The sequence below is a fragment of the Triturus cristatus genome, chromosome 8 (genome assembly GCF_964204655.1).
Source record: "Triturus cristatus chromosome 8, aTriCri1.1, whole genome shotgun sequence".
Classification (NCBI taxonomy): Eukaryota; Metazoa; Chordata; class Amphibia; order Caudata; family Salamandridae; genus Triturus; species Triturus cristatus.
The window spans coordinates 331,856,533-333,009,965 of NC_140591.1; the positions used below are offsets into that span (position 1 = coordinate 331,856,533).

At 45.4% G+C, this 1,153,433-nt stretch overlaps 1 protein-coding gene and 1 long non-coding RNA gene across 4 annotated transcripts; one reads left to right on the forward strand and one right to left on the reverse strand.

Annotated features, from left to right (window-relative positions):
* Window positions 1–113,295: 113,295 nt before the first annotated feature.
* On the reverse strand, window positions 113,296–695,037 carry FLT3 (fms related receptor tyrosine kinase 3). 3 transcript variants are annotated; one of them, XM_085621634.1, is made up of 24 exons: window positions 694,913–695,037; window positions 519,245–519,363; window positions 489,858–490,072; window positions 478,149–478,264; window positions 446,723–446,834; window positions 438,319–438,479; window positions 416,741–416,886; window positions 317,969–318,128; window positions 268,000–268,168; window positions 235,714–235,820; window positions 206,268–206,382; window positions 204,607–204,782; window positions 194,106–194,218; window positions 193,885–194,017; window positions 193,696–193,800; window positions 190,048–190,158; window positions 188,945–189,098; window positions 186,880–187,019; window positions 173,764–173,888; window positions 161,176–161,298; window positions 133,440–133,551; window positions 133,252–133,351; window positions 122,126–122,231; window positions 113,296–114,964 (listed from the first exon to the last, which is right to left on the reverse strand). In XM_085621634.1, exons 1-24 carry the CDS (start codon window positions 694,959–694,961, stop codon window positions 114,842–114,844), a joined length of 3,090 nt encoding a protein of 1,029 aa, XP_085477760.1. In that variant the 5' UTR covers window positions 694,962–695,037; the 3' UTR covers window positions 113,296–114,841. The 3 variants fall into 3 exon arrangements, with proteins under 3 accessions (XP_085477760.1, XP_085477759.1, XP_085477761.1); XM_085621633.1 differs by having other exon boundaries at window positions 519,245–519,366; window positions 694,913–695,014; XM_085621635.1 differs by lacking the exons at window positions 478,149–478,264; window positions 519,245–519,363; window positions 694,913–695,037 and having other exon boundaries at window positions 489,858–490,056.
* Window positions 695,038–901,535: 206,498 nt separating this feature from the next.
* On the forward strand, window positions 901,536–1,012,541 carry LOC146802079 (uncharacterized). Its single transcript, XR_014967359.1, has 3 exons — window positions 901,536–901,635; window positions 1,004,595–1,004,629; window positions 1,012,298–1,012,541. It is a non-coding gene; the product is annotated as an uncharacterized LOC146802079 (long non-coding RNA).
* Window positions 1,012,542–1,153,433: the final 140,892 nt, after the last annotated feature.

Here is a 1,153,433-nt window from a genome sequence, read left to right on the forward strand (position 1 = left end):
TCCGATTAGGCCCTGTCCTTTTCGGATCGGGGGGCGTGTTTTTTGCGAAAAGTCTCAGGGAGGAGACAACAGCAAAACACGCCCCCGAATCCGAAAAGGACACTGCCTTTCTCCGAGGCAATGCTCTGCCTCGGAGAAAGGCGGTGGTGTTCCTGGCGTCCTCTCCCCCTGCTGTTGGCTCCACACATGAAAGTAGATTGGCGTGTCAATTTGCATTTTCTGCGCTATCTAAAAAGCGGCATCGGACTGCTCGGCGTGGATGTGCCTGGAGGGATTCGGTTTGGTGTGTTGTGATGCACGAGGCTCTTCGCTCGCAATGGACACGCAAAGAGTACAGTCTTGTTGAAGAGAAAGTAAGGCACACCCTCTGCGTGTAACATTTAAGAAGCTAAGAAACAGCGAGAAGCGGGGAAAAGGGTGGCCATCTTAGAATGGAGGCATTGGGAAGGCGGTCGTGCTAAACTGTGTAAGTTTGTATGTGAGATTGTTAACCAGATACAAACATTTACAAAAATGTGCTCTAGTTGGCACAGATGTCCAAGCTTTAACAGGACGTAATGCATTCCAAGATGTGATTACAGCTTTCGAACACGTGCACTGGAAACGCCTCTCCGTGATCACCGTTAGCCGAGTTGAATATAAAAACTGCATTAGGTGTCTTCGTCTCTTCAACATTTTTTTCAAATTATCCCCCCGTTAGTGCGTTTGTTTTGGCAGTGGGTAGGGGGCCTGCACAGCCCCAAGACGCCGTGTGATAACGTGCATTGTGAAAGCGATTTTTGCTTGTCAGCAAACCTATAGCTTTCCCATGCAGAACAGTCATGTGTCGAGAGTTTGTTTAGTTCTTTTATTCGCTCAAATCCAGTCTCATTCACAATGTGAACCACATGGTAGCTTCTGATGAGTCCACGTTTAAGAGCCAGTCGGTCCAACAATTAGCTATAGCTCACATTACAAAGAGGCATAAGACAGCCTCTGGAGTATAGCCTCTACTGGGCATTGCACTGACGAGTAGCTATATAGGTTTGCTACAGATTTGAAGTAGACGGCACATTGTGTGTCCGCTTGGTTTACGTTAAGGCACGGACCTTGCTGGGGTGTATCGGCCAGAGGTTAATAATCAGTATTTTCCTTTGGTTTAGCTCAGACCGGCTAACCTTGCGCACACATCAGGACCATATGATTGTAACCGAATCATGGGAGACGCAGGCAAAGAAGATTATAAAATGCAGTCCTTTGACGCTGATACGCAACACAGTTAAAACAAATCGTCCTTTGGTACACAGAACATTTCCCAACTGTAGCCCTTAGATCACCAGGGGGAAGAAAACGTTTTCCAGTTGTTCCAAACTCAGACCAACCAAGTGGCAATCAATGTGTGCTTCCAAAAACCACATGAGGGGGTGATGGAGGGGAGCGGTGGGTGTTGGGTGCTGGCGGCGCTTTATAGCACTTTGGACACGTTCTAGTACGAGGAGGGAGGGGCTTTGGGCCCAGGGTGCGTAAACCTAGCTACAGAGGCACAGACCCTGTAAAACAGCAATCTGCGGTTAAAAACGTCTCATGGCTTCGTTTTATGCGCACCGATAATAGCTTTTTTTTGTTGCTTGTCATTATATCATCCGACACTGTAGCAAAAGTGAAAGTAAAGTGGTTTCTTGCCGCTATTTTTCACCACGCGATGTACTAGGATTTCACGGTATGGAATCGGGTCTGTTTTTTAACACTGCATGTGCGTGCGTGCACCCCCTCATGTGTTTCATTCCCACGGCAGGGAAGCCCGGCCAGCCACTTTTTTAGCTCCACGCGCCATCTCGATGGGAAAGGTCAGGTTTTATATTCTCCCCAGGGTGTTTGCGTTGTCTGCTGTGGAAATTAGCGTTTTATTATAATTTACAAAAAATGTTGGCTTTGTCTTTTGCATAGCACAACAGGTCCCTGTGCTTCAACCCACTGAAATGTCAAAACCTAGCGCTCATGGAAAAATGAGCATGCCTGATATTAGGCGCTATATTTAAAGAAAACAGCTCGAGCTTTTAAAGCCGGGAGAGAGTAAACACATTGCAATCATTAAACAATAGCTCATCGGCCCCCCTTCCCCCCCCAAAGTGCAAAATCTGCCGCTGTGTAAATAAACGCGATGGGTTCGACTAGAATATGGACAAATTTTACATTTAAAAAAAATTTAGGCAGACCAGACCCTCGAGAGAAAGTGAATAAAGGACTTCCACAGCACGTTGAAAAGCCAACTTCGGCTCCTACCAGACACAGGAGGGAGAAGAGGGTAAGCGGGTGAGACAGACATTTAAAGAGGCACCGCTTTTAACTGCATGTCTGCTGGTACCTTTTGAACCCTCGTGAGAACCCTGCAGCCTGCGCATACTTTGAAAGGATGGCCCTTTAACTTGTGTACATTCCCACGTAACCCCGACAGCTGGTCTGCTCTACATTCCACTGACAGCATGGGAGGGAGCAGCCTGGAAGTGGCTCATATGGACACGGCTTTGCACCCCCGCCCTCCATCACGTGTGAGCCTTGCCTCTGCATAAGACGCTGCCATGGAAACCAAACAAGGATGTCTCCTCTATTTACCAAACCATGTTAGGAGCAGCGTCTGGCAAGTTATTCTAATAAAAAACAGGATATATTTTGCTCTCAGATTTAGGATCTGCCTCTCTTCAAATTATACTTCACTTCCTGTTGTAAAAAAAATTATTACTCATGAAATCTTAATCTTCATAGAGCCTGTTGAGGGGTTTGTCAGTTGATCCAGAAAAAAGTAAATATGTGTTAAATTTTGAGGTTATTGTGTGGCTCTGTGTGTGTGGGGGTGGCTCTGTGTGGGGGTGGCTCTGTGTGGGGGTGGCTCTGTGTGGGTGTGGCTCTGTGTGTGTGGGGGTGGCTCTGTGTGTGGGGGGTGGCAATGTGTGTGTGTGGATAGCTCGGTGTGTGTGGGGGAGGGTCTGTATGTGTGTGGGGGAGGGTCTGTGTGTGGGTGGCTCTGTGTGTGGCTCTGTGTGTGTGTGACTTTTTTTATAGGTGGCTCTATGCGTGGTGGGTCTGTCTGTGTGTGGGTAACTCTGTGTGTGTGTAGGTGGCTCTATGTGAGTGGCTCTATGTGAGTGGCTCTGGGTGTGTGGCTCTGGGTGTGGGTGCAAATGCAATAGGTCTCGCATTTGAGAGTGATTAAGCTATTGACATTGTAAATAACAATGCCGTTTCTTTAAATGTTTTAAAAACAAAAACATAAACAAAAATAATGTCATGAGCAATGCCAATAGCTGTAACTTTACCAATGCCGAGACCATTGCATTGTAAATGCTTGTTTTGTCTCTAACAGGGTTAGCGATATTCTTGATAATAGGAGAAATGTCGCTTAGCGACATTTCTCCTATTATTTTACTCTGGAACGCCCCCTTTGCATCTCATTAGAGATGCAAGGGGAAGCGTAGAGTAAAAGGGTGCTAACATGCAAATTTGCATGTTAGCACCCTGTTGTTGATAGGGTGCTAGTTTTATCTCTGCTTTTTTGGCTTTTAAAGCCAAAAAAGCAGAGATAAAGCCCTTGTTGATATGCCCCTAAGAAACCTATTTTACTTTTTTGTTCATGTATTTTTAGTCCTTGCCTAAGATAGTCGGTTGCGGGACCTTTTGTTACATTGCAGTGGGCTTGGAGGCCTCCATTTGCTTACTATTGGTTGGCTGCACTGTCGCTCTCATTTGCTTGATTCTTATTAATCAGCTTCTGTAGGGTTTCCATCGTCTTCTTGTGTTTGTCCCTCCCCTGGAGCATGGACATTCTTTTTCAGGGCTCTCTTTTTCAGACACTACTTTTTTCTTTCTATTTAAGCACTCCATGAGTGTGTGGGTGTTTTCCAGCTGCCTCCCTTGTGCACTTCTCCCCACTCTGTGTTCCTCTCACATTCCCCCCTACCCACCCTTCATTGTCTGTGTTCTACCCCAGGGAAGCTTGTACAGTATTTATCATACTAATCAGCAACATTCCTACTATTCCCCAAAAACTCAGAATAGGTGTAATTTATTGCACTGATAAATAACGTACCTCAGGGTATCGTTATTTATCTGGTGTGATAAAAAGGACCTATCCTCAGAATCAGGGCCCTAGAAAAAAAGTGTGATGTTAAGGTTGAGACTGAATTCCGCATAGCACATCAGTCACTGCTGCAGTAAACACAAGCATTGGCATAGCCAATAGGTCTCGCTTTTGGGACCTTCTAAGTATTTAGTTATGCAGCACAATATCCTTGGTGCAACCACATCAACTGTTGCGTGGCTAAACACTGATAAGGACCCAAAGGCGAGACCTATTGGCTATGCCAGTGCTTGGTGTGGTTGTGTGTGTGGTTGTGTGTGTGGTTGTGTGTGTGTGTGTGTGTGGTTGTGTGTGTGTGTGGTTGTGTGTGTGTGTGGTTGTGTGTGTGTGTGGTTGTGTGTGGGGTTGTGTGTGTGTGTGTGTGGTTGTGTGTGTGGTTGTGTGTGTGTGGGTGCGGCTGTGGGTGCAGTTGTGGGTGTGTGTGTGGATGTGTGCTTGGATGTGGTTGGGTGTGGTTGTGTGTGTGGTTGTGTGTGTGTGTGTGTGGTTGTGTGTGTGTGGTTATGTGTGTGTGTGTGGTTGTGTGTGGGGTTGTGTGGTTGTGTGTGTGGTTGTATGTGTGGTTGTGGTTGTGTGGGTGGTTGTGTGTGTGGATGTGTGTGTGTGGTTGTGTGTGTGTGGTTGTGTGTGTGGTTGTGTGTGTGTGGTTGTGTGTGTGGTTGTATGTGTGGTTGTGTGTGGTTGTGGTTGTGTGTGTGGTTGTGTGTGTATGGTTGAGTGTGTGTGGTTGTGTGTGTGTGGTTGTGTGTGTGGTTATATGTGTGGTTGTGTGTGTGGTTGTGTGTGGTTGTGTGTGTGGTTGTGTGCGTGTGTGTGGTTGTGTGTGTGGTTGTGTGTGTGGTTGTGGTTGTGTGTGTGGTTGTGGTTGTGTGTGTGGTTGTGGTTGTGTGTGGGTGCAGTTGTGGGTGCAGGTGTAGTTGTGGGTGCAGGTGTAGTTGTGGGTGTGTGTGGATGTGTGGTTGCGTGTGGTTGTGTGCGGTTGTGTGTGTGGTTGAGTGTGTGGTTGTGGTTGAGTGTGTGTGGTTGTGTGTGTGTGTGTGTGTGTGTGGTTGTGTGTGTGGTTGTGTGTGGTTGTGTGTGTGTGGTTGTGTGTGTGGTTGTGTGTGTGTGGTTGTGTGTGTGGTTGTGTGTGTGGTCATGTGCCGGGATACCCTGCTGCAACTCCCCGACGCGGTGATGACCTCGTACGACCACATGAAAGAGGCCCTACTCACCCGCTACGGACTATCAGCCGAGATGTACCGGCAGCGCTTCCGGGACTGCAAAAAGCTCCCCGGTACCACATGGGTCGAATACGTGGACTTCTTCAGCAGAGCCTTTGAAGGGTGGATAAGAGGGAGCAAGGTCACCTCGTACAACGAACTGTTCGACCTCATTGTCTGGGAGCACCTCGCCAACAACTGCTTTGTCGAACTAAGGCAACACCTCCTTGACAGCAAACTGACCGAGCCCCGGAAGCTCGCCGCTGAAGCCGACCGATGGGTCAACACCGTGGGGGACTACCAACGGAGTACCACGGGACCTCCTCGCCAGCGGGGCGGAGGAGGAGGGTCCCACCGCAGTCGAGAATTCCCGGCCGGGTCGCCCCGAAGCCCGTCACGAGGCCAAGCCGCCAACTACACGTCCCCGACCCTGGTCCGTAGGGGGACCCCCATTGCCAGGCCTGGACCCCGACCAACAATGACCTGCTTCGGCTGCCAACAGACAGGCCACTATGCGAGCGACCCGGCCTGCCCCGTGAACCGACGAAACGGGACCGCTGGGCCCCCTCCCCGACAAATAGCCGCCGCAGCCCTGGGGGAAGGAGAAGAAGAGGAGGAAAAGCGCGACGTCGGGCCCCCCGAGTGGCAACCGGCTGCCATGTCACTCGTATGCCTGGGCACCCGAGAAATGGTGCCCCGAGCCCCCATCCCGAGCAACACCCAGAAGTACCAGCAGTGGGTCACCATCAATGGGCAACGGGCCGAAGCCCTCCGTGACACTGGGGCCAGTGTGACCGCTGTCCGCTGCCACCTGGTGACCCCCGAACAGATCCTGCCGCATGTCCTATGCCCTGTCCGGACCGCGGACAACACCGAAAGCATGTGCCGGATGGCCCGGATCCCCTTCGAGTGGGGAGGAGTGTCAGGCACCCTGAAAGTAACTGTCCGCGAAGACGCTCCAGTGGACTGCCTCCTGGGGAACAACCTGGAGAGCTCCCCCTGGGCCCAGGTGGAGCGCCGAGAGCATCTGGGGATGCTAGGGCTGCCCAAATGGGCCTGCGCCACCACCCGGTCCATGACCGCCCAACCAGCCGCTGCAGCGGCCCCCGTCGAGCCTGCGGGTCCAGAACTGCCACCCTCCTCCGGCACGGAGGAGCCTGACGAGGAGGCCGGGCCATCCGAACTTTCCCCCGACGAGGCCGCCTCCCTCAGCGAGATCCCCGAGCTGGCCCAGTGGCGCCACGACGGGGGCCCCACCCGCGAACAGTTCCAACAAGAACAGAAGGCCTGCCCGTCCCTCGAGGGGGCCCGACAGCAAGCGGCCGCCCAGGCCACGGGGGACCCCATGGGAACCCACTGGATCTATTGGGACAATGACTTGTTATATAGCGAACAGAAAGTTGCCGAACAGGAGCCGGCCGTGTGTTGGTGGTTCCCCTCCGATTCCGAGAGTTCCTCCTGAACCTGGCGCATGACGTGCCCCTCGCCGGACACCTCGGGCGAGACAAGACCTACAGCCGCTTGGTGACCCATTTTATTGGCCCCGAATGCGGAGAGACGTGGACCACCACTGCCGGTCCTGCCAGACCTGCCAAGCCAGTGGGAAAACTGGGGGTCGAGTCAAGGCCTCCCTCCAACCATTTCCAGCCGTCCACACCCCGTTCGAACGGGTAGGGATCGACATCGTGGGGGCCACCGCTTCATCCTGGTACTGGTTTACCACGCCACCCGATACCCAGAGGCCATCCCTCTCCGAACTGTGACCGCTCCAGTAGTGGGCCGGGCCCTGATGGGCATCTTCTCCAGGGTGGGGTTCCCCCCAGAAGTGGTGAGCGACAGGGGTACGAACTTCATCTCGAAATACATGAGATCCCTCTGGCAACAATGTGGGGTCACCTACAAGTTCACCACCCCTTACCACCCCCAGGGGAACGGACTGGTCGAGCGGTTCAACAGAACCTTGAAAGGAATGATCAAGGGCCTGGAAGAGCCCCTGAGGAGGAGAGGGGACATCCTGCTGCCATGCCTCCTGTTCGCCTATCGAGAAGTTCCACAGAAATCCCTGGGCTTCAGCCCCTTCGAACTGTTGTATGGGCACCCCGTCCGAGGGCCCCTCAGCCTGGTCAAAGAGGGCTGGGAGGCGAGCGTCCAAGATGCCCCCCCGATGTCTACAGGTACCTCTTGACCCTGCGGAACCAGACTCGGAAGTTCCGGGCCCTGGCAGAAGCCAACCTCGAAGCCAGCCAAGAAGACATGAAACGCTGGTATGACGAAAATGCCTCGACCATCGAGTTCGAGCCGGGCCAGCAAGTCTGGGTCATGTCGCCCGTGGACCCCTGCGCCCTTCAGGACAAATGGACCGGGCCCTTCAAGGTGGTTGAGAAGAAGAGCCCCGTCACCTACTTGGTCGACATGGAGTCCCCGAGGAACCCCCTCCGGGTCCTGCACGCCAACCGGCTCAAGCCCCACTTTGCCCGAACCGAACTAAGCCTGCTGCTGGCTACCGACGATGGGGGCGAAAGCGACTCCGAGCCCCTGGGGTCCTCGGACCAAGACGGCTCCATGGAGGGCGTCAAACTCTCCACCACCCTGACCCCAGAACAGCGCCATGACTGCCGGCAGCTGCTGCAACCCTTCGCTGCCCTCTTCTCTCTCACGCCCGGGGTGACCCCCTGGTGCGTCCACGACGTGGATACCAGGGACAGCCCCCCTGTGCGACACCGCGCCTACAGAGTGCCCGACCGGGTCCGAGCCTGCATACAAACAGAGGTCTCCAAGATGCTCGCCCTCGGAGTCATCGAGCCATCCGACAGCCTGTGGGCCAGCCCTGTGGTCTTGGTGCCGAAGGCCGCCGCCCCCGGCACCCCCCGGAACTCAGATTTTGTGTGGACTACAGGGGCCTAAACGCAGTCACCAAGACCGATGCCCGCCCCCTGCCACGGGCAGACGAGCTGATCGACCGCTTAGGGGCCGCCCGCTACCTAAGCACGTTTGATCTCACCGCGGGGTACTGGCAGATCAGGCTCACCCCCGGCGCCCAGGAACGATCCGCCTTCTCCACCCCCGATGGGCACTACCACTTTCAGGTGATGCCCTTCGGTATGAAGAACGCCCCAGCGACCTTCCAGAGACTGGTGAACAAGGTCCTGGCCGGACTAGAAGCCTTCAGCGCGGCCTACTTAGACGACATTGCAGTCTTCAGCAACCACTGGGCCGCGCACATAGGACACCTCAGAGAAGTCCTGGCCGCTCTCCAAAGGGCTGGGCTCACGATTAAGGCCAGCAAGTGCCAGATCGGTCAAGGATCAGTGACCTATCTGGGCCATCAGGTGGGGAGTGGTGTTGGAGGGAGGACCACCGGGGAGTCGGGGGGACTACTCCGGGGCACCTTCCTACCGCAAAGTTATAGCCGAGCGCCGCCGAGAAGCCTCCTAGGAGAGGTCCTTCTCCTGTGATCGTACTAGGCCCAGTAACACCACTACACAGGACTCCGTATCAGTTGCTTATCTTGGTACTTTATCAATGGTAGCACATTCAATATATTTACAGGGGGATCGAGTGATCCAGAAGAGTCTCAATGTCTTTGTGGGGGTAGGGTAGCGGGACAGTCTTAGTACCAGCCTGGTACGGGGAGGCTCTGCGCCAGACCTTGCGTGCTGGTCTCAAAGCAGCTCGGACGTGGGGAGCCGCGACGGTGTCTGCAGGGCTCGGGTGGTAGTTCCGCTTGGGTCGAGCCGCGACACAGTCAGTAGGGCTCCGGTGGTAGGTCCGCTTCGGTCGAGCCGCGACGAGGTCAGCTGGGCTCTGATGGTAAGTTCAACAAGGTCGGGCCGTGACAGCGTCAGCAGGGCCCCAAAGGTTCGTGCAGGTCTTTTAAGCACGAGGGAGCCGCGACGTCGTCAGCAGGGCTCAGAGTGTGGTTTCAGGATGAGTCTTTCTCCGTAGGGTCAGCCGCGATCCGATCAGCAGGGCTCTTGACTCCGGGATACAACTGACGTCTTGTTGCCGTGTCGCCCCAGATATAGGTCTGGAGCCCTTTGATGTCCGGACCCTTGCGCCCGGGGGGGGGGTGGAGAGGCCGGGTCGGGAGCGGCCAGACGCTCAGCAGGAGAGGCGCCAGGCCCAAGAGAGCTGTGGGGCGATCGCACCTAGGTGTGGAAGGACGGTTGGGGGTCCCAACGATACTGCCCTCCGCCGGGAGTGGGGAGGTGTTCACGTGGTATCCCCCTGGCCAGGAGTTGGCGCCCTGATGTCGGGCCTCGCTGGGACCGAGGCCGGGTGGAGCGGGGTCACGTAGGTGGTTACGTAGAGTCACGTACAATCCAAAATGGAGGAGCCCCGAGGCGCATGGGACCTCGTGTGGCTTAGCGAGGGGGAACAGGACCACGCCACGAGGCCGGCTCCAACAAGTGGCCAGGTGGCGCCCCTCCAGTTGAAGGTCGATGCCATCCAGGCGTGGGAGCCCCCCGCCACCCAAACAGCTGTCCGGGCCTTCTTAGGCCTCACAGGCTACTACCGGCGATTTATCAAAGACTATGGCAGTATTGTGGGCCCCCTCACGGAGCTCACTTCCAAAAAGCAGCCCAAGACGGTGCACTGGACACCCCGCTGTCAGACCGCTTTTGAAACCCTCAAGGCAGCAATGTGCGCTGCCCTTGTACTACAAGCTCCTGACTACGGCAAGGAATTCGTGGTTCAGACAGATGCCTCGGAGTACGGGGTTGGGGCGGTCCTCTCCCAGATGGACACCGAGGGCCTCGACAGACCTGTGGCCTTCATCAGCCGCCGACTGCTGCCCCGAGAACAGAGGTGGAGCACCATTGAGCGGGAGGCCTTCGCCATGGTATGGGCTCTCAAAAAGCTCCGGCCCTACCTTTTCGGCACCCACTTCCGAGTCCAGACTGACCACCGGCCCCTGCGGTGGCTAATGCAGATGCGGGGCGAGAACCCCAAATTGTTGCGATGGTCCATCTCGCTGCAAGGGATGGACTTCACCGTAGAGCACCGGCCCGGCAACGACCACGCCAATGCCGGCGGCCTATCCAGATTCTTCCGCCTCGGCGAGGAGAACCCCCAAGGAGATGGGTGACTCTCCCTGCCTTCAGCTGGGGGGGACGCTTGTTGGAGCCGGCCTCGTGGCGTGGTCCTGTTCCCCCTCGCCAAGCCGCACGAGGTCCCCTGCACCTCGGGGCTCCTCCATTTTGGATTGTACGTGACTCTGCGCACCAGCCTACGTGACCCCGCTCAACCTGGCCTCGGCCCCAGCAAGCCCCGACATCAAGGCGCCAACAACTGGCCAGGGGATACCACGTGAACACTTCCCCACTCCCGGCGGAGGGCAGTATCGATGGGACCCCCAACCGTCCTCCCACACCTAGGTGCGATCGCCCCACAGCTCTCCTGGGCCTGGCACCTCTCCTGCTGAGCGTCTGGCCGCTCCCGACCCGGCCTCTCCGCCCCCCCGGGTGCAAGGGTCCGGACATCAAAGGGCTCCAGACCTATATCTGGGGCGACCCTGCAACAGGACAGCAGTTGTATCCCGGAGTCAAGAGCCCTGCTGATCGGATCGCGGCTGACCCTACGGAGAAAGACTCATCCTGGAACCACGCTCTGAGCCCTGCTGACTACATCGCGGCTCCACCGTGCTTAAAGACCTTCACGAACCTTTGGGGCCCTGCTGACGCTGTCGCGGCCCGACCTTGTTGAACTTGCCATCAGAGCCCAGCTGACCTCGTCGCGGCTCGACCGAAGCAGACCTACCTCCGGAGCCCTGCTGACTCTGTCGCGGCTCGACCCAAGCGGAACTACCACCTGAGCCCTGCAGACACCGTCACGGCTCTCCACGTCCGAGCTGCTTTGAGACCAGCACCTGCCGCTCCGATCCCCGGAGCCTCCTTCGGCCTAACGCATGGTCTGGCGCAGAGCTTCCCCGTACCAGGCTGGTACTAAGACTGTCCCGCTACCCTGTCCCTACAAAGACATTGAGACTCTTTCTGGATCTCTCGATCCCCCTGTAAATATTTCGAATGTGCTCCTAATGATAAAGTACCTAGATAAGCAACTGATACTGAGTCCTGTGTGGTGGTGTTACTGGGCCTAGTACGATCATAGGAGAAAGACCTCTCTAGACCTCTTGAATGACGATCGCACCACCCTTGTCCGCAGCCTTTATTACAATATCTCTATTGTTCTTCAATTTGGTTAATGCAGTTCGTTCCAATTTCCTGGTGTTGGGGATGGTATGTTTGTAGTTGCCCAATAGCTTATTTACGTCGGAAAGTACCATGTTTTCATAAGCCAAGATCTTGTTGGACATCGCACTCGTTTACCGACCATATACACCCTACCCAAGATCCATAAAGATCTCCAGCAACCACCTGGACGCCCGATTGTTTCGGGATGTGGCTCCTTACTGGAACCATTATGTAAATATGTGGATTTCTTCTTGAAACCACTGGCAGAGGAAACTGAGGCCTACCTTAGGGATACGATGCAGACGATCAACTTGGTCGACCAACTACCCTTCGATCCAAATACCCAGCTACTGGTGACCTGCGACATCGTTTCCTTGTATACTAGCATTCCCCAGATACCGGCACTGGAGGTGATGACCGAAGCCCTCAACACCAGACCAGCACCAATGAGAGTTCCAACTGAATTTATAATTCAACTCTTGACTATTGCTATGCAAAAAAATTTCTTTATCTTTCAAGGAGAATTCTACTTCCAAACTAAAGGTGTTGCCATGGGAGCTGCCTTTGCTCCTGATCTAGCAATAATCTTCATGGATCACTTTGAGCGTCACTTTATCTTCGCTAACAATCCTTTCTCTGGCAAGATCAATTTATGGAGACGCTACATCGACGATATTCTCCTAATTTGGAATGGTGACCTCACGGAATTGGCGGTTTTCCATGAATGGCTAAATTTATGCAACGATAATATCCAGTTCACGATACATTCGCATGCCAAAGAACTTGCCTTCCTGGACATCAAAATCTTTTGTGAAGACAACAAATTGCACACAACGTTGTATCGAAAACCCACAGAACGCAATTCCCTACTTAGATACAGTAGCCACCACCCACGTGGCCTTAGGGATAACCTACCCTTTGGACAGTTTTTGAGGATACGAAGAAATTGTACCAAAAAGGAGGATTACTTTGTGGAATCTGAGGACCTGAGCAATCGTCTACTATCAAGGGGGTACCCCAGGAGACTGGTTAAGAAAGCTCGCAAGAGGGCATGGTTCAATCCCCGTGAAACCCTCCTCACACCTAAAGTTAAACAAGATACAGCATTGCAGAGACTGATTTGTGTCACTACTTTTTCAACACGGAGTAATGAAATTAAGAAAGTGATTAATAAACATTGGAAGTTAGTAGCTGATGACATCGACCAACCAAACCCGCCGATGCACTCCTTCAAGAAAGCGAGAAATGTAAAGGACTATGTAGTCCACTCGTTTCTTGAAACAGCGACAACACCAACCATCCAAGGACTTTGGAATCTACCACCAGTGATCGGACACTTTAAATGTGGCCACTGCAAGGCCTGTGATTCCACTGACCCGACAAAGATCTTCACCTATAGAGGACACACGATAACTCTCAGTTCGTTTACGAATTGTAACTCCTCTGATGTGATTTATTGTATCAGTTGTCCTTGCGATTTACTCTACATTGGGCAGACACAACAAAAGGTGAAAGCTAGAATTCTACAGCACCATAGCAGAATCCGGTGCAACGTGGCGGGAGCCCCCCTCGTTGAACACTGTACCTCAAAAAATCATAAACCAGATGATCTCAAATGGCTAGTTCTCGAGAAAGTTAAGCTGGGCCCCAGAGGCGGCAACCTAACAGCCATCCTCAATGTGAGAGAATCTAAATGGATGTCTATGATGGACACGGTGGCTAATGGGCTTAATGAACTTGATGGCAGTAACGCCCAACTAGCAGTCCTCCGGGTTTGATTAATCTGAGCCAGTTCTGGTTCTGGTTTTGATGTGTTCCTTCTCTCCCCTCTTAAGGAGTCATTATGTCTACCACTAATATGAGAAGTCCATTTTGTTACCTCACCTTCCATCCACCAGCACACATATGACAACATATTTTGTTCTATGAGTAGGGCTGGTTTTACCGGGAGCGGCTGGCCATCACTCAGCAGACACAGTATTATACGCTATCATGCTTACCTTTTGCCATGCCTAATTGTTGCTATACACAGTGATTGTTTGGACATTATGTATATGGATATATGCTTTCTTCCAAACAGGATTATCACCGTGTACTGTTTGGGTTTCTCTGATTTTGTACTGATGTAGATTGTTTAAACCGTACTACACATTATTCATACACAGTGATTGTTTGGACATTATGTATATGGATATATGCTTTCTTCCCAACAGGATTATCACCGTGTACTGTTTGGGTTTCTCTGATTTTGTACCGATGTAAATTGTTTAAACCGTACTACACATTATTTATACTATTAACATTGTTTCAAACTGGGCGATCAATACCTTTCTAGTTGTTCTGTTTGACTCATGCGTTACGTTTCTTCCATGTCTACAACTTCCTAATACACTGTCAACTCCGTGACGCTACCGATTATAGTCTTTCCTCTTTGACGGTTGCCAACCGGCATCTAGCGCCAGCACGTTAACGGAGACCACGCGTTCACCGCGCGTCTCCTTATTTAAATGATGCGCCCGGGTCAAGCACTTCCCATTCATTGATGCAGCGGACGCTGAGACTCAGGGTAAGCTCCTACCCCTCTTTCATGCTGGCTCCTTGACCTTTTGATTTTGTCCGAGACATCCTGTTCTGCCCAAAATGATCTATTTTGTGTCTGCATGTAGTATGTGACATGCCGTGTCGGCTCTCGACACTTTGCCCTCTCCCACGGTAATTTATGTGTTTTCGAGTACTAGCGATGCTCTTATACCAATTCTACGTGATCCTACGGGACTCGTGAATAATAACGAGAAGTCCTACTATCTACTTCTCTTTATTACTGATCTTTCCATTTCTTTGAAATCATTTTATCCCACCTCAATAGTGATTTCTCCAGCACTTATCTATTAGCAGGCTCTCCCCCTGTCACAACATCTGATTTGTCCTTTTTTTTTTCTCTGTGTAGATTCGTTCCTTTGTGTGAACTAGCAGTGATTTTTCTCCAGCAGTTCAACCATCCCCTAAACCCGGATTAATCTCCAGGCTTTGCTTCTCTATGATTCCTAAGACTTAACCCCCACGGTTTGTGGTCGATGGTAATTATTTCCCGCCAATTTTGGGAGCGACCATTTATTGAACTAACTAGTCTGGTTCACCAGTCTGACTCACCTTACTTAATTTCAGGTGTCCACCACTCTCCACGCCAGTCCGTTACCGCCGAGGATTTTTCCCTCTCTCTTTGACGACCTGCGGACGTCTTAGAGGCTTGTCCACCTTCGGACACGGTAACTTTTATATAATTTATTTTTCAATATATTGTAGCTTCCGCCAAATGACAGATTGATGAGTCCCCACTCATTTAAACTTTTGTTCCTTCAGGTGCCCATCCTTCCTTTGTGTCTATCCTAGTCCTGATGAAGACCCCACCCCGTAAGGTTCCACTCAATACCTACAACACTCAAGGGGTCGAAACGTCGACTCAACATCTTTTGCCAACATCGTCAACAGTACATGGTGTACTGTGATTGTTTCTATATGGCACTATTCCGAATTGTTAATATTGTGACTATGATTGAATCTATGTTCAAAATACGGCAGTGATTCTTAAATGCCGTCCAATTTAAGTGTAATTCAGTAACCTTTACCACTGTATTCACTTCCTCCCAAATTCTGCACTATTTCACTCACCCCCCTCCCTTCCCTTGGGCACGCGTTTTAGTTTTTCAAATTGTTGCTTAAAAATTCTTCTGATTCAATTTTGAAAGAATGTTACGTGTTCAATGTGATTAAATAACATTCGAACTTTTTTAAGTTATCCGTCTAAATTATGTTCCAATAATGCCAATGTTTTGTTTTTGAATGAACTGTATGCTGGGACCACTTTCCTTTATACTGTTCCATACCCAGGTCCCAGTGACTTCATATGGGTTGACCCTTTATGTTCTCTAGTGGCAGGGGGTGGGCATCGGTCTTGGTGACTGCGTTTAGGCCCCTGTAGTCCACACAAAATCTGAGTTCCGGGGGGTGCCGGGGACGGCGGCCTTCGGCACCAAGACCACAGGGCTGGCCCACGGGCTGTCGGATGGCTCGATGACTCCGAGGGCGAGCATCTTGGAGACCTCCGTTTGTATGCAGGCTCGGACCCGGTCGGGCACTCTGTAGGCGCGGTGTCGCACAGGGGGGCTGTCCCCGGTATCCACGTCGTGGACGCACCAGGGGGTCACCCCGGGCGTGAGAGAGAAGAGGGCAGCGAAGGGTTGCAGCAGCTGCCGGCAGTCATGGCGCTGTTCTGGGGTCAGGGTGGTGGAGAGTTTGACGCCCTCCATGGAGCCGTCTTGGTCCGAGGACCCCAGGGGGTCAGGTAGGGGCTCGGAGTCGCTTTCGCCCCCATCGTCGGTAGCCTGCAGCAGGCTTAGTTCGGTTCGGGCAAGGTGGGGCTTGAGCCGGTTGGCATGTAGGACCCGGAGGGGGTTCCTTGGGTACTCCATGTCGACCAAGTAGGTGACGGGGCTCTTCTTCTCAACCACCTTGAAGGGCCCGGTCCATTTGTCCTGAAGGGCGCAGGGGTCCACGGGCGACATGACCCAGACTTGCTGGCCCGGCTCAAACTCGATGGTCGAGGCATTTTCGTCATACCAGCGTTTCATGTCTTCTTGGCTGGCTTCGAGGTTGGCTTTTGCCAGGGCCCGGAACTTCCGAGTCTGGTTCCGCAGGGTCAAGAGGTACCTGTAGACGTCGGGGGGGGCATCTTGGACGCTCGCCTCCCAGCCCACTTTGACCTGTCTGAGGGGCCCTCGGACGGGGTGCCCATACAACAGTTCGAAGGGGCAGAAGCCCAGGGATTTCTGTGGAACCTCTCGATAGGCGAACAGGAGGCATGGCAGCAGGACGTCCCATCTCCTCCTCAGGGGCTCTTCCAGGCCCTTGATCATTCCTTTCAAGGTTCGGTTGAACCGCTCGACCAGTCCGTTCCCCTGGGAGTGGTAAGGGGTGGTGAACTTGTAGGTGGCCCCACATTGTTGCCAGAGGGATCTCATGTATTTCGAGATTAAGTTCGTACCCCTGTCGCTCACCACTTCTCGGGGGAACCCCACCCTGGAGAAGATGCCCATCAGGGCCCGGCCCACCACTGGAGCTGTCACAGTTCGGAGGGGGATGGCCTCTGGGTATCGGGTGGCGTGGTCGACCAGTACCAGGATGAAGCGGTGGCCCAGGGCGGTTCGGGGGTCGAGGGGCCCCACGATGTCGATCCCTACCCGTTCGAACGGGGTGTGGACGGCTGGAAATGGTTGGAGGGGGGCCTTGACTCGACCCCCAGTCTTCCCGCTGGCTTGGCAGGTCTGGCAGGACCGGCAGTGGTGGTCCACGTCTCTCCGCATTCGGGGCCAATAAAAATGGGTCACCAAGCGGCTGTAGGTCTTGTCTCGCCCGAGGTGTCCGGCGAGGGGCACGTCATGTGCCAGGTTCAGGAGTAACTCTCGGAATCGGAGGGGAACCACCAACACACGGCTGGCTCCTAGTTCGGCGACTTTCTGTTCGCTATATAAAAAGTCATTGTCCCAATAGATCCAGTGGGTTCCCGTGGGGTCCCCCGTGGCCTGGGCGGCCGCTGTGAGACCGGCCTCGTGGCGTGGGTCCTCCCGACCAGCAAGTTACCCTGCAACCACGCTGAACCTCGTTGACACAGCCTTCTGGCTCCCGTGGGCCAACATCCCGAGGGCCGGTTGATGCAGATGCGAGGAGAAAACCCCAAGTTGCTACGCTGGTCCATCTCCCTCCAAGGGATGGATTTCACGGTGGAACATCGCCCCGGGACGGACCACGCCAACGCGGACGGCCGGTCCCGATTCTTCTGCTTCAGCGAGGAGAACCCCCAAGTGGATGGGTAGTTCTCCCCGCCTTTCAGCTGGGGGGGGGCACGTGTGAGACCGGCCTCGTGGCGTGGGCCCTCCCGACCAGCAAGTTACCCTGCAACCACGCCGAACCTCGTTGATACAGCCTTCCGGCTCCCGTGGGCCAAAATCCCGAGGGCCGACCAGATCCCCAACACGCATGCCCGGCCGAGGGAGAGCGAAACCCCCCCAAACCAGACCGAGAGGCGCTGACCCTGTCACACCTCTGGTCTCTCCCCCGAGGGAGGTTTCGATCGACCACCAGGCCCCCGGTGAGCGGGCGCCTCGCCTGCTGGGTGTCTGGAGTCCCTCTCGGACCCACCTGAACAGATCAAAGGGCCGAGCGACAGGAAACCCCGGCACACCGCCCCCCAGGCACCAGACCCCTCTCCGCGAGGACTCCGGACTTCAAAGAGGAGGGGGAGTATAACAAGGGGTGCTGAAGGGACGAGAGGAGAGAAGACCTGGACTGACGAGAGCCTGCTGACCTGGTCGCGGCTCGATCGCTCCCCGAACCGAAGAACGCTACCCGAACCCTGAACCATCTGAGCCCTGCTGACGCGGTCGCGCCTCCCCGAACTCTGAACCATCTGAGCCCTGCTGACGCTGTCGCGGCTCCCCGAACTCTGAACCATCTGAGCCCTGCTGACGCTGTCGCGGCTCCCCAAACTCTGAACCATCTGAGCCCTGCTGACGCCGTCGCGGCTCTCCGAACTACGAACCTCCGGTGCCTGCTGAGTGACTCGCGGCCCGTTCCTCCAAGAGAATCGGCAAAGATTGCCGAGAGAAGCAACATCCCCTCAGCTCGAGGATTGAGAGCTGTGCGCCGGATACCTTGCAGAGACACTGATTCAAAGACTGTCCCGCTACCCCTTTTCCCTCATCACAAGATCGCTGCCGCTTGTGGCATTAATTCTGCACCTGCCTGCCGGATCATAAAGATCCCTGACAGCTACCGATAAAAGCATATTGTCTTACAACGAATTACTGTGTGGTGTCCCTCTATCCGAAGAGAGAGTAAGCGCAGCGTGTGCGATCCTAGGTACGAGACCCTTCCAGGAAGGGCCTCCCCGCTCTTGCTCGGCCTAACTCTGGGAAAGGTGGGCCTCCGGGTGGTCGGGAACGCATTCCGTAGCCTCCCCGGGGAACGCCTTCCAACATTTGGTGGCAGACGACGGGATCCGAGCCAACACCTAGAGATCGTGCAGTAGACGGCTGACGCACTAACAAGAAGAAATGGAAGGAGAAACTTCCCTAGGTGCCGCAGGCACCAACACGAGCAAGACATTCCAAAAGGACCAGTTAGAATCTTATACGCACCGAGAACTGAAACAATGTTGCAAAGACTTTGGAATCGCTACCACCGGACTAAGCACGAAAGAGGACTTCCAGGGGGCATTAAAAACCTGGGTCGAGGCGGGAACTCCCCGGGCACAAACAGAAGGAGAGCCTCCCAACGAACCACTAAGCACCCCGGGGAGGAACGGCGCCCCCGAGGGGGGCCTATCCCCAGAGGAACTAGCGGACCGAGAAAGAGGTCGCAACCACGAACTAGAACTAGCAAAATTAAAAATCGAAGGAGAGCTAAAACTGGCTGAAAAAAAGCTGGCGGTGGAACAGTTACGCCTACAAGGAGAACTCGAGGAAAAGAAACGACAAAGAGAACACGAAAAAAGAAAACTCCAACTAGAGCACGAACGTAGCCTAAAAGAGATCGAGCTCAAGGCTAAGAATGCGGAGGTCAGACCCTCGGAAACCCAACCCCTCTCCTCCACCGTGGAACCAAAGGTCCACATCCCCAAAGATGTGGTGAAAGAATACTATAAGAACGATGACATCCAGCAATGGTTCAAAGCCTACGAAGTCGCCATGACCTCCCACCGAGTCCCGCAGAAAGAATGGGGGGCTGGGCTGTGGGGCCGGTTCCTGAGCGAGGGGAGAGATACCCTGCTGGACCTGCCCTCCACGGTGATGAACTCCTACAGTCACATGAAAGAGGCCCTGGTAGCCAGATATGGACTCACCCCTGAAATGTACCGGCAACGGTTTAGAGACTGCAAAAAGATACCCGGTACCACCTGGGTGGAGTACGTGAACTTTTACAGCCGGGCCTTGGACGGATGGATCAAGGGCAGCAAGGTCTCCACCTTTGAGGAGCTGTTCGACCTAATCGCATGGGAACACTTGTCCGCTAATTGCTTTGTAGAGCTGCGCCAGCACCTCCTGGACAGCAAACTCACAGACCCTCGAAACTGGCCGTCGAGGCTGACCGGTGGGTGAACACCCGGGCCTCCCGGGGCCCCGTGGAAGACTACAGTCGCCACAGTCAGGGACCCCCCCACCAGAGGGGCGGAGGGAATCAAGGCCGGCCAAGGGAACTCCCGGGGGGATCCCCGCTCAGCCCCCCCAGGAGGACAATCTCCGCCCTTTCCAGCTCCACCTCCGGCCAGCACCGGGCCACCAGGGAGGCCGGGGCCCCGAGTGAGGATCACCTGTTTCCGCTGCCAACAGACCGGACACTATGCCAGCGACCCTCAATGTCCCCTGTACCAGCGGACCGCCACAACAACCCCGCCGGCTCGACAAATGGCCTCCGTAGCCCTGGGGGAAGAGATGGAAGACTCCGAAGAATGGGAACCAGCCGCCATGGCCTTGGTCTCCCTAGGGGACCGGGAGATGGTCCCCGGAACGTCCCTGCCCACCAACACGAAGAAGTACCGACAGCAGGTAACGGTCAACGGTCACCGCGTCGAGGGCCTCCGGGACATGGGGGCGAGTGTCACGGCGGTTCATTGTCACCTGATCTCCGAAGATCAGATCCTGCCTGGCGCCTTTTGTCCCGTCATATCATCAGACAATTCCGAGAGCCTCTGCCGGATGGCCCTAGTCCCCTTCGAATGGGGGGGAGTCATCGGCAAGTTAAAGGTGGCGGTCTGAACCTCCCAGCCAGTGGACTGCCTCCTGGGCAACGACCTTGAGAACTCCCCGTGGGGACAAGTGGAACGAAGAGCCCATCTCGAGATGATGGGCCTACCCGAATGGGTATGCGCCACCACGCGCTCAATGACTCTCAGAGCGCCTTCCTCCGAGGGGGGAGAAGCCCTGCCACTAAGCACCGCCACCATCCCCGAGGTCCAGAATACACCACCAGAGGCCAACGACCCCCTTCTGGACGAAACGACCGCTCCCGACGAAGGGTCCGTGCCTTCCGACCCCGAAACCCTGACCGAACTCGGGGACTTGCCAGAACTGGCCCAGTGGCACCTCGAAGGGGGCCCCTCCCGTGAAGAATTCAGCCAAGAACAATCCACCTGCCCGTCCCTCATTGGACCCCGACAACAGGCCGAGGCCCAAGCAGCAGGCGACCGGACTGGCACCCACTGGGTATACTGGGAGAACGGCCTCCTGTACAGCGAACAGAAGTCGGCCGAGTTTGGATCGGCCCAAGTACTAGTGGTACCCCTACGCTTCCGAAGTCTCCTCCTGGGCCTGGCACATGATGTACCCCTGGCCGGACACTTAGGCCAAGATAAGACCTACCAACGACTCGTCACCCACTTCTATTGGCCCAAGATGCGAGCAAATGTGGAGGCCTACTGCAAGTCCTGCCCCACGTGCCAGGCCAGCGGATAGAGTGGGGGCAAGCGCAAGGCTCCGCTACAACCCTTCCCAGTCGTCAGTACCCCTTTTGAGCGGGTAGGAATCGACATTGTGGGACCACTGGACCCCAAGACCGCCCAGGGCCACCGGTTCATCCTCGTCCTGGTGGATCATGCCACCCGTTACCCCGAAGCCATCCCTCTCCGCACCGTGACGGCCCCCGTGGTAGGCCGGGCCTTGATGGGGATCTTCTCCCGCGTGGGGTTCCCCCGCGAAATCGTGAGTGACCGGGGTACGAACTTTATCTCCCGATATATGAAGTCCCTCTGGCAGCAGTGCGGAGTATCGTACAAATTCACCACCCTGTACCACCCCCAAGGAAACGGCTTAGTCGAGCGCTTTAACAAAACACTGAAAGGAATGATCATGGGCCTCGAGGAACCCCTACGCCGGAGGTGGGACGTCCTCCTCCCATGCCTCCTGTTCGCCTACCGGGAGGTTCCACAAAAATCCCTGGGATTCAGCCCATTCGAACTACTATATGGACACCCCGTCCGGGGATCCCTGAGCCTGGTCAAGGAGGGTTGGGAACCAACCCCCCGGGGGACCCCTCCGGATGTGTTCCGATACATCTTGGCGCTCCGCAACCAGACCCGGAAATTCAGAGAACTCGCAGAAGCGAACCTCGAGGCTAGTCAGGAAGAGATGAAGCGCTGGTATGACCAGAATGCTACACTGGTCGAGTTTCAGCCGGGCCAACAAGTCTGGGTCATGGCCCCGGTGAGACCTTGCGCCCTCCAAGATAAATGGACTGGACCCTTCCAGGTGGTCGAACGGAAGAGCCAAGTCACCTATCTCGTCGATGTGCAGTCCCCGCGGAACCCCCTCCGGGTTCTCCACGTGAACCGCCTCAAACCCCACTTTGTACGGACAGAATTGCGTTTACTCCTGGCCACCGACGATGGGGCCAAAGAAGACACCGAGCCCCTTCCAGACCCCCTGGGGGCGAAAGAGACCGATGGTTCCGTGGAGGGAGTGAGACTATCAACCACCCTCACAGCCCAACAGTCTGACGACTGCCGCCAGCTACTAAGGCAGTTCGCGGACCTCTTCTCCCTAACCCCTGGGGTCACCAACTGGTGTGTCCACGACGTGAACACCGGCGACAGTCCGCCAGTGAGACACTGGGCCTACCGGGTCCCTGATCGGGTCCGAACCTGCATCCAGACCGAGGTGGCGAAGATGCTGGACCTCGGGGTGATTGAACCCTCCGACAGACCCTGGGCCAGCCCGGTAGTCCTGGTTCCGAAAGCGGCTACCCCGGGTGTCGCCCCCGAGCTGAGGTTTTGCGTGGACTACCGAGGACTCAATGCGGTCACCCGAGCGGACGCTCACCCTATCCCCCGTGCCGACGAGCTCATTGACCGCCTCGGGGCCGCTCGCTACCTCAGCACCTTCGACCTGACTAGTGGATACTGGCAGATTGCCCTCACCGAGGGAGCCAAGGAGCGCTCCGCCTTCTCCACCCCGGATGGGCACTACCGCTTTAGGGTGATGCCGTTTGGAATGACCTTCCAGCGGCTGGTGAACAGGGTCCTGTCCGGACTAGAGGGGTTCAGCGCAGCATACCTCGACGACATAGCGGTATTCAGCTCCCAATGGACCGAGCACCTCCAGCACCTCCGACAAGTCCTGCTGGCTCTGCGCCGGGCCGGCCTCACCATCAAAGCCAGCAAATGTCAAATTGGGCACGGCTCCGTAACCTATCTGGGGCACCAGGTGGGAAGTGGGCAGGTCGCCCCCCCCCAGCCGAAGATCGACGCCATCTTGTCCTGGGAACCCCCCACAACCCAAACGGAAGTCCGGGCCTTCCTGGGCCTCACCGGTTACCACCGGAGGTTTATTAAGAACTATGGCAGCATCGCAGGCCCCCTCACCGAACTAACCTCCAAGAAACACCCCAAAAAACTACACTGGACTCCCTCCTGCCAGAAGGCGTTCGACACCCTAAAGGCCGCCATGTGCGTGGCTCCGGTGCTCAAAGCACCCGACTACGCCCAGGAGTTTGTGGTCCAGACGGACGCCTCGGAACACGGCATCGGGGCAGTCCTCTCCCAGTTCGACGACAAGGGCATAGATCGGCCCATAGCCTTCATCAGCCGAAGGTTGCTGCCCCGAGAACAGCGGTGGAGCACCATTGAGAGAGAGACCTTCGCAGTAGTCTGGGCCCTCAAAAAGCTACGGCCCTACCTGTTCGGAACACACTTCCGAGTACAAACGAATCACCGCCCCTTGCGGTGGTTGATGCAGATGCGAGGAGAAAACCCCAAGTTGCTACGCTGGTCCATCTCCCTCCAAGGGATGGATTTCACGGTGGAACATCGCCCCGGGACGGACCACGCCAACGCGGACGGCCTGTCCCGATTCTTCCGCTTCAGCGAGGAGAACCCCCAAGTGGATGGGTAGTTCTCCCCGCCTTTCAGCTGGGGGGGGGCACGTGTGAGACCGGCCTCGTGGCGTGGGCCCTCCCGACTAGCAAGTTACCCTGCAACCACGCCGAACCTCGTTGACACAGCCTTCCGGCTCCCGTGGGCCAACATCCCGAGGGCCGACCAGATCCCCAACACGCATGCCCGGCCGAGGGAGAGCGAAACCCCCCCAAACCAGACCGAGAGGCGCCGACCCTGTCACACCTCTGGTCTCTCCCCCGAGGGAGGTTTCGATCGACCACCAGGCCCCCAGTGAGCGGGCGCCTCGCCTGCTGGGTGTCTGGAGTCCCTCCCGGACCCACCTGAACAGATCAAAGGGCCGAGCGACAGGAAACCCCGGCACACCGCCCCCCCCAGGCACCAGACCCCTCTCCGCGAGGACTCCGGACTTCAAAGAGGAGGGGGAGTATAACAAGGGGTGCTGAAGGGACGAGAGCAGAGAAGACCTGGACTGACGAGAGCCTGCTGACCTGGTCGCAGCTCGATCGCTCCCCGAACCGAATAACGCTACCCGAACCCTGAACCATCTGAGCCCTGCTGACGCGGTCGCGGCTCCCCGAACTCTGAACCATCTGAGCCCTGTTGAGGCTGTCGCGGCTCCCCGAACTCTGAACCATCTGAGCCCTGCTGACGCTGTCGCGGCTCCCCGAACTCTGAACCATCTGAGCCCTGCTGACGCCGTCGCGGCTCTCCGAACTACGAACCTCCGGTGCCTGCTGAGTGACTCGCGGCCCGCTCCTCCAAGAGAATCGGCAGAGATTGCCGAGAGAAGCAACATCCCCTCAGCTCGAGGATTGAGAGCTGTGCGCTGGATACCTTGCAGAGACACTGATTCAAAGACTGTCCCGCTACCCCTTTTCCCTCATCACGAGATCGCTGCCGCTTGTGGCATTAATTCGGCACCTGCCTGCCGGATCATAAAGATCCCTGACAGCTACCGATAAAAGCATATTGTCTTACAACGAATCACTGTGTGGTGTCCCTCTATCCGAAGAGCGAGTAAGCGCAGCGTGTGCGATCCTAGGTACGAGACCCTTCCAGGAAGGGCCTCCCCGCTCTTGCTCGGCCTAACTCTGGGAAAAGTGGGCCTCCGGGTGGTCGGGAACGCATTCCGTTGCCTCCCCGGGGAACACCTTCCAACAGCCGCTTGCTGTCGGGCCCCCTTGAGGGACGGGCAGGCCTTCTGTTCTTGTTGGAACTGTTCGCGGGTGGGGCCCCCGTCGTGGCGCCACAGGGCCAGCTCGGGGATCTCGCTGAGGGAGGCGGCCTCGTCGGGGGAAAGTTCGGATGGCCCGGCCTCATCGTCAGGCTCCTCCGTGCCGGAGGAGGGTGGCAGTTCTGGACCCGCAGGCTCGACGGGGGCCGCTGCAGCGGCTGGTTGGGCGGTCATGGACCGGGTGGTGGCGCAAGCCCACTCGGGCAGCCCTAGCATCCCCAGATGCTCTCGGCGCTCCACCTGGGCCTAGGGGGAGCTCTCCAGGTCGTTCCCCAGGAGGCAGTCCACTGGAGCGTCGTCGCGGACAGTTACCTTCAGGGTGCCTGACACTCCTCCCCACTCGAAGGGGATCCGGGCCATCCGGCACATGCTTTCGGTGTTGTCCGCGGTCCGGACAGGGCATAGGACATGCGGCAGGATCTGTTCAGGGGTCACCAGGTGGCAACGGACAGCGGTCACACTGGCCCCAGTGTCACGGAGGGCTTCGGCCCGTTGCCCATTGATGGTGACCCACTGCTGGTACTTCTGGGTGTTGCTTGGGATGGGGGCTCGGGGCACCATTTCTCAGGTGCCCAGGCATACGAGTGACATGGCAGCCGGTTCCCACTCGGGGGACCCGACGTCGCGGTTTTCCTCCTCTTCTTCTCCTTCCCCCAGGGCTGCGGCGGCTATTTGTCGGGGAGGGGGCCCAGCGGTCCCGTTTCGTCGGTTTACGGGGCAGGCCGGGCCGCTCGCATAGTGGCCTGTCTGTTGGCAGCCGAAGCAGGTCACTGTTGGTCGGGGTCCAGGCCTGGCGATGGGGGTTCCCCTACGGACCAGGGTCGGGGACGTGTGGTTGGCGGCTTGGCCTCGTGGCCGGCTTCGGGGCGGCCCGGCCGGGAATTCTCGACTGCGGTGGGACCCTCCTCCTCTGCCCCGCTGGCGCGGAGGTCCCGGGGTACTCCGTTGGTAGTCCCCCACGGGGTTCCGGGGGACCCGGGTGTTGACCCATCGGTCGGCTTCGGCGGCGAGCTTCCGGGGCTCGGTCAGTTTGCTGTCAAGGAGGTGTTGCCTTAGTTCGACAAAGCAGTTGTTGGCGAGGTGCTCCCAGACAATGAGGTCGAACAGTTCGTTGTACGAGGTGACCTTGCTCCCTCTTATCCACCCTTCAAAGGCTCTGCTGAAGATAGGGCGGCTTCCGGGATGCTTCGTCCCCCATCTGCCGGGGTCATGGTCGGCGGCAGGTTTTCGTCCCGGGCTGAGGTCCCTTCGCCTTGGGGTGGAGTGGCCTCGGATTCTGCCCAGGCTTTCAGGGCTTTCTGCATTTCTTACTTGGTGCCCAATCCTGTGGTTGGGATCCCTTTGTCCTTGCAGAATTGTTTCAATTCTTTGTGGGTGTATTCTTCCAACCTTTCTTGCTGGAAGGTTGCGGCCACGGTTGTTTCTTGGCTGCTCATGGTTCTCTTTCTTTTTCCGTCTGGTTAGGCAGCGGGTGCGTTACTTGCCTATACGATTGCGTCTGGCTCGGATCCCGTCGCTGGCCACCAAATGTTGGAGGGAGGACCACCGGGGAGTCAGGGGGCCTACTCCGGGGCACCTTCCTACCGCAAAGTTATAGCCGAGCGCCGCTGAGAAGCCTCCTAGGAGAGGTCTTTCTCCTATGATCGTACTAGGCCCAGTAACACCACCACACAGGACTCCGTATCAGTTGCTTATCTAGGTACTTTATCATTAGGAGCACATTCGAAATATTTACAGGGGGATCGAGAGATCCAGAAAGAGTCTCAATGTCTTTGTAGGGACAGGGTAGCGGGACAGTCTTAGTACCAGCCTGGTACGGGGAAGCTCTGCGCCAGACCTTGCGTTAGGCCGAAGGTGGCTCCGGGGATCGGAGCGGCAGGTGCTGGTCTCAAAGCAGCTCGGACGTGGAGAGCCGCGACGGTGTCTTCAGGGCTCGGGTGGTAGTTCCGCTTGGGTCGAGCCGCAACACAGTCAGCAGGGCTCCGGTGGTAGGTCTGCTTCGGTCGAGCCGCAACGAGGTCAGCCGGGCTCTGATGGCAAGTTCAACAAGGTCGGGCCGCGACAGCGTCAGCAGGGCCCCAAAGGTTCGTGAAGGTCTTTAAGCACGGTGGAGCCGCGATGTAGTCAGCAGGGCTCAGAGCGTGGTCTCAGGATGAGTCTTTCTCCGTAGGGTCAGCCGCGATCCGATCAGCAGGGCTCTTTACTCCGGGATACAACTGCTGTCCTGTTGCAGGGTCGCCCCAGATATAGGTCTGGAGCCCTTTGATGTCCGGACCCTTGGGCCCGGGGGGGGCGGAGAGGCCGGGTCGGGAGCGGACAGATGCTCAGCAGGAGAGGCGCCAGGCCCAGGAGAGCTGTGGGGCGATCGCACCTAGGTGTGGGAGGACGGTTGGGGGTCCCATCGATACTGCCCTCCGCCGGGAGTGGGGAAGTGTTCACGTGGTACCCCATGGCCAGTTGTTGGTGCCTTGATGTCGGGGCTTGCTGGGGCCGAGGCCGGGTTGAGCGGGGTCACGTAGGCTGGTGCGCAGAGTCACGTACAATCCAAAATGGAGGAGCCCCGAGGTGCAGGGGACCTTGTGCGGCTTGGCGAGGGGGAACAGGACCACACCAGGAGGCCGGCTCCAACAGAATACTATAAGAACGACGACATCCAGCAATGGTTCAAAGCCTACGAAGTCGCCATGACCTCCCACCGAGTCCCGCAGAAAGACTGGGGGGCTGGGCTGTGGGGCCGGTTCCTGAGCGAGGGGAGAGATACCCTGCTGGACCTGCCCTCCACGGTGATGAACTCCTACAGTCACATGAAAGAGGCCCTAGTAGCCAGATATGGGCTCACCCCTGAAATGTACTGGCAACGGTTTAGAGACTGCAAGAAGATACCCGGTACCACCTGGGTGGAGTACGTGAACTTTTACAGCTGGGCCATGGACGGGTGGATCAAGGGCAGCAAGGTCTCCACCTTTGAGGAGCTGTTCGACCTAATCGCATGGGAACACTTGTCCGCTAATTGCTTTGTAGAGCTGCGCCAGCACCTCCTGGACAGCAAACTCACAGACCCTCGAAAACTGGCCGTCGAGGCCGACCGGTTGGTAAACACCCGGGCCTCCCGGGGTCCCGTGGGAGACTACGGTCGCCACAGTCAGGGACCCCCCCGCCAGAGGGGCGGAGGGAATCAAGGCCGGCCAAGGGAACTCCCGGGGGGATCCCCGCTCAGCCCCCCCAGAGGACAACCTCCGCCCTTTCCAGCTCCACCTCCGGCCAGTACCGGGCCACCGGGGAGGCCGGGGCCCCGCGTGAGGATCACCTGTTTCCGCTGCCAACAGACCGGACACTATGCCAGCGACCCTCAATGTCCCATGTACCAGCGAACCGCCACAACAACCCCGCCGGCTCGACAAATGGCCTCCGTAGCCCTGGGGGAAGAGATGGAAGACTCCGAAGAATGGGAACCAGCCGCCATGGCCTTGGTCTCCCTAGGGGACCGGGAACGTCCCTGCCCGCCAACACGAAGAAGTACCGACAGCAGGTGACGGTCAACGGTCACCGCGTCGAGGGCCTCCGGGACACGGGGGCGAGTGTCACGACGGTTCATTGTCACCTGCTCTCCGAAGATCAGATCCTGCCCGGCGGCTTTTGTCCCGTCATATCATCAGACAATTCCGAGAGCCTCTGCCGGATGGCCCTAGTTCCCTTCGAATGGGGGGGAGTCACCGGCAAGTTAAAAGTGGCGGTCCGAACCTCCCAGCCCGTAGACTGCCTCCTGGGCAACGAGCTTGAAAATTCCCAGTGGGGACAAGTGGAACGAAGAGCCCATCTCGAGATGATGGGCCTACCCGAATGGGTATGCGCCACCACGCGCTCGATGACTCTCAGAGTGCCTTCCTCCGAGGGGGGGGAGGCCATGCCGCGGAGCACCGCCACCATCCCCGAGGTCCAGGATGCGCCACCCGAGGCCAATGACCCCCTTCCGGACGAAACGACCGTTCCCGACGAGGTGTCCATGCCTTCCGACCCCGAACCCCTGACCGAGCTCGGGGACCTGCCGGAAATGGCCCAGTGGTACTGCGAAGGAGGCCCCCCCCGAGAAGAATTCTGCCAAGAACAATCCACCTGCCCTTCCCTCATTGGACCCCGACAACAGGCCGAGGCCCAAGCAGCAGGCGACCAGACCGGCACCCACTGGGTATACTGGGAAAACGGCCTCCTGTACAGCGAACAGAAGTCGGCCGAATTGGGATCGGCCAGAGTACTGGTGGTACCCCTGCGCTTCCGAAGTCTCCTCCTGGGCCTGGCCCATGATGTACCCCTGGCCGGACACTTAGGCCAAGATAAGACCTACCAGCGACTCGTCACCCACTTCTATTGGCCCAAGATGCGAGCGAATGTGGAGGCCCACTGCAAGTCCTGCCCCACGTGCCAGGCCAGCGGAAAGAGTGGGGGGAAGCGCAAGGCTCCGCTACAACCTTTCCCCGTCGTCAGTACCCCTTTTGAGCGGGTAGGAATCGGCATCGTGGGACCGCTAGACTCCAAGACCGCCCAGGGCCACCGGTTCATCCTCGTCCTGGTGGACCATGCCACCCGCTACCCTGAAGCCATCCCCTTCCGCACCGTGACGGCCCCCGTGGTAGGCCGGGCCTTGATGGGGATCTTCTCCCGCGTGGGGTTCCCCCACGAGGTCGTGAGTGATCGGGGTACGAACTTTATCTCCAGATACATGAGGTCCCTCTGGCAGCAGTGCGGAGTATCGTACAAGTTCACCACCCCGTACCACCCCCAAGGGAATGGCCTAGTCGAGCGCTTTAACAAGACACTGAAGGGAATGATCATGGGCCTCGAAGAACCTCTACGCCGGAGATGGGACGTCCTCCTCCCATGCCTCCTGTTCGCCTACCGGGAGGTTCCACAAAAATCCCTGGGGTTCAGCCCATTCGAACTACTATATGGACACCCCGTCCGGGGACCCCTGAGCCTGGTCAAGGAGGGTTGGGAAACAACTCTCCGGGGGACCCTTCCGGATGTGTTCCGATACATCTTGGCTCTCCGCAACCGGACCCGGAAATTCCGAGAACTCGCAGAGGCGAACCTCGAGGCTAGCCAGAAAGAGATGAAGCTCTGGTATGACCAGAATGCTACACTGGTCGAGTTTCAGCCGGGGCAACAAGTCTGGGTCATGGCCCCGGTGAAACCCTGCGCCCTCCACGATAAATGGACTGGACCCTTCAAGGTGGTCGAGCGGAAGAGCCAAGTCACTTACCTCGTCGATGTGCAGTCCCCACGGAACCCCCTCCGGGTTCTCCACATGAACCGCCTCAAACCCCACTTTGTAAGGACGGAGTTGAGTTTACTCCTGGCCACCGACGATGGGGCCGAAGAAGACACCGAGCCCCTTCCAGACCCCCTGGGGGCGAAAGAGACCGATGGTTCCGTAGAGGGGGTGAGACTATCAACCGCCCTCACAGCCCAACAGTCCGACGACTGCCGCCAGCTACTAAGGCAGTTCGCTGACCTCTTCTCCCTAACCCCTGGGGTCACCAACTGGTGTGTCCACGACGTGAACACCGGCGACAGCCCGCCAGTGAGACACCGGGCCTACAGGGTCCCTGATCGGGTCCGAACCTGCATCCAGACCGAGGTAGCGAAGATGCTGGCCCTCGGGGTGATTGAACCCTCCGACAGCCCCTGGGCCAGCCCGGTAGTCCTGGTTCCGAAAGCGGCTACCCCGGGTGTCGCCCCCGAGCTGAGGTTTTGCGTGGACTACCGAGGACTCAATGCGGTCACCCGAGCGGACGCTCACCCAATCCCCGCGTAGAGGAGCTCATTGACCGCCTCGGGGCCGCTCGCTACCTCAGCACCTTCGACCTAACTTGTGGATACTGGCAGATTGCCCTCACCGAGGGAGCCAAGGAGCGCTCCGCCTTCTCCACCCCGGATGGGCACTACCGCTTTAGGGTGATGCCGGTTGGAATGAAGAATGCCCCGGCCACCTTCCAGCGGCTGGTGAACAGGGTCCTGTCCAGACTAGAGGGGTCCAGCGCAGCATACCTCGATGATATAGCGGTATTCAGCTCCCAATGGACTGAGCACCTCCAGCACCTCCGTCAAGTCCTGCTGGCTCTGCGCCGGGCCGGCCTCACCATCAAAGCCAGCAAATGTCAAATTGGGCACAGCTCCGTAACCTATCTGGGGCACCAGGTGGGAAGCCGACAGGTCACCCCCCTCGAGCCAAAGATCGACGCCATCTTGTCCTGGGAACCCCCCCCGACCCAAACAGAAGTCCGGGCCTTCCTGGGCCTCACCGGTTACTACCGGAGGTTTATTAAGAACTATGGCAGCATCGCAGGCCCCCTCACAGAGCTAACCTAAAAAAAAAACACCCCAAGAAAGTACAATGGACTCCCCCCTGCCAGAAAGCGTTCGACACCCTAAAAGCCGCTATGTGTACGGCTCCGGTGCTTAAAGCCCCCGATTACGCCCAGGAGTTTGTGGTCCAGACGGACGCCTCGGGACACGGCATCGAGCAGTCCTCTCACAGTTCGACGACAAAGGCATAGATCGGCCCATAGCCTTCATCAGCCGAAGGTTGCTGCCCCGAGAACAGCGGTGGAGCACAATTGAAAGAGAGACCTTCGCAGTAGTCTGGGCCCTCAAAAAGCTACGGAACTACCTGTTCGGAACACACTTCCGAGTACAAACAGATCACCGACCCTTGCGGTGGTTGATGCAGATGCGAGGGGAAAACCCCAAGCTGCTACGCTGGTCCATCTCCCTCCAGTGGATGGATTTCACTGTGGAACATCGCCCCGGGACGGACCACGCCAACGCGGACGGCCTGGTCCGATTCTTCCGCTTCAGTGAGAAGAACCCCCAAGTGGATGGGTAGTTCTCCCCGCCTTTCAGCTGGGGAGGGCACGTGTGAGACCGGCCTCGTGGCGTGGGCCCTCCCAACCAGCAAGCTACCCTGCAACCGCACCGATCCTCGATGTCACAGACTTCCAGCCCCCATGGCCCAACATCCCGAGGACCGGCCAGGTCCCCAACACGCATGCCCAGCCGAGGGAGAGCGAAACCCCCCAACCCAGACCGGGAGGCGCCGACCCTGACACACCTCTGGCCTCTTCCCCGAGGGAGGTTTCGATCGACCACCAGGCCCCCGGTGAGCGGCCGCCTCGCCTGCTGGGCGTCTGGAGTCCCTCCCGGACCCACCTGAACAGATCAAAGGGCCGAGCGACAGGAAGCCCCGACACACCGCCCCAGGCACCCAGACCCCTCTCGGCGAGGACTTCGGACTTCAAAGAGGAGGGGAAGTATAACAGGGGGTGCGGAAGGGACGGGAAGCAGAGAAGACCTGGACTGACGAGAGCCTGCTGACCTGTTCGCGGCTCGATCGCTCCCCGAACCGAAGAACTCTGAACCATCTGAGCCCTGCTGACGCTGTCGCGGCTCCCCGAACTCTGACCCATCTGAGCCCTGCTGACGCTGTCGCGGCTCCCCGAACTCCGAACCATCTGAGCCCTGCTGACGCTGTCGCGGCTCCCCGAACTCTGAACCATCTGAGCCCTGCTGACGCCGTCGCGGCTCCCCGAACTACGAACCTCCGGTGACTGCTGAGTGACTCGCGGCCCGCTCCTCCAAGAGAATCGGCAGAGATTGCTGAGAGAAGCAACATCCCCTCAGCTCGAGGATTGAGAGCTGTGCGCCGGATACTCCGCAGAGACACTGATTCAAAGACTGTCCCGCTACCCCTTTCCCCTCATCACGAGATCGCTGCCGCTTGTGGCACTAATTCTGCTCCTGCCTTCCGGATCATAAAGACCCCTGACAACTAACGATAAAGTCTATTGTCTTGCAAAGAATTACTGTGTGGTTTCCCTCTATCCGAAGAGAGTAAGCGCAGCGTGTGCGATCCTAGGTACGAGACCCTTCCAGGAAGGGCCTCCCCGCTCTTGCTCGGCCTAACTCTGGGAAAGGTGGGCCTCCGGGTGGTCAGGAACGTATTCCGCAGCCTCCCCGGAGAACGCCTTCCAACATTCGAGAACTGGCCGAGGCCAACCTAGAGGCGAGCCAGGAAGAAATGAGGCTCTGGTACGACCAGAATGCCACTCTGGTCGAGTTCCAGCCGGGCCAGCAGGTATGGGTCATGGCCCCAGTGAAACCTTGCGCCCTCCAGGATAAATGGACCGGGCCCTTCAAAGTCATTGAGCGGAAGAGCCAGGTCACGTACTTGGTAGACGTCCAGTCACCTCGGGACCCCCTTCGGGTCCTTCACGTGAACCGCCTCAAGCCTCACTTCATGCGGACGGAGCTGAGTCTACTGCTGGCCACCGATGACGGGGCAGAGGAGGAGTCAGATCCCCTCCCTGACCTGTGTACCAAGGAGAAGGATGGCTCCGTGGAGGGAGTGAACCTCTCTCCATCCCTCACTTCCCAGCAACGCGAGGACTGCCGCCAGCTCTTAGGGCAGTTCCCCGACTTATTCTCTCTTGTCCCCCAAGTCACCGACTGGTGTGTCCATGATGTGGACACCGGAGACAGCCCGCCGGTGAAGCACCAAGCCTACCGAGTCCCTGATCGAGTCCGGTCCTGCATTCAGGCCGAGGTCTCGAAGATGTTGGCCTTGGGGGTGATCGAACCCTCAGACAGCCGCTGGGCCAGCCCCGTGGTACTGGTCCCGAAAGCAGCTGCCCCCGGTGTCGCCCCAGAACTCCGATTCTGAGTGGACTACCGGGGACTCAATGAAGTCACCCGAGCCGACGCTCACCCCATTCCCCGAGCAGACGAACTCATTGACCGTCTCGGGTCTGCTCATTTCCTCAGCACATTCGATCTAACCTGCGGATACTGGCAAATTGCGCTCACAGAAGGAGCCAAGGGGCGGTCCGCCTTCTCCACCCCGGATGGGCACTATCGCTTTCGCGTGATGCCCTTCGGGATGAAAAAGGCTCCGGCCACCTTCCAGCGACTGGTAAATAGAGTCCTGGCCGGGCTGGACAAGTTCAGCGCCGCATATCTAGACGATATCGCGGTTTTCGGTTCCGAATGGAGTGAGCACCTCCATGTTGGAAGGCGTTCCCCGGGGAGGCTACGGAATGCGTTCCCGACCACCCGGAGGCCCACCTTTCCCAGAGTTAGGCCGAGCAAGAGCGGGGAGGCCCTTCCTGGAAGGGTCTCGTACCTAGGATCGCACACGCTGCGCTTACTCTCTCTTCGAATAGAGGGACACCACACAGTAATTCGTTGTAAGACAATTTGCTTTTATCGGTAGTTGTCAGGGATCTTTATGATCCGGCAGGCAGATGCAGAATTAATGCCACAAGCGGCAGCGATCTCGTGATGAGGGAAAAGGGGTAGCGGGACAGTCTTTGAATCAGTGTCTCTGCAAGGTATCCGGCGCACAGCTCTCAATCCTCGAGCTGAGGGGATGTTGCTACTCTCGGCAATCTCTGCCGATTCTCTTGGAGGAGCGGGTCGCGAGTCACTCAGCAGGCACCGGAGGTTCGTAGTTCGGAGAGCCGCGACGGCGTCAGCAGGGCTCAGATGGTTCAGAGTTCGGGGAGCCGCGACGGCGTCAGCAGGGCTCAGATGGTTCAGAGTTCGGGGAGCCGCAACAGCGTCAACAGGGCTCAGATGGTTCAGAGTTTGGGGAGCCGCGACAGCGTCAGCAGGGCTCAGATGGTTCAGAGTTCGGGGAGCCGCGACGGCGTCAGCAGGGCTCAGATGGTTCAGAGTTCGGGTAGCGTTTTTCGGTTCGGGGAGAACGATCGAGCCGCGACCAGGTCAGCAGGCTCTCGTCAGTCCAGGTCTTCTCTGCTCTCGTCCCTTCAGCACCCCTTGGTATACTCCCCCTCCTCTTTGAAGTCCAGAGTCCTCGCGGAGAGGGGTCTGGTGCCTGGGGGGTGGTGTGCCGGGGTTTCCTGTCGCTCGGCCCTTTGATCTGTTCAGGTGGGTCCGGGAGGGACTCCAGACACCCAGCAGGCGAGGCGCCCACTCACCGGGGGCCTGGTGGTCGATCGAAACCTCCCTCGGGGGAGAGACCAGAGGTGTGACAGGGTCAGCGCCTCTCGGTCTGGTTTGGGGGGGTTTCGCTCTCCCTCGGCCGGGCATGCGTGTTGGGGATCTGGTCGGCCCTCGGGATTTTGGCCCACGGGAGCCGGAAGGCTGTATCAACGAGGTTCGGCGTGGTTGCAGGGTAACTTGCTGGTCGGGAGGGCCCACGCCACGAGGCCGGTCTCACACGTGCCCCCCCCCAGCTGAAAGGCGGGGAGAACTACCCATCCACTTGGGGGTTCTCCTCGCTGAAGCAGAAGAATCGGGACCGGCCGTCCGCGTTGGCGTGGTCCGTCCCGGGGCGATGTTCCACCGTGAAATCCATCCCTTGGAGGGAGATGGACCAGCGTAGCAACTTGGGGTTTTCTCCTCGCATCTGCATCAACCACCGCAAGGGGCGGTGATCCGTTTGTACTCAGAAGTGTGTTCCGAACAGGTAGGGCCGTAGCTTTTTGAGGGCCCAGACTACTGCAAAGGTCTCTCTCTCAATGGTGCTCCACCGCTGTTCTCGGGGCAGCAACCTTCGGCTGATGAAGGCTATGGGCCGATCTATGCCCTTGTCGTCGAACTGGGAGAGGACTGCCCCGATGCCGTGTTCCGAGGCGTCCGTCTGGACCACAAACTCCTGGGCGTAGTCGGGTGCTTTGAGCACCGGAGCCGCGCACATGGCGGCCTTTAGGGTGTCGAACGCCTTCTGGCAGGAGGGAGTCCAGTGTACTTTTTTGGGGTGTTTCTTGGAGGTTAGTTCAGTGAGGGGGCCTGCGATGCTGCCATAGTTCTTAATAAACCTCCAGTAGTAACCGGTGAGGCCCAGGAAGGCCCGGACTTCCGTTTGGGTTGTGGGGGGTTCCCAGGACAAGATGGCGTCGATCTTCGGCTGGAGGGGGGCGACCTGCCCACTTCCCACCTGGTGCCCCAGATAGGTTACGGAGCCGTGCCCAATTTGACATTTGCTGGCTTTGATGGTGAGGCCGGCCCGGCGCAGAGCCAGCAGGACTTGTCGGAGGTGCTGGAGGTGCTCGGTCCATTGGGAGCTGAATACCGCTATGTCGTCGAGGTATGCTGCGCTGAACCCCTCTAGTCCGGACAGGACCCTGTTCACCAGCCGCTGGAAGGTGGCCGGGGCATTCTTCATTCCAAACGGCATCACCCTAAAGCGGTAGTGCCCATCCGGGGTGGAGAAGGCGGAGCGCTCCTTGGCTCCCTCGGTGAGGGCAATCTGCCAGTATCCACTAGTCAGGTCGAAGGTGCTGAGGTAGCGAGCGGCCCCGAGGCGGTCAATGAGCTCGTCGGCACGGGGGATAGGGTGAGCGTCCGCTCGGGTGACCGCATTGAGTCCTCGGTAGTCCACGCAAAACCTCAGCTCGGGGGCGACACCCGGGGTAGCCGCTTTCGGAACCAGGACTACCGGGCTGGCCCAGGGGCTGTCGGAGGGTTCAATCACCCCGAGGTCCAGCATCTTCGCCACCTCGGTCTGGATGCAGGTTCGGACCCGATCAGGGACCCGGTAGGCCCGGTGTCTTACTGGCGGGCTGTCGCCGGTGTTCACGTCGTGAACACACCAGTTGGTGACCCCTGGGGTCAGGGAGAAGAGGTCCGCGAACTGCCTTAGTAGCTGGCGGCAGTCGTCGGACTGTTGGGCTGTGAGGGCGGTTGACAGTCTCACCCCCTCCACGGAACCATCGGTCTCTTTCGCCCCCAGGGGGTCTGGAAGGGGCTCGGTGTCTTCTTCGGCCCCATCGTCGGTGGCCAGGAGTAAGCTCAATTCTGTCCTTACAAAGTGGGGTTTGAGGCGGTTCACGTGGAGAACCCGGAGGGGGTTCCGCGGGGACTGCACATCGACGAGATAGGTGACTTGGCTCTTCCGCTCGACCACCTTGAAGGGTCCAGTCCATTTATCTTGGAGGGCGCAGGGTCTCACCGGGGCCATGACCCAGACTTGTTGGCCCGGCTGAAACTCGACCAGCGTAGCATTCTGGTCATACCAGCGCTTCATCTCTTCCTGACTAGTCTCGAGGTTCGCTTCTGCGAGTTCTCTGAATTTCCAGGTCTGGTTGCGGAGCGCCAAGATGTATCGGAACACATCTGGAGGGGTCCCCCGGGGGGTTGTTTCCCAACCCTCCTTGACCAGGCTCAGGGGTCCCCGGACGGGGTGTCCATATAGTAGTTCGAAGGGGCTGAATCCCAGGGATTTTTGTGGAACCTCCCGGTAGGCGAACAGGAGGCATGGGAGGAGGACGTCCCACCTCCGGCGTAGGGGTTCCTCGAGGCCCATGATCATTCCTTTCAGTGTTTTGTTAAAGCGCTCGACTAGGCCGTTTCCTTGGGGGTGGTACGGGGTGGTGAATTTGTACGATACTCCGCACTGCTGCCAGAGGGACTTCATATATCGGGAGATAAAGTTCGTACCCCGGTCACTCACGACTTCGCGGGGGAACCCCACGCGGGAGAAGATCCCCATCAAGGCCCGGCCTACCACGGGGGCCGTCACGGTGCGGAGAGGGATGGCTTCGGGGTAACGGGTGGCATGATCTACCAGCACGAGGATGAACCGGTGGCACTGGGCGGTCTTGGGGTCCAGTGGTCCCACAATGTCGATTCCTACCCGCTCAAAAGGGGTACTGACGACTGGGAAGGGTTGTAGCGGAGCCTTGCGCTTGCCCCCACTCTTTCCGCTGGCCTGGCACGTGGGGCAAGACTTGCAGTGGGCCTCCACATTTGCTCGCATCTTGGGCCAATAGAAGTGGGTGACGAGTCGTTGGTAGGTCTTATCTTGGCCTAAGTGTCCGGCCAGGGGTACATCATGGGCCAGGCCCAGGAGGAGACTTCGGAAGCGTAGGGGTACCACTAGTACTCGGGCCGATCCCAACTCGGCCGACTTCTGTTCGCTGTACAGGAGGCCGTTCTCCCAGTATACCCAGTGGGTGCCAGTCCGGTCGCCTGCTGCTTGGGCCTCGGCCTGTTGTCGGGGTCCAATGAGGGACGGGCAGGTGGATTGTTCCTGGCAGAATTCTTCACAGGAGGGGCCCCCTTCGCAGTGCCACTGGGCCAGTTCTGGCAAGTCCCCGAGTTCGGTCAGGGTTTCGGGGTCGGAAGGCACGGACCCTTTGTCGGGAGCGGTCGTTTCGTCCAGAAGGGGGTCGTTGGCCTCTGGTGGAGTATTCTGGACCTCGGGGATGGTGGCGGTGCTTAGCGGCATGGCCTCTCCCCCCTGGGAGGAAGGCGCTCTGAGAATCATCGAGCGCGTGGTGGCGCATACCCATTCGGGTAGGCCCATCATCTCGAGATGGGCTCTTCGTTCCACTTGTCCCCACGGGGAGTTCTCAAGGTCGTTGCCCAGGAGGCAGTCCACGGGCTGGGAGGTTCGGACCGCCACTTTTAACTTGCCGGTGACTCCCCCCCATTCGAAGGGGACTAGGGCCATCCGGCAGAGGCTCTCGGAATTGTCTGATGATATGACGGGACAAAAGGCGCCAGGCAGGATCTGATCTTCGGAGATCAGGTGACAATGAACCGCCGTGACACTCGCCCCCGTGTCCCGGAGGCCCTCGACGCGGTGACCGTTGACCGTTACCTGCTGTCGGTACTTCTTCGTGTTGGCGGGCAGGGACGTTCCGGGGACCATCTCCCGGTCCCCTAGGGAGACCAAGGCCATGGCGGCTGGTTCCCATTCTTCGGAGTCTTCCATCTCTTCCCCCAGGGCTACGGAGGCCATTTGTCGAGCCGGCGGGGTTGTTGTGGCGGTCCGCTGGTACAGGGGACATTGAGGGTCGCTGGCATAGTGTCCGGTCTGTTGGCAGCGGAAACAGGTGATCCTCACTCGGGGCCCCGGCCTCCCTGGTGGCCCGGTGCTGGCCGGAGGTGGAGCTGGAAAGGGCGGAGATTGTCCTCTGGGAGGGCTGAGCGGGGATCCCCCCGGAGTTCCCTTGGCCGGCCTTGATTCCCTCCGCCCCTCTGGCGGGGGGGTCCCTGACTGTGGCGACTGTAGTCTCCCACGGGGCCCCGGGAGGCCCGGGTGTTCACCCACCGGTCAGCCTCGACGGCCAGTTTTCGAGGGTCTGTGAGGTTGCTGTCCAGGAGGTGCTGGCGCAGCTCTACGAAGCAATTAGCGGACAAGTGTTCCCATGCGATTAGGTCGAACAGCTCCTCAAAGGTGGAGACGTTGCTGCCCTTGATCCATCCGTCCAAGGCCCGGCTGTAAAAGTTCACGTACTCCACCCAGGTGGTACCGGGTATCTTTTTGCAGTCTCTAAACCGTTGCCGGTACATTTCAGGGGTGAGCCCATATCTGGCTACCAGGGCCTCTTTCATGTGACTGTAGGAGTTCATCACCGTGGACGGCAGGTCCAGCAGGGTATCTCTCCCCTCGCTCAGGAACCGGCCCCACAGCCCAGCCCCCCAGTCTTTCTGCGGGACTCGGTGGGAGGTCATGGCGACTTCGTAGGCTTTGAACCATTGCTGGATGTCGTCGTTCTTATAGTATTCTTTTACCACATCTTTGGGGATGTGGACCTTTGGTTCCACGGTGGAGGAGAGGGGTTGGGTTTCCGAGGGTCTGGCCTCCGCATTCTTAGCCTTGAGATCGATCTCTTTTAGGTTACGTTCGTGCTCTAGTTGGAGTTTTCTTTCTTCGTGTTCTCTTTGTCGTTTCTTTTCCTCGAGTTCTCCTTGTAGGCGTAACTGTTCCACCGCCAGCTTTTTTTCAGCCAGTTTTAGCTCTCCTTCGATTTTTAATTTTGCTAGTTCTAGTTCGTGGTTGCGACCTCTTTCTCGGTCCGCTAGTTCCTCTGGGGATAGGTGTAGGAGAGTAGGGTCTGCTTTCTATGTTCACCCCCACTTTTTGCTTTTGCTTTACTGGTTTTCGACTTAGATGTGGCTGTGGGCCTGCTAATCAGACCCACAGCCCTGCTGTTCTCTCTCTAAATTAATACTATGTACTTTAGGTGCATAACCCATTTGGATAGGATCACCTTATTGGCCCCTGTACAGTGTACCCTAGGTACTCAGGGCATAGGTGTACCCTAGGCCTACCAGGGGCTGCAGCATGTATTATGCCACCCCTGGCCTGGCCTTCCATTCTGACACAACTGGCTGATCACTCAGCTGGGGCAAGGTCGTGTAATCACCCCTTGCTTAGGTGTAGTATTCCTATACCTAACTTACATATAGACACATGTGTACCTATCAGTCACTCCTATGGCAGGCCTTAACAATCCTGGAGGCAGAGTGCTTGGTAACATGTGAGATGGTGCTCTAGCATGAGCTGAGCCTGTCTGCAGCTTTCGGAACTAAGTCCTTACAGCTGTTCTATGATATAGCCTACCATATACTCTTAAAGTGCCTTATAATCTTAGACGGTTATGGTAACTATGGTTTGGCTTTATCGAAACATGTCTTGTAAGGTGTCTAACACTGTGGAATAATACCCCCATGCCATTTCTGGACATGAGAATATTATTCCCCCCTTCTGGAGGGAAAGACATGTTAAAATCATACTTCAACTGTTAGCCTCTGACCAAAGCCTCAGCATCACAAAATGGATGCTGCTGCCACGACACAAGTCTGACCTCCTGCAGCTGGGAGTGATCCCAGCCAGGGAGGCCTGGACAATAGGTTTCCTGCTTGGGGAGGTGCTAGCACCTCCCCAGACAGCCTTTAGTGTATTGGGGCAGGGTGGGCTGAAAGGAATGAGACATGCCTGGGGCACACAAGGTGTTCCTTGCATAGTCCAGTTCAAACCGGCGCTGGGGCACTCCAGCCCCAGCTCTGGCGCGAAACTGGACAAAGGGAAGTGGGTGTAACCACCCCCTCCCAGGTCCCACCCATAAGGCGTGACTGTTGGACCCGGCCTCGTAGAATGGCCCTCCGTGCCCCCGCACCACCGAAACCTGGTACCTACAGCCCAAGCACCCGGCCCAGCCGAACCTCCCCACCAGGACACACGCACCGACCCGGACATCCCCGTCCCTGGCCTCTCTCCTTTCGGCCACCCCGGGCCCGCGTGCCCACTTCATGCACCAAGATGGCCGCCCGGCCCCAGCGCGACCCGGGCCTAGAGGCGCCACTCCGGCTGGAGGACATCACGCTTCCAGGGGATGAGAGAGGGAGGAGCAGTTTCTATCGCACCTCTGAACTCCCCCGGGACGATGGGTTTTGATCGGCGCTCCGGCCTCCCTGAGGGCTGGCTCCACGCCTGCTGGGTGTCTGGGACTCCTCCCGACCCGGCCCTGAAAGGATCAAAAGACTATAGCAGGAAATCCCGACAAGCGACCCCCAGGTGACAAGACCCCTGCCTGCACAGACTCCGGACATCAAAGAGGGGTCGACCTATAACAAGGGGTGCTCTGGGTCTGTCCGGCAGATTCGACGCTGGAACAATGAGAGCCTGCCGACGTGGTCGCGGCTCCTGGAACTTGGACCCACCTGAGCCCTGCTGAGTGACTCGCGGCTCCCTGAAGATCGTAAGACCTCCGAACTTGTACCTGAGCCCTGCTGAGTGACTCGCGGCTCCCTGAAGATCGTAAGACCTCCGAACTTGTACCTGAGCCCTGCTGAGTGACTCGCGGCTCCCTGAAGATCGTAAGACCTCCGAACTTGTACCTGAGCCCTGCTGAGTGACTCGCGGCTCCCCTGAAGATCGTACGACCTCCGAGCCTGTACCTGAGCCCGCGGAGTGATTCGCGGCTCCAACCGACTCTCCCGGTCCCGCCGGACCCCGACTACAACAACGTATCCCCCAGCTCGAGGATTGTGAGCTGTGCGCCGGATACGTCCCTGCTTGAACCTTTACCAGAGACTGTCCCGCTACCCCCTACCCCTTCCGAGACTCTTGAGCCCGTGCTCACCTTGTACATATTTGCAGTGATAACCTACTTGATAAAGATTGTTTTCTCAGAATACCCGGTGTGGTCACTCTGTGTCGTGTGGTGCCAGAAGTACGATCCTAGATACGAGATTCCTCCCCCTGGGGAGTCTCCCGCCAGTGCCCGGCTACGATACTTTGAGGGTGGGTCTCAGGGTAGTCAGGACCCCTTCCAGGCTCCCCTGAGGTCGCCGTCTAACATTGGTGGCAAGCGACGGGATTCGGGCCCATCACCTAGAGATCGTACCGTGAACAACGGAAGCACTACCGACAAAGATGGCAGAAGGAAGCGCCGTGAGCCCCGCAGAAACCAGCGCCAACAGGGTGTTCCAGGTGGAGCAGCTAGAAGAATACACACACAAGGAGCTAAAGCAATTTTGCAAAGAACTTAAAATCGCTACCACTGGTCTCAACACTAAAGAAGATTTGCAGAAAGCACTGAAAACTTGGGTGGAGACCGGGGCCTCCCGCCCGGAAGGCACGGGGGAGCGCCCGACGAAGCCGAACCCCCCCAAAGTGAAAGCAGTAGCAATCAGGTGCGAGGCATCGTACCAGACGGGGGCCTATCCCCGGAAGAGCTCGCGGACAGAGAGAGAAGCCGCAATCATGAACTCGAGTTGGCCAAACTCAAAACCGAGGGCAAATTGAAGTTAGCGGAAAAAAAGCTAGCAGTGGAGCAAATGCGTGTACAAGGCGAACTAGAAGAAAAGAAGCTCCAACGGGAGCACGAAGGAAGGAAGCTCCAACTAGAGCACGAGCGCAGCTTGAAAGAAATCGAGCTCAAGGCCAGAAGCGAGGAAGGAAGGCCCCCGGGAAACCGAGAGACGGCCTCCCCGGCGGAACAGAAGGTCCACATCCCCATGGATGTGGTCAAGGAATATTATAAAAACGATGACATTCAGCAATGGTTCAGGGCCTACGAGGTCGCCATGACCTCCCATCGGATCCCGCAGAAGGACTGGGGGGCGGGGTTGTGGGGGCGGTTTCTGAGCGAAGGAAGGGACACCCTGCTCGACCTACCCCTCTCCCTGCAGACCTCCTACAGCCACATGAAAGAGGCTCTACTCACAAGGTACGGCCTCACCCCAGAAATGTACCGTCAGCGATTCCGGGACTGCAGGAAGATCCCGGGCACCACCTGGGTGGAGTATGTAAACTTTTTCAGTCGGGCCTTCGATGGGTGGATCAAGGGCAGCAAAGTCACCACCCTTGCCGAACTCACTGACCTCATGTTGTGGGAACATCTGGCTGCGAACTGCTTCATAGAACTACGTTAGCATCTGCTTGACAGCAAGCTCACAGATCCCCGGAAGCTGGCTGTGGAGGCCGACCGCTGGACCAACACCCGGGTCTCCCGGGGCATGGTAGGAGAGTACCCCCGAGCCGGTCAGGGACCACCCCGCCAGAGAGGGGGAGGGAACCAGGGAGGGCCAAGAGAGTCCCAGCATAGCCCCCCGAAGACACAACCTCCACCTTTCCCGGCGCCCCCCCCCACCGGTGACAGGGCCCCCTGGGAGACGGGGACACCGGGTGACCGTCACATGTTTCCGTTGCCAGAAACCCGGGCACTACGCCAATGACCCAGAGTGCCCCATGGCCACCCAAGTCTCCCCTACCACCCCTGCGAGACAGATAGCCAACGTAGCTCTGGGGGAGGAGGTTGAGGAAGCCGAGGAGTGGGAACCCGCAGCAATGGCCCTAGTATCCCTGGGAGATAGAGAGATGATCCCTGGTAGCCTCCTACCCTCCAACACACAGAAGTACGGGCAGCTCGTCAAGATCAATGGCCACCAGGTAGAGGCCCTGCGGGACACCGGGGGCAGTATCACCGGTGTCCTCAGGCACCTAGTCCCCGAGGAGCAGATCCTCCCCAACGTCTTTTGCCCCGTAATATCCGCAGACAATAGAGAAAGTATGTGTCAGGTAGCCCTGGTGCCGTTTGAGTGGGGAGGGGTGATAGGCAAACTCAAGGTGGCCGTAAGAACCTCCCAGCCGGTCGACTGCCTCTTAGGGAACGACCTAGAGAGTTCTCCCTGGAAGCACGTCGAGCGCAAGGCCCACCTAGGAATGATGGGACTCCCCGAGTGGGTGTGCGCCACCACCCGATCTATGTCAGCCCGGCTCACTCCCCGGAGAGAAGTCGAGAACACCCCGATCGAAGAGACCAGTACAGTCCCCGCCAAGGGTCCTCCCGTCCCCCCAGCAGAAGGGTCCGTCGCCCGCGACGAACCCGCACCATCCGACCCCGCCCCGGTCCCCGAGTTGGGAGATCTACCCGAGTTGGCCCACTGGCGCCACGAGGGCGGGCCCACTCGGGAAGAGTTTTGCCGGGAGCAAGCCACTTGTCCTTCCCTGGTCGGACTGCGGCGCCAGGCCGAGGGCCAAGCCGCAGGTGACCAGACCGGGACACACCGAATCTATTGGGAAAATAGCATCTTGTACAGCGAGCAGAAGTCGGTGGAGTTGGGATCCGGACGGGTACTGGTGGTACCCCTCCGCTTCCGAGATTTCCTCCTGGGCTTAGCCCACGACGTCCCCCTCGCCGGCCACCTGGGGCAGGACAAGACCTACAGCCGACTCGTGACCCATTTTTACTGGCCTAGAATGAGAGCAGCGGTAGAGGCCCACTGCAAGTCCTGCCCCACGTGCCAGGCTAGTGGGAAGAGTGGGGGGAAGTGCAAGGCTCCCCTCCAACCCTTCCCCGTCGTCAGTACCCCTTTTGAACGAGTCGGGATCGACATCGTGGGACCACTGGACCCCCCCACCTCCCAAGGCCACCGTTTCATCTTGGTCCTCGTGGACCACGCCACCCGCTACCCTGAGGCTATTCCCCTACGCACCATTACGGCCCCCGTGGTGGGCCGGGCCCTGATGGGAATCTTTTCCAGGGTGGGTTTTCCCCGCGAGGTCGTGAGCGATCGCGGCACTAATTTTATCTCGAAGTATATGACGTCCCTGTGGCAACAATGTGGGGTATCCTATAAGTTCACCACCCCGTACCATCCCCAAGGGAACGGCCTAGTAGAAAGGTTTAATAGGACTTTGAAAGGGATGATCGCTGGCCTAGAAGAGCCCCTCCGGCGTAAGTGGGACGTCCTGCTCCCCTGCCTCTTGTTCGCTTACCGGGAGGTCCCCCAGAAGTCCTTAGGGTTCAGCCCATTTGAATTACTCTATGGACACCCCGTCCGAGGTCCCCTCAGTTTGGTTAAGGAAGGGTGGGAGGCAGCACCCCAGACCACCCCCCGAGATGTGTTCCAATACGTCCTGGCCCTCCGAAACCAGACCAGGAAGTTCCGAGAGCTGGCCGAGGCCAACCTGGAGGCAAGTCAAGAGGAGATGAAGCGCTGGTACGACCAGAATGCCACTCTGGTCGAGTTCCAGCCGGGCCAGCAGGTGTGGGTCATGGCCCCCGTGAAGCCTGGCGCCCTCCAGGACCGATGGACTGGGCCCTACAAAGTGGTTGAGCGGAAGAGCGAAGTCACATACTTGGTGGACGTCCAGTCACCTCGAGATCCCCTCCGGGTCCTGCACGTAAACCGCCTCAAGCCTCACTTCCAGCGGACAGAACTGAGCCTCCTGCTGGCCACCGATGACGGGGCCGAAGATGAGTCGGATCCCCTCCCGGACCTCCTGTGTGTCAAGGAGCAGGATGGCTCCGTGGAAGGAGTGAACCTCTCCCCAGCTCTCACTGCCCAGCAACAAGCGGACTGCCGCCAGCTCCTAAGACAATTTTCCGACCTCTTCTCCCTGACCCCCCGGGTCACCAACTGGTGTGTTCATGACGTGGACACTGGGGACAGCCCGCCGGTGAGACACCGAGCCTACCGGGTTCCTGACCGGGTCCGGTCCTGCATTCAAGCGGAAGTCTCGAAGATGTTGACCCTGGGGGTGATCGAGCCCTCTGACAGTCCCTGGGCCAGCCCCGTGGTCCTGGTCCCGAAGGCAGCGGCCCCTGGTGTCGCCCCCGAGCTCCGATTCTGCGTGGACTACCGGGGGCTCAATGACGTTACCCGAGCCGATGCCCATCCCATTCCACGAGCCGACGAACTCATTGACCGACTAGGGGCAGCCCGGTTCCTCAGCACATTCGACCTCACCTGCGGATACTGGCAGATTGCGCTCACCGAAGGGGCCAAGGAGCGGTCCGCTTTCTCCACCCCCGATGGGCACTACCGCTTCCGCGTAATGCCCTTCGGGATGAAAAATGCCCCGGCCACTTTCCAGCGACTGGTGAATAGGGTCCTGGCCGGGCTAGAACAGTTCAGCGCGGCATATCTGGACGACATCGCTGTCTTCAGTTCAGAGTGGAGTGAGCACCTCCAGCACCTCCGAAGGGTGCTAACCGCCCTGCGCCAGGCAGGCCTCACAGTAAAAGCCAGCAAGTGCCAGATCGGGCAAGGATCCATGGTCTACTTGGGGCACCAGGTCGGGAGTGGCCAGGTCGCCCCTCTACAGCCAAAGATCGACGCCATCCTGGCCTGGGAACCACCCATCACCCAGACGGAGGTCCGAGCCTTTCTGGGACTCACAGGCTACTACCGAAGAGTCATTCGGGAGTATGGCAGCCTTGTCGGCCCTCTCACAGAACTCACGTCTAAAAGACAGCCAAAGAAAGTACAGTGGACGGCTGCCTGCCAGAAAGCTTTCGATGCCCTAAAAAAGGCCATGTGTTCTGCCCCCGTCCTCCAGGCTCCCGACTACGCCAAGGAGTTCATAGTCCAGACCGATGCCTCCGAGCATGGCATTGGGGCCGTCGTGTCCCAAGTGAATGACCAAGGCCTAGACCAGCCCGTCGCCTTCCTCAGTCGGCGGCTGTTGCCCCGAGAACAGAGATGGAGCACCATAGAGCGCGAAGCCTTTGCCGTGGTCTGGGCACTCAAAAAGCTTCGACCCTACCTGTTCGGCACCCATTTCAGAGTCCAAACTGACCATCGGCCCTTGCGATGGCTCATGCAGATGCGAGGAGAAAACCCCAAGCTACTGCGGTGGTCAATCTCCCTCCAGGGGATGGATTTCACCGTGGAACACCGCCCTGGTACGGACCACGCCAATGCTGACGGCCTCTCCCGGTTCTTCCGCCTCAGCGAAGAGAACCCCCCAAGCTGATGGGCAGTTCTCTCCGGCTTTCAGCTGGGGGGGACGCGTGTTGGACCCGGCCTCGTAGAATGGCCCTCCGTGCCCCCGCACCACCGAAACCTGGTACCTACAGCCCAAGCACCCGGCCCAGCCGAACCTCCCCACCAGGACACACGCACCGACCCGGACATCCCCGTCCCTGGCCTCTCTCCTTTCGGCCACCCCAGGCCCACGTGCCCACTTCATGCACCAAGATGGCCGCCCGGCCCCAGCGCGACCCGGGCCTAGAGGCGCCACTCCGGCTGGAGGACATCACGCTTCCAGGGGATGAGAGAGGGAGGAGCAGTTTCTATCGCACCTCTGAACTCCCCCGGGACGATGGGTTTCGATCGGCCCTCCGGCCTCCCTGAGGGCTGGCTCTACGCCTGCTGGGTGTCTGGGACTCCTCCCGACCCGGCCCTGAAAGGATCAAAAGACTATAGCAGGAAGTCCCGACAAGCGACCCCCAGGTGACAAGACCCCTGCCTGCACAGACTCCGGACATCAAAGAGGGGTCGACCTATAACAAGGGGTGCTCTGGGTCTGTCCGGCAGATTCGACGCTGGAACAACGAGAGCCTGCCGACGTGGTCGCGGCTCCTGGAACTTGGACCCACCTGAGCCCTGCTGAGTGACTCGCGGCTCCCTGAAGATCGTAAGACCTCCGAACTTGTACCTGAGCCCTGCTGAGTGACTCGCGGCTCCCTGAAGATCGTAAGACCTCCGAACTTGTACCTGAGCCCTGCTGAGTGACTCGCGGCTCCCTGAAGATCGTAAGACCTCTGAACTTGTACCTGAGCCCTGCTGAGTGACTCGCGGCTCCCCTGAAGATCGTAAGACCTCCGAGCCTGTACCTGAGCCCGCGGAGTGATTCGCGGCTCCAACCGACTCTCCCGGTCCCGCCGGACCCCGACTACAACAACGTATCCCCCAGCTCGAGGATTGTGAGCTGTGCGCCGGATACGTCCCTGCTTGAACCTTTACCAGAGACTGTCCCGCTACCCCCTACCCCTTCCGAGACTCTTGAGCCCGTGCTCACCTTGTACATATTTGCAGTGATAACCTACTTGATAAATATTGTTTTCTCAGAATACCCGGTGTGGTCACTCTGTGTCGTGTGGTGCCAGAAGTACGATCCTAGATACGAGATTCCTCCCCCTGGGGAGTCTCCCGCCAGTGCCCGGCTACGATACTTTGAGGGTGGGTCTCAGGGTAGTCAGGACCCCTTCCAGGCTCCCCTGAGGTCGCCGTCTAACAGTGACCTAGCAGGTATCCCAGCCCCCCAGATTAGTATAAGAGTGGGAGTTGGGCCTCAAGACTTTAGATTATCCTGAACCTGCAAAACTGAACAGAAACTCTGGACCTTCGACATTCGACGAAAGAAGAAGACTGAAGAATCTCCCTTGTAGCCAAGGAGTGGCTACCCTGTGCAAACAGGCACCATCAAGAGACTACCATTTGCTTTGCCCACGTTCTACGAGGAACCGACTGCAGAGCCCGACCAGAGCATTGACTTCCAGACTTCTCCGACCCTGATCCACATCGACAGCAAAGCTGAGATCCGTGGAGGCGACGAGCGACGTGGGACCGGCTACCTGGAAAAAGTGGCTAGTAACTTGAAGCGCACCTTCTGAGGTACCCTCGAAGTTGTGCACCGGGGATTGAGAAGCCCCAACCCCAAGCACCATCTGCACCGAAGATCAGCCCCCCACACTCCACGAGTCCTGCGTGGGGCCCTTCTGCATTTTCCTGCTTGCCGCGTCTGTCCGGTTGCTTGCCCGCTGGCTAGTGGCCTTTGTGACGACGCACCCTGAAATCTTCTGCGCTGGTTTGGCTCCTCCAGACTGGCTCCCGCTTCTCTGCAAAGAAGAAGCACCCCAGACCTTCCTGGTCTGCACCAGAAGCAAGTCCTTCGTTCTTCGTGGGTTCCGCTTGCCAAGGCTTGGTGAGTCCTAGTCCAACTTCGACGCCGCCGACAGCAAGAGCCTTCGTGGGACAGCTGGTCCTGGTCGTCCTCGACGCTTCCTGGTCCTCCTGGCTGCAGCGACAAGCTTCACCTTCACCTGCAATCTTCACGACATCGCCTGGTTCCTTCCTGGTTCCACGTGGTCACTGGCTAGTGACCTTGACTCTGTCCCTTCTGCTTGCAGGTTTCTTCTCTTCTTGATCCCAGCCTTGGGATCCACCGGACACTCTTCACTGACTGCCTGTCAGCATCTTTCTTCAGGCATCCATAGGAGTCGACGACGAAAACGACGCATCTTCACCCCTATGCACCCGCAGCCTGTGGGCTAGGTAACTTGGGTACTCCGGTGCTCATCAGGATAGTGACTATCCTAGTGTCTAGTTTTCAAGTCTCAACTTCCTAGCTACTCCGGAAGTGTCCTAAATCTACCGTTTTCTAAACTGTACTATTGCTATTGACTTTTACGCATTACGCGTGAGTGTTTCCACTCTGCACACGAATCCCGTGGGCCTCCCACTTCCTAACTAACGCTAGTGTAGTGTAGCCCCAGCGATTCCCTAGGCCTAGGCCTACTCTATTTCCGTGACAGTGGTCCTTATACCACTTACTTAGTATATGGTTTGCGTGGCCCCTAGGGCCTAACTGTATTACTTACCTGTGTGACTTAATGTATGCTTAAATAAGACTGTGTTGTACTTACCTCTAATCTCATAAAGAGTGCTGGGGGTTTTACTAGAATAAATACACTTTATTTTATATATATATCTGTTGTGGTGTCCTTTCATTTGGTATTCAAGGGATTATATATGGTATCACAGCTGGCTTCACATGCCATTCAGAGTTTAGCCTAAGACTGCTCTTGTCCATGCTACCAATAGGATAGCTGGTCTATAAGGTTGACTTTACAACCAATCACCATAAGGGTATTTGGACTGATATAAGGTGTACACTAGAACTAGTGACATCATACATCAGGCCAACTTCTCACATTGGTGAGCAGCGGTTGGGATCTGAGCTTGCTGTTGTAATACCATTGTAATCTTGAGATACTAAATTGAAAGATCACACAGATATTGTCTAGGTACATATAACATAGATTATAATACTTAAGTCCTACTGGACTTTGTAGTTGTAGGTTGAAGGGAGTAACACACCCTGACTACAACTACTAGAGAGGTTTAGTGCATACACCACACCCTCACTAGATCATGTCTCTGAGAGGAGATCGAGTAGATGCTCTCTCAGGAGGATCAGGTCTGCAAAAGACCCCCTCTAGATATGATACCTTAACATTCCAGGAGATGAGACACTTGTGTACCTCCAGAGGAATAAAACAGGGTGCAAACCCTACCCTCCTTCAGTTAAGACAACTCCTAGAGGAGTATGACATTCTTAGGGCATCTCAGGCAGGTACCCTAGGTACAGAGGAGGGTCTACCCACCACAGAGGAGTCAGAGGAGACTTCAGATGAAGAGGTAGACAGCCAGGGCCAAGTAGGAAGACTTAGCCAGGCTAACCTAAGCTTACATGGGAGTTTGCATGGGGTCCCCCCTTACAGACCCCCAAGTAGGCTTACACAGAGAAGCAGGAGGGACAGATCCCCTTCAAGGGAATCCATCCACTCCCATGTCTCTAACATCTCTAATGCTTCCTCTCACAGGGGAATGACTTCCCCTGAGAGAAAGGAGCATGAAGCCAGAATGAGGGAAGCTAATCTGAGGATTCAGAGGGAAGAACTTGCCCTTGCCAAGGAGAAGCTTGCTCTGGCTAGAGAACAAAAGTTGAGTGGGTCAGAACCCACTGGTGGCAGCAATATCCCTAAGGATAGAGACAGGCACTATGATAATAGAAACCTGAGCAAGATTGTCCCTCCCTACAAGTGTGGGGATGACATCCACAAATGGATAACTGCTTTGGAGAGAGCTTGCAAAGTACAGCAGGTACCCCAAAGTCAGTGGGCAGCTATCTTGTGGCTCTCCTTCTCTGAGAAAGGCAGAGACAAGCTCCTCACAGTTAGTGATGAGGATGCAGATAATTACACTGTCCTGAAGAGTGCTCTGATTGATGGGTTTGGCCTAACCACTGAACAATACAGGTTGTTGTTCAGGGATACCCAGAAGACACAGACTCAGGACTGGACTGACTTTGTAGATTGTGCCACTAAGGCTCTGGAAGGCTGGCTAATGGGAAGTAAGGTTAAGGACTATACAGGATTGTATAATTTGATCATGAGAGAGCAAATACTTAACAACTGTCAAAACCAGCTATTGCATCAACACCTGATTGATTCTGATCTGACTTCTCCCCAAGAATTGGGAAAGAAGGCAGATAGATGGGTCAGGACTAGAGTTAAGCAGAAAAACCAGAACCAGGGCGGTGATCAGAAAAAGGCAGACCAGAAGGGTAATGAGCAGAAACAAAAAGACCAGAAGTCTTCACCAGGCCCCCAAAAGGCTCAGGGGGAGGGTGGTCCCAAAAAGGATAAAAAGAAAGATGGCCAAAAGAAACCATGGTGCAACTATTGTAAGTCCAACTCACATTGGTTTAGTGAGTGCACCAAAAAGGATAAGCCCCCAGCCACCATTGCCCCTAAGGCAACTGTACCCCCTAGTTCAGCTGTAAGTGGTGGTTCCCAGCAAAAGGGTGTAGTAGGGTTAACCCTGGGAACTGAGGAGGATTCTGGCCTAGTCAGAGTACCTACTCAGGCTGTTCTGATCTGTGATGGGGACTTAGCTTTGTCCTCTACTGTAGGCCCCAGTAACCTGGGCAAGTACAGACAGACTCCTTTTATCAACCAAAGAATGGCTCAGGCCTACAGGGACACTGGAGCTAGTGTCACAATGGTGACACCTGCTTTTGTGGGCCCTGGACAGATCATAATAGGTGAGAATTACCTAGTGACCAACGCTAGCAATGCCACTACCTCCCATAGTGTGGCTATTGTTAACTTCTCCTGGGGAGGGGTAACTGGCCTCAAGAAAGTTGTTGTTAGTTCAGACCTTCCTGTAGAGTGTTTACTGGGCAATGATCTTGAAACTTCAGTTTGGTCTGAAGTGGAGTATAGGACCCATGCAGAAATGCTGGGGATAGATGCACATGTCCTTGCTGTGACCAGGTCACAGGCCAAAAAGTGCACCACTGAACAAGTGCTGGATCCTGAAACTATGGACCAGTCACAACCCAAGAGAAAGAGCAGTAGGGTTAAGGCTGTGCCTTCCCCCCTGCCTCAGGTGGTGGATCAGCCCTCCCAGGAGGATGATTCTGAGAGCCCTGAAGGAACTGTCCCAGAAGAACTTGAACCTGATCAGGTTGAGTTTCTTGGGACAGGGGGACCTTCCAGGGCAGATCTGAGGCAGGCCCAATTAGACTGCCCCTCTCTTGAACCCCTCAGACAGCTGGCTGCTGCTGAGGCTGCAGGGAATGCTCAAGGTACCCATAGAGTGTATTGGGATGAAGGGCTACTGTATTCAGAGGCTAGAGACCCCAAGCCTGGTGCATCCAGGAGGTTGGTCATACGACTGAAGTTCAGAGGCTTCCTTCTTACCTTGGCCCATGATATTCCCCTTGCAGGACATCTAGGCCAGAACAAGACTTGGGACAGGCTTGTCCCTCACTTTCACTGGCCCCATATGTCAGAAGATAATAAGGAGTTTTGTCGCTCCTGTGTCACCTGCCAAGCCAGTGGCAAATCAGGTGGCACCACAAAGGCCCCCCTCATACCACTACCTGTGGTGGGGGTCACCTTTGAAAGAGTGGGCATAGATATTGTAGGACCAATGGACCCACAAACAGCATCTGGGCACAGATTCATACTGGTGATAGTGGACCATGCCACCAGGTGTACCCAGAAGCAATTCCCCTGAGGACCACAACAGCTCCTGTTGTGGCAAGGGCCCTGCTTGGAGTATTCTCCAGAGTGGGCTTTCCAAAGGAGGTCATTTCTGACAGAGGTACCAACTTCATGTCAGGATACTTGACTGCAATGTGGAAGGAGTGTGGTGTTAACTACAAGTTCACCACACCCTATCACCCACAGTGCAATGGGCTTGTTGAGAGATTCAACAAGACCCTAAAGGGAATGATTAAAGGATTACCAGACAAGCTTAGGCGAAGATGGGACATCCTTTTACCCTGCCTTCTGTTTGCTTACAGAGAGGTCCCACAAAAGGGGGTTGGCTACAGCCCTTTTGAGCTTTTGTTTGGGCATCCTGTAAGAGGACCCCTGTGTTTGGTGAAGGAAGGATGGGAGAGACCTCTCAGACAACCCAAACTAGACATAGTGGATTATGTACTTGGTCTCCGCTCCAGGATGGCAGAGTATATGAAGAAGGCTTCTAAAAACCTTGAGGCAAGCCAAGAACTCCAAAAAGCTTGGCATGACCAAAAGGCTGTACTGACTGTTTACCAGCCAGGACAGAAAGTGTGGGTGTTGGAGCCAGTGGCCCCAGCAGCACTCCAAGACAAATGGTCTGGACCCCACACTATTGTTGAGAAAAAGGGAGAAGTCACCTACTTGGTGGACCTTGGGACTCCCAGAAGCCCCCACAGGGTGCTTCATGTCAACAGATTGAAGGCATATGTTGACAGGGCAGACATGGGGCTACTCATGGCTACAGATGAGGGGCAGGAGGAAGAGAGTGACCCTCTCCCAGACCTGTTGACTCAGAACCCTTATGATGGCTCAGTTGATGGTGTGGTCTTTTCTGACAGCCTCACTGTCCATCAGCAACAGGACTGCAGACAGGTTCTGCAATCCTACAGACATATGTTCTCTCTGACCCCAAGTCAGACAAACTGGTGCACCCATGAGGTGGACACTGGTGACAGTCTGCCTGTGAAGAGTAAAATCTACAGGCAACCTGACCATGTCAGGGACTGCATAAAAGTTGAGGTACAAAAGATGTTGGAGCTGGGAGTCATTGAACCTTCAGAGAGCCCTTGGGCTAGTCCTGTAGTTCTTGTGCCAAAACCTCACACCCAAGATGGTAAGAGAGAGATGAGGTTTTGCGTGGATTACAGAGGTCTCAATGCTGTCACTAGGACAGATGCCCACCCAATACCTAGGGCAGATGAGCTCATTGACAGACTGGCAGCTGCTAAGTTTTTGAGCACATTTGACCTAACAGCAGGCTACTGGCAAATCAGACTAGCTGAGAGTGCAAAGGCCAAAACTGCTTTCTCGACCCCAGGAGGACATTATCAATTTGTGGTAATGCCCTTTGGTTTGAAGAATGCACCTGCCACTTTCCAAAGGTTGGTGAATCAAGTCCTAACTGGGTTGGATGATTATTGTGCAGCTTATCTTGATGATATTGCTGTCTTTAGCTCCACCTGGGAGGATCACCTGGTCCACCTGAGGAATGTTTTAGAGGCCCTGCAAAAGGCAGGCCTCACTATCAAGGCCACTAAGTGCCAGATAGGGCAGAGCAAGGTTGTATACCTGGGCCACCTAGTTGGTGGGGGTCAGGTTCAACCACTGGAGAGCAAGATCCAGACCATAAAGGACTGGGCTCCTCCAACTACCCAGACTCAGGTCAGAGCTTTCTTGGGCCTGACTGGGTACTACAGAAAGTTTGTTAAGAATTATGGGTCCATAGTGACACCACTTAATGACTTGACCTCCAAGAAGATGCCAAAGAAAGTTCAGTGGACAGTAAGCTGTCAAAAAGCATTTGATGACCTGAAGCAGGCCATGTGCAGTGCACCTATTCTGAAAAGTCCAGACTACTCCAAAGAGTTCATTGTCCAGACAGATGCTTCTGAGTTAGGTGTGGGAGCTGTTCTTTCACAACTGAATGTAGATGGTCAAGACCAGCCCATTGCTTTTATAAGTAGAAGGCTGACCCCTAGAGAGAAACGTTGGTCAGCTATTGAGAGGGAGGCCTTTGCTGTAGTTTGGGCCCTGAAGAAGCTGAGGCCATACTTGTTTGGCACTCACTTCAAGATTCAGACAGACCATAAGCCCCTCTTGTGGCTAAATCAGATGAAGGGTGAAAATCCCAAACTTCTTAGGTGGTCCATTTCCCTACAGGGGATGAACTTCACAGTGGAACATAGACCTGGGACTGACCATGCCAATGCAGATGGACTCTCCAGATATTTCCACTTAGAACATGAAGACTCAACTGGTCAAGGTTAGTTTAATGTCCCTAAGTTTCGGGGGGGGGGGTTGTGTAGGAGAGTAGGGTCTGCTTTCTATGTTCACCCCCACTTTTTGCTTTTGCTTTACTGGTTTTCGACTTAGATGTGGCTGTGGGCCTGCTAATCAGACCCACAGCCCTGCTGTTCTCTCTCTAAATTAATACTATGTACTTTAGGTGCATAACCCATTTGGATAGGATCACCTTATTGGCCCCTGTACAGTGTACCCTAGGTACCCAGGGCATAGGTGTACCCTAGGCCTACCAGGGGCTGCAGCATGTATTATGCCACCCCTGGCCTGGCCTTCCATTCTGACACAACTGGCTGATCACTCAGCTGGGGCAAGGTCGTGTAATCACCCCTTGCTTAGGTGTAGTATTCCTATACCTAACTTACATATAGACACATGTGTACCTATCAGTCACTCCTATGGCAGGCCTTAACAATCCTGGAGGCAGAGTGCTTGGTAACATGTGAGATGGTGCTCTAGCATGAGCTGAGCCTGTCTGCAGCTTTCGGAACTAAGTCCTTACAGCTGTTCTATGATATAGCCTACCATATACTCTTAAAGTGCCTTATAATCTTAGACGGTTATGGTAACTATGGTTTGGCTTTATCGAAACATGTTGTGTAAGGTGTCTAACACTGTGGAATAATACCCCCATGCCATTTCTGGACATGAGAATATTATTCCCCCCTTCTAGAGGGAAAGACATGTTAAAATCATACTTCAACTGTTAGCCTCTGACCAAAGCCTCAGCATCACAAAATGGATGCTGCTGCCACGACACAAGTCTGACCTCCTGCAGCTGGGAGTGATCCCAGCCAGGGAGGCCTGGACAATAGGTTTCCTGCTTGGGGAGGTGCTAGCACCTCCCCAGACAGCCTTTAGTGTATTGGGGCAGGGTGGGCTGAAAGGAATGAGACATGCCTGGGGCACACAAGGTGTTCCTTGCATAGTCCAGTTCAAACCGGCGCTGGGGCACTCCAGCCCCAGCTCTGGCGCGAAACTGGACAAAGGGAAGTGGGTGTAACCACCCCCTCCCAGGTCCCACCCATAAGGCGTGACCTAGCAGGTATCCCAGCCCCCCAGATTAGTATAAGAGTGGGAGTTGGGCCTCAAGACTTTAGATTATCCTGAACCTGCAAAACTGAACAGAAACTCTGGACCTTCGACATTCGACGAAAGAAGAAGACTGAAGAATCTCCCTTGTAGCCAAGGAGTGGCTACCCTGTGCAAACAGGCACCATCAAGAGACTGCCCTTTGCTTTGCCCACGTTCTACGAGGAACCGACTGCAGAGCCCGACCAGAGCCTTGACTTCCAGACTTCTCCGACCCTGATCCACATCGACAGCAAAGCTGAGATCCGTGGAGGCGACGAGCGACGTGGGACCGGCTACCTGGAAAAAGTGGCTAGTAACTTAAAGCGCAGCTTCTGAGGTACCCTCGAAGTTGTGCACCGGGGATTGAGAAGCCCCAACCCCAAGCGCCATCTGCACCGAAGATCAGCCCCCCACACTCCACGAGTCCTGCGTGGGGCCCTTCTGCATTTTCCTGCTTGCCGCGTCTGTCCGGTTGCTTGCCCGCTGGCTAGTGGCCTTTGTGACGACGCACCCTGAAATCTTCTGCACTGGTTTGGCTCCTCCAGACTGGCTCCCGCTTCTCTGCAAAGAAGAAGCACCCCAGACCTTCCTGGTCTGCACCAGAAGCAAGTCCTTTGTTCTTCGTGGGTTCCGCTTGCCAAGGCTTGGTGAGTCCTAGTCCAACTTCGACGCCGCCGACAGCAAGAGCCTTCGTGGGACAGCTCGCCTCCTGGTCCTGGTCGTCCTCGACGCTTCCTGGTCCTCCTGGCTGCAGCGACAAGCTTCACCTTCACCTGCAATCTTCACGACATCGCCTGGTTCCTTCCTGGTTCCACGTGGTCACTGGCTAGTGACCTTGACTCTGTCCCTTCTGCTTGCAGGTTTCTTCTCTTCTTGATCCCAGCCTTGGGATCCACCGGACACTCTTCACTGACTGCCTGTCAGCATCTTTCTTCAGGCATCCATAGGAGTCGACGACGAAAACGACGCATCTTCACCCCTATGCACCCGCAGCCTGTGGGCTAGGTAACTTGGGTACTCCGGTGCTCATCAGGATAGTGACTATCCTAGTGTCTAGTTTTCAAGTCTCAACTTCCTAGCTACTCCGGAAGTGTCCTAAATCTACAGTTTTCTAAACTGTACTATTGCTATTGACTTTTACGCATTACGCGTGAGTGTTTCCACTCTGCACACGAATCCCGTGGGCCTCCCACTTCCTAACTAACGCTAGTGTAGTGTAGCCCCAGCAATTCCCTAGGCCTAGGCCTACTCTATTTCCGTGACAGTGGTCCTTATACCACTTACTTAGTATATGGTTTGCGTGGCCCCTAGGGCCTAACTGTATTACTTACCTGTGTGACTTAATGTATGCTTAAATAAGACTGTGTTGTACTTACCTCTAATCTCATAAAGAGTGCTGGGGGTTTTACTAGAATTAATACACTTTATTTTATATATATATCTGTTGTGGTGTCCTTTCATTTGGTATTCAAGGGATTATATATGGTATCACAGCTGGCTTCACATGCCATTCAGAGTTTAGCCTAAGACTGCTCTTGTCCATGCTACCACTAGGATAGCTGGTCTATAAGGTTGACTTTACAACCAATCACCATAAGGGTATTTGGACTGATATAAGGTGTACACTAGAACTAGTGACATCATACATCAGGCCAACTTCTCACAATAGGCCCCCCTCGGGGGCGCCGTTCCTCCCCGCGGTGCTTCGTGGTTCGTTGGGAGGCTCTCCTTCTGTTTGTGCCCGGGGAGTTCCCGCCTCGACCCAGGTTTTTAATGCCCCCTGGAAGTCCTCTATCGTGCTTAGTCCGGTGGTAGCGATTCCAAAGTCTTTGCAAAATTGTTTCAGTTCTCGGTGCGTATAAGATTCTAACTGGTCCTTTTGGAATGTCGTGCTCGGGTTGGTGCCTGCGGCACCTAGGGAAGTTTCTCCTTCCATTTCTTCTTGTTAGTGCGTCAGCCGTCTACTGCACGATCTCGAGGTGTTTGCTCGGATCCCGTCGTCTGCCACCAAATGTTGGAAGGCATTCCCCAGGGAGGCTACGAAATGCGTTCCCGACCACCCGGAGGCCCACCTTTCCCAGAGTTAGGCCGAGCAAGAGCGGGGAGGCCCTTCCTGGAAGGGTCTCATACCTAGGATCGCACACGCTGCGCTTACTCTCTCTTCAGATAGAGGGACACCACACAGTAATTCGTTGTAAGACAATATGCTTTTATCGGTAGTTGTCAGGGATCTTTATGATCCGGCAGGCAGATGCAGAATTAATGCCACAAGCGGCAGCGATCTCGTGATGAGGGAAAAGGGGTAGCGGGACAGTCTTTGAATCAGTGTCTCTGCAAGGTATCCGGCGCACAGCTCTCAATCCTCGAGCTGAGGGGATGTTGCTTCTCTCGGCAATCTCTGCCGATTCTCTTGGAGGAGCGGGCCGCGAGTCACTCAGCAGGCACCGGAGGTTCGTAGTTCGGATAGCCGCGACGGCGTCAGCAGGGCTCAGATGGTTCAGAGTTCGGGGAGCCGCGACGGCGTCAGCAGGGCTCAGATGGTTCAGAGTTCGGGGAGCCACGACAGCGTCAGCAGGGCTCAGCTGGTTCAGAGTTCGGGGAGCCGCGACAGCGTCAGCAGGGATCAGATGGTTCAGAGTTCGGGGAGCCGCGACGGCGTCAGCAGGGCTCAGATGGTTCAAAGTTCGGGTAGCGTTCTTCAGTTCGGGGAGCGATCGAGCCGCGACCAGGTCAGCAGGCTCTCGTCAGTCCATGTCTTCTCTGCTCTCGTCTCTTCAGCACCCCTTGTTATACTCCCCCTCCTCTTTGAAGTCCGGAGTCCTCGCGGAGAGGGGTCTGGTGCCTGGGGGGCGGTGTGCCGGTGTTTCCTGTCGCTCGGCCCTTTGATCTGTTCAGGTGGGTCCGGGAGGGACTCCAGACACCCAGCAGGCGAGGCGCCCGCTCACCGGGGGCCTGGTGGTCGATCGAAACCTCCCTCGGGGGAGAGACCAGAGGTGTGACAGGGTCGGCGCCTCTCGGTCTGGTTTGGAGGGGTTTCGCTCTCCCTCAGCCGGGCATGCGTGTTGGGGATCTGGTCGGCCTTCGGGATGTTGGCCCACGGGAGCCGGAAGGCTGTATCAACGAGGTTCGGCGTGGTTGCAGGGTAACTTGCTGGTCGGGAGGGCCCACGCCACGAGGCCGGTCTCACACTTCAGCACCTCCGGAGTGTGCTAACGGCCCTGCGCCAGGCAGGCCTCACAGTAAAAGCCAGCAAGTGTCAGAATGGGCAAGGTTCGGTGGTCTATCTGGGGCACCGGGTCGGAAGCGGGCAGGTCGCCCCTCTGCAGCCTAAGAGCGACGCCATCCTAGCCTGGGAACCACCCACTACCCAAACGGAGGTCCGAGCCTTTCTGGGCCTCACCGGCTACTACCGGAGATTCATCCGGGGGTACGGCAGCCTTGTTGGTCCCCTCACGGAACTCACATCCAAGAAACAGCCCAAGAAAGTGCAGTGGACCTCTGCCTGCCAGGAGGCGTTCGATGCCCTGAAAGCGGCCATGTGTACTGCCCCTGTACTCCAGGCCCCTGACTACTCCAAGGAGTTTGTGGTACAAACTGATGCCTCCAAGCATGGCATTGGGGCAGTCCTGTCACAGGTGAATGACCAAGGACTAGACCAGCCCGTAGCCTTCCTCAGCCGAAGGCTGTTACCCAGAGAACAGAGATGGAGCACCATTGAGCGCGAGGCGTTTTCCGTAGTCTGGGCCCTCAAGAAATTACGACCCTATCTGTTCGGCACCCATTTCAAAGTCCAAACCGACCATCGCCCCTTGCGATGGCTCATGCAGATGCGAGGAGAAAATCCCAAACTACTGCGGTGGTCAATCTCCCTCCAGGGGATGGATTTCACCGTAGAGCATCGCCCTGGTACTGTCCACGCCAACGCTGACGGCCTCTCCCGGTTCTTCCGCCTCAGCGAAGAGAACCCCCAAGAGGATGGGTAGTTCTCTCCGGCTTTCAGCTGTGGGGGGACGCGTGTTAGAACCGGCCTTGTGGCATGGCCATCCCTGACCCCTAGCCACTCACCCTGACCCGTGCACCTCATCCAGCCCCCGAGTACACGGCCTAGCCGGTCCTTCCCGCCCGAACCCACACACCCCGACCCAGACTTCCCCGTCCGTGCCCTCCATCTTCCCAGCACCACAGGGCCCGCGTGCCCACTTCATGCACCTACGATGGCCGCCCGGCTCCAGCGCGACCCAGGCCTAGAGGCGCCGCCCCGGCTGGAGGACATCGCGCTCCCATGGAGTGAGAGAGGGAGGAGCAGTTTCCATCGCACCTCTGTCCTCCCCTTGGGAGATGGGTTTCGATCGGCCCGCCGGCCTCCCTGAGGGCTGGCTCCACGCCTTCTGTGTGGCTGGGACTCCTCCCGACCCGGCCCTGAAAGGATCAAAGGACGACATGGCAGGAAACTCCAACAAGCGGCCCCCAGGTGCTAAGACCCCTGCCTACACAGACTCCGGACATCAAAGAGGAGTTGACCTATCCTATAACAAGGGGTGCCCTGGGACTACCGGGCAGATTTGATTCTGAAACGACGAGAGCCCTGCTGACGTGGTCATGGCTCCTTTGCAACCTTGAAACGCCTGAGCCCTGCTGAGTGACTCGCGGCTCCCCTGAAGATCGTAAGACCTCCGACCTTGTGCTTGAGCCCTGCTGAGTGACTCGCGGCTCCCCTGAAGATCGGAAGACCTCCGACCTTGTACTTGAGCCCTGCTGAGTGACTCGCAGCTCCCCTGAAGGTCGTAAGACCTCCGACCTTGTGCTTGAGCCCTGCTGAGTGACTCGCAGCTCCCCTGAAGATCGTAAGACCTCCGACCTTGTGCTTGAGCCCTGCTGAGTAACTCGCGGCTCCCCTGAAGATCGTAAGACCTCCGACCGTGTGCTTGAGCCCTGCTGAGTGACTCGCGGCTCCTAAAGACCCCCTCGGTCCGGCTGGACCCCAATGACCACAGCTTATCCCCCAGCTCGAGGATTGTGAGCTGTGCGCCGGGTACGCCCCTGCATTGATCCGGATCCCCAAAGACTGTCCCGCTACCCCCTATCCCTACCGAGACTCTTTGAGCCCGTGCTCTATTTGTACATATCCACCTTGTCGATCATAAAGATCCTACAAAGCTGATTAGATAAAGATCTGTTCCCCAGAGCATACAGTGTGGTGTCTCTTTGTCGTGCGGTGCAGTGTGTACGATCCTAGATATGAGACTCTTCCCCTGAGGAGTCTCCCGCCAGTGCCCGGCTACGATACCCCAAGGGTCGGTCTCAGGGTGGTCAGGTACCCTCCCTGTCCCCTCTGAGGTGGCCTTGTAACAGTGGCTGTGTGTGGGGTTGTGTGTGAGGTTGTGTGTGGTTGTGTGTGTGGTGTGGGTGGATGTGTGTGTGCGGTTGTGTGTGTGTGTGTGGTTGTGTGTATGGTTGTGGTTGTGTGTGTGTGTGTGGTTGTGTGTGTGGTTGTGTGTGTGCTTGTGTGTGTGGTTGTATGTGTGGTTGTGGTTGTTGGTTGTGGTTGTGTATGTGGTTTTGTGTGTGGTTGTGGTTGTGTGTATGGGTGTATGTGTGTTTGTGTGTGGTTGTGTGTGTGCTTGTGTGTGTGGTTGTGTGTGTGTGTGTGTGGTTGTGTGTGTGGTTGCGGGTGTGATTGTGTGTGTGGTTGTGTGTGTGGTTGTGTGTGGTTGTGTGTGTGTGGTTGTGTATGTGGTTGTGGTTGTGTGTGGTTGTTGGTATGTAGTTGTTTATGTGGTTCTGGGTGTGGTTGTGTGTATGTGGTTGTTATTGTGGTTGTGTGTTGTGTGTGTGGTTGTGTGTGTGGTTGTGTGTAGTTGTGTGTGGTTATGTGTGTGGTTGTGTATGTGGTTGTGTGTGTGGTTGTGTGTGGTTGTGTGTGTGGTTGTGTATGTGTGTGTGGTTGTGTGTGTGGTTGTGTGTGTGGTTGTGCGTGTGGTTGTGTGTGCGGTTGTGTGTGGTTGTGTGTGCAGTTGGGTGTGGTTGTGGTTGTGGGTGCAGGTGTGGTTGTGGGTGTGGATGTGTGGATGTGTGGTTGTGTGTGGTTGTGTGTGTGGTTGTGGTTGTGTGTGGTTGTGGTTGTGTGTATGTGTTTGGTTGTGTGTGTGTGGTTGTGTGTGTGTTTGTGTGTGTGGATGTGTGTGTGGTTGTTTGTGTGTGTGTGTGTGGTTGTGTGTGTGGTTGTGTGTAGTTGTGTGTGGTTGTCGTTGTGTGAGTGGTTGTGTGTGTGGTTGTGTTGTGGTTGTGTGTTGTGTGTGTGGTTGTATGTGTGTGGTTGTGTGTGTGGTTGTAGGTGGTTGTGTGTGTGGTTGTGGGTGGCTGTATGTGTGGTTGTGTGTGTGGTTGTGTGTGTGGTTGTGTGTGGTTGTGGTTGTGTGTGTGGGTGTGGTTGTGTGTGTGTGGTTGTTTGTAGTTGTGTGTGGTTGTGTGTGTGGTTGTGTGTGTGGTTGAGTGTGGTTGTGTGTGTGGTTTGTGTGGTTGTGTGTGTGTGGTTGTGTATGTGTGTGTGGTTGTGTGTGTGATTGTGTGTGTGACTGTGTGGGTGGCTGTGGGTGGTTGTGTGTGTGGTTGTATATGTGTGGTTGTGTGTGTGGTTGTGTGTGGTTGTGTGTGTGTGTGGTTGTGTGTGGTTGTGTGTGTGTGTGGTTGTGTGTGTGGTTGTGCGTGTGGTTATGGTCATGTGTTTGGTTGTGGCTGTGTGTGTGGTTGTGTGTTGTTGTGGTTGTGTGTGTGGTTGTGTGTGGTTGTGTTTGTGGTTGTGTGTATGTGGTTGTGGTTGTATGTGTATGGTTGTGTGTGTGTGTGGTTGTGTGTGTTGTGTGTGTGGTTGTGTGTGTGCGGTTGTGTGTGGTTGTGTGTGTGTGTGTTTGGTTGTGTGTATGGTTGTGGTTGTATGTGGTTGTGTGTGTGTGGTTGTGTGTGTGGTTGTGTGTGTGGTTGTGGTTGTGTGTGTGTGGTTGTGGTTGTGTGTGGTTGTGTGTGTGGTTGTGTGTGTATGGTTGTGTGTGGTTGTATGTGTATGTGGTTATGTGTGTGTTTGTGTGTGTGTGTGTGTGTGTGGTTGTGTGTGTGTGATTGTGTGTGTGGTTGTGTGTGTTGTGTGTGTGGTTGTGGGTGTGGTTGTGTGTATGGTTGTGTGTGTGGTTGTGTGTGTTGTGTGGTTGTGTGTGTGTGGCTGTGTGTGTGTGTGGTTGTGTCTGGTTGTGGGTGTGGTTGTGTGTTTGGTAGTGGGTGTGGTTCTGGGTCCTGTGACCTGTGTGCTCAAATGAGGAGAGCTCATTTATTATCATTCGTCTTACTACGCAGAGGGTGGAATCAAGGCCTGTGTCTACCTGTCAATGGTTTTTCATTTTACAATCAAAACCGACCTTGTGCTTGAGCCCTGCTGAGTGACTCGCGGCTCCCCTGAAGATCGTAAGACCTCCGACCTTGTACTTGAGCCCTGCTGAGTGACTCGCGGCTCCCCTGAAGGTCGTAAGACCTCCGACCTTGTACTTGAGCCCTGCTGAGTGACTCGCGGCTCCCCTGAAGGTCGTAAGACCTCCAACCTTGTGCTTGAGCCCTGCTGAGTGACTCGCGGCTCCCCTGAAGATTGTAAGACCTCCGACCTTGTGCTTGAGCCCTGCTGAGTAACTCGCGGCTCCCCTGAAGATCGTAAGACCTCCGACCGTGTGCTTGAGCCCTGCTGAGTGACTTGCGGCTCCTAAAGACCCCCTCGGTCCGGCTGGACCCCAATGACCACAGCTTATCCCCCAGCTCGAGGATTGTGAGCTGTGCACCGGGTACGCCCCTGCATTGATCCGGATCCCCAAAGACTGTCCCGCTACCCCCTATCCCTACCGAGACTCTTTGAGCCCGTGCTCTATTTGTACATATCCACCTTGTCGATCATAAAGATCCTACAAAGCTGATTAGATAAAGATCTGTTCCCCAGAGCATACAGTGTGGTGTCTCTTTGTCGTGCGGTGCAGTGTGTACGATCCTAGATATGAGACTCTTCCCCTGAGGAGTCTCCCGCCAGTGCCCGGCTACGATACCCAGAGGGTCGGTCTCAGGGTGGTCAGGTACCCTCCCTGTCCCCTCTGAGGTGGCCTTCTAACAGTGGCTGTGTGTGGGGTTGTGTGTGGGGTTGTGTGTGAGGTTGTGTGTGGTTGTGTGTGTGTGGTGTGTGTGGATGTGTGTGCATGGTTGTGTGTGGTTGTGTGTGTGTGTGTGGTTGTGTGTATGGTTGTGGTTGTGTGTGTGTGTGGTTGTGTGTGTGGTTGTGTGTGTGCTTGTGTGTGTGGTTGTATGTGTGGTTGTGGTTGTGTATGTGGTTTTGTGTGTGGTTGTGTGTATGGGTGTGTGTGTGTTTGTGTGTGGTTGTGTGTGTGTGTGGTTGTGTGTGCTTGTGTGTGTGTGGTTGTGTGTGTGTGGTTGTGTGTGGTTGCGGTTGTGTGTGTGGTTGTAGTTGTGTGTGTGGTTGTGGTTGTGTGTGTGTGTGGTTGTGCGATTGGTTGTGGTTGTGTGTGGTTGTTGGTGTGTAGTTGTGTGTGTGGTTGTGGGTGTGGTTCTGGGTGTGGTTGTGTGTATGTGGTTGTTATTGTGGTTGTGTGTTGTGTGTGTGGTTGTGTGTGTGGTTGTGTGTAGTTGTGTGTGGTTATGTGTGTGGTTGTGTATGTGGTTGTGTGTGTGGTTGTGTGTGGTTGTGTGTGTGGTTGTGTATGTGTGTGTGGTTGTGTGTGTGGTTGTGTGTGGGGTTGTGGGTGGTTGTGTGTGCGGTTGTGTGTGCGGTTGTGTGTGCAGTTGGGTGTGGTTGTGGTTGTGGGTATGGGTGTGGTTGTGGGTGTGGATGTGTGGATGTGTGGTTGTGTGTGGTTGTGTGTGTGGTTGTGGTTGTGTGTGGTTGTGGTTGTGTGTATGTGTGTGGTTGTGTGTGTGTGGTTGTGTGTGTGTGTATGTGTTTGTTTGCATGGATGTGTGTGTGGTTGTTTATGTGTGTGTGTGTGGTTGTGTGTGTGGTTGTGTGTGTGGTTGTGTGTGTGGTTGTGTGTAGTTGTGTGTGGTTGTCGTTGTGTGAGTGGTTGTGTGTGTGGTTGTGTTGTGGTTGTGTGTTGTGTGTGTGTGGTTGTATGTGTGTGGTTGTAGGTGGTTGTGTGTGGTTGTGGGAGGCTGTATGTGTGGTTGTGTGTGTGGTTGTGTGTGTGGTTGTGTGTGTGGTTGTGGGTGTAGTTGTATGTGTGTGGTTGTTTGTAGTTGTGTGTGGTTGTGTGTGTGGTTGTGTGTGTGGTTGAGTGTGGTTGTGTGTGTGGTTGTGTGTGGTTGTGTGTGTGGTTGTGTATGTATGTGTGTTTGTGTGTGTGTTTGTGTGTGTGGCTGTGTGGGTGGCTGTGGGTGGTTGTGTGTGTGGTTGTAAGTGTGTGGTTGTGTGTGTGGTTGTGTGTGGTTGTGTGTGTGGTTGTGTGTGTGGTTGTGTGTGGTTGTGTGTGTGGTTGTGTGTGTGTGTGGTTGTGTGTGTGGTTGTGTGTGTGGTTATGGTCATGTGTTTGGTTGTGGTTGTGTGTGTGGTTGTGTGTTGTTGTGGTTGTGTGTGTGGTTGTGTGTGGTTGTGTGTGTGGTTGTGTGTGTGTGTGGTTGTGGTTGTATGTGTATGGTTGTGTGTGTGTGGTTGTGTGTGTTGTGTGTGTGGTTGTGTGTGTGGTTGTGTGTGTGCGGTTGTGTGTGGTTATGTGTGTGTGTTTGGTTGTGTGTATGGTTGTGGTTGTGTGTGGTTGTGTGTGTGGTTGTGTGTGTGGTTGTGGTTGTGTGTGTGTGGTTGTGGTTGTGTGTGTGGTTGTGTGTGGTTGTGTGTGTGGTTGTGTGTGTATGGTTGTGTGTGGTTGTATGTGTATGTGGTTGTGTGTGTGGTTGTGTGGTTGTGTGGTTGTGTGTGTGTGATTGTGTGTGTGGATATGTGTGTTGGGCTGTGGGTGTGGTTGTGTGTATGGTCGTGTGTGTGGTTGTGTGTGTGGTGTGGTTGTGTGTGTGTGGCTGTGTGTGAGACTGGCCTAGTGGCGTGGGCCCTCCCAACCAGCAAGCTACCCTGCAACCGCACCGATCCTCGATGTCACAGACTTCCGGCCCCAAGGCCCAACAACCCGAGGGCCGGCCAGGTCCCCAACACGCATGCCCGGCCGAGGGAGAGCGAAACCCCCCAACCCAGACCGAGAGGCGCCGATCCTGTCACACCTCTGGTCTCTTCCCCGAGGGAGGTTTCGATCGACCACCAGGCCCCCGGTGAGCGGCCGCCTCGCCTGCTGGGCGTCTGGAGTCCCTCCCGGACCCACCTGAACAGATCAAAGGGCCGAGCAATAGGAAGCCCCGACACACCGCCCCAGGCACCCAGACCCCTCTAGGCGAGGACTTCGGACTTCAAAGAGGAGGGGAAGTATAACAGGGGGTGCGGAAGGGACGGGAGGCAGAGAAGACCTGGACTGACGAGAGCCTGCTGACCTGGTCGCGGCTCGATCACTCCCCGAACCGAAGAACTCTGAACCACCTGAGCCCTGCTGACGCTGTCGCGGCTCCCCGAACTCCGAACCATCTGAGCCCTGCTGACGCTGTCGCGGCTCCCCGAACTCTGAACCATCTGAGCCCTGCTGAGGCTGTCGCGGCTCCCCGAACTCCGAACCATCTGAGCCCTGCTGACGCTGTCGCGGCTCCCCGAACTCTGAACCATCTGAGCCCTGCTGACGCCATCGCGGCTCCCCGAACTACGACCCTCCGGTGCCTGCTGAGTGACTGGCGGCCCGCTCCTCCAAGAGAATCGGCAGAGATTGCCGAGAGAAGCAACATCCCCTCAGCTCGAGGATTGAGAGCTGTGCGCCGGATACTCCGCAGAGACACTGATTCAAAGACTGTCCCGCTACCCCTTTCCCCTCATCACGAGATCGCTGCCGCTTGTGGCACTAATTCTGCTCCTGCCTTCCGGATCATAAAGATCCCTGACAACTAACGATAAAGCCTATTGTCTTGCAAAGAATTACTGTGTGGTGTCCCTCTATCCGAAGAGAGTAAGCGCAGCGTGTGCGATCCTAGGTACGAGACCCTTCCAGGAAGGGCCTCCCCGCTCTTGCTCGGCCTAACTCTGGGAAAGGTGGGCCTCCGGGTGGTCAGGAACGTATTCCGCAGCCTCCCCGGAAAACGCCTTCCAACATTTGGTGGCAGGCGACGGGATCCGAGCCAACACCTAGAGATCGTGCAGTAGACGGCTAACGCACTACCAAGAAGAAATGGAAGGAGAAACCTCCCTAGGTGCCGCAGGCACCAACCCGAGCACGACATTCCGAGAGGACCAGTTGGAATCTTATACGCACCGAGAACTGAAACAATTTTGCAAAGACCTTGGAAGCGCTACCACCGGACTAAGCACGAAAGAGGACTTCCAGGGAGCATTAAGAACCTGGGTCGAGGCGGGAACTCCCCGGACACAAAAAGAAGGAGAGCCTCCTAACGAACCACGAAGCACCCCGGGGAGGAACGGCGCCCCCGAGGGGGGCCTATCCCCAGAGGAACTAGCGGACCGAGAAAGAGGTCGCAACCACGAACTAGAACTAGCAAAATTAAAAATCGAAGGAGAGCTAAAACTAGCCGAAAAAAAGCTGGCGGTAGAACAGTTACGCCTGTAGGAGAGTAGGGTCTGCAATCCTATGATCACCCAGATTTTTTTGCTTTTGCTTCATTGGTTTACGACTTTCCCCGGCTGTGGGCCTGCCAATCAGACCCACAGCCTAGCTGTTCTCTCTCGAAATTAACACACATGTATATTAGGTGCATCCACCAATTGGAACTGGGCCGCCTTATCAGTCCCTGTATCAGCATACCACAGGTATCCAGGGCATCGGTGTACCCAGGGCCTACCAGGGGCTGCAGCATGTATTATGCCACCCCTGTTTGGCCACCCAAATCTGACACAACTGGCTGCACGACAGCTGGGGCAAGGTGGTGTAATCACCCGTTGCTGTAGGTGTAGTATTCCTATACATAACCCTAAAATGGACACATGGATTCCTATCAGTCACTCCTATGGCAGGCCTTATCAATCCTGAAGGCAGAGTGCGGGGAATCATGTGGGATGGTGCTCTGGCACGAGCTGAGCCCATCGACGGCTTGCGGAACCAAGTCCTAATAGCCGTTCCATGGTGACGCGGGCCAACTACCTTAAAATGCATTATAATCCTCGCGGTTATTTGCTAACTTTGGCATCGCATCACCCACACATGTCGAGTAAGGTGTCATACGAATTGGAATACGAACCCCTCGCCAATTCTGGCGACGGGGTTAGCATTCCACCCTTCTAGAGGGACACGACATGGAAGTAACCTTGAACCCCGGTTAAAGTTGACTCAAGCCTCAGCATCACAAAATGGATGCTGCCACCAGACACAAGTCTGACCTGCTGCTGGGAGACCTTCCAGCGAGGGGAGCTTGGACAAAGGGTTTTCTGTCGAGGGCGGTGTTAGCACCATCCCAGACAAGGTTTGTGTATCCCAGGTAGGCAGGGCTGAAAGGAAGGTGGCACCCCGGTGCTCACTGTGCATAGCCCGGCTCAAACCAGTTTCGGGGGCACACCAGCCCCTGAGCTGGGGCGAAGCCGGACAAAGGATAGGGGTGTAACCACCCCCCTCCTGGCCCCACCCATAGGTAGGACCTAGTCACGGGCCAGCCCCTTTTCCTAGAATAAAGGTGGGAGCGGGTCCCCTTCCCAAATTGGATAATTCTGAATCTTGAACTACTTTCCACAAAAGGAACTCTTGACTTTTTCTGAAGACTCTCCCTTGTGGCTAAGGAGAAGCCACCCTGCACCAGCAGGCACCACCTAAGCGCTTGCGGTTTGCTGTACGTCTCTCCTATGGAACAAGACTGCCCAGCTCGACGAGACCCGGGTTCCCTGCCATCTCTGACCTCTACCTACATCGTCAGCCCAGCTGAGATTCGTAGGTGTGACGAGACCTGCGGGACTGGCCATCTTCAGAACCTGCACGACGCTTATCTAGCACGCCCACCGAGGGACCCTCGAGTGAGTGCACCTAGGGTTTGAGAAGCCCTAACCCTGAGCGGCTCCAGCACCGAAGTCTGCCTCCCCAGCATCCACGAGATCTACGTGGGGGGCCCTTCTGCTCCTTGCTGCTCACCGCATTGTCCGACCACTCGCCGACCGGCTTGTGGCCCTCTTCACGACGCACCACAACAGTTTTCATCACTGGTCTGGTTGCTCTAGACTGGCGCTTGCTCCCCTTCAACAGAGGAGTACCTCGGACCCTCCTGGTCCACTCCAGACGCCATCTTGACTCCACCGCGTGGGCTTGCCACTGCCAAGATCCGCTGCCCCATTCCTGGGCCCAGCATCATCGACAGCAGACACCTTCGTGGGACAGCTCGCCCTCCATCCTGGTCGTCGCCGCGACTCCTGGTCCGAGGAACAGCCGAGTCCGATGTCATCCACTCACCTGGTCGAGGTGACTTCAGCCGGTACCTTCCTGGTACCCCCCCGATCGCTGGCTAGCGGTTGAGATCTGAGTCCCCTCTGCTTTCAGGTTTCCTTCATCACCGATCCAGGCTTGGATCTCGCTGAACATCGACACTGGTCGCCTGCCAGCAACTTCTTCTTTCAGGCTCCCGAGACTACAACAAGGACTCCCGACATCTTGCTGAACCCCACGCAGCCGCAGCCTCTGGCTAGGTAACTCGAGCATCTCGGTGCTCCATCGTAGGTTCACTCTACAAGTGTCCAGCTCCTTTCCCGTTTAGTCCAACTGATCGGATTCCTCCGGAATCAGTAACTTTAGACTCTTTAACCTCTCCCATTCCACTTGCAGTGTAAATGGTTTTGTGCCTTCGGGCATTTGTGTAAATTGTGCGACTAGAAGTATTCTCCTATGAGTTTTGTATTGTGCTTAGCTCCCTGACTCATAAAGAGCCAGGGTAGTCTTGTTATAAATAAATATTATTTTCATAACAACTTGTGTGGTGTCCTTTCACTTGGCGTTCAAGGGGTATATGTGATGGTAAACAGCTGGCTTAACACGCCCTCTAGAGTTTAGCCTGAAGACTGCTCTTGTCCACGCTACTAGGATAGCTGGTCTATAAGGTTGATACACAGTGATCACTAGAATAGTGAGCACTACATATCAGGCCAACTTCTCACATTGGTGAGCAGCGGTTGGGATTTGAGCTTGCTGTTGTTTTACCACACACGTATCCTAAGAATATCAAGTTGAAAGATCGCATAAGTACCCAGGTACATATAACTTAACTTACAATACTCTGAGTTCTACTGAACCAGCTGTTGTAGTGAAACAGGGACTAGCACACCCTGACTATAACTCTTAGCAAGGGATCAGTAGGGAAACACATAGTGTAGGTAGGTGCATCACTTACACCTCACTAGAAAGCATGTCGGGCCACGGAGAGTCTGCAGAGACTCCCTTAGTGGTCATCGACCCTCCACAGGTCGTGTCACGATATGCAGCTCTTAGCTTCACGGAGATGAGACAATTGTGTGCCTCCAGGAAGCTAAACCAGGGTTCTAACCCTACCATCACGTTTTTGATAGGTCTCTTAGAGACTTATGATGCTAGGAGGGCTTCTAACGCAGGCCCCCCTAATCCTGATGGGGACATGCCTCCCTTAGAGGGAACCCTTGGTGACCCTGACCTTGACCTCCATGGTGAGGAGGAAGAGGAAGAAGAGTTAGCAGGGGACGAGGCAGACGGAGGTCCAGTAGTAGTCAGTAGGCTCACAAGGACCAACTTAAGCAGGCATGAGAATGGAACTGGGGGAGCCCCGGGCCCACGCTTAAGCAGGCTTAACCTTGGGAGCGGACGAGTTAGGTCTCTCTCGAGAGGCTCTAACAGATCTGTTCGAACACATGTTTCTCAGGCATCTTCTTAGAGAGGAATGACGTCCCCTCAGAGAAGGGAGCACAAAGCGAAGATGAGGGAAGTCAATCTGAGGATCGAGCGGGAAGAACTTGCCCTCGCCAAAGAAAGACTTGCCTTGGCCCGAGAACAGAAATTGAGTGGGTTAGATCCCACTGGTGGCAGCATTCTCATTAGAGAGAAAGACAGGGGTATAGACACTAGACACCTGAGTAAAATAGTGCCCCCCTTTAAACAAGGGGATGACATCCACAAGTGGATCACTGCTTTGGAGAGGGCCTGCACTGTCCAGTGCGTCCCCCCAAGTCAGTGGGCAGCTATACTGTGGCTCTCCTTTGAAGGTAAAGGACGAGAGAAGCTCCTCACTACGAGAGCTGAGGATGCTAACAACTACCAAGTCCTGAAGAATACACTGATTGATGGGTTCGGCTTAACCACGGAGCAGTACCGGGTGCTGTTCCGAGACACCCAGAAAATTCAGTCTCAGGATTGGACTGACTTTGTCGATTGTGCCACTAAGGCTTTAGAAGGCTGGTTACTGGGTAGCAAGGTTACTGATTACACAGGATTGTAAATCTTATCATGAGAGAACAGATTTTAAACAACTGTCGGAACCAATTGTTGTATCAGCACCTTGTCGACTCGGAGCTGACCTCTCCCCAAGAATTGGGAAAGAAGGCAGACAGATGGGTCAGAACAAGGGTCAAGCAGAACCAGACTCAGAACCAGGGTGGTCAGAAGAAAGCAGACCAAAAGGGTAGTAACAAGAACGAACAAAATGACCAGAAGACTTCGACAGGCCCCCAACAAACCAAAGAGGGTGGGGGTCAGGCTTCACAGCCGAAAAACAAGACTCCAGAAGGCCAGTCAAAAAGGTGGTGCCAATACTGTAAAAGTAAGACTCACTGGTTTAGTGAGTGCACCAAGAAAGGAGGGCAAACTCCTGCCACTGCAGCCCCTAAGGCACCTGCACCCCCTAGTACAGTCAGCAGTGGTAGTGCGCCTCCCAAGGCATTAGTTGGGTTAACCTTGGGAACTGAGGGGTGTGACGACTTAGTTGGCACACTCACTCAGGCCGTCCTTGTCTGTACAGGGGATATGGATATGTCCCCTGATGCCAGTCCCAATACTTTGGGCAAATACAGGCAGACGCCTTTGATCAATGGAAAAGTGGCTCAGGCCTACAGGGACACTTGTGCCAGTGTCACCATGGTGACACCTAACTTTGTGGACCCTGGACAGATCATGCTAGGTACCGATTACCTAGTGACCAATGCCAGCAATGTCACTACCAATCACAGTATGGCAGTTGTTGATTTCTCCTGGGGAGGGGTAAGTGGTCCAAAGAAAGTTGTGGTTAGTTCAGACCTCCCCGTAGAATGTCTGTTGGGCAATGATTTGGAAACGTCACAATGGTCAGAAGTGGAGCAGAGGACTCACATGGAAATGTTAGGCTTGCCAGCACATGTCCTTGCTGTGACCAGGTCACAGGCCAAAAGATGCCCCACTGAACAGGTGCTGGATCCTGGAAGAACGGACCAGACACCATCCAAGAAAAGGAGCAGTAAGGGTAAGGCCTCGCCTTCCCCCTTGCCCCAGGTCGTGGATCAAGTCTCTGAGGAGGCTGACCTTAAGGAACTGAGGGAAACTGAGCCAAAAGAGCTTGAACCTGGTCAGGTTGAGTTTCTGGGCTCAGGGGGACCCTCTAGGGAAGACCTGGGGAAGGCACAGTTAGACTGCCCCTCACTTGAACCCCTCAGACAGCAGGCTGCTGCTGAGGCTGCAGGGAACGCCACAGGTACCCACAAAGTGTACTGGGACGATGGACTCCTGTACTCCGAGGCAAGAGACCCCAAGCCTGGCGCGACCAGGAGGCTGGTCGTCCCCTTGTCTCTGAGAGGTTTCCTTCTTACCTTGGCCCACGAGATTCCCCTTGCAGGTCACTTAGGCCAGAATAAGACTTGGGACAGAATTGTTCCACACTTTCACTGGCCCCATATGTCCGAAGATACGAAGGAGTTTTGCCGCTCCTGTGTCACTTGCCAAGCCAGCGGTAAGTCAGGTGGCACGACAAAGGCCCCCCTCATACCACTGCCGGTGGTGGGGGTACCCTTTGAACGAGTGGGGATCGACATTGTCGGACCAATGGAACCCCAGACAGCATCAGGGCACAAGTTTATACTGGTGGTGGTGGACCACGCCACCAGGTATCCTGAAGCTATTCCCCTTAGGACCACTACAGCACCTGTTGTGGCACGAGCCCTAGTTGGAGTGTTCTCCAGAGTGGGCTTCCCTAAGGAGGTTGTCTCTGACAGAGGTGCAAACTATATGTCGGGATATCTGACTGCTATGTGGAAGGAGTGTGGTGTCAACTACAAATTCACCACACCCTATCACCCACAATGCAATGGGCTTGTTGAGAGATTCAACAGGACCCTAAAAGGGATGATTCATGGACTACCTGAAAAGCTTCAGCGGAGATGGGATGTCCTGATACCCTGCCTCTTGTTCGCCTACAGAGAGGTCCCGCAGAAGGGGGTTGGCTACAGCCGTTTTGAACTTCTGTACGGACATCCTGTAAGGGGACCCCTTTGTTTGGTAAAGGAAGGATGGGAGAGACCTCTCAAAAAGCCGGCATCAAACATTGTGGACTATGTGCTCGGTCTCCGCTCGCGGATGGCTGAGTACATGGAAAAGGCATCTAAAAACCTTGAGGCGAGCCAAGAATTACAGAAAGCTTGGCACGACCAAAAGGCTGTCCTGACTGTGTATCAGCCTGGACAGAAGGTGTGGGTGCTGGAGCCAGTGGCCCCAGCAGCACTCAAAGACAAATTGTCTGGGCTCCACACAATCATTGAGCAAAAGGGAGAGGTCACCTACTTGGTAGACCTGGGAACTCCCCGGAGCCCCCACCGGGTGCTCCATGTAAACAGGCTCAAGGCATATGTCGACAGGGAGGGCGTGGGCTTGCTCATGGCCACAGATGAGGGACAGGAGGAGGAGAGTGACCCTCTCCCGGACCTGCTCTCTCAGAACCCTGATGATGGGTCAGTAGATGGTGTTGTCTTTTGTGGCAGCCTCTCTGGACATCAACAACAGGATTGTAAACAGGTTCTTCAATCCTTCCGACATATGTTCTCTCTGACACCCAGTCAGACCAATTGGTGTACCCATGAGGTCGACACTGGGGACAGTCTGCCCGTAAAGAGTAAAATCTATCGACAGCCTGATCATGTCAGAGACTGCATCAAGACAGAGGTGCAGAAAATGTTGGAGCTGGGAGTCATTGAGCCCTCGGACAGCCCCAGGGCTAGTCCAGTAGTTCTCGTGCCAAAACCTCACACCCAGGGCGGTAAGAAAGAGATGAGGTTTTGCGTGGACTACAGAGGCCTCAATGCAGTCACTAAGACTGACGCCCACCCGATACCAAGAGCAGATGAACTTATAGACCGGTTGGCTTCGGCCAACTACTTAAGTACATTTGACCTGACAGCTGGGTATTGGCAAATCAGGTTAGCTGAGGAGGCCAAACCCAAAACAGCATTTTCTACCCCGGGTGGGCATTATCAGTTCGTGGTAATGCCCTTTGGTTTGAAAAATGCACCTGCCACCTTCCAAAGGCTGGTGAATCGAGTTCTCCATGGGTTGGATGACTTCTGTGCGGCGTATCTGGACGATATCGCTGTCTTTAGCTCCACCTGGGAGGATCACCTGGTCCACCTGAGGAAAGTGTTAGAGGCTCTGCAGAAGGCAGGCCTCACTATCAAGGCCACCAAGTGCCAGATAGGGCAGACACAGGTTGTATACCTGGGCCACCTTGTAGGTGGAGGCCAGGTTCAGCCATTGGAGAGCAAAATACAGGCCATCCAGGACTGGGCTCCTCCAACCACCCAGACTCAGGTTCGAGCTTTCTTGGGCCTGACTGGTTATTACCAGAAATTTGTCAGAAATTATGGATCCATTGTGACCCCGCTAAACGATCTGACAAGTAAAAAGATGCCAAAAAAAGTTCAGTGGACAGCGAGCTGTCAAAAGGCATTCGATGACCTAAAGCAGGCCATGTACACAGCACCTATCCTAAAGAGTCCAGACTACTCCAAAACATTCATTGTCCAAACAGACGCTTCGGAGTTGGGTGTGGGAGCTGTTCTATCTCAGCTGAATTTTGATGGTCATGACCAGCCCATAGCTTTTATTAGCAGGAGGCTGACCCCAGAGAGAAGAATTGGTCAGCTATTGAGAGGGAGGCCTTTGCTGTGGTTTGGGCCCTGAAGAAGTTGAGGCCATACTTGTTTGGCACTCACTTCAAGATTCAGACCGACCATAAGCCCCTCTTGTGGCTAAATCAAATGAAGGGTGAAAACCCCAAACTACTTAGGTGGTCCATTTCCCTACAGGGGATGGACTTCACAGTGGAGCATAGACCTGGCACTGATCATGGCAATGCAGATGGGCTCTCCAGGTATTTCCACTTAGAGCAAGAAGACTCACCTGGTCAAGGTTAGCTTATTGTCCCAAAGTTTGGGGGGGGTCATGTAGGAGAGTAGGGTCTGCAATCCCATGATCACCCAGATTTTTTTGCTTTTGCTTCATTGGTTTACGACTTTCCCCGGCTGTGGGCCTGCCAATCAGACCCACAGCCTAGCTGTTCTCTCTCGAAATTAACACACATGTACATTAGGTGCATCCACCAATTGGAACTGGGCCGCCTTATCAGTCCCTGTATCAGCATACCACAGGTATCCAGGGCATCGGTGTACCCAGGGCCTACCAGGGGCTGCAGCATGTATTATGCCACCCCTGGATGGCCACCCAAATCTGACACAACTGGCTGCACGACAGCTGGGGCAAGGTGGTGTAATCACCCGTTGCTGTAGGTGTAGTATTCCTATACCTAACCCTAAAATGGATACATGGATTCCTATCAGTCACTCCTATGGCAGGCCTTATCAATCCTGAAGGCAGAGTGCGGGGAATCATGTGGGATGGTGCTCTGGCGCGAGCTGAGCCCGTCGACGGCTTGCAGAACCAAGTCCTAATAGCCGTTCCATGGTGACGCGGGCCAACTACCTTAAAATGCATTATAATCCTCGCGGTTATTTTCTAACTTTGGCATCGCATCACCCACACATGTCGAGTAAGGTGTCATACGAATTGGAATACGAACCCCTCGCCAATTCTGGCGACGGGGTTAGCATTCCACCCTTCTAGAGGGACACGACATGGAAGTAACCTTGAACCCCGGTTAAAGTTGACTCAAGCCTCAGCATCACAAAATGGATGCTGCCACCAGACACAAGTCTGACCTCCTGCTGCTGGGAGACCTTCCAGCGAGGGGAGCTTGGACAAAGGGTTTCCTGTCGAGGGCGGTGTTAGCACCATCCCAGACAGGGTTTGTGTATCCCAGGTAGGCAGGGCTGAAAGGAAGGTGATTGCAAGTGGCACCCCGGTGCTCACTGTGCATAGCCCGGCTCAAACCAGTTTCGGGGGCACACCAGCCCCTGAGCTGGGGCGAAGCCGGACAAAGGATAGGGGTGTAACCACCCCCCTCCTGGCCCCACCCATAGGTAGGACCTAGTCACGGGCCAGCCCCCTTTCCTAGAATAAAGGTGGGAGCGGGTCCCCTTCCCAAATTGGATAATTCTGAATCTTGAACTACTTTCCACGAAAGGAACTCTTGACTTTTTCTGAAGACTCTCCCTTGTGGCTAAGGAGTAGCCACCCTGCACCAGCAGGCACCACCTAAGCGCTTGCGGTTTGCTGTATGTCTCTCCTACGGAACAAGACTGCCCAGCTCGACGAGACCCGGGTTCCCTGGCATCTCTGACCTCTACCAACATCATCAGCCCAGCTGAGATTCGTAGGTGTGACGAGACCTGCGGGACCGGCCATCTTCAGAACCTGCACGACGCTTATCTAGCGCGCCCACCGAGGGACCCTCGAGTGAGTGCACCTAGGGTTTGAGAAGCCCTAACCCTGAGCGGCTCCAGCACCGAAGTCTGCCTCCCCAGCATCCACGAGATCTACGTGGGGGGCCCTTCTGCTCCTTGCTGCTCACCGCGTTGTCCGACCACTCGCCGACCGGCTTGTGGCCCTCTTCACGACGCACCACGACAGTTTTCATCACTGGTCTGGTTGCTCCAGACTGGCGCTTGCTCCCCTTCAACAGAGGAGTACCTCGGACCCTCCTGGTCCACTCCAGACGCCATCTTGACTCCACCGCGTGGGCTTGCCACTGCCAAGATCCGCTGCCCCATTCCTGGGCCCAGCATCATCGACAGCAGACACCTTCGTGGGACAGCTCGCCCTCCATCCTGGTCGCCGCCGCGCCTCCTGGTCCGAGGAACAGCCGAGTCCGACGTCATCCACTCACCTGGTCGAGGTGACTTCAGCCGGTACCTTCCTGGTACCCCCCCGATCGCTGGCTAGCGGTTGAGAACTGAGTCCCCTCTGCTTTCAGGTTTCCTTCATCACCGATCCAGGCTTGGATCTCGCTGAACATCGACACTGGTCGCCTGCCAGCAACTTCTTCTTTCAGGCTCCCGAGACTACAACAAGGACTCCCGACATCTTGCTGAACCCCACGCAGCCGCAGCCTCTGGCTAGGTAACTCGAGCATCTCGGTGCTCCATCGTAGGTTCACTGTACAAGTGTCCAGCTCCTTTCCCGTTTAGTCCAACTGATCGGATTCCTCCGGAATCAGTAACTTTAGACTCTTTAACCTCTCCCATTCCACTTGCAGTGTAAATGGTTTCGTGCCTTCGGGCATTTGTGTAAATTGTGCGACTAGAAGTATTCTCCTAAGAGTTTTGTATTGTGCTTAGCTCCCTGACTCATAAAGAGCCAGGGTAGTCTTGTTATAAATAAATATCCTTTATTTTCATAACAACTTGTGTGGTGTCCTTTCACTTGGCGTTCAAGGGGTATATGTGATGGTAAACAGCTGGCTTAACACGCCCTCTAGAGTTTAGCCTGAAGACTGCTCTTGTCCACGCTACTAGGATAGCTGGTCTATAAGGTTGACTTACAACCAATCATCAATAAGGGTCGTTTGGAATGATACACAGTGATCACTAGAATAGTGAGCACTACATATCAGGCCAACTTTTCACAACGCCTACAAGGAGAACTCGAGGAAAAGAAACGACAAAGAGAACACGAAGAAAAAAAACTCCAACTGGAGCACGAACGTAGCCTGAAAGAGATCGAGCTCAAGGCTAAGAATGCGGAGGCCAGACCCTCGGAAACCCAACCCCTCTCCTCCACCGTGGAACCAAAGGTCCACATCCCCAAGGATGTGGTGAAGGAATACTATAAGAACGACGACATCCAGCAATGGTTCAAAGCCTACGAAGTCGCCATGACCTCCCACCGAGTCCCGCAGAAAGACTGGGGGGCTGGGCTGTGGGGCCGGTTCCTGAGCGAGGGGAGAGATACCCTGCTGGACCTGCCCTCCACGGTGATGAACTCCTACAGTCACATGAAAGAGGCCCTAGTAGCCAGATATGGGCTCACCCCTGAAATGTACCGGCAACGGTTTAGAGACTGCAAGAAGATACCCGGTACCACCTGGGTGGAGTACGTGAACTTTTACAGCCGGGCCTTGGACGGGTGGATCAAGGGCAGCAAGGTCTGCACCTTTGAGGAGCTGTTCGACCTAATCGCATGGGAACACTTGTCCGCTAATTGCTTTGTAGAGCTGCGCCAGCACCTCCTGAACAGCAAACTCACAGACCCTCGAAAACTGGCCGTCGAGGCCGACCGGTGGGTAAACACCCGGGCTTCCCGGGGTCCCGTGGGAGACTACGGTCACCACAGTCAGGGACCTCCCCGCCAGAGGGGCGGAGGGAATCAAGGCCGGCCAAGGGAACTCCCGGGGGGATCCCCGCTCAGCCCCCCAGAGGACAACCTCCGCCCTTTCCAGCTCCACCTCCGGCCAGCACCGGGCCACCGGGGAGGCCGGGGCCCCGCGTGAGGATCACCTGTTTCCGCTGCCAACAGACCGGACACTATGCCAGCGACCCTCAATGTCCCATGTACCAGCGAACCGCCACAACAACCCCGCCGGCTCGACAAATGGCCTCCGTAGCCCTGGGGGAAGAGATGGAAGACTCCGAAGAATGGGAACCAGCCGCCATGGCCTTGGTCTCCCTAGGGGACCGGGAGATGGTCCCCGGAACGTCCCTGCCCGCCAACACGAAGAAGTACCGACAGCAGGTGACGGTCAACGGTCACCGCGTCGAGGGCCTCCGGGACACGGGGGCGAGTGTCACGGTGGTTCATTGTCACCTGGTCTCCGAAGATCAGATCCTGCCCGGCGCCTTTTGTCCCGTCATATCATCAGACAATTCCGAGAGCCTCTGCCGGATGGCCCTAGTTCCCTTCGAATGGGGGGGAGTCACCGGCAAGTTAAAAGTGGCAGTCCGAACCTCCCAGCCCGTAGACTGCCTCCTGGGCAACGACCTTGAGAATTCCCCGTGGGGACAAGTGGAACGAAGAGCCCATCTCCAGATGATGGGCCTACCCAAATGGGTATGCGCCACCACGCGCACAATGACTCTCAGAGTGCCTTCCTCCGAGGGGGGGGAGGCCATGCCGCGGAGCACCGCCACCATCCCCGAGGTCCAGGATGCGCCACCCGAGGCCAACGACCCCCTTCCGGACGAAACGACCGTTCCCGACGAGGGGTCCGTGCCTTCCGACCCCGAACCCCTGACCGAGCTAGGGGACCTGCCGGAAATGGCCCAGTGGCACTGCGAAGGAGGCCCCTCCCGAGAAGAATTCTGCCAAGAACAATCCACCTGCCCTTCCCTCATTGGACCCCGACAACAGGCCGAGGCCCAAGCAGCAGGCGACCAGACCGGCACCCACTGGGTATACTGGGAAAACGGCCTCCTGTACAGCGAACAGAAGTCGGCCGAGTTGGGATCGGCCCGAGTACTGGTGGTACCCCTGCACTTCTGAAGTCTCCTCCTGGGCCTGGCCCATGATGTACCCCTGGCCGGACACTTAGGCCAAGATAAGAACTACCAGCGACTCGTCACCCACTTCTATTGGCCCAAGATGCGAGCGAATGTGGAGGCCCACTGCAAGTCCTGCCTCACGTGCCAGGCCAGCGGAAAGAGTGGGGGGAAGCGCAAGGCTCCGCTACAACCCTTCCCCGTCGTCAGTACCCCTTTTGAGCGGGTAGGAATCGACATTGTGGGACCGCTGGACCCCAAGACCGCCCAGGGCCACCGGTTCATCCTCGTCCTGGTGGACCATGCCACCCGCTACCCCGAAGCCATCCCCCTCTGCACCGTGACGGCCCCCGTGGTAGGCCGGGCCTTGATGGGGATCTTGTCCCGCGTGGGGTTCCCCCGCGAGGTCGTGAGTGATCGGGGTACGAACTTTATCTCCAGATACATGAGGTCCCTCTGGCAGCAGTGCGGAGTATCGTACAAGTTCACCACCCCGTACCACCCCCAAGGGAATGGCCTAGTCGAGCGCTTTAACAAGACACTGGAGGGAATGATCATGGGCCTCGAAGAACCTCTACGCCGGAGATGGGACGTCCTCCTCCCATGCCTCCTGTTTGCCTACCGGGAGTTCCACAAAAATCCCTGGGGTTCAGCCCATTCGAACTGCTATATGGACACCCCGTCCGGGGACCCCTGAGCCTGGTCAAGGAGGGTTGGGAAACGACTCTCCGGGGGACCCCTCCGGATGTGTTCCGATACATCTTGGCGCTCCGCAACCAGACCCGGAAATTCCGAGAACTCGCAGAGGCGAACATCGAGGCTAGCCAGGAAGTGATGAAGTGCTGGTATGACCAGAATGCTACACTGGTCGAGTTTCAGCCGGGCCAACAAGTCTGGGTCATGGCCCCGGTGAAACCCTGCGCCCTCCAAGATAAATGGACTGGACCCTTCAAGGTGGTCGAGCGGAAGAGCCAAGTCACCTATCTCGTCGATGTGCAGTCCCCGCGGAACCCCCTCTGGGTTCTCCACGTGAACCGCCTCAAACCCCACTTTGTAAGGACGGAGCTGAGTTTACTCCTGGCCACCGACGATGGGGCCGAAGAAGACACCGAGCCCCTTCCAGACCCCCTGGGGGCGAAAGAGACCGATGGTTCCGTGGAGGGGGTGAGACTATCAACCGCCCTCACAGCCCGACAGTCCGACGACTGCCGCCAGTTACTAAGGCAGTTCGCGGACCTCTTCTCCCTAACCCCTGGGGTCACCAACTGATGTGTCCACGACGTGAACACCGGCGACAGCCCGCCAGTGAGACACCGGGCCTACAGGGTCCCTGATCGGGTCCGAACCTGCACCTAGACCGAGGTAGCGAAGATGCTGGCCCTCGGGGTGATTGAACCCTCCGACAGCCCCTGGGCCAGCCCGGTAGTCCTGGTTCCGAAAGCGGCTACCCCGGGTGTCGCCCCCGAGCTGAGGTTTTGCGTGGACTACCGAGGACTCAATGCGGTCACCCTATCCCCCGCGCAGACGAGCTCATTGACCGCCTCGGGGCCGCTCGCTACCTCAGCACCTTCGACCTAACTTGTGGATACTGGCAGATTGCCCTCACCGAGGGAGCCAAGGAGCGCTCCGCCTTCTCCACCCCGGATGGGCACTACCGCTTTAGGGTGATGCCGTTTGGAATGAAGAATGCCCCGGCCACCTTCCAGCGGCTGGTGAACAGGATCCTGTCCGGACTAGAGGGGTTCAGCGCAGCATACCTCGACAATATAGCGGTATTCAGCTCCCAATGGACTGAGCACCTCCAGCACCTCCGACAAGTCCTGCTGGCTCTGCGCCGGGCCGGCCTCACCATCAAGGCCAGCAAATGTCAAATTGGGCACGGCTCCGTAACCTATCTGGGGCACCAGGTTGGAAGCGGACAGGTCGCCCCCCTCCAGCCAAAGATCGACGCCATCTTGTCCTGGGAACCCCCCACGACCCAAACGGAAGTCCGGGCCTTCCTGGGCCTCACCGGTTACTACCGGAGGTTTATTAAGAACTATGGCAGCATCGCAGGCCCCCTCACAGAGCTAACCTCCAAAAAACACCCCAAGAAAGTACAATGGACTCCCCCCTGCCAGAAAGCGTTCGACGCCCTAAAAGCCGCTATGTGTACGGCTCCGGTGCTTAAAGCCCCCGATTATGCCCAGGAGTTTGTGGTCCAGACGGACGCCTCGGAACACGGCATCGGGGCAGTCCTCTCACAGTTCAACGACAAAGGCATAGATCGGCCCATAGCCTTCATCAGCCGAAGGTTGCCGCCCCGAGAACAGCGGTGGAGCACAATTGAAAGAGAGACCTTCGCAGTAGTCTGGGCCCTCAAAAAGCTACGGCCCTACCTGTTTGGAACACAATTTCGAGTACAAACAGATCACCGACCCTTGCGGTGGTTGATGCGGATGCGAGGGGAAAACCCCAAGCTGCTACGCTGGTCCATCTCCCTCCAGGGGATGGATTTCACTGTGGAACATCGCCCTGAGACGGACCACGCCAACGCGGACGGCCTGTCCCGATTCTTCCGCTTCAGCGAGGAGAACCCCCAAGTGGATGGGTAGTTTTCCCTGCCTTTCAGCTGGGGGGGGGGCACGTGTGAGACCGGCCTCGTGGCGTGGGCCCTCCCAACCAGCAAGCTACCCTGCAACCGCACCGATCCTCGATGTCACAGACTTCCGGCCCCCAAGGCCCAACAACCCGAGGGCCGGCCAGGTCCCCAACACGCATGCCCGGCCGAGGGAGAGCGAAACCCCCCAACCCAGACCGAGAGGCGCCGACCCTGTCACACCTCTGGTCTCTTCCCCGAGGGAGGTTTCGATCGACCACCAGGCCCCCGGTGAGCGGCCGCCTCGCCTGCTGGGCGTCTGGAGTCCCTCCCGGACCCACCTGAACAGATCAAAGGGCCGAGCGACAGGAAGCCCCGACACACCGCCCCAGGCACCCAGACCCCTCTCGGCGAGGACTTCGGACTTCAAAGAGGAGGGGAAGTATAACAGGGGGTGCGGAAGGGACGGGAGGCAGAGAAGACCTGGACTGACGAGAGCCTGCTGACCTGGTCGCGGCTCGATCACTCCCCGAACCGAAGAACTCTGAACCACCTGAGCCCTGCTGACGCTGTCGCGGCTCCCCGAACTCCGAACCATCTGAGCCCTGCTGACGCTGTCGCGGCTCCCCGAACTCTGAACCATCTGAGCCCTGCTGACGCTGTCGCGGCTCCCCGAACTCCGAACCATCTGAGCCCTGCTGACGCTGTCGCGGCTCCCCGAACTCTGAACCATCTGAGCCCTGCTGACGCCGTCGCGGCTCCCCGAACTACGAACCTCCGGTGCCTGCTGAGTGACTGGCGGCCCGCTCCTCCAAGAGAATCGGCAGAAATTGCCGAGAGAAGCAACATCCCCTCAGCTCGAGGATTGAGAGCTGTGCGCCGGATACTCCGCAGAGACACTGATTCAAAGACTGTCCCGCTACCCCTTTCCCCTCATCACGAGATCGCTGCCGCTTGTGGCACTAATTCTGCTCCTGCCTTCCGGATCATAAAGATCCCTGACAACTAACGATAAAGCCTATTGTCTTGCAAAGAATTACTGTGTGGTGTCCCTCTATCCGAAGAGAGTAAGCGCAGCGTGTGCGATCCTAGGTATGAGACCCTTCCAGGAAGGGCCTCCCCGCTCTTGCTCGGCCTAAGTCTGGGAAAGGTGGGCCTCCGGGTGGTCAGGAACGTATTCCGCAGCCTCCCCGGAGAACGCCTTCCAACACTGTGTGTGTGTGTGGTTGTGTCTGGTTGTGGGTGTAGTTGTGTGTGTGGTAGTGGGTGTGGTTCTGGGTCCTGTGACCTGTGTGCTCAAATGAGGAGAGCTCATTTATTATCATTCGTCTTACTACGCAGAGGGTGGAATCAAGGCCTGTGTCTACCTGTCAATGGTTTTTCATTTTACAATCAAAAAACATATCTTGCGCATCAAATGGACTGTTCATGACCACACTCATGTTGTGTCATATGCAATCACAAATTACATTGATGACATCACTGGTAACATTACAGTTCACCTTACTGTTGACATTATCAGTATGGATACAGTAGCATTTATTTGTTTGAAATGTATTGCTATTTAAGGATATTGTTTTGTGAAGTATTGTTATTTTTTGGGTGTAAATGTGTAGTCCTGAGTTGTGGTATGGTAGTAGAGCATAAGTGGCCAATTTAAGTTTTTGTCTGGTTTTATTTTGTATCCATGTCTTCACTATGGTTGAGGTTTTTGAGGGAATTGTTGATGTTTTTTAAACATGTGCCAACATGTTTAGAACAGAAGAAAACATAACTTGCGCCTAAAAGATTTTTCAGTGAAATCTTGTTTTGTTATCACCTACTTCCTCCACCTTTTGTACAACTAACTTCAACTGTGCACACTCATTAGAAGTACAGAGCGTGGGTTGGCTGGAGGGTGCAGCCTTTAACCAGTCCTGATGCCCCATCTCCCGTGTACCAAACACCTCCGTAACTTTGGGGCATATTATCAAGAACAGCGTTAAAATTATCGCCGCTTTATAAAGTGGCGATAATGGGCTTGATAATATGCCCTGGAGAATTCCAATAGAAGCCCATGTTCTGGTGTGAACATGGGCTTCTATGGAATTTCACAAGGGCATATTATCAAGCCCATTATCGCCGCTTTAGCGGCAGTTTTTTAACGCCGTTCTTGATAATATGCCCCCATATCTTTCTCTGTGTGCAGCAGAGGTTGACTGAAGGGTGTAACATTTGGCCAGGCCCTGCTCCCAGTACCGCTTGGGTCAGCCTTCTGTGCATCCAACACCCACGACGCAAGCCTTTGGCCATGCACAGTGGCAGTTGGCAGAGGCCCTTGTATTTGGCAAGGTCCTGTGATAAACACACATTCCTTCAACATTATGCGTGCCAAACCTTGTGGTGCAGAGCTTCAGCTGTATGCAGTGGTGGCTGACTAAAGTCCTGTTATTTGGCCTGGCCCTGCCCTTAATCACATGTATGCCCATGTCTAATGCACACATTGGCCATGCACAGGGATCCCGAAGGACGACATATGCAAAGAACTGTGAACAGGCCCTGCCCCCATCCTTCCATATATACAAACCCTGATGCACAACATTTGACTGAGCACAGTGGGGGATGGTGCCTGTCTTGGCATGTGGCCAGGTCCTGTGCCATGTGCCCCACCCTCGCTATCATGGGCCAAGCATAGCAGGTTCTAGGTGAAGTCTTCAACAGCTCATGTGCCTATAAACCAGATGTGTATGGCATTTGGAAGTGTGCAGAATGCTGTGGGCACAGGACCTGACCTCCTGACAGCTTTTGCACCCTATGGGGGAGGTGTAGCCCTTGACTTCGACGGCAAAGTGTCAAGAAGGGTTTAAAAACACCTCTAACACAAATAACTCAGCATTACATATTTATCTTTTAATTTCATTTTAGCAACTTTTGTTTTAATTGTTGACAGTGAGAAGTGAAACTTATATTTGCTTTATCGAACACAAGGTGCTCCAAAAACAGGGATGACGGGGCGTGGCCAAGTAAGATGGCTGAGCGGACGTGAGCCGCTTCAGCTCCGGACCCCAACGACTGCCACAATCTATTTCTACTGCGGTTAGAGTGCAGAACACCGAATGCCTGTGACCATCGGTGTTGTGCGATGACCAGGATTACTCTAGCGTGCTTGTAACTCGCTGGCTAGCCCTGAAACCCGGCCGCGAGCTGGGAGTGCCCGGAGACCGGAGGCTGCTTCTAAAATGGTGGACTAATTGAAGTAAGTAACCACTTGGTTATTTTTGGGATTAGAGAAGAAGAGGCAAATCTTCCTAAATTAACGAAAGAGCAAGAAAACCTGCTCTTCACCTTAATTCTTCTCGCTAGAAGAGAAATATGTGTGAATTGGATAAGATCTGTTACTCCTACACATATGGGGTGAATAAACAATGTACATAGAATTTCACGTTTGGACAGGAGTGGGAGTGTAAATAAAAGATTTAAATTTTGGGAAATTTGGGAAGAACAAAATGGTTTGACTAGCTAAACTATAGGCTGTTGCAATTGAGTCCAATGATTAAGCATTAGCAATACATCTGAAGTCTAGAAGACTGGAGTAGCCTGAGGGGCTATCTCTTCCCAGTTTCCAAAAAAAAAAGGGTTAAAGAGATACAGTACCCTTGACAACTCTCTACAATGGGTGCCACGAAAGAGAGTAACTCAAACGTCAAGAGATCCCTGAGAAATCTCAAAACCCAGTATTGCATAATGAGGACTAAAAAAAAAAAAAAAAAAATGGTGGACTAACTCACGCCGGACATCCCACAAGCCTGCTGAACCGATCTGCAGACCGGTGGCGAGATCTACACGCATCTCGGAAGCACTGGGGGCCCTCGGTGCTCACAGCTTTTACCTTCGCCCGCTTCCTTCAGCCGCCTGCAGGTGAGGGCCCCCGGGCTGGAGGCAGGCGGCGCGATCGTGAAGTCTGGAAGGGAGTCGGCCCGCAACTCAGGCTGATCACGACGGCTTTGGACTCCTTTCTTGCACCTCTGTGAGCTGTCTCCACACTGATCAGCCCCTTTCTTCCACTGCTGGCTGATGTGCAGAGTGGGCCCGGGGGGAGTCTGCCTCATGAGGCCTTGACTGATTTCAAGATGGTGGCTGGGGAGAGTGCAGAGCCGGGAGTCTTCGCCGAGTTTCTGATGCAGACAACAGATGCCAGGCGGTAAGCGCTATTTCCTCCCCACACAGATTGGTAGGGGCTGTGGCGCCTTAAGGTCTGTACCTCCCTGATCTAGCGATGCCTGACCCTAAGATGGCAGCCTGATCCCTCCACCGAGCAGAGGCCTGATCCCAACACGAGGAGACCCATGTGAGCACCTCCTGTTTCCATGCTCCCTCGCTCTAGTGTGATCACTGGGCAGCTGTTTCCACACCGTGCCGGGCTCTGCTCTTATGCCTCCCAAGAAGGTTCCAAACAAAGTCTCCCGCTACTTCGCAGCGCCGCAAAAAGGCTCCTCGCCCTCGAAGTCTGAGCACCTGCACAACATGGCGCTCACCCGGGAGGATCTGATCTCCACCTTAAGTGATTTTACAACCGAACTCTGTCTAGAAATTAAGCAGGACCTACGTACCTCCATGGACCGGCTCAAGGTTGATCTTACCGAAAAAATGGCATCTCTGCGACAAGATATGGACGCAGTTGGTACCAGAGTGTTGGAGATAGAGGAACAGGCACAAGACCTGGAGGCACGCTCCTCCAAATTGCAGGAATCTCATAGAGCCATGCAGGTCCAGCTCCAGCAGGCAATACTGAAGGCGGAAGCCTTGGAGAACAGAACCCAACGGGAGAATATACGAATTTGAGATTTAGAAGAAGGCGCGGAGGGGCCGGATCTGGAAGCATTTGTAGTGGGCCTCTTTGCGGAACTTCTAGCTCCTCATCAACTGAAACTTAAACTAGACCGGGTACATCAAGTGGGCAGCCCACAAACTGGGGAACGTAGAAGGCCACGTGACATCTTGGTCAAGATGCACTCTTTCAAAACTAAGGAGGCCACCCTGAGCGCGGCGCGGAAAAAAGAAGAGACGTCCTTCCAGGGCTTCACATGTGCCCTTTTTCAGGATCTTGCGCCTTCTACGTTGGCACATCGACAACTGATGAGACCAATCACTGCAAAACTGCGTGAGGAAAATGTACGCTACCGCTGGACATTTCCTTTGAGACATACATTCAAATACAAAAAAAAGGCGCACCATTTGGCGGACCTTTCTGAGGGCCTACACATTCTTGGTCTCCCACCCCAGGAGGAGGACACCTCTACAGACTCCTCGCAAGATGCGGAGTGGCCTCGGAGGGGCTCCAGGCCCTGGCACACAGTCACGAAATCTCGTTAGCCTCTGAGTGGTCGACGCCTGGACAGTCGCTCTCTACAGATGCCCCGGCCTTCAGGTGATTTAACCTCCGTGCACACACGTGGACCTATGAGGCACCACAGCTATGCAGCCGATGATTGGGCACACAGGCCTGCCTGATATACAAGACATTGTAATCATCTGACATGGACACTGAGGTTTTTATTTTCTTCTTATTTCTCTGCTCCCTAGATATCTGCAGCAAGGAAGTCGGGGGTGCGGGCCTTGTCCGCACCACTCATAATTCTTTTCTCTTTTTTAGAAGAATTTCAAGCCGAAGACTCGTTGGTCCTTTGGCTTCTGTTTTCCTTTTTCTTTGGGGAATGTTGGGGGGTTGGTTTTCGGGGGGGATCCTTATATGGATTGATGACTTGTTCAGGGTCAAACAGCACGAACGGGGGGGGGGACGGTGAAACAAGTGGTTTTCAGGCAAGGGAACTTTTCTCTAATTAGGTAGGCGGCAACTCCGCATGCTCAAACGAGGTGATTCACATGGGGAGGGAGGGAGGTAGGTCTGTCTAATGGTTTCAATCGCATCCTGGAATGTTAAAGGGCTGAACTCCCGCAGAAACGGCAGAGAATCTGGAAATACCTTGCGGACCACAGGTTCGAGGTGGTTGCCCTCCAAGAGGCTCATCTCAAGAAATCTGAGGTCAATGGGCTAAGACACAAATCATATACTTTAATATACACATCATCCGCAGGTACCAAACACAATGGAGTGGCGCTGGTCTTCCACAGCACTACTAAGTTCCAACCTGAAGCCACCAAGATGGACAGGGATGGGAGAATCATAATGGTCAGGGGGAGGCTAGGGGGCACTTCATGCACATTCATTTCTCTCTATGCACCGAACTCGGGCCAGTCCACATTCCTATCTACCGCTTTAGACTTGATAAGCGGATTTACCGAAGGTCCGATGGTGTTGCTAGGTGACTTCAACCTGACATGGTACAAAACACTGGGCAGCTCACAAGCCACCAGGGCGACCACCAACAGCTTCTCCAAAGGGGTCAAACAGAAAATGCACACTCTAGGCCACTGCGATGCTTGCCGGATGATGAATTCCACTACCAGAACCTACATATACTACTCACACGTCCATCAGATGTACTCTCGGGTAGATTACATTTTCATTAGTCAGGCTTTGGTGGAGTCTCTGCAGGCAGTGCAGATTCTGCCGTTATCAGTCTTCGATCACAGCTTAATCACCATCAGTTTGTCCTGGGGCGGGCCCAAATCTAACTCACCACGGTGGTACTTCCCAGCGGCGATCACACGTGACAAAACGCCGTGGATTACTTTACTCTTAATAGCCCGCAGGCTACATCCCCACAGAACAATTGGGACGCCTTTAAGCCAGTGCTGCGAGGTAGATGCATTCTACTTAACACGGTCCTTAATAAATAGCTGGCAATGGAACTCGTGGCCCTTGAGGGGGAGTTAAAAAAGTTGAAAAAGCACATAAAGCTACACCCATGCGGGCATTGCAGCGACAACTTACTGCGCTATGGGGCAAATTGTGCGCCATTTACAATAATAGAGCTGAATACACATAACTGAAGTTGCGCCAGACATCCTATGCACAAGGCGACAAGGTGGGTCCACACTTAGCACGTCAGCTTTGTGCGAAACGGGAGCGCAAGTTAATTGGGGGTATACGGGACCAGAGGGGTCAGCTAATCCACACCGAGGCCACCAAGGCCAACATCTTTGGCAACTTCTATTGGACACTCTATCGCGGACTACATCTCCAGACAGGCACCTACAACAGCAATATCTGGATTCGGTGACTCTCCCCCGTATCTCTCCCACGGTTGCGAGCTCCTTACATTTTCCCCATCTCCTCAGAAGACATGAGGCAAGCCATCTCGAGACTCAAACTTCATAAAGCTCCTGGACCTGATGGCCTCACTGCACAATTTCATAAATGTTACGCGGCCGAAATCATCCCCCACCTCACTGAGCTATTTCAGGCGATAGCAGCAGAGGCCTGACGTCGATGGCTGAAGCAGTAATATCTGTTATTCCTGTTGGAAGGCGTTCCCCGGGGAGGCTACGGAATGCGTTCCCGACCACCCGGAGGCCCACCTTTCCCAGAGTTAGGCCGAGCAAGAGCGGGGAGGCCCTTCCTGGAAGGGTCTCGTACCTAGGATCGCACACGCTGCGCTTACTCTCTCTTCGGATAGAGGGACACCACACAGTAATTCGTTGTAAGACAATATGCTTTTATCGGTAGTTGTCAGGGATCTTTATGATCCGGCAGGCAGGTGCAGAATTAATGCCACAAGCGGCAGCGATCTTGTGATGAGGGAAAAGCGGTAGCGGGACAGTCTTTGAATCAGTGTCTCTGCAAGGTATCCGGCGCACAGCTCTCAATCCTCGAGCTGAGGGGATGTTGCTTCTCTCGGCAATCTCTGCCGATTCTCTTGGAGGAGCGGGCCGCGAGTCACTCAGCAGGCACCGGAGGTTCGTAATTCGGAGAGCCGCGACGGCGTCAGCAGGGCTCAGATGGTTCAGAGTTCGAGGAGCCGCGACAGCGTCAGCAGGGCTCAGATGGTTCAAAGTTCGGTGAGCCGCGACAGCGTCAGCAGGGCTCAGATGGTTCAGAGTTCGAGGAGCCGCGACCGCGTCAGCAGGGCTCAGGTGGTTCAGAGTTCGGGTAGCGTTCTTCGGTTCGGGGAGCGATCGAGCTGCGACCAGGTCAGCAGGCTCTCGTCAGTCCAGGTCTTCTCTGCTCTCGTCCCTTCAGCACCCCTCGGGGGAGAGACCAGAGGTGTGACAGGGTCGGCGCCTCTCGGTCTGGTTTGGGGGGGTTTCGCTCTCCCTCGGCCGGGCATGCGTGTTGGGGATCTGGTCGGCCCTCGGGATGTTGGCCCACGGGAGCCGGAAGGCTGTATCAACGAGGTTCGGCGTGGTTGCAGGGTAACTTGCTGGTCGGGAGGGCCCACGCCACGAGGCCGGTCTCACACGTGTCCCCCCCAGCTGAAAGGCGGGGAGAACTACCCATTCACTTGGGGGTTCTCCTCGCTGAAGCGGAAGAATCGGGACAGGCCGTCCGCGTTGGCGTGGTCCGTCCCGGGGCGATGTTCCACCGTGAAATCCATCCCTTGGAGGGAGATGGACCAGCGTAGCAACTTGGGGTTTTCTCCTCGCATCTGCATCAACCACCGCAAGGGGCGGTGATCCGTTTGTACTCGGAACTGTGTTCCGAACAGGTAGGGCCGTAGCTTTTTGAGGGCCCAGACTACTGCGAAGGTCTCTCTCTCAATGGTGCTCCACCGCTGTTCTCGGGGCAGCAACCTTCGGCTGATGAAGGCTATGGGCCGATCTATGCCCTTGTCGTCGAACTGGGAGAGGACTGCCCCGATGCCGTGTTCCGAGGCGTCCGTCTGGACCACAAACTCCTGGGCGTAGTCGGGTGCTTTGAGCACCGGAGCCGCGCACATGGCGGTCTTTAGGGTGTCGAACGCCTTCTGGCAGGAGGGAGTCCAGTGTACTTTTTTGGGGTGTTTTTTGGAGGTTAGTTCGGTGAGGGGGCCTGCGATGCTGCCATAGTTCTTAATAAACCTCCGGTAGTAACCGGTGAGGCCCAGGAAGGCCCGGACTTCCGTTTGGGTTGTGGGGGGTTCCCAGGACAAGATGGCGTCGATCTTCGGCTGGAGGGGGCGACCTGCCCACTTCCCACCTGGTGCCCCAGATAGGTTACGGAGCTGTGCCCAATTTGACATTTGCTAGCTTTGATGGTGAGGCCGGCCCGGCGCAGAGCCAGCCGGACTTGTCGGAGGTGCTGGAGGTGCTCGGTCCATTGGGAGCTGAATACCGCTATGTCGTCGAGGTATGCTGCGCTGAACCCCTCTAGTCCGGACGAGACCCTGTTCACCAGCCGCTGGAAGGTGGCCGGGGCATTCTTCATTCCAAACGGCATCACCCTAAAGCGGTAGTGCCCATCCGGGGTGGAGAAGGCGGAGCGCTCCTTGGCTCCCTCGGTGAGGGCAATCTGCCAGTATCCACTAGTCAGGTCGAAGGTGCTGAGGTAGCGAGCGGCCCCGAGGCGGTCAATGAGCTCGTCGGCACGGGGGATAGGGTGAGCGTCCGCTCGGGTGACCGCATTGAGTCCTCGGTAGTCCACGCAAAACCTCAGCTCGGGGGCGACACCCGGGGTAGCCGCTTTCGGAACCAGGAATACCGGGCTGGCCCAGGGGCTGTCGGAGGGTTCAATCACCCCGAGGTCCAGCATCTTCGCCACCTCGGTCTGGATGCAGGTTCGGACCCGATCAGGGACCCGGTAGGCCCGGTGTCTCACTGGCGGGCTGTCGCCGGTGTTCACGTCGTGGACACACCAGTTGGTGACCCCAGGGGTCAGGGAGAAGAGGTCCGCGAACTGCCTTAGTAGCTGGCGGCAGTCGTCGGACTGTTGGGCTGTGAGGGCAGTTGACAGTCTCACCCCCTCCACGGAACCATCGGTCTCTTTCGCCCCCAGGGGGTCTGGAAGGGGCTTGGTGTCTTCTTCGGCCCCATCATCGGTGGCCAGGAGTAAACTCAATTCTGTCCGTACAAAGTGGGGCTTGAGGCGGTTCACGTGGAGAACCCGGAGGGGGTTCCGAGGGGACTGCACATTGACGAGATAGGTGACTTGGCTCTTCCGCTCGACCACCTTGAAGGGTCCAGTCAATTTATCTTGGAGGGCGCAGGGTCTCACCGGGGCCATGACCCAGACTTGTTGGCCCGGCTGAAACTCGACCAGCGTAGCATTCTGGTCATACCAGCGCTTCATCTCTTCCTGACTAGCCTCGAGATTCGCTTCTGCGAGTTCTCTGAATTTCCGGGTCTGGTTGCCGAGCGCCAAGATGTATCGGAACACATCCGGGGGGGTCCCCCGGGGGGTTGTTTCCCAACCCTCCTTGACCAGGCTCAGGGGTCCCCGGACGGGGTGTCCATATAGTAGTTCGAATGGGCTGAATCCCAGGGATTTTTGTGGAACCTCCCGGTAGGCGAACAGGAGGCATGGGAGGAGGACGTCCCACCTCCGGCGTAGGGGTTCCTCGAGGCCCATGATCATTCCTTTCAATGTTTTGTTAAAGCGCTCGACTAGGCCGTTTCCTTGGGGGTGGTACGGGGTGGTGAATTTGTACGATACTCCGCACTGCTGCCAGAGGGACTTCATATATCGGGAGATAAAGTTCGTACCCCGGTCACTCACGAATTCGCGGGGGAACCCCACGCGGGAGAAGATCCCCATCAAGGCCCGGCCTACCACGGGGGCCGTCACGGTGCGGAGAGGGATGGCTTCGGGGTAACGGGTGGCATGATCCACCAGGACGAGGATGAACCGGTGGCCCTGGGCGGTCTTGGGGTCCAGTGGTCCCACAATGTCGATTCCTACCCGCTCAAAAGGGGTACTGACGACTGGGAAGGGTTGTAGCGGAGCCTTGCGCTTGCCCCCACTCTTTCCGCTGGCCTGGCACGTGGGGCAGGACTTGCAGTGGGCCTCCACATTTGCTCGCATCTTGGGCCAATAGAAGTGGGTGACGAGTCGTTGGTAGGTCTTATCTTGGCCTAAGTGTCCGGCCAGGGGTACATCATGGGCCAGGCCCAGGAGGAGACTTCGGAAGCGTAGGGGTACCACTAGTACTCGGGCCGATCCCAACTCGGCCGACTTCTGTTCGCTGTACAGGAGGCCGTTCTCCCAGTATACCCAGTGGGTGCCAGTCCGGTCGCCTGCTGCTTGGGCCTCGGCCTGTTGTCGGGGTCCAATGAGGGACGGGCAGGTGGATTGTTCTTGGCAGAATTCTTCACGGGAGGGGCCCCCTTCGCAGTGCCACTGGGCCAGTTCTGGCAAGTCCCCGAGTTCGGTCAGGGGTTCGGGGTCGGAAGGCACGGACCCTTCGTCGGGAGCGGTCGTTTCGTCCAGAAGGGGGTCGTTGGCCTCTGGTGGTGTTTTCTGGACCTCGGGGATGGTGGCGGTGCTTAGCGGCATGGCCTTTCCCCCCTCGGAGGAAGGCGCTCTGAGAGTCATCGAGCGCGTGGTGGCGCATACCCATTCGGGTAGGCCCATCATCTCGAGATGGGCTCTTCGTTCCACTTGTCCCCACGGGGAGTTCTCAAGGTCGTTGCCCAGGAGACAGTCCACGGGCTGGGAGGTTCGGACCGCCACCATTAACTTGCCGGTGACTCCCCCCCATTCGAAGGGGACTAGGGCCATCCGGCAGAGGCTCTCGGAATTGTCTGATGATATGACGGGACAAAAGGCTCCAGGCAGGATCTGATCTTCGGAGATCAGGTGACAATGAACCGCCGTGACACTCGCCCCCGTGTCCTGGAGGCCCTCGACGCGGTGACCGTTGACCGTTATCTGCTGTCGGTACTTCTTCGTGTTGGCGGGCAGGGACGTTCCGGGGACCATCTCCCGGTCCCCTAGGGAGACCAAGGCCATGGCGGCTGGTTCCCATTCTTCGGAGTCTTCCATCTCTTCCCCCAGGGCTACGGAGGCCATTTGTCGAGCCGGCGGGGTTGTTGTGGCGGTCCGCTGGTACAGGGGACATTGAGAGTCGCTGGCATAGTGTCCGGTCTGTTGGCAGCGGAAACAGGTGATCCTCACTCGGGGCCCCGGCCTCCCTGGTGGCCCGGTGCTGGCCGGAGGTGGAGCTGGAAAGGGCGGAGATTGTCCTCTGGGAGGGCTGAGCGGGGATCCCCCCGGGAGTTCCCTTGGCCGGCCTTGATTCCCTCCGCCCCTCTGGCGGGGGGGTCCCTGACTGTGGCGACTGTAGTCTCCCACGGGGCTCGGGTGTTCACCCACCGGTCTGCCTCGATGGCCAGTTTTCGAGGGTCTGTGAGTTTGCTGTCCAGGAGGTGCTGGCGCAGCTCTACGAAGCAATTAGCGGACAAGTGTTCCCATGCGATTAGGTCGAACAGCTCCTCAAAGGTGGAGACCTTGCTGCCCTTGATCCATCCGTCTAAGGCCCGGCTGTAAAAGTTCACGTACTCCACCCAGGTGGTACCGGGTATCTTTTTGCAGTCTCTAAACCGTTGCCGGTACATTTCAGGGGTGAGCCCATATCTGGCTACCAGGGCCTCTTTCATGTGACTGTAGAAGTTCATCACCGTGGAGGGCAGGTCCAGCAGGGTATCTCTCCCCTCGCTCAGGAACCGGCCCCACAGCCCAGCCCCCCAGTCTTTCTGCGGGACTCGGTGGGAGGTCATTGCGACTTCGTAGGCTTTGAACCATTGCTGGATGTAGTCGTTCTTATAGTATTCTTTCACCACATCTTTGGGGATGTGGACCTTTGGTTCCACGGTGGAGGAGAGGGGTTGGGTTTCCGAGGGTCTGGCCTCCGCATTCTTAGCCTTGAGCTCGATCTCTTTTAGGCTGCGTTCGTGCTCTAGTTGGAGTTTTCTTTCTTCGTGTTCTCTTTGTCGTTTCTTTTCCTCGAGTTCTCCTTGTAGGCGTAACTGTTCCACCGCCAGCTTTTTTTCAGCCAGTTTTAGCTCTCCTTCGATTTTTAATTTTGCTAGTTCTAGTTCGTGGTTGCGACCTCTTTCTCGGTCCGCTAGTTCCTCTGGGGATAGGCCCCCCTCGGGGGCGCCGTTCCTCCCCGGGGTGCTTCGTGGTTCGTTGGGAGGCTCTCCATCTGTTTGTGCCCGGGGAGTTCCCGCCTCGACCCAGGTTTTTAATGCCCCCTGGAAGTCCTCTTTCGTGCTTAGTCCGGTGGTAGCGATTCCAAAGTCTTTGCAAAATTGTTTCAGTTCTCGGTGCGTATAAGATTCTAACTGGTCCTTTTGGAATGCCGTGCTCGGGTTGGTGCCTGCGGCACCTAGGGAAGTTTCTATTTCCATTTCTTCTTGTTAGTGCGTCAGCCGTCTACTGCACGATCTCTAGGTGTTGGCTCGGATCCCGTCGTCTGCCACCAAATGTTGGAAGGCTTTCCCCGGGGAGGCTACGGAATGCGTTCCCGACCACCCGGAGGCCCACCTTTCCCAGAGTTAGGCCGAGCAAGAGCGGGGAGGCCCTTCCTGGAAGGGTCTCGTACCTAGGTTCGCACACGCTGCGCTTACTCTCTCTTCGGATAGAGGGACACCACACAGTAATTCGTTGTAAGACAACATGCTTTTATCGGTAGTTGTCAGGGATCTTTATGATCCGGCAGGCAGGTGCAGAATTAATGCCACAAGCGGCAGCAATCTCGTGATGAGGGAAAAGGGGTAGCGGGACAGTCTTTGAATCAGTGTCTCTGCAAGGTATCCGGCGCACAGCTCTCAATCCTCGAGCTGAGGGGATGTTGCTTCTCTCGGCAATCTCTGCCGATTCTCTTGGAGGAGCGGGCTGCGAGTCACTCAGCAGGCACCGGAGGCTCGTAGTTCGGAGAGCCGCGACGGCGTCAGCAGGGCTCAGATGGTTCAGAGTTCGAGGAGCCGCGACAGCGTCAGCAGGGCTCAGATGGTTCAGAGTTCGGGGAGCCGCGACAGCGTCAGCAGGGCTCAGATAGTTCAGAGTTCGAGGAGCCGCGACCGCGTCAGCAGGGCTCAGGTGGTTCAGAGTTCGGGTAGCGTTCTTCGGTTTGGGGAGCGATCGAGCCGCGACCAGGTCAGCAGGCTCTCGTCAGTCCAGGTCTTCTCTGCTCTCGTCCCTTCAGCACCCCTTGTTATACTCCCCCTCCTCTTTGAAGTCCGGAGTCCTCGCGGAGAGGGGTCTGGTGCCTGGGGGGCGGTGTGCCGGGGTTTCCTGTCGCTCTGCCCTTTGATCTGTTCAGGTGGGTCTGGGAGGGACTCCAGACACCCAGCAGGCGAGGCGCCCGCTCACCGGGGGCCTGGTGGTCGATCGAAACCTCCCTCGGGGGAGAGACCAGAGGTGTGACAGGGTCGGCGCCTCTCGGTCTGGTTTGGGGGGGTTACGCTCTCCCTCGACCGGGCATGCGTGTTGGGGATCTGGTCGGCCCTCGGGATGTTGGCCCACGGGAGCCGGAAGGCTGTATCAACGAGGTTCGGCGTGGTTGCAGGGTAACTTGCTGGTCGGGAGGGCCCACGCCACGAGGCCGGTCTCACAATTCCCAAGTCAGGGAAGGACCCCGAACTTTGTGCCTCCTATAGGCCCATAGCACTTCTCAATCTCAACGCGAAGCTGTATTCCGTGATCTTAGCCACAAGGCTGGAGGATTTGATGCCAGAATTAGTCCACCCTGACCAATCATGCTTTATAAAGTGAAGGCAAACCCATTATAATATCCGCCGCACCATACATCTTATTGAGAAGGCGTCTAAATTTAAATTTTCGGCAATCTTGGTAGGTCTTGATGCAGAAAAGGCCTTCGACAGGTTGGACTGGTCGTTCCTCTTCCTCGCCATGCGGAAATTTGGCTACGGTGACACATTTCTCAACATGGTCAAAGCCAACTACAACCGCCCTTGCTCACGCGTGATGGTCAATGGAAGCACTTCGCTCCCCTTCGTGCTTAGCAGTGGTACGCAGTAGGGATGCCCGCTTTCCCCTCTCTTATTCACCCTCAGCATCCAACCCCTTGTGGTAAGATATCGGGCCAATGAGGAGATTCGGGGAATATGCTTCAGTGGCACAGAGCACCAGGTATCCCTTTTTGCCGACGACATCCTACTCACGCTTACAGAGCCAGCCTCCTCACTCAAGGCGGTGCTGAACCACTTTGAACAAGTGGCCGGATTTAAGGTGAACCTATCCAAATCCTCCATACTGAATCTCACGCTCCCCACCTTTGAGGCAACCAGATTGAGAGGGCAGACGTTCCTGCAATGGGCTAAACACTCTCTTCTTTACTTGGGGGTTCCCCTAATGCCCAGACTTGGAGATCTATACAGAGCAACAAGATTTTAAGAGATGGACGCCTCTTTACATCTCCTGGCTTGGGCGAATCAACGCTGTTAAGATGACGGTCCTACCAAAACTTCTGTATTTATTTCAAGCCTTACCTATTGAACTTAACCGAGACTTACTGCCCCGCTTGCACTCCCTAGTCACTAAATTCATCTGGCAAGGTGGGAGGGCCCGTCTCCCTTTTCACGTACTGCGGCGACCGAGGAGCGAAGGTGGGGTGGCTCTACCGGACTTCCCACTTTACTATCAAGCGGCACAGCTACGATTGGTGACCGAATGGTCTGCACGTGAGTCCAATAAGCTCTGGCTCCACATGGACAGGTCGATTGCGGGGCGCTCCATTTGGGACGTCCTGTGGAAGCCAAACAAAAGACCGACCTAAGAATGCTTACATAAGCACTCCCCCATGCACTACACCAGTGATACTCAAAGTATGGCCCCGGGGGCCACTTGCGGCCCTCTTGACCTTTACATTCGGCCCCCTGGTGAACAGTAACACTAGCTGCTGAGCCCTAATATTCAGAAAAATTGTTATATAAACGCACAAGCATTTATTAAATTGCAAATAAATGCTTGCCCGTTTATTTAACATGTATTTCGTCATCCTTAAGCAAGCCCTGTCCACCCAGATCCCCTACCTCCACACCACTGGCATTGGTGCGGCCCTCTGTCACACCACAGACCATACTTTGTGGCCCCTCGGCAAATGTTTATGAGTACCCACGCACTACACTGACAATCTGGGATCAGGTCACAAGGAGGGAGGGTTGGACCTCATTTCCCTCCACGTATACCCCGATTCACTTCAATCCGGCGTTCCCAACGGCACTCCATGAAGGGCCCTTTGGCTGCTGGAGGGAGGGGGGATGCCTAAAGATCTCTGACTTATTCCATAATTATGACATCCTGACATTCGAAAACTGCAAAAGAGAGTTTTTAATCCCCCATAGCGAACACTACCACTACCTCCAGCTTAAACACTGGGTCACACTACCACACATTAGAGATGCCGCGACTAGAGAATTACCAGTCATGGAGAAGATGGCGGTTCACAAGGTTGGTTCCATGAAAGGCTCCATCTCCTCACTCTACACCATGTTATTGACTACACTACACGCACCCAGGGCGCGCTACATGTCCTTCTGGAAGCAGGTTCCAGAGCGCGACATCACTGAGGAGGAATGTAAACATTTATGGGGTGACATCACTAGACATAACAAGTCTGTGGCACTAAGAGAAGCACACAATAAGACTTTGCTAGATTGGTACCTCTATCCTACTAAGCTCCAACGGATTTTATGGCAAGACCGGAGGCTAATATATGCAATCCTCTTTATTGCGCCACCTCACAGCAGCATCATCAAAGAACATAGAACAACAAAGATCTTAGAACACTAACAAACAGCCGGAACCTCCATGACTCTTCCTTCTTTTTTGCTGCTGCCCTTTCAGATAAGTCATGAATGCTTTTGGCTCTTCTATAATATTTAAGTGAATGTGTAAAGAAGAATGAATGTTGAGATAATTTATGTCTCTATAGCGTTTAGGAATGTGGTGCTTGAATTGCAAGCTGAGGTGAGAGGTCTTTATGATTATTTAATGTGAATGATCTTGAATATTTATTTTTAAAAAAAGTTTGTAAGTAATGTTTGATAAATCAATTAAAAGAATCCCATTTAATTTAGGAAGGATTTTGAATATTTTTACAGGCTATGTGTTGAACAATGACGAAATCGGTAAAAATGTTGTTGAGAGGAAATGGATTTAATTTGGTTCGTTTGGATACTAGGAGTATGATCTAATATGTAGGGTGGATAATGAAAGGGAAAGATTATTAAGATTAGCGATTAGCTTCGTTGTTTGGGAGAAATCTTTAGTCGGTTGAAAGAGGCTTACCATTGCGCACGAGCTCCGGGCGGCCATTTACAACCAGGCATGAAGAAGGGACAGAGTCAGGCAGGAAGAGTTGGTTCGCGCACGTGCAGACGTCGTAATTGACGCATGCGCTGTCGCAAGCCTTCCAAGGGAGGAAACTGACAGACGATCGAGTGAAAGATAGAAGACGATCGCGCTTGTTGTCTTTAGGGAAATTAAGAGCAGGAAACCATCTAAGTTTTATTTAAAATGGAAAAGGAGAGATTGTGGAATATTTGAGGAGAAATTTTGAAGAGAAAGTACGTTTTTTGAAAGAAAGAGTTTTGGCTAGTTGGTTTTGAGGAGCAAGGAGGAGTTATTTTGGCTTACGATTTTATTATATTTTGAGAGGATTTTAGCTTGAAAGGAAAAGATAATTAAAAGTGTATTAATTTAGAAGTTTAAAAAAAAAAAATGTCTGAAGAAAATGCGAACTCACAGGGAAACTTAAGTATGGAAGAGAGGTTAACTCTCATGCTAAATAAGTTTGCAAATGATCTAGATAAAAAGATGGATAGAAAACTAGAAGAGTCTAAACAAACAAGTGCACATTTTTGTCAGGAGGAGCATTTTTGGTCCGCTGGTGAGGGACCGATGTTAGAAAAGAAGGGTGGAAAAGTGAGCAGGAAGACGAATGTTGACAATGAAGGATTGAGGTGCGAAAAAGCTAAGACTGCCTACCCAAGCTCTGGTTTACTTCGCGATCGTGCAAAGTAGGTGAGTGTCGAGGACACACAAGGAGACCTAGAAAGAGGTCAGGGTAGAAGAAGACATACTACCGTTTTATGTGACGAGTCTTCGGGTAGTGCAGAGATAGAATTGAGTTGTTCATCGGAATTTGATTCAGATGATGAAGTGGTAGTAAAAGGGTCGAATAATGATGAAAAGAGTAAGGAAAGATCAGAGGAAAATGGAGGAGTCAAAGACCCTTTAGGGGAATCAATGTTTGACCCTATGTTAATAAAGCACCCGTTATCCCCCGAATGGAGCCCGGCTCCTCATGTTGCTGAGTATGTCCAAATGTGGCTAAGAAAGCAGATACCGAAAGACGTGAGGTTGAGGCTCCGTTCTGAGTGTCCAAGACCTAGTTTATCGAATAAGATTGCTTTGACTCCAGAATTGGACGCAAAAATTATTGCATTTATTGGAAAAGGGGGAAGAGACCCGAAAAAAGGGTTGGTTAAAGGGTTGAGAATGTGTCAAGACAGATTGTTGGATTTGACTGGGCCTCTAACTAAAATTTTCGATATGGCTGAAGAAGCTTATCTTGAAAAGAAAAATTTTGATGTAGAAGAACTCAGAGAATGGGTTGAAAGAGCAGTATGCTTGTTGGGCAATGCTAACACAGCAATTTCTGTGGAAAGGAGAAAGAGTATCCTACTAAAAATAGATCCAAAATTAGCGGAACTCGCAAATAATGAAGGAGGTATAGAGGCAAATGGTATGTTTTTTGGAGAAGCATTCATTAAGGATATGAGCAAATATGTGGGTGCATTTAGTTCCTTACAAAAATCTCAGAGGGAAATCAAGAAAGTGTTTGACCGTCGTGTTTTTGGAGGGGCCGGGAGAAGTAGAGGTCGTTTTCCCGGCCGAGATCAGGGTATCTTAAGGGTCTCATTTGCGAGAGGGTTTAGACCCTATAATTACAATTACCAACAGCAGTACGGATATCAACCAGGGAATTTCTACCCCCAGAGGGAAAGAGGAAATTCGAGAGGAAGTAGACGTACAAGAAGGTCAGGTAAGAGAAGGCCGTCTTGTTACCCATGTAAAGTTGGGCGGCAGACTTGCCCAGTTTTACGAGAATTGGTGTATGTTAACGAGGGATCCATGGGTTCTGCAGACAGTTTTGGGTTATCGTATAGATTTCAAGGAAGATCCAATTCAGGTTCGGTGCCCACAAATAATAAAATTCAGTGCAGAACTGTCGGAGATGGTCGGAAAAGAAGTAAGAGAGTTGGTTATGAAAGAAGCGATTGTGGAAGAATTGGATATATGTGCGAGTTTTGTAAGCAATATTTTCTTAGTAGAAAAGAAAGGGAAAGGAGTGAGACCGGTGATAAACCTGAAAGGTTTGAACGATTGGGTAGTGTACCATCATTACAAAATGGAAGGAACGCATATGTTGAGGGATGTTCTTCAGTCAGGGGATTTGTCTGGATCTGAAGGATTCATACCTGACAATACCAATTTGGGTGGAACACCAGAGATTTCTCAGGTTCAGATGGGGTGGAAAAATGTGGAAGTTTGTTTGCCTCCCCTTCGGACTATCCTCGGCCCCGTGGTGCTTCACGAAAATTCTTCGTCCGGTTGTTGCGTTTTTGAGAGAAAGGGGAATTTGTGTTATTATTCATCTGGACGACATTTTGATCATGGATCAGGAGAAGGGGAGGGTGGAGGATCACACAAAACTAGCAGTGGAACTGTTGGAAAGTCTAGGTTTTGTCGTCAACAGGGAGAAGTCGTGTTTGTTACCATGTCAAGAAATACAGTTTTTAGGTTTTGTGATTAACACTATTCAGGGACAGTTGAAGTTACCTTTGGACAAGATAAAGAAGATAAGGAAAGAGATCCGAAGGGTTTTGTCTTTGGATGTAATATCTTTAAGAATGTTGGCAAGGATTATTGGTCTGTTGTCATCAACGATTCAGGCTATTTTTCCAGGACCCTTGAATTATCGTGCTCTTCAGAGATTGAAGGGAAGTCATTTAAGGCGTGGTATGAAGTATTCTCAGGAGATTACTCTTTCTGGAGAGGCAATTTCAGAACTCTTTTGGTGGCTAAAGAATATGGAGGCTTGGAATGGGAAAGCAATCTTCGGTGTGAATCCGGAATTAACAGTAGAGTCAGATGCGAGTTTAATTGGTTGGGGAGCACGTTGTGGTGCAGTTTCAATAGGAGGTTTGTGGACTGTAGAGGAGAATCAAATGCATATAAATTGTCTGGAACTGTTGGCAGGTTCCTTTGCAATAAAAAGTTTTACGAAGGACAAAGCCAAATGCTCAGTCTTGTTGAGGATGGACAATGTCTCAGCGGTGAGATGTGTGAACAAATTAGGGGGACCGAGATAAAGGGATCTAGCGGATTTGGCGAGAGTTTTTTGGGATTATTGTTTGAAGCAGAATGTTTTAGTTCAGGCGGAGTATAATCCTGGTCAGAAGAATGTTCAAGCGGATTGGTGTTCGAGGAATCAGACAGATTCGAGCGATTGGATGCTCAACAGGTCTGTATTTTGGAGAATAATGGAGTTGTCGGGCCCATGTTATGTGGATCTGTTTGCAAACAGGTGGAACACTCAGTTGGAGAAGTTTTTCAGTTGGCGGGCAGATCCGGAATCAGCTGGGATAGAGGCTTTCAGGCAGGATTGGAGGGATCTTCGAGGTTATGCTTTCCCACCATTTGTGATGATAACCAGGGTGACTTTGATGGTTCGCAGGTGGAAGGAGACTGTAGTTTTGATAACTCCATTTTGGAAGTCACAAGTTTGGTATCCCATCCTTCTGGAAATGTCGGTGGATTGTCCAATCTTACTTCCAATTTATCCAGAGATTTTGAGAGATGCGTCAGGGGAGTTTCACGAGTTGGTAATGTCGGGTCAGCTGAGACTGATGGCATGGGAAATTTCAGGAGAGTCTGGGAAGTGCCTGGACTTTCGGATGAGGCTTCAAAACTTATTAGAGAATCATGGGCTCCGGGAACACGGAAGATGTATAGACTGGCATGGCAGAAATGGGTTCGCTGGTGTTTGGAGAGGGATTACGATCCTGTTTCAGTGGATGTAGTTTTGGTGGTGAATTACTTGGCATCTTTATTTGCCTCAGGTTTAGCGTATAGGACAATCAAATTACATAGATCAGCTGTTGCTGCTGGGCATAATATGGTTAATGGAGTTTCAATTGGACAAAGTGTTTTGGTTAAAAGATTGATGAGGAGTGTGAGGGTAGCAAAACCCCCTGTGGAGAGATATTCATCTGTGTGGGATGTTTCTAAAGTTCTTGAGTATTTAGAAAGTTTAGGGGGTAACAGTGGGCTAGATTTAAGAGTTTTAAGTGGTAAGTTGACTATGCTTTTATGTTTACTGTCATACAGGAGAGTTTCAGATGTTAAAGCATTGGATGTAGGTACAAGGATTTTTAATCCAGAGGGTGTTTATTTTTATTTGTGCAGAAGAACTAAGACAAATTCGGATAGCATTTTTTATCCTTATTTTGATGGTCATGAACGTTTTTGTGTTGTTCGATGTTTAAAGGAGTATGAATTGAGAACTTCAGGTGTTCATCATGCAAATGAGAGACAGTTGTTGATCTCATATAGGAAACCTCACAAAGAAGTTTCAGACCCATCTTTAGCAAGGTGGGTGAAAGAAGTGATGAGGAATGCTGGTGTGGATGTGAGTAGATTTGGTGCACATTCTGTGAGGGGTGCTTCTGCATCTAAAGCATTTATGCTTGGGGGTGCGTTAAATGATATTCTGAGATGTGCAGATTGGTCAAATGACTCATGAGTTCATTGCTGTTAGAGAGGCTTTGAACTTGCATAATATTAGCCTCCGGTCTTGCCATAAAATGCAGATTTTCATCAGCCTTGATGGACCGAAAATCTAGATTTTATTAAAGACATGGAGGCTAATATTATCCCTCCTCTCCCTAAACTTGTTGGTAATGTTTATTTGTTCTATTTCAGGTCATGGACAGCAATGATTCAGGAAGAACGATTTTATTCGAATTAAGATTATATGCTTCATGGACATGGTATGGAGTTTATTAAGTTTGGAATTTATTTTTACGCAGCGCAAAGAAGGAAGAGTGTTCTAAGATCTTTGCGGCTGCTGTGGGATGGCGCAATAAAGAGGATTGCATAATATTAGCCTCCGTGTCTTTAATAAAATCCAGATTTTCTATCCATCAAGGCTGATGAAAATCTACATTTTCCCTAACATCTCTGCTGGCGGGGATGTGGCCCGCGGGGGGATTTCCGCCACAATTTTTTTCACCCCGGGCCCTACACACCCTATTGTATTCATGTTGTCCTATTTTTGACTTATGGCGCTCAATAAATAGAATTTTGACAAAAAAGGGATGACGGCGCAGTGAAAGTGACTATAAGTGCAGAAAGTGCATATGTGCTATGTTCAGAAATATATACATGTGGCTGATGGGCATAATAGAGTGTTAGAGATCTACCCACACTAAGTGTTGATAGCCACCAACAGTTTCTTGTAAAACTGTCTACATATGTTATTTTTGTCAACGTTTCAAACCCTGGACTTAAATTATTTAAAACGGGGTCCTCAAAAGGATGCAGAAATATATAGGAGACAACAATTGATTAAGGCAATTAGTCCGCCAATCAAGAGAATCTTTAAACATCAGTCTTCAAAGAATTTTCAAAATAAGCATTCATATATGCTATTTTGGATAGAACATACATAGGCACAGGGCGTGGCTTGACCGAGCAGCAAGATGGCCGCTCGCTAGGAGGGCTCTGCTGGCTGAGTCTCAATCCTGAAGAATTCCGTCTTATGTAAAGCAATCAGGGCAATCAAATTGCTGGCTTTGCGCTCCCGATTGACTGCGGAGTTGAATGGTGGGGCCCCTGGTGAGCAAGCTGCATGCTCCCGGTGGACTGGGCCTACTGTACTCCTGGAGGCCACGAATGCTGCAGCCCTAATGCTGGAACTGAGACCCCCAGGCCAGAACCCACCTGTGATCACCAGTCCCAACACCAAGGGCACCTCAAGATCCAGATATCGGCGCCCCAATCTCCGGCGGCCTACCTGATTAGATGCGTATAGCTGCTCATGACTGCTGAGATCCAACGCACAATAGCAGGAGCTGGGTGAGGTGTGTGGAGAGATCGACTAAGTGGTGGACATGTGAGTAGCCGGGGCACTCCTTGGACGGGTCCACTGGCCAACCCCCCTGCTTGGGGTTGCAGCAAGGGTGGCCTTGGAGGGGGGCGGGACCGGGAGCCCAAACAGGGGCAGGAGGGCAGACTGACTGGGTGGGTGCCTCTGCTGGCTGGCAGCTGCTGTCCTGGATGGTGAGACTCAGTGGGGCCTCAGTGGGGCGGGCTGGGCAGGCCGGGGACAGCGAGTCTGCTGCATTTGCTGCTGCCTGGAGCTGTTCCTTGGGACCCGCGGAGAGCAAGACGCTGGGCAAGCCAAGGCCACTGTGTGAAAGGCGCACCACCGGTCATGTAGCCAGAGATCTGCACCACATACCCTCCTTGAGTCAGCGAGACGCCCATGGCACTACGACTTTTGCGAAGCTACAGCAGCTCTTCTCCAAAGTCTAGGCATCACTGGGCAGGAAAGAACTCGAATCCTAATAGCAGCATACATTTCAGCCCAATAGCACATTAGCATTAAAGTGCCTCACAGTCACAGGAGACAGCAGGGAAAGATCGAACTGAGCCACTACTTAGCCCATAGGCAATTAGCAAGTTTCCCAGTTACTTGCAACACAACAAATTGGGGAAAAACAATCCCAAACAATCGGAGCTGTCATTTGAGAACAAAAGAGTCACTCGCCTGATGGAAGCTGGGCCAGACTTAGAACTTGATTCTTGCACCAGGGAAAATGGGGAGAGACAGGGGGACGACTTTCACAGTGTCCCACTGGAGGTCAGAACAAGCCTTAAAGTCATTGACTCCAAACTAGATAACCTGACCTCCAGGCTAGACCAGTTGAAAAAACAAGAAGACACTCACGAAACCCAGCTGGACCAGCTTGAAAACACGCATCTGAGGCACACAACTATCTGGTAGAATCTAAGGAACATCTCTTTCAAATGGCTACGGTCCTAAATGTAATCAAAGCCAAAAATGAAGACCTGGAGGGTCGCTCAAGATGAAACAACCTCAGTGTTACAGGCATTCCTGAATCTACTGAGATTTCCAAGATGGAACCCCATGTGGAGACACTGTTGCGTGACCTGTTTTGCCCGGACCTTTCGCCAGTGTTTATCGTGGAACGAGCGCCCCAGACCACCTGTGGGGTCCACACTGAGACCCATCATAGCGCTCCAACTTAACTATCGGGACAGAGACACAATCCTGCATATCGCCAGAGAGCGCGGAGTCATAACTCATCAAGGCAATACCATCTCGTTCTATCCTGAATTCATCCCTCTGGTGCATGCAGCCCGCTGAGACTGCATACCTCCAAAGCGCATTCTCCAACAGGTGGAGATGCTCTACGACCTGCTTTCCCCAGGTTGACTGAAAGTAACTTTTGAAGGACAGTCCCACTTCTTCACAGATGCAAAATCAGCCCTTAAATTTGCAAAACATGTCGGAGGGTGAAAACATTCCCCTGGGTCATCCATGCGTAATGGAGCTAAGCCTAGCACGAGTGACAATGATTGAAAATGCTCCACCGCATTTTCTCCCTATCTTCCAATAGCTCTAGATGCCTGAACTGTTGGAAACATGAAACCTCTGTGGGCTATATAATATTCCTATCATTGTTAGAAGCTATTATCGCCTGGCCTCTAGCAGATATTTTGAAACTTCCATAGTCTGTATTGCCTTCTACACATACACCGCTCGACCACTCCGCCTTTCAGGCTGGGAAGTATGCGGGCGTTGCAGGCCCCCTAGGAAGAACCCACCTTTCATCCTGAACGGGGAGATATGTTGTTTGGGGGTGGCGGGAGGAGAAGGAGTCACAACCTAGTTGGGGGGTTGGTGTGGGAGGAGGGAGGGATGGAATAGTTATAACAGTTTGTTGGGGAGGGGGGACACACAGGCATTGGAGACGGATTAAACACAACAGCACTTACTCACCCTAAACGCTGAGGCATGCAGGCAGCCACTTTTCCTACTGTATCAATACTGCACATCCCAGCAATATAACACAACATGGAACATCAAACCTGACCTCATCCGAGATCCACTCGAACTACTGCCCAAATGACTTTGATCACATTCCTCACCTGTAACTTTAGTGGACTTAACGACGTCAGGAAAACACGACTCACCCATTGGTACTTACTCAGGCACAAGATTGACATTTGTCTCTTGCAAGAAACACATCTCAACAATACATCTAACTCCAAACTACATAATAGTCGCTGGGGGGAAGTGTACTCTTCCACATACTCAAATTACGCCAGAGGTGTAGCTATATTGATACATCGCGGGATCGGTTGTACCACATCCCAATCTACCATTGACCCCAAAGGTAGATATGTCATTATAGGCAGAACACTGGGAACGACGCGAATTATCTTGGTGGCAAGATATGGGCCTAATGTCGATGACCCTGATTTCTTCGACACTATCTGGTCCAAAAACAACTTGATAGGATGTGGCACAATAGTCTGGGGTGGAGATTTCTATGCTATCTTAGACAATAGCCTTGACCGCTCCAGCTCTTCCCGCAGACTGCACCCCAGGGCGAATTAGAAATTGACATCCATCACTCAGGAACAGGGGTTAATAGATATTTGGAGGAAGTTGCACCCAGAGGCAAGAGAGGGCACTTGCATTTCACTGCATCACAACGCCTGGTCCAGGCTGGACTTCTGGTTGGTAACCGGAGACATAGCCACATGGACCAACGGCACTCAACATATGCCACAGATGCTATCAGACTATGCCCCTGTCATCCTTAGGTGGTCAGTACACCAGGCACTCCCCTGAGCATTTAGATGGCGACTACCCCCAAACACTCTTTCAGACCTGGCCTTTAGGGAAGCGATACGCAATGAGATAGTGCAGTATTTTTCACTCAACAAGGGGTCGGGGTATTCCCCTTCAGTGCTCTGGGAAGCCTTCAAGGCTGTGATAAGAGGTGCATGCATAGCCAAGCATGCAGGGGTGCTAAGGTCGATTAGACAGACCTTGTCACAACTGGAACACGACATCCAAGACACCAAACTGGTATATTACCTAATTGGTAGATCCGAACACTAGTCATCCTTTGAGGGAAAATCACTGAGTATGGGGAGGAAGCTCTTTGGGAGATCCGTTTTTTAGCCAAATTCATCAGTGTCAGGCATTACGGCGAGGGGTATCACCCTGGCAGAACCCTGGCCACAATACTTAGACACCCACAGGCTTCATCATATATTACTGAGCTCCTAGATAAAGATTATTGCCCTGTCATAGGGCCGCATGCCATACATGATCTACTTGCAGACTTTTATGCTACACTCTATGCCTCCACCAACGCCAACTCAACTGCAGGCTTGCTCGAATACTTGGATTCGATCTAGCTGTTATGGCTGAGTGAGGCGCACCTCCCTTATCTTGATGAGCCCTCCGACACTGAGGACATGTTAATGTGTTAACAGCTTCAGGATTCTTAGCAGAAGAGAGGGTTATGGGTTTTGTCTCGTCTGATGTTACATCCTGGCTCCTCTGTATAAGGGGTCCACAAGGTTAGTGCAAGGAATTGGGCAAAGTGAAGTGTTCGTCTTGCAGTGTGCAAGACCACAGTGGCATGGACGACTTTTCTTTTTACATTTGAGATGCTCAATGTGGGCTGTCTCCAGTCCCTTGGGAGGAAGAGGAAAAATACATGTGGCGTACCTCGACTATGCCATTATGGCCCTGTTAAGACATTGAGGAGTGCAGATTGGATAGCGTCTGTGAATTTCCCCAACCTAACTGGAGTCTTCGGTGAATTGTTACAGAAACACAGATCCCAGGCTTCTCTGCACTGTCTGGTGCTGTCGGCCCGGCATAAAGGAACTAGCAGATGGTGACGATCACTGGCAAGTTTGGGGCAACAGCACAGCAGGCAAAAAGAAAATTCTCTGCAGTAGTTACATAATGTGCATGATGTTGCCTCATCCTGCCTCTCCTTGGCAGGGTTGAAGTCTATGATTGAGAGGGAGAGGAGCCTCATAAAGAGAATTTTTCTGTATTCCTGGGCAGTGAGCGCTTGCTGGAAGTAGGACTGACCCTTTTCCGGGGTATAAAAGGCATCCAATGTCTTGGTGATGGAGTTGCACCTGAGCCTTTTGATATCCCGCTCGAATTGGGTTTTAATGGCCTGCCCATTCACAGCGTATTTTTTCCAGGTTGGAAATAGTATTTCCAGAGTGTGCAGGCTGCCAGCCTCGATTTTCAAGCAACTAATTGCCTTTGCTAACTGTGTTTGCAATGAGGAACCCTCCTCTTCAAAGATTGATTTAAGTTGTGCTTTAGGTGTGAACTCTCGGGCCCAGAGAGTCCTAATACAGTATTTTAGTAGGTCCCCTTGTAACATGAGGTCTGGACTCCCAAGACCCAGCTTTAGTCTCAGGCTTGCTCTTTGGGCCTGCCGGAGAGTCTCGAGGATTTTTTGTGTATACAAAGATTTGAAAGTTCTTATACATGTCAAAAGCACCAGGAACGGCTAAATGACTGTAATTTTGAGCTGGGATAATTTTTGCTACCAGGACTTTCAGCAGTGCTTCAGCTGTTGTACTGTGTTGTACTGTGTAGGTGACAATTTAGGCATATCAGGCTGTGGATGACTCCGGTGCTCTTACTTCTAAGATGCCCGGCGGGCCGCCGTTTAGCCCCATCCGTAAACCAGACAACTAAATAGTTGTAGATTGAAGTTGTTTTTATATGAAGGTCTCCTAGCTTCCAGTGTGCCTGTTTTTTGTGTGGGTATTTGCTGAAGAAGATAACTTTTGTTTTTCCCTGCTTCACCAGAAGTTTGTTCTCCTGATTATAATGATGGAGAGCACTGAGGGTTCTCTGTAGGCCAGCTCTGGCATGGTCCATGATTGCAATGTCATCTGTATACTGCAGGATTGGAAGGCGCAACCTGCCCAGCCTTGGTATGATTAAACTTACGCATTCCAGTGCGGTGCCCAGGTTGGCCGTGTAGAGGTTAAAAAGGAGGGGGCCAGCATGCAGACCCCCTATATAGTCAATTTATCCCACAGCCACAGCCTGGTCCACCCTATCAAAATATGCACTATAGTCAATAAAGCAGCAGAACAATGGAGGTTGCTTGCTACGTGCGGCTCGGTGTGATAGGTGCACCAATGCTGTGATATTGACCATCATAGAACTTTCGTGCCTGAATCCAGATTGAAAGAAAGGGAGGATTCTTTTTTCTGTGGCCTAAGATTCCAGCTCTTCCAATAGGATTCAGGCATAGGGTTTTGCTTCTATATCAAAGAGTGCAATTAGCTGGTATTTTGCCGGATTTGAATGTTCACCCTTTTTGTGAATTGGAAAGAGAATTGACCCTCTCCATGAGATCAGAATCTTTGCAGTAACAAAAGCGTGATTATAGACAGAGATCCGGTTCGGTCCCCGAGCACCGTCATTCCTCATTTTCTTGATGGTGCCTGTCACTATTGCCTCTCAGATGGGAGAAGCTTGTTGATCAGGGTGGATTGAGGCAGTAAAATGTGGAAGAAATGTTGTTTCAGCTGCTTGGTCAGTTGCCTATAACTGCTTGACATAAATGACCCATGCCCATTCCACCACAATGTTCTCCATAGTCTGGTAAGAGTTGCTGAGACTGTTTATGTGCTTCCAGAGACGGGTATTATTCTTTTCTTTTCTTTTAAGAGGGTGAAGATCTTCAGCCATTCCACTTCATACATTCCATCTGTGAGCTGCTCACAGTACTGGAATTGTTTGTCCATGATAGTTTTTGCAACCTCTTCCTCTGACTGCCAGGGCCCTTCGGAGAATGCGCTTGCTTGTGACCAGCTCCTTTCTTACGCGGAAAGAGACAGTTGTTTGTGTCTATAAGGTGGCCGTCCTGCTGCCGAGCATGCACCACCCCTTCGGTGGGGGCCACGGAGCTTGGTAAATACTGAGCCACAGTGGAGCACCAGTAAATGGATTGAGGAGGAAGGCGTTCGCTGGGGTTAATCGCTTAATCGCACAGAGATTTCAAGTGCATCTATCCATGGGTTAATTGATCGGGACTCTAACTACCGGAATGCCGTGTACTGACTCATACGAGTGGCCCATTTGGGGGCGTACCATAATGCATAAATCAGGAAGTAGAGACCGCCATGCACTTACCCTGTCAGCCTTTGATGAAGAAGTCGAACTTCGAAACGTTTAAGGCAGTTTACGGGGCAGCTGTTGAATGTACCAGCAAGCGCATTTTCCTCCGTACCAATAAAGGCTGAAAACAGCACACTGGTGTCTCGAGTGCTGCTTAACTGAGGTGCAACCTATGGAGCGTAATATATATATACATATGTATATATATATATATATATTATCTACTGGCGGTCGCCAGTAGATAGTTATAGTTAGGACCTTGTTTCCATAGGAAATCTGAAAAATCTATTTTGAATAACTTTGGCGCCGGTTGACGAATCCTTGCGAAATTTTCAAAACTAATGGAGCGTTCCGCTCAGCTCCTACCCTGAAAGTCTCGGGGGGATTCGTCAACTGGGGGCCGAGAAAAAAGGGGGGTCCCAAAACGCGTTTTCTCCATGCATTTTCCCATAGGACCTTTAGTCGAAGGTACAGCCCGAACGGCTGAACAGAATTACTTGAAATTTGGCAAAGAGGTAGTCCTCAGGTCAGGGATGCGCCTTTTGCATATATGGTGTCAATCTGTTCAGTAGTTCCTGAGAAAATTGCAGTTAAAGTACATAAATATCTATAGCCGCGCACGGTGCGCGCACCCTAATGTGCGCGAGCGTAATTCTGATTGGTGGTTACATGTCAGTCAACATTCGAATCGGTCGAAATCAGGAAGTGTCGGCCGCCATTTTGTTTGTTTTGAGTGCAAGAGTGAAAAAGGAAGGTGGCGAACGTGAAAAGGGGGCAGGGTAGAGAGTTCCTGACCCCCTAGCCTTTGTCAGGGGGTCCCTGAAGGACCCCGAAGGCAGAAAAAAATATTTTTTTTTTTTTTTTTTAAATCGCGGGGTGCGCGCACGGTGAAAAACCATAAAAAAAAGAATTTTTTTTTAATACGTACTTTATTGTAAAATAAATATATAAAAAATATAATAATAAATACATAACTTAGCATTTTAAAAACCGTACAAATTCACTGAAAAAACCATAGGTTTCACACACGTTATAGTTAGGAATTAGCATTTAAAAAACCTTGCAAATTCACTTAAAAAACCATAGGTTTCACACATGTTATAGTTAGGTGGACATTTCACTCGTAAAAAACCAATGAAATTCCCCCGTTATAGTTAGTTCAGATAACTATAACAGATAAGTGATGTCATGAGTGATGCCACTGACCATGTCATGAGTGATGTAATATGTGACGTCATGAGCAGTGGATTGCGGGCGCGAGTTATAGTTATCTGAACTAACTATAACGGGGGAATTTCATTGGTTTTTTACGAGTGAAATGTCCACCTAACTATAACATGTGTGAAACCTATGGTTTTTTAAGTGAATATATATATAATTAATCTTTTGGTATTTCTGTTTGTATTTACCCATATTTATTTTTACTCATTTTATCTGCATCTACCTATTTTTATATTGGGTTTAGTGTAAAAATTAAGATGCAATTGGTATATTTCTAAATTTCTAAAACAATAAATGCATACTCACATTTGAATGTCAAACAGGTGTTAGCTATATACAGTATATGACAGACATCTGAAAGCATTTGCAGTGTAGAACAGCATGCACAACTGTACATCTTTAGTTATTTATTGTTAACTAGAAAATTATTTTTCTATTTTTAACTCCTCTACCTATCAATCTGCACACCAATTAACCTGGCACTTGTGATTGATAGTAGTTAGAATCCTCCAAAATTAGACCTATTCTCTGTAGTTATTCATATTTAATAGTAAATACAAACACGAAAATAGATGTTTTCCTTTCTTTATTTAGCTGTCAAAATCAGTAAAAAAGGAAAACTGTGAACTTTACTTATATTAAACATAAATTTCATGTACAAATAAAATAATACACAGAACTGATTATCGAAATTCATTTGAAATTTGTTACAAATAACTATGTTTGGTATTTACAAAGTGAAGATTCTCATTTGAATAATTTCAGAACAGACGTTTTAACACGCTTCACAAATATTTTTTTGTAAATTTAAAACTTTATGTTTTACAGTTAGCTGCATTCTCTGAACATGTTATCTAATAACTGTGCTTCCAATTTACATTTCTCGACAGATTGAGTAAAGTCTAAGGCATATAATTGTACTATTTCCATTTAAAATATTCTTGAATAATCAGCAAACAGTAAATTAAACAAAATCGCTACATATATCTTTATAAAAATATAATGACCCATATCAAATGAAATATTCCTGACAATCTTTGAATTTTAAAATAAACTCTTATATCAATAATGCCAAGAATTACAAAATGTTATTTCCCTCTCCCTAAAAGCCTACAACAGTTGTGACCTTTTTATCTGACCGTGTAAAAGCATGCTATTGGCCTCTTGATGTTTCGGCCCAGTGGTTCATGGTGTGCTGACAATACCAAGAGTATTGCTGAGAAGTGCACTTGATTATTCATCTTTGGTCCTTTACTGTATCCAGGGCCCACCAAGTATTAACCCTATGGGGCCAGTGCTTAATATGTAAATAAACATACTGATGCCTTCAGCAGGAGGCCACTTCTGCTTGCACCACCCAGTGCCCTTCCGGCGCTACCAAAGGCAGTACCAACACACATACTAATCCTCACACTTCTCCAAGTGTGACAATTCTGATTATTCCATTCCCCCAAAGCTATAAGAATGGCTTGGGCGACAGGTGTTAGTCATTTTTATGTATATTGAAGTAATAACCCTCAGTTGTGTTCATCTCTAAATTAGACAAACAGCGCAAACCTGTGGCAGACTGTCAAGTGCTGGTGCGGGCAATTAAAGGCACCGGAGACCACCAGCTTAAATTAAGCATTGCATAGGGCAAATATCAAGTCGGCCAGCTTTACCAATGCCTCCAGGGGCTTGTCCGCTGAGTATTTGGGGTTAGATTATTGCATGTGTTTGTTTGCATGATATAAGATGCTTAGCTGGGCCTGACACCTAAACCACCCATGCCGATGTGTGGCTGGTTTACAGCAGATGTGTGGGGATGGATACTATAAGAGTTTAAAATCTAGCTGCAGCTGTATCCCAATGCATCCCTGGATGTATCTCATCAATTATAATTACACTAAGAACCCCTTAAACCTATTAGATGAAAAACATCACATAACATACTGGACATTTAGGGCAAAACTGCAAAGTATCTCGTGAAAATGAAGTGCGGTTGCACTCTTGACAGCTTCAAAATGACTCTTCCATGTCAGTAGAATTGGTATAGCAGCAGCAGGAAATGTTTTCAATGGATGCAATGTTCAAGGAGCACATAGTGCAAGAAAGGGTCACTGCACATCTTCTGTCTTATAAGTTTCCATCCTCTTCTGACCGGTAGGTGGACGCGGGCCCATCATCAGTACTGCAATTTTTAATGTTTTTGTACTCGGAGGGCGTCCGACAAAATCGGTGGTCTTTCTTTTGAAAAACCTAACACGTGAAAGGGAAACTGGTTATTTTGTTGAAAAGTAAACCAAAGTCTTCCAACCTAAAAATGTAAGGCGGTTTATGGCATTTTGTATACATCCATATTAACATTCATAGTAGGGTAAGGAGACGGCCTGGACAAATCATTTTGACTTTGTTTCATAAAGATGGTCTTGGTGTTAAAATCAGTTGTAGAGGTAATATGGGCAGATTGGAAATTGATAATTTTTATTATGAATATATCTGTCTTCACCACTAATCAATTCGTTTCTGAAGCAAAGTGATTATTATTGTTTTTTACAAATCAATTCGACATATCTGTTTTTTTATAATTAGTCTTTTTGCAGATTAGGAATTTACTAAAATTCACCTTTTTGCCTCTTAGACAAAAATAATTTACTTTGCAATGGCATAAAGTTGTAAGGACAAAGACATTCTGAGTATACGCATTGAAATGCCTATGTCATGTGACATGCTGTAAACAGCCAGTGTTGTCTACTAAATCTGGCATATCCTCAACAGTAGAAAATAAAGCATATTTCCAAGAACCGGGGTTACACTTCATATAATGTTTGACTTTGGCTACCAGTACACAGTGACTCCTGGTATTGGAATAAGTAGCCCACACCCCTTGAAAGCAGCATGTAGCTGTAGGTGCATAAAGGAAGCAAGTACAGAGAGATGGTCAAGTCTAGTAAGGCCCTTTTCACTCTACTCTTGGAAATGCTTAAAGGCCTTAATGAAGTTCCAGAGCTCTCGCGTTTCCCAGGCGCCTGCATGAGCAGGTCATTCATCCAGGGTTTTGCTTTGCATTCTGAGACTAATCGGATTTTATGATAATATAAATAGAATGATAAACTGCAAAACAAAATCCTGGATTTGATGAGCTAAACACTCATACAAGAACTCTTCTGCCCTGAGAAATCATGCGCCCGATTCACAACGGTAAACTGAGATGAGAGTCTAACTTTCAGACTTTCAGTATTCACAAAGGGCATTTATGAGTAGTGAAGTTAGACTTTTGTCTCAGATAAACATAAGTTTTGGTCTTAAGTTTAACTGAGACCAAAACTGAGACAAAAGTTTAACTTCACTACTTTTAAATGCCCTTTGTGAATACCGAAAGTCGGAAAGTTAGACTTTCATCTCAGTTTACCTATGTGAATCGGACCCAATGACTATTGGCTGTTGGAGTTAGGGGATCTCCTGCAAAGTTTGGAAATCCCAAACACAACTTTAATTCTCCAAGTCCTTACTGTAGAACCAATAAACAGAAGGGATTTGAGCATCAGAAGAATATGTCTTGTATAGGAAATGAAAGAAACAGTGGAGGTGTTACGTGACCCCAACCTGATCCAGCTCAAAATGACAACAGCCAATGAGCATTCATTCTCTGATACTATCTCTTCATTGTCACTTTTTTCCTCTCCACCACCCTTATTTACTGCTGTGATACATTACTCCTTAGTAATAGAATATTTACATTACCAAATATAATTTTAGAAGCCTCTCTTAAAAACATTTTAATTTCCATTTGGCAGTGGCTAAATGTGCATTTGTAATGTGTACCATCATGTAAGTATTTTTTTTTCTATGTTTATCCTTCTATGTAGGTAGAAGTGGAACAGGTGCCATCTATCATTTGCATAATTACATTGAAATCAATGGACATGTCCTGACAGTCAAATTCTTTTATAGGCCCGTGGGATATTTCCTATTCCCAAATTCCTAATGTTGCCATCTTTACTGTACAGCAGCGTTGTTCGTATTGGTTACGGTACCCTTCCTTGATCTATAATGCCACCAGAAATTGGACTAGTTTTTCTTCGCCATATCTTGCTCTGGGTTTTAGAAGGGAAAGCAATATTTGCAAGATGTATTGGAGAGTACTGTCCACATACAAATAACCAAAGGGACTCCCTTATATTAAAAGCAATTTTTTAAAGAGGTTGGCTTCTTGATTCCTGTCGGCACTTTGTCGACAAAGATGAGTACAATAGTCAAGAAAGGCAGATGTATGTAGAGCATGGTAGTGGCTGTTGCCCCATTCTGCATAGTATTTAATTTTAAATTAAGTCTTAGCCTCGTCATTATTATCTTCGCTTCATTATTGTGGGCTGATTAGGGATTTGCCCCTGACCCAGTGGCATCACTACAATAAACCTGAGAATTTGCTATTTTGCTTTACTTTTTTCAATACACTTTTTTGTAGTTGTCAGGTTTTGTCCCCTCTCTGCGTGCACCAGCCTCCTCTCAGTTGCTTTTCTGTTGCTAATCTCTCAAATGTTTCACATGTTCACTGTAGTTTGTAATGCTACTTGTACCATAACTGCAAGCATGATCTAGATTTGCTTCTTCTTTCTTTCTTATGTTTCTCCATCTCCCCAGTAATCAGCTTTTTGTAATTTGTCATTTTGTGGTGTAGCATACCTTTTGACCGAACACTTCAAATGTCATATAAAATGGTACACTGAAGAAATAGAAGTAAAAAGATTGAGGGCTTTTAAGAAAATGTGTTGAATGGGATACTTATGGGATATCCCGTCTACCACATAAAAATTGCCTCAGGGAATAATGCGGCAAAAATGGTACATCTGCCACATTTGTGATGGAGCATTCCATTTGTCAAGCTCTAAATAAGGCACACAGTCTTGTACTTGTTTCCAACTCTTTTTTCTTTGTTGCTGTTGTTAAAATTCTTATCTGGCATATCATACTCTCTGCCTGTTTGTAGTACACAGGAGATAGATCATTAATCCCTATAGTTTTGATATGCCATTCCTTCACTACAGTATGTAACTGTCCTAGGCTGTATAGACTTGAGCTCGTGCACACTGGAGTGATGTTCTGCTCCATCTGAGCATTGTCCATTTTATATCTTACATAGCCACTTCTGGGTTGTCACAGCTACTTTACTAGACCATTGCATTGGCAATAGAGGGTTTTTCATGACTGCTGTGATCGGCTTATGCTATTGTGTCACTTAAAGGATCATATGTAAGGCACTGAAATATCATACGTAGGAGCACTGCAAATATGGAAATGCCATGCGTAAGGAAACTGAAAACTTTGCAGCTATGAGCAGGAGGGGAACAGAACCAGCAGCTCCCAATCAATGATCTTTCGGGTCCTCGACTTCTGCCATTCTCCCATATCTAAAAGTGACAGTGCAACTTACTGATAAGCTGACCTGTGATGTTCTTTACATGAAGAACTCTAAACACCTAGAATGTTGTTGGGCACCCTCATGTTGTATGAATCGGTTTACAATCCTTTATCCTTCCGCTGATACTCTCCTTCATTTCTCGCAGGTAATTTTACATTCACATCCCCTCGGGTACTCTCTCCTCCATTCCTCTACAGGTACATTCTCTTGCCCATCGACATACAATGTGCTCCATTATTGTTTTCTTCCACTCCTTTCGGTATTTTTTTACCCCATATTTGTGATCTCCCTTTGGTACTCTCCACCACCACCAAAGAAACCTTGCATTACTTCCTCTTGTCACGCGGCCGATAGGGACATTGTCGACATCACTAAGTTAGCTTGAGCGCTGCAGCCATGATGCAGCTTTTGTACACGTTACTACATGGCTTTGCTTTTGCACAGCTCTGTTTATGTCATTTACATGAGAACGGTCTGCTTTGTTCGTTCTATGCTTATTCCTGGATTTTTTTCGGAACATTGTGAATAAGGTCGATAAACAATTCCCTTTGTTATTCTGTTCTGGTCAGGCCCGAGCAACTAGACAAAATATATACTAGTGCAGCTTCTGCTGGGGACTCGCACTTGGATAGGATGGGAATACACGTTTAGGTGACGGACACTTGGAGAGGAACCTTTCCAGGGAGAAGAGCTACACACACCTACGATGTAGAAATACCATATATAGTCTAAGGTATGGGGTCTGCTGACAAAGCCTGGAGATCTTCCATTATATAATAATACTTTCGCTAGCTAAGGAGAGGGAGGTTAGGCACTGTAGTCCTTTCTCCTTTGTCTTTATATGATGACATCTCCCTTTATGATCTATGGCCTAGCAGCAATGCTAACAATTTTGGTATTATGCATTTTTCTGCTTGCTGTGGCTCGAATACTGCATGTTAGAGCACGATAGTTAAAATAAACGTTTTAAACTATACTTGTGTCTCGGTCAGTTCTCATTGTGGACAAGTATGAGAGTATAAGCAAAAAGGTGTGTCTTGTTACCGCGATTCCTGAGAGATCTGTGAGTCTTGTGTTCTGGGGTGTCTAATCATTTGTTTCTTCGTCAGTGTGTAGAAGGCCAAATTAGACACTATAGCTAGTCAGTCCTTGACTCATGGGCACTAAGGTGGTGGGAAGGTTTAGCCCCTATACACCGAGGCCCCATAATCCTGATCATAGTTCTGTGCATGTGCAGAATCCCTGCAACACTCACATGTACTCTTCCCAAACTATTAGTGCTCTCTTTTAAGTATTCTTCTTGACTGCCCTAGGCTGGAACTCTCATTTTTTCAGCTAAGCTTTGTTGACTCTGTGTGTCAACTGCCAGTATACCCCCCAACAGGAACTTTAGTTGTTACTTCACAGGTGCTTACAGTGGGAATCATTACAGCGCAGTAATTACATAGGGAGTACTATTACATTGCGTATCCCCGTCCCCCCAAAAATAATATAAAACTCTTACTGGGGTAAAGTAGCACAACCATTTGATTAAAGGCATGCACTATGTTACGTGATTCTAGTATGCACCTTGTTACCTGATTCTATATCATCCCTCTTTCTTGGTAGTGAGAGGCTTTAGTGCCCATTTTGAACTAAGCAACCTCTCATCCACGGATCCAGACTTCCTAGGGGAACCAGGCTAGTAGGTAATGTGAGCTTACATGGACACTCTTTGACTGATCAACTAGGGTAAAGAAAACCTTCCTACAGGGGTCCATTTTGGCCCAGTGCCTCCCTTTCTTCACACTAGCACACAGTTCTAGAAGCATGTCACTGAACGTAGCGCAGCACCCAAAGTTGCTGTGCTGCATTGCATGACATTGAGAGAGCAGGAAAGAGCCGTACCTACATGCATAGCGCTGGTGCACAATTATATTGCAGAGTGCCAAGCACACGCCTTTGTGCCATAGTGCAAGGGTGTGTGTGTGATGCCTAGCATAGGTTTTGCATTGGAAGGGGGCCTTTCCAGTAAAAAAACAAGCTTGAAAGTTTTCCAAATTCGGATGTGTGCTGTCCGTTGCAGCACACGTGCAAAGACGGAAAGGTTAGGAGAAATTAAAGGACCCGATTCACAGAATTAACTTAAGACAAAATCCTAAACTTACTACTTTTGGTATTCACAGAATGCACTTACTACTTTTGGTATTCCCAGAATGCACTTACTACTTTTGGTATTCACAGAATGGATTTACGACTACTAACTTTACATCCGCACTCGGGCCGGAAATTCCAGCCCGGAGGCGAAGCTTCTGGGCCGGAGGCGGGGCTTCCGGGCCGGAGGCGGGGCTTCCGGCCCAGAGGCGGAGCTTCTGGCCCAGAGGTGGGAATTCCAGCCAGTGGCGGAGATTTAGCCATGGCCAAAATCTCCACCTCCGGGCCAGAAGCTCCGCCTCCGGCCCGGAAGCCCCGCCTCCGGCCCAGAAGCTTCGCCTCCGGGCCGGAATTTCCGGCCCGAGTGCGGACGTAAAGTTAGTAGTTGTAAATCCATTCTGTGAATACCAAAAGTAGTAAGTGCATTCTGTGAATACCAATAGTAGTAAGTGCATTCTGTGAATACCAAAAGTAGTAAGTTTAGGATTTTGTCTTAAGTTAATTCTGGGAATCGGGCCCAAAGCATTTATCTTTTTAACGCCTGCTTCAAAGTTGTTTTGTTTTTTGATTCGAAGACCCTATTATTGTTAGTAGGTAGGGCTTTGCTCAAAAAAACATGGCTGGTTGCATGGGAATGCCCATGTACTACCCCAGGAACACCCCTTGAAAGCAGAGTAATGAAAAACAACACAAATGCTATTTTGAGGAAACGTTCTGAAAGTAAAAAAAAAATTTGCTCTGGTTTGCCTCACTTTTGTGACACAGACCCAGAGCAAAATATTTGTAAATCTGCCCCTAGGTGTCCTCCTTTCACAGAGGTCCGCAATGGGCTACAATGGTTCTGCTATGCGGAACAATGAGGCGGTAGCAGGTCACATGCTAACTTCACGGCATGCCCAGACCTTCTCTGTGGGCGAGTAGGCCATATGAAAATAGGCAAAGTTTGTGCTGCGGTAGGAACACGCAAGGCTTTCTTCCACCCTATCAGGCCACATATGTCCATTATGCACATTTTCCTTTGTTCACTTTTACCGAAGTTGGTTCAACTTTTATAAATTTGAAATAGGCAATTTGTAACCGAAAATAACGTCATATTTGGAAATTGCCCTTTTTGGGCGTGTTTTTTTAACCACATTACATGCAGGTGGTTCGAAAGTGGCATCTAGCCCCGGAGTCCCTTGTGTTTTCTGTGTGTAAGGACTATTTAGAATGTCCAGAGGGTCATAAAATTGAGTCATGGAGAGACCTTCTTAAACTGCAGTTGAACAGTAGTTTAAAATTTGCTCTTGAGTGAAAACCGCATTATCTAGAAGTGTATCGGCGGATTGATCTGTCTTGACCACTCATTTTACAGAAATAATTCCCTGTAGGTTCGTCATCAGGGCACAAATGATATATTTATGAATACTTTAGCATTCATATTTTACCACAATAATTTCTTGGAACATGGCAATTTTTAAATTTTTTCTTAACACAAAATAGTTTTTCCAGGGTTTTTGATTAACATTGTTTTTGTTCGGCAAACATACATTACAAACAAAGGTTGTCTCTTTTTGTGTGTGCTTTTTATCACCCACAAATTCATTTTGGTGGCTACTGTTTTCAGTATTAAGATTCCAGGTTTCTTTAGCAATTATGAAACAAAGTCATAACATTGACTTGCAAAAACACCCTGAAGAAGAGGAGCTCTGAAAATTGTATTGAACATGAATACTTTCTTATATACTTTAATAATCGCATTTGTAACTCAAAGTTAGTTAACCACAAGGTAATGAACATTACAATAGAGAGACTTATTAACACTAGTACGTCTATGTGTCTAAATTCTATATTGGAGAAAATACAGTGCTTATTTAGTAACATACCACTGCTTCAATGGCTGACAGCTGGCATCCAAGAAAGGAAACAAGCTGAGAGAAGGAGGGTCTTCTGTCGCTGGCATGAGACCAGCACGATTGCATCACGAGGTATCTGTGGTAGTGGACAAAAAATAATGAGACATATCAGCATTTATATTTGTATTAACCGTGACAGATCAAGTAAACTGCATATGCATTACTCAGTTTCATATTGCAGGATGGTCTTAGAACAATATGATATTGTCTATTTATTTGTGAAGTTTCTATGATGATAACAATATAAAATTGTGTGTATCATTCAGGAAGGAATTAGTAACTTAATGGGTCGTTGGTGTATTCATGTTTGGGTGATTCATTAAGATCCAATGGCGTAAACATGGAAATCTACAAATAACGTAGATTTCCATGTGCATATCTAACTTTAAACTGACAGATTGGCAGCAGTCTGTCAATCAGCTGGTTTAGTTATGGCTAAGGTGCAAATACACACTATTGTTCTCCACCGGTAAACTATGTTTCTTTGTGGAGAAGTACTTTACTGTAAACTCCTGAAAAATATCATTGCGATTTTCATACCCAATTTCAAAACTACGAGCCAGATTTACAAAAGTTTTGCGTTGGGTTTGCATTACTTTTATGACAGAGACTCAAAACAAAATCCTTTGCAGGATTTGCAAGCAACCGCAAAATGGTATTTGTGTTGGTTTGTAAGAAAAAGAATGTAAGCCAGTGTGAAACGCTGCTTTGCTTTACTCTGCATCAAAGGGGCATTCCATGAGTGATGCACAGGTGTTCCCGTGTAATCACCCACAGTTTTTGATGCAAACCTTACCTACTAACAACAGTAGACAGTAGTAGTAGTACTTGTTTATTAGTCATTAAAACCATAAGCATTGTTAAAAATAAACAGGTAGAAAATTAAAACAATCAAGCACCTCAAAACAACTCTAATCGACCAGGTCCCCTCACCTGTATAGCCATTATTATTATAGGGGCTGGGTGCCTACTGTTTGGGAAATTCCACAGTACATTACTCCTCAGGACCAACAGTTAATGAACCCAAAGTAGGGTACCTCCAGATTTAGGGGCATATTTACAACGAGGCGATAAAAAATTATCGCCGCTTTGGCGGCCGTTATCGGCCGAAAAGCGGCGATAAATTTATCGCTATATTAGCAAGGTCACGCTAACGCGTGAAACCTTGCTTTAGCGTGGGGATTTCTAACGCCCAGCTTTGCATCTCGAATGAGATGCAAAGTGGGCGTTCCTGACCTGACATGATAGGAGAAATGTCGCTAAGCGACATTTCTCCTATCATCAAGCCCCACGCTATGAAGCATAGCATCAGGAAAAGTAGCGATAACCCCTGTTATCGCTACTTTCCTTACGCCTGCTTCAGAACTGACTTAGCCATGATATCCTATGGAAGGAGGATATCATGGCTAAGTTTGTGAGTCCCTATCAACAAGCTAATGTGAGATTATCGCTGGGTTTCCAGCGATAATCTTACGTTAGCCAGTTAGCGCTAGGATTTTTATCGCTGATGAGATAAGCGTTGCTAATAGCACGCTATCTCAGCGATAAAAATTGGCGCTAGCCGGCGATAATTATCCGAGCGCTAAGTGCGCTCAGCGATAATTATCGCCGGTTGTTGTTGATATGCCCCTTAGATTCATGTGAAATTCTATATGCACATAGAACTGAGGGATATAGCAAATTATCATTTCATATTACACTTGTGTGCAAGATAACGCATAAAGTGCAACAGTGCAGATATTCAGTCATGGTAACCTCTAGACCCAATAAGACAGGATAAGGGACCAATGAGCCCTGGTTCTCTTTAGCAGCTCATCATGACAATGCAATAATGTAAGGTTAACAAAGCCCTAAGCTGCGTCTAAATTTACATGTAAAGTGCTGAAACTCAGCCACGAGGGGATCAGGTAGGACGGGTTAGGGAGCCTATAACCCTAGGACTCCCTAGCAACCCACCATGACAGTGCAAATATTCAGTGCTACTGGGACAGATATCCAGCCTTGCAGCATAGGGAGACAATGAGTGCAGGTTCTCCCTAGCAGCCCACTGTAACTTGGATGGATTCCATTGACTCTTAGGGGAGCCTCTCTTGGCCAACCACTTTGGCCTCTGACTGGACCTGAGAATTCTCCTTGACAAGCATCTTAAAGGTGTCAAGGAGTTGCATAAGACGTGTGTTAAGCATTGTATTCCTTGGGTCCAGTAACTGAACTACTGCTGACCTACATGTTCTAATCCCTAATTCATTAAATTCCTTCTTCAACAAAGTTCTCCGCTGATGGCCTAGGACCTGGCAAATACAAAGGACGTGATGCAGTGGTCCGTCTGTCTGGTGACACTAGTGATATTTCCAGTCCTCCCTTTGACCGTCTTCCTTCCACTTTGGCATGAAGTCCAAAGTCAGAATTTCTCTGAGTCTAAGCAACAATAGTTTCTGCTTGTTCTTCAGGGAGTAGTTGGCCTCAAAGAGGGGGAGCTGCTTTTGTTCATCATATGATTTCAACACCAGCCACCCATGTGGCCATTTTGCCACTCCTCTTTTCTCTTCCATTATGATTCTAACCTGAAACCTCGATCTTTGACACAGGTCTCAATATTTTAAGCATTAGTCAACTGAGCTATATGTCCACTATGAGGAGGTGCTCTGTGATATTTACATAAGGCTAGGCATGGGGAGGGGAGGTGGAATGGTGTGGGGGGCGTACCTGTTGCCTGTCCGATGAGAGGATTGATACTGGGAGGGGAAGAAGGACCTTAGGACAATGAGTGGGGGGATAACTGCACTGGACTTTAATTGCACCGTTTGATCATCTGTTGTGCCCTCTGGGCAGTTTTTCCTATGATGTTACCTTGACAACCAATAAAAATCTGTTTACAAAAAAAAAATTAGTCAACTGAGCTATCGCAGTGGGTCCCGTTTTATACCAGTGCTTCAGTTCCCATATATTTGGCATCTGATCTATAATTTGTGATCCTAAAGCTTTCATCTGTTTAATACACAAATATATCTCTTTAGCATTCGTATGGCGCCATCGCACTGCCAAACAAACTTGCTTCTTGGCTGGTCAGGCAACAGTGCATCTGCTACAGACACATTTTCCATCTGCCCTCAAGCACCAGGTGAGCTCAAATTCAACAAAAATTCAGTCTCCTGAGACAAAATCTTGTGCTTATGGCTAGATTTCTATTTTATTGCAGCAAAGTGAAGACGGCCCACAAGGGATTCCTCAAGAGCCTCATATGGCAAGAATTAACGCAGGAAGGTTCAGCCTGGACCATTTACCTCAAGCAGGCGTTACACAATATGGATGCAAAGGATCTGTGGGATGCCTCTTCTGTCCCCAAATTACTTGTGAGGGCACATCCTTTCCGCCTGGGCTGATTTAGATGAACTGGAAAAATGCTCACATGGTAGTTTGTCACGCAAACCTCATGACATATTGTGACTGCCTACACTTCGCCTCTTCCAAAGCCGCAAACACACCAGCTGATGCAACTGCAATTTTCCTGATTTCATTAAAAGTCTATAGATATGGTAGCTGAAGGGACCTACAGACTCTACATGTCGCGTATGTAATTATCCTACAAATTCACTAATCCACATTGTGTGTATCTGTGGAAAGCTTACTCCGCACAGAAAAGTTTGGTTAAGGGCAAGGCCGATGTTTAGAACCCTTAACATTCCTGCTTGTAACAAGGCATTGGCAACCTACCTAAAGGGTGAATCCACGCAACGAATGTTAAGATTCTTGAAATTTCTGATGAATATAACACGTATCTTGGGCCTCGGTGATTATAATTAACTTTATAAATGATCCTGTTAGGATTCAAGTTACTGTGGTATTATTTTTAAAATCTTGATTTTTAGTGCCCGAGTGATATACTGCGTTCATTTAACTGGTGGATTGGGCCTTAATTTTAGTATTACAAATTCTGTAGTCAATGGCATAGTAGAAGTGCACATTTCCATCTTATAGTGTTTTATATCATATTCTATAATTCGTTTTTAATGTTTTACTCTGCTTTTTCCATGAGCTGAATAAATCTACCTTCTTCCCCATTAGAAATTAAAATGGCAAGCCCTTAAATGAGGTTTTACTTTGTTATATTCCAGGCAACAATTTCACGAGATTCTCTTATTTTTCTTTTTTATTACACATCCTTTTTTCATTCTGATATATATCGATTGTTTTAATAATTATATGGATGAAGGAATAAGGCATTATATCACCAACAAAATTAACACCTTCAATTAATCAATGACTTCCAATCTTCGAATTGCTATAAATTCAGATATTTTAATACATGTGAAAATAAATATTAGTTTCATAAAATAGTTCTCCTCTCTGGATTGGAGGCAACAACTGTTAAACGCCACTTGTTGATCCTTGCCCATGTTGTTCCACTGCACCTAGAGGATACCAATGCCCTTGCACGAGGCATCAGCCTGTACAGTGTAGAATCTACCAATGTCAGTCTTTCTTAGGCAGAATTATTGCAGATGTACTGCATGTGAATCAATCATGCTTCGAAAAACAACTAATCTAGTGGCGTAACAATAGGCCGCAACCCCTATCGTGCGGAGAGGGGGCCCCTAGCTCCAGGAGCCCCCTTCCAGCATGGTGCAGGGGCGGCGTGCCCCTGGCCTGAGAGATTCAGACTGGGTCCGGAGCGTGGGGGGCCCCCTCCATCTACTTTGCAAAGGGACCCCCTCAAGTTTCCTTATGCCACTGAACCAATCTAAGCTATGGGACAGGGAGCAGGACCTCTTTATTATCGTGGCATTATGCGGATGTCTGCAGTCAGACCCTCTGACTGTCAATGCCTGTGAACTTTAACCTTTGAGGATAACAAGTGGTAATTCTGACTGCAACAGCTAGACGCTGCAATCTACAACATAATAGATGGTCACAGATAAGTAACCTTTGTTTCATAACATAGACAGACATGAAGCCCTCCCCAGATGTGTTCAAATAGATTGACAGGATGCTGTACGGGAGGAGGTTTGATCAGCACTCCTCAGCACGGCTGGTTTCCCATTAGTGTAGTAGCATGAAGGGAGGTCCTTTATTGCCTGTCAGTGATGGATCAGTGCCAAACAGAACATTAGCACTGGTCGCGAATGTATGCTGATTTAAATACTTTAAGAACCTCTCCCAGTATTTTCTTCTGCACAAAGAAAACATGAAGATCAAATTCCAGGGGCAAGGACCCGTATATCGAGTGTGTGCACTGCACTGATGCTCACGTAACTTCGCACTAACCTTTCCAGGTTTACTAAGACGTCCCTGGTGCCTGTGCCTTTTTGCCTTGATATTTAGTCCAACCAACTAGAGCTAAATCCGGTTACCCCACAAGAAGAAACTCACCTGTGTTAGGAGTGTTCAGAAATTTAGCACTAACTATGCCTCTAGAGGTGTGACTAGAATGAAACCCGAATGCAGGTTGCTACAGAGTTGCTAGTCATGTTTTTGGTGTATTCTGTGTCACGCTTTGCCTCATTGGAATGGTTTTTAAGTACAAGGTGGCAGTGGCATAGCAAAGCACAACAGTGCCCTCCACAGTTTCCTGACTTTGAGGCTCTGTGCAGTTGGTTTCGGTGTCAATGACAGATCATTGCAGAGCAGCAGGGTGAGGCGAAGGGAAAAATGAACCACAAAACCGTACTTTCTTCCATCACCGGACCCGAATGAGTACGGAAGCGGATGAGCACAAACCCTGGATGCAGGGGAGAGATACCGGCCCCTGCAGCCTCTTTGGTGCAGGGAGGCCAATTCCACATAAGGCATATGAATATCTGCTCATTCCTCTTTGCATGCAACAATAAATGTGCTGAAACTTTGTGCAAACACAGCAAACAACGTAAAAGATATTTTGAAAGACATAAGTAGTGTGGGAAGCTTGGAAGAGGAAATATTCTCAGCGCTTAATGTCTGAGCAGGTGTTGTAAGAGGTGAGCACAGATGTTGAGCCGCTGGTCCCATAATCATGATATGAGGCTCAGTGGGATGGGTGGCTGACAAAAGTTAGCCTATATCCAAGGAGTTTCACTTCCTTTTTATGGTAGATGTAGATTACTGTAGTTAGGGTCAGTTCTGGTCTGAATCAATCAATCAGGGGGTTTATAAAGCGCTACTAACCCGTGAAGGTCTCAAGGTGCTGGTGGGGGCGGGGGCAGTTACGGATCAGTCGAAGAGCCAGGTCTTGAGGTCCTTCCTGAAGGTGTGCAGGGTTGGGGAGCATCTGATGTTCACAGGGAGCTTGTTCCAGGTCTTGGCTGCGATGTAGGAGAAGGCTCTCCCGCCTGTTCTGTTCCTGCGGATGCGCGGGACCTCTGCCAAGGCGAGGTCGGCAGAGCGGAGGTTCCTCTTGGGTACGTGAAAGGAAACTCTCTTGTTGAGGTATTTGGGTCCAATGTTGTTGAGGGATTTGTAGGTGTGGGTGAGGAGTTTGGAGGTGACCCTCTTGTCGACGGGGAGCCCGTGGAGGTCTCGTAGGTGTTGGGTCATAAGTTTGTGGCGTGGTGTTCCGAGGACGAGTCTGGCTGCAGCGTTCTGGATAGCTTGAAGTTTGTGTAGAAGGGTTCTGTTTATTCCGGCGTTTAGGGCGTTGCTGTAGTCTAGTCTGCTGGTTATGAGCGCGTGGGTGATGGTCCTTCTGCAATCGGGGGGATCCATTTGAAGGTCTTGCGGAGGTTGCGCAGGCAGTTGAAGCTGGTGGAGGCGTCGGGGTTGATCTGGTGGTTCATGGAGAGGGAGGAGTCGTGGATTATGCAGAGGTTTCGCGCATGGTCTGTAGGGGTGGGTGGCTTCCCGAGGGTGGAGGGCCACCAAATGCTGTCCCAGGCGGAGGTGCAGGGGCCGAGGATGAGGACCTCGGTTTTCTCTGAGTTGAGCTTCAAGCAGCTGTCTTTCATCCAAGCTGCGACGTCCTTCATTCCATCCTTGAAGCAGAGTCTGGTGTCTTCGGGGTTCTTCGTGAGCGAGAGGATGAGCTGGGTGTCGTCTGCATGGGATACTATGCTGTGCCCATGCTGTCTGACGATGGCGGCGATGGGGGCCATGTTGATGTTGAAGAGCGTCGGGCTGAGCGATGATCCTTGGGGTACTCCGCAGTTGATGTCAGTGGGTTCGGAGAGGAAGGGAGGGAGACTGATCCTCTGGGTTGTGCCGGAGAGGAAGGACTGGGTCCAGTCGAGGGCAGCTCCTTGTATCTCTGCGTTGTGGAGTCTGGCTGTGAGCGTGCGATAGTGTTAGTGAATAACACTATCAATTAATTTGTTTCCATCCTAGGTTCACGTATATTCTTAAATTATGCACATTTTCACTTACGAGGCGCCATCTTCTCAATTTCAAGTAGGATCATTTGCACCAACTGAAACTGATGTTTCAATTGTATGTAATGTAATTGATGACTTCTTGATATAGTAAACCCTGTTTAGCAAGAAGGGATAACTTTTGATACCACATTTGATATTATTTTTTGAATATTTAGAAACCGGAAATTCATGAACTGTTGTGTGATTATTGTGAGGATGTTATCCAGGGGACACCAGAGCTGCTGAGGTTGTTTTTATGTGCCTTTGATATTTATTGATTTCACATATCTTATTCAGCATGAAATGTATTGAGCACAAAAATCGGATCATGATAACTATTGTTGTTCAGTTTGTTTTGACACAGCATTTACAGGTCATTTGTAATTCAAACATTGTATCAGGATCGTTGTTTGACCCCTTTTAAGACCGTCAGAATATCAGACATTATTTACAGGCAATATGTAATGATGCATAATTGCTTTATTGTTTCTATCACTCTCACTCAATGCTCATACACATCTTTTTTGTCTGGTAGACCTCTTTAGGACTGACTAGACTCAGGCATCCAAATGTATCATCATTCATCGGACGGTCCTGAAGAAGTTGCACTGATACCAATATTTTGCCCACCGTATGTGCCGCGATGGTTTCAATTGTCCATTGTTACGGGTGTAAAAAAGTGGATACAAAGCTGTGTCATTTTCACTTTGGTAGGACTTCTGCCGTTCAACAGTCACCTTGCTTTTAATTTAATTCTGGTGATTGGACTGTTCAAATTATTTCTAGTGGTTAGGTCACTGTTAGAAGCAGAAAAAATCTTTTGTAAAATAATTTGTTTAATATAATATTTTATTTTTTTGGTTATGATTATTTGTATGCTCTAGTTGAAGTACAATGGTTAAATACTTTGTAGATTAGTCATTTGAGATTTGTTGGTAATATTGTATATCATAATACTAATTGAATGCCAATTAATGTGGTGTTATTGATTGATTCTGTGGGCATAGAAGAGTTATGTCGTTGCTACAGTGTTGGTGGGTACTTTTTTAGCCTTCATTTTTCCCACGCTTATTTATATTATAGGGGGGAAGGAATATGGCTAATTCTGATTTCCTTTATATGGTCATGAAACATGCGCATCACTTCAGTACTTGGAGCTAAGGATTCCCAGGTGCTGTACAGATAACATTAGAAGACAGTTGCGCAGACCGTGCGCACCACTCCGTGCTACATGTCCATCTGAAAAGCATTCCAAAGGGAATCTTTAGGATTGCACGCCCATTGAAAATAGTACAAGTGTCTGTGAATGAACCACCTGCACCATGGTAGCAGATTTCAACTATGCGGCCAGTCACAGTCAATAGCATCACAACCATTGGTTGAGCCATTTGAAGTAGCATGACTGACCGACTGTAATGTCTACTGCAGCTTTAACACCCTCAGTATTTAGAATGCCTTTTCAGACTCCTGATGGTAATTTCATCTGGCCTTTTCTGCCTTGTGTGGAGTCAGATATGGAAAAGCTTTATTTGTGAAGATGGTGCTCATGTTTATTAATGAGGAAATCATTCTTGGCATTCGCTTGCGATGGTGATTCACATTGGAGTTTTAGGTGGATTCCTAGATGGGATGTGGGTGCAGTTAATAGTCCTAATTGTTTCTATATACTTTTTTTTAGGATTGACCCCTCTTTCCTGAGCTGCACATAGTATGATCTAAGTGTTAAAGAGGGTGTCAGCATGGACTGTTAGTGTACACAATGTTGTTGTGAATACTGCAGTGAACTGGAAGAAGATCTTTTTGCTGACTCCCTTACAGAAACAATCATCATGTGTTTCTGTGAAACACGAAGTTGGAATGATGTACTCCTCGTTGTACGAATATCACAAGCACTATGGGGCACGTGCATCAAGCAAAATACCAGTCGGAATCGGGCTGATTCGCAGAATCTGCCCCTTTGCGACCAGTATTTTGCCATTTGGGGTGCATCAACCCAAAAGCAATTTGCAAAATAGGTAATCGCAAATTTTGCGATTATCTATTTTGAGAATGCATTTAGGGAATCGCAATTTGCGATTCCTTAAATGCAATGCAAGAAGCAATCTGAGATTGTGACTTTGCATTACGGAATCACAAATTTCCATCAACTTCAAGTTGATGGTAATTTGCAATTCCTTGGAAAAATGCTTAAAATTGAATTTTCTAAGTGCCATGTGGCGCACACACATGCATTTTTGGAGGTGCATCAGGGTGGCCTTTAGGCCCTCTAGCACCCTTGAAATTGCATTTGAAATTTGCGAGTACCTATTTGGGACTCGCAAATTGCGAATGCTGTCCCATTCATTCCTATGGGCCTCTAGGCCCATAAGAATGAATGGGAAGGCATTCCCTAATAGTGAATCCCAATTTGCGATTCGCTATTAGGGAATGTGTAGGAATCGCAATTAATTTAGTGATTCCTACATGCATAAGGAATTGCAAGTCCTTAATAGCGATTCCTTAAAAATCGCTATTAAGGAATCGCAAATCCTTACTTTGATGCATTTTCCCTTTAGTCCCTTTAAAATACAGAGAGTTCATGGTTCTTCTAATGTGCCCAGCTGTTGTCTGCCCATACAGGCGAAATGGCCACGGCCCCTCACCTTCTTCGGGAAATGTCAGGCTGACAAAAGTCGGCCCGACAGACACTCTTCTTGTTGAGGCTAGGCAGCCATGAGCTAGACATGTGCTAAGTGCAGAGGCTCCTGGCTGACTGAGCTGAACCTTGCCAGGCTGTGGATTTCATAGCCCTGTGGGCGAGACCTCCTCACCCTGGCAAAAGTGCATCGAGACCCTCCCTTTCATGACGAGAGGGAGCATCACTGATTGCCTTGGAACAGGGCAATTCAGTTTTAAGCCCTGAAGTGCCCAGGGCTGAGTGTCAGAGTGGGATGGGCTCAGTAAGTCTCACTCTACCCATCCCACTCTGTGATGAGTGAGGGACTTCTTCCTGCCTTCATTGGCTGACCTAAGATCAGCCAATGAGAGAAGGCAGCAGTCCCAACCCTCCTGGGACCTCTGAGGATTTCCTCTCCGGAAGACGCAGGGCAGGCAAGTTTTATGTTTTTGAATGTTTGGTGTGTGCGTGCGTGTATGTATAAATGTATGACTTTGTTGTTCCCCCCTCAGTTGCCCCTTCCTTGCCTTGCGCTGCCCCTCATAATGTAAATGGGTCCTGCAGCAGAAGGCCAGTCACCCTTTAAGAGGATGTCTCTAGTGGCAGTCTATAATATGTGACGCTGGCGGATCATTGGCTCACCTACATATAAAGGACATCATTCAACGCCCACTTTAAGGAGGTCTTAGTTTTGGAGGGAATTTCACCAAGTTTAACAATGCCATTCCTAAAACATTTGTTGCATTACTCTGAAACTAATGCAGCTGTGAAATATTTGCACTTTTCAGCTATACAGTGGGGTTGCACAAAGCCATCTTTAATGCCAAGAAGGAGAAACCTTTACGCAATAAGGTTTTATTTAGTACAGTTGCGTGCCTAGTGCTTTTTTCTTTGTTTAGCTTCTTTTACTTTTCATAAAATGCATATCGCCAAAACATATGCTAGTTGAAGCCATATGCCTGCCTGTTTAGGGGACACTTTCAGGACACCCACATTTATGGGAAAACATTTCCGGCTCTGTGATACCTGGCACCTTTGTTTCCTAACTGTGACCGCGCTCTTGATAGTTTTCATTGACAACACAAGCAGTCCTATTCCATATGAGTTCAACAACCTCTTACATTTCTTCTGTGGCATAGTACGGCTGATCCATCTTAAAGCCATTCCGTAGGAGTTTGTAGAAGTTTCCATCAACTTGCATACCTGGGTACGGGTTCACACCTGTAGATAATGAGGTACATATTCACTGCTAAGGCTAAGTTACACATAGACAATGGTATTTTCTCGTGTCATATGAACCATACTGTACCAAGGGAGAATATTTCCCACAGCATTATTCCATAAGACCAAACATCACTTTTGATGGTATATATTCCTTCAAACAAGCTTTCAGGGGCCATCCATTTGACTGGCAGCCGAGCCTGGAGAAGAGTACATAAAATAGCATATCAGTGTAAGCAAGATTTAGACATGTTGGAAAATATGTATTTATCATGACAACATTTGAAACACCCAGAGTATCAGCACCGTTATCATCAAGATACATAATGCATTAACACTACCCTCTCACCAACCACTAACATTGAATATGTTATTTTGCACAGCAAGCGTCCTCGTGCTGTCAAGAATCCAACATGTCAGGAGACCTTGGGCCTGATTCAGAGTTTGGCAGACACGGTACTCCGTCACATCCATGATGGAGTGCCCTATCAGCCATACCCTCAGACTGCCATTTTGAGTCTGGCTGTCGGAAAACTGACGTCAATGGGCCAGTGGTGTAGGGACCATTGGCTTAAGGACATTACACCACCCAGCCTATTTAGAGTGGGCAGTCTGATGTGATCTTCCTCCAGTCCATCGGCACCAGGAACAAACTGGTGGTCACAAAGAGAAAATAATTAATGCCCCATCACCCAGGGTGCTGGGGCATTAGATTTTATGGGGCACATTTACAAGCTGGCGATAAAAAATTATCGCCGCTTTTGCGGCCGTTTTCGGCCGAAAAGCGGCGATAATTTTATCGCCTAATTAGCAAGGCCACGCTAATGCGTGAAACCTTGCTTTAGCGTGGGGATTCCTAATGCCCAGCTTTGCATCTCTAATGAGATGCAAAGTGGGCGTTCCTGACCTAACATGACAGGAGAAATGTCGCTAAGCGACATTTCTCCTATCATCAAGCCCCACGCTATGAAGCATAGCGGCAGGAAAAGTAGCGATAACCCCTGTTATCGCTACTTTCCTTACGCCTGCTGACTTAGCCATGATATCCTATGGAAGGTGGATATCATGGCTAAGTTTGTGAGTCCCTATCAGCAAGCTAACGCCACACTATGTGAGATTATCGCTGGGTTTCCAGCGATAATCTCATGTTAGGCAGTTAGCATGAGGATTTTTATCGCTGAGGAGATAAGCGTTGCTAATAGCACGCTATCTCAGCGATAAAAATCCACGTTACCCGGCGATAACTATCCTCACGCTAAGAGCGCTGAGCAATAATTATCGTCGGGTGTTGCTGATATGCCCCTATGTTTTTTAGAAACAAACTCCCGTTTTGGGAGTTTGTTTCAGAATAACAAAAATGTTTGGTGGTAGCCGCCCACCAAACTTGTAAAGCCTTCAGATGAACCGCTGTAACAGTGGTTCCTCCAAGGGCACAGAGATCACTGCTGGGTGAGTGCTGCTCTCTACATAAGGCAGTGTTATGTTCATCAGGGTGCCGGCCATAATGTCCCCCACAACCCTCAAGGACAGAGTAAAGACTGCTATACTTTAAATCAGGGTCTCTCTCTGTTTCCCTTAAGGAGCTCCAACTATAAAGATGTCATTGCATTTCAGAGGTTTAGAATGTGCTGTAGCTATTAGGTCTAGAAAGGAGTGTACCATGAAATGTTTTTAACTTTCCAGAACTACTTCTGTACACAAAATTAGGATGTAAAAAACTGGAAACATTGGATGAAATTCATTTTTTTAATATTCATTTGGAAATGGCACTGAAATATAATTTTTCTATTTTTTGGCACCAAGGCTAAAAATGAAAAATGAAATCACAGATTGTTTAGCAAGAACAGAGGCTTCTAATATGTTTCTATTTTTTGACATTCAAACAGTAGTTAATCTGAACAAAAAGCCTGTGACAAAAAACATCCAATGAACTATTGAGACATTAAACAAAGCCCTTCACCACAGCCAACATTGCACCTTGTTGCTGGTCCTGGCCCTTTTTCAGGGTCTTCCCCAGATTTTTCCTCTGTTGCTGACCCCGTTTTTGTTGGCATTAAGACTGTGTGCACTTTTTCCTGCTAATGTGCTTATGCTCGTTCCCAAAAACAAGGTAAAATTGAACTACAACTGATTGGCACATTTAATTTACTTTAAAGTGTCTAGTATACGGTACTACATGTACCCATGGCCTCTAAATTAAGTGCTACTAGTGGGTCTGCCTAACTCATTGGGCCTCCCACTAAAGTAGCATTTTGTAACGTCTTAGGCCTGCCATTGCAGCCTGTAATGCAATTTTAAACTGATATTTCTACCTGGCAAAAGAAACCTTTTTCCAGACCTAAACCTTCCTTTTTAATACATATAAGTCACTCTAGGGTAGGTCCTAAAGGCTCATAGAACAGGGTCCATGTATTTAAAAAGTAGCACATGAGGGTTACGTTTTACATGTCCTAGCAGTGAAAAACACCGAGAGCCATCTTTCACTGTTGTAAGGCCTATCTTTTCTATTGACTAAAGCTGGGTTAATTTTTTACACTTATTAAGGGATAACATTGGATTGCGGGCAGATAGAGATATGCTGTTCACACTGAAATGAATTGTAATTTAAAATCCTTTTTAATGGTAAAGTCATATTGTATGTCACAATTCTGAAAATGCCATTTTAGAAATTTGCCATTTACTTGCCCTATCCATTTGTGCCTGCTGCCAGTGTCCTGGGTCACATGACTGTGAATGACTCTGTAATTAGGGTTTGAGAATTGCGTCCAGACATTGACATAATAGGGTCTTAGGTGTGGACAGTAAGAGCCATCCTGGCAGGAGGAGTAGGAGGGTCTGAATCCAAGCCCACTTACATATGAAAGGGCTTTGCATTTTGCACACAGAAAGTAGTCTGACACCAGGCCTGTCCTGTCTTTTGTTGTCCCAGACAGTTTGGAGCCTTGACAGGGGAAGAAGAAAAACTTTCCAGAATTAAATGTTCGTGTATAACAGGGAACAGCCCAACACAAAGACACACACCAGGTATAAATATTGAACCACACAAACACAGAACCCTTAGCACTATCCAAGGGAGGAACTAGAGGCTATGGCGTCTTCAAGGTGAGCTGGCCTCCAAACCTACAAAATACACACACTGTAGAAGCTACCCTGAAGTAATGGTCACTTACATACTGTACCGTGTCCCTACAAGCACTAAATAGATTGAGGTCAAGGTGCGTCCCTCGCAGTACACCTACGGATATCCACTCCTCCTCCCTGACGATGGCAAGTGTAACTACAGGGGTCCCTATACTCTTCTCCCAATGGGCATTTAGAACCCTACATTGGAGTAGCTGAGAACACTAATTTTTAGGTTAGAGGTCGACATAGGTCACCCTAACATAGTGGCAATATCTGAAACAAATTTGGCAAGATAGGACCTGAGTCTCATCCTGATGAATGCTGCGGTTTCATTCGAGCCAACGACAGAAACATGTTGACAATAAGAGTGGTGATGGGGAATAGTTCCCCTAATCCCCACATTCCAGTTTTTAATACCAAGTAATACCCTATGATTAAATATATTTGGTGTAATACAATGGATTTTAGATCACTTTCTGCACGGGCCCCCACTTATATATTTAGAAGTGCCTCCCTGTTTTCCGGTGTAGGCCCTCTCTCTATCAACCCGGGTTTTTCGAGAGCGAGGACTGCCTATGATGAAGCATGACACTTGGTGGGTGTGAGTCCTTAACATTTTTTGAGATGCCCAGCACTCAATCTATTTAGTGCTCGTAGGGACACGGTTGCAGTATGTAAGTCACCATGACTTCAGAATAGCTTCTACAGTGTGTGTATTTGATGAATCTTAACCTCCAGAGCCACTCATCAAAACAGTCCTGGACCTGCAGAAGTTACAGAAGAAAGAATTCCTTACTGCCAGAGGCCTGTACTTCTGCTTGAGTTCTGCCTTGCTGTCTGAGTAGGAAGACTGGAACTGCTTACCTTCATCCCTAAACCTGATTGACTCCAAGGGTGAGCTGGCTCAACTAATGGGTGTTCTACAGGGACACAACTATTTCAGAGGCCTTCCTGCAATGGCCCAGCTGACCTGCTGCAGTGTACCTGCCCAGACCAGCAACTGGACCTGAGATAGCCATGATGTTGGCCTCTGCCTGGATTGAGTATCTGATCCCCAAGTGTTGCCCTCCAGGCCCTGGAATCTTGGCTGGCATCAGAGTGTACTATTCTCTGCCTAACTGTGGGTTCCATCAAATCCAACGTGAAGCCCAATAGAGCCTGACTGCACAGATGAGAGCTTCATTGGAACAAATGTTAAGCAACGTAAAACCCCACAAAGCCTCACTGCACAGCTGACAGCTTCATCGCAACTGATGCTAAGCAATGCAAAGCTTCGCCGCACAGCTGAGAGCTTAATCGGAACTGACATAGAGCGCCACAAAGCACAACAAAGACTTAACACACAGCTTCAAGCATCAACGGAACTGACATGGAGTGATGCAAAGCCTCCCTGCACAGATTGAAGCCTCATTGGAACCAACGTCGAGCAACCCATAGCCTCGCAAAACCACATCATGCAGACCTTGCACCAAGGAAACAAGGTATATCTCCTAGTGAGACAAAATTGCTCCTGTGCCCGGCCTGCATTCCATCACTGTTGGCCTGACCATGTGACTTTTTCCCAGTCCAGTGCAAGCAGATACCCTCAGTTGGCAGTTTGTGCTTCTTGGCACTATTTTTTATGGAAGCCTTTAAAATTCAATATCTTGGAACTTTGTCATTGTGGTTTCATTTTATTTAATGCAATGTACTATATTTTTAGTTTGGAATTATCTTGTATTGTGTTTTCACTTTATTACTGCTTCTGTGCTGCATAAATTAATTACTTCACAGATTGCCTCTACGTTAAGCCTGACTGCTATGTGCAAGCTACCAGAGTGTTAAGCCCAGGTTAATTTAGCGACTTTTGTAGTTCACCCTGACAAGGATTGTGGTTGTTGCTTTGAGTGGGGCTTCCACCCCCTCAACCAATAACCCATTTTCTTGTCCATAGCACTTTACTGATCTAGGCAGTGTTTCTTTTATTTAAACTGATTGCACATTGTTAGTGCTGAGTGCTTTGCTTATTCTTCAGCTTGTCTTTCTTTGTTTTATAGGTGTTCCATGATAGTGCAGCCGTCTGTAGACCTATTGTTAATCATTCTTTAAAATATACATTCAGGAGACTTTGACTCCACCCAGAGGAGTATTACTCACTCACCTCATGCTATTAGCTGTTTGGTTTTTCATTTTGTTTCCACAACGCGCTTTGATTGCAATGCGTGTGTTACTATTTTACATCTGGAAAGTAGATTCAACCATCACCTTGTTTGTCACAGTTTAATTCCTTATTGCCTATATGCCTTCCAAGCAAAGTAATCCCTTTTTGTTCCTTTTGTCCGGCATTGGCAAAGCCAATAGTGAAGGTTTTAATACAATAAACAGAATATGTGCATGTAAATGGCATTTGTGCATTCCTGTATTTACACGTGTTGGCACATTAAAGAAGCAATATCTATTGGCTTACTTTCAGCTTATTTATTTATTTATATTCTTATATAGCGCAGGAACTCGACCCCCGAAGGGGTATCTCCGTGCTTATGGTTACCAAAGAGCCCAGATCTTGTCTAATGCAGGGAGAGTACCAACAAGAGCCTAACAGCCGGCAAATAGGAACGTTTTCAAGGATTTTTTAAAGATTAGAAGATTAGTAACGTTTTTGAGAGCAGGGGGCAATGAGTTCCAAATGATTGGTCCTTTGGAGGACAAGGCACGTCCTCCCTGCCTAGCTTTTTTTATCCTAGGAACTATAAGTTGTTGCTGACTGCTGGAGCGCAGGGTACGACTAGGCGTGTAAGGTTTGAAAAGTTCTTTTAAGTATTTTGGTCCATGGCAGAACAAACAATTGTGGATAATACAGCAGATTTTAAATTTTACCCACTGTTTGATTGGTAGCCAGTGAAGTTTTGCCAGAAGGGGGATTGACGGCGATCTAGGCTGGGCGTTGAGAACTAGTCTCGCAGCCGTGTTCTGGACTACTTGTAGTCTTTGAAGCTGTTCTTCATTAGCCGCGACCAGCAAGCCGTTACAATAGTCAAGTCTACTTATAATCAAGGCTTGGACAAGAGTCTTCCTATAGGAGTCTGATAGAAATGGGAAGACTCGCCGGAGCAGCCCAATGGTCTGAAAGCAAAAGCCTGCTACTTGATTTGTGTGCTCTTTAAACAGAAGGGATTTGTCTAGACGCACACCAAGATTTTTAACAGTCTGTTTAGGAGTTGGGGTAGGTCCTAGATCCAGGGGCCACCATTCCGGAGACCACAAGAGTGTGGCATCCCCAAACAGCATTACCTCTGTCTTCCCAACATTACACTGTAGGCGATTAACGGCCATCCAGTGGGATATTGCCCTCATTCCGTCCGCAAAAGATTTTTGGATTGCGGGCGTCAGGTTTTTAAAGGGGAACAGAAGCTGAGTGTCATCAGCATACGAAACAGGAGTGAATCCATAAGATCTTACGATATCCGCCAAGGGGGCTACATACACATTAAACAGTGTGGGGCTTAGACATGAGCCTTGTGGTACTCCCTTGGTGAGCTTCCTTGAGATAGAATGGTGGGAGCCCAGTCTAACCTCTTGTTGGCGTTCTGAAAGAAAGCTTTCCAGCCAGGAGAGAGCCACACCCTCTATACCTCTTTCCCTTAGACGATCAAGGAGTATCTCGTGAGACACAGTGTCGAAGGCCGCGGATAAATCTAACAGCACTAGAATCATTGAATTACCTCCATCCAGTGACATTTTGATGTTGTCAGTCACTGAGAGGAGGGCAGATTCAGTGCTGTGATTGGGCCTGAATCCAGATTGAGAGAAGTCTAGGCCCTCCGTTTCCTCGATGTATTTAGACAAATGAATGTTTACGTGTCTCTCAGTCATCTTGCCGAGAAAGGGTAAGAGGGAGATGGGTCGGAGATTGGAAAGGTCGGTCCATGGAATCGCAGCATTCTTTCGAATAGGATTCACTACTGCTTTTTTCCATTCCGTGGGTACAGATCCTGTCCTAATGTGGAAATTTAGCGTGCAAACTGAACATTATCTGCGCCATCTTGCCTCTCCCCAGCGCCACGCATAGCAAATGCACGGCCGCCGTTTTAGGCACCCCACTCTCTCTCCCCGCTCACTCTCGATCGCCAGCGCTTTCCCCCAGCGCTGCGAGCATCCCCCGCGCGCCGGCCACCCCCGCTCTCTCATACAGGCCATAAACCCTCTCCTTCTGCGCGACCCTGCTACGGAACCACTTCCGACCGACAACCCATACATGGTCATGCCTCTCCTTTGATAACCCCCTTCCTCTGCGCCCCATTGTCTGAACTGGTCCCAGGCCATCACCTAGCCCTGCGGATGCAGTTTATTGCCCCTACTGTAAGGGAAACACCCCACATCAAAGGGATTACAGTAGAATCAAAGCCCCTACCCCCTGAGACCCGGCCGGTTGCCCACACCCCCGGGAATTAGCGGAATTCCCTGCTGCGCGATAGCCATCTCCCACTGCGGGTAGGGTGGGAACCTCTACTGTAACCATGTGTGGGATCGGATCTGAGCCGGGGCTTCAGGGGATATTTCCCCGCACATCAAGGGAATCTCAAGAATGTACTATGTATAATAAAGCAATAAACCAGTGTATAAGAGACCAGGTCTCAGAGATGCAGTTAGAGCACCTCGTGACGATACCTTGCTGTCTGATCTGATGTGTTCTGCTCCGACGGAATAAAACTTTGTTTCCTGCCTTCCAGTCTCCGGCGCCTGCCTCTTTTATTGGTAAATTATCGAGTGGTATGAGAGGCGATTACCGCCGGGCAAATACTTGAAAGGTTATCGACTGAAACTGCCGCTACCATTTAACAATTGGCGTCCCAAACGTGGGGCCCATCAGCGACACGTGGATCCAGTGGGAGAGGTCCCGACGACAGAGTGAACGACTGCAACGATCGGGAGAGCTCCTGCCCAATAGACCCTCGTCTGGCAGCCGATCATCCGAACTTCACTGGTTCCGAGCAGACCTCTCTCGAGTGATCTACGGTCCTGACTGGGAACCATCAGGAGTGCCGCGGCAAATACGGAGAGTAGAGGACGATCGGGCGCTGGAGGCGGAAGACGAGAAACTGTCCACGCGGTCCGGGTAAGGTCGTGAAATACGACAAAAGTGCGAAATAATTGATTGATTGTTTGAATACTAGTATTGCTCATTGATTGTTCTCTTTGAGATATTCGCTGTCTACAAACGGGGAGGAGTAGAAATACTCTCTCTCTCCCTTTGCAGATAGTGAAGGGTAGGTAACGCAGACTTTTGTCCCCGTTGAAACCCGTCGTGCCTATCTTTATCTCCCCATTGATTGATTGTCCGAACATTGATTGTTTTGAAGAATAGTGCTTTTTGAGATATTCTCTGTTTGCAAATAACGTAGAATAGGAATATTCTGTCTAGTCTTTGCAAATAGTGAAGGGTAGGTAACGCAGACTTTTGTCCCCGTTGAAACCCGTCGTGCCTATCTTTATCTCCCCATTGATTGATTGATTGATTGTCCGAACACTAGTTGTTCGATATTGGTTCTTTGGAGGTATTCTCTGCTTACAAATAACGAAGAATAGAGATATTCTGTCTAGTCTTTGCAAGCAGTGAAAAGATAGGTAGTGCTGACTTTTGTCCCCGTTGAAACCCGTCATGCCTATCTTCTCCCCACTGATTGGTAGTTGGTTCTGCCCGGACCGCTTATTAGAGGTGAACCACCCGGCTCCACTGGAAGGCACCCCTAATAAGGACATGTTCACTAAATATGGACTAGTCGCCGTAGCTTATAGCAAGCTGTGGCATAAATATACCAAGAAGGACCCCGAAAGTCAGTGGCCACTGATGGGATCCTTCGACGACCACAAGATAGAAGCGCTAGAAGTAGCTCTGCGTAGCAATAAGACGACGCCTACTATGCTTGACAGTATTGGCATGTGGCGCAAAGAAGCGACGCAACGGAAAAAGAGGGAAGAAGTAAAAGCAGAAAAGGAATTACGAAAGGCAGCTCACCTTGCCGCTAGAAAGTTAGAAGAAGACATAAAGGAGAGAAGGGAAACTAAACTAAGACAGGAGCCCGAAACCTCAGGCCAGTACGCTGTTAGGACCCCTTCTTTGCTCTACCCTGAGTTGTCCTCCAAGCAGCGAACGAATGACGAATTACTGTTAGGTCCCCCGATCATTTACATGCCCCCTCCGTATGCACCCTCCCAATCAGTAGTGCAACACCCACAACCCCCGAACACGAGCAAAAGCAGTACAGGGGCCTCGGCCCTCACGGCCTCCGCGCCGGCTGAGCCTCTTGTACTGAACCCAATGTCGACTACAACGCTAGACGACCATGAGATGGGAACGAAAGAGTCCACCAGAATGAATCGATTAACTAAGGATGAACGAGCAGGAATCGATAGGATAGTAGGGACGCTGGTGGAGCGAAAAGAAAGTGAGGAGTATATAACAGACGTGTATAGCTCGTATGCCGACAGCCGCAGACGACACTTCGTCGTACGGCTCTGTTATCACGCCCTGAATGCATATGAGGACAGATACCACGATAAAGGTCCCGAAGGCTTAGCGGCCCTATATAGGAAGGTAGACATTGGGGAAGAAGGAGAGGGCGATGTAACGAACCTCTTCACTCGTACACTCGAGGTCTACCGACACCTTAAAGAACATGGACAGACCACCAAAAGAGAAACCCCCATAGCAACTAAGCCCCAGGGAGGAAGGGCCGATGCCATGATGCCCATTAAAGAGGCTGCCCCCTACTGGGTCCCCCCACGGGGTCAGGGAACACACGACGACATCAACCACCAAGATGCGAAGGGAAGGGTTGTATATAACTGGGTCTACCAGCCGTGGGACCGGCAAGATATTTTGACTTTTAGAAAGACTCTACCCGACTTAAGAAAGAACCCGACTGCCTTCTACACGGAATTGGGTACAGCCTTAGGCTCAACGATAATGACGTTAGCAGATATCGACTTGTTCTTTGGGCTATGTCTGCCGGCTGATGTGTGGAAACAAATCCGGAAAGTTGACCACGCTGAGCCGTTCGGATATACCTGGGTACAACTCGATACCATAGATAAACAGCGAGAGCCAGGACAGAAACCCCCGAAAGCCATCTTAGAGCTCCCAGACAAGATTGTACAGAAGCTGAAGACTCTAATCCCAGAAAGAAAGGTAGACTGGTCGATAGTGACGGCTTGCCGCCAGAAACCCCAGGAAGATGTGTCTGAATACTTCTCCCGATTCGAGACTGTGTTTTCCGATTACAGTGGCCAAGACATGACCACCGCAACCGGACACCACCTCTTTGTCCAGAATTATGTAAAGGGTCTGTCACAGGAAGTTTCCCAGAAGCTACAGACCAGCGGGAGTAGTTGGGCAGCCTCCAAACCCGCAGCGATTCTCCAGATGGCCCAATACTACGAAAATCAGAAAAACGAGAACGATAGAGCATCAGAGAAGAAGAAAAAGGAACTGAAGGAGAGAGTAATGATAGCACAGTTGCAAGGGGTGACCATAGGAAGGGAACCCCCGAAAGAGAATTACCAACCAACCGCCCCTAGAAAGCTACCCCCTAGAGACCATACACCTGCACCCTACAACGGACGGAGAGACTTGGATGGGAATCAATGCGCGTTCTGTAGAGGGTTTGGACACTGGAAATCCCAGTGCCCGGTCCTTCTGGAAATGAACAAGAATAGGGACCCCAGAGACACAACATATGACCCCAGAAACAGAGGACAGGGACGAGGGCACACGAACAACACCATCAACGACAGGCCAGGCAGACCAAACACCTTTGATCGCCCCCGCCAAAACCAGTGTCAGCAGTCCGACTATGAGAGCACTCATGACTTTGCATAGGACCGCCAGGGGCAAGGGAGGGATCCAGTCGAACTCCGTGTTGACCAGCAAGGTCCTTACGTCACCGCTAAGGTCTTGGGCACAAAATCTCCATTCCTGGTAGATACTGGGGCGACACGTAGTGCGTTATCTAAACGACTGATTCCTAGGGCACCCTTGTCTGGCTCACACGTAACCTCAATAGGCTTTGACGGAACGCCCTCCACTAACCCCTTATCAGCACCAATCTCCTTTGACTTAGAAGATAACACCACTGACACGACCTTTCTGCTCTCCTCCAACACCCCCGATGCTATTATGGGACTTGATTTGCTAAAGCATTTTCGAGCCACCATCAGATGCTCCCCAGACGGAGTTCGAGTCATCCTGCACGATAACCCAGATCTGTCCAGACCCTGTCACACACGGCGTATGCTCTCTATAACCAATGCTGATATGTCCCTACTCGACACATTACCTTCACATCTATGGGCTAAAACCGACTCAGATGTAGGGCGCATGGTTATCGACCCGGTACACATAACCGTCCGACCGGACGCAGTGCTCCCAAAGCTTCCACAGTATCGGATATCACCCGAAGGCGAGAAGGCATTGGTGGAAATCATCGAGTCCCTGGTCGAGGCAGGAGTGGTAGAAGAAGTAGTCAGTAATGTTTGCAACAGCCCTATCCTACCCATTGCAAGGACACCCACGAAAGGGAGGGATGTGCGTTGTCTGTCCTAACCCAGTCCATAGGCCCTAAGCAACGCCCTTGTGCCTGCTTCTCTGCCACTCTCGACCCCGTAGCCAGAGCCTTGCCCGCCTGCCTTCGAGCAGTAGCCGCCGCTGCTGTCTCTATCCGACAAAGTGAGGGGATCGTACTCTCGAACCCCCTCACAGTATTGGTACCCCATTCTGTTGATACCCTCCTGAACCAAACCAAGACTCAACACCTGACTAGCGCACGACTGACTGGGTATGAACTGACTCTGCTTGCACCCCATATCACATTGAAACGATGCACCACTCTGAATCCAGCTACTCTACTACCTCTCCCTGACGCTGACCCCAATGCATCCCCTATACATGACTGCGTGACCCTCACCGACGAACAAACCAAGAGTAGGGTTGACCTCCGGGATACTGCCTTCCCGGACCCTGACGGAGAACTGTGGGTGGATGGCTCATGCATCAAGCTCCCTGATGGCACCACCTCAGCTGCCTATGCAGTCACCACAGCTCGAACAGTTGTTGAGACAGCCCGCATCACACAGCGATCCGCACAGGCGGCTGAACTAATTGCCCTCACACGAGCCTGCATCCTGGCAGCAGGGACAACCGCAAACATTTACACAGACAGTCAGTACGCCTTTGGGGTAGTTCACCACTTCGGGCTCTTATGGAAAGAGAGGGGATTCTTGACTTCTCATGGCACACCCATCCTGCATGGAGATCTAGTCTCTGCCCTGACCGAAGCAGTCCTCCTCCCCACACGGATAGCTGTGATCAAATGCCAGGCACACAAGAAGGTGACAGACATTATAGGTCAGGGAAATGCACTAGCTGACATTACTGCCCGAACCACAGCCGAGAATAGGTCCACGACCCGCATGTACGTGACCAGGTCACAAACTGAGAAATGGAAGGATGCTAGGGAAACGATTAGGGATATCCAACTAGCCAGCACACCACACGAATTAACTGAATGGGCCCGGGTAGGATTGAAGGACGATGACGGTTGTTGGCGAACTAAAGACTCGAACAAATGGTTGCTACCCGACTCATACTTGATCCCCATGCTGACCATGGCACACTCCCCCGCACACATAGGGTCTGCCCCCATGATCGAACTCATCTCCAAAGTCTGGCACAACGACAGAATACCAGACTCAGCCAAACGTCTGGTCCAACAATGCCTAGTATGCCTCCAACACAACCCTGGGAAAGGAACTGCTGTACCCCGGGGAGGGTTTGGGGTCCCCAATCACCCCTTTGAAGTCCTACAAATGGACTATGTCCAGCTAGAAAGGTGCCAAGGTTTAAAGTATGTGCTTGTCGTTGTGTGTGCCTTCAGCAAGTGGGTGGAAGCCTACCCGACCCATGACAACACCGCTATGACTACTGCAAAAGTACTACTGAAGGAATTCTTCCCCCGATACGGCCTTTGTCGAATTTTGTGGAGCGACAATGGCCCCCACTTCGTAGCCGAAGTTATCCAACTCATCTTAAAAGGGTTGGGTGTAAAACAGAAGTTCCATGCGGTCTTCCATCCCCAATCTGCAGGCCTGGTTGAGCGACACAATGCCACATTGAAGCTTAAGATAGCAAAAATAGTCGCCACCACAGGACTAAGATGGCCAGACGCTCTCCCACTAGCATTGCTATCAATGCGTTCCACCCCCACCAAACACCACTTAACCCCCTACGAGGTCGTCTTTGGGCGGCCCATGAACCTTTGGACTGCACCAAAACCATCATCCATCCACGACGTCCCGGACGTCCTCATGTCTGACTATTTGTATAACCTAACTAAGACGTTGTCTGTTATCCATCAGCAGGTGCTGCACGCCATTCCCGATGTTTCCAGGGGCCCGGGACACGACATCCAACCCGGTGACTTCGTCTTAGTGCGTAACTTCCAGCGCACCAAGAGTCTGGAGCCCCGGTGGACGGGCCCCCTGCAAGTCCTGATCACCACCCGAACAGCTCTTCGAGTGGAGGGGAAACGCAATTGGCTGCATGCACACCACTGCAAGAAGGTATCACCGACCCTGACAACCACGGACAACATCACCGCCCAAGAGGAACTTCTGGACAAAGACCGACCATCCCTGAGCCGCTGCCCGGATACAGAGACACTTGAGTTGATTGAATATCCCGATCCCACTGTGCCATCCAAAGAAGGGTATAACTTGCGACGAAAGGAGAGAACTTCGGCTAAGCAGACCACAGGCTAAGTGGAAATCTCAGAACGGTAGCCTAGTCACCTCAAAGGCCACCAGGAGAGAAACTAAAACAAAGTCTGTGGTTCTGCCCGCTACCGAGTCTCTTGAAGGTGATGGAAGCGCCCGACATGAAGATGATGGAAGCAACCGGACGTCCGAAGATCCACTTCAAAAACCCAAAGACTGACCGAATGCACAGCTTTAAGACAATAGCACTTTTCATTTCCCTTCTCTTTTGCCTTCTCCTCGTGGTTACCTTCTGGATCATGGAGGAGAGCACACCCGCTCATAAGACATTGCTGACTACCGTTCAACCTACCACCACGAAAGAACACCATCTGATCTCACTTTCACCCCAACTCCGAGAAAGGCGTAAGGAGTTCTGGAATAACTCTTTTGTGCAGTTACTCCACCAACACAATCTTGCCACCAACGCCACTAACTGCTGGATCTGTGGATTGCTGCCCCATGCCACTGGGCACTCAATCCCCTTCATCCCTTCACCTTTTTCCGTCCATGGTTCCAGCCTCGCCTGGCTGATCCTCCTGCAGGAGAGCTACAAGGACAATGCCACTTCCGGCAGAACCATGTCACACTTCTACCATGGGTTCTGGCTGAACAAAACTGGTAGAACCTCCGCCCTCTTCTGCCCTCTGAGATCGAACACTTCCTTTCACATGGACATCCCCGCCAAAGAACGAATTGAAATGCAAGTGTTCAACAATGCAGCCAGACCCACCTTCTCTTACCTCCGAAAACGGACAGCCGCCACCCTAACAGTGGCCCTGTCCGTCATCAACATCACTGGATCTGTATGCCTCGAAGGCCTGGGGGCACAGCTGGTGGGCCACAGCTCCTGCCTCATCACCCGAACATTGGACTCAGTTGACCCACCTTCCTTTGTTGCCTCCCCGAATATGTACTTCGTGTGTGGTACTAAGGCCTACACCTGGCTCCCGAAAGGTTGGGGAGGCACCTGCTACATCGCCTTTGTCCTTCCTCCGACGTATGTGGCTCCAGCAAACCATCACCGACAGAAACGTGCCAAAGACATTGTACAAACCGACTCCACCAGAGCACAGTTCATGGACGCAGTAAAGGGTCTTGTTCCGCTCTGGGGTCCGATGGCAAACAGCCGTGCCATCCGCCACTTAACCCAGGCAGTCGAAACAGCAATGAACATTACAGCTGGCGCCCTCGCCAACAACACCGCTGAGCTTCAGGCCGTCCGCCTGGTGGCTCTCCAGAACCGCCTTGTTCTAGATGTGGTTCTGGCTGACCGCGGAGGAGCATGCCGCATCATTGGGTCCAGCTGTTGTACCTACGTACCGGATAACTCACCCTCAGTCTACAAAGCAATTGAACACCTCCACAGACTGTCCACAGAGGTCCATCAAGAACAAGAGGAATGGTCACTGGGGAGTTGGTTTTGGGACGCTATTAAAGGTTGGGGATGGAGGCTGTTTTCATTTATCCTCATACCAATCATGATACTATGTGGATGTTGCTTGGGGATTCAGTGTCTGCCACCTTTATGTTCGCTTTTTATGAACTGCATCTGCCCTAAGACTTTGGACTTTGAAACTGAGCGGATGAAAGCTCTGAATGAGGTGGAGGTACGGGGTATTATGGGGATAGATCCAAACTAGGCAAGCTGGCGAGACATGTTAAAAGGGAGGACTGTGGAAATTTAGCGTGCAAACTGAACATTATCTGCGCCATCTTGCCTCTCCCCAGCGCCACGCATAGCAAATGCACGGCCGCCGTTTTAGGCACCCCACTCTCTCTCCCCGCTCACTCTTGATCGCCAGCGCTTTCCCCCAGCGCTGCGAGCATCCCCCGCGCGCCGGCCACCCCCGCTCTCTCATACAGGCCATAAACCCTCTCCTTCTGCGCGACCCTGCTACGGAACCACTTCCGACCGACAACCCATACATGGTCATGCCTCTCCTTTGATAACCCCCTTCCTCTGCGCCCCATTGTCTGAACTGGTCCCAGGCCATCACCTAGCCCTGCGGATGCAGTTTATTGCCCCTACTGTAAGGGAAACACCCCACATCAAAGGGATTACAGTAGAATCAAAGCCCCTACCCCCTGAGACCCGGCCGGTTGCCCACACCCCCGGGAATTAGCGGAATTCCCTGCTGCGCGATAGCCATCTCCCACTGCGGGTAGGGTGGGAACCTCTACTGTAACCATGTGTGGGATCGGATCTGAGCCGGGGCTTCAGGGGATATTTCCCCGCACATCAAGGGAATCTCAAGAATGTACTATGTATAATAAAGCAATAAACCAGTGTATAAGAGACCAGGTCTCAGAGATGCAGTTAGAGCACCTCGTGACGATACCTTGCTGTCTGATCTGATGTGTTCTGCTCCGACGGAATAAAACTTTGTTTCCTGCCTTCCAGTCTCCGGCGACTGCCTCTTTTATTGGTAAATTATCGAGTGGTATGAGAGGCGATTACCGCCGGGCAAATACTTGAAAGGTTATCGACTGAAACTGCCGCTACCATTTAACACTAAGGGAATGGTTAATCAATGATTGAATGTGGGGCCCGAGCAGAGGATTCAGAGACGCAGTAATTGTAGCGGATAGGAAGTCATCTGGGGAGCCAGATTTTATATGGCTCATAAGGGAGGTGAGGTCGGAGTCACTCACTGCTGGAAATGTCATAAATGTGGCTTGATTACGTGTGGGCAGGGTAGAGGGGGAAGAGGGGCTAATATTATTTTGAGTGACAGCTTATGTGTTGCAATCTGCTGTGCTTGCATGCATGGAGCAGGGTTGTGAGTCTTTTAGACTCTATAGTTGCTCCACGGGTTTTCCCCTCCTGTGCAGATGGCAGACCATTATGAATTCAATCAAGGTTGCAGCACAGAATCAGCTCTTCTCCTTGTTATCAACAATGTGCTTCATATCTTGGATTCATGCAACTTGTGCATCTTTTTCCTGCTCAATCTATCTGAGGCCTTCAATACAGTATATCCCTGATTGCTCCTTGACACTCTAAAGAACCAGTGCAGACACACTCACACCCATCAAAATTCAATAACACTGCAGAACAAAACAAGAAGCGGGAGAGAAAATAGAGGCCCAACCACAAAACTGATGATAGAAATGGGGGTCTCTAGTTGGCAAAGGTAGGTACCTTTGTCCAAATGGGGACCCTTGCTTCTAGTTAGGGTAAAGGGGATACACACTTTAGATAACCCCTGCTCACCCCCTTGGTAGCTTGGCACGAGCAGACAGGCTTATCCCAAAGGCAATTTGTAAAGAATTTGTACTCAAGACACATAATAATACAGTGAAAACACCACAAATAGACACCACACAAGTTTAGAAAAATGAAGTATCTTTATCTAAACTCAACAAGACCAAAACGTCAAAAATCCAACATACAGGTAATAAGATAGGACTTTAGAACAGTTACTGCATAAATACAGCTTGTAGGAAACAAATAGTTCCACCTGGGGCTATTGCAACGTCATGACAGCGATAAATCCAAAGTACGGCGCCAACTGCGAGGAGCGTGGCGTCAGGCACAAAGTCACACGGACCCCCAAACAAACAGTACCTTGGAAACGAAGTCTATGATGATGCACGGCATTGTGGAGGTGAGGCGTTGGTGCTGAGGTCGAGGCTGGCTCTCTGGCTGTCAGGGGGGAGGCGAGGTGTCATGACCGCAAGGAGGTAACGTGTCAGATCCAGGACAGTGGAAGTCAGTTGCGTAAGCGGTGAGGCGTCCGTTCCCGTGATGATGCGAAGTCGGCGAGTTCGAGGACTCGCCCTCGGCTGTTATCGGTGCCGTGATAACAGGATGTAGGCATTGGTGGTGACAGAGTCGGTGCAAGCCAGGCATCGGGAAAGCCAAGCCAATAACTGCAGGCGTCAAAGGGGCGTCGAAGGGCGTTGGAGATGCAGTGTAGGCTGGGCGGTGAGTCATGCACTTCATGAGTGGTGCCCTGGCCTCGATGCTGGTTGCAGCGTCACAGTAGCATCGCTGACGGCGTCAGAGACAGGTTTTCTTTCTTCTCTTAGGTTTCTTCCAGCTCCCAACAGCAGGAAGAACCTCCAGAGGCCCAAAACTGGAATAGGCACCTCCTGGCAGGTCAGAACTCTCAGAAATAGAGTTCAGGGGAGCTGTGGGTAAAGTCTTTGTGTCCCTAAGACTTCAGAACAGGAAGCCTTGGAGATTCTTCTTCAAGCAGGTTCACAGCAAAGTTCCAGTCTTTGTCATTTTCTTGGCAGAAGCAGCAACTGCAGGTCAAGCCCACACAGCACACAGCAAAGGGGCAGTACTCGTCCTCACAAATCTCCAGCTTTTCTCCTTGGTAAAGGTTCCTCTTGAGTCCAGAAGTGATCAACATTTCTGGAGTTTAAGGTCCACTACTTATACCCCATTTTGTCTTTGTTCTTCTTTGTGCAAGAGTTTCTGAGTCAAGTTCAAACCAGTTCTGTCCGCACTAGGGCAACAATGACCACAGGGGGTGGAGACAGCATTGTGCAAGGGAGACAGACCCTATTCGGGTGCAAGTACATCTCCTCCCACTACACTCTAAGTGCAGCCAAGCCACATTCAGCTCAGCTCTGTGTCATCCAGGAAGGGCCAGGAACACCTCAACCCACCCAGTGGCTGTCTACAGTAAATGGACATCCCCTGCCCCTCCAAAACCAGACAGTCAATCCACAAACAGAGAGAGGCACACAGAATGGTTAAACAAGAAAATGCCCACTTTCTAAAAGTGGCATTTTCAAACACACAATTTAGAAACCATCTTTACTAAAACATGTGTTATTAAATTCTGAGTTCAGAGAGCCTAAACTTTATTTCTCTATTTTGTCCCAAAGAGAAGATATCCTTGTAAGATGTTACAAAGTAGCTCCCATTCTATCCTATGGGATAGATAGCCTTTCAATAGTGAATAACAAAATTGGCAGGATTTCACTATCAGGACATGTCCCAAACACCAGTACATGTCCTACCTTTCACACACACACTGCACCCTGCCCGTGGGGGTACCTTGGGCCTACCATAGGGGTGCCTTAAATGTAAGAAAAGGGAAGGTTAGGGCCTGGAAAGTGGGTGCACTTGCCAGGTCGACATGGCAGTTTAAAAATGCGTGCAGACACTGCAGTGGCAGGTCTGAGTTACCTTTTCAGTGCTACTCAAGTGGGTGGCAGAATCAGTGCTGCAGGCCCACTAGTAGCATTTGATTTAGAGGCCCTGGGCACACACATTAACCACACCCATTCCTTCTTTTGAAGGAACCATAGCACAGAGACAACACTCACCATCACCATGGATGAGATCTGAATCTTACTAGACTAAGGAGAAATGCCGCCCTCATACTACTCGACATCTTAACGGCATCTAACACCATGTCACACTCCAGCTTCATCACAAGACTACATGATAAAGGCTTCAAGGACCAGCCCTCAAATTGAATGCTCCTTCCTCACAGGAAGAATAGAGAGAGTGAGACTTCCACCATGTACATCAGAGTACAAGAACTTGATCTTCAGAGCTCCACCAGAACCTGCCAGCCTTTCTTACTGGCCCGAACGCCTACCTTGGTCTTCACACTGAATTCAATCTCAGGTAGATTATTAGTTCTTGCCCATGGTGGAACTCTCCTGGCTATATCTACACCTGCATGGGACAAACGTACACCTGGTCCTGGTCACTTAATGCATCCCACAGTCCGGATGGATAAGGTTCTTACCTACCGTCCACCGGTTGACAACCTTTTCTTCCTTTTCTTCTTTACTCTTTCTTTTCCCTCTCTTTTTTCCTCTTTCAGTTAATTTTGTTTACCATTAAGTAATTTATTTGGGCATGTATCCTTAAATGTCCTGCTGATGATCCTATGATTTTGTCCGGATCGAAACGTCTCTGACTCCTGTACTTCGAACCTAAGGTAATGTTGATACTTATGTGCATAAGGGCAGAAGTATAGTTCCGAATTGTGACTAACCCTATTTTTTTTATTTCTGTCGCAGACTAGTGCCTGAGTCTCCTAGTCAATTTGACTATTTGCCATTTGTGTTGTCACCCACAAATTTGTTGATACTGTTTAAATAAAATTATTTAAAATGTTTTATTGGACAACATATATAAGGCTCATTATATTCCTTTTATATTACTGTTGCATGTTCTGATGAGGGATCACTGTTCCTTTATAAGACCTGCATTAGGACCATGAATTAAGTATGGATAGGCACGGTTTGTGAATGAGCAGAAAATAAATAACCTTTCATTTCACACTGCTCTGAAAAATCTCAAACAGAGCAAATGTTATCCCATAATGGAACTATGAGCTGCATAAAAGGGGTGAAATGCTGCAACTGATATGTAATAAGAGCAAAGTGACCAGACTAACATGCTCTCAAACTCTGATGAACATGAAGTCAGATATGGGGTTAAACCTGGCATCCTTGGCGTAGTTTTCCCCCTAGCTTTTTGCCTTCAGACCTCCTATTTTTTCTGACTTTGGTTTTGCTGGCCTTAGGACTCTGCTCACTCTACCACTGCTAACCAGTACTAAAGTGCTTGTGTTCTCTTCTTAAAAACATGATAGATAGAATTTACATATTTAATTTACTTGTAAGTCCCTAGTAACGTGGTACTACATGTACACAGAGCCTGTAAGCTAAATGTACTAGTGGGCCTCTAGTTCTGATTGTGCCACCCACTTAAGTAGCACTTTAAACATGCCTCAGGCCTGCCACTGCAGCCTGTATGTGCATAGTTTTGAACTGCCATTTCTTCCTGACATAGTAAATCCTTTACCAGATCCAAATATTCCTTTTTAATACATATTAGTCACCCCTAGATTAGGCTCTGGACAGCACAAAGAGAAGGGTGCAATATATTTAAAAAGTTGGACAGTACTTTTAAGTTTTGCATGTCATGGTAATAAGAAAAAATTTAATTGGATTTTCACTACTCGCTTCACACTACTCTCCCATAGGATAACACTAGAGTTACTGTATTCCATTCTATAAGTGTAATTTCCAGATGGAAACGGGTATTCAAGTCATGTTTGGTGTCTCTGGAATTGGAATTTAAATTCTGGCAGTTCGGCTGGACTGTTCCCATGAGGAGCATGGTCAAGACTGATTTGCATATGGCTGGGTCCAAACTGGGGTGGCATAGTGAGCTAAAGAATGATGGATTAAACATAGATCCCTTGACTGGGGGTGAGTGGTTGAAAGGTTTTAGCACTCCGTCCATCATCTTGTTGTGTTTGCTATTTTTAGAAAGTTGGCATTTTCTTGCCTTAGCCATTTGGTGCTTGCAGCCTGTCGCTGGATCACATGACAGGGTGTAGTTGGCAATTGGGTTTTGTGTTTTCCTCCTACATAGCCTCACACAATGGGGAGCATAGAAATGACTAGCACTAGCATCACTGGCAGGATGGGAGGGAGGAGCTTGGGTCAACCTCATTTACACTTGAATAGGCTGTGTCCTGTCTCCACACTAAGGGCTGCATACCCCCTGTGGTTAGTCTGGAGTCAGAGCCGGGAAGGTAGGGCACCTGTACACTTCAAAAGGATGCCTCTAGAAGCTTCTCTCCCCTTCAAAGGCACAACTGGGTATACATACTGGACCTCAGATACCAACACTTCAGTACACTTGTGGACTTGTGGATACCTGTGCCAGGAAGAAGGACTATTCTGCTGCTGAAAGGACTGCCACTCTGTTAGACTGCTGCTCTGAAGGAACTTCTGCCCTGCTGTGCTGACCTGCTGCCTGCTGCCCTCTTGCCTAGATGAGAAGAGAACTTGACCTGCAACGTCACCGTTGATCCCAGGACACCAGAGTGACTCCAAGTGCTATCCTGCTAGTCTCCCGATCTGAGCCTCAGGGACACAAAAGGCTCAGCACATCTTGCACCAACCCCTGCGACCCAGCTGCAGTGAGTTCCTAACCCCCAAGTGTTGCTCCTCAGGTTCTGGACCCTTGGTGTGTCTCAAGGAGCTGTCTTAAAGCTTTTAGGATCTTTGTGAACATGAATAAGCCTGGTCGTGCTACGACCTCGCCGCTCACACCGCAATTCAACAAGAAGCTTTGGCAGACGTCTCTTCACGTTACAGCAACAGATGCTAGCGGGGGACCACCAACGCAAAACTCCAGCATGCCTGCCTGCCATGCCTGGCCTGCTCTTCATGCTGCACTGACAGACTCCCACAACACTTCCCCAGCTCTTCACAATCCTATCCATCGCGAACAGAGCTCTTGGCGTGGATTTGAGAAGGTAAACTACAGCAGATTTGAGAAGGTAAATGACAGCCGGCCCAACCTGGTGACTGTTGCTGACCTGCGTTCCATTGTGGTCAGACTGAAAGTGTCACTTTGACCCTGTCCAGCGCGACCAGCTATCCCTAGTTGACACTCAAATCCCATTCTACTGATTGGATTTTTGTTGTTTTAGCCTTGTTTATTTTATTAAATTTGACTCTATTTTCCTAACTTCTTGTGAGATCCGTTTGTGTGGTGTTTTCACTTTATTACTTTTTAAAGTGTTGCACAACTTCTTTTCACATTGCCTCTAAGTTAAGCCTGGCTGCTCTATGCCAAGCTACAAGAGGGTTGAGCACAGGTTAATTTAGAATTGGCTTGTGCTTCACCCTGATAAGGATTGTGGTTACTGCTTGACCAGGGTTCACACCCCAGTCAACCAACACCCAATTTCTTATATAGTCAATTAAATCCCAATGACAGTTGCAAGAAGAGGACAGCCTGTAATTATGATTGTATAAGTGGCCCTCACCCTACCGTATTGCTGCTTTTGGTTACAGCTATGTAAGTCCATGGAATGTATGAACCCTTACACACTAATACTTTTGCCCACTCCAGGCATTAGTTGAATTTTAGTGTGGCCTTGAAACAGCTGTTTTCAACCTGTTGGTTTATCACAATGAATACATCATATTCATAATTATAATACATGTGAAAAGGGGCTTTGAAGCAGCCCCATTAAGACATTGATCAGCTGTTCTGTCGTTCCCACTTTGGTTCAATCCAAACAATCGTCTACATAGAATGTAGCAAAGGGTCAGTCCTCATCAGCCATTAGCTTTGTGGTAGCATCATTGACATTTAGGTCAACCCCACTCCACAGGTGTTAGCAACCTGGGTATTTGTGAGTGAAATCAGCTGGCATCTTTACATTAGAGTCCACAGGCAAAATGATCCCCATTAGCTGGCATGTGTATTGACTTTCTGTATTTATACTGTACAGGCTTAGTGCTATATGCATGCAATTCCTGGATGAAAATCAACATTTTTCAAATATGTTAATGTTGGAAATGGCCCTTTTGCAGGGTTATCCCCAAACATTTAGCTTCTTCCTCCTATTTTTCCTGACCTGTTTTTGTTGGCTATAGGATTCTGGGAACTTTACCACTACTGATCCGTGCTAAAGTGCATATGCTCTCTGTATACATTGTAATATGATTGGTTAGCCAGCTTGTCTGTTTGTGCCAAGCTACCAAGGGGGTGAGCAGGGGTTATCTAAAGTGTGTAACTCCCTTACCCTGACTAGAAGCAAGGGTCCCTACTTAGACAAAGGTGCATACCTTTGCCAATTAGAGATCCTCATTTCTAACAGTTCTCCTTTTCATTGTATGTATATTAGAAATACATTCTTTTTGCCATTAATACAATGTTATTTCACACCACTAGAGCAGGTTACACAATTGTCTTCAACAGAGCCTAACGTACCCTGGAGTCATTGGTACAGAAAGCAGACATCATAATTTTTGGTAGCTTTTTGGCACACAGGTTCGGCCATTCCTGCAAGGTTTGAATTACTTGTGTGATGAGGAGTTGAAAAAGGAAGGTTAGGTCCATCATACTATAGAAGCTTGGCAATTAGTAACTAATGAGCCATTTGGGTGACAATGACATTAACCTGGGCTACTACTCACAGTGCCAATAAGTGGACATTGATAAGTTGTGAATTTGTTTGGCAAAGGGCATAACTGCCCACCATGCAAAGTACTGATGTGATCTGTCACATAGGTTTAATGCATAGACCACACACACACACTAGCAAACAGTCTAGCATGCTCTGCTATTTTATGTGTTTTACGACAACCAACTCAATCTAGAAACACTAATCGCATGAATTTTGCTAAATTTGCTTCAGAGTATTGTTAGAAATGAGGGTCTCTAGTTGGCAATAGTTTGCACCTTTTTACATGTAGGGACCCTTGGTTCTAGTCAGGGTAAGGGAGTTATGCCCTTAGACAACCCCTGCTCACCCCCTTGGTAGCTTCGCATGAGCAGACAAACTTATCTCAGAGGCAGTGTGTAAACTATTTGTGCACACATACAGTAATATAGTGAAACCATTACAAACCGACACCACACCAGTTTAGAAAAATAAGTAATCTTTATCTAAACCAAACAAGAACAAAATGACAAAGATCCAACATACAATAATCAAAATATGTACTTTGCAGGAATAACCTTAAAAATGCAGTTCCTTGAAGTCAGTAGCTCCGTCCGGGGCTACTGCAGTGCTGAAAGCAACCAAATCTACAGTTTCTGTCAACAGCATCGGTGCAGACTGGCGTCGGTGTCAGAAGCCTTGTAAACTGTACCTTTGGTTCCGGCCGGGCCGGGTGCGGCAACCATTGCGGTTGTGGTGTGAAGTGGAGCGGTGCGGCATGCGGTACCCTCAGATCACGTGCAGAGAGTGGCTCGGTGACGGTCGTCTAGCAGAATCGGTGAGGCAGGGGCGGTGGTGCAAAGTTGGGCGGTGCTCACTGCGGTGCTCACAGGTCACAGTGCAGGAAGCGATGCCGGTCCATGGGAGCTGAATTCAAAAATAACAATTGATGGACAGAATGCAGAACAATGTCATACATTCACCCCAGTACAAAGATCTGGGCCTAAATCCATCATTTTTTTGCTCGCCATGCCATTCCAGTTTGGACCCAGCCATATGTAAATCAGTCTTGACCCTGTGACCAATGGGAACAGTCCAGCCCGAACTGCCAGGCCAGGTCCTCCCTCCCTTGCTCACCATGCCATTCCAGAACTGACAGGCAAGGTCCTTCCTGGACTGGAAACCGGTCCTAGAATGCTTGTTTCCAGTCCAGGGAGGACCTGGCCTGGCAGTTTGGGTTGGACTGTTCCCATTGGGCGCAGGGTCAAGACTGATTTGCATATGGCTGGGTCCAAACTGGAATGGCATGGTGCGCACAAAAACGATGGATTTAGGCCCAGATCTCTGTACTGGGGTGAATGTATGACATTGTTCTGCATTCTGTCCATCAATTGTTCTTTTTGTATTTGTCACCCCGAGTGGGACGGGTATGCCCAGACGTGGGTCCCGTGCTCTCCATGCCACTGGAACCAAGCTATCCTGGCTGATGAGGGCTGAAAGCCCGAAACCGGTCCTAGGATGCTTGTTTACAGTCCAGGGAGAACCTGGCCTGGCAGTTTGGGCTGGACTATTCCCATTGGGTGCAGGGTCAAGACTGATTTGCATATGGCTGGGTCCAAACTGGAATGGCATGGTGAGCAAAAAAACGATGGATTTAGGCCCAGATCTCTGTACTGGGGTGAATATATGCCATTGTTCTGCATTCTGTCCATCAATTGTTCTTTTTGCATTTGTCCATGAGAGCTGGCATCGGTGGGCCCAGACTGCAGTGTGAGACAGGACTGTGTGACATGTGACTTACAAGCGGTGCCCCCAAACCATGGTGCAGGCAGTCGGAGCAATGTTTGCTTGCAGCATCGTTGTCGGTGAGACCAGGGCAGCGGAGTGAACCGAGACGGTGTGGAGTGCGGTGCCCACAGGACGCGGTGCAAGCAGCTGCTCGGTGGCGGCGGTCGTCTTCTTCGGGCTGACCAGGGTTGCGGTGTCTTTAGATCACAGAGCAGGCAGCGGTGTTAGTGATGGGGTCGGACTATGGTTTCCCTCTGTGGCAACTGGAACGCATGGTCCCAGAGGCGGTACCCAGAGAAAGGTGAAGTCTTTGCTGTTCCTGAGACTTCTTGAACACGGGGCAAGCTCTGCTTCTAGCCCTTGGAGACATTCAGCAGAAAAGTTAAAGAAAGTTCAGTCCAGTCCTTTCTCTGCCCAAGACGGAAGCAGCTACTGCAGGCCAACACAGCAAAGCACACAGCAAAGTGGTAGTCTCTCCTCACAGCTTACCCAGCTCTTCTTCTTGGCAGGTTCCTTGATCCAAGCGAGTTCTAAAATCCTGGGGTTTGAGCCCCAATATTTATACCACATTTCCCTTTGTTCTCTGTGCTTAGTCCAAACCAGTTCTGTCGTCTCTAACCCAGCTTCCTGGCAGGAGGTGGAGACAGACCAGGCCTATTCAGATGCAAGGAAATCTCCTCCAACTACTCTAAATGCAGCCCAGGTCTATTCAGCCCAGCCCTGACTCATCCAGAAAAAAGTCCCACCCCCGGTGGTTATCTACAGTGAATGCACATCCTCAGCACCTGTCACTCCAAAGCCAGAGAGTCAATCCACAGCCCAGCAAGCAGAGGCAACAAGGATGGCTAAGGAAGAAAATACCCACTTTCTCAAAGTGATATTTTCAAACGCACAATTTAAAAAACATCTTTACTAAAACATGTTATTAAATTAAGTTCAGAGATACCAACTTCCATTTCTCTATCTTGTCCCAAAGGAAAGTTATACTTGTAAGATGTTACAAAGTATCTACTATTCTATCCTAATGGACAGATAGCCTTTCAGTAGTGAAAAATAAATTGCACTGTATTTCACTATCAAGACATGTCACACACACCAGTACATGTCCTACCTTTCACATACACTGTACCCTGCCCATGGGGTACCTTGGGCCTATGTGAGGGGTGACTGACATATAAGAAAAGGGAAGGTTATGGCCTGGCAAGTGGGTGCACTTGACAGGCCGACATTGCAGTCAAAATTGCACACAGACACTGCAGTGGCAGGTGCCGTTAGGGTTTGAGCATATGCTCCTCCGTAAAAGATAAGGATGATTTCAGTCATACAAATAATTTCCTTGTATAGGTTCCGGTGTATATATAGAGAGGCAGTTGTTTTCTTTCAAGAAGTTACTTTATTGTCATCAACATCCTCATAATTCCAGAGGTCGTGTGTTAGTACTCTGGGGGTGCAACAGCCAACACAGCATCGTCACGGCTAGCTCGCCTTATAGATCGGCACAAGGGATTAACCCGAGACGATATGCAGCTATGACAATTTCAGCTGGTATTATATTCTGATTGAGGACCGATGTACTATATTAGAAGTCAACTGCTCTATGATCTGCTGAATAACTAACAAGCCTTGAGAAAGCCCTGGTCTTATTGACCGCCTACGATGAAACACGTGTTGGCTGTTGCACCCCAGAGTACTAAAACATGACCTCTGGAATTACAAGGATGTTGATGATAATAAAGTAAATTCTTGAAAGAAAACACAAGACAATTGCCTCTCTATATATAAACTGGAACCTATACAAGGAAATTATTCGCATGACTGAAATCATCCATATCTTTTAAGGAGGAGCATATGCTCAAACCCTAACTGCACAGTTACAAACACGAGGCTGGAAAGGTCCAGTGTCTCAAGACAAGCTCCTCCACTGCTTACTAACACATGCAGGCAAATTCCATCCAGGACCAGGACCTCTGGGTCAAAAACAGGAGGCCAAGAAGCAAAAAGTCTGGCGATAAACCCGCTGAAAAAGCCATGTCTAGCAGGTATTTATTTAGGGACCCTTTGTTGCAGTGATTTCACAGTTTGCAGCACAATGTCACAGAAGCATAATTTATTATGTTACGTATAAAATAAGATTAAAGTTGTCATGTGAATTAAATAATATGAATCATGTTGATTTGTACTGCTTTTCTTGTAATCGGTTGAGAAAATGACTGTTTAGAATTATCTTACGTTGCCTTTGACGACATAGTTGGAGTCATTCATTATGTCTCTTGCCAGCCCGAAGTCACATATCTTCACTACTTTTCCATGAGTCACAAGTATGTTCCGAGCAGCCAGGTCTCGATGAATACACTACAAAAGAAATGCAAAGCTTGTCTGTATACAATACTCAGAACAGGGAAATGGACCTATTCACAAAGCCATCTGCACGATTCCACTTACCAGCAAATCAGTTTTCGAGTGTAAAGCCAGGCCTGTGTTTCACAAAATGTAGTTTTACACTTGTAAATAAGACTTACTCCCACTAATCTTTTTCCACCATGAAAGGAATAAATCTCCACAGGTGGAAATGGGTGGAGAAATGTTTGTGAATATCCACAAAGTAGGCAGGATAGTGTCATGTGGGTATGTGCCTAGCAGAAACACCTCCCAAAATATCTGCAGACTGTTCCACTTCCAGGATGGGATACAGGACCGATTTCCCAACGTGGCCTGCCTGATCCTGGACCTGGAGAAAGCTTATGATACCCTAACATGGCCACATCTGTTTGCGGTGCTCCGACGCATGAGCATAAGCCCCACACTTATGGCATACACAAAGCTGCTGTATACGAAACTCACATTCTGGATTCGCTTTGGTCGCCACATTTTGATCCCCTTTCAGGTGGCACGAGGTACACGCCAGGGATGCCCACTCTCCCCTCTCCTCTTTGCCCTCGCAATGGAGACCCTAGTGATTTGCCTTTGAGAGGAGGGAAAGGAATGGGGTATTCCACTGGCAGGCACCACTCACAGCATGTCCCTATACACAATTGACTTACTGATATAAGTACGAGACATCACAATGAATCTCACGCCCCTGTGGACCACACTCACTGATTTCACTACCACGGGTGTGTTAAAAGTCAACTGGGCAAAATCTACCATATACCCACTTCAACCAGATCTTCCCCCGAGGGAGATATGCGTTGGTGCTACCAGGCTCACCTGGAGTGAGAAACTCCACGTTATTTGGGGATCAGACTCTACCATTCCCCCAAGGATCTGTATGAGAGCAACCTTTGCAGGGTGCTGGCAGGCATATGTACTCATATCGGCTTTTGGCATACCCTACCCCTAGCCCCTATAGGCAGAATAGCCCTGGCAAAAATGGTCATAGTACCCCGTCTCCTCTACCATTTTGCAAATGTGCCAGTTATCTTCCCACGATCTTTCTTTCAGGAACTTGATTCCCTACTAAACTTCCTGTTATGGGACAACGGTCATCTGAGGGTAGCCCTAACAACACTCTAGCTACCAATGGACAGAGAGGGCTGGGAACCCCATCCTTTGAGGCATACTTTCTTGCAGCACAACTCCAGTGGCTGTCGTGCTGCCAAGCGGGACGTCATCTGGAAGAGACAGGCCAGACATGGGACCCCTGTCAATTGCAGCACTACACTTCTTGCTCCTACCTGGTACCCGACCAGTGTCGACACACCCCACACAGGTGGCAGTGGCTAGATCCTGCATGCTACGGATCTACCGCCTGTCACACCGCTATATACTCCCCTGCTACCACTGGCATGCTTGCCCCAGGGCAGCGTTCACTACACCGCTAAGGTTATGGGGGTGTGGATAGAACACTCACTCCTAGAAACTGAATCTCTGTTCGCAGACGGCGAACTCCCTACGTTCGACCGCATAGCGGAGGAAAGCGGACTCCCACGTGGACAATTCCTCCTACACAGATAAATTGTCTCGGACTGCCGACAGACATGGGACTTGTCCTGGGGGGGGGGACCCCGACACACCCGGTGCTCCATACCATCCCAACCATGGGCACAGGAGGCCACTTAATCACATGGATATATAAGGCCATCCGAGAACTCCCAGCTGCACCACTTACCCAACTCAGAAAGAAATGGGAAGAAAAATTTGGACGCACACTGCATGGCAAGGAGTGGCAAACCACCTTAGAATATCTCAAGAAAATGTCCAGAAACCCGCAATTTAAAAATATACAATTCTACATACTGCACCGCGCATACATAATGGCAGCACAACTCCAACGCTTTTACCCCGAGACACAGTTCCTCTGCCCACGGTGCCTGCTCCCCAACACAACATTCCAAAACGTTCTGGAATTGCCCTTCCTTACAGCCCTATTGAGTCACAGTCCACAACACATTGCGAGAGATTACAGGGCTCACCGACATGGCCACATGGGAAACAATTCGCTGGGAGTGACTGACACCGGAAAGACTGCAAAGAAGAAGCACAGTTTGCATCACTAGCCCTCCTACCAGCAAAGCGAGCCATTGCGATGCACTGGCGTGCGCCAACTAGGGGTCCTGTTGGTGGCCTGTACAGGTCCAGTAAACAAATGGGGCATGTCAGAGGAGGACACAATAAGACATAAGGAGGTACGAGGGATACGCCACCATATCTCCACAGAATGGGTCACACTCCTCCAAAACGTCTGACAGCAGATGATAATAACCCATCCACCCACTACACCACCCACCACTACTAGAGTGCCAGACCCAGGACCCACAACAGTGGACACAAATGAGCACCCACCTCTGCAGACCCTCCCCAGCGCCACACACACGGATGCCCCGGTAGACCCCTGTGATGAAACATACACACCCTACATAACGACAAAAAACTCACTCCCCACGCTATAGCCATCAAAGATGAACTCGCATAGGCCCACCTCCAACTCTCACTCCCAACCACTTGTCCCTAGTTAAATCCCAGGTTAGACAGCCAACCCCAACTTTCTGCCCATCGATGATAAAACAGATAATTCCACCCCCCCCCCCCCCCCCCCCCCGGGAGAAAAACATAGCTCGCTCCAGAACACCTCAACTCCTACCATACAATCGATGGCTCACTCTAACATATCTGAACTCCCCTGTTAAAAATCTTCTGAGATGTAATGTAACATAACACATGAAACTCTAATAGGATACTTATGTTCTTGTCAGATCAGAGGGTTATAGAGTAAAAAAGAGTACACAGGCTTCCTCCCCTGGCAATCCTCAGAGAGAAAATGAAGGAGGCAAAGGTTTGAATTCATTCAAGAATGCTTCATCCTCTGACACTCTGCCACTGGGAGACACTAGCAGGAAAAAAGCACTGGCAGGAGGAGAGCAAGATGACCAGTGACGTGTGTGCACTCACATTTGATCTCCGTAGGTGGCCTCGCAAGCTAAGAGACAAATTCCTCAGGAAATGTGCAAAGACAATCACAGCTGTATCATGGACCCACCACTTGCATGGTATGATTGTACATCCCATTTCGGAGCTCCAGGTTCAGCAGGAAAAGAGTAAATAAAGGGAAGCAGTGTGAACAGCAGAAGTACTTAAAAAGAAAATCCCTAAGAGGATAGCTTTTCCAATTGATCAGAAACTGAAGTTGTCCTCTAATGATCCAATGATAACTTGCTTGGAATTCTTATCCCAGATCATCATGAACTATAACCGGCAAAAGGACTGGAACTTTCCTTTTAAAGGGATCAGTAAAATATAGATTAATTTGAGAAACATGGAAAACTAGATGAACTTTCCAATATGAGGTTAAATGGATGCAATAAAGCACATGATAGTGTGGAATGGTCCGAAAAATGATGGCCTAAGTTTGAAGGACAGAGATTGAGAAGAAAAGATATGGGACACTAGCCAGACACAATCTCAGAGAAAACATTGGAGCAGGTTGTTGAAGTTGATTGACGCTTCTGTACGTTTTTTAAATTGTTTTAATCACTAATTTGAATTACTTAATTGGGCACTGCCCTTACCTGCACTGCATCACTTGCCGCTCAGCTCCCCGGTCCACCACGGGTTTTCCCGTTTGTTGTGGAGGGAGCAGCGTACTTTGAATTTCCGGGTAAGAGGCGGGGGAGGCGGTGATTGGACGGCAGCAGACCAGCTGCTGCACAGTATATAAACCGATGCCTCTCACTTCACGCAGCGGACGCGCGATTGAAGGTTGACATTTGTGCTAGCTGCTACTCACTTCTGTACGTTTTTTAAATTGTTTTAATCACTAATTTGAATTACTTCATTGGGCACTGCCCTTACCTGCACTGCATCACTTGCCGCTCAGCTTTCCGGTCCACCGTGGGTTTTCCCGTTCGTTGTGGAGGGAGCCACGGACTTTGAATTTCCGGGTAGGAGGCGGGGATTGGATGGCAGCAGACCAGCTGCTGCACAGGATATATAACCAATGCCTCTCACATCGCGCAGCGGACGCGCGCAGCGGACGCGCGCAGCTGGCGTGCCGGTGGCGCTCTGAAGGAGTGCCAAAGGCAAACCCATCTGTGCCCGTCCGCGCCCGACCGGGGCCAGGGGCTACAACCCCTGCTTCTTCTATAAAAGGATATAAAGAAATACTCCTCTAAGGTGCTACATGGATTACGGCTTAAATCTCAAGGAAATTGTATCTCTTTTAAACCAGGTAACTCTCCTGTGCCTTGTCCCTGTTGTGTCTTCACTTGTACCACCTATACGTTGGTCGGACCATTTTCTGGTCGGCTTTAAGGGAGAGTTTGAAATGCGGCGGAATAATTCACTCACCTCTTCTACCAGATCTAAGTGCAGAAATTGGAAAAGTCTAGATCTAGACTCATTCAATCAACATCTTGCGAAATGTAAATGTAAATGTAAATGTATGTGTCTTGTAAAGCGCACTGCTGCCCTGAGGCGTCGTGGCGCTGTAGACCGCTGGGGAACCCGTCCTGGCTATCCCTGTGAGATGGTCCCTCCTGGGTATCTCCAAGGTGAAACCAGGCATCCCCGGCGAATGTGGGGGGCCGTTGTGGAGATGAGGCAAGCTAATGCCCAGAGTTGCCGAGTGTGTTCCTGGTTAGAGTAGGTACCGAGGCGAGAATTATCGAGTCCGTTTTGACCCTGGTCCAACATTCCGGCTATTCCCTCCGTTAAGACATCAGATTCGGATACCATCCATACTTGGATCATGACATCTGTTAACACATGCCTTCCAACGTCTACCAAGAAAATGAATAACCATCGTCCCCCAGCCCCTTGGTGCTCAGAAAAGCTAAAAGTTGAAAAAACTAAATGTAAAGCGGCCAGCAGCACCGTCCACAATGTGAAAAGGCCAGGATGCGCCCGCCGTAGTGATAAGAATGAGCCCTTCCGCCTGCCTTTTTGCAGCGGATATCCTGCCGCAAAAAGACAGGTGGAGACTGGGGGTACCCATGCTACCCCCCTACATTTCCATGTACAAGGTGGCAGGCACCGCATGGAAATGCACATTGTGGCCTTTTCACATTGCGGATGGTGCTGCATCCAGCAGCACCGTCCGCAATGTGAAAAGGCCAGGATGCACCGGCCAGTGTGGCGGAAGCATCCTAATTGGGCTGGTGGGACCACCACACGTCTGGCGGGCGGTCCCATCACTGTTATGATGGCGGGAGGACTGATGTCCGCTCGCCATCATAATGAGCCCCATAATGTTTAGAATACATTAAAAGTACTTTAATTATTCTTTAATAAAAACACGTACATTAATTATTACATTTAAAACTTATTAAAATATTTTAAAATGAAATTGGAAATATGTTTTATTTCTAGAGAATTTTTTACCATTACATTGTATTTATTTAAATGTTTTACTATTTTAAATATTTTATTTTAATTTAACATTATTTCCTACAGCTTTTATTTTATGTCACTCCTGTTACTGAGTTCCTTGGGAAAGTGTTGCAATATCAGTGGTTGGCCATGTGTATCGCTGGACTTGCTCCTGCTCTGAGCTGGAGTACATTTGCTACTGTTTTGGGTCCTTTTTTGCTGTAGTAACAGTGCAAGTGCAGTTTGTGAATAGCAATGGGCTTAGAGGCCTATTTATTAAAACATCATGCAGCGCAGAAAGCCAACTTGCTGCTCTGGGTGATTGGGAAAGGGCAGGAATGCACCATACTGAACATTATACAGCGCATTGCTGTCATTTCCCAGCACTGACGCACAATGTGCTACCTAGCGCCAATGCAGGCACCCTTGCACCATGGAGTAAGGGTGCCTGCATTGTAAGCAGGATTGTTTTTGTGTAGGAAGGGATGTTTTCCTGCACCAAAATAATCCCCTGAGTCATTTTCCTCTTTCTATCCGTGCTGCAGTATACAGCACACATAGAAAGAGGAGCATTTTGACACATTTCCAGGAATACAAGTAATGGTAAAACTAGCAATGCCCCGGGGGATGGGGTCTCTGGGACCGAAATTGGCCCCATTCCCGTTTTTTTTGTTTCTTTTATGACAAAAAGGGGGTCTGGCCCTGGGGAATTGTAAAAGAAGGGGGGCCACACAGCCCACCTTCTAAAAAAATAAATAAAAAAAAGCTGGCATCTTGCCAGAGGCCCCGCCCCTACATTGAACCACTCTGCAAATTTGCCCCCTGGCGCGTTGTAAGTTGGAGGATTAAGTCCCCTTGAATACTAAGGGTTCCTGGGGGCCAACTAGCCCACCGGGTACCTCCAGTAAGGGCCACAGAGCTGCGTTGCAGAGAGGTGGTCCGAGGCCACACCCCCTTTCTACACCACTCTGAAAACACTGCTCCTGGCGCACTGCTGGTGGGGTGAGGAGGTCCACTTGTGTCCTGAGGTCCTCAGGACACAAGAGAACCTCAACCTCCGAGCAGCAGTGCGCCAGAAGCTGCGTTTGCAGCGTGTGCTGCAAAAAGGGGCATGGCCTCAGAACACCTCTCTGCAACGCAGCTCTGTCGCACTTACTGGAGGTACCTGGTGGGCTAGTTGGCCCCCAGGAACCCTCAGGATTCAAGTGGACTTAATAGGGACGTTATAGTTAGAAATGAGCATTTAAAAACCTTTGAAATTCACAGACAAAACGTGATGTCATTTGAGATGTCATCAGTGATGTCACTGATCATGTCATGAGTGATGTATTATGTGACGTCATCAGCAGTGCATTGCGGGGGCACGAGTTATAGTTAGCTCTATTAACTATAACAGCCGAATTTCTCTGGTTGTGTACGAGTGAAATGTCGAACTAACTATAATGTCCCTGAAACCTGTGTTTTTTTCAGTGAATATATATATATATACTTAAAAAACCATAGGTTTCACACAGGTTATAGTTAGGTGGACATTTCACTCATAAAAAACCAATGAAATTCCCCCGTTATAGTTAGTTCAGATAACCATAACTCGCGCACCCGCAATCCACTGCTCATGACGTCACATATTACATCACTCATGACATGGTCAGTGGCATCACTCATGACATCACTGATGACATCATCCTTGTGATAGAGTGGCGGTCGCGCAAGTTATAGTTATCTGAACTAAGTATAACGGGGGAATTTCATTGGTTTTTTATGAGTGAAATGTCCACCTAACTATAACCTGTGTGAAACCTATGGTTTTTTAAGTGAATTTGCAAGGTTTTTTAAATGCTAATTCCTAACTATAACGTGTGTGAAACCTATGTTTTTTTAAGTGAATTTGTACGGTTTTTTAAATGCTAAGTTATGTATTTATTAATATATATATCTTTTGTTAAGGTTTTTCACCGTGCGTGCACCGTGGGCTCACCGTGCGCGCACCACGCGATTTTTTATAAAAAAAATAAAATGTTTATTTCTCCCATGGGGGTCCTTCTGTGACCCCCTGACAAAGGCTAGGGGGTCAGGAACTCTCTTCCCTGCCCCCTTTTCACGTTTTCCACCTTTTTTTCCCCTTTCCTTTTCAGTGCGAGAGACAAAATGGAGGCCGACACTTCCTGATTTCGACTGATTCGAATGTTGACTGACATCTAACAACCAATCAGAATTTCGCTCGCGCACGGCACTGTACGCTTACGTGCGCGCATATAGATATTTATATGCTTTTAAATGCTAAATTCTCAGGGAATACTGAAGAGATTGACACCAGACCTGCAAAAGGCACTTCCCTGACCTGAGGACTACATCTCTGCCACATTTCAAGTAATTCTGTTCAGCCGTTCGGGCTGTACCTTCGACTAAAGGTCCGATGGAAAAATGCATGGGGAAAACGCGTTTTGGGACCCCCCTTTTTTCTCGGCCCCCACTTGACGAATCACCCCCGAGACTTTCAGGGTAGGAGCTGAGCGGAGCGCCCCATTAGTTTTGAAAATTTCGCGAAGATTCGTCAACCGGCGCCAGAGTTATTCAAAATAGAATTTTGAGATTTCCTATGGAAACACGGTCCTAACTATAACTATCTACTGGCGACCGCCAGTAGATAATATATATATATATATATACACATACATATATATATATATGTATATATATACATACATATACATTGGCTTTGAGACAAAGCTTGCTTTACTTAGGCTAGAGACTAACAGATCCTCCAACACTGCTACATGGCTTCTCTCATGTTTCATGGGTCTTCATACAAAAACATTCACAACCAAATCTGCATTGGTGAAGTCAGAAGGCTGACGGTTACTGCCGACCTATTGGCTTTCCCATTGTTTGTTTGCTGGTAAGGTCAATGGTGGGAATCACAGCAGACATTGTCAGGTGAGTGAGTGAATTGGAATGATATGATCGCTGCTACATCTTTGAACTGCTAATCCTGATTTCAAGGACCAAAGGCCCTACATTTGCGATATTTTTCTATCAAGCAACATGCTTTTATAGACATGCACATCATCCATCTGCCTGCAACTGAGTGTGCAGAGGGGAGAGGAGGCCGCTTTTGCAGACACCATCATGAGAAACAGGTACCCGACAAAAGATGAGAATCCCAAAGGAAAAATGTACTATAGAAATTGTCAGAAATTCTGTTAAAGGAAAAATAATCTGAGCTTTTGGACAACTAACCCAAGTCTTCAGGGAAACCAATATTTGATAAAACCCAACATCTTCTCCTTTTCAAGACATATTTTAAAACTCTTTGACCATTTTAAAAAGAAGAACATCCGAAAAATGCAGCACAGTTTGGAGGACTCGCTGTGATGGTATGATAAGATTTTGGGACTATATGTTTTCCTTAGCTTTTGTTATTTTGTTGACCTGTAAATTACATAGTACTATTAGGCAAATCAGTCAAATGCATGTTATGTTCCCTGGGTGAATGCAGTTGTGAAGAGGCCTGTTACAAATGGGGATTCCTGGTAGGCCAGGGCATGTGCCAAAGCCAGACAGAAACCCCCATTCTAGTCAGGGCAAGGGAGTTTCACACCGAAGATAACCCCTGCTCACCCCCCTGGTAGCTCGGCACGAGCAGTCAGACTTATCCCAGAGGCAAAGTATAAAGCGTTTGCGCAACACACTCACACAGCTGCAACACCCTATGCACACTACAAAAGAAACACCACACAAGGTCTTTGTATCATCCAAAACACAGTAGAATACAATCACATATATATATACACTGTGCCCACTGGCACCAGGTGGCAATTTACAGGGGATTATGGACAGGACAGCGCCAGTCGGGCCACTGTCAGAACCATCACAAAGCACAAGTATTAAAGATAAAACATCCAGTAACTACTGGTGAAAACACTGTACGTAGCATCATCACATTAGACATAAGTCACATTTAGCATTAGGCATTATAGCATGACATTAGGCATCAAACATAATCAGTAATGCACGGAGGCTAACTACCTTTAGAGTGCACACAGTAGATGATCACCATTATGGTACATGTAGTGCCTACCCTGGCAAAGTAACCCAACATGGATGCGTGCCTCAGGCCTTAGGCATAACCATCACCACTGGGCCATAAGAAATACTGAGAATGTGCCCATATCAGAAAAACATCAGGGGCTGAATTTTGGTAGGCATCTCGTCTAGTTGCACCCCCGAGAACACTGTAATCACCATATGGCAGAGGCACAACCTGGCATTCCAAATAAACATGCCCCCCTCGTTGCAGCTGCCCGCGCTCTCGCGGTGCAGCTGGGAAGATACAGTAGAAAAAGTACTGGCACTAACCGTGCCTTCTAAGTCCAACTCCGGGACGTACAAACAAAATTGCACCAACGTTGCAGCTGCCGCTAACTGCGGTGCAGCTGTGAAGAAAACTAGGCACTGGCACTAAACGTGCCTCGGGGTCATTAATAATGCCCCATGTAAGCCCCACTCTGGGACTGAGCCAGCAACCAATGGCCCCCCCGATGCAGCTGCCCGCTCTTGTGCGGCGCAGCTGTGCAGACCACCAAACATGGGCACTTCTGGTGCCGCTCCTGTCCCCAATACGGTTCTCCTCCCAGCCCCACTCACCGGGCTCTTCTGTCGCGGGGCGAAGACTCCTCTGGACTCCCGCTGGCTGTGGACAGGCACCGACAGTTTGCCCTGCAGGCTCCCCGCTACCGGGACCTCCTCTCCCTGCTCCTCTGGACGGCTTCTAAGTCCCGCCCAGAGTCAGGCAGACTCTGCCTGGCTTCCAGGTCGGGCTGGCCCTCTCTTCTGGGCGGGACAATGGACAGGGGTGGCCTCCCGCTTCGGTAGGCAAAAACACGGGGTGGGCTCCTGCCTTAAACAAGCATAAATGCAGGGAGGGCTCCTGCTAGAGATGCACCAATGCAGGGTGGGCTTCCACTCTTCCCCAGCAGCACGGGGGAATCCCTCACGCCAGGATACCCTCGTAATCACCACGCAGCACAACACTGCAAGGAACCGGTGCTCCTCATCAGCTGGCACGAGGATATCAAGTTGTAGCTATCACGAGGCGATAAGTCCAAAGATGCAGAGGCAAGGCTGGGCAAAGGTCAGCAGATCACAGGGCCGCTTCGTCCAGGCAGAGCAGCAATCCCTTGGGACAGTCAGTCACGGCGAGGTGGCGATCCTGCAGTGCAGCAGCCCTTGCTCCAGCGCCGCTTCTTCCCAGTCCAGCAGTGTGTCCAAAAAGGCAGAGGGGTAGAGCTGAGCACAGGCAGGTCAGCACATAGGGACCCCCCAGGAGCCAGCAGCTGAGTCCCACGGCAGTTCCTTCTGGCAGAGTGTCCCCTCCAGTCAAAGTAAGCACAAGCACAACACTTTCATGGGGTTTCAGCCCCTATATTTATACTCCAGTTCTCTTTGTCTGCCCTGCTGCTACTAGAAGGGGGCATAAGCTTCTGGAAGAGTCCTGGAGGTTCCAGTTCCAACCGGCTCTGGGATGGGTGTTAATCACTTTGTTTACCAGGCTTCCCTCCTCCTTTGTGAGCTGGGACACACCACAGGGGGGCGGTGCCAGCATTGTACAGGGCAGGCACAGACCTAGTCAGGGACAGGGGACTTCTCCTCCCACTACTCCAATTGCAGATCTTCTATTCAGCCTAGTGCTGACTCACCCTGCTCTCCCTGGAGCCACCCACACCCACACCTTACCAGCCCCGGTCCCTTCTAGAACCAGACAAGCAATACACCTCAGGCAGGCAGACATATAGCACACAGAAAAGCCAGCTTCTAAAAGTGGCATTCCTAAAATAGTGATAATATATCTGCGCACACCATTGCGCAGCATTTATTATTTCCATTCCAAATATACCAAACATGACATACTTAATTTGTTCCATTTAGGAGTTATCCCATAAGGGGTGGGGGGGTCCAATTGTTAGCCTATGGAGGGCAGAGAACACACACACTTTACACTGGACAGCAGTGCCCAGAGTCCTAAAACCACCAACACCATGTCAGAAAAAAGGCTAGGAGGAAGGCAAAAAGTTCAGGGATGACCCTGCAAAAAGGTCCAAGTCCAACAAGGCCCTATCAAGATTCAAACATATCACTTGCCAGTTAGCACAGCTCTAAGTACGAAGTACTCGGTTTGAAGGTTCTGTTTTATGATTGGTACATATGTGTTTGTCGTAAGTGTCCATCAGATCTGGGTCTTTATTTTCAAGAAATTGTGGCTTGAATTATTCAGCTAATATGTTATCTTTTTAAGTTTCAGTACCTTATTGGCTCTGGGGAAACAAAGGGAGAAGATTCTTCTTGGTCTAGACTTCAATGGACATTATTGATGATTAAGATTGTGTTAATGTCATATTATTCTTAATGTAATTCAGATTATTATTGTTTAGGGTTGCTGTCACAGCAGTATTTTAGATAATATTGTAACTGATTTTGGTGCACATAGCAAGTACTGAATATTTTACTATGTAAATATAAATGTTATAATGGTTTTTAAACACACAAAGTTGATGTGCTGTTCCAACGCAATTATTTTCAAGTGTTCTGAAACAATCTAGATCATGCCTAATCGTCTTTTAAAATACAAGCACAAAAGTACCATTTAATTAGATTCTGTGAATTGTGACCTTGACAGACAACCGAAGAGAGGGTGGAATGGGTGAAAGCGCAGTTTGTGAAAACACTGAAGAGAAAGATCAACAGACAGATGATTGGATGAAGAAACACAGATAGATAGAAATTAAGTTAGGTTGGTGAGACAAATTAAGAGATAGGTGCAAAAACAAAAGCTGAAGTGTAGAAATAGGAAGTCAAACTGACTGATACCGTGCAAGCAAATTCAGTTGATGAGACAAGACAGATAGGCAGATGCATACAAGGAAACAGATAAGTTAGGTAAAAAATGCAAGGATGTGAATAGATGCAAAGATCCTTTATTTAGACCTAAATATGAGAACCCACCAACAAACATACCTGTTTTGATTCAAGAAATTCCATTCCTTTAGCAACTTGGTAAGAGAAACAGAGTAGATCCTCATAAGTGAGTATATTTATTTCTTCCTCTTCATATGGTCTTCTGTTTTCATAGGTCATACTTTCTGTGGAAGCGAGCCATACTTTTTAGAAACCGCATAGCTGTTTACATAGCTACAATAGCTGTTTTGTATAATTTATTTTCGAGTAATCCATATATTTTATGAGACATTTAAACATTCAAACAATTTATTATCAACAACAAAACTAAGCATTTCAAACAGAATAACGGATTTTTAAAGGATATTCTAAAATTGAACTATAGACATACATCCATAAACAAGAAGTGGCAGGGTAAAATCTGCGCACAATCATGTATCACAATGTCCCAGATTATTAGTTCATAAACAGTGCTCCAAGGACTAGAAGCGGCCACTCAACCCTTCCAAAATTGAAGATAAAATATTTCTCCATAAACCAGTCTTTCACAATCACTAACAATCACAGTGGTGGTAGATTAGGTGTGAGAAGGAACCATTTAAGATTATTATTTAGGCTGGTTAATATTTGTTTTGTAGCCTTGACGAAGTCAATGGTAGATTTACCTTGATACGAAACATGTTGGCTACACGTTTATGTTAGACTTTTGTTGAATTTATGCGAAGATCAGAAATAAAGTGGAAATATCAAGTACAATGCCTGGTGGACACTTAAAATTATTGGATACTGATTCATAACTGCAGTGTGGCCCTCCTGCCACGAGCATAGGCACCCCGCCATGAGTGCGGGCCCTCCACCATGATTGCGGGCCTCTGCTATGAGCGCGTAGGTCCTTTGGGAATCTGGCCTTTAGTGTGTAAGTGTGTGTTGAGAAATAAGGGCATTCTTTTTTTGTGAAACATTTCTGTACTGATTTTCGAGATCATCACAAAATCGAACAAGCATGCACTTGCAGTGTAAAACATGAGGAACAAGTGATGAGTAATAAACCCGACAGAAACCAGGGCCGAACTAACATGTGCTACAGGCACCGCTATAAAGTACTTCTGAATCGGTAAGAGTACACTAACCATCAAAAGTTGAGACCAAAGGTGAGACAAGAAGTTTGCTGGGACTACCAGGAGTGGGGACAGCATGGTACCACGGGGGTGGACAATGGGCGGAGGAATGAAGTAAAGGATGGGGTAGTATTCCAGATGAGGTAGGGTCTTAACAGGAGTTTGAGGTTAGGGATAAGGTACTGTCGCATCTCCAGGGGCCGAGTGAAATTGCCAAGAATAGCGAAAGTGGTATAAGAAGCACATCCCTCTGGTTCCAGAGAGGGAAGGTGGGAAATGCGCAGTCTCAGGCTGGGTCAGTCTCATCTATTGTCAAGAAGTGTCCCCACACTGCATTGAAAGCATCCAAGTTTTCATTCAGTTTGTATGTGGCGTATTCATGGCTAGCCTCTCTGTGAAGCTGTATCTACCACTCATTATTTGTGAGTGTGGTGGGCTGTCTTCAATGTCTCAGAATGCATAGTTTGGCCACGGAAAGGGAGTCTGCCATCCATCTATGCTCATGGATCATTAAGTCCGGTATGCCCAAAAGATCATGTAGGAGGGCTAGTTGTGGGATGGGGTAAAAAGGAAGGGGTCATGAAGATGAAAGTGAGACCAGACTGCCGCCCAGTAACTGTTGAGCGTCAGACAGGACCAGAGAATATGATAAAGGTTGCAACTATATACACTGCAAATCCAGGATTGGTTGGGGGTAGTAAATTGGCCCGTTTAAGTTTTCATGCTAACCAATACTAGTCATGGAGTACTTTAAAGTAGAGAAACTTCAGTCTGGAGTCCTTGAGTGCCCTGTAATTGCCTTCCAGTAGATTTGTCCACTCCTCCGGTGAGTAGGCCTTGCCCAATATTAGTTAACAAGCTAATCTACTCAATTTGCTGGGAGGATAACGTCTAAGGATTTAATGAGCATTCCATACAGTCCAGAGACTGCTCCATAATAGCGTCCCAGAGCATGGAGATATTGAAAAATAGCTGAGATGGGAAACTCCACGTTTCTGTGGTGTACAGTCGTGGTATGAGGAGGATGCAGCTAATAAACAAGATAAGCACTTACCAGCTTCGTTGACTCCTTCTTAACAATGGCGACGATCTGCTGACTGGAATCAGTGTTCAAGCCTCCTCCCCGGAACAATTGTCACCATGACCAACATTTCTGCCGTGCTTCTTGCTCGCTTCTTCAGAGATCCATCTGCATCAGGCTGCTGGACATTGGCGCAAAGATTGGAGAGTGATTTTAACCTCCTCACAGGCTGTTGTATCCTGTTCCAGCCGTGAAGGTATTGCCTTTAATTGTTTACGGCAGAAGCTATGACAGAGACGTCTGTGAGGTGAGGTGTGGTGTCGGGTGCACGTTCTGAGGAAGCGCAGTGTCGATCTCGACCGCCCTCACATGTCCTTACGGCGCATGTCAGCCATTTTGGGGATGGCTGTTGCTGGCATATAATAAAACCACTGGAGGGAGCTTCCGCATTACAGTAGCAATTGGGAGCTTGTCAGGCTGACAGGCATAGCTATCTCATAATTATGTAACGTGAATTTTCTCGTGCTTTGAGCTTCTGTCTCTAAATTATTTTTGGGATGCTTGTCACACTGACAGGCACAGCTTCCTCTCAGTCAAGTCCATTTCTATTTTAACAACACAGTACGCATCATGCACCGTGAATAACAATTAAGTACTGAGGCAGTGGGTATTACACTGCTATTTAAAGATAATCCATGCATTAAGACACCACTGCAATCCTTGGTTGCCTGTTTTTGCTGATGGACACAGCTTTAATGAATCATTAACATGATGTCATGTTTCCCGCGCTAATATGCACAGCAATTAACTGAAGGCTTCTCATTCTATTGTGCCGGTGGTTTCTCTCTTATTTTGGAACAAGCTAGATTAGTCATGGCTACTTCCAACATGAATCAGCCTCCACCTTTCTTGGATGAGGTGGGGGAACCCACCATAGCTTGGAAAGACTGGGAGTTTTTTTTGTGTCCTATCTTATTGCAATTGGGGAAGAAACATCTATCCTTTAAGGGAGCATCATATTTTGTAACACAACATTGGTATTCAAGGTAGGAAAGTCTTTGAGAACTTAAATTCTGATAGCGAATCAGAAGGGGAAGACTCTGGTGACGTTTACTCTGCAACCTTAAGGAAGTCGGACAAGCACTTTGGACAAAAACTGAACATGGTGTTGGAAAGACATACATTTTTTAGCAGAGTGGAAGGCAAAACAGAAAAGGTCTCATCTTACGTGGCTGTTTTGAGAGGGCTTGCAAATGTATTTCATTTTGGTCCTCTAGGTGACTCCCTTATCAGGAATCAGCTTGTCCGCTGCACAAATAATTAAAAAATCCAGGAGAAGTTAAAAACTGGAAACCCTCACTTGAAAGATGCAGTGCATATTGCTAAGAGCATTGAACATATGGCTGAATGCATCAAAGAGATGAAACTGAGCAAAGAGGGTGAGAATATGCAAGTTGTGAAAAGCAAACTAGATCCTGGTGGGGTTGAAAAGGAATATGGTTCTAATAAGAAAGGAGGAGATCTTCCTGATTTTCTGAGGATAGAAAGGAGGAAAGTCTCAAGTGTTTCCGTTGTGGGAACTGTAATCATCTGGTTAACAACCCTGGTTGTCCAGCACGGACTTTAGTATGTAGGAAGTGCAACAAGAGGGGCCAATTTACCCGATTTTGCAAAAATTTAAATGTGGAAAAGAAAAATGTTCATACTATTGACGAGGTTTCTGAAGGAGTCAACATGTATGTGATCCAAAAGAATGAGCGCTCTTTGAGCAAAGGCAGTGATTATCCTAAATGTAACATCTCTCTTGATGGGGTTGAATTCAATGTATTCGTGGACTCTTGCTCTCATTATACCTTAATTGATTATGACATTTTCACGAGCAAATTTCATGGTAAAAGATATACGTTGTTGTTACCTGATATAGAACCAGGGGGTTACAACAAGGATCCCATTCCTCTGGAAGTCATGTTATCTAGGGAAATTAAGTTTAAAGATCGTTCTATGCTTGGAAAAGTTTATCTAACTAAGAAAGGATCCTGCTTGTTTGGGTGGGCTCAGCAAAAAGAGTAGGCGTGGGCGGAGAGGTCCGCCCACGGAGTGTGCAGAGATTTGCACGTTCTGCATGCGCAGATCACCCTGAGACGGCGAGGAAGAGGAGGACGGCAGCCCGGGGACGCCGCAGTCAAGGTAAGTCTTTTTTCTTTTACCTTTAATGTATTTTTCTTTAATTCTTAATAGGGGGGTGGAGGCGGGTGGCGGAGTGGAGTTCCACGAAGTTTGTTCCCAACTCCATGGACCTTCGCCAGCTCCGCCCAGGGTTAAAAAAGAGTTGGGTATTAGATTGTACCCCAACAAAAAAGAGCCTGTGTTTGCAGTCAAAAAAGGTAGTAGGGACCTTAAAGCTATTTGTTATCATTTTCCTGAGGTGTTCAGTGAAGAACTTGGTCACTTAAAAGGTTTTCAGCATAATAGAATTAAGGTGAACGATAATATCATACCGGTCATTCACAAAGTTTGCCCAATCCCTTACCTCATGCGAGAACCATTGAGAGAAGAATTAGACAGATTGGCTTCGCAAGGCATCATTGAGACTATTGAAAGCTCCTTATGGCTTGCTCCAATTTCAGTAGCTCAGAAATCGGGAGGAAAGGGATCGTGTCTCTGTGTGGACCTGAGAGATCTCAACACAAACATTTGGGTAGACAGGTTTCCACTCCCTCGCATCAATGAAATGATCAGCTTGATTGGTAAGGCGGAGAAAGTTAGTGTTATTGATCTATCCTCCGACTACCCCCAAATAGAACTTCACCCAGAATCTAGATCTCTCACTTCCTTTATCACTCCGTTTGGGGCGTACAGATTCCCTTGCATGCCGTTTGGTCTGGCATCTGCGGCGGCGGTTTTCCAGCGAGTGATGCAAAGCATTTTGGGGAAAATTGAAAATGTCCTTTGCTTTCAGGATGACATTTTGATTCATGGATCATCTGAACAACAACATGCTACTACTTTAAGAGTGGTGTTAAAGGCACTAAGAGAAGCTGGGTTCACTGTAAGTAAGGAGAAATGTAGGATCTAAGTTGATTCAGTAGACTACTTGGGCATACAATTTCTAAACATGGTTTAAACCCAAAATAGATCTGCTCAAAGTGGTGAAAGAAGTACCCTCTCCTCAGAATAAGGATGAGTTGAGATTCTTTTTTTAGGCTTGACAGAGTACATGTCCAAATATGTCAAGAAAGTTGCGGATGTGACCGCTCCCCTAAGGAATTTATTTTAAAAAGGAGTCCCTTTTCTCTGGGAGCAGGGTTGTCAATGCTCGTTTGAAACTATTAAGGATGCTATAACTAAAGTCCCTTCTTTAGGCTGTTTTGATACTCAACGCAAAACTCTTTTGACCACGCATATCAGTGGAATAGGTGTTGGGGCGGCATTGTCACAAATTGTGGAGGGCAAGGAAGTGATTGTGGCTTTCGCATATAGGGCATTGAGAGAAGCGGAAGGCAACTACTCAACAGTTGAGAGGGAAGCCTTGGCTTGTGCTGGGGCCATTGAACATTTTAAAACATTTTGTGGGGACTTCCTTTCAAGGTGCACACAGACCACAAGCCTTTGATGTTCATGTTTTCAATCAAGGGAAGAGTCACCACAACTCCTAGAGTTGCCAGATGGTTACTAAACCTTGAAGGCTTCAATTTTACCATGAAATATGTGCCTGGCAATAGGAATTGGGCAGTGGATTCTCTCTCACGCTTACCTTGTAATGAAAAAGTTGGTGCCAGTTTTAGGGAAGGGAGGTTGTAGCTTTAGTAGAAGTCCCAGGCATTGTGGAGAAGAATGGTAGTTGGCAATGGAGGAAGATGGAATCTTGAAACAAGTCAAAGATAGAATCATTCATGGGTGGCCAGTTAAACCTGGTACTTTAAGTGATGGTCTCAAGGATTATTGGGTTGTGCAACATGAGTTAAGCATGCTTGATAATGAGGTCATGAGAGGTGACAGATTAGTTCCCCCGGAGAACTTATGGAGTAGAATTGCTGCTATTGCCCATGAGGGGCATTTGGGCAGAAGCATGACTAAGTCTAGGGTCAGGGCCACCTATTGGTTCCCTAGAATGGATTCCATGGTGGAAGAGACATCAGAGATTGCTTTGTCATGTGCACTCAGTGATAAATCACGCTCCACTCAGAAAGTGCCTCTGTCTCCTGTTGTTGTTCCCTCTGAACCATGGAATAAGCTTGGATTGGACATAATTGGGCCTCTCAAAGTATCCATGTGAGAAGGAAAATTCATGCTAGTTTTGGTGGATTATCACTCTCACTGGATAGGTCGAAGGTGGTGAATAGTATTACCACGAAGACCCTTATTAATTTCCTCATGGAGGCATTCATGTTGGAAGGGGTTCCCAGCACCCTCATCACTGACAATGGGGTACAGTTCACCTCTGATGAGATGTGTGAGTTCCTGAAGAATTAGTCCATTTGCCATTTCAAGACAGTCTTATACTGCCCCAAGGCTGACGGATTGGTTGAAAGGGTTAGTCAGATGATCAAGAAGTCTTTGCAACTGTCTCTGATGTCTGGTATCCCTGCTGATTGTGCGCTACAACGCATGTTGTGGTCTTATCACACCACACCCAATTTGATTACCAACATATCTCTGTTCCTGGCCTTGAAAGGGAGGTTACCGGGAGCAAAATTGTCACCTAATTGGTTGGGTGGAGGAGAGCCCATGTGGGTGGAAAGGGACAAGATGATTCGGCTCTGGGAACTTCACCAAGATATATACAAAAGGAGATATGATGCCAAGCAAGGGGTCATGAAGCTGTGGTAGATGGTGGGTGTCACAGTTCTCGTCAAATTACCTGTTTCCTGTCAGAATGGGGGGAGCAAGTTTTCCAAACCCGTGAAAGTGATTAAGGTGGGTAGGAATGTGGTTACTTTGGAAGACGGACATTCCTGGGGAATGGATAGATTGACTAGGTGTCCTTCTTCCTTGGTGAAGGAAGAAATGGAGGGAGGTTCTATGAGTGTCTCCAGGTCGTGTGGTGACCACGGGGACTGCGGTGATTGCAGGAGCTCTAGACCTCACAAGACTCCAGGGTGGCACAGTGAAAATGTTCTACATTAACCTGCATACTGTTTGCATACCTCTGCTGTAATTTCCCCAGTGTCATAACTATTATTCCTGGGAGTCAAAGCCCTCGGGGCTGGGGGCTGGGGACATGTTCCTTAGGGGTTTTGCTTATTGCTTAATTGTGTTATGTTGACTAATAGCATGTGGTAAGATAGACGATGGCCGAATTTATGCTCATTGTTATCTCACTAGGTATGTGTCTTATGTTCTCTTGTTAATTTGTGATTATATGTCTTATGTTTTTGTTGTATATTTCGGAGTTCAACGCCTTTGTAATCCTGCTCGAATTGTCTTGTTTTAATAGGAGGGAGATGTGTTATGAGCTCTCCTTCATAATATTGCCTTCCCTTGCTTCTTTCCTCCCCCCCCCACCGTTGTCACCTTTCTTTGATTCTCCCACAGTCTGGCTGCGTGCATGACCATTTCTGTGTTGTACAGTCATGGTATGAGGAGGCTGCAGCTAATAAACAAGATAAGCACTTACTAGCTTCGTTGACTTCTTCTTTACAAGTGGTCTTGTTAACAAAAGCCCCAGAGAGCCCTGGGCTTCTGCTTCCTGGAAAGCCCGAGTCAACAGGGGCACAAGGAGGTCCTTCGCCACCTTTTTTTTTCTTTTCTTTTTTTTAAATGTTATTTACGTTTTGCAATAAGAACAAAACATCAACAAGACAGCATACAGTTCATTATCTTCCATGTTGTGTCTTAGGTTGCTGCATTAGAGGTACAAGAAGGACAGTAGGGGTACTCAATGAGCCTAATATACAATACAGTAAGGAACGGATCAAGGGGTAGGTCATTTAAGCTTCACACACACTTAGAGCATTTATTCACCCTAGTTTTCCCTTTCAAATTGGTCTTCCTCATCCGTCCCGCCCTCCCCACCGGCTGAGGCATTGTTATCGGACTCTCTCCTCATCATTAGCCCAGTGTTGCATAATTCCCGCCATTCTGTCAAGTCTGCTTGTAATTTATCATCTCTACGTGTGAGCTTTACATGTGATTCTTCCGCTAATGCCCACTCACGAACATCTTTGAGCCAAATCGGCACATCTAGACCTCTCTGCACCATCCAAGTTATGGCCACCATGCGTCTGGCTAGAACTAACATTAGTTGCAACAATTTGCAGGGTAGTTTTTGTTTTTTGGGCTTACATCATTGGGCTAAGAGACATTGCAATGGTTCGTTCTGTAACAGCAGGCCAGTAACCTCTCTTATCTTCTGAGCTACTCCCGTCCAGAACTAACTCACCACCGGGCATTTCCATGCCAGGTGAATAAAGTCTGCATTTTCCGCGGCGCACCTCAGGCATCTGCTACCTTTTTTGTGTGAGATGTGGTTTAGCTATACCGGTGACAGGTAAGTGCGGTGTAAGAAGTTATAGTGCGTTAATTTAAATCTAGCATTGCATGAAACAGTGCTGAGATCTCTCTTCCAGGCTGCCCTTGACGGCGGTGTCGGAGGCGTGGAGTCTTGCTTCATGGCTTTTTATAGGAGGAAGACCATTCAACGACCAGTGCCGCATGTGAGTAGGATATCTAGTGTTTGTTGGAGAATGTCTGGGTATTGTGGCCATGTAGTTTTGACTACCTCCTGGATGCCGCTGTAGTGTAAGTAATGCCCCTGCCCCAGGCTAAAGCTCTTGTTGGCCTGCTCGTAGGAGATGAAGGTCTCATTTGGAAAAAGGTCAGCAAGGACCTCTCAGCCGCCATCCCTCCATGTCTGAAAAGACATGTGTATTCCCATCTCTCGGAAGGGGGCCAGTACCCAAATTAGCAGCTTCCTATGGAATGGTGCTTTCCCTAAAATCCGTTCAACAAATCGCTGCCAGATGTTCACTGTATGTCTCACTACATATGGGAGAGTTCCCTCCACTCCCTTGCCCTGCATCAGTGTAATCTGCAGTGTTATCGCATCTGCTCTTCCTGCCAGTAAGCATCTTTCCTAGTTGACTTCCTCTGCCATCCATCAGGCCGCATGTTGCAGGTGAGCTGCGTAATGGTATCCTTCACCTCCTTGTATTAGTCTCCTGGGAACCCATCTTCTACCCTGGGGGACTTGCACGTTGGGAGGGCAGATTTAGAATCAGCCAACTCTTCATCGATAAACTTCTCTGAAGAAGCCGTTTGCCCCCTTTCTGATAACACTGGGAGACGTAAAGGAACCAGAAAGGCACTCACCTGATTGGGTGTGGCCCCTGGGTCTAACAACTAGATGGAGGTGTATTATGAAAAACATTGATTCACAATATCAATAGGGTTGTATTAAGAGGCTCCCCATAATGCAGCAGATTGTTAGAATGGCCAGTTGGGATTCCCTCTGGTTTATTTTGGTGACCAAAAGCAAGTAATAGTCTATGTGACATTAAGTGCCATGGGGCCAAGAGAAGAAAGTGTATTCTTTGTCGCTCTGGTGGAGTAAACACCAAACACCCACCAACGCATGATCATCTGCAAGATCACAGAGCAGTGCCCGGTCATTTTGATTATGAACATCACTACATTCAGTCCTGTCCAGAATTGTTCAAATACCCACCCAACAGCAGAGGTGACTGGCTAAGTGGGTAGGAACAGTGTAGTTATGTAGCCCAGCCTGTCAGCATATTCTGCCCCTTCTGAATCCCTGTACACCTGGAAGTTGTCTCTCTATGCTCTACCCTCCAGGTTTGCCACTTTACATGGAGGGATTTGATGTCTTGCCCCCAATCCAGTGGGTGAGTGTAGTGAGATTCTACCTCGTCCAGTCTATGATCTGCCTTGCCCGACCATGAATGTATTGCAGACATCTCTTGTCGCAAGGATTTCACCTCCGATATAAGGTCTGTCATCTTTGCGTAGATTGTGGAGAGGGTGGTATCAATGGTCGTGATCTTCTTGAGGAAGGCGTCCATGCTGGTGTCAGAGGAGGCCATGGAGGTGGGTTTTGAGGCAGGTTGGGAGCATCATACAGCCTCAGAGAAAAAGAACTGAGGGCCTGGCTGCTTCTAAGAAGACATAATGGGCCTACGTACTAGCTAAGACCCTGCCCATTATCAATGCAGCCCTGGGACCACACCCCAAACCGAAGCAAGGACAGATAGGAAACAGATGGGGCGCCTTAAGCGATATTTCCCTTGAGAGAGACAAAGGGAGCATGGATCAAAACGGCATCAAAAAGGACCTGCAGGAGACTCCCTCCAGGTTCTGAGTCCAGCCAGTAAGCTGCTGTGTGCTGCAGGCAAAATTGGCTCCCGGATAAGGCTGTGCACTGTCAATTGTTGTCGGAAGCAACGGACCCCTCCGCGATGTGCTCCAGAGTCCAGATAGGAAACAATGCAAGTCAATAAATCAGGGCAACAGGAGATGCTCATATCCCCCTGAACCGTCTCCTCAAAGGTTGATATCATCCAGCGGGAAGGGGACCAGATGAGGCTCTCTACATTATGAGGTCAACAAGCAATGTTCCCAGTGGGCGCCTTCCCTCAGTTATCAAAATCCAGGAGCCTTGTGGATGGCTTGTCAGAGCTGGGGAAGGATGTGGAGGGTGTTTGTCCTTCAGAGGCACTCACCTGTGGCTATCCGTCTCCCCTGTCAGGCCCCAGCAGTACCTTAGCAACATGTAGGCTGAGCCAAGTATGGTTACTTAAAGGAGTCCCCAGACGGCTTCACTGTTTGGTGTGTCTATTCTGCTCTGTCCAGCTCTGAGGAAAATGGGTGAGATGGACAACTGGCCACTAGGTGGTGTTGAAGAGGGCCCGGGGTTTTTTTGGTGAATCGGGTCCCATCAGTTACAGGTGTATTTGTAAAGCGTGCGATTACCCGTAGGTGTCCTGGCGCTGAATAACAGATGTTTATTGTTACCCATCTCAATGGTACTCATTTTATCGACCTCAGATGGATGAAAGGCTGAGTGGACCCACCGGAATTTGAACCTGCGACCATGAGGTTGAACACAGGCCCCTGCAGTAGCTGCTTTAGTCCACTGAGCCACCAGACCCAGCTAGTTGACATGAGCAGCCAGGCACTGTGCCTAGCATTTGGTCATGGTCCCACGCAACAGCCGCAGCACGATATTTGGAAAAGGAAGCTGGTTCCCGAGGGCAGCAGTGCTGAAGGCACATTTCCCCTGTGCATAGGCAGCAGCAACAAGCCCTCTGAGCGGGTGGACAGGGGGTACAAGGCCAGCTCCTACATGGAGCTCTAACAGGGAGCTGACATCTTGGCCAGGCCCAAGCTCCGCCTTCCAGGGCATATATTTTCGACTATGACCAATATACAGCTTTCACTTCAAACTGTTTTCACTGAGATTGTTTGACTGAAAGATCATGTGTGTAATTTTAGGGCAACCTCAATACTTTTCCAGTCCTATCGTAAAGATTCATTGGAATATTTACCCTATATTTATGAATGATTATTGACCAATTCTCAACATACACACTGGCAATCTTTACAAGGTAAATACACACCATGAGAGATGTGCACATGTCCTATCTGGAGATAATGGTCACAGCCAGAAACACCTCACCTGTAATACAAGTGTGGTCAATATCACCACAGAATCCTGGAGTTGTGACTAATAAACTACATTTTATTGAATCTACCATAAGAGAAACACTAGTATAAGAAAACAACAAATAAGTGAGAGGAACAATAAAAGAATTAATACATTAATACTGATGATATAAAACCAATGCTTTCATTCAACTTTCATTTGGCAAAAGTCAGCTAGAACAAGGAAAAACACATATGAGGAATAAATAAGAAAATCTAGCAGTGTATACTTCTTTTCTATTGATACAATGCCCCAAAGATGTCAAATCAAAATGATTATTCTGACCTAAGCGTGAATACTTAATTTTGTCATATCTAGACAACAGAGACGTGCATGATGCAGTAGTCTATAGTAGGAGTTGTAGGGACTCTCAAAACCAGTGCACTGCCAATGGAGAACGCACGAGAAACCTATTGTTTGCTCAGATGTTAAGTTCAAATCACTAGGAAACATTTGCAACATTGCCTAGAAGAGTTTGGCAATCTGTGCATATCTGCATGTCTAATTTTTTCTTAGTTTATTTTCTTTATTAGCTACAGGTCAAGATATAAAACATTTAATTTATCGTTTGATTCTTCTCTACACAGAAAATTCATTGATAATGTGTTCCTCGTTGACACCAGGAACTCACTTACAAAAACACAATACATTATGAGTCTCTGTAGTACCTTTCACTGGTCTAGGTGGTAAACATTGAAATAGTAATAGTTTAAAATAGAAAAGACACATAATAAGTAGGACCTAGATGGTATTTTTGAATGGATTACATTTAAAAGATTTTCTAATTAAGTTGTATTCATTCTAATACACCTCTTCCATCAGCCTTCGACTGATCTGCACCATTATTGTTCTGCTGATACTTACTTCTCATAATGCTCTGGACTCAGCTACACTATTGAAATGGAGTGCACCAGGGTCTCCCTATACTAAGCGTACCCTACAGAGCTTTGTCCTAGCTTCTGTGTTTTACAAACACCCAGATATGCACAGTGTTTGGCCTCATGAAAAATACTTGGTAAATAAAAACATAACTATTTTACTCTTTGCCAAAAAATGGTTTTTGTGCATCGGGTTACATTTATTTTTCAAACCCCAGACAAGGAGCAAAATCGTACTTTTCAGATAAAGTACTTGAAAACAATATATCACCTATATTTTCAGTGCTCACCTATGTTTTGAGTGCACATCCATCGCGAATGCAGAGATGTTTTTAAAAGTTTAATATATTTTGGGCCCCCACAAATTCATTATCTGCTTGTTTTATCATCACTGTTTGGACAGTTCATTTAATTAGCTTGAAACCAATAACCAATAGTCATTCCCACTGAAATGTATAAAAGAATTGTTTTTTCTTTCAATCATGTGAAGTAGCTTACCTTCCTCGGAGTAATACATACTTTCATCCATCCCTGGAATGAAATCCAAGTCATGTTTTATCCGTTCATCAGCAGCTTCATCTGTTCTGCTCACTGCCATGTATGTGTCATTTTTCAGTGACTTTCCTCTTCTAGCATTCCTTGCAGGTCCAGAGAAAAAACATTAATATTAAATTAAGTATTTCTATAAGCAGTGAGTAGGAAAATATATATGGCTTTCTTATGAAGCATTTACACACAGAAAGGGTTTTAGTAGCTAGTGTCAAGATCCCGTGAAAACTTGGGTTTTCACTTTGTGCAGCATAAATGCTATACCATTACCTCTTGGTCTCTCAAACTGGAGGAAAGGTGGGGAACGTCTGCTGCTGCGGTCATTTCCTCTTCCACCTTATCACAGGTGTAACTCTGTACAGACCCAAGGGAAGCAGAAGAGAGACAGGTACACTAACACTCTCTCTTCACCTTCTGCCTAGTCCCGATCTTGTCATGACTGTCTTGTGTTTCCTCCCTTCAACCCGCTGACTTTCCTGAGTTTACACAGGATTGAGGCAAAGGGTGCCACTTCCTCGTCTCCTTATTCTTCTCCTGCCTCCTTGCGGTCTTGAGAGACACCTTTGAAGGAGAGGAACTACACCTGCACTGGGTAGCTGCTCTTTGAGTCTTGCACAGCTGATACCCAGAGCAGAGGTGAGTCCTCCTACTCTTTGAATGAGTGTGGACGACCAGCCCTCAAGGCGTGAGTGTCCGGCAGCGTGTAAAGGTAAGAGGTACGGCTTACTGCGTATGGCTAATTTGGAGCGGCAGTGTAATATTCCAAAGCACTAACGGCGAGCCCAACTCCTTGAAAGACACTTTCAGAACTAATACTTTCATACTCCGGCCCCTCTTTGGAAGTTCGCTCTTCATTGTAAATTTTTATTTTTTCCTGTGCATCCCTCACCCCTGCGTGCTGTGTTGGATTTTGTGTTTGTGCACCCTTTATTCTCAGGCCCCTCTTGGAAGTTCGCTCTTCGCTGTAAATGTGTATTTTTTCCTGTACATTCCTCACCCCTGTGTGCTGTGTTGGACTTTGCGTTTGTGTACCCTTCATTTTTAGTCTGTGTAATGTTATATTCTGTACCACTTTTCTCTTGTAACGTAACTAGCTCTATTGTACAGCGCTCTGACACCTTTGGGTAATGTCCGTGCTTTATAAAAATGCACTAAATAAAAATAAATAATTTAAAAAACTCTGACGAGGAAAGTCGATGGGTCTCCACAGAGTGGAAGTGCTGTCCGGTGGGATGCTTCACATGTGGGGAGAATGCATTACACCATCTGGATGATAAAAACCATTCCCCAGCAGTTGCTAAACTCACATGTTTAGAGTTGGCACTCTCCATCTTACGTTCTTAGATATATCTTTTCTTGAGCGTCACAGCATCCTTGCTAGGCAATCCTCAGACACTGCTGCTGCGGCTTTGCTACATGGATTCATGATCTTTTTTGCACAGAGCACTGTTTTCCTTGGAGGCTGTTGAAGGACATTTGGAATATGTATAAACATGACCTCGATCTGAAAGATTTACCATTCCAACTCCTTATTCCGGCAATTTAAGTGGTATTTAGACTGATTATCAGAAACAAAAATATTGTGGGACAGAATATCGTGAGGAAAAATATAGTGAAGGGAAGTTTCTCTAGGTAAGCATATATATATATATATCCTCAAGGCACATAGATATGGAGTTAAGAATAGTAAATCTATAATTACCAATTTGCGCCTACACTTACCTTCTCGATATTGAGGTCTTCAATATTTTTGACACAATATTCGGTCAACACAATATTTGTGTTTCCGATATTCTATCAGTGATCCAATTTGACCAACGGATCGAGGCAGAGGTAATTGCAGTGTTTGTAATGGCCATGTAGATGGACAAAGTTTGCTGATGTCAATGTAGGTCAATGCGAAAGGTGGGGGACCAAGTGTTTAGCTCTGGCCCTTGCTGCCTTGCCCTTAATCAAAAGGCTGTATTTTCTGGTTGATAGCCTCATAGATGTGGATCTGCACAAAAACTCTTACCGGATGTTCGAATTTACATCACAATTGTGATAAAAGCTGAAATTATGTCGCTGAAAGATCTCGGTCCAAGTCCTATGAAAGGTTTCTCTGTTGCTTTTCAGGTAGTTCAGGAGGTCACCATTGCAGCAGTATTCAAAAATCAGGTAAACAGGTCCTGAAATAGTTATTGTTACTATGAAGAACATACGCAGAACAACACTATAAAAACAAGCATAAAGTTGATGGTAAATGTTCAACACATAAATATAGAAAATATACAGTACACCTGACTACCACCAGCCATTACCCATTGTGGTGCACAAATCCTTAATTGTGGAAATATTGCTTAATACTTACAGGCTAGCAAAATTATTGTATTGCACCATTACTGCAGATTTACCCTGAACCTCAAAACTTTATTATTATCTGGTTATTTCTAACAGCACAAAAACCTCTATATGACACTAGACAAAAGAATCATGCTCTTATCGTCCGATATTGAATCTTAACCATTAGGCAGAAAACTAAGTTGAAGTTTCTTTTTCAACTGAAACTGATTTTTGACAGAGTGGCTATCTCGAGGAACGAAATTCCAGGATGACATCCTGGTCTCAAAAATCCTGATCGACCCATTGCTTGTATTTGACCTTGATTTTTAAAGAGCAGCCAGGAGCTCGAATTGAGTGGATAGGCAGGACACACTTCTAAAACTTCACTGTCTGAAGAATCTGACTAAATTTGAGAAAGATTCTATACAGAATACGGGCATCATTACAAGTCACTTTTACATGTATCGGAAGCCAGTGGAGTTTAAGTAGGGGGTAAGAGAGGTGAACGACCCTCTTCAGATTCTAACAGTCAAAGTTTGAAAGCACTGATGGCACTGAATGTGCAAGAGATGATGCACTAAACCAAATATCTCTCATCTTCACCACTTGTGGATTCAACTTATGTACTTATGGAGTAGAATGCACTGCACAGAAATCTCATTACCGAACATTTGAGCCCAGAGAAATCTTGCTAGAATCAGAAGATCCAAAATGAATTCGGATTGGTCAGTACCTTATTCTCCACGAGTAATCAATGCCTCCACTATTTATATCTGTTTAAAGAGGGATCCTTACCTGACATAGTGCAGGCACCGAGGAGGTTTACAATGTTGTCATGGTTTCCGATATGAGTCATCATTTTTAGCTCAGACATCAGAGCATCTTTTTCGGACGCCCCCGCGGTGTCTGAAAAAGGAACAGTGCGAATCTTTAGTCTAACTATAAAGCTTAGCAAATGCGTTAGAAGAGAATTAATCGATCGTAAATGTATTAATGAAGTACATGCAATGAGTTTATCAGTTGAGACTCCAGGTTCAAAGCACATAATGGTTCCGTGAGAGACAAAATTATCTGTATAAATAGAGAACTAATTAATTTGACGACAGGGGTGATAGAAAGTTAATGATGAAGCAGGAAAACATAAAACAAAATTCAGAGAAGGCACCTGAAAGTAGAGACAAAAGGAAAACTTAGGATTGCAAAGAGTACATAGGGTAAAAAGGGCACAAAATCCCCCCTAGTCTCTAAAGCAGCAGAGCAGTTGTGCTGCTAATGTCTTGTTGGAGTCACTAGGTGGTACAGACCCGAGACCGAGTCATTGTTCATATGTGGTATCCTAAAGTGTCCTGCATTCATGCCTTTGATTTTTGTAAATATTTGAAATGATCAGTTATCACTCACCAACATTTGTAAGCATGTCATCATAATATTAAGAGGATGGAAAGCTACAAAGACAGGTAACAGGTGTAATTCTCTTTAACTTTTTTAAAACATCACCAGCAGCAGAAAGGAAAACGGGGGAGGGGTGGAAACAATGAGGAATGGAATTGTCTGGACTGGCCCTCATGGCTGCATATTTAATATTAGAAGATGCTGCTAAAAACCTATACTGCTCATAAGCGTGAATAAGATTTAGTATTGAGCTAATTTAGGGAAAGGAAAGGCCAAATTATATATCATGTCAGAGAGTGTGTAATTTTGCAAAGATATTTGGTTTGGTTGGCCAGTGCTAGATGTTATTTTTGAACTTTTTTAGGCGCAGCAAAGGTTAGAACAATTTTGCAATGGCATAAGGTCTTTCTTTGCAAACATACGCTGCAGACATCATACGTAATGTGTCCTAGGAGAAGTCTTAGCTTAGCTTACACGTAGAGCCCTATTCCTTAGACTTAAGATCTGCCCTGAAACAGATCTGGAGATGCGAGGGGATCCTTAAGGTGTACTTTAGCAGACCTTTGCGTGTTTCATATTTGTATGTGCATTTCTAGGATACCCCAGGGGTACCTCTTGATTTATTGCACAGCAAGTCTTTGTGGAAACAGAATTAAATGGATGGAGCAAAGCCAAGATGCTGAAAGGCACCTCCTCTTTTGCTTCAATGTTACTCTACTCAGTGGTGTAACATTAGCCCCCGCAGTCCCTTGGTGAGGAGGGGCCTCTGAGCTCCAGGTGGACCCCTCTGGCACTGTGCATGAGCGCCTGAGAGCTCCTGGCTAGTTTCAGGGGTGGAGGTGGGGGTGAGGAGCTCTGCCTCCATATACTTTGCAGGGGGGCCCACTCAAGTTTCTCTGCACCACTGACTACTAAGACACACTCTACTAAGAATCTCATTAAGAATAAGGTTCCAGTTTTTCATTGTTACAGATTTTTACCCTCACATATAGAAAGAAACAATGATTCCCTGCCAGAATTTAGTTTTAAAAGTAGAAGAATTGAGGGATTAGATTTTCTTCTGAGAATTTGTAATGAATCTTATACATCTGCACATCTATAGCTACTGATGTTTGGGATTTCCAGTGCTCTCCATGCCACTGGAGTCAAGCGATCCTGGCTGATGAGGGATGAAACCCCGAAACCGGTCCTAGGATGCTTGTTTCCAGTCCAGGGTGTACCTGGCCTGGCAGTTCGGGCTGTACTGTTCTCATTGGGCGCCGGGTCAAGACTGATATGAATATGGCTGGGTTCAAACTGGAATGGCATGGGGAGCAAAAAAACGATGGATTTAGGCCCAGACCTCTCTACTGGGGTGAATGTATGACATTGTTCTGCATTCTGTCCATCAATTGTTCTTTTTGGGATTTTCAGTTGAGCATATAATTTTAGTATATGATACTAAGCCCCTAAAACGCTATGGATATCAAAATGAATGTATATTTATCACTTAAACCCGAAAAAAAGAGGATTCCTTGGATTCTACAATTTAAAAGGCATAAAGTATTATGTCATAAAAAACATTTCATGTGAAAAATTATTTTTTTTTAATTTAAAACCGTATTTCTCATTATGTAAACAAATAAAAATCTCAAAACATTTAATGATACTTCAAATCAAGTTATTAAAAAAACATCATACAGTACATGTCAATCCAATCTCATTCACATTAAGCAACGTAACACAATAATGACCAGCATAATATGGAGACAGACACAAAAACGTAAAGTCCAATTACTCTTCTTTACAAGTGCACATCAAAAATGAACTCAAACATACAGCTTGATATACATTGATAAATCAGTATATTATTATCTGTATTGGTCCTTTGATCGTGCTTATCCACAGCGTCGACGCGTTTCGATGGCTTAAACTGATATTACCATCTTTGTCAAGACCACATAATTCTGTCTCCCACCACAATTAGTGTTTTTCCTTGAAATGGGGTAACGTTTTATACTCGCTCCTGGCTCTCTAGATAATATATCAGATTTTGACCCGCTTTCGTTCTACTGTCTTCGTTGTTTGCGTTGTTTATTGGGTTACGTATTCGACCTTTTCTATTCATTAGTTTGGGGGACCTATTTTCTTTGGTCCACTTCTTCCTTCGGTACTGGTTTGGGATTTCTGCACCATAAGGTTTAAAGTCCTCTTCTTGTTTTCAACGGATCTGTATTTCGTTATTTGTTCTCCGTCATGCGCATTTTTCAGATCGGAGCGAAATCACTTAAATACATATGAAAATATGTTAATTGCAGCTTCATTTTTATCAATGAACTAATTATTATGGATGTGAAAGTGGAAGAGTAATATCGAGATGCATATTGCTTGGTAAGTATGTTTTACTCACAAGATGAAAATAATTCCAATATCTCATAGGGGTCTAGCTGTTAAAAATCAATGTTTATAGTTTCCCTCTCCCTTGACCTCCTATCTTCATAAGGTGCAATTGAATATACACCAAATACAGATTTCTAGAGAGGAAGTTGCTCATTTTTATTTGTCTAATAACACTGTATAGTTTAAATAAAAATAATCACATAGGTTACACACTATAACACCAAATTTTTAAGTTCTATTGTAGATTGACCAATATCTTTCAGTTAGTATACACTTCATTAGTATACACATTCTTTAAGTTTATCTATGCTAAGCGCTCCATTTTCTTTCCCCTTTTAAATACTTTTCCACTTTACCCCTTTTTCCTGTTTAAATGTAATAAATGAGTTGATCTTATTATAGTTGTCTGTACAAATCTGAATATCTAATTATTAAAATTTTCTAAATGTTTACACCTCTGCAAGATATTGCATTATATTTGATTCTTTTTCCCATGTATGGCAACATGTATTTAGCTTATTTCTATTTAATAACAGCTTTAAACTGAAAAAACTGATATTAATAAATACAAATGAAATTAGAAAAAATAAATGACATGAATGGCAAACATATTAAATACCATAACATTTAAGCCTTACTTATAATTTAGAAAGAGTTCATGTTATCCAGTACCTTTCAGCATTTTGACAGCAACCTGTATTGACACCCCTGGTTTGGTTATACCGTAGGCAGAAGCTTCCATCACTTTCCCAAAGGCACCGGACCCAAGCACCTTCCCTGCGGACAAAGACAGGATTAATGAGCAGGTGTCGGCTTATAGAGCAAATTCGGCAAATATCACTGACATCACAGATATCCCACCAAATTCTAGATTTTCCCGTGGAAACTCCCATTTCACATCATACTCGAAAACTCTGAAGTCGATGTAGATGTACTCATTATCTGATGGACCAACAAACTGGATCATCTGCATTTGGCTTTCAAACTTGTATTTCTGAAGAAATGAAGAAAGGATATAATTCAGAAAGGAGTAAGTTAGCACCATGATAACCCTGAGACATTCGTAAGCAACAACCCTTTACCTTTTTGCATTTGTGACTTATAAAAACAATTAGGGTGATGGTACACAGAAGGCAAACTCCAATCGCTGCATAATAAGTCTCTTTATCAGAAGCCTCAAGAGAAGTTGTGAATCCTGAGAAACAAAAGTACAATTAGTAAACAAGAAAGACATCAATATTACATTCGACTGGTATCTTACTCCAACAAATTTCAACTTGAAAGAATGTGAATCTTTCTAATTTATGGAAATGTTACCGTATTTGACTCTCACACATACACAGTAGAAAAGGTTGAAAGGCAAACTCATGCCCAAGGGAGTGGCATGGCCTGGCACCCTTTAGTAAAACTGGTAAAATTAGAGCAGTTTGCAGAAACATCAAACGTGTCCCCATTGCAAAAAGTGCGGGCAGCAAAATGTCATGTGGCCTACTGTTTAAAAAAATCTTTGTAATGGTCCTACTTCCTCGAGGATGATTTTCTGATGATTGCTGTTTGATGTCTCTTTGACCCTTGTTTCCCCAAACTTCCAACAACTGGAACTGCAGCCTGTCATGAAGCAGTCCAATTTTCTGAGTTCCCCTTTCATGCCATGCCCTCCCAATTAAAATACATCAGCAAACCTCATGGTTGCGTGCAAGAACTCAATCACTGATGTAAAAGCAGTGCTTAATTTATATATTTTTTAAAGTTTACGGGCCCAGAGTTTTTCTTAGGGGACTGCTGTCAGCGTTCTTAAATGTCAGGGTTTCCAAACACCAAGGTTGCTGGGTCTTGAATCCACCTCATGTAGTCTTCTTCTACTACCTTAGTCATTTTGTCTCTTTATTTAACTCCTGCAGGTTTCTTTTGATCGCTGTTATCTCCCTTTGTCACTGTTTTCCTATCTTGTGAGTCTTCATATCTCCATTTTGGGACCTTCTGAGCCAACATAAGACACTGCTTTCCAACAAGCATTGACACAGCCAATAGGTTTATGCCGTGAAATCCAGTGGCTTTGCCAATGCATCCTTGATCTTAGAAAGATGTTTCAAATGCATGCACACCCCCAGTGGCTCTCTTGGTACAGGTTTGTTAAATTTAACAAACTGCATTAAAGATGGCTGTTGCAGATGAATGCTTATCCACAGTGGCGATTTTAATGTATTTTGTTCTGTATTTACAAACATACTTTTAAAGATGGCCAAATGCATCCATGCTTGGCATTTATGAATGGACTTCTTATTTTATTAAATCCTGTTTGAATGTCATTTGTTAAAATAAAAGCCATTCATATATGCCATCCGTGCATCAATGGCAATTAATGGGGGGCCATCTTGGAATGTTCAGATAATCATTTTGAGATGGCCAGCTGTTGATAGCACAGCAAGCAGTGAAAAACAAAAATAAAGTAAATAATGAGTCTGGGAGGCAAGCGGATGATTGGTGGCAGGTGGGGTGGGTGAAAGAATGATGTCAGGGGGAGAAGGGGAAGGGAGAGGAAATTGTCCCTCCCATGCATGGCAAAGAAGCAAGGCCTGACACCAGCAATGGAAGGATACATTGTCTAATGAGACAATAATATCAAAATGGGCGGAACAAACACAAGACTAGGGAGGAAAGTCATCAAAAATAGAGTAGGAACGCAATAGAGATTTCAAAGGTATTTAGTCATGAGCAAGGAACAGAATCAAACTCAACTGTAAATATTAATAATGTAGGGGAAACAACAAGTCTCCACTGTAACCAAGACCTAAAAATAAGTGCTGGTGCCAACCAATGGCACAAAGGAAGCACTGGGAAAATGTTCTTTCATAGGAGATAATTTCAGGCATCTTCTCTTTTATTATATCACTACGCTGTTGACAAAACAAATGGCACTGTACAGCGCTAATGCACCGATGTTTGATTCCTCTTCGAGTTGGGGATGATCCCAGATGGAGATTCAACAAGTAAAAGAGCTAAAATCATTCAGGGGAGAAAACGCAAAGCAATGGAAGGGAGTGGAGAAAACTTGGCTCTATGTGGGATCCACTGCAGTTGTAAGCAAAGGTGACAGCGTTTCTGTGTGAAGGACAGGTGAATCAAAATCCACCAGCCTCCCCAAAGATGCCACCCCTGAAAGACAGTGTTGGAAGGCGGACCCCGAGGAGTCGGCGAGACCACCAAGGGGGGGCCCTCCCACTGTACGAAGTAGCCGAGCGCTGCCGAGAAGTCTCCTGAGAGATCCTTCTCCTATCACGTACTAGCACAGTAACACCACCACACCGGACTCAAGGAGGTTGTCTCAAGACAAGCAATTCTTTATCAGCAATAAAAAGGTTACGAGGTCAATATTTACACGAAGGGATCGAGGGATCCACCAAAAGTCTCAATGTCTCTTTGGAAGGGTAGGGGTAGCGGGACAGTCTTTGGCAGGAGTGCGGTACGAGGGTACCTGGGGCCCAGTTCTTATCCTCAAGCTGGAGGACCTCCGGATCTCGGAGGGGTCGAGCCGCGACGGCGTCAGCAGGGCTCTGGCGTACAGTTCGTGGAGAGCCGCGATCCAATCAGCAGGGCTCTCCAGATGGTTTCTGCTCAGCTCAAGCCGCGACGTCGTCAGCAGGGCTCCGAGGGAGGTTTCAGCGAGGTTGGGCTGCGACAGCGTCAGCAGGGCTCCGATGTTCCAGGTGGCTTCAAAGTGTTCACAAGAAGGAGCCGCGACGCAGTCAGCAGGGCTCGTGATGGTTCCGACAAGAGTTCTTCTCCGTAGGGTCAGCCGCGATTCAATCAGCAGGGCTCTCGACTCCGGGATACAACTGCCGATCTGTGGCGGGGTTGCCCCAGATATAGGTCTGGAGCCCTTTGATGTCCGGACCCAGGCGCATGGTGGGGGCGGAGAGGCCGGGTGGAGGTGGCCAGACGCCCAGCAGGAGAGGCGCCAGGCCCAAGGGAGTTGCAGGGCGATCACACCTCGAGAGGGGAGGACAGTTGGGGGTCCCATCGATACTGTCCTCCGCCGGGGGCGATGAATGGTTCCTGCGGCACCCCCTGGCCAGTTCGTGGTGCCTCGATGTCGGAGCTTCGCTGGGGTCGAGGCCGGGTTGAGCGGGGTCGCGCTGGCTGGTGCACAGAGTCACGTGGGTGCCAACAAGATGGCGGAGCCACGAGGGGTATGCGACCTCGTGCAGCTCAGGATGAGGGGCCTCGGTGCAGTTCAGAAGGGTGGCCCGTGAAGGCCGGGGCGGGGAACGGGCACAATCCACGGGGGTACGGACCATGCCACGAGGCCGGGTCCAACAGGCGTCCCCCCAGCCGAAGGCATGGAGAGTCACCCATCTCCTTGGGGATTCTCCTCGTCAAGGCGGAAGAAGCGGGACAGGCTGTCGGCGTTGGCGTGGTCATTGCCGGGCCGGTGTTCAACATCAAAGTCCATCCCTTGTAGCGAGATGGACCACCGCAGCAGCTTGGGGTTCTCGCCCCGCATTTGCATTAACCACCGCAGGGGCCGGTGGTCGGTCTGGACCCGGAAGTGGGTACCGAAGAGGTAGGGCCGGAGTTTCTTAAGGGCCCACACCACAGCGAAGGCCTCACGCTCGATGGTGCTCCATCGTTGCTCCCGGGGCAGTAGCCATCGGCTGATGAAGGCCACTGGTCGGTCGAGCCCCTTTTCATCGGCCTGGGACAGGACGGCCCCGATCCCATACTCGGAGGCGTCCGTCTGCACCACGAACTCCTTATTGTAGTCAGGGGCCTGTAGCACTGGGGCAGTACACATTGCGGTCTTTAGGGTGTCGAAGGCTGCTTGGCAGCGGGGTGTCCAGTGCACCTTCTTGGGCTGCTTTTTGGACGTTAGCTCTGTGAGGGGGCCAACAATGCTCCCATAGTCCCGGATAAACCGCCGGTAGTATCCGGTGAGACCCAGGAAGGCCCGGACAGCGGTCTGGGTAGTGGGGGGTTCCCAGGCCTGGATGGCATCTATTTTCGGTTGGAGAGGGGCCACCTGCCCGCTCCCCACTTGATGGCCCAGGTAGGTCACGGATCCGTGGCCGATCTGGCATTTGCTGGCCTTGATTGTGAGCCCGGCCCGCTGGAGGGCGGCCAGGACGGCTTTAATGTGAAGAAGGTGCTCTGCCCAGTGGTTGCTGTACACGGCAATGTCATTTAGGTAGGCCGCGCTGAAGGCCTCAAGCCCGGCCAAAACCTTGTTCACCAGTCTTTGAAAAGTGGCCGGGGCGTTCTTCATTCCGAAGGGCATCACCCGAAAGTGGTAATGCCCATCCGGGGTCGAAAAGGCGGATCTTTCTTGGGCGCCGGGGGTGAGCTGGATCTGCCAGTACCCGGCGGTGAGGTCCAGCGTGCTCAAGTAGCGAGCGGCCCCTAAGCGGTCGATGAGTTCGTCGGCCCTGGGTATAGGGTGGGCGTCCGTCTTGGTCACTGCATTCAGGGCTCGGTAGTCCACGCAGAATCGCAACTCCGGGGGGTGGCCGGGAGCTGCGGCCTTTGGCACCAGGAAGACAGGGCTGGCCCACGGGCTGTCGGAGGGTTCGATGACCCCCAGGGCCAGCATCTTCGTTACTTCGGCCTGGATGCATGCCCGCACTCGGTCGGGTACCCGGTAGGCTCTGTGTCGCACGGGGGGGCTCTCCCCGGTGTCGACGTCGTGGACGCACCAGTGGGTCACCCCCGGGGTGAGGGAGAAGAGGGCTGCGTAGTCCTGCAGCAGTTGCTGGCAGTCGTTGCGCTGTTCCGGAGTCAGGGAAGAGGCGAGTTGGACACCCTCGATTGTTCCATCATGGACGTTGGACTGCAAGAGGTCGGGCAGGGGCTCGGAGTCGTCCTCGCCCCCCTCGTCGGTCGCCAGTAGCAGGCTCAGTTCGGTCCGGGCAAAGTGGGGTTTTAGCCTGTTAGCATGTAGGACCCGGAGGGGGTTCCGGGGGGACTCCAGGTCGACCAGGTAGGTGACGGGACTTTTCTTCTCCACTACCTTGAAGGGCCCGGTCCACTTGTCCTGGAGGGCGCCGGGTTCAACCGGGGCCATGACCCATACCTTCTGACCTGGCTCGAATTCTATGGTAGAGGAGTTCCGATCGTACCACCGCTTCATGTCCTCCTGGCTGGCCTCGAGGTTGGCTTCGGCCATGGCTCGGAACTTGCGGGTCTGGTTTCGGAGGGTCAGGAGGTATCGGTAGACGTCAGGAGGGGCGCCTTGGGGCTTCGTCTCCCAGCTCTCTTTGACCAGGCTGAGCGGTCCGCGGACCGGGTGTCCGTACAATAGTTCAAACGGGCTGAACCCCAGGGACTTCTGCGGGACCTCCCGATAGGCAAACAGGAGGCACGGCAGCAGGACATCCCATCTCCGCCTGAGGGGCTCTTCTAGGCCCTGGATCATTCCCTTTAATGTTCTGTTGAACCGCTCAACCAGTCCATTCCCCTGAGGGTGATAGGGGGTCGGGAACTTGTATGTGACCCCGCACTGCTGCCACAGGGACCGCATGTATCTGGAAATAAAGTTCGTGCCTCTGTCGCTCACCACTTCGCGGGGAAATCCCACTCGGGAGAAGATCCCCATTAAGGCCCGGCCTACCACGGGGGCCGTTATAGTTCTTAGCGGGACCGCCTCCGGGTACCTGGTGGCGTGGTCCACGAGGACCAGGATGAAGCGGTGGCCCAGGGCGGTCTGGGGGTCCAGGGGCCCCACGATATCGATTCCGACCCGTTCGAACGGGGTGCTGACGGTTGGAAAGGGTTGGAGGGGGGCCTTGACCCGACCCCCCGTCTTCCCGCTGGCTTGGCAGGTCTGGCAGGACCGGCAGTGGTTGTCCACGTCTCTCCGCATCCGGGGCCAGTAGAAGTGGGTCACCAGACGGCTGTACGTTTTGTCTTGCCCCAAGTGTCCGGCGAGGGGCACATCATGTGCCAGGTTGAGCAGGAACTCCCGGAAGCGGAGGGGGACCACCAACACTCGGCTGGCCCCGAGTTCTGCCACTTTCTGCTCACTGTATAGCAGGCCCTCGGCCCAGTAGACCCAGTGGGTGCCGGTCTGGTCCCCGTTGGTTTGGGCGGACGCTTGTCGGCGGACCCCTTCGAGAGTGGGGCAGGACTGCTGCTCTTGTTGGAACTGCTCCCGGGTGGGGCCCCCTTCGTGTCGCCATTGTGTCAGCTCTGGTAGGGCGCACAGGGAAGCCATCTCTTCGGGGGAGGATTCACTAGGTCCAGGGTCGGTGTCCGCCTCCCCCTCGCTGCTGGCGGGAGGTGGTGCGAGCCCCTCGGGCTGGGCGGCCCCGGAGGCCGAGGATGAGCGGGGGGCCTTGGCGGTCATGGACCGGGTGATGGCACAGGCCCAGTCAGATAGTCCCAGCATTCGGAGGTGCTCTCGTCGCTCTACTTGAGCCCAGGGGGAACTCTCCAAGTCGTTCCCCAGGAGGCAGTCGACGGGGGCGTCGTCGCGTACCGTCACCTTCAGCAGGCCCGTCACCCCTCCCCACTCGAAGGGGACCAGGGCCATCTGGCACAGGCTTTCGCTGTTGTCGGCCGTCCGGACGGGACACAGCACATTCGGTAGGATCTGTTCGGGGGTCACCAGGTGGCAGCGGACAGCGGTGACACTGGCGCCGGTGTCACGAAGGGCTTCGGCCCGTTGTCCATTGACCGTGACCTGCTGCCGGTACTTCTGGGTGTTGCTTGGGATGGGGGTGCAGGGTACCATTTCTCGGCTACCCAGGCAGACCAGGGACATGGCTGCCGGCTCCCATTCAGTGGTCCCTCGGTCGAGGGTCTCCTCTTCCTCTTCTCCTTCTCCCAGGGCGGCGGCCGCCAGCTGTCGGGGCGGAGGCCCGCCGGCCCCGTTTCTTCGGTTCAGGGGGCAGACTGGGTCGCTGGCATAGTGTCCGGTTTGTTGGCAGCCGTAGCACGTTACTGGTGGCCGTGGTCCGGGTCTGGCCGGGGGCGCCCCCCTTCGGGCTAGGCTCGGGGAGAGTTGTTGCTGCGGTGGCCCTCGAGGGGGGCTCCTGGGGGCCCCGGCGGGAGGGTCTCGGTTCCTGTTCGGCTCTCCCCCTCCACCGCGTTGGCGGGGGGGTCCGGTGGGGTTCCTCTGGTACTCCCCCATTGAGTTCCGGGGGACCCGGGAGTTGACCCATCGATCGGCCTCGACGGCAAGTTTTCGCGGGTCGGTCATTTTGCTGTCGAGGAGGTGCTGTCTCAGTTCCACGAAGCAATTGTTGGAGAGATGTTCCCACACGATGAGGTCGACCAGCTGCCCGTAGGTGGTTACTTTGCTACCTCTGATCCACCCTTCTAGGGCCCGACTGAAAAAGTCCACATATTCCACCCAGGTGGTGCCCGGGATTTTCTTGCAGTCTCTGAACCGCTGGCGGTACATTTCTGCGGTTAGCCCGTAGCGGGTGAGCAGAGCCTCCTTCATGTGATCGTAGGAGGTCATCACCTCCTCCGGCAGCTGGAGCAGTGTGTCTCGACCCTCACTCAGGAACCGCCCCCACAGGCCCGCGCCCCAGTCTTTTCGGGGCACCCGATGAGAGGTCATGGCCACCTCGTAGGCCTTGAACCATTGTTGGATGTCGTCATTCTTGTAGTACTCCTTGACGACCTCTTTAGGGATATGTACCTTGGTCTCGGCAGGCGGTAGAGTGTCTCTAGTACTGGGGGCGTTGGTCCCTCCGTTCTTGGCCTTGATTTCGAGCTCCTTGAGACTGTGCTCGTGCTCAAGGGTCAGTTTCTTTTCCTCCAACTCCCGGTGTCGCCTCTTCTCCTCTATCTCCTCTTGAAGCCGTAGCTGCTCTAGGGCCAGTTTCTTTTCTGCCAGCTGGAGTTCGCCGTCCAGTCGTGCGAGCTCTAGCTCGTGGTTCCGGACCTTCTCCCGCTCTCGTATTTCTTCTTCGGAGAGGCCGGTTTCTAGGCTCTTTCTTCCTCCGGTTGCCGGAGTCAGTGCGGTTGATGTGGTCTCAGTCAGGGGCAAGGGACCTTCTTCCTGGGAGGGGCCTGCCCCGGCCTCCAGCCATGTCCTCAGAGCTTTCTGCATGTCCTCTTTGGTACCTAGGCCGGTGGTTGCAATGCCTTTGTCTTTGCAGAGCTGTTTTAACTCTTTGTGCGTATATTCTTCCAGCCGTTCGGGCTGGAACTCCATTGTCGCGTTGTTTTCCTGGCTGCTCATGATTACTGTATGTTTGGATGGGTAGCTAGTGGGTACTGGCTGGTACGTACTGCGTTCGGCTCGGATCCCGTCGCTGGCCACCAAATGTTGGAAGGCGGACCCCGAGGAGTCGGCGAGACCACCAAGGGGGGCCCTCCCACTGTACGAAGTAGCCGAGCGCTGCCGAGAAGTCTCCTGAGAGATCCTTCTCCTATCACGTACTAGCACAGTAACACCACCACACCGGACTCAAGGAGGTTGTCTCAAGACAAGCAATTCTTTATCAGCAATAAAAAGGTTACGAGGTCAATATTTACACGAAGGGATCGAGGGATCCACCAAAAGTCTCAATGTCTCTTTGGAAGGGTAGGGGTAGCGGGACAGTCTTTGGCAGGAGTGCGGTACGAGGGTACCTGGGGCCCAGTTCTTATCCTCAAGCTGGAGGACCTCCGGATCTCGGAGGGGTCGAGCCGCGACGGCGTCAGCAGGGCTCTGGCGTACAGTTCGTGGAGAGCCGCGATCCAATCAGCAGGGCTCTCCAGATGGTTTCTGCTCAGCTCGAGCCGCGACGTCGTCAGCAGGGCTCCGAGGGAGGTTTCAGCGAGGTTGGGCCGCGACAGCGTCAGCAGGGCTCCGATGTTCCAGGTGGCTTCAAAGTATTCACAAGAAGGAGCCGCGACGCAGTCAGCAGGGCTCGTGATGGTTCCGACAAGAGTTCTTCTCCGTAGGGTCAGCCGCGATTCAATCAGCAGGGCTCTCGACTCCGGGATACAACTGCCGATCTGTGGCGGGGTTGCCCCAGATATAGGTCTGGAGCCCTTTGATGTCCGGACCCAGGCGCCCGGTGGGGGCGGAGAGGCCGGGTGGAGGTGGCCAGACGCCCAGCAGGAGAGGCGCCAGGCCCAAGGGAGTTGCAGGGCGATCACACCTCGAGAGGGGAGGACAGTTGGGGGTCCCATCGATACTGTCCTCCGCCGGGGGCGATGAATGGTTCCTGCGGCACCCCCTGGCCAGTTCGTGGTGCCTCGATGTCGGGGCTTCGCTGGGGTCGAGGCCGGGTTGGGCGGGGTCGCGCTGGCTGGTGCACAGAGTCACGTGGGTGCCAACAAGATGGCGGAGCCACGAGGGGTATGCGACCTCGTGCAGCTCAGGATGAGGGGCCTCGGTGCAGTTCAGAAGGGTGGCCCGTGAAGGCCGGGGCGGGGAACGGGCACAATCCACGGGGGTACGGACCATGCCACGAGGCCGGGTCCAACAGACAGGCAATCGTAAGGACCAGAAAACAGAGTGCACACCAACCATAGAGATAACATACACAAAGTGCACCGACAGTACTCTAATTGATGAGCCCTAAAAGAGAAATCCACGTGTGAATGGTCAATATCTTTGAGGATGCCATTTCTTTTCTGACAAAGATACCTTTAAAGTGCCAATTCCTTTAGATATAACGTGTCCTATCTATATGATATCTGACTTGGAAGTCAGAAATATAGCCAGCTAGGTGAATGCCTACCATACGCTTAAACCTCCAAAGGCAGTTTCATATGCTCATTAGCAGAAAACGACCAAACATCTGTCTTATAGCAATTGGAAGGTGAGAATCCAACAAACTTATTTTGGCACACCCAATGATGTCAGGTAAAACATGGAGTGGTTTTTAATAACTATGAATGCACTGCATAGATGTGCACTGCATTCCATTATGTACAGACTGGTTGGGCCAGCTGGGCGGATGCTGACTCTACTCTGGTAAGTATGGCCACCCAATACCAAAATTTCTTCTGGGAATCTGCAAAAGTCGAAGATTTCATGCAGGATCTGTGGATTTTTATATGAATTCTATGTAATGCACAAACTTTGACATTTACGCATGTGTAAATGTCTATGGTGTATACTTACACACGTGTAAACGGAATGCAAAGGTGTATTTGCACTTTCAATTTTTTCTATGTCTCTTTAGAGAGAACAACATTTTTCCCTGTGGAGAAACCCCTTTTCCAGCATAACCTTCAGTTTTGTAGGTATTTCGTTTTCTTCACCAAATACACATTTACTCCTCCATCTCTAGAAATAAATGTAGGCTAAATTCAGTGTGAGAAAACAGACTGGGCAGGCTTGTAGATCCCCCACAAACTTTCAATTTCGCAAGCACAACTACTTTTGCAAGAGTGCTCTCCCAAAAATGCCCACAATCTTTGGAAACGAGTCCCTGAATGCGGAATTTAACCAATGGTGTAGTATCCACAACAGGAGTTCAACCACAGATGGGGGGATGAAACAGTACTTGATACCAATCTTCACCAGATGGATGGAAACAATTCCAAAAAGGTTTTGCCTCGCCTCTGTGCCCAGAGCAGGTAAGGCAGTAAATATATACTACCTGAGTTTAACAGGGGAACATGGCACATTTTGAATACCTGGGTGGTTAAAGGAATCATCAGCACACGATAAGCCAGCAGAGTTATTTGCACAGCAAGAAATGGAAATGCTTTCCAGCACTCTGCTAAGCTCGAGAGTACTGTTCGACTTCCACAACCCGTTGATTCTCTGCGGAGTTTCACTCGTTATGTCATCTGCAATTACTTCACTGCAGCTAGGAAGAAAAAGCAAGAAAAGTTCATTAAACCCATTCTTCATTGTCGTTAGATTCGTTTTTTGATATTGGTAGAGGAACATTAATTGACTTTATTGAGAATGTACAAAGGACTCAGACCACAACTTCAATCATCCTCGGAAGCAGCGACTTTATGCAGTAATATTAGCCGAGCTTTCTCACTGAGGTGGAAATGGATTGTTCATACAGAGACCTAGACAAAGAGAAACTATTTCATGTATGGAATAAAGTTACCCCTGCCCTCGAATATTACACTGCTACAGAGAACTTCCATGAAAAATAGAGAGGAAGAAGGCTCAAGGACACATTCCTTTATATATAGGGACTTGCAATGTCCTTTTTACTGTACGGCAGAGGGTTTTTGATCCCATATAATACATGGTCTCACAACTGCCCTTCCTACACACCGCTTACAGTCTGGGGTCCAGGTTTAACAAAGGAGTGCATTGCCCTTGCGTTACGCAGGGTGATGCAAGGGCAACGCGAACCTTAAGACAGATTTACTAAGCCACACAATGCTGCCTTGAATCGCCCTTCGTGGCTTGGCAGATCCAGACTAATGCAAGGCAGCGCAAATCGCTGCCTTCCTTCACTCTGCGCTGGAAGGCATCACATCGGTGGAGCTTGGGTGTTCCCTTTCATCCACTCATGCTTTTTGGCACATTCCCAGATCTACCAACACTAGTAAACCTGAGAATGCATCAAAATTATACACCTTTATGATAGAGGCGCAAAAAGGAGAAATATCTTTATTGCTCCTCGTTGGTTTCCTCTTTCTAAGTGTGCCATATTCTGCAGCTGTACTTAGAAAGAGGAAAAACCCTCTGAGGATTGTTTTGTGTAGAAAGGTGTCCTTTGCTGCACAAAAACAATCCTGCTCGCAACGCAGGCACCCTTGCACAAGGGTGCCTGCATTGGCGCATAGCGCACTCCGCAGGGAGAGAGCAGGAACGCGCCATATCTTAATAGATATGGTGCATTCCTGACTTCTACATTATGTTGTCTTGCTGCGTTGTGCTGCATCAAATACTGCTAAATCTGCACCTTGGTGTCTTGCTCTTTCGAAGGAAAGATATAATATCGTTTCAAATATAATGCATAAATGAGAATTTGTAGTGCAAAATTAATCACATCAAACACTAGTTAGTAATTTGTTGTAAAAAAAATAATACTTTAAAATTAAAGTCAGATTAAAATATGGTGGGTCTCAGAATATGTTGAAATATCCAAAGAGATTCTATCTTTCCTGTAAAAAATAATCATGTTGCCATAAATATCTCCTTTCAGCTGATCACTGTTCATTATAGAAAAACAGATCATATGTCTACTGCGTTTCAAGTTGTGGCATTACAGATGAACATTCTACTGATATGCAGGTCTATATGTAGCAATGCTACCTCAAAAAGCTATTTGTTGTACTGAATGTACTTCCTGTTTGCATCTACATAAACGTGTAGGGCTTACTTAGAAATCCCTTCAGCACATTTCTTCCAAATCCACATCGACGAAGGGTATCCTTCAGACTCACAAAACAACTTTGTTTTATCCTCTTTCATGATCATTTTCACATCAGGCTTCCCTGCAAAAATATAATTTAAAGAAGATCACACTTTGAATGTTACCAACAGCCTAAAATTGAATTGTATATTGAAATGTAGTTGTGGAATACACAGTTGCATGTACTGAGGACAATTAGTACTTAATATATTCCTACGGTAAAAATAACTATTCTCACAAGTGTCAAGAGGCATCAAACCTCATGACTGGCTAGCATCTTTTGAATATCTTATAGGAAGGCTACACTACCAATGTGGACGTGCAACTGCATTGCTGCAAGAATATTACAATCACATAACATCAATAGTCAGTGCCAATAGTACTTGTTGCCAGTGCCTCACATATGCATTGGACCTGAGAAAAGTCCCCAAGCAACAATGCGCTGTCTCTTATTTTTGATCCCTGATCACTAGGAAGAATTATTTTCTTGTCATTCTTGATCTTTGCTCAGTTGTTTATTTATTGGAAATAATATTTGTTGGAATTAGTTCATTGCATCCCATTCATTACTGAAACCTGGCTTTACTAATGCTAAATTATTATGAAAAGACATTAAAGCCAGGAAAACCACTAAATATGTTTGGATTGAGCTAAAACTTAGAAGCCCGTCTTTACTGCCCTGCTGTTTTTGCCGCCAGTTGCTGTACCATTGGAGAGGGGGACATTGACTACCTGTCCCAGCAGCAAGCGCTGCCTTGTCATCCTCAAGCACCCAGAGATGCTTTAAAACTCAGCGCGGGCTCCCCCAGCGCGGGAAGCCCGTGTTTACTGCCCTGCTGTTTGTGCCGCCAGTTGCTGTACTATTGGAGATGGGGACATTGACTACCTGTCCCAGCAGCAAGCACTGCCTCGTCATCTTCAAGCGCCCGAAGGGGCTTTGAAACTCAGCGCGGGCTCCCGCAGCGTGGGAAGCCTGTCTTTACTACCCTGCTGTTTGTGCCACCAGTTGCTGTACCATTGGAGAGGGGGACATGGACTACCTGTCCCAGCAGCATGCGGTGCCTCGTCTTTAAAAATCAGCGCCGGCTCCCGCAGCGCGGGACGTGCACGGGCGTGCCCGGGCTGTGCCCATGCCAAGGGCGGGCCCATCTGCACCCGTCAGCAGCCGAAAGAGGCTGGGCAGGCCCATGTCCCTGGAATTTGCTGCAAAACCATGACAACCGGGGTAAGAGACTGAGTCTGAAAACATTTTGCATGTACACATATGCCCATTTGTACTGTTGAAAGGTGGTGTTATCTTCCTATTCCAAATGCAAATAATCATCGTAGACATGGGGAAAGGTAAGCTTGTGGTTGCTGCCATCGGCAGTAAGAATAAAAACGCCAGACTGAGTGCTCCTATAACCAATTACCTCAACAATGCAATGGGCTTAATTAATAGTGACATCGAAAATGTGGAAGAACGCTTAGCGGCTACCAAGAACGCACTAACTACTGTGGTTGATGAGATTATATTGGCTCCATCTGTGTCTGCGTCAGAAGCAGATTTGACAAACAATCTCCAACTTAAAAGCATAACAGCCTTAGTACATAATACCCGTGTGGCTCCCTGCCTATCAATTGATCCATTGGAAATATCAGTCTTACCAGAGGATACACGTATTTCTACTCCACCAGTAGCCAAAAGCAAACGGCCAGCTAAAGGACAAGTTGATGAATTAACCAAATAATCCCAGCCAATGCTTATTAAACATCACAGGTGTCAAAAGGTTAACACAAGCAATGACTGTTCAATTATATATCATACAAGGTTGGGGATCAAAGCATTGATACCTGCACCAGTCTTGACGTCCCTATTTTTATAGACATAAAAAAGGTGCAAAAAGGGCTTTGAGACATAAACCCCTAGGTCCCAATGTGAAGAGACCAAAGGCTACCCACTTGGTCTCCCCAATACCATATAACAGACAGCCCTTGTTGTGTCCACTCAGAGGTTTGCAGTAATAACCATATGTCGGTAAATAGACAAATCCGTCTCCACACAATCGTCTCGGCTCAAAAAGTACCGACATATGGTTATTACTGCAAACCTCTGAGTGGACACAACTTTATTGCCCAGATAAATGCTCTTCTAAATCAACTGGCCCTAATACATTGGCATATGAAAAACTTGCAGAAATAGAGGTCTCAATACCAAAGAGGACTGGATGAAACTTGTTGTATAAAAGTCCTCTTTTTGGTTTTATTTGGAATTTCTGCAGGATAGTTACACTGTTGCTGTTTTATTTTTTAGGGCCATATAGTTAATAGTAGGATTAATCTCCTCCTTTATTTATTAGATGAATAGGGGTTCTTATGTCTGTAATATTCCTTCGTAGTAGGATCACCATGTAGATATATCACAGTCTTTGTGATGATTAGTCATCTACTATATAAGCAACTATGTATTCAGCACTTGTACCTTTTGCCTTAACCAGATATGATGGTGCTCTGTGTTTATTATTACCTAAAAATTATCGAAATTTGGGTCATAATAGACAGGTAAAAATATATGTTTTTTAACTTTAACAGGTGTTCTCGATTTATATTGGGAGTTTGATATCGATGACACGAACCATACACAACGTTTGTGATGCACAGACCGTTTAAACATGGCGGCGTCTGTAAGAGAACCACGCAGTTCTAGTCAGTAGCTCTCCGTCAGGGAGTTTTATGTTATATATATTATTTACAAACATATATGCGATCCACAATGTATAATATCATTGTGTATTTAATAGATTATATCATTGACTTATATAGGCAAGACGCTAAGCCGTTTTCTAACATCTATATTGCCCTCGCAAACTAGGTTATTAGAAACTCGTTATTGTTATATTTAAAACAACTTGGATAGTGCAGTGTGATGTTGAGGCTTGGGAGATGGAGAACCACGCCTCCGCTCTCACCTGAGGCTTGCTGACTCCTGGCTCCTCCTTCCCCTGAGGCCGTGCAGACGAACGTGTACGGTGGACGCAGGTGGACGCGGCGGTTAATGGCGGACGGCATTGGCATCGACAGCGGGAAGACTCGGCGCCCAGATCCCCTTTCATGACCGTGACAGCGACTGTGACCGCTATTGAGTGTGCTGCTTGCTGTTAGATGCTCGTTTTCGGCTTCTTGACGACGACGACGACAACTATTACGAACTCTGGGCTTCGTGGCTGACTGTGATGCGGCGAGGCGTTGCGACGCTGTGAGTGCGGCAGCAGGTTATCCAGCCGAGCACAGAGTGTAGAGTGTATTCCAGCGTTGTTGCTCCTCTCAGTCGCAGGCTCTTCTCAACCTGGGGGCTTTACAACGTTTCAAAGCTGCTTCTTTCAGTTGGATATTTCTTAAGGCAGCAGCACGCAGTGAGTTGGTCATGTACTGATTACTTCTGATTATTTTTGCTTCTGATCTGTTACCTCGTTGGTTCGTGGCTTGTGGCTTGTGGCTTGCTGCTGGGAAGTAACCCTGTTGAGGGAAGGCGCTATCCTCACTGTTTTATTTTTTGGACTCTCAGACTCTGGGGGTCTTCACTTTCAGGAGAGGAGAGGAGAGGAAAGGAGACCGGAAAGAGCGGACCTCTAACTTTATCTGTACTCTAGTTGGTCTCTGTTCCTGAAATTCCCTTTTTTTTTTTGCTCTGTTTTGTTCAATATGGGCAAATTGCTTAATACACGTAAGGCCAAAGTTCTCCGTCTTCAGGCTAGAGAAGCCAAAAATGCAGCCAAATTATTGAGCAAAAACGCCGTTAATAGTGCCAGTCCGGATGCAGCTGAGGGAGATGCAAGAGTAAGGGTCAACAGTTCTGAGAGTTCAGAGGAATTGGAGGTATCTCTGGGCGAATCCCTAACTCTGGATGCAGAGGCCCCGCATAGCGCAGAGGCGGCTCCTTTAACTCCCATTCCAGACCATTCATCTAAGCAAGACAGAGCCATGGATGCGTTGAAGGGGACCAAACCATTTCCTCTTTTCGACAAAAAAAATCCAGTGCTCTCTTTAGATTCTGCATTCCAAACTTCCTCTTCTCATTCCTCAGATTCCCCAAATAAGCCCAATCCTTCCGTACTCGCAACATTTTCATCATCATTATTAAAAGAGAAAGAGAACTCCTTGACGCACCTTCATAAAGATAGTCTTTCAGAGGCTTTCTCCCTGGAAAGTACGGCCACAGCTCCATTATTGATCGACAAACCGCTAGACACTCCTGCTCATTCTGTTAATGTGAGTCCTCCCGGTTCTTCAAGTCCCCTGCTAGATCTCGACACCAAGACTGTAGGGGAGATCCAGATGTCAGTTAAAGACATGTTAAATTTGATTCTTGATGAAGTTCGAGAACTAAAGAGGGCTCAAAGGGCAGAGCTAGCTTCAATTAATCAACGGCTGGAGAAAATGGAGGCTCTCTTTTCTACATTTCCGGTTCGTCTCCAAGAGGCCGAAACCCGTATTTCAAGTTTGGAGGATCAGATGACGGAGGTTAAAAAAGATGTTAAACATCTTTCTGTGTGCACACGTTCGTTTGAACACAAATTGGACGATTTGGAAAACTATAATTGCAGATCGAACCTTCGGATAGTTGGGGTTCCAGAAGGTCTTGAAGGCTCTAATACGGTGCAATGGGCAACATCCTTTTTAAAATCTAAAGTGATCCCGACTATGAAGGCGATTTAACTATTACACGTGCTCACCGTGTTCCTGCTCAGCCCTTCCCAAATTCCTCCCTTCCTCGAACATTGCTACTAAATTTTTCGGATATCCGGGTCAAAGAGACTATCCTTTCTACGGCAATTCAGAAAAGACAATTTTTTGTTACCGAGACTATCAAATGCCGTATCTTTTCAGATATGTCTGCCTCCGCTGCTCGGAGAAGAAAGGAGTTTGTTCAAATGTTGGGACTGTTTAAAGCTAAAGGGGCTCAAGCGACGATAGCTCAGCAGTCCAAGCTTAAAGTGTTAGTCAAAGGCAAATTCTTTATGATTTCCGATATATCAGCGGCACAGGATCTCCTCAAGGAGATTTCATCCTCATAATTTAAGGTTTTCTTCCTTTTTTTTCCCCTATCCTAGAAGTGGGCCCGGGGTCAGGGGGGGGTCAGTGGAGTCTGTGGGAGTCCGCAACTCAGGTAGCCTAGGGGGTGTCAACAGGTCACCCCAATGGAGTGGGTTAGGATCCTTTGGTCAGCGTGGAGGGGGGTAGCTAGGCCATTGGAGGGTGGGGTTCGGGGGGGTGGTGGGGGTGGTGTTGGGGTTGTTTGGGTTGTGGGTGGTGGTGGGTGGGTCGAAACAAAAAGGAAACTGATGGTGTCTGACTATTTTTACTCATTTTTCCATTTGTTAACATGTATTCATTGTATTCAAGGGGCAAAGAGTGGTTCGGTGATAATTTTCTTTAGTCAATTTAATTCTGATCTCAATGTCTAACAAGGAGAGTTTGAAGTTGCTTTCTCTTAATGTTAATGGCTTAAACAATATTAAGAAAAAGTGCGCTATGGAAGTTTGGTTAAAGGCTGAGAATCCTTCCGTTATTTTGTTACAGGAGACTCATATTCCCTCTTCCAAGCTAGATGGGTTTTCAATGCTCAAATCCTGGGCTTCGTTTAGGTGTTTCGCATCATGCGATGTATCTCAGCGAGGGGTGGCAATATTCTTGAATAAGAACTTATGTGCTGATATTATTCAATCACAACAGGGCGTTGTGCTGGGTCTCATGCAGAGTCAAAACCAGGCAGAGACCTTTTATCTTTGTATGTTGTTATGGACCTCTAACAGACGATGCTAGTTTGTATGAAGACTTGTTTCAATCTCTTTTGATGGTCTCAGGTGATATCGTGATTGGTGGGGATTTTAATGTGCTAATGGACCCGCATTTGGATACATCATCTCAATCATCCAAACAACTTAAACCGAAAGTCTTTCAAACCATTTCACATTATATCAAACTATTCGATCTTTCTGATCACTGGCGGGTTGATAATCCCTCTAAAAGAGATTATACTTGCTGGTCGGGTAGATTCAAATCCTCATCCCGTATTGATTTTTTTATAGCTTCACGCAACCTTAAGCTCGGCTTTTTCAATACGGTGTTCAACGTATTCTCAGACCATGCTATGCTTATTAGGGAGTTCATTTTTGGGGATATCAGAAGATCCCCCAAAAGATGGGTCCTCAATAGAGCTCATCTTAATGATGATAAATGGGTCTCTGAATTAAAAAACAAGATTAAAGACTTTATAACTCTCAATATGGGCACTGCCCCCATAAGTATTATTTGGGATGCCCTAAAGGCCTTTATTCGCAGAATCATCATAGGGAAAGATGCGGCCATTTTAACTGTATCTAGGGCTCAAATCAAACTACTGGAATCCTGCATACATACACTTAGCGTTCAAAGGCAACAAAATCCCTCACGATTGGTTAAAGAACAACTAAATGAAGCTAAACAAAAATACACCACTTTTTTATATGAGCAGGGCGAGGCATCTTTTCGTACTCAATATAAAAAAATATATGAAGAAAGTAATTTCACTGGGAGATTCTTGGCCTGGCAGGCCAAGGAACAAGCAGCATCTAATTTAATTCGGGAGTTAAAATGTCCGGTCTCGCATCAATTTACAACCGATCCAGATAAAATAGGTGCGATAATGCATTGCCATTATCAAAATATATATTCTCATCAGCTTAAAATCAACCAGTCTAAATTAAACTCCTTTTTACGGCAGGCTGAGATCCCTTCTCTTTCCCACCCCGAAGAATTAACCATGGCAGATGGATTTTCTTTGGAAGAGATAGAGGTGGTGGTAAAAGATCTTCCATCAGAGAAAGCCGCTGGACCGGATGGACTACCCGCAGAGTTTTTTAAGGTTTTTTTTCCCTCTTTTTCTAATTTGTTTCTACTTTTGCTTAACTCTATGTTGTCTGGAGCCTCAATTCCTGACTCTTTCCGCGAGGGCACAGTGGTCAGCTTTTTGAAGAAGGGGAAAAATGCTACCGATCCTAACTCATATCGTCCCATTACTCTTTTAAATTCGGATTACAAGATCGTCACTAAATTATTGGCTATTCGATTTAACCGAATTTCTTCTGATCTGATTCATAAAGACCAAAACGGTTTTATTAGCGGTAGACAGCTTATGACTAACACTCACTATCTGGCAGAAGCTTTGGATTACTTGGAGACACGGAGGATCCCTGCACTCATTTTGTTATTTGATGCAGAAAAAGCTTTTGATTTGGTGGTTTGGGAGACACTTTTTATTATTTTGCAGCACTTTCATATTCCATGCAACGTTATTAACTTCATTCGTAATCTTTATTCCGGTGCTAAAGCTAATATTATTATTAATTCACATTCGGTTGGATCTGTTTCAGTTAATTGTGGAACCCGCCAGGGGTGTCCCTTATCACCGATTCTTTTTGCTTTTTTTATCGAACCCCTCGCAATAGCTATTCGAAAGTCTGTAGAGATCTCACCCCCAATTCCATCTATGTCAAAGATAAAACTTTATGCTGACGATATCATGTTACTCATTAAATCCGATTTGCAGTCTCAAGCTCAGGCATTTCAGATTTTTGAGCAATATGAGTCTTTTGGGGGTTACCGGATCAATAAAAAAAAGACCGAAATACTGATTTGTGGCAATCACATTCCAGAATTATATCCGGATTTACGTGGCTGTATAAATAATAAACCTAAAAGATATTTGGGGGTGTTTTTTTCCTCTTCAGTTACAGATCTTTTCGGTTTGAATTTTGTTCCCCTTCTTCAAAGGGTTCGCTCGATGCTAACTCGCTGGAATAAATTACCTTTATCATTACTGGGTAGAGTCGCCCTGATTAAAATGTCTATTTTACCATTATTTAACTTCCTGTTTTCAACAATTCCTTGTTTTCTCCCAGTGTCTTTTTTTTTCAAAAATAGAATCCTTATTCTCAAGCTTTCTGTGGTCACATAAAAAGCCCCGGATTGCGATGACTACTCTTTATGATGGTTTAGATAATGGTGGTCTTGCACTTCCAAACATTAGAGATTATTATTACGCCTATTTTGCACAGTACCTAACTCGTTTCAAGGTCCCTACTCCGAACCCCAATGACTATATTAGGTTTTTTTTCGATTTAATTTTTTCAGAGAGTCAAATATCCTCCCCTCTTCAAATACCTAAATCCCCAAAATTGGTTAGGTATAAAATAATAGCTTGGTTTTTTATGAAGCGTTCGGCCATGATTAGTAGATATTCTCTCTCTCTTTTTAATACCTCCTCTTTGCTGATTAATTTACTCTCCTCAAGAGGGCAGGGGGTAAGCTCGCATTTAATGTGCTATTGGACTAAGGCCGGCTTTAGCAAAGTGGGCGATTTTTTACATTATTCCAGGTGGTTAACTCCGCCCGAGATGCGCCTACTTCTTTCAGGACATTTTTTGTTAGCCGGGTCTTATAATATAATTTATAAACTTTTGCAGCCGTTTGCTCCCACCTCCTTTACTCAGATTTCCCCTTTTAACAACGATCTTTTTTTCAACAGTACTTTAATAAGGAAACCTGGTGAGTGGAAACGTTATCTTGCCCAGATTAAACAAGACGATTTAGGATCCAAAGCAGTGAAAAAATGGTGGGAACACGAAAAACAGGGTTTATCTTTAACGACGTGGCGGACTATTAATAAATATAATTTTTCCACATTACGGGGAGCCAATTGGCGTAGAATGATATTTTTTGGGAAATGGCTCCTCTATTATACCCCGGCGGTAATTGCCAAAATGTTTGGTAATTATATACCGATCTGCTTTCGTTGTCAAAGTTTCGCCCCCGCTAACTGGACACACGTTATCGTTGAATGTTGTATGGTCAAAGAGTTCTGGGTAGATATTTTTGCTTTTTTATCTTCTATTTTTCATACCCAGATATCTATAAATTCCAATTTAATGCTTCATGGCTTTGATCAGAATCTTAATCTCTCTGTCTCACTTGCTAAACTTCTATTCATCTGCATGGCAGTGGCCAGATCATTGTTACTTCAGAACTGGCGATCAACTCAGACACCATCTTTTTATGAATGGCTACGTAAAATGCGAAGAGTTAAGATTAGTGAGCGTAACTATGCGGTGAGGATTGGAGGGGGGAGAAAATTCGAAAAAATTTGGGGAAACTTTTTTTGACTCTCTTCTCATTAAGGTTATTTTTTAAATTGTTTCTGTTATTTTAGAAGGATCTTGGTTCATTGTATCTGAGATGTTTTGGTTTTCGTAACTTTATATTTTCTGTATTGAATTTTAATGTTGTATGACACCTTTCAGTTTCAATAAAAATTTATAAAAAAAAAAAAAAAAATATTTAAAACAACTTCGTGATCCCTGACTTCATCACCGCTTACACTTCAACGGTTGCATATATAGTGGAGAAATTTGAAGATCGTTATGTGATCACACGACCACTTCAATATGGCGGCATTCATCTCTAGGAACCACATAGTCCGGTTAGCCAATTATTTAGAGGCGGCTATATTCTATTCACTTCACGCACACCATGCTTGTGGTTACGTTTATATAGTGCGTCGTTCAGACTGTGAAGACGCTAGTTTGCTTTCGACAGGGACGCACTAAACGGCATTCGTGAACCTTCGCGTGTGGAGCTATAGAGGTAAGAATAAGCTGTAATTGATCGGTACCTGTAGGCTCTCCTAAATGGAAGGGTCCGATACCGCTGCGCTATTGACAATGGTATTTATTTAGCTCTTTTTAAACCTTGCACCTACATTGTAGTTTAGTGCAATTTGCTACCATTACAAGACAAAATTTAGTCTTTCTTTATGCAGTTTTATATCGATTTAACATAAGTATTTAGCAGAGGTTAATCACTGCTCCTCATAGCTTAACTACAATGAACAGGAGGAACGATAGTATGGGTCTCTTCTGATTCCAAGTAGTTGGGGTTTATGTTCCCCCGTTGTGAATAACTAGATGGTTGATTGACATAGGCTAAACATGTTTTTCAATCAATCAGAATATTGCCTGTATTATTATTATTTTCCCCTCGTTGTTATTGAGTTATTTAATACGAGGTGTGTAATTGGACCTGCGATCAAAAGTATAGTATTCACATTGGGTCCAATTTTCAATTTTCTTTCTCTTTATAGCCTACTCAATTAATTTGGAAACAGAGAACCCCCTTTTTTAAAAATACATCTTCACAAGACGACGAATGACTGTATTTCTCTGTCTATATAAGTTTGAGACAGTGCATCTAAATCTTTGGTAAGTTGTTGTTACTTCTACCACATATCTAAATAAGTTGAGTAATAAATATTTACATTTCAAACATTAGATACAATGGATTTACTCTCATTTATAGATTGTGATAAAAACCAGGCCCAATATTATAAACAGACCATTGTGTGAAGTGAGGCTTTACCTGGATATACTAAGGTGAGAACCTAATGGTAGTTCAGTTCTCAAAATGAATTTATTGTGGTAAAATACATATGGTTTTCCAACTAACTAATAAATAAAGTCATGCTTTTATTTATTGGCAAACATACATCACTATTGCGATACATGTCGCCACAAGCCCAGATGTTCACTGCCAGTTATTCAATCACGGCATGAGCTAAGGTACTGATATATTTATGATGGATGGATGCAGTATCATGAAGGGCTATATTGGTCTCCACTTATTATTGGGATTTTCATAAGAATTTTTTGTTGAAATTGTACAGTATTAGGCAATCAGTCATTTCTATATAATTATATGAATGTTGTGATGTGAGAGATGGGGACTCACAATAGTTGAGTTGGATGACATGGAACACTCCTAGTGGGATGTGTAGAAACTTTTAATCTCCCATATTGGGAAATAGGGATCAAATATATACATCTTTGACACTAAGAGTGGGGTCCCCTATATTGATTTCTTTTTAGCATTGATTTTCTAATTTTTGGAGCACAAAGACAATACTGTGTATAAGAAAGTTTCACAATATTTCTGAAAAATTGTATGACCTTTATGTTTTTAAATCTATTTTATATTGTGTTTTGTGTTAGGAATGCTCATTATCATTGATTAAAGGAAGGAATATTATTGCCAGTCTTGAAGAAGGTGGTTTTATCATTTCACTCCACCGAAACGCGTCGACGCAGAGTACTTGGTTTAATTTGTCTTGGGACAAGAACTATAGAAATTAGGGTGTACTGCTCCCCGTTTTTTTCTGGTCCACATAGGTCACAAATTAACATTGTTAAGACACAACTTTGGTGTCTGTTGTAGATTTTCCTTCCATATGATGTTTGATTGTTTCTTTATGAGACATTGAATTTATTTTATTGTTTTAATGATGTACTTGTTGTGTGAACATTTATATGTTCTTTTATGAAAAATGTATCTGTGATATTGTGCCCTTTTTTCGCCTATTGCTGTAATTGGATTATCAATGTGTCAATAAACTTAATCAGAGATTTTTAATAAATGCCATTTTTTTTAGCATAAGCTCTCTCACATCTCATTCGGAGTTGTTTCCAGTGTGTGATATATCTGAGTGGATGATTTGACTGGGGTTGTGTAAGTGGGCAATCTAAGTGAAATCTGTTAATTAAGTTCAAAGGGAATCTTTTTAACTATATTGCAAAATTATCTATTACAGGTCACAAATACAACACACAGATTTTATCTTACATGGCAAATCAAACCAGACAACGTTGCACTTTATTTTGTTCTGTGGCTTTTATAGAGAGCTTAGGAATTGTCTTTTACGACCTTTGTTTTTAAGGGAGATGTTATAACCTTGTGATGTTTAGATTTTTATGATTTGTAGGATGCTTTTATGGTTTGTGATTTTAAACCGAATAAGGCTTGATTTGATAACAAAAATAGAAAGGGCCATAAAAGTCTAGATTAATTACGTGTTGAAATCACCCAGGTCTCAAAGTCTATAATTTCAAGTGTGCTGGTCCATAATAGTGAATTCAAGTTCTCACTCCACTCTTGTGTGTAGTTCCCCCAGACATGCCAATTACTATTTGTAGATTATTTCCACATGTATTGGTGGGATTTCCATTCATTGTTGTGCTCCAGAACCTCAACAGACATTTGTAGCATTTTGCAGCAGGTGCGAGTATCCTTGCTTCATAAAAATCATAAAAAAACAAATATGTTTGCTTTTTCGCACTAGAAAAAAGGCTAATATATAAATGTGTCACTGCATGTCACATAACTAGAAACAACCAATGTACGCCACACAGAGTTGAGGTATTAGCTGTTGAACTTTGTAGTATATCTGCAAGTTCCCTGTATCATATTCTTATGTACCAACATAAAGGAAATTGTAATAACTGAATTTTTCACCCAAGATAGCTTTTCCAATAGCTTCTCTGTTTTTCTCCCATAGAAAATGTCTAATTCTTTACATGTATTCAGTGAAAGCAATCACAGCAATAATTTTGCTGTGTAAGGGCACCGGGCCTTATGTTTGTAAAAAACATTCAGAAAAAGTGGTTGTAATTTGTTTACTGATTTTTACGGAATACATTAGTTTATTGCACACCACCATAGGTTCAAACATGTTCAAACATGTTCATTCGCAAAATTACGATTTGTAGAGGGTAGCAATTTGACCTACTGGATTAATATGGATGACATAGGTAGCAAATTGTGACCCATTAAGAATTGCTGCCATCACAGGAATAATGACCTGCATTGGGCTTAATATTGCATCCTTTCCTTAAAGCAGGATTAACTAGTATTCCGATTTTCCTTGTGGAATCCATGTAATGTCGAGAAACTTAGACAGCTCATCGGTGGTGGTTTGCCTGACATCTGCTGCTGTGGTCCAATCGCCGCATTACAATGCATGCAGTCAAGGAGCCTGTCGGATGGACAGTAATCCCTACAATAGGGGCAGTGCCTGCTCAAGTACTGCTGTAGGGATTACAATGTTCCTTTCCATCTGCCTGTCTACAGCAGTCCGACCGTCATAGTAAAACAGATGGAAAGGGACCCCCATGCCCCCTGGGCCTCCGCTAGAGGCCTGGAGTGCCCCCCCAAACATCCCTGCATCATGTGGCAGGCACCACATGGTTGCCTGCCACATGGTGCAGGGATATTTAAAAAGGGCATATTTCCTATGGCGGCTTGTGCTGCAGCTAGCAGCACAAGCCGCCATAGGAAATATTCACTTTCTGATCACAGGGAAGGCGGTCACATCATTGCCAGGGAAGCAGGACCTCCGACTTCTTGTCAGGCGGTCCTGTTTCCGACACAATCCCCGTCAGACGCTCGTCTGACCGGCATCGTAATGATGCCCTAAGTTTTTAATGCGTCATGGCTATGATATGTGCCTTCCATCATTCCTAAATGTACTCTAATAAGACCAGCTCTGTTTTACCCTGAACATTCTAAAACCACTTGGGTGTCTCATAGACATTATTCAAGAGTAGCATCTGTTACCCCAATCTTGTCATATGTCACCCCTAGCATAGCACTGCGTCCCATGTGACAGAAATTAAGAAGTCAGAAGTAGTAATTTAAGAGAGATATTAACATTTTGTATTTTCCTCTTCTTGACCTTCTCCTAGCCTCAAGGTAGCAAAAAGATGGCTGTTTGAGGACAAATGGTAAAACAAGGAGTCAACCGTTTGGTGCCATCCTGAGGTCAACATTTGTATGATCTCCCTTTTGCTAACCCAAGCATTTTAGCAAATAGACTCATACATTAAATAATTCCTTGGCCACAGTATAAACAAGTAAAAAGACAGCCAGACTAAGGGCCTGATATAGATGTTGGAAAGACTGCAAAAGAGTGTCCATTTTGGTGGTCTTTCCGCCCGCAAATCGAGGGATTTGCCAGCCCTATTTAGATGTTGGCAGGCAATTGGAGGGAAGGCCGCGTGGTCCCACCAACTCCACCAGGCATTTGTTGCATGACCATACAGCAGGATAGGCTACAGCAGGTGGCGGCGAGACTCCAGGTAGGATTCCCGCCCCCCAGACTTGCATCGGGGTTGCTTCTGCAGGAACTCCGGCGGGAATCCCTCCTACTTCAAATCGGCTGAAAGGTAAGAAAAGGGGTGAAAACTCAACGTTTTCTGGGGGTTTGGTATGCGGTTAACTCCTCTTTGCTGTTGTCCTGGTCCCCCCTGATCTCGACGGGCTGGCACCCCCTTTCAACAGAATCGAAGGTAGGTGTTTGTGGTGTGTGTGGGTATACATTGCATGGTGTGTGTATGTTGGTTGTGTGCATAGCAGTATGCACATTTTTTCATCACTAAACATATCCTACACACACATATGCACACATACACTACATATATATATTTTACTTGAACAAATAAATGTGACTTACCTGTCTTCCCACCACCACAGTCGCCTGCCATCCGGACTCCGCCAACAGGACGCTGCCAGCCCAATGGGAATATCTAAATCGTCTCTGCAGTGCCCTGCCATCAAAATGGCAATAGAGGCAGCTCAGAAGACCACCGGCCTGGCGGTCTTCTGTGTATCGTGTACACATCTCAATACGGCGGGCGGGATGCAGTCGGACTGATGGAGTACTCGGGCCCACCACTATGGTAGGCAGGCGGGAAGACCGCTAAAATCTAATTCAGGCCCAATGTCTGAAGACATCAGAGAGATGCCATGCAGACCATTTACATAGGTGAGCACCACCTCCTCGAAAATAATAAACATAAATGGAACAAGGGTCGGGTCAGAAGTAGAGGGGCAAAAGTATTCACCAATCTGGAACTAACAATTTGCTGTTGCTACCGGAGTGGCCTATAATGTGAACCCCTAAAAGCAGCAGTAGCAACGAAATGATATGCAGCATTGTTGCACAGCCATGCCCCAGAGAACTCAAACACGAAGGAAAAAAACAAAATCCAAAGACTTTAGACTCAGGAGAATTCAAAAGCTTTAAACATAAGTTATTAGATTTGCTGTTTCTTTTCTGGAGAATCTAAGAGCAGATGTACTAAACGTTTTTATAGCTGCAAAAAGTCTAAATGTTGAAAAAACCTTTTTTGCAATGTACTAAAGTCATTTTAGGAATCAGACTATTTTTTTACCAACTCCTAAAATGGCTTTGGGGCTCCATACTAAATCACTATTTCAAAGAGGATGTTTTAGGCATCCATTCCACACAGCAGTTTGGTATGAGATGTATCAAAATTCTGCAAAAAATTACTGACTCTTGACTTGGAATGGTAAGGCAGTAAAGCACGCGTAAATACCAAGGGGTCCCAAAGGGACTGCTGCCCCATTCTAGAATGTTAAAAAAAAAAGCTTTTGCTGGGGAGGAGGCAGTAGTCCATAGGACCACTGCCACTCTTAACCAAGCTTTAAAAAAGGTAACTCATTTTTTTAAACACAGCATGCATTCCTTGAAGAAAAAAAATAAACACTTTTAAAGGCAATTACAGATAGGTTGGTCTGTCGACCCTAGCAGTACACCATTTCTGTGATGATCACCAGTCTGAGTGAATTGCAACTTGCCACTATCCTGATTAATATTTATGAGATAAATGGAGATTTATCGTATTAGGACCCACTCTGATCAACTTCTTAGTAAATTGGTGTGTTTATAAAATTCTTTACTGGTAGCAAAACTACATTTAAATTCCATCCAGATTTTCGCAACCAGTTTTTAGTACATCAAGCCCTCATTTGCTAAGCCACATGTTATAGACTTCTATAGGAGGAAGTTTGTTTGTTTGCATTTACTCTCTAGAATACAATAGGTGACAGTTATCTCTGTTTCTGGACCAGCATCTTTTGTGGGGGGCACGTGCAGCGATTGCTCATAGCCACCAAGATCAAGAGCACATTAAGTTGTACTGACTTAATAAATGTACCCAGATCCAGGAGTGGCCCATGCAGGTAAGAGTGGTGGGGCGGGTGGGGGAGTCGACAGACGACGATGAGGGAAAAGAAAAAAAAAAGCTCTTACCTTGCACTCGGCGCATCACCGAGTTGGCGATGCCGCAAGCGCAACGGAAGTGTTTTTCTTTTTTGAAATTTTATTTTCCCTCATCGCCATCTGTCGACTCTCCCCCCACCCCACTGCTCTTACCTGCACAGGCTGTTCGTGCCCACATCAGGGACCAAACCAACCTACTCGCATAGACCCAGGAGAATGGATCATCTAGTGTCACACATGTGCAACATTACAAGGTTTTTTCACACGTTGCCATGAATGTACTTAAGCCCAGCTGGCCTCATCAGACAAAATATTGCCTGTTTGAAGCCCGGAGTGAAATATACCTAGAGGTGTTCACAGTTTTATGAGTATTATATATGGGAAGTATATTACTACCGTTTATTTACTCAGCTGTTTTATTGACACAGATTTTTTTTCTCAGTGTCTAAGTGGAGGCTATTCCTTGTTTGTTGTTTTATTAAAAAAAGCAAATAAAATATTGTTTTGTACTCCTCTTTTTAGGCCCCCATTCTGTGTGCTTTGGAATTCCCAATTAAGCTGGCATCACACGTTATTGGGTATATCGGACATTCTGAGCTCTGACAAATTATTATAACCTGGCAGTGGCACCAGACGATGGGGTCCTCGTGGCCCAAGAAGGATTGGGGAGGAGTTGCAAGCCCCTCCCCTAAACTAAGCATTTTGCCCCTGGGAATGGAATCCCCGGCTCCTAATAAGGGTTGTGGAGGGGGGCAGAAGGCCCACCTCCCGTTTTTATTGCTCAGGGAGGGAGCTGCGAGCCCCCCTTCCACATTAGATTTGGTCCTCGGGATGAGGTCCCCGGCGCCCATTAAACCTCAGGAAGGGAGCTGTGTGCCCACCTTCCCTTTTAAATTGGATTTGGCTCTAGGGGATAGGGTCCCTGGGGCCTTTTAAGGCTCAGGGGGCACATGTCCACCTGCCCAAATAGTGAGTATTTGCCCCCAGGGGATGGGGTCCCTGGGGCCTTTTAAAGCTCGAGGTGGAGGGACACATGCCCCCCTCCCTCATCATTATAATATGGCACCAGGGGATGCGGTCCCGAGGGCCTCTTAAGGCTCAGGGAGGGGGGGCCTCATTCCCTCCTCCCCTATAGTTAAAATATGGCCCCAGGGGAGAGGGTCTTCAAGGCCCTTTGGGCTTGGGGAGGGTGATGCACCCCCTCCCCTAATGTAAAAGTATTTTGCCCAGGGGGATGGTTTCCCTGGGGCCTCTAAAAGCTTGTGGAGGGAGATCACACATCCCCCTCCTTCAATAATATATGTTTTGACCCCAAGGAATAAGGTTCCCGGTACAAATAGTGGCTTGGGGAGGGCGGCTGCATGCATTCCCTCCACTTTTAAAAACAAAGGGTCCCCGGAGTCAATAGTGGCTAGTGGGGGGGGGGGGGCTATGCGACCCCCTTTTCCTAGCGGGAGGTAAGCTGCTCGCGGAGGTCACTCTCATTGCCTGTGTCATGTCACTCAAAACCCAGTAATTCACTATTACCCATCTATAATTCTGTATATTTCAAGGCCTTCCGTGAAACATGTAACAATGTCCCAACTGTCTTTTCATTGACTTCATTGCAACTTCATTTTCAGTTTGAAAAGGATTATGAAATGCACAAAACATAAATATTATCTGTATTATTTAACTAAATCCTTGATTTACTTGAATTGAACTTTCATTGTTCTAACCATAGCACCTTAAAAAAAAAAATTTCTTCAATGTGCAGGAAGATTTATAGTAGGTGACCACATGACAATCAACAAGCTTTGAGAAAATACTTTGTTTTAGGTTCTTGTATCACAAATGTGTTTGAAAGATTTGTAAGGGCTATTGTGCAGAGAAACGGAGCATTTTCTCATTATTATCTAAAAGCAATCCTAGTGCGGGTAAATCACTTCAGAAGAGGGCCAGGCTTTGCTTTTGTTGGAGTCAAACCCCAACTTTTTATTGCATCCCCCTGTTTTGATTACCCAAAGATTTACCGACGGGAGCTTGGCTCTAGCATGCTTGATCCAGTAAGAAGAATCACCACCTTCCTCAGCATCAGGCCCAACAAAATAGCAAAGTGATAAAATAATGACTGGGACCACTCAATAACTGAGTTCTAAACCAATTAAATGTTAAAGATTTCTATTACAAGGTCTCAAAAGAGGCAACACAGAAAAACTGGAATGCCATTAAGGCTCGGTTACACAGTACATAATCAGAAATCAAAATTATTCTGGTTCCCAATAAGCACACAAATCGAGAGTAGAATGGACAACATCTCTATAGGAAAAAAGGAAAACTCTCAATAAATGGACAGCACCTCTAGTAGATTAGGAAAGGTCTCTGGCTCACCCCAAACCAGGCATTTCAATACATATTTCATGAATAGGTTATAATCAAAAAATGCAAATTCAGTATCGCATGAGTGTTGATAACACATATTGAGAAAATCAGACTGATGCTTGTCACAATAATAATGACAACACTAACCCATTTCTAAGGAAGAGGAAATCTTCCATTAGCTCCTACGGAAACAGCGCAGTCCGGAGGCGTACAACACAATTCAAACATTTTCAAATGAAGACTCAAACACCAGTGTTATAGCAGGCCTACGTTGGAACTTCCAGCAATGTCCTTCAGAAAGTAACATTAGGCACACAAAGCAAATTTAATTCACATTACACAGTCTCTAAAGAAAATATCCAATTGCGTCACAGTGTCCTGTGCTCTGCAAAGACTTGGGGGGAAGAAGACATACGTGGGAACACTGATTCGGAGGGATAATGAGCAGGAGCAAGATGAATAGAACACCAGAAACAGCATCCAGTTTAATAAAAAGGTGTCATTGCAAAAATATATATACATTAATAAACGCACTTCTAAACCTCTAAATAAAATCGTTTCAAGTGCAACATTAATACTTCCTTGGTTATGACTATATTCATCATAAAAATCATTAGTATTCAAAAATGATTTGTCAACCAAAATTGCACATTCAGAAAAAGCTCTAACATTTCATATACCAGAAAAGTTTTGGAATATTCGCTAATTCAGAGCCCATGACATTTTAACAAATTAATATATACAAACATGATTCTATAAAAATATCGTATTTGTCCTCATTTTTTAGGTTGAAATCTCTTTTATTTATTCATTACACAACTGCCAGTATAGCTATCAGCTGCATGAAAATCAAGCACCGCATGTGAGTTACGCAGAACTCAAAACGTGCAATTTGTTCATATAGTGGCATAGTAAATCTAACAGCAAATGACCATTACACCCCCCCCCACCCCGATGAGAAAGAGGAAAAGGAAAGGAAAAAAGTAAAGAAGAGCCCCCCAGACCCCTCCCTGTCCACTATCGATTAGTTATCACTGCTTCGACGTGCAGTAGCACCATTAAGGCCGGACCTGCTCGGTAGTCGTGTCCAGAGGGGCCAGTCGTAGGAGGCAAAGGTATCTGGGGCATGTTAACTCCCGGAACTCTTGGGCTAAGAGTGTCAGGAATGGCTGCCAAAGCTCGCTAAAAGCCGAACCCTTCCCTGCCAAGGTGAGCGAGATCTTCTCCATCCCCAGTATGTGCCACATCCGCTGGAGCCACCCTGTGTGTGTGGGGATCTGGGTGGACCTCCAATGCATTAGTATGATTTGAGTGGCCATGTCCAGTGCCATCGCCATCTGTCGCCCTCTCCTAGACTTCGGGGGATACATAAGTGGGTTCGGGACACCCAGGAGAACATAGGCAGGGAACCTAGGGAGTTCTGTGTCCAGTTGTTTGTCGATTTCGTCCAATACTTGAGACAAATAGCATTGTAAGTGCTCGCCCTCCCAAAGGAGATGGACTAATGTTCCCCTCCTCCCACATCCCCTCTAACAGTCTCAGTTACGTGTGGGGTCAGCCCGATGAAGGGGCTCAGGAGTGTGATACCAATAATACACTAGTTTGGTTAAGGTTTCAGTGAGACCCGTGTGGCTCGCGGTGTGATGCGCCCACTCTTTAGTGCTGAGATCTCAGCCGAGATCCCTCTCCCAGCGCGCACGACCAGCGTGTTATGTATGTGTGTGTCGTGAGAAAAGCATTTTGTATAGGTCCGAGATCAGTTTCTTGTCTGAGGGCCGGGTAATGAGCCATCTCTCATAGGGGGTAAGGTGTGTTTGCGTGTGAGGTTTAACATCCGGATGCTGAGCCCAGTGTCGCAGCTGCAGAAAATGTAACCTTTCCGATTAAGGGAGGCCATAATCCGCTCGTAGTTGCGTAAAAGGGATGATGCCATCGGCATCAAATAATTGACCCAATGCGCTGACTCCTGCATCTCTCCACAGGGGGAAGGATATCTCGTTCGCTCCAGGGCTAAAATAGGGGTTGTTGAGGAGTGGTGTGAGAGAGGAGGGGAAGGTCGTCATGTCGTGTCTCCTGCATGTCTGGTCCCATGTAGATAATATAGGGAGTGTGCCTTGAGAGGCGTAAAGTTTGGGTGGTCTCTGCGGCTTCTTAAGGAAGGGGATCTTCATAAGAGAAGTGCCTGCTACGGCACGGTCCTGGAAGAGCCAATGCTTCTCTGATTCAGTGCGGCTCCACTCAACCAGATACCGTAGTTGTGGAGCTTTGTAATAGAGTGTGATATCTGAGACCCCGAGGCCACCTTCATCGGGTGGTAATGTGCAGACGACTCTCTTCAGTCTTGGTTTGCGACCCTGCCAAATGAAAAGAGAGAGTTCCGATTGTACGCAGCTCAGCCAACTGTTGGGAGGCTGCAGAGGGAGTGTCTAAAATAGATAAAGGATTTTAGGGAGTATTGTAATTTTAATGGCTGCGATACATCCTAACCAAGAGATAAGGTAGTGTTTCCAGCGCTGTAAATCTGTGCGAATTTGGGCGTGTAGTTTGGTGTAGTTGACCGTCGTCATAGCCTGTAACGTAGGGGCCAAATGAGTTCCCAAGTACGGGACCGTCCTGTCAGACCATCGTATAGGGTGACGGCTCTGAAGAGATGCTAGAGTCTGAGGCGAGAGTGAGAGATTCAAGGCAGTGGATTTTGTTATATTAACTTTGAACCCAGAGGCACATTTGAAGGAGTGCAGCTCCCCCAGGAAGGCACCCAAGGCAGTCACCGGGTCGGATAAAGTGACAAGAACATCATCTGCATAAAGACTTATAGTGTGTACGTCGCTCCCAAACCAGTACCTGTGATTCGTGCGTGGTCCCGGACTCTCTGTGCCATCGGTTCCATATAAAGGGCAAAGAGCAGGGACGACAGAGGGCACCCCTGCCGTGTGCCCCTACTGAAGGTGTGCCCATTAACTCTTACTGAAGCTGTAGGAGAGCGATAGCAGTTGAGAATATGCGTTCTCATCTTTGTGCCCAGACCGATGCGGATCAGTACTTGTTCTAGATATGGCCAATGGACACGGTCGAAAGCCTTTTCGGTGTTGATAATGAGGTGCGTATAATCCCCTGGGATGCGCGATGCCTTCTCTATGAGGTGCAGCACCCTCTTAGTGTTGTCGCTGGTATGCCGCTGGGGAATGAACCCAGCCTGATCCAGGTCTATCAGCCCTGGCATATAGGGTGACAATCGGGCCGCCAGGATCTCAGTGTACAGTTTCAGGTCAATATTTAGTAAGGAAATAGGCCTATATGCCCCACAGCTAGTCTTGTCCTTCCCTGGTTTAGGAACGACTACGATTAAAGCCTCCAGCATTGATGAGGGGATCGCGCCTGACGTCGCAAAGGAGTGAAAGAGCCTAGTAAGTAAGGGGACCAGCGTTGAGCAGAATTGTTTGTAAAAGGCTGCCGTGTAGCTGTCGGGCCAGGGGATTTAGCTAGTTTAAGGCGTGATATGGCCGCTATGACTTCCTCTGGACGTATCTCCCTTTCTATGTGTTCGGCCTGGGCTGGGGTCAGTGTAGGGAGATGGGCCTGTGTCAAGTATGCATCAATGTCCTCTGCCGCCAAATGTTGCTCATCATACAGCCCAGCGTAAAAGTGTTGGAATGTCTCGGCGATGGCTGCGTCATCCCTAAGCACTGACCCGTGGTGATCCTTAATCTCTTGCACTCCCTGGCACTGTCTGACCTCTCTAAGCTTATGTCCATCCCCACATAAAAGGAATGACGCAGGCGCAACGATGTCGCGGTCGATGGCGGCCAGTTATGCCCGCTCCCCAGTCAATTGGCGCCAGATGCGGGGGCCCCAGTGCGTTGGTGCATTTGCTCCAATTCATGTACTTTTTGAGTAAGTTCCTCTTTCTTTCGCTTACGTTCCGCGTTGTCTGCAAAGAAGATGGCTATTATTTCACCCCTAATGGCCGCTTTCAGGGCTTCCCACCGAGTGGACACCTGTGTGTCTGGGATGTCGTTATGGTCTAAGTAATCATCAAGTGTGCGTTGTATCTGGCCAACTACGTCCTCACATTGAAGGAGAGTGTCCCGTAGGCGCCACCGCCTGGAGGGCGGTGGGGTCGGGGGCAGTGTCAAAGTAGCTATTACTGGTGCATGATCCGACAGCGCTGCTGTTGCAATTTCTACCGTTGTTGTGGTGTCGCAATGCGCTCTAGAGCTTAATAAATAGTCAAGTCAGGAATAAGTTTTCTGAGCATGAAAATAATAAAAGTATTCCCTGAGTCGGGGTGGCAGCTTCTCCATAGATCCACTAGGCCCAGGTCGTCCAGCCTGGTTAGTCCGGCGCGGGAGAGAGCGCCCACCTGACCTGTGTGCTGCACCGACCTATCTAGATTGTTGTCTAAGCCTAGGTTAAGGTAGCCCCCAGTAAAATTTTACATTTGGACGTGGCCGTAGTTTTGCCCAGGGCACCATGCAAGAAGCGTTCCTGACCTTCATTGGGTGCATATATAGTCCTTATGACTAGCGTGTGATCACCCACCGCGAGTTGACAAGTGAGCAGTCTGCCCTAGATTTCGGCCTCCTTTTGTAACACCTTCCCTCTAAATGTCCGGGAAGCCAGTATTGCTACCCTTGCTGTCTTGGAGGGTCTCGAGGAGAAGAGTTGAGTGGGGAAAACTCGGGACTTAAGCCGATGACAATCTTTGGGGAGCAGATGTGTCTCTTGTAAGAGGCAGACATCAGCACCGGTACTTTCTAGATATGATAAGATCACCCTGCGCTTGATTGGATTGTTGAGCCCCCTCACGTTTAGCGTGAGGACTTTGAGAGTATTAGGTGGCTTCTAAAACACGGGGCCATGCAAGAAGCGCACCAAGCGGAGGAGAGAACTGAACATAGTGTCTGATGGGCATCGTCAATGTGCGTCCGCCGCATCTACATCGATATCGTAAGACACAGGGAGCAGTGAACAGGGATCCCAGAGAATAAAGGAAACAGGGAAAGAGAAAAAGGTCCCACAAAAGCACGGCCCAGCAGGTGCCTAAGAGGGTCTGTGGTCTGAACCGCAGCCTGTCCTTTAAGAAAGGAGGAAGCTGAATGTAGCGCCTAGTGGGCAGCAGTAGGATGCACGCGGTGCGACCGTGCTGGCGTGTCAAAGCGCAGGTGGCTGTGGACAAGGAACCCCAAGCGTAAAGAAAGAAAAGAGAAAGAAGAAAGTCCCTCAAAAACATGGCACAACAGGTGCCTAAACGGGTCTGTAGTCTGGAATGCCGTCCGTCTTCCACGGAAGACCAGAAGTCAATGTTCACAGGGGTAATGTTGTGGCCAGGGGTGACTCCCAGTCCCCCCCACTGACTGCCTGGAATGTAGCCTACAGGCTAGCAAACGAGTGGCCCAGGCGCCGCTCACGAGGCCTGCAACCTGGCGATTACTTCTGGCAGGGCGTCCAACGTGGCTTGTTGCTCTTTCCTGATGACTTCGGGGTCCGGCCGGTTGGGACGGCATCGTCTCCTCTGTCACCTACATCTCGGTTGGGACTCTCCAGATCCGCTCTCCAGGTTATCACTACTGTCGCTGTCGTCCAAAATGTCTATGTCTAACAGCCGACTGGCCTCCGACACAGAGCGAAGTTGGTAAAGTTTGCCGTCATGGCGGAAGATGAGGCGAAATGGATGACCCCAAGATTATGCAATGTTATGTTGGCGGAGGACCGAAGTGATGGGCCGGAAGGTGTTGCGTTTCTGGAGCGTAAGTGTGGACAGGTCCTGATAGAGAACAGGGTTCTGGTCCCTAAATGTGATCGGGTGCAGCGCTTTAGCCTTGCGAAGGATCTCCTCCTTGGTGCGGAAGTGTTGGACGCAAACTAGGATATCTGATGGGACAGCGGTGTAGGGCCGGGGAGGGCCCACCCTGTGAGCTCTATCTATTTTGAGCTCTGCGTCCAGGGGGCTGCCCAGAATGTGGTTGAAAAGTTCTTTCACGTACGTGAAGATGTCGCCAGCCTCTGCGTTGGTTTTGAACCCTCGGATTCTAATGTTATGACGCCGAGAGCGGTTTGACTGTATATCCACTTGCTGGTCATGGATGTGAATGACCTCTTGTTGTAGGGCAGCTACCTCAGAATCTCTATTGTCACTCTTATCTTCCAATGCTGCGACACGCTCCCCAATGCTATCCATGTCATTGCGGACATCCTGTATTTCTGCGGTGAGATCCCGCTTGAGAGTGTGGAGATCATCGTGTAGGGCAGCGAAGAGGGACTCCAGAAAAGCCCGGGTCACTGGTTCCTCCGTATCTGCGCTTATTTGGGAGGGGGTCGCGTCCATCGGCACTAAAGATTCGGCTGCCGTTCCGCTTTGGGCGAAAAGTTCCTTAAGGGTTTTGTCTTTTTTCCCCCCGAGTAGTTGACATGCGCCTGTCTAGCGGTGCTGTAGTCACTGTGAGGAACCTGCACCGCTTGGCGATGATCCGGGAGCCCTCTGGGTGTGCGGCCGCCTGGTTGGCCCGTAGATTGCCTCAATTTCCAAGTGAAAAGGTACCACCAGACCGGCCGGGCAGTGGCTCGTGCTTCAGTGACGATGACCCTCAACCCCAGCACTGGCGTCTTATATATGGTGTAGGGATGTACAACAACTAGAGGAGCCACTTGCTTATCCCCCCTTGGTCTGGCGTGGAGCAGGCTTCGTCCTTTGTTACCTGTGGAGAGGGTGTACTCGGGCTGTCCCTGTGGCCCCCAAACCACCACCGCCCAAGATTGCAGTATTCATCCCAGGGAGAGTAGCGTGACCCCGGCTCAGGTACGGCTCCGTAGGGGGCGCCGCCCGGCGTCGTGGATGGTGCTGTCGTGTGCCCTGTTCTCAAACCAGTTCCAGGCCTGCTGGTTTCACCATGTGCGTCGGTCAGTGTCCCCTTGGACCCTAGGATCACTCGCTGTGGGACATCCCAGCCTGAACCAGGGCCGATCGGTTTGCCACACAGCGCACCACAAACCGCACCCAGACCTAGCCGGACCGCCTCTAAGGCTCACCGGTCCCCACGCTCTAACGGCGGCTGTGCACGGTTCCCAGGCCCCCGCCACCAGTGCACTCCGGAATGAGTCACCTCCCTACCAGACTCAAGCGTCGTCTGCAGAACAGGCTTTCTCGGGGGCTGTTGCCGGAGAGTGGCGCCATCAGGTCCGATGTAAAGGCCTGCATTCCCTGCCTTCCCCCACTGTGTTGGCACGATGGGGCCGGGTGGGAAGACTCCTCGTTGCCCCCTGTGTCTCCCGAATGTCGGCCACTGGAACAGCTCTGTGCTCTCCTCCTCGCAGGGGCCTGTCCTCATTTTTCAAATAATTCTCTGGGGACAACCCCCGATTCCAAACACCAGTGAGAATGGCAGACTACAGGTCAGATGTAATGTTCAACGATGATATAGTGTAAGAAAGTGTCTCTGTATATACTGCACCAAAGTAAGTCCACAGTCCCAGAGGTTTGGCAGAGGTTAAAGTTAGATATAACCTTACTCTCTAAAGTGGTAGCTTGGTCGAGCAGTAAGGCAGTATCAGAGGACAGTGTAAAGCATTTGTTGTACACACTCAGTCAGCAAATGGTCTCACACACTCAAGAACTGAACTCTTGGCAAATTGGTTTGTATATAAAAATATATAGTTGTTTTATTTTAGAACCACAAGTAGGTATCAAAAATACTTTCTCAGAATGAAATGCTCTAGTTGAATACTTTCAATTAGCAATAGACTTTTAAATGCAATAGTTACAGTTGTTGCAATAGGCAACACAATTCAAACACATTTATAACATTGAGCTCAATGAGAATTTTTAAGTAAAGGCAATATCAATTACTTTGCATAGGTTTTTCTTACTCAGGGCTGGATCCTGGATTCAGCCCTGGTGCATCTCCTGTAAACAGTTGAAAGAAATCGTTTTTGTTACACAGGTGATTTTTAAAGAATATTTGTATGTTTCAAAAATCGACACTTTGAAGAATTTCTAGTAAAAACCAGGCAATGTTATCCTAAGGAGGAATGTTTGGTTATCGGAAAATCGCAGTTATAATTACTTTTCAGGGTCAGTGCTGGGCACCAAGATCCAGCACTGGGGTCCCTCCTGGTAACAGGTGAGTAATTTCGTTTTCGTTGATCGGCTGATTTTTAGTGAATATGTTCAAGTTTCAAAACTCGGCACTTATCAGCTTTCAGGTAAGTACTCGACTGGCAGAGTTAAGGTTCTGGGGATAGACTCAGGGGTCTCCCAGGGTCAGGTAGGTACAGTTGTTACACCCTCAGCGGCACATGGGAAGCATGGTGCAGTGAGAGTAGGCCCAATGTTAGCCTATGGTAGGCAGGGGGCCTTTGGTTGGTGGCTGCTAGCAGACAGGCCACGCGGCTTTGGGAGCTGGGATCCTGGTCACTTACACAGGGCAAGTGGTGAAGTAAGATAGGATAGATGTTGCACTTCCAGGGGCACTCGGGCTGCTGGGTGCAGGGTGCTTTTGAGCCGTCGGGCGCTCAATGTATTTCAATGGAGAAGATGCAAGACGAACAAAGGTTGAAAGCTCGGGGACGGAGATTCTTCAGGTGCGACCACCACTTCGAGAGGTAAGTTGGGAAGCTGTAGGTTAGGTAGGCACCCAGGAGTTGGGCACAGGGGACCGCAGGGCACCGGGTGCAGGGGTGCCTTTTGGTGTCGGGAAATCTTACCCTCTGCTGGTCGCGGTTGGAGGGGTCCCTGGTTGTGAGGCTGCAGGCGTCGTCAGGAGCGTCGAGGAGGGTCCTTGGGTGCTGGATTCTTGGTCACAGTTGCCGGGGGGACGTCCTCGTGGTCTTTGTTCAATCTGGCATAGGCCGGGCTCGGCGGGTGCAGAGTGTGCTGGATTCGCGGTTCCTGGCTGGCACCAGGGGTTGTTGCTGTTTGAGCAGAACCACTGCTCGTGGGAGTCCAAGTCTTTAGATGAGCAAGGCAGTCAGGTCCTCCGGGGTTTTCGAGGTTGCTGACCACAGGAGATGCCAGGATTTAGCAGGAGCAGGTTCGAGGGTCGACAGGCCTGTAGGGCTGGGGCCAAGTCAGTTGGTGTCGTCTTCTTGTTAGCAGCTGCACGGCAGGTCTTCTTTCTTCTTGTTCTTCTTCTTGTTTCAAAATCGGGATCTGAGGAAGGAAGGTTCAGGGTGCCCCTAAATACTAAATTGGGTCCCTTCCCTGGGGTGGGTACACCCCCTAGCCTGCCACTCTCCAGTGGGAGGGGGGCAGGAGCCGAGTCCTGATTGGGTAGGGCTCCCCATCCTCAAGATGGCGAGAGCCCGGAGTTGTGCTTCACCTCGCCTCCCCCACCTGAGGGGTGGGGTTGGCAGAGGCTGGCACACCCCCTTTCCACACTTGGGTTTTCCCGCTGATCTTCCCGCCAGAGTGGAGGTCAGAACCGGTGGGGGCCAGTTGCTGAGTACAGCAAGTAGCCTGGAGAAGCTCACAAAGGCGGCATGCCTTTGAAGCTTCCCCTGCCCATCCTGGGGGAGGAGACCTAGCACCTAGGCCAGGATGTGCATTGTTGCAGGCCCATGAGAGCGGGTGGCTCTCTACCCAGGGGTCCAGAAACATGTCTGCTGGGTGGCAGCCTAGGCAGCCTCTCAGTCAGGACGCTGGTTGTTGGTTAATTTCAGGGGGCATCTCTAAGATGCCCTCTGTCGTGCATTTTACATTGAATACCACACTGGCATCAGTGTGGATTTAATGTGCTGAGAAGTTTGATACCAAACTTCTCAGTCTTCAATGTAGCCATCATGGTGCTGTGGAGTTCGTGATGATGACCTCACAGCACCATATACTCTTAATGGCAGCACTGCACTTATAGTGCCCAGGAATGGACCTGGGTACTGTAGGGGTACAGGGATCATGCACTTGTACCCTCACCACTGGCATAGTGCACCCAGCTAGAGGGGTGACTGAGGTATGCCAGGGCAGTGTGTTGGTGGGCATGGCACACAGAGTTGTGTGCCATGTCGACTCTCTGTTTTGTTCTGCACGAAGATACTCAGCCTGCAAAGGCAGTGTGTGTGTGTCAGGGTACAGGACCTCTAAGGGTGGCACAATAAGTGCTGCAGCCCTTAGGGGTCTTTTCTGGTCACAGGGCCCTGGGTACCTAGGGTACCATTTACCAGGGGCTGACATGTGGCCAGAGATGCCAATTGGGTTTATGCTTCAATACAGTTTTAGGGGAGGAACACAGGCCCTGGGCACCTGATTGGCAGGAGCCCAGGGCACACTCAGTCAAAGTACATCAGCGATTTAGCAAAAAGTGGGGGCATACCATGCAAGAAAGGTGGCACTTTCTCACATATAGTATGCTAGATTTTGTTCAGTGTACTTGGCCAGCAGGATTTGTACCCTTGTGGTTCATGTTTCTCAAATTTGTAAGTATATTTGTAAGCACAATGTTCAATACACTCAAGGGACTGATTATGAGTTTAGGTGTTATATATCGCACATGATAAATAACAATACCACAGAATACAATATTTATTGTGTGCAATAAATAACTCCTATTACTAGTTTGTGGGAAATAACATTCAAATGTAGTTTTTTTGTCTCACCAAAATCTACAGGAAGGTAAAGTCTCCCCTGTTAAATTTCCGCAGGTTGTACATGCCGAAATTCAACCAAGGCTGAGTTACTTTACGCATCCAAAAATTATCGGATGCGTTAAATAAAACAAACCTCATAATTCCTACACATGCATAAATAGGGGTTTATGCACAGGTCAGAATAAACGACCAATTCCAAATCAGGCTCTAAGCTACACATTATAAGACCCCTTCATGCAAGCAGGATCCCCCTTCCTGTCTCTAACCGTAAAAGTTGTCGGAGGGATATTGGAATCACTAAAGAGTTTTGGCAATGTCCATGCAAGAAGCAGAACTGGCTAGAAGTTGAAGTGGAAGTGTGTGTTGCAGGTGGTGAAAGAGGGGGCCTTCTAATAAATTTTGGTCACAGGCACTTTTTTTTTACAAACTAATCACTGAATTGTAATGACAGATCCCACTAAATACGAAGTGATAATCAGTGCAAACAAGAATGAATAGTTTTTTAATTGAATAATAATGTCACTCATCGAATGGTGCTCTTAGACTTACGTTTCACAAACAGCGTGTACCTCTTCTGCACATGCTCATCCTCGTTTGCCGCATAGAATATGTACTCTCCAGACTGATATGAATGATGGCAGAACTTTGAAGAAAAGCTGTTATAGATAATGGAAAAAAGGATACCATTATGTGGAATAGATTTCACTCTAAGATGTAGTAACAAATCCCCAAATAATATGCATATTACCACACTAACTGAGGTTCTCTTAAAATGAAACGTTTAAGGGAAAAGATTTCTTGTCAATGATACTTGCAATCACAATGGAACACATCACAAGTGTTAAGGGGCACCCTCCCCGAAATGTCATTTGTGGACTATTTTCATTGGGCTGAACCAATATGTTCCTATTCTGTGGAAAAGATTAACTCTTAATGCATGCCCTAAACATTGTGGGGCCGATTACTATGTTGGTGTGTCCGACACTGACAGCATGTCGGTGTCAGACCCACCGTTATCTACCCTGGGGCCCGCCCGTCACATTACGATGCAGTGGGGGGAGCCATCGGGCAGAAGGACCGTCCGCAGCGCTTCCTACAGGCTCAAGGAGCTCATCGGTGCGTTGGAAAGACACCATAATTCGCCGTCGGGATTATGGTGTTATTTTCCACAAGCCTTTCCATGTCGGCCTTTCCGACATAGAAAGGCTGTCGGAAAATGACTTTGAGGGTCCCTAGCAGGGCCCCCTTCCTCCTGGCCCTCTGCTATTGGGCCTGAGGTGCCTCCCTAAACATCTCTGCACCGTGTGTACGGTGCCTGCCATACAATGCAGGGCTGTTTACCAGCATCCATTTCACTATGGCAGCTTGTGCTGTGGGCCTTTTCTGCCAGCTGAACAAGCTGCCATAATGAAACGGATGTTTTCGACGGCCCTGTGGGCGGTCACATCCAAATGGCGAGGTCGGTACCGCCGACCTGGGGTTGGGCGGCTCCAGACCAATACGGTGTCACGCCCACATCATAATCAGCCCCTCAGCTTCAGGTTCTGTGAACTAAGCGCCCCGGGCACTGGATACAAGTAACGTAAGAAGTAACCTTTTCAACAGAGGTCAAGCACTGATTTACAACATCATGACTTTTGCTGCAATATCTCAAAATGTTATTTCCTGGATAAAATATTTCGTCCTTATGTTAATGGTGTAGCAACTGTATGGTGTTATCTCAATATTTAATTACATAAAGTTGATAAATCACAGTCTTGAATCCATCACTACCCATCACGAGGTACTCTATAATTCGAAGCTACAGTTTATGTGCACAATACAAAAAACCCAATTAAAAATCTGGAAAGACATTTTGAAAACTACATTTGCTCTACTGTGAACATGAAGATATTTAATTGCATTTTCAGGAGAAGGTCCCTTTCAATGGATGCCTTAGTGCGTTAGATGCTCGTCAATGAGAAATAGGGACATCTGCAAGCAGGGCCGTAGCTGCAAGATGGATGGGGATGCTGGGGGAGGGACTTTGTTGATAGGTGGCCCCCTCAAACTAACTTTCCAGCATTCAATGCTGGAAGGTCAAATCGGTGTTCAAAAGCAACTGCAATTAGAGCAAGAACAAGTCTGATCCTTGTAATAAAAAAATCTAGAAAAACAAACCACTCTATTAATTCATGATGCAGGTATGAATAAAGCTTCCCTTGCACGGCCAGGAGTCAGAATGGTCTTGAAATAGAGACTTATACATGCCAATATAGTAATGTAAATGCAATATATGTGAAGAAATCCTGTCATTAAAACTAAAATAACACTATTTTTACACACTTGCTCCATCTTTATTCATGGGTACTGTTGGACCCGGCCTCGTGGCGTGGTCCTTAACCCCCTGGATTGTGGCCGTTCCCCGCCCCGGCCGTCACAGGCCACCCGTCTGAACTGCACCAAGGCCCTTCACCCGGAGCTGCACGTGGTCGCATACTCCTCGTGGCTCCGCCATCTTGTTGGCATCCACGTCACACCGTGCACCAGCCGGCGCGACCCCGCTCAACCCGGCCTCGACCCCAGCGAAGCCCCGACATCGAGGCACCACGAACTAGCCAGGGGGTGCCGCAGGAACCATTCATCGCCCCCGGCGGAGGACAGTATCGATGGGACCCCCAACTGTCCTCCCCTCTCGAGGTGTGATCGCCCTGCAACTCCCATGGGCCTGGCGCCTCCCCTGCTGGGCGTCTGGCCACCTCCACCCGGCCACTCCGCCCCCTCGGGCGCATAGGTCCGGACATCAAAGGGCTCCAGGCCTATATCTGGGGCGACCCCACCACAGCTCGGCAGTTGTATCCCGGAGTCGAGAGCCCTGCTGATTGAATCGCGGCTGACCCTACGGAGAAGAACTCTTGTCGGAACCATCACGAGCCCTGCTGACTGCGTCGCGGCTCCTTCTTGTGCACCCTTTCTGAACCACCTGGAACATCGGAGCCCTGCTGACGCTGTCGCGGCCCAACCTCGCTGAAACCTTCCTCGGAGCCCTGCTGACGACGTCGCGGCTCGAGCTGAGCAGAAACCATCTTGAGAGCCCTGCTGATTGAATCGCGGCTCTCCACGAACTGTACGCCAGAGCCCTGCTGACGCCGTCGCGGCTCGACCCATCCGAGATCCGGAGGTCCTCCAGCTTGAGGATAAGAACTGGGCCCCAGGTACCCTCGTACCGCACTCCTGCCAAAGACTGTCCCGCTACCCCTACCCTTCCAAAGAGACACTGAGACTTTTGGTGGATCCCTCGATCCCTTCGTGTAAATATTGACCTCGTAACCTTTTGATTGCTGATAAAGAATTGCTTGTCACCAGACAACCTCCTTGAGTCCTGTGTGGTGGTGTTACTGTGCTAGTACGTGATAGGAGAAGGATCTCACAGGAGACTTCTCGGCAGCGCTCGGCTACTTCGTGCAGTGAGAGGGCCCCCCCTTGGTGGTCTCACCGACTCCTCGGGGTCCGCCTTCCAACATTTGGTGGCCAGCGACGGGATCCGAGCCGAACGCAGTACGTACCAGCCAGTACCCACTAGCTACCCATCCAAACGGATAGCATCATGAGCAGCCAGGAAAACAACGCGACAATGGAGTTCCGGCCCGAACGGCTGGAAGAATATACGCACAAAGAATTAAAACAGTTCTGCAAAGACAAAGGCATTGCAACCACCAGCCTAGGTACCAAAGAAGAGATGCAGAAAGCTCTGAGGGCATGGTTGGAGGCCGGGGCAGGCCCCTCCCAGGAAGAAGGGCCCTTGCCCCTGACGGAGACCACAGCAACCGCACTGACTCCGGCAACCGGAGGAAGAAAGAGCCTAGAAACCGGCCTCTCCGAAGAAGAAATACGAGAGCGGGAAAAGGTCCGGAGCCACGAGCTAGAGCTCGCCCGACTGCGGCTGGACGGCGAACTCCAGCTGGCAGAAAAGAAACTGGCCCTCGAGCAGCTACGCCTTCAAGAAGAAATAGAAGAGAAGAGACGACACCGGGAGTTGGAGGAAAAGAAACTAACTCTTGAGCACGAGCGCAGTCTCAAGGAGCTCGAGATCAAGGCCAAGAACGGAGGGACCGACACCCCCAGTACTAGAGACACTCTACCGCCTTCCGAGGCCAAGGTACACATCCCGAAAGAGGTTGTCAAGGAGTATTACAAGAATGACGACATCCAACAATGGTTTAAGGCCTACGAGGTGGCCATGACCTCCCATCGGGTGCCCCGAAAAGACTGGGGCGCAGGCCTGTGGGGGCGATTCCTGAGTGAAGGACGGGACACGCTGCTCCAGCTACCAGAGGAGGTGATGACCTCCTACGATCACATGAAGGAGGCCCTGCTCACCCGCTACGGGCTAACAGCGGAAATGTACCGCCAGCGGCTCAGAGACTGCAAGAAAATCCCGGGTACCACATGGGTGGAATATGTGGACTTTTTCAGTCGGGCCCTAGAAGGGTGGATCAAAGGAAGCAAAGTAACAACCTACGGGCAGCTGGTCGACCTCATCGTGTGGGAACATCTTTCCAACAATTGCTTCGTGGAATTGAGACAGCACCTCCTCGACAGCAAAATGACCGACCCGCGAAAACTTGCCGTCGAGGCCGATCGATGGGTCAACTCCCGGGTCCCCCGGAGCTCAATGGGGGAGTACCAGAGGAACCCCAGCGGACCCCCACGCCAGCGCGGTGGGGGGGGAGGGCCGAACAGGAACCGAGACCCTCCCGCCGGGGCCCCCAGGAGCCCCCCTCGAGGGCCACCGCAGCCACATCTCTCCCCGAGCCTAGCTCGAAGGGTGGGCCCGGCCCGACCCGGACCACGGCCACCAGTGACCTGCTATGGCTGCCAACAAACCGGACACTTTGCCAGCGATCCGGCCTGCCCTCTGAACCGAAGAAACGGGGCCGGCGGGCCCCCGCCCCGGCAGCTGACAGCCGCCGCCTTGGGGGGAGGAGAAGAGGAAGAGGAGGCCCTCGACCGAGAGAACACTGAGTGGGAGCCGGCAGCCATGTCCCTGGTCTGCCTGGGTAGCCGCGAGATGGTACCCTGCGCCCCCATCCCAACCAACACCCAGAAGTACCGGCAGCAGGTCACGGTCAACGGACAACGGGCCGAAGCCCTTCGCGACACGGGCGCCAGTATCACCGCTGTCCGCTGCCACCTGGTGACCCCTGAACAGATTCTAACGAATGTGCTGTGCCCCGTAAGGACGGCCGACAACAGTGAAAGCTTATGCCAGATGGCCCTGGTCCCCTTCGAGTGGGGAGGGGTGACGGGCCTGCTGAAGGTGACAGTGCGCGACGACGCCCCGGTCGACTGTCTCCTGGGGAACGACTTGGAAAGTTCCCCCTGGGCTCAAGTAGAGCGGCAAGAGCACCTCCGAATGTTGGGACTGGCTGATTGGGCCTGCGCCATCACCCGGTCCATGACCGCCCAGGCCCCCCGCTCATCCTCGACCTCCGGGACCGCCCAACCCGAGGGGCTCCCACCCCCTCCCACCAGCGGCGAGGAGGAGGCGGACACCGACCCTGGACCCAGCGAATCCTCCCCCGAAGAGAGGGCTTCTCCGAGCGCCCTACCAGAGCTGACGCAATGGCAACACGAGGGTCGGCCCCACCCGAGAACAGTTCCAGCAAGAGCAACAGTCCTGTCCCTCTCTCGAAGGGGTCCGACAACAGGCGACCGCGCAAGCCAACGGTGACCAGACCGGCACCCACTGGATCTACTGGGCCGCGGGCCTGTTGTACAGTGAACAGAAAGTAGCAGAACTCGGGGCCAGCCGCGTGTTGGTGGTCCCCCTCCGCTTCCGGGAGTTCCTTCTTAACCTGGCCCATGATGTGCCCCTCGCCGGACACTTGGGGCAAGACAAAACGTACAGTCGTCTGGTGACCCACTTCTACTGGCCCCGGATGCGGAGAGATGTGGACAACCACTGCCGGTCCTGCCAGACCTGCCAAGCCAGCGGAAAGACGGGGGGTCGGGTCAAGGCCCCCCTCCAGCCCTTTCCCGCCGTCAGCACCCCGTTCGAACGGGTCGGAATCGATATTGTGGGACCCCTGGACCCCCAAACCGCCCTGGGCCACCGCTTCATCCTGGTCCTCGTGGACCACGCCACCAGGTACCCGGAGGCGGTCCCGCTAAGAACTATAACGGCCCCTGTGGTAGGCCGGGCCTTGATGGGGATCTTCTCCCGAGTGGGATTCCCCAGCGAAGTGGTGAGCGACCGCGGCACGAACTTTATCTCCAGGTACATGCGGTCCCTGTGGCAACAGTGCGGGGTCACATACAAGTTCACGACCCCCTATCACCCTCAGGGGAACGGACTGGTTGAGCGGTTCAACCGAACATTAAAAGGGATGATCCAGGGCCTGGAAGAGCCCCTCAGGCGGAAATGGGATGTCCTGCTGCCCTGCCTCCTGTTTGCCTATCGGGAGGTCCTGCAGAAGTCCCTGGGGTTCAGCCCGTTTGAACTACTGTATGGACACCCGGTCCGCGGACCGCTCAGCCTGGTCAAGGAGGGCTGGGAGATGAAGCCCCGAGGCGCCCCTCCTGACGTCTACCGATACCTCCTGACCCTCCGAAACCAGACCCGCAAGTTCCGAGCCATGGCCGAAGCCAACCTCGAGGCCAGCCAGGAGGACATGAAGCGGTGGTACGATCGCAACACCTCTACTGTAGAATTCGAGCCAGGTCAGAAAGTATGGGTCATGGCCCCGGTCAAACCCGGCGCCCTCCAGGACAAGTGGACCGGGCCCTTCATGGTGGTGGAGAAGAAAAGTCCCGTCACCTACCTGGTCGATCTGGAGTCCCCCCGGAACCCCCTCCGGGTCCTACATGCTAACAGGCTAAAACCCCACTTCGCCCGGACCGAACTGAGCCTGCTGCTGGCGACCGACGAGGGGTGCGAGGACGACTCCGAGCCCTTGCCCGACCTCTTGCAATCCGACATTCACGATGGATCGATCGAAGGGGTCCAACTCGCCTCGTCCCTGACCCCGGAACAGCGCAACGACTGCCAGCAATTACTGCGGGACTACGCAGCCCTCTTCTCTCTCACCCCGGGGGTGACCCACTGGTGCGTCCACGACGTCGACACCGGGGAGAGCCCCCCCATACGACACAGAGCCTACCAGGTGCCTGACCGAGTGCGGGCCTGCATCCAGGCCGAAGTAGCGAAGATGCTAGCCCTGGGGGTCATCGAGCCTTCCGACAGCCCGTGGGCCAGCCCTGTCGTCCTGGTGCCCAAGGCCGCAGCTCCCGGTCACCCCCCGGAGTTGCGATTCTGCGTGGACTACCGAGCCCTGAATACAGTAACCAAGACAGACGCACACCCGATACCCCGGGCCGACGAACTCATCGACCGCCTAGGGGCCGCTCGCTACTTGAGCACGCTGGACCTCACCGCCGGGTACTGGCAAATCCAGCTCACCCCCGGCGCCCAAGAAAGATCCGCCTTTTCGACTCCGGATGGGCATTACCACTTTCGGGTGATGCCCTTCGGAATGAAGAACGCCCCGGCCACCTTCCAAAGACTGGTGAACAAGGTTTTGGCCGGGCTTGAGGCCTTCAGCGCGGCCTACTTAGATGACATTGCCGTGTACAGCAACCACTGGGCCGAGCACCTCCTCCACCTGAAGGCCGTCCTGGCCGCCCTCCAGCAGGCCGGGCTCACAATCAAGGCCAGCAAATGTCAAATCGGCCACGGATCCGTGACCTACCTGGGCCATCAAGTGGGGAGCGGGCGGGTGGCCCCCCTCCAAGCGAAGATAGGTGCCATCCAGACCTGGGAACCCCCCACTACCCAGACCGCTGTCCGGGCCTTCCTGGGCCTCACCGGATACTACCGGCGGTTTATCTGGGACTATGGGAGCATTGTTGGCCCCCTCACAGAGTTAACGTCCAAAAAGCAGCCCAAGAAGGTACACTGGACACCCCGCTGCCAAACAGCCTTCGACACCCTAAAAACAGCCATGTGTACTGCTCCGGTGCTGCAGGCCCCGGACTACCAGAAGGAGTTCGTGGTACAGACGGACGCCTCCGAGTATGGGATCGGGGCCGTCCTATCCCAAGCCGACGAAAAGGGGCTCGACCGACCAGTGGCCTTCATCAGCCGACGACTACTGCCCCGAGAGCAACGCTGGAGCACGATTGAGCGCGAGGCCTTCGCTGTGGTGTGGGCCCTCAAGAAGCTCCGGCCCTACCTCTTTGGCGCCCACTTCCGGGTCCAGACCGACCACCGGCCCTTGCAATGGTTAATGCGAATGCGGGGCGAGAACCCCAAGCTGCTGCGATGGTCCATCTCGCTACAAGGGATGGACTTTGACGTCGAACACCGGCCCGGCAATGACCACGCCAACGCCGACGGCCTGTCCCGCTTCTTCCGCCTTGACGAGGAGAATCCCCAAGGAGATGGGTGACTCTCCATGCCTTCGGCTGGGGGGGACGCCTGTTGGACCCGGCCTCGTGGCGTGGTCCTTAACTCCCTGGATTGTGGCCGTTCCCCGCCCCGGCCGTCACAGGCCACCCGTCTGAACTGCACCAAGGCCCTTCACCCGGAGCTGCACGTGGTCGCATACTCCTCGTGGCTCCGCCATCTTGTTGGCATCCACGTCACACCGTGCACCAGCCGGCGCGACCCCGCTCATCCCGGCCTCGACCCCAGCGAAGCCCCGACATCGAGGCACCACGAACTAGCCAGGGGGTGCCGCAGGAACCATTCATCGCCCCCGGCGGAGGACAGTATCGATGGGACCCCCAACTGTCCTCCCCTCTCGAGGTGTGATCGCCCTGCAACTCCCATGGGCCTGGCGCCTCTCCTGCTGGGCGTCTGGCCACCTCCACCCGGCCACTCCGCCCCCTCGGGCGCATAGGTCCGGACATCAAAGGGCTCCAGGCCTATATCTGGGGCGACCCCACCACAGCTCGGCAGTTGTATCCCGGAGTCGAGAGCCCTGCTGATTGAATCGCGGCTGACCCTACGGAGAAGAACTCTTGTCGGAACCATCACGAGCCCTGCTGACTGCGTCGCGGCTCCTTCTTGTGCACCCTTTCTGAACCACCTGGAACATCGGAGCCCTGCTGACGCTGTCGCGGCCCAACCTCGCTGAAACCTTCCTCGGAGCCCTGCTGACGACGTCGCGGCTCGAGCTGAGCAGAAACCATCTTGAGAGCCCTGCTGATTGAATCGCGGCTCTCCACGAACTGTACGCCAGAGCCCTGCTGACGCCGTCGCGGCTCGACCCATCCGAGATCCGGAGGTCCTCCAGCTTGAGGATAAGAACTGGGCCCCAGGTACCCTCGTACCGCACTCCTGCCAAAGACTGTCCCGCTACCCCTACCCTTCCAAAGAGACACTGAGACTTTTGGTGGATCCCTCGATCCCTTCGTGTAAATATTGACCTCGTAACCTTTTGATTGCTGATAAAGAATTGCTTGTCACCAGACAACCTCCTTGAGTCCTGTGTGGTGGTGTTACTGTGCTAGTACGTGATAGGAGAAGGATCTCACAGGAGACTTCTCGGCAGCGCTCGGCTACTTCGTGCAGTGAGAGGGCCCCCCCTTGGTGGTCTCACCGACTCCTCGGGGTCCGCCTTCCAACAGGTACTTTAATTGTGCTAAAATAATTGAAGAACACTTTAGGAACGAGCAATAACTTTGTGGGTGTTCACCCCATCCTCAATGGCCATTCCTGTAACCCTAAATCTGATTATACGACTAGAGAATGTATACGATTTGCATATTGCTGATTCATAAAAACAGAAAGAATTTGCAATGGGAACTTTCTTTTTGATTATCTGCTGACCCTAAACATGTGTTTACAAAATGTCTGGAATACACACTTACGGTTTGGAAAACAGGTGTTAGTCAATTTCTTTGCACGTGTCACTAACTTACAAAAGTTTGTTCCTACACGAGCGTGGTATGACTGCAGAACTTGGATAGTTTTGGAAAATGGGCATGGCTAACACTCACGTGACAGCATAACTTCTAAATGTTGTAGTTTACACCCAATATTGTGATAGTGGCCCGTCATTATCCATGTGGCAACAATAACCAAACTGGCTGAATGGGAAAATATTCCTCTCCCCAGACCAACATATGATACTTCAAAGGTGTCACTCATTTCCCCTCATTATAATAGAGCATGAGCCCCATGCCTTACATTTCAGTATCCACAAATGCAGACATGTAACTGAATATATTGAAATATATTGGCGGATTTTAGCCCCATAGCAGAATGCAAGATTAGAGCTCTCATATTCTGCTCCACTATGTTTATGCAATGAGGAGAGGTGACTATGAGTCACATAACATCTGCCTCCTGGCAAGTGACTCTGTTGTCTCATCACAAGAACTGACACCCCGTTGGGAAGTGATAACGCTGTACCAATGAGAACAGCAGCCTTCCTAGAGGTGATGATGCTATCCAAGAACATATTAGCAGACCTGTGGGAAAATGGAAGTGAAAACCATGGGAGTATAGGAGCTCTAGTTAGATAGTGTGGTGCCGTCCATCAAAGGTTTGTCAGCCCCACTGAAAAGTGATGGGACAATCCGCCTTATTGACACGGGCAAGACAGACCACAAACTCCACACATCTGGGCTGGCCTGCCAGTTGCACATTCAAACGCTGAGAATGCCACCAAAGACTTTCATCCTTTTGAGTTTTATAAATCAGAATTTTATATTGGGGAATAGTAAGTTCTGTTATTTGAGGAACTTAGAAACAACAAGCACTGTGGTGTGGTCTTCAGTACCAGGTACAAATATCTTATTATTGTACAAGGATTGGCAGCCCTACTGAGAATTGTTAACTGTTTGTCCTACTGTAAATGCTGATAGTGTGCCACTGTTATTAGAGTGATGGAAGCCCTACTGAAAGCTGCTGGTATTGTTGATGGAATTTATAGTGGCCCTTCTTAGAATGAGTGTACCCTCCAGCTGACGCTCGAGTCATAGTCATTGAATGAAAAGGGCCACATTCTCCGTTCTGTTTTCCAATCCCAATGATTAAGTATTTCAAGCCCCAGTGGCCACTTTGCTTCGGCCCCACCCAAGTAGTAAGCTGGGGGGAAGTCCTTCTTACATTTTGAATATTTATTTTTAGGGACCGGATGAAGGAGCAGAGGTTGAGGACATGCTTATGTCAACATCGAAGTCCCTGCTCTTCCCTCATTCTCTTCTAGTCCAACTCACCCCAGGTATGAGTAGGGGGACTGGGAGAGAGAGAAAGGGAAAAGAAGGACCTAAAGGTGATGGAATAGGATTAAAGGAAGAACAAGAAAAAGAAGAGGAAGGAGCAGGACAACAACAGGGAAGACCATGGATCATTACATCCTTCGGCTGTTTTGAAAACTGGTTTGGCATTTGGGGTTTATGTGATGGAAAGGTGTGTGCATGGAGGTGGGGCTTTATGTACTGGGCCTGAGGAGACACTGTTATAGCAACAGAGCTTTATGCACAGGGAGGAGACAATGAAGATTGAAATACTAGGGCTAGGCCAGTCCCACATTGGACTGCATTGTACTGGCCTGCCAATATGCGTCTTATGTATTGAGGACAAATGTGAATATTGGCATGGCAATCTGTGAATTACATGCAGGTGGGGTAATATTGATAGTGACGTGTCAGTGTGCGTTTTACACTGACATACTTTAACTGTAAGGCCAGGGCCTGTATGGTGTAAAACATAAACGAAATGCATAAAGTACTCATGCCCTAACACCATGAGCATCACCCCCAGCACTGAGCAACTCTGCACATCTTTCCTCACCACGAAGCAGCGATGGCATATTTGAGCATTAGTGTAAACCCATACTGTCTGGCACATTGAGCATACCACTGATATATCTGAACATTCTTGATAGATTAACACATTAAACATCGTATTATTAGCACAACCTTCAAATATTTGAGCAAGTCATATGTACAGGAATTGTAATGGCTTGTTGGTATTGACCAAGAATTATAGCGATCTTGAAGGATGCCAGACTTACATTTCCCCTAGACAATTTATCAGCTGCCTGAAGCCACGAAACCCTAGTAATGCCCTCAGCCACCCCCAACCACTCTCCACACAAAGTGAATCTCCAGAGTAACTTTTTCCATTTCCAGCACTGCAGGCCCAACATCTCAGATTGTCATAATAGGTTTGTAATATTTTCCTGGTGATGAACACTCAATGCCATTTGTAAAATTAGATATGGGATAAAGTGACTCCTACCGTATATTATAAGGATATTGAAAGTCACAGAGGAATTCCATGATCATACAGAAGAACAAGGCTGAAGGACAAGTTCCTTTACAAGGTTATGGAACTCTGAGGTGACTTGCAATATCCTTATCATGTACCGTAGGGGGTACTTTATACCGTATAATACATGGTCACACCAGTACCTTTCCAACTAACCATTTAAATCCTTGGTGTATGGCCTGGTTGGCCAAGATGGCAGAGGTTCTGAGCTCCTGTCCGTCTCTACTGATGCAAAGTTGTTTGGGGCGCTGGTGTGCCCAAATGCATCAGTGCAGGGCTTAGTGAGCTCCCCAACTGGGCAGGAGGTGGCGGTGGTGTGTGGGCCCCATGGCTCGGGGGAGGAGAGAGACCTGAGCCACATCACAGGCAGTCCGTGTGAGCAATATGGAGGCCCACAGCAAAGGAGTGGGACACCAAGTGCCATGTGCCTGTGCCATGTGCCATGTGCCTGACGATCGCTCCCGCTGAGGCCGGATGTCATGAGCGCGGGTGGCTTGGGCATCCTAGCAGCCCTGTTTCTGTGGACTAACAAGGGCAGGTGTGCCTGGGCGGTGCCCAAGAGTGCAGTAACTGGGCTGGGCGACCTGCAGCCTCCCCAGGCGGGAAGCCGTGCTACACTTGGCCGCCAGTAGATGGAGCAGCTGACACTGGGGCCTCGCTGGGTCTGGACAAGCGATACAGACCCAACTGGAGCTGCAGTAGGTGTGTGAGAGGGAGGAGTTCATTCCCCTCCTCTTTCCTTCCATCCCCTGTGCTCAACTAGGGGGCATCGGGACTAATAGGACCGTGCCTACACGGCGGGTTGACCTGCTGCCCACAAATAATCTACTGGAGTGATAAAGTGAGAAAGGAACATGGGTTCCTTGATCTTTGTGATTGGAGGTGAATGTTTGCATTGTTCAGCATTCCGTCCATCATTTGTTCTTTTTGCTTTTGTTGTTCATCCGGTCCCTAAGTGGGAATGATATGTCCAGACATGGGTCCCGTGCTCACTGTCCCACTGGATTGAAGCTAGCCTGGATGATGAGGGGTGACACTCCAAAACCGGTCCTAGGATGCTTGTTTACAGTCCAGGGAGGACTTGGCTTGGCAGTTCCGGATGGACTGTTCTCATGAGGAGCAGGGTCAAGACTGATTTGCATTGGTTGGGTCTAAACTTGGGTGGTGTAGTGAGCAAAGAAAGTTGGATTAAACCCAGATCTTTGTGACGGTGGTCACCAGGGGCTGCTTCTAGCGGGAAATAGATATAGAAACTCTGGTTGTCCTGCCCAAACCAGGTAGGCCACCAGACCAATACGGCTCATACTGGCCCATTTCCCTCATTAATACGGAGGTTAAACTCTATGCCAAATTGCTAGCTAACCACCTCTTGCGGGTGACACCCCAAATGGTCCACCCGGATCAGTGCGAATCTACAGCAGCACCCACACATAAAATGTGTGTGTATGGTGTGGAGAAGCAGCCTGGAAGGGAGGAGAGAGGTCCCTTTTTACCTCTCACTCATGACAAGGCTGATAATTCTCAGCATGATGGGCAATCACAATTCAGTTTGTCGAGGTGTGATCCTGGGCTGACAGCAAGTCTTAGAGGTGGAACTGAGAGTCCAGCTAGATTTTTACAATTCTTCAAGGCAGGGCAAAGACACACTGTGACAAGTCATACATTGCAAGAGGCAAATAGATTTGAACTTTTTAAAAAAAATATAGCACACCTGTTGCATTTCTGACTATTTTGGGGCAGAGAGTGTGCAATGAATGCATATGTCCTGAAATTCCATGTCCTGTCACTGATTCAGCTATTTGTGGTTCACTCCCTCATGACTCAACCCCGTCTGACACCAACCCTCCCTCACCAGGTTTGTCAGTTTTTTCCTTTCCAGTACTGATGGGAAGCCCTTTATCTGCTATTCATAAGAGCATGCGTTCGAGGGCGATAATGATAGGAAGCGTAGATGATACTGAGCTGAGGCAAGAAGATGAGAACTCCACTCCCTGAGCAACACAGGATAAGGGGTTCCAAGGTAGACTTATAAACAGTGGGCAAGTGGAGGAAGATGTCAGAACTAAGGAAAGGAACTTCCATGTAGTGTGTGTCACAGGGCAAGAGAAACAGCCATTTATGCCACCTCGAACAGGATACGTCAGACAAGAACTAGACCGCAGATCCCCACTCTGCTGCTCACACATAGAGGCAACAGCCGGTTAAACAAGGAGCAGGCCTAACCTTAATACTGTGGCACCATGATCAGTTTTGCCTCCCCTCCCAAAGTGTAGATGGAGTTCACTGAGGGACCACATGCAAATGGAGGAGGCAGGTGGGGCGAGGAACATGACAAAGTCAGTCGAAACATGCTTATGTGGTATACACTAATAATTACCTTTTATGTACCACAATACAAATTGACTTTTTGGCACTTATGTCCTTATTTTGAGTTCCTCGTATTCTGTTGCAGGCATACTGGGAACTGGAATCACCAACTCTGTCCTGTATCCTGCACTAAAATGCAGGATTATGTGCTATTTTCCTAAGAATTGAGAATAACTTATAGACCCCGGAATAGTGGGTCCTATTCTGTGTGTGTTTTCCCCATACTGTAGAAAAGAATGAGCCCACATCTGCATCTATTTACAACCAGTTTTAAGCAGATGATAAATGGATGTGGGGTTTGTTTTGCCTCATGGTGGAGGTAGCAGATAGTATGGGGCAGAGGGAAGATTATGAGTAGAAGAGAGAGCTGGGGGAGCACTTTGTGCTCCCTCTTGCTGCAGAAAGATGACAAGGTGCTGCAGTTGCCCACAGTCCCAATAACTGCTCTATCAGGTCCGGGTCCAATTTCTAAGGGCCTGAGATTACTGGGTCCTGTATTTGCAGGTAAAATTGAAGACTGCGATATGGAAAATCGTGTAACTGTCCAGAGTGGTATCCCTGTGAGACACAGCTATGGGAAATGTGTATAAAGTGACTGAGTGGTGTTTGTTGCTACCCAAATAAACCAAGTCAGTAGAAACCTGCAAGTATACAAACTTCTGTCTTACATGTTACATGCAGCTGCTTGTAGAGAGTGCATAATTAACTGAGCTATTTTAACTGGACTCTAACTTGTTACCTACATGTTAAGGGTCAGCAACAAAAGCAGTAACCAACCAAGAATACAAATGTCTGACCCAACTTTTTATGCAATACACCTGCTCTGGTACCAGGCATGTTAACCAACCGAGATATGGTAAGCATGAAAAATCTCCATTATCTACAGATCTTCAGAATGTCAATGCTGCATGAGGCACTACTTTCTAAATTCATTGTTCAGAGAGTAGTGAGTTAGGATTACAAAATACCTTTCACTAGATAGGGTGAAAGTGATTTTGAGCCCCTCATCTCCCATACAGGAAGGATGAGAGAGATGATATGGCCCGTAAATGCCTGAAAACCCAGAGCAGAGGTGCTTTGTGACTAGCTGATTATGTCCTGAACTTTAGTGTCATCAGTGATCACTGGCATGTAAGACTAGTAGGGGCAGATCTATATTGGAGATGCGCCACTTTTACGCCGCCGTTGCGTCACTTTTGTGACGCAGCGGCGGTGTAAACCCTGCGCCACATTGCGCCATATTTACATCGTGACGCATCTATGGAGATGCGTCACGATGTAAAGCCCTGCGCCACGTAAAACCTGCGTCAGGTTTCACGTGGGCGTGTCGACAGAGGGGGGGGGGGCGTTCCGTCGCAGGAACGCCCCTGAAAAGTGACTCAGTCAAATCTATAAGATTTGACTGAGTCACTTTCCCAACGCTGATGCACCAAAACCCTGCGCCTGCTTGAAGCAGGCGTAAGGCTTGACGCACCATGTTAGGGATAGGGTAGGTTGGAACAGTGCTGGAGTTGCGTCGCGCTTGCGACGCAACTGAAGCACTGCGCCAACCTTACGCCATCGGATGCGTCACGCATCTGTTTATTCCTGCGCCATGATGCGCCGCATTGTAAATGCGGCGCATCATGTGTGGCGCAAGGGTAAACTTGCGTGACGCATCATTCCTGGCGCATCCTTGCTGATTTGCAGGGATGCGCCAGGAAACATAAATCTGCCCCGTATTTTTCGGAGAAACCTAAGCTGTTGTAGAAGGCACAGAGCAAAATCAGATCCTACTTTTCAGGCAGAGTGGCCTGAACTCACACCCTTGCACACAGCTCCTGCACTGCTATTAGCCCTTTCGCATCAGCTCCCACCGAAGACATGCATACCGAGCGAGTGGCAAGCAGTGGCTTGTGATAGAGGCACACAGTTTTAAAGTAAAAGCTTACCCATCCCTGACCACTCCAAAACCTGCATGCAGTAATACCTTAGTCATCTTCCCAGAGCTTGCTTTCGGCAGTCAAGTGATGGTAAGGAAAGGACCCGATCACCTCCTCGCAAATCCGATGGGGGCCTCCTTAACCTGACTCTGAAAAAGTATTGAGTGGTAGTCCACCCCGAACACCCCCACCCCCCAAAAGATACGGCCATGTCACTACAACACAAAAGGACCAAAAGTTAAAATTAAAAAAGAACACTTTAAAAGGGGTGAGTCTCTTATTTTTGTCTCTTATTTATGCAACTTTTTCCAAAACCACAGCAGGCTTAAGCTCCGGTGGCACCCCATGCCACGATCTTTTTTGGTGCCCTCCCCCCCCCCACCCCCCCCCCCCAATTGAAGCAGGCGTAAGATTTTGATGCAGTGGCGTCCTAAAAGTGCCGCAGTGAAATCTTGTAGATTTCACTGAGTCACTTTTACGAGGCCCTCCTGCGTGGGAACGCCCACCCTGCAAACATTATACCCGACGCAGGTATAATGTGACGCAGGGCTTTACAACGTGACGCATCTCCCTAGATGCGTGACGTTGTAAATAGGCCGCATTGTTTGCGCCTATGTTGCGTCAAAAAAGTGACGCAACTGCAGCGCAAAAGCCACGCAAGGAGCTTGTAAATCTGCCCCTCAGTGTTTATTGTTTGTCTTTCTTACAGTGCTGCTGATACCTGACAGCCGCTTCAAAGCACCTGTTGGCAGGACAATACATACATCCATGAAACTCATACATCAGAGTTTCGAAAAAGTCAAGTACATATACACGGCAGGTGCACATGATGCCTTTGGTAGACAAAAACGTAAACAATACACACCTGAAGAGCGTCAGCCTGCCCCTCCTGCCTGGTCCCCCTGCCTGCTCACGAGCAAGCACAGCACTCCCAGAACACACTTGAGTAGAGTTCCAATTGTAGATAACATCACTGGCATGCAGAGACAAGGGGCAGATTTACAAGCCCCTTGTGCCACTTTTGCGTCACTTTCCCCATGTTAAAAGTGACGCAAAAGTGGTGCAAGGGGCTTGTAAATCTGCCCCAGGGTATGTTATGATGCTGCTCAAGCACTGGGCCCCGGATGCAGCGCCACACCCTGACAAAGGCGTGAAGGAATGAGTCAGAGTTGGTTCACTTTGGGGTCACACCAGCAGCACAGTGGAGCAGTGACAGTCAGGGAGAGGTCCATTGTTCTGGGGCTTTGTTGTGCCAGTTTTATTCGGATGTGTGCTCTGAGCTCGGTGCCCTGCCTGTGCGCTCACGTGCTCCGTCCTCCTGGGCCCAGTATTCCTAATAAAATTAACTCATGATTACCAGCAGCAAAACCAATTATTCTGCCTCGTAACCGAGAGAGGAATTATTTGGGGGTGTTCCATCCCATACACCTCCCCTGAAGCTATGCCCCTGAGCGTATTGAGTTTTAGGGTCTAGCGGAAAGAGGGCTCGATAAGGGCCATTTGTAGGTCCCAGTAAACCTAATATTACTGATTTATTTGTGGGATGCACATTATGCCCAGTAAAAGACTCCGCAGATGTCTATTGGTCTTATTCTATCAGCCTCAAAATTATGACAGACCCAACTAAAAAGCCACTTAAACTTGGAATCTGACAGGAGAAAGCGTATTTGGATATTTTTGCTTTTGGTATTTTCGATACAGCATGTCATTTGATAACATTGTTGAGAGACACTCACTATGATAGTTAAGGATGTATTTAACTCACAAACAGGTGTGTCCAACATTACTTGGTCATCAGGCGATCTTGCATCTTAAACTTGAGATACCACATGATTTGTGTTGACAATGTCTTGTTCCGTGCTGCCCCTAACTTGCCTTTTGTGATTTTCTTCTCGCATGTAGACTTTTTATGGAGCTTTATTTAGTCTTTCATTCTCTCCCCATCCCCTACCGGAGATTGCCCCCTCTCTCTTGACTTTCAGGGGATAACTTGAGATCCTCTCAGGCCCGGCATCAGGGCATTTCATCCCTTTCTACTCATAGACTCCTCTTCCCAGGAGGGAGCAGATTGGAGACTGCAACCCCAGCCACAGGTCTGCTGGAAGCTAGAAGCATTCAGAATGTGTTGTGTTCCTCACCACAGGGGTTCACATTGTGTTTGTAATAAAGCGGCCTTAATATCTTTTTCTGTCTTTGTTTTAACGGTATTTGTATTGGCACTCCACATGTCTGCCATTTAGATTGTGGTGCTCAGTACATGCGGGGCCCATACATCAGTGTGAAATGGGCTCCTTCAAACATTAGCCCACCCTGGGTGCTCCTGTTTTCCATCAACTCTCCTTCTGCTTGAATACCATCTTCCCTATTTATCTTCTTTCCCTCTTTGACTAAGCATCACCCACCACGCGCCAACGACCCACTGCATATGTGTACAACATTGCCCCCAGTACCATGTTAGTTTGAGCCAAAAACACGTTTCCTAGGTACAAGAAATGTATAGACAAAGTTCATGATGAGGCAACCACCAGCGCTAGCAGGTGGTGAGGGGTGATATGTCCTGCCTATGTGGAACCTCAGGGCTGGTCTTAGTTGACCAATTCTTTCTTTGTGCATCACCTACAACCAATCAAGGAACCTGTGATCAATGCCCCCGTCCCTTCCTCAACAGAAGAAGGACCAGTAGAGTAAGGGAACTTAAGGAGTTGTTTGCAAATATCAGTGGTTTGATCGCCACCTTAGCCGCGGTACAGTTTTTGAAAAGAAAGCCATGGTAGACGTGAGAATGCTTCCCATGAGGGGTGACAAGAGTCTGGGAAGGACATTTCTCTGCGCGCGTAAGAGTTTCTCTAGCAGGTCAAAAACGTTTTATGAGGATGGTCCCCTTTTTATAAATACATTTTCTATGGATGCATGTTTTATGGTGTTTTTATTTGTTGTTGTGGTGAAAATTCCCATAAACATTTGTGTTGGCTGATAAGTATTTGGGTCCCTGTCCCCTTGTGCATCTTCCTGATGGCAGTTCTTACTTTCTGAGGTTGGTAAACACCCTCACCTGTCCAGCCAATGCTTCATATCATAATATCTACAATAAGAAGTAGATCGGTGTGTGAGTGCTGTGACATCTCTGTGTAAGATTTTGATATTAACAGATTCAGAAACAACTGTGCGAACATTTTTACTGACGGAGCCCCTTTGGCCCAATTCTAACACCAATTCCAACACCTGTAAATAATATTCAATTAATGTATAGGAGGCAACCAGGTAGCTACCTCTCAATTAAGAGCCCCACCCTTAATGATGCCACCTGCAAACCCATGGTTCTATCAGCCAAGAATCTTTACAATGACTGTTTATCTGTCCCATATGGAACATAAGTCACAAACACACAATATATAACCTAGAAGGGATACGTCGATTACAAATATATATAAAAGTACGTCGCAGACTGATTACATTTAACATTACCTCATGTCTATAAGCAACATTTGGATAGAAAGCCAGAGAATGATATCCTAATTTACTTGAAAACTTGATGCCACTTCAGACCTGAAAACAGGAACAAAACATGCATATGATGCTACTTGTAGGTACTTGAATGGCTTCCCTCACAGACCCTTAATACCTCGTCAAATGTCTCATGACCACAGCGTGGCATGCAGACAGGTCTACAGTTCCTGAAACTCTGCAGCGAATCTGTCTGCCAGCGTGGAACCCAGGCACAAATTTCTTTGGCTATCTAAATGTTTTTTTTTTCAAATTAAATCTTACGAAACGTCATATCAGATGCTGACAAACCTTTTGGAAGTCCTTCTCTAAGGCTGGTAACTAGCTGCTGGGGAAGGCTGGCTCAATTCCTAGATGTCACGGTTAATTTTTCTGGAATAGAGCTTCATTGCTGGACCTCCACTTTCAATGCTGGTGATATCAGCAAACATGAAGAAAGGATGGGTACTTCATTGAGACATATGGATTAGCAGTCTGAGAGGGATGCTGAATGGCAACTGGAGAAGTAACAATGACAATGGTTACTGAGCCAGCACTCGCCTATCAGAAGCAGCACCGTGTGCTCTCCCCCTGCATCCCTATGGAACATTGACATTGAAAACGGGTGTCTTTGGAAATTCATCCATGTAAGACAATCTGTGACCAATAAAGTGCACAAGGCATAAACCCTTATGCTCCTGCTAATGGGGTAGGTGCGCAGAATTCCAATTGGGCATCCTCTCTGGAGGTAAATAGGACTACCAATGGCGTTCGCAGTGCTTTGGGTACTATCAGAAACCTTTCTGGAAGTACCCATTTTATAAGAATTGAAATGATTTGACTGGTTTGGTCTTCATCAAAGTCCCTCTCCCATGTAAGTAAGCTGATGTCAAGGATGATAGATGCTCTTCTGCTCAGCTTCATAACTCCTGAGCTAACCCTGTCAGTCTCAGACAACTTGTCTCCACTTTGGCTATCGATATAGGCTTTGGCCACCGGATTGTCAAGGTTACTAACATTTTCTGTCTGTTTAGCATTTGTTTGAGTGCTTTGATGGAACAGTACATTGCTGATAATTGCTGTAGGATTCAGTTGGCTTGTTCAGAACATATCTTCTACTGTCCATTCTAGGTAAGACTCATTTTTCTGCATGAGACGTTTCACAGTGTTTTCAGATTTGCATCAGTAGTTGCCAGTTTCCCTATTTAGCTTACTACAGCCCAGGCACGGGTATTTTGTACATTGCAAGATTCATGGCATAGGAGATCATTTTCACATTATTATTTTTTTTTTATAATTCTTTTTATTAAAGTATCTTCGACATAACGTACCATACTTAACATGCTGAGGAGACAGTACATTTCAAGTATTTTAGTTACTGGATTACATAGATTCAAATCTTAGTACACAACGTGGAGCAATTAGGGGGGTGTGAGGCTATCCTCTTCATTCATGTGTGCCGGCGGGGTACAAATATCGCCTCAGTAGGAGTTCCAAGGCCCCCAAACCCAGTTCCATTTCCTGGGACACCCTCTGGCTATGTAGACTGACTTTTCCCTGAACATGCGCCAGTCTAGATCTTCCTTCCATGATTCTACCCCGGGTGGTTGAAGGGCTCCCCAGTGTCGTGCGATGTTTCTCTTCACGATCATTACAGCCAGTGTGGCCCAGAGCTTTGTGTAGGAGGTGAGGTCCGTGGGTTCCCATATGTTCAGGCGGCACCTGCACGCCTCCGGACGCGATTCAATTGTGAGCATCTGTATAGTGCGCCAGTAAGTTTGTATTTGGTCACACTCCCATATTATATGTATGAAGGCGTCTACACTCTCCACTGCCTGCTCTACCCATACACATTTTCACATTATTTGAATCCAGTAGAACTGGGAAATGCATACATACTTTTTCACTTTATGTTTACTATTTGAAGAGCTTTTCTGCGGACAATGCTAATGTGCAGGAGAAGAACACTAACTGCTTACTACAAAGTAAATCTAATGCAGAACCATTTTTAATGTATAGTAGATGTTTAATGACTTGTTTCCAAAGGATCCAATTTACACTTTTGAAAGTTGTAAAGCTTTCATTGAACTCTGCAAGGGCAGCAAGAATATTCCAATGTTAGGCTTCACGTCTTGCTGCTGGCATCAATAACATCAGAAAGGAAGATCCAAGGCAATCACTAACAGCAGATGAAACCTATCTTCTCAATAATCATTGTTCATCTCCAGGGCAAATGCCTCCTTGTAGTTCTGCATCTTCGCCCCATAGCCACCTATATTACAAGCTGCAGAACCATAAGGCCCGGATGAATGTTATACTCATTCTAGTATGGTATAACTACTCACCATCATGGTGTCCTCTAATTATGACTTACATATCAACTACTGTTGGAATTGCTCTGCAGGGTGGCAAAAAGCATTAGCATAAAAATAGAAGCAACCCCTCACCCGCTAACATTAGAATGCTTCATCATCTGGGTCGCTCCATGGAGAGCACTGATCATGGTGCTCAGCAGACTCCATGTAAGGTATTGGAGAATTGTATGTTGTTATGTACTGATTGAGATAACTAGGGTCCAGAACCAATGGAATTAAAATGTTGTCAGGTTAGGCATTGTAATTGTTTATATTTATTGGAGTAATGAAACGCGTACCCCCTGCAAGACTAAAAGAAATGATGAAGTATGAGGATGATGGCACTATTAGGACATCTTTCTCTTACTCTGAGCGGTTAACATTTTCCAGTCCTTCTGGTGAACTCAGTCATCTGCAGGCTTTCACCAAGACATTACTGGTGACCCTACAATAGCTATTCTATTTAGACATCATCTCTATGGTGGTTGTATCTACAGTCATTGGGGTCATGATCTCTATCCTATATCTAAACCTCAACAGTCTTCAAAGTACTCGTAAGAAGAACACAGCTCCTAAACTGCAGAATATGATACAGGATGCTTATTCTTGTGTTCTGAAGTAGCTGGACCTGCCAGTGCTTCCACCCCCCCCCCCTTCTTCTGCTGATCAAAAGTCACCTGACCAGTGGTTTCAAGTGTACCATGCCCATGGCGCCAGAACAATCACAGCCATCTTCATGCCCAGCATTTTTAACCACTGTTGTACCTGGGCCCCTTGGCTGCATATTAAGGCTTACAGGATCAGTTGCAGGCATGTTTCTCATTCTCCCAAAAAGTCAGAATGCCCTTGTAACCTGGCTCCAATAAAGTGCCAATCTTGGGTGGGGGGCAGAACTTTCTTCATCTATCTACAGATCAGATGAATTCACAAGTCTAGCATATTTTCAATGTATTGTCTTTACATTTAAGAATAGGCACAGATTACCCGATCACTTTCATTCCTTGGTTTGTGTTTTATTGCATGCAGGTATGTTTGGAAATGTATGGCTGTGTGCTTTAATTTTTAAATGAAGGTTTATGTAATATGTTAAACATTTATATCTTTGCAGCAACAGATAGATGGAAATTATATATATATATATATTCACTAAAAAACAAAGGTTACAAAGATGGTATAGTTAGGTACTCACATTAAGCTCACAGACCAACTCATGCCCCCACTCACACCCCTGCACACTTATCATGCACCCACTAACACACCCACACATCCACTCACATACCCATTCATATACCCCTACAAGTACTCACACAACCACTCATTCATCCATACAGTCACTCACATAGCTACACCCTCACCCATACAGCTACTCACACACCCACTTATTCACCTATACAGCCACTCTCGCACTCACTCAGTCTCCAATACAGCCTCTCAACACAGCCACTCACTCACCCATACAATGATTCACTCACTGTCTCATGCACCCGCACATCCTGTTACATACCCATTCACACATCTATTCAAGCACTCACACATCTGCTCACTCATCCATACAGCCATTCACACACTCACTCCAATATAGCCACTCACACATCAACTCAATTAACCAACCACCCAAACAGCCACTCACTCACCCATACAGCCACCTACACATCTAGTCACTCACTCTTACAGTCATTCAGACACCCACTCAATCAACATTAGTCACTCAAACACAAACTCACCTATCCACACAGCGAGCCACACACCCACTCATGCACTCATACGTGTACTTACTCACCCATACAGCCACTCACATAGACCCTCACTCTCAAATACAACAATTCACACAACCAATAAATTAACCAAAACACCTACCCAGTCACCCATACAGCCACTTATACACACAGTCACTCAGCCATACAGCCACTCACATATCCACTCATAGACCCATACCGCAACTCACATGCCCATACAGCCACTCAAACACCCACTCACTCACCAATACAGATCCTCACATACCCACTCACTCATCCATGGAGCCACACACCCACTCACTCACCAATGCAGGCAGTCACACAGCCACTCCCACATCCATACAATTACACACACACACACACTTATTAACCCATACAAGTACTCACACACCCACTTATTCACCCATGCTGCCACTCACTAACCTACTCACACATCTATTCAGCAACTCAGACATCCACTTACACAGAGATACACACAGCCACTCACATAATATATATGTTAGTTATAGTATCACTCATTAGTAGTACACAAAGTATAGTAATTTAACTTTTGTAATACCTTAGTATATATGTTTAACACTCATAAACTTTTAGAAAACACTCACACTCACTGGATGATGTCAGCAGTGATGTCATTTGAGATGTCATCTGTGATGTCATGAGTGATGTCACTCACTATGTCATGAGTGATGTAACATGTTAGGTCATAAGCAGTGCATTGTGCAGGCGTACACTGTGAATGAGCTACATACAAATACATATATCATATAAAATGCAAAGTTTGTACCTTGGCTATAACCACAATGCAGGGAAGGGCACATTTGTGGCAGCCCTCTCTGTCATGCAGTGATATCATTGCCTATCCTAATTAGCTCTGCAGCTATTTTTTAAGATCAGTTTTCTAATTTATAGTTTGGGCCTCTGACTATGGTTAGTTGGCACTAAATAAAATGAATAAACATGGCCTGTCTATGGTTCAGGAATCTGGGGCATGTGATTATTTTCAAACCTTCTTCATGGGTGATTGTGCCCATGATTAAGAGCATCCCATGGGCCACACTTGTTTTGCCTCGAAGGAGTTGCTCGTGTGATTTGGATCCCAGCTCCACTGATTTTTTATTTAGAAATCTGTTTATTGAGTTTTAAATTTTGCAGCAAGAAAATTATACAATGCAGTACCGAATGGCAAAGAGCATAATTACAACTAATACACAGTAAGGACTCAGAGCATGTCACATATAAGCATAACACTTTACACCAATTGAGGGGCATTCAGTCTGGACTAAAGTTGTGACCCGTGAGTCTGTAATGACAACTACCATCACGCGTGATGTTGCAGTCACTGTGTCAGCTGAGGGTAGCAAGTCACCGCCTTATTCACCATAGACGTATGCTGCCCAGTGTACCCCCTGATCAATAATCAAACAGCTTTGTGCACCCGCACTGCAACTGGGGAACTGTCCTTCTTGCCACAGAACAACGAAAAACAACATCTAACAGCAGCTCTCCTGTCTCAATTCTAGGCGTCCTTCTCCCTCAAACCCCCCTCCCGTCGAGTCCCTCCTCCGGCCCCCACCCCAGGAACGTCATGTGTATTAACATCCGGGCTGCGACGCGCAGGGATGCCAGAATCCAAGCAAATCAGCCCCAGCGCTGCGGCACCCCGTCAGATCGGACCACCTCCCTGCAGCTAACACGGGTCCTGCAGCTCACCCTCGACCCCAGCCAGAGTCACCCCATCAGATTGTAGCAGGACCTGCAGCATCTCTCCCCATTGGAATGCGATCGGTGTCATCCGGAGGCCCAGCGTTTCCTCTCTCCGAAGTGCCACCTCCTCCGCCTTGGCCCAGACTAGAAAAGAGCCGCGCCACGCCCGCACGTGTGGCGCAGCGTCTGCTTTCCAGCGTTTAGTGATGAGTCGCTTTGCCACTATGATCCCCAGGTCTATAAAACGAGATGCTACCTTGACCGGGGGCGACCTATGAAAGAGGTGCAACAGGTAAGTAGGCCACTCAGGGGGGATCTCCCGTCCCGTACACCGACAGAGCATCCCGTGTATCGCCTGCCAGTATGTACTCAGTTCCGGGCAGCCCCACAGCATGTGAAGCAGATCAGCATCAGCTTCCGCACAACGGGGGCAGCTGGCATCCACACGGTGGAAATACCTATTAATGGCGGCAGGCGTTAGGTAGGCCCTATGCAAGACGAAGAACTGTATTTGACGGAATCTCATATTTCTAGGTACCCTCCTCGGCCCTTGCAACACCCTGTCCCATTCTTTGTCTGCCATGGGGCGGGCGAGGTCTCCCTCCCATTTCTCGCGTAGTGCACCCAGACTTGGCACAGCATGCGCGCGTAGTGCCGCAGCAAACCACCTGATCAGGTGTCCCCCGTGGCCCAAGACATGGAGGTACTGCATCACCAAGTGTTGTTCCGGCTCCTCCCGTAGGTCTCCCCAGTGCCCTGTGAGCGTCTCTACCAGGGCCCGATGGCGGAGGAACTGGCCCTGCGCTAGCCCCGTCTCCTCCGCAAGGGTCGCGAATGACAACAATTCTCCCTCACGGTAGAGATCCTCCAACGTGTGGATATCCACCGCATGCCAGTCCCTCAGCTCCGCGGCCCCAAGTGTGTCCCGGCCGCAAGGGGAACCCTCCAGGGGCATAGCTGGGGCATAAGGGATCCTGGCACTGGTGAGCCGGAGGCTTCTGCGGTAGCATTTGCACGCCACCGCTAACAGCACCGGTGCTGGCCGTGAAGCACCCGTCGTCGGGTGAAAGATCCGCAGAAGCTCCGCCACTGCCATCGGAGGACTCTCCGCTGCTGCAGTATCCTCCTGACATCTGTCCGCCAGCCACCGGGCTACCCATTGCAACTGCGCCGCCAAATAGTAGTGTTCAAGACAGGGCATTGCAAGCCCGCCCTGGCCAACGGGAAGGCATAGCTTGGGCAACGCAACCCTATGGCGTGCCGCTCCCCAGACAAAATCCCGGAGGGAGCGCATGAGGCCGGTGAAGAAAGATGCCGGTAAGTACAGCGGCAGATTGGCAAAGTAGTACAACAACCGAGGCAGCACTACCATCTTGACCAGCGCTATTCGGCCAGTGACAGACAGGGCTAGCGTACTCCAGAATGCCATCTGAGCCCGAAGCGCCGTCACGGTTCGCCCCAGGTTGCCCTCCACCAGGTCCTCTGGCCGGCGATAGATCTGGACTCCCAAGTAACGAAAGGTGTCCGGTTGCCACTGCACTCGTACCCCACCAAGCTGGTAAGCGGGATCCTGAGTGTCGTCTCGAAATGCAGAGAGGCAGGATTTGGCCGCATTCACCCGGAGTCCCGAGAGCTGTTCAAAAGTGGACAAGACACGTTCCAAGTCCACAGGGATAGAAGACACATCCCTAACAAAAACTAGGAGGTCATCCGCATAAAGGGATACCTGGTGCACCGCATCCCCCAGCGGAATGCCGTCTGCCAGGTCCCTACGAAGCGTCGCCGCCAACGGCTCCATTGCGAGCGCAAACAGGAGGGGCGACAACGGGCAGCCCTGCCTGGTGCCGCGTCCGACCTTAATGGGTTCCGAAACATACGGGCCAGTACGCACTCTCACCGTCGGACCCTTATACAGGAGAGCCGCCAGCTGGAGAAAGCCGAGCCCCATCCCGAAGCGCGACAGTGTAGTCACCAGGTACCCCCATTCCAGGCTATCAAAGGCCTTCTCCAGGTCTAAAATCAGACATCCTGCCCGGGGCCAGAGGCGGGTGCTCTCCGCCATGACTCGAAAGAACCGCCTCAAATTGAGAGAGGTGCTGCGTTTAGGCACGAAGCCGTTTTGGTCACCGTGTACCAGCGCAGGCACCACCGGCGCCAGGCTCTCCGCCAGTATCTTCGCCAGGATTTTATAGTCTGTATTGAGCAGGGCGAGCGGGCGGTAAGACCCCAGCTGGGTGGCATCGCGGCCCGGCTTAAGCAGGGAAATCAGATAGGCCTCCTTCATCGACTCCGGTAACGTGCCGTTCTCCAGAGCTGTTAAGTAGAGGCTGTGGAGCTTTGGTATCAGGGACTCGCGGTAGGCCTTATAGTATTCCGCCGGGAGCCCATCCGGCCCCGGCGCCTTACCCGTCGCCAGCGAGGAGACAGCATCTCCTATCTCTTCCACTGTGGGGGGGCCCTCCAGAAGATCATGGTGCTCCTCCGGCACCACGGGCAGTACTACACTGCCCAAAAATTTATCCAAGTCACACTCTCTTCTCCTTCCAGTTGACCGGTACAGAGAGGTATAGTACGCCGTGAATGCTTGGTGAATTTCCCATTGGGTATGGACAAGCGTACCATCGGGGCCAGCAATGGCGCCTATAGGGGCCCGCGTGGTCTCCTGCCGAATCAGCCAGGCCAGGAGCCGCCCGGCCCTATCCGACGTAGCGTGCACCCTAGCCGAGTGAGCCGCATAATTAAGGCAGCGCAGCCGGTCTATAAGTTCGGCATGGCGTGCCCTGAGCTCCAATAAGCCACTTGAGCCTGCACCGCCACCCTCCCCAGGCAATTCACACGTGAGGAGGCGGGATTCCAGGTCGGCAAGAGTTCGCGCCAACTGCCTACGAATATTCCACGTCGCACCCAAGCAGTGCCCCCTAATATACACCTTATGGGCGTCCCATTCCAACAACTCACTATCCGTAGTGCCCTCATTTAGGTCAAAGTATTGTTCGATCGCCGTACCCAGGGAGGCACGAAACTCCGAGTCCTCCAAAGCCACCGTCTGAAGGCGCCAGGTCGGAACCGGAGGTCTATCCGGTCGCCACCGAAGTCCCAGGATGAGGGGGTTATGGTCCGAGTGCGTCCTACCCATATACTCCGCCCGAACCACCCACGGAAGCACCGATTGGGTACCCACCACCCTGTCCAACCGAACATGGAGGCCGTGAACCGCTGAATAGAATGAGTAGACGCGGTCGCCGGGGTGCATGCTCCGCCACAGGTCAATCAGGGTCCACTGCGATAGCCAGGCGGTCAGGGCCCTAGCATTCGACCCCACCTGTGTGCTCCGCAGGGGTGGGAAGGACCGGTCTAAGTGCACATCTAGGACGGAATTAAAATCTCCTCCCAAGAGCCAGGGAAGGCCAGCGTACGGCGCCAGCGCCGTCGACAGCCCGGCCAGGTAAGAGGGCTGTTCTACATTTGGCGCATAAAGGGACCCCAGCAGTACCTGTTGCCCATCAATCTTCCCGTGTACCAGGGTATACCTCCCCTCCGGGTCCACCAGCACCTCCAAACAAACAAATGGGGTACTCGCCCTCACCCATATCAGCGTGCCTCTAGCGTGCGCCGAGCATGTGGTGCCGTACACATGTCCCCTCCAGCGCATGCGCAGTCTGTCCAGTTCCCTCGGCGTCATATGTGTTTCCTGCAGGAGAGCTATGGCCACTGCGTGTCGCTGCATGTATGCATAGACCGAGTACCTACGCGCCGGCGTGTGCATACCTCGGACATTCCACGTGACTACATTGGTAACAGCCATGGGTAGATCCAAAGTGGAGATCTGCGACCGGGGCCAGGGACACCGCCCCAGAGCGGGAGGCAGAGGGCCGTCACTAGATTACATAGGGAGCTGCATTGATAACCAATTAGAACAACATCATGTAAACGTACAATCAAACACAAAACCAGACCAAACAGGCCAAAGTAACCATCAGGGCAAACCCCTCTGCGGGCGTTCGTCCAAACCATGAGGCAACGCTCACAATATTAAACTGAGCCTAATTGTGGCTGATGGGGCGGGCAAGTGGTGGTCGCTGTGTATGTGTGGTCCCCTGTAAAGGTGCCTGTGTATATGCGGTGCAAGGGTCTCCCCTACGCAGGGCGCAATGCGAGCCGGAGGAGCGCGCGGCCCCCACAACATATGCCCGCAGCCGGGAACGTCCAGCACAACAGGTGCGCACCCCACTAGAGAGAAACACAAGCCCGGTCGCCTCTTCCTCGTCTCATCCTCCCCGCCAACCCCCCCAAATACCCCGACAACAGGCCCCCCCTCCGTCCACCCCCCATCACCCCCTCCACCCCACAGGCCCGGGCCAAGCGGCATCAGCCCACACGAGTCAGGGCCCAGCGCTGGGGAGTACCTTTGGCGATGACCCCAACCTCCCCACCACCCATGCCCTACATGACATGGTCCGATGTCTGTGGGGTGACCAGCGGCAGCAGCTGGTCATCCGATATTACAGTGGACGGGGAAGAGGAGCCGCTGGCCACCAGTCCACCCTGCTCCCGGGTAGCTTCCCCACTCCTGCTGTCCGGGGACCCAAGAGTGGCCACCGCTTCCAGCGCCTCTTGCCGTTCCATTCTGCTCCTCTCCGGGCTAGGGGCCACTCCCAGGGTACGTCCCTCCTCTCGCCGGTGTCCTCTCCCCCTGCGCTGCCGAGATCTCCTGCGATGCCGCGGAGCCACTTCCACATCCGGCGGCCGCCGGCCATCGCTGCGCCCAGTGTCCTCCAACCAGTCCCAAACCTCAGATGGTGCATCGAAGAAGCGAGTGCCGTCGGCGGTGACCACCCGCAGACGGGAAGGAAACAAAAGGGCGTATGATATCTCCAACTCACGCAGGCGACGCTTGACCGCCAGATAGTTGCTGCGGCGCTTCTGCACCAGGGCAGTATAGTCCGGGAAGAATTGTACCTGTCCATTGCCAACAGCGATGCTACCAAGTCGCCGGGTCTCCCGGAGCACCACATCCCTATCCCGGTAGTTAAGGAGCTTAAACAGGAAGGGCCGAGGTCGAGACCCGGGGCCGGGCCTCCGCGCTGGTACCCTGTGGGCCCGCTCCACTACAAAGTGCGGCGAAAGCTTCTCGGGGCCGATCAGGCCGCGCAGCCATTCCTCCACATAGTGCTCCGGCTGCCGCCCCTCCTCCCCCTCCGGCAGGCCCACCACGCGCACATTGCTGCGCCGTGAACGTCCTTCGGCATCATCCACGCGATCCTCCAGAGCATGAACGTGGTCAAGCAGGTCCTGGAGGGTGGCCGTGTGAGTGGCCACGACCGGCTGCACGTCTTGCAGAGTCTGCCCCTGCAGCGTCACCTTGTCCGCCAGTTTGCGATGATCCGCGTGGAGCAACGTGAAGTCAACGGTGACTTTGTCAATGCGGGCCTCCAAGGAAGATCTCGTTTGCTCGAGCGAGGATCCTATCCGCTCCACTGAGGCCAGCACAGAGTCCAGTTTAGCCGCCAGTAGCTCAGTTTGTGGAGCCGGGCCAGAGTCTCCGGGCGCCGCAACCCGGCCCGGGCCGGCCGCCGGTGGCTGGCCATCCCTCTGGGCATTGCGCAGCCGACCCATGACCAGTTGCTGCGCAGTGGGCATCCACCCGCAGTCCACGCGACCAGCGACCAAGTCCTGTCCAGTCCAAGCCGGCTGTCCCTCCGCAGCACCGTGAATCCACTCGCTACACTCCCACGCAGACTCTCACGTGTGGGCCTCCACGTCGGTAGTCAAGCGCCTGTGTACTGCCAGGTAGCTCCCAGCAATGACCCTGCGCGAGGCGCCGCACTCCCTGAACACGCCGCGTGGGCAGCAGTGGAAGAGCTGCCATCTGCGGGCCCCGGGCGGCGTCTCACTCCCCGGCCCTCCCGTTACCTTCACAATAGTCCTCCGCAGGCAGTCGGGTGTCGCAACGGGGGCCACCTCCCCCTCCACAGCAACGTGATCACGCCTCGGTGGGCTCTGGACCGCAGGGTGGCTCCCGCTGGGGTGTCAGGCCTACTCCGCTCTCTCCGCAGCCGGCCAGATCGTCCGCCTCTCAGAGCTGTCCACCGTCCACACCGTCGGCCGGACACCTGTTCCTCCGCGTGGTTCCTCAGGGCAAGGCGTCGCACTCCCAGGACACACAGCGGGGCAGCAGCGGAAGACCCGCTATCTGTGGGCCCCGGGCGGCGTCTCACTCCCCGGCCTTCCCGTTACCTTGCGCCATAGTTCACCACGGGCAGCCGGGGGTCGCAGCGGGGAGCGCCTCCCCCTTCCCTGCAATGCGATCGCACCTCGGTGGGCTCCGGGCCGCAGGATGGCTCCCACTGGGTCGTCAAGCCTACCCGCTCTCACCGCAGCCGGCCAGGTTGTCCGTCTTCCAGGGCTTCCCGCCGTGCACACCGTCAGCGCTGGACACCTGCTCCTCTGCGTGGTTCCTCAATGCCGGCTCATCACAGCATGTGCACCGCACTGGCACCCCTACGGATCCTCTGTGTTACCTCCGGATCCCGATCTCCGGCGCCGTAACTGCCGCGGCCCAGTGGGCCTTCACCAAGCCGCGGTGTCCAGTCGGGCTCGCTGCCGGGCGCCGAGCTCCAGCCTCACTCCGGGACTGCCGGCCGTAACTTGCAGGCGTCCCCCGCCGCCCGCACAATGCCCACGCGTGCCGACTGTCACGCCGATGTGTTGGGGGGTGAACGAGCCGCCCCCGCCACAGCTCACAGCACCCAGGAGGGGTCCCCCTGCAGGAGAAATCCCAGGATAAGGGCACCAACACGACGGAGCTCTACAGGGCTGCGACCATCTTAGTCGCGCGCCAAGCCACGCCCCCATCCCAGCTCCACTGATATATCGGTGAACATTGTTTCTGTTGGTCAGGGGGCACTACAGTATATGCATCAGATGAATAGGAAATGTTTGCTTATAGAAAACAATATGCTTGCAAAGTTCATGTGTTATGCTTACAATGTCGATTTTACCTGTGTCCATCATCACTGTCGATGATCTCACAAGGAAAGCCTTTCAGTGGTGAAGACCAAATGCATCGAGGCTTTGGATACGCCGTCAGACTAACTTCAAAACAGAATACTTCATTCAGATCAATTTCATGCTCTTCGTTTGATGCAGATACGTTTATAAATCCTTTATCTAAGAACGAAAGAGAACATATTTAGGCACTAAAATATATAAAAATATGTATTTTGTATTACAGTGACTCTCCTATATTTTGTTTTCCTTAAGTGGGTGAGATAATAAATCCTCAATGCTTTAAAATAATTTAAGAGTGTGTATTTGAAGTGTACAATTACAATTTCAGCCATTTGAAATAATAATTTCTCCTATCAAAAAGCCCTGGAATATGGAAAACTGCAGAGTACGAAAAAATAATAATGGGGTTAGAAATCAATTTACAGTGAATAGCTTGATTCACTGAGTTCTTTTCACACATACCTTAAATTTGGAGGCACCACTAACGTCATTTATATGGGTCCATTAAGTTGGTGATGACCCACAAACACGGCAAATTCGTTGGTATTTACCAAATGTTCGTGGTAGTTACGCATAAGAATACACATGCAAATTTACTCCATATAAGGCCAGGAACAAGTGCATTTTTTTCGGGTGGAAATCGAGAGGGAACACCCCAAAATGAATCAGTTATATTATAAAGGATGGCTACATGGAGCAAAATATTTCCTGATGGATAAACAAGTGCAGCACAATGATGTATGCAGAAAGATATTAATGTGCCTTGTATTTGTGATTGCATTGCGAACCCCAACCATATGTACCATATATCACTGTATGTCTATATATGACTCAATGTAATTCTGAATAACCTTTACAAGTCTGTATAACCAAAGAAAAAAAGAAATGCAATAAAGATATATTTTTTTAAATGGATAAACAAGTGCAGGTTTTTATGAGCAAATTCACATTTGCATCACATTTCAGCATGCAGAAATCTACACTTGTTACATTTCACTATGGAAATTGTTTTGCATCTAACTAATGCAGGGAATCTGCAACAGTAGCAGAATCAAAGGAGTACTCCATGCTCACATTCTTTGAGAAGTCCTAAAAAAGTGGAACTTTACATCAAATGCATGCATATTTCTAGCCATACTTTGTTCTTGCTGATTTTTTACATGAATAGTTTTACAAATTGCTGAAGAACTTACTTCACCCAGGCTCGTGTCACCTTCCTCTCGTACTACTTTGCTCCTGCCATCAGGCAAACATTCTTGGTGATTTCCATTCTTTCAGTTCATGCAGACAAAACCTATGACCCAGTCCTGAGGCGGAAGCCGGGAGCTGGAGGTACTCTTGGATAGCTCTGTTTTTAAAAAAAACTGCTAACTTCGTTCTTTTTGTGTGGTGTCACTATTGTCTTGTGTTCTTTTAAACCACACGCACTCAAGCGCTTCCCCTGCCTTCGGCGCACAGCTGATTGAGAGCTGCCACGCCCTTCCTCGCGCTTTTCAGCTGCCGCCAGCATCCCAGGTGTGCGCGCTGACTCCGCCCCCCTTCAGGCCACGCCCCCTGCTGCCTGTACTTAAACCGCCGATTCCTGGCGATCTCAGACATAACCTATGACCCAGTCCTGAGGCGGAAGCCGGGAGCTGGAGGTACTCTTGGATAGCTCTGTTTTTAAAAAAAACTGCTAACTTCGTTCTTTTTGTGTGGTGTCACTATTGTCTTGTGTTCTTTTAAATCACACGCACTCAAGCGCTTCCCCTGCCTTCGGCGCACAGCTGATTGAGAGCTGCCACGCCCTTCCTCGCGCTTCTCAGCTGCCGCCAGCATCCCAGGTGTGCGCACTGACTCCGCCCCCCTTCAGGCCACGCCCTCTTCCTTACCTAGATATGTGCCAGTACAGGAAGCGCAGCGGACGAGCGCAGCGGGAGCGCCGTCTGCGCGCCGAAGGCGCGCCAAAGGCAAGCCCGTCTGGGCCCGTCCGGCCCCGGACGGCCCTAGGCCCCGTTACTCCGCCGGGTGGCCCTCAGGACCGAGTGACGTATACAGCAGATACATTGCGCTCCCTTCGACCTAAGAACTTCCTTACCTGCTACCACACGCTCACCGCAGGTAATGCTTTCTCGTTCTGTCCTCGATGCAATCCGACTCCCCCCCTGAAAACTTCCACACTCCCTTTGAAGTTGGGACTTCTTAACTGCCGTTCCCTCCCCAAACATGCTACCGAAGTAAACCTTTTGATTCAGAATCAGGATCTTGACCTACTGTTTTTAACGGAAACATGGCTATCAGATAACACCGACCCTGACGTCATCACGGCCCTACCCACTGGATACTTCTGCCAAGCTTTAAATAGACCTAAAGGGAGAGGAGGCGGGGTAGCTATAATTCACAGGGAACAACTCACCTGTAGGATGGCTAACGCTGGTATTGAGGACTGCGAGAGCGGCCAATTCTCCATCCAAATCTCCTCATCCCTTTCCCTGGCAGGGCTATTGATCTATCGCCCCCCAGGAGCCCCAGGCAATTTTATCAATTCCATATTCAAATCTGTATCACAATTAGCTTCCTCCACCTCCAACTTCCTTATACTAGGTGACCTGAATCTCCACTTCCTAGACCCCACGGATCGAGTAGCCTCGGATATCAGACACGACTTAACATCTTTAAAGATACATCTAGTGAACAACGAGCCTACCCATGAGAAGGGCCAGCTACTGGACCCTATTCTCACCAATATAGCAGCGGTGACCACCAACCTACCTGTGACTTTACCATGGACGGACCATTTTCTGGTCCCTTTTTCCTGGGAAATCCCCAAACCTACTCTCTTAACCCCTAAAACCCAGGTTACCGACCGACAATGGCGCAAATTGTCTCCGGAGAACTGGGCTGCTTCTCTTGCAGACTCCATTCCCGAGCTCTCCTTTGACCCCAACACGGCTGACAAACAATTTTGTGATTGGATCACCTCGTCCCTTGATACGATGCTTCCGAAAACCACGACCCTTAAACAGCCCAAGAGAATTTCCCCCGCTTTATGGTATACTTCAGAGCTTAAAGCTCTGCGCCAAGAGTGTAAAAAAACCGAACGCGCTTGGAGACGTGAAAAATCAGGAACCAATAAAAACACCTACTCTACTTCTCTTCTAAACTACAAAATCGCCATTCGCAAAACCAAAAGCGCGTTTTATCAGAAGAGATTAGAAAAAGCGGGATGCTCCAGTAAGGAAGCATACGCCATCCTTAAAGAGCTCTCAAAACCCCCAGAACAAGGACTGGGACCTCCTTCCGATCCTAAAGCAGACCAGGAGAAATGCCAAAAATTGGCTAACTTCTTCCATGACAAAATTCGACTTATTCTGGACTCAATTCCTTCCTCGAGCCCAGGGGACGAAACTGTCTCCCCATACACTACATCGTCCACTTGTCTGTCCACATGGGGCCAGGTCACAATAGAAGAGGTGAGAAATACGCTCAACTCCATGAAGAGCGGCTCCCCTAGGGACCCTGCTCCTCTTCGGATCCTTAAGGAGGTAGCCCCCACTATCATCCCCTCCCTTACTCATTTGATTAATACCTCACTCCAACAAGGAGTCGTACCCTCGAGCTGGAAGAAAGCTGTGGTGAAAGCCCTATTGAAGAAACCTTCTCTCGATCCTGAGAATCTGGCGAACTACAGGCCCATTTCCCTACTCCCAGGAGTCAGCAAGATCGCGGAAAAATTAGTCAACAGGAAACTCTCGCAGTTTCTAGAGGCCAATAACAAACTAAAAAGTTCCCAGACGGGCTTCCGACCAGGGCAGGGCACGGACATCGCCCTCCTGGCAGCGGTAGAGGAGGCCAGAGCGCTATTGGATGGGGGAGGGTCAGTGGCAGTGATCCTCCTCGACCTTAGCGCGGCGTTCGATACCGTCGACCATCAACTCCTTATCGAAAGACTGGCAAGGGTTGGAGTAGAAGGTACAGCCCTATCCTGGCTGTCATCTTTCCTGGCCCAACGGTCCTATCAGATTTGGGAGAGGAACTCCCGCTCCTCCGAAATGCCCCTCCAATGTGGGGTGCCTCAGGGCTCTTCCCTGAGCCCCACATTATTTAATATCTATATGTCCACATTGGAGGAGGTTATCACCCCATTCGGAGTGAGCGTCGTCAGCTATGCTGACGACACACAACTAGTGGTGTCTTTGTCCCATCCCAAACAACAGAAAGCTGATCTCTTCAACTGTCTTACGCAGGTTCATCGTTGGATGAATAGATCAGCCCTAAAACTAAACGGGACAAAAACGGAGGTCCTTATACTTGGCCCAAAAGGAACCTCACTCCCCCTGGATAGTTGGCCAGCCTGTCTAGGTCCCCTACCTGACCCAAAAATAGAGGTGAAAAGCTTAGGAGTATGGATCGACTCCGATCTCTCATTTACTCCGCAAGCAAAGAAGGTAGCAGGGACCTGCTTCGGTCTTCTAAAATCTTTGAGGAAAGTCCTGCCCCTTCTTCCCCCTAAACCCCAACAACTGCTAATCCAAGGTCTCATAATATCGAGACTGGATTACAGTAACGTGATTTATCTGGGCGCTCCCGAAGCGACCCTTAATAAATTGCAGAGAGTTCAGAACACTGCTGCCCGGATCATCACAAACACCCCGGCCAGATCATCTGCTAAACCCGCTCTCAAACTTCTTCATTGGCTCCCCATAAGGGAGAGAGTCAAATTCAAGGCCCTGTGCCTGGTACACAAAACATTGCACAACCAAGGCCCCCCAATCCTCACCAATTTTGTCACCCCCTACACTACCACTAGATCCCTCCGTTCTAACGCAGAAAACCTCATCAATACCCCGAGATTCAGGAAAGCCCGATCAGGAGGAAGACGCTTCTCGGTACAAGCTGCCCGTCTTTGGAACTCACTCCCCCATGACTTACGTCTTGAACCACAATATCTGCGCTTCAGGAAGCTGCTAAAAACTCATCTCTTTCCCTAGCTTCCATGCCCCCTCCCTGCTTTGATTTCTCGCCCTTCCTCTCTTTTGCTCTCAGCTTCCGGGCCTCAGACTTGTTGAATCAGGGTTGTTAGCGCTGGGATACCTCCGGGTGACTATGCGCTTTATAAAATAAATAATAATAATAATAATAATAATAATGCAAGAAATTATTCATTGAAATTCACTATACTGAGGCTCATGAGGAGGCAAATATGAATCAGAGCAATGAAAATAATGGAATGATTTGTGAAGTGATGAATATTGAATTTGTACAATAAACAAAAATTTCACCAATATAACGAGCCAGTCTATCAACCATTGAGAATCCCTCCACTTTAATCTTCCCCTCTATAGCAATTATCAGGTGATGACTGGAGACTTTAGTGTGGGTAGGATTGGACCAACATTTAGAGGCCCATTAGGATGTAGGGCGGATCGCCTCCGCCCGCATGGCGGAGGCGATCCGCCCTACATTCCTTACCCACCCGCCACCCATTTACCCCCCGCCATATTAGCATGGCGGGGGGTACCGCGGCGGAACGGGAAGTCCGTCCGCCATCCTACTGGGCCTCTTAGTGAGATGATTATTAATTAGGAAGAAGTTAAGTCTGGAGGCTGCAGAAGCCTTACAGACTCTGCAGTGTAAGTTGTAGTTGCCTAGAAACAGATTGCTCCCATGTGAGAGCAAGTTGTTAGTCATTCGTTCATAGATTTGCCTCACAAATGGCATGTTGTTTCCGATATGATGGTAGATATCAAGAACTTTTCCACATTTCATTTTCATTTAATTAAATCAATAATGCATTGTGTTTATCCTGAGTATAAATCTTTGCATTATTAGGGTAGCCTCACACACAATTAAAGAGGAAGCGCCACCAACGCCGTGATGACAGAGGCTTTTCGTTTCCGCACCTGTCCCATTGCACTGTGTCCTTCACCTTCCGCTTTCAAGTTTTTAATATTTCACTAGCTGATCTCTCTTTTCATGTGTTGTTAACTACCTTACATCATCCAGTCCAGAATCACTCCTGCAAAGTGTTGTAAAACAGAGTACGAGTGACCTGCCTGACCATACACAGCCTTCCCACCCTTGCTTGATGAGGCTGAGCAGCACCCAACCTCCCAGTGTCAATAATATTTGTACACTACTACTGCCCATGCCCGAACCTCTGTAACTAGTGACCGCTAATGGCGTCAGTCAATATGCAGCAAAAACAACAATCTCTCCTTCCCGAGAGCTTCTTTTCTTATCTGAGTAGACAAAGCGATGTCTGCTACCTCTCTTCCAATCAGCCCATACCTTAATGCAGGGTTTTGCAAACAGACCTAGTTCACTAACAGGGATGACATCACAGGTATTGCAAGACATTGTAAATTAATCTCGTCGGTCTGAGGTGAACTAGTGCATCACAGCTATCAACTGGACTAAAATAAGACAGAATGACTTGAAAATCCAAGACTGAGACTACCATGATAAAACACCAATTAGCAACATAGTGTTGAGTTACTTACTAAAGTAAGAATAATGAACCCCCTAGTCTCAGGAGGAGTCAGGTGGACTCAATAGAAGGTTACTTCGGTAGAATACAAATTCACGGAGCATAGATTGTGGAAAAGTGCACACTACCTATTCTTGAACATATATTGTTGTATTTAAGACTGTGCACTATGATGTTCCTTTTATGCCTGGATAGGATTGGAGGGTGTGGGCAAATGCCAATTGTAGTACTATTAATCACCTCATGTAACAGTTGGCGTGGCTTTAACCACATCTGCCCCACCAAATATGAGATCTGTTGATGGTGGGGATTAACATACAAATCACTCATCACAAAACCTTGGGGATGCGGGTTAGGGGTTTTATGAGTGGATGGGTAGGGGAAATTTGGGGAAGGTGAAATAGACAGATAGCACATTCATGAAGTTGATGAGCCCATCACATCTGTTGTGGAAAGAAGATGACAGTTCAGTTACCAAAAGCAAACAGTCCTTCATCCCCCAGACTCCCAATTTATATAATCAATGTGTTATGTGTGGCTTGAAAAAATGCAAAATAGGGAGGACCCACACAGTTCAAAAAATAATTATAGTTAGTTGTGAAAAGAAAAGTAAAATGATACTGTATGGAAATGGATGGTGCATCTGCATTGCATCTTGGGTGCAGGGCTGAACCACAAAGCTGTCTTGTGCACCATCCAGTTACAAGGTCAAGTTCAAGTTCATTTTTATTGTTTGATTACTTAAAATCATTACAACCCCCCCCCCTAGAAAAAATAAATAAATATTACATAAACTGAAACCTTGTTGTTCTGAATAAAATCCACATCACTTATCAATAAAATTTAAGTTTAAAAACACTTGCATTAGCAACTTTAAACTTGAAACAACAGAATTTTTAAAGTAAAAAACCCATTGGGGATACTGTTGATCTCGTTATACTCGTTTTATTTAGAATCTCCGTCGGCTTGCCGTAAGAGTCTACTGACTAAATTAATGTATTTAATTCCACAGCATGCCAGTATGATCGACGTACCCTCTAGCCAGCAAATCACCGCTTGCCTGCTGGAGCGAATGTTCAGCTCATTGAAGATAGATTTCAAGTACTCTCTCCTTTGGTTTAGAACTGCTGTACAAGCACATATTTGGTGGATTAAAGCTTCCTTTTTAAAACCACATAGTCTGCAGGACTCTGATTTAACCCCTTCAGTGCCACGCCCTTTCCCCCTCCTGTGCCGGGCGTTGCACTAGTGGGTGGGGTTCATGACGAGATAGTCTCGTCATGGGCACAGCGCAACCGTGCTCCATGACGAGACTATCTCGTCATGGGCACTGAAGAGGTTAAATGGCTTTTACCACTGTGGGTATAAGTCCTTTGCCTCGTGCACGCCTATTCGAAACTTTAAAAAGCTCATTTTTAACTGTGAGCTAAAATGGGCGGATAAATATGGTTGTGGCCTCAAAAGTCTGTAAGAATTTATGACTGTCCACCAGTGCCGCCGCTTGGTGAGCGCTTTTTGTCAGCCCACAAAGATTTCTTTTTAGCTGCGCTGTTTACTATTTTACCAAAGCTTCCTCTGTCCAACCCATTGGCCCATGCTGCTTGTAAATCCATCTCGGCCAGGGACTCTCTCAGAAAGCTTCCCCAGGAGTTCAGTGTTACTAGATCACCCTGGAGCTTAATTTCTTCCCAGCATAAGCTATTCAAGGTATCCGGGTCAGAAGAGCGGAGTGTAAAGCAAAGTTTAATAAAACAGCTCATTCCTCGGAACTTCTGATGCTGGAGGCTGAATTCCAGTCTGACCTGGGAGGGCGAAGCAGATTTTGGCAAGTCAAAGACTGCTTTATAGATCTTTGTCTGCAGTTTATTCAATAAGTGCGCTTCTTTGCCACACCAAGAGGCCAAGCCGTAGGACAAACTGGGTTGTATTTGGGCGGCCATTAGTTTAAGCAAGTAAGAGAAGTTTGGGCAGTCCATCTTTTTACGTAGTAATTTATATGCATAAATTAATGAATGTGCCTTTGCTTTTAGTGCCAGTTTGTGTTCTTTATGAGTTGCACCCTGCCCAATTATTACGCCCAGATATTTATATGAAATAACTTCTTCAATGGTTGCGCCCTTAGCCATCCATTTAAACTTGAGTTTCTTGCGATCCACTAGGCGCACTATTTTTGTTTTCTCTTTGTTTAGCTCCAGTTGTTCCTTATCCAAATAGGCTACAAGGTTATTTATTGATCTCTGTAGGCCGATGGGAGTTTGGCTCAACAGAACTATGTCATCCGCATATTGTAGTATGGCAATTGACCATTTTCGGAGGATGTGACTCTGGTTATTCAATGTAAGGTGCAATGTCAGATAAAAACAGATTGAATAGACTGGGGGCTAAAACACAACCTTGTTTTAAGCCGCTTTGCGTCTGAATACTTGCAGTTGTACACGAACCATCGCCCAACTTGACTCTTGCCCAGGTATCCGTGTTCAAGGCGATTATAGCGTTGAGCGTTGTGATTGGCAGGCCCCATTCTTTAAGTTTCTTCCAGAGCTGGCTCCTGCTCACTCTGTCAAATGCAGATTTGATGTCAATAAAGCAAGCGAACAACCGGAGATTCCTTTTTTGCGCTTTTTCTGTTAAAAGAGCAAGGGTTACGAGATTGGTTGTGGTACCCATACCTTGCCTGAATCCTGTCTGAAACTTTGGGATTATGTTTTTTTTTCCTCCATCCAACATTTCAACTGAATTAACAGGCACGAGGCGTACAGTTTTGCTTCCACGTCTATCAGTGAAATTAATCTATAATTTCCAGGCTTACGATGTTCTCCCTTTTTAAATATGGGGTGAATGATATTCCCTCTCCAAGAAGCCGGGATGTTGGACTGGTTGTAAATCCCATTGAAAAGTGGAGTAAGATAGGAAGACCAAAACTCTGGGTCATTCTTAAAAAAAGTGTTAGGGATACCGTTGAGGCCAGCCGCTCCCTCGGGTTTGAGTTTCCGTATAAGCCCTCTTAGCTCATTCCCATTTGTCAGGGTATTTGTCCCGCACATGGTTGACGCTGATTGTAGTGCGCTATCTTCCACATAAGCTGGGGTGGTGGAGTCTTGTATTACTTTTTGATCATGATCTTCCCCAAGGGACCTTCCTACAAGTCCCGTCCCTGCCTTATTATACAATGATTGCACATGTTCAGTCCAGATGTCTGCTCCGATTCCTGCTTCTTGCAGCAGTTTTGGACCAGTTGACAGCTTGTTAATTATACCCCAAAACTCACTGCTGTTGGGCTTTTTACTGGCGGATAATAATTTCAGCCAAATGGATCCTCTATGCGCTGTTTTAGCTTTCCACAGGTTCCTCCTGTAGGTGCGCCTCAATACATACAGCTTCATTTTTCCTGTTTTATATCCCGTTACCTTGAAGTTAAAAAACTTTTTGGCACCAGACGGGGTCCAGGGCCTAGGTGGTCTACCCTGCCCCTATATCTTTTTTTGCATTTTTATTAGGACTCAGGACTGAGTCTCGAGTCCTAAGATGGCTGCCACCACATCCTGATTAATGTAGTGCTAGGCACATAGATCTCAGGATAAGATCTGTCCACTCTGTGGATCATCTTCTGCGTGATGTATACAATTTGTTTTCAACCTCAGTTTCTCCAAACCTACTGAACAGATTTACACACAAGAAACAAAAAGCACTCTTTCTGGACCAAGAGCTAGCTTTCTGATGAATTTGATGTAAATCCGTTGAACAGTTCAGGCTGTAGTGCGGTGTCTAAAGTTCCTATGGAAAAATGTATGTGGAAAACGTATTTTGGGACCCCCCTTTTTACCTCCGCTTAACAGACCACCCCGAAACTCCCCATGTGAAAACTAGTTCAAAAGTAGCAGATCTTTAAAAGTTTCATGGAGATTTGTCAAACGGTGGCAAAATTATTAGCCACACAAAAAGGCATTTCCTACAGAATCACAACCCTAACTATAACTACCCACTGGCGACTGCCACTGGGTTAATTGCACACATATATATATATATATATATATATATATATATATATATATATATATATATATATATATATATATATATATATATATATATATATATATATATATATATATATATATATATATATATATATATATATATATATATATATATATATATATATATATATATATGAAGTCCAAATCCCCACTCCAAACAGAAAGAAGAAGGGTCTGACACAGCCAGGACGCATAAAGAGGATTTATTCCAAGGTAGGTTACAACGCTGAATGTAACATTTGGCAGATGCGTTTCAGCGGTTCAGCTTTCATCAGTGCCTGTTACGATGTTTGGAGCCTCGCACCTGGTGGCCATTTAGATTTTCTCGTGGCCACTCCTACCATTTTGCTTGGGGCTCCTTAGTTCTTAAAGGAATACTGCAAATCGCGTTGTAGATTCAGACAGGTGCATGCTGGTACTTGCAGTCCTTCTGTGGATCTTCCTTAAGTAAGTAGAGGATCCGCTCGCCCAGTGGCGTCCCAACGATGTGGCCTCCGGACTGCACCCAACCACAGCTGTCTGCGAAGTTGACAAACCTCACTGAAACCCCTTAACGCTCCCTGCAGTCAATGCTGCTCCTCTCTCCCCACGCAGTGTTGCTTTCACCCTGTGGTGCTTCAGCCTGCGCGAGGGGACGCCGCGTTTTGCATACACAAAGTCCATTCAATATAGATAGATAGATAGATAGATAGATAGATAGATAGATAGATAGATAGATAGATAGATAGATAGATAGATAGATAGATAGATAGATAGATAGATAGATATTCACTGAAAAAACCATAGGTTTCACACATGTTATAGTTAGGTGGACATTTCACTTGTAAAAAAACAATTAAATTCCCCCGTTATAGTTAGTTCAGATAACTATAACTCGCGCGCCCACAATCCACTGCTCATGACGTCACATATTACATCACTCATGACATGGTCAGTGGCATCACTCATGACATCACTGATGACATCATCCTTGTGATAGAGTGGCGGTCGCGCGAGTTATAGTTATCTGAACTAACTATAATGGGGGAATTTCATAGGTTTTTTACTAGTGAAATGTCCACCTAACTATAACATGTGTGAAACCTATGGTTTTTTAAGTGAATTTGTACGGTTTTTTAAATGCTAAGTTATGTATGTATTATTATATATTTTTTTTAAGGTTTTTCACCGTGCGCGCATCCCGCGATTTAAAAAAAAAAAAAAGGTTTTTTTCTCCCTTCGGGGTCCTTCAGGGACCCCCTGACAAAGGCTAGGGGGTCAGAAACTCTCTACCCTGCCCCCTTTTCACGTTCGCCACTTCTCTTTTTCAGTGTCGCACCCAAAACAAACAAAATGGCGGCCGACACATCCTGATTTCGACCGATTCGAACGTTGACTGACATGTAATCACCAATCAGAATTACGCTCGCGCACGGTGCGCGCACGGTGCGCGGCTATAGATATGTATGTACTTTTAACTGCAATTTTCTCAGGAACTACTGAACAGATTGACTCCATATATACAAAAGGAACATGCCTGACCTGAGGACTACCTCTCTGCCAAATTTCAAGTAATTCTGTTCAGCCGTTCGGGCTGTACCTTCGACTAAAGGTCCTATGGGAAAATGCATGGAGAAAACGCGTTTTGGGACCCCCTCTTTTTTCTCGGCCCCCGCTTGATGAATCACCCCGAGACTTTCAGGGTAGGAGCTGAGCGGAGTGCCCCATTAGTTTTGAAAATTTCGCGAGGATCCGTCAACCGGCACCAAAGTTATTCAAAATAGAATTTTCAGATTTCCTATGGAAACACGGTCCTAACTATAACTATCTACTGGCGACCGCCAGTAGATTATATATATATATATATATATATATATATATATATATATATATATATATATATATATATATTACCTACTGGCGGTCGCCAGTAGGTAGTTATAGTTAGGACCACGTTTCCATAGGAAAACCTCAACATTCTATTTTGAATAACTTTGGCGCCGGTCGACGAATCCTCGCGAATTTCTCAAAATAGGTGGGGCGCTACGCTCCGCTCCTACCCTGAAAGTCTCGGGGGGATCCGTCAAGCGGGGGCTGAGATAAAAGGGGGGTCCCAAAACGCGTTTTTCCCATGCATTTTTCCATAGGACCTTTAGAACGAGCTACAGCCCGAACGGCTGAACAGAATTACTCAAAATTTGGCAGAGAGGTAGTCCCTAGGTCAAGGAAGTGCCTTTTGTAGGTTTGGTGTAAATCTGTTCAGTAGATTCTGAGAAAATAGCCTTTAAATCAATATATATATCTGAGCCCGCTTACGGTACGCTTACCGTACGCTTACGGTAAGCGTACGGTGGCGTGCGCGAGCGCGATTCTGATTGGCTCTTAGATCTTAGTAAACATTCGAATCGGCCGAAACCAGGAAGCGGCGGCCGCCATATTGTGTATTTCACTCTGAAAAAAAAGAGTGAAAACAAGGAAAGGGGGCAATGAGGAGAGTTACAGACCCCCTTACATTTGTAAGGGGGTCAAAGAAGGACAGAAAAGTACAAAAAAAACATTTATTGATTTTTAAAAAAATCACGGGGTACGCGTACGGTAAGCTTACGGTAAGCGTACGGTAAAAAAAATAAAAAAAAATAAATGAAAAGCAGATTTAAGAGTTTAGATATTAGGGAGCTCTAAAAAGAGCTGTTGTGTTTATGAAGTCATTTTTTTAGTGGTACCTACAAGTAAGTACCGATGCAGAGTCTAAGGTTCAAGAGGAAGACTCTGTTCCCTTCATCATTGAAGTGCACACCATCTCCTCTATAAATGTCTTGCATGTCATAACGCAAGTTGTTGTGGTAAATGGCACCCATACCATAGTCACGGAGGAAAGCAGAAACAGATTTGTTGACGTGCTTTCTTGCTTTGTCAATCTGTGGAAAGAAATGATTGGACCAGTTCCATTTTTGCCTTTGGCATATGTTTTTAAATTATCATTTGGCCTAATGGAAAGATAACCAATTGTAATGTGGACTTTTTTAATTTTTAATGAAACTTTGAAAAACCAATAATTTAGAGATTATCGGTAACTTCTGCACATTTTAAATTTTGGAATGTTATTGGACTGCCATTGGAAATGTTTTCAAAAATGATTTAAAAAATTACTATTTGGCCATGTGGAAAAGTAACCAATTCTATTGTGGACTTAATAAATTATTCAAAAAATTTTCGTGAACCAAAATGTTACAGAGAATCGGTGAGATCTGGACAAATTAAACTTTAGAATTTTATTGGATTACCGTTGGAAATTTATTCCAAAAAAAAATTTAAAATTACTATTTGGTCTAAAGGAAATGAAATCAGATGTATTTTGGAGTTATTTGAGATATAATATTGTGATTATACTTCTGAAACAAACATATCAGACGGTATTTTAAAGAAATAAGTATTGGTATTAGATGATATTTTTTTACAATATTATGCATTTCTATAATGTTAAGTTTAAGTAAAAAAAGAATCTGGGCTTTTTTAATACAATCTTTGTGATTGGTATTTTTTTTTGCCCGCTGTAAAATGATGAATGCAATTGCTTTCACAATTTATAGTGAAATGCAATATATTCTGAAAACAGCAAAAATAAGGCAAAAATATTTTTTGGAAAAAAATGTAAATATGTGTACTGTATTATAAAATGTTTTAAAAATATTAATACTTTTTTCTTTTTTTCCAGATAGATATAGAAAATTTTCGAAAACTACAAACATTTTTAAAACTATTTTTTAAAAAAACAAATGAATAAATATTTTTTCAGTGAGTATGGTAAGTCAATAATAATAATTGTAGTCTCTCAAGGACAATGTAATGTGATAAATGATTTTTAGTGTTTTTAAAAAAAAAAAAAAAAAAAGTACGCGCACCGCACGCGTACGGTAAAAAAAAATAAAAAAAAGTTTTTAAAAACATATGTAAAAAAAAGATGAAAGATAAGGTTGGCTCTTAAAAGAACCGTTGTGTTCATGCAGGGACAGAGGAAAGGAAGCATGGGAAAATTATTCAAAGCGACAAATGTGCTGATCTTTTTTGTTGTTCACTAGGGAAACACTGGTCTCCCTATGGCAAATTAGATCTTTACAAAATGTGCAATGAATATCAACCTTCCGAAATCGAGGGTTCATTTCCAGAGGGCCAGCAAAAGGAGATTCTCCCCCCACAGATGAAGGGCTCACCTGACCTGCAGAAGAAGGAGTCAGCCCTGCAGATGATGGTCCAGGCTGAGCTGCTGTGGATGTACTGGCTCGTCTTTCTGAAGAGTTACCTCCAAAAAGATGACCATGTGTCCTTCTGTGTACATCCTGGAGGTGTCTCTTCATGGTGTGATTCCCAAAGGAATACTTCCTGTCAGGATTACCTCTAGAAAGTACACGCTTACACAGCCTGCAAGTAACTAAGGGTGCATTCACCTTTTGCTGGCCTTCAGGAAAAGTAAAATAATCCCATACATAAGAGGGCTTTTGTTTCCTCGCTCTCTGCCTCAAGACAGTGCTGCTAGTGCTAGCCTCACTCTCAGAAGAGCTCTGCTGTTCTGCCATCGTATCCCAAAGACAAACCAGCTCCTTCTCCCAAGGGATCACAAGCAGAAATGAGGGGAATGGGTGTGGTGTAGGAGAGTTCTAGAACTGAAAGTAGTTTCAACCAATCAAAAGTTGTGTTTCATGATCACATGACCTACCGTACGCTTACGGTACGCTTACGGTGCGCTTACGGCAAAAAGTACGCATGCGCGTAAAAAAGACACGCGCTTGCGCGCATGCGCATAACAGTCACTACCCGACACTTCCGCGTAACGTGCGCGTGTGGCGTAAGCGCGCACGCGTCCCACGCGCAGTACGCGCGGCTACGCAAAGTGCGTAACTATACGCAAGCAGCGTAGATAGATTACGGACGTTGCGTAAACCGTACGCTTACCGTGAGCTTACGGTACGCGTACTAAAAAAATATTTTTTTTTTAAAAAAAGTACTGCAAATAAATTTTACATGTTTATTTTAAAAAATATATTTAAAAAAACATATTAAAGAATTTTAAAAATTTAATCATAGTCTTTATAAAAGGTAAGATAATTAAATTAAAAATATGTTAGAAAAAATAGAAGAAAAAAAAAAAATTAGCATTTAAAAAACCTTGCAAATTCACTGAAAAAACCATGGGTTTCACACACGTTATAGTTAGGAATTAGCATTTAAAAAACCTTAGAAATTCAGTGAAAAAACCATAGGTTTCACACACGTTATAGTTAGGAATTAGCATTTAAAAAACCTTAGAAATTCAGTGAAAAAACCATAGGTTTCACACATGTTATAGTTAGCTGGACATTTTACTCGTAAAAAACCAATGAAATTGCCCCGTTATAGTTAGTTCAGCTAACTATAACTCGCGCGCCCGCAATGCACTGCTGATGACGTCACATATTACATCACTCATGACATGGTCAGTGACATCACTCATGACATCACTGATGACATCTCAAATGACATCACTGATGACATCACTGATGACATCATCCTTGTGATAGAGTGGCAGACCTCCTCTCACCCTAATATAACCTTTGACACACACATTCAAAAATAGAGACTAAAATTTTCAAAAACAATGGACATACCAATAACAGTTACAACAACCTCTTCAGTAATTCTAAGATCCACATACACATCCACTCATTCACCAACAGTCCAATACAGTCACTCATACATGTACTCACTCATCATATGTACTCATACACCTATACATCCTGTTACACAATGCCACTCATCCATAGAGTTACTCACACACATAGTCACTCGTGCTAATAAAGAATCAAACATACATTTACTTGCATATACAGTTATACACACACCACCATACTTACTTCTACGGAAACTTACACATACTTAGTCTTTTAAACAATCACTTATAGAAACACATACTTATTCATACAGGAACTCTTCCAATCTCTCACCCTTGCATATACTCACATATATACACCAATAGTCACATATACTAGTTTTAAACATATGTAGTTACTCATAAAGACACTATTGAGACAGTCATTCACTCACTAACACACCCATACACACACTCATCCACCCATGCAGTCCTGCACACATGGTCTGTTCAACACATACAAACAGTGAGTCACTCATTCATGCACCTATGCACTACGTAATACCCCCCACCGAACCATGCAGACACTCAGACTGATACTCAAAAAACCAACTAATAACCTATATAGACACCCATGTAGCTACTCACCAACCCATGCAGCCACTTATACACAAAGTGAGAGACTGATACAGATATATACATATTTAAACATTACTCACTAAAACATGTATTCACTATGATACACTTAATCAGTCAGTTAAACAATCAATTTTTCAAAAACAAATCATCCATTTAGACACTTATATACCCATTTATTCTTCCATCGACCTTGAGATATACATATATAAAACATATTTAATTTTCAGAAAAACCCACATTCACTGGATGATGTCATCAGTGATGTCATCAGTGATGTCATTTGAGATGTCATCAGTGATGTCATGAGTGATGTCACTGACCATGTCATGAGTGATGTAATATGTGACGTCATCAGCAGTGCATTGCGGGCGCGCGAGTTATAGTTAGCTGAACTAACTATAACGGGGCAATTTCATTGGTTTTTTACGAGTAAAATGTCCAGCTAACTATAACATGTGTGAAACCTATGGTTTTTTCACTGAATTTCTAAGGTTTTTTAAATGCTAATTCCTAACTATAACGTGTGTGAAACCTATGGTTTTTTCACTGAATATATATATATATATATATATATATATATATATTATCTACTGGCGGTCGCCAGTAGATAGTTATAGTTAGGACCCTGTTTCCATAGGAAATCCGCAACATTCTATTTGGAATAACTTTGGCGCCGGTCGATGAATCCTCGCGAAATTTTCAAAATAGGTGGGGCGCTACGCTCCGCTCCTACCCTGAAAGTCTCGGGGGGATTCGTCAAGCGGGGGCTGAGAAAAAAGGGGGGTCCCAAAACGCGTTTTTCCCATGCATTTTTCCATAGGACCTTTAGACACAGCTACAGCCCGAACGGCTGAACAGAGTTACTTGAAATTTGGCAGAGAGGTAGTCCTCAGGTCAAGGAAGTGCCTTTTGTAGGTCTGGTGTAAATCTGTTCAGTAGTTCCTGAGAAAATAGCATTTAAATCAATATATATATGTGGGCGGAGCCTAACCACACATCTCATCCTGAGATCTGATTGGCTGTCAGCACTTCATCCAAGAAGTGTTGGCAGCCATCTTGGGACCAATATACATGATAGCACCTCATTAAAAAGCATTGCAGTTAATAGAAGGTTTTAAGACTTTAGTTACATTATAAATCATTTGTTGATGGTACCATACTCATTTTAGGAATTGTGGTATGTTCTAAGGTGATTTCACCATGTGAAAAAGCCTTCTGCTGGGATATCATGATTGAGAGAAAAATATTTTCTCATGCTTTTACCACAGAGGTTTGGAAGGTGATCTATAAGCTAAACTGAGAGCTTATTTTCTGTAAATTCACATTATCTTTCTCAGTCATGTGAGAATGAAGTCTGACATTCTCAGTAAAACATGTACATCCAACAAGGGCAGAGACTGTCAGTTGATTCCTTTGTGTTCTACTGCAGCTTTCCAGAGTGTTCCAAAGAACTACTAGAGCGCTAACCGTCCTACTTATGATAAATGTATGGCACACCTGAAGCCATCTTGCTTGGATTAAAGTGGTAACTCTTAAAACATTTAATTTAAAAAGGAACAAAATGAGGGGGTTCATTTTTCCATAAAAAGTATGATTAGTGCTGCAGAAAGAAAAATTAGGGCACATTTTGAGTGACTTCTCAAATCCTCTTCTATTTCATTAAAAAATTCTGACATGCAGACTGAAACATGCACTTTCAATACCAGCAGCAGTTTCCCTGGTGAGCAGTAGCTTTACTACAGTGATCTAATGAGCAAAAAGAGTGCTAACATTCTGATTTTATGGCAAATGTGTGACACATTTGAATGCCTTCTTGATGGAATCAAAGTAAAAAACTGAAAGTATTTCCTACTGAGGAGACTGCAGTAAATGAGGAAATTAGGAAACTTCATAACAAATAAGTCTCCCAAGATGGCCACCAGAGACAAAAGAGCCCAAATGTAGCCCAAATATCACCCAGATGTAGCCCAAGTATAGCCCAATGACAGAATGTCCAAGAATGTTCTTAAAAACAACTAGAGCACTTACTGTCTTCATTATGACAAAAGTATGGCACACCTGAAGCCATCTTGATTGGAATAAACTGGTAACACTTAAAACATTTAATTTAAAAAGGAACACAATGAGGGGGTTCATTTTGCCATAGAAATTATGATTAATGCTGAAGAAAGAAAATGAGGGCACATTTTGAGTGACTTCTCAAATCCTCTTCTATTTCATTAAAAAATTCTGACATGCAGACTGAAACATGCACTTTTAATACCAGGAGCAGACTTCCATGGTGAACAGTAGTTTTACTACAGTGATCTAATGAGCAACTAGAGTGCTAACATTCAGAATTTATGGCAAATGTGTGACATATCTGAATACCTTCATGATGGAATCAAAGTAAAAAACTGAAAGCATTTCCGACTGAGGAGACTGCAGTACATGAGGAAATTAGGAAACTTCATAACAAATAAATCTCCCAAGATGGCCACCGGAGACAAAAGAGCCCAAATGTAGCCCAAAATCACCCAGATATAGCCCAAATATAGCCCAATGACAGAAGTGTGCAAAACACTTATTATTTTGTGTTTTTGCAGTGTTATATAGTGCAGACTTGTCAGGTATTGGAGTGCTTTACATGAGCATTGGTTACATCACACAAGAACAAATTCATTTTGGTTGTAGACATGGGGAGACTAAGTGATTTGACCAGAATCACAGAATGTCGAGCTGAAGCAGAAACTTCAACCTGGTTCCCCAGTTGCAAAGTCTGCAGTTCTGGAAGTAACACCACATCCTCTCCCCTAAGTGCAACATTTAATCAAATTGTCAACTAGATAAAAAAACATAAAGATAACAAATAATTTAAAAGTGCTTTGTCGCTATTTGAAAACTCAGAAAATATGTCCTTATTTTAGTCTTTTAGAGCACTAACCATAATTTTGAAGCCAATAAGACCCTCTCATATATGTAATTTCTAAAGGAATGCTCTAGGTATTACAGTTTTGATTACATTAAGATGATGTCAGGCGTTCCACACTTTTGTAATAAATATAGAATGTTAGCAATCTAGTTGTTCATTAGGATACTGTTGAGAGGCAGAGGCCAGGGGCACGGACTCTGAAAATTGAAGGCAGGTAGGAGGGTGCAAAGGCAACAATTTAACCACACTGAGCAGGCAGGAAGGGCCGTGGAAGCACAACAGACTATGGAGGGCAGTGGAAAGGGGGGCAGGGGCAACAAACCAACAATACAGGACTTGCAAGAGAGGCTGTTGGAGGGAAGATCTATTACGGGTCAAGGAAGCTAGGGGCGGTCCCCAGAGCCCCGGGAGCCACCACAGAACTGAGCAGGAGAGTGAGTCAGGGACAAAAGGGGCACCTTAATTTGAGGCGGGGTGCCTAGGAACGCTTGCTCCAAAAATGAAGAAAACAGACATATGAGACATGGAATTGGAGGCAGAATACAATGGCAGTTTAATGAGAAGATGCAACTTCAAAGAAACCGCAGAATAGAGACATAAAGTACAAAATACAGAATCCAGATAATCATACAGCTGTCATGATATTCTCTGTATCTCAATTAATGGACTGACAGAGAGAGAGAGAAAACACATCTATAAATGCATCATGAGAAACAAGTTACACCAAGGAAAATGTTACCTAGGGACACTCACATTTACTCTTAGAGCAAGCATTCCTGCAATTACAATACAACATCTTTTAAATGCAAAAGTAAAGAGAACAATGGTTAAACATAACATGACATTTCATATAGGTAAAATAGAATAAGATACTTCAAGCAAAGCAGAGCAAGACATTTTAAGCAAAGGAAGACAAGAGCTCCCAGTTCTTGGGGAAAACCTGCACAGCCTGTTAACCTACATACAGACGGCGAGGTTGTCCGTCGATATCTGTGGGTGCTCCCTTTTTATATCATTTTGTGGGCTCCTTTGCACGCTACATCTACCTACGTATGCTACCCAAAAGCTTCGTCTGCAGATTTTACCAGACATTTCGTCATTTACCCACTTAATGCTGACAATGGACTGGGTGAAAAGGTCAGTCTCTCAGGCCAATCGCTTATCGTAAGTTCCATAGAGCAAGCAGAAAATAATGGGTGTTGTACAGGAATTCAATATATTCATGTATAAAATCTCCTCAGTTCTCCTAACTTGACGCTCTGCGGTTGCCACTTCCTTAAAAGCGGGAAACCTGCCCAGGAAGCAAGTACCAGTCCAGGATGCAGCCTACTGTATGTCGACAGCTTCAGGGGGATGTTGAACTTTGATACCGAGCACGGAGCACTCTGGTAATGTGGGGGCTACTAGTTTGGAGCAGAAGGCCTCGCAGACCTGCCTTCAGACTGCTATACACTAAAATTGCAGAGCTATGGTCAATTTAACAAAGAGGCCTACATATTGAACAGAAGGGCCTACACAGGGGTTTTATGCTGGCTGAGTGGTAAGGATGTCTCAGGATAATTATATAGCAACACAGGACCCGCTGGTCAATTTAATACGGCCTACAAATGCGGCTGGCAGGGCAAGGACAAGGGTCTCATACTTCAGGTGTGGACAGAACGGGCCAGGGGCCCCCTGTGATACAAAATCTACCCTCCTTCAAGGCTGTGGCAATGTAATAGACCATTGTGGGCAGAAGGAAGAGGCAATGGTAGTACAACCATACATGCCAACAGACCCGATACAGCCAGGAAACGTCCAATGTTTTTAAGCTCAAATGGGCTTTATTTGATCTGTCTACAATATCCTCTTTTTCAATGTAACTCAAAGGGGAAAATCAATACCCCAGTTTTTTTTCAAAATCTCCCTCTTACCAAGTTCAAAATGTTCGCAAGTATGGTACATTGGATCATGGAAGGAAATGGGATAGGGACATGGACTTGGATAACAGAGGACAGGAGAGACATGGAGAGGTGCACCAAACTGACCCTGCAGGGCAGGCATCAGGGTTTGCAGCAGCACAATACACCACACAGGGCATGCAGGACGGGAGTGCAGCACAACAATCCATAGAAAGCAAGAGGGAGGGGACAGGACCATGCACATGGACAACAGAGAACAGAGGGGAAAGAGGCAATGGTAGCTAGCTGACCATAATGGACAGACAGGAGAGAAGGCTGCAGCATAACAGACCATAAAGGGCAGGAGGGACGGATCAGGGGCATTACAATGGAACAGACAAGCCAGGAGGGAGGGAGTAGGGGTCTGCACATGTAAACAGAGGGCTGGGGGCAAGGGGGCAGGGCAGGAGCAGCAAGATAGCCATGGAGGTCAGGCAGGATGGGCACTAGAAGCAAGACACAACATGAAGAGCAACAGTGAGACTGTGATGGCATACACACAGACCATGGAGGGAAGGTGGGAGGGGGTCAGGGGCAGCTAACTGACCACACAGGGAAGGTGGGAGGGGCCATGGCAGCACAGAAGACCATGCATGGCAAGTGGGAGGGTTAGTGGCAGCACAATGGCTATGATGGGCAAGAAGGAGGGTGCAGGGGCATGCACAAAGGACGATGGAGGATAGAAGGGAGGGTCAGGACCTTTGCACAGACAAGAAAGTTCAGGGGAAGGGGCCTCACAACAGACCACACGGGGCAGGCAGGAGGATCAGTTGCAGCACAACAGACCAGGGAGGGCAGAAGGGTGTGGCAGTACAATGGACCATGTAGGACAGGAGGAAGAGGATAGAGGCATGGCATGTGGACAGGCAGGGTGGAGGTGGCAGGGACAGGTTACAGTCATCTGACAATGCTAGGCAGGTGGGAGGGGAGTGGCAGCTCAACAGAACACTCAGAGTAGATAGGAGTGGCAGGTCCATGGGACATGGTGGGCAAAAAGGATGGAGCAGGGGCATGCACAAAGACATCGGAGGGCAGGGGGAAGGAGAATAGGGGCAGCAAGCTAAGCACATAGTTTAAGCAGGAGGTCAATGATGGGGCATAGAATTGGGCAATGGAGGGCAGGAGGAGTGGACTGGTACATCATACTAAATTGAGGGCAGTGGCAGCACATCAGACCATGCATGGCAGGAGGGAGGAGGCTAGTCCATGGATTCACACAACAGAGGATAGGGAGGAGGGGGATGGGGCAGCAAGCTAACTGTTCAGAGAAGGCGGGTATTAGAAACTTTATTGTTTTTAAAACATTTTGTCTGTGCAAACTACTTAAAATATGAACAAGTATGCAGCATAATCTCACTTTTATTCAGGAAGAAGAAGACGTTAGTGACTGTGACTCCGGGCTCACTTGGCAAAAACACCCCCTGACCCTCCACCCCCTATCGCAAAATGTAATGCCCGTGAAAAGGGTAGGTGAACACAGTGTTATATAGAACATAGTCCTGAGAGCACGATTGAAAATGAAAACTAGATATAGTGTATGGTATAAACTATGCACCAAAAAGTGTGATATAAGATGAACCAGGTGTGAAATATAATATGCAATACATTGTGCGCAATGATAGATTCATTGGAGAGCGCGAGATAGCACAGGCACTAGCGCGTGCTATGCGATATGCGCCTTGGAGTGTAATATGCACAGGGCAGTGTTGTGTAACCTAACTAGTCTCTAAAGTTGTAATATAAAATATGTGCTGGGGAGTGTAACGTTGCATATGCACTGTGACAAAGATATGGATCCCAAATTGTAATATGTATGGCATAGCACTGTGCGTTATAACATAGGCATCGAGGAAGGCACGTTAGATGGGGCAATATAACCCGTGCGAAGACAAGTGTGGCATGACATTTTCACGGGGTGGTGTTACAGTGCACATGGGCTAGAGAGTGTCATAGCATATGCACTAGCTAGTGGAATACAATACAGAGGTGTGTGGCACTCGGCAGGCAATGGTGGGTGTAACACAGCATTGGGCTCTGTCAGGAGCGCGCTGTGACTCGCAAGTGATGTTCGTCCCCTTTCCAGAGAGTAAAATAAAAAGTATTACACATCCGGCAGTGGATGTGTGTTTTATTAACTGTGAGGGGGGTTTCTTGCATAGTTTTGGTCGAATTTTTGTCGAATCCCCTTTGAATGGCTTGGTGTGCATGTGTATTAAATGTGCCCGTCAATAGCTACCCATGTTTGTATAAATAAACGACAAGGGTGTCTACCGGGATTAGGCACGGTAGAGCATCAGACATGTCAGAGCTTCACTAGTGGTGTAAATACATTCCACGTGGATTAATTGCATGCATAGTCGCCTTTTAATGAATATCACGCAAATCGTCATGGTGATAGGTACGTACGGTTTGTCCAGCATGTCCTAGGTGTGTCTATAAATATATATTTTTTAAAAATAATAAAAAACAGTGGCCGGCCCTGGGGATTGGGGTCAAAAAAATATAATTAGGAGACAGGCCCTGGGGGATGGGGTCATCAGGGCCAATAAATTAGAATAAGAAGGGGAACCACACAGCCCCCCTTCTTAAAAAAATAAAATAAATAAAAGACTGGCATCGTGCCGGAGGCCATGCCCCCTCCATGCAGCACTCTGCAAACGCGCCCCCAACAGTCATCTCCAGTATGCGCCAGGGAGCTGCGCTGCAGACAGGTGTTCTGAGGCCAAGCCCCTTTTTACACCTCTCTGCAACGCAGCTCTGTGGCGCTTACTGGAGGTACCTAGTGGTCTAGTGTGACCCTAGGGATCCTTAGGATTCAAGGGGACTTAATCTCTCAACTTAGAACAGCCACAGGGCGCGTTTACACAGTGGTGAAGGGAGGGGACAGGGCCTGAGGTGACGTGTGCAAACACGCACCATGGCACGTTTTAAATTGGGGATATAATTTCCCTTCAATACTGAGGGCCTCTGGGGGCTAACTAGCCCACCAAGTGCTTCCAGTAAGCGCCACTGAGCTGCATTGCAGAGAGGTGGTCCAGGCCGTGCCACTTTTTACACCTCTCTGCAACGCAGCTCTGTGGCACTTACTGGAGGTACCTAGTGGGCTAGTTGGACCCTAGGGACCCTCAGGACTCAAATGAACTTAATCTCCCAACTAAAAACGGACACAGGGCGTGTTTACACAATAGTGAAAGGAGGGGACGGGGCCTGAGTTAACGTGTGCAAAAACGCCCTGTGGCCTGTTTTAAGAGGTAGTTTTAATCCCCATGCCCTATTATATACTAGGGGCTTATAGAGGAGGTAAGGCTAATCACAGGGGGACCCCAACGCATAATGTTCCCTAGTGTATGTAGGTGTTTTCACTGTATTCTAAGTGTCTTTTAACATAGCACTGGCTCTAGGACTGGTTAGTCAGACTCAGTTACCACCAGTATCCGTCTGAAAAAGTTGAGGGTACAGGATGATTTTGCAACAAGGCTTCTTTCTGCTCTTCTTTTTGTTCTTTCTGCACGTTATCCTTCTTCCTGCACTTATCTTCGTATTTGAGGACTTCTGTTGCTTCTTTCTGCACTTCTTTTGTTTCTTTCTGTGCATTTTTTCTTCTTTCTTCACATGTCCTATCTCTGTAGGCATAGTTAGAAATTAGCATTTAAAAAACCTTTGAAATTAACAGAAAAAACCATAGGTTTCAGGCACGTTATAGTTAGGAATTAGCATTTAAAAAACCTCAGAAATTCACTGAAAAAACCATAGGTTTCAGGGGTGTTATAGTTAGCTGGACTTTTCACTTGTACAAAACCATTGAAATTCCCCCGTTATAGTTAGTTCAGCTAACTATAACTCGCGCGCCCGCAATGCACTGCTGATGACGTCACATATTACATCACTCATGACATGGTCAGTGACATCACTCATGACATCACTGATGACATCTCAAATGACATCACTGATGACATCACTGATGACATCATCCTTGTGATAGAGTGGCAGACCTCCTCTCACCCTAATATAACCTTTGATACACACATTCAAAAATAGAGACTAAAATTTTCAAAACAATGGACATACCAATACCAGTTACAACAACCTCTTCAGTAATTCTAAGATCCACATACACATCCACTCATTCACCAACAGTCCAATACAGTCACTCATACATGTACTCACTCATCATATGTACTCATACACCTATACATCCTGTTACACAATGCCACTCATCCATAGAGTTACTCACACACATAGTCACTCATGCTAATAAAGAATCAAACATACATTTACTTGCATATACAGTTATACACACACCACCACACTTACTTCTACGGAAACTTACACATACTTAGTCTTTTAAACAATCACTTATAGAAACACATACTTATTCATACAGGAACTCTTTCAATCTCTCACTCTCACCTATACTCACATATATACACCAATAGTCACATATACTAGTTTAAAACATATGTAGTTACTCATAAAGACACTATTGAGACAGTCATTCACTCACTAACACACCCATACACACACTCATCCACCCATACAGTCCTGCACACATACTGTGTTCAACACATACAAACAGTGAGTCACTCATTCATGCACCTATGCACTACGTAATACCCCCACCGAACCATGCAGACACTCAGACTGATACTCAAAAAACCAACTAATAACCTATATAGACACCCATGTAGCTACTCACCAACCCATGCAGCCACTTATACACAAAGTGAGAGACTGATACAGATATTTACATATTTAAACATTACTCACTAAGCCATGTATTCACTATGATACACTTAATCAGTCAGTTACACAATCAATTTTTCAAAAACAAATCATCCATTTAGACACTTATATACCCATTTATTCTTCCATCGACCTTGAGATATACATATATAAAACATATTTAATTTTCAGAATAACACACATTCACTGGATGATGTCATCAGTGATGTCATCAGTGATGTCATTTGAGATGTCATCAGTGATGTCATGAGTGATGTCACTGACCATGTCATGAGTGATGTAATATGTGACGTCATCAGCAGTGCATTGCGGGCGCGCGAGTTATAGTTAGCTGAACTAACTATAACGGGGGAATTTCAATGGTTTTGTACAAGTGAAAAGTCCAGCTAACTATAACACCCCTGAAACCTATGGTTTTTTCAGTGAATTTCTGAGGTTTTTTAAATGCTAATTCCTAACTATAACGTGCCTGAAACCTATGGTTTTTTCTGTTAATATAGATATAGATAGATAGATAGATAGATAGATAGATAGATAGATAGATAGATAGATAGATAGATAGATAGATAGATAGATGGACAGATAGCTAGATAGATAGATATATGGACAGATAGATAGATAGATAGATAGATAGATAGATAGATAGATAGATAGATAGATAGATAGATAGATAGATAGATAGATAGATAGATAGATAGATAGATAGATTTTTTTAAGCAGTTCTCATATGTAACTTCTGATGTATTAATCCAGAAAGAAGAGTTGGTCCTCAAGCTCAGGGGAGTCATCCAGAGAATATCACTGCCCAACCTTGAGATGTCAGACCAATTGCTCTCGTCATCATCAATTGCTTCAGAGCACTCTAATCCTTTAGAATGAAGTGTTTGTTCATTTTAATCATCATCACTCCCTCCACATTTTGAGGGAGAGACTGGTCTTTTGACTGTGAAAACTGCACCAGCTGACTAAAAAGGTGCTCTGAAAAAACACTGGCTACCGGACATGCACAATATTTTATAGCAAGCCTACTGAGCTCTGGCCAGTGTGCCCTCTTGCATGTCAATAGATCAATGGGTTTTAGTCCAGGTACAACTCTGTTGAGTCATCCAGATAGTCCTGGACCACCTTCTGAATTGACCTTGGTGCAGTGACTTGCTATACTTGTGCCTCCGTGATTGTGGCTCTGCCACTTGCATACTGCCTGAGCCCGATGCCTCGGCTCCTGTCCGACGCACTGCAGGACGCTGGTGAGGAGCTCAGGCAATGCACTGATGGTCCACCGTGCTGCTTGCCTAAACTCACTGTGTGGTGGCCAGCTGCGGGTGCAGTCATGGCTCCGCCTGTTGCTTTGGGACAGCTGCTCCTGGAGAACACCATTGGTGCCTCCAATTCCCCCAGGTCTTCTGCTTTCCAGAATTCCCTATGGGGAATTCTGGATTTGAAGTAAAGCCAAATTCACGATGACTGCCCCAACATAGCCAGCTATTACCTCTTTCCCAATCTAAGATGGCTTCTTAGCAATTTCCTGTTTAAGGGCCTATATAAGGACGTCTGTTTAGCCTATTTCTCGTGTCGCAATGCTTATTCTTTTGTCCTAGTGTTCATCGCTCCTGCCACTTTTGGTGATCCTCCTACAGCATTCCAGTCTCCTTCCTGTAATCCAGTTTTAAAAATTACCTCTTCCTGGAACATTCTGAATTCTTGTCCAGTCTTTCCGTCTCTGGAATTTAACTGCTTTCTGTAGGTTGTTTTGCGCTCTGGTTTTTTCCTCCATTGGGATTCCTTCTGCAGGGCGCTTTCATGATTGGACGTTTTCCTGCTTCTGCAGCAACATGGCTACTAGAAGGGGTTGCCTTACCTCTGGAAGACCAGAACCGTAAATACCAGAAGTCTTCCATTGATCCACAACTGGAGACCTGTGACTAGGTGTCAGATCCCTGACTGCGATTAGCGTTCAAGGATTAGGCTATCCACCAAAGAAGCTACTTCTTCATTGACACTGGGGAACATTAATTCAATTTCTTTCAACTTCTTTAGCAGCAAATGCCACGACAGGATTGCTTGACTCATGTTCTTAGCTTCCTTGCAGACTTCTTGTGTCATAATCCCGAACGAAAGCAGCATTTGTTGATATAAAATCACTTGACACTCCTGTAGGTAGCTGGTAGCCCCCATTTGTCCACCTCCATTGTCATGGCTTTGGCAGTTGCATCCCCTCTCCTTTGAATTACTGGATAGATTTGTACAACTCAAACAAGCGTTGCAGCATGTAGTAGGGTGAGTTCTAATGTGTTGGGACCTCCTGTACAAGCGCATTTACAGGTAGTTTATTAGCATGCTGAAGGGTCCTCATTTGCTTCTGGGCTTTCAATGAATGACTGAAATGAGTGCACAGTCTTCGGTAGGCTACCATTATGATGCTGACTAGGTCTTTCTTTTTCAGAAAGCCATGCCAATTAGATTGATGGAATGCACTAAACACAGGCCTCTGAAATGTCCCCCATCAGCCGTATTACTACCATAGTCAGTGGCAACACATCCAATTGTGAGACCTCTGGGTTTCAGCCATTTGTAAACCTTGGTATTAAACTCTTGCAAAATGTTGATAGCTGTATGCGATTTCTCCATGGTGAACATCTCAACTATTGCATGCTGGCGAAAAGTATCATCTGCCGTGAGACCAGCAGCTAGCCTTTGCCTAACTCCCTGCAAAGAGATACAGTGTGCGTTAATGCACATGTAATCTGTTGCTTGACAACTGGTCCACATGATGCAGCACAGGCACAGCCACTCCTGCAAAATAGCTCCGGCTGGGAAATTTCCATTTTGAGGCAGAGAGCCTCCACAAATTTGAAGCAGCCCACTCCTTCCACAAAAGAAAAAGGGAAGAGGTCAAGTGATAACATTTTAGCCAGATTCCCATTGTAGAAACAGGCCTTTTCATGCTTCTGGTAGAACGGTCACTTCTTGAAAAACAAAGCCTTAATAGTAGGCTGTTTTTCTCGTGGCTATTGCCTCTAGTCACCTACAGATACCAGCAGCAGGTAGGCTCCCTGGGCGCTTTGAGGTGGATGTTGCTATAGTCCACTCTGTCTTGTGTCATGCAGCAGTTGCCACGGGACAGGATTATATGCTATGGGGGAGGTTTAGAGGGCTGCTTTGCATGGTGCTGATACTGGCCTCCTGACCACTTTCCTCTATCACTTCAGTTCCTAGTTCTCACTGACGACCAGCAGCTATGCTTTTAAGGGGTTCTTCCCCAATGAATGGGACAGTTGGTACTATAGTGCCCACCTGGCTTACCATGGCAAAGTTTCTTATGGCAAATGAAACATGTTGCAATGTTTTCCTCATGCGGGCTAAGAGTAAAGACCCAAAGTTGGGAGGGCAGCTTTCTTATTGTACTGAAGTCTGAATAACTGGAGGCAAAGATATGTGGCTGTGTTTTTGTTGTTTGGCATGCTGCTGCTGTGGTAGGCGTGGGAACAGCTGCAGTTTTCTGGGGGTCTTGCTAGTATGGGAGCTGGCTGAGTTGCCGGAGCCACCTGTCTCTGAGCAGGTTGAATGGGGGGTATCTGTACCCCCTCTGTGCCACTCTGTACCTCCTCTGTGCCACTCTCTTTTTTTAATCTCAATTCTTTATTAAAGTTGCACATTGTTTTCAGATACAAAAATCATGTACCAGTGATACAGATATGATAGACCATGCAAGTCCAAGGCATCATAAGAGTGAAAACATCTGAAAAGACACTGAGAACTTAAAAAATAACTCTCAACCTATAGCACACAAAGCCCCCTCAACAAAGGCGAAACAAACCCAGAAGTCCCCAGAGGGAACCAAGAGGGAAGGCCAGGGAGAGGGCAAGAGTGATGGGTAATGGAAGGGGGTTCTTAAATCGGACCCCAGACCACCACCGTAAAGCCTCCACCTACCCTGAAACAATCAAGGGGCAGTCTCAAAACTGATGGTCACTGGCTCATCATCACTACCACCTTCTTCACTTGCAAGGCTTTCAGGAAGATTCCTTTTCTCTCAGAATCAGGCAGGGTCCAATCCATGTCCAGATCATCATCAGAAGGGGGTCTTGGAGAAGATGGGGGGAGTACTCTTTCTTCTCCTTGGTGGTGATCATGAAGCCAATGGGAGATGAGAAGTCTTCTCAACGATATCTTGCTCAGCAAGAACATCAACCTCGAGTTCTGCTCCTATGTCCAGTAGAAGATCTGTAACTGACTGCGACTCCTGTTGGCTATTTTCCTAGAATGTTTTGGTTTGTGGCTGGGACAATTCGATTCACTGCTTTCCATGACTGCAGTCACTACAGCCTTGAAAGCCATTGCCTTTGGTTTTGGTGGTAGTGGTGCAGTTCATGCAGAGGTCTCAGTCTCTTTCTGCCCAGAAGAGGCTACAGCAGGTACGTCACATTTCTTGAGAAAAGGTGAGGGCTTGATGCCAGTAGTGGCAACCTACTTTTTCCCCTCTCCACTGGCCACTTTCTTTGCAGGAACCCTCTTCTTTGGAGACATCTTCTTAGGACTAGCAGTTACCACTGCCATAGGAGCAGAAGCACTTAACAGTGGAGGACTCTGATGTCACTGTCACCTGATTCCTTGAGGGGACTTCAGTACCGTGTGTGATGTATTCAGCAGCACCTGCAAGCATAGCAACAAAAATATTCAGCGAAACATGGACAATCAGAAGAATCTAGCCAACGTAACACAAGTGAAGTTGTCATCATCATCCCAAATGCTTAACAATAGTGTACTCAAACACATGCTTAAGCTATTTTATCACATGACAACAACATTACACAGAAAATGTTACTTTGTGCCCCTCTAGAGCCATGGTGGGAACCCTATAGGAGGCAGGAGTTGTAGGGAACAAAATACATTAAATAATTGCTGGTGCCCCACCAGGGTTCATTGGGACTCTATGGGAGGCAGGGAAAAATAAAAACAAATACATTAAATAGTTGCTGGTGCCCCACCAGGCCCTACGGTCTATGAGGATACTATGGGGCACAGGCAAAAATAATAAATAAATACATTGAACTACTGCTGGTGCTCCACCAGGCCATGGGCCCATGGGGACTCTGTGGGAGGCAAGCTAATGAGAAAATGATTAAAATCCAACAACACACTATACTACAATCAGCCTCAACCACAAATAAATAAATCAGGGGAAAAAAATTAACAGAAATTTTATAAGGCTCTTCTATCAGTGGTCCTAGGAAATGGCTTTTAAAAGTGTAATAAAGGGATTGAAGCAAACACTGGCTGCACAACATGGTGGAAGCTACCTCATCCGCCACATGGCCACAGAAGAAGAAATCATGGAGGATAAAGACACAATAGCCGCCAAACACACACACATTAACTGGCTCCACAAAATGGTGGGCGCTGCATGGCCAGCAAAGAAGGAGGCATAGAAAACAAAGAAAAAATGACCACAGTGATCACACACACTGGCTACACAAAATGGCCACCACTGCATGGCAAGCAATGAAAGAAGAATGGAGAAGACAGTTATCCTTTCCTGCCTGGAGCAACTTCCTCTCTCAGAAAAACATCTTGTAGCATTGCAGGGAAAGAATTACAAAGCAACAGGCACGCTCATACAAAAAAATTAAATGAATTACTTTTTTAATTTAATCCACAGCCATCCACAACGTGCGAAATGTTTTTCAAAAGCATATAGCACAGCATCAGTGAGAAAGTGAAATATACATAAAAAATACACCCAATGCCTAGTGCTTGGCAGACAAGCCCCCAAACAGTAAAACAAGATTACAGTAAAATAGTAAACAAATTAGTATAAAATTGTTTTTAAAAAACAGACAAAAAATGGAGGAAACGTATATTCAACCCTAGACCTCCGCCATCAAAAAAGTGCAAACATTTCCCCATAAAAAAGGTTAATCCCATAAGGGCTCCCTTTCCTCCAGCCCAAACTTCAGACCACCCACCATGAAAGATAATGAATAAAAAAAATACTGGTGCATGCCCTCCCTCAAACAACAAACATCTTTCCAAAGTGCTGAATTGAACTTATTTGATTTCTCCCAAAAAGTTAAGATTACAATGGTGTGAATACAGTAGGGATTGCAAACAAAGAGAGAGTGATGCTTTCCCTCCAAAATCCAAAAGTGACCAAGGGCTGGACTAAGCAGAGGGAGGAGTCTGCAGGACTGGAAGACGAAGTTCTTAGTGTATGTAGAGCAGACTCCCGGTCTCTATAGCACTTCCTTCCTGCTTTAAAAAAAAGTGCATTTTGTGCTGGAAAAATACCCGATCGGTCTGTTTGAGTAAAAAGTAAACTTGAAAATGCATTTCAACTTCATTTTCCAGCAGCTCAATTAGAAAATCTATTCGAAATACTGACCAGCGACACCCCGAATTAAAGCACTGTTGCTTGTGTTCTCTGTATGACCGCTGAATGTTCTGATCATGTTTGCCAAAAGAAGAATGTGAGTATTTGTGCTTGTGCATTGTTTCAGTGCATCTCGTGGTCCGATTCTCCTTGAAAGGGAGAATCGGTTACTCGAAGTGACATCAAAAATTACAAAAAAAAACTTTTAAATTATTAAACATTTAAAAAAAAATAAGGAAAAGTTAGAAAAATAACATATTAAATAATTAAAATTATTTAATATATACTTAAAAATCTAATGCCTTATACAACTACAACCTGAAAAAAGTCCTACAATAATTAAAAAGCATATATAAACAAATAATTATATTATTTAAATATTTTAATCATATAACAATTAATCACAAATTTCAAAAAAAAAATAAGTATTTATTGCTCAGTTAATATCAATTAATATATTTAATTTAAAACATTAACCACCCAATCTCCAAATATAGCACAGAACCTGAAGTTAAATCTAGGAGATAATAAAAAACACTGTCCACTTAATTCTCCAAAACACAATAAGCAACCCATAAATCATATTGTTATTTAAAAATATTTTTAAATGAATTTCATAATAACTAATAAACAAAGAAAAATAGAAACATAATACTATTCAATAAAATAGTATAATAAAAAAATAATTAATTGATAATGTATGTTACTTTTAACCTCCACGCGCTATCCAACACTTTCCCTACTGATGCACTCTCTGGAGTTGGAATAGCAATTATAACCCCTACGCTATCCAACACTTTCCCTACTGTTGCACTCACTGGAGTTGGAATAGTATTTTTTACCCCTCCGCTATCCAACACTTTCCCTACTGTTGCACTCTTTGGAGTGGGAATAGTATTTTTAACCCCTACGCTATCCAACACTTTCCCTACTGTCGCACTCTCTGGAGAGGGAATAGGAATTTTTACCCCTACGCTATCCAACACTTTTCCTACTGTTGCACTCACTGGAGTGGGAATAGGAATTTTTACCCCTACACTATCCAGCACTTTCCCTACCGTTGCACTCCCTGGAGTGGGATCAGTAATTTTAACCCTTTCGCTGTCCAACACTTTCCCTACTGTTCCACTCTCTGGAGTGGGAATAGTGATTTTTACCCCTAAGCTATCAAACATTTTCTCTACTGTTGCACTCTCTGGAGTTGGAATAGTAATTTTTACCCCTAAGCTATCCAACACTTTCCCTACTGTTGCACCCTCTGGAGTGGGAATAGTAATTTTTACCTCTATGCTATCAAACACTTTCCTTACTGTTGCACTCACTGGAGTGGGAATAGTAATTTTTACCCCTACGCTATCCAACACTTACCCTACTGTTGCACTCTCTGGAGTTGGAATAGTTATTTTTACCCCTGCGCTATCCAATACTTTCCCTACTGTTGCACTAACTGGAGTTGGAATAGCCATTTTATTCCCTCCGCTATCCAATATTTTACTGTATTCTTTTAGCTGATGTTCTGTATAATTTATTTTAAAAGGATTACAAATATTGTAGTTTTTTAATTTGTTATCTATGTTTTTTATATTTTTATTTATATTATTTTTGTATGTGTATATATGTATTTATAATTAATAAAATGTCTTTGACAGTTTATAAGTTATTAAAATAATTATTTATGATTATTATTAAGTAAGTATATCTATATATTATATTTTATATGTATATGTTTAATTTATTTTAACATTATATATATTAGTTAGGATTTTTAAACATTTTTAAATATTGTTACTATGTTTCTTTTAATTATATGTATTATTTACTTTACATTATTTTTTTAACATTTAAAAAAAATGATATTTTTAACAACGATATTTTAGACATCGATATTTTTTTCCGATATTTTTGTACTTACCATGATGTAGATAGGATGTCGATATTCTTGACTTCGATATTTTTGTCACAATATTTTTGTACCTCTATATTGTGGTACTCGATATTTTGTCAGTGATTCGGAAATATTTACCTTTAAGGATGATAAAGACATTTGAGAAATCATAAAAAAGTGTCCTTATTTTAGCTTTCTAGAGCACTATCCATAATTTCAACTGCAAAATGAACCCCCAACCCTGATTTCTAGTTTGCAAAACTGTCTGAATATAGTGGATTTCCCTGGGTGGCGGCTGACCCCAGGCCCAAAATCCACAGCGACTTACAATGCAAAAGAGCGTTGATTTTGAGTGGATAATGTAATCTGTCCATGTTGTGTTTTGAGGTCCTTCCTATTGCGGCCTCTGGATCTACCCACAAGAAAAGTGGTGTACCATTTTTTAGGGAGCTGTGCGGAAATGCTTCGTGGCAAGACATTTTCTGATCCCTGCATATTCTTGGACCTTCCCTCTCAAAAATAATGTGAGGAAAATGTGTGTTTTTAGTCACAAATTGAGGTTGCCACTGGTTTCTGGGTAAGAAAATCCTGTGAGATTCATGCAAATCAGTGTCAGCAAATCCGGGGCCCAAAATTCACAGTTTCTCACATTGCAAAAAAAACATCAGTTTTGAATGGAAAAATTTGATCTGTCCATGCTGCATTTTGAGGTCTTTCCTGTTTCGGGTGCAGGGTCCACCGATACAAGTCGGGTTCCGGTTTTATCAGGAAACATGTGGCAATTCTGGGTGGTAGGACATTTATTTGTCCTAGCAGATTATTGAAGTTTCCCTCACAAAAATATGAGGAAAAGTGTTTTTTTGGCAAAGTTTGAGGTTGAGAAGGCCTGCTGGGTAAAAAAGGTGACAGAAGCCACACAAGTCTCGTCATCCTGAACTGCCCTGGGTGTCTCACTTTCAGAAATAACAGGGCTTAGTTGGTTTCCCTGGGTGTAAGTTGAGCTAGGGCCCAAATTTGGCAGCCACCCAAACAACAAAAAAGGCTAGATTTTTTGTGTAAACATTGGATCTGTCCATGTTGAGTTTTGGGGCCGTTCCTATTGTTGACTCTGGGCCTACCCACACAAATAGGGTACTCTTTTTTCTTGACAAGTGTGGCAATACTGAGAGATAGAAAATGTGTGGATCCCTGCAAATTCTGGAGCTTTTCCTCACAGAAATGTTACAAAAATGTGTGTTTTTAGGCAATGCTTCAGGTTTGCTAAATGCTGTTCCTTTTCTTCTGGTTATGCCCTGTCCATGTGGTTACGACCGCAATTAATGCATGTGCTCTCAATATCATAGGTGAGGAAGTTGCGATTGTTACTACAACAGTAGGCACCGCCAAGTATGTGCAAAATAAGCAAAGCAAGATGGATAAAAGTAAGTGAAACCGGGAAAGGGAGTGAAGTGTAGTGAAGTGAAATGGCAGTTATTGTGAAAAGTCCCCTTTAAAGTGGCAAATCAGAGCATATCTGTCAAGATATACCTAACTTTTTAACTAAGCCCAGGTGGTGAACTTCGCTCCACCAGCGGAGTTTGCGGAGTTTTGCCAACTCTGCGCTCTGCTGGGAATGCAGAGTTCAGGTAAAACTTTTACTCCGTGGCAGAGCGGAGATAGCCCCTGCTGTGCCCATGCTACAGCCCACACCCAAAAACAGAAAATCAAAACACTTACATGCTCTGGCGTCTCCGGGCTGCCCTCCTCCTCGCCAGGATCTCTCCTCCTGGCCATTCTCGCCGGTCGCAGCATACCCCTACATTGTACGTTTTAGGAGGACATGCGCGCGAGTATAACGTAGGGGTATGCTGCAACCGGATGCGAGGACGGCGAGGAGGAAGAGAGACCACGGCGAGGAGGAAGGCAGCCCGGAGATGCCAGAGCAGGTAAGTGTTTTTGTTTTCTCTTTATTGGGAGGGTGGAGCAGAGCGGAGTTCCACTGAGTTTTTCTTAACTCTGTGGAACTCCGCGGAACTTTGCATACTCCGCCTAGGGTTATTTTTAACCCGTTCATGACCACCAGAGCACCTCTTTAAACACAAATTGTTCAAAAATGGCTGAACAGATTTACACCAAATAATGAAAAGTACACTTTATGAGTAAAGACATTTGAGATATCATCAGTGATCTGAACTCGTCTAAACACATAATATTGCTATATTTGACTACTAAAAAGGCAGTCACAATTGCAGTTACCTTGCAGTTAAAACAACTTGATTTGAATGGTACAACAGGTGCAGTGGCACCAGGACCAAAAGATCTAGGCACCACACTAAACACCAAATATTGCTATATTTACTACTAAACAGGTAGCCACAAGTGCAATTATCTTGCAGGCGACAGGGTCATTATTTGAATTGTGCAGCAGGTGCACTGGCACTGGGCCCAAAAACATATCAGAACTCCTCTCTAAACACCTAATATTGCTAAACAGCCAGTCACAAGTGCAGTTATCTAGCAAGCGCCAGGGCCATGATTTCAATAGTACAGTGGCATTGGAACCAAAAGATCCAGGCATCTCACTAAACTCCAATTATTGCTATATTTTACAACTAACAGGCAGTCACAAGTGCAGTTAGCTTTCAGGCACTAGGGTCTTGATTTGAATGGTGCAGCAGGTGCAGCAGGTGCAGCGGCACAGGGCCAAAAAGTTTTCAGAACTCCTCTAAACAGGTAATATTGCTATATTGTACTACTAAACAGACAGTCACAATTGCAGTTACCCTGCAGTTGAAAGGCGCTTGATTCAAATGGTGAAGCTTGGGAACCCACCTTTTGTGTTGCAAAATCTTTGGAGTATTTCAGGAGCTGCGTAGATGCAAACCGGTCAGATGCTTTTCAGGTGCCTGCCTTGCAGGGGAGTAACTCCTTTACTCCAAGGGAGATTCTTCGGTGAGTGTAGATAGTTGAAGTACTTGGTTTCTGTAGCAGAGTTTCGTCCAGGTAAATCTAAAGTCCTGTAGCCAGGGGTTCCTACTTTATACCCAAGGAGGGGGTGGGACAAACTCTGGGAACCCACCTATGGGAGGGTCAGGACAGAGGGGTGGCTGCACCCATGTCCTTTGTCCAGTTTTGCGCCAGAGCAGGGGCTGATAACCCCTGCAACCGGTTTGAGCTGGACTATGCACAAAGACACCAAATGTGCCCCCAGTGCAGAGATCAAAGCACTCTCAGAGTGAACCCACCCAGCCCCAATACACTAAAGCCTGTCTGGGAGGAGGTCACACCTCCCTGTGACAGGAAACCTATTGTCCAGCCTCCCGTGCTGGAGTTTCGTCCAGCAGCAGGACAGCAAACTCGTGTCTGTGGCTGGCAGCATCCATTTTGTGTTGCCAGGGTCAAAGGAAAGCTGGTACCGGGTGTACCGGTGCTGTCATATGTCTCCCTCTAGTAGGGTGGAATCATACCTCCCACACCAGTTACTGGTGTGGAGGTATGATTCCAAGGTGTTTGACACCAAACACAACATGTTTCCATGCAGCCGTTTTAAAGTTAGCATTTACCGCAAGGTTATAATGTACTTAAGAGTATATGGTTGGCTGCATCAAAACAACCCCGGAATAGAGGTTCCGAAGGCTGCAGAGGGGCTCTGCTCCTGCAGTTGCACCCTCTCACATAAAACCCATCACCCTGCCTTCAGGATTGATAAGGCCTGCCATTGGGGTGACTGATAGGTTTATATGTGCAGTGAAATGGATAGATATAGTGAACCTATATCTAAGTAAGGGGTGCATGCACCACCTTACACAGGCTGCTGTAGCAGACCTGTTGTGTCATTGTGAATGGTTTCCCAGGGGTGGCATAATACATGCTGCAGCCCCTGAGAGGCCTCTGGGGTACCTATGCCCTGGGTATATAGTATACCATATACTAGGGTCTTATAAGGGTACCCCAGAATCCAATCTGGAGTGTACCTTAAGTACATGCAATCAATTTATAGAGAAAGCAGTTAGGCTGGGGTCCTGGATAGCAGGATCCCAGCTAGACGAAGTCGAAAACAGTGAAACATCAGCAAAAAGTGGGGGTAACTATAAGAAGCAGATCCTATTCTCCTACACAACCCCTCCCCAAACGTAAGGACATTAAACTAACCTTGACCAGTTGAGTCTTCATGTTCTAAGTGGAAATATCTGGAGAGTCTATCTGATTTTGCATGGTTACTCCCAGGTCTATGTTCCACTGTATAGCCCATCCCCTGTAGGGAAATGGACCCCCTCAAAAGTTTGGGGTTTTTACCCTTCATCTGTTTTAGCCATAAGATGGGCTTATGGTCTGTCTGAACAATGAAGTGAGTACCAAACAATTATGGCCTCAGCTTCTTCAGAGCCCAAACCACAGCAAAGGTCTCCCTCTCAATAGCTGACCAACGTTTCTCGCTGGGGGTCAGCCTTCTGCTAATAAAAGCTACTGGCCGATCCTGACCCTCATCATTCAATTGTGATAACACAGCCCCTACCCCCAACTCAGATGCATCTGTTTGGACAATGAATTGTTTGGAGTAGTCAGGACTTTGCAGAATGGGAGCAGTGCACATTGCCTGCTTCAGGTCATCAAATGCCTTTTAACAGCTAACTGTTTTAACGGCTTGCTTTCTACAGGGCCTCCAAAACATTTCCCAGGTGGAGCAGGTGATCCTCCCAGGTGGAGCTAAAGACAGCAATATCATCTAGATAAGCTGCACTATAAGCTTCCAATCCTGTAAGGACTTTGTTCACCAACCTTTGAAAAGTGGCAGGTGCATTCTTCAAACCAACGGGCATCACCACACATTGGTAGTGCCCACTAGGGGTAGAAAATGCAGTTTTTGGTGTGGCATCATCAGCTAGTCTGATCTGCCAGTAGCCAGCTATTAGGTCAAATGTACTCAGAAACTTGGCTGAGGCCAAAGTATCTATAAGCTCATCTGCCCTAGGGATTGGATGGGCATCAGTCCTAGGGACTGCATTGAGACCTCTGTAGTCTACACAAAACCTCATCTCTTTCTTACCATCTTTGGAGTGAGGTTTAGGTACTAAGACTACTGGACTAGCCCAAGGGCTATCTGAGGGTTCAATCACACCCAAATCCAACATCTTCTGGACTTCAGTCCTGATACAGTCCCTGACATGGTCAGGTTGCCTGTAAATCTTATTTTTAACAGTCAGGCTGTCCCCAGTATCCACTTCATGAGTGCACCAGGTAGTCTGACTTGGAGTCAGTGAGAACATATGTCTGAACTGATTGAGAACTTTTCTGCAATCAGTTTGCTACTGGACAGTGAGGCTGCCTGCCAAGGCTACACCATCAACTGAATCGTCATCAGGGTTCTGTGAGAGCAGGTCAGGGAGTGGATCACTCCTTCCTCCTGTCCCTCATCAGTAGCCATGAGCAAGCCCATGTCTGCCCTGTCAACATATAGTTTGAGCCTGTTGACATGGAGCTCCCTATGAGGGCTCCTGGGAGTTCCAAGGTCCACCAAGTAGGTAACCTCTCCCTTTTGCTCAATTATTGTTTGAGGGTCACTCCACTTGTCTTGGAGGGCTGCTGGGGCCACTGGCTCCAACACCTATACTTTCTGCCCTGGCTGATAAACAGTCAGTTCAGCCTTTTGGTCATGCCAGGCCTTTTGCAATTCCTGGCTAGCCTCAAGGTTTTTAGTTGCCTTCTTCATGTACTCAGCCATCCTGGAGCAGAGACCAAGTACATAGTTCACAATATCCTGTTTAGGGGGTTTGATAGGTAACTCTCATCCCTCCTTCACTAGACACAATGGACCCCTAACTGGATGTCCAAACAGAAGTTCAAATGGGCTGTAACCAACCCCCTTCTGTGGAACCTCTCTGTAGGCAAAGTGAAGGCAGGGCAAAAGTATGTCCAATCTACGCCTACGCCTTTCTGGGAGACCTTTAATCATGCCCTTTAGGGTTTTGTTGAACCTTTCAACTAACCCATTGCATTGTGGGTGATAAGGAGTGGTACATTTGTAATTTACTCCACACTCCTTCCACATATCAGTTAAGTAACTAGACATAATGTTTGGAACCTCTGTCTGAGACTACCTCCTTAGGGAAACCCACTCTGGAAAAGAATCCCAGGAGGACTCTTGCCACCACTGGAGCTGTGGTGGTTCTAAGGGGAATTGCTTCTGGATACCTAGTGGCATGATCCACCACCACCAGTATAAATCTGTGCCCAGATGCAGTTTGAGGATCCATGGCACCAATTATATCAATCCCAACCCTCTCAAATGGAACCCCCACCACAGGTAGTGGTATCAGGGGGGCCTTTGTTGTACCACCTGCCTTACCACTGGCTTGACAGGTGACATAGGAGCGACAAATCTCCTTGGTGTCTTCAGACATGTGAGGCCAATGAAAGTGAGGGACAATTCTGTCCCAAGGCTTGTTTTGGCCTAGGTGACCTGCTAAAGGGATATCATGTGCTAGTGTCAATAGGAAGCCTATAACACCATGAGAAATCAGGGACTCAAGGGTTTCTTCCCTTGCGGGCACTGTAAGACCTGCAAACACAGCTTCATGGTGTGTCAGTGTAAATTGAAATACATAGGTAGCACTGTCCATCCAGGGAAGAAACGTGTGTTGGAAAATCTGCGGGCAATCACCAACCAGGATCAACAGTATCCCATAGCCCACGACTTCCAACAATACTACTTTTCCAATAGTGCCCTGCTCAGCTATTATGCAATTGAACACATCCCACGATCCCCCAGGGGAGGTAATAAAGCATTAAAACTCAGACAAAGGGAATCCATGTATATCATTGATCTCCAGACTAAATCCCCGGGGGCGTTAAACCTTGACGAGGAACTAAGAATACACCTGTATGAAACATAATTATTCCTCTTAGCTCTCCTGCTTGCTTTCTTCCTATTGGTCCTTTATTGAGCATGTAAATGCAAAAGTTATTAAGTATACAAGAGTGTATTATAGGTTTTATTCATGTTCATGTAATTTCATTAATTTTTCTCTTTGTTTTGTTTTCTTTCCCCCTTTTCACTACAGGAGGAAAGGAAGGGACCCACTCTACTCCGGTAGTCCGACACTCACGGGTTCCCTAACCTTTTTCCAGAGGCACTTGGCAACACTGTATCCCGTATCACGTCAATCAAAATTGGTCACCTGTGGTTTGATCTTTTTCTTTTCTTTGCCTCCAATGCTGTACTAGCTTCTAGTTTCTAGACTTTGAGAGGTTTGGGCAGAGGCCCGGGATGGATGAAACATTAGTCCATGGGAGCCTAATATGTTTTCGGGCACTGGCCAGTATCTTACACATAGGTTGAGGCAAGTTTAATCCACGTAGTGGTGATATGTACTTACACAAAATGATACTGTTATCTACTCCACCACACGTTCCTTTACTTTGAACTCTTTTTCTCGTGAACACAGAACCGGTACATTTCAAGGCTTTGATATCACGCACTGTTGAGTGTATGTAATCATTTTGACAATACTGAGAACAGAGGTGTACAATGTGTCTTATTGCAGTACAACCATTATAATGTTTTAAGGCAAAGGGGTGTTTGTACACATTTCAATTTACTTTATTGACACACGGGCTTTTGCACATATCACGTGACCAGCATTTCCTTGATTTAACATAGTATCTTATACGTTTCAGACGTACGTACTCAACAATGATACCACATGGCAAAAACTAAAATCAAAATTAGATTTTACGCGTTTCCTTTTGATCGTACAAATAGTGTGGTATATTCAAGCAATGTATACATTTTGTGATGTAAATATTCTCGCACATGTGTAATCCACATTTGTTCATAGAATTCAGGGAACATAGTGTTATAATACTGGAGTATACTTACGTAGGTTGTATATGTGTATAATACCGGGAACACGCATCCTATTAGTGGATTACAACCAGTTCCAATATAGCCGCTGTATATCATGACTCTGATGGTTCCTCGGTTTGCAAGTCCTCTGTCTATTGCAACATTGTACGTGGTGGTACGTGGTGGTCCTGGAGCCTGTGGTGGCCCTGGGGACCGCCACCCCCCAGAGCCGGCTCCTGCAGTGTCCCAGGGAGCCCACCCCCAGGACACTGCTGTTTGCAATGACAGGGCGGGAGCTGCGCTGCTCCCACCCTGTTATTGCAAACTGCTTTGCTTCATTGAAGTGAGAGCAGGGAAACCTGCTCTCACTTCAATGAAGCAAAGCAGATTGCTTTTCCACATGGGGAGCTGCATGTTAGCAGTTCCCCATGTTGAAAAGCAATGCCGGCTCCTGCAGGACGCAGGGAGCTGGCAGGGACTGTGGAGGCATTGGGGCTAGGAGTGGCCCGGGAGGCCCCCTCACACAAAAATAAAAAAGGATGGCCAGGCCCTACTGATGGGGTCCCCGGGGCCAGAAGGGGCCCGAGAGGGGGCCCCCCTCCCCCAAAAAGAAAAATATTAAACAATCGAGGTCTTAGGAGGGGGGGCCATGCAGCCACCCTTCTATAAAAAAATCAATGTGTGTGGCCATGCCCTGGGGGATGGGGTCCCCAGGGCCGGAATTGGCCACGGGAGGGGGCCCACGCAGTCCCTCTCCCATTTACTTTTTTATTTAAAAAAAAAAAAAGGGGACAGGCCCTGGGGGATGTGGGGTCCCCAGGGCACTAAAAAAGACAAGAGAAGGGGGGTCACACAGCCCCCCTTCTTAAAAAAAAAATTAAAAACCCGGCATCGCGGCTAGGCCCTGCACCCTCCCTGTAACACTCAGCAAACGCGCCCCCCTGGCGCGTTTAAAGTTGGGGAGTTAATTCCCCTTGTATACTGAAGGTCCCTGGGGCCAACTAGCCCACCAGGTACCTCCAGTATGCACCAGGGAGCTGTGTTCCAGATAGGTGTTCAGAGGCCACACCCCTTTTTACACTTCTCTGCAACGCAGCTCGGTGGCACTTACTGGAGGTTACCCAAGGGACCCTCAGGCGCCACGGGGTGCGCTTGTACAGTGGTGAAGGAAGGGGGTGGGGCCTGAGGTGACATGTGTGCAAACACACCCAGTGGCGCATTTTACGTTGGGGAATTAATTCCTCTTCAATCCTGAGGGTCCCTGGGGGCCAACTAGCCCACCACTTACCTCCAGTAAGTGCCACTGTGCTGCGTTGCAGAGAGGTGGCCCAGGCCATACACCACTCTGCAACGCAGCTCTGTGGTGCTTACTGGAGGTACATGGTGGGCTAGTTGGACCCAGGGACTCTCAGGATTCAAGGGGACTTAATCCCCCAACTTAAAACGTGCCACAGGGGTCCTTTGCACAGTGGTAAAGGGAGGGGGCGGGGCGAGAGGTGTCACCTCAGGCCCCCCCTCCCTTCACCAGTGTGCAAACGCGCCCCGTGGTGCAATTTAAGAGGTAGTTTTAATCCCCTTGCCCTATTATGTACTAGGGTCTTACAGAGTAGGTCATGCTAATCACAGGGGTACCCCAACACATAGTGTTCCCTAGTGTATGTAGGTGTTTTCACTGTATTCTAAGTGTCTTTTAGCATAGCACTGGCTCTAGGCCTGGTTAGTCAGAGTCAGTTACCACCAGTACCCGTCTGAAAAAGTTCTGGGTACAGGATGATTTTGCAACAAGGCTTCTTTCTGCTCCTCTGTTGGTTCTTTCTGCACATATCTGCACATATCTTGCTTCTTCCTGCAATTTTCTACGTCTTTGTGGACTTCTAGTGCCTCTTTCTGCATTTCTTTTGCTTCTTTCTGTGTGTTTTTTCTTCTTTCTTCACATGTTCTACCTCTGTAGGCATAGTTAGAAGTGATGTTATCAGTGATGTCATTTGAGTTTTCATCAGTGATGTCATCAGTGATGTCACCGACCATGTCATGAGTGATGTAATATGTGACGTCATCAGCAGTGCATTGCGGGGGCGCGAGTTATAGTTAGCTGAACTAACTATAACGGGGGAATTTCACTAGTTTTGTACGAGCGAAATGTATAACTAACTATAACTTTCCCTAAAACCTATATGTATATATATATATATATATATATATATATATATAAAGAACTGGATGCTTTACACTGTGGTTAGCAAAGCTGTTCCTCTCTGAACTCACGTTTTAGTATTGCTATCTTAAAAATCCTTTTAACTCCAAAATTTCAGGCTTCCAGTTGCTTGATTGTATAGAAACAATCTCTCTTGATGTGAAATTGGACCAGCTAATGGGGCAGGACAACAACCACCCATACTTACTAACCCTCCAAGATTGAAGTGTTGCATACAACACAGTTATTCATAATACACTTCAACAAACATTACAACATCACCTAAGCATTAAAAACAAGCCACTAGATTCAATGACTTCATTCCTCTCGGACAGGATTCATTAAGTTTCACCTACCTCACTGCAATTCTGCCATTTCTGCCATCTACAGTGCCAAATAAATAATCTTCAATAGACATATGTACTGGTTTGTGAAAAAAGATCAAATCCAAAAGCATTTCACATGACATGTAGATAGAGGATATGCAGATATATTTAGAAGTGGACATTTTTAGCATGAATACTAAAAATATTATAGAGGGTCTACAAGTAATTAAAAACTAGATGAAAAAACAATCTAGAACTAACTGGCTCCCGAACTCAAATACTCAAATGTCAAAGATGCCACTCTGAATAGAAATTAGAAGTAAAGGGCCAGATGTATGAAGCCTTTTTCCCATTCGCAAACGGGCCGATTCTCAGACTCGGCCCGTTTGCGAACGGGAAAAAGCCTTTTGGGATGTATCATCCCAAAAGGCCCTCGCAAAATAGGGAATCGTAAAATTTGTGATTCCCTATTTTGTAAATGTATTTAAGGAATCGCAAATTGCGATTCCTTAAATGCAATTCTGGAAGCACCTAAGTTGTGCGATTTTGCCTTAAGAAATCGCAAATTACCACCAACTTCAAGTTGGTGGTAATTTGCAATTTCCTTGAAAAATGCACTTTTTTGCATTGATGTGCGCCACATTAGCACACATGCATATTTCAGGGGTGCAACAGGGTGTCCTTTTGGCACCCTTGCACCCTTGAAATTGCATTCAAAATTTGCAAGTACCTATTGGGTACTCGCAAATTGCGAATGTCTTCCCTTTAATTCCTTTGGGTCTCTAGGCCCATAGGAATGAATGGGAAGGTATTCCTTAATTGCGAATTGCAATTTGCAATTTGCAATTTGCAATTAAGGAATATGTAGGAATCGTAATTATTACTGCGAATCCTACATACATTGCATTTTGCAAGTCCTTAATAGCGAATCGCTAATATTCGCAATTAAGGACTCGCAAACTGCAAAGATGATACATCTGCCCCAAAGTGCCTTCCAATTGGATGACATTAAAAACCTTGGGTCAGTGCACAAAGGAGTGTCAGGGCCCTGCTTTGCCACCAGTGAGCTGCCACATACTGCCTCTTGCCTCTGCCCTCAGTCCTCCTTTTTTAGCGAGTGAGAAGGTGTGAGTGAAGTAGTGAAAGTGGGTGAAGAAGTGTGACTGAGTGTGAGTTAGAATGATTGAGTAAAGGGGAGAGAGAGAGAGGAAATGTGAGAGGAAGTGTGTGTAAGCAATTGAGTGAGAATCAATGATTGAAAGAGGGAGTATGATAGACTGCGAGTGAGTGAGTGAATGTGTGTGAGTGTAGGGGCGGCTCCTCCACTGCAGCGCAGCAGCGGCGCCCCACTGTTTTCTCGCAGTGCGAGAAGCAGAAACATAAAATGGTAAAACTACCATTTTAAGTTTCTGCTCCTCGCACTGCGAGAAAGCAGAAGTGTTTGGTTGGCTCAGGTTGCAGTGGCTTGCCCACTGCTGAGGCCGCTGACTGTTTGGTCGGCCCGCTCTCTGACTTTTCTCCATGTATGCTGCATGCAGCCTACATAGAGAAAATGGCCTCCCCATGGGCGCCTGGCTTGTTGGCATCCCGACCAATCACAACGCTGCCATTACAGCGTTGTGATTGGCTTAGGGGAGGGGCGGGAGGCTGCCTGCTTCCTGTTCCTGCCAGAGGCAGGAGAGCAGCAGAGACAACGCGGACACGGGTGGCAAAGGTAAGTTAACTTTTTGATTTTTGATTTTAAATTAACAACCCTGCGCGCGACCCCGTCCCCACGTGACCCCCCCCCCCATCCACGAGTCATGCCGGCTGCGACTGTGTGAGTGTGTCAGTATTTTTGTGTGAGTAAAGGAGAGTAGGTATGAGTTAGAAGGCGATATTGATGGTGAAGGAGTAGGAATGTGAGTAAGTTATGCTCCACCAAATTAAAAAATAACCAGTAGCTACAGCGTAAAACAGTACAACATGAATATTGTTTTTAGCATACTGTTAAATACATTTGTGAATCAGCCCTGAAAAGTCCAACTCCTTCTATTAAAGTGCAAGGACTGCTCAGTCCTATTTGTACTAATCGTACATGAATATTCCCTGAATATTTTAATCCTAGTCCCATTTTCAATATTTGGAGACAATCCACAAAGGCATGTAAGAGTATGCAGATACTCTATAATGTATTCTTCGTAAATACCTTTAAGAATCGTCCCCCTTGTGCTGATTTCACAAAACATTCTCAGGCCCCATTACATATAATCAAAGAAAACATATGGTTCAAAAACACAACTAAGAACATAGACCACGGTTATCCACTTCCAAATTCAACAAAAAGCAAATTTGGGAATCTATTATCAGCGCCAAGAGGACCAACCTCTGGAGCCCTCATTGTCCCCCACCCTCCCAAGCATTACACATATTTTAGACTTCAATCCAGATCAGTTTAGTTTGTTAACTCCCCAGCTTTCATGTGGCATCACCCTTGTGGTTTAGTGATCTACCTTCCCTTTTCCCCTTACTCTCCTCTCTCCACTCTCTCTTCTAGTCCTTGGTCCCAGCCCTTTATCCAACCCTGTTGTTTTTCCACCATTTCGTGACTTGTCAACAATTAGCAGTTGTTTTCTCAACAGCATTCATAACAATAACACAAATAATGTATTGCACTGCATTTTATGGTTGGACACTTTCTGAGACTGAAGAACCTTTTCTTCAACAGTTAACATTTTCTAATGAAAAGTAGAGCCCGTTCAGAAGCTCACCACCTACCAGTCAATCAAAGGCAACTCTCTGAAGGTGACAATGTAAATAACATTTGGTCACTGAAATGCTGGTTTATGTGCGGCTTTGTAACTCCAGTTAGCAACAGTGTTTTTATTTGTGTTTACAAGGAGAAGCCCTCTCTAGATCAAGGGATTTTGCATCCAACATCACAAAAGAGTTCATCATAGTCAGAGCATTGCGCGGCAGAGAAGGCTAGCTACATTGTCCTGTGACCATCAATTTTGTCTGCCTGCCGTCTCTGATAAAGTAACATTGTTAGTAGGGTTCAAAGGGAGGGCAAAGTTCAAAAAGTTCAGTCATTTTATAATTAACAGGTTCTTAAACGTTACCTGAATGTGTAGATACATGGAGGCAATTAATAGAATGCATTAATAGTTTGATCATTACAGGCAATGCCCTACAGCCTCCACTACATACCAATTTGACAATATAGTTAAAAAAACAAAAAGTTATAGGTGTTTATATACATATATATATATATGCTTGTGTATATATATATATATATATATATATATATATATATATATATATATATATATATTAACATCCTGAGCGTCACTTCAACAAACAGGCACCAACTCCGTGAGTAATTTTGACACAGAAGACGATTTATTCCACTGCCTGAATAGTTCTGTCAGTGTCAACCATACAAATACCACCACCATTTACCATTGGTTGTCATGGCAACCAAACATCGTCATAGACATAGACATTTCTCCGTGAGTGTAGTGCATTAACTGAAATACAGCATGGAAAAGGTATAAACATACACAAGTAGCTTGAACATAAATAGCTTACAATTGTGACCGATTCCTGAAATTAAAATGAGTAAAACAATTTTTACTCAATTAATAAACGAAAGGAAAACCGATAAAGCGAACGTAAACTAACCAGACATGTGTCTGCAGTGGTGCGTCCTAATTGCCAAATTGAGCGCGCTATCATATGGAGGGTATGGTTGCGCTTAACTACAGACACGGATAAAATATCCATCGAGTGTATTAGTGCGTTTTCTCTTTTATATATATAGATATATGAAAATCAGGGTTTGCCTTTTGCGGGGATGGCCTGAAACGCGTCGCAAGAGAATGTTGAGTGTTTGAGGTGCTGGCAGCGCCTTAGTGGAACCACGTCTCCAGCGAGTGCTTCCCGCAAAAGGCAAACCCTGATTTTCATGTAATTCGGCCTGCCAGGTCGAGGGATAGCACCACTGCGATACCCTTGCGGGTCCGGTGCTGGTTATTGGGACAGCTGATTCCGTGAGCTGGAGATTGCCTGGTAATGGGGAGCTGTGATACACTTGAGCACTAAAAAAGAACTCATGTTTTAATTTTTGGAGAGGTTTGAACAGATCCACATGGATTATGTATTTTTAATAAACTTCCAGTCCCATAATCCTTTGCTACGGCGTGTGTGTTATGCCGGCCCACATGGGCGTGACTTTCATTTAAATTTGGGGGATGTACTGGAAGCTGTGTTTGACCCACCAATTGACAGTTTTGCCATGGATGAAGGGCGGGGATGGCCCGAAACGCATCGCAAGAGACTGTCGAGTGTTTGAGGTGCTAGCAGCTCCTTAGTGGAACCACGTCTCCAGCTAGTGCTTCCCGCAAAAGGCAAACCCTGATTTTCATGTAATTCGGCCTGCCAGGTCGAGGGATAGCACCACCACGATACCCTTGCGGGTCCGGTGCTGGTTATTGGGACAGCTGATTCCATGAGTTGGAGATTGCCGGGTAATGGGGAGCTGTGATACACTTGAGCACTAAAAAAGTACTCATGTTTTAATTTTTGGAGAGGTTTGAACAGATCCACATGGATTAGGTATTTTAAACTTCCAGTCCCATAATCCTTTGCTACGGCGTGTGCGTTCTGCCGGCCCACATGGGCATGACTTTCATTTAAATTTGGGGGATGTACTGGAAGCTGTGTTTGACCCACCAATTGAAAGTTTTGCCATGGATGAAGGGCGGGGATGGCCCGAAACGCGTCGCAAGAGACTGTCGAGTGTTTGAGATGCTAGCAGCTCCTTAGTGGAACCACGTCTCCAGCAAGTGCTTCCCGCAAAAGGCAAACCCTGATTTTCATATACATATATATATATATATATATATATATTTGCAAACATTTTCCAAATAAAAATTAATGCAGATATTGTTCTGCGTTGGAAAGAAGCACATGGGTCTATACCTTGACAAAATGTAAATACATAAGCATAAGAAATACCATTGCAAAACTGACAATACCTAAAATCATAACATTGGTCGTCGACCTTCTGGTTTGAGAAGGAGATGAGAAATCGCAGGTATAGAGTCCTTTGTTACTTTTTCCCACCGATGCCACATGTACAAACACCACCTTTGTCACATAGTCACCTTCCTGCTTGCTTTCACAAAATGAATCCTCCTACAGTAGGGTTCAATACAAAGAAAAATTAAAACAAATAAAATGTACATTTATTCATATTGATTGCTGCAAATCTGTCTAAACAGAATGGTTCTATTTACTGGGAACAGGCTCTCAGGAGTAAAGAGGGAAGTTTATGTGTGCTTGCGTTGACTAAGAAGTAGGCATAGGGTTAAAATCTATACATTTTACTAAACACAGTACATCGTCAAAGCTATTTTGAGAATTTCTATAATCCAACAAAGGACCATTCTTTCACTTTGAAGTTCAAACTGGCTGTGGGAATGTAAATGCAAGCACTCATGGACTTGATTTAGGAAAACTGTTCAAAATAAATATTGGATATATGTATGCATAACTGGTCACAAAATACTGACCAGTATTTTTGTGACCAGTGAAGAAATGTACAAACTAACCTATGTACTAATAGATCGGTTCATAAAATTCTATATAAGTATTGCGACTCTCTATTACCGGAGTCAATAGGAGAGATGGTAGCCTGCTGCGGTCAGTAGACCACCATGTCTGTGATCACTTTTAGATAAAGCAAACTTTTTAGGTCGAGCCTGAGCCAGCGCACAAGCGCTTCTCTGGCGACCTGTTGTAGGTAGAGTACGGAGGAGAAGCCCCGCCCATATTTTTCATTGACTTGTGCCTTTGTTCTTTGTATGTGCTGGCGTTTGATTTCTTAATAGGCTTGTTAGTCCCTCCTTAGTATGGCCATGTCGTCATTTGTATCCTCCCATGGCTACTGGCCCCTTTACTTGGTTGTTACACAGTACTTGTACGTATTCTTTATTTAGCTGGGGACAATGGCGGCTGCTTGTTTGCAATGCCATAGGTCTCACATTTAAATGCGAGACCCATTGCAGTGCAAATACATTTTTTCATGTGAACCCAAGTGGTGCATCTGCTTAGAATTATGCCTTTCGGGCAGCTGTATACGCAAACAAATGATGGACGGAATACTGAATAAATCCTACCTTCACCCCCAGTCAAGAGATCTGGGTTAAATCCATCGTTCTTTTGCTCACCATACCACCCCAGTTTAGACCCAGCCATATGCAAATCAGTCTTGACCATGTGCCTCATGGGAACAGTCCAGACCGAACTGCCAAGCCAGGTCCTCGCTGGACCGGAAACAAGTATCCTGGGACCGATTTCTGGGTATTACCCTTCATCAGCCAGGCTAGCTTGACTCCAGTGGCACCACTAATACCACCACCACCATCACCACTGCCACCACCACCAATACCACCACCACCCATACCACCACCACCACCACCACCAATGCCAATACCACCACCACCAATACCACCACCTCAGCGCTTCTCGCTCACTAGTAATAGCAGGGGCACTGTACGAGGCAGGAGCTACAGCAGAGACCATCCCACCCTCCCCCCATGCCTGCCATAAAGTACAGCCCGCCCTGCACTAGGAGGTGAAGCCGCGGCCCTACTACAGCTGGAGTGTTTTTATAAGGCCGAAGATAGCAATGACATTATGCAATGCCACACTGCACTCTCAAATCACGGAGAGGGCAGGATATAGCCTCCCCTCTCCCACTCTTCCTCCTGAGCCACGACAGTGTAATCACAGAGTGAAAGGTGTTGGAGAGCTTGGTTAGTGTTGATTGCTCAGATCACCACCACCACCAATACCACCACCCCCCTTCAATACCACCACCACCAATATCACCACCATCAATACCATCACAACCACCAATACCACAACCACCACCAAAACCACCACCATGAATACCACCGCCAATACCACCACCAATACCAATACCAACACCCATACCACCACCACCAATACCACAACCACCACCACCAATACCACCATCATCAATACCACCACGACCAATACCAATACCACCACCACCACCAATACCACCCCCACCCCCACCAATACCAATACCACCACCACCACCAATACAACCACCAATACCAATACCACCACCACGCATGCGTGAGCAATACATTTATTAAAAGTGAGCGTTTAAACTTGAACTGAACACTCCTGCCCCTACCCTGATGGCAGTGCTATCAGTAAACGGAGAGGCAAGTCAGGGATCATGTGTAGCTATATATGGGCTATATTCTTATTAGACATAGAGCAAACGTTTAGTTTATTTAATCAAACAAAACAATTTTTGCTTTGTAAAGCAGAAATGCTGAACTGACATATTTGAAGGTGCAATCATATGTGAAAATAAAGAAAAAGACGATTCTGTAACAAAAAAATATTTGCCAATCATCACACAATTTGAGACCAGTTCATGGGTAAAGTACATTACAGTTAGGTTGGGTAGATTATTCTAGTTACTCCACTTGCAGGTCTAGTAACATTTTTTGATTTTTCGAGGCCTGGGCTAATGTTAAAGAGATGGTCCAGACGAGGAAGCACTGTGGGGGGAGGTGACTCCAAGGATCAGTTGGCAAATTCACTGTTTGAACTACAGGGACCCGACAAGCTTCCAGAGGCCTTCCCTGTAACTGTCCAGCTGACCAGAACTAATTGGCCTGCCCTGAGCCCTGCTGCTGCCCTCTGTTTGAGTGAGGCCTGATCCCCAAGAGGTGCCCCCACGTCCTGGATCTTGTCTAGCATCGAAATATACTATTCCTGCTTCAAGACAGAACTCCAGGTGAGAATGAAGAAGGTTTGGGCTCCTCGTGGAAAAGAATACAATAAAACAGGAGCACTAATGCAGTACTATGACCTTGACACAGCCTAAAACACAAAGAGTAACTCATCAAGGTATACACAACAAGATCTACACCATTTTGCAAGGTAATGTGTCATGGTTTGGTAAGATTACTTCTGCTTTACAGCCAGAGAATAAAAGTATATGAAGCCTTAAAAATGAAATGTAAAGTGATAATGGTAGGCTGAAGACATTCAGTAAGCTGTAGCACGGTGATTGGACAAACTATCGAGTTGCAAATATCATATTTCCTTAATATTGTGTCAAGGATATCATTAAAATAAAAATATTGTGTCACAAAATGTCATTTTCAAGACAGTTTACTTATATATAGTTGGAAATAATATAGGCCCTCATTATGATGTCGGATGGAAAGCCATCCGACTGCTCCATATTATGATACTCGCGGTCGGAGGGAAACCCGTGGGGGAATTCTGCTCCATTTCTGAATGGGCTTACGGAGCCCGTTGGGGCGGTGGGCGGAATTGTAATCCCAAAATGGCAGCGGAGCCATCCTCGGCTCCTCCGACGGCATAACAATGTCACTTTCTGCCTGTCCTTTCATGGCAGTCTGCCCACCATGAAAAGGCAGGCGGAAAGTGACTTTGGGGGCCCCTGGCAGATCCCCTTTTCCCCCTGGCCCTCCTCTATAGAGCCTGGGGGGCACCTGTGGTACCCCCTAAACAGCTCTGCACCTTGTGGCAGGCAATGCATGGTGCCTGCCACACATTGCAGGGATGTTTGAAAACATCAATTCTTCTATTGCAGCTTATGCTGCAGCCTTTTCTGGCCACTGCACAAGCTGCAATAGGAAAAAATGTATGCTTCCAAATCCCCATACGGCGGTCGCATCCTAATACTGCAGGTGGAAATCCAGACAAAGAGTCAGGCGGATTCCATTCCAAGGTGTCGGTCGGACGCTCGTCCGACCAACATCGTAATAGGGCCCATTGTTTTTAGAATATTTTAACATATGTTGATTAATATATTAATTTAATTTGGTAATATAGTTAGTATGTATTTTATTATTTTTTTCAGTTAAAGTTTTAAATTTTAACATTTACATCTCGCAGGCAAAATGTTTATTCGGAATTTCATCCATAAAAAAAGAATATAAAAAAGAAAACAGTAATCCAATTTCACAATAGTTAAGACCTTCATAAATAAATACACACAATTTCACCATAATAACAGGGGGTCATATGACCTGCAGCTCTACAACACTAAAACTATGGAAGTGGAGACACTAGTACCTTCAAGTGGCTAACAAGGCCCACTAATGCATGATATTAAACAGTTAAAATCACAATAAAGTCCTTTAGCCCTCTAAAGAAAACTGATTTTTCAGACAATTATAGAGTGTTTTTGTTCAAACGTTCTAATGGTGAGCTTAGTAAGACACAGGTACATACCTCTATTGGTCTATTTATCAAAGAAAGTTAAGAACTATATGATTATTAAAACCAATATACAGTTTCAAAAGCAAATAAAAGCTTGTTAAAACATGGATGCCCACTGAAATATGACTTAAAACTTCAGGTCCTTGCTTTCCCTCAGTATCCCCACCACAAACAAGAACCTGCTCAAAAAGCAAAATGTTGATTGATGTGTCACTCTTCAAGGCTGTTAAAGCTTCGTTATGGCGTCTAAATCTTAGCCTGATACATGAGGATCTGATCCACTTTGTTCTTGACGTTACATAGGCCTTGCAGAAGAAGAGCACATGACCAATGTTCTCCTTACAAGGTAAGGAACACATTGGGCATATCTCAATAAGTTATCTGTGGCTTCCTTCAGACCACTTAGATGTGAAAGAGCTTATTTCTAATATGCCATAGCGAAACCTCAGGTATAAACTTTTTGCCTTCTGTTATTGTGGTGTGTTCAAAACTGACTCATAACATTTTAAGACTTTGACAGACAAAAACTCTTCTGGCGATGCAATCCCCCTTTTTAAGGACTATGTAATAAAAACATGGGAATCAGGGTGGTATTCTTAGTAGATGCAGCAGAGACCAAACAAACCTATTCTCACTTAGGGTCAGGATCACACAATTGGCATGACCCCACATTTCGGCACCATAAAGTGCCACAGGTTGTACTGTAAGGGTTTACACTCCCATAGTAGGGAGTATTTCTCTTGTGAAAGATGCCTGATGTCTTTTGTGAATAACCACTGCTTGATGGTGGAGGACGCCCCTCCACTTTTGGAGATTCAGTGCCCATGAGACCTTGCTATCCAGCATGATTCCCAAATATTCAAAGGTGGAGACACGTTCTAGTTTCTCCTTGTCCAAATATATGTCACCTCTAAAGGACTTATGAGGTCTAATTGCCAAGTTTTTAGTTTCTGATGTATTTATCGCTAACCACTTGAAAGAACGGAAATTTTGAAAGTTCTTTAATAATTGTTTCAGACCCATGGCAGTTTGTGAGATTAGCAAGGTTTTGTATGCAAACAGGAGAGCTGGCACGCAGGTCCCATCTAACCTAGGGGCATCTATGTTGCCTTGGAGTAGGGACCCAATGATGTAAATTCGAAGAGTGAGAAAAGAGTGGGGGCTAAGATGCACCCATGTCTCACCTCTCTACGGGATTCAGTCAATTGGTTGCCCCTTGCAACCCCATTGAACTTGGCATAATGTTCTTGAATAAGCCTTATTAACAGGACCAGCAGTGCTTCGGGAACCCCAACCTTTTGATCAAGGCCCCTAACAGCCCCCTTGGAACTACATCGAAGGCAGCTCTAAGGTAAACAAAAGCTATATATAGGTGTGTATCTCTCAGCTTAGTGTATTTCCAAATAATTATGATGAGCCGTAAGACTTGATCTATGGCACTGGTTTTCGCTCTGAACCCTGCCTGGAAGGGGATCAAGATTTTCGTTTTAATCATTTAATATGTACATTTATTTTAAGTTCAATAATTGATACTGTAGCAGGTTGTTTAGTGTGTAGGTGAATAGGGTGAAGAGTAAATAAATTATAATTATTTAATTTAACTGTTAATTAAAATATTTTCTATTTCTTCATAATGATGTCAATTGTTTTGTTAAATACTTATGTTAGGTATGTAGATTTAATGTTTTATTCATAATTTATATTACATTGCTTATTAGGTTGTTGGTTTGGTACTGGAATAAGGTAAGAATTAAATATTTGTTTATTTATGTTAATTTTACATTTTAAATATGTAAGTGGAAATTATTTATGAAACAAACTATTTAGTTTTATATTCTGTTTCAAATATGTAATGTTATTAGTATATTTATATCTTGCCATTTTTTAAGTAATTGATGTTTCAGTAGTGGCTAGTTTGTTTTTAGGAGTATAGGGTAAGATGGGACTACATTTAAAAATGTTACTTTATTAATTGTTAGTAATATTTAATTGATTAATATTTAATTATATATATTTTGTATGTAGGATATATTATATTGCCCATTTATGATTTTCGAATAATTCATTAATTTACTGTTAAGCGTTTTCAAATTAACTTATTTAAAAAGTATTTTCAATGTACTGTATTTAAGAGTAATTTTTTTTTATTTCTTGTAAATAATATTTGTCTTTAAGTTCTTATGGAAATTGACATTTCAGGGGTTTACTGTTTTTGTTTATGTAGGGAAGTAAGTTATATTCCACTTTTTAATTTTTTTTTTACAGGTTTTAACTTTATTATTTTCAACAGCTATACTAAGAATTGTTTTCATTTAAAATATGAATTAAGTTTTTAAATAATAGTTTTTTAGAAAATTATTAAAATGTATAATTTTATTTGTAGTTCTTTCATATTCTAATATTTTCCCTACTAGTCTATAAATTGGATTTAGATTTATTGTAAAGTGTTTTCAACTTTAGTATCAACAAAATTGCCTTTTATTCAAAGAAAAATAATGCCAACCTCCACTAGACACAATTCATCACAAAGTACATGTAAAGAAACAATTAAAATCACTCCCATTAAAAACTCTAGGATATGGTAGTGCAATGTAAAATCCTTCACAAAGGTACATTTCAAAATACAATCTCTCCTATTTAGAACCATACGATAAAAAAGTACAATATAATTCTACCTTTAGCACTACCGCTTCTGATTTGTGCTAAGCTTTTTATATTACCTGACATTTCGCCTGAATGTTCCAGCTTATCTTTAGATATAACCCAGTTGCTTTTGTTGTAACACTTGAAAAATCACTGAACAGAATAAATACATTTCTCTGCTGCATTCTCTCATTGTTCTTTGTGTAAAGTCTTGGCGCTTGAGTATGTCTGACCTTATTTTACAGATGCTAAAGTAACAAAGTGCATCATATCCTCTTTTTCCCACAGGAACATTTGTCTGAGGTTTCTTCTGTTCTTGATAGCATTCAGCAGCAGGCAGCCTCCCCTTACTCATGCAAACAGACTTCTTTCCCTCTGGTTTTCTAGAAGCACAGAATACTGTTGGGCATTGGGCAAAGGACTGACCAGTCCAATATGACATCTCGGTTGAAAATTGCTTGGGGTGGCTATTTTCTGTTTATGCTTTAAGCTTTGCTTGCTTATGATACATTTACCATCTTGCACCTCAGCAAGTTAATGTTTGTTGTTATAGACAAACTAAGGGGTATATTCACAAGAACCTGTGATAACTACCGCAAGAGTAGCGTAACGCAACTTTCAATATCGTAGCCCATCGCGGGAAAATAACCCTGTGACAACGTGCAATTCACTACAAGCAATAGTCTACCGAAACCGCGGACAATGTCTGCATAAAACCACCTTGATGGAGATAAAAACACAAACCACAACACCAAAAAACCTGCGATGGGCCAAAGCGCGATGAGGAAATCAGCGATAAGCAGCGCTAGGCCTGCAACACACACCTGACCCATAAAAGCAGAAAAAACACCCACACACAAACTGACCTACACCCAAGCACCATGGAGGCAGCCGGAGCAGGAGGACGAGCGCAACCCCACAAGCACCCTGGACGACCAGCCTGGGACCACAGGGACAGGGAAGGGCAAGGACAAGAACACAAGGAAGACGAAAATCAGTCCGCAGGTGAACAGGATCACTGTCACGGAGGTGATGGAACACCATCAACAACTCTTCATCACCTCCAACGTGTCACTGGGCACCAAAACTACAATATAGCGGGACATCGTCGACAAGGTGAATGCCGTCGGAGAGCACAAGCGGACAATGAACGAGGTCAAGAGGCGATGGAATGACATCAAGCGGAGGACCAGAAGGCAGCAATGCAGACTGGAGGTGGGGGCCCAGCGCCACAGCTGGAGCTGGATGACATGGAGGAGCTGGTGTCGACAGTCATCAGCACGGAGTCGGGGGACCGGACACTGCTCGACAGGACACAACACAACCACAACAGGGTGAGTGACCACCAGGTACTGGGGGAACGGATGGAGATGGGCACAATGGCACACATGCACAATCAAGCACAGCACAGTGCACACCCACAATGACTCTGGGTCATCGCCCAGATCTACAGACTGTCACAATGTAAATACCATGCTGTCTGAATGTCAACCTGTACCATGCGTCTACACACATGTGGACACATAGTAATACACCATCTCCCCTTCACATCGCAGGGGCACCGTCAAAGCCTCCTGCAGAGCAGTCCCAGACACTCTTCACGGATGATGAGGAGGACAACGCCAGCATCGACACCCACACCATCCAAGACATCATTGACCTCATCCGCCACTCACCTCCAGGCTCAGGGCAGCCCAGCTACATCGATGAGACCCCACCCACCACCCAAACCACCCAGCAGGTGGCACCCACAGCCTGGCACCCTCCCAAGACCTCCAGGAACAACACATGGCCTTCCAACACCGTGTGCTGGAGTGCCAGATGGAGACGGCTGAGCAGGTGGGCTTCGGCATCATGGCTGCCAAACTGGACGCCATCCTTGGGTGTCTATGTCCGCCCCATGGTCACCAACGAGCCCTGACTGACATTGCCGGAGTCATGACGCGGAGATTAGAACAGCTGTCTGTTCAGAGTTGCTCCAGCGATACCAGCCGTGAGCTGGCACACATACGGAGGCTCATGGAGGACATGGTGCGGATGGAGGTGGAAAGGATGGCAGCCACCGCTGCACATCATCGAAATGTAGCTGGGATCTATCATGCCCTACTGACCTACACCATGGCATTGCCGCCACAAGGCGTGGTGCCGATGAATGCTGCTACCCCACACCATCCACATCCCCGCCCCCTGGTGAGTCAGTGCCTCCCAGTACGGCAGGCGTATCCACTCAGGCCCCTGATGTGTCAGCGGCACACAGTGTGGCAGCCGGTTCTGCAACACCCACAGGTGGGGCAGGGCTCACACCCGGGGATGAGGACGGGGATTGGACTGTGGTCAGAAGGACCAGGCACTAGCATTCATTACCGCCACCTGGCCTGTGTCTGCTTGGTCCTGCACATGGCCTCATGACCTTCCACTGACCCACTATACACTCCGCTGCACTCACCTTGGACAGCGACATGTACTGCCACTTCCGGATTGGTTACCAATGACACAGCGACTAGGCTGCGGACAGTACCCTTCCCTACAGCAGGACTTGTCATCCCTGGATGGACTCTGGCTGGCCCTACACGGGCCCATATTGTGTAGTGTGCTGGGCTTTGCCCTGAACCGCTGCGGCTGCATAACTGCACTGGATGTGCAATAAACATCCATTGACGCACTGCTGTGTCATGTCCATTATCAGTCATGTATGCATGTGTGGATGAATGTAGGGACAGTGATTTTCCTTGCGTCAATGATGGTCATCCTGTGGAATGCCAGTCAGAGGGTGCTACATTGCATTTTGTGTACCGGGTCCAGTGAACACTACAACTGGGACACACACATCACTCACTTCCTTGTCCAGACATGGACTGAACCACGCCCAGAGCCCACATGTCATTGTGGCAAGCCCTGCGCTGGTCCGGCGTACGGCAGGCCAGACCACTCCACTTACGCTCCGAGGGGGGGCCCTCATTACTACCCGTCGCAGGCGAACTCGCTTGTGGTGTGCAGGTCCTGGTCTAGTTGTCAGCATGTCACAGCCACTCCCTGAGGGCAGGTTTGCACGCAGACCACACCCATCCGGCACAAGCATCACAGGCCATGTGACTCCGCCAACATAAGGGGCCGACGACGTTACATTCTCCTCTACCCGTGGTGACTGGATGACGGACACCACGGTTCCCAATCATGAAGGGCACGGGGTAGTGGCAACCCAGGCCTGCGTACGGCACAGGCCAACCACCATGTGGCGCTGACTGGGGTTGCACAGGGTTAGTGGCAACCCAGGTCTGCGTACGGCATGGGCCGACCACCACCTGGTGCTGACTGGTGTTGCACAGGGTTAGTCGCACCCGGTGCATTGCAGCAGGCACAGGCACCCCGCCACGGGATGGTGACTTTAGGTGCACTGAGTCAGTGGCACCTTAAGCGGCTGAGAGGGTGGGCAACCTGCGATGATGCCCCGTCCCGGCGGTCCAGGCAACTCAGGTTTCGTGTGCCCTGTTGGACCGGTGTGTAGGCCAGAGCCAGCGGGCAGCGCGGGCCTACCGCCACGTGGCCTCGCTCCTGGGTCACAGACTTAGTGGCACCCATTGGTCTGATCGGGTGTGCAAAAGACACACAATTGATGTTTGTAATGCTGCACAAATCAAAACTGAGTGGGTGTGCAGCCTGCGATGTTGCCGGGTGCACTGGTATGTCCTCAGCCATGGAGTATTCAAGACCCAGCAACACACGTGAGACCTGGTGGCCTGTGGAGTGTGGCTGCATGGTGTGGAGGGTGCCATGTCCGCGGGCCCCGGAATTGTGGCTTGCATCGGCATGTGGTGGGACATCCAGTCTGCAAGCCGGTGGCAGAAGGTGAGCAGTGAGGCCTGGGTGTGCATGGGCGGGCATGCTCCGACGGCAGTGGGTGCCTATATGATGCCTCTGCCTGGGTGTGCATGGGCGGGCAGGCGCTGTTGTCTTGTGCGAGTGTGTGTACTGTGCTAGTCATGTATCTGGACTCTGTTTCAAGTGACCGCTCTGACTCAGATGTGTGACCTAATGGACTGCACTACATGCCGGCAATGGGCTGGAAACACACTGGTGGCAGCAGGTGAGCAGTGTGGCCTGGGTGCGCAGGGGCAGCTCTCTCTCTTCCTCTCTCTCTCTCTACCCCTCTCTTCTTCTCTCTCTCTCCCTCTCTTCTTCTCTCTCTCTTTCTCCCTCTTTCTTCTTCTCTCTCTCTCCCTCTCTGCTTCTCTCTCTCTCTCTCCCCCTCTCTTCTTCTCTCTCTCTCTCTCTCTCTCTCTCCCTCTCTTCTGCTCTCTCACACCTTCGCTCTCTGTCCTTTGATGTGTGCAGGACACACCTTCTCATCGTGTCTTTTGTCTTGCAGGCTGTGACCTACGGACTGTCCCAATGGGAGGCGCCATGTGTCTTCATTTGATTTCGGTGTTCATTTTAATAAAGTTTTATTTGTTGCTTCGAAAGTGAATGTGTGATGCTCATTTCTGTGCCGACACATGCATTTCAACTGTTGTGATTGTGCGACATCATGCAGAATATTTTGTACATGTTTTTGTGAAGCTGATGTGGCATGTCTTGGGGGGTGTGCCAGGGAGTGGTGGTCCGGAGGGTGGCGTTGGTGGGTGTTGTGGCCCTCTTGGGTGTCTGGGCCGCATGATGTGTGGCTCCATGGCATCTGTTGCCCTTCCGATGTGGCCCTGGGCTGGTCTCCCTTTTGTGGTGCTGTCTGCCGGTCAGAGCAGGTTTAGATTTCCTGGTGCTAACGCGCCTTATCGCCGGTTTTGTGTTCTTATCGCAGATCTGCCTGGTCGTTGAGAATGGTGAGGAGTGGTATGGTAACGGCTTTTGGCACGGGAACGCCCACTCTGCATCCCATTAGCGATAGTTGTGGAGATCCTCTGTGGCGATGTTTTTTGCGGCTGCTACTGCGGGAAAACTGGTGCTGTGGGCTGTTAGCACCAGCTTGTGAATGGGGAGGTACATTTATCACGACTTTGGCTGTGATAAAGTGCCGTTAATTCGGCGATAGTTCCTTGTGAATATGGCCCTAAGTGTGTTGGCTTAGTTTTCTCATTGAATTACATAAGATGATTTGTTGTTCATGGACAAGTGTTCTTTCCAGAAATGACCCACTAGGTTTGTGCCTTGCGATCTCAATCTTTTTAGTCCATACTTAATGGGGGCCATATGGCACTCGGTTTCAATTGAGAAGTAGCTGATATCTGATTCTAATGCTACTGTTGGAAAGCTTGATAGTAGATTGAGCAGAGATTTCCAAAACTTCCTCTCAAATCAACCTACTCCTTGCCTAAACTCGTCCATTTCCCATTGTGCTGCTCCATACGCAATTTGGCTTCCAACGTTTGCCTGGAAGACTTTATCAATAAAACTTTGGAACCAATGATTATGTTTGTGTGCTAACTGTAGGATGGCATTTGGGGCGGCTTCAGATTTCTCAATAGTTGATTGTATGTAGGTTTTCCAGCCTACAGTTCTATCCATAATCACGCCTAGATACTTACATGATGCCACTTCTTCCAGTTTTACTTGATTTATAAAAAAAGAATACTTCCTTGAGTGCTTTGTCCTAAAAGTCATTATCTTAGTCTTCTCTGTATTAATTTTTAATTTATGTATTTTACAGTAATTTTTCAAAGCCACTAACCGTGCTTGCAAGCCTTTAGGGTTTTTTGCTACCAATATAGAGTCGTGAGAGTAAAGCAAGGCAGGGACCCTGAAGCTGTTTACTGTAGGGATATCATTGGTGGCTTTTCTAACTTCGTGGTACAGATCATTCGTATATAGGGAAAACAAAAGTGGGGCTAAGAGAAAATCTTGCGTGACCCCTCTTTTGGTATATAATTTTTTGCTCCTAAACCCTGCTTGGTTAAGTCTTACCTGGGAGGAAGTACCCGTATACAACAGTTAGATTAATGTTAACAACCTGGGATCAATGTCCATTATGGTCAGTTTCTCCCAGAGTTGATTTCTTGGAACCAAATCAAAGGCTGACAAGAAGTCTAGAAATGCCACATACAGGGCAATTGGAGTAGCAATAGTTTATCTAACCGCTCTGGAATCCAACAATTTCCCTATTGTTGCCTAGTCTGGAATGGGAATAGTAAATCTAACCCCTTTGGAGTTCAACTCTCTCCCTATTTTTGCTTAAACTGGAGTCGGAATAGTAATCTAACTCCTCTGGAGTCCAACACTTTCCTTACTGTTTGACAGCATGAAGTGGCAATAGGAAATTGAGATACTTCAAGGTTCAAACTTTATGTTTAAGCATTATTTTTACTATTATCTTACATTCTGTGCTTAAAATGTTTTATTTCAAAACAATTCTAATATTTATGTTTAAGAGAATGTTTTTCTTTTAATTTATTCATACTTATTGTATCTGTGTGTTATTTATTTTTATATCTATGTTTATAACATTGTGTTTGTGGTGGATAATATTTGTTAAACTTTTTATCTTTATTAAATTGTAAATCTCTTGATTAGTTTTAAGATGGCATCCCTATTTACTTTTTTTAAGTCTAACATCCCTTTGTAGGCGCCAATTTTAACTAATGTGTTTAGATCACCAATCTCGGGCCGGATCTCTGATATGTGGTTGACTGCCACATTGGTCCCAATTCTTAAAAAGGGGGATAGGTCTCAGCCGTCTTGTTATCGCCCACTTTCTTTAATTGATTTCAGTGCTAAAATACTGGGTTGTGTTTTATTTGCCCGTCTGCAAGATTGGGCAGTGGCAAATAACATCATGTCTGAGGTGCAATTGGGTTTTAGACCTGTCATAGGGACGATAGAGCAATGCCTACTATTATTAATTTTGGGGAAGTTTATGAAGGCTAAGAATGAATCTATCCATTTGGCATTCCTAGAGCTACGAATACTTTTGATTTAGTGAAACGTGACAAACTGTGGGACATAATGAGGGGGATGGGTGGAAACTTTTATCATTGATTCGACAGCTCCATCTTAACCTCTCAGTAAAGTTGCGTTACGATTCTTCAGGTGAATGCTCCCCACATATTGAGTCTATGCGAGGCGTTAGACAGGGCTGCATTTGGCTCCTTTCCTTTTTTTGAACTATATAAACGGGATAAGTGCCTTTTTGGTTCAGAATGGAAAGGACTTGCTGAAAATGGGGAATAAGTTGGTGCCCATTTTGCTGTACGCAGATGATGCCATACTGATTGCCTGCTCAGCAAATGTCCTCCCAATCTTATTAGATCTTTTCCTGACATAATAAGAAGGGGCTGGATCTTCAAGTTAACATTTCCAAGTCTTTTGTCATGACCTGTGGGCAACCAAATATTAGGACGAAAACTTTCAGAATTGGAGACCACATTTTAGGGAAAGTAAAAAATGTCAATTATTTGGGGATCCCCTTTAATAACACACTGAGCTGGTCATCCCTTTTGACAGCAAGACTTCAATCCCTCAACAGAAATTCAGAAGCTATTTTTAGATTTGCCTGAAAGTTAAAGCATAAACCACTTAACGAAATGCTGGTTCTTTTTAAGAGCAACTGCATCTCAGTTGGCACAAACTGTGCTGGATTGTGGGGCTACTGTAAAGTTGGTCCCCCGCAAAGAACAGAAAACAGTTTTACTTGAAGACTGCTTTTAGGCCTAGCCAGTATACCAAATTTAATCTGTCATGTATAATGGGGCTGACCCGCTTGGCCTGGCCCCCTCTTTGCTTGGGGCATAAATATGGTTCACACCTAAACTTGCTGTTACTAGGTTTTTTGTCAATGATTTTCAGTCATTAGACAAAGCAAAACAGATTCACCGGCTGTTGTATATTACAAATCCTGTATCCTGTATTGTATATCCTGTATCTGGCATGACCATAAATTTCTCATTAAAAACTGCTAGCTGGCTCATTGTACAAACGCTCACCTGGACCTTTCCCAGGCTAAAGTTTCTGCTATTAGGTATGTTGCTGTCTCCACAACAAACAGCATAGAACCTATCTATGCTGGGTAGAGAATCCAACTCATTACTATTGGCTGACAAGCCTTTATTTAGAAATGTTGCACTTTAAATTTGCCTTCCCTATAGCGGGGCTTTGGAGCAGGGACTTGCTGCCCTGATGTTGTGATGGTATCTCTATTCAGAGCACAAGCCACTTTATTTTATTGTACATTGTAATTAGACCCAAGACGTACATTTCTAGCACCAGTCCTCCATAATTCCAAAGTCAGAGCCCACAAAGAAGGGCTTATATACGTGCAATCTTAACCTTTCCGAGACCTGTGCCATTTTGTACAAAATTTGATAAGATCTGCTTTTAATATTAGGAACAGATACCCAAACTAAAGAACTGAATTCTTTATTTTTATACCTGTATTTAGACTTTTAAATGCTTTATGAAGTTGGCATAAGATACATTTTTATATGACGATATTTTATTGTATGTGCTAATTTTGGAGGTTTTTGCTTTTATGGTCTTTGGCCGAATTAAACTTGTTTTGAATTGACTTGATTAGTTTAAAAAACAAAAATTCAAAAATAGATAGATAGATAGATAGATAGATAGATAGATAGATAGATAGATAGATAGATAGATAGATAGATAGAGATATATGTTTTTATTTATGATAACCAGCTATATTTATTTTAAATGTTTAAAATATTTTGATGTGTTTGTGAATTTTTAAATGTACTTACATATTTTTATTGCAGATACATACTGTATATAAGTATTCATGCACAGCAGAAGATGTAACCGCTTACATAGGGGAAGGTAGAATATAGAGTTTATTCACTACACCAGTCACATTTCGGCCTTGCCCGGACTTGGTTACCTGATCCCAATTTATAAACATGGTAGAGTTATAGTCACAAGACATAAAGGAAAGACAGTAAATGTAGTACAGGTAGTATAAACAGGTGCCATCTTAGAATGGTGATTTTGTGCATCTTTCGTAATGAAACATTGTCACAATTGTGTGCAAAAATAACAGGAAGTGCAAAAAGAAGAAGAGGACAAGGTAGAGGAAGATCATGGAATGTAAGCAACAATGATGGTCCTGTGGGAACAAACAAGGGGCCAACAACAAGGAACCAGTGGGCGAATCCCTGGTAAATAACACTGTGGTTAATCTCACTCACAAGCAACTGACAGAGGACGAACTATGCATGTTATCTCTAGCCCTCTCTTCCTGCCCCTTCGGTAATTTGAATAATGTACAATCATGCATTGACCTGTTTAAACGAGTGGGGAACCTCAAACTAAAGAAATGGCACATGCTTCGATCTAAAAGTTGGGCCAACAATGTAAATCCTAACTGTGTCTCTAACCTGAAAATAAGTGATGTTGACATGCTTATAACTCTACAGGAACTTGAATACGGTGAAGCAACCGTAGGTAGTAGCAATGATCCCACTATTCTTTTAGATGACCTGAGTATAACTTATGACAAGGCTGCCCCTACTGTATTTAAACTCACCTCCACATTATTTCCACAGATGCCCTTTGACACGATAGACTAATTTCATTATCATACCCTGCAAGATTTCAAAAGGCTTAGGTACAAACAACATTACAATATATATAACATTATTAGAAAACAGAGACAAGGGATTGAAGATCTACTCCTGAGGCACAGCCGGGAGCATTGTTTTTAAAAAGTTAGCGCTGTAATTTTATCTTGTGTGTAAAAACTTTCACTGGGAAACCTACCTTTTTCACCCAATTGCACGTAGACTGGGGGCTTCATTTCACACCCTCACCGCCTAGCAGCAGAGCTAATCGCTGCAGCGGGAAACGCCCAAGTAATTGTCGCCAGCAGCGAGTGAGCCGGTCCTGTGGCCACGCCCACTCGCTCGAGGCCACGCCCACTCCACCTACAAAAACATGTGCACCTCACGTACGCGCAGCGGACGGGCGCAGCGGGCGCGCCGTCAGCGCGCCCAAGGCGCGCCCAAGGCAAGCCCGTCTGGGCCCGTCCGGGCCCAGCCGGACCCAGGCTCAGGAACTCTGCCGGATTTGGAGCCTGGGCGTCTGGTGTACACAAGTGACATGCTTCGGGCTCTCCACCTGGAAAAAAATCAGGAATGTCGCTACATCCATGATGAAGGCAAACCGTATATCAACTGTGCACGCTGTAACCCAGTCGCCCAGACTCCGGTAAAGCCTGGACTACAGATGGGCCTTCTTAACTGCCGTTCCCTCCCCAAGCATGCGCACGAAACCAACTTGCTGATACAAGATCATGGACTGGACGTATTGTTTCTCACAGAAACCTGGCTTTCTGCCAGCTCAGATTTTGATATTGTCAATACCCTTCCCCCAGGTTATCTTATCCAAACCCTGCATAGACCTAAAGGGAGAGGAGGGGGACTGGCAATAATCCAAAAAGAACACCTAGTTTGCAGAACCAGCAATGCTAACATTGAAGACTGCGAAAGTTGCCATTTCGCTCTCCAAACCTCCCCGGCACACTCCATAACAGGACTGTTGATCTATCGACCTCCGGGTAAACCAGGGAAATTCATTAACGCTTTCACCGAAACGGTGGCACAACTAGCTTCTTCCGCCTCTAACTTCCTCTTAGTGGGCGACCTCAATCTCCACCTCACAGACCCCACAGATTTCATAGCACTTGACCTCTTGCATGACCTGAGGTCATTTAACATTCGGCTGGTCAATAATGGACCCACCCACGACAAGGGACATCTCCTGGACCCCGTCCTGACTAATATCGCGGACATTACTACTGGTTCCCCCCTTCCTCTTCCATGGACAGATCATTTCCTAATCCCTATCTCCTGTCATTTATTCATAGCCCCCTGCCAACCCTCCAAAACTCGGGTCACCGATCGTCGCTGGCACAAGCTTGTTCCAGAGGAATGGGCCACTACCCTTTCAAATTCCAGACCCACTCTCTCCGCCGATCCTGTCATTGCCGATGAACAGTTTAATTTCTGGGTCACATCTTCATTGGATCAACTTCTCCCCAAAACTACTACTCTTAAACATACCAAACGGGTGACCCCCGCTCCCTGGTATACTACGGAGCTTAAGTCCCTACGACAGGAATGTAAGAAAACGGAACGTTCCTGGAGGAAGGATAAGTCTAAGGAAAAAAAGGACGCGTACCACACCACACTACAAACTTATAAAATTACCCTTCGAAAGACCAAAAGTCTATTCTTCCAAGAAAGAATAGAAAATTCTGCGTGCTCAAGCAAGGAATCTTTTACTATTCTAAAAGAACTCCTTAAAGTCCCTGACCCCGGACCCAGAAATCCACCAGACCCCAAGGCAGACGAGGAAAAATGCCATAAACTAGCTAACTTCTTCAAGGATAAGATCCAGAAAATCCTCGACTCAATTCCAACCACTAACTCGAGCGAGGAAAAAGAGATCAATAACACTCCTATTTCACCCTGTCTCACCTCTTGGGGACAAGTGACTGCCGAGGAGGTCGAAAGCACGCTTAATAACATCAAAAGTGGTTCCCCCATGGACCCCGCACCGTTACGTATCCTCAAGAGAGTAGCACCCATGATCATCCCCCCTTAACCCAGCTTATCAACGCTTCGCTGCAACAGGGAGTCGTCCCCTCTAGCTGGAAGGCGGCAGTTGTCAAGGTGTTATTGAAAAAACCTTCCCTTGACCCTGCGGATGTGGCCAATTACAGACCAATTTCCCTCCTCCCAGGAACTAGTAAGGTCGCCGAAAAGCTGGTGAACAGAAAACTTTCACAATTTCTGGAAACTAATGATCGGCTGAAAAGCTCGCAGACGGGATTCCGCCCAGGGCAGGGCACCGACATCGCCCTCCTTGCGGCGGTGGAGGAGGCCAGAGCACTTCTTGACGCTGGAGGATCAGTGGCAGTGATCCTCCTCGACCTCAGTGCGGCCTTCGACACCGTCAATCACCAACTCCTTATCCACCGACTCAGGAGTGTCGGTGTAGAAGGAAAAGCACTACACTGGCTATCGTCCTTTCTGGGTCATCGGTCCTTTCAGATCTGGGAGAACAACACCCGCTCCTCTGAAATTCCCCTCCAATGTGGTGTACCTCAGGGCTCCTCCCTGAGTCCCACATTGTTTAATATCTACATGTCCCCATTGGAGGAGGTTGTCATCCCGTTCGGAGTGAGTATCGTCAGCTACGCCGACGATACTCAACTAGTGGTATCCCTATCTCACCCAAGCCAACAACCTGCGGACCTTTACAACTGTCTTACGCAGATACAAGGATGGATGAACCGGTCCTATCTGAAACTCAACGGTTCAAAGACTGACATTCTCCTCCTGTCACAGAACATCTGGCCACCCTGTTTAGGCCCGCCTCCTGACCCGAAACCCGAGGTTAAGAGCCTGGGCGTTTGGCTCGAAAAAGATCTATCGTTTGCAACACAGGCAAAAAAAGTAGCCGGGACTTGCTTCGGGCTCCTCAAATCAATCCGAAAGATCTTGCCCTTACTTCATCCTACCGCAAAAAAACTGCTGATCCAAGGCCTAATATTATCCAGGATCGACTACAGTAATTCCATCTATCTGGGCGCTCCTGAGGCAACCCTGAACAGGCTACAGAGGATCCAAAATGCGGCTGCCCGGATCCTCACCAACACTCCTGCCAGAGCCTCGGCCAAACCAGCTCTGAAGCTCCTCCATTGGCTCCCGGTTAGAGAACGAGTGAAGTTCAAAGCCCTCTGCCTGGCTCACAGACTGTTGCAAAACAAAGGTCCCCCGATCCTAGGAAAATTTATCAATCCTTATAAAGCCCCAAGATCCCTTCGATCCGATCAGGAACACCTCATCATTACTCCCAGAGTCAAGAAGGCACGCACTGGTGGAAGACGCTTCTCGGTTCATACCGCATGCCTCTGGAACGCCTTACCCCGCGACCTGAGAACAGAACCTAACTATCTGCGTTTCAGAAAGCGACTGAAAACCCACCTCTTCCCTTAACTCCTAACCTCCCCCCCTTGCCCCCACTACCCCCAGGTGTACTGATCTTAGCGCTGGGATACTCACGGGTGACTACGCGCTCTATAAAATTTAATAATAATAATAATAATAATAATAATCTAGCGACCAGGAAATAGTGATCTGCCCTATGGACAAAGGGTGCAGCTTCGTGATTATCCATAAGGAGATGTATGCAAAGGAGGCACACATGCAACTTGGGCACAGGGGGTGCTACAACCCTATGTCTAAGGATGAATAGCATAACATCATTATCCTGTTTTGGACCAAACTTGAAGACTGGAGCAATAGAGGACTATTGGAGACAAACAAACTTAAATTCCTCAAAAAAGATTTCCCCCAACTTTCTGTCCTCTATCTCCTCCCGAAAGTACACAAGGACAGAGACAATCCACCCTGTAGACCCATAGTGTCCTCCAAAGGAAGTGCTCTAGAAAACATATCCAGATACATTGATTTCTTTTGAGAGGCTTCGTAGTCACACTGCCCTATTACATACAAGACAGAAAAGATTTCCTTCAAAGAATAGAGGGGATTGAGTGGCAAGAAGAGTTCATTCTTATGATCCTGGATGTATGCTCCCTATATACCTTGATACAACACACACACAAACTGCAGGCTTGCAGACATTTCTTCAGGGCCAGGCCTATAGGTTACCTACAGCACACCGAGATGCCACAAGAAATGATAGAATATTGTCTCTGTAACAACATTTTTATGTTTGATGGTGGCATTTCCAGCCAGCTCATGGACACTGCGATGGGTACCTATTTCACTCCCAGTTACACAAAAGCGCTCATGGGCTGGTGGAAGGAACAAATATCCACTGTTGAAGACACTTGGCGGGACATGGAGAAGGCCATCATATGGCTCTGTTACATAGACAACCTTTTCATTATTTAGAAAGGTACCACTGAATCAGTTGGAGAATCTGTCAAAAAGCTAAGAGGCGACACCATCAATCTTGACATTAGAGAAGGTATACTCTCTAAATGCCTTTTTCGAAAACCCACAGCTGGTATCAGTCTTCTCCATGCCCTCAGCTGCCACCCAGAAACTCTCAAATTGAGTATTCCTTATAGAGAACTGCTGAGGGCAAAAAGAAACTGCAGCTCGCATGAATCTTTCGATGCAGAATGTAAAATCATGCTTGCCAGATTTCAAGGCAGAGGCCATCCCAAAAGGCCGTTAGACAGGGTCACATCCAAAGACAGGAACAGCATTCTTTTTCAACCCACATTAGCTAAAGATGACATTGAGGAAAGTACCATGAGATACATTTCGACCTCCAGCGATCAACAAAAGAAGGGGAAGAAGATTATGAGACGTAACTGGCAGATACTGAATAGAGATTTGACCATAGGTCACGCGATAAATCACAGACCAAGTATAACCTACATGAAGGGTAGGTCTCTGAGAGACTTCCTCGTACACAGTGATATAAGCATCAAGAAAAACATTGGGGAGGGTAAAATGCAAGGCTTCTTTCCATTTTGGAAATGCAGGGTGTGCAGGTACAGCTGCAGTAAAACAGAGTATGCAATCCCCCCAACACGTAACAAAGGAAAATTACAAATTTCTTCACCTGTAACTCACAATATGTGGTGTATTTCTTAGAATGTCCATGCAAAGAAAAGAACGTAGGTAGTACCAGCTATCAGGCGAAGAAGAGGGTTCTGGAGCAGATGTGTGCTATAGACAACAAAGATCCTCAATATCTAATGGCTCGTCACCTCAGTGAGATGCTTTATAGTGACAGAGAAATTTGGTCGACTAATTACCGCAAATCCACGGGGGTGGAATAGAACACTGAATCTGAGGCGCCTGGGAACAGGGTATACAATAGAGCTAGAGACCAAGGCACCAGGGGAGTGGAACATGGAGCAGGAGCTTGAAGGACCTCTAGGAGACTAAGTGTGTGATTACAAGTCTGGCGGTCCACAGACTACCAGACTAATTGGGGAACGGCTGAGGCTGTCTCTCAACTTCCCCATTACAATTAGGTCGATCAGACCACAATTGCTTTGCGGCAACCGCCAGGGACTCCGGTTCCCTGGTGGTGTTTCGGCAGTCACGAGGCAGCAATATGCTTGGCAGGACCACCGTGGTCCCGCCAAGCATATTACAAGTTTCCTATCTGCCACGGTTTTCATGACGGTTTCTCCTCCATGAAAACTGTCAGAGAGGAAACAAAGGTAGCCCTAAAGGGCCTCCTTGTGCCTCTGTGCCCTGAGATGCATTCAGAGGGGCACACCAAACTTGTAATCAGGCCCTATGTGTGGGTCTTCTCCTTCTAACTGCTCTGTATTTGTGATGGTTTGGACCCTCTAGGCTCTCTAACTCTGATATCTGTCTCATTTTCACAGGAGGAAGAGAGGGGAATCTCCGCAGCTTTTAGCAATTCTGTTGAGAACTTACTACCCTTTTCTTCAGCAAGCAAACCCCTTTTCTTCACAGACCACCTAAAAAGTAGATCTTGAGGACATAGATAAGATCTTTCTTTGTAGCTGTATTACCTATAGCCATGTTTTGCACCCATTTCAGACTACTGAGGAGCTCTGCTTGTGTAACCTTGGAACTCACAACATGCTGGACCTGATCAAAGGTTATCCCTCTACATCACTTGCTTTTTCATGTACCCTTATTTTTGCCCCCTACTGATTCTACTCCTGTCGTGCCCTTGTCTTTTCTCCCTCAGTTATTTTCTTATTTTCTCATTCAAGAACATATCAGACATTTTTTTTAGACACCCATCTTTTTCATTATTATGTTCACTTTGCACAATTTTTTCAAATTTTCTTGCACTCTGGCCTTCTTGGGACATCTGCCTTTACAAGATTACAAGGGTAGCTACCACATGCCAACTTGGGCTCTATGGTTGTCGCATCCATGCACCAGGCATCCTAATGATTAGATCTCACATTTGTGGGTACTTTCATCTTGGTACTGTCAGGCCTGTCCTCTGTGTTTATTTAATACCACACTATAACTTGAAAGATTGTGAGTGCTGCCCACAAAACACAGGAACTGGGCATTTAAAATTTTCAAAACTTATTTATCATACGATATAGCATTGGTGACATAGACACTACCTTAAGATGGTGCCCCCTACACAACACTATTTACTTTGTCAGGTTGCCGTGGGTATTTAAATTAATCAATTTTTGTTTATTATATACCTCACTAGTACATCAATGCCACCATTGAAGGTCAACAGCTTTCGAAACATGGCATACTTGAATGCATTCTGTATTATGATATAACATCGGTGACATAGACACCACTTGAAGATGGTGCCCCCTACACAGACACTGTGTACTATGATAGGTTGCCTTGGCCCACTGGGGTGTGACTACCCTAAACAGAGTTGCATCCGGGAAAGTCTCCAAAGTTATATAGGCATGACTTTTTATGGTGTTTTTAAATACGCTGACGTGAGTTGGACTGGTTTCATTTTGGCACTTGCCGGTTAATTTCCCATACCATTGTGGCAATGTGTTTCATGACAAAGATGCACAAAGTCACCATTCTAAGATGGCGCCTTTTTTTACACTACCTGTACTTTGTCTTTCCTCAATGTCTAGTGACTATAATTAGACCATGTTTGTAAGTTGGGGTCATATGACCAAGGCCCGACCGGGCGGAAACTCTCCTGGTGTGGAGAATAAACTCTATATTCTACCTTCCCCAGTGTGAGTGCTTTGGGCTTTTGTTGTGCTTGAATCTGATGGGCTGGTTTGCTCTTCCAGCCGAGTGCTCCTTCCCCAAGAAATCTGTTACTTTTGGGGGGGCTCTTTTGACATCACTGATATCAGTGATATCATTTGAGATGTCATCAGTGATGTCATCAGTGATGTCACTGACCATGTCATGAGTGATGTAATATGTGACGTCATCAGCAGTGCATTGCGGGGGCGCGAGTTATAGTTAGCTGAACTAACTATAACAGGGGGATTTCTAGGGTTTTGTACGAGGGAAATGTCCAGCTAACTATAACACCCCTGAAACCTATGTTTTTTTCTGTGAATTTCTAAGGTTTTTTAAATGCCAATTCCTAACTATAACGTGCCTGAAACCTATGTTTTTTCCAGTGAATATATATATATATATATATATATATATATATATATATATATATATATTCACTGAAAAAACCATAGGTTTCATACATGTTATAGTTAGCTGGACATTTTACTGATAAAAAACCATTGAAATTCCCCCGTTATAGTTAGTGCAGGCAACTATAACTCACGCGACCGCAATCCTCTGCTGATGCTAATACTGTATTTAGACACTTATTTGCCCATGTCTTCTTCCATAAAAGTTTAGCTATACATATATTACAAATATTTTTTTTTCATAAAGACACATATGTCATCAGCAGAGGATTGCGGTCGCGTGAGTTATAGTTGCCTGCACTAACTATAACGGGGGAATTTCAATGGTTTTTTATCAGTAAAATGTCCAGCTAACTATAACATGTGTGAAACCTATGGTTTTTTCAGTGAATTTGCAAGGTTTTTTAAATGCTAATTCCTAACTATAACGTGTGTGAAACCTATGGTTTTTTCAGTGAATTTGTATGGTTTTTTAAATGCTAAGTTACTTTACGCCATTCGTGGCGTGCGCGCCCACTTAACGCAGTTAGTGCCGTGCACGCAAGGTGGGCACGCGGTGCGCTACGCGCACCGCGTGCCCACGTTACGCTTGATGGGCCATGTACGCACGATGCGCTTCGCGCACCGTGCGCACATGGAGGACATATTATGCGCTTCGTTGTGAAAGGTAATCTTTTAAATTTTTGTTATTTGTTTTGCCATGCACGAATGGAGCACTTCTGGCACCCTTTGCACACGGGGTGGGGAGAGTATGGATATTTTTTTTTTTTTTAATTCTTACCGTACGCGTACGGTAAGCGTAATCGGCGAAATTTTCAAAAAAAATAAAATTGCCTTTTTGGCCTTGGGGGATCTTTGGGGACACCTTCATCAAGGCTAGGTGCTTAGGAGCTGTCTAAACAGCCCCTTTACATGTTTTTTACCTTTGTTTTTCCACCCCCCCTCAGAGTGCAAGAGAGAAAATAGCAGCTGCCGCTTCCTGGTTTCGACCGATTCGAATGTTTACTAAGATCTAATAGCCAATCAGATTCGCGCTCGTGCACGGCACCGTACGCGTACGGTAAGCTTACCGTAAGCGCACGGTAAGCGCACCGTAAGCTGCCACAGATATATATATTGATTTAAATGCTATTTTCTCAGGAACTACTGAACAGATTTACACCAGACCTACAAAAGGCACTTCCTTGACCTGAGGACTACCTCTCTGCCATATTTCAAGTAACTCTGTTCAGCCGTTCGGGCTGTAGCTGTGTCTAAAGGTCCTATGGAAAAATGCATGGGAAAAACGCGTTTTGGGACCCCCCTTTTTTCTCAGCCCCCGCTTGACGAATCCCCCCGAGACTTTCAGGGTAGGAGCGGAGCGTAGCGCCCCACCTATTTTGAAAATTTCGCGAGGATTCGTCGACCGGCGTCAAAGTTATTCCAAATAGAATGTTGCGATTTTCCTATGGAAACAGGGTCCTAACTATAACTACCTACTGGCGACCGCCAGTAGGTAATATATATATATACATATATATCCAAAACACCGTCAAAGAGACAATACCAGGCACTCTCAGGCTAGTTCATTTAAATAATTTATTGCTATAGCTCGTGCAACCACATAAAACTGACACACGCGTTCCGGCCTCCTGGCCTTTGTCAAAATCAGTATCCCTGAGTAAAAAATCATCTTTCAACAAATTACAACTTGATTGGTTGGCAATTCATTCAGCAAAATCAAAAACGGACTTAGGCAGCATTCGTAGAAAAAACAAAATAAGTTCATGGTGGCGGCCATCTTAGAATGTTGAAATTACAATTAGAATATAAGCGGTGTTTTTCAGACGGCGAGCAGCTCGTTGTGAGCAGCCACTCACCCTCCTATCGACGCCGGTGCCAGCAGCGGTCACAACTCCACTAAATATACTTTTCAAAAGGAAGCGCCATCCGGGACCTCCCAAATAACTTCCAGCGGCACACCAAAGGACGTGCACAATAAGGAATTTATTGTGTCACAAACCAGAACAACACTTTTCGGCGAAGCCTCTGTCAAGTTAGTGACCTGTGCCCAACAGCCCGTAGAAATAAAGGTCAACATTAGTATACAGTGAAGAAACATTGCAACTTAGATTATTTGGAATGAGTTATGTAAACACACGTGGTAGCATAAATACTTTGCAGTGTTATTTTACATTTCCTACTGAATCCGGCTCATTTGGAACATAATAATTGATTCAAAATCAAAACAAAATCTATGAGCAATCTCGGACTCGAAATTAAGGTGGATACCAACATATTCGAATGTAAATCATTGTAAGTACAGAGTTTGTAGGTAATGTACCTGCGGTGATGTACCTCATTAATGCACATTAAATACATTTCATAAATACCTAGGAAAGTATAAATACCCTGCAGCGTTATTTTGCATTTCCTATTACAATCAACTCATGGTGATTGATTCCAAACAAACACAATATTTACCAATGGTCTTTGACTCAAAATGAAGTCGGATTCAAACAGTGTTCTGTAATAAAGCCATTAAAGGCATAGAGTTCAAGGATAATATGTCTACGGTGATGTACCTAATTAATGCAGTATACAACAGGTCGTCATATCCATGATATCACTTGGGAGGATAACTATCATATGATAGCACTGGATGTGTGCTCATTGTACACTTGTATTAACCAACAGAAGGGTGTGGAGGCTTGCATGTATTTTCTCAGGGAAAGACATATTTCCCTCTGGGAACATACACAAATGCTGAAGACAATGATGCTCTATTGTCTTAATGAAAACATTTTCATCTTTGACAAGACACTGTATCACCAGAAATCTGGGACAGTCATGGGCACATGTTTTGCCCCCAGCCTGGCGAACCTCTTCCTAGGCTGGTGGGAGGAACGAATTATGTGGGTGGAAGCAAATGACAGATTCACGGAACACATCCCTATCTGGATCAGGTGCATTGATGACCTGTTCCTGATATAGGATGGGCCTGTGGATCTAGCACAGGATTTCATCAAAGAATTGGGGAGAAATAATTTAAATCTAACCTTCACCCACTCCATCAGCCCTCGTATTGTGAGTTCTAAGATGTGGCCATTCAGGTAGAAGAAGGCAGAATGGTAACCAGCCTCTTCCGTAAGGATACTGCTGGCAATACTTTGCTTCATGCAAATAGTAATCATCCCGCTCCCTTACGCAACAGTATCCCCTTTGGGGAGTTCCTTCGGGCACGAAGGAATTGCAGTACTGAAAGTAGTTTTGTCACAGAACAACAAATCATGACAAAAAGATTAAGACAACGAGGCTATAAGCACAGGGTTATTACAGCTGCCAGTAAGAAAGTTAAAGACATCACACAGAATGAAGCACTATTCTCACCCAGAAAGAAAACTGAAAGTGATACGTGGGTCCCGAGATTAATCACAACCTTTAACACCAGGTCAAATAAACTTAAATGGATTATGAGACGACACTGGGGGCTTTTGGAATCTGACCCAATAATTGGGCCATGTGTAGGGAAAACACCATCCATAACCTACAGGAAGTCAAAGTCCTTAAAAGATCATTTAGTTCCCAGTTATCATAACACGGCAACTACCACCATATGGTTAGGAAGCGCTAAGGGATTCAGAAAATGCAATTCCTGCAAAGCTTGAAGGGACAGCAGTAGTCGTGATAGTTACTTTGTAGGACAGGATAAAAACAAGAAAAAGGAGATCAATAAATTTATAACATGTACAAGTGACTACACTATCTATGTCCTGGAATGCCCTTGCGGGTTAAACTACGTGGGCAGTACAAAGTTACAATTAAAAACTCGCATAGTACAACATATGAGAGCAGTGACTAATACAGACCACAACTATCCAGTTGCCAGACATTACCAAGAAAAACATCAGAGTAATGTAAACTTGATCACATTTTTTGGCATTGACAGAATCTTACCACACCCCAGGGGAGGGGATCGAGAAAAACTCCTACGAGTCACAGAAACATTGAGCTTAATACGAAAATCCCTAATGGGATGAATTATGGTGAGGAGCTGGCCACCCACATAGGGTATAAATGATATGCCTGGTAAATATCATTCCTGTGAGTCTCCTAAACTATTGATGTTCAGCATAGCTGTTTTAAATTATTCACTTTTTAGAAAGTGGTGTAAGGCGTCTCTTTCCAGGGTATGGTCTCTGGGAGTGGGAGTATTAAAACAGTATATTTGCATTTGCATTCTGCTTATGCTCCTACCATACTGCTAGGCTTAGCGGAGTGGATCAGATTCTCTCAGGTAGGGTATAAATACCATTCTAACTGACCTGCACCCACCCTTTTCTGTATCTCTTTTTCTTTATTCACTATAATCACAAACAACTGAAGACCTGTGTTCATTTTTGTAATTGATTAATGAAGAACATTAATTTCTAATGAATTACATGATAATTAGCATACGTATTAGCATATGAAAGTGTTTCTATTTCATATTGTGTTTAACCAAAATGTGACAGATAGTTTTTCTAGAGTGTATTGTGCCTATAGTATAGTCATAGAATTACCCATGATATGAACAAATAATGGATGAATGATGAAAATGCTAAAGTAATTGCGTTTCGGATTGGGCATTTGCCTTGATTTATCTAGATCATGTGCTTGTCAATAGGGTACATTACCCGGGGTACATTACCCATTATTGTCCTGTTGTATACTGCATTAATTGGGTACATAACCGTAGACATATTATCCTTGAACTCTATGCCTTTAATGGCTTTATTACAGAACACTGTTCGAATCCGACTTCATTTTGAGTCATAGACCATTGGTAAATCTTGTGTTTGTTTCGAATCAATCACCATGAGTTGATTGTAATAGGAAATAAAAAATAACGCTGCACGGTATTTATGCTTTCGTAGGTATTTATGAAATGTATTTAATGTACAATAATGAGGTACATCACCGCAGGTACATTACCTAAAAAACAAATGCCCGTGGAAGTCCAATGGCTGGTGAGTGGAATGAGCAGGTCATGCTCCCTCCGTAAATATCACAAACAAAGGCTTCATTTTACTGGGGGCCCTTGACCCTGCAGGGTGGGCTCTGTGTGCAGGAATGGAGATCCTGTTGTAGTGGATTTTGCCGTGGACTTCCACGGGCATTTGGTAACGAGACTGAGAAAGGGAGATGAGGGAGTGGTTCTCCTCTCTCTGGCAACTACGTAATTCAAGTATTTATCAGGAGCGTGGCAGCATATACAACATGCACTTTGCAATTTGATTTGAACTTAATGCACTTTCTAATTTGGATACCTATTTGGTGTAATTATTTTACGATGGCAGTGCATTGTGGAGCACGGAGTACCAGCAGGGTCCATGTGACCTCTTGGACTACAAACCACACTCACCTGTGAACAAGGCGGAGTCCTGCCGAAACGCGTAACGACGATTGGGTGTTTTAAATGCTGTTCTACTTTGACAAATAAAGTCTTCTTGAATGGAAGTCGCAATTGAGGCTCTGCACTCTTTTCTGGCAAAATCCACTACAACAGGATCTCCATTCCTGCAAGCAGAGCCCGCCCTGCAGGGTCGGGGCCCCCAGTAAAATGGAGCCTTTGTTTGTGATATTTATGGAGGAGGCATGACCCGCTCATTCCTCGCACCAGCCATTGGACTTTCACGGGCATTTGGTAACGAGACTGAGAAAGGGAGATGAGGGAGTGGTTCTTCTCTCTCTGGTAACTACGCAATTCAAGTATTTATCAGGAGCGTGGCGGCATATACAATATGCACTTTGCAATTTGATTTGAACTTAATGCACTTTCTAATTTGGATACCTATTTGGTGTAATTATTTTATGATGGCAGTGCATTCTGGGGCCCGGAGTACCAGCAGGGTCCATGTGACCACTTGGACTACAAACCAGATATATATATACACTTTAATTACGGTGGGCATCCGCCACTACATGGCGCCCCCTTTGCGAAGCAAATGCAGCGCTCATTCGAGCGCAATTCGACCCTGCTGCAGTACACCACCAAGGTGCACACTGGGAGCTGTAGTCTCACATTTGACTACGGACGTCCTGATAGGAGTATGGTCAGCTGTTCTCCCGCCAATGGGAGCGCCGCAGTAACATCAAAGGAGGGAGAAGGTGCAATCCAGCTGAGAGCGGCGTCTGACGAAGGCTAGGAAGCCGAAATGCATTATGCCGCATTTCATTTCGTGAATAAAGGATTCCTGAAATATTCCCCATTGTGTCCTTGGATTACTGTTAGCCAAGTGATCTTTTTTCCGATATTTCCGCGTCTGCCAGGAACGCGCAACAAGGACCCGTCCGTTAAGAAGCTTGGGAGTTTGCTGGCAATTAACTTTTATGCATCAAGGTATTGATTCATCCCAGGACCGTCATGAGAATGGGCCTTGTCAGTGGCCACTGCCTGGGGCAGCCTGTGACGGCACGGGAGGCAAGTTTATTACAGTTTGCTTCATGGCCTGGCTTGTTCAACTATTGTGGCTGGACGTTGGGGACTGGAGGGAATCCTGGAAACTTTAATTACGGTGGGTATCCGCCACTACATGGCCCCCCCTTTGCGAAGCAAACGCAGCGCTCATTCGAGCACAATTCGACCCTGCTGCAATACACCACCAAGGTGCACACTGGGAGCTGTAGTCTCACATTTGACTACGGACGTCCTGATAGGAGTATGGTCAGCTGTTCTCCTGCCAATGGGAGCGCCGCAGTAACATCAAAGGAGGGAGAAGGTGCAATCCAGCTGAGAGCGGCGTCTGACGAAGACTAGGAAGCCGAAATGCATTATGCCGCATTTCATTTAATGAATAAAGGATTCCTGAAATATTCCCCGTTGTGTCCTTGGATTACTGTTAGCCAAGTGATCTTTTTTCTGATATTTCCGCGTCTGCCAGGAACGCGCAACAAGGACCCGTCTGTTAAGAGGCTTGGGAGTTTGCTGGCAATTAACTTTTATGCATCAAGGTATTGATTCATCCCAGGACCGCCATGAGAATGGGCCTTGTCAGTGGCTACTGCCTGGGGCAGCCTGTGACTGCACGGGGAGGCAAGTTTATTACAGTTTGCTTCATGGCCTGGCTTGTTCAACTATTGTGGCTGGACGTTGAGGACTGGAGGGAATCCTGGACACTTTAATTATGGTGGGCATCCGCCACTACATGCCCCCCCCTTGCGAAGCAAACGCAGCGCTCATTCGAGCACAATTCGACCCTGCTGCAGTACACCACCAAGGTGCACACTGGGAGCTGTAGTCTCACATTTGACTACGGACGTCTTGATAGGAGTATGGTCAGCTGTTCTCCCGCCAATGGGAGCGCCGCAGTAACATCAAAGGAGGGAGAAGGTGCAATCCAGCTGAGAGCGGCGTCTGACGAAGGCTAGGAAGCCGAAATGCATTATGCCGCATTTCATTTCGTGAATAGAGGATTCCTGAAATATTCCCCGTTGTGTCCTTGGATTACTGTTAGCCATTTTTTCCGATATATATATATATATATATATATATATATATATATATATATATATATATATATATATATATATATATATATATTCACTGAAAAAACCATACGTTTCAGGCACGTTATAGTTAGGAATTAGCATTTGAAAAACCTTAGAAATTCACTGAAAAAACCATAGCTTTCAGGGGCTTTATAGTTAGCTGGACTTTTCACTTGTACAAAACCATTGAAATTCCCCCGTTATAGTTAGTTCAGCTAACTATAACTCACGCACCCGCAATGCACTGCTGATGACGTCACATATTACATCACTATACTATATCTAGTTTTCATTTTCAATCGTGCTCTCAGGACTATGTTCTTTATAACACTGCGTCCACCTACTCTTTTCACGGGCATTACAATTTGCGATGGGGAGGTGGAGGGTCAGGGGGTGTTTCTGCTAAGTGAGCCCGGAGTCACAGTCACACACGTGCTCTTCTTCCTGAATAAAAGTGAGATTATGCTGCATACTTGTTCATATTTTAAGTAGTTCGCACAGACACACATTTTAAAAACAATAAAGTTCCTAATACCCACCTTCTCTGAACAGTTAGCTTGCTGCCCCATCCACCTCCTCCCTATCCTCTGTTGTCTGAATCCATGGACTAGCCTCCTCCCTCCTGCCGTGCATGGTCTGATGTGCTGCCACTGCCCTCCCTTTAGTATGATGTACCAGTCCACTCCTCCTGCCCTCCATTGCCCAATTCTATTGGCCCATCATTGACCTCCTGCTTAGCCTCTGTGCTTAGCTTGCTGCCCCTATTCTCTTCCCCCTGCCCTCCGATGTCTTTGTCCCTGCTCCATCCTTTTTGCCCACCATGTTCCATGGACCTGCCACTCCTTTCTACTCTGAGTGTTCTGTTGAGCTGCCATTCCCCTCCCACCTGCCTAGCATTGTCAGATGACTGTAACCTGTCCCCGCCACCTCCACCCTGCCTGTCCACATGCCATGCCCCTATCCCTTTCCACCTGTCCTCCATGGTCCATTTTACTGCCACACCCTTCTGCCCTCCCTGGTCTGTTGTGCTGCAACTGCTCCTCCTGCCTGCCCCGCGTGTTCTGTTGTGAGGCCCCTTCCCCTGAACTCTCTTGTCTGTGCCCAGATCCTGACCCTCCCTTCTATCCTCCATGGTCCTTTGTGCATGCCCCTGCACCCTCCTTCTTACCCATCATAGCCATTGTGCTGCCACTAACCGTCCCGCTTGCCATGCATGGTCTTCTGTGCTGCCATGGCCCCTCCCACCTTCCCTGTGTGGTCAGGTGTGACCGCTCAGCCCTCCACAGGGCTTGGTCGCCCCACTCACTGCTGCCGCTCCTGCCTGCAGATTCCTTCGCTCGCTGCCCGCTGCTCCTGGGAATTTCCAGCTGCTCCTGGGAATTTCCCCCTTCCCGCTGCTTCTTGGAAGTTCCCGCCGCTGCCTCCCTGCGGCCCCGCCCCCCTGTGATTCCATTCGCCGCCCCGCTCCCGCCACCCAGCTGCTCCTCCCTCCCGGCTCCTTACTTAAGGGGACCGTAGGGGACCACAGAGTGTGACCGCTCAGCCCTCCACAGGGCTTGGTCGCCCCACTCACTGCTGCCGCTCCTGCCTGCCTTTGCCGCCTCCTGCCTGCAGATTCCTTCGCTCGCTGCCCGCTGCTCCTGGGAATTTCCCGCTGCTCCTGGGAATTTCCCGCTGCCCGCTGCTTCTTGGAATTTCCCGCCGCTGCCTCCCTTCGGCCCCGCCCCCCTGTGATTCCATTCGCCGCCCCGCTCCCGCCACCCAGCTGCTCCTCCCTCCCGGCTCCTTACTTATGACGCCCCCAGAGCGACCGCGCAGCGGACGCGCGCAGCGGGAGCGCCGATTGAGCGCCGAAGGTGCGCCAAAGGTAAGTCCGTCTGCGCCCGTCCGCGCCTGGACCGCGCCCAGCGCCAGACCCCCTGGTCCTCGCCCTCGCCAGCACACCCTGCACAGCTACGACGCCAAAACCCTCCACGCACTCAACGCCGGCCGAAACACCGCCTGCTACCGAGCCACCCCGAGACGCACCCACGGACCCTTCACCTGCCTGACCTGCCGCTTCACCGGCCTCCGACCCAACACCGCACCTGCTAAACCGAGCCCCAGCAACAAACACCTGATGTGCATCCTGCTCAACACCCGCTCCGTTCACAGGCATGCCGTCGAACTCTGGAACCTCCTCGACTCGACAGCACCAGACATCGCCTTCCTGACGGAAACCTGGATGAACGCCTCCTCAGCGCCCGACGTCGCCATCGCCGTCCCAGAAGGCTACAAAATCACCAGGAAGGACCGCGTCAACCAGACAGGAGGAGGCATCGCCATTATCCACAAGAACACCATCCGCATCACGACCAACTCCGATGACACCTTCACCTCCGCCGAACACCTCCACTTCCAGATACACACCGACCCCAAGACCACGTTTAGAGGCACCCTCGTCTACAGACCACCGGGACCACGCACACAGTTCAGCGAAGACATCACAGACTTCGTCAGCCCGCACGCCATCAATTCCACTGACTACATCCTCCTGGGGGACCTCAACTTCCACCTGGAGGACAACAAGGACCGCAACACCACTGCTCTGCTGGACAACCTGGCCAACCTCGGACTCAAGCAACTGGTAACCACCCCCACCCACTACGCCGGCCACACGCTTGACCCAGTCTTCTCATCCAGCAAATACGTCACCTTCAGCCACTCCACCAATCTCCAGTGGACTGACCACAGCTGCGTCCACTTCAGCTTCAGTAAAACGACGACCCACCACCACCCTCAACAAGCCCCCCGCAGGAGCTGGAACAAGATCACCGGCGACCAGCTCACCACCTTCCTCAGCCAGAACCCCCCCCACCAGCTCAACGGACCCCAACGAAGCAGCCAACAACCTCACACAGTGGATCACCAACTGCGCAGACGCCCTCGCACCACTGAAGAAGAACCCCCCCAGCAGACGCGGCAGCAAGAAAGCCTCCTGGTTCACCGACGAGCTCATCACCTCCAAGAAGAACTGCCGCTCCCTAGAGAACACCTGGCGCACCAACCAGACCACAGACAACATGACGGCCCTCAAACACACCACCCGCAAACACCACCAACTGATCCGCGCCACAAAGAAGACGGCCTTCAAGGAACGACTGGACAACAACACCCACAACAGCAAGGAACTCTTCAGCATCGTCAAAGAGCTCTCCAACCCCGATGCCGGAAACAATGACATCACTCCCTCGCAGCCTTCTTCCACGACAAGATCGCCAACATTCACAACAGCTTCGGCCCACCAACCACGAACCCCACCACCGAACTGATGCCCCCTACCGCCACCCTCCGCACCTGGACCCCAGTCAGCACCGAAGACAAAACATGCACAATGAACACCATCCACTCCGGATCCCCTACGGACCCCTGCCCACACCACATCTTCAACACGGCCGACCACATCATCGCACCCCACCTCCGCGACATCATCAATACCTCCTTCAACACCGCCACCTTCCCGGAGTGCTGGAAACATGCCGAGATCAGTGCCCTGCTGAAGAAACCAACTGCAGACCCCCCCGACCTCAAGAACTACCGCCCCATCTCGCTCCTCCCGTTTCCTGCCAAAGTCATCGAGAAGACCGTCAACAGACAGCTAGCTGCCTTCCTCGAGACCAACGGATCCCTCGACCACTCGCAATCCGGCTTCCGAGCCAACCACAGCACGGAGACCGCCCTCATCGCAGCCACAGACGACATCAGATCCCTAATGGACAACGGGGAAACTGCGGCCCTCATCCTCCTGGACCTCTCCGCAGCGTTCGACACTGTCTGCCACCGCACCCTGGTACAGCGCCTGAACATCACCGGCATCCAGGAGAAGGCCCTGGAGTGGATCACCTCATTCCTCGCCGGAAGAACCCAGAGAGTCCGCCTCTCCCCGTTCCGGTCAGCGGCCACCGAAGTCATCTGCGGCGTTCCACAAGGGTCATCGCTCAGCCCCACCCTCTTCAACGTCTACATGAGCCCCCTCGCAACCATCGCACGTCAACACAACCTCAAGATCATCACCTACGCCGACGACACCCAGCTGATCCTCTCCCTCACCAGCGACCCGGACGCCGCTAGAGCCAGCCTACACGAAGGGATGAAAGACGTCGCCGAATGGATGAAGAACAGCCGCCTGAAACTGAACTCAGACAAGACGGAGGTCCTCATCCTGGGATCATCACCCTCCGCCTGGGACGACTCCTGGTGGCCCCCCGCCCTGGGAGCCACCCCCAAGCCAACGGACCACGCACGCAACCTAGGCTTCATCCTGGACTCCTCCCTCTCGATGACCAGACAAGTCAACGCCGTCTCGTCTTGATGCTTCAACACCCTGCGCATGCTTCTAAAGATCATCCGGTGGATCCCCACCGAGACCAGGAAGACGGTCACCCAGGCCCTCGTCACCAGTCGGCTGGACTACGGGAACGCCCTCTACGCCGGCACCGCCGCCAAACTCCAGAAGAAACTCCAACGGATCCAGAACGCCTCAGCACGACTCATCCTGGACATTCCCCGACACAGCCACATCTCCGGACACCTGAGAGACCTGCACTGGCTCCCCGTCAACAAAAGAATCACGTTCCGACTCCTCACCCACGCACACAAGGCCCTCCACGACCTGGGCCCCAAGTTCCTCAACAGCCGCCTGACCTTCCACAAGCCCACCCGCCAGCTCTGCTCCGCCAGCCTCGCTCTCGCCACCGTCCCCCGCATCCGCAGAGCCACCGCCGGAGGAAGATCCTTCTCCTACCTGGCAGCCAAGACATGGAACTCCCTCCCCATCCACCTCCGGACAACGCAAGACCATCTCGCCTTCAGGAAGCAACTCAAGACCTGGCTGTTCGAGCAGTAGCGTTCCCCCCCCCCCCCCAGCGCCTTGAGACCCTCCGGGTGAGCAGTGCGCTATACAAATGCCTATGATTGATTGATTGATTGATTGATAGCTAGCTGCCCCTAACCCTCTCCCACCTTCCCTCCATGGTCTGTGTGCATGCCATCATAGTCTCATTGTTGCTCTCCATGGTGTGTCTTGTTTCTAGTGCCCATCCTGCCTGACCTCCATGGTCATCTTGCTGCTCCTGCCCTGCCCCCTTGCCCCCAGCCCTCTGTTTCCATGTGCAGACCCCTATTCCCTCCCTCCTGGCTTGTCTGTTCCATTGTAATGCCCCTGATCCGTCCCTCCTGCCCTTTATGGTCTGTTATGCTGCAGCTTTCTCTCTTGTCTGTCCATTATGGTCAGCTAGCTACCATTTCCTCTTTCCCCTCTGTTCTCTGTTGTCCATGTGCATGGTCCTGTCCCCTCCCTATTGCTTTCTATGGATTGTTGTGCTGCACTCCTGTCCCACATGCCCTGTGTGGTGTATTGTGCTGCTGCAAACCCTGATGCCTGCCCTGTAGGGTCAGTTTGGTGCACCTCTCCATGTCCCTCCTGTCCTCTGTTATCTGAGTCCATGTCCCTACCCCAACTCCTCCTGCCTACCATGATCCAATGTACCATACTTGTGAACATTTTGAACTTGGTAAGAGGGACATTTTGAAAAAAAACTGGGGTATTGATTTTCCCCTTTGAGTTACATTGAAAAAGAGGAGATTGTAGACAGGAGACAGATCAAATAAAGCCCATTTGAGCTTAAAAACATTGGACGTTTCCTGGCTGAAACGGGTCTGTTGGCATGTATGGTTGTACTACCACTGCCTCTTCCTTCTGCCCACAATGGTCTATTATATTGCCACAGCCTCTCTTGCCAGTCCTGTATTGTTGTTGTGTTGCCCCTGCTCCCCTTTCCACTGCCCTCCATAGTCTGTTGTGCTGCCACTGCCCTTCCTGCCTGCCCAGTGTGGTCAAATTGTTGTCTCTGCACAGTGTGGTCAAATTGTTGTCTCTGCACTCTCCTACCTGCCTTCAATTTTAGTCCGTGCCCCTGGCCTCTGCCTCTCAACAGTATCCCAATGAACAACTAGATTGCTAACATTCTATATTTATTACAAAAGTGTGGAACGCCTGACGTCATCTTGATGTAATCAAAACTGTAATACCTAGAGCATTTCGTTTAGAAATTACATATATGAGAGGGTCTTATTTGCATCAAAATTATGGTTAGTGCTCTAAAAAACTAAAATGAGGACATATTTTCTGATTTTTCAAATAGCGACAAAGAACTTTTAAATTATTTGTAATCTTTATGTTTTTTTATCCAGTTGACCACTTGATTAAATGTTGCACCTAGGGGAGAGGATGTGGTGTTACTGCCAGAGCTGCAGACTTTGCAACTGGGGAACCAGGTTGGAGTTTCTGCTTCAGCTCAACATTCTGTGATTCTGGTCAAATCACTTAATCTCCCCATGTCTACAACCAAAATGAATTTGATCTTGTGTGATGTAACCAATGCTCATGTAAAGCACTCCAATACCTGACAAGTCTGCACTATATAAAACTGCAAATAAACAAAAAATAAGTGTTTTGCACACTTCTGTCATTGGGCTACATGTGGGCTACATCTGGGTGATATTTGGGCTACATTTGGGCTCTTTTGTCTCTGGTGGCCATCTTGGGAGATTTATTGGTCATGAAGTTTCCTAATTTCCTCATTTACTGCAGTCTCCTCAGTAGGAAAGGCTTTCAGTTTTTTACTTTGATTCCATCAAGAAGGTATTCAGATATGTCACACATTTGCCAAAAATTCAGAATGTTAGCACTCTAGTTGCTTATTAGATCACTGTAGTAAAGCTACTGCTCACCAGGAAGTCTGCTGCTGGTATTAAAAGTGCATGTTTCAGTCTGCATATCAGAATTTTTTAATGAAATAGAAGAGGATTTGAGAAGTCACTCAAAACGTGCCTTAATTTTTCTTTCTGCAGCACTAATCATACTTTCTATGGCAAAATGAACCCCCTCATTTTGTTCCTTTTTAAATTAAATGTTTTAAGAGTTACCACTTTTTTCCAATCAAGATGGCTTCAGGTGTGCCATACGTTTGTCATAAGTAGGACTGCTAGTGCTCTAGTTGTTCTTTAGAACACTCTGGGAAGCTGCAGTAGAACACAAAGGAATCAACTGACAGTCTCTGCCCTTGTTGGATGTACATGTTTTACTGAGAATGTCAGACTTCATTCTCACATGACTGAGAAAGATAATGTGAATTTACAGAAAATATGCTCTCAGTTTAGTTTATAGATCACCTTCCAAACCTCTGTGGGAAAAGCATGAGAAAATAGTTTTCTCTCAAACATGATTCATGATATCACAGCAGAAGGCTTTTTCACATGGTAAAATCACCTTAGAACACATCACAATTCCTAAAATGAGTATGGTACCATCAACAAATGATTTATAATGTAACTAAAGTCTTAAAAACTTCGATTAACTGCAATGCTTTTTAATGAGGTGCTATCATGTATATTGGCCCCAAGATGGCTGCCAACACTTCTTGGATGAAGTGCTGACAGCCAATCAGATCTCACGATGAGATGTGTGGTTAGGCTCCGCCCAGATATATATGTGATTTTGATTTTCTCAGGAACTACTGATTGGATTTACACCATTTAAGCAAAAGGCACAAGTCTGAACTGAGGACTACCTCTTTGCCAAATTTGGTGTAATTCCGTTCAGCAGTTCGGGCTGCAGCTGCGTCAACAGGTCCTATGGGAAAATGCATGGGGAAAACGCGTTTTGGGACCCCCCTTTTTTCTCGGCCCCCGCTTGACGAATCACCGTGAAATTTTCAGGATAGGAGCGGACCGGAGCTGGCCGAAAGTTTGGAAAATTTCGCAAAGATTTATCAATCGGCGCCAACGTTATTCCAAATAGAATGTTGCAGATTTCCTATGGAAAATAGGTCCTAACTATAACTACCTACTGGCGACTGCCAGTAGGTGATATATATATATATACATATATATATATATATATACATATATATATATATCTCAAGGATCACCTCTTCGCTTGTCCTTTTTCCAGCAAGAATTCAAGGCACTACAACGGAGGTAAATTTTCAAAAGTAATTTATTGGCACACCAAAGGGCAAAAACAGGTTAAAAAGGACGGTCTACGCGTTTCGGCTTCACAGCCTTCTACTGGACCATAGAGTCCCACCGTGTAGAACATCTCTTTAAGTGCACAAATGCCAAATCCCTCTTCCATTTTTACTGCACATGGGCAGCTAGACTGTTCATCCCCATATATAAGTGATGGCAAATTATATCACCATTTGCAAATCCATGTTCTCTGTGAAATTACCAATTTTTCTTTTATGTTTTTTTGCAATTTTTATAATACATGTTTTTGTTTTGTTTTCTATATATTTTTTTATATTTTTACTTTCACTTGAACACATCACTGTAAAGTACATTTGATACCCTCAACGAATGTAAAGCGCAGGTAGCAATTCAAATTTATACGGATAAAAGTACACTTATAAAGTCCCAGAATCTGTTCGATAGGGTCAATGACAAGATGTAACAAGCTACTGATTAAAAACATTTTGATTAAAAAGGTTTTTAGAGTCCTATTATGTTGCGTCTCACATACTGGTCATCAATGAACTATGGAACAATTCTACGCTACGCTATTGAACACGCCGCTATGGAACAGGTCTCCCTACTCCACCTATTATATAGCTAAACAAGGCTAGATCATTTACTGCCGGCCGGCAGACTAGCCATACAGATGTGGCGGGCTAAGACCAGACAGATGGGATGGAAAGGGAGACTAACTCAACAAACCCCCCTGTGGCAGGGTACATGCCTCAGGACTGCTATTGCACTGAGAGGGTTTCGGGGATGGGACATGGTTGGAATTTCGACCTTAGGAGATGTCATGAGGGGTACCACGTTAAAGACATTCCAACAACTATAACCTGATTTCGGCCTACACAAGTCAAAATTTTATAAATTTTTACAGCTCCGACACGCACTCTCCCCCCAGATCCGTAATATGGAGACCCTCCCGGAGTTCCAGCCCTTAGAGGGCCGTCTGCTAATGGGGGACCTCGGACTGCATAAAATGTATCAAACACTGACGACACACACCCCCACTACTCTGGACAAGACCAGACTGGCCTGGCAGACAGACATCCCTGAATTGACGGATGACGATTGGGCCGAAGCGATGGCCAGCCCTAGGGGCGCAGCTGTCGCTACACGCTTCAGGCTCATCCAGTTCAAATATTTGCATAGAGTTTATTACACTAGGGTACGTCTGTGGCGAATGGGGGTCATTCATTCCCCAGTATGGTTGCGGTGTGTCAGTGAGGAGGGGTCCTTCTTCCATACTGTGTGGACCTGTACGGCCCTACAGCCCTTTTGGAACAGGATTCGATCATGTCTTAATGAGGTGTGGGGGTGGGTGCTTCCACTGGACCCACAGCTGTTTCTTTTACATTCCACGGACGACATTGGGGGGAATCGCTACAAACAACATCTATTGTTCCTTGCCCTCACTATTGCTAAGAGAGACATTGCGCTTTGTTGGAAGGCATCATCTCCTCCGACTATATGCAAATGGAAGGCCGAACTAGACAGGTGTATGGGAGCTGAGATCGCTGGCTTTGAGGCTTGGGGCTGCCCCCGGCAACACCGTAAGATATGGACACGATGGGTGACATATCGTGGAATTGACTTGCCCCCCTCCCTGAGGAGGACCCATAAGGGATACCCCTTGCTCCCCACCCGGCATCACCCCAAAATATGTTGTTTGCTTGTATTACCAACCATCTTCTAGTGATGAATACTGGGAATCTGTTGAATCATGTGCTGTATCTTGGGATTTGACCATTGTCTGCAAATTGTATTTATTTTTGGTTTACCTGCATGTTTGGCCGGGTCAGTTTATTCTCATGGAAATGGTTATTGCTGCATATACTGTTCAAATGATCATACGTGCCACTGTGGGGCTACTGCCCGATACACTGCAAAATGACCAAATAAAATTTGTTGTTTAAAAAAAAAAATGTTTAAAGAGAATGTAAAGTGCATTGATATAGTGTGATAAAGTGACTAGTGCATACATACGTAATGGGTTAAAAATCAATTCAAAGTAAAGTACATATCTAAATTGAGCCCATAACATAAATATATTTGTCATTCAGTCTAGATCTCTAAGGACAGTGGTAGAGAAAGTCCTGAGTACACTATCATCATGTTCATCTAGTGTGGATGACATTACTCTTCCATCTTGGAATCCCCACCAGGGGACCCCATCTCCAAGGACTAATAGCTAATTTCTTGATAGACAATGAAATGCCACATAGTGCCAGTGCAAGAACATAATTACAAAAAAGTACTGTTGACAGTGCAAGAAAATAGTTACAGTAAAGTACTATTAACATAGGCATTTTACTATGAGATCTCAAAAACTCCAGCTACCATTGAATTCAATCCAAGTTAGTCCCTATTAGTATATACCTCTGATTGAACAATACATTCTAGTATGCAGTCTTTGGCACCTAAATTATTTTAAACAAGTAAACTTGTTGGCTTCATGAATGGGGCTGAATTGTATATTATTTCCATATTGATTGCATAAATTAGCACATTGTATTTCTTCTCACTACAAGTCAAGTTAAATATTAAAATAAATATGTGAAAAAGTTATATAGCACATAAGGGCAATTAACAATAGGGACCAAGCTTACCCAGTGGCTAGGCATTTTGAGGAGTGTCATGACAGTAACCCAGTAATGCAAATTCTTCCCTGGGGCCCACCGGAGGGCTTCAATAATAATAATAACTTTTCCTGGATTATGCATGCAGCTTGAAACCCACTGGAGAGTAGGAAAATGCCAAATGAAACTACATCACCCAGCAGGTATTGTGGAAAGTCAGTGACATCACCGAGGACACCGGAGGCTCATTGAATTGTTAAAAGCCTGGCAGCAGTGTTGTAGCGGCGATAAATCTCTTTCTGCATGTTTGGCCTCTGATGAGAAGGACAAAACCTTTGAAACGCGTAAGGCCTGAGGAATTAATGACTGGGGGAGAAGCTGTGTACTCACCAAATAAAGGGGTTCTTTACCGAACTGCATGAGGAGTGCGGCCTCATATCTGAGCACCTTTGGTATATATATATGTCATCTGTGACTCAATAAAGGCTTCCTTGAACTTCCCTGCTGGGTCTCTGCTCTTTCACAAGGATGAGATTCGTTTGATATAGACTGTGTCAGCCAGAGACACACTACAGAGACCCCCGCTTCGCAAAGGACCGGACCTCACTGGCGCTGCTTCGGCTGTTCTGCTCTTTCACGGTAGTGAATTGGTTCATGCCCGCCTCGAGGACTGGGAGCTACAGAGCAGTAGTGCGGTGATTCCACTGTACTTTGGGCGGCGTGTATCTGCATAGCTGCCCCTGCTGGTGAAATTCCCGAGAATTGGGGCTGAAGAGGTGCGGGGACCCAGGGGAGCGCTTCGTTGACACTACATGCCGGCTGCATGCAGCAGACGGACTCCCTTTAACTAGAAGATGAATACGGAAGACATCAGCTGAACTTGTGTCCTGATGTCTACAGCACTATAAGCCAAATTTCTACCCTGAAGTCAGGTCCTGGTAATCAGAGTATAAAGAGAGAAAAACTTTAAAATTAGACCAAGACGAATCAAGACCCTCTACGATTCTGGCAGTCCCTTCGGATTGAAATCGAGTGGCAATAACTGCAATTTGGGAAACATCGGTCTCGTCACCTGAATTTTAGGCTGTTATACACTTCCTGTGTCCTGAAGAAGACCCGATATGACTATGTACAACGACTGGTTACTATAGGGTCGAAACGTTGACGGTTCTACAGTCCCGTATCAATTGGAATTCCTTGTATATACTATAAAACAATTAGGACATGTGTCTTACAAGGTTTATTCTTTATCCATAATTAAGTTGAGGACGTTTTTTGTGAATCTCTGCAAAAATTGTTTGTGTATTTTATTGATAATCACGTATATATATTGTAAATACTTGCATCTTCACTACTACACTTAGTCACCTTATTCACTTTGTCACTGCGTCGCTTCTTTGCTAATATTATTGTATATACAGCCTTCTTCATTTTTCGTCCATATTCCAATGAATTGATAAATGAGTTGACATTCAAATGAATCTCAAAAAATAAATTATTTGGTTTTTTGCAAATATTATTCATTGTCTAATATTGATTAATCTTTTTTTGATCTACTAATGCTGTGTTTTGTGAAGTTTGATTCCTTTCAAGTGTAAATAATTGCTTCCCTTTTGGAACCATTGTTCATATTTTGTTGATAAAGCCCAGGTTCCTTGGGTTATAGGGTTACCCCTGTTTGTTTAACTGTCGTTGACACTACAAGCAGGACATTTTGGCTGACATCTACATCGGAACCCTGCATTCCGCCCGACCACTTGGTGTAACAATCTCCCCATCCACCACTTACCTGAAGCAGAGTACTGCATTCTGGATGTTGAAGTTCTCGACCACCTTGGGAACTACTAACAGGGGGAGTTTCGTTCTAGATGGCGGAGCCTTTTGGATGACCAATAAAGGCGGCAGGAACATTTATCTGACAACGATGGAAGCCATCTGTGAACTTGGGCGCTGAGGAAGGCAGTTTATGCCGAAATGCATTCGCCATGTCATCTGTGACTCAATAAAGGCTTCCTTGAACTTCCCTGCTGGGTCTCTGCTCTTTCGCAAGGATGAGATTCGTTTGATATATATATATATATACATATATATACATGTATATATATATATATATATATATATATATATATATATATATATATATATATATATTACCTACTGGCGGTCGCCAGTAGGTAGTTATAGTTAGGACCACGTTTCCATTCTATTTTGAATAACTTTGGCGCCGGTCGACGAATCCTCGCGAATTTCTCAAAATAGGTGGGGCGCTACGCTCTGCTCCTACCCTGAAAGTCTCGGGGGGATCCGTCAAGCGGGGGCTGAGATAAAAGGGGGGTCCCAAAACGCGTTTTTCCCATGCATTTTTCCATAGGACCTTTAGAACGAGCTACAGCCCGAACGGCTGAACAGAATTACTCAAAATTTGGCAGAGAGGTAGTCCCTAGGTCAAGGAAGTGCCTTTTGTAGGTTTGGTGTAAATCTGTTCAGTAGATTCTGAGAAAATAGCCTTTAAATCAATATATATATCTGAGCCCGCTTACGGTACGCTTACCGTACGCTTACGGTAAGCGTACGGTGGCGTGCGCGAGCGCGATTCTGATTGGCTCTTAGATCTTAGTAAACATTCGAATCGGCCGAAACCAGGAAGCGGCGGCCGCCATTTTGTGTATTTCACTCTGAAAAAAAAGAGTGAAAACAAGGAAAGGGGGCAATGAGGAGAGTTACAGACCCCCTAACATTTGTGAGGGGGTCAAAGAAGGACTGTAAAGTACAAAGAAAACATTTATTGATTTTAAAAAAAATCACGGGGTACGCGTACGGTAAGCTTACGGTAAGCGTACGGTAGAAAAAATTAAAAAAAATAAATGAAAAGCAGATTTAAGAGTTTAGATATTAGGGAGCTCTAAAAAGAGCCGTTGTGTTTATGAAATGATTTTTTAGTGGTACCTACAAGTAAGTACCGATGCAGAGTCTAAGGTTCAAGAGGAAGACTCTGTTCATCATTGAAGTGCACACCATCTCCTCTATAAATGTCTTGCATGTCATAATGCAAGTTGTTGTGGTAAATGGCACCCATACCATAGTCACGGAGGAAAGCAGAAACAGATTTGTTGACGTGCTTTCTTGCTTTGTCATCGCACCGCGTGCCCACCGTGCGTGCACGGCACTAACTGCGTAAAGTGGGCGCACGGTGCGCGAAGCGCACCGCGTGCTCACTGTGCGCGCACGGTGCGCGAAGCGCACCGTGCGCGCACGGAACGCGCACGGAACGAACTGCGTTAAGTGGGCGCGCACGCCACGAATGGCGTAAAGTAACTTAGCATTTAAAAAACCGTACAAATTCACTGAAAAAACCATAGGTTTCACACACGTTATAGTTAGGAATTAGCATTTAAAAAACCTTGCAAATTCACTGAAAAAACCATAGGTTTCACACATGTTATAGTTAGCGGAAATTTTACTGATAAAAAACCAATGAAATTCCCCCGTTATAGTTAGTGCAGGCAACTATAACTCACGCGACCGCAATCTTCTGCTGATGACATATGTGTCTTTATGAAAAAAAAATATTTGTAATATATGTATAGCTAAAAATGTATGGAAGAAGACATGGGCAAATAAGTGTCTAAATACAGTATTAGCATCAGCAGAAGATTGCGGTCGCGTGAGTTATAGTTGCCTGCACTAACTATAATGGGGGAATTTCATTGGTTTTTTATCAGTAAAATTTCCGCTAACTATAACATGTGTGAAACCTATGGTTTTTTCAGTGAATATATATATATATATACATACACACAGATGCAGTCCACTCATGACGTTCAAGCTGTAAGGTGACACTTGTGCATATCTGATGGCACACAGGAGTTGGCTTGGGGGAATCTGGAGCTGATATTAAGGCAGGAAGAGTGGTAAATCCATAGCTGATATTAGGTGTAGTTCGATAAATCATATCAGATGTATATGTAGGTAATGTTAGTGTTAGATTATATTTACAGAGCGACAATCACCAAAGGTCTCTAGGAGCTTGCAGCGTGGACCATGAGCCAGGGGTCCCGAGGATATACAGCACACAGTAGGTGGGTTTAACCAAATGCCTCAGTAAACAGGATGGTTTTGAGTTTCTTCCTAAATGGACGAAGCGTGGTGTCCCTGCGCATATTGTTCGGGAACCTGTTCCAGATCTGGGAATCACAACTGAGAAAGCCCGCCCCCCCCCCCCAATTTAGCTCTGTTAAAGCGCGGGCAGGCCAACAGGTTAGCCTCAGCTGACCGGAGGTAGCGTCCAGGCACATAGGGCTTCAGGCGAGCTTTGATATATTTGGGCGCAACTCCATGTTGTGATTTCTGCGCAATGCACAGACCCTTGAACCTGTCCCGATAGGGAGCCAGTGTAGCTGTTTTAGCAGGGGGGTAGCATGTGCTCTTCTTGGTAGTTTAATAATCAGCCTTGCCGCATGATTTAAAACCACCTGAAGTTTCCCCAGGAGTTTGTCTAATGCATTGCCGTAGTCCAGACGTGACAGTATTAGGGCCATCACGACGTTATGCATGGTGGAAAATGACAGCAGGATCCCGAGCTTGCGGAGTTGCCACATCAGACTAATGCAGCTCCCCACTACAGTTGACACCTGATTGTTTCAGGTTAGTTTAGTGTCCAGTTTGATGACCAAGCTCTTTATGGCTGGCACTGGTGTTGGGGTGGTGCTGAGCTCTTGGGGCCAGAAGAGGTTTGACCAGGGTGAGGCCTCTGTAGTTAAAGCCAGTACCTCTGTCTTATCCGGGTTTACATTCAGTGAGTTAGAGGTCATCCAGTTCATGGTGAGCCAGAGGATATTTTGGTCGTTGAGCTGTGCTTGGGTACAGTTATCAACTTGTACAATTAACTGTAGTTGAACACCTGACAGTCTAGTTTTGCCAGTGCTTCAACCAACGGCTTGAGGTAAATATTGAATAGCAAGGAAGATAACGCGGAGCCCTGTGTGACCCCTCAACGCAGAACACCCTGCCTGGACCTACATTCTCCTAGCTGGACTTTTTGAGACCAATTTTCCATGAAGGAGGTAATCCACTGGAGTACCGTCCCGGTGAGTCCCAGCCGTCGGACACGGGCCAGCAGCTGCGCATGGTCCACCGTGTCAAACTCGGCTGAGAGATCTAATAAGATCAGTGCCGAGGGAATATTCTTGTCGGCTCCTAGCCTCAATTCATCCAGCACGAGAGCATCACCAAGTCAGTGCTGTTGTGTGCCCTGAATCCTGCTTGTCGTGTGTGTAACAGTTGATGTTCTTCCAAGAAGGTCGAGAGGGCTCTGAGCACATGTTGCTCAAGAACTTTGGCCAGGAAAGGCAGCTGTGAGATTGGTCGAAAGTTTTTCAAATTGTTCAAGTCTGCCCCAGCTTTTTTCGGCAGTGGGATCACCATGGCTTCTTAAATTTTTTGAGGTACCTTCCCTGTAGTTAAGGAGAGATTTATTAGGGATAGCACTTCTGACTCTACTGCTGGAATAGCTCTTTTGAACACCAAAGGGGGGCAGGGATCTTCTGGTGACCCGGATTTTACTTTGGCCACAATGTGGGCTAGACCATTTGAGTCGAGTGCCGGGAAGTTTGAGAGAGAAGCGTCTAGAAACTCTGGCAGGTCCACCACTGATAGGGGGCAGGGGGTAGTGCAGGTATTGCCTATTTCAGTGATGATGTTTTTAACCTTGGCTAGGAAGAAGTCCTGTACCTTTTCACAGTCCGCTATCCACTGGGAGTTAAATGCTGATCAGATAGTGATCTGACCAGTTCTGCATCCAGATTATGTCCACATGGACTCTCAGTGCCTATAGCCAAAATAAATTTAGATTCTGTTCTTCTTAGATTTAGTGTCCTGTCCCCGCCACTTTCTTTTTGTTTAACAATTTTGATGCCAAAATATTTCAGTTGTTGGATGTCACTACAGTGGAAGTCATGAAAGTGTTTGGCCATAGGATACGTAAAGTCCTGATATTTAATGACCCGCAGATGTTGCAAAATCCTCAATTTTAATTTATTGATCGTTCTTCCAACATATAATTTTTGGCAGGGACACTGCAACACGTAAACCACAAATTTAGTCTCACAGGTAATATAATCCATGATATGCTCAATTTTTACATTCTGAAGTTGAAACGTTTTAGTGTTTTAACCATTGGGACATGCATATATATATTACCTACTGGCAGTCGCCAGTAGGTAGTTATAGTATATATATATTCACTCTACTGTTACTATTTTTACATAAACGTTTTTATAAAGTTTAATTTAGTGTCGTTTTATTTTTTTAAGTGTGTGTGTGTATCTATATATAGTGAAGTAACTATTTTGTTTACATTACAAGTTTAACTATGATATGTCAAATCTATTACTTAAAAGTTTGTATTTATTTAAAAAAATTATATTCTTACATTGTTTGTTACAACATTACCTTCCACTATATTCATGACACAATATTTTTGCTATTCCTATTGTAAGTATATTTATACGATATTTAGGTTAACAATAGTTTGATATTTCGATACGGCGGGTCTTGATATTTCATCATACAACCTCGTATTGCAGAAGAGAAGAGTAGCAAGCTATACATGACCTTATCCAGAACGCAACCTAGGGTAAAGAAGAGTGACATGGACACAAGACGTACAGGAAGGCCTCGGGTCATTAATATTTGATGTGCACAAGGAGCTTTTGACAGGTCCAGTAAGAGCCAAGAAGGGGGCATGTTTCAGTGCTAGTGTTAAAATCTCTGAAGGAACGAGTAACGAAGCAGTCATCGGTAAGAAACAAAAATAATCTTTGACTCAATCATGGTTTGACGTAAGAAGTAAAAGGTGAAATAATTGATACAAGACCTAAGACAAAATGCCACCAAGAGAAAAGAAAACAGGCATTGTTGTGAAAAATGTATCTAATAAAACACAAAAGAGGTATTTAAATAAAATGGAAACAGTTCATTGCCATACCTGCATAGAGGCATACACTGAAGTTATCAGTGATGGTGACGAAAAGGGACATCTAACAATGAGAATATATTTGATGCCAAAATGACTGAAGCAAAGTAGATAAAATGTTTTCAAATATACTTTGTGATCCTAGAAATAAGGAATAGAATGGCGGTGATGTCAACAGCATTGGCTTCAGAAGAATATGCAAGTCAAACAAAGATTACTGTCTTCCATCCTTAAAACATTAACATAACTTGTCAAGAAGATGTCAACAGGACTCAATATGATCTAGCTTGAGTGACATTTCCATTTATCAATATGAAGTGAATAATGTTCAAGTCTGCCCCAGCTTTTTTCGGCAGTGGGATCACCATGGCTTCTTAAAATTGTTGAGGTACCTTCCCTGTAGTTAAGGAGAGATTTATTAGGGATAGCACTTCTGACTCTACTGCTGGAATAGCTCTTTTGAACACCAAAGGGGGGCAGGGATCTTCTGGTGACCCGGATTTTACTTTGGCCACAATGTGGGCTAGACCATTTGAGTCGAGTGCCAGGAAGGTTGAGAGAGAAGCGTCTAGAAACTCTGGCAGGTCCACCACTGATAGGGGGCAGGGGGTAGTGCAGGTATTGCCTATTTCAGTGATGATGTTTTTGACCTTGGCTAGGAAGAAGTCCTCTACCTTTTCACAGTCCGCTTGGTTAGCGACCGTCCTTTGTTCTTTTGTGCGACTCAACTCCTTAAGTACGTTGAAGGTCTCTCTCTGAATATTTGTAGCCTCCCTAATCCTCCCTTCATAGTACACGGATTTGGATCTGATGATTGATTTTTTGTAGAGGGCTAATGTTGTTTTATACTTCTCCGGGGATTCTAGGTCGTATGATTGCCACAAGTGCCTTTCACATTGAGGGAGAGCCTGTTTTTCACCTCTTAGTTCCTGCTTGTACCAGGGGGCACCATTCCTACTGTTTGTTACCCTTTCCCTTTGCGTGAGTGCCACCATATCAAAGGCTGCCCTTAACCCGGAAGTGAGGTTTTCGTACGCCAGATCCGGATCCCCGGACTGTGATCCTGCGTGTACTGTCTTGTTTAGTGCTTCCCTCAGCTTGGCGTCCTCTATCTTGAGCCAATTCGTGCTGCCCTCCAGATTGGGGGTAGGTGTGTAGGGCGGCTATCCACTGGGAGTTAAATGCTGATCAGATAGTGATCTGACCAGTTCTGCATCCAGATTATGTCCACATGGACTCTCAGTACCTATAGCCAAAATAAATTGTGATTCTGTTCTTCTTAGATTCAGTGTCCTGTCCCCGCCTCTTTCTTTTTGTTTAACAATTTTGATGCCAAAATATTTCAGTTGTTGGCTGTCACTACAGTGGAAGTCATGAAAGTGTTTGGCCATAGGTAAGTGAAGTCCTGATTTTTAATGGCCCGCAGATGTTGCAAAATCCTCAATTTTAATTTATTGATCGTTCTTCCAACATATAATTTTTGGCAGGGACACTGCAACACGTAAACCACAAATTTAGTCTCACAGGTAATATGATCCATGATATGCTCAATTTTTACATTCTGAAGTTGAAACGTTTTAGTGTTTTGACCATTGGCACATGCATATATATATATATATTACCTACTGGCAGTCACCAGTAGGTAGTTATAGTATATATATATATTCACTCTACTGTTACTATTTTTACAAAAACATTTTTATAAAGTTTCATTTAGTGTAGTTTTATTTTTTTAAGTGTGTGTGTGTGTATATATATAGTGAAGTAACTATTTTGTATATATTACAAGTTTAACTATGACATTTCAAATCTATTACTTTAAAGTTTGTATTTATTTAAAACAATGATATTCTTACATTGTTTGTTACAACATTACCTTCCACTATATTCATGACACAATGTTTTTGCTATTCCTATTGTAAGTATATTTATACAATATTTAGGTTAACAATAGTTTGATATTTCGATACAGCGGGTCTTGATATTTCATCATACAACTTCGTATTGCAGAAGAGAAGAGTAGCAAGCTATACATGACCTTATCCAGAACGCAACCTAGGGTAAAGAAGAGTGACATGGACACAAGAAATACAGGAAGGCCTCAGGTCATTAATATTTGATATGGACAAGGATCTTTTGACAGGTCCAGTAAGAGCCAAGAAGGGGGCATGTTTCAGCGCTAGTGTTAAAATGTCTGAAGGAATGAGTAACGAAGCAGTCATGGGTAAGAAACAAAAATAATCTTTGACTAGGAGGCCTCTCAATCATGGTTTGACGTAAGAAGTAAAAGGTGAAATAATTGATACAAGACCTAAGACAAAATGCCACCAAGAGAAAAAAAAACAGGCATTATTGTGAAAAATGTATCTAATAAAACACAAAAGAGGTATTTAAATAAAATGGAAACAGTTCATTGCCATTCCTGCATATAGGCATACACTGAAGTTATCAGTGATGGTGACGAAAAGGGACATCTAACAATGAGAATATATTTGATGCCAAAATGACTGAAGCAAAGTAGAAAAAAAAAATCAAATATACTTTGTGATCCTAGAAATAGGGAATAGAATGGCGGTGACGTCAACAGCATTGGCTTCAGAAGAATATGCAAGTCAAACAAAGATTACTGTCTTCCATCTTTAAAACATTAACATAACTTGTCAAGAAGATGTCAACAGTACTCAATATGATCTAGCTTGAGTGACATTCCCATTTATCAATAAGAAGTGAATAATGACTCATACCAGCCAATAAATATCCTGGATGTTATTCAGAAGATATTCATGAAATGCACCCTGCAGAAAGTATGTGCTATATTTTGAGATGCATATCTGTTTGTCTGTAGCTGGCCAAGGAAGCTTCTTTGGTTTAGGCATAGATCTTTTGTCACCTCTTGGTGATCCTCCTTAAAAGTTGCCATTCTCTGGCTTTAAAGGGATGATATAGCATGACCGGAGATGGAGGGAAGACTGAAGATAGTGCTGTTATTCCTATAGCCTAGTTATCATTGTGCATCCTGTGCAAACCCAGACATACAGATATATATTATTTTGGGGATAATTACCACGAGAAACAGTAGATGGGGCAACAATGTTTATACAGAAAGTGTTTAGAACCTCTGTCTCGCTTTCTGCAAATCCTACTATGTAAGATTATTCCCTGAAAAGAATTCTGGTAAACAGGGCTGCTACCTGTCCCACTCCCAAGGAGGGACTTGTATCACAATGAAAGGAATGTAAGAGAATAGCCTGCTGGATTTTTTAAAGGACAGGGCAAGGTTCACCCTGACTGACATTTTAGTGAACATCTAATAACTCTTTGCAACCCCAGAGGAAGAAGGGAGATTCTCCTGTCTGAAGACTGATAGAGGAACAACAGATGATGTGTTCCTCTACCTTTAATCTCTGCAGTCAAGGACTGGACCTAATAAATACTATGTGGCAATTTCTGGAACAGGTTTTCCAGCTCATTTCAACCTGCCTGTGCTGTGGACAAGAAACTCTCTGTTGTTGAAAACTCGACTCCTGATAAGTTAAGTGTGGTTGCAAGCCTGAGCAGGTCTGGAACTGGATCCACCTGCTGGCACAGTCACAGAATCACAGCTGATGGGCTGCTGGGACGGGTGTGGAGTCTTAAATCAGTTGGTGGGAACTGTCCTAATGACTTTTCCAAGAGAACTGTATTGTAGAAGAGAAGCACAAACGCACACAGTAAAATTAAGTGTTCAAAAACTCCTTATATAGATGATGGGCTAGCCTGCAAAATAACCACCTGGAGGCAGCACCCAGGTCACTGACTTCCCTCCAGCTCTACAAACCCAGAGAACATCTTCGCACATAATATTCATGGTGCAATTTTACTATTATGAGGGTACTTTCGATAGATTGGTGTGAGATTAACTGATATTCCACTCTTCCTCCAACTTTTCCATTTTCGACATTACTATGTTTTACTTGACTCCAGATGGACCTTAGGTTCTTTAGTTCTATTACCTTAACTGTTTTTTAATTGTTATATAGAACACCTAATCAAGCATATTCCTTTGAGGATTGGCTTGCTGCTCAGGCAATTGTTAACAAATTCCTTTGCAAAGAACATACATTTATTCACTCTTAGCAAAGTGGCACCTTAATCATAACCATTAACTTAACCTTTAATAATTCTCTGACCCTTGCTTCAACCTTAAACCTAACCCTACGTCCATCCCCAAATTTACGCCTAAGCCCTAAGCCAACTGTAGCCCTTACTCTAACATTGACACAGCATGTATCTCTTTTGTGAATCTCGCCATAAACCTAAATCTAAACTCCAAAGCTAATCTTACACTAGCCTTTACCCTAACCTTAACAGTAACTTTAACAACAAACCAAACAACTATCAAAGCTTTACCTTAGCTCAAGTGCAACAAAAATAACCCACTGATTTAAACACTGAATCAAAAATTTACATTATACAGAGAATTGTCTATAAACGTGCTATTTCTTGCAGATTTATCATAACTTGATTCTAAATTAAGATGCTCTAAATTAATCTTGAAAAAGAAGGAAAGGCAACCATTAGAGCATAAAGAATGGTAGTGAACTGTATGAACTCAAAGACCAGGTGCGATATGGTGAGCAATGGAGAAATAGTGTATATGCAGGAAAATGATAGGAAGCTTTCAATCAAAATCATTGTTTCCCAATGTATACATCCAGCGAACCTATGGCAAGAGCTGTTGAATACATTGGTGTGATCTATCCTGGCTCTCTCCATGCTGAAAATAGTTACCTGGACCCAGACCACTAATCTGCTAGTGAGCAGTTATTATTAATAACGCACACTACAAGTTTCTAGCTATCCAGCTTTCTGTTAAGTAGTTTTACAAAGTTGCAGTCATTAGATCAATGCATGCTGCATGTTCTATACCAGGTGACCCTGTCATGAGCATATTGTCTTGTTCTCTTTATTTTTCAGGTGGACATCAGCTCAGAAGAACAGTACTGGAGGAAACAGATTTGGGGTGCTTGTAAATAGAGCAGGTGAGCCAAAACTGAAGGGGTGTGTGTTTCTAATATTTTTCTTTTTCTTTTCAGAAGGTGGAGAAAAATGGGGCAGCAGGAATGCTGCAGAGCATGCAGGTGAAGCTTAGGATCAGCCGACAATGTCACCTCTACGAAATGAAGTTGGGACCATTGTCTCCATTTAGAGTACTGCAGTCGAGTCTGTAAGACTAGTAAAGACCAGGGGGTTAGGCATGGTTTAAGTAGAGAATTGTTCTAAAGATGGCCATCGGACTAGTAAAATGAGAGATCTTGTAACAGAAGAAGCTCTCACGATGGGGCATATTACCAAGGACGGCATTAACATTATCGTCGGTTTAGCGGCAGAAAACTGCCGCTAAAGTGGCGATAATGGGCTTGATAATATGCCCTGGAGAATTCCAATAGAAGCCCATGTTCACACCAGAACACCTAAACCGGCGATCATTTTTAACGCCGTCCTTGATAATATGCCCCGATATTCTCAGGAGGCCTTGCTAAAAAGGAGTTGCTGCAAGACCCAGCGAACAGAACAGAGCAGAATTGATTAAATAACCAGATGTTTGTGGGTCATACAGAGCGGTGCCATGCATTCCCACAAATGTAGCAACAGGAAAGGAACTAGGGTTGACATGACACATGATCCGCACACATTGCATCCCACACCAATGGCCCAGCAAGAGCTCGCAAGATGGCTCAGTGGGTTCAAGCTTGCCCAGGATATCTGCAGTGATCTAAGTAATGTAAAAAAAGAATCCTGGCAAGTTAGACAGAAAAACATGGCATGCTTTCATGGATGCCAAGTCCTGTACCTTACATTCAGTAATAGTAACATTTGGTATTTACATCAGTTACAAATGGAAGAACTATTGTATTAAGTCTTATATAAAACCAAGTTATTATTATTACTATATAATACACATTATGTTAGAGAAATGAGAAGAATGAGGACATCATACATGGAAATACTTAACTAGAGACCATTGCATGCTAAACCTACAGTCAGGTAACATTAACACACAAGCTACTTAAATACTCACAATTGACTAAAGGAATTATTGCCCTTACTGGATTGAGAGGTATATAGAGCCAACCTTCAGGAAGGCTAGGATATGGTGACTACAGAAGTTTTGAAGAGACACCTATCATTTATAAGCAGCACAACTTTAAATACCAGGGCAAAATGATCCGGACTGCGATTATAAACCAAAAGGCAGAGATATGAAACTTTGCCAATGATTGACCAATGTGGAGTGCACACTTGGATTAATATAAGAATGATGGTTTGGAAACACCTTATACAATTTAGCAAACGTGGCTGACATGTGGACTGCCTAGTACACTGAGACCACACACGGTACCCTTTCTACACAAGTCTGACTTTGCAAGTTCTGTCTTTATATTCTTCATATTTTCCAATCCCTGCCCGTTGTTATGTTCCATCTTCTTACACTGTCTAGAACATCATATAGGGCTATTCTCATCACCCCCATTCATTATCAGCATACTTTCTATCTTATTTCTGAGGCTGCTCTACTCAGATGTGAAAGGAATGCTAGTTTGTCACCTTTGGAGCAAGTGAAATTGATCAATATTTACTGGCCCTCTCTGTAGCTTAGATACTCATGCCAGCTGCTATTTTCTCACCTTGATAACCCCCATAGCTCCAACTTGCATCTCTACAGCTGTTGTATTGGGAATCTTAAGAAGGTGGGTAGAGCAAATCTTTTCCCCAGTTTCTGAAGTGGCCTGGCCAAATCATATTTATCAATATTATGTTCAGACCGGGCATTCACTCTGAATAATGTGGAGTAACTGCCCTTCCTACACTTAGCAGACACTCTCTGAAACATAACATCATGTATCCTCCTTTTACTCACTGTTTCACTTAAAGCAGGAGGCATTTGCATATGCTTACCTACATTTTCCTGGGATGATAGATTGCACACAATGAAATACAATTCAGATGATTTGCATAGGTTTTTGACAACCAATACAAGTTACAGCAGCTATATTAAAACATCCTTCTGCTGATGCTAAATATAGCTTATAATATTGCATCATTTGCCTCCTTGCTTTACAGAGAATGGAGTAAAAAGGATTCTCTCACATGCATAATACACAAATGTTGCTGAAGCAGAGTAAAAGTGGACCAACTTGAATTTGCTCTAATTCTTCAGTGTTTTTATTGCAGTTAATTGGCAAAATGCAGTTTGTTTCTGCTTGTAAAACCCAAACGATTAAACTAGGAGTGGGGAAAATATGTTTAATATGCTACATATTGCAGAAGCAGCGTAAATAGTATAAAATCAGTTTGTTTCTTTTTTGATAACTAATATTGACAGATCAGTTTTTTTATGTGCATAAAATTGTATTATAAATAAATACAATTTTATGTCAAACCAAAGGCTGCTATAATGCTGTTTTTCTTCTTATTTATTACTACAGAAATCAGGTGAGATCAAAGAAAAAAACATAGTATTGTGAAATACAATAAAAACACAATACTTACCAAGCTTTGGCGTCTGACCACTAATGTTGACAACCCAGGTGTATTATTCCTGTATATCAGCCTTCTCCAACAAGAAGCTTGCGACACCCAGGTAGCTCTCCAGCTACTCACGCTCCTGAGCGCAGCCCATTGAACTAAATTAGAAGCTTTTGCTTAGTTGAATTGATATATGTATACCAAATTGAAAAACGTGCTTTTGTGACGGAAAAGTGTGTATTTTCAGATTTCATAAGCTTATGAATTTCTTAATTGTATTTAAAACTGGTATTTGAGTGATAAAAATCAAATGGTGGTAAAGAAGTATTACTAACAGCATTCATCAGTCACACACACTATGTATGTAGGTGGATGTGAAAAAAAAGAAAGAAAGAACAAGAGCTAAATCAATAGGGAGCACTGCTCTGTTAGGACAAGAACCCTCACTCACCCGAAGGTGACATGCTTCATCATAGGGTTACCTCCTTACACCGGCACCACAAGAAACCCAGTGTGGGCTACAGCTCTCCAAAAGGGGAGGAGCAGAGGTGTTTTAGTAAGAGATGAGCTCTACTGATGTTTAGGAGCATGGGGCAGAGTGCACGTGTAAGTGAACATTTTTTAAATAAAACTATCTCCTTGTGGGCAAAAATAGTCTTTTAATCCGGTGCCCCCATTTAATAGGATTAAAAAGCATCCCTCTCACATGAACTCAGACAGTTACATTTTACCTGGCTGAAGCTTCTCATTTTCTTCTTGTATATAGCGGGCTTATCAGGGTCACGCCTCACACTTCCCCTTGATACTCAGAAGACCACTCACATTGGGGGTAAGTGCCTGTGATTTCGATCTTAACAAAGGCCCTTTTTTTCTAATTTTGGGAAATGTGGTGAACCCTTTCCACACTTTCCTGCTGACAATAGGGATCTGATGGACACATATGGTTTAGTCTTTCAGATTTTATAGATGGGTTAGTCCACTACTGGGACAACCTCACTGTGTACTTCATTTTAGAAGTAACTCTAGAAATACTTTGAACCTCAATCTGTTCTTAGGTATGTTGTATTCTAAAAATCCACTATCTTCTTTTCGGTGGTGGTTTAGAATCTGGGCACTTTTCACTGACTAGCAAGCATGATCTCACCCTAATGAGTGCTACTCATTGCACCACAGCATTTTTGTTTTGCTTTAGTCATATAGACACTGGTTTTTTTTCATCTTGGAACACTATATAGTCCTAAATGAAATACGGACAACTGTTGTCAAATTGTGTTGCCTTTTGGTATGTATACATCACTGATACACACTGCCTTGTACAAGAACTGGGTGTAACTGGTGATGGGGATACCATTATACTATCTATTAAAAAAACAACAGTATTGTTAATATCAGTGCTTTATAATCTTGCAGCCTTGAAAAAATCCAGGAGAACAAAACACTTGTCGGCTGCATTCTTTTGAACTAATACTATTTGAAAATCTATCTTTGAAGTAAAAACACTTTGGAAGAATTTGACTGCTGTGGATCTGATCTGATCATGTCTACATAATTTTATCAAGAATGGACTTCAGGTCATAAATTGAACTGTGTGTGCTGGAGTGCATTATTTCTCAGTTCTTTTGACTATGTGTTGCCTGCTCTGTTATAGCTTACTGTTTACTCAAACATAGAATTTATTTCAGGGCTTATTCATACATGACGCTCACGATGCACTGTATCAACAGTCGAGTGCCTCGGGAGCCACCATATGCACTCCTGATCGCTCACATGAATGAAGCCAAGTGCGCATCTTTGATGTATGTGTTCAGGCGCCGGGGAGTTCAGGATGGAGCAGACAGCCCATGTATAAGCACTGGGAGAAACAAGCCCTATTTTCCGAATTAAGGTTTTGTTTTATATGGTACAATTTTATTTTACTTCAGAGATTAAGATGTTGGGCAGAAACTTTCTGCCCAACACCGTCTCAGAATCGTGACCGACCAACTTGAGGTCGGCGGTTCCACCCGACCGATTATGATGCGACTGAATACTGTTCAGTCGGAGTCCCATTGTTTCCTATGGGAGCTCGTGTTCCGCCAGACAACACAGGCTCCTATGAGGAAATGCGGAGGGTGTAAAACCCTGCAACCTGTTACGGGCACCCCATTGTGCCTGCCTCACAGTGCAGGGTTTTACAGGGGGGTCCCTTCAGTATCCCCTCGACCACCAATTGTAGACTGTGGAGGCAAGGCAGCCCTGCTAGGGGCTCCCAAAGTCACTTTCCGACAGCCTTTTCGTGTCAGACAGTCCGACTCACAAAGGCTGTTGGAAATAGACATTGGAATCAATCGTTTGAAAACGCTGTCCAAAGAGGTGCACAATGTGATTCTGACCGACACAAATACTCCGAGAGCCAGTCGGAACCGATTCGGAATGACCGACCGGTTTATGTTCCGACCGTGAACATGGTAATCAGTTGGTCGGAATGTAAATCGACCAAGTCAATTTGAAGGTTTCCGACACGGTCGAGGAGATTCCGACTGTCAGGAGGAGGCTTTCCGCCCGACATCATAATTGGCCCCAAAGTGTTTACTCTGTGTGTTTATTGAGAGTTCTAATATAGTCAGTCACATATAATCAGTTTCTGTTTTTTTATAGTGGCTGAAAAAAATAAAATTGAAAAACATATGGATGTGATTGAGGAGGTTTACAATAATAATTTAAAACAATGTATACATTTGTCAGTGAAATCTGCAGTAAATGCATCCGTGGAGGCAGTTGTGCAAGATATATTACAAATAGTGTCAAGGACATTATGTTGGAGCAAACCCAACCTGCTGGTGGCCACAGGTATTTTTTGCCATGTACACAATCTTCCAAAATTCGTATTTGATCATTTGTCCTGTGATGCCTTTCAATTAAAATGGGCATAAATCAGTACATTCAGGCAAAATAAGGCTGTTGGAGACAACAGACGTTTCTGCTGCTAAAATACTGAGCTTGTCAGATCCAGAGATGTGGGTGGTTCATCCTTTACGGATTGTGGCTGTATGCCTAGCTAAAGACCCTCTACTAAAGAGGTAAAATAATCTGACGGGAAACGAAAAAAGGCTGAAACAGAACTTGACTTTTCAGATGAGGATTCTGTTACTGTCCTTTGTTTACCTGAGTCTGATTCAGAACAACAAGATGAGTCGTATCTTAATTAGTTTGGACCTAATAGGAGCAAATTGAAAATTCTTTCCATGTTCCCAAAAGTAAAAAAAGGTAACACAGACTCATACTGGATTACATGACCTTCCTGCAGGATCTTTGTCCAATCTTTACCATTTCATTCCCTTTCATCAGACTAATCCACAGTTCCTCCGCTCAATAGCATATCAGAGAAAGGATTAGGCAACCATTAGACAAAATAATTAGTAATAAAATGAATTCAGAATACCTTAGACTGACCATTCCTAACCAGGCCCTTGCTGCTTCAGTAATTGATCCCAATTTTCTCACCATTTTCTCCAAATGTAATAATGACCCAAAAAAAGGATTGGACAAGCCTGGTCAGCCTGTCAAGATAAGCTTTCAGACACAATAAGACTAGTAGTAAAACATTTTGAAATTGCAGAACAAGCCAAAGAAGGTACTATTATAATTGATCCAAATAAACTATCAAACCGGATTCAACATGTCATTTGTTTGATTGGTAACCCCAATTTGTGGATATCTCTGAAACAATGCAAGAGCTTGGTCCTACAATTGAACCCTATGCTCACTGAATTAGCCTCCACAGAGGAGGGTCCAGCAGGTATAATCCTCCTGTTTGGGATCATTTTTGTAAGGAAATACCTCTTTTTTTATGATCACCTCCAAGGTTTTCGACTGATGCTGCTAGTTTTACGACTTTGAGAGTGCACTGAGGCCTGCTAATCAGACCTCATGGCCAGTGCCCTGAGCCTAAAGTGTATGTTGAATTTGGCTATAACCAATTGGAGAGGGCTAACTTACTTGTAAGTTCCTAGTAAATGGTAACTTGGTACCCAGGGCATGTAAGTTAGGGAGATGCTCCAAGGCTTGCAGCACTTATTGTGCCATCCTGGTGGTCCCCCAAGTAAAGCAAGTTCCCCTGAAGACTTGTAGAGCAGTTGTGCACTGCTAGCCTGACTTTGCCATTGAAAGTAAAGTCAAAGCCACCACTTGTAAACGATTCTCCCACCGTCAGAATACGATGGCAATGGGATCCAGACTGAGACCGCGGCGGAAGCAAAGCCGGTCCACCACACAACCGGCACAGGCAATCGTTGTGATTGCCCGGCGGAGCGGTTTGCATCTATAAAATGGTGGTAGTGCCTAGCAGGCACTGTCCGCCAAATTAGGATGCGGTCTCCAGCCAGCCTTTCCGCGGCGGTTCGACCGCCGTTGAAAGGCATGCGGAGTTTGGTTTGGGGGCCTTGTGTTGGGGGAGGTGTGGGTGAACTGGGGGGTACCCATGGTACCCCGCTACATTTCACTGCACCAAGTAGCATGCACAGTGTAGTGCCTGCCACGTAGTCCAGTGAAATGCACAACATGCTCTTTTTAACGTTGCGGCAGTGCTGCTGTCAGCAGCCACCGCTACAATGTTAAAGGTGCGGAATCCGACCGCCGCGGTGGTGGACCCATCATAATCGGGCGTGCGGGACCGTCACATGCTTGGCGGACGTTCCCGGTTTACACCACCATGGCGGACCCTTAGTTGCTAAACCCCCCTGAGCTGTGCTAACTCCAGTGCAGTGTGACCAAAGTTGGAACTTTAAGGTACTCGTTACATTAGGCCCAGCTTCTATCTCAAGTCGAAACTAATATAACTTGTTGCAGTGTGCACATTTAGCAAAGCTGCCACTTTGCTACCTTTAAGACTTCTGTGCTTTCCCGGGCAAACATGGAGCCTGCTCCACAAGACTTCTACCCTTCTGGAGGAATGTGCTAACGACTCTCAGGAAGGGAAACAATGAGGGATTGCAGGCTTGGGAGGTATCCCCTCCCTCCTGCAGGAAGCCACTCATGTGGTAGCCCCAAAACGCCAACTTCAAAGGTGAAGCCTCCTTTGAAAGCAGATGGAGGACACCAGTGGGGGGGGGCTTTCCTACTGTAGAGCTCTGCTATTGTTGGGGGAAACTGACCTGTGTGCTGCCGCCATCATCGTTCTCCCTCCCGCCGCCGCAGCTGGACATCTAGCGGCCGCCGAGAGGAGGGAGACTACACCTCCCAGCCTGCCCTGCTTCCCGCATCGCTGTTCCCGCGCCCGGAGGCGCTATAAAATCCCGACAGGCTCGGTGGAGCGGGCGCTCTGCTATTGTTGGGGGAAACTGACCTGTGTGCTGCCGCCATCATCGTTCTCCCTCCCGCCGCCGCAGCTGGACATCTAGCAGCCGCCGAGAGGAGGGAGACTACACCTCCCAGCCTGCCCTGCTTCCCACATCGCTGTTCCCGCGCCCGGAGGCGCTATAAAATCCCGACAGGCTCCGCGTCACGGGATCGCGCGCGGGTCGCGCCGGGCGAAGCCCGGGCAAAGGGCGGGCCGTCTGTGGCCTTCAGGGGCCAGAGGAGGCCGGGCCGGGCCATTCCCCTTTCGCCTCCTTTCCACCAATTGCCCATACGACCCTCACACAGAGTCATGTGTACCGCACCGTGAGGACTACGGTTGCGGCAGGCAACTACATCACCTAGCTGCCCCAGCGACGTTATCGACGCTCACGGAGGCTCCACAAGCTAAAGGTACGCCTCCTGCCTCCTGGATAGTGTCGGGAGAAAAGCCGGGACAGGTGCAAGTTCGTTTGGGCCTGGCTAGACCTTCCCTCTAAGAAGTGAGGTGAGGTGAGTGTATATCTTAACCATGGGGAAAAGTTCCGCTATTACATCTGCCCAGGGTCCCAGAAGCTCTCCCATCATTCCGTCTTCCCTTGAAAGCATGCTTGAAAATGCTTTTATGTTGGTCACATCCGAAATTGAAGATACTGAACGGAGATTATCTCTGGGCCAAATAGCATCGTCTCCACACATGCCTGGTGGTCCCGAGAATGATGATTTCACAATCCCTGTGCCGTTAACACCAAATATAACAATTGTCAATCCCACCCATCATGAGAATCTATCTGTGGTTTCGGGGATCGATAAGAATATTATCGATTTTGTTGACATTGCAGATTCCCAGCAGGAAACTGAAGTTGACCCTTGCACTGTTAACCCGGCCCAAAACCCAAAGACCGCCGGGGGGAAAAGGAAGAGAGGCAATATCAAAATGCTTATTAGTAAGAGGAAACAACCCCCTCGTAATAATAAAACCCAACCAACCCCTCAGAGCATGTGGTTACGAGGAAAAACCACAGCAAATGGGGGGCTGGTCAGTACAAGCACACAACCAGATGGTCTAACCAATAGTACTGTTGATTTGTCCACCACTACAGCAGAAACTAATTCTTTGTGTACACAAACCGAGCCAATATCCGCAAATGGCACGCTGGGAAGGTCAAATGAGAACCTAATTGACACTATTGTGGATTCCACTTTTAAGTAATTGAAAAGTCTAATGGATAAACAGTTTAATCATATTTTTAAACGTCTGGACAGATTGGAAAACCTGGTGAAGAAAGAAGATGCCAAAAGGAAAGGGACTATTATTATTGATCAAATTAGGGGTGAACGGTTATTGAAAGATATGGAGGCAATCATCAAAGGCACTGTAGGGGGAAGTGGCAAATGTACTATACCTGGTGTAGATAATACATGTGTAAAGTGCGATGGCAACAAGAAGAGCCTGCCTTGCAATTCTACGTCAAGCAATTCGGTTAGTACATTGCCCTTGTCAAAAGTATCTGTGGCAAATGAATCCCCTTGTCACACTTCACTCCCAATAGTAGCCCTTCCTATCCCACCTGAGACAGCACCCACAAAATCAACGCCATACCCAAATTATGAGCCTATTCTTGTTACTCGGGCTAAAAAACATGCCGATGCTGTACTTAACCTGCTGCCAGAAGCATGTCCTTATGTTTTAGTTTTAGCTGGAGTACCTCCCTTGCATGAAGACCAAAGTGAGTCTTGGGATCAACTCAGTTTTAGTTTTAGCTGGAGTACCTCCCTTGCATGAAGACCAAAGTGAGTCTTGGGATCAACTCAAGAATAAGTGTATTGATTGGCTATCTAAGTATAAGGGGTTGGGCATGGAGATTGCCAACAAAATCCTGATGGTGCGACGGGTGGGATGGATAGGACCCTCGATCAAAAATATTATGGGCGACTGTATAGTTTTGAACTTTAGGTACCCTTCCTTGGTAAAAGGTTTATTAAAATGTAACATCAACCACTTTAGTACCCCAACGGCTATAACTTCACTACCACTTGGCTTTTTGCTACAGACCACCCCAAAGAATCCACCATTCAGCCATCTCGATATATCCTGTACACAACCGTTTCGCTGCCTTGACTGACTTAGAGGGACAGGACTGACTACCGAGCAAATCTTCGAATATTGTAGCACAGTGCCGGGATGTACTAATGGTTAATCAGGTCACGATTAAATCCAGCCCTACCGGGAATTGTCAAATGTCCTGCCCGGTAGACCGGTTGCCTTCTTGCACTGTCATCAGCGAACCCATGTCCTCTGATCAACATCTAAAAATACTAAGCTGGAATATCGCTGGTCTAAAATAAAAAATGAATAAAGTAGAGTGGACCAATATGGTTAGCAGTTTTGATGTTTTGATGTTTCAGGAGACATGGAGTACTAGTAGTTTGCTTCTTGAGGGTTTTGTTTGCTACAACAGTACTGCCCTTAGCCCTGAAGTTCGCCGACCTAGCGGGGGATTATCCACATGGATAGAGATCACTTCAGGAAGCAATACCAAACCCCTGGAAACAAACGATAGTCACTTTCAGGCCACACTCTATTCGAATGGGATCACGATATGTTTTATAAATTTTTATAACAATGATTTTAGATCACTGCCAAATAGGAATTTTATCATTCTATTTGATTTTATTGATAATATGTTAGAAGGAAAAAGGTTTGGCAAATTGGACGGAATTTGTTTGGGGGGTGATTTTAATGCGCATTTGCACAAAAGATTGGATAATATTATAGTTACACCTGTCCCGGTAATTCCGTGTAAAAGAGGGGAAGAATAGTATAATCATCTATCGTCTAGGGATCTAACCAACGTTATGGAGAAAGCTGGTTGTATGTTTGATAAAGGCCCATTGCCCACCTTTAGAGGTCGCGGCTGTTCATCGACCATTGATTATGTTTTTATATCATCATCCCTTGAGAACTGTTTAGTCAAGGCTGAAGTTTTATCCACTAGCTATAGCGACCACAACCCAATTTTTACAACTCTCAGATTTGTTAATAAATTTATTGAACGAAAAGAAATAGGGGCAAAGAATCTGGTTGCATCCACCGACAAACTTAAAGTAATTTGGAAGGGCATAGATAATAAGGCCCTATTCGCACGAATTATAAAATCCTACCCTTTATTTGTGGAAACGTGCTTGCCCAGCGGATGCCATGATACAGAGATCATTCGGGCCTTTATCGGGTTATGTATTGGCATCAAACAGGAAATTTCTAAACCTGTTAGGAAACAAAGCAAGAACCCTAGATGGTTTAACGGGATTTGTTCACGGACAAACCGTGACCTTCGCAAGGCATTAGCCGAAAAACCTAGGGACATGATTTTGGTTAAGGCCTTGAGAGGACGTTATAAGAAAGCAATCAAATTGTGTACCGAGGAGAAACTGAAGGAGAGGTGGGACTCCCTTGTACGCACTGCCGCACTTAAAGATGTAACTGGGTTTTGGGGCGAGGTAAAAGCTATGAGGTCCACGGGATCCAATGTAACCCCCATTAATTGTAACATACCTAGTAAGACATGGGAGGAGCATTTTGCAAGAATATACACAGCCCCAGTAACAACTATTGACTTCCTTCGACCAGTTAATAAGGTTGTTATATCTATAACCGAAGTAGAAGATGCCATAAATCAAAGTGTAGGGAATAAAGCCCCAGGCCCCGATGGGTTATCAATTAACCTTATTAAATCTGAACCTGATTTCTGGTCCCCTTTACTTTGTAATGTTTTTAATAACCTGTCCAATACTACAATTCCGAAAACCTGGTCAACCAGTATCATCGTGCCCATCTTTAAGAAGGACGATAGATCCAATCCTAGCTGCTACCGCCCTATATCTTTAATAGATAACACATTGAAGATTTTGGGCAGAGTGATCTTTAATAGAATCAGGAATTGGGCAGAGGATAACCAAATTTTAAATTCTTGTCAGTTGGGATTCAGAAGCAATGTGGGAACCGTAGAACAGTGTCTGAATTTAAATCTTATACTAGGCAAATACACCATCGCCAAAAAAGTCCCATTGTATCTGGGTTTTATGGACTTATCGTCAGCCTTTGATTTTGTAAATCGATCAAGATTATGGGAGATTCTTTTAAATTACGGGCTGGACAAGACACTTGTTTATTTTCTGGCACATTTGCATAGAGACCTAAAAGCTCGGGTAAGGATAAATAATGAAGGAGAGGGGATATTTTAATTGGTAGGGGGGTCAGACAAGGTTGTGTCCTGGCCCCCCTACTTTTTAGCCTTTATAATAATGAATTAAATAAATCCCTGTCTAAATCTACATGCGATGTACCGAAAATGAACGGCAAACCATTCCCCGTACTCTTATACGCAGATGATGCGGTCCTGATGGGCCGCACACCTACAGCACTCCGCATTTTAATTATGGGTTTTGTCTCTTTTATGGCAGATTTGGATTTGTGTAACAATTTTAAAAAATCATATATCATGTCTTGCGGGCCCAGAAAACATCGTATTGATCATATAGTATCAGGAGACAATGTTTTAAAAAGCACTGGCACTTTTCCGTACCTGGGTTTAGTTTTTTCAGATTCTGGATCATGGTCAGCACATGTAGCTCATGGTAGAAACAAACTCGGTAAGGCAGTTAACTCAATTAATAGCCTACGACAGCCAAAGCGGGCTGAGGTTGTGACACCTCTATTACAGATCTATAAATCACAATGCCTACCAACCGCAACCTATGGTGCCGAGGTGTGGGGGTACACAAATTGTAGTGGTATCCAAACAGAAGAAAATAGATTCTGCAGAAAGGTTCTAGGGGCCCAAATCTCATCACCGACTTATATATGCCATAAAGAATTAAACCTGTATTATGTCGAGGATTTCATCAAATCTCTGCCAGGATTGTTCTGGCTAAATATATGGCAAAACCCGGCAGCAATTCTAACTCAGGAAATAATCAATGATTGCCTTAAATGCGATAGGGGTAGCTCCATACCTTGGCTTAGTGCTGTTAAGAAAAGTTTAGTCAGTGTGGAATTGGAACACATTTTCTCCCATCCCTTAAATATAGACGGCATGAACACCAAAACTGTGAGAGAGGCATTGTATGATTCATTCCAAAGGGAAAGAGGACACACGGAGCTCCATAAACCATCAATAATTAGATATATCTCCATTTTGACACGCTCAGGTAATAAAAAATACATTTTACAGGAATACCTCAAGAGAAATATCGGAAGATGGAATAGGAGCTTGCTCTTTCGCCTCAGGGATGGGAGCATAAAATATTCACTCTGTTTTTCACTTGGTTTTAACAAAAATTTAGAGAACTTGCTCTGCCCATGTGGAAATGGTCAAAAACAAACAATTTTACACTTCCTGTTCTTTTGCAACTTTTACACCAGATATACCAAACTGTACTTGATTTCTTATTTTAAGTCACATGCTATTATGGATTATAAATTGGCATTCAACGAAACATTGCGGTTAGGAAGTGATGACATGATCTTCAGAGTAAGTTCATTTTTGCAATCTGCGGTTTGTTCACGAAAAACTATGGACACTCTATAGATTGCATTTTATCTGAGGCCCCTTTTATCTAATTTAATATTTACGGATTGCTAATTTGCGCATTGATACAGCTAGGTTTGTTGCCTGTATAGTGTACATATTGAATTTGTTAGCACTTTATTGCTAGTTTGCACAATTGTCTTGTGTTATTGATGATACTGATTGGATAAATCCTATTCGTTTTAATTTGGTGGTGATGATTTGCATTTAAAGACATTTTACATTTAATGCTTTTGGATTGCCTATTTGCACAAAATGTAACAGTTGGTTTGACGTTCACATGTTACACACATTGAACTTATTTGCACTTTATTGCCATCTTTGCACATTTTGTTCATGTTATTAATAATGTTGTCATGATACCAAATTTATTTTTATTTTTTGTTTTATGTTATTGTATATTTATATCCTATTGGTGGTGATGACTTGCACTTTTATGGATATTTTTTATCCGAATAAAGACCATTTGACTTGACTTGACTATTGTAGAGGTAGACAGGCTGGCAAGTGGAGCAACGAGGTAAAACTAGTTGCCAAACTGGTTTCCCCAGGGGCATGTAGCCCTGAGGTAGCTAAACCCTGGGGATAGGCTATGGAGGTCTACTCACCAGGAGAGGCGTCTTGCCATCTTGGGATTGGACAGAATGGGACCTCCTGGAATAGCCAGGTTGCACACTCCATAGGAAGTGGTCACCAGGTAGGAGGGAACCAATCATATCCTGCCCAAAGGGGACCCCTGGTACCCAGACCTCAGATCGTGTCCAACTTGGAAGAAGGACTGAAAAATGACTGGGACCATCAAAGAGAGTTTGCACCAATGGGGACTGTGCCTGCCGTGTCCTTCTCAAGGAGAAATTGTCTCCAGAGCCCAGTCAAGCCACAAGAACTCTATGGGCCAGCTAACTGGCCTACTGTTCGCTTCACAGGAACACAACAGCTGAACAAGCCTTCTAGGGCAAGTTGGTAGCCCAAAGTATTCAAGTCTCTGTCACCGCCTAGGTGCCATACCGAGGACCAAGGTCCGATGCACAGAATTGCAACCGAGCTCTTTGAGCCTGGGAGTGCTGTTGGAGAGTCGCTGGGACCTTCAGAAGGGAAGTTATTGACCCAGGGAGGATTGCCCTGTGACCTTGACAATGGGCCACTGGTACTCCATTAGCGACTGGACAATGGCCAGACTGAAGAGGACTTTGTGGGATGCTAACCCTGCATCTATGACCCCGTCATCATCTTCATGGCCCAAATAATCCCTGCAGGAAGACCCATGTCGACCACATCCCATCCACAGCATCCTTTAACACTTGCATCAGGACCACTCCATAGGAATCAATTGCAGCATGGATACAGTGCCTGAATCTGCTGAAGGACAGCTTCCTCTGTGAAAGTAACTGTTCCTGAGGACCTTGCTGGTTCCCCGTAACTAGCTCCTTGCCGGATTTGGTCTCCTCAAGTACTTCTAACCAACTGCATCGAAACTTGCCTATGTTTTCTTTGAAAAAATCTCTGAGGGATTGGTTACAAGTCAGGGGTTCCACAGACAGCCAGACTCGTGGGGCGCGGCGGTGGCTGTTTACCGACCACCCTATCACAATTATGGCAGTCGGACCGTCATTGCCCCGCTGCAGCCCTCAGGCAACCCTCGTTCCCTGTTGGTGGTGCATTGGCTTTGGCGATGCTGTGCCGGCAGAGAGACGGTGCAGCACCGCCAAAGTCATAAACGGCACCGCCAAAGTCATGGTTCTGTTTAAATGTTTAACACTTGTTCCTCTGTGTAAACCTTGCTGCTCTGTGCCAGTGCTACCCATGATTGTGCTGAGTGTTTGACAGACGAAACCCAAGGGTCCTACAGGGGTTGCTAAATGTATAACACAGTGAGGTTGCACTACCACATCATATAATGCACTCCATTTCCTCACAATATTATAGAGGACATTTCTTTTTAATTTGGGAAGGAAATAGGGAGAACTGGAATCCTTCATTAATTCATTGAATAACATTCTAAGCTTGAAATTTACATATGAAATCAATGAATATAAGATCACATTTTTGGACTTTGAAATAAGATATCAGAGGATATGTTTGAATATTCTTAGGAAAGCCTCTGGCATTCTTCATACAAACAGAGGACACCCCCAAAGCTCTCTAATAGAGTGTGCCTTATGGTAAGTTTTTAAGAGCTAGACAAAATTGCTCTGAGGAAAGGGATTTTGAGACACAAGCCTTGGAGATGTTTGAAAGCGCCAGAAAAAGAAGTTACCCAGTAGTTGTTTTGACTGATGCATTGAGGAGGACACGAGAGAAAAACAGAGATAGCCTCCTCATCACATAGAAAATAGAAAAATCCAACAAAAAGGGAGGTTGTATAAAATATATACTAGATTACAATATATCCCGGTATGACATGAAACAATGAAACAACTACTGAAGGAAAACTGGAAGATTTTAAAATCAGATAAACAGCTTAAGGAAGTCTTGTCAGAACAACCACAAATGACTTCTAGAAAAGTCACCTACTTGGGGGATCTATTTGCGTGTAGCCACATATAAAATATCAAACTGAATATGTCTGATTGGCTTAGTAGCAGACAGAATGGAGTTTGGAAATGTTTGAAATGTAAGTTATGTAAATTTGGTCAGAACAAATAATTCTTTGAACTTCATAATGGACAAAGAAGAAAAACTAAAGAACGTATCACATGCAAGGCCACACATGGCTTATACGTTGGAATGTAGTTGTGGCAAAAAATATGATGAAAGTACAGTTAAGTTGAAACTAAGCATATTATAATATTTTCGTGCAATTAAAAACAAGGACTTCTCTTATACGATGCCAAAACATCTTTGGTACGCACAGAATGTAAACAGAGAAGGTCTCACTTATTATGGTATCCAACATGTTTCCAAAAAGCCAAGAGGACGAAATCAGGAACTGTTTTTGGGTAGACCTGAATGGAAGTTAATCATACTGATGGACAATGAGATCCTAAGGGGACTAAATATAGATGCAGAACTTCATGTTAATCTCTAGTTTGATTGGCCTATAATGAGCCTCTTTTTTGAATGAATGTTCCTTTAATGTCATCTATTATAGATTTAATTTTTTTTGTTTTTAGATATGGAACTGCCTATATTTAGATTACTGTACGGTTCCTGAAATGGTGGCTGCAGTACTAGGATTTGGGATAGTGTAGCTTGTACTACTGCAACAATTTACACCTTAACATGGTATAAGAGTTAAAGAGTGTCCCTAAACAAGTGTAGGATTTTTGTGCTGCAATGGCTATAGAGGACCATCGAAGCTGTGGGTCCATAACCTCCCAAGTAGCTATATCTTAGAACACGTTTCATATTGTAGATTCTTCTGTGGATCACTGATATAATATCGATCCAACAAATGTCGAGAAACACAAATATCGGAAATTTAACATCGAGAACAAAAATATCACCTCCGTATACATAACTAAAAACAATCACCAATATTAATCACACAAATGTTGTTAAAAACACAGATTTATACTAATATCAATAAAAATCTCAGAAACACAAATATCTTCACCTATAAATAAACATATAACATGTCACAAACATCGATTACCGTAATATCGACTACCAAGTTCTCATCTAAATCACTAACAAAAACACAAAATAAACACCTTACTGATTTTCACATAAATCATTTACTTCCAATAAACCCTACACATCCGTAATAACATTTAAATATATTACACCAACAAAAAATTAAGCATTCACTCCAACAAAATTGTGAACCTGACTAACATACAATATATCACCAAAGACATTATTAACTGTAAACATTAATACACAAACAAAAATATATTGTAAGATATACAAATTAATTAATATCTATTTAAAACAACTCTAAATTGTGGTACATAAGTGAAACATAAATTAGCATTTACCAAACAAGGACTCGACTGCTAAACAAAATTCAATCTAAACGAAACCACCCAATACAATAACACTATAAACAACTTTAACCAATGAAATAGGACAAACAGTTAACCAAACAATATAAAAGACACACTTATTCAAGCAAATAAATACCCCAAAACTGACAAACGCTGCAAAAATAGGAAACTTCTCACACAAACAACTATAAAAGAAAATATAAATCTCTACAACTAAATATGCAAGTACGTCATAGTTATACTTAAATTATAAATTAACGCTTACTAAATTTAAAAGATTAATAAACAATTAAATAGTAACACGCTGGTTAACTTTTTTCGTTTTTCATAGACTACCTAAAAGAAACAAAAATATTAAATTCAACAAGCTGCCAGAAAATATCAACAATAACAGAGCAGCAAGAGTATATAAAAAAGTTAGTATAAACAATTAATACAATTGGAAATTATCCAAAGAGCTACCAAAAAAAAGCTGAACTCTCCGAACCACAACAAACTAGCAATACCTATACCATTTTAATTAATTCTATTTATTTCCTCTTTAGACAGAAAATAAACACCTGGTCCAAATTAAAGAAACTTTAAAAGAAAGGCTGTAAAACATCTCCACAAAACATACAAGTAAGTAACAAAATTAAATGAAACTGCAATTTTAAGTATATAAGTAACATACAAAAGTTAAACTATAATATATTTTTGCATTATTAAACTACTTACAGTTACAATGACAGAAGGTACCAAATGTATCACTTCACAGAAAGGAACGCAGTTATTAAGTCAAGTGGGCTACACCTACAGCCAACAAAGTGCATCGACCAAAACTATAGACTGGAAATGTACTAAATATTATTCTAATGCATAATATAGAAGGGCAACTACAAAAAAATGTAATTAATTTAAAAGAGCATAACTACCTCAGAAAAGTAACTGAAGTAGAATTTAGAGAAATTTTACAAGATACAAGAGAGGCAAGAATTAGTTCTCAGGAACCCACAAGCAAAATCCTTAAAGACATACTACCCAAAGTCCCTGAACACATAACAGCCCAACTACCACCTGTCCCCACTTTAAAATGTCATATTGCATGCACTAAAAGAGCCACCAGTGATACCCCACCTACGCATAGAAGAAACCAAACCATACAAATACCAGTTACACATAATGAGGAACCCTTACTTTTACTTGAAAATCTAAATAACGAAAAACAAAGCCTAATCTTCTCTACTGCAAACAATGACCGACTCAGTGTATGAATGGTTTCCAACCGACTCGGGTTTCGGGGAGTCCGACCGATTACGATGGTTCCGAACACCGTTCAGCAGGACACCCATTCACTTCAATGGGAACTTGTGTTCTGACTGACAACACAGGCTTCCATTGAAGGAAGGGATGGTTGCAGAAAACCGTGCACCCTGTGGTGAGCACCCCATGGTGCTTGCCGCACTGCATGGTTGCAAAGAGGGGTCCCATGGGTACCCCCTCAGGCCCCAACCGGAGGCCCCCAGGTGAAGGGGGCCTGCTATAGGCCCCCGAAGTTGGATTCCGATAGCCAATCTGTGCCGGACAAACTCAGTTGGAAAGGCTGCCCGAATCCGACATCGTAATCTGTCGGTTGGAAACGTGGTCAAGAGAGCCGTACTAGTAGGCTCCGACCGACTCGGTTCCTCCGAATGCCGGTCGGAACTGAGTCGGAAGTGCTGTTGGGTTGCCTGCACCACATGATTGTGATGCACAACTATTGTCACCCCCAGGAGGAGGCAGGAGGGATCCTCAACCATGGACACCCAGGTCCACTCTAGGTGCAAGAGATAGCGCTCAATTTGGAGCATCATCTCCTCCCTATGTTTCTTCTTAATGTCAATTAGGTTCTGAGCTTTTTCTTGAAGTACGGTTTTATATGTCTCCCAGAGGGTGACTGGAGAGGACACCAATCCCTCATTTTCCTCAAACTGCAGTGTAGTGTTGGTTCTCAGGGCTTCTGCTATGTTGCGGTCTTTTAGGTCCCCCACGTCTAACCTCCAGGAGGTGCGGATAGGGGGCTGTCCGGTGCCCAATCTAAGCAGTAGGGGAAATGATCAGATATACCTTGAGCCAAGTATTGGGCTTCTATCACCCAAGAGATTTGTGTGCTGGGGCTGAAGACGTAGTCCAATCTAGACAGGGTCCCATGTGCCCAAAGTAGAATGAGTACTGTTTCTTGCACGGGTGCAGACTCTGCCAGGGGTCACTGAGCCTCAAGGCATGTGCGAAATGTGCCAGCTCAGTGATCTGTCCGTTTGGCGCTGGTCGGACCATATTCCTCTAGAAACTCCCAGCCCATGATTCCACTGATGACCCTTCCCAAAATATGAAGGTCTACGGATGTGTCACTGAGGATGGGGCTTAAGGTATTCAACAACCTCCTTAGAAGTCTCGGGGAAGCATACACATTTATTATCAGTACCGTTCGTCGTTGCCATTTACACGGCACTGCCACGTAACAGCCTTTGGGGTCGACCCGCGTTCTCAGCACTTGGGAAAGGGGGATTTTTCTAAGCTAGGACTGCTATCCCCGGGACACCCTCGTGTATCCGGCAGGTGCTAGCACTATATACTTGCCTCTCTGTAAGCATCTGCAGGTGCTTCCAAGCAGATGCATCTCTTGTAGGAGCACCATGTCTGGGAAGTGTCTGGTCATACTGTGTGATGACTTCTCGCTTCATTTTACATCCCAGTCCAATAATGTTTTCATGAAAGGACCATCAATGACTCAAATGGTGACGTCGGCATGGATGGTGGTAACTAAGTTCCCACCCTGGTGTCCATCAAGTGCCTGTTGCCTTCTGACCGTCAGAACCAGCATTTAGACTTCCCCCATTTGTAACTCTGCCTAGTTCTGTCTCCCTGTATATCTATGGCATTCACATATAAATTGGGCACCTCCTGGTAAGGGATATAGTGTGGCGCTGCTCAGTCATTTGTGTCTGGGGCCTCCTCCCCGGTCCCCGGGTGAGGGGTGGCCACACTGTCTCCAATATCTTTGTCTGACGAGTAAGCATATGGTGATTGTCCCCGCAAGTCAGGAATGCCCCTGTCTTTTTTAGACCTCGACCTTCCCCGTTATTTCCTTCTGGAGCATCTTTTGATCTTTCCATCTCTCCAGTCTCTATATATGTGCGTTGTGCCACCTACGGGGTGGGTCCTCGCTCTTGTTCTTTTCAGCAGTCGTTCTTTTAACCACTCCAATGCTTGCTCTGTGTGGTCAAACAGGATCGCTTTTGTTTTGGAAGAGTACTTTCAGTTTGACCAGGTAGAGCAGCATGTATTTAATGTTTGAATCTTGTAGCTTGTGTTTCACCGACTCGAAATGTTTCCTTTGTTGCTGTACAAACTTGGTGAAGTCCGTAAAGATAAGGATCTGTGTTGACTTGTGCTTAACCTCACCCAAGTCTCTGATTGTCTGGAGCACCAAATCTCTGTCGCTATAGTTCCTGAGGTGAGCAATCATTGGCCTCTTGGTGGTATCTAGGGGCAGCTTCCTTGTGAAGGTTATATGCGCTCTCTCAATGAGGAAACACTGAGAGAGTTGATCTTGCAGAAGAAAGGATTTCAGCCAGTTCTCCAGAAATACCTCAGGTTGGAAGCCTTTCCCCACTCTGGAAACCCCAGGAAACATATGTTATTTCTTCTGGAGTGACCTTCTGCGTCTTCTACTCGGGTTGCCAGTTCTCCAGAGAGAACCCTCACTTTCTGAATCATCTGATTGAGGTCTCGCACCGTGCTCTCTGGAGTTGTTATTTTCATTTTGGCCTCTGTCACCCTTCCCGTGGTCTTCTTTAGGTCTTGCTGGAGCAGGGCCACATCTCCTACAACTTCTCCCATCCTGGTTTCTCGAGCCTGGTGGGAAGATTCGATGGCCGGTAGGATGGCCTCTGTCCCTGGGTGGGAGTCCATTCCTCCCACGGCTGCAGATCCTTTGCCTCATTCTCCTTGGGGTGGTAGTGACATTGGCTTTGTGAATTGTTCCTGCTTCCCTTGTTTTGGTTGTGGCTTTCTCTTTGGCCATGATGTAGGGTATCGCTGTTCGTTCAAGTGAGAGTGGACGACCTGCCTGTCCCATTACACACGTGAGGGCAGGCAGCAAGAGTAGCCAAAGTCACAGGGCTCATCTGGTTGCCCAGGGGTCCAGAGGCATCCGATGGTACAGGTCCGCTACTCCCAAAACCCCACTTGTGGACGGGCACAAGTGGCCAATGCCACTCTATTTCCCCTGGTTCCTGCTACACCTCCAGATGCAGGCTATCAGCAGGGAAGCACTGCTGGCCTCACGGGTGCCCCACTGTCAGGGGTCTGCTCAACCTCACATCCCTGCTTCTAGGTCTGCCCTCAAGGGAAGTTCTCAGGGCCTTCCTCACCTTCCTCCTGTGCCCCCTGCTCCCTGGCGCTCATCTGTGAGCTTGACAGCCTCGGGCATGTCCAGTGGGTCACTGACCGGGAGGGGGGAATGCCCACTGTCGCACTAGTCTGCTGATACCCAGCCCAAGCATCACAAGGCTGGGTCACCGTTTCTGGAGTCGTTGTTTCTTGCAGCCTTCTCCTGTGTCTCCAGCACCTTGCGGCTCATTTATGGGCTGTGCGGCTTCAGTATACGTCCATTGGGGCGTGGACCCGGGGGGGGGGGGGGCAGACACCAGCTGACTTGCCTCTCCCTTGCTGCTTCTCTCCAGGTCATTCATGACTCCACCACACTATTGCTGCTCTCGCTTGTTCCAGGCAGTCCAATGCGGGATCGCTGTTGCCGCTACTGTTGCTTCCTGCCTTTCTCACAGGCCACATTCGTCTTAGGAGGGAGAAGAGGGAGACATCCTTCTCATTGCAGTGTTGGGCCATTCCCTGTACTCAGTCGCAACTGGCTCTGGCCGTGCATGTGCAGTCCTAGTTCTTCTGAGCTCCCTGTGGCTCACTGTTGTTCGATCCAGGGCTTTCCCTGCTGGCCCTCTTCACCTCCGCATTGGTCCCTTCCTCGCTGGGGTCCCATCAGCCGCTGAAGGGTCAGATACTCCGCAGCAGCGCCAACCGGTTGCAGGAGATGGGGGAGCGCTGCAAGATGCCGCCCACCATCTTGCGCAGACAGCTCCCCCAAACAGACACTGTCTTAATCAGTCAAGTAATAGAAGACCTTTTTAGAAAACAGGCAAATCGACCAACTGTTTTTGCTAGTCCAGATTTCTGATGAGGAAAAAGAACAAGATAAATCTGGTAATACTTTTCTGGCATTTCAACCAATTTGTCCTTTACAGTCTTTTCAAGATGGAAACAATCCTCCATCTTTGGGATTACCTGCAGACCCTCAAATAGATGGTACGTGTATATTTAAAAGATGCATATCTTTTGGTACCAGTCTTTGCTCCTAACCTGAAATATCTTCAATTTCAATGGGAAAAAGGTTTTACAAATTCACCACACTTCATTTTGGTCTCTCTTTTGTATCTCAAAACTTCACCAAGCTGCTCAAACCAGTAGTCACATATCTCCAGTTTCACATTGTACGACTCTTCATTTATTTATGTTATTAGGTCTGTTATGGACCCAGGTTAAGCCTATGTAGCAAAGCTGCCCATTTTCTTACATTGCCCTATTTTTCACAAATAATATTTTCTGCTGTGACCTTTTGCGCATATGTGTGTGCTCAACAATGTTGGAATAGTTTCTCTCTGAAATTACTTTGTTTACACAACTAGCTTCACACATTATCATGATGCCTCGAACAGCACTATGTACAAATGTCGTTCTATCATTATCCACGGGGCGACAGGTCTATCTACATATCCATAACACCATTAATCTACACGCACATCGCAAGGCTGCTTTATATTATAAATGAGCATACCAATAGATTAGTGGAGGAGGCACTTCAGCTGACACGGAGGGTGCTTGCGTGCTGAGACTTCCCCACGAAGTGGCCTGACATCTACTTGAGGTGGTGTCCAATTCATGACTAAGACAGACTCCTACATTCTCTCCCACCAGAGAATAGGGTTGGATCGTCCCTTGGGGGGATTCTTGGCTTCACACCTACACAGATTAGGTACACCCATAGTAAGGTTTTGCATAGTAGGAGTATGCCTGATTACCACCTTGTTTATATGCCTACATGTATACACTGTTTTAGCCATACATATCAAAGAAGGGAGTGAAGAGGGAAAATGTCCACAAAGACACAAGGGGCAGATTCAATCTCCCCATAGTTAATAAACAAATAGAATCCACCCATATCAGATAGGCGAAAAAATAGAAAAGAGGTCTGGAATTGGATGCGTTTCCTACATTGGTGGGAAGCAAGTAGTGTGCTTTAAATACCCCTCACACACCAAAAGGGCCCTTGGTGTCATGCTTCATCGTAGGGGTCTTCGAGTCCCTCTACGGTATGCGGCGTGCTACTAACCAGCGGGTACGCGGGAGCACTGATGTAATCACTATGTGTGGTGTGTGAGGGTGGTGAGTGGTACAGTCAGGAGTGAATGGTAAGTGAGTGTTAAAAAATACCTGCCACATGAGGGCTACAAAGAATTTTAATATACCTCTATGCTGGTATTGTTAAAATAGTGTGGTGGAGGTTTTGTGTATTTAATGTACATAACCTCCTGTGTGCGTTGACATGTTTAGAAGCCTAAAGCCTCTTCTTCAGGACGGGTGCACAGATCCCTACCCTACTCAGATGTGACAGTCTAATACCGTCTCTACATAAATAATATTATGTGTAGAACATAGCCAAATGTGCCTACTATGGTAATTGGCCTGGAACAAGGTGAATACCTTCAATGTCAATCTGAAAAAGAACACAAAAGTACAAAATGGGGTATTAAATAGGTGGAGGTACTCTTGATGTGGAGATTGTGACCTGAAAAGGAGAATTTTTACAAAGTTTCTAGACTTAATTGTCATTCTATCGGTGTCAGTGAAGTGCCCTGAAAAAAAGGAAGACAAATACTGGACAAACCAACACTTAACATAAAACACACACTCTATATTAATCCAATTGGTCGCTGTAGTACTTTCCTAGGGATGGTACAAACAAGAATAGTGGGGTAAAAGTAGATTGAATACATACTTGCTAAAATGAAACCAGTGGCATCATGAGCCTGCGAGAACGGAGGGGACCCTGTGCTAAATAGCACTCTAAAAGAATAAATGTGAAAATCAGCGTTGTAGGAGGTACTCGCTAGGTTAGGCTGACGGTGGTCCTGCTGGAAAACGGCTATGCGGTACTTACTTGAGTAGCGGTACTACCTGCTACAAACTTCCCTTCCGCGGCTCCGTGGTGTATGAGGAGTCATAGCCGTTTTCCAGCAGGACCACCGTCAGCCTAACCTAGCGAGTAACTCCTACAATGCTGATTTTCACATTTATTCTTTCAGAGTGCGATTCTGATCTGTTCCCACGATCCCTGAGGGGCCAGGGTTGTCATGTTCAGTGGCTGCCAGAAACTATTTGCTCCCTGGTAAGGGTAGGGGTGCTTATGGTGGCACTGTGAGATTGCTGGTCTCTAGGCCAACATATCCTGCTGGGGTACCCGAAATCAGTAGAGGCACCTCACCCAAAGTTTATGTTGAGCATCAAATGTGCAGGTGCTGTTGATTAGTGGTAACTACACAACAGTTCTGTTTTAGAACAAGAGAGTGCTCATTTCACAATTACAGACGATTAATTACCCTTCTGAAAAGCTTTGGGATTGTAATAAATCAAGAAAAATCTTTGCCTACTCTGGTACAGTAAATAGAATTTCTTAGTTTTCTAGTGAGTTCCATATCCTCCACCCTTCATGAAACAAAATTGAATGTTATCAAAAAGGAATTAACTTATCTGTTTGGCTTATCTTCCATATCCTTTCATCACCTGGCCCGAATGGATATGTGATGTTACAACGCATGCCATTACCCCGCATGTCGTTGCAATGCAAACCTTTACCCCGACTTGCTGTCGGGGGTGCGCTGGAAGTTGGAATAGTTTAATTTACTATTCCAACTCCAGTGTGTGCAACAGTAGGGAAAGTGTTGGAGTTAAATCCAACACCTTCTACCCACTGCTACACACCTTTTGCATTGCAACGGAATGCGGGGTAATGGCATGCGTTGTACCGCTTGCGGTGTAACTGCTGTTTCCTGTCCCGAATAGTTGGCATTTAAGAATAATTAATACAGGCAGTATATCCATGTCCACTTCACTAACGAGCCTTTCAGAGGGTAAAAATATGACATTTATGTAAGTGTTTAACTTATTTAGACTTAATTCCTTTGCATTCGAAGACCAGGGCAGAAGCAATCTGGTGGTTAGAAAACCTTTAGGCTTGAAATGGCAGATCAATCTTCAGTACGACTTCAGATTTTCTGTTAGAATTCAGCACGTCAACATTAATAACCCAGCACCTAAGCTTGCTGAATGTTGTAATTTCTTTAGACTTAATTCCTTTGCATTCGAAGACCAGGGCAGAAGTAATCTGGTGGTTAGAAAACCTTTAGGCTTGAAATGGCAGATCAATCTTCAGTACGACTTCAGATTTTCTGTTAGAATTCAGCACGTCAACATTAATAACCCAGCACCTAAGCTTGCTGAATGTTGTAATTTCTTTAATGTATTTCACAGTTCTCTGATTTTTCTTCATTCTCAGATGGCTGATGTAATATTAAATGTCCAGAAAGACAGCATAATACTCGCCTTTGTGTCTTTAATATAATTAGGACATTACTGCATAATACTTAGAAAATCTGCAATTATGAGCAAAATATGTCTGCTTTATCCCAGTTTGGTATTCATGCAAAAATATGTATGCAATGTAGACTAGAGATAAATCGGTTTGCTCTTCCGATTATGCTAGCAACACTAATGGCGAAAATGCATTTTCTCGATTTTTGCACTAGTCAAATGTTTACATAACATGACTATTAAAGTTTATTTTATGTAAATCGATCTTTTTGCCATGATCCCTTAATTTGACGCTTTGGACATCTGGGCCAGTCTCATACATAGGTCACACTGTCCCTGTTTGTGACAGGGCACACCTTTCCGAAGGAATACCTGATGCAAGCTAGGATAAGGCACCCTGTTATGTCAAATGCGCAGCCGCAGCCCGTGGAGGGAGTTCTGTGGGGCGGTAAGGCGGGGCGGGGGAGGGGCAGGGTGGGGGGGGGTTCTAAAAACCGGAATATGGATAATTGCAGGTAAGTAAACAATTAAATAAATAAAACGAATTTCGTAGCGCGCGCTGCATCGCTATTTACTCTACCTTGGCATACCTGTTTGCTGCTAAATTGCCAGGGTAAAATGTAAAATGTGCTTCTGCAGCAGCTATAAATCATACCAGCATCGTGTTACATGGATTACACTTTTGGGGCCTAATTTACAGTTTGAAGGATGAAAATGAGTTGATCATGGTGGAGGAGGACATTACGTCAGTTATCCTGAAGGATTGCCACACTTTAATTGTAAAGATCACAGCCGGCCCAGAGGAAGCCACTTTACTTTGATAGGAACCGCAATTCCTGTCAAACTTTACAAAAGTTTTCCTTTTTCAAAAACAAACTCCCAAAGTAGGAGTAGGTGAAAAATAAATAATAAATAACCTACACACACAATACGATTATGGGGTGGTCATTATTAATTTTTTATCTGTCCCTCACTGCTAGGTTTTACAGATAAGACATCACACCATCCACCCTATATACAGCGCTCATCTAAAGCCGTCCCTCATGCCGCCAAAGTAAGCTTTCTGTCAGCAGAGCAAGCGTTCCGCTTGACTCTAAATGAGACGGGCAGACTATTAGTATGGTGGACAGGGTATTCTGTTGTGTTTGCGATGGGGAGTACCCTGTCTGCCAATCTCTAAATCTGGCCCTTAATTTGCTGAGTTTAGAAAGGATAGAAAGAAAGTCTGGGTACTCTAGCCTATTAGGTGAAGGTCATCAATAGAGATGACAACAAGGCTTCACTATTGCGTTACTAACAATTCCTGTTTATCTGTCTGTCTGTCTGTCTGTCTGCCTTCCTAAGTACTGGAGAGAGGTGTTGCTTAAAATGAATCTTTGAGGCCAGTTCCTTCACCTGGTCTAGTGGTATTAGTATCCTGCTGATCCTACAGGGGCTAAATAGCGTCTAAGTCCTGCGAGAACGGCTGCAAAACTTCCTCCTGTGGCTGAAGGATGCTATTGCAAAGGAAGATGTTGTTGGTGCCAAGAAATGCAGAGGAACCAGATGGGACTGTATGGTGTGCTGTGGACATGTTCTTGAGTTGGGGAGGAGCATCTGTTATCTGGAAATGGTAAACTGGGGTCTGAAAAACCAGTCTTGAAGGCTGAGAGACTTTTCTCAAGGTAGCAGTGCTGCACAGTACTTTTATTACACTTATAAAAATGTTTATCTTTGGAAGGCCAGGACAAGATGCTGGGCCTGAGCAATGATATGAGCAACCCTTGAGGCGTTTTTTATGTTTTATCCTGCTCCTGGTTGATAGTATGACATTCAAAACTACAGCAATACCATTCATCAAATGCTTCCAGCCACATGGTTCCCTTCTTATCTTTAGCTTTCTATCTTACCTTACTGATCATTTAGATTTCACAAAAAGTTGTGACAGCAAAACATTTGACTGAGACAAACCATCTTTTATCCAGCTGTACCCAATTGTGAGTCATCTGCAAAGGGTGCGTAGATCTCATCCAGCACACACAAACTGAGATTCAATGTTTTGTTTCCTATTGTGCTTAGAGGAACCATTTTTGTTTCTGTTATAACCTTTGATCACCATATTTTATTCTTTCCTGTTTGTGACATTAAATGTTAATATTTTTTTATCACACTTGGTTCACGTTTTTTAAAAGTTTGTTTTAGGTTTTAACTGTATTGTACAATTGGTTAGTTGTTTTACATGTGCCAGATGCATTTTTCTAGAAACAAATCTTGCTAATTAAACCAGTTTGCCAAAAGTGATCAATAGACTTCTCATCATAACCTGTTTACCCAAAAATGGTTAGGGTGTTTGGAGCTTGTAGGAGTTTATTCACAGCACAGATCAGGTATGTCAGCTCTCCCACAAAGCATAACAATTCGGTTTCAAACATCTATGCTCAACAAATAGACCAAGCCTATTTCAAGTGTTGGAAACAAAAAAGAGGATAATAATTTTGAAAGACATTAACACCAAGACAGAAAATGGGGTAGGTGACAATAAGGACTATTTAGAAACGAGAAATGCCTGACACCTACAAAATCATTGCTAAAACTTCCTGATCTCTTCATCTTGTTAGATTAGGCCCGTTGATGCTTACGCAGAACCCTGTATAAGTTATCATTCGCTGCACCATTTTCTTACTTAACTCCGTTTTACATGGTTATCGGAACTAATCTTTTGTTATTTCTGAGAAATGCCCTTTGCTGAGTTTTGTTTCTGTAATAAAGAACTGTTAGTGCCAGTGCAAAGCTTTCTCACTAGATAAAGGCCTCTCCCACCTGTCTGGTAGTTTGATCGCAGATCAGGGTGCAATGGCCTTGGACTGTGCTGAGTTGTGTAGATACGAGAGCAGAAACCTTTTTTTTGTATTCTACCGTCCAGTTGCCCCTGCCTGGAAAATTCCAGTGTGGGCGAGTTCTTAACCAACTATAAAATGTACATAATGTATCTCTATGCTTGCTGGTCTTCAGTTCCCTCTGTAGCTCTCTCAAGAGATTGTGCAGACGGGGCTCCGCTCTGCGTGTATACAAATAAACAGTTATTGGTGTATATTCTCCACTGCCTCTCCGACTCTTGATTTGGTATGGAAGGCTGAGAGGTGGTCTGCGGTGACCCGGGTGGCCCTAAGCAGGTCACTTCCTTCAATTGGCCCCCGAACATGGTCTCCTTCGGGTTATGACCTATCCATTTTCCACAAACAGAAGGGAGGACGGGGACATCATCAGGTCAGACTGACGACTCAGGTATCCCTGCACGAAGAGCTTTGTTACTCGCAGTTGCTACCTCTGTCCCGTCAGAGGGTGCCTCGCCCAGTGGTCATCCCGGCTGGGGTCCTAAACCGCAAACCTTTGATCTGACTGTTTGGTCCAAAGAGTCTGCAGTGGAGAACTGGTTTATCTGTACCTCTGACATCAGATGAGTCTGTTTTGGTTCTATGTGGATGTGGTACCACTGGGAGGTGTTTTTTCTTTCAGTCTAAGGGCTGTTTTGATGAAAAGTGTTTGCAAATAGTTTGCCAGGTAAAATAGCAATTTGTTTTCTTTATTTTCTTGCAATGCCTGGTTTTAGTAAGATTCGGAGTTTTGTTTTGTGGTTGTTGTTCTACTGATGCACGGTTGGCAGAATCCCAATCTGCACCTTTTGAGGGCAGTCCTAATTATGATATGTATGTGAAACATGGCCTTGGCCCTATTATGTTTAGTACATTATGGCACACATATACCAGGAACAATGCAGAGTTGCAGTGGCCTTTGACGTGCTCTTTTGATGAACAAAATATGGGATTTCTACAGAAGCAGTTGTTTATAATACGTAGTAGACAGTCTTTGTTTGACTCTCTTCGTACTTGGCAGAAGGGGGCCAAGCAGAGGCGATTGAAAATGGAAAAGGATGCTAGAAAGCGAAGTATGCAGACTCTTACACAGAAGGCTGTTGCTTATGATAAGGAGAAACAGGGAATAGGAATAGAATATGAAGATAGGAGATTTTTGTTGTAAATTGATAGGTCCTATATGGCTCAAGAAGATGGAGACCCTATTATGGAGACCTATTAGATGCTCTACCCCCGCCACCATATGTCCTAGAATGGATATACCCCGTTGTTCCCCATCAACAAAAACAACCTGCACAAGGTGCATCAGTCCCTACGGCTGCTATACCTACTGCTCCAGCTAACGTGCCTCCTACTCTTTCCTCACATTACAATCCCTGACTGCGGCAGTGTTACGCCCGTCCCTGTCATTTATCCTCCATTGTCATTAATTACTGACACACCAGTGGTGGCCCGAAAGATAGAGATCTGCCTGGGTTAAGAGAACGGTCAGGTCCATTAATGCGATCCGGAGTGGGGGATAGAGAGAAGAAAGAAATAGAGGATTAAGCAATAAGGTGGGCTCGCAACCCACTTTACAGTCTTGAGGATATCTGGCAGGTAATGCGAGACTTTGAACCCTTTCTGCAGCAACATGCCCGTAAACATTTGACCTCCACCTTAACTGACCTCTGGCGTACACACATCAAAACAAAAGCACCCCAAATACTACTTGATATTAATGAAGGCGCTTATGTAGTTAACATGGAGCCGGCCCAAGTGCTCAGGAATATTTCCACTTTAGTTACGTATAGAGGCAGACTACATGATAAGAGTCCCACTCACATAACTCAGTTCCCAATGTGAGAGGTTTATCCCATTTACCACCTGGTAATCCCTGCAGTGCAGATCAACATGGAGCGGTTACCAGAACGGCTGTGGCTGCCTGTTTTCAGGAACAATGGGCTTATACTCCATGGAAAAGAAGTGAGGTTCCTGCCGTTAAGGCTACACAGCACCTCACCAGTGCACGTCTTACTGGCTATGAATGGACATTGAATCCAGCCACGTTACTACCCCTCCCTTCCGAAAATGATGCAGTCGATAAGCATGACTGTATTTTCCGAACAGAGGAAGAGATGAAAGGACAGGTAGACTTGACTGATGTTCCCTTATCAGATCCCCATGGAGAACTATATGTTGATGCCTCTTGTTTTAAATTACCAGATGGCACCACTACTGCAGCTTATGCTATCACTAAATTGCGCACAGTAGTTGAGACATCACGAGTCCCTTATCAGTCCGCTGAGGCAGCAAAAGTAATTGCCCTTATACGAGCTTGTGAACTGAGTGAAGGTTTGGTTGTCAATATCTAGACAGACAGCCAATATGCATTGGAGGTCACACATAATTTCGGGCGATTGTGGGCAGGGAGAGGGTTCCTTACTTCCCATGGCAGTAAGATACAACATGGACATCTTATACTGCGGTTGTTATCTGCATTAACACTTTCTAAAAAAAATGGTGATTGTGAAGTGCAACACCCATAGAAAGGTGACAGATTATGTTGGTAGAGGGAATGCATTTGCAGATCAGCCAGCCAAGGAAACTGCTCGAAGCAAGATGAAGGGAATATTTGTTGCAGGTCCAGATAGATGGGCTCCTGTGGACGCCATGTTTGAAAATACGGTTGATTGTGTAAAAGAGATACACAGCGAGGCAACAATGGAAGAACTAGCTGTATGGCAGGGGAGTACAGCACAATTAAATGAAGAAGGGTGTTGGATTGACAAATCTGGAAAACAGAAATGGATGTTACCTGATGTATATGTGCTCCCTGTGGTTACTATGGCTCATGTTCCAGCTCATAGTAGTGAAAAAGGCATTTGTAAACTTTTGGCCCCGGTTTGGTGTAATGCAAATATTTCCAGAACGGTTGTGCATTTAGTGAAAAGTTGTATGATTTGCATAAGGCACAATCTAAGGAAAGGCACCCCTACACCAACTGGTAACTTTGCGCCACCTATATTCCATTTTGAAGTCCTCCATATGGACTTTATTGGGTTGGAATGTTGTAATAATCTCAAGTATGTACTAGTGGTTATGTGTACGTTCAGTAAATGGGTTGAGGCTTACCCCACTAAAGACAATACAGCCACCACAACTGCGAAAGTACTCCTTAAAGAGTACTTTCCTCGATTCGGAATGCCCCGAATTATCTGGAGTGATAATGGATCTCATTTTAATGGGAAAGTGATTAGGCTAATATGTGAAGGTTTTCACATTAGGCAGATATTTCATGATGCAAATCACCCGCAGTCTGCAAAATAAACAATCGATGGACGGAATGCTGGACAATGCAAACATTCACCCCCAGTCACAAGGATCTGGGTTTAATCCATCATTCTTTTGCTCACCACACCACCCCAGTTTGGACCCAGCCATATGAAAATCAGTCTTGACCATGTTCCTTATGGGAGCAGTCCAGGCCGAACTGCCAAGCCAGGTCCTCCCTGGATCGGAAACAAGCATCCTGGGACCGGTCTCAGGGCATCACCCTTTATCAGCCAGGCTAGCTTGAATTCAGTGGTGTAGTGAGCAAGAGACCCACGTCTGGACATACACTTCCCACTTAGGGGGACATATGCAAAATAAGCAATTGATGAACGGAATGCTGGACAATGCAAACATTCACACCCAGTCACAAGGATCTGGGTTTAATCCATAAATCTTTTGCTAACCACACCACCACAGTTTGGACTCAGCCATATGCAAATCAGTCTTCTGACCCTGTTCCTTATGGGAACAGTCCAGCCCGCACTGCCAAGCCAGGTTCTCCCTAGACCGGAAACAAGCATCCTGGGACCTGTAGTAAGGGTAGAGCCATTTTCCTGAACGTAATAAAAGGGCTGTCCCGAGTAATGTGTTTGTCGAAACCCATAAGAGGTTCTTTGGAAAAGGGACCGCCTGCTATCCCACCCGATCTGTCACTAGTCTTTGGATGGCGTACCCCTTGTCACTTGTGAATTATACGTACACTAGGCCACCTCACTTTGTGGAAGTAAGGGGAATGTTTGAATTTGGTTATCCGGGGCCATGTTTGTATCATAAAAAAACAAAAGGAATGGGTTACGCAGGTTCTGACAACAATACCGATAGTGATAATTTCTATATGGAAGAACAGAATATAACACTGGTGGGTTGGCATTACAAGGAATTGACAGTACCCCTGGAGGCTGTTTATTATCCTGCCTGTTGTCCCATAGTGAATAGCATGGAGACTTCACTGTACATTAATTGTTCAGGGATAATATTGTTTAAAAATGCAGTCCCCTTGGTGAATAAAAATGATCCAAGCACTTTGGGAATGAACTTCAGATACTCTACGGTGGATTATCAGGGGCCAATATATGCGCATTCAGGGCTTTTCTTTCTGTCTAATGGGACTAATTCCAATGTTCACAATGGCACCAATGATGTAGCTCTTGGGATGGTGCTGCCATTGGGTGTTCCATGTAAATATGCTCGACCCAAAACGAGATGGATAAAAAGGACCCTAACAAAAGAATTCTGTGAAGGAGTCACAGATTTGGAAGTAAATAGCTATAGTAATGGTATTACATTTGGACATATCCTCTCCTCCATTTTTACGCTGGGTGGTACCGCTATGGCCAGGGGAGAGAAAGCTAGGGAATATTTTGGATGTAAGTTACAGATTCTATCCAATACCACAGTGGCAGCTTTGCTTGATATCACTACTCAGTTAGAAAGCATACGGTGTATTCAGAACAGACTAGTTGTGCAGTGGATTTCATCTTAGCAAAGAGTGGTGGTGGTGTATGCGCAGTGGTCGGTGACCAGTGTGTAGTTGGTGTAAAGAATTTGGAAAAGAATATAACACAACATATTGTGGATTTTATTGACAATGTTAAAGGAATGGAAAGTGGGAATCGGATTTGGTCCCTTTTTGACAGTTGAAGTTGAATCCTTAAAGAAATGATTTATCTTATTGTGGTGTTGGTGCTCTGTTGTATCCTCATTCAATATCTTCCTTTTTGTTGTTCTTATTCTGCCACTGTTTTCACGCCCAAAACAGAAAATATCAGCCCATGTTACAAATGCCGCTATATTGCTCCAGGAGAATATTGATGACCTAGGGAATATTTGAGGATTCCTCCCTCCTTGCTGTTCCACTTTCTAATGTTGATTGTAAAGAGTGCCCATAGTTTTAACCCAGTTGTATTTTTAAATTCTGATGCCCTATTAACTTCTGACGTGTTGATGCTATTATAATGATGCTGCCTACTTTGTTCCTTTTTGTATATTAGAAAATGTTTTTAGCTCATGCTAAACAGAGGGTCGATTAGATTAGGCCCGTTGATGCTTACACAGTGCCCTGTATAAGTTAGCATTTGCTGCACCATTTTCTTCCTTAACTCCATTTTACATGTTGATCGAAACTAATCTTTTGCTATTTCTGAGAAATGCCCTTTGTTGAGTTTTGTTTCTGTAATAAAGAAGTGTTAGTGCCAGTGCATAGCTTTCCCACTAGATAAAGGCCTCTCCCACCTGTCTGGTAGTTTGATCGCAGCTCAGGGTGCAACGGCCTTGGACTGTGCTGAGTTATGTAGATACGAGAGCAGAAACCCTTTTTTTTTTATACCGTCCAGCTGCCTCTGCCTGGAAAATTCTACTGTGGGCATGTTCTTAACCAACTATGAAATATACATAATGTATCTCTATGCTTGCTGGTCTTCAGTTCCCTCTGTAGCTCATTCAAGAGATTGTGCAGACGGGGCTCCGCTCGGAGTGTATACAAATAAGCAGTTATTGGTGTATATTCTCCACTGTCTCTCCGACTGATTATTTGGTATGGAAGGCTGAGAGGTGGTCTGCGGTAACCCGGGTGGCCCTGACAGGTATTGTTTCTTTTCAGCGGTATTGCTTCTCTTCTCATTTCTATGTCCTACTTGCTTCACACTTCATTGTTCTCTGGCTCTCTCATTTCTGCACCTTTTTACATTTTCTGGTCAGAAGACTTGACTAGGTTCAGATCTAAGCAGTGTCAATAGGAGACAACAACTAGCTTACACTCGGCTTTGTCAATCATCAACATGCCCTGGCAATTATTCTTGAAAGAGGGATTGCACTCACAAAAATCAAGGAAAATGTTGCAGGAATGTGGTATTCCTTACAGCAATAGAAGTAAAATTTGGTGTGTCTTTCCACTACTCCACCAAGAAAAATATAATAGTACCCCTCCTGTGTCCCTGTATGATCAGGAATCATGGTAGGATTTCCACAGGACCTTCTCGAGAACCAGTTGGGTGAGGAGCTTGCTGCGTGGAGTTTTTCCCTGTTAGCTGACCATAAAGGTTGAGAGTTACTAATTGAAATTCAACTTAAAAAAAATCTTTATTAATTTTCAAAAATAAAACATTAAAAGGCGATAGAGAATCACTGCTTGCTTACACAACTCCAGAATGTAATCAATCATTTTAATGTACAAAGAGATATAATGAAGCTGATTAAAAGCAACAGACATATAGGAGGAGACAAGCGTGGAGTGCCCGGTACAAGGAACGGAAAATGTGCAGAAACAGGAGTAAGAGAAACAAGGGGTGGTCATGTTTCAGGGAAGGACAGTAGAAGGGCTTTTGGGGTGTGGAGTCTGGGTCTAATGTGTGGAGGTAATCGCAAAGTGGCCCCCAGATGTCTTTAGGAGAGCAATAGAGGGGGTTGCAAGCCTGCGTAATCCTTGCTATCAGCTTCACAGAATGACATACTTTTGAACCAAGCATAAGAGGAGGGAGCCTCAGTACCGCCACAGTGGAGCAATATCTTTCATTTAGCCAAGAAGAAGAACATGGAGACAAAGCAGCGCAGGGAGCGTGGTATGTTTTTGGTATATCTCAAAACTGCGGATAGAGGGTCCAGGGAGAGCTCCATGTCAGCCCTTGCAGATACATGCACAAAAGCAGAAGTCCAGTACATGTGTATCACAGGGCAGGTCCAAGTTCAATTCAGCAACAGTGGCACGGCATTTGACACATATCGGATCTGGTGGGATCGAATTTAGCAATATCTGAGGGTGAAAGATAAATGTGATGGATACATTTAAAATGCAATAATTTGTGTCTGTGATTGCACGATATGCTCTCGATTTGTGAACAGCAATATGCCCATATTTTTTCTTTGAGGAGGACGTTCAGCTCCTCAGTCCATGCCTCTAAAACCCCGGCAGTGGTGTCAGGTTTGAGAGAGACGCAAGTGTAGTATAGTTGTGAGACTAAACAATCCCCATGCCAATTAGCTTCCACAAGCGTTAAAGGGGGGAAATCTTTGGGGGCAGCGGAAAGGTGGGTAGCAGAGATCGTAATGTGTTATGGAGTCTCCAAATAATGAACCGGTCCAGAAAAGGTAAATCTTGTAAAGGAAGTTTTGCAGCCGGCTGTACAACATGACCGTCCGGGAATAGATACCCCAAGATGGAGAGGTTATGATTGCGGAACACTCATGGTACAAACTTTTCACCGGCCAACGGGAGCCAAGGTTTATAAGCAAGGGGAAGAGCAGGGGAATAAAGGGCGCCCCCACCTAGTAGCTGCTGTAATCAGCGCCACGCCCAACAAGTCATGGATACTGGCTCAATATCCTGGCAAGATTAAGGCGTGTGGCAGATCGCCCAGCTGGCACCGCTCAGGTCTCATATAGGGAATGCGGGCATCCAGATGATACCACCAATATGAGTACTGACATTGAGCAACCAGGTAGTACAAGTAGAGGTCGGGAACCTAGAGCCCACCGTGCTCATAGGGGAGAGTAAGAGTGTGGGAGTATGACCATTTTTATGATGGATACACGACCACCAATGGATAGAGGGAGCTTGATCCAGCGAGCAGCCTGGTAAGCAATTTGACCATTGCCGGTCCATAGTTTAGTTGTAGAACTTGATCCTTGTCTCTATGAAGACATATGCCCAGGTACTTAGTGCTTTCCGCTGGCCAAGTAAATGAGTAATGGGCTGGTGGCGTATGGGCCATGTCGGTCAGCGGGAACAGCTCTGATTTGGACCAGTTGATTCGGAGCCCAGACAGATCACCAAATCGAATCACCTTGTGTACCAAGGGAGATAGGTTTTCAGCTGGATGTTGAATGAAAAGCAAAATGTTGTCCGCGAATAGGAAAAGTAGGAACAGGCCATGTGTGAGTTGAAGGCCGTGGTGCAGATGACGGTCCTGCATATAGCGATCCAGGAGATCAATAGCAATAATGAAAAGAAGGGGGAAAGAGAGCAACCTTGCCTGGTCCTCCTTGTAATAGGGAACATCTCAGAGAGCAAGCCATTGACACAGAGATGAGTCACAGGGTTGGCGTACAAAAGCCTAATCAGGGAATTGAAAGTTGAAGGAATGGCCAGCTTATCAAGGACCGCTCTAAGGAAAGGCCACTGAAGAGAGTAGAAGGCTTTCTCCTGATCCAACAAAGCTGTGACCGCAGAAGTGAATGGTGAGACCCTGGTAAGGACAGCAAAGATGGTGCGATGATTGAGTGAGGTGGAACGGTGTGAAACAAAGCCTGATTGTACAGGCAAATAATGTGTTTAGTTAAAATTGACAGCCTAGTGGCGAGGACCTTGCAGGGACTTTATTGTCAAGGTTCAAAAGAAATAGAGGGTGATGAGAGGAGCACAATTGAGGGTCCTTTCCTGGCTTCGGTAGGAGAACAAGAAGGGCTTCACCTAAGGATGGAGGCAGGGAGCTGGTGGACAAGAATTCACTGTACAGCATCAGTACGTGGGGAGTCAATACTAGCTTAAAAGATTTGTAGAAGCCCCTGGCAAGCTGTCCGATCCCGGAATAGTCAAAGGTGTCTATAGCCTGTACAATTCCTTTGGTGGTAATAGGCTTGGCGAGGAATTGACGTAGGCCATCAGTCAGCCAAACCTTCACCATGCTCTCGAGATAGAAGGATATTTCAGAAGAAAGATCAGAGACGTGAGAAGTAGAGATTCTGTTAGTACCAATGGAGTTCTACCACCACACGCTCGTAGCCCATTGTCCAGAGTCCAAGAGCAGCTCCGTAATGTAATCTGTGAGTGGATCAGTCTCAGAAGGCGGGCCGAGTGCAACCTGGGCGCTCCTCTTCACCCTCCCCCTCCCCATATGGGCGAGCTCCCTGTCAGCCAGTTCATGAAACTCTGTTAGCAAGGCTGAACGTTGATGTAAGCAAAGGTCTCTGCACGGGGTGGCCTTTTCATCAATGTCACGTAGAGCAGATTCAATACTATGAAGCTGTGTGCATATGTCTCATACAATGCTGGTGTGTTTGGAGATACATGCTCTGTGAATGACTACCTTAAGGACTTCCAAAAGTGTGGCCTGTGTCTCTACCAATATCACATTTAGCTCAAAGTATTTTGAGTTAGCAGCAAGCTCTTTGACGCGAAAAGCCAGATCTCTAAGAGACTTGCTAGAGAGTCACCATGTACGTGCCGCAGCCATACGAGACCTGCAGGCAAAGCAGTGGTACAACAATGTGCATGGTTAGACTGTGACCTTCCACAATCAGTAGTCCACATTGGCCAAGAATAGCCAATAGTCCAGTCCGGTCCAAAACGGGTGAGGAGTGGGAAAAGTAAATCCAGAAGCAGAGGGGTAGAGGGTGCACCAGGCAACCCAGAGCACATAGGCATCCCCCATGTGCCTCAGCACATCTTGCACCCGGGGCTTGCCGCTTGGGTGTGTAATAGTAAAGTCCATTTGGTCACACATCGGCATATTTAAGTCCCCGCCCAATAGCACTTAGTCCGTATCTGAGAGGTCCACATGCAACAAGAGATCATAAATAAATGTAATCGTCCACATTAGGGGCATAAACATTCAACAACAACACCTGCTTGTCAGTACGGCTTCCCTGAAGTAGTACGAAATTACCATTAGGATCTAAATAGCTGGAGTGAAGAGTGAAAGGGACACTTTTACGAATGGGAATGCAGGTGCCCTGGGAATAGGAAGTATAGCAGGAAAAATATCAATGCACACCCTAAGACCTAGCATAAGGACAGTCGGCTATGGGAGACAAATGTGTCTCCAGAAAAAAAGGCAGTTTTAACGCCATGTCTGTTCAGGGTAGGTGGCATGACAATAGTGAGGGGGAAGTGCATGAAGAAGTGTGGTAAATTAAAATGAAGGTGCCCCTGGAGGTGCTGCAGCAGTTAAAACGTAAATAAGCAGATAGACAAAAGATTACATCAAAACCTAAATCCCCATCCACACTGGAACAGAAGTTATCCAGTGAAACCCAACAAGGCAAACCAAAAATAAAACAATCTCAACAACAATGTGGTGTACACCATGGGGGCATAGTGGCAACACGGCGGACAGCCACCCATTTTGAAACATCATCATGCAATAGTAGAGTTTCATCAACCACAGTTATGCTACAGGAACACTTTCAAGAAATGCAATATCGACATAGATAGATAGAAGGGCAATACCTGGGTCCCAGTGGGGAGGCAGCAACCAGGCATGGAGCAGGAAGAGCTGGAAGTGTCACCCTGGAGCAGAGCGATCCGGAGTGGCAGACCGCAAGCGAGCAGGCAGTCTAGTAATGTCCCAGGCGGATCATCCAGGAGAAGGTGACTTGACCCGCAGGGTCTTTCAAAATGCAGAAAAATGTGGGTTTTGCCATCATACTCCACTCGCAGACATGCGAGGTATAGCATCGCATATCGGATGCCCAGTTTCCGAAGAGAGTTCTTGGCGACACTGAATTTGCGGTGTGCCTCCTGGACCATAGGAGTGAAGTCAGGGTGTCAGCACCCTGATAGCGGAGAAGACCTTTCTCGCGAGCCAGACAGAGAGCAGTGTCCCTGTCCATAAAGTTAACGAGGCGTGTGATAAGGAGACGTGGTGGTGTGCCTTCAGGAGGGCGGGTGTCAAGGGACTGATGTGCATGCTGCACCGCAAAGGTGTGGTAAAAGCTTGAGCCTTCAAATAGATCTGTGAGGAATTGCTCCACAAAGGCATCCGTCCTCCCCATGTTAGTGGTCTCAACGATGCCAGATATGCGTATATTATATCTCCGGCACCATGCCTTCAAGTCCTCATATTTGACCGCCACCTGCTTCAAGATGTGCTCCATTTTGTTGAGCCTCTTCTGTAGCACAGTGCTGTGGTCCTCCAATCCAGATATTGGCTCCTCATTGCCATCTATTCTCACCCCCGTCGATCCAAGTGCTCCCCTACCCTTTCTATGCGTCCAGTGAGGGTGTCAAAGCGTGCATCTATTGCGAGGAAGCCCGCTTTGAACTCCGACATAATGGCCGGCTGCGTTGTCTGTATCACGGTCTGTGGTCTTCTCCACGTCTGATTGGGACACAGTGTCTCTGGCAGGTTTCGCATGGACCCATTGCTGAAGAGAAATGGGGGGCCCGACGGGCAGGAGTGGTCGTGCAGTAGCAAATTCTGGGATGAAGTGTAAGTGGGGGCGCCCCTCTAGAAAGACAGGCAGGGCGCTCACCACAACGAGGGGGGACATGACACCAATAGTGAGGAAGAGATGGGAGCTGCTAGAGTCACAGCAGAGTAAGCCCCCAGGTCAGGGCACCACCAGAGTCAAGTCTAAGAAGGTTCCAATGATCCGCACTTAGAAGGGGAATGGGTACCCACAGTGGACTCCCTCAACAAAGCCAAGGCGGAGGTCACCAGGGAAGTCCACCCCAAGGCCCAGGGGTCCGCCGCAGGCCAGGAGAGTACAGGTGCACCAGCCGACTGCCAATGTCAGCAGGGCTCAGGAGAGTAGACAGGCAGGCGGGGGCCCAGGCAGCAAAGGGAGAAGACTGGCCCAGCAGGGAGGGAACTGCACAATCTGCAAACCTACCAAAGGCCACAAGGACACCCACCGCATCATGGCTCCTCCCCGGCAGCAGCAGGCATCCAGCATCCGGGGCCATACATGGCAGGGCCGCTGCCACCGAGTGCCGGATCAGCAAGGCCTAGGGGGGGACCATGGGCAAGGCCCCTGCTGCCCCTGCAATCTGGGGGCCCCACACCATGTCCGGTCCCTGCCAGGAAGAGGCCCACAGGAGTGTGGCCGCAACCCCACAAGCTCTGGGGGGTATAGAGGCCTCTCTGCACTGGGGTCAGCTGCAGCAGATGACACCACAGCCCAAAGAGGAGTGAGCAGGTTGAGGCCAACCCCCACAATGAACCCCGGCCCCACGGCCCAGGCCACCAAGAATCCAGGCAGGCCCAGGGGAGAGGGCGCATGCCCAGTGAGCCCAGGTGGGCTCGGCCTCAGGCTCACCTGCAGCCCCTGTCGCGGCCGGGCCTCTGAAGTAGTGATGGGCCGCGCTGCCCTCGCAGTCAAGAACAGCAATCCGAGCCAGAGAATGCAGCCCCCGTCCTCCAGTATCGCTTCTGGGGGTATTTTTCATGGCCTGGGGCAATGATGGTGGTGATTAAGGGTAAAGTATGGCCTATGCCGCCAGAGCCTCACAAGGTTGCAGCCATCTTGGGGGCGGTCGTAGCCACGCCCCTGGAAATTAAACTTTACAAGTAGATTACGGTCTATTTATGGCCCTTATTAAATGTCTAGACCCTTCAGGCACTAAGGGGCATGAAATATGTTGTTCCTACTGAACATAACCATAGGCTCATTATTGCACCTGATTGTTCAGTCATGTTTTCAATCTTGCAGGGACACTCTCCAGAACTACATTTTGTAATGGGAGGTTCCAATAGTCAATTTTAACCTTTTTTCTTTCCCAATCTACCTCCTACTCTCACAATCACTCAACTAGGGCAGCAACCTGAGATCAGGCTGATACTGGGTCTGGGGGAGAAAAAGTTATCTGTCAAAGAGCCGGAGTTTCTGGGAGCCCACTGGGTATTACAGCGCCACCCAGCAAGGAACTAGCCAGATGATGAAGCATGGCATTTAACTGAGGGCTATTGCATCCTTAAAGATAGGATTCCAGTAGATCTGTGAACAATATTGGACCAGGAGTCAAGCTGACTTCTTGGTGGAGTAGTGCAACGGCACACCAAATTTTACTTTTAGTGTCTGTCAGTTTGGGGAGGTTGTGTGCGGGAGTTCGTGAAATATTTACTCTCCATCCCTGCCATTGCTGGTTTAAACGATGCCTTAAATTAAAACATATTTGAGTTAAAATCTGTCGCATGCATGTAGGGAAGGAATTCACAGTTACAAACAAAAAGCTGCAATCGAGAACAATTACCATCAACTAATACGCGAGAGAAAGCCTACAAATGGATACTAAAAAGGCCTTCTTCACAGCAGGCAAAGGGCAATGAATTAGAAGTAGTTGCCAGGCACAACCGGTGGTGCCAATCCCCCCAAAAGAAAATAACCGTTATGGAGAAATGTCGTTGCTAGGGTTTGTTGAAAGAATTTCTGGTTTATCGTTTCCCAATAATGTCAAAATATGATCATATGAGGTCACTGATCACAAGAGAGTCATAACTATTAGGAAGATGACGAGACACGTACGTCATATCTGCTGGAATTTAGTATAGTAAAATATGATAACTAGTTGCATTTGGACAGCACAGATCAGTACTGTATGTAAATCCAACAGGGTACACATAAGGGGTGCAAGGAAGGTAAAACAATGATATGTGACCTAGCATAGTCCACATGTGTGCAAAGAGGCAACTCCACCCAGAGTGAAGTCAAAAACCTCCAAATGTAGAAGACCAGATTCAATATTAATGTAAACAATATGTCTAAAGAGAGGTCACTGGGGCACAGTGTTCCCAAAAGAGCTATTTGCAGCTCTTTATGGAACCATTTAGCTAATTTCAGCTCTTTCTGGAACTAACTACTTTTGCTGTGTTCTCACCTTCCCTGTCATTTGGTATAGTAATACAGACACTACAGCATGCGATATTACCTTCCATTCTATACCTCAGAATGGGGAGTAACATAGGAACATATTCTGAGCCGCAAAGCACGAAATATTGCACTTTTTCAACGTACAAATTCCATCAACTCCTCCCTGGCAAATGTTTTACAGGGAAAAAGTGTAAAATGTGGGCACTATGCCTGATCCTGAAGTAAGCACAAACTCTTGTTTCGGCCTGTATCAAGGCTACTACAGGACTCCAAAAGAGGCCCTAAGTCAATAACTAGCATTTAGAATACCAAGGGCCATATGTAGGAAGCCAAATACCGGTCGGTAACGGCCGATTTTCGGTAAATATCCCGTTACCGACCGGTATTTAGGCATTTGCTATGTAGGGGGCATATTTCAGGATTCGGTAATTTACCGAATCGGTAAAATTACCGATTCGGTAAATACCGAATCCTGAAATGAGATGTAGGAAACACTCTAATGAGTGTTGTGTAGGAATTAGAATTCGGTATTTACCACCAAATAAAGGTTGGTGATAAATACCGAATACATTGCAAAAAGCAATATTTTGCTGAAATAAGAGTGCCATGTGGCAGACATACATGCCCTTAGGGCATGTATGTCCGCCACATGTGCACACATGCAGGAATCAGGGGTGCAACAGGGTGTCAATGTGCCACCCTGCCACCCTTGAATGTGCTCCCCCCATTACCGAATCGGTATTTACCGATTCGGTAATGAGACATACCTTCCCATTGATTCAATCAATGGGAAGGTATGCCTCATTACCGAATCGGTAAATACCGATTCGGTAATTACCGAATTTCTCCGATTCGGTAACATTTACCGAATTATTACCTACATACACTTTACCGATTCTTAAATACCGAATCGGTAAAATTCGGTATTTAAGAATCGGTAAAGTGTATGCCACCTACATATGGCCCCAAGAGAGGTAAAGTATTGAAGATTAATGTTGAGAATTTAGATTAAAATGTAACTTAAACTGGTCTAGAAGCGGCCAGAAAATAATAAACGTTAACAGTTTAGATGCATCAAGTATGAATAAGAGGATCTCTCACATTATGTATCATGTTTTCTTCTTAAACAAGTCATATTTGAATAGATTGTATAGAAGACTCAAAATATTGTCTACGAGATGTTATAACCTCTTTCAATATGGTCCAGGATAACTATTTATTTAAAAAGAGATCTGGGGCCGTATTATATATTAAGCAAGCTGTTCAGGCGCAAATATTAACAGTGGGCTGGGTTACACTGAACGCACTACCCTCAGGGCAGCCATGTACTCGGGGCTACCCTAGGGGCAGTGCATTCAGGAAAATGTAGAGCGGCTGCTTTACTCAGCCACTCCTAGTTTCACTGTGCATGCGGCACCTGCCTGCATTTTAGAGGGGGTACGGGGATTGCATTGCAGGTGGGTGTAGTGAGTGTCTGCACCCACTTGCAAACTGAGTGCACCTCCTGAGAACTTCTGTGCCTTTGCGTACACATCCATAATATGGCACAGGTGCAAAGGCAAAGAGATCCCCTCATTTACATGAGGCCACATACAAATGCAAATGAGGGAATGCTCTCTCGAGATAGCACTGTCACTACATGTGCGCCAGCCCTATCAGTATTACTGAAGGGATCGTACAAGCATCTGCAGCCCCTTCGGTAATACCAAAGTACCCTGGTGGGTGTGGGGGGGCACACACCCGTTGCGCCCCCAACGGGTGTGTGCACTTGTGTAATAGGCAATAAGAGTAAAAATAACGAAAGTATAGGGCCCTCTATACTGTCTGGAATGAAAATGGTGTGTGGTTTCCTCACAAATGTTCTAATCTCCAGAAGTTATGCTGGTGTTAGCAGAACACATACAGATGTATATATGTATATTTCAGCTTATTGAGGCATGCATCTGCAACATACATTACTTAATTTAGTGCTGTTGAAATTCCAGTCAACATTGAACTCCCATTTCTCATAAACAGCTCTGCAGCGGAGAAGTAAGGGCTCCCCAACTTCCAAGAAAACAAATAAGGCAGGTGCTTGAATTCCAACTCTGTCACTCAAATCTAGAAAAGAAAACACAAGGTAGTAAAATACATGCTAGAAACTAGCAGCAATTTTATTTGTGTTTTAAAACTTCTAGCCACTGAGGCATTTTTAATGTATTATGATAAAATTAATGTACAAATGTAATATACTTATTGAAAACATACATATTTGAATACTCAATATGCCATGAAACGAATATTTAAATTAATAAAATATAGAAAAATGGTTTACCTCAGTGGGGCCGTATCATGATCCTGATTTTAGCCCTGCACAGACACAGATTGATTCTGCATGCTCCCACATCTTGATTGAGCCCATCCAGCTGGTGTTAACTACCCGAATGAGGGAAGACACCAGTGATGAACCATGCCACCATTTGGTGGGTGAGGTTTCTTCTCCTATTATTTAAATATCTCTCTAGGATAGTGGATGGATCTGGAAGTAGGAACTAATCGTTCCTGAGCCCTCACATCTTGTGTAAAACCGAAAACAAAAATTCAACCTGTCTTACCCTGGCATAACGAGGATTTTCGGTGAAACTCTTCAACCTTCAGGATTTGTCATAGGATCTGACCAACACCCTTGTCTTCTATGGTAATCTGTGAGATTCCATTTAACAAAATACCTCTCTACAGAATGTAATACGGTGTAATTATTCATTCATAAATGCCTATTGACTTTAACAAAAAAATATGAGGCCCACTGCTCATGTCATAATTTTCATAGTAAACAAATCAGACTTTTAGGGGCAGATTTATGAGCCCCTTGCGCCACTTTTGCGTCACTTTTAACATGGGAAAAGTGACGCAAAAGTGGTGCAAGGGGTTCATAAATCTGCCCCTTAGTATCTGACATACATGTTCCCTATGAACCAATCAGGCCAGTTGCCTTTATTAATTGCTTGTCAAAATGACTAATTAATACTGCTGTATTGAGAATAAGCTTTCTAACAAGGACAAAAGAGCAATGCAAGCTCTTTTTTCAGGGATAGCACACACCTTCTGCCCAATAGCAAGTGGATGGAGCCAAAGCCTTTCACTCAGTAATGCTTCTGAAAGCTATTTTTCTATTGATCACATACAGTTTGGCAATAGCTGCGCTATCAAGCCGGATGTAATAATAAAAAAAGCGTTAGAACCGCACAATTAGCAGTTTTCATACCCATGGCGCAACTGAGTATGGCTCGAGAAACGCACAAGGCTGTTACTTAAGAGGTGGCACAAAATGGTAGTCACCAAAAAATAACTTCGCAAACAACGGTGCTCTGATATGCTAGCGACAGGAATATTCCCTCCAGCCCTAGAACACATTGAAGGCTCCATCTGTGTTCCCACTGTGCAGTGTCTGTGATGAGTTCACCCCAATAGAATACATTATAAAAACACCAACAATGATTTTATTTCAAATCTGTTATAAAACTCTCAGCATGCAGTGTCAAATCTATTATAAAATGTCAATCTTTTCATTAAATCTCGTAGGAGCAATGAGCTTTAAAAAGCATATTTTGTTATTAATTTTGTTAAAGCTCTTTTGGTGAAAATAACCAAATTCTCTGTAATGCTTATGTTAGTAATTGGGTTCCTGGTTGGCAATGGTATGCACCCGCTCCAATCAGAAACCACTGGGTAAGTCAGAAACACATTTTAAATTAACTGGTGCTTACCCTCTAGTAGCTTGGCACAGAGGAGTCAGGCTTAACTTAAGAGGCAATGTGTAATGCACTTGTGCAATACATCCAACAGTACCACAGTGAAAACAGCACATTAAGATTCCACATCAGTTTAGACAAATAGAGACTAATTCTATATATAAATCAAGACCAAAATGACTAAAATCCAATCAGCACTCAGCAGTCGAGGTATGAATTTTGAAAGAATAAATGCAAAAATAGCACTTAGATCGTTTAAAGAGTTCATTTGATGCACAGGACCTGGACAAAATCAAGAAATCAGGCCGACTGCAATGGAGGGCAGGCCAGATACAGGACCCACGCAGGGCCTGCTGAGCAAAAGTACCTTGTTCCAGGTCACACAAAACGAGATGTGTCAGTGATCTTTGCACATTTGGGTGATGTGCCGGATTTCTCCAAGCAACGACGGTGATGTGTCGGTTTCATGAGTGATGGGTTGGTTCTGAGGTACAGCAGTTCCGAATTCGATGCGCCGGGTTTCTCCACATTGTAGAGTCGATGCGACGATCTTCTTCACGAGTGGTGGCAATGCGTCGTCTCCGATGTGACGGTTCAGAAGGTGATGTAGCGGGTCCAAGCGCGAAGCATTGATCTGGTTCCCGCAATGGCGCAGGCCTGCTTCAGTTCGGTGCAACCATGTCGATGCGTGGGTGCTGGCATATGCAGCACTTTGAGCTCACTTCTAAGGACCCCGGACTGGATTGCTAAAGACAAAAGGTATGCTGTTCCTAGGGAGTAAGAAGGTGTCAGACCACATCAGTGATGGCCATTATTGGTAGGTGCTAGACAGGACAAGGTAGTTAGTGCTCGTCCAGGGTTACCTCCAATAAGGAGCAAGGGCCCTCACACACCCCAAGGGGTGTCATGCTTCATCTTAGGGCAGCTCCTTGTTGGTCCGGCGCTGCAATGCTCAATGGGCCCCGCAGGGGGGCTCTTTGTCCGAGGTCTTCTTGGTTTTGCCATCGAGAAGCTAGATGGTGTTGTGTGAGAGGAGCCCCACGTGAAGTGAGTAGAGGTGGGACTGTGTGGATGTAACTTAAAAATGGCTTCTGGATTCTCCAAAAGGAGTTTATTCATGGAGTACCTGGGCCATGAGTAAAAATAGACTGAAAAGTCGTGAACTGAGAGGGGAAAATTAGACGTGTGTCAGTTCTAGTAGTTTGTGCAAAGGGTCAACATGTTTTTTGCCTATAAAAAAGTCTGTAAGGATCTCGGCAATTCATCAGGACCTATAATTCTCATCTACTCAAAAGGGGGTGGCAAGTAGTGTAAGAAAGTGGTCAAAGTTATGTCCCCTTATGTCAGGATTCCTTGGTAGTCATAGTGTGTGAAAAAACAAAACTCATAAGTGAGGTACAATTACACCTTACAGAAAATGGTGCACTGAAAGAGTAAGATAATGATGCCCTAACAGGGACAGGCCGGTAAATTTGCTCAAGTTGCAAGGGGGACCACTTTGAGTCCGCGAGGTGCCCAATGTGGGACCTACCCGTGGCCAGATGTCCCTGGGTCTGGATTGGCACCACTTAGAAAAGCAGAACTTACAACAGACAGTGTCCAGGTGCTGTTTTCAGGTTGAAGAGAGAAGTCTTCTATATCCCTGAGACTTCAGAAAATAGGAGCCAAGCCAACAAGCCCTTCAAGTAGAGATGCAGGTCCAGTCCTTCTCACTTCCAGGTAAGAGGGTAGCAGGCAGCAGGCCAACACACCAAAGCAGTTCAACAGAGTGGCGGTCCCACCAGCAGCATAGTAGTCCTTTTTCTTGATAGACAGTCCTCAGTTCCAGAAGTGTTCTGAGTTGGTGGTGTCAGAGATCCAGTACTTATACCCAGTTGGGCCTTTGAAATGAGGAGACTTCAAAGAGAAGCCTTTGAAGTGCACAAGTCCCTTTCTTTCCTGCCCTGGCTCCAGACTCACTATGGGGGTTATGCAACCCTTTTGTGTGGGGATAGGACTGCCCTTTCAGGTGTAAGAGTCATCTCCTCCCTCCCATCCTGCCCAGGATGGACAATCAGATGCAGATGGCCACTCCATCACACCTACCCTTTCTTTGTGTGTGGCTGTCTAGAGGAAATGCCCAAAGCCAGCTGTCACCCACCCCAGACGTGTATTCCAGAGACAGATGGACGGCACCAAATAGTTACAGTAAGAAAATGTCAACTTTCTAAAAGGGACTCACCATAAGTTGTTTTTTTAAATTGTGATTCTGGAAATACCAAATCTGGGGTCTCATCTCTTCCCAATAGGAAATCACACTTATAAAACATAATAAGGCAATAACAATGTTAGCCTGTGGGAGAGATAGGCCTTGCAGTAGTGAAAAGTTAATTCAAGTGCATTACACTACCAGGACATGTGAAACCTAAAAGTATGTGCCCTACTTTTTAAATACAGAGCTGTCTAGGGCCTGCATCAGGGGTGACCTATATGTAATAAAAAGGAAGGTTTGAGACTGGCAAGTAGGTAACTTGCCAGTTCGACTTGACAGTTTTAAACTGCACACACAGGCTTTGCAGTGGCAGGCCTGAGACATGTTTAAAGGACTACTTAAGTGGGTGCTACAATCAGTGCCGCAGGCCCACTAGTACCATTTAATTTACAGGCCGTGAGCACATGTGGTGCACTTTACTAGGAACTTATAAGTAAACTAAACATGCCAAATGTGGCTAAGCCAATGTTACGATGTTTTAAGTATAGAACACTTGAACTTTAGTATAACCCTGGGCGGAGTTTGCGTAGTCGCGCTGCGTGGAATTCCGCGAAGTTGCAAAAAACCTCCGCAAGCTTCACGGAATTCCACGAGCACCCAGAGTTGCTTGATGCGTCTGTTCGCGATGCGTTTTTCCTGTTCGGGAACGTGTATTGCATGTCCGGGGATGCTTTTTGCGTGCTCTGGTGGAAATATCACGCGGACTTCACCACTCGGTCGCCAAGGGGCGCGGCCATGTTGTTCTTCCCTTCTGAGGAGTTTTTTTAATCAGAGTCACCGTTTCGAGAAGGTTTTGTTGCTGCTCGAGAGAGATTCTTCACCAGATTGCAAATTCTGCATGTTCGGGATCGCGATCTTCGCAAAACTTCCGCCGAAAGTCCGATGGCGCGCCCGAATGACGTGTTCGCGATCGCACACTCTCATGGGAAAGTGCAGCCGGCTACCAATTCTTGTGATGCTCGGGAACAGATGGAAAATCTCATTGGCGATCTCAAGCATCCTGGCAAGTCACTCCCACGCGCGTGAAAACACATTTTGAGATCGCATACACAACAAAACTCCGCTCCGCTGTGGAGTGCGGAGTTTTCGGTAACTCCACGTTCTACGCAGAACGCGGAGTTGGCAAAAATCCACAAACTCCGCAAGCGGAGCAGATTTTACTACCCAGGCTTCCTTTAGTACTGATTAGCAGTAGTAAAGTGCCAAGGTTCCTAAAGCCAGCAAAATCAGTAAAAACAGGAGGTCTGAAGGCAAAAGGTCAGGGGAAGCTAAACCAAGGTTGCCAGGTATAACTTTTTGCTTGTAAATGCCTATACTATCTCTAGCAAGAAGTGTGATCCACACATTGGACTCTGTACAGAGAGGGGTACCAAAGCATTTGGCACAAGGAACAGATCAGGGAGAAAAGTTAGTTGGTGATTTGGCTACCGAAAATACAGTGTTAAAAGCAGGGTAGTTTCCTTGGGTAATGCTTTTGCATTGGTAATCTATTATGTTTCAAACCACAACCTGACTTATTCTGTCCCATGCTTAATTTGACAGGCTTCAGATGTTTTCTGCTGCAATCTGATTTAGTCTGAAGCAGAAGGGCACAGCAATGCAATGCCTTGTTTAGGGGAGTGTTGGAGTTACTGCTTATTTATAAAGCCCATCCTTTGGAGAAAACACACAAGATATGTGTTAAATCTGATTCTGCATGTGTCTTCCACTGCAAGTACCAAGTTCAGTTAACGTCAGTGAGGTGGATGCCGTTGCAGTTGGACACAACCACAGGATTATTTTGGATAAGGGTAGAAAAGCATCTCTTTACCTGTTAGATTTAGGTGACACATTTGACATTTTCTTTGATTCCATTCTGTGACAAAGCTGTATCATGTCTGCAGGGCCGGACCGTGAACCCCTGGGGAGGGGAGTGCGCACGTGGGCACTGCTACTTTTGTAACTGGGGGACGATATTGCAGCACCAGTGCGAAACCGCCCCCCAGTAACAAAAGCAGCCCCTACCACAAAAAAACCTGCCCCACCCTTCCAGCCTCCCGGGGAAACGCCTGATGCCCTTTTTTGGACAACAGTACCCAAGCAGTTTGTCTTTCACCGCGCTGTTTTACTTCTAAATCCGTCAGCGTGATACCAGCACAATGATAAATATGGAAACCAAGGTCTGATTGTGGAGAATCTCGATGGTAATTACAACCACCAGTAATTACTGGTACGCTAGAAAGGGACATTTACCAGGTTGGTAATTACCTCCTATTACGAGTTCCCAACACAAAATGAAGCAGAACGGTGGTCTCAATACACAGCTCAGATCACATAAAACAATTGACTAGAAAAGTGCCCGGAGATGTAGGATGTTAACCTAGGGAGGTGCAAACTTGCATCAACTGTATGATATGCTCTCGTATGAAAGCCTACTGGTCCACTTATGTAAAGTTCCATTTCCAAGGGCTAATCCAGATCCTAGTGCTACCATCCACTGGTGTATTTTATGCCTGTACATAGTCTTTGTATTCTTACATTGTTTGTGTAAGTGAACCAGAGAAATGGAGGCTTGATTAGTTAGTTTAAATCAGCATCAATGTAGCTCAGAAGTCAAGAGAAATAGTCTAAATATAAGGTCAAATTACAATCCAAGGTAGCAACTGTGCAGTATGAAAACAATGAAAAGTCCAACTGTTAAGCCAAATAACAGACTGACAGGGTGTCTGCTTTTGAATAAATGAGCAAAAGGTCTGCTACAGATCCCAGAAAAGGCACATTTTATATGTAGGTTCAGAGGAGTACAAAATGCCAGAAACCGGTCCTAGGAAGCTTGTTTCCGGTCCAGGGAAGGCATGGCTTGGCAGTTCGGGCTGGACTGTTCCCATGAGGCACAGGGTCAGACTGATTTTCATATGGCCATGTCTGAACTGGGGTGGCAGAGTGGGCTAAAAAACGGTGATGGATCAAACCCAGATCTGTTGACTGGGTGTGAGTGTTTGATTGGTTCTGATGCTCCGTCCATCACCACCCCCTTTTGTACCGCTTTGTCCGCCATAAGTTGGCAGGGTATGCTCAGACGTGAGTCCCTTGCTCACTTTGCCACTGGATTCAAGCAAGCCTGGCTGAAGACGGCTTAAATGCCAGAAACCGGTCAAAGGAAGCTTGTTTCCGGTCCAGAGAAGGCATGACTTTGCAGTTCGGGCTGGACTGTTCCCATGAGGCACAGGGTCAGACTGATTTGCATATGGCCATGTCTGAACTGGGGTGGCAGAGTGGGCTAAAGAACGGTGATGGAACAAACCCAGATCCGTTGACTGGGTGTGAGTGTTTGATTGGTTCTGATGCTCCGTCCATCACCACCCCCTTTTGTACCGCTTTGTCCGCCATAAGTTGGCAGGGTATGCTCAGACGTGAGTCCCTTGCTCACTTTGCCACTGGATTAAAGCAAGCCTGGCTGAAGATGGCTGAAATGCCAGAAACCGGTCCTAGGAAGCTTGTTTCCGGTCCAGGGAAGGCATAGCTTGGCAGTTCGGGCTGGACTGTTCCCATGAGGCACAGGGTTAGACTGATTTGCATATGGCCATGTCTGAACTGGGGTGGCAGAGTGGGCTAAAGAACGGTGATGGATCAAACCCAGATCTGTTGACTGGGTGTGAGTGTTTGATTGGTTCTGATGCTCTGTCCATCACCACCCCCTTTTGTACCGCTTTGTCCACCATAAGTTGGCAGGGTATGCTCAGACGTGAGTCCCTTGCTCACTTTGCCACTGGATTCAAGCAAGCCTGGCTGAAGACGGCTGAAATGCCAGAAACCGGTCCTAGGAAGCTTGTTTCCGGTCCAGGGAAGGCATGGCTTGGCAGTTCGGGCTGGACTGTTCCCATGAGGCACAGGGTCAGACTGATTTGCATATGGCCATGTCTGAACTGGGGTGGCAGAGTGGGCTAAAGAACGGTGATGGATCAAACCCAGATCTGTTGACTGGGTGTGAGTGTTTGATTGGTTCTGATGCTCCATCCATCACCACCCCCTTTTGTACCGCTTTGTCCGCCATAAGTTGGCAGGGTATGCTCAGACGTGAGTCCCTTGCTCACTTTGCCACTGGATTCAAGCAAGCCTGGCTGAAGACGGCTGAAATGCCAGAAACCGGTCCTAGGAAGCTTGTTTCCGGTCCAGGGAAGGCATGGCTTGGCAGTTCGGGCTGGACTGTTCCCATGAGGCACAGGGTCAGACTGATTTGCATATGACCATGTCTGAACAGGGGTGGCAGAGTGGGCTAAAGAACGGTGATGGATCAAACCCAGATCTGTTGACTGGGTGTGAGTGTTTGATTGGTTTTGATGCTCCGTCCATCACCACCCCCTTTTGTACCGCTTTGTCCGCCATAAAGTGGCAGTTTATGCTCAGACGTGAGTCCCTTGCTCACTTTGCCACTGGATTCAAGCAAGCCTGGCTGAAGACGGCTGAAGAACGGTGATGGATCAAACCCAGATCTGTTGACTGGGTGTGAGTGTTTGATTGGTTCTGATGCTCCGTCCATCACCACCCCCTTTTGTACCGCTTTGTCCGCCATAAGTTGGCAGGGTATGCTCAGACGTGAGTCCCTTGCTCACTTTGCCACTGGATTCAAGCAAGCCTGGCTGAAGACGGCTGAAATGCCAGAAACCGGTCCTAGGAAGCTTGTTTCCGGTCCAGGGAAGGCATGGCTTGGCAGTTCGGGCTGGACTGTTCCCATGAGGCACAGGGTCAGACTGATTTGCATATGGCCATGTCTGAACTGGGGTGGCAGAGTGGGCTAAAGAACGGTGATGGATCAAACCCAGATCTGTTGACTGGGTGTGAGTGTTTGATTGGTTCTGATGCTCCGTCCATCACCACCCCCTTTTGTACCGCTTTGTCCGCCATAAGTTGGCAGGGTATGCTCAGACGTGAGTCCCTTGCTCACTTTGCCACTGGATTCAAGCAAGCCTGGCTGAAGACGGCTGAAATGCCAGAAACCGGTCCTAGGAAGCTTGTTTCCGGTCCAGGGAAGGCATGGCTTGGCAGTTCGGGCTGGACTGTTCCCATGAGGCACAGGGTCAGACTGATTTGCATATGGCCATGTCTGAACTGGGGTGGCAGAGTGGGCTAAAGAACGGTGATGGATCAAACCCAGATCTGTTGACTGGGTGTGAGTGTTTGATTGGTTCTGATGCTCCATCCATCACCACCCCCTTTTGTACCGCTTTGTCCGCCATAAGTTGGCAGGGTATGCTCAGACGTGAGTCCCTTGCTCACTTTGCCACTGGATTCAAGCAAGCCTGGCTGAAGACGGCTGAAATGCCAGAAACCGGTCCTAGGAAGCTTGTTTCCGGTCCAGGGAAGGCATGGCTTGGCAGTTCGGGCTGGACTGTTCCCATGAGGCACAGGGTCAGACTGATTTGCATATGACCATGTCTGAACAGGGGTGGCAGAGTGGGCTAAAGAACGGTGATGGATCAAACCCAGATCTGTTGACTGGGTGTGAGTGTTTGATTGGTTTTGATGCTCCGTCCATCACCACCCCCTTTTGTACCGCTTTGTCCGCCATAAAGTGGCAGTTTATGCTCAGACGTGAGTCCCTTGCTCACTTTGCCACTGGATTCAAGCAAGCCTGGCTGAAGACGGCTGAAGAACGGTGATGGATCAAACCCAGATCTGTTGACTGGGTGTGAGTGTTTGATTGGTTCTGATGCTCCGTCCATCACCACCCCCTTTTGTACCGCTTTGTCCGCCATAAGTTGGCAGGGTATGCTCAGACGTGAGTCCCTTGCTCACTTTGCCACTGGATTCAAGCAAGCCTGGCTGAAGACGGCTGAAATGCCAGAAACCGGTCCTAGGAAGCTTGTTTCCGGTCCAGGGAAGGCATGGCTTGGCAGTTCGGGCTGGACTGTTCCCATGAGGCACAGGGTCAGACTGATTTGCATATGGCCATGTCTGAACTGGGGTGGCAGAGTGGGCTAAAGAACGGTGATGGATCAAACCCAGATCTGTTGACTGGGTGTGAGTGTTTGATTGGTTCTGATGCTCCGTCCATCACCACCCCCTTTTGTACCGCTTTGTCCGCCATAAGTTGGCAGGGTATGCTCAGACGTGAGTCCCTTGCTCACTTTGCCACTGGATTCAAGCAAGCCTGGCTGAAGACGGCTGAAATGCCAGAAACCGGTCCTAGGAAGCTTGTTTCCGGTCCAGGGAAGGCATGGCTTGGCAGTTCGGGCTGGACTGTTCCCATGAGGCACAGGGTCAGACTGATTTGCATATGACCATGTCTGAACTGGGGTGGCAGAGTGGGCTAAAGAACGGTGATGGATCAAACCCAGATCTGTTGACTGGGTGTGAGTGTTTGATTGGTTTTGATGCTCCGTCCATCACCACCCCCTTTTGTACCGCTTTGTCCGCCATAAAGTGGCAGTTTATGCTCAGACGTGAGTCCCTTGCTCACTTTGCCACTGGATTCAAGCAAGCCTGGCTGAAGACGGCTGAAGAACGGTGATGGATCAAACCCAGATCTGTTGACTGGGTGTGAGTGTTTGATTGGTTCTGATGCTCCGTCCATCACCACCCCCTTTTGTACCGCTTTGTCCGCCATAAGTTGGCAGGGTATGCTCAGACGTGAGTCCCTTGCTCACTTTGATAATGATACTGATATTTGTAAAGCACGAACAGCTACCTCACAAGGAGGTGTCCCGGCGCTATAGACCGCTGGGGAACCCGTCCTGGCTATCCCTGTGAGATGGTCCCTTTCTGGGTATCTCCAAGGTGAAACCAGGCATCCCCAGCGTCTGTGGGGGGCCGTTGTAGAGATGAGGCAAGCTTAATGCCTAGAGTTGCCGAGTGTGTTTCTGGTTAGAGTAGGTACCGAGGCGAGAATTATCAAGTCCGTTTTGACCCTGGTCCACGACCCTGCCGCGTCGGGAATTGAACCCTGGTCCCTGGCCAATTCTCTGCTTACGGGTCTGCCGCCTCTAACCAGTGAGCCACACCTCTTTGCCACTGGATTAAAGCAAGACTGGCTTAAGACGGCTGAAATGCCAGAAACAGGTCCTAGGAAGCTTGTTTCCGGTCCAGGGAAGGCATAGCTTGGCAGTTCGGGCTGGACTGTTCCCATGAGGCACAGGGTCAGACTGATTTGCATATGGCCATGTCTGAACTGGGGTGGCAGAGTGGGCTAAAGAACGGTGATGGATCAAACCCAGATCTGCTGACTGGGTGTGAGTGTTTGATTGGTTCTGATGCTCTGTCCATCACCACCCCCTTTTGTACCGCTTTGTCCGCCATAAGTTGGCAGGGTATGCTCAGACGTGAGTCCCTTGCTCACTTTGCCACTGGATTCAAGCAAGCCTGGCTGAAGACGGCTGAAATGCCAGAAACCGGTCCTAGGAAGCTTGTTTCCGGTCCAGGGAAGGCAAGGCTTGGCAGTTCGGGCTGGACTGTTCCCATGAGGCACACGGTCAGACTGATTTGCATATGGCCATGTCTGAACTGGAGTGGCAGAGTGGGCTAAAGAACGGTGATGGATCAAACCCAGATCTGTTGACTGGGTGTGAGTGTTTGATTGGTTTTGATGCTCCGTCCATCACCACCCCCTTTTGTACCGCTTTGTCCGCCATAAGTTGGCAGGGTATGCTCAGACGTGAGTCCCTTGCTCACTTTGCCACTGGATTCAAGCAAGCCTGGCTGAAGACGGCTGAAATGCCAGAAACCGGTCATAGGAAGCTTGTTTCCGGTCCAGGGAAGGCATGACTTGGCAGTTCGGGCTGGACTGTTCCCATGAGGCACAGGGTCAGACTGATTTGCATATGGCCATGTCTGAACTGGGGTGGCAGAGTGGGCTAAAGAACGGTGATGGATCAAACCCAGATCTGTTGACTGGGTGTGAGTGTTTGATTGGTTCTGATGCTCCGTCCATCACCACCCCCTTTTGTACCGCTTTGTCCGCCATAAGTTGGCAGGGTATGCTCAGACGTGAGTCCCTTGCTCACTTTGCCACTGGATTAAAGCAAGCCTGGCTGAAGACGGCTGAAATGCCAGAAACCGGTCCTAGGAAGCTTGTTTCCGGTCCAGGGAAGGCATAGCTTGGCAGTTCGGGCTGGACTGTTCCCATGAGGCAAAGGGTCAGACTGATTTGCATATGGCCATGTCTGAACTGGGGTGGCAGAGTGGGCTAAAGAACGGTGATGGATCAAACCCAGATCTGTTGACTGGGTGTGAGTGTTTGATTGGTTCTGATGCTCTGTCCATCACCACCCCCTTTTGTACCGCTTTGTCCGCCATAAGTTGGCAGGGTATGCTCAGACGTGAGTCCCTTGCTCACTTTGCCACTGGATTCAAGCAAGCCTGGCTGAAGACGGCTGAAATGCCAGAAACCGGTCCTAGGAAGCTTGTTTCCGGTCCAGGGAAGGCATGGCTTGGCAGTTCGGGCTGGACTGTTCCCATGAGGCACAGGGTCAGACTGATTTGCATATGGCCATGTCTGAACTGGGGTGGCAGAGTGGGCTAAAGAACGGTGATGGATCAAACCCAGATCTGTTGACTGGGTGTGAGTGTTTGATTAGTTCTGATGCTCCGTCCATCACCACCCCCTTTTGTACTGCTTTGTCCGCCATAAGTTGGCAGGGTATGCTCAGACGTGAGTCCCTTGCTCACTTTGCCGCTGGATTCAAGCAAGCCTGGCTGAAGACGGCTGAAATGCCAGGAACCGGTCCTAGGAAGCTTGTTTCCGGTCCAGGGAAGGCATGGCTTGGCAGTTCGGGCTGGACTGTTCCCATGAGGCACAGGGTCAGACTGATTTGCATATGGCCATGTCTGAACTGGGGTGGCAGAGTGGGCTAAAGAACGGTGATGGATCAAACCCAGATCTGTTGACTGGGTGTGAGTGTTTGATTGGTTTTGATGCTCCTTCCATCACCACCCCCTTTTGTACCGCTTTGTCCGCCATAAGTTGGCAGGGTATGCTCAGACGTGAGTCCCTTGCTCACTTTGCCACTGGATTCAAGCAAGCCTGGCTGAAGACGGCTGAAATGCCAGAAACCGGTCCTAGGAAGCTTGTTTCCGGTCCAGGGAAGGCATGGCTTGGCAGTTCGGGCTGGACTGTTCCCATGAGGCACAGGGTCAGACTGATTTGCATATGGCCATGTCTGAACTAGGGTGGCAGAGTGGGCTAAAGAACGGTGATGGATCAAACCCAGATCTGTTGACTGGGTGTGAGTGTTTGATTGGTTCTGATGCTCCGTCCATCACCACCCCCTTTTGTACCACTTTGTCCGCCATAAGTTGCCAGGGTATGCTCAGACGTGAGTCCCTTGCTCACTTTGCCACTGGATTCAAGCAAGCCTGGCTGAAGACGGCTGAAATGCCAGAAACCGGTCCTAGGAAGCTTGTTTCCGGTCCAGGGAAGGCATGGCTTGGCAGTTCGGGCTGGACTGTTCCCATGAGGCAGAGGGTCAGACTGATTTGCATATGACCATGTCTGAACTGGGGTGGCAGAGTGGGCTAAAGAACGGTGATGGATCAAACCCAGATCTGTTGACTGGGTGTGAGTGTTTGATTGGTTTTGATGCTCCGTCCATCACCACCCCCTTTTGTACCGCTTTGTCCGCCATAAAGTGGCAGTTTATGCTCAGACGTGAGTCCCTTGCTCACTTTGCCACTGGATTCAAGCAAGCCTGGCTGAAGACGGCTGAAGAACGGTGATGGATCAAACCCAGATCTGTTGACTGGGTGTGAGTGTTTGATTGGTTCTGATGCTCCGTCCATCACCACCCCCTTTTGTACCGCTTTGTCCGCCATAAGTTGGCAGGGTATGCTCAGACATGAGTCCCTTGCTCACTTTGCCACTGGATTCAAGCAAGCCTGGCTGAAGACGGCTGAAATGCCAGAAACCGGTCCTAGGAAGCTTGTTTCCGGTCCAGGGAAGGCATGGCTTGGCAGTTCGGGCTGGACTGTTCCCATGAGGCACAGGGTCAGACTGATTTGCATATGACCATGTCTGAACTGGGGTGGCAGAGTGGGCTAAAGAACGGTGATGGATCAAACCCAGATCTGTTGACTGGGTGTGAGTGTTTGATTGGTTTTGAGGCTCCGTCCATCACCACCCCCTTTTGTACCGCTTTGTCCGCCATAAATTGGCAGTTTATGCTCAGACGTGAGTCCCTTGCTCACTTTGCCACTGGATTCAAGCAAGCCTGGCTGAAGACGGCTGAAGAACGGTGATGGATCAAACCCAGATCTGTTGACTGGATGTGAGTGTTTGATTGGTTCTGATGCTCCGTCCATCACCACCCCCTTTTGTACCGCTTTGTCCGCCATAAGTTGGCAGGGTATGCTCAGACGTGAGTCCCTTGCTCACTTTGATAATGATACTGATATTTGTAAAGCACGAACAGCTACCTCACAAGGAGGTGTCCCGGCGCTATAGACCGCTGGGGAACCCGTCCTGGCTATCCCTGTGAGATGGTCCCTTTCTGGGTATCTCCAAGGTGAAACCAGGCATCCCCAGCGTCTGTGGGGGGCCGTTGTAGAGATGAGGCAAGCTTAATGCCCAGAGTTGCAGAGTGTGTTCCTGGTTAGAGTAGGTACCGAGGCGAGAATTATCAAGTCCGTTTTGACCCTGGTCCACGACCCTGCCGCGTCGGGAATTGAACCCTGGTCCCTGGCCAATTCTCTGCTTACGGGTCTGCCGCCTCTAACCAGTGAGCCACACCTCTTTGCCACTGGATTAAAGCAAGACTGGCTGAAGACGGCTGAAATGCCAGAAACCGGTCCTAGGAAGCTTGTTTCCGGTCCAGGGAAGGCATAGCTTGGCAGTTCGGGCTGGACTGTTCCCATGAGGCACAGGGTCAGACTGATTTGCATATGGCCATGTCTGAACTGGGGTGGCAGAGTGGGCTAAAGAACGGTGATGGATCAAACCCAGATCTGCTGACTGGGTGTGAGTGTTTGATTGGTTCTGATGCTCTGTCCATCACCACCCCCTTTTGTACCGCTTTGTCCGCCATAAGTTGGCAGGGTATGCTCAGACGTGAGTCCCTTGCTCACTTTGCCACTGGATTCAAGCAAGCCTGGCTGAAGACGGCTGAAATGCCAGAAACCGGTCCTAGGAAGCTTGTTTCCGGTCCAGGGAAGGCATGGCTTGGCAGTTCGGGCTGGACTGTTCCCATGAGGCACACGGTCAGACTGATTTGCATATGGCCATGTCTGAACTGGGGTGGCAGAGTAGGCTAAAGAACGGTGATGGATCAAACCCAGATCTGTTGACTGGGTGTGAGTGTTTGATTGGTTCTGATGCTCTGTCCATCACCACCCCCTTTTGTACCGCTTTGTCCGCCATAAGTTGGCAGGGTATGCTCAGACGTGAGTCCCTTGCTCACTTTGCCACTGGATTCAAGCAAGCCTGGCTGAAGACGGCTGAAATGCCAGAAACCGGTCCTAGGAAGCTTGTTTCCGGTCCAGGGAAGGCATGGCTTGGCAGTTCGGGCTGGACTGTTCCCATGAGGCACAGGGTCAGACTGATTTGCATATGGCCATGTCTGAACTGGGGTGGCAGAGTGGGCTAAAGAACGGTGATGGATCAAACCCAGATCTGTTGACTGGGTGTGAGTGTTTGATTGGTTTTGATGCTCCGTCCATCACCACCCCCTTTTGTACCGCTTTGTCCGCCATAAGTTGGCAGGGTATGCTCAGACGTGAGTCCCTTGCTCACTTTGCCATTGGATTCAAGCAAGCCTGGCTGAAGACGGCTGAAATGCCAGAAACCGGTCATAGGAAGCTTGTTTCCGGTCCAGGGAAGGCATGACTTGGCAGTTCAGGCTGGACTGTTCCCATGAGGCACAGGGTCAGACTGATTTGCATATGGCCATGTCTGAACTGGGGTGGCAGAGTGGGCTAAAGAACGGTGATGGATCAAACCCAGATCTGTTGACTGGGTGTGAGTGTTTGATTGGTTCTGATGCTCCGTCCATCACCAGCCCCTTTTGTACCGCTTTGTCCGCCATAAGTTGGCAGGGTATGCTCAGACGTGAGTCCCTTGCTCACTTTGCCACTGGATTAAAGCAAGCCTGGCTGAAGACGGCTGAAATGCCAGAAACCGGTCCTAGGAAGCTTGTTTCCGGTCCAGGGAAGGCATAGCTTGGCAGTTCGGGCTGGACTGTTCCCATGAGGCAAAGGGTCAGACTGATTTGCATATGGCCATGTCTGAACTGGGGTGGCAGAGTGGGCTAAAGAACGGTGATGGATCAAACCCAGATCTGTTGACTGGGTGTGAGTGTTTGATTGGTTCTGATGCTCTGTCCATCACCACCCCCTTTTGTACCGCTTTGTCCGCCATAAGTTGGCAGGGTATGCTCAGACGTGAGTCCCTTGCTCACTTTGCCACTGGATTCAAGCAAGCCTGGCTGAAGACGGCTGAAATGCCAGAAACCGGTCCTAGGAAGCTTGTTTCCGGTCCAGGGAAGGCATGGCTTGGCAGTTCGGGCTGGACTGTTCCCATGAGGCACAGGGTCAGACTGATTTGCATATGGCCATGTCTGAACTGGGGTGGCAGAGTGGGCTAAAGAACGGTGATGGATCAAACCCAGATCTGTTGACTGGGTGTGAGTGTTTGATTAGTTCTGATGCTCCGTCCATCACCACCCCCTTTTGTACTGCTTTGTCCGCCATAAGTTGGCAGGGTATGCTCAGACGTGAGTCCCTTGCTCACTTTGCCGCTGGATTCAAGCAAGCCTGGCTGAAGACAGCTGAAATGCCAGAAACCGGTCCTAGGAAGCTTGTTTCCGGTCCAGGGAAGGCATGGCTTGGCAGTTCGGGCTGGACTGTTCCCATGAGGCACAGGGTCAGACTGATTTGCATATGGCCATGTCTGAACTGGGGTGGCAGAGTGGGCTAAAGAACGGTGATGGATCAAACCCAGATCTGTTGACTGGGTGTGAGTGTTTGATTGGTTTTGATGCTCCGTCCATCACCACCCCCTTTTGTACCGCTTTGTCCGCCATAAGTTGGCAGGGTATGCTCAGACGTGAGTCCCTTGCTCACTTTGCCACTGGATTCAAGCAAGCCTGGCTGAAGACGGCTGAAATGCCAGAAACCGGTCCTAGGAAGCTTGTTTCCGGTCCAGGGAAGGCATGGCTTGGCAGTTCGGGCTGGACTGTTCCCATGAGGCACAGGGTCAGACTGATTTGCATATGGCCATGTCTGAACTGGGGTGGCAGAGTGGGCTAAACAACGGTGATGGATCAAACCCAGATCTGTTGACTGGGTGTGAGTGTTTGATTGGTTCTGATGCTCCGTCCATCACCACCCCCGTTTGTACCGCTTTGTCCGCCATAAGTTGCCAGGGTATGCTCAGACGTGAGTCCCTTGCTCACTTTGCCACTGGATTCAAGCAAGCCTGGCTGAAGACGGCTGAAATGCCAGAAACCGGTCCTAGGAAGCTTGTTTCCGGTCCAGGGAAGGCATGGCTTGGCAGTTCGGGCTGGACTGTTCCCATGAGGCACAGGGTCAGACTGATTTGCATATGACCATGTCTGAACTGGGGTGGCAGAGTGGGCTAAAGAACGGTGATGGATCAAACCCAGATCTGTTGACTGGGTGTGAGTGTTTGATTGGTTTTGATGCTCCGTCCATCACCACCCCCTTTTGTACCGCTTTGTCCGCCATAAAGTGGCAGTTTATGCTCAGACGTGAGTCCCTTGCTCACTTTGCCACTGGATTCAAGCAAGCCTGGCTGAAGACGGCTGAAGAACGGTGATGGATCAAACCCAGATCTGTTGACTGGGTGTGAGTGTTTGATTGGTTCTGATGCTCCGTCCATCACCACCCCCTTTTGTACCGCTTTGTCCGCCATAAGTTGGCAGGGTATGCTCAGACGTGAGTCCCTTGCTCACTTTGCCACTGGATTCAAGCAAGCCTGGCTGAAGACGGCTGAAATGCCAGAAACCGGTCCTAGGAAGCTTGTTTCCGGTCCAGGGAAGGCATGGCTTGGCAGTTCGGGCTGGACTGTTCCCATGAGGCACAGGGTCAGACTGATTTGCATATGGCCATGTCTGAACTGGGGTGGCAGAGTGGGCTAAAGAACGGTGATGGATCAAACCCAGATCTGTTGACTGGGTGTGAGTGTTTGATTGGTTCTGATGCTCCGTCCATCACCACCCCCTTTTGTACCGCTTTGTCCGCCATAAGTTGGCAGGGTATGCTCAGACGTGAGTCCCTTGCTCACTTTGCCACTGGATTCAAGCAAGCCTGGCTGAAGACGGCTGAAATACCAGAAACCGGTCCTAGGAAGCTTGTTTCCGGTCCAGGGAAGGCATGGCTTGGCAGTTCGGGCTGGACTCTTCCCATGAGGCACAGGGTCAGACTGATTTGCATATGACCATGTCTGAACTGGGGTGGCAGAGTGGGCTAAAGAACGGTGATGGATCAAACCCAGATCTGTTGACTGGGTGTGAGTGTTTGATTGGTTTTGATGCTCCGTCCATCACCACCCCCTTTTGTACCGCTTTGTCCGCCATAAATTGTCAGTTTATGCTCAGACGTGAGTCCCTTGCTCACTTTGCCACTGGATTCAAGCAAGCCTGGCTGAAGACGGCTGAAATGCCAGAAACCGGTCCTAGGAAGCTTGTTTCCGGTCCAGGGAAGGCATAGCTTGGTAGTTCGGGCTGGACTGTTCCCATGAGGCAAAGGGTCAGACTGATTTGCATATGGCCATGTCTGAACTGGGGTGGCAGAGTGGGCTAAAGAACGGTGATGGATCAAACCCAGATCTGTTGACTGGGTGTGAGTGTTTGATTGGTTCTGATGCTCTGTCCATCACCACCCCCTTTTGTACCGCTTTGTCCGCCATAAGTTGGCAGGGTATGCTCAGACGTGAGTCCCTTGCTCACTTTGCCACTGGATTCAAGCAAGCCTGGCTGAAGACGGCTGAAATGCCAGAAACCGGTCCTAGGAAGCTTGTTTCCGGTCCAGGGAAGGCATAGCTTGGCAGTTCGGGCTGGACTGTTCCCATGAGGCACAGGGTCAGACTGATTTGCATATGGCCATGTCTGAACTGGGGTGGCAGAGTGGGCTAAAGAACGGTGATGGATCAAACCCAGATCTGCTGACTGGGTGTGAGTGTTTGATTGGTTCTGATGCTCTGTCCATCACCACCCCCTTTTGTACCGCTTTGTCCGCCATAAGTTGGCAGGGTATGCTCAGACGTGAGTCCCTTGCTCACTTTGCCACTGGATTCAAGCAAGCCTGGCTGAAGACGGCTGAAATGCCAGAAACCGGTCCTAGGAAGCTTGTTTCCGGTCCAGGGAAGGCATAGCTTGGCAGTTCGGGCTGGACTGTTCCCATGAGGCACAGGGTCAGACTGATTTGCATATGGCCATGTCTGAACTGGGGTGGCAGAGTGGGCTAAAGAACGGTGATGGATCAAACCCAGATCTGCTGACTGGGTGTGAGTGTTTGATTGGTTCTGATGCTCTGTCCATCACCACCCCCTTTTGTACCGCTTTGTCCGCCATAAGTTGGCAGGGTATGCTCAGACGTGAGTCCCTTGCTCACTTTGCCACTGGATTCAAGCAAGCCTGGCTGAAGACGGCTGAAATGCCAGAAACCGGTCCTAGGAAGCTTGTTTCTGGTCCAGGGAAGGCATGGCTTGGCAGTTCGGGCTGGACTGTTCCCATGAGGCACACGGTCAGACTGATTTGCATATGGCCATGTCTGAACTGGGGTGGCAGAGTGGGCTAAAGAACGGTGATGGATCAAACCCAGATCTGTTGACTGGGTGTGAGTGTTTGATTGGTTTTGATGCTCCGTCCATCACCACCCCCTTTTGTACCGCTTTGTCCGCCATAAGTTGGCAGGGTATGCTCAGACGTGAGTCCCTTGCTCACTTTGCCACTGGATTCAAGCAAGCCTGGCTGAAGACGGCTGAAATGCCAGAAACCGGTCCTAGGAAGCTTGTTTCCGGTCCAGGGAAGGCATGGCTTGGCAGTTCGGGCTGGACTGTTCCCATGAGGCACAGGGTCAGACTGATTTGCATATGGCCATGTCTGAACTGGGGTGGCAGAGTGGGCTAAAGAACGGTGATGGATCAAACCCAGATCTGTTGACTGGGTGTGAGTGTTTGATTGGTTTTGATGCTCCGTCCATCACCACCCCCTTTTGTACCGTTCAGCACGGTGTAAAACGTCAATATCATAGAAATTGCTTCACATAAAACAGGCTATTGTAGAGGCCACCCAAGTTATTCAATAACTAATCATCCCCTTTACTATACATACAAGGGAAATGACTTAGCACAATTGAACAATAAACAATTAAAAATGAATAAATAAATAGTTGTGACTGCCAGCAGCAACAGCCTTGATTATTGCAAACTTGCCGAAATGGCTCCCTTCGAAACACAAGTTAAATTCACAGAACAGATTGTATTTACATTACTTTCTGTGAATGAATGCTAACTCCAGCAGGCCTTTTAAATGTGCTGGAAGAAGGTGGTGCGCGGGTACTGCAGCACCCCCAAAATAACAATGTTGGAGTTCAAGAGATAAATGAGCAAGAAAGATGAATGCACATTTTGTTTTGATCTTGTCACATTAGGTCTGCTTTCAAAGGCAGAGGTCAAATGTCAGGCTATGTCTTCTGACAATTGCTAATTATTCTTTGAGCATGGAGAATGTTGTTTAATTTCCTTTGCAAAAGTAAAAGGATTTTGTTAATTCAACTATGAGACAGTCTTGCTGGTGTCCAGGTTTTAGGAACGTTAAGGCCGTAGGATGTCATCAACATTTAAAGACATGTAAATGAACTGTGCAAGTATTTCAAAATCTATTGGCAGTTAGGAAAGCACAAATGAAGGACATTTTCAATTCTGAAGTGTGATGGGAAGAAAGATTTGAATACAAATGATAAATATTTGCCAAAACCCGATTTCCACAAGTCATCATTTGTGCAATATATAGTTTTACCAATAAAACAGTACCTCTGCCTATTTATTGGCCATTTCTATGAAAAATGGGCCATGGCTGTTTCTAAATGATAATGTGCTACCACAACATTCATTAGTAATATATTTGCAATAGTGTGCTCCAGAATACACCACCAGCTAATACTTCACCCTTCTCACTGTCTTGCTGAATAGGTGTGGCTGATTTGCTACACTTATTCTTTGTGTACCTCTTGTATTTTATAGAATTATTATGACCAGTGATGTAAGATTGATGCTAGCACCCCCACACTTAAAATTGTGTCAGCACCACGGCAGTACAGGTAGTCTGAAGCCCAGTTATGTGAACTCCAGGCCTAGATATGCGAACTTAAACACAAGTAAATAAAATAAAAAAGCTTTCCCACAGTATTTACAAATAGGAGAGGGCCAGACCAAAGGATCATTGAAACTTTTTATTGTTTAGTATTTGGGAACATTTAATGATTACACAGCTGACATTTCTTCTTTCAATATTCGGACACACCCTTCCCATTTCCATTCACAAACAAACAGTATATATTTATTTATAGATAGATGAGATGATATATGACAATGATAGTTACATAGCACTTAGAAATATTTACCTGTTGTGTGAAGTTTTGTACATTCCCTGCCGAGCTGATTAGTGGCACAGCACCATATGACTTCATCAAAAAGATGTTTTGACTCTATTTCATGTGTTACTATTTTCGCCCCAGAAACCAGACCATTTTCACTGTAGACTTTCCCTACTTTCTTTGAACAGCTGTAAGGACACATAAATATTACGTAATTAGCAGATGTTCTATCTTCTTCCATCACACACATGTATAAACATTGTATTTCAATTAGGAGGAAATCAGCCTTAACAGCGGCTAACTGGTAAAATGTTCATAGCTCAGTGGATTATTGTGCTTGCTACACATCGGTGCTCCTCCTTTAATCCTACCAAGGTTGAATGATGAGATGTGTAGCCTGAGTTCACTATCTTCAAATTTTAGCAATGTTTATTAATTTGTAATAATATACCACGTAATGTACTATTTCTTGTACTATTTAGCAATTGCTGTTTTGCAAAGTCAAAAGGCAAACTCCTGGGGCCAGATTTATGATGATTACGTTTTACGGATCACAAATTGCGATTTATTGCAACTCGCAATTTGCGACTCACAAAATGGAATGTACTAATCTGTCTCAGACACATTTAGCAAATCCCAATGGGGTCGCAAATGACCTGCCTCATCAGGGGACAGCAGACCACCATGACCGTGTTTGCTTTTTAAAGAAAGCAAGCCGGTTTTCCTTAAAGGAAAACAAGATGCATTTAAAAGAAAAAAAGAAAAAAGATTTCTTTTTAATTTTTTAAGGGCAGGTAGTGGTCCGTGAGACCACTGCCTCCTCTTCAAAAATATTTTTGCTACCAAGTACAAAGGGGAAGGGGTCCCCTACGAACCCCTTCCCGTTTGTGACAAATAATCGTACATCTCCCTGCAACTCACTATAAAGAAGGTATGCCCTTGGTATGCCCCTCCCCTTCCTAATAACGACTTGCATATCCCTATTATGCGAGTCGGTAATAGGTTGTACATACTACAACCCTTTTTAGTGGTCGCAAACAGCCCGATTTTCCGTTTGCAACAGCTAAAAACGGTCGCACATCTGGCCCCTAATATCCACAATTCAAAAATGGGTTTGAGAATCACAATGGCCGTATTGTGACTACTTGTGATTCCCAAGGAAGAAGGGGCAAAAAAAGGGCATCCCTCTTTCCTTATGAATCACAAGAATATGTACCAATGCGACCCGATCACAGTTGCATTTGCGAACCATTGTTTGAATGCTGACTCCTTAAAGGGATCCTCTATGCTCCCTCTGTTGTCCGTTTGCTTCATGCTAATTGATTTAAACACTGTGGCTCGTGTCTCTGCAAGAAACAGAGACTGCCCAAGTGGCTTTCTGCGAAGGCAATAAAAGGAGGGTGGTTTGCTGGTCCTCGAAGGCGGCATCAACCCCTGCATTTACGACCATAAGAAATGATTTCCTAAATGTAATTCTGCCTCATTATTAATTATGCGGTAGAAATTCTAGGATTCCTACTGAAAGTTATTTTTCCTCTGCTGAGGATTAGTACATAAGTCACAGCACAGTCAACGCCGTCTCATCTTCTTGCTTCAACACCCTGCGCATGCTCTGGAAAATCTTCAGGTGGATCCCCACCGAAACCAGAAAGACCGTCACCCAAGCCCTCGTCACCAGCCGACTGGAGTATGGAAACGCCCTTTACGCAGGAACCACCGCCAAACTTCAGAAACGGCTACAACGCATACAGAACGCCTCCGCACGACTCGTCCTCGACATCCCTCGCCACAGCCACATATCCGCCCACCTGAGAAACCTGCACTGGCTCCCCGTCAACAAGAGGATCACATTCAGGCTCCTCACCCACGCACACAAAGCGCTCCACGACACGGGCCCCGAATACCTCAACAACCGCCTCTCGTTCTACCCTCCCACCCGCCAGCTCCGCTCCTCCAGCCTCGCCCTCGCCACTGTCCCACGAATTCGCAGAACCACCACCGGAGGAAGATCGTTCTCCTACCTGGCAGCCAAAACATGGAACTCCCTCCCCGCACACCTACGAATGACCCAGGACCATCTCACCTTTAGGAAACACCTCAAGACCTGGCTTTTCAAGCAGTAGCAGCACCCCCCACGCCCCCCCCCCCCCCTCAGCGCCTTGAGACTCTCACGGGTGAGTAGCGCGCTTTATAAATGTATTGATTGATTTATTGATTGATTCACTGGTCAAATTGCAGATGCTGTGCAAGCGTTTCGAATGTAATGAGAGCATCTGGCCAGGGGTTATTTTTTCTGTTTTACAAAGACTTGCAGGAGCACAAATCACAGCAGTGTTAAAGTACAAGTTGTATTCAAATGTTAAAATGTGAAGTTCTCCGTTTTAATGCGTGCAAATAGTAGAATTTATCAATTTCCCTTGAAATGCCTCATACACACCGTATCGACACCTATCTACAAATTGTTTGTGTTTTACCCAGAATGGAGGGAACGTTAGCCACTCTAAATATGCACATTATCAGTGGGAAATGGCCAATTCAGGTACATCCTAGGCTTACTGATCAATTCATCACTTTCAAAACTGGTACCACATAGTTACCAGAGTTTCACGGACGAACTTAGAGAGCTGTGTAAATCCAGATAATATCCCAAATTTTATATAACGTGAGCATATTTGGCCTATTTCTCTGCTACCCCTCCTGAGCAAGTTACTGGAAAAACACATCAATAAACACCTATCTGACTATGTCGAGTCTACGGGTTGCCTTGATCCTTCTCAATCTAGATTTAGGCCTAGGCACAGCACTGAGTCAGCCTTGATTGCTGTCACTGACAACATCCGGGAATCCCTGGACAACGAACAATCACTACTACTCGTGCTGCTTGACCTCTTGGCCGGATTCGACACCGTCTCCCATTAGATCTTGCTCAGGAGACTGAAGAAAATTGGACTCCGAGGATCGGTGTTCCGGTGGATGATGAGCTTTCTCTCCCTTTGCTCCCAGACTATCAACCTAGGCCCTTTTCGTTCAAAGACTATGGATCTGACCAAAGGAGTACCCCAGGGCTCTTGTCTCAGCCCCACTGTGTTCAACATTTATGTTGCTCCCCTTGCAGACCTACTTAGGACATTAGATTTTACACCCATATCATACACTGATGATACTCAGCTTTTATTGTCGTTTAATAAATCCACCCTTAAGGCCCAGTCCACCTTCTCGGAAGGTATGATAGCCATAGCCAGCTGGATGAGGAGCAATTTCCTTCAGCTTAACGCAGGGAAGACTGAGATTATTCTGTTTGGAGATGCCCCACTACTGTGGTCTCCAGATTGGTGGCTGGTGGATCTTGGTGATCCCCCCGAGCCTAAGACCGTAGTCAAGAACCTTGGTATACACCTAGACCAGGCATTGACCATGAAGGAGCATGCTGCCAACACTGCTGGCTCCTGTTTTTATGTACTTGGACTATTACGGTGAGTCTTCCCTTTCCTCCCCTTGTCCACATGGAAATCTCTCATCCAGGCATTGGTACTAAGCATTTTAGACTACTGCAATGCCCTCCTGGTCTCAGCCAATGAGTCCTCATTGAGCAGATTGCAGGTGGTCCAAAACACCGCTGCGCGCCTCGTCTCGAACGCTCCCCCTAGAATGACATCTCTTCCCCTCCTACAACAGCTTCACTGGCTCCCGGTACGCAAACAAATCAAGTTCAAAATGTGTTGTATTGTTCACAAGGCCGTGGATGGCAAAGGCCCCAGCTATCTTGCAAGGAGATTCAACCACTACACACCCACTAGGTCAATTCGTTCAGGAACTAAGTCTTTGCTTCTTGTTCCTGGGTTAAAAAAATCGCGGCTGGGTGGGAAAGCTTTCTTTCATCTAGCCCCTCTCTAGTGGAATCAGCTCCCTACCCATCTACGGCAATGCCCTGACCACCTTGAATTCAGAAAGCTCCTCAAAACTGTATTATTTTAATTTGCCCCCCTTCATGGCCTACTGCAGCACCTCCATAGCGCAGAGATATCCCTCTGGGGGAGATTCAGGCGCTCTACAAATAAATAAAAAAATAAATAAAATAAATAGTTGCCTCAGAGGTTAGGATTTTCCACTGATAAATGTGAAATAGTTTGCTTTTTGCTGCTGGTAACCTGTCAAGTTATTTTCTGTGCTGTAGTATATAAATGTGCATTCATCCAATTCTTTTTTACTACTTCTATTACAGAGGAAATATGATTAAATTCATAACGCCTTGGTATATTGCAAAGAAAGATCCCTTTTCATATTCATCATGTGGTTTAATGGAATATCATGAAATCTGCATATACTCAGGCCTACTGAAATTAAGAGACAGAGGAGGACCACACTTTGCAGCAAGGTTAAATACATTATCCAGCAAGAAAAGGCAAATTATGTGGTACAATGCAGCACATTTTGTGAAAGTATTACTGCATTATTTCGTCTTTTTTTAACATGTTAACACTGTTTCGGAAAGGTTCCTGCTCATGAGTAACAGTTTAACACTCAAATACAGCAAAACACAATTGAAAGGTGACCAGTCAACTGTTGTTAAGTACCCTCCCCTGTGCAGCAAAATGTGTTGCTGCGTTTGTAGTAACTTTTTATCCCTTTGGGGGCTAGCTGTTGTAATGTGTGGTGCTGCTGTGGGTTTCAGCCAATTTTCCATGAGAAACAGCAGGACAGGGGCATGGTCATGCAGCAGGTCCCAGAATTATGCGGCGTGTTTGTTGAAAGAGCCGGTGTTAACAAGGGTTGCTATTTGGATGATGGCCGGTCATTGCGATCGGTGCTGAACTGGAGGTAGGTGGGTTAGGGTGAGTCCTTAAGAACTTGCTGGCGGCACAAGAGAAAGCTCCCTGAGTATGGTGTGTTGCAGTGCGGCACCAGCATAGCCAGATGTGACCAGGGTTGAGAGCACAGAGGATTGCAGAGGGGTAGTGAAAGGTGGGAGTAGGGCCAGGGTTCCTGGTGCTGGGCACAGACCAGATGTGGATGGGCAAAGAAGGGCTTGCCTTTAGCACATCTTCAGCTCATTAGTCCCTCTCCCACTACACATGGCCGCCATTAAGTAGATCCTTGGAAGGGGGAGGATAGCATGGGGCACTGGGTAAAGAAGGGACCAAGCACTGGAGGTGGGAGGCGAGAGAGCGGGAAGACAGGAGAAAGGGAGGCAGGACACGAGGTAAGGAGCCCACGTGGAGGGGAGGGAGGTAAAGAGCAGGAGAAGCAGTGATGGAGTGGAAAAAGGAATAGAAACTGTGATAAAACAGAAAAAAGCTAAACAAAAAGAGAAAGGTGCCACAAAAGTAGGCAGAGGAAAAATGGCCAAAGGTGCGAAAGTGAAAGCAAAAAAACACTACAGAGAGTGAGAGGTGAGCAAGAGTGAAAGTGGAGCAAAGAGCACAGAGATGATCGTAAGAGAGCAAGCAGAACAACAGAAAAGGGCAAGGTGGAAATGGAAAGCAGTGAAGAATAAGGCAAAAGTAGTGACAGCAAGGCAAAAGCGGAGACAGCAAGGCACAATCAGTAAATCTAAGCAAAATCAGTGCTAGTAGCTAAAAGCAGCAAAACAGTCCAAGGAGTTGTGGTAGCAGAGACAACAGTCAGAAAATAGGTGCAGACCTGAAAGGAATAGAGAGCTTTTGAGAGTGACAGAGATATATATATAGAGAGAGGGAGGGCAAAGAGAGGCATAAGGAACGAGGCGGGTGCCTTTCACCCACTGGAACGAGGGTCGAAAGCGACCTTGCCTGGTCGAAGGACCAGGCACAGGTAAGGTCCTAGTGGAGAGATATTTATTTTGTGCTCTCTGAAACAATAAAGTTGAAACTAGTATATTTCACTATTATTCCCTAGTTAAATTTGCACTGCCACTTGGATGCCATTCCGGTTAAGAATATGGACATAAATCAAAAGAGAGAGGAGGGGACCGGAGGCCAATTAGAGAGAAAAGGTCTAGTACCAAAGCTCCCAAAGAACTACGTAGCAATCACTCATGGGTATCTGTTCCTATGAAAAACCAAAATCAAGTATAGACATAGGAGAAAAACATGAGATTTACACAATAATATGGTTAATTAACGCGTAGTATAGCCAAGACACGGGGAAGAGTCTGGGAAGGGGAGGAAACACAGCCGGGAGACAAGGAAAACAGTGTCAGATGTCCGGCTGCATAGGTGACGGCCGAGGTGGTGAACCAGAGCCAAACTCTTCTATAGCTGCATAGGACAGCTCAACCGGACATCGGCCAAGGTTGCTCAGGTTCCGCTGTAATTATGCCCAGGGGGCATCGTCATAGTGCCATAAAAGCACCGGTCCTAGTGTTACTGGGAAGCGCAGACCGCCTCGTCCTCCAGGTCGCCCCCAGGTCAAGAGTGGGGAGAGAAGACATGCAAGGGATAGTTCCAAAGTCTGTAGCATTGTGGGACAACCCATCGTTCTTGCCTTCAGTCCTCTTGTCAAGAGTGAAACTGAAGAGGAGTTGTGAATAGAAATCTGATCCTCATCAGACTTTAGTCCTCAATAGGCCCTCATAGTGACATTGCAGATGTTGATTTTTGGCGCCATTTTAGAGTCAGGCAAGCCTGGGCCTGACCTTTCCCTGAGTCAGCAGGTCTCGCTATGCCCCCGGTATCAAGCGCTGATTATAGGGATCAGTTGAACCCTGTGACTTTGTAGCTCGTCTTGCCTCTGGCTCTGTGGTTCTTTTACTCTGTTATGCATTGTATCCAGTTTATACATGGGACGATGATGGGTCAGCCTCTCTCTCCGGTGGTATTTCCCTGGCGGGCGCCATTTTAAGGACAGGCGCGGCATATCCCACTTTGAAGTATTAGCAATATTTTTTATGAGGAATTGATTCAGGTACCCTCTGGTCCTCAAAACTCCCTGGAAGGAGGAGGAGCCATTTTGAGGCGATTTTGCCGATACTAGACCATGGGCGCCATCTTAGGGCCAGGCCCCGCTCTGAGGAAGATCGCCCTGCTGGTGGAAACGATTGTGTGCAGAAATGTTCTTTAAAGGAAGCCGACACAGCCTTACTATTAAAACTTGCACGAGTTGCCAATCTTTTGGAGTGCATCTCCATAGGGAAAGGTAAAACACTTTCCGTACATTTCAGCGGCCATATTAGGGTCAGGCCGCTTTAGTTACCGATCATCCCAAGGCTAAAATCATTGATCATGGCAACAAAGGTAATTGTACCTTGTCTGAGAATGAGTCAGTTCAACACCCTACGAGGCGGGTGCTCAGGAGGGTCCACACACTGTCTCTGCTCTCGCCACCACCTGTGCTGCCGTCGCGGGGCTCTGCAGTGCCGAGGATCACGCTAGAGGCGGGCACTGTGCCACGTCACCGGATTGAGGTCCCGGTGCAGCTGATCCCCGCAGTAGACGCCACCGCAGCATCAGGAGTATTCCAGGCATTGTCTACGTGGGTGCGGTGGACCGCAGCAGAGGTCTCCACACTGCCGCAAGCCCCGGAGATTTGGCGGCCCTCCACAGCAAGATGTCGGTAGCTGTCCTTCGCCCAGTCCCAGTCATGCCGTTCGGCCCGCGGCAGGATCCCAGCTCCGCCGCCAGACCACAGATGGCCCCCAGTCGGCTCTCAGGGGTAAGTGTATATAGCCCATGGCGGCGGGAGGCTATGCGGCGGGCCAAGGGAGAACGGAGCTCAAGGACCACACGTCCTACTCCATCTAAAGTACATGAATACAATAAAGGTGATGAACTCCATATGTTCATTCATCTCTTCATTTATTTCGGCCAGTCATGATTTGAAAGCTGTGACCGAGATTCTGGCAATAAATCTGCTTTCAGCGACGGTGATCTGAATCGGCGTCTCTTTTTAAAAGATCTCCGGCAAAGAGACCTCTCGCGGGGCCCATAGGGGACAGCAGCGCCACCCCCACGAGGAGCAAACGCCCGATGATGAAGCATGACACCCGCAGGGGTGTGTGAGGGCACTTTTTCCAAAATGAGGAATTATCCCACCTTCATGGATACCCAACCTTCATCATAACAGAATGAGATACCCCTAACACATTGATCTAAGCTACCAGATTAGGTTGCTTCCTTCTTTTTTCATAGGAACAGTTACCCCAGAGTGATTACTAAGAATATGGACACCCATGAGCAGCAAGGGACGTCTACAACACTATGATAATTAATGCACAACTCCTTTAATAGGTGACCTTTGAGTCCCTTCAATGTTTGAGACAAGATATTCACATACTTGTATAGATTTCCGAGATGTGGTTCAATATTATTTTCTCCATTTGCATGTAATTGCCTCATGAACCTAAACATCTCAATTCACTCAGGTATTCTCCACATGCAAGCATGAGAAGAGGTAATTTAGTGGCACAACATTTTTGTACTGTGTGGCAATGACAAAGAATAGTATTAAGTATTACCTGTCAAGGGGCGTGCGACAAAAGCGCCAATCAACCACTGGTTGGGGATAACTTTCCGATGTACAGTTCACTTTGCGGGCCCGTCCTGAGAAAAAAGGTTTACTTGGCTTGCCTATAAAAGAAAACACAGATGAGTATATAAAATGTGCTCAATATTTCTGTTCCACTGATGAGAGGAACGTTTTCCTTTTAGGTTGTGCACTGTCAGTGCGCCTCCTCACAACTTCGTTGTCTCTGTACCCACGACTATAATATAGCGTTGGCACAGAGGCAAAGGGATTGCCTCATTTGCATGGGGCCACACCCCCATGTAAAGGAGGGACCACTCTCTGGTGATAGCGCTGGCGCGATATGTGGCCAGTGCTATCTGGATTACAGAAAGGGCCGCACAAGTGCCTGCGGCCCTTTCTGCGACACCAAAGTGCCCCAAGAATTGGAATTGTTACAATAATATATATGTATATTTGTTGATACATGAACCAATCTCTGCCTTTATTATTGTGGTGCACATTAATTGTGTTAGCAGGGCCATTAAGTGAGCTAGCCACTGCAGAAGGATTTTAAAGTAGTTCTTGATGATTCCTACTGGAACAGTGTTTTGTACATATGGTATTAGTTATCCAGGTTCCATTGGAATACAGGGTGCCCCGTATTTGATTTTGATTTGAACCTGGAGCCAGTAGTCCCCATCGGCGAAGTTCTGCTTCTCTTTAATCCAATGTAGTTGCTATGAGAACCACTATGTTTGATACAGACCAGCAGGTGTCACAACCTAATTGAATTTTGGCCTATTTGGTATCTCATACCAGATCACTGATCATGGCACAATTGTACTACTGTAATACTGTACACATTAGCCTACCAAAAGAATAAACCAAAACCTGTAAACACTACAAAACTAAGCAACAAGTTAATCTGACACTGAAAAGACAAGTAGATATACCACCAGCCCAATAAAACCTTCAACTGTTTTCCTGTGGCTCTCAGGGGAAAGCAGGGTAAATATAAAAGTGCTGTGAACTGCTGGTTACTCCAAAACCTTCCACCTCTCTGCTAGGTGACTTTCAATTTGCAACCTCACAATCAAAAAGGTCCTAAAGGAAGGCCCACTCATCAGGGTGCAGGCTCCCATCTCTGGAATGCCTCTACCAAGGCAATGAGAGGTATGCTCAACTATCGAACCTTCAAGAAACACCTGAAAACAACATTGCTCTTATGTACATTTGACTTCTCTCCTGAAGGAAATGATCCCCAGAGATAAATGTGACCTGCCCAACAATCAAGAAGCCACCAGATCTGGCTTCCTTCTAAAGAACTGTCCTCATTCATTCTACAGTGAAATAGTCTCTACCAGCACAGCTAACATTCAAACTAGAGATGATTACATTTGCATTATTCCCTTGTAGTGTACATGCATTGTGAACATGAATCGGACACAATGTTGTCAGAGAGAAAGTTGCTGGCAGTGCAGAAAAGGAAGAAAAAGCAGAGGCTATATGTGCTCTGAGCAAGTTCCTCAAAAAACATAGTCCAGCTGTATTCAAAGTTCTCTAAGGTACTGCCTCCATTTTCCATTTGGACATTTGGGGGCATATGTATCAGAAAAGAGTTTTGCGATCCACAAATTGCGATTTTTAGAGAATCGCCATTCGAGAATTGCAAAATACAATGTATGTAGGATTTGCTAAAAATGTTGAGAATTCTACATATTCCTTATTTGCGAATCACAAATTGAGATTCGCAAATAAGGAATACCTTCCCATTCATTCCTATGGGCTAGGAGACCCATAGGAATGAATGGGAAGACATTCTCAATTTGCGATTACCAATTAGAGAATCGCAAATTGAGAATGCAATTTCAAGGTTGCAAGGGTGCCAAAAGGACACCCTGTTGCACCCCTGAAATATGTATGTGTGCACATGTGGCACGTTGAAAAATGCACAAAAGTGCATTTTTCAAAGAAATCGCAACTTATCACCAACTTGAAGTTGATGGTAATTTGCGATTCCTTATGGCTAAATTGCAATTTTTCTGTGCTTCCTACATTGCATTTACGGAATTGCAATTTGCGATTCCTTAAATGCATTCGCAAAATAGGGAATCGCAAATTTAGCGATTCCTTATTCTGCAAGTGTTTTTTTTTTCATACATTGCACACAGCTAAATTACGATCGCAAACACTGAAATTCTGCGAATTTCAGCGTTTGCAATCGCAATTTAGCTTGATACATATGCCCCCTAGTGTCGCTTAAAGACTTAAATCTGTCTAAGGCAGTGTTTTTAACTCAGTGTAAGGCAGTGTTTTTTCACTGTGTTTTTCCTAAATGTTTTTTTTCTTTTTCTGAATAGTTAGCTTTTTTACCTTTGTTCAAGTTTGGACCTGTCATACAGGACCTAACTTCTTGAGCCTTTCCTTGAATGTAGAAAATGGTTCTACAATTAAGTTGGTCTGTTTTACATTTCTGCTAATAAGCTGAAAAGTGAGCACATGCACAGGCAGTTGCTTAAATGTTATTTGTAAATATAAGCCTGGAACGAAATCTTTCACCTCTTACTTTTGATGTACACCCAGGAAGCTCAGCAGTAGTACTCCAGACTAGCAATGCATGTTCAAAGTGAAACACAAATTTTTCTCTGCTATGGTTAAGTTTGTGTAAATCAGCTGCCGCTGCACCTTTTGAAAATTAATCCTAATTACACAGTGATTAAATCTAAAAAGTAATGTGTTCAACCTGTACACTTAGGAAAGCAAACATGAGCCTGAGTGTAATGTAACATGTGAGGCTGCACGCATTTAAACTTGCAGTTTCAAGTCTTTTTATCTATGCTTCTAGGTAGGACATTGGGAAAAACATAATTCTCATGGAATACAACTGAATAATTAAACTTAATAGTCAACATGGAATTCATTTTGAATGCTGCAAATTTGGCTTTCATAAATTGTCTCTTTCTATTTTTAAGCACCCACTCCGTGCTCTGCCTTTAATCCCTCTCCTACAATAGAGACTCTTAGGTCTCACATGAGATTAATGGGTCCCTTACATCTCAACCCTTCCTGGAAGATATTCCTCACACCACTGGCCAAAACTCTCCCTAAACTAAAACCTTATTGCCTATCCCTCACTGGCCTTGTGTTTTGAAAGTTGTCTTTCAAAGGAAGCTCGTGACACTTGGCTGCTTTGAAGGTAAGATATTCTGGTCACTCTATTTAGGGATAGATGATGTGCTTAGGAGAGCTGGGGTTTTGCTCTTATTCTTTAAGGCCAAGATAAGGCTGGCTTTTGGGAATCCTTTGGAGGGAGAGAGAGAGGAAATCCTAGGCCAGGCTGAGCGCTGAGGTTTTGTGCAATTTTGTGCAACTGGAAAACGAACACTGTGCCTAGCTAGAACGAAAATGCATAAGTGATCAGCAAAACAGAAGATAGTAGGAGAATATGTTTAAAATCGAATTTAATTCATTCATTGATATTCTGTTATCACGGGTGGGTTCACCCGTGACAACTGGGGCAATTTCTTTCAAGGCAGAGAGCTGCTTGAGGCTGAGAAGAACGCACGGGCGAATTCCCGCCTGCCTACTAAAGTACTGAGGGGTACAAACTCTTTCTTTACTTCTAGTCTCTTGTCCTGAAAAGACTCCATGAGGACCAGTAAGGATGGATTCTTTTTTTTATGTTGTATTCCTTTATTACGTATTCAAACATTGTAACATAGAAAACAAAGTAGGGTTGTACATACGCTGTTCAGGGTTACATACACATAATCAGTATAAACATGTGATATGCCTCCAAAGATTTGACACATTGATCCTACGAATAACCATCATCCACTGCAAACTATAAATGTGGGTCATAATAGGGGAAGGGAAGGGTGGGGGGGACCAAGGGGGAAGGGGAGTATATATGTGCCTGCACAGTTCTTCTTTCTTGCTTCCTCCCCTACCGGGCTAGATGAAAACTACCACCCTACCTCAGCTCCCGCTCCACTTCCCCTTGACCCCCCAGAATGTTTGTAGATGATTATGAGTTACCTCGTTAGTGCCTCGTTCTCCATTTGAGAGAGAAACCAAAGAGCCAGTTCAAGGGGGTTGTGGGGGGAGGGGGGGGGGGGACACCGACAGGCCCTGGCGAAGGAGCCCTGACAAAATACGAGGTCTTTGATGGTTTGGCTGTGTGTCAGCCTAGCCCTGTGGTCATGTGGCAGCACGGGGGTGTTTGTGCAGGTATGAGTGTGCCAGAGGGGGAGAGGTATGGGGAGATGGAAGGGAGGGAAACAGCACCTAATAACAGTAGTAGTAATAATGGTAGTAAACATGATAGTGGTAAGAATAAGAATAATAATAATAGTAATAACAGTGAGGATGGTAGTAGTGCTGATAATAAGGCTGCGAATACCGAAGCAGAGCTAAAGAAGGGGGAATAGAGGAATAGATAAATAAAAGCGAATAGAAGAGAAGAGAGAGCGGGAAGAGGGTGTACCAAAGGGTGGAAGTGAGGGGAATGATGATGGCCTCTAGAGCAGCTGTGGCGCGCTATGCATTCAATCTCCAGAGCCTGCTACAAGCACTTCTGCATCCACGTCCGGCGCCTCTATACGCAGAAAGGGTGTCCATACATCTAGACAGATCTCTGATTGGTCCTGTAGGTTACTTTTGATCCTCTCATTAGAAGCAGTTTGAATCGTAGCTGTCAGCCAGGACTCTTGTGTCTCTGGGTGGGGTGTCACGGCCCTCCACTGGCGCAGTATGCAGAGTTTGGCCGTGGCCAAAGCTGTATGAAAGAGGTGGCATAGCTGTCTTGATAAGTCCGGGAACTGCTGCAAGTCATGCAGGAGAACCTCAGGGGGCCTAAGCGGTAGACAAAGTGGCATAGTGGCACTCAGGGTCCATCTCATGTACTCCCAAAAAGCCTGCACTGAGTGGCACTCACCGATGATATGTGCTATGTCGCATCGGGAGTTGGGACAGCTCCAGCAGTTAGCATGGGGGAGATGACCCGCTCTGTGCAATTTCGTGGGCGTCCAGTACCAGTCCTGCAAAACTGTAAAAAGGCATAATATCATCCACGCCTCTCTTGCGCCCTTTTCTAGGGCTTCTAGGATATCCCCCAGGTCGTCATCTTCGTATGTGATCGTCAACCATTCCTGCTATCTGGCATGTAGCATCTGCGCCAAGGGGGTCGATAAGCGATGCAACGATAGCGTCCCATATAGTCCTGACATTACCCTTTTGTACCTCCCCCAGGCGAGGAGAAATTACAGCACCGGAGACAAGGACAGGTTCCAAGGGGGGCCCAAGCACTGCCTCAAACAGTGTTGTAACTGGGTGTATCTCCAGGATTGTGTTGTAGGGAGACCGTACTCCTCTTCGAGTTGTGCCAGAGGTTTCAAGGAACCATTGCATATAAGCTGATCAATGGTATGTATACCAGCTGCCTGCCACACCTGCCATCTCAGGCGCTTCCCCCCTATACGTATAGCATTGTTACCCCATAGTGGGGCCTTGTCATGCAGACTTGTGTGCACGGTGCCAGGCCATGTGCGTGGTGGATATGATCGGGTGTGTAGTACCACTGTTCCCGGGCTTCGTCATATATAGGGAGGATAGACCTCCCTTGGCCGAAAGTAGGTGACGTTCCAACGGAACCCATTGTGGAGGGTCCGGGAAGTCTGGTAGGAAGCACGCCACCTGGGAAAGATGTAACACCAGTGCATAGAGTTCTACCGCTGAAATGCCAAGTCCCCCGTGGGTGCGGCAAGCTCGTAACTTGGACGCTGCTATGCGTGGCTTTGAGGAGCCCCACACAAATAACCTTATCTTGGAGTCTATCTGCTGCAAGGTTGTGAGGGGCACCTGCATCTGGAGCATCCCAAGGGTATAGTTGAAGCGCAGTAGCATTACCATGCAGATTGCCTGCACTCTACCCCACAGCAAAAGTCCCAAGGACTTCCATTTCTTGAAGTCTCGCTGCATCTGGGTAATCAGTGGGTTGATGTTGTCCTGAATCATGTCTGCTAGGCCTTTATTGACAAGAACTCCCAGATACTTAAGGCGCAATTGTTGCCATCTGAAGGGAAAACCATGTATGGACGCTTTCGTGGTCCCGTCTGAGAGGGGAAGTGCTTCACTTTTGCCCCAATTGATCTTGTACCCGGAAAGGGAAAGGGAAGAAAAGTCATCAATAATTTGGAGTAGAGACGGCAGTGAGCGGGGCAGGTCACCTATCGGAAGTGGAACTCCCGTGATGGTATCCAAATTGCGCATGGTGGTGGCCAGTGGCTCCATGGCCAGGAGGAAGAGGAGTGGTGAGCGGGGGCAACCCTGGTGCATTCCCCCTACTTATAGGGAAGGGGTCAGATAAGAATCCGCCACAGTTCACTTGTGCTGTGGGGGTTCCCAGAGAGGAGCCGCACTTTATGTGCGGAAGAGGTATTCCCACTTGATCCGGTCAAATGCCTGCTCCACATCGAGTGAGAGGGAAATAGCATCCGCAGGGAGGCCCTAGGATGCCCACAATGCATGGGCGAGAGTACGTAGGTGGTCACTGGAGGACCTGCCCGGTACGAAACCCACCTGTGAGGCGTGTACCAAGGATGACATGACTTTGTGGAGGCGTGCGGCCAGGATACTTGCCTGTATCTTTATATCGCAGTTTACCAGCGAGATAGGCCAATAGCTTCCGCGCTACAGGGGGTCCTTCCCGGGTTTAGGTATAACGGCTGTGACAGCATTATTGGAAATGAGGCCCAGGGAAGCAGACTGTTCTGCTCCACAAAACGCTGCATGCAGCGTGGTGACCACCTCTTCCACTGCGCAGCGGTAAAACTCCGCCGGAAAGCCATCCTCGCCAGGGGCTTTGTGATAGGGCAGCTTCGCTATCACTGAGGTTATTTCCTCTTTGCTGATCTCCCCCTCTAATAGCTCCCTTGCTTTGTCCGAGAGGCGGGGAGCCTCTCCTCCCTTTGAAACCAAGTCAGTCTGTCCGCCTCTATCGGCAGGCCTGGGGTGTACAGGGACTTAAAAAAGGAGGTGAATTTGTTCGTTATATCCTGGGGTAGGCTAATAGTATCACCCGTTGCTGATCTGATGGCCGGGATAGCCATGGATGCCTCGCATTGGCGGAGTTGTGCTGCCAAGTGCCTCCCTGCTTTTTTCCTATGCTCATATGCCTCCCCTTCATTCTCTGCAAAGCATATTCTGCTTTGGTAGTAAAAAGGCTATTCAAAGCCATCTTTGCCTGCTCCAGAGACTTGTGATGTTGTGACATACAGAGTAAAGGCGAGTATACTTCCTGATGTCAGCTTCCAGCACTCTTTGCTTGTCTTTGTTTTGCTTGTTGGCTTGAGCCGAATCCCTCATGAGTCTGCCATGTACGGTGGACTTTGCTGCCACCCATAGGGTTCGGCTTGAGTTGACTGAGCCCTGATTATCAATTAGGAAATCCGTGACATGTGCCTGCAAGGAGGTTTACCAGATGGGGCCCGGTAGCTCTGGATATTCAGTCACCAGGGCTTGCGTTCAGGACTGGACAGTCCCAGTTCCAGTGAGAGGAGGACAGGAGAGTGGTCCAAGAGGGCTGTCTCCAGAATTTGGAATTCCTGGGTAATCTGTACTGCTCTGTGGGAGGTGAGAAGGTAATCCAGGCAGGAGAGCATGCCGTGTACCTGAGAGGAAAAGGTGTATTCCGTATTTGTGGGGTGACTCAAGCGCCAGTTATCTATCAGGCCGTTATCTTGCATCACATCCTCCAGCAATGCCCTGTCATCTGCATTGCTCCTGTCCAGGGGCCCAGTCCTATCCAGAATCGGGTCCCTTGCTAGGTTCCAATTCCCGCCTATGAGGAATTGGGAAGTGCCTATTTCTGACAGAACTCCATTTAACTACAAGAATAATGTTTTTTCAAGCCAGTTGGAGCATAGACCGACCTCACGCATATGTGGTGATCACCTATCTTTAGCTTTGCGAAAATGTGTCATCCATCAGTATCCATCCAGCTCTTTTTCACTGTCGCCGGAAGGGATTTGCAGAGGAGAATTGCTACCCTGCGCACTCAGTTCCAGGAGCCTCTGTCTGCACACTACTATGTATCACCTTCCCTAACAAGTCTCGTTGCAGTTTGTCTGAAACTACTGCTTCCTGGTGCGTTTCCTGCTATAAAGCCACATCTGTTTGTTTAGATTGCAGGTACGCCAAGATCTATTTCCGCTTTATGTAGTGCGTGAGACGGTGAACGCTCCATGTGACCGCTCGCAGTGGGCATGGGGAGGTCATAATGCTTAGCCCAGCGAGTGCAGATCAGGGAGGTCGGCGCTGTGCAGTGAGTGGTGAGCCCTGTGGGGAACGGGTGCAATGTGTAAGTGAAGCCAAGTGAGAGTGGGGGTGGAAGCTTTGGTCTCCCCGAGAGGTTATAAAGCTTGCTGTGTAGGATTACGGGCAGGGGTGTGTTTTAAAGAGAAAGGGGGAAATGACCCGATATTAGGGACCCAAGGGAGAAAGGATGAACGAAAGAAAGAAAAAGAGGGGAAAAGGAAAGAGTAAAAAGAAACGAAGAGACAGAGAAAAAGGGAAGGGAAAGAGGAGGGGGTTTGGGGACCCTCTTGCATTTCCTTGACCGTTTAGGTCTATTAAGTCGATAGGGTTGCCGGCGGGCAATGAGGGGTCCTGTAAAGCAGAGTGTGCTGCAAGGGCGTCCCAATCAGCGGGGGAGGCACAGTAGAGAGGTTCTAGGTTATCGCAGTGAAGGTACTTAGTATCCGATTGGAATGTGTCGTAATGAGGGGAGAGAGAGGCAGAATTGGGAAGGTAGGGAAAGAACAATAGGAACCCAGAAGAGGGGATTACCTTCTTGGCCCTTCACGCACTGTGAGCACTAATCTGTCTACCGCGGGTCTATATTCGGCGGAGCGCCGCTCTGAGAGGGTACCAATCTCCCAAAGCGGGGTGAGCCACTGCCATGAGGAGTATCACCATTGTATATAGAGGAGGGGCTTGAAAAAAAAGAAGAAAAAAAACAAGCGATGGGTGAATCAAGATGGGGGATGAGAATGTGCAACACCCTACTCGTGGGGAGACACTGTATGGCTCCTGTATGTGGGGGTGTCGTAGGGACTTAGGGGTTTGCAATCTGCACAAAACCCTACCGTTTATGAATATGTGTACTGAGATGTATAATACTGTGCCCCCTTTAAAAAGCGTCTGTGTCAGGTGTGGGGCCGCAGTCACTATCGATCTGCATAGGAGGGGGGGTGGAGCGGCTGCAATCGGCGGGGGCAGAGGTGAGCACAGACATGTGTAAATGTAAATGTAAGCTGCGCTACTAAACAACACCATTGTACAAACAATACAATTTACATTTGTTTTGGTGAAGTACAAAGAAACATCTATAAACTTCCATAACTCAGGTTGACAGTATGAGTGAGTGAGGTGGAACAGTGTAGCCCTCCAAGGCCTAAGACACCCCGCAATACAGTACAGTGTATAGGATACTCAGCTGTCCGTTGGTCAGACATCTTCCCACTGCGCCGTCGGTGCATACCCAGCTGTAGTAGGGGTCATCAACCTGGGCCCTCACCCACAGTCCCTCCGCCCCCCTGATCAGGTTCAGTTGTTGGTTTCAAAGGCGAACGAGATTTGTCCCTCTGTGGTTCGTGGGCAAAAGTGGCCGCAGCATGTAGCGCGGAGGCTCTGTCTTTCTGTGTGCGTTCCATTCTCTCCTCGTCCCTGCCATGGTGCCATATTCCTACATAGGTCCGTCTCCTGCTCTCTGTTGACTGAGATGGGCCAGATGGCTGGGAATGTTCTAAGTCGCCTGTGTGTGTGTCCATGTCCTGACATGTTGCATTGTCCAGAAACAGGCGGAGGTCCTCTGGATCGTAGAAATCCCTAGAATTGCCATCTTTGGTGATGCAGAATCTCGCCGATTCAAAGAGGCCATATTTATTTTCAACTGTCGGAGCCGGGGCCTGAAAGATAGGAATGTTTTGTGGCGTTCATTTGTTTCTTTAGAGAAGTCAGCGCCATTCGGATGCTGTAGCCGTCCTGGGTGAACGATCCTTGTGCGTGCGCTGCTGCTAGGATTTGCCTCATCTGGTCGTGACGTAGAAAACAGGTAATAAGTGGACATGGGCGTACGTTAAAATCCTTGTGGAGCGGTCCTATGCGGTGGGCCCTTTGGCTCTCCAGAGGTGGATCAAAGTTGGCTCCAATGAGCTTCGGGAGGATGTCTTTCAAGAACGTTGCAGCATTATGGCCCTCAACGGATTCTGGAAACCCAAAGAAGCAGACGTTTTCCCTGCAGCTGCGATCCTCCAAGTTGACATGCTTGCTGCGGAGTAAGAGTATTTCTTGATCCCTGTCCGACATTGTGTTCAGCTGGCCTTCCAGCGCCGTCAGCCTCAGATCCAAAGCCTCCGCACAAGAGTGGAACCCAGCCAGATCCGCCCATATTAATTTAGCTTCATCCGCCAGTTTGGAGATATAAGAGTCCATCCCCTCCAACCTGCGACTGACTGAAGAGATCTCTTGTAGAATGCGGTCCATAGTGACTCCTGCTGCCGGGGTCATTGAGGGGGCTGGGGAGCCGCTCGCTCAGGAGGTCGTCAGCTTTCGTGGCCATGGTGCAATAAGGGAAGCATGTAGCGAGGTATGGAACCCAGGTGCACATGCAAGCAAGTCTGGGGGCCCCTGAGAAGCCTCTGGTCCTCCCCTTCCTGCACCATGACTCCTTCTCATCCCCGTACCTTCTTGTGTGGCACACCCCTCTCGGTTCAAGAGTGTGCTCCTGCACCTCTGGGAAGCGGGTTTTCTCTGGCCTCCTGTTTTCACTGCCCCACGCTAGGAGCTAGGAGCCGAGGCATGTACACCCTGGCTGTGTTCCATGGGGTGTAGGGCAGCTGAGTGGGCAGGCGCTGCTTCCCTTCCATGCCGGAGGGGGCAGTCCGTCTGATGCACTGGTGCTTTGCCAGGTCCAGAGAGCAGCACCGGCTTGTCAGGACCACTTTGCTGTTGTGGAGGGTGGGCTAGGCAGTCGCGCTGGGCTGAAACAGCAATCCGGGGGGGCTCCCTCCTCTAAGACCGTCGTGATGGGTCCCACTTCAGGACGGTGCTCCTGCACCTCCTCTAGACGTTCCACCGCCGATCTCCCACTTCCTCTGCCCCACACTGTGAAGACGTCCAGTGCCCGTGCCAGATGGGGGCAAGGGGCTATGGTGCACTCACTTTTGCTGACGGGTGGGTGTCTGAGGGCACGAGTGGAGTCTATCACTTGTGCCGGGGGGAGGCAGTCTGTGCAGTGATGTGAAGAGGGTGCCTCTGTACCACTGGTAGGCATTTGACAGCTGCTCTCCCCCTTCCTCTGCCCCACACTGTGAAGAGGCCCCCATGCCCATGTCAGATGGGGGCCGGGGGCTATGGCACACTCACTTTTGCTGGCGGGCAGGTGTCTGAGAGTACAAGTGGTGCCTATCACTAACGCCTGGGAGGGTGAGGCAGTCCATGCAGTGACATGACGCAGAGTGCCGCCGGGCGCAAGGAACAGCCCCTGCTCAGCAGGATCCCGCTACTGGAATGGAAGGTGGGGCTGGGCAGCCACTCAAGGCCGAGGCTGATGACACGCCTCTAGGCTCGAGAGACATCCGTCAATCCGCCATCCCCGCCCCCACTCCCCAGCCGTGATGACAAAACCGGAGCAGTCCGGGAGAGCCCCTGCATCTAGGGCCGCCGAGATGGTGTTGCAGGGCCGCCTCAGAAACGCCGTATTCCCCGATCAGAGTCTCCCTCGGAGCGGAGCTCGTCTCCTAGTCGGCCATCTTACTCTGCTGCCAGCTCCCTTTTCTAGGGGGTTGGTGTCTTGCCTCTCACTGACACACAAGGATGAGATGGGGGAGGTTTTTTCAGAGGTAGCCTTCATGCAATGGAACTTATTTCCCTGTTCCGAGTTAAAAGATCCATAGTGAGTTGTGGTAGCCTTATGGATAAAAAAGTAGATCTGTAGCGATTGGACATATTCTTCATCCATGCCATGTGAAAATTGTTTCTGGTGTCTCGAGAGCAAAATAACCCCTAAATACTAATTTTTTTAAAAACAATTTTTATTGAGTTTCCATACATCCAAGAAGTAAAGCAATGAAAGGAAAAGGACAATAGGGGGTTCAGTTACATACCCCAGATATTAAGCAAAGACACATGGCAAATCAGGTTATGAAAGGCACATCTATGGCTCTCTGAGGTGTCCATTCCTACTGGCCGGTAACAAACCCATGAGTATGTTCCTTGCAATAGGCAATGCCCAACCATTGAAACTTACCATCCCCAACTAAACCCCCACCCCCTCCCACTCCACCCACCAGACTTGTCACTTAAGTGCTGGTTGCAAAAAGGTCAGTAGAGCTAATAGCGCAGTGGGGGGACTTATTGGAATGTAGGGAAGCTAAGTGAAATCAGGCTGGTAGGTCGAGCGCCTCCACTTATCGCGAGAGCATAGACCAAGGTGGGCTCAAAGCTGTTTATATGTTAACCACAGGGTCCTCCACGGATGTGATCTCCACATCATCTTCAGGAGATTTGAGAGCTACAACAATAATTCCCAGGCTCTCGCCCTCTCCAGTGCCTTTTCACTCCCTGTGCGGTGTGCGATTTGTAACCTAATCACTCCCTCACACTCAGCTCATTTTAGGAATTCTGCTTTCCACTTGGCGATGCTAGGGCCCTGCTTCACTCTCCAATGCCTGGTGATGTTTCTCTCGGCGAGTAGCAAGCCCAAGTCTAGAAATTTACTAGTGATTTTGTTCTTTGAGGTGTGTGAAAACCAGTTTAGGATACAATGTGCCATGAATGGGTCAAGATCCCTATCAGTGAGGTCCGACAGTAATGTTGATATCTCCTCCCAATAACTGTCAAGAAACGCACAGTCCCATAACATGTGTGTAAAATCTGCTCTGTCTGCATTACATCACAAGCAGGAGGATGGCTGGGCCGGGAAATATGCGTGCAGTTTTGCTGGGGTAAGATATGCTCTGTGTAGAATGTGGAAATGTACTAGCTGAAACCTTGCATTCCTCGTGCTCTTCCAGGCTCTCTTCACAAGCTCACCCCATGCCTTGTCCGGGTTGGCCCCTCCTATATCCGTTTCCCATTTGAGTTTTAGGGTAGACAGGTGGGATAAGGATTCCAGAGTCATGCGTCTATAGAGACACATCACTGGTTTAAAGGTGCCCGCTGCCAACACCACATACTGGCAACCCATGGAAGTGGGTGGTTCTGGGAGACCTCCTTCCCAATGTTTCCTGATGGCTGCCGTGAGGGCCGTGTATTGTAAGAAATCACCCACGGGCAAGTCATAACGGGCCTGCAGATCGTTAAACGGAGTCATTGCACCCTCCTCATAGAGGCCCCCCTTGGTGGTCAGGCCCCGCTGCGCCCAATTCTCTAATCTCTGTCAGTTGACCCCGTGTGGCAAGGCCCTGCACATTATCAATGGTATTTCTGGTGCATAGGGGCTCTTAATAGAAGTTCTCCGTAAATACCTGTTCTAGCATTTCCGTGCTGCGGCAAATTCTAGGGTGAGGGATGTAGCACTGATTGGGAGACGCAGTACTATGTGGGGCAAAATCAACAGGGGCCCCAAGTCCTCCCTGGGCCCGTCCTCCCCTCTAGTGGCCCACACCATCCATTGTGTGAGCCATTGAAATTGGGCTGCTAAATAATAAGTCTCATAGTCCGGTACCGCTAGACCACCCTCCACCCTTGGTCGCATGAGTGTGCAAAGCACTACCCTGCGCCTGCCCTTGCCCCATAGGAAAGCTGTGATCATGGAACGGAGCTGCTTGAAATAAGTTGCTGGGATCCAGATCGGCAGGGTCCCGAAATAATAGAGGAGCCGTAGGAGGGTTACCATTTTGAGTAGAGCCACCTGGCCTGCTACTGATAACAGCAGGGGGCTCCAGAATTCAAAGTTAGCTTTTGCCCCTCTGATAGCCTTTCTAATATCACCCTCAAGAGTGCCCTCCTGGCTGTGGTAAATAAGAGTGCCCAGGTAGGGCAGGCATCTGCTTTCCCAGTTCACTCCGTCCGTGCACTGCGGATCCATTCGGTCCCTACGAGCCGGAAAAAGACAGGATTTTGACCAGTTCATTTTTAATCCTAACACTCTTCTTAGAGCGTGGAGCAGGTTTTTTGCCCCAATAAGGCCTCCCCGAGTCAGCCAGGAAAAGTAAAAGATCGTTGCTTAAAGTGCAATATGATGGACTAGTCCGTGTACGTCAAGCCCTCGATACGCCCGCCCCGATCTCGCATGCGCCGCTAATGGTTCCATCGCCAGAGCAAACAACAGAGGAGAGAGGAGACACCCCTGTCGTGTACCCCTCCCTACCCTGCACGCTTTCAAGATTATTCCCCCAGTTTTAACTCTGGTGGTGGAGTCAGTGTACAAGAGAGCTGTCCAACTCACAAAGTCAGGGTGTAGCCCCATTCTCCGCATCACATGGAACAGGAAAGTCCATTCCAAACTGTCAATGGCTTTTACTATATCTACTGCGAAGATAGCAGTGGTAATGGCGTTGGAAGAATTTGCTTCTAATATGCATAAGAGTCTTCTGATGTTTAGCGCTGTGTTTCTGGTGATGATGAACCCAGATTGGTCAGTGGATATGAGGGTGGTCATGTGAGGGAGCAATCGGGAGGCCAGGATCTTACTTAATATTTTATCATCGAGATTGAGCATGGATAATGGGCAATATGCAGTCCTATCCCAAGGCTGCTTGCCCGGTTTTAACAGAGGAATGATGATCGCCTCTCTAGTGGAGACACGTAGTTTGCCAAGCCTCTTGGCATCATTATATAATCGTGCGAGCTGGGGAGCTAGGAGGTCAATATAGGCGAGGTAAAATTCTATCGGGATGCCTGGGGTTTTATTACGAGCCATACTTTTGATTGCTCCGCGCACCTCTCATACCTCAATCTCACGTCTCAACATAGTTGCCTCATCCTTGGCTAGTGCAGGAAGGTCAACTTCTCATGTGAATTCCTGTAGCTCATCCTCCATTGGGGCCAGTTGGCTCTGATAGAGCTTAGTGTAGTATTCAAAAAACAGGTCGTTGATCCCCTATTGGTCATACCTAGCTACTCTTATCTGGTCTCTAAGTTCAAGTATAACTGATCCCCGCCTAGCCGGAGTCGCCAACCAAGCCAGAAGGGCTCTCGATTTGTCCCTTTCCGAGTGTGCCTGAGTGATGTAGGTCTTATAGTCGAAGCAGCGCAGACGCTCCACTTAGGCGGCTACTGCCTCCCTTGTCTCTAGTAACTCCTGGTGCTTGCCTGAGTTTTCAGGCCTGTCCACCTCCAGGGCGCGTAGGCCCTTGTCCTCCCGCTGAATATCCTGAAGGAGAGCCTTCCGAACCCCAACCAGCTCAGATATACACCTCCCTCTAAGTACTGTTTGCAGGCGTCCCATTCCACAATCGTGGACGTAGCTGTGCCCTCATTCACCTGGAAATAGTCAGTGATAGCTTGCCCCAATAGTTGTACGGAAGACCTGGTCATCTAAGGCCTCTGGACGCAAGTGCCAGGTGGGATTTTGGCACGCGCGCGCGACCATTGTAACTGTGCCAGGACAGGGTTGTGGTCTTAGAGCGTCCTGATGAGGTATTCGCTGCAACTAATTCCCTCATGGACATCGGGTGAACACAGAATGGCATCTAGCCGAACATGTAATTCATGGAGGGCTGAGAAGGAGTAATCCCTGGTCAAGGGGTGCTGCGCCCGTCAGGTATCGATTAAGCCTCATTTCTGTTGCCAGTTGCGGCGTGATTCCGCTAATTTGTGTGCAGGTGCATTAGGGAGTGGGGGTGGGAGCGATCAAGGGCAACATCAGTGGTGCAATTGAAGTTGCCCCCCAGTATCAATGACCCTGTAAGGGTGTTCGCCAATCTTCTGGATAACAAGGAGAAGAAGGCCGGCTGGTCCGCGTTAGGCGTATGTATACTACCTAAGGTGAGGTCTCTTCCGTCTAGTCTCCCCGTTATCACCACAAATCTGCTCTCCGGGTAAATCACCTGTGATGTGCATTGGAATGGGATGGCTGCTCGTATCCATACCAATACACCTCTCGCAAAGGCAGCGTATGCAGTATAATAAAATAAACCTGACCCCCTCCAGCGGCATTGTAATGCCTTCCCTTCTTTTTCCAGGAGGTGGGTTTCTTGAAGAAATGTGATCTGAATGCCTCTGCGAATCAGATAGAAGTGGCTCTTGTGGCGCCTGACCATAGAGTGCATACCCCTCACATTCCACGAGAGACAAGTCAAACCTAATGGGGGTCCCATTGCTGAAACCTACACATAAAGCTCTTAAAAAATGTCCCCCCCGTGACACGCCTGGATCCCGTTAAAAAATCCCAACTAAGAAAACAACCCCAACTCCCCCTCCCCAGGACAGGTAACCCCTATATACTCATGTGCTGGGTGCAAATGCAGAAGGAACCGAGGCACCATTTCCAAATGGGGATTCTGTTATAGACCTGAACTTGGGGAGGATTTGAAAACATGATTGTTGTCTGAAGGGGCGGTTTGAAGACCTATGCATTTATACATCAGCTAAATCCAAACAAGGACATTTGCTACATGTGATTAAAAATGTGTTTTAAATGGCAGTATTTCGAAAGAACTATTCTCTTATATATCTGGGACATTCCTTTGTTTTAGTGCCAAAACTGAATGCACTCTGCCCTGTAATTCAGATCCTGGGCTCACTCATTGGTGTGCTTATTGGAAGACTTACATAAATTGCTTTGGGCGTAAAAACATAAATATTTATCTTTTTAAAACTCTCAATTTTCACATCATATGTCTTTAAATTTTGTGTCATATTGATTATTTAATGATCTCTCTGTAACTATAGGGGTTTCAAAATTGTATTTGGTTTATTTCCTAACTGCTTTGTTGTTGCTGATTAGGTATTACATACAATTCTCTCTAAGGAAGAACTTGCTGCTTGTCCCAAGTTACCAAATGAAAGGTTGATATTCAGCTTAGAAACCTGTTTAGTTTCTAAAGATGGTTTTGACTATTGTGGGAGCTAATCTACATATCCATATCATATCATGGCTAATTTCTCTCTCTTCCGTAGTTTAACTAACCTGGGGGCCTATCAACAAGGGCTTTATCTCTGCTTTTTTGGCTTTAAAAGCCAAAAAAGCAGAGATAAAACTAGCACCCTATCAACAACAGGGTGCTAACATGCAAATTTACATGTTAGCACCCTTTTACTCTACGCTTCCCCTTGCATCTCTAATGAGATGCAAAGGGGGCGTTCCAGAGTAAAATATTAGGAGAAATGTCGCTAAGCGACATTTCTCCTATTATCAAGAATGTCGCTAACCCTGTTAGAGACAAAAAAAGCAGCGCTAACCGCGGTTAACGCTGCTTTTTTACGTCTGCTAATTTTCAGACTTAGCCATGATATCCTATGGAAGGAGGATATCATGGCTAAGTTTGCCTGTCCCTATCAACAAGGTAACGTGTGATTATCGCTGGGTTTCCAGCGATAATCTCACGTTAGCCTGTTAGCGTGAGGATTTTTATCGCTATTGAGATAAGCGTTGCTAATAGCACGCTATCTCAGCGATAAAAATTCACGCTAGCCGGCGATAATTATCCTCACGCTAAGAGCGCTGAGCGATAATTATCGCTGGTTGTTGTTGATATGCCCCCTGTTTCTTTGAGTAAAGGTTCTCTGGGCGGGTGGCCTTAATCATAACTTGTCCGCAGAAAAGGTAGAATCTGTGTTGGAAATTCTAGGTCCTGACTTACAATATCAGGATATGCATATATTTTCATTAGAGATGTTAGCAATGGCTGCAGGAAATATACAAGATATGTGGGCTTATCCACAGTCATCTGTGTAAACAAGTGGTGGGGAAATGGATTTTCCCATGGGAGAGTTGTATACAGTGCCAAGTGGGATCATCTCCCACACAGTTGTAACTCTAGGTATTCAGAAATATTTGAATGCTGTTACTCAAATTATTTCACTTCTAATTCTAGCTTAAGTGAAATCAGTGCAATGAGGAAAAGAATCCATAATGGCCCTTTTTGAGCGTTTTAGGGAAAGTGATTACTGGAAGCAGAAATATATTTTTCATGTGAAGGAAGAAACTAGAAAAAAGATTATACAGATGCAGATTTTGCCTAACCCTACACCTGTAGCTAATACACAGGAGTAGATCTAGGTAAAATTAGGATAAACATGAATATATTTAAAAACTGTAGATTTCCACAATAGATGGATAGAGGGAAATGTGTGTGGTAGGTAGGATTAATTCTGAATGTTAAAACATTTATGTTTTTGTACACTCCAGTCTATAATGTCTAGACAAAAGTAGAAATAACAGCCCTCAAAATGGAGTAACTCCGTAACACAAAAAGTGTGAAAGTGAGAAAGAGGCAAATGGGAACAGCGTTGGTGCAAATTATTTTATAAGGTGAGGGATGGCAGGTATATATTATAAGGGTCCAACAATATGAAAAGTCACAAAATATTCAAAGTGATGCATCTAAGGAGCTATATTTGAGAATGGGATCTATAGCTGACTGCCCATGAGTAGAACACATTTGTCCGTGGCTGGAGGTTTGGTCAGGTGATAATATTCACCTTTTCACTTAGATGTAATTGTGGACCGTGAACCAGTCAAGTACAAGCTGGTAATTTCTAATGTCGCAATTAAGTTCCAGTGCCACTCTTCCGCTCTTTAAGTGGTTGTGGTGAAGAACATTTGCTGAGATGAAATGGCTGAGAGATTAGTGGAACAACCACAATTCCTAATTTAATTGCTCATTTTTAAAGTGAAATATTTGAAATAAGTGGCATTTACAGTACCCAGTAAATACCATACCCTAGAGTGTCATTATTTTACTGCTTTCCCAGCCCACTCATGCATCAAGGTCTATGGCTATATCCCTTTCACTATCTTGTGCTCTTCACAACATTCTTGAACATTTGGAAGAATCAAACAATGCAGTGATAAAAGAGACAATTACTTGCTGATTGTTACCTCTTTTATACCATGCACTGAAAAGAAAAACATAAAGCAGAGAAAACTAAATGGTATGTAAGGCAACAATCAATGGGTCAACACAAAATGTACTAAAAATACAAAATATTAGGCAAACTAGTAATAGAAATTATTCTTTGTCCCCTGCCTCCTGCCACCCCCTCCAAGGTTTCCTAATGTCTTGCATATTATAAGGATAAGGCCAGCATTAACTTTTAGTTGTTAACAAGCCATAGACATTTCTAGCAGTCATTTAAAAACATATAACCTTTGTTATAAAAAAAGTAAAAATACGGGCACATATACAAGCCCTTTCTCAAAGGTGACTCGCACAACAATGTTACAACCATTACGATTGTAGGAAGCACTGTGTAGCCCATGGATTCCAAAACTTTAAACAAAGGACAAAATTACATTGTATGACTTAACATGTTTTTCTTGTTGTGCATCAGCAGAACTTCCATTTAAGTTTTTTTTAGTGCACTAATATTCAACAACCTGCCTACTAATGTAAAAATAATATTATTATTATGAATGTTTTATAAAGACAAAAATTACTATATGAGGGTCTTGTAGCTTTAAAGCCAGCTGACTGGAATGAGAAGTGTTATGGCAGAGCTAGCAAAAAATATTGGCTAAATATCAAAGGGCCTGATTCACAAACTGCATTTTATAGCATACAAAGCAGAGCTACAATAGTGTTACTTATTTAATGCAATTCACAAATGTCCAGACGGAGCCCTTTTTATTTTTGCATGGCAGTACTTAATTTGAGCCGATGTTTTGTGATGTACGACACCAGCACTTAATTCTCAACACTGACACTAATGACAGTCCACCACCTAGTGGCGCTGTCTGTGTAATTTTGAGATGATGACAACAACAATGTTAAATTTACAATAAAAACGAATAACATATGCTGCCCATGCCATTCCTTTTTTTTTATAGTTCTTTTTATTAAACATCATCGACAGCATTCACCATTGAAATTCACGAGCAAGAGACAATACAAGTTCCGAATGTCCACTCTGGAACACAGTAAATCAAGTCACATCTTACACTATGATACAAATCAAGGGATCTCAAGAGTCTCAGATTCAAGCAAGGAAGTCGGTGGAGTACAGATATCACCTCTGTAGTGGTTCCATGGCCCCCACACTCTATTCCATTTCCCAGGGCACCCTCTTGCAACATAGACTGACTTCTCTCTAAACATACACCAATCTAGGTCCTCCTCCCCCTTTCCCAGTGTAGGTGGCTGACGTGCCCCCCAGTGCTGTGCGATATTCCTTTTCGCAATCATAAATGCCAGAGTTGCCCATTGTGTAGTATAGGAGGTGAGATCCGTAGGTTCCCAGATGTTCAGGAGACATCTGCGGGCCTCGGGCTGCAGGTCACTATTGAGTACCTCCCGTAAAGTGCGATGTATGGCTTGCCAATAAGACTGTATGTGTACACAGTCCCATATGATGTGTATAAATGTGCCGATCTCCCCGCACCCACGTCTGCACTCCCCATTTTCTGCTCTGCCCATGCGTACAAAGCCCAGCCCAGTGATGTAGATCCTGTGCAGAATTTTGAGCTGTACCAAACGTAGCCTTGCCTGGACTGCTACTTCTCTCGGGGAGGAGACTGCTTCCTGCCAGTCTTCCTCGTCCAGTTCTAAGCCATCTCTAACCCATTTCTCCTTCAGCGATTGTAGTGGGTCTTCCATATTATTAACCAGTTTTATGTAGATCAGGGAGATGGTTTTCTCAGGGAGATGGCCATCGAGTAGTCTGTCCTCCAGGTGGGAGGCCTCCGGAAGTGTGGATTTGCTCGTGACATGAGTGAGCAAGGCATGCCGTATTTGAAGATACCGATAATATTCAGCATCCGCCAGGTGGTACTGCTGTTGAAGGGAGGCAAAAGGAAGAATAGTCTCCTTACCCCAGAAATCTTTAATCTGTGAGATTCCAATCAGGTCCCACTTGTCAAAGCCCTTGGGTTTCCACAGGCTTCCCAGACTCTCAGAGTTCCACAGTGGAGTTGCCAGGGTAAGCCTGCGGTCCCATCCCAACTGTTTGTTAGCTGCCCATTCCATTCTTAAAGCTTTAGGTGGCCTAGAATATTCTGATTTGTCTCACCTATATGAGGAGTACAATGGTTAGTAGTTATGTTAGTACTGTAATTGGCTGAACTGGCAGGGGCAATAAGTGGTGCAAACTCAAGTAGCCTCCTGAGAGTGGCTTTAACTTTTAATTACAAATTAAGTACTGCTGTGTGGAGAGCTCCACTGCATTGGCGAAGATCTCCACACATGTAAGTACACTACTTTATAGTAACTATAGAAGTGCCAAGGAGAGTGGTAGACAAATGGTAAATAATTGTGCTACAAAATGAGTGAGGTTTATGGAAATTTAAGGAGTGGTTTGGGAGAGACATGCTAATAAAAACAAAAAAGAGTAAGACCATTTCAATTCACAAAATACCCTTATAAAGTTACTATAGCTCTAAAAGTGTCAAAACGGGGTTAAATGTACTCTAGTCTTTGAGTAAGTCAAAATTACACATCACCAACCACTGGTACTGGAACATACTCCCATAGAAATTAATAGAGGCATGGAATTAAAATAACTCCACAAAGAATTTTATGTAAATTTAGTTAAAATATTTAGACAAATAAATTGTGTGTGTGTGTGTATATGAAAAAGAACAATCAAAATTTTTTTTTTACTGCCATGAGGTGAATAAATGAATATCATGAGAAATATCTGGAGTGTCCATTGAATTTTTAAGCATTAATTTTCCCGTGAAATGACAATTTCATGCACAGAGGCACCCGCCCCAATAGGGTCTGCGAAGATTAAATGATGTTATAGCTAGGATTTGTAATAATATGTTACTTTACTTATCTTGCCCCCTATATGTTATTTAAACCTTTTTTTAGGACAGGGGACTGAGGGCCAGATGTACAAAGCTTTTTAAAAAGTACAAAAGGCAAATTGCAATTCATCACCGAATTGTAATTTGCGTTTGCTACCATATACCGATTCATTACTTGGAAGGGGCGTCCCTTCCAAATACTGAATCAGAATGGTATGTATTAATGTTTTGCAACCAAATTCTGTTTGAAAAACAGTAATACTTCATCACCAGTTTAAAACTGGTGGTAACTCATTCGCAAAGGGGACGGGTCCCTCGGGGACCCCTTCTCCTCTGAGAATGTTACAAAATATTTTTAAGAGAAGACAGTGGTCACAAGGACCACTGCCTGATCTTACAAAATGAAACTGCAAAATTTCATTTTTTCTTGTTAAAACACATCCCATTTTCCTTTAAGGGAAGCACGTGCAATAAAAGCAAATAAGATTGCTGTATTGAAAAGCAATCACAGAAAAGGTGGTCTGCTGCCTTCGAGGTATGAAGGACTCCTGACTTTCAGCATGCATTTTTTGCCACGCCAGTGAGCGCCTTTCATGCATTTTTCTCTTGAGGCGGTCGGCGCGTTTCTCTTCATGGGACTCGTGCCTGCAATTTTGATTTTTACTGTCGCTTTGTTTTTTTCTTGTAAACGGAGCGGTGTTCTACTGTTTTTGCAAAACATGAGACCCAGCGGTTCTGTGTATGTCTCACAGTGGATTTAGATCAGCTTAGTAAAAAGGTGAAGAGGTTTTGGCGTGAATTCTTTACTATGTTGCATCTGCCACAAATAATTATTGGACCCTCCTCATTGGTTCCAACACTAAGACAAGCCTCACATGCTCTGTCCCACCTGCTTACAATCTAGCATCGATACTATAAAGTTAAATAATGCCCTTTTTATTCCTCTTCACTGCACTACATTCCAGAGTGGAGTCTTTTGAGATTCCTTCATGATTTAACACCTGGTTCTATTCAAATGAGACCCCCCTTGTGATCAGTGGCTCAGTATATTCAAGCCATTGGTTTATTTCAACCTTCTTCAGTCAATCTGTCTCCCTCAGAAGGTTTTCCGTACCTATCATCCTTGAAGAATTTGGAATTAGTTTTATACCTTGTGCTCCTCATGGTCTTTCTTCTTTGGGCTTATTGGTTCTCCTATTGAGACTCTGCTGTCTGCATGACTTTTATTGCAGTTATATGCTCATTAATATAAGAGTCCTGGTTGAAGTGACCTTCTTGATTGTTTATGGGGAGAACAAAGTCTGTGCGCCGCACTTCCCTTACTTCTCGTTCGTCATCTCTTTTGGAGGATTATAATCCATTCAATATCCTTCAAAAAGAAATAAAGGATTCGGAGTGCAATGCATTACCTCCTCCAGTGGGAACAACGGCATCGTCGTCAAATATTCCGCTCCCAACTACCAAGCATGCTTCTAAATTAGTTGTCTCCTCTGCACTCTCATTTGGCAAACTTATTAAAAAGGATCCACCGTTGTCCTGTTACATCTCCTCCACCTAGTTCCATGAAAATACTTCTTGAAGAGATTCAAGCTCTTTGGCCTTATTTGGAAGAAACTAATAGACATTTTAAAACCCTAGATGATAAGTGGTTATGCATGGAGGATAAAGTTGTGCAAATAGAACATAGTGTAGACTCTTTTCAAGCTGTGGTGAGCCCTGTTCCCTCTATGCAATTAGAAATTACCTATCATAAGAAATAAATTGAAACTCTTGAAAATCGCAACAGGCGAGATCATTTGCACATATATGGTTGGCAGAAGGACTCGAGGGTTCGGATCCTATCTCAATTTTTAAATAACTTCTTTTGAAAGTTCTTGGTATTCCTGATACTCCAGTTCTAAATAACACATTGCCTGGGTCATGGTTCACGTTCTACATCATCATCTACCACATCAAGAGGTGCTATGATTTACTTCTTAGAATATACTGACTTATTGAAAGTTCTGCCAGCAGCTAAACTTAAGAGGTGAATCACTTGGCAAGGATCTAATCTTTCCTTTTCTCAAGATTATGCTTAGGGAACAGCTGAGAGGAGAAAGACGTTTTTGGACATGAGACCAGCGCTTGAAGTCTCAACGCCAGATTTGGCCTCTTCCATCCATATTTATTTAAAGTGACATATAAAAATAAGACTAAGAACTATGAGGATCCTGCTTTATTACAATGTTTATGGACACGTATAGAAAAGAAGATATGTATGTTACCAGGCTTTCTAATGTCTGAATAAAGAGTTTTGACATGTTTTAAATGCTTTTCTCCTGGATGTCTATTATAATTGCATTTTCTGGTTTGTGACAAATGTGTGCCATTTATCCTTCATGTTTCTTCTTTTTGTTAGGTGTGGTTTTCTTGTCTGATCACTGTGATTCCTGGTCTGTTTGCATGGCGTGTCCTTCCCTCCCGATCCGCCCTGATTTATCTGGTCAGTTTTGTCGTCTTCCTTATGTGGCTTAACCATCCTCATTTTTTCTATGTCCTTTTTGGTATGTTTTTTTTTTTTTGCATATATGGTTTTTGCTTTTCTTATTTGTGCGCCCTTTTCTTTTTTCTTATCCTTTCGCCTGTCTTTTTTCTAACAATCAATTTTATTTATTATATATTTTTCCCTCTGTCCTTTCTATATTCTTTCTCTTTCATATCTAGCTTTATATTGGCTTTTTACTTTTTCTCCATTCATGACTACTTATTTCTTTTTATATGCTAATCAAATTTGCTGGTATATTTATGCTTGTTCTTTGAAGATTTTCATTACTTATATGATAGTGTTGTATTTAACTGCTGTTATCATTTATCTCCAATTCTTATATATTATTTTTTATTATAGATGGCTTTAAGAATTATTTCTCGGAATGTTAAGGATTTAGGCTCTCCTATAACACGTCAGAGAGTACTAACACATACTTCTAATTTAAAATGCGATATTGCTTTATTGCAAAAAATCATATTTTGGATGAAGAAATATCTTAACTTAAAAGACAATGGGTTGGCCATGTTTTAGCTTCTCCAGGCACCGGGAAAAGTAATGGAGTAGCCATTCTATGTCACAAACGTCTAGACATACAGGTACAAGATTCAGGCGTAATGATTATATGGGTCTCTGTTTCTTTATTAGTTAGTAAAATCCCTATGACTAATTTTACTTTTTATGCACCCACTTCTCCAGACAATTCTTTTTGGCCCGAAATACTATCTAAACTGATGACTTATAAAGATGATTATTTTTTGGTAGGTGGTGATTGTAACATGGTTTTTGATCCCATTATTGACAGTAACTCCAAATCTAAATTCATTCCTTCTCACATGCACTCTCAGTACACAGCTACTATTCAGCAAAGGTCTTTAGTGGATGCTTGGAGACTATGCAATCCTACGCTTTTAGAGTATACCGTTTTCTCTCCTGTACATTCTTCTCAATCCTGAATAGATTATTAGTTTCTTTCTAAATCACTTGTACAACATAACATATTACTCATTCGGACATAGGCTCCATATTAATCTCGGATCATGCCCCTGTCACTTTGGATTTGGATCTTCTTCCCCCTACTCAAGGTACTAGAATGAGATTCAATAATTCTCTCCTTTTAGATCCCGTTTTAATTCAAACCTTTAGAAACTTTTGCCACTGCCTTTTTTCTTGAAAATGAAAATCTGAACACATTTCCACAGATTTTATAGGGCTCCTTTAAGCTGCCTCTAGGGATTTCATTATTTCTTTTGTGTCTCGTAAAAAGAAAGCTTCTTTAAATAATTTGAAGTTACTTACAGCACATTTGAAATAATTAGAGCATTCTTATTAAGTCCAAATTTACTATCAATAAACTATCCACAGAAAATGACAATTAATTTTAACTTAAGGCATCGGTTATGTACTATAGAGGTCAAAATAAATCTAGAAAGCTTTTGGCTAATTACCTTCAGATAAAAAAGGAGTGCACCAAAATCAATTTTATTCTCACTTCTACTAATTGTATGGTTTATAAAAATGAAACTATATTATCAGAATTTATACATTTCTTTCAGAATCCCCATGCTCTGGAATCTCCTAAACTTCAAGAAGATATTCTCCAATATTTATCTTCTATTACTACACCTTTTCCTCTCAATATAAATTTTAAATGCTAGATGATAATATTGGAATTCAGGATTTTCTTACTGCTATACATACTATTAAGCGTGGTAAAGCGCCAGGTCCTGATGGTTTTACTATTGAGTTTTACTTTAATTTTTCGAAATATCTTATTTCTAAATTAGATCAAATATTTCCCTTTTTTATATCTTCTCATAAATCTAGTGGCTCTTTTCAGGATTATTTAAGATATCTTCTTCCCAAAGATAATAAGGATCACACACTATGTAAAAAGTATAGGCCCATTTCTTTGATTAATTTAGATTATAACATATTTGCAAAAATATTAGCTCTTTGTTTAGAATCCTTATTACCTCAGCTAATTGGGCAGGAACAATGTGGTTTTATAAAAGGCAGACATATTTCAGAGTACATTAGATTATTTTCCAATGTCCTAAGCAAGTCCAAACCTTACAAACATTCTTTAGCAGCTATCTCTTTAGATGCTGAAAAGGCATTTGATGGTGTGAGCTGGCCTCTTATCTTCTCTACTCTATCTTGGTTTGACTTTGGTACTATTTTATTAATTATGTCTCTTTGTTATATTCCTCTCCTGCATCCTTTATTTTAGCTAACAGCCTTCTCTCTCCATCATTTTCTCCATATTGAAGGGTTCAACAAGGCTGTCCTCTTTCTCCTCTTCTTTTCATCCTTGCACTTGAAGCCTTTTTGATAAAAAAATGTATGAACCCCCAGATTAAAAGCTTTCAATTTGGTGACAGTCAATTAAAACATTTAGTTTATGCTGACGATATTCTGCTCTTTATCTCACAACCACAGTCTTCTTTATTAGCTTTCTCATCAGAGGTAAATCTTTTTGCCTCTATGTCATGGTATACATTAAATGATGATAAGTGTGAAATCCTTCAATTAAATAAATTAGGTTTTCATACAGATTATATATCTTTTAATTTTCACTGGAAACCGGATAAAATCAAATATCTTTATTTATGGTTTAAAACTAGCATTAAAGAAACTGTGTCACTTAATTTGAAAGAATTACAAACAACATTGAAATCTCTTACATCCAGATGGTACCCCATATTTTTATCTTGGTTGCGCCGCCTGGATGTAATAAAGATAATGCTAGTTCCCATAATACTTTTTTATCATTTTAATATTCCTATAAATATATCTCACACTCCATATAAGATAATATATTCTATTTTATCTAAATTTGTATGGAATAATAAAAAGTCTTGCATGACTCTCCATAAACTCAAACGACCTAAGCATTTGGGGGCAGTTAACTTTCCAGGTTTGAATTCTTATCATACAGCTTTTTCCCTCAAACAATCTTCTTTGTTATTAAAAGAGGATGATACATCAAACTTACCTTTATGGACTAATATTGAAAAATCTTTTTTCAAGCCTTTTTCTTTTAAAGAATTTCACTATCCCTTCCTATTTTTTATAATACCTGCAAATTTACCAACCTATTATCATCTTTTATCAAAATGTTAAAGATCAATTTTTGCAGTCCTCAATCTGGTGCAATAAATACCGTAGAATTAATAATAAAAACCATTTTTTTGGAAGGAATGGATTTCTAAAGGGCTTCATTGGATTTATCAACTTTTTCATGATGAAACTTGTATACCTTTCATAATTGCTCAATCATGTTTTTCCCTACCCTCTTCTTATGAATTGAAATATATATCTGTAATTTCGGTGATTCAATCAATTTATAATCAGTTCTTGCATGCTCCTATTTCTATCTCTTCAACTCTCAGTATACTTTTGGTTCTGGCCAATTCTGCCTCTGCATCTCAATTGTATAAACGTTGAACTTCTTTTCCAGATACTCGATATACAACAGAGTTTGAACTTTCTTGGGAATCTGATCTCCGAGTTTCTTTTTCCATTTCCATTTGGATTAGGATTTGGACTAAAATAAGGAAATCATCTAAAGCAGCTAATGCTACTCAAACATTATTTTTCATTTGCAATAGGCTTATGTTCACTCCTATTTCACTACACAAAAGAAACTCAACTCTTTCTTCTTCTTGTTGGTGTTGTACTACAAATCCAGCAGATCTAAAACACATGTTATTTGAAGGTCCCCATATTTATAATTTTTGGATAGAAGTCTGGCAACAAATAAATCAGATCTTTTCACACACAAATCCCTTTTAATTTTGTCAATATTTTTTCTAGGTAGTGTTTCTGAGGATTGCAGCTCTCAATCTAGCAATTTTCATATAATAGATTTACTTCTTGCAGTTGCCTTACAACAGATCACCAGAGCATGGAAAGATTCTACTAATGTGTCTTACCAGGCTTGTATGCAGTCGGTTACAATCACAGATTAGATACGGCATATGTTTTACCAGTTTCTCTTGCTATCAAGCGTGACTTTTTATGGTTAGCCATAACTATTTTTTTAGATAGGTCTGCTAATAAAACATGTTTTCATAACCCCCGAATTGAAGAAGTATCTAAACCTCCATGATTACTTTTTATATTGTAGTTATAGTAGTTGTTAACCAGTTCCATTTTTTCTCACTCTCTGCTTTTACAACAATTATTATTTAGTGGTCAAGTTTAATCTGAGCATTGATGATTGTTGTTTTTCCTTTCTTTTCCTTTCTTCCTTTAGCTTGTTTATCTAATGACTTGACAATTTTGTATACATTGATTGTATCTTGTGTTTTATTATATTATATTTTATATTTATAAATACAATCTTTTCTTTAAATTTAAAAAAAGGAATATCGATTTCCTAATTGTGACTCTAAGAGAATCGCAATTAGGAAATCTATATTCATATTGTTTGTACATCTGGCACTGACCCCCCAAATCCTAAAATGGGTGCCGTCACATCTTTGTTGATATCCTGACAGTCAATCTTTAGATCTGTTGGCTTCATGGATCCTCCACGGCATGATATACACATACATGTTCAACCCTAATTTCTCAAAAACTACAGAATGGATGTACACCAAATTACAAAACAAATGCTTTCTGGGCCAAGATCTACCTTTCTGCCAAAATTGGTGTAATTCCTATGGAACAATTAATGGAGAAAATGTGTTTTTGACCCCCATCCTCTTTTTCTCAGCCCCCACTTGATAGGTCACCTCAAAACGTTCAAGGAAGGAGCTGAGGTGGATCAGACTTCTTTTGGAAACTTTTGTGAAGATGCACCAAATGACACCAATGTTATAAGCACTCCAAAAAATGCTTTTCCTGTGGAAACATGGTCCTAACTATAACTGACTACTACTGGGTAACATACACACACATACAAAACTTTTACGGTGGGTCAATTTAATTTTAATGTATTTATGGTTTCCCTATTTTTTTACGCTAATATATTTCAATTATTTTATAATTTACTATAAATTTAATTTCAGGAGTTAATGTGTTGTAACTTTTAATGTTATTTGCTTCTAGCTTAATAGTATTTATTTAAAATTATTATGCATTCATATTTTACATCAAATTGAATGTACATAATACACAAATATACAATGTAAAACAAGAATGAATAAATAAAAAAACTGTTTATTAAATTTCCCTATACTTTCCCACAGGGAGGTCTCCACCCCATGGCGGAGATATCCTACAACAGGTGAAAAGCTCCTTGTAGTAACTTTATACCCATAAATTCTGTTGTAGGTGGCTCCAACCTTCATTGTAGGAGTGGAGACATGTAAGTCCACATCTATGTGTAATCCACCACTAGCAAAAAATTGGAGATTTACACCTGGGTGCAGGACTAGATCTACTTGACAGTAAATCGGGCTAATTTTATGTTTTTTTCCCTATTCAATAATATTCCCTTTAGTGTGCCTGGAATAATGCAGGTTTCCAGATATACCATTGGAAATTCATTGTGATCAGTACCGCGGGTACCTATCTTGCTGAGTAGAATTGTAGATCCAAGTGTAAACACACTTTTTTTCTCTGCAGCAAACACATTTTTTCATGGGGAGAAGGATCTTCCCCTGCGTCGTAAGAAAGGCTGTAAAACCCCAACCTTTTCCAAGGTGGAATGGGATCGGAGAAAAGGTTGGCAATACACATACGTGGGATTTACTACTGTAGAATAAAAATCTCACTTGTGAAAGAAGAATATGATCTAGCAAATACATTTATGCCCTCCTAAGAATCCCATTGTGAATACCAAACAGGTGTAAATAAGTAATTTTCAGTCATAATTTTATATTTATGGCCAAAAATACCTTTGTTTATTTGGTCCTGTGAATCTAGCCCTTAAGATTTAAAAGGCCCGATTCACAAAAATGTTGCTGTGAGTATGTGTGACAAACTCTTGTAATACTTCTTGATTACTCCTGAAATTGAGTAGTAAGCCTGGAGGACTGAGAGAGTAAGTCAAAGCAAAATCTATGTATATCAGGCCTAACGTATTTTATAATTCTGTGTTTCTTCATTTTTTTGTGTCCATCTTTTAATTCCACTATTTTCTCTCACAACATCAATACCACCTATCCTCAATATACTTCCATTGTTTATCCCACCCTAAGTGTTTCATGCTCCCACAAAATTCATAAAACTGCTGAAACCCTTTCTGCACACTTTGTGGCCAATTTGCAAATGGCACACAAAAACTCAGGAGTTGACTCCATAGAACTACTGCTGCATTTGGAACAAATTTACCACTTTTGCTGAATTCTCTAATACTCAGAGAGCACTAGAAAATAATACCACATATAGTTACGCACACATACAATTCCCATATGCAGAACTACCATTAGATGTCAAATGTGCATTGGCTCATGTAATTTATTTTTTTGTTTCTCCAGCTGGATTTTTTTTTCCTGTGGATGAACCAAACATTAGCCCACACCTGAATAAATCTGAAGATGCCACACAGCAGATGCTACACTGCAAATGCTTCTAATCCTGTACTAGGTAGGAACATATTTTTACCATTTTCAGGGTAGGAATCACTTAAAAGATAGTATATTTACAATTTATGGTATGTTCCTACTTATGTAAGTCAGATCTCCCTGAAAAGCCGATAAGCCTGCCCATATCCGTAAATGTGTGATTTTGGAAACTCCAACATATTGGCAGAATTTCCATAGACTTTCCATTTACAAGATTAAAATTCCCCCAATCCTGAAGATGTTTTGAATCAGGATGGAGATTTTGTCACTACAAATGCACTCTTCTGCACACTGAAATGAAACTTACGTGTATAAAATTTTTTGTCTGGTGCCTTAATAATAGCTTGGTTTTCACATGTTTATCCTTAGAGCAGGAGTACATGAAAATATTAACTTTGGCTTTGACGTTGGGTGAAGAGACATCAATATACTCATGTTGTTACAGTAGTGGCTTTCTTACAACTAAACTGTTACTTACTTCGTACTCGTACCATAAACCGGATTGTGTAGTTCTGAATTTCATTTTGGATTGAAAGTTTGTATTCTCCAGCATGACTGTATCTGAGTTTTAAAAACTCCTTCACAACAAAAGCACTGCAAATGTAAACAAAATCAGTTATTAAAAAGGGTATTAAAACACTGATGTTTAAAGAAATATGTTCTGTCTCAGTGGGCTTGATTAAGACATTCAATGATCCTTGACTAGGCCAATGGTGGGGTGTATGCATGTACATATTGGGCTGCCACCTGACCTGACTGAAATTCTGAGTCTGATTCACAAAGATTTCTTCCTTGAGTAGGTAATACTGACTTCTGGGAATGGATATTCAGAATCCAAAGTAACTCATTAGTAAATCCCACCTATTCACAGACAGATCTTTGGGACCTGGGTGGGGGTTGTTTATGCTTCCATGAAAAAGCTCAAGATCTCATTGGGCTGTATTCATAAAACCCTTTTGAGAATGTCAAAATTCTCCTATATGTTTCCTTCTACATCTGAAATCGATTTATGCGCTTTATGTTTAAAAATTCCATGCAGAACTCTTGGAATAACAGTGGTATGTTTCTTAGGATACCTCTCCTCCTCTCTGTTTAGTTAAGGAAAGGACAATCCACCTGACATGTAGCTTGTTTTGTTTTTCTCCAGAGGGAAAGACTCTCTCCCAATACCCCAAGGAACTTTTGTTTTCTTATTACAGACATACTATGTGTTTCCAGGGTGGGAATTTCTATGAAAAATAATTCTGAAAACCTACAAATTTCAATAAGGTCGTCTACTACCCCTGGTGCATTTATATATTATACAACCATAAATATTTACAGTTCCATGCATCTTGCGTGTCCACTTACTCTCAGAAGCCCTCTTTCTTTTCCATTACGATAAGCCCATGTGACGGAAATTCCACTTGTTTTTTAATTTTCTGTCCTCATAAATCCACTTTATAAACATTGAAATGCTGTATCAGAAATGAGATATAGCAATGCAATCGCTGTTTTCTGTACATCTAAAATACAGTTAGGTGTGCAAAACTGTTAGTGAATCTTGCTGAATGCATCTATTGTGCTGTCTTTGAAACTGTAGAAAATACAATCTCAGCAACCACAAGTAACTGGCTTCTATGCCCCTGATCTGACACTAACAGTAGATGAGCCATATGAGTAAATAGGCGGTAGAAATACCAATGCTAATAAATGCTGCTGTTTAAACGAACTACAGCTTAGCAGTAAAGTCTGCTCTACCGGCTTACTGTCAGGGGTGAAATTTATAGCTGGTGATAAATGCATTACTGCCCCAAATAAATGCTTACTTCCCTAGATAAATGCAATACTGTCAAGAGTGCCCAAATCACAACAAAATACTGCTCATCGAGGATGGGATTTACTACCTTAAGTAACTCAGTGCTAACGACGAGGGAAAACTAAATATTTATTTAATTTTCCCTCGTAGTCGTCAATCGAATACCTCCCCTCCAACCCGGCCCCACCGCTCTCACCTGCGTGGGTGGCTCCTGCTGTCAGTTCTATTTCTTACACTGATGACAAATATCCCCGATAGTACCCTTGCAAATACTTATGGAACTTTTAGCAGGTGTGTGTCTTCATTAAGGTTTCTTTTACATATATCAGTAGATCATGTCCTCAAATCGGTCTGAATTCTATGCTAGAGTAAAGTAGTAACCTGGGGGGTGCTTGTTACCCTGCCTTTTGCCCAGCAATTTCTGAACCTTTTTGGCCAGCACTTTCTGAACCTAACATTGCATTGGGTTCCCTAGTTTGTTCTTTTTCCCTGCATAAAGTGCTTTGTGATGAATCAGCCTTAATTTACAAGATAAATGTGGTTAAGGAAAGTGCAGTACTTAATGTATACCACTCAACTCAGCATCTTGGCCAGCACCTGTTTAGGAACAGTTTAACTTTAGAAATGCTAATGAGGAATGTGAACTACAAAGAGCCCTAAACATCTTATAGTAAATAAGTTAATGACCAGTCAAGGGATATTGGAAATACAACTTTATGACAATACCCATAGCTCTAAATTGATCATAATGTAAGGGTAAAGACAGAATTTTAGAATAAATATAACAATTATATAAAACATAAGGTTTTAGTCAGAATGTTTTAGCATTTCTAAGAGATGTTACTGTTAACCTGTTATGTTACTGAAAATACTGATTTCAGAAGGAGGTGTTTTGATTATATTTTAAAATGATTTAAAATACATTCTACACAGTATTCAAATGGGTTGGCTTGAGGAGTTTTTTTAATGTGCTAACCTATGCCAGATGGTGGTTATGGAACAGTGAGCAATAAGTGATGGTCACAAAGATGAAAGTGCATTACTATTGGGTATAGTGAGGAATGGGGCAATAATTAATCATTGGAAGCAAAGGTTACCTTCTCAGAAAACACTACGCTTTGCAGAGGGTTTTCTAGATCAGACAGTGTTCATTAGAACAACTGAGCAAGGCTTTGAAAGGGAATAAGTGGTCAAGAGTGAAAACATATAGTGGAAATAGGCATGCATTTGGGATGTACAAGATATTGTATACAGCAACAGTGGGTGGGTGAGGGGACACCAGTTAGGTACAAGCAAGGAAGGCACATGCCAGAGTTACCTACAACAAAGTGCAACATATGGTGTTATAAGTCCAGGGCTGGCAAGGTAAAATCACCTCATGCATGAAATAAAGGCTGTACTAGCCATTTAGATTGGTCACTGGGTAGGTCCAGTGAACTCAAAATCTGGATGCATTCCATAATGATAGCACTTCACTTTTCAGGATGGATTAAACTATCTGCTTAAGATGTGTTATATACTATTTATTGTAGTGTTGAAGAATGAAACTGCACCTTACATCATTACCCTTTGGTCCTGGGCACCTATGATGATTATTCTGTGACTCGTTGTGCCCTCTAAGTGTCCAGAGAAGACCCAGCTTTCATGATGTTCATGATGTTCAAGAATATTTGTGGTTATTTGTGATCCATTGCTTGACCCAAGCAGACCTATTCCCATGCAACTAGCTTGTTGTGGATAAGGAAGGCTTTTCCTCCTTTGCTGGTTTGTGTTGGACATAGGAAAGTCTTAGTTTATTAGACTGGCATCCGGCATCCATAAGATAAAAAAGAAACCTTCGTAGACAGTTGGTACCCCAGGCATGCCGTTTGGTACCTCCAGTACTGCCATTGTGTCCGCTGGTCTCTGTCGTTGCAGGGCTAGGGTACCATTAATAGACGGTAAACATAGAACACACGACCATCTGAGCATTTTCGCACCAGAGCTGCTGCCATTCCTTTCCCTCAATTTCTTGGGTGGCCATGCCATGGCAAGTGAATAGCATGGTGCTGGTCATCACCAGCTTGGCAGAGCCACACCATCAGGTTATTGTCCCTTATCTGACTGGTGGGGCCACGTCTACTGACAGAGACTCTGCACTCTCTAATTGAGGCTTTATCTCCACATGTGGAGGCTGTCATTGGCACTAGAAGCTAAACCTCAGCATAGGGAGACAGCATAAGGGGAATCTGTGCTGGGCATTTGAGTCTACATTTGTGCAAGGGACGGATGCACTGGATGTTTGTGGTTAAATATGTATTTTGAGAAGCTGTACTTTTTGCTACATGTGATTTTGGGGATGCTGCTGTGTACATTTAAGTCAATACATCAGCTGATGGAAACTACACTGGGTAATGAAGGCAACACCAGCACTTGAAGAGGTTGCACTTGGTATTTGAGTCTGTACATGCGTGGGAGAAGATTAAACTTGTAATTTGAGGCTTAGCATGTACATGGAGAGGCTGTAATGGACATTAGAGGCTATGTCTGCATAAAGGGAGGCTGCATTGGTCATTGGAGGCTGTACCTGTCGCTATGAATCTGAGGCAATAGATACACGTGGGACAACTGAACTGGGCATTTATTTTTATTTTGGAATTGCATTTGTGTGTTTTGTAAAGTGCTACTAAACACTATACATTGGACACAGGCCAGTAAGGAGGAATGGATTATAAGAGTGAGTGGCAAGATGCAGTATAAATATGAAAAATGTCAGTGCTGATCAGCTGACTGATAATCCAGGATTGGTGGAGGACAGTGTCTGGGGATGCCTGCAGTTATATATGTCCACAACATGATGGCAAGCCTTGAAGAGGAGAAAGATGGTGTCAAAGGCAGATAAGTGGTCTAAAAAGGTCGAAATAGAGGGGAGCCCTGGCCTCCAGAGTTGAGTAATTCTTTCCAGATGTTTAATTAAGCGGTCTCCATGGCTTGGTAGGGTGGGACACCTGACAGAAGCTAACTTAGAAGATCACTGGGATGCAGGTGGGATGACAGTTGATAGGTGTCACTAGTTTCTAGTGCCTTTACTACACAGAGGAGGCCAGAAATTGGTTTGTAATCAGACAAATTGTAGGGTCCTGCTGTTGTATTTTTTACTAAAGGTGTGATATTTGAGAGTCTGACGTATAACTGTACTGTAGAGTAAGGTATTAAATAGTATGGTGATGGCTGCTGTAAATGCTTTGAGCCCTAGGTAAATGACATTTCCACTACCCATGTCCTATGGATGAGAGGAGTGTTTGAAGTAGATCAAGATATTGCTTGTCAGATTCAGTGAACACAAACTCACTAAGAGGGCTACCACAAGATTTTGTAGGACAGGAAGGTACGGACACAGCTCCAGAATCTTTGGAGTCATAGCTGTAATACAAGCTCTCAGGGTGTCAATTACATTGTAAACAAAGCACAATGATCCAGCACACCACATAATCATTATCTGGAATATAATATTGCATATCGAAGAATATCAGTCCATTCAGCAGTCCAGATTTTTTTGATTCGGAATGCCCACACTTCTCCGTATATAGTAGTGTTAGGAAATCTTGACTATTTTATGGTTTTTCAAAAAATTGGAATACAATCTCATCCTTTTCTTAAAGGACATTATTATTTTCCTTCTCTTTTATGATTGAAGGATATGTCTCTCAGATCATTTATCACTCTAAAGGCAATTCATTTTTAAGAGCATACACACAATATTTGTCTCGACTAACTTTATGGTTATACACAACATGATGGCGCACACAGAATTGATGTGTTTTTAGCCCTTGTAGATAGTATGAGATGACTTTTTGATCTATATACTTCCTCAAGATGGGCGCTTTTGAATACTCAGAGATGGCGCCCAAAAAAACACTCTATCTTTGTAATTTCGAGGTGACTTTGTTTATTAATATACAATATTAGTTTAAGCGCACATTTAAAAACCTATAGATTCTTTTATTGTCTATGACAGGATGGCGCATATAGAGCCCTCGTACTTTGAGCGCTTTTAGATACTCAGAGATGGCGCCCAAAAACCGCTCCATTTTATTATTCAAAGATGACGTTTTTCATTGGGTTTTTCTAACACCCTACAAGACGACACATATAGATAGAAAATGCGAGTTTCAAATAATTACAAGATGGCGTCCCAAATGGGTTTGGTTTGTGGACTTATACATCTGTTTAGAATAACCAAACCACTTGCATGTCCTCGTTCTTTGAGCGCATTTAGATACTCAGAAATGGCGCCCCAAAAAATTGTTTAATCTTTGCCATTCCAAGATGGCGTTCTTTATTGGGCTCTCCTTATTCCACTCGTGTGCCCTCGTTTTTTGAGCGCTTTTAGATACACAGAGATGGCGCCCAAAAAAATCGCCGTATCTTTGACATTTCAAGATGGCGCTCTCTATTGGGTTCTCCTTACTCCATGTGAGTTTATCAGGGTCTTTAACTATTACAAGATGGCGCCCAAAACGAATATGTTTTGTGGACTAACACATCTCTTTAGGATAAACAAATTATTCGTGTGACTTTTCATTGAATATCACCGATAATATTGAAAGTACCAAAATAAGGCCGCAATTCATGTTCAACAATTTTAAACATAATAGTGAGTTAACCCGGATATCTCGTCTCACTTTTTGAATTACCAAAGCCCCTATAAGATGGCGGCTTCGTTTGCGATCATTTAGGGCCAATTGTCCTTTTGACTTAACGCAGGTGTTGTTCAAGGCAGGCTACTTAAATTATGGTTCCACGCTAGCTCCATTATCGTATGGACTGCGTGATGGAAGGACCGCTCCTGTAAACATCAAGTAATTGTTAATAGGGAAACCTCTTTTAAGCCATTTAGATGCTAGAATTCAATGACACTAACTATGGCTAATTCATAACAGGGCTCTGTTTATAATAAATACGTTTGGTACTTAATAATATTATCTTCCTATAACCAAAACGAGCGAAGTCCATCGTTTGTATAAGATTGTTTGCGCTTTTATTTTTATTAATGGGACCATTATCTCTTAGTTCATAATGACATATAATGATCCCCATGTATACTCTTCCAATGGGAATCACATTATCAGTATGTCCAATGGTATCCTATACCAACCAATCAGAGCAGGGGTGTATGCCTATCTAACGAGCAAATGCCTCATAGTCTTTAGCCTGTACTTATTATGGAATTTGGACTTTATGAGAAATGTGATATATGATCTGAAAGAATCTCTCTTCCTCTCTACTTTTACTCTGCAGATAGATATAATCCTAGACCCTAACAGGGTAAAACTGTACAGAGAGCACCATACAAATCTGAGGAAATAAATACAGTATGCTTTATTTATTCTACATGGTATTTTGAAGACCATCCTAAATGCCTAATTGATCGATTAGCATACCTTACATCCATGTCTTTTCTCTTTTCCTCTTGTTATATACATAGGCTACCCACAAATCTGTTTTTTAAAAAAAAGGGAAAGCTTGCCATAGACTTTATCATTGAAGGAGTACAAGATTAAGCCCCCTTTTTTCTATTTTGGTAAGATCATGCTTTGATTCATAAAATAATCTTTTCCTTAGTCCCGAGATGTAGCATAAAGCTATAAGATTAGTTGATATACCTATATATCTTAAAATGATGTTGTCTCTCTTGCTATACATTTAGGCTTTATATAAATCTGTCTCTAAAGGAGCACTTACCACTAACTTCAGTATTGAGGGAATACACAGTAAAGACCCTCTTATTACGTTTTGGTAAGAATTTTTCTCTATTTCAAATGAACTAATTGTCCAAACAATCTCTGTGTATAATATTAATGTACACTTATGTTCATTTTAAAATGCTTTTCAACTTTTGGCACATTATTTAAGAAGATTTCTTGCCCCATCCATGTGAATTTTAATACAGTGACCACAAATGTAATTTATAATATGTTTATCTGAAAAGAAACTCACTTAAGGAATGTAGATCAGCTCTTTACTATACGTGATATTTGATAGCCATTAATTCAGCAGGTTGAGAATGAATAATGTTTATTTTTTATCTCTAAAAACACAATATGTGTAATAAAGCTGTAAGAAATGGGCTGTTGGTTTGTTTGGCTCTTTTGTTGTATATATTGTTTGTATATAATTTTATACAACAGCCTTTCTAGTATGTATATAGAATTGTAAATATAGTTAGGTTCTTTTTTGTAAATATATTGTTTATTGTTTATACTTATTTGTAGCCCTGAAGAAGTCCGTAAGGACAAAACGCGTTGGCTACGCAGATTTTAAAGAAGAAATTAAATAAAGGAATTTGAAACCAGACCTGCTGAATGGACTGATATTCTTCTATATGCAATATTGTATTCCATATAATGATTAGGTGGTGTGCTGGATCATAGTGCTTTGTTTATGATTTTCAGGATTCTATATCCTAGGAGGTTTAGGGGTATTGAACCTCAGATCCTTAGCACCCCAAAAAACTAGTATAGACTTTGACCCCACTAAATGGTAGGTGCAGTCACTATTGCCTCATACCTTGTCTTTTTGTGCTTGGCCTGTCAATTACATTGTAATGAATGTGAGAAAATTGTTGCAAACGTCTGATGAGGGAGACGCCATGCTAGAGAAGCAGCTGTGACACACCTTCTCATTGTGGATATGAAACAGTTGTTTGGTGGAATACACAGATTAAACAATGTGAGCTCTGAAGTATTGTTTTTTTTTTTTTGCTCTTGCACAAGATGATTTATAACCACAGAAGTGGGCATATGAGCAAGAGGTAATTTGGGGGCATATCAACAAGGGCTTTATCTCTGCTTTTTTGGCTTTAAAAGTCAAAAAAGGAGAGATAAAACTAGGGCCCTATCAACAACAGGGTGCTAACATGCAAATTTGCATGTTAGCACCCTTTTACTCTACGCTTCCCCTTGCATCTCTAATGAGATGCAAAGGGGGCGTTCCAGAGTAAAATAATAGGAGAGATGTCGCTAAGCGACATTTCTCCTATTATCAAGAATGTCGCTAACCCTGTTAGAGACAAAAAAAGCAGCGCTAACCGCGGTTAACGCTGCTTTTTTACGTCTGGTATTTTTCTGACTTAGCCATGATATCCTATGGAAGGAGGATATCATGGCTAAGTTTGCCTGTCCCTATCAACAAGGTAACGTGAGATTATCGCTGGGTTTCCAGCGATAATCTCACGTTAGCCTGTTAGCGTGAGGATTTTTATCGCTATTGAGATAAGTGTTGCTAATAGCACGCTATCTCAACGATAAAAATTCACGCTAGCCGGCGATAATTATCCTAGCGCTAAGTGCGCTTAGAGATAATTATCGCCGGTTGTTGTTGATATGCCCCTTGGTTTTGACCAATCAGTGCTAGCTTTCAATATATCATTAGTAGTATTAAAATATGTGTATTTAGACAGTGGTCTATTAAACTGTAGAATATAACATTTGTTTTCAAATTGAAATATTTCTGTGTGAAAATTGGAGGGAGAATACCTTTAGCAATTGTTAGGTTGGATTCCAGGTAAATAAGAACATCAGCAGGAGTTTCCAAGGGAGGGTGAGGCACTGCATAGAGCAGCTAAGTAAAGGTTATAGTATGCATTTTTCTCCAGGAAAATAGCTGGCAAATATCCATGGAACTTGTGAGTCTGCTTTCTGCAAATTGTATTTCACAATCAATGAGCAATTTGAATAGATAGTGATCAGTCCAGGGTAACGGTTACTTCAAAACAAAGGAAAAGATTAGAACAAGGCTAGGGCCTCCTCTGCGGAGCTGCTCTTTGACCACTTGGATAAATCCAAGGAAGTCAATGTCTTCCATTGTGGTTTGGCTTTGTAGGACAGATATTTGACCCAGATGCTCAAATCGCTCAAAGGAAAACGTAGCCAGAGATTGTTAGGATATGTTGGGTAAGATTAAGTAGATCAAGGAAGGCAGAAATGCATTTGTTTTGAGAATTACATATAACTGCATAGAAAGGTGTTTGGTTGGGCTTGAGACAATCTTTATTGACAGGTACTCAACTGAATTGTACTGCAGCTCTATGAGAGAGAGTAGGTTGAGATGCAACAAAAGAATACTTCCACCTCTACCATGAAGTAAGTTTTTCAATGGAACATTGTAGGTCAGAGCGAGGAGACTGAGACGGAGGATACTGACTATGTCAGTTTCTGAGTAGTTGTTGAACCAGGTCTCTGTGATAACCATTGTTTGTGATGAGATTGTGAATGTCCTAGGTATGTTTGATTGAGGATCTAGTCTTTGTGAGTGTCCAAAGCAAGGCATTGGGAGGGGAATACTGAACTGCCATGAGAATATAGAGAGGCTGAGATATTGGAGAGAATGGAGAAACAAGATCCCAGAGAGATGATTGGTCATTTGTGAGTGCTTTAAGGTTGGTGGAATACGGTTTGAAGGGGTAAAGATTGAGCTAAATGTACCTAAATACTTATCATTCAGTTGCTACAGCTGCACAGCAGTTGAGGAATTGTGTGTGATAGAAGACACCAGAGACTTCCAGTTGATAGGCATCAGTGAACGTGGAGGGAAGAGTGGTGTTGCTTGAACATTTATTCCCAATTTTAGATGTGGAATAGGAGGCAAGTGGTGGTGCCACCTTTTACTAAAGTAATGTAGGTAGATGGATGAGGTATTGGCTTACTGTATTTAAATGTATTTTTGCTGTTACAAGATGGAAAATGAAGAAAAGAGAATTCCATAGCTTGCAGGGGCATAAGTGATGAGATGAGCATTCAGAGAATTATGGGGTGAGGGTATAGTGAAACAGAAATAGATGCAGAGGTGGCTTTATGATTAGGTAATGACAGAGCAAATACTCAATACCCACTCAAAAGAGGACCAGGATTGGTAGTCTTTTCCTAGTATAGAGGCATAAGTTATGCTGCATAACCCAATACCCGTTAATCAAATTCACTTCTGTGCACACTTGGGTAGTATTGAAGTCCCATCAGTTTAGCAGCAATTATGAGTCAATTAAACAGTAGTGAACTAATGTAATGAGTTACCAAATTAGCAGTCCTTCTTGAGACGGTGCATGCTGAATTAACATGCAATTTATATTGAAGTGACACAACTTTAAAATGCGAAAAATGCTGCTGGCATATTTAATAATGTAGGCCTTAAAACCTGCTTTAAGCAACTTGCTAACAAATGGTTTGGATAAAATGTGAAAAAGCTGTGCACAAAATGCTTGAAAGGCTGAAAGATTGCTTGAAACACTGTACACTCTTTCAGTTAACTTAGAAAGGAATACTGTAGTAATAAAACATATTTGTGAAAACAAGCTTCACACAATTTTCAGTGAGTGACATGAATTTGATCTTCTTTAGCATGCTTTTGTTACTCCATGAGGGGATGTACACATGGACGAGATACCACATCTGTGACTGGATTCAAGCTAGCCTGGCTGATGAGGGCTGTTAAAACGAAACCGGTCACAGGATGCTTGTTTCCGGTCCAGGGAAGACATGGCTTGGCAGTTCGGGCTGGACTGTCCCCATGAGGCACAGGGTCAAGACTGATTTGCATATAGCTGTGTCTGAACTGTGGTGGCGAAGTGATCTAAGGAACGATGATAGATTCAACCCAGATCTGTGACTGGGGGTGAGTGTTTGAAATGTTTCAGCGCTCCGTACATCATCTCCTTGTGTTTGCTTTGAGATACCACATAGGCAGAGGCATTGGAGTTGACAGAAGATCCATTGTGGTAAGGCACTTGACGCGCTCACCCCTCGTAGACCTTTCCTGACTGATTACATCTGGGGGGTGACCCTGCCCCCTCCCGCCTTCCCCGCCCACACAAGTTAGACGCACCAACAGACCCTACATCTCTGCTTGGTCTTGGGTATTGATGACCAGAGTTGTGGGACCCAACTGCACTTGATAACTCCCTACTGATAGGAATGAGCTGATGTCATCACATGGGAACATTGCTGCTGTTATCCTGCTGACTAATGGACTTCTCATGTATGTAAGGCATGAACTCAGGGAATCATCTGCTCGGTCCGTAGAATCTCCCTGGCTCAAATGAAGAATATGTATCACTGTCATGTTTGATTTTTTATGCATGTTGACAGACAAAATCAATAACGAAATATGCAAAAAGGTGAGAACTCTGCATGCTAAGCATAAACATTCTGGATTTTTAAATCACATCTAGGCATTGCATTCTGAAATTACAACTTTTTTCCATGTGTAAATCTTACTTTGTATTGAAAAAAAAAAAGTTAATAGGTTGATAAATGTATACAAAAGCATGAACAGATTGTGCAACAGAATGTACAATTGTAGCTTGACACATGTGGTCTTTAGGTTGTTTTAAGTTTTACAAATCCATTAACTTACTTGTTTTCGGAGTAAAACTGAAGACTGCATTGATGTGCAAGATCCATAAAGTACCAATAACATGATGCATTTCCTGTAATATTTATCATCACTTTTATTGTTGCAAACTCAAACTCCTCAAGCTCAATTGTTCCAGCAGGCTCATATATTTCTTCAGGACTCTGAGAATTCCCTCTGCAGTTGAGGTCTTCTGCTCCACTCCAAATGTCTGGCAACTATATTGAAAAAACAGAAGTATGTGCACTGATTTATGTAGTTCCAAAATGATTGAAATGGCCCATACTATGCATCTAGTATTTCACAGCAACACCAGACATTTGTTGTAGAATCTCCTATACATTGCCATTTTCTGGCAGTATATCTGATCATCTATGCACAAATTCTATTGCATTGTATTGCAGTATTTATATAGCACTATGTGGGAAAATGGGGCTTTTACCTACATGTATAGCAAGCTATGTCATGTAGGATGTGTGGTTGGAAGGGTGTTGTCTTTGTTTTGTGATCCTATGTGGGAAGTGTTTCCAGGTCGTGAGTAAGACCCGCATAGGTGCGGTTATCATGTTATGAGACGCAGCATGTAGCAGTTTAGTGGATGATAAGATGTGAGGGACTGAAGCACAGTTTTATGGTTTTCAGTATGCTTGCAGCTATGAACAGCTATGCAGGTCCCTTTGTGGTACTTCTTTTGATACAGTCTGTTTAGCTGGTTACTGTGGAGTGGAGAGATATGCTGGGATGGGCATTTTTACTATAATGCAATATGTGAGTGTCAATGTGAGATGTAAAGAAGAGGGTCAGAATGTACAGATGTTTGTGACCTGCAGTGGTGGACTAGATTAAACTCCTTCAATTTGTTCAGGTATGCGTACCATGTAAAATCACTGATTTATAAAATACACCCCCATCAAGGGGGAAAATTTGCACATTTCATTTCTGGAAAGAGTTGACCGGTAGTTTGTAATCATTAAAGTTTCCGGTGGTACAATGTACTTCAATGACATTTCTGGAATTCCATCACCATAATAGTTAGAACCTCCCATTTTAGGGCCAAAGACTGTAAATGCTGGCCTATGTTTTCTGTCAGTATCAATATCACTGAGTTAAAAACCAATGGCAAGGGAATGATGGAGATTGATATTACATTTAGTGTAGAGCTCTTCATCAGATGATTAAGGGAAGGCAGCATTTTTTGTTTTAAACACAGTTTTACTGATTTTTCAAGCAGCATAGCAAATGCAATACATCTTTCAAGCAATTGGGCGCTAATAAGGAAAAGATATCATACATGAATACACATATTATTTCCAAATTGTAAGCGACCATGTGGACATTCCCAACCAAGAACACGTCACTACAAAATCACAGTATCTATGGGGTAAAAAAATATGAAAAAGACATGTAATTGATAGCGAGAAGTCAGAATATTAGCAGGCCCAAAAGTGTCCAGAGAAGGCAGCATTTAACTCATTAAAAGCCCTAGTCACAAAGAAACGCTTCACATTTTCACATGTGCACGTAACAACTTTCTCCCACAGAAGAGAGGTTGGGAACCATTTTTCTAATAAATCAAACCCCCCAAAGTTATAGATTTATCCAGAATTATCTAACTTAGTTCTTCCAATTTATTTTCTTTTTCCTTCCTCAAATTCTTCACTTTGCACTGTTGTTGGTAATCTGGGCTTTACATTTGTTAGATGTTAATTTACTTTTCATTATATTTTTAAGAACTTCTGTGGTGAATACAAAGTACTGATACCACTCAGGGCTCAATTACTATTTCCCAGTAAACTGAGCGAGGAGATACCAGGGCCAGAATTTAGGATGCTAGGCAGTATCTTCCAAGGGTTACACATCTTGTTTTATCTGAAATGGGGAAGAATATGTTGTATCTGGAATACCAGGTACAATTCTGTATGTTATTTTTCCTCCCGATGCTAACAATGTGCCCAAGTCTTCATACATTTACCACCTGGTTCATACCTGAGTCTACCTACATTTGCTGGTTCAGCCTTGGAATATGGTGGACAGTGCTCCCCTCTCTGATATATAATCTCTTCAGCATCTAATCTAGTACTCTCCTCTTTCTTCTCCATTCTTTAGTAGTTCTCCTGTGGGCCATAGTTAAATGTCCATCTTTTTAACCTTGACCCCTCTGCTCTGTTTCAGCGTTCCACAAAGCTTGTTCCATAATAAACAAAACTTTTCAGGCACTCTGAATATACTTTGCTGGACTATCTGTATCTCTTATTGTGTTATGTTAAGTTTTAATTGCATAGTACAATGTTCCACTATGCTTCATAGGTCTGTGGGATGGAAACCACAGACATTCAGCAGAACAGAGCCAAAATTTGAAAATAAAATAAAAATATCAAAAGGAAAAAGTGTTTACCGAACTTTGTCAGAGTGCTTTATTTTCCCAGATTGACTGAAAGATAGTTCTGTACTTTGGATGAGGCAACTCAAGAAAACTTTATTGCCAAATCAATCACATTTGGCTTTGGTACAGCAAGAAGCACCAAACTACTGAACCATAATGAAAAGGGTGGTGGCGTGCCAGTGAAATGAGGTAACAACCCAGTGAAATGTGGAGTTCACAAAGTTGTTGTATTTTTGATAAGCCACTCAGTGAACTATGGCCATGGCATCTGAGTTGTCATCTCATTTAAAGAGTCAAGTTAATAGGTGGACCATTCCATTATGTAATAGCTGGTAATTGTTAAAAAATCTTTCAGAGCCTGCTAGGTAGATATAGTACCATAATCCAGGAACAACTTAATAAAGGCATTGACGCCTGGCACGAAATTGGCAATCAATGTACTGCAGCATTCTCTCCAGCAATTAGGATAGAAGAACTTAAGTGTCAGAGGAGTGATTTGGATCCATGTAGACTTTGAAGTTGCACATCAATGTGACTTGCAAGGAGGATTGCTCCATATTTGCCAGCCAGGCCTCCTTATATGAGCACACAGGGGACTTGGAGACAATCAAGATCTCACTTTTGGCAAGAAAAGGTTTAAAAACTTTCTCTGATATAAACAACCTGATGTATGATAGTGTTTCAGCTAGTGACAGATGTTCATCTTTTTCTGATGCCTGTCTTGGGAGCTGGTAAAAGCTGAAGATGAGTTGAGTCTGTGTCATGCAGGGGTCTACCTGGTGCAGATTTCTGATCCTCTGTCTCCATGACAGCACAGAGAGCACCTCCAGATCAGAAGTAGCCTCATCAGGGTCATTGATGGAGCTTGTCATTGGCTGTCACCGCGGACTGTCATTGCTGTACCACAAAGTGCAGATGTCACATTGCTGATCATCAGAGGCAGAACATTACTTTAGTGGGTGGCACAATGAGTGCTGCAGGCCCACTAGCAGCATTTAATTTACAGATCCTTGGTACATATATGTATTTCCCCTTACTAGGCACTTATAAGTAAGTTAAATGTGGCAATTAGGTGTAAGCCAATTTTACCATGTTTTAGGGAGCAAGCACTTTAGCACTGGTAGTAGCGGGAAAGTGTACAGAGTCCTAATGCCAAAAACACAGCCTCAGAAACAGAAGCCAAAAATCGGGTGGGGGGGAGCTTGCAAAAAGGGCCAATTCTAACAGTTACACTACCAAATTATGGTGTAAGATAATGCACAACTGTGTCTACATTAGTCTGAAAGATGTGTGTTGTGTTGAAGGAAGCTCAAGAAAGATTTGAAGAAACTATGCCAGCTGTACGTCTTTGAAGAATCAAAAGCTCTGAGTGATAAGCGCCAGCTGTCTTGGCAAGCAGTCACAATGGCATATTGAGGATGTTTGTGGACTTGAGTGACCCCAGTAACAACATATAGTTGGACCATCATTGTCTCCTGAACATGATAGAGAGGCTGCAGTCTTGAAGGGGTCATCTGTGTTTATGACACTAGACATGCCATCAACACATCATCAGCTAGTGAGTCACAGATATTCACATAACTTGACATCCTTTGTAACCTCAGAGGGAGCTTGTAGAGAACATTCTTCAGATTAGGATCAGGATTATTGTTTCTTCAGAGAGCGATGCATATTATACTCAATGGTGTGGGCGGGGTGGCATATTTTCAGGATAACATCGTAGTGGTTGATGCCACTGAGTGTTACCAGTATGACATTGAAAAAAGGGGCTAAGGGCCATATGTATCAAGCAAAATTGCAATCGCAAATGCCGAAATTCGCAGAATTTCGGCGTTTGCGATCGAAATTTTGCTTAGTGGTATGTATCAAGGGAAATCTGCGTGCAAAATAAGGAATCGCAAAATTTGCGATTCCTTATTTAGCGATTGCATTTAAGGAATCGCAAATTTTGCAATTGCTTAAATGCAATGTAAGAAGCACCAAAAAAGTGCAATTTGGCCTTAAAGAATCGCAAATTACCACCAACTTCAAGTTGGTGGTAATTTGCGATTTCTTTGAAAAATGCACTTTTTTGCATTTTTTAAAGTGCAATGTAAAGCACATACATTCCCTTAGGGCATGTATGTGTGCCACATGTGCACCCATGCTTATTTCAGGGGTGCAACAGTGTGCCCGTTTGACACCCTTGCACCCTAGAAATTGCATTCTCAATTTGTGATTCTCTAATTGCTAATCGCAAATTGAGAATGTCTTCCCATTCATTCCTATGGGCCTCTAGGCCCATAGGAATAAATGGGGAGGTATTCCTTAATTGCGAGTCGCAATTTGAGATCCGCAATTAAGGAATATGTAGGATTCGCAAAATTTATTGCAAATCCTACATACATAGCATTTTGCAATTCTCAAATAGCGATTCGCAAAAAATCGCTATTTGAGAATCGCAAAAGAGGATTTTGATACATATGGCCCTAAAAGAATAATGACTCTGAGGAGAGAAATATATAGCTTTTACGTAAATGTTGTAGATTATCTAGAGTAAAATTTCTTGAGGTCAGGAGCCTATGCAAATTTTGGCATAAAAAGAGTACCTGAATCCTGTTAAGAAACAACAACTAAAGACATTCTTGCAGGAGGCAGAGTCCTGTGCCATTTTTCTGTCCCACTATTCTGAGAATATATTGTCCTTTCATCATCTGTTAAAAAAGAATGATAAACGTGTGGGTGGTGAAGAAAGTATGAGCGTGTTCAGTTAAATGAAGAATGATAGAGGAGAGGCAGGGCAGCTAACAGGATTTAATACATGACAGGAACCTAATGACTAATGCGAGATGATATGAAATATGTGTATTGCTGTAGGGAGAGAGGGCATTAAGAAACAGTAGCTTATACACAAAGAACATTATGGGGTACAGAATGCAGCTAATATGGGAGTTAGCATGAGACCCTGAAGTGTTTGTGGGGCATGCATCATATATATATATAGATAGATAGATAGATAGATAGATAGATAGATAGATAGATAGATAGATAGATAGATAGATAGATAGATAGATAGATAGATAGATAGATAGATAGATAGATAGATAGATAGATAGATAGATAGATAGATAGATAGATAGATAGATAGATAGATAGATAGATAGATAGATAGATAGATAGATCAGGAGATGTGATTCAATATATAAGTAAAAGTCAAGAGACGATAATTCTCAAGTGGAGGTAGGAGATGTTGTGAGGGTAAGACAATAGGTTGTATATGTAATTGAGAGAAAATATTTTCTGCATCCAAACAATAGTGAAGATGAAAGATGATGTCACAATGCTGGATGAACGGATGTCAAAGAATGCAAGTGCTGATTGTTCCTCAAGGGATTAGAAAAATGGTGTTTGAGAAGTAGAATAAGGAAGGGAAAGAGATTGATAACCAAGTAGTGCATTGTAGATCCATGAAAGAGTCAAATGATCTGCTTAAAAAAGGCCATCCCACAAAATGTATGTACAGGCCGTTATACCTGGAGGATTATGTCACAAAGTAAATGTGTACAAATTTGTTAATGCAGAGACGCTGTGCATTGTATGTTGTATGCGGGTGGAAGAGGTGAATGCATTGGGTTTTGTGTTAAAGAGAAGTATTTAGGGAGTGCACAGGGAATTTTTGTAGATTCCAGGAATTTTGAGGTGAGAATATGGGAGGTTCTAGGAATGGCGGTTTGGTTGTGGGTACTATATTTTGCTCCTAGGAAAATACCTTCCTTCTTGAAGTGGGTCATTGCCTCTTTGCACAATGATGCTTTACATTTGAGGCAATTTAAATCAAGCCATGATGGTCGACTTTTTGCATGATCCCACAATTTGGTGTGTGCCATAACAGTGTTGCTTTTCATACATGGAAAACATGCAAATTACCATGCCATGGTTTGTTTTTCATACGTAAGCCAACATGGACACTGGCGTTATGCTGTTGTGTGCAGATTTAGATTCCGTATATAGGTTTCCCGATTTATGCCCTTATATAGGTAAAATTCACATTGCCCTTATTTGGACATAGAAATCCAGCCCATATTTAGACATTGTCCGTACAAACCTAATACAGGCATGGCCACCTACATCCGTCCATCCATGTCACAACGAATTCTTGGAAACTAAGACCCTTAAGCCTTTAGGAATTTCCCTCAGCTTAAATATTGATTTCTCCAAGAACTCATTAAGTATGCATGAATATCTATTCCTTAAGGGTTCATTCATGACGTTCCTCTGCCTGACTTTTACGTCAATACTGGCATTCCTAGACACCTTCAAGGTATAAATATACCAGCACTTGCCCAGGCAAATTTCGGTTCCCGGAGGATTCGATCCAACCCAGACTATGAGGTTCGCCACGGCAAGTTCGGAAGGAGATCGAGTTCCAGCCTGATGCACTGACCTGACGCTGCCATCCTCCTCGCAGAGAATCCAGCTCCAGTGCTCTCTGACTTCCCTTGCGGGGGGTTAGACTATCGAGTCCAGAAAAGAGATTCCAACCTCTCTCATTCTCAGGTATGGAGCTCACTAGAACTTAGAGAAACCTTTGGCAACTATTGGCTAAACTAAAATATAGCTAGCTATACTTTAGAAATAGCACCTACTTCAGACCTCGAACTGCACTTAGGTTAGGTACACTGGGGTAGAACAATTTAGAAGCATCTGATGAGTATCACATTTTAGCATTATGTTATTTATGTATGTATTTTAATTAATATATGTCATAGCTACAAACCATGCTATTGCAGTATTATTTTATCTTACTGCTAACCTCATACATATTGTACTGCAATTCATATCTCTTTCATGAGAAATAAGACTGTTCAATAAACCCTTTAATTGAAATACCTGTCTCTCTATTTCTGAGCAGCTCTGTAGAAACGAAGCATGCACGATTGACTGAGTGAAACTGTTATCTATTGTTTCCACGATTCTGAGACTGTTCCGATTCTAAAAGGAAACAAAGTTGTCATGTTTATGCGGTTGTCAGAGACTAATCCCTTCTTGTATATTCAAGAAGTTTCTAGTGACCTCTAAGTTAGCTGGCACACTCAAGTAATTAAGTTTAATATACTCGATAGAGACATACTGACCTTAGTCCTATGTCTAATCTAAAGTGTATGTTATTCCAATGCGCAGAGCCTATCAGGGACATAGGAACTACACTACATGGCGGCCAACGGTTTGGTAAGGCACTAATTTAACACTAGATACTGGAGTAACTCAGTCATTCTTTTCTCAGAGACCCTCTACTCATAAAACTCCATAAGACGTCTGGAGTGGGTGGGGATAATATCCGCCATAGCTGAGTAGGACGAAAGTCCTATATATTAGCTGTTTGGTTTTGTTCAACGTTGAAGGGTGCAGTGTTCCAAAATATTGTGCACCTTATCTTTGTTTCCTTGAAACTTGTTCTAAATTTTCATTAAACAATGTCCGACATCGGCGATGTTGTCGTTAACAACTGTGCAGCTGCGGCTGACCTTACAGGTTTAAATGAAAACGAAGCGGGTGTTATCCACATCCCACCAAATTTAAGTAGAGCCATCACTCTAAAACTTATAAAACATGGCCTAACACCAAGAGGTGGTAGAGCAGTTTTCGTGATAGAGGCACATGAATCCCACCAGACAGAGGTATTCTATTCATGGATAGTATTGCCAGAATCAAATCCAGTAACACACTTGTTTCCCTTCTACAGAGAAGATGAACACCTGAGGAATATATTCCTTTCCAGGATATTGAAATTCCACTCACATACCAGGAGCATGAGCTCTGGTTTAAAGGCGCCCTAAAGCATTACAATCACATTACCAGGCTCGGTCCACTAGGTAGACCAGGAGCAACATGGCCGATTTTAGCCGGCTACACACCTCATCCTGACATTGAAGAAATGTCAGATGTGGATCTACCAGCTCAACTCAAGGGGCTAATCAAAATTTATAGACAATTGGTTCAATATGTCATGCGGACTTTCACAGTCCAACCACCATTAACCATTCAAAATCCAGCCCCTCATCAGGGGAATACACTAAAAATCACTCCACAGGCTTTACACGCAGTCATGGGAAAAATGCCCACAAAACGTGAACAAATTCCATTCTGGATAGCTCAGAAAATTACTCAAATCGAAGCAGTATTTCCTAATACTAGCCCTTATGAGAAACACAGAATTCTAACAATCTGTTTACCAATGGAGATTACACCACATCTGGAAGAATGCTCCTCTTGGGGCACAGTCTTTGCTGCTATCTACACAAAAACACATGGTGTTCCGTCTATGGCGGAAAAACCTGACGTCCTGAAACAGATTCAAAACGAATACGGGGCAGAGCCTGCTCTGAATTTAGGTATGAAGTTACTTAAAAATTTCGACCAGGTCTCAACAATAATATTATCTAATATTAAAGGAGAAGCAGCATCAATGGCAATCCACCAAAAACTAAGGGAATTTGATGTAACAGAACAACCTCAAGAACTAGCCAGAATAATTGAAAAATCCTATGAAGAATTAGGCAGAGACAGTTTGGGGGGGAAACCAGTTAAACCACAACTGTCTGAAAGTCCTGGTAAGGTCTTTCCTAAAACACTCCTACCTCTTCTAAAAAGAAGTGGGAAAATAGCAAACAGAATTCCAAAGAGAAGCGTTCTCATTCCAGGAGCAGGTCTCCTCCACAGAAGGAGCCCTCTGAAAGGAGGTACAACCTCAGGAATAGGGATAATTTGAGAAAACCTGACAGATATCAAGATAATGATACACGTTCCTCTCGTACCTTTAAGATATCGTCACAGACATCCGAAAGAAGAGGATGGTCAGAAAACAAGGAAGAACGCGTGAAGTCCAAAGACAATCAACACGTTCAGAAAAATAAAGCAAAACCTCAATTCTCCAAGATAAAGGTAGCAGGTCTGAAGATCAGACATGCCGAGAATCATGCTGGACAGTGCAGCAGAAGTTACAATAGCTCGCCAGAACCTGAAGGGACTTCTGGAGACAGTGGACTTGAATGAAGACATACAGGTTGAGACTGTAGACACCAGGGTTGGTTCTCCACATAGGTTATATGAAATAACAATCCGGATGGAGGGAGACATACCAAGAAAAGTGAAAGCACTCTTTTGGGAGCATCTTTCAAAGGGTTATGATATACTTCTAGCAGAACAGGACTGGCCACCAGAGTTTGTCAGGGAGTGCCCACATAGCAAGGACATCATTATGCCTGCCTTCTCCAACCATATTCCAGTTCATTTAAAATATACATTAGCCAGGAAATGGGCAGTAGCCCAAGCCCCAGCACTGTACAAAAATCATGTAGGATGGGATGAGGACTCACCTCACCATAAAATCCAGTTAAAAAATCAACTGACTGCACAAAGGCAGTACCCAATTAAGCAAGAAGCTAAAAAACAGGTCAGGGAGATTTTAGATCAACTTGAATATCAGGGAGTCATTGAAAAATGCACCTCATCAATGAACAATCCTTTGTTTCCTGTCTCCAAACCAGACAATACATATCGTCTAGTTTTGGATTACAGACACTTAAATTCTTGTTGCAAAACATTTTCAGTGCAAAATGGACACAGTACAGCATTAATGAATAACATTATGCGTAAAAAATATAAAACCACATTAGATATTTCAAATGGATTCTTTTGTCAAAATATTTCACCAGAAAGCAGATATTTGACCGCTTTCTCAATAATGGGGACCCAGCGTCAATTTTGTCGACTGCCCCAGGGATTCAAAAACAGCCCAGGGTTATTCTCAGCAAGGGTAACAGAGTTACTACAAACTTATGATGACGAGGCATTGTCATATGTTGATGATATATATCTGACAGACGATGACCTGGATAGGCACTTGAACAGGGTGAGCACCATAATATTGGGATTTGCCTCAGAGGGTTACAAATTCAACTTTAAAAAGTCAAGAATTGCCCACCTCAACGTCCTTTTCCTAGAATATGGACTATCAAGTGAAGGCAAAAGCCTGGCAGCCAACTTTTTAGAAAAGTGTGCACTGCTCCAAACACCAAAAGCTCTAAAAAATGTACACTCGATTCTAGGTTTCCTGAATTTTGGAAGAACTTACATTTTAAATTACGCAGAAAGGGTTAAACCTCTCTACGAATTAATCAAACCTGATTTTAAAATCACACATTGGACACAAAAACACACAGAAATTTTGTTTTCACCACAAACAGACATGTTAGCAACGAAACACTTGCAAACGCGTAAACGTACGCAACTTAGTGATCCGAATAATTCAGGGTCAATGCGGATTCACCTATTTAACTTTTAACGAAGGTGAAAAAGTACCAATTGCATACAAATTTCACTTGTATACACAAGCAGAAATGAAATTCACTTCTACAGAAAAAATTCTGACAGCAGAAAGAGCCCTAGCACAGGGGAAACGCATTATGGTTGTGACTTCTGTACCAGCCCTAGAGGCAGTTACAAAGGCTAGCATTCCAAATCCAAAAGCTTTAAATCCGAGATGGATACAATGGGTTAATTCTCTTGCTGCAACTGATGTTAAATACGTTGTTGATCCATATTTAAAAACACAAGCATTCCTGCAATATGAACACGAATGTCCTCTGCCTACTGAAATTCTCCCTCTTGACCAATACGAATTTATAATTTATACTGACGGATCTGCACAGCCCGCTACGGGGAGTAAACAAGCTTACAGTGCAGCGTGTGCTATCGTTGAAGATCGCATGCGAGATGGCAAATTCAGACCAATGGTCACAAAAACACAATCTCTAGGAGATTGTACAGCTCAGCGAGCTGAATACAAGCATTCAAGATGGCACTTGAAAACACGGATTGCTAATTCCCCACACTCATAGTGTGCGATTCTTTTTATTGTGTTCAATCATACAATGAATATTTACAGAATTGGATTCAAAATGGTTTCAAAGATGCAAAAGGTGGCACAATCAAGCACAAATTGCTTTGGGAACAAGTAGTTCAGTTGCGAAACGGACTACAGAACACTCACATGATACACACGCTGAGTCACCAATGTGATGGCGTTCACGTTAAAGGGAATTCATTGGCTGATGAAGCCGCGAAAGGGGCTGTGCAAACGGCTTCCGTAGCTGCAATCACTCCTTCAAAAACGAAAATAGACAGCGAAATAATGCTGGCTGTCAATGCATCAAGCAAAGGCAGCGGTGGGGCATTACCTAATAAATTTCCACACAAATACTCATATATAATTGATGCAAATGGCGTTCCGTTTGCTTGAATCCCTGGAGTGGGGGATAGAGTAATTCCAAACAGGGAACATAGAGCAACTTTGATTTACGAAGCACATCTGGGAGAGGGTTTGATACATCAGGGGATCTCGAAGACAATTTTAGAACTTAAAGAGATGCACTGGTGGCCAGGGATGAATACTTTCATTCACATCTTCATTAATAACTGTATAGCATGCAATAGAGATCGCAGTACAGAATGCCACCAGATACCTGACTATAACATAGCCAGCCCAGTTCAGATATCATAATTAGACAGCATTAGACTATCTATGAGCAGGCGTCCTCTTGGACAAATGCAATCCCAGAAACACTAAGTCTAGGTTCCTATGGATGTGGCCTCAGCGCTCGGCTGACGCTCGAACTGTTATAAAAGAATTGTGAGTCTTTCTCGGCACAAAAGCAATAGGCACTGTACATTCTGACCAGGGTCCTGCGTTTAGCTCTAGGGTTTACAAAGTAGCCATGGCCAGTCTGGGCATAGCATTGCAGTATTCTTCTCCATTCCAACCTGAGGGAAATTCTGTTGTGGAAAGAAAAGACCGGGACATAAAGCAGTCTATAACAGCTAGGGTATTAGGTTCGGGTGATGGGTGGGTCAAACATTTATATGGGGTCCAGCGCGCACTTAACAACTTGCCAAGAAGTTCTCTAGGGGGTGTCACTCCATATGAGTTCCTGTTAGGGACTAGAATGTTGGTTACAGACTTAGATATGAAAGGCACAGTGGTGGAAAACAAACAATTTGATATCAAAGATCGTTTGGCTGTTTTGCAGGACTCAAATGAACTTAGAACGCAAAAAAGCAATGTGGTCCTGAAGCCAACCACCACTGAGAAAAATCTGGCTGTCCCAGCAAGGCCTGTCTGGATCCCAAAGCTTGGGGATCTAGTCAGAGAAAAGATCGCGGACAAGAAGGAATTTGGGCCTTCTTACAGACAACCAGTACCTGTCCTAGCAATCCACGGATCAAGAACAGTACTTTTGCCGGCCCTTGCTGGTAAAAAGGAGAAAAGATTTGTGTCCATCGACCTGATCAAACCACACTATGTGGTCCATACTGAACAGTAGGCCAAGTGGGCTCCGCCGATGTAGCAGACGCACTCCTCTATCTACAATCCAAGAGGTTCAAACTGAGAGACTCAACACCTTTCAAGATTTGACAGTAAGAAATAGAGGATTAAGTAACAATGCTATGGACCTTGTACCTCTTGAGACTCAAATAACAGTTCGTCCAGATACACCTATTTACAACGAAGTAACAAGTGATTAACTGGTTCCAGCAATTTCATCAAATACGGATGCAATTCCAACCATTGACAGAACTGCTTCTGGCTACTTCATGAACTTTTATACATTTTCTGAGTATCCCAGCGAGCCTGAAACAACGTCAGTACAAAGAACTTTCAAAGAACAAGCAACAGACTTTTTTCATCTACTGAAAAATACTTATCTGGTTTCACCATGGATTGAACTATGGATTTTTTGGGGAATATTCTTCTTTCTACTTTGGTTAGCTCTGGTAATAACTCTGGGTATGCTGATTAATGGAAGATATATTCAAATGGACACAGCAAGTAAAAGAGTGAACTTACTTCTCCAGCCACACAAATCATCCCATCGTGAAGCAAGATACTTGTCAGCAGTGAACATCACAGCGATTCCTATACCTGATGGTATAGTTTGGGACAAAGCCGAATATGAAATTTTTGGTCCGTCAGAGCTTTTGAAGATTCCACATTCATTTAAAATGTTATTAAGGGACTTTATTACCTCTAGTACCTTTTCTGATGATTGGGACTTTGAGACTGTTAATAATATGATGTCTGATCTAGAGATGTCAACTGCATTTACTAATAATGAATATTTACAAGGTTCATCAGACTATGAACAACTGTATTGCTATGACCACTATGGTCATCATTTCTTGCATAAACCAATGGGAACATTGTCCTACGCCACCAAAGGGTAGCTCGAAAACATTTGCAATGAAATTTCCATATTTTCAGGGTTTAATATCTCGAATGCAGAGACATTTTACTTTAAGAATGTCAACAAGACTGGAATGAAAAGTATGTTAACGAATACCAAACAGATTTATTCTGCAGCCTTTATTGCCCAACTGTCTAGACAGGGTTACGACTTTTGGAAAGACAACATTGAGACAAAAACTGTCTGGGGTAAGATTGGCAAGTACAGGGAATAGAAGCTTTGTTTTGAGCCTGTATCATCCCTGAGCAAATTATGTTTTTGAACGACACTGTCCAACAAACATCATGCTTTGGAATAGCCAAGATAAAAGACATGAACACTCCGTCTATACCTGCACCTACAAGTGAAAGCACTACACAGGGGAAGGTCGACGTACATACTATTTTGAAAAATAACAGATCAGATCCTGAATGGAAAAAATTATTGCTCTGGCCCTTAGACACAAACAACTGTCAAGATAGATTCCTGAACAAAACACAAGGTTTTACCTTTCATAGGCCAGACCCACGTTATGTCCAAAGACAGCATCCAGGAGTAGTAACAACTTACAGTGTGGGGAAACTTTGCCTTGATTGCTACAGAAAGCTACACTAGAGGATGTAAAACAACACTTAACTTTACTTCAAGAAGGCGCAGACCTTAGGGAATTCTTGCTAGGACCAAGAAAACCGTGTCAAAAACGTTTCATATATGCCGGTATCTACGCTGCTTTTAATGAAGCATGGAAGGTCACCCAAACAGAGACAGCAGAACGAATACGAGAAATTGATCGTATTAATTTAGAGAAATCTCTTTCTGTAGTAGACAATGGGTTTGTGGAAATTTAGTGTGCAAACTGAACATTATCTGCGCCATCTTGCCTCTCCCCAGCGCCACGCATAGCAAATGCACGGCCGCCATTTTAGGCACCCCACTCTCTCTCCCCGCTCACTCTCGATCGCCAGCGCTTTCCCCCGGCGCTGCGAGCATCCCCCGCGCGCCGGCCACCCCCGCTCTCTCATACAGGCCATAAACCCTCTCCTTCTGCGCGACCCTGCTACGGGACCACTTCCGACCGACAACCCATACATGGTCATGCCTCTCCTTTGATAACCCCCTTCCTCTGCGCCCCATTGTCCGAACTGGTCCCAGGCCATCACCTAGCCCTGCGGATGCAGTTTATTGCCCCTACTGTAAGGGAAACACCCCGCATCAAAGGGATTACAGTAGATCAAAGCCCCTACCCCCTGAGACCCGGCCGGTTGCACACACCCCCGGGAATTAGCGGAATTCCCTGCTGCGTGATAGCCATCTCCCACTGCGGGTAGGGTGGGAACCTCTACTGTAACCATGTGTGGGATCGGATCTGAGCCGGGGCTTCAGGGGATGTTCTTTCAGGTATCAAGAGAATCTCAAGAATGTACTATATGTAATAAAGCAATAAACCGGTGTATAAGAGACCAGGTCTCAGAGATGCAGTTAGAGCACCTCGTGACGATACCTTGCTGTCTGATCTGATGTGTTCTGCTCCGACGGAATAAAACTTTGTTTCCTGCCTTCCAGTCTCCGGCGCCTGCCTCTTTTATTGGTAAATTATCGAGTGGTATGAGAGGCGATTACCGCCGGGCAAATACTTGAAAGGTTACCAACTGAAACTGCCGCTACCATTTAACAATTGGCGTCCCAAACGTGGGGCCCATCAGCGACACGTGGATCCAGTGGGAGAGGTCCCGACGACAGAGTGAACGACTGCAACGATCGGGAGAGCTCCTGCCCAATAGACCCTCGTCTGGCAGCCGATCATCCGAACTTCACTGGTTCCGAGCAGACCTCTCTCGAGTGATCTACGGTCCTGACTGGGAACCATCAGGAGTGCCGTGGCAAATACGGAGAGTAGAGGACGATCGGGCGCTGGAGGCGGAAGACGAGAAACTGTCCACGCGGTCCGGGTAAGGTCGTGATACACGACAAATTGAGAAATAATTGATTGATTGTTTGATGCTTTGGAAATACTAGTATTGCTCATTGATTGTGCTCATTGATTGTTCTCTTTGAGATATTCGCTGTCTACAAACGGGGAGGAGTAGAAATACTCTCTCTCTCTCCCTTTGCAGATAGTGAAGGGTAGGTAAAGCAGACTTTTGTCCCCGTTGAAACCCGTCGTGCCTATCTTTATCTCCCCATTGATTGATTGTCCGAACATTGATTGTTTTGGAGAATAGTGCTTTTTGAGATATTCTCTGTTTGCAAATAACGTAGAATAGGAATATTCTGTCTAGTCTTTGCAAATAGTGAAGGGTAGGTAATGCTGACTTTTGTCCCCGTTGAAACCCGTCATGCCTATCTTTATCTCCCATTGATTGATTGATTGATTGATTGTCCGAACACTAGTTGTTCGATATTGGTTCTTTGGAGGTATTCTCTGCTTGCAAATAACGAAGAATAGAGATATTCTGTCTAGTCTTTGCAAGCAGTGAAAAGATAGGTAGTGCTGACTTTTGTCCCCGTTGAAACCCGTCATGCCTATCTTCTCCCCACTGATTGGTAGTTGGTTCTGCCCGGACCGCTTATTAGAGGTGAACCATCCGGCTCCTCTGGAGGGCACCCCTAATAAGGACACGTTCACTAAATATGGACTAGTCGCCGTAGCTTATACCAAGCTATGGCATAAATATACAAAGAAGGACCCCGAGAGTCAGTGGCCACTGATGGGATCCTTCGACGACCATAAGATAGAGGCGCTAGAAATAGCTCTGCGTAGCAATAAGACGACGCCTACTATGCTTGACAGTATCGGCATGTGGCGCAAAGAAGCGACGCAACGGAAAAAGAGGGAAGAAGTAAAAGCAGAAAAGGAATTACGAAAGGCAGCTCACCTTGCCGCTAGAAAGTTAGAAGAAGACATAAAGGAGAGAAGGGAAACTAAACTAAGACAGGAGCCCGAAACCTCAGGCCAGTACGCTGTTAGGACCCCTTCTTTGCTCTACCCTGAGTTGTCCTCCAAGCAGCGAACGAATGACGAGTTACTGTTAGGTCCCCCGATCATTTACATGCCCCCTCCGTATGCACCCTCCCAATCAATAGTGCAACACCCACAACCCCCGAACACGAGCGGAAGCAGTACAGGGGCCTCGGCCCTCACGGCCTCCGCGCCGGCTGAGCCTCTTGTACCGAACCCAACGTCGACTACAACGCCAGACGACCATGAGATAGGAAAGAAAGAGTCCACCAGAATGAATCGATTAACTAAGGATGAACGAGCAGGAATTGACAAGATAGTAGGGACGCTGGTGGAACGAAAAGAAAGTGAGGAGTATATAACAGACGTGTATAACTCGTATGCCGACAGCCGCAGACGACACTTCGTCGTACGGCTCTGTTATCACGCCCTGAATGCATATGAGGATAGGTACCACGATAAAGGTCCCGAAGGCTTAGCGGCCCTATATAGGAAGGTAGACATTGGGTAAGAAAGAGAGGGCGATGTAACGAACCTCTTCACTCGTACACTCGAGGTCTACCGACACCTTAAAGAACATGGACAGACCACCAAAACAGAAACCCCCATAGCAACTAATCCCCAGGGAGGAAGGGCCGATGCCATGATGCCCATTAAAGAAGCTGCCCCCTACTGGGTCCCCCCACGGGGTCAGGGAACACACGACGACATCAACAACCCAGATGCGAAGGGAAGGGTTGTATATAACTGGGTCTATCAGCCGTGGGACCGACAAGATATTTTGACTTTTAGAAAGACTCTACCCGACTTAAGAAAGAACCCGACTGCCTTCTACACGGAATTGGGTACAGCCTTAGGCTCAACGATAATGACGTTAGCAGATATCGACTTGTTCTTTGGGCTATGTCTGCCGGCTGATGTGTGGAAACAAATCCGGAAAGTTGACCACGCTGAGCCGTTCGGATATACCTGGGTACAACTCGATACCATAGATAAACAGCGAGAGCCAGGACAGAAACCCCCGAAAGCCATCTTAGAGCTCCCAGACAAGATTGTACAAAAGCTGAAGACTCTAATCCCAGAAAGAAAGGTAGACTGGTCGATAGTGACGGCTTGCCGTCAGAAACCCCAGGAAGATGTGTCTGAATACTTCTCCCGATTCGAGACTGTGTTTTCCGATTACAGTGGCCAAGACATGACCACCGCAACCGGACACCACCTCTTTGTCCAGAATTATGTAAAGGGTCTGTCACAAGAAGTTTCCCAGAAGCTACAGACCAGCGAGAGTAGTTGGGCAGCCTCCAAACCCGCAGCAATTCTCCAGATGGCCCAATACTACGAAAACCAGAAGAACGAGAACGATAGGGCGTCAGAGAAGAAGAAAAAGGAACTAAAGGAGAGGGTAATGATAGCACAGTTGCAAGGGGTGACCATAGGAAGAGAACCTCCAAAAGAGAATTACCAACCAACCGCCCCTAGAAAGCTACCCCCTAGAGACCATACACCTACACCCTACAACGGACGGAGGGACTTAGATGGGAATCAATGCGCGTTCTGTAGAGGGTTCGGACACTGGAAATCCCAGTGCCCGGTCCTTCTGGAAATGAACAAGAATAGGGACCCCAGAGACACAGCATATGACCCCAGAAATAGAGGACAGGGACGAGGGCACACGAACAACACCATCAACGACAGGCCAGGCAGACCAAACACCTTTGATCGCCCCCGACAAAACCAGTGTCAGCAGTCCGACTATGAAAGCACCCATGACTTCGCATAGGACCGCCAGGGGCAAGGGAGGGATCCAGTCGAACTCCGTGTTGACCAGCAAGGCCCTTACGTCACTGCTAAGGTCTTGGGCACAAAATCCCCATTCCTGGTAGACACTGGGGCGACACGTAGTGCGTTATCCAAACGACTGATCCCTAGGGCACCCTTGTCTGGCTCACATGTAACCTCAATAGGCTTCGATGGAACGCCCTCCACTAACCCCTTATCAGCACCAATCTCCTTTGACTTAGACGATAACACCACTGACACGACCTTTCTGCTCTCCTCCAACACCCCCGATGCTATTATGGGACTTGATTTGCTAAAACATTTTCGAGCTACCATCAGATGCTCCCCAGACGGAGTTCGAGTCATCCTACACGATAACCCAGATCTGTCCAGACCCTGTCACACACGGCGTATGCTCTCTATAACCGATGCTGACATGTCCCTACTCGACACATTACCTTCACATCTATGGGCTAAAACCGACTCAGATGTAGGGCGCATGGTGATCGACCCGGTACACATAACCGTCCGACCGGACGCAGTGCTCCCAAAGCTTCCACAGTATCGGATATCACCCGAAGGCGAGAAGGCATTGGTGGAAATCATCGAGTCCCTAGTCGAGGCAGGAGTGGTAGAAGAAGTAGTGAGTAATGTTTGCAACAGCCCTATCCTACCCATTGTAAAGAAGCAAGGCGAGGGGGATGAGAAAGCCTACCGTTTCATTGTTGACTTGCGAGAGGTTAACAAAGTAGTCATACCCCAGTACCCCGTGGTCTCAGACATCACCACCATCCTCACCCTGATCCCATCCACTGCCACCATCTTTACTGTTATTGATCTCAAGAACGCATTCTTTTCCATCCCCATCCACCCAGACAGCCGCTACCTGTTCGGATTCACTTTAAAAGCCCGTTCATACAGATTCTGCAGGGCACCCCAAGGCTACACTGAGAGTCCCAGTATTTACAGCCAAGCCCTCAAGAGGCAACTGGATGCAGTCCAACTACCCGATGGAGTGGTGTTGATACAGTACGTCGATGACATTCTTTTGGCGGCCGACACCGCTCCACTTGCCGTCACAGCCACCATTCACCTCCTCCACTTCCTTGCGGAGAACGGTCACAAGGTCTCCAGAAAGAAATTGCAATTCTGCCAGCCCCAAGTAACGTATCTAGGCCACCTACTATCCAAAGACGGGAGGAAACTTACCCCTGACCGAATTCAAACCATTCTAGAAACCCCTGTTCCCAAAACTCAGAAGCAAGTGCGGTCCCTAGTGGGCCTCACCTCCTTTTGTCGACAGTGGTTGCCAAATTTCAGTCTTATCGTAAAACCTCTGCTTTCCCTGCTGGCTAAAGATACCCCCTTCCCCCTCCCCTGGACACCCGAATGCCAATCCTCCTTCAAAGAATTACGAGACGCCCTCTGCTCGGCCCCAGTCCTAGGAACCCCAGACTACACTAAACCTTTCTCCCTCTACACCCACGAAAGGGAGGGATGTGCGTTGTCTGTCCTAACCCAGTCCATAGGCCCTAAGCAACGCCCTTGTGCCTACTTCTCTGCCACTCTTGACCCCGTAGCCAGAGCTTTGCCCGCCTGCCTTCGAGCAGTAGCCGCCGCTGCTGTCTCTATCCGGCAAAGTGAGGGGATCGTGCTCTCGAACCCCCTAACAGTATTGGTACCCCATGCTGTTGATACCCTCCTGAACCAAACCAAGACTCAACACCTGACTAGCGCACGACTGACTGGGTATGAACTGACTCTGCTTGCACCCCATATCACATTGAAACGATGCACCACTCTGAATCCAGCTACTCTACTACCTCTCCCTGACGCTGACCCCAATGCATCCCCTATACATGATTGCGTGACCCTCACCGACGAACAAACCAAGAGTAGGGTTGACCTCCGGGATACTGCCTTCCCGGACCCTGACGGAGAACTATGGGTGGATGGCTCATGCATCAAGCTCCCTGATGGCACCACCTCAGCTGCCTATGCAGTCACCACAGCTCGAACAGTTGTTGAGACAGCCCGCATCACACAGCGATCCGCACAGGCGGCTGAACTAATTGCCCTCACACGAGCCTGCACCCTGGCAGCAGGGACAACCGCAAACATTTACACAGACAGTCAGTATGCCTTTGGGGTAGTTCACCACTTCGGGCTCTTATGGAAAGAGAGGGGATTCTTGACTTCTCATGGCACACCCATCCTGCATGGAGATCTAGTCTCTGCCCTGACCGAAGCAGTCCTCCTCCCCACACGGTTAGCTGTGATCAAATGCCAGGCACACAAGAAGGTGACAGACATTATAGGACAGGGAAATGCACTGGCTGACATTACTGCCCGAACCACAGCCGAAAATAGGTCCACGACCCGTATGTACGTGACCAGGTCACAAACTGAGAAATGGAAGGATACTAGGGAAACAATTAGGGATATCCAACTAGCCAGCACACCACACGAGTTAACTGAATGGGCCCGGGTGGGATTGAAGGACGATGACGGTTGCTGGCGAACCAAAGACTTGAACAAATGGTTGTTACCAGATTCATACTTGATCCCCATGCTGACCATGGCACACTCCCCCGCACACATAGGGTCTGCCCCCATGATCGAACTCATCTCCAAAGTCTGGCACAACGACAGAATACCAGACTCAGCCAAACGTCTGGTCCAACAATGCCTAGTATGCCTCCAACACAACCCTGGGAAAGGAACTGCTGTACCCCGGGGAGGGTTTGGGGTCCCCAATCACCCCTTTGAAGTCCTACAAATGGACTATGTCCAGCTAGAAAGGTGCCAAGGTTTAAAGTATGTACTTGTCGTTGTGTGTGCCTTCAGCAAGTGGGTGGAAGCCTACCCAACCCATGACAACACCGCTATGACTACCGCAAAAGTACTGCTGAAGGAATTCTTCCCCCGATTCGGCCTTTGTCGAATTTTGTGGAGCGACAACGGCCCCCACTTTGTAGCCGAAGTTATCCAACTCATCTTAAAAGGGTTGGGTGTAAAACAGAAGTTCCATGCGGTCTTCCATCCCCAATCTGCAGGCCTGGTTGAGCGACACAATGCCACATTGAAGCTTAAGATAGCAAAAATAGTCGCCACCACAGGACTAAGATGGCCAGACGCTCTCCCACTAGCATTGCTATCAATGCGTTCCACCCCCACCAAACACCACTTAACCCCCTACGAGGTCGTCTTTGGGCGGCCCATGAACCTTTGGACTGCACCAAAACCAACATCCATCCACGACGTCCCGGACGTCCTCATGTCTGACTATTTGTATAACCTAACTAAGACGTTGTCTGTTATCCATCAGCAGGTGCTGCACGCCATTCCCGATGTTTCCAGGGGCCCAGGACACGACATCCAACCCGGTGACTTCGTCTTAGTGCGTAACTTCCAGCGCACCAAGAGTCTGGAGCCCCGGTGGACGGGCCCCCTGCAAGTCCTGATCACCACCCGAACAGCTCTTCGAGTGGAGGGGAAACGCAATTGGCTGCATGCACACCACTGCAAGAAGGTATCACCGACCCTGACAACCACGGACAACATCACCGCCCAAGAGGAACTTCTGGACAAAGACCGACCATCCCTGAGCCGCTGCCCGGATACAGAGACACTTGAATTGATTGAATATCCCGATCCCACTGTGCCATCCAAAGAAGGGTATAACTTGCGACGAAAGGAGAGAACTTCGGCTAAGCAGACCACAGGCTGAGTGGAAATCTCAGAACGGTAGCCTAGTCACCTCAAAGGCCACCAGGAGAGAAACTAAAACAAAGTCTGTGGTTCTGCCCGCTACCGAGTCTCTTGAAGGTGATGGAAGCGCCCGACATGAAGATGATGGAAGCAACCGGACGTCCGAAGATCCACTTCAAAAACCCAAAGACTGACCGAATGCACAGCTTTAAGACAATAGCGCTTTTCATTTCCCTTCTCTTTTGCCTTCTCCTCGTGATCACCTTCTGGATCATGGAGGAGAGCACACCCACTCATAAGACATTGCTGACTACCGTTCAACCTACCACCACGAAAGAACACCATCTGATCTCACTTTCACCCCAACTCCGAGAAAGGCGTAAGGAGTTCTGGAATAACTCTTTTGTGCAGTTGCTCCACCAACACAATCTTGCCACCAACGCCACTAACTGCTGGATCTGTGGATTGCTGCCCCATGCCACTGGGCACTCAATCCCCTTCATCCCTTCACCTTTTTCTGTCCATGGTTCCTGCCTCGCCTGGCTGATCCTCCTGCAGGAGAGCTACAAGGACAATGCCACTTCCGGCAGAACCATGTCACACTTCTACTATGGGTTCTGGCTGAACAAAACTGGTAGAACCTCCGCCCTCTTCTGCCCTCTGAGATCAAACACTTCCTTTCACATGGACATCCCCGCCAAAGAGCGAATTGAAATGCAAGTGTTCAACAATCCAGCCAGACCCACCTTCTCTTACCTCCGAAAACGGACAGCCGCCACCCTAACAGTGGCCCTGTCCGTCATCAACATCACTGGATCTGTATGCCTCGAAGGCCTGGGGGCACAGCTGGTGGGCCACAGCTCCTGCCTCATCACCCGAACATTGGACTCAGTTGACCCACCCTCCTTTGTTGCCTCCCCGAATATGTACTTCGTCTGTGGTACTAAGGCCTACACCTGGCTCCCGAAAGGTTGGGGAGGCACCTGCTACATCGCCTTTGTCCTTCCTCCGACGTATGTGGCTCCAGCAAACCATCACCGACAGAAACGTGCCAAAGACATTGTACAAACCGACTCCACCGGAGCACAGTTCATGGACGCAGTAAAGGGTCTTGTTCCGCTCTGGGGTCCGATGGCAAACAGCCGTGCCATCCGCCACTTAACCCAGGCAGTCGAAACAGCAATGAATATTACAGCTGGCGCCCTCGCCAACAACACCGCTGAGCTTCAGGCCGTCCGCCTGGTGGCTCTCCAGAACCGCCTTGTTCTAGATGTGGTTCTGGCTGATCGCGGAGGAGCATGCCGCATCATTGGGTCCAGCTGTTGTACCTACGTACCGGATAACTCACCCTCAGTCTACAAAGCAATTGAACACCTCCACAGACTGTCCACAGAGGTCCATCAAGAGCAAGAAGAATGGTCACTGGGGAGTTGGTTTTGGGACACTATTAAAGGTTGGGGATGGAGGCTGTTTTCATTTATCCTCATACCAATCATGATACTATGTGGATGTTGCTTGGGGATTCAGTGTCTGCCACCTTTATGTTCGCTTTTTATGAACTGCATCTGCCCTAAGACTTTGGACTTTGAAACTGAGCGGATGAAAGCTCTGAATGAGGTGGAGGTACGGGGTATTATGGGGATAGATCCAAACTAGGCAAGCTGGCGAGACATGTTAAAAGGGAGGACTGTGGAAATTTAGTGTGCAAACTGAACATTATCTGCGCCATCTTGCCTCTCCCCAGCGCCACGCATAGCAAATGCACGGCCGCCATTTTAGGCACCCCACTCTCTCTCCCCGCTCACTCTCGATCGCCAGCGCTTTCCCCCGGCGCTGCGAGCATCCCCCGCGCGCCGGCCACCCCCGCTCTCTCATACAGGCCATAAACCCTCTCCTTCTGCGCGACCCTGCTACGGGACCACTTCCGACCGACAACCCATACATGGTCATGCCTCTCCTTTGATAACCCCCTTCCTCTGCGCCCCATTGTCCGAACTGGTCCCAGGCCATCACCTAGCCCTGCGGATGCAGTTTATTGCCCCTACTGTAAGGGAAACACCCCGCATCAAAGGGATTACAGTAGATCAAAGCCCCTACCCCCTGAGACCCGGCCGGTTGCACACACCCCCGGGAATTAGCGGAATTCCCTGCTGCGTGATAGCCATCTCCCACTGCGGGTAGGGTGGGAACCTCTACTGTAACCATGTGTGGGATCGGATCTGAGCCGGGGCTTCAGGGGATGTTCTTTCAGGTATCAAGAGAATCTCAAGAATGTACTATATGTAATAAAGCAATAAACCGGTGTATAAGAGACCAGGTCTCAGAGATGCAGTTAGAGCACCTCGTGACGATACCTTGCTGTCTGATCTGATGTGTTCTGCTCCGACGGAATAAAACTTTGTTTCCTGCCTTCCAGTCTCCGGCGCCTGCCTCTTTTATTGGTAAATTATCGAGTGGTATGAGAGGCGATTACCGCCGGGCAAATACTTGAAAGGTTACCAACTGAAACTGCCGCTACCATTTAACAGGTTGACGACTGTCGTCCAGGATATATTCTTTGGACAGCATTGTATCCTCTTTCATAGATATCATGGAACAAGACTTGGTCATGTTGCAACATGGTCAGTCACAGCTACGTTCTATCATGCTATTAGGCTGGACACTTCAAAACCTGCGTTCTGGCTATGTGCCTTGTCGTTTAATCAATACTACGTCACTGTTTGCAGAATTCAATCTCACTGATAGACAGATCAAAATGGCACAAAGGGGAGCAGACTATACTGTGCTGAGCATTGAAAAACTGGAGAAATTACCATTCAAAGTGGCAGAAAAACCAGCTACTGAGTGCATCATACGTGGTAAAATTACTCTGCCTGTTACAACTTTCCATTTTCAGTATTGCCTAAAAAATTTACCAGGAGACAAATATGAAAGGTTGGGTAAAGAATACATCAAGACATCCTGGGATTTACCTTACACACGTAGATGTTGGAGTGGGGGACGTGAAGTGAAAACTGTGAACACGCACTAAGCGGTTCTCTCCTTTGTCAGGGTATTACCTTACACGGGGCCTGTGACTGTTCCACTACAAACTTATCCTGCCACCTGCACGGTTCACCGGCAGCAGTGATTAATCCAAACTTTGGTCAACTTTCAAATGGGAGTTACATTATGTTGAATGAACACAGCTGCTGTGGCATGCTGCCAGGTATCCCATATCTAGTAATGGTTACATCCAGGGTAACTTGCTGTATGCAAGACTTGTTTCCTCAACTAAACATAGTCAGGGAGTCGCCTTTATGGCCTTCACTGAATATCTCTTCTACACAAATTGATACTCTAAGCAGAATGAAAGCCATTCTTTTACAAAAAACTGTGCTTTTGACCTCTGCCAAAGAAACCTATGATCTCCAAGTCGCAAGGAATTCTGCGGAGATACATACCCTTTTGTATACAAACTGCCCTGTGCATTTCTCAGAAATGTTAGGTCGTATCTTAAACATGTCTGATACGAGCGGTATTGTACATGTATTTAAGAACGTGTGTGCAGGACTGTTAGCACCTTTTCAGGCAGTCCTCTGAATTTTTCCAAACTTCGTGCACTCTGTGTTTGGCAGACTGCCGCTCCTTTTAGCACTCATTGCAGGGATACTATTTGTGCTCCTATTGCACGATATGGCAAGCCAAATCACCAGCGACACCCAGTTCGCCATTGAAAGAACTCTATTGGAGATGAAGTGTCGTGAGCACATCGTTGAAATTCTGGGTTTACCTCGTCTACAAGAATTAAACACCACTTGGTTTCTGTCATTCAGACCAATCTGGCAAGATTGCATCTTATCTGTTCTACGCTGCCTGCTATGCGGAGAAGAATGCGTGCTGGACATTTGTCTGACACTCCCATCAGTCATGCCTACGGATATCGATACTCTGCTGGACCCGATAACGGCCCATGCTATGTGTTGTCCCCAGCGGCTACCAATCCTGATGGCGGCATTCATTGAGATCTCACAGACGCAACCTGCTACTGCTGAGGTACGAGAGGAAACACCAGGCGCGCCGGTAACATCCAATCCGGACATTGCTGATGCTTTCCATGCTTAAGGCGATAGTTCGCATCTATGTGCTGTTGATCTTCTACACGAGGTATTCCAACTCTCACCCACAATGGTAAACGATTTGTTGTCTACAGGATTAGAAAATGTTATGTTTTCTCCATCCCCACACAGTGACTTTTAATTCAAGCACACAGTGTTCCGGAGAAACTCTGAATTTGGCCTTCATTCTTTTTCAAACGTAATACTGACTTTGGAACTTTTTCTATGAATATATATTTTTTTTATATCCCCGTCCCAAAATTTTTTTTTTTGGCAAAGTAATCTGCTTATAGTAGAACTATTCATAGAGAACAGAATTCTTTGATAACACTTGCAGGGACAGTATGCCACCCTGTCATGATTAACAATTTGACTTATGTAACCTGATGTGAAATGGTTTCTGACCCTTTCTTCTTCTGTATTTACGAGCCATTTCATCACATGTATATACATTGGTTCATTCATTTAGCATTCCAATATGATCCTATGCTTGGAATGGAACATTGCCTTTAATATGTACAACACTTTATGCATAGCAATGGTTTTGTAATGTATTTTTAGAACATATGTTTTAGATATGTTTTTAGCTTGTTTTAGCAAACCCATGCGATACTCTGTTTTAAGATATGTTTAGAACGTTTAGGACTTAGTAACGTCATTCATACGAAACTGGAGTGGGTGTTGTGTGCAGATTTAGATTCCGTATATAGGTTTCCCGATTTATGCCCTTATATAGGTACAATTCACATTGCCCTTACTTGTACATAGAAATCCGGCCCTTATTTAGACATTGTCCGCACAAACCAAATACAGGCATGGCCACCTACATCTGTCCATCCATGTCGCAACGAATTCTTGGAAACCAAGACCCTTAAGCCTTTAGGAATTTCCCTCAGCTTGAATGTTGATTTCTCCAAGAACTCATTAAGTATGCATGAACATCTATTCCTTAGGGGTTCATTCATGACGTTCCTCTGCCCGACTTTTACGTCAATACTGGCATTCCTAGACACCTTCAAGGTATAAATATACCAGCACTTGCCCTGGCAAATTGTGGTTCCCGGAGGATTCGATCCAACCCAGACTACGCGGTTCGCCAAGGCAAGTTCAGAAGAAATAGCACCTACTTCAAACCTCGTACTGCACTTAGGTTAGGTACACTGGGGAAGAACAATTTAGAAGCATCTGATGAGTATCACATTTTAGCATTATGTTATTTATGTATGTATTTTAATTAATATATGTCATAGCTACAAACCATGCTATTGCAGTATTATGTTATCTTACTGCTAACCTCGTACATATTTTACTTTGCAGTCTGTCTTACGATTGTAGCAATTCATATCTCTTGCATGAGAAATAAGACTGTTCAATAAACCATTTTATTGAAACGCCCATCTCTCTATTTCTGTGCAACTCTGTAGAAACGAAGCATGCACGATTGACTGAGTGAAACTGTTATCTATTGTTTCCACGATTCTGAGACTGTTCCGATTCTAAAAGGAAACAAAGTTGTCATGTTTATGCGGTTGTCAGAGACTAATCCCTTCTTGTATATTCGAGAAGTTCCTAGTGACCTCTGAGTTAGCTTGCACACACAAGTAAGTTTAATATACTCGATAGAGACATACTGACCTTAGTCCTATGTCTAATCTATAGTGTATGTTATTCCAATGCGCAGAGCCTATCAAGGATATAGGAACTACACTACAATGCCAGTTCCAGTATCCAAGTGGAAATCATTGATGTCTGAGGCCCAGCGCTCTATATGTAGTAACCTCCAGCAGTCCTATCACCAAGGGCAGCTCAATGACATTTAAAGACTGCCAACCGGTGGTTCATATATACAATGGGACATTTATCTAACATGTATCTGGTAGTTTTGTTGTTGTATTGGGCTTAAGATTATCCATTCATGTCACCCATCTCTTTTATGGGTCTTTTTTATTGAATCTTTCTGAACATGGTTAAAAGAGGCGTCTTACCGCTTTGGCAGTACAATGGATGCATTTTATTGTTTTGATTTGGATGTATTGCTGTATTCTAAAATACATGTAAATAATATTCGATGCTCAATTGGGTGTTTCTTTTCACATCATAATGAATGTAGAGTCCTATTACAAATGTAGTCATAATTTCGATTTTGCCAGCAACAGCAGTGACCAGCTGGATGGGATTATGTGTTATTGCTGGAACAATGCATACTCAATATTCCACCCCCCACCCACCCCCCTGACATTTCACATGCTAAAATCAGGTAAAATGTGGGCTTAAAACATGAGCAACAATGCTCTCACTGCATTTCTCTTTCTCACTGGTGCTATTATCATTTTAGTTTTCCTTCCTGCTTAGGTGCGGGCTGACCAGAGCCGAGGCCAGGGGTAGGAGTGTTAAGCACACTCTAAAGTGCGCAGGACAGTTTAGCTGGCCGTCTGGGGCCAGCCAAACAGTCCTGCGCACTTTGCATGTCCCCCATCAGGCTGCATTATACAGCCTGGTGGGGAACATGCACAGCCTCCTTGTGCCCATCTGAGCACCCAACCACGGGGCTCAGACCAATCATAACACTGCTGTAAGACAGCGTTTTCATTGGCCAGGGGATTCTGGGAGGCTGTGTTCTTCCTCACTTTACTGTTGTCTTTGGCTCTCTCTTTCCTTCTGTTGTCTCAGGCCCTCACCCATTTTTCCTCCACAGCAGCACATAAAAAGAGGAGAGGAGGCATAAGGCAAGGAATGGAAAGCAATTATCATATTTCACCAGATTAAATGATGAAAATCTTAGGAGCAGTGGTTTTATTTTCCCTGTTGCAACAACAATGTCATGTTTGGGGAGTGGGGTGGTTGCTTGTTTATGAATATCCAGCAATTACAGCCACAATTTATGTGCTGGGTGCATATGTCGTATTTCAGTATTATGCACACTTACTACATCTTTCATACATTGAGAGAACCAGGCTAGTTAGACACTGACTTTCAGGTAACATAATGTTGCAAGACAAACAGATTCTAGATCAGAGTGCATACAGAAATGACTTTATCAATGCTTGTTTAAGTTTCTTTTATTCTGTTTGGCTGACAGGCTGCCTCGCAACTTGTGCTTTCAGCTGTATTTGCATGCCTAGGTTTTTGAAAATTTCATATATTATATATTTGTGGCATGTGTCCCACTTGCATATATTTTCAAATCTGAATTGGTTTACCTTAGGAACGCCTGTTACATCCAGTTGCCTTAATTGACTGAAACCCTGATTTGATAAAATGCACTGGACCATGGATTCATTTCTGTTTCCATCAACATCTGAAGACAGGGTTATAATTGCTGCTGGAGGACAAACCAAAATTAGACATTTTTGAGTAATAAAGCCTCTGTAGTTTTTTTAAGAACATTAGCATTCCAAAAATTATGAGGTCACATTTTATGCTGCTATGGATTGCATATCATATTTTAATATGTTTTGTTAGAAACAATGGTTTTAGCAACATTTCCCATATGCAGAACATACGAGGTTTAATATAAACCATTTATCAGCAATTTATCGCTTGGTTCTTGAAAAGATATATATGCAGCAGATGTTACTATTCATCAAGTCAACAATTTTCAAATCATTTCCGCCGGAGTATACTAAAGGATGAGTCAATACACTGAAATTTGAGCATCTGTGATCTCGAGAATCCCTAAAAAAATATCTGTAGTCAGTACCGGCTGGCAGGGAATAAGGGTGGAGGGGCAGGGGAGCAGTGGGGTTGCAGGGGGACAAAATAAAATACCACTTACCTCTTCCGCCAGCTGGGCCTCTCCTCCGCTTCTCCGGCAAGTCCTGGAACCAGGAATTACCCAGGCTCCTCATAGCCATTCACAATGCAGAAATGCAGCATTGTGATTGGTTCCCTACTAGGCTGTGCAATGCAGGGCCAAGACGGCCGGCCAAGCAGTCATGTGCACTTGGAGTGTGCAAACCACTCCTTCCCCTGTACCTCCAGCCCTGTCCGAACCCAGCCCCAAACTGTGAAAAATAAAATGATAAAAACAGTGTTATTATCATTTTATTTTTCCTGCTCAAAGAGCAGTGGGGCAACGCTCCTCCACATCAGCGGATGAGCCGCCCCTGTCAGTAGTGAGGGCAGTAGGACAAAGCCCTATCTTACCAGCTCTAACTCTCTAAAGAGTCATTTTACACTACCTGATATCACCCTGGAAACACTCCACAAAGATTCCAGGAATTTCTGCAACACTATATCCAGGACCTACCTTCATGCGACTTTCCCAAAGCAATGTTTCAAGAACAACAAAACACCTAATTTACAAATGCCCACTTGTCAAACTCAAGCATCCATTTCTGTAAGCTTAAACCTACACATGAAGTAGATTTCTGATCTATAAAGGATTCTCTAAAAATCACAGACGTATTTCTGGAAATCGGTAACAGTACTATCTTTTCCAGGAGTACTCCCATGTCAATAATTTAGGCACACAGAACTTACACCAGTTGAAAAATTCTACATCAGTAAATTACATGGTAATGTGTTTTTTGTCTCAACAGAGAAATATGTTTCCCTCTGACCAAACACCTTCCTCTAGAGCCATGTAAAATGTGAGGTCGCCCTTCCCCTTTCTACTGTCTATCACAGTAAGGCACTTACTCTTGACATTAACGAAATAGCTTTCTGTGTGTTTCTAAGGTGGGAAACTACCTGCAAAAAGGTTGTGAATACCCAGAAACCTATGAATATAGAGGGCCACCCTCAACTGGAAATCTGATATTATTGCCCCTGCATTTACGAGAATGGAAAATCCATCACACTGGTGAACAATAGAATTCCAACAACCTTGATTCTGCAAATCAGAATGTGGGATATCTCAATATCTTATTATGACTAGCTTAGACATCAGGCAAACTACCCTCAATTTTCTTTATTTCTGAAGAGTACCACCCAAATGTGTTCCTCTGAAGAGAATATATCCTAGAACCTCCGATCCATAACCTGTGTGCCCCAATGCTAGGTATGGTCAGACAGACCTTGTGGCATGCCCTTGCATTAACATCCTCTAGTACTCAGCTGTTACGTTGTTTTAGTCAAGCATGCCCAGCATTCATGTTGTTACCAGACTACAACCGTCAAGCGAGTACCTACAATTTACTCCCTCCACAGCAATATATGATATATTATTGAAAAAAGCCTGTGCCACTGGGATACCTTGAGACTAGCATGACTGACTAGTATAATATCCCTATTTTTCCCACCTCAGAGAAATCTCTTGGGGGTATATTCACAAGAACGTGTGGTAAACATCACCAAAAAATGCTAACGCAACTTTACACATCGCAGCCTATCGCGGGAAAATAACCCTGTGTCAACGTGGAATTCACAACAAGGCGGTACCATGCGATAGTCTCCCGAAACCGCAGTCAATGTCCGCAATACAACCACCTGCAAAAAAACATGCGCTGGGCCAAAGCGCGACGAGGAAATCAGCGATAAGCAGCGCCAGGCCTGCAATACACACATAGCAGGTGGGAAAAATCACTATAAAAGTAGAAAAAATACTCTAACACAAACTGATCAACACCCAAGCACCATGGAGGCAGCCGGAGCAGGCGCAGAGGACGAGTGCAACCCCACAAGCACCCCGGACGACCAGCCTGGGACCTCGGGGACAGGGAAGGGCAAGGACAAAAAGAAGAGGAAGACAAAGTTCAGTCCTCAGGGAAACAGGATCCTGGTCACGGAGGTGATGGAACACCATCAACAACTGTTCGTCAGCTCCATACATGAAAAATGGCGGAACATCGTGGACAAGGTGAATGGCGTCGGAGAGCACAAGAGGTCAATGGATGAGGCCAAGGCGATGGATTGACATCAAGCGCAAGACCAAGGAGAAACTCGCAGCCAACCAGAAGGCAGCAACGCAGACTGGAGGTGGGGGCCCAGTGCCACAGCTCGTTCTGGATGACATGGAGGAGCTGGTGTCGACAGTCATCAGTGTGGAGACTGTGGCCGGAGTCGGGGGACCGGACACTTCTCGACAGGACGCAACAGGGTGAGTGACCACCAGGTACTGGGGGGACGGGTGGAGATGGCCACAATGGTACACATGCACAATCAACCAGAGCACAGTGCACACCCACAATGACTCTGGGTCATGGCCTTGATCTACAGACTGTCACAATGTATAATGCCATGCTGTCTGAATGTCAACATGTACCATGCGGCTACATATATGTGGACACATTGTAATACACCATCTCCCCTTCACATTGCAGAGGCACCCGCAACACCTCCTGCAGAGCAGTCCCAGCCACTCTTCAGTGATGACGAGGAGGACACCCCCAACATCGACACCCAAGCTCTCCAAGACATCATTGACATCATCCTCAACTCACCGTGAGCTGGCACACATACGGAGGCTCATGGAGGACATGGTGTGGATGGAGGCGGAAAGGATGGCAGCCACCGCTGCACATCAGCAAAATGTAGCTGGGATCTACCATGCCCTGCAGATCCTCATCATGGCATTGCTGCCACAAGGCGTGACGCTGATGAATGCTGCTGCCCCCACACCATCCACATCTCCGCCCCTCGGTGTGTCAGTGCCTCACAGTGCGGCAGGCGTATCAACTCCAGCACCTGATATGTCACTGCCACACAGTGCGGCCGACAATACTCCTCCGGCCCCTGATGTGTCAGTTGCACACAGTGCCGCAGCCGGTACTGCAACACCCACAGGTGGGGCAGAGCACACATCCGAGGACGAGGACGTGGATGGGATTGTGCTCAGAAGGAGGAACTAGCATTCATTTCCGCCACCTGGCCTGTTTTTGCTCGGTGCCGCACATGGCCCCATGACCTTCCACTGACCCCCTATACACTCCGCTGCACTCACCTTGGACCGCGACATGGACTGCCATATCCTGTTTGTTAACCAATGACACGGCGACCAGACTGCGAACTGTACCCTTCCTCTTCCGTAGTACATGTCATCCCCGGATGGACTCTGGCGGGCCCTCCATGGGCCCATATTGTGTAGTGTGCTTGGCATGGCCCTGTACCGCTCCAGCTGCAAAATTCCACTGGATGTGCAATAAACATCCAGTAACGCACTGCTGAGTCATGTCTTTCATCATTCATGTATGAATGTGTGGATGGATGTAGGAACAGTGATTTCCCTTACGTTAATGATGCTCATCTAGTGGGATGCCAGTCACAGTGTGCTCCATTGCCTATTGTGTTCCGGGTGCCGTAGACACTACAACAGGGACACACGCATCAGTCACTTCCTTGTCCGGACATGGACTGAACCACGCCCAGAGCCCCCGAGTCATTGTTGCAAGCCCTGTGCTGGTCTGGGTACGCCAGGCCAGACCACTCCGCTCACGCTCTGAGGGGGGCGCCCACATAGCTACCTGTCGCAGGCGCACTCGCTGGTGGTGTGCAGGTCACTGGTCTAGTTGTCAGCATGTCACGGCCACTCCCTGAGGGCAGGTTTGGACACACACCACACCCATCCGGCACAGGCGTCACAGGCCATGTGACCCCGCAAATATAAGGGATCAACTACGTCACATTCCCCTCTGCCGGTGGTGACTGGATGACGGATGCTCCACGGTTCTCAATCATACAGGGCCCATGAGTTGTTGCGCACAGGGTTAGTGGCACCCGAAGCCTGGCGGCCGTCATGGGCCTACTACCACATGGCACTGACTGGCATTGCACAGGGTTAGTGGCACCGAAATAGCTGAGCGGGTGTGCAGCCTGCGATGATGACGTGTACACTGATGTGGTCTCCACCATTAATGACTCAGGACTCAGCGTCATGTGTGAGACCTGCTGGGCTGCGGGGCGGGTCCGCATGTTATGGACCATGCCATTGTGGTGGGACCGGGGCCTGGAGCCTGCACGGGCACGTGGTGTGCCCACTGGTGGACACACTGGTGGCAGCAGGTGAACAGTGGGGCCTGGGTGCGCAGGGGCGGCGGTGTCTCTCTCACTCTCCCTTCCTTTCCTTCTCTCTCTCTCACTCTCTCTCCCTTCCCTCTCTCTCTCTCCCTTCCTTTCCTTCTCTCTGTCTCACTCTCGCTCCCTTACCTCTCTCTCTTCCTTCCTTTCCTTCTCTCTCTCTCACTCTCTCTCCCTTCCCTCTCTCTCTCTCTATCTCTCTCTCTCTCTCTCTCCCTTCCTTTCCTTTCTCTCTCACTCTCTCTCCCTTCTCTCCCTTCCTTTCCTTCCCTCTCTTTCTCTCTGGCTTTCTTTCCTTCTCTGTTTCTCTGTGTCTCGCTCCTTTGATGTGCGCATGACACACGTCCTGATTTTGTGCTTTATTATCCAGGTTGTGACGTTGCGATTGTCCCTGACGGACCCGACAGGAGTCTTCCGTATTGGTGTTTTGTGTTGTATTCCAATAAAGTTTTTGGTTGTTACCTCAGTGCTGTGTGACTGTTTCTCGTCCTTCTGGCCACACATGTGTGTTTTTTTTGGCACTGTGTGTCATCATGTGCTTTTCGTGGCTCTTGTGTCATGCACGGTATGTGTATGTCCGGGGGGAGAGGGGGGCTAGAGGGGGGCTGGGGGTGGTGGGTGTTGTGGTCCTCATGGGTATTGGAGCTGCATGATCATTGTCTCCATGGCATCTGTGGGTCTTCAGGTGTGGCTCCTGGCTCCCTGTCATGCTATGGGTAGTCGTCCTGCTTAGCACCAGCAAAAGGCAGGTGTTAAATCTCTGGTTCTACCGTGGCTTATCACCTGTTTTTGGTTTGCTTCGCGGATCTGGTAGTTCGTTGTTTAAAGTGGTGTTGTGGTTTTTTCGTGTGTTTTTGCACGGGAACGCCTACTCTGCATCTCATTAGGGTAAGTTGGTGGTGTCCACCGTGAAGATAAATTTTGGGGCAGTTATCACGGGAATACTGGCGTTGTCTGCAGTTTGCACCGGCTTGTGAATGGAGTGTTAAATCTATCTCCACTTTTGATGCGTTAAGGTGGAGATAATTCGGAGATAAGTCCTTGTGAATATCCCCCTAAGATTCATCCTGGATTCAGTCTCATTAGCTGCATGTGACTGCCTTAGTAAAGTCTGAAACTGCCCAAATTCTTCCTCAATGCAATTAGTGGCGTAACAAAACTTGAGGGGGCTCCCCTGAAAGTACGTGCAGGGGGGCTTCCACACTCCGGACTTAGTCCGAAGCTCCCAGGCCAGGGACCTGCCAGTGCAGGAGGGGGCCCCCGAACTTTGGGGGCCCCCTATACTGTAGAGGCTGCGGGGGCTTTTGCTACGCTAATGAATGCAATGTTAAAGTATTCACATTGCAGAGCATCATATTTGCATTGGGGATCTGATCTTATACAAAATAACCTACAGTAAGTGGTGCAGGCTGGCCTTAGTAAATATACTTTTCCTTCGCTACACGTCTTGCAGGCTAGGTTACTGCCTTAACAAAATTTACACTACAGCCTTCCTGGTATACTTTACACTGCTGCCACTTAAGCCCACATTGTATTAAACCGATTGCCTTTTTCTCAAAGTGCTGCTTTTGCCCCAGCTTCTTCATCCAGTTGAGAAACGCATTATCTCCGAGGAACGAGCACCCTCAATAAATCATGCTACAGCCTTAAGTCCAGGTCACCAGGGAACGTGTTCCAAATGCTGTACTTTTCTTTTACTAATTATTGCCACCAAGAGGCTCCAAACTGCATGTGGCAGTCAAATCAAAGTCAAGTATTGGAAACATGGCGCCCTGGTGACATGAACTGAGGTGGCAGACTTAAGTGATAGGTTCGGCATTGAATGGATATTTTAAAATGACATTCAGCGCACATTACACTGCCAAACGCCAACATGTCCATTAGACAATAGAAACCTTCAGTATTCACTTTCATAAATTATTTTAATTTGTGGACTCTGTCTTTGCTTGAGCATTTGCAGAAAGACTGCAGTCTCATTATTTTCTTTTTATAACTGAAGGAATGCTAAAAGGGGAAATTACCATCCTTATAGTTCAATCACCGTGTTTCCTGGGGATTTTTTGTATCACCTTAACCACAACAATATTGCTTGTGAGGTGTCAGTTAATAATGTGAGGACATGTTGCAGGTAAGTTCTGGAAAATTTAATCGGATCTGAACAATTTTGTGATTCACTTGAAAAGAGCTTCTGGTTATTTCAATAAATTTCATGAGCAGCTTTCTGAAGTCCTGCTAGCAATCAACCTTGATCAATTAATTGAAAACTATGTTTCTCACTTTTAAGTTTTTGAAAAATTACGAGCCGAAAGCTGGTAAAGTATGTTTTACAAAGTGCAGAATTGCACTTTTTTAGTGAGGATAACACCCATCCAATGCTTCCAGTAATACGATTTTCTCAGAAATACCCCCAATTATTACAGTATATTTATAGTTTTGTTTGAAATATTATGAAGTACAATTGAAATACTTTAAATCCACATAAATCCGATTTTTTAGCATGACTTGATAGATTGTGCAGTTTTATCTACTTTTAAAAGCCATTAACAGAGAAGTATTTTTGCAACTACTTCTTGCCTAAAAATTTTAAAATGTTCTTTTAAACTTCAACGCTACAAAATACTTAAACCATAATTATGGAAGCAGTCCCCCACCATGAAATGTAACACACCTCTCTGGCTTTGGTCATGAATCAGGATGTTTGTGGTAAAAAAAACAGGAATGACTGTGGTGAATTTAGTTTTCATATGACTGTTCAAACAGGTAATGAAACGCATTAACATCTTAAAAGCAGAGGCCACAACCCTCAGTCACACACTTGTTCGTGTGACTGTTTGGGACAGAAACTTGGGGGCAGATTTATGTTCCCTGGCGCATCCCTGCAAATCAGCATGGATGCGCCAGGGAAGATGCGTCACGCAAGTTTGCCCTTGCGCCACCGTAGATGCGCCGCATTTACAATGCGGTGCATCGTGACGCAAGGACAAGCAGATACGTGACGCATCTGCCGGCGTAAGGTTGGCGCAGTACTGAAGTTGCGACGCAAGCGCGACGCAACTCCAGCACTGTTCCAACTTACCCTATCCCTAGCATGGTGCGTCAAGCCTTACGCCTGCTTCAAGCAGGCGCAGGGCTTTGACGCATCAGCGTTGGGAAAGTGACTCAGTGAAATCTTATAGATTTCACTGAGTCACTTTTCAGGGGCGTTCCTGCGACGGAACGCCCCCCCTGAGTAGAAACGCCCACATGAAACCTGACGCAGGTTTCATGTGGCGCAGGGCTTTACACCGTGACGCATCTATGGAGATGCGTCACGATGTAAATGGGGCGCAACATGGCGCATGGTTTACGCCGCCGCTGCGTCACAAAAGTGACGCAACGGCGGCGTAAAAGGGGCGCAAGTCCCTCATAAATCTGCCCCCTACAGTTTTTCCATGGGAAACAATGATTTGTCAGTTCTATACATTTTAAAAATGTGTCTGTGTGTGTTCCACTGCACAAATTCAGGAATTACGTTTATTGGTACCTTTTACAACTAACCAATACTTGTTTGTTAAAACCGCACAGATCCTATCCAGCCAAACATTTCAAAAGATAAAGTTTGCGAAATAACGCGAACCCTTTATATGCACAGAAAAATAAGTTTACATTTGACCCAATAAAAGTAGAGAGCCAGGGAATGCTTTTATCAGTGCAGGGAATGTTTTCCTGAAAGAGCTGTGCTTATCTTAAACCAATCAATTCTGAAAGAAATATTGGGCCTGATGCAGAGTTGAGCTGTAAGGGCAAACCCTACAATTTATGGGGGAAGCACTGAATTCTTCATTGAAGGATTCTTCTCTACAGTACAGTCTGCCAGTGATATTACTTCTGTGATGGTATCCAAATTGTAGAGGAAATTTAATTGACAGATTCTACACGAGGCATCCCCCACTGTGGTAACTTTCTTCTCAAATAGCAGGATTCTCAGTTATTGCCAGCTCAAAATTAAGCCTGTAGGAGGTCAAGTTATGTTGCAGAAAAAGAACCAATTTACACCTGACTAAAGAACCCAAATCAAGGTCAAACTGGTCTTAGAATGCTTGTGTTCTGGTTCTGCGAGGACCTGTTTTGGCCAGTAGCATAGCTAGGCACTTTGCAGCCCGTGGCTGTCCCTGCCTTTGCCGCCCGCAACGGCTGTGCTGAAGAGCGGGGGGTTGGGTGCTGGCATTGATTCCTGTGTTTGCCGTCCCGCAGAATACTCATGTACTCATGTAAGAGCGGGGGGAGGCCGCCATCCCTAAAACTCGTGCCGCCCGGGGCGGACTGGCCCCCCTTGCTACTCTCCACTGGCTTTGGCAGTTCAGGCTGAACTTTTTTCTATAGGAGGAGGAGAACCAAGACGAGTTTCCATTTGGCTGGGTCTCATGGCTGGCATAGTGGGCAAAAGAACGATGGGTTGAAATGATACCCTATTGCCATTGATTAGGCTTATTGCAAGCATTCGCCCTATCAACTTTTGTGTTTTTGAAAAAGAATAGTAAGAACACACACATGCACACTCATAGATGGAAGGAAACTACCTGCTTATAGCCCAGTAATACAGATTACAGAAAATGCAAGAGAAAGACACAACACAACTTTGTTGCAGCCATAGAACAAAATGTTTCTGATCCACATATACCAAAAGTCAGGACAATACAGTGGCTGTCTAGAGTCTGTTGTACCTGTGAAATCTTGGGACTGGTGGAAGCTTTTATTATGATAAGCTTAACAAAGTAGCATTGAAAAAGACAATAGGTCTGGTGTTTGCTGCCAACCTTTTGGTTTTGGCAACTATTATTTCTTGTTTTGTTTTGTTCTTTGTAAAATCTTACTACAAAAAACATTTGTTGTTTCATCTAAAAGCACACTCCAGCCCATTAGTCCCTGGTATTAAAGAGAACTGTTTGTCGTGTGGATGTGCTCTGCGTGAAAGGGTAGAATTCCATCAATCATAGTGAATTCCATTACTCATAGTGAACTTAGCCAAAGGCTGAAGAGGACTGCCCCATGCTCTATGATGTGGTGGGTAGAATTTGTTTTATCAATGAATGGAGAGGGCCCTGACCACTTATTTACGGCTCCTTTTCACAACCTCCGGCTACATTCCTTACTTTGTTTTATTTGATTTTATTTTGACACTCACAGCTTCTCTTTTTGCTGGGGGCCACTGGGAGAGCTCCAAGGCTCCCACAGCCGACAGTGCCCCTCAGGCAAGCAACTGCCCTGGCCACGTAGGAGCTGTGTTTTCTTTTGCTCCAGCCGGTGGGAGCAAAATAGTGTTTCCCTGCGTGTGTTCACGACAGGCAGGATACTCTGTGGCCTGCAAATGTAAACAATGTCCTAGGGAATGGGGTCCCCGGGACAGTATAGTATCAGGCCCTGGGGGACGGGGTTCCCAGAGCCATAACTTTGCATGGGGGTCTCCTCATGCCCCTCTCTCCAGTTAAAAAGAAAATGCATGTCAAGTCCCAGGCCCTGGCCCACCTCAGGGGTAATTAAAGAAAATACAAGCAGTGGCCTTTTTTTTTATCCTGTCAATAGCAACTTAAGGGTGTGACTCTGGGGGTATTAAGACACTGGGGAGCTCCAAGTGATCGAAAATAATTTCTTGCATAGTCTCCATGCAGTTCCTGCTAGCACCTGAAGTTTTTCAGTACATGAGGAATTGGGCCTCGATTATGTTCCTGACATCATTGCCATGGCACGTATCTTGTGGTGGCTGAGAATCTGGTCCAGTCCAGCCCTTACATTATACCATTCACTAATTAAGGACTGCAAATCTCTCACTGGCGCTCTTGACATACCTTGGCTGCAGTATGTCAAGCAGACGCTTACGAGTGTGGACCGTACAAAACTGTTCACTAACCCCAGACAGGTGCGCCAGAGGAACTGCAATCAATTAAAAATCTTTCTCTAACCTGTTGGCAAAGTTAAAGAGAAATCAGGGAGTTACTCAAACCCACAGTGAGAATATATATCCTACTGAAAATATGTCCCCAGGGGGAAACCTATTTATCATTTGTCACCAATGCCCACCACCACTTTATGTTAACAAAGTTTATGCTCAACCTAATTCACTGGTTCCTTGCAGTCACCAGTGTTTTTAACAAACCGGGTGAGCTAAAATCATGTTCCTGTGACAACTTTGCGGACCAAGACATTGTACATTTTAAGTTTTTTTGCGATTTTTATTAGGCTTTAAGATCTATATATATTTTCCCATTGGTGCAAAATAGTTACTTCACACAAGTATGACCAGCTCTGACGTACATACAAATGCTGTAATCCCCCGCAAGTTGTTTTGGGTTTGCTAGCTTCCTTGCTGGAGAACTTAGACTTGGGAAAAATCTATTTATCGAGTAGTAATTTTAACCTTAACACATGTCGCCACTTGGGGCCAGTATTAGGGTCAACCTTGTGTTTACAATTTCATGTATCTTGATACTGTACTGACACACTTTCACTTTACAAGACCGGCTGACGTAGGTATGTCCAGACTGATCCCACATTGACGTATTCAGAGGAATGGCTAAGGGTGGCCTGATGAGTTCCTGTAAACATAGCAGACCCTTAGCAAGAGGTTTATGTTGTTAGGTTCTTTATGGTTGAGCCCCCATACAATTAACTTATAAATACTTTTCCTGTCTCTCTTGTATCTTACATATTTGCATATTGGTTTACTGCTCATTTCTTATATCGATATATAATTGTGCCTTTTTTTGTCCACTGTGCCTTTTTAAACAATACACTTGTTTATTTATTTGTAGAGCATCTGAATCACCCGAAGGGGTATCTTTGCGCTAAGGACAAGCTGCAGTAGGCCAATGAGGGGGGTATATTAAAATAATACAGTTTTGAGAAGCCTTCTGAATTGAAGGTGGTCAGGGCATTGCCGCAGATAGTTAGGCAACTGGTTCCAATAGAGAGGTGCTAGGTGAGAGAAAGAAAGCTTTCCCACCCATCCGCGATTTTTCGAACCAAGGAACAAGGAGAAGAGATTTAATTCCTGAATGGAGTGACCTAGTGGGAGTATATTGGTTGAATTTCCTTGCGAGATAACTGGGGCCCTTGCCATTCACGGCCTTGTGAACAATGCAACAAATTTTGAACTTGATTTGTTTACGTACCAGGAGCCAGTGGAGCTGTTGTAGGAGGGTAAGTGAGGCTGTTCTAGGTGGAACGTTCAAGACGAGGCGCGCTGCGTTGTTTTGGACCACCTGCAATCTGCTCAACGAAGACTCATTGGCTTAGACCAGGAGGGCGTTGCAGTAGTCTAAGCTGCTTAGTACCAGTGCCTTGTTGTAGGACTTGGCCTTTTTGGCTAAAGTTCCCTAAACTTTTTGCTTTCCCCCTAGACTGTTTTCCTGACATAGAGTTACCAATTGAGATTCTTGGGTACTTTGCCACTACTAATCAGTGTCAAAGTCAGGGCCGTTTCTACCATTAGGCAAGACTAGGTGGACGCCTAGGACGGCAAAAGGGGGAGGGCGGCAAAAACATGAGTTTGGGAATCCCCTTGAAGGGCCTTCGACCTCGAAAGTGCATTGGGTAGCGCCTTCTACAATTCGACATCTCGTCACGTTCGGCGCCACAGGCGGGGGCTGTGCGTGTCGCTATAATATGCGTCTTCCGATTTCGCTCACCCCCTGATCGGAGTTAGACCTCCGTGCTCGCTGTGCTCGCTCGTACCCTGTGCTGACCCCAAGGTGCCTGCCCGCTTCTAGGAGCATCCGTTCTTCTGAGAGGTAACCTTCCTGCCTCACCCCCCCAGACTCTAAGCATCAACACCTCAGTTAAAACTTCCACAGTCCTGTCCACCCTGCTCTCCCTGGATTGGCAGCAACCTCTTCACTAGCTCTCCCCACGCCCAAACAGTAGGCACGCCCTGCTGTCCTCTCTTCCATATTATATTAACATGTTTACCAGTCAGCAGGGACAGCACTTCCACAATGCGAGGTAAGGCTTTAAGGCACCACCTAAAGGCTCTGGCAATTTACAAAAAAGAATACGCCTGTAAAAGACCTTTTTATTACTGCATGGGGAGCAGCCAAGCAGGCAAAATGCTGTTTTGCCTGACATACAAATCCAGCCTGTGCGCCAGTCGATCCTGTCAGTCCTCGAGCAGTCACTCTTTCTCTATGAACCTCCCTTTGAGCGTTCCGTTTGTACAAGCGACCCAACACAGGGCTTTATTTACAGACCCCTCTTGTCCCGCTAAATAAAGCCTGTCCCCCAACCTTTGGTCTCCGCGGCCTCATCCTTAACCGACTCATTTTTTCGCTTCTCCTCCCACAGCCTGGTCACTCTCTATCACTCCCTCTAGTGTTTCCTCTCTACTGCTGACCATCATCACCTCCCCCCTGGACCTCCCCCTTCCACTGGGTTCATCATCCACACCTATGTGACCCTTGGGCTCACAGCGCCTGCCATGGACTGGTTCTCATCCTACCTCTCTATTGAACCCTCCCTCTAATCTGTCACTCATCTCTCTCCACTACTTCTGCTTCTCGTAAATTCACATGTTCTCACTTTTCACTTACCCCTTTAAGACTCCCGGCGCTGAATGTCTTGTTGAGTGACTCATGCTGAGCAGTAGTGGGGCTCCCTACCATGGACTATTCACCCCTCTGCTCGGAGGGAAGGGGGTGAGAGGTGTCAGTAAATTAATGAGGAGAGGCAATGCAGAGTCTGGTTGAGAGTCAGAGCACAAGCTGAGCCATCCATCAGCCTGTCCAGTTTTCAGTGTTTATTTTGCTGTGAATTTGAGTGGTGTTTTATCAGTGTTTTCTAATATTTTTAAATCTATGCTTATCAGTGTTTGTTGAGGTGCCAAACCCCTAAAATAGACAACAACTATGTTTTTCAAATAAACATGCTCTTTTTGCAAGTGATTGTTATAAAGCTCATAATTAATTCAAAGAAGTAATGCGGCATATGTAGAACCTAGACGGTATATAGAATAGACAGCGGGTGGCTTTTCAAAGTTTTCGGTAATGTTGTTATAATTTTCTAATGCAATATACAGAATTATTATATACAATATTCAGAATTAGTATAGCCCTACATTTTTTCAGGTAGAAAGGATTAAAAATGGCAGACAGGAACAAACTCTCAGGTGCTCAGTACAGAAAAAAAAACGGATAGAGAAATAGAACTATCCAAATTGAACAGGTCTATTGAAAAAGTTCTACGTCCTCGAAAGAGTTCTCTTGAAATTGCTTGGGCATCAACTTCAACCTCAGAAAAAGATGATGATATAGGCCTACCAGACAAGGAGATAGAAGTTAACAGCCCAGAGCAAGAAGAACATGTTGTAGTGGATATTGTAAAGGATAACCTTGAAAATAAAGATGGTGATCAAAGTAGAGCGCCCAAAAATAACTGAAGAAAGCGTTAAAATAGATTATTCAGATCCTGCTTCCTGGGAAGACTTACCAATAAGTAGAGTAAATTAAGAACTCTTTTGGTTGAAAATGGGCCAAAACAAGGGAGCGAAAAATTTCCTTTAGATGAGAAAAAAAGGAACTTTTCAGCTGTACATTAACAAAGAAAACTTCCAAATGGAGAAGTTTACCGTGAATACCTCCAGTATTCTGTATCAACTGATAAAGGTTTCTGTTTTTGCTGCAATGTATTTGGCGGACATTCAAGTTCAAGTCTCACTCAGAATGGATGCAACGATTGGCATAACATATCAGCGATTCTGTCTTCACACGAAATGAGTGTTGAACATATTACCAACTTCCATAACTGGAAGGGCCTGTATACAAGTCTAAAACAAGCCTCAACTATAATAGTGGTAATACAAAAAAACTTAAAGAAGAAGAAAAGTACTGGCATCAGTTTTTGGAGCGTGTAATATCTCTTGTAAGAGTTCTAGATGCACAAAATGTGGCCTTCTGTGGCAGCAGTGATAAACTTCATGCTCATGACAATGGCAATTTTCTTAAAATTGTGGAAGTGCTCACCATGTTTGATCCTATTATGAATGAACATCTCAGGAGAATACAAAATAAGGGTAGAAGACATGCTCACTATTTAGGCAACTTTATTCAAAACGAACTGATCCAAGTGCTATTAAACCGTATCAAAGAGAAAATCATTTCATTGGTTGAAAAGGCAAAGTATTTTTCAGTCATTCTTGATTGCACCCCAGATATCAGCCGCACAGAACAAATGACCATGATCATAAGATTTGTGGACATCATGCAATCTTCAGGAACAGAGTCATTTCCGTCTTCTGGTAAAGAATTCCAAGACAGCAGCCTTGTGCAAATAAAAGAGCAAATTTGGGATTTGTACCACTATCCAAAACCACAGGTGAATCGATGAGTCATGGTCTGAGAAATCCACTCAAAAGCTTGTCATTGTCAATTGAAGACCTACGAGGTCAGGGTTATGATAACGGGAGCAGTATGAAGGGCAAGGAAATAGGTCTGCAGATGAAAATTCTGGATATTAACCTGTGTGCCTTCTATGTCCCCTGCAGTTCCCACACCCTGTACCTCATGGTAAATGATTCTGCTTCGTGTTGCACTGAAGCAACAGCTTTTTTTGATGTTATACAACGATTGTATGTATTCTTTGCTGCGTCTCCACGTCGATGGGATATACTGAAACGTCATATACCATCTTTGACTATAAAACCCCTGAGTGATACTCGGTGGTCAACAGGATCGATGCCTTAACTCCCATCAGGTACCAGTTACCACATGTGTATGATGCATTGTTTGAAATTACTGAATATTCAACTCTCAAAGGCTCTTCTGGTACCATGATTAAGGTTGAAACTGAAGGTCTTCTAAACAGCATATCTTAATTTCAGTTTGTTTTGGCAGTTGTAACATGGCACAGTATATTATTTCAAATCAATTTGACCAGTAAACTGCTGCAAGAGAAGCACTTTACTCTTGAGAAAATAGTTAATGAGCTTAAAAATACAGAGGAGTATTTAAAAAACATGAGGAGTGACATGGAATTTGAGAGAGTTTTGGTTGATGCGCGAGAGCTAGCTGAAGAAATCAATACTGAGCCAATTTTTCAGCCAGAGATAAGAAGGAGGAAAAGGAAATTGTTCTCTTTCGAATCAGAAGAAGAACCCATCGCTGACCCAAAAGAGAAGTTCAGAGTAAATTACTATTTTGCAATATTGGACATGGCAATTAGTTCTGTAAAAGAACGATTCACACAGTTGAATGAAATTGCAACATTAGTTGGTTTTCTATACAATATAAGTGACCTCAAGATGAAAACTTCCAAAGAACTCATGGATTTGTGTATCAAATTGGAAACAGCTCTAACCCGGCGTAGACCTGGAGAAACCCCATCTTTTCTAAAGCACATTGACGCGGCAGCTCTCTGCTCTGTACTTTCAGGAATAAGTCATTGAATACAAAAAAATACGAAACCCGAATGTGTGCTGAACTATCTGTGCCAAAACAAGTTAGAAAATATTTTTTCTAATTTGTTAGTAGCTCTTCCTATCCTTTTGACTTTACCAATATCAGTGGCAAGTGCAGAGAGGAGTTTCTCAAAACTAAAATTATTAAAAACATATCTGTGCAGTTCCATGAGCCAAGAGAGACTCATGGGACTAGCCACAATTTCATTAGAAAAAGACATCGCTTACCAGCTTGACATTAGAGATCTTCTTAAAGACTTTGCTAAAATAAAGGCAAGGTAGGTACCATTGGATTAACCCCTTCAGTGCCCATGACGAGATAGTCTCGTCATGGAGCGCGGTTGCGCTGTGCCCATGACGAGACTATCTCGTCATGAACCCCGCCCGCTAATTCAACGCCCGGCACAGGGCGGGGAAAGGGCGGGGCACACAAGGGGTTAAGAGAAAGAACCCAAAACACCATTGAAGTTAGAAGAGAGAAATTTAAAAACGAAATAAAATATCATGAACAGTGCTTATTTAGTTATTTAATGTTTGATGTGTTTTATTGTTTAATGTTGAATACAAGTTCTTTTATATCTAAAGCATTCATTTTTCTAGCCTGGATGACAGGAGGAGAGAGTGATGGTAGTAAAACGGAGGGGGCGGCATTTTCAATTCTCGCCTAGGGCGGCAAAATATCTAGAAATGGCCCTGGTCAAAGTACAAGGGTTCCCTGTGTAAAGTGTACTAGTAATTGGTTGGCCATGATTAGTATGTTGGCCTTACTAGTAAAGTCCCTAGTGATGTGCACTGTTTGTGCAGGGGCTAGTAATGCAAAGGCGCGCAGAGAAGGGAACTCAGGCCTTCAGTGTAGGGCCTGCGCGTAGAGGGCTAAGTTAGCATGTTGTCCTAACAAGTGCAATCACTTGTCAGGTCTTACTTTCCCTTTTGGATACACATGGGGCACCCCTGTGGTAGGTCCCAGGTAACCCCTGAGCAGGGTGCAGTGTAGGTAAAAGGTAGGACATTTACTGAGGTGTGTGTTATGTCCTGACAGTGAAAAACGGATGTATGACGTTACAATGCATACATTTACATCGCGGCACACTACATCGCGGTTTTGACAACGCAAGTCGTTACAACGACTTGCGCTAGATGGCGCTCTATGACAAGGACTAGGACTTAGGAGTAGTATAATTTGCTATTCCAACTCCAGTCTACGTACAGTAGGGAAGGTGTTGGATAGTAAATTATACTATTCCTTGTCCTAGAGCGCCATCTAGCGCAAGTCGTTGTAACGACTTGCGTTGTAAAAACCGCGATGTAATGGCATCGCGATGTAATCCCCGCGTTGTAAACGATGTTTCCCGTGAAAAACACTCCATTTCGTTTTTCACTAGTAAAAGGCCATTCTGCCCATAGGATAGAATGGGGGTGGCTGGGTCCTGTGTTTTGGTAGCCTAGTTTCCTGTAAGTTTATAATGGAGTGGTGAAGTTTAGTATGTATGAATTCACAGTGTCATAACACATCTTTCTGTGAAAGTGTTTTTGTCACTGTGTGTTCATAAACCAGTCTTTTAGAAAGTGGCTGAGTTTTGTGCTTTAAGCATTTCTGTGTGTCTCTGCTGAATGTGGATTGACTGTCTGGATCTGTGAGGTGAGAGGAGCTGGGAGAGGCTTTGACCCAGGGAGGAGTTGAGATGGCACCAGGCTGCCCTGCATCTGGAGAGTAGGGGGAGGAGAAGCCCGGGAGGTGAAAAGGGCTGGTGCTATAAACCAATTGACCCATCTCCAGCTGAGTGATGAAGGATCCAGGCCCCAAGTATCAAAGGGAGAAAGGTGACACTGGAAGGGAGACACCCAGGACTGATTTAGGGAGGGGTCAGGGACCCCTGAGCACAAAGAACTTCAAAGACATGAAGGGGTATAACTAAGAGAACTGAAACCCATAGAATTTGGTGTAGTTTTGAATGGCCAAATGGACAGGTCGAGTCTGCAAAGGCTTTGGCGTATTTTGTGATCAAGAAGAACCTCTGCCAAGGAAGGAGTTGCTGAAGAGACTGCTGGATAGGACTGACCCTTGCTTCGTGATCTGAGGCTGGCCTGCAGTTTGTAGCTTCTACTTAGGAAGAGACTGAAGGGACATTACAGTGGGTGGTGTCCCCCACTTCTTGAACTGGACTGTGCTTTGTGCTTTGTCCTGAACCCCAAGGGCCCAAGGTGTGCTGGCTCCCTGTTTGGAAACACAGGAACATAAAAGTTTACAGAGACGACCCAAGCAATGCCACGTGTGCGTTCTTTTGCAGCTTGAGACCCTCAGAAGTCGTGCCTTGTGATCGTGGGCACACAGGAGTAAACTATGTCGCTGACGCGCAAGGAGCGTGTCGGGGTGCAGCCAGGGCGTTGGTGAGGAGCGCCTGGTCACTGTGTGCACCGGGAGCGAGGAAGCGAAACTCGCCGCGCAGGCAGCATATCGTGGTGCAGCCAGGCGTTGGTGAGGAGCGCATGGTCATTGTGTGCACCGGAAGAAGAGAGGGGACTCGGACGCGCAGGGTGCATGTCATGGTGCAGCCAAGGCGTTGGTGAGGAGCGCCTGGTCATCGTGTTCACCGGGAGAAGAGGTGAGGCTCGGATGCGCAGGGTGTGTGTCGAGGTGCAAACAGAGACGTTGGTGAAGAGCGCCTGGTCATCAGGTGCACCGGGAGAAGAAGTGCGTCTTGGACGTGCATAGTGCGTGTCGTGGTGCAAGCTGAGGCGTTGGTGAAGGGCGCCTGGTCATCGTGTGCACCGGGAAAAGAGATGAAACTCGGGAGTGCAGGGTGCGTGTCGTGGTGTAACCCCCCCCCCCTGGCCCAGGTGAGGAGTGCCTGGGTGGTGTGTAGACTGAAATCGAAGTGGGTCTCCACAGCGCTGAGGGCGGGCCTCGGTATCTACTGAGACCGCCGGAAGGAGGGCCAGGACATTGGACCCTCAGAGTGAAGCAGTAGCGGCCCGGACCGGCTGCCCCGGAGGAGCTGAGCCGCCGGCCCAAGCTCGCCGTGCCCATTTGATGGAGTTCTGGATCAAGGCCCAAGTCGCTGAAGGAGGAGAGGAGAGTGGGGTTGCGCCCCCCCCCCCAGGTAACATGGATATCCACCTGGGGTGGTGTGCGGGCCCGGAGGGACACTCTCTCGGCCTCTCGCTTCTGTCAGCTGCGCAAGCTTGTTGCTTCGGCTCGGATCTAGGGCCATGCTGACCCAAGGTGGGGCAGTACTGGGGCCGGAGTGAGAAGTGGTACTTTTGTGTCATCATTGATCCATGATTGGGGGCAACTGTTAACGGAGCACCTAAACTGTCATATTACACTTTGCATTACTGCTGCTAACGAACTATCGAACTGTTGTATGATGCCTGACTCTAATTGTGCCTGACGAACTACATGCTGGGTGCGCTACGCACTGCGTTTATTTTTCCCTTGGAGAGTACATGATTGTAACGTGGCACATTGCATTATTTCTTCATCGCACAGTCCAGGATTATTACGTAGCGCCTTGCATTATTTTTCCATTCCACAAGTATATGATTGTAGCGTGACGCATTGCTTTGTTTCTTCCTTGCACAGGGCATGCTGGTAGTGATACGCATTGCATTATTCCTTCTGTTGCAAAGTACATGATTGTGGCGCTACATATGGCATTGTTTCTCTAGTGCACAGCATGGGGGTATATCATTACGCATTGCAGTATTTCTTTTCTTTTGCAACGTGTGTGATTCTAGCAATACAACTTGCCTAACCTTTTGGGAACTGTTAGAAGTGAACTTAACTGTTGGTTAGAAGCAGTGGTTGGGATTAGAACCTACCAATCCACCGGAAGGAATATTACCCATTATTATATGTTGGTTTTGTATCGTGCGGTCATATCGTATATCTTCTTATATAAAGATTATACTCGTTTTATAAAAACTTGTGTGGAGTTTATTTGTGGTGACATCAGTGGGTTGCTGTGAGTGTGGTTGCACATACTGTAAAATGTAATGTAATGTATAGGTATTTATATAGCGCCGATCACCACTACGGGTATCTCAGCGCTGTACTCACACCGCTGAAGGAACCCTTCCTGGCTTTCCGTGTGGAGTGTCCACTCCTGGGCACCCCCATGGTGAAGCCAGGCATCCCAGCGCTGTTGGGGGCCGTTGTGGAGATTAAGCAAGCTATTGCCCAGAGTTGCAGCGTGGGACCCATGATTAGAATATGGCACTGAGGCGAGAATATCCGGTCCGAGGAATTTATAGCCCGAGACCCTGCTGCGGCAGGAATCGAACCCTGGTCCCGGACCGGTGCTCTGCATCGAGGTCTGCCGCTCTAACCATTGAGCCACACTTCTCCACTGTACTGTACACTCGTGCCTTGGAGATAAGCCTAGCTGCTCGTGCCAAGCTACTGAGGAGGTGAGCAGGGCTATCTCAGACGGTGTCCTTACTTAGCCTAACGTTGAAACGAGGGGTCCGGATCTCGCACCTGGCAACAGCGGTGTGGGACAGGGACTCCAGCCTCCAGCATTTGGTGGCGGCAGTGAGAGACTAAGACCACCACTTCCAACACTTGTATTTTTATTCTCAGCCATATATATGCACAGCTGTGATTTGAGCTGTTCATTGGGTGTTTTTATTACTTTTTATGGCCTATATTGGCCAAATAAAGATTTATTTGATTTGATTTGTTCTTCATTTCTCCCATGGTATTGCAACTAAGTAATTTTTTGAAACATTTAGTTCCAGTGTATGCCCCTCTGGGACCCACCTACAAGGTCTTTTGGTCAAGGTATACCAACCATGCCCCCTTATTTTCAGGACAGGGGACCTAGTCCCCAAGTCCTGTAATGGCTGCTGCAATTTTTCTATTCATGTGGCAGCCACCCAATCAGAGCACTCGCTCTGAAAATGCCCCCTCAGCCAATTACTAGGATTAAATTTTCAATTTCAGACCAATGTTCCAGATTTCTATACATTTTTTACCTTAATTTCCTAACAACTGCCAAACAAAATGACACCAAATCTCACTTTCTGAGTTAAGATGTCAAATTTGATCTAATTCTGTTCACCCGTTTTGGCTGTAGCTGGTTTAGATTTAGCACTGTCTAATACTCCCTATGAAAATTGTATTGAGAATATATCGCTATATATTGCATACGAAGCCTCATGTGTTTATCACGGCTTGAGAAACAAGCCCTCCAGTCTGGAGTGAGTCAAAGCAAGTCCAGTTCAGGTCAGTTGCTGGTAAGTTTAAATACACTGGAATGGTTAAACAGTGAGGAAGGACTCAGAGTGCACATGTTTTGTTCATATGCTGTCAATCATGATAACACTTTACAGTTCTTAATTGATGGGAGATGAGTTTGCACTTTTCCAAACGCATTCTGTATGTCATCAATGTACTGCCAATTGGAATTCTCGATTAGGTACATCACTGTTCTCAATGTGTCTGTGTTAACAAAACTTCAAAGTCCATCATTCCTTGCAACGGTTCAGGGGCATTATTGTCCTTCAATTCGTACCGTGTCCATAAATGCCTTTATCAAAAATATGCGTGGAACATTGTACTGTTACGGCCTCAAAAGAATTAAATTCCGTGTAGGGCTAAGAGGCAAAGTTCATTCGCATTTTAATTGAAGCACTCTTCCTCGTGCCTTCGTTGTCAAACATTAATCATGCGGGTACCTGCATGTTGTTGTAGCCGATGTTCCCACTCTCCTCTTGTGTCTGGGTATGTATCTCTCCAAACCGTTGCTGCTTCCAAGGTGCTTCAAACAAATTAGCAGGCAGGCCTCCCGCTTCAACAGTGGCTGAGCCTCCCCTGAAGAGTGCCGCCAACTCAAAATACAAAATACAGGCAGCCGGCGGGCGTCCATCAATATACAATCCAGGTAGCAAAACATTTATGTAAGGTATAGTCATGGTATTTATGTTAGCATGAATAATGTGAATTTGAGGAATAAATAGGGGGGATCAGCTCAAATGTACCATCCATCATCCATAGTTTGGGGAATGTTAATTTTATGGGTTGAGGGGTTTTATTTCTAGACTACTCACCTGTTTTTTTTGTTGCACTATTCTTGTCAAATTTAGAATAGTGGGCACACTACTTGCAACATACATGGGGATGCTCTGGGCTACTTCCCTCAAAACTGATCTACAGAATTTATAGAAAGTAGTACCACGTGATTTTATGTGTCAACATGTTCTGCTCTGCCTTTGCAACAGGTTGAGAAAAAGTCCTCACACCTCCATAGACTCCTGGCCTCAGTAAGTCTCTCCTTACAATAAATGTATGTACCATATTTTAGAGATCTGTTGCCCCTTTTAGAACAAACACAAACTGCGGAGTAAACAATGTAGCTGCCTTTTTATTTTGTATCAGCTGTCATTAGCTAATAATATAGTTTTTTGTCATCGCCATGTACCACTGCATACCGCTAAATTACTGCAGTATACCGAAGACCAATGTATCACTATATTTTGTCCCTTATAACTTGAAAACTGCTGAATCAATTCAGGTCAAATAACTAGAAGTTCCCTTTCCACCTCATAATCTATATTCCTACCAAATCTCATTTAAATCTGTTCAATCATTTTGTCACTGCATATGAGTAAAGGTTCTATGGACAATGCATTGGAGGAAAAGGTGTTTTGTGACCCCCTTTTATTTTACTTTGCATACCTTTAACTAATCACTGCAAAACTTTGCATCATCAACCACTGTAGAAAAAGGAATAGGTCTGCAAGATTTCTTGGAGATTCATCAAATGGCGGCAAAGTTACTACCAATCAAATATCCTCACTAGCCACACTACTTTGACTATAACTCACACCTTCTCCATGCACTGTGTTCACACAAATGACGGCATTTGAGATGTCATAAGTGTTGATATTAACACTGTGATTTCATATGGTATGAGTTATGTAATATGGAAGGGTATAACCAGAGCATGGAGAATATTGCGAATTATAGTTAATGTAGTGTGGCGAGTGCTGTGACAACACAGAGTTGAACGACTTATAGTAATATGAAGGTGGTTCATACATTATAAATAGAAGTTATGAATATAACCTCAGAATTTCTAACATTTGTCTAGTTTAAGTTGGTTTTGAATAGAAAGAATAAATAAATTGTTCCTAACTATAATTTACCCCTAACCTTTGCTTTTTCAATTATTTCCAATGGTTTTAATGTTAAGATTACCAGAGAAAGGAATTCCTTGGATTTTTCACAATGAATAACTTTGCACACATTTGATGAATCTCAACAAAACTTTGCAGATCCATTCTTCCTTCTATATTGGCGAATGATGCAAAGTTTTGCGGTGATTGTTCAAAAAAACGATTTAACCATCACGGTACTTCTCTCTTATGCATTTCCTCTCAAAAACAAGGTCCACATTCTGTATTTCTACTAATAGAGTGGAACAGAACTAATCTATTACTTTTTATCATTCATGAGCCCACAAAAATCCAGCAAGATCCTAAAAGTCAGTTAAACAATATACATCTATTATCTACACAGTAGTTATCCCTTAGACACATTGGGCCCGATTCACAGAACTAACTTAAGACAAAATCCTAAACTTACTACCATTTTGGTATTCACAGAAGGCACTTACTCATTTCAGTATTCACATAAGTTAGAACTTCTGACTTTAGGACTCCTAAATGCCTTCTGTGAATACGGAAAGTCTTAAAGTTAGGATTTTTCTCAGTTTAGTAGTAGTAAAGTTAGGACTCCTAACTTTAGGACTCCTACATGCCTTCTGTGAATACCGAAAGTCTTAAAGTTAGGATTTTTCTCAGTTTAGGAGTAGTAAAGTTAGGAGTCCCAACTTTACTACTGGATTCGCAGTCAGGAAAAGGCAGCCGGTATGGGGCGGTACAGGGAAGCTGCACCGCCATGCATATTAAGAGTTACCTGTTCCATGGGCGACCACGGCAGTCCGACCACCTGCTTCAAGGTGGCAGTGATGAAGGACTTGAGGTGCATACTCACCTCTTTCTTCTTCTCCCAGGCAGATTAGAATGTGGATCCTTTTCTCCAGGTCTCCCCTTCACAGCAGGATCTTCACCCTGAAGATTATGACCCTGTGTGCAATGATCTACATGGGAGAGGTTTTTTCATACCATATACCCATTGTCAGGACTGCCCACATATGGGCCAAACCCCGGTAATGGGTATATGGTATTGTCCCACATATATCATGCATATGTGCGCTTCCGACACATATGAAGTAAAAATGCACACACAGCCATTTATATATTTGGTAATAATACTCACCACCCCTGTAAGATCCCCGCCTACACCGCCGGCCCAGTGGTCAACTTGTAATACGGCTGTCAGTGGTCCGCTGGCAGTCTTGGCGGTCCAGCGGCTGTCTTCGTAAAGCTGATCCACCCAACTCGTAATGCGGCAGGTGGACAACCGAGCTCTCAGAGCTTGGACCTCCACTGTCAATAGGTAGTATACTGGACCGCCTAAATCGTAATAAGGCCCAATGTGTAGTAGGGGCTTGCCCTCTTAATGTGGTTTGTATTTCTTGAGGGAGTGGGCTCTACTTACAGTCCGCTTACTGAGTTCTGACTGTACATGCAAGTTGCCTGCCTACCCAGTAGCGCTTCTGTGTGTTGACTGAGTGGGCTCTGCACACAGTGCTGACTTCTGTTGGGACTGCCTTCTCCATAAAGTCTGTGCTTTAATTTTTGTGTATGGGAGTTGGAGACATTATCTTGATGGATATATTATGAAGAAGATCATTAACTATTTGGACCTTAAGGTACGCACCAGTCAACTCTTACCCACCTGTGTGTAATGTAGGAAAATGTGCACTTAAATCAAATAATATAATGCACCAGCACTTTTGCACTCGATGTACAGCCCACAGAGGCATGAAGAGGTACATGTGATTAGTGAATTAGTCATGATGTGCCCTTTTGGCATGATAATGTTTATATGATCAGCAATGAAATGTCTTTTGTTGATTGCCATTATTAATTTATGCATTAGATAATCATGCCTATTTGTGGTGTAACACACGGTGCATTAAATGTGAACCAAAGATGATGCTTGTTAATGTAACCAGCACTTTTGTACTCAACGGACATCCCACATGGACTTGATGAAGTGTATTCATTAATTTATTTTACTGGGGAATTTATATGTGATTAGGGATTTAGTCATAGCGTGCCATTAAGGTAGGATAATGTTTAGGTACTCTAGCTGTTAATTGTTTTTGTTGATTACCTTTATTAATCCATACATTAGATAATCATGACGTTCATCTTATGATTATAGGTTTAGTTATTATTTTTTCTAAGTTGACATAATGTAAACGGTTTTTTTCAGTGACCGAATAGATATATAGCTGGATCGATTTCTATATGCATACATATAGAAATACATACACATAAAACCAGAGTTAAAACCGAGTTATCGTTCTGGCTCAAAGTGTAAAAGTGCTGAAATTCACCAGTCATGGTTCAATGCAGACACAACACATGCCACAACTAACATCAATAGGAAATGTAACCTCATCTTTAGGATTATTTAAATTTGCAATTGGCATTGTCACATGAAGGGTGAGGTCACGAGCATTACATTCGATCTGCGAGTTAGTGTTTGCAGGTCTATTGTGCGAGTTCTGGATTGCAGCCATAACAGAACGTAACATAACATACTGTTTTCGACTTCTCTATATGTATTGATGTTTCTATTGCTTTATAGGATCACACTTGTTACACATTTTGCTTAACAGAATTACCCACACGTTTTACACTCTTGTTTTTCTGTTTATCTAGGTCTTGATTTTCTGGTGTGTGCACGATAACAAAACAACATTCTAATTCAAGAAGACAATGACTCCGAAAGTACGTGCGTGTTCCAAGAGCCATGGTATAGCCAATTTCTATCAACTTAAGGAATCAAGAAGGAGAACAAACATGTTAAAGTCAAGTACGAGTTTCCCGAATTGTTAAGCCCTGTGGGAAAAAGGGGAACAAGCACACGGACAGGTTAGACCATAACTCAGAGAAGTCCACATTTGTCATTCGACTTCCTCCTGCCTGGGTGCAGTATCAGTCTGGCTCGGGTGGGCAGGATGTAGGGTTTCTCCACTGGGGCAGAAACCACACGTCGTTTTCCTTTCAAAGGTAGCGGGCTGTCACGCCGTGCGTGTCTGTTTTTAGCAGCGTCCGTTGTCAACGCGCATTAACCTTTCACGGTCGTTGGTTTGTGGTGGGAAGATGGAAGCAGATGAGAGAGCCAGGGTTGTCGGGGGGATGGGGAATAACGTCAACATATACCACTTATGACCTGAGCACTAAAACGTGTTTATTGGTCAGCGATTGCCCAGCCAATAAACGAATTGGTATACAAAGCCTAGCTTTAGATTTGTAATTAAAGTCATCAGCTACAGACAATGATGGCGGATTGCTTCATTATAGCTTTGTTTAATAGTAGTTAAGATTGACACGCCCTATCAACTATTGCACCATTCGAAAATCTGTCACTAATTTAATAAAAATCATTAAAAGACATTAAAAAAAAATAGCTTGTATGAGACTTCTGCCAACTGTTGCACACTACTCAGTGATTCACAAAATGTAAGCTACGGAACTACGGCTGTTTGGTTTGCAAAAAAAAAATGGAAAACTCAAAACGCAGTATACTTCGTGATCGGCAAAGCCCTCTTCATTAATCACGTAGCAAAAAAACCACCCTCATTTGACCCTGACCGTGGTGGAACCATTTATGTCTATGTACTGTTTTCACAAGTTTAAAAGAATTGACATTTTACAAGTGTGAACTCAGAGTGGATGCTCTTTCATTGTAATTTATTGTCACTGGTTCCTCACAGCTTGAGGAAGGCTGCCTGACATTTTAAACTATTATTAAGCTATGACTTGGGGTAACGTTCATTACCTCCAGAATGATAGATTATAAACTACTTTCTTCGGATTATTAATGTTGATTAACTCCAAAAGCGTACTACTCACTCACTATGACAAAAAAAAACTTAGCAGCTCACTTATTAGGCCCTGGTAAAGCCGATAGGTCTTCCCTTGTTCATCTGTTGACTTTTGCAATGGATTTTGCTGATGCTGAGCAGTATCAGCAACAAAAAAATATAAAAAAAAGGTACACTCATGCAGAGAAAATTCTACCAATGTCATTGCGATGGTGCACACATGTGTGATGACATATGCATGTTGCATGCATCATCATGAATGTGCGTGCAAGCATAATGGTGCAGGTAGCATTTTATCTTTTTTTAATTCACAGCTGCAGATGCCACTTGGATCTGTAAATAAAAAATAAAAAAATTTGTTAGCACAAAAGCACTTTGTTTAAAGAAGAGCAGCTCTACCAGGCCATCAAAAAAAAATTGGAGCGTTGGAGGAGCAGGCGCCGGAAAATTGGGGAGAGGCTAGAAGGGGAAACAACAGGGAATGGGATGGTGAAAGCAGCACTTGGGGGAAAGAGCAACATGAAGGGTAGGAGTAAGCATGGATGAGAGCGCGTAACATGTGATGGAGAGAGCACCACAGAGCGTGGGAGGTTTTATATTTTGCTGGGAAAACGCACACAAGGGAAAAAGCTGTAAAACATATGCGCTCATATATAGTGCTTAACCAAAATGAAAAACGTAGTTCTCTAAAAGTGAGCAATGGAAGGAAACAAGTCAGCCAGTCAAAAGGATGGTAAAGAGGATATGTGCTTCAGGAGAGGGACAAACAGAAGATGGACAATATGGTACTAGGCAAGCTATCAAATAAGAAGGAAGCACATGCATGTGACAATAAAGCCAACCAATGGTAAGCAATAGGCAGGCTCTAAGAAGGCTCTAACACTCTCTGTAGATTCTTGGAAAGCCCACAATAGGTCCCTTGCAACTAGGCAAACTGTGAAATTTGGCAGGTGAGACCTAAAAACAACTGCAAAAAACATAGATCATGTGTTACTGTTTTAGTGCATAAAACTCAAACATGGGTGCATGTCCTTTCTCTAGGTTTTTAAAAATAATTGATTTCTCTTTCTCCACGTTTCTTGATTTATTGACCATTTCTATTAAGTTTTTGCTGTTTTGCCAAGCAAAAATGTGTTTACCAATGTACATGCCACCAAATTGTTTACAGTCATGTACACCACAGCTGGACAGAAAGTAAGGTAATTGCAAGTGCTTTCGCACTTATAGCGTTAAGAGAAAAAGTGAGATGCAGCCATTGCGGGCCTTGGTGTGATGGAAAGAGTCAGGCAGTGAATGAGGAGTTGGGCAGAATAAACATAGAGGTGAACAAATGCAAAACCACCCTTTGTTTCTAGATAATCTACTGACTCTTCAGCCCCTGACGATATCCCATACTCAACAATGTGATGGTTGAGGAATGGCCAGCATGTTGTGGTCCGAGCCTTACCAAGAACAAATACATATAGATGTTAGATTGGCAAATGGTGCAATGAGACTTCCACACAAATGGTTTATAACCAAAACAAAACCAAAGTAAAGAGTGCTAGGGAATTCAACACTTAGAAAAGACAGATCTAAAAAATAAATTTTCAGTGAAATGCATGATCCAAAAACAAATTCAGCAATATAAGAGCTTCTTGGACATTCAAAGGGAAACCATAACCAAAAACAAATTAGCGATACACCTTAGGATCAGTGGACATTTCCGCTTCCTTCATTTTCAGATTTTCAGATATACTCTAGGGACAGTTGGCCAGATATACATATTGTCTGTTGGAATAATCTCCCAATGAGGAGCAGTCCTGGGCCATAAATTCAATCAAATCGATGGTGAACGCCAACAGACTTTTAGATTACGGGCATTAACTAACAATTTTCAGGTGTTTTCCCACCTTGTATATTTCCTCAGGAGTAAGAGTGAGTCAAATTCAAATTTATTGTTGATTAATTAAAATCCTGTCAATAAAAAATAATTACATGAATATGTAACAGATATAACATTATTAGAGTAACAATGTTCACAATAAAAGGAAATAATAATAATAATGGATACAATAATCAAACATGTCGTTCTAAACTGCAAATTTGCGAATTCCAGCGGGTCAATCTTAGGTTTGTACCTCCAATAAATTAAACGTGTCAATATAGCCCTTCATACAGTGTGTGTGCATCATGGCACTGTCTACACACACACACTTGGGTCTGTATATTAAAATTACCAAAGTAGAGAGGGAGGCAGAACTAGATGCTAGGTTTATCCTCCTGCCAGTTATGTAGTTAGACAAAAATCTAATGTATTGAAGAAAACCTGCCCTGAGGGAATTAGATAGGATACAGCAAGAATTCGTTGTAATCCCTTGTCTCATCATTGGGGTTCCTCTCAATCCTCTACGATTGAGGCGTGCTGCGACTTGTGAATTACGTAGGAGCACTTTTTACTAGACTAAGTATAGTGCAGTGATGTAGAGTGGAAAGGGAAAGAAAATCTAAAAATACCTAACTAGTTGGCCACTCTTTAATTCCCAGTTGGTATGGTTAAAAATCAGGGGTCGTTTACTGAGAAGAAACCTGACCTTAATGAGTCTGGTTGTTTCAGGAATGTATTTTGGTCAACATGTTTTGAGCTGTTCCCCTAATAGCTCTTCATCAGGACTCCACGGGGTCCAGCCCTGTGTGTACCACTCCTAGTGTATCCTGTAATAATGACACAAACCATGCACACCTAATGCGCACTGTATACATACGGTTCTAGTGATTAATCCATGTCTGTAACTAGAAAGCAAAAAGATATATGAAAAACAGTGACCTGTCAGCCATGCTGGCAGGCGCTCGCATTTGCATGATTTTGCATGCAACTATCAAAATACCGCACCCGTATATTGTGGGTGCTCATATGGTCTATCCTATGTGCTCATATAGTGTGTCATGAACGTGCCACACACTGTAATGGGTGACACCACTCGTAAAATAGCACTCATGAAACAAGACACTACGTCACAGTACAACATAAAACATAGAAGAGATAATCCATGTGATGTACTTCTGTAGATGCTTTATTATAGCATCATGGTCAAAGCCAGGGGTAGCGGAGCTTGTAGTCACACTTTAAAAAGGGGGGGTATATTTATCATGTACTCTTGTTGCTGTTTAACAGGTGGGTAGCGTACTCCATCTGTAGGAAAAAAGAAGCCCCCGGCACTTACTTCTTCAAAGCCGCCTCTGGTACAGTAACCTACTTCTCTCCCTGGAGACTGCATACTAACTGGTGCATGGGCCGTTTCCATTTATAAAGCCCTTTTCTAACCATGCAGTGGGAAAATAAACACCCTGTCGTTCTGTTTTGTAGTACTAGACCGCTCGGTTAGTTCAAAATGGCCACCGTTGCCGGAGTAGTGGCAGTGCCATGTTGGGAGAATTCTCATCCTAAAAAGTATTTAGTTACTGGAAATGTATGTGAAAGGAGTTGATATTAAAATGTTTCACGTAATGCAGTATGGAATCAAGCGATATGCATGCAAATACATTGGGAAATACACAGGTATAGTGTTTCGCTGTTTCCCTGCCCAGAAAGCAAGTCTTACTCGGGGGTGGTTAGATGCAATGACTACTACCCAAGTGTAATATTACTTCAACTAGGCTACTCGCTTATACTGTAGAGCGGATGCTTCCCATGTATGATAGTTTTATTCTTATTTCTGCATGCATGTACCCGTGGACACAGCGGTCAGTATTTTACTATACACATTTCAACTAATGGCTGCTTCGTGGGTTCTTTTCAACCACTGAGATGTCCCATTATTGGACAGATGTTTATCTGAAGGATCTCTCAGTGATGCATTCTAGGTGAATAGTAACGCACCCTTATCACGCTCATATGTACCATTGTTAGACAGATGTATATTAGAAGAATCTCTCAAAGATACATTCCTGGTGTTATCCCGTATTACTATTCATGTGCAAGAAGGGGGGTCACTGTTTTAAAGTGTCTAGTCTTTATAACACCATATTTAGGTGTGGGACTTTTTCATGGTTATTGTTAAAGAGGTCTCGAACTGTTAAGTCCTCGTGTGATTGTGTACTCTAAAAAAACAGGGTGTTACACTTAGTTATAGAGACTCCTTAAGATGTCCCCACTAGTCTCAATTTTGTACATTTTCAACATAAGAGGCCCCACAGAATATTGTCATTAAGTCCCACGGTGTCAGTGTGGAGCTTAAACACTCACCGCTGCTATTTTTCCAAAAGTTTGTGTTCCAGATTATCACTATAACACAGGTGTTCAAGAACAACCCACTTCAAATCATTGGGTGTGTGTTTCTTTTCCTTGTAATGTGAGGACATTTTTGTAGTGATGTGCTGACACCGAATGTTACTATAGTGTTCGCACACTCTGGTGCTTACTTTTCTCGTGGCCATCCCCACATAATGTAAGTTGCATGGACAAGTGATGAGATATACCAATCCTGCTGTGTTACAGTTTGTTAGCTTTCACAACTCCCAATTAATTCCATTATTGAAGGACACATTTTTGGTGGCTGTAGTAAAATGGCAAACACTGCAATTCTCGCAGGGATAATGACCCGCAGGTGGTGTGCCTAGCATAGTTTGGTTCATTTCTCTGTTAGTTTCTGATTTCGGGCGGGTATGTACCAAAATGTCTCTCAAATTCCCCCCCGCTTCTGTGGGAGAACATTGGTTTTGGGATGTTAAGTTGCCTACTGTTCAAAATACGCCAATGTTTTCCAATGATTTTGGTGACTCGATCAGAGGCTATGTTAAAGGTAGTTATGCAGATTGGTATCTTATCTTCAACAGTGTTCTGTTTTTGGCGTGTTTCCAGCAGAGAGTCTCTGTGATTACTCACTGCTCGTTTCTCTGCTCTAGACACCAAATTTCTTGGGTAGTTCATTGCCAGAAGTTTGTCTGTCAGTTTCTCAGCTTGTGTTCTGAAATCATTGACCTCTGTGCAGTTACTCCTTAACGTAAGAGACTGGCCGAAGGGGAGATTGTCTTTTAAATGCCTGGGGTGAAAGCTATCGTATAGCAATAAGCAGTTCTTTGCAGTGGGTTTCTCATGTGTTGTTGTTTTTAGGGTGCCTTCAGCTGCGATAATGTTGAGGTCCAGGAACACCAGTTTAGATCTGCTCATAGTATATGTAAATTGAGGGAACGTGTCCTGGAGATTCAGTCACGTTATGAACTCATCTGCTCTGGACTCGTCTCCCCCCCAAATCAGCAGAATGTTATCTATATAACTTTTCCAAAGTGTGATGTGTTGGAGATAAGGGTTGATTTCTGCCAGGATTTAATCTTTCTCTAGATGGTGTACAAATAATCCCGCCACACTAGGGGCGAAAGTACTGCCCATACTAGTTCCGTGTTGTTGGCAGAACAAGGTATCTTTGAAGCGAAAGATATTATAACCCAGTCTCATAAAGGTATCTCACTACCTCCCACAAGAATTGCTAACATTCTATGGCTTTTCTCAATCAAAACAAATATCACAGTATCTTCATATTTGCATGTGCCATGGAGCAAAACTATTGGTCTTGTCAAGGCTGAACAGATACAAACAGTATTAAGCAGATTAGCATTGACTTGGGACACAATGAACGGCGCCCATCCCAGGAAGGGTAAAAGGCCCATGAGCCTTGTAATAGGAGAAAGGAAAATCCCAAGCATTTTTGTATGATATTTCTGGGCAATGTAAGCCGGTAATTACTTAACAGGTGATTTCATGCTCCAAGCAGCGGACACAATTGTTCATAACTCTATTAATGCCAAAAGGGTTAAACATGTCTACTCATTCATCTTAAAGTTTCAATTCTATCATGGCCTGGACAGAAATGTTTGACCAGGTGTCCTCGAGCGTTCTTGGGTAAGGTCAACTGGATTATGTTTCTGTTTGGGGCATGGATGAAAAACCTCGACTTGTGGCACAAGGTTTAGAACCAGGATTCTACTTCTGTTCTACATTTAGGGGATTCTCTGAGATCACACTGGAATCATAGGATTTTGCTAACAACATCCCACATATTTGATGTACTCATTTAATCATATTGTTAGAGGTGTTCAAATGACTGGACCACTTCCAAGATGTGACCGGAACGTTTGATAACCTCTTCAGAGTCAATGTTGAAACAGGCACAAATTACACATTTCTTTAAAAAAGAAATGAAATCTTCACCCAGAGGTTTACTTCCTCTTTGGGTGGAGATTTATGCAAGCTTATTAATTCACAAATGTTTTAAAAGTACTCCCAGAATAGTTTTGTGATTCCCTATTGCTTCCATAAGAATGCAGTTCTGCATATGTAACTGTGAATGATGGAAAATTGTGCAGGCTATAATACCTTTGCTCTAGTGTGACTGCACTATTTCCTTAGGAAAACTGTTTTATCCAAATCGGGGAAAGCCCTTTGTTTAAACCACTTCCAGTTTTGGTTTATCCTTCCCATTATCACATTGGAAATTAATTGACAAGAGTAACACTTCAAATGTTTCCAAGGCGGAAATTGATTATGGAATATTTTGTGAATAACCACAAAGTTTTGAGTTTTATAGTGGGAACCAGACCATCATAATTCTGGAATACTCACTTCACACCTTGGGAGAGGTCTTAATCTATGAGTTTCAAAAGTGGATTAGCACTTGTGGGTTAAACATTTTGTCATGAAAGTTCGGCTTTGCCATGTGCATATCTTTGTGAATCAGGATGTATCAGTCCTGTATAGAGCCTTCATCTGAGACACTATATTTTGGAGAGGTCCTGAGGAGCTATTGCTGCTCAACACATTTAGAGCAAGGGAGTTTTTTCTTCCCAGAATATTCTATTTATTTAATGCCATTTTGCATTTGGGAATGGTGCCCAATACTATAATGCTCAGGGTCCAATCAGAGATGACTTTAACCTTAAGTAAGAGGTGATTTGTGTAGGGTAAAATAGATGGATTTCTACCTAATGTTTTCGAGGTTGAACACTAAGGAGTTGCCCTAATCTTAAAACTCTAGCCGTGACCCGTGATGAAATAATTAGGATAGTGCTAGCAGAAGTGTCCGGTTGTTTGCTGTGGCTCCTCTGAGATACAGAAACACATAAGATAATTTCTAATATAATCACAAAGTAATGCATCTGTATTACCTGACCATTTGTTCCAGATAATGATAGCAGTATGTATAAATGATCATATAGGTGGCCAGAATTAAAGTGATTTGCACAGAAGGATCTGCCAAGGAATACTGAAGTAAATGTTTAGAATATTTAGTCTTTTACTACTGCTTCAGCTGGCCGTGATAGTCACTGGATAATATGACTGAATGTTCCTGAATCCCTTTCCATGTGAAAGGCACCTCAAACATTTATCATAAGTGAAGGTTTGAAAATGAAATGTTCGTACGAAGTACATTGGTGTTTTCAGTTGTGCATAAAAAATGCGACATCTTTCGGAGGTAAACCATGTGTTTCTTGTATTATACCTTGTGTTATGTTAGGATAAAAATTATTGGCATAACGAATGTTCACCGAAGTCTCATTATGGCAATGATAACTCACAGTAGAACATTATATCTTCTGAAAAAGAAGAGTAGAATTAGGAAATTAACTACCATGTTATAAATTTGCTGTGGAAAGTTAGCGGGTAGAATAAGGTCTACAAGTCCGCAGAGAGAGTTCTAGGATGCGGAAGTAGCAATGGTGAAGAACATTGTTTCTATAGGGAGCAACTTTGAATTTGGGTACCCAGAGAAGTGTGTACTTAGCAGAATGGAATGGCGGCCTAGAACACACTAATGACATTTTGGGGTGATACAGTTAGGAGATTTCTGATATATAACTTATGATGGTATCTGCATAATTTTTTTAAATGTTTCCTGAAGGGTAGTTAGTATAAAGAATTGAGTGTGGAAGAGATGTGTTTAAGCTTCGATAATCCAGTGATGAGGTTGGCTGCTGATTTTCCCATCAGTTGCAGATATTTCATTGACTTTTCAGGGACTCCTAGGTAAGTAGAGATGTCATAGCCCAGCAGTGACTGGATGTTGACTGCAATACGAAACTGGGGATTGATTTAAGGAATGATTCTAGGTTAAGGAAGCCTCATACTGCAGCTATTTGCTGACTGTAAGTATGAGAGGCAGTCATCATTCAGGAGAGGGTGAATATCTCTGCCAAACCACCTTCAATGAGACACTTATCTTTAGGGTCCTCCTAGACCACTCTGCAGCCTATGAAGTGGTTGACTATGACATTTGCTGAATGGACTAAATGACAAGGTCATTGGCAACTCAAGATTCCTGAAATGGTTCACTTCTTTTCTCTTTCAAAGATAGAACAGGTTTGCATGGAACCATCACAGAAAACAATCTTCCTCAATCTTTGGATAGCAAAAGGTTTCAATCCAATCACTAATTTTACTTAAACTTGTTCTCAGACCAAACACCTTTTACCTGAAATATCATTCTTCTCTCATTACTTTGGAAAAGTAACTCTGTGGATGAATCTCAGTGAACTACAATTCACATTGCAATGATTTCAGTGCTACCACATGGACAGCAACGTAGCTGAAGGTCTTGTGTGAATGTTAACAGGTGGGACTGGGGTTGGAGGTCTTAGTGGCTGCTTATTTGAATGATTGGTTAGCGTTGCCCTTTTTGCTCTCCAGGGATGAATGTTTTTGATGTGTTCACACAGTTCCTATAACGTGCAACTTGATGGAAATAATACCATGAAAAATGAACATGTTGACTTCTTCAAAACATTTGGTTGTTTTATTGGTGAATTCTGTCGCCCAGGAGCTGACATGTAATTTGAACCATAGGAAATGTTTTGCCTTCCTGCAGTTGGAAATATTGTATTTACCTGGACAATGAGCCTTTGTTGTATTTATACTTTCAGTTTGGGGATGAACAACTTGGTCATTTTTGAGGTGCATTTGTTTTGTGTGATGCCATCAAAGACATCAGGGAAGGAGTAGCACAAGATGATGGGCTTTTCAAATGTTTCTGAATTAACTGAACATAAACTATGCAACTCTGTGAAGTTTGGGTGGTAGATGATGTTCTTATTCATAGGAGCTTAGCACTCATCCTCAATGTGATAACACATTAATCTGCCTGGCAATGGGGTGTTGTTAGATATCTTGATGTCAATAAGATTTCAAAAATAAAGCAGTTCTAACATGCGTCTAGTGGTCTGATTATTATTTTGCTGTTGCGCAGGAGAGGAGCTGCCATGGAGTTGGAAGGTGTGTTAACCAATATATAAAACATGGGAAAATGCATTCCTTGTAAAAAAATCTCTGATTTCCTGATCACAGTCGAGTTGTGATGTCTCTAGTTTTCTGAAGAAATAAAATGACATTACTGCTCATAAATAATAAGTTATTACAGTTGTGACATCATAATACCTGCTGCCAGAGACTGCAGCCAAGATGAGAGGTGTGCACAGCAAAATTACAGCTGCAGTTTAAACAAAGAAAACAAGATGAGATTTTTAATTTTTTAGATCTGTTTTACAAAAATGAACAGTGATCAGCATAGAAGGATATATTTATGGCAACATGTTCATTTTTGGCATGGTAATGGGCAAACACAGCCCGTCCCTTGTGGGCCACTGCAAAGTGGCCCTGGGGCACATGTAGTGCCCCCACTTACCTCCTGTACCACATAGTGCATGGCACACGATCGATGGACATGCATGAAGTGCTCCTTTTCACGGCGACTTGTGTTGCGGACCTTTAGCTGGGCCGCAGCATATGTTGCTGTGAAAAAACCCACTTTGCGACCACCAGCCCGGCGGTCGCATCCTAATGCGGCGGTTGGACTGCCGACTTCTTGTCAGGCGGTCGGTCTCCTGAGTGCCGCGATAGTGGTCGGTGGTCTGACCAACCCCCCTTGAATCTTTCATATGAATGTGCAAGATCCGAAGGATTTAAGCAGTTTGAGGGGAGGTGCCCATGTATTATTCGGCATAAGATTCTATGCGCAGTGTATTAAAAAGGCTATTGCAAGAAACCTCAGAGTTCCATAAAGTTTTAAAGGAACTTGGCTTTCAGCCTAGTTTTTTATATGGCCATGGAACTCCTCTTTGACTTTCAATAGCTATAATGTACAGTGTAGGACATAGGGTTACTGGTTGAGGGGTGAAACCCTACTCAAGCAGCAACCCAATTCCTGTCAGTGTGAAGTCACAAGCAAACCCCAAATTAACCAGTGCTTAACCCTCTGGTAGCTTGCAATAAGCAGTCAGGCTTAAGTTAGAGGCAATGTGTGAAGTATTTATGCAGCACTTTAAACAGTAATAGAGTAAAAACAGAACACAAGAAAAATCCCATACCATTTTAGAAAATTAGAGAATATTTTAATTAATTATTTGACACAGAAACAACAAAAATCCAATTATTAAAACCAGAGAAATGCAATTTTGAAGATTTAGATAAAAATAGTGCCTAAAAGCACAAAGCAGAATCTGTGCTTTCTGTCATGCTGGACCATGTCAAGCTTACAAGATCAGGCTGTCCGCAAAGGAGCGCGGGCCAAATACAGGGACCAACTCAGGACCACTGAACGAAGTATATTAAACCCTGGTTGTGGAGTATTTTGAGTTCTCGCATCAAGGATGCGTCGGGCAGAAGTGGTTCTGAGGAGCTGTGAAGCTGCGATATGGAGTCCTGCTTCATCGTTGAGGATACATGCTTCACGCTGCAGCAGTTCTGAGGAAGCAGCAGGCTGTGATGCAAAGTCCTGCGTCATCGACGAGGATGCCTTCAATGAGGGGCTTGCGATTCAAAAGCCTGATTTGAGGCTGTGTTGTGCAGCAGCGGTTCTAAGGAATCTGAGATGCGAGGTCCTGTGCTGGGGATGCTCTGTGCTGCAGCAGTTACCACTAGACTATGAGGAGATGCATCGCGATGTGTCAGTTCTGCTCACAGGATGACATATGGGTTGGCAGAGCACCTTTAGGCCCACTTCCAAGGGTCCAGGACCAGGGTGACATCACATGGGGGACAATACTCAAATCAGACAGAGCCAAGGTGCTTGGTTCAAGGTGGTTGGAGCCTTTTCTGTCCCTAAGGCTCCATCCGGAGACCAGCTAACTAGCCTATTGAGTCACTCTGGGGGTCCTGGGATCAAGCTGCAGGTCCAGTCCTGGTTAGTCAGGCAGCAAGGAAGCATGGCAGCAGTGCAGCAGATGAGCAGGGCAACAGAGTAGCCATCCTTCTTGCAGCGGTCCTTCTAAATCTTCCACAGGTCCAAAGGCGTACTTAAGAGTTGGGTCTGAGGGTCCAATATTTACACCTGGTGCCAGCTTTGCAGTAGGAGATAGTTCTGGAGGTTTCCACCGCCAGACGTGTTTGGAATATTCTGCTTCTCTGCCCTGGTCCCAGCTTGTCTGGGGGCACAAAATTCTAGTGCCAACCCCCTTTGTGAGTATTCTCAGGCAGAGCCTTTGTGATGTGCAAGTGTGCTAGGTGACAGCTCCTCCCCTCATACAGTCTGAGATGGTCCATCCTGCCAACACCTATTCCCCTTTTGTATCACTGTCGGGGAATATGCCTTGTAGCAATACACAAAGACCTACTTCCAGCTACACCTAGTCATGTGATCCAGGATACAGGCTGCCGGCTCCAAATGGTTGGACAAGAAAATTTCAACTTTCTTAAAAGTGCCATTTTCAGAATTTGGACTTAATATACAACTTTACCATTAAAGAGGGTTTTAAATTAGAATTATTTAGACACCAATCTCGATATTGCTACTTGCTCCCAAATGAAAGTTATCACTTATTAAATGTAATAAGGTAACCCCATGAAAAAGGTTGGCCTTGCTGTAGTCAAATACAAATTTAAGAGTTTTTCACTACTAGGCATTTAAACTTGAAAAGTACATATCCAACTTTTTAAATACACTGCGCCCTGGCTGTTTAAGGCCTACCCTAGGAGTGACATATGTATTGAAAATGAAGATTCAGGGATGGCAAAAGTTTTGTATTGCAAGGTTGAAATGAAATGGCAGTTTAAATGGCAGTTTAAAACTGCACACATAGGCTGCAATGGCATGCCTGAAACATGTTTACAGGGCTACGTCAGTGGGTGGCGCAATGAGTGCTGCAGGCCTACATAGTAGCATTTAATTTACAGGTTCTGGGTACATGTAGTACCTCTAGGGAATTACAAGTCAATTAATTGTGCCAATTGGGTGTAAGTCAATATTACCATGTTTTATGGAGTGAGCACACACACTTTAGTACTGGTCAGCAGTGGTAAAGTGCACTGAGTCGCAAGGCCAACAAAAACAATATTAGCAAAATGTTTGGGGGAAGACCACCTTAAGGCTGTCAGGTCTTACATACAGCAAGGTGTATTTATACTCACATTTTAGGTGATAACCCCAGTTCCAGTTCTGGGTGTCCAACTTCAAACACTGATAACTTGTCACAGTGGGGCAGGATGGAGGAGTTTGAAATTTTTGATGACACTTCCTTCAAAGCCCTTATGTGTAAAGTAAAGTCGGGCTCCCCTGATGATCTTATTAAGCCATATCTGATACATAAGCCAAGGAGATTCTTTTCTACATCTTTATGAGCTGACCTTTCTTTGTCCACTGTGGTGGTGACTGCTGCGTGAAAACATGCTAAAGTCATTCCACTTCTAAAAAATCTACTCTAGACCACTCCCTGTCTGAAAGTTATCCACCCATTTCTCTCCTTCCCTTCCTGGGGAAAGCGGTGGAGAAATACAGTCTCCTAGTGGATTTCTTAGAAAAGTATCAGCTGCTAGACCCTTTGCAGAACTCCTTTATACCTGCAGGTAGTACTTCTTGAAGTGACAGAGGCCCTTCAACAAATTATCCATGATGGAGGCTCCTCAGCTCTAATTCTGTTAGAGTTAAGTGAAGCGTTTGATACGGTGTACTATGAAGTGCACCTGAACGAACTGTATGAGATTTGGATCAGAGGCAATGTGTGGTCCTGGCTTGCCTCTTTTCTAAAAGATTGTCTTTCCAGGTGATATGCCCACCTTTAGCCTCTACCAAGAGATCTTTGGAGTATAGTGTTCCACAAGGCTCAGCCCTAAGTTCTACTCTTTTTATATCATTTTTTTTTTTAGCATTACAAAAACACATGGCCTACACAAAGTTAGCCTCCATCCGCACTAATACTTCTCTGACATTGTTAATGAAATAGTTATACATGACTTCAGGAGCATCCACCGCGACAATACATTAGAACAACCCCGACACTTTCCACCCTATACTCCTAATCGGTCATTTGAATCGCCTCCAGTCTTGGTGGTTCACATATATACCCTCTGAATTTATTCAATTTTCCCCAGATTCTTTCCCATTTTTGAGGACATCCCCGATGCACATATACCGCCCTTTCCGCCACCATAGCTTCATCCAGATCCCTACACCATTCCTGCAGCGTAGGAGACTCACCTGATCCCCACCTCCTCGCAACATTCCTTTTAGTAAACATGATTCCCAGTGTTACCCAGTCCTGTGTCGGGTGGGTTAGGTCATTTGGTTCCCAAATATTTAATAAGCGCCGTTTCGGCTCCAGAAGCAACGATTCCTCTACAGTTTGAGACACAGTCCTCATTATCTTGACCCAGTACGCCCTAATCTTCGGTCATTCCCATAGAATATGGTAGAAAGTACCCTCCTCCTCACAGTCCCGCAGACAGAATTTATGTACAGCCATCCCTATTTTGAAGAGGGTCACTCTGGTGTAGTACGTGCGGTGAAGTACTTTGAGTTGTATCAACCGCAAGCGCGCCGGTATTGCAACCTCCCGAGGAGACGACAGTGCCTCTTGCCACTCTGCATCATCCAATTCTCCCAAATCTGCAACCCATTTCTGTCTAAGCACCAATGTGGGGTTAGGCAAGTTGTTTACTAACTTACGATAGGTGAAGGAAGTGGCTCTTTTGTGCATATATTCAGTCAATAACCTATCCTCCAGAGGAGTAGCCTCTGCCAAGATGGTCCCTGCCAGTAGAACCGCCTGTAGTGCATGTTTGACCTGCGTGTATCTGTAAAGCTTGGACGAGGCAAGTTTGTATTGGGTCTGCAGGCGTTCAAATGGGAGTACCTCACCCTTCCTCCAGAGATCACCCACCGTTGATATGCCTATCGCATCCCATTTATCAAAGCCTTTACTATTCTTTAGTTGCCCAAGCCGCTGAGAGGTCCAGAGTGGTGTCATTTGTGTGATAACTCCCCTCCATCCCAACCTGGCATGCGCCTCGTGCCATATGTGAACTGTGTGCGCTGTTTGCCCAATCAATAGTCTGGATTTATTTCTATTATACAGCACCGCCATGACCCCATCCTCTCCTAGGCCTTGCCTATCCGCCTGAAACGCTGGGTCGGTATGAGGAGCGTGCAACCAACTATTAATTACTTTTAACTGGGCCGCCCAGTAGTATAACTGTATATTAGGGAGGGCTATACACCATCATACCAGCTCCTGACCAAATTATCCTGCCCAATGCACGCTGGTTTGTTCCCCCAAATCATACTGGAAACTTCCGACACAATTGTTTTAAAGTAGCTCAGTGGTACCTGAAATGGAGTATTCTCCAAGACATACAAAAAGCGTGGGAGCGCCATCATTTTAAAAAGCGCCGCCTTTCCCAGCATTGATGATGGCAGACTGTGCCAGACCAACGCATCGCGCTGAAACCGCTCCAATAGGGGCCCAAGATTTCTCCGAATTAATTCATCGGGTTTGGGTGTAATATGAATGCCGAGATATTTAAAGGTGGCCTCCGTGACCTGCAGCAGGCAATCCCTCGGAAGCGACGGCATCGGACCACGCAGTACAAACAGAACCGACTTGGACCAATTGATGGTGTATCCAGATACCCGACCCAAAATCTCACAAATATTTAAGAGCACTAAGATGGAGCGGCCAGGGGACGTCAGATACAGCAGCACATCATCCGCATAGAGGGAAATGCGGTCTTCTCAGTTTGGCGTCCATTGGAGTCCATGAATCATTGGCTCCCACCTGATCCATGCTGCCAGCGGCTCCAACACCAGTGCGAAGAGCAACGGGGACAGTGGACACCCCTGGAGCGTTCCCCGCGTCAGTGGGAAGTCTCTGGATATATGACCATTGGCCACTACATATGCCATCGGTTTAGTGTAGAGCAGTTGTATCCACGCACAGAATTTCGGGCCAAAGCCTAAGTGTCTAAGGACTGCAAAAAGATATGGCCACTCCACCATGTCAAATCCGCGCATCAAGGGAAAGGATAACCGCCGGCTCCTGAATATGGGACATCCATCCGACCCATTACTCCCTGCAGCCGCCGCAGGTTGATAGCCGTGCTCCTATTGGGCATAAACCCAGATTGATCCAGGTGAATTAGGGTCATAAGATGTGGGGTCAACCGCGTCGCCAACAGTTTGGCCAATATTTTGGCTTCGGCATTAAGCAACGATATCGGACGGTAAGAGGCGCATTCTTTAGGGGGTTTACTGGGTTTCGGGATCGTCACAATGGTAGCCCTGCATTGATCTTGTCGTTGATCTTGTGGGAGCTCCCCTGCCTCGGGGCTCTCAAGACACATATTTAAAAGATAAGGGGCAGTCGTAGCGGCCGTCTTTTTATACAGTTCAATGGGTAAACCATTAGGTCCCACCGCTTTCCCCGACTATAGGGAGCTGATAGCCACTTGTAGTTCTTCGACTATAAGGTCGGCTTCTAGGGTGAGGGCTTCCTCTGGGGATAGTTTAGGCAAATTAATATCCCTAATATACGGATCACTGACGAAATATCGAGAAGAAGAATATCGAATTGCCAAAATATCGAAGGAAAATATAGAATGCCAAAATATCGAAGCCCTATCTCCAAACAGGTAAGTACAAAAATATAGAATCCTAAATATCGTTGTAAAAAATATAGTTAGTCACAATATCGATTTTTTTTAAATGTCTTAAAATTAATGTAAAATTAATGAAATAAAACATATAATTAACTGAAACATACTTAAAAATACTTAAATTACTTTAAAATTAATAAATAATTAATGTAAGTAAAAAACAAATAATAATACATATATATTAACGTAATATTTATTAAAGAAATGCAATATTTTTTGCGTAGGATAGCGAGCGGGTAAAATTTACTATTACCACTCCTGTAATTGCAATAGTAGGGAAAACGTTGGATAGTGGGAGGGTAAAAATTACTATTCCCACCCTAGAGAGTGCAACATTAGGGAAAGCGTTGGATAGCGGGAGGGTAAAAATTAGTATTTCCACTCCAGTCAGTGTAATAATAGGGAAAGCATTGGATAGCGTAGGGGTAAAAATGAATATTCACACTCCAGAGAGTGCAACAGTAGGGAAAGCGTTGGATAGCGGGAGGTTAAAATTTACTATCCCCTCTCCAGTGAGTTCAACAGTAGGGAAAGCATTGGATAGCGTAGGGGTGAAAATTACTATTCCCACTCCAAAGAGTGCAACAGTAGGGAAAGCGTTGGATAGAGTAGGGCTAAAAACTACTATTCCCACTCCAGAGAGTGCAACAGTAGGGAAAGCGTTGGATAGCGTAGGGGTAAAAATTACTATTCCCACTTCAGAGAGTGCAACAGTAGGGAAAGCATTGGATAGCGGGAGCGCAAAATTTACTTTTCCCACTCCAGTGAGTGCAACAGTAGGGAAAATGTCAGATGGCGTAGGGGTAAAAATTACTATTCCCACTCCAAAGAGTGCAACAGTAGGGAAAGCGTTGGATAGGGTAGGGGTAAAAATTACTTTTCCCACTCCAGAGAGTGCAACAGTAGGGAAAGCGTTGGATAGCTTAGGGGTAAAAATTACTATTCCCACTCCAAAGAGTGCAACAGTAGGGAAAGCGTTGGGTAGCGTAGGGGTAAAAATTACTATTCCCACTCCAGTGAATGCAACTGTAGGGTAAGCGTTGGATACCGTAGGGGTAAAAATTACTATTCCCACTCCAGAGAGTGCAACAGTAGGGAAAGTGTTGGATAGCGGGAGGGTAAAAATTACTGTTCCCACTCCAAAGAGTGCAACAGTAGGGAAAGCGTTGGATAGCGTAGGGGTAAAAATTACTATTCCCACTCTAAAGAGTGCAACAGTAGGGAAAGCGTTGGATAGCGAAGGGGTAAAAATTACTATTCCCACTCCAGAGAGTGCAACCGTAGGGAAAGCGTTGGATAGCGGGAGGGTAAAATGTACTATTCCCACTCCAGTGAGTGCAACTCTAGGGTAAGCGTTGGATAACGTAGGGGTAAAAATTATTATTCCCACTCCAGTGAGTGCAATAGTAGAGAAAGCGTTGGATAGCGTAGGGGTAAAAATTACTATTCCCACTCCAGTGAGTGCAATAGTAGGGAAAATAATAATTTAATATTTTATTAAAAATAAATAAATTGTTAATACCAAATAAAAATATTAAAATTAATTACCAATCACACAATATTTAATAATTAATTTATTATGAATACCAATGTTTTTTTAATTAATAACCTATTAATAATTATTTAACAACCAATTAATTTTCAATACCAAAAATTAATAAATAAAATTAATACCAATTAATAACTAATGAAGAATACATTAATTAGCAATATACAAAAATTATTTCTATAATTAATTATTTACACATATTCCCCTATAAGCCCACAACCCGCTACAAATAATAAATTAATACAATTAACATAATTATCAATTGAACAATTAATACTAATTAATTACCAATTAATACTAATTATTTACCAATTAATAATTAATCAACAACCAATTAATTTTCAATACCAATTAATAATTACCTAATAACAATTAAATTACTTCCCACCCTAATCCCCTATAAACCCACAACCCGCTACAGAATTAAATTACACAAAAATTAAATAAAATAAAATTCATTAGTTTAAAAATATTCAAACATACATTCCAAAATGTATACATACTTTTAACACATATACTAACACTTAAAACACTATAAAAAAAATTCGATATTTTTAACAACTATATTATGACTGTCGATATTACTTACTTCTATATTATTTAAATCGATATTTTATTTCTTACCTGATTTTCGATATTCTTCACCACTATATTTTGGCAATTCGATATTCTGTCCATTCTAGATTAAAAACTCGATATTCTGTCCTATCGATATTTTGAATTCGATATTATGTCTGTTTATCCTAATATACGTTTGAGCCTCTATCGTCTCTATAGTCATCCGTGACTCGTATACCTGTTTGAAATATCTGGCTAAAGTATTTACTATTTCTTCCAGCGCAGCCACCAATGAGCCATCTAATTTCCGTAACTGCGCTATCGTTCTTTGCGCTCGCTCCTTTTTATCAAGCCAGGCTAAAAGTTTACTAACCTTATCACCTATCTCATATATCGTATGCTGCGTGGCTTGGAGCCGAGCCCTAGTTGCCTCCAGCTCGTATTCCCTGAACTCACATTGTTTAGCACGCAGGGTTCGGGATGTCTCCAATGATGGATTATGCGCGTGTTGATCTGTAGCATTAGTCAGGTCGGACTCTATGATATCTAGTTCAGCCTGTTTTGCCCTCTTGTGACATGTTACAGAAGAAATGGCCTGCCCACGGATCACCGTTTTATATGCTTCCCAAAGAATACTTGGGGACTGGACTGAGGAAGCGTTCTCTTGGAAGTAATTTTGTGTCGCCGCGACTATGTCTTTTGAAATCTTAGGGATTTGTAAATACCCCGGATACACGGGATAGACCCACTTCGGCGCTTTGTGGTGGTTTGTGTATGTTAGCATTAATGGCGAGTGGTCTGAAATACCCCTAGGGCGGATCTCAACGTCCACCACATTCGTGAGATGATCTTCGGCTGTAAAAATGTAATCGATGCGGGAGAGGCTATTATGTACCCCGACTGAAAAATGTATTGCTGCACTTCTGGATGTCTGCGTCTCCACGCATCTGTAAGCCCGAGGGCATCCAAAAAGCCCCCCATACACACAGTACCTGCCGGGTTCTGCCTGGGAGGATACCTATCTCTGGTCCCATCAATGACCACATTGAAGTCCCCCCAATCAGTATCATACCTGCTGGAAGACCTAATAAAATGCGCTAAGCGCTGGGAGAGCTATTGAGTGAAGGACTGGGGGGATGTATACTGACACGATATTAAACAGTTTCCCTTCCCATTGACAGGTAATTGTCGCAAATCGACCCTGGTCATCCGTTTGAGTATGTTGTATTATTAGTGGGAACTGTTTACGCACTAAAATACCCACACCTCTTGAACCAGAGGAGAACTCAGAGTGCACCACCATTCGGAACCTCCATCGATCCATAGCCCTGCAGGCCGAGCCCACCAAGTGTGTTTCCTGCAGCAGGGCCACCGCCGGTGCGCATCTCTTTAAATACTGTAGGACCAGACCTCTCTTTATTTTATCCCCCAGTCCATGTACATTCCATGTAAGCAGCGTTAGTGGGTTAATCGGAGACACCGGAGGCAATTGTGAATTAGACTCAATTCGTGTCTGCGTCATCCTTGTCCATCACGCATAATCTGCCTTCTCTCAGGATCACTTACATAGTGCATCCAGAAACCTTTTCTAATCACAGACTGGAAGTTTGCCATGTTTGCCCATATAGAAATCAAAACCAATAACAAAAAATACCAACTCAATATTTCCCTCTCTCCCACCCACCTCCCCACCTCTTGCCCTGTCCAAGCTAAACTTCCATTGATGATTGCCTGGTCATCATGGTATCAAGGTGGGCGTGCGTGAGTGCAGACTGTATTCAATGGTCTCTCTTGTAGGATACACAGCAGACCCATTATTTGTTTTAGGAAAGACGCATCCAGCATACCCGCACTCGCATATTCATCACAATTTGGCTAGCCCACAAAAAGTCATAAAAACCATAACAAACCCAAAATGAAGAACAACCCCCCTCTACCACCTCCCTCCCTGCTTCCCTTACAGACGGACCCCCAACTATCCACCAACCCAACTTAGCAGAGTGCTTTATTCCCAGTAACAGTACTTGCATGTGGGGGGGAGAAGTCCATGGAGTGCTGCCGTCCATCCCCTCCTCAAAGACAGGTTATCAACAAGAACACGCTATAGCCCATCCTTCAATTCTGTTACTCTGGTTCTTTTGCCTACCACCTTCGCGTGGGAGGACCATGTTGTTCATATCTTGGACATGTAGCAGCTGCCCTCCTCATACCTGGCGAAGCCGTATTGCCTCTCTCTACACTGGCGTGTCCCAAGTATGTAACATCTCCGTACTTCAATCCTTGATCGCAGTTTGGCTCTCAAAAAAACAGGTTTTGCCATCCGCCACTACACACAGCTTCGCCGGAAACAGCATGGAGTATGGTAGTTCCCTGCGTCTGAGTTCTTTCTTTGTCTCAACAAAAGTCCTGTGACGTTTAGTTACTGCCGCCGTGTAGTCCGGGAAGAAGGACACCACAGAGTTTTGGATACGCAGCGGTGGAGCCACCCTTGCCGTTTGTAGTATAGCATCCCCGTCCCGGAAATTGAAAATTCGGGCCAAGACTGGTCTAGGGGGAGCCCCGGGTTTGGCCTACCTCCCGGGACTCTGTGCGCCCTCTCCACAGAGAAGAAGTTCGAAAGTCCTCAGGGTTGAAGTCTGTGTTTTATGAGATCCTCAACATATAGATCCATGGCTGGACTCCCTTCACTTTCGGGGATACCCGTAATTCGGACGTTATTGCGCCGCGAGCGCCCCTCTTGGTCGTCCTGCTTCCCCGCCATAAGTCTATTTTCTGCTTCCAAATGACTGACCCTTTGAAGCAGCGCAGTGGTGTCCTTTGACAAGGATTTTGTCACTTGCTCAACCTCCGTGACCCTGGCCGTCATCTTCTGAAAGTCTGCCCTCAGGAAGGAGACATCAGTCGAGATGGACCCTACTGTTGATTGCACTTTATCAAGAGCCGCCATATCTTCCACAGTCACTTTCGTCGCTCCCTCCAGACATGGGTCTTTGTCAGACACGTCTTTGCGCTCAGGCAGAGTGGGAAGGTCTTTTTGGTAGGTATACTTATCCAATTTGCCCTGTGAGTTCGTGCGTGGGCCCCTGCCCCCATTTTCGCCCAATTCTGTATTGCGCCGATCGGTGATCCCCGCCCCTGCCGCGGGAGCACACTCCGCGTGCGGCCTGTTGGTTTTACCGCCGCGCTGGTAGCTGGAAGTTGGTGGGGTGGTGGATCGTTGAAGCACTGCCAATAAATGTGCACCGAAGCACCAGCGACACCTGATCACTCTGCACAACCTCTCTCAGCCTCTCTAGGTCATCCAGTAGTGTTCCCGCGCTCAGTCCCAGCCTCAGTCCCAGGCTACGCCAGCCTTATACGCAATGTTGCCGCAGATGTCGTCAATAGTGCTAGCCGGGGCCCCGGGGAGAAGTTCGTAATTAATTTATGCACCCCCCTGACTCAGCAAGGGCCGGTCCGAGCACTGCTCTGTGTCTCATGCCACCTACCACAGCAGGGGTACTGCAATCTGTTACCTATTTATGTCCGACGGCCGTAGTTGCATGTCAGTCCCGGGCTTCATCAACGCGTCAAGGCACACGTGGCAATGGAGGTCACAGCCTTCCCCAGGCGTCCAGTCCCCTCTCCCATCAGCGCGCTCCAATCTGCACACCGGCTCAGGTCGCGCTTGCCCCAGTGTGTGTACCGCGATGCCTCCGCCTCCGCTCGCGGCCTCTGTAGCAGGGCGACCCTTCCGCTGTGGTCCGCCTCAGTGCGCTACGTAATAACACAGGGCCTGAAGCAGCCCTGTAGGTGCCCTGCAAGTGTGGGGGGGAGAGGGAATCACAGGATGCGTTCAGTAGTTTCGGGTGGGTACAGCTCCCGGCAGCCGCCATCCGCCATAGCGCCCACTTTGTTCTGCGCTGCCCAGTTGCTCCAGCTTACATCCGACGGCCGCAGCTGCACGGCAGTCCCCGGCTTCATCCGCGCGTCTAGGCCGCTTCCTTTGGCACGCACCTTCCAGCTTGCGCAGGACTCTTTCTGGCCAACAAGTAGCGCGCTCGATGCCTCTCACCTTCGGCTTTCATAAAATATCTATTGAGGCAGGATAATTGCCCGGATTTATGACGGATTATTTGGGGAACCGACGCCTCCCTCGGAGCTCCTCTAGGTCGCGGCCATCTTGATCGGCTGCAAGCCACACCCCCAGTTCTACTCTTTTTAATATTTATGTAAGGCAACTGGCAGATGTGGTGAAATCGTTAAGATTATCATTACGTATCTATGCATATAATACAAAGCTTTTTATATCACTGTCTGCTGGAACTGAAGCTGGTTCTGTCAATTGTAAAAGCTGTATGACAACTGTTGCCTAATGGGTGCATTTTAACTGTTTTTAATGTTAAAAGCCAGTAAAACAGAGACTCTTTTGCTAGGGAAACACTCACAAGAGTGGGGTGATCATTGGCGACCCAGTGTGCTAGGCTCTATACCAAGCCTAAATCTCCTGTTAAAAATCTGGGCAGCTGGTTATCTTTCGAGCCACATGTCAAAGCACTGAGTTCTGCTTCCTTTGGCACCCTTAGAAGCCTTAAAAGCAGGGGCGGTGCGACCGGTTGCATCGGGTGCTGACTTTGGATGGGGGTGTGTTTTCTAATATATTTTGGTTTGAAAAGCACCTGCTGCCACATTCCTGAAGTCCAGCAATTTCAGGCAACAATAAAAGTGTCAAGATAACTATGGTGATTCATGTTCTTCCTAGAGAGAGATCGGATGTTTGTCTAGTGGAAGTTTTGACTTATATGCCTCCTGTAAAGAACATGTGCCATGCAGATCACAAAATGCATATAATGTAAAAAGGTCAGTAGGTTACTGCTTTTGTCTGAGAGATCCTTGTGTTACTTACAGTTAAAATCCTAGCAAAGAATAGTGAGCTAATAACCATCATCAGAGAGCTGTATGCAAACTACAAGGTATGGATTAGAGCTTTATGATTTTTTCCCCAGGCTTTCATTATCCTAATGTTGCAAAATGGATTCATTTGGGTAGAAATCAATTATCATTATTAAAGAGAACCCCCAACCATGGTGTTACATTTTAAATTCTGAGTTTTTGCTTCTCCAGACCAAGCACTATTATGCAGTCTACCAGTATGGATGACGTGAATCCTACTCCTTGTTCTCCTCTGTCTTACATAACATTTCCTATGCACTGATTTACACACCTATGATTGATTGTCTCTGTGTAGTGTGCATGTTGTAAAGCCCTACACTGATATGAGTGGTGCTATAAAACTAATTAAATGTATGAGGGAGAGTGGCCATGGAGATGTGAGGAGCACTGCTAAAGTGATAGTGAGGGAATTTGTGGCAAAGGTGGTCATTGGGGGGCTCCAATAAACACTAGGCTCCACCAGCGCTAAAGACGGCCCTCCTTAAAAGTATTATTGGCCTCTTTTGTCCTCAGGTGAGGAAGATAATCATTCAGTCTTTAATCATCTCAAGCCTCAAATATTGTAATATCTTGTATTTAGGTACCGCCAGGCAGGTAAAAAACAGACTGCAGATTGCCCAGAATGTGACTGCGAAATTATTATATCACCTGCCTAAATTCTGTTAACTCTCTCAGCAAATTTACAATTTGCATTGACTTCCAGTCGAGAAGCGTATCTAGTTCAAAGGTTTGTGTGTGGTTCACCGGATCATAAATAAGGAGGACGCACCCAGATTCCTGCCTTTGCTCTAGCCCTACAATCTGAACAGGGCATTAAGATCAGTGACTCTAATTTGACGGTAGTACCCCACTTTTGATTGGTTAGGAGGGAAGGACGTTTCTTTCAAGCGATAGCTCTGGTGTATGGATAATTTGCTTGCACCGCTGTAGAAAATTCTGAATCACCTCTGTTTTAGGAGGTAGTTGAAGACTGCTTGCAGCCTAGACTGGGTTTCGTGTTGCAGAAGATGGAGGGATTGCGCCACTCAATCCCCTGCTGCCCTGGACACACTAAAACCGGTCTTAGGATGCTTGTTTCCAGTCCAGGGAGGACCTTGCCTGGCAGTTCAGGCTGGACTGTTCCCATTGCCGAAACCAGTCTTAGGATGCTTGTTTCCAGTCCAGGGAGCACCTGGCCTGGCAGTTCAGGCTGGACTGTTCCCATTGGGCGCAGGGTCAAGAATGATTTACATATGGCTGGGTCCAAACTGGAATGGCATGATGAGCAAAAAAATTATGGATTTAGGCCCAGACCTCTGTACTGGGGTGAATGTATGACATTGTTCTGCTTTCTGTCCATCAATTGTTCTTTTTGCACTCGACACAATAGGCATACATGCACAGTGCCTGTGTCAGAGTGTGACCTCGAGCACTATACTCCTTTTTATTTACTCTCCTCTGGCCACCCCTGGCGAGAGGATGTGGTGCATTTCATCCAGGCGGTGTATGAATAGCAGGACCGCTAAGCTGCTACATTCCTCCCCAACTCAGTTCTTGATGACCAAAGTTCAGTTCACATGACAAGCATAGTCCTTGAGCTGCTGGCTGGGTTGTGGATTGGGTCGGAGGTTATATCGATGGGGTTGACTCCATGCTGGCAGGTCACACATAGGAGAGCTGGTTCATGAGTCTTCTTGCTGACATCCATACGGGTCTCGTGGGTCCTGACTCCCGAGCCCACTCGATCCTGGGTCATTTCCATCGTACTCCAGCCAGCTGGTGTCCTCTCCATGGAGTGTTGAGGAGGGGTGAGTGGCGAAGTTTCAATTAGTTTGAACCACAAGATGTTTCTAGATACTACTTCTTGTCCCTTTGTATCTGCTACCATGGTCCCCTCACTTCTAACAATGGTCCAAGTTCCTGCCTCATACGGTGTCCTGAATTTCCACCCAGGCTTTCGGTCTTTAATGATCACCTTGTCACCGAGCAGAAGGGAACGCTCCTTCGCTCGTCCCTGGCTTTCGAGAGCATTGCGCCGCTCGCGACGTGTTTGAGTCCCTTGTATGTCGTAAGGTGGTGGCGTCCATTTAGGGCACGTAGGAATGGTGTCTCGATGGGGCCCTTTGAACATCAGGGTCCACGGTGCTTGGTGAGTCGTACATTGAGGGGTACTCCGGTTCTCCCTCAGAAATGATTGTAAGTGGCATTTGGAATCGGCCTGCTCGGGGGTGGCAATGCGCAGAGACTTGTTCATAGTGCACATGAATTGTTCGACTTCCCCATTGGCCTGCGGCCATTGGGGTGTAATGCAATGGTGGTGTATTTCAAGTTGGTCAAGGAAGTCTCAAAATTCTGTACCATGGAATGGCGGTCTGTTATCGCTCTTAAAGTCACTGGACAGGCTTAAGATGGTGAATGTCTTCTCAAGCACTGGGGCCACATGCAAGAATACCAGTGATTCGATTACCTCAACCACAGGGTACTTAGGCGGCCATTAGGATGAGGGAAGTCTGTCCATCTGGGAAGCTCCCAAAGTCCATTCTGAGTTTGCACCAGGAAGTAGTGCAAGGGCCTTCTGTAACCAGCTTTTCCTGCTCACCAGTTATCTGGCATACCGGGCACTTCTGCACAAGATCTTGCGCCAACTCCTCAAGGCTGGGAAACCATATCTTCTCCCAGATTCTCGCCTTGATTTTTGTGGCACCCTGGTGTCCTCAACGTCCTAACTCCATCACATGGTGTCTCAGTGCCTTTGGAATTAAAATGCGGGACCCATGCAGGAGGATCTCCTCTGGGGTGGTGCTGAATTCCTCTTGCACTCTCCACATCTTTTCCAGGCTCTCTTTATCTTCTCCAGGCCAGTCGTTGGCGTCCTGTAGGAAGTCTCACCATGTACCGCTTAGGGCAGCTGCTCGAACCCGCATGATGACAGGATCTGCTTCTGCGGCCTCTTTCATGTCTTCCAAGCCTAGGCAGCTGCCAAGACTATTCAAACTTAATCTCCCACATCCTCACAGCCCTCTTGAGTCTCGGAGGTTTCAGGATGGCGTGATAGGAAGTTGGCAGGGTTCTTTGAACCACGCCGGTAAACCACCTCTATCCGGTAGTGTTGTAACTGACAGGCCCACCTCTCAATCCGTTGAGGCAGGTGAGGGGTTGACTCTCAGAACAGTGGGACCAGAGGCTGATGGTCTATGATGACCTTGAAAGGCTAGCGGCTTCGATCTAGGTGGAAGTGTCCACAGGCCCACTTGATCTCAAGGGCTTCCCGCTTAATTTGGGCGTATCTTGTCTCCATTAGCGTCAATGCTTTACTGGCGAATGCCAGTGCGGCCCAACGACCTGGCTCCTGTTCTTGGGTGAGAATAGCTCTTAGCCCAACTGCGCTGGCATCAACCAACAGTTCTGCCCGTTTCTCCGGGTCAAAGTAGACAAGTATGGTGTTATCGAGAAGGGTCTCTTTGATCTTCTGGAACACGGACTCCTCATGACAGCCCTATTTCCATTTCGCATCTGCCTTTTGTGAGGGATCTCAGGGGACCACCGATAGTTGCCAGGTCCGGGATGAACCTCCCACAGTAGTTGGCCATTCCTAGGAAGCTCCTTACATACTGGACTGTGGTGGGTGCTGGCTCACGCTTCATCGTTATAGATTTTCGGGGAGCGACCTGTATTCCCTCTTTATTGAAGACGTATCCAAACAATTTAATGGACGGGTGAAAGAAAGAGCATTTGTCTTTATGCAGCGCCACCCCATGTTCTTGGAAGCGTTTAAGTGTGGCCCTCAGGTGCTTATGGTGTTCAGCAGCTGTGGACGAATGGATTAAGATGTCATCGCTGACATTCAATACACTAGGTAGTCTGTACAGGGTATCGCGCATTGCATTTTGTAATACTTATGCGGTCGATGAGATGCAAAACTTAAGGCATTTGTACTGGCGTAGGCTCAGGTGTGTGCTGAACGTGGTGATATTCCGGCTACTAGTAGCTGGTGATACCCAGCTTCGAGATCCAGCAGGAGCCATTAACATCTGCCACAGTTTCGTCCATGGTGGGAGTGATATGCCGCTTCCATGTGATGGCACGATTCGGCAGTCGCATGTCAATGCATAGGTGTATTTTCCCTTTTTTTTTTCCTGCAATGGACATTGGGGAGACTCAAGGGGTGGGCCCTGAGACCTTTTCTAACACCCATTGTTCCTCTAATCTCTGAAGGTCCTTTTCCACCAAGGGAAGTAGATGGAACGGAACTCGTTGGTGCTGGAGCGCCACCGGCGTGATCGATGAATCAATGTGTAACTTCACTGGAGGACATTTGAGGTAGCCTAGTCCTCGGAATAACTCTAGAAGCTGGTCCAACAGTTTATCGATTTGGTGTGACTTTACTCTATTGGCGAAGGACACTAAGCCACGGTCCTCTGCTGTGTGGCTGCCGATGACCATGTCTGCTTCTTGCTCAATGACATGAAAAGTGTTTGTGACTTCCTGATCTTCAGATTGTACTGGCACTGACATCTGTCCGTGGAGGGGTAGCGGCGTCTGACTCCCATTTGCAAAGATTTTGATGTGGGATGGTACTGGGAGGGGCTTGGGTCTCATGCGGTTGTATTGTTGTATTCCCATTACATTGACAGAGGCTCCTGTGTTGAGGACTGCTTTCACTTCTGATCCTGCTATTCGGACAACACATTCGGACAGCCTCCTGTGGTGCTTCAGTTCCCACGTGAATGATATGAGGAACATTTCCTCTTTTTACTCTTCTTCCGGGAGGAATTATCCAGGCAGCGGCTCTGTGTCGCTGAGGTTTTGGCTTGAATCCAAAAAGGCACCTGGAGCTTTTGCACAATTCTCCAAAGGAATATGAAAAACAACAGAATGTGCAGTTCCTAACAAGGGGGGAAGGAAGCAGGTCTCTTATTGAATGCCCTCATACACACAGCAAGGTGTCATGCTTCATCATTGGGCTGTGCTCCTCGTTGAGCCGGTGCTGCAATGCCCGACTGGCTCCGGTAAAGGGGCTCTTTGCCGGAGATCTTTTAAGAGACAGCCGTTAGGTGCATGAGGGTGAGTGGTCGGTGTAGTGAATGAGTGTGAGTGGTGGTTTAAAATAGGTATAGCACTACCCTGAGGGAATTAATTTTATTCACGGGGTGTGCTACCCTAATTAAAATGTGTGAGGCCTGTATGGAGTAACAATGATCCACAGGGTCTAGTATATGTGCATGGTCGACATGTTTCTTGCCTGCTGCCCCTAGCAGGTCACTTGGCAATTCTTCAGGACTAATGTTTACAGGAGTGAGTGCTCAAGAACTCTAAAACTAGTACAAAGCCGGTGCGCGAAACTTTCAATATCACCAGCGTTGTTAATAGAAGGTCCGGGGTGCGGGGGACACCTGGATTGTAGAGACCTGCCAAAGAATAAAATAGAATCACAACTTTTATGAAATGTTTCATCTCGCATGAGTCTGGGGACAATTGCATCCTCGAATAGTGCAGTGGCATTCATGCGAGGTCAATAGTTACCCTAGGCAAAGGTAATCGTGGGCATACTAGTGGTGGGTGAGGATTAAAACCAGGGAAGACTCAGAGAACGTGACATCGCGTGTGACAAAGACCCGATCTCTACAGCATGATTTGCTGTACAGTCATGTGATTAAGTGATAAAAACATGCACAATAGTGTGAGTGCCCTGTGAACGCGCTTGGTGGTAAAATGATGTTACAATAAAAACACAGGTAACGATCTTTAACGCGCTGAAGTGTATAACCCCTACAGCATGGTATGACCTGTGCTGGTAATTCCAGATGAGCAAAATGGCAACTTACCCCCACAGGTGGGGTCGTAGGTAGACAGGGTTGCCTTGTGAGCACTGCGTCGCTCACTCTGAAAAACAAACAAACACCCATAATCACAAGTTCAGCGGGAAGCCGCTAACGTACAGTCTTACTGGTAGTGGAGTTCGTAGACTGTCGAGGTATGTGGTACTCAAATGGAGGGGGACGCGCAACTAGCGATGCTCCTACCCTAGGTCAGGCTCCCATAGCGAACTATGCCACTGGGAGAGTTAAGTAACGTCAGAAAGTACGTGACGATGTGAAGACTAGACCAGCACGGCGGGCGGCCATCTTGGGAGTGAAATTGGTAACTGGGAAATTCTCAATTGCATCTTTATTGACAAGAGGCGTGAATTGAGGACAATATCCACGGGACATGTGGTTATTAGTTAACCATGATGTTTTGGCATCACCTAGATGCACCCAGTGTGTGAGAGATAACTGGCACACCATTCTTGTTGGCGATCTATTGTCTCTTGTGCCCTTGCTTCTGAGTATCTTCCTACAAACTGTTATGAAGTGGTTCTGGATTCCGCAGTTTGAGCAGGTGCTGCCTTGAGCCAGGCCCTCATTGAGGTGTGTTCTTCAAGACCGCAGTATCGCACCTTGGCTTAGTAGGGTAGATCCTACCTCCTGTGATCATGTCACCTCGGCTCTTGGTCCGGATAGCATCAGCTCATTCAGTTTTCATAAATGCAGGCATTTCTGGAGACTGTGTGATGGCTAAATCCATTTCGTGAGCCCAGGCAGCGGTCAGGTCGTGCGATCGCGCTAGGGTCAGGATGTCATAGAGGCTGATGTTCGTTTGACGCAGGATTAGGCCTGCAGAGTTTTGCTCTGACATCCTGGTATGAGATGAGCTCAAATTTACTTTAGCTGGTCGTCCTATGTGCAAGTGCTCGCAAGTTCGTGTAACCTAGCGTAAAAAGTGTACATGGATTCCACTTCTCGTTGGCAAGCTTGACGTAGTTTAAACCTTTCAAAGTCGGGGTTTAACTCGGGATCAAAGTGGACGTTGAGTGCCCTTACCGCTGCATCATAGTCTGTGTTTGGTCCTGTGTTAAGCAGGTGTTTGAACAGCTTGTAAACTTCTCCCCCTAAATGGTGGAGGAGCAGTGATCTGTTAATAGCGCCATCTGTCTCCCTTGAGGCAACAAAGTAGTTCTCCAGCCGCCCAAGCCATATTTTCCATCTCAGGTATGCATTTACAGGATGAGCCAGTTCACTGAATTGCAGCAATACCCCTGTGAGGGCATGTTGTGTGGGGTTTAGCTGGTGGGGTTGATCCTCATCCCCTCTGCTGGGCATGTCTCAGGACTTTAGTTTGGCAGCTTAGGTGTTGGATGTCCATTGGTGGGTGCTTCATACCGCGTGTTCCAGTGGCCTTTCCTTTTAATTATGCGCCATTTGACTGGGATGAGCCCGGAAGGCTGTATCACCTTCCTTGTGCCCAAAGTTTGCTGCGGGTATTTGCACTTTAGTGTCTTGATTAATTTCTGTCTCCCTTTTCCTTGATTTTAAATGTTATTTATTATATTTTTCCTTTCCTCTTACTTTTTTTTCCTTCAACTTGAATTGGCCACTGCTTGTTTGTGAGGCCATGCAGCATTGTGAGCAGGCAGAGCGCTTGGGGATGGCAGGGTGTTGTGTGGGCCTCCATGCACCTTCTGACACTGCCTGGAATCGCGTGTTGCAGTGTAAAGGGCGGGGTCTGGCTTGGCTGGGTTCTTCAAGAGTACGCAGCACGTGCTGGTTGAAGAAGCCGTGAGGGCCGCTGCACTCGACCTCCATTTCATCTGGAGGGAGAGGGTGCCAGCTACAGCAGAAGTCCTCTTCTACCGCGTGATGGTGCCGGTATTGACTTGACAACCGTGGTAGTGCTTGCAGAGTCAAGGTAGACTGCGAAGCTCGGCTGCGGGCTCGGCTGCATCCTCATTGCCAGTGTTGCATCGCTCAATCCCCCGCTGCCCTGGACACATTAGGCATACACGCACAGTGCCCATGTCAGAGTGTGGCCTTGTGCAGTCCAGCGGAAGCGGTGCATTTACATCCGGGCGGTGTATGAATAGCAGGACCGCTAACCTGCTACAGGAGGTAGCGCTGGGAAGCCCTTACGAGGGCAGCCATGCACTGTATAAATCAGTAAAACATAACATTTTCTCCCATGTATTCTGTCACCTAAAGGGCGATTCTGTTAGTGGACAGAAGCTTAGTGAAGAGTTTGTTCCTCAAAGAAGCATTGCTATTGAGCTGAGCAGTGTTCCATGCTTCTAGAGAAAGGCCAGTTGTCGAATCACATTTAATGACAATCTGAAATGCGGGTGTTGATTATAATAACTTTTGCAACTTTTTTATTTTCTGGCACTCTTTTGCACATAAGAGCATTATTAGTTTGTGCAGCTTTTATGTCATATATCAAAGAAGGTTCCGCCCATGTTCTTCTTTAGAAAAGTTTATTTGTTTTGTGTGGCATGTTTTGCCACCCAATTAAAACATCCAGAACTAATTTTGACTTTGTCTTGCCCATTATTCATCAATGCAGCTCATCCTTTCGACACCAACTACCTTGCTGTCAAACAACTTCGACGATCAGTGTTTTACTTGTAAACAGATAATCTCCAAGACCACTTTAACTAATTGCCCTGGCACGGTAATTCCTCCAAGCAAACTCCAACGTTTTAAACAGAATATACTGAAGCCTTCAGGCCAATGCTAGACTCAGGTCAGTGGGTCATTTGGCAGTTCCTTTCTGTAAACCCTGAAATCTAGGACTGGATTACATGGGATTGCGGTGGGATTGCACTGGTAGTTTAGGGCCAACATTTCCGGTTGGCAGGGGATTGATTGCACTTCAACAATATTTGCACTGACCAACTTCCCTTGTGAATCAGTGAAAATGTATTTTTTTTGCAATTGTCAGTTACTGCAAGTGTTATTGCGGATGAGGGAGATGACGTGGTTGTCCCTTTATGGGAGGAAATTGGGGCTTATTTACAAGCCCCTTGCACCGTCGGTGATTCACTTTTAACGTGGGAAAAAGTTTTAACTAATGGTCCATCGACCAGAGGAAAGAACATTTTGATCAGTGAAAGGTTAGTTAGGAATGGTGAATAACTAATCTTGATTTTGTTATCACCCTCACAAAGTTTGACTCCAACGGTTTACTCAATTGTGTGTGTGTTTATGGGCCCAGGTGAGTATATGGTTTTGGAGTATCTGGTGTTGGTACGCCGCTGGATCAGTTTTCTGGGAGCAGAGTTATGGTTATTATTGACTAGTTTGGTGATAAGTATTGATTATTGATTTATGTTTAACAAAAAGAGTTAGCGTCTTGTTTTACGTTGTCTGTAAAAATTCCCGGGGAATAAATAGCGGTGGTGATAGAAGACACACTGCAGTGAGGTTACTCATCTGTTGGAATAGCACTGAGAAGCTACGCAGGGCTGGCAGTGTTTCGTATAAAAGTCGAGTGTGAGTGTAAGCAAAAAGGTTCGCTGGGAAACTTTGGTCTTATATCACCTAGAAAGGGTAACACTGAAGGAGTAGCAGGTTCTCTTGAGCTTGAATGAAGGGTAAACAGAGGTTTTTACTCGCAGTGGAAGAGGAGCAATTCTGAGACTCCAGAACAAGTTGGATATCTATCCTTTGTTTAGTGGAACAGGCAGAGTAGCAAATGTTTTTATGTTATTATTAACAAAGAGTATAGTGGAAAAAAGTATTAAGAAGTACATTTTTTCGGATTACCTTGTGAAGGGAGGGTCAGTTGCTGGAGTAGTGCTGACGTCACAGAGAGCCGCGCTGGGATTGGTTGAAACAGCGGGCGTGAGACAGAAACAGATTGCAAAGGAGAGGTCAGTAGCAAGGAGCAGAACTTACGACATCGAAAAGGGCCGTGCTGGCATTGGTAAGACCATGAGCGTGAGCCGGAATCTGATTGGGTGATTGAATAGAAGCTGCTTTAGGATTGGTCAATGAAAATTTGTATGTTTGATTCTGATTTGCCATTTGGTGTGAGTTACCCGACAGGAAAGCTCGAGGGTTTGCAGATTATTGTTTCCTACATCGAGTATCTAGAATGTATGGTGAAAAGAGAAAAATGTCATTTATAAAGAAAATTACAAATTTCTTAAAGAAAGATAAGCCTGTGTTGACTAGAGAGGGAATTCCTATTCCGCCACCAAAGACACCTGCTTGATTTATGATGATGGAAAGAGGATATCATACTTGTGTATGGATGGAGAATTGGATAGGGTATACGAAGGGTGATGGTGTTCTAGCTTTCCCTGAAAATGGTATGTTTAATGGGAGAATTCTTCAGAATTTGAGGATGAGGATGAATGATTTGGAGCCAAGACCTGGGCTAACGCAGTATGAGGCTTTAGAAGAATGGGAGACTGAGTCATATGAATGAGAAAAAAACAGGAGTGGGAGATATATGGTACCCTTTCCCGATATTTACATGAGTCACGTGAAGGTCAAATGAAGCAATGGAGAAGAGCAATGGTATCGGAAGGTCTATATGCAGTGTTAATGGCTGAGGAACAGTTAAGAAGCAAGTGTAGAGAAAAAACGAAACTTATGAATGTGACAGGATGTGGTGAATCAGATGATGAATTGTTGGAGGACATTTTAACTAAAAACCCTCCACCGTATCAAGAAGGACCTAGTAGAGTCCCCCCGAGTGCACTAGTAATGGGAACACCCTTAATTCCACAAATTGTACATGATACATCAGTTAATAGGGTGCTTCAAGACAAAGAAAAGGAAGCATTATGTAGAAACAGAGAGGAATTAATACAGAAAATAGGTCAGTTGAATTTAAACCCTGAAGCATTTACAGTACCAGTAACTATAGGTCCTGTTATTCCATTATCTGGAGACAAAATAAGTTGCCCAAAACCACAAGTTGTAACAACTCCCTTGTGTAATCCTCGAAAAGAAATTGTAATATCTGATGATCAAGCCAGTGAGTGTGATTCAGTAATTTCATTAATGGATCTACCGATAAGAGAATCGGTAAGTGAAACCCCAAAAAGAGTTACACCCAGTAGTTCAAAAGAGAAAAGGTCTGTAGTACCCTCAGGAACCAGAAGTTCAACAGCGGTAACTCCAGAAGATTTGGAGATATGGGCACAGGGAATAGAAAAACAAAGCTCACCCCCAAATATTTTAGATATTTACAAATTGAAAGTAGAATTGGAAGAGATGATAGCTGGAAATGTGGGAATAGAAAGGTTGAACCATTACAATGAGGATGAGTTGTTGTTTGCATGCAGGAGTATAACTAGAAATGCGAAATTGTTTCACGAGAAATTGACAGAACTCGCTTCAGAAATGGGAATAGATACAGGGAGGTCAACAGTGTTACAGAAACCATATCGAGTAGAGTTTACGAATAAAGATTTAGAAAACATGAATGTGTCTGGTAAGAAACTACAGGTAAAGGAGTGGATGAATATTTTACAAAAATGGGGAGACACTGATAAGTGGAGGACGAGGTGGACAAGAAAGGAGGAAGCACAGGCAAAGGAAGCGTCCTCTGCATACTTGTTAAAAGAATCAGAATAGGTAGAAAGATTGTGTCCCATGAGAGAGGTACCCGGTGGTGGATATGTTCATGTTCCATGGAGCCGACAGGATATTTTGTCATTTACGAACGATTTCCCCAGATTAAGCGAGAAACCAGTTGAATGGTACAAACAAGTTGAAAGTTTTGTGAGAGTTTCAAAGGTTTTGCTAAAGGATTTGGATGGTTTATTTGACATAGTGGTGCCTACTGATTTATGGACGGAGTGTAAAATTACAGTTGATTGGCAAAGGAAAAAATATCCGAGGGACTCGACAACAGGAGCACCCTCAGATGAGGTGATGAAGAAATATCATCAAGTGATTACTTTTCTAAAAGGAAAAATCCCTCCTAAAGAAACAGATTGGGTAAAGATAGATAGAACAACTCAAGTGCCGAATGAGTCTGTACATGCGTATTATGAGAGACTGCTACAGGTGTTTAAGCAGCATAGAGGTTTTGAGAACATTGGTGATAAAGATATGGGACATTTTGTGTATCGGTTTGTGTATGGTCTGAAAGCAGAGATTAGTCAGATGATTCAGCAGCACATGTTGTGCTGGCAGGGAAAACCAATAGATGATATTCTAAAATATGCAAAATATTGTGGGGGCGATATTGAGGCGAGGCATAGAAAGCTAAAAGAAAAAATGATGTGGGCACAAGTGAAAATGGCAAAACAACAGGAACCTAAATTGAATAGTCAGACTGATGGTCAGATGAAAGAGCAGAATCAGAGTGAAAATGCGGCAAATGGTGGTAAATTAAGAGGACAAATGAATAGAGAGGATGCAAAGAAAAAGTTTCCTTGTCAGGGGTGCAGAAAGCTTGGACATTGGAAGAACGGGTGTTAGAGTATTCAGAATAATAAGGGACCAAACCAAAATTTAAATCCACATACGCAGAATGAAGTACTTATGAAGCAGCCACAACAGTTAGTTAATCCACAGTCTCAGGTGCCACAAGGTCCCATGCCAAATTTTGTGAACCGGCCAAAGTACAGTGCTGACGCCGGATTTCAAGCAGGAAGTGGTAAGAAAAATTATGTGGTTTCACAATATCTTTTGCAGAATAATGATGAAGAGTTTAATAGTTTGCAATGACGGAGCCTGAGGGGGGAGGAAGAGTAGTGCGTACTTGGTGCATCCTTGCCAGTAGATCAGTAAGGTCCATTTGTTGATGGGAAAGTGGAAGGTAATGATATCACTTTTCTATTGGATACTGGTGCTACCTGTTCTACTGTGAGAACAGCAGACATCCCAAACCGACCCCTCTCGGGAGATTCAATCCAAGTTGTCGGAGTGTCAAATCAACAAATTAGAACCCCAATTACAGAACCAATGGAAGTGCACATTGGAAATTTTAAAGACATGCACAGATTCGTAGTTTGTGATTCTAGTCCAGTAAATCAATTATGGAGGGATCTGTTGTGCAAAATGAATTGCAATCTACTGCACACCGGATGGTGTTGCTTTTCAAACTCCTGATGAAGATATCGTATATAAGATAATGCTTGCTAAACAAGGTACAGAAGTCGATGAAATGTATTCTTTGATGACAGTAAATGATTTACCAGAAGAACTGAGAACAGCAGTGAACCCAGAAGTATGGGATTTTACAGGAAAAGAAATTGGGTTAATGTCAAATGTAGATCCAGTAAAGGTGTCAGTGAAAGAGGGTGCAGTTTATCCCAATTCCCAACAATACAAAATGAGTCCAGAGGTGAAAACAGGAGTTGCTTCAGAAATTGATGGAATGATTGGACAAGGCATTTTAAAGGAAATAATGAGTAGTCCTTGTAATTCGCCTATAATTGGACTTAAAAAGCCTAGCGGAAAATGCAGGATAGTGCAGGATTTGAGAAAGATCAATAAAATTGTAATGCTTTGTTGTCCCGTAGTGCCAAATCCAGCAGTGATTCTTTATCAGATACTCTGGAATGCAGGCTGGTTTACAGTAATTGATTTATGCCAAGCCTTTTTCTCTATTCCTTTGAACCCAGACAGCCAGTATCTTTTTGCCTTTAAGTTCGACAGTGTTTTATTTGATTGTCAAACATAAATGACAGAGAGTGTATATCTGCATCTACTTAATTATGTTATGATTTGTCATTTATGTTTATGACAGTTATCTGGCAGGATAGGTTGTCATCACTGATTGCTGATGTATATATGCGCACTACCTTCCCTTTGCACATGACCCTTCACAAATCCCTCCTATGCACTTATCACTTCACCTTGTGTGCACTTGCCTTTCAAAATACTCAAATGTGAAATACATTGTACCTTATAATTTGACTCATTTCAACTTTTGTGATGTAATAAAATCACAACCATTGGTATGAATGAGTTAACGGTGTTGTCCGACTCTGTTTTGATAACATAGACCTTTTTTTGCTTTCTTTATGTATTGTGAATGCTCTCCACTGTGACATCATTTTCTGTACCACATTTTACCGAGGTCCAGTGGCCTATCAGGTTATCCCATTACTACCTAACGCTTAAAAGCAGTAGCTGCTACTTGTATGAGTCTGCAGCAAAGTGAGTCTTATTGTGATGGGACATCCAGTTAAGGTTTATGTCCCACATTCAGTCGAGATTCTCTTAACAAGAACTCGAACACAGCATCTTACCCCTAGTCGGATGACTAAGTATGAAAGAGTATTTCTTGGAGCAGAAAATGTGACAGTGATTAGATGTACAATGGTGAACCCTGCCACATTATTACCAGACTCACGTTGTGAAGAAGTGGAAGATGAAGTGGATCATGATTGCTTGGATGTGACTGAAATGTGTACTAAGCCCCGCTCTGATATAAAAGAGGAGCCCCTGAAAGAGCCAGATCATGAACTATTCGTAGATGGCTCGTGCCTGAAAATGGAGGGAGGAGGGCTCAGTGCAGCGTTCGCTGTATGCAAGATATCTGGGGTTGTTGAAGCATCCTGTTTACCGGGAGTCAAGTCTGCACAAGTAGCCGAATTGGTGGCCTTAACAAAGGCTTGCAAAATTGGGAAAAAATAGAGAATAACCATATTTACGGACAGTCAATATGGTTTTGGGGTTGTGCATGACTTCGGCCAGTTATGGATGCAGAGGGGATTTCTGACCTCTTCAGGATCTCCCATCAGGAATGGCAAAAATGTGAAAGAATTGTTGGAAGCAATACAATGGCCAAAAGAAATAGCAGTGGTCAAGTGTGCTGCTCACCAGTCAGTAAATGACTATGTGCAGGAGGTAACCAATATGCTGACCAGATTGCTCAATATTGTGCGAAAAATAATATGGCATTGAATAGAAAAATTGAAACAATAGAAATCAGCTGCCAACTTATGTTATTCTCAGCTTTCGAAACATGGGATGAGGTGAGACAATTGCAGCATGAAGTTGAGGTAAGCGAAAATGAAAACTGGATAAGATCAGGTTGTGAAAGAAGGGCAGAGGATGAAGTATGGGTGTACACTGATGCAGACCAGTCATGCCAGACTGCCTACTTTCTCAAATGGCAAGAATGTATCATGGAAACACGCATGTAGGTAGGGACGCAATGATCAGACTATTTAGACAAAATTGGTACAACCCAAGGTTTAGGGCAGTCGCAGCGAGTCTTTGCCAGCGATGTTTAATTTGTCAGCAGCAGAACCCAGGCAGGAAGACAGTGGTCAGTTGGGGAAAAATTGCAAAGGCAGAAGGACCATTCACAAAACTACAGCTTGATTTCATAGAGCTACCTCCAAGCAACGGAATGAAGAACACCCTTGTCATAGTGTGTTTGTTTTCACGATGGGTGGAGGCATAGCCCACTAGGAGAAACAACAGTCTTACAGTTGCTAAATTGCTGTTGAGGGAGTTGATTCCTCATTTTGGTATTCCAGTCACTTTCGAATCAGATAGAGGACCTCATTTTAATAATTAAATAATTCAACGAATCTATGAAGCATTCAAAATTGAACAGAAACTGCACTGTGCATACCGTCCAGAGGCTTCTGGCGTGGTTGAGCAATTAAAAGGCACAATCAAATCAAGGCTAAGTAAAGTATGTGCATCCACATCACTGAGTTGGCCAGACGCATTGCCTCTTGTGTTAATGGGACTCCGAAGTATTCCTGACAGGAAAACAGGATTGAGTCCCCATGAGATACACATGGGAAGGGCAATGAGACAAGCATTTATTCCTGGACATAAATTGCTAAATATAACTGATGATCTGGTATTGACTATTGCAAAGGGTTGGCTGACCTAGTGCGTTTTGTCTCTCACCAGGTTGGAGAAGACGCAGTTGCCAGGCAGCCATCACAGGCGCATGATTTGAATCCTGGAGACTGGGTGGTAGTGAAGAAACACGCCAGAAAGTCATGCCTAGCACCCAGGTGAGATGAACCACGTCAAGTCATACTGGTCACTACAACAGCAGTGAAGCGTGCAGGTTTACCCAATTGGATTCATGTGAGCCATATAAAAAGAGTTCCAGACCCCATTGTGAAAAGATTGCAACTGACTGAAACAGTTGAGACTGCTGAAGGTTGTGAAGTCAAAGAATCTAGAGTGATAGATTCTGAAGTGATAGAAGAGGAACAACCAATCACAAGTCAGGAGGGCTGGATACCAGTGGTTAACATACCTGAGGTTGTTATTCACACAAGAAGCAGAACCAGACTAGAAAGACAGGAAAGTAGTGAGGATCAAATAGGTGTAGAAGAAAACGTCTAGGAAGAAGCAAACAAAGTTACTCGAGACCCTGAGCAGGACCAGACAGGGAAAGAAGAACGTACTCAGGCAAGCAGATTCACCAAAAGGCAACAGAAGAACAAATTGTAGAACGACCTGAACAGGACTAGTTAGGAGAAGAAGAACAAGTTTGGGCAGAAGAAGGGCAATATGAAATAAGACCTGAACAGGAACAGAAAGAGGAAGAAGAACATGTTCAGGCAGATGAAGCTACAATAAGAAGACCTGAACAGGAAGAAGAAGAAGAACAGATTGTGCCTAGACACCCTGAAAATAAAAGAACTTTAGAAAGGACAGTGAGGGTGAAAGTGCAGTGCAAGTTAAATGGGTCAGAAAAGGTGACAACTGGCCAGGTGGAGCCAAAAGATTAAAATACTATCTGAGAAAAACAAATTAAAAACCTGAGCAAGTGAATGAAGTTACTACTCAAACTCAGTCTAAGCAGTTGATTGTGAAAAACACTCGAAGAAGTCCAAGACTCAGAATCCTGAACAATACGTTCAAGGGTCCTGAGTGGACCTACGTAATATTAGAAGAATTTGAAAATGTGGATTTGAGTGAAGAGACAGAAGAAGAAGAAGTAAATGCTGCACAAATTGATGAGAAGGGGAAGTGAGGCCTCCTTGAGACCAAAGGTTTGAATTTAAAAGTAAAGAAAAGAAAAGAAGAGGAATCTTCTTAGACTAAAATGGCTAAAGACAAGGTTACTGAGAGACCAAAACGAAGTTGCACTCAAAAATGCTGTAGGGCTTGCATATGTAGCATTTTATTAGTGGCCATAGTATGGCTATTCCTAATAGTAGCAGTTCCTTATCTCATGACAACAGACAAAAAGAACGGTGCAGATACTAATGAAAAGACAGCTACCATGAAAGGAGATAGAGTAGAATTAGAAGCAGCAGATGAGATGGATTTACATCACACAGTATTAGACAATGACAAGTCTTTAAATGTCTTCACAAAGTTGTTTTTTCAGTACATAGATATAATGGAGATTAGTGATTGTTACATTTGTATGAAATTACCAGCTTCAGTGTCAGAGGGAATTACATACCATCATTTACCTTTAGCATATGGTATTTCATGTAGTGTACTAAGAAGTTTATTTTATAGAACACGAAAAATTCAATATTATTATTCAAACTTAGATGTAGTACTTTCAGAAATTCCTATTAGAAAGAATATGAATCCAGTGCTTAGTAGTCCAGACGCACAGTTTATGGGTACATTTTTCCTAACAATGAAGTCAGTAGCTATATTAAAGGCACACAAACATAATTTAACATGTACATTACGTGAAGAAGAGAAAGTGTTTTTGAATTTAGTTGAAGAAAGGAGACAGGATTTCCAAAGAAAAGCTGCTGAACAGAAAACCCATGTACCTCCATGGGCTGAGAAAGATGGAATTTATACAGCTGGCAAGGCTCATGCTGCGATGTCCCTAGACTTTGTGAAGAAAGGGAAAACATGCCTCCTTAGATTAAAGACAGATTATAATAACGTATTTATTGGTTCCAGTGAATGTGAACATAACTTCCTAATTTTGGGAGGTTGGGGCCTAAAAAGGTGAACTGATCCAGTATTTCCTGGGGTTTACTGCGTGTGTGAGAATAATGCTTACTATAAGCTGTCTGCACGGTGGTACGGAAGTTGCTGCTTTGGGATTGTATTTCCAAAAATATACCACGTAAAAAGAATCACTGGAAGCAATGAAAACACTAATGGACTATGTCTTACCCAGGCTAAGTCAACCGTAACTCCCACCTCTGTTATTACTTTCATCGGAAACTGCAATCCCAGTATTGGTTGCTGACCTCTCCAGTCCGTGTTTTCCGTCCAGCTGACGACTGCGCAGAGCAGAACGGTCGAGAACGCCGAGAGGCACGGCCGTGAGAGAGAGAGAGAGGCTGCCGCAGAAAATCACCGGGGGACAGCGACTGCGATACCGCCCGGAGGGGAGGAGGAGGAGAGGAGCTTCGTGACCAGAGTTTGTCGCCTTATCCCCTTATCCTCCTCAGGGAAAGAGCCGCGACCGGACCAGAGTAGGGGGCTGGAGCTAGAGCTTGAGCTCGCTCGCCTCTCACTTCCCTGCAGAGGAGCCTGTGTGCCTGTGTGCCTGGCCCCGGGTAGTGACGGGTAGTGACGGAGACAGGGATTGGAGCCCGGAGACCAGAGACCCGAGACCGGCCACATGATGACTGGAGGCAGACATGGCCAGTAAGTGTACATGAAGGTCCATTGTAACGAAATAAGAAAACGGCAAAACAAAAAAAATAACTGAAATCAGGTGAACCTCCTCTGATTTTGGGAACCAAAAGCAGGAAATTCAACCAACCGAGTGATATGCCCACCAAAGGCCCTGATGAAAGACTGAGAGCTGTACCCAAGAGACTGCGACCAGATCTCAGCTCTCCCTTCCCGAGCAGATCCTAACCTGCAGTTCACGAAGGTCCACTAGAGGGCAGCATCTGTTTCCGCCGACCGCTGACTGTTGATTGAGCTACCAGAAATAACGCGGCACGGCATGGCGCTCTCACAGCAGATTAAGGGGTTTAAGCAGGAGCGGAGCTGCGAGTATTCACAAGCGCGGGGAGCTGCTGGGAACTGCGGGATCTGCGAGCACTAGGACGACGAGCAGAGAGCAGAGGAGAGGAGCAGCCTGGGAGAAGGTGAGCGAGGCAAGAGGCAAGCGGTGATCTCGGTTCAACTCCGCTAAAGCCGCTAAAGCCGGTTGTCAGTCCGATTGCATGTTGCAGGCTGCGGATTGTAACACTGAACCCAATAGTGGGGTACACAAAAGACTGTCTCATTTACAATCTTAAAATAAAACCCCTACGCTGCCACCACCGCCACTATCATCATCTTTTCCCTCACCTTCACCTTCACCAGAAGCAAAAGACCTCTGTGTAACGGCAGGGAGCCAAGGAGCCAAGGATACGGAGATAGGCTGGGGGAAAGGTTGGGGGGCCGGAGCCCTCAGCTTACGACCAAAACAGCTACTGACTCTCAGATATACAACCTCTCCTCTGACTGCGGTCCGGACTTTAGGCTTTAGCACAAAATAATAGGAACGAGGCAACTGGCCATAGGACCGCTGGTCAGAAGTAAACGATGAGATCAGGCAGACAGAGGTCTTTAGTTCCGCAAAAGAAAAGGAAACGGAGAGAAAACTTGGAGTCAGCAAGTCAGGAATCAATAAGGTCTCTAATTTCACCGCCAAGTGCCCTTTGCAGGAACTCAGGCATGGCGGCCCTGGGCGACGAAGGACAAGATGCAGCTTTTACAAAAAATTTACAACCGAAAATAACGTCTAAATTTGCCTTTTTGAAGGACGCAGGGTCAGCTGTCTTCTCAAGTAATATGAAACTTAAGGGGCTCCCTGCTCCGCTAAGCCCGATAGTGTCTATCATAAAGGGATCCACGGGAGGATGTAACGACGGCGGTGAAACTCTAACTCAAGGATCATTCACCAACACTCTAGCATTGCCCTCATTAGAAGAGGGAGGCCTTATCCATCCCTCGTTGTCAAATTTGGAGGCACTTGCTGGACCAATCCAGGGAAAAGTTTTTTTCAAGTCCACAGTTCCATTAGCAGCACAATCAGCACAATCAGCTCAGTCAGAGCTTACGAAGAAGTACACCGACGCACTTGTCAGCAGTACAAAAGGCTCATCCTCAAGAACCAATTCATTAAATAAAACCCCTTCCCACTCTAAGCCTTCTTTAGGCTGCAACTATTCTGAACCAGCATCAGAATCTGTCTTAAGTCCTACTCCAGGTGGTAGGTTGGAGGGGAGCAAACTTACAAACATTCTTACTCCTACATCTCCAGCATTACAAGCACTAGTTGCTTTGGAGGTGGAAGGAAAAACCGTCTCAGACAATAGCTCTCCTCAAAACGTAAGTGGGCAAACTTCCTTGCATAGCAGCCAAGCCATGGAGAGTGCAAGCGCGGTGGAGCGTAATCTTTCTTTTATCAACACAAATGAATGGGATAATCTATTGTCTTCTGTGGAAATATGGATTTTTATGATCAGTTATGTCCCCTATCTTGGACCCCAACGGTTTCATGTATAAATCACAAGTACATGTATGTTCCCTCCAGTTCCAGTTATGAAGACGCAAACACATGTGCGTCCACCGTCAACATGTCCTCTTTCAGATCCGCCATGAATGGGCCGGATATTCTATTCCTAAGTATGAAAGGCCACCGGCTTTATATGGTTCATTTATCCCATTTTACAGTCCAGGCGAGTAGGCCCTGATTCTGCCATTAAGCCTTTTCCTGCCTTCTGCCTCTGAAAGCTCCAGTCTGAGCTCGCATCTGTATCCATGAACTTTGTCCTACTCCCTGCGCGGCTAACGGTGCCTGACTCGGCCTGTCTGCTTGCCAAAAACTGTATTTCACCTTCGAGATTATCTGCTCCGCTCCCCATCCAATGCATTCCTGTCTAGTAGTTTAAGTAAACATTCTTCCAGCTACCGAGCAAAAGGCCCGGCTTCTCTGTCTTTATGCAAGTAATTCATAGCCCTGTTACTATGGAAGATTTCTGCCCTTGCATCTAGTGTAGACACTTAGACGCTTGTACACGCACTCACAGTCAGTATAGAATAGATTTTATTCGAGAGACCTTTCCTTTTGGATAACGTAGTTCTTTAAACATAGGATGTTAGATATGATTTGGGATTAGGTTGATTTGACCCCCCAGACTTCTGTCTCCACATGTAGAGCTAAATGTCAAGTCCCCTTCACCCCCTAGTTGCACGTCAATCACACGTCATGCTGCTGCGCGCGCATCTCTGCCAAGTATTTCTGCTGACATTGCGAAATTCTTTCATGGAACCACCCATTTATGACATCATACCTGATGACGTTCTTTAGTTACGCCTCGTTACACCCATTTTAGTTACGCATGTATGTTTTTATCTTTGTTATCAACTGTTACGCCTCCTGCATCTGTTTCCACTATAATGCCTCTGTATAAAAATGATTACTTGTCAATAAAGTATGTCCTTCACTTCCTGAGCCTTCGTGGTGATGGAATATGGAGTCCATCAATTCGAATTGATTTTGGAATAAAGCCCGTTCCGAACCTCTAATACCACGGATTCTGCCTCTTATTTTACTGAGCTATTATTATAGATTTTCTGCATCAAATTAAGTACCGGTAATTAAATTATTTACCACATATATGGCGCCCGAACAGGGACACTTTCTCATCTCACGCGCCGGAGGTGCGTTGCAGGCCCGGTCTCCTGCCACAGCTGGACGGACAACAACGCGTACCCACAGGATTTCCTGTATCTCCCTCCTGCCGAGCGGGGGTAACTGAGGCTGCGATCAACACCCAGACGAGGCGGTGAGAAGTGCGAAGTATCCCGACCAGAGCCTAGCTGAGAGAGCAAGATCCGAGGTATACAGAGGCCCACCAGTTTCCGAGGTTCCGAAGTTTCGAGTCGAGTCCAGTCCGGTTCAAGTCCAGTTCAGTTCAGTTCCGAGGCCTTCCGTTCCGAGCTACCCGGTGAGTACCATTGTCGGGGAGGCGTTCTGACGTGCACATAGGTTGTGCCGGTCAAGACGGGTTTGGGTACACAAATCCGGTCTGCACTGTTTCAGCAGTGTATCTGTACTGTTCAGCAGTATATCTAGTATGTCTAGTATATAATTCAGAATTACCTAGTTAGTGCCGAGTATTATGCTTAGTGACTAGTTCCCTAAATGGCCATCATTGTTGTTCATTAAATGTTAAATGTTAAATGTTTTAAATACGTTCTGCATATTGTGGTATGAATGACTGTTCCTTATTGTGTTTTGTTGTATTAAACGTGTTCAAAATTAGGTATCAGATCAGTTCTCAATATGCCGCTCTTTTCGAAATTAAGACAAATCAAAACCAGAAAAGGGGTACTCGAAGAAGCTGTTCCCATTCCTCCTAGGGACACTCCAGGGTACTTCATGTATCATAAACATGGCCTGGACGCCATATTATTTCTTGATTTATGGGTAGACTACACCAAGGAATTACCCGAAAGTCAGAGGTGGCCCGCAGCTGGGACCTGGGATGCAGATTGCATCATGAAAGTAGAGGAAGAATTATGGAAAAAGAAAGCTAGACAGTCACAGAAAGATGCCATTGAATTATGGCGTAAAGAATCATATAGACGTACAGAAAAAGCGCTCAGACAGGAAGAGAAAAGTAAGGAGAATTCAAATAAAGTCCGAGAAAATGTATTAATTGAAGAAGGTACTCGAGTAAAATCAGAACAAGTAGACAGACAAAGAAATGCCCTTATGAATTGTATGTATCCTCTTCTGGCCGAAGGGTTACCTAAGGCTACTCCGGAGATACCAAAAGACTTGCCACCCCCATTGTTTCCGATAAAAGCACATCCCAAAGGGCATCCCAGAACCGCAGAAGATGTTTTCCTTTCCTCTTATTTAGACGACGCAGCTCCCGAGTATGCTAATACTGCACCACATAGACCGCCTGCCGAGGGGGTTCAACGCCAAGACCCTCCTCCGTCTGTACCTCCGCAACAACAAACTCCGACACAAGTTCCAGCAAGCACATCTGTTTCTACAGCTGTATCCACACCTATGGTTGCTATATCACGTTCAACGAATCCTTTCACATCTAGCACCCCAGGTGGTGCTACAGGAGGTACATCAAACATTTTTTCCACGCCACCCAGAGTAAATAAACTTTCGTTTCAAGAATTAGCCCACCAACGTACGCCCAAACTAGTAACTCCCGACATGCTTAAGGAACTTCTAGTAGATTGTAGATATGACCCTGTGCCCGGCAAAGAGGACGAAATGCTGCTGGCATCATTACGTATCCGACGAGCTGCAATATATTTAGGGAGGCTACCAGGAATGACTACACATTTAGAAAATATATATCATTTTGTCCAGTCAGGGCGAGATTCTGAAAGTATTAATCGAGCAATGGAATACCAGAAAGTGGAGATACAGGGGGAACTGTTACGATTCCTCATAAATTGTGTGATCAGAAATCAAGACCGACCAGGGGTAAATCCGGAAGAAATGCGAATTCTTACCACATGGAGTCGGAATATATCAGAGGGGAGACATGATAGACTATTAAGTATAGTAGCTATGTGCCGAAAGATCCGCAAAGAAGTAGAACGAATACACGAAGAAAGATTAGCAGTAGACCAGCCTGAACAAACCGAGGAGGAGGAAGAATTAGAACTGCCCGCAGGACAGTTAGAAACCATGGCCTATGTAGGTAGAGGAAGATCTTGCAATAATACTAGATGCTTTACTGATCCGATACGTCCGATACGTCCAGATAATAGCAGAAATTTCCAAACCCCTATAATAAATATAAGGTCCCCCGAGCATTCGTTCCAAGCCGCTGACAAATTACTCCGAGAACAAAGGGGTTATCATATACTCGATTCTATGGACGAACAAGAATTAGCCAGGTCAGCCGTTCACTGGGTTGATAGTCCCGGAAAATATAGTGATGATACACTAGCGCACACGTTTTTGAACCTCACCCCAGATGAACAGCGTTTAGCTGGTATCTATATGATTCAACAACTCCTTATATTATATAAAAGCCAACACTCCGATCCTGGTCCCTTACCTAATATATTGACTGAATTACTCACGAATAAATGGAGAGGTTCAGGTACTGAGTTAATTAGAGAAATACTAGAATCCAGAAAGCAGTACATTCTTTTTGTATGCCCCGAACATGTCTCACTGCCCATCAAGGAAAGAATGACGTATTACATGGATAGACAGAATCCCTTACGCGAAGTGCACCCGATAAAAGGTGATGACAATCAGTTTAAACGTGTGTTTGTATACACACCCATATCTAAAATAGAACTATTAGAAATGAAGAAAGTGGTACCCAGTCATGATAAAGACCCAGCGGGTTTCCACCGAGAAATTAAAGACATGTTGCTCATGGGAGAATATACCTATCCCGACATTATGAAAATATTGAAAGTATTAATGCCTACGTGCATTTATGAAAAACTCAAGGAAAAGGATTGGGAGGTGGGAGACCAAAAGATAGATTGGACAGCATTAGAAAACGAAGAAAAGGCTCGAGGTCCAGGTTCAGGGCTTGGGGACAAGACCAAAACACTACCAGGTTTACTAGTACAGGTACTGCCACATTTATTAACTACGAAAAAGGAAGACTGGGGTGCAATCTCAGCCTGTAAACAAAAGCAAGATGAAGACACTAGTGATTTCTATGCCCGATTCGAAAAATGTTTTGGTATAAATAGTGGAATAAAAGCAAGTAGTGAATCGTATCCACATCTGTTTGTGACAAAATTAGTTGAAAATTCCTGGCCCCAAGTTAAGAATAGAGTATTGAAATTCGAGAGTACCTGGCAAGGTAACACTCCGTCACAAATGTTACAAATGCTACAGTACCATCACAATAGAATTAGAGAGGAACAAGAACATGAACACAGACGCATGAAAGACACGAAAATAAAAATGCTAGTTTCCCAGACAGTTCCAGCTGACGGTCATAAAAAGGGTATGACACAGTCCAGTGTTTCAGCAGGTCCTGTAAAAGGGACATGCAACTATTGTAAACAGCCAGGTCATTATGTACACGATTGTCCAGTTTTAAAACATAATATCGCCATAGGTAATACAAAAGAAAGACCACGGCCACTTAGACAGGATCAGAACCAACAAGGAGCCCCGCAGCATGCACAGTCCATGCCAGCTCCGCAACAGTCTATGCCAGCTCCCCCACCGCAGCCTATTGCTGCCACACAAACAACGACACAACAGATGTACCAGACCGCACAATATGACTATCCTGATTATCAACGATACTCATGAAACAGCCTAGAGAGGGAAGTTGGCTTACCCCTTATCGAGGTCCCTGTGGATCAAGAAGGACCTTATGTACACAGTGAACTATTAGGCCAAGATAGAAAGTTTTTACTTGATACAGGGGCAAGCCGAACAACCATAAAACGTAGTGAAGTTCCAGGGGCACCCCTCTCAGGCTCACAGAATATTTCCCTTGGCTTTTCAGGAAAACCTATCATTAACGAAGTATCACAGCCTCTTCCACTTACGATTGGTCCCTTGACACGAATTACAGATTTATTGCTTACTAAATCATGTCCAGAAAACCTGTTAGGTATAAAAACATTGAAAGCTCTAGGAGCTATAATATGTTGTTCTCCGGAAGGAATAAGATTGTTTCTACGTGATTTCAAAGGGCACTATGTGTCCCGAGACATGGATCACCGACTGCAGACTTTACCCACACATTTATGGGCACAAGGCCCTACAGATGTTGGTTGCATGAACATTACACCATATCGAGTCACACTAAAGACAGGAGTGGTATTACCACGAATGCGACAATACAAGTTACCCCCAGATGCTGTAGTGGCTTTACTGCAAATCATTGACGAGCTTATTACCCAAGGAGTGGTTGTGGAAACCGACTCCAATGTATGTAATTCCCCGATAATTCCGATTCTTAAACGAACTGATCCAAAAGCCCCGCCAGTATATCGATTGGTTATTGATCTGCGCGAATTAAATAAATGCATTGTACCACAATACCCCGTAGTCCCAGACATTTCTTCATTACTGACAGCCATTGATTCCGAAGCAACATTCTTTACTGTAATTGATCTCAAGAATGCCTTTTTCAGCGTCCCAATAGATCCGGAAAGCCAATACTTGTTCGGATTTAGTTTAAATGGACGAAGCTTTAAATTCACACGCGCACCTCAAGGATTCACAGAAAGCCCCAGCATCTATAGCCAAGCACTGAAACGAGAACTTGACAGTATACACATGCCAGTCAACACTGCCCTGCTTCAATATGTCGATGATCTGCTGATCACCGCTAGAAGCGAACTTGAATGTGAAAAAGCCTCACTGACGGTTTTACAATTTTTGGCCGAAAAGGGGCACAAGGTGTCCCCTTCTAAGCTGCAATTCTGTGTCCAGCGAGTTGTTTACCTTGGGCACTCGCTGTCCAAGGAGGGAAGGCAGCTTACACCAGATCGCATCCAGTTAATTGCTAACATGCCAATACCCAAGACACAAAAGGAGGTACGGGCTTTCATAGGCCTCACTTCATACTGTAGGCAGTGGATCCCTCAGTATGCATTTCTAGCAAAACCACTCATTCAGTTGACAACGCAGGAGGCAGCCACATCGACTGTTCTCCCTTGGACTCAGGAACATGCACAAGCTTTTGAAAGCCTAAAGAAAGCTTTATGTCAAGCACCTGTTTTAGCAATACCATGTTACAATAAACAGTTTACACTCTTTGTTACAGAACGCGAAGGTACTGCCTTGTCAGTACTCACACAGGAACAAGCAGGATCACATAAACCATGTGCTTATTTTTCTAGTACATTAGATCCCGTAGCTCAGGCTCTGCCTGCGTGCCTGAAATCAGTGGCAGCGACAGCTTTGGCAATCCGACAAAGCGATGCCATAGTGTTAGGACACCAATTGACAGTACAAGTACCACATGCAGTAGAGGTTCTCTTGAACCGCACACAAACACAACACTTGACTATAGCAAGACTCACCGGTTACGAATTAACATTGTTCCAGCCACACATAGAAATCAGACGTTGTAGTACATTGAATCCCGCCACACTGTTACCAGTAAACGGAACAGACCCACTAGCACATGATTGTATTGAAGTTATCACTATCACGACGAAACCCAGACAAGACTTGACAGACGTCCCATTGTCAGATCCAGACTTGACGTTGTATGTAGATGGTTCATGTATGAGAACAAGTACAGGAGAGTTAGTGGCCGCGTATGCAGTCACAACAGACACTGAAGTCATTGAAACAAATTGCATAAATACCTTGTCAGCTCAAGCAGCAGAGCTCATCGCTCTGACACAAGCCTGTATTCAAGCCACAAATAAAAAAGTCAACATATACACTGATTCACGTTATGCATTCGGAGTTGTACATGACTTCGGCGTGCTGTGGCGAGAGAGAGGTTATTTAACTTCTCACGGTGCCCACATTCAGCACGGACCCCTCATTCATGCCTTATTAGATGCCATACATCTACCCACTGCAATATCAATTATGAAATGTAAAGCTCATACGAAAGTTACTGATATCATTTCCCAAGGCAATGATCTAGCTGACAGAACAGCTAAACGGACTGCTCAAACTCACACATCTGACATGACAAAGACAATAGGTCTGACACCAACACATTGCATGATGGTTAAGGATCCCGCTCTTGACGTAATTGACATCCAGACACATGCTACACCAGATGAAATAAAGAAGTGGACTGAATTAGGAGGGATCCAAACGGATCAAGGATGGATGACGAAGGAAAAATCTGTATGGTTCCTTCCTGATTCGATGGTCCAAGTTATCATTAATACAATACATAGTCCAGCGCACCTAGGAGAAAAAGCTATGCTAGACAGCATTCAACACATTTGGTTCAACAAACATTTACGAGCAGCAGCTAAACAAAAAGTTCGTACCTGTATGATCTGTTGTCAGTTTAACCCAGGTAAAAGCATTTCCGTAGAACAGGGTGGATTTCAGCCTCCTGATCACCCTTTTGAAGTCCTCCAGATGGATTATATCCAGATGGAACGATGTCGAGGATTCAAATATGTTCTTGTAGTTGTCTGTGCTCTTTCCTGTTGGACAGAGGCATACCCGGTTTCAGATTACACTGCCCCGACTACTGCCAAACAGTTGGTTCGAGAATTTTTCCCACGGCACGGTTTACCACGTGTTGTCTACTCAGATAACGGCCAGCCGTTCTCATCCGAACTAATGAAACACGTTTCACTTTTGTTAGGCTATCAGTGGAAATTTCACTGTGTCCGACACCCCGAGGCAGCAGGTCTCGTGGAACGACATAATCAAACTCTGAAAATTAGATTGTCCAAGATATGTAGAGAGAAAGGTGTCGACTGGGTAGTAGCCTTACCCGTTGCACTCTTTTACATGAGAATGGTAGCGCACTCTCGAACAGGGCTATCCCCTTATGAGGTGATCTTTGGCAGACCACCAAATATGTGGGGGACGCCTATACCACGCAAAATAACTGATGTTGACTGTAATATGCTGACAGATTACTTGGCTTCCTTGATGTCTGCACTACAATCTTGTCGTTCACAGGTAGCTGCAGCCTTTCCCGACAACACCGAGGTGAAACCCCATGACGTAGTTCCCGGGGACCTGGTGTTAGTGAGAAATTTTGACCGGAAGACTCAGCTGGATCCTAGGTGGAAATCGCCTCAACTTGTACTGTTAACCACGAGGACAGCCGTGAAGATCGAAGGTCGCAAAGGCTGGATACATTCAAGTCATATCAAAAAATTTTATGGACTACCGTTCGATGTAAACGATACACCTCGCGTGTCTTCACCGATTGACTCAAAGCTTCCTTTGGTTGAACAGACTAATAAGGAACTATATAAACTAAAACTACGGTCTAACAAGTCAGACAATTTGATTGTTTAAGTCCTCTCCAAGGTGAATCGGTCGAATTTGTCTCTGACATGTACCCCCTAGACCTGAACAGAGAAAGAAACCGAAAGATGCAGTTGAAAAAACATGCGTACTGTAAATCACTGCGTAGTCATTGCACAGTGACGTTATTAATTTTGTTTTTCTTAAATCTTTTAATAATCACTGCAAGTATATTGTTGCATATATATTATCCTATTTCTAAATATGTTTACAATGTTACTGCTGAACATTCTTTTAGTGAATTACCCCCGCATGAGTTGCCCTATAGATTTGCGCTGCGCAATAACACTTTTATTAGTATGTTACATCATTCCCATCAGGCTAGCAATGCTACAAATTGTTGGATATGTGGCCGACTCCCTCCCTATCAGAACTATAAGGGAATTCTGCCTCTCTTTCCATATCCGTTCACACACAATGGCTCCTGTGGAGCATGGTTTAGTTTAATTAATTCCTTCAATTCAAACTCAGTAACTTATCAAGACAATTGGGTATGGGGAAACCTGAACCTAGTTTTACTCAAAGCCTGCTACCCTAATAAGGAGGGACTTCCCAAAAGAACAGGAACTGATCTAGAAAATGAAGTATATGGATTAGGGAATTTCACGCTTAATCTCATGATCCTGAATGTTGAATCCGAAGCTGCACCAAATTTGCCCGCTATGTCAGTATTTCCAGTTAAAGGGGAATTATGTGTAAGAAAGAATGGTTCCATACATATGGGCCATAGTAGATGCACCACTGTAATAGAATTCAGTGATCAAGGCAAATCTACATTTAGAGCTTCTCGCCATTCCTACTTCGTATGTGGTCAGACTGCCTATATACGTTTGCCTCTAGATTGGGATGGTACCTGCTACATCGGATTCCTTTTGCCACCCGTTTTCCTAGCTCCTCCTGATTATCACAGAAATACTCATTTAGTACACAATAGAGAACGGAGAGATCTCCCAATAGTCGATTACACTGAAACAGCATGGGAAAAATACACAGATTTCAATAAAGGTCTCTTTCCCTATATAGGTACAGTTACCAATAGTAAGCTGATACGTAGATTAACCAGAACCCTTGAAGCAGTAGTGAACGAAACTATTTCCGCCTTAGGCAATTTAACAGAAGAGCAGTCTGCTATGCGGATTGTTGTGCTTCAAAATCGTCTTGTCCTTGACGTCATCCTGGCCGATAGGGGCGGAGCTTGTAGGGTCATCGGATCAAGTTGTTGCATTTTCATACCAGAAAATTCGCCATCTGTATATAAAGCCATAACTCGCCTTCATAAGATTGTAAGCCAGATACACCAGAATCCAGGCACCTGGACTTGGTCCGGTTGGTTTTGGGGTGTATTGTCAGCCTGGGGATGGAGGGTCCTATCCTTCCTAGGTATTGGCTTTCTCATACTATTCAGTTGCTGCTTATGCCTACAATGTGGACCAGCGATTTGTGGTCTGTGTGCCACATCGTGTATTCCACCACCAAGATTTCATTCACCCCGGAAGAAGAAAGAAGAACAAATGATGCTATATGAACAGATCGACGGATTGATGAAGATTGATATCTCCTAAGGGCAAGTAGGGGACAAGGAGGGAATGTGGAAATATGGATTTTTATGATCAGTTATGTCCCCTATCTTGGACCCCAACGGTTTCATGTATAAATCACAAGTACATGTATGTTCCCTCCAGTTCCAGTTATGAAGACGCAAACACATGTGCGTCCACCGTCAACATGTCCTCTTTCAGATCCGCCATGAATGGGCCGGATATTCTATTCCTAAGTATGAAAGGCCACCGGCTTTATATGGTTCATTTATCCCATTTTACAGTCCAGGCGAGTAGGCCCTGATTCTGCCATTAAGCCTTTTCCTGCCTTCTGCCTCTGAAAGCTCCAGTCTGAGCTCGCATCTGTATCCATGAACTTTGTCCTACTCCCTGCGCGGCTAACGGTGCCTGACTCGGCCTGTCTGCTTGCCAAAAACTGTATTTCACCTTCGAGATTATCTGCTCCGCTCCCCATCCAATGCATTCCTGTCTAGTAGTTTAAGTAAACATTCTTCCAGCTACCGAGCAAAAGGCCCGGCTTCTCTGTCTTTATGCAAGTAATTCATAGCCCTGTTACTATGGAAGATTTCTGCCCTTGCATCTAGTGTAGACACTTAGACGCTTGTACACGCACTCACAGTCAGTATAGAATAGATTTTATTCGAGAGACCTTTCCTTTTGGATAACGTAGTTCTTTAAACATAGGATGTTAGATATGATTTGGGATTAGGTTGATTTGACCCCCCAGACTTCTGTCTCCACATGTAGAGCTAAATGTCAAGTCCCCTTCACCCCCTAGTTGCACGTCAATCACACGTCATGCTGCTGCGCGCGCATCTCTGCCAAGTATTTCTGCTGACATTGCGAAATTCTTTCATGGAACCACCCATTTATGACATCATACCTGATGACGTTCTTTAGTTACGCCTCGTTACACCCATTTTAGTTACGCATGTATGTTTTTATCTTTGTTATCAACTGTTACGCCTCCTGCATCTGTTTCCACTATAATGCCTCTGTATAAAAATGATTACTTGTCAATAAAGTATGTCCTTCACTTCCTGAGCCTTCGTGGTGATGGAATATGGAGTCCATCAATTCGAATTGATTTTGGAATAAAGCCCGTTCCGAACCTCTAATACCACGGATTCTGCCTCTTATTTTACTGAGCTATTATTATAGATTTTCTGCATCAAATTAAGTACCGGTAATTAAATTATTTACCACATTTCATACACAAGGGAATTTCCTATTCATTTTCAACCACCGTCACCCCCTAGAGAGGAGTTAAAAGAGGTTCCTGGGCAAGAGAACGCATGGGCAACAGCTTTGGAAATCTTGCAAAGATCAGCGGATGCAATGAATTATCAAGCCGACAAAATGGATATACAAATCAGCCTTCTGGATACACTTGCTACGTATATAGTCAAAATCGATGAGAGAATCTTGAATTTGAACAACTTGATCAAACGGGCACAGGAAGGTGGGGAGTACCAACAAAAAGGCTGTGGCTGCTCACCAATAATAGAGAAACTAGGATCACTTCCGGAAACGATGGGGAACTTACTGGCAGACCTAAAAGGAATCGCATACCTTAAGGCACCATCTCCGAGCGGCAAAAGACAAGACTTGTCTCAAGGAATTAAAGAAATGGAAATACATAGCCAAGGAGGGAGTAAGGATGCGACAAATAGGCCACTCTCACCCAAGGTTACCTTAGCGATTGCGAGTTCAAAGAACAAACAACACCAATGTCTAGTGGAGGATAAAGTTCCTAACACTTCTCCTTCCTACCAACAACAGGCCACGGAAGACCAATCTGGCAAAGGGAAAAGACAAAGGAAGCGGTAGGGCCGAAACAAGATTAGCAGGGCGAGAAAGGGCCTGAGTCTTTATCCATTGTTTAACAACTGTAGACGGCCAGCAAGCACAGACCTTAACGACATATTGGGAAGCGCTGATCCCGGCGACAAACAAAAGGTCCAATCATTCATCTCAGGAAGTGACCAACAACAAAACAAATCGGACTCATGGGTTGGAGCTGAAAGCAAGGAGCTAGTCATGATGAGGTCAACATAGGCCAAATAGAGGGAAAAAAGCAAAAGGACTCAACCACCTTGAAAGGCTCGTTTTGTCTAAATTCAAAGGGAAAAAAGAGGACAATAGCCCCAAGTCTCAGCGTCCCTAAGGACCTGTCCTGTTTAAAGACTTTGGATAATCAGGCTCCTCAAACCAATCCAAGTAAAGGCCATATAGGCCCTTCCCAGTTGGAGGGGCCGTGCAAGAACGAAGAGCTTACAAAAACCAGTGAAAAGAACTTACGAAGCCCCAGTGCACAAACTAGTCTACCTCTTTTGCCGGCGCAGAAAGAAATATTGGGTTGCCCACTACAAAAATCAACAGGAGCTGCCCCGCACTATGCGGCTGTCGGTCAGGGAAGACAAGCAGGAAGTCAAGTAGGTTTTGCTTACAGCGATACCACAGTTACGCTCCTCTATCCGGAGTACAAATCAAAGGGTAGCTGGGTCATACTAAATCGAGGGAACATTATTCGACTGATGGAAGGTCTAGATCCGTTAAATCCAATAACGTCGCAGGACATAATTTCCATAGAATTTATCGCAACCAGCTCAGGCCAATTGAATGAAAGTACAAAGGTCACTTGGAGAACGAAAGAGATAGCGGATAAAATCCTGCAACAATCGGATGCCTTCAAATTATGGGGCATTCTTATCCAACCCGGTAGGGATCCAGGCTATCCACACCCCTTGTGGGAGCATCATGGCCTTGGGAACCCAAACATATGAAAAAGTGCGGTCTACTCCGTCGCCCGCAACCAAACTCCTCCGCCCGACGCAAACAACACAAAAAACAAAGGGGGAGAGACCAAACTTAAATGGGATTCGAGCGATGCTGATTCATGGTCTTGGCTAGCGGGTGCTCTGAACTCCACTAGGCTACTTCGTTGACATGACAATTGCCAGTGGGGAAAAGATACCAGCCCGTTGAGGATCTGTTCGTGGAATATAAACGGGCTAGCAAGGAAAATGGAGGACTCGGCTATAATTGCTTATTTACAAACTTTTGAAATCATATTCCTTCAGGAAAAATGGCTATTGGATCCGCAGGAAATTGAAGGTTACAAAATCCATCATATCCCAGCCCAGAAAATGAAATCCCCTGGAAGAGGCAGCGGTGGTTTAGCAATATTTATATCAATCAAAAATGCAATTACATCATGGGACCTTGCAAATGATGCTCACTCTTTTCAGCTGGTAGGAATTACATATAGAACAAACAAAGGGCAGTCTAGGGCACTAACTCTAATAAATGTCTATGTTTGACCAAACTGGGCTGCTAGACAAGCCTTTTCAGAGGAACTGATCGAGACCTTAGCAAGAATAAATTCGAGCATGGTGAGCACGGACATTATCTTATCGGGTGACTTTAACATGTGGCTTATGTCAGATTTACAGGCCAACGAGGTAAACCTAGCTCAAGAAAATGGGTGGTCCATTCCATCACAAGCCCCTCCTACATGGCAAAAAGAGGATCCAAAGGGTCGCACCTTACAAACCAACTTGGAAAATCTTGGATTAAGGGCTCTAAATGGACGTTTCTATCCCGACAAACCACCAAGCCCTTCATACTTATCAAAAACTGGGGCATCTTTGATTGATTACACTTTTGTTAACCTCTGTCTCTTACAACAAATATCAACCTTTGGATTTAGCAACATCGTGGGGAGCGATCATAGACCCCAAGAAATACTGATTGACACTAGTTTACAACAACACGAAGAAGAAAGGGCACAAGTTCATGAGAGCCACACAGTCAATTTAAAACGTATAAAGTGCACGGTCCAAAACTTACAGGAGGTCTCCACCGAAGCCAAACAAGCTTATGAGCATGGATGTAGGGACTCAAAGGATCAAATAGCAAACTGGACGATGTTTGTAACAGCACTGACAGCCAAGTATGCTAAACAAACTAGGCAAAGAAAATCACACGAAAAGGAAAATGTTAAATTCTCTAGTACAGCACTTCGATCAGCAAAGAAAACTGTGAACCAATTATGGAGGAAACTCAAAAAAAGGCCATTGGACTCAGAAACATTAATACATTTGAGAACAGCACGAAATCATCTTAAGAAAATCAAAAAAGAACTTCAAAGGGACAACTGGAACTCATTCTGGGCCAAACTATACCAAGACATTAAGTCGAATAACTCGGCAAGGTTCTGGCGTACTATCAATGGCATTGGCGGGAAGGTCACAAAAGTGGCATCTTCAAACATCTTGGAGTCGGAGTGGAGCTCTTTTCTGCATATTCATTTTTGTGCCCAACCAGCAGTCCCTTTTGACCAGCGACGAGGAAATGTGGTGGGCGTATCTAGAAAGGATGTACTCTTGTCCTTTGGGCAGGCCAATAACAACATAACAGTCGCTCCTCTTACCGATCCATATCCCGCTAAATCAACCAACATGACAACATCAAGACTCAGCCATTTAATCAGCACTGAAACACTAACATTCCAGGCAGAGGACATAGAAAAATTGAAGGCAAGACGGGGCTCCCGGCCCAGGAGACATTCCCCAGGCTTTGTACAAGGAGGATCCAGTTTTTTGGGCCTCAAAGCTAGCTCCCTTGTTCTCTTTCATCCTACAAAAGAACATTATTCCGCCCTTATGGAATGGATCTATCCTGTTGCCAATCTTTAAAGGAGGAAACAAGCAAGCCCCTGAGAACTACAGACTGGTTGCACTCATTGATAATGAAGCAAAGTATTTCGCCGGGATTTTGCTGAACTCACTATGGGCTTGGGCGGAGGAAAACCAAGTAATTCCGCCAAACCAAACTGGCTTTATGAGAGATACAGGAACATCAGTCAACCTCATGTCACTGTCCTGTCTGATAGATCAGGCGGAATCAAGTAAAGGATCTCTTTATATGGGATTTATTGACTATAAAGCCGCATGCGACAATGTCAACAGGGTAAAGCTCTGGCAGAAACTCCACAGTCTGGGCATACCACATGACCTATTAAGAGCCATACAGATGCTGCACCAAGACACCTGGGTCAGGATTAAAATTGGGGACGGCTCAAGACTATCACGTAGAATAACAACATCTAGAGGTCTAAAACAAGGATGTGTCTTGGCCCCTACCCTTTTTAATCTTTTTCTATCAGATCTTCCTGAGGCACTTAATAAAATAAATTCCCATGCTCCTAAACTTGCCAGTTTCCGGCTGTCAAGCCTCTTATATGCAGACGATGTGGTCCTTTTAAGCAACACAAAAATAGGTCTGCAAAGATTAATGGATGCAACTGGTGAGTATTCTATACGGAACGAGCTTCAGATAAATAACAAAAAAACAAAAATCTTGGCGGTGCGTCCTGGTAGGTCCCGGAAAACGGTTTGGTTTTTAAACATGGAGAGAATTGAAGAAGCACCTTGTCAAAAATATTTAGGTGTCTTTTTTAATAACAACGGCGGCTACAAAACTCAGTTAGAAGAGCACAAAAAGAAGGGAGTAGCACTCTCTTTTGCTCTCAGCTCCATCTATAAGAAACTGTTCGGACCAACATTTACCCCTATTCTGCAGACAGCCCAGGCGAAAGTTATTCCCACCCTATCATACGGAAGCGAGGTTCTAAAAGGGCGGGACAGCGGCAACTTAAATACAATTATTGCAAAAATCTTTAGAACAGTGCTTAAGCTTCCAAAAAACACCTCATCAGCACAGATCAGGCTTGAATTGGGCATCAGCAATCAATCTCTGGCGAGACTAATGAGTTTTTTAATAAACTGCCACAAACTAAGGTCATCAAAAGTCGGAAGCCTGGCACAATATCTTTGGTCTAATATATCTACAAACCAATGGCATTCGGGGCACGCATACTGGGCCAAAGGCCTGGCAACTTTGAACTTAAAATATGCCATTTTTAGAACCTATACAGTCTTATGGTAATATTGTAACTTTTTAACGTATTTAATCAAATCTTTCTTTTACACAAAATGTGCTTCTTATCCACTTGGACATATGTCATCTCATAATGTAGTGGATTGCAAAGGTTTTTTTTTTAACCAAGCAATAAAGTTTATTAATATTAATGGACTAACACGAAGAAAAAGAGCTAGTTTTTCAGAAATATTAGGTGACATATTTGGTGCATTGATACCTTCAGTGGGAGTCATTCTAAATTCATATAGAATCTGTCAATTGTCAACAGTAGTTGACCGTCTCTTGACTGATACTGCTGGGGGTTTCTTGATGATTAATACAGAAATGGTTGCAATTAGGTCTTTGGTTTTACAAAATTGACTTGCGCTTGATATATCATTGACAAAAGAAGGCGGAGTCTGTAAAATGCTGAAAGTGCAACATTGCTGCACTTACATACCTGATAAAAGTAGGGAAATCAGAGGGTATATTAAGAATATTACAACATTTTATGAAGATTTGATACCACTGGAGGTTGACAGTGTATGCGAAAGACTAACAAAAAGTATTTAATCAATAGGGATGTGGTTTACTAATTTAGGAAAAGGGATTTTAGGTCAAATAGTTTTCCCCTTAGTTGGTATAACAACAATAGTTTTAACAATAATATTATGGTGTAAATGTTGCAAGAACAAAGGGAAGGGAAGAAAATATGAAGTAAATGGAAAGGGAAAGAAGAGAAAATATGAAGAAATTCAGCTGGAGGAAATGAAAGGGAAGTTATATAAAAGAATGAAAGATTTGAAAGTCAAAGATGAAATCAAGAATGAAGAGGGAGGAAAAGAAAATGAGATATGCTAAAGTTGGCATCTGATTGGGATGGATCATTTTGGGATGGCTCAAAATGCCATCAGAGAGGGGATTGATGGAGCAAGGACTCGTAGAAAGAGACTTGCTCGGAAGCAATCCTCTCATTTAACTCCCTAACATGGTATTAACTACGTATTATGTAAAACTAATGCGCATCACATTAAATTAAGGGTTAGAGAAGCTTGCATATGTGTTTTACTAACGTAAGTAACTCGAACAAATTTCTAAAATGGCTGCAAATGGGAAATATTTATTGCGCATGCATCAACTGCATCTATGCAGTATGACGAGCTGTAGCTTGGAGGGAAATTGTTGCGCATGAGCAGAAGATGCTAATATGGAGTCTTGAAGACTCTCGTGCATGGCACCTGCTTAGCTGAAACTAAATCGAGCTGTTTTACTAATGCGGGAAAAGTATTAATAAATAAAGGGGAATAGAGTAGAGATGGGTGGTATACAGTGAAACCATTTATTTCTGAAAATAACATTTGTCTTTTTGACTTTCGTATTAGTGTGCATTTGGGCCTCTTGTGTCTGTCCAAAGTTTGTTAAGCACGTGATCCCTGCGCATGAGGATGAAAGTGAGCTGGAAGAATGACGCTGCATTTGCATACGGTCCAAGGACACAAAAGTTACATACCCTGGTAACAAGCACTGAAGACCTCTGAATGAATAGACCCACATGTTAAATAAAAACAATTGATTCAGTTGAAGTGTGAATACGGTTGTGAATAAAGCTTTATGAATAAAAATTAAGGGGTTGGATTATGAACAATGGGTTGATAGACTAAGATGACATGTAAGCATGGTGTGATGATCTCCCCGCCCTTGTCTGACCAATCAGAATTAGTATTTTTACGATATTGCAACTTTAGTAGTTGGAACATTGAAAGCAAAAGGTATAACTGAGGTATTTTTTAGTTAGTAAGAGAGACGTCGATGCTGAGATGCTGTGAGCCGGGGGTGCTGTCGGAGTAACGAGAGATGCTGATGAAGAACTGAATGCTGAGCCTGATATCCTAAATTATTAGGATTAGAAAGAAGATCGCGGAAGAAAGTGTCAGAGAGGGGTGCGACGCGACCGTCGGTGTTAGAGAGGTCATCTATCCTGTCCTGATTCTTGTCCTGAAGCCTTTGTCGCCTGATCTATCCTCTTTGACCCTTACCAGCCCTTTGGCCAGGGGGGTTGGTCTTCACACCATCCTTGGTAACTATAATTCCGTGTAATTGCTGATGTTCTTTTCTCTCTGTCCTTTCCTTTCTGATCATAAGTCATTGCAAATTTGAAGTATCTGTTGATGATTGATTAATTGAATCTTCCTTCCTTTGAATGAGGGTAATTGCACTGTATTTTCGAAATGGTTCACATGAAATTAATTTAGATAAAGCTTCAAACTTTTTCAGAGTCTGTGGTTATTTCATTATAATAAAAGAGGGTTAATTTATGTCATTTCACCATCAACTAGTTTTAACTAATGGTCCATCGACCAGAGGAAAGAACTTTTTGATCAGTGAAAGGTTAGTTAGGAATAGTGAATAACTAATCTTGATTTTGTGGTCACCCCCACAAACTTTGACTCCAGTGGTTTACTCAATTGTGTGTGTGTTTATGGGCCCAGGTGAGTATATGGTATTGGAGTATCTGTTGTTGTAAATAAGCCCCATTTTTTCTATATTTAGAGCAAACCGCGCAAGAGGTCCTTCATGATGTTTTTGTCACCACTACAGAATCTGGTTTTGATTAATGATATTTTCACATATCACAAAATTCTTGTTCAAAGGTGTTGATGTATTTGGCGGCAAGTTGCGCAAAATCCTCAACAGTTTTGCAAATTCAATTGGAATACCTTCATCGGGGCTAATGTGTTACATGAACAATGTCTCATTTAGGGCTATTAAATTAAGAGGGGTACCAGGAAGAGAATTGCTGGGCAGGAGGCACACTGCACTGTTTGTACTCATGCAGGCTTGGATTAAATACTGCAGGTAAACAGGAAAGGGGCAATCTAGCTTGGTCGTTGTTCACCGAGCTAGCTGCAGGTTGCAGTTAATACTTGTGATGAGCCCAAAAACTGTACATTTAAACAAAAGAGGCATCACAAAATGTTATCACCATAGTCTCCTTTTCATTAGCCATTGGCTACCACTTGGTAGGCGGGCTCTTCAATGAGAAGTCACTGGGTCCTCTGCCTCTCTTCTCTCTTCTAAAGTACATATAAATACACTTTGTCTCCTAATTGGGTCCTCCGCTCTCTGCCACTTACTTTTTAATCCTTAGATTGATCTTTCTTTTCTTAACTAAGATAATCGTAGGTCATAGTTTCTCAGAAAATATAGTATTGTCTTTCTGTCTATTGTGGTGTGCTAGCCTCAGAGGCTTCTTGGATAAAAATGATGTTGGTGTTTCTCCTGTGCGAAGCCCAGGATATCTTTCTTCTGGGCACGTAAGTTATCTCCTTCCCCGACTCACTCAATCAGTCATTCTTCCACTCACTTTCACTCACTCACATACACCATACACGTATCTCACTCACTCATTTTTATTCACCATGTTCAATCTAACTCATTCACTTCCCCTCATTTGCAAAGTCTCACTGACTCACTGACTCGCTCACTCACTCTCTCACTCACTCACTCACTTTATCACCAAACCTTTCACTCACTCTGTTTGCTGATGTCACAGAGTCAAGGTTCGCAAGTGATTATATTTCAGTTACTCTAGACTTCATTTCGAACAACTTCAAGATTCTAAGTGTAGACAGAACAGAAATGTCAAGACGGGCACTAAAGTTTAAAGGCTTGAGCAAAGTGGGCAATTTCTCCGGTCTCCTGCTTTCCAAGGACCTCCCTTTCTAAAGAGTTCTGGACATCCAGAAGTCCTGCTGTAACTGTGTGAATAAAGAAAATATCTTTTTTTATTTGACATTTGGGAATGCATGCACTTAAGCCCCATGCCTTTAGGAAGTTGTTGGAATGAAATAAAATATGAATCCGTCTCATGTCTCTCACCTTACTTCACCTTACCATTTCTAGATCACCCTCTTTCTTTGTCACACTCACCAATATCTACATACCTCTGGGTACTTACCCTTGCAGAGTCCCACCACCCTCTTTAACAGTCTTTGTGCCTGTCTCTACATTTCGATCAGCCCCTTCTGGACCTCAACTCTGCACCTTATGGCTCTATTTTGATATCACCTGCTTGTATCTCTCCTCCATCTACTTCACCTCTATCTCAGCATCATCTTTAATTTACATGTCAACCTCCACATCTCTCTCTGTCGCTCCTGTCTCTACATCTCTCTCCTCCCTACTCTCTACCTCATCTCTCTTTCAACCTTGTGTCTCCTTAAGTGTCTTTCAAGGAGTCCTCTTTCACTCTCTCTCTCTCTCTCTCTCTCTCTCATACTACTTAACCTCTCAGTTTACCTCACCACTTATTCATTACCAACCCTCTCCACTTCCCTTCTTACTCTTTCTACCTCACTTACCTCTCTCACTTCCTTTCTTGCTACCTCTTTTTTCTACTTTTAACTCTCTTTCTCTATAATTACCTCCTTTCTAATTTCACTCTGCACCTACTGCTCTATTTTAATTCAACTTCCTATCTCATCGCTACTTTTTTCTCTACCTCAAAACTCTTGCTCTACTTCACTCTTTCCTTCTGGTTGCTACCTTTCTGTCTACCTGAAAATTCTTGGTCTACTTCACTCTTTGTCTGTTTTTGTCTCTAGCAACTTCATCTCCTTTTCTCTCATCACGGTGTCTCTGTGCTTCAACTCTTTTCATGCTATCTTTCTCTCCGACACGCTATTGTCTTTATCTGCTCTGTCTTTCTATACCTAACTTCTCATTGTCCCTCTCATCACACTCTGTAACTTTTCTTTCTTTCTACTTTCCTCACTACCTCACTTCTCTGCCTGACTCTACTTCTCTCTCCATCTCCCTGTCTCTAGAACGCCTTTCCAAGTTACCTTTCTCACTACTGAACTCCTTAAAATGTAAAGGCACATCTCAACTGCAACACATTAGAGCCACAGCAACCACTACCATTTATACACAACACTGACAAGCTCCATTACATGGAACCTAAATCAAATAAACAACAGGAGAATGACAATGTTTCTCTGCTTCCTGTACCAGATACCTGTCAAATAGTCCCATTTGTACAGGATGACAGCTGGATACAGATCTCACTCAGGTGAAGCTTGTGGCTATCACCTACAATACCACATGGTACTACACTTCCTCACCTTTTTATTCCATGAGTTATGTCCCCATACAACATCTCACTACATGGTACTTGCAGTCTCCCACATCACTCCCATAGAATACACCCCATGCAAGTTCTCATACAGGGTACTATCCTTTCCCAACTTAGCAAACCACAAAGTTGTTCCCATTCAACACCTGATGATAGCGTATTGCACTTCCCCAAATTAGCACGCCATGCAGTACTTCCCTATGCAACTTCGCATGGCAGGGTGCTACTTTTTCTCAACTTTGCATACTATACAGATCTGCCCCATACAACCACCAGCAATAAGCAACCCTGCTGTTTCCCCAGTGAGCATCAACAAACACACACAAGTTTATTATACACATCTGTGACACTTGGACACACACACCAAAACACATCTACACAAAAACATACAGATGGTTGCTACACCCTGTTCCCCAAACTACTAACTAGATTCCATATGGATTTTAAACTAAAGGTGAATAAGTGGATACTTAAAACTACCCAACCTTTCTTGCAGTACTAACAATTCAATACACACAAGAATCATCAAAAAGCTGAATTTCCCAAACAGCAGAAGTCAACTTACATGGAAACTTACATACATTGCCAATAATATGTATATGGTGCATGTCTGTACGCAAGAATCACCAACCAACCCATTCCCAAAGCTAATAAACTTCACAGCTAGTTGGAAACAAAGCTTGTTTCCTACCATAAATGCATATAATGATACAAAATATATAAATGCCAAACAACTTCTCTGATGAATTAACAGAATGTCATATTTTAACATCACAATTGGATAAATGCCAGTGTGGCGCTGTTTCGACTTACCTTGGACTTCAGGACACTGAATACCCTGAAACAACCCAGACTCATTTCTATATCCAATGTCCATCGATATAGTCCTATTTCTTTTTTCAAATTAGCCAGGAGGCTTTCTATTATCCTTCATGATATCAAGGCTGCATAGCCAATGCCTCCACTCTGACACCTAGGTTCTAGACATTGGTGAAGCTCTCTCACAATCAAGTTACACTGCTATGCCCCCAAACACCACACCTCTTCTTCTTGACTGACTCATGGAGGTAAGCCCCCATTTACCTGGTGCCGTGCGTTGTCACAAAACCTCTGTACATCACCTTCACCAGGGCACCATCTCCTCAGGCCACTCTGCACTGGGAGCCATAAAATATGGGGAATGCCTGGGGGGGGGCTTGCCTGGCACAAAGGTGGCTCTCTAGTTGGGTGACTCCTTCAGGTGCATGAAAACGACAACAATTTAAGCAGAATCAGTTGGGCCAGCTAAAGGAAACAGCAATTGGAGGGGACCGGATACCAGAACCTCTGCCTGTCGGGCTCGGGGATCTGGATTGTTGTGCTTTTGCAGTGAGCGCAGAGTGAAGCATGTGGACAAGATGGCGCACAGGGCCTCTGGTGGCAGGAGCCTGCATGCAGAGTGTGAAGGCTGGGGGGCAGAGAGGTTGGCTACATGGAGAATCGCTGAGACAGTTTGGGGCAGAGGCACAATGTCACTGCTACTTATATGAGCATGGGGAGACAGCACAAGCCTGCAGGAGAAAGTGACGGGTGTCGTAGGCCTGACTAAGTGACAGGGATTGTAGGTCTCAATGAGAGGTGAGCCATGAGGGAAGTGGAGAAATAAGCTGTTAGTGCAAGGAGTGTTACCCCAGACCACGAATGCTAAAAAAAAAGGTTACAAGGAGATCATAAAACAAATGTAGCAATTAGATTAATTCCAGAGTTACGCTGACTATACAAATAAGTGATAGAAATCTGAGTTGATTCACCTCACAGCGTCCACAATATTAAGCTTGTCTGTGAACCAAGTGCACATAGAGGCCTGCTGCGAAGTGCACACCCTGTACAACTGCGTTTTGACTGATGCGTCCAGACATTATTAACAAAAATGCGTTATAGCATACCAGAGTTCAGCATGTAGCAATACATGAATGGATGACAATGCAATTGAGCAATCTCCTGCAAAGATGCGTGTCTGTGCGTGTCATTAATCATTGCATGTGGAGTGGGCCCCACCTGAGGTGCTAGCCATGCACATGCAGGCAGTGGTGCACTGGCTTCTAGTTTTGCTGTGGGTGGCACAGTTCACAGGCACAACCTAAACTGACGACTGAACCCAGAAAATCAACCTTAGGCAGGGAAGAAGAGTCTAGAGGCAGGCCTGATGTGAAAAGGTAATGTGGACATCCAATCCATCCTAAATGACACGAAAGAAGGTCTGCAAGCCATATATGGCAAAATAGATTTATTGACTGTGCAACGTGATTAGATAAGCTCAGACGACAAGTGTCAAAGGTCGAAGATGAAACTGCATCAAAAAAAACAAATCAAACTAAAATATGAAAAATGCTTGCCTCAAACCGAGCTAAAAAAGATATAGAAGCACTCTATTGGCACAACAATGTCAGAATAATGGATGTGCCCAAAACAATAAACACAAGGACCTACTGGGTTGAGAACTTTTCCATGAACCTTTACAGTGAAGCCTTTTACTGAAGTAAGTGTTACCATGCACTGCATGAGTGTTGGGATGTGAAGAAGCGTGTTCAGTTCCTCCTTTGTTTGAAAAGGCTCCCTTGATCTGATGAGCTGTAGTTGGCGCACTTGTCCTAAATGAGTGGTACAAAGAGCTGTGAAGACTGGGTGCAACATTTCCAGCACCTCTAAAGCAGTGGTGACTCCTCCGCTACGGCGGAGGAGCACTGCCCCCCCTTGCCATCCTCAAAACTTGAAAAATAAACGATAATAAAATGGGTTCATTATTGTTTTGTTCTAAGGGCTGAGTGTGTCCTGGGGGGTGGGGCCACTGCATGAGCAATGATGTGAGGGAGTGGTTGTAATGAGATCAGTGCAGGGCCGGACAGGGAACCAAAACCAGCCCTGGCAAAGTGCTCGGCCGCCCCCCGCCACGGGGATGGGGTCACGGCCGAGCTGTTGGGCAGGGCCGGTTTCGGCCATTTTTGTTACAAGGGCCGATATTGCAGCAATGCTGCAAAAATGGCCCTGTAACAAAAACGGCCCCACAGGGGCCCAAAACCAGCCCCCACCCCGGTGGTCACCGGGGAAATGCCTGGTGCCCGCTACGGCCAGTCCAGCCCTGGATCAGTGTTGATCTTGGTTTGGCAGCCTTCTCAGGCCCCCCAAACCGACATGCGCACTGAGTTGTCTTTGACAGCAAAGCACAGGCTTCTAGTCTCTCTGGAATCCCAAATTCACGTCACTCAGACCAATCCTGACACTGCTTTCAAGCATGAGAGCAGCATCAGGATTGGGCACAGGGGACTCTGGGGGCCTGTGCTGCAGCGAGGACACAGAGCAGAAGAGCAGCGGTGGCAGGTAAGTTTTTTTTTCCCTATTTTTAAAATTATTTTCTTGTTGTATGTTTTCCCTCCCTCCCCCCACCTCCCTGTTAACTGTCGTCCTCCCCGACCCGACCCCGCCCTGCCACTCCTTCCACACACTAGCAGCTACTGCTCTAAGGCTACTTGTTACTCTCTACTAAAGAAGGACAAATATCCTGAAACACGTATCTGGAGATACACCGCACTGGCTGCACCAACAACGGTAAAAACAAAAGACATTTACTGAAGTAAGAGTTACCATGCACTGCATTTAACATAATGCATCAGAGCAGACTGAGTGCTGTATGTAAGGCGGTGCTCTCCATCTCCCTTTTAATGTATATTAAAAGGTTCTTCTTGAATAGTTGCAGTTTCAAATGTGATGCGATTGTATGCCGGACCAGAGTGAAGGCTCGTGCCCCTCGCTCAGGCTGTGCTCTTCCAAAGCGTTTATTGAGAAGTAATATTGTCCTTCGGACTAGTCATCTATTAGTCTGGAATGCGGCCAACACTGCCATTGCAGTGAGTGTGAGCCTTACATGTTCTGCCGCTGAGTGTGCTCCACCATGCTCAATTGTTATATCTGTAAGAAATGGTGCATTGAGGATGGGGGTGAATCTAGATTCTCTGCATGCTGGAGATTGCAGTGTGGGAGGCGGGAAAGGAGGGATAAGCATCAGAAATACCAATTGAGAAGTGGGAGGACAGAATACACGTAGTTATTGGTAAACATGTTGCAACACGGGAACCAACTAGGCAGAATTGAACTGTATGAAATATATGAAACTAATGCTGATAGACCCACCTTGCAATTACTTTCTTGGAGCGTCTGAGGTCTAAATGACCATAGAAAGATGGGAAGGATCTATCTGAAGAGTTGTACCTTAGACATAGTGTTTGTTTATGAGACACCTCTGGCCCCCCATACCACATAGACTTAAGGCACAAATCAAAAGGAGAATGCTGTTCGGCACAATTATAATGCAGGACACAATTATAGACCCAGGAAGCACATATCTGATCTAAAAATCCTTCTAGAACAGCAGAACATGGTATTGAAATGTGTTTACTGTCTGCATTATGATAACCCTCAATTCTACCATGATATACATTAAATAGTTTCCCGATATCGGAGTTGCATGCAAATATAGCAAGGTGACCTGAATTATGTATTAGAGCCAGAACGTGATCGTTATGTGGGTGTCCTCCTAGACACCAATCTGCCTTGTCAAGAGCCGTAAATGATGCAGCAGGAGAGGGTTGTGGATTTTTGGCAACAAACTAGTAGCCTGTGCTGTCAAACCAGACCACAAAAAGGCACTTAGTTGTGGAGTGGGGCAAGGGCCCACTCCCAACTATAGGCGAGTGTCACTGAGATTTTGCATTGTATAATAATGCATTGAAGAATTATAGCTTACTGATGATATACTGAGCCATATCAAACATATTTAGTGTTGCATTCTGTAGAAGTAGACACTGAAACAGAAATGCCTGACAATGTGTTGTCTGTCTAACATAATAGGGCTACTCATCAAGGCTAGTAGGAGAGACTGGCATCTGGATGACTCTTTCTGCTTGTTCACACTGTAATATATCATGCATATTAATGTTGCTATTGTCATGGATATTGGATTTATTATTCACGATATTAAATAATGAAAGATTTAGAAATGACTGCAGCATTGTACGTATAAACTTTCATTGCAGACATTTCAAACAATGTGTCTGTATTGTTTATTATAATGCTTCTGAATTTCTCGATGTAATGTTTATGTAAAAATATAAAAATACAAATTTGAAAAAATAAGTGGAATGCCTTGACCAGCACCGGTTGCACTGAAACAGGGCTCTTACTTATCGCACGTTGTCCATTCTCTGATGGTGCAGGAAAATATTGTCTCTCTCGACAGAGCAGAGGCCAGCTTGTAAGTGATGTACAAACCCAGCACACATGATGTTTGAATTCAAATGGGGCGATGTGCAGATTTCCTTCCTTTTCCCACTGTCTTCAGTGCACTATTAGCTCAGCAGTGCCTCCACATGATTGTCTCCACAGCTCCGTCGTTATAACGCTGTTTCTGTATTGTTCTGAAGCTTAGGAGCATACACTGAAACACATCACCTCCTTGTCCTTGCCAAACCTTCTCCACCCTCCGCACTGGGCTACTCCTGCCCAGCAGCAAGTGCTGACACCACCTCACAGTGGAATGGAGGATGGGAAGCCCCACACTACTCCTCTACGGTTACATGACTATCTGCCTTCTAATGACAGGCCTTTTAACCTTCTGGAAATGGCTCCCAAATGCTGCCAGAATCTTGCTGAATTTTCACACAGGTATTTAGCAACTCTTTGCCAAAATGTTGAAGTTAGAGGGCAGGGTATACAGACATGAGTCTGGAGCCACTCAAGTAGAAGGTAAATACTTTATTTCACCTAAAGAGTAATACTAGATTATAACAACAGCAGGTAGGTCATGTGAGGGCTCCATCTTCCCTCGAACTCTATTTCTTCTAGCTACGACTTCATTGCATACCAACATTTTATTACATCATTCACTCTCAGTGTTCCAGACACCAGCACAGACATACATGGGAATTGGGACACACAGGATACTACAACCATGTTCATGTCTCCAACCCAACTGTTTATGTCTCTTTGCCCAAGCCTCTGGCTGTGATATTTACATTCTTGAGTGTGTGTCCCCTCATGCTGACATATATGCCATCTTACTATCCTATAACTGCATGTACCTGCTCAATGGTGTAAGTTGGTTTTCTGTGCCTATTTATGCCTCCCATAAATCTGTCAGTGTCACCACGTTTCAGTTTAAGTGGCTGTATCTTCTCCACAGTATCCATGACAGTGCCCCATTCCACAATTGCTTATGACTATGAGTTCCTGCCCTGGTGTCCATTAAACCCTGCCCAGTAATCTGTTACCAAGTGTCCTAGCCCTAGTTCCCATGTCTGTGAATGAAAAATGTCCTATCTATCGTAACGGAAAGTTTCAATTCTATTAAGGACTCAGAGGCGAGGTTTATGCCTTATTTTCACCACTTTATTCAACAGCAGCCATGTAAAATATGAACAAGAACTACTTTTCCCATGGTACATCGGGGAAAAACGTAATTCAAACAACCAATGAGAACAACATTGTCAACCAATCAAAATAGAGGCAGTCCCATATAGTCTTTTCTCCTTGTCTCCCTGTCCTCTTTCGAAGCGCGGAGTCAGCCAAAGGATCACCATCAAGAATCTTGTTTGCTGGCTTGAAAACCTGCAAGGATAAGGATAATTGTCACCAAAAGATCTTTCACTACTAAAAGACCTGTAGAAAAAAATTCCTTTCAGAAGAAAAACAGTTACATACTGTACTCGAATATAACTTTCAAATACATGGTTATAATGTAAAAATTAGTTAGTATATCAGTATAACAGACAAATAACAGGTAGAATGTAAGGACTACTTACTCCACTACGGGGAGGGCGTTCTCCTTGAAGGAAACTCTAGGAAGGGTAATCCTCGCCTCCGAGTCCTTAATAGAATTGAAACTTTCCGTTATGTTAGCTAGGAAATGTTTCATTCTATGTCAGGACTGGAGGTGAGGATTATGCTAGTTTAAAGCTTGTTGACCACCAAATGTGCCATGTTAAGCACCGGTTTGAAATAAAACTGGTTAAAGGTGGAATCCGAAGACCAGTCCACCGCATTCAGGATATCTTCCAAACGGACACCCAAACCGAAAGCTTTAGAAGGCATTGCACCTCTAACCGAGTTTGCTCCGAAACTCCTGAGATCTATACCGGCTTCTTGCATCACCCATGGAATCCATCGAGCAATAGTGGGTGAAGAAACTGCCTTAAAAGGCTTACGGAGAGCAATGAGTAATTTCCGCTCCCCAGGGGAACGGAACACATCTGTCAACTCCTCGTATGCTTTCAGGCATCGTACTACGCATAGCTTTGGAGCGTCTGGAAACTTGGGATAGGAAATAACTCTAGTGTGGCATTTTGTTCTCTTATGCAAAGTAAAGGGACCCCAGTTGGGGGAAAAATTCGGCCTGTGATATCCAATGCCTTCACATCCGAGACCCATTCACAAGAAATGAGGCAAAGCAACATAGCCAGTTTAGCTGACAACTACTTCCTGGAAAGAAACCGGTTAGGCTGCCATGAAAGGAGAAGGTTAAGGACCTGATTGACATCCCAAAGGGACAAATAGCATGGTTACGGAGGAAGAGATATTTTGATACCACAGAGTAATCTGCAGACCAAAGGATGTTCACCTACCGCTGCATCATTAACCGGGATATGGCCGGCCGAAATGGCTGATCGGAAGGTATTAATTGATCTGTAGGCTAAGCCTCTCCGAGCCAGATAAGCCAAAAAATTAAGGATATGGGATACATCCGCGTCCAAGGGATTGAGATCTGCCCCAAGCGGACTTGTACCTCTTGATAGTACTATCCGCCCATGCTCTGGACATGAGGATTTCAGCCATCTCCAAAAGACTTGGGATTTCCCAGCGTTTCCGGCAATCCGCCACGCCATGAGCCACAATGAGTTCTCCTGAAGAAGAGGATGAGGAACTTGGTCTGGACCCTTGAGGAGAGTCGGAAACTGGGGAAGTAGGATTGGAGAATCCCAGGAAAGTTCCAGAAGAACTGGAAACCAAACTTGAGAGCTCCAGAGGGGGGTGATCAGAACCACCTCCACCTCTTGCCTCCGAACCTGTGCTGTCACTCTTGTGATCGTTGGAAAAGGGGGAAACGCAGACCCTTTCTCCTGACTTCAATCCTGGAGGAACGCATCTGTGGCTAAAGCCACCGGATACGGTCTCCAACTGAAGAAGCGAGGAAGTTGATGATCCAGTCTCGAGGCAAAAAGATCTATGTAAAACAGACCCCAGCAAGAATTCAGAGTTTCAAAAACTCCCGGGTCTAGCTTCCAGAGGCTGACTTCCCTGAGTGTAGGAGAGTAGGGTCTGCTATCCTATGGTTACCCCAAATTTTTGCTTTTTGCTTCACTGGTTTTTGACATATTGAGGCTGTGGGCCTGCTAATCAGACCCCCAGCCTGCTGTTCTCTCTACTAAATTGACACTATGCACTCTAGGTGCATAACCAATTGGAACTAGATCACCCTGTGAGCCCCCTGTACCAGTGTACACTAGGTACCCAGGGCATTGGTGTATCTAAGGCCTACCAGGGGCTGAAGCATGTATTGTGCCGCCCCTGGCCTGGCCTAACAATTTGACACAACTGGCTGATCACTCAGCTGGGGTAAGTTGGTGTATCCACCTCTTACTTAGGTGTAGTATACCTATACCTAACCTTAAATGGGACACATGTTAAACTATAAGTCACTCCTATGGCAGGCCTTAACAATCCTGAAGGCAGAGTGCTTGGTTTCATGTGAAATGGTGCTCTGGCATGAGCTGAGCCTGTCTGCAGTGGTCGGAACAACTTCCTTCTACCGTTTCCAGATATCACCATACCATATACTCTTAAGTGCATTATGAACCTCGCGGTTAAATGCTATCTTTGGTTTGGCTTTATCAAAACATGTCGAGTAAGGTGTCATACGAATTGGAATACTAACCCCTCGCCAATTCTGGCGACGGGGTTAGCATTCCACCCTTCTAGAGGGACACGACATGTACAGAACCTGAAACCCGGGTAAAATCAGACATAGCCTCAGCTCCACAAAATGGACGATGCCACCACCGACACAAGTCTGCCCTCCTGCTGCTGGGAGTCCTTCCAGCTTGGAAGACGTGGACAAAGGGTTTCCTGCCAGGGGAGGTGCGAGCACCACCCCAGACAGGATTTTGTGTATTGGTCAGGTAGGGCTTGAATTGAATCAGACATACCTGAGGCTCACAAGGAGCCTCGGTGCATATGCCAGTTCAAATCGGTCCTGGGGCACACCAGCCCCGGACCTGGGGCGAGCTGGACAAAGGATTGGGGGTGTAACCACCCCCCTTCCTGGTCCCACCCTTAGGGAGGGACCTAGCAGGTAGTCCGGCCCCTAGAACCCGCTTAAAGGTAGGAGCTGTGTCCTAAGACTTCAGACATCCTGGAATCAACTTGAAACTAAGAAGAAAACGGGAACTTCGACGTTCTGCTGCACAGAAGACTGAAGGAAATCTCCCCTATGGTCAGGGAGTGACCATCTTGCTAACGCAAGCACCAACCAGCGAATCGACATCTGCTTTGCCGCCACCTCCTGCCGGAGCCCGAGCCCAGAGCCCAACAAGACCTGGACCTACAGACCTCTCACAGCCCGATCCACAGTCCCTGCAAAGAAGGAACCCGTGGAGGCACCGAGACACGTGGAGCCAGCCATCTTGAAAGACCCCCGACAAGCTGCAATCGCGACAACAGAGGCTCCCTCTAAGTTGTGCTTTGGGTCCTGAGAAGCCCAACATCCGAGCAGCATCTGCACCAAAGGTGAGCCCTCCAGCATCTCCACAATCTGCGTGGGGCCCCTCTGCACTTTGCGACTCGACGCGCCTGCCCGGTCCCTGGCCCATTGGCTAGTGGCCATCTTGGCAAACAACCTTGAAAACTACGATGCTGGTCTGGTTGCCCCAGACTGGCCCCTGCTTCCCTCCAAAGGAGCAGCCCCTCTGACCTTGCTGGTCAGAGCTAACAGCTTTCTTTGATTCCTGCGACTCCTGCTTTTGCCAAGGCTTGTTTGCTTCCTTTGAGTCGCCGACACCGCAGACAGCGAGAGCCTGCGTGGGACAGCTCGTGAACCAACTCCTGGACATTGTCTACCTTCAGGGACCACGTGGCTGCAGAGACAAGCTATACCTCTTCACCTGTTTGCACCCGACATCGCCTGGTACCTACCTGGTGCCACGCCGGTCACTGGCTAGTGACTTTGAACACTGTCCCCTCTGCTTACAGGTCTTCTACACTTCTGATCCACCCTTGGATCCACCGCATCTCTTCTGGACCGACCGCCTGCAGCATCTTTGTCGTCAGGATCCATTGAACAGATAGACGAAACCCGACGCACTTTGAGCCCTATGCCCCCGCTTCCTGTGGGTGAGGTAAAGCTGGCACTCCGGTGCACAAGTGTAGAGTAACATCTCTAATGTCTAGGTTTTAAGTCTTGATTTCGTGGTCCAACCAGAAGACCCATTTAGCAGTAACTTTTGAACTTTTACGCACCCATTGAAAACCTATGGGAGCCCACGTGTAACTTTCCTCACTGCACACGCGACCCGTGGACCTCCTGGTCACTAACTGAAGTTAGCTCCTTGTAGGCCCAGCGATTCTAGAGGCCCTAGGCCTTTTCCCTTTCCTGTTCGTGGTACTTATACCACTATTTTAGTATATGGTTCGAGCGGCCACCAGGGCCTATCCATATAAAGTGCAACTTCTGTATATTGTAATACTTTCTTGTTTAACGATTTGTGCTCCTGTGCTCATAAAGAATCTAGGGGATACTTTGAGTAATACATACATATATATTTTGAATATATCTGTGTGGTGTCCTTTCATTGGTATAAAAGGGGGTTACATATGGTAAAACAGCTTGCTTTACATGCCTAAAGGAGTTTAGCCTGAAAGACTGCTTAGCCTACGCTACCACTAGGGCAGCTGGTCCGAAAAGGTTGACTTACAACCACACCATAAGGGTTGCTTGGCATGGTACAAGGTGGTCACTTTAACTAGTGAACAGCATATACCAGGCCAACTTCTCACACTGAGGTTGCGGGATTGGAAGCCTGCCTCCTGGTTCTCGCATCCCGGTAAATATTCCGCAGTGACCGAGACCTGCTGGTCCAGGCAATACTACCAAAGAGCCGCTGCCAGGTCCGAAAGAGCCCGCGATCGAGTGCCTCCCAATTGATTGATGTAACGGACCGCAGATACATTGTCCATCTTCAAGAGGACAAACAATTGGATCAAATCTTTTGTTCAGCAACACTCTGCGAAAGAACCCGCTAGAAGTTCTAGGCAATTTATGTGTAAGCATTGTTCTTCTGGTGACCACAAGCCTCCTGTGGAAATTGCGCTGCATCAGGCCCCCCAGCCTGTTCTGCTGACATCGGACTCTATAACTAAAGCTCGCGCTGAACCGAAGATCGCTCGGCCATTCCAAGCCTCCATGTGACAGAGCCACGGACGGAGTTCTTCTCGAGACTCCTTGGACAGAGACACCTTGTGAGAGTAAGGACAACCCCTGCGAAGTTGAGACGCTTTCAGGTGTTGTAGGATCCTGTAATGTAAGGTAACCGGAAAAATTGCCTGGATCGATGAAGAGAGGAGGCCTACTACTCGAGCTACTTGTCTGAGTGTTACCTGAGACCTGGATAGAGTACGTCTCAATTCGTGACAAATGTTTGTCACTTTCCGGGACGAAAGACTTAAGGTAGAAGAGGTTAATTCTATCATGAAACCTAAAAACGTTACCAACTGAGAGGGTGTCAAGAGCGTCTTCTTCTCATTCATCACAAAGGCATGGCTCTACAAAAGGTTTACTGCCAGGTGAAGATGTGAGAGGAGTCTTTGGGAGCAAGAGTCTATAAGGAGCAGGTCGTCTAGATACACCATCAGTTGAACCCTTTGAGTCCTGAGGTGCTCCACCACCAGTTTGAGAACCTTGGTAAAGCACCACGGGGCCGAGGAGAGACCAAACGGAAGGGATGCAAATTTGTATGTCTGACACTTCCAGATGAACTGTAGGAACTTCCGGTGAGGAGGGAATATTGGGACCACTAGATATGCATCTTTGAGGTCCAAACTGACCATCGAATCCAAAGGTCGCAGGATATCTCAGAGAAGGTGAATCCCCTCCATTTTAAAATGGTGGTAAACCACTCATTCATTGAACTTGCTCAGGTTTATCACAGGCCGTTGACCACCATCGACTTTTTCGACGAGAAAGATATTGCTGACTAAACCATTTGGGTGAAGATAGGTAGGCTGGATAGCGCCTTTGGCCAGGAGAGAGTGTACCTCTTGATCCACCAGAGTGGTATCTTGTTGAGAGAACCACAGTGGACGAGGACGTACTCTTTGAATAGGAATCCCAAAAAACTCTAAATGGAATCCCTGAACCATCTGTAGGATCCATGAATCGTTTGTGATGGAAACCCAAGCTGAGAAAAAACTCGCCAGATGCCCCCCTAATTTTAAATGGGAAGAAGGGAGAACACTCACCGGGGCTTGTGAATGAATTCGCTCTTCTGTATCCTCTACCTTTGCCACGACACCCTCTCGTTGGATAGAAGTTGTCAAAACTTGTCTTGTCCTGGTACTGACGGGGACCTTGTCCCTTTTTCTGGTACTGGTATGCACCACGGCCAGTCGAGCGACCCCTGCCTGGACCGGCCCCGCGGAAAACCCGCGGAAACACCTTCTTGATCGTTGTCTGCGCCTTGTCTAAGGACGTGAAAGTGTTAACAAACTTTCCTAGTTCTTTAACAAACGGTTCTCCGAAGAGACCACTTTGTGCCACAGTGGCCGCTTCAGAGTTCGCTAAATCTCCCAATTAAGGGTCCACTTTTATAAGGAGAGAACGGGGTCTCTCGGTTGATAGGGCACAGTTTTTATTGCCCAGAAAGATTATAGCATGCTGTGCTCACCCAGAAAGGGTCTCAGGGCAAATAACAGCACCAGAGTTTTTGGCTTCTTCCCCCATGTCAAGGATTTTAGATAGAGGCTCCAAGGCATCCAGGAGTTTATCCTGGCATGCGCGCCATGAGTGGTCTATCCCCTTCTTGGGATACTTCATAAACGTTTGCAAGAAAGTGGCCATGCATGGATCAATCTCGGGAGTTAAGGCCACTTTCCCTTCTAGAGAAGGGCGAGGGCACTCCGCACGTAAGCAATTCCGAGCCTCTTTTTCGAGAGGCCTATGTATGCGGATTTCCACGTAACAGGTGACCTTATTGGCCGGTGCCCATTCAGAAGAACGGGGGTGACTTATATCTGCTAGGTCTAACTTTTCAGATAAATCATTTGCAGAAGTGGACGGACGTGAGGAGCCATTGGAACCAGACGGACCAGGAACCATGTCTAGATCTCCTGCACCCTTAGGGGTATATGGTAGAGTGAAAGGGGCCAAATCCCCATTCCCTGGTGGCAAAGCAGGCTGAATTGCCAAAAGGCTTGGCGTAACATATCAAAAGCATCCAAATCCACCCCTGCTTCACGTGTACTCTTCGCAGGGGGGCCCGCTGGATCCCCAGACATAGGGGTAGGGGCAGGTGGTACAGGCGCGGAAGGTGGAACCCATTTTTCGAACGCCTGGGCAATCTGGCGGGAAAGTCTTTCCTCCAGGGGATTCATAGCCTTCTCCACTGCCCTATATATTGACGCATACACCGCATCATAAAAATAGTCATCCCATGGGAGATCTGCCATTGGATCCGTCACATCCTTTGATTCATCATCATATTCCATTTTTAGTAATTAGCCCCAATTAGGAACACCAAAGAAAATAAAGCACAGGAAGTCACTTGTTGTAGTCTGGTTGACAGACTGTAAGCCCTTTACAAAGTGGCCCTTTATATGGGGGACTGGGTATCAGTACAAGGGAAAAAATGTGAGTTTGTCACTTTTTAGCAGTGGGTCTCAGCCCAGGGACACAGCCTGGAGCAGACTTAGGTTACACAGCAGTTGTTTTAAGCCGGGGGAACGTGTCCCAGACAAGGAGCCACAAAGGGCAATACTAGACCTCAGTGAGGCGTCAAGAAACTCCACTACCGACTCTGCCTGATGTAAACAGAGCGTAGGATTAGCCTTGTCCTGCAGTAGTAAACAGCGCTGTACGGACCCTTACAAGCGTCACCCTCACCGGCAGACAAGCAGCGGGAAGCGTGTGAACAATGAAAATTCCTCTGACAGGAATTCAAAGTGCGCTCCGCTGCCGCAGCGCCTTTTGCGCCCTCTAGGGCCAGGAGGACAACTGCGCTCCAGGACCGGGTGCATAAGAGCGAAGAACTGCTCGCGTGCTCTGAACCGCCCGCTGTGTTTCACACAGTCAGTAACGGGCAATAACTAGACAAAAAAGACGGTAAAACCGTGATGCGACCTGTGTGAGAGGGAATAGACAAAATACAGAGCCCACAGTAAATATACCACCCAGGTCATATCACACAATGAGCACACAAAGCTACAAGAGTCACATCGCGCAAACAAGCGGTGACGGCTCCAATTATAAACGAGCAAACACAGTAAGCAAAATTTCGTCACAACGAAGAGAGAAACTAAAGAGTACTTATCTTGGCTGCAGCAGCGAATAAAGAGGACAGGGAGACAAGGAGAAAAGACTATATGGGACTGCCTATATTCTGATTGGTTGACAATGTTGTTCTCATTGGTTGTTTGAACTACGTTTTTTCCCCAATGTACCATGGGAAAAGTAGTTCTTGATCATATTTTACATGGCTGGTGAATAAAGTGGAGAAAAGAAGGCATAATCCTCACCTCCAGTCCTGACATAGAATTGTCAACTCATTGTTGGTGTCTCCCTCCCATAGTATCTCTGTCTTCTTGCCATTGTGCCCGTATGTCACTCTACCTTAGTGTATTAGCAATGCACCCCAGTGCCTCTATGCACATTTCCTTACGTTGGTGGCAACTTGTTGCCATCTCTCTGTCTCTTTAATGCAGTGTTTATATCTCTATCCTACTCGCTGCATCCATGTACCTTGCCCCAGTGCCTGGGTCCTGTTGTTACCTTTACTATGTCTCCCTAACCTTCATATTATGTGTACATCACCAAATAGACATGAAGCAATGATGCACTCGCCAGTGAAAGTTCCATCCGGAGCTTTATTAATAAAAAACAGCACTTGCATTCCAAATGTTTTCCTGCCTGACGCATTTCGGAGCTCCTGCTTCTTAATCATAGGGTTAGCTGTCAGTTCACGGAGACACTAACACGCATTTTCTCTCCTCTGCATGCTAATAAATAATTGCCCTCCGGTGGGCCTCCCAGGTGAGTTTAGTTGTTTTTGCATGTTGGGAGTTGTAGTGCGTGTTTGCGCAAATTAATCACTCTAGTGGGCTCTGTGTTCTTTCAGTTAATTGTCCTCAAATATTCTTAGCACTCCAGTAGGCCTCAGATTGCAAGTCCGGTTTCTTGATTTTTATTCCACTGTGCTGCTCGGAGGCCCAGGATAATTCAAAGCCCCTGCAGCCCAAATTTGATTTTCAATGGTGGTGCAGTCTTCCACAGCTGGAGTGCCGTAATTAATATCACACCAAATTGCCCTGAAGCAAACAGGGCTGTTTCTACAATTAGGCAAGACTAGGTGGACGCCTAGGGCGGCAAAAGGGGGAGGGCGGCAAAAAACATGAGTTTGGGAATCCACCTTGAACGGCCTTCGACCTCGAAAGCGCATTGGGTAGTGCCTTCTACAATTCGACCTGACGTGACCTCACGTTCGGCGCCACGGGAAATACGAAACCCGAATATGTGTTGAACTATCTGTGCCAAAACAAGTTAGAAAATGTTTTTTCTAATTTGTCCGTAGCTCTTCGTATCCTTTTGACTTTACCGATATCAGTGGCAAGTGCAGAGAGGAGTTTCTCAAAACTCAAATTAATAAAAACATATCTGTGCAGTTCCATGAGCCAAGAGAGACTCATGGGACTAGCCACAATTTCATTAGAAAAAGACATGGCTTACCAGCTTGACATTAAAGATCTTCTTAAAGACTTTGCTAAAATAAAAGCAAGGAAGATACCATTGGATTAAGAGAAAGAACCCAAAACACCATTGAAGTTAGAAGAGAGAAATTTAAAAACGAAATAAAATATCATGAACAGTGCCTATTTAGTTATTTAATGTTTGATGTGTTTTATTGTTTAATGTTGAATACAAGTTCTTTTATATCTAATGCATTAATGTTTCTAGCCTGGATGACAGGGGGAGAGAGTGATGGTAGTAAAAGGGATGGGGCAGCATTTTCAATTCTCGCCTAGGGCGGCAAAACAACTAGAAACGGCCCTGGAAGCAAAGACGCACTTCTAGTTTTTTAGTTTGCATACCTATGTCGGAACTCAGAAGCAATTCAGTGAATTATATATCAGATCAAAGTGGAAGGTTTGTGTCTGATCTGAATTAGAGTTCTCACTTGTGGAGGATGCTTTTTAACTTGCTTTTTAATTTATTGCTCAGAATAGTCTTGGCGTGGGAGGATAGACTAACCAGGAATGCACTGCGATGCAATTCACTTGAATGTTTATTTGTAAAAATATATGAACTATTAACTTTCCCCTTGGGGTGATGTCATGATTTTCTCACATTGTAGGCAGGTACTTATGCCCAGACCCTTAGGTATGCCTCCTGGAATTGATGCCCAAAACCTGTAAGAATCCGGCCATTCCACCAGAGACACAATGGGTGAGTGACTTGAAAAAAGTAGACAGTGTCAAGACTGCATGTAGACGGGGCAGACAGATCATATGGAGAACAGTCTGGGACAATTACATTAAGAAAACTTAAAGCGGGTTCTGACAATTATCCCCCTGAGTGATATGCTCAAGGCAGTTAACTGGGGGCCCGCCACTTGCCTCTGGCTAGGAGATGGTCAGTGGCAAGAACGGGACGTGGCAGGGATCTGGATCCTAGTACACGTTTGGCTCACTGCATGAGCTTGCATGTGTATGATGGCTTCCTCTGCAAGATCAATACATGTGGAATCCCGTTATTCGCAAAAGGGGTGGGACCCCCACTCATTGATGTATCTCCAGCCAACCTGTGATGGGCCTAGAGGGCTACTTCTAACTTCGTACCAGAAGGGTACATCGATTTGTTACTTTATTACTCACAAGTTATTGTTTGGCTCATTGGGTACATCAGGTGCCACAAAGGATCTATGCCTGATAATCAAAAGTATCGGACCACTTCGATGGGTCCAGATGGTGGAGTGGCACATTATTTGCTCGATTGCTAGAAGCTGCTGTAATATTAGAAGGAATGTACTGTAAAACGTACTGTAAAAGTTAATAAAGAGCTATTTAAAAAGAAAAAATTCTAATCATATTTTTGCCGTCGAGCAGGCATACTGCTCTCAAAAAAGGCCTTCACAGGAAAAACGAACAGAAAATAAACCACTAGAGGCCAGATGTGCGAAATTCTGGTCATAAAAAAGAAAATCACAATTTACAACAAGTGTTTTTGTGGCCAGTAAAGAATTTTTCAAACTGTCCCATGTGCTAATGGGTCAGTTTATAAAATTCCTAGTTCAGAGCAGGTCACAATTCAACCTACCTCATTAAGAGTAATGAGATAAGTCCCACATTGTGACTGATTTATGGCTATCACAGGAACCGTCTGTGATTGCCTTTAAATAAAATCTACGTTTTTTTTTTAAAGTACAGCTTATTTTCATTAATGAAAACTGGACTGCGTTTAAAAAAAGTTTACTTTTTTGGAAAAGTTTGAGCATTGCTAGTGGAATCCTGGACCACTGTCAACTCCCCAACAATTTTTAAAAAAAAGTTTAGTGAGGGTAAGGGATTCCAAGGGGAACCCCTTCAGATCTGCAAAAGGGTTACCACCCTAATCCAGTAGTCGGCAACATTTCAATGTTTTGCCACCAGATTTTGTATGTAAAACATTGATACCTGTTATACCAAGTCAGTATTTGGAAAAGATTTCTATAACACGCCCTTTCCAAACACTGAGGGGCCGATTCACAGAACTAATCTGAGATAAAATCCTAAACTTACTACTTTTGGTATTCACAGAAGGCATTTAGTAGTAGTAAAGTTAGGACTCCAAACTTTACTACTACTAAACTGAGATAAAATCGTAACTTACTACTTTTGGTATTCACAGAAGGCCTTTAGTAGTAGTAAAGTTAGGACTCCTAACTTTACTACTACTAAATGCCTTCTGTGAATACCAAAAGTAGTAAGTTTAAGATTTTATCTCAGATTAGTTCTGTGAATCGGCCCCTGAATTAGCATGGCGTCGCAATACCATTTTAGCACTTAGTAAAAATTTACTGACTCATAAAATGGTATTGATACCTAGAAAAAAAACTATTTTGTGGTCACAAACTTCAAATCAGAGTGTTTGTGACCATGAAATTGGTTTGTACATCCAGCACTTATTAAGAATGCTGATAATTTTCTAATTGAGCTAACATCACAGGGGCTTGACGATTGTTTCCAACAACCCAGACTGAACAGAATGTAAAAATCATGCTATTGGGTAAATGGGAGAACAATAACCCCCATATATAAAAATTGTATTGTGCAACATTGGACTCCTGATGGCCAGACGTGATATAGCCGGGATTTAGGGAAGGAGAGCGGTACCAAAATTCAACAACTGGCTTTCAGAGATGGATTGACATATGGATGTGAAACAATACATATACAAAAGTAAAGGTTGCTGGCAAAAGCTTCAAAAGATAACAAAGTAAATGATGTGAAACATTTAACTTTGAATGATCCAACCAGACCTGTTGTGAGAGCTCAAACTCCATGGTAGATAAAAGTGAGATTTTGGAGACAACATAATAGGATATAGCTGAGTCCTATATATGAGGGGTCTCCGGAAGTGAATACACCCGCCAGGTAGTATTCACTCCAAAGAAGAGGTTATGACAGGACAATTGCTGTTTAGCATTTATAGTTGTGGAATTGTAGATGGGATGCTTTCAAAACTGGTGATGATTCCTTGAGTAAAATGTGATGGTTTTGTTGTTGTATGGAATGTTTTAATAACAAAAAATAAAAATGTTTTTAAAAAACTGCGTCTAACAAGTACTGTTTAAGCAAGATATAGGTAAGTGATGTTTGCGTTTGTCAAGTATTTAAAAGCATTATGAGTTAAATTCATGTGTACTTAACCTTTAATTGTTAGGATAATCTAAGTGATTTGCGGTGGACTGTTTTATCATCAGTAGAATCCGAGAATCACAGCGGCGACCCAGAAAGACATCTGACACAGAGAGAGGTTTTAATAGTGCAATTTAACACAGCTTTCGATGGACTTAATGAAATGACAGAACTCAAGAACTTGTAACAGTTCTAAGGGCATTACCTGATGGGTATCTGGAATCGCGACAAAGATCCTGGGGAGGGTCCAGTTGCTTTTACAAAATATTGAGGGTATTATATAATTTTATCTGAAAAAATGTTTTTGATTAAGATTGGGTTAAGCCCATTTTCCACCATGGCTTAACAGCTGTGGTCTAGCCGGCAGTGTTGGCGCGAGGCCATCAGAATAGATCTAAACCCCACTATTTCATCAGTATTACAAAGAAGTAGTCTCTTTTAGCACCGAAATAATATCTGAAACCTAATTTCCCAGAATCCTGGGGGTATAGACAATTAGGTCCATTTTATTAGTATCCTTTTTTTCGTGTTGATCTATATTTTATTGCGGAAATATCATAATTTTCTGCCTCAATCAAAAGTGCCACCAAAAAGAAAAAAAGATTAATTATTTAAAAGGAAGACCGTCTTCCGCATATAACCATAAGGACGAACCGGAACAGCAGCCCTGGAAGTACTTCAATTAACCCCATGTGATCCAATGGCAAAACCTTTCTAGCAGCAGCTGTGCCGAAGAGGACTTTTTTCTGGACCAACTAACGCTAACTAGACGAGGTACGGTCCGATTGAAAGAATCTTGTGAAGCTAATTTAGGCTTCCGAAGTCCTTCGATAAAACGGTGGGCCGTAGGTCCAACGTGGCATTTTTAAGGTTTACATTAACAAAGCTAGCGGTATGCAGTTCCAGAGTTAGGAGAAGACAAGGGGGTGATGAAATGATTAGGGTGGTACTTTATGACAGTTGTTACCTTTGTTGGTTTACAGGGTTGTTGCAATGAAATTACAGTAGGTAATGGACACCCAACAATTGATTTCCTTGGAATAAAGTCCCTCGCAGATGTAAGTTCTTCTTTAGTTGAGTCTAAATATATTGGTAATCTATGATTGGATGGAGAAAAATCAACAGTTTTTCTTCCCCATTTCCCTTTGTGTTCTTAGATGGAGATGGAGTAAATGTTGAATTTGGACCAAAACTTAAACATTTTGGAGAATTGAGGTAATTGGGTGTGGAAGTATTGCGATGAATGAGAGTTGTTTGGCAATGAATGAATATGTTAATTGTGATTTTATTTTATTATTTTTCAGCTCATTTGTGTTCTGAGTCCTTAACAAGTGTTGTACATATGCAGCACCACTGTGCTCGTTATTAATTACTTTGATTTACTACTGCGTTCTATGAGCTCAGTAGGGTCACTGTTTGGTTGAACTATTGTACTACAAGTTGAGTCACAAGGGTAGATTTTTGTTTCTAAATAAGGTTTCACTTTAACAGAAATCTGAGCTTAAAAATGGTTTGGAATATTTATTTGTAATATGTTATTTGTTTTCTGTATTGTCTATGTGATTTGTGCATTGTGGTAAATACCGTGTTATCAATGTCCCTGTGTATTAAAAAAATTGTACATACATTTTTCAGAAAAAAGCTACTATGAATAAATATTGATATGTGCATGACAATTGAGGTGTGTGATCATGGTGTATGAATAAACTCAAGAATTGATATCAGTATTGGCATTTGAGGTGTTGCAAGATGACTAAATAGTTGGAGTGATGCAGCGAGCCTCACGTGCATGTGGGTAAGTCGGCAGCGTCCAGGGAGGTGCCTGCTGGCACGCATCACACAGACAAAGCGTGGCTATGGCTCTGTTGATAGCAGCACCATTGCAACATTGACGGACATGCGCTGGAGCTGTGCCGCACATTTGCAGTTTGTGAAAAGCACAGTAGAGACTAAAAGAAGACTAAGTGGGAAATAATGTTTTTACATGACTGTGAAAAATGACAAAATATCAGCAAAATCTTCCTTGAGGAAATATTCCCATCATGCTGAGGCGTTTTGTAAAACTGACATATTGCTTCATTGTGTGCCAAGGGAATTAGGTATTGTGAAATATGTCCCCCCAGATAAGAGCATTACAGGATAGGGTGCATAAAAAAATTGTGTTCATAAGGAGGCAATATCTCAGTATAAGCTCATTGGAGGCAAAGAGCATCGATTATGGGAAATGAAATATTTCCCACAAGGATAGACAGTTAGAGAGTAGAGGGCAGGAGCCCACTTATGGTCTCAGGGAGGCCTTATCTCGGTGTAAGTTCCTTGGAGCCAAAGAGCATACATTCGGAAGTGTTCCTGTTATGTTATGTTTAAAGATTTTGTAAAGCGCGCATACACCGGGCTGGTTTCATGGCGTTACTCTGAGAGATCCCTTACCCTTGGAAGTTACTCATAAGCTTGTTTAAATAGCCAGGTCTCAAGGAGCCTCCGGAATCTAAGGAGGTTGTTACATGATCGTTGTTCCCATTATAGTTGGATACTGTTCCATGGGATGTTGTCATTCAGACCTGTTATTTGCATGGAATGTCGATAATTCCAATGCTGTTCCTTTTCAAAAATGTCCTTTCAGTATTCGTGTTGTTCTCCTCCAGTTGTTCAATTAACACCCATTTCATGTCATTAGGGATGTGGCCTTTTTTCAGAAATGATCAGTCCTCTTAGTTGTATTTCAATTGCAATGGGTGTTGCTGCAATGTTTGCAGACGTGTGTCTTGATTTTGCTCATAGCCATTCCAATATAATGGAGATTGCACAGGCATGTTATGAAGTATACCAAATTGGCTGAGTTACAGTTAGTATGTTTTCTAATTTGCCAAACTCTTCCAGGTTGAGTGTTTTTGAGGTTGCTTTCGAGTGACATACGCTACAATTTCCACATAGGTAGTGTCCTGTGACATTGAGGATTTCCCAAGTATCCAATACAATAGTTCTGGTTTCTCGGTTCTTCTCTGGTCGGGTGTGCACCAAATTGCCTTTAAGGTTTCTAGCCCTAATTCAATCGGTACACCGGAGTTGTGAATTTTTAAAGCTTTTAGTTAAAACTAGTGCCTAAAAGATCAGAGCGGCAACCGCATACATCTAGTCACGTGAGACCAGTTCAAAGTCGAAAAATATGGCCGACAGCAATGGAGCGCGGGTCGGATACAAACAGTGGATTGGGTCCGGTCAGTGCTAACCTTTGGACTTAGATGACATTTTGAAGAAAATGTTCTGAGAAGGTAAAGTTCAGCAGGTCAAGGCTGCAGGTGGTGTCTGAGGAAGGAGCGTCATTGTCGGGGAGCCACTGGAGGAAGTCACAGTGCAGATTTCTACGTTCAGACTCATGCTCTTTTTTGTAAGTCAAAAATATACAGCTGGACAAGGGAGGAATCTAGATAACCCTTTGGCAAAGGACCCCTGAACAGGATTTGCTACTGCATAGAAGAATGCAACGGGAGCAACCACAAAGTCCGACCGACTATCGATGTACCTTGGGCAGATAGACAAGCAGGTTGGTCCTGGTCTAACCTCGGTTTTCAGAGCAGTTTTTAGCCACAACATTTCTAAGTACCAAGTTTGGGATTTTGGCTGTGTAGGCACCTTTAACACCACACCCAAAATATATTTTCATACAAAATTATATAATACCCTTAATATTTTGTAAAAGCAACTGGACCCTCCCCAGGATCTTTGTAGCGATTCCAGATACCCATCAGGTAATGCCCTTATAACTGTTACAAGTTCTGGAGTTCTGTCATTTCATTAGGTCCATCGAAAGCTGTGTTAAATTGCACTATTAAAACCTCTCTCTGAATCAGACGTATTTCTGGGTCACCGTTGCGAATCTCGGATTCTACTGATGATAAAACAGTCCACCGCAATCACTTTCTAAATGTTTTTGGATAATCCAATGATTAACCAATGGAGCAGTGAGCTGGTTATACTAAATAGAAAATAGGAACCTTGTCAGGTCTCCTAAACCAAGATGCACAGCGAAAGTGAAAATTCACCAACAAATCAATATCAAGAAATGTTTTCGTTATTTTTAAACATTCTTTAATTCTTTTAATTCCAATTCAATCCATGATCAATTGCTATCCATTCATATTCCATAAGGTATTCCAACAAGGAGTTCAACAACTGCCTATCCAGGCTTTTTCCTCCAACATATGGGGATTCACCGTGCCTTGTAACGTGACGTGATTAACATAACCCAATGCATTTTTGGCATCCCATCGCCTTTCCTCAGGGGAAACTACAATAAAACAAATTGTATTTTAAAATCTAAACCAAAAATATCCAGCCCATAGACATTTATAATATAATTACACAATGTAAAGTTTTACTAATGTCTTTTGGCATCCGCTGTTTTGAATTTATTAAGTGTAAAACCAATAATCCTCAATCATTCTATAGGCCATAGGCTATAGGCTCGACCTAAAAATGGCATAACATGTCAGTAACTGCTTGAAGTATTTTGAGGGTTGCATCAAAGGACCTGCAAGCGACACAAACAAGCATTGGCAAGGCCTATAGGTCTCATCTTCGGGACCTATTAGCCACGGATGCTGTACCGTGTCTAAAGAATTTTTTAAAAACGCTTTGATGCAGCCGGCCCAGTCATTTTGTAGGCGCTTGCCCACCAATGGTAAGCAATGGGCAGGCTGGAAGCCCACTGTAAGAAACCAATATGTCTTTCAATAGACAGCTCATGCGCTGTTTAAGGTAGGACCTAAAAACGGACATAATACAGGTGGTCAAGTAATAAGGGAAAGAAATATCACGCACAGTATAACAGATTATCCTGCCTTATCTTGGGCAACTTTGCTGTGGCACATCTGGAACAGGCATAACATGTAAAAGCAATATTATTTGGCTATTCTGATGGGATTAAAGCCTAAAGATACCTCTGCCGCTGATACGTAGCCCACCCTGCTATTATCCCTGTGACCTGGAAGTTACGTGTGGACCTTTGCAGCAAGTGCTCAAACCCACTGGACCCAATAGCTGAGAAGCCATTAACACTACTATTGTTCAAACATGCATTGTCCTGGTAGTGTAGGAGGCCAGCACCCTTTTACTGCTACTGGTGAAAAGCATGCCCTCCCCTCCCACACACATCCCCACAGGCCGCAGAAGCCGAAATCTGAGCGTGAGCAGCAGGAAAGCCTCTTACCCCACAAGAGGTCAGGGACCTCCATGACAGATTTGCATACACTCCCTGCAGTATTTTTAAGTTAGCAGTAGTAAATGTACAGCGGCCTAAGGCCAACAGAAACTAATTCAGCAAAAACAGGAGGGGTGAAGGCAAAAAATGTTTGGGATGACCCTGGCGAGAGGGCCAGCTCCAACCGTGTTGATAGAAGGTCCCCTGACAAACATCCGAGGTTTTAAACGCTCAACACAAAGTGTAGTGACAGGTAGTTGTGAGAAGAGTGCTGTCACCATGGACATGGGGTTATGATTTTACGTGACAGAACAAGCTCCCAGCGATAAAAATCAGTGCGAGCAATGCCACGTGTTGAAATTCCCCCACACACAGAACTCCACAGATTCTCATGGAGTTTAAGGTACCTCCATGGAATTCTGCAGAGTGAAACTCCGCAAGTTCCACCCACCCCTATTCGTGACCACCTGCTAACAAGCAGCAACCCAAGACCTGCACTCCCTGCTACAGCATCGACAGCCTGTGGTAAACGCCAACACGAAGCTTAAGCAACAACCATCCATGATACCAGGCCTGCTCCTCACACTACAGCGATGACCATCTATGACATTCTCTCTGCTACTTGCGGCTTCCTCCACCGCGACTGGATTATTTCCGCCGGACTTTGAGAAGGTAACTTTTTCGGCAGGATTAACCTGCTCCCTGTATATGGTCCATGCTCCACTGTGGTCAGTCTAACATGACAAGATGAACATGAGTAGCCCTTTTTTTGCTTTTAGGAGCTATACTTCCCTAAAACTTTGAAATTGCATTTGTACGGTCCTACTGATTGGATGTGTAGCGTTCTGGTATCATTTTATTTATTAAAATGTACTCTATTTCTCTAAATTGGTTTGGGGGTTTTCTTATGTTGTGTTTTCACTTAATTATTGTTTGTGTGCTGCATAATTACTTTATATACATTGTCACTAAGTTAGGTCTGACTGCTTTTGTGCCAAGCTGCCAGAGGGTTAAGCACATTTTAATTTAGTTACTTTTGGGGTTCACTCTGACAAGGATTGTGTTTGTTACCTGAGTGGAGCTTCCACCCCGTTCAACCAATAACTCGACCTCTTATACTTCCACACACACCTCATAAAGTTTTCTCTTCCTTATAGGTTCCTTCTGGGGGCTCAGAATAAGCTTGCCCAAGAGGTCACCCAGATTGTTTGCTTATGTGCACATGGCAAACACATTTTCCTTATTATTAATGGGGCCTCACACCAGCCCTTCCTGTGACATTCTCCTTCCCCCTTTCTATGTTGCCTCTACTCTATCACTCTGCTTGCATTTGTTTTATGTACAAACTATAATTCAAGAGTAGTCTTAATTTCATATTGGATAAATAAAATTAAAAATGAGGCCAATTCAAGGGCATTTGGCACCATTTCTCCTGGCAATGGAACCATGGATAAAGATTATAGGGGCAGTCTTAGGACCCTTTGCTGTTGGACCCCTTGCTGCTGGTGCCCTCAATTACATTTCGTTGCCTTAGCACTGATCCTTGTCAGATATGAAGTATGCTCTATTACAGTCACTATAGAGAATGCAGCAAAAATGGGCAATTGATTCTCTTAATGTTATGCCTGCAAAAAGCTAGTTGCCCGAGAAAGAAAATTGCTATATCTGTTTTCATATTTGCTTGTCTCCATTGAAAGAGCAAGACTCTAAAACCCCATGCTAGAGGTGTAATGACTCTATAGTTTGCTGGTTGATTGCATACACTTCAAGCAATCAACAGGCATGATAGCAATCTTATTTAGCCTTGTAGGATGTCAGAAGGAAGTGTAAAATGGGCAGCAGAGAGTGACCCTACCATAGCCTAAGGCTTGCAATAGCAAAAACATTATCCAAACCAGAACAACATAACACCCGGCCGATAAATGTAAGAACAGACATGGAGTACACCACACCAGCCTTTCGACCAGAGTACCCTCTTTCCTTTGTCATGCGACAGACCACAGAAAAGGGAAAATATAGTTTACACTTAGAGCCTAGGTCAACAGCCATCAGTCTGGTAGCATGGCCTACATAAATAGGGCCATATTAGCAATTTGATTGAAATATGAGGTATCAGCTGAGAGTAAATACATATTTTTTTTTAAAGTGGAACAATGACTTAAGGAGTCATTTGGACCCTGGTGGACAGCCCACCAGGTCAGCGTAGACCCTGGCCTCCGCTCCCTTTGGCGGAGGACCACCTGCCTTATCGAGAGATTTTTGCCTGGGTGGCAGGGATCTCTCATCCTTAGGTGCATCTGCTAATGCGGTGGATAAAATTAAGGATGAGCTGAAGGCAGCGTGACAGATGTCTTTTGTTTTCACCCACTGGCCCAGCAGGTGAGATTGTGAAATAGAAAAACGTACTGTCCCTGAAATACATAGAGTTTTCTCCCTATGCATCAGGGGGTCATTGATTATTCCCTGTCCTGCAGCACCATACCAAGCATAATGATGTAATGCAGGTTTATTTAGTGATGGTCACTAAATAGGGTGAGGCTACCACCACTCTGTCCCAGGAATTCGGTGGCGGCTCATCCTCAGGTTAAGGGTTTTTGCCAGCAGAGATGCCTGAGGCCACCCTGGCAAAGCACCTGTAGCCTGTCATCTCTGAATTGGTCAGAGCATCCGGTGCACTTTGGCAGATGTTCTGCATCCACCAATCTCTAAATGACCCCCCTCTAAGGTTCTTAAATTAAGAAAGGGCCAAAACCTATTTCAAGCAAGACATTGACGCATGCCATAACGCGGTCGCTACAACTACCGCGTTGTTATTTTGCATACCTTTACAACGCAAGTCTGAACAACGACTTGCTGTAGGGGGCGCTGGATGTTGGAATATTATAATTTACTATTCCAACTCCAGTCTGTGCGGACACTAGGGAAGGTGTTGGATTTTAAATCCAACACCTTCTTCCCCCTTAACGCAAGTCGTTTTTTCGACTTGCGTTGTAATGGTATGCGAAATAACAACGCGGTAGTTGTAACAACCGCTTTGTTATGGCATGCGCTGTTCCGCTTGCAAACTAAACACTGTTTACAGTTTGCTGGTGATATATGAAAGAAAAAGAAAATTTCTTCACTAACATTCTGCATACCTGCACTTGTTTGTACATTATTTGTTGGGTGCTGATGGGTAACCTTCCTTTTCTACTAACCATCCACTCTCTGAATCTACCATCACTATATGAGATTATTTGATCTTGTGCTAATCAGATCTATGTGATCAGTTTGGTGATCTAAAAGTCAACATGAACCTTTCTTCGAGTGCGAGATCTGAGCATTAAATTAACATTCAGATCGCTGGTCGTTTCTCCTCGCAATTGTTCAAGCTTCGTGATTTACTTTTATGTTTACATCTCTTGTTTGACATTTCATGTACCACACTCAGAAAACAAAATGTGCATGGTCTAAAAAAGAGAAGTGAAAATAAGGAACTGCATCCGTGAAATTGCCTTTGCTCACTTTTGGTTTCAAACCTCACCCTCTTGATTGACATGCTGTGGTATCCCAAGTAGTAATGTGTGTTTGGGCTGGAAATAAAGTGATTATAGTAATAACACGTGTTTCAGAAACATTTACTGTGACAACTTAATCAGAAAAGTCAACAAATATAAATGAAGCAGTATTGGCAATGCATTAGAAATCAGTCCTATTTGATAAATTGGAAATACGAACATTAGAGGAAATACCTAAACAATTACACACAAGGAATACATATGAACGGCACCACGGTTAGGCGATAACTTGTTTGTGTATATATTTATTAGCTGAGATGTTTACATTACAGGAAGTCACATTTGTAGATGATTTAGTTGTCCTATACTAAGCTGCATGCACAAAATGTTAGCAGAGTACCATTCTCTATAGCAATGGAAATACTCATAATGTAAGCCTATGGGTGAGGATGAGACCATTGAAGGCTTATTATAATAGGCATTTCCATTGCTAAAGAAAATGGCACTCTGCTAATATTTTGTGGTCAACTAGTCTGGAAAGCTTTAAAGAGCATAATGTAAGCTGTCAAGACTTTCTAGACTCTGGTCTGAAGAGAAAGACAATTAGGGGCATATCATCAACGAGGCGCTAAAAAATTATCGCCGCTTTTGCGTCCGTTTTCGGACGAAAAGCGGCGATAATTTTTTCGACTAATCAGCAAGGTCACGCTATTGCGTGAAACCTTGCATTAGCGCCTGTTTTCTGAACGCCCAGCTTTGCATCTCTAATGAGATGCAAAGTGGGCATTCCTGCCCTGACATAACTGGAGAAATGTCGCTAAGCAACATTTCTCCAATTATCAATGGGCACGCTAACCTGCAGAGTGACAAGCAAAGTAGTGATAACCTCTGTTATCGCTACTTTCCTTACGCCTGCTTCAAGACTGACATAGCCATGATATCCCTTGTAAGGTGGAGATCATGGCTAAGTATGCCTTGCCCTATCATCAAGTTATCGTCAAACTTTGCGAGATTAATCTCACATTTGGCAGTTAGCTCTTGGAATTTTATCGCTTTTGAGATAAGCGTTGCTAATACCACGCTATCTCAGCGATAAACTTCCACGTTAGCCGGCAATAATTATCCTAGCGCTAAGTGCACTTAGCGATAATTATCGCCGGTCCTTGATGATATGCCCCTCAGTTTGTTCCAAAATACAGCAGAATATGTTTGTTGATCTTGTTTTGGAAAGCAATGTCCAATGTTGTTGTTCACTTAAATCACAAGAGATGAGTCTATTACTTTTTTACGAGCAGGTCTACAATAAAGAAGACTGAGAATGATCAGACAAGGTTCTGCAGAATATATCAACATTTGCCTCATGCCGATTAAACCCATCCAACAGCAGCATATTATCTATTCTTGAAGATGTGTCATGGATCAATAAGTGAAAGGTGTATTCCTTCACTCTGCGACTAAAAGTTTATATAAATCCTAAATTTGAAGTAGGACTTTATATGACTGTGGAAGACATCACTTAATTATCGCTCTGCCCCTGGTAAGGTTCATTTATACGCTAAAATATGACACCACTCTAATGAAGGAGTCTGAGGGAACGAGTGGAGAAAAAGGGGTTGTCTACATCCCTCTAAAATGCATAACACAACAAAGCAAATGAGACAAACTAAGGTCAAGGGATAATTTCCCAATTTTTGAAGCCCCTATATTCCTTGGTAGTTTATGGTAGTGAGTAAAGGACCCTAAAGAGTCAACACTCTTGTTATACTCTGAAAGTCAATTCAAACAATTGAAAGGTATGGCCTCATACACACCCAGTGTTATGCTTCATCATCGGCCATCTTTGCTCGCCAGAGAATACTCTAGTGATGGTCTGGAATTTACAGGGAGCACATACACGTGTATTAGGGGTTGGGATCCAGAAACATAGAAGCTAAAAATGATGATGGCAAAAATGCATAACATTGTCAAACATTCACCCCCAGTCACAGTTCTGGGTTAAATCCATCTTTGTTTTTGCCCTCCAACCAACCCCAGTTTGGACCCAGCTATATACAAATCAGTCTTGACCCTGCTCCCAATGGGAACAGTCCAGCCTGAACTGCCAGTGCAGGTCCTTCCTGGACCAGAAGACAAGCATCATATGCTATGCTTTACTATGCTAAGAGATTTGTAGACCGCATGGTGACCCGGATGTATCCCATTGCTGGTTGGAAGAGGGTATACCACTGAGGTCAGAGAAACACCTGGAGAGTCTAATTTTAGAAAAGCCCAGTCTTATGAGCTTTTTGAAAGTGCAATTCAATGTCTATAAGTTGGATGACCAAGGGAAGAGAGTTCCAGAGAATGGCCGCATTAAGGCTAAAGGACTGCCTTCCACTTCTAGCTCCTTTAACAGTGGGTAGGGTGACCACGTATAGATTGGAAGATTGAAGTGACCTATTAGAAACATAGGGGGTAACAAACAGGAATTTATTAGATGAATGGTCATTGCCCATGTAAGGCTCTGTGGATAATTCACAGAGACTTTATTTCTATTCTCTGGACAATGGGTATTCAGTGAAGATCTATCAACCCCTGTCTGGCTGACTAAAACCTGGGAATCCCAAGTAGCATGTGTACGGCAGCATTTTGCACGACTTGTAACTTCTAAGTGACTGCCTTGGGAGTGCCCAGATATAGTTAGTTGCCATCATCGAAGCGGGAAAGAATCAGAGCCTGAACCACCATCCGCCTCGAGGTCTGGGGGAGCAGGGGGAGAACCTTGCACACCATAACCAACGGTCCAAAGCAACTGGACGTTAGTTTGGTAGCCTGGACTTCCATAGTCAGGGTTTTATCAAGCCACATCCCCAACCTTTTTATAGCTGCTTTGATGGCCGGAGGGCGTTAGGGGGCAAGTCTTATTGGCCAGCCCAGGACTTGATGGAGAGAGGAATTACTCCAGAGGATCATTAATTAAGTTTTAGCTCCGCTGAGCTTAAGACAGGTTTTGTTCATCCAGCTGGCTAACTGCTCAAGGCAAGGTCCAAGGGTGGATGCGGATGGATCCGGGTCCGGGCAAGCGAAAAAAACAGCTGGGTGTCATCCGCATAGGAGACTATGGAGATCCTAAAGGGAACAATAATGTCTGCTAGTGGCTGCAGGTATATATTAAATAACGTAGGACTAAGAGAGGACTCCTGCGGAACCCCGCAAGTGACAGGAAGAATTTCAGAGGAGCAGCCTTTATCGAATACTTGGAAAATCGCTACTTCAAAAAGGAACCGGTCCAATCAAGGGATTTTCCGACAACTCCAGCCTTGTCAACCCTTTCTACACATATAGGGTGGTCGACAGTGCTGAAGGCCACACTGAGATCCAGGAGTACAATGATCACCGTGGGCCCTAGGTCCAGTCTCCTTTTAGCATCCTCCACCACTGCCAAGAGGGCAGTCTCAGTACTTTGCTTATGCTTGAATCCAGTTTGCATATGGTGTAGAAAGGAGTTGACCCCCAGGAAAATCTGACAGGTATCTACTAATATATTTTTCTGCCACTTTCTTATGCCTGGGAGCAGGGAGATTGGGTGAAAATTCCCCAAACATGATGATTTGAGGTTGGGTTTCTTTAAAATGCCTTTGAATCTAGTATTTTTACATAGCCGAGGCACTGTTCCCGTCTCTGGTGAAAGGTTAACCATGCTGAGCAGGTTGGGGAAGATAATTTCAGGCACAAGGGCAAGAATTCTGTGGAGTGTGTGGTCAAGGCTGGTTCCAGATTTGATTTTACTAAAAAGAGGGGTAAACTCATCCAGAGAAAGGGGGGGATTCGTAAAGGATGAGTGTACTACTATCCCTGCTGTTATTCAAGGGGATGGATTTGTCGCTTCCATGGATCTCTTGAAAAGATCGGTAGATGTCCAGAATTGTAGTGTCAAAATAGGTGTCCTTGCGTTGCACTTGTCATTAAAAGCTTCAGAGGTTGGTGCATTGGTGGTAGGTTCCATCAAGGTTTTTGTCATTTTGAACATCTCCCTGGTTTAATTAATGGTGCTGTTAATTTTAGTTTCAAAGTAGGAAGCCTGAGCTGGTTGAATTTCTCTGTGGTAGACCCTCACTGTCTCCCAATATAATATTTTTTTTGCTTTCCCCATAACCCTTCCTCCATTCCCATTCTGCAATCTTGCAGTTTTTTCAGAGTTCTAAGATGGTTGGAGTACCAGGGGACATACTTGTTTTTAGATTTTTTAATTATTGTCTTCTTAGGGATATTTTGTTCTAAGGAATGGATCAGCCATTCCGAGATCATATTGCTGGCAACTTGTGGATTAGAGCCAAAACAGGGTTAGTTCAAACTCAGGGCATTCTCGAGTTATCCCCATTTAATTGAGGCCAGTGCCGATCTTCCAGTGCCTTAAGCTTAGGGTGTAAATTCGGGCCGGTTTGTCAGACCTTATGATTAGTACACGATTCAAGACCTGTACTCAAGGATTATTAATAAAAATGGGGTCTATTAGGTATCCCATTGAGTAGGTGGGACCCTGGACCATTTGCTCCAAATGGATTGCAGCAAGGTCTAGCATAAGACCAGTTGCTTGAGCGTCTTTGGGCTCAGCAAAGTGGAGGGTTAGGTCTCCCAAAACTGTAAAATAAATATAATTTGTGGGCAGGCTCCCGAGTGCCTCAGGAATCCAAGATTTTTGGAGGAACGTTGAAAACATTTTAAGGGCCATCTTAATTAAGAACATTGTCCTGACAGAAACGCTGGTGTTGCTAGGGGTAAACAACGCATCTCGACAGATATTAAATAACATGCAAAGGGGATTACTATTTTACTTGCTCCTTCTGGCGAGAAGAGAGATTTGTAAAAGATGGTTAGACTCGGAGCCCCCACATCCAATAGCATGGTTAAGTTCGATAAAATGGACATGCGAACTAGACACTAAAGGTAACTCTAGTCACCCAAAAGAGTTGTGGAAGGATTACCTGACATGGTCAAAATAGGATCTCAACTTCAAAGTAGGTGGGGCTGGCTACAATCCCGGAAAAAAGGTCCAATGATTACATCATGCCATGGGCTCAGTGGAGGTTTGACTTAGTTTGCGTTCCCCTCCTCCAAGATGCGGGCTAGGGTGGCTCGGAGTCTCAATCTGCATGGACCATAGACGGATCGAGGGTACACCGAAACGGTTCAGAATGCAGCAGCCATGGTGAAATGAGGACTACAAAAATAAAAAAAAGGAAGAGTCTTAGTGAATTGGCCTGAGGGGCCCATCAGACAGTAAAGGAAGGCTCCCGAAAACAGGATGTGTGGGACAGAGAGAGGGAGAAAATAAGACTTTCACAGTGGAGGAATGGGAGGGAATCCGTTAGACAAGTAAATGTGGACTTCAAAATAATGGCAAGTCCTCCCACTTTCTATTTTATCTGTCAATGTTTGATCCTGGTTCCATATGGAGCCAGGTTCCTGTAAGGAAGTTCACATCAGGTTTATTGTCTTCCAGAAAAGAAATGATATCAAGCTTGTGACAAGGGAGGGATCTACGATTTAAGAGAAACATATCACCTCTTACAAAAAGGAGGGTTCCAGAGTACTGAGTCAGGTGAAAAACTGTAGAAACAGTACTTACCTATCATATCCTCCTTTATTGGGTCTAATGAGTGACTACAATTATTGCTAAGTGCCCCTCTTAAGTTAAGCAGAAAGTCCCTGGAGTAAGCTCTTATGCTAGTTAGCTGGTTAAGGGCCAGGGTTTCTGGCCCCTGTTCCCATTCGGGCACCGACGGGCGCAGACAGGCTTGCTTTTGGCGTGAGTCTAACCACTAGAGCGCCGACCTGTTTTGGCAACTCTATGGTTAGGACTGTCAGAAAGGGCTTAGTGGAGAATACGGTCCTAGTTTTCCCCCACAATAGTTAAGCAAAGCTATGCGGTAAGAAAATTCCCCCCAAACAATGAAAAGGATTTTTTTTCAAATTCACAACATAAATGTGTAAAACAGATTGTGGTCTGCCTCGCGGTGCAGCCTTTCCTCAACTGCGCATCATCTGCCCTGCCTTTTATACGGCCTGAGTCCAACCACTAGAGCACCAACCTGTTTTGGTAACTCTATGATTATGACAGTCAAAAAGTGCTTAGTGCTAAATGTGGTCCTAGTTTTCCCCCGCAATAGTCAAACAAAGTCATGCGGTCAGAAAAGACCCTGCATACAATTTTAATGATCTTTTAAAAATTCACAGCAAAATACAGTTAAACAGTTCAGTGTCTGCCTCACCGTGAATCCTCTCCTCGGGACCGGTTTCTGGGTATCACCCCTCATCAGCCAAGCTAGCTGGAATCCAGTAGCATAGTGAGTATGAGGCCCAAGTCTGGGCATACCCATTCCACTTAGGGCAACTATAGCAGCACAAAAAGATGATGGACGAAATACTGAACGTTGTCAAACATTCACCCCTAGTCACAGATCTGGGTTAAATCCATCATTTTTTTGCTGAACAGGTTGAAACCAGCCATATGCAAATCAGTCTTGGCCCTGCTTCCCATGGGAACAGTCCAGCCCGAACTGCCAGTGGCATAGCGAGTAGAGGACCTACGTCTGGGCATACCCTTCCCACTTAAAGAGACTATAGCAACACAAAAATATGATGGATGAAATGCTGAACATTGTCAAATGTTCACCCTAAATTACAGATCTGGCTTAAATCCATAATATTTCTGCTCACCATGCAAGCCCAGTTTGGATCCAGGCATAAGCAAATCAGTCTTGACCCTGATCCCCATGGAAAAAGTCCAGCTCGAACTGCCAGGCCAGGTCCTTTCTGGACCAGAAAACAATCATCCTGGGACCATTTCCGGGGCATCATCACTAATTAGGCAGGCTAGCTCGAATCTAGTGGCATAGCGAGCATAGGACCTACGTCTGGGCATACCCTTCCCACTTAAGGAGACTATAGCAACAACACAAAATGATGATGCTGAAATGCTGAATATTGTCAAACATTCAACCCCAGTCACAGTTCTGGGTTAAATCCACCATTTTTGTGCTCACCATGTCACCCCAGTTTGGATCCAGCTTTATGCAAATCATTATAGATCCTGCTCCCCATGGGAACAATCCAGACAAATACTGTTGAGTGGAGCCAGTGGGCTAGACAGAAATCTACTCTCCTCCCCCCACCCCCCCCCCCCCCCAATGGCCCAGGAGGGTCCCCAGGGCACAAAGCCTGGCTGGCTCTGAACACAGCCATAGATCACTACAAGACAGCATGACAGCCCTGGACATAGTGAGAGGTACTCCACACACAATATTAAGCACTGGAGGGAGAACGCGCTCTAGGATGGAGCCGGGCGCAGCCACGCAAAGTCCACTATCCATGGCACTATCCATGGGAGGAGAGGGACATAGATCTGGCTGAAAGAAAGTTGGCCCTAAAGGAAAGGAGGTCCAGGCTGGGCTTGGAGCCCAGAGAATATAGTGGCAGCAGATCTGGAGGTGCTGACTGGGTGCCCCGGGTTTAAGGTTGCCCAAAGGGATTGTCCACAGTAATGTTCCAGGAGATGACATTGACAAGTTGCTGGACTCATGTGAGACAGCTTTCAATATGAGGAATGTAGGGACCTAACACGGGGGAACACTTCTGTTAGAGTTAGTACCAGGGGTTGGTAGAGATAGTCTGCTCACTCTAGAGGAGGAGGCAGCTGAATCCTACACCCATATGAAGGCAGCCCTTGTTGACCTTTTTGGTTTAACTTCTGAAGAGTATAGGCAGAAGCTTTGATCTCTTCAGAAAGGTAACACACACACACATGGGTAGACTCCGTTGATACCTCAGTTAAGGCCCTGGATGGGTGGATTAAAACCATCAAAATTGATACATTTGAAGGGCTCTATAATATGTTGGTAAGATTCACATTTACTAAAATGTTGTTCAAAGAAGTTACACCAGCATCTAGTGGACCCTAAGCTGTCTAGCCTGACACGACTGGGCAAGATAGCTGATGGAACCAGGGTACCTAAAAAGACCGAGTGGTGACCAGAAGAAAAGTGGAAGGATGGAAAGAGGATAAAAAGAAACATAGCCCCAAAGAGTCCCCAAAAACCATCCGGGGGGGAGCCACATCCCAGTCAAATGGGAAGGGGTATCAGGGAAAGAAGTGTGACCCCTTAAAGACAGGGGTGTGCTTTGACTGTAACTAGCCAGGGCACAAAAGTAGGATGCGATGTGCAAAAAATGGCACCAACTGATGACCAGTCCGAGGGGTTGGTTAATGTAGGTCCCAAAGGGTGCACAGACACAACCTTAGCGTCCCTGGGTGGGAACAACTTTAGGCCTTTCACCCACTGGCCTCTTAGCATAGGAAAGTATAAGCAGTGCCTAAAAATCAAAGGGGTGGAGGTGAGGGCTCTGAGTGATACAGGTGCCAATATAACTATGGTGAAGGCTAAACTGGTTTCCTCAGACCAGATCCTTTCCGAAGATGTGACAAGATTGTCAACTGTGACAATGTCACAAAGTCACACCCTATGGATGACTTTGAGTCTGGAGAAGTTACTGGCCCAAAGAAGATTGCTGTGTCCCCTGCTATCCCACTGGAGTGCTAGCTGTGCAATGACTTAGAAGCCTCTGCTTGGGCAGAAGTAGAAAGGAGGACCCATACTGCAATGCCGTGTCTCCCTGAATGGGTGTGTGTCACTACTAGAGCACAGAAGGCCCTGAGAGAAGGTCAAGGGATCCTGGAGCCTGAAATTATGAACCAGGTCCCTACAGCAAAGAGGAGGGGAAGGGAGGCTGGCAGCCCGGCCTCCAAAGGTCCACAGGCCCAGAAGGAGCCTGACTCTAAGTGGGCAGGTCTTGTGCCTGAAGAGAATGGACCCCTGGAAACCTGTCAAATCTAGTAGAACTCCAAGGGGTCTAGTGTACCTCCAGGGAGGACCTGAGTAATAGACATAGGCCCTGTTCCCCTGTAGAAGACCTGCAACAGTTGTTAAACAGGCACAAGGGGATACCAGTGGTACCCATAAGGTATACTGGGTGGAGGAGCTCCTTTACAGTGAGCAAAGGGACCCCAAACCAGGGGCATCCAAGAGACTGGCAGTACCTCAACAATACAGGGAGATTCTCTTTTCCCTGGCCCATGATATCCCCTTGGCTGGGGCAGACCAACGCCTGGGAAAGATTGATCAACCACACCTACGGGCCTCAAATGTCTGAGAAGGTCAAGGAATTGTGTTGCTCCTGTGTGACCTGCTAAGCCAGTGGCAAGGCAGAATTCAAGCCAAAGGCTCCCCTTATACTACTACCAGTGGTGGGGACACCCTTTGAGAGGGTGGGAATAGATATTGTTGGTCCCATAGCCCTACCCACATCTTCAGGGAACAGGTTCATCCTAGTGGTAGTAGACCATGCCACTAGGTATCCTGAGGCTATTACACTTAGGACAGTCACTGCCCCTGCAGTGGCAAGAGCCCTCCATGGAATATTCACCATAGTTGGATTCCCTAAGGAGCTTATTTCAGATAGGGCATGAATGTCATGCCCTCCTATCTGAAGGCAATGTGGGAAGAATACTGGTGACCACTCCATATCATCCCCAAGGCAATGGTCTAGGTGAGAGATTCAACAAAAACATAAAAGGCATGATCATGGGTTTGCCTGAAAAACTCAGGGAGATGGGACTTTCTCATCCCTTGAGTCTCTTTGAGCTGCTCTTTAGACACCCTATGAGAGGTCCACTCAGATTGGTTAAGGACGGATGGGAGAGACCCTTGAAAGAGCCTAAGCAGGACCTACTAAACTATGTGACTGGCTCAGTACATGAAAAAGGCAACCAAGAATTTGGTGGCCAGCCAGAAGCTTGTTAAGCACATGTATGACCAGAAGTCCTCCATGGTAGAATACCAGCTAGGACAATTTGTGTGGATATTTCAGGCTGTAGCACCCAGGGCCTTACAGGACAATTGGACTGGGCCCTGCCCCAACTTAGAGAAGAAGGGGTACGTTGCATACTGGGTGGACCTATGTACCCCCTAGACCCTCCAGTTTGATTCATTTGAACAGGTTCAAGCCACACCATGAACGGGCAGAGATTACCATGTTGATAGTAACAGAAGGAGGCGAAGAAGAAGAGGGTGACACTTTCCCAGACGTCCTATCTTCTAATGCCCAAGATGGAACAGTGGAAGGAATAGTTGTTTCCCCCACACTGGCAGACCAGCAACAAAGGGACTCAATCAATCATTCAACTTTTGTGGAACGCAGCACTGTCACCCCTGGGGGAATCTGGGTGCTGGGGTGTGAGGTCTCCATCAAAAAATCAAGGTCTTGAGGAAATGGCGGGAAGAGGGAAGAAACGAGTAGAAAAAGGCAAATCAGAGGGCAGAAAAATGAGCAAGCAGAAAAGGCAAACAGAGGGCAGGAAAATGAGCAGAAAAGGCAAAACAGAGCAAGAAACAAGGAGAGGAGGCTCAAACATAGAGAAACAGAAAGACAGGTAGCAGAGGGTAGTGGACTGCGGGCAAGCTGGACAGGAGAAATGTCGCATAGGGAGCCAGCACGAGGACCTGCTCAATGGGGTCATGCTGAGGCCTACAATAAGTAGGTCCTTGTGGGAGAGCGGGACGCTGGGTGGCTGGAGGAGGGAAATGGCTGGAGGAGGAAAAAGGCAGAAAGACGGAAGAAACAAGCATAAAAAGGTCAAACAAGGGCACAAAACCAAGCAGAAAAGGCAAAACAGAGCACAAGAGGGCAAAACAGAGCGGCCAGAAAAACGAGCAGGAAAGGCAAAACAGAGGGCAGAAAAATTAGCAGAAAAGGCAAAACATAGTGAAGACAAGCATTTACAATGCAATGGTCTCGGCATTGTTAAAGTTAGAGCTATTGGCATTGCTCATGACATTCTTTTTGTTTATGTTTTTGTTTTTAAAACATTTAAAGAAACGGCATTGTTATTTACAATGTCAATAGCTTAATCACTCTCAAATGCGAGACCTATTGCATTTGCACCCACACACAGAGACACACACCCAGAGCCACCCAAACAGAGCCACTCACATAGAGCAACCCACACACAAATAGAGCCACCCACAGAGCCACCTACACACACACAGTTACCCACAAACAGACAGACCCACCACGCATAGAGCCACATACAAAAAAGCCACCCACACACACAGAGCCACACACACAGAGCCACCCACACACACACAGACCCTCCCCCACACACACAGAGCCACCCACACACAGAGCCACCCACACACACACACACATAGCCACCCCCACCCCCACACAGAGCCACCCCCACACACACAGAGCCACCCCCACACACACATAGAGCCACACAGTAACCTCAAAATTTAACACATATTTACTTTTTGCTGGATCAACTGACAAACCCCTCAACAGGCTCTATGAAGATTAAGATTTCATGAGTAATTATTTTTTTTACAACAGGAAGTGAAGTATAATTTGAAGGGAGCCAGATCCTAAATCTGAGAGCAAAATATATCCTGTTTTTTATTAGAATAACTGGCCAGACGCTGCTCTTAACATGGTTTGGTAAATAGAGCTAACCATATTTGAATTTAAAATTAGAAATGCTAATTGCGGACTGCTCCGGTTTTATTACTGCAGTTGCACAGTGAAGTTCAAAGCACCAACGCAATATGTTTTCGTATTGCTACAGGAGCCCTGGTAGACATTGTGACACCAGCAATGCGGATAAATCGAAAAAGATTGCTTTACATAAAGAAACGACACCAACATAGCTTCCTATGAAGGACACGGGTATAGATAGATGTACCTGGCCTATAAACACACGAGTGTCGGTGGGAGCACACGCGTGTGCACGGGCGCACACAATCACACACACGCACACACACAGATGAAGCTCGATGTGCAAATGGATGGCGGCAACAGGAGATGGAGACAGGAAAGTCATCACCCATTCAATCTTTGGCTCCTCACCAAATGGCTCTGCATCAGAGTGCACAGATAAACAATACTGTTTTGTTACACACTGTATCACACTGCATAGATATTAAACACCTCTGCACTGCATCACATCGCACAGATACACAACCCTAGCACAGTACATCAAACCATTGTTTCGGTTGCCTTGCACCACACGACGGGGATCATTAACCCTAAACCACAGCTCTGCATCATACACACACAGCTATAAAACTCTGCATTGCACTGCGCCGGTACACAGTAGCACTTCAGTTACACTGCAACAGTTAGGCGCTATGACCCCAGCATTGGGGGCCAGCCTACACCCACACCTCTCGAGGAACACAGTGACTATATTTGATTCTAACAACTCTCTGTGAACTGTTCATGATGTGACCAAGATTACCTCACTATTAACATCTAATACAATTAGGAAAGAATGGTCTAAAGCTCGGCGCTATGTTTAGCGCTATATAACGTGCAAATACAGAGGCGTGACCATAAAGATCGCAATAAAGTTGCAAACACCGCTTGAAGCGCCCTGCGTGACCCCCGCTTTGTAGAGGCATTCCCTTCACTCACCTGGAGACAGTCTCCAGCAGTGCTGGGACCGAGCTAGTGGGGGGCTGCGCTCCTGACACTCCCCGTCTTTGGAAGAATGCAGGGCAGCGGTGAAGTGGTGAGATCACTGCCGTGTGTCACGGAGGCTCGCCGGCTGTGAGGGGGTGTGCTTTGGAGGCTGCAAAAGTTGGGGGAGTAAAACCGTGGCCACCAGCCCTCCCGCTGTAGAGGGGAGGGGCGGGGCGGTCTCCTTCATGGGTTGGAGACAGACTGGAGACAGTTCAGAGACAGGTTACCAAAACAGGGCCTGGTTTGAAACACAATTACTATGAGAGGCGTTTGAGGAATGTATGTATATATTTAAATATATTCACAATGCTGAGGAGGGAGTGGCTTTCTGCCGGCATTTAACCCCTACATCGTTGAGTGTGCCCAGACTTGGCAGAAATCGAACTACACGGCAGTGAAGTTATTTGACCAGGATCACACGGCGCTGTCAAACAGAGATGCCTAGATTTCAGTGTAGGTTCATTTTGCCACTGGACATTTTCTGCCTCCATATGAAAGGCTCTGCGACCCGTCAATGGCATAGACGCAGCGCGAGGCTGCAGTTTTCCCGAAAAGCACCCCGAGAAGCCTGTGGTCACAAAATGCCAGAGGGTGGTTTGGCGGGAGGAAAGGCGGTGAGCAGATTGAACAACCTGCCTTTATAAGCGCGGGAAGCCCAGGCGGTAAACGGACCCAAAGAGGCCTGGACGGAAATAATGGATGACTAGTGTAATGAAGAAACAGATCGCGTGCGGGCCAGGGGTCACGTGGGGCAGGGCTGAGGTGAACACTGACGCCTTTCTCCGAGGCGAAGCAGAAATGCCTCAGAGAAAGGCAGCAGCGTTTCCGGATTCGGGGGCGTGTTTTTCTTTTCTCTCCTCTTGCCATTGGCTGGAGGAGATAATTAGAAAAGTAACGAAAAAACACGCCCCCGAATCCGAAAAGGACGGGCCCTGTTCGGAGTGACCAAGCCTCTTCTCCAATGGCTGGCCAGCATTCAAGAGGCCAGCCAATGGAGAAGAGGGGAGAAGAGGGGCGGGTTCAAGCCCCTCTTCTCCAAAACATTAAATCTCCGACTTCCGGTTCTGCCTTCGGCAGACCGGACGGTCCTCGACCTAAAAAACTAACAGAAAAGGCAAAACATAGCAGAAGAGGGCAGAACAGGGGGCAGAAAAACTAGCACCAAAGGCAAAACGGAGGGCAGAGAAATTGGCAGAAAGGTAAAACAAAGGGCAGAAAAACAAGCATGAAAGGCAAAATAAAGGGCAGAAAAACTAGCAGAAAAGACAAAACAGAGGGCAGAAAAACAAGCAGAAAGGCAAAACAGAGGGCAGAAAAACAAGCAGGAAATGCAAAACAGAGGGCAGAAAAACGAACAGAAAAGACAAAACATATCAGAAGAGGGCAAAATAAGGGGCAGAAAAACTAGCACAAAAGGCAAAATGGAGGGCAGAGAGATTGGCAGAAAGACAAAACAATGGGCAGAAAAACATGCATGAAAGGCAAAACAGACGCCAGGGAAAACAAGCAGAAAAGGCAAAACAGAGCAAGAAGCAAGCAGAGGAGGCACAAACAGAGGGCAGCTGGTAGACTGGTAGAAGAGTGTGAAGGACTGCGACAAGCTGGACAAGAGAAGTGTCTCAGGGGGAGCTGGCACAAGGACCTGCTTTCACTTGCTGAAACTGTTTGCTGGACTGTTCTTTCTGATCCCAGGTCTGACCACATGGTGTACCCATGATGTGGAGAACGGTGACAGCTTGCCTCTCAAGAGTAAAATTTCCAGATTGTCTGACCAGGTCAAGGCCAGAATCAAGGCTGAAGTTGCCAAGTTGATGGAGCTGGGGTGATTGAACCTACAATAGTCCATGGGCCAGCCCAAACACAACTCTGAAGGGGGAAAACTGAGATGAGGATCTGTGTGTGGACCACAGGAACATCAATGCAGTCACGAAGAGGGATGCCCACCGGATCCCAAGAGCTGATGCGCTCATTGATAAGTTGGGGCCGCTAAATATCTGAGCACCTTTGATCTGACATCAGGTTATTGGCAGATTGCCCTCACTCCAGGAGCCAAAGAGAGATCTGCTTTCAACACACCTGAAGGCCACTTTTAATTAAAAGTGATGCCCTTTGGGTTGAAGAATGCCCCTGCCACCTTCCAGAGATTGATGAATTTGTACTGTCAGGATTGGAGAATTTCAGTGCAGCTTATCTTGACAACATAACTGTATTCATCTCCACCTGGTAGGATCACCTAGTCCACCTCAAGGAAAGTGCTGCAGGCCTTGCAGCAGGCAGGCCTGACTAACAAGGCAAGTAAGTGCCAGGTAGGGCAGAGCTGTGTTGTGTACCTGGGCCACCACGTTGATGGAGTCCATGTTCAACCTCTCCAGCCCAAGATCAAGACCATCCTGGCATGGGACCCTCCTAAGACCACGACCCAGGTCAGAGCCTCCTTAGGCCTGACTGGATGCTATAGGAGAGTCGTGAAGGGTTATGGTACCATAGTAGCATCATTAACTGACTTGGCCTCCAAAAAGCAGCCCAGAAAAGTTATCTGGACCGAGCAGTGTCAAAAGGCTTTTGACACTCCCAAGGAAGCACTGTGCTCAGCACCTGTCTTAAAGGCCCCTGTTTTCAGTAAAGAGTTTATCGACCTTACAGATGCATCTGAACATGGGATAGGTACAGTGTCATCACAAGTAAAGAATTTGGGCCAAGATCATCCAGTTGCCTTCATTAGCAGGCGACTCCTTTCCAGGGAGCAGCATTGGAGTGCCATTGAGAAGGAAGCCTTTGCTGTGGTTTGGTCCCTGAAGAAGCTAAGACTCTACCTGTTTGGGGCTCCCTTCAAGTTTCAAACAGAACATAGATCCCCCCTCAAATTGCTCATGCAGAGGTGAGGAGAGAATCCCAAGTTGTTAAAAGGGTCTATTTCCCTAAAGTGGATGGATTTCACAGTTGAGCACCGACCTGGGACTGACCATTCAACACAGGTAGCCTCTCCAGGTTCTTCCATTTAGATGATGAAAGTCACTGGGAAAAATGTTAGTTGCTCATCACCTTTCGTCTGGGGGGGGTTCATGTTAGGAAATGCTTCTTTTTGTATGGTCACCCTGAAGTTTTTTAATTGATGCTGCTGTTTTTTCGACCCTAAGAGTGCACTGAGGCCTGATAACCAGACTTCAGTGCCAGTGCTGCGACCCCAAAGTGTTTGTCAAATTGGCTGTACTTAATTGGAAATGGTTAACTTACCTGCAAGCCCCTACTAAATGATATCCAGGGCATGTAAGTTAGAGGTGTACTCCAGGACTTGCAGCCCTGATTGTGCCACTCTGAAGGTCCCCCAAGTGAAACAAGTCTCCCATTCTGCCACTGCTGCCTGGTAGAGCAGTTGTGCTCTGCTAGCACAACTTTGCTATTGAAAGCAATGGCAAGGACACCACTTCCGCTGGACATGTGTATATGTCACCTCCTCTGGCAGGCCTACCGAGCTCTAAAGGCAGGGTACATGGGAGGCAGAGAAGGGAAGCCAGTTGCTAAACCAGTTTCCCCAGGGGTGTGTAGCCCTGAGGTAGCCACACCCCGTGGTGGGCTAGTGAGGTCTGTACACGTGGAGAGGGGGTCTAGCCATCTTGGGAATGGGCAGAATGGTGCATCCTGGGATAGCTAAATTCCACACTCCACAGGAAGTGGTCACCAGATGGGAGGGAAACTGGTAGCCCATTGGCTCCCAAGCGCATCCTGCCCTGAGGGCACTTTCCGAGCATAAAGAGGGCACACCTGGCACTCAGACCTCAGATCTTGACCGACTTGAAAGAAGAATTGAAGAAAGACTGCCCTGTAGTACGGAGGGACCAGCAAAGAGAGGCTGCACTGAAAAGGACAGAGCCAGTCAAGCCAATAGAACTCCAAAGACCAGCCAGCTGGCCTCCCGTTCGCAGCACAGGGACACAACAGCTGAAGAAACCTTCTGGGGCAAGTTGGTAGCCTAAAGTCCTCAAGCTGCCATCATTGCTGCCATGCATCACTGAGGACCAAGACCCAACGCACAGAATTGCACTCGAGTTCACTGATCCCAGGAGTGCTGTCGGAAAGTTGCTGGGACCCTCAGGAGGAAAGTTATCGACCTAAAAAGGATTGGCCTGTGACCACGACAACAGGCGACTGGTAGTCAAATGGTGATTGGAATTCAGCCAGACCATAGAGGACTTTGTGAGCCATTGACCCTGCAACCAAGGTACCCTCACCATCTTCGTGGACTGAAGAACCCCTGCAGGAAGACCCCCGATGACCGTGTCACATCTACAGCATCTTTAGAGCATCTTCAGCATATTTCTTCCGTTGCATCTGGACCACTCCACATGGATAAAGCACCTGAAACTGCTGAAGTACTGCTTCTTCTTGGAAGATAACTATTCTTGAGGACCTTACTGGTCCCCCAGACTAACTCCCTGCTTCCGTTGGTGGCCCGAAGCACTAGAAACTGACCACATGGACACCTAGGTTTTCCTTGGAAAAGTCTTTAAGTGTCCAATTCGTTAACTTTGCCAAGGCTTGTTCACAGTTGAGTGAAACTGCTTTGGTTTATTATTGCTTGTAAAATCTATATCTCCGGTACCCTCTGGTGGATCTTTTTAATTCTAGCACCTCCATTCTTATAAAAATACAGCCTTTCTTTAAAAACTGGTGTTGTTTTTTTTTGAAGTGTTGTGTCGATTTTTTCTTCGATTTTTTAGGTGCTGTTTAAAAGCTCAACATTTGTTCCTCTATGTAAGCCTTGCTGTTAAGTGCCACAGCTACCCAGGATTGAGCTGAGGGTTTGACAGAGGAAACCCAAGGGTCCTAAAGGGGTTGGTAAGAGTATTACATGGTGAGGTTGCATAACCACACTATGTAGTGCTCTCATTTCCTCACACTCTGGAAGTTTGCCACAAAAGCAGTCAGGTTTAACTTGGAGGCAATATGTAGCTTACAAATGGTAATAACGTGAAAACATAACACAACAAAAATCCAACACCAATGTAGACAAATAGAGACTAAAATTGAACTAATTATTTGACAACAATACAGCAAAATCCAATTAGCAGAATCAGAGATATGCAATTTTAAAGATTTAGATAAAATTAGTGCTTAAAAGCACAAAGTGCCAACTGTGGTAATCTGGTCGCACCGGACAGGGACAAAGTCACAAGTTCTGGCTGTTCCCGATGAAGCGCGGGCTTTATAAAGGGACATAGTTAGTCCCACTGAGAAGTACCGTAAATCCTGGTTGGAGAGCATTGCGCTGCGCAACGGCAGTCCTAAGAAGCAATGTGAGGTAAGCGATCAAGATGCATCATGCAGCTGTGGTTCCGGTGAGCAGCGAGGGCTTCGATGTAAGCTTGAGTGGAGGATGTGTCATGAACCCATAGTACCAATGTGATCCAAGGGCTGCGATATGAGCTTGCGTCGAGACTGCATCGTGCTGCATCTGTTCTGATGAGAGGCTGCGAGGTCTGCGTCGATGATGCATCGCACAGCAGCTATTCCGATGTGCTTTGCAGGCTGCAATACGGGCTTGCATCGGGGCTGCTTCATGCTGTGACAGTTCTGATGAGGTGCTGCACACAGCCGTGTTGGGTTTGAGTTGCGCTGTGTCAGTTCTGATGAGGCCACAACTGGGCTGGCAAAGCAGTTTTAGCCCTACTAAGAAGGTCCAGGACTGGAGGGACACCACTTGGGGGGGTTAGGGCTCACATCAGCTTGAGTCCAGGTGCAAGCTTCAAGATTGTTGGAGCCTTTCCTGTCCCTGAGGCTCAGATCAGAAAGCCAGTCAACTTACCCTTCGAGTCACACTGGTGGTCCTGGGTTCAAGGTGCAGGTCTAGTCCTTCTCCCTCAGGCAACAGAGCAGCAGGGCAGCAGAGTAGAAGGACAGCAGAGACGTCATTTTTGCAGCAGGGTAGCACAGCAGTCTTTCTTCTGAGTCTTCCACAGGTCCAGTATTGTACTCAAACGTTGGGTCTGAGTGTCCACTGTTTATACCTTGTGCCCACTTTGAAGTTGGAGAAGCATCAAGATCCCTTACCCCGCAGTGGTGTCTGGAATGTCCTGCCTAACTGCCCTGGCCCCAGCTTGTCTGGGGGAACAATAGTGTTAAACCCTTTGTGAGTATGCTGAGGCAGAGCTTTTGTGATGTGCATGTGTAGTAGGTGACAGCCCCCACCCACATCCTGACAGAGATGGCCCATCTTGCAAAACCCTAGTCCTCTTTTGTCTCGCTGCCTGAGAGCAGTATACAAAGACTAACTGCCAGTTACACCTAGTCATGTGACCCAGGATACAGGCGCCAAATGGTTACAAGAAATTGCCAACTTTCTACAAGGGACATTTTCAGAATTGTGACCTAAAATCCAACTTTATCTTTCAAGAGGGTTTTAAATCACAATTATTTAGAAACAAAACTCGACTTTCCTACTTGCTGCCAATTGAAAGGTATTACTTATAAAATTTAATAAGGTACCCAAATGTTTTCCTATTGGAGAGGTAGGCCTTGCAATAGTGAAAAACAAATGTAAGAGTTTTTCACTACAAGGACATGTAAAAGATAAAAGATAAAAGTGCATCTTCAACTTTTTAAATACACTGAACCCTTCCCTATGGACTGTTTAGGATCTACCCTAGGGGTCACTTATGTGTATTAAAAAGAAAGGTTTAGGCCTGGTAAGAGGTGTATTTTTTCCAGATCAAAATGGGAGTTTAAACTGCGCATACAGGCTGCAACGGCAGGCCTGAGACACGTTTAGAAGGCTACTTAAGTAAGTGCTGCAGGTCCACTAATAGCATTTAATTTACAGGCCCAGGGTATATGTGGTACCAATTTACTAGGGACTTACAAGTAAATTAAAGGTGCCAATTAGGTGGAAACCAATATTACCAAGTATTAGGGAGAGCAGTCAAGAACTTTAGAACTCGTTAGCAGTGGTAAAATGTGCAGAGTCCTGAGGCCAGTAAAAACGATGTCAGTAACACACAGGAGGAGGAAGACAAAAAGTTGGTGAAAACCACGCTGAGGATGTCAGGACCAACATGCATCACTCAGTATTGTGACATGTATATGGGTGGCTTCTACTAGTAAACTTGCAAGGTTCAGTCACTACCATGATTGTCTCTAATGTGGTCACTACTGCAACAACTGTCAAAGACAGTAGCTCAGAACTATTTTAATTAATCAGAAGTAGCTCTCGTTATACGAAAGGTTGGAGTTGCATGCTTTAGCATAACACTTTGGGGGATATTCTCAAGATCGTTTGATAACTACCGCAAAAGTAGCTTAACGCAACTCTTCACATCGCAGTCTATCGTGGGAAAATAACACCGTGGTAACGCGGCATTCTCAAGCACCATGCGATAGGCTCACGATAACGCGTCAAAAGTCTGCGACAAAGTCAATGCGATGCCGCAAAAAAGCAAAACACGAATGCAAAAAAAGCTGCAATGAGGCCAAGCGAGATACAAAAATCTGCGAAAACCAGCCATAGGCCTGCAATTCCCACGCATCATGCAGGAAAATGCACTATAAAAGCAAAAAAAAAGAACACCAAAACCAAATCAAAGTGCGTAGCACCATGGATGCACCCGGACTGACTGCAGAGGACAACACAAACCCCACAAGCCCCACGGATGACCAGCCAGGAACCCCGTGCTCGGGGAAGGGCAAGGAGAAGAGGAAGAGGAAGACGGGGTTCAGTCCGCAGGAAGACCGGATCATAGTCACGGAGGCAATAGAACACTACCAACAACTGTTTGCCACCTCCACTCCCGCATTGGCAACACAAACGGAAATATGGTAGTCCATCGTCAACAACGTAAATGCAGTCTGAGTATCGAGGAGGTCAATGGAGGAGGTCAAGAGGCGCTGGCATGAAGTGCACAGCCAAACCAAGGCGAAACTCGCTGCCAACAGGAAGGCAGCAAAGGTAACTGGAGGTAGGTCTCCTGCGCCTCAGGAGGAGCTGGATGAGCTGGAGCAAATGGTGGCCACAGTCATCAGTGCAGAGACTGTGCAAGGAGTTGGTGGTCTGGACACAACTTGATATGACCTGACCCAACAGCAACAGGGTGAGTACCGACCAGGGCCTGGGGGGACGGAGGGAGATGGGTACAATGGCACACATACACAATCATGCACAGCACACTGCACACCCACAATGAGTGTGGAACATGTCCCTGACCCCCTTGGCATATTGCAGCACACATAGAAACACCAAGTAGGCCCCCGTCCACAATGTGCACAAATGGGCCCCCCTCCATTTTGCCAATGCAACAACCCACCCATGCAAATGTGCTGCATCCAGAAAAGCAGCGGCTCTGTGAGCCACACGGACTATGGACGTGACACTGCATGACAGATGGCATGGCTGCAGTCACAATACATGACATGGTGCGACTTTGAGGTGGCTGAGTGTGGACCACATCCGTAGAGGAGCAGGTCACACTCTGACACATCCACGTGCACCTACAACCCATGACATCAACAACACATCTGCAGACAAACAATGCACTAGAGTACAAAATATGTCCATGGGCACAAATGACCCAAGTCGCAAACATCACAGCACCCGAAAAGCACACAAGTCAAAGGCACACCGACTCAAAGGGATAAGGGGACGCCAAATCAGAGCCGCAGGGCCGACTCGGCAACAATGCAGCACACACACATAGCAATCACAGCACATCAACATTGACGACAATGTGGTACAAAGTGCAACACTTACACCACAGAACAGAGGACACAACTGGTGGCGCGCATGCGTAGAAATGGGCCAATCACATCTGGCATTGCATGACGCTGTGAGATGATAATATACGAGTACAACATCACATCCGTCATGTAGTCGAAATGTCCACTGTCTCCCATCAAATAGCCAGCTCTTCCAAAACAGTCACAATGTACATTGTCATGCAGTCTGTATGTAAACATGTACAATGCGTGAACATACATGGAACACACTGTTAACCTGCACCTCCCCGCTACATTGCAGATGGACAATCAACATCAACTGCAGAGCAGACCACACATCTCTACAGTGAAAATGAAGAGGACACCCTGCACATTTACCCAGACACCCTCCAACGGCTCGTGGACAGCCTCCGCACCCCATCCCCAGGAGCAGGGCAGCCCAGCTGCATCGCGGTGAGCCCACACCCTGCACAGACCACAAAGCAGGAAGCACACACCACCACAGCTCACCCATAGGACCCCCACGACCAACACATGGAATTCCAACGCCGTGTGTTAGTGTGCCAAGTGGAGTTGGCTGATCAGCTGCGGGTGGGTCTCGACCTCGTGGCAGCCAAACTCGATGCCATACGTGGGTGTCTGAGTCCCATCAGGGACCACGTACAGTCCCTAACGGACACCCCCTGTCTGCACCATGCTCACCGACAATCCTTGGCTAACCTCGCTGGGGCCATTACTCGGATACAAGAACTGTCTAGCCAGACAGGCTTCAGCAATGACAGCACGGAGTTGGTACAGATACGGAGGACAATGGAGACCATGGAGCGGATGCAGGCTGGAAGTAGGGCTGCCACGGCTGAACACTAGCGACATGTAGCTGGGATTTTCCAGGCCTAGCAGATCCTCATCTTGCCATTGCTGCCACAGAGTATGTCCCAGATAACTGCTGCTGGAACTTCGACACACACATCTCCACCCCCTGATGTGTCATTGGCACACAGTGATGCTGCCCTATCACCTTCGTACCCTGATGTGTCAGTGGACCACAGTGATGCTGCCATTACACCACCACACACACCCGACACACCGGACACAGACGACATCTCAGAGGAGTAAGATGTGGAAGGTAATCACTGTGTGAGGAAAGAGGTAGTACCATTCGTACCCGCCACATGGCCTGTCCCTGCATGGTTCAGCCCTATGCATCATGTCCTGGAACAACACTTCCCACTGTCCCCCGGAACACTCTGCGACATTCAACTGGACCCCGACATGGACTGCCATATCTGCTCTTGTACCAATGACACAGCAATCTGGCTGTGGACTGAACTCTTCCTCTTCAGATTAACTTGGCATTCCCCCAAGGACTCTGGTTGGCCCACCACTGGGCAACAATGTCATGTAGGCTTGAACTGGCCATGTATCCCTTCGGCTCCGAGACTCCCCAGAATGTGAATAAAACATTCCAAATCACACAGATGTGTAATGTCTATGCTCACTCACGTGTATAAGTATGGATGAATGTAGGGACGTTGATTACACTAAAAGGTACACCCTGGTAAATGTCATCAATGCGCATGTCTGAGCTTGACCCACATGGTCAATTAGATGAATGGGAAGGTTGGAACTAGCTGTGGCCTCATTGCACATGAACAACAATCGTGCATCTCCAACGTAGCCCCATGTCCATGTATCATATAGGGCTGTGTGTGTAAATGTCAGAATAGGTAGCCCGCCTGAAGTAGTGTCCCCCATCGCCTGTGGCTACAGAACATCTCTCCACATGACATACTCACACACATCAGTGTGGACACAGCTTGTTTTAATGGATCATATTGATCCACATGGCAAGAAGTTGGACACCATACTCACATTGCTAAAGACACGTAAGAGCACAGGTCTACCAGCAACTATCCCAAACACAATGTCTGGCTCACAGAGGTGGAGCTGCCAATAGGGATTCACCACCTATGTACCAGAGGCAGTCTGTCCCTCCCTGTGTACGGGCAATGCTCATTGAGGCACACGATTTGTCATACTAATCAAAACTCATCACAGTTGTACACTGGTGAAGTTGCGTAGACTTTATTAGCATGTGCCTGTCAGTATGGGCAAGTGATGGGCCACAACAGGCAGGCAAATGCTTAAGACACTGACAGGCAGAATGGGAACGTGTCGAGTTGCAAGGAATGGGGTGGCAAAAATGAACACATATGCTTATGGTTGGCAACGGTCTCAGCCCACCTTGCCTTGCTGGTTGAGTCATGTGATGTTTGGCATCTGCTCCATGCCCCGTGTCGGGGGACAGGACTCACAGCCCATGGGATCTGCATGGAGCTGTACCACTGGACTGCGCCTACTGTGTGCTCTGCTGACAGTGAGCAGGTGAAAGGGACCAACAAGGTCACATGTCGTGCTACATTGCCATGTGTGTAGTCTCCCTGCAGCAGTATGTCAGATTTTGGAACTTTGCCAGACGACGCTGTGCAGCTCTGGATCTCAATCAGTTGTGGCTGCAGGAAGGTAGTTACTCGTCCATGAATTCGAGCGCTGCTTCATAGGCAATCAGTTCCAGAAGTACGTCGTTCTCGAATTCAAGGAACTCGAGGGAGAGCTAATCCATCAACTGGTTCACACAGATGTGCTCCGACCACGCAGTTTCACCATTCCACAACACAGCCCAATAGGGGAGCGCCTCGATGTGGTCACTGCACAAGATGACTTGTGCAATCTCCCATCCACTGCTGCCAGAACATACACCACATATAAAGGCATCCCGTGCCCGGGTATCCCAGTTGCACACCTGTTCATGGGCCAACAGGGGGCACACACACAAGTCATAATCCAGTTCAGCTACCGTTGTGTTGGATAGGCAGACCTCCATGGGCCACTTGAATGTGCATGATCGACAGTGGAACCATGGCTGGACGCATGTGATGTACGCAAGCCTGAAACTCAGACGGAAAATGATTCGCAAAACTGCCATTGGCAGAGCTCCCAACAGATGCAGCATTCGTGCACGGTACAGTTCCACATGACTGGGGTTGTGCATGTGCACAGGATTGCCTGCCATTGCGTTTATTGGCCTTGTACCACCGGCACTCCTCAGACCGGCGGCAGTTCTGTGGACGATATGCCATAGCTCGGATCAATGAGTCGTATATGTGTTCAACGTTTGGACGTATGGGTAGTCTTTTTACCGATGTGTTTGGGGCATGCCATGTAGGTTTAGCTCGAGCAGGGACAAGTGTGTGTGGGGTGTGGACACGTTGCTCTTTCATTAGCGCAGTTCGTGGTGTGGGAGTCGCCAGAGTCTGGTATGGTATCTCACTCAGGGGGTGCCGGGCGCATTGGAGACTAAGGTCGGAGGTTCGGATGTCCTTCCGCCTTGTGTATTGAGACAAAGGAGCTTTAATGCCTAATTTTAGTCTGACTACTGCTTGCATTTCTGAAATGCGATGTGGCCTTCGTGCTGAAATTGTTGCCAGGCCTTAGATTTTGGGTGCACCAATAGCAAGACACACGCAACCGTTGGCATGTATGTGCCAAGGGCCCGATTGTCCTTGCGCTCCTTGGTGAGTCTCTCTCTCTCTTTCTCTCTCTCTCTGTCCTTTGATGAGTGCCTGACACACCTTCTTATCTGGGATATTGTTTTACAGGCTGTCACTTACAGATTGTCCAGGGATGACCCGCCATGACTCTTCCAAATAGTTGTTTGGTGAGAAATTTGATTGTGATATTTTGTTCGGACTCTCAATGGTGAATGATTGATTCTGCTTTTTCTGTACTCACATGACTGTTAGTTGTTGTCATTCTGTGGCATCAGGCAAATGATTTTGTTCATGATTTTGTGATGTTGATGCGCAATCTCTTGGTCCGGGGGAGGTGGGGGGTGCCTGGGGTGGGGCCCGGGGGGTGGAGGGTGGTATGGGGGTGGGTGGCGGTGGGTGTTCTGGCCCTCTTGGGTGTCCGAGCTGCATGATCGTTGGCTCCATGGCATCTGTTGTTGGTCAGGTGTGGCTCTGGGCTGGGCTCCCTTTTCTGGTGCTGGTTGTAGTCTGACTTTGCACCAGGTCAGAGCAGGTGTTAATTTCCTGCTGCTAACGCGCCTTATCGTATGTTTTGTGTTCTTATCGCTGAACTGGCTGGTCTTTGAAAATGTTGTGGTGTGGTGTTGTCGCGCCTTTTTTGCTCAGGAACGCCTACTCTGCATCTCATTAGCGATAGTTGCCGGGGTCATCCGTGGCGATGTTTTTTGTGGATGCTATTTCTGGAAAACTGGTGGTATCGGCTGTTTGCACCAGCTTGTGAATGAGGCGGTAACTTTATCGCGACTTTGGCTGTGCCAAAGTGCCGAAACTCGGCGATAGCTCCTTGAGAATATGCCCCTTTGTTTTTCTTTTCTCCCACTTCATTCTCAATTTTTTTTGTTGAATAACCGTGTGCTCAATTTGAGACCACCAATCATACACAACAACCATGAATCACACTATTGATATCAACTTAATTGTCAGGCTACAATTTCAAATTATTACACCTTCACACAGCATTTAAAAGAATTATATGTTGCACTTTGTTTTTTTGTGTTTATAGAATTTATTAATCTGCTAAAACTATTTGCTTTTCTTAACATTCAGGGATCCCCTGAGGAAGTGTTACAGATCTCCAGAGGTCCGCAAACCTCAAGTGACCAACCACTGTCTTCATGCGTTAAAACTGACTTCCTCTAAATCAGATGATTGCATGGTCAAGATTACCCAACTGAAAAGAAAGAATTGTTTCATACTTAGAGTGGATGAACTACTGAGTCAGCATATTCAGATCAGAACTAGTGATCCGGGAAGCTTCTACAGATAACTGCAGAAGGTGCATTAAAACTCTGAGATATCTGATAAGAAAAGGAAATGGGATTGAGATCTCTAGTGAAGCTCTGTTGGCACTAAGGTAAGTAGATTTGTCAGAATGTTATAAGTGTGTATCAGCATGTAGATAACAGTCTGCACTGCTTGACAGAAAATAGATACACCAGGTGAACTCAGTGGCTGCCTCAGGATATTTGTGCATTTGTAAATATGCACAGAGCTGCAGTGTCATCCCCTTGGATGTGTCAGTAATCAGCAGTGCATACATCATTTCAAACTGGAAGTTCATTGTAAGGCTTATCTGAAAGTGTAAACACTGAGATAGCATTGTATGGTGTAGCTCAATATAAAATGCCCTTGTAAACTCTAGATGGCTATTGAGCCAGATGTTAGTTCTTGGTGCACATCATCTAGGTGTGCTCTGAGAGAATTCTGCTGATATCTCAGTATGCTTGCTTAGGGAACATCCCCTAGCAGAACGAGACACACTGCAAATTATAAAAGAGGTGTTTTGTGAGAGCATTTAGAAAGTCACTTTGCTCATTTGTTAGCACAAGATGAAAGTTATGATACAAATGCAGTATGACAAATCAGTTAAGTACAGAGACACCAGGGTGCGCTGCAAAGCACCGTAAAGGTGCATTCTGTAGCTATCTCAGTAAGGGACACAAGTGCATACCGCAGATCAGGGAGGGAGTATATTGTAAGCACTATTTGATGTCAGGACTGGGTTTAATGTGCACATCATAATAGGAAAGAAGTGTGTTTCCCAGGCTCTGCAGAACAGTGAATATTCCAATACTAATCTGTGAGGCCATGTAATGATGGTGGTTCATTGTAAGTCAACTCAGGTATCAAGTCTTGGAGACCTGTGTATAAGGCAAGTCAAAAGAGAAGTGCCTTGATAGAGCTCTGTGGATGTTTGATACACTAAGCAGTGGGATAGCAGTGCATGGTTGTAGGAAAGCTGCCTTTTCTGAATGCACACCCAATAATGTTCCCCTTTTTATGCACCTGTTTTTTATGGACTAAGAATTCTCTCACTGTTGCACCTGATAAACAGGAGGAAATTTCCTAAGGAGGTGCCTGTGCTTCCCATTTCAACATGGTTAAATTAGCTTACCCCTGATTGACATATTTAACTTGCCTATAAGTCCCTAGTATATGGTGTGGGAAATATACCAGGCCCATGAAGGTAAATGCCATCTGTGGACTGCAACCCCTTTTGTCACATCCATAGAATAGGCCTTTAAAACAGGGCTTCTGGAATACCCCATGTAGCCTGATTGCAGAAGCCTAAAAACCTGAACTGTGGGATTGTTTGCAGTATGGCAAACAGGAACTGCTGCAAAAGTGGGTAGGAGTAGCAACCATAAATATGGCACGCCCATGCACCCGCCTTAGGAAATTTCCTGGACCTTCAGAAGATCAGAAGAAGATGGACCTGATGTCTGTGACCCGAAAGACTGGAACTGCTCCCTCTTGTGCCCATGAGAATGAACTTCAAAGGTCAGTTGGATGGCCTCCTGTGTGACTACAGGGAAACAAACAGGTACAATTTTTCAGAGGTGACCAGTACCAACAGGACCTGGACTAGACCTTGTTGGTGGCCTCTAGAGGTTTGAATTCTGGCTCCTCAGTCCTGAGGTCCTGAGAACCTTCGAACTGACCCAGAGAAGCTTTCTCTAGAAACCCTTAAAGGTTGGGACTGGAAAGTTTTGACTTGGAACACCTCTGGAGCCGCCAGGGTGACCTCATAGCAAAGGTGTTTAATTTTGATACACCTTCATTGGATACAGCTTCAGGCTTGCCTATTGGAGGATTCAACTGCACACAATAGTAGTTGGCGGTAGGAGAGGCTTTATTTTTATTTTACCAGATTTACCAGTTGGAATGTGATCCCGAAGCTGCTCGCTCACTTATTTGCATTTTGCTTGACTTGTTTTTATTTGTTTCATATACTGGTGTAACACGGCCATCTGCCATATTACACCAGTAAAGGATAAATGGCCACCCGTGTCATGACGCATGCGCACAAACCCATTGTGAGGCACACACACACGTGTAGTATGATACACGCATGCACTTGCGTCTTGACACATGCATATGATTGTAAAAAAGCATTTGCATTTTAGAACCCAAACCTATTGGCTTTACCAATGCTGCTGCTGTTGGTGTGTCACTGCTTGAACTAGAGACGTTATGTTGGAAATGCCTGTTACAGAAAAGAATGCCTATAAGTCGACCGCGTGTTAGAGAAAATGGACAAAGGACAGTGTAGAGGAGAAGGTTTGGAAGATCTGTAGAAGAAGGATGTGTAGATCTAGATGGAGCGGCAACAGGACTCAGAAAGCTATCTCACCTCTTAGAAACAAGAAATAAATATACTATACTCTTGAATAATATAAACTGTGGAGTCACTCAAGAATTGCTTCCCTATAGAGTTTAAAATTGGAAAAAGCATGCTCATTAAATGCTGTATAAGCTGTGAACGTAAACATTGAACAATGTTAAACATATTAGACACAAATGAGCCAAGGAGCCAGAATGAGTAGCAGGAGTTGAAAGAAGCTTGAAGGGATCTGCAGTGTGAGATGCACGTGTGCTCTTTTCACAAAGTCAGCCAGAGCTGTGAGGCAATCTAGGGATGCTCTTACATCAAAAGACCTTGGGACAGAGGTCACAGGTCTACCCACGTCCAAGAGTGGGCAATTCATACACATCCAAGCCTTTCTCTTTAGGTTCCTGGTTTTGTAGTCTTCTTGGTTCCATTATAAAATGAGGACTACAAATCCGAGAATTAAAAAAAAAAAGTGGCGCTGCTCAAGCACGGAATTTTGGAAAATTGAGAGCAGTGAAAACAAAGCAGCTGTACTCATCAGGTTAAAAGCACCTGGCAGCAGGAACATTCATGTCCCAGAGGATGGTGTTCTGGATTGATCTGTCCATAGGTTTATACATGCCAACGCTAGGACAGAAAATACTAGCAACGGGCATATAACTGATAGTGCTTAATTTGTAAAGGAAGTAGTGCCCCTGCCAAAAGCCCTGCCCAGAGATCCGGTGGCCTGCGCTATTATATGTCAGCGTGCCAGATATCAATGCTGGGTAGTCTGGAATCCACCTCATGGCTCTTTAATCCGCTACAAGACACTTCCTGCCACATCATCTCACTCCTACAGAATCCTGCTTTCTCTCTTTCTCTGTGGTTTTTACATCTTTCGTCTTCCTTCCCCTTTGTGTATTTTTCCCTCTCTTTCTCTCGGGAAAGGTCAAGTGATGAGAAATAAGTGCTGGTTCCCAATAATGAGTCTCAACAATATGGAGCTTAGGGGGTCAAGAGGCAGGTCGCCCCCCACTCGTAAACTGTACACAAAACAAGACCTGCCCGGTAAAGACTTTTTATTTTTATTAGCACAGTTAACACGTTATAGCCAGTGACCCTAGTTCTTTCAAAGCTGTTGTATTTTATACTGCATATGCGGCAAATGTTTGCCATTCGCCAACCGGGTCTAATGTCACTAGCTAGTTGAAAGAAGACTCCTATGTGTCTAAGTGTTTGTGAAAGTGTTTCCCTAATGATCTGTCTCCCAAATAATATATACAAGGAAGAGAGCTATACAGAACCAAATAGTTATGGTACCTGTTCAAAAACCACAGAAATGGAAAAAAGGTGAGGGGGGACTGGCAGTGCCTCACGGAAGTAACCCCAACGAGGATACGCAGACAGGTACTCGCCTGCTACCTCACGTTCTCATCATAGGAAACTGCCGCCCAAAAAGGAAAAGAGTGGAAAAAAATTAAGAAACCTCAGATCAATCCCAAAGACCGGTGTCTAGTGAAACTTATATTCTAATTTGTGTCTGTGTTCAAAAAATATAATAATAACAGTGTCGACCCAAGAAAGGAAGACTGAGTCTGATCAGGACCCACGTCAATCCGAGTTAAAACCGAGCGAGACTACACTGGCTGTATGATTCTTTATTCTGTGCTGTGTGTCTGCTCATTAAAACCAACATGTTTCGTTGCCTGTTTAAATTAGCAGCAACTTCTTCAGGGCTAGGGTCGACTGGCCTCTCTGCGTTGCTAGTTCAGACCAGTAATCTATCTGTCTGCACCTGAGGGAAACACAATTAAAAAACACATTCAGTTTTTCACCCATACTGCTCATATTGGTCCTTCAAACATACATGAAAGCGATTTGTATCTTCGCTAACTTGCTTAAACAAGACGGTGCCTGCAACACCTGTGACATTCATATTTACCGTGAAGATTGCTCTCGTTCAGCATACCTCAACCCTTCGTATAGGTAGATGTGTGCTACATCAAATACTCCTGGACTGCTTGCCCAGTGGCCGCGGATTCGCGTTTCTGAAAGGCACAGAAACACATCCGATGGTTACACATATAGACCGGGAAGTTACAGCCCCCTCTACTTGTGTGCCTGTTGTCAACTATGCTGACGCTCGTTACATCGTTGCTGAAGGCTGCTACTGATGTTTACCACCTTTTGTTGCGTCCCCAATGTGTGTTACTTTCATAAATGGTCTAATGCGCTCTGAGCCCCCGCTCTGCTCCCATACATCCAACCTCCTCACTGCAATTGACACTAATGTCTCACATTCACAGCCAGTGTGTCGGCGAGATCCCAGTGCTGCCGGTCCTTCGGTAACTTCCACCCACCATGAGGGGAACGCCTATGTCTATAGGTAACCCGCTAGTGGGTGTTAAGTCAAATCAAGGAGTCCGCAAGATTCTAACCTCGATATAAAGCCTGAGTTCGATCTCACCTCGTCAGCCCTTCAGTCCGGATGCTACTCGACCTTCATCACGGGCTGGACAACTACTTCCCATTTAAATACGTACCGCGCGCTGCCTGCGCGCATGCGTGGATGCATGTTGAAGTCAGAAGCGGCCATGTTGTGTAAACCGCCGTGGCTGCCTAAGCTGCGCCTTAGATGTATTATTTCACTGTCGCGCTAGACTCACTTCGGGTATTGCTGAATTACTATATATTGCCCGGCAGAGTTATAATAACTAGTAACTACACAGTTGGTATAAATTATGTTCATTTAGTTACTGTCAGTTTGTATAAACTTGTTCATTTATTAAACCAACACACGCAGGTTGTCAACGTATGTATTAAATCACCCATTAAGCTGTATCATATGGCCTGCTATGAGGGTGTTGCAGTGCTGAAGGAGCTGCCCAAATCAATAGGAGATCTGCATCCAGCTTGCAAAAATCACTACCCAATTGCTCGCATAATGACACCTGACAAGGATGGATAAGCAGGGAAGGTGTGTTAGTGAATGGGCTATTAGTTCAGTACCTTCTGCCACTCAATGTAATCATTTAGACCCTGTTGATCTGCTTTCTCTTGAAAAATCCAGCGTGCCTCCTTAGTTATTAATCTAGCTTCCATATTGTGGAGGTCCCCCAACACCCGCTCCAATACAACCCAGCGGAGATCTTTGGGGCTATGTCTGGCCGTCAAGAAATGTTGGACCAATTTCGTGGTTAATTTACCCACCCGGATGGTACTGAGGTGTTCTTGTACTCTAACCTTCACTTTGCGTGTGGTGAGGCCGATATAGTGGAGACCGCAGGGACACGTCAGTCTGTAAATGACGTTGCTCGTATTGCAGTTGCTAAACATGTTAAAATACCATGTTTGGCCTCCTGCTAAAGTGACACTTTTTGTTGATGTAGTAAGTTCACATACTGTGCATCCGCCACATTGATAGTGTCCTGGCGGAATCCCTGTTTCCTTGATCTCACACTTGGGTCGTGAATGCACTAGACAGTCTCGTAGATTGCTAGATCGCTTCAAAGCAAAACGGGGTTGGGGCATAATCATGGTGGAGGTATTCAACAAGGGCCAATGTTTCCTGATCACCTGTCTGATTTGGGTGGACAAGGAGCCAAAGGTGGTAACCACAGGGATACACTCCCCTTTAGTCTTGGGTGTCCTCTCCAAGAGGGCAGCTCGGGGAGTATTCAAGGCTCGTTTTGTAGCCTGTTTGATGACCTTAGTCGGGTACGCTCGTGCCTCCAATTTGCAGGACAAGACACCTGCTTGTTCGACAAAATTCTCAGTGGATGAGCAGTTCCTGCGATATCGCAAGAATTGCCCTACAGGCAGGTTGTCCCTCAGGGCCCTGGGATGGTAAGATCTGTAATGGAAGAGGGAATTCTTGTCAGTTGGTTTCTGATGGACATTGGTGGCAAGTTTGTAATTCGCCACTCTGATGTCTAGATCCAAATAGGTGGCTGTTGTACTGCTTATTGTCCAGGTGAATTTAAGACAATCATCAAGGCTATTGAGCCAATGAAGAAACCTATCTAGGTCAAACTCGGACCCCGTCCAAATACATAACACATCGTCAATATATCTCTTCCAGAGAGCGATGTTCCTCTGGAAGGGATTGGTGTTATGTAAGATGTGATTAGTCTCAAATTGGCCCACGTAGATACATGCCAGGCTGGGGGCGAATGTAGCCCCCATTGAAGTCCCGGACACTTGCAGGTATAGCTGGTCCTTGTAGGCAAAGAAGTTTTTTGTCAAGGCTAGTTCAACGCATTGAAGTACAAAGGTTTGGGGGACATCATAGAACCATTCGCAATCCCCCAGGGCGCGAGCTGCTGCCACCAGCGTTGCTTCCTGGGGGATGCTAGTATATAACGATTCTATGTCGATCGTGACTAGGAATTGATGTTCAGAATCAAACACGATGTCGTCCAAGATTTTTAAAATATCTGTAGTGTCCTGTACATATTAGGGTTGAGTAATAACACAACGCAGCAGCACGCGCCCTGGGGGATTGCGAATGGTTCTATGATGTCCCCCAAACCTTTGTACTTCAATGCGTTGAACTAGCCTTGACAAAAAACTTCTTTGCCTACAAGGACCAGCTATACCTGCAAGTGTCCGGGACTTCAATGGGGGCTACATTCGCCCCCAGCCTGGCATGTATCTACGTGGGCCAATTTGAGACTAATCACATCTTACATAACACCAATCCCTTCCAGAGGAACATCGCTCTCTGGAAGAGATATATTGACGATGTGTTATGTATTTGGACGGGGTCCGAGTTTGACCTAGATAGGTTTCTTCATTGGCTCAATAGCCTTGATGATTGTCTTAAATTCACCTGGACAATAAGCAGTAAAACAGCCACCTATTTGGATCTAGACATCAGAGTGGCGAATTACAAACTTGCCACCAATGTCCATCAGAAACCAACTGACAAGAATTCCCTCTTCCATTACAGATCTTACCATCCCAGGGCCCTGAGGGACAACCTGCCTGTAGGGCAATTCTTGCGATATCGCAGGAACTGCTCATCCACTGAGAATTTTGTCGAACAAGCAGGTGTCTTGTCCTGCAAATTGGAGGCACGAGCGTACCCGACTAAGGTCATCAAACAGGCTACAAAACGAGCCTTGAATACTCCCCGAGCTGCCCTCTTGGAGAGGACACCCAAGACTAAAGGGGAGTGTATCCCTGTGGTTACCACCTTTGGCTCCTTGTCCACCCAAATCAGACAGGTGATCAGGAAACATTGGCCCTTGTTGAATACCTCCACCATGATTATGCCCCAACCCCGTTTTGCTTTGAAGCGATCTACCAATCTACGAGACCGTCTAGTGCATTCACGACCCAAGTGTGAGATCAAGGAAACAGGGATTCCGCCAGGACACTATCAATGTGGCGGATGCACAGTATGTGAACTTACTACATCAACAAAAAGTGTCATTTTAGCAGGAGGCAAAACATGGTATTTTAACATGTTTAGCAACTGCAATACGAGCAACGTCATTTACAGACTGACGTGTCCCTGCGGTCTCCACTATATCGGCCTCACCACACGCAAAGTGAAGGTTAGAGTACAAGAACAACTCAGTACCATCCGGGTGGATAAATTAACCATGAAATTGGTCCAACATTTCTTGACGGCCAGACATAGCCCCAAAGATCTCCGCTGGGTTGTATTGGAGCGGGTGTTGGGGGACCTCCACAATATGGAAGCTAGATTAATAACTAAGGAGGCACGCTGGATTTTTCAAGAGAAAGCAGATCAACAGGGTCTAAATGATTACATTGAGTGGCACAAGGTACTGAACTAATAGCCCATTCACTAACACACCTTCCCTGCTTATCCATCCTTGTCAGGTGTCCTTATGCGAGTAATTGGGTAGTGATTTTTGCAAGCTGGATGCAGATCTCCTATTGATTTGGGCAGCTCCTTCAGCACTGCAACACCCTCATAGCAGGCCATATGATACAGCTTAAGGGTGATTTAATACATACGTTGACAACCTACATGTGTTGGTTTAATAAATGAACAAGTTTATACAAACTGACAGTAACTAAATGAACATAATTTATACCAACTGTGTAGTTACTAGTTATTATAACTCTGCCGGGCGAATATATAGTAATTCAGCAATACCCGAAGTGAGTCTAGCGCGACAGTGAAATAATACAACTAAGGCGCAGCTTAGGCAGCCACGGCGGTTTACACAACATGGCCGCTTCTGACTTCAACATGCATCCACGCATGCGCGCAGGCAGCGCGCGGTACGTATTTAAATGGGAAGTAGTTGTCCAGCCCGTGATGAAGGTCGAGTAGCATCCGGACTGAAGGGCTGACGAGGTGAGATCGAACTCAGGCTTTATATCGAGGTTAGAATCTTGCGGACTCCTTGATTTGACTTAACACCCACTAGCGGGTTACCTATAGACATAGGCGTTCCCCTCATGGTGGGCGGAAGTTACCGAAGGACCAGCAGCACTGGGATCTTGCCGACACACTGGCTGTGAATGTGAGACATTAGTGTCAATTGCAGTGAGGAGGTTGGATGTATGGGAGCAGAGCGGGGGCTCAGAGCGCATTAGACCATTTATGAAAGTAACACACATTGGGGACGCAACAAAAGGTGGTAAACATCAGTAGCAGCCTTCAGCAACGATGTAACGAGCGTCAGCATAGTTGACAACAGGCACACAAGTAGAGGGGGCTGTAACTTCCCGGTCCATATGTGTAACCATCGGATGTGTTTCTGTGCCTTTCAGAAACGCAAATCCGCGGCCACTGGGCAAGCAGTCCAGGAGTATTTGATGTAGCACACATCTACCTATACGAAGGGTTGAGGTATGCTGAACGAGAGCAATCTTCACGGTAAATATGAATGTCACAGGTGTTGCAGGCACCGTCTTGTTTAAGCAAGTTAGCGAAGATACAAATCGCTTTCATGTATGTTTGAAGGACCAATATGAGCAGTATGGGTGAAAAACTGAATGTGTTTTTTAATTGTGTTTCCCTCAGGTGCAGAAAGATAGATTACTGTTCTGAACTAGCAACGCAGAGAGGCCAGTCGACCCTAGCCCTGAAGAAGTTGCCGCTAATTTAAACAGGCAACGAAACATGTTGGTTTTAATGAGCAGACACACAGCACAGAATAAAGAATCATACAGCCAGTGTAGTCTCGCTCGGTTTTAACTCGGATTGATGTGGGTCCTGATCAGACTCAGTCTCCCTTTCTTGGGTCGGCACTCTTATTATTATATTTTTTGAACACAGACACAAATTAGAATATAAGTTTCACTAGACACCAGTCTTTGGGATTGATCTGAGGTTTCTTAATTTTTTTCCCCTCTTTTCCTTTTTGGGCGGCAGTTGCCTATGATGAGAACGTGAGGTAGCAGGCGAGTACCTGTCTGCGTATCCTCGTTGGGGTTACTTCCGTGAGGCACTGCCAGTCCCCCCTCACCTTTTTTCCATTTCTGTGGTTTTTGAACAGGTACCATAACTATTTGGTTCTGTATAGCTCTCTTCCTTGTATATATTATTTGGGAGACAGATCATTAGGGAAACACTTTCACAAACACTTAGACACATAGGAGTCTTCTTTCAACTAGCTAGTGACATTAGACGGTTGGCGAATGGCAAAAATTTGCCGCATATGCAGTATAAAATACAACAGCTTTGAAAGAACTAGGGTCACTGGCTATAACGTGTTCACTGTGCTAATAAAAATAAAAAGTCTTTACCGGGCAGGTCTTGTTTTTTGTGTCCCAATAATGAGTGCCAGTGGAACCCCCAACAGCAACCACTGGCTCAAATTAAGCACCGACCATTAAATATAATAGTAAAAAGGGCAATGTAAAAGTAGAAATGGTGTTTCTGATGCCTGGGATAACATGGAAAGGTAATAGGGAAAACGTATTCTGGGTAGAATTTACTTTGTTAAAAGGGGACATTGACAGTGTTTTATTTATTTAGTTATTAATGTAGTAGCTTGGTTATTGATACGTTTTGGAGCATGTCATAAAAGATGGAATCCAGGTCGTACATTTCTCAAAGAATGCATACCTCTAACCCAAATCGTAGGGAGAGAGCAGCACTCTTGGTCATGTCTCCATGTGAGGTAGCACTGGTTTCGAAGTATTGCCCTGAAAACATTCTAAGGTCATTTAAAGATTGTGAGCTTCAAGCAATTCAGGAATGTCCCCATGCAACCTACCATACAGCATAACAATTCCCGTTTTACAAAGCCTCTGAAACCCATTTTCCGTGGTATTTGAAATATACCCTTCAAATTTGTGCTGCAAGTTCTGAACTATTCCTGCCAAAGTCAGCCTAGAAATCTGCAAAGTTAACGTGGAAAACAACGACACTGTTAGTAAGTGAGATACGTGGCATTGCCAGTCATTTAGCTATTAAACACAGCTGTGGCAGAGGGCATTATTTGTGGCACCAGCCTGGCGATGCATTCTTCACAAGCCTGTGGTAACATGCCACTTGCTAGATCTAACATACATCCCCAGAGCCACCTGGGAGATTGCCTTCACGTCTCCCCTCCTTCCTTTTACAGTTCCCTCCTGTTGTTGGGGGTTTTAACAGTGCTGTTACTCAGTTGTTGAAGTCAAGGTGTGCTGCAGGTATCTGTGGCGTTGTAAAAGAGCATGCAGAGGTTTTGCTTCACTAATGTGGAATCTACTCTTGCATTGCTCATCGACACCATTTTTACTTTACCGAGAAGGATTTGGGTTTGCTTGCATAATTGTCATCTGGGGGAGGACTGGGGATTGCATAAATGTCAACCCTGGCATATTACATTGCCCTGAGCAACAAAAAAAACACACACACAAACCGGTAATAAAAATTTTAAAAGGTAAATTATCTGTAAAAAAAACACGCCCTCGTACTCTGAGATGCTGATAAGGAGGAGATAGTTTCGAAATAGCGATGTGAAAAACTGCGCATTCCAAATATTGCGTCATCATACACCATTTCCTAATGTGTCATATCACCCAGAGGTATATTTGCCACACGCTTCTGCTTAGAATATTATGGGAAGTGCAAAGCGTGTTTCACTTGGAGGATTACTTTCGTAGTGGCCAGACGGTTCAACATGTTTCTGTCCAAGTGCTTAGCATTAGAGGCTCTGCTGAGAATGATTCAGGCGTATGGTATGTACGTCAATGGGTCCACAAATATCCTCGGATCTATGGTACACGAACAAATGAACACTGCAGAGTCTGTGAATCTTTTTCAATTACTGGATTGCAGTGGAACTGTGCAATTCCAAACAATCAGCAAGATGGAATAATATTGATTAATTTAAATAGCAATGCACAACTTGAAAGGCCGCTTGGAGCTTTAAAAGATTCACATTAGCAGAGACCTCATGACATCCGGATCATAAGTCAGCACAGACTGTTTAGCAAAGTGTCTTTTTTTAAAAAAATGTTTGATGCATTTCTAGTAAATCTCTTCATTTTGCAAGTTGAAGGCAATTCTGTATTTGCTCTTCTTACACCCTGAAGAGACTACCGGCCAAGGATTCCTAACTTGTTTTAAGGGACCACAAAAAACAATTTATTTGCTGATCTTTTAGACCTGTTGGTAGCGTTCAACGCCATCAGCCATACATCCTTGTTTAATATGCTATGAGCCAGAATCGGCATTGATGTTTAATATGCTATGAGCCAGAATCGGCATTGAAGATCGGTCTTACATTTGTTCTAATCATTCCTAGCATCCAGAATCCAATTCAGTATCAGTGGCGGCTGCTACTGAATTTATGAAATATAAAAATAAAGATCACTTACCTGTTTACGCCACATGCTTCTCGTTTTTTTCTGCTCTTCTTCACTCCCAGAAGCAGGAAGCACTCAGGCTCCCCTAAGCCAATCACGACTCTGCTATCACCAAGACAGCAGTGTCGTGATTGGTCTGAGGACCCTGGCTCGGCGATCAGATGGGAACTGCGAGCCTGTGCATGATCTCCACCCAGGCTGTGCATTACAACCCAGTGGAGAACATGCTAAATGCGCATGATTGTTTGGCCAGACCAAAACGGCCATCCAAACCATCATGTGCACTTAAAGTGCATTTACCACTCCTTCTCGTGTACTCTGACAGAAGCCCAGCTCCGCCTCGTCCAACCTGGCTCCGTAGAGAAAAATAAAATGATAATAAGATCCTGTTATTATCACTTTATTTTTCCTTTGTTGCACTGCTCAGAAGCAGTAGGGCCATGCTCCTCTGCCTTAGCGTAGGAGCCACCACTGTTCATTATACTCTACACCTTTGAGTGATCAGAGTACACCTTAAACTTCTGTGTACCACAAAGATGATCACTCTTTCCTCACCTCCTTAACATGCACATAGATCCACAGACTGTAATGGTAAAAGGAGAAACTCAAGAATTGACACCAAAACGCGGTTGTACCTCATAGTCTGCAATCCTTTGAATATAATCAATCCGAAAATGTTACTTCAGAAATTGATTGAACGGATCTCTACTTTTTGTTGAACTGAATCCTAGGATGACTAAGTTCACCCTTCATCATTCCACATGCAGTCACCCACCTGTGTAAAAATGGCTTAAAGCTCTGCTCCCCTCCTTAGGGATTTTAACTGCAACTGCCCTCGTAGCAAAATCCTGGGATTCACGATAGACTAAAACCTACATTTCCTTGAGCGTGTTAATGAACTGACAAGAATAACTTCATACTCATAACTCCATTGCACTAGAAGAGATCAGATCATCAGTTCAAGCCCTGGTACTCGCCATATACCTAGCAGCAATGCCAATTTATCAGGTCTATCCAAATCTACCATTTTGTCCCTTAGAGCAACACTACATGCTTCCGCACAGTTGGAAAATGGGGTGTGGGAATACTACCAACAATACTACAGTGGTATAGAGATATGGATATGGTCATGGTAGCGGAGAAGGCCACTTTTATAAACCGAAGATGCCCTCGCATATGGGCTAGGGTGTGGGGAAAGTGGAACACACATAGAGGAGAAATTTGTAAACCCCCAGAACACGATAGTGAGTTGGACGGAGATGTGTAAGGGTGTGAGAATATAGATGTATCGCGATAAAACTGATTTGACTAAGTGACTGTAAAGAAAGTATTATATGATGATGTTGTATCAAATGCAGATCTGTATTGTTATGTTATTTAATACATTAAAATAAAAAAAATAGTTTAAAAAAAAAAGAAAGAGTTCTTGCAGATGAATAATGAATATGTTGCATCCTGGAGACAGTTTTTTTGGTAGACAAACTTTTCCTTGGTCCTCTGTCACATTCTCTGAAAGGCCTAGGAATTTTAAATTGAGAAGCACGTCATGGACAATAATGTTTCACTTGATCTAATCCTCCAATTGCAGATCCAACATGTACTCGGTATAAAAAAGAACTATCCAAATCTGGACCAAGAGCAATTATCTCAATCAAGGAGATCTTCTATTAGTAAGGATCCCTTGCTTCTTAATAATGCGTGCCCATATTTCCAGTAAGGGCCAAATATCTTATTGTGGCCTACAATCTGTGACTTCATACCATTTCCATCCTGCACACACAGAGAATCCACCTTTTCTAAATCCAATACAGTTAGACTGATCAAAATACTTGGAACAGCTAACCACAATACAAACGTGTACAAGCACCCATGTCACCTTACACCCATTGTTGCACATTAACCTTTTAGCCTTTTTAGCACTGTATTTTTTAGCAACACCATAACAACTTGATGGGTGTCAAAATTGTATCTCTTTATCAACGATAATAAATATATGATTCTAGCCTCTTGTAATGATGGCGGACATAAGTGCAAAACATGAAACACATTTTGAGTTTCTTTATAGCAGAGGTAACAAACAGAATATTTTTGGGAGTTCTTTCTCCATTTCTCCAATACTACGTTTAGAGGGACTTTTCCAAAGTGCAAGGACATAATAAAACGTCTAATACTATGTGGGATTTGAAAAGATAAATATGGTCGCGCTAGTCAAAACAAAATATAATTTCATACTGTATTATACAGTTTAGTTCAAGGAAGTACAAGGAACCTTATCCAGCTTAAAACTAAGACATATAGATTGAGATCTAAGAAACAATCGTTAATGCGCTGACAACCATCCCTATAATAATAGTGTATTTTTCTTTTTCTTTTCTTGCACCCGCCCTCTGGAACAAGCTCCCGCCCCAGCTTCTAACCATCTCTAATCACAAGCACTTCCGCAAGGAATTAAAAACTTGGTTATTCGACCATCAATAACGCTGTTACATCAGATCGTCAGCCCATACGGAGTCTCCGCAAGCGCCATGAGACCTTTTTGGTGATTTGTGCACTCAATAAGTTCCTTTGACTTTGACATTACACTCAAAATACTCCATAGCTCTAAGAAATTTCCCCGCAAAAATTAATAATTGCAATATCATTCAAAATATCTGCCTTAAGGAGGGATCTCAAAGAAGAAGCTGGGGCATGAAGCACTTTATATCCCATCAAATAATGTTGGTTAAAGACACAAATGTACCCGCAATTCCAAGTTTCAATCTTAACAATTTGGCAGACGAGGATGGTCTTAGTAAACACAATTTTCTTAATCTTCCCTTCGCACTAGTTTAAAAAGCCCAAGATTGAATCAGGGTATGCTCTAAGTGTAAGTCACCTGCAATCTGTACTTTCCTACTTTATGCTGGAGTACCTCAGATTTTCCTGGCGCCTAGAAGCATGCCTGTCTACCTGCTGAGAGAGAGAATGAGAGTGCCTGGTCCTGCAGGAGGAGAAACTGTCCAGGAGAAGAAACCCTTTGTTTTTCCAGCATGAGGAACACCCAGAGAAAGGTTGCCCTCAACAGAGAGTGAAGCCAGGTCAGACCTATGCTGTGACAAGGTCCCCATGTCTTTTTGTGTGGATCCCACCATGAAATGCACAAAGACTTTATGAGAGGTAGTATCACTATGTCATGAAGCAATTTACAGAGAGACTGCCGTTGCCAACATCAGGAGGTGAATCTTGATCGACCCTAAGGCTGCACCTGCTGAAGAAACATCTTCAAGGTTAACTGGGCCCAGAGGTCAAGAATGTTCTGTCTGAGCTAGGGAGGCCACAACTGCCAAAGACAAGTGCTACTGCACAGATCAGCCACCCCTATTCTAATGTAAGGTCAGCACTGCAGACCAAACAGAAATGAAGCTGTTGCTGCTCCGAGAGCGGGGACGTGAATTACAACAGCTGAATATTAGAACCTCAATGCCGTCCAGCAGGCAAATGCGATACTTTTCCTTCCACTAGGATGAGAGGCTAGACTGTGCTGAAGAATCTGCCGCGTCAACATAATAATGTTTGCCTAAATGAATACAAGAGGTGGATATATAGTGTAATATTTCGTTTGCTGTGAGATTAAAGTACTGTCTTTTAACTACAATATAAGTACGGGGCTCGACAATAAGCTCTTGTCGCCCACAGTACCTCCCTGAGAAGCATTTGACTGCTCGCTTTCGCTACCCTAAGAGTCAAGTGTGGAAGGGGTGCGCTTGGCCCAGTTAGCAGAGACATAATACAACCCAGGACACCAGTAGTAAACCAACTATAATACCTGGTTGGACCCCAGTCGCCCCACCCATCCCCATGCTTGCTCCATCCCCCCTCCACCCCTCCACATGGGTCCTAAAAACAATGCTCTTACTTGTCCACTCATCTGGGGTGTGAGGCTCTGTACAAAGGCCACAATATCATACAAAGTTAGTATTCAATTTTCTAAATGTGATACTGTTAGACCTGACATCCTTGGCGTGGGTTTTTCCCCTATCTTTTGCCTCTGCTACCTGGATTTTTGATGCTGTGATGGATTTCGTTTTGCTGGTTTAGATGCTTTGGACACTCTGCCACCGCTAATCAGTGCCAGAGTGTAAGTGCTCCCTGTGTAAAATATCATATTGATTGGATATACCTGATTGGCATATCTGTATCACCATGAAGTCCCTAGTAAAGTGCACTGTGTGTGCCAGGACTGGTGATGACAGATGCTACTAGTGGGTCTGCAGCGCTGATTGCGCCACCCACCTGTGTAGCCCTAAAATGGTGTCTCAGGCCTGCCACCGCAGGCCTGCCTGCAGTCCCCGGGCTGCCATGTCCTCCTGGCCAGTGTCCACACTGACCGGGCCTAACCCTTCCCTTTTTATACACGTCAGTCATCCCTATGGAAGGCCCAAGGTACCCCCCTGGGCAGGGTGCAGTGTATGTAAAAGGTAGAGCATGTACTAGTGCAGGTAACATGTTCTGGTAGTGAACAACGGCCATTTTGTGTGTTCACTACTGCAAGGTTATCTTGCTCCATAGGCTAACTTGGGGGAGGCTGGTGCCAATGGCTATCCGCCTATCTTCTCATAGGAACAAGATAAGACATGAGTGTTTGATATCCCTGAGCTCAGCATTTGATAACACATCTTTTAGGAGAGGTTGTTTTTAAATCCTGAGTTGGAGAATAGTACTTTTTAGAGAGTAGCTGTTCTCTTGTCTGACCCTTCTGTGTGCCTGGGCGTGCTTGTGGATTGACTGTCTGGCTTGAGAGTGACAGGGGCTGGGGATCCCCCAGGAGGTTGGCTGAGTCAGCCCTCTGCTGAATGGCGACATTTGCAAGGAGAGTGGAGGGAGGAGATAGCACCTGGGAGTGAATAGGGCTGTGCCTGCCTGCCAAGCTGCTGGCTCCACCTCCTGCTGGGCGGCTGACGACTCTGCCCCTCACTCTGAAAAGAATGTAGAAGCCAGAAAAACAAAGTGCCCCAGCAACACCCAGAACTGGATCAGACCGGGCTCAGGACCCACGTGCACAAAGACTTCAAAGACTTTTAGGGGTATAAGTACAAGACCCCTGACAACAGATTTTTAGATTCTACCATCAAGAGGAACCTCTGCTGAAAGACGGACCACTGAAGAACTAAAGGAAGATTGCTTTGCTGTGTGCTCTAAGGGCTGACCTGTTCTGCTGTACAACTGAAGCTGAGGAGGAGAAGGGGTCTTGCTGTGTGCTGACTCTACCCACTTGACCAAACAAGACTTTGCTGTGTGCTGTGTCTTAAACCGAATCTCCAAGGGCCTGAGAAGAGCTGGCCTCCTGTTTCGCAACCCAGGGATAGAAAGGTTGCCCGAACCCAAGACTCTGCTGTGTCCCCCCTGCGCTGCTGTGTGCTGCAGGGACCATGGACTGTTCTACCAAGCTTCTCAACATCTGCCGGTGAAGTGGGCGGGCTGCTCTCTGCCTCGTTGGAGAGTACCGCGCTGATCCGGGCCTGACACCGGTTGCCGCATCAAGAAGACCGACGTGCTCATCGGCACGTGCCTTGCCGCGACCCGGAGGCCTGAGGCAGACCAAGAGTCGTACTTCCCTGCTCTACGAAGCCGCGCTGTGAGTGGCTGACTCCGGTGACGCCGACATCGTCACTGAGGGCTCGTCGAGGGAGTTGTGGAAACCTTGCACCGAACAGCCAGAGGAGCGCTTTGTACAACGAGCGCAGTGACACCGACGGAGCAACGTAGCTGCCTAAACAACAAGAGCCTACAAACTGATTCATTCTCAGTGAGTATCGAATCACGCCAGAGACTAGAGACTATCGTCTTAAAGATCCCGACCAACCAAGAAAGCGATTATAGTGTAAACCTGTGATGCTTGATTTCAACTGCGGAAACTAGATAAAGATATATTATTTTTTGATATAACTCACCTGTGTGGTCTAAGTTTGTGGTGTGCGGAGGGGGGATCATTGTGGTGTCTACGTGCAAATGCCTTACACATTGCCTTGGGGATAAGCCTGTCTGCTCGAGCCAATCTACCTAGAGGGTGAGCAGGGGTTATCTACCGTGTGTGTCCTTGTACCCTGACTAGAAGCAAGGGTCCCTATTTGGTCTAAGGTGTATACCTCTGCCAACTAGAGACCCCCAGATCTAAAATTGGTGGTCAGCGGTGCGGATTAGAACCAGTATTTGCACTTGAACTGCAGTGATTCTTCGTACATCACTAATCTAGTAAGCAGTTGCATTGCACGAAGTTTTTGCGAAGACTATTCTTGGAGGATCGACGAAGTATCATGTCTCTGAATGGAGTAGGTGAGGAGTCGGAATTGCAGTTCGAAGTGAAAAAGTTGCTCGAATATAAGAAGGAGCAACTAAAGCAATTCTGCAAGCAGCTTGGATGCCCAGTGAAGGGCGGCGCCAACAAGACGGAGCTACAGAAAGCTCTAAGGGCCTGGTGGGAGGCCAAGAATGGCGCAACCGAGGAAACTACTGAAGGGGATGGCACACCGGAGCACGGATTTGGATCCGATGATCTGCCAGTGAATAGGCCAGCGTCTAGGGCTGGCAGCACCCACTCCAGTAGGAGCCTTTCTCCAGAGGAGCTGGAGGAAAATCAGAGGATTAGGGCCCATGAGATTGAACTTTTTAAGCTCAAAGCTCAAGCGGAAGAAAGGAAACTGCGCCTTGACAGCGAGAAAGAGGCGGAGGAGAGGAGGAATGCTCTCGCTTTGGAAGAGAGAAAACTCCAGTTGGCTCATGAGTTGAACATGAGGGAGCTGGACATTAAAGCCAAACAAGTGGAGTCCAGTCCGAATGGTGGCAGCGCACAGCCAGTACAGGCGGGTAAAGTATACATACCGAAAGATTTGGTACAGAATTATCAGAGGGGTGAGGATATCTACGTATGGTTTAGATCCTATGAGCTTGCCTTGAAGATGAATGAAGTGCCTGAGAAGAGTTGGGGAGCAAGGTTGTGGAAGCATTTTGAGGCCTCCGGGAGGGATGTCTTGGCACCCTTAGAAGCAGCAGGGACCTTAACCTACCCCACGATGAAGGAGGCCTTATGCCTCAGGTATGAGCTTACACCAGAACAGTACCGCCAGAAGTTCAGGAACTTCAAGAAACTTGATTCGAGTACTTGGGTGGAGTGTGTGAGTATGTACACGCGTGCACTGGAAGGTTGGATAAAGGGCAGCAAAGTTACTGATTATGTGGGGTTGTGTCACTTGATTAGTTGGGAGCACTTGAGTAGTCTATGTGTTCCAGAGCTGCGCCAGCATCTTTTAGACAGCAAGTTAACTGATCCCAGTGAGCTTGCTAAAGAGGCAGACCGCTGGACTAGCACCAGGTCAACAAAGGGGTGGTAAGTATGCCAGCCAAGGGTGGACAGGGTACCCAGCAGAAAGGTGGGGAGGACAAGGGTAACAGTAAGGAGTTCTCTAAAGGGCCCCAAAACAGTTCCCAGGAGAAGGAGTCCCAAGCCCCCAAGCCTAAGAGGTCTTGGCCCCCTAAGGGCAACAGACCACCGCCTACTTGCTATGCTTGTAGGGAAGTGGGGCACATCGCCCCTAAATGTCCCAAGAAACCCCCAGCACCAGCTGCTGCTCCAGTCCCAGGGTTAGCTAGTGTAGCTTTGGGAGGGGATTTGATTTCCAGTGGGGAGGAGGGATTAGCTATGATGACCCTTGTCTCTTTAGGAGACCAAGAGATGGTCCAGGATACCTTGATACCCGCTAACACTAAGAAATACGGGCAAAAGGTGACCATCAATGGGAGGGAGTTAGAGGCTCTGAGAGACACCGGGGCTAGTGTGACATCTGTCAGGTGTCAGTGGGTGTCTGAAGAGCAAGTCATTCCCAATGTGCTCTGCCCAGTAGTGGCAGCCGACACTTCAGTGCGCCTCTGCAAGATGGCGCGTGTTCCCTTTACATGGGGGGGAGTCTCTGGTACCTTGGAAGTCTGTGTCAGTGATGCCTTGCCAGTAGATTGTCTGTTGGGTAACGACCTGGAGAGTTCTCCATGGAAGGACGTAGAGCACAGAACTCACTTGGAGATGTTAGGACTACCAGCGTGGATCTGTGTATCCACACGTGCCATGACAGCCAGTAAGGGTGGATTAGTAGAACCGGAGCCTGGAACCATGGCCCGGGGACCTGTCAAGAGAGGAAGGGGCAGAGGGCGCGGGAAACCGGCCCCCACTGTTCCCACGGTCCAGGAGGAAGCAGAACTTGAGGGGGATGCCCTGGAACCTACAGGGGAACAGGTGGCCGAACTGGGGGAATTGCCTGAGCTGACCCATTGGCAGCAAGAGGGTGGTCCCTCCAGGGAGGAATTCTGCCAGGCTCAGAAGGAGTGCCCTTCTCTCATTGGTGTGCGGCAGCAGGCTGCAGACCAGGCAGCGGGCCTAGGGTCCCAGGAACATTTGATTTACTGGGAGGATGACTTACTTTATAGTGAGCCTGAGTTCGCTGAGCCCGGTGCAGCCCGTGTGCTGGTGGTACCCGAGCGCTTCAGGAACTTCTTACTGGGTCTGGCTCATGACGTGCCTCTCGCAGGACACCTGGGGCAAGACAAGACCTATCACAGGCTTGTCACCCACTTCTACTGGCCCCAGATGAAGAAGCACGTCGGTACCTTTTGTAAGTCTTGCCAAACCTGTCAAGCCAGTGGTAAGAGCGGAGGGAAGTGCGTGGCGCCCCTCCAGCCGTTTCCTGTAGTGAGCACCCCTTTCGAGCGGGTGGGCATCGATATAGTAGGGCCCCTGGATCCCAAGACCGCCTTAGGCAACAGGTTTATCCTGGTCTTGGTGGATCACGCCACTCGGTACCCGGAGGCAGTCCCTCTCAGGACAATCACAGCACCCGTGGTGGGCCGTGCATTGATGGGGATCTTTTCCCGTGTGGGGTTCCCCCGAGAGGTGGTCTCCGACCGGGGTACCAACTTCATCTCTAGGTATATGAAGTCTCTGTGGGAGGAGTGTGGGGTAACTTATAAGTTCACCACTCCTTACCACCCTCAAGGAAATGGGTTGGTTGAAAGGTTCAACCGCACCCTGAAAGGTATGATTATGGGCCTAGCGGAGCCCATGAGACGGAAGTGGGACGTCTTGTTACCATGCCTGTTGTTTGCCTACAGGGAGGTGCCTCAGAAGTCCTTAGGGTTCAGCCCCTTTGAACTGCTGTATGGCCACCCTGTTAGAGGACCTCTCACACTGGTGAAGGAGGGGTGGGAGAAATCCCGTGGGAAAACCCCCCAGGATGTGTTCAGCTATGTGCTGGCCATCCGCAACCAAACGCAGCGCTTCAGGAAGCTCGCTCAGGAGAACCTAGAAGCCAGCCAGGAGGAGATGAAAAGATGGTACGACCAGAATACCACTCTGGTAGAATTTCATCCTGGGCAGAAAGTGTGGGTAATGGCGCCGGTGGAGCCTTGTGCGCTCCGTGACAAGTGGACCGGGCCATATGAGGTGGTAGAGCGCAAGAGTGAGGTGACCTACCTGATCAACATGAAGACTTCTAGGCAGCCCCTTAGAGTCTTGCATGTGAACCGCCTCAAACCCCACTTCGAGAGGTCTGAAGTGACGATGCTCATGGCTACCGATGATGGTGGGGAGGAGGATAGTGATCCTCTCCCTGACCTCCTGGCAACCAAGGAGCAAGACGGGTCAGTGGATGGTGTGGTCCTCTCGCCCACCCTGACCCCAGAGCAGCAGAGAGACTGTCGCCAGGTGTTGGGTCAGTTTGCCTCCCTGTTCTCCCTGACACCAGGTGTCACCAATTGGTGCGTCCATGATGTGGACACTGGAGATAGCCTGCCTGTGAAACAGAAGTTTTACAGAGTAGCTGACAAGGTCAGGGCCAGCATCAAGGAAGAAGTCTCCAAGATGTTGGCGTTAGGGGTAATTGAGCCCTCTAGCAGTCCCTGGGCTAGCCCAGTGGTCCTCGTTCCCAAGAAGTCTGCTACACCCGGTGGCCCGTCAGAACTTCGGTTTTGCGTGGACTACCGCGGGCTCAATGCGGTCACCAAGACTGACGCGCACCCCATCCCCAGAGCTGATGAGCTCGTGGATCGGTTGGGAGCTGCCAGGTACCTCAGCACCTTCGATTTGACTTCGGGGTACTGGCAGATTGCCTTAACTAAAGGGGCAAAGGAGAGGTCGGCATTTTCAACACCAGAGGGGCACTTCCAGTTTCGCGTCATGCCCTTTGGATTGAAAAATGCCCCTGCCACCTTCCAGAGACTGGTCAACCGGGTACTGACCGGGCTGGAGCAATTCAGCGCCGCGTACCTGGATGACATTGCTGTGTTCAGCTCCACTTGGGAGGAACACTTGCAACACCTCTGTGAAGTGTTGAGGGCGCTGCAGAAGGCAGGCCTCACTATCAAGGCCAGTAAGTGCCAGATAGGGCAGGGTTCGGTGGTGTATTTGGGACACCAGGTGGGGAGCGGCCAGGTGGCGCCCCTACAGGCGAAGATTGATACCATTCTGGCTTGGGAACCCCCCAAGACGCAGACAGAGGTGAGAGCCTTTCTAGGACTCACCGGGTATTACAGACGGTTCATCAAGGGATACGGCACCCTTGTCGCCCCCTTGACAGAACTAACCTCTAGAAATCAGCCCAGGAAAGTGAATTGGTCCGAGGCCTGTCAAACTGCTTTTGGTGCCCTGAAAACTGCAATGTGCACAGCACCGGTGCTTAAGGCGCCCGACTTTTCGAGTGAGTTCGTAGTGCAAACAGACGCTTCAGAGCAAGGTGTGGGAGCAGTACTCTCACAGATGGACGACGAGGGCGGGGACCAACCTGTAGCTTTCATTAGTAGGAGGCTACTCCCCAGGGAACAGAGGTGGAGCGCTATTGAGAGGGAAGCATTTGCTGTGGTCTGGGCCCTGAAGAAGCTGAGGCCCTACCTGTTTGGGACTCACTTCCGTGTTCAGACCGACCACAGGCCCCTCAGATGGTTAATGCAGATGAGGGGTGAGAATCCAAAACTGTTGAGGTGGTCCATCTCCCTACAGGGAATGGACTTTACGGTGGAACACCGTCCCGGTACAGAGCACGCAAATGCTGATGGTCTGTCCAGGTTTTTCCGCCTTAGCGATGAGAACTCCCAAGAGGGTGGGTAGTTCTCCCCACTTTCAGCTGGAGGGGACACGTGTTAGACCTGACATCCTTGGCGTGGGTTTTTCCCCTATCTTTTGCCTCTGCTACCTGGATTTTTGATGCTGTGATGGATTTCGTTTTGCTGGTTTAGATGCTTTGGACACTCTGCCACTGCTAATCAGTGCCAGAGTGTAAGTGCTCCCTGTGTAAAATATCATATTGATTGGATATACCTGATTGGCATATCTGTATCACCATGAAGTCCCTAGTAAAGTGCACTGTGTGTGCCAGGGCTGGTGATGACAGATGCTACTAGTGGGTCTGCAGCGCTGATTGCGCCACCCACCTGTGTAGCCCTAAAATGGTGTCTCAGGCCTGCCACCGCAGGCCTGCCTGCAGTCCCCGGGCTGCCATGTCCTCCTGGCCAGTGTCCACACTGACCGGGCCTAACCCTTCCCTTTTTATACACGTCAGTCATCCCTATGGAAGGCCCAAGGTACCCCCCTGGGCAGGGTGCAGTGTATGTAAAAGGTAGAGCATGTACTAGTGCAGGTAACATGTTCTGGTAGTGAACAACGGCCATTTTGTGTGTTCACTACTGCAAGGTTATCTTGCTCCATAGGCTAACATGGGGGAGGCTGGTGCCAATGGCTATCCGCCTATCTTCTCATAGGAACAAGATAAGACATGAGTGTTTGATATCCCTGAGCTCAGCATTTGATAACACATCTTTTAGGAGAGGTTGTTTTTAAATCCTGAGTTGGAGAATAGTACTTTTTAGAGAGTAGCTGTTCTCTTGTCTGACCCTTCTGTGTGCCTGGGCGTGCTTGTGGATTGACTGTCTGGCTTGAGAGTGACAGGGGCTGGGGATCCCCCAGGAGGTTGGCTGAGTCAGCCCTCTGCTGAATGGCGACATTTGCAAGGAGAGTGGAGGGAGGAGACAGCACCTGGGAGTGAATAGGGCTGTGCCTGCCTGCCACGCTGCTGGCTCCACCTCCTGCTGGGCGGCTGACGACTCTGCCCCTCACTCTGAAAAGAATGTAGAAGCCAGGAAAACAAAGTACTCCAGCAACACCCAGAACTGGATCAGACCGGGCTCAGGACCCACGTGCACAAAGACTTCAAAGACTTTTAGGGGTATAAGTACAAGACCCCTGACAACAGATTTTTAGATTCTACCATCAAGAGGAACCTCTGCTGAAAGACGGACCGCTGAAGAACTAAAGGAAGATTGCCTTGCTGTGTGCTCTAAGGGCTGACCTGTTCTGCTGTACAACTGAAGCTGAGGAGGAGAAGGGGTCTTGCTGTGTGCTGACTCTACCCACTTGACCAAACAAGACTTTGCTGTGTGCTGTGTCTTAAACCGAATCTCCAAGGGCCTGAGAAGAGCTGGCCTCCTGTTTCGCAACCCAGGGATAGAAAGGTTGTCCGAACCCAAGACGCTGCTGTGTCCCCCCTGCGCTGCTGTGTGCTGCAGGGACCGTGGACTGTTCTACCAAGCTTCTCAACATCTGCCGGTGAAGTGGGCGGGCTGCTCTCTGCCTCGTTGGAGAGTACCGCACTGATCCGGGCCTGACACCGGTTGCCGCATCAAGAAGACCGACGTGCTCATCGGCACGTGCCTTGCCGCGACCCAGAGGCCTGAGGCAGACCAAGAGTCGTACTTCCATGCTCTACGAAGCCGCGCTGTGAGTGGCTGACTCCGGTGACGCCGACATCGTCACTGAGGGCTCGTCGAGGGAGTTGTGGAAACCTTGCACCGAACAGCCAGAGGAGCGCTTTGTACAACGAGCGCAGTGACACCGACGGAGCAACGTAGCTGCCTAAACAACAAGAGCCTACGAACTGATTCATTCTCAGTGAGTATCGAATCACGCCAGAGACTAGAGACTATCGTCTTAAAGATCCCGACCAACCAAGAAAGCGAATATAGTGTAAACCTGTGATGCTTGATTTCAACTGCGGAAACTAGATAAAGATATATTATTTTTTTATATAATTCACCTCTGTGGTCTAAGTTTATGGTGTGCGGAGGGGGGATCATTGTGGTGTCTACGTGCAAATACCTTACACATTGCCTTGGGGATAAGCCTGTCTGCTCGAGCCAAGCTACCTAGAGGGTGAGCAGGGGTTATCTACCGTGTGTGTCCTTGTACCCTGACTAGAAGCAAGGGTCCCTATTTGGTCTAAGGTGTATACCTCTGCCAACTAGAGACCCCCAGATCTAACAGATACTATGATCTTTCTTGAGACAAGCAGAAGTGTGAATGCCTCCCAGCAGGACACAACCGTGAATTCATGTACAAAATCACAGCGTGCCTTGTAGAACTCTAGGGGCTACTTCTTTGAAATGTAAACCCATTTCAAGGAGCTGCGCAAGGAAGTCGGAGTATTGCTGCTCCTTTTGGGACATCATCCAGGGTTTGACAGCTAGGGGGCATATTTACAAGCCCTATCACCACAGGAACATCACTTTTTGCGACATTCCTGTGGCAATAGGGGCTTCACCTTATTTATAAGAGCATTAAGCCACTTAAAGTGGCTTAACTCCACCCTGTAAATAAGGCCCCCTTTCGCACTAGACTTAGCGTGAACGGGGTGGGCAATGGGAACTGCCGTAACAACCATTGATTTGACGCTGCCCCCTATTTACAAGGGTGGCGTAAATAGGAAGTGGCACCAAAATTTAAGACCAGGGAAAACCTGGTGTTAAAATGGTGAAACGAGAGAAAAATGCTTAATTTCTCCTTGTTTTTGCTACTTCTATGAGTGCTAGATTGTGCAGCACACATAGTAACAGCAAATTGCCATGAATGATTGTTTATGTGCAGGAAGGTGTTCCTTCTTGCACATAAACAATCATTAAAAAAAATTATGATTTGCTACTTCTATGCAAAATGCAGCACACATAGGAGTTAAAAGTTACCATTAGTAATTGTTTATGTGCAGGAAGGAACACCTTCCTGCACATAAACAATCATTCCCTCAACTCAGGCACCGTTGCACTATGGTGCAAGGGTGCCTTTGTTGGTGCTAGGCAGTTTAATTTAGTGCCAGCGCAGGGAGAAAAGCAGGGGTGTGTCGTATTGTTGTAAATACAGTGCATCCCTTTGTTTCTAAAGTGATGGAGCGTGGCATTAGCAATTTTGGAGTAAATCCGCACTCTGCCACTTTCTTGTAAATATGCCGCTAGGTGTGTTGGAAGGAAAAAGGAACAGCACTGAAGGGTATATTTACAGGGGGATAGCGCCACCATAACGTCACCTGTAGCAAAGTTCTGGTGGCGTTATGCCCTTCTGAATAATTACAAAGCGCTGCTAAGCCACTTTGAGTGGCTTAACACCGCCTTGTAAACAAGGCCCCTTTACACCCATCAATTTGTGTGAAAGGGGCGTGCAATAGGTGTTGTTGTGGGCGTTCAACCGCAACACCCATTGCATTTTGATGCTGCCTCAAATTTACAAGGATGTGTAGACCTGAGGCAGCGGCAAAAACTAACGGCATTCAATAGCAGACGTTCAAATGGCGCAACGAGGAGACATACTCCTTTTTGCTTTTTCTTTGAGTGCTGCATTCTGTAGCACCCATTGAAAGAGCAAAATGTCATTAATGATTGTTTATGTGCAGGAACGTGTCCCTTCCCGCACATAAACAATCATTAAATAATGACGATTTGCTACTTCTATGTGTGCTGCAGAATGCAGCACAGATAGATGTAATACATCACCATTGATCGTTCACGTATATTCTTACGGCGCATAAACAATCCTGCCCTGAAACGCAGGCACCTTTGCACTATGCAAGGGTGCCTGAATTGGCGCTAGGCAGCTCATTTTACCACCAGCGCTAGGAAAACACAGGGGTGTACTGTATTGTTGTAAATACAGCGCATACCTGCATTTTGGAACTGTCGTTGCGCTGCTAAATTTGGCGCAGTTCCCCGCTCCGAAATGTCCTTGTAAATATGCCCCGATGTGTGTTGCTCTGAGATAAGCATCGTCCTTGCTTACATACTGGTGTTTAGAAGTGGGTGGCGTAGAACGAGAGACTGCTTCCGGGTGAAGCAGAGCACAGATCACAATGCTGCAGCTTTATTATCAGAGCTAGATTCGAAATAAAGTTAGAGAGAGCGAGTAAAGGGAAGAGAGAAGGCAGCTCGCTGCCTGGTTGGAATACACTACATACAGCTAGGTTCGCATTTCTCCATTCTGACACACTGACTGCTCTGGCCTTGACCTTGGTTGCAGTACTGAACTTGGCAGCAGTGGATGGGCAGCGTTGGTGCCTCTGAACAGGTGGCATAAATTAGTTAAACCTGGCAGTTTTAAAGAAAACACGGTACTTATCACTTAATCTCCCCGTGCCTGAATATGTAATGTAAATACGGTGCTCATATACAGCGCTCCAATACCTTCGGGTCGAGTTCGCGCTATATAAAAGATGCAAAAAAAAAAAAAACTAAATGTTAATGTTCGCAGGTGAGCTACTGCGTCACACTATTAATTTCATTGTATATTTTGCCTCGTGTGTCGTTCGCAGAAATAGGATGTACATCTCAAGAACACTGGTCAAACATACTTTCCTATTAAAAATACAACTCCATTGTACAGTGCAAAGTATTAAGATTACACCATGTCACCAATAACACAATTTTCCATCCAGTGCTGTTATTTTTTATTTTACAGCTCATTGTTTTCATGTGTTTTAGCTACACTGGATCAAATGAAGTCAATTACGACTACAACTCCCAGAATGCAGCATGCTGTGGTACAAAAATCTGGATTAGAACATTGTAGTCTTTGTGACACGGAGTCATTACGAAACATCACCCAGAAAATAAAAACTGAGTTTATATTTCTTGTACTCTAATATTTCTTTCTTTTTCAATAGCACGATTCGGATTTTTTTTTTTTTAATCAGATGTCCAATCCCGGTGAATTTCTAGCTACATTTGAAGGAGATTTATTTATTTTATGATATTCACAGCAATTCATACATTTTTGGGAAGTTGAAGATTTCGATGTGTTTTTCTACTGCATCATACTTACAGCTGTGTGTAGTACATAAAGCACAGAACCTGTCCGTTTCATTCGGGGAAACCCCCTCCTTTCCCACCCACCCTTGAAAGCATGCTTTCTCCTTTTTTCATGTATTTCTAGGTTGGAAACCAGCCACGTCAATGTTCTGTGACTCTTCAAAAAGTTTACTTTGTTGGTGTTCACAAAAAAACTGCACAGCTATCACCTGTACAAGGAATGGTGCACGGAATTGCAGTGCACCAGGCAAGATAGCTGGATCACTCCCTACACAATGAAAAAAGAGAGTTTTGGGGTAATTAGTTGGCTCTGGAAGGCTGCTGCTCTACCACGCCTCGTGACCGTTGCACCCCACATTTTGACAGACATTTCCTTCCCATTCTCCCCTGACACACCTATCATCACCAGTACCACTCCCGACGTTACCTCCAACATCACCATTGCCACCAATATCTCCATCTTCAGCACTTCTATCACCCTCGACCATCCTTAAGTACTCCACCCACTAGGATATGAAGTGCTTTCATTGTGTGACCCCAGCACTCAATCGATGCTTGAACCGTGCGTGACCCGTGACCGACGGCTGCACCTGTCCTGGTCGCAGCTACGGATGCAAATGCCTGAGTTGAATTATTGTAGCTGTAGTTTGCTGTGCCCTTGTATCCTGCTACTGTTGTAAAGCACTCTGATGCCTTCTGGCCATGTTCCAGCTATATGAAAAATTCACAAATAACATAAATCTCTACCACTATCACTACTACCAGTTCCACTAGCACCATCACTATTACAACTAGCACTATCACAACCACCACCATCGCTATCATCACAACTATTTCCACTACCACCAAAACCATCGCCGTAAATATCCTCCCAGTCACCACCTCCACCTGTATCACCATCACTACTATCAGGAATATAATCACGACTGCCACTACCACCAGCACTACATTGCCACATTCTCTCAACCTGTATGCATCAGGTAAAGGACGCACAATGTGATTGGCAACTGTGCAGACCAATGGATGAAGAGGGCTGATTCAAAGCATCACATATGTATGTGATTGCATTTATGTGTGTGTGCATGCGTGTGAGTGTGATTACATGAGGTTGCAGAAGCAAGTAAAGCCTTCTCTAGGCTAGATCTAACATACTGTCTAGGGCAATCTTTGGTACATGTGAACGATTCCGTTAGTAAGTTTGTGAGAGGCACAGTCAGTCTGTCTGTGAGTGAGTGAGCTTGCCGGTATGAGAGTGACAGAATACGTAAGTGAGCGAGAGTGAACAACGGAGCAGAGCACACACACGGTGCTGACGGTCGGCTCGCTCCAACTCTGTAAACAAAGAGTGAGGCATTTCTAAGAGAAACCAGAAGTAAAGCGACTGTCAGTGAGTCAGTATAGAACCTACTGCTTTGCTTACCATGTTTAATGAAATGAGCATCAAAAGATTGTTAACAATAACACAATGTTCCATGCAGCTAGGGAAGTTTTCTCTTCTTAGTTCTCATATTACAAGTGAATGTGATAGCATGTGTATAATGCTCGGGACAGCGTTATGCCCAGGCGGAATGTAAATTACGCCAGCGAAATTCATGTTTTGAGTTAAGTTTGTTACACTAGATTCCAGAAATGATGCCATTACACCACTCACCTAATTACGCCATAGTTTGTAGGAAAATTATAGCGCAGGAGCACAGAAAGAATGCGAACAACAAGAATGCAAGCGGCTGTGTTTGCAAAACTAGTATTTTCACGCTGGACTTTTTAGAGCAAAGACATCTCGTGTAAAAAATTAACAATATGATGCATTTTGTGCTAAAATATAGTTCTAAATGACGGTATTGCATTATGCACAATTATATTCAATTTAGCATAATTGTTCCAACATTTTGCGTAATTACGCAAGTGCGAATAACAGGAATTTCGCACACGCTAGACAGCATCCTTTATTCACATATCCGTATCAAGTGCTCACAATGATCCCACTCAACAGTAGAAGATGCAGAGAGCCCGTCAAAGTAGACATGGTCAGAAATCCATTGTTAGTTAATAGAGTGACATGCTTAATAACTTTAAAGTTTATTACAGCAATGTTGTCGTGCCTACCTTGTATCCAGACTAGCCCCCAGCTTGTAGCGAGCTTGCGCACACACATGCTCCTGCTTCAGGGTTGTATGAGCTGCTTTTCCTGTATACTAACCTCGTGGCCTCCTCTTCAGACACAAAGCACAGCCCGAGAGAGACCCCTGATAAAGTGTTGACTGTTTCAGCTTCTGCAGGTGGCTATTTTCTCGCAATACGTCACTCACCACAAAACCACTCACTGTGGCTAACCACTTCTTCATTCTCTTAAGCATCTCAGAGTAAAAAGTATTGAACGATAAGAAAACAGTTTTGATATGGAATAGGTGTAGAGAGGGGAGGCTAGTTGGGGTCAGTTGTGGAGGACAGGCACGCAGCATTTACAGACATTATTAGTATTATTGTTAAAATGGGTACATTTGGGGGCCACACACTCGGTAATTAAGACTGGACTTTAACATTATGGTTCCAATTCCTGAAAGCATTTTTGCGTTTTAAAAGTAGTGCACTACAACTTTTTGTGGTGGTTGGGGGGGGGCGATCTTTGCCTGCGTCTGCTCTAACTTTAATGTGCAAAGTTCTCCACCTTAAATGCAGAAAACTCCACACACGAAGCTCCCCATTTTCTTTGTAAATAGAGGAAGTACAAGGAGGAGTGATAAGAAATTGGGAACATCTATTACTATAAGTGGGTGGAGTAAGGAAAACATCAAAAAGGAAAGCAGTTGCAAATATGACGACAAACCCAGAAAAACTAAGATACTTGGTTTTCAAAAAAGTTTCATCCACACCGTTTGGACCCAGTCATATGCAAATCAGTCTTGACCCAGCTCCTCATGAGAACAGTCCAGCCCTGGCTGCCAGGCCAGGTCCTCCCTGAACTGGGACATATGCAACCCAGGGTCAGTTTCGCCCATATTCTGTTTGTATTCGGTTCATTCAGTCTCCCAACCCTCCCCTACCAGTGTTGTTATGTTCCTCGTAAGTCTTCTCTCTAAACTCCAAAACCTAACCCACAGTGTCCAGATCATTAGGTGATGTCTAGTCCTGGCACTCAACCCAAAGTGCCCGTACTTTCAACTTTTCGCATTTTTGGTTCACATTATCCAGGTTTGTCATTGTACATATTCTGGTTCCCTGACTACTTCCACTTGTTTTCTTAACTAAAATTTCAATCTACATAGACTTATATATTTTTTTTTGCCCCTTCCCATTAATAGTTGACTTTCCCTTATCTAGGAAAGAGAACAACATGACACGTTCAAAGAAAATGATGAAAATGTTATTTAAATATGCATCAAAAGATCATGAAACCTTAAAAAAGGAGATACAGGAGGTAGAGAAAGACAGATAAATTGACACATAAAGAAATTACCAACACAGGGCAACAGGAAATGGAAAAAACAACTACAGAAGCATCATGACAATGAAGTGAAACAAAGAAAACAGCAGACATTTTTGAAAAATGATCAAGATTACATGAATGGCACAATTTATACATTTGCCAAAACATTTCCACATGGAGACAACAAAAACAATTGGATAACTGCACATAGAAACAACACACATGGTAGAGAGGAGTGATTCAGAAACAGACTTAAGAAAGGAATGGAACTTCTTCCTCTTTCATTTGAGCCCCGAGTAACATTACAACTTTGTGGAAACTCCTAATGATACCTACAAATTTGTTACAAAACAGAATTGGTCAAATTCCACTCGATGAAAAAAATACAAGGAATTACTAGAACCCTCAAGAGAAAAGGGATAAAGAAACCTAACTAGAGTAGACGTTGAAGACCGTAAAACAATATATAATTTAGAGGAAAAAATTGAGCATGCTGAATATCACTTCCAACACTGACTATTCTGCATGCAGCACAAATCGGTACTAATCTGTGTAGCAACTTGAAAGAAATATTAAAATTCGTCTGTACCACAAGGCAAAATATTTGATTTTTTTTCAATGAACTGGTAGATAGAAATTTAAAGAAACCCCATAAAAAATGTAATCACTGCAAAAGAGAAACTGACTGAGCAAGAGCAACAATCGCTAATCAATCTAAAAGAGGGCAAATCCATAATAATGAAACCTGCTAATAAATGTGATAATGTGGTGAAAATAAGATGGATTAAGAAGCTGTAAGGCAATTAAAGATCACAATTGTTATGCAATTCTTGACCATAGCCACATAAATGAAATCAAAGAATAGTATAATGAGTAGTTGAGATAATCATTACTGACAGAAAAAGAGTATAAATTCATAACAATTAAGCACCCAGTTATGCCAACACTATATTTCTTACGGAAGGTCCACCAGAATGAACAAAATCCATCTGGGCGATCCATTGTATCAGCATGTAACTTGTCATTTGAACACACATCTCAATTTATTGATTAATATTTGCCCCCCATGGTGACACACCTCAGCTCCTTTCTTAGAGACAATGGGAACATATGGATACATCTGGACTAAATCCCCTGAACAGAAACATGCAACGTCATAACAGTTGTTGTCTTCTCTCCAAACATCAAGCATGATATTGGTTTCAGAGTTTACAAATAATCTCTCAAACAAAGACACATTTGTGAATTTGAACACACAGTAATGCTCCTAGGAATGATGGAAATCTGTTCAAATAACAAAGGTTTTTATCCTCAATTATTAGATCTATAGACCTGAAATGAGAAAATGCTATGGGCATTTCCTATTCTCCCAGCTACTTAATCTGACAATCAGCTGGTGGGAGAAGGAAGTGACCTGGTGTGACTAACAAGATGTAGATGTGCAAAGAATTGTCATCTTGCTCAGATGTTGATTTATTCATTATTTAGGATGAAACCTGTTATATCTTAACATCTGGTGTCCTGAATGTTACCTTAGCAACAGAGCTTGCATTATTCTAGAGTATCCATGGTAATGGATTGTGAGCATGCCAGAAGCAGAGGAGTGCCGTCTTAAGAACACTCGTATCTACATGTAAATTTAGAGACCTTCACGAAGAGATTATAAGGGATCAATTCATAAATAGAACCAGTAATACAAAGATTCAGGAGAGACTTTTAGATATGAATAACCCAACATTAAAGAAAACTATAGAAACGGCTAGAAGAATTGAAAACACTTCTAAATATGTTAAGGAATTAAGTTCAGACAAGTCGGGCACAGCCAAAGTGTGTGTAGTAGATAAGAAAAACCAACAACAAAGTAATAAGAAAGAAAACAATAGTAGTAAAACACACATTGTTCAAAAATATAACAAAGTATGTTACAGATGTGGTAGCACAAGACATACAGCCGATTCTGAAAAATGCTATGCAGTTAAAGAGAAATGTTACAACAAAACACTGAGATCCAGCACTCCACAGAGTTATTTTATAATCATGCAATATATCAGTCCATTCAGCAGGTGTGATTTCACAATTATTTCTTTATTATGTTCTTCTTCTCTTTACAAATGTAAAAGACATAAACAGCATAGCCGACGCGTTTCGTCCCAGCGGACTTCTTCAGGGCCAATTACTCAAGTGTAAAGAATGTTTCAACTTGTTTCCCTCCAACTTCAAGAAATATAGCTATGCCTCCCTCTAGTAGTCCGAGTCAAATACGTTTCCTTATTTTTTGTTTGATCAGGTTTAGTTCTTCAAGTGTGTTTTTTTCATTAGTATATAGTTAAAATGATATCCGTATGTAGGAGCAGATTCGGGAATCTGCTCCTACATACGGATATCATTTTAACTATATACTAATGAAAAAAACACACTTGAAGAACTAAACCTGATCAAACAAAAAATAAGGAAACGTATTTGACTCGGACTACTAGAGGGAGGCATAGCTATATTTCTTGAAGTTGGAGGGAAACAAGTTGAAACATTCTTTACACTTGAGTAATTGGCCCTGAAGAAGTCCGCTGGGACGAAACGCGTCGGCTATGCTGTTTATGTCTTTTACATTTGTAAAGAGAAGAAGAACATAATAAAGAAATAATTGTGAAATCACACCTGCTGAATGGACTGATATATTGCATGATTATAAAATAACTCTGTGGAGTGCTGGATCTCAGTGTTTTGTTGACATATTGTGGGATCTTTTGATCCTAAGGGGGTTTAGGGGTATTTAACCTCATGATCCGTGGCACCTGAAGAATATTGATAATTTTGACCTAACTAAATGATTTGGTGCATTCAAGTACCTACCTTATACCCCGCTTCGTTTGTGTATTGTAAAGAGAAATGTTACAAATGCAAAAAAGTGGGTCATCTAGCACACATGTGTAAAGCAGGATCTGTATTTAACTCAAAATGGAAGCATCCTGTGAATGCAATAGATGAAAATGTTGAGAATGATAGTTCAGGAAACGAAGGAGAGGTAGAAATAATGTTCATATGTGACAGTGTTATAAATGAAGTTTCTGAAATTTACAATCCGCCCAAATGTGATTTAGGAATTGATGGCACCAGAATAACTGTGTGGGCGGATTCATGCTCTCCATACACTATTATAGATAAAAATGCATGGGAGAAAGTAGGAAGTCAAGTATTGAAAATTCCCGATGTAGAACCAGTAGGATATTGTGGAGTCAAACTCCCATTGTTAGGATATTTTGAATGTACACTATCTCACAGAGGCAGGACAACCACCAGTAAAGTATATGTGGTGGAAAGGGGAAGGGCATTGTTGGGATGGTGCAAACAAAAAAAATTGGGAATTACATAAAATCCCAATCACCCACAACAAGTTCTAACCACGGAGGATGCGGAAATTAGCAAATGGTGTACCAAATTTCCAAAATTGTTTAGTGAGAATTTAGGTTGTTTACAAAAATGTGAACACCGCATTATACTTAAGGCACACAATGTACCGTGTGTTCACAAAGTAAGGAGTGTACCCTTTACTTTGAGAGAAAAACTAAAATTAGAACTACAAAGATTATGTGAGGCCCAGGTGATAGAACCAATAGAATCATCAGAATGGCTTAGTCCAATAGTTTTGGCACAAAAACCGGATGGAAATTTGCGCATGTGTGTTGATTTGAGGGATTTGAATCGCAACATTCTCATTGATCGATATCCATTACCTCATATAAACGAAATGGTGTCCTCAGTAAACAATGCATCATACTTTTCTTTGATTGATTTATCTAATGCATATCATCAGATCAAATTAAACCCTTCTTCTAAACACCTCACATCTTTTATTACACCAGAGGGAGCTTTCCAATTTATAAGAATGCCATTTGGCTTAGCATCTGCGTCAGCGGTTTTTCAGAGGGTAATGTCAAAGATTTTAACAGGACTACATAGAGTATTGGTTTTTCAGGACGATGTGTTAGTCTGGGGTGCCGATCGTTCAGAACATGATAAGACATTGACTGAAACCTTAGAGAAGTTGCAACAAGCAGGCCTAACTGTAGGAATTAAAAAGTGCAAATTTGGTGTTCAAGAAATTGAATACTTAGGCCATACTCTATCTAGGGACGGGGTCAAACCCAAGAAGAAATTATTAGATGCAATCACAAATGCACCACCACCTCAAAACAAAGAGCAGTTACGCTCTTTTCTGGGTCTTGCGGAATTTTATTCCAAATTTGTCCATCATTTTGCTGACAAAGTACACAGACTCAGAATTCTAATGAAGCAAGGAGAAACATTTATTTGGACAGACGAATGTCAAAATGATTTTACTTTTATCAAAGAACAAATCGTTAAGTCAGTTCATTTAAAACCATTCAATCCCTCACATCAAAGCATTGTAGTAGTGGATGCGAGTGCTTATGGCCTAGGTGCTGTTCTAGTGCAGAAACACTTAGATCAAGAACGGGTAGTAGCATTCGCATCACGCACTTTGAAAGGAGTAGAAGCTACCTATTTGGTAATTGAGAAGGAAGCACTTGCATGTTGGTGGGGTGTAACATATTTTAGAAACTACATGTGGGGCACACGTTTTGAAATTAGATCTGACCACAAACCACTTATAGAGTTGTTCACTACCAAAGGAGCTGCAAAGGCAACTCCGAGAATAGCCAAGTGGTTGTACAGATTGCAAGGATATGATTTTTCTCTACAATATGTACCAGGGAATCGCAATGTCAATGCTGATTGTCTTTCATGATTACCATTAGAAGGTGATGACAATGATATAGACTCCAATGATGATTGTGTAATGGCAGAGATTGTTGGATCATGTAAAGGAGCTATAAATTGTGATGAATGGAAGAATGCCATAACCAATGACAACACCATCAAAGAATTAATGGGTGAATTAGCAAAACCATCTGTTCCTGATGCCACACTTAAGAAAGAATTTGGAGAGTTTTGGACAGTATGGACAGAACTCTCTGTGGTGGAAGGAGTACTACGCAGAAACGGTAGATTGGTAGTTCCAGGAAGTTTACAGAATAGATTACTTAATTTACTACATGAAGGTCATAGTGGTATGTCTGGAATGAAAAGGAAAGCTAGAGAAACATTTTGGTGGCCTGGCATGGACAGGAATATAGAAGAATATGTACGTGACTGCATGGAATGCATGTGTAGTGACAAAACTCACAAGGTAGAGGAGTCACCCATTTCCTCAACACACTTTCCTAGTAGACCATGGGAAAGGGTTGCAATGGACATTTGTGGTCCATTTTCATCCAAGGAGATCACTAATAAATTTGCATTAGTACTAATTGACTATTATTCTAAATGGCCGGAGGTGGCATTTACAAGTGACATAAAAGCATGCAACATTATAGAATTCTGTGACCAGATCTTTCGCAGGGAAGGATGTGCGGATAAGTTACTCATGGACAATGGGCCACAATTAATATCGAATGAATTCAACTCATATCTTAACAACATGGGCATCATTCATCACACTACAGCTGTTTACAATCCGAGAGAGAATGGTCTTGTAGAGATATATAACAGGGTGTTGAAAGAGTGCATACAACTAGCTGAGGAAAGTGGTGGAGATTGTAAAGAGGCAGTAAAAGAAATGTTGTGGAGCTATCGTTCCACACCTCACTCAGTAACGAATGAATCACCATTTAAACTTCTTAAGGGTAGACAACCAGGCACAAAGGTTACTCCAGGGTGGATGGTTAAGGGGTTCTCAAGACCTGTGTGCACAAAGAGTTTAGAATGCAGAGTAATGAAACATCAAGATAAGTATGTGCAAAGGCACAAAGAGAAAATAAAAAGGAATGAGCGTAATTTTACCATTGGTGACTGGGTGAGGACATACAGTGTGGGACCACAAAGGAGGGGCTTATCAAAATGGTCTGTACCGAAACAAATAACCAAGATTTGTGGTAAGAGTGTGTGGCTAAGTGATGGCAAGGTGTGGAATACTCGAAGTATATCTTTATGCAATAAATTGGAAGTAAAAACCTGTTCATCAAAGAGTAGTGACAATAATGTCATCAGGGGACACGATGGAACATGCAAGGACAAGCGTGACCGGATGACTCCAAGATGGCTTAGTGATTATGTGACTTATTAAGTATTTCTTATCTGTATTATAATGTACATAATGATTATTTTCTTCATTGTTATGGTGGTTAATGTATACTTGTTATTTTTTCTTAAATATTGTATTGTAAAGGAAGAAGATGTGTTATATCTTAACATCTGGTGTCCTGAATGTTACCTTAGCAACAGAGCTTGCATTATTCTAGAGTATCCATGGTAATGGATTGTGAGCATGCCAGAAGCAGAGGAGTGCTGGCGGTTGCGGGCAGAGGATGTATCTGGGGGTTGTTCTTACTTACTTACAATAAATACTTTATTCATCAACTAAGTCTGCTCGTCTTAAAAAAAACGGAGATCAATTTTAGACCTACGTCAATAAATTGAACAATAATGATATGGATTTGTGATTTAAACGTCAAGTAGGTAAAAAACAAATCTGTTATCTAGAAACATTCAAATAAATAGGAAACCATAAAATTGAGACCACATTCTGTAGAAAAGAAAGATCCACAGACAATGTGCTACATGCTGACAGCTTCCATGATAATTACTTGCAATAGATTATTCCCTATGGGGAATTTCTAAGAGTGAGGAGACATTTCTCATTGGAAACAAAAGTGTTGGTAAAAAGCCAAGAAATTAAAAAAAGTTTAGGACCAAGGGTGTTAGATTTGGGGGTCTCTAGTTGGCTGAGGTAGGTACCTTTGACAAATAGGGACCCTTGCGTCTAGTCAGGTTAAGGGGGTACACTCCTAAAATAACCCCTGCTCACCCCTTGGTAGCTTGGCACGAGCAGACAGGCTTATCTCAGAGGCAGTGTGTAAAGCATTTGTGAACACATACAGTAGCTCAGTGACAACACTACAGATGGACACCACACAAGTTTTATATAAAAAATAAGTATCTTTTATATAGGCTTAACACAAGACCACAAATGACAAAAATCCACAATACTGTACTTAAAATGGTAAAATTAGCTTAGTTCTCTTTAGATGTTAAAATGCGACACTTAGAGTTCAATGTACCTTTGGATGCGTAACACTATACAACGAAAGTGTTGCATGGAAGGTGATGCTTCGGTTCCTTACACGCAGGAACGATGATGCGTCGGTTTCTTACTGCGCTTCCGTGGCGATGAGGCCCACAACGCGTGATGCGATGAAGATCTGGTGCAATGAAACAAAGATGGCGTCTTCTTCTTGATGCAAGACGATGCGTACACGCCCAACAGCCGAGCGGCAACTCAATGATTCTTCTGAGCCGTGACAGGTCCTGCGACACGCTTCTCCGGTGATGCGAGACGCTTCGGCGATGCGATGCGACAGCTGCAGCGGCGACACCCTTGTTCAGTGATGCGATGACAGCGGGTGCAGCGGCGACACTCTTCTCCGGTGATGCGAGACGCTTTAGCGATGCGATGCGACAGCTGCAGTGGCGACACCCTTGTTTAGTGAAGCAACAACAGCGGCTGCGGCACTCTTCTCTGGTGATGCGAGACGCTTCTGCGATGCGACAGCTACAGCGGCGACACCCTTCTTCAGTGATGCGACGACAGCAGCTGCGACGCGCTTCTTCGAGGTTGCGAGACGCTTCTGCGATGCGATGCGACAGCTACAGCGGCGACATCCTTGTTCAGTGATGCAATGACAGTGGCTGAGGTGGCGACACGCTTCTTCTTCGTGAGTCGCACTTCCAGCTCCTTGCGACACGCAGTCCCTCAGAAAGCCCAACACAACTGCAAGCACTTCCAAAGAATTCTTGGTGAGCTGGTGGTTGAAGTCTGTTGTCCCTGAGACTCAGCAGGAGGCAAGCTGTTTCTCAAGCCCTTGGACATCCTTCACAAGTTGAATAAAGTACACACAAAGTTCCTTTCTCCTCTCTTTGGCAGTCAGGCAACCACTGCAGGTCAATCCCTCAAGCTTAGGGATAGCCTCTCCTCAGTCTCTCTGGTTCCTCTCCTCAGCAAAGGTTTCTTCTTGTTTCCCAAAAGTGATCTAAAGTTCTGGGGTCTGGGTCCATCTTTTTATACACTGTTTCTCTTTGTTCTCTGAAGGCAGAGATGCATTTACCTAGTCTAAACCAGTTCTGGTCAGTCCTGGAGCAATTTGTGACAAGACTCCTTCTTTCCTTTCACAGTGCAGGCCAGGGACATCAGATGCACCACAGGAGGTGGAGCCAGCATTGTGGAGGGAAGGGACAGCTCTATTCAGGTCCCAGGTGCATCTCCTCCCACCCATCTACATGCAGATCTCTCTATTCAGCCCTGTGCTGACTCACCCTGTCTCCTGGAATCCTCCAGCCCCTGTCACTCAAACTCCAGACAAGGAATACACAACCTAGCAAAGGCAGGCTTGGATGGTTAGACAAGAAAATACCTACTTTCTAAAAGTGGTATTTTCAAACACAGAATGTTAAAACCAACTTCACTAAAAAATATGTATTTTATCATTCTGAGTTCAGGCATACTAAACTCGAATTTCCATCTAGTTCCCTGAGTCAGTTAGGATTATAAGATGTAATAATCAAACTGCCCATTCTGGCCTATGGGGAACAGTTAGCCTTGGAATAGTGAAAAACAAAAATGGCTGTAATTCACTATTAGGACATGCCACACACACCACGGCATGTCCTACCTTATACTTACAATGCTCTAGGCCCATAGGAATGAATGGTAAGGGATTCATTAATTGCGGCTTTCAAATAAGGTATGCGCAGGAATCGCAATTATTATTGCGATTCCTACATACATAGCAGTTTGCGAGTCCTTAATAGCGATTTGCAAAAAATCGCTATTAAGGACCCGCAAATCTGTTTTTTGATACATATGCCCCTTTGTGTTGAGGCTGCAACACTATAGTAACGCAACCCTGACACAAATCCTTAATAAATCTGCTTCTAAATTTACAAGCTACATTTAACAATGCCCCAGTGGTCCCAGATACACAAGGAGCACACAATGCCTATTAAAAAACGAAACAGAATTACATGAGTTAATGGAGATCAAGCTTCTGCTATGGCAGAGCAGTACTCACAAATTATGACAAGAACTGGGAAAGTTTGGAATACTTTGCCATTGATCAGGTTGAAAAACATGAAGGGGTACATTAAAACTGAGGCAATTAAATCAATATATACCATCAAACTCAGAATGATATTTCCTCATAGGTTAAATGCTGATGAAGAACTTCATGTCCATGTTTAGCTATTTTTCAAATAGTTGTATCATATCAATACAGAATACATTCAATTCCACTGATTGCAATTTAATGCTAAAAAGTTTTAAATCTATGGACAATATAAAGGAATAAGTAGGCTTGTGAGGAATTTCAATGACGCTGGCATAGTCAGAGTAATTCCAGTCATTTTATGTTACTCTTTGATGCACTGATAATAACATGATTACGTCTGCTTGCATGATTAGGTCTATTGTGTTGGGGGGAAATCCAGCTGTAGGAGCACATTTGGTGAGTGCTAGAATCTGCACATGCTGCTTTTTGTATTCTGTTGCATTTAGCACTATTTTCGTAGTGCAAAATGCATCCTTGTGTCCACTTTGGACACAGGACACAGGAAACTAGAGCTAAACCCTAGGAGTATGATGGGGTTAAATCCTACGCGAGTGTACATTTAGAGAGTGCAGTTGGTTGCCCGCAATTGCTTTTCATGTTCTGTTGTATTTAGCACTATTTCATAGCGCAAAATGCGTCCTCGCGTCCAGTTTGAATGTGAGGGGCATTTATTTAAAGAAAATAGCGCTATATGCACAATTACTCTACTTGCGTAATTCTGTTTAATTTTGCGGAATTTCATGGTAATTCTGTGTGATTATACTGCACCGAATTACGCAAGTTACTCCCACGCCTAGAAATAAACCATGAACTATCTTGAAGTATATACCCAACCAGACTGACATAAACTTGATAGAAGTTATTGATTAATTTTGATCTTGAAAACAAATGGGAAATCCATGTGCAAAACATGTGACCTACTTGAGATTCCTTGGAACTCTATTAAAATAGACCCATTAAGGACAGCAGGTCACCAGTGAGTCTGGAGAAACAATAATTCCTTTCAACAGCCTTCAAGGGGCCAACTCTTAAAGCTGACCAAATACAGGTTAGTGGTCAGGGTATTTAGACCCTTGGAAAAATAAAACAAATGTAGAGAAAAAGTGCCTAAAATGGCACTCAACTCACATTCAACCGTCATGTGCATGGTCAAATGGTGTGTGCAGAGGATGTTGAAAGTCCATAGCAGATTGGGCGTGGAGTCTGGCACAGAGAGGCCCTGCACCCGAGCCGGATGCACACAGCCTGTACCTTTAGCCATGCACACCTGGGGTTGGAAAATAACTATATCATAGAAAAACAATGACATTTACTGAAAAACACAGTTAAAAAATGAGATATGATCTAAGTTCAAATGCATAAAACAGCTGAAATTCACCAGTGATGGTTATGTATGCGCTCAACATGTACCATAAATCGTTGCATCTGCCATGCACCAAACACCTCTTCGCCAACAGCATTAATACATAAAAACAGTTAACGAGAGAAGAACTATGAGTTATGACATATGATTGAAGTGTTTTACACAAAAGAAAATTGATTTCAAAACCCATGAATTATTTTAACAATGAAGAATAATATTAATATATTAATTAAATGAAAGACATATTGAAACTATACTAAAATACATATTTTCAGCTAAAACTTACCAAGCAGCATAACTGTAATTATTGTCAAATAACAACAATCATATCTACTAACATTACCTAGGTAAATATTTTTAACCGAAGCCTACCCAATTGCTTACCCTTCTAAATTAATATGTGTAAATAAAGGGAAACAACCTTTACAACAAAGTCATTACATTGCACTACCTTTACATAGCAGTCATTACATCGCAACATCCTTTACATCGCATGTCATTACAACGCAGCCATTACATTGCATGTCACTACAATGCATGTCATTACAACGCATGTCACTACAACGCAGGCATTACATCGCAATTCATTACAATGCATACCATTACAACACATAGTACCCTTACACTATCCAACACTTACCCTACTGTTGCACTCACTGGAGTTAGAATAGTAATTTTTACCCTTACTCTATCCAACACTTACCCTACTGCTGCACTCACTGGAGTTAGAATAGTAATTATAACCCCTATGCTATCTAACACTTACCTTAAATACGATGTAATAGTATGCATTGTAATGGTATGCATTGTAAAGGTATAATGCGATGTAATGGAATACGTTGTAAAGGTAGTTTCTGAAAATGTGATGTAATGGCAGGCTATGTAAAAGATTACGTTGTAAAGGATGTTGTGATGTAAAAACGGCATTGTAAAGGCATGCATTGTAAATGTATGCGTTGTAATGTCATACATTCATAAATAAACATTGTCACTCTGAACAAACAACCAGTAGAGAAAGTGTTTGACTTTGGAGCATTCAGATTTACTATTCTGACTACAAGTCAACTACCATAGGGGACAGTTTTTCGTTTTTGGGAGATCAAATTTCCTTTTCTCATTCCAACACAATTACCACTGGGGAAAGTTTGTAAATCTAGGGAGCTCAGATTTACTATTCTAACTCCAACTGAATTACTATTGAGGAAGTTGGTCAATTTTGAGCAGTGAAGCTTTAATATTCTCACTTCAACCTAACTATTGGAGAAAGTTTTTTCTTTATAGGGAATGCAAATTTACGATTCTAACTCCAACCAGACTACCTTTGGAAAAAGTGTTTACTCCTAGTTCCAACCCAATTTGTATTTGGGAAAGTGCTGAATTTCAACGAATGTATATTCACTGTGTAACACTAAACCTGCACCCACTGTAAAAATGCTTCTAATCAAAATCAAATATTTTACAATTCCTTAAGAACATCTAATTATATTAATTGTTATCAATTTATTGATATAATTTTACATAAATAATATATTATTAATTCCAAAAATAAATAACAATTTAAATCCTACTATTCATTGTTTTACTAAAATTGTTCACACTCAATTGCAATAAAAACCTATTCATCATGATATTACATCTTTAAAATAAAAAGTCTTTATTAGATACGAACAGTTAAAATAAAAAAGTGAAGATTGAAATGAATAATTAGAAACAAATATTTTATTTCAAAATAAATGAAAAACACTTCTTCTTGAATGAGTGCTAAACAGTTCATGGGTAAGGCAGTTTTTGTTCTCATCCTTGAAGCAGTGGGAGGGAAGCATCCCTGTGTCCGGCTATGCAAAACCAGGCCCACAGGATGTTGATGTTGTTTTTGGGGAGTTGGAGCAGGTGGGTTGGTGAGTGGTGCAGGTGGGTTGTTGGTAGTGTTTATCGGATGGGGAGACCTAACAGTTTGCAGTTGTGCCTCAGCTGACTAGGGCTTGAGCAATGGCCTGTAGACTGACACCTGCGTAATAAGGCCCGTATTTACTGGCACGGCCAAGGCAAGTTGCCCGGTATCATCCTACCTCATCATATGGCGATGTTTGCTTGTGTAACTTCACCATGTCTTAGAGAAATTTTGAATATCTTCCAAGATACTGGTCCATTTCCATTCAACCTTGGGATCACTTTCTGGTGGAATTTGATGTTACAGAGTGACTTGAGGAATATCCTTCCATATTATGAAAGGATGCTAAAAAACGGATCCTCCCAGAGGACAGGATTTACCCATGCCAACCCCGTGCCTCCACATTGCATGCAGAGCTGTCAATTATGAAGAGGGTTGACATCTGGGAGGTTGTGGGAGGGAGAGTGTGGGATGGGCAGCCGTCCTCCAGACCAGGGGTGTCTTCTCCTTCAGAAATTTGAGAGACACTGAAGCTCCACCTCTGTTAGAGGGAGAATTAGTGGAGTTAACAAGGCTACCTGCACAGACTATGATGCGCTTATGACCTGTTCGTCTCATTTATGTAGCATTTCCTTCTCATTTTATCTCATGCTCTCTTGCACTTTTTGCTGATGCTTATGTAAGCATATCAGTTTCTTGTATTTGCATGTATATTCTGTATATTGCTTTTTATATAATGGACATTTAAGGTCCCTGCATCTCTCAGGGAACTGTATTTATTTACTATGTATGAAGAAAGAGTTTTACCTCTTTTTATCCATCTTCTCTTTTTAATGTTACTGCCTTGACCATATTGTCCTATTTCTGTTCCTTTCATTTGCCGTTCAGGACAGGGGTTTGGACCAAACCCCGATGAATAAATATGTAAATAAATTTGACCTGAGGACCTATGTAACAATGGTCTTCCTTTATCAGTATCATAATAAAATTTAGGAAAAAATAGTCAAAATATTACTTTTCAGCCCCTTCTGCAAGAAACATTGAGGTATAGCTGAGATGTTTGGTTTTCTAAGAACTGCATGAGATCAATCAGCAAATCACAAAACTGTCACAAATTATAACGTTAATATGACATTATTTATTAATTTATTAAATCATTAGATGACCGAATTTATTTAGTTGCACATCAATTGTTAATGGAATTGATTGACATGCCATAGAATAGTTTAGCTTGAATTAAAAAATAATGAGATATAGAGATGTACATGTGTGAAACTTCTGCATTGAACTTTTTTTGATGGAGAGTTGGAGTGGTGAGAGAGATGAATCTGCCAATGACAAATTAATGCTTGTGTAGTTTAGCATGGAGGTGTCAGATTGCAATTCTCTCTCTCATGGTGAAACAGAAACAAATTCAGAATAGCTTGTTTCACATTCATAAATTGAGAACCCATACATTAATGTCTTATAGATTTCAAAAAGTAGCCTGAGGTGTTGGTATGGATGGGGGTGATGGGTATTAACTTGAGAAACAAAATAGATATAAAAAGTCAAATAATTACACTTTTAGCCCACAGAAAATATAGTTGGCCCTCCCTCACCAGGAGACCTTCTCAAGGCCTGCTACCCCATTAGTGATTCCTGCCTGCTCCAAAGTGACCCCTCTTTTGGCGGTAACTCCAGATTTTCATTTCGTATGGCATTCACCCACTAGTAATTTTGAACTAGTTGAACTCTAACACTGGGACACTTCTATCCGGGTGTTTGTGCTGTAATCCCTAAAAGAAAGTCGGAATTGATTTAAAATCCCTGAAAAGATGGTGGCTGGCTGCTAGTAGCTAAAGTGACTCCTTGGAGCAGCTTCTACTATGACGATAAATCTGCCCGAATGACTCCACAACAGCCATGAAAAGGTTTGCATATCCAATTGCATTAGCTTTTCCTACTCTTGCCATCACCTTCAGAAACCACAGAAAATGCGTACGAATCTTTGCACAGCAGGTAGCGCTCTACTTTCTGCTCACTGTCATAGTCTCCTTGTGAGATCCACAACAGCAATCCTCCTCTATTATCTGTAACAACTATGCATTCTCTCGAGGAGCTGGAGCCCTACCAAGGATCAGCAAACCCCAAAATGCTAAGGCTACAGGAGCAGCTGCCAAAATCAACCCACTTTCGAGCGCAGCTCTAAAGCAGCGGGACTGCAGCACTATGGCCATCTGGCTGATCTGCTTAAAGAAGCAGCAGCGAGGCGGATACTGATGGCAAGGCATCGACCCAGCAGCTCGTCTCTGATCTTTGTGTAGCAGTTATGACAGGCAACGCCAGAACTGATGACTGCAAAACATTTGAGTCTACAAGCTTGTCTGGCTGCCGGCCGACCGTCAGAAGAACAGGGCCATGCTGTAATTGGAAACAATATTTTTTCTCTCGATGTCTTTTGAGATTGTGAACAATGTGTAACTGGCTGCTGGTCAACAGCAGACTTTCAAATTGGAAAGATGCCACTGGCAGAGAAACTTTGATTAAGGTCACAGAAGGGCAGGAGTCAAACAGACACGCTAACATTCCAAGTAATTTGTAGAAGTCTTTGAATTTAAGCAGCAATACTGCCAAAAGTGTTTTTACAGATACTACTAACGAGATCAGGGCTCGTGTGTACGCAAATGAAAAAGTAAAGTAAAGCAATTGTCAGTACTGTAGGAAATTTCCAAGCCGCAGTCCAAGCAGCCCGATGCTGATTCTCTTTGTCAATTGAAGGCAGTACTTTTGTAATTGGCTCTTGGGATGATGAGCCACTTGGGATAGAGGAGCAGTGATCAGTATGTCTAATGCCCAGATCAATTGCTATTTTCAGACAAGCCACAAAAATGCTTACCTAAGGCAGGGAAAGCAGGAAAGAGAGACAAAAAAAGAAAGGGTGGCTAGAAGATTGGTGTTTGAAGCAGCCAAATTCTGTAGAATCAACAGAACGTTTTATTGTTGATGACCAAAGCTCTCAAATTGCCACGAGAGGCTAAAGAAACATGAGAAGGGAGGTCACATTAATACAAAAGGAAAAGGTGCAAACCGCTGATCGTTTAGCCTTCATCTCAACATATAATACACAACATAGCAAGATCTTTAACATCCTGAATAAAAATTGAAATTTACTTAAAGGAGTACCAGTTCTGACTGAGATCATCGCAGACAAACCCTTAGTAACTTACAGGAGATGTCCCACAATCAAGAACTTGATCACAAGAAATTATCTAGAACCCACAAACACTCAGGGGGGAAATTGGCTCCCAGAGCAACCAAAAGGGTTCCATACATGTAGATCATGTAATATTTGTGTATTGGGAATGAATCGTATGAAAGAGTTTGAGTACAATACGAGGAAGAGGTATTTTATTAATGAGTTTATAAACTGCAATAGCTGTGGGGTGGGGTGATTTACGTGTTACAATGTGAATGTTGTAAAATCTATATAGGTAGCACAAATAGAACACTTAAACTTAGAATACAGGAACACAAGAGGGCAATTGCAAATGAGGATGTCAAATCACCGATTTATCAACACATTAGAGACAATCACCCCACTAAAATGAGAATTACATTTCACGGAATACAAAAAGTTGTTCCCAATGTGAGAGGGGGGATTGGGAATTGAGACTAAGACAACTGGAAGCTAGATGGATATGCAAATGTAGATCAGTGTCATAAGGATTGAAGAGTAATAATGAATTACAATATTTTTTAAGCCAGTAATAAGTTTGTGTCCTGGGACACTGATGAATTGGGCAGTCAGCTTGATTTAGGATGGAAATTTATACAAACTTCGTGTTTTTTGGTCACCAGATTTAGTGTCATTAACAAGATTCTTGGACCAGAGGACCAATACAGTTAATATGGTCGGGTGGGCAGCACAGTAGATCGGTTCCAATTGAGATATAAACTATGCGCAGGAGAATACTGTGGTTAGAAAATTGGGGTGAATACTGTGAATTATTTTTCCTCACCCATGGAATTGTGGTAATAGGTTAGACTGAGCTGACTTGACAAGAGACTTGGCTCCACGACAATCTACTAGTGGAGTCACGAACTAAACTAGACGATCAACACAGACGATCTGTTGGAGTTTAAAAAGAACTTAGCGCTGTAATGGACTGTGGTAGAAAATTGGGGTGGACACTGTGGTTGTTTTCCCTCACCAATGAGAGTGTGGTAACAAGGAAGGCTATTAGGCTTATTAAGAGTTGAGCCCCATGATAAACAGCTTGTGGAGCTGTGAATGCAACTAAAAAATAAAAAATATATATCTACGTAGACACAGCAGGGTGATATTAACAGCGGTTAATGTGACACGGACAAACGATATGTAAGACAAGAACTCTAAAGAGGAAATTGCAAAAGAAGGAATTTTGAGGTACGTTCAAAGTGCTAAGAATATGAGTAGTCAATGGGGACTGCTGGATGAAATAAGTTTAATAATATTAAGAGGACATACAATCTTATTGTTTGTAGAAGTAAATCAATAAATGAAGGAAATCATTGTATAGTTTTTGAAAAACACAAAGTAATTGGCAGTATCTTTTAAAAATATATGTGAAATGGAGACAGTTCAGATTGAAGGAGTGGAACTCCAATGAAATAATTAAAGGTGAAACAACATTCTGGATGAACTGATGGGTATACGATTGTATATAGGCAGGCTTGAAGGGTATTATTTTAATGTAAAACAGAATGGAATAGAGATAACAGGGGACACGCTGTTGGTACTATATAACATCACTTTGTAATTTGGTGAGATGTCAATTTTGACATACGTATTTTTCCTTTTTTCCAGCCCTGATGAAGTCCAAGTGTGGACGAAACACATAGGCTGATGATTCTATGTCATATGAGTTCTTGGATCTACTGTTTTTGAATACATGGGATTATGAAATAAAAAATGGACCATTTCTACTAAACAAGCTTGCCTATGGACTTTTCTTAGTGAATGCAATAATTGATTGATTACTACAGTATGTACAACGATGCTCCTTTCCAATAGTTGGAAATGGCTAGAGAAACACATAAGGTAAACACAAGAATAATGAAAAGGCTTCACCTATAATTAATCCATCTCTTGGCATCAAGGTGTTGCTATTTTAAATAACACATGCGTTGTCTCATCCGATACTACAGCTACAATGGGACTGGAGGAGGAAAGGTGGAAGTAGAGGAGGAAAGAGGGGAAAATGACTGTATGTTTGTTAAATCATGTGAGTCCTCTCTCACTGAAATATATATCAGCTTTCTCAGAAGCATGGAGAATAAACACAAGCCCACTGTTTAGAAGCAAAGCTTGATGATGCTAAGCCTCCAAACGATGTCCATTTAATCACTCAAAATGTTGGAATAATTGCTGAATGTAAAGCTGGAGCAAAAAACAGCTGAGAACAAGGAGGCTGTTACTAATATCCAAGAGACTGCTGACGAGCACGCAGAATGTTAATATAATGAATGAAAAGATCAAAGAATTAGAAAATATATAGCAAAGGAACAAGTTGTGGGCTTTTCGATGGCAGAAAACAGTGAAGGGGAGGACCACTGTGCATTCATTGTTGAACTGTTCAGGAAAGCATTGTCAGGTTTGTCAGATTGGGATTGGGATTCTCAAATTCAGCGGGCATACAGTTTCCCCTGTAGTTAAGATCAACACAAAGCAAATAATGCCTGTATCCCAGTCCTATTTTGATAAATGAGGACAATTTCATTATACACCAAGAAACATTTGCGACACATAGCTGCTACACTGGTTGCTTTTGGGAGTATAAAATTGTTTGTAAAATTAGATTTTTGCCATTCTATTGTTGAATGCAGGTGGAAAATCTGTAAGTGTATCACTCTGATGCAGAAGCTCGGCGCCTAAGTTTGTCTGGAGGAACCTGCAAGATTAAAGGTGGTCAGGTTTGGCCAAGCATACCTGTGCAAGAAGGAGCATGAAGTACGGGATATATTATCCCAATAGACTTGAGTACGTAAGTCCTATGCTGGCTCTCTTCCTCCCACACTTAATGCAGTATGAGTGCAACTACTGAAGGGTGACATTCCCTAAGTGATGTTGAATGAGGAAAGAGTGCTCTATTACTGAGGCTTCGTCAATGATTAGAAATAATACTATGGTTATAATAATTAGTAAATGATTGCGCTAATCGACCGAGTCTTATAATACTTTACTCAGGAGTGTAGAAGCAAGATATCGCTAATGCTGTCTTGCATCCAGTTAGAGATTTGCTTTTCCCTTGAGGGGTTGGAATCAGTCTGCTGATGATAGGCTTGGTTTGGGAATGGGGTGGGGTTGGGGGCTGAAGAACAAAGATGGCAGAAGAATAAACAAAAGAATAAGTAAGAAACTTAGCTCTTACAGATGCTGTACAGAAAATATGTAGTTTTAGTGGCTCATTATTGATTAATGCAATTGGAATTGAAAAACTGAAAATACTTTGCATCAGTGTCAGAGGTTTAAATAGCTCCCATATAAACTCTCATTAGTAACAGAGGTGCTCTCAGCATCTAATGCTGAAATAGTTTCATGCTAGAAGTACATATTGTGGACAAAAACAGACGTACTTAAACAAATGGGATCTGAGCTATTAGTTTGCACATCTCAACAGGTATCTAGAAGGAATGTAGCAATTCACATTTAAATGTGGAATGCCATACATATGTTCAGGCAATTAGTAGATGATGAAGGGCAATAGGCCATAGCTCAAATTAAGGTTAGATAACAGCTACCTGTGCTTTGTGCAGTATGCAGTCCTATTCCTGATAATCCACAGATGTTTCCTAAAATCTCAATTGATATTGCTGGCTTGCAGGGGTATATAGTAATACTTGTTGATTTTGATTGCATTGTGGACTATAAAATAGACATTTCTAACAAACTAGTAACTTTTAGAATGCTCACACTGCATAATGCACTGCAACAATTAGTTAAAATATGTGGTCTTAGAGATCTATCAAGGCTGAAGAAGGGGGATGAAAGTGGATTCAGTTTTCACTCACTCGTTTACCATCACCATCATTATACTAGGATAGAGATGGTCTTTATTTTGGCGAAATTGATAGTTTAAGTTACAATGGAGATTTGCCAGATGGTAATTTCAGATCTTAACGCTCTCATTATAAGTCTAAATTTAGATGGGTAAGTAGTCAAAAAAGAAGCTAAAATATATTCTGGCACACTATGGAATTAGAACTGCAAAGGGTATTGGATGATAGGTTTATTCAAGGGAGGGCCATGACAATTTATGAAGGTAATGCTATATCCATGTTTGATGATGTTCTCACTATTAATAAGAATGCTTGCATGATCATGCTTTATGTCAAAAAGGCTATTGACCATGCCAATACCTATGGTTGGTTTTGAGGAAGATGGACTTTGGCAATAGATTAACTAACTAGGAAGTGGCCCTATATGTACAACCCTTCCTTGGTGTGGTCATGGTGGGCAGGATATCTAAGACGTTTTTCATTACACAGGGGACTCGTCTGGGGTGCCCTGTATTCTTTACTGTTCATAATATACGTAAAGTGGTATTTACAATCTCTTAAGCAAATATGCATATAGCTCAAATTACTTTGAATTGTATTAGCATTAAGATCTCCGTATATGCAGATGATCTTGTAGTCTATTCTGATAACATATACACTTATTTGAATGCAATAGAATACGAGGCCAGGATGTTTGGGCAAGTGGATACCAATTGATTGATAACAAAACACAAATCATGCTCAATTATACTCCCGTGGGCACAGATACAGTGAAGGTTGGTGTTGCCATGTACTTAGGCATTCAGATATGCAGTAATACTAGTGGAAGAGTTGTGGCGCCACGGCCAGGGCGACTGACTCCGGAATCTGGGGATCACGGTTCGATCCCCAGCGCCGGTGGCAGTTTAGACCCGCACCATGTGACTCTGGGCAATAGCTTGCTTAATCTTCCCGACGGTGCCTAGAGACCCTTACGGGTGATTGTTCGTACTTTACAAATGTGGATTATTATAAATTGTAAAAATCAGCTTTGACAGTCTTCTGGAAAAATGTATATGACAGTTCCATAACTGGAATCAGCTTCCTATTAAGTTGCTGGTACCACAGTAATATTATAAAAAGGCCTATTATGCCTAACTTTATGTACTTGTTTATATCTAATTTCTTTTCCTAAAAGATATTCTAGGCATCCCGCAGCAGCAATCAATAGCATTATATAGAGCTATCATAAGGCAAGGAGAGCCCTGCATATCATGAAATTGGCTATACGGAGAGGGGGCCTTGCACTACCAGATTTTAAAATGCATCATGGGCCCTCCCATGGCACAGTGGATTGCAACGTTGTATACTGATATTGAAAATAAATATTCTGCAGTGTTTCAGATGGGGCTTGGACAGAATATTGAAAGCTTTAGGATAGCCCAAAGCGATCCACATTTTTACAGATGGGTGCAAATAAAGATTCTGACAAGTGCAATGAACACATGGAAGAAATGGGGAATTAAAGGGAAACCCATGGAAGCCGAATTGTATCCCTATACACTAAAAGAATTCCCCTATAAAATGCCCTGGCTCAAACTTAAAAAGGGTCAACCACAAGTACCCCCCATATGTTCTTATCGGAGTGACAAGTTCAAACTCAACGTAGTGCCCAAAGGCCAAATCTCCAACACTAGTGATCAGGAAGGGGATAAACAGGCAGTCAGTAAGTTTCCCTAAAACAAATATAGAAGCTTACTGATCGTGGTTGTCTGCGGCTGTGACGCCCAGTTCCTGGGTGGAACACACCTAAATCCAACCCACGTCTCCTACTTATTTCCTCCTGGAACATCAAAGGTGTGCGGAAAGTCAACTCCAATCTGGCCCTCTGGATTCACATAAAAGACTATGAACCTGCTCTATTGTACACAAGAAACAACACACTGTTAATTAAGAAATGTAAGAGGTCCTCAGGGATACTGCAGGGACTTGTTGTCAGGAACCCCTTATCCGATGTCAGTAGTTGTTTGAGAGGAGCTCTCTCCCCACCGCTAAGAAGGCCTTGGGTTAAATACCGTTGCACAAAAGGAAGACTCCATCCTTGTTGGAGATCTTCCCTATGTACTGTTCTGCGCCAGTTAAGCCAATCTGCTTATTAAGGGAATGACTCGATCGCAACCACTTCCGGTAGCGGTTGGCGGTCTAGTTGTTTTTCCCTCGAGACATTCCGGAGCTGTCATTGCGTCTGCGCGAGTTTCGCGCGACACACTTCAACTGAAGAACAATTCTGAGAGGAACGTTTTGTCAGCGCTCTAACGTCTCGTCAGGAATTTCTCATTTTTTGCATAGTGCGCGTCTGTCTCTGTTTGTAAAGGGAAGTACAGAGAACTTGTTTCATGCTATTCTGTGATTATTTGTTTACTCGTTGTAAAATTCTCTCGACAGAGAAAAGGCTGCAGAACGTTGCTGACAGACTTTGTGGGTAATTCTTCAAAAGAGTCAACTCGTCAAATTCCAGAGAATCGTTTGTATTCACGAAGCATAGCAAATATGAAGGAGGTGTTTAGCTTAACGAACAAGGGAGTCGCTTCTGTGAAGAGAAATTGACTCCCGCTTTCTCAAGTAAGACTGTTTATTTTTGCTTTGCCTTTTGTTCAGCATTTTCGAGTAATAGGAACAGCAGTGTAGTTTAAAGAATAACTGTAATTCAGAGACTTGGAGATTCAACTCATAGCAGATTAAGACTGAAGGAATTGCAGGATATATACTTGACACTCTCAAAAAAGGTTGAAGAGTTAAAAACTTAAAAGTGATGGTAAACTTATGAACATTTTCTCTTGGGCCATCTGCAAGAACAGATAAGATGGTAACGTCTCTAACCAAATTAAGAAGAAACCTTTTTCTTTAGAGATTGATGATTCTAACAGTCAATCAAATACCACAATTACTCAGACAAAACAGACATTCTAGAGAGAAGCTAGTCTCTGGTCATTAACAGGTAACGTCAAGATTAAACAGAGAGAAAGAGCAATGTAGATAAGAATTAGAGTGAGAGAGCAGGGAAAAATAAATGTCCCTTGTATTTTGCAGGGAACTCCAAGATTCCGAAAAGAGTTTCTGAAGAAGTAGTGGCTGAGCAGTCTCTCTTGTTTTGTCTTCCACTTCCCCTTTCCCCCCTTGCTGAAGCCTGAGACAGTTGTCTTCACCTGTCGCTGGTTTCGGTGGAGAGGATTTGGGGCAAGATCATCTGCTCCTGAGGAGGTCGAGTTGCGTAGTTTGACACTTGTTGTACAAGTGATGAAACCGCATACGATGTGTGACATACAAATAATATGCTAACATGATGCCTTCTCTTACATGTGATATTGTTGTACAAAAATAAATAAAATATGTAAAAAAAAATAAAAAGACTATGGGCCACATATATTATTATTTCAAATTGCGATGACCTAATTAGGATTCTCTGCGAATCACAATCAGGATATCGCTATTTGAATGTATGAAACTCCATGAGTTTCATTTAGCGTTTCCTAATTGGTCGCAGATTGACCTACCTCATTAATATTAATGAGGCAGGTCGCAATTTGCGACCCGTTAGGAATCAGTAAAATCACAGGGATGGTGGCCTGCTGGGGTCAGCAGACCATCATGTCTGTGATTGCTTTGAAATAAAGCAATCAGGTTTTTAAATGCAGTCCATTTTCCTTAAAGGAAATCAGGTTACATTTAAAAAGGAAAAATGAAAAGTTTTCCTTTCATTTTTTAAGAGAAGGCAGGGGTACTTGAGACAACAGTCTGCTCTTAAAAAACATTTTTACGAACATTCACAAAGGGGAAGGGGTCCCTTGCGAATGAGTTCCCACCTACTTGAAGTAGGTGGGAAAATGTGAGTGTTTTGCAACCACATTTCGGTCCTAAAATATTTCTACATACCAATGTGATTTGTTATTAGGCAGGGACGCCCTAAACAGACCCCTTCCTAATCCCGAATCGGTATGTATTCACAATTCCAAATTGGAATTCATACATACCAAAAAGCATTTTACTGGTCACAAAGGATCGGGCAGTTTGCGACTGGTAAAATGCATGATACATGTGGCCCTAAGATGCAGTCTGTATCCAAGAAACCTGGATCTTGGAACCATTTTCATTAGTAGGCTACAGCAAAGGCCCAATCCCAGCAATTACAAAAACAAAATGGGGCTTAGTGACATACTTTAAAAACCACTTTCAATGCAGCATCAAACGTGTGGGCCCATCTAGAACTTACATGCTAGCAATAAAAAATTATTTTGGCGATCAACTTGAGTGCTTTACACCAATAAAATGTATAGTTGTATGCAATATTTATATTTAGCAATTACCATCACTCAGGAAAACAATAGTTCAAGCCTTTGTGGACATTTTAGGTAAACTAAGAGAAAAACACACTTCAAGTATGTTCTTAATAATGGGGGACATCAACCTAAATGTGTTCCCTTAATGTGAACAAAACAAAGTAGTTGCCTTTGACAACAATTATTGGGAGATACCACAAACTGCAGTCCCAGTACAACAACCTGACAAGCACAACAACCTGACGCTGCGTTTGCAACTCTAAATGGTTGCTCAGTGGGGGAATAAACTTCCCTTCCCTCATTTACACATTTTTCTCCATTCAGACTTGCAATATTAGACTACACTCTGGCATCTGTGGACAGTTTCTGTACCATAATAGGATTCAAAGTCTTGCCGCTTTAAGCAAGTGATCATTTGCTGCAGCACCTGGAAATTAATGCAAAACATCAGCACTTTCAAAAGCCACCCGCACTAGCACCTTAGAGAGAATCAGATGCCCCCCAGAGACCCAAATTAAACTTGTAGATTTCTTGGAGAAAATAGTGTCGACATTGCCATGAGCAAATAACCACATTATGCATGACTGGTGGCAAAGATTCTGAATAGTCTAACAAATCATGATAATACAAAGAAAAAACTACAATTCAGCCTTTTGAGGACAGCCAGTACCTTGTATGAAACAAGTACTCCTCACCAAGCAGCTACAGGCTAATAGCCTTAGTAGACAATGAGGGGAAATGTTTTACTAAGCTATACTAAAGCCCCTAGAAGAATGGACTGATTATAATAATCTGATACCTGCATATGTACAAATGGGTATCAGTTTATTTTAATCAGTCCATTCTTCTAGGTCTTCTTTTTATGTGCGAGGGAGCTCTGAAGTGCGAGAGAGGACGGTTACGGTGAATGGCGGATTAGTGAAAAGGAGATGCGGTGACAAGTGAGTCCAGAATAAAGACAGAAGTTGGAGTTGCTTTTTCAGTGTTGATCTCCTATTAAAAATATATGTTGACATTATCCATTATGTGTGATATGTTTTGATATCGTTTATACTGACCACGGAGAGAAGAAGTTTGACTGTCTTTTATTACATGATTTATTAGAATGAGTCAAGCTTATATGGTATTTGCCTCACATTGTATAATGAAGACATAATGTAACTCCTCTAATGATCACGTGGCAACATGATAACTGGTCTTCAAACATCTGAATCCGATCAATCTCACATGCCCATTCCAATGTGTACATGGAAATACCACAGAATACACAAGGAAATATGTATGAGTGTACCAGTGTTTTGAAGATTTACAACAGCATTAACTTGTATATTTTGCACAGGTTCAATTGTGTAGTAACATTATATCTGTATTAATGTACAGCATCACAGAGGGCCACAGCATCTGCATCCAATACTTCAATCCACGACAGGCTGAATGCATTCGGCCAACATAAACTGCAATGCACAAGCACACAATAATCGTTATCTTGCCAGCAACTATGTTGCAGAAGTGTGAATGTCTGAATATGGGCACAACAACGCCTTATGTCTTTGGGTCTAGAGCGCGCTAGGCGTGAGTACCTTAAAATCGTCGGAGATAGTGTTGCAATATGTAAAGTCCCTACTCAGTCCTGCTACAGTTGGGATGGGGCCTCTGCCCCATCACATTACTTGTCGTTAAGCCAAAAGCAGTGCCAGTAATGTATATTTGCGTGTTGTTGCAGGTGTATCTTTGATATAAGAAAGGACGGCTATCAAAGGCTCAGGCATAATAGTTGTATTGATCATTTTGTTCAATTCTATGAAGATACTATTCCAATAAATCTGTATTCCAGGATATCTATATTCAAAGAGCATGAAGCTCTTCTCTTCTTTGAGAGAGCATCATTGGCAGCAAGAGATATCCTGCAGTTCCTGTGTTCTTTTCTCGGCATATCAGAAGCCAGGCACACAACTCTGGGGCATATCATCAAGGACCGGCGATAATTATCGCTAAGCTCACTTAGCGCTAGGATAATTATCGCCGGGTAACGTGGAATTTTATCTCTGAGATAGCGTGCTATTAGCAACGCTTACATAGGATATCATGGCTAAGTCAGTTTTGAAGCAGGCGTAAGGAAAGTAGCGATAACAGAGGTTATCGCTACTCTGCTTGTCGCTCTGCAGGTTAGCATGCCCATTGATAATTGGAGAAATGTTGCTTAGCGACATTTCTCCAGTTATGTCAGGGCAGGAACGCCCACTTTGCATCTCATTAGAGATGCAAAGATGGGCGTTGGGGGAAAGGGCGATAATGCAAGGATTCACGCGATAGCGTGACCTTGCTGATTAGGAGATAAAATTATTGCCGCTTTTCGTCCGAAAACGGACGTAAAAGCGGCCATAATTTTCTATGGCATCCTTGATGATATGCCCCTCTGTTCTTACATCTGAGGTGTGTTGAAGTTCACTACCGTTTAATTTTAATAGCCTATGCCAGATGTAAGCAGGGCTATTACCAATGAGATCAATGCGAATACATTTTCTAAAGGGATGTGCAAAGACTTTTGCTGTAAGGGAATTTGACCAGAGGCATCTCATTCTAGCCATATATATGGAAGTCCATAGAGAACAGGGACCCAATTATGAGCGAATTGGCCATGTTCTATAGCATAATATAATTCAAAATCTGTAGCTGCCAGTCCTCCTGGTGCATATGGCCCACCTATTTCTGAGCTGTTTTCTCCACCCAAGCCAATATAATTTTTGGAAAGAAAGATTGAGTTAATGGCGGGAATGTTAAAAATGTAATATAGAATATGTGGTAGTAAACATATTCAAAATAGCAATTCTTTGCACTAGAGATTGCAGCAGTTTTATCCATCTGTGTTATCTGATATTCTGGTCAGTGTCGTCCCATATTTACTGTTAATGATAGCTATTGGATCTCTGTGTACTTTAATGCCCATTTAGTGAATTGGTTCAGGCATCCATTTCAACAACAAATCTAATGTACAAGGTGTAGTGTCAGCATTTAGTGATTAATAATAACAATGCGGTCCACTTTAATTTTAAACCCGATAGGCATCAATTGTTGTAAATTTCCGGTAAAATCAGGGGGAAGTTTGCAGCTGGCTCTCTAACGTACCGTAAAAACAAAAAGGTGACGGATGGAATGCTTCAATTAATCTCAGCCACTGACAATCGGTTAGGCTGCATCCTACTCCATCATTTTTTTTCCCTCCATGCCAGTTAGTTTGGACCCAGCCATATGCAAATCAGTCTTGATCCTGCTCCTCATGGGAAACGTCCAGGCCAAACTGCCAGGCTGGGTCCTCCCCAAACCAGAACACAAGCAACCTAGGACCAGCTTTGCCTTAGTTGAGGCTCTTCAGTGAGGTATAGTGTGGTTCCAGTGGCACAGTGAGCCTGGGACCCACATCTGGGCATGCCCGGTGCACTTAGGGCTTCAAATGCAAAAACAACAAGGTGATGGATGGAATGATTGAATTAATGTTAGCCACTGGCAATCGCTCGGGCCGCATCCCAATCCATCATTTTTTGGCTCATCTCAGTTTGGACCCAGCCATTTGCAAATCAATCCTGACCCTGCTCCACATGGGACCTGGCTTGGCAGTTCAGGCTGGACTATTCTGAGTGGAGCATGGTAAAGACTGATTTGCACATAGTTGGGCCAAAACTGAGGTGGCATGGTGTTCAAAATACTGAGTAATTACCAGTGGCTGAGATTAATTCAAGCATCCCTTCCTATCATGTTTTTGTATTCTCTAATTTACGTAACAGGTCATCAACATTTGCTGATATGATTAGTCTGTATCCTGGAAATATTAGCTCTCTACGGACGTGCCTTTCTCTTATTGCACATCTAATGGTTCCTCTACCAGCGCATAGAGTAGGTGGAAGTCCGGGCATCTCTGTTGAGGTCCTCTGCTAACTTCTATGGGCTTAGTCATATAGTTATTGACTTATACACAGGTAGTGGGTTTAGTGTATAATTATTTAGTTAATTGGTGGAACTGTTCCTCCCCTCTAGCTTTTTTAGGTCAGACCACAAACATAAATTCCCATACAACGGAGTCAAAGCTTTTTTTAGTGTGACTGTCCCAAAAAAGGTTCTAAGATTAATGGTGGTTGTGTGTCCTGGAATAAATCCTGACTATTCAGGCAAGCCAAATGTGGAATTATTATACTGAGGAGGTTAGCCAATATTTTGACAAACATTTTTGAGTCAGTGTTCTAAAGCAAAAGTAGTCAGTAAGAGGAACAGAACTTTGCTAGTTTGTCTGGTTTCAGTATTGTTATTATTAAAGCCTCCTGCATAGTAGGAAGGAGGCATCTTCTACTCAATATTGTTTCAAAGCAAGGCATAATGTGTGGAGTTAGTTTGTGGAGTTAGTTCTTCAGCATACTCCTTATAGAAATCAGTGGTGAGACCCTTCGATCTGGGCACTTCGCCCTTTTCATGCTCTTAATTACTTGTTTAATTTCTTCAGGTGTCAAGGGGGCCAAACATGTTCCCTATGGTGACTCTCTATGCATGCAAAACCAACAGTTGATGGACAGAATGCAGAACAATGTCATACATTCACCCCAGTACAGAGATCTGGGCCTAAATCCATCGTTTTTTTGCTCACCATGCCGTTCCAGTTTGAACCCAGCCATATGCAAATCAGCCTTGACCCTGTGCCTCATGGGAACAGTCCAGCCCGAACTGCCAAGCCAGGTCCTCCCTGGACTGGAAACAAGCATCCTAGGACCGGTTTCGGGGTTTCACCCCTCTTCAGCCATGATAGCTTGATTCCAGTGGCATGGAGAACAAGGGACCCACGTCTGGGCATACCCTTCCCACTCGGGGTGACAAATGCAAAAACAACAGTTGATGGACAGAATGCAGAACAATGTCATACATTCACCCCAATACAGAGATCTGGGCCTAAATCCGTCGTTTTTTTGCTCACCATGCCGTTCCAGTTTGAACCCAGCCATATGCAATGTCTTGCCAATGTGCAACATTCCGTCCATCATCTTGTGTGTTTTGACTCTCTATGCATGCCATCGTTCTCCATGGTATGTGGCTATGTCTACGGCCATGGGTGCAATTAGATAAGTGTATAAGATCTTATAAAATTGACAGGACCGCGTCTGCGATAAGAGAGTAATCTTATATTGGTGTATCCTGGGGTGATTGTATGCATGCTGATATACCGTCAGTCCACATGGGGCATATTAGCCTGGCGAAGGTCATGCCTGGGTTATTACCCTTGCAATAACTTCAGGCAACAGCATATTTGTGCCTGTATTTAACCTCTCTTTCTGGAAAGTCATATAAGTCGTGGAGTTTAGTTTGCTTATTAAGCAGAGTGTAGTCATCTCTATTCTGTTCATGTAGATGTTCCAATCCACTTATCTCTTTATTTAGCTTAGTCAGGCTATGGCATGTAGTGAGTAGGACACCATTGTGTTTTGCTATGCTGACAAATGCTTTAAATGATATCCACATTGTTTCAAAATGCTCCACTGAATCCATATTAAACTGAAAGTATTCCTTAATGACTATTGTAATTTCCGATCAGAACACTGTATCCAACAGGAATTGAGATGGGAATCTTTAGGAAAGGCTAAGGGAGCAGTGGATTTGGATACTAATTTCTAATTGTACTGGAGAGTGGTCTGATAACGTTTGTGGTAGGCTTTTGCAGGTCTGCACCCAGGAGGCAGCATCCCTGGACATCAGGATATAGTCTATACATGAATGTATGCTGTGTGCTGCAAAGTAGAGAGTGAATTTATGAAGTAGAAGGTTCCTATATCTCCATATATCTACCAACTATCAATATTTAATCATATCATTCAGCGTGCAAGTTTCCCGGTCTACCCTGGAGTTCTATCTAAAATGGGGTTTAGTAAACAATTAAAGTCACCTCCCTAGATCACAAGGTGTTTTGAAGAAATAATTGCATCTTTATCTTGGTAGCCAAGCCACAATACTAAAGCTCAAATGTCTCTATGTAACTTCTGTGCACAGTTACTCTAAGAAACAATGACTCATGTGAATGTAAATATTTGGCACAATGCATATCAATACACATCAATACATTAATACTTTCAGAACAGTAGTCCCATCACCACATATCCAGTATACCTCCAAATAGCCTCATACATAGTTAAAATGATTGCAAATACCAGAATTAATGATTCATCTTACACTTTAGGAAAACTAGTTCTGCACTCTTTCATCATCAAATATCCCGCCACTTCACTAAAAGCAGATCTAAAGCATTTAAACATGGCCCTCTAAAGTGCTACTCTGAGACTCTAATATCCTACATTTATCACAGTACTAGAAATTGAGTGAGTACAACCATCTTACTCTTCTATTCACAGGATTAAATGCCTCATAAGAACACTAAAAACCTAATATACGAATTCTCTATATCTGAATACAGTAATGCCATCATTATGGTACAAAGTAACGAGAGGAGCCTGAGGGATCCTGAAAATACCACTACAATCATACCACCCGCATCAAATGCAATGAAAGACAAATTCTCACCCTTTTTATAACTCAAGATACAGTTTCTAATGCCAATTGAATGTATCACTAAAACCAACTTTCAACACTAACGCTAACAACATAAAAATCCAATCACTACTCAACTGATTGTACTGCACATTGTCAATAATAGACTGAGCAAGTCAGTCTACTCTCATTATAACTATAACTGATCTATATACCATGAAGAAGAATACGTAATACACAATAATGAGACACATCGAAACCTAACAAATTCATTATGGATAATAACATGTTGCATGACTTCCAAAAATACACAGATGCACATACATAGTGAATCCTCAATACGCTGCAACCACAAATAACACAGGTGTTTAATCAGACAACTACCAATTGCTTCAACTGTCAAATATCAAACTCCAATATAACACTCATTGGTTCCCTGAATTATACAGACTGATTATCATAGTGTAAAAAGAGCAGTACAATGTGACTATCACTCACAATGTGCAATGTGCCGAACACACAAAAATAATTATTGCCCTGTGACCTACTTAACATTTCGCCCTCAGACATTTGAAACAGGAAACAAATGATCAAAAATACACTTCAAAACTCCACTATCAATAATATATCAAATATATCAAAAGTAAAAAAAATAATATTCCCTTTGGAAATACTGTAAACTATAAGCGATGCAACCACAAATATTCACAACGTTAATTCACAATCTGCCACACTGTATCCGGTTAATACTCCACTCGGGATGTTAAGGCACTGGTATCTGCTTTCCTTGCTTCTATACGGTTTTTTGTTGAAGTTGAAGCGCGAAGATTTCTGGGGATTTTTAACGCGCTATGTTCTCCTGTTCTTGCGTCTTCTATTAGGTCAAGGAGACACGTGATAAATGTCACCACAAAGGTGGCACCATCTTTGAATAGTGAATCCTTCATTGGAATTGAAGGGATCAAACTAGATTTTTCTCTTTATAAACATATATATATATATATTGAACAAGGCAGGTGTGCCGAAACGCGTCAAGCGAGAGAACAAATAAACCCGAGCTGGATAGCAGAGTTTACTCCTGTGCCGGTGTCCGATGTTTGGACCAATTCGAAAGGCAATATGTCTACAATGAAGCAGCACCATTTTTCCATCACACCCATAGGTGGGTGCGCTTCATTGATGACATTTTTCTTATCTGGAATGGAAAAATGGAGGAATTAGAGAGATTCCATATCTGGTTGAACGGATGTACACCAGATTTGAAATTTACAAAATGCGTTAGTAATACACGTATTAATTTCCTCGATGTGTGGATCTTCGACAATAAAGGGAAATTGGAGGTGAATCTGTATTCGAAACCCACTGATCGGAATACACTCTTAGAGTTTTCATCAGGGCACCCAAGAAGTTTAAAAGAAAACTTGCCCTATGGGCAGTTTTTAAGAATACGGCGCAACTGCTCTAACAAAGATGATTATTTTGATAATGCTAAGAAACTACAGGTTAAATTGTGTGCCAGAGGATACCCAAAAAAACTGGTATGAACGGCACTGAAAAGAGCGTGGTATACGCCTAGGGAGAGTTTAATCACTCCTAAAATAAAAGAAAAGACAGAACTTATGACATGTGTACTGACATTCAACCCAAAAGCAAACAAGGTTAAAAAGATCATTCTAAAAAACTGGAGGTTGATTGACCAATTCAATATACCGAAACCATTGTTTGCCTTTAGAAAAGGTAAACATTTTAAACAACACTTGGTAAAAGCCATGAGGGAACCAATGACAAAAAAAGATACAAGAACTTTGTTGGGCCTCCCCGCAGTTATAGGGCATTACCGTTGTAACAATTGCGTCGCTTGTGCTAGCACAAACGACTCTAAAACACTGATGATCAATAACAAGGAACATGTGATGCAAGCATTCTCCAATTGTAACACCAAAAATGTGGTGTATGCTGTGATCTGTCCCTGTGGGAAGATGTACATAGGGCAGACAACGCAAATGGTTAAGATGCGGATTTTACAACATAAATCCCTCATTAGATGTAAAACCCAGGGAGCCCCACTTGTACAACATTACGCTGAGTCTGGCCATAACGAGAATGACATGGAGTGGACAGTCTTAGCTGTAATTAAGGCAAGCAACAAAGGAGAATTGGAGATGAGGCTAAATCGCATAGAAGCGCGACTCATTGAAAGATACCATACAGCGACAGAGGGTCTGAATGAGAGAGATGAATTATGGGCCTTGATTTAAAATAGAAAGATGCATCCCTATTCGTCAGGTATCAGGTATAAAACATCTAACCAGGGAGGCATTCGTAACATCTAGACGAATGTGACTTTATCCGCTCACCTTGTCTACAATTATAACTGGGCAAATAAGAGATTAAATATTAGGAAGTAAGGCTTTGGCTTCCTTGTCAGAATGTAAGCCCATGTGTTTGAACATACAGTGCAGTGGAATTTAAGATACTTTTGGTGTATAGATGTTATATATTATCCTTTGCACTGACAGGAGTCGTGCAATTTATCACTAAGTTCGAATAAATAACTTATAGGGTCCATTGTTAAAGTTTTGAACTTGCATGAAATATGTGATCTACTTCTTGGGCTTGAGAAATTACTTGGAGATTTCGTCGTTGAGAATTCTCTTTGTTATATTACATTGTGATGGATGGATACTAACAGTGGGAGCGATGAGTACTGCCTAAAGAATTTATAACAGTTAGAAATAAGGTTTACACTATACAGAATGGCGACGCCTATATGGGGTTTTAAATCGAAGGTTATGTGATATAGAGACACACACGCACTTTTTGATGTGCAGGGTGAGGAGCTGAGAGCCCACGTGACTATGAAGAAGATAGGAGAAAGAATTAGTTAGTTTCTGTTTTTTTAGTTTAAAAATCTTCTTTGTGTTACTTATTTGAAGTGGAGTTTAAGGGAGGCTTTTATTTTATTTTATTTCATTTTATTTTATTTTGTTTAATTATTATCTCGGGATATGTACTGAAGTTGGGGCATTGAGTATTGTGTCGAAGGTCGATACTACTTAGTAGTTCGTTAGCCCAAGCATAGCTTAGTGATTAGCCTTTTGTTTATATCTATAGCCCGGGAACGTATATGACGAGATCACGCGCATACGTATTTATACACGTCCCGGAAGTTTCAAGCAGCGTCTGTATATTGAAGCGAGAAGAAGAAACGCCGGACGATTGCGCAGCGACTTGGTTTAAAAATTAAATATAAGTTCGGATCCTTCGACTCACTGGGAAGGCAGTGTCAATTGGGAGAGATTAGGTGGTGTGTATATAAATACAGAGATTTGCTATCTACAGATAGTATATTTGTTTCCTTCCTTGTAGTGACCTGAGGTTACGACGATTTACGTGAAGAATGCCAGGTCCCCTCTAGATGAAGCAAGTGTTTAGAGGTTTGGATTTAAGTACCACATGATTAATGACATAATCTGTGAAATGAGATTGATAAGAGTTCATTATTGTAGGATTACGAGATTGACGAATGGGGCCAAAGCAGATGCCCACTTGCTCTGAAGTCTGATTAATTTGGACTGTATACAGGTAGATTTCTGGTTTTAATTTAGATAAGGCATGATGAAGCTTGGTTAGTTTGGCACACAGTCACATTATCGGTGTGTATGTGCATGTGGTTTTGACGTAGCTTATCTCTTTACACCCACACCTGAGTGTTCCACCTCCAGGAGCAGCGCGCCATTGTGGTACGGTTCCATTTGATTTAGTCACTTCTGATTGATTTCTTTAGAGATATATATTTTTTTATAGATTAAAATTTTTTGATTTTGAGTCACTGAATACTTGAGATGTCTCCTCCCTTCCGAGCACTGTATGGGCAAATAAGGGATAGAGTGAAGTACGATAGAACATATGATTTATACAAGTTTAACCATTGTTGTAGAGTGTACCCCCGTCCTGAGGAAGCCAATAAGATGTCATTTGAGATGTCATCAGCGATGTCATCAGTGATGTCACTGACCATGTCATGAATGATGCAATATGTGACATCATCAGCAGTGCATTGCGGGCGCGTGAGTTATAGTTAGCAGAACTAACTATAACGGAGGAATTTTTATGGTTTTGTATTAGTGAAATGGGCAGCTAACTATAACACCCCTGAAACCTATGGTTTTTTCTGTGAATTTCTAAGGTTTTTTAAATGCTAATTTCTAACTATAACGTCTCTGAAACCTATGTTTTTTTTCAGTGAATTTCAAAGGTTTTTTAAATGCTAACTTTTAAGTGTGATAGTAGTTATATCTATTTTTTTGTACTGATTTTCTACAGTTTTTTAACTGTTTATTTATAAATATTTTATTAATTAAATAACATTATATATTTTTCTGAAAATTGCAAAAAAAATGTTTTTTAATTAAAACTGAAACATTGATTAATTTTCTTGTTTTCATTTTTTATTTTAATATATTTATATTACTTTCTTTAAAAAAAAATTCCAATTTTTTTCGGAGTCGCGCACTCAAAGTGTACACATCACGGTGGGTGTGCGCATTCTAGCCGCCATTTTAGAAAAGTGATGAAGGATCCGCGTATGGTGTGCGACGGCTGCGTGTTTTTCAGTTACATCATATACATTTAATATCACTTGATATGCGCGATTGGTATGCGACCAGTCTGCGACTCCTGCTCCCGCGCATTCGCGACACATGCGCATTACGGTACGAGATGTTTGCGCGGTTGCGGGTCCCGCGTGACATCATATGCGTGCTGGGGCGCGCTGGGTGCGCGACTCCCGCAAAAAAAATGTATGTTCCAAAATAATATGTATGTGTCTTTAATATACATATTAAGGCAAGAGATTATGTAAGATATTCATCAAAATAATATATTTGTACTTATAATAAACTTATATTATTTTTAAATATGTTTTCTCGAAGTCGGGTGCGTGCATCGTGAGTGCAGAAAACCAGGTCAGCAGAGCTGCTGTAGAGCCAGAGAACCAGGTCAGCAGAGCTGCTGTAGAGCCAGAGAAAACAGGTCAGCAGAGCTGCTTTAGAGGGAGAGAACCAGGTCAGCAGAGCTGCTTTAGAGCCAGAGAACCAGGCCAGCAGAGCTGCTTTAGAGCCAGAGAACCAGGTTAGCAGAGCTGCTTTAGAGCCAGAGAACCAGGTCAGCAGAGCTACTCTAGAGCCAGAGAACCAAATCAGCAGAGCTGCTTTAGAGCCATAGAACCAGGTCAGCAGAGCTGCTTTAGAGCCAGAGAACCAGGTCAGTAGAGCTGCTCTAGAGCCTAAGAACCAGGTCAACAGAGCTGCTCTAGAGCCAGAGAACCAGGTCTGCAGAGCTGCTGCAGAGCCAGAGAAACCAGGTCAGTAGAGCTGCTTTAGAGGGAGAGAACCAGGTCAGCAGAGCTGCTCTAGAGCCAGAGAACCATGTCAGCAGAACTGCTTCGGAGCCATAGAACTGGGTCAGCGGAGCTGCTTTAGAGCCAGAGAACCAGGTCAGCAGAGCTGTTGTAGAGCCAGAGAACTAGATCAGCAGAGCTGCTCTGTAGCATAAGAACTAGGTCAGCAGAGCTGCTCTAGAGCCAGAGAACCAGGTCAGCAGACCTGCTGTAAAGCCAGAGAAACCAGGTCAGCAGAGCTGCTTTAGAGAGAGAGAACCAGGTCAGCAGAGCTGCTTTAGAGCCAGAGAACCAGGTCAGCAGAGCTGCTCTAGCTGACACTGACTGACTGACACTGACTAACTGACACTGACTGATTGACACTGACTGACACAGATTGACTGACACTGACACTGACTGACACTGATTGACTGACTGACACTGACTGACTGACTGACACTGACTGACACTGATTGACACTGACTGACACTGATTGACTGACACTGACTGACTGACACTGACTGACACTGATTGACTGACTGAATGACTGACTGACACTGACTGAGTGACACTGACTGACACTGACTGACTACTCTCTACTACTCTACTACTGACTCTCTACTAGTCTCTCTCTACTACTCACTCTCTACTACTCACTCTCTACTACTCTCTACTACTCACTCTCTACTACTCTACTACTCTCTACTACTCACTCTCAACTACTCACTCTCTACTACTCTACTACTCACTCTCTACTACTCACTCGCTACTACTCTCTATTACTCACTCTCTACTACTCACTCTCTACTACTCACGCTCTACTACTCTCTACTACTCACTGTCTACTACTACTCTCTCTACCACTCACTCTCTACTACTCTGCTACTCACTCTCTACTACTCTCTCGCTACTACTCTCTACTACTCACTCTCTACTACACTCTCTACTACTCTCTCTCTCTACTACTCTCTACTACTACTCTCTACTATTCACTCTCTACTACTCACTCTCTACTACTCTCTACTACTCACTTTACTACTCTCTGCTGCTCTCTACCACTCACTCTCTACCACTCACTCTCTACTACTCTATCTCTACTACTCACTCTCTACTACTCACTCTACTACTCTCTACTACTATCTACTACTCCCTCTCTACTACTCACTCTCTACTATTCACTCTCTACTACACACTCTCTACTACTCGCTCTCTACTACTCACTCTCCACTACTCACTCTCTACAACTCGCTCTCTACTACTCTCTACTACTCACTCTCTACTACTCACTCTCTACTACTCTCTCTGCTACTCACTCTCTACTACTCACTCTCTACTACTCTACTACCCTCTACTACTCGCTCTACTACTCACTCTCTACTATTCTCTACTACTCACTCTACTACTCTCTCCTACTTTCTACCACTCACTCTCTACTACTCTACTACTCACTCTCTACTACTCTCTCTCTACTACTCACTCTACTACTCTCTACTACTCACTCTCTACTACTCTCTACTACTCACTCTGCACTACTCACTCTCTACTACTCACTCTCTACTACTCTCTACTGCTCACTCTCCACTACTCATTCTCTACTACTCGCTCTCAACTACTCTCTACTACTCACTCTACTACTCACTCTCTACTACTCTACTACTCTCTCTACTTCTCACTATCTACTACTCTCTCTCTACTACTCACACTCTACTACTCTCTACTACTCACTCTCTACTACACACTCTCTACTACTTGCTCTCTGCTACTCGCTCTCTACTACTCTCTAGTGCTCACTCTACTACTCACTCTCTACTACTCTCTACTACTCTCTCTACTACTCCACTACTCTCTACTACTCACTCTCTACTACTCACTCTCTACTACTCTACTACTCTCTACTACTCTCTCTCTACTACTCACTCACTACTACTCACTCTCTACTACTCACTCTCTACTACTCTCTACTACTCACTCTCTACTACTCACTCACTACTACTCTCTACTACTCACTCTCTACTACTCTCTATCTACTACTCTACTACTCACTCTGCTACTCACTCTCTACTACTCACTCTCTACTACTCTCTACTACTCACTCTCTACTACTCACTCTCTACTACTCTCTACTACTCACTCTACTACTCACTCTCTACTACTCTCTGCTACTCACTCTCTAATACTCACTCTCTACTACTCACTCTCTACTACTCACTCTACTACTCTCTACTACTCACGCTCTGATACTTTCTATACTACTCTCTACTACTCTCTACTACTCACTCTCTACTCTCTATTACTCGATCTCTACTCTCTACCTCTCTACCTCTCTCTACCTCTCTCTCTACTACTCTCTACCTCTCTACCTCTACCTCTCTACCTCTACACCTCTACCTATACACCTCTACCTCTCTGTACATGCACACATATGCACATATATATATGCATATATATGCATATGCATTTATATATATGTATGTGTATATATATATATATATACATATAAAACATATAAATATAATCTGCATATCTATATAAATATAAATGCATGCAAACATATACATATACATATATGCATACATATGCATGGTATGTACATGAAAGTTTGAAAAACTCTAATACAAACAAAGCTAAAAAGCCACCTCATAACAAACAGAATTGCTTTAACTTAAACGAGGGCGAGACCTATTGCATTTTCAATGCTTGTTTACTTTGATTCCATCAAGAAGGCATTCAGATGTGTCACACATTTTCCATAAATTCTGAATGGTAGCACTCTAGTTGCTCATTAGATCACTGTAGTAAAGCTACTGCTCACCAGGGAAGTCTGCTGCTGGTATTCAAAGTGCATGTTTCAGTCTGCATGTCAGAATTTTTTAATGAAATGGAAGAGGATTTCTGCAGCACTAATCATAAATTCTATGGCAAAATGAACCCCCTCATTTTGTTCCTTTGCAAATTAAATGTTTTAAGTGTTACCACTTTATTACAATCAAGATGGCATCAAGTGTGCCATTCTTTTGTCATAAGTAAGACTGTTAGCGCTCTAGTTGTTCTTTAAAACACTCTGGGACATTGGGCTATACTTGGGCTACATCTCGGTGATATTTTTGCTACATTTGGGCTCTTTTGTCTCTGGTGGCCATCTTGGGAGACTTATTTGTTTTGAAGTTTCCTAATTTCCTCATTTACAACAGTCTCCTCAGTAAGAAATACTTTCAGGGTTTTTACTTTCATTCCATCAAGAAGGCATTCAGATGAGTCACACATTTGCCATAAATTCGGAATGTTAGCACTCTAGTTGCTTATTAGATCTCTGTAGTAAAGCTACTGCTCACCAGGGAAGTCTGCTGCTGGTATTGAAAGTACATGTTTCAGTCTGCATGTCAGAATTTTTTAATGAAATAGAAGAGGATTTGAGAAGTCACTCAAAATGTGCCCTAATTTTCTTATTTCCGCACTAATCATAATTTCTATGGCAAAATGAACCTCCTCATTGTGTTCCTTTTACATTAAACTACTTACTCTCTACTACTCACTCGCTACTACTTTCTACTACTCACTCTCTACTACTCTCTCTCTACTACTCTCTACGACTCTCTACTACTATTCTCTACTACTCATTCTCTACTACTCTCTACTACTCACTCTACTGCTCTCTACTACTCTCTACCACTCACTCTCTACTACTCTACTACTCACTCTCTACTACTCTCTACTACTACTCCCTCTCTACTACTCACTCTCTACTACTCACTCTCTACTTCTCTACTACTCATTACTACTCTCTACTACTCACTCTCTACTACTCACTCTCAACTACTCACTCTCTACTACTATCTCTACTGCTCACTCTCTACTACTCACTCTCTACTACTCTACTACTCACTCTCCACTACTCACTCTCTACTACTCGCTCTCTACTACTCTCTACTACTCACTCTACTACTCACTCTCTACTACTCTACTACTCTCTACTACTCTCTCTCTCTACTACTCACTCTCTACTACTCACTCTCTACTACTCTATACTACTCACTCTCTACTACTCTCTACTACTCTCTCTCTACTACTCACTCTCTACTACTCACTCTACTACTCTCTAGTACTCTCTCTCTACTACTCACTCTCTACTACTCTACTACTCACTCTCCACTACTCACTCTTTACTACTCGCTCTCTACTACTCTCTACTACTCACTTGACTACTCACTCTCTACTACTCTACTACTCTATACTACTCTCTCTACTACTCACTCTCTACTACTCACTCTCTACTACTCTCTACTACTCTCTCTCTTATACACACTCTTTACTACTTGCTCTCAACTACTCACTCTACTACTCACTCTACTACTCACTCTCTACTACTCCCTACTACTCACTCTACTAATCACTCTCTACTACTCTCTACTACTCACTCTCTACTACTCCACTACTCTCTACTAATCACTCTCTACTACTCACTCTGTACTACTCTCTACTACTCACTCTGTACTACTCTCTACTACTCACTCTCTACTACTCTCTCTCTACTACTCACTCTCTACTACTCACTCTCTACTACTCTCTACTACTCACTCTCTACTACTCTCTCTATACTACACTCTACTACTCTCTACTACTCACTCTCTACTACTCTCTCTATACTACGCTCTACTACTCTCTACTATTCACTCTCTACTCTCTATTACTCGCTCTCTACTCTCTTCCTCTCAACCTCTCTCTACCTCTCTCTCTACTACTCTCTACCTCTCTACCTCTACCTCTCTACCTCTCTACCTCTCTGTACATGCACACATATGCACTCTCCACTACTCACTCTTTACTACTCGCTCTCTACTACTCTCTACTACTCACTTGACTACTCACTCTCTACTACTCTACTACTCTCTACTACTCTCTCTACTACTCACTCTCTACTACTCACTCTCTACTACTCTCTACTACTCTCTCTCTTATACACACTCTTTACTACTTGCTCTCAACTACTCACTCTACTACTCACTCTACTACTCACTCTCTACTACTCCCTACTACTCACTCTACTAATCACTCTCTACTACTCTCTACTACTCACTCTCTACTACTCCACTACTCTCTACTAATCACTCTCTACTACTCACTCTGTACTACTCTCTACTACTCACTCTGTACTACTCTCTACTACTCACTCTCTACTACTCTCTCTCTACTACTCACTCTCTACTACTCACTCTCTACTACTCTCTACTACTCACTCTCTACTACTCTCTCTATACTACACTCTACTACTCTCTACTACTCACTCTCTACTACTCTCTCTATACTACGCTCTACTACTCTCTACTACTCACTCTCTACTCTCTATTACTCGCTCTCTACTCTCTTCCTCTCAACCTCTCTCTACCTCTCTCTCTACTACTCTCTACCTCTCTACCTCTACCTCTCTACCTCTCTACCTCTCTGTACATGCACACATATGCACATATATATATGCATATATATGCATATGCATTTATATATATGTATGTGTATACATATATACATATATAAACATATAAATATAATCTGCATATCTATATAAATATAAATGCATGCAAACATATACATATACATATATGCATACATATGCATGGTATGTACATGAAAGTTTGAAAAACTCTAATACAAGCAAAGCTAAAAAGCCACCTAATTACAAACAGAATTGCTTTAACTTAAACGAGGGCGAGACCTATTGCATTTTCAATGCTTGTTTACTTTGATTCCATCAAGAAGGCATTCAGATGTGTCACACATTTGCCATAAATTTGGAATGTTAGCACTCTAGTTGCTTATTAGATCACTGTAGTAAAGCTACTGCTCACCAGGGAAGTCTGCTGCTGGTATTGAAAGTGCATGTTTCAGTCTGCATGTCAGAATTTTTTAATGAAATAGAAGAGGATTTGAGAAGTCACTCAAAATGTGCCCTAATTTTCTTTTTTCCGCACTAATAATAATTTCTATGGCAAAATGAACCTCCTCATTGTGTTCCTTTTAAATTAAACTACTCACTCTATACTACTCACTCGCTACTACTTTCTACTACTCACTCTCTACTACTCTCTCTCTACTACTCTCTACGACTCTCTACTACTACTCTCTACTACTCACTCTCTACTACTCACTCTCTACTACTCTCTGCTACTCACTCTACTGCTCTCTACTACTCTCTACCACTCACTCTCTACTACTCTACTACTCACTCTCTACTACTCTCTACTACTCTCTCTCTACTACTCCCTCTCTACTACTCACTCTCTACTACTCACTCTCTACTACTCTACTACTCTCTACTACTCTCTACTACTCACTCTCTACTACTCACTCTCAACTACTCACTCTCTACTACTCTCTCTACTACTCACTCTCTACTACTCTACTACTCACTCTCCACTACTCACTCTCTACTACTCGCTCTCTACTACTCAATACTACTCACTCTCTACTACTCTACTACTCTCTACTACTCTCTCTCTACTACTCACTCTCTACTACTCACTCTCTACTACTCTCTCTCTACTACTCTCTACTACTCACTCTCTACTACTCTCTACTACTCTCTCTCTACTACTCACTCTACTACTATCTAGTACTCTCTCTCTACTACTCACTCTCTACTACTCTACTACTCGCTCTCCACTACTCACTCTCTACTACTCGCTCTCTACTACTCTCTACTACTCACTCTCTACTACTCTACTACTCTCTACTACTCTCTCTGCTACTCACTCTCTACTACTCTCTACTACTCACTCTCTTCTACTCTACTACTCTCTACTACTCTCTCTGCTACTCACTCTCTACTACTCACTCTCTACTACTCTCTACTACTCTCTCTCTACTACACACTCTTTACTACTTGCTCTCAACTACTCACTCTACTACTCACTCTACTACTCACTCTCTACTACTCCCTACTACTCACTCTACTAAGCACTCTCTACTACTCTCTACTACTCACTCTCTACTACTCCACCACTCTCTACTAATCACTCTCTACTACTCACTCTGTACTACTCTCTACTACTCACTCTGTACTACTCTCTACTACTCACTCTCTACTACTCTCTCTCTTCTACTCACTCTCTACTACTCACTCTTTACTACTCTCTACTACTCACTCTCTACTACTCTCTCTCTACTACTCTCTACTACTCACTCTACTACTCATTCTCTACTACTCATTCTTTACTACTCTCTCTGTGCTACTCAGTCTCCACTACTCACTCTCTACTACTCTCTACTACTCACTCTCTACTACTCACTCTCTACTACTCTCTACTACTAACTCTCTACTACTCTCTACTACTCACTCTACTACTCACTCTTTACTACTCTCTACTTCTCACTCTCTACTACTCTCTCTCTACTACTCTCTACTACTCACTCTACTACTCATTCTCTACTACTCATTCTCTACTACTCTCTCTGTGCTACTCAGTCTCCACTACTCACTCTCTACTACTCTCTACTACTCACTCTCTACTACTCACTCTCTACTACTCTCTACTACTAACTCTCTACTACTCTCTACTACTCACTCTACTACTCACTCTTTACTACTCTCTACTTCTCACTCTCTACTACTCACTCTCTACTACTCACTCTACTACTCTCTCCTACTCACTTTCTGCTACTCTCTCTACTACTCTCTACTACTCTCTCTCTACTCTCTACTCTCTATTACTCATCCTCTACTCTCTACCTCTCTACCTCTCTCTACCTCTCTCTCTACTACTCTCTACCTCTCTACCTCTACCTCTCTACCTCTACGTCTCTACCACTACACCTCTACTTCTCTACCTCTCTCTACACGCACACATATGCACATATATGCATATGCATTTATATATATGTATGTGTATATATATACATACATATATAAACATATATATAATCTGCATATCTATATAAATACAAATATAAATGCATGCATACATATACATATATGCATGTTATGTACATGAAATTTTGAAAAACACTTATAAAAGCAAAGCTAAAAAGCCACCTAATTACAAACAGAATTGCTTTAACTTAAACGAGGGCGAGACCTATTGCATTTTCAATGCTTGTTTACTTTGGTTCCATCAAGAAGGTATTCAGATGTGACACATTTGCCATCAATTCTGAATGGTAGCACTCTAGTTCCTCATTAGATCACTGTAGTAAAGCTACTGCTCACCAGGGAAGTCTGCTGCTGGTATTCAAAGTGCATGTTTCCGTCTGCATGTCAGAACTTTTTAATGAAATAGAAGAGGATTTGAGAAGTCAAAATGTGCCCTAATTTTTCTTTCTGCAGCACTAATCATAATTTTTATGGCAAAATGAACCCCCTCATTTTGTTCCTTTGCAAATTAAATGTTTTAAGTGTTACCACTTTATTCCAATCAAGATGGCTTCAGGTGTGCCATACTTTTGTCATAAGTAAGACTGTTAGCGCTCTAGTTGTTCTTTAAAACACTCTGGGATTTCTGTCATTGGGCTATACTTGGGCTACATCTCGGTGATATTTGTGCTACATTTGGGCTCTTTTGTCTCTGGTGGCCATCTTGGGAGACTTGTTATGAAGTTTCCTAATTTCCTCATTTACTACAGTCTCCTCAGTAGGCATACTGTCAGTTTTTTACTTTGATTCAATGAAGAAGGCATTCAGATGTGTCACACATTTGCCATAAATTCAGAATGTTAGCACTCTAGTTGCTCATTAGATCACTGTAGTAAAGCTACTGCTCACCAGGGAAGTCTGCTGCTGGTATTGAAAGTGCATGTTTCAGTCTGCATCTCAGAATTCTTTAATGAAATAGAAGAGGATTTGAGAAGTCACTCAAAATGTGCCCTAATTTTTCTTTCTGCAGCACTAATCATACATTCTATGGCAAAATGAACCCCCTCATTTTGTTCCTTTTTAAATTAAATGTTTTAAGAGTTACCACTGTATTCCAATCAAGATGGCTTCAGGTGTGCCATACGTTTATCATAAGTAGGAGTGTTAGCGCTCTAGTTGTTCTTTGGAACACTCTGGGAAGCTGCAGTAGAACACAAAGGAATCAACTGACAGTCTCTGCCCTTGTTGGATGTACATGTTTTACTGAGAATGTCAGACTTCATTCTCACATGACTAAGAAAGATAATGTGAATTTACAGAAAATATGCTCTCAGTTTAGCTTATAGATCACCTTCCAAACCTCTGTGGGAAAAGCATGTGAAAATAGTTTTCTCTCAAACATGATTCATGATATCCCAGCAGAAGGCTTTTTCACATGGTAAAATCACTTTAGAACATACCACAATTCCTAAAATGAGTATGGTACCATCAACAAATGATTTATAATCTAACTAAAGTCTTAAAACCTTCTATTAACTGCAATGCTTTTTAATGAGGTGCTATCATGTATATTGGTCCCAAGATGGCTGCCAACACTTTTTGGATGAAGTGCTGACAGCCAATCAGATCTCACGATGAGATGTGTGGTTAGGCTCCGCCCAGATATATATGTGATTTTACTTTTGATTTTCTCAGGAACTACTGAACGGATTTACACCATTTAAGCAAAAGGCACGACTCTGAACCAAGGTCTACCTTTCTGCCACATTTGGTGTAATTCCGTTCAGCAGTTCGGGCTGTAGCTGCGTCAACAGGTCCTATGGGAAATTGCATGGGGAAAACGCGTTTTGAGACCCCCCTTTTTTCTCAGCCCCCGCTTGACGAATCACCACGAAACTTTCACGATAGGAGCGGACCGGAGCTGGCCAAAAGTTTGGAAAATTTTGCGAAGATTCGTCAACCGGCGGCACACTTATTGGGAATGGAATGTTGCGGATTTCCTATGGAAAATAGGTCCTAACTATAACTACCTACTGGCGACCGCCAGTAGGTAATATGTATATATATATATATATATTTTATTTTTTATTTTTTTTATTTTACTATAGGTATTTAAAGAATCTAAAATATTTGTTTGTTGAGATAACGAAAAGGAGTGGATTGAATCAAACTTTTGTCCTGAAGACGGTGGCTTGATTGAGGTTATTCCACCGAAAACCGTTGACTCTGGAAGTCTTGTTAAATTTGGCAAAGACAGTAATAATAGAAAGACAGGAAATTATTTCCCCTGTAGGGTACTATCTATTATTTCAAATTGACAGCCATAAGACAAATGTAACTGTCTTACTGTATTCCTTTCCAGGAGGTTGGAAACATAACGAAATTGTAAAATTGTGATATACAATGGTTTTAAAATATTTTGAATTGTATTTTTTAATTTTTTTACTCTGTATGTTTTTATTGAATTATTGTGGGATTGTCTATTAAATATATTTATAAGTGCCTTAACATCCCGAGTGGAGTATTAACCGGATACAGTATGGCAGATTGTGAATGATTGTTGTGAATATTTGTGGTTGCATCGCTTACAGTATTTTCAAGGGGAATATTAAATTTTTTACTTTTGAGTTAATTGGTGCTCTGCCCCTTTGGAATAGACCCTCTCCTTGTTTTTCAATAATATATCAACACATAAAGGAAAGTCAGCACTAAACAGATAACCACTGAAATGAAGGATGGAAAATCCACACCACCACTACTAATAGGCACAGCCCAAAGCCTAACACAATTTTAATCCTAACTTTACAAACAATTTAACAACCTCATCCCTATAACCATACAACCTACAAGGTTAACAATGCAAACATACCTAAAACCATGTTGCGTAACTGCAAATTATTGCGGCTCACATTCATTTACTACTTACAGGCTTTGATTTTCCTGTACAGACAGTCAATGGCTAAGAAACATTCACAATTCATTATTGCTTGCTACCTCAAGGCTATTCCATTCTAGGCATTGACATTTTCGGTAGTGGAGTGGTTGTAATGCAGAAAAAAATTCCAAAAAGCAGGATCACACACAAATTAAATTTACAAACTTTTCAATTCATTGTGATTAAAGTAAGAACCTTCTCACTGTTCCAGAGAAACAATAGTAATATACTCACTGCACCAAATGCCCAAACGGCAAGTGGTCCGTTCTAGACCAAATAATCTACAAAGGACAGCTCACAGTGATGGACTTTGTAAGGTAGATTGATGAAACCATCTGCAGATCCCCTATTACAAAAGTGAGAGGACAGTCCAAGCTCCCAGATATACTGCAGAAAATCAAAAGGCACAAACACTGGTGAAAATACAACACCTAATTTGCTCACCGATATGGAACTATGGGTGTGGATCAACTAGCTCACTACTACATTATCATGACTACATCCGACCAAAAGAAACTGCAACACTCACACCCAATTGGAAACAAATTTAGGAAATTAAAGACCATGGGGCATATTAGCAACTTACAGCGATAAATATCGCTAAGCATGCTTAGCGCGATTAAAGTTATCGCCGGCTATCGCTGGATTTTATCGCTGAGATAGCGCGTTATTATCAACGGCTATCTCCAAAGCGATAAAAATTCCAGCGATAGCGGCAAAATGCTGGGATATCGCTGGTAATCCAGCGATAAAATGTCAGTGATAGGGAATTCCTTGCTAATACGCTATGGTGGATTTAGCCTGGCAATCCACCTCCCATAGGGCAATATGGCTAAGTCAGAAATCTACATTACGTTAGAAACCAGCGTTAATTGGGTCTTTGCGCGACTTTCATAGTCACAACGCGGGTATTGGGCATGCTTGTTAATAGCACGAAGCTGCGTTATCGATGTTTTGCCATGTAGGGAATGTGAGGAACGCCTACTGTACATCTCATTAGCGATGAGATGCAAGGCGTTAGTGAAATGGGTGATGACACAAGGAAACACACGCTAAAGCCTGTTAGCGTGTCCTTGTTAATACCGCGTTAGAATTATCGCCGCTTTTTCGGCCGAAATCGGCCACTAAAGCGGCGATAATTGTCTTGATAATATGCCCCCATGTTCTCTAAAAACCTCAGTGCAAACAGAAAGTCAGCTAGAGTACTGGAAAAAGTATGATACTCATGGCCCTCACTACTAGATGTAAATAACTTCAAGAAAGCTAGCAAAATTTACAAAAATATATTCTAATAGCAGAAGTCATATTCTTAAAACATGCCTTGGCTTGGCAAAGAATAGACCCTGTAATGATTTGAGATGTTAAAAAATGTCTCCAAATCCCGCAAATAATCATCATACATGAGATATCAGAATAGAAATGCAAAAGATTTAGCAATTTTTTTGCCAATAAACTTGAAACACTGTTGAATGAAATTGAGTAGATTTAACTAACACAATATAGTGTAAAACACTATTTAAAGATAGGACAATTTAAAGCTGCACTGAAGAAAACCTCTCCCAACATTGGCGAGCTTGACACCTTCAGACCTGTAATAGTACTGCCATTTCGAGACAAACCCCTGAAAAAATAGTGAGCATCCAACTAAATAAGTACATTATTAAACACTAACTTCTGCACACTGAAAGTCTCGATAGTGCTTAACTATTTCACATTAAATACAAATGTCCTCCAACACAGTAATAAAAGGTGAACACACTTTGCGCCTATTCCATCCCTACAGAGAAAGCCATTGAGTTCAGTTCTGTCCCCAACTCTTTCAACCATTATATAAAACCCTTGAAAAAAACTTTACAGGAAGCACCTTAAATATTCATTAACTTGCTTAAAACACTGGGCTCCGGCTAAACAAGGTGTCACAACTTAAACGATCACCACGAATATAACTATCTATCATTTACATAAACTCAAGACAGCATAAAAAAAAAAAAAATCTTCTCCTCAAAAACAACTAACACCCACGTCAACAAACACGTTTTTAACTTAAACAACTAGAAGTTTCTCCCAACTTTGAACAAAGCAAAGTAACTGGGTGTCATCATGGAAATCAATCTCTCCTTACAGGGACACATAAAAACACGCAATGGCAAGCGTGCAGCATCAGAAACTTAAAACGTGTTTTGTAACTGTGCATGACCTCTGCACATACATCTACAATCCACTTCGCTCAAGATTAGATCACTGGGCCAGGTGCATCATCGCGATTTCAAGGGCAGGATATGGACATGCAGTAGCAATGGCTACCAGGATGATGACTTCTCAGTAAGTTTTAGTGTAAACATAGAAATACTGTTCTTACCTCCACTTATAATCACTTGCCAATCTAAGTATAGGGGGAGCTTAGAACAGTTAACCTATACTTCTCAGGGCTATGCATGTTCTAAGCATCATATTCGAACCTGAACTGTTTTAAACTGCAATTTACGTCCATGCCAGATCACTGGATATTTACCAAGGACATCGATCTCACCCTCATTTTTTTTTTGTTTACATTTCTTTATTCACATTTTTAAGGTATAAACAGGGGGTACACACATGCAATCATGATCCAAGTTCAAGGCATGAATTATAAAGTTGAGTCAACAACAAATCAGAGGTACAAGATACATTACTACCCATCTATTATGTGGAGAAGCGACAGCCGTAGTGTAGTAGTTGGGGCTTAAGGAGGCCCTGTTTACAGTGGCCAAGCAGACCTGCTTATCTTAATGGCCTCAAAATAACTTGGATGTGCATGTGAAGGGGTTTGGGTGGTTAACTGGGGACATGAAATTTCCAAGTGTATCTGGTTATGTGCCCAAGCTATTCACTGTTCAACTGCGCCTACTTCTAGAATTCTGGCGAACAGCCACCCACCCAGTTGGGGAATGTGTGCATTGTTAAGTGATCAGAATCTAAGTGTAACGGTGGTGCGGCTGGGCATCTCAGCTAGGGGTGTTAGTAGTTACTGGGCTCAGACCGCATATCCGGGGCAGGGGAGCAGGGCTCCTGGTGGGGTTTTTGTAAGTCCATGAGCATGGCATCCCAAGCTGATGCCAACGAGATCTGGCGCAGGCCCAGCGCATCTTCCCACCGTAGCACCACACTCTCAGCTTGCGCCCGACACTGATCTCACCCTCCTACATCGCAAATAATACTAACACAGCCTTATACAAACTCTCTCTCCTAAAGAAAATAAAATGCTCCTTCCAGAAAGCAAACTCAGAACTACCATTCAAACCCTTTTACTCTTACATCTGGATGGTGCTAATGCCCTACTCTACTGCCTCCATGACTCCACACTAGCCTCTCTTAAATTCATCCTTCAGGCAGCAGTATGTCTTACCAAGAATCTGAAGACATATGACTATAATCCCTCCACTGTGATGGAACTCAACTGGTCTCACTTGCCAGCCCACACCTTCATCTGAGTAATTTGCATTATGTACAAAACCATCACAATTGTCACTCCTGCCTATATAATATAAATCAACATGAGTTTGTTTTTAACAGGATCCTGGTCTAGTTCCATGGTTTAGGCTCACTCATTACTCATTGAAAGGGCAAACCAGTTTCCCAGAAGTTCATTAATCTCAATCCAGTGATAACCATGGTCAAGGGGAGTCTGCAAACCTGGCTCCATTGGCCATTCAGATAAAGGAACAACCTCCCTATCTTCCCTCTTATGCCAGCACTTGAGATAGCTGGTAACAAATTAAATCTCTAGGTCAATGAGGACCAGGAATGCAAGCCTGGAAAGAAGCAAAGAAATGTCATCACTTTGGAAACAATTAACATGAGCACCCATCATGCTGATGAGGGCTTGTTTGAAACAGCAGGATGAGACAAGCTTATCTCTCGCTCTCAAAATTAGCATTCCGACTCTGTCAGCAGGACAGTTCTCTCTCTCTCTTAGCAGCATAGGATAGTGTGGAATAAGGACCTTTTAAAGTAAGAAGCGGATGCCATGTCCATCCTTTGGCAGAGAAGGTGGTTTTTAACTAGGCTTCAGTCCCTCCCGTCTTTCAGTGAGACCATTAGTGGAGGGGCTGCAGTCTAGGACGTACTTTTGTCTTCAGGGTAGGTGTTTGTTCACCCTTAGTGGATGCTTGAGTTGTAAAACCTTTGACCTGGTCTCTTGCTGTGCCATCTAGTTCCTGCAAGCTGAGTTTGCCTTTGGTCTCTGGATATTCAACCATCTATTGCAGTGGGCTGTTATTGCGTTCAAGTCTTTGGTGGGTTTGAAAGTTTGGACCTTTTTGAGTTGCTTGTTGGCTTAGCAATTATTTTGTTGCCTGTAGGGTCCAGCGTTCTCTATTCTTTCCAATAATTTATTTTTGGAACCTTTTTTCTGAACTCTTCTTCATTTCAAGTCATTAGAATCCGTTTTTGAAAGTTTGTAAAAGTGTTTTTTTCTAAATGAAATGTCTTCTCCGTCTTGATGTAGAGAACTCATTCTTATCGTTGACCAGATGATGGATTTATTGTTATGCTCTGTTTTTCAACCAAATGTCGTGTGCACGTCACTAGGTAGCATGTCCCTCTAGCTGTGGAACGTTTACTAATGTCCTATGAGCAGAAGGCTGTAATGAGCCCTGTGAAAACAATGTCATATAGTGTTCACAACCTCTAGCACCCTTGGTAGATAGGTTTGTTTATATTTTTCCCTTGCCTATTTTCTGGCAAACACTGTGGTGGTGCCACAGTTTTTCATTACAGGAGAACGGCCATCGTCTTGGAGGTCTACTGAATTAATAAATTGAGATAATACTGATGGGGCGCTACATGTGCACCTTCTTATGCCCAATGGCCATCAGCATAGTGTGTACACTGGGATTTTCAGGCTGGGTATCAAGGGTTCTGTAAACTGTTGATTGATGGATTATTGTTGATAAATGCATTCATTCACATAAGTAATAGCAGTCATGGGTTTGTCTCATATTTATAGAATGGTCTGAAGCCTCTCTGGTGTTTTAATAAGGCTCATCTTGTCAGAAATGAGAAGAGAAAGAGCGGCATGGGTACTGACTAGAATACTTAATGGCAGTCCTCACTACTAGGCCCGATATACTTAGGTGTGGTCAGGAAGCAGTTGGTGTTATTTCCGCAACAAATGCTTTGTGACCCCACGTTCATTTTGCTTTGCAAATAATGTACAAATAAGTTGCAGCACTAAATGCCCATTTGCTGAGCATCAGAAAAACGTCTGTATCATTAATATTGATGAGGTAGGAGTCTTTTTGACACTCCCCGAAAATGGCGAATAAATAAGGCAGAGATGGGTGCTTGAGGAGAGTAGATATTCAACATTGCATTTGCATTCATGCATGCTGACAAGTTTTTAAAGCAGCCATTGTCCCTTATTAGAAAAGGTGTTTCTTTGAAAATCAAAAAAAGTTGGCTTGTGGGTTGAAGTTTTGGCTATTTGTGATTCTGTTTTATGGTTTGGCGGGCCGTTCTCAGGTCTCGCCTGGCGTTAGCAGCGCGCATGCGCTGCCCTCAGCATGCGAGGACTTCTTGGAATCAATACGGTTCGAGAAGTTCAGTTTCTGCTCCGCCCCTAAATTTAATTGGCGAGCGTCATTTACCATCATTAAATATGCAGAACAGAGTGTGATCATTGTACCAGAGGCTTTTCAGTCCCTCCTGGTTACCGCCTTGTCCTCTTTTGACCATGCCCACCGGGATTGGATCTTTTACTGGCGGCGTGAGACGGTGGGTTTTATAATGACTGGCCACACTTTTATTTTTACTATTGCGTGCGTTCGCACAGTCGCGTGGCGTGGCGACAGCTGTTTGTGTTCTAGTTACATTTTCGCAGCGTCCACTTCAGGGACACCGTGCTCTCTTTGTGTTTTTTTTTTTTACTTTGAAACTGAGCGCGGAGCAGCTTCACGGACACCACGCTCGGTTTATTTATATATTTCTTAACTCTCTCCATCTGTTTCCTGGCAAGGGTTGTTCTTTTTTCAGACCTGTCTGCTTGGCTTCCTTCTCCAGCCGCGGCCTACCCCAGAAGCAAAGAGGCCTGTGAAGATTTATTGATAGGGCGGTAGATCTCGGAGGCCGGAAGAGCTAGGGCAAAGTCAGTCCCAGTTCCGACGATCCTTTCCATGACTTCCCTCCTGCATCCAAAATATGGACAGGGTGTGTTATGTGCTATGTGTTCATTTTAAATGCCACTAGCACCTAACGGCTACTTCAAAGCTTTGAAAATCAGTTTTAACCAGGAGATTGAGGGAGCGGAATATTTTATCGTTGACAAATGAGCCAGAAAGGAAGACAGTCCTGCTTTCAGTCAGTCAGACGCCTCACGCTGCTGTTGCGTGCATGTTAGTTTTTGTTGTTTGTCCGAGCAGCCACTACATGTGACTGGTTCTGCCCAGCCCTGCTGACCTTTAGGGGAACCTCCTGTCAGGAAACATCTTGATCTGCAGGCCGTGCTGCTTCCATCGCTTTATTATCCCGAATGATGCATGCACTATATTCTGAGGCGGGGGCAGTGGGGAAGGGGGTGTCAGAAGGAACTGGGTTTGGACACGCGGAGGGGGTGTGCTTGACTGCAGTGATGCTGCAGAAAGCTCATTATGAGTGTGTTTTTAATCCAAGACCTCTTTGAGGAAGTGCTGCCTGCCCCTCCTCCTCTCCACCTGCCACCCACAACCTAAGCATATTCACATGTAAATGAGAAGCCATCTGCCTCTGTTGGTGGAGAATATAACCATTCCACATGACCGCGATTAAAATAATTGGGGTCTTCCTTTGAGATCAATCACTTTGTTCCATACATAGGCAACATCTGCATGTGACAAAAGGCAATGGCGGGGGATGAACACCATCCACTCCGGCTCTCCAACCGACCCCTGCCCCCACCACATCTTCAACAAGGCCGACTCCACCATCGCACCACAACTCCGGGACGTCATCAACACCTCCTTCAACACTGCCACCTTCCCAGAGAGCTGGAAGCATGCCGAACTCAGCGCCCTACTGAAGAAACCAACAGCGGACCCCACCGACCTCAAAAACTTCCGCCCCATCTCGCTCCTCCCTTTTCCTGCCAAAGTCATCAAGAAGATCGCCAACAGTCAGCTTGCCGCCTTCCTCGAGACGAACGGATCCCTCGACCCCTCGCAGTCCGGTTTCAGAGCCAACCACAGCACCGAGACCGCCCTCATTGCAGCCACCGACGACATCCGAGCCCTGCTCGACAACGGGGAAACAGCAGCACTCATCCTCCTGGACCTCTCCGCAGCATTCGACACTGTCTGCCACCGCACCCTAGTCCAACGCCTCAGCAACACCGGCGTCCAAGAGAAGGCACTGAAGTGGATCACCTCGTTCCTCGCCGGCAGAACACAGAGAGTCCGCCTCCCCCCTTTTCGTTCCGAGGCCACCGAAGTCATCTGCGGCGTCCCGCAAGGATCATCACTCAGCCCACCCTCTTCAACGTCTACACGAGACCTCTTGCAGCCATCGCACGCCAGCACAACCTCAACATCATCTCCTACGCCGACGACACCCAACTGATCCTCTCCCTCACCAGAGACCCCGCCACCGCCAGATCGAGCCTACACGAAGGGATGAAAGACGTCGCCGAGTGGATGAAGAACAGCCACCTGAAACTGAGCTCAGACAAGACGGAAGTCCTCATCCTGGGACCATCACCCTCCGCCTGGGACGACTCCTGGTGGCCCCCAGCCCTGGGCACCGCCCCCAAGCCAACAGACCACGCACGCAACCTGGGCTTCATCCTGGACTCCTCCCTCTTGATGACCAGACAAGTCAACGCCGTCTCTTCCACTTGCTTCCACACCCTCCGCATGCTTCGCAAGATCTTCCGTTGGATCCCGACCGAAACCAGGAAGACGGTCACCCAGGCCCTCGTCACCAGCCGTCTGGACTACGGAAACACCCTCTACGCCGGAACCACAGCCAAGCTACAGAAAAGACTCCAACGCATCCAGAACGCCTCCGCCCGACTCATCCTGGACATCCCCCGACGCAGCCACATCTCCGGCCACCTGAGGGACCTGCACTGGCTCCCCGTCAACAAGAGGATCACGTTCAGGCTCCTCACCCACGCACACAAGTCTCTCCACGACCTGGGCCCCAAGTACCTCAACGACCGCCTGACCTTCTACACGCCCACCCGCCAGCTACGGTCCACTAGCCTCGCCCTCGCCACCATACCACGCATCCGAAGAACCACCGCCGGAGGCAGATCCTTCTCCTACCTGGCAGCCAAGACATGGAACTCCCTCCCCATCCACCTTCGGCGGACCCAGGACCACCTCGCCTTCAAGAGACAACTAAAGACCAGGCTATTCGAGCAGTAGCAGACCCCTCCCCCAAAGCGCCTTGAGACCCTTCCGGGTGAGTAGCGCGCTCTACAAGTGCTATGATTGATTGATTGATGAGGAGTGTGGGGGGATGTTCTAGTCTGCGCGAACTCTGCCCAGCCGCAAACTCCAACTTCTCCTCAAAAAACACCCCCAATGCTGCAGACCTCCGATTCAGGTGCATAGTAAACTGATCGTTTATTTTGCATCCACACTTTGACAGTCTTGCCTTATTATTATATCGCCTTGGATAGTCAGCTGCTGAAACGCTATCTTATTTTAATGAAAACAAATGTTTACAACCTTTTTAAAGCCTATTACTTTTGCTGCTAAACTCTGCTGCTAATTTCATGTTGTATTTGCTCTATAATTTTTAAAGAAAAAACAACAAAACGCTTTTATCCTGTGTCGAAACATGATAATTCCTACCTGTTGCATTAATTTTGTTTGCACCCTCTGGTCCGCCACGGTTATTCCGGTTGCGCGGAGAAGGTCTGCCTTCAGTCTGCAATTGTTCCCGGGCTCACGCTGGGCGGCGCCATCTTGGTGGTGGCTGGCGCCTCGCTGGGGAAAGCCCTCATTTCCGGGTGGGAAACCATAAATTGGGAATGCAAGGGCGAACGCGCGCAGCGGGCGCGCCGTCAGCGCACCGAAGGCGCGCTAAAGGCAAGCCCGTCTGCGCCCGTCCGCGACCTGCCGGGGCCTAGGGCCCAGGTCTCTGCTTGCCGCCATGTTTATTCTTCCTGTAACCTTAGAGCCCTTTGGGGAAACTGGGCTTTGGACCCTTATATTTTACAACGGTTAGACTGTTTGAAAATTTCCTGTACTGTTCGCACGACCTATACATTACCTTCTATCTCTTCTGTACTGTATACTCCTTGTATGTCTAATGTTCCCCCATCCCCTTTTCAGTTGCCACACATTCGGGACAAGAGCAGTTGGTTATTTGCTATCTCAATACCAGATCGATGGTGAAACATCAACTCGAGATTTTTTACTTCCTGGAGTCCAATAGACCGGATATTCTTCTCTTATCAGAAACCTGGCTGACGGAAGACTCTAGTCCGGATATTTTAGCCGCCCTTCCAGACAACTATTATATTCTCCAATCTAATAGACTGGGGAATAGAAATGGAGGGGGAGTGGCTGCCATTATTTCTCACAAACACAAATTTATCTCCTTTCATACCCAGTGTATCCCTCAGTTGACTATCTTCTGTTTAAATTTGAATCTGATCACTCCTCTTTTGTTTGTGCTCTTTTCTATCGACCTCCTGAGTCCATGCCCACCTTTGCGCAATCACTGAGTGAAGTTATTGCCACCTTAACCATCAATCATGCAAGGATATTGATTGTTGGCGATTTTAACTATTGGCCTAATAGTTCACAGGAAGGTCCTCATTCTCGTGAGTTCACAGACTTGTTGACAGGACTGAATCTTTATCAACATATTAAAGTCCCTACCCACGTCAAGGGGAACACATTAGATCAGGTTTGGACATCTAACCTGGATCTGGGCAAACTGAGTATTTCTCCTTGTTCCTGGTCAGATCACTCGCTTATCACCTTTTCCATTTTTAGTTTTCCCATTATTAAATCTTCTTCCGCAGCTTCTTTTTCTGCCAGAAACTGGAGTCAAGCTAACATCAAAGATTATAGCTCCATGCTAATTGCATCCCAACCCAGTAGCTTAGTGTCCTCTCTTCACTCCCAGGCTGAAAACATCAACACCTGGTTAGAATCGGTTAGAGACAGTATTGCTCCGCCCCGCACCATTAAAAATAAAAGAGCTCATGACGCACAGCGTTGGTTCTCGGTTAAGTTGAAGCATATGAAATGGCTTTGCGTCAAACTGAGCGCAAGTGGAGACAGGATTACTGCCCCCACAAGCAGCTCCTATTCACTGCCTCACTTAAGGACTATAAAAACGCTATCATTAATGCCAAATCTGAATATTTTTCATCAAAAATGTTGGCATCTACCAATAGGTCCAAAGACATCTTCGCTATAGTGGACGAACTCGTCAAACCCAATCGTGTTACTGTTAAACCTACCCCTTCCCAAACTCTGTGTGACTCACTTAATGACTATTTTATGGAGAAAATTGCTAACATCAAACTTAGCATTCACCATCCTCCTGCATCTGTGACCCCTCTTGCTCCTAACATTAATTCTCATTGTCTGGATTGTTTTCCTCCTATCACGCAAGAATCCTTCTTCTCTCTACTCACAAGAGTGAAGTCAGGATCCCCCTCAGACAGTTGTCCTTCCTCCATTCTTCGAGAAGTCTATCTCTCCTGCCCAGCGCCCCCTATGACTCTCCTCAACAATTCCCTCTCTCGGGGCATTGTTCCCAATCTTTTCAAATGTGCTGAGGTGGTTCCTATCTTAAAAAAAACCAGTTCTGATTCCTCCATTCTCAGCAATTTTCGCCCCATCTCATTGTTGCCTTTTTTGGCTAAAATTTTGGAGACTCATGTTGCTGACTGTCTCAGCGCTTTTATTGAACAGTCATCGTACTTAGACCCCCATCAAGCGGGGTTCAGACCCAAACATTCTACGGAAACCGTTATTCTGGCAGTTCTTGATGAACTTCGTAGAGGGGCCGACTTGAGTTCCACGCAAGCCCTGATACTTTTAGATGTCTCGGCGGCCTTCGACACGTTGGACCATGCCCTTTTGGTCGACCGCGTCGAGAGCGCCGGGATTCGGGGCCCCCCGTTGGACTGGATCTCCTCTTTTCTCTGTGACCGCTTTCAAGCGGTTCGTTTGGCTAGTTTTTTGGCTCAGAAAAAGAGATTGATATGCGGTGTCCCCCAGGGCTCTGCCCTCTCCCCCCTTCTTTTCAATCTGTACATTCACCCATTGATCTCGGCCCTCCAAAAAAGAGAGGTGACCGTCTTCAACTATGCTGACGATCTTCAATTAGTTTTTCATATTGATTCTTCTCCCTCTTCTATTGAAAACTTTCAATCGGTCATGCTATTTATTAGCAATTGGATGAGTGCCAGTCAGCTTAAGTTAAACCCAGACAAAACTGAGCTGATCCTCACGGGGGGCCCGGGAAACCCCTGGAATTCCATTTTTTGGCCTGACGCCCTGGGTCGTCCTCCATCTCCAGCAAAATCAGTCAAGAGTCTGGGAATTGTAATCAGCTGCGATCTTTCGATGAAAGTACAGATTAAATCGCTGGTATCTGCCTGCTTCTTCCATCTTCGAAGGATTCGCAAAATTTCCAGATTTCTGACTTTTGAGGCCCGGATTCAGGCCGTCCTTGCTCTGGTGATGTCGCGTATTGACTTTGCCAACTCTCACTACGCTGGCATTCCCGCCTATCAATTACATCAACTTCAATTGGTACAGAACCAAGCCGCTCGTCTTGTACACGGCCAGCCTAAATTTCACCATGTGAAACCCATTTTGAAGGATCTTCATTGGCTCCCTGTCTTTCAACGCTGCCTTTTCAAATTAGGATGTACCATTTTCAAAGCCCTTTGGGATCTTGGCCCGTTTTTTATTAGGTCTAGACTGTCACGCTATACTCCTTCTCGTGTACTACGCTCTTCAAACATGAATCTTCTGACGCCTTGTTCTTTTAAGCGCAAGAAACACGGTGGTCTTTGTTTTTCATTCCTGGCGCCTCAATTCTGGAACTCCCTTCCTTTTGATCTTCGCTCATCCTCTTCTTAAGCTCAGTTTAGATCCGCTCTTAAAACCTGGCTGTTCATTCAAGCTCATAATTAATATATTTCTCTCTCAACTGTTTGACTCTGCTTAGCGCCAAGAAACCGTTTGGTGAATGTGCGCTGAATAAATATTTTTTAACATAACATAACATAACATATTAAAAATGCAATACGTCTCACCTTTCATTAAGTTAACAGTAACAATACACAGGAGTATAGCCCGTTCTCAAGCCATTTGCTTTGCTATACATACCATTAGCAAAGCAAATGGCTTTAACTTAATCAAAGGCGAGACCTATTGCATTTTCAATGCTTGTTTACTATTGGTTTCCTAACATAAAAACAAACATTGCCTACAGCAAGGTCTAATCCATGCAGTACTCAATACCATGAAAAACAGATATACAGCATGTCTTTAACAAGTTCAAAACTGTCCCAATATGCAACGTCGGCCACTTTTTAGCTATCTATTGCACTTAATGAGGGCCACTTTTGGTTTTGTGCACGTGCTATGTTTTTGTCCCAGTCCCACCCCGTCCAGATGGTGGAAATTAATGCCTTATCAGCCCCTTTTAATAGTTGGTAACTAATAAATGGATAAATTGTATAGCGAAATTTGAAGGCGACGGGGAGGGCGCCCGATACATGCCTCCTTTGCAATGCAAAAAATACATGATGGGTCACAAAGTGCACTTGCGCAGATCAGTAGAAGCAATAACACTTGCAATGTAACTTTTGTCCATTGTAACTCGGATTTTTTTCAAGCAAAACTTGTGATTTTCCAAATCGCAGTTTCTACGACTGCAAGAATGTTTGGGTCACAGATCCTTGGTTCTTGTCCTCCTCTTTGAAGTTGTTGCACCTCGTCCATCTTCCTGTGAGGCCTGAGACAGCGATTCCAACCCCATGTGGAGAATGTCTGAGAAGAGTAAACCAATTGGGTACACGTGTATGGTCTCCCGTTGGCGTATCTACCCCTAAAAGAAAGAAAGAAAGATAAAACAGGGCAGATTTACAAGCCCCCTGCCCCACCAGTACGTCACTTTTTGTGACGTACTGGTCCCGCATTTTACTGCTCCTTGTTAACAAGGACAGGAAAAGCCACCCTGCGCGACTTTTCCTGTCCTTGTAAATATGGCCCCTTTGCACGCAGCACTTTGCGTGAAAGGGGTGTTCCATGGGTTTTGCTGTGGGTGTTCCCATGCAACACCCATGGAACCAGACACATTTCCAGATTTACAAGGAATCGTAAATCTGGAAATGCGTGTGAATGCTACACTGGGGAGGCGCAAGGAGGAGAAATATTTCTTCTCGTCTTATTTTCCTCTCACTATGTGTGCCTGCATTCTGCAGCACACATAGAAAGAAGAAAGCACCTCTAATTATTGTTTTTGTTCAGGAAGGGTTCCCTTCCTGCACATAAACAATCATTGAAACAATTACGTTTTTCAACTTCTATGTGTGCTAATGCAGCACACATAGAAGTTGAAAAATGGCATTTCAGATTGTTTATGTGCAGGAGGGGAACCCTTCCTGAACAAAAACAATCTCCCCACGACGCAGGCATCCTTGCACCATGGTGCAAGGGTGCTGGCGCAAGGCAGCAGTTTGAGCGCCAGCGCAGGGGGAAGCACAGAGATGCGACATATTGTAGTAAATATGTCGCATCCCTGTGCTTTGAAAGTGACTCAGTGCGGCACACCCAAATGGCTTGCGTTCAGCACTGAGTCATTTTCTTGTAAATCTGCACCACAATTTGTATTTAAAGTCGCAAGAATTGCGAATTTTACATGGCGCCCACCTTTCATGTAAGGACGGTAAAGGGAAAAGCAGAATTAGGCCACCTAATTTAATAACAAAAGTGTCTAGTTTCACAGTCTCCGTTTGTTTTTTACCAGAGCTGTGGAAGTAACCTCGCTTATAAAATTAAGCATGATCTGACAGCAATTTTTTTTTGCCCGGTTATGTTTAGCTTGAATGAAGATAACCGTGTGTGCATTACCGAAAAGGTTTGATCTGATCAAAAAGATATGTCATATCTCCCATCTCTTCAGATAAATACGTGTTATTCACACAATGCAAGGGTCAAAGCCTGTATGTCAGGGAAGTTTTTTATCAGCACAGCAAATGTATCATGTTTACCAGATGACAAAGAAAAAATTATCTTGGCAGGAAGCTTGAACAAAATACTTTGTAGACTCAGGAAAGGGAGAAGCAAATGTCTTTCATAAAAAAAGGTTTCTAAAACGTAATATCTGAAAAGTGCAGCCTATGCCCTGCTAATAACAATATTCTGCACAATACAAATGCTGAATAAGAATGACAATAACAGTTGAACTTCCCAATTACAAGTATACAGTGGACAAAATGAGTTGTGAAGTAATTATATATATCACTTTAAAATGCAAAAACAATTCAATTCAGTTAACTTTGGCGGCGGAGGGAGACGAGGAGAGAGAGAGAGCTAGAGAGATGTTGATCTTGCGCTATGTAAACATGATGCTTGGCCTAGTACTCAGGCAATGTAATACAACAAAATACACACACTCTCTGGTTGTATCTCGGCAGTGGCCACAAGCGACCACTAGCCCGTTTATTTATACCCTTGGGGACAGGCCCGGCCTCAGGGTGTAGATGGCAACAAATTATGGTAGAGGCCAGGTGGTACTCTACATCCCTTCCAACTTTGACTGGGATGGCCCTAGCCGCTCGGCCATCCAACTTTGCAGAAATAGACTCTCTGCTGGTGGCTGGGTGTCGGGTTGGGATGAAAATCACACCTCTGACTTCTGGCCCACCTTTTGTTCCCGCTTTCCAGAACAGGGGTGTCAAGGTTCATTTGAGTGGGGACTAGGGTTTGGGAACCAGCTGTTGAGAGTGGCACACTCCGGCCGCTGGGGGAGATGGAGGTGTCCTGGGACCTTGTTGGTGTGCCGTGCCCCTGTGAACAGTCACTGAACGAATGTTCTCTGCTGGCATCCTCACCTTCCTCAACTCCTTGGGCAAAACCCACTGACGTGTTGGTCACTTTTTTAAACCATGACATGTTCCTGACAGCGGTGTGATGTCCCCGCTGGACTGTGACCATGGTCCCACAAGCGTTTCACTACATGTCATGTTCCAGCCTAAAGGGGGTCCAGAACTTCCATCCTAGGTGATGGTCTTTCATGATGGCATGATCTCCCACTCTGAGCTGTGGGTTGACGGCTCTTCTGTCCTGGCTCACCCAGGCGTTCGTTGCTCTCCTGTTTTCATCGCTTGGATGTCCACGATGACTAGTTGCCATTCACAGCCTGTTGGAAGACTGTCTTTTAGTGGCTTCTGGAATAGCAGATCCATTGGTGCACAGCCGGTGGTACAGTGCAGGGTCTGCCAGTAGGCCCTCAGGAACTGATGCAGGCAACACTCAGCATTTTCTCCTTGGTCGACCCCAATCCTTAGGGTATGGTTCGTGGTCCTCATGAATCCCCGACTTCCCCATTTGCTTGGGGCTACTGCAGCCTCACTTCCCGGTGCCCGACTGCCAGGGAGGCCAGATGCTCCTGGAACACTTGCCCCTGAAACAGGGGTCCATTGTCCTTCTTCAACTCCTCGGGCACACTTACCAGAGCAAACACTTTTTCCAACATTGGCTTGACCCTGGAAAATGCTGTTGACTGCAACAGCTCTGCCACAGGTAATTTAGAATTTGATGAGCATGGCTGTGAGGCATTCGTCCGGGAAACTGCCAAAATCCATTCTCACCTTCTCCTATGACTTCAAGAGTGGCTCTTCTGTGATCACAGGGCCGGTGGTGGGTCTCTGCTGGTTATGGCACAGGAGTGGCAGTTGTGCACCTTTTCTTCCACTTGGGTGTCTATCCCAGGGACCCACACCTTGTCCTTCAACCTTGCCTTTGTCTTGACCACATCCTGGTGTCCTTGGTGTGGTAAGTCGACCCTTCAAGCCCATTGGCTCTGTGGCGCCACGATCTGCCGGACCCTGGGGATCAGTCCCTCTTTGCTGGTACTTAACTCATTCCGCACTTGCCAAAGCTGGTTTCTCATGACTTGCTTGTCTTGTGTCAGTGCTTTGGCTCAGTCAAGGAAGTGCTTCCATTGTTTCCTGGAAAATGCCTCTTTTGCTTTTTCGAGGCTCCCATCCATTTTCATTGCTTCCTGAATCTTCTGTATGGTCAGAGCTTTTGGGAACGCTTTGTGAACCAGCATTCAAATAATGTCATCAGCGCCCTCATTGTCATTCGCTTGCTCTTGGCCATCGGGCATTGCCCAGTGCTTGGGCAGGTAATCTACGGGGTTGTTCGCCCCTGAGCAGTAGACCACTTTGAAGGAGTATGGCTAGAGCTGCACAGTCCATCGCTCAATCCTCAGTGTGCCAGCCAGACAGATCCCTTGAATAATGGCACCAATGGTCAGTGTTCTGTGACCACTTCGAATTGATGTCCCCACAGGTACAAGTGGAAGTGGGGAAACGTCCACCGGATGGTCAGTACCTCCAGCTCAATTTGGGCGTATCATCTCTCTGTGCCAGATAGCGCCATGCTTGTGTAGGCTATGGGGACCCACAAGCCTTCTGCTTTTTCTTGTAGGAGCACCGCTCCCAGCCCAATGGGGCTTACATCAACAACAAGCTTAGTTCTTCGTTGGAGATCAAAGTATGACATCGTAGTGTCATCATGGAGGGCCTCTTTCACTTGCCTAAGACCCTACTCTCATGGGGCATCCACTCTTATTAAGGGCCTCAGTGGCTCAGATAGGGAGGCCAGGTCTGACATAAACATGCCGCAGTACGTTGCGGAGGGTTCACATTCCAAATGGCCTAAACCTTCCTCGGGTCCACCCTCAGGCCATCCCTGGAGAAGATGGAGGCAAAAAAATCAATGGAGTTTTGGTAGAACAAGCACTTTGTCTGGTGCAGTGTCAGTCCACTCTCTGCCAGCCACTGCAAAGTGGTTCTTAGCTACATGTGGTGATCTTCAAGCTTCCTGGAGTAGAACAGAATGTCATCCCTTATGTTCAGCATCCCGAATAGCCCTGTGTCAGGGCCACAATAGCGAGTGCCTGTGTTGTTGAGAAAGGTAAAAAGGCAAGCTTGCGTTTGAAGAAGGCAGTCAAGTATCCATGCTGGAAAAGGCTACATCCATCTTTTAAAAGAATTCTGAAGAGCTTCCTAAGGGCATTGCAAATAGTAAATGAAGTGACAAGAAAGACGGAGACTCGTTCATTAGGTCAGCGTTCTAGTGTTTTTCCCAGCGCAAGAGAACCAAGACAAAAACTTGCATGTTCCAATTAGGAACGGCGCATTTCAACTACAGCTTGAGGCGCGATAGCATTTCTCTTTGGAGATGGACTTCTGAGGAGAATCATTTTTGAAGTATTTACGTCAGCTACATCGCAGTAATCGTTTTTTATTTAGATTCCCGCTTCTGTATTGGAGATTCCCGAGGCAGCGACTGTATTTTCTACGCATGTGACAATTAAAATAGAATTTTAAAAAAAGCTTCCAGTGAAGCAGTAAGCTAGCGCGCTAACTAAAGACTAGTTTTTTAGGTTAAGTAATTACCTAATTACGTTTATCTTTTGAAGCAACTCCCTTCGAGAGATTCCTTGTGGGTAAGCTCTTCTTCGTTGGATTTTTCAATTTGAAGAAAAGGTATTGAGTTTTCTTCTTGTTATCAGTTTTCGTATTTTCATCTTGAGTCAGCCTTCGTCTGGAAATGTGCAAGAAGGTGAAGAGCATTTTTTGATTTAAAGGAACGCTAAACAGAAAAGACTAGAACATCCACTGATTCATACATCAAGGTTCATTTTAAAACATGAGAACTTTCACTAAGACTCATCAACAGAGAGAGTTAACTTCCAGAGCCTTAAAGAGAGAAGCAATTGCCTTGAGTCTTGGGGCAATTCGAATCTCTGGTGCATGTAGTTAAAAAGTATAATTGTTGTATAGATTGTATGCATGACAATTTCTCTTCCCATGCAGATGCAGAGTATCCTGTCCCAAGTAAAATAGCGGAGACGAGTAGAGGTCTTCAGGGGAATCCATCTTGAGGCAGTCTATCTTTTGTCCACTTCCCCTTTCCCCCCCCCTGCTGCGCTCACCAAGAGGATACCTGTTGGTGGGGGTATTGGTAAAGGGGCTTTGGGACCATAATCGACTCCTGTGGAATTGGTCTGGTTTTCTGACAGATTGAAGTGCCATGAGCTTTCCACCTGAGTCAATATGGCAGAAGGGTTAGACATTAAGGCCTTGGCGGGTATATTAGAAAGTTTACAAATTTAACTAATTCAAACAGTTGAAGAAAATAAAAGTCTACGAGAACAGATAAGAAGATCCCAGCAAGAGACGCACATAATTAGGCAAAGAATGGAAGAATTAGTTGCAGGATCATCCCCGCTTCCTGGTCAAGACTCAAACCGGACAGCAGCCTCAGAAGTAGCTACTCAAGTAATTCATTTGGTTTCCCCTATAGTACCACTAGATAATCCAGAAAGGTATAATGGGACCCCCACAGGGCACAAGTATTTCTTACACAGTGCTCTTTGTATTTCCTGTGTAGGTCAGTAGTGTTTGCAGAAGATCAAGGAAAGGTCGCATTCATGCTGTCATATTTGGGAGGTGATGCTGCTGCATGGTCTATCCCATTAATTTCTTGCAATGACCCAGTTTTGTATAATTTTGAACTTTTCAAAAGAGAGTTTTTGAGAATCTTTTATAGGAGAACAGCAAATAAGGCCATTGGCAACGAATTATTGGATCTCAAACAAGGGAATAGAGATCTTGTGGCTTATATAGCCCAATTCAACAAATGAATCGTTGAGACCGAGTGGCCAGAATGCAAGAGGTCAGCCATTTTCTACCGTGGGCTAAAAGATGAGCTCAAGAATGCCTTGGCATGATTCCCAAAAGACCATAAGATGTCTCTGAACTCATTGATTTAGTGTTACTGATAGAGCATCGTCTTTTTGAGAGAAAGTCTGAAAAGAAAAAAGATTTTCGTTCATTTGTTCCACGATTTGATCGAGTCACATCTGAAGTTAATAAGCCAGAGTCATCTTCAAGTGAAGAACCAATGCAGATCGGTTCAATAAGGGGTCCTCTCATGACAGAACAAAGAGAAAAGAGAAGATCAAAAAATCTATGTATGTATTGTGGAGCCTCTGGTCATTTTCTGAAAGATTGCCCCAAGAAGCCCAAGTCCAGCTTGGGGGTAAAAGACAGATCCCATCAGTAGAGGGAGTTGCCCTTGTGGGAAAAGAAAAAGAGTCAACTTCAGTAACTCAATTTGTTGCAAACACGTTACAGCCTGCTGCTCTCATTATATCTCTTACTGCCAAGTTTGGTTCCACAGAAATCAAAGTTGTTTCAGTGATGATCGATTTGGGAGCCACAGGCAATTTTTGTGATTTGAAGTACGCAAGAGAGATGGGAATTCATGCAATAAAAAATAAATTTTTAGAAGTGGTCCGAGCTGTTGATGGTTTGAATCTCACATCAGGTCCCATCACAGAAGAAACCAAGACCATAGAGTTACTTGGATTGCAGGGTCATCGAGAATTATTAAGATTCAATTTAATTGATGCTCCCCAATTCCAATTAATTCTAGGTTTGCCCTGGTTAACGGAGCATAACCCGAAGATAAATTGGGAGACACGTACTGTGAAGATGACTTCAGAATACTGTTTAAAAAAATGTTTTCATGATGGGAGAGTCAAATCAGAGGGTTCTCCAGCTACCAAATTGGCCTAATTAACTAAAAGGATTTGTGTCATGGATTTGACAGAAGTACCAGAAGAATATCAGGATCTGACGAGTCTATTTGATGAGAAGAATGCTGAGAAGCTTCTGCCCCATCGCGAATACGATTGCAAGATCGAATTAGAACCAGGGCCGATCCTTCCATGTAGCCGCATTTATGCGCTCACGGAAGCTGAAAATCAGTATCTCAAAACCTATCTGGACAATTACCTAAAGAATGGCTTTATCCGTCCCTCCCAATCTCCTGTTTCTTCGCCACTATTTTTCATTCCGAAGAAGGATGAAAGTCTTCGTACCTGTACAGACTATTGCGCCTTGAACCAGGTGACAGTAAAGAATTGGTACACCTTACCGTTGATTTCTCAGTTATTAGATCAGGTCAAAAGTGCAAAGGTATATACTAAACTAGATTTGAGAGGTGCTTATCACCTGGTGAGTAGTCGCCAAAGGCGAAGAGTGGAAGACCGCCTTTCGGACTAAGTACGGCCTCTATGAATATCAGGTCCTGCCGTATGGATTAAGCAATGCGTGGCAGTGTTTCAACATCTGGTTAATGATGTTCTACGGGGATTTTTGGACCGGGTGGCAGTCATCTACATCAATGACATATTCATTTTCTCTGGAAACATGGAGGATCATGTGCAACATGTGAGAGCAATGCTGCACAAGCTTTTGGAAAATCACCTTTTTGTAAAATTAGAGAAATGTTCTTACCATGCCAAGCAAGTAGAGGTCTATGGATTTGTTTTGTCTGCAAATGGAGTGGTTATGGATCCATCAAAGGTGGAGGTTATAAAGAACTGGTCCACACCTAAGAACGTCAAGGAGATCCAAAGTTTTATTGGATTTGCCAATTTTTATCGACGGTTCAATCCTAACGTCTCTGCCAAGGTTTGCCACATTACTCAATTGCTGAAGAAAGGAAGAAAAGTTGTGTGGTCCTAGGACGCAAAGTTGGCCTTTCAGTTTTTGAAAGAGGCCTTTCCCACTGCTCCCATTCTGATGCATCCGGATCCTGACCAAGACTTTTTTGTGGAGACAGACGCTTCCGATTTTGCCACCAGAGGTATTCTTTCGCAAAGAAATAAGCAAACTGGGCAATTGCAACCAATGGCCTTCAGATCCAGAAAGTTGTCTGATCCAGAAATGAACTATTCAATTGCTGATAAGGAATTATTGGCAGTAAAAGAAGCCTTTCAGGATTGGCTGCACTATTTGTTGGGAGCCAAGCATTGTGTGACGGTGTTTACCGATCACCACAATCTTCAGCTTTTTAAATCGGCAAAGACTCTCACCCTGCGTCAGCTAAGGTGGTCATTATACTTCTCAGAGTTCAACTTTGTGATCACCTACAAACCTGGAGTGAGTAATGGGAAGGCTGATGTCCTATCAAGAATAGATATGCCTGAAGGATTGAGAGTATCACAAATCAAGCCAATCAGCCCTTCTAGCAAAATCGTGGGAGCCACTGATTTGGAAGAATTCACTAGTAAGATACAAGAATCTTGCTCACCGAAGAATTGGAGGATTGGGCGAAAGAAGATTCAAAAAGAAAAATCAAGAATGGCCTCCCTTACCATGATGATGCTCTGTATTTACCTACTAAGGATCTTCAGGAAAAAGCTTTAAAGAATTGTCATGATGATCAACTGGCTGGTCATAAAGGCATAAAAAAAGTATTTGAATTTGATAAGACGGCATGTTTGGTGGGCCAATATGACAGCCCAAGTAAGACAGTACATATCGACCTGTAAATTATGCATTAAGGGAAAACCTTGTTGGCAGTCTCCACAGGGTTTATTACAGCCTTTGCCTAATGCTCCACATCCTTGGCACACAGTGTCATTGGATCTAATTGTTGATCTTCCAAATAGTCTAGAATTTAATACCATCCTGGTTTTAGTAGATTCTTATTCCAAGATGAGCCATGTTGTTCCCCTAAAGAGCATTTCAAATGCCTCCCAATTAGTTCAGTTATTTATTCTTCGTGTTGTGAAGGCACATGGGGTGCCTCAGGTAGTTATCTCCGATAGGGATTCTCAACTTGCATCACACTTTTGGAAGAAACTTATGCATAATTTGGGAATTTACACACCATTTTCTACCAGTTTCCACCCGGAAATGGATGGTCAGACAAAAAGAGTAAACCAGGAGTTGGAGCAGTATTTGAGGTTATATTTATTGGAACAGGAAGGAAATTGGTCTGATCTACTCTGGACAGCAGAGTTTGCATATAACAACGCAGTGCATGACTCCACTGGTTATACCCCTGATAGAACGATGTGAAATTCTGAATAATGTAGGGGTACATTATATTCATGAATAGTCCGTACCCGCATATAATCCTATGTGTGTTAATATTAGTTAGTAATTTGTGTCATAATAATCAATGGAAAGTGAAGTGTTAGAATGAAGCTTGCCATTCATGAAAAGTAAAATAGCATTTAGATGGGATCATGTAATTCTCGATGTTCATTGCAAATGCTTAATGAAGTAGCTCATGTGTAATGTAATGCATTAGATTAAACGTGCATCATATTAAAGTCTGCACACGTATAGATGCTCAATTGTGCTTAAATGTGATGAAATGTAGAGCTTGCAGATGCAATTTATAAATGTGTGTTTAATTTGATGTCAAAGGCCTAGATGGAGTCTTACTCTTTCGTGTTATAAAAGGCCTATTCGTTTCCTTATGTTAGCTGTTTGCCTGAAATGGATTTTCCCTGGTAAAGCCATAATTTCGAGGCAGTCAGCGAAATGCATGTGCATGCAAGTTGTTCTATTCTCATACTTCTGTTGCAGGTGCAAGGACACCGTCTTCGTTAGTTAGACTAACACCTTTTGTTTTAGGAGTTAGGTATGGAGGAGACCTGCTACAAAGTATTCTGGAATGCCGATAATTGGGAGCTGATATTCTTTCTCGCTGAAGAAGCCTGAGACCCAAAGACACATCAACCGTTGCTGGACCGAGTACAAGTTTTGGTGGAAAATTTACTACGAGAGGTACCTGGCCAGAGGAGGTATTTCAGGAGTGTGTTCTTTCAATTGTGCATTTTGTATTAGGGACAGTGCCCCGAGGGATGAGTTTGCAAAGAGCTGTTAGAGGACAGAAGGAAGGGATTGATTCTTAGGAGGAAGTCTTAGAATGCATTTTGTAGCTTTGGTTACTGACCCTTACACAGTGAGTGTACTTCTTAGGAAGTCTTCACGAGCTGACACCTTTTCTTGATCTTGCCTGGTAAATGCTAAGTATGGCTGCCACTTTAGTGATAGTGTAGGGACAGATTAGAAGACTAATATAGACATTGGAGCAGTTATAGCCTGTTTAGTATTTTTGGAGTTGCTCATCCTTTTTATATTGCATTGGATTAGAGTAATTCGTAGGATGAACTTTGTATTAGTGCCTATGTATTTTTTCAACCTCGTCATGAGGTGCTTGTATATTCAGTTATTCTTGGCTTTGTAATAAAACCCCTAAATTGGAATTCGGAGTCAGTGATCCTTTCCGAGTCTTATTTGATTGGTCAATGCTAGTTAGTTGTGAATGTATTGGTTTTCGCCCTTTTACACTTTTCAGCAGGTAATAAAGATCCAGTCGACCGAGGATTCTTAGTGAGATTTTATAGTAGAATCCGGCGTCATCACCCCTTTTTACTTACATTCTGGAAGACATCCAAGTGTAATGAAAGGGAAAAAAGACGAACCAGTTCCAGCAGTAAAAGACTTGATTAAGAAATTGAAGGAATCATATGAAAAGGCCCAAGAAAATGTATTAAAAGCAAAAGCACCATACAAGAAGCACGCAGATAAAAGAAGGAGGTTGGGTCCAGGGTATGTTGAAGGTGATCGGGTCTGGTGGTTATCCACCCGTCATCTTAGGTTAAAGATAAATTGAAAATTTCAACCACGTTTTATTGGCCCTTTTAAAATTAGGAAGGTTATCGGTCCAGTAGTGGTAAAATTGCAACTTCCCAAGCAAGTCTAAATCCACCCAGTATTCCATGTATCACTTTTAAAGAAAAGCCCCCAAATGTCAGATTAAAGAAAGCTCCTCTGCCCGTAACAATAGAGGCAGAAGAAGTATTTGAAATCAGTAATATTTTAGATTTTAAGGTGACATGAGGCAAATTGTTCTACTTGGTTGAGTGGAAAGGATTTGGGCCAGAGGAGAGATCTTGGGAGCCTTCCTCTCACATTCATGCACCTAGATTGATTAAAAAATTTCATAGCCAAAATCCAAAGAAACCAAAAGTGGGTGGGACCCCTTTGGAGGGAGGTACTCTCAGGGCCACAATAGGGAATGTCTGTGTAGTTGAGAAAGGTAAAAAGGCAAGCAAGTATCCACGCTGGAAAAGGCTACAACCATCTTTTAAAAGAATTCTGAAGAGCTTCCTAAGGGCATTGCAAATAGTAGAAGAAGTGACAAGAAAGACAGAGACTCGTTCATTAGGTCAGCGTTCTAGAGTGTTTTCCAGCGTGCGAAAACCAAGACAGAAACTAGCATGTTCCAATTAGGAACGGCGCACTTCAATTTTAGCTTGAGGCGTGATAGCGTCTGTCTTTGGAGTCAGGCTTTTGAGGAGTATTATTATTATTTTTTAAGTATTTTCGCCAGCTACATCGCAGGAATCGTATTTTTAGATTCCTGCTTCAGTATTGGAGATTCCCAATGCAGCGACAGTATTTTCTACGCATGTGCCAATTAAAATAGAATTTTAAAAAAAGCCTCCAGAGAAGCAGTAAACTAGCGCGCTAACTAAAGACTAGTTTTTGAGGTTAAGTAATTACCTACATACGTTTGTTTATCTTTTGAAGCAACTCCCTTCTTTGTTGGATTTTTCAGCTTGAAGAAAAGGTATTGAGTTTTCTTCTTGTTATCAGTTTTCGTATTTTCATCTTGAGTCAGCCTTCGTCTGGAAATTTGCAAAAAGGTGAGTAGCATTTTTTGATTTAAAGGAACGCTAAACAGAAAAGACTAGAACATCCACTGATTCATACATCAATGTTCATTTTAAAACATAAGAACTTTTACTAAAACTCATCAACAGAGAAAGTTAACTTCCAGAGCCTTTAAGAGAGAAGCAATTGCCTTGAGTCTTGGGGTAATTTGAATGTCTGGTGCATGTAGTTAAAAAGTATAATTGTTGTATAGATTGTATGCATGACAATTTCTCTTCCTATGCAGATGCAGCGTATCCTGTCCCATGTAAAGGAGCAGAGACGAGTAGAGGTCTTCAGGCGAATCCATCTCGAGGCAGTCTCTCTTTTGTCCACTTCCCCTTTCCCCCCTGCTGCTGCGCTCACCAAGAGGATACCTGCTGGTGGGGGTATTGGTAGAGGGGCTTCGGGACCATCATCGACTCCTGTGGAATTGGTCTGGTTTTCTGACACCCTGAGAGGGTCTCCCTCATGGTGTTTCGGAACAATTCTGTGGCTGCCAAAATGCCAAAAGTAAGCCTCCAGGACCTCCTGAGTCGTACATGGCATGGTGATATAGCAGCTGGCAGGCTCCAGCTGGTGATAGCTTACGTTGAAATAGAGATTTCAAAACCATTGGGCCCCATTCGGGTCCCCCACAATGTCGTTCATGATCAGAATGATGTGTCGTCCCCCCCCCTATTGCTTTGTTCGGGAGCCTCATGTTGACACAAAACCTTTTGGCTCCGGGCTGCTTGGGCTTAGGTGTAATGATTAACGGGACACCCAGGGCGTGGGTTCAGTGACTTTGTCTAGGACCTTCTTTTGCTCCAGGTCCCTCAGTTTCTTTTCCACGTGCTGTGTCAGGTCTAACAGAATCCTACAGTGGTGCAGCGCAGTGGGTTGAATTGCTTTGTCGATGTTCCTTTGAGCTGACCAAATCCTGGGAACAGCTGGGGAAACTCTTGCATTATTTCTGCAGCATGTGATTCATGCACCTGCTTTGCATAGAACACCATGCCAAAGTCCTCTGCGGTGTGGCACCCTAACAAGGTACTGGTCTCACCCTCCGTGACGTAGAACCTCGCTCTGGTGGAATGGCCTTTACTCACAACGTCAATTTCCACGGTTCCCCTCAGGGGAGGTGGCTCAGTGCCCCCATTGGCATAGGTCTTGGTGGCAGCCAGATTGGGGCACATCATGATCTTGTTGAACTGTGCTGAGTCATTGACGTTCACAGATGCACTAGTGTCTATTAAGGCGGTTATAAAGGTACGAGATCGTGGATCAGGGAACCTAGCTAGTAGGGAAAAAGGAGGGGTCTACTATATGAGTAAGACGCACCTCAAAAAAAAAGAAAAGAGAATTATTTTCTTGAGTCCCTCACTCACCAAAGGTTTCCCCTAGGTGACATGCTTCATCATTGAGGCCATCCCAAGCATCTACTGTTTGGGTCATGCTGCGACTTGCGACAGTTACGTAGGAGCACTGAGTTATAATGACTATGGGGCAGATTTACAAGCCCCCTGCGCCACCACTACGTCACTTTTCGTGACGTACTGGTGGCGCAGGGGGCTCCTCCATATTTACAGGGAAAGGAAAAGCCACCCTGCGTGACTTTTCCTCTTCCCGTAAATATGGCCCCTTCACATGCAGCACTGTGCGTTGAAGGGGCGTTCCATGGGTGTTGCTGTGGGTGTTCCCATGCAACACCCATGGAACAAGACACATCTCCAGATTTACGAGAAATCGTAAATCTGGAAATGCGTGTGAATGCTACGCCACCCTAGAGGTGGCGTAGCGAGGCACAACGGGGAGACATGTTTTCATTTCTCCTAGTTTTTTCCTCTTTCAATGCGTGCTGCATTCTACAGCACGCATTGAAAATGGAAAAAGCCTCTTGTGATTGTTTTTGTGCAGGAAGATGTCCCTTCCTGCACAAAAACAATCTCCCCATGAAGCAGGCATCCTTGAACCATGCTGCAAGGGTGCCTGCGCAGCACATGGCTGCAGTTTGTGCGCCAGCGCAGGGAAAGGACAGAGATGTGACATATTCTTGTAAATATGTCGCATCTCTGTGCTTTCCAAACTAACGCAGCACGTCGCAGCAAAATGACTTGTTGCACCGTGCTGCGTTACTTTGTTGTAAATCTGCCCCAATGTGTAGTGCAGTGAAGGGGGAGTGGTGTGGGTGGTTGTTTAAAAATTACCTAGCTAGTAAGCGTAAATGAATTTATTCTTGCTCCTAGTTGGCAAAGGAGAAAAAGGGGGTTAATAAAATGGAAGAATTAAATATTTATGTACTAATAGTCCCTAATATTTAAAGTCAACATGTTTCGAGGTTGTCCCCTAAACCTCTTCTTCAGGACCGCATGGGGACCAGCCCCATGTGTCCCAATCCATGCACAACCTGTAATAAAGTGAAAAATAGGAAAAATAAACGCGCACCTCTGTGTCAGCGTAAATAAATTACATACGGTTAGACTGAACACGTAGTATTTAATAGTTAGCCAAAAATAGCTTCATGGTCAGCCAGGGTGGAGGAGCCTGAATAACCTTGACTCGGCTTGCCACCGTCAAAAGGACCTACTTGTTCCCATCGGCGGACCGCTGACACAGAGGTGCGCATTTATTTTTCCTATTTTTCACTTTATTACAGGTTGTGCACGGAGTGCTACACATGGGGCTGGTCCCCATGCGAACCTGAAGAAGAGGTTTAGGGGACAACCTCAAAACATGTTGACTTTAAAGATTAGGGACTATTAGTACATAAATACTTAATTCTTCCCTTTTATTAACCCCCTTTTTATCCTTTGCCAACTAGGAGCAAGAATAAATTCATTTACGCTTACTAGCTAGGTAATTTTTAAACAACCACCCACACCATTCCCCCTTCACTGCCCTACACAGTCATTATAAGTCAGTGCTCCTACGTAACTGTCGCAAGTCGCAGCACGCCCCAAACAGTAGATGCTTGGGATGGTCCCAGTGATGAAGCATGTCAACTAGGGGAAACCTTTGGTGAGTGAGGGGACTCAAGAAAATAATTCTCTTTTCTTTATTTCTGATGCGTCTTATTCATACAGTAGACCCCACTTTTTTCCCTACTAGCTAAGTTCCCTTTTCCACAATCTCGGATCTTTTTTTATCTTATAAGTACCAAGGAGGACGAACCTAGCCATATCCTCCTCTCCCCCTTTCTTTGTTTTGGTTATGAAGGTACCCCAGTCTTCACAGTGCAGATGGGAAGGGGCCGTTTCCTGTTGCCCTCCTTCCCAGCAAACGACACCACAAACACACATCATCCTCTTCATCATCAATGGGACCACCTTGTGTGCCTGCGTCAGGTGTATCTTCTGCCCCCCTCTCATCAAGGGACAGTTGGCGCAAAGCCGCTGATGTCCTGCTCAGGTACCCTTGCCACTCGTCACTACACATCTTGGCATTTTTCCACAGTTGGAACAGGCTTGTCTTCTTGCAGGGCAGACATTCAGTGTCCAATGCTCCATACCACAGCTGCCACACCAATTTCCTTGCAGCTTCGAAACCCCCGGTGGGTGGGGAGGTCTCTGGTATGTCAGGTTCGCATCGAGCCTTTCCTTCTTCACCTTTACAACTTTGGGGCTCCTCCTGAGGCAGCACTGCTGTTTACTGTTCATGTGCGCAGGTCCGGACAAGGATGTTGTCCAGGGAGATGCCTGACTGATGCCTGTTTGAGCACTATAGCCCCAGATACAGTCACTGCCTCTCGCCATGCAGTTCGTTCAGGGACAACATCCCTGTGCAAATGCATTTATGATCACAATTCTTTCTTTTTTTTCCCTTTCCTCAAACCACAGTAGTCCCTTCTTTATTGCTTACTGTCCTTGTTACTGACACTTTCACCACAATGTACATGGAAGTCAGGCCATGAAACATGTTGGCAGGAATCACTATAAAGGTGTAGGTCACTAATTCAACCAGTCCATTGGGCGAGCATGCTGCCCTTTTCAATGCCTTGGCCCAGTATGTCTCATCACAGCTGGACAGTACCTCTTCACCCATGGCTGCACTGCCGCGTACATGTCGCCAGCTCTCCAACTGTGAGGTGCAGTGATGTCAGATGGTCGCCAGGTGGCGCTGCAACAGATCCACTGCTCAGCGCCCAGCTCTCTTGCTTCGAGCGGCGATGTCTCCACTGGGAACCAGGCAGGCAGCCACCAGGGCATACTAGCAGGTGAGGGCAGCTCACTGCAGCCACACAGCCAAAAACAGGGCTTACCCCTTGCAGGTAGGTACCTACGACACCTACCGAATGCCGGAACTCACCGCAACATAATCTCAGTCAGGCCAGCGAGAGTTTGTCATGCCCCGCATGGTGTGGGAAGACTAGCAGCTGGTCCCAAGGCGCAGTCTGCACATGGGGACACAGCTGTTCCTAGTTGCCAGTATCGTGTTCACAGCCATGCTAACACAATGCTTGGCAAAGTACTCAGTTAATGCAATACAAAAGCAAGATAAATTTACGCTCTGATTGTATCTCAGCAGTGGCCATGAGCAACCACTAGCTCTTTTATTTATCAGCCCTTAGGGTGCAGGTTGCAACAAATTATGGTACAGGTTTGGTGGCACTCTACAAGAGAGAGCTGAAGCACTGCTCGGTGTGGGAGGGCCGGAACGCGTAATATTGAGCCAGTGGTGGAGGGTAGGAGAACTGAGGATGACAGGGGGAAAATCAAGGGGTGCAGTAAGAGTGAGTGTGCATGAGAAGAAAGCATGCTCAAGAAATAGAAATAGAGAAGGAGAGAGAAAGGAGAATGCCTAGGAAAGAGACTGAATGTGTAAGGTGTGCACACTCAAGAAATAAAAATTGACAGAGTAAAAGAGAAACAAACAAAACATGCACTATCTTGCAGTGTGTAGGCGCAATGTTAAAAAAAAAGAAAAAGTAGTTCCTTGTCAGCAGTGGAAGAATACAGTGAACCAATCAATTTGATGGTGAAATCTAAATGCTCAGGGCGTGACAAACATAAGAATAGGGAGGTAAGACATTTAATTAAAAGTAAGAAGTATTGGTTAATAATTTGAGGTTCCCAGGCATTAACCAGTTTGCTAGCCCTTGGAGAATGACAATTGTTTAGTTGTCAAGGCCTATCCTCAACTTCTGCACTAGGCTAGTCGTGTACAGCACATTGTATATTCGAGTACTACCACCCAGGTAGTGGAAAGGCGGTGAAGAGATGGAGAAAGGGAGACACCACATTCAGCCCTGGTGGGTGCATTCCATGTTCCTACGTGGCGGAACACAGCTACAGTACTCTTCCAGTCCAAGTGGCGATCTTACTGCCATGCTTCAATTATTGTCTAGATACATAGATGGAAAGAGGAAATGATTTGTCCTTATACTCTATCATTCCTTATCTACCTCACAATGTTCTTGTGAACTCTTTTCACCATGCCTGACACTACCTTGTTTCCCTCTGTCTTTTCAGTCTTGTCGGTGAAACTTACTCACTGTGCAAAAGGGAGAAAAGTGGGCCACCATTAGTTCATAATCTTTCTTACCTGTGCCATTTGACGAGTTCTTACTCAATTACCCATTTGAACCTCCCAGAGAAACCTCCTCCATGCAGGATACCTTTAAGGTACCTTTAAGTTTATGTTTCCCTGGACTGCCTAAGTGAATTGTTTTAAAAGTTTCAGATAAACAAGGTCATTAATGGTCCTTCACCTGTCTTTTGTTTTTCCTGCTGTAGAACAAATTAATAACACACAAGACTTTTGACTTTTCTCTAATACTGTTATGTGCCACCCTATTAGTATCATGACCTGGCGCCAAACTGAACTATAAAGGGAAAAGGACTGCACGGCCCCCCTCCCTAAGCCTGTTAAGGCTCTGGGGGACCCAATTTCCAGGGGGCGGCTCTAACTCTGTGTCCCAGGGAGCCTACCCCCTGGACATAGTTGTTTTCCTGCCCACATCAGCGTTAACAGGGAAACATATGTTTGCTCCCACCCACTGGAATAATTTTTAAATATACCACCTGGTGGAAACAGATATACCTTCCTTGCCTGCAGGAGAGCACGCAGGAAAGGTATATCTGTTTTCACTTGGCGGAAGCTTTAAAAATGCTCCTGCTGGGTGGGAGCAGACTTTTGTTTCCATGCCCATACTCCTGTAGGCAAGGAGCAAACAAAAAATAGCTGCTCCCTCTGAGTAGGAGCAATGCCAACTCCCACAGCGTGTGGGTAGCTGGCTTGGGCCGCGGGCGCCTAGGGGCTCTACTGGCCCGCAACATATTGCTTGGCGGGTGACCCGAGTGGGCATCCACCCAGAAAGTAAAAAGGTCCCAGGGGATGGGGTCTCAGGGGCCTATTAAGGCTTGGGGGTGTGGGCGACATAGCCCCCTCCACTTTAATATGGCTGTCTGCTCTAGGGGGTGGGGTTCCTGGGGCCAATTAAAGCTTGTGGTAGGGATGCTGTGTGCCCCTCCCCTTATTTTTGGCATTTAGCCACAGGGATGTGGTCCCTAGGGCTCATTAAGGCTCGGGAGGGGGGCCGTGCCCCCTCCCCCCTTTTTTGGCATTCCACCCCAGGGGTCGGTGCCCCTTTGGCCTATTAAGTCTCGCGATGGGGGCTGCACTCCCCTCTCACCTTATAAATTGAATTGGACCATGGGGGACCATGTCCTTGGGCAATCTGACTTTGCCACCCCAGCCAGATGTTTCACTGTCTCTATTGCTGCCACCATCTTCTTTGGGCTCTAGGCCCTGACTGGCTCTTCTTTCTTCAAGAGCCAGCATCCTTTCTTCCAGAGCCAGGCTCTCTTCTCCAGTGCTGTCACTCCCTCTTGGAAGAATCTCATGCTGTTGTGTGAACTCCTCACAGTGCTTGCTGCAGAGTTCATGCACTCTTGGCGTGGCGTAGGGATGGAGGGCATCCTCCCCCTCCTCTCTTTTATCTTCCTCACTACCTTGGGGTATCCCCTTATCCACTGCTAGTGGTTCTCTGTGAGATTCCTCCCAAGTCTTAAGGGCCTTTACCAGACCATCCTCTTTCATTGCCTTGTTTCCCACCCTCATCCGTACGGCCCTACACAACTCCCTCAGAGCCTTCCTTTTGAGGAAGGCCAGACTGGCCATATCAAGCTCCATGTTACTCTTACTCACAGTGACTCCCAGGAACTTTTCAAACCCGATTTGAAGTTTAACAAACCTTTGAAACTTTTGGAAACTTTGTCACAATGTTTAAAACTGCTTTAAAAGTTCAGCAACTTTTTAGAAAGAATGTCACAGCGGACTCGGAACTCAGCAACTGCTTGGAAAACACAAGAACTTCTTTTTAGGTGTCCTCTTTGGCAAATTCTCAGTGATCTCAGACTTCAACAACTGTAAGGTACCGCAAAACACAAGTTATGGATCCCACCACTAGCCACCACTAGGCACCAATGTGAGGAAATGGAGCTCATTATATGGTGTGATTGTGCGACCTCACCACGTAATACACTTACAAACCGCTATAGGTCCAGTAGGTTTCGTTTGTTAACCCCTCTAGCTCCACCCTGGGCAGCTGTAGCTCTGAGCAGCAAGGCATATGCAAAAAAACAAGTGTAAAGCATTTAAACAGTACAAAAAAATAATTGAAGCAGAAATCAACAAGATACTCATGAAATCTAACAAGATTTAATGAAAATAGACTGTATTTTTATGTACTTTTAGATACCACAATGAAAAAGAACCTCCAGAGGGTTCCAGAGATATAGAATTTACCGGTGTAATAAATGAAAACATTTCACTCAACTATGAACAAGCCGCATAGGTAAATTCAACAAATTTGTCACAAAAAGATTTTGAGCAAAATCCTTTGACTAGTTGTTTTGCAGTCGGTTAGAGTTACTTGGGGTGACCAACTCCAAAAGGGAGCCAGTCAGAGGGACCAGCAAGGTCGTCTGAAACTGTTTCCTTAGCAGATGAAGCAGTCTTCAGTCAGTTCCAGGTACTTTTATCCCTTGATATGGTTTCCTATGGAAGTGGTCCTGATGCAACGGATATAGGATTCTAAAGATGCTGTGGATGCAGTGCAGTCAATGAGGATCTTCCTGTGGCTACTCCTAATAAATGTAGGCAGTGAGGTAGTCCTGGTCACAGGGTCGATGTCCCTCAAAGGCATCTTGATCCTCATAAAGGTCCAGCCGCCACTGCACTACTAATCACTCAGCATCGCTATCACAGCCAAATCCTTCCCGGAGCGGTAACTTGTCTTCTGGGTGACCAAGCTGCATTCTGACTATTCTCCCAGGCTCAGCGAACTTGGTTGCAACTTTGGGTCTCTTGTGCTGCATGCCTGCGGTGTGAAGATTCTGGACTACCAACTTGCCCCAGCAGGTTTCTTCAGCTGTTGTGGCCCTGTGCTGTGAGGAGGATGTCAGCCAACTGATTCTTGGAGCCTCTTGCTTTGCCTGGGCTCCAAAGCAAGAGATGGCTTCTCCATGAGCAGGACACAGCAGGCACAGTCCCATCTCCTTTGCTAGGCACCAGTTTCAGCAGGTGCAGTCCAGGCCGATGCAGCCTCTCTTTGCCGGTTCCATGGTGCAGCAGGGCGATCCTTCTTTGGTCCTTCTCCCAGTTCAGTCAAGATTGAGCGCTGGAATATTCGTTTTATGCTCAAAACGTGCCCTCAGGGTAGATGTGGCCAGCAGCCAATGGCCTACTAGGTTCCTTCCCTCCTGATGACCACTTCCTGGGAAGTGTGGCTCACTTCCTTGAAAGTGTGGCATCTGGCATCCCGGGATGCACCATTCTGCCCACTCCCAACATGGCAGAATCCCTCAATTGATATCCAGAGCACCCTAACCCAACTCAAAGGTGTGGCTACCAAAGGGATTTTACATCCCTGGAAAACCAATTTGCCAACTGGTTTTCCCTAGCTAATCCCTAGTGCAAGCCTGTCTACCTAAACAATGGAGCAGTCCATCTCCCCAGTGCTGGAAATTAGCCCTCTCTTAAGGGTCACCTCAAATGTTTTGCCTTCCTTCTTCTATTTGTATGACCTTTTTGTTGGCTTTAGGACGCTGGGCACTTTACCACTGCTGACCAGTGCTAAAGACATGTGCTCTCTCCTCAAAACATGGTATAATTGGTTTGCACCAGTTTGGCATATTTGATTTACTTGTAAGTCTCTTGTAATGTGGCATACCATATACCCAGGGCCTGTAAAATAAATGTTACTAGTGGGCCTGTAGCACTGATTGTGCCACCCACAGAAGTAACCTTTCAAACTTGTCTCAGGCCTACCATTGCAGGGCCTGTCTGTGCAGTTTACAGCTACTGTGACTGGCATTTAAAACGACTTGCCAAGCCTTATGCTCCCCTTTTAGTACACATAGATCACCCCAAATATAGGCCCTAGGTAGCCCTAAGGGCAGGGTGCTGTGTAAGTAACAGGACATATACTTTTAAGTTTTACATTTCCTGGTAGTGACAAACAGCTAAATTCATTTTTCGTTACTGAAAGGCCTACTCCACTCATAGGCTAGCATTAGGAATTCCTTAAAACACCTTAAAGCTGTAATTCTTGATTAGAAAGGACTAGTTAAATTATGTTTCATATCTTTTGAATGGTAATGATAAATCCTCTTTAGTGGTAAAGTTGGATTTGACAATATTTTTTTAGAAATGCCACTTTTAGGAAGTGCAAACAGCACCAGAAATGCCAGTACTGACACATATTCACAAACGCACTTATATTTGTGATCACACAACTAAATCACTGTGATCACCATTTATTTAACCTATTTAAAGATGTTTTAAGAGTCCATTTACACAATTAAAAACAATCTCACATGTTTTACATATACAGCACAAATATAGACGAAAACAATCATTGTATGCACATACCATTACACTATACACCCCAAACTGTAATCCCACATACATCATATTACCTCCAAAGATTTACTTCATTTGCATGCCAGCATCCATGGCAAGATCAACCATCACTCTGGGTCCTCCTACAAGCAAACATAACTCTTGGTTGTTCCTACAAAAACATGAAAGCAATCCGATTACTCAAAAGCCTGATTTTCACTGACCAATTAAAACAAACCTTGAATAATAAATCCCAAAAACTCACGTAGTTCTATACAGTCTTTTTCTTGCTTGAGAAGCAATGGGAGAAGAAGACGGTCCTTAATGTCCTTATTACTGACCTACAATGGCCAAACGACAGCATTTCATACTTGTCAACATTCAAATTCAAAGGATGAACATTCTGTAAACAAAGCTCTAGCATACATCAAAGCCGTTCTCGATGGAAACCGACCGGGTGACTAATTGGAAACTAATAGTTAACCAGAAACCCCAAATGGCGATCGTGTTTAAACACACACACACTTTTTGGGGGAAACATCAGTTATATGTGTGGCTTTCTATAATTTACTTATGAAATATCTCAAAGCTTTTCTGTTGGAAACCTCGTAATGGTGCAGCTGTTCTGTGCAGCTGGGATCTGATTGGCTGATTGACAGAGAGGGGGGTGTGGTCACTCCTCAATGGGATGCATTCTTCCGAGTAAAGTACTGCAAACTAAACATTATGTGAGCCTAAAGGCACTCAAACCCAATGTTGGTGTAGCACAATGCACACTGTCATTTTGTTTATTATAAAGATACGAGCGGTCACCCAATTCGGTCTTTCCATATAAATTTATGCCTGTGCAAGGCATTATGGGAATGGCAGTTTTTTAGCTAAGTGGGTAGTTGAGAAAGCTGTTCGATATCATTGTGCTGTCAACTAATTGTGCAAAGAAGACTCCATCAATTCTTTACAAAATGGAGAATGCCAGAACTGGGCACTGACAACCTAAACAATGTGTCTGTGAATGAGAAGCTTCTTATGCAGGCGGACTGTATAGCTGGTGCAATAGTTGTTAAAAGAATTCCATAGCCTTCTGGAAGTGATAGTCACCCATTTCTAATTCTTAGCTGATGTTATACTTGAGTGAATGCCATCTAGCATGATTATAAATTTTGCCGCTCAGCCATTTCATTCAACCAATCTATTACCTTAATAAAGTGGACAATTAAATGGGATTCACTTCGAACTACCCGTCTTTCCAAATCTCCACCAAGAGGGTCAGGACACATTACTGTAAGCACGGTCCAAGGTAATTCATTCTCTTGATGTTGTTGAATAATCCCATGAGTAATTAATGGAGCTGTGGACACTTTTTTTCTAATCCTGATTTATGGTTGATTATCATTTAGCATGTTTCTGGATTTGTTTGTCCAATGTACAATTTGTCGCAAGTACAAAGCACCCTAAAGCACAATTAGTGATGGTCTTATGTTTCCAAACTACATTTTTACACATGAACTCAGATCCCTCTATTGTCTCATTACAACAGATGCATGTTCCCCATTTGTGGTGTCCTTCAACCCGAGTAAGGTACCAAACTTGTCTCAAAGTACTTTTCACTGAAGGTGGCTGAGTGTATGCACAAACAACTTGATTTCTTATGCTGTGTTTTTTTTTTAGCGCAAATAGTGGTCTCATGAAAGACTGATCCAATTTAGAAATCACATTCCAATTCTGGGTGATAATCTTTTTGGGATGGTTAGTTTTAGTGCAAAATGTTGACACAAACACAAGGCGTTCAAATATTTTGAGATCTTTTTTGGTCAAAAGTTCTTCACAGAGTCCACCACACTCTCTTCATTGAATGTTTTAACAATTTTGTAGGGTATCCGTGATCTTTTAACTTCTCTACCAGATTATTGGCATGAAAAAAATAATCAGATTTATTAGAACAGTTGCGCCTAATCCTTAAAAACTGCCCAAATGGCAAATTGCCACGGAGGCTTTGAGGATGATTACTTGAGTAATGTAAAGCCTTGTTTCTGTTAGTTGGTTTAGAGTATAATGTGGTCCTCAACTGTTCATTTATTACAATCACTTCAACATCCAAGAATGTAATATTAGAGGAGTCATGATGCAAACTGAACTTAATGTCTGGTGTCCTTTCATTCAGCCGGGAGAAAACTGTATTTAATGTTTCCTTATGTCCTGTCCAAATGTAAAAGATGTCGTTGATAAATCGTACCCATTTAGAAATATGTTGTTGAAAGGAATGATTTTGAAAAATGAAATGTTCATCGAATTTAGCCACGGACAATACAGCTAGTGTCAGCGCAATGGGACAGCCCATGGCCGCCCCTTTTACCTGGAAGAAAAAGTCATCACCAAAATTAAAATAATTATTTTTAAAGCAAATCTATCCCAAATAAACAAAGAACTTGGTTGGAACCTGATGTGGTCTGGGTCTAGTATCCAAAAAGGATTGTATTGCCTCCAGTCCATCCTGATATCTGAGTATACAATGAAACCACGTCAAGAGTGACAAATCCCTGATTTTGGGAACAAATGTCAAGGCCTTAAACCTTGTTGATGAAGTCCATAGTATTTCTTAAATATGAAGGGACTTGTTCTAGAAAAGGTTTCTAAGAAACGTCTATGTACTTTGCTAGAGGTTGAAGCACAGAATTACATCCAGAAACTATGGAGTGTCTTGGCAAGGCTGTCAGATTTTTGTGCAGTTTGGGAAGTAAATAAAATACTGGTATGGGTGAATTCAATTTATTTTCATGAAATCATATTCTTTAGGTCCAATAACGCCTTGATTGAAGCCTTGTTTCAGTATTTCAGCTATTTCTCCCTGGATATCTTTTGTAGGTTCTATTTGAATTGTTCAATAAAACTCGCCATTCAATAGCTGTCTCTCCCCTTCTCTTTTGTAGTGTCCTGTTGACCAGACAACAATGGCACCACCTTTGTCAATTGGCTTGAATACAATCGAAGTGTCATTTTTAATGTGGTCAATGCCTCCCTTTGTACTTTATAAATATTGTATTTGATTTAGTTTTTTCTCTTTTCCATGTCTTGTATGGTTGATGAAATCGTGTGTTCAAAAGTTAACACCTCTTTGTGAATGATGTTTGGTGGCATACAAAACAATGATTTATTTCTAAGACCGAGCACCTCATTGGTCTGCGGGAGATCATGATGTAGAAAGAATGCTTTCAATCTAAATTTTCTAGAAAATTCTAAAACTTCAGTCTTCATTTTCACAAAATTGGTACGTTTCACTGGTACAATTGACAGCCCTTTTTCCAAAACTCTTTCTTCATCCTTTGACAATGATCTGTTGGAAAGATTAAAGATGGAAGAACTCACAGTTTTTCGTAAAATTGGCGTTGCATCGTCAATTCCCATGGCTGATTTGTATACCTGTTTTTTCCCCGGCCTTTATGACGGCCTCGCCCTAAAAAGTGAAGAAGATGCCTTATTCCTTATTGTTGGTTCTGATTTGCGGCACGTTCTCCTGTGTCTGATTCACCTGTTGAAGAGGAAGAAGTATCCGAAAAGGAAATAAATTGACTCCTTGATCTTGCCTGATATTCTGGCATAAATCTCCATGAGTCGGGGTGGGAACAGAAGTCATTTTGTAAATAGGGATAAACTGTTTCTAAATTGTTCTTTTTGTCTTTTTCAAATTTAAAGCTATTTTGATTTATGGTGACGTCTTTAAACTCTGTGATCTCTTTCTCAATTTAGTCAAAAAGGTCTTTCCATCAGTTATTGATTGATTATCCTTAATCTCTTGTTTCAGGCTTAAAATCTCTTCCAATTGTTGTTTGGACAACCTGTGTGCTGTTTCACTAGTCGGAACCATCAGATCCCTACTGCAGTTTGTGCCTATGCAGCAATATTATTTTTTACATAAAGGATCTTCAGTAAAAATTACTGTGATATTACGTATCTGCAGCCCCCAGGGTATAGTGTCATATTTCAGATGTTCCAACAAAAATGTCATTGTACCTCTGTTTAGATTTGTTTCTTTTTAAGCCTAATCAGTTTGTCAGACTCATTTTGTTGTTTTGCAGTAGAACTTAAAGTAACCAAGGAAAATAATGATGGTGTTGTGATCAATCTCTGAATATGATCTTCTGTATATAAAAACACATCTTGTTCTGACATACTTTTGATCAGAAAACCAATGTGGGGTCAAAACTGCAATTGACCGAAAACGGGTGACAATCATTTGAAGCGGGAAATTAATTACCCTTCTCAAAGCCTTGCGAATAACCACTCACTACCAACTGTAAAAACTATACAGGGTAGGGCCCATAGTCAGTAAGGCTGGCCCACTCAAAACTCAAACGACACCACAAATGCTAATACTGGCACATATTCAAAAACTCACTTATATTCGTGATCACACAACTGAATTACTGTGATCACCATTTATTTAACTTAATTAAAGATGTTTTTAAGAGTCAAGTTACACAATCATAAACAATTTCACATGTTTTCACATATACAGCACAAACATAGAGGAAAAAAATCATTAAAGTGTATAGTTATTACAATCAATGTAAAACAGAAACACAATCAGATATGTACAAAACGACAAAATATAATATAACTCTTCAAGACTTATTGTGTTCAGGTTCTGATTTTTTGTTCTTGTGGCCCTTTAGGAGCTTGATATACATTTATCTTGTTACATCATTCGTGGCTCCTAACTTAATGGGCTGTAAGCAAACAGTGCCTGTACAGGACTCAGGGAGAATTTTACTGCTCTTATAGCATTAAACACTCTAGCATCACTGAGCTCCAGTACTAATTATTTATAATGCACTTGATTGGTGAAACTACTGCCAATGCATTTAAAACCCTTTTTCTTTTCGGGTTCTCCTCAGGACACAGAACTTATGAGCACAGCAAAATAAAAGAAAATTTAAAAAAGAAAAAAACATGTAAACAACTCATAGACATTTCATGCACATACCATTACATGATACACCACAAACTGTAATCCCAAACACATCATATTACCTCCTGTGATATACTTCCTTCGCAGGCCAACATCCATGGCAGAATCAACCATCACTCTGGGTCCTCGTACAACCAAACATGACTCTTGATTGTTCCTACAATAACATAAATGCTACCTGATTACTCAAAAACTTGATTTTCACTGCTCAATTAAAACAAACCTTGAATAATAAATACAACAAACTCACTTAGCTCAATGGAGTCTTTTTCTTGCTTGAGATATAGTGGGAGAAGAGGGACGGTATTTAATACCCTTATTACCGACCTACAATGAACAAAAAGACAGCATTTCTTACTTGTCAACATCATAATTCATAGACTGAATATTCTGTAAACTATGTTCTAGCATACATCAAAGTCGCTTGCGATGGAAACCGACTGAGTGACTGATTGGAAACTAATCGTTAGCCAGAAACCCCAACCTGTGGTCGTGTTTAAACACACAAACACTTTGTTTGGGAAACATCAGTTATATGTGTGGATATCTGTGACATTCTTATGAAATATCTCAAAGCTTTCCTGTCGGAAACCTCACAATGGTGCCACCGTTCCATGCAGCTGTCCTGCTTGCAATGGAAGGGTGAAGGACCAGCACTTTTTTCAATCTTGTTGGATCTGATTGGCTGATTGACAGAGCAGGGGGTGTGGTTCTCCTCAACTGGATGCCTTCTTCAGCATAAAGTACTATCCACTAAACGTTACGTGTGCCTTTAGGCTGGGGATGGGGCCATGTTAGAAAATGGACCTCTCTGAAGGTCACCCCAAACCTGTTGCCTTCCCCCTCCTATTTTTCTGACCTTCTTTCCTTTCGCTCTAGGACTCTGGACACTTTACTACTGCTTACCAGTGCTAAAGTGCATGTGCTCTCTCCTCTAAACATGGTGTAATTGGTTTACACCTATTTGGCATATTTGATTGAATTTTAAGTCCCTTGTAAAGGGGTATACCATATACCCAGGGACTGTAATACTACTAGTGGGCCTGCAGCACTGATTGTGCCACCCACAGAAGTAAGTTAGCCCTTTAAACCAGTCTCAGGCCTGCCATTGCAGGGCCTGTGTGTGCAGTTTACTGCCACTTTGACTTGGCATTTATAACCACTTGCCAAGTCTTAAACGCCCCTTTTATTACACATAGGTCACCCCCGAAGTGGGACCTAGGAAGTCCTAAGGGCAGGGTGCTGTTCAAGTAAAAGGTAGGACATGCACTTTTAGGTTTTACATGTCCTTGTAGTGACATACATTTATATTCATTGTTCAGTATTATGAGACCTAGTCCTCTAATAGGCTAGCATTGGGAATTCCTTAAAACACGTTAAAGCTGTAATTCCTGATTATAAAGGAGTCGCTAAATCATATTTCATAACTTTGCAATGGTAATGATAAATCCTGTTGGATTTGACATTACTGTTTCAGAAATGGTACTTTTAGCAAGTCAACATTTCTCTGCTCTTAACTTTGCTCTGCGTGCCTGCATCCTGGCTCCAATACACGTCTGGGCTGGGTGATAGCTACACTTTGTGTATTCCCTCTAGACAGCCACAAACACAGGAAGGTATGGCTCATCTGCATTCTGATGTGTCTTCCTGGGCAGACAGGAATGGGAGGGGCTGAGACTTACACTTCAATAGGCAGTGTCCTCTCCAAACATAAAATACTGATTTGCCCCCCGCAAGCAACCTGGTAGACAGGACTGAGTTGAAAGGCATCCTTGTGCACTCCAGAGAGTTCATTAGAAGTTACTCCCTACATCACAGGCACTTTTGGTTATAAGTACTGTGTCGTTGATCCCCTAAAATAAGACACTTTCAGGATCTTGAACTGAACCTTTGTCAGGACAGCTGTGCAGCTTAAAGGATTCAACTGCACTGCTTTCCCAGAAGGACTGCTTTGCTGCTTGTTGTCCTGCTGCTCCCTGACTCTGCTGGAAAGAGAGCTGGACTCTGCCTTCCTTCTAGGTGAACTCCAAGAGCTTGTTGGCTTGCCCCCTGTTCCGGAAGTCTCAGGGCCATCAAAGATTTCCACATTGTTGTGGGACTCTGCTATCCGAGAGCCTGGCAGTTGTCATTCTAACCTGCACTCTGCCTCGAGGACAGCACAGTGTGTCCCTTCAACTCACTGTCTCCCAACACCTTCACAATTCTGCCCAGGGGAAAGGTATGGTGATTTGCACACCGGACCGTTGACGTCCTTAAGCTGACCTGCATGCTCACAGGCGGCTGGACTTCCTGTACACCCCGATACTGGAGGACCTGTGCAGATCCTTTCAATGAGTACCAGTTGGGCACAAGATTACGTGGGTGCTATTTCCAAAGCCCAGCGATCCACTTCTAGAACCGGGAGCCTTCCCCTACGAATCTGCAAATGCTATAGCACTCTGTTTATTATTATGCCTCCCATGCCATAACTTGAAAAGTATACATTGCAATTAAGTATACATTGTATTCCTGCCATTTTGGCCTTAATGTGTTTATAATATATTAAGCTATTGTTATAACAAGTGTGGAGTTTTTTGGGGTGTTTTCATTTTGTTACTGTCTATGTGTGTTGCACAAATACTTTACGCATTGACTCTTTTGATAAGCATGCCTGGTCTGTGCCAAGCTACCAGAAGGCAAGTACAGCTTATCTTAGTTGTGTATCTAGCTTATCCTGACTAGAGTGGCTGTTCTGACTGGCCTGGGTATATACTTTAGCCAACTAGAAACCCCATTCCTAACACCAAGTGTTACACTTTTGCCTTTCGAAGGCCGCTTCTCCTTTGAAGCTCTCCTATTTGGGCCAACACCTGTGTGGCTTCCTGCAGTAGGAAGGTATATCCTCTTTCCAATGCAGGCTTCCTTTCCTAGGAGTCATAGCATGTCTCTCCAGTAGGGCAGAAAGCTGCCTGGAGACAAGTCCGAAGTGCATTTGTAAACGGGCACTGAACCCTGGGGAAACTAAGAGGCAAATTCTACAGTTGCACTTTGTCCACCAGTGATATTAAATTCGATGTAACCATTAAATTTGAGTTAATGCATTGATTCTTTTGATACCTTACAACATAAACTTTATTAGTCCCATTCAGAAGTTATCTTAATACAAATTGGCAACAGTGGTTCACCTGCCGCACATCCCTCTTTATTAGAGAAGTAGAAGGGTAAATCATCAATGGTGCTCTAAATACTATAACACATCTTTTGCTAAAATGTGCATATCTACACCAGAGAAAAAAGTCCCAGCCAAGCACAAATGAAACAAGGAATAGTGGAGCACTGCTAATGTGTATCAAACATTAACTGTGTTAATCTAATTGATGTGATTGTACCTATACATCAATACACAAACTGTATTGTCATTATACAATACAGTCAAATATCCAAGAAATCATTCTGAACTACAAATATTCAGGTCAATGGTATTTTAACATAATTATAATATCACAAAAAGAGCAAACAAGACCACAATCACAGTTATCCAACAATAACTATATACATGTAGATGGTATTGCTTCATAGATTGTCTCACCCAAAAAAGCTAACAAAAACACAGTCATAGTTGTTCAACCGTCACTATGGATATGTAGATGTTGTTGCTTCATAGAGGTTTCAGACATGTGTCTCGTCCCTACTGGGACTTTTTCAAGGCCAGTATGCTGATTAGTAGATGGTGTGCAAAGATCTTAACATTTTCTTAAGTAATGGCAAGAAAAAAGCTCAGTCAGATAATACAAATACGCTGTTTCTTCTCAATCCACTGTATGTTTGTATGTATGTATGTTCCATTCTTTCTGCAATCTAGTGCACATAAAATCAAGTCCAAGATAATGGCTGCTAATCCCGTACTTCAATCGATGATGTTGTTGAACAGCCCTCAAGATTATTAAAGACATTGATAAGTCCTTTATGTAATTATATATTTCAGCTGGCGTGCCATGTGTTATGTCGTGGTCCAGGATATAAATTCAGAAGTTAGCAGAGCTGAGGTGTCAGCCTGTAATTCTGTACTTGCCAATGGGGCTACTAGCCTTTCCACAGTGAACATAATAATTTAGGGTTTTTACAGCTGGAACATGTAAAGGTGCATGTTCCACTGCTTAACGTACAGCACCCTGCCTTAGACCTCATTATGCCTACCTTAGAGGTGAAAAATATTAAAAAGGACGTTTTGGGTTTTGCCATTAATTTTAATTGGAAAGTCGAGGTAGCAATTTAAAACGGCCTTTGAGTCTGCAGTGGCAGACTGGGAGCAATGTTTTACCTTGTCAAACTTTTGGTGGCACACTAGTGCTGCAGTCCACGAGAGACACCTCAACTTACAGGCCCTAGGTACCCATGGTGCCATACACTAGGGAGTTACAAGAAAGTTGGGCTATGCCAGTTGGAGACAAGCCAATCAAACGTACAGCATTTTAAGGGTCAGAGCACATACACTGAGTCCTGTTTAACAGGGTCTAAGGCATTTCAGAGTCATTACACCAGTACCTAGTAGTCAAAACAGGTACAGAAAAGTTGGGTGAACCTGCAAAAAAGACTCTTTCCTTACAAATGTGGTTTTTTAAAGTTACATTTTAAATGCAAAGCACGTTGTAAGGCATAGTCACAACATTGTTTTTTGTTTTGCCAATAACTTTGGTGCCAATTGACGAATCTTCACAAAATTTTCAAACCTTTTCCCCTTTTTGGAACAGCTGATGCGTTGCAAGTTTCAGGGTGATCCGCCATGCCGCAAATTTGTGGGTAGATCTGCGTATTTGCGGCAAAATGTTTTTTAAAAATAGCGTGGGTCCTGCGCTTCTTATTAAGGAAGCCCCGGGGTGGGCCAAATCCTGGGGCCATATGAAAATTAACAGAGGGGCACATGAGGCTCTCTCCTGAGGTTTAATAAAACCCTGGAGACCACCACCTCCCTTGGTTTTTATTTTAAAATATGCGGGTGCCTGCATGGCACCCCTGCACCCCTGGGACCACCACCTCCCTGGGGCTTCTATACTTATTAAATGGGGGGCTCTCAGACCCCCTAGCCCGGGGACCACCACCTTCATGGGGCTTTACAAGAAAAATGTGGGAGGGCCACACAGACCCCCCGCCGTCCCAGGGGCCGCCAACTTCCTGGGGCTTTAACTTTCATTAATGGAGGGCTTTTGTGACACTGGCTGTGAGGTGGGCGGGAGTTTAACCGCTCCCTCCTAGTCATAGCAAACTGTGCTCTGCTTTGAGCAAGCGAGACCATTTTGCTCTGACTTGCTCAAAGCAGAGCACAATGACTTTGACAGAGAGGGAGCTGCATGTTAGCAGCTCCCTCTCGGTCAAAGCAATGCCATCTCCCGCAGGAGGCGGGGAGGCAGCTGGGACCATGGGGGCATTGAGGCTTCTGACAAACAAAACAGTTCAAAGGAGACGGTCTAAGGGAATAAATTTTAAAGACCATTAAGGATTATATCCCCAAACAACTATTACCAAACATAGAAATCGTAGGGTCTACACAAGTGCTAGAAGTGCCAGTGAACAAACAACACTACCTCCAAGTTATAGCCTAAACCGGTGTAGTAGTGGTCAACCTATTCGGTGATAATTAATAATCAAAGTACATCTAGGGGCAGATCCCTTTCAGGACGTAATCCCTCACTCACCAATGGTGACATGCTTCATCATAGGGACTCTCCTCCCAAAGGAAAACCCTAGTTCCTTTGGGGGCTACAACCCCCTCACTGAGAGGGAGGAGCTCAGGGATGTTTTATATTTGGATTTTAAGGATCGACTAAATCCACATATGAGGAGCAAGGATGTATGAGTGAGGATGCAGCGCAAATTCAAAGAAAATAGTGAACGTGTGAGAAAATGTGATGGTTAAAACTGGCTAGGAGGCATCAAAAACGTACTTTAATAAAGAGATGCCTACTGTCAGGGTTAAAAAAGCAGTGTACCAGCGGTATGGATTTGAACCGCTATGTGTGATATTAAATGGTCAACATGTTTCAGCCCTAGAAGACTCAAACTGGATTAGGCTTTCGTCAGGACCTTGCGGAAAAACTGCTGCTTGTAATAAGGTGAAAATGAAACTGAAAAGGATATGTGGCCAAAGCAATATCATTGGCCGCTATCAACAAATGCTGATACCCGCCAAGGCTGGGTACAGGACCTCACCTCTACCTGGCAACCGCTCAGAAGGGAAGCACCGCTCTATCCGTCGGTACTGCTAGACCTGGAGAGCCTGCTGCCGGAGGCTTCCCCAGCGGTCCCCAACACATCTAAGTGGGTGCCTTGGGTAGGACCAAGGCACCCACACTAGAGGCCGGGCCCTGTAGATGGGGTCCCCGGTGCCAAAATCGGCCTAGAAGGGGGTGGCTTGGCCTTCCTCTCTTTAAGCTTTTTTTTCAGCCTGATCCCAGGAGGTGGGTCTCGTCGTGGCAAAAATTAGCCCAGGAAAGAGGGAGCATGCAGCCCCCTCTCCGAATAAATAAAAAATAGAAAAATCAAACACCGGCAAATCGCCAGATGCCAGCACCCTTTCTCCACCAGGAGTGAAGAAGTCCCCTTAGCTCCAAAGGGTCCTTGGGGGCCAACAAGCGAGGGCTTGTATGGGTGAGGGAGTGGCTGTGTTGAGAGGCTGATTGGGTGAGTGATTGGGAGTGATTTTGTGGGTAAATAAGTGTGTGTGTGAGTAGCTGTATGGGTGAGTGTGTGGTTATGTGACTGGCTGTATGGGTGAGTGGCTGGTTTTATGTGTGGCTGTATGGGAAAGAGAATAGTTGTGTGAGTGGCTGTACGAGTTAATGAGTGGGTGTGTAAGTGGCTCTATGGAGAAGTGAGTGAGTGGGTGTGTGAGTACTGGTATAGGTCTGTGAATGGTTATTTGAGTGATTGCATAGGCATGTGAGTGGCGTACGAGAGGGTGTATGTTGTATGAGTAGATGTGTGAGCGGTTCTGTGAATGATGTCATCAGTGATGTAGTCAATGATGTCATTTGAGATGTCAGCAGTTATGTCACTGACCATATCATGAGTGATGCAATATGTGAGGCTATTAGCAGTGCATTGCGGGGGCGTAAGTCATAGTTTGCTCAGGTAACTATTACTGACAATTTTCACTGGTTTTGTATGATTGAAATCTGAGCCTAACTATAATGTCCCTGTAACTTTTGTTTTTTTCAGTGAATTACTAAGGTTTTTTAAATTCTATTTGCTAACTATAACGACCCTATAACCTTTGGTTTTTAAGTGAATTTCTAAGGGTTTTCAAAATCTATTTCCTAACTACAACACCCCTGTAACCTTTGTTTATTAAGTGAATTGCTATGTTTTTTTTAATTAGTACTCGCGTTTGCAGAGTGGTGGACGGCGGCGGGCCTCCAAGCAGGTCTCAGGAATCCTGCTGTGTCGGACTTACTGGAGGTCACAGGAGGGCTTCTGTGCCACCAATAACACATCCAAAAAGACTTCATCCTCCAACCAGCAGTGAGCCAGGAGGCACATTTGCAGAGTGGTGGAGAAAGGGGGCATGACCTTCAAAGGCCTCTAAGCAATTCCACTGTGTCGGGCTTACTGGAGGTAGCAGGAGGGCTTGCTGGCCCCTAAGGATACTTTAGAGCCAAAGGGACTTCATCCCTCAACCAACAGTGCAGCAGGAGGTGCGTTTGCAAAGTGGTGGAAAAAAGGAGCGTGGCCTCTAAAGTCCTTTCAGCAATCGCGCTGTGTGGGACTTACTGGAGGTAACAGGAGGGCTTGTTGGCCCCCAAGGACCCTCAGCAACCAAGAGGACTTTATTCACCAACCTTCTGTGTGCCAGGAGGCGTGTTTGCAGAGTGGCGGAGAAAGGGGGCATGGCTTACGAAGAACTCTTAGCAATCCTGCTGTGTGGGACTTACTGGAGGTAACTGGAGGAGTTAATCGCCCTGAAGGACCCTCAGCAGCCAAGGGGACTTCATGCCCCAACTAGTAGTGCACCAGGAGGCGTGTCTGCAGAGTGGTAGAAAAAGGAGGCAGGCCATGAAGACCTCTCAGCAATCCCGCAGTGTGGGACATACTGAAGGTAACAGGAGTAGTTGGCCCACAAGGACATTCTTGGAGGCCAACAACTCCTCCTATTATCTCCAGTAAGTCCCAGACAGCGCGATTGCTTACAGGTCTTCGGAGGCCAGACCCCCTCCATTGTGTGATTTAGCCCCAGAGAGATGGTGGCCCCCAGGGCTGCGAGGGGGCCGTGTTGCCACCACATTGTTTTTGCTTAAAACCCTGGGGAGGTGGTGGTCCCTGGGGCAGCAGGGGAGTCCTCGCCACCCCCTGCATTATGTAAAATTGAAAGGCCGGGGCCGCGAGGGTACGTGCAGCCCCCCGCTTTCTTTATAGTTGAAGCACCGGGGAGGTGGCGGTCCCTTGGGTTTTGGGGGCTCTGCACCTCACCACATCATGTAAATTGAAAGCCCCAGGGAAGTGGCGGCACCTGGGGCTGAAGGGGGGGTCTGCTCACTCCCCTTTGTTTATAGATGAAGCCCCGGGGAAGTGGCAGTCCCCAGGGCTTTGGGGTGTCTAAGAGCTCCCGTTAATAAAACTATAAACCCCGAGGAGATGGTAGTCCACGGAGCAGTGGGGGAGGCTCGTATGGCTTTCTTTTTGTTTTTAAAGTAGCCCCGGGGAGGTGGTGGTCCCCGGGGCAATATTGAGCCCCAGGAGGGGGGCCTGTGTGCCTCTCCTCCATTATAAAAAAAAATGCTCCTGGTCCACCTGAGGAGGATAATGAACGAACTGAGGGAACCCGTGCTTTTTAAAAAAAAAACATTTGGCCAGATCGCTATGAAAAGTAGTTTTTTTAAAACTATTTTTATGGCCCTGGGAGTTCCCTGCGGGACCACTCCAAGAGGCTTAGGGGGTCAGGGTATTTTTACCATACCCCATTTTCTTTTCTATAAATATATGTTTTGTTGGTCTCAGTCCAACCGAGTACCAAGATGTCTGCCAACACTTCTTGGTTGAAGTGTTGCCAGCCAATCAAATTTCAGTAACATTTCAGTAGGTTTTTGGGGTACCTGATATCTATTTTTTTTTTACTTAAATATCTCTGCAACTACTGAACAGATTTGCACCAAATCACATAATTTAGCTTGCTGGACCAACATTTACCTTTCTGCCAAATTTGGTGCAATTCCGTTCATCGGTTCAGCTGTAGTTATCTTCAAAAAATGAAAATTCCTCACAGAATTAACATGGGGAAAACAAGTTTTGTGACCTCCTTTTTTCTCGGCACCCGCTTGACTGATCACCCCCTGACTTTCAACACAGCAGCTGAACCAAAAAGGTGAAGTTTTTCAAAAAGACTACGCTTACCATAATGCACTATGCGCATACGCCCACATGGGCGGAACATTTAAATTTGCGCAGCTGGTCTGTGTGAGCTGTCTTATCCATTTGTAAGTGCCAGTGAACAAGGGCGGTTGTTTGCCCGAAACACGTCTGGCCAGCTTTCATTGTTGCTGTGGATGCAAGGCTGGTAATTCCTGCAGTCCCTGGATTAAATGGTTTCAAATCGCCGGGTGTGGTGTTTTCATTGGAGGCGACTCTTTGGTTTTGATATGTGTGGCTTGTCTCAGCCACGAAAATGCCCCACTGCGTAATCATGGCAGGCCTGCAGCGTCTAATATTGAAAGGCGCATGCGGTACGACGAGCCGAATTCAAGGACGGAGTATTTGCAGGATTCCAGCCCTGTTCTCTTGCAGCAAACCCACTGGGGTATGACATTTGAACATTTTGCGGGGTATGGCAGCGCCCACATGGGTGTAATTGACAATACGGACTACGCTTACCAGAATGCACTATGCGCATACGCCCACATGGGCGGAACATTTAAATTTGCGCAGATTGTCTGTGTGAGCTGTCTTATCCATTTGTAAGTGCCAGTGAACAAGGGCGGTTGTTTGCCCGAAACGTGTCTGGACAGCTTTCATTGTTGCTGTGGATGCAAGGCTGGTAATTCCTGCAGTCCCTGTATTAAATGGTTTCAAATCGCCGGGTGTGGTGTCTTCATTGGAGGCGACTCTTTGGTTTTGATATGTGTGGCTTGTCTCAGCCACGAAAATGCCCCACTGCGTAATCATGGCAGGCCTGCAGCGTCTAATATTGAAAGGCGCATGCGGGACGACGAGCCGAATTCAAGGACGGAGTATTTGCAGGATTCCAGCCCTGTTCTCTTGCAGCAAACCCACTGGGGTATGACATTTGAACATTTTGCGGGGTATGGCAGCGCCCACATGGGTGTAATTGACAATACGGACTACGCTTACCATAATGCACTATGCGCATACGCCCACATGGGCGGAACATTTAAATTTGCGCAGCTGGTCTGTGTGAGCTGTCTTATCCATTTGTAAGTGCCAGTGAACAAGGGCGGTTGTTTGCCCGAAACACATCTGGCCAGCTTTCATTGTTGCTGTGGATGCAAGGCTGGTAATTCCTGCAGTCCCTGGATTAAATGGTTTCAAATCGCCGGGTGTGGTGTTTTCATTGGAGGCGACTCTTTGGTTTTGATATGTGTGGCTTGTCTCAGCCACGAAAATGCCCCACTGCGTAATCATGGCAGGCCTGCAGCGTCTAATATTGAAAGGCGCATGCGGTACGAGGAGCCGAATTCAAGGACGGAGTATTTGCAGGATTCCAGCCCTGTTCTCTTGCAGCAAACCCACTGGGGTATGACATTTGAACATTTTGCGGGGTATGGCAGCGCCCACATGGGTGTAATTGACAATACGTACTATACTTACCATAATGCACTATGCGCATACGCCCACATGGGCGGAACATTTAAATTTGCGCAGCTGGTCTGTGTGAGCTGTCTTATCCATTTGTAAGTGCCAGTGAACAAGGGCGGTTGTTTGCCCGAAACGCGTCTGGCCTGCTTTCATTGTTGCTGTGGATGCAAGGCTGGTAATTCCTGCAGTCCCTGGATTAAATGGTTTCAAATCGCCGGGTGTGGTGTTTTCATTGGAGGCACTCTTTGGTTTTGATATGTGTGGCTTGTCTCAGCCACGAAAATGCCCCACTGCGTAATCATGGCAGGCCTGCAGCGTCTAATATTGAAAGACGCATGCGGGACGACGAGCCGAATTCAAGGACGGAGTATTTGCAGGATTCCAGCCCTGTTCTCTTGCAGCAAACCCACTGGGGTATGACATTTGAACATTTTGCGGGGTATGGCAGCGCCCACATGGGTGTAATTGACAATACGGACTACGCTTACCATAATGCACTATGCGCATACGCCCACATGGGCGGAACATTTAAATTTGCGCAGCTGGTCTGTGTGAGCTGTCTTATCCATTTGTAAGTGCCAGTGAACAAGGGCGCTTGTTTGCCCGAAACGCGTCTGGCCAGTTTTCATTGTTGCTGTGGATGCAAGGCTGGTAATTCCTGCAGTCCCTGGATTAAATGGTTTCAAATCGCCGGGTGGGGTGTTTTCATTGGAGGCGACTCTTTGGTTTTGATATGTGTGGCTTGTCTCAGCCACGAAAATGCCCCACTGCGTAATCATGGCAGGCCTGCAGCGTCTAATATTGAAAGGCGCATGCGGGACGACGAGCCGAATTCAAGGACGGAGTATTTGCAGGATTCCAGCCCTGTTCTCTTTCAGCAAACCCACTGGGGTATGACATTTGAACATTTTGCGGGGTATGGCAGCGCCCACATGGGTGTAATTGACAATACGGACTACGCTTACCATAATGCACTATGTGCATACGCCCACATGGGCGGAACATTTAAATTTGCGCAGCTGGTCTGTGTGAGCTGTCTTATCCATTTGTAAGTGCCAGTGAACAAGGGCGGTTGTTTGCCCGAAACGTGTCTGGCCAGCTTTCATTGTTGCTGTGGATGCAAGGCTGGTAATTCCTGCAGTCCCTGGATTAAATGGTTTCAAATCGCCGGGTGTGGTGTATTCATTGGAGGCGACTCTTTGGTTTTGATATGTGTGGCTTGTCTCAGCCACGAAAATGCCCCACTGCGTAATCATGGCAGGCCTGCAGCGCCTAATATTGAATGCGCATGCGGGACGACGAGCCGAATTCAAGGACGGAGTATTTGCAGGATTCCAGCCCTGTTCTCTTGCAGCAAACCCACTGGGGTATGACATTTGAACATTTTGCGGGGTATGGCAGCGCCCACATGGGTGTAATTGACAATACGGACTATGCTTACCATAATGCACTATGCGCATACGCCCACATGGGCAGAACATTTAAATTTGCGCAGCTGGTCTGTGTGAGCTGTCTTATCCATTTGTAAGTGCCAGTGAACAAGGGCGGTTGTTTGCCCGAAACGTGTCTGGCCAGCTTTCATTGTTGCTGTGGATGCAAGGCTGGTAATTCCTGCAGTCCCTGGATTAAATGGTTTCAAATCGCCGGGTGTGGTGTTTTCATTGGAGGCGACTCTTTGGTTTTGACATATGTGGCTTGTCTCAGCCACGAAAATGCCCCACTGCGTAATCATGGCAGGCCTGCAGCGTCTAATACTGAAAGGCGCATGCGGGACGACGAGCCGAATTCAAGGACGGAGTATTTGCAGGATTCCAGCCCTATTCTCTTGCAGCAAACCCACTGGGGTATGACATTTGAACATTTTGCGGGGTATGGCAGCGCCCACATGGGTGTAATTGACAATACGGACTACGCTTACCATAATGCACTATGCGCATACGCCCACATGGGCGTAACATTTAAATTTGCGCATCTGGTCTGTGTGAGCTGTCTTATCCATTTGTAAGTGCCAGTGAACAAGGGCGGTTGTTTGCCCGAAACGCGTCTGGCCAGCTTTCATTGTTGCTGTGGATGCAAGGCTGGTAATTCCTGCAGTCCCTGGATTAAATGGTTTCAAATCGCCGGGTGTGGTGTTTTCATTGGAGGCGACTCTTTGGTTTTGACATGTGTGGCTTGTCTCAGCCACGAAAATGCCCTACTGCGTAATCATGGCAGACCTGCAGCATGTAATATTGAAAGGCGCATGCGGGACGACGAGCCGAATTCAAGGACGGAGTATTTGCAGGATTCAAGTCCTGTTCTCTTGCAGCAAACCCACTGGGGTATGACATTTGAACATTTTGCGGGCTATGGCAGCGCCCACATGGGTGTAATTGACAATACGGACTACGCTTACCATAATGCACTACGCGCATACGCCCACATGGGCGGAACATTTAAATTTGCGCAGCTGGTCTGTGTGAGCTGTCTTATCCATTTGTAAGTGCCAGTAAACAAGGGCGGTTGTTTGCCCGAAACACGTCTGGCCAGCTTTCATTGTTGCTGTGGATGCAAGGCTGGTCATTCCTGCAGTAACTGGATTAAATGCTTTCAAATCGCCGGGTGTGGTGTTTTCATTGGAGGCGACTCTTTGGTTTTGACATGTGTGGCTTGTCTCAGCCACGAAAATGCCCCACTGCGTAATCATGGCAGGCCTGCAGCGTCTAATATTGAAAGGCGCATGCGGGACGACGAGCCGAATTCAAGGACAGAGTATTTGCAGGATTCCAGCCCTGTTCTCTTGCAGCAAACCCCCTGGGGTATGACATTTGAACATTTTGCGGGGTATGGCAGCGCCCACATGGGTGTAATTGACAATACAGACTATGTTTACCATAATGCACTATGCGCATACGCCCACATGGGCGGAACATTTAAATTTGCGCAGCTGGTCTGTGTGAGCTGTCTTATCCATTTGTAAGTGCCAGTGAACAAGGGCGGTTGTTTGCCCGAAACGCGTCTGGCCAGCTTTCATTGTTGCTGTGGATGCAAGGCTGGTAATTCCTGCAGTCCCTGGATTAAATGGTTTCAAATCGCCGGGTGTGGTGTTTTCATTGGAGGCGACTCTTTGGTTTTGACATGTGTGGCTTGTCTCAGCCACGAAAATGCCCCACTGCGTAATCATGGCAGGCCTGCAGCGTCTAATATTGAAAGGCGCATGCGGGACGACGAGCCGAATTCAAGGACGGAGTATTTGCAGGATTCCAGCCCTGTTCTCTTGCAGCAAACCCCCTGGGGTATGACATTTGAACATTTTGCGGGGTATGGCAGCGCCCACATGGGTGTAATTGACAATACAGACTATGTTTACCATAATGCACTATGCGCATACGCCCACATGGGCGGAACATTTAAATTTGCGCAGCTGGTCTGTGTGAGCTGTCTTATCCATTTGTAAGTGCCAGTGAACAAGGGCGGTTGTTTGCCCGAAACGCGTCTGGCCAGCTTTCATTGTTGCTGTGGATGCAAGGCTGGTAATTCCTGCAGTCCCTGGATTAAATGGTTTCAAATCGCCGGGTGTGGTGTTTTCATTGGAGGCGACTCTTTGGTTTTGACATGTGTGGCTTGTCTCAGCCACGAAAATGCCCCACTGCGTAATCATGGCAGGCCTGCAGCGTCTAATATTGAAAGGCGCATGCGGGACGACGAGCCGAATTCAAGGACGGAGTATTTGCAGGATTCCAGCCCTGTTCTCTTGCAGCAAACCCCCTGGGGTATGACATTTGAACATTTTGCGAGTTATAGTTATCTATATTCACTTAAAAAACCATAGGTTTCACACAGGTTATAGTTAGGTGGACATTTCACTCGTAAAAAACCAATGAAATTCCCCCGTTATAGTTAGTTCAGATAACTATAACTCGCACGCCCGCAATCCACTGCTCATGACGTCACACATTACATCACTCATGACATGGTCAATGGCATCACTCATGACATCACTGATGACATCATCCTTGTGATAGAGTGGCGGTCGCGCGAGTTATAGTTATCTGAACTAACTATAACGGGGGAATTTCATTGGTTTTTTACCAGTGAAATGTCCACCTAACTATAACATGTGTGAAACCTATGGTTTTTTAAGTGAATTTGCAAGGTTTTTTAAATGCTAATTCCTAACTATAACATGTGTGAAACCTATGGTTTTTTAAGTGAATTTGTGCGGTTTTTTAAATGCTAAGTTATGTATTTTTTAGTTTGGGTTTTTTTTCAAGGTTTTTCACCGTGCGCGCACCCCGCGATTTTTTTCAAAACTAATACAATGTTGTTTTCACCCTTGGGGGTCCTTCTGTGACCCCCTGACAAACGCTAGGGGGTCAGGAACTCTCTTCCCTGTCCCCTTTTCACGTTTTCCACCTTTTTTCCACCTTTCCTTTTCAGTGCGACAGACAAAATGGCAGCCGACACTTCCTGATTTCGACTGATTCGAATGTTTACTGACATCTATCAACCAATCAGAATTTCGCTCGCGCACGGCACCATGCGCGCACAGTGCGCGCACGGTGCGCGCGTATAGATATTTATATGCTTTTAAATGCTATTTTCTCAGGAAATACTGAACAGATTGACACCAGACCTGCAAAAGCCACTTCCCTGACCTGAGGACTACCTCTCTGCCAAATTTCAAGTAATTATGTTCAGCCGTTCGGGCTGTACCTTCGACTAAAGGTCCTATAGAAAAATGCATGGGGAAAACGCGTTTTGGGACCCCCCTTTTTTCTCGGCCCCCCCTTCACGAATCACCCCGAGACTTTCAGGGTAGGAGCTGAGCGGAGCGCCCCATTAGTTTTGAAAATTTTGCGAGGATTCGTCAACCGGCGCCAAAGTTATTCAAAATAGAATTTTCAGATTTCCTATGGAAACACGGTCCTAACTATAACTATCTACTGGGGACTGCCAGTAGATAATATGTATATATATATATAGACGGAGACGGAGAAGGTCAAAAGCAATTCGTCAAGAAAGCGAACAACAAAGGGTGGCGCCAGAAATAAATATCAAGCAAACAAATGAAAACTCCATCATCAATTTGGCAAATGTGGATCTAGATCAAGCAGAAGAACAAATCTTAAAATTGGGGTTGTCATATTGTGCAGAAAGTAATTTTGAGTATCCACAGACAAGAGTGGATATATACCAATTTATAAGAAAAATAAAATTACAGAAATTTCATCAAATAAAAGACAATAAATCAATGCCAATAAACCCCATTATATGCCAGCAACAACAACAGAAAAGTGTGACCAATCTCACAGCGGCTGATGTAAATCTAATCCGCGATCTAAAGTTGCTAGAAAAGAATGAAGTAAACAATGAAGAAGTCACGCAGACAACTATGGAGGAAATGGATATCAACATCAACAAAGCGCCAACGACTAACTTCAAAGCAAAATCCAAGTTTGTACCAATAATGACTAGGGATTCGATTGACACTTTCAGCGAAATAATAACATCTGAAATTCGGAAGTTGCATTCAAATACTCAAAAACAAAAAAGAAAATATAACAACCAGTTGCATAAATATCATCAACTAATGAAAAAACTACGTGAAAATGATTCCATAATTATACGCAATTCAGACAAAGGGGGCAATATAGTCATCTGGCCCAAAGAACAATATATGGAAGAAGCACTTAAACAACTGGATGATCGCGATTGCTACAAATTAAGCTCCAAGTTTATTATGAATGCCAAACAAGATGAATTATTTGGAAAATTATTAGCATGGAAAAATAAAGGCTTAATCAATCAAGATGAATATAAATTTTTAAAAAAAGAACATGCAAGAACGCCAGCTATCTATTTTATTCCAAAAATTCATAAGGATAAATTGAGACCTCCTGGAAGACCTATCATTTCCGCAAAAGAGAGCTTATTGGAAAACGTGTCCATCTATATAGATGCATTCCTACAAGAACTCGTGAGGGCACTACCGTCATATATTCAAGACACCACAGATTTTCTAAGACAGTTGCATGAATGCAAATGGGAAGAAGATTATGTGCTCATATCAATGGATGTATCCAATTTATATACATCAATCCATCACAGGGATGGACTAAGAGCAATCGAGTACTTTCTGAGCACAAGGCCCATAGAATTTCACGCACATAACAAACTGCTAATGGATCTTATCACGTTTTGTCTAAACAATAACTATTTTATATTTCAACAACAGATATACCACCAGGAGAGAGGCGTAGCAATGGGTGCAAGTTTTTCACCAAGCTACGCCTGTCTCCACATGGGTTGGTGGGAGGAGAAAATTTTAAAAATCAAACATAGTGACTGTTGGACTAAAAATGTGATAAAGTGGATTTGATTCATTGATGATCTGTTTATTATTTGGCGGGGCAACAGATCGAGTGCAGAACAGTTTATTATGGATTTGAATGTAAATGATATGAACTTACATTTCACTTCAGAAATTAGTGCAAGCAGCATATGTTTTCTTGACGTTGAAGTATACATACATAACAACAACATACAAACACGACTACATCGGAAACCCACGTCAGGAAACACTATTCTGCATAATAGCAGCTTTCACCCTAGACATACAATCGAAAGTATTCCATATGGGGAGATGCTGCGCATACGCAGAATATGTAGCACTGCTAATGATCTTGACACGGCACAGCAGGAATGTAAATCCAGATTCCTAGCTAGAGGCTATGGACAAAAGGTATTAGATCGTGCAATTACTCGCACTAAGGAAACCTCCAGAGAAGACCTACTTTTTAAAACCTCACGTAACAAAATAAAACAGCAACAACAACAGTGTGGCAGTGAGAACGTCACAAGTAGCCCCAGACTCATTCTAACATATAACAATCAAAGAAACAACATCAGGAAAATAATTAAAAGCAACTGGCACTTGGTTTTAAGTGATCCTGTAATTGGGGATAAAATGCCTGCCTTTCCTACTATCACCTTCAGGAAGGCATGCAGTACCAGTGACCATTTAGTGAGCAGTAGCCCTGAAGTTCCAACCAATTCCAACTGGTTGACCAAACGCAAAGGCTTTGTGAGATGTACAACATGCAAAGCATGTAAGTATGGGGAAAATAAAACCATGTACCATTCACCCTTCAATGATAAGCCTATCCCCATCAGTAAATTTCTAACGTGCAAGTCAGAGTTTGCAATCTATATATTGGAGTGCTCTTGTGGTCTAAGATATATTGGAAGCACACGCCTCCAGGTACACAAGAGAATACTTCAACACTTACGGGCTATCACCAACAATGATAGTTCCTATCCGGTAGCCCGGCATTTCAATGAGGCACACAATAAAGATTTGAACCAGTTGAAATATTATGTAATCGATAATGTCCCCCCATTAAGAAGGGGAGGCAATAGAGATGCAATTCTGAGACGTTTAGAAACAAAATACATATTAGAACTTGACAGTAAAAATCCGCACGGTCTGAACACCACTGAAGACTTGTACACCTGGCTGTAGATCTAAGACTCTGATGAATAAAAATATAACATTAAAAAATAAAGCTGCCAATATAAAAGAATATTTTACTCTGTCCCACCTCCCGGCCAGAATACCCGTTGTTTTTACTAATAGTACCATGGGCGCATGGCACACAAAAAAGATTTACACAAATAGTGGGGGTCACGGAAAATTAGCACCTTAGCACTGTTTTCAGCGTACTTTGCACATATCACGTACTGTATCAAAACCTTGAATGTGTACCCCAATTCTAACATACATGCAGCATAAAGAACAAAATGGGTTATAAAAAGGGATATAATCGGGTAGCAATATCAAATAGTGAATAGATAACCCAGTGGGAACCTGTTCAAAATGTTTTATGCTTATCACATGTATGTATTTTTGCGTGGATAAAATATGTATTGTACAAATATAATGATTCCAAAATAGATCAAGGAAATGAACATAATTGAAATATTGGCGCATTTATGCAGATATATTGGAACTAGGGGTCACGTAAAAATATCAGATCATTTTAAAGAATGTGGTTTTTAAAGAACAATTACCAATATTTATTAACATAGTTTTATGGAGTTTGTAAAGATATTTATTTAATTATTTATTTATTTATCTATTTATTCATACAAACCAAATTGTCAAAATATTGCAAAGTATGATACAAACTTCTGGTTCAGATATGTGATAAACGCAATAGTACTACAAACAATGAGAAAAAAAGACGAGCAGTCTGTTGTTTATGGTTATGAACGCTAACTAGCACTATGTCACTTTAAAAACGGGGGAAAAAAAACGAAGCATGTCATGTGATCAAGGGCTCTGGGTGGCCCGAAACGCGTAATGGCGGCAGAAGCAAGAAATAAATAATTATATGCACGAAACAAGTGGAGTCCGTTCCGTTCTTGTTTGCAAAACAACAGAAGGAGTATCGCAATATATATATATATATATATATATATATATATATATATATATATATATATATATATATATTTATATATTTATATATATATATTCACTGAAAAAACCAAAGGTTTCAGGGGCGTTATAGTTAGGAATTAGCATTTAAAAAACCTTAGAAATTCACTGAAAAAACCATAGGTTTCAGGGGCGTTATAGTTAGCTGGACATTACATGTTCCCTGAAGTTCATTGTTTGGTTCCTCCTGTTTTGTTTTTTGTTTTTTCCAGAAAAACCAAAAAAATCACAAAATTGTTTGAAAAACCACAAAAAAATATAAAAGAAGAAAGAAGAAAAAATAAAGTTCTTCTAAGAACTAACTTTCCTGGTTTAAAAAAAGAGCTACATTTCTTTGTTAGTGTGTGAAAGTTTAGATGAATGTATGTGTAGAACGTAATTGACTGAATGAATGCATTAGTAGCGTATGGTGAATGTATAAGTGCAGAACTATGAGGACGTGCTGCAGCATCACACAGTAACCTCTTTAACTGCAGTGTGCTGTAGTACTTGCGAAGCACAGGGATGCAACATATGTACATAAATATGTTGCAAATCTATGCTTCTCTCTGCACGGCTGTTAAAACTGCAGCCAAGTGGTGACACAGGCACCCTTGCACCATAGTGCAAGGATATCTGTGTCATGTGCTGTTTGTTTTTCTGTAGGAAGACACACCTTCCTGCACAAAAACAATGAGAAAATGCATTTTTCTCCTTCAATGTATGCTGAACATTTCAGCATGCATTGAAGATATAAAAATGTGGAGAAATGAAAACAATTCTCCTGCTTTCCTACACCAATTTTAGAATGGTGCAGCATTCACACACATATCGAGATTTATGATTTCTGATAAATCTAGACATGTGTCTTGTACTATGATTATTCAGTGCAATCATGCGCAACAACACTAATAGAACACCCTTTCAACTCAAAGTGGTGTGCATAATGAGGTTGTATTTACATGGAGTATAAAAAGTGCAGAGAGTGCCTTTTCCTCTCTTTGTAAATATGAAAGAGTGTCTTGCGCAATAACTTTGTTACAAAAAGTGACATATTTCCGGTTTTAAAATTCCTTGCGAATGATAGAAGGTAAGCACAGAGTTTTGTCTGCAAAGATGTTCAAAGAAGAATGATTGAAATGATTGCGGTCCTTCAATAGGTACAATGGGAAATATTATGAACCCCTCAAATCTCTTTTTTTGCAGGTCACATGATATCTGATTATGGTCAGATTTCAAAACTACATAGGTATAAACAGAGTGTTTTTACAAACGTGTTTCAACTTTGTAGCTTCTTGCAGACCTCCTCAGTCTGCATATTGAGACTTAGTTAAACTTACCTTCACAATAATAGGAATAAAAAATGGTATATATTTTTTTCAGATTTTCATTGCAATCTAAATTCATATAAATTGGTTATTTTAAAATTTGGATCTGTGAAAGAAAAGAAAAAAAAATGATAACATGTAATAATACATTTTTTACAACACAGCATAATTTCCACAAAGTAATTTGTTTGCCTTTTTTGCTGTTCTCAGAATATATTGAATTTCACTAGAAATAGTGATTTCAATCGTACTCATCACTTAACAGCGGGCAAAAATAAAAATCAGAAAGACTGTTAAAAAAACAACATGCAATTCTCAGTAAAATACCACAAGATACAAATCACACATATATAAAATGCTTATGGCTAACAAAATTTTATAAGTTTAACTTACAAAAACTGTAAATGTTGTCGCTTAAAAATATTCACCGAATCTAAGGATGAATTTTTGGAGGAGGCACCACGCCCACAATGTTTTTCTTCAGTGGTGTGGAAATTTTTTACTTTTCCCGAGGGGCAAACAAAGACCAATGCCACCTTGGTCACGAGTAAGATTTGCAAAAGAGTGTTGTTGCGAGGGGATCCTAACAAGAAATACTCGTGCGGCACAGCAAGTATGATGAAGCACCTAAGGACCCTTCATCCGAAAAATCTTGCACGAGAGACACTCCTGCTCCTGCGCCTTTCTGAGTTTCTTTTTCTTTTTTTTTCTGCCATGATTTCTCTATTTTAACGTTGAAAAACAGTATCTGTACAAATAAATGTATATTAATAACTTTCAAATTTATACTATTCCATTACTGTACAAACACATTTTATATAAAAACTGACTAAGAAACTATAGCCCTGAACCACAAGTGTGACGATGGTTAAAACACTACATGCATAGTGCATACTACTTTGAAGCAGTTCATGCCCAGAAGCCTACCTCACTAAAAGGCTACATGCTAACTGACTGAATGATTACAGTACTATAAGGAGACACACTGGTTGTGTAACAGGATGTTTGCTAGAAGTGTATGAATACTGACTGGGGAATTGAAGGTGTGAAAGACAACTGTGTAGGTGGTTAAGAGGACTGCATACATAGTGGATAGGCGTTTGAAGCAGTCCATGTGCTAAGGTCTGGCTCACTGCAAGAGTACTTGGGTACTGACTGAATGATTAGAGTACAGCAAGGAGAGTGCCTGGGTGAATGTATAAGTGGTTGGCTTTTGGCACAGTGAATGGATTAGTACTTGGTACTGAATGGGTCACTAGAGGAGTGCAAATGGAGTGACAGGATGTTTGCTGGACTGTATGGATACTGACTAGGGAATTGAAGGTGTGAAAGACAAGTGTATAGTATGTTAGAAGACTGCATGCATACTGCATAGACATTTGAAGCAGTCTATGTGGTTATGTATGGTTCACAACATGAGTACTTGGAAACTGACTAAATCATCAGACTACTGCTAGGACAGTGCCTGGGTAAAACTTTTAAATTTTCAGTTCTGGCGCAGTGAAGAAAATAGTACATGGTACTGCACTTTAGTGTCAAACCCTGACTCATTTTATCAATGCATAAGAAAAGACTAGCTTCTAATGCTACTAAAACTTGACAACATGACCGGTTTTAAAACAGTTATCAGTCAGCAAATACACGATGTTACCAAATGCTTCTCTCACAATCCTTACCCAAATGCACACAGACTCACAGTGTGATTTTAGACAAGCAACACTATCCTAGGAGTTTACCAAAACTCATTCACTAGTCTAGAAGAGGTAAGGGTACTGCACACAATCTACATATTTCAGGACTGCACTTTTGTGTCAAAGCCTAACTCATTTAATCAACGCATAAGCAAAGACTGGCTTCTAATGCTACTAAAACTTGACAACATGACAGGTTTTAAAAGAGTTATCTGTCAGCAAATACACAATGTTACCAAATGCTTCTCTCACAGTGGCTCCCAAATGCACACAGACTCACAGTGTGATTCTAGACAAGCAACACTATCCCTAGCAGCTTACCAAAACTCATTCACTACAGTGGAAGTGGTAAGGGAACTGCACACAATCTACATATTAAAGTACAGCACATTAGTGTCAAAGCATGACTCATTTTATCAATGCATAAGCAAAGACTGGCTTCTAATGCTACTAAAACTTGACAACATGAAAGGTTTTAAAGCAGTTATCTGTCAGTAAATACACGATGTTACCAAATGCTTCTCTCACAGTGGTGCCCAAATGCACACAGACTCACAGTGTGATTCTAGACAAGCAACACTATCCCTTGGACTTTACCAAAACTCATTCACTACTCTGGAAGGGGTAAGGGGACTGCACACAATCTACATATTTCAGTACTACACTTTAGTGTCAAAGCCTGACTCATTTCATGAATGCATAAGCAAAGACTGGCTTTTAATGCTACTAAAACTTAACATGACAGGTTTTAAAACAGTTATCTGTGAGCAAATACACAATGTTTCCAAATGCTTCTCTCACAATGCTTACCCAAATGCAGACAGACTCACAGTGTGATTCTCGACAACAACCACTATCCCCTGTACTTTACCAAAACACATTCACTACTCTGGAAGAGGTAAAGTAACTGCACACATTCTACATATTTCACTACTGCACTTTAGTGTCAAAGCTTGACTCATTTTCTGAATACATAAGCAATAACTGGCTTCTAATTCTACCAAAACTTGAGAACAGGAAAGGTTTTTAAGCAGTTATGTGTATGCAAAGATATGAAGTACCCAAATGCTTCTCTCACAGTGGTTCCCAAATGCACACAGACTCACAGTGTGATCCTAGACAAGCAACACTCTTCCTTGTACTTTACCAAGACACAATCACTAGTCTAGAAGGGGTAAGGTGAATGCACACATTCTACATATTTCAGTACTGCACACTACTGTGAAAGTCTGACTCATTTTGCAATTGCATAAGCAATGATTGGCCTCTAATGCTACTAAAACTTGACAACAAAACAGGTTTTAAAGCAGTTATCTGCCAGCAAATACATGATATTACCAAATGCTTTTCTCACAGTAGTTGCCCAAATGCACACAGACTCACAGTGTGATTGCAGACAAACAAATATTCCTTGTACAAAATAAATTTACTAGTCTACAAGATGTAAGGTGATTGCACACATTACAGAAAAGTTTCGACTACACATTAGTACCAAAATGTTTCTCTCAAAATGATTCCTAAATGCACACAGACTCACTGTGTGATTCTAGACAAACAACACTATCCCTTGCACTGTACCAAAACACATTTCATAATCTAGAAGGAGTACTGTATTTTATTGTAGAAACGTGACTCATTTTGCAAATACATAAACAATGACTGGTTTCTAATTCTACCAAAACATGAAAACAGCACAGTTATCTGTCTGCAAACACATGAAAAACACAAATGCTTATTACAGAATGGTTTCTAAATGCACACACAACAAGATTCTAGACCAAAAAAAGTACTCCCTGCACTTTAGCAGGAGAAACACATTAGTCTGTTTATAATCAAAATAGACCACATACATCCCCTCACAATTAAAAAACTCACCTTTCAAGTTGTTTTGTAGATTAAGAAGTATGTCATTCACACACCAGATTTTCTTATACAGAATATCTGCACTGTGCACCTCTCAGCAGAACAAAAGAATGGCAAAGTTTCCCTCTCATTTCCCACACATATACATGTAAACATCAAACCACATTCCTTCCCACATAAATTCAAAAGCAAACACACATTTCTATTGGTTAAACATTTTAACCATTTCCAAATGACATACATTTCAACCCTTCCCCAATCTGCCTTCTGCCCGTTACCATAGAAACAGATCATGGAACACTGTACTGAGCACACAGGTCATAAGTTCAGCACACAATGTTGCTAATCAAGACAGCAAGTGTGCTTGACTTTTCAACATATCAGCTTATCATATATAATGTTCCTTACAATCAGTTTTTGTTAACCAATAAGAATCATATGTTTAAAAAAAAGAAATATACACCCTACCTTTCAGTGTAGAAGGTTGTCAAACGACCAATGATTTCTTGTCTTTTTTCAAAACTGCATCTTAGCCACCATTTTAGAAACATCTTACTTTCCAAACTGCCATTTCATTTGCAGAGACCATCTTAGTGCATCCAGACCTCCTTTCAAGATGCTTAGAGTGTGGATTGTGGGACCCAGCTATATTTTCTGGAGCCAAAGGTATGCAGAAAACAAAGGCATTCACAAAGACCTAGGTTTGCCAAATGTAGACATTAAATGGATTGGACAGAGAGGGTTAAAGTGGCACCAATTGATTCCATTGGTGAAATTCTTCATGCATATCCAACACCCTGACCTCATAATAGTGCACTGTGGTGGCAATGACCTAGGCACTTTGACTGGGGTAGGTCTGGAAATCCTAATGAAGGACACCTTTGCAGAACTGATTTCACTTTTCCCCAAAACTGCCTTTGTGTATTCTAACATATGCCAAAGGCAGAAATGGAACTGGTCCGATCATTTTTGTCCACAAATTGAGAAAGCTAGGAAACATGTGAATAAATCTGTTTCTGCTTTTCTCCGAGACTATAGAATGGGGTCCATTTACAATAACAATCTGCGCTTTCATATGCAAGAGATGTATAGGAGAGATGTAGTACACTTTACTGATGAAGGAAACAGAGTCTTCCTCAACAACTTTAGACTCTGTATAGGTACTCACTTATAAGTACTAAAAACTCTCAATGAAAACAACGGCACGTTTTAGAGCCACTCAAGAACAAAACACTTAAGCTTGATCTTTATCTCCCAAATATTTAATTTTTTTTTTCCCTTGGATCCGCGCACCCAACGCGAGAGAATCCGTGCATCCAACGTGTTAGGATGCGCGCACCCTGTGCGCATTTTGCCGTTTTTATTTTTTAAAAGGGGGCACCAGGGGGTCCTTCTGGGACCCCCTAAGCACCTCTAGAGGGTCAGAGTATTTCCACTCTGCCCCCTTTATATGTTTTACACACTTATTCCCCTTGCTTCTTCAGCCTCGCTTCTACCGAGGCAGAAAATGTCCGCCAACAGTTCCTGGTTTTGAATGTAGACAGACACTCGACAGCCAATTAGCATTCAGCGCGCGATCAGGAGGGTGCGTGCTCGGTTCGGGGAGGATGCGCTTACGGTGTGGGTAGGGTGCACGGATCCTCCCTGGCCATAGATATCACTAACTTTTTTACCCTAATTTTCTCAGGAACTACTGAACAGATTCACACCATTTATGCAAAAGGCACGAGTCTGAATTGAGGACTACCTCTTTGCCAAATTTGGTGTCATTGCGCGGTTCGGGCTGTAGCTGCGACAACAGATCCTATGGGAAATTGCATGGGGAAAACGCGTTTTGGGACCCCCCTTTTTTCTCGGCCCCCGCTTGACGAATCACCACAAAACTTTCAGGGTAAGAGCGGAGCGGAGCTGGCCAAAAGTTTGGAAAATTTCACGAAGATTCGTCAACCGGCGCCAGACTTATTGGGAATAGAATGTTGCGGATTTCCTATGGAAAATAGGTGTAGATAATATATATATATAGAGAGAGAGAGAGATATAGATATAGATATATAGGTATATATATACACTGAAAAAAACATAGGTTTTACAGAAGTTATAGTTAGAAATTTGCATTTAAAAAAACCTTAGAAATTCACTGAAAAACCCTTAGGTTTCAGGGGCGTTAAAGTTAGCTGTACATTTCACTCCTACAAAACCAGAGAAATTCCACCGTTATAGTTAGTTCAGCTAACTATAACTCACGCCCCCGCACTGCACTGCTCATGACATCACATATTACATCATTCATGGCATGGTCAGTGACATCACTGATGACATCACTGATGACATCCCAAATGACATCACTGATGACATCACTGATGACATCATCCGGTGACTGTGTGTTTCTGTAAAGTTTAAATATATTTTATATATATGCCAAGCTGTATTGAAGAATGAGTAGGTGTATAAGTGTCTGGATGAAGGATTTACGAGGTGTGTGACTGATTGTATAAGTGACTGATTAAACGTGTCTTACTGAATGCATGCATTGGTGACTAAACTGTGTGAATGTCTGTATCAGTGTGTCTGTTGTTATGTAAGCTGGTACATGGGTTAGTCAGTAGCTTCATGACAGTTTATATGTGTTATTGACTGTTTGCCTGAGTATTTGTAGCGGTGCCTGAGTGTGTGTGGGTGAGTTGGAGGTGTGTGACTGTGCATAGATGTGTGACTAGTTGATTCACTGGGTGTATGGGTTTAAGACTGCATGTGGAAACAGCTCTATGACTGGGTGAGTGTGTGTATGGGTGTTTTTGTGAGTGAATGGAGATCTCAGTGGTATATGTAAGTAGCTGCATATGTAAAAGGCAGTTTATGTGAGTGATGGTGTATATAAATAACTATATGTGACAGTGAGTAATTACGAAAGTGGCTGTATGGATGAGTGTGTACTTGTATCACTGTTTATATATGAGAGTAAGTATGCACTACTATCTGTATGAATTAGTGAGGTGGTGTGTGTATAACTGTATAGGTGAGTAAATGGGAGTGTGATTGATTCTTTACATGACTATCTAGGTCTGTGAGTAACTTCATGGATGAGTGGTAGTATGTGACTGTTTGAATAGGTGTATGACTGCATATGATAGTGCTGTATTGAGGAGTGACTGCATGTATAAGTGATTGTATGGGTGAATGAGTGGATGTGTGTGTAGACCTAAGAATCAGTGAGTGGGTACGTAGTAACTGGTATTGGTGTCTCTATGGTTTCAAAAATGGTAGTCTGTATTTTAGAATAGGTGTATCAAAGGTTATATTAGGGTGTGAGGAGGTGCATCGGATTATCATGTGGATGATGTCATCAGTGATGTCATCAGTGATGTAATTTGAGATGTCATCAGTGATGTCATCAGTGATTTCACTGACCATGCCATGAATGATGTAATATGTGATGTCATGAGCAGTGCATTGCGGGGGCGCGAGTTATAGTTAGCTGAACTAACTATAACGGTGGAATTTCTATGGTTTTGTACGAGTGAAATGTACAGCTAACTATAACGCCCCTGAAACCTATGGTTTTTTCAGTGAATTTCTAAGGTTTTTTAAATGCAAATTTCCAACTATAACTTCTGTAATACCTATGGTTGTTTCAGTGAATTTCAAAGGTTTTTTAAATGCTAATTTCTAACTACAATGTCCCTATAACCTATAATGCTTTTTAAGTAAATTTTAAAAAGACGTGTATACTTTTTATAGTAAAAACTAACTTAACAGTAGTCTTTTATAACTTATAATTATGGCTCCTGGTTTTATGGTATTTATTTTTTGGGCAATTCCGTCTGTATTTATGCATATTTTTTTTTTATAATTGTATCTGTATTTACCCATATATATTTTGGGTTTTGTGTAAAAATGGATCTGAAATGAGTATGATTCCACATTTATTTGTCTGATAAATATGCACTCATGCCAGAAGGACTGACCGTTTTCAGTCATATAAACACTTTCAGATGACAAAATATGCACAACCTTGATATTAAAATGTGCATGTTTTCTTTTACGAGCATATATATTGCTGTTTAAGGCTCTTTACTAAAATTCTTTTATTGTTTTAACCCTTTTACTTTTAGAACAACAGACCTATTTGCCTGGTTGTCATGATTGACAGCATTTAGAAACGCTCAAAAAATAACCCAATTTCCATTTTTATCCACGTTTTAAAATAAATTCAGAGAGGAAAATAAATAGTTTTCTGTCTGTATTTATCTGAAAAAATCAGTAAAAACGGAAAACAGGAAGCCCTACTTATAATTTAACAAAGTTTACAACTTAATTAGCAGTAACATATCAGTGTAGTAAAAGTGTGACGCAGCACCTATAATACCTAAACTTCGAACAACAGTGTTCACAGTTCGATTCCTGGCTCGAGCAGCATGTTGGCCCACCGCTATCTCACTGGGGGCAACACCTTGCTTAATCTTCCCAACACCCCCGAGCGCCGGCACACCTTTCGGGGGGTAGCTGTATGCTTTACAAATGCTGGCATTTTTTAAATTTAATGGCATAGTGATGACAAATATTAGCACGTATTTTTTTTTCCTTTATTGTGAACGATATTTTTTGTAATGTCTTCTATTTAGATGTTTTTAATCATGAGAATGCAAATGACACAGTTTGCCGGGTAACAGTTTTTAAACTCTCCAACGTATGTATATATTAAGGACCTTATACGTGTTACGATGGAAATAGAAACCTTTACAGCTTCACATTTTGTAACTTTTCCCAACACGTGCATAAGTTAAACAGTTAAAACGTGAGCATGTGTAAACTATAAAACATGACATCTAAATAGGCGGAGCCGCATCTTACTTCCATAAACTACTCAATAACCAAAAAGTATATAAACCACACCCGTTGTTCGATTAGTTTCGTTTTTGCAAGTTATTTATCCGTGTCCATTCTGTGATGCAGGTTCCCTTTTCTAGTGTCGGATTCTTGTTTTGCGGCAACAAAACAAATTCTGGAGTTGTAAGTTGTTTGATTATGGCATAGTAGATATTTACAATACATAGCTATTTGTCAATATTTAAACATTTATATCTCGAAAAAAGTGTTATTGCATGTTTTGCCTTTTTTTCTGTAACGTCAGCAGCTTGTTTTCAGAAATAGAAAACGCGTTTCCTCCATGCATTTTCCCATAGGACCTGTTGTCGCAGCTACAGCCCGAACTGCTGAACTGAATTACACCAAATTTGGCAAAGAGGTAGTCCTCAGTTCAGACTCGTGCCTTTTGCTTAAATGGTGTAAATCCGTTCAGTAGTTCCTGAGAAAATGAGAGTTAAAAAGATAGATATATCTGGGCGGAGCCTAACCACACATCTCATCGTGAGATCTGATTGGCTGTCAGTACTTCATCCAAGAAGTGTTGGCAGCCATCTTGGGACCAATATACATGATAGCACCTCATTAAAAAGCATTGCAGTTAATAGAAGGTTTTAAAACTTTAGTTACATTATAAATCATGTGTTAATGGTACCATACTCAATTTAGGAATTGTGGTGTGTTCTAAGGTGATTTTACCATGTGAAAAAGCCTTCTGCTGTGATATCATGAATCATGTTTGAGAGAAAACTATTTTCTCATGCTTTTCCCACAGAGGTTTGGAAGGTGATCTATAAGCTAAACTGAGAGCATATTTTCTGGAAATTCCCATTATCTTTCTCAGTCATGTGAGAATGAAGTCTGACATTCTCAGCAAAACATGTACATCCAACAAGGGCAGAGACTGTCAGTTGATTCCTTTGTGTTCTACCGCAGCTTCCCAGAGTGTTCTAAAGAACAACTAGAGCGCTAGCAGTCTTACTTATGAAAAACATATTGCACACCTGAAGCCATCTTGATTGGAATAAAGTGGTAACTCTTAAAACATTTAATTTAAAAAGGAACAAAATGAGGGGGTTCATTTTGCCATAGAAAGTATGATTAGTGCTGCAGAAAGAAAAATTAGGGCACATTTTGAGTGACTTCTCAAATCCTCTTCTATTTCATTAAAAAATTCAGACATGCAGACTGAAACATGCACTTGAAATACCAGCAGCAGACTTCCCTGGTGAGCAGTAGCTTTACTACAGTGATCTAATAAGCAACTAGAGTTCTAACATTCTGAATTTATGGCAAATGTGTGACACATCTGAATACCTTCTTGATGGAATCAAAGTAAAAAACTGAAAGCATTTCCTACTGAGGAGACTGTAGTAAATGAGGAAATTAGGAAACTTCATAACAAATAAGTCTCCCAAAATGGCCACCAGAGACAAAAGAGCCCAAATGTAGCCCAAATATCACCCAGATGTAGCCCAAGTATAGCCCAATGACAGAATGTCCCAGAGTGTTCTAACGAACAACAAGAGCGCTAACAGTCTTACTTATGACAAAAGTATGGCACACCTGAAGCCATCTTGATTGGAATAAAGTGGTAACACTTAAAACATTTAATTTACAAAGGAAAAAAATGAGGGGGTTCATTTTGCCATAGAAATTATGATTAGTGCTGCAGAAAGAAAAATTAGGGCACATTTTGACTTCTCAAATCCTCTTCCATTTCATAAAAAAAAAATGACATGCAGACTGAAACATGCACTTTGAATACCAGCAGCAGACTTCCCTGGTGAGCAGTAGCTTTACAACAGTGATCTAATGAGCAACTAGAGTGCTAACATTCAGAATTTAAGGCAAATGTGTGACACATCTGAATGCCTTCTTGATGGAACCAAAGTAAAAAACTGAATGTATTTTCTACTGAGGAGACTGCAGTAAATGAGGAAATTAGGAAACTTCATAACAAATAAATCTCCCAAGATGGCCACCAGAGACAAAAGAGCCCAAATGTAGCCCAAATATCACCCAGATGTAGCCCAAGTATAGCCCAATGACAGAATGTCCCAGAGTGTTCTAATGAACAACTAGAGCGCTAATAGTCTTACTTATGACACAAGTATGGCACACCTGAAGCCATCTTGATTGGAGTAAAGTGGTAACACTTAAAACATTTAATTTACAAAGGAACAAAATGAGGGGGTTCATTTTGCCATAGAAATTATGATTAGTGCTGCAGAAAGAAAAATTAGGGCACATTTTGATTTCTCAAATCCTCTTGTATTTCATAAAACAATTCTGACATGCAGACTGAAACATGCACTTTGAATACCAGCAGCAGACTTCCCTGGTGAGCAGTAGCTTTACTACAGTGATCTAATGAGCAACTAGAGTGCTAACATTCAGAATTTATGGCAAATGTGTGACACATCTGAATGCCTTCTTGATGGAACCAAAATAAAAAACTGAAAGTATTTCCTACTGAGGAGACTGCAGTAAATGAGGAAATTAGGAAACTTCATAACAAATAAATCTCCCAAGATGGCCACCAGAGACAAAAGAGCCCAAATGTAGCCCAAATATCACCCAGATGTAGCCCAAGTATAGCCCAATGACAGAATGTCCCAGAGTGTTCTTAAGAACAACTAGAGCGCTTACTGTCTTACTTATGACAAAAGTATGGCACACCTGAAGCCATCTTGATTGGAATAAACTGGTAACACTTAAAACATTTGATTTAAAAAGGAACACAATGAGGAGTTCCTTGTTTCCATAGAAATTATGATTAGTGCTGAAGAAAGAAAAATTAGGGCACATTTTGAGTGACTTCTCAAATCCTCTTCTATTTCATTAAAAAATTCTGATATACAGACTGAAACATGCACTTTTAATACCAGCAGCAGACTTCCGTGGTGAGCAGTAGCTTTACTACAGTGATCTAATGAGCAACTAGAGTGCTAACATTCAGAATTTATGGCAAATGTGTGACATATATGAATACCTTCTTGATGGAATCAAAGTAAAAAACTGAAAGCATTTCCTACTGAGGAGACTGCAGTAAATGAGAAAATTAGGAAACTTCATAACAAATAAATCTCCCAAGATGGCCACCTGAGACAAAAGAGCCCAAATGCAGCACAAATATCACCCAGATGTAACCCACATGTAGCCCAATGACAGAAGTGTGCAAAACACTTATTGTTTGTGTATTTGCAGTTTTATATAGTGCAGACTTGTCAGGTATTGGAGTGCTTTACATGAGCATTGGTTACATCACACCAGATCAAATTCATTTTGGTTGTAGACATGGGGAGATTAAATGATTTGATCAGAATCACAGAATGTTGAGCTGAAGCAGAAACTCCAACCTGGTTCCCCAGTTGCAAAGTCTGCAGCTCTGGAAGTAACACCACATCCTCTCCCCTAGGTGCAACATTTAATCAAGTGGTCAACTGGATAAAAAAACATAAAGATTACAAATAATTTAAAAGTTCTTTGTCGCTATTTGAAAACTCAGAAAATATGTCCTCATTTTAGTTTTTTAGAGCACTAACCATAATTAATTTTGATGCAAATAAGACCCTCTCATATATGTAATTTCTAAATGAAATGCGCTAGGTATTACAGTTTTGATTACATCAAGATGACGTCAGGCGTTCCACACTTTTGTAATAAATATAGAATGTTAGCAATCTAGTTGTTCAGTGGGATACTGTTGAGAGGCAGAGGCCAGGGGCACGGACTCTGAATATTGAAGGCAGGTAGGAGAGTGCAGAGGCAACAATTTGACCACACTGGGCAGGCAGGAAGGGCAGTGGCAGCACAACAGACTATGGAGGGCAGTGGATAGGGGGGCAGGGGCAACAAACCAACAATACAGGACTGGCAAGAGAGGCTGTGGCAATATAATAGACCATTGTGGGCAGAAGGAAGAGGCAGTGGTAGTACAACCATACATGCCAACAGACCCGTTTCAGCCAGGAAACGTCCAATGTTTTTAAGCTCAAATGGGCTTTATTTGATCTGTCTCCTGTCTACAATCTCCTCTTTTTCAATGTAACTCAAAGGGGAAAATCAATACCCCAGTTTTTCTTCAAAATCTCCCTCTTACCAAGTTCAAAATGTTCACAAGTATGGTACATTGGATCATGGTGGGCAGGAGGAATTGAGGTGGGGACATGGACTCGGATAACAGAGGACAGGAGGGACATGGAGAGGTGCACCAAACTGACCCTACAGGGCAGGCATCAGGGTTCGCAGCAGCACAATACACCACACAGGGCATGCAGGACGGGAGTGCAGCACAACTATCCATAGAAAGCAATAGGAAGGGGACAGGACCATGCACATGGACAGCAGAGAACAGAGGGGAAAGAGGAAATGGTAGCTAGCTGACCATAATGGACAGACAGGAGAGAAAGCTGCAGCATAACAGACCATAAAGGGCAGGAGGGACGGATCAGGGGCATTACAATGGAACAGACAAGCCAGGAGGGAGGGACTAGGGGTCTGCACATGGAAACAGAGGGCTGGGGGCAAGGGGGCACGGCAGGAGCAGCAAGATGACCATGGAGGTCAGGCAGGATGGGCACTAGAAACAAGACACACCATGGAGAGCAACAATGAGACTATGATGGCATACACAGAGACCATGGAAGGAAGGTGGGAGGGGGTCAGGGGCAGCTAGCTGACCACACAGGGAAGGTGGGAGGGGCCATGGCAGCACAGAAGGCCATGCATGGCAAGCGGGAGGGTTAGTGGCAGCACAATGGCTATGATGGGCAAGAAGGAGGGTGCAGGGGCATGCATAAAGGACCATGGAGGATAGAAGGGAGGGTCAGGAACTGGGCACAGACAAGAGAGTTCAGGGGAAGGGGCCTCACAACAGACCACGTGGGGCAGGCAGGAGGAGCAGTTGCAGCACAACAGACCAGGGAGGGCAGAAGGGTGTGGCAGTAAAATGGACCATGGAGGTCAGGAGGAAGGGGATAGGGGCATGGCATGTAGACAGGCAGGGTGGAGGTGGCAGGGACAGGTTACAGTCATCTGACAATGCTAGGCAGGTGGGAGGGGAGTGGCAGCTCAACAGAACACTCAGAGTAGATAGGAGTGGCAGGTCCATGGAACATGATGGGCAAAAAGGATGGAGCAGGGGCATGCACAAAGACATCGGAGGGCAGGGGGAAGGAGAATAGGGGTAGCAAGCTAAGCACAGAGGCTAAGCAGGAGGTCAATGATGGGCCATAGAATTGGGCAATGGAGGGCATGAGGAGTGGACTGGTACATCATGCTAAATGGAGGGCAGTGGCAGTACATCAGACCATGCATGGCAGGAGGGAGGAGGCTAGTCCATGGATTCAGACAACAGAGAATAGGGAGGAGGTGGATGGGGCAGCAAGCTAACTGTTCAGAGAAGGTAGGTATTAGGAACTTTATTGTTTTTAAAATGTGTGTCTGTGCGAATTACTTAAAATATGAACAAGTATGCAGCATAATCTCACTTTTATTCAGGAAGAAGAGGACGTTTGTGACTGTGACTCCGGGCTCACTTGGCAGAAACACCCCCTGACCCTCCACCCCCATCGCAAAATGTAATGTCCGTGAAAAGGGTAGGTGGACGCAGTGTTATATAGAACATAGTCCTGAGTGTGATGAACCGGGACGTGATATATAATATGCAATACATTGTGCGCAATGACAGATTCATTGGAGAGCGTGAGATAGCACGGGCACTAGCGCGTGCTATGCGATATGCGCCTTGGAGTGTAATATGCACAGGGCAGTGTTGTGTAACCTAACTAGTCTCTAAAGTTGTAATATAAAATATGTGCTGGGGAGTGTAGCGTTGCATATGCACTGTGACAAAGATATGGATCCCAGATTGTAATATGTATGGCATAGCGCTGTGCGTTATGACATAGGCATCGAGGAAGGCATGTTAGATCGGGCAATATAACCCATGCGACGGCAATTGTGGCATGACATATTCACGGGGTGGTGTTACAGTGCACATGGTGTTGAGCTGAGCTGCCTCCGGAGTCTGGATCGAACCATGAACCCTGTGCTCTGAAGTCAGCTGCCCTGGCCGCTGCTCCACACCTTCAATCAACATGGCTCCAAGTGTGACACAGTTTTGTCATTAGTCACACTGTTCGCACTCTATTTGTTCTTTAGAACACTCTGGGAGGATGCAGTAAAACACAAGGGAATCAAATGACAGGGTGCTGTGGTTGGAACTACATGATTTACTGAGAATGTGAGACTTCGGGGCATATTTACAAGGGCATTATCGCCACTTTAGCAGCACTTTTTGCTGCTAAAGCGGCGATAATTTCATCGCCCTATTAACAAGGCGGCGCTAACATGCATTAGCACCTGTTAGCAGCCGTTTTGGTATCGCCTCGCTTTGCATTGGTAATGAGATGCAAAGTAGGCGTACCTTTTAGGGAACAACATGAAAATATTCATCGCGGTATTTACAAGCCGGGCCAGTACCCGCTTATGGGAGAAAAAAGCTGCACTAACCGTGGATATCAGGGAAAACTAACGTCTACAAATATTTCGACTTAGCCATGTGCATAATGGGAGGTGGATTGTAAGGTTACATCCACCTCTCCCTATTAACAACATGTCCATCAGCGCAGTTGTAATATCGCTGGTTTTCAGGCGATATTGATGAAAATCGCCGTATATCGCCAGATTTCACATCACCTGTTTGGAAATCGTTGCAAATATGCCGCTAACACGGCGATGTGAACCGGCGATATACGGCGGTATTCAAAATTGCTCTAGGCGCGATTGGCGATGTTCAACACGAATCGTTGATAATATGCTCCTTCATTTTCATATGGCTAAGAAAGATAGTGTGAATTTAGCTTCTGGAGCACCTTCTATAAATAACCTCTATGGGAAAATCATGAAAAAACAGTTTTCTCTCAAACATGATTCATGAAATCTCAGCAGTAGACATTTATTTTCAAAATGTAAAATCACATTAGAACACACCACTATTTTTAAAATCAGTGTGGGACCATCAACAAATGATACATTTTGTAACTAAAATTGAGATTTTCCTAGCCTTTGTGTCTGAAAAGCTCGATTTTATTAACCCCTTCGCTTCTAGGCCTCCTACCCCCTACATGCTAAGCTTTATTGGGGCTATTTCGGGTAGCTCGAGCATAGGCTCCTGATGTAACTTTTGGTCCACATAAGGCGTCCACATCAAATTTGTATCCTTTTTTCCCAAGACCCAGAGGACTCTAATGGTACCCACAGTTTTTGGATTCCCCTGAAGGGGACCCAGAAATGTTTTAAAATGGGAAAAAAGTGCTGCAGATGAAAGCATCAGTTTTTTTCCCCTGCAAATGGTATCAACAAAGGGTTTGTGGTGCTGAAATTCACATCATCTCAGCTTTCAGGGACAGGCAGACTTTTGTCAGAAAACCAACATTTTCTACACAGGTTTGGCATTATACTGGGACATTACCTAATTTTGATATTTGTGTGCTTCCAACCTCCTTCCAGTTAGTGGATCCCAAAAAGCTATACATGTCTAAATAGTAGACACAATTCTGAATTCACAGAGGGGTCATTTGTGTAGATCCTTCAAGGTTTTTTTAATGGAAACTAACAGTTGAAATAGTTTTTTTTTTAAAACAGCCATTGTGCCAACGTTTTCACCTGTAATTTCTTTTAAGTATGGCAGATCTTTGAAAGCAATATACCGTTACGTCTGCTTGACCCTTCTGGTTGCAGGGATATATAGGACTTGTAGGTTCACCAAGAACCTGAGGAACCCAGATACAATAACCGAGCTGAATCTTGCAATGATTTTTCATTGTGTATCAGGTATACAGCAATTCATTTGGTAAAATATAAAGAGTGAAAACTAGGTAACAAGCAAACCTATATATTTCTGAAATGGAAACAAAATATAGAGTTTACAAGCAGTGGTTATTGGCTCCAAAATTGTGGGTACCCAGACAAGCATGTGAATTAGAGGTCATTTTTTAAAATGACTTCTTTTTTCCAAATTGTCTTACATTTGGAAGGCAGAAATTCAAAGAAAGTCACTTGGTAATAACACTTGTTCTACTATTCTGTGTTCCCGTAAGTCTCCCAATAAAAATGATACCTCACTTGTGTGGGTAGGTCTAGTACTCGCAACAGGAAGCGGCCCAAAACGCAACATGGACACATCACATTTCTCCAGTGAAAACTGACCCTTTATTCGCAATGTGACTAGCTGTCGATTTTGGACCCTAGTTCTGCCAGCACCTGAGGAAACCTAGCAAATCTACACATTTTTAAAAACTAGACATCAGGGGGAATCCAGGATGGGGGGACTTCTGTGGCTCTCATCAGGTTCTGTTACCCAAAATCCCTTGCAAACCGCAATCTTTGTAGAAAAAACACATTTTCCTCACATTTCTGTGATGGAAAGTCCTGGAATCTGCAAGGCTCCACAAACTTCCACCCGCTCAGCATTCCCCAAAGTCTTCCAATAAAAATGGTACCTCGCTTGTGTGGGTAGGCCTAGTACCCGTGACAGAAAATGGCCCAAAATGCAATGTGGACACATCACATTTTTCCAGTGAAAACTGGCCCTAATTTTGCAATGTGCCTAGCTGTGAATTTTGAAACCTAGCTCTGTCGGCGCCTAGGGAAACATTGCAAACCTATACATTTTTTAAAACTAGACACCCAGGGAAATCCACGAAGAGGTGACATGTGTGGCTCTCACCATGTTCTGTTACCCAGAACCCTTTGCAAACCTCAAAAACTGTCAAACAAAACACAGTTTCTTCATTTCTGTCATGGAATGTTTTGGAATCTGCGTGGATTCACAAACTTCTACCCACCAGCATACACTAAAGTCTCATGTTAAAATTAGTACCTCACTTGTGTGGGTAGGACTAGTACTCGCAACGGGAAGCGGCCCAAAACGTAACATGGACACATAACATTTTTCCACTGAAAACTGGTCTTTTTTTTGCAATGTTCCTAGCTGTGGATTTGGGACCCTAGCTCAGCTGGCACCTAGGGAAACCTAGCAAACCTATGCATTTCTGAAAACTAGACATCCAGGGGAATCCACGAAGGGGTGACTTGTGTGGCACTCACCAGGTTCTGTTACACAGAATCCCTTGCAAACCTCAAACTTTGCCAAAAAAAACATATTTTCCTCACATCTCTGTGATGGTAAATTCTGGAAACTACGAGCAGCAACAAACTTCGACCCACCCAGTATTTCCCAAAGTCTCCATATAAAAATGGTACTTCACTTGTGTGGGTGGGCCAAGTACCCATGGCACAGGGAGGGGCCCGACACGTATTGTGGAGACATCAAAATTACAGATCACAAACCAACCTGGTTTGGCAAGGGGGTCACCTGCGTTTTTTGTTGTGGGCTTGTCGGCAATCTAGGGACACCTACCTAACCCAGACATTTCTAAAAACTAGACTATTGGAAGAGTGCAGGGAGGTATGGCTCGCATGGATCCGACAACGGTTTCCTACTCATAACATTACAACATTCTATGTCACTACCCAAATGACCAATCTGACCAATCTGCCACCAAGGGGGACAGAAAAACAGACAAAAGTAAATAATAACAAATGTCCCATCCCATTGGGGCAACCCTTGCCCAAGGGGCCACTACCAAACATATATACAGCAAGAGACACCTCAGAATCTGAGATTGAAATTTCAGAACGGGAACAATCAACAACCTTAACAGGTGATGGCCAGGAAAAAGTTAAGGAACCAACTTATTTTCAGGAATATCAGCTCAGAAGAGAAAGTCGACAGTGACCACCCCCAAGAATCCACCCCCCAAATCGAAACGAAAAACAAGAAGGGGCAAATAAGGATGGGGCATATCCTTTACTCCATGAGTGACAAGGAGCAAGGGGAGACGAGGGAAATGGTAACAACAAGAGAAGAGAGAACCTTGGCGGGCTTGGCAACCGAGCCAATGGCGACGGACGCGTGAGCTCGGAGCTCTGCGCTGGCCCAGCTCAAATATCCTGTTTCAAACGCTGTTGCCTCAGATCCGGGGGCATGTACTCGACCCCCCCGAGATTGGGGGAGCCTGGGCCAGTTTTTGAACCAATTCAGGCACCGGGAGTGCCGCGCTGACCGTTGGAGGCAGATGGGTAGGCGCCGGTCTAATACCTGGAAAATGGTGCCGATCGCTGCCCTGAAGTAACTTTTGTGCCGGCCATGGAGAGAGTGCGCCCAGCTGCACTTGGTACTTGTTGGACCAGCCTTGACAGCGCCGGGAGAGGTTCCGCTGGCTGAACGGCACCTGAGGAGGACAATTGGAAAGGGCACTGACCGCTTAGACGCTCCTGGCATGGGGATCCGAGTGCTGCAGCGAGGCCCACCGGCATGGGTCTGTGACTCTGGAGGCTGGATTGGGGCAGCTACCTGTGTCGGCGCCGGAACCTCACAGCTGTGCGAAGAATTGCAGGGGACCCTCGCATGGACTTGCGGTCTGCGAGGGACACACTCCCAGCTGGACTGGCCGTCATCTGGACTGCCGCCATTGTCCGGCCGCTACGGTGGGTAGTGGGCCACTGAAGGGGCGTTGCTGAAATGGCTGGTCTCATCCCGGTGGAGTTGCGACGGGGGCACCCGCTGGCGGACGCACCCTGGTGGAGAAGAGCAGCGGAGTGCCCTGAGCAGAGTGAGTACTGCTGTGCCTGCTGGGGGTGAGGGCCTTGTGCCGGGGATTGTTTACCCTGGGACCTGCGCCCGGACCGGTTGCTGGAGGCCCTGATTGTGAATTTCCCCACAATCTAAACGGTAGAGTGGCTGGACTCTGGTTGCCACTGGGCTGTGTGGCAGTGCATTGAGAGGGACACCTAAGACCCGGATGCCGATCTTCCTGATACTGGCACGCTAAACTTCTTATCGATTGGACACAGGGCTGCACGTCCCCGTGAGGGATAGTAAATCGAGCCATGGCATTGAGAGTGACAGCGGGTTACGGGGGTTGGGACCCACAGCGCCTCATAGACACCCGTCGGAGTAGTACTGTCCCCAAATTAACGTGTGGCGAGATCGCTCGCATTCCTCTGATGGCCTTCATTGGTGGCTACTACTGATCCTCGGCGACTGCGCGCCCGGGGTCACGGGGAAACCGAAGGGCAAGCAGACGGGGATTCCTCAAGATCCTGACAACTCAGCATCGGATCGCAGACGGCAAGACCTCGGCGGACACGCTGGTCCAGCAACAATTGGCCCAGATCCTACAGACAATAGCGTACACTAAAGATACCCTACATCAGGACATCGCTAATGTGGCGGTTGGGATGGGGCTCCTCAGGGTGGAACATACCAAGCTGGCCGACCGGGTCAAACAAACGGAGGCCTCCCTGCAGGGCTTGGCGCCGGAGCAGCAATCCCTCGCTGCTCAGATAGGGGACATTACCCACAGGTTTCAGACACTGGAGAAGAGAGCCGAGGATGCTAAAGGGCGAAATCGACGGAATAATACCTGGGTACTGGGCCTACCGGAGGGAGTGGAAGGGGCTAGCATGATTGACTACTTGAAGGGCCAGCTTCAGGGCACTGTGGCACCCACCGGTTTGACTCAGTTCTGTATGTTGTAGAGGGCCCACAGGGTCCCTGCCCATCCTCCTGATTTTTACCCGACGGAAACCGCTGACATTTTGTCAGTCGACATAGAAAAAGCGTTTGACAGCCTAGAATGGCCCTACTTATTTCAGGTCATGCGCAGCTTTGGCCTGGGCCATTTGTTTGTGGCTTGGACGGCATTGTTATACAAATACTCCACTGTGGGGGTTAAGACAGGTTGCCAGATTTCGGCCACTTGTGCTGTGAGCCGTGGGACGCAACAGGGATTTCCGCTCTCCCCACTGCTGTTTGCCCTGGCCATAGAGCCGCTTGCAGCCCAGGCCCGGACCGGGAGGCGTTACCTAGGCCTCGATGTACATGGTTGTACTCACTACATTGCACTTTCCGCCGATGACTTGCTCATGTTTCTAGCAAATACAACAGTCGCCCTTGTCGGAGCGAAGAGCTTACTCCACGATCTTGAGACATTAGCGGGACTCAAAGTGAATTGGACTAAGTCATGCCTGTTCCCCACTGCTCCTTTGGAAGGGGGCCCCTTAGTTACTGACGGTGTGCAATGGGAGTATCGCTGTTTGACGCACCTTGGGACCTGCATTTATCAAACGCAGACTGACCTTCTGGACGGCAATGTGGGGAGGGCCCTCCGTAGTCTGAAGGGTAACCTGGACTTTTGGGGGACCTTACCTCTCTCGGTAGCGGGTCGGGTGTCCCTTCTTAAAATGGTGGCTCTCCCCCGATTACTGTATTATTTTCGAACCCTGCCGATTTGGATTCCTGCGGGGATTTTCAAACAAATCCAATCAATGATTACGGATTTCCTCTGGGCGACGGGCAGGCGACGGGTGTCGCTGAAAACTCTAATAAGGCCAAAGGGTGATGATGTCCTGGGGGTACCTGACTTTGAGACATACTATCTGGTAGCCCAGTTGCAGTGGCTTACTCAAACAGTAGCGCTGGAATTTCGGGGACTGACTGAGCGGGATGGAGGGCGGGTGCCAGGTCAGGTGTTGTCTTGAATTCTGCTACAGTTACCACTACAGCTCCAGACGCTAACTACTGAGTTACGAACGATTCGGCTTTGCTAGAATAGGAGCCACCGAAGAGTGCAGATTGTGCATCCCTATGCGCCGGAGATCCCGTTAGCCATGTGTACTGCGCTCCCGCATGGGGGCAACTGGGCCACGCTGACTGACTGGGGGGAGAGGGGACTATATGCGGTGGGGGACTTGTATGAGGATGGTACCCTCCTGCCCTTAGATGCGTTACGGGACAGGTATGATCTTCCTCGGGGAGACTTTCTGCTTCATTCGGCTCTGGTCTCGGCCATCCAAAAACACTGGAGGGAGGGGCTGTCTGAACCACAGACCTCTATGCCTTGTCAATATGTCGTAATGGCAGCGGGAACTATTAAAGCCGTTCCGTGCTTATACAGGAGAATGACGTGCAAAACGCTGACCCTGTTGTGGACACTCCAGCAGAAATGGGAGGAGGATTTAGGCAAAGAAATCCCTGAGAAGGTGTGGGCAGAATTGGTTGAGAGGGCGTGGAAAAGTACTAGAAATGCTCGTTTCCAACTAGTGCACTTTTTCATACTGCATAGGGCGTACCTCACCCCAGCCAAAATTAATACATATTTTAACACGGACACAGCGCTGTGCCCACGGTGTAACACGGAAGGTGCAGTTTCCGTCATATGATGTGAGACTGGTGGTTTCACTATTGTGAGACATAACTGAAAGGGAGATAGAACCTGCTATAGGCCCTTGCTTACTCCACTGGTTTCCCCACACATCCAAGACCAAGATCACTAATAGATTCCTGGATCTGGGTCTGGGAGAGCTGATTTTCTTAAATGGGCGGAATGCGAGGGCACAGTTAGACTGCAACTAGCTAGCAGAGAGAAAAGCGACAAAGCTTTAGAAGCTGCAAGGGCCTGGGAAGTACTGGTGCTATTATTAAAAGCCCCGGACACTGATCTAGATGTGGATTCTGCGGATGGTGGCCCGCATGTTTTGCCCGGTCCAGTGTAAATTTCATGCCTGCCTGACTGTACCATGTAATTTCTGCACTTGTACTTGCCTTGTAGTTGCAATGTCCCTTACTATGTATCCCATGTCACCTGATTAATGAACATTTGTGCCCTATTTTGATGCTATTACAACGATTGCTTAGTGTGACACACTGGGGAGGGGGGAGGGATAAGAGGGTGGGGGTTTAAGATTGTTTGTTTTTTGTTTCTGTGCCCTGTAGCTATGGCATTGCTCTTATGGAGCTCGTTGCTCATTGATTATTGCTGTGATGATCCTACCTCATTCAGTTGGTTGCCACCTGGAGCTATTAGCTTGGGATTGGCGCACAAATCTGTTAACTGCAAATATGTAACTAGCATTTGGTTGCGATCAGAGACTGTTATTGACTATTGTGCTCCAGTTTGCATTTATATCCTGACAATGTTTGGGCGCGATTGTTTGGAAACAATAAAAATATATTTTTTTTTAAAAGAGAAGAGAGAACCATCATTAATCTGTAGGACAGAATCTTAAATAAAGATGAGACACAGTTGCTGAAGCTCGGCCTGATCTTTAGTCCTACTGCTGAGTTTAACTACACCCAAACTCGAATAGACCTGTTTAAATTCATAAAGAAATTAAAACTAAAAAAAGTACATCTTCAACATCCAAGGAATATGCGATTTCATCCTCCAATTACTGAAGCACAGACGGACATTTTATACCGGCAATGATCTTGAAGCACTACTTACTTTACAAGCATTGCATGAATCACAATCTATTGATCTCGAAGAGAATATTGCAGACTGCTTAACCGGAGTAGTACAAAAGAGTGGCATGAATAATATGCAGGTTAATTCACCTTTTATGCCTCAAATGCCACATGACGCCATAGATGTGTTCCATGAGGCTACTATCCTAGACCTCAAGGCGCTAGACAATGCAAAGATACATCAAAGGAAATATAACACTGCAGCAAAACAATGGAAGGCAATAGAAGACTTAAAAAAGGATGAGGCTCTTGTTATAAACCATCCGATAAGGGCAAGAAATATTGTCATATTAAAGAAAGAGCTATACCATGTGGAAGCACTCAGAAAATTACAGGACACAAACTGCTAATCACCTATCAAGAGAGTTGACTATGAGAAAGAAATGTATTGAAAGTTTCCACAAGCATTTAAGAACGTGGAGGGATAACGGGATGCTAGATCAAGAAGAATATCTGTTCGTATATTGTGAATATCCAGTACTTGCCACTTTTTATCACCTTCCGAAAGTCCACAAAGATATGATAAATCCTCCCAGATGACCCATAGTGGCTTCACAAAGTAGTCTATTGGAAAATACCTCCATCTACATTGACTCCTTCCTATCTCCATTTGTGAAAGAGCTTAGCTCTTATGTGAAGGATACTCAGGACTTCCTAAGATTAATAGATGGGATTGAGTGAGAAGAAGAGATGTTACTCATCACCCTTGACATTACAAGCTTGTATACGTGCATTAATCATGAACAGGGATTAGAAGCAGTTACATGGTTTTTGGATAAAAGACAGCTTAAATTTAGAGACCATAATTTCATGCTTTTAGAAATGGCAACATTTTGTTTGATTGACAATATTTTCACTTTTGCCCCCAGCGACGCAAATCTTTTTGTGGGCTGGTGGGAGAAGTGCGTGGCGTGGGCGGACTACCATGAGGATTGGATGACGAAGGTTGCCCTATGGGCTAGATATATTATTTATTCATCATTTGCAAAGAAGCAGGGCAGAGGCTGAAGCCTATATCAACATTTTGAACACCAATGATTTGAATTTAATATTCACTGGTGAAATAAGTAACACAAGAGTAGTATACCTAGATGTGGATGTCTATATGGAAGAGAACAAACTTTTGACAAAACTGTATCAAAAGCCTACTGCAGGCAACACTATATTGCATGCAGGAAGTCAGCATCCACGTAGCCTTATAAGAAACATCCCCTATGGAGAACTCATTAGTATAAAAAGAAATAGTACAACAGACAAGGAATATCAGTTAGGGAAAAAGGCCGCTCTAGCCAGACTCACTAGGAGAGGATACACCAAAAGAATCTCACGTACAGCAGAAACAAGAGCTGATCAGCTGGTAAGATCTAATCTTCCAGTTGCTAAGACTGAGACAGACCACACGACTATTATGGATGAGGCTCCAACCAAAATGAACATAAGCTATAACTCTAAGTCCCATAAAATCGTACAGATCTTTAAGTAACATTGGAAAATCTTATTGACCGATAATATTCTAAAAGATGTTATTCCCCAGGTTCCCCAAATTACATACAGACAGACCACCTCCCTGAAGGATCAACTAATGAACAGTCATTTTAAGGCCCATCCAAGAAGAAAGGATCCCGTAACAGGGTTCTTCCTATGTCTTAGGAACACTGCGTGTAAAAATAGTTACAAAACTCTGGAGTTCAAGACAGAAGGAGGTCGAAGAGAGAAAATTCTGAAAATAAACAAATTATTAAATTGCAACTCAGAATACACAGTCTACTGTCTTGAATGTCATTGCCCTAAAAGGTATATTGGTAGTACGATTCACCCCGCAAAGAAAAGAATACTCAAACATATACAGGCGATCACTAATAAGGATCACAACTATCCCGTTGCCCGACACTTTGAATCAGTACACCAAAGTAATCGCGATTTACTCAAATTCTTCTGTCTTGATCAGATTCAGAAAGATGAAAGAGGCGGAGATAGAATAAAAAAATTGAGAATACTGGAGTCGAAATATATTATTCAGTTACATACTAAGACTCCGCAGGGACTGAATAATGAAGAGGAGATGTGGGTACATTTAGGAGACTGATAGGTGCACTGACACTGTTCCTCTTGTATTAGATCTACTCATAAGAGAAGAAGCCAGTGAGAAAGAGTGGTAGGTTATATCTTTGCTACAAGCCATCCATATTAGGTATAAGGAGGGGTACTTGCCCATTCAGGGCTTAATCACATACGTGCTTTGAGAGAGCTGCATAATATACATATCTAGATCAGACTCACTAGTCGATACAGAATTAATGTGTATCTTTAAACAATTGAATTATGATTCTTGCATTTTTGCCTATGAGTTTGAACCATGCCACTTGTGTTCAGCTGTTTGGTACTATTAATTTTGAATCTTGTATCGTTAGCTCTCACTTATGCCAGTTAAATTGATTTGTTATTACCCCCATGTTATACCAGAAACTTTGGAGTAACATGAAATGTAATTTATATTATAATGAATTGACCTGTAACCACTCCAAGATGGCCGCCATGAATTGTATTCACTGGGTTAGATCTTTACTGCCCTCTTCTATGTTAATGAAATGAATGCACGAGAATGATGTTTTGAAAGCTGTAAATTGAATCATGTGAATAAGGAAAACTGACATTGAAGAAGGCGACATGCCGAAATGCGTCTGTCAGTGCTTATTAATATATATATATATATATATATATATATACATACATATATATATATATATACATATATATATATATATATATATATATATTCACTTAAAAAAACATAGGTTTCACACATGTTATAGTTAGCTGGGCATTTTCCTCGTGAAAAACCAATGAAATTCCCCCGTTATAGTTAGTGCAGGCAACTATAACTCACGCGACCGTAATCCGCTGCTGATGACGTCAGATATTACATCACTGTATTTACACATTTATATACCCATGCCTTCTTCCTTTTTTTTTTAGCTATACATATATTGATTTTTATTTTTTCAGAAAGACACATATGTCACCAGTGATGTAATATCTGACGTCATCAGCAGCGGATTACGGTCGCGTGAGTTATATCACCAATTGTGAATGGCATATGTATTATTCATAGCACAACAAAAAAGCAAACATTACCTTTCACAACGAAGCGCATAATATGTCCTCCATGTGCGCACGGTGCGCGAAGCGCACCGCGCGTACATGGCCCATCCAGCGTAACGTGGGCACGCGGTGCGCGTAGCGCACCGCGTGCCCACCCTGCGTGCACGGCACTAACTGCGTAAAGTGGGCGCACGGTGCACGAAGCGCACCGCGTGCTCACTGTGCGCGCACGGTGCGCGAAGCGCACCGTGCACGCACGGAACGAACTGCGTTAAGTGGGCGCGCACGCCACGAATGGCGTAAAGTAACTTAGCATTTAAAAAACCGTACAAATTCACTGAAAAAACCATAGGTTTCACACACGTTATAGTTAGGAATTAGCATTTAAAAAACCTTGCAAATTCACTGAAAAAACCATAGGTTTCACACATGTTATAGTTAGCTGGACATTTTACTGATAAAAAACCAATGAAATTCCCCCGTTATAGTTAGTGCAGGCAACTATAACTCACGCGACCGCAATCCTCTGCTGATGGCATATGTGTCTTTATGAAAAAAAAATATTTGTAATATATGTATAGCTAAAAATTTATGGAAGAAGACATGGGCAAATAAGTGTCTAAATACAGTATTAGCATCAGCAGAGGATTGCGGTCGCGTGAGTTATAGTTGCCTGCACTAACTATAACGGGGGAATTTCATTGGTTTTTTATCAGTAAAATGTCCAGCTAACTATAACATGTGTGAAACCTATGGTTTTTTCAGTGAATATATATATAGTTATAGTTAAGACCTATTTTCCATAGGAAATCTGCAACATTCTATTCCCAATAAGTCTGGCGCCGGTTGATGAATCCTCGTGAAATTTTCCAAAGTTTTGGCCAGCTCCGCTCCGCTCCTACCCTGAAACTTTTGTGGTGATTCGTCAAGCGGGGGCCGAGAAAAAAGGGGTGTCCCAAAACGCGTTTTCCCCATGCAATTTCCCATAGGATCTGTTGTCGCAGCTACAGCCCGAACTGCTGAACGGAACAACACCAAATTTGGCAAAGAGGTAGTCCTCAGTTCAGACTCGTGACTTTTGCATAAATGGTGTGAATCTGTTCAGTAGTTCCTGAGAAAATTAGGGTAAAAAAGTTAGTGACATCTATGGCCGGGGAGGATCCGCGCACCCTACCCGCACCATAAGCGCACCCTCCCTGAACCAAGCGCGCACCCTCCCGATCGCGCACTGAATGCTAATTGGCTGTTGAGTGTCTGTCTACATTCGAAACCAGGAACTGTTGGCGGCCATTTTCTGCCTCAGAAGAGAGGCTGAAGAAGCAAGGGGAATAAGTGTGTAAAACATATAAAGGGGGCAGAGTGGAAATACTCTGACTCTCTAGAACTGCTTAGGGGGTCCCAGAAGGACCCCCTGGGGCCCCCATTTGGTTTTTTTTTTTAAACGGCGAAATGCGCACAGGGTGCGCGCATCCTATCGCGTTGGGTGCACGGATTCTCTCGCGTTGGGTGCGCGGATCCAAGGAAAAAAAATTGACATTTTTGGGAGATAAATATCAAGCTTAAGTGTTTTGTTCTTGAGTGGCTCAAAAAAGAGCCGTTGTGTTCATTGAGAGTTTTTGGTACTTATAAGTAAGTACCTATAGAGAGTCTAAAGTTGTTGAGGAAGACTCTGTTTCCTTCATCAGTAAAGTGTACTCCATCTCTCCTATACATCTCTTGCATATGAAAGCGCTGATTGTTATTGTAAATGGACCCCATTCTATAGTCTCGGAGAAAAGCAGAAACTGATTTATTCACGTTTCCTAGCTTTCTCAATTTGTGGACAAAAGTGATCGGACCAGTTCCATTTCTGCCTTTGGCATATGTTAGAATACACAAAGGCAGTTTTGGGGAAAAGTGAAATCAGTTCTGCAAAGGTGTCCTTCATAAGCATTTCCAGACCTACCCCAGTCAAAGTGCCTAGGTCATTGCCACCACAGTGCACTATTATGAGGTCAGGGTGTTGGATATGCATGAAGGATTTCACCAATGGCATTAATTGGTGCCACTTTAACCCTCTCTGTCCAATCCATTTAATGTCTACATTTGGCAAACCTAGGTCTTTGTGAATGCCTTTGTTTTCTGCATACCTTTGGCTCCAGAAAATATAGCTGTGTCCCACAATCCACACTCTAAGCATCTTGAAAGGAGGTCTGGATGCACTCAGATGGTCTCTGTAAATGAAATGGCAGTTTGGAAAGTAAGATGTTTCTAAAATGGTGGCTAAGATGTAGTTTTGAAAGAAGACAAGAAATCATTGGTCGTTTGACAACCTTCTACACTGAAATGTAGGGTGTATATTTATGTTTCTTAAACGCATGATTCTTATTGGTTAGCAAATACTGATTGTAAGGAACATTATATATGATAAGCTGATATGTTGAAAAGTCAAGCACACTTGCTGCCTTGATTAGCAACATTGTGTGCTGAACTTGTGACCTGTGTGCTCAGTACAGTGTTCCATGACCTGTTTCTATGGTAATGGGCAGAAGGCCGATTCGGGGAAGGGTTGAAATTTATGTCAATTGGAAAGGGTTGAAATGTTTAACCAATAGAAATGTGTGTTTGCTTTTGAATTTATGTGGGAAGGAATGTGATTTGATGTTTACATGTATATGTGTGGAAAATGAGAGGGAACCTTTTCCATTCTTTGGTTTTGCTGAGAGGTGCACAGTGCAGAGATTCTGTATAAGAAAATCTGGTGTGTGACTGATATCTGGTGTGTGACTGATATACTTCTTAATCTACAATACAACTTGAAAGGTGAGTTATTTAATTGTGAGGGGATCTATGTAGAGTTTTTTGATTTTAATCAGACTAATGTATTTCTCATGCTAAAGTGTAGGGAGTACTTTTTTGTCTACAATCTTATTGACAGTGTGTGTGCATGTAGAAACAATTCTGTGATAAGCATTTTTGTTTTTCATGTGTTTGTAGACAGATAACTGTGCTGTTTTATATATATATTGGTAGAATTAGAAACCAGTCATTGTTTATGAATTTGTGAAATGAGTTATGTTTCTACACTAAAATGTAGTACTCCTTCTAGATGAAGAAATGTGTTTTGGTATAGTGCAAGGGATAGTGTTGTTTGTCTAGAATCACACAGTGAGTCTGTGTGCATTTGGGAACCACTGTGAGAGAAGCATTTGGTAACATCGTGTATTTGCTGACAGATAACTGTTTTAAAACCTGTCATGTTGTCAAGTTTTAGTAGCATTAGAAGGCAGTTTTTGCTTATGCTTTGATTAAATGAGTTAGGCTTTGACTCTAAAGTGCAGTTCTGAAATATGTAGTTTTGTGTATTCCCCTTACCTCTTCCACTGTAGTGAATGAGTTTTGGTAAACTCCTAGGGATAGTGGTGCTTCTCTAGAATTACACTGTGAGTGTGTGTGCTTTTGGGAACCACTGTGAGAGAAGCATTTGGTAACATCGTGTATTTTCTGACAGATAACTCTTTTAGAACCTGTCATGTTGTCAAGTTTTAGTAGCATTAGAAGCCAGTCTTTGCTTATGCATTGATAAAATGAGTCATGCTTTGACACTAATGTGCTGTACTTTAATATGTCGATTGTGTGTAGTCCACTTACCCCTTGCACAGTAGTGAATGAGTTTTGGTAAGCTGCTAGGGATAGTGTTGCTTGTCTAGAATCACATTGTGAGTCTGTGTGCATTTGGGAACCACTGTGCGAGAAGCATTTGGTAACATCGTGTATTTGCTGACAGATAACTGTTTTAAAATCTGTCTTGTTGTCAAGTTTTAGTAGCATTAGAAGGCAGTTTTTGCTCATGCTTAGATTAAATGAGTCAGGCTTCGACACAAAAGTGCAGTCCTGAAATATGTAGATTGTGTGCAGTTCCCTTACCACTTCCACTGTAATAAATGAGTTTTGGTAAACTCCTAGGGATAGTGGTGCTTGTCTAGAATCACACTGTGAGTGTGTGTGCATTTGGGAACCACTATGAGAGAAGCATTTGGTAACATCATGTATTTTCTGACAGATAACTTGTTTAAAACCTGTCAAGTTGTCAAGTTTTAGTAGCATTAGAAGCCATTCTTTGCTTATGCGTTGATTAAATGAGTTAGGCTTTGACACAAAAGTGCAGTCCTGAAATATGTAGATTGTGTGCAGTTCCCTTACCACTTCCACAGTAGTAAATGAGTTTTTGTAAACTCCTAAGGATAGTGGTTGTTGTTTAGAAACACACTGTGAGTCTGTGTGCATTTGGGAACCACTGTGAGCGAAGCATTTGGTAACATCGTGTATTTGCTGACAGATAACTGTTTTAAAACCTGTCATGTTGTCAAGTTGTAGTAGCATTAGAAGCCAGTCTTTTCTTATGCATTGATAAAATGAGTCATGCTTTGACACTAATGTGCTGTACTTTAATATGTCGATTGTGTGTAGTCCACTTACCCCTTGCACAGTAGTGAATGAGTTTTGGTAAGCTGCTAGGGATAGTGTTGCTTGTCTAGAATCACATTGTGAGTCTGTGTGCATTTGGGAACCACTGTGCGAGAAGCATTTGGTAACATCGTGTATTTGCTGACAGATAACTGTTTTAAAATCGGTCTTGTTGTCAAGTTTTAGTAGCATTAGAAGGCAGTTTTTGCTTATGCTTAGATTAAATGAGTCAGGCTTCGACACAAAAGTGCAGTCCTGAAATATGTAGATTGTGTGCAGTTCCCTTACCACTTCCACTGTAATGAATGAGTTTTGGTAAACTCCTAGGGATAGTGGTGCTTGTCTAGAATCACACTGTGTGTGTGTGTGCATTTGGGAACCACTGTGAGAGAAGCATTTGGTAACATCATGTATTTTCTGACAGATAACTCTTTTAAAACCTGTCAAGTTGTCAAGTTTTAGTAGCATTAGAAGCCAGTCTTTGCTTATGCGTTGATTAAATGAGTTAGGCTTTGACACAAAAGTGCAGTCCTAAAATATGTAGATTGTGTGCAGTTCCCTTACCACTTCCACAGTAGTGAATGAGTTTTTGTAAACTCCTACGGATAGTGGTTGTTGTTTAGAATCACACTGTGAGTCTGTGTGCATTTGGGAACCACTGTGAGAGAAGCATTTGGTAACATCGTGTATTTGCTGACAGATAACTGTTTTAAAACCTGTCATGTTGTCAAGTTGTAGTAGCATTAGAAAGCAGTCTTTGCTTATGCATTGATAAAATGAGTCATGTTTTGACACTAATGTGCTGTACTCTAATATGTAGATTGTGTGTAGTCCTCTTAACCCTTGCACAGTAGTGAATGAGTTTTGGTAAACTCCTAGGGATAGTGGTGCTTGTCTAGAATCCCACTGTGAGTGTGTGTGCTTTTGGGAACCACTGTGAGAGAAGCATTTGGTAACATCATGTATTTTCTGACAGATATCTCTTTTAAAACCTGTCATGTTGTCAAGTTTTAGTAGCATTTGAAGCCAGTCTTTGCTTATGCGTTGATCAAATGAGTTAGGCTTTGACACAAAAGTGCAGTCCTGAAATATGTAGATTGTGTGCAGTTTCCTTACCACTTCCACAGTAGTGAATGAGTTTTGGTAAACTCCTAGGGATAGTGGTTGTTATCTAGAATCACACTGTGAGTCTGTGTGCATTTGGGAACCACTGTGAGAGAAGCATTTGGTAACATTGTGTATTTGCTGACAGATAACTGTTTTAAAACCTGTCTTGTTGTCAAGTTTCAGTAGCATTAGAAGGCAGTTTGTGCGTATGATTTGATTAAATGAGTCAGGCTTTGACACAAAAGTGCAGTCCTGAAATATGTAGATTGTGTGCAGCTCCCTTACCAGTTCCACAGTAGGTAATGAGTTTTGGTAAACTCCTAGGGATAGTGATTGTTGTCTAGAATCACACTGTGAGTCTGTGTGCATTTGTGTAACCACTATGAGAGAAGCATTTGAGTAGTTCATTTCTTTGAATATGCATAACTGCTTAAAAAATTTCCTGTTGTTAAGTTTAGGTAGAATTAAAAGGTAGTAATTCCTTATGTATTCACCGAGGAACTGTCCTTGCAATACTGTAAACATTCAGTTAATATTCAAGTAGTAATGGAGTGAGGCAGGCCTTTGCACATGCATTGATGCAAATGCTTATGTACTATGCATGCAGTTCTCTAACCATCTACATAGTTCTCTTTCATACCTTTAATTCCACAGTCAGAATCAATACAATTCAAGTAAACACTCATTCAGCGACCCAGGCCTTAGCACATGGACTGCTTCAAACCCCTATCCACTATGCATGCAGTCCTCTAACCACTTACACACTTGTCTTTCACACCTTCAATTTCCTAGTCAGTATCCATACAGTCCAGCAAACATCCTGTCACTCCCTTTGCACTCCTGTAGTGACCCATTCAGTACCAAGTACTAATCCATTCATTGTGCCAAAAGCCTACCACTTATAAATTCACCCAGGCACTCTCCTTGCTGTACTCTAATCATTCAGTCACTATCCAAGTACTCATGCAGCGACACAGGCCTTAGCACATAGACTGCTTCAAACGCCTATTCACTATGCATGCTGTCCTCTAACCACCTACACAGTTGTTTTTCACACCTTCAATTCCCCAGTCAGTATTCATTCACTTCCAGCAAACACCCTGTCACTCCTTTTGTACTCCTCTAGTGACCCATTCAGCACCATGTACTAATCCATTCACTTTGCCAAAACCCAAACACTTATAAATTCAGCAAAGCACTCTCCTTGCAGTACTCTAATCATTCAGTCAGTGCCCAAGTATTCATGCACTGAGCCAGACCTTAGCACATGGACTGCTTCAAATGCCTATCCACTATGCATGCAGTCGCCTAACCACCTACATACTTGTTTTTCATACCTTCAATTCCCCAGTCAGTATATATACACTCCAGCAAACACTCTGTCACTCCCCTTCCACTTCTCTAGTGACCCATTCAGTACCATGTACTAATCCATTCACTGCGCCAAAACCCAAACACTTATAAATTCAGCAAGGCACTCTCCTTGCAGTACTCTAATCATTCAGTCAGTGCCCAAGTATTCATGCACTGAGCCAGGCCTTAGCACATGGACTGCTTCAAACCCCTATCCACTATGCATGCAGTCTTCTAACCACCTACACACTTGTCTTTCACACATTCAATTCCCAAGTGAGTATCCATACAATCCAGCAAACATCCTGTCACTCTCTTTGCACTCCTCTAGTGACCCATTCAGTACCAAGTACTAATCACTTCACTGCGCCAAAAGCCAACCACTTATAAATTCACCCAGGCACTCTCCTTGCTGTACTCTAATCATTCAGTCAGTACCCAAGTACTCATGCAGTGAGCCAGGCCTTAGCACATGGACTGCTTCAAATGCCTATCCAGTATGCATGCAGTCCTCTAACCACCTACACAGTTGTCTTTCACACCTTCAATTTCCCAGTCAGTATTTTTACACTTCTAGCAAACACCCTGTTACTCACCCAGTGTGTCTCCTTATAGTACTGCAATCATTCAGTCAGTTAGCATGTAGTCTTTTAGTGAGGTAGGCTTTAGGGCATGAACTGCTTCAAAGGAGTATGCACTATGCATGTAGTGTTTTAACCATCGTCACACTTGTGTTTCTTAGTCAGTTTTTATATAAATTGTGTTTGTACAGTAATGGAATAGTATACATTTGAAAGTTATTAATATACATTTATTTGTGATTCTTTTTTACAGATACTGTTTTTCAACGTTAAAATACAGAAATCATGCCAGAAAAAAAAAGAAAAAGAAAAGAACAGAGACAGGAGGATTATTTGAAGAAACATCAACCACAAGTATTGAATGTACAAGATAATGTGGCTAAAAGGAAAAACTCTTCTGGTAAGACCACTAAGCAATTTATTAAAAATGTTTGTAGGAGCAAACAGAATGTACATAATGCTGGAACTAATGAGAATTCTTCAAGTAAGAAAAAAATTCAAAATAAAAGGAAAAGTAAAAAAGCAAATGGTCAGTCAAAGGAGATAAAGTATGGTAAAAGAAGGCAAAATCAGTATAAGGAATTGCGCAAAAAAATATTTTACAACAGAGTAGTGCATAATTTGCTGAAAGATGTGAAGAAATATAAAAAGAGAGCTTTATTTTATAAAAAGAAGAAGCATATTGAAAAAATTGTGGAAAAGGCTTTTGAAGTAAAAAGCAAACTGTTTATTTTAGTATTAGACAGAATTCGATCACTAGATAAACCAATCCATGTAATGACGGCCAAAAGTAGGAGGAAAAGAGTTATTAATAAAAACAAAATTGTGATTTTTTTTGGGAGAATGGAAACACAGTTCCAGTTCAGAGCCTTTTTATAACGAAGAGAGTTATTCACTGAGCGAAAAACTATTGTATGCAGTTGACACCAGTGGTAGAGGTTATGAGGTTAGCGACGGTTGTCCAATTGAGAAAGAGAAAATGGTTGAAAGAAATGCAGAAGAAGTGATAGCTGATGAAGTTTTAGGGAGACGTGCTAAAAACCCTGTGTACACTTGGGATTGCAGTAGTATTTGCAGTGTACTACAGGAATCTATTGAAAATTATGTAGTTTTTTACGAGCCTATACTAAAAAAAAGTGTAAAACAAAAGATTAAGCTGTTGCATGGACTAGACCCTTGCAGAGTGAGAAAACATACTGGTTTGCAAGGTCATTCTCTGACTTGTCTTTCTAGGAAAGTTTGTCAAAGTGTTTTTCACCATTTCAGAATGCTAGCAGTACATCATACTCAAATGCGGAAGTTAGTGAGAAGGTTGTATTATGCAAAAAGTCCAGCACTAAAGTTAAGTGAGTTGAACAGTGCTCTTTTGCGAGGGTCAGTATCAGATGTGAAGCAGGTCTGTGATGACATTGAGTTTTGTTACTTTGGTCCTCAGCAAAATGTTGAAGACAATGTACAACCCGTAATTACAGAAAGATTTGAGGATGAAATCACAAAGTTTAAGGTAATTTCAGGTGAAAGACCAAATGTTTATTGTATTTGTTGTCGGCGAAGTCACTATAAAAATCAGACTAGGGGTGTCAATCTGTATTTAAAAAGTGAAATAGAAGATAATGATAAGTGGATGGAATTTGCAACTTATTTGTTGGTAGAGAATTGTTTTGATTTGGGATCTGAGCAGCGTATTTGCAAATATTGTTATAACAAATTAGATGAGAATAAAATGCCTGCTAGAGCTGTTCATAATAATCTAGAGCTGGTTTCTATTCCTCCAGAGCTGATAGATTTAAATACGTATGAGTCTATTCTCATACAATGTGTTCACCCGTTTCAGGCTATTGTTCGTATGGAGCCCAAAACAGGTAAATTACCTCCATCCGAGTTGCAAAGAGGATTGAAAGGAAGAGTTGTGTATTTACCGTTAGATTTAAGGAAAAATATTGAAACTATTGGTGTAGACCATGCAGAAAATGAGCCACTCTAGTTAATGGTGTTCCTACTAAGAATAAGAACATTTGGCAAGAGTTAGTGGATGTTAGAAAAGTGCAAAAGGCATCATTGTATCTGTTAAAAAATAATGAGTACTATAGAAATGTGTTTGTAGGAGAAGAAGAAATAGATTTAGCAGAAGATACTGAAACATTAAGTGGACAAATAGAAAAAGTGGACATGTCCAGATGTGAAGAAATCTATGAACATTACAGTGTACATCCACTTCATTCCAAAGAGGTGATGGGGAATACAATTGAGTTGTTTCAAATGAAAAAAGCAACAGGAAGTCCCATGAGTGTATGGGAAGAGAGCTTGGAAGCTCGTTGTTTCCCGCAGTTGTTTCCAACAGGAAAAGGTGGACGATATGATGAACGTCCTGTGCAGATTCCTGCATCTGAATATCGGACAACAAGATTATATGCAGAAGATCCAAGATTTCGACAATGTATCGCTTATATGTTTCATCTTCTGTTTGAAAGTGACTTTTCTGGACTTTCATATGCAGTAAATCACATTTTAAAAACTGGAATGCATCTTCAAAATGTAACTGCAAAGGATTTTATGGATAAAGTGCATCAGAGAGATGATCATTTAGAATCTCAGTTGATTAATCTGATGGCATGTCAGCGTGGGACTAATTAATATTGGTACCGTCGACATGGAGAACTGAAATGTATGTTACAGAACTTGGGAACTCCTACATGGTTTGTTACACTAAGCTGTAATGAGTATGCTTGGGATGATTTACTTGAATTTCTTCGAGAGGCAAATTCCAATATAAAAAATATTGACTACAAGACACCTGGAGAATTGTGCTCTTTGGATCCTGTCAATGTATGCAGATATTTCAATCATAGATTTGAAGCTATGATGTCTTTCATCTGCAATAAAAAGCATCCTCCTCTTGGAGAAGTTGTGGATTTCTTATGGAGAAAGGAGTATCAAGCAAGAGGTGCTCCTCACATACATATGTTGTTATGGATCAAGGATGCCCCCAAATTTGGAACAGATTCAGATGAAACTGTTTTGTCTTTCATTGAAGATTATGTTACATGTGCTCTTCCCAATAGCAGAGAAGATAAAATCTTAAAACAACAAGTCTTACGATTTCAAAGCCACAGGTGTGGAAAATACTGTCGACGAAAGTACAAGTCAAAGGATAAGTTCTATACCAAATGTCGTTTTGGATTTCCAAGTCCTGTATTATCCAAAGGAAGAGTGAACAGTTTTATGTCAGCTATGCGACATACCATCACAAGAAAGTCTCCGAAAAACACCTACAACTAAAGAAGAAGCGAAGATTCGAAATACATAAATGACTACAATCCAGTTATTTTATCCATGTGGAATGCTAACATGGATATTCAGTATGTTGCGGACAATTCCATTGCTGTTTCTCAATATGTAACGTCTTACATTACTAAATCAGAAAAGACTGAATTGAAAGAAATGTGGGAAGAGATTTCTCACGAAAAGACTCTAAGTAAGAAAATATACAGTTTCAGTTTGACGATGTTATCACATCGTGAAATTGGAGCATATGAATGTTCAGATCGGTTATCATCAGCAAGTCTATATTCCAAAAGTAGAAGAATCATTTGGGTGAGTCTAGGTCTTGCAGGAATGCGAAATCGGGTACTGAAATCTGTTCAAGAAATTGAATATTTAGCAGAAAATGAACCAGAAAGTGCAGATATTTTGAAAACGAATATGTTGGACACATACTACCCAAATAGAAGTCATCATCTTGAGAACATGTGTCTCTATGAAGTGCTGCAAAACTACACTTTTAAACGGAATACTACAGAGAACATCAATGATGGAAAATATGCAGTGATCGGTTTTGAAGGATGTCTGGTGAAACAAAGGAAAGGAAATTTAATTAATCACAGGAAACTGAGTTGGGACACTGCTGACAAAAGGGAATTGTACTATTTAGCCCTTTTGCAAATGTTCAAACCATGGCGTTCAGAACTGGAATTACTTGGAGATTTTCCCAGCTATGAAGATTCATTTCATGCTTCTAAAGATAGCATACAATGCAGTGCTTTTGCAAATTATGTCAAAATGTTGAATGATGAAATTGATCAAGAAGCTACAATTGCAGCTGAGATTGCTAGAGACAGTTCTCAAGACAGTCAAAGTTCTGCTGCACTGAGTCAAGATCCACTAGGACAACCAATTGTTGAAAATGAAGCAGCAATTGCAATGAATGAGGTGGAAACAGCAATGTATCAAGCTCAAGAAGATGCAATACAGTTAGGAAACTTGGAAGAACAACTAAATGTTGAACAGAAACAAATATATCAGCAAGTGATAGAGCAGATTGACCATGGATTACTTCATGAAAAGAGAGGGTGCTCATGTACATCATTTCAACCTATCCAAATGTATGTGAGTGGTCAAGCTGGAACAGGAAAAAGTTTCTTAATTAAAGTAATTACAAGTTATCTGCAGAAAACAACTGAGTCGCATTTGTCTTGTGTTGTCACTGCTCCAACTGGGTTGGCAGCACATAACATTAAAGGAATTACTTTACATCGTTTACTAATGCTGCCAGTAGAGCATGAGAACAAATTGGAATACCACAAGCTATCTGGAGAAGCTTGTTGTAAAGTTTCAAGAGTCCTGAAGAAAATGAAACTTCTCATTATTGATGAGGTGAGCATGGTCTCAAACTTGATGCTTGCCTTTGTGCATTTAAGAATGCAGCAAATTCTTAAAACAGAGTATGACGTGTTATTTGGAGGAAAACAGGTCATAGTTTTTGGAGATCTACTGCAACTGACTCCGGTAAAAGGACAACCGGTATTTAAAACACTAGCCCATGAAGATACCAGAAATTCTCTTGGCAGTGTTGGTAATGTGAACATTTGGACTCATTTTGAATACAAAGAACTGACAACAAATATGCGACAGGCAAATGATGCTGAATATGGAAGTATTCTTCAAGATATAAGAATTGGAATTACAAGGCAAACAAGCTTTGGAGTGTCGATTAATTGCAATGTCTTTCCAAATGAAAATGCAGTTCCTGCAAAAGTGTACGTGGAAATTGCTAAAAATAATTCAGTGATTTGCTTAATGCCAACACTGCGCGAGTGTTCCATATTCAACGAAGAACTATTGAACTGGAAAATGAGGAAATTGTAAAAATGGAAGCCATCGATAAAATACAGCATGAAGGAATCACTATTATTTTGACGGGAAAGTTGAGATCAGAACTGGATTGTTTAGAAAAAAAAATATCTAAAACTGCTGGTTTAGAAAAGACACTATATGCGTGTGTAAACTGTCGGGTAATTTTAAGGCGTAATTTGGATGTAGAGAAAGGTTTAGTTAATGGTGCAAGGGGTAAAGTGGTGGATTTTGTGAATTATCAGGAAAAAGAAGGAATTGAATTTTTAAAAATAAAATTTGATCAGATTGATGAAGTTAAAGAAATTATTAGTTGTTCAGTTCGTTTTTTGCTTGTTAAAGATTTATATGTCCATAGGAAACAATTTCCATTTTCTTTGGCATACGCAGTGACTATTCATAAATCTCAAGGATTAAGTGTAGACGGTGAACATTGGATCTACTGCGTTTAAAGAGGGTATGGCATATGTTGCTTTGTCACGAGTCAGAACATTATCTGGTTTGTTTTTGAATGATTTTGATGAGACGAAGGTTACTGCAGATGCAAACAGTGTAAAAGAGTATAATAGGTTAAGAAGGGTGTATGCTCCCAATTTAGGTCAATATCCTGTATTTGAAAAGCGTTTGGTTGGTCGAAAAAGAAGGTTTGAGAATATCTGTACTGAAGATGTCAAAAAGGGAAAAGAACAAGATAATGTTGTGATTGCAGGTAAAAAGAAATTGGACACTGTTGAAGAGATTGTTGGTTATCAGTTGGAAAATAGTTCAGGTGTCAACTGCTATGCTAATGTAGTGGTCAATGTTGTTTTTTATCTGGAAGGTTTGCGAGAACAAATTATGCAGAATCGCAAAAAAGATTTTGTTCTCTGTTGCATTCTGTTTATCAAAAATGTACAACAGATACAAGTAAAATACAATCTGTTTCAGATGTTCATAGTGTTTTGGATGTGTGTTCTGGTTCTACACAATTTTCACAAAATATCCAACAAGATGCTCAGGAATTTTTAATGTATATGCTTACCATTTTTGAAAATGAAGGTGTAGAAATAGAAAATATTTTTGGCCTTTCTTACAAATGGGAACATGATTGTGAAAATTGCATGTATACATGTAGCACCAATGTAGACACTGAGAGATTTCTGTATTTAACATTACCAGACTGTAAATCAGTGTCTTTCAATAAATTAGTTAAAGGTGCAAATCAAAACATGGAGTGTAGCCAATGTAAATCCGAAATGTTATCCACATTATTCTTAACAAAATATGAAAAAACACATAATTTTAATGATGCAACGTTGTACAGCTGACGAAAGAAAATTGTATACTTTAATAAAGCAATTTGTAGCAGCACAACTATCAATATCAGGAAGGACTTTTGTAGCAATTGCTATAATTTTCTATGATGGTCCTTCCACCACATCTGGACATTACATTGCCTATCTAAAATGCGACAAAGACTGGACACTTTGTAATGATTCCCAGTTGGTTTTCAAACAACGTTTGCCTAGGGAATTACAAAATTCCTACCTAATATTTTTAAAGTCAAAGATTTAGGAAGATAATTCATTCTCTGAGGAATGTATTATTATAATTTAATAGGACTACCATTGGACAATATACATAAAGAAGGAGTGCAAAAATACCATTTGGCCTCAAGGAAAAGTATATTTTGGAATTTTGGACTTTTTGGTGGTCATTGATTCGGTGAATATTTTAAAGCAGCAATATTTACAGTTTTTATAAGTTAAAGTTATAAAATTTTGTAAGCCGTAAGCATTTCATATATGTGTGATTTGTATTTTCTGGTATTTTACTGAGAACAGCATGTTGGTTTTTTTTAAACAATCTTTCTGATTGTTTTTTTTTTTGCCCGCTGTTAAGTGATGAGTACGATTGAAATCACTATTTCTAGTGAAATTCAATATATTCTGAGAACAGCAAAAAAGGCAAACAAATTACTTTGTGGAAATTATGCTGTGTTGTAAAAAATTTATTATTACATGTTATAATTTTTTTTTCTTTTCTTTCACAGATCCAAATTTTAAAATAAGCAATTTATATCAATTTAGATTGCAATAAAAATCTGGAAAAAATGTATACCATTTATTATTCCTATTACTGTGAAGGTAAGTTTAACTAAGTCTCAATATGCAGACTGAGGAGGTCTGCGAGAAGCTACAAAGTTGAAACACGTTTTTAAAAACACTCTGTTTATACCTATGTAGTTTTGAAATCTGACCATAATCAGGTATCATGTGACCTGCAAAAAAAGAGATTTGAGGGGTTCATAATATTTCCCATTGTACCTATTGAAGGACCGCAATCATTTCAATCATTCTTCTTTGAACATCTTTGCAGACAAAACTCTGTGCTTACCTTCTATCATTCGCAAGCAATTTTAAAACCAGAAATATGTCACTTTTTGTAACATAGTTATTGTGCAAGACAGTCTTTCATATTTACAAAGAGAGGAAAAGGCACTCTGTGCACTTTTTCTACTCCATGTAAATACAGCGTCATCATATACACCACTTTGCGTTGAAAGGGTGTTCTATAAGTGTTGTTGTGCATGATTGCACTGAATACTCATAGAACAAGACACATCTCTAGATGTATCAGAAATCATAAATCTCAATATGTGTGTGAAAGCGGCACCATTCTAAAACTGGTATAGGAAAGCACAACAAGGAGAATTATTTTCATTTCTCCACATTTTTACATCTTCAATGCATGCTAAAATGTTCAGCATACATTGAAGGAGAAAAATGCATTTTCTCATTGTTTTTGTGCGGGAAGGTGTGTCTTCCTGCAGAAAAACAAACAGCACATGACACAGATATCCTTGCACTATGGTGCAAGGGTGCCTGTCACCCTATGGCTGCAGTTTAAGCAGCCGGGCAGAGAGAAGCATAGATTTGCAACATATTTATGTACATATGTTGCATCCCAGTGCTTCGGAAGTACTACAGCACACTGCAGTTAAAGAGCTTACTGTGTGATGCTGCAGCACTTCCTCATAGTTCTGCACTTATAAATTCACCATACGCTACTAATGCATTTTTCAGTCAATTACGTACTACACATACATTCATCTAAACTTTCACACACTAACAAAGAAAAGTAGCTCTTTTTTTAAACCAGGAAAGTTAGTTCTTAGAAGCACTTCTTTTTTTCTTCTTTCTTCTTTTATATATATATATTTTTTTCCCAACAATTTTGTGATTTTTTTAGTTTTTCTGGAAAACAAAAAACAAAAAACAAAACAGGAGGAACCAAACAATGAACTTCAGGGAACAAAAAAAATAAAAAAATAAACGAGCAATTGTGACTTTCTTGATCGGTCGACTGCTCACCGTAGCACAAAGTCGCATTGCACTTAGTGCAGAGCACTTTTAAAAATTGAAATTGAGGACGGATGACCAAATTTTGGGCTGATGGATGCACTCTTGAAGTGCTCGGCTGCGATGAGGTGGAAGGCACAGGAGCAGGAGTGTCTCTCATCCGTCTGCATTCTTCTCGTGCAAGATTGTTAGGATGAAGGGTCCTCAGGTGCTTCATCATACTAGCCGTCCCGCAAGAGTATTTCTTGTTAGGATCCCCTCGAGACAGCACCCTTTTGCAAATCTTGCACATGACCAAGGTGGCATTGGTCTTCATTTGCCCCTCGGGAAAAGTAAATTTCCACACCACTGAAGAAAAACGTGGTGTGCGTGGTGTCTCCTCCAAAAATTCATCCTCAGATGTATGAGGAGATGCAGGTGATGCCTGCTGCCCTGAAGCCATTTTTGGGTTGAAAAAAGTTAGAGCTAAGTGTAAACTTAGTCTAAAAAAATCTTCTTCTCTGCAAAGAGATGCTCCTTCAAAGAAGGTCAAAGAAGAATGATTGAATTGGGTGGGGTCTTTCAATAGTTAGAACAGGAAGTGTAATGAACCAATCAAATCTCTTTTTTTGCAGGTTACATGGGATCCGCGCACCCTACGCTTACGCAGCACGCACCCAGCGCGCATCTGCGAAATTGAATTAAAAGAAATATAGGATTAGATGTAAAAATATATTACTTTTAAGACTAGTTCAGAGTTTGTCTTCAATTAATATTCACATGAAATACATATATGAGTTTTTTTAAATGTTAAATATTTCGCGGGTTCCGCGCACCTACCGCGTCATAGACGCAGATGATGCATCGTGAAAGCGCGTAAACATCGCGTTACGTACATCAAACGTGTCGCGTATAGGCTGGGAGTCGCATACCGGTCGCATTGCGATCGCGCACTAAACACGTACCCAACGCATACCATGCGCGGATGCTATCGCGTAGGGATCGAGAACGGTGCGCATAGGGTGGATCCAAAAAACATGGAAAAAAATATATAAAATAAAGTTTTGAACATATAGGTATAGGTAAAAATATTTTTTTTAAAATATGTTTGAAAAACCCAATAAAAACAAATAATATTTTTTAATTTTGAAAAGATTTAAATGAAAAAATAGGATAAAAAATAGTGTTAAAAACAATTTCAAAAAAACATAATTAATGAAATTGACACACTGAAATTGAAAAATATAGAAATCCAATGAAAATCATTAAACATGATATCTTTAGAGATAAGTTATAGATAGAAATTAGCATTTAAAAAACCTTGGAAATTCACTGAACAAAACATAGGTTTCATCCACGTTATAGTTAGGAATTGGCATTTAAAAAACCTTTGAAATTCACTGAAAAAAACAAAGGTTTCAGGGGCGTTATAGTTAGGAATTGGCATTTAAAAAACCTTAGAAATTCACTGAAAAAACCATAGGTTTCAGGGGCGTTATAGTTAACTGGACATTTCCCTCGTACAAAACCCTAGAAATTCCCCTGTTATAGTTAGTTTAGCTAACTTTAACTCGTGCCCCCGCAATGCACTGCTGATGACGTCACATATTACATCACTCCAGACATGGTCAGTGCCTGGAAGCAAATGGGTTCCAGTGCGTCCGGGGGCTCCTGATGACGTTGTCGCACACTGTGTGCGATGATGTCATGAGATTGCCGAGGGGGGGAGTTGGGGGTGGCAAAGGAAACTCTTCCGCTGCCATCCCTGTTTGGGGCGGTAGATGGGCTGCTCATGGGGGGAGCACCAGCTCTTCCCTGATGGGTGGGTGGGATAATGGAACGGTTCTGTCATGAGCACACGCCCACTGTGGCTCATGACAGAACCGGTCTGTCATGAGCATGGAAGGGGTTAAAGACATGGAGACAAGTATTATGCTTTACTTTTCCTGCATTTATTAACATAGCAGCCAAGAAAAATAAGAACTTCATTACCCAGAAACCCTAGGAAAAGAACTAACCTCTTACGTCACAATAGAACAACCAATAGTATGTCGAGCACCACAATAATTATGTTGACTGAGAGCAACAAGCCCTCTTTTCTTGCGAGAGTCAATCAAGATTAGAATTAGATAAAAGCATAACAAAACAGAAAGTCAGAGTCATCACATCCAAAAGGAAATCCATCAAGGGAAAAAACGGCTAACTCCGAAGATGTAAATGAAAAAATCCGCCAGGATGAATCCATAGAAGAAGGTATTCCAACTGAATTTTATTTGTGAGGTTTTATATAGTGCTGGATAGACCCGGAGGTATTGGAGTGCTTTACAAGAGTAGGGGCAGTCACACAAAAAAACTATATTTCAGAGCAAGAAGAACGACAGTCAGGAGAAAGAAAATCTCTCAATTAGTCAGGAGAGGCAGAGTTCTAGATGATTAACGAGTTATAGTACATTTAGATAATAAAATGGCGGTAACGACTCAAAGCAGACTAAAGAGTATCAACAGGGAGAACCAAATTGAAGCAGTGGAGGGAAGGAGAAGAAGAGAGGGGGTGGAAAGCAAATGGACAAAGACAGGGGAGAGTGTCAATTGAATGCCGCCAAACTCATTGAAGTCATTGCAACTGCAAATAAAGAGACCAGGGAGGATTAAATAAAGATTAGTGGGATAATACTCGCCTCTGTGTCTTCAATAAAATTTAGCCTTTTAGACGCCAAGGCTAGGAAAATCTAAATTTTATGTAAAGACCAGAGGCTCCTATTATGCTTTCTAATCTTGCTTTATTTTCACTAGCAACAGTCAAGAACAAAGAAAAATCTACAGTTCCCAAGCGGCTCAGCAACAGACTAGCTAATGGAAGTGAAACACGGAATCATTACAATAACCTGTAGCAATACAGTATTATGCTTGTTTAAAGCAATGCAAGGACAGAATCAGAGGGATGAATAACTGGTTTACAATAAAGAGTTCTAAACGTGTTAACGTTAGACCAATCTGCAGATCTGAGAATATCATGAAGATTAGACCCAGCTCAAAAAGCCTTTGAGGCCATAACCCCTCTGGCTGAATGGGATCCAAAAGAGACAGTGGAAATCCCTGCCAAGGACATGACACACCTAACCCAACAAACAAAATGGGAGCAGAAACAGTCTGAAGGGTTTCTGAAATGAAATAAGTAACTGAGAGGAGGGCGGATTTCTGAGATCTGTAGTTCGTGAAACTTAAGATTTCAAACAATTCCCAAACTCAGTTAGGGCTGAGAGGGGAAAATAGGATAATGGACTAACGCCAAATGTGTTTTAGTACATCTATTTACCTGACAATAAACACCTGAAGAAGAGTATTGGAAAGAAGACACATCCAGTGCTCTCACATCAGAGACACATTTTAATGAGACCAAACACAAAAACATAGTTAACTTAGCAGGCAAGTGCTTAACCCTTTCCGTGCTCATGACGGAACCACTCCGTCATGAGCCACGGGTGCACTGTGCTCATGACGGAGTGGTTCCGTCATGCTGCGGCCGTTGGCGGCCGCTCCGCCCACACGGCGCTAATTCCCCGCCTGTGCGGGCGATTAGCGCAGTGGGCGGAGAAGTGACGGAACCACTCCGTCATGAGCACAGCTCACACGTGACTCGTGACGGAGTGGTTCCGTCACGAGCACAGCAGCACCGCAACTGCCCCCAAACCCCCCCAGCGCCGCGGCGGAATTCCTGCCGCGGCGAAGGGGTTAAGAGACACATTATCATTCTCTGGCCAAGAAATAAACAAACATAAAACTAACTCAACATCACACATGACATTGTACTTAGGCACCGGAGGTTTCGAAAAACGTACTCCCTTTAATAGTCGATAAACCAGAGGATGTTCACCAATAGGTCTTCCTTCCACTCTGATGTGTTTCACAGATAAAGCATATCTGTATGTGTTGATTGTGAGATAGCCTTACCCTGGGAGCCTCAAGCAGCACAAAAAGGCGCCTCCGTGTGCGAACAGTGACTTGGGCGGTGGCTACCTCGGATGTCTCTGGGGCCTGTGGTCTCCTGCCCCCTCCTCGGTAACTCAACATCCCACATGACATTGTACTTAGGCACAGAGGTTTAGCAAAATGTACTCCCTTTAATAGTCGACAAGCCAGAGGATGTTTACCAATAGGTCTGCCTTCAACTCTGATGTATTCCACAGATACAAGCAGGTCTGTATGTGTTGATCATGTGATAGGCCTTACCATGGGAGGCCAAAGAAGCTATGAAAATAACAAAGAATGTTAGATACGCTCAAATGGGATCGGTGTTCCTATCCCAACACCAGCTACACAGACCAACCAGGCTGACCTGTATACTTTAGCTGTGCCTGGAGCCCAGGATTGTTGGATGACTCCGATAGCTTCCTGTGAAATTCCTGGGGTTCTCCAGGAAGACCTAAAATCCTCCATGCTATGAGGGACAGAGAGCCCTGAAGGATGAGGTTGCGAGGGAGGCCCTGAGGATTGAGCAATTGTTCTGGAAACGAAAGAATCAAAACCGGGAGGTCCACCAACAGCTCCACTAGCATTGGATACCAAGACTGAGGTTACCAATAGGGGATTATTAGCACCAAGGCCGACTGTTGATGATGCAGATGGGCCAGAACTTGTGAAATTAAAAGAAACGGAGGAAACACATAAAGAAGAGACTGGTGCCAAGACTGCAGGAATGCTGTGCATTTAACTCAGTCTATTGTATAGGACTGGATGGCAAAGGAACATGCAAGCACCTCTAAACAAGTGATGTGCAGTGACGGTTCCTGAGGCGACCATGTACCTCAAGTCGAGAGTTGACCACATCTTGCATCCCATCCTGCCTGACTTGCATCTGACTCTAAAACAAAATCTGGGGCGACAGAGAAAATCGCTCTTCTGATCCAGGCATCTAAGTGACTTAGCAACCAAAGGAGTTCTTCTCTGGATTCTGAATCGAGAGAAACAGGATCTGAATATGCCAACCCTTCATGCAGATGACGAATCTTCAACCTCTGAAGTGCCCTGTAATGCAGAAGATTGGGAAAAATGGTTTGAATGGAGGAAGCTAGGAGTCCTACCAGACGAGCTACAGATCTGAGTGAACATGTGGGAAGAGATAATGCGTGATGTATCTCTTTTTTTATTAGAACCACTTTTTAAAGCAGAAGTTGGAGAATGGAATGAGAAGTGTCTATGAAAAAACGGAGAAATTCCAGGTGTTGAGACGGAACTAAGGAAGACTTTGGACGTTTATGAAGAAAGCGACCCTTGACAAAAGATCCTGACAAAGATGAGTCAAGAGACAAGATTTGTCTTGAGCCATTATTAGGAATTCATCAAGATAAACAAAAAGACAAACTTCTTGACCTCTGAGGAAGGTCACCATGGGCTTAAGAATCTTGGTGAAACACCAAGGGGCTGCAAAGAGACCGAAAGGAAGAATTTGAAACAAAAAAAGGACTGACCCCATTGGAACTGAAGGAACTTCCTGTAGGAAGGATGGACAGGAACCATCAAATAAGCATCTTGGAGATCGAGACGCATCAACCAATTGTCCTGTAGAAGCAGATCCCTGAGATGAAGAATGGTCTCCATCTTAAAATAACGGTAAAAAACAAAATTGTTGAAAACTTTTCAAATTGATAACCGGATTATGTTTTTGCTGCGGACCAGAGAAATGGTCCTGGGAAAACCTGATGGGTCGAAAGCACTCTCTTCTATGGCCTGTTTGGAAAGAAGCATCCGTACTTCTTGTTGGAAAAGCAGACACTGTTTTTGGGAAAAATTAAGAGGAAGGGTAAAAGATATTGAATTGCAACCTGATAAAGATCTATGCAATACATTTGATTGTTTGAATGACCCATGGATCTGACGTTTGAGAGAACCAAGCATCTAGACAACATGCAAGCCTACCTCCTACGGGAGGATGGCCAAAATTGAAAGTTCTTACCTGCGAGTTGATCTCCTTTGTTTCTATACCCCCTGTTCAAGAATCCACGGGAACAACGGGGATAGAATTGGGGCTTGTAATCTTGATACTATTGCTGAGAGCCTTGATTGAAGTAGCCTCTGAAAGACTGACCAAAAGATGAATAGCGGCTGGCAAAGCGACTCCTGCCTCTGCCAGCTCTGCCAAACTCTCGAGGGGAAAATATCTTCATGAATGTTTGTGCCTTGTCAATAGCGGCAAAGGTGGAAATGTTCTTGTCCATTTTCTTAATGAATGAATCACCAAAATGAAGGCCATTGGCCTGGGGACCCTCTTCCTTTGACGCCAGACTGTTGAGCTTCAGATCTATTTACAGTAAGAGACTCTTACGTCTTTCCTGGTAAATGTGAGTGTTAGCATTGCCCAACATATAAATAGCTCATTGAACCCAATTAGAGAGAATGTCAGGATCAACCTGCTCCCCGTCCTTCTTAGCCTTTTCTGCCAAATCCAAAATTCTGGTCAAAGGACACAGCATATCTAAAATTCTGTCCCAGCAATTTGACCAGACTCTATCAACATAATTTTGGGGACTTTGCAAAACTTGGTAAAAAATAATAACATATTAGGGTCAATACTAGTGGTATCAGCTACTTTGTTAGGGAGGGAAGGGCGGGGACATTCAGATTTCAACTTATTCCATGAAGATGTATCTAACGTGTTGCAAATATAAAAGGAAACATAATCTGAAACATGGGGGGAAGGTAACCACTCACTGGAATTGGGATTATGGATGAAAACAGGATCAAACAGAGGTTCCCTGAAAAATCAACCAAATTATTGGACACTGAGAGGGATGAACCCTCAGAAGGAACATTTTCTGCCTTTTCTCCGAAGCCCGATTATCATAAGAGTCATCCGTAATATTGCCACTGACCCCATCATCCTGTAAGATGTCGTCATTGTCACCATCAGTGTCTTGTGACATAGTAATGTGGAGAGGAGAGGAAGGGAGCCCTGAAGAAGGAACATCTCGGGTAGGAGGACCAATAATAATAGAAACGACTTTTGCACTAACACACTGAGGAGCAACACGTTTCTTTCCTTTCTTTAAAGGAATTTCCTTGGAGGCCTGCAATAACTTTGACAAAGAAGCCTCCAGGTTTTTGGAAACATCCAACAAAGAAACAGAGACCGCTTTTTTAACTGATACCTTAATGAAGGATTTAAAAAATCTCTTCACGGACTGGGTTTCCTCATCCTCAGACATGATAACAATTAACCAAATGCAACAAAACAATTGAATTCACCATTAAATAGCCTAAAAAAAGATATTCTAAGGCTGATACATACAAGAACTGCAAACCAAGAAAAGAAACTGGAAATTAACAGGTTAAATACACAACTACGAGGCCAAGGGGGGGCTAACATGGAGTAAGCATGACTAGGAGCGGGGCTGCTATTGAGAAATCTCTCCGGCACCACAGAGCGAGGAGGAAAGGTGGCCGGGAAGCAGCTTACACGTGGAAATTAAGCCATAAAGAAACTAACAAACCAAACAAAACTCCTCACAACAGTGACCACGCGAGTGAAGCGCCACAGCAGACCCCAACTGATCGCTGATCAGAAAAAACAGCTGAAAAGAATGGCGTGAAAAGGGAATGTGCCCGAGGAAGGGACGCGCTGAGGAATGGACCACACCAAAATTGCCTAAGCAAATGCAGTACAACAAGGAAAGATAAACAGTTACCATAAAACAAACATGGCAGTACATAATGAACATATGAAAATAGAGAGCAAAACATTTATCTTGACTGCGAGCAGCAAGAAAAGAGGACTTGTTGCTCTCGGTCAAGATAATTATTGTGGTGCTCAACATAGTATTGGTTGTCCTACTGTGACGTAAGATGTTAGTTCTTTTCTTATGGGTTCTGGGTAATTAAGTTATTATTTTTCTTGGCTGCTATGTTAATGAAAGCAGGTCTTGTAATAAAATCTGTTATGCCGTTTACACGTTCTCCTTTTTGTGACCATCAAAACCTGCCATTCACTACAATGTATTTCAGTAAGATACTGTCATATATATATTGGTCCTAAGATGGCTGCCAACACTTCCTGGTTGAAGTGGTGGCAGCCAATCAGATTTCGGTTTTTGGGCTACCATTTATATTTTTTAAACTTACATATCTCTGAAACTATTGAACGGATTTACATCAAATCACAAAAGCACGCTTTCTGGACCAACATCTAGCTTTCATGCCAAATTTAGTGTAAGTCCCTTCAGCGGTTCGGTCTACAGTCATGTTCAAAAAATGACAAATCCCGGTAGACTTAAAACTCCCTTTTTTTCTAGACCCCTTGACAGATGACCCCAAAACTTTCAACATAGCAGCTGAACCAAAAGAAGATTTGTCAAGTGGCGGCAAAGTTATTGGCAAAGAAAAAAAACTTTCCCTATAGAAACTTGGGGCCCGATTCATAGAAATACCTTAAGACAAAATCCTAAACTTACTAGCATTTTGGTATTCACAGAAGACACTTACTCATTTTGGTATTCACAGAAGGCATTTACTCATTTCGATATTCACAGAAGTTAGATTTTCTCAGTTTAGGAGTAGTAAAGTTAGGACACCTAACTTTAGGACTCCTAAATGCCTTCTGTGAATACCGAAAGTCTTAAAGTTAGGATTTATCTCAGTTTAGGAGTAGTAAAGTTAACTTTACTACTCCTAAACTGAGAAAATTCCTAGCTTTAAGACTTTCGGTATTCACAGAAGGCATTTAGGAGTCCTAAAGTTAGGACTCCTAACTTTACTACTCCGAAACTGAGAAAAATCCTAACTTTAAGACTTTCGGTATTCACAGAAGGCATTTAGTTTCCTAAAGTTAGGACTCCTAACTTCTGTGAATACCGAAATGAGTATGTGCTTTCTGTGAATACCAAAATGAATAAGTGCCTTCTGTGAATACCAAAATGGTAGTAAGATTAGGATTTTGTCTACAGTTAGTTCTGTGAATCAGGCCCCTGGGTCTTAACTATAACTACCTACTTGCGACTGCCAGTACGTAATATTTATATATTCCATGAAAAAACAAAGGTTACAGATAAGTTATAGTTAGAAAAACTTTATGTATTCTTTCCATACAAACCATACATAAGCTGAAACACATTAGAAATTCTAAAGTTTTAGTTATAACTTTAATTTTTCAATTTACACACCACCTTCACATTACTATAAGTAGCTGAACTACGTAAACAGTGCTACTTATAACTTAAATTTTAACTTAACACTCCACCTAAAAACTACTATAAGTAGCACAGCTTCCTACACAGTGCTCTCACCTCACTTGTCATACTACATTATCTATAACTCATGTCTTCCCAATGCACTGGTTCTGCTCTTGCATATAACCTTACTTATGCCATCTAAAATCATAGCTTTCATAATAACACTTGTTAGCTGCTAACTATAACTGGTGATTTTCTGTGTTTTTTAGTTCAAAATGTAAATGTTTCACTGACAAATTGACATTACTTTAACCTTTGGTTTAGGCACGTGGCCCCCTTCCCTGGGCTTAGTTTGCCCCTGTGGACCCCATTTCCCAGGCCTGGCAACATATTAAAGCGGGAGTGAGGCAGGCAGCATCCCTCCCTGGGCTGATGACATGCGGTCCACTGATTTTGGCCGTGGGGAACCTAACCCCCAGAGCCAGGCAATATATTAAATGGGAGGGGGCATGCTGCCTCTCTCCCCAGTCCCATTTTAGCACCAAGGACCCCAGTCCCTGGGGCATGACACCATACTGAAGGAGGTGGGGGGCACACAGCTCAAACCCCAGGGTACATCGTAAGAAAAGGTCAGAGCCCTGGTACCCACCTAGGGCACCCACCACACTGTGGCTTAGGCCATAGGGTAGAGCCCCAAGGCCCCAGAAATCCAAGCCAGCTCCCGGCAATCATCAGGGGTCGGTATTGCTCCCACCCACAAGGAGAAGCTAATAATACTGCTCCCTGTGGGTAGGAGCAATATTTAAATCTGTTTCCCTGGCCGCATCACTGCAGGCATTAAAAAAAGATTCAAAATCTGGTACCAGCGAATGGGAGCATTTGTGAAGCTCCTGCCAGCTGGGAGTGGATTTTGTATTTGCTCTTATTTGAAGGGAGATTTAAAAAATTTCCTTCCAAGTGAGAACAGACACAGGTTTCTCTGCATGTGCGTCTGTGGTTAGTGAAACCACTATGACCCTTGGGTGGACACCCAGGGACATAGCTGCTGAGCTGGCCCAGTGGTGGGCATCCTGGGGCCATTAATGGCTCAGGAAGGGTGTGCCGCATGGGTCCCTTCCCTTAAAAGAATTGGCCCCAGGGATGAGCTCCCCAGGACCTTTTCAGGCCTGGGCAGGGACCCCAAGGACCTGCTTCCCATTTTCTGACTTTTTGGCCCACCCCTGAGGTCTTTTCAGGCTCAAGGAGGGGACTGTATGCCCTCTCATTTTTGGCCTCAGTGTGCTACCCTCGGCCTTTAGAGGCTTGGAGAGGGGGGCTGCATGCCGATCTCATACAAATTGTTTTGGACCCAGGAGGTAGGCTCCCCGGAGCTTATAATGAACAAATGCTGCCTAGTCGCCTTTTTAAATTCTTTTTTTTTTTTACAGTTTCTTGTTTAGCCTCGGGGGAAGAGGGTCCCTCTGGGTCCTCCCCATGGGGCCTAGTGGGTCAAGGTATCCCTACCTTGCCCGCATATATATTTTTTATTTCCACCTTCAGGACAGGGGAAAAGTCCCTGAGTCTTCTAATGGCTGCGAGCAAGACGTCCCAAGGGAACTAAAGCTCCCTGGGGCAATAAGAATGCTCTATTTTTAAATTGTCGCTCCTGCAAGATTTTTGGAGATTCTCACGAGCACAACTGCCTAAATATAAAAAAATAAATTACCCTCAATATCTAGAAAATTACTGAACAGATTTACACCAAATGACAAAAAGCACAATCTATTGACCAAGATCTAGCTTCCTGACAAATTTGGTGTAATTCCATTAAGCAGTTTTTGCTGCAGCCTTGTCTAAAGAAGTCTGTGGAAAATGCATGGGGATTTTGCATTTTGGAACTCCTTTTTTTCTCACCCCCTACTGGACAGATCACCCCAAAATGTTCTAGGAAGGAGCTGAGGTGGATGACATTTTTCTTTGGACAGTTTCGTTAAGATTCATCAAACAGAGCGAAAGTTACTAGCAAACCAAAAAATGTTCCATCTACCGAAAACCTGAGCTAACTATAACTACCTAGTGATGACCTGATGACCTCCACTAGTTTTTATATATATATATATATATATATATATATATATATATCATAGACTGCTCGCTCTATGACTCCATACCACTCCGCTGGAACAAAGCGAGATAGGACCCAAATAGGTGCTTGATAGATTTTATTCACAAGCCACTCTCCACCATGACGCGTTTCGGCAGCTTCTCTGCCTTGATCACATGACCTCTATATATATATATATAGAGAGAGAGATATATATATATGTATATCCACCAACGGCTCGCACAATTTCCTCGCAAGCACGAGCCACACAAATCCAGTTAGATCATTTGTAATTTAATTTACAGGGCAAACAAGACGCGTTTCGAGCTATCCAGCTCTTGGTCACATGACCATCAGTTCAAAGTTCAGCACTGTTAAAGACATTTTCATGGCAATAAAAAACAGACTTAGAATTTCACAACATCCCTCAATAGTGTGAATCATGTATAAAGACATATTTATAAGTTTGCGCATATGCAGTCAAGCTATCTCAATTCTAAGGATGTGGCGCATTGTGTGTGAAGACAACCTCTTAAATAAATGTGTTCATTCCAATTACACAGTTGTCAATGTATGCAACTAAATAGATATCGATTGTATAGGTCCCCTGTTTATATGGATTACCCTCATGTATAAAACAGCATTTTATTGTATAATTGTATGTCTTTTTGTGCTTTTATGGATTGTTAAGAATCCGAATAAAGTTTCTTTGACTTGACTTGACTTGAGGTCCCCTGTTCTGTTTAAATCAAGAACTAAATCTAGACGAAAGAGATCACAGTTTTTGATTTAGTATGGATTCATAACGAGTAACATACTCATTGTACATGATCTCAGTCATCTATTGGTTCAATAAAGAATAAATCATTAAGGGTATAATACCCAGACTGTTCGCAGATTTCAATCATTGTAAACACCTATAGTAAAGCATTAAAATGCAAATAAACAATAAAACACTGAAAATAATAATTAACAATAAAAATAATAAAAATAAAAACAATAATAAATGTCCATCCCTATATATATCCCCATAGGTAAATCGAAAAAATATATAATCAAAGATGTGTTGGTTAACAAAGGAGAACGTGATTGTAGTAACAAACACCTATGACGTGCTCGTATCTCTCAACAGTAGAAGTGGTGGTCGTGGGATTCACACGTCCAGTCTATGGGTAAAGAGAAATAGGGACAAAGATTTATTAACAGTGATGGTATATAACTCATAATCTTACATCAAAATTCAATTTTTTTAAGGTTATAATTCACAAATCTACAACAGTCTCTGGATTCAAGGTCCTTGAGGAATAGGGTGTGTATCTCTCTATTAAACAATTCATATCTATCACATGTGTCACATCAACTGGGGAGACAGATGCTTTACTGTTGCAGCTGCAAGACTGTGGAACTCCCTTCCTCTTAACATAAAATCCAGTCCTACGTTGATTATCTTTAGAAAGCAGATAAAAACATGGCTGTTTTCTCAAAGCAAAGACTGTTCTTAAACCAATCTAAAACTGCCCAGAGTCTCACTTTATTGGTATCATTTATAGCTCCTAGCGCCGAGACACCCATGGGTAATTGTAGCGCTTTAAAAATCGCATAAATAAATAAATAAATAAAATAAACGTGAAAGAATACAGAAAATCACGTATATTGTAGGGATGAAGTCCATAAGTAATATGAACATAACTAATACATTGAGAATACAAAAACACATATAAGCAAAAATCTAAACTTCTATAAAAAAGAACTGGAGTTATATATATATAGTCACTGAAAAAACCATAGGTTTCAGGGGAGTTATAGTTAGCTGGACATTTCACTCGTACAAAACCATTGAAATTCCCACGTTATAGTTAGTTCAGCTAACTTTAACTCACGCGCCCGCAATGCACTGCTAATGACGTCACATATTACATCACTCATGACATGGTCAGTGACATCACTCATGACATCACTGATGACATCTCAAATGACATCACTGATGATATCATCCAGTGAATGTGTGTTTTTCTGAAAATTAAATATTTTATATATGTATATCTCATGGTCGATGGAAGAACAAATGGGTATATAAGTGTCTAAATGGATGATTTTTTTTTGTAAAATTGATTGTATAACGGACTGATTAACTGTATCTTAGTGAATACATGGGTTAATGAGTAATGTTTAAATATGTAAATATCTGTATCAGTCTCTCACTTTGTGTATTAGTGACTGCTTGGGTAGGTGAGTAGCTACATGAGTGTCTCTATGGGTTATTACTTGGTTTTTCAAGTATCAGTATGAGTGTCTGAGGTCTGTATGGTTCAGTGGAGGGTATTACTTAGTGCATAGATGCATGAATGAGTGTGTCACTGTTTGTATGTGTTGAAGACAGTATGTGTGCAGGACTGTTTGGGTGGATGAGTGTGTGTATGGGTGTGTTAGTGAGTAAATGACTGTCTCAATAGTGTCTTATAAGTAACTACATATTTTAAACTAGTATATGTGAGTATTGGTGTATATAAGTGAGTATATGTGAGAGTGAGAAATTGGAAGAGTTCCTGTATGAATAAGTATGTGTTTGTATAAGTGATTGTTTAAAAGAGTAAGTATGTGTAAGTTTCTGTGGAAGTAAGTGTGCTGGTGTGTATAACTGTATATGCAAGTAAATGGATGTTTGATTCTTTATTAGCATGAGTGACTATGTGTGTGAATAACTCTCTAGATGAGTGGCGGTGTGTAACATGATGTATAGGTGTATGTGTACATATGTTAAGTGAGTACATGTATGAGTGACTGTATAGGACTGTTGGTGAATTAGTGGATGTGTATGTGGATCTTGGAATTACTGAATAGGTTGTTGTAACAAGCATTGGTATATCCATTGTTTAGAAAATGTTAGTTTCTATTTTTGAGTGTGTGTATCAAAGGTTATATTAGGGTGAGAGGAGGTCTGCCACTCTATCACGTGGATGATGTCATCAGTGATGTCATTTGAGATATCATCAATGATGTCATGAGTGATGTCACTGACCATGTCATGAGTGATGTAATATGTGACGTCATCAGCAGTGCATTGCGGGAGCGCAAGTTATAGTTTGCTGAACTAACTATAACTAGTAAATTTCAATGGTTTTGTACAAGTGAAATGTCCAGCTAACTATAACGCTTCTGAAACCTATGGTTTTTGCAGTGAATTTCTAAGGTTTTTTAAATGCTAATTCCTAACTATAACGTGCCTGAAACCTATGTTTTTTTCAGTGATTTTCAAAGGTTTTTTAAATGCTAATTTCTAACTTTAACGTAACTGAAACCTATGTTTTTTTTTAAGTGAATTTCAAAGGTTTTTTAAATGCTAGTTTCTAACTATGCCTACAGAGGTAGGACATGTGAAGAAAGAAGAAAAAACACACAGAAAGAAAAAAAAGAAATGCAGAAAGAAGCAACAGAAGTCCTCAAAGACGAAGAAAATCGCAGGAAGAATCAAGACATGTGCACAAAGAACCAACAGAGGAGCAGAAAGAGGCCTTGTTACAAAATCATCCTGTGCCCACAACTTTTTCAGATGGGTACTGGTGTTAACTGACTCTGACTAACCAGGCCTAGAGCCCGTGGTATGCTAAAAGACACTTAGAATACAGTGAAAACACCTACATACACTAGGGAACACTATGCGTTGGGGTACCCCTGTGATTAGCATGGCCTTCTCTGTAAGCCCCTAGTACATAATATGGCAGAGGGATTAAAACTACCTCTTAAAACGCACCACGGGGTGCGTTTGGACACTGGTGAAGGGAGGGGGAGAGCCTGAAGGGACATGTGTGCAAACACGCCCTGTGGGCCTTTTAAGTTGGGGGATAATGTCCCCTTGAATCCTGAGGGTCCCTGGGGTCCAACTAGCCCACTAGGTACCTCCAGTAAGCGCCACAGAGCTGCGTTGCATAGAGGTGTAAAAAGGGGCACGGTCTAGACCACCTCCCTGCAACGTAGCGCAGTGGCGCTTACTGGAAGCACCTGGTGGGCTAGTTGGCTCCCAGGGGCCCTCAGGATTGAAGGGAAATTATTTCCCCAACTTAAAACGTGCCACGTCACCTCAGGCCCCATCCCCTCCCTTCACCACTGTGTAAACGCGCCCTGTGGCCGCTTTAAATTGGGAGATTAAGTCCCCTTGAATCCTGAGGGTCCCTAGGGTCCAACTAGCCCACTAGGTACCTCCAGTAAGCACCAAAGAGCTGCGTTACAGAGAGATGTAAAAAGGGGCACGGCCTAGACCACCTCTCTGCAACGCAGCTCAGTGACGCTTACTGGAAGCACCTGGTGGGCTAGTTGGACTCCAGGGTCCCTCAGGATTGAAGAGGAATTATTTCCCCAACTTAAAATACGCCATAGGGCGTGTTTGCACACGTCACCTCAGGCCCCGTCCCCTCCCTTCACCACTGTGTAAGCGCACCCTGTGACCGTTTTAAGTTGAGAGATTAAGTCCCCTTGAATCCTGAGGGTCCCCAGGGGCAAATTAGCCCACTAGGTACCTTCAGTAAGCGCCATTGCAGAGAGATGTAAAAAGGGGCACGGCATGCACCACCTCTCTGCAACGCAGCGCAGTGGCGCTTACTGGAAGCACCTGGTGGGCTAGTTGGCCCCCGGTGTCCCTCAGGATTGAAGGGGAATTATTTCGCAGCTTAAAACGCGCCACAGGGCGTGTTTGCACACGTCACCTCAGGCCCCGTCCCCTCCCTTCACCACTGAGTAAACGCGCCCTGTGACCATTCTGTGTTGAGAGATTAAGTCCCCTTGAATCCTAAGGGTCCCTAGGGTCAAACTAGCCCACTAGGTACCTGCAGTAAGCGCCACAGAGCTGCGTTGCAGAGAGGTGTAAAAAGGGGCGTGGCCTCTGAACACCTGTCTGCAATGCAGCTCCCTGGCGCATACTGGAGATACCTGTTGGGCTAGTCGGCTCTCATGGACCCTCAGTATTGAAAGAGAATTAATTCCCCAACTTACAACTCGCAATGGGGCACATTTGCACAATGGTGAAGGAAGGGGGCGTGGCCTGAGGTGGCATGTCTGCAAACACGCCCTGTTGCGCGTTTTATGTTGGAGAATTAATTCCTCCTCAATCCTGAGGGTCACTGGGGGCCAACTAGCCCACCAGATACCTCCACTATGCGTCAGAGAGCTGCATTGCAGAGAGGTGCTCAGAGGCCACACCCCTTTTTACAACACTCTGCAACGCAGCTACGTGGCGCTTACTGGAGGTACCTGGTGGGCTAGTTCGACCCCAGGGACCCTCAGGATTGAAGAGGAATTAATTCCTCAACTTAAAATGTGCCACAGGGCGTGATTGCACACATGTCACCACAGGCCCCGCCCCCTCCCTTCATCACTGTGCAAACGCGCCCCGTGGTGCATTTTAAGTTGGGGGATTAACTCCCCTTGCATCCTGAGGGTCCCTGGGGTGCAACTAGCCCACCAACTACCTCCATTAAGCGCCACAGAGCTGCGTTGCAGAGAGGTGTAAAAAGGAGCGTGGCCTCAGAACACCTCTCTGCAACGCTGTCCCCTGGCGCATACTGGAGGTTCCTGGTGGGCTAGTTGGCCCCCAGGGACCCCCAGTATTCAAGGGGAATTAGTTCCCCTTCTGCAAACGCGCCCCCTGGTGCTGCAAGGAGGGGGCGTGGCCTCCGGCGAGATGCCGATCTTTTATTTTATTTATTTTTTAAGAAGGGGGGCTGTGTGGCCCCCCTTCTTTTTCTAATTTATTGGCCCTGGGGACCCCATCCCCCCAGACCTGCCCCCTAATTTGTATTTTTTTTTAAATATGGAAGGGGGCCATGTGGGCCCCCTCCTGAGGCCTTAATCGCCCCCGGGGACCCCAAATTTTGGGGAGGGGGGCCGTGTGGCCCTCCTCCCGGGTCACTTGTAGTCCTGGGGACTCCATCCCCCGGGGTTGACCCTCTCCATTGGGGACCGTGGGGGGTCCCCCATCCCCCCCACGGTCCCGCCAGCTCCCCACGTCCTGCAGGAGCCGGCATTGCTTTTCCACATGGGGATCTGCTAAGATACAGCTCCCCATGTGGAAAAGCAATCGTCTTTGGTTTTTGGAAGAGAGAGCAGGTTTCCTGCTCTCTCTTCCAAAAACCAAAGCAGTTTGCTATGGCAGGGCGGGACACGCGATGGCGGAGGACTTAGCTTGCGCCCCTACCGTGCACTGCATATGACCTCACATATTACATCACTCATAACATGTTCAATGACATCATAGATGACATCACTGATAACATCTCAAATCACATCATTGATAACATCACCGATGACATCCAATGAGTGTGACAGTTTACTATACTCTTTTTGACACTGAAAGGTATTTAGTGAGTTACACCTAGAGCAAATTTTCTAAAGCTTATGTACGAGTGTAAGCTTTTGCAACATGCTAAGCCTCCTAAAGGGGCTTGTGTCTATTGAGGGTGTGTGGTCTCCGTGAAGAGCTCTCCATTGTTCAGATGCTGTGCATAGTAAATCTGACCATCATACAAGTTTTCAGAGTGTGTAGATAATGGGCTTTCCACGAAACATTGTGCACCGGATCAGGGCTATGCGTAGTTTGGGCTTGACAAACTGATAGGGTTTGGTTGTCTGATCTCTCCATAAGGAGTTGTACACATGAATTGGGTCTGATCGGAATGGGAGCTTACCCACCTAATGGGGCTTGGGTATCTGGCAAGAGGGAGCTCACCTTGAAGAACTGTGCACAGGATGAAGGCTATGCGTAGTGGGGGCTTGACCTTTAAATGAGGCTAGGGTGCTTAGAGGGAGTGGACTCTCATTGAAGAGTAGAAAAAAGCACACTGGCAATGTGGGTTCCAAACGGCGCACTGGTGTGTAATTAATACCAAGTCTGTTTCCTCCAATGCTCTACATTTGTGACCCCATTGCGAAGAGGCCACCCCAACACAAGGTCATGAAATAACCAATGAAAAGGAGCGTTCAATTCTATACAGGATTATCTGTTACAAAATCAACAGAGGTTTAAACTGTTCTCCAGCAATAGATCAGGTAGCCATGATGTGACTAGTAAAAGTTATTCATGAGTCTTACGATTTGCTTTGATTCCAATTTTATTAAAAAAATACCAATTGACAGAAGCAATCCATTCGGCCCAGCCAACGCATTTTGTCTCTGTTGGACTTTATCAGGGCCTAAAATTTTAAACATACATATCACCAATGATGTTTAAACATACAAATTGTACTACACTACCTATTCACCCGTTAACCCTTTTCCCACAAAAAACATTAAAACACACCCCAGCAAGACTCTTAAAACATCATTGGTGATATGTATGTTTTAAATTTGAGGCACTGATGAAGCTTAGGGGCTTAGGGTGGGTATGGGTTTTTGGGTAGTAAGGTCTTTTTTAGGATCTGAAGGTGAGTATGAGTTTTTGGGTAGCAAAGGATTTTTTTGGGTTTAGGGTGGTTATGAGTTTTTGAGTGGCAAAGGAATTTTTAGGGTTTAGGGTGGGTGTGGATTTCTGGGGGACAAGGGAAATGTTATGGTTTTGGGAGTGTATGGGTTGTTGGATGATAAGGGAATTTTTAGGGTTTGGGTGGGTATGTCTTTTTAGGTGGTATGGGGGTTTTGTGTGGCAAGGAAACCTTTGGGGTTTAGGATGGATATTGGTTTTTGGGTGATAATTTATTTTTTAGGGTTTAGGGTGGGTGTGGGTTTTTAGGTGGTAAGGGATTTCTTAAGGTTTAGGATGGGTATAGGTTTTTGGGTGGTATGTGATTTGTTAGGTTTAACGGTGGGCATGGGTTTTGTGTGGCAAGCAAACCTTTAGGGTTTAGTGTGGGTATGAGTGGTAATAATTTTTGGATTTAGAATTTGTATGGGTTTTTGGGTGGCAAGGGAGTTTTTAGGGTTTAGGATGGTTATAGGTTTTTGGGTGGCAAGGGAATTTTTAGGGTTGTGAGTGGATATGGGCTTTTGGGAGGTAAGGGATTTATTTAGGGTTTAGGGTGGGTATAGGTTCTTGGGTAGTAAGGTATTTTTTAGGGAAAAGGGCGGTAGTGGGATTTTGAGTGGCAAAGGATTTTTTGGGGTTTTAGGGTGGGTATGGGTTTATGGGTGGCAAAGGATTTTTATTTATTTATGGTGGGTATGGATCTTTGGGGGGTAAGAGATTTTTTAGGGTTTAGGGTGTGTATGAGTTTTTGGGTGGTAAGGTTTTTTTATGGTTTATTATGGTTTAGTGTGGGTATGGGTATTTGGGTGGCAAGGGATTTCTTAGGATGGGTATGGGTATTTGGGTGACCAAGGAATTTGTAGGGTTTGTAGTGCGTATGGGTTTTTTAGGGTTCAGGGTGTGTATGGGCTTTTGAGTGGTGAGGGATTTCTGGGGGTTTTAGGGTAGCAAATGTTTTTTTAGGGTGGGTAATTGTTTTTGGGTGGTAAGGGAGTTTTTTGCATTTAGGGTGGGTATATGTTTTTGGGTGGTAAGGGACTTTTTTAGGGTTTAGGGTGGGTATGGGTTTTTGGGTGGCAAGGGAATTTTTAGGATTTAGGTTGGGCGTGGATTTCTGGAGGACAAGGGAAACTATGGTTTGGGAGTGTATGGGTTGTTGGGTGATAAGAGAATATTTAGGGTTTGGTAGGTATGTCTTTTTAGGTGGTATGGGGGTTTTAGGGTTTAAGATGGCTATGGGTGGCAAGGGATCGTTTAGGATTTAGGGTGGGTATTGGTTTTTGGGTGGTAATTAATTTTTTAGGGTTTAGCATTTGTATGGGTTTGTGGCTGGCAAGGGATATTTTAGAGTTAAGGGTGAGTATGGGTTTTTGGGAGGTAAGGTATTTTTTAGGATTTAGGGTGGGTATATGTTTTTGGATGGCAAGGGAATTTTTAGGGTTTAGCGTGCATATGGGTTTTTAGGTGGCAAGGGAATTTTTAGGGTTTAGGGTGGATATTGATTTTTGGGTGGTAAGGGACTTTTTTAGGGTTTAGGGTGGGTATGCGTTTTTGGGTGGCAAGGGAATTTTTAGGATTTAGGTTGGGTGTGGATTTCTGGAGAACAAGGGAAACTTTATGGTTTGGGTGTGTATGGGTTGTTGGGTGATAAGGAAATTTTTAGGGTTTTGGGTAGGTATGTCTTTTTAGGTGGTATGGGGGTTTTAGGGTTTAAGGTGGATATGGGTGGCAAGGGATCTTTTTGGATTTAGGGTGTGTATTGGTTTTTGGGTGGTAATTGATAGTTTAGGGTTTAGGGTGGGTATGGGTTTTTGGGTGGTAAGGGATAGTTTGGGGTTTAGGGTGGGTATGGGTTTTTGTGTGGCAAGGGAATTTTCAGCATATAGGGTGGGTGTGGGTTTTTTGGTGGCAAGGGAGTGTTTAGGCTGGGTATGTTTTTTTGGTTGCAAGGGAAATTTTTAACGTTTAGGGTGGGTTTGGATTGTTGGGGTGGCAAGGGAAATGCTACGGTTTCAGGTGGATATAGGTTATTGGGTGATAAGGGAATTTTTAGGGTTTAGGGTGGGTGTGTATTTTTGGGTGGTAAGGTATTTTTTCTGGTTTTTGGGTGGCAAGGGAATATTTCAGGTTGTTGGTGGAAAGGTATTTTTTTAGAGTTTATGGTGGGTATGGGTTTTTTGGGTAGCAAGTTATTTTGTATGGGTTTACGGTGAGTATGGATTTTTGGGTGGCAAGGGAATTTTTAGGGTTTAGGGTTGGTATGTGTTTTTGAATGGGAAGTGAATGTTTAGAGTTTAGGGTGGGTATGGGTCTTTGGGTGGCAAGGAATTTGTTAGGATTTAGGATGGCAAGGGAATTTTTCGGGTGTAGGGTGGGAATGGGTTTTTCAATGGGAAGTACATTTTTAGGGGTTAGGTGGGTATGGGTTATTGGATGGCAAGAGAATATTTTGTGTATTTTGACTTGCGTACATCTTTTGCATTGGTTGATGAATCTTCACAAACTTTTCCTCAGAAAATGTGCCAATGATTCTAGCTGTGCATGGATAGTTTTGGGGGCATTGAAAAAAACAGAGGTCCAAAAAAGTGTTTCCCAAGTTAATAACCTAGAGTCTTTAGACACTCCTGCAGCACGAACCACTGGGCAGAATTACACAAAATTTGGGAGAAAGGTAGACTCTGTTGGAGATATTATAGGAACCAAATTTGTATATCTGGGCGTATGTGGTACTTTTGTAGTACCTTAGTATATATATTTAAAACTTATAAACTTTTGGAAAACATTAACAATCACTGGGTGATTTCATCAATGTTGTCTTTGGAGATGTCATCAGTGATGTCATGGGTAATGTCAGTGACCATAGCATGAATGATCTAAAAGGTGAGGTCATAAGCAGTGCATTGTTGGGCATAAATTATAGTTAGCTCAGGTAACTATAACTGCTAAATTTCACTGGTTTTGTACGACTGAAGTCTGAGCCTAACTATAACATTCCTATAACCTTTGTTTTTTTCAGTGAATTTCTAAGGTTTTTTTAATTCTATTTCCTAAGTATAACGATCCTGTAACCTTTGGGTTTTTTTCAGTGAATTTCTAAGTTTTTTAACGTTAAGTAAGATGCCCATTGCAATGCACAGTGGGGGGTTAAACACAGAGCCTGGCCTGACATTGTGCATTGGCATTGTGCTGCCCCACCAAAGCTTGCTATTCCTGCCTTCCCCTCCTCCTTGCCATTCATTGTCCTATTCTGTAAACCTTCTCGCTCATTACAGCCATTTGAGGCTATTGCTCTGCCACTGCCCTTCCTGCCTGCCCTAAATAATTAGCTTGCTGCCCCATCCACCTCCTCCCTACCCTCTGTTGTCCGAGTCCATGCACTAGTCCCCTTTCTCCTGCGCTTCATGGTTAATGTGTTGCCACTGCCCTCAATTAAGCCTGATTTACCTGCCCACTACTCCTGCCCTACGTTGCCCAATTCTATGCCTCATCATTGCCCTCCTGCTTAGCCTTTGTGCTTAGCTTGATGCCCCTACTCTCTTTCCACCTGGTCTCAGATGTCTGTGTGCATGCCCGTGCTTCCTCCTTTCTGCACACCTGTCAAGGCTAGCACCTATGGTTCTAATGGCATGGGAGCAGAACAACGCTGGTTTTCAATGCCCCTCTCGGAACCTCCCTGCTAGTATCTCAATAAACCATTGCAGGTAAGTACCAAGGGGGGAAAGGGGAATGGGACAGAGAAGAGACAGCTCCCAACACTCTGCTTGTTCTGCCAATCTTCTTTTCTTCTCCGTAGTGTTCTTGTATGCAATGTAACTTTACTTTTCCATTTATCTAATTATAACTTACTTTCCTTAACATTTAGTATTGCTTGTCTTTCCAGGATAAGATTGGGAGCCTACTTCTCTTATTACTTCTCTTTTTGTTTTCTTCTTTATTTATAAAGAGAAGTGCAGTTCAGTAATCTTCTTTCTTCTTTTTCAGGGACGACAGCGCCTATCCTGCTTCAGCTTCCTTCACAAGAAATGATACAGGTAAGTTGTATTTATTTAATTCAGTAATGGTGTGCCTCTAATTTCTATTAGTGTACTTACAGTGAGTTGAACTGAACTGGCTGTATTAAATGGGGTTCTAGGAATTCATGTCTCTGCCTTTCTTTCTTGTAACACAGTGTAAGTAAAGGCTTTTTAGCTTCCTAGTATAAATTTGCAGTAATGTGTTTTTTTATTTATTTATTTATTTTCCGTAAAGCTCTTCCTGTGCTTGGGAAGCATCTGGAGCTCTAATTATTACACACAAATATCTCTGACTCTGGTAGGGACTTATTTGTTTAAGGGATGTTGTTTTGATGTTTGTTTTAATTAGCTCTACATGTCCTTGTAAAGAGCCTTGATTTATGGTGTGCTAATAGTCACACTCTGATAACTCTGACTCTTGCTGAAAAGCTTTTGGTTTAAAGAATATTCCCTTTTTATTTAGCTGAGAGAAGCCCAGGTTAAAGATATTTTGCCTCAGCTGACTGAACACAGCTGAAATTGGATGCTTGCATTTCTCACTGGTAAACACTGTGTGTTGAAAGGTCACACCCCCTTTCAGGAGAAACCAAATGGTTCTGACAGAAATTGTCTACTGAAAGCCTTTGAAAATTCACTGAAGATTTTGAGGGGAACTGAGGAAGCAGTTTTAAATACTTTTATTTAACCTCAATCCTCCCAGTGATATTTAGAATCTAGGCTATTAGCTTTTCACAAGCATTTCTTTTTTACATGACAAGAACTAAACAGTTCACTGACCTTGACTCTGGAAATGTTACCAACCATCGAAGGTGTGCACGCAAACTACCCTGACTGACTTCCACGATGCCCATGTAATTTTGTTGCTCTTCCATGAGGTACTTTGGTGAAGTGCACAGTGGAATCTTGGAGAATGCTTCAGCTTCCTTCATAAGAAATGATACAGGTAAGTCTAAGTTTTATTTATTTAATTCAGTAATGGTGTGCCTCTAATTTCTATTAGTGTACTTACAGTGAGTTGAACTGAACTGGTTGTATTAAATGGGGTTCTGGGAATCCATGTCTCTGCCTTTCTTTCTTGTAAAACAGTTTTAGTAAAGGCTTTTTAGCTTCCTAGTATAAATTTGCAGTAAAGTGTTTTTTTAATTTATTTATTTATTTATTTTCCATAAAGCTCTTCCTGTGCTTGGAAAGCATCTGGAGTTCTAATTATTACACATGAATATCTCTGACTCTGGTAGGGACTTATTTGTTTAAGGGATGTAGTTTTTATGTTAGTTTTAATTAGCTCTACCTGTCCTTGAAAAGAGCATTGATTTATGGTGTGCTAATAGTCACACTCTGATAACTCTGACTCTTGCTGAAAAGCTTTTGGTTTAAAGAATATTCCCTTTTTATTTAGCTGAGAGAAGCCCGGGTTAAAGATATTTTGCCTCAGCTGACTGAACACAGCTGAAATTGGATGCTTGCATTTCTCACTGGTAAACACTGTGTGTTGAAAGGTCACACCCCCTTTCAGGAGAAACCAAATGGTTCTGACAGAAATTGTCTAATGAAAGCCTTTGAAAATTCACTGAAGATTTTGAGGGGAACTGAGGAAGCAGTTTTAAATACTTTTATTTAACCTCAATCCTCCCAGTGATATTTAGAATCTAGGCTATTAGCTTTTCACAAGCATTTCTTTTTTACATGACAAGAACTAAACAGTTCACTGACCTTGACTCTGGAAATGTTACCAACCGTCGAAGGTGTGCACGCAAACTACCCTGACTGACTTCCACGATGCCCATGTAATTTTGTTGCTCTTCCATGAGGTACTTTGGTGAAGTGCACAGTGGAATCTTGGAGAATGCTTCAGCTTCCTTCATAAGAAATGATACAGGTAAGTCTAAGTTTTATTTATTTAATTCAGTAATGGTGTGCCTCTAATTTCTATTAGTGTACTTACAGTGAGTTGAACTGAACTGGTTGTATTAAATGGGGTTCTGGGAATGCATGTCTCTGCCTTTCTTTCTTGTAAAACAGTTTTAGTAAAGGCTTTTTAGCTTCCTAGTATAAATTTGCAGTAAAGTGTTTTTTAATTTATTTATTTATTTATTTTCCATAAAGCTCTTCCTGTGCTTGGAAAGCATCTGGAGTTCTAATTATTACACATGAATATCTCTGACTCTGGTAGGGACTTATTTGTTTAAGGGATGTAGTTTTTATGTTAGTTTTAATTAGCTCTACCTGTCCTTGAAAAGAGCATTGATTTATGGTGTGCTAATAGTCACACTCCAATAACTCTGACTCTTGCTGAAAAGCTCTTGGTTTAAAGAATATTCCCTTTTTATTTAGCTGAGAGAAGCCGGGTTAAAGATATTTTGCCTCAGCTGACTGAACACAGCTGAAATTGGATGCTTGCATTTCTCACTGGTAAACACTGCGTGTTGAAAGGTCACGCCCGCCCATGTTCAGGAGAAACCAAATGGTTCTGACAGAAATTGTCTAATGAAAACCTTTACAAATTCACGGAAGGTTTTGAGGGGAACTGAGGAAGCAGTTTTAAATACTTTTATTTAACCTCTATCCTCCCTGTGATATTTAGAATCTAGGCTATTAGCTTTTCACAAGCATTTCTTTTTTACATGGCAAGAACTAAACAGTTCACTGACCTTGACTATGGAAATGTTACCAACCGTCGAATCTAACCCCGGTGTGCACGCAAACTACCCTGACTGACTTTCACGATACCCATGTAATTTCGTTGCTCTTCCTTGAGGTACTTTGGTGAAGTGCACAGTGGAATCTTGGAGAATGCTTCACCGGAGTGTGATTAACCTAAATGACTAGACTGCTACACAGCGATATGCTGCTGCAGTGTTGGAATGCTGGCGGCCATGTTGGAATTTCTACGATGCCAACTTGCTCTCCAACTCGAGGGATCGAATGCTTTTTGACGGTTTTGTGAGGGGGAAATGGTGGCCAGAGTTAAATAAGGAGGAAACCTACAGTGAGTCCTGACACCACCATATTCCATGGACCTGCCACACTCCTATCTACTCTGAGTGTTCTGTTTAGCTGCCACTGCCCCTACCACCTGCCTAGCATGGTCAGATGGCTGCCGCCTGTCTCTGCCACCTCCACCCTGCCTGTCCAAGTTCCATGCCCCATCCCCTCTCCCCTGTCCTCCATGGTCCATTTTGCTGCCACTCCCTTCAGCCCTCCATGCTATGTGTTGCTGCAACTGATCCTCCTGCCTCTCCTGCGTGGTCTGAACACTTCTGTGTGTGTCCAGCCCATACCCCTCCCTTCTGTCCTTCATGGCCCTTTTTGCCTGCCCCTCTCCCCTCCCTCTTGCCCACCATGGCCGTTGTGCTGCCACTAACCCTTCCGCTTGTCATGCATGGTCTTCTATGCTGCCATATCCCCTCCCACCTGTCCTGTTTGCTGCCCCTGACCTCCTTCCACCTTTCCCCTAATGTCTGTGTGTATGCTATTGTAGTCTCATTGTTTCCCTCTATTGTGTGTTGTGCTTCCAGTGCCCATCCCTCCAGCCCTCCATGGTCTGCTTGCAGCTCCTGACCTGCCCCCTTGCCCCGGCCTCCATTTTCCATGTGCATAACCCTATTCTCTCCCTTCTGCCATGTCTGGTTTTTGTCGTGCCCCTGTCCCCTCTTTCCTGCCCTTCATTGTCCGCTATGCTGATACCGGATGTTGAGTGTCCCTGCCGAGACCCGGCGGCCTGGAGCCCGGCTGCGTTCCCTAGTGGTGTTTGGTTATTGGTGTAAAGTAAATTCAAAACATTTCACCTCAGCCCACCTCGAGTGTGGCTTTGGCTTTGTGTTCAGTACATTGGCAGACCTTGCGCCTTCTTTGTGATCGCTCTCAGGGCTTAAATGGAGCGATCCTTGTGCTTGGCTACCCTCCTGTTGCGGAGACTTGACTGCGTGTCAGAGCAGTGATCCATTGATATTTTCTCTCTATTACCACCAACGGAGCCACCTGGAGTAAGGCCGTCCTCTCAAGCCACACCCTAATCACACACATACTGTCTGGCCACATGATCTTAGCTCTCTCCGGGCCCTAAAGCTTCCCCTCTCTTACCAGTATGGCAGGGCCTTGCCTGAATTCTACAGGGGACAATTCCAACACCATTGTTTATCCTCCTAATCGCTCCAAAACTGCTGCTAAAACTTTCAAACACTCCATTCTGAAAAGACACCCTGAGACCCTGATCTCTGACCTATGTTATAGCGATGATAAGGGCACAATCATTAATGACCTCATCTTCTACTCCAGAAAAACATCACTATGGCGTGGTACCCTCTCGAACCTCCTTAACGTACATGAAACCAGGAACATTCTGTATGGCACTAAGCTCACGTTCGCGCCCTCCTTAAACTTGCAAGCTGACCTTACCATCACCTTATACAACAAACAGCATCATCCTGATCCAAGCTCCAACCAAAGACCTCAACAAATTCACTGACCTCTTCAACCTCCTCAAAAAACATGTGCAGAACCCTCATCTTTCCATGCTCCCCCATACCAACTTTCGCCACCCGACCCCCTCCCTCATTCCGTCCAAAGCAGCCCAAAGGGTAAGGTTAAAAGCCCCCTGCTTAGTTCCACCAAAGGCCCAACCACACCCCTTGTTCCTCCACCCCCTCCAAGGGTGCAGATTAGACCAACCCAACCCTTGCCGGTCCCCGCTCTAAACGGCTCTCCAGGCAATGTCACCCATATAGCTGCTAGGGTTATTTCTTCCACCACCACACAACCTCCATCTCCCCTCATGGAGATCCTTCCGCCACCCTCCTCTGCCAACCAGTGCTGTTCCCCCAACTCCATAGTGACTCATATGCTAGACACCTGCAGGGTAGCAAACACTCGCCCCAACTATCCTTAGACCAATCCGCCAAGCGCGCCTAGCCACTCACAAACCAGTCCTCCAAGGGTTTATGACACAGGTTGACCTAGCCCCACTCCCATGCTACCAGCGCATACCTACAGACCGCTCCTAAACCAATGACCTTCTTCCCGCAAGCTCTTCCCTCACATTTGGAGATTGAAACTCTACACCATAGAGCATCTAAACTAACTCAGAGCATCCATAACTCCATTCTGGAACGAAAGAACATCCTTCACCTCACCAAACTCTTCTTCTTGAACCTCAAGCTCCAGCAGAACTCTACTTCCCCCCCTCACCAAGCCCCTCTATCACCCATTGCCAGTATCCCTGAGACACCTTCGCCCTGGCAAGCAGCCCTGCCAGCTCTCGGAGGAGGAAACTCTAGCCTTTCTCCTCACATACAAATCTGCCCCCAAAACCCCAAGTCCTCCTGACTTGAGTGACGAACACGCTATCCATGCGGTTGCAATCAACTCCAACAGTTCAGCTACTCTCCGCAACAGAGGAGTTATTAATAACAACCTAGCACAAGTTTACATTTCTGCCACAACTCACAACACACACCCCGACCCCCCTCTGTCCGGCCTCTTAATTAACTTCCGCTCCGCAGTAAAGCATGCCGCCGATGTCGCTGATCTCAGTCTGAGCCAAAAATCTGACATAGCAATCCTGACCAAATCTTGGCTCAATGAATCCTCATCTCCCTGCCTAGACCTCTAAGTCCCTCCTAACTATGATATCACAAGGCAGGACAGGCAATCGAAAAAAAGGGGGAGGCATTGCCTACATCTACCGCTCTAACCTCCACGTATCTGAACTTCTGGCAGATCCCACAGACTCCTGCGAATACCTTGCACTCTCCATATGCAGCAACGCCACTCAACTGTGCAGACTGCACATCTTTTACCACCCCCTAGGCATGAATGACACCTTCACTGACCACCTTGTGGAAATCATCACAGCCAAGGTTTCCTCCAATTCCAAAGACATTTTCCTTGGTGACTCCAATCTGCACTGGAATGACCTCAAGGACCCTCAGTTCAATGCCATCAAAGACTTCCTGGCTGACCAAGCTCTTACCCAAGCCTGCACACACCCAACACACTCAAAAGGCACCACTCTTGACTGGATCATTGCTAAGAAATCAGCGGTCAAGCTTATCTTGATAGACCCATGCGACTGGTCTGATCACCACACTATTACCTCCCACTTACATGGCACCCACAAGACAAGGGCACCGCAACCTGCGATTCCCAAACATTGGGTTAGAGACACTAAGAACCTTGATCTCGGGAAACTGGCTGCACGCTGTGAGATTGACCTCCCCGCTTATATCACAACGGTCAACAACCTCACAAATCACTATACCACTACTATGGCTAACAATCTTAATGATCTTGCTCCGCTATAGCTAAAAAGAACCCAAATCAAAGACAGAAACCCCTGGTTCAACGGATCCCTCAACAATGAAAGGAGAAGCCTCCGGCCGACAGAAAGAAATTGGAGACAACACCCCTCAGCATCCCATTTAAAACGTCTCTGCCAGACCAGAAACACCTATAATAGGAACATCCTCAATTCAAAAATATATTTCTTCAGATCAGAGCTGGGGAAGGCCATAAACAAGCTCTTCAAAATGGTCAAACACCGATCTAACAAACTGGCTAAAACCTCCAAAGAAACCCCCAAATCTCTAATAACAAGCGAGGAATTTACCTCTTTCTGCTCTGAAAAAATTACTGCTCTAGGAAACAAACTTAGATCAGCTTCCTACTCCCAACCCACTCCGAAACTGCCTCATCTCTCCCCACTGCCCCCCGGATTTCACCCAAAAACCAAGCGCATTGGTCCAACTTCTAAGTTTACGAGGACCTTTCCGTCTCGAAAGTTCTATCCTCCTTAAACTCAAACAACCACTTTAATGACCCATTCCCCTCAAACTGCTTAGCCGTTTCCTCTCAATCTATCATTCTAAGTTGGACTGCAATAATCAACGACTCCCTTCTTCAGGAGTCAATACCTGACTCTCTTAAAGCCGGTCAAGTAACCACTATCTTAAAAAAACCTACGCTGAACCCTGCTTCCCCTGACAACTTCAGACCTATATACAATATTCCACTCCTAGCCAAAGTTCTGGAGATATGTGTGCAACAGCAGTTGAGCCAACACATCATCAACTTCCACCTGCTAGACAACTTATAATCCGGTTTCAGGCCTGGGCACAGCACTGAAACCACTATTCTCCACATCGTGGATGATACCCTCCAAGCCCTTGACCAAGGCAACACCTGTCTCCTTATCCTCTTAGATCTATCCTCGGCTTTCGATACGGTCAACCACTCCTCGAACGCCTCAATATCAGGATGAGACTGGATAGCCCCGTTCTCGAATGGTTTAGGTCCTTCCTCCAGAACCGCTCTCAGAGATTCCTAATCAATGGTAAATTGTCTGCTCCCTCTCTGATCACGGTCGGAGTCCCCCAAGAATCAACCCTGTTCCCTACCATCTTCAATCCTTACCTCGAACCGCTAGCAGAAGTTCTACGCACCGCCAATATCTCCTACCACACATATGCCGGTGACACCCAGATCTACATCAAAATCTCTTCTCTTGAGGAGATTCTTTCCCTGAATGAGGCCTTGAAGCTAACTGCCCAATGGCTCACCTCTAACCAGCTCAAGCTTAACGCATAAAAACAGAATTTCTTCTAATCTCCCCACCCAAATCCAACCCTGACATACAGGAATGGACTAAGGCGATCACAGCTTTAAACTGCAAACCAACCATAGCGGACTCTGCCAAAATCCTTAGAATAACCCTAGACTGCAGCTTGAATATGCCTGACCACATCAACTCGATGGCCAAAACCGCCAGATTTCACCTGAGCTATCTAGAGAAAACTAAAACCTTTCCTCGACACTCCCGACCTACTTGCGGTGTTTCATCACACAATTTTAAAATCTGGGCTAAACCCTGCAGTCCTACTGCCTCCGCATGCGATATCACGCAAGGGTTGAGAGGAGGCACACAGCGGGAGTCCGCTCTACCCCTATGAGCGCTATGCGGCCGCTGGAGCGGTGACAGAGCTGCTCCACGGCACAAAGAATGTGCTGGGACGTGCGAAAGAGCTCCACCTAGCGCACCTGCGTGGTAGAAGGGAGACACGCTTGGGTGGTTTGCCTGAGTTCTCAAATAGCGACAAAGTACTTTTCAAATTATTTACTATCTTTATGGTTTTTTTTTATCCAGTTGATCACTTGACTATGTGTTGTACTTAGGGGAGAGGATGGGGCGTTATGGCCAGAGCTGCAGACTGTGCTACTGGGGAACCAGGTTTGAGTTTCGGCATTGGCTCAGTATCTTGTGATTCCTGGCAAAAAGCTTAATTTCCACATGCCTAAAACCAAAATGAATGTGTCCTTTTGTAATGTAACAAATACCTTCGGGTCAAGTCTTTGCAAAATAAAATTGAAGAATTTTTTTTTACTCTTTTTCCATATTTCTGTCATTGGGCTACATTTGGGTGAAATTTGGGCGTTTGTTCTCTGGTGGCCATCTTGGGTGACTTTTTTGCTATGAATCTCCCTATTTTCCTCATTTACTGCAGTATCCTCAGAGGAGAATGCTTTCAGTTTCCATTTAGATTTAATTAAGATAACGTTCAGATGTGTCACACTTAGTCATAAATTCAGAATGTTAACACTCTAGTTGCTCATTAGAACACAAAGGTAAAATTTATTTACTCTATTCTAATCCCCAGGCTTCCATTTTTGTTAACGGAATGACCTCGAATTACTTCTCATTACACAGGGGAGTACGACAAGGCTGTCCTCTATCCCCCCTACTTTTTGTTCTAGCCCTGGAACCCTTTCTTACCAAAATTCGTCTGGAAAACAGTATTTCTGGTTTTAAATTCGGTTCACGTCAGGTTAAACTGTCGGTCTATGCTGATGATATTCTTTTCTACTGCTCTGATCCTATTTCCTCTATTCCCTCCTTTCTCCAGCAGGTGTCTTCCTTCTCCGCGGTCACTGGCTATCGCCTCAATGCTGATAAGTGCGAGATTCTACCTCTAAACCCTATTTGTCAAAAGCATCTTTTTTCCCAAACGGGTTTCTCATGGCAGCCATCTAAGATCAAATACCTGGGTGTTTGGTTCGCCCCTCTCTTGTCTGATACGCTCAAATTTAACTTTGATTATATCTTCAAGAAAATGGACACGGCTATCCAACGTTGGAACCCGCTCTTTCTGTCCTGGTGGAGTCGGCTCAATTCTATAAAAATGATGTTATCACCTCTTCTTCTATATACCACTTCCATGCTCCCAGTACATATTCCAGTTTCCTTCTTTAGACGGATTGATTCCTTGTTGCTGAAATTCTTATGGAATGGTAAACGCTCTCGGATAGCTTTGGCTTTATTGCGCAAGGATAAGGCCCAGTCTGATGTGCGCTTTCCGGATTTCAGAGAGTATCATCGAGCTTTTTCATTGAAACAATCAATCCGTTGGTTCTCTTCTGACCTTCCGCATTATCCGCCCGTCTGGTTAAGTATGGAATCTTCCTTTCTTTCCCCTTTTACCTTTCGCGAGCTCTTATCCTTCACGTCTCCTTTGGTTCGCTTTCGTACACCTGTTATTTCTCATTCCCGCACTCTCCTTCTCCCTTATATAACATCATCTTATCCGTCCCTCCTTTCCCTTCACGAACAACCGATATGGCACAACTCTCTCTTCAAAATACGCAATCGCACTATATTTTGGAAGACATGGTACTCTAAAGGATTGTGTTGGATCTCTCAACTAATTTCCCAAGACACTCCTCTCTCATTTCAAGAACTTAAATCCTCTTTTTCATTGCCCTCCTCTGCTCGATCACAATACAATGCCCTCCTCCCAGTCCTGATCTTATATCTCCGTTCCTTGGCTCCATCTACCGCTATTCCTTTGGATCGCAAAGCTACCTCTTCATTATTGGAGACATCTCCCTCAGCCTCTGCTATTTATAACTCTTTTCGATACTCCATTAACAGACTAAAATCTAAAATCGAGATTGCATGGGAATTGGATCTTTCTCAGGATTGGCCATTACCTTTTTGGGACAAAATATTGGCTAAGCTTCATAAAACCTCTAGAGCTGCTAATACTACCCAAACCTTATATTTTATTTATACCAGAACTTTATGTACTCCACACACTTTGTCCCGTTTTTCACCTGACACATCCTCTATTTGTTGGTCCTGTCCCTGTCCCGATGCAGATCTCAAACACATGTTGTTTGAATGCCCTTCTATCTCCACGTTTTGGCGCCTAGTCTGGACGCACATACAAAAGATATTCCAACTTCAGATTCCCTTCTCCCCTTTGCAAGTTTTTCTAGGTTCCCGATCACCAAGACTTCCACAATCGCCTCCCCATTATCTATTACTTGACCTTTTAATTGCTGTGGCTTTTCATACCATTACTTCTAATTGGAAACAGGCTGCAAATGTCTCCTACCACTCTTGATGGAATGCAGTTTGCTTCCATCATCGCCTAGATACTAATTACGTATCTCCCGTTTCCCTAGCAGTTAAACGCGACCTGATTTGGCTCCCTTTGGTATCCTATCTCTCCTCCTCTACTCCAGTACACGCTTCTCCAAACCCTGACACATTTGAGGTGCGTAAGCCACCATGATTTTCTTGTTTCATTAATGCCTTTTGCAATGATATTACGTTCTACTGTATTATATGGTATTTTTTCATTCTTATACATAGGTTTTGTTCTTCTATTCTTCATGCTTGTCATATTTGCTTTTATTGAGAGCTTCTATTGAATTGCTTATTCTATGTATTGCTTACCATGATGATTATACCCCCTTCCCTCCCTCCCTTCTCTTTTTTCCTTCAATAAACTCAAACTTAAAAATAAAAAAAAGAACACAAAGGTAAAGCTGCAGTTGATCACCAGGGAGTTAACTGACAATCTGCTGCTGGTGTTGAAAGTGCATGTTTCAGTCTGCATGTCAGAATGTTTTAATGAAATAGAAGAGGAAGATATTTGAGAACTCATTTAAAATGCTTTTTAATTTTTCTTTCTACAGTTCCAACAACAATTTCGATGATAAAATGAACCCCTCTCATTTTTAAATTAAATATTTTAAGTTTAACCAGTTTATTCGAGCAAGATGGCTTTCGGATTGCCACACTTTTGTCATAAGTAAGCTCTAGTTTTTCTTTAGAATACTCTGGGAAGCTGTAGTAGAACACAAGGGAATCAACTGACATGCTGGTCTTGTTAAAGGTATGTTTTACTCAGAATGTTATACTTAATCCTCACTTGACGGAGAAAGATAGTGTGGATTTACAGATAATATGCTGGCATTGTAGCTTCTAGGGCGTCTTCCATAACCTCTATGAGAAAATCATGAGAGAAAACAGTTTTCTCTCAAACATGATTCATTAAATCTCAGCAGAAGGTCAGCATTTTTCATAAGGGTAAAATTACCTTAGAACATACCACAATCCCTAAAATTAGTACGGTACCTCCAACAAATTATTTATATTGTAACTAAAATCAGTTATCACCCTTTATATGTGCTCCTTGTTGTTACCTTCAGGACCTGCCATTTACTACAATGCATTTCAATGGGGTCCATGTCGCAGAGTCATGTAATGGCTACCAAAGCATGTTGTTAATGTTGTGATCAGCCAATAAAGGGAGTGAGTTCTCATTGGAACCCCCACACAAGCCCTTGGGGGTCTGGGTGTGCCCACCTAGCCCCCTTACATTATTTTATTTAAATTCATTCTTCAGGACACAGGCACCAAGTCCCTCAGTCTTGTAATGGTTGCCAAAACATATTGTTCAGGTTGTCACCAGCCAATCAGGATTCACTAGTCTTCTTTAGATTGGCCAATCAGAGCATATCTGAACACTCACTGTCCAGATAGCTATAATTTTTTTAACTTCATTTCCCCAAAAACCTTGAAATAAATTTACACAAAATCACAAAATGCATGCTTTCCGGACCAAGATATGGCTTCCTGCCAAATTTAGTGTAGTCCGTTCAGCAGTTTTTGCGAGAGTTCTTCTTAAAAAAGTCAATGGAAAATATGTTTTGTGTTGGCTTCTACTTAACAGACCACCCCAAAACTTGACATACACAAAGTAGGTGAAAAAGAGCACTTTTTTGGAAAGTTTGTGAACATGCATCAAACTGCACAAAAGTTATTAGCAAAACAAAAAGGCCTTTCCTATAGAAAAGCTGACCGCTCTTTCATGGGCATTTGCGCTAATCACAAATTTATAGTTCTATACTCGTATTTGACATCAAAATCACGGTGTGCCTTAACTTCATTAACATGTGAATAATTTAAATGTATTAATGAGTTGTAATCATTGTAGAGATTAGAGATTTATATAGAGTGCATTAATGTTTAGTAAACATGTAACCATGCCTTCTCTTCTTCACGTTTTGCATTTATTCGTAAAGCTATACATGCGCATGCATAATCATGTATTTAAAGTTCATATTATTATTTTATTTTATATTGAGCTACATAGATTCTATTGTAGCAACAACTTTGATACATTTGAACACAAATGCTGTCAAACATATAGAAATAATATAGCATATTCATTACCTAGATGGTTTAAAACAAAAAGCAAAAGCAAGAAAGGAATTAATGGTCTAGTTCATCGAGGAAAAGGGAACATTTTAGCAGTCTTATTCTTCAAAGAAAAAGATGGCCCAGAAATTCCTAAAATGGTGGCGAGCTTTTTCCCCTTTAGTGTTAAATATGGCAGCTTCCAATTCATAGATTTGACTAAGCCTGGACCACCATTCTAAATTAGCAGGAGGTATAGGGACGATCCGGGCTCTGGCAATGCACAGCTGAGCAAATGTAATCGCAATTGCGACCACAGCCGAGTCTCTGGGGTTATTGACACATTTATATGCCATCATAACATCTTTCTTAATTAGCTGCACGCTATATCCCAGATGAAACGAAAGATGATCAGAGATTGCAGTCCAAATGTTTTTAAGCGAGGGGAACTCAACAAACATATGTACAATGTGAGCAGAGTAAGTTCCACACCTGGAACAACTTGTCTTATTATTACATGTTGCTCCGGCTCATCTGCATATCTTCTCTGGAGTGTAGTAGCGCATGCACATAGTTTTGAATGGTTATGGTTGCATCTTAAGATCAACAGAAAAAACAATTGATTCACGATGTCAAACACACCAGAGATGTCGTCTGCCAATATATCAATGCTAAGCTCTTTGCTAAGCTTTGTGGCAAGTAGAAACCACCCATCTTCCCAATATACAATCATAATTTTATATTATAGTCTTATTGATAGTTTACCTAAAGTTGCAGAAAGATATTTCAACATATCTGAGTCGTCTGATTTGTCTAAGTGTAACTGCCTGTGTAAGAGATAATTAGAAATGTGTTAGTACTTAAAAAAAAAGTGCTCGAAAGGCCAAGAACGTATACAGCCCAAATGAGTCGAAAAGCTGGGCCAAGGTTTTTAGGCCTGATATATAAACCACTGCCCGGCCACAGTATCATCGAAAATAGGTGGGAGATCAGATTGCCCCACAGCGGAGTATATCGGTGAATATATGACAGGGAATATTTACTGCAAATTTCCCTCAGATTCTTTGTATATCCTAATGAGCTTGAACCAAACCCATTGAAAATAATTTGGATCAGTTTGTCTTCGGAGAAATATCCTAAAGTCAGAGCCCAGGACCAGCCGGTAGCCCAGCACAAGAAAGTTAGGGTCAGAGTATGGTGAGGTGTGATGCAGCAGCCAGAGCGGCTGACTCCGGAGCCTGGGGCTCACGGTTCGATCACCAGCGGCAGCTCAGCTCAGTATCATGTACTTCTGGGCAATTGCTCACTTAGGGGCATATGTATCAAACGATTTTGTATTCGCAAACGCTGCGAATCGCAAAAAAACAGCGTTTGCGAATACAAAATCGCAAAATGAGATGTATGAGGCATTTCAGCAGCGCATTCTTAAGGAATCGCTAATTTCGCGATTTCTTAAGTTTGCGTAAGCATTTAAGAAATCGCAAATGGCGATTCCTTAAATGCTATGTAACACGCACCCAAGTTGTGCAATTTCTCCTTAAGAAATCGCAAATTACCACCAACTTCAAGTTGGTGGTAATTTGCGATTTCTTTGAAAAATGCACTTTTTGGCATTTTTCAAAGCGCCATGTGGCGCACATACAAGCCCTTAGGGCATGTATGTGCGCCTTATGCACACACATGCTGATTTCAGGGGTGCATCAGGGTGTCATCATGACACCCTTGCACCTTTGAAAAAATTCTCAATTTGCGATTAGCAAATAGCGATTCGCAAATTGAGAAAGACTTGCCATTCATTGCTATGGGCCTCCTGGCCCATAGGAATGAATGGGAAGGTATTCCTTAATTGCGATTTCGCAATTTGCTAATCGCAATTAAGGAATTTTAAGAAATCGCAAAATTTGTGCGAATGTTTAGATACATCCCGTTTTGCAATTCTCAAATAGTGATTCGCAAAAAATCGCTATTTGAGAATCGCAAATGGAGATGTTGATACATATGCCCCTTAATCTCCCTGACGCCATGCAGTGCCTTGAAATCTTAATGGGTGATATGCTCACGCTTTACAAATATGTATTATTATTATAGTATGTAAGTAGATTCTCAATGCACATTCTGAAAGCTGCCCAAAAGTATAACTTACAATCAGGGAGTAGTAAGACATCTTGGTTAGCTGGTAGTTTCATTAATGGTATTGCCCATCTGTTTGTTTGTTTTTTACCCCCAAATTAAACTGCCAATGACCACCTCTTGGCATTCAAAGAATGAGTTAGGCACTTTAAATAGAAATGAGCGAAAATGATATCGAAATTTCGAAAGAATATTCATTTTGCCGATATTGCATCTCCCTATTAGACTTAGTGGGAGAGGACTCCATGCTCGCAGTTTAAGACATAGTTCGGCTGACTATATTGACACGGATTTTAATCCCAAGGTATGTAGCTACTGGAGTAATGCCAGGAACAGGGCAGTCAAAGTGGTAGCTAAGCAAAATCTGAGTCTTTGCTAGGTTAAGTTATAACCAGAAACAGCTCCAAACCTCTCTGCCTTGCCCGAGATTTGGCCAATAGCTTCAAGGGGTTCTAATAAATATACAGCCACATCACCTGCATAGGCACTGAGCTTCAGTTCTACCCATTAAAGTTGGCCAGCTGGAACGAAAGATTAGAAATAAGCATTTGTATATAGGGCTCAAAATAAAGGGAAAATATTAACGGGGACAGAGGACAGTCCTAACGCGTGACCCTGTATATATGGAAGAGTGGAAAGCTATAACCATTCATAATCAATCTGGCCACGGAATCTTTATACAAAGACCTAGCCCACAATACAAATCGTGGTCCAATATCAACTGTGGACAAGACTAACCAGAGTAAGGGCCATAAGACCTGATCAAATGCCTTTTCAGCGTTTAATACAATCATGCCCAACTTACTGCCAGTGATTCTGGCAACATCGAACAAAGACACCACAATATTCATATGACAGGTGGCATCCCTACCAGTGACAAACCTATGCTGCTGTGAAGAGACAATGTATTGCAAAAGAGGGACGATTTGTGATCTTTCTGCTCCTGCTTTGTGAGCTTTCTGCTCCCGCTCTTCTGGCTGCTGCTGATCACCGTTTGCTGCCCCTGCTATGTGCTCTAGCCAGAGTGTTTATTTCTACTGGCAGGTGCAGTCAGTTTCTTTGCTTACCCCGTCTTGGCACCTGGTGCCACCATGGAAGATGAGGCTGCAGTACATTGCATGTGGGCGGCAAATGCCGCGACTCTCTCAGACCACCCTGTCCCTAGGCAGGGACATTTTAAGGATTTTGGGGGCCCTGGGCCAAACCTATTTTGGGGGCTCCTGTTTGGAACATCTTTGAATTTAGATCCAATTTCAGCACTTTCATGCACCCTTTGGCCAGGTCACTGACAGTGCACAAGCACACTAGTGCACATTCTAAATGTGTTTAAATCTAATATTAAGGGATAGTGGCTTGTGTTTTCAATATTGTAACACAGCAGCAGCTCACTAATGTTACTGCAAATAACCTCTGTGTCACCCTCTCATTTTTCATATTCCAGGTCCTTTTGATCTAAAATAACCTCTTTTATGGATTATTCATGAAACATAAACCCAACATTTCTCTGCAAAATGTCTGTAATAGACTTTCACTCATCACCCACATTAAAAATAAATTAAAGGGGCGTGGTCTAGCCAGCAATGGAGTGAGACGTGGGTCGCTGCAGCTCCGGGCCGCCGCTGAGAACTAACGCCTCAAACAGCGGTGTACCGGCGGATCCTGACTCGAGACAGCGGCCCCTGTGGAGCGGACGGCCGGGGGCGGTGGAAGGCGACAACAGCGATCGCCGCGGGGGCTGGACGGTGCCGCTCGGAGGGAGCGTTGAGACCCGGCCGCGCTGCCCGCCATTTACGGCCCTTCGCATCAGCGCGCCCTGTGCCTGGCGGTTCACGGACGGAAGAGGCATCGCTGGACTGGCCGCCGGAGAGGACCTGCCTGGGGGTCCTGGTGGTGGCGACTCCGGCCAACCTGACCGGAGGGCTTAGCGGACGAAGTGAAGAGCGACGACCGCAGACCCCGGCGCCGAGACCTGGTAGGCCGGGACCTCCCGGGTGAGACTGCTGGGTGCGAGCGGGGAGACGCGACCAGGAGGTGGCCGGAGGCAGTGTGAGGCGGCGGAGGCGACCGGCGGAGGAGGGGCACGAGAGGTGGCTTGCTGAGGGTGTCCCCTGGCTGGTGTGAGAGGCGGCGGAGACGGTGCAGAGCGCCCGCCGCCATTTGGCGAACCGCGCCGAGTGCGGCCTAGCGGAGGAGCGGACCACGAGGTGGCTTGTGAGGGGCGGCGGCGGGGAGAGAGCACCGTCCCTGGACTGCGCAACCTGCTGCCCCCAGATAGAGTGTCCCCCTGCTTACACCCCGAAGCTGAACGGCGGCGAGAGAACCCTGGGGCAGTGGGGGAAGCTGGTGGCATCCTGGACTTGCGTGGAGCGGGGGAGGGGCGTGCGGACCTCCCCGTGCGAGGAGTGCGACATAGCCCTGCAGGGCGCGAGTGAACCACTGACCGTGGGACACGGGCCTGGCGCACAATTGGAGAGCCTGTGGCCTGACCCATGGTGTGAAGCTAGTGGCGGAGCTGCCCTGGGAGTCGTTGGGTACCCTGCAGCACATCACCCGACCAGCGGGCCCTGCGCGACGCTGGGACTTGAGGTCTGACGGACCCCCCTCGCCTGGTGCCGGACTCTGCCGGGCCCTTGCAGCATTACCTCGGGGGGGTGCTCTGGAACGCGACGCCCTTGGTCTGTACCTGGTTGTTTGGGCCCACGTCGCTGCTCCGGGGCGGCGCGGCTGGACATCCCGGGTGCTACGAGGTGTGGGCTACTGCTGCGGTCGGGGAAGCCCCATTGAGACATTGATTTCCGGCACCCCTGCGCCATGACCCGCACGAAGTCGGAAAAGGAACCGGCGGCGGCTCCCAAAGACGCCTCTGTCAAGGACCTGTGGAGCAAACCGAGTGCGACACCGGCCGAAGCTGGGGCCTCCGCGGCACCGGTCACGCAGTCCTTCATGGCGTCGTTCATGCAGGAGCTGAAGTCGGAGATTGGGTCCCTCCGCTCGGAGGTCCAGGCGTGCGTCAAGGAGCTGCGGAGAGATGTGGGGGAGCTGGGAGGCCGCGTTGACGATTTGGAGAAGACCCTGGACGCCCGCACAGAGGACCAAGAACATCTCTGGCAGCGGCTTGCCACCTTGGAGGAACAACACGTGGAGCTCCAGATCAAGCAGGAGGACTTGGAAAATAGGGGGCGCCGGAACAACATCCGCATCCGGGGGGTTCCCACTGGGGCTGAGGGTACAGATAGAATGTCATTCGTGGCGGACCTTCTGCATGACATTCGAGGGGATGATGACACGTCGCCGCCCACCCTGGACAAATAAATCCGAAATCCTCTGTGGGGGAAAGCCTATCCAGCTGTTTCAGGACCTGGCCCCCACGACGCTCCGGCGCCGGAGGGACTTTCGACCCATTACGGACAAGCTGAGGGAACTCCACATTCGGTATCAATGGGCACACCCCTTCGCCCTCATGTTCCAGTGGGAATCCAAGCGCCGTGTGCTGCGATCCTACAGAGAGGCGGCTCAACTGCTGCAGATTCTGGAGGCCCCGCCGGCCGCCCCCCCGGGGCGCCCTGCCGCCCTCAGAGCTCCGTTGACACCGCAGTGGTCCAAGTTGCGCCGCCCTGGGCGTCCCGCCTCGCCCGACGGCAGCAGATCTTCGCGGGACAAGCAAGACATCATTGAGCACATCAAATCCCTGGAGGGTGGCCCGTCGCCGTCTAGTTCCCAGACATCAGCCCACGGATAGACTCTCTCATGGCAGACCGCCCTCTTCGAGGGCAACTTTGGAGACGAGATGGCGGCTTGCATGGTCGTCTGGCGGCTGTGTCGCTGTCTTTCCCTCTTGGAGCCCTTGGTGCCCCTCCCGGGGGCGCGCCACTGCCTTCTCCTCGGCGCGACACCTGTACCGCGGAGGCGGTGGCCCGGAGCAGGCCCTGGAAATTGTGACTAATAGAGCGGTGATGACAAACCCCCACTCCTATTTCTGGGAGAGTGACATCTCCGGGACAGCCTGTGCCGTGGTGCCTGGCTACTCCCTAGACTGGAATAGGTCTTGCTGGCCCTGTTGGCCGATTCAGTGTTCTAGTTGTTTTTTTTGCCTCTATCCCTCTCCCTCCTTTCCCTTTCCTTCAGTGTCCATTTGGTGGGAGGGACTCACGATAGGGGGGAACGGCCACATGAGTGATGTCTTGCTAGTGGTTCTGTGTCAATGACCGACTCACCTTCTTGGAAGATTGTCTCCCTCAACGTGAATGGGCTTAATTCACCCAACAAGAGACAACAAATATGGCGCTACCTGCTTCTACAGAGCCCTGATGTCCTTTTCCTCCAAGAAACCCACCGTCTCAAATCGGATGTGGTGCGGATGGCACACCCCCGCTTCCCCCATCAGTTCTGGTCCTCGGCCACCACTAAGACAGCGGGAGTAGCCATTCTTTGCAGGGCAGGGTTCCCCCAGGGAGACACTAAAGTCAGTAGGGACGCCGAGGGTCGGTTCTTGCGGGTAGAGGTTCGGAGAGGGAATCGCCCACTCACTTTGTGTAATATCTACTCCCCAAATCAGGGTCAGGATGCCTTCTTACGCGGGATCATTAGGGAACACCTTGAGCCGGTGGACTCCGACCTCATAGTCGGAGGCGACTTCAATCTGGTGTGGGACGCGGAGATGGATCGCTGTGGGGGGGCATTCCACGGGATGGGGGCCATGTCTGCGGCGGTGAAGGGCTCCCTCACCTCCTTAAACTTGGTGGACACCTGGCGGTACCATTCTCCGGGGCTACGGGACTACACCTTTTACTCCCATGTACACCGCTCCTACTCTCGCATCGACCTTCTCTTTGCGTCGCACTCCTTGCTCAAAGATATTATATCGGTGTCACACTCCAACATCTCGATTTCAGATCACGCCCATGTAGAATTGCTTCTACGGGAGTGCTCCACTCGCCCGACGCGTCTGAGCCGCTGGAGATTCCCGGACCATGTGCTTCGCGATCCGGTGGATAGGGAGGAGGTCCAGGCGGCCATCCTGGTGTACTTTGCAGATAACGACATACCGGGGACTCCCCTCCCTCTCCTCTGGGATGCCTTCAAGGCTACGGTGCGGGGTACTCTCACGGCAATAGCCGCCGCCAGGGCGCGTGAAGCCCGGCTCTACGAGACCAAAGTCGAGCGCGAAGTCAAGGCGTTGGAGACGTTGGACCAGGAGCGCCCGATGGCGGCACGTAAGATACGCCTAGCGGTCCTACGTGGACAACTCCGCGCGCACCGGACCAACAAGGCCGAACGCGCTCTGCTCTCGCTCAAGCATTGTTACTACGAGGGCGGGGATAAGGTGGGAGCTGTCTTGGCGCGGCGTCTGCGAACGCGAGCGGCTAAAGCCCATATCGCCAAGTTACAAAAAGCGGACGGGACATGGGCCATCGCGGAACCAGCAAAGCTCCAAGCGTTCAGCGACTACTACGCGGCTCTCTATGCTGGCGACCCGCCGGCAGCGGACCTGATCTCGGAAGCCGTAGACGCCTGTCAATGGGAGCCGCTGAGCGAGCGTCAATCTGAGACCGTGGAGGGCTCTATCACCCGGTCGGAAATAGCGGATGCCCTGCTGGATCTTCCACTCGGCAAAACGCCGGGTCCGGACGGGCTTCCGGTGTCATTCTATCGTGCCTTTTTGCCGCAACTACTGCCGTATCTCTTGCGTCTCTTCAACTCTTTCACGGAATCAGTGGGGCCCTCGTCGGACATGGCAATGGCTGAAATAGCCCTCATTCCGAAGCCTGGGAAGGACCATACCCTTTGCTCCTCTTACCGGCCTATTGCTCTGTTAAACACAGACTTGAAATTGTACACCAAAATTATGGCTAAACGTCTTAGTGCCCACCTCCCGAACCTCATCGAGCCCGACCAGGTGGGGTTTATCCACCAACGCCAGGGGGCGGACAACGTGCACCGCATCGCGCATATTGTGGGGAAGGCCAAACATTGGAAGATTCCAGCCTGCTTACTATCACTTGATGCGGAGAATGCCTTCGATCGGGTAGACTGGAACTTCCTCCGGGCGGTCCTGCGGAAAGTGGGATTGGGCCCTAAGATGGTGGCGCGTATTATGGCCCCATATATCTCACCAGTGGCTAGAGTGCGAGTTAACGGCCAACTCACGCAGCCCTTCCCCATTTGCAGAGGTACGCGGCAGGGTTGCCCCTTGTCGCCCCTGCTGTTTGCCCTCGTGGTGGAACCCCTGGCCATCATGATCCGCCAGTCCCCAGACATCGGTGGAATATCTCTTCGCGGGGTTGAGCACAAGATCGCTCTGTTCGCAGATGACCTCCTCCTCACTCTCTCCGATCCTCTACGCTCGCTGCCAGCGGTGCACTCGTTGCTTCAAACTTATGAAAGCGCCTCTGGGCTGAAAATTAACCACACGAAGTCCTGGGCCCTTAATTTAACGATCCCAGACGGGGAACTTGCGACGATCCAAGCCTCTGTTCCTTATCAGTGGGCGAGCAAGTCGGTGCGCTACCTGGGTCTTAACCTAACTCCAGACCTGGACACTTGGACGCAGGCCAATTGGCAGGAATACAAACTGTCAGTCCTGGCCGACCTCCGCGCGTGGAAGGCCCTGCCCCTCTCCTGGCTTGGCAGACTGAACACGGTTAAAATGTCTATCCTGCCGAAGATCCTGTACCTCTTCCAAACCCTGCCGACGCCTATCCCGGAACATCACATCCAGGGGCTACAGCGCAAACTCACCGCATTTATGTGGGGAGGGAAGAAACCACGCTTTTCCAACAAGATCCTGAAACTCCCTCGGGATCGGGGAGGGCTGGCCTGCCCTAACCTCCTCGACTACTACTGGGCGTCCCATCTCGGCTTTATACTGGAATGGGGGGCGTGGGAGAGTGAAAAAGTGTGGTTTCACATGGATCGGGCCGTCACTTGTCGTCCACTCTGGGACCATGCTTTGCTACCCCGGGAGGCTCGACACCGTAGCGCCTATATGGCGGTCCCTACCAAAACGGTCCTTGAAATCTGGGACAAGGTGGCAGTTCGCCGGGGCTTGACCACTTTCCCGTCTCCTCACACCCCGATCGCTCGCAATCCGCAGTTCCCGCCGGCCTGTCGCCCTCCCCACTTCGCGAACTGGACGGAAACTGGCTGCAGGACGATCCGTGACCTATTCGATGGAGACGGTATCAAAACCTTTGCTCAATGCAAGCAAGAGTTTGGGCTCACGGAAAGAGACAAGTTCCAGTATATACAATTACGCCACTGGATACAGGGCTTTTCTCTGACGCAGGCGGCCACGCGGCCTTACACTCCGTTCGAGCAGTTGGCACGCACCTTCGGCACTTACAAGGGGTTGATTTCCCGCATATATAAGGTGCTTCAACACGCACAGCGGCCGGATCCTCATCCCTACCAGGTGAGATGGCACAACGTCACTGGCTCAGGTGTTACCCCTTCCCAATGGTCTTGGCTCTGGAGCGACATTCCCAAAATCCTACGCAGCATCCCCCAGCAGGAATCAGCCTATAAAGTGATGACCCAATGGTATTACACCCCCGCTAGACTCCAAAGAATGTTCCCCACGGCATCCCCCCTGTGCTGGCGCTGCACTCAGGCGAGGGGAGACTTCATCCACATTTGGTGGACGTGCCCTCCCCTGATTACCTTTTGGAAAGAAGTCCTTAGCCACATAAAAAAGGTGTTGGGGTATCCCCTGCCGGAGGACCCACTGGTGGTGCTCTTGGGCCTTCGTCCGACGACTCTGCGAGCTATGACGGGCCGTGACCGACATCTTAGCCTCCACATGCTGGGTGCTGCGAAACAAACGGTGGCTCTCTATTGGAAGAAACCCGACACACCCTCTATCAATGTGTGGTTTACCCGCCTGTGGCATGTGGTGGCGATGGAGCTCCTCACGGCACGTCTTCAACTCCGCGATACCAAATTTAGCCAGCTTTGGAAGCCCTTGATAGACCATTTGGGGCGACTGGAGCATGTTAGACTGCAGCCACCACGGCTCCGAGCCCTGAAGCTCTTCGATGATGTAGTGGGCCCTACAGGGCCGGGAACTCTATGGAGACAGGCAGACTGTTTGAGGGCCCCGACTCTCGCAGATACCCCTAAGACAGGGGGGAACCTGCTCCTGGATGGCCTCGACTCCCAGCCTATGTCCGTGGTGATATTGGGGCCCGTACTCCCTCCCCCACGCTGAGCCTCCCTCCTTAGACCCCGCACCCCCTCCTTCCCGCCCCCTTGTTCTGCCCCCCCTGTTTGTTGGTTGGTCGCCTCCTACCTAGCTTTCTGATGCAGGTGCAGTGGCGAATGGTTTTAGCGCTAACACAGCACGATGAGGACGGAGTGGTTCCTAATTTGTTGTTACTGTGCCATGACCTGCATGCTGGTTGTGGAACTACGTAATGCCCACGAAGGTACTGTTGGATGCTGGCGAGCCTATACCACACAGCATCTAGCGGCTGCCAGTCCTCCCATGCCCTACTTGCTGCAGGCTATGAATGGGGTGTTATAGAAGGCAGGATAGAAGGTATATATATGCGCCTCAGGGGAATGTTTAACAACTGTGGCCATTGAGATCTTTAGAATGTAGGGTCATTGGCCCTTAAAGGCGAGCTGGGTGAAGTTCAAATAGGTTGACCTAGCTTGACAGATGTTGTAATGTCCCAAACGTATCTGTCAGACAGAGGGCTGGCGCAGGGCATATTCCCTTTAAAGTGGAACCTTTGCCGGGGACTGCCTGCTCATAGGCCTACTACCGGGGTATCACTAGGATCCTCGGGCTTCCCTGACTCTGAAATTGCTCTCTGATGTGTGTAAACTGTTCGCTGCCAGCCTATAAGGTTGTAGGCGCATGAGCTGTGTACTGCCTCTTGCACGACCTGTTTAAAAAATTTAATAAACGTTGATTAACAAAAAAATAAATTAAAGAAAAATGGTATTTAAAACAAACTGTCTAAGCATTACTCAAGGTCACCATGACAAGACTGCAGAAAAGAGCTAGCTCTATGAGGGGGCCCCCTGAAAGGCTGGGGCCCTGGGCCAGAGCCCACTTTGCCCATGCCTTAAAACGTCTCTGTCCCTAGGCGGCTGGGTTGGGAAGGGAGGGGTAGGCCTGTGACTATAACACAATCGGGCGGATTCAGCCAATGGCAAGAGGTATGAAGAAAGATAAAGGCCTCTGTCGCTAAGCTCCTACCTATGAGGAAAGGCGGCAAAGAGCTCTCACTGGAGGTTCTTGAGTCCGGCGTGCTCGAGACAGAGACTCTTCCCGAGATAGACCGGCTCTTAGGGTGCTCGCAGGGTGTGAGAAGGCAACACATAATACACCCTTGATTATGGATTTGGGATGCCGCATATTTAGTTATAACGTTGCTAAAGACGCTAAGGACACTGCAATGATCACACTAAATGAGTGTTTTACTTCCTAGTTCCTCGCCTTCATTGTTGCTTGATGGCAATGGCACTATAGAAACTGCTACAGCTGCAGTCACAGCTGAAAGGAATGATGCAGAGGAATGTTATTCTCCAAAAGACGGAGGGGGACTGGAACAGGATCAGGGGCAGGAGAGGGAGGGCACTACAGAGCCCTTGGCCCCGTTCTAAGGTCAGCCTTTTATCACTGTGGATCCTGGCCACTGCGAAGAAAAATCCCAACCTTCCATTGAAAAGGGCAAGAATAAGGCTGCACTGAGCTGTGAGGCTCACGTGCCTGGAGGCCACCCAAACAGCCAGAATCATGATATTGACCTTGAAATCAATAGCACTGCTCATTAATCAACAGCCCGATGTAAGACCAAGACTCCCCAGGGCCATGGATCCTCCTGTGGAAGCTTTTGGTATACCTAGCCTAGCTACCTGCGCAAATACCAGCCATGAGATCCTCATTGCAGATGTTTTGACTGAGGGCACAAGTGCAAGAGCAGCAAAAACAGCACACAAACTTCTCCAATTAGAGAAATAAAGTATCAAAGGGTTAACAATATTTAGGAGCCAGAGATCAGACCAGTTCAATTTATAGTTTATTATTCATCAATATACGTACTTTGTACAATAAAAATTATTTTATCAAAGCTTTCTACATGAGTTTTGTGAGATCCGCATGAGTTCAGAACATATATAAACAAAACAAAAAACGTAAAACATCACAGCATAACATGTTTTGAAAACAATCCCACCCATTCACACTCTAGAAGAGGCATACATGTCAAAACATTAGATGCAAATTTAACCATCCATTCTGTAAATGTTTAAGCACTAATGAGAGCTCACATCAGGTTTCAAATACTAGTTTATCTATATTATGACCATGGACTTGTTTCCATGGAGAGACTTATTTATTGGAAGGCACATGCAAGATTAGGATCTGAATAATTAGATTTCCCACCGAAAGCAAATAATTTAAGAAGATGACTCAGAGAAAATCCAAAAAGACAAACAAGGAACGCTGATATCAGCCTCAAATCAGGAGAGGTACCGAGAAGGATATGATGGTACCCATACTCTTATGATTCAGGTGGAAATCTAAATATTTATACAATACAGTAGGGCCTTAACAGATCTGTAGCTGTGCTCCGTCTCAAATGTACATCCAGCAGATACCCAGAGCACCCATCACCAACTGAGCCGGTCCAGCCCCCACCTCTGAGTGCAGAGCCAACACCATCCACAATCATTTGTCTGATGCATGTTCAGCTCACTGAGGTGCTGCAACATAATATACAGGTATGTGCTGATAAACTCAAGCTGTGGCAACAGGTGTAAAGCAATCTGTACTCACTACTCAGGTTACAGAGCTGCAGCAAAGAGTTGCTGACACAGAAGAGGTCTGATCAGCTTCAGCGAAAGATATTAGGTGACACGAGGCACAGCCTACTCTGGCCAAACTAAGGTCAAGGACCAGAAAAATCTCCAGCAGCAGAACAATCTGAGAGTATTTGAGATTCCAGAGGGGAAAAAGAGATCAGACCCCCAGGAGTTTATAGTTTTGCTGTTCTTATGTGCCTTCCCTGACCTGTCAGACTTGGACATGGACTCTCAAATTCAATGAGCACACCGTCTCCCAATACGCCTTCAGACCCCTAAAATAGACATGGTCAAGCCTTGGCCTAGTCTGATATTCATAGGCAACTTTCTATTAAGACAAGCAATATTTTTAAAGGCTAAGCCTTCTGCCCCAGTCCCAGCCGATGCTCTTTCCTTTTTTGTGAGATCATAACTATGGATCGTTGATGGAAGCTCAAACAACAAATTGATCCTTGAAGAGTGGTGAGGCCCAAGTATTCCTCCAGGAGCCTTCTAGATTGAAGATAATGAGAAACGGGCATACTTTGTTAAACCACTCAGATACAGAAACAGCTAAGGTCCTAAAATATGGCAAGGATAACAGCAAGTAGCAATGTGCTGTAAAAAAAATATGTTTTTCTCTCTCTATAAATCTTCTATAAATAGTAGCTGACTGGGGAGCAGGGTGGGAAAACTCTGGCTGCTTTTCACGGACTGGGCCTCAGGGAACGAACTGTATTAATTGCATGAATTGGCTGGTGGCATCCCATTTGATGTTTAATATTGATTATGACATTGGATGATAAGCATTTTGGTCTCTGGTGATCTTGATGTCTGATTTCTAATGTCTCATGTGTTTTTCTGCAATTTAGACAGTGGTGGGGGCAGGATGGTTGGTGGTGGGCGAGTGCACATACTGTGAGCTGTCTGGAGAACGACAGACCTTAGGAGTGGGATCATTTATTTCCCCATCAAGTGGGGGGCAGAGGGACAGTCTTGGTGGAGGTATGTATTTGATATTATTTTTTGCACTTTTGGGATATGTTTTATTGGGTAGGCATTATGGGGAAATGAGTTACAAAGATCACAGTTTTCTTTGGCTTTTGAATGATACATTTGACTGTTTTGTGAGTAGAGCAGAAATTTGAATTTTTGCTAGTAAATTCACATTATTGCTCAACTGAAATTATTGCATTGAAATGAAGCAGGTTGTAATAGCCCTTTGAAGCGTTGAATGGTTAAAGAGGAGATTTTGCATATAAACCCCACATAGTATGCCGGAGACTCATCTGGCCTTTAAGGATCGCTTTCTTTTGAGGCAATTAAGGTATGATATGACTATCAGCATTACTCAGTCTATCTCCAATCGTAGGAGTGGCTATACTGTGCTTGAATTAACTGGAACATACTGTTCTTCGAACTGCCTCTGACCCCAGAGGCAGATGGGGAATTGCTCAGTTGGCGGTTTACTTTAGACGGCTGACTGTCTGTCCTGTATATGGCCTAAATGTTGATTATCCTGGGATGTTTGAGCAGCTTAACTTGGACCTGTTGGATTTGCTATTAGTTGGTGATTTTAGTTGTGTTTTTGACTACTCATTCAACACCACTAATCACAAGGCCTATCATTGTATGGCTAAAACAAGAGCTTCAATTTCTGCGATATTATGGGTCCATTGCTCCGTTGACACATTGAGGGCACTTTTTCCTACGACCTCTAGCTATAAGTTTTATTCAGCGCCTCACAGGCAATATTCTAGAATAGATCTGATTCTTCTAATTAATGGTCAGGGGAGGCCTTCTGTTCTTCATGACCAGGACAGTGAAATGTTCTAGGTTGAGGCTTACAGTCCAAGTTTCAATTCTATGGGAAACTTAAGGGAGGTTGCAAACACTCCTCTTAAGTAATGATTTGGTTGATTCCTGGTGGTTTGGAAGGAGATAAGGATGTTTCCGAATCTCCTGTTATTTTAATTGGTGTTCCAACAGTTAGCAGATTCAGATTCCCTTTAGACCTGGAGAGGTGCAGACCTCGCTGCTTATCTTATTCTTACAAGTGTGAATCATTAAGTCAGGCACTTATTCCCTTTTTCTAAGTCTTCTACAGAAATCTATGTTATGTTGACATTTCTATATTCCTTAAATAGAATTACTGAGTAGATGATCCTATAGTTGATTTATGTTTAGAAGACAAAAGGGAAGTTTCTTTATGGAACACCTGTTTCCTTATTGTTCTGGCTGTTACTATTCTGTATCTCATTTTATTTTTTAATCTTTTGAGATATTTCAGCTAACCAGCTGTATTGTTGTATCTTTTGAACTTATTCTTAGTATGCTTATATTTGGGATTGATTAATAACCTTAAATAAAACCCATTTAACCATATTTGGTAATTCCTGGTCCTTATTGTGAAGTCACATTTGTTTCACAAGATAGATGTGTATTGTTGCTGTCTTCTCCCTTCCATTGCTACAAGTCAACCAACAATGGTCCATAAGACCAATGGTGAAAAATCTTAAACAACTTTACTATAAGATTGAGGTGTAAGTGTCAGCGCGCTGTCACACTAAACTGGCAGAGGCTGCCCCCGTAGGGAGCCTCACATGCTGGCACCATAAAGGCTGTCAAGGACCCGGAAAAACCGGTTTGGGCTGCTTTAGTGCACCCAACCACGGAGGGGGATTATGCCCCTCCCCTAGAAAGAAAGTGCATCGCAGGTGGCGCAAAATGATCCAGCCAATAGGTGGCCAGGAGATGTTTTGAACTGCCCCAATGGGGAGTAGCCACCGCATGCCAGGAAGGGCCAATGTGAGGCTATGAGCGCACTGCCATCCCAGCACAGGTTACTTTTGGAAGCAGGGGGTTGCGCTGAACAAATTTTGAGATGTTACACACTTGCAGCGGTTGTGCCTGCTGTGTGTAGGTGAATAGGCTGTGCTTGAAGGCAAGAGAGGATTACGTGGGGCCGGCCTCTCCAGTGGAGGAGAAACTTCTGGGGGCTCAGAGGCTACATCGAGAAGGCGTTATGCGAGGTACTGCGGGGGGTGCACCGCTGTGGCCCGGCATCAGTGCAGGAGTGGTCGCGGGAGTGGTCCTGGCAAGCTACAGCGGAGGACCGTCGCACAGGTGGTGATGTGACTTTGCTGGTGCGTGGGAGCCTGGGCACTGCAGCGTGAGCAGCTGCCTCCGTGTCCTCATTTCCTGGTTGGAGCCTGCCACTCTTGGTCCCCGGGTCGCGGCGAGGAGGAGGAGCGCTACATGTGAGGTTCGCAGGGTGCCCCTCCCCCCTCGGAAGCGACGTCACGGGTGGCAGCAGAGGTTGAGGTGAGCACGGGCCAGAATTGTGAAGGTTTCCTGTTGCCCTCCCAGACCCCCTTTTTCCACCCCATGCACGATGGGATTGAGTGGGTCAGCGTGCAGTTAGTTATCCAGACATTGAGTTCAGGATTGGGGCTCACTTTGGTGGTGGTGTGTCTATATATGTCACACAATTTGGTGGTCCTGCTTCTTGCTCTGGAAACATGTTTGATTAGAATTTTTGGTCATTTTTCTCTTTCATTTACCATGCTCTCAGCCAGCTTTTTCCCCGAGGAGCTGGGTGGGAGCCTGGCCTATGCGAGCAACAGCTGCGATTGCTGCCGCATCTGGAGCTGGGGGACCCAGGTACAGATCCTGGCCTCAGCACTTAACTCAGTGTTGTGTAATGCCGGTATGAGCACTTAATCCCCCCAGTACCTAGGTGGGTGTGGATACTGAAATGAGTAAGTGCCTTCTATGAATACCAAAATGAGTAAGTGCCTTCTGTAAATACCAAAATGGTAGTAAGTTTAGGATTTTGTCTTCAGTTAGTTCTGTGAATCGAGCCCTCTGTTGCTGGATGGTGATGATGGATACAGTGGGCTTCTTAATTGCTCTGGGATGAGGGTTTGAAAAGGAAGGACAACCATATCGGGAAAGACTTGTAAATGTATTTCATGCATCCACGCCTTCCTCTTAGCTTCATGTGGCTAAACGGCTAGATGGGCAGACTTTGAAGCTGGGGAACCAGGTTTGAGTTTGGCGGGACGCTTAAACATCCTGTGATTCTGGGCAAAACACTTAATCTGAATTTGTCCATCTGTAATGTGACTGGTGCTCAAGTAAGGTGAGCTGATACCTGCATTTTAGTTTGCGCCAGATACAACTGCTAAAAAAAAAAAAGTTGGGAGAGACTGACTTTTGTTCTGCCTGAATGTTGAGCATGCTGGGGGGCAACCATGACATTTCAATGCATTACAATTGCGATTCTAATAGGTTTACTGATTGTAGAATCTGGATTTTATTAAAGACAAGGAGGCTAGCATTATGCATTCAACTTTTATTTCCACTTCTAAGCAGCACCATTAAAAGCTCATGAAATCTGAAAAAAAAATCACAATCCAAAAGGAATCTTCAAGTCCATAAATAACATGTGACCACCATCTTCTTCCTCTTTTCGTTTGCCTCTTCCCACTTTTCTTCATAATAAAATCTTGAATTCACCATATTTAATTCTCTACAACAAAACATAAAAAACAAATCCAGCAAGCATAAACAACATCTAAATGCTTGTAAAAAACAACTCTAAACCAAACCTTAAACAAATTAGAATTATACCACACCCAAGGGAAGGGCGGAACGGATAATGCCTTGTCTTTAATAAAACCCCGTTTCTATAATCAGTAAACCTATTAGAATCGCAATTTCATGTCAAAACATTAGGCTAGCAATATACATGTTCAAAGCTTTTCTAAAACACACTTAGAAACATGTTCAACTGATTAAAATAAAATTTCCTGAACATGGAGACAGAAGACCAGTCCGCTGCTTTTATAATATTCTCTAGACTTCCACTTAACATACTCACTTTACTTGCCATAGTGCCAAGCGCAGAATGCGCTGTGAACTTAGACACTTTGACACCAGCCTCCATCATGGAACATTTAACCCATCTAGTAATAGTCGTACTAGAAACAGCCTTGTATGGTTTCACATAAGAGATCAAAACCGGATCTACTTCAGCTCCTCTTTTATCCAACATTCTGCTTTCATACTCCTTTAAACAACGAACCACACACAGACCAGGACATTCATCGAAAACTGGATAAAAAACAGAACTTAACACAGTCTTACTCCTCCTACATAACTGAAAAAAAACACCATTAGGTTGATAAAACCTATGAGAAATCTCCAAAGCCAGAAAATTAGCTACTTAAATGTCAGTTGCTTCCACAGGATCCAAACCCCTTTCCACGCACCAACGAAGCCAAAACTTCCAAGACCCTCTATATCTCTTTCTCGTCCCTGGTGCCCAGGACTCAAACAATAATTCTGCAGCTGTTCCAGAAAGATCCATGAATGCTCTTGAACCCCTGATATCTTCCAAACTAGAAAGTTGAGAGAACCCAACTCCACCAATGGGTGTTCCTCTCATTCTACATTCCTCAAAAGACCTCTAAAAGCCCAAATCAAAAGTGGCTCTGTCACTGCTAACTCCATCAAATATGGGAACCAAGATTGACTCTTCCAAAAAGGAGTTACCAAAACTATTTTGCATCTCTGCTTCCACACCTGAACTAGAACTCCCTAAATCATAGAGAAAGGCATAATCCTTCACCCCTCTCCAATCCTGCAGGAACACATCCACAGCCATGGTCCCTGGATCCAGTCTCCACCTCACATACCTCACCAACTGGAAGGTTAACCTTGATGCAAAGAGATCCACTTCCAGAGGACCCATTCTTTCCATCACTTGCATGAAAACCTCCTCTCTCAGCTTCCAATCGCTGTAATCTATCATATTCCTCAAGTTCCAATCTGCCAGCACATTCTTCACACCCGGTAAATATTCTGCCTTCAGTCTTATTTTGTGCTCCAGACACAACTCCCAAATTTCTTTTGCTATCTCCACCAGGCCCTTTGACCGTGTACCCCCCAATCTGTTTATGTAAACCACAGCAGACACATTGTCCATCCTGAGCAGCACCGACCTGCCTACCAAACTTCTCTTGAAACGCTTCAAAACAAGCAAGCCTGCTCTCATCTCCAGACAATTTATATGACTCTCGTTCTCCCACGGGGACCACACACCCCCAATTTCTTTCCCCAGACCAGATGCCTCCAACCAAGATTGCTTGCATTTCTCTGATACAAATTCTGGGTAAAAACCAAAAATTGCCTGGCTGTTCCACGCATCCATGTTCTCTTTCTACCAAATCAATTCCTCCTTTGCAGCCAAAAATACATCCACCATGTCTCCATACCATAAACCTTTGGACAGTCCTGTCTTTTTCAAACCCTGTAAAGCTCTGTAATGTACTTGGCCTGGAAAAATCGGCTGAATTGACGAAGACAGTAGACCAATCACCCCAGGCAAATCTCTCAAAGTTACTCTTTCCCTGTTCATAACCTTCAGAATTTCTTGTTTTATCTTCTTCACTTTCTTCTCCGGAAGACAGAATTGACACGCAACTGTGTCCACCACAAATCCCAGAAACTCCACCTTCCTTACCGGCTCCAAAACTGACTCCTCTAAATTTATTAGAAAACCCAAACTTTCCAAAGTGCTCATTACAAAAATCAAATGTTCCTTTAAAATCACAAAATCTTGATTCATAATTAAAATATGGTCTAGATAAATAATCATCCTGATACCTCTTTCCCTGAAGAAACCTACCACTGACCTCATAACCTTGGTGAAACACCAAGGGGCAGAAGAAAGACCAAATAGAAGGCTCTGAAACTGAATTAATTGACCCTTCCATCTGAACTGTAGGTATTTCTGACTTTCTTACTCTATAGGAATAGTGAAATATGCATCCTTCATATCCATTTTCACCATCCAATCTACTTCTTGAAGAACATCTCTCAAAAGATGAATACCTTTTATCTTGAAATGACGATAAGTCACAAACTGATTTAAATTCCTTAGATGTATTACCAGTCTCCATCCCTTCTCCTTCTTTTCTACAAGGAACAGAGTACTTACAAATCCTTTCTCTTCTTCCCTCACTCGCTTAATTGCGTCCTTCTCTAACATCATACGCACTTCGTTTTCTACTATTAATAATAACTCCTCTTGAAAAACCAGCTTATGTGGTTCTTTTACCTGAATAGGGTCTGAATCAAAATCTATTCGAAAACCTCAGATGGTCTCTAAAACCCAAGCAGCTTTGGTTACCTCCCTCCATTTTTCTTCCTCCTACACTTTCCGGGATAGAAAGTGTACCAGTCCTCATACTCACCCTGGTTCTGATTTTGCTTCTGACTTTGCCTTCTTCCTCTGATGCCATGAGCCCGGCTTCTTCCCCTTTGTGGGAAGAAATTGTAACTTCCTTGTCCTCTTGAATAACCACTTCCCTGCTACTGATAATAGGTTCGAAATTAGCTTGGCCGGTAGCTTGCCCTCTTCTACCGGCCCGACCATAAAAAACACTATTGCTGAAGACCCTGCGCATTGAATAATGTGCTTTGTCCAAGCTGGTGAAAGTACGCACATACTTAGTCAAGGATTTAACCACTCCTTCTCCAAATAATAGTCCATGTGCCTCTTCGATGGACTCTCTATTTGCTAAATCACCTAACTTTGGGTTAATCCTCATAAGGATAGTCTTCCTTCTTTCAGATACCAAACCTGCGTTGGCGCCAACCACGCAATAAAGCAAGATCAAGGTCTAAATTCTTACGGTAAGCCTCCTCAATTGCATCAAACTTTTTTGCCAAAGGCCCCAAAATGTCAAGCACCTTATCTTGACACTGTTTTAACGATCTGTTCAAGCCCTTCCTTGGATCCTTACCCATTTTAAAAAGGAAAGTTATAAGCTCTGCGTCAATATTCGGAGTCATTGTCACTTTCTCCTCAATGTTGGGCCTTGATAATTCTGCCTGCATGATATTTCTATACTCCTTCTCCAGAGGTTTTCTTATTCTAGACTTTATGTAGTCTGCCACATGCTGAAGTGGCCACCAGTCTTTACCTCTAGGGTGTCTAATGTCTTTCGGGCTAAACAAAAGCTCCCCGAAAGGATCTACCACCGAACTTTCCCTCTTCCACTATCCCCAAATTCCTCACTTAGACCATCCTTATACTCATTTTCCAAAACATATTAATCTAAATCATCATCACTTAAGTTTAAACATCACTTAAGTCTAAAGCATCACCTAATGCTCTCCCTCTCTTTCCAATGCACAACTGGCTTTCCTCTGTATTGCGTCAGATACCTCTCCAATTCGAGCCACTTGGGACTCCACTCTGACCTTTCTTCTCAATTAAATTTTTCTTTTTGATAAACATTTACCTCCAGATCCTCTTTCATTTTCTTCTTCTGAAACTGAAAAATACTCCTCTTCCTCATTAATTCTTCTCTAACCTAAAGCTTGTTTAACAGACTCCTAAATAGTCTTCTTTAACTCCTTAATAATAATATCCCTTTTTAACTTCCCTTGATCCTAATTACTATTTTCCATCTTTTTAAAAAATCTTAAATGTATCTTTTTATCTTTTAATTGTGCCAAAAACACCTTTACTATTGCTAAATCTACTTGTTTTATTTTTATTTCTTTATTTCCAACAAACTCTGATTGAAAAACACTCTCCTTTGCACCAACTACCGTCTCCCTTGACACGAAGCATAAACGAAGCTTCGTTGCCTGGGAAACGAGCCTCGCAGATCAACAAGCCACAGAAAACAGAGCTTCTGCTTGAAACAAGCTCTATTTCCTCCAGAAAGCCGCCCCAGCATAGGCCAATGGAAGAGTTTGCCTCACTCGCGCTGGCACGTCACGAACCTTGCTCTCCCAAAGCCTCAACAACACCGGGGAGCCCCGAGACTGCTTGCACTACTGTTCCTATGTTACTAGTTGAAAAACACGGTAAGCGCAAGCTGTTTTTAAAAAAATACGCACTAACGTTTATATGAACATCGCACGTTCGCTTTACCAGAGCAAAATTAAACTTTATCAACAAATGGACCGCAATACTCCATCTTAAACAAATAAACTCACAATATATGGTTCACCTTACAATTATTTCATCAACTAATCAATCAACTTTAACTAAAACGATTCCTCTTAAATCTTATTAACATTAAATTCAAACATACGCCCATAAATTGGGTTTCATAACAAACTTCCCCCACAGTCATACTTAATAAAAACTCATATTCTTATTATAATTTCATATTAAAGGACCAATACTTAACTGCTCAGAAGCAGCAATCAAAAGAGGAAGAAGATGGTGGTCCCATGTTATTTATGAACTTGAAGATTCTTTTTGGATTCTGATGTTTTTTTTGGATTACATGAGCTTTTAATGGTGCTGCTCAGAAGTGGAAATAGTTTAATGCATAATGATAGCCTCCTGTTTTGACATAAAATGTTGCTCTTGTTATAGTTGAATCCCTGAGTCTTCTTATACGCATTCACTCTGCAGTCTTAGGGTATTTCTGATGTCTTCCCAGACAAGTGACTATGTTGTTAAACGCATAAAAGTCGGACAGACTAGGTGTATACATTGTGGTGTTGCGGTCTAGTCCGCGGCGCGCACGACGTGCGACGTCACCGGACTTCCGGCGGCGGCCATCTTGGATTCGGCACTAGCGCGCCGATTCAAAGGGGATCGGAGCTCCGTACTGGCGCTCCTGCTGGCAATTGTAAATTTGAAATAAATACCCTTCAACACCACCACCACGACTACTATCTTCTGTGGGGGTACCACCTGTGAGTAAGGGGCACTACTTTACAATGGCGACGAGGAGGTGAAACGGCCCAGCGCTGCCTCCAGGGTGAGTGCCACGTGGTGAGCATGCTATCTACACCCACGGTCACCACCCCAAACAGGCAGGAGCGCGGCAGTGTCACGGAGAGCGGCAGAGGGCACGCATCAGGACGGAAGGGTCCCAACCGAGCCTGGTTCAGGACGGCAGCAGCCCGGCGGTAAGGGACAGCGCCAGGGAGAGTGCACGTGGCCAGGCAACTCCACGCATCGTGGCGGAGGTCACAGGAAGACACGCGGGAAGCGGAAAATCCAACCAAGACGACGACCCAGTCGAAGGGAGCTCCAGCGGCACCAGTGCGTCGAGAAGTTCGAGCCCAAGGACGCGGCGGACGGAGGCTGGGAGTAAGATGAGTACCACATCGACCGTGTTGCCGAACCCAGTACCCTTCCTAACGAAGGCGGGGGTTCCGGAGATGCCGTGGGAGGACTGGAAGCAGTATTTCTTGAACTACCTGTTCGCTTTAGAGGAGGAAGGCGGCGCAGAGTTCTCGAGCACGCGCAGGAAGAGGATACTCTTACACCATCTGGGCCCAGCAGGTCAGAGAGTGTACGACGATCTGGTGAAGGTAGTGCGGCCCACAGGAGACGATGATGTGTTTCAGCACGCGATCGACGATATGGATGCCCATTACCGCCCGACCGTGTGTACAGCCGTCGACAGGTACAACTTCTACCACAGAGCGCAACATAAAGGGGAAACGATCGACCAGTATGTGGCGGCGTTACAGAAGCTGGCCCTAACGTGCAAATTTGGGACCTTCCAGGAAGAGTTGATCAGGGACCAAATAGTAATGCATGCGGCGAACACGTCCATCCAAGACAAGCTGTGGGCCAATGGCGACGAACCCCTTAAGACAGTGGTGGCCATGGTAAAGAAAGCCGAATTGTCCAAGAGGTGTGCAGAGGTGGCGAAGAAAGACCGTCTCCCGGAACAAGCGGTGTGCAGGATAGAGGAACGAAAGAGCCGCGAGGGCCAAGCGGCGGCGGAACAACACAACACGCGACCATACAGGAAGTCCACGACCAAGGGCGCGAAACAGCAAGGAGAGGGACAAGGGAGCACCAACACGTGCTACAGATGCGGCAGCAATAGACACGCCGCCAACGACAAAGGGTGCCCAGCGTTCCGGGCCAAATGCACGTACTGTGGCCTGATGGGCCATTACGAAAGGGTATGCCGAAGGAAAGCGCCGAGGCAGCAAGTGAAGTACGTGGCACAGGAGACGGGCAAGGAGGAAGAAGCGGAAAGCCAGGAGGACGAAGAAGAGATCCTGATGATAGAGGATCAGATATTGGGGATTGACGGGGCGGTCGACAAGAAACCCAGATGCGACATGAACATCGGGGGAGTGAGAGTCACAATGGTCGCAGACTCGGGTTCCCCCTACACGATCATAAGAAGGAAGATATGGGAGGAGGACTTCGAACCGGTTACAACACACCAACTGCGTCCCACAGACATCCATCCTGTGACATTCACCGGGGAACCCATACCGATGGTCGGGTATTGCCCTCTAACCTTCGAGTTCAAGGGTAGACCGTGCGAAGGGAAACTATACGTGGCAGAAAAAGGGCCATCAGTATTAGGATGGAGGGATCAAGGAAAGCTTGGGATAAAATTGAACCCGGGAGGTCGTGTTCAAGTGCTCATGATGGAGGAAGACCCTGGAGTGGGAGCAAGGCAGTGGAAGGAGGAGTTTCCCGAAGTCTTCAGAGATGATATAGGGAAGTTAACCAAATTTACGCACCGAATAAACCTGAAGGAAGGAGCCCGACCGGTGTCACACAAAGTGCGGAACATTCCGTTCCGCACCAGAGAGGCAGTACAAGAGTGTTGGACCCGGCCTCATAACATGGCTCTACTGGTCCCCACACCACCTAACCTGGTGCCGGCAGCCCCAATCCCCCGGCCTCACCAAGCCTCTCCACCAGAACACACGCACTCGACCCGGACATCCTCGTCCATGGCCTCTCTCCTTTCAGCCACCCCGGGCCCGCGTGCCCACTTCATGCACCAAGATGGCCGCCCGGCCCCAGCGCGACCCGGGCCTAGAGGCGCCACTCCGGCTGGAGGACATCACGCTTCCAGGGGTGAGAGAGGGAGGAGCAGTTTCTATCGCACCTCTGAACTCCCCTGGGACGATGGGTTTCGATCGGCCCTCCGGCCTCCCTGAAGGCTGGCTCCACGCCTGCTGGGTGTCTGGGACTCCTCCCGACCCGGCCATGAAAAGATCACAAGACAATGGCAGGAAAACCCCGACAAGCGACCCCCAGGTGACAAGACCCCTGCCTGGACAGACTCCGGACATCAAAGAGGGGTCGACCTATAACAAGGGGTGCTCTGGGACTGTCCGGCAGATTCGACGCTGGAACAACGAGAGCCTGCTGACGCGGTCGCGGCTCCTGGAACTGAGAACTACCTGAGCCCTGCTGAGTGACTCGCGGCTCCCCGAAGATCGTAAGACCCCCGAACGTGTACCTGAGCCCTGCTGAGTGACTCGCGGCTCCCCGAAGATCGTAAGACCTCCAAACTTGTACCTGAGCCCTGCTGAGTGACTCGCGGCTCCCTGCAGATCGTAAGACTGCCGAACTTGTACCTGAGCCCTGCTGAGTGACTCGCGGCTCCCTGCAGATCGTAAGACCTCCGAACTTGTACCTGAGCCCTGCTGAGTGACTCGCGGCTCCCTGCAGATCGTAAGACCTCCGAACTTGTACCTGAGCCCGCTGAGTGACTCGCGGCTTCCACAGACTCCACTGGTCCCGCCAGACCGAACGACAACCAGCCTACCCCCCAGCTCGAGGATTGTGAGCTGTGCGCCGGGTACATCCTTACCTTGAACTTTTGTGCCAAAGACTGTCCCGCTACCCCCTATCCCTTCCGAGACTCATTGAGCCCGCGCTCTCCTTGTACATATTTGCAGTGCTAACCTAATTGATAAAGATTGGTTCCTGAGAACGCACGGTGTGTTGTTTCTGTGTCGTGTGGTGCCCGAAGTACGATCCTCGATACGAGACTTCTCCTCCTGAGGAGTCCCCCGCCAGTGCCCGGCTACGATACTTGGGGGTGGGTCTCAGGGTAGTCAGGACTCCCTTCCCGGGCTCCTCTGAGGTCGCCGTCTAACATTGGTGAAGAGGTACTGCGGAGGTTGGAGGACAACGGGATCATTGAAGCCATCGACAATGCGGAATGGTTGGCCCCCTTAGTTGTGGCACAGAAGCCGAACGGGAAGGTGAGGTTGTGTGTGGACCTCAGGGAGCTCAACAAAATCATCGTAGTGGACAAGTTCCCTCTTCCCCGCATCAACGAGATGCTGGCCAAGACCAAGGGCGCCAAGTGGTTCTCCATGGTAGACTTAACGTCCGCATACCACCAGATCGCACTCCACAAATCGTGCAACCATCTCACATCGTTCATAACGCCGTTTGGGTGCTACAAATTCTTACGGATGCCGTTCGGGCTGGCCTCTGCTGCAGCAGTGTTCCAAAAATTGATGTACCGCCTGTTCAACAAGATGGAGGGAATCCAGTACTTCCAGGACGACATCTTGGTGATGGGAGCCTCCAGGGAAGAACATGACCAGAAGCTGGCGGACGTACTGGCAGTACTCAAGCATAATGGTCTCACAGCCAAGTGGGACAAGTGCAGGTTCGGAATGGAGAGTGTCATGTACCTGGGGCATGAAATCAGCCAGGACGGCATAAAACCCAAAGCGTCAAACGTGGCGGCTATCAGGAACGCACCCACACCATCAAACAAGGAGGAGGTACGGACGTTCTTAGGGATGGCTGAATTCTACAGCAAGTTCGTATCCCACTTCGCGTCAAAGACACACCACCTGAGGTCGATCCTGAAGGACATGACGGCGTTTGCATGGAAGGAAGAACAACAGCAGGAATTCGAGAGGATGAAAGGGGATATATGCGGTGCGGTACCCATTCAAGGATTCGACCCAACGGCTCCCACGATCCTGACCACAGACGCGAGCGACCAAGGTCTAGGCGCAGTACTAACTCAACAGTCCGCACAAGGAGCGGCAGCCACGATCAGCTTCGCATCCCGCACGTTGGCTGACAATGAACGCAAATTCAGCGTGATTGAAAAAGAGATGCTGGCCGTGGTGTGGGCGGTGGAGAGGTTCCGACAGTTCCTGTGGGGAGGAAGATTCCTTTTGCGAACAGATCACAAACCCCTGGTAAAAGTCCTCACGTCCAACGGCCATGAGCACGCAACACCGAGGATCGCCAAAATGACGCTACGACTCCTCGACTACGTGTACGACGTGGAGTACATACCCGGTACCAGGAACAGAGTAGCAGACTACCTAAGCAGGGCAGCAGCGAAGGAATCTGCAGAGACACAAGACACAGAAAAGTGGGCAGAGTACGCAGTGGCGTTCATAGGGGATCACGAGAAAGCCATCAGCAGGCAAGAGTATGAGGCTGACGAGAAGGTGAAGGCAGTCAAAACGTATGTGACGCAAGGGTGGCCGGAGAAGAGGCTACTCGGAGAAGAACTCAATTAGTACTGGGAAATCAGAGAAGAACTGTCGTTGGGAGACGACCCATGTTTCCTGTTCCGGGGTAACAAGGTAGTGCCTCCGATGGCGTTGAGACCTAGAGTGGTGGCCTTGGCCCACGAAGGGCATTTGGGAATCGTGAAAACGAAGGGAAGAGTGAAGGAGGACTACTGGTGGCCAGGGTTGGACCTCGCGGTGGAACGACACGTCAGGGCGTGCGAACAGTGCAGCAATGCAGACAAGACACAAAGGATGCTGCGTCCACCACTGGGACGTTTTGAGTGTCCGGAAAATCCGTGGGAAGAAATCTCAATAGACGTCCTAGGCCCCATACAGGATGCCAGTGGTAACCAGAAGTACCTCACCGTAGTCGTGGACAGGTACTCGAAGTGGCCAGAAATCCATGTGGATGAGAACGCGGAGACAGACACCATCTTAGGATTCCTCACGGACATATTCATCAGGGAAGGAATCCCCAAGGGAATCCTAAGCGACAACGGCCCGCAGTTCACGTCGACCAAATGGGAGGCCTTCATGGACAGAAATGGGATAACGGTCAGACGCACCCCCGTCTACCACCCCGCGGGGAATGGAGCAGTGGAGAGATTCAATAGAGTAATAATGGGGTCGGTGCAAGCTGCAATCGGACAAGGGGCGAGCTGGGAGAAGGAACTTAAGCGTTTGCTATGGGCTTACAGGATAACTCCCTCTTCCACAGGCTACAGCCCGTTCCGAATACTGAGAGGAAGAGAACCGTTCACCCGAGACAACGTGGCATGGAAGAGGCTCACCGTGCAGAGTCATTGGTCACCGGCAGTGGTGCGCAAGAACTTGGAGAAGGCGCAAGCCGTGTACACTAACTACTATGACTCAAGGCACAACACCAAGGAAGTCGCACTGGAAAAAGGGGAGTGGGTTAGGGTGAAGCTCCCAACACCCGGGAGAAAGGGGGACAGCAAATTCACGCCCCCATTCCAAGTAGTGGAACCCTACTCCACATCGGCCTTACTGAGCGACGGGAAGATATGGGCCCAAGATCGTATGGCAAGATGTACCAGGGCCGAGGAGACAGAGCACAGAACGGAACTGAACAACATGGACAAAACCCGGTCCACACCGGCGACAAAGGGAGATAGGAGAAGACTGGAAGGAGAAGCGGGAGGCTCTCCTCAAGAGGTCTGGAGTCCAAGAGGAGGGGGAGTTGAGACACCAGGACTTAGAGACCAAGAGACAGCGATAGAGACAGAGTTGGGTGGTCCTGAACTCAATGAAGCGAGTGGAGCAGCATCCCCGAGTGGGGGGGGCACCACTCCAACCGCGAGCACAGGAGGTAGGAGAACACGCTGCGGGAGGAGAATAATGCTGCCACGAAGATTCGAAGAGTTCAGCCTGGACCACAAGTAAGACTGTGCACGTGCGTAGGGGGGAACATGGCATGTTGTGTTTATAAAGGAGGGAGATGTGGTGTTGCGGTCTAGTCCGCGGCGCGCACGACTTGCGACGTCACCGGACTTCCGGCGGCGGCCATCTTGGATTCGGCACTAGCGCGCCGATTCAAAGGGGATCGGAGCTCCGTACCGGCGCTCCTGCTGGCAATTGTAAATTTGAAATAAATACCCTTCAACACCACCACCACGGCTACTATCTTCTGTGGGGGTACCACCTGTGAGTAAGGGGCACTACTTTACATACATGGTTTGATTTTCTTGCAAAAGTGTCGCTCATAGTTGTTGAAGGTCACTCATGATTATACTTAAATTGGAGAAATGTCACACATGAGCAATGTGTACCCAGGGAGATATGCAGTAGTTATACAAAAAAGAAACCACAGAGTGAACACTAATACCTTATGGGTTCTTGGACAAATGTGGAGGGTGCAGACACACGCCGCTGTGTGCGGCTACATGGTAAGGCAAGAGACTGTGTGTGGAAGTATAAAGCAGGTTCTTAAGTGCACCTCACAGGGCATGGGGGCACACCTGGATAGACAGGTGAGGTATGCTCCAGCAGGCATGTTCTATTTCATATGATAAAGGTCAGCTTCTCTGGGGTAAGAGGAAGATGGCATATGGACATTAGGTTCAAGTGGTACAATCCACCGATTACCATCCTTGAGCAGGGCCATCTGCAAGCGAAGTGGTTCCCTTGATTGTCTGGTACGCCGCGCAGAGGGCATTCATCATACCATGATATAAGGGCCAAAAGCAACAAATTATATATATATATATATATATATATATATATATATATATATATATATATATATATATATATATATATATATATATATATATATATATATATATATATATATATATATATATATATAGATAGAGAGAGAGAGAGAGAGAGAGAGAGAGATAAGGATATATGAGCACCTGGACATGTTTGAGTGATAATGACAGATAGGACACCACCCCTGCCATATTTTGGCAGTAGTAAAACTGGTATGTCCATTTTTGGGGGCAGTGGCCATACAATTTAAAGCAAAGCTAAAGAAACGTGCACCAGTCTTAAGCTAGGACGATAGCTTAATGCGATGCATTCCGACTATGAAAGAAACAAAAAAAAGAAATTATTTTGCAAACCTTGCAGCATAAATGACCCCCTGATTTGAAGTGTGGTACAAACAGCTAAACTAGTTCTTGCGGGTAATTCTACGCGACACCAGCCTACTAACTGGGATATTGATGGCGAAAACCTATAGAACAGTCTGAACTTAATAATAATGGCTGTACTCAATGATGAGCTGGCGGAGACGTTTGCTCACTGTCACAAGTCTTCACACTTGCAAAATAAAACAGCTGCAGAGAACTGGGGCTCTAGGCGAATGTGTTGGGTAGTAATTTTAGGTCAAGGTTTAACAGAAGTAGGTTAGCCGCACATGTTACGTGGTGTTTCTGGGGATCCCATGTAAATCAAAGGGCCTTACATCAAGCGATAGTACCATTGGGGTGCAGCCTGGGGGCTACGAAGCAGGGCTGGGGCCTAACCGCTTTCGGTCGACCAAAAGAAATAGGCAAAGTATTCCCACCCTATACCAAGCAGGCTTTCCAATCACTGAGGCACAGAGCAACCATGGAGAAAAAGGTTTGGAAGGTAGAAACAAAGTGTCTCCTCGCTCACTGAAACGCTAACTCTCATGTTTAGGTGTTTACTACTTCTTGTTTTCCGGTGCCTGTGCGCTCAGCTACAATAAGTGTTTCTTAAGGTGATGAATTAAGAGGGTCCTCTCTGTCCCATTTGCCAGCAGTCCACGGTATGGGTGTTTGACAAAGCCATTGATTGGTGGTAGCTAGCAAATGAAATTGTTGGGGGACGGTGTGCCACATCACTCCCTCCCCCCCCAAAAAGTATATGACTATCTTTTCTTTCATTTATGACATTAGGTGGCAGACAACACCCTGGGTGGCTGAAGAGGACCCGTCCATGCTTGCACATGACTGGGAGAAACGGAGTCAGCTTCAGCGACTCTAAGAGGATTAGAATTGGTGCTCCAGCGCTGAATACCAAAAATCCCCTCGCTACATCACAGACCACAGATCTTCTTCTACAACCACATTTCATTCACTCATTCACTGGTGTGACCCATAACACCAGTCATTCATTCTACCTTTAGATCAATGGACCTCGAGAGACGGGGAATCCTTTCTTTACTCCATGCACTGGAAACTATGGGAGGAAAATTTCACCAATCACCTGATGCGTAATAACAAATTCACCTATTCATCCCTACCTCACCAGGGTCTTAATACCTTTATAACCTAGCAGTTCCTCCCATGCTATTGGCCATGGATCAGCTAGTTGCTGGGAAAAGCGACATCTTATTCTTCTAAACAATATACATCAAAACACCTCAAATAATAACCCGACATAGTTCTTAAATGAATTAAAAGTTTATCTAATTAAAGCATAAGGAAATCATAATGCATTCAATATTTTGGTTCGCATATTTACCTAATCTGACTAAATGGCGTCCTCTATGTCAAATTCAGATCTTTCATCTATATGCCCATAAATCAAAGAATCAGTTTGTAAGTTAATTGGGCGTCTGATCAGTCCATCAGAGTCTCTGGCAAGCTGCTGTCCAGCAGTGTCACCGTCCTCTCCGTCAGCATAACGTCGGGCAATCTGGTAAAGTGAAGGTGTGCGTTGTCCCTACCCTCTCTAGTCTACTTTTATAGTAAATTTTGACAACAAATGTTACAATACATGTTTAGAACAAATTCGATTGGTTGAACCAGAATCATTCTTCCTGATTCCCATGCATTTAATGTTGCATTAGATGTAGTTCTCAATTTATTAATAAAATGGTAACAGTTTCTAGTCCATCCAGGGCATGTTTATTCCCATGCGGGTTTGTGTTCATAGTGTCATCAATTATAACAGTTCATGGTTTAAGGAAGTTCATTGTTTGAGGCTTGGCACCCCTCCCGGTGCGTCCTTCACGAGTACAGTCTGCCTGGGGTCAGGACGAGGTTATTGTTGCTCATCTTTTAGCGCAGGCGTACTTCACTCAGTGACTTCTGTATCTCGTCTGTCCGTCAAAATAGGGATGGCAGCCATTTTGTGGCCACTCCAAAAAGGTCAACTTAAGCAAAGAGACACAAAACGTAATTAATACATGGAAAAGACTATTTAAATGTTATTCCCTCACTAACCCCATTATGTGTGTGTATTTTCCTAGCAAAAGCAACACGCATTGCGGTTTATACTCACAATTTAAAGCACGATTCACAAATCACATCACAAAGCAACATATAACATGCAAATTCTAAATATCTGACAGTAGGCGTACGAAAACTAATTTACGTATCAATCAGGCCATGCAAATGCGATTCCCACGTGTATTTTCTAATTAGTAATATTGATTAATTAAACACAGCAAACCATTAATACTATTAATGTTAATCAATTATTCATGTTAACTCAAAATGATAAAATGGAGGAGGTATACGATTCTTAGGGAAAACCTCGCTCCAGCAATCCCCCCTTTGGTGATTTTATCACCACAAAAACACCCAAATTTAGTACCCTTTTACGGAGATTTGAAATGACTTCTTACTCATAGCACAAAATTCAGTTTCTTCATATTCATCTCTTTTTGCTTTCGTATACATATTGTCTTTCCACTCATCTAAGGCTATCTCTTCAAAATCCCTTTCTGGATCTTTTCCTTTTCTCTTAAGTTTATCTCTTTTTATTTTATTATTTGTTTTCTTTTTCCTGCAAAACATACACCCTAATCTTATCACTAATACTGCAACTATCACACATGTTAATGGAAACTGAATTTTACCTATAACAGTACTACCTATTTTAGCTCAGAAATTTTTAATAGCAGCTATTTTCTTTCCCATTCTTGTCCATACATCTTCAACCTCCAGTGGTACAAGTTCATCGTGCAATTCAGTAATATTTTTAATGTAAACCTTTAGATCTTTACTTTCATCTGGAATGTAGGTGCAACAATGTTGAACTTTCAGCATTCCACAGACTCCACCCTCTTTTGCCAATAGAATGTCAAGGGCAAGTCGATTTTGCATTACCATAGCACGCATGGCAACCATTTCAGTATTAACCAATAAGAATCCATGAGCAGTGCTTGTTGACAAGCGATCCACTACTGTAGATAATCTTCTAATTTTATTTGCATTCAGAGTTATTCCCACTGCCGGTATCAATGCACAAAAGATGTCACCCACAATTTCAGCCCAATATTCTCTCTTTCTACGCACTAAATGGCTATTAAACTATTTACACCCTCTTCTCTGTCCATGTGAAGGATTTTTGGAAATACGAGGCCTACATAACATGTGCCATACCAATGGTCTGGCAAACGATAATATGCCCTGTTCCCACTGTTAAAATATATTCCAGGGAATACTGGATCTCTTCCACCTTTGAATCCCCACCCACCCATGATTCGGTATGTATCATGGCACTCACTATTACCTACAAACAGGTTATCATATGCAGTTTGATTCCTTCTTATACCAATTTTTCCTTTCTGAGGCCTATCTAAAGCTATTGTTGGTGTTGACTCTCCTTTTGTCAGGTGTTTCTCCATTTCTATGGCCCAAGCTGTTTTCTCAACCTTTCCTTCTGATGCCTTTTTGTGCATCTTATGCCTTCTTTCCTCAACCATATTCAAAAATGTATTTTCTTCTTTCTGCAAACTGCATGTCAAATTATATTTAAACACAGCTTCTAATGTTAGTTCACTAGTCTCTAGGAAAAATTCACCTAAAACCTTTGCAGGTCTTACCTTATTTAACTTATTATTAGCAGGCACTAATGCAAAAATGTTATCTACATCTGAAAAAGAATACTCTAATTTCCCTATCTCATAAAATAAGCTAGCTATTACACTACATGTTATTCCATAAGTAGCTGGAAGGTGATGATAAGTCACTCCCTCTGCCACAGAAGCAGGTAACCTAGCAGTCCCTTACGTCCATAGTCTTTACATATTCATACAATAATTTTGAAAATACATTATTAGAGAAATCGTTACTAGACCTATCTTTATGCAAATGAATGTTTGTTTCTACAGTCGGTACTACCTTTGAGATTTTACCTATGTTAGTTTTATTTTGACCATTTCCTTCTATTGTATCTATCGTGACTTTAAATGATATTACAAGAGCTAGGATGCTCCATAAAAGCATTAATAATCCTGTACAACAGCAACAAGTTTTACACCATCTTTTCATGAATGTACATCTACTTTTACTACCATCTGTGTTAGCCATTTTTCTAAAATAGACCGCGTCTTTTGACTTAGCCTCTTCTACTCTATGACCAGTTTCTACCCCAAAGCTTCTAAGCTTCTACTTGGTTCTATTAGTTTTCTACTTCTTCTCTTTAATTATAGTTCTCCACATCAACAGCTTCTTTGATCATTCAGTTTGGCATCTCATCGTCCTTTGCCTCCTTCACCCAATCAGGATACAGAATTTCCTGAATCTCCGCTTCTTCTTCTCCAATGTCGGACAAGAGAACTCTCAGGATTTCTGATTCTTCTTCTACTTTAACCACTTTCAGTAAAGCCTCCTCTGGATTTCCTTGACTATCTGCCTCTTGGGATTCTTCAGGCAGGGCCACATACGTCCATTCCGGCGACTTATACTTCTGGTTAGGTTTTCTTGTTCTTCCGGATTCTTTTGTTACAACTGTTTCTTTTTCCTTTGATTTTTCCTGACTCGTGACTTCATTCACCTGTTCAGCTCTTGGTGATTTTACTCGAGACAGTCGATATCTTAGTCTTTTTATTTTGTTTGGCCAAACTTCTGGTTTTACAGTTCTTCTCAATTTACTTTCTTTGACATTCTTTTCATTCTTTTCTTCTCTCCAAGCTCTCTTTCTCAGAACTCGACCTTCAGGTATTTCGTTCCCACTCTCTTCTGATTCTGTACCAACTTGGTTTTCCTTTTCACCAGTTTCTTTATCCACCACTTGTTCTGTTCTGGTTTCCCTACTTCTTTCCCTCCTCGGATCTCCGGCACGCAATCTTCCTGCTGACTACTTGTCCCTTCACCTAGCTGGATGTTGCAGTTCCCTACACCTCCTCGGGGGTCTTCCGCAATCTGTCCCTCTCTCTCTCTGTAACTGTCCCTTCTTCATTCAAATCTATCAATTCAGGTGGAATTTCTCTCAAATTTTTATCTGGGATTTGTTCTTTTTGACTTTCTTTTACTGCTTCTTCTTCTTTGTCTATTCCTTCCTTCTTTTTAGGTTCTTTACTGGGACCTTTCTTTCTCTGCTCGTCTTCAGAATCTGAGCTGTCAGAAATCTGCAATCTTCTTCTCAGAGAGACACTTCTGGGGACCAGAATCTGCTTTGGTTCATTTTCCCCCCTTTCAGGATTTTCACGTGTTTTTGGCTCTTCGTGATCTGATTCAGTACTTGACTCTGATTCGTCATAGTACTCTTTCTCCTTGCAATCCACTGGATTTGGTATTCTCAAGGTATGGCTGGCATGGATCCAGTGTTTCAGTCCAGCACACTTCACAGCTGTTGTCGTGGTCAGAATGACTTGTCTTGGTTTTCCCCACCTGGGAACCAAACAGTTTCTTCTTCTGTGGACCTTTATCCTCACCCAATCTCCTGGGCTTAGATCATGGGCTTGCTTCTTTTCAAGGGTGGTGGCATCCCCTCCAACCTGATGAAACCCAGAATGAACTGCGTCAGCCAGGCCTTTACAGTACTCCAACCCCATGTCATCAGAAATTGTCATCAGTTTGTTGACTGGTATGTAAGCATGCCTCATCGCACGTCCCATGATTATTTCATGAGGACTTAACCCTGTAGTTCTATCTGGGGTTGCACGTATGGTCATCAAAACTAGAGGCAAGACATCAGGCCATTTCATTCCCGTGGCTAAAAATATTTTCCCAATTCTGTTTTTGATTGTACCATTCATTTGCTCAACCACACCAGAAGCCTTTGGTCGATAGGCACAGTGCAGTGTCTGTTGTACATTTAATGCTTCACTGACCAATTTCACAATCTCATTATAGAAATGCCCTCCTCCGTCTGATTCAAGGGTCACTGGGAACCCGAACCTGGGGATGAATTCCCTCAAACGCAGCTTTGCTACTGTCAATCCATCATTTCTCCTTGTCGGGTATGCTTCTACCCACCTGGAGAATAGGCAGACTATGACCAGAACGTATCTCAATCTGTTACATGTTGGCATCTCAATGAAATCTATTTGCATTCTGGTAAAAGGCCCTCCTTCTCAGCCTATAGTTCCTAGGCTCACCACTGTTTTTCTCCCAGGATTGTACTGCTGACAAATTAAACATCTCTGACATAGGCTCTCTGATATAATTCTGAATTTTGGGTTGTACCAGGTCTGCTTAAACAACCTGATCATAGCATCTTTCCCTATGTGTCCCTGGCCATGATACATCCGTGCCATGGTAGACAACATGCTATCAGACATAACTGGTCTTCCATCTCGATAGACCCACACATGATCCTTTTCCCTTGGTGCACATCGTGCTTTTACCCACTGCCTTGTTTCCTCATCTCCTGCTTCCTCCTGCAATTGCCTCACTTCTTCCCATGTCCCTACAACGTTAGTAAACATTAAGGAATAGGAAGTAATTTCTTTCTCCTTTGCCCGATTGACTGAATAATGATTTCTGGCGCAGTACTGTGCCATGTCATTGGCATAATGGTTGCCTACAGTAACATAATCCTCCCCTTGGTTATGGGCAGCACATTTCACCACAGCCAATTGTTTAGGCCGCTGTATCGCCTCAATCAACTTTCCAACCACTTCAGCATTCTTTATAGGAGTTCCACTTGAGGTCAGGAAACCTCTTTGCAGCCACAACTGCCCAAAATCGTGGACAACTCCGAAGCCATACTGGCTGTCAGTTATCACAGTCACTCTCACACCTTTCCCAATTTTGCATGCTCGAGTCAGAGCCACTAATTCTGCTACTTGGGCAGATTTTACTCCTTTTAGATAGGATGCTTCCATCACTGCTGAAACCGTGCACACTGCATATGCTGCACTCAACACCCCTTCTTCTGTTCTCAAACATGACCCATCAACAAATATTACATAATCATTTTCTGCCAAAGGTACATCTTTTATGTCTGGTCGTGGTTTCGTACAATACTCAAGCACATCCAAACAATTATGATCTGCTTCATCTCTCACTTCCACATTCTCACCACCAGGTAACAACGTTGCTGGATTCACATTCACACATCTTGCAAGGCTCACATTCGTTGCACCTAATATGACTTTCTCATACTTAGTCAGCCGACTATGTGCCATATACTGAGTACGACTCCTTGTTAAAAGAATCGCCACATCATGAGGTACAAACACTTTCAAAGGATATCCCATCACGATTCCTTCACTCTGCTCCAAACTTCGACATGTTGCAGCTACTGCTTTCAGACAACCAGGTAAGCCTACAGCTACTGGATCAAGCATCGATGAGTAATATGCAATCGGTCTCCTCAATCTTCCATGCTTCTGGATTAACACAGAAAGTGCACATCCATTTCTTTCACTGCAATACAACTCAAATTCTTTTTCATAATCAGGCATACCCAATGCTGGGGCTTCACACAATCCATCTTTCAATCGTTTGAATGCTGCCAATTCTTCCTTGTTCAATTCAAGGGGATCTTTTACATCACTCCTTGTTAGCCGAACCAGAGGTTTTGCAATCAGCGAAAAGTTGCTGATCCACTGGCGGCAATACCCTACCATTCCCAGAAACATTCTCACTTCTCTTTGAGTCATGGGGGCTCTCATTCCTTTTATGATTCTGATTCTGTCTATTGTTATTTCCCTCAATCCCTTTTCAATGTTATGTCCCAAATACTGTACTTCCTTCTTACAATACTGCAATTTGGCTGGGGAAGCTTTTAATCCTCCATCTGCCAGGTGATTTAGTAAGGCTATAGAGTCTACTTCACAAGCTTCACGAGTTTTCGACGCCACAAGGAGGTCGTCGATATACTGCACTAGTACTGAACTCTCGGGCATTTGCAGACTTTCCAACGACTTTTTCAACAATTGATAAAATACGGTCTCTAAACCGAAATGCAAAAATTTGCTGACTGTCGTGATGCAATGGAATAGAAAAGAACGCATGGCACAAATCAATTACTGTATACCATTCTGCATCATGGGGAATCTGATACAAAATCACTGATGGATTTGGCACAATGGGACAGCATGGTACAACGATTTTGTTTACCTTTCTCAGGTCTTGCACTATTCTGAATTTCCCATTTGGCTTTTTCAGGCCCATTATGGGTGAGTTACATGGACTGCTCAATATTTCTCTCAGGATTCCTTGCTTGATCATTTTCTCAATTATTGGAGTTACTCCTTCAATTATTTCAGGTGTCAATCTATACTGGGGAATGTTTGGATAACTAACTCCATCTTTGACAGTAATTTTTACTGGGTCCACGTTTCTCATTAGCCCTACATCTTCTCCAGTGAAATCCCAAACCTCTGCTTTTACAGACAGTTTCAATTCTCTAGGCAGTTTATCTGGATTAAATACTGCATATGTTCCAATAGTCTCACATTCTCTGTTAGCTATGGTCATTTTGTACAATACATCCTCATCTGATGTTTCAAAAGCTATTCCATCTGGAGTACAAAATATAGTGCAGTTCATCTTGCACAGTAGGTCCCTACCTAGCAAGTTCACAGGACTGATGTCACACACCACAAATCAGTGCATTTCAGAAAATTTCCCTATACTAACCTTTACGGATACACCAACTACTTGGATTGTTTCATCCGAAAGAGGAAGATTCTTAACATCAGCTGATCTAACAGTAGATCGAGTAGCGACAGTGTCCACTAGGAAAATAATGTTATCATCATTAATCTTCCCATCTACAAATGGTCCTGTCTGGTCTACTTCTAGAGTTGCGCCAAGTACGCACTCTTCTTCCTCCCTTCGGCACCGTCAATAATCCATTTCTGAATCACTCTCATCATGTTGCAGCCAGTACTGCGAAACAGTGCGAGCGCGTGATGGTTTATTTACCTGTTCTTCATTGTAGAATCCCGATTCCTTACTATACTTCTGTGAGTTTCTGTTCTGTGGAAAAGGTGGTTTTGGCACCTGATTCTGGGAAGTAACCACCTGCTGCTGTTGCTGCAGTTGACCACCCACCTCTTTCCGCACCTGTGGATTCAACGATCGATTTTCAATATTAGTATTTGAAGGGTTCTTACACTCGGATTTCCAATGCCTTAACTCACCGCAATTGTGACATGGGAATTTCTTTTTGGCTTCTTCTATATTACCTTTTCCTTTCCCTGTACCAAATCTTGGTCATACTCCTGGATTGTTTGCTTGTTCTACCAACTGAGCTTCCTGTCGTTCGGCTACCTTTACCTGTGCCCACATTGCCTTTTCTTTCAGCTTTCGCTGTTTTGCCTCAATCTCATCGCTGAAATATTTTGCATGTCTCAAAACTTCATCTATTTTCTTATTCTGCCAATCAACTGTATGCTGCTTTATCATATCACCAATTTCTGGACGTAAACCATATACAAACCTGTATACGAAATGACTCAAATCTTTATCACTCAGGTTCTCATCTCCACTGAACTGTTTAAAAGCCTGAATTAGTCTCTCATAATATGCATGAACTGACTCCTTGCTTTCCTGTTGGGTTCTGTCAATATTTACCCAATCAGTCTCTTTAGGGGGTACCTTATTTTTCAGAAATGCCATAACCTGCTCGTATTTCTTCATTACCTCTGGGTCGGGAGCCCCCGTCTTAGGGTCCCTGGGATACTCTTGAGTGGGCCAATTTATCATCAGCTTGCACTCTGTCCACAAATCTGCTGGTACTATTATATCGAATAGACTATTCAAATCTATCCATAATACCTTTGCCAATTTTACAAACCTGTCTACCTGCCGGTACCACTCGACAGGCTTTTCGCGTAGTCGAGGGAAATCATTTGTGAAAGACAAAATGTCCTGTCTTGTCCATGGAACATGTACATACCCTCCCCCTGGAATCTCTCTCATGGGGTATTCTGTCGTTACCTTTTCTTTCTCTCTAACGGGAAATGCTGAAACTGTCTTCTCTGTGATATTATCACGTCTTCTACACCACTTACTTCTCCATCTGTCAACATCTCCCCATTTTCTCAACAAACCAATTATGTCCTTAATTTGACCTATCCTTCCTGTGGTATTCATGTTCTCTATATCCTTCTCAGTAAAATCAACTCGATAGGATTTTTGCAGTGCTTTTACTCTGTCAAAATCTATTCCCATTTCATTTGCAATTTCCTCTAATCTTTCATGCAGGTTTTTCGCTCTCCAGGTTGAACTCTTGCAGAGAAACAACAATTCCTCATCCTGGTAGTTTTTCAATTTCTCAGTAGGGATAGTTCCTACTATTAATTCTTCCAATACCATTCGTAATTTTGCCACATCTATTGACTGGGATTCTTGATCCTTTTTCTGTAACTCTCTGAGCCATTCACTCAATTCATCTACGGAAGGTCCTACTGGATTGTTTACATTATTTTGTTCTGGGGCCTTTTGTGGTTCTAATAATGTTTCCATTGTCATTCTGCTCTTTTCAGCGTAAATTTGATTTACAAATGGATTATTTGAAACGTTCGGTTCAAACATATTTATTGTCGGTCCCCACGGATTGTCAATTTGACTCCGTTCAGCATTTTCAATTGTATTTTGGCTTCTGTACGGCACTGTCAAACAATGTTCAGTATCCTTATGTTTCTCAAATATGGGCATTACTGGACCTATCGTTACTGGAACTGTTACAGCTTCTAGATTCTTAGACAATTCTCTTATTTTCTCGGTTAATTCTAGGGTAGTTTTGGCCAATTCTACTGAATTCTCATCATTTACCCTACTTTCTGTCTGTTTTTCTATCTCTCTTGCAGAGTTACTTTTCCCTAGTTCTGGTGACATGGTCTCTGTTTTAATTATTCGTAATGTTTCTCTCATTGGGGCACTTGGTGACAATGCCTCTGGGTCTGGTCGATACGGTGGTGGGTTTTTGTAAAACACTTCATCCAGAACATCATCTTCTGATTCATTCACTTCATACCCACTCGAATCCATATTCCGCCTTTTCTCAGTGCATTTTCTCCCTTCATTCTCTCCTATCATTCTCACGGGATACATACCATCAGTCATACTTGCATTCCGCCACCTTTTCATCCTGTCTTCATGTGTCTCATGTCCGTATGATCTACCGAACATGTATCGATAACCCCTACCACTTCTCTGTTTTTCTCGTTCATGCATTTCGTCTTCCCATTCCGTCAATGCCTCAAACTGCATCGGTCTAGATCTTGGTTCTAAGTTCATCATTTTGTCTCGGAGATTTCTCAAAACTGCCAAATTAAAGGAACCATGTTCTGGAAATGCCAGGACTCCATCGTCCTTGGTGTATTTTACCCAATTATCTAACCAAATACAAGTATGATACCCATATTTCGCAATCATTGTAGATGCAGGTGTTTTCGGTGGAGGAAGCAACTGTCCTTCCCTAGTCTCAACTATTTTATCTTTCTTGAACCATCTTTTAATTTTTCCAAACCACGATTTCTTCTTTTCTGGTGGTTGGTAATACATTTTCCCGATTTTCGTGTACCGTTTAGGCTTCTTGCAATGGTACCGCTATTCTGTCTACTCACAGCGCGACTCTTACTAACGCACCAATCAGGAGTGTCTACGTCACTATCAAAATCCTCCAGTCTCAGCGCGACTCACACTAACACTCCAATCAGGGAGCGTTTACGTCACTCTGTATTCTTCCACTCCTAGCGCGGCTTTACACTAGCGCACCAATCCGGAGCGTTTTTGGAGAAGTGTGGCTCAATGATTAGAGCGGCAGACCCTGATGCAGAGGTCTGGCCCGGGACCAGGGTTCAATTCCTCGCTTCGGCGGGTCTTGGGCTCAAAAATTCCACGGACCTGATAATTCTCGCCTCGGTGCCAATTCCAATCATGGAGTCCCACTCTGCAACTCTGGGCAATAGCTTGCTTAATCTCCACAACGGCCCCCACAACGCTAAGGATGCCTGGCCTCCACCTTGGGGGTGCCCAGGAGTGGACGCCTCACAGGGAAAGCCAGGATGGGTTCCACAGCGGTATTCGTACAAGCGCCTTGAGACCCTTGCGGGTGAGTAGTGCGCTATACAAGTATCAATTTACATTTTTTTACATTTTACGCCTCCGTTCTCCTGTCCAATCCCAGCACGGTCGTTCTGACGTCAGCAGCCGCTGCGGCAACTCGCTCTGCTCTGCTCTCGTCTACCCCTCCTTTACAAGACCGCTCCGTGAACTCTTACTGTAACTTTTACGATTCGATTAGTAACAACACTAAAACATCTCCATTGTCTGTTTTGCTAACCAAAGAACAGCAAAAGACCTTTCTCACAAGAATTCCGTCTGTCCCGAGAGCAGCGCTTACCTCTGCCCTACTACGGAATCGTTACTTCCGTTGATAAAGTAGCACATCCCTCTACTTCACCCAACTAGCAAGCATTAGCTAATTGTTTCTCTGGTATTTTAGAAATAACCTAGAGTTTCGCAATCAACCCGAATGCCTTTTCATTCACACTCGTTCATATAAGAAAATGTAGTACATACGCACAGAATCCTGTCTTTCCCGAGAACAGCGAACAGTCTGTCCTACTACAGAATTATGACACTCGTTAACAAAGCAGCGCTTCCCTCTACTTTGTCCTTCTAACAAGCTCAGGGAACACCTGCTACCTTTTCAGTGATAAGCGCTATCGGTATGCCAATTGGTTTCCTGGTACTTAAAGACCAAAATTTCACAGGTAACCTTTGCTATCATACACACTTCTCTCACACTGAGAATATTTCTAATGGCAACACACGACGATGCCGCCGAATCGAACCCAAACAATGCGCCGTGCAACTTCACTCGTCACACGTTTCCCCTGTGTACCTACAGGGCTACAACAATCCCGTCTTTCCCGAGAGCAGCATCTACCTCTGCTCTATTACGGAACTGTTACATTCTTCCGACTTCCTACATCTCAGAAGCCGTGCAAACAACATATAACTCGACGCGACTCAACAAAGATTGTTAGTACATAAACCAATACCAATCAATAATCAATAAGCTATTTACAAGCAATCGTCACTAAACCCAAGACAATAGCTAACCATCATTCTGCTACCAGAAAAACTGCTCCAGCGCTGAATACCAAAAATCCCCTCGCTACATCACAGACCACAGATCTTCTTCTACGACCACATTTCATTCACTCATTCACTGGTGGGGCCCATAACACCAGTCATTCATTCTACTTTTAGATCAATGGTCCTCGAGAGAGGGGAATCCTTTCTTTACTCCATGCGCTGGAAACTATGGGAGGAAAATTTCACCAATCACCTGATGAGTAATAACAAATTCACCTATTCATCCCTACCTCACCACGGTCTTAATACCTTTATAACCTAGCAGTTCCTCCCATGCTATTGGCCATGGATCAGCTAGTTGCTGGGAAAAGCGACATCTTATTCTTCTAAACAATATACATCAAAACACCTCAAATAATAACCCGACACAGTCTTAAATGAATTAAAAGTTTATCTAATTAAAGTTAAGGAAATCATAATGCATTCAATATTTTGGTTCGCATATTTACCTAATCTGGCTAAATGGCGTCCTCTATGTCAAATTCAGATCTTTCATCTCTATGCCCATAAATCAAAGAATCAGTTCGTAAGTTAATTGGGCATCTGATCAGTCCATCAGAGTCTCTGGCAAGCAGCTGTCCAGCAGTGTCACCGTCCTCTCCGTCAGCATAACGTCGGGCAATCTGGTAAAGTGAAGGTGTGCGTTGTCCCTACCCTCTCTAGTCTACTTTTATAGTAAATTTTGACAACAAATGTTACAATACATGTTTAGAACAAATTCGATTGGTTGAACCAGAATCATTCTTCCTGATTCCCATGCATTTAATGTTGCATTAGATGTAGTTCTCAATTTATTAATAAAATGGTAACAGTTTCTAGTCCATCCAGGGCATGTTTATTCCCATGCGGGTTTGTGTTCATAGTGTCATCAATTATAACAGTTCATGGTTTAAGGAAGTTCATTGTTTGAGTCTTGGCACCCCTCCCGGTGCGTCCTTCACGAGTAGAGTCTGCCTGGGGTCAGGACGAGGTTATTGTTGCTCATCTTTTAGCGCAGGCGTACTTCACACAGTGACTTCTGTATCTCGTCTGTCCGTCAAAATAGGGATGGCAGCCATTTTGTGGCCACTCCAAAAAGGTCAACTTAAGCAAAGAGACACAAAACGTAATAAATACATGGAAAAGACTATTTAAATGTTATTCCCTCACTAACCCCATTATGTGTGTGTATTTACCTAGCAAAAGCAACACGCATTGCGGTTTATACTCACAATTTAAAGCACGATTCACAAATCACATCACAAAGCAACATATAACATGCAAATTATAAATATCTGACAGTAGTAGGCGTACGAAAATTAATTTACGTATCAATCAGGCCATGCAAATGCGATTCCCACGTGTATTTTCTAATTAGTAATATTGATTAATTAAACACAGCAAACCATTAATACTATTAATGTTAATCAATTATTCATGTTAACTCAAAATGATAAAATGGAGGAGGTATACGATTCTTAGGGAAAACCTCGCTCCAGCAGACAACACCCGGGGCGGCTGAAGAGGACCCGTCCATGCTTGCACATGACTGGGAGAAACGGAGTCAGCTTCAGCAACTCTAAGAGGATTACAGTTGGCGTCCACATTGCACCCCAAAATTTGGTGATCCAACGGGGAGGCAGTGACCTTGCGCAGCTCGGGAGGAGAGACCTCCTCCAAACCATCCACCCAGGCTTGGTGGAGGCGGCCGAACTGTGTGGTAGCACCACCATAATAGGGTCCAAAATAATTGCCTGGCTGGCATGGTGAGGCGCCCTGTCAAATAGCACTGTGGATGGCTCCAGAAGGAAACTAAGCGAGCCACCAGATGTTTCCAAACCAATGTCCAGGCGAGCATCCGGCACGGCCTGATCAATCCAGGGCGCCCATAGCTTTACGCCCAGGTTGGGGTTGCATTTTATGGAATAAGGGTTTAAAGTGTTTTGGGCCAACCAATGGGCAGCCATGGCACTGGCAGGCTGCACCTTTAAAAAAAAATGTTTTAAAAGAGAACAAGAAGAAAGGGGAATCGACAAACAGGATGGGAGAGCCTCAGGGAGACATAAGTCTCCCTAATGGCGTGGCGGCTAAGAAGGGGTACATTTGTTGGCAAGGAGGCACACCGGCAGGGCTGTGTGAAGGAGGAAGGCCACTCACCTTGGGATGCCTTACGGCAGGGTGAGTAGGCCGGAAGGGGGGGAGCAAGCAGAGACGGCACATCCGGCCCAGACCTGCCGAATGACAGGGCACAAAATGGACAAACAAGGTATCAAGTTGAGGCCTAACTCCAGGGAGAGGCTGCCCCCCCACAAACAATCAGCGTAAAAACCAACAGGGAACTTTATGATCCCATAAAACCACATGTATGATGGCTTGAACAAACTATGAGGTGTCACAAGTATGGTAGACAGATAACAGAAGGTGATTGTGAGTTATGATCTGTCACATGATTTACAAGCCTGTCAAAATGATTTATGACTGCTAAATGGATGGATTAATGAACTGTCATGTCTATGATTTATGAGCTTGTCAAAATGATTTATGACATCATGTGACGTTGGTTTATGGCCTGGTCACAGCAGGCTATGACCATGGTACTGTAATGCAAAAAGTAATTTGTACGTTATGCAAAATAAACTGCAGCCAACATGTACCACAAGAAACAAGACACACTTGTGTTGGCAAACTTTATTGGAAACTGTGGGCCACATGTATCAAGCATTCGCAGAATCAGCCCGTTTGCGACTGGTAAAATGCATTTTCCGACACATTGAAGGGATAGCATTTCCACAATAGGTAATCGCAATTAATTGCGATTACCTAATTTACAAATGCATTTATTGCGATTCCCTATTTGAGATGCATCAAGCTTTTCCTAAATGTGACTTCACATTTAGGAAACACTAATTATCATCAACTTCAAGTTGATGGTAGTTAGCAAAATCTTTAAAAAATGCACAAAAGTGCATATTTCAAAGTGGTTCACAATTTTTGGTCTCTCATACAAACATTTCCCCTATCTGCTCCCTGAACCCTTATACGACATAGCACTTAGCTTTCTAGAAATCCGAATGAAAGCTGTTTTGTCCACTGGTAGAACCCTTCTGCCCAAGCAAAATTGGGAAATGAGTGCAATATGTGCACTACATCTTAGAGCAGGGCCCAATGACTGCACCTCTTCATAAACGGAGCTGGTCACTAGTAGCCCTCTGGAGTTCCACACTGTCAAAGGTCTTAGTGCCATATAAATAATAAATCCATGCGCATATGTGCGTCCGAACCTATCATAATACCAGAAACTGAGCTCAGTGCAAACCCGAAAGAGCAAAGTCTATTTCGTGCCCAGTGCACTTAATATACTAGGGCCATCACTCTGTTGCCTTCTTTTACCGCTGCAAAATTAAGGGGCAGATTTACAAGCCCCTTGCTACACTTTCACGCTTCCGTTGCGTCACTTTTGTGATGCAGCGGCGTTGTATACAATGCGCCACGTTGCGACACATTTGCAACGTGGCGCATCTAGGGAGATGCGTCACTTTGTAAAGCCCTGCATCACATTATACCTGCATCAGGTGTAATGTATGCAGGGTGGGCGATCTGACGCAAGAAAGCCTTGTAATAGTGACGCAGTGAAATCTACAAGATTTCACTGTGTATCTTCTACTACACCACTGCGTCAAAGGAGTTACGAGCACATTAGGAATAGGTATTCCTGAGCATGGTAAACAACCATTACAACGAATCTTTTACCCTGCATACCATCACCCTGCATACCATGACAACGCAAATACCATTACTCCGTAATGCCATTACAACGCATGGCATTACATTTTATATGCTTTTACCACGCATGCTTTTACAACGAAATTCATTGTAAATGCATGAATGGTAAAATCATGTTTTTTATATGCAAGTATAAGGTAAGTATAGGGTTTAGGATGTAGAGGTATATGTTATGAGGGTTCAGTGGTAATTTTAGGGTTAAGTGTATGTTTGGGTTTTGGGGTGCTGGGGTATTTTTGGGGTTCAGATTGCGTTTAGGTTTTGGGGTGCTGGGATATTTTTAGGGGTCAGGGTGGGATAGGGTTTTGGGGAGTAGGGGGTATTTTCAGGGTTCAGGGTGCGTTTAATATTTTGGGGTGCTGGGGTATTTTTGGCGTTCAGGGTGCGTTTAGGTTTTGGGGTGCTGGGGTAATTTTAGGAGTCAGGGTGGGTTAGGGTTTTGGGTTGTAGGGGGCAATTTTAGGGTTCAGGGTGCGTTTAAGATTTTGGGGTGCTGGGGTATTTTTGGGGTTCAGGGTGCGTTTAGGTTTTGGGGTGCTGGGGTAATTTTAGGGGTCAGGGTGGGTTAAGGTTTTGGGATGCTGGGATATTTTTAGGGGTCAGTGTGGGATAGGGTTTTGGGGTGTAGGGGGTATTTTTAGGGTTCAGGGTGCATTTAAGATTTTGGGGTGCTGGGGTATTTTTGGGGTTCAGGGTGCGTTTAGGTTTTGGTGTGCTGGGGTAATTTTAGGGGCCAGGGTGGGTTAGGGATTTGGGGTGCATAGGGAATTTTTAGGGATCATGGTGCGTTTAAGGTTTTGGGGTGCAGGGGTATTTTTGGGGTTCAGGGTGCATTTAGGTTTTGGGGTGCTGGGATATTTTTAGGGGTCATGGTGGGATAGGGTTTTGGGGTGTAGGGGTATTTATAGGGTTCAGGGTGCGTTTAAGGTTTTGGGGTGCAGGGGTATTTTTGGAGTTCAGGGTGCGTTTGGGTTTTGGGGTGCTGGGGTAGTTTTAGGGGTCAGGGTGGGTTTAAGGTTTTGGGATGTTGGGGTATTTTTGGGGTTTAGGGTGAGTTTAGGTTTTGGGGTACTGGGGTATTTTTAGGGGTCAGGGTGGGTTAGGGTTTTGGGGTGCATGGGGTATTTTGGGGGTTCAGGGTGCGTTTAGGTTTTGGGGTGCTGGTATATTTTTTAGGGGTCAGGGTGGAATAGGGTTTTGGGGTGTAGGGGTATTTATAGGGTTCAGGGTGCGTTTAAGGTTTTGGGGTGCAGGGGTATTTTTAGGGGTCAGGGTGTGTTTGGGTTTGGGGTGCTGGGGTAATTTTAGGAGTCATGGTGGGTTTAAGGTTTTGGGGTGTTGGGGTATTTTTGGGGTTCAGGGTGCGTTTAGGTTTTGGGGTACTGGGGTATTTTTAGGGGTCAAGGTGGGTTAGGGTTTTGGGGTGTAGGGGGTATTTTTAGGGTTCAGGGTGCGTTTAAGGTTTTGGGGTGCTGTGTATTTTTGGGGTTCAGGGTGCGTTTAAGTTTTGGGGGGCTGGGATATTATTAGGGGTCAGGCTGGGATAGGGTTTTGGGGAGTAGGGGGTATTTTTAGGGTTCAGGGTGCGTTTAAGGTTTTGGGATGCTGGGGTATTTTTGGGGTTCAGGTTGCGTTTAGGTTTTGGGGTGCTGGGGTAATTTTAGGTGTCAGGGTGGGCTTAAGGTTTTGGGGCATCGGGGTATTTTTGGGGTTCAGGGTGTGTTTTGGGATACTAGGGTATTTCTAGGGGTCAAGGTGGGTAGGGTTTTGGGGTGTAGGGGGTATTTTTAGGGTTCAGGGTGTGTTTAAGGTTTTGGGGTGCTGGGGTATTTTTGGGGTTCAGGTGTGTTTAGGTTTTGGGGTGCCAGGGTATTTTTGGGGTTCAGGGTGCATTTAGGTTTTGGGGTGCAGGGGTAATTTTAAGGGCCAGGGTGGGCTAGGGTTTTGGGGTGTAGGGGGTACTTTTAGGGATCAGGGTGGGTTTAAGGTTTTGGGGTGCTGGGGTATTTTTAGGGGTTACAGTGGGTTAGGTTTTTGGGATGTAGGGGGGTAATTCTAGGGTTCAGGGTGGGTTTAAGGTTTTGAGGTGCTGGGGTATTTTTAAGGGTCAGGGTGGGTTAGGGCTTTGGGTTGTAGGGCATAATTTTAGGGTTTAGGGTAGGTTAAGGTTTTGGAGTGCTGGGGTATTTTTGGGGTTCAGGGTGGGTTTAGGGTTTTATATAATTATATGAAATAAATATATTTAAAAAGTTTATGAATAATTATAAATATATAATATAAATAAATAATATATATATATATATATATATAAAGGTAATTAAGGTAAAGCACTTTTAAACAGTTTATGCCTTCACCACGCATGCCTTTGCGTTGTAAAGGCTTGCGTGGTAAAGTCATATGCGGAGTGAAATTTCACGAGGTAATGATTTTGTGGAGTAATTGCATTTGCGTTGTGAAAAATACGGAGTGATGGTATGCGAGATAACGACATATAGTCCCTGAGCATTGCTGGAGTTGCGTCGCCCTTGCAACACGATTCCACCAATACGTTACCTTTACAACAACAGATGCGTGATGCATCTGTCAATCCTTGTGCCACGGTGTGCCACATTGTAAATGCGACGCATCCATGGTGGTGCAAGGGTTTTTTTGTGTGACGTAATAGAACTGACGCATCTCTGCTAATATGACGAGATGCGTCAGTTTTTGTAAATCTACCCCTTCGTATTTCCCGCAGACATTCTTTCTAACACTACAAGATGTCCAATACCTGCAAAAACAGAGTGACACACGAAAGAACAGCTAAAAGGCATCATTTATAAAGACCTGCGCCAGAGGAAATAGCATTGTTTCACCATATGGCAGCACGTTTTCATAAAACATGAGCAATTTCATGAAGGGAGTCATTTTGACAGAGAAAATGTGGTGTTATTGTCATTGTGGGCTACCTGAAATGCAATCTGGAGCTATAAACCATGTAGAGTGGCAACAGTGGCCGTCTGTTCTACACTTGAAGCAAAAACTTCGGGAGAGGATGTGGTACGTCGGCAAGACTGCCAACTTTTGTGCTGGAAACCCGGGTTTCTAGCCTCGGGTCCCGTCCGCATCCTGTGATTCTGGGCAAATCACTTAGGGGCATATGTATCAAAAAACGTATTTGCAATTCTCAAATAGCGATCTTTTGAGAATCTCTATTTGAGAATTGCAAAACGGGATGTATTTAAAAATTCGCACATATTTTGCGAATTCTTAATATTCCTTAATTGCGATTAGCAAATTACGAAATCGCAATTAAGGAATACCTTCCCATTCATTCCTATGAATGGGAAGTAATTCTCCAATTGCGATTCGCAATTTGCTAATCGCAAATTGAGATGAATTTTAAAGGTGCAAGGGTGTCATGATGACACCCTGATGCACCCCTGAAATGAGCATGTGTGCGCAAATGGTGCACATACATGCCATAAGGGCATGTATGTGCGTCACATGGCACTTTGAAAAATGCCAAAAAGTGCATTTTTCAAAGAAATCGCAAATTACCACCAACTTGAAGTTGGTGGTAATTTGCGATTTCTCAAGGTGAAATCGCACAACTTCGGTGCTTGTTACATGGCATTTAAGGAATCGCAATTTGCGATTCCTTAAATGCTTACGCAAAGTTAAGGAATCGCAAAATTAGCGATTTCTTAATATTGCGATGCGAAAATGGCTGATACATCGTGTTTTGCAATTTTGTATTCGCAAACGCAGTTTTTTTGCGAATCGCAGCGTTTGCGAATACAAAATCGTTTGATACATATGCCCCTTAATCTCCCCGTACCTGAATGTGTAACATAACCGATGCTCATGTAAAGCGCTCCAATACCTTCGGGTCGAGTTCGCGCTATATAAAATCCGCATAAAAATAAAAAGCAGCAAGTGGTGTCGTCCAGGGTGACGCAACAGGGGTAACCCGGGACTGCACATTTGGGCAGGGGGATCCTTTAGCAGACCCCCGGGTTGTGTGTATTATAGTCGTGGTCCCGTTGACCTCGTGATGTGCGTATTAAAAGCAAAGCCCGGCACCTCTGACGTCAGTTGTGTGCAGAGGCCAGAGCTGCTCACACCACCCCCGAGTGTCCTGTGGTATTTTCCCTGCGCAGCACGGCCTGGCATTCGAGGCGTGCGCAATACTCCCACTTGACTGGATCGTGTGCCTAGTAGTGCAACACAACAGCAACCACAAAAGCCTTCCCCGAAACCAGTGTGCTAGATTGGGCGCAGACAGGATGTGAAGGAACCAGATGGTGGGGGGAGGTCAAAGGGGCAAAGCTCGCTTTACAAGTACTGAAGTGCAGCTGGACGACAAAAGAACATTACCAGGCAATATATACAGTTTCTGTTAACTGCTTTTTAGGTTGCCATTTAAAACATTTTCTCCAGGTGGAAGAGAGAGAGTGTCATATGCGGCTTCTACACAAAGACAAAACCAGCTATCTATAGAGAAGAAAATATAAATTCCAATTAAGTCTAATGTGGAAAATAAAAATCGTTTCTAGTTTGAAACATCGGCCACTATTTCAATGCCAGGGTTTTTTTCACGGTCTGACTAAAATCAATAGCATCCATTTTAACACAAAATGGAGCTTACTATGTTAAATATAACTTTATTTTCAGTATACGCAAGCAAAATAACGTTAACAAAGACAAAATCTGTCATTACAGGTAGACTGGAAATGTCGAGTTGGACGCCAATTGATTTTTGCGGCTGATTTAACATCAATTGTGCTCAAATTTCACCATCGCCCAACGCATTTTAAACACACAAATGTCATTCGGTAATACTTGCCTGAACTTGTGCAGGTTAAACTGCACTTTTTTTTCAGCTGTGATCGTGGCATACGTGCAGTATTAAAGTAGTGTTCCCCATTAGAGGACATCTTAAGGATGTCGGGGGCTCTGGGCCAACGTATTTTGGGACCCCCCTGTTCGGAACAGCTGATCCAGTTTTAACTCTTTGCTCCCCTCTTTGGTCAAGTCACTGGAGGTGCACAGGCACAGTCGTCCAAATTCTAAATGTGTTTTCATCTAATATTCAGCGATAGTGACGTGTTTTCAATATAACAGCGCAGCAGCTCACTAATGTTACTGTAAATAATCTTTGTGGCGTGACCCCTCACATTTTACATATGTGAGGTCCTGTTTTGATCTAGTAGAAACTTTTTATGGATGTTGCATGAAACATAAACACAGCAATTGTCTGCAAAATGTATGTAATAGACTCCCATACCTCACCCACAGTAAAAATAAATTAAAGAAAACGGGATTTAAAACAGTCTGGTTAAGAATTATTCAAGGTCATCCGGGCGAGCTGGCTCTTTCATGGCCCCCCTGAAAGTCTGCGGCCCTGAGCCAGAGCCCACTTTGCCCGTGCCTTAAAACATCTCCAATTGGCAGTTAAAACTGCATTTTGTGGCATCTGTACTTCCATGGGTGGTGTTGCGCACCCAAATACCGTGACACTCAGAAAGAGCGGGGTGCAAAAAAACACTCTCCAATATAATCAATGTTCATCTGAGATTATTATTGAGAGCTCTGTTCGAGAGCTTTATCTTGGGACACCACCTGTACTCAAATTACACTTAATCCCATAACAAAGTTTTCAATGCTTCTTTTGACCACCTAAATGTCAAGGAACTTGGTGTGTCCTATAACACTAAAGACCTGATTACAAGTTGAGGCATTATTTACTGTGTGCGATGAATAACACAAATAGCGATTTTGTTGGGACTAACGTGCAAATTTTGATGTTTAACCACCAAAATCTGCATGCTACAGCAAATACTGTAAAATTCCCCTGGTACATTTCGGCCGGATCAACCTGCGGAACTTTAATGACAGCTGAGGAATTTAATGCATCCGATTATTACCAGATGCTTTAAAAACAGCCAAACTCATAATTCTGACTGGTGTAAACAGGGGTTTACGCACAGGTCAGAATATACCTGCCCACTCCTAATGAGGGCCGAAGACAGAAATTCTGTGCCTTGTCCCAGGCGTTTCACTTGCCCACTTCCACTTGCTTCAAGTCTCACCTTTCCCAAAGTGTCAGCAAACCTTGTTCTAACATGACATTTATCTCTCAATAAAATAATGTTTCAAAAATCGCTTTCTGGGGCTACAGAGGGTGTGACGACTTCTAGTATATGAGAAAGTAGCATAGAATCTCAAGAAGGAATTCAACACATTTAATAAAACATGTGACCTGCTTTGTCTTACTTGATCAAGGACAACAGAGACCTGATGTGCCCTAAAAGGCTACATACCCAAGGTCTTTTGTCCCAGGATTAAGCTTTACTAAATTGAGATAAGTGGAGGAAGACTTAATGGACTTAGAATCCAAACTAATTGAGCACCTATTGTAGATGAATACTGGCCTCATTAGTTCTGGTGGGGGAAGAGAGAACCTTTAATTTCTTGTTCTTGTTTTTACATCCTTGATTATAGATTGGAATTCCTGCCTTTTGTTGTGTACATTGTTAAATCGCAATACAAATAATTGAAACATAAAAATGACTTTCTTACTACCTGTGCTCTTATCAAACAGTTATTGCTTTTCATCTAAGTGTTCTTCAGAATTGACTACTGTAATGAGATTACTTTAGGTCTTCTTACAGAACCCCTTTTTAAAAAAACTTTATTTAACGTTTTCATCAATTCAAAAAACATACTTGAATGTGCGTGCAGCAGTCCACAGTCACAGGCTGTCTTGTCACACAGAATCGGCGTCAGAAGTAACATGGTAATCTGTTCGAAGTGGCCTCCAATAAGAAGACCGATGACACAAATAATTGCAAATTACAGTAGGGTCCATGAGCCAACTGCACTCACGGTTGCAAACGAAAAGGCAATACACCTCCAACAGCCAAATCTCCCCCTCCCACATAACGAACCCGCCATTCAGTGTCATATACCTTACATTGTGCATTTACCAAAAATTAATCATGCCAAACGGTGTGGAGGGTTCACCCTACTTCAGCCGGGACAATCCCCTGCTCTAGCTGAGACTCAGTTGCTTTTCTAATGGTCTCGACATACGTCTTGTAGTGTCTCCAGATATCTTTGGGGCATGACGTGCTGGGCATCATACTTGCATATAGCTCACTGTATACATTGCAGTACGCGATACTACGCAACCAACCATGGACATTCGGGGCAGTTTTTCGCCCCCAGTGCAGCGCCACCTCCCGCTTAGCTAACAAGAGACCTAATGCTGCAAACCTACGGATTTGTTTGGGAAAAGTTACAGTGTAGCCTAACAGGGCAACCTCTGGAATTGGAGTCAATGGGATGTTCAACATTTGCCCAAGCGTGTGATGCACTTGCATCCAATAGTCTAGTAGATTCGGGCATGTCCAAGTGAGATGTGCGAAGTCCGCATGTGGAGCAGAAAATTTGCGACAATTGTGTGACGTAGATGGGTCTATTTTATGTGCCAGTGCTGGGGTAAAATAGACGCGGCGTAAAAATTTGAAATGTAGCAGCTTGTGTCTGCTGTTAAGCGAAATGTCTTGTGTGACCGAGCAGCAGTGAGCCCATTGCTTATCAGTGATTGTGATACCCAGGTTATGTTCCCATGCACTGCGAGTCTTGCTGTCCTGAACAGGTTTCAGTGCGGCGCATGCCGTATACAACTTCGATATCAGGTGCGTACCATCTGGCTTCTATAAGTATCGTTAGGGGAGGGAACGAAGCCGGTTCTAGTGGAAATGTCGGGAAAATGGAGTGCAGTGCGGAGTGGAGTCGGCGTAATACAAATTTGTCCATAAAGTCCACTGCATTAAAACGTGCATCATCCGAGGGTGAGAAGACGTGGCCATCAGGGTACACGTCTCCCAGTTTGGTCAAGTCCAACTTCGCCAAGATGCGCTGCACCAGTCACTCCGACATGATGGGAATTAACCGAGGATTAATGACAGGTAGGGCAGAGGAGTATAACCTCTCAGTTCCAGTGATCCGGCACAATTTATGCCATGCCAAGCTCGTGGAGGATACAGTCTGAATATCTAGTGGGTCTCTGGAAAAACCCACGGGTAACACAGCCAAGAGGTCTCAAATGGGGATCCGGGCATCTGGATGGTACCAGTGATATGCATAGCTACACTGTGCCACCAAATAATAAAGCTGAAAATCTAGAACATTATAACTTCCTCTCTCATATGGCAACGTAAGGACTGCCCATCGAACCCGTGCATGTTTACCACCCCAAACTAAACGACTCAGGAGAGAGTGGAATGTACTAAAAAAGTGATTAGTGAGAGGAATCGGTATGTAATTCTTACTGAACCCTTTGCTTTTCGCCTCAACCTCTGACAGAGGTCTACTGGTCACCTCAACCTTTCTCTGAAGATACTTCAATGATGCCCGGTTAAACAAAGGACTGAAGTCAACCTTTGCTTGTTGAGCAAGGTTCTTCACAGTTAAGCCTCTCCTTATCTCACCATCTTGCTGCTGCTACTTTATAATCCACTCAAATATGGTGCATATGAACGTGGTATATTTAAGCTGACTTTGGTTGGCTGATATGTAGATGGGTGAGAGGAAATGGAAAGGCTGTTGAAGTGGCTACAGCTAACAATGGGCTAGATTTACTAAGATAAGCTTCACAAGATATGGTTGCACACTGCTCACCAGCTTTTTGCGAACCTGATCTGATTTTGATAACCAACCTATACAATAATAGTTTGGTTCACAAACATAGGGAATCATAATGAGTCTCAAACCAACCAACCTAATTAATATTTATTAGGAACATGGCAACTTGAAACTCACTACGATTGGTTACAATCACTGGGATGATGGCCTTCATGGGCCAAGCAGACCACCATCCCTGGGATTGTTTTAAAAAAATTAAAACTTTTTTTTCTATTTTATTAAAGAAAAAATTGCTGCTTAGGAAAAAAACGATATATTTTTGAAAATGTTTAGTTAGATTTGGCAGTGGTCCCTGGACCACGGTATTTCCCCCCTCAAGCAGCCACGCAGTTAGTGAAGGGGAAAGGGTGCAAAAGGGGGCCTTCCCCTTTTGCAAATGATTTACCACCCCATCTTGGGAGTAGGTAGCTTATCAATGGTTTCTAACTGGAGTTTCTTGAATTCAGTATTCATTCACAAACCCTGTTTAGGAGTCCCAAAAACTTTACAGACTCCTAAAATGGACTTAGTAAATAAATAAAAAATAAACTGAGACCTTCAATTGAGGCCTTGAGACCCTCGGGGGTGATTTGCAGTGCTTTATAAATCCTGATTGATTGATTGAAAAATGGTGGTATGCAATAAAGGGAAACATGACAGAATGCAAACCAGATCATATGTATCAATAAACCTAAACAATATTAAAAAAGCAGACTGTTGAAATGATAAGAGCATTTTTACTATTGAACAAAACCACATCCCCAAGTGCCATTATGGAAGAATATGATAACTTCTTTGCTAAAGTTCAAAACCTAGCAGGGAAGAAGGCAACAATAGGCAATCTATTTAAGGCTAAATGTTGCTCCAAAAGAAGATGGCAAAAATAGAACTCAATAGACGAATAAGAGACCCTTAAAACAGAAGCCAGGCGACAGGGAAGATACTTTCAAACAATTTAGGAAGAAATTTTGAAGGGAAATTAGAAACATAACTGGGCTGAGAATGAAAGGTTACGGGCTCAGGTTACAACAGCGCTTCGAGAAGTCAAATCTCATCTATTATGAAAGTTGGTCACCAAAAGCTTCGGTTGGATAAAAAAATGTGGGAGCTCCGTCTGTTACCAAGGAGGATTGGACTAAATATATATAGTGAACCGATTGAATTTCCACTTCAAGATGCTTGTTAAAAACTATCTATCTGACAGTTTATCTTCAAATTATAAAGTGTTAAAAAGTTTGCGGGCCCAATGCCCTGGTGGGCGTACTGACAATATATTAAAAATGAATTCTAAATTGTGGCCACATTCTCATCCCTATATTCAATACAGTAATAAGATCTCATTTAATCCCTGAAACTCAGAAAGGGAGCCTGTAGGTTTGTGAAGGCAATTAAACACCTTTGTCCCATCTGCAGCTTGATACACATATCTCTTGGCCAGCTTATCATAACTAAGGGGCCAATTCACAGAACTAATCTGAGACAAAATCCTAAACTTACTACTTTTGGTATTCACAGAAGACATTTAGTAGTAGTAAAGTTAGTATTTTGTCTTAAGTGAGGATTTTTTCTTAAATTAAACTTAAGTTTTGGTCCTAAGATAAAATCCTAACTTAAGACAAAATCCTAACTTTACTACTAATAAATGCCTTATGTGAATACCAAAAGTAGTTAATTTAGGATTTTTTCTCAGATTACTTCTCTGAATGGGCCCCTAAATGTTTGACCCAGTCTAGCTTGTTGATACTGCAGATATTCCTGCAGCCTGCAGGACAAATATGTTAAAACAGTTGTTTAAAGAAAAATCTATTGAATCAGGATAGATGACTGTCAGGGGAGTGTGCCGCTGGCTTATCTGATGACCATGGATTATAGAGGGCTCCTACATCCAGTAGCGGCTTGTGTTGACAAAGAGTGGCAGGGTGGCGGGGACAAAGTAAAAAAACAAAAAACGTAGCTGCAGCGGGCTGCGTGGCACTGTTCTGCGCCTCTCCTCCACAGGCACAGCCTCCCAGACTCCACTGCGGCCAATCCTGCCTCTGCTCTGCTGCTGCTGGTGGTAGCATGAAAGCAGCATCAGGATTGGCCTGAGTGCTGTGCATTTGCACTCCAGGTTAGCCTAAGAGCCTGTGCCTGCTGTCGCCAACCCAGCAAAGCTGTCCTTTATCTTCTGTATCAATCATTTTTTTATGATATATTAGCAATGCTATTCTATTGTCTGAACTGATACTTCATGGTACTCTACTGATATTGACACATATATTTGTATAATTTTATGCTTTGAAAATTAATAAAATTATGTTTAAAATAAATAAAAACAGCAAAGCAGCTTAGGTTGGAGATAGCTTCAGTGTGCATGACGGTTTGGCCGGCCTGAGACGGTCGGTCAAACCATCATGCGCACTTACAACAGTGCCCACCACTCCTCCTGCAGCCTATCATCCCCCATGGCCCCACCCCAAAGACTCGTAAGGAAAGGAAAAATTAAATTATAAAAAAGATGGGACTTGATCAAGTGCCAGCTCTTTTTAAATGGATTAAGTAAAATAAGGATTTCGAATAGTGGGTGCTCATGGTAACATTTGTCCCTTTTGCTTTGACTGGGGTATGACATAAGTTTACCTCATTGTATTCTGTGCTACGTATTCTGGGAAGAGAAAGAGAATGTCACTGCCAATATTCCGGTAAATTAAATTTACCATTTAAATGACCTGATATCATACATCATGAAATTTAACAATGTCTAGTTATGCTATGCATTTGGCAACTACTTAGGTATTTTAAGGATTAAGTAAGCTAAGGGCAGAGTGTGTGTTAAGGAAATGATTACTGCTCTGGCTTCTTGTAAGATAAGCACACCACACTTTCTTCTTGATAATTGTGTTGAACCCTAAATAGAAGAAATATGAATTTCTTTAACTATGTAGTTAGGTGTTGTATGCATGATAAGTTTATGTAACTTTTGTCTGGTTGGTGATACATGTGAGGTTCACCGATGAAAAATTTTATATGAAGAGAAATGACACTGAGGTTTAACTAATGTTCATGCATAATAATGAGTGGTGGTTTAGGTGTTAGGCTATGTAATTGTGTTTATGTCTTATGTAACGATGAATGATGTTGCTGATAGGTTCTATGTTTGTGTTACCTCATCAGGACAATATCAAATAAATTAAAGTGAAACTGATTTAGCAACCTCAAAATCCCTTAGCATATCTGCCCTAAAGGGTATGGAGCCACATTGTCACAGAGGTTTGTCAAATGTGTACTATGGGTGGAAGCCAAAGTGAAAATGTAACATAACATGAGTATGCGGCTGAAGCAGCTACAAGTATCCAACTGTATTGTTTGGAGCTCTGCTGTGGCAGGTGAATTCCAGGGGTTGTGTCTAATGGAACCTACATCTCCGCCCTTTTGGTGCAGAGCAATCGCTGTCTAACTTGCCAACTCGCATAGCAGAAATACCTCATTCAGTAAGATTTAGTGAGGTAGAAGCTAACCATTTCATGCAATCTCCCTTCTTGCCAGTAGAAAAAGTGCAAATAAGAGTAGTCTTTGCTTTTTAGGCAGTTTAATGTTTATTTCTTAATCCATTAAGAAAAAAAAAAATTCAGTGCAATGCTGACTTTAACTTCTTAACCGAGCACTTCAAATACAGCTTTACCCACTTTCTGCCTGGAGTGTTGAATCCTGGGACATTGCATGAACATGTGCAAATCATCTGTCAGCTTCAGACCACATTTAGGACAGAACATCAATGCTTGTTTTCCCACCCTTCATAGCTTTTTCGGTGTCCAGTGGACTCTGAGCAGTGTAAACAGATATTTTTTCCTGAGAGTTGCAAATTTCACAGACTCATGTAAAGTAGACATAGATAATTGCCAGAGACTTGTAAATTCCAACAACGGCAGATCCCTTTTACACAACTCCCCATGCAGGGTGAAGTCTTCATCATTGCATTGCACCATTCTCCAGTACCATTTGTCCACCTCTCTCTTTATGGGGGAGCCTTCCTGTAATAGTTCCTCTCACTCTATGTCCTTCCGACTAACTTGCGGCAATCCTCGTGCCCAGCTGGCCAGCTGATAGTACTTGAATCTGGACAGTCTACCTCCTGTTACCCATGATAGATCTTCCCAAGATATCAAGCTGCCTCCCTTGATGATTTGAACCAATCTGCTAATATCCACGTCTTTCAAGGATCATGCTAAGATGTCCGGTAGACAAACTGGAGTTTCAGGAAAATTCCAGATAGGGGCAACCTTGCTATATAATAAGATATTCCAAATAATCATCTGATTTGCACCTAAAGTATATATGCTGCATTCCGCGTCTTTAAACTTGCCTTTTTTAAAAAAGAAAAAAAAAAGAGTTTTCCCAAACTATACACAAAGTGCCTGTCTCCATGGTAATTTCTTGATCCAAACCTTAGTGAACAATAGTGGTATCACATTAAAGAGGAAAGTAAACTTCGACAGGATCGACATTTTTATGATGTGAGCCCTCCTAAAGATCATTAGCGGGAGACACGTCCATGTCATCAGGATCCTCTTAGTATCCATCATCACTCTCGGAACTTGAGCCATCTTGTCCAGATCTTGTACCATGATTATCCTTAGGTATCTGATATATTTTCATAGGAATGGACTGACAGTGGGTATTCCATGCCATAATCTCAGTTTTTTGTGGGTTCACTAAGTAGCCCGAGACTTTTCCAAAGTCTTCCAGAGTTTGTTGAATGTTAGGATACAAAACTGCCAAGTTAGACATATAGACCATCAGATCATCAGAGTATAGCGCCACTTTCCTCTCTCAACCGTTACTTTCAAAGAGTATAATACCTAAGTTCTCCCTCATCAATACCACTAATGGTTGGATGTATAGGTCGAACAGGAGAGGCGAGAGGAGGCAACCCTGCTGAGTCCTTCTCTTTATTGTAATCAGTCTGGTCAATCTCCCATTCACAATGATTCTTGCAGTCGGCTCTCTATAAATTGATATAATTGCTCTTGAGAAAACCTCACCCAAGTCATTATGTTGGATCACTTTTTTCAAGAAGAGCCAGATCACTCTGTCAAACGCCTTAGCAGCATCTAAAGTTATAATTGTTAACTTTCCTGTCTATCACCATATCCACCGTCCCCACTAGGCCATGTGTGAGTTTGTGCAGCTGCTGTCACTTTATGAAACCATTTTGGTCTCCATGCATTAAGCTGTCAATCACTTTATCCAATCTCATTGCAAGAATATGCGTCTAGCACTTATAATCAAAATTCATCAATAAGATTGGTCTATATGATTCACAAAGTTTTGGGCCCCTGCCAGGCTTTATTATAATGCTGATTGTGGCCTCTTCCCAAGACCTCTGTAAGTTATTTCTTCCTAAGAAAATGTCTTCCAACACCAGTGACAGGAGTATCTCCTCTGCCAGAGCAATGCACAGTTCATGAAGGAGACAATCAAGGCTGGAAGCCGTCCCCTTTTTTAGCTCCCTGATTGCCACCCACACCTCTCTTTGTGTCATTTCTTGATTTAAAGCTATTTTCGAGGTGGGGGTCAAATTTACGGCTCAACATCTCCATTAGCCAATTCTCTAATCGTTATTTCGACTCCTCCAGCTCCTCAGTAACTACATTCTGATAGACGTTAGTGAATCTCTGTCCTATATATTTCTCTTCAGTGCACCATTTCACTGTGTCAGCGTCCTTAATCCCCCTGATAATCTTCCGTGCGATGTCCACCTTCATTTTCCAGGCTAGTAATTTTCCACTCTCTTCCTAATACCTATAGTGGGCTAACTTTCTGGCCTCCCATTTCCTGCACCAAATGCCATCCAAAAAGCCAGCGAGCTCTTCTTTGCCCCCCTAGTCTTGATGTTAAGAGTAGCTGGGTTTTGCACTCCACCCTGAGTATCCCATGCCTTCTAGTTTTTGCAATTTTCCCCTTCAAATCACCAATTTTATGCGTAAACTCTATGTTTCCAAGCTGCTAAACTTATGATCTTCCCTCTAATGAAGCTTTGAAGTTGTCCCAGATTATGTGGAAAGGGGCCAGTTAATACCCTACTTCCTGTGACATGTTTATCAGAAATAGGAGACTAATATCCACCTTCCTTTAGTCAACTAGCGCCAAGACGCCTCCAGGAATTTGGTCACACTTAATAAATTCATTCATTCAACCTATCTTCATTTCAAAGTAAAACTTTGTACCCAGTCTCAACTCGCTGATTATCCTTGGACTGAAAGTGACTCCTTAGGTAAGTACCAGTTAACTGAGTTAAGCAGACTGTGTGCTAACACCAGAGTGTGGTGGTAATCTGCATCTGACCCTAAACATGAGAGAACTAGACCCGAAAGGAAACTTCATTTACAATAAGTGGGGGTGGCGATCAGTAAAAGAAAGGGGCACTTACGTACAATAGAGCCAGGACTCTAAATTACATCATTTACCTTTCACTATGTGTAGTATTTAGTTAAAGTGTACATTAAAATATTTTTGTTCTTAAAAGTCAAGCAGTCTGTTGGACAATCAATTATTAGACTAATGTATGTTTTGTGCATGGGTGAGCTCGGGCACCTCCATGCTACCGTTCTCAGAACTCCCAATCTGCTTGCCATGGCTAATAGTCATCACTACTGTAGCATCCTCCCCAGACTGGGTACCCGCAAGGACTATGCCACACACGTAGCTTAGTAATGAACAAGGTACTTACCTTCGGTAACGCTTTTCTGGTGTATTCCGTATCTGCCGGTGGATTCCTCACCTTTTGAATTACCTCTGCGCCAGTATTCCACAGAAATTATTTTCTTAGCTCTCCCATGTCGACAAGGACGTCACAATAGCACGGCTCCGCTCGCGACTCTGTATGTCGTCACTGGAGCCATAAGAAGCCCTCGTCAGCGTGCTGGCGTCAGTTCCGCCCATTTTTTCCGTGCCCTCGAGGCGAACGGGTGGACCAACAACATAATAGAGGTATACACAGTATACAAAATATATATACAAATACATACAGTAGATATATATACATGACATGGAAAAGCCAAAAACCAAAGCATTTCCTAGCAATAAACTGTATGGAATACAAACTAAATTTGAAAAATAACAATGTCAAACAGTCAGACGTTTTTCGGTATAAGCAGGTGGGCAACGGGGAGGCGGGTGGGTCAGTAAGGAATCCACAGGCAGACACTGTATCCACCAGACAAAGCGTTACAGAAGGTAAGTAACTTGTTCTTCTGATGGATACATCTGCCTGTGGATACCTCACCTTTTGAATTGAATCCCCAAGCTGTTCCTCTCACGAAGGAGGGTATCCACCTACCTATACCAGAATATATTGCAGCTCAGAACGTGCAAAATGGCCATCCCTCCCAACCTCAGAATCCAAGCAGTATTGCTTCGCAAAGGGGTGGAGGGAGGCCCAAGTTGCCGCCTCAAAGAGGTTTCCAAAAGGAACACCTCTAGCCAAAGCAGAAGAAGAAGACTTAGCTCTGGTGGAATGAGCTCTAATTCCTTCAAGCGGCTCCTTCTTGACCAAGGCGTAGCAGATCTTGATGCTCAAGATGATCCACCTGGAAAGTGTTTATTTGTGGACAGCTTTGACCTTCATTCTTCCAACATAGCCCACAAATAGCTGATCATCCAGTCTTAGGTCCCTGGTTCTGTCCAGGTAGAAGCTGACAGCCCTCCTAGGATCTAGGCGGTGAAGTCTCCCCTCCTCCTTGGAAGGGTGAGGGGGAGGATAGAAGGTAGGTAAGGTAATAGATTACCCCAGAAGGAAAGGAGTGACCACCTTAGGCAGGAAAGCAGCCCTGGTCCTGATAACCACCTTTTCTGCATGAATGGTTAAAAACGGAGGCTTAGAACTAAGAGCCTGAATCTCACTTACCCACCTGGGGGAGGTAATAGGGATCAGAAAAACCATTTTGAAAGTAAGAAGTCTCAACGGACAACTATGAAGAGGCTCAAAAGGAGACACCATCAGAAAAGTCAGTACTAAATTCAAATCCCACTGAGGCATAATGAAGGGAGTTAGAGGAAACTTATTGGTGAGGCCATTAATTAACCTCATAACAATGGGAGACTTAAACAAAGACAGGTGGTCTGGCAAACAGAGGAAAGCCATAGCACAACCTTGCTGAGCCAAGAAAGGTGAAAAAGCAAGTACATCAGATAAATGGGCCTTTAAAGGATCAATCGACCTTTCTCCACAACATTTCACAAACTTGGAGCACCTAGAGGAATAAATAGATTTGTTGGAGTGTCTCCTGGATGATAAAATAACATCAGCACATATGGTGGGAGAGAGAAAGAACTCAGGTTGCCCCGTTCAATCTCAAGGCATGAAGGTGCAGGCTCTGGAGGTGGGGGTGTAGAACATTCCTCTGCTACTGCAAGAGGAGGTCTGCCCTGAGAGGGAGATGGAGCGGAGGGTGCAGAGAGAGGCGAAGAAGATCTGTGTACCACACCCTTCTTGGCCAGTCCGGAGCAATCAATATGACTTGGGCCCCGTCTTGGCGAATCTTCCTCAAAACCAGCGGAATCAAGGGTATGGGAGGAAACGCGTAAGGAACTTGCAAGCTCCAATCCACTTAAAATGCGTCCCCCAATGCTCCCTTCATCCGGGACTGAAGAACAGAGGGAAGTGTGCATTCTCGTGAGTGGCAAACAGGTCCAACTGAGGAAACCCCCACATCCGGAAGATGTAATGGACCACCTTCGGATAAAGCCGCCACTCCTGGTCGGCCGAGAATTGCTGACTGAGACTGTCCGCACGCACATTTAGCACCCTAGCCAGATAATTTGCAAATACACTAATCTGATGGCCCTGAGCCCAGGAACAGAGTTGCAGAGCCTCTCTGCAGAGACGATACGACCCTACCCCTCCCTGTTTGTTTATGTAGCACATCACAGTAGTGTTGTCCGTCAGGACTTAAATTGACTGGACCTGTTCCCTTCATTCCAGGCTACTGGAGTGACTCCAAGGGTGAGTTGTTTGAGTTCCTGTTCTGGGTTACAGGGGCACAACAACATCCAGAGGCCTCCCAGGAGCTGCCCAGCTGACTTGCTGCAAAAGGTTCTTCCTCGGCCTGCAGTTCAACCTGCCTGAGCCCTGCTTGCCTAGGCTAGAGTGAGTTCCTGCTCCCCAAGAAGTGCCTCCCCAGGCCCTGGAACCTTGGCTTGCATCAGAGTGCACTCCCCTTTAGAAATCCTGAAGATCTAATCTCTTGATGCTGGACTTTGAGAAGGTAGCTTTTCATCTGGACTTACCTAGTCCCTGTATCGATCTCACACCCCATTGCGGTCAGCCTGAACCCGTTATGCACAATCAGGTGACTGAGTGGTTCTTTGTGTTTATAGGCGCTATATCTGGCCAAAACGTTGAAATTACGCATCTCCAGTTCTACTGATTGGCTTTTTGTAGTCTGTTATCTTTTTATTTAGTAAAATCTACCCTGTTTTCAAGTTGGTGTAGAATTATATATCTTGTGATGTGTTTTTATTTTATTACTGTCTGTGTGCTGCATAATACTTTACACAATGTCTAAAAGTTAAGACTGACTGTTTTGTGCCTTGTGCCAAGCTACCAGAGAGTTCAGCACAGGTTAATTTAGTGACTTTCTGGTTCACCCTGATAAGGATCATGTTTGTTGCCTTAGTGGAGCCCCCAACCCCTCAACCAATGACTCAATTTCTTACAACCACCCCTTCCCTCAGAATGGGATAATATCTCTTTGTTTAGGACTGAACTCGGTTTACGTTTTCTATGTCAACTTTAGGTATAGCAGAATCTTTGAGAGCATATTATCTGTGCCCATGTAACAATTGTAACAAAACATCAGTCAATGTAAAAATATAATTTCTCATTTTTACTAATTTCTGATTACTTTCACTTAAATTCCTTTACAGAAATGGCTGCTCACTGCAACCCAAAAAATACATCTATCTATTTTGTTTTTCATAGTCTATCTTTATTTTTGTCCACACAAATATTGCAATCAACTATAACTCAATAAAAAAACTGCAAGATAAATCCGAATGACTTCTTATCTTTTTCTAAGTGGATCACTGTCACTCTTAGGCTTTCCTCAGAATGGTGCCCCCTGAATCTCGAGTTCACCTCTTCCCTTCAACATGTCCGCCACATTTTTAGTCCTAATATTATGGCCACATCCTCCTCCAACTCTTCCTCACAATCCAGCAACCCTTGAGACACCGCTCACTCAGTAGCTGCCGATACTGATTTCTCCTTGCCAACACCTGGCCCATCTGCACCTATCCCATGCACAATGCACAGCAGCAATTTCATGTGGATCCCCGTCAAATGTTTTGACCTTGTCATGGGCCACCTTCACAGAATTTGGGTATCCTGTACAAGTCATAGAGCACATGACAAATCTATGCCCTAGCTGCAATTAACAGCAGCTGACACCTATTTCTGGACTTGGTTTATCCCAACCACAACTCATCTGACTTCACAGAGGCCCTCATTCCTTTTTACAAAACAACTATACCTTGGCAAACCTCCTCATAGCAAATCCTACATGGTGAGCCATCGTACCATTTGGGCTCCCTTCATATTTCCTACTGGTGAGTTCTACATAATCAGACAATTAAATATCGGCACATTCACAATGGCTGAGTACACTGCACGTTTGTTTCTCAATCTCTAGATCTTTCCTCAATTTTATCTATGACATACTATTATGTACATGTAAATAAAAAGGCACATTGCTGTATTGATAATAGTTGCAATGCAATGTGCTGTGTATATAGTTTACATTTTTTCCCCTTTTCTGTTTCACCCCCACCCCCATTTAGTTATCTCTTAGGCTGATTATAATTCCATAATTAAAAGGCATCAAAACGCCATCAACCTTTAATACAGATAAATTCCAATGAAATTAATTAGTGAGATAGGGTCAATGCCTGTGTAAAATAAGTGTGAGACATATGTACATTATTACCCAGTGGCGGTCACCATTGGGTAGTTACAGTTTGGATCGTGTTTTCATAAGAAATGCATTTGTTATGCTGCTAATAACTTTAGCCCTGTTTCACGAATCTCCACAATACTTTCCACAAAAGTGCTACTGTTTAATAAGAATGCGCTTGGAAAGTTTCAGGGTAATCCATCAAGATGGGGCTGAGAAAATGGGCGTCCCAAAAAGCATTTTTCCCATTCACTTTTCCATAAGAAATTTAGATAGAGCTACAGCCCAAACAGTGGAACGAATTTACACCAAATTTGGCAGAAAGCTAGACCTTGCTCCAGAACGTTTGCATTTTGATGTAAATTTGTTCAGTAGTTTTGGAGAAATTAAGGTTCAACAACATTGTATATATCACGCAGCGGAGGACCTGCAGAGCTGATGGATCTCAAACTGAGATCTGATTGGCTGCCACCACCTCAACCAGGAAGTGGGGGCTGCCATTTTACGACTCGGTACCAAGAGTCCTAAAATAAAACTTTAAACAACACATAAGGGGGCAGGGCAGAGATACTCTGACCCCTAGGCCTGATGGTGGGGTTCGAGAGGGACCATGCCTGGGTTTTTTTTTTTTTTTTACATTTTGCATTAAATCTGTGAATTATTGGACTTTTGTTCTAGTTTTTAAAATCTCCTGGGGTGGGCCAGGGCCCAGGGGGCAATTATTTTGGGGGCCGCCACCCTAAAATAATGCGGGCCCCGGTGGATGGTGGTGCTGGGGGCCATTATATGCTCAGGGAGGGGGCTACGCTGCCATCCTCCCCTTCAAAATAGATATGGCTGTGGGAAATGGGTTCCCAAGGGCATGATGAGGCTTGAGAGGAACAAATTCCTCAGCCCCCCCCCCCCATTTATTTATATTTTCACCCTAGGGATGTGGACCTCAGACCTAATAAGCCTCAGGGAGGGGGGCTGTCCGCCCCCCCCTTTATTAAATACTAGCCCCCAAGGAATGGGTACCCGGGGCCTATTATGGCCCCCTCCGCTTTTTATGATATTTGACCCAGGAGAGGGGGTCCCCGGGCCCAAGAAGGACCCCGAGGACCCCATCCCCTAAGCTAAATTCAATTAAACAAGGCAGGGGGCAGCACACCCTCCTACCTTTTTTAATTGAATTTGGCAAAGGGGATAGGGTAATGGTGGTCTAAGGGCCAATCCCACACCATGTTGCAAAGGATCAACTACTAGCCACACATGGCCAAAGTTTTTAGAGTTCAAAACGTTACATTGTTACTTGACATTTCACCTAACTATAACGTTACTTTAACCTTTGTTTTTTTCAGTGAATCTTATTCACTCATGTGTATCATGTTTAATTGAGAACTGAGCATGTTTTACACCTACCTGACCTTCGTAAATATTGTATGTTTTAATCTATTAATTTTCAATTGATTATTAAATCTATCAAAAGATGTTCTTCTTTAATCCTTACTATCCTCTTTGATTAAAGGGACCACTGTCGCTTGTTCTCTACTGATACTCCAGGTTCCTAGTGATTACATGGATTTCCTTGTGCTTTAGGGTAGCCTATGTTTGTAATAATATCAGTATAATCAAAAGTAAAAACTGGTCAACCAGACCAAAAAGCATACCCCTAAACAGACGATAAACTGCCACACACATTGACCTGTCAAATCAGACATTCTGGCACTCTCAGAAATCCCTTTAGGCCTATCCAACTCTGTCCATCTGCCTTCTCACCAGAGAGCCACTGACAGCAAAAGGGATCAGGAGGCCCACTGGAGTGATAGAGGCAAGAAAGACAGTGTAGGGAGAGTGGGGAATCCCAAGTGGCAATGGGGCCAGTGCAGGGATCACTGGAGCAAGTCAAGGCGAGTTTTATCTGCTCCCCGCATGAGCTTCTAGTGGGACATACTACCTGTCTGCCTTCTTCTTTCATAAAAATATAGATTATCTTTGTCAGCAGGTAGGATTCAGAAACACAAATTAAATAGATACAGAGATACTATTTTAAATTAAAAATAATTAGAATCGCATTCACTACAAAGTACATTTGACTTAAAAACTCCACCTTAAAGTTAGCCAAAAAAGAAAGCCACAAGCAGGAAATGGTGTTCTTACAAATGATAATGTTGACCGTGCCATATTAAGGGAGCAAGAAGCTTCACTGAGAATCCACATTAAAATGAGCTCATTTTTGACTCTTAGGACCAAGTACGGATCTCTGTTAGGAAATGCCTCTTTTTGCATGATCACTCCCAAAGTTTTGGACTGATGCTGAACATGCACTGAGGTCTTCTAGCCAGACCTCGGTGTCACTGCTCTGATCCTCAAAAGTGTATGTTTAATTCGTTTATACTCTATTGGAATACGTTAACTTGCTGCAGCACTTGTTGAGTGTGACAAAGTAAAACTTGTCTCCAAGCGTGCCACTTCCGATTGGTAGAGCAGTTTTATACTGCAAACTCAACCTTGTCATTTGAACTAATGACAAAGTCCAGACCTCCCCTTTTAATATATAAAAAGTCACCCCTCAGGTAGGCCTATCGAGTCCTAAGGCAAGGTGATATATTAAAAAGTAGGACATATATTTTCAAATGCCCTAACAGTAAAACCCACATTGTCATCTTAATGTGGGTGGGCTAGCAGCCCTATCGGGAAGTACATGGTTCAAAGCTGACAACCCAGCGTGCTCCTGAATGGGAGTACTAAAGCTGGTACTTCAAGGTATCAAAATAATTATTACACTAAACCTGACTGAGTGCCCAAGTTTAATTTAACATAACTTTTAAGTAATGCTAACTTTATATAGTTGCCACTCTGTTCCCCAAGTTTACCAGTGGCCATCCACAGATGCTGACCACAAGACAGCCTTCTCCCCTCCTGCCGAGAAGTGTGAATGTCCAATTGCTGCCTAAAACTTAACGGCAGGAAAACTGGAGGTCATGATTATAGTAAACAATACTAATTGCTGGACTTTTGAGTGGTGGCCAGATAACATTGGACCTTAGCTATAGCCTATAACAGTCTTGAAAAATGTAGATATCTGGCTTGATTTCAAGCTATCATTTGAATCCCCGGTAAAAAAGCTGTCCGCAGAATGTTTTGAGATTTTAAGAACTGTTAGAACTAATAATATCCACTAAACCGTAGTCCAGGCTTTAGCAACAACCAGAATTGACTATGTAAATGTAATATATCTGGGCACTCTTCAATTCATAATTAGAAGATTGCAGACTTCTAAAAATGCAGCAGCTCGTCTGCTATTGAGGCTGTCAATGAATTTTGTATTAGGCCTTTAACAATAAGGGACCAAGTCTCTTGCTAGAATAGAATAGAATAGAAACAATAGAGGCCTAACATTGGGAGAGATGTTACCTCGCCCTAGCAGGACATTACACAGGGTGTGAACCCAAAAGACGAGCACCAAAGGGGATGCCACCTCTGAAGGGCAAATGGTGGGCACGCAGGAGAGGGACTGCTCTTTTGTTTTGGGAGACAGGTTGGTGTTGAGGCCAGAGAGGGGAAAACATTTGCCAAACTAGTTTGTCAGTGGGCGTGTAGCGCCTAGGAAGCAAAACCTCTAGGGTGCATTATCAAGTGCAACACATCAAAAGAGGAGTTCTGCCATCTTTGGAATGGGCAGAATATTGCATACTGGGTTAGCTAGATGCCACACTTTGCAGTAAGTAGTCATCAGGCAGGACCTGGTAGCCCATTGGCTAGTGATCATGGCATCTCTGAGAGCAAGTAGTGAGCATAAAAGTGGCACTCCTGGCACTAAGACCTCAGATCATGTCTGCACTGGAGAGAGGGTAAAGAAGGACTGCCTGCTGTTCCCTGGACTTGCCAAAGAGAGGAGTATGCCTGTCTATCCTGCTCATGGTAAATTTGCCGAGTCCTAGACAGAAGAGGTGAACTCCAAGATTCGGTAGGCTGACTTTTTGTTACAGCTTCAGCTCCACAAAAGCTGAAGAAGTCATCTTGGTAAAGTTAGTAGCTAAAATTGCTTGTTTGCCATTGACTGCCCAAGTGCAGCCGAGGAAACCCAACCCTGACACTCAAAAGTTGCACGTGAGTCTTCTGGACCAGGAAGAGTTGCCAAAAAGCTGTTTAATTGCCCAAGACAGACACTAGCCGCAGTTAGAGGGAACTGCTAGTTTCACTGTGACCGGAAAACAGTAGACTGTTTTTTGGCTGCACTTCACCTGGACTTCATGGGACATTGACCTTTGTGACCAAAGTCACTCCACAGTGTTTGTGAACTGAGGGGTAGCCCCAGGAAGATCCCTGTTGACTGGATAAGCATCTTCAGTATCTTGTATCCCTTACATTAGGACGACTCCATTGATGGCCTTGGCATTTTGCATGTAGAGTCTGGAACTGGACTGGAGACTGCTTTAAATGGAAGGTAACTATCCTACTAAGCCTTATTGCCCCCCCACCCCCTGGCCTGCTCCCTGTTGGAGTAGGTCACCAAAGTGGGCTGGAGTATCCAAACACAACTTTATAAAAAGTTTTCCAAGTACCTCTAAGCACTGAAGTTGCCAAGGCTTGTATGAATTTGGAGTGAAAAACAGTGATTTGGTCGCACTGGATTACTCAGGTGGATTTTCTCCAGAATGTACCTCACACCACTAGACTCAGCTTCCAGGAAGGAATGAAAGACGTTGCATCCTGGATGAGCAGCAGCTGCCTGAAGCTCAACTCTGAGAAGACAGAAGTCGCCATCCTCGGATCCACCCCTCCATATAGGACAACACCTGGTAGCCCACCACCGTCGGCAACCCCCCACACCCATGGACCACGCCCGCAACTTCGGCATCATATTCAACTCCACCCTCACCATGACCCGACAGATCAACTATCTCCTCCCCGTACTTCAACACCCTCCGCAAGACCTTCAAATGGAGTCCCCCCGAATACAGAAAGACCGCCTTCCACACTCATAACCAGTAGATTGGACTACAGAAACGCTCTCTACACTGGAATCAACAAATCCCTGCTCCAAAAACTCCAGACCATCCAGAACACCACTGCCAGACTCGTCCTTGGCATCCCACGACAAGACCACATCACCCAGTATCTGAGACCTACAGTGGCAACCTGTCCAGTGGCACCTTCAAGCTACTCGCTCACACCTACAAATCCCTCCACAACACCGGACCCCAATAACTCAACGAAAAAGTCTCCTTCTATGCACCCAAGAGAAACCTCTGCTCCGCCGACCTCGCCTTTGCCGAAACCCACCGCATTCACAGAGCCAGAATGGGTGGAAAAGCCTACAATGCGGCAAAGACCTGGAACAAACTCCCACTCAGCATCAGACATTCACCCACTCTGCAAGCCTTCAGGAAGAGCCTCAAGACCTGGATCTTTGGGTGAGACGGAGCTGCACAATTTCCCCCCTCTCCCCCAGCGCCTTGAGACCCTCACAGTAGCATACTTCACAAATACCTAATTGATTGATTGATCGAGGGCGACTTATATGTTGCCTTTGTCGACCTCAAATCTGCATTTGATTTGGTACCACGCGCAAGGCTATGAGCAGTCTTGGAGGAAATGGGGATGCCTCTTGACATAAATATATCTGCTAGTTAGACTGCATGAAAATAACTTTGCTCAGATTCGGTCGGCTTGCAGCGACAATTGACTGAAAAGATTAGTGTGTCAAAGGGTGTCCGGCAGAGTTGTGTACTGGCCCCTATATTATTTTCTATATATATGAATGGTCTAGTACACTACCTTTTAACAATCAAGGCTGATGCCCCTTGTCTGGCAAAGGGTAAGGTACCGTTATTGTTATTTGCAGATGACACGTTATTAATCTCCAAAACACCTAGCGGTTTGCAAAGTCTTTTAGTTAGCTTTTGTGATTTTTGTATACAGCGTGGGTTAGAGATAAATGTTGAGAAAACTAAATTCATGGCATTTAACCATTTTAAGAAGTTTAAAGGCTCTGGTTAGTGACTTTTATCTCTGGTTAGTGACTTTTTAGAACAGATGGACTCATTTACATACTTGGGCACCAAATCTATCCTGGGGCCAGAACGTTGATGTGGCAAACATAAGGCAGAGGCAGAAAATTGAGGTAATCCTAAAAGAACATCGTGCTTCTCACACCAGGCCTGTTGCACATGCTCTGAAAATTTGCAAAACAAAAGCTTTAGGGGCTGTTATGTATGGCGCCGAGCTCTGGGGGTTTGGCGACATTTCAGACCTTGTAAAATCAGAGAACAAATTCATTATAAAACTGCTTTCGCACCCCTTTGAATCTTCTATTTATGGATTTGGGCATGTCAAATGTAATTCTTATAAGCCCATTTGTGACCCCTCCTATATTAGTGGAGGATCTGGGTCACCCTGGCATTGGGACACTATGCAGCAGCCTTAGAGGAGATAATTAAGTTGGATTAAACTAACAAAGTCCCTTGGCTGTCCTCTGAGGCAGCTCTTGAAGGCTATTGGCATTGATGACTTAGGTCTCCTTCCTGAGGTTGAGAAGATGCCATTAAAGATACGTTGAAAAATACTATTGGGCCTACTCCCTCCAGCAGGAAGAGCATGTGGTTGGGGATGCAACACTGACACACGATTTAAAAAAATGTAAGTCTACATATGCTTCAGAGCAGTATTGGGATTTGGATACTGTTCCTTCCGATAATTTATACCATCAGTTTAGAGTGGGTACACTCCCTGTCAAAGTGTTTACAGCAAAATGGAAATGATTATCTAATGAGGAGTTCCCATTTTGTGTAGGTCAAAGATAAACCATCCGCATGTGTTACTTGCGTGTCCAACTGATACCAGGTTCCACTCTTTCTGGATTGCGCCAGTGTGTAGGTCGCTGGGTACCTCAGCCATATGATTGCCTTAAGAATACTGCATACTGATACATCTCCCTTGCATATATGCATAGTTGCAAAATTCTTGGGGTTGATATGGGCAAATAGGAGGGCTATTATTGCTGCTAAGTAATTTTAAGGTTTTGATTAGTGTATTCATTTTATAATATTTTAATAAAGGCTTTATTCTATCATAGTATGAAATTGTATCACTAATTCTATTGTAGTGACTCATCAAATTTGAAATTAAGGACGCAGATATTTGGGTGTTGATTATCCTGCTAAGTTTGTTGTACTTTAGTATGATTAGTATTTATTTATTTGCTCACTTTTATTGCTTAGGCCAAAATAAAGTTATTTGAAATGAAGTATTTGTAAAGTGCACCAACATAAAGTTATTTAAAATGAAGTATTTGTAAAGTACACGTTTGCCCAAAGGTATCTTTGTGCTGAATCAGGGGGTGCATACAGACAGTGGGTTACATATAATGTCCCCCGGCATGCATCACCTGGCCCAGAGGCAACAGGGGGCCCTGCAGGGTCCCTTTAGTTTCTTCACCACAACACTTTTCATGGCCGGCTCACCGCCATGAAAACTGTAGCAGTGAGGAAACTTTTAATATGATTGGTGGTGCCGCAGGGGTACCACCAGCATATTGTGGGCCTCAGACCGCTGCAGGACCACCAGGGATCACAAATTCCAGGCAATAGCTGCGGACCTATGGTGGTCCGACCACCAAACTTGTAATATAGCAGTTGAACCACCACTGCGGGTTTGGCGGTACATTGGACCTCCAAACTCGTAATAACCCCCTTTGTCTATGTGAGATAATGCAATCATATCATTTAAACCAAGGATTGCAATAATTTAATTTTCTTTTTTGATACGTAGATAATTTACCATTATTTACTTATTAGAGATTTGTATCCTGGCGCTTTTGCTTAATATTGAATTTAATTCATAACAAAGTTTTTGCAATTGTATTTTACATTTGAGATCATTGGATGTGATAAAGAGTCATTCAAACTTTGCAATTTGTTTATCCAAATCTTTAATTTTAGCATTAAATGATTTGTGATCATGTGCCATAATAGATATGGTTACTCTAATATGTGCCTTAAATGTATCCTTGCGATTTACAATGGAAGTAAAGCCATCTGGATTAATAGAAAAATAATCATGGAATGCTGACAAAAGTTTTGGTTTATTTTTTTCATTATTTCATATGCTACCGACATTGAGAATGTTGAGTAGTGTTAAGTTGTAAAACACATGAAATGAGTGCATGATCAGAAATGTCTATTTTATGGATTATCGGAGCAGAAATTGAATAAATTGATTGACGGGATATTAGTAAATCTATTCATAAATATGAATTATGAGGATTAGAGAAAATGTTAAATGTTTATTAGATTAAAGTAACCTCCAATAAAAAGCAGAACATTACCTAACGTGAGCACCTCAGAGGTAAAGAGAGACCAAAGATTAGGGTCATCACTTGTTGGACCATATACATTATTCAGGTGAAGAACTGTATAATCAATTTTAATTTTGACAATAATATACTGACCATCTGAATCAGAACATTTGTTTAGTATTTGGAGATGACTTTTTTTCCAAAAGGAATAGCAAACTCCAGGGTAAGAAATAACATTACCACACCACTTTTTATTCATGCCTGCTAAAACTGTATCACTAATATGTGTCTCCTGGAATACACAAATGTCAGCTTTATGTCTCGCTAGGAAATCTAAAACTTTAATATGCTTAACAGGGGGCCTTAAACCTTTAACATTAAACTTAACAATTTTAATATTATTAGCATTATCCATATTAAAAAAAAGAAGCTAGTAAAAAAGAATAAAAAGTAGCTCTAAAGATCGATGAAAGGAGTAAAAGTAAAGAAAAGACAAACATAAAAAGCACGACATAAAAACATAAATAATGCTGCCAATTAATAAGGAATATGCATGAGCAAGAATGACCTGCTTAAACAATGCCCTCATAGCAAACCTCGATAAAATATGCTAGTTATAAGGTAACAAATTAAGGCAGATGATTCCATGGAAAGTGGAGAATGTTGATCCAAGAAAGCACAAAGATCGTCCGGGCATTGAAAGGACTTGGAGAAACTAGCTTTATAAATTCTCACAGTAGACGGGTCAAAGCCAGAACATCTTAGTCGTTGTCTAAGCTCAGTGAACTCTTTGCGTATTGTTAGTTTCCTTAGTGAAGTCTTTTTTATGTTTGAAAGCTTTTATTAAAGAGTTGATAACAAAAGAAAGATATCAGCATACATTGCAATAATACAGAAACCATTGAAAAACTTAACACTGCTAATATCACTGTTAAAAACCTACAAAGCATTTTAAGAGAATTTTAACATTGAGGGAGGCAATGGGAGGGATAGGATAAGGGAGGAAAAGAGGGGGAAAGGGAAAGGAAGACATAAAGAACATAATATAGACCATACATTATCTAATAATTACGACATATATTCAAATCATATAAATCAGCGATGCAAAATTACCATCATAAAACAAGCAATAGTATTAAACAAAACTCATACTGGAAGGCAAGAAGAGAGAGTTCTAGACGTTCAAGGAGGTTTAAAATTTTCTGCATTGAGACATATAGGTTTCTTTAGGGCCAAGCAGTCCAAATAAGTGGTAAGAGGCAACCAGAAAAAATCAACATTACGAATAGGTTTACAAGTGGAGGCAAAGGAGACGTCCAATCTGTGAAAGTGGCATAATGAATTCCACCAGCCTTGTAAGGAAATAGAGGCTAGAGATTTCCAGTTTGAAGAAATGTGTTGGAAGGCAAGCGCAAGTGTCAGGTCAAAGAGACCGTGTAGATGAGCAGGGAGATTCAAGGAATCAGAGAGGCTACCCAAAAAGAGAAAAGAGTTTGTGAAAGAGGAAGGGAGAGGGAAGATACGAGAGAGGCATGACCACACTTTCCCCCAGAAGGTAGAAACAACTGGGCACAGAAAAAACATGTGAAAAAGGTCAGCATCAGAAGAGCCACAGGTCCAGCATTTAGAGTCAGAGGAGGGAGAAAAGCGGGATAAAGAAAGGGGAGAAAGGTAGAGCCTGTGATACAAATAAAATAAGGATTGAGTAAGAGAAGCAGAGCGGGAAATTTTTAAAGATCTGGACCACAACTTATCCCACAGAGCAATCGGCCAAGTACAACAAAAATCTGATTCCCAAGAAAGCTCCACTTTAGATTTGACACGATTAGGATTAGGAGATACAAAAGATTTATAGATGAGAGATGCTTTAGGGAGTGTAGCAAGAATATTAAGAAGAGAAGGAGGAGGTGACGATGATGATGAGGAGGGAAGAGAATAATAACGATCAAGGATAATTGCCATGAGGGTTGTGAATTTCCGCAGAAAGGAACGAGGGCACCGAAATAAAAGTTGAAATTGGGGAAAAAAGCAAGGGGATACACCGTCAAAAAGTTGGTTGACCCACATTACGCCCTTTACCCTCCATGCTCTCCAAAAAATGGGTCTATTTTTGAAAAGAATAAGAGAGTTATACCAAATAGGAGAATTTAAGAAGAATGTACGTGTGACCTCGGAGGGAAGAACCAAAGGACTTAAAAGAGAAGAGGTATGTTTGAATAGGGGGCAAAGAGAAAAAGGATTCCTGGCAGAGAATCGCATCACCTCAGCAAAGGAGAAGGGTAATAGTAAAGATTGTTCAATGAAAAGCCAAAGGGGCGTAAAAGGAGAAATAGTTGATGAGATCCATCTCGAAGCTTGACGTAAAGAAAAGGATCTATGATAAAGACGGAAATCAGGGAAGTTAACCCCACCATTAGATTTAGGCTTGCGAAGGGTGGCAATAGAAATTCTGGATTTCTTACCTTTCCAAAGAAAACGAGAAAGGAGAGAATCCATTTTTTTAAAGTAAAATGAAGGAATAGGAACCGGTAACATAGAGAAGGTATAAATTAAAATAGGGGCAATCATCATTTTAATTGAATCCAAACGACCCCACCAGGAAAGAAAGAGGGGATTCCAGGCTGAGAGCGACTGATCAATCCTGGAAATAACTGCCGACAAATTCAATTTAACCGAGGATGAGATGGAATTGGAAAACAGAATGCCAAGGTACTTAATCTTGGAGCTACTCCAGGCAAAACCAGTAGCAGTGAAAAGATGGGGGAGGCAGGATGAGGTGAGAGGGAGAATTTCGGTTTTGTCCGAGTTGATCTTATAACCGGAAACCAAAGAAAAGGAGTGAAACTCGGATAAGAGGGGGGGAACTGAGGACTCAGGATCAGAAATAAATAATAAGATGTCATCCGCATAGGCAGAAAGTTTCAACTGATTAGAGCCATATGGGAAACCAGAAATGGAAGTGTTATTGCGAATGGAGGATAAAAAGGGTTCGAGAGATAAGACAAAAAGAAGTGGGGAAAGAGGACAACCTTGGCGAACACCCCTCTGAAGATTAAAAGATGGAGAGAGTTGTCCATTCACAAGTACCGAGGCCTTGGGGGCAGAATATAGGAGAGAGATAAGGGATATAAATTTGGGACCAAAGCCATGCCACCGCAATGAAGCAAACAAAAAAGACCAGTCAACCCTGTCAAAGGCCTTCTCTGCGTCAACAGAGATAGCAGCAAGAGGGGTTGAAAGTGAGGGAGCTTTATTTAGGACGTTAAGAAAAAGGCGAGAGTTGTCCGAAGTAAGCCTGCCCTTAACGAAGCCGCATTGCTCTTTGCCAATGAGATGAGGCATAAGGGGGTCTAGGCGCATTGCAAGTAATTTGGCAAAGATTTTGTAGTCTACATTAACTAACGAAATCGGTCGGTAATTTTTACAAAATTGGTGATCGCGACCTTCTTTGGGGATCAGACAGATGGTAGCATCTTGAAAAGTGCCTTCAGCCTTGCCAGATGAGGAAAATGATTGAAAGAGGATTAAAAGTTTAGGTAGTAAAATGTCTGAAAAGTGCAAATAAAATTCCACAGGAAAGCCGTCAGGGCCAGGGGTTTTGCCTTTAGTAAGGGATGTCAAGGCTGCAGAGAGTTCATGGAGAGAGAGATCGAGGTCAAGGTCCGGAAAATTCAGGTGAGAATTAGACGGTTTAGGGAGTTTCTCAAAATAACTCTGAATAAGGGAAGGAGTGGGAGGACACTCTGGGGTATAGAGATTCTGATAGAACAATTGAAACTGCTCAAGGATTTCCTTGTCTTTGTGGAGAAGACTGCCAGCAGAAGAATATATAGAGTCTATAAGAGTGCGCTCCTTACGGGATTTAAGATAATTGGCCAAGAGCTTACCAGATTTATTGCGACCTCCGTAATACCGTGCACTACTGCGAAGAAGAATCGAAGAAGCATTATCCGTAGTTAATTTGTTGAATTCTAGTTTAGCTCGCAGGAGATCTGGTGACATAAGTTTATCAGAAGAAGTGTAGAACTGGTGCTCCAGAAATTTTATATGGGCCAGGGAGGACTTCCGCTTTTGAGTAAACTGTTTCTTCTTCCGAGAGACAAAGTCAATGATGTAACCCCTCGCAGAGGCTTTAAAGGAATCCCACAGAGTGTGGGAAGAAATGCTAGGGTCTGAATTAAGAGAAAAAAATTCCTCAACGAAAGAGCGAAAAGAAGAAGAAAAATTGGGATCTGTAAGAAGTGCACTATTAAAGCGCCAACGGGAGGGTTTAGGATGTGGTGGGAGTAGGTCAAAATCTGTCACGATGGGAGCGTGGTCCGAGATGACAATAGGTTCAATGGAAGAAGACAGAACATTCTGAGATAAAGATTTAGAGAGGAAAATATAGTCAAGGCGAGAGAAAGAAGAGTGAGGAGGAGAGAAAAAGGAATAATCCAACGTGTCAGGGTGTGAAAGACGCCAAGAGTCGATAAGGTGTGATTGTGAAATAGTATTAAGAAATTGTTTGTGGGGTTTGTGTGGTGTGAAACGGACTGTGGATTTACGGTCAAGGAACGGGTCAACAATCTGGTTGCAATCACCACCAAAAACAAATGATACATCCTTATATTGAACACATTTCTCTGTAATCAAAGGCCAAAAAGAACAGTCTGCTTGTACAGGCCCATAGACATTAAAAACAGTCAAAGGGATAGAGTTTAGCAGTAATTTGGCCAGTATCCAACGACCTTCAGAGTCCGTCTCCTGGGACAGAACCGTACATTTAAGCCTCTTGTGACAGAGGATAGCAACTCCATTCTTTTTGTTGTCAGAGGGTGAAAATAAAACTGTACCCACCCAACTTCTTTTTAACTTCAGAGATTCAACATCATTAAGGTGAGTTTCTTGCAAGAGAGCAATATCTGGATTGTAGGAGGCCAAATGGGACAAAACTCTCTGCCGCTTAATAGGGTTAATGAAACCTTTTACATTCCAGGTAATAACTTTGAATTAACAAATAACATAGAATCAAATAGAATAGAAGAGGTAAAGAAGAAGAGGCATACGCAAATGACAAGTCGAAAAGGAGAAAACTTTGAGAAGTATCGATAAAGTAGGTTGAGAAAAGAAGGAGAGAGGTAAGGAGAAACAAAGGAGAATCGGAATTGATCAACCAGTACAGGGAAGAGAAAAGGAAAATACTCTGAATTTAAACGCAATAGAACATGAAAAAGAGGAGATAATAAGACAAACAAAGAGAGAGTGAAGAAAAAAAATAATAATAAATAGAACGGATACAAAGGGAAGAAAGAGGAAGGGTAAAAAGAGAAGAATACAAAAAGAGACAGTACAAATCCAAAAAGGACGACTGAAAATAACATACCTGAAGGGGACATGAAGAGGATGGTGGGGCAATGGAGAAACGAAACAAGAATGACCACCCGGAACCAGGAGATCAGACCGCACCAGGACGAAAGATGAGAGATGAAAAGAACGAACCATATAAAGGAGTAGGGGAGCACACCAATCGATCTGGATAAGAAAAATAAATATAAGAAACGCTTATAATGACACAACAGACCATCAAACAAATGAAAGGTGATATTAAGAATAGGATATAAGAGAAAGTAAAAAGAAAGGAAACCAGCAAAAATAGCAACAGACAATGAGAGGAAACGTAATAGAAACTATGAAAAGTTAGTCAAAAGGCCAATTAACAGTATAATAAACAGTATAATAAACAAGGGCAATATAAAAACACTAACAGAGAAAACCTGCAAGAAAAAAGTAGAGTTAAACATTCAACCACAAGCAGAAGTAGAAGTATCCATGCCGGCATTAGACTGAGTGTGAATAAAATTTTTAAGTTCGGCCGGATCTTGAAAAGTCCAAGTCTGATTTTGATGAGTGACTTTGAATGTGCAGGGATGGAATAAGCCATATCTGGCACCAAGAGAGCGCAAAGGGGCACGGAGGTTCAAAAACTCTTTCCTTCTTGCTGCAGTAGCCGTAGAAACATCCTGGGTAAGGAATACCCTCTGGCCCAACCAGGAAACTTGGCGTTTGGATCGAGCCGCAGAGAGGACTAGAAGTAGATCTGTGAATTTCAGAAAAAGAATAATGACACCTCGAGGCTTAGTAGAGGTTGATGAACGAGGACCAAGTCTGTGAGCCCTTTGGATAGTGAGAGAAGTTGTAGCAGGCATGTCCAAAAGTTTCAGGAGGAAGGAGGAGAAAAACGAGACAGGGTCATCGCCTTCCAAAGACTCAGGTAAACCATAAATGCGCAGGTTATTCCTCCTATTTCTATTTTCCAAATCCTCAGTATGTTGCTGGAGGGCAAGAACGGATTTTTCCAGTGAGGAAATACGTTGAGAGTTAACTAGGATCTCTGAAGTCTGCTGCTCCACGGAAGCCACTCTGTTTTCCATAGTCGACCATTTCATTTCAAAAAGCTGCATTTTATTATTGGTCTCCTCAACAAACGGTCGTAAAGCACGTATCTCTTCCAAGAGAAGTTCCATGGAGATAGGAGACGACGATTTATCTAGAGGAGGAGAGTCCTGCTTCAAGCGTTTAGATGACGTGGTAGGAGGAGAGGACTTACTGGAAGATGGCTGGGATGAGGAGGGACGATTAGGGACTGGTGTCGCCATTATATCTGTGGTAGAAGAAGAGTCAGTTGCTGAGGAAGAGGAAGATGGTGCTGAAGAACAACCTTTCGAGGGCACAAAAACAAACTTCGGGTTGCGTAACTTGCCCATAGATACGTGAGCGGACAGGCTGTATAATAGATGAAGGGAGTATTGCAGCACAAGCACAAGCAGAGACGTGACTAGAGCATGGAAGCGTCCACTAGAAATAGACAGGTTGAATATGTAGGAGTCACAATATAAGAAAGGATGCTGCGTATCAGAGACAAATACAAATAGGAATATGAAAAAGCTCCTCCAGATTGGTGTATTAGTTGTGTGCAAAACTGATCCCAAATATCAGAATTGAAGAGGCGCAACACAGCAGAACAGCACGACTTTTGCAGAGATTTGTCAATCAATGGCAACTGAGGAAAGATTCATGAGAAAACCAAGAGCCATCAGAAAAATCAATGAGGCAGCGCAGAAATCCGCCTAAGCACTAAAAAATCCACCTAGGCGGAATGGAGCATGGAAATCATTTGGTCCATTTAGTGGGTGTCAGAGATATGCTTCTGACAAAGTGACTCAAAACACAGGAGCTTTAGTTGGTATCCTCCACGCCGTCTCAACTGCGCTGCGCTACTTAGTGAAGATCGAAATAGGATTATACATGAGGTTCTCACAAGCTTCCAGCTAAATCCATAAAGATTTCATCAGTAAATACCAGACAAAACCACAAGATGGCAGTCATAGATCAATCAGAAGCTCACTGCATATTACAGCAGGTGACAAAATGATGAAAAGAACGATTTATAAATAGGAGGCATCAATACTTTATAGTTAACATTTCTTTTGTCATAGCGCAGTATGAAGGCACAACTTCCTGTGAGGAAAACTGAAGGAAAGAGGTCACAGTCCATTCACAGAGCGAGCCATGGAATAAAATAAAAATTAAAAAAGAGGAGGAAAACACACTTAGATGAGCATTTCAGCAGGCTGTGGGATTCTTCTTTGTTAAGATAGCGTTTCAGCAAGTGAAGCAATCCGAGTGAGGCGGTATTCTTTGAAGTGAGGACCACTCTGTGAGGAATACATCATATGGGGCACAAGATGGCGGTTGCGAGCGCCTCACATAACGTGCCGGTTATCACAGGCAAATTTAGGCAGGAATGCGAGCTTACCGCGGCAGAATAGATACGAAGATAAACTCGGTGGAAGTTCCGACAGTCAATTCTGTCATTAAAATTTTCCGAAAAGTCCTTCCATCGGTCCGCTTTCACTAGTGTCCTCAATATCGCCCCGGAGCAGTTCTAGCCGGCCGCCATTCTCGCTGACGCTCAAGCCACGCCCCTCCTTAGTGAAGTCTTAATGTATGTAAATGTTATTATTACTCACAATTAAAGATGGATCTCAGTTGCTGCTTTCCGAATCATCAATAAATGCTGGAGGCACAGAACTTTAAAGATCATTTGACTAGGTTTGTCATGATGTGGATTATGGTGTGAGGGAATTCCGTGTGCCTTGTCAATTTCAAATTTTTCTTGGAACTTTTAATGCAAAAGACTGGGTAATATTTTTTACAAATACTGCCTACTGTCATTTCCTTCTATATCGTCTGGTAAATTAAAGATGCACAGGTTATACTGTTGATTGTAGTCCAATAATAGGTTACTCATTGGCAACATTTTTGCTACGTTAGGAGTAGGCTGTCAATTTTTTATTTGTTATTTTGAACTTTAATTGTATTATCAGACACACTCATAGAGAGACTAGGCATGTCTTTGCGTATATTTCTAATTTCTGATGCCATATTATCCATATTTAAACAAGCTGCCTGTAATTCTTCCAATACATTTGCTAGAGAGGGCTCATTAGAGTCTACATTTTTTAATTTAACTGATGGAGATGTGTGTTTTCATTTATTATTCAGAACATGTAAATTTTTCCCTCCGTATTAGCAAATAAACTGTATTAAAGACATGCGCAGTTGAAATTGGAAATATAAAAGAATCTAAATTAAAGTCACCGCAAATGAAGACTGTGCGGCAGCTAAAACCAGATGTAGGAGTGGTTTAGGCCTCAGCCTGCCCCTTTCTGAAAGATAACTCCATCTTCCTGACAGCAACTACCTCAGAGCCTTGCTGGAAAAAACGGTGGGAAACTTGTTGATAGAAACGTCCTCAAAACCACATGAAAATCTCCAGAAAAGGCATCACCACGATGCTCACATCTCACAGAGCTGTCATAGGCAGAAATAAGCAGGTATCACCATCCTTTCATGTTCTAAAAGTTCGTCGATAATGCGGACTTCACTGAGGATCAGAGGGGGCAGCCATCTTGTTTAGGGTACTCGTGCAACTCGTGGTCCCATTACCTTGAATGTGACAGAGGTCCTGGTATTAAGACGTCCCTGTCTTTTGCTAAAGACTACTCCTATTGAACTATTTAGATACAAATTCCATTTCAGATAACCGTGGTGTACACTGCTAAAATCAACATCTGTTTTTAAGCACCTTCAGCAGACAGAAAATCATAAGCTTAGACAGGATACGAAAGAAAATGTTAGGTTTTGAAGATTTTAAGAAGAATGTATAAACACGTATACACATGCTTTAAATGTTTCTGTATCAAAGGAAACATATTATCTAATGATGGTGCTAATTTTTGTGTACATTTGTGGGCTTTGTTCTCATTGCTCCCACTCAATCGTGATCTTTGTTACTCATAGAAGCACCACAGTTTTTTTTTGTAAAACATATGTTTATTGGCATTTCGTAAATACAGTCATTGGTATGGTCACATCAATAGGAATATCCGAATCTTATTATACAATGCACATTATCACAAGATAGCCAGATGGAGAGCGATGATGTAAACATTGCTGTACCCGACTGCTAACAGAGAGTTTCTAGTAAGTCGTACAGTTTCCTATAATGTCACCGGTACAGCATGATAAAGGCCTCTATGTAAGTGGTCATAAACCAATGCCCCGTGACCGTTTTACATTGGACCTTCCAACCGGGAAGGCACTCCTTGGAAAAAATATATACTAAACTTAAGAACCCCCCTGTCCCTAACCTTACCCCCTCCCACCCCCTTAACTAGGTGGTTGGTGGTGATCTTGTGTAAGAACTTTGCATGGTTGGGCAGGTAACTCTGTGGGATATTAAAATTGGAATAGGTGCATGTCTCTGATCGATGGGGGGCACACCGCTAGGGGCAGGCCTTTTGTAAGGAAGGTGACTAAGGAACCCCATTTAAATTCAAACCCCTTCTAGTCATTGCGGAAATATATCCACCATCCATTCCAAGCAGAGAAATTTCCATAGTCGTGATTGCCAGACAGAGAGGGAGGGAGATGTCTTCTTCTTCCAGGCTGCTGCGATAGGAATCTTCGCCGCGCCTATGCAGGTCCATAGAATGGCTTTATTACCCCTGGTCTGTTGTTCGAGGGAGGGTTCCCGAAGACCCAGGAGGGCTCCCTCTAAGGTGGTCGGTATGGGGTACATCAGTACAGTTATGATTTGTGCCAGGATTTCTTCCCAGAAAGGGCGAATGGTGGGACAATCACCAGATATGCTGGAAGTCCCCCAGTAGCCCACATCCCCTCCAACAGCGGTCAGTCGTGTTCGTTTGAGTTTGGAGGGAACTAAGTACCAGTCCATCATCGTTTTAAGGTGTGCTTCTCTAAGTTCTAGAGAGTGGTTAGATATAGATACGTCAGACCATAGTGCCGTCCATTCTTTATCCTGAATATCACGCTGTAATATCCCCTCCCACAAAGGCATGTAACGCGGTTGGGCGGAGTGGGTGTTTGAGAGCAAATAGTTATAGAGGAAAGAGATCACTCCTCTCATGGAGCACACCATTCGAACGTATTTATCAAAACCCGTTTTCTCCTTTGTGGCTTGTTCTAGTACTTGAGGGGTGAGTGCCCAGTGCCGGAGTTGAAGGTAGTGAAAGTGTTCCCCTGGTCCCAGGTGGAAATCCCTTCTGCAGCTATCGAAAGTAAGGATGTCGTGGCTGTGGAACAGGTGATTGAGCATGAGGCAGCCTCCTTCTCTCCAGGCATTGAATGGGCCCTCACAGAGAGCTGGTGGAAAGGCTGGATTAAAGTGGATCAGGGTGTACGGAGAGGGGAACGTGGTCCACCCCTCGCCCCCCGACACGGAATCACAAACCCTCAGAATGGTGCGGGTGGGAGTACTAATGTACGCGTTCGAGGGACGGTCTTTCTTGGCCTTCCATATTAGGTCCCATATTGTCCTCCTAGATCGATAGGTAGGGCTTGAAATAGATACAATAATTTGGGCAGTAGTGTCATCTTGATGGCATGAATGCGGTCAAGCCACGAGATGAATAGGGGCTTCCATCGTTGAAGGTCTTTTTCAGTTTGTCGAAGGGCCACCGGGAAGTTGGCTTTGTAAAGCTCCATCACCCGTGGGGTTAATTGGATCCCCAAATACTAAAGAGAGTAGCTAGTCCATTGTAAGGGGGTCTGGGCCTGAAGAGTCCGTGCTTCATCATCTGGTAAAGTGAGGTTAACCCCTTCAGTGCCCATGACGAGCTGGACTCGTCATGGGCTGCGGTGGCGCTGTGCCCATGACGAGTCCAGCTCGTCATGAACTCCGCCCGCTAATGCAAAGCGCGGCACTGGGCGGGGAAAGGGGCGGGCATGCAAGGGGTTAAGAACATAGGACTTGTCTAGATTGGTCTTAAAGCCGGCTACTACTTCGAACTTGGCCAGTTCAATTTCTAGTGCTTGAAGGGATTGCGCCGGGTCTGCGAGTGAGAGAAGTACATCGTCTGCAAAGAGCAAAATTCTGTGGTCCTCTCCCCCGAAGGGAATTCCCTGTATCGCCAAATTGTTTCTAATGGATATTGCAAAGGGCTCAATACTTAATGCGAAGAGCAGGGGTGACAGAGGGCCCCCCTGCCGTGTGCCTCTGGAAAGGGAGTCGACGTCACTCCGTTAACCTGTACTCGAGAGCGTGGGTGTGCGTAATTGGCCTAAATCATCTGGATACATTTATCAGCAAAGCCAAAAAATTGGAGAACACGAAAGAGAAATGCCCAGTCCACCCGATTGAATGCCTTCTTGGCGTCAAGTCCCACCTAGACCGCTGGTATACCACGTTTAGTGGCTTTTTCGATAAGATGTATAGTGCGCCGGATGTTATCATGTGTTTGCCGGCCTTGGATAAAACCAGACTGATCGGGATGAATTAAATCAGGAATTAAGTCTTGAATCTGGTTCGCCAAGATAGTAGAGTAGAGTTTGGCATCCAAATTGAGGAGGGCTATAGGGCGGTAAGAGGCACATAATTGTGCATTTTTTGCCAGGTTTAAGGATAACCGTAATGACTGCATCGGCCATCGTGGTGGTCACCTCTCCCAGCTCCACCATCTGGTTGAAGAGGTTTGTGAGATGGGGAGTCAGGTCGGGAGCAAAGGTTTTTTAAAAGTGGGTTGTGAGGCCGTCTGGCCCTGGGGCCTTATGTAGTTTAAGGGCTGCGATGGATTTGCCCACCTCCTCCACGGTTATCGGGGCCGCGAGTTGGTCATTCATGGCATGTGAAATAAAAGGGCCCTGTGGTAAATATGAAAGAAATATCGAGTCCCTCTTAACCAAGGCTACTGGGTTCCGAAGTGAGCATTATTTAAGATCTGTTTAGGTCAGTATTACCTGAATAGTAAGTGTAATGGGCATAAGCATAAAAGATGCTCCAGTGCTTTTACCCCATCCCCCATCTCTCACTTATATGCTGTTCCTATCATTGGTAAAAATCCCAGTTAAAATGTCATGTACAAGTTCATATAACTTAGGGGAGAGGATGTAGCCTTGCGGCTAGAGCGGTCGACGTCCAAGCTGGGGAACCGAGTTCAAGTCTCAGCTACAACGCTCAACATCCTGTGATTCTGGGCAAATCACTTAATCTCCCAGTGCCTAAGAAAAAATGAATGTGTCCTTGTGTAATGAAACTGATGCTATGTAAAGTGCTTTGATACCCGATTTATCGGGTCTAGTTCGCGCTATATAAAACTTCCCAAAAAAAACCCAAAACTTAATCACCTCATAAAATTAAGGTATGGTTCTCTTCCTACACATTTGCAAATCTAGATTCAGTCAGGTTAGTTTAGCATCCATTCCTTCTTACATACATCTAGTTCCAATCAGGCGCCAATATTTCTCTTTGAATCATATTTTCATCAGATACAGGCAATAACTTGAGTTTTTCAATAATCCTCATAGTCAGGAACTGAAATAGAATTTTATAGTTCTTAACTAAATGAGGCTCCCTGCACCTGGCAGTCCTATTGCTTCTTTCAATGCTCCTTTGTAAATGGAGAGCTTACGATTGGACCAGATCTTTGCCCAGCACAGTATTGGCTTCGGCACTACCTCATGACTGACACCACGAATTCCAGGATCCAACAAGAGGAAAATTAAGGAAGGTTACAAGGGGTAAGATAGTGTTCGCTTCAAAATCTGCCGCTCCCTACTAGCTAACACTGCAGATTTTACTCACCTCCACACCTCCGCTCCATAAGATGTTGTTGATACTACTGAGGCCTTATAACAGTCTAAAGCGAGACCAACTGCTCTGCTAGTCCAGCCTCTTCGATATGTTAGTGCTGTCTACGTATGTATCCTTTCAGATTTACCAGGCTGGTCTTTCAAGATGCTCTCCTCATGAAACCCCATACCCAGTTCGTCAAAAGCAGATACTCCTTCCAATATCTCGTTGGGAGGCTCTTTACCACCGCCTGGGTATTCCCAGAGCCATTCAATAGAGCCATTTCATATGTCTGTTAGTGACCTCAAACACAGGGGTATATTCACAAGCAACATTTGCAGCACTGCGCTGCGTCAAGTCAAAACTGCAGGGGTCCGCAGTATTCACAAAAAGTGTCACACCCCTGTTTTCCCTTGCGCTGGTGCTAACAATAGCTCCCTAGCATTAACATAGACACCCTTGGACCATAGTGTAAGGGTAACTGCATTGCAGGGAATGATTGTTTATGTGCACGAAGGGACCTACTGGAGGTGTCATGTTGTGCGAACACCCAAATATCCCCTTCATGTAATCCACTGCGCTGAGCAGGGCTGATGCTAGGCATTGCCTCTTGTGGGCTGATTGTGTTTTCATCAGTGAGAGAATCCATGTGCACTTTTGCCGCTCCCCATATTTTCCAGGGGACATCCTCATCCTCTTGCGTTGGCTCTACTACTAAAGGGGTAGCATTCTTTTAAGGGTTGTGTGTTCCTCGGCTTCAATGGCATTGGAGTTGGGTCGGCCTATTTCTGGTATCCTGGCCGATGACTGACTTTTTCAGGGTATCAATCAAGGTGGTTATCACTGCTGGTAACATTGATAACATTTCTAGTATTGGCCTGCAAGCGCACAGATCTTGCTTTTGTTCCATTTGGACTGAGTCTTGAGCTTTGATAATTAATTTATGTAGGATATCCAATTTCTTATCAATCCTTCTGATTAAAGTGGTGATTATTTGCAGAATGGAAATTTGAACCTGAAGTTTATCTGCATGTAATAGTGCAGTGTTAGCCATGGCATCAAGTGTTTTATGGTTTAAATATTTTTATTAGCGTGAAAGGCAAGGATAACAATAGCCTCCACCTACATCCACTGGCCTGGTGGGGAACAAAATTAATATATAACTCAAACAGAGAGATAGGACAGTGAAGAGACGAGAGATAAGACTACCTTCCCTTTGGAGGGAGGCTGTGAATCGACCAGGTATCGTACAGCTATCTTAGGGGTTTCTAATCTTTGTGTGTTCACTTGTCCTTGGAGGGAAGTGCCTTAGTGAGTTGCAGTACTCGGATATATTTCGGGCATGTGAGCTCTGTGAATTCTGTGGATAAGAATTCTATGGTGGTGCCCCAGGTCCTGTCGAACTTGGGGAGTGTACGTGTGAGACCCGCTGTGGTCTTTTCCATCCCCATCGTCTCCCAAAGCTTATGCAACCAGTCCAGTCAGGTCAGTATCTCCTCGGTTCCCCACCTGGACTACAACACCTGTTTGGCAGCACCCAATGCCAGGGTGATCGCTCTCCCCTGGGAGGATTTAAGAGAGTACATCAGGGCATTGGGGAGTCCCAGCAGTGTAAAGGTGGGGAGTTTGGGTATGTCCATATGGTATATGTCGTCTGTGTCTTGGAGGATCGCCTCCCAATAATTCTGTATCTTTGGGCAATACCAAAGAATATGTGAAAGGGTGCCCGATAGACCACACTGGTGCCAACATAGACCATTCCCAGTACTGTGCCGTCTTTAAAAACATTTACCTGCCTGCCGTACTGCACGAGGAGGCTCTAGCTCTATGTATAATTTCGTGCCACTCCTTAGGGGAAAACTCATACTCAAGTTACGATTCCCATCGGTGCTGAGCAGGAGATTTACTACTCTGTTTAGGGGCATTGAGGAACGTGTATATGTCTGACAGCAGGCGTCGATCCGAGGTCCTGGTGATATACCACAGCTCGAATTTGGTCAGGGGACAACTAGCATGGGTAGGGTCACCCAATGGCAGAGGGCCAGATATTGCCAATGCTCATTCTGGGGGGTCCCAAAACCTGTGATAAGGCTAGTGAACACCATTACTCCCTTCACGTCATAGAGGTCTCCAATTATTTTGCAATTGGCCTCTTGCCAGTGTAGGTAGCCATTTCCCGTTCTTGCCGGGGGAAATCTGGGTTGCCTATAAAGAGGGCCAGGGAAGACAAGTAGGTTGAGAGACCACACGAGTCCTGCACCCTATCCCACACTTCAAGGGTGGTTCTCAGGACGGGGGAGACATAGACCCCGGGTGGGCGTTGTCGCCGTGGGAGCCATGGTACTTTCCAAACATGCATTCCAGCTATCAAGCGGTTGATAAAGCACCAGTGCTTCTCTGACTCCAATTTGTACAACACGATCATGTATCTCATTTGTGCAGCTTGGAAGTATTGTTCCAGATGCGGGACCCCAAGTCCCCCATCCTCCTGCATCAGATACATCAGGTGTCGAGCCATCCTTGCCTTCTTCCCTCCCCATATATAGTGCCCCATGAGATTCTGCAACTGTGCCACCAGCTTAGGTGGGGGCCGTAGCGGTGGTGTTTGCATTATGTATAGGATACGCGGCAGGAAGGTCATTTTAATGGTTGCCAGTCTTCCCAGCCAAGACATTGTGTGCCGTTTCCAGTTTGAGAGCTCCCTCCTGATCTCAGCCAAAAGTATAGAATAGTTCACCTGTGCTATCTTATCGAGCGTGAGGAAAATCTGTAGACCCAGGTATGGGACGCCATCGGAAGCCCACTTGAAAGGGAACTGTGCCGTTAGATTCTGTTGGTCAATTTTAGGGAGGGTCAAGCTGAGGGCCTGCAATTTGTGGATGTTAACTTTAAAGCCCGAAGCATGACTTAAGATTTCAAGTTCTTTCATTAGGGGGGGCAGTGAAGTCCTCATCTGTGTAAGAAATAGCACCACTACATCTGCATATACCAATATTTTATGCTCTCTGTCTCCCATTCTAATCCCAGAGATATCCGGGTCTTGGCAGATTCTCTCCACGAACGGCTCCATATATAGAGCAAAGACCAGGGGAGATAAAGCACACCCCTGCATTGTCCCCCTCCTAATTCGAAAGGCTCGAGAGGCTACCCCATTCACCCTGATCCACGCCTGTGGGTCTCTATATATGCAGTCCACCCATCTCAGAAATCGGTCCCCGACACCAAACCTGCGCAAGACCTGTTGCAGAAATGGCCAGTGGCCCTGAACAAATGTCTTCTCGGCATCTACCGAGAGAAGAGTTGTGGGATACTGAGCGTGCTGGGTTTTGTCCAGTATGTGACACATTCGCCTAGTCCCTTCACTACAGCCCAGCTCCGGGATGAACCCCGACTTGTCTGGATCCACTAGACCCTGCATGTGGGGTGCGAATCGAGCGGCGAGTATACTCGTAAAGAGTTTCAAATCAACATTTAACAAAGAAATAGGGATGTATGATGCACAGTCCAGCGGATCCTTGCCAGGCTTAGGTATCATGACCACCTCGGCCATAGTCATGGTCGGGGTCAGACCTCCGGTGTCACTAAAAAGAGTTAAACAGGCGATCCAGCGTTGGGGCCAGATCATGGACAAATTTCTTACAAAAGTCAGTCGAGAATCCATCCTCCCCAGGAGCCTTCCCCAAGGTAAGTCCTCAGATTGCCTTAAGAACCTCATCAAGGTGGACATCTGCGTCCAAGTTTGTTGCTTCCAGTGGGGGGAGAAACTCCACCGGGACATCCCGCACAAAGGCCTTGGCTGCCTCCAGATCTAGGTTATCAGCCGCGTATAAGTCAGTGTAAAAAGACTCAAAAGTGGCAGCGATATTAAAGTCTGATTGTAGAATCTCGCCTCTGGGGTTCTTAATCCCTGCAATACAGCATGCATTTGTTTGGGCACGGAGCAAATTTGCCAGGTGTTTTCCGGCTTTGTTGCCACCTTCATAGTAGCGCTGTTTTATCTGCAAGAGAGAGTACTCTGCGCGATCATAGACGAAGGCCTTCAGCTGCTGTCTACCAGCATTATGCAAAAACAACAGATGATGGACAGAATGCAGAACAATGTCATACATTCACCCCAGTACAGAGATCTGTGCCTAAATCCATTGTTTTTTTGCTCACCATGCCGTTCCAGTTTGAACCCAGCCATATGCAAATCAGTCTTGACCCTGTACCTCATGGGAACAGTCCAGCCCGAACTGCCAAGCCAGGTCCTCCCTGGACTGGAAAAAGCATCCGAGGACCAGTTTTGGGGTTTCACCCCTCTTCAGCCAGGATAGCTTGATTCCAGTGGCATGGAGAGCACGGGACCCACGTCTGGGCACGAATCACCGCTGAAGCTGTTTGACTGCTCACAGGCTGCACCCCAGGCCTCCTCTGCAGCAGCCTTCAGAACTGTCGTCCCGCTCTTTGTCCACAGTGGGTCCCCCGGACCCGGAGAAATGACCAGCTCCGTCCGCTTGAACGGCTGCATCCGTGCGGCCCCCTTAGTGATGCTTATGGTCCCGGGATGTGCAAATTATGCACTTTAATTGGACACGGCGAGCGGAGCTCCTGAAAGTAGCTGCTACTCCACCGCCATCTTGGCCACAATTGCCTTCATTTGCGGCATAGTTGCTGTCTGCTGTTCCGCCATGTTGAATGGTTGGTCAGGCTGCAGATAGTAAATGAAGCATGAGCTTGAGAAGTCAGAGCACCAGCTGGACACAGCGCACTTTTCTGGACCAGTCTCCACTGGCAGTGCCTCAAGGGCTTGTGGTTGGGCAACGCTTCTAGAAATACTGGCCCTCCTGCTGGAGCACCAGCATGAGACGCAGGTTTTAAGCTTTCTCTAACGTTTTCTGACCCACTGCTTGTAGTTAGTTTTTTACCCTGCAATTCAACATTTACCCTACCCTCTTCTCTTTTACATATTGGGGCAGATTTACAAGCCCCTTGCGACACTTTTACGCCACCATTGCGTCACTTTGGGACGCAGCTGTGGCGTAAACAATGCGCCACTATGTGACATATTTACAACGTGACGCATCTAGTGAGAGGCGTCACGTTGTAAAGTCCTGCGCTTCATTATACCTGCGTCAGGTATAATGTAGGCAGGGTGGCAAGGAAGCCCCGTAAAAGATTTTACGGAGTCACTTTTACGTCCCTGCTGCATCAAATCCTTACGCCTGCTTGAAGTAGACGTAAGGAGTGACGCAGCATATTAGGTTTAGGGCACCTCTGAGTAGTGCTGGAGTTGTGTCGCGCTTGCGACACAACTCCAGCACTGCATCACCCTTACGCCAACAGATGCGTCACGCATCTGTCTACCCTTGCGCCACAGTGCGCCGCATTGCAAATGCGGCACATCCATGGTGGCGCAAGGGGGTTTTTGAGTCACGTAGAATAACTGGCGCATCTCTGCTAATATGAAGGGATGCGCTAGTTATTTTCAATTCAATTCAAAATAAGCTTTATTCGGACATACAACCATAAAAGCACAATATATAGCACATGACATACTAAAATACCATGACACAGATCCATATATAATATTAAAACACATACAGTTATCGTTTTACAATATCCGACAGACCATGGTTATCTTCTCTTAAAATAAACAGTAAGCACAGAATAGCATTGCAAATTTACATTAGGGGGGACCATCAAGGCTTTTCAATGTCCGGTATATAGTGAGTAAGTTAAAACAAAACTCCAGATGTAAACAATGGACTCATAGCAGCGTAACCTGATATTAATAGCGATAGCGAAGGATCAACTTGCAAAGGCTTAAAAAAGTACAAAAGCTAAAGTGCGACGTGCATAGAGTGCAGGAGCAATAGGACTGTCCCTAACTTAATGAAGAATAAAGGTTCACGTTAGAACAGCATACTCTTTCTTATCTTAATTGCACTTAAAATAAATGTAGCAGTATAAAAACATACATCAGGGTCGTTGAGTGCAAAAGTAGGGTCATAGCAGCATTGATGGTATTGGTTTCATACTTTTTAAACAAGGGCTTGAGATAGACAATCCTTAAAGGCAGAAAAAGATCACATAAAAACAGAAAGTGCAAAGTGCTTGTCACAAGGACAAGGGGTAACTGGGTGCTGGTTCATCATAGGAAACGCAACTAGATGGTGCACAAGGCCTAATCTCAATCTGGTTAATACATAACGATGGGAAGATCTTGTAACTAAAGAGAGATAGGATTGGAAACCCAGTGTATCCATATATTGGTGGTAAAACTGTTATGTGGTTTGTTTCTTAATTAATTCCGTCCTACATGCGTTCTTATGTGACAAAAAAATGTTCTTTAACTCCTGTTTAGATGTAACTGGTGTCTCGTTATGCTTTCCCAGAACAGATAGATTAAAAATGTCCCCATAAATTTGAGTTAAATATTTCAACCATGGTAGCTTTAGATAATTTTCCAGGCACAGACAGTCGTTTATAGTAGACTTAGTAAAAGTTGTCTCGTCTTTAGACCATATCGAACGCCAAAGCTGAAGCGGTCTCAATGCTATTAAATCACTCAAAAAGTTAAGACCGACCTCGCAATGGATAGGTTCAGAGGCGGCAGAGACGGGGAGACATAAAAGCTTTTTTTTAAAAGAGTTCTCTTCCACCTGTAGATCATGGCAAGGTTCTGATCCCCAAATCTCAGCCCCATAAAGGGCGACCGATGTACATCTAGCTTTAAAGATCTCAATCATGTCTTTAATACGACGATCCCCCAGATTAATGGCAAATTTAAAAACACCATATATACTTTTCCTCAGTTTGGCCCGAACCTGGGGTATTTCATAGTTCCATTTCCCATCCGATGAGAAAGGGATACCCAAATAACAGAAATTATCCACATTTTCTATTTTATTACCCTCAATAAAAAACTTTTATATTTTGGGCCACCTACCATTGTAAAGGTTTTGGTTTTGTTTATTACCAGCTTCCTCTGGTTGGTAAAAGCTCCAAACCCATCTATTAACCTCTGGAGGCCAACCGGCGTTCTTGATAAAAGCACGGCATCGTCCGCGTAAAGAAGGACTTCTACTTCTTTGCCTTCCACTAGCGGTGAATCCGCCTGTATCCTCTTAAGTATAGCATCAACTTCGTTAATGAACATAGTAAAGAGTAGTGGGGCTAGTACGCAGCCTTGGCGAATGCCGCGTTTTATGTTAAAATTGGGGGTGCATTCACCCTTCTGGCCATATCTAACTTTGGTTGAAAGGTTTTCGTACAACCTGGCCAAGAAATAAATAATCGGTTTCGGGGCCCCTAGATTGAGTAAAACAGACCACAAAATTCCATGATCAACCAAATCAAAAGCACTACTTAAATCAATAAAACATAAAAAAAAGCCGACCCTGCTTGGCTTTGGTATATTTGCCGATTAAAAGCTCCAAATTAATACATTGTTCCAACGTGCCTAACCCTTTTCTGAAACCATATTGTGCCTGTGACATAATTTCATTATCCGAAACCCACTCCTCCAATCTTAACAATAAAACCCTACTCATGATTTTTACTGAGGAGTCAAGCAGGGAGATTGGGCGGAAGTTCTTCGCTTCTGATTTATTACCTTTTTTATAAATATGGATAATAACGGATTCCCCCCAAGTGGACGGGCAACCCTCGGTTACCACTGCGTTAAAAACTCTGGTAAGTATGGGTCCCCACAGTCCTGGTATTGATTTGTACACATCATTGGGGACACCGTCAACACTGGTGCTTTGTCTCCTTTACTATTTCCTATTCATATCAGGACTTCGTCCAAAGATATATCAAGCGGGATAATTGGCCAAAGGCATTGGGTATTTAAATTTACTGAGGGGATATCGCTAGGACTAAAAATACTAGAAAAATGGGCCACCCATTCTTCACAGCTTACATGAGTTAAAAGCTCTGGGACTGATTCGATTTTAAGAAATTTTGAATTCACTGTTTCCTAGAATAGCTTATTATTTGAGGTTTCTGCTGCGAATGCAAGGTTGTCCCATGCCTCTTGTTGAAGCTCTTTCTTCCTTCGTTTTATATTAAGATTATATTCTACTCTTAGCAAATGGATAACTGAACTATCCCTTGGTTTATTTGGGAGGGCTATTTTCAAACGGTTCAGGGAAACAGTACAAAAGTGATCAAACCAGCCCCTAGCCTGTGTTGGTTTCCTGGATAGTAACACAGTCAGTAATTTAGTGATATGTGCGGAGGTTTTAAGGAAATTAGACATAATCTGTGGCGGTTCCGTCCCGAAAGATAAACAATCATCTATTTCATTACTACATGTCTTTTTTTGCATCACGCAGGAGCTGGAACCTCTCCATTTCAGTCTTGTACCATTAGGGCGTGACGGTATGATGTTATTCACAATTGTACATGGTTCAGCTGTCTTACGCCCCCATATATTCAGGTACATAGTGATTGAATTGTGGTCACTTATAGACAATTCGACAACCTGCGGGGTAGAACATAAATTTACAATATTGGCAGATAACTATGGTCAATACAACTGTGCGCAGACCTTCCAATAAAGGTTGGGATCTCTTGTCCGCTCCCATACTTAGCACACTGCAGAATATCCAGGTCAAATTCTGTCATTACTACATTTAGAGTGTTACCATAGGTAGTATGTGGGAAGTGCAGATAATCATTACCCTCTTCATTTTGACATCCGCATACTTTGGTCATCGACAAAGGACAGGTAACAACATTAAAATCACCTAGCCAAACAATATTCGAATAAAATTCTTCCCTATTGGCCATTTTGTCTTATTCTAGTTTTAATTCTAAAACTACATTATAGCAGGTGGAATCCAAAATATTATTATAGAAGTTAATCAAAAGCACATCCTGGGCCTCCCTATGCTGCAGCCATAATAACTGTGAATGATGCCCTATATTGGTGCCTCTTTTGACTTTCATCGGTAAGTTATTTTTTAATAAAATCAACAAACCTCCCTTTGCTCTTCCATGGGGGGAAGGGGTTGCGGGCAGATTATATGCTACATAACCATCGAAATAGGCATCTACGGTACTCCAGGTTTCCTGAAAATAAACTATATCAAATGAACTAACAAATTCCTTCCATCCTAACACACCAGACTTACTTGCAATGCCGGCTATGTTCCAACTAATGATTGAATAACCATCATCCTGGTGTGTTCCCTGTTGTAATGCGGGTAGTATGGTTCCTTGGCGGGTAGGATCACTAATGGGGGCTCCACCTTGAACCTTTGTACTGTCGTCTATTAGTGCACTACTAGAGGAATTTGCGATTAAACTGTGACCGTTACTCCGATCTATATTAAGCCCTTTTTGGGGGGTTATTTGCTCTCCTTGATATAAGGATGTAATTTTATCACGGGCTACATAGTTAGACATGGAGAAGCCATCGGGATCTTTGGTAGACCCCTTTACAGAGGGCAAATCTAAGTCCAAGAACCCAGGAACTCCCAACCCCCTTACATATATACTAGTTGGATCCAGTCAATCATTACAGTCTAGGGTACTGAGAGGTTGGAATCTATTATGCATGGGCAGACGAGGATATTTCTGCGAATTTAATACTGAATTAGAACTACAAGCACTGGGGTTCCTGTCTCCAAACTGAGGGTGACTTAAATGTCTATAAAAATAACCAAGAGGATAGAGCGAGACACGGCGTTCGGAATGCGGACTTAAAGCTACTCTCTCAAGGGACATTCGCGCCCAGGACGGGTTCTTAAAGTTAATAATGATACAGTCCCCATACAGAGTCTTTCTGGAGGGCCCTATCCAGTTCACCCTTTTAGTAAAAAGTACCTGGTCCGCCTGCCCCACTGGGAAACCGCATTTTTGGTGCAACCAGTGCACCACCTTATTTTTTAGGGTATCGTAGCTTTCTATTTGTTGCGCCTCTAGTTGTGGGACATTAACCGTAACTGTTAGACCCACAGGCTCTTCCCTCCTTTCAGGTTTATTACGAGTTGGGTGTTTGGGCGCTAGTTATTATAAATCTGCCCCTTTGAATCCATTGCTTCTCCTGCACCTAATATCCCTTTTTATTGCACAGAGTGAGTAGAAGTGTGTTCTGACCGAGGGTACTTAGGAGTTCCACTCTAGGCTGCATGTTTGGGGGTGTTCTCAGGGTCCTCCATGGAGCTTCGGGCTTCCATCTCTGTATTTGATTTTCCTTTCACCACTTGTATCTCAGGGCTTTGTGTTATCACTCTGCCAAATGGCTGGCCAGGAATATCCCTCGGAGATTCCTCCTCAGTGAGGGCTGTGCCCTCCATCCTCGAGTCTGAGCTTACAGATCAAGTAGATCCCCAATGCTGGGCCCTCGTTTTCACCAAGGCGAGATTTGGATTATGGGGTGTTGAGGTTGCAATTTGGTTTGCAATTGAGTGTGTTAGCAGGCTAGAAGTTACACTTTCGTCCAAGGTGTATTTGAAAGACCCATTGTTTGGCCTATCACAGCCTGTTTTATGTTTCAGGACTGGGTTTATCTTTACTAGCACAGAAAATTCAGGCTTGACACCCGGCGCAAAATATCCTTGAATCTCGTTATTGAGCTTTCCTTGGGCAAGGTCAACCTCTTTGCGGGCTTTTTTACTATCTTTGCGGGCTTTTTTACTAGCCTGAGAGTGTCCTCCTTACATGTATCCAAATCCTGGTTCATTTTTTCCTTGGTCACTCCTTGTGTATTTCCGGAACAACATTTGCTAGAGTACAGGAGTCACTCTTTATGGGGTTTTTCTGATTTTGAGGTCTTTGGTGGACCTGGATTAGGACCAACGTGGCACTACTTGTCTGCATTCGTCAATAGGGCTTGGTGCTTTATACGTAAGGTTTTCTCTGGCAGGGCTGTGCCGCCTCACCCCTACCACAAGATTTGCCTTGCTATAGAGGGTGGGGGGGGGAGCACGAACATGCAGGAACAAGAATGCATGAAGCACCAGTTGCCAAGTTGCTTTTTGTTATTTTTGTTATTTTTTATCATTTATTTTTTTGCAGGCAGATTGACTATATTTCCTTTTCTCCTTCCTTGTCTCTTAAACTTGACAAAGCCCTAAGCGGGTAGAGGCTGAGGAAGCAGCCAAATCAGCTGAGAGGCCCAAGAGCGCCAAAGGGGGTGCAGGGTAGCAAGCCATACTGAGTTGTGGCTCGGCCACCTCCGCTGCAGACATGCTCACCCCCTGACAGGGCCTACCCTACTGGGGGTCTCATGTCGTGCGAAAGCCAAAATATTCCCTGTCACGTAATTGTCTGCGCTGTCTCCCCCGTCTCCTTGCCCACAAGGTAAGCTTGGTAACGGCCCTAGCGGTTCCTGGGGCGACTCTGGGGGGAAGCAGTTCACTATATATGTCCGACTGAGTGTTACAGTAGACCATAACTGCATGTAACTTTGATTTGGTTTTTGAGCAGCAATATTGCCAAACCTTGTATTTGATGAGTTTACCTAGATCCCTCTGCCATTCCAGCCTAGCACCTGTTACTCTCAGTCTGTGGGCCTCCTGCGCTAGTTTAAATATTTCCGAAATCAGCCCAGTGGGGTTGGTCGATTGGATCAGTGATGTTAATGCGGGTAGGGGAGGTGGTTCCGACATATCCTCTCCCAGGAAGTCTCTCAGTGCATGTCTTGTTCTATTATATTGAAAATGAGTGAGAGGTTTTTTGGCTTGTTCTCTATCTTGGAACTTTTCCCACCCTTTAATCTTCCCATTCTAGAATAACTCCCCCAAAGTCGCCACCCCTAGTTCCCCAGCACTCCCACAATTTCTTTTTCATGGCTCGGCGGGAGCCACTAGCACCTCTCAATTTGAACATATGGGGAATATAATATTGCACCGGCTTGTTGGTTCAGTAATTGCTGCCAGGCATGAGTCACTGAATTGAGAGAGTCAAAGACTCCGTGCATCTGGATGGATTACAGAACAGAGTTTGTGGGAGCATAAGAGGTTGTGCAACTTCCCTTTCAATGTATAAGTGCATTAGGTCTTGTGGGTCGTGTAATCAGTGGTATCCGGCGGAGCACTGTACCACCCAGTAATATAGTTCTAGTTCCGGGGTGTTTAATCCTCCAATATCGTATGGAACTGTAAGGGTCCACCACTGGGCTCTGACTTGCTTTCCTGTCCACACCAAAATTAGGAGCTTAGACCGTAACTCTGTGAAGGATGACTTTGGCAAAGGGCGGGGCCAAGCCGCGGACCAAATGGCCGCGCGGCATTAAAGCTCATTATGGCTGTCCGCAAGATCCTGACTGTCTCTGTCCTTACGGCCCATCGAGCTGCTGAAATACCTGGCGCGAGCTCCGCACATGTTGGTGTATCGATGGCCCGTTTCCAGCTCCGCAAATCGCCCGCAACTAGCTCAACCATCATGTCAGGCCATGGGGTGGCGGAGCCGGCAGCGGCCTGCAACGCGCTATTCCGGGGCAGCGGGCTGTGGGCGCTTACCGGACTGCTGCCCTTACAGCGGTGAGTGCGCTGACGGCTCCCGCCTCCCTGCGAAGAGCGGCCCCGCGGGCCCCCCTTCCGGTTACCAGATCTTGCGGGGGGCCGTGTAGTCCATTGAAGGCGCTACCAGAGACCTCAAAGGTGATAGGGTCCTCGTGAGTGCCAGGGCGGCGCCAATCCGGCCGCGCTCACTAGCAGAGGGGGGGTGAGCAAATTGGAGCACCACATGCCCGCCCTCCTCTGCATAGTGGCCTGTTTGGATGCAATTGAGCGCGATCCTTCCATCCTGGCCTGGAGCCTGTGGCCTAAAGTTGCATCACGGCTCTCTCACTCCTAAGGGCCAACCTGCCTGCTTCCCTTATCCAGTCCCTGGCTGGTGCACCGAGGAGTGACACACCCTCCAAATCTTTTGGATTGGACGCATAGGCCAACCAATACTGACCACAGGGGCACTTAAACACCGCTGCAGCTCTCCTAACTACTCTATACTGGTGCTCCTCATCTGCCACATGGCTACTTGAGCTGTGCCTACAAGCTCCCTCTTGACGCTGTAACACAGCGCCCTAGCCCTGCGCTGCACCTGCTGGAGCCGTCGGTGGTACGGTATTCACCAATCCTGGGTCACTTAGATAGGGGCAAGAAGGACTCACTTTCCCTGCGGCCACGGAAGGTGTACAAGACCGCGGCGCTGCTGTGGCGGAGGGTGGCCAAATATCAACCGTGGCTCCGGCCCCAACAACGTCCAACCCTGATCTACTTGCGGAACTCAAGGCTGGGTTTAAGGCCCTGGACAACAGGTTTGACAAGCTGGAAACTTGCTTGGATACACTTGGTGCCAAACTAGACATCCACGACCGACGTTTGGACACAGCAGAAGGCCGGATTTCCGATCTGGAAGACGGATCGGCGCAATCGACGAAGAGGTTGGAGCGCATGAAACAAATCCTGAAAGACATTGCAATTAAAAACGAGGACTTGGAAGCGCGTAGCCACCGCAACAACCTCCGTATTATTGTGGTTCCGGAGTCGACGAACACAGGAAGAATGGACACGTTTGTGGAATCCTTGTTGATAGATTTATTTGGAAAAGAGGAGTTCACCCCCAGATTTGTTGTAGAGAAGGCACATCGATCACTGGGTCCTCGGCCCAACCCTGGCTGCCCTACTAGGCCTATAATAGCTCGCGTTATGAACTTTCAGGACAGGGACACTGCACTGAGGCTTTCCAGGGAACGGGGTACGCTGATGTGGAAAGGGTCAACGGTCCCGACTTCACCCTCATGGTTCAGGAGGCTCGCCATAAGTATACAGGAGTCAAGGCGACGCTACGAAATCTGGGCCTTAGATATGGAATGTTGTATCCGGCACGTCTATGGGTCGACGTCAATGGGTGCTCCCGAATATTTGACAATGCTGCCGACGCACAAGCTTTTTGTAAGTCCTATAAGATCTCGGACGGCTGACGGAGGGAGGTTGGACAAGCCACTTCACCCCCACATAGCGGCTCTGTCACCAGTGTTGAGCTCTTTTCGGGTGAATGACCGACAGGCCTTAACAGTTATGACAATTGTTTCTAATCTTTGCACGCTGTGTTTTCCCTATGGCTCTATATTTGCTATTATATTAATTGGGTGAGGCAGTTTACTTAGATCATTGTTATCCTGCACTAGCTGGGCACCATCGAAATGTTGCCTCACCCCTAGGTGTGTAGCACATTGTTGTTCTCACAGATTGTAATGCATCAGTCCTGGTCTTTGACTTTCAATATGGGTTGTTTACAGGATGCATTTGATGCTCGATTATTTGGTAATTTACCTTGCGAGTTGGGTTGCGAGGTTGGGTGGGGGGTGGGGAAATTACTTACAACGTTCAATGTTATCACAATTCCGGCTCCATACATGACATTAGCCTATTACACGCCACCATAACTTTCTTTCCTATTCTGCCACGTGACACACATGGCTGCTGCCCCTGACATATCCGACCTCTCACTACTCTTGCTAATCACTTGGAACGTGCATGGACTTAATAACCATAAAAATGCAAACACGTGATACATTATCTGCAGCGACATAGCGTTGACATAGCCTTCTTACAGGAGACTCATTTGCCCAAGGCGGACACTACTCACTTTGCAATGGGAGTGGGGGCTCACGATTTTTTCTCTAACTTTAGTAACTATGCCCGGGGTACTGCAATCCTCATCCACAAACATCTCCCTTTCTCATTGACATGCTGCGTGAATGATCAAGAGGGGCGATACACTATTGTGGTTGTTAGGCTGATGGGCCACATGGTCACTCCTATGTGTGTGTATGCCCCAAATGCTGACAGCCCTGACTTGTTCCACAAACTAAATGCAAAACTAGTACGGGTATGCACGGGTGGTTTGATACTGGTTGGGGACTTCAATCTGCTCCTAGGCAGCTCCATTGATAGTTCATCAAGTGTGGCTGCCCCCAATCCTCGCGCTCGGCAGGTTCTGCTGGACACCTGTGAAGCATTTCAGCTCTCGAATGCATGGAGAACTCACAATCTGGCAAATCCGGGGTTTACACACTACTCAGCCCAACACCTAGACTAGACTAGACTTTTGGTTACTCTCCCCCACCCCCATCACTTGGTACACTACAATCAACATACTCCCACGGACTTACTCCGACCATTCCCCGGTATTGCGTATTGCTTAAGCTTCATCTCCCTAGACCCGAGAGACACGAATGTCAATGGAGGTTTCTGGGTAGAGAGTTAAATGACGACTTATTTGTTTCTGAAATTGGGGTTGCCATTGAAGAATACTTTGAATTGAACACGGTGTCTGTGGACACATAGGCGACTCTCTGGGAGGCCTTTAAGGCGTACATTCGCGGCGCTGCCATCGCAAAGCATGCCGGGGTCCTGAAGAACCTGCGGAAGACATTAGTGAATTTCAAGCGCCAGCTCGTAGCTGTCGAAGCCTCAATACTTTGCTCCCCTGACTCTGCCGAGGGTGAGCGGCATCGCCTGGCCTTATTAGTAGAGTTCCGGGAGGCAGCGGAGCGAGAAACTTACTTCCTCAGTAAATATGCTGTGACACGCAGATATGGCGAGGGCGAACGTCCGGGGCGCACTTTGGCGCAGCTGCTGAGGCCCCCGTATTCCAAGTCCTGCATTACAGAACTCCGCTCCGATGAAGGGGCTATACTGGCAGACACGTCCAATATCAGAGACACATTATTAACATTATTATGAACGCATGTACTCCTCCAAACTAACACACTCCTCCTCTGAGCGCGAAGAATACTTTGCTGAAATTGCGTTAGTGTACATGGAGAAATATATGCAGGGCTTCCTCGCAGAGCCATTCTCAAAAGATGAAATAATAGATGCTACAGAGGCGCTAGGCGGCTCGTCTGCCCCCGGCCTTGATGGCTTCACAGGGGGCTTTTATAGGCAATATAAAGACATCCTAGCCCCAAAACTTATAGAAGTATATCACAAATCTTTAGAATGAAACCAACTACCGCCAACTCTGCGGGAAGCAGTGATAGTATTGCTACCAAAACCCGGCAAGGATCCATTGCTCTGTGGGTCATACAGGCCGTTATCCCTCCTGAACTTTGATTATAAAGTATTAGTGAAAACAATCTCGATGCGCCTGGCCCTGCTCATGGACAAAATCATATCCCCTGCACCATCGGGGTTTGTTCCATGCAGATCTACTTCGCTATTTCTTCGCACGCTTTTTGCGGTTCTGCATAGAATTAATCCGGCTACTGCAGCTGCGGCAGTACTGCTAGACACTGAAAAGGCGTTTGATTCCCTTGAGTGGCCTTTTCTCTGGACGGTCATGCGAACGCTGGGCATGCCTTTTGGGTTCATTAACCTTACGATGCTCCTTTACTCGGCCCCAATTGCCAGACTACGCTTAAATGCCACGCTTTCCCGGTCCTTCGCCCTATCCCGCAGTACTAGACAAGGCTGCCCCCTGTCCCCGCTGCTCTTCATACTAGCAATGGACCCCCTCATCCGTCACTTTCAGGAGCGGCACCTTCATAGGGGGCTCCAGTTTCACACAGGGCCACTGCTTGCTTCCTTATATGTGGATGATATCATTCTATACGTTCAGAACTCCCAAGAAAACCTAGATCCTCTCATACGACAGATCATCAGATTTGGCGGCTTCTCTGGCCTTGGTATAAACTGGCATAAGTCTGTAATTTTTCCCCTCACGGCGGGCACGACCCGCTGGGAATGTGAATACCCACTAACTTGGTGCTCGAACTCCGTTCGATATTTGGGCATTAAAATACATTTACATACCAAAGAAATCATATTAAATTATGGTACGGCGATACATACACTGGAGAAGCAGGTGGACAGGTGGATAAAACTGCCACTCTCAATTGCTTGGCGCATCGCACTGATCAAAATGATTGTCCTGCCCAAATTCTTGTATTTTTTCAATAATATTCCTATCCCGTTACCAAATCTTTTTTTGAATCAATACGCACCCACCTTATTAGGCTGACTTGGGGGTCAAACACCCCAGAGTCCGTTGGGAGATCATGACACTCCTGTATCACAAGGGCGGCTTTGGCGTTCCTAATTTCCAGATATATTACTTGGTCTCTCAATGCAGCTACGCGCATGCCTGGTTCCATCCTGATGCCAGACTCCCCTACTTACGACCTGAGGCAGATCTAGTCCTTCCAGATACACTACGTACAGTACTGCCCCTGGGTTACCCACGTGACCCACTCGACATTTAGACGGTCTCCACAACCAGCTGGGCTTGGCTAAAACTGGTCCGGATATTGAGATCCCATCCACTTTACCCCCGAGCCTACAGTTCCCGAATTTACGGTGGATACCCATCATAGGTGAGGGAATAGTGCAGCGCACCCTTTCTAGATTCGACGTGGCTTCCGTTGGGGACCTTTATGTGGATGGCCACGTTTTTTCTGTCTCTGACGGAGAAAAATTTGCTGGGGCGTCATTTATGGACAAGTTTATACTTATTCGACTTGGAGCCGCAGTTAAGGCTAAGATTCCTGGTTACCCAGTCGAACCCGACCCGTTCCCCCCTGTCCATAGCTATAGACAGTGACACTGGGGAACATTTAATTTCCAAACTATATAGATCTTGTATGGAGATAGTCCCAGTACACGATGCTAAGGTTCGGGCCGCCTGGGAGGAGGATCTGGGTCACCCAATTACTGACGACCAATGGGCTGCGTGCTGTCTGCCAGACTACGCTTAAATGGCACGCTTTCCCGGTCCTTCGCCCTACCCCGCAGTACTAGACAAGACTGCCCCCTGTCCCTGCTGCTCTTCATACTAGCAATGGACCCCCTCATCCGTCACTTTCAGGAGCGGCACCGTCATAGGGGGCTCCAGTTTCACACAGGGCCACTGCTTGCTTCCTTATATGTGGATGATATCATTCTATACGTTCAGAACTCCCAAGAAAACCTAGGTCCTCTCATACGACAGATCATCAGATTTGGCGGCTTCTCTGGCCTTGGTATAAACTGGAATAAGTCTGTAATTTTTCCCCTCACGGCGGGCATGACCCGCTGGGAATGTGAATACCCACTAACTTGGTGCTCGGACTCCGTTCGATATTTGGGCATTAAAATACATTTACATACCAAAGAAATCATATTATCAAATTATGGTACGGCAATACATACACTGGAGAAGCAGGTGGACAGGTGGATAAAACTGCCACTCTCAATTGCTTGGCGCATCGCACTGATCAAAATGATTGTCCTGCCCAAATTCTTGTATTTTTTCAATAATATTCCTATCCCTTTACCAAATCTTTTTTTCAATCAATACGCACCCACCTTATTAGGCTGACTTGGGGGTCAAACGCCCCAGAGTCCGTTGGGAGATCATGACACTCCTGTATCACAAGGGCGGCTTTGGCGTTCCTAATTTCCAGATATATTACTTGGTCTCTCAAAGCAGCTACGCGCATGCCTGGTTCCATCCTGATGCCAGACTCCCCTACTTACGACTTGAGGCAGATCTAGTCCTTCCAGATACACTACGTACAGCCCTGCCCCTGGGTTACCCACGTGACCCACTCGACATTTAGACGGTCTCCACAACCAGCTGGGCTTGGCTAAAACTGGTCCGGATATTGAGATGCCCTCCACTATACCCCCGAGCCTACCGTTCCCGAATTAACAGTGGATACCCATCACAGTGAGGGAATAGTGCAGCGCACCCTTTCTAGATTCGACATGGCTTCCGTTGGGGACCTTTATGTGGATGGCCAAGTTTTTTCTGTCTCTGACGATGAAAAATTTGCTGGGGCGTCATTTATGGACAAGTTTATACTTATTCGACTTGGAGCCACAGTTAAGGCTAAGATTCCTGGTTACTCAGTCGAACCCGACCCGTTACCCCCCTGTCCATAGCTATAGACAGTGAAACTGGGGAACATTTAATTTCCAAACTCTATAGATCCTGTATGGAGATAGTCCCGGTACACGATGCTAAGGTTCGGGCCGCCTGGGAGGAGGATCTGGGTCACCCAATAACTGACGACCAATGGGCTGCGTGCTGTCTGCCAGACTACGCTTAAATGGGACGCTTTCCCGGTCCTTCGCCCTATCCCGCAGTACAAGACAAGGCTGCCCCCTGTCCCCGCTGCTCTTCATACTAGCAATGGACCCCCTCATCCGTCACTTTCAGGGGCGGCACCTTCATAGGGGGCTCCAGTTTCACACAGGGCCACTGCTTGCTTCCTTATATGTGGATGATATCATTCTATACGTTCAGAACTCCCAAGAAAACCTAGATCCTCTCATACGACAGATCATCAGATTTGGCGGCTTCTCTGGCCTTGGTATAAACTCGTAAAAGTCTGTAATTTTTTCCCCTCACGGCGGGCACGACCCGCTGGGAATGTGATTACCCACTAACTTGGTGCTCGGACTCCGTTCGATATTTGGGCATTAAAATGCATTTACATACCAAAGAAATCATATTATCAAATTATGGTACGGCGATACATACACTGGAGAAGCAGGTGGACAGGTGGATAAAACTGCCACTCTCAATTGCTTGGCGCATCGCACTGATCAAAATGATTGTCCTGCCCAAATTCTTGTATTTTTTCAATAATATTCCTATCCCGTTACCAAATCTTTTTTTGAATCAATACGCACCCACCTTATTAGGCTGACTTGGGGGTCAAACGCCCCAGAGTCCGTTGGGAGATCATGACACTCCCGTATCACAAGGGCGGTTTGGCGTTCCTAATTTCCAGATATATTACTTGGTCTCTCCAAGCAGCTACGCGCATGCCTGGTTCCATCCTGATGCCAGACTCCCCTACTTACGACCTGAGGCAGATCTAGTCCTTCCAGATACAATACGTACAGTCCTGCCCCTGGGTTACCCACGTGACCCACTCAACATTTAGACGGTCTCCACAACCAGCTGGGCTTGGCTAAAACTGGTCCGGATATTGAGATCCCCTCCACTATACCCCCGAGCCTACCGTTCCCGAATTAACGGTGGATACCCATCACAGGTGAGGGAATAGTGCAGCGCACCCTTTCTAGATTCGACATGGCTTCCGTTGGGAACCTTTATGTGGATGGCCAAGTTTTTTCTGTCTCTGACGGAGAAAATTTGCTGGGGCGTCATTTATGGACAAGTTTATACTTATTCGACTTGGAGCCGCAGTTAAGGCTAAGATTCCTGGTTACCCAGTCGAACCCGACCCGTTCCCCCCCTGTCCATAGCTATAGACATTGACACTGGGGAACATTTTATTTCCAAACTCTATAGATCCTGTATGGAGATAGTCCCGGTACACGATGCTAAGGTTCGGGCCGCCTGGGAGGAGGATCTGGGTCACCCAATTACTGACGACCAATGGGCTGCGTGCTGTCTGCCAGACTACGCTTAAATGGGACGCTTACCCGGTCCTTCGCCCTATCCCGCAGTACAAGACAAGGGTGCCCCCTGTCCCCGCTGCTCTTCATACTAGCAATGGACCCCCTCATCCGTCACTTTCAGGAGCGGCACCTTCATAGGGGGCTCCAGTTTCACACAGGGCCACTGCTTGCTTCCTTATATGTGGATGATATCATTCTATACGTTCAGAACTCCCAAGAAAACCAAGATCCTCTCATACGACAGATCATCAGATTTGGCGGCTTCTCTGGCCTTGGTATAAACTGGTATAAGTCTGTAATTTTTTCCCCTCACGGCGGGCACGACCCGCTGGGAATGTGAATACCCACTAACTTGGTGCTCGGACTCCGTTCGATATTTGGGCATTAAAATACATTTACATACCAAAGAAATCATATTATCAAATTAGGGTACGGCGATACATACACTGGAGAAGCAGGTGGACAGGTGGATAAAACTGCCACTCTCAATTGCTTGGCGCATCGCACTGATCAAAATGATTGTCCTGCCCAAATTCTTGTATTTTTTCAATAATATTCCTATCCCGTTACCAAATCTTTTTTGAATCAATACGCACCCACCTTATTAGGCTGACTTGGGGGTCAAACGCCCTAGAGTCCGTTGGGAGATCATGACACTCCCGTATCACAAGGCGTTCCTAATTTCCAGATATATTACTTGGTCTCTCAAAGCAGCTACGCGCATGCCTGGTTCCATCCTGATGCCAGACTCCCCTACTTACGACTTGAGGCAGATCTAGTCCTTCCAGATACACTACGTACAGTTCTGCCCCTGGGTTACCCACGTGACCCACTCGACATTTAGACGGTCTCCACAACCAGCTGGGCTTGGCTAAAACTGGTCCGGATATTGAGATCCCCTCCACTATACCCCGAGCCTACCGTTCCCGAATTAACGGTGGATACCCATCACAGGTGAGGGAATAGTGCAGCGCACCCTTTCTAGATTCGACATGGCTTCCGTTGGGGACCTTTATGTGGATGGCCAAGTTTTTTCTGTCTCTGACGGAGAAAATTTGCTGGGGCGTCATTTATGGACAAGTTTATACTTATTCGACTTGGAGCCGCAGTTAAGGCTAAGATTCCTGGTTACCCAGTCGAACCCGACCCGTTCCCCCCCTGTCCATAGCTATAGACATTGACACTGGGGAACATTTAATTTCCAAACTATATAGATCCTGTATGGAGATAGTCCCGGTACACGATGCTAAGGTTCGGGCCGCCTGGGAGGAGGATCTGGGTCACCCAATTACTGACGACCAATGGGCTGCGTGCTGTCTGCAAACCAAGGCGATATCTCTAAATAGCCACCACAAACTCATTCACTTCAAATTCCTGCGTCGTATTTACATTACCCCAGCGATGTCCCATAAACTAGACCCTGACATAACCCACTGCTGCCTAAAATGCAAATCCCCGCAAGCAGACTTTGCACATCTTACCTGGACCTGCAACAAAATCAGCGCATACTGTTCAGACATACACCACATACCTGGGACAATGACAGGCTTAGTCCTATCCCCAACCCCAGAAGTGGCGCTCTTGGGGCATGTGAACAATATCTCAAAGACAGTTCGGAAATTCACTGCCATTGGGCTACTCTTGGCGAAAAGGGAAATAGCGCTGAAATGGGGGAGGAGGGTGGCTCCGATGAGTAAAGACTGGCTGAATAGCATGGCATATTGTAACTTAAATTATGACTTATACGCTTCCACACTGCCCAGCTCATCCCGCCCACGGGCCATTTGGGGCCCACTCAAACGGTATACGGCGACACCACAGACTCAACCAGACGCACGGATGGATGCTGGCCTGGTTCCTGCTGGTATTGGTTAATATAGGTCTTCCCACACAGGAGACATGAACATGCGATTAATGACATTAACGATAGGACTGTTACCCACATACAGTCTTGCTTGCAGCGCGGATACAGACGTGGTAGATGTGATGAGTGGGGTAGCACACTGTGCAAATGTAATTTTGTTTGTACACAGTGTCAATCTTGATGTGGCACCGAATATCATACGTTAGACAACTTATGTAACAGGCATTTGTTTGTATTTATTGTCACAAAACTGGAGCTGAAACAGTATTTTGTTGTCACTTTGAAACTGATAAATAAAGTTTAAAAAAAAAAAAGATGACTTTGGCAAGAGTTTGGGGGTGTGTGGTGAAACAGAAAGAGAAATCTAGGAAGGACAATCATCTTTATAAGCGCTACCCTCCCCATTAAGGACAAGGGGAGTCTGATCCATCGCTCAATGTCTTGTCCTAGCTTATGCATTGCTCTACTGTACCGTAGTTATCCCTAACAACATGTTCAGGGTGGACATGAATTTGTATACCCAAATATCTGTCAGTCTGTTGTCCAATGCAAGGGGTATTCATGTGCTGTAGGTGTCATTGCAGCGATGAGCATGAAAATTATGTATTTATCCCAATTGATCTGGAAACCAGAGAGCTTTCCAAAGCATTCCCCTTCGCATAGTATTGCTGAGAGAATTGGTCTCCAGATCTCGGACATATAGTAGCTTTTCATCTGCGTATGTTACTGCAGGTACTTAGGAGTTCCACTGAATGATCCATGTATGGAGGGGTTACCTGCGTCCCCCATGGAGCTCCGGGCTTCCTTTTATGCATTAGATTATCCTTGTACAACTCGTATATCAGGGCTTATTGGTATCACTCTGCAAAGTGGCTGCCCAGGAATATCTTCTGGAGAGGCCCATTGTTTGGCCCATGATAGACTGTTTCATGCTTCATGATTGGGTTTATTTATTTGTGCTCGATAGATAATTCAGGCTAGACACCCTCTGCAAAATATCCTTGAATGTCGTCCTTGAGCTTTCCTTGGACAAGGTCGACCTCTTTGCAGGCTTCCTTGCTAGCCTGAGGGGTGTCCTCCTTATGTGTATCCTAATCCTGGTTAATTTTTTCCTAAATCACTCCTTGAGTATTTCTGGAACCATGTTTGCTAGATTACAGGAGTATCTCTTTTTGGCGTTTTGCTGACTTGGGAGGTCTTTGATGGAACTGAATTGGGGCCAACGTGGCACTACGTGTCTGCATTTATCAATATGGCTCGGTGCTTAATCCGCAGGGCTTTCTCTGACAGGGTTGTGCCATCTCACCCCTCCCACAAGACTTGCTTGCTATAGTTGGGGGGGAGCATGAGCACGCAGGAACAAGAGTGCGCGAAGCACCAGTTGGCATGTTGCTTTTTGTTTTTTTTCATTTATTTTTTCCAGGCAGATTCATTATATGTCCTTGTCTCTTTAACTTGGCAAAGCCGTAGTAGGGGAGAGGTGGAGAGAGCAGCCAAGGGAGCGAAGAGGCCCAAGGGGGGCACAGGGCTGTAAGCCACTCCGAGTGCTGGCTCGGCCACCTCCACTGCACACAGGCTCACCCCCTAACATGGCCCCCCTACTGGAAGTCTTGTGTTGTGCAAAAGCCAAAACATTCCCCCTCACCTTGCTGTTTCCGTCGGCACTGGTGCCACTCTTTACTGCCTTGAATTGGCCCGGCTTAGAATGGTCCTGTGAAGCAGAAAGGCAGAAGTGTGGGCAGGATGATGTTGCGGCAACCTGGGCCGTCCTGCAGTGCTTAATTTGAGCCGGAGCTTTCCGGTGCTGAGCACCAGCACTTAATTGGTTTCCGGTGCTCGGCACCGGCACCTAATTGTCAACACCACACTTAGGGCAGTCTGCCACAAGGTGGCGCTGCTCATGTAATTTAGAGGGGAGAAGTATAAGAGCTGTTTAGGGAACAAAATACATAACAAAATTACTAATACCTGCCTTCCCAGACATTCCTTTAGCTTCGGGGACCTGGAATAATCTGAACTGTCGCATTTACATGCGAGAGAGATGGTTAGTAGGTGTTTTGTCAGCGATGACAAGGGCGATGGATGGTGCAAGCTGCAGTGGCCTCTGGTCAGAGCCCCGGCACCTAATATTTTACAAATTAAGCACTGCCGTCCTGGCAGAGCGGGTCTCGGAACTGGATAGCGGATAGCAGGCAGGTGGCAAGAGCTAAAACGAAACCAGAGAATGGAAGTGGCAGCTGCCCGAACAGGCCAGCTACGATAGGGCTGAGGGGCCAGGAACCAATGCCACTGCTGCTGCGCTCTGCTCCGCCATGCCCCACAATCGTCAGAACTCGGAAACCGGAACAGGAGTTGAGAGACTGACACTCAAAGAGCGAATCCAGCTCCAGGGGGCGGGCCTGGTGATTGTGGATCGGTGCTACTGTGCTACAGGAATCCAAATCTGATGAGGGTGTAGTCTGTCCAGGTGATCAGTGATGATTTATCGACTGTAATGTTGCCGAAGGAGGTGAGCATGGGTTCTGAAAGATGAAAGTTCAGGTTTCCGATGAGGCTGGAGGTGGTGTAGTCAATGATTATGGACGGGACAAAGTCTGTGATGCTGCTGGGAGATTGGTGCAAGGTCCTGGTGCTCTGTATACTAGAGTTCCACACATAGTGAAGCTTCCTGACGTGTAGCTTGGATGATAGGGGTTCTATGTAGGTAGCAGAAGTGTCTGTGGAGGTGGTGTAGCAGATAGTGTCCTTGAATATTATGGCACCTCCATCTGCCGGCCTGATCTGATGGTTCTGCCTTGCGATCCTATTCATGTGGTCTGTTCATCCTCAAAACAAAGAGAAAAGGTGAACTAAATTAAATTGTGTTTTAGTTTTAAACCAATTGTCATAAAACAATCAATAAATATTGCTCAAAATTATAAACCATAAATACATTTCCAAATCATCCAATTTACAGGAATTTATTTAAGATTACCCATAGAAGGCAGAAATCTAACTATTTGAAAACGCCCATAGAAGGCAGCAATCTAACTATTTGTACACAGTACTGTGAGAAATTGGGTTCTTGGTTGACTGGGGTGTGAGCCCTGGTCAAGTAACAACCACAATCCCTTGCAGGGTGAACCAGAAAAAAATAACTAAATTAACCTACGCTTATTCCTAGATAGCTTGGCACAAAAAATAGTTAGGCTCAACTTAGAGGCACATCATACGTTCTGTCACTGATGAGTAGACATATATTAACCCTTAGCCTGCTCCTGTAGACTAATATGGCTGCAATGGCTCCATTTCCGGGACCCAGGGAGGTGTGGGGGGGAGAGGGTCTCTGATTCCATCCATAGTATGGCTTACTGCTCCCCATGCCCTCCATGAAGCTGTGGTCCACCTGTCTAGTTTGTGTGACTTTATAGGCTATCTGTGGCCGTGGATCTCTCTATCACTCACCCACACACACATTCCACTTTCATTTATCCTGATTCTGTTGACTAGTTTCCTATTGAAACTGTTATATTAGTAATAAGGTGGAATATCTCTAATAATTATAGCATTACATAGCAACCTACGACCTCGCAATACTGTGCAACACCAAAGTAGGGAAACACAATACTTGCAACGAAAGGCAACTTACCGCACGACACCCGAATGTGCACAAGACATTGCGTCATATATAAAATAACCTAACCAAAGCTCGAGGCTTACAGGGGCATGGTCATCTCTCCGGGTGAGTAGTGCACTATACAAATGCTTGATTGATTGATTTTTTAAATCACCAGAGTGTCAATGTATTGAAAACTATAGGATATTGCGTCACAGAAACAGAGGTAACTTGAGCCAGCAGATTCCCAAACACCTAGGGTAACTCCTGAAATTGAAGTGTTCGGTACATCTTATTTCAAAAAGATTTACAATTTATACAGCAGAAGGGATGTTTCCTTAAACATTTGGATTCGGTCTGTTCTTTTAGCTAAATAATTTAAATGCTAAAAAAATAAAAGCGAATACAGAACTGGTGAATTGTGCATATTGCTCTGGGTTTATATGTGTATCAATTACAAACCTTTACTGTGAAATTTCTTGTCCAGTATCATTATTATTATTACGACAACAACTGCAGCAACAAAAAAGAAAAATAATAACATAAATAATGATACACCGTTTATATTTAGCATGTAATTCTGTTTTTCTTCAGAATTTAAGCTCCAGAAATGAACAATGATACCGCAACCTGATTTAATTTTTCTAATTTTCTGACCACGGAAAAATGAAACTCTGACCTGTCCTTGCCGGTTTCCAGCTCAACTAGCAGCTCGTGAACCAAAAAGTCACCAGCAGGGGCTAAACACACTAAGCCATCTTTGCGAAGCACAGGTGTTCATACAATAAGTATTACTGTCACCAAAATAAACTACATTGCTTATGTAGGCCCCGCAGCCTGGAGTTGTATGTTGTACATGCATGCCGGCAGGGACCAAGTCCTAAAACAAGCATTTGCAATGCAATAGGTCTCGTATTCACGCGAGTTTGAGTTATTGCCATTGTAAATGACAATGCCTTTTGTTGGACCTAAAGTCCTAGGGTAGCTTGGCTCAGGTGGAAAGGTCTCGTTCCGGAGTAACATGTCGTGCTTGCATCACACTCACCTCAGCATTCCAGCGTATCACCACTAAAAACAACACTACACCAAGGTATTATAAAAGTTAGAAAAGCTTTATCTTTCCCTTTTATCAGGTTTCTCTTTTCTTACAAATGAAACCAATCAGTTTTTATCTACACCACATTAGGGTCAAAACATTTTGTTGTGGTTAAATTGGCAGTACTTAAGTACCTTAGCCCTGATGTGAAATCAAGCGCGCCACCTGGTGGTCAAACACAGCACAGCAAATTCAATAACGCTTTAAATAGAGTCATTAAACATAGCGCTGCAGCAAGCAATTTCATAGCGCCTTAAATAGAGTCATTTACGTAGCACTACACATAGTAATTTCATAGTGCCTTAAATAAAGTCATTAACATAGCACTGCACTTGGTAATTTCATAGCGCCTTAAATAGAGTCATTAACATAGCACTGCACTTGGTAATTTCATAGCGCCTTAAATAGAGTGATTAACATAGCACTGCACTTGGTAATTTCATAGCGCCTTAAGTAGAGTCATTAACATAGCACTGCACTTGGTAATTTCATAGCACCTTAAAAGTGGCCCTTCCGCTTAGCGGTGTACTCAGTACCTCATTAGTGCTATCCCCGGCAAGTACCTAAGGCCTTAACGGGACTCTCCATCTGAGGCGAGGTCCTCGGGCCCCAACTTCCTTGTCCTGGAGCCTTACAGAGGCAGGAGATGCTGGTGAGGTGGGTCCCAGGTCAGGGGGAAATGTTGTGGCTCACTGGGCCTCCCCAGGGGAGGGGCGAACTCTGGGCCTCTCTACGGCCTTCTCCCGCCTCCCCCAGGGGTTACCTTTCTCCTCAGCCTTCTCTCGGCCCCTGCGCTGGTTTTCGCCCCTCACGGGCTTCCTCTCAGTCAGCGCTCCACTCGGCGCGGTCCGGCGAGGTGGTGGGGGCTCCGCAGGACTCCAGACGGCTCCGGAGTTTCCCTCAGACTTCCAGGGCCCGCGCCCGCAGCAGCCGATGCAGCGCGACCTGCGGGGCGCGGCCCAGTCGTCCAATCACCCGGCGGCGGGGGTGGCGTCTCGCTGTCCGCCCCCGTCACGTGATGGGGGGAATCCGCTTCACGGTCTTGCGCGGCCTTCACAGGATGGCTCCAGGCCTGGTGAGGCCTTCGCAGGGTTCCAGTGGGCTTTCCTGCCTTCCGACTGCAGCGATGGGGCCCTGGGCTTCTCCACGGGCCCCGATGACTATGGGGGCGATCTTTCCGGCCCTGGGCCGCAGCGGTGAGCTATTCTCTGGGACAGCCCCAACGGGGGTGGCACAAATTAAGGGGTGGCCTGCAGTTCGGGGGTGGCGAAGTGTTCGGCGCCTAGCGCCCCCTGTCTCCTCACAGCGACGCCCAGGCTCAGGACAGGTTGGTTGGAATGCGGCAGGCCACACGCCAGTGGCGGAACAAGATAGGGGGGACCCAGGCACAGTCAGGAAAATGGTGGATAAGGTCAGAAATGGTCACTCTCTTCCCCAGTTCTCTTCAGGGGTCCTGACTAGGCGGAGAGCACAAAAAGTTGACGTGATCCCAGGGTCAGAGGCTGAAGGCAGGGCTAGGTCACGAGGTGTCAACCGAGGGGGGAGAAAAAGCAGGCCTTAAGAACAGTCAGTTCCCCCCCTCTGGCGCTCCTACCTCCCCACTCAGGTGCCTTACTCTTGACTACCTCAGTTCACTCCCCAAAATGGCCGTCGCATCTCACCTCTATATATAGCCTGGGCCCTGACTGGCTAGAGTGGCCCAGAAGGTTCTGGAACTCCTCATGCCAGCCTATGGCCCAGGTTCTAAGGTGACAGTTTAGGCCACCATTTTGTGGAGGAGCTCTCTCCCTCCCTCCATTTTAGGGAAGCGCCTTGCGCCACACCACCAATTAGTGATGATGGGGCACCCAGAGCCTCTAAGTCAACACCATAAAAAACAAGAAAAATTAGAGGGTAAAGGAAGAAAAAATGAGGAGGGGACAGCCAAAGGGCTGGCAGGTCTAACACCTTTTATTTATGTTTTGGGGTTTAAAACATAAATAAAAGGCAATGTCATTTACAATACTAATAGCTTAAACTCTTGCAAATGCGAGACCTATTGCATTGCAATAAAGGGCCTTCTCAACCGCTTGTTAGATTTTAAATATCAGAGAAAGAGACCGGCCTGCAACATTTTCAAAGGAGTGATAAATAGTGCCGTGAAGATATGTAAATGTTGTAACTTACACAGACATGAAGTGAGAGTAACATATGATCTGAGTTATAAACACTAACAAAGTGCTCCAACACCTTTCGCTCTGTGATTACACTTTTGCGACTCAGGAGGAAGAGCGGAAGGTGGGGCTATTTCCTCCACTCTCCGTGTTTTGAATGTGCAGTGTGGCATTGCGTAATGTCTTTGCTATCTTTGGCTTAATAAAAAACACTCCAGCTGTAGTAGGGCCCTAGCTTCACTTCTTGGTGTAGGGCAGGCTGTGCTTTATGGCAGGCATGGAGGGGAGGGAGGGATGGTCTTGGCTGCAGCTGCAGCCTCGTACAGTGCCCCTGCTGGTGGTGGTATTGGTATTGGTGGTGGTGGTATTGATGGTGGTAGAGGTATAGGTGGTGGTGGTATTGGTAGGATTTGTGATTGTATTGGTGGTGGTGATATTGGTGACATTGGTGGTAGTATTGGTGGTGGTGGTGGTATTGGTGGAAGTTTTGGTGGTGGTGGTATTGGTATTGGTGGTATTGGTGGTAATGGTGGTGGTGGAATTGGTCGTGGTGGCATTGGTGGTGGTGGTATTGGTGATGGTGGTATTGGTATGGGTATTGGTGGTGGAGGTGGCATTAGTGGTGGTTTTGGTAGTGGTGGTATTGGCATTGGTGGTATTGGGCGGTGGTGGTATTGGTGGTGGTATTGGTGTTGGTGGTGGCATTGCTATTGGTGGTGGTGGTATTGGTGGTTTTGGTAGTGGTGGTATTGGTATTGGTGGTATTGGCGGTGGCATTGCTATAGACGTGGTGGTATTGGTGGTGGTGGTTTTGGTAGTGGTATTGGCAGTGGTATTGGTGGTGGTATTGGTGGTAGTATTGGTATTTGAGGGGGTGATATTGGTGTTGGTAGTGGTATTGGTGGTATTGATGCTATTGGTGGTGGTGGTGGTATTATTGGTATTGGTGGTGGTGGTATTGGTGGTGTTGGTAGTGGTGGTATTGGTAGTGGTGGTATTGGTGGTGGTATTGGTGGTGGTGGTATTGGTAATGGTATTGGTGGTGGTGGTATCAGTCCTATATGTGGTGGTATTGGTGGTGGTGTTGGTGGTGGTGGTATTGGTGGTGGTGGTAGTATTGGTGACTGTCGTATTGGTGGTGGTATTGTTGGTATTGGTGGTGGTGGTATTGGTATTGGTGGTAGTGTTGGTGGTATTGGTGGTGGGGGTATTGGTGGTGGTGGTATTGGTGGTGGTGGTAGTATTGGTGGTGGTGGTTTTGGTGTTGGTGGTGGTGGTATTGGTGGTGGTATTGGTTTTGATGGTGGTGGTATTTGTGGTAGTGCTATAGGTATTTGTGGTGGTATTGATGGTGGTATTGGTGGTGGTATTATTGGTATTGGTATTGGGATGGTGGTTGTGGTGGTATTGGTGGTGGTGGTAGTATTGGTATTGGTGGTGATGGTATTTGTGATGGTATTGATATTGGTGATATTGGTGGTGGTATTGGTGGTGGTATTAGTGGTGGTGATGATATTGGTGGTGGTATTGGTTTTAGTGGTGGTATTGGTGGTGATTTTGGTGGTATTGTGATGGTGGTGGTGGAACTGGTGGCGGTGGTATTGCTATTGGTGGTATTGGTGGTGGTGGTATTGGTATTGGCGGTGGTATTAGTATTGGTGGTGGTATTGGTGGTGGTGTTTTTAATAAAACAGGTTTTTGAAACCAACCCGTCAGGTGGCTTTAGTGCAGATGACATATAACACAGATGTGCTGTTGTCAGCTTCAGCCCATTAGCAAAGGATTAAGTGCTACCTAGAATTCACATGACTTCATTTGCTAATCATTTCTAAATTCATTTGTCTTGGGGGTTTGAAACAGACATGAAATAATGGCGGGTTAAAATGATTGAAAGCAGGCACCCATTTTATGGGGGCGGCCGTGCTTCTTAAAAAACACAATCGGTTTCAGCTGAAGCAGCACATGTCCGGCCTGCAGTAAGAGAAACTCAATAAAGTAAATATAGCTTACAGACTAAATAACAGGTCCTGGGTAACAACCATAGTAAAAGGGCTAGTAGCCATGGGAGGTTACAAATTAAGACAGGGCCGTACTAAGGAGGGACTAACAAGCCTATTAACGAATCCAAAGGCTTAATCGGTTGCAAAGTCTACATTTTAAAATATATGATTGGGTTAAGGCATCTGCTGTAAAGATGGCCAGTAAATCTCAGGGAATAGTAATAATGGTGAGATAACTCTGGAGTTTAACGCATTTGTTTTAGGTATCTGTGTTTTGTGACGTCTCAGATTTTAATCAAAGTAGTATAAGTTTGAAGAGATTCAAAGTAGTATAAGGTTAATGTGTCTCCTGCAAAGCACATCACGTAACATGCAGATGACAGATTTTATTTTATGTAGATAATAAAGTGGGTTACTGCTTTTAACACAGAGATCTTTTTTTTACTTGCAGTTCATAAATTGTAAACCTTGTCATATCACACAGTGAGCTGTGAAGGACATGTGACTCCTACAACATGTAACCATGCCTCATGTAACTCATCTTGTACATTGATTTTACACATGTACATGATTTATTGTCAATGTATAATGTGTATGTTAGGTAAAGAGCTCTGACACCCTGAATTGGGTTGCATAGTGCTATAAAAGTAATAAAATAGCGCTATTGAAATTGTTATTTGTGTAGATACTATCACAGACCAACACTTCTGACATTCTTACAGTGCATTCATCTCTTATGTGCAGGGACTGAATGAGGCATTCACATTTAAGTGTGAGGCTCCGGACCGCCTCCAGTCAGGATATCCAAACAAGAGGCCTGATGACCCCTGAACTTCAGCCCAGCTGGAGTAGAAAAGAAAAGCCCCCTCGCTGCCTGCAAATTGCTGCTGAGAATGGGAAGCAGACTACGTACAGGCACTACTGAACATGTCCCAGTGTTAAAAAATAACACCGGGACAAGTTCAGCATATCTCTGTGGGGCCCAACTTCTTAGTAGGGGGGATGGCATCCACCCTGTGAAAATAGTGGGTGGATGCGGTTTACCTGCATGTACCCCCAACTCGTGCCCTGCATGCCGGGAAGCAGGTTTTGGAGTAGTCTGTGTATTTCTTTCTGTGAATGACACAAAAACAGAGTGATGTCTCACCACTGTCATTTTCTCTGAAGGATCTGAAAAACTGCCTAGCCATCTGTCCAGATTTGTCAGCAGAGTGCAGCTGGCGAAGGTGCTGCAAATTAAAGGGTGGGGTATACATTGTGCGGGAACCAACGCAGCCCTTACTGCTCTCATCAGACCAGCGTCACCCATCAAGCAGAAAAAGGTGTTCAAAAGCAGAATCGTCACCTTTCAAGTGAACTACCAGTATTGTTCATAGAGAGCTGTCTACATACAGCAGGGTGTGTGCGGAATCTGTCTGCAACTCTGCACAGTTTCAAGTCCGTGTGAGACGCTGCGCATGGAGCTACAGGACCACCCTAACTTGTTTTCAGCTGTAAGATTCTGCAGCACTTCCTTCCCTGCTGAGGTCACGATCTCGATGCCAGCGCTGCCGTTGCCCAAGGGCCACTGATGGGCTGGGTGTCCATGGTCCCCTTGCCTGTTCTCCTATGGCACCTTGCCTTTGGTGGGGGCTTGTTGGCACCCTTCTTCCCTACAACCAAGGAGCTGAGGTCCAAGGTCTTGACCTCGAACGCCCCCTCCATATTGCTGAACACGCCACCATACTTCTCCGTGGGCACTGCAGTGGTTCTCGGCCGGACCAGGTAGAATCGTAGCTCCTCCTCCTGGTTCTCGCCCCTGTCTGCCAGATCAACAATGCCATTCTTGGTGGCTGAAGGTGTAGGTCTCAGGGGACTAGAGAACTGGTGAGAAGGGGATAGGGGAGTAGGGGAAGGGGGTGTGGGGCAGAACTTGGGGATAACTCTGAGGGAGGGGGTAGGTCTGTGATACAGAAAACAGGGTAGCAGAGCTGCTTAGTTACTTCACGTTGGGCGAGAATATCCAAAGCTGCTCAGAGAGCTTGCAGAGCTCAGAGAAGTTCAATGTTCTGTACACTCCTATGTATTTTTCAAACCACCGCTGTTTTTGCTGCGGCTGAACTGACTGCATTACATGCCGGAAGCTTAATACCAACGCGCATGATCATTTTCCTTCTTCTACGACTACCTCTACATCCAAAAATGTAATATTGTTTGAACTGCGGGCCATGCAAAATTTTATATCTGATAGCCTGTTTTTCAGCCAGTTGAAGAAAGATTTCAAAGCATTGTCTGTCCAGATACAGAAGATGTTGTTGATAAACCTGAAACTCTTCGACTTTTCTCCACTCTGAGGGAGTTGAATTTAAATAATGGAACCTGGATTTTTGAGGCAACTGAGAACTGTGCCAGTTGTCCTTGAAATTTAGCAGGCAACACAACCCCTCACCAAACAGCGGACATTCATGAGTCTTACACATATAGTGATATTAAGTACCGATTCGTGTTTTTGAAAAATTCAAGACAGGGTTGTTCTGAAGTTCTCTACATATATTGTTTATGCAGCAAATTTGTTTGTAACAGCTATTCACTTTAGGCCATGTTTTAAAATATCATTTAGACTTTTTTTGCAATGTATGTAAATGCAAAAATCGACACTTTGTTTTGAACACTGGCACAACTGGGCACATATACCCAATGATGTATGTGATTTAAGGAGTTTGACAAAAAAAACCTGTAGAAATGAATTATTAAACATTGGTAAAAAAAAAAACAAGGTGTCAGGTACTCAAAACCCTGAACCCTAAATAAAGAAATATAGGGCCATATGTAGGTGGCCTAACATTTACCACTTCATAAATACCGAATTTTACCGATTCGGTATTTATGAAGTGGTAAATGCTATGTAGGTAATCCATCGGTAATATTTACCGATTCGGAATGGGTCGGTATTTTAGAATCGGTATTTACCGATTCGGTAATGGTAACTGGCTTCCCATTGATTCCTATGGGCCAGGAGGCCCATAGGAATCAATGGGAAGCCAGTTACCATTACCGAATCGGTAAATACCGATTCGGTAATGGGGGGAGCACAATCAAGGGTGGCAGGGTGTCACAGTGACACCCTGTTGCACCCCTGATTCCTGCATGTGTGCACATGTGGCACACATGTCTGCCACATTGCACACCTCTAAGTGCAAAAAAATGCTTTTTCAAAGCCATTCGTCATTTACCACCAACTTTTTGTTGGTGGTAAATAACGAATCCCCACAACACCCACACACTCCCCCTACATCTCATTTCAGGATTCGCTATTTACCGAATCGGTAAAATTACCGATTCGGTAAATTACCGAATCCTGAAATGTGCCCCCTACATGCCAAAAGCCTGAATACCGGTCGGTAACGGGATTTTTACCAAAAATTGGCCGTTACCGACCGGTATTGGGCTTCCTACATATGGCCCATAGTGTGGTAAATGATTCCAGCCTAAGCATTGCATAGTTTGCATATAAAGTGGTCTAGTCTCAGGTTGTTGTATAGGCCCAACTCTTCAAGTTAAAACACATTTTTCTAAAAGTGGCATTTTCAAAATTGTAATGAGAAATCCAACTGTACTAATAAAGAGGATTTATCAATACAATGTCATAGGTACCAAACATGAAATATCTACCTCCTCCCAATTAGGAATTACAGCTTTTTAAATGTAATAAGAAATCCCCAATGCTATCCTATAAGAGGGGTAGGTCTCACAGTAGTGAAGAACGTACTTGGGTGTTTTTCACTACCAGGAGATGTAAAAGTTAAAATTACATGTCCAACCTTTTCATTATACGGGACACTGCCCTATGGGCTACCTAGGGCCTACCTTAGGGGGTGACTTATATGTAATCAAAGGGAAGTTTAAGGCTTGGCAAGGGGGTTCAAGGTATTTCACTTAACTGTGTTTAAGGGTTTAATTTACAAAACATTTTTCTCAGGCAGGTGTAGCTAACTCCTGGAAAATTAGCAAATATTTGCACCTACTCACAAACATAATATTATTGAATCAGGCATTGTTTTTCTCCATGTCTAAGCAACTGGTTCCTCTTAAGGAGACTGTTAGAAATTGGGTTTCTGGTTTGCAGAGGTATGCACACTGTCCAAGCAGGAACCACAGTGCTATTCAGGGTAAGTCAGATACACACCATAAATTAACCTGTGCTCACCCTGTGGTAGCTAGGCACATAACAGTTAGGCTTAACTTAAGAATAAAGTATCTGTGAAACACAACACACAGCATCACAATGAAAGCACCGCAAACAGACTCCACACCAGGTAAGAAAAATAGATATAATTTTTTATGAATAAAACAAGACCAAAGTGAATTTATAAAGATTAAATGTAAAAATAGCGCTTGGAAGCAATAAGCGCCTATAGGTTTTATCTGATTGCGCTGGACCGGCAGAGTCAAGAGTTCAGGCCAACTGCCATGGTGTGCGGGACGGATAAAGGAGCTGCGCAGGCACACTGAGCAAAGTACCTCAATCCTGTTCGCAACAACGCGATGCAGGGTGTAGCCAGCGATGCGTTGGTGTCAATCACATAGTTGAGGTGATGCGTCAATTTTCTTCACGCAGTGTTGGTGATGCACCAGTTCTGAAGAAGATGTACCAAGCGAGAGGCGTTTGTTCTGCAGACGATGCATCGGATTTCTCCACATAGTCGAGGAGATGCATCGATCTTCCCATACTTCAGCAGCGGCGATGCATCGGTTTAGATGCTTCTGTTCTTTAACCACTTGGGTGCCATGGACGTAATGGCTACGTCCTCGGCCATGGTGCTACTGTGCAAAGGATGTAACCATTACGTCCAGCTACCCATCCACGGGGAAAGCGCTGGTGCTTTCTCCCTGGGGCACCCACCCACATGGGGATGGCAGCACAAGTGCTCCCGATGCCACCCCAAACTCCACCTCGGCTACGTGATACCGTTGGCATGCTGGAAACCATTTGCTTTCAGCATGTCCTGGGTGAGGATGAGTTTTTGGTGAGTCCTTCTCTAAGGGTCGGGATTTATCGGAATACAGACACAGGGGAAAAATACTTTCCCTGTGCGTCTGTAGAGTGGAGTCCTGCTCCACGATCGCAGGTAGGGCCACGATCGTGAGCAGGAATCCACAACACTAGATACCAAGGATGTTTTTGGGTGATATTTGGGGGAGCGAGCACTTCTGCATATGTGATACATGTTTTGGCCCCCCGAGGGGGGAGGGGGGTCAAAAACCACTAGAAGACAGGGAGTATGATTTTTATGACGATTACAGGGAGCGACCCCTTGGGCAAGGGGCGCTCCACTTGGGGACTAATTTGTTTTTGGTAGTTCCACCCCCTGAGAGGGCTGATCAGCCATTTTTATGCTGAGCTGCCCTCTGGGGGATGGAAGGCCATTAAACCACCAGGGATTGGTTTTTTGTTTGGGGAGCGACCCCTAGGACAAGGGTTCTTCCTTGGGGGAGAGTTCTTTTAGTTATTTCACTTCCCCATAGGGCAGATCAGCTGTTTTCAGGCTGATTTGCCTTTTGTGGGGGCAGAAGCCTACCAGAAACCAGGGATTTATGTTTTGAAGGGTAGAGACTCCTTGGGGGCCCATATTTATTTTTGTGTCCTCCTCCCTTGAGGGTAGATTGGGCATTTTTATTGGCCGATCTGCCCTCTGGGGTGTGTGTTTGCCCCCTTGAGAGATTTATGAGTGGATTGAGCCTCAGGGTGGATGGCAACATTTAGTCACCTGGGAATAAGGTTATGTATGTGGTGGGAGATTTGCTTTTGGGACAAGGTTTACTTCCATCTGGTGGTACCACACCTCCTTTCGGGGGAATATCAGTGTCTTTTGATATATTGTTCTCATTTTCAGTCCAGTTTTAATTTTCTATTTTTTTATTATTGTATAACCAATTATTTCCTTTGTCTTTTTGGTAAATCCTGTTTGCGGGTGTAGCTTTGGCAGATCTGCAGTCTGTGGAGTTGTGGTTGGTAAGCTACTCATTTAATAATCTTTTCATCTAATGTGTATCCTTCGCCTGTTTGTATAACTGGTTTTGTTAGCTTTTTGTGTGATTGTCTTTCAAATTAACATTTTGATTTGCGCTAGTTATTTACTGCCTTATGTGTAATGTTGTTTTTTTGCCGTTTTTTTTTCTTTTGTTCCAGTGGGATCTTTATAGTGCTTGCTGTGTCTGTGCAGAGTAAATGCAGTTGATCCTTAGTGTTACTGTCTCTGGCAAGTGGGCTGTATCGTTTTAGAGCAGATAGCTCTTTGTATGCTTTTTATTGATTGACTTCTCCCTCTAGATTTTACTATAACCTGTAGTATGACCTTCCGTTTGATAAAGCCACACTTTGTTTATTACTTATTTTATACAGTGTTGGGGATTGTCGACTTGTTTGTCAAGTTACTTTTCTTAGTAATTATGGCTAGCCACAGGATGACTGCTCAGCAGGTTGTTAGTATGCTTTTCGAGTCTTCTTCTGACCATGATTATGAAATTGGTTCTGCATCTGAGGCAGAGGCGGAAGGCCAGGATTCTGAAAGTGAATTTTCTGTCAGAGGGGAATCATCTGATGATGAAGCCACTCTCAGTGCGGATGAAGTGCCGCTTTTAGAGGAAGACACTGATGTGCCAATAGAGCATCAAGAGGTATCTGGATTGGAGCCTGGGATCAAAGGCTTACCATTGGAAGTGCTGGGCTCTGGGAAGACCCAAACATGGTGCAGCAGGTGTTGCCTGCCTTCGGTGGCGTTGCAGGGTGTAGAGTGAAAACTGAAAACCTTTTGCCTATAACTTTTTTCAGTTGTTTATGGACGATGTTTTTTTGGATGAGGTTGTTGAGCAGACTAATTTGTATGCTGAACAGTATTTGAAAGACAACAGCGCCAGGCTTAAGCTCCACTCTAGAGCTACCCGGTGGACTCCCACAAATCTGGATGAGTTGAAGAAGTTCTTGGGTTTAACTTTTTTGATGAACCTGATAAGGAAGCCGTTGCTGTCTTCATATTGGTCTACTAGTCCCTTGATGGCAACAGCTATATTTCCTGCAACCATGAGTCGTAATCGGTATTTGCCTCTTCTGCGGCTGCATTTTGTTGATAATGCTTTAGCATTGCCACAAGATCATCCTGATTGCGACCGTCATTTTAAGATTTTGCCTGTCCTTGATCACTTTGTAGATCGATTTTCAGAGATCTGTGTTCCAGGGAAAGAAATAGCTGTGGATGAGTCTTATTTCCTGTTCAAGGTCTGATTGGTTTTTAGGCAGTTAATTCCTAGCAAGCGGGCACATTTTGGAATTAATATGTAGATGCTGTTTGAGACTAGTACTAGATATGTCTATAATTCAGGGTGTACCAGTAGGAATTCCAGTATGACCCCCCTGTTGTCCGTTCACTTTTGGAGTTACTGAGAAAACTGTGTGAGAACTTGTTAGAGGACTTTGTAACAAAGTTCACCATTTATACCTGGATAATCTTTACCCTGGTGTTCAGGGAATCGTTCAAACTAGACCATGTTGCTTGGGGCACAATCCGCTCTAACTATAAGGGTTACAAAAATGAGCTTGCTTGTAAAAAACTTGAGAAAGGTAAGCGCATGTCTTGCGTAGCGATGAACTTCTAGCTCTGAAATGTTCTGACAGGAGAGAAGTCTAAATGCTGACTACCATCCATGATGAAACTACTTCACCTGTGACTTTTTGGGGGCAGGTTGCTGAAATGCACAAACCTGTGTGCATTTTAGACTACAATAAGCACACAGATGGTGTAGGTAGAATAGATAAGAGGTCTGAACCTTACACTGCTGTTTGGAAGGTGTACGTTTGATATAAGAAGTTGGCTATCCATTTAGCAACCTTAAATGCTTTTGTTGTATTTAAGGATTGTTCTCCTGAGTCAAAGATTACATTTGTTCAGTTTCAGCAGTCTTTGATAGGCAGCCTTGTTGTACTGGAACAGGCAAGAGTTCCTAGAGAAGCAGTGTTGGAGGATGTGGCTTGATTGAAAGATCGCCACTTTCCTGATCACATTCCTTCCAAGGTTGAAAAAACTTTCCTGCTAAGAAATGTAGTCTGTGCCCGAAGAGGTATGCAGAAGGAGAGTCATATGTACTGCCCCGATTGTCCTTCTAAGCCTGGACTGTGTGTGCCCACATGTTTTAAATTATACCACACGCAACAGAGGTTTGGGTGCAACCATGTGCGTAAAAGTAAATTGACTGGTCTGTATTGTTTTATATTATTGGTTCAGAATTCATGGTTGGCATTAGTGTGATGTATATACTTAGAGCTGTTGTGTTTGCAGTTATAGTTTTGTATCTACTTACATTTGGTTGGTGTTTTCTTTCTTTGTATAATTTTTTTTATGGTGGTGTGCATCATCTGGCAGTGTCCATGGACTGGCATTTGGCTGGTGCTGTGGGTGTGTGGACTGGCGTTTTATCTGGTGGTGTGCATTGACTGGTGTATGGCTGGCAGTGTGCTTGGACTGGTACTTGGCTGGCAGTGTGCATGGACTGGTGCTTGGCTGGCGGTGTGCGTGGACTGGCACTTGACTGGTGGTATGCATGGACTGGCATTTGGCTGGTGGTGAGTGTGGACTGTCGTTTGGCTGGCGGTGTTTGAGAAGTGACTTACTGCTGGTCATTACACACACAGCTAGCCAAGCACCACTACACACACTCCGTCAACCACCAAGCGGTGTAATTGCTATGTCAGTCATGTGGGCGTATGGAAGTGATGGGCCCTTGAATGGTGCTTTCTCTAGATGGCCGCCAAGCCTGAAACCAAAAACGCAGATGCCCCCCTTGCTAAACCAGGTTGCTTTGGGATAGATAATTTTAATGTTTCCACAGTGGGTTTTGGGCCGTTTCCTTTCACGGGCACTTGGCCTACCAACATAAGTGAGTTACAATGTTTATCGGGAGATTTGGGTGAATGCTGGGTGGATGGAAGTACGTGGCTCCCCTCTGTTTCCAGAGCTTTCCATCACAGAAATGTGTTTTTTGGAATATTTTGAGGTTTGCAAGGGAATCTGGGTAACTGAACCTGGTGAAAGCCACACAAGTCACCCTATCCTGGATTATATTGGGTGTCTAGTTTAAAAAAATGTACAGGTTTGCTAGGTTTCCCTTGGTGCTGACTGAGCTAGTGCCCAAAATCCACAGCTAGGCACATTGCAAAAGGTTCAGTTTTCAGTGGAAAAATGTGATGTGTCCACGTTGTGTTTGTTGCATTTTCTGTCGTGGGCATTTGTACACCCACATAAGTGAGGTACCATTTTTATTGGGAAACTTAGGGAAACACAGAATAGTAGAACAAGGACTATTACCAATTGTCTTTCTATGCATTTTTGCCTTCCAAATGTAAGCCGGTGTGTAAAAAAGAAGTCATTTTGAAAAATCCCCTCTAGATCACAAGCGAGTATGAGTACCCACAAATTTAGAGATGTGCAAATAACCACTGCTTCTAAACTCCATATCTTGCTCCCATTTCAGAAATACATAGGTTTTCTTGATACCTATTTAACCAGCTTCTCATTCATTACTATGATTACGGCTAAACAAGCAGTTCATAGAGAGAAGATTAGTATTATCATTCTTTTCCAGGGCAAACATCCTCTTCCATGATCATACAACCTCCATTTTCTCCTGCTTCACCCTTAGCGAGAAGCAGTGCACTATGAATGAAAATGTGGGTGATTGAATTTTACAATAATGAATACCCCTTGCATAACTCCATAGCCCTCCAGGTTTACCCTTGTTGAACAAAAGCTGAGATTGACTTAAAAAGCTATAACTATATTTAATACTGTCATTCTCTCTATATATCTACTTGTTACTTCACTTTTTGCTCTTTGGTCATAAACTATATGTGGTCTCTAGCACTACACTTGCTAAACAGCACAGAAGAAATGAAAAGGGTCGCATCTAAATCTGATACAATGGTTCATACCCAAAGTACCTTACGGCATGTTTAATATCCTTTCACTTATAGGTGCCTGGTCGTAGATCCACCATATTCGTAATCTCTACTCTACTTGACAAGCCATGGAGCATGGACCATCTCCTGTCTTTCACTTATATGTTGCTACTGTCATTGGTAGAAATCCCAGTTTAAATGTCATGTACAGCTTCATATAACTTAATCTCCCAATACAATTAAGGTATGGTTCTCTCCCCACACATTTGCACATCTAGGTTCAGTCAGGTTAGTTTAGCATCTGTTCTTTCTTCCATCCATCTAGTTTAAATCAGGCACCAATATTTCTCTTTAAATTATCTTTTCATCAGACACAGGCAGTAACTTGAGTTTGTCAATAATCCTCATGGTTGGGATCTGTAAATAGACTACACTACATCACAAGGGAGTGCATTTGTACAGATCAACTGCACTCTTCTCCCACAGGTACCATTGTCCCAAATATCAGTTTATATTTAAGAAGCTGCATTTGGCTTTTCAAATATATGTTTTTGGAGTATACAGACTAATATTGTTTACCTCTCATACTTGCTTATAATGCTGTTCTGACTTAAAACATACAAACACCAGTTTGCTCTGTAATCCAGAGGTACCATCATTAAGGTACATCACTATCAATATTCTTCTTTCTTTATTTTTGTGAGTTTTTCAGGGGGAACAAGGACAATTCTGGTGTTAGAGTACCTCATGCTTTCAGACACAGGAGAATGCCAGTGGTCTTGACTAGTATTGGGTATTTCCCCACTGTGCTAGAGAAAAATGAACATAATACCAGTAATTACAGAATGAAGAACATTTATTTAGTTATTAATTATATTTAAACAGACCGAACGTAGCAACAGGGGCAATAAAGCACTGTACATAAAACCAGAGATCATATTGTAATATCCTAAAAAATTGGATTACATTGAGGAGAGGGAGAAGAATTAGACTCTCAGTTAGACCCGTTATACGTTTATGAAAAGAGCAGATTGTTGATAAGCTGGGCATTCTCTAGTAAGCATGTCCAGAGTCTAGGAGCTTCAAATGAAAAGGCTTGGTTGAGTGTACCAGACTTTTTCACTGTTCGAATTTCAAGAATCGGGCGAGATTGTATTCTAGTGTTTCTCCTCCTGTGATGTGTAACATGTTTAATGTGAGTGCTCAGTGACTGGTATATATAATTTTGAAGAAGATTCTGCGTTCCTTGCTCCATGTATCAGGAAAGCTGCAGCAGGGAGGGTGGCTCTCAAGGTAACAGGGGTATTTTTGGGGAGGTCATTTAGCTTCACATTGTCAAAGCATGAACGACTGCTTTGAAATTTGCTTGCGGGATGGAGGGCTCCATCTCCTTTGGAAAATTAGTCGGAAGATGGTTGATTTAGTAAATATGGACATGAGTGTTGTTATTAACATATTTTAGTCTATGATGAAGCCTACTGATTTGTCAACGGAACCAACAAGGAAGAAATGGCAAGATCTGAAAGGGTGGCAAGCCATTTTTAAATTCCATATTTTGATTTTTTAGAATGCAGTAGGAGGAGGATTTCCATTTTAGTTGGAATTGATTGAGAGAAAAAGTATATCTAACGTACCTGTTTTTCTGTAAACATTTTACAAGAATACTATAACAGGATTTCATATTCATAGGCAAACTTGGGTATCATTAACTTTATGATGTAAAGAAATCCAATTTCCCGGGAGCAATGGCTCCAGTGTTTCATGTAAAGACTGAACAGGAAGGGGATAAGATAGAACATTTAAGTAGAACACATTTTAGAAGCAAGTGTGAGATTTGTAGTCATATAGTAATATATTTTACAAACTTGGATTGTGCACTAAAAGAGGATTTAAACCATTTCAGGATTAAATCTTCTATTCCCATTCAGTGGAAGAGGTTGTTGAGAAACGCTTTGTGATCTATTGGTCCAACAGAGCTCAAAGGCAAATATCACAATTATCTATAATGGAAACAATGTTATGAGGAAACTGGAGGAGTGCTGTTTGAAGGCTGAATTGTGGATAGCAATCAGATGTTCACTCTTTCTCATAAAGTACAAATATATCTCTATATTTAAAATGTCAATACTGTCCATTATGTTAATAAGATGATCAGAGTTCAAGAAATGAATGCTATTTTGGGATCACCAGGGGTCACAGACCCTGGCTTTCCCTGTGAGACCACGGGCACTGCCTCTGCCACCCCTGACCTCAGAGGGGTCAAAATCAGTGGTAAGAACACAAAGGTGTCTCTCAGTATCAGGCTAAAACTTTCTTGTTTTCTGCAGTTTTTTTCATCGCATTAACTATGAATACTAGTTTATCATTCACTATTAGTGTAATAAAAAGTGGAGCAGCAGGATCTGGAACTGGATCTTAAATAGCATATTAGGTAGGTAGAATAAAAAGCTTTTAAATGTATTTTGTGTGCACACTTGTGGGGCAGTTTATGTTAGAGAGTGTGTGCATGCATGAGCATTTATGTACGCTGGATCGTGTGTACATATGTAGAACTGCTTACCTGTGTTCATCTTTTAGGCTGCACAGGTGCATGATACTGGAGTCTGACCCCTCTCCAGAGTGTTATCGTTACCTTTCCCAAATAAAACTGTAAAATATTATACCTTCATAGATCCAATGTCAGCTCCACGGAGAGATGGATAACCTCATGCAGCAGCATGCATGTCCTGGAGTGAGGCCTTTACATTTGCATGTGTGCTCCTGCACATAAATGCAATTCTAATCTGCTCACTAAAACAGAGGTCGAACCAGCTTCTCATTCATTAGTATGATTGCGGCTAAAAAGGCAGTTCATAGTGAGCAGATTAGTATTATCATTGTTTTCAGGGGCAAAAATCCTCTTCTATGACCACACAACCGCCATTGTCTCCTGCTTCACCCTCAGCGAGAAGCCGTGCACTATGAATGAAAATGTGGGTGATTGAATTTTACAGTAATGAATACCCCTTGGCCCACAATTCTATCCAGCTTTACCCTTGTTGAAAAGCAGCTGAGATTGACTTAAAAAGCTATAACTATATTTAATACTGCCACTCTCTCTATATATCTACTTGGTACTCCACTTATTGTCTTTGGTCATAAACTATCTGTGGTCTCCAGCACTACACTTGCTAAAAAATAGCAAGAAGAAATGAAAAGGGTCGCATCTAAATCTGATACAATTATTCGTATCCAACATGCCTTAGGGCATGTTTAATATCCTTTCACTGATAGGTGTCTGGTTGTAGATCCACCATATTTGTAATATTTACTCTAAATGACAAGCCATGGAGCATAACTAAACAAGCATTTGCAGTGCAATAGGTGTCGCATTTGAGCTATTGGCATTGTAAATGACAATGCCTCATATTTATGCGTTTGAAAACCTGCAAGCTGTGCGTAAACAAGCACTTTGTACTTATAGCCCTTGCTTATGAGAAGCAAAGCTTGCAGTATCTTTTACTGACAGCCTTGCTTCTCGTAAGGACTATACGTACAAAGTACGTGTTTATGCACCGCTTGCAGGTTTTCAAAATAAATTAATAAAAGGCACTCTCATTTACAATGCCAATAGCTCCAACTCTTGCAAATACGAGACCTATTGCACTGCAAATGCTTGTTTTATTTACTGATCCAAGTTGTACTGGTAAATAAAGAAAAATAAAGCAGTGACAAAGTTTTTTTTTTTTTAAGGCAGGTGGAGTGAAATAACGAAAGCAGGGCTCAGAAGCAACACGGAGCGTACTGGTGCGGGAAAGATCACAGAGGATGGGGTCAGAAGCAACACGGATGGCGGCTGGACAAGAAGGGCGAGAGAGAGCAACGTGAAGCATGTGAGAACAGAAGCACACAGGAGAAAGAGAGCAACGTGGAACGGGTAGAAGCACACATGGAAAAAAGCAATGCATGGGAGGTGAAACACACAAGGGCAAGCACAACACTGAGGGAGTGGGGGAGTAACATGGAGCGCGGTGGAGTGGCGATGGATAAAGAGGAACCCCCCATTAAAAACAATAAGATGCTATTATGCAGTCACAGCAGTGGTGTCATTTTGTAGGTAAAAGCACAACACATGAACGCACCTACAGCGTGCGTGTGAAGTTTAAAAAAAATATATATTTACTGATCCAAGTTGTACTGGTAAATAAAGCACACATTTTTTTTTCATTATTTTTTTTTAAGGCATGTGGAGGGAAATAACGAAAGCAGGGCTCAGAAGCAACATGGAGAGTACTGGTGCGGGAAAGATCACAGAGGATGGGGTCAGAAGCAACACGGATGGCGGCTGGACAAGAAAGGCGAGAGAGAGCAACGTGAAGCACGTGAGAACAGAAGCACACAGGATAAAGAGAGTAACGTGGAACGGGTAGAAGCACACAGGAAAAAACTATAGTACAGTACCTCTACAGTAGTGCTAGGCCCTGAACTGGCATGCCAAGCAGAGCAAATATGCAGGACTTACGAACATATTGTGACAATTCACAGCAGTGTCTCGGTACTCCACGAGACAGCAGTGAAGGTGTTCAGATTAGATTAAAACGTAGATGTCTTGTAACTTTGCATGCTGAAGCAGCACAAGGCGTGAAAGTCACCGCATTCCAGCCATTAGAGGTGGCAGCATAGCACTGAGAAGTATGTTAATACCGGCATGAAGAGAGGATAAAGACGAAGAAGGACATTGATGGTTACTTAAAGCAGCTAATAAATGGGCAGGAGTGCTTTAACTGATCAGATAAGTACCAGTGGCAGAAGAGTAATAGACAGAGGTAAGATTGTTGAAAGTGGAAAGACTACAGTAGTGCTAGACCCTGAACTGGCATGCCAAGCAGAGGAACATGCAAGACTTACTCATGAACATATTGTGACTATTCACAGCAGTATTTTGGTACTCCACGAGACAGCAGTGAAGGTGTTCAGATTAGGCAAGACCACAGTGCAGCTTAGCCTACAGCATTCGTGAAGAGCTGACATACTGTAGTAAATCCCAACAAGATCGGCGGCCGCGAGACACTTATAAGGTCCCAAAGGCGAGACCTATTGGCAATGCCAATGCTTGTTTTTAAATTCTTTTGTTCTGATAAATCCCTTATGTCTAGTGGACTTCCTTCACACCTGAGAGGCAAATAGGGGGTAAACACCACCTATCTTTCCCCAGAGAGGACAGAAAGACTGTAGTGCCGAGTGGGGATCACTTGCCCATGCCCAGGGGGGCAGCTCTCCCTCCCCTGCAAAGAATTTTCCATGGTGACTAGTTGATTAATCCCTGCTTGGCGATTGCAGTCCCACAGCAATCCCAAAGCAAGGACCTGCTCGGTAGGGACACCACTGGTAAAGGACATTATTCTCTTTCCAGCTGAACCTCTCCATTCTCGCTAGTACTTGCTATCTGCACATCACAGAGTCGGGATGGATAGTGCAAACTAGACAAACATGCAACATACCAGTAGAGAAAAGTCTGGACAGAAAACCAAGAGCACATTCTATAAGCAAGCAAGCATTGGCAAAGGCAGCAGGACTCTCCTTTTAGCTACCAACGAAGACCTGTCCGTTTCGATGAGGCTGCCAATGTGTGTTAATGCCTGAGTGTTTATCTGGATATTTTTCTTCTGTATTTGTATGCCCTCTTTATGTGTCTGTTTGTCTGTCCGATTATTTATATGGTGTGGTTGTGCATCTGTATTGGTTTCTTTTTTTACTATGTCTGTGTGTGCCTGTATGGGCTTGAATCAGTCTGTGTTTGTGTAGCCATTGTTATAAGTGCCTGCGTTGGTCTGTGTATGCCTCTGAGTGCCTCCATGTGTCTCTGTTAGTAATTGGGTGTGTGTGTGTTTGTATCCGGGTTGTACTGGTGTCTATGTCCACATGCATCTGGGTATCTGCCCTTTTCCTGGTCTGTCTGTCTGTCTGTGTGTTTATGTGTCTGAGTGTAAGGGTCTTTGTATGGTGAGTCTGTTCGTGGACTTGTACATGGGTTTGTGTATTTGTCTGTATTTGTATGGGTGTGCTGAACTTTATTCTAGCTTTGTGTAGTGGTTTCCTCTTAGTATGCCTATGTGTGTCAGAGTGCATTGATGTTACAGTATGTATGTATGTGTGTATGCATGTTGTTGTGTGCATCTGCATTTCTGTGTAGGAGTCTTTGTGTTTATGTGTATATCTGTTAGGTGTTTATCTGTATGTGTGGCAAGCCCAAAAGCCAAGAAACAGCTGACCAGTTCTTGCAATAAAGGACGGTTGGCTGGGCAGGCTGTAAAAGAGCGACGACCTCTTGAAGGGTGCGTGTGGTCTTTAACCCACACGTATAGCTTGAATTGGATGGTATGATCAGAGCAGTGACTTACTCCTTGATGCATGTTCCTTGCCCTAACATTCTGCAGCAATCACACTTTTTGCAAAAAAAGGTGTGGCTGCCTTTCATTAATATGCGCAAAGAAGTAATATCAAACATTGGCTCAGCCAATAGGTCTTGCCTTTGGGACCTATTGGCTTTGGGAATTGCTTTTGGGGGACCATACAGCATCAGGACACACACTTGGCAGCAGCTTTGACAAAGCCTACAGCTGTCACGTAGGCGAGACCTATTGGCTTTGCCAATGCTTGTTGTGCACAGCAATCCCGGTCCTCAGAGTATTGCTCTAGAAGGGTGAAAATACCTTCCAGACCTGTCAGATTCACAGCTGTGTCCTGTAGGCTGAATGCAGATTTCAGCAACAGATGCACTGAGCTATAAAAACAGTCGCACTACCTGTAGAGAATAAAGAAAAGTGTGCCTGCTCGTTCAGTTATGTTGAGTGATCCAGGTGTAACTCTTTTACAAAGCTTACATGGCGAAAGGTAAATAAAAAGCATGTGACCGTCGCTGCTGCCAGCGGTTGTACATTGGCAATAATAAACACGACCCTCTTTAAGAACATGAGCACACATTGGAGAAGCCTGCAAGCTTTGAAGTGCTTAGCTCCGGGCACCCTGCTCCTATGCACTAAAGAGGCGACTGCCCGGTGTGTGCAGCAACAAGCCATGGCATATCTTGATGTAGCGCCTTCATGATGTACAGTACCCGTGACGGAGACATATGGCGGCTGCGCGCGTTCACGCGCACATGCATGCAGGCTTTAGGCCAGCGGCTGCAGCACTTTGAAAATCCCCTTACAAAAATTCGAGCAACAGCGCATGCGCTGTTCTAGGCTCGACCTAATAAAAAACCTGAACTGGAGCAGTATATCATGCATAGACCAGGTAAACTTGATAGCTATGTGGACGTCAAATTCAGAGCATTGTCGTTCTAGAGTTTTTTGGCAGTAGTACTAGGCCTGAGACTGAGGACAGGAACTGAACAACAAAAAAGTGATATTTGCTACTTAAAAAGAGGCAGTGGTGAGTGACGTTAAGCTTTCAGTCGTTGAGGGCTGGTACCTAAGGCTCCTGGGGGAGTCATTGTTCAAATACATTTCAGTTGCTCATTGAGTTATGAGCAGGGCCACTGGAATTATGAAATTGTGCAGGCCACCTAATCTGCAGATTTTAACAAATAAAATTGTTTCTAGCTCGAACGGTTCAAAAGTTACTAAAAATGCAGCGACACGTGTTGCGGCACCATGGCTGGCCATTAGCAAAGCTGGACTGGTCAGCTTTCTGTTGCTTATTGATATATTTGGGTGTTAAACAGGTACTAATGAGGTGCAATGAATACTCAGACAGTATTAACAAGTTTAAAAATGATGAAAAAATGAAGTAATACTGTTACAAAATGTGCCACATTATGCGGCATAATTTGCCTTTTCTTGCTGCATAATTTACTCAATCCTGCCACATAATTGTGCTTTCTCATGTCGCATAATTCCAGTGGCCCTGGTTATGAGCGAGACACATTCCAGGTGTGGTGAACGAAGTGGAAGATTCATTGTCTGGTTTTCAGTGATGGAGATTCCACAGAATGAGAACCGACGAGGAGAGACAGCCTCGGAGGAATGTGGAACTCTGGATAGGGAAGGCTCTGAAGTTAATGAAGGGACGCCTGCTCTGTCCTACTGGCAACAATTAGTTATTGGCGGGTGTGGGCGACCTTGCTACAAGTGGGCAGATATGGGGAAACAGTGTTGGAGAAGCATCAATGTTAAGGAGATGGGAATCCATACATTTTGTGATGTCAATAACAGAAAATTAAATGAGTCTCCTTTAACTATTACATAAAACAGCTTCTTATGGGAAAAATTGGGGATATGAAGTGAACGAGGGAATATGTAAAACAAGTGGCAGAAGAATGGGCTGGAAAAAGGGGAATAACAGGAAGAGGCAAAGAATGAAGGTGGAGATACTGGACTGTGAAACGAGGCAGGTGAGGACTGTTCTTGGCATATCTTGATGTAGCGCCTTCATGAAGTACAGTACCCGTGACGGAGACATATGGCGGCTGCGCGCGTTGCCGAGCACATGCACGCAGGCTTTAGGCCAGCGGCTGCAGCACTTCTGAAAATCCCCTTACAAAAATTCGAGCAACAGCGCATGCGCTGTTTTAGGCTCGACCTAAAAGGCATGTGACTAAATTTGATACAAGCACTCTGCCATACTGAACCTCAAATCATGTTGTCATGTCCATTGTCTTACATTTTTTGGATAGGTTGCACATTGATTTCTGTGATTTGGGTTCTTGAAATCTGCATGTGATCACATACTTCTTTATGCTTCTCTTGGTAATAGTAAATATATATGATTCTTAGAAAAAGAAAAATAGCCCAGCCATGCCAACATTATTGCCCCCATAAGTAATAACAATCATGACAATAATCCTAGTCCACCAAGGGAAAGTAGGAGGTATGATTTGATTGTTATATTAAGTTTATTTATAATCCTGCATATGCAAACATTTATTGGCACATTTCTACAACACATCAGCTATGCAAAAGGCTGCAAAAGATTCCGGCAGAGAAAAACAAAATACAGTTTTTAAAGCATATAGAAACTTTAAAAAGATGACTCAGTGAGGAAGGTAGGAGGAACCTGGATTTAAGCTTTTCCTGCAGCTATGTAGAAGACCAAATGTGTCCATTTTTAATTTATGAACAGAGGTGAGATGGGCTACAGATGTCTTTTGAGTTGTCCCCTGCATAGTAAACAGGCATGTTTACCTGCCTTGTGTGACTCAACAGCATATGAAACTGGCTTTCTGACTTTAGGTTTCATCAGCTGGCACGCTAATCTCACGTGTGTGCCAAAACCTAGGCCTCCTCATACTAAATTCAGGGTCTAGAGTCTGTTCTGTGACTTGCAGAGACAAACCAAGCAGGCCTTCTTTATGGACATGGACTACTGTCCATGTGCTGGGATGATGACATGAACTTGTGGTGCCAGCATGCTGATTTTCTTGTGATTTAATTGAACTGACGACATGTAAAAGTTCTACTTAAATGTGACACTAGCACTGCCATTCTGTGTGTGTGTATTGAGTGCTTGTATGTATGGTGCAGATCACAGCAGAGCTGTATCTGAGGGTGAGAGTCTAACTGCTGGGATGAGTGGAATCTATTGTGGATTCTTCACACTTCATTGTGCCAATGTGTTTGGATATTCCTGCTTGGATTCAGTGTCAACATTACCTGCTGTAACAGCCATTACCTTGTATGAAGGCTATTCCTGCACTGCAGCTAGAAAATGACAGTTGACAATTAAACATCCCAAACCAGTCCCAGGTTTTTTTTTTTGTCAAACTTATTTTTATTGAAAGATTTTCAAAACAGCAGTAGAATACATCCATCACATCGCTCAACGCAGTGAGGTGCCACTGTAGAACACTGAAGAAGGGTGGAAGTCATGGCATATGACCTGGCCACAGTCCCGGCCCTTGTCCCATAGAGAAAGCTTAGAGCAGGGGTACAGTTTCTAATACCATAAGGGATCGGTCCGTGTTCCAGTGTCCATTGTAGAAGGAGAAACTCACTTGAACAGTTCAACCCATCTTTCTTTTGTGATGGGGTTCTAACAGGCCCTTCCAACCGGAAGGAGCTTCATAGGATAGGTAAAGCCCCTGAAAAGATGATAGTTTGAAAAAAAAAGAAGAAAAAAAAGAGAAGAACCCCCTCCCTTCCCCTCCCCGCCGGCAATGGTGGCGGCTCAATCCCAGTGAAGTGCTCAACAATAAATAGGCATAGATGGGTCAGATTTGAAATAGGTGCAGTGCTCTGACAGAGAAAGTACAGACAGCTAGGGGTAAACCTCGCAAGAGAAATCTAACCAGTGACCCCCATTTATATTCAAATTTTTTATAATCACCCCGAAAGATATCAGACATTCTTTCAAGTCTAAGTAACTTCCACAGGTGGGAATGCCAGAGGGAGACCGCCGGAGCATCCTTCTGTTTCCAAGAAGCTGCTATGGTTACCTTAGCGGCGCCCACACACCATATGATTGCCTTGTCAGCCCGGGTCAGGTGTTCAAGAGCCAGGTCTCAGAGCCCTAAAAGGATTTCTGCCATGGAGGTCGGGATGGGGTATCCTAACATGTCTTTGATGTGTGCCAGCATCTCTTCCCAAAATGGGCGTATCGTTGGGCAGTCCAACCATATATGTTTGAATTCGCCTAGGAGCCCCCCCTCCAGCATCTATCGGAAGTATTGGGGAAGATGTGTTTGACCTTGGAGGAATGGAGATACCAATCCATCATAGTTTTGAGGTGGGCTTCCCGTAGTTCTGTGGAGTGGTTGAATCTCGTGATATCAGTCCATAACCGCGACCATTCGCCATCTGGGATGTCTCGCTGCAGGAGACCCTCCCACATGGTCATGTAACGTGGGCGCAGGGAAAGTGTGGTGGTGAGCAGGTGAGTGTATATGAACGAGATTCCCCTTTTCATGGTGGTGGCTTTCGAAAGGAACAGCTCGAATCTCGTGGGGATCTGGTGGCCGCTTCCCTCACCCGTGGATTGAGAGCCCAATGCAACAATTGCATGTAGTGATATCTTTCTGTGTTCTCCAGATCATAATCCTGCTTGCTATTATCAAAGGTAAGGGGGTCCGTGTTATGGAACAGATGCGTCAGAGCCAAGCAGCCTCCCTTTCTCCAGGCGTGGAGGGCCGGGGGAAAAGCAGGGTTAAAGTGGAGAGGCGTGAATGGTGAGGTGAACGAGGTCCATCATTCGTCACTCGCTACCGAGTCCCATACTTTCAAAGTGGTGTGGTTAGGAGTGCTAAGGAAGGCATTTTTAGGTCTGCCCTCCTTAGGTCGCCACACCAGGTCCCAGATAGTTCTCCCCGCTACACAACGGTCCATATGCAACCAGTGTTTTTCAGATTCTGGGTTGGACCATTCCGTCAAGAATCTAAGATGGGCCGCTTCATAATACAGTGTGAGATCGGGTAGTCCCACTCCGCCCTCCACCCTGGGACGGCATAAAAGTGTGAAAGAGAAACGGGCCCGTCCTCCCTGCCAGATGTAGTGAAGGATCAAGGATTTGACTCTGCGTAAAAAGTCTCGTTCAAGTTCTACGGGTAGAGCCTGGAATAGGTATAGGAGCTTGGGAAGAAGTGTCATTTTTATTGCGTGTACCCGACCAAGCCATGAAAGGAAGAGAGGTTTCCACCGCTTCAGATCTGTTTGAATGCGGATGAGAGCGTGGGGAAAGTTTGCCTTCAAGAGGCCCTCTATCTGGGCTGTTAAGTGGACCCCTAAGTATTGTATAGAGGAGGCGGCCCATTGGAGATAGGTATGGAGCTGCAGTTCGCGTAATTCCGCTTTTGGGAGGGTGAGATTGAGAATATATGATTTGCTGAGGTTCGCCTTGAAGCCCGCCACTGCCTCAAATCTTTCCAGTTCCGAGTGTAAGGGGGAAGAGATTTAGCTGGATCAGAGAGGGACAGGAGAACATCATTCGCAAAGAGTGTGATTTTGTGTGACGCACCACTGAAGGGAATTCACCGGATCTCTGGATTGGCCCTAACAGCCATCGCCAAAGGTTGGATGCTGAGGGCGAAAAGCAGGGGCGAAAGAGGGCATCCCTGACGAGTACCCCTAGTGTGGAGAAAGGGGTTTGAGTGCATCCCATTGACCTGCACCCTGGAGCAGGGTTGGGTGTAGTTAGCCCGAATCATGTTAATAAATTTATCCACGAACTCGAAGCTTTTGAGAGTGTTAAAAAGGAACGACCAGTTCACCCGGTCAAACGCCTTCTCAGCGTCGAGGCCCACCAGTATGGCAGGGATCTGTCGTTTGTTAGCCTTCTCTATCAAGTGGACCATGCGTCGGGTGTTGTCGTGGGTTTGCCGACCCTTGATAAATCCCGACTGGTCTGGATGTATAAGGTCAGGCATAAGGTCATTAAGTTGTGTCGCAAAGATGGTGGAATAGAGTTTCGCGTCAAGATTTAAAAGGGCAATGGGGCGGTATGAAGCACATAGTTGGGGGTCTTTACCCATTTTGGGTATAACCAAAATCACCGCTCCAGTCATGGATCTGGTGGCAGCCCCCTCCTCCGCCATTTTATTGAACAGCCTAGTAAGATGTGGTATGAGATCTGGTGCAAAGGTTTTGTAGAAGTGGGCAGTGTATCTGTCTGGGCCTGGGGCTTTGTGCAGTTTGAGAGCCTTTATGGCAGCGCCTACCTCTTCATGGGTTATGGGGGCAGTGAGTGTGTCATTCCAATCCAAAGATACCTGTGAGAAATGTAGCGTCTGGAGATAGTCACACTGCCCATTCGTGTCCCGCTGGTCCTGAGTGTATATGGCCTCATAAAAGGCGCCAAAGGCATTAGCCTTTTCCGCATCATTATGCGTAAGCTCCCCGCTGTCCCTTTGTATACCCCCTATGTATTCTCGTTCTCTTTTCTCCTTCAGTTGTCTAGCGAGGTGTTTGCCGTTCTTATTGCTCTGGGAGTATGACAGGTGTCTTGAGTTATAGGAGAGTGAGTTCAGACCTGTTATTATAAATGGCCCTTAGCTTGCCCCGCAGTGTGGTCAGAGTACGGAGAGTTTCCCTGGTGGGGTTCGTTTTATGCGCTTGTTCAGTCGTGATCAATTCCCCTTACAGAGCCTCCCTCTGCCTGGCCCGCTGTTTGTTCAGCGCTGAGTTCAGGGCAATACATTTCTTCCTGAAGACTGCCTTAAACGTGTCCCAATTGGTGTACTCTGAAGTGTCTGCGGGGTCGTTAGTTTTAAAATATTCAGTGATAGATTGCCTCAGCACGGTGCAGAGCTCCTTGTCTCGCATGAGAGGTGCCGGGAAGTACAATCTATGGGTGGGTGAGACATTGATATTGACAGTAGGCCGTGATCTGACACTGAGAGAGGAAATATCTTGGCTTCTTGAAGCGCTCCAGATTCTGGCTAATGAATATGTAGTCAAGTCTAGAGTACGTGCGGTGCACATGTGAATAAAAAGTGTAGTCACAGGATTGAGGGTATAGCGTGCACCAAGCATCCAGGAGACCCAAGTCATGTATAATTTGTTTAGTGTCTGTGGAGAAAGCTCCCATATCAGAACGTTGTGATTGGGTGCCATCCAACTCTTTCTGCCAGGTCAGATTGAAATCCCCCATGAGGATCGTCGGTCCCTCCGCGAAGTCCTGAATTTTCCCTGCCAGTGTGTGTGAAAAGGCTCTCAGTCCTGTGATAGGCGTGTAAAGTGCCACTAGTGTGCAGAGTTTACCCATCAAAAGGCTTTGGCCATGACCAGGCGACCCTCTTTGTCGGTCTGAACATCCATCGGCTGAAATTTCATAGAGGAGTGAAAGAGGAGCACTACCCCTCTGTGTTTCGTAAAAGCAGGGGACCTGTAAATCAGTGGGTATTGCTTGTGCCAGAAGCGAGTGTCTTCAGCCCTAGCAAGATGGGTCTCTTGTATGGCCACTATGTCGAGGTGATGATCGATAAGATATTTCCAGACCTTCTGGCGTTTTTGGATCGAGTTAAGGCCTTTGACATTCCATGAACCATGTGGTTATGGTCATTTGTCTAGTATGGAAAAGACTGCCTCTCTTGGAGTTGTGGGCCGACCCGTCACGCCAAAGTGTCTGGTACATCTCCAGCGAGAAGTGGCCCAATTATAAGTGTGGCATGTGAGTATGTTGTAGCAGGTTGAGCCTATGAAGTGGAACAGTAATGAGCCGCCACCGGGACCCTCCCCAGCCCTCCCCTCCCACCCAAAAAGATAAAAACAAACATTGAAAAGAACCGCAGTTGTGCAACTGCTGACATGGTGTCAACTAGGGAAAGGATTCCCCATGGGGATGTGGAAATATGGATTTTTCTGGTTAGTTATGTCCCCTATCTTGGACCCCAACGGTTACATGAGCATGTCACAAGTACATGTATGTTCCCTCCAGTTCCAGTTATAAAGACGCAAATACATGTGCGTCCACCGTCAACATGTCCTTTGACAGATCCGCCATGTATAGGCCGGATATTCCATTCCTAAATATGAAAGGCCACCGGCTTTATATGGTTCACTTATGCCACTTTACAGTCCAGGCAAGTAGGCCCTGATTCTGTCATCAAAACTCCTCTTGCCTTCTGCCTCTGAAAACTCCAGTCCGAGCCTGCATCTGTGACCATGAACTTTGTCTCATTCTCTGCGCGGCTCACGAAGCCTGACATCAGCCTACTCTCTGCCAAGAACTGTATTTCACCTTCGAATTATCTGCCTCCCCCTCAGCCGATGCATTCCTGCCTAGTAGTTTAAGTAAACATTCTTCCAGTTACCAAGCAAAAAGGCCCAGCTTCTCTGTCCTCATGTAAGTAATTCATAGCCCTGTTACCATGGAATATTCCTACCCCCTCGCATTCAGTGTAGACACTTAGACGCTTGTACACGCACGCACAGTCAGTATAGAATAGATTCTGTCCGAGAGCCCTTCTTTTGTGGATAACATAGTTCTTTAAACATAGGATGTTAGATATGATTTGGGATTAGGTTGACTTGACCCCCCAGACTTCTCGTCTCCACATATAGAGCTAAATGTCAAGTCCCCGTCACCCCCTAGTTACACGTCAATTATACGTCATACTGCTGCGCGCGCATCTATGCCAAGTATTATCTTATAGATCCACCTATACATGACATCATAACCAATCATGTTCCTTTTTACTCATTATTACACCCATTTTCGGTTACGCAGACCAAACGTCAATGTCCTTATCAATTGTTACGCCTACTGTATTCACTTCATTATAATGTATGTACTATAAAAGTTACTTCTTGTCAATAAAGTATGTACTTCACTTCCTGAACCCCCGTGGTGATGGAACTTGGAGCATCCGATTATAATCGATCATTGGAATAAAGCCCATTCCGAAACTCTAATATCACGGATTCTGCCTCTCATTTTACTGAGCTATTTTATAATGTTTCTGTATCAAATTCAGTCCCGGTAAAGGAATTTTTATTTACCACATGATGGCGCCCGAACAGGGACACTTTCTCATCTCACGCGCCGGCGGTGAGTAGCAGGCCCGGTCTCCTGCCACAGCTGGACGGACAATAACGCGTACCAGCAGGATTTCCTGTATCTCCCTCCGGTCAAGCGGGGGCGACTGAGACTGCGATCAACACCCAGACGAGGCGGTGAGAAGTGCGAAGTATCCCGACCAGAGCCTAGCTGAGAGAGCAAGATCCGAGGTATACAGAGACCCACCAGTTCGAAGTCAAGCCCAGTTTCGATGAGGCGAGTCGAGTCCAGTCCGGTTCAAGTTCAAGTTACCAAGGCCTTCTGTTTCCGAAGCTACCCGGTGAGTACCATTACTGGGGAGGCATTTCTGACGTGCACATAGGTTGTGCCGGTCAAGACGGGTTTGGGTACACAAATCCGGTCTGCACTGTTTTAGCAGTGTATCTGTACTGTTTAGCAGTATATCAAGTATTCCGAAGTATCTAGTAAGTGTCAAGAATTAAGCATGGTGATTTAGTTATGCAGACGATCATCATTGTTGTTTCAGTTAAAGGTTTAATGTTTTAATGTTTAAGGTGTTAAACATCCTGCATATTGTGGTATGAATGGTTGTTCATTATTGTGCTTTTGTATTAAGTGTGTTCAAGATTAAGTATCAGATCAGTTGTCAATATGCCGCTCTTTTCGAAATTAAGACAGATCACTACTAGAAAAGGGGTACTTGAAGAAGCCGTCCCTATTCCTCCTAGGGATACTCCAGGGCACTTCATGTATCACAAACATGGCTTAGACGCTATATTATTTCTTGATTTATGGGTAGACTACACCAAGGGATTACCAGAAAGTCAGAGATGGCCCGCAGCAGGAACCTGGGATGCAGAGTGCATCATGAAAGTCGAGGAAGAGTTATGGAAAAGGAAAGTCAGACAGTCACAGAAAGACGCCGTCGAGTTATGGCGTAAAGAATCTCATAGACGTACAGAAAAAGCACGTAGACAGGAAGAGAAGAGTAAAGAAAGTTCAAGCAAAGTTCAAGACAATCTATTAATTGAGGAAGGTATCCGAGTGAAATCAGAACAAGTAGACAGACAAAGAAATGCCCTTATGAATGGTATGTATCCCCTTCTGGCCGAAGGATTACCTAAGGCTACTCCAGAGATACCGAAAGACTTGCCACCCCCATTATTCCCAATCAAGGTACATCCTAAGGGGCATCCTAGAACAGCAGAAGATGTTTTTCTTTCCTCATATTTAGATGACGCAGCTCCCGAGTATGCTAATTCCGCCCCACGTAGACCGCATACCAGGGAGGTCCAACGCCAAGATCCAGCACCCGTATCCCTACAGCAACAAATCGAGTCACAAGTTCCGGCAAGCACATCTGTTTCTGCATCTGTTCCTACAGGTACTTCTATAGCTGAGTCCACACCTATAGTTGCTGTGTCACGTTCGACGAATCCTTTCACACCCGACGCCCCAGACGGGGCCACGGGAGGTGCTACCAATATTTTTTCTACGCCACCTAGAATAAATAAACTTATTTTTCAAGAGTCAGCGCATTCACGTACACCCAAATTCGTAAGTGATCGTACGCTTAAGGAACTTCTTATAGATTGTAGATATGACCCGGTGCTCGGTAAAGAGGACGAAATGATCCTAGCATCATTACGTATCAGACGAGCCGCAGGGTATTTAGCGAAGCTACCAGGAATGACTGCGCATCTAGATAAAATATATCATTTTGTTCAAACAGGGCGAGATCCAGAATGTATTAACAGAGCTATGGAATACCAGAAAGTAGAGATACAGGGGGAACTGTTACGTTTCCTCATAAACTGTGTGATCAGAAATCAAGACCGACCGGGGGTAGATCCGGAAGCAATGAAAATTCTTACAAGATGGAGCCAGAATATATCAGAAGGGAGACACGATAAGCAAAATTGTATAATAGCCATGTGCCGAAAGATCCGTAAAGAAATAGAACGCCTACACGAAGAGAGATTAGAGGCAGACGAGTTCGAACAAAGCGAGGAAGAAGGGTCAGGACTGCCCGCCGGACAGTCAGACACCATAGCCTATGTAGGTAGAGGAAGATCTTGTAATAGGGATCAGACTAGATGTCATACTGACTCAATACGTCCAATATGTCCAGATAATGACAGGAATTTCCAAATACCTATAATTAACATAAGGTCTAACGAACATTCGTTCCAAACCGCCGACAAACTACTCCGAGAACGAAGGGGTTATCATTTTCTCGATTCTATGGATGAACAAGATTTAGCCAGGGCAGCTGTCCACTGGGTGGACAGTCCCGGAAAATATAGTGATGCTACAGTAGTACGCACATTTTTGAATCTAACCCCAGATGAGCAGAGGTTAGCTGGGATTTATATGATTCAACAACTCATTATACTATATCAGAGTCAGCATTCGGACCCTGGTCCCTTACCTGACATATTGACTGAATTGCTTATGAATAAATGGAGAGGTCCAGGTACTAAATTAATTAAAGAAATTCTAGTATCAAGAAAGCAGTATATTCTTTTTGTATGCTCAGAGCATGTCTCATTGCCTGTCAAGGAAAGAACCACGTATCACATGGATAGACAGAATCCCTTACGAGAAGTACACCCAATAAAAGGCGAGGACAATCAGTTTAAACGTGTATTCGTATATACGCCCATATCGAAAATAGAATTGTTAGAAATGAAGAAAGTGGTACCCAGTCATGACAAAGACCCAGCGGGTTTTCACCGAGAAATTAAAGACATGTTACTCATGGGAGAGTATACCTACCCCGACATTATGACAATATTAAAGGTGTTGATGCCTGCTGGCATTTATGAGAAACTCAAGGAAAAAGAGTGGGAGGTAGGTGACCAAAAGATAGAATGGTCGGCATTAGAAGCAGAAGAAAGGGCCCGAGGTCCAGGTTCGGGGCTTGGGGACAAAACTAAAGCACTACCAGGTCTACTAGTACAGGTACTGCCACGTTTATTAACTACGAAAAAGGAAGATTGGGGTACAATTTCAGCCTGTAAACAGAAGCAAGATGAAGACACTAGCGATTACTATGCCCGATTCGAGAAATGTTTTGGTATAAATAGTGGCATAAAAGCAAGTAGCGAATCATACCCGCATCTGTTTGTAACAAAATTAGTGGAAAATGCCCTGCCCCCAGTAAAGAATAGAGTATTAAAATTCGAGAGTACCTGGCAAGGTAACACTCCAACACAAATGTTACAAATGTTACAGTACCACCACAATAGAATTAGAGAGGAACAAGAACATGAACACAGACGCATGAAAGACACGAAAATGAAAATGCTAGTTTCCCAGACAGTTCCAGCTGAAGGACATAAAAAGGGTATGACACATTCCGATTCAGCAGGACCTGTAAAAGGGACATGCAATTACTGTAAAAAGCCAGGTCATTACGTACACGATTGTCCAGTTTTAAAACATAATATCGCCATAGGTAAAACACAAGAAAGATCACGGCCACTAAGACAAGATCAGAATGAACAAGGAGCTATGCAGCATGCCCAGGCCATGCCAGCCGCACAACAGCCAATACAGTTTGTGCCAGCTGCACCACCGTTGCCTGCTGCTGCCACACAGACAACAACACGACAAATGTATCAGACTGCACAGTATGAATATCCTGAGTATCAACGTTACGCATGAACTAGCCTAGAGAGGGAAGTTGACTTACCCCTTATCGAGATTCCTGTAGATCAAGAAGGACCTTATGTACATAGTGAATTATTAGGTCAAGATAGAAAATTTTTACTCGATACAGGGGCAAGTCGAACAACTATAAAACGTAGTGAAGTTCCAGGGGCACCCCTCTCAGGCTCTCAGAATATTTCCCTTGGTTTTTCAGGAAAACCTATTGTTAATGAAGTATCACAGCCTCTTCCACTTACGATAGGACCTCTGACCCGAACTACAGATTTATTGCTTACTAAATCATGCCCAGAAAACTTGTTAGGAATAAAAACGTTGAAAGCTCTAGGAGCCATAATATGTTGTTCTCCGGAAGGAGTAAGGTTGTTTTTACGTGATTTTAAAGGTCACTATGTATCTAGAGACATAGATCCCCGACTGCAGACTTTACCTACACATCTATGGGCACAAGGCCCTACTGATGTTGGTTGCATGAATATTACACCATATCGAGTCACACTAAAGGCAGGAGTGGTGCTACCACGAATGCGACAATACAAGTTACCACCAGATGCTGTAGTGGCTTTACTACAAATCATTGACGAGCTTATTGCCCAAGGAGTAGTTGTAGAAACAGACTCCAATGTATGTAATTCACCGATAATTCCGATTCTTAAACGAACAGATCCTACAGCGCCGCCAGTATATCGATTGGTTATTGATCTGCGCGAGTTAAACAAATGTATTGTGCCACAATTTCCTGTGGTCCCAGATATCTCGTAATTATTGACAGCTATTGATTCCGAAGCAACATTCTTTACTGTAATTGATCTCAAGAATGCCTTTTTCAGCGTCCCAATAGATCCGGAAAGCCAATATTTGTTCGGATTTAGTTTAAATGGGCGTAGCTTTAAATTCTCCCGCGCACCTCAAGGATTTACAGAAAGCCCCAGCATCTATAGCCAAGCACTGAAACGAGAACTTGACAGTATCCACATGCCAGTTAACACCGCCTTGCTTCAATATGTCGATGATCTGCTGATCACCGCGAGAAGCGAACCGGAATGTGAAAAAGCATCACTGACAGTTTTACAATTTCTAGCCGAAAAGGGGCACAAGGTGTCCCCTTCTAAGCTGCAATTCTGTGTCCAGCGAGTTGTTTATCTTGGACACTCGCTGTCCAAGGAGGGAAGGCAGCTTACACCCGACCGCATTCAGTTAATAGCTAACATGTCAATACCCAAGACACAAAAGGAGGTGCGGGCTTTCATAGGCCTCACTTCATATTGTAGGCAGTGGATCCCTCAGTATGCATTTCTAGCAAAACCACTCATTCAATTGACAACACAGGAGGCAGCCACACCGACTGTTCTCCCTTGGACTCAGGAACACACACAAGCTTTTGAAAGCTTAAAGAAAGCTTTATGTCAAGCACCCGTTTTAGCAACGCCATGTTACAGAAAACAGTTTACACTCTTTGTTACAGAACGCGAAGGTACTGCCTTGTCAGTACTCACACAGGAACAAGCAGGAGCACACAAACCATGTGCTTATTTTTCTAGTACATTAGATCCCGTAGCTCAGGCTTTGCCTGCGTGCCTGAAATCAGTAGCAGCGACAGCTTTAGCAATCAGACAAAGCGATGCCATAGTGTTAGGACATCCATTGACAGTTCAAGTACCACATGCAGTAGAGGTTCTTGTAAATAGAACGCAAACACAACACTTGACTATAGCGCGACTTACAGGATACGAGCTTACATTGTTTCAGCCACATATAGAAATCAGACGCTGTAACACATTGAATCCTGCCCCACTTTTACCAGTAGTCGGAACAGACCCACTAGCCCATGACTGTATTGAAGTTATTACAATAACAACAAAACCCAGACAAGACTTGACCGATGTCCCATTGTCAGATCCAGACCTGACCTTGTATGTAGATGGTTCATGCATGAGAACAAGTACAGGAGAGTTAGTAGCCGCCTACGCAGTCACAACAGATACTGAGGTCATTGAAACTAATCGTATAAATACTTTGTCAGCTCAAGCCGCAGAACTTATCGCTCTGACACAAGCCTGTATTCAAGCCATGAATAAAAAAGTCAACATATACACTGACTCACGTTATGCATTCGGAGTTGTACATGACTTCGGCGTGCTGTGGCGAGAGAGAGGTTATTTAACTTCCCACGGTGCCCACATTCAGCACGGACCCCTCATTCATGCATTATTAGATGCAATACATCTACCCACTGAAATATCAATTATGAAATGTAAGGCCCATACGAAGGTTACTGATATCATTTCCCAAGGCAATGATCTAGCTGACAGAACAGCTAAACTGACTGCTCAAACTCAAACCCCCGACATGACAAAGACAATAGTCCCGACACCGACACATTGTATGACAGTTAAAGATCCTACTCTTGACGTAATTGACATACAGACACATGCTACACCAGACGAAATAAAGAAATGGACTGAATTAGGAGGGATCCAAACGGACCAAGGATGGATGATGAAGGAAAAGTCTGTATGGTTCCTTCCTGATTCAATGGTCCAAGTTATAATTAACACTATACATAGTCCAGCACATCTAGGAGAAAAAGCTATGCTAGACAGCATTCAACACATTTGGTTCAATAAACATTTACGAGCAGCAGCTAAACAAAAGGTCCGTACCTGTATGATCTGTTGTCAGTTCAACCCAGGAAAAAGCGTTCCCGTAGAACAGGGTGGATTTCATACTCCTAATCATCCTTTTGAAGTACTCCAGATGGACTATATCCAGATGGAACGATGTCGAGGATTCAAATATGTTCTCGTAGTTGTTTGCGCTCTGTCCCGTTGGACGGAGGCATACCCGGTTTCAGATTACACTGCCCCGACTACTGCCAAACAGTTGGTTCGAGAATTCTTCCCACGATACGGTTTACCACGTGCTGTTCACTCAGATAACGGCCAGCCGTTCTCATCCGAATTAATGAAACACGTTTCACTTCTGTTAGGATATCAGTGGAAATTCCACTGTGTCCGACACCCCGAGGCAGCAGGTCTCGTAGAAAGACATAACCAGATACTGAAAATAAGAATGTCCAAAATATGCAGAGAGAAAGGTGTCGACTGGGTAGTAGCGTTACCAGTTGCACTATTTTACATGAGAATGGTAGCACACTCTCAAACAGGGCTATCCCCGTATGAGGTGATCTTCGGTAGACCACCAAATATGTGGGGGACGCCTATACCACGCAAAATAACTGATATTGACTGTAATATGCTGACAGATTACTTGGCTTCCTTGATGTCTGCACTACAATCTTCTCGTTCACAGGTAGCTGCAGCTTTTCCCGACAACACTGAGGTGAAACCCCATGACGTTGTTCCGGGTAATCTTGTCTTTGTGAGGAATTTCGACCGAAAGACTCAACTGGAGCCCAGGTGGAAAGCACCCAAGTTGGTCCTGTTGACCACAAGAACAGCCGTGAAGATCGAGGGCCGCAAGGGCTGGATTCATTCAAGCCATATCAAGAAATTTCATGGACTATCCTCGGATATAGACATTGTGCCCTGCACTCCCTCACAGACTGATACAAAGCTTCCTTTTGTTGAACCGAACAAATCTGAAAATTACAAACTAAAGCTTAGGCCCAACCAGTCGAGCAATTTGATTGTTTAAGTCCTCTCCAAGGTGAAGCGGTTGAATTGTCTCTGACATGTATCCCTTGGACCTGAGTAGAGAAAATACCCGAAAAATGTTGAAACGACAGGCGTATTGTAAATCACTGCGTAGCCACTGCATAGTGACATTATTAATTTTGTTTTTATTGAGTCTTTTAATAATCATTACAAGTATGTTGTTGCACATATATTACCCTATTTCTAGACATGTTTATAATGTTACTGCTGAACATTCTTTTAGTGACTTACCTCCGCATGAATTGTCTTATAGACTTGCGCTGCGCAATAACACTTTCATTAGTATGTTACATCATTCCCATCAGACTAGTAATGCCACCAATTGTTGGGTGTGTGGCCGACTCCCTCCCTATCAGAATTATGAAGGAGTCCTGCCTTTCTTTCCACATCCATTTACACATAATGGCTCCTGTGGAGCATGGTTTAGTTTAATCAATTCCATAGACTCAGACACAGCAGTTTACCAAGATCATTGGGTATGGGGAAACCTGAACCTAGCTTTACTCAAGGTCTGCTATCCTGACAAGGAGGGTCGCCCCAAAAGAACAAGAACTGATCTAGAAAATGAAGTATATGGATTAGGTAATTTTACACCTAATCTCATGATTCTAAATGTCGTATCCGAAGTTGAACTAGTCTTACCCACCATGTCAGTATTCCCAGCGAAGGGTGAATTGTGTGTAAGAAAGGTTGGTTCCATACATATGGGCCATAGTAAATGCACTACTATAGTAGAATTCAGTGATCAAGGAAGATCTTCATTTAGAGCTTCTCGCCACTCCTACTTTATATGTGGTCAGACTGCATATATGCGTCTACCTCTAGATTGGGATGGTACCTGCTACATTGCATTCCTTTTGCCACCTGTTTTCCTAGCTCCTCCTGATTATTACAGAAATATTCATTTAGTACACAACAGAGAACGGAGAGATCTCCCCATTGTCGATTACACTGAGACGGCATGGGACAAGTATGTAGATTTTAATAAAGGCATCTTTCCCTATATAGGTACTGTTACTAATAGTAAGCTGATACGTAGATTAACTAGAACCCTTGAAGCAGTAGTGAATGAGACTATTTCCGCCTTAGGCAATTTAACGGAAGAGCAGTCTGCTATGCGGATTGTTGTGCTTCAAAATCGTCTTGTCCTTGACGTCATCCTGGCTGATAGGGGCGGAGCTTGTAGGGTCATCGGATCAAGCTGCTGCGTATTCATACCAGAAAATTCGCCATCTGTATATAAAGCCATCACTCGCCTTCATAAGATTGTAAGCCAGATACACCAGAACCCAGGCACTTGGACGTGGTCCAGTTGGTTTTGGAATGCGGTATCAGCCTGGGGATGGAGAGTTTTATCCTTCCTAGGTATTGGCCTTCTCATACTATTCAGTTGCTGTCTATGTCTACAATGTGGACCAGCGATTTGTGGTCTGTGTGCCACATCGTGCATTCCACATCAAGATCTTCATTCAAGATCCCGGAAGAAGACAGAAGAACAAATGATGCTATATGAACAGATCAATGGATTGATGAAGATTGATATCTCTTGAAGGGCAAGTAGGGGACAAGGAGGGAATGTGGAAATATGGATTTTTCTGGTTAGTTATGTCCCCTATCTTGGACCCCAACGGTTACATGAGCATGTCACAAGTACATGTATGTTCCCTCCAGTTCCAGTTATAAAGACGCAAATACATGTGCGTCCACCGTCAACATGTCCTTTGACAGATCCGCCATGTATAGGCCGGATATTCCATTCCTAAATATGAAAGGCCACCGGCTTTATATGGTTCACTTATGCCACTTTACAGTCCAGGCAAGTAGGCCCTGATTCTGTCATCAAAACTCCTCTTGCCTTCTGCCTCTGAAAACTCCAGTCCGAGCCTGCATCTGTGACCATGAACTTTGTCTCATTCTCTGCGCGGCTCACGAAGCCTGACATCAGCCTACTCTCTGCCAAGAACTGTATTTCACCTTCGAATTATCTGCCTCCCCCTCAGCCGATGCATTCCTGCCTAGTAGTTTAAGTAAACATTCTTCCAGTTACCAAGCAAAAAGGCCCAGCTTCTCTGTCCTCATGTAAGTAATTCATAGCCCTGTTACCATGGAATATTCCTACCCCCTCGCATTCAGTGTAGACACTTAGACGCTTGTACACGCACGCACAGTCAGTATAGAATAGATTCTGTCCGAGAGCCCTTCTTTTGTGGATAACATAGTTCTTTAAACATAGGATGTTAGATATGATTTGGGATTAGGTTGACTTGACCCCCCAGACTTCTCGTCTCCACATATAGAGCTAAATGTCAAGTCCCCGTCACCCCCTAGTTACACGTCAATTATACGTCATACTGCTGCGCGCGCATCTATGCCAAGTATTATCTTATAGATCCACCTATACATGACATCATAACCAATCATGTTCCTTTTTACTCATTATTACACCCATTTTCGGTTACGCAGACCAAACGTCAATGTCCTTATCAATTGTTACGCCTACTGTATTCACTTCATTATAATGTATGTACTATAAAAGTTACTTCTTGTCAATAAAGTATGTACTTCACTTCCTGAACCCCCGTGGTGATGGAACTTGGAGCATCCGATTATAATCGATCATTGGAATAAAGCCCATTCCGAAACTCTAATATCACGGATTCTGCCTCTCATTTTACTGAGCTATTTTATAATGTTTCTGTATCAAATTCAGTCCCGGTAAAGGAATTTTTATTTACCACAGGGATGCGGGGAGGACAGTACCGCCGAGGTCCCCGACCGCGCCCCAAGTCAGTGGTGTCGTGTTTCACCTGCGGGACCGACGGGAGCCGGTGGACCAGGGGGAAACCAGAGAGCCTCCGAGCCTGGGCTCTTGCGTGTTGGCACAGGCAGTGCCCAGCTCCTCTGGGGAGAGGCCCGAAAGCTCCAGATCATCTTTCAGTTCGGTGACATGGCGGTGTCTGTTGTTGAACTCGAAGCTCAACCCAAACGGATAAGTCCATCTATACCGTATCTTATCCACTCGTAGCTTCGAAGTGATGGGTCGGAACTGCTGTCTCCTGGCTAGGGTGATGGGCGCTAGATCCTGGTAAATGAAGCAGGCGTGGTCTTGGAAGGAGATGGTCCCCTTTTTCCGAGCTGCGAGAAGCACCGCTTCTTTAACTTTGCAGGAATGGAACTTGGCCAACACATCTCGTGGCTTTTTCTTGTCACCTATCGTTAGTCCGCCCACTCGATGGACCCATTCCAGTTTAATTTTAAGAGTCTGAGAGCTCAGGACTTCCGAGAAGAGTCCCACCAGAAAGGCTTCTAAGTCCAGGCCTTCTGCCCCCTCCTCCAGGCCCCGTATCCACAGGTTGTCCCTCCAGGCCCTATTTTCAAGGTCCTCCTCTTTAAGTTGTGTCAGGTGAAGTTGGTCTTGGTGGGTCCAGACCTCGTCCCGCAGGTCGGTGGTACATTTGTCGTAGCCTTGAGTTTGCGGCTCCAGGTCTAGCACTCTCGTACCCACCGAGTCTACATCTTGTAGAGATGTGAGTCGTCCTGTGAGGTCGGAACGCAATTGGTCTAGGGAGGCCTGCATGTATTGGCTGGTATCCTTACAGAGCTCCATCTTAAAGTCTCTGAACATGCCAAGGAGGTAATCCTTTGTTAGGACCATGCTGCCTGAGTCTTCATTCTGTGCTGGGTGCCTGTCTGTTGGCGGAAAAAAGTTTGAGACCTTGTTGGGTGTTTAGGCCGCTGACTGTTTTGGCGGCATAAGGGTGGACTCAGCAGTACCCATGAAGCGGTGTCAGGAGGAGCACGCTGGAGCCAAATGTGGAGTCCTGTGTAGTTCAACTGCGGGCCAGCCAGTAGCAGCTGTCGAGCACCCAGACACGAGGTATGGACGGGTGCTCGATGGGGGTCAACAGTCGCACAGCTAAGGAGCCTTGCCAGTGCCACAGGAGCCAGCAGCTGCGCGTTCGTCAGAGGTAGAATGAGCGGAGTGGTAGATGAGCCTGATGTCACGCCGTACATGCCCTCAGCCCGGGCCCGATCGTCGAAATGGCGGGAAACACGATGTCCGTGTTTCACTTTGGGCGCCATCTTGTGGGTTGCTCACGTTGGCCTGAGAACTCTGGGAATTTGCAGTAAGGGCGGCGCCGCTGATGCCTCCCGATCTCGGTGAACCAAGGTGTTCTGCCGCCCGGTCTACAACGGCACAGGTTGAGCCTCGGGCTTCAAGGCAGCAGGGGGCTGAGAGATAGCGTTCGATGTCACAGCGCGGCCGCCATTTTAAAGTCAGGCGGGATTAGCGGGGTGCCCAACGGTATGTATTCCAGCCCCCCCAGGACCGGGGACAGGCCCGTGGCATCAGGCTTTGGAAGCCGGGGCGATATTATGTTTTCCAGCGCCACCCCGGCAGCTCACGCACCTGCATCGGCCTGCCAGGCTGCAGTGTCTTCAGCGTCTATGCTCGAAAAGTCCCGGTTGCGCTGCGGACCGCCACCCCGGATGGTGTCAGGATTCACGGTAAGCGCAGTCGTGGTCTCTGGCTCTGGGACGCGCCGGCAAAGCCACCCTCTTCTGCTGGACTCTGGAATCACCCGTTCGGGGCTGGTGACAGAGCTCTCGGAGCAGCAGGCGCCATTTTGCAGGGCTTCGGCGACCTGTCTCGAGGTTCCCGTCTGGACTGTTGGAGCGCTAACAATGCAGTTCAGAGACTCCCGGTATGTGGCATACCTCTGTCTGTCCCCAGGAATATAATTTTCCGGCAAGGAGGTGGTGATTAGCCATGGTAAATGGGTCGGGAAGCGAGCGTGGTCCGGGGAGCCGAGACGATCTATGTCCGTTTGCCACGCCCCCGTCCCAGTTTTTTTGACAGGGAATCAACCTCCCCTCTCTTGAAAATGACAAAGTGGGATAGGATCTAATCCATCCCACTTTCTTCCAAGTACTTCTTGACCAAGAAAGGAAGCAATCCACAGAGTTCTTGGAGAGCTGCTGTGAGTCGAGAGCTGCAGACTGCAGACCAGTCTCCCAGGGGTGAAGGGACATAACTGAAAGTCTGCACAGCTTGCTGGTGAAGGTGTCAATCTACCTAGTACCTATAAGCCTGTGTTCCAACACCGAGAGGGAAGGAGAGTGCCTGGCCCTGCAGGAGGAGAAATTGTCTAGGAGGAGAAGTCACCCACGTTCCCGGCATTTGGAACAGCCAGAGGAGCTGACTTACATCAAGAATGCAACCAGTGCTAGCTTATGTTGTGAGGGGTCACCCGTTCTCCCAGCATGGCTCATGTGACAAACTGCATGAAGTAACTGTAAGTCCAAAGAAATCTATGCTGTCTGGCACCCCAGCAGCACAACCAGCGAGACTTGTATACCACTTCCTCAATATGTGGTGCACCAGTGCCAGGATCAGTGTTACAAGTTTAGCAGAGAATCTATACCATGGACTGAAGGGAAAAACTGCCAACAAATTCTGCCACACTTCTTCTTTCCAGGTTCTTGAGTGACGAGTGATTTCACCATCCATGATACTGCACCCATTGATGAAGACACCGTTGGTGCGAGCCTGATGAACACACCATCCAGTGCCTCACCAAGTCTCATCTCTGCTGAAAAAGTAACAAAGGGCCTGAGCTCGAAAGACTGAGAGACTGTTTCTTGAACACAGAAAGATAATCCTACAGTGAGGAAGATAATATTTGCCAGCTTGAACACTTTTGCTCAAGAACTGAATGACCTAACTTGCACCCGACAAGGTCATCACCTAATGAACTCACACCTGTGCCTAATTGTAGCCTATGACTGTCTATCTCTGCTAAGTCACCAAAGATATTGGGGCAGCTTGAGAAGAGTGATTGGTCACAGAAGATGACTAGAGCCATATGTGGAATTACAGAAGCCTCTTGATTAACCCACTATTAATGTGAATAGTATGAATTATTTGCTGGGACATTAAAGTACTTTCTTTTGGCAAAGACAAGCACAGGGCAGGACAGTGAATTGTGTCTGTTGCTTGGCTGTTTGAGTTCTGAGTCTCTGCTCCCCACATTACTTTCCTGAGATACCTCAGACTTCTTGCTCCCACTTCCCTGAGAACCCAGTGTGGAAAGGGTGCACTTGGCCATATTTCTAAGCTTCCACTACTTGTCTCTGTCTCTCTATCTCGCCTCAAGCCACATTTCTCAACTCTACTTGGCTATTCTCTTGCAGTGTTACTTAAGAGCTTCTGTGAAGTGCTATGCATGTCTCAAAAGTTGCTGAGTCCATTAAAGTTAAAGATAATAATGTATAACACAACAGCTACAGCGGGCCCATTGACAACCTCTGCAGTGGCTGCTCGGGAGAAGAGAATTCACAATGCTTTTAAATTGAGCCACTGCCTCATCACTGCTAAATAAAGATAGTATGAATAGACCCACATATGGACTACTGACTAAGTTATAGATTTCACAAATGATAACTTGAATTCAGATGTCTGTTGCCTCCTTCAGCAAACAATGTAATTCTAGGCAAGTCAATATATATTTCTAAGGACTTTGATTTCCTTGTCTGACAACATTAGAGCCACTTCACTCAGTATCTGCAAGACGGCTTAAGGGAGGTGATTCCCTCCAAGAAATCTTCAAGAAAAATGAAAGCAAACTAGGCGCTTTAGAGAAAACTTCCCATCGAACGTGCCTAAAACCCCATTGGTTTGACATGATAAAAGGAACTTCAGCTCTTACGGTACTATATGCTCTCAGGCCAATTAGTAAGGTAATCTCATTTTGGGGTCAAACCCTCAATACCATATCACCTACTCTCATTCTTCTATTTTGTTTCTCACTAAACTTGCTTTTAATTACCCCGATCTCTCATCTTTCCTTTTTGTTCTTCACCTCTCTCTTTTTTCCGCTTGTCTTTCTCTTCTTATGTCAGTTTGGCCCAACATTGGAGTGTATTGTGAACATAAAATGTCCATAGGTGTCACATAATTTATAGGTACAATATTTCAGTCTGGATTTGGTCAATTTCTACTGTACACACTTTAAGTTAAAACAATGTACGGTAAATGTGATGGACGGATGGATTGGGTGGATGGATGGAGGAGGGGATGGAAAGGTGGTTTAGTGTGAGGATGGATGGGATAAGCATACAGAGAATCGGATGCATTGAGTGGTGTAAGAGGGAGAAGTAAATAGGGATGAAATAGGGATGAAAACAATACATAGAGAAACAAGTGGTTCATAAGCTGAAGCGGGTACAGTGAAAAATCACTACACTTCAGGGTCTGCCACAGATCTCAGAAGCACTATGTTTTGCAGCTGCAAATTACCTATGTGCCTTCCATAACATTATGTGCCATTGTATGTCTCACAATGGACAAATATTTCTGTGAAACTCTACACTTTCAACAAAGACCTCTATATCGGTTTCTATGATTTTTGCCTGAACTCTCACAGTAGAGCTTTACTGTGGCAATGGTCTTTGTTGTTGACTTCCAAAAACCCATAGCCAAAACATTCCAGGCGCGTGCAGAGACAGATAACAGACAGAGCAAAAGTATCTGCAGCCACAACTTCACACACTCACAACAGCACAACACATTCAGTAAAATTGCATGCTTCACAAATAAGAGAAACATTTGAAAGGCTGTTCAGGCTTCCTTCAATTAAACTAAGATCTGCATGGGTGGTGCCCACGTTTTTGTATAAGAAAACAAGATAATGGATTATAATTATCTGAAAATAAAACAATAAGTATCAGGTCAGCTGTGAAGAAGGGAGCATCATTCTGGATCGAAGTCAATAAATGGAACTCAGAGTTAATAAAGAAATTACAAACTGTGGGCATGAACACCCTGATGCCAGCCCTGGTCTATGGAGAAGTGTTTTGTTGTCTTTTAGTTTCGAACATAATGTGCACATACCTAACTGCTTGTAGGGAGGCTCTTGACCACCCCCTGGAGTTAAGCAGGTATTCCCAGAGCCTTTTCATATGTCTGTTAATGACCTCAAACACAGGGGTATATTCACATGGAAATGGCACAGCATGGCAGTAAATTTTGCAGCGCATGGATGCACCATATTCCTAAGAATTGGGTGCACCCCTGTTTTCCCTTACGCTGATGCTAAAAATAGCTGATTGGCACCAACAAAGACACCCTTGCGCCATAGTGCAAGGGTGCATGCGTTGCAGGGATGATTTCCTGCAACAAAGGGCATCATTGCACAATAGTGCAAAGGTGCCTGCGGTGCAGGGAATCATCCCTACAATCCAGGCACCCTTGCGCCATGGTGCAAGGGTATCTGTGTTGCAGGGAATGATTTATGTGCAGGAAGGGGTACTTTCCTGCTCATAAACAATCTTTTAAGGTGAGTTCTCTTTTTATGTGTTCTGCAGAATGGAGCACACATAGAAAGAGCAAACACGAGGAGAAAAAAAAGAGTATTTCTCCTCGTTGCACCAATCTAATGCCGGCTTTTGCATGGTATTAGTCTTTGGCGCTGCCTCTGATTTACAGACCCTTGTAACTCTGGGGCAGCATCAAAAAGCAATGGGTGTTGTGGTAGAATGCCAACAGCAACAAAAATTGGTGTTGCTGTGGGCGTTCCACCACAACACCCATTGCAAAGTGGCTTAAGGCAGTATGGTAAATATGGGGCAGGGCATTGCGCCACCGGAACGTCTAAAAAAAAAGGGACGTTTTGGTGGCTCAAACCCCTTGTAAATATGTCCTCCAGTCTTCAAACTTAGGATAGTGACAAAGTACTCATTCTCAAATGTACATAGTTTACTAATTAATTGAAGCCAGAAGTCTTGCTCAACCATCCCTGCACCACTTACAAACAGGGTCGTCTATAGGGCAATCAGGAAGTGATCAATGGGCTGATCTGACAAGTCAGTGCTTGAGCCCTTTGTTTGGGCTGTGTGTGGGCTTGTTTATGGTTTGATTTGCCGGCTTTTACTGATTTCCCAGAAATTAAAAAAACATTGTCTGCAGCTAACTCAAGTCCCTGTAGTCTTCCATACCTTGCAAAACACATATACAGCGTGTCTTTACAACTTCAAAACGTCCCCAATATGGCATGTATTTGGCAAAGTAATGTGTTAAGGAGATGGTTTCCCCCTAGAAAGAGGAGGGATACAGTTGTATTCTCTCCCCCTGCTGAGTGTAGATGACAATAAAAAGTAAAATGTAAGGCTCAACCCTACTTATATCTTAATCGCACCTGTCCATGCTCCAGAAGCAGGCAGAGATGAGGATCTATTATCATAAGATAATACAATGTGATCTTACAGGGCTGGTAACACGTTCCGGAGTTGCTTCCAATGTGCAATAATCTGCTAGGCAACCTCAGAACCTTCATGGGCAGCCATGACATCATAATCTGTAGGTGACAAGTTCACTACATCACAAGGGAGTGCCTCGGTGTATATAAACTGCAGTATCCTGCCGCAGGTATCATTGCCCCACACTTTCAGGTTATATTTTAGAAGTTGCATTTGGCTATTCCATTATTTATTTTTTGAGTACACAGTGTTATATGATTTAAAACAAGTTTGCATCAAATGAAGGTAACTAAATAGTTTAACATTCATATTTGCTTATAATGCAGTTCGGTCCTAAACGATAAAGAAACTAGTTTGCTCAGTAAACACTGGGGTATCATCAATAAGGTACATCACTATCAATATCCTTGTTTCTTTATTTTTGTGAGTTTTTACATTGGGAAACAGGACAATTCCGGTGTTAAAGTACCTTATTCAATGGTGTGATTTCTGTTCAGACACAGGAGATTGTAGTTGTCTTTAATGTATTGGGAATTTTCCTGCTGTGCTAGAGAAAAATTAACATATTACCAGTAATAACAAAATGAAGAACATTATTTATTTATTTATTAAATAAATTTAAACAGAGCAGACGTTGCCACAGGGGCAACAAAGCACTGTTTGTAAAACCAAAGATTATATTATTATATCCTGAAAACTTGGATTACATTGAGTAGGAGAGATCAATTAGACTCTCAGTTAGACCCTGAATAGGTTTATGAAAAGAGCAGATTGTTGATAAGGATGGCATTCTCTGGTAAGCATTTCCAGAGTCTAGGGGCTTCAGACGAAAAGGCTTTTTTTGAGTGTACCAAACTTTTTCACAGTTAGGATTTCAAGAAAAAGGAGAGATTTGATTCTAGTGTTTCTCCTCCTGTGATGTGCAACTTGTCTAATATGAGTGGTCAGTGACTGGTACATATAATTTCGGAGTAGATTCTGTGTTCCCGGAGGAAAATCTCCAAGAAGGGGTGTGATGTGATCTGATTTACTTGCTCCACTTACTAGCAAAGCTGCAGCAGGGAGGATGGCTCTCAAGGTAGCAGGGGTGGATATGGGAAGGTCATTTAGCCTTCCATTGCCAAAGCCTGAATGACTGCTTTGAAGAATTCTTGATGGTTGGAGAGCTTCGTTTTCTTTGGAGAAATAGTTAGAAGATGGCTAATTTGGTAAATATGGACATTGGGTCTGTAATGAAGCCTACTGAATTGACAATGGAAACTAACAAGGAAGAAATGCAAAGATCTGAAAGGGTGTCAAGCCATTTTCAAATTCCGTATGTAGTCTCAGGCAACCAATCAAAGTACTTTATTTCGCTAGTTATAACAAACAGTATAAAAGTATTCTATCATCATCTAAAATCAATATGTACATTAAAAAATACTTTAAAAATCCAATGAGATCTATAAAATGATTAAAAAACAAACTGTACATTTGTAAATTGTAAAAAAATTATCCTCATGATTGGCATTTGCGAGCCTTCATAGCGCTTTGGAGAAACCGAGCTCAGCAATAACAAATATACAGGTGAGGCAGTCTTTTTAAAAGAAAAAGGGGTGGTCGACATTGCCTCAGCCCGAGTTTATGCAAGATAAGGCAAATAAATCTCTTCCTCTCCTCTTTAGATAGTGTGCAAAAGAATAGCAGATGGAGATCACATTGACTAGATGAGGAGTGACAAGGGCAGCGAGTCAGAGCAGTCAGTGAGTGGGTGTTGGCAGGGTAACCAAGCATCAATGGGATGCAATTCATGTGAAATGTTATCAACCAAAATCTGTGTTAATGATTAGTCACAAACGATAAATAGTTAAAACCAAGTAAATTTGTTTTAGGATCTAGGTGATATTGTCTTGCCCTAGGTTTAAGCTGATTGATTTCCAATCTCTCCTCTCCCTGCTTTTCAATTAAATGTTTTTTCAACTTCAACCTAGAGATGAAGGGGCAGGTCGTTGGATCGTCAAATTGCTATGGAAACTTAATAATGTAAAAGCTATTCTCGACAAATTGCAGCCATTTTAACCGGCACACCCATCTAGTTTTAATCAGTCTAAAATGTCTTGCGTCAGCTTTAGGGTGTCCCTCCTTCATATCGAATGCCAGAGAAGAGAGGGGGCGGCAAAAATCTGGTCAGAATTGAAGGGGACATCTATTTCAGTGTGGCAGTTGATGGAAGGACAAGATGGGGGCACGCTTAATAGACGCTTCCAAAACTTGTTTTCTAATAGTCAACAAACGGGAATAACTCCCCCACACTGCTGCACCATAGGTTTTAACTGAGATTGCTTTTGCTTTATATATCTTTTTTATGGTTTCTAGTTTCATAATAAAACTACAGATGTCTCCTATACTTCTTTTCATCACAAGGGCTCGGTTTTCTAGCATAGTGCGCCATGAGTTTTTGAAGTCGAACAATACTTCCAAATAGGTTAATGATTCCACTGCTTCCAATTTCCTCCCTTCAGTATACTACCTCATTTGCATTTTCAGTCTTGCTCCCGCCACAAGCACAAATGATTTAGTTTCGTTAACTTTCAGATTTAAATTGCTCATGAAACTTACGTTAGTATCTGTTAGCCTCTGCAATGCGTTCCCAAGTCAGGCAAGCAGGACCGCACCATCAGCCTAAAGGAGTAGAGGAACTGGAGCTGAATTGATAATAGGAACATCGCTCGTGGTCCCCACCAATGCTGCCTCTACACCGTTTGTGTAGAGAGAGAATAGGAAGGGGGCGAGTACACAACACTGCCTTACACCACGAGCTAAGGAAAAGGGGCAGGAGCGCTCCCCTCTCTCCCCATGAGCACGCAAGCCTCAGCTGAGGCGTACATTTCACAAATGAAATTGATTATTGTTCTCTCTATCCCCATTTCGGCCATTATAGACCAGAGCTTCAACTGGGCCACTCGATCGAAGGCAGCTGACAGGTCCATAAAGGCCATATAAAGCTGACCCTTTATAGACGCTGTAAATTTAGCTATCAACAGATTTAAATTGAGGCACTGATCCACTGTCCCCTCTGTCTTTCTGAACCCGTATTGATTTTGAATTGATATGTTATTCTCTTCCATCCATGACTCAAGCCTATTTAACAAGAGTTGTCCCATTAATTTTGCAGTGCTATCTAACAGCAAAATAGGGCAATAGTTATTCGCTAGCACTTTGTACCGCTTTTTAAAAATCTGTATAATAATAGACTTTTTCCAAGAATTGCGTGGATAAGTTGTGGACACGGCATTAAGAGCATTAGTAAGTAACGGGCCACAAGCTCCTGGTTGTTTAAAAAGAAGTCAATGGAAACCCCATCAGGGTTTGCTGCTCTCAGAGGACTGCATTGTTTCAGTGCCACTTTCACTTCATCTAAAGTAAAAAGTATGTGAGATTCATCCAGTGGAAGCTGACACTGAGATTCAACTAATGAGGCTTCCTTTTCAATGCATAAAACCCCAGAAATGACTTACCCAGTCATCCTCTGTCAAATGCTGGTCTGTGGATGGATCAGACTCTTCTCTAAGAAACAGGGCATTAATTAGGCACCAGAAATCCTTACTATTTTTTAGAGTAGCTCCTTTTGTTAATTTATCCCATGCCTCTGCTTTTAAGTCCCTTAATCTATTCTCTCATTCTGTTTTGTAAGTAAGACGTAGGGATTTTACCAGCTTGGTATCCCTTGGATTTGCACGCAGGGCAGTATGAAGAATTTTGAAAGCTTTAGTGCAACAATCGTTAAACCAGTGCACTGTGCCCCTAATCTTACTGCTATAGGGCAAAATTAATTTTAGTTAGAATTTGCTCAAAAGCTGTTGAAAATTCCTCTGGGTGTGAGAGTGTGTCTAAACAGGTTGTAATTTCCTGTGCCATCGTAGTAACTATACTATGTGAAAGATTTGGTATATCCACTTTCTCCCACTTTAGGATAATACAATTTTTTCTCGCAATAGAGATAAAGAGAGGTTAGGGTGATTTCAAGTCTCAGTAGTGGTTAGAGGTAAAGGGTGGTGAGGATGACTAGTGAGGGTGACTTGAGGGTTCAGAGGTGTTGAGGGTGACAGGTAAGTGTGACTTGAGGAATCAGGGTGTATAGAGGGAAAGGCAGGTAAGAGGTAAAGGGATGTGATGGTGACTTGAGGGGACCGGCATGAATAGAGTTAAAGTGATGGGTGGTGAGTGTGGCTTGAGAGTACAATGGTTGAAAGAGCCAAAGGGAGGTGAGAGTGACATGTGAGGGCACAGGGGCAGGAAGAGGCAAAGGTATTTGGGGGTTACTTCAGGGAAGTTGACCTGAGGCGAGATGGCGGCTGCCTAACCGCTGCCAAAGTTGCTCCTCCGACATGTAGCTATACTTGCTGAGAGGAACCTCACGAATGTGGTGTTCTCGGAGACAATACCATAGAATTTGGATGGGGCATATCATTCTTTTCGGTACGTCCAGCTCAAGAATTACGGAGCTGCTTACACGGACCGCTGAAGCTCTTCGCAGCGGCATTCAATTGCTAAAACGTGGCTCACACCTGTGGCATCTGAGGGTCTCTTCGATCCGTTTGGCTACTCAAAGGATTTCAGGCGGTGTCGGGGAGGCTGGAATGCCGCCAAGAATCAAACAACCCCCGAAGGACGGCAAAGGAGTGAAAGCAACTGCTCTGGCAAGAAAGACGGCTGAAACTCAGGGCGGAGACGCTGTTCTCACGCTCACGCTCTCCCAGGATGGGAGAGAAACTGACGATAGGATGCCTAACGGAGATCAGCGTCCCGTGGACCTGGCAACGGCAACGAAGGTCAAACACCAACAGATGGTGCCGGGGATGTTTTCGGGGAAGGGTAACAGCGGCATGCAGGGAAAAACCTCTTTGAGAGGTAAGATGACAAGCAAAGCCATGGGAAGCGGGCCAGGCACTCTAGGTATGAGAATCCCCCTTGGTGACTCTATAGCTAAGGTAAATACATCTGTCAAAAAAATTGTGGAGAAGGCTGCATTAGACCTCCCTCTTTTAGACAAGACGAGCAAAATGGTTAATATTAGCATTGGGAACACCTGAGGGAGATAGATTATTCTCCCTGACGGATGAGTCAGAGCACAACAATGTGAGCGATTCAGCAAATACCGATTTCAAAGCCACGGGGGAGGACAGTAGTACCTCACCATCCAAACTGGGTACTCAGAAGAAGATGCCAGTCAGACTTAAGAGAAGAAGCATAAGAGGGAAAACTCAAGGCAGTGGGTCAAACACGGACTATAGCCAAGCTGGTCAATTACATTGGGACTACTCTGCCTTCCATCCTGGAAGTGAATCTGAGGAAGATAATCCATCTAAACATACCCTTCAAGAAACCATTGTTAGCACCAACAAGCCAGGACTTCCCCCCATGCAATGGATATTCTCTACCCTGAAACAGATGCAAGCAGATGCCCGTCAAGATCATGAAAGGGCACAGCTTGCGGATAAAAAACTCCTGGGGCAATCAAAAAAGTGACCAAATTTTGCTTGGAAATCTCGGAGCGGACTACTGCACTTGAGGAGTGTGTGGTGTGATTAGAGACTGGAGTAGAGGGTGCCGAACAGAAAATTTAAGCAAATTAAGCTAGAATGGGGGACGTGTTATGGAAGCTAGAGGAGTTCGAGAACAGGCAACGCAGAAATAATTTAAGGCTTCTTGGTATAGAGGAGAATGCAGAAGGCATTGATATATGTGGGTTTGTCATCAAACTCTTTAAGGGTGCTTTTCCCGAATTAGGACATTGGGATTGGGACACTGAGCTCCAAAGGGTACACAGGTTCCCGCTGATGCTGAAAAAGAACACATCAAGGTCAAATGATAAACCAACCAAGAGCTAGCCTCATTTTTGGGGGGAATTTTCTTCTCCGACAAGCCGTATTTGAGAAAGCTTGTCCAGACGCCAAAAGATCATCCGAGGGTCACTCCTTCTTTGAACTACCAGATTTCTGTCATACAACGGTTGAAAGGAGATGGAGGTTGCGGCAGATGATAGATCCTTTTAAAAAACTTGGTTGTGAAGTATTTTTAATGAACCCTGCCCGACTCAAGATTATTTATAAGGGGAACTCTAGAGTGTTTACTTCTGAGATTCAAGCTAAAGAATATCTAACAGAACTCTCTAAGGAATGAAGCCCTGTTAATGTGTATTCTTCTGTATTTTTTTGCCTTTCGGCCATGTATGCTACTTTTATGTTAGAGGGATCTGAGAGGTTCCTATGGTATGTCGAACACTTCTGGTGGGTCGGGGGAGTAACTGAGGGGCACAGCGGAAGGCAAGAGGCATCGCAAGGGTCTGCGGGCCTGTTTTGCCTAATTCAGAGGGTGGGGGGTTCAAGGGAGGGATCCATATTATTCAAGGGAAATTTGCACAGGTGTTTTTTTCTTTTTTCTTTTTTGGATTTTCTAGTTGTGTTAGAGATGGACTACAGGATGTTAGGACTGTAATACACTCTTGATGGGGAAGCTTAGAATTGCCTCTATTAACATTTGTGGGCTTAATGATACAGTCAAAAGACGCAGGATGAACCAGGATCTCCGGTCCTTGAAGGCAGATATCATCTGCCTCGAAGAGACTCATATCGAAGCCGGCAGAAGCAAGGTTATGGAATTTGATGGGTATCAATTGATTTCTTGGACCACACAGGATTTTAGGACTCGAGGGGTGGCAATATTTGCTCGGCGGGGTCTGGCTAGCTTTTCACGGTTCCTCATGGATAAATTGGGCAGATGGGTAATTACACAATGTTCCATAGATGATAGCTTGTTTACACTCTGTTCGGTCTATGGACCAGTACTGGATGACCCAGCACTGTTTAATTGGCTGAATATCGACTTAGTGGACTGGCCCCTTCCAATTATTCTATGCAGGGACTTCAACATAAATATGAGCTGCTCGATATCCAATCATCCCTAGATACCTTATCAAGGGCGGAAGCCCAAAGTTTACATATCTCTGTTTCAATTAAAAGTATCTCATGGGTTATTGGATATATGGGCAAAACAAGAGGGAAATGACCCCGGATACACGTATTTTTCCACCCCTCACAAAACCCATGTTAGACTGGACTATTTTTTTGTTTCTCAGGGTATGGTACATAGTAGTAATATTGCTAAATTTCCGAGGGTTATATCAGATCATAATCCTCTGGTACTGGAAGTCAATATTCAGAGAAAAATACAAGTTAATCGCTGGACATGTAATAGGGCTCTGTTAAGTGACAGCGGCTATATACAGCACATGGAGAGGTGGATCCCTAGGTTCACTAATGAAAGTTTAGGCAGCACTAGTACACAAATTGTGTGGGACACCTTAAAGGCGGGGTGAGAAGTCTACATTTGGTTGGGAGGCACAAAAGGAGGAGAGGAACGCACTAAATGTACTATATGATGCATTAGAAAAGGCAGAAACCTATTTGATAAAGGTTCTCAATGAAGGTGGGGACCCAGATACTGCTCAAGCAAGGATTTTAATTGCCAAATCTGCAATTACAGAAATCTCACTTAACAAATCAGTGGGCAGATATCTGGCCTGGCGGAGTAAGCTCTATTAGAGTAATGAAAGGGTAGGCCATATGTTGGCAGTCCGCTCCAGAGAAAAGGAGGTTCAAACTTGCATCACAGAAATTTTAGATCCTGATATTGGTCCGGTCAATGAGCCAGAAGCGATATTATTGGCATTTCAAAAATGTTATCAGGAATTATATACTGGGGGCCCAAGACAAAATTGAGGAATATCTAAAAGAGTTAAAATTGGAGCAGTTCACTCCCCAGGAGAAAGAGATGCTAGAGTCATCAATCAAACCTGAGGAAATACGATTGGCTATTGAGTCTCTGCCATCTGGTAAAGCAGTCGGAACGGACTATATACCAGGTAAATTTTATAAAAAAATTTGGGGACAACTAATCGCTCTGATGTCAGAGATCTTTGACTTAGCTCAAGCTGGTGAGGCACCTCCCGATTCCTGGAAGGATGCCAAGATTGTGATATTTTTTTTAAAAAAGGTAGACCGGCAAATGAACCTGACTCATATAGACCTATTACATTGATTAATAGCGACACAAAAATATATGCAAAAATTCTTGCAAACAGGTTGGCTTCAGTGATTAAGAAGCTGGTCTCTCCTCAAGAACATGGTTTTGTTCCTGGAAGAGAAACTATTGACCATATACGCTGGACTATTGCCCTTTTCGACTACACTAAGGTTACAGGAGACCCTATGGCTTTAATTATGTTGAATGCAGAAATGGCATTTGATAGGGTCTCCTGGCCCTTTCTGTGGGCAACTATGGCAAAAAATGGCCTTGAGAAGGGTTTATTAAGGCTATCAGAAGTATGTATAAGGAACCAACTGCAAGGGTAGCTGTGATGGGTGCCTCCTCTGATATCATAAAGATTTCACGGGGCACGAGACAAGGATGTCCCTGCTCTCCTTTATTATTTGCCATTTATGTAGATCCCTTAATTAGACAAATAGCGGACAACCAAAGAATCCGATCCATCTATGCTAAAGGGGGGAAGTAAAAATCTTATCGTACGCAGATGATCTAGCTATAATTACATCTACCCCCCGAGCTGCCCTCTTGGAATTAAACAGTTTAACCAGCCAATTTGACAAACTTTCAGGCTATCATCTTAATGAGAATAAAACCCAAATCGTAATAAATGATAAAATTAATTTGGATGATTATCGAATAGTTCAGAGTGCTAGATATTTGGGTGTTGAGATCAGCTCCAATGTGGAAGATATTGTTGATATGAAACTGAAACCACTGATTCAGAAAATGAAGTCAGATTCTAATAGAATAAACAATTTACATCTTACTTTAGTTGGGAGGAACAATATAATTAAAATGTTATTTTTACCCAAAACTTTATACTACTTTAGGGCAATCCACCTAGAGATAAATAAATTGTGGTTTTTAAAGTTAAATCAACTGATCTCGTGGTTTTTGTGGTCTAGACAGCGCCCTCGCAGAGCTCTTAAATACATGACTTTAACTAGAGATCGGGGGGTGGTCTGTCCCGAATTTGCAAATGTATTATTGGGCAGCAGCTCTGAAACAAATGGCCGATCTGCTGAAAGGTGACTATGGGGGATCTAGAGAAGTGTCTATCTATGGGTTAATTTATGGGGTAGAAGCCAAAGGACTGCCCATGCGTCACATTGATTATGCGTATTTCAAGAGGGTTAAATTCAAGGTTTTATTGGGTGCGTTCAGTGTCTGGATATTCTCCTCTTGATAATAATAAGCTACTCCCTGATATATTTCAAGATGAATACTTCAAAATTTGGAGTAAGAAAGGGGTATTGCATATAGGGGATTTAATGTCTGACAAGGAAATATCTACATTCGACTTAATTAAGGAAACATTTGGGATAGGAAACAACCACTTTTTTAAAATATTTACAGATAAGGCATTTTTTGTTTAAGAAGCTAACTTGTCGCAGAAAAAATTCCTCTATTAAATCTGATCTGGGTGGCTCGATCATCAATGCCTACAATATACAAATTCATCAACAAGGAGATGGGGGACGATATGCCCAAACATATCGACAGGTGGCAAGAGATGGTACAAGCCGGGCCGGGAGATTGTGAAGACTCTCTTCAGCTCAGCCAGACAGCTAATATTTCAGCTAACCAGCAAGTACAATGTTTTAAGACATGGTGTAACCTTTATATCACTCCGGCTCGAATCTATAGATAGGGTGAGACATCAGGGATACATTGTTATCGGTGTGGAATGATAGCCGCGGACAGAGTCCATATGTTTCCCACTTGCCCTAGACTTGCCCAGCTGTTAACCGAAACCGGACAACGTCTCGACTCTATATTGGGACATGCGGTTGAACTTACCCTTCAGGTTTTATTACTGGGGACTACTAACCGGGAAATGGAGGAATCAAATCGGAACTTGGTATTTATAATGATGGCAGTGTACAGGCTATGTCTGGCCAGTGCTTGGCTCGACCAGGATCCTCCCTCAGTACATGTATGATTAGGCAAGCTACATTCAATTAATAAGTGGGAGACTCTAGTATTTAAAAGAAGGGGAACCAGGGCAAGGACTAGGTGGTTGAGGATCTGGGAACCTCTAACTAGATGGATTAACATCGATGAAGATTAATAGATCTCTGCCTAAATCAGTAGGGTATCCTATCCTGTTACAATGCTCGACGAATCCTATGTTAAGAAGTTGGTAATCATCTGTGCAAATGCTGTTTCTGTTTTGGTTTTTCTCCCTGTTTTTGGATCCATGTTGTTGGGGGGCGGAGGGGTATAATGTAAATGTGGACATCCATTAATCTTGGTACTGTATAATCTGTTATTTTCTTTTGTTTGATGTCCCAATAAAAAACTTCTTTTTTTTTAAAGGGATCAGGGGAAGTTAGAAGTGAAGAGAGCAGAGGGTGATTTGAGGGCTCAGGGTTGAATAGAGTTAAAGGGAGCTAACAGTGACTGTTGAGAATGACTTAAGAGTTCAGAGGTGGGATACGGTAAAGAGAGATGAGGGTTTCTTGAGGGTTCAGGGTTGAGTAGAGGTAAAGGGAGATACGGATGACTTGAGCGTTATGGTGTGGGTAAAGGTAAAGGGAGGTGAGGTGAGGGTGACTTCAAGGTTCAGGTGTGGGTAAAAGAAAAGGGAGGTGAGAGTGACCTAAGGTTTCAGGTGCAGGTTTGGGTAAAGTTAAAGGGAGGTGAGGGTGGACTTGAAGGTAATTGTGTGGGTAGAGGTAAAGATAGGCAAGGGTGACTTAAGGGTAAAGGTAAAGGGAGGTGAGGTGAGGGTGACTTCAAGGTTCAGGTGTTGGTAAAAGAAAAGGGAGGTGAGAGTGAACTAAGGTTTCAGGTGTGGGTAAGGTTAAAATTAGGTGATGGTAGACTTGAAGGTTATTGTGTGGGTAGAGGTAAAGAGAGCCAAGGGTGACTGAAGGGTTCAGGAGCAAGTAGAGGTAATTGGAGGGGAGGGTGATTTAGCATTTGGGGTGGGTAGAGGTAATGGCGGTAAGTGTGACTTGAAGGTTCAGTTGTGGGTAGAGGTAGAAGTTGGTGAGGGTGACTTGAGGGTTCCAGAGGTGGTTGTGGTAAATGAAGATGAGGGTGACTTGAGGTTTCAGCAGTGGGTATAGGTAAAGGGTGGAGGTAGAGGTAGAGGTAGGTGAGGGTGACTCGAGGGAGATAAGATTAATTTAGGTTTCCGTGGGCCGAGGTAAAGGGAGGTCAGTGTGAATTTGGGATTCAGGTGTGGGTAGAGGTAAAGGGAGGTGTGTGTGAATTGAAGGTTATGGTGCGGGTAGACATTTATGGGAGGAGCATGTGACTTCAGGGTTCAAATTTTGGTAAAGGTAAAGGGAGGCGAGGGCGACTTGATGGTATTATGTTATATTACTGTGTTATATTCCTGGGTCAGGCCCATGTAGTGAAGCTGCTTATTTCTTACATTATCCTAAGAAAATAAAATTTAAGCTGTGAACTTTTGCACACATTTGCATGCACGATAATGTAGGATTAGTTTCTCTGAAATCACTTTGTTACAAATCTAGCAAAGCACAACATTATCATGGTGCCTCAAACATCATGTACTAGACCTCTTTACGCACTATGTACAAAAGTCGTCTTATCTTCAACCACGGGGCGACGAGGCTATCGACTTATCCATAACATCCCTAATCTAACGCATACATCGCAAGGCTACTTTAAATTATAAATAATTAGCACCCCGATATTTTAGTAGAGGAGGCACTCAGCTGATACTGAGAGTTTTTGCATGCTGAGAATTCACCACGCGGCCTGACATCTTGTGAGGGGTGTCCAGTTTGTGACCAAGATAGGGTCCTTCATTCTCTCCCACCAGGTAATGGGGTTGGATAGTCCCTTGGGGGGATTCTTGGCTTTATACCTACACACACACTAGGTACACTTAAAGTACAGTTCGCAACGTATGTGTATGCTCGATTACTGCATTATATTGTATGCCTGCACATATGCATTGCTTTAGCAACAAGGTAGAACTATATCTCCTATTTATGTTATTGGTGCTTGTAATCACATTTATCTGCTTCTGTCTATTAATCATTGCAGCACACGTATTTTATCCAAGAATAATGTTAGTTCAATACATTTATTAAAAACGTCCCAATGTCTATTCTCTGTATATTTTTCTGAGAATAAGTGAGCACGAGTGACTGAGAAAAATGATTGGTACTGTTTCCACAATCCCTGAGGGCTTAGGGTTGTCATGTTCAGACGTTGCCTGAATCCATTTGCTACCTGGTAGGTTAGAGGGGCATTATGAGCTAGCTGGTCAATAGGCCAATATATCCTGCGGGCGTGACCGGAATCAGTCTTGGCACCAAGCCCCTAGTTTAAGTTGTCCAACAAATTCACAGACCCTACGGATTAGTAGAAACTACACGACAATGGTGTGGGTAGAGGCAAAGAGAGGAAAAGGTGACTTAAGGGTTCAGAGGTGGATACAGGTGAATGGAGGTGAGGGTGATTTTAGCGTTTGGGGATGGGAAGAGGTGAAGGAAGGTCAGGGTGAATTCAGAGTTCAGGGGTGTGTAGAGGTAAAAGCAGTAAGTGTGACATGAAGGTTCAGGTGTGGGTAGAGGTAGAAGTAAGTGAGGGTGACTTGAGAGTTCAGAGGTGGCTGAGGTAAAAAATGGAGATGAAGGCGTCTTGAGGTTTCAGGTGTTGGTATAGGTAAAGGGTAGAGTTAGAGGTCGGTGAGGGTGACATGAGGGAGATAAGATTGATTTTAGGGTTTGGGTGGGTAGACGTAAAGGGAGGTCAGTGTGAATTTGGGGTTCAGGATTGAGTAGAAGTAAAGGGAGGTAGGGGTTTATTTAGGAATCAGGAGAGAGCAGATGTAAAGGAAGATTTTAGTGGTTAGGAATGGATACATGCGTGGAACAGACTCAATGAAAACTGCACATCAAATGGCACATACAGTTTTAAATTAACAACTTTCTCCTCTATCAAAATACCATTGCACATAATCTCTTTCTCAACATAAACACAATAAATTACTTTTGTCAGATTTTCCCCTTGATACATTTCTGCAGGTCCAACCAGATGAAATTTACTGGCTGAAAAATGCCTGGTAAATACTGGGGCATGCATGACATGTAATGGTGATCTCATAATTAATTAAATGTATTGTATCCAAAAAATAACAATCGCAGGGCATCATTAAATCGGGGTGCGATATATCAAACAAATACTGAGTCCCTCTTAACATAGGATACTGGGTTCTGAAGTGAGCATTATTTAAGATCTGTTTAGGTCAGTATCACCTGAATCGTAAGTGCAATGGGCATCAAAATAAAAGATGCTCCAGGGCTTTGGCCCCATCCCCTGTCTATCACTTATATGTTGTTCCCATCGTTGGTAGAAATCCCAGTTCAAATGTCATGTATATCTTCATATAACTCAATCACAGAATAAAATTAGGGTATGGTTCTCTCCCCACACATTTGCACATCCAGATTCAGTCAGGTTAGTTTAGCATCTGTTCTTTGTTCCATTCATCTAGTTCCAATCAGGCGCCAATATTTCTCTTTGAATCATCTTTTCATCAGACACAGGAAATAACTTGAGTCTTTCAATAATCCTCAGAGTCAGGCTCTGTAAATGGACTTTTATAGTTCATAACCAAATGAGGCTGCCTGCACCTGGCATTCCTATTACTTCTTTTAATGCTCCTTTGGAAAAGTAGAGCTTATGATTAGACCAGGTCTTTTGCCAGAAGAATAGTGGCTTCAGCGCCAACACATGACTGATACCACGGATTCCAGGATCCAACAAGAGGAGCGTCAAAGAAGGTTACAATGGATCAGATGGTGCTCACTTCAAAATCTGCTCCTCCCTACTAGCCAACACTGCAGAATTACTCACCCCCACACCTCCGCTCTACAAGAGGTTGTTGAGACTACTGAGGCATTATGACAGTCTAAAGTGACGGCAACTTCTTCGCTGCCTCAGCTTCTTCGATATGTTAGTACTTTCTGCATATGTAGCATTTTAGATTTACCAGGCTGGTCTTTCCAGATGCTCTCTTAATTAAACCCCAAACCCAGATGGTCATAAGAAAATATTCCTTCAAATATGTCACCTTTTAACCATAATGACAGTCCGCGCCTTCTTTTCATTCATCTACCATTCACCACCAGAGGTTACTACTGACTCACTAAGATTATTGGTGGCCACGTTTTTGTACAAGAAAACAAGATAATGGATTATAATTATCTGGAAATAAAACAATAAGTATCAGGTCAGCGGTGAAGAAAGGAGCATCATGCTGGATCGAAGTCAATAAATGGAACTCAGAGTTAATAAAGAAATTACAAACTATAGGCCTGAACACCCTGATGCCAGCCCTGGTCTATGGAGAAGTGTTTTGTTGTCGTTTTGGTTTCGAACATAATGTGCACATACCTAACTTTTTGTCGGGAGGCTCTTGACCACCCTCTGGGGTTAAGCAGGTATTCACAGAGCCATTAAATAGAGCCATTTAATATGTCTGTTAATGACCTCAAACACAGGGGTATATTCACATGGAAATGGCACAGCATGGCAGTAAATTTTGCAGCGCTGCGTCTTTAAAAAATGCATGGATGCACCATATTCACAAGAATGAGGTGCACCCCTATTTTCCCTTGTGCTGATGCTAAATATAGCTGCATAGCACCAACAAAGGCACCCTTGCACCATAGTGCAAGGGTGCCTATGTTACAGGGATGATTTCCTGCAACTAAGCGCATCATTGCACAATAGTGCGAAGGTGCCTGCGGTGCAGGGAATCATCCCTGCAATCCAGGCACCCTCGCGCCATGGTGCAAGGGTGTCTGTGTTGCAGGGAATGATTGTTTATGTGCAGGAAGGGGTATCTTCATGCTCATAAACAATCTTTTAAAGTGAGTTCTCTTTTTATGTGTCCTGCAGAATGGAGCACGCACAGAAAGAGCAAAAATGAGGAGAAAAAAAAGTATTTCTCCTCGTTGCACCAATCTAATGCCTGCTTTTGCATGGTATTTGTCTTTGGCTCTGCCTCAGATTTACAGACCCTTGTAACTCTGGGGCAGCATTAAAAAGCAATGGGTGTTGTGGTAGAATTCCTACTGCAACAAAAATGGGTGTTGCTGTGGGCGTTCCACCACAACACCCATTGAAAAGTGGCTTAACGCAGCTTTGTAAATATGGGGCAGGGCATTGCGCCACCGGAACGTCGAAAAAGTGACGTTTTGGTGGATCAATCCCCTTTTAAATATGCCCCCAGTCTTGAAACTTAGGATAGTGACAAAGTAATCATTTTCAAATGTACATAGTTTACTAATTAATTGAAGCCAGCGGCCGTGTTTAACCATTCCTGCACCACTTACAAGCAGGGTTATCTGTAGGGCAATCAGGAAGTGATCAATGGGCTGATCTGACAAGTCAGTGCAGGAGCCCTTTTTAGGTCTCGCTGAGACAGCGAAAGCTGTCTCTTTGAGATATTTTGTATGTGGGTTTTTAAAGTGCTTCCCGTGGCATAGAGCTACAGTGCACGAGGCGTGCACGCGCGCAAAGCAGCCATATGGCTTTACGTCGCTCTCCCTCGTAGCCCCTCTCCGCCCCCTTCCCTGCTGCTATTTCACACTCCCGCTTCTCTCCCCCCACCCCCCCCCCCCACCATCGCGTCTCGCGCGTCCAATGCTTGTTAGTCCTGCCTCACGCCGAATCGCCGACAGCTGCTCTTGGTTCAGCTCCCTATGCCACCGGTCACGCCCTCCAAAGTTTCCCAGTCACTTCCTCGCAGTCTCCCTACTGAAGTTCCTCGGCCCCCAAGCCCTCTGTGAGCGCTTGTTTACCAAGCTCGGTTACCGTTTCTGAGCTTGGTTGCAGTTCTTGAGATGGCTGTGGCTCGTGTACTGCCGGCTTAGAATGCTTTGCTGCAGTTGATGTGCTCTTAAAACCCCCACTGCGTTTGTAAACTGCATGTTTTAAACCAGCCTTTGTGTGCTTTGTGTTACTGGTACTCGGTTACACAGAGTGTTGGCAGTAATCTTCCTGTAACCTGCGTAGAAGTGCAGATTTGTATGCATGCTTCCAAGGTCCCCCTTAGTTCTTGTGCTTCGCAGCTCGACTCCTACGCGCTTTAAAGCCCAGCGACTTCAGTTTGTGTGCTTAGAAACTGCTGCGGTGTATGTTTAGAAACCTGCTTACAGTCAAAATGTAGATCAGAGAAAATGTGTGCACATTATAGAAGAGCTCAATTCATGCTGATTTGATGGTTCTGAACAGTTTAAAGCAGACAGCCACACGCAGCTGATGCCAGCCCTGCCATATTTTGTAGTTTCTTTCTTAACCTTTTTCAGCCCACAGTGGAAGGCTGGCTACAGACCCACCCAGAAAATCAAATACAGCAAAGCTGTTTCAAGAAGCACAAAATGAAAAATGCCGTTCCTCACTCACAAGTTGCAATTCCAGTACCAAGTAGAATTTACTTAAAAGTGCAAATGGTGCTTTTGGTTTTAAAAAAAAATGTACAAAGTCGGAGGAACAGTGCATGCATTGGTCACTAGTAGAAGGTGCGGTTAATGTACTTGCCAACTGTTTGATTAGCAACATGGGAAGTTTCTGCACGATTATTTCGGGCGTCAGGTACCAGTAAACTAGCCTCTTAAAAATAATACATTAGGTTGATTTTTTTTCAATTGCTTGCTTTTTTTTTTTGCATTACACGTTAATCTCAGAAGTGTAGTCTGTATGGCCAGGACTCAGAGTTGATATTTTTTTTTCATCTGTAGAAAATACGATATGACTCGTGTGTTTGCCACATTTGAATAATCCACCGCCTTCCCTACCAAGCATTATCTTTACGGGAGCAAATGGGCTGGGCAAATTAATAGATAGAGGACCTAGAAACCGGCAGGAGAGGGTGTAACTTGTCATCCCCTGCCGACCCCTTTTCCCACCGGCATTAGCTGGTAAAGTGTCTTTTCTGGCTCCACTCATTACTTTTAAATGCTGGGTTCACCATAGCCTTCCTGACAGATTACTTACTCATCGAGGTTCAATCTTCGGGCGTTTACCTCACCCTCACTGCTTTAAACTCGGCATTACAGCTAATTTTAGAGTAATTTATAATGTTGCAGCATGGGTAGTCCAGTGGGTAATATTACAGAGCGCCATTCGTTGTGGTGGTAAACAGCCAGGCGTGGTCCCCTGCCCGCTTCTTTCGAACTAGAGGTGTGCTGCCTTGTGCTGTCTTCCAGCCCGGTTGTTTATCTGTACACACATTTCAGCTGGCAAAGAGGCAGTCCTGATTTTGTGTCCGTAAACGTGTAGTTTGGGGCACTGTGGGCACGGCTTTAATTAAATTAAAAAAGTGTGTGGGTGGAGGGGGGTACCTAAAAAGATCGGGTCTTATGAAGCAAAACTCGGAATCCTTTCCTATAGGTCAGACCTAAGTAATTAAGAGCATGACTTTAAACGTGTACATTAAAAACCTGTGCTTCCCATTGCAGCCATCTGACGAGTATTTATTGTGTCTCTGTGAGCTTTCTGTTATTACCTCCGGACATATAATTTACAACAACTGACATAGGCTTAAAATACGCTGGATCTATTGGCTTTGTCAATGCTTATTAACTGTATAAGATAAATAAGTAACAATGATTTTATTGTGACTAATTAGAATTACACATTTTTGAATTTTGAAGTTTGAGTGTGTGAATTAAACATTACTGAGGTCTGTGTAAGGGGTAGAGGTCTTCGGAGTCTTAATCGTTCCCGGTCTTCACTTCACACCTCTTTCCTTTACGGTTTCTCTATTAAAACACTTTATGCCCCTTTTCTCTCCCCATCTTTCTAAAACCCTCCGCCTGCATATCTCACACAGCAGTTTCTTTCCACTGACTCTCTCCTGCACATACTTCCAGGCATCTCCTTCACTTCACCATTGCCCTGCACACACCCATCAACCTGTAAGCAATCCCTTTTCACCTTTTCTTTTACTTTCGCAAAATGCAGGACTCTAAAAGCAGTTCACACTGTACAACGGCATTTATTCATAGTGTCTACAGACAGCAACAAGCATTTACAATGCAATAGGTCTCGCATTTACGCAAGTTTGAGCTATTGGCATTGTAAATGACAATGCCTTTTCTTTATGTTTTTGTTTGTAAAACATAAATAAAAGGCATTGTCATTTACAATGCCAAATAGCTCAAACTCGCGTAAATGCGAGACCTATTGCATTGTAAATGCTTGTTTTGGGCTGTTTGTGGGCTTGTTTATGGTCTGATTGGCCGGCTTTTACTGATTTCCCAGAAATTTAAACAAACATTACCTGCAACTAGCTCAAGTCCCTGTAGTCTTCCATACCTTGCAAAACACTAATACAGTGTGTCTTTACAACTTCAAAATGTCCCCAATTTGCTAACAAGGGTCCCATTTTTGAGCTATCTAATTCACGAAGGGTGGCCTTTGGAATTTTGGTGCCCGGCCCTGGGCCTATTTTCTTTCCTAGTACGACCCTGCAAGATATAAAGAAATACTGCACATGTTAAATAGTGCTGTTTGCTTCTGCTCATTGCTCCATATGCGCTAAGAGTAATATGGCATGTATTTGGCAAAGTAATGTATCAAGGAGATGGTTTCCCCCTAGAAAGAGGAGGGATACAGTTGTATTCTCTCCCCCTGCTGAGTGTAGACAACAATAAAAAGTAAACTGTAAGGCTTGACCCTACTTATAACTTAATCGTGCCTGTCCATGCTCCAGAAGCTGGCAGAGATGAGGATCTATTATCATTAGATAATACAATGTGATCTTACAGGGCTGGAAACACGTTCCAGAGTTGCTTCCAATGTGCAATAATCCACTAGGCAACTTCAGAACCTTCATGGGCAGCGATGACATCATAATCTGTAGGTGACAAGTTCGCTACATCACAAGGGAGTGCCTCTGTGTATATAAACTGCAGTCTCCTGCCGCAGGTATCATTGCCCCACACTTTCAGGTTATATTTAAGAAGTTGCATTTGGCTATTCGAATATATTTTTTTTGAGTACACAGTGTTATAAGATTTAAAACAAGTTTGCATCAAATGAAGGTAACTAAATAGTTTAACATTCATATTTGCTTATAATGCAGTTTTGTTCTAAAAGATAAAGTAACCAGTTTGCTCAGTAACACAGGGGTATCATCAATAAGGTACATCACTTTCAATATCCATGTTTTTTTATTTGTGTGAGTTTTTACATTTGGAAACAGGACAATTCTGGTGTTAGAGTACCTTATACAATGGTGTGATTTCCTTTCAGACACAGGAGATTATAGTGGTCTTTACTAGTATTGGGGAATTGCCTGCTGTGCTAGAGAAAAATTAACATATTACCAGTAATAACAAAAGAAAGAACATTATGTATTTATTTATTAAATAAATGTAAACAGCGGACGTAGCCAACGAGGCAACAAAGCACTGTGTGTAAAACCACCAGAGATTATATTATTATATCCAGAATACTTGGATTACATTGAGTAGGAGAGAACAATTGGACTCTCAGTTAGACCCTGAATATGTTTATGAAAAGAGCAGATTGTTGATAAGGATGGCATTGTCTGGCAAGCCTTTCCACAGTCTAGGGGCTTCAGACGAGAAGGCTTTTTTGAGTGTACCAGACTTTTTGACAGTTAGGATTTCAAGAAAAAGGAGAGATTTGATTCTAGTGTTTCTCCTCCTGTGATGTGCAACTTGTCTAATATGAGTGGTCAGTGACTGGTACATATAATTTCGGAGTAGATTCTGTGTTCCAGGAGGAAAATCTCCAGAAAGGGGTGTGATGTGATCTACTCTCCTTGCTCTATTTACTAGGAAAGCTGCAGCAGGGAGGATGGCTCTCACGGTAGCAGGAGTGGATATGGGAAGGTTATTTAGCCTCTCATTTCCTAAGCCTGAATGACTGCTTTGAAGAATGATTGATGCATTGAGAGCTTTGTTTCTTTGGAGGAATAGTTAGAAGATGGCTAATTTGCTAAATATGGAGATTTGGGATGTTATTAACACGTTTTGCTCTGTAATGAAGCCTCCTGATTTGACAATGGAAACTACTAACAAGGAAGAAATGCCAAGATCTGAAAGGGTGCCAAGCCACATTTAATTTCCTTATGCAGTGTCAGTCAATTAAAGTACTTTATTTCGCTAGTTATAACAAACAGTATAAATAGTAGTCTATCATCATCTAAAATCAAGAAGTACATCAAAAAATACTTTAAAAATCCAATCAGATACATAAAATGATGAAAAGACAAACTGTAAATTTGTAAATTGTACAAAATTATCCTCATGATTGGCATTTGCGAGTCTTTATAGCGCTTTGGAGAAACCGAGCCCAGCAATAACAAATATACAGGTGAGGCAGTCGTTTTAAAAGATAAAGGGGTAGTCAACATTGCCTCAGCTCAAGGTTACGGAAGATAGGGCAAATAAATCTCTCCCTCTCCTCATTATATAGTGTGCAAAAGAATAGCAGATGGAGAGGGCAGCAAGTCAGAGCAGTCAGTGAGTGGGTGTTGGCAGGGTAACCAAGCATCAATGGGATGTTATTCATGTGAAATGTTATCAACCAAAATCTGTGTTAATGATTAGTCACAAACGATAAATAGTCAAAGCAAAGTAAATTAGTTTTAGGATCAAGGTGTTATTGTCTTGCCCTAGGTTTAAGTTGATTGATTTCCCATCTCTCCTCTCCCTGCTTTTCAATTAAAGGTTTTTCAGCTTCGACCTAGATATGAAGGGACAGGTCGTTGGATCGTCAACTAGCTTTGGAAACTCAATAGTGTATAAGCTGAGGAGGAGCCTAGCGCGCATCCAAGATGGTCGCGTGAGCACAGGGCTCCCCGGACCCTCGCTGCTCCTCGGAATTTATCCTGACTTTATCCTGACTTGGTTGATGGAATCTGGAAGACGAGTGTTGGCTGAACACTAAACTCCTTTCGGAAACCAAATCGGACCTGGCAATCCTGAGTTATGGTGGTTTGAACTTTTGAGGCCCAACCGATGGCTGTGCCCGATGCGAAGGTGATCTGTGGAGCCGGGGCGTAGTTGAACAACAACGGCAGCGGGGCTGTGCCAGTGGCCGTCCCATCACTTTCGGTTTCACTTTTGGATCTCTGAGGGGCTGGACAGTGGAATTGCTTGGTGCGATTGGGCTTTCACTTTGCCTTCGCTTGATGCCTGTGTCTTCGCCTGCTATCAGTGTGCCCATCGACGGTGGTCCCTTCGCTCCGCCACATTGCGGCCTCGGGTGCGGCCCGCGTCTGTTTGGCCTGTGCCCCCTCGACGCTTCCTCGGTGGTCCCCTTCGGCGAACGTGGTTCTCATGGGAGGCAGGGGAGACCCCGAGAGGCGTAAGACCAAGACATCCCTACGTGGGGGACCGGTCCAGACGAACAACATGGACCGCTACACTCAGGGTAAAGGGTCCCCCGGGACGGCCAGTGTCCCTCCGGATGATGCCAGTGGTGGCCCGTCCGTTTCCCCGGATCTGTCCCTGCAAGACATCATGGGCGCCATTAATGGCATCAGGGAGACCATCGCTACGCAGTACGAGGCCTTGGCCCGTAAAATCGACACGGTGGCCATTGATGTTACGCTAATCCGGGCGGATCTCTCTAAGACCAACGAGAGGGTTCAATCGCTGGATGTGCGGACGTCCTCCCTTGGTACGGACGTGTCGGACCTGCAGACTACTCTCGGCGATCTCAAGTCGGCCAACGATCTGATGGCCCGGCGGCTGGAGGACTTCGAGGGACGGGCTCGACGCAATAACATCCGCGTCATAGGCGTTCCGGAGACCTCCGACAGCCGCCCGGTTGATCTCATGGTTGAGGAGCTCATCCTCGAACAGCTTGCCCCCGCTGGCCTGAGTAAGTTCTTCGCCGTGGAGCGGGCCCATCGAGTTCCAGGTAGTCGGCCGCGACCGGGAGCCCCCCCGAGGCCTATTGTTGCGAAACATTTTCATTACAGAGACCGGGATGCGATTCTGCAAGCCTCACGGGTCCATGGCCCTATCCGATATGAGAACTCGTCCATTAACTTTTTCCCGGACTTCACCCAACTTGTCCAGAAACAGCGGATGGGCTTCCAGGGGGTGAAGCGTCGTCTCCGGGACCTGGGTCTCAAGTACTCTATGCTTTTTCCTGCTAGGCTCCGAGTGGAATATGAAGATCGGACTACCTTTTTTGACTCTCCTGCGACTGTGAGTGACTGGCTGGATTCGCTGCCGGACCGGGGTGACCGGACTGGGCCCTCTGCCGGTACCGAGGGTGGCGGGTCTCCTTCGGAGTGACTTTTGGTCCTTGACTTTGCCATTTTGTATTGTTCGGCTGGGTTCTACTTCTTTTGTGCATTTTGTTTCATTATGATCTGTGTGGGGGGCGGGCGGGGACGGGTCCCTTTCCTCCTCCGGGGTCTTTTCGTAGAATGGGGTTTGTAGGGCGACAGGCACACTGCAAGTTGGGGTGGTTTTTTGGACCGCAGGGGTGCAGGGTGGGGGGTGTTGGATGCGGGGGGGGGGTTGGCGGGTGGGTGGGGTTGTTTGGATTTGTGTTTTTTGTTTTCAAGGCGAGGTATAGGCTATGGTTCAGTTTCGGGTGTTGCGCTATTTGCTAGGGGACCTTTGATCTACTGGAGGGGATGGGGGGGACGGGTTGAGATTGATGTCTTGGAACGTCAACGGATTGGGGGACCGTATCAAACGGGGTGTTGTGCTGCAATATTTGCGTCGTCTGACTCCTGATGTGGTGTTCTTACAGGAGACGCATCTGGTTGGTAATGTTTGTCATGCCATGAACAGGGGGGGATACCGACTCGTGGCCCATTCTGGTTTCACCACTGGTTCTAGAGGGGTAGGCATTCTCCTGCGATCTTCACTTCCGTTAGAGATCACCAGGGTAGTCCTAGACGATAGAGGGCGCTATGTGGCTCTGACTGGGAGGTGAGAGGGGCAGTCCCTTTCCTTGATCTCGGTCTATGTTCCCCCGGGCCTCCAGAACTCCACCTTCTCAGACTTGGGTCGTATGCTGCTTGGGCTTCCTGACAGTCTTTTGCTTATGGGTGGGGACTTTAATTCGGTTGCCTCGGGTGACCTGGATCGCCACCCGCCCAGGGCCCTCCCTGCTGCCCAGGCGTGGCTCGGCGGACTCCTGGAGACCTTCGGTCTGGTGGATTGTTGGAGTTAATGCATCCGACACAGTGTCAGTACACATTTCACTCTGGGGCCCATGGGAGTCTCTCCAGATTGGATTATTTTCTTATGCCCGCGGCCCAGACTGCCCGGATTTGAGAGGTTAAACACCTGGCCCGGGGTATCTCTGATCATTCCCCACTGTGGTTGCTTTTTGACACTGGGACGCGGTCCGCTGGGCGGATCGCTCCTATTAACCCTTGGTACCTGCGAGACCCCAAGATCCGTGATAGCCTGATTAAGTCGATTGATCAATATTTTCTTGAGAATGAGGGGTCGGTGTTGTCCTCAGTGTCCCTGTGGGAAGCTTTTAAAGCAGTGCTCCGCGGGCATGCCCTGTCCCAGATAGTGGAGGCTAAGAGGGTTAAGAGAGAGGCGGTGGTGACGCTGGAGACTGAAATATCGGGGCTGGAGACAGCCTTGGAGGCGGGTGTTACTCCGGATGGGCTGCATGCCCTCAGCCTGAAGCAGTTTGAATATAAGTCTCTTGTTACTGACGCTGCCAAGACCATGTATAGGGAGCAGCAGGGTAGGTTGTATGATGCCGGAGACAAGGCGGGTAAACTGATTGCCTGGTTGGACAAGAAGGAGAGAGTGAATCGTGTGGTCCCGGAGCTTCGGGCTTCGGATGGAGTGTGTGTGACTGAACCTGGTGAGATTGTGGAGTGTTTTGCTGACCACCTCCGGGCTGTGTACTCCCCGGTGTCTGATAGAGATGAGGACGACTCTCGACTTCTGCTGCGGGATATTGCCCTGCCCGGCTTATCCGTCGAGGACCGCGAGCTGATGGATGCCCCTTTGTCTGTCGACGAGATTGCTACTGCGATTCGCTCCCTTCGCTCGGGCAAGGCTATGGGCCCCAACGGCCTGCCGATTGAACTGTATAAATTACGCCCGGATAAAATCGCGCCTTTCCTCCGTCATATGTTTCAGGAGTCGCTCGAGAGGGGTTCCCTTCCCGACGACCAGCGTCTGGCTACTATAGTGGTGATTCCCAAGGATGGTAAGCCACGTGACCGCTGTGCCTCATATAGGCCTATTTCCCTACTAAACGCCGAACCCAAAATCCTTGCTAAGGTCCTCGCTAATCGCTTGCTGAGCGTTATATGTGACTTGATACATCCGGATCAATGCGGCTTCATCCCTCATCGTAATACCGCTCTCAACTTACGGCGTCTGCACGGCGTCCTCGCTAGGGCGGAGTACTTCTCTGAACCGGCCGTATTGGTTTCCTTAGACGCCACGATGGCCTTTGACACCATTGAGTGGCCATTCCTTTGGGCCGTCTTGGCGAAGTTTGGCTTTGGGGAGGGATTTCTTAGCTGGGTGAAGCTTCTTTATGCTGGACCAATGGCTCAGGTTGTTGTCAATGGGCGGGTTTCTCGGCCTTTCGCTCTCGGGAGGGGAACTAGGCAGGGGTGCCCGTTGTCCCCGCTGCTCTTTGCTCTCGCCTTGGAACCGCTCGCTGCCTGGCTCCGTTGGGAGCCCTCGATCAGGGGGCTCCAGTGGGCCCCGGGCTTCGAGGATCGGGTCTCATTGTACGCGGATGATATTCTCTTGTATCTCACCTCGCCGCGGAAGTCGCTCAATGTTCTCTTTGATGTCCTTACTTCCTTCGGGAAAAATTCGGGTCTGATAATTAATTGGTCCAAATCTTGTGTGTATCCTATCTCTGGTGGCCTTCCTCTCTTGCCGCCTCGGCTTCCGCTCCAAATATCTCAGTCCGGCTTTAAATACCTGGGGGTGTACGTTTCGTTGGATCCGGCGGTCCGCTATGAGCAGAATCTCCTGTCTCCACTCCGGCGTTTGAGGGCGGATACGGCTCGGTGGTGTAAGTTGCCCTTGTCTCCACTTGGTCGCGCGGCGCTGTTTAAAATGATGTCCCTTCCCAGATTTCTTTATGCACTCCAGAACTCCTTAGATGTCATTCCGGCGGCCTACTTTAGGGAAGTGGAGAGTTTGCAGAGGAGACTGGTTTGGGATGGGCGAGCGCGTATCGCTTTGGCAAAGCTGACTCTCCCCTGGTATGACGGTGGCATCGCGCTTCCTGATATTAGACGGTACTATTGGGCCTCCCAGCTGTCTGCCATTAACCATGCTACGTACGCTCCTGGTTTGAACCCGGCATATGAGATGGATAAATTCCTGCTTCCCGGCGGTAACTATAACAGAGCGCTTTACTCTCGATCCGCTGGTAGGACCCTTACGGGCCCTACTAGGATTGCGGTACGTGTGTGGAAGGCGGCGAACGTAGCGATGGGCTGGAGTGAGCGTTTAACGTGTGCCACTCCTTTATTCGCCTCAGAACGCTTGGGAAGCCTCTGGACAACGAAAGGCTTCGAGCGCTGGGACACGGTCGGCATCAGCAGAGTGGGGGACCTATGGGTTAAAGGTGCGGTTAAATCCTTCGCGGCGCTCCAGAGCGAGCACGAGCTTAGTGAAAGAGAGTTCTTCCGTTATGCACAGGTTCGGCACGCCCTGCTCTCGGTCTTTGGGGAGGGGACCACGGTCCCTGCTCCTTCGCCTCTCGAGGACCGCATACTCGATGGTCACGTCCCCGACAGTACTGTCTCCTTGATTTACAAAAAACTGATAAATAATCGGGCTGACCTCTTGGTGCGTCTTCGGGAGGCATGGACGGGAGATGGGGTGGAGTTGGATGACGAGGACTGGCAGACTGCACTGTCATCCCCTAAGGAGGTGGCCATCCCGGCCCGTCTCCGTCTGGTCCAGCTTAAGATTCTCCATCGTGTTTATGTGACGGGCCCCCGCTTGGTCTCGATGGGGTTCTCTGACGACGGACTCTGTAAGCGTGGCTGCGGGCTCAGTGCCACCTTTCTCCACATTCTATGGGAATGCCGTGAGGTGGCGGAATATTGGCGCCAGGTGCATGATGTTATGAGACAAGTCACCGAGGTCGCTCTGCTGCCGGAGGTGCGTCGCTGTGCTCTGAATGCATGGGAGCCCAATGACTATAATGCGGCTCAGGCTCGGTGGGCGGCCTTGGGAAACATGATCGCAAAGAGAGATATAGCGCAGCTTTGGGGTTCCCAACGGCCTCCCACCGTGTCCGTATGGAAGGAGAACATGGACTGGTGCATGTTCAGGGAGAAAACTGTGTATGTGGCTCGTGGTAAACCGGGGGCATGGGGTAGAATTTGGGGGCAGTGGAACGTGTATCGCGGGTCTATCTGTGCTCCCCCCCTGGTGGATACGTCTGGGGTTGCCTCGTCCCCCTGATCCTTGAGGGTTCCTTGCTTATCTCGTACTTCGGAGTACAGATTTGGTTCTCCCGTGGCCCCCCCCTCCCTCTCAGGCCTCCTTTTATTGACCGCCCTCGGGTGGTCGGGTGTGGACTCCCCCGGCTGTGGTTCGACGCCCATTTCAAGTCGTTTCGCCTTGCTTTTTGTTTTTCTTTATTTTTGTTGTTATTTATATTAAAAGTGTGTATCCTGACTTCCCTTATGTGCAGTCTGATCTACTGTAATATAGCGGAGCCCCTGTGGGCCAGTCATTGTTTTTTGATCCGCTTGACCACTTTAACTACTAGCGGCCGGCCCTGGCGGTTGTAGGCCCGTGCTTGTAACCTTTTCTCTGCACAATAAAAAATTTTCAACAAAAAAAAAAAAAAAAAAAAAATAGTGTATAAGCTATACTTGACAAATTGCAGCCATTGTATCCTGCTGCACCCATCTAGTTTTAAACAGTCTAATAAAATGTCTTGCATCAGCTTTAGGGTGTCCCTCCTCCATATCAAATGCCAGAGAAGAGACGGGACGGCAAAAATCTGGAAATGAGGAGGACATCTATTTAAGTGTGGCAGTTGATGGAAGGTCAAGATTGGGGCACGCCTAATAGACGCTTCCAAAATTTGTTTTCTATTTGTTGGAGTCAACAAACGGGAATAACTCCCCGACACTGCTGCACCATAGGTTTTAACTGAGATTGTTTTTGTTTCATATATCTTTTTTATGGTTTCTATCCGCTTGGTCCCTAGTTTCTTAATGAAACTACAGATGCCCCTTGTACTTCTTTCCACCACGAGGGCTTGGTTTTCTAGCACAGTGCGCCATGAGTTTTTGGAGTCGAACAATACTCCCAAATAGGTGAATGATTCGACTGCTTCCAAATTCCTCCCTTCAGTATACTACCTCATTTGCATTTTCAGTCTGGCTCCCGCCACAAGCACAAATGATTTGGTTTTGTTAACTTGCAGATCTAAATTGCTCCTGAAACTTACGTTAGTATCTGTTAGCCTCTGCAATGTGCTCCCAGTTTTGGTCAGTAGGACCGCATCATCAGCTTAAAGGAATATAGGAACTGGAGCTGAATTTATAATAGGAACATCGCTCGTGGTCCCCACCAATGCAGCCTCTACACCTTTCGTGTAGAGAGAGAATAGGAAGGGGGAGAGTACACAACCCTGCCTTACACCACGAGCTGAGGAAAAGGGGAAGGAGCGCTCCACCTCTCCCCTCATGTGTACGCAAGCCTCACCTGAGGCATACATTTCACGAATTAAATTGATTATTGTTCTGTCTATCCCCATTTTGGCCATTATGGACCAGAGCTTCAAATGGGCCACTCGATCGAAGGCGGCTGACAGGTCCATAAAGGCCATATAAAGCTGATCCTTTTTAACTGCTGTAAATATAGCTGTCAACAAATTTAACTTGAGGCACTGATCCATTGTCCTCTTTGTCTTTCTGAACCCGTATTGACTTTGAATTAATGTGTTATTCTCTTCCGCCCGTGACTCAAGCCTATTTAACAAGAGTCGTCCCAATAATTTTGCAGTGCTGTCTAACAGCGAAATAGGGCAATAGTTATTCGCTAGCGCTTTGTACCCCTTTTTAAAAATCGTTATAATAATAGACTTTTTCCAAGAATCAAGTGGATAAGTTGTGGACACGGCATTAAGAGCATTAGTAATTAATGGGGCCCAGAGCTCCTGGTTGTTTAAAAAGAAGTGAATCGTAACCCCGTCGTGGCCTGCTGTCCTCAGAGTACTGCATTGATTCAGTGCCACATTCAGTTCATCTAAAGTAAAAAGTAAGTGAGATTCATCCCGTGGAAGATGACACTGAGATTCCACTAATGAGGCTTCCTTTTCACAGCGTAAAACCCCCAGAAATGACTTACCCAGTCATCCTCCATCACATGCTGGTCTGTGTATGGATCAGACTCTTCTCTAAGAAACGGGGCATTAATTAGACACCATAAGTCCTTACTATTTTTTAGAGTAGCTGCTTTTGTTAATTTATCCCATGCCTCTGCTTTTAACTCCCTTAATCTATTCTCTCTTTATGTTTTGTAAGTAAGAAGTATGGATTTTACCAGCTTGGTATCCCTTGGATTTGCACGCAGGGGAGTATGAAGAAGTTTGAGAGCTTTAGTGCAACAGTCATTAAATCAGTGCACTGTGCCCCTAATCATACTGCTTAAGGATATCATTAATTTTTGTTAGAATTTTCTCCAAAGCTGTTACTAATTCCTCTGGGTGTGAGGGTGGGTCTAAACAGGTTATGATTTCCTGTGCCCTGGTAGTAATTATACTATATGTGAGATTTGGAATATCCACTTTCTCCCACTTTAGGATAATACAAATTTTTTCTTGCAATAGAGATAAAGAGAGGTTAGGGTAATTTCAAGTTTCAGCAGTGGTTAGAGGTAAAGGGTGGTGAGGGTGACTAGTGGGGGTGACTTGAGGGTTCAGAGGTGGTGAGGGTGACAGGTGAGTGTGACTTGAGGATTCTGGGTGTATAGAGGGATAGGCAGGTAAGAGGTAAAGGGACATGATGGTGACTTAAGGGGACAGGGATGAATAGAGTTAAAGTGATGGGAGGTGAGTGTGGCTTGAGAGTACAACGGTTGAAAGAGCCAAAGGGAGGTGAGAGTGACATGTGAGGGCACAGGGGTGGGAAGAGGCAAAGGGAGTTGAGGGTTACTTCAGGGATCAGGGTAAGTTAGAAGTGAAGAGAGTAGAGGGTGATTTGAGGGTTCAGAGTTGAATAGAGGTAAAGGGAGGTAACAGTGACTGTTGAGAATGACTTAAGAGTTCAGAGGTGGGATACGTTAAAGAGAGATGAGGATTTCTTGAGGGGTCAGGGTTGAGTAGAGGTAAAGGGAGATAAGTATGACTTGAGCGTTATGGTGTGGGTAAAGGTAAAGGGAGGTGAGGTGAGGGTGACTTCAAGGTTCAAGTGTGAGTAAAAGAAAAGGGAGGTGAGAGTGACCTAAGGTTTCGGGTGCAGGTTTGGGTAAAGTTAAAGGGAGGTGAGGGCGGACTTGAAGGTAATTGTGTGGGTAGAGGTAAAGAGAGGCAAGGGTGACTTAAGGGTAAAGGTAAAGGAAGGTGAGGTGAGGGTGACTTGAAGGTTCAGGTGTGGGTAAAAGAAAAGAGAGGTGAGAGTGAACTAAGGTTTCAGGTGTCGGTAAAGTTAAAGTGAGGTGATGGTGGAATTGAAGGTTATTGTGTGGGTAGAGGTAAAGAGAGCCAAGGGTGACTTAAGGGTTCAGGAGCGAGTAGAGGTAATTGGAGGTGAGGGTGATTTAGCATTTGGGGTGGGTAGAGGTAACAGTGGTAAGTGTGACTTGAAGGTTCAGTTGTGGGTAGAGATAGAAGTTGGTAAGGGTGACTTGAGGGTTCCAGAGGTGGTTGCGGTAAATGGAGATGAGGGTGACTTGAGGTTTTAGCAGTGGGTATAGGTAAAGGGTAGATATAGAGGTAGGCGAGGGTGACTCGAGGGAGATAAGATTAATTTAGGTTTCTGTGGGCAGAGGTAAAGGGAGGTCAGTGTGAATTTGGGATTCAGGTGTGGGTAGAGGTAAAGGGAGGTGAATGTGAATTGAACGTTACGGTGTGGGTAGATGTTTACGGGAGGAAAATGTGACTTAAGGGTTCAGATTTTGGTAAAGGTAAAGGGAGGTGAAAATGACTTAGTGTTCTGGGGTGGGTAAAGGTAAAGGGAGGTGAGGGCGACTTGATGGTTATGGTGTTATATTCCTGGGTCGGGCCCATTAGTGAAGCCGCTTATTTTTTTTACATTATCCTAAGAAAATAACATTTCAGCTGTGAACTTTTGCACACATTTGCATGCACGATAATGTAGGATTAGTATCTCTGAAATTACATTGTTGCAAATCTAGCAATGCACAACATTATCATGATGCCTCAAACATCATGTAGTAGACCTCTTTACGCACTATGTACAAATGTCCTTGTATCTTCAACCACGGGGCGACGGGGCTATCTACTTATCCATAACATCACTAATCTAACACATACATCACAAGGCTACTTTAAATTATAAATAATTAGCATCCCGATAGATTAGTAGAGGAGGCACTTCAGCTGATACCGAGAGTTCTTGCATGCTGAGAATTCACCAGGCGGCCTGACATCTTGTGAGTGGTGTCCAGTTCTTGACCAAGATGGGGTCCTTCATTCTCTCCCACCAGGTAATGGGGTTGGATAGTCCGTTGGGGTGATTCTTGGCTTTATACCTACACACACACTAGGTACACCTAAAGTACAGTTCACAACGTATGTGTATGCTCGATTACTGCATTATTTTATATGCCTGCATATATGCATTGCTTTAGCAACAAGGTAGAACTATATCTCCTATTTATGTTATTGGTGCTTGTAATCACATTTAGCTGCTTCTGTCTATTAATCACTGCAGCACACGTATTTTATGAAAGAATAATGTTGGTTCAATAAATTTATTGAAAACGCCCCACTGTCTATTCTCTGTATATTTATCTGAGAATAAGGGAGCACGAGTGACTGAGCAAAAGGATTGGTACTGTTTCCACAATCCCTGAGGGCTTAGGGTTGTCATGTTCAGTGGTTGCCAGAATCCATTCGCTACCTGGTAGGTTAGGGGGGCACTATGAGCTAGATGGTCTATAGGCCAATTAATCCTGCCGGGGTGACCAGAATCAGTCTTGGCACCAAGCCCCAAGTTTAAGTTGTCCAACAAATGCGCAGACCCTACAGATTAGTAGGAACTACATGACAATGGTTGTGGGTAGAGGTAAAGAGAGGAAAAGGTGACTTGCGGGTTCAGGGGTGGATAGAGGTGAATTGAGGAGAGGGTGATTTTAGCGTTTGGGGATGGGTAGAGGTGAAGGGAGGTCAGGGTGAACTCAGAGTTCAGGGCTGTGTAGAGGTTAAAGCAGTAAGTGTGACATGAAGGTTCAGGTGTGGGTAGAGATAGAAGTAGGTGAGGGTGACTTGAGAGTTCAGAGGTGGTTGAGGTAAAAAATGGAGATAAAGGCGTCTGGAGGTTTCAGGAGTTGGTATAGGTTAAGGGTAGAGGTAGAGGTCGGTGAGGGTGACATGAGGGAGATAAGATTGATTTTAGGGTTTGGGTGGGTAGAGGTAATGGGAGGTCAGTGTGAATTTGGGGTTCAGGATTGGATAGAAGTAAAGGGAGGTAGGGGTTTATTTAGGAATCAGGTGTGGGTAGAGGTAAAGGAAGATTTTAGTGGTTAGTAATGGACACATGCGTGGAACAGACTCAATAAAAACTGCACATCAAATGGCACATACAGTTTTAAATTAACAACTTTCTCCTCTATCAAAATAACATTACACATCATCTCTTTCGCAACATAAACACAAAAAATAACTTTTGTTGTAATTTCCCCTTGATAAATTTCAGCAAGTCAAACCAGATGACATTTACTGGCTGAAAAATGCCTGGTAAATACCGGGGCATGAATGACATTTCTCTTTCTAATGGTGATCTCAAAATTAGTGAAATTTATTGCATACAAAAAATAACAATCGCAGGGCATCATTATATAGTGGTGCAATAAATATCAAACAAATACTGAGTCCCTCTTATCCTAGGATACTGGGTTCCGAAGTGAGCATTATTATAGATCTGTTTAGGTCAGTATCACCTGAATCGTAAGTGCAATGGGCATCAAAATAAAAGATGCTCCTGGGCTTTTGCCCCATCCCCTGTCTATCACTTATATGTTGTTCCTGTCGTTGGTAGAAATCCCAGTTCAAATGTCATGTACATCTTCACATAACTCAATCACCAAATAAAATTAGGGTATGGTTCTCTCCCCACACATTTGCACATCCAAATTCAGTCAGGTTTGTTTAGCATCTGTTCTTTGTTCCATTCATCTAGCTCCAATCAGGCGCCAATATGTCTCTTTTAATCATCTTTTCATCAGACACAGGAAATATCTAGAGTCTTACATTAATCCTCATAGTCAGGCTCTGTAAATGGACTTTTATAGTTCCTAACCAAATGAGGCTGCCTGCACCTGGCATTCCTATTACTTCTTTTAATATTCCTTTGTAAAAGGAGAGCTTATGATTGGACCAGGTCTTTTCCCAGAAGAGTAGTGGCTTCAGCGCCATCCCATGACTGATCCCACAGACTCCAGGATCCAACAAGAGGAGCAACAAGAAAGGTTACAATGGATCAGATGGTGCTCACTTCAAAATCTGCCCCTCTCTACTAGCCAACACTGCAGACTTACTCACCCCACACCTCCGCTCTACGAGAGGTTGTTGAGACTACTGAGGCATTATGACAGTCTAAAGTGACACCAACTTCTTTGCTGCCTCAGCTTCTTCGATATGTTAGTACTTTCTACATATGTAGCATTTTAGATTTACCTGGCTGGTCTTTCCAGATGCTCTCATAATTAAACCCCAAATCCTTATAGTCATAAGTAGATATTCCTTCAAATATATCACCTTTTAACCATATTGACAGTCCACGCCTTCTTTTCATCTACCATTCACCACTAGAGGTTACTACTGACTCATTAAGATGATTGGTGGCCACGTTTCTGTACAAGAAAACAAGATAATGGATTATAATTATGTGAAAATAAAACAATAAGTATCAGGTCATCTGTGAAGAAAGGAGCATCATGCTGGATTGAAGTCAATGAATGGAATTCAGAGTTAATAAAGAAATTACAAAGTGTAGGCACAAACACCCTGATGCCAGCCCTGGTCTATGGAGAAGTGTTTTGTTGTCTTTTAGTTTCAAACATAATGTGCATATACCTAACTGCTTGTAGGGAGGCTCTTGACCACCCCGGAGGTTAAGCAGGTATTCCCAGAGCCATTAAATAGAGCCATTTCCTATGTCTGTTAATGACCTCAAACACAAGGGTATGTTCACATGGAACTTGCACAGCATGTCAGTAAATTTTGCAGAGCCGCACTGCGTCTTTAATAAATGCATGGATTTCACTGAAGTCTGTATTGTCGCAGTAAAATTTGTAACCTCCCTGAGGGTGGGAAGCCTAGACTTGCTTGGGTTTTGCTAGTCTTGACCATCTGGGGGTGTCTTTTTTTGACTATGTTATTGTAGGACTCTAAATCTGGGCAACGAGACTCTAGCTAGGCCCCCACTTGCTGATCCCCTCCATGGCTTCACCTTCAGGAGTGGTGAAGGCCCTTTTTCTTTTTATGGTGATCCCCTGTATTTTGGGAAGTTGCTGTGCCCGCATTACATTTGTAATTTCAATCCCACTTAGCTGAATGTATCCTTTTGTGGGGGTCTGGATCTGTTTGCTGCTCCTGTTACCCATTTTTGGTTTCTTCCCCACCCTGGTCCTTCAAGTTCTGCGACATGTGTGCACCTTTTTCTTTCTTCGCTTGTATTCAATAAACCGATATCAAACAAAAAGAATTGCATGGATGCAACGTATTCACAATAATGAGGTGCACCCCTGTTTTCACTTGCACTGATGCTAAAAATAGCTGCATAGCGCCAACAAAGACACCCTTGCGCCATAGTGCAAGGGTGCCTGTGTTGCAGGGATGATTTCGTGCAACAAAGGGCATCATTGCACAATAGTGCAAAGGTGCCTGCATTGCAAGGAATCATTAATGCAATCCAGGCACCCTTGCGCCATGGTGCAAGGGTGTCTGTGTTGCAGGGAATTATTGTTTGTGCAGGAAGGTGTACCTTACTGCACATAAACAATCTTTTAAAGTGAGTTGCTCTTTCTATGAGTTCTGCAGAATGCAGAACATATAGAAAGAGCAAAAACAAGGAGAAATACAAGTATTTTTCCTTGTTGCACCAATCAAATATCTGCTTTTGCATGATATTAGTTTTTGGCCCTGCCCAGATTTACAGACCTTTGTAACTCTGGGGCAGCATCAAAAAGCAATGGGTGTTGTGGTGGAATGCCTACAGCAACAAAAATGGGTGTTCCTGTGGGCGTTCCACAACAACACCCATTGCTTTTTGATGCTGCCCCAGATTTATAAGGATCTGTAAACTGTGTGTAAGGGCACCATATTTACAAAGTGTTGTTGAGCCATGCAAAGTGGCTTAACGCAGCTTTGTAAATATGTAGCAGGGCATTGCGCCACTGGAACTTCGAAGAAAGTGACATTATGGTGGCTCAATCCCCTTGTAAATATGCCCCCCAGTCTTTAAACATAGGATCGTGACAAAGTTCTCATTTTCAAATGTACATAGTTTACTAATTAATTGAAGCCAGAAGCCTTGCTCAACCATCCCTGCACCACTTACAAACAGGGTTGTCTATAGGGCAATCAGGAAGTGGTCAATGGGCTGATCTGACAGCTTGTGCAGGAGCCCTTTTTTGGGCTGTGTGTGGGCTTGTTTATGGTCTGATTGGACGGCTTTTAATGATTTCTCAGAAATTGAAACAAACATTGCCTGCAGCTATCTCAAGTACATGTAGTCTTCCATACCTTGCAAAACACTTATACAGCGTGTCTTTACAACTTCAAAACTTCCCCAATTTGCAAACATGGGCCCCATTTCTTTAGTTATCTAATTCACGAAGAAGGGCCTTTTAAATTTTGGTGCCCGGCCCTGGGCCTATTTTCTTTCCTAGTACGACCTTGCAAGTTACAAAGAAATACTGCACATTTAAAATAATGCTGTTTGCTTCTGCTGATTGCTCCATATGCGCTAAGAGTAATATGGCAGGTATTTGGCAAATTAACGTATCAAGGAGATGGTTTCCTCCTAGAAAGAGGAGGGATACAGTTGTATTCTCCCCCCCTGCTGAGTGTAGACGACAATAAAAAGTAAAATGTAAGGCTCGACCCTACTTATATCTTAATCGTGCCTGTCCATGCTTGTACAAAGGTTCTTTCAGAAATAAAGAAAAGATTCCTTGTTGATTGAAGGAAGTCGTTAGTTCCCATATAGCAGACCCACAACTGCTCTCAGAGCCAGCATAACAGCAAATGGCATAATATTTAAGATCACAGGATACACCTCCAGGCTTCGAAAAGGGAATTTATTGAAGTACAAGAGAACGACCCCCAGAAGCACCGTCTCAGCTTCACAGCCAAGCTTCACTGAGGATCCCACAATCTAGAATCCCCAGTGGAACCTTGTTACTAGGAGACAAGGTGATTACATGAAGAATAGTGCAAAGCAGTGGTACATGCAAATGAGAAAATGTAACAATAATAACTCCCACAATCTAGAATACAGAACAAGTGACCTAATACATTCTATTTAACATCATGTACTTAAAGGCACAAGACAGATAACCTAGCAAGTGCGATACAATACAAGAACATACCTACCCACCTACCACAATGCTCCAGAAGCTGGCTGAGATGGGGCTCTATTATCATAAGATAATACAATGAGATCTACAGAGCTGGAAACATGTTCTGAAGTTGCTTCCAATGTGCAATAATCCACTAGGCAACTTCAGAACCTTCATGGGCAGCCATGACATCATAATCTGTAGGTTACATGTTCGCCACATCACAAGGGAGTGTCTCTGTGTATATAAACGGCAGTCTCCTGCCGCAGGTATCATTGCCCCACAATTTCAGGTTATATTTAAGAAGTTGCATTGGCTATTCCAATATGTTTTTTGAGTACACAGTGTTATATGATTTAAAACAAGTTTACATCAAATGAAAGTAACTAAATAGTTTAACATTCATATTTGCTTATAATGCAGTTTTGTTCTAAAAGATAAAGAAACCAGTTTGCTCAGTAACACAGGGGTATCATCAATAAGGTACATCACTTTCAAAATCCACGTTTCTTTATTTTTGTGAGTTTTTACATTGGGAAACAGGTCAATTTCGGTGTTAAAGTACATTATTCAATGGTGTGATTTCTGTTCAGACACAGGAGATTGTAGTTGAGAAAAATTAACATATTACCAGTAATAACAAAATGAAGAACATTATTTATTAATTTATTAAATAAATTTAAACAGAGCTGACATAGCCACAAGGGCAACAAAGCACTGTGTGCAAAACCTGAGATTATATTATTATATCCTGAAAACTTGGATTACATTGAGTAGGAGAGAACAATTGGACTCTCAGTTAGACCCTGAATGGCTTTATGAAAAGAGCAGATTGTTGATAAGGATGGCATTCTCTGGTAAGCCTTTCCAGAGTCTAGGGGCTTCAGACGAAAAGGCTTTTTTAAGTGTACCAGACTTTTTCACCGTTAGGCTTTCAAGAAAAAGGAGAGATTTGATTCCAGTGTTTCTCCTCCTGTGATGTGCAACTTGTCTAATATGAGTGGTCAGTGACTGGTACATATAATTTTGGAGTAGATTCTGTGTTCTATGAGGAAAATCTCCAGGAAGGGGTGTGATGGGATTTGATTTCCTTGCTTCATTTACTAGGAAAGCTGCAACAGGGAGGATGGCTCTCAAGGTAGCAGGGGTGGATATGTGGAGGTCATTTATCCACACATTGCCAAAGCCTGAATGACTGCTTTGAAGAATGCTTGATGGATGGAGAGCTTCATTTTCTTTGGAGAAATAGTTAGAAGATGGCTAATTTAGTAAATATGGAGATTTGGGATGTTGTTAACACGTTTTGGTCTGTAATGAAGCCGACTGATTTGACAATGGAAACTAACAAGGAAGAAATGCCAAGATCTGAAAGGGTGCCAAGCAATTTTTAAATTCCATATGTAGTGTCAGTCAATCAGTCATAGTACTTTATTTCACTAGTTAAAACAAACAGTTTAAAACGGATTCTATCATCATCTAAAATCAAGAACTGCATTAAATACTTAAAAAATCCAATCAGATCTATAAAATGATTTTTTTTTAAACTGTACATTTGTAAATTGTACAAAATTATCTTGATGATTGGCATTTGCAAGTCTTTATAGCGCTTTGGAGAAACTGAGACCAGCAATAACATATATACGGGTGAGGCAGTTGTTTTAAAAGATAAAGGGCTGGTTGACATTGCCTCAGCCCGAGTTTATGCAAGATAGGGCAAATAAATCTCTTCCTCTCCTCTTTATATAGTGTGCAAAAGAATAGCAGATGGAGATCACATTGACTAGATGAGGAGTGACAAGGGCAGCGAGTCAGAGCAGTCAGTGAGTGGGTGTTGGCAGGGTAACCAAGCATCAATGGGATGTAATTCAAGCAAAATCTTATCAACCAAAATCTACGATAATGATTAGTCACAAACGATAAATAGTTAAAACCAAGTAAATTTGTTTTAGGATTAAGGTGATATTGTCTTGCCCCAGGTTAAAGTTGATTGAGTTCCCATCTCTCCTCTCCCTGCTTTTCAATTAAACGCTCTTTCAAATTCGACCTAGAGATGAAGGGACAGGGCGTTGGATTGTCAAATAGCTTTGGAAACTCAGTATTGTGTAAGCTATTCTTGACAAATTGCAGCCATTTTATCCTGCTACACCCATCTAGTTTTAAACAGTCTAATAAAATTTCTTGCGTCAGCTTTAGGGTGTCCCTCCTCCATATCAAATGGCATAGAAGAGAGGGGGCGGCAAAAAGTTGGTCAAAAATAAAGGGCATCTATTTCAGTGTGGCAGTTGATGGAAGGACAAGATTAGGGAATGCCTAATAGTCTCCTCCAAAATGTGTTCTCTGTTTGTTGGAGTGTACAAACGGGACTAACTCCCCCACACTGCTGCACCATAGGTTGCAACTGAGATTGTTTTCGCTTCATATATATTTTTTATGGTTTACATCGGCTTGGTCCCTAGTTTCTTAATAAAACTAAGGATGCCCCCTATACTTCTTTCCATCATAAGGGCTCGGTTTTGTAACATATTGCGCCATGAGTTTTTGGAATTGAACAATACTCCCAAATAGGTGAACGATTCGACTGCTTGCAATTTCCTCCCTTCAGCATACCACCTCATATGCATTTTTGGTGTGGCTCCCGCCACTAGCAGAAATGATTTAGTTTCGTTAACTTTCAGATCTAAATTGCACATTAAACTTATATCAGTATCTATTAGCCTCTGCAATGCATTCCCAGTTCGGGCCAGCAGGACCGCATCATCAGCGTAAAGGAGTATAGGAACTGGAGCTGAATTGATAATAGAAACATCGCTCGTGGTCTCCACCAATGCCGCCTCTACACCGTTCGTGTAGAGAAAGATTAGGAAGGGAGCGAGGACACAACCCTGCCTAACACCCCATACTAAGGAAAAGGGGCAGGAGCGCTCCCCCTCTCTCCCCATGCATAGGCAAGCCTCAGCTGAGGAGAACATTTGACAAATGAAATTGATTATTGTTCTGTCTATCCCCATTTCGACCATTATGGACCAGAGCTTCAAATGGGCCACTCAATCAAAGGCAGCTGACAGGTCCATAAAGTCCATATAAAGCTGAACCTTTATAGCCGCTGTAAATGTAGCTATCAACAAATTTAAATTGAGGCACTGATCCACTGTCCCCTTCGTCTTTCTTAAGCCGTTCTGAGTTTGAATTATTATGTTATTCTCTTCCGCCCATGACTCCAGCCTATTTAACAAGAGTCTTCACCTTAATTTTGCAGTGCTGTCTAACAGCGAAATAGGGCGATAGTTAGCACTTTGTCCCCCTTTTTAGGTCGAGCCTAGCGCAGCGCGCATGCGCTGCTCTGCTCGACTTTATGTAAGGGCTTTCAGAAAGCTCACCTCACGCTCGCACATGCTCGTGCGTGTGCTTTTTGTTTTGTCCCAGGCTATTGGCCTTAGCATGCGTATTTTTGAGAAAGACAGCACGTAAATGGCCAAAGGCTCTGTTTGTCCCACCTTTTTGTCCCCCATGTTCACGCCCACGGCCTAATGCTTACGGTTACGCACAGCAGCAGCATATTTTTCCAATTATCCGGCTCAGACGCGGGCACGATAATTGGAACCATATGCTGCTGCTTGCAACCGCACGCACACACCAGCAGCTGCGCGATAATTGGAATGAAAGTAGACGACAATAAAAAGTAAAATGTAAGGCTCGACCCTACTTATATCTTAATCGTACCTGTCCATGCTCCACAAACTGACAGAGATGAGCCTCTATTATCATAACATAATACAATGTGATCTACAGAGCTGGAAATCTCTTTCTCAACATAAACACACACAAAAATAACTTTTGTCTGATTTTTCCATAGATAAATTTCAGCAGGTCAAACCAGATGAAATTTACTGGCTGACAAATGCCTGGTAAATACCGGGGCATGCATAACATATCTCATTGTAATGGTGATCTCATAATTAGTGAAATTTATTGCATCCAAAAAATAACAATCGGAGGGCATCATTATATAGGGTGCGATAAATATCAGACAAATACTAAGTCCCTCTTAACCTAGGATACTGGGTTCTGAAGTGAGCATTATTTAAGATCTGTTTAGGTCAGTATCACCTGAATCGTAAGTGCAATGGGCATGTCTATCACTTATATGTTGTTCCTGTCATTGGTAGAAATCCCAGTTCAAATGTCATGTACATCTTCATATAACTTAATCACCAAATAAAATTAGGGTATGTTTCTCTCCCCAAACATATGCTCATCCAGATTCAGTCAGGTTTGTTTAGCATCTGTTCTTTGTTCCATTCATCTAGTTCCAATCAGGCGCCAATATTTTTCTTTGAATCATCTTTTCATCAGACACAGGAAATAACTTGAATCTTTCAATAATCCTCATAGTTAGGCTCTGTAAATGGACTTTTATAGTTCCCAACCAAATGAGGCTGCCTGCACCTGGCATTCCTATTACTTCTTGTAATGCTCCTTTGTAAAAGGAGAGCTTATGATTGGACCAGGTCTTTTGCCAGAAGAGTAGTGGCTTCAGCGCCAACACATGACTGATACCACGGATTCCAGGATCCAACAAGAGGAGCGACAATGAAGGTTACAATAGATCAGATGGTGTTCACGTCAAAATCTGCCCCTCCCTACTAGCCAACACTGCAGAATTACTCACGTCCACATCTCCGCTCTACGAGAGGTTGTTGAGACTACTGAGGCATTATGACAGTCTAAAGTGACACCAACTTCTTCGCTGCCTCAGCTTCTTTGATATGTTAGTACTTTCTACATATGTATCATTTTAGATTTACCTGGCTGGTCTTTCCAGATGCTCTCATAATTAAACCCCAAATCCTTATAGTCATAAGTAGATATTGCTTCAAATATATCACCTTTTAACCATATTGACAGTCCACGCCTTCTTTTCATCTACCATTCACCACTAGAGGTTACTACTGACTCATTAAGATGATTGGTGGCCACGTTTCTGTACAAGTAAACAAGTTAATGGATTATAATTATGTGAAAATAAAACAATAAGTATCAGGTCATCTGTGAAGAAAGGAGCATCATGCTGGATTGAAGTCAATAAATGGAATTCAGAGTTAATAAAGAAATTACAAAGTGTAGGCACGAACACCCTGATACCAGCCCTTGTCTATGGAGAAGTGTTTTGTTGTTTGTAGTTTCAAACATAATGTGCATATACCTAACTGCTTGTAGGGAGGCTCTTGACCACCCCCTGAGGTTAAACAGCTATTCCCAGAGCCATTAAATAGAGCCATTTTCTATGTCTGTTAATGACCTCAAACACAGGGGTATGTTCACATGGAACTTGCACAGCATGTCAGTAAATTTTGCAGAGCCGCACTGCGTCCTTAAAACATGCATGGATTTCACTGAAGTCTGTATTGTCGCAGTATAATTTGTAACCTCCCTGAGGGTGGGAGCCTAGACTTGCTTGGATTTTGCTAGTCGTGCCCATCTGGGGGGGGGGGGGGCTTTTTTTGACTATGTTGTTGTAGGACACTAAAACTGGGCAATGAGACTCTAGCTAGGCCCACACTTGCTGATCCCCTCCATGGCTTCACCTTCAGGAGTGGCGAAGGCCCTTTTTCTTTTTATGGTGATCCCCAGTATTTTGGGAAGTTGCTGTGCCCTCATTGCATTTGTATTTTCAATCTCACTTAGCTGAATTTATCCTTTTGTGGGGGTCTGGATCTGTTTGCTGCTCCTGTTACCCATTTTTGGTTTCTTCCCCACCCTGGTCCTTCAAGTTCTGTGACATGTGTGCAACCTTTTTCTTTCTTCGCTTGTATTCAATAAACAGATATTAAACAAAAAAAAATGCATGGATGCAACGTATTCACAAGAATGAGGCGCACCCCTGTTTAAACTTGCGCTGATGCTAAAAATAGCTGCATAGCACCAACAAAGACACCCTTGCGCCATAGTGCAAGGGTGCCTGTGTTGCAGGGATGATTTCCTGCAACAAAGGGCATCATTGCACAATAGTGTAAAGGTGCCTGCGTTGCAAGGAATCATCCATGCAATCCAGGCACCCTTGCGCCATGGTGCAAGGGTGTCTGTGTTGCCGGGAATGGTTGTTTATGTGCAGGAAGAAGTGCGCAAGAAGGTGTACCTTCCTGCACATAAACAATCTTTTAAAGTGAGTTGCTCTTTCTATGTGTTCTGCAGAATGCAGCACACATAGAAAGAGCAAAAATAAGGAGAAATAAAAGTATTTTTCCTTGTTGCACCAATCTAATACCTGCTTTTGCATGGTATTAGTTTTTGGCCCTGCCCAGATTTACAGACCCTTGTAACTCTGGGGCAGCATCAAAAAGCAATGGGTGTTGTGGTAGAATGCCTACAGCAACAAAAATGGGTGTTGCTGTGGGCGTTCCACAACAACAACCATTGCTTTTTGATGCTGCCCCAGATTTACAAGGATCTGTAAACTGTGTGTAAGTGCACCATATTTACAAAGTGTTGTTGAGCCATGCAAAGTGGCTTAGCGCAGCTTTGTAAATATGTAGCAGGGCATTGCGCCACCGGAACTTCGAAAAAAGTGACATTATGGTGGCTCAATCCCCTTGTAAATATGACCCCCAGTCTTTAAACTTAGGATTATGACAAAGTTCTCATTTTCAAATGTACATAGTTTACTAATTAATTGAAGCCAGAAGCCTTGCTCAACCATCCCTGCACCACTTACAAACAAGGTTGTCTATAGGGCAATCAGGAAGTGGTCAATGGGCTGATCTGACAGCTTGTGCAGGAACCCTTTTTTGGGCTGTGTGTGGGCTTGTTTATGGTCTGATTGGCCGGCTTTTACCGATTTCTCAGAAATTGAAACAAACATTGCCTGCAGCTATCTCAAGTACATGTAGTCTTCCATACCTTGCAAAACACTTATACAGCGTGTCTTTACAACTTCAAAACTTCCCCAATTTGCAAACATGGGTCCCGTGTTTTTTAGCTATCTAATTCCCGAAGGGGGGCCTTTTAAATTTTGGTGCCCGGCCCTGGGCCTATTTTCTTTCCTAGTGTGACCTTGGACGTTACAAAGAAATACTGCACATTTAAAATAATGCTGTTTGCTTCTGCTGATTGCTTTATATGCGCTAAGAGTAATATGGCATGTATTTGGCAAAGTAACGTATCAAGGAGATGGTTTCCTCCTAGAAAGAGGAGGGATACAGTTGTATTCTCTCCCCCTGCTGAGTGTAGACGACAATAAAAAGTAAAATGTAAAGCTCGACCCTACTTATATCTTAATCGTGCCTCTCCATTCTTGTAGAAAGTTTTTTCAGAAATAAAGAAACGATTCCTTGTTGATTGAAGGAAGTCGTTAGTTCCCATATAGCAGACCCACAACTGCTCTCAGAGCCAGCATAACAGCAAATGACATAATAACTCCCACAATCTAGAATACAGAACAAGTGACCTAATACATTCTATTTAACATCATGTACTTAAAGGCACAAGACAGATAACCTAGCAATTGCGATACAATACAAGAACATACCTACCCACATACCACAATGCTCCAGAAGCTGGCAGAGATGGGGATCTATTATCATAAGATAATACAATGAGATCTACAGAGCTGGAAACATGTTCCGAAGTTGCTTCCAATGTGCAATAATCCACTAGGCAACTTCAGAACCTTCATGGGCAGCCATGACATCATAATCTGTAGGTGACAAGTTCGCTACATCACAAGGGAGTGCCTCTGTGTATATAAACTGCAGTCTCCTGCCGCAGGTATCATTGCCCCACACTTTCAGGTTATATTTAAGAAGTTGCATTTGGCTATTCCAATATTTTTTTTTGAGTACACAGTGTTATAAAACAAGTTTGCATCAAATGAAGGTAACTAAATAGTTTAACATTCATATTTGCTTATAATGCAGTTTTGTTCTAAAAGATAAAGAAACCAGTTTGCTCAGTAACACAGGGGTATCATCAATAAGGTACATCACTTTCAATATCCATGCTTCTTTATTTTTGTGAGTTTTTACATTGGGAAACAGGACAATTCTGGTGTTAGAGTACCTTATACAATGGTGTGATTTCCTTTCAGACACAGGAGATTGTAGTGGTCTTTGCTAGTATTGGGGATTTTCCTGCTATGCGAGAGAAAAATTAACATAATACCAGTAATAACAAAATGAAGAACATTATTTATTAATTTATTAAATAAATTTAAACAGAGCTGACATAGCCACTGGGGCAACAAAGCACTGTGTGCAAAACCAGAGATTATATTATTATATCCTGAAAACGTGGATTACATTGAGTAGGAGAGAACAATTCGACTCTCAGTTAGACCCTGAATGGGTTTATGAAAAGAGCAGATTGTTGATAAGGATGGCATTCTCTGGTAAGCCATTCCAGAGTCTAGGGGCTTCAGACGAGAAGGCTTTTTTAAGTGTACCAGACTTTTTCACAGTTAGGATTTCAAGTAAAAGGAGAGATTTGATTCTAGTGTTTCTCCTCCTGTGATGTGCAACTTGTCTAATATGAGTGGTCAGTGACTGGTACATATAATTTCGGAGTAGATTCTGTGTTCTAGGAGGAAACTCTCCTGGAAGGGTGTGATGTGATCTGATTTCCTTGCTCCATTTACTAGGAAAGCTGCAGCAGGGAGGATGGCTCTCAAGGTAGCAGGGGTGGATATGTGGAGGTCATTTATCCACACATTGCCAAAGCCTGAATGACTGCTTTGAAGAATGCTTGATGGATGGAGAGCTTCATTTTCTTTGGAGAAATAGTTAGAAGATGGCTAATTTAGTAAATATGGAGATTTGGGATGTTGTTAACACGTTTTGGTCTGTAATGAAGCCTACTGATATGACAATGGAAACTAACAAGGAAGAAATGCCAAGATCTGAAAGGGTAATAATATCACACAATGGAGGGTCCAAGGGAAATTAGTGACCCTACCGGATTAATTCCCCTATCTAATCAATCAAAAACACACAAATAATCCGAGGTCTTAAAGAAAAGAGATGTATCTCTAAGACAGGTATCTACTGCAAAAGTGTTTAGATAGAAAAAGAAAACAAAAGAGTTTTGTAGAAAGAGAAATGAACCTTCATTGTCTCAGGATACCCATCAATCGTCAATGTGATCATTATCATCATTTGGGTTATCCAACCAAACTCCAGTTGTCCTCTTGATCATAGAGGAATGCCAGGTTTATTGTGACCTCTTTCTGGATCATTCACAGAGAGAACAGGGAGGAAAAAGGACAGCAGTAAAGAACGTTATCTGCTCTTTTGTAGAATCACCATCTAAAGTGAATAAGTGCAGTGCAAAAGAAATAAGTGATTAAAAAAGGATTCGCAAGAGGGATGCAATTCTCATCAAATGTGTAATGTCACGTGCGATCCTTCTTAAAAACAATCATCTAGCAGTGTCAGAGAGCAACTGCTACCACTGCTCTACATGTTTCAGCAGGCTAGACAAACTGTCCTCGGCTTTCTTCAGGACCTAATGTTTGAAAAAAACTTTATTCAGCTACTGCAATTGCACCAATGTAGGTTACATGTAGTTTTCATGTAGAACACGCGTCAAACTTCTAAAATCTCAACAAGAGGCATATGACATGTGTGTGACTGATAAGATTGCATCTACTCTCCATTTTTTCGTATGCATTAACGAATACTGACAGTCTTCTTATAGACCTGATGCTGATGGCGCTTGATGTAGATAGAGGTTTTTCAAGTTTTGTTAATTTATTTTCATATTGCCTTATTCTCTCATTAAGTAATTACACATGAGAGAGTAATATTAGTCTCCATTTAAATTGAGACATGTGGAGTACATTTATAATTGACTTATATTTATTTTGGCTTGTTATTTTGTTAGAGCGGGGCCTCATTGACAGGAGCTGATGCCCGGTGAGGTGAGGTCTAACCCCTGTATTTTACGGGTGAGCATTACTCTTTGGCGATAATACGGAAGAGTATTATTTGCATATAACTACATCTGAGTTATATATTTCATATATTTTTTGTATTTTCAAATTGTGATGACAGGTGTCACTGCTTGTGTTTTTCAGATGAACTTCACGTTAACACAGAGGAGTTTGCATAAATCCTTACTGTATGTTGAAAAATGTAATATCGTTTTGTAACCTACATTGGTGGGATTGCAGTAGCTGAATACAGTTTTTTTCAAACTTAAGGTCCTGAAGAAAGCCGAGGACAGTTTGTCCAGCCGGCTGAAACATGTCGACCAGTGGTAGCAGTTGCTCTCTGACACTGCTAGATGATTGTTTTTAAGAAGGATCGCACGTGACATTACTCATTTAAAAAAAAAAAAAAAATTATTGGCATTATCCAAAGAAGTGACATACAAAAAGAAAAATAACAGAAGAAAAAAGAAACAGGCAGTCATGATCATAACTTACATAGTCTGTGGTAGTACAAAGAGCACCTATTGATCAATAGGAATATCTCCAGTGGCTAGTACATGTCTAACGAATAACCCATGGTATGCAACCACATCTACGCTGCCGTTTTCGACCTTACAGCAAGTGTCATGAACATGCAGTGATTATCATCATGTGCAGTGGTACTGTACAACATAGTTAGGATCAGGAGGCAGCGCTAACCATGTCCCTTGGCCCTACAGAACCTATGATGTCTGTGGAGGTGTAGTGCTAGGCTCCTGTGAACGCTGTAGGTATGTTAACAGGGGTTGCCAAATGTCCACCGGTCTAGAGACGGGCGGTTGCAGCTGAGCATATGTATCGCTGGTAGTGTTGCAGTATGTCATGCTGTGCAACCATGTGTAGAGTGTGGGGCTAGTTTTACCTGCCCACCTAAGGGCCACCTCGTGTTTGGCTAGCAGAAGCGCTATCGCTACAAAGCGACGCCGGGACTTGGAGAGGTCATGGACATACCCCAATAGGGCAAGGAGAGGCGACGGTGCTATGTCCATTTCAACCATCTTAGACATCTCACTGAAAATCGATGTCCAGTAAACTTCCAACTTGGGACATGTCCACGTCATATGGGCAAAGTCCGTCTGCGGGACATCACTTTTCGGGCAGGCATCAGACCGCGCTGGGTCAATGCGGTGTAGCTTACTGGGGGTAAGATATACACGCCGCAGAAACTTAAAATGTAGCAATTTATGACGATGGTTCAGCAAGACTTTTTGTGTTTGCTCACAGCAACGCCGCCATTGAAGGTCAGTTAAGGGATGTCCAAGATCGCCCTCCCAGGCAGCCCTCACCGCCGTGTCTTTACTTGGTAGTCGTGCTATCGCCTCCTTGTACAGTCTAACAACCAAGTGATTCCCATCTCCGCTAATAATCCCAGTCAGAAGAGGAAATTCAGTGGGTGCCAATGGGTAGCTCTCATTGCAGGCACGGAGCGCCTTCTGTACACGCATTAGCACAAAATGGTCTAAAGTCGTGGCCTCCCGGAGTCGAGGGTCCTCCGTGCGCGAAAATATATGCCCCCCAGGGAACAGGTCCCCAAAGGTGTGTAGCCGAAATTTAGTGTGCGTTTGACTAGCGCCTCCTGCAGGATAGGTATCCAACTGTTGCCGGCCAAGGGTAGTGCGTGAGAGTACAGGGCACTCATGCCAGTCACCTTCGCCAGCTTGAGCCAAGCCCAACTCGTGGTAGATAGTGTTTGAATATCACGCGGATCCTGAGGGAAGCCGCGCGGCAGCAGTGTGTGAAGCGGATCCGGAAGGGCCAAGTCCGCCTCAGGCCGATGGTATGGGATCCGGATATCCGTGTTATACCAGTGCCGAGCAAAACTGGCCTGGGCAACCAAATAGTAAATGTGCAAGTTCGGTAAACCAAAAACCGCCTCTCTCATATGGTAGCACCAAGGTGTCCCATCCAACTCGAGGCTGTCTCCCACCCCACACCAATCTCCCAAGCAAAGTGCGCAATCTAGTAAAAAAACTGTTATAGAGAGGGATTGGGATGTTCGTAAAAAGATACAGAAACTGCGCCAACACCACCATTTTTATTAGGGCTATTCGGCCTACCATGGACAGGGGGAGTCTCAACCATCGTTCCACGTTATTTTCGAGCCTCTCGACCACCGGGCCATAGTTCAACTGCAAGACACGATCCCGGTCCCTATGGATATGGACACCTAGATACTTGACCGAGTCATCACTCCAAGTTAATGGGTAGTCCCCCGGTCTGGCACAAACCGCATCTGTCAGCGGGAGCACCTCCGATTTACCCCAATTGATGTGTAAACCTGACATGGTGCCATATCTAGTAACCTCGCCAAGCAGCGGTGGTAAGTTTTCATCAGGGCACCGCACATATAATATTATGTCGTCGGCATAGAGTGTGAGCAACAACGGTCCCGTCTTGAATTGTAAACCACGGTGGCTGTGCTTACTCTGTAAATGGCGCACCAACGGGTCTAGCGCCAGTATAAAAAGGAGGGGGGACAGGGGGCATCCCTGCCGCGTCCCACGGGTAAGAGAGAATGCCCTAGTCCGTCTGCCATTGAGGCGGATGCAGGCCGTCGGGTGGGTGTACAACAGTCTGACCACCGCCAAAAACCGTTCAGTGATCCTCAGGGCGCGAATGGTGGCATAAAGGAATGGCCATTCCAGTGAATCGAACGCCTTTTCGGCGTCCAGCAGCACCGCTACAGCTGGTAAAGTCGGTTCAATCCTATTAAGAGTGGTAAACAGTGTGCGTGTGTTCAGGGCCGTGGATTTGTGCGGAATAAAGCCCGATTGCGCCGGGGAGATGTGTTGCTCAATAATCAATGCAAGCCTGATGGCAATTACTTTAGCAAGGATTTTATTGTCAAAGTTTAATAGTGACAAGGGCCTGTATGCGGAGCAGTTCAAATGGTCTTTACCGGGTTTAGGTATTAAAACTATAACCGCTTCCCTTAGAGTGGGCGGAAGTATCCCCTTATCCACTGCCTCCTGGAAAACGTCAATAAGATGGGGGACTAACAGATCTTAATACTGTTTATAAAAACAGCCCGTAAAACCGTCCAACCCAGGTGCTTTAGTGCCACCAAGCGTGTCAATGGCATCCGAAATCTCCCCCTCCGTGAAGGGTTCAGCCAGGAACTCCTGATGTGCCTTGCCCAACCAGGAGAGGGAAACCTCGTCAAGGTGCTCCTGACAGTCTTCTAGGTTTGAGTCAGTCCTAGAGGTGCATAGTGCCATATAATATTTCAGCACCTCACGCAACACCCCCACAGTCCCTGTTATCCGCTCCCCGGAGTCCCCAGTCAATGCAGCTATGTATGTGGGTTTACGAGTGCATTGTATCAATCGTGCCAGTGTCCTACCGGGCCGTTCTCCCTCTCCATACCTACGAGCTATGGCGTATTTGCCCAGAAAATTGGCTTCTCTGTCCGCTGCTTCATTGAACTCAGCTAGCAGAGTAGCGCGCCTAAGCGTATCAGGGGAGTCCAGTGCACATGAGCTACTGTCAAGGTCCCGAAGATTGGTCTCTACCTGTGCAGGTGTGAGGCGAAGCGACCGGAGCACACCAGCATGTTTAGAAATGCAGATACCCCTAGCATATGCCTTAAACGCCTCCCATAGGGTGGCCTTGGAGTCAACGGTACCTACGTTCAATTGGAAGTATTCCACAATAGCTTCTCCTAGTTCAGTGGCAAAAACAGAGTCTTGTAGGGCCGTGTCCGGAAATCGCCAAGTGCGCTCCACCCCCCCAGCCCTTGGAATCCGTAAGTGTACCAGTACCGGGGAATGGTCGGACAATGTACGCGGCAAATGTTTAACATCCTTGAGCCAAAGTAGCGCGGCCGCCGAAAGGCACCAATAGTCAAGGCGCGTCCACGTGTTATGGGGTACAGAGTAGTGCGTGTATCCTAAGTCGCTGCCAGAGTGGTGGCGCCAGGCATCTACCAGATCCAATTGTTCGAGGACACCCCACAGGGCGCGCCGCGTGCGTGATTTAGTGGCTGTGGTGTGTGAAGTACTATCCAGCTCCGGGTTAAGGGTCAAATTAAAATCACCTCCCAAATATATATAATCGGCCCCCATGCGAAGAATATGTGAATAAACGTTGTTAAAAAACTCAGGGTCCTCTACGTTTGGGGCATAAATGTTGACAAAAAGTACAGAGTGCTCCAGCATGCAGCCCTTAACCAACACATATCTCCCGCCCTCATTCCTGTATACCTCCTCCTCATGAAAGGGCAGTCTCTTGTGGATGTGCACAGCCACTCCTCGGGCATAGGCGCTATAACCAGCAAAATATCTATGGGATCCCCAGGCAGCAGCAACTAATGGGGTGAAATTTTTAGTCAGATGGGTCTGCTGCAGGAAGGCGACATCCACCTGGTGGCGCTGTAAATAATTTGTCACTACCTTACATTTGCGGGCGTTATTAAGACCTCGGACATTCCAAGATATCAGAGACACATCAGCCGCTGCCAAAACATTACTAGCCATAGTCCACTGCAAAGAGAGTAAATAGCTTTCCTATTCGCACAATAGGTGTGCTAAGCCGCAAGGTGTACATAATACCACATATAGCACGCAAATTTGACCAACTGTCCCAAACCCCACCCGCCCCCCACCCATCCGCCCCACCATATGTGGGGAGAAGGATCCCATCCCACATCACAACTTCAAAATATAACTGCAAACCAAAAACCCCAGCAATGAACCCCCAAGACAACAAATAAATGTGCATCCGCACGTGGGAGGTGGCAACACCCCGCCATAACCCCATACCATATCATAACAGAACAACATAGTCACACATCTGAGGCGGCACAACCTGTAGTGCCATCAAGCGTTACTAGGAGGAGCTTCAACAAAAATTGTAACGTGGTAAGCAATGTCTACAGCTACAATAGAGGAGCACAACAGATGGAGCTAACCGGTACCAAACAGGTCCGCACTTGCTCCTGAGTTCGGAATGCCCTGAGAGTGCGATGGAGATGCACCAGAGTTCTTCTTTGCAGCATTAGCATATTGGTGGCAAAATTCCTGAGCCTCATGGGGGGTGTCAAAAACCCGAGCTCGTCCATCCACATCCACTATTGGACGCGCAGGGTACAGCATTCCATAGCGCAGGCCAAGCTTCCGCAGTGCAGCCTTAACGCCTGCATATTTCCGGCGCGCCTCCTGCACCATCGCTGTGAAATCGGGGAAGAGGGAGATGGTAGAGCCCTGCCAGTTCAGTTGCCCCTTTTCTCTGGCCAACCGCAGAGCAGCATCCCTGTCCCTAAAATTCAAAAGGCGTGCTAGAATCGGGCGTGGAGGACACCCCGGATTCGGTCGAGGCCCCTGGATGCGGTGCGCATGTTCTACAACAAAAGTATCGGTGAATGAGTCCCTGCCAAAGAGTTCTGTGAGAAGTTTTTCAACAAACAGATCCAACCTGCCAGTGCTTGTCGATTCTGCCACTCCCGTAATGCGGATATTATTCCTGCGCCCCCGGGCCTCCAAATCCTCATTCTTCATCGCCACCGTTTTAAGGAGCCTCTCCATCCTCTAATACTTTTTGGCAGTTTGGGCCGCACCATCCTCCAGGTCTGAAATTCTACTTTCTGCCACTGTCAGACGCCCCTCATGTTTGTCCAACCGGGCCCCCATCGCATCCAGACGCCGGTCGAGGGCATCAAATCTGGTGTCGAGGGCCTTGAATCCTGCCCGCAGCTCAGCCAGGAGACCCTCCGTGCCCGCCGCCGCCATCGCGGGAACCTCGCCACCCTCCGCCATGATAGATTGTTGCGCCGCTGTACTGGGCCCCGAAGCTTTGAAAGGGATTGTACTCTGTCGGGGTTCCTTACACCCCATACCCCCTGTACTGGCCGCACAGCGTGAGGATGGGCGGCTAGAAGCAGTACCACAAGTCAGCCACCGGCCACTGTGGTCTCAGGTACGTAGAAGACAAAGACGAGGCAGGGTCGCAGTCCCCTGGGCAGCTATCACGCTGTCAGTCACCCCTGCAGCTCCCAGAGTGACCAACGGCAGGGGAGGACAGAGGCCGAGCCGTGTGGCACCAATAGGTAGTACATCCGAGCAAACACAGGCTCCATAGACGGGCAATGACGCAGTCCCAGAAGAGAAGATGCAGGGCATCCACACAGGCCAAACACAGGGCGAGGCACCAGTAATTTCACTATAGGCAGCAGTGGAGGAGGGCCTCAACGGGGGCCTCAGTGGGGGCCTCAAAGGATGGGTTCACGTGGCATCCGCACCCATGGGCCATAGATGAAACTCAGGGGAGGGGGGGGGCCGGGCACAGCCACGGGCAGGGCTCCAGCCGGGCGCCGGTCTGGCAACACACACGCGGCCCCTGACACCACGGTGCCTCCGCTAAAGCCCACACACAGCCCCAGTATTGAAGGGCCGCTGCCCCCCCCGCCGCCGCCTACCGCCTCCTCCACCGGCGTCACGGCAATTCCTCCGATGTGGCACCGGTCGAAGCCCAGCCCACCGCAGCACGCAAGGCCCCGGCCTCAGGTCCAGTCCTAGGCCCAACCACGCAGCATCTCTTCACTCACGGCGCCGTTCCACTCCACAAGCAACGAGTGGTCCGGAGCTGCAGCCGCCGCTTCCCACCAACCTCACTCGCCTCCAGGAGTCATTTTCGCGGCGATATCAGCATCGGCGCCGCCACAGATGGAGCCGGAAAGAAGGGCTACAGCGGAGCTACCAGCCTACGCAGCCATCACGGTCGGCGGCTAGGCCACGCCCCGTGACATTACACATTTGATGAGAATTACATCCCTCTTGCGAATCCTTTTTTAATCATTTATTTCTTTTGCACTCCACTTATTCACTTTAGATCGTGATTCTACAAAAGAGCAGATAACGTTCTTTACTGCTGTCCTTTTTCCTCCCTGTTCTCTCTGTGAATGATCCAGAAAGAGGTCACAATAAACCTGGCATTCCTCTATGATCAAGAGGACAATTGGAGGTTGGTTGGATAACCCAAATGATGATAATGATCACATTGACGATTGATGGCTATCCTGACACAATGAAGGTTCATTTCTCTTTCTACAAAACTCTTTTGTTTTCTTTTTCTATCTAAACACTTTTGCAGTAGATACCTGTTTTAGAGATACATCCCTTTTCTTTAAGAGCTCGGATTATTTGTGTGTTTTTGAAGATCTGAAAGGGTGCCAAGCAATTTTTAAATTCCATATGTAGTGTCAGTCAATCAGTCAAAGTACTTTATTTCACTAGTTATAACAAACAGTTTAAAACGGATTCTATCATCATCTAAAATCAAGAACTACATTAAATACTTAAAAAATCCAATCAGATCTATAAATTATTTTTTTTTAAACTGTACATTTGTAAATTGTTCAAAATTATCTTCATGATTTGCATTTGCAAGTCTTTATAGAGCTTTAGAGAAACCGAGCCCAGCAATCACATATATACGGGTGTGGCAGTTGTTTTAAAAGATAAAAGGCTGGTCGACATTGCCTCAGCCCGAGTTTATGCAAGATAGGGCAAATAAATCTCTTCCTCTCCTCTTTATATAGTGTGCAAAAGAATAGCAGATGGAGATCACATTGACTAGATGAGGAGTGACAAGGGCAGCGAGTCAGAGCAGTCAGTGAGTGGGTGTTGGCAGGGTAACCAAGCATCAATGGGATGTAATTCAAGCAAAATCTTATCAACCAAAATCTACAATAATGATTCGTCACAAACGATAAATAGTTAAAACCAAGTAAATTTGTTTTAGGATTAAGGTGATATTGTCTTGCCCTAGGTTAAAGTTGATTGACTTCCCATCTCTCCTCTCCCTGCTTTTCAATTAAACGCTCTTTCAAATTCGACCTAGAGATGAAGGGACAGGGCGTTGGATTGTCAAATAGCTTTGGAAACTCAATAGTGTGTAAGCTATTCTTGACAAATTGAAGCCATTTTATCCTGCTACACCCATCTAGTTTTAAACAGTCTAATAACATTTCTTGCGTCAGCTTTAGGGTGTCCCTCCTCCATATCAAATGCCAGAGAAGAGAGGGGGCGGCAAAAATTTGGTCAGAAAAAAAGGGCATCTATTTCAGTGTGGCAGTTGATGGAAGGACAAGATTGGGGAATGCCTAATAGTCGCCTCCAAAATGTGTTCTCTAATTTGTTGGAGTGTACAAACGGGACTAACTCCCCCATACTGCTGCATTATAGGTTGCAACTGAGATTGTTTTCGCTTCATATATCTTTTTTATGGTTTCTATCGGCTATTAATAAAACTAAAGATGCCCCCTATACTTCTTTCCATTATAAGGGCTCGGTTTTGTAACATATTGCGCCATGAGTTTTTGGAGTTGAACAATACTCCCAAATAGGTGAACGGTTCGACTGCTTGCAATTTCCTCCCTTTAGCATACCACCTCATATGCATTTTTGGTGTGGCTCCCTGTATAGCAGAAAAGATTTAGATTCGCTAACTTTCAGATCTAAATTGCACATGAAACTTATATCAGTATCTATTAGCCTTGGCAATGCATTCCCAGTTCGGGCGAGCAGGATCGCATCATCAGCGTAAAGGAGTATAGGAACGGGAGCTGAATTGATAATAGAAACATCACTCGTGGTCTCCACCAATGCCGCCTCTACACCGTTCGTGTAGAGAGAGATTAGGAAGGGAGCGAGTACAAAACCCTGCCTTACACCCCAAACTAAGGAAAAGGGGCAGGAGCGCTCCCCCTCTCTCCCCATGCGTAGGCAAGCCTCAGCTGAGGAGAACATTTGACAAATGAAATTGATTATTGTTCTGTCTATCCCCATTTCGGCCATTATGGACCAGAGCTTCAAATGGGCCACTCAATCGAAGGCAGCTGACAGGTCCATAAAGGCCATATAAAGCTGACCCTTTATAGCCGCTGTAAATTTAGCTATCAACAAATTTAAATTGAGGCACTGATCCACTGTCCCCTTTGTCTTTCTTAACCCGTAATGAGTTTGAATTAATATGTTATTCTCTTCCGCCCATGACTCCAGCCTATTTAACAAGAGTCTTCACCTTAATTTTGCAGTGCAGTCTAACAGTGAAATAGGGCGATAGTTATTCGCTAGCTCTTTGTCCCCCTTTTTAGGTTGAGCCTAGCGCAGCGCACATGCGCTGCCCTGCTCGACTTTATGTAAGGGCTTTCAGAAAGCTCACCTCACGCTCGCACACACTCGTGCGTGTGCTTTTTGTTTTGTCCCAGGCTATTGGCCTTAGCATGCGTATTTTTAACAAAGACAGCACGTAAATGGCCAAAGGCTCTGTTTGTCCCACCTTTTTGTCCCCCATGTTCACGCCCACGGCCTAATGCTTACGGCTACGCACAGCAGCAGCATATGTTTCCAATTATGCTGCTCCGAAGCGGACACGATAATTCGAAACATATGCTGCTGCTTGCAACCGCACGCACACACCAGCAGCTGCGCGATAATTGAAATGAAAGTAGACGACAACAAAAAGTAAAATGTAAGGCTCGACCCTACTTATATCTTAATCATACCTGTCCATGCTCCAGAAGCTGACAGAGATGAGCCTCTAGTATCATAAGATAATACAATGTGATCTACAGAGCTGGAAATCTCTTTCTCAACATAAACACACACAAAAATAACTTTTGTCTGATTTTTCCCTAGATAAATTTCAGCAGGTTAAACCAGATGAAATTTACTGGCTGAAAAATGTCTGGTAAATACCGGGGCATGCATAACATATCTCATTGTAATGGTGAACTCATAATTAGTGAAATTTATTGCATCCAAAAAATAACAATCGGAGGGCATCATTATATAGGGTGCGATAAATATCAGACAATACTAAGTCCCTCTTAACCTAGGATACTGGGTTCTGAAGTGAGCATTATTTATGATCTGTTTAGGTCAGTATCACCTGAATCGTAAGTGCAATGGGCATCAAAATAAAAGATGCTCCAGGGCTTTTGCCCCATCCCCTGTCTATCACTTATATGTTGTTCCTGTCATTGGTAGAAATCCCAGTTCAAATGTAATGTACATCTTCATATAACTTAATCACCAAATAAAATTAGGGTATGGTTCTCTCCCCACACATATGCTCATCCAGATTCAGTCAGGTTAGTTTAGCATCTGTTCTTTGTTGCATTCATCTAGTTCCAATCAGGCGCCAATATTTTTCTTTGAATCATCTTTTCATCAGACACAGGAAATAACTTGAGTCTTTCAATAATCCTCATAGTTAGGCTCTGTAAATTGACTTTTATAGTTCCCAACCAAATGAGGCTGCCTGCACCTGGCATTTCTATTACTTCTTTTAATGCTCCTTTGTAAAAGGAGAGCTTATGATTGGACCAGGTCTTTTGCCAGAAGAATAGTGGCTTCAGCGCCAACACATGACTGATACCACGGATTCCGGGATCCAACAAGAGGAGCGACAATGAAGATTACAATAGATCAGATGGTGTTCACTTCAAAATCTGCCCCTCCCTACTAGCCAACACTGCAGAATTACTCACCCCCACACCTCCGCTCTACGAGAGGTTGTTGAGACTACTGAGGCATTATGACAGTCTAAAGTGACACCAACTTCTTCGCTGCCTCAGCTTCTTCGATATGTTAGTACTTTCTACATATGTATCATTTTAGATTTACCTGGCTGGTCTTTCCAGATGCTCTCATAATTAAACCCCAAACCCTTATAGTCATAAGTAGATATTCCTTCAAATATGTCACCTTTTAACCATAATGACAGTCCACGCCTTCTTTTCATCTACCATTCACCACTAGAGGTTTCTACTGACTCATTAAGATGATTGGTGGCCACGTTTCTGTACAAGAAAACAAGTTATTGGATTATAAATATGTGAAAATAAAACAATAAGTATCAGGTCATCTATGAAGAAAGGGGCATCATGCTGGATTGAAGTCAATAAATGGAATTCCGAGTTAATAAAGAAATTACAAAGTGTAGGCACGAACACCCTGATGCCAGCTCTGGTCTATGGAGAAGTGTTTTGTTGTCTTTTAGTTTCAAACATAATGTGCATATACCTAACTGCTTGTAGGGAGGCTTTTGACCACCCCCTGAGGTTAAGCAGGTATTCCCAGAGCCATTAAATAGAGCCATTTTCTATGTCTGTTAATGACCTCAAACACAGGAGTATGTTCACATGGAACTTGCACAGCATGTCAGTAAATTGTGCAGAGCCGCACTGCGTCTTTAAAAAATGCATGGATTTCACTGAAGTCTGTATTGTCGCAGTACAATTTGTCACCTCCCTGAGGGTGGGGAGCCTAGACTTGCTTGGATTTTGCTAGTCTTGCCCATCTGGGGGGGGGGGGTCTTTTTTTGACTATGTTGTTGTAGGACTCTAAAACTGGGCAATGAGACTCTAGCTAGGCCCACACTTGCTGATCCCCTCCATGGCTTCACCTTCAGGAGTGGCGAAGGCCCTTTTTTCTTTTATGGTGATTCCCTGTATTTTGGGAAGTTGTTGTGCCCGCATTGCATTTGTATTTTCAATCCCACTTAGCTGAATTTATCCTTTTGTGGGGGTCTGGATCTGTTTGCTGCTCCTGTTACCCATTTTTGGTTTCTTCCCCACCCTGGTCCTTCAAGTTCTGCGACATGTGTGCAACCTTTTTCTTTTTTCGCTTGTATTCAATAAACAGATATTAAACAAAAACAAATGAATGGATACAACGTATTCACAAGAATGAGGCGCACCCCTGTTTTCACTTGCGCTGATGCTAAAAATAGCTGCATAGCACCAACAAAGACACCCTTGCGCCATAGTGCAAGGGTGCCTGTGTTGCAGGGATGATTTCCTGCAACAAAGGGCATCATTGCACTGTAGTGCCAAGGTGCCTGCGTTGCAAGGAATCATCCATGCAATCCAGGCAACCTTGCGCCATGGTGCAAGAGTGTCTGTGTTGCAGGGAATGATTGTTTATGCAGGAAGGAGTGTGCAGGGAGGTGTACCTTCCTGCACATAAACAATCTTTTAAAGTGAGTTGCTCTTTCTATGTGTTCTGCAGAAGGCAGCACACATAGAAAGAGCAAAAACGAGGGGAAATACAAGTATTTTTCCTTGTTGCACCAATCTAATACCTGCTTTTGCATGGTATTAGTTTTGGGGCTTGCCAAGATTTACAGACCCTTGTAACTCTGGGGCAGCATCAAAAAGCAATGGGTGTTGTGGTGGAATGCCTACAGCAACAAAAATGGGTGTTGCTGTGGGCATTCCACAACAACACCCATTGCTTTTTGATGCTGCCCCAGATTTACAAGGATCTTTAACCTGTCTGTAAGGGTACCATATTTACAAAGTGTTGTTGAGCCATGCAAAGTGGCTTAACGCAGCTTTGTAAATATGTAGCAGGGCATTGCGCCACCGGAACTTCGAAAAAAGTGACATTTTGGTGGCTCAATCCCCTTGTAAATATGCCCCCCAGTCTTTAAACTTAGGATCGTGACAAAGTATTCATTTTCAAATGTACGTAGTTTACTAATTAATTGAAGCCAGAAGCCTTGCTCAGCCATCCCTGCACCACTTACAAACAGGGTTGTCTATAGGGCAATCAGGAAGTGATCAATGGGCTGATCTGACAGCTCCTGCAGGAGCCCTTTTTTTGGGCTGTTTGTGGGCTTGTTTATGGTCTGATTTGCCGGCTTTTACTGATTTCTCAGAAATTGAAACAAACATTACCTGCAGCTATCTCAAGTCCATGTAGTCTTCCATACCTTGCAAAACACTTATACAGCGTATCTTTACAACTTCAAAACTTCCCCAATTTGCAAACATGGGCCCCATTTCTTTAGCTATCTAATTCACAAAGGGGGGCCTTTTAAATTTTAGTGCCCGGCCCTGGGCCTATTTTCTTTCCTAGTACGACCTTGCAAGTTACAAAGAAATACTGCACATTTAAAATAATGCTGTTTGCTTCTGCTGATTGCTCCCTATGCGCTAAGAGTAATATGGCATGAATTTGGCAAAGTAACGTATCAAGGAGATGGTTTCCTCCTAGAAAGAGGAGGGATACAGTTGTATTCTCCCCCCCTGCTGAGTGTAGACGACAATAAAAAGTAAAATATAAGGCTCGACCCTACTTATATCTTAATCGTGCCTGTCCATGCTTGTAGAAAGGTTCTTTCAGAAATAAAGAAAAGATTCCTTGTTGATTGAAGGAAGTCGTTAGTTCCCATATAGCAGACCCACAACTGCTCTCAGAGCCAGCATAACAGCAAATGACATAATAACTCCCACAATCTAGAATAATGAACAAGTGACCTAATACATTCAATTTAACATCATGTACTTAAAGGCACAAGACAGATAACCTAGCAATTGCGATACAATACAAGAACATACCTACCCACATACCACAATGCTCCAGAAGCTGGCAGAGATGGGGATCTATTATCATAAGATAATACAATGAGATCTACAGAGCTGGAAACATGTTCCGAAGTTGCTTCCAATGTGCAATAATCCACTAGGCAACTTCAGAACCTTCATGGGCAGCCATGACATCATAATCTGTAGGTGACAAGTTCGCTACATCACAAGGGAGTGCCTCTGTGTATATAAACTGCAGTCTCCTGCCGCAGGTATCATTGCCCCACACTTTCAGGTTATATTTAAAAAGTTGCATTTGGCTATTCCAATATTTGTTTGGGAGTACACAGTGTTATATGACTTAAAACAAGTTTGCATCAAATGAAGGTAACTAAATAGTTTAACATTCATATTTGCTTATAATGCAGTTTTGTTCTAAAAGATAAAGAAACCAGTTTGCTCAGTAACACAGGGGTATCATCAATAAGGTACATCACTTTCAATATCCATGTTTCTTTATTTTTTGTGAGTTTTTACATTGGGAAACAGGACAATTCCGGTGTTAGAGTACCTTATACAATGGTGTGGTTTCCTTTCAGACACAGGAGATTGTAGTGGTCTTTACTAGTATTGGGGATTTTCCTGCTATGCTAGAGAAAAATTAACATAATAACAGTAATAACAAAATGAAGAACATTATTTTTAATTTATTAAATAAATTTAAACAGATCTGACATAGCCACAGGGGCAACAAAGCACTGTGTGCAAAACCAGAGTGTAGGACTTGGCCCTTTTTGCAGGGTCATCCCTAAACTTTTTGCCTTCCTCCTGTATTTTTTCTGACCTGGTGTTGGCTGTTTTATGACTCTGGGCACCTTACCACTGCTGATCAGTGCTAAGGTGCATATGCTCCCCCTTTGGTAAAATGTATACATTAATTGGTGTCCATGTTTGGCTTATTTGGTTTACTATCAGCCCCTAGTGAAGTGCACCAGGAGTGCCAGGGCTTGTAAATGCAAATACTGCTGGTGGGCTTGCAGCACTGGTTGTGCCACCCACAGAAGCGGCCTAGTAAAATGTGTCTAGGGTCTGCCACTGCAGAACCTGCGCGCGGTCTGGTACTGTTGCGCTGATTGCGCAAGTGCACCTACTTGCCAGTCCCCAAACCTTCACTTAACTACATATTAGTCACCCCTCTGGTAGGCCCAAGGGCAGGGTGCATTATAGGTATAAGGTAGGACATGCCCTGATGTGTGTGGCATGTCCTAATAGTGAATTACAGCCATTTTCGTTTTTCACTATTGAAGGCTACCTGCTCTCCATAGGTCAGAATGGGCTGCTGGAATTACTACACGCTGTAATCCCAGTGGACTCAGAGAACATGGTAGAAAGTCAAGTTTAGTATGCCTGAACTCAGAATAATAAAATACTTCTTTAAGTAAAGTTTATTTTAATATCCTGTGTTTTTAAATACTACTTTTAGAAAGTTAGTATTTACCGACCTGGCCATTTCAGTCCGCCTCTGCTGTGTGTGTGTGTTCTGCCTAGTAACAGTAAGGAGCAGGGATGGGGAATTCCAGGAGACAGGCTGGCTGCCAGTTGGTGGGTAGAGAGATTACAACAGGATGGGTGGGAGGAGTACACCTTTGACTCTGAATAGACCTGTGCTCTGCCACCACAATGCCGGCTCCGCCCCCTGTGGAGCGGCTGATGTCTCTGCCCTGCTGCTGAAAGGAAAGAGCAGAGTCACCACAACAAAGTGCTCCAAAACTGGACTGAGCCAGGCCCAGGCCCCCTGGCGACAAAGAACAAAAGAATTGTGCTATAAAAGAAGGAGCCCTGCTCCTAAGAAATCAGATCCTGTTTGCGCCAAGACGAACCTCTGCCTGAAGGAGAAGGACCTGGAGAAGCTGAAGGAGGAATACTGTCTCTCTGCCTGAGAGACTGGCCTGCAGTGGGTGCCTGTCTGCTGGAAGAAGAGGAAAAGACTAAAGGAAAAGACTTTGCATCAACTTGTGCTTTCAAACAATCTCCAAGGGCTTGCTTGTGAACTTGCCCCCTGAACTGCGCCCCAGGAACAGTGGGCGCTACCCTTCCCCCAGAAGAGGAGAAGCTGCTGGAAGTGATCCTGTGACGCTGACCCCCAGAGAACCTGTGTGCACCCCTTTCACTTTCCAAGCACCGCGACATCTGCCACCTGGGGCTACCACGAGCACCGCAAGGACTTGCCCACCTGGTCCTAGCACCGCAAGTAACTGCCCCTCCGAGCCGTAGCTCGCAACGCGAAGAAAAGAACCTGAACGTCTAAACACCAAGCCTCTGCGACCCGCCGAGATCACTGCGAGGACCTTCGACGCACTGGCGATCCCCTGGAAAGCTGACAGCGTGACGCGCTGAAGAGATTGCCCCCGAGCTGCCCCTCCTGCTTCTGCCCGTGATCGTGTGGCCGAAGACTGTCCTGGAGCACCCCACGAAGCACCGCCGCCCACTGCCAAGAAGGGATGACAATGCGACGTGAGACGCTCCTGCCAGGACCCCTGATGCTGCTGTGATCACCCCCTGTGCGAGGAATAAGGTACTGTGTGCGAGCGCGCTAAAGTACGATCCGCTCGCTGCTTGGTTCGGGCCGTACTAGCGCTGTAGAACCGCTACGCGACGAACGCGTGCATTGTGAGCCTTTGTACGGCTCGAAATCAGCTGTTCGTACCGTACTGCCTTTGGAGACCCGCTACGGCGCTCACGCGGGAAGCGTGAGCTTTGGCAACCATCGTACCAGCTGTCCGAAGTGCTCCGGAGAAGTACGAGCCGTATTGCACTGAAATCCATTGACGGCGCTCACGTGGGAAGCGTGAGCTTTGGTGAAGTACTGGGTATTTTAAGCCCAGCGGTGCAGGGGAACACACCCTATGACTTCGGGGTTCTTCCTGTTTCAGACCTACAGAAACACAGAGTCTTCTGGGTGAAGTCAAAGATCAGTTTATTGGCTGCAGACCAATTACAGGTATCCTAGAAGTACAACAGCGCGTATGTTCTCAGGAGACTGCTAAAAATCACAGAAACGGGCTTCTCCTTAAATACAAAATATCCTGCTTCAGGCACACATTCCTTGGTTTACGATATGGCCATTACATGTATACATTACAAACGAAAAGGCAGAGTCACGATGACCATCCCCCATTCCAGTGAAACCAGCATGCAATTTACCCAGCAAGGCTCAGATCCCACATCAGATATCGATAGGCCCCAATAAACATGAGCATCTGCTGTTTGGAAAACAGGCCATAAAGCAGGAACAGTCAGGTGAGAAAGAGATTAGCTGGAGGCTCGTGTTTAATGTAAAGGCTTTATGGTGTGTCAAGCCCTGATGCTAATCACAGGTGGCCAGAAGACGGGGAGCTCGTGAGACCGGACTGACCTGGGGCAGCGGAGCCAAGCTGCTCAGGTCACAGAAAAGTCAATGAAAGGCACATGTGCTCTAAAAGGCCCGTATTTACTTCATGCTATGTAGCCTATGTGAGGGCAACCATAAGATGGCCACCGCTCTAAAATGGAACCCACGTAGTGATGTATAATAGCGTATACACAGTGCATTCATAGCTAAAACGTTACACAAAGCACTTGTACATACCGCATTAACCATTCGCGGTTCGCTAATACCGGGATAGACAGGGGTAGGGCCCTGCCTCCTACGTGGTCCCAAATTCTAAAGTACGACAGACCCTCCTTTTGCCCTTACATAGGCAATAACTATACTCATTTCAATCCGAGTCTAGGTCAATATTCACGAAGTCATGGAGATGTTGCTGTAGCATCATCCTATTACTTAGCTCGTCCCTCGATACAGGTTTTCTTACACATAATGTAGCACAGAGGCCACATATCGCAGGAGCACACTGAATGCACAGACAGAACAGGAAAAGGATGGCTAAGATCATTCCAATGACCATCAGAACTTTCCAACCCCAGGCAGATATCAGTTCCCAGAATCACCCCACCAGTGACCAATCTCCTTTATCCACGTGTATGGACTCAGATATTTTATGTAGTTTGGAGATGGCTTGATAAACTGTTGGAGCGTTGTCTGGTATGAAAATGCAACAACTAGATTGGATAACCTTACATACCCCACCGTGCTCTGCAAGTATGACGTCTAGAACCATGCGGTTCTGCAAAGTCATGAGGCGATCCGCTTGGAGCTCAGCTGTCAAATTACCAAGGGCACCAGCCGTCTCATTAACAGTGGATTCAACCACACGAGTCAGTTGTCTCAGGTTCCTACTATTGACCATAGGTCCCCAAAACGGCAGGAAACCCAAAAAGAAATCTCCTGCTTCCTGACCTGCAGTATCCTCCTTACTAATCAAGCCTCTCACAACTCTGGTCTTGTGATAGTCAGAGGCGGCAGTAAATGTTGGCGGTAGCAGATTTGCAATATAACATGTGCCCGAGAAATCAGGGGGCAACCATGTATATGCTCGGTCATTGCAGATAAAATATGTACCCTTGGCAGCCAAAAACGCAGGGGAAAACTGTGACGGAAAAGTGTACGTTTCAGTACAGTCACTTCTTCCCAGTTGAGCTCTAGGATTCTGACCATTACCTTGCAAACAGAACCGACCTATGTGGGGTACGACCCAGATTGGGGATGAGATTTTTCGCTGTCTTTCACCCAGACTAATACTATACCCCGTTGCGTTCCACCCTACATAAGCTCTCAATTCTTCTTTGGGAATAGATGAGTATGCGTCGATATCTCTGCTCATATCGGCAACTCCTTTCATTAAAGCTTTGTTATTGGTGCTAGGTCTGATGGAACGCGGTTGTCGCGGGGAGAACGCATCTAGAGCAAAGAGAAACATGGTCTGGAATGCCCATGACGATCCATTGTAACTAAACGGCAGCACTAGATAGGGAATACCCTTATTAATGGTATGTGGCATTAAACCACATACCCAGCAATTGGTTGTATTCATGACTAGTTGGTGCTGGTGCAGGAGCTGAATGAACGAGTTGTTTGCAAACTCTGATCGTCTGGCTTGTTCATGTTCAGGCAGAGGGTGAAAAGAGTGTGAGGAGACAGTAGAAGGAGGTATAGGCTGTACAGTGGGCGTAATGGGTTCTTGAGAGGAGAAGAATACAAATCCTACAGTAAACACTACCATACTACATAGTATAAACAGGCATAAAAACACAAAACGTTTGCTTTTCATTATTTTACATATTCTTGCTTTAAAGTTCATTTCCTCAGCGGGTCTCTCCATCTTAAAAAACTCCATCCTCTAATCGTGCCGCTCGCGGCGGGTGAGTTTCTTCTGCTAAGGAGTACGCCTGTCAGTCCAGGGAACGCCCTAGACCAACCAGAACCGTTGACCTAACGTCTTCGGCCTGTACCCCAAAGTCTTGGCACCGCGACCCTGCGGCTGAACCCGGATGGTGGTTCGAAAAACAAAAATCAAGAAAGTCCTTCAGATGGGAGAGCTATGGTATCAAAAACAAAAAGGTGAGGAAAAGAATATTTATTTGTCCATAGGCCTTGATCTCAGATTGTAGTGGAGACGGCCAGGTACTGTCTGATCTTGAAACAAGAGTTCAGGCTCTGTGGTGTTCAATCGAATTGACGGTGGCACAGCTTCTTGCAAAATATCGTCACTCTGTTGTGCTGAAGTGGTGCCTTTTATGCGTGCATCACTGAACGGCACAAAACGAGGTACAGTGTCTGTTTCAGAGTCTGCGATGCCCTCCTGGACCCACTGGTCATACGGCAGAGGCAAAGGGATCCTTTTCACGTGGGCGCCGTGGATCCAGTTCTTTTTCCCCTTTACTCGAACAGCTGATCTTGTAGACAGTAGTACGAGGTGAGGGCCAATCCAGCGGGGCTCATCGTTGCTTTTCCGCTGGAAGTTTTTGATGAGGACCCACGTGCCAGGGTCAATGGGGTGTCCTGGAGCCTCAGAGGCCGGGGGGAGAGTATCATGCACCTGTTGGTGTAAAACACGCAGTTTAACCGTCAAATCATACAAGTAATCAAGCAGTACTGGATGCTCGATTTCACTGAATTTCGTAGGTCTTGGCACACCCCATACATTGGCCGGGCGGCCAAAAACAACCTCATAAGGACTAAGTCCCACTCGTGAGTGCACGGTCATTCTTGTGGATAGGAGTGCTAAAGGCAGAGCGTCAGGCCATTTAAGACCGGTGCTCGCCTGGATTTTGGCCAATTTAAGTTTTAGAGCGCCATTGTAGCGCTCTACTAATCCAGCTGATTGGGGGTGATTTGCAGCGTGGAATTTCTGCTTTATACCTAGTCCCTCACACACATTCTTCATCACTTTACCCACAAACTCACTTCCATTATCACTCCACACCATTCTTGGCATTCCAAACCTGGGGAGAAATTCTTTCTCAAGGGCTTTGGCTGTGGATAGAGCAGTATTATCTTTTAGGGGATAGGCCTCTATCCATTTTGAAAAAGCGCAAACAACCACCAATACATATTTCAGGTTGTTGCACCTTTCCATGTGAATAAAATCTAGCTGCAAAACTTCAAATTGATATGATGGAGGCGCAAAATGACCAGCTGGAGTTGGGGTTCCCCTACCAGGGTTGTACTTCAAGCATACCATACAATTCTTGACCACATTCTCTGCACACTTGGGAATTCCAGCATTCTGCCATACTGGAGCCAACAACTTACAGATTCCTTTCGTACTGATATGTGCCATTCCATGTGCCATAGTAACCACTGGAAGCACATATGCATCAGGTAACAACCATCGCCTATGTTCTGACAAATCAACCCAACAACCATTCTCATCCAACTTACCCATACTTTCTCTCCACTTGCTCAACTCTTTCTCTGTGGCTTCAGCTTGAAGGGACTTTACACTTTCTATTGTGTTTTCACACATTCCAACATCACTAACCCATCTGGCAGGGCCTGCAACATACATTCAAGTCTTTACATCTTTTGCTGTTTCTTTCGCAACTTCATCAGCAAACGCATTACCACGACCAACATCATCAGTGATTTTCTTGTGCGCACTGCATTTCATAATCGCAACTTGCAACGGTAGGGTCAGTGATTCAAGGAGATCATTCACCAACTTGCCATTCTGAATCTTAGCTCCATGCGAAGTCAGGAACCCACGTTCCTTCCATAATCGCCCAAAACTGTGGGCCACGCCAAAGGCGTACTGGCTATCCGTATATATGTTCACTTTCATTCCTTCAGACAACACTCATGCTCTTGTAAGGGCAATCAATTCTGCTGCTTGAGCCGAATTTTGTGGCACACGTGCAGTTTCCACAATCGTGTGCAAAGTAGTGATAGCATATGCAGCAGTCGTATTACCATTCGGGAGCTTGAAACACGAACCATCCACCCATAAGGTACCATCACACTCAGTCAGGGGAGTATCTTTGAGATCTACTCTCCCTTTCGTCTCTTCTTCTGTTCTGAACAGACAATCATGTTGCTCAATCTCATCTAGGTCTGCTGGAACTGGTAATAATGTAGCTGGATTCAACGTGTTGCATCTCTTTATGTGTATATGATTTGCTAACAGTGTCAGCTCATATCCAGATAATCGCGCACTAGTTAAGTGCTGCGTCTTGGTCCTGTTTAACAATGTGTCCACAGCATGCGGAACCATAACAATCAATGTATTATCCATTACTAGGCCAGCAGACTGTCGAATAGACATAGCTGCGGCGGCTGTGGCTCTCAGACAACTTGGCAATGCCCTCGCTACCGGGTCCAAGGTTGACGAAAAATATGCGCATGGACGCGGTCTGTCGCCAAAAGGCTGTGTTAACACTGATAATGCGCAACCATCTTTCTCATAAACATACAATGTAAAAGGCTTGCTGTAGTCAGGGGTACCCAACACAGGAGCTGAACACAATGCATTACGCAATTCCACAAAACTTTTCTGACACTCTTCAGACCATGGAATAGGATTCGGTGTGTCTTTGCATGTTAATGCTAACAAAGGTTTTGCCAACAAGGAAAAATTAGGAATCCAATGCCTACAGTATGAAGTAATGCCCAAGAAAGCACGCACTTCTCTCTGTGTTCTTGGCACACTCAACTGTGCAATGGCTTGAATTCTTTCTGGGGTCAGTTTCCTTCCCTCCTTCGATAAGAGATGACCTAAGTAGGTCACTTCTTGTCGACAATATTGCAGCTTTGAGAGAGACACTTTGTGATGAAAGGCAGACAAATGACGCAACAATGACAAGGTAGCGTTTTTGCAAATCTTGTCAGTATCCGCGGCGATTAGTAAATCGTCAACATACTGAATAAGGATAGCGCCACTGGGTAAAACCAGTGCATCAAGCTGCGCTTTTAAAGCCTGACTATATATTGATGGACTCTCACAGTAGGCCTGGGGAGCGCGTTTAAAGTGGAAGCTGCGGCCTCCTAAACTAAAGCCAATAATGTCTCTGCTCTCCTCTGCAATTGGGATGCTAAAGAAAGCATTCTTTAGATCGATCACTGAGAACCATGCAGCGGAGGCTGGAATCATGGTTAACAAGGCAGTTATATCAGGGACAACTGGAAACTGTGGCACAACAATCTTATTAACCTCTCTAAGATCAATCACAAATCTGTAAACAGGTGGCTGTGAAGGGTCCGTTCGTTTTAAGACAGGTAAAACAGGACTATTGCAAACGTTGCCCCTTGTCTCTTCAGTTACACCCTTTTTAATCAAATCACTGACAATTGCTAACAATGCTTTCTGACCTTCATTGGAGATCTTGTACTGGGGAATACGTGGCAATCTGACATTGGCTTTTAAAGTGACCACATATGGCGGTATTTCCAAAAGACCCACATCATTGGGACCAGTAGCCCAAAGGACATCCGGAAGGGATGACAATTCAGGTGGCATTGCATTTTTAGACAAATACATTGGGGAAATCACTTTCTTGCCTAATGTAAGTTGTACTCCTGAGGGAGAACAATATAGCGTTGCATGCAATCTTTTTAGCAAATCTAATCCTAGCAAATTTTCACCACAACCTGTTGTTAGAATGAGGGGTGCTTTTAGCTCACAAGGTCCAACAGAAAGTGACATAGGACTAGAAATCGGGTTCCTAACTGGGGCGCCAGAAAAACCTACTGAGACATTTATTTCGCCAGACAAAGGCGCGCCAGGGAGTTTTGAATGCATGATTGAACTCTTTGCAGCACCAGTATCCAGCAGAAAGGGCTCCGTTACATTTGCTGTAGTTACTTTAACATAGGGTCCACTCTGATCCACTGGCACTGAAACAACTCCCTCTCTCTGTCTACGGCTGTCCTAGTAATCATCATCTTCTACATTGTCGTCTTCTGCATAATAATCATTATTGTAGTACTGAGCTGTATTACCAGTCGCATTGGCTTGCTGATCAAAGCTATTAACGGTATTTTGAGGCGGAAGAGGACGCGCGTTCTGGAGAGCATTTCCATGCCCTCTACCTCTAGGAGCTTGCTGACCACCTCTACCTCTTGCGCCATACGCATTACTGTTACGCTGCATTAATTTAGGACAACTATACTTGAAATGACCTTCCTCTTTGCAATATGAACATTGATTGGGACCTATAGGGATACGTGGTTGATAATACCCATTCATTTGCTGATTATTCTGAAACTGTTGGGGCTGCTGATAGATACCTTGTGTTTGCCTATAATTACTCTGTCCTCCACGTGGTGGGTAGGCCTGCTGCAAGAGGACCTTTGTTTTTAGTTCTTTCGTTTTCTTATCTGTTCTATCCTTCTCATCTTTGTCTCTATTCTCATAATACTGTGCAGTAGCCAGTATTTGCGCTGAAGAGGAAACAGCCCAAGAACTTTCTGAGTCTTTTAATTTTTTACACAAGTCTTGAAGTAGATTCTGCACAAATTTATCAACAAATAACCGTTGGCCACCTTCAGTGCTCATGTCTTGACCACTGTGGTCGATAAACGTTTCTTCAAACCTGGTAAAGAAATCGGACACTGTCTCATCTTTCTTCTGCTTACATGCGGATAGTTTATCCCAATTTACGCGCATCGCAGGCATTATAGTTTTCATGTAGGTAATAATTCGACCAGGGAGTCCTGCTACCAAAGGCTCAGGTTTTGCACCACCAATTTGTCTAGTGTCTGCGGCAATAATATTAGCCCATGTAGCACCTAGTTCTGCATCGTGATCTACATTGCGAATTGACCCCCACAAAGGCTGTGGAACAACATTTCCAAACAACTTATCAATGTCAGCTAGATTCATGATACATGATCCTGCAGTTTGTGATAACTCCTTATAATATCCTGCAGGGTTTTTACGGGGATCAGGCAATGTCTGTTTAAGCGCTATTACTTCAGATCGTTTCCAAGGGACATGCACCCAAACACGCTGAAAATGTGCTGGCATAGCAGCAATACCATGAGCGGCATCAGCCGCAACAGCTTCCTTCCATACCGGAGAGACTTCTCTCATGGGGTATTGTCGCGTTTTTCCCTTTCTCCCCACAGGGAAATCTGGTTCAAACAATGACTGTTGACAATCATCATTCCTCAAGGCTAATAAGATCGCAACTGCTCTATTGACTTCGGGGCCTACAATCGTACCTTTTCCAAAATCGAATCTCACTCGACACAACTCCTGCGGGCTTGGATCTCTACCATGATCATCCAATTCCTCACAGAGGATTCCACACATTTTCTCGAACACATACCTCTGTTTCGGGGCTTCCCATTGGTGAAAAACGTCAACAACCGATTCCACATCATAGAGTGATGAAAAAATAATCCACCTACGCGCCATATGATCTAATGTCTTTTTCTCTTCAGGATCAGGCAGCTGACTGCGCAATTGCTTACGCTGTAAAGCAGGAGTCGCACTAGATGACCCAAAGAGAGGCGACATTAGACTAGTAACTACATTAGCTAGTCGTTGTCGTGCTGAAGGAGAAGTTGAGGCAAAAACAGGGGGATAGACAGAGGGAAGAAAAACGGATTCAGATACAGGTACCGGGGTAGTGCAAGAAGGAGCGCCAGGGGAAGCCGCTGGCGTGCTAGGCAAAGTCGCAGGAAGCGCAGGGGCAACAGGTAGCAAAACTGGCGGCCCTTGAGAGGGCTGCACTGCAGGGATAGGAGCCGGCTGAGGAGGAGCTGGCGCCTGTGGGAAGGCTTGCGGCATATTTACTGGAGGCTGCGCATTTACAAGCTGTGGAGGTGCGGTGTCGTTTTGCGCATATGGGGGTGGCGAACTTAGCAAATGGGACATTAGAGAATCTTTCTCATTCTCTTTTGTCTCATCTTGCACAAGGGGTGACAAAACAGGGTAACATTTATCAATCTCTAGTTTGCGCTGTCTGTGTCATTGCTCATTCATTTGTTCCTCCTCATTATCTTTAAATTGCACAGCTGCTTGCATCACTGACATACCTCTCTCTTATTCCTTTTCGCTAGCTTAATTTCCTTCTGTTTGGCTTCCTTTCGCCATAGGCGGAAAGAATCAAACATCGCCGGCCGGGCTTTCTTTTTAAACAATTTTACTTCCAAATTATCTAAGATATCTGTATCGAAACTACCATTTTGGGGCCATTTCAAAACACCGTCCTTTCTGGTGTATCGGATCCATACTTCATTATATGCAATGGGGCCCACGCCATGTTTTACATAAAGCTCATAAGTAGGAGTTCCAATTGGAGGAACCGAACATGAATCCTCTAACTGGAAATCCCTTCCACAACCCAAACAAAACAATCTACAAAATACACTAGAACCAGGCATCTTCGCTCACTAGTCTAGTTTCAAACGTCAAAGGATTATCGAATACGATAGTCTCATGAATACACGAGTGCTCTGGCTTTGGGGTTTGCAAACTCCAAATCTAAATAATCCCGAAGGATACTAAATTCAAACTGGGAGACGCTCCACTTATACTTAACTGAATATCGATGATCAATGGCGTCACCAGAAGACTCTCTCGATTGTTTCGCTCTACCAAAAAATCGTCAAGGGTCCAAAACAGGGCGATTAATCAGGGCAGCAGTCCTTCGTAGCCGTCGGGACGCGGAGAACCTCGCAGAAAAGACTTTTGGACCACGTCGACATGCAGGGGTCGATGAAGTGGCGGCCTTCCTCCAGAATTTCCACACGAAGCTCCTCACGAACCTCTGGCTTGGACCGGTACCGCTGAAATCGCCCCACGTTGCGCGCCAACTGAAGTACTGGGTATTTTAAGCCCAGCGGTGCAGGGGAACACACCCTATGACTTCGGGGTTCTTCCTGTTTCAGACCTACAGAAACACAGAGTCTTCTGGGTGAAGTCAAAGATCAGTTTATTGGCTGCAGACCAATTACAGGTATCCTAGAAGTACAACAGCGTGTATGTTCTCAGGAGACTGCTAAAAATCACAGAAACGGGCTTCTCCTTAAATACAAAATATCCTGCTTCAGGCACACATTCCTTGGTTTACGATATGGCCATTACATGTATACATTACAAACGAAAAGGCAGAGTCACGATGACCATCCCACATTCCAGTTAAACCAGCCTGCAATTATTTACCCAGCAAGGCTCAGATCCCACATCAGATATCGATAGGCCCCAATAAACATGAGCATCTCCTGTTTGGAAAACAGGCCATAAAGCAGGAACAGTCAGTTGAGAAAGAGATTAGCTGGAGGCTCGTGTTTAATGTAAAGGCTTTATGGTGTGTCAAGCCCTGATGCTAATCACAGGTGGCCAGAGGACGGGGAGCTCGTGAGACCGGACTGACCTGGGGCAGCGGAGCCAAGCTGCTCAGGTCACAGAAAAGTCAATGAAAGGCACATGTGCTCTAAAAGGCCCGTATTTGCTTTATGCTATGTAGCCTATGTGAGGGCAACCATAAGATGGCCACCGCTCTAAAATGGAACCCACGTAGTGATGTATAATAGCGTATACACAGTGCATTCATAGCTAAAACGTTACACAAAGCACTTGTACATACCGCATTAACCATTCGCGGTTCGCTAATACCAGGATAGACAGGGGTAGGGCCCTGCCTCCTACGCGGTCCCAAATTCTAAAGTACGACATTGGCAAGGGGCGTACCGGACGTGTACGACGCGTACCAACGAAGGTACGGTCCGTACGGTTCACTGCCAGCGTACGCGTGCTCACGCGAGAAGCGTAAGGAACGGCAAGCGTACTCGTGCTCACGCGAGAAGCGTGAGAAACGGCAAGACACCTCTAAAAACTTGTACAAAGCATAACAAAGGCGATAAGAAGCACGCAGAACCCCTAAGAAGCCTATTTTAAGTACAATTTTGCCATTTTAAGAACTGTGGACTGCCTGAAAACCTTCAAGAGTAACTGGAACATTATTTATACAAGAGAACTGTATTTTTAACAACCTGCCTAAAGAAATCTTTTATATAAAGAACTTTATTTTTATATAAATACAGCCTTGTGTCTTTGTGTGGTGGGGTGGTGATTATTGTGTGGGACAACTTGAACGCTTAACCTAATGCCCTCTGGAATCTAGCCTGACTGCTCGCGCCACGTTACCTAGAGGGTGAGCAGGGGTTATTTTTAAAGAGGTAATCCTACGCCCTGACTTAGATGAAAAGGGTCCCTGCTTGTCGCAAGTGCATACCTGCGCCAACCAGAGACCCCGGATTCTAACATTGGTGGCAGCGGTGAGGATTTACGGATTTGCGTTCTTGGTGTCTGCGCAGTGATTACTAGCCACTGCACAGTGAGTACAGTCCAGTAGCTTGAGCCACAGAATTTTAAAATTTTAATTTCGCTTGCCAAGAAGGAAGATCCCTTGTGTTTGGAGTCATGCCTGGCCCAAACAGCATTGAGAAATCAATCCCTGAAATCGCAGGAATGGAATGGGATGAGTCAAAACTGGACAGCTACAAGAGAACTGAAATCAAGTACTTCTGCAGGAAGCTCAAGGTTCCACATGCAGGATGCAAGAACAGATCAGATCTCTACAAGGCGCTGAAAGCCTGGATTGAATCAAGGGGTGCAACTGAGGAAGTTACACCATTGAAACCAGCGGGAAGCGTTCGCAGTTTTGGCAGAGGCCTGTCGCCAGAGGAGCTGGCAGACAGACAGGCCGCCAGGGATCATGAAATACAGTTGGCAGAGCTGGAAGTAAATGCCCAATTGGAGCTAGAGAGCAAGAAGCTGGCTCTGGAAGAAAAGAAAATGCAAATGGAGCATGACTTGAAAATGAGGAAACTTGATATGGAGCTCGAGAGACTTGAGGCCATGAGTGTCTCAGCCCGGCAACAAGAAAGGTGCGTAGCTCAGAGATTGAGCTTTTCTGAGTGGGAGGAGGAATCCAGCTCAGATGGTGGCAGCAATATTGAAGTTTATAGTGCTGAGAGAGTAGTACGCACACCCAGAGATATGGCGCCTGACTTGAAGGAGGGGTTAACATACACCAGGAGGTTCAAGGGCATGAGGTAGCTCCAGTAGTGCGCAGTATCCCTGAAGGGAATAGGGTAACTGGCGCAGGGGTTCATAGTCCTAGTGGTGGGAGGGACACTCTACTGACTCTAGCTGAAAGGTGCAGGGAGAGGGGTTCCCCCAAAGTTGAAGTCCTGGTGGGTGAGTGTGAAGACCGCCCAGAAGAGTGTGGGTTGTGTGACAGAGACAGTCAGATACTGTCTTGCCAGTCTCAGGAGAGTGGTGTGGAGTACGTGTGTGAGGCACTGGATGGTAAGGTGAAGGATAGTTTGGTTAACCCTGCTAGGGGGCTGTGTGATCCAATTGTGGGAGAGCATATTGTAAGTCCCTGTTTTCCAGAGCTATGCCAACACCTGTGTGAGGGTGAGTTCTCTGACCGCAGAGAGCCCACATTGGAGGCAGACCTTTTGGTGGATTCCAGAGGGTCTGGAGAGGCCTTGGGGAGTGACCCCGTGGGGAGTGGCTCAGGTATCTTCCAACCCAGAGTGGTGGAAGTGGTGCAGAGTAGCCCAGCTAGGTCCCATGGTAGTGGGAGGGGTGTAGGGGCTCACGTCCTGTCTCAGTGGAGAAGGAGTGAGTGTGGGGATGCGTGCCCCCAGGTGCCCGAAACCCAGTCTCAGAGCCTGGATGGTTCTTTAAGGGAACACCAGGCGGGGAGCCTAGGCTGTCCTGATGGGCCGCCCGTTGAGGGGGATCCCCTAGTGTCTGGTGAACAGGGAGTGTCTGTAAACAGGCCTCCCTCAGTTCTGGTGTCTGGCAGTACCGCTCCAGTTGGGAGGGTGCAGAAGTCCAGAGTGAGGGGTGAGAGGGGGAAAGAGTCCCCAGTGGAAAAACCAGTGGGTCAGGGGCCGGCCAGAAGGGCTGTGTCACCAGTGAATGACCATGGTGACACCACTTCTGTCCTGGGGGACCTTCATGCACTGTCAGAGGGACAGGGGTCGGAAGATCTGCGCCAGGCAGACTGTCACACGACACATGAGTTATGTGTCACCTTCAGGGGGGGCATGCGTGCTCCTCGGGAAGTCCTGGTGCGCCAGGCGAGCGTTCAACCGCATGGGTTGGTCCCAGGGTTGGGAAGCCAGGTTCAGGTGTTGTCTGACCTGGAGGGTGGGACCACTGTAATCAGTGTCCTGACCCATGTTGCTTCTAGGGGTACCACGCCAGTTGGGAGTGTGCAGTACTCTGGAAGGGGGTGCAGAGGGAGGGAGTCCTCGCCTCTGACCCCGGCTCAACTGAAGGGTTTAGACCCCAGGTTGGAGGGCCAGGTTCAGGGTGTCCCCCCTGACCTGGACGCCCAGTTGCAGGATAGAACCCCTGAACTGGTGGGTGAATTGCGCAGGACACCTGCCCCAGGTGCCCTGGCAATTCTGGAAGGGGGTACCACTCCAGGTGGGAGGGTACAGAGCCCCAAGGAGGAGGACCGGGTGTGGGAGAGGCCACCCCAGTCTTTAGTCCAGCCGCTGGGTACAGTCCTGGGGCTGGTGGGTCAGTGCCAGGATGTCATACCTGACCTGACAAGGGGGAGAATGGACAAAGGGTGGCAAGCACCTGGGGCTACTGCCCCCCACTCCCTGGCGCCACAGAGGTTTGAGAGCCCTGAGAGGCCTACGGCCTGGGTCTCATCCCTGACTACTGTCAGTGGCCGCTGTAGCGTTTTGCTGTCTGTCTGTTGGGACACACCTGTGGGCCAGTTAAGGTTAGGTGTTGCACAGGTGGTGTCCACAGGTGAGGAGAAGGGTTCCCCATGGATTGGCTTGGTGGGCCCTGAGAGTATGGACAGAGGGATTCCAATAGGTTCGGATTGGCGTAGAAATGGAGTCTGCCCCTGCAGTTGCGGGCCAGGTCCTTGTTCTATCGCCCCAAGCAGGGAAGACCATCACGGTGGTGATTGGTCTACCCTGCGTTTTGGCTGGAAGGGGGTTGTGTTGGACTTGGCCCTTTTTGCAGGGTCATCCCTAAACTTTTTGCCTTCCTCCTGTATTTTTTCTGACCTGGTGTTGGCTGTTTTATGACTCTGGGCACCTTACCACTGCTGATCAGTGCTAAGGTGCATATGCTCTCCCTATGGTAAAATGTATACATTGATTGGTGTCCATGTTTGGCTTATTTGGTTTACTATCAGCCCCTAGTAAAGTGCACCAGGAGTGCCAGTGCTTGTAAATGCAAATACTGCTGGTGGGCTTGCAGCACTGGTTGTGCCACCCACAGAAGCGGCCTAGTAAAATGTGTCTAGGGTCTGCCACTGCAGAACCTGCGCGCGGTCTGGTACTGTCGCGCTGATTGCGCAAGTGCACCTACTTGCCAGTCCCCAAACCTTCACTTGACTACATATTAGTCACCCCTCTGGTAGGCCCAAGGGCAGGGTGCATTGTAGGTATAAGGTAGGACATGCCCTGATGTGTGTGGCATGTCCTAATAGTGAATTACAGCCATTTTCGTTTTTCACTATTGAAGGCTACCTGCTCTCCATAGGCCAGAATGGGCTGCTGGAATTACTACACGCTGTAATCCCAGTGGACTCAGAGAACATGGTAGAAAGTCAAGCTTAGTATGCCTGAACTCAGAATAATAAAATACTTCTTTTAGTAAAGTTTATTTTAATATCCTGTGTTTGTAAATACTACTTTTAGAAAGTTAGTATTTACTGACCTGGCCATTTCAGTCCGCCTCTGCTGTGTGTGTGTGTTCTGCCTAGTAACAGTAAGGAGCAGGGCTGGGGAATTCCAGGAGACAGGCTGGCTGCCAGGTGGTGGGTAGAGAGATTACACCAGGATGGGTGAGAGGAGTACACCTTTGACTCTGAATAGACCTGTGCTCTGCCACCACAATGCCGGCTCCGCCCCCTGTGGAGTGGCTGATGTCTCTGCCCTGCTGCTGAAAGGAAAGAGCAGAGTCACCACAACAAAGTGCTCCAAAACTGGACTCACTGCCCATTTCAGCACTACTAGGCTCGAGTTTCTGGACGTCTGGGTGGAACACCATGATTCTAAACTTATGGTGTCCCTCTACACGAAACCAACTGCCAGAAACACCCTCCTGCATTTTGAAAGCTTCCACCCAAGGAGCCAGAAGGATGGGATTCCTTTCAGTCAGTTTCTGCGTTTACGCAGAAACTGTACTTCCATCAAGGATTATCTCAGTAATGCAGAAAACATGAAACAAAAATTCATTGATAGAGGATACCCTACGAGGCTAGTTAGAAATGCCATGAAACGGGCTCGTTTCTACAACCGGGATTCCATGTTTCAAAGTAAATGCCAGGAATCTATGGACAAACTTGTCTGTGTCACCAAACATTCTCCTTTCAACAACAAGATCAGACAGATTGTCAATTCTGAGTGGCACCTTTTGAACCTGGGCGAACAATCATCGGCTATGCCCAAACCAGTTTTTGCTTTCCGCAGAAATAAGAACCTTAGGAATCTTCTGGTTAAGGCTAAGATCCCTGACCAGAAAACATGGCTACAACAGTCGATCGAAGGAACCTCCCCTGAGAGGGGCAACCACAAATGTGGCACATGCCATGCTTGTGCCAATGCCATAGTTGACATTTCTTTTTGTACAAATGGTTTCACTGCTGTCCTCAAAGAGATGACCAACTGCAGAACATCTAACTGTGTCTATGCGATCCAGTGTCCCTGCCAATTGACCTATGTCGGCGAAACCTCGAGAGAGGTTAGAGTTCGCATTGGTGAGCATAAATCTAACATCAGACGACTCAAGCATGCTGCTCCTTTGGTGGGACACTGGGCGGAAAAGAACCACAAAGAGGAAGATTTACGGTGGACTATCTTGGAGAGAGTACAGCCTCAAAAGGGCACGAATCCAGATAACCTGCGCAAAAAACGCGAGGTTTTTTGGATTTTTGTCCTCGATACGAAGAACAGAGGCCTCAATGAATCCCTTCCATGGGAAAATGCCATCCTATAGGAGCTTTTTGCTTGCTTGCGTCCCTGAACTCTACAGCTGATGACCCTTTTATTTTATTTCATTTTATTTTATTCTATTTTACCTTACTTTGCCGTTTTCTTCTTCTTTTTTCACCTTTTTTATCTTTTCTTCTTTTCGTATCTTTATTTCTGCTCTTTGATGGTTTCAATTTTTCCCTTATTAAGGAATGTCTATTTTTCTTCCTTGATCTTTTTTTCCTCCTTGGTCTTTTTTTTCGCCTATTTTTGCGGTACATCATATCGGCGCTTGGCCATTTGGAGCTCCTTTTATCCTCTTATTCCTTTATTCTCTTTTTTGCCTCGGCATTTTCATGCTCTTTAGGACCGCTATTTTGGCCCTTTGTTTAGCTGATTCCTGCGTTATACATACATTTTTAAAATAAATTTTCTCTGACCTGCCATTAGTTGTATGTTACAGTTTCATTTTTCTGTACACCAATGGATGTCTCCTTATTCCGTCTTGGTCCACGTACAGACTTCCCTATTGGTTTATATATTCTGACATTTTTGGTTGGTCTAAATTTGCCTCGCCTCGCGCTTTGATTCGCTGACTATCTGGGAGGATTCTACTTGGAGGACTTAAATTTTTGCTCTCCAACATGGTTTTTCCCGTGCGATCATCCTCGCGATATTTGTGCTACTTGGACCTTGGCTATTCGAGCTCTGACATCGGACCTTATCATTAAGGTAATCTACGAGAGACTCAAGTGCGGCTCTTTACATTTATTCTATACTTGCTATCTTTGTGGCTCTGTGTAGCAGGCTGCTGCTCTGGGCGTCATTTTATTTTGATTTTTCCATTCTGTTTTTATTTTTCTTTAGCGATCCGACCATCTTGGTTTTTCTGCATTGAAAACGCCTCTGAAAACCAGATTTTGCTTGTCTGTTGGAGTGTGCTCCACGGGAAGGTCCTTTGGACCCAGGTGAGCTGACCTCTCTTTATCAGGCGTTATCTTTTTCAACACCGGCTGTGAATTGCAAATCCCGCAGTGTATCAACATGCTGTTTGGGAGTGAACACACTGTCTTGTTTCCCGTTTCTCTATTACATCATATTCTTTCGAAGGTGCGTGCAGTGCTTTCTACCCTCTCTAACGTTTCCGTCTCGTGTGCTTTCTGTTTTTAGGTTCTACGAGAACCGCCTTTGGAACCTATCCTTGATGAGTAAACCAGGAATATAAACGGGAGAAATAGGGACAGAACTGTTTATATCTAGCGGGTGGATGTATTCCCGCTCTGTTTTCAGTTCCCTTGGGATCTAGGTAAACTACTTCGATAGATTATTTACCTATATTATTCTCCCCAGCAGAGCTGTGAGGCTAAACTGAGCTATTAATTCTTGTATAGCATCCCTAAATCCACTCGTGTGGATTTTGAGTGGCTGGCACTCATTTCTCTTATCTCTCTACTTTGCCTTAGGTATCATATCTGTTTATGTCTTTCCTCGACTCGGATTGGGAGAAATCTGCTCTAGAATATTACCGCTAGGAAACCCTTCCTCCTTTTCTTGTGCTCTTCACGCAGGTAAGCGCTTATCTGTATACCTTCCTGCGTGTTTCTGTGTTTTTGTCTATTTGTCCTAATGTTTTTTTCTTTGGTGCGTAGATTTTCTGCAGAAGATTTATTGATGTGTTTTGTTTGATCTATTGGCGCTTTCTGTGTATCTCTTCATCTTTTCCTTTCTTTTTGACAGTTCTCCTTATTGTTATTCTAGGTGCTTGTGTGTATGTATATTTGTATTTTTGCATATTTGTTAGTCTACGTTCGAATTCAATAGTTCTACAAAGAAAATTGTAGCTATCCATTTTAAGGTTTTGGCTCTCAGGTTGGAGTTTATTTATTCCTTGTTTTTGTGCTATGTGGCATACACTTTACATTATGTCCGTGAGTGATTAATTTTTCTTCTCTGCCTTTTCTCTTTTTGTCCATGCATACATCTGATTTATTTATTTTTCTGTTCATTGGTACAGTTTATTTTCTATTTTTTATTATTTTTTCTTATCTCTACAGGTCCCAGCCTGTGGGGGTCGGTCTGTCACGCCCTGAAGAAGGTGGTACTCCTGATTAGGAGTTGTTTCACCGAAACGCGCGTCGGCGTTGTCTATTGGGCCTGCCATACCCCCATTGATTCTATTTATATACTTTGATAAGTGTTTCTACGTCTATCTTGATCAATCATCAAAGTATCCTGGGATCACCCATTCCATCCCTTTGGATTGGGTCCACGAGTGTCTTTGGTCTTTTTTGAATGAATTATGTGATGCTGTATGAATGTGAGCTGTTTGAATTTGAGTGTATGTTTGTTTGATCAAAAACAGTCCCCTCTTTTTTCTTTCCCCCCTGGTTTGGGAACCTGTTATTTATTTATTTATCTATTCCTTTCATTTCATTTTGTGTTATATCCCTCTCTGTACTAATTTTAAGTATTTTCTGTACGTTATTGATGTACTACAAAGTGACATGAATAAATGAAACAAATTTATATTCCCAAATAAAAGGAAATAATATTTTCTCTATATTGATCGTTTTGCGGTTTGTTATCCTTACATCCTTCTTTATGGTGACTTTATGTGTTTGTATGCCACATTTTCTTTTTCCAACCTGAGTGTCATCCTGTTTGGAGTTAGATAGATGATACTTTGTACATTTTTCAATCACAGGGGTAGAGTATATTTTGTGTTGTTTTGCTTGGTTCCAAAACTGGACTGAGCCAGGCCCAGGCCCCCTGGCAACAAAGAACAAAAGAATTGTGCTATAAAAGAAGGAGCCCTGCTCCTAAGAAATCAGATCCTGTTTGCGCCAAGACGAACCTCTGCCTGAAGGAGAAGGACCTGGAGAAGCTGAAGGAGGAATACTGTCTCTCTGCCTGAGAGACTGGCCTGCAGTGGGTGCCTGTCTGCTGGAAGGAGAGGAAAAGACTAAAGGAAAAGACTTTGCATCAACTTGTGCTTTCAAACAATCTCCAAGGGCTTGCTTGTGAACTTGCCCCCTGAACTGCGACCCAGGAACAGTGGGCGCTACCCTTCCCCCAGAAGAGGAGAAGCTGCTGGAAGCGATCCTGTGACGCTGAACCCCAGAGAACCTGTGTGCACCCCTTTCACTTTCCAAGCACCGCGACATCTGCCACCTGGGGCTACCACGAGCACCGCAAAGACCTGCCCACCTGGTCCCAGCACCGCCAGTAACTGCCCCTCCGAGCCGTAGCACGCAACGCGAAGAAAAGAACCTGAACGTCTAAACACCGAGCCTCTGCGACCCTGCGCCGCCGAGATCACTGCGAGGACCTTCGACGCACTGGTGATCCCCTGGAAAGCTGACAGCGCGACGCGCTGAAGAGATTGACCCCGAGCTGCCCCTCCTGCTTCTGCCAGTGATCGTGTGGCCGAAGACTGTCCTGGAGCACCCCACAAAGCACCGCCGCCCACTGCCAAGAAGGGACGACAACGCGACGTGAGACACTCCTGCCAGGACCCCTGATGCTGCTGTGATCACCCCCTGTGCGAGGAATAAGGTACTGTGTGCGAGCGCGCTAAAGTACGACCCGCTCGCTGCTTGGTTCGGGCCGTACTAGTGCTGTAGAACCGCTACGCGACGAACGCGTGCATTGTGAGCCTTTGTACGGCTCGAAATCAGCTGTTCGCATCGTACTGCCTTTGGAGACCCGCTATGGCGCTCACGCGGGAAGCGTGAGCTTTGGCAACCATCGTACCAGCTGTCCGAAGCGCTCCGGAGAAGTACGAGCCGTATTGCATTGAAATCCATTGACGGCGCTCACGCGGGAAGCGTGAGCTTTGGCAAGGGGCGTACCGGACGTGTACGACGCGTACCAACGAAGGTACGTTCCGTACGGTTCACTGCCAGCATACGCGTGCTCACGCGAGAAGCGTGAGGAACGGCAAGCGTACTCGTGCTCACGCGAGAAGCGTGAGAAACGGCAAGACACCTCTAAAAACTTGTACAAAGCATAACAAAGGCGCTACGAAGCACGCAGAACCCCTAAGAAGCCTATTTTAAGTATAAATTTGCCATTTTAAGAACTGTGGACTGCCTGAAAGCCTTCAAGAGTAACTGGAACATTATTTATACAAGAGAACTGTATTTTTAACAACCTGCCTAAAGAAATCTTTTATATAAAGAACTTTATTTTGATATAAATACAGCCTTGTGTCTTTGTGTGGTGGGGTGGTGATTATTGTGTGGGACAACTTGAACGCTTAACCTAATGCCCTCTGGAATCTAGCCTGACTGCTCGCGCCACGTTACCTAGAGGGTGAGCAGGGGTTATTTTTAAAGCGGTAATCCTACGCCCTGACTTAGATGAAAAGGGTCCCTGCTTGTCGCAAGTGCATACCTGCGCCAACCAGAGACCCCGGATTCTAACACAGAGATTATATTATTATATCCTGAAAAGTTGGATTACATTGAGTAGGAGAGAACAATTGGACTCTCAGTTAGACCATGAATGGGTTTATGAAAAGAGCAGATTGTTGATAAGGATGGCATTCTCTGGTAATTCTTTCCAGAGTCTAGGGGCTTCAGACGAGAAGGCGTTTTTTAAGTGTACCAGACTTTTTTACAGTTAGGATTTCAAGAAAAAGGAGAGATTTGATTGTAGTGTTTCTCCTCCTGTGATGTGCAACTTGTCTAATATGAGTGGTCAGTGACTGGTACATATAATTTCGGAGTAGATTCTGTGTTCTATAAGGAAAATCTCCAGGAAGGGGTGTGATGTGATCTGATTTCCTTGCTCCATTTACTAGGAAAGCTGCAGCAGGGAGGATGGCTCTCAAGGTAGCAGGGGTGGATATGTGGAGGTCATTTATCCACACATTGCCAAAGCCTGAATGACTGCTTTGAAGAATGCTTGATGGATGGAGAGCTTCATTTTCTTTGTAGAAATAGTTAGAAGATGGCTAATTTAGTAAATATGGAGATTTGGGATGTTGTTAACATGTTTTGGTCTGTAATGAAGCCTACTGATTTGACGATGGAAACTAACAAGGAAGAAATGCCAAGAGCTGAAAGGGTGCCAAGCAATTTTTAAATTCCATATGTATTGTCAGTCAATCAGTCAAAGTACATTATTTCACTAGTTATAACAAACAGTATAAAACGTATTCTATCATCATCTAAAATCAAGAACTATATTAAAAACTTAAACAATCCAATCAGATCTATAAAAGGATTTTTTTTTTAACTGTACATTTGTAAATTGTATAAAATTATCTTCATAATTGGCATTTGCAAGTCTTTATAGCGTTCTGGAGAAAGCGAGCCCAGCAATAACATATATACGGGTGAGGCAGTTGTTTTAAAAGATAAAGGGCTGGTCGACATTGCCTCAGCCCGAGTTTATGCAAGATAGGGCAAATACATCTCTTCCTCTCCTCTTTATATAGTGTGCAAAACAATAGCAGATGGAGATCACATTGACTAGATGAGGAGTGACAAGGGCAGCGAGTCAGAGCAGTCAGTGAGTGGGTGTTGGCAGGGTAACCAAGCATCAATGGGATGTAATTCAAGCAAAATCTTATTAACCGAAGTCTACGATAATGATTCGTCACAAACAATAATTAGTTAAAACCAAGTAAATTTGTTTTAGGATTAAGGTGATATTGTCTTGCCCTAGGTTAAAGTTGATTGATTTCCCATCTCTCCTCTCCCTGCTTTTCAATTAAACGCTCTTTCAAATTCGACCTAGAGATGAAGGGACAGGGCGTTGGATTGTCAAATAGCTTTGGAAACTCAATATTGTGTAAGTTATTCTTGACAAATTGCAGCCATTTTATCCTGCTACACCCATCTAGTTTTAAACAGTCTAATAAAATTTCTTGCGTCAGCTTTAGGGTGTCCCTCCTCCATATCAAATGCCAGAGAAGAGAGGGGGCGGCAAAAATCTGGTCAGAAATAAAGGGCATCTATTTCAGTGTGGCAGTTGAGGGAAGGACAAGGTTGAGGAATGCCAAATAGTCGCCTCCAAAATGTGTTCTCTATTTGTTGGAGTGTACAAACGGGACTAACCCCCCCACACCGCTGCACCATAGGTTGCGACTCAGATTGTTTTCGCTTCATATATCTTTTTTATGGTTTCTATCGGCTTGGTCCCTAGTTTCTTAATAAAACTAAAGTTGCCCCCTATACATCTTTCCATCATAAGGGCTCCGTTTTGTAACATATTGCACCATGAGTTTTTGGAGTTGAACAATACTCCCAAATAGGTGAACGATTCGACTGCTTGCATTTCCTCCCTTAAGCATATGCATTTTTGGTGTGGCTCCTGCCACTAGCAGAAATTATTTAGTTTCGTTAACTTTCAGATCTAAATTGCACATTAAACTTATATCAGTATCTATTAGCCTCTGCAATGCATTCCCAGTTTGGGCCAGCAGGACCGCATCATCAGCGTAAAGGAGTATAGGAACTGGAGCTGAATTGATAATAGAAACATCGCTCGTGGTCTCCACCAATGCCGCCTCTACACCGTTCATGTAGAGAGAGATTAGGAAGGGAGCGAGTACACAACCCTGCCTTACACCCCAAACTAAGGAAAAGGGGCAGGAGCGCTCCCCCTCTCTCCCCATGCTTAGGCAAGCCTCAGCTGAGGAGAACATTTGACAAATGAAATTGATTATTGTTCTGTCTATCCCCATTTCGGCCATTATGGACCAGAGCTTCAAATGGGCCACTCAATCGAAGGCAGCTGACAGGTCCATAAAGGCCATATAAAGCTGACCCTTTATAGCCGCTGTAAATTCAGCTATCAACAGATTTAAATTGAGGCACTGATCCACTGTCCCCTTTGTCTTTCTGAACCCGTATTGAGGTTGAATCAATATGTTATTCTCTTCCTCCCATGACTCCAGCCTATTTAACAAGAGTCCTCCCCTTAATTTTGCAGTGCTGTCTAACAGCGAAATAGGGCGATAGTTATTCGCTAGCGCTTTGTCCCCCTTTTTAGGTCGAGCCTAGCGCAGCGCGCATGCGTTGCTCTGCTCGACTTTATGTAAAGGCTTTCAGAAAGCTCACCTCACGCTCAAACACGCTTGTGCGTGTGCTTTTTGTTTTGTCCCAGGCTATTGGCCTTAGCATGCGTATTTTTAACAAAGACAGCACGTAATTGGCCAAAGGCTCTGTTAGTCCCACCTTTTTGTTCCCCATGTTCACGCCCACGGCCTAATGCTTGCGGTTACGCGCAGCAGCAGCATATGTTTCCAATTATACGATAATTGGAAACATATGCTGCAGCTCGCAACCGCACGCACACACCAGCAGCTGCGCGATAATTGAAATGAAAGTAGACGACAATAAAAAGTAAGATGTAAGGCTCGACCCTACTTATTTCATAATCGTACCTGTCCATGCTCCAGAAGCTGGCAGAGATGAGCCTCTATTATCATAACATAATACAATGTGATCTACAGAGCTGGAAATCTCTTTCTCAACATAAACACACACAAAAATAACTTTTGTCTGATTTTTCCCTAGATAAATTTCAGCAGGTCAAACCAGATGAAATTTACTGGCTGAAAAATGCCTGGTAAATACCGGGGCATGCATAACATATCTCATTGTAATGATCTCAAAATTAGTGAAATTTATTGCATCAAAAAAATAAGAATCGGAGGGCATCATTATACAGGGTGCGATAAATATCAGACAAATACTGAGTCCCTCTTAACCTAGGAAACTGGGGTCTGAAGTGAGCATTATTTAAGATCTGTTTAGGTCAGTATCACCTGAATCGTAAGTGCAATGGGCATCAAAATGAAAGATGCACCAGGGCTTTTACGCCCATCCCCTGTCTATCACTTATATGTTGTTCCTGTCATTGGTAGAAATTACAGTTCAAATGTCATGTACATCTTCATATAACTTAATCACCGAATAAAATTAGGGTATGGTTCTCTCCCCACACAGATGCTCATCCAGATTCAGTCAGGTTAGTTTAGCATCTGTTCTTTGTTCAGTTCATCTAGCTCCAATCAGGCGCCAATATTTGTCTTTAAATCATCTTTTCATCAGGCACAGGAAATAACTTGAGTCTTTCAATAATCCTCATAGTTAGGCTCTGTAAATGGACTTTTATAGTTCCTAACCAAATGAGGCTGCATGCACCTGGCATTCCTATTACTTCTTGTAAGGCTCCTTTGTAAAAGGAGAGCTTATGATTGGACCAGGTCTTTTGCCAGAAGAATAGTGGCTTCAGCGCCAACACATGACTGATACCACGGATTCCAGGATCCAACAAGAGGAGCGACAATGAAGGTTACAATAGATCAGATGGTGTTCACGTCAAAATCTGCTCCTCCCTACTAGTCAACACTGCAGAATTACTCACGCCCACACCTCCGCTCTACGAGAGGTTGTTGAGACTACTGAGGCATTATGACAGTCTAAAGCACGGGTACTCACAGTACGGCCCGCGGGCCACCAGCGGCCTGGCAAGCCTTCCTTGGCGGCCTGCGGACCTTGCAGGCAACATACCTCTGTGTTTTTTATATTGCCGGTTGCAGCAGCGCGGAGCTATAGGGGCCGGGCAATTCTTTTAAAAACCATTCACTTGTTAATAAGACTTTGTTCTATTTCACCTCTTCTTAGCGCCCCTGCATCTCCACTCTGATTGAGTGGAGATGCAGGGGCGCTTTTGGGTGGAGATGCAGGGGCGCTAAGAAGAGGTGAAATTCAACAAAGCTTCATTAACAAGTGAATGGTCTTTAAAAGACCTGTGAAGTACTTGGGTGCGGCGGCTGTGTGTGTTCCAGGGAAGCTGTCTCAGCGCGGGGTGAGGTGACAGGGACAGCAGGGTGAGGTGAGGGGGGGCAGCAGCTAGTGAGAGCAGCCGGTGAGTTTACAGCGGAAGGAAGACAGAGTGCAACAGAGGGAGGGAGAGAGAGAGGGAGAGGGGGAAGACAGAGAGCGGGACACAAACAAGAGTGAGTGAGACAGAGGGAGACAGAGAGAGAGACAGAGGGAGGAAGGGAGACAGAGAGGGACGGAGACAGAGAGAAAGGGAGACAGACTGATTGAGAGAGAGATAGAGAGAGGGAGGGAGATGGGAGAGGGAGACAGAGAGGGAGGGAGAGAGAGGGAGGGAGACAGAGAGGGAGGGAGAGAAAGAGAGAGAGGGAGGGAGGGAGGGAGACAGAGAGGGGGAGGGAGGGAGACAGAGGGAGGGAGACAGAGAGGGAGGGAGACAAACACAGTGAGTGAGACAGAGGGAGAGAGAGAGATAGAGGGAGAGAGAGAGGGAGGGTGGGAGACAGGGAGAGGGAAGGAGAGAGAGGGAGAGAGAGGGAGACAGAGAGAGGGAGACAAACAGAGTGAGTGAGACAGAGGGAGGGAGGGAGGGAGACAGAGAGAGAGGGAGGGAGACAAGAGGGAAGGAGACAGGGAGGGAGACGGAGAGAGGGAGGGAGGGAGACAGAGAGAGAGGGAGACAAACAGAGTGAGTGAGACAGAGGGAGGGAGGGAGACAGAGAGAGAGGGAGGGAGACAAGAGGGAGGGAGACAAGAGGGAGGGAGACAAGAGGGAGGGAGACAGAGGGAGGAAGACGGAGGGAGGGAGGGAGAGGGAGGGAGGGAGACAGAGAGAGAGGGAGACAGAGAGAGAGGGAGACAGAGAGAGGGAGACAGAGAGAGAGGGAGGGAGACAGAGAGAGAGGGAAGGAGACAGAGGGAGAGGGAGGGAGACAGAGGGAGAGGGAGGGAGATACAGAGAGAGGGAGACAAACAAGAGTGAGTGAGACAGAGGGAGACAGAGAGAGAGACAGAGGGAGGGAGGGAGACAGAGAGGGACGGAGACAGAGAGAAAGGGAGACAGACTGATTGAGAGAGAGAGAGATAGTGAGAGGAAGGGAGATGGGAGAGGGAGACAGAGAGGGAGAGGGAGAGGGAGGGAGCGAGAGAGGGAGGGAGATAGAGAGGGAGGGAGAGAAAGAGAGAGAGGGAGGGAGGGAGGGAGACAGAGAGGGGGAGGGAGGGAGACAGAGGGAGGGAGACAGAGAGGGAGGGAGACAAACACAGTGAGTGAGACAGAGGGAGAGAGAGAGATAGAGGGAGAGAGAGAGGGAGGGAGACAGGGAGAGGGAAGGAGAGAGAGGGAGAGGGATGGAGACAGAGAGAGGGAGACAAACAGAGTGAGTGAGACAGAGGGAGGGAGGGAGACAGAGAGAGAGGGAGGGAGACAAGAGGGAAGGAGACAGGGAGGGAGACGGAGAGAGGGAGGGAGGGAGACAGAGAGAGAGGGAGACAAAAAGAGTGAGTGAGACAGAGGGAGGGAGGGAGACAGAGAGAGAGGGAGGGAGACAAGAGGGAGGGAGACAAGAGGGAGGGAGACAGAGGGAGGGAGACGGAGAGAGGGAGGGAGGGAGACAGAGAGAGAGGGAGACAGAGAGAGAGGGAGACAGAGAGAGGGAGAGAGAGAGAGAGGGAGGGAGACAGAGAGAGAGGGAGGGAGACAGAGGGAGGGAGACAGAGACAGACAAGAGGGAGACAGACAAGAGGGAGGGAGACAAGAGGGAGGGATTTAAGAGGGAGGGAGACAGAGGGAGGGAGACAGAGGGAGGGAGAGAGACGGAGACAGAGGGAGGGAGACGGAGAGAGAGGGATGGAGGGAGAGGGTGAAGGAGACAGAGTGAGGGAGACAGAGTGAGGGAGACACATAGTGAGGGAGACACAGAGTGAGGGAGACAGAGACAGAGGGAGGGAGACAGGGAGGGAGACAGAGAGAGAGAGGGAGGGAGACAGACAGAGAGAGAGGGAGAGAGAGAGAGAGGGAGACGGAGAGAGGGAGAGGGAAGGAGAGAGAGGGAGAGGGAGGGAGACAGAGAGAGGGAGACAGAAAGAGAGGGAGACAAACAGAGTGAGTGAGACAGAAACAGAGGGAGAGAGACAGAGACAGACAAGAGGGAGACAGACAAGAGGGAGGGAGACAAGAGGGAGGGATTTAAGAGGGAGGGAGACAGCGGGAGGGAGACAGAGGGAGGGAGAGAGACGGTGACAGAAGGAGGGAGACGGAGAGAGAGGGAGGGAGGGAGAGACAGAGTGAGGGAGACAGAGTGAGGGAGACACATAGTGAGGGAGTCACAGAGTGAGGGAGACAGAGACAGAGGGAGGGAGACAGAGAGAGAGAGGGAGGGAGACAGAGAGAAAAGGAGAGAGAGAGAGGGAGGGAGACAGAGAGAGGGAGAAAGAGAGAGAGGGAGACAAACAGAGTGAGTGAGACAGAGGGAGGGAGGGAGACAGAGAGAGAGTGAGGGAGACAGAGTGAGGGAGACACATAGTGAGGGAGACACAGAGTGAGGGAGACAGAGACAGAGGGAGGGAGACAGGGAGGGAGACAGAGAGAGAGAGGGAGGGAGACAGACAGAGAGAGAGGGAGAGAGAGAGAGAGAGAGAGAGAGAGAGAGAGAGAGAGAGAGGGAGACAGAGAGAGGGAGAGGGAAGGAGAGAGAGGGAGAGGGAGGGAGACAGAGAGAGGGAGTCAGAGAGAGAGGGAGACAAACAGAGTGAGTGAGACAGAGACAGAGGGAGGGAGACAGAGACAGACAAGAGGGAGACAGACAAGAGGGAGGGAGACAAGAGGGAGGGATTTAAGAGGGAGGGAGACAGCGGGAGGGAGACAGAGGGAGAGAGACGGAGACAGAAGGTGGGAGACGGAGAGAGAGGGAGGGAGGGAGAGGGTGAGGGAGACACAGAGTGAGGGAGACAGAGTGAGGGAGACACATAGTGAGGGAGACACAGAGTGAGGGAGACAGAGACAGAGGGAGGGAGAGAGAGAGAGGGAGGGAGACAGAGAGAAAGGGAGAGAGAGAGAGGGAGGGAGACGGAGAGAGGGAGAGGGAGGGAGACAGAGAGAGGGAGACAGAGAGAGAGGGAGACAAACAGAGTGAGTGAGACAGAGGGAGGGAGGGAGACAGAGAGAGAGGGAGGGAGACAGAGGGAGGGAGACAGACAAGAGGGAGGGAGACAAGAGGGAGGGAGACAAGAGGGAGGGAGACAAGAGGGAGGGAGGGAGGAAGGGAGACAGAGAGAGGGAGGGAAAGAGAGAGGGAGGGAGACAGAGAGAGAGGGAGACACAGAGTGAGTGAGACAGAGGAAGGGAGACAGGGAGGGAGACAGAGAGAGGGAGTGAGACAGAGAGAAAGGGAGAGAGAGGGAGGGAGACAGAGAGAGAGGGAGACAGAGGGAGACAGAGACAGAGGGAGGGAGACAGAGAAAGACGGAGGAAGGGAAAGAGAAAGGGAGACAGAGTGAGGGAGACAGAGGGAGAGAGAGAGAGAGATAGAGAGAGAGGGAGAGTGATAGAGAGAGAGAGAGTGATAGAGGGAGGGAGACAGAGCGAGAGAGATAGATAGATAGATAGAGATGTGTGAATGCCGGATCTGGTGGCTCAGTGGATGAAGGCGTCCGCTGCAGGGGCCTGTGCTCAACCTCATGGTCACAGTTTTTTTGTAATGCTCTAGCCCCGCCCCCTCCCCCACTGCCCCCACCGTAGCGGCCCTCGGCCACAAACCACACTGTAAATTTGGTCCCCGAGAGAAAGTTTGTGAGTACCCATGGTCTAAAGTGACACCAACTTCTTCGCTGCCTCAGCTTCTTCGATATGTTAGTACTTTCTACATATGTATCATTTTAGATTTACCTGGCTGGTCTTTCCAGATGCTCTCATAATTAAACCCCAAACCCTTATCGTCATAAGTAGATATTCCTTCAAATATGTCACCTTTTAACCATAATGACAGTCCACGCCTTCTTTTCATCTACCATTCACCACTAAAGGTTACTACTGACTCATTAAGATGATTGGTGGCCACGTTTCTGTACAAGAAAACAAGTTATTGGATTATAATTATGTGGAAAATAAAACAATAAGTATCCGGTCATCTGTGAAGAAAGGAGAATCATGCTGGATTGAAGTCAATAAATGGAATTCAGAGTTAATAAAGAAATTACAAAGTGTAGGCACGAACACCCTGATGCCAGCCCTGGTTTATGGTGAAGTGTTTTGTTGTCTTTTAGTTTCAAACATAATGTGCATATACCTAACTGCTTGTAGGGAGGCTCTTGACCACCCCCTGAGGTTAAGCAGGTATTTCCAGAGCCATTAAATAGAGCCATTTCCTATGTCTGTTAATGACCTCAAACACAGGGGTATGTTCACATGGAACTTGCACAGCATGTCAGTAAATTTTGCAGAGCCGCACTGCGTCTTTAAAAAATGCATGGATTTCACTGAAGTCTGTATTATCGCAGTATAATTTGTAACCTCCCTGAGGGTGGGGAGCCAAGACTTGCTTGGATTTTGCTAGTCTTGCTCTTCTGGGCGGGGGGTCTTTTTTTGACTATGTTGTTGTAGGACTCTAAAACTGGGCAATGAGACTCTAGCTAGGCCCACACTTGTTGATCCCCTCCATGGCTTCACCTTCAGGAGTGGCGAAGGCCCTTTTTTCTTTTATGGTGATTCCCTGTATTTTGGGAAGTTGTTGTGCCCGCATTGCATTTGTATTTTCAATCCCACTTAGCTGAATTTATCCTTTTGTGGGGGTCTGGATCTGTTTGCTGCTCCTGTTACCCTTTTTTGGTTTCTTCCCCACCCTGGTCCTTCAAGTTCTGTGACATGTGTGCAACCTTTTTCTTTCTTCACTTGCATTCAATAAACAGATATTAAACAAACAAAAAAATGCATGGATGCAACGTATTCACAAGAATGAGGCGCACCCCTGTTTTCACTTGCGCTGATGCTAAAAATAGCTGCATTGCACCAACAAAGACACCCTTGCGCCATAGTGCAAGGGTGCCTGTGTTGCAGGGATGATTTCCTGCAACAAAGGGCATCATTGCACAATAGTGTAAAGGTGCCTGCGTTGCAAGGAATCATTCATGCAATCCAGGCACCCTTGCGCCATGGTGCAAGGGTGTCTGTGTTGCAAGGAATGATTGTTTGGAGTGTGCAGGAAGGTGTACCTTCCTGCACATAAACAATCTTTTAAAGTGAGTTGCTCTTTCTATGTGTTCTGCAGAATGCAGCACACATAGAAAGAGCAAAAACGAGGAGAAATACAAGTATTTTTCCTTGTTGCACCAATCTAATACCTGCTTTTGCATGGTATTAGTTTTTGGCCCTGCCCAGATTAACAGACCCTTGTAACTCTGGGGCAGCATCAAAAATCAATGGGTGTTGTGGTGGAATGCCTACAGCAACAAAAATGGGTGTTGCTGTGGGCATTCCACAACAACACCCATTGCTTTTTGATGCTGCCCCAGATTTACAAGGATCTGTAAACTGTGTGTAAGGGCACCATATTTACAAAGTGTTGTTGAGCCATGCAAAGTGGCTTAACGCAGCTTTGTTAATATGTAGCAGGGCATTGCGCCACCGGAACTTCAAAAAAAGTGACATTATGGTGGCTCAATCCCCTTGTAAGTATGCCCCCCAGTCTTTAAACTTAGGATTGTGACAAAGTGCTAATTTTCAAATGTACATAGTTTACTAATTAATTGAAGCCAGAAGCCTTGCTCAACCATCCCTGCGCCACTTACAAACAGGGTCGTCTAAAGGGCAATGGGCTGATCTGACAGCTCGTGCAGGAGCCCTTTTTTGGGAGGTTTGTGGGCTTATTTATGGTCTGATTGGCCAGCTTTTTCTGATTTCTCAGAAATTTAAACAAACATTGCCTGCAGCTATCTCAAGTCCATGTAGTCTTCCATACCTTGCAAAACACTTATACAGCGTGTCTTTACAACTTCAAAATGTCCACAATTTGCAAACTCGGGTCCCATTTTTTTAGCTATCTAATTCACGAAGGGGGGCCTTTTAAATTTTGGTGCCCGGCCCTGGGCCTATTTTCTTTCCTAGTACGACCTTACAAGTTACAAAGAAATACTGCACATTTAAAATAATGCTGTTTGATTCTGCTGATTGCTCCCTATGCGCTAAGAGTAATATGGCATGAATTTGGCAAAGTAACGTATCAAGGAGATGGTTTCCTCCTAGAAGGAGGAGGGATACAGTTGTATTCTCTCCCTCTGCTGAGTGTAGACGACAATAAAAAGTAAAATTTAAGGCTCGACCCTACTTATATCTTAATCGTGCCTGTCCATGCTTGTAGAAAGGTTCTTTCAGAAATAAAGTAAAGATTCCTTGTTGATTGAAGGATGTCGTTAGTTCCCATATAGCAGACCCACAACTGCTCTCAGAGCCAGCATAACAGCAAATGACATAATAACTGCCACAATCTAGAATACAGAACAAGTGACCTAATACATTCTATTTAACATCATGTACTTAAAGGCACAAGACAGATAACCTAGCAAGTGATATACAATACAAGAACATACCTACCCACATACCACAATGCTCCAGAAGCTGGCAGAGATGGGGATCTATTATCATAAGATAATACAATGAGATCTACAGAGCTGGAAACATGTTCCGAAGTTGCTTCCACAGTGGCGTAGCTAAGGGGGGGCGGTCAAAGGCATTCAGATAAGGCTCGACTTGCTTTCGTGGACGTTCGGGGACAGGCAGAGAAGGAATAGGACTCCGGCAATGTCCTCTTCTTTTGTGTGCTGGCAGCTGTCCCCCCCCTCTTCCTATTATTCCCTCTCTTTCTGTCTTGCTCCTCACTTACTGAAAACCGTAACTTGAAGAAACGGTTCACAACCTCTTTCCTTTTTTCATTTAGTTGCTTCCCTGTGAAATGGATCCAAAAAAGAAAAACACTCTTGCGGGAAATGCACTTTTTCTGACATTTTTCTATTCCAAAGTGCAGCGGGATGGAGAGAAATAGAAGGTTTTAAATATGAAAAATAAATACATAACTAAATAAAGCACGACAGAGTGGTTGCAAAGTGGCCAGATTGGTTTTATTCACATCCACACACATCAGCCTCACTTTACAGACTTTGCAGTGAAGCGCTACTTTTGTTTTCTCGTCTTTCTTTGAGCAGCATTGTTTTCCCCAGGTGGGGAAGTGTACCATTCCTGGAGGTACTGCAATACCTGGTTGATGGGTGGATTGGAAAACAAAATGCGTACCATGGCTCTGTTTATGGATGTGGTCTTTTTAAACCATACTGCTTATGATTATTAAGGATATAAGCAATGGACATTGAAACGGTTCCCTTCAGGGCCCTGTAGTCATGTCCTTAACTTTTCAGGTAAAACCACTCGCTGATTTCTGAATAGTGAGTGAGAGATCGTTAAGGTAACCATGTTGTTTCTGCTTACATTTCACATGCTTTACTTAATCTTGCATTCCCTATGAGTGTTTGCTTTTTTTTTTTTTTAGGCAGCACATTACTCTTATCAAGTGCATAATTTGAATTGAGCCACATCCAAGTGTTTATAGTGGGCACAATTAAGTTGTAGCTGAAGGCAGTGAGAGTTTCTCTTTGTGGGGCAGTATGGTGTTCAGTGGGGGAGAGGATGTGGCACTATGGCCAGGGCTGTCGAATTTGGAACTGGGGAACTGGGTTCAGCCTTCATGACCAGTCCACCAGACCACTCTACTGAGGGAGCATATTCCCATGCTAGACCTTACAAGGCCCCACTAGACCTTAGAAGACTTGATGTCTTAGCACAAGCAGGTGTACCCTAGTGGTGTCAATTGTGAGTTAACCTTGAAGGCCTGTCCACCACAATCCATACTGAAGTTCATCTCCAGTCTTGCGGGCAGGCCTACGAAGCAGCACACCCTAGAGCAACAGTGATCCAGTCACTGTGACTCTGTCATTGAGGTCACATGAACCTTGAGCAGGTTAGGGCGGTGCGAACGGTGTGACCGCACTGGGTACCTATTTCGGTGGGTGCGTAGTGTTTGCAAGTATATTATGGTTTAAAAAAAAACTTGCTGCCTCCTTCCTGGCCACCAGCAATTTTCAGAAACAATAAAAATGCCATGATAACTTCGGTGATTAATGTTCTTCCTAGAGAGAGATCCGATTTTTGTCTAATGGAAGGGTTGACTCCTGGAAAGGTAGCACAGAGGGTTAATGTGCCTGCTGCAAAGAACATGTACCATGCAGATCACAAAGTGCACTGCTTTAGAGGGGGGACCATGATGAATGGTCATTTAATGTCAGCTGTAGATGATGGATCCCTGAACAGTGTCATGTATGTGCATGCTTGCATTGTGCTGAGGGGATTACCAGGTAATTGTTCACGCAGCTCTCTAATGGATGTCACAGATAGATAGATCATGCAGTCTGTGTGTTCTCTTTTGTACTGCCAGTCACTGGTGTATTCAACTGTGTAGCCTTGGACCGTGTCATGTATGTGCATGTAACTTGCATACTCGAGGTAACTATGTGTCTCTGGGTCCTCTTTCAAGTGCTTGCCGTTCTTTTTCCCCAGCAACCCCCACTCCCCCCCAGGGGCGGCAATCTGAGGGATAGCCCCAGGTGCCACAAGCTCTAGCTACGCCTCTGTGCTTCCAATGTGCAATAATCCACTAGGCAACTTCAGAACCTTCATGGGCAGGCATGACATCATAATCTGTAGGTGACAAGTTCGCTACATCACAAGGGAGTGCCTCTCTGTATATAAACCAAAAGACACACAATTGATGGACGGAATGCAGAACAAATCAAAACATTCACCCCCAGTCAAGGGATCTGGATTAAATCCATCATTCTTTTGCTCACCATGTCACCCCAGTTTAGACCTGGCTATATACAAATCCATCTTGACCCTGTGCCTCATGAGGAAAGTCCAGCCCGAACTGCCAAGCCAGGTCCTCCCTAGACCGGAAACTGAGCATACCTGGCGCACTTAGGGAGAGAAAGCAAAAGACACACAGTTGATGGACGGAATGCAGAACAAATCAAAACATTCACCCCCAGTCAAGAGATCTGGTTTAAATCCATCATTCTTTTGCTCACCATGCCACCCCAGTTTAGACCTGGCTATATGCAAATCAGTCTTGACCCTGTGCCTCATGGGAACAGTCCAGCCCGAACTGCTGAGCCAGGTCCTCCCTGGACCGGAAACAAGCATCCTAGGACCGGTTTCGGGGTTTCACCCCTCTTCAGCCAGGATAGCTTGATTCCAGTGGCACAGTGAGCCCAAGACTCACGTCTGAGCATACCTGGCGCACTTAGGGCGAGAAAGCAAAAGACACACAATTGATGGATGAAATGCAGAACAAATCAAAACATTCACCCCCAGTCAAGAGATCTGGGTTAAATCCATCATTCTTTTGCTCACCATGCCACCCCAGTTTAGACCTGGCTATATGCAAATCAGTCTTGACCCTGTGCCTCATGGGAACAGTCCAGCCCGAACTGCCAAGCCAGGTCCTCCCTGGACCGGAAACAAGCATCCTAGGACCGGTTTCGGGGTTTCACCCCTCTTCAGCCAGGATAGCTTGATTCCAGTGGCACAGTGAGCCCAGGACTCACGTCTGAGCATACCTGGCGCACTTAGAGCGAGAAAGCAAAAGACACACAATTGATGGACGGAATGCAGAACAAATTAAAACCATCACCCCTAGTCTAGAGATCTGGGTTAAACCCATCATTCTTTTGCTCACCGTGCCACCCCAGTTTAGCCCTGGCTATATGCAAATCAGTCTTGACCCTGTGCCTCATGGGAACAGTCCAGCCCGAATTGCCAAGCCAGGTCCTCCCTGGACCGGAAACAAGCATCCTAGGACCGGGGGTGAGTGTTTGATTTGCTCAAACGCTCCATCCATCATCCCCTTTGATATTGCTTTGTTCGCCCTAAGTTGGCAGGGTATGCCCAGACTTGGGTCCCTTGCTCACTTTACCACTGGATTCAAGATAACCTGGCTGATGAGGGTTATGAACCCGAAACCGGTCCCAGGATGCTTGTTTCCGGTCCAGGGAAGACATGGTTTGGCAGTTCCCATGAGACACAGGGTCAGATTGATTTGCATATGGCCATGTCTGAACTGGTGTGGTGGAGTGAGCTAAAGAATGATGATAGATTAAACCGAGATCAGTTGACTGGGGGTGAGTGTTTGATTTGCTCAAACGCTCCGTCTATCATCCCCTTTGGTATCGCTTTGTTTGCCCTAAGTTGGCAGGGTATGCCCAGACATGGGTCCCTTGCTCTCTTTACCACTGGATTCACGATAGCCTGGCTGATGAGGGTTATGAACCCGAAACCAGTCCCAGGATGCTTCTTTACGGTCCAGGGAAGACATAGCTTGGCAGTTCGGGCTGGACTGTTCCCATGAGGCACATGGTCAGACTGATTTGCATATGGCCATGTCTGAACTGGGGTGGTGGAGTGAGCTAAAGAATGATGATGGATTAAACCCAGATCTGTTGCCTGGGGGTGAGTGTTTGATTTGCTCAAACACTCCGTCCATCATCCCCTTTGGTATCGCTTTGTTCGCCCTAAGTTAGCAGGGTATGCCCAGACGTGGGTCCCTTGCTCACTTTACCACTGGATTCAAGATAGTCTGGCTGATGAGGGTTATGAACCCGAAACCGGTCCCAGGATGCTTGTTTCCGGTCCAGGGAAGACATGGCTTGGCAGTTCGGGCTGGACTGTTCCCATGAGGCACAGGGTCAGACTGATTTGCATATGGCCATGTCTGAACTGGGTTGGTGGAGTGAGCTAAAGAATGATGATAGATTAAACCCAGATCAGTTGACTGGGGGTGAGTGTTTGATTTGCTCAAACGATCCGTCTATCATCCCCTTTGGTATCGCTTTGTTTGCCCTAAGTTGGCAGGGTATGCCCAGACGTGGGTCCCTAGCTCACTTTACCACTGGATTCAAGATAGCCTGGCTGATGAGGGTTATGAACCCGAAACCGGTCCCAGGATGCTTGTTTCCGGTCCAGGGAAGACATAGCTTGGCAGTTCGGGTTGTACTGTTCCCATGAGGCACAGGGTCAGACTGATTTGCATATGGCCATGTCTGAACTGGGGTGGTGCAGTGAGCTAAAGAATGATGATGGATTAAACCCAGATCAGTTGCCTGGGGGTGAGTGTTTGATTTGCTCAAACGCACCGTCCATCATCCCCTTTGGTATCGCTTTGTTCGCCCTAAGTTGGCAGGGTATGCCCAGACGTGGGTCCATTGCTCACTTTACCACTGGATTCAAGATAACCTGGCTGATGAGGGTTATGAACCCGAAACCGGTCCCAGGATGCTTGTTTCCGGTCCAGGGAAGACATAGCTTGGCAGTTCGGGTTGTACTGTTCCCATGAGGCACAGGGTCAGACTGATTTGCATATGGCCATGTCTGAACTGGGGTGGTGGAGTGAGCTAAAGAATGATGATGGATTAAACCCAGATCAGTTGACTGGGGGTGAGTGTTTGATTTGCTCAAACACTCCGTCCATCATCCCCTTTGGTATCGCTCTGTATATATAAACTGCAGTCTCCTGCCGCAGGTATCATTTCAGGTTATATTTAAGAAGTTGCATTTGGCTATTCCAATAATTGTTTTTGAGTACACAGTGCTATATGATTTAAAACAAGTTTACATCAAATGAAGGTAACTAAATAGTTTAACATTCATATTTGCTTATAATGCAGTTTTGTTCTAAAAGATAAAGAAACCAGTTTGCTCAGTAACACAGGGGTATCATCAATAAGGTACATCACTTTCAATATCTATGTTTCTTTATTTTTGTGAGTTTTTACATTGGGAAACAGGACAATTCTGGTGTTAGAGTACCTTATACAATGGTGTGATTTCCTTTCAGACACAGGAGATTGTAGTGGTCCTTACTAGTATTTGGGATTTTCCTGCTATGCGAGAGAAAAATTAACATAATACCAGTAATAACAAAATGAAGAACATTATTTAATAATTTATTAAATACATTTAAACAGAGCTGACATAGCCACAGGGGCAACAAAGAACTGTGTGCAAAACCAGAGATTATATTATTATATCCTGAAAACTTGGATTACATTGAGTAGGAGAGAACAATTGGACTCTCAGTTAGACCCTGAATGGGTTTATGAAAAGAGCAGATTGTTGATAAGGATGGCATTCTCTGGTAAGCTTTTCCAGAGTCTAGGGGCTTCAGACGAGAAGGCTTTTTTAAGTGTACCAGACCTTTCAGTTAGGATTTCTCTTCCTGTGATGTGCAACTTTTCTAACATGAGTGGTCAGTGACTGGTACATATAATTTCGGAGTAGATTCTGTGTTCTAGGAGGAAAATCTCCAGGAAGGGGTGTGATGTGATCGGATATCCTTGCTCCATTTACCACGAAAGCTGCAGCAGGGAGGATGGCTCTCAAGGAAGCAGGGGTGGATATGTGGAGGTCATTTATCCACACATTGCCAAAGCCTGAATGACCGCTGTGAAGAATGCTTGATGGATGGAGAGCTTAATTTTCTTTGGAGAAATAGTTAGATGGCTAATTTAGTAAATATGGAGATTTGGGATGTTGTTAACATGTTTTGGTCTGTAATGAAGCCTACTGATTTGACAATGGAAACTAACAAAGAAGAAATGCCAAGATCTGAAAGGGTGCCAAGCAATTTTTAAATTCCATATGTAGTGTCAGTCAATCAAAGTACATTATTTCACTAGTTATAACAAACAGTATAAAACGTATTCTATCATCATCTAAAATCAAGAACTACATTAAATACTTAAAAAATCCAATCAGATCTATAAAATGATTTGTTTTTAAACTGTACATTTGTAAGTTGCACAAAATTATCTTCATGATTGGCATTTGCAAGTCTTTATAGCGCTTTGGAGAAACCGAGCCCAGCAATAACATATATACGGGTGAAGCAGTTGTTTTAAAAGATAAAGGGCTGGTCGACATTGCCTCAGCCCGAGTTTATGCAAGATAGGACAAATAAATCTCTTCCTCTCCTCTTTATATAGTGTGCAAAAGAATAGCAGATGGAGATCACATTGACTAGATGAGGAGTGACAAGGGCAGCGAGTCAGAGCAGTCAGTGAGTGGGTGTCGGCAGGGTAACCAAGCATCAATGGGATGTAATTCAAGCAAAATCTTATCAACCAAAATCCACGATAATGATTAGTCACAAACGATAAATAGTTACAACCAAGTAAATTTGTTTTAGGATTAAGGTGATATTGTCTTGCCCTAGGTTAAAGTTGATTGATTTCCCATCTCTCCTCTCCCTGCTTTTCAATTAAATGCTCTTTCAAATTCGACCTAGAGATGAAGGGACAGGGCGTTGGATTGTCAAATAGCTTTGGAAACTCAATAGTGTGTAAGCTATTCTTGACAAATTGCAGCCATTTTATCCTGCTACACCCATCTAGTTTTAAACAGTCTAATAACATTTCTTGTGTCAGCTTTAGGGTGTCCCTACTCCATATCAAATGCCAGAGAAGAGGGGGGGGGGGCGGCAAAAACCTGGTCAGAAATAAAGGGCATCTATTTCAGTGTGGCAGTTGATGGAAGGACAAGATTGGGGATTGCCTAATAGTCGCCTCCAAAATGTGTTCTCTATTGGTTGGAGTGTACAAACGGGACTAACCCCCCCCACACCGCTGCACAATAGGTTGCAACTGAGATTGTTTTCGCTTCATATATCTTTTTTATGGTTTCTATCGGCTCGGTCCCTAGTTTCTTAATAAAACTAAAGATGCCCCCTATACATCTTTCCATCATAAGGGCTCGGTTTTGTAACATATTGCGCCATGAGTTTTTGGAGTTGAACAATACTCCCAAATAGGTGAACGATTCGACTGCTTGCAATTTCCTCCCTTCAGCATACCACCTCATATGCATTTTGCTCCCGCCACTTACAGAAATTATTTAGTTTTGTTAACTTTCAGGTCTAAATTGCACATGAAACTTACATCAGTATCTATTAGCCTCCGAATGCATTCCCAGTTCGGGCCAGCAGGACCACATCATCAGCATAAAGGAGTATAGGAACTGGAGCTGAATTGATAATAGAAACATCGCTCGTGGTCTCCACCAATGCCGCCTCTACACCGTTCGTGTAGAGAGAGATTAGGAAGGGAGCGAGTACACAACCCTGCCTTACACCCCAAACTAAGGAAAAGGGGCAGGAGCGCTCCCCCTCTCTCCCCTTGCGTAGGCAAGCCTCAGCTGAGGAGAACATTTGACAAATGAAATTGATTATTGTTCTGTCTATCCCCATTTCGGCCATTATGGACCAGAGCTTCAAATGGGCCACTCAATTGAAGGCAGCGGACAGGTCCATAAAGGCCATATAAAGCTGACCCTTTATAGCCGCTGTAAATGTAGCTATCAACAAATTTAAATTGAGGCACTGATCCACTGTCCCCTTTGTCTTTCTGAACCCGTATTGAGTTTGAATTAATATGTTATTCTCTTCCGCCCATGACTCCAGCCTATTTAACAAGAGTCTTCCCCTTAATTTTGCAGTGCTGTCTAACAGCGAAATAGAGCGATAGTTATTCGCTAGCGCTTTGTCTCCCTTTTTTAGGTCAAGCCTAGCGCAGCGCACATGCGCTTCTCTGCTCGACTTTATGTAAGGGCTCTCAGAAAGCTCATCTCAAGCTCGCACACGCTCGTGCGTGTGCTTTTTGTTTTGTCCCAGGCTATTGGCCTTAGCATGCGTATTTTTAACAAAGACAGCACTAAGTGGCCAAAGGCTCTGTTTGTCCCACCTTTTTGTCCCCCATGTTCACGCCCACGGCCTAATGCTTGCGGTTACGTGCAGCAGCAGCATATGTTTCCAATTATCGTGCCTAGACGCGGGCGCGATAATTGGAAACATATGCTGCTGCTCGCAACCGCACGCACACACCAGCAGCTGCACGATAATTGAAATGAAAGTAGACGACAATAAAAAGTAAAATGTAAGGTTCGACACTACTTATATCTTAATTGTACCTGTCCATGCTCCAGAAGCTGGCAGAGATGAGCCTCTATTATCATAACATAATACAATGTTGTAGTGAATGAGCCACTTTTGTGGTCTGACACCCTATGATGACCCTCGACCACCACCATTTTAACTGATTTTAAGTGTGTTATGCTACCCTAGCCTTAATGTAGGATGGGTTTGCATATGCCTGCTTCTCTTCTGTCCTGTAATCTTGCTGTCTTTTATTAAAATAGTCTTGCCAAGAATAGAAGGTATGGTATGTTGAGGTGCAGTGTTGTGGTTGGTGGTGCACACATGTGCTCAATGTTGTATACTGAGGGATAAAGTCTATATTGTTATTTGGGTTATGTGAATTATGTGTTGAACTATTGCCTTTGACATGGTTTCATGTCATCCTTGCTTTTCTGATTCCATCTTGCTTTGGGCCTTTGTGTGCATGGCTTAACTAACTCCATTTTCATGACTGAAGCTATTTTCTGTGCCTGCACGAAGCTGCAGAGGTGGGAAGGGCATGTTTTGCTCTTCTCCTGTTTTTCGCACGTTACTGACTAGAGAGAACTGATTCTTATCAGAGGAATGTACACGGTCTGTCTCGGAGCAATAGCAAAGGCCTGATCAACCGATGCTGTGGCCTTGGAGCAGGCTGGTACGGGCTCTCATGAGAACGAGGGGGCGAAGCTTGCTAGAAGCTTTGTTGTGTTTGAATTTGTATTAAAAAGGGGAGCTTACACTGGCCTGGTGGAAGTTCACGCCGTGGAGCAGACGTGTTGTCACGGAAGAGTGGGGGCTGGTGTCATCTCTGAGCTTTCACCCGGTTCAAGTAATGGACTCCCCTTGATCAAAGTGGGGTGAAATGATGAAGCAGTAGGTGAGTTGTCTCTGCTACTAACTGTCTCTTGATTCTTTACTGATTCTTTCCTTTCCTTCTTATTTTCTGATTCTTATATCCATACATATATATTTCTACATATATATTTGCTTTGATTGTGTATTTCAATCGGTTATTTGATATGTGAGAGTCTGCCATGATCAATATATATTCGGCCTGCCCGTGATTGAAGTATTGTGTTAATAAATGTATATATATTCCATATGTTTGAATTCGTCTTTTCCTTGTAGCAGGAGGTGTGGACTCTTCTTGGCCAAGGATTCTGTTGTAGAAGGATGGGTGAATTCCCTTCTAGTAGGTAATTGTGTTATAGGAAGTTGTTCTACTCCTGGAAAGTGATGTGCAACGTATATCTTGCTCTAGAGAAGTGTTGCGTGTGTTACCTTGTTCTAGAGGAGACTCGTGTGATATTGTTTTCTTGCCTTGCCTTTGGGGGAGTGTTGAAAGTTTGCCCACCTTAGGAATTGCTGTGTATATATTCCATAAGTTTGGAACTGATATTCTCTCCCCGGGAAAGTGCATACCTTGGTCCAGGGGAGATCTGAGACCTTTCATTACATTTTTGATCTACAGAGCTGGAAATCTCTTTCTCAACATAAACACACACAAAAATAATTTTTGTCTGATTTTTCCCTAGATAAATTTCAGCAGGTCAAACCAGATGAAATTTACTGGCTGAAAAATGCCTGGTAAATGCCGGGGCATGCATAACATATCTCATTGTAATGGTGATCTCATAACTAGTGAAATTTATTGCATCCAAAAAATAAGAATCGGAGGGCATCATTATATAGGGCGCGATAAATATCATACAAATACTGAGTCCCTCTTAACCTAGGATACTGGGTTCTGAAGTGAGCATTATTTAAGATCTGTTTAGGTCAGCATCACCTGAATCGTAAGTGCAATGGGCATCAAAATAAAATATGCACCAGGGCTTTTGTCCCATCCCCTGTCTATCACTTATATGTTGTTCCTGTCATTGTTAGAAATCCCAGTTCAAATGTCATGTACATCTTCATATAACTTAATCACCGAATACAATTAGGGTATGGTTCTCTCCCCACACATATGCTCATCCAGATTCAGTCAGGTTAGTTTAGCATCTGTTCTTTGTTCAGTTCATCTAGCTCCAATCAGGCGCCAATATTTGTCTTTGAATCATCTTTTCATCAGACACAGGAAATAACTTGAGTCTTTCAATAATCCTCATAGTTAGGCTCTGTAAATGGACTTTTATAGTTCCTAACCAAATGAGGCTGCCTGCACTTGGCATTCCTATTACTTCTTGTAATACTCCTTTGTAAAAGGAGAGTTTATGATTGGACCAGGTCTTTTGCCAGAAGAATAGTGACAATGAATGTTACAATAGATCAGATGGTGTTCACTTCAAAATCTGCCCCTCCCTACTAGCCAACACTGCAGAATTACTCGCCCCCACACCTCCGCTCTACGAGAGGTTGTTGAGACTACTGAGGCATTATGACAGTCTAAAGTGACACCAACTTCTTCGCTGCCTCAGCTCCTTCGATATGTTAGTACTTTCTACATATGTATCATTTTAGATTTACCTGGCTGGTCTTTCCAGATGCTCGCATAATTAAACCCCAAACCCTTATAGTCATAAGTAGATATTCCTTCAAATATGTGACCTTTTAACCATAATGACAGTCCACGCCTTCTTTTCATCTACCATTCACCACTAGAGGTTACTACTGACTCATTAAGATGATTGGGGGCCACGTTTCTGTACAAGAAAACAAGTTAATGGATTATAATTATGTGAAAATAAAACAATAAGTATCAGGTCATCTGTGAAGAAAGGAGCATCATGCTGGATTGAAGTCAATAAATGGAATTCAGAGTTAATAAAGAAATTACAAAGTGTAGGCACGAACACCCTGATACCAGCCCTGGTCTATGGAGAAGTGTTTTGTGTCTTTTAGTTTCAAACATAATGTGCATATACCTAACTGCTTGTAGGGAGGCTCTTGACCACCCCCTAAGGTTAAGTAGGTATTCCCAGAGCCATTAAATAGAGCCATTTCCTATGTTTGTTAATGACCTCAAACACAGGGGTATGTTCACATGGACCTTGCACAGCATGTCAGTAAAGTTTGCAGAGCCGCACTGCGTCTTAAAAAAATGCATGGATTTCACTGAAGTCTGTATTGTCGCATTATAATTTGTAACCTTCCTGAGGGAGGGGAGCCTAGATTTGCTTGGATTTTGCTAGTCTTGCCCATCTGGGGGGGGGTCTTTTTTTGACTATGCTGTTGTAGGACTCTAAAACTGGGCAATGAAACTCTAGCTAGGCCCACACTTGCTGATCCCCTCCATGGCTTCACCTTCAGGAGTGGCGAAGGCCCTTTTTCTTTTTATGGTGATCCCCAGTATTTTGGGAAGTTGCTGTGCCCGCATTGCATTTGTATTTTCAATCCCACTTAGCTGAATTTATCCTTTTGTGGGGGTCTGGATCTGTTTGCTGCTCCTGTTACCAATTTTTGGTTTCTTCCCCACCCTGGTACTTCAAGTTCTGCGACATGTGTGCAACCTTTTTCTTTCTTCGCTTGTATTCAATAAACAAATATTAAACAAAAAAAATTGCATGGATGCAACGTATTCACAAGAAGGAGGTGCACCCCTGTTTTCCCTTGCACTGATGCTAAAAATAGCTGCATAGCACCAACAAAGACACCCTTGCGCCATAGTGCAAGGGTGCCTGTGTTGCAGGGATGATTTCCTGCAACAAAGGGCATCATTGCACAATAGTGCAAAGGGGCCTGCATTGCAAGGAACCATCCATGCAATCCAGGCACCCTTGCGCCATGGTGCAAGGGTGTCTGTGTTGCAGGGAATGATTGTTTATGCAGGAAGGAGTGTGCAGGAAGGTGTACCTTCCTGCACATAAACAATCTTTTAAAGTGAGTTGCTCTTTCTATGTGTTCTGCAGAATGCAGCACACATAGAAAGAGCAAAAACGAGGAGAAATAAAAGTATTTTTCCTTGTTGCACCAATCTAATACCTGCTTTTGCATGGTATTAGTTTTTGGCCCTGCCCAGATTTACAGACCCTTGTAACTCTGGGGCAGCATCAAAAAGCAATGGGTGTTGTGGTGGAATGCCTACAGCAACAAAAATGGGTGTTGCTGTGGGCGTTCCACAACAACACCCATTGCTTTTAGATGCTGCCCCAGATTTACAAAGATCTGTAAACTGTGTGTAAGGGCACCATATTTACAAAGTGTTGTTGAGCCATGCAAAGTGGCTTAACGCAGCTTTGTAAATATGTAGCAGGGCATTGCGCCACCGTAACTTCGAAAAAAGTGACATTTTGGTGGCTCAATCCCCTTGTAAATATGCCCCCCAGTCTTTAAACTTAGGATCGTGAGAAAGTACTCATTTTCAAATGTACGTAGTTTACTAATTAATTGAAGCCGGAAGCCTTGCTCAGCCATCCCTGCACCACTTACGACCAGGGTTGTCTATAGGGCAATCAGGAAGTGATCAATGGGCTGATCTGACAGCTCCTGCAGGAGCCCTTTTTTTGGGCTGTGTGTGGGCTTGTTTATGGTCTGATTGGACGGCTTTTACTGATTTCTCAGAAATTGAAACAAACATTGCCTGCAGCTATCTCAAGTCCATGTAGTCTTCCATACCTTGCAAAACACTTATACAGCGTGTCTTTACAACTTCAAAACTTCCCCAATTAGCAAACATGGGCCCCATTTCTTTAGCTATATAATTCACGAAGAAGGGCCTTTTAAATTTTGGTGTCCGGCCCTGGGCCTATTTTCTTTCCTAGTACGACCTTGCAAGTTACAAAGAAATACTGCACATTTAAAATAATGCTGTTTGCTTCTGCTGATTGCTCCATATGCGCTAAGAGTAATATGGCATGTATTTGGCAAAGTAACGTATCAAGGAGATGGTTTCCTCCTCGAAAGAGGAGGGATACAGTTGTATTCTCTCCCCCTGCTGAGTGTAGACGACAATAAAAAGTAAAATGTAAGGCTCGACCCTACTTATATCTTAATCGTGCCTATCCATGCTTGTAGAAAGGTTCTTTCAGAAATAAAGAAAAGATTCCTTGTTGATTGAAGGAAGTCGTTAGCTCCCATATAGCAGACCCACAACTGCTCTCAGAGCCAGCATAACAGCAAATGGCATAATTTTTAAGATCAGAGGATACACCTCCAGGCTCGGAAAAGGAAGTTTATTGAAGTACAAGAGAATGACCCCCAGAAGCACCTTCTCAGCTCCACAGCCAAGCTTCACTGAGGATCCCACAATCTAGAATCCCCAGTGGAACCTTGTTACTAGGAGGCAAGGCGATTACATGAAGAATAGTGCAAAGCAGTGGCACATGCAAATGAGAACACATAACACATCTACCTTTCCAAAACAAAACAAAATGAACAAATTACAAATAAAAATAGAGGAAATTCCACAGTGCATTAACTTTACATAACAAAAAGGAAAGCATGGATGCAGATGAAATCTTAATTGCAAACATAGTCTTCGAATTTCTTGGGTCTGAATTTAAGACGTTCACTTGGAATTCTTCTGGAAACGTCAACTGCATCATTGAGTGTTTTGGAATTTTTATCTAACCAAACTTTCACTTCTACAGCGTTACATTTTACAGTCCTACCACCATTTTCCATCAGACAATTTTACCAAGTTTCCCTCGACACACACAACTTCCTTAGGTTCAGACAATTTGGAGATTCCTTTCTTTACAAGATTCCCTTCACAAGACCTTACAAAATCTCCCACCTCAATATCCTTAGAAACCTTAACTATCTTATCATTATGTCTTTTTTGGTAAGCATCTTGATATCTTTCAACTTTGGTACGTACCTCTAAGTCCTTAATATTTTTCTTGCCACTCCTCCCCATCCACGCCGGTACAGAAATAGTACAAGGCACTCTCCCTTTGAATAAGCTAAATGGAGTTTCACCAGTGACGGAATGAGGAATAGTTCTATAATTCCACAATAATTTCTTCACTTCTGTTTTCCAACATCCATTCGTGGACATACATAGTTGAATGCTTTCTCCCAACACCCGGTTAAAGCGTTCCACTAAACCATTACCCCTAGGGTGGTAAACAGGAGTCCTCAAATGTTTGATACCTAACCTACTGAGAAAAACACCAAACTCCTCCGAAGTAAATTGTGGACCATTAGCTGACAACATTTCAGCTGGACATCCCTCCCTTCTAAAGATTTCGTCACAAAATGCAATCACGCTGCTAGATCTAACCTCGCTGACAAAAGCCACTTCCGGCCATTTTGAATGATAATCCATCATAACAATGGCGTATTTTTCAGATGCAGATAAACAATCAAATGGACCACATATATCAATACCTAATCTCTCCCATGGTTTTTCTGGTAATTTGGTAGGAGTGATAGGAGTTTCTTTCAATACGTGAGATTTATTGCTGCATGTACAAGAGATACACTCTCTTACCAATCTTTTGATGTCTCTATCCATGCCCGGCCACCAAAAGTCCATTCTAGCTTTTCTCTTGACTGCAGACATCCCACCATGACCTTCATGCAATAATTCCATCAATCTTGTTCTTAAGGACTCTGGAACCACTAATTTGTCACATCTCCTTACAATGCCATCTGCAACAGATAACTCCTCCCACACATCTTTATAACTTCTTACAGTATCATCTAACTTCCAACCATAGGTGGTAGGTAACATGTTGACAATCTTTACCATGATTGCATCTGAAGAGATAGCTTCCTTCCATTCCTTTTCAGTGATCGCATGACACACATCCTCAATGTTTGCTACCATCCACTCCTCATCATCAATGTAATCACCCTCATCACGACTCACAGGCAAACGGGATAAACAATCCGCATTTACATTCCTTATCCCAGGCATGTACTTCAAATCGAATGAAAATTCTCATAAACGATACAACCACTTAGCTATGCGTGGAGTAGCTCTCCCTGCTCCAGATGTAGTAAAAATGTCTAACAAACGCTTGTGATCTGTATACAGTTCAAATGTAGTACCCCAAACATAAACTCTAAAGTGTTGTACTCCCCACCAACAAGCAAGGGCCTCCTATTCAATGGTGGAATAAAAGGGCTCAGCACCTTTAAGAGTGTGTGACGCGAAAGCCACAACTCTTTCCTTACCATTATTTCTCTGCATCAATACTGCACCCAAACCATACCCACTTGCATCAGTCACAATTATCGTTTCGTGTTGTGGATTAAACGGACTCAACGCTGTGGCATTAGCTACTGCTTTCTTGATACCCATAAACGCAGACTGACATTTTAAGGAACAAACAAATGGCACCCCTTTCTTCATAAGACAACGCAAAGGATGCACCAGCTCGGAAAAATGGTAAACAAATTTGGAGTAGTACTCAGCCAAACCGAGAAATGACCTTAATTGTTCCTTGTCACGAGGGGAAGGAGCCATTTCCAGATCAGCTACCAAATTTAATTTTGGTTCAATTCCTTCAAAAGACAGTGTGTGTCCCAAATAATCAACCGCTTGTTCAGCAAACTTACACTTATGCAGACTGATGGTAAGACCAGCAGCTTCCAACTTAGTAAGTACTTCTAACAAGGTTGCATCATGGTATCTATTATCCTCGCCCCATATCAATACATCGTCTTGAAATACCAACACCTTTTTAACACCCTCCAAAATGGACTGCATCACTCTTTGGAATACACCTGATGCCGAAGCTAAACCAAAGGGCATCCTCACGAATTGATAGGCGCCTTCTTGTGTTATGAACGACGTTAGGTGTTTTGATTCCGCTTGCAAGCGCACCTGCTGGTAGGCGCTGGATAAGTCCAAAGTGGTAAAATATTTCCCACCGGCAACACTAGACAACATCTCATTTATGCACGGTAAAGGGTGTCTGTCCACCCATATGCACTCATTCAAGTCTCTCAAGTCCACACACATATGAATATTTCCATTGGGTTTGTGTGCTATTACAATCAGACTTAACCATTCCGAAGCCTCTATCGGTTCAATTATACCCTCTTTACACAATCTTTCAAGCTCATCTTTTAATTTTCCCCTCAAGGCCAAAGGTACATTACAGACTTTATGCACCTTGGGAATGGCGCCTTTCTTTAAGACGATTTGGTGCTCAAACTTCTTGAGACATCCTAATTTTTCTTTGAATAAGTTCGGGAACCTTTTTACCCACTTGTTATCATCAAGTCCCGTTAGTAAAACTTGTAAAGGGTGATTGGGATCGAGAATGATCCCCAAATTGTTCTGTTCCTTCCATCCTAATGAACACTTTCCCACTTCTACTACATAAACTTTGGCCTCAGATTTTCTTCCCCTGAATGACATTGTTGCATTGAAATACCCCATGACAGGTAACTTTGTTCCGCAATAAACTTGAGGTTCGACATCAGTGGGAATCAGTTCTTTACCATTTAACTCTTTCCACTTTTGTTTGTCTTTTAAGGAAAAAGGGTAACATGAATCAGCCCACATGAAAATGTCAAGATTATTTATGGTGATCATGCATCTGGGAGGAACATAAACTCAGAGGTGTCAAGCTTGGAAGACTTACTGCCTCCCACAACCATTACTTCAATGTCTGAATCAATATCGCTTGACGTTCCAACTGCGGAATGAACTGAAATGTTATCATTTACTATGTTCACTGATTTCTTTGCATTATGGAAATCTTCTCGCTTACAAACTCTCAAAAAATGGCCAATTCTTCTACATTTGTAACAACGGGTCTTTAAAGCTGGACAGTGACTTGCGTCTGCTAGTATGCTTGTTACTACCACACCTATAGCATAATTTTCTTTTAAAACTAGTTTCTTGTTTCATATGAGGAACTTTCTTGCCTTCAATGTCTGTTTTGGCACCTTTTTAGAAGGGTTTAATGCACATACTTTACTCTGATCAGACTCAATTTTTGATTTATTATCCGCTAGATCCTTGACATATTGAGAAGTATTTTCAATCCGTTTAGCGATTTCTAAAGATTTATCCAAAGTGGGATCCTTTAGATCAAATAACTTCTCTTGGATCTTTGAATTATTAGTTCTATTAATTAGCTGATCCCTGATAATTTCGTCTCTCAAGTCTTTGAATCTACAAGTAATCGCTAATCTCCTTAGGGCGGCAACATACTGTTCAATTTTCTCACCTTGTTTCTGAACACGCGAGAAAAATGTATGTCTCTCAACTACCAGGCTTAATTTTTTACCAATATTTTCAGATAATGCAGACATTGCGTTCTCATATACATCATACTGATCGTCATCGGAGTCAGAATTTATGTTAACATTTTCCATGAAATTGGGCAATGTGCTTAAAACTTTTCTACCCTCAACACCCAAGCTTAATTTTAAAATGGCTAATTTTCTTCTGGAAAAAACACATCCCCCCCCAATGGCCTCAAGATATGTAACAAAGGCCTCTTTCCAGTCTTCCCACTCCATACAAGTGGGTCCAGGTTCTTGTAAAAAGGTGGGAGGTGGAGGAATGTTTTGAGTTGCCATAATTGAAATTTCAGTTAAACAACGTCACACAAAAAAAATGCAAAGCAAAATTATACACACAAGTGACGGAAAGATGAAATATATGAACTGGTGTGCAGTGTCACAACATAAAACAGGTGATTGAAAACACCTCCCTGTAAATATCCCCACTCAATAATACAGATGCAGTAATATTAAAAGTGACGGTTCAGAAATTAGTCTTATTTGACTCACTGAAAAGCCTTACACGAAGCGTATTGTGAACGCTTGTGCAGTGTCACACGTACAACAGCTGATTGAAAACACCACCCTGTAAATATTTCCACTCAACAATGCAGATGTTGTAAATGTAAGAAGTCACTGTTCAGGAATAAGTCTTGTTTGACTCACTGGAAAACTTTACGGGAAGCGTTTTGTGTATCCAAGTAATAAACGCTTAATAGTAAATCTGTCGTTTTGCTTCGCGCACAAATCAACACAGAAGTTTCCGTGTAACCAGGCAACTGGCAACTGACGTGACACCGTTAACGCCGTCTTTCTTCTCTACCAATCAAAACACTGTTTTTTGGTTTTTTTTAGGACCAATCAACTTTAGGAGATAAATACCTGATGACGTTGAAGGTGATGCGTGTTGCGTAGCGCCGTAACAAGGAAATGGGAAACATCAATGTGCCTCCGAATGGAAAACTTTGAAAGATGACAGCCTCCCCGTGATGGCACGCACCAGCTTCGTATTTCTTATGGCGGCTCCTCGCACGCTCCGCATTCCAGCCGGTAAGGATATTCTAGTCACTCGCTTCAAGTGCTCGCTTGTATCTGTACAAATTTATGAGTACGGTTGAATTTAATACGGAGCAGAATACACACATAGGTTTAGCCGTTCACAGTGGACAGTTTGGTGCGGAGTTAGACCACAAACAGCAATCAAAAGTTTTTCACAAAACTTTAGAGTTCACGCGCTCCTGCCTCAGTTCCAAACAGACACCGTTAATGGAGGATTTACTCACAAACAGTAGCAGCTATCAAAGGTCCCTTGGTGATTTTCCCGATGTGAGTGGTGAGGGCAGCGCAACGCTGACGTCTCAAAGGCAGAATCCTTGCCTTAATTTATACGCAAGGTGTACATAACAGGAACAAACTGGGGGTCTTACTTTTCAAGTGTCAAAAAGAAAGCGTTCTCTACCAATATGAATATCCTGAGCAGAGTGCTGGTCTTAGTCACACCATCTCATCCTCATCGCCAATTTTAAGATCACAGGATACACCTCCAGGCTTGGAAAAGGGAGTTTAGTGAAGTACAAGAGAACGACCCCCAGAAGCACCTTCTCAGCTCCACAGCCAAGCTTCACTGAGGATCCCACAATCTAGAATCCCCAGTGGAACCTTGTTACTAGGAGACAAGGTGATTACATGAAGAATAGTGCAAAGCAGTGGTACATGCAAATGAGAAAATATAACAATAATAACTCCCACAATCTAGAATACAGAACAAGTGACCTAATACATTCTATTTAACATCATGTACTTAAAGGCACAAGACAGATAACCTAGCAAGTGCGATACAATACAAGAACATACCTACCCACCTACCACAATGCTCCAGAAGCTGGCAGAGATGGGGATCTATTATCATAAGATAATATAATGAGATCTACAGAGCTGGAAACATGTTCTGAAGTTGCTTCCAATGTGCAATAATCCACTAGGCAACTTCAGAACCTTCATGGGCAGCCATGACATCATAATCTGTAGGTGACAAGTTGGCTACATCACAAGGGAGTGTCGCTGTGTATATAAACTGCAGTCTCCTGCCGCAGGTATCATTGCCCCACAATTTCAGGTTATATTTAAGAAGTTGCATTTGGCTATTCCAATATTTGTTGGGGGAGTACACAGTGTTATATGATTTAAAACAAGTTTGCATCAAATGAAGGTAACTAAATAGTTTAACATTCATATTTGCTTATAATGCAGTTTTGTTCTAAAAGATAAAGAAACCAGTTTGCTCAGTAACACAGGGGTATCATCAATAAGGTACATCACTTTCAATATCCATGTTTCTTTATTTTTGTGAGTTTTTACATTGGGAAACAGGACAATTCTGGTGTTAAAGTACCTTATTCGATGGTGTGATTTCTGTTCAGACACAGGAG

What these genes read in the sequence shown, in the direction of transcription:
- FLT3 (XM_085621633.1), bottom strand. Translation starts at nt 694,961, where the DNA reads ATGTGTGTGCGCAAGCTCGCTACAAGCTGGGGGCTAGTCTGGATACAA. An exon ending in GACCAATGTTATGATTTTAG is followed by an intron (nt 268,169 to 317,968) that starts GTATTGTCAGTT and finishes TTTCGTTCTTAG; the next exon opens with ATAAAGGATTTATAAACGTA. An exon ending in TATGTATTACTCCGAGGAAG is followed by an intron (nt 173,889 to 186,879) that starts GTAAGCTACTTC and finishes TCGCTTCCACAG; the next exon opens with AAAGTATGACCTATGAAAAC.